Source organism: Lagopus muta, chromosome 8, assembly GCF_023343835.1.
Source record: "Lagopus muta isolate bLagMut1 chromosome 8, bLagMut1 primary, whole genome shotgun sequence".
NCBI lineage: Eukaryota > Metazoa > Chordata > Aves > Galliformes > Phasianidae > Lagopus > Lagopus muta.
In genome coordinates, this window is record NC_064440.1 from 20685538 (window position 1) to 21630762 (window position 945225).

Here is a 945225-nt window from a genome sequence, read left to right on the forward strand (position 1 = left end):
AGATTCAAGTATTTCCCAGTGAGCGTGGATTGTGGTCGGTGAAAAGCACGAGCCTGCAGAACGCCTCTCCCCGCGCTGGCAGTCTCACCCTCCCATAACCGGCCCGGCCGCAGCAGCCTCGCGAGCTACCACTCTCCGTACAATACCTATGCGAGTTTCCCATTTATTCGAACTCAAACGGAAATAATAATTATTATTACTTAAAAAAAAAAAAAAAAAAAAAAAAAGGGAGAGTGAGAGAGAGAGAGGACGAAGAAACCCCAGGAACGCATTCCCTCCTGCCCCTCCCCGAGCCCCGCGCCCTCCGTCGGGCGGCAATAGAAAAATAGAAGGAACTTCTGCCCGGGGGGCCCCGCGCTGAGCCCCGGGTGGTTATCTGGTGAGCGGCGCCTCCTCTCGCTGCTCCGGCGAGGAGACCGCGGCCTTGCCCAGCACGGCGGCCGAGTAGGGCAGGAAGCCGCTCTCGGAGCGCTGCGCGCCCGCGGTGCACGGGAAGTCGGCGGCGGATCCCCGCGAGCCCAGCGCCGAGGCCGCCGCCGCCGCCGCCGCGGTCTGGCTGCTGTGGCAGCTGAGGCACGAGCACGGAGCCGAGCCCCCCGGAGGACCCGAGCCCGCCGCCGCCGCCGCCGCCGCTGCCGCTGCCGCCGCCGCCGAGGCAGCCGCGCCGCTGTTGAGGCCGGCGGCGGCAGGCGCCTGGTAGAGGCCGGGATGGCGGAAGCTGCAGAGCAGCTCGGGGCGGGAGTAGGGGTGCGAGAGGGCGCGGAAGGTGTCCAGCGGGCGGATGGAGGTGGCGAAGGGCGCGGCGGCGGCCCCCGAGGCGGCGGCGGCGGCGGCAGCGGCGGTGACCCCGACGTGCGGGTAGTAGTGCAGCGGGACGTGCGAGTGGAAGGGGTAGGGCAGGCTGCCCGTGGCCGCCGCGTGGGTCATCATGTAGGTGTAGAAGCTGGGGTCGGCCGGGTGGGGCCAGGACATGGCCAGGCGCTGCCGCTTGTCCTTCATGCGCCGGTTCTGGAACCACACCTGCGCGGGGACACAAGCACAGAGCGGCCTCAGCTCCGTTCCGCGCCCCGCAGCCCGGCACCAGCGGGCGGCCGTGCCCCGGGGGGGAAGGGGGGAGGACTCGCGGCCCGGTGGGTCTCTGCGGCCCACAGCTAACGTTTCCCCTCCGATACCCACCCCGCCTCCCGGCCCTGCGGTTCATCCCTCTCCCCGCGAGCTGAACGGCCGCGTTTTCTCTTCCCTCTCCTCCCTGGGAAATCGGCTAGCGACGAGATCCTACGTGATCGAACAGCCGAAGGGGCAAACGCAACCTTCCCGGTGCAGGGACAGCCAAGGGCCGCTCCGCCGCGGAGCCCCGGGGGGTGGAGGGTGGGGGGGGCTCCGTACCTTGATGGTGGTCTCGGGCAGGTTGAGGGCGGCTGCCAGCTCGCAGCGGCGCGGCCGCGACACGTAGTTCTCGCGGTAGAACTCCTTCTCCAGGCGGGCGATCTGCTCGCGGGTGAAGGCGGTGCGGTACCGCCGCACCTGGTCTGCCCCCGCCGCCGAACCGCCCAGTGCGCTGCCGCCGTGCAGGCCCAGCCCGGGGGCGGCGGGAGTGCTGGGAGCCGGGCTGCTCTCCGCGAAGCCTGCGGGGCGAGCAGCGGGCTGAGAGCGGCCGGAGGGGCTGCCCCCGAACCGGCCGCCCTGCCCCGCCGCGAGCTGTCAGCGTTACAAATCGCGGCTGTTAATGGGATCGATACGGTTGAGGTTGGGTTGGGGTGGGTTTGGTTTTTTTTCCTTTCATTCTTTCTTCCTTTTTTTTTTTTTTTTTTTTTTTTTTCCTTTCTTTCTTTCTTTGAGCAAATCGGGCTGCGCGGTGGCTGCTACCACCGCGCCTCGGGAAAGGCTCGGACCCGTTAGGGGCGAAGCAAAACCGAGCAGCCCTAAGGGCGATTTCTCTCGCTCGTTCCGTCGAGGCTGCCTTGCTTTCTTTGGCACATTCGACGAAAAAGGCATGCACCGTGCCCCTAGGAGATCCGCGCTCACCTGGCTCCCCCTCCCCAATTACTGCGATAATAACAACCACCGTCCGTCACCGCGCCCCGCAAAGCGGAGACAGACGGGGCTGCCTCTGAGTCTCTGCTGTAAACAGAGGAACGGTGAACAATGCCCAATTACTCTTAAATGGCCACGGAATGGCAAGCTGCGTGTACACAGAGAAGGGCAAACGCAGACAAATAAGGACCATTTCCTCACACTTCTCTCTGTCTCACTAATTTAATATATGTATGTGTAGCTACATACACATCCACACACATATATATACAGCTCGAGAGACGCGCCGAGCTCCAGGAGGTCGGGGAAAAAATAAGAAGGGTTTCCCTAGCTCCGGGTGAGTGAGTGGGTGGGTGACGGTGCCCACATCCATCCCTGCCGCATCCCCCCACGGTGGTGGCTTTGGGCACGCACACACGCGGCCGAGCCGCGTCCCGGCTATGGGAACAGCGCGGCGAGCCCCATAATATTTTACAGCCCCGGCGCTGCCTCCGCGGAAGAGAGAGCGCCGTGGGCAGAGGGCTGCAACTTCGGCGGTGGCGGCGGCATCGCCGGGCTCTGGAAACGCGGGCGGCGAAGCGCGGGGCTCGCTGGAGGCGAGAGCGGCGAGTTACCTTTGGTGCTGTTCTCCTTGAGCTGGGAAGAAGGCAGGCTGGCCGGGGAGCGCAGAGCCGAGCAGCCCACCTCCACGTCGCTGTTCATCTCTGCCTCTTGAGCCACTTCGGGATAAAGGCTGATTTTCTTCCTGCTTTCCGACGGCGGGATTTCGGACGAGACGGTGCTTTCGCCGCTCGGATGCTGCAGGTTGAACAAAGTGTCTATTTCGAATTTGCCTTTGGCGGAGATGTCCCCTATCGCGCCGTGCAGGGAGGAGGAAGTTAGTCTCGGGCTGAGGCGACCACTGTGCTGCGAATTTTCGAGGGCCTCCAGCACCGCATTTCCAGCTGAGTCTGACAAATTCGAGAGCCTTTTGCCAGCCGTAGGGCTGTGCAGCCCTCTCTCCATCAGGATCATCTCTTTTCTTATTCTTTCCATCATCTCAGCTTTATAAAAAATGTCAAAGTTGCAGGGCTGGTCCTGTACTAATGATGAGCTGCGGCAGGGGCTAATTCACATTCACCCCGGAGAGTGTCTCTAAATATTATTATCTCTTTTTGAGGGAGGCGTAAAAACTGTGGGATGCCAAAGCGAGGGAATGACTGGTCAAAATGACCCATACATCCTTTCTAGCCCGAAATGTCATTCATCAAAAAGTAGCGCTCGTCATTAAGGTACGAATGACGCTGTTCGAATAATCATTTATTGTAACAGGTTTATAAGCAAATAAATACAAGCTCCTGTCAGTGGATAATGAAGGCGGCTTCTGAGCAGACAAATATATCCAGGTGGAAAGAAAGAGAGGCGAGAAGTGAGGAGCAAAGCTCTTGTCCTCAGCTTGATCAGATCCTGCTTGAATCGCTCTGGGGTTTGGCCTCTGGGGTGAAATTGACAGTCTGATTAATAAAATGAGCTGTGCAACATTTCCCCCTTCATTTAGGTGCATCATTATGCTCTGATTTTTGTTTTGTTGCCTTTTAGGTCCTAATGATGCAGCTTCTTTCTCATTTGTCCTCGGACAGAACCACACGCTAAATGTTAGATAATGCTTTTCTTTATTATTAGCTCGGAGGCGGATTAGATCGGAGCCGCCGGCAGAAGAGCAGCGGGGAGAGCATCTCTGCCGCTGATACCTCGTTACTTTTCCCTCCCATTTTCCGACCGCATTCGTACTTTTATCCCGGGATTTCGGCGGCACCCCCTCGCACCCCTCGCACCCCTCACACCCCGAGCCCTGCGCTGGGACCTGACGTGCCCGCTGCTGCCGACACACCGCGCTTCGGGCGCACCTCCAGCAGCCGCCCGCAAATTCAAATAGCAATTAGCGGCCCTGATTTCTAATAGATCTCTTCGTTGCGTCCTTACATGCAGTATTCTTTCTGCTTCCCGTAACCCTGTTTACCGACTAAGCTGCCCTGTGGGACAACGCTCGCTTCGATAGAGGGCAAAAGAGCTCGAAGGGTACGAAACGCAGCCGTGCGGTTAGCGGGTTCCTCTATCCAGCCCTTCTTCCCTCCCAACCTCCCATTTAAGAGCATTATTATGACAAATAACAGAATGACCGATGTGCGGCCGTTGTCCCCGACAGGGACTGACCCCCCCCCTCCCCTCCCCCTGAATTACCTGTGGCTCCGTAAGCTCATCGCTCCGTTCCGTGCCGCTGCGGGGCTACGGGCTGCCACGCTCCGCACCCGCGGCGTTCGGGAAGTGGCCCTTCAGAGCTAACTTTGCCCGTAATAATGACGCTGATGGCGACCATTTAAGCGAAGATAGATCCTTTGTCGTTAGCATCTCCGGAGCGCTCCCCGATAGCTGCCCGGCCTTTATCCTCGCCGTGATTTCCACCCCCCCGCATCATCCCGTGGTCAGAGCCCAAGAACCCGAGGGTTTGGTGGCCCAACGCGGATCGGATTTTTGCAAGCAGCGCTCTCCCGCTAATGTCGGTCACACACATCTCCTAAGTTCTGGTGCTCTTGCGCATGATTCATAGCTCGAAAATGGGATACTTGTCAGATTTTTTTTTTTTTTTAATAACGTGTGAAAGTCTCCCTAAACATTCCGTGAAATATTTAGGAAACATTCTAGGCGTTGTTTGAAAAATCCACCCTTCCATTAATGATCGTTTCATGTCAACCCTTTGATATGTGAATTTCTCCTGCACTGTGGTGTCCTGCGTTTTACAGCCCCAAAACCAGACTAAAGTCAATAGCGACTTTTCCTCGCCCGCGGGTCGTTGCGGCGGGCACAGGGCCGGGCGGACACCGGGGCGCTGCGGCGGGACGGGGCTGCGCGCAGCGAGGGGAGAGAGAGGGACGGATGTACTGGCGGTACCGCGAGCCGGAACCCCGCAGCCGCCCGCACTGCCCGGCGGAGGGGGAGCGGGAGGTGGAGAGGAAGCGTGCGGCGGGTTTATTGCTGTCGTTTGGCGCCCTCGTCTGTTTTCTTAAACGCGGTGACGGAGCTAGCGTCTGCCCTGGCCTTCGGGGACGCCGCCGCGGGGCTGCCGAGCCCCGACGGACGCGGGCTGCGCCCCGAACGCGGCACCACGCGGGGACGGACTGCAGTGCGGCCGGCGGGAGGAAACGGGCGGGAGCGGCCGTGCGGGGAATGCTGGTCGGCGTCCGTTTCATTTGGGACCTGTTAAATAATTCCGGTTCCTCGTTTACGTGCAGTGCACTTTAAATTATATCTACGTTCATATGCAGGGGACACAACGCGTCCTAATAATCTCTCGCTAAGAATCTGAGCGACGAAACCCTGCTCCTGTGCAGTCAGTGACTTACATCGGCAACCCATCAACAAACCGCCCATCTGAGATAGACACTCCCAGCACACCAGGCGCATTTACCGCACTGATGTTTCCCTTTCTCTATTCCTCCCCCCCCCCCCCCCCCCAAAAAAAAAAAAAAGCACAACCTAAGGAGCCTCCTGCTTCACACAGATATTAACGGGCAAACGAGGAGGAAGTTGCAGAGAGCGGCAAAACAGACGAAGTTTACTCAGTTGTTCCTATGAGTTTAAAAAGCTGCTCGGGCCCGGGGCCAAACTTTTTATTTTTACCTTGAAAGTTATTACCCCAGGCATCAAAGAATATTTTCAGTACACTTTTATTAAATCTTAGCCTGGGAGAAAACATAAGGTCACTCCACTTAATTAGAACGCGGCTCGCAGCGAGACAGCCGCTCCCAGGGCCAGAAGGAGAGCGGGGGCGCCGACTCCCCCTTCTGCCGCAGGGCTCCGCGGCCACGCGACATCACCGCGCAGCGCAGAGCCGGGCCGCTCGGGGCTCTCGGAGCGCGGAGCCCCGCGCAGTGCCCGCGGCGGGCAGCGACGGGCGCGGCGTGCGCCATCTGGCGGCTCTGCGCTGCTTTGCGCGCGCGCTGCGCGGGGCGGAGGCTGCGCGCTGCCCTGGGCCGCTGCAGCCCGCATCGGTGTGCCCGGCGCTGCTCCCGCCGCACGCCGGTCCGCAGGGATGGTCGGGGCGCTGCGAGGTGGTTGGTCCGTGCTTCGAAGCAGAAAGAGCTGCGGAGTGTCCCCGGGTCACACGGGGCCTTCGGCACGTCGCGCCCCGAGGCACAAGGGCTGCGGTCCGGAGGCGCCCGTTTTGCCGTGTTAATGGTCGTGCAATTGTTTGTGAGGCTGGCTCTGCGAACAGACGGACTTCCCTTTACCCGATAAAGCGGGGCTCCGTCCGAAAAGCCGCTGGACAGGAGTTTATGTTCAGCCCGGAGAGCTATTCCGGGCCGGGACACCGCGGTTCCCGCTGCGCTTCGGGGCACGCAAGGGTCGGAGAGGCTGCGCTCACCCGACAGACCGAGGGCAGAGCCCGAGAGAGTTCCGAAGGAACTTCTTCACCCTCAGAACTGATTATTTTTTAACGTTGAAATAAAGAAAGAGATGAGAGTGCAGTAAAAAAATGAAATGAGTGTAACAAAAGAGATGAGTGTGCATAAAGAGATGAGAATACATGAAGAGATGAGGGCAACCAAGGAGATTAGGGTACTTAACTAGAAGAAGGTACATAAATAGATGGGAGTAAATACAGAGATGAGATGTTACGGCACAGGTTTGGAGATTAAAAGCCAGTTTGACAGTTTTCTCCGCGTTGCTGTTAAATCTTTTCATTCCGGTAAGTGCCTTGTTTTGAAGGACTGGGGAAACTAAAAGGCCGTCTGTTCGTCTTAGCTATGAAAAGTGCACAACGAGGCTGTGGGGAAAGTTTTGGAGTGAAACAAATAGGTTGTTTACTCTTCGCTTGTTTTCTCCCTTTTTCCGGACTACGTAATGTATACAATATACAGAAAAGAGGGTATTTCTGCGGCAAACGTTTACCAGAGAAGCAACCTCGAAAGTCCCGGCTACCAACGGAGACCGAGCAGACCCCTAGCTCCGTTAGATCATAGCAAAGGCATTTGAGGAAATGAGATAATTTCGGGAGGTGGGGAGGGGGGGGGAGGGAAGAAAGAAAGTGGGGAGATAGGAACATCGGGAAAGTGGGACTCAGGTACTTTGCCCTCGGCTTCAAAAGGCTAGCGGAGAACCGAAGGTCCGAAAGCCCTTTTGAAGCCGCGGGCAGGCGGGCGGGCGGGGGGATGAAAGCGGTGGGGGCGAGGCCGGCCCGGAGGCGGGAGCGCTGCGTCGGGGGGGCCCCGTCGGTGCGAGCCGGGGGGCTGCGAGGCGGCGGGAAGGTCACATGCTCCGGCGGCAGCCTATGAGCAGCCCCCCGGGCTGAGGCAAACTAATCTGGGGCCGGCCGCCCCCACCCCCGCTTCCCCCCCCCTCGACCCGGACTTGCTTTTTATAAACGTACCGCCAGGATCCAACCTGTTGGAGGCAAATAACAATTTTGCGCCATGCCCGGCCGGGGACCGCGCCGCCGCCCGCGATGTGCAAGGCCATGAGCAAAGAAGCGAGCTGGGAGATGGAAGGACTGCGCGGCGACAACAGCGGCGGCGGCGGCGGCGGCGGCGGCACCCCCGGGCAGTGCCGTAACTTTCTCTCCTCGCCCGTTTTCGGCGCGGCGCACACGGGCCGCGCGGCCGCCGCCGCCGCCGCCGCCGCCTCGGGGTTCGCCTACGCCGGCGGAGGGGAACGCTCGGGGGCGGCGGCGCGGCCCGACCCCCCGGCCAAGGACTGCCCGGGCTCCGGCGCGCCGCCCGCCGCCCCCGCGCTCGGCTACGGGTATCACTTTGGCAACGGATATTATAGCTGCAGGATGTCCCACGGGGTTGGGATCCAGCAGAACGCCCTGAAGTCTCCCCCCCATGCCTCCATTGGCGGCTTTCCCGTGGAAAAGTACATGGACGTCTCCAGTCTGACCAGCACGAGTGTCCCCGCCAATGAAGTCTCCACCAGGGCGAAGGAAGTGTCCTTCTACCAGGGCTATACAAACCCCTACCAGCACGTTCCTGGGTACATAGACATGGTCTCAACGTTTGGCTCTGGGGAACCGAGACACGAAACGTACATATCCATGGAGGGCTATCAGTCCTGGACTCTGGCTAATGGCTGGAACGGCCAGGTGTACTGTGCCAAAGATCAGACACAGAGCTCGCACTTCTGGAAATCGTCCTTTCCAGGTACGCGAGGGCGAGAACCGCTCCGAGCCGAGCCGCGCCCCCCGCGCCCTCCGCCGGCCGCCCCCCAGCCCTCCCCCGGAGCGGCCCGAGGCTCGGGGGGATCTCTCTTCCCCGGCCGCCCAGGAAGCCGCACCCCGCGGGGCACCCTGGCTGCGGTGCCTCGGGCTCCTTCTGATTCTCCCGTCGCGCCTCGGTCTGTATTTCCGTTTGCGGGACGGTGGCGCGGAGGCTCCTCCGCTCCCCGGCAGCCCGCTGACCCGGCCCCAGAGCACTTAAGAGGCCGCGAGCAGCGGGGTACGCCGGCGCTAACCACATGCAAACAAAGCGGGCAGCGTGCAGCAAAGGGCCGTCTGTACGCTCTGCCAGCCCCGCCGCGCTGCTCGCAGTGATGACAGTCCGTCAGGCGCGGGGCTGCCCAACGTGCGGCTAATGGGGCAGTGTAAATAATAATAAACTGTAAACAAGCCGCCGTTATTTATTTGCCCGTGAAAAGCAGCGCCCGACAAGTATCAGCTACCCTTTAAACGCCTGTCATAAAATTCTAATTTTTCACGTCGTGTCTTTTCCGTAGGGGACGTTGCACTAAACCAGCCCGAGATGTGTGTCTACCGGCGCGGGAGGAAGAAGAGAGTGCCCTACACCAAGCTCCAGCTTAAGGAACTCGAGAACGAATACGCCATTAACAAGTTCATTAACAAGGACAAGAGGCGAAGGATATCCGCGGCCACGAACCTGTCCGAGCGCCAGGTCACCATTTGGTTTCAGAACAGGAGGGTGAAAGATAAGAAAATAGTTTCCAAACTGAAAGACAACGTTTCTTGATCGATTACTCGCGGACAGTGATGGATATATAAAATCCGTTTATGACCAGCTACGGACTTTTGGAAAGACTTGAAAATATATTTAATTTTTTTTTTTTCTTCTCCTTCCAGCGGTGGCGAAGTTTTGTGAATTGTTTTTTATTTCCGTGAAAGTCGGCGTTTTTCTCTCGATCGAAGGGGAGCGCCGACAAACCTTGACTTTATCGTTCTGTTTCTTCCTTTTTTAAAAAATAATATTAATATTAATTATATTTTCTATCCTTCCCTCTAGGCCAGTATAAACGAATTTAAATGTGTCGAACGGTTCCACTTATAACTTTCTTAAACGCTTAACTCTTTGGGGAGGGGACCTGTGATTTTTATCTCCAAACATCAGCCGGTGCCCAAAAGTGTCAGATTTGATTTGTTGTATCGTCGGAAAACTCGAGTAAGCGGCATTCCCGCAGTCACCGCTAGCAAAACCCACATCCCCGAAGTCCTCACGGGGCTCCGCGGATTTCGGAAGCAGCGGCTCCGGAAGGGAATTATTTGCAGTGGGATCGCTATTTTTATTTTTTATTATTTGATTATACTGGCGGGCGATCTGCTACCAGCTTTTCCTGGGGTACGGAGCGCGGCCCCAGTTCCTTTCGTTCGATCCGAAGGAGCCGCGATGCTCCCCGCAGCAGCGCCCTGGTGTCCCTTCCGGCCGCCCCGTCCCGTCCCGTCCCGAGTTGCGCACGGACCTCCGTGCGGACCCTGCGCTGCGCTTAAAGCACTTCCCGCTCGGAGAAGTGAAGTTCACCGCTAACTTTCAGTTTGCAAAACTAAACGGGTGTTAATGACAGAAGCAATAAATGATTCATTTCAAAAGATGCCATAATTTATGTAGGCCGAAAGGCCGGGACTCGGTTGGGGTTTTGTAATTTTAAACCTAGCGTGCATGTTATGCTATACACAGGGCGGTCAGCTTCTGGGAAAGAGAAGCGATGTCCTCCCTGTTCATGTGCCTCGTGTAATTATTAAATGGTGTGTGTTTCGATCTAGTATTATTTATTATAATATCCTATTGCTCTAAACGCTTTGATTTGCCGTGTACGTGGTAATACATACAGTCAGACTATTTCTCCATAAACCATTTTTATTTCCCTTTTCGTCTCCAAGTCTGCTTTCACGTTGTGCTGGAAGTACGGTCTGAGCTTCCCAGCCGTTAACGATGTTGCCAAACTGTTTCTGAACCACCTTTAATAAAACGATTTCTTTTCGACATATCCGAAAAGAAGAGGAAATCGGCCTTCTTCCCGCAGCGGGGCGTTTCGTGGGCCGCAGCCCCGCACGGGACATGCTCGGGTTCTTCCGCGAGGAGAGACAGAACAGTGGGGGACGTGGAGGGAAAGCCGTACCCGAGAGGCCCTTTTCCGCTGAGGAAGGTTTTTGCGAGGAAAAAATGCTGCCGGGGAGAGCGGCCTCTCTCCGGTGCCCAGGCTGGTGGCTCTGCCTACCCTGGGCCGGCCCCAGTGCCTTTGTTCGCCTTACCAAGGCTCTCCGGCTCCGTTGGAGCCCCGCTGCCCCCCACCACCGTCACGGACGGGGCCCCTATGGGCTCCGCGCCCGGCGGCAACCACCGGGGAGCCATCTCCCGCCTCCTCCGCCCTCTTCCTTCCCCTTTCTCTTCCGCTTGCACACTCGCGGACATTGAGAGGGCATTTTTTCTTTCCCCCTGTACCGGACCCCCCAAAACAACAATTCGGAACACTTAAGGATTTGTAGCTAGCGGTGTTTTCTGTTCGGTTCTGGGGAAAAAAAAAATAAAAATAAAAAAAAGAAGTTGAGGGGTTGGTGGCATATCGTGCCTGGTGGAGCCCTCTCTGATGCTGCAGCCTTGTTTTCTTTGCATGAAAAAAAAAAATTCTCCACATTCTTCTTTTTCGGGCTCCTGACGTCTCCCCCGCAGAATCCCACCGGCCTCAGTGATGCTGCGGGAGCTCCGCACCGCTCGGGCCCGCAGGGCTGCGTCTTCCTGCGGCCTCAGCGTCGGGCTCCGCGAGACCGGGATTTCGAAGGCCGAGGCTGAAGCTTCCTTCGCGGGGCAGGAGAAAGCCCGGACGGGCCGGCAAATCTGGACCAGCTGCAAATGAGCCGCCCTCTCCTTTTCTAACAGCGTGCGTTGGAAAGGAGCATTAAGAAAACAGCCGCCGGGATGCGGGCCACTGCTGCTTACGGGGCGGAGCCGAACGCCGGCCTCTCGCCGCCGGTACCGGAGCCAGTGAGGGCCCGGTGTGCTCCTGGCCCGACATCACCGGGAGCCCGGTGCCTGACTCCGGGCCACGCTCGACCCGGCTCCGCTGTCCACCGCACCCTGCCCGCGGTCGGAGGAGCTCCGAGCAAAGCCCTACGGCCCGCCGGACACACGGACATCCTTGCGGAGGATAATGCGGACCTCGGCGGACCGGGTTGCGGATGCGCGGTTGAGCGGCGCTGCGCTGCAGGGCCGGCCCGGGCCCGGCATGGCTGAGGCAATCCTGCCATCTCCTGGACAAGGGCCGGCATAGGCGGCTTCCAGCTCTTGCCGGGCGCTGCTGAGCCGAAGCTGCGCGCTCATATGCGGAGCTGCCCGCGTCCTTCCGCTGCGGAAACGCGCGGGAGGGATTGCAGGGTGGTCAGCGAGGAGGGCGAGGCCGATCCGGTTGCCTGTTAAAAAATAAAAATAAAAAATAAAAAAAGAAAAAGAAAAAAAAGAGAGCGGAAAGGAGTGTGTGAAAGCAGAGCCCCGGGCCGCACGGTGACATTTCCTGTGCAGACACCGGCGGCGGACACCGCGGGAGCGGCTGTGGCTGCCAACGACGAGCCCGGGGCGGCCGTGCGCTGCGCGGAGCCGTGCCCGCATCGGGCTGTGCGCAGTGCTTTCCCTGCCGACCTCAGCACAAAGCTCGCTGCCCTCCCGCTCCTCGGGATTTTTCTTTCCATATTTCTCGCAGCATTAATTAGCGGTTACAGATGAGCATTAATTGGAAGCTCTGTTTTCTCTAACCTCGTAAAAGTTAGTTTGAAGTGTCACCTTTCCGGTAACGGGGAACTCACAGCCGTTCCTCGTGTTTATTGCGAGGAAAAAAAAAAAAGAAAGAAAAAAAAAAGGTCTTTAAGCACAGTGCGCTCCTTCTGTCTTCCCAGAGCCGACGATTGGAGTCAGCTCTTTCGCAAAAGGCGATCATGAAAAGAAGCGGTCACCTCGGCTCGTGGGGAGAAAAAAGGCAGAAAACAAATAAGTTAATAAGAGGGAGATGCAATTGGCAGACATAACTCAAACAATAAAAATTAAGGGCAGCGGTCAGTAATATCCTCCAGCGACGCTTGTGTGGTCCGTGCGCTCAGGGGAGAGCAATCGTTTCAACATTTCTTCCAGGGCAATGAAATTACTGCAGAATTCACCCCAATTTCCCATTAGACAGAAAGATGAATTTGATTAGGAAAACGTCAAGTGGGGCAGCGTCTCTGATCTCGGCGTGGAAATAAAACCGAGTTTAAAACTATGATTAAGAACACAATAACACGGAAAATTAACCCTACCTGTTAACTGGGCTCGAGTTTTAATATCGAAGCCGCGAAGGTGACGACGTTCGGGAACTGGGGTTCGGCCCGAAGCCGGGGTCCACTCGGACCCGGGGATCCATTCGGGAAGGGCCGAGGTCAAGGGCCGAGGCTCCCGCAGCGGCCGCACAGCGCGGAGCCGCCTCGTAGCTCTCAGGGCTCCGGCCGCTGCCTGCCGGGCAGCTCCAGCCCTTGGCCTTGCAGTCTGCTGTTTTATGGGGATATCGCGTCTCTGGGTGAGACGCGGGGGCTCGGCTTGTCTCCGCAGGAAGCAGACTGTCTGCCACCCCGCGCGGTCTGGAAAGGACTCGAGCTGCCTCCCGCGAGGATGCGGTCGGATGGGTTTGGTTCGTACCCCTGAGCGGGGAGTAAAGTGGGAGAGACAGAGGGACAGCCGTGCTCTGGTGTGAGCTTTCAAAAAATGTCATATATACGATATAAAGATAATGATACATCCATACGCATACATATATCTGTCTCACAATTTCTCTCTCTATATATCCATATCACCGTAAGGAATAATTATCTTCTTAGCGGACGAAACCTGCTCGGCTGCAGCTCGGGAGGTGGCAGCGGGCTCCGAGCCCGGCGCTGGTGCGGCCCTGCCCGCCTCAGCCAGCCCGTGCCCTGCTGCGAGGTATCGGGGCGTTCTCCTCCGTGCAGTCTTTGGAGGCTACTGGTTTGTTTTGAATCTCAGCGCTCTGCTCAAGGAATTCCTTCTTGCTCCCATTGTTATTCTCGCTTAAGAGTTCAATGAACAGGGGCCAGATTTAGAAGAGTCGTTTGAAAACGTGCCTAGCGTTGGAGCTAGGATGAAAAGTGGAAGGGGTAAGAAGAGCAGGGTGCAAAGCTGGGTGCAAAGCTGGGAAAGCCTCCGAGACCACCGGTCATTAGTGCATCAGAAAGACAATCTCGCCAATAACCGATCAATTAATATTTTAATTGCAAGCGTATGCCGATGCATATCATGTTGCTCGCAATTAAAACAAATGCGTGTATAAAACGGGTAAAAGCCACACTCCGAGCACACACGCAGCTGTGCCCCGTCGGCACAGGGTAGAGCCCATCCGTGTGTCCGGACGGCCACGGTTCCTTCCCCCGCGAAGAGCAGCGGGCACAGAGCTGTGGCCCCGTTCCGTACACCCCTACAGCCGGGGCTCCGCGGCCGCTGCCCGCCGGGTGCTCTGCTCAGCGCCGGCAGAGGGTTTGTTTTCTCCGCATCTTTCCGCTAGCGCTGCGGCTCTGCCAGCCAGTCCCAGGCACTTTTATAGAAGTGGAGACCATGTTTTCCCCTCCCCCTTGCGACTCCGGTATTTTCATATTTCAAGTGTTATCATAAGACTTTTTAAAACGGGGGGAAAGGAGGAAAAAAAAAAAAAAAAGGAAGGGGGGGGGGGGACACCGTGGCTCGGTGGCTGGAGGCGGTGCTGAAATTACCGGCTTTGAAGAACCTGTCTGCAAAGTTTCGTCCAATCGTTTTAGGCTTTCCGCTTATTCCCTGTTGTAACTAAATACTGCTGTAAGAACAGCTGAAGTCCTTTGTTGGAAATGTGTGATCGCAGTCTCTACAGATCTGGCTACGTTGGTTCTCTCTTGAACTTGCAATCTCCAGATTCCTTTTATTTTCCCAATTTGCGGGCTAATGGCAGTCAGTTGGCGGCTCTGCCCACCATTTCCTACCCCCGGAGCTCGATCCCGTGGACGTGCCCCAGTCCGTGCGCAGCCCAGCCGCAGGGCCACGCGTTCGGCGGCGCGGCGCAGCCGTACCTCCCCGGCTCCGTTCCAATCAGCATCAGCTCCAACAGCAACAAAGAGTGCCTGGAAGAAAACAATAAATATTACGCCCACGATGCGAGCTCCAAACAAGAGGAAAGATGCAGGCAGAGGCAATCTTTCGCAAATGACCCAACTATTACTCACGCAGCCAACTTAAAGCCCGCAAAGTATGACCACTCGAGCCTGCCGAGAAGCTTGCACGGCTCGGCCGCTCTTTTTGAAGTGAATTCCTGCACTTCCAGCCTAAAGGAGGACATCAAGAATTCGGTCAACTTGAACCTGACAGTTCAGCCCGCAGCAGTCCAGTCATGCCTCAGACCTTCAGTGCAGGATGGTATGCCTTAAATCTCTCGCTTTAGTTCGAGGCGACCTAGCGCTTCGTGCTTTCTAGGAGATGTCTGTAATTGTTTGTTCCCCCCTCCCCCCCCCACCCCCCCTACCCCCGTAACCCGTTCGGAATGGTGATAGCTTAACCCGACTGGGGGGTAGATAAAATCGTGCTGTCAGAAGTGCTTTGCCGACCTAGCGTTGCCCCTTTGCCTCGCGGGTTTGTGCGTATTCTCTATAACCCACAGCCGTGCCCCGCTAAATTATCAACGTGTTTGTTGTAGGTTTGCCTTGGTGCCCCACCCAGGGGAGATCGAGAAAGAAACGGAAACCTTACACGAAACAACAAATTGCCGAATTGGAAAACGAGTTTCTCCTCAATGAGTTTATTAACCGACAGAAGAGGAAAGAACTATCAAACAGACTGAATTTAAGCGATCAGCAAGTTAAAATTTGGTTTCAGAACCGACGAATGAAAAAGAAAAGAGTGGTAATGCGCGAGCAGGCGCTTTCTATGTACTAGCGCGGCGTCCGCCCATTCCTGCATGAACTTGTGTTCGCCCCATAGAGTAGCGTGTGGTCGCGGCTGCAAGGCGGGAGCTGGGTGGTTTTTCCCATTTAAGCCAAATTCTCGAAACACGTAGGATCCGCGGGTACATCGGCAACCGCTGAGCTCTTAGGCAGAACGAAGAAGACGAGCCAGCCCAGCACTGAAACCCGTATTATCAGCTTTTCCCCCTTTCTTTCTCCTTTTATATAGATTTTCTCCTGCTTCTAACCCTCTCTTTCCCTGGAGAATGTTCTGTGCTAAACTAAAATCGATGCCTTTTAACTGTATGTAAACACCATTTTGCAGAAATAATAATAATAAAAGAATAATGCCTAGTAAAGACGTCAGCTCTGTAAATGCCGGCTGGTCCCTTCATGTGTTCCCGCTTCTGAAGGCGAGCATGCGGCGCTCGCATGTTTTGCGGTTTGGAATAACCTGTTGGAGCACGGATCGCAGAAAGCGGTTACCAAATAAACCTTTTTAGTTTTGATTCGTTCTTTTTTTTCCCAGCCCCGCTCGCATCCAGCCGCGGCCCGGCGGTGAGGGCACGTGACACTCGCACAAGGCCCGCGCGTAACCCGCGCACCGACTCCGCGCCCGCCGGCACCGCCGCTCGGCGCCCCGCGCTGCCGCCGCCCACCCCGACGGCTCGGCCCCGACGGCTGCGGTGGGACGGGAAGACGGGGGGTCGCCGCTCCCCGCGGGGCCGGGGCGAAGTCCTGCCCGCCGAGCCCTCCCGCTGCCAGCTCGGCCCCGGAGCGTCGGGACAGGGTGACCGCGACCTCCTCGGCCCGGTCGCATGCGGCTCTCGCCGGTGGCCGCCCCAGGTGGCCGGGCCTGGCCCTGCCCTTCCTCCGCCGCTGACTTTGGCCTTGTCCAAGCGCGGCCCCAAACAAACGGGAGGGGGGGGGGGGAGCGGGCGGTGCCGCTGGGGCCGCGGCTGGGGGCGGCCGGGCCGCGCAGGGCCCCTCTCACCCCGAGGTACTGCGAGAGCAGGAGAGGGGCGAGCAGGGAGGTTTGGTTATTTTCTGAGACTGTCCCCACGGCCGTTTCCGCAGAGGTTTTTATGAGGGAAAGGGGGGACACTTTCTCTGTTGGTTTTGGGTTTTTGTTTTTTGTTTTTTTTTTGTTTGTTTGGTTGGTTTTTGTCCAGTTATAAACCTCAGAGGAGAAACTCGAGCAGAGGGACTGGGAGCGGCGCCCACACCGACCGAGCGTAGCTTTAGGACGAGAATGAAATCGATTTTCCCCGCATCCCGCTGCCCAGTGCTGTGCTGCAGCTCTCTGGCACACGGCCCCGTGCTACCGCAGGGCCGCGAGTGCGGGAATGCTCCGGCTGAGACTGCGGAGCAGAAAAATATCTCACGGAAATACAGCTCCGGATTAAAACGCCGTTTGGCTGCCATTTCCACGCATATCTGTTTCTAATGAAGAGGCGTTTCCACACGCGAAACCTTGGGCTGCCTCTCCCAGTAGTCATAATAATTACGCTGGCGGAGCCTGCGCTATTTTCTAGTGTATAAAGCGAGCTCAAATGGGGTTGTTTGGAGCTTACGCAACAAGGCTACACAATCACAAGGCGCGGCACAAAGAAGCCATGTATTTATCGGGCCCGTTGCCTTCCTGGAGGCAATAAACTCATTATTTCATAAAGGAGACATATCCGAGCTGAGGGCAGCACCGCAGCCATCTTTCGAGAGCTTCCCGCAGCCCCAAAATACCGCCCGGGTGTGTCGGAAGGCAGAAGGAGACGCAGCCCGACCTGGAGGCGCCATTCTCGCCTCCCAGAGGGGTCAGAGCCCACCTCGCTGCGGGCAGAGCTTAGCGGGGCCGGAGGGCAGCCCTGCCCTGATCCTTGGGAACCCTCGGGGCGCGCAGCCCCGACGCACTGCGGGCTGTGCGAGGCTCTTCCCTCGGCAGCGGTCCTCTAATTAAGAAAACTGGAAGCAGCCCCAACGATGCGAGCCGGGAGAAAGGCGAAAAACAGATAAAGAGCTTTTTTTTATTCCTTCTGGAATACTGTTCAGGCCCTTGAGAAACGGAGTCTTCGCGCCGCCCTTCTTTTTTCTAACCCACCTCGGTACAACCGTAGCCTTTACCCCATTTGTGATGTGAAAGCCGAAGAGGACTGGGATGGAAAGATGGGAAGTGCAATGGACTATTCATTAAACGCATCCGATCCACGACGACAGCTGAATGCATACTACCAGTCAGAGCCGCCCTCGGAAGGAGAAATAGGTTATAAAGCAGAGAGCTGGGGTCTGAAACGCGACGTGCTGCAGAACTCCGTGCATTACGTGTGTCTGTGCGTGCCTTGCACGTATCTGAGCATCAGCGGACACACGCAGAGAGCACGCATCTGCGGGACAAAATGGTGCACACAGACGTGCACACACGGCAGGTTCCGGCTGCTCATCCGAAGCTGCGGGCGACGACAGTCGTTGGGGACACGGGGGGAGGCACTCGCACACACGCAGGCACACGCACACACAGACACGCACGCACACACACGTGTGGCAGGGCACGCACCCGCCCAGTGCGCGCACCCTGGGCACATGCGAGCACACGCATGCCCGCTCGCGGGCGCGGCCCCGGGGGTGAGTGCGGGAGCTGCGGCGCACACCCTCGACCCTGGGTTGGGCGGTGCGGGTGCCGCAGCCGCACCCCTGAGCTGTGCCGCCGTCCAGGGTGGCGGTGGGCACCCCTCGGCTGCCCCCGTGCCCACTTCCCCCCGTAGCGGGCGGCGGTGCCTTTATTGACTCCGACATCACCATCTCCGCATTCTGACCACAGCCCCGACGAGATAAAGCCCTTCCGAGGGGGGCTGCGCTTTTGATAAGGCTGCGAACGCAACTCGGCTCGTTGGAAATGGCTCTGGATGCCTTTGTGCTTCCTAAAAGAGCATAAATAATTAAAGTTTGGCAGGGAGGAAAAGCTTTCTTGCAGAACTGTAGTGGCAATAAATGAAATGACTCAGAATCTCTTCTCCAGTCGGTTTTTACGAGAGCTGCCAGACAGTGTCTGTTCACGTTCTCCAGATACTAGGGGCGCCATAACAAAGTTAAGGTCAAGTTAGTGTCTTATCTTGGGTGGCACGGAGCGCCGCATCTCCGCCAGCCGTGCCCGCACCTCCGCACCCGCACGGTCCGCGGGGCGCCTGCACAGCCAAGGAGAGCTTTTGGAAATGCCACTCGGAGCAGAACCCTTGGTGATCCCACGCAACGGTTGCAGATGTTTCAAGACGCCTAACGGTAAAGTATGCGCCCGGCTGTGGAAGCGATGAGCGTTTGTGTTGCGACGCTATGCAATGGGAGAGAGGCAAACAACGGGGGGATGCGGTGCTCGGAGCTGGGCTGAGGACCGACCCCGGGGTGGTGGCTCCGGTGAGTGGGGACCCCCCGGCTCTGCCCTATTGCGGGGCTTCTGCTGCGATACTGGGCTCCCGCTCACGAATCGGATCGGTTTTTAAGGGACTGTTTCCTACAAGGTCTGTTTTCGTATTAACAAATCGTCGCCATGTCTTTGAACTTGAATTAGTTGAAACCGGTTGGCTCCTGCGCCAACATTTAATTGATGCTGGGGCTCGCTGCATCGAAAGCAAGGTGCGGGGTTCTGGCTGAGGCGCAATTTGTTGTCTGAGCGGTGAAGAAAACGACCTTTCTGAGGGTCCCAGAGCCAGCCCCGCTGTGAGCCCGGTCTCAGCCCTGGGGCACGACCCAGAGGGTCCCTGCCCGGCGCTGCAGTGAGGGACGTAGGAGCCATTTTAGCTTCGCAGGCATCGTTTGTGGGAGGTGGTTCGTGTGTCGTGGCAAAATCGAGAAGACTTGAACGTTCCTGACGTTCCTGGTAAAGAGAGGAAATGGTGGCTTTATGTCTTGGTTTCTGGTGATAACCGGTGATAGCGAGAGGCTCTCTGCTGGCAGCCATTTGTGGCGTGTGAGGTGGTCTGAAAGCGAGGAGTCAGGGCAATGTATGAGGGGGAAAAACAGAGAAGGGGGAAAAAAAAAAAAAAAAAAAAAAAAAAAAAAAAAAAAAAGGATGAGTTCCATCTGATCAGCCGGATTCGGGTCCCTCGGTTTCGAAAGGGCCGGGAGCTGTGCTGCAGAAGCCCCTGAAATAGCCCTCGCCCGTTTTGGAGGAACAGGCACGGAGTGGCCGTGGCGGCGGGCGGGGGCAGGTTGCGGCTCCGGATGCGGGGTCTGGTTGCGGGGCAGGGCTGAGAATCCCCACCAGGACCTGTCTGCAGCGCGGGGATGCGGCTGGCAGAGCCCCTTCCCCTCGGAGCCGCGGGCTTTCTCCGCGTGCCTCAGTGTTGCGGGCCGGTCCCTACATCCCTACCTGGGTGGCGGCCGCCTCCGGAGAGCAACTCGGGGCCTGGGGGCTGCACGGAGCGCCCGGAGGTGTCCGGGTGGCGTGGAGAGACCCTGTCGGGCCTGAGAGCTTGGGCGGATTGCAGGTTGGTTTGGAGAGCGGCATATGGCATATGCTGTGGCTATGCTGCGCGATGACGGAAAAAGGCATTCCCATAGAGAGCTGGCAAACGTTGCTGGAATGAGGAGCTGCTCGAGCACCGGGGGCTGTTGCTGGCGCGTAATGTTTATTCTGTTCCCTTTTTATTCCTTGTGAACCGGTTTGTGTTCATCTATTTAAAATAATGTTTCAAGGAGAAAGAGAAAATGGGTAGAAGGGAGCCCTCGTAGGTAGGGCAGGGCAGGGCAGGGCTGCGGGCGCAGTGCGTGCTGCCTGCTCCCAGCCCCACTCTTCCCTTCCAATGAAAGCTAACGTTTGGTGGGAGTTGAAGGCACGAACAGAGGTCACTTTGTGCGCGGCTCCGCTTCCAAGGAAAGCGTGCTCGAGGCTTCTCCCCCTGCCTCGGCCCTTCTCTTGCCAGAAGAGCCCCGAAGTGTCTCCCCTTCCCGAGACCCGCTGCTGAGAGATGTTCTCTTTGCATCTTTCTCCTTGCAGCTCGCCCACGGCGCCCTTGCACAAGCGCTCGGTGCTCGAGCTCGAGCGAGGGAACACGAGGCGCTAGGGGATCGCAATTTCGGGACGGATTTGGGTGCCAGCCTCGGAGTGCCTGAGCCGGGCGGGCAGATCCGCTCGGACCTCAGAGCGCGTGAATGGGACTCGGCCGCGCCGCGTGAACAGCACCCGGTGGCCGCCACCGACAGAGCCGCTCCCGGCTAACGAGCAGCGATCACGTTACACAGGCCCGGTGCCCGGCTCGGAGCCCGCACCGCAGCCCGGAGGTCGCCTTCCCCGACGGAGGCTCCCGGGCGGGCGGCGGCGATGCGGGGGGGGCCGCGCTGCGGGGCCCCGCACCCGGCGGAGGCGGCGGGCGGGCGGCGGGCAGGGCGGCGCGGCCCCAGGTGAACGCCCGCAGCACCTCGGGCACCGCTCGGCCGCCGGAGAAGGAGGGGAAAAGGCGAGTGGGGCCGCCCGCTCATCTCCAAGTGCCGCGAGGGCTCTTTGGAGAGATCTCGGGAGCCGTTCCGAGGGGCCGATATAGATATAAGGACATTTCTACATTGCGTCACGTGACATAATTACCACTAGAATCAATCAAGATGAATTGCACGTCAGCACACGGTGGGGATTTTTTCTTAGTTGATCCTGTCCAAAGCCTCTTGTGCAATAGATGGATCTCGTTCAATGCATTGAAGCCTCCCGGTCGCTCGCAATCGCAAAAAGGAAGACATGACCGAGTTTGACGATTGCAGTCACGGCGCATCCAATATGTATCTGCCAGGGTGCGCTTATTACGTCTCGCCCTCAGACTTCTCGACGAAACCCTCTTTTTTGTCGCAATCGTCTTCCTGTCAAATGACTTTTCCTTATTCTTCTAATTTACCTCATGTCCAACCTGTGCGCGAAGTGGCATTCAGGGAATACGGATTAGAGCGCAGCAAATGGCAGTACAGGGGCAGTTACGCTCCCTATTACTCAGCTGAAGAGGTGATGCACAGAGACTTTCTGCAGCCCGCGAACAGGAGGACGGAAATGTTATTCAAAACGGACCCCGTGTGCGGCCACCACGGAGCGTCCCCCGCCGCCTCCAACTTCTACAGCTCGGTGGGGAGGAACGGCATCCTGCCGCAGGGCTTCGACCAGTTCTACGAGCCGGCCCCCGCTCCCCCGTACCAGCAGCACTCCGAGGGCGAGGGGGACGCGGACAAGGGCGAGCTGAAGCCCCAGCACAGCGCCTGCAGCAAGGCACCTTCCGGCCAGGAGAAGAAAGTGACAACGGCGAGCGGCGCCGCTTCCCCTCCCGGTGAGGCTGTTGCAGAGAAGAGCAACAGTTCAGGTAGGGATCGGCGGTGACGCGGGGGCAAGAGTACAAGGCCGACACTTTGTCAAGCCGCATTTTATGTGCCATTTTATAAGCATCCAAAGGATTTTATATATCCTATAAGATTTCCTTCACCGTTGTAAAGCGTGTTTACGATAGGAAACCAATTTAGGTGGGCTTAAGGTATTCTCGGAAGAGGATATTAATTGTTATTAAATTGTTGATTTGGCGGGGGGCAGACGGCAAGATCTCACAGGTAGGGCTCGGAGCTGCCTCCGCGTCGCAGGCTGAGCTCTTCGTTTGTTTGGGGCGGGGGTGGGGGCGAGAGGGCTTGAAGAAACTTGGAATATTTCCAGCCCATTTAAATATCTCTCTGTAGCGCTCGAAGTGCTCTCTTTTAAGGAGAAGTTGGAAAATATTCTCTCTTTTTTTTTTTTTTTTTTAATTATTTTTCTTTTCCTATGTCAACCAAGAGCAAAAGCCCGGGGACTATTTTCGGAGATGCTGGAGGGCTGCTTCCCCGGGCGGGGGGACACGGGCGAAGTCTGAGCTCTTCCCGGCCGAGCGCGGTCGTATTCTGCATAAATCAGCATTTTCTCTCTTTAATTTCAGCGGTTCCTCAGCGATCGAGGAAAAAGAGGTGTCCCTATACCAAATATCAGATAAGAGAACTGGAACGTGAGTTTTTCTTCAACGTGTACATAAACAAAGAGAAAAGACTGCAGTTGTCCAGAATGCTCAACCTCACTGACCGACAAGTTAAAATCTGGTTCCAGAATCGAAGGATGAAAGAAAAGAAACTGAACAGAGATCGACTCCAATATTTCACTGGAAATCCCTTGTTTTGAGGAGAAAAAAAAGAAAAAGGAAAGAAAAAAAAAAAAAAAAAGGAAAAAAATTAAAAAAAAAAAAATCGAGAGAGAAAGAGAAAAGGAAGAAAGAAGAAGAAAAAAAGAATCCCTCGGTCAGTCTGACCTGCCATCCGAATGCAAAGTGAATGGGTTTACATGACACAGCCGCCCTGCGGAACTCAAAGTTTCATTTCCATGCGCAGCTCCACACGCTGAATGGCCACTGGAGATTTCGGGGCTTGGCGGAGCAGATTCCTGCTAAGGGAACCTAGGGTAAATCCAGCTGTCTATTCTCAAGTGGTTCTCGCCAAAGGTGCTTTTTTTTTTTTTTTTTTTTTCCTCTCCCACAGTACCAGCAATGGACCTGCAGTGTGTCTGGTAGTTTTGCTTACAATTCATTGAGTTCGGGGGGGGCTATGTTGTTGCTTTTGAGTTAGGGTAACACCTTCCTCCCTTTAAGTGAATGCGGTTTATTTAAGAGATGGTAAATGTACGTTCGCTATATATAAAATATATATATATATGTTTCTATTGTCATCCAAAAGCACGGGCCACTGTCTTTTTCATGTGAATAAATGGTTTCTAGTAAAGTTAAGGTTATAACTTCCGTGCACTGTATGGATTTCCATCTCCGAAGGATCCCGGGCTAGAGCCAAGTTCAGTTAGTGACGGGAGGGAGCCAAGGCGGATTACTCTAAATGCGTTTTAAATAAATAATAGCCCAGCTCTCTGGCTCTGCCTTTGTAGATCCTCGTAAGCGAGCTGCTCCCTCCCCAGTGCGAGGCAGAGCAAGCGCGGCTGCCTGCAGCCCGTCCCTGCGGCTGGAGCCGTTACTATAAACAACGAAAAGGGTTTTTAACTGGTCAGGCCCCCGGTAAGCCCCGAACCCCCAACGCCAATGAGTGTTTACTTGCGGCGCAGGCTGAGGCAGAGCGAGGGCTCCGAGCGGCTGAGACAACAGGGAGCTATAAAGTGCCGGCGCTCGTGGGGAGGAAAAACCTGCGGAGCGGAGGGGTGGGTCTCGGAGCCGCGGGGCTGCGCGGGGGCCGGCGGAGGTTCCCCCCGCTTTGTGCTTCGTGACCCGGCTGGGCTGTTTGCAAAACCTTGAACTGTCTAGACAACACCATAAAAGCCGAGGTTCTAAACAGCTTAATTGGGTTATATTATACACCTTCTGGTGGGTGAAAAAGAGATTTCCGCAATGTGCAATAAAGGCGAGGGGTGAGAAAAGAATTTGGCTTTTTTGAATAGGACGGAGCGGCTCTCGCTACGCTCGTGTTCGCGGAAGGCAAAAGTGCGCGAATGAGTCAGGAGCGGCCCTAGAATTAAAAAAAAAATCGAGAGATGGAAGCGGAGGGAGGCGCGGCTAAGAAGGAAAAATTTCAAAAACCCCTTAGCAAGAAAAACATAAGTGTATGCCTTTGAACTTCCAAAATGTCAAGGTCATCACCTTTAACCTTTCTGAATAATTAGGCGCCTTAAGGTTCCTCTGTTATTTTCCACCACCACCACCCACCCTCTCTCCGTCTCCCTCTCTCTCGCTCACCCTCACTCCCCACACACGCACTCACACGGCTATGGCAGCGCCCCGCAACGCTGCGGAAAGCCCTGCCGGCCCTGCGCCCCGACCCTTCCCCTGCCGGGCCCGGCAACTCCCCGACCGTCTTCTTCTTTTTTATTTTAAAGAAAATAATCCTTGAGAAACAAATACTGCTTTTGTCTCTCCGGCTAAAAAGCGGAGGCGGCGAGAAACGCTTGGCAGTGTAGCGAGGAGGTGCAATTTCGGCAGTTTTCCCCCGGCTGCGCGTTCCCCACAAAGCCCATTAATTAGAAGCTCTCGGAGCGGCGCGGATTTCATTCCTCCCAACCTTCCAGCAGCGTTCTCGCGTCTCTCCCGAGTCCCAATCCACAGCGCGAGAGCAGGGCGTTCGCTTTCCGTTCCCCGCGGTGCTCTAAGCGTCGTCTTAGGGGATTCCGATCCCTTTAAAAAGCTCCCACACCGCAAAAGAGGGCCGCGGAAACCTAACCACCCCGGCATTAATCTTGCATAAATGCTCAATTATAGCAGCTTTAGGTTTCTATTTAAAAAGAAAGGGAGAAAGCCGTGACCGACAGCGAATGGAGTGGCCGGGAGGGAGGCGGCTGCTCCTCCACCCGGAGCCACACGAGGGCGCATCGCTGCTGCACTGCGCCGTCCTCGTGCTCCGGTATATTTCCTCCTAATAATAATTCCACCGCTAATAAAACATCTAATATATAAGTAACGAGAAGATTTCAGGGCCTTCCAAATGAGAAAATAAAGCATCAAAAAGATTTATTAAACAAATAACCCGTAACCGTGACGTGCTCGAGAAATATGCCAATTTAAAAGAAATTTTGGTGCTCGTAATCTTTTATAACGCATCCGAGCTTTAAAAAAATCCCATAATTTTAAAGGGAAAAAAAACACACCCAACGATATTCAGAATTCGTTCCCTAGAACGAAAACCTATTTACTCCTTTCAGTACGGCCTCAACGCGGATAGAACAAAAGTAATTTAAATCCCAGGCGCTGCCACTGTTTATCTTTCGTTTTTTTACTGAAGGCTTTTTTTAAATAAACCTTTCGATACAGAAAGTGTAATTTAAAAAACGCATTTTATTTAAACGCGGCTTTGACGCGAGGTGCTGAGAGAGCTTATTTTTTTTATAGACAGACAGAGACTAAAGCGAAAGAAGACGTTTTTAATATCCGAACATCACCTTGCCAAGGTTCTGCTGATTGCAATCCCTCTCCTTAACAACACTACGGAGATCTATTAAAATGAAACTAGAGATTAGAAAATTAAAGCGGAGCTTATGAATTCCCTGGGCTTTCTCCAGCGACCGAACGCGTTCCGTTTTGCTGTTCCATGCTCTGTCTTTTTGTCCTCCAATGCACACTTTTGCTCAGAATGTCCCCAGGAAAGGGCTCCGCTTCTCTCTGCTCAGCTGTGGGATTCACCGAAATCTATTTCTGCTTCCTCAGCCGCGTTCCTCGCTGCCAGAGCCCCACATCCCGTGAAAGCATTTGTTGGCACTCCGTCCGCCGGGTTTGGGGGTGGTTTTTCGTTGTTGTTGTTTGGTTTTTTTTGTTGTTGCTTTTTTTTAGAAGTTCATTGTTAACAGTTTCCTAGAAATAGCCTTTCCGTCTGCGATCAAACGGCATTGTGTAGCCTCGGATCCTCGGGTCTCCGGCACCACGAGAGCCCCTTTGAGCCCCTTTGAGCCCGGAGGAACCCCTCTGCTCTCGGCGGAGATACCTATTTCGAAAGGGGAATATTCACCAAAGTTTTCCCGTTTGTTTTCCTGGCATTCAGGGCTTCTTAGGAGAGCCCGCACCGACCCCAGCGCCTTAGGGCTCCCACGTGAAGCTTCAGCCCCTCGCAATTAGCGCGGCCGCTCTCAGAGGATGTGAACGGCTGATTGGAGCCGGGTGTGTTGTTAATTAAAAAAAAAAAAAAAAAAAAAAAAAAAAAGGCAACAAAAAAACCCAACCACCACAACCTTGAATACGGGAACGCCACTTTGTTCCTTTCCTTTTTTTTTTTTTTTTTCTTTTCTTTTCTTTTCTTTTTTTTTTTAATTCAGCTTGTTAACTTGACGGTTCTGTCAGAGTCTGTCATCTCTTGTATCCTTCTCCCCCTCCCCTCCTCGTTTCTCTGCTTTATTCCTTCAGAAAGAAAAGGCTAGGAGCTATTTCCGAACGCCTTTGAGCTTGTCCCTTCAGGAGGGCGAGAAGGGCATTTGCCTCTTTGCTGATTGAACCTCAGATTCGGCAGCAGTCTGCCGAAAATCAGACGTGTCGGGCTGCGGCCGGATCTTCGACCGGTCTGCACGCCAAAGTCCTGTAAGGATAAGGCTGTGCCCCTGCGCGGAAATAGGGAATACGGCAGGGGGAGGCTGAGGCTGCAGGCGAAGCTGCAGTAGAGAGGGTGCTGCCGTGCGCTTCCCACAGCAGAAACAGCACCTCTGAAGCGATGGGCGGCGAGGAATTTGGTTTATTTTATAAGGTGTTGTATTTAGGAAAAGGCGTAGTGGCATCAGGGCGTTCCTGTACCCCATCCGCGGTCAAAATCATCTGGGGAATCCGAGCCCCCGGCCGAGTCGCCGACTCTTTCTATGAAAACGTGGCACACGGAGCTCTGGGCAGAGTGACAGTTGCGTTATTAAAAGAAGCAAGGTCACAATACTGTAGCCAATACATGTATTTTTTTTTTTTTTTTCCTTTAAATAAAAACTATTCTTCAATCTCCCCGCCGTGTAACAGAGCGGTATAAAATATACAGCCCGCGCACTTAAAGACCTAAATAAAATGCTGGAATCAAGTAAATGAAAGCAATTTGACTAAAAGCTTCCTGGGCTCAAGCCTATTTTTAAAGGCAGATATTTCTCGCAATACCTTTGTTACTGAAGGCATCTGTGAAATATCCAGCCTCTCCCATCCCATCCCCCCCTATAATGAGACACAAACACGGCAAATTGCAACGATGGGAATCGTCAGCACGGTCGAGAAAAACATCATATCACGAGTAATAAGGTTTAGGAAGATAAGGCGGTGAAATGAAAGCCCACCGGCACGTCTGGTAACCTCCGGGTTTTAGCCCTGACATTTGCTAGAGGAGAAATCTGTAATGTCCACCTATGCTTTATTACAAACAGTAATTTACATCTGCATGGAGCCATTGGTTGGGCTTTTTTTTTTTTTTTTTTTCCTTTCCTCATTCGGAAAAATATGGGGCTCTGAGAGCAAAACCTTTATATTAATGTAGACTGTATATCTCATTTATTGCACGATATTGATTTATTTATTAATGTTAATTACTTGATTCCATTTTAATATGATTTAAAACAATAGTGACATTAAATGCCCAGAGCCTAAGTCTCCAGCTCCCCAGTGGCTCTCGCATGTTTATTCAACTTCTATTTACATCAAACTTAAACTTTCCTTCTGTTCATTTTCAATAAAAAGTCGCTGCCCGTTTCTCAGACCCCCCTCGTGATTTATCATGGGCGAAGGGGTCCTTTCGGAGCTGTTTGACGGCCCTGAATACGAAATTTAAATCACGATCATCACAGCCATCATCTCGCTTTCCGTGCGGTGGCACGGAAGAAATTCATATCTTCAATTACAAAAATCAAAGAGCCCTTCCGTCTAAGCGCAGGGCCGGCTCAGCACTGCCGGGGGGGCACAGCCAGGGCCGCCTGCACCTCCGCTGCCGCGCAGTTTTCCGCGGGCCTCCGCGCTCCGCCCGCGGCTGGGGGGTTTCTGGGACCCCCTTTTCTTTTTCTTTTTTATTTTTCCTTTTTTTTTTTCTTTTTTTTTTTTCTTTTCCCCGAAAGAGTAAATAAAGATTACGAAAGAGCCGTTTGATGGGCATAAAATTCCCGATTAGATGTCACAGTCAAGCCTTAAACCGCGTCGAGGAAAATAGTATTTGGTGGCTTTAAACTCTGTGGGTCGTCCGGGCTGTTGTTGGAGAAGAGGAAATTGCTAGAAAGCGAGGGGGGGGACGCGGCGCTCCGAGGCTCCTCCGCAGCTCTCCCCCGGCTCGGGCAAATCTTAGCAATGGCTCTGATCGTGATCTTAAATGCGCCGAGCCGGTAGCTGCCCCTTCCCCGCACGGAGCGCGGTGGCGGAGAGCTGCGGGGCAGCGCCGAGCCGGGAGGCGGCGGATCGAGGAAGGTAATGTTTAAACTGCGGCAACACAGGAGCTGGGGACGGCAGCTATAAAAGGCGCTGCCTCTTAACCTGACAATGATGTTGTATTTGAACAGCTGCGATAAGGTTTTAAAAGGGTCTGTCTCATTGCCACAGCGAAATTTTAAATGGGGTTATTGTTTCCAGCCACGCAAAGTGTGCGGGAGAGCGTGCAGCAGCCGAGCGCCGGGAAACCGGGGAGAAGTGGAGCCCACGCTGCTGGAAAACGCGTGTTTGGAGCTGGGCAAAGGGCGCGGGTAGGGATTTAAAAATCCTTCCCCGTGCAGCTGCGCTGTGGAGCCGGCGGGGTTCTTCGGGCGGAGAGGGCCCACAGCGGCCCGTGCGTCTGGCACGGGAACCACCAACAAGTTCACTGCGGGGGAGTCCCCGGCCCCGGCCCCTGGTTGGGGACAGATTAAATAAAGGGGGGAGGGGGGGGGAAGAAAAAGAAAAAAGAAAGAAGGAAATAAAGAAAATGGGGCGGGGGGGGGTGGGGTGGGGGCCGAGGGTGTGAAATAAAGAGGAGAAAGAAAGAAAAGGAAGGGAAGAGAAAGGAAAGCAAAGGAAAAAGAGTGAAAGAAGAGTTGGTGCCAACACTGTTTAAAATGTAACAGGTTCGGGTGTAAATATGGGTTCGGAGTGGGGGGAAAAACAATAAAACGCGCTGAGAGCGCTGAGCTGCGGAAATCTCACTTGCCGTGCAGGCACTCAGCGTTACCCCTCGTACTTCTATCATCATTTCTCTATATTCCATCAGCATTGATCGTTCTTCCCCAAAATAAAATAAAATGAAGCAAGAGAGGAAAGGAAAAAGTTGCTGGAGCGGAGGCAGTGAGGGCTTGGCGCTCCGTGCTTCTGGCAGCAGTGCTGCAGAAGGGGGGATGATCTGTGTGGTGCTTTCAGTTTCCAGGGCAAGAGAAAACACATTCATTTTTATTTTCTTTTCACGAGGCGTTGTGAAATAATTCGAGGAATGCATCGCAACTATAAACCCCAACTTCTGACAAAAGTATGGCTTTTAATATTTGACGATTTGTGTTAAAACAAAAATTGACCTTCTCGGTGAGCAGCGAGGAAAAAAATCAATAGTATAATTTTCAATAATTCATAACGCGAACGCCATTATGCTAAATCTTAACTATTAATCTTATCCTTTACAAAGTCTCGATTGATTTGCTAATAAAATATCTTCCCGTGTGTGGCAACAGAGGGTATAACTCTTTAAAAAGCTCCAGAAGCAAGAAAATTACCAAGTCGCCCAAGAATGTAGATGAGGATTTTATTGATCGCCCCTGATTCTTCTTAATACGCATTAATAAATTCCGCAACCTTTTGTACCTCGCACTTGTCAGGAAGCGATGCTGCCACGGCGAGGGGAGGCACGATGGCCGCTGCGCTCCGGGCCGCGCCGAGCCGAGCAGAGCCGTGCTGCTTCCAGACGCGGCAGGGCCGGCCCCGCGCGGCGCGGCTCGGCTCGGGGCGGCGCGGCTCGGCTCGGCTCTGCGCGGCTCGGCGCGGCTTGGAGCGGCTCGGCGCCGCTCGGAGCGGAGCGGGGCCGCGGCCGGGGCCCGGCGCGGTGCCGCAGCGCGGGGCCGGGCGCGGTGCGGTGCCACGGCGGCGGCCTAGGGGTCGCTGTTGACCGCGGCGGGGCGCGGCGGGGCGGCGCGGCGGGGAGCGTCAGCGGCGGGGCGGCGGGGCGCGGGGCGGCGGGCGCTGCCATTGGCCCGGCTGTCATGTGGTCGCGCGGAGGCATCCGCAATTACACGGGAATGTTTTCCTAGAGATGTCAGCCTACAAAGGACACAATCTCTCTTCCTCAAATTCCTCCCCAAAATGTCCTTTCCCAACAGCTCTCCTGCCGCTAATACTTTTTTAGTAGATTCTCTCATCAGTGCGTGCAGGAGTGACAGTTTCTACTCCAACAGCGCCAGCATGTATATGCCACCTAGCACAGACATTGGGACTTATGGGATGCAAACCTGTGGACTCCTACCGTCTCTGGCTAAAAGAGAAGTTAATCACCAAAATATGGGTATGAATGTACATCCTTATATACCTCAAGTAGACAGTTGGACAGATCCGAACAGATCTTGTCGAATAGAGCAACCTGTTACACAGCAGGTCCCCACTTGTTCCTTCACTACAAATATTAAAGAAGAAAGCAATTGCTGCATGTATTCCGATAAGAGAACCAAACTCATTTCTTCAGACGTCCCTTCCTACCAGAGGCTGGTGTCTGAATCATGCCCCATTGAGAACCCCGAGGTTCCCGTCCCAGGATATTTTAGACTGAGCCAGACCTACGCCACTGGGAAAACCCAAGAGTACAATAATAGCCCTGAAACGAGTTCAACCGTAATGTTACAGTTAAACCCTCGCGGCAGCTCCAAACCGCAGCTATCTTCTCAACTTCAGATGGAAAAGAAAATGAATGAAAACCCGAACGGCCAGGACGGCGCGGCTAAAGTCTCTCAAGTGGAAAGTCCCGAGCCCAAGTCCACGTTGCAAGACGAGAGGAGCTGCCTGCCCGAAGGCTCCGTGTCCAGCCCCGAGGTCCAGGAGAAGGAGACTAAAGGTCTGTATTACCGAGCTTGAGCCGTGCCGTGCCGAGATCCGGCACCACGCAGCTCCCCGCTGCCCTGACGAGCCCGCGGCCACCCCACTGCACGGGGAGGAGTGTGGGGCTGCAGGTGCTGCGTCTGCGAAGATTTTGGCAGGCGAAAAACGCCACGCAAAAGGGTCCGAAGGTTTGCTTTGAGCCGTGCCTCCCTTGTGCATGCAGCCCTTCTCTGCGGTGCGGGGTAGCTCCGTGTGCTCCTTAGTGCGCTGCTGCAGCCCAAACCGGCCAAATTCCTTTTAAAAAGCAGCTCTGGAGGTTGTAAAATACGAGCGGCGCAACTTTCCTCTTGTAATATTGCACTGATTTTCGCCACCGAGGCCGGCTGCGGTTTGATTGCGTTTAAAGTTAATTACGATGCCGTTAAAATAGGTGAGGGATAGGTGCTACCAGGCTGGGGGAAGTTGGGAACAAACGCACAATGAAGGCAGCAGCCCCGCTGCCTGCGTGAGCAGAGTGTGCACTGTGCGGATGTGGTGCTGGGGAGAACCTTGGCTTCGGCTCCAAAAAGCACAGCGTTATTTTGAAATGCGTGTGAAAGGTAAAGGTGGTGCTTCTCTGATTTTATTTTCCCTTTAAAAGAGCTCAAAAGCCTTCGTTTCGAGCAGCCTGTGGCGAGGAATCAAAAAACGGGAAAATCTGTCTGATAAAAACGCGCTTTGCATCCTTCAGGTCGATTTTTACCCTACGTGTGCATGGAGATCCTCTTTTTATGAATTATAGTTGCCAGTCCAGCTCTAGGATAGTGTGAGATTTCTGGTGGTGTGTGTGTGGAGGGGAAATAGAACCTAAAAGGAAAATGGAGGCAAAAAACCCAAACAACCCAACAACAACAACAAAAACCCGCGAGGCAGAGGGCGTTAATTTCACGTGTATCTTTGGGGCTGGGAAAATGTCCGTGTTTTTGCTCCTAGGTGTGCTTTTGCGGCTCAGCCGGCCGGGGGGTGCTGCCCCAGGCGCGTGGCGGGGGCATTTTGCAGCGGGGCATTTGGGCACGCAGCGGGCGGGGGTCGGGGCTGCGGGCCGGGCCGGGCCGGGCGCGGGGCCGCGCTGCAGACAGGGTGAACCCGGCCGGCCTCGCACGGCCGCAGCTCGGCGCTGGGAAGGGCCGAGAGGGATGCGGCCACCGCCGCTGCCCCCGTCCGCAGCGCCCCGCGCAGCAGCTCCGCGCACATCCGCCATGGCTGCCAGACGCTGCGGAGGGGTCATGGCCAAGGGTACGCGCTTACAGCCGGAGGGGGTGTTCATTTTTTTTTTTTTTTCTTCTTCTTCTTCTTTGATTTTGATAGAGGAAATCAAGTCCGATACTCCAACGAGCAATTGGCTAACTGCAAAGAGTGGCAGAAAGAAGAGGTGCCCTTATACTAAACACCAAACACTGGAATTAGAGAAAGAGTTCTTATTCAATATGTATCTCACCCGAGAGCGCCGCCTAGAGATCAGTAAGAGCGTAAACCTCACTGACAGGCAGGTCAAGATTTGGTTTCAAAACCGCAGAATGAAGCTCAAGAAGATGAGCAGGGAGAACCGAATCCGAGAACTGACCGCTAATCTGACCTTCTCCTAAGGCGTTCCCGGGGGTGGCAACAGCGAGCAGTGGGCACGGCACCGCCGGGGCCACGTGTGGGAGAGACTCTGGCAGAACCGTCCTTTTCCTTTTATTTTCTGGTAGAATGTGACTCTTCGTCCTTCTTTTAGCGCTGCAAGTGAATATGTATTACTATGACGAGTATATATAAAACCTAGCACGTGTAATTTATTTTTGTTCTCATCGTAATGCAGGGTAACTATTATTGAATATTATCATTTGGTCTTAACTTATTGGAACTGTCGAACATCCAAGCAATGTGACTTTTTTCATGTTTTTACTAACAAAATGGTATTTATGTGGGGCTGTTACACGGGCCATAACGTTTGGAGTACATTCAATACTTTAAGAAAAAGGGGGGGAAACTTTGGGGGCGGGGGGAAAGAGAAGCACATCATAATGTAACTATCCTCGCAAATGAACTTAGAGGTCGTCCTTCGTAAAATGGAATCTTTCATTCTTCTCCATTGTAGACATTTTCTTGTGGTGCATATGTGGAATAGTAGTCGTTCAGCAGCAATATGTCCTTCTTGTGCATGTTCTGTTCGCATGTATAATGCAATAAACTCTGTAAACTACTGCGGTCCCTTTGGTTTTCTACAAACGTTCCCATTGCGGATGCAGGTTGGTTTCCTGAGCCTTCCTCGCCAGCAGCTCCTGGGCCTGGTGCTCCTTCTCCTCCACGTTCTGCTCTTTGTGTGTCTCTGCCTAGGCTTCGGTCTTTCTTTTTCCCTTTTTCTTTGTTTTCTTTTCTTTTCTTTGTTTTTTTTTTTTTTTTTTCCTCTTCCCTTGTTTTAGGGGTGGGGAGGAGACTGGGGCGGGAAATGATGTAAACCCTAATCATTTCTAGTCGTGTCTGTAAACAAATGATTAATTGATAAAATGTTGTGATGCTCGCAGTCTGTCAATCAGAATGCAGAAAACAAAAGAGGAAAAAAAAAAGAAAAAAAAAAAAGAAAAAGGAAAAAAAATGTAGGGAAAGAGAGAAAGGAAAAAGAGGAAAAAAAAAAAAAAGTTGTAAAATATTATGACCTAAACTGGACATCCTCATCCAATCAACTCATAAATGGTAAGTGATAAAAAATCTTTCTACTACAAGCTGTCAGCAATATGCGTGTCATTTTATTTGACGCTCGGATGTTGATTTTAAAAATATCAGTCACTGCGTGATTACAGTGTGTAGATCCTGATTTCGTGTCTTTACTCGATTAAAAAAAAAAAAAAAAAAAAAAAAAAAGCCCATCGTGCCAAAAACGGAGCTGGCACAACCGAATGGTAAGGAGAGGGCTCCTTGGCCAGCCCGTGGGCCTTCGGAAGGCGCTGCACGGGGAAATGTCCCCCACATCTGCTAAAGCTGGGCTTTTCCGAGCAGCGCAGCTCCCGGCAGCGCAGCAGCCGCCCTCCTAGCCCCGCTTTCTGTGGCCCTGCACCACCTCGCCGTGCTCGGAGCCCTTTTTCTTCCACGCAATTCCGCGTTAGCGGCGCACATCCAGATCGTGAACTTCACGACTCTTAACCCTTTCTGTGCGCGGCTGAAAAATCCGGGCAGGGGCAGCTGGCGGCTGAGGAAGGGCGCGGTGGGAGCGAGCGGCAGCGCCGAGCAGAGCGGCTTGCAAATGAACATGACTCCGAGCTGAAGTGCAAATCCGTAGGCACGCGTTCACCTTCGCTCAGTGCGGGAGAACGGCGTGTGCCTCCCCCCGGCCGCCCGCTGCCCACCGACGCCCATTCCTCCCCTGCGCGGTTTCTACGTGGAGATAAGAAAGGCAGTGCCCACGTCCTTGAACTGGTGCCACCGGCCCTGCCCGCCCCGCGGCTCTGCTCCCCGCTCTCGGCTGTCGGATCCAAGAGATGTCTCCTCGTGCCTCCTCGCAGGGCAGAGGGCTGCTTCCCCCACCCAGAGCGGCACCGTTTCGGAGCTGCGGGGGCACATAGGTACGCTGCTCTCGCTCCCGTCTCGAAAACAAACAACAAAGCATTGCTCAGAGCCCATCTCTTTCAACGTTGCGTGCGTTTGAACCCTCTTTTTTCTTCCCTCCCCCTTCCCCCCTTCCCCCCTTTAGAGGTGCTCGCTGCATCACCCGAGGAGTTCAGTGGTGGGAGCTCATTTCCTTGCTCCGCACCGGGTGCTCCACGTACACAGAAGGGAGGTTCGCCCCAGTCCGTACCAACCCGTATGTATGCGGCAGGGCCGCCCCGCCATGCGCCCGCTGCCACAGGAGTAACAGAGGAGGAGAGACTGAAATGCAGAAGAAAGGCGAGAGCGAGATGGGCAAAGCCGGACAGTAAAAATAAAAAGAGAAAATGAAAAAAAAGAAAAAAAGAAAAAAAAAAAAAAAGAAAGAAAAAGAAAGAAAGAAAGAAAGGGGGGAAAAAAAGGAAGAAAACAACCTAGAAGAGTAATAAATCATTAAATAAACAGGAATTTCGGTCCCTTCCTCATACCGGCCCGCTAGTAGGAAGTGTTTTCGCAGTGCTGTTGTTTGTGTCCTCAGCGGGCCGTGCTGCGGGCTCCACTCTAACTGTGTGCGTTTTCTCCAGATTCCGACACAGCACCTTCCCTCTCTCGGAGGAGCAGAAAGGCGCAGCACGGCGCGGGTAATCTGGTTGTCCGCGCTAACCAGGCGCTGGGGAAGGAAGGATAGCGGGCTCGGGCAGGGGAGAGGAGGCAGAGAAAGCGGCGCGGCCGAAAATCCCCCGTAGGCATTGAACGTGGCAGCGCGGGCCGGTCTGGGTTCCCCTGACCTCGGCGGCGGCGGAGCCGGGGCCGGGCGGAGGGCGGAGGGCAAGAGCCCCTGCAGCCCCTGCAGCCCCTTCAGACCCTGCAGCCCCTGCAGTCCTCTCCCCTCAGCCCCCGGGCAGCAGCGCGGCCCCGTTCGGCAGCGTGCGCTCGGCCACACGTCGGTCGTGCTCGGAGACGCGGGTTTTGCTGTTTCCATCCGTCCATTTTATTAGGGACACATTAATCTATAATCAAATACACCTCATAAAATTTTTATTGAAAGGCATAAAATCATTACAGAGGTCTTCCACCTGTTTTAAAACAACACAATGGGCATCTCTTTCAAAACGCGAATCCTTCCCATGGAAACTTTCTGCCGGGGGGGGGAAAGACGGGGGGACGGGGACGGATAATAATACCCGCACACGCTCTGAAATATGGAAGTGCCGCAATGTGCTTTTACTGTAACATTTTCCTGTTTTATGAGAAGTCGTTACAGTCCCAGCTTGCGACGGTTTGTTTTTACAGGCAAGAATCCCCCCTTCCCAGCGGGTTTCCTCGGCAGCTCGGAGTGTGATTAGCAAGCCAAGGCTGTTGGATGTATTTAAACACCCTGCCTCTCATTGATTAAGAAATGAATGGCAGAAATCACTCGGAGGAGGTGAAGAAATAGTCCGCGGCCGTGGGCTGCCGGCGCGGCCACGCCCGGCGCGGCCCGGGAAGGGCACGGGCAGGGAGCGGGCAGGGAGCGGGCAGGGTGGGCTCGGAAGGGGCATCGGGCATCGGGCGGTGCGGGGCGGGCGGTGCGGGGCGGGCGGCCCCAGAGCGGTCCGGGTGCGCCGCGCGGTGCGGTGCTGTTGTTGATGATGATTTTTTTTTGTTTTTTTTAATCACAGCAGCCCCAGTTTAGCGGATTGATTTACTCGCAGTATTGGTAAATATGATCACGTGGGCTCCGCAACCAATGGTTGAGGGTTGCAGTCTGCAAAATACTACGATTGTTCTCAGGGAGGGTATCATATACAGTTAACAGTGTAACCTTTTATATGAGTAAGAGGGGAGCCTAAAATGTCGTCTAGTGGCACCATAAGTAACTATTATGTCGATTCTCTCATAGGCCATGAAAGCGAAGAAGTTTACGGGAGTAGATTCGTCCAGGGGGGTCACAGTGCGACCTCCAGGCCATCAGGTGTGGCAGAGAGTTCCGATTTTTCCTCCTGTAGCTTTGCACCAAAATCCACCGTGTTCTCCACCTCTTGGTCCACGGTTCACCCGCAGCCGCCCGCGGCCATGACCGGGATCTACCACCCCTACATGCACCAGCCCCACTTAGGGGCAGCCGACGCCGGCCGCTACGTGCGCTCCTGGATCGAGCCCTTCCCGGGCTTCCCGGGCGGCGGCGGCGGCGGCGGCGGCGGCGGCGGCGGCTCCGCGTCCGGCTCGGGCTCGGGCTCCTCCGCCGGGCGCCACTACGGGATAAAGCCGGAGACGGGAGCAGCCGCCTCCTCTTCTTCCTCCTCCTCCTCCTCCTCCTCCAAAAGGACTGAGTGCTCCTCGTCCCGAGAGTCCCAGGGGATCGCCGTGCCCGAATACACGTGCGGCGCTTTCCTGCCGGAGCCCCGAGAGAAGGCGGCCGCCGGCAGCGCCAAGGAGCCCGCCGCCTGCAGCCACAGCCCCGGCCCCGGCGGAGAGCCGAAGGAGGAGAAGCAGCAGCAACTTGACCCAAGTAAGTGGGGAAGGGGAGCGAGAGGGGAAGAGCGGCAAGGAGAGAGGGAGCGAGGGAAAGAAAGGAAGAAAGAAAGAAATTGCCCCTTTGATTTATTGCCGAAACCTGTAAGGCTCGAATGTGCAAAACTGATAGTTTTACTAACCTATAAAAACGTCTAGACGCCTACCCCAGCGCGAGCAGCAACAAGCACCCATAAAAGACTCCACATAACCACCTACCATCAAGACATCATTTGTACAGTAAACAGACCGGGGCATTAAGGCTTTTATGATAATTCTCCCGAAGTTGTGAAAACAGTCCATCCTTCGTTAAATTAATTTAACGACCTTTCTCCCCCCCCCCCCCCCCCCCCTCCGCTCCCCATCCCTTCCCTGTGCCTCCCTTTTTCCAGATAACCCCGCGGCAAACTGGATCCACGCTCGTTCGACGAGGAAAAAGCGTTGTCCCTACACTAAGTATCAAACTCTGGAACTGGAGAAGGAGTTTCTCTTTAACATGTACCTCACCCGCGACCGCCGCTACGAAGTAGCTAGGATTCTAAATCTCACCGAGAGACAGGTCAAAATCTGGTTTCAGAACAGACGGATGAAAATGAAAAAGATGAACAAGGAGAAAGGCAATAAAGGAGACTAACGCCGGGGTGGGAATGCGGCCGGGGAACGCTGCTCTGGGGCTGAGGTTGGGGCTGTATTTTTTTATTTGTATTTTTATTTTCGGTTCGGTCGGGTTTTATGCTTCCCCTGCCCCCTCGGCCCCGCGTGCTTCTCTCCTCCCCCCCACCCCCCCCGCGCCCCCGCCCCAGGATCGTTAAATCAATCGGGTCTTTTTTAGGTAGAAGTGAAACGTGGTCTGTGTCAGGTATTTGGGGAAATGTTGTCTTGCTCGCCGACGTGTTTGCAGAGTCGCTTGCCCCCCTCCTCCCCCCAGGCCGTTCGGTCGGTGGTGTTATGAGTGCACGTTAGCTTCGGGGACTTTAGCTGATGTTAAGTGTTCGACATGTCTCTTACAAGTGATGTAGTTAGGTAGTTCCTTTGCCAAAATAAAGGTAAGGAAAGTAATTAGAATAACGATAACAAAATATATATTAAATCACAGTGGCTTCAATCGACGGCAGCGCTGCGTCGTCCGCGATTCACTGAGAGGAAATCTCGCCCCAACCTCTGCTTTCTAGGTCTAAATTTTTGCAATAGATGCCACCGCGAGGCCACGGGATGCCCCCCCACGCCGCCCCCTTAGTGCACCGTTAGGAGGTCGTCTCCGACTCGAAGCCATTTGCAATAGGCCTCACGTTTCCCGAGCCCCGGGCCGGTGAATGCTGTGCGCACCCCACGTCTCTAACTGCCGACCTGCTGTATCTGTGTCCGTTCTAACACAATAAAGGCTGTCGTGACCGATCGAGAGCGGAACTGTGTGCGTCCCCGCGCCGCGCTCAGACCCCACGCTTGGGCTGCGGCCGCTCGGGGGGCATCGGATGGGGGGGCAGGGGGGTGGCCCTCCGCCTCGCCGCTGTGTGAGCGGGCGGACCGCGGCTTCCACGGGCATCTCTTGGGATCGTTTACGGAATATTCCCGCATCGCTCCTGCGGAGCCAACGAACCAAACGGTGTTATTCTCTCTTTCTCTCTCTTTTTTCTTTCTTTTTTTTTTTTTTTTCCTTTTTTCCGTTTCTTTTTTTAATTTTCTTTTTTTTTTTTTTTTTTTGGTGGTGGCCGTTTCTAATCTGCTCGCTCTACTCGGGCTTTGTTGGAGAAAGCTCGTTTCGCAGCACGTCCCGTGCCTCCAACATTTATAAACACCCACGGCTTTATCGAGATAATTGAGATGAAGTTCATTGTAAAAAATGCTTTGTTTAAAGAGCAACCATTAAAATGAAGGACCCGTAAATATTTACGAGCGGCTCGGTTAATTCAAGATTAAGGGGAGAGCAGAGACCTGGTGTTTCATGGTTTTTACCTCTCTCTTAAAAAAAAAAAAAAAAAAAAAAAAAAAAAAAAAAAAAAAAAAAGGAAAGAAAGAAAGAAAAAGGAAAAAAGAAAAGCCAGCCCATGTAGTGCCAGGAAAAGGTGTTGCATTGCTTCCCATCCATTGTCGAGAAGATACCTATAATTCTTTTAAAACAGGAAGAACCGCGGTATAATAAAACCATTGAGATGGCTAGACGTCTGGACCTAATGAGTTTACGATATGCTATGGCGCTTTTCTTTGAAACCACCTTATTTTGATGTTTGTGTTTGTTAGAGGAGAGAAAAGCCAAAAAAAATGCAGACAAGCTCGGTCTTAAAATCTTGGACTATAAATTTTGATATGTCAGCGTTAGGCCAAGGCAGCAGGCTCAGAAAAGGCACGGGGGTCACGAAACAGATTTTACAGAGCGCACTGATTTGTTGAAATGCATTTTATTGGATATTCTACCGCGAGGAATCCCACCGCTGCGTTTTCCAAAATCACCATGTGTGTGTTGGGAGGGGGGGGGCGGAATCTATAGCTAACAGCGTGCACGCAGTATTTCTGCCATAGGACACCATCAGGAAGCTCGGGTAAGAAATCGTCACAAAGCCCACACCATTTCCTTTTCATATTTTATCTCGGGCACAGTAACATATTTTACCTCGGATAAATATCTTTTTACTTTCCCTATTTTTTTTGTCGTCCATTTTTCTTTTACTTTTTCCTAACGCTCCGTGTGCTTGGTTCAAAATGGCAGAAAGCAAAACTCCCTGCACTGCTCTTCCACGTCCAGCGGCAGCCGGGTTCGGTCCGTCCGTAGCGTTACAGCGCGGCTGTGCTCAGCACAGCTCCGAGAGGCTCCGTGTGTCGCCTACACAAAGAATCTTCCTTACTTTCGTTCACATAAATCAATCTAGAGAGACGTAAGCGCACGGGTAAACAAAATAACGTGTTCAGGACAAAACCGTATAGCTCTGAAACTACCACACATGGAGAATCTGTGGTGTAATGTGTGGGGAAACATGATCGAAAACGCGATAGCAGAGCTCTTCAAAGCTCCGGCGTCTGTGCTGGCTGCCATGTGTAAGCGAGGCGCATTCTTTGTATGTAGTTAATTAGAGCACTGGCAAAAAATTAAAAGAAGGTCACAGAAACGTGCTAAGTAAATGGCACTGGGAACTCCGGCAGACAAGAAAAAAAAAGGGGGGGAGGGGGAAGGGGGGGGAAATATATATATATATATATATACACGTATATATATATATATATTTTTTTTTAAGGAAGAAAAGCGAAGCAAAAAATAAAGGAAATGAAAATCCGCTCGTGGCTGAGCACTCCGACAAGCGGATCAGAACCGTGCCGGTTCGTCGCTGCGGTTCTGGGATGATTGGGATTATGGAAACCCCTTCTCGGTGAAGGGCTGTGCGTGTCACTGCCTGACCGTGTCCCTGTCCCTGTCCCTGTCCCTGTCCCTGTCCCTGTCCCTGTCCCTGTCCCCTCACGCCGCCAGAGGGCGCCCGTGCTCCACTCTACCGCCGGAGCCGCACCCCGCTGCCTGCGCCCCTTTCCGCGTCCGCGCAGCGCTCCGCACCCTGTCCGGGTAGCCGCGCTCTGGCTCCGGCCCCGCGGATGCGGACGGGAGTGGCGGTGCCTGCGGGCCGCTGCGACCTTGTGGAGCTGCGGTACTCTCGGCCGCCCCTCCGCGCGAAGCCGCGCAGGGCTGAGTGGGGCTCCGGTGCCACCTCTGCAGCCCTTGCTGCTATGGGCGTCCTCTGCTGTGTTTTTCTCATAACAGCGGAGATCCGCGCGCTCCAACACCCGAGAGTGAGAGATGCGTTAGGTCACCGCGGGGGGACAGCTCCGTGCCCTCCATCCCCGAACAGGGATCGCTGCTCCCGAGGGGGCCGTGCTGGGCCGTGCTGAGCCGGGCCGTGCTGTCACGATGCGGCTGTGGGCGCCCAGCCGCACACTCACCGGGCCTCCAGCAAGGCCCGGACCGTGTCCCCCGAGAGCATCGAGACGCCTCGTGAGGGGCAAGGGTAGTTTCCGAGACAAAGGGAGAGCCGGTAGTGGGGGTGGGTTGGGGTGCGGGCTGTGATGGGGCAGGGGCCTGAGATGGCTGTTATGGAACCACAACGTTGTTGTCAGTTCGCATCAGGCGGTCACGCGTGGCTCCGACAGGCCAGTCTAGTATTCCACCTCCATTTTCCGTCTGTTCACATCAGGGTGGACTCTGGCTGCTGAGGGTGTCTGCCCTCAAAAGCTGCTCCCGCTTCAGGAAAAGCGGTTCTCCGGGAACCTCAGCGGGGACCGGAGAACGGAGACGGTGCTTCGCCGAGCGCTGGGAGCGGGACCGTGCAGTCCTTCCTGAGCAGCCTTCCCCCGTCCTGGAGCCCAACGGGCAGCGCCTTCCTCCCTTCCTCCCATTCCTTCCTTCCTTCCTCCATGCCCGTGAGTGCGCTCGCTGCCCCTTTCGCCCAGCGGCCCCGCACTGCTGCCTTCGCACCCACCCGCCCTTCTTCCTCCCCCTCCCTGCCTCGCTAATGACGTCCACCAAGGGTGAAATGATGGAAAGTATATTCATGGGCATGATTTCCATTAAGTGTCAATTAACCTGGGGCCTCAGCCATGCGTGCACGGCGTCAAGGGTAAATGTGCATCTCATTTCCCAGCGCTCCACTCGCCCGCGAGGAAATGATCCGCAGGGCCCCGGCCCCACGAGCCGCTGCCCGCCCTCCCCTCCCCCCGGACGCCCTCCGGACGCCCCCGGCCCCGCGCACCGGGCGGCTGCTCCCTGCGGGTTCTCTCCGGCCGCGGCTACGGGCCGGCCCCGGGCAACGCGCCCGCGGTTATCGCGCGGATCTGCGCGGCCTCGCCCGCGCGGCGGGGGTTCGGCGGCTCCCGGCGGGGGGAGCGGGGGCGCCGCGGCCGGGGTGGATCCGGGCAGGGTTGGGCCGGGTTTTTTCTTGCCTGAGGAGCGGCACATGTAAACTGAAGCCAAAAGTCCCCCCTGAGCTCATGAGCGTGTGTGTGTGTGTGTGTGTGTGTGTGCGTGCGCGGGCTGCTGTGTGCCTAATAGGAAATAGTAAAAGCAGTGAGGCAGGTCATTTTGGGAGCGATTATATTCCAGCCCCGGTCACCGCGCACACGGAGAGCAGGAGAGGGGAGCGCACAGGGCGCGGCGGCGGCACCGGCAGAGAAGCGGAGAGGCACCGGCGGCGGCACCGGGGGGAGCAGCGCCCCGTGCCCGCTCCCCGCCCGCCGCTGCCCCCTCCCCGATGAGCTCCTACTTTGTCAACCCGCTCTACTCCAAATACAAGGCGGCGGCGGCGGCGGCGGCGGCGGTGGCGGCGGGGGAGCCTCTGCCCGCCCCGTACTACGACTGTCACTTCGCGCCCGAGGTGAGCGGCCGCCACGCCGCAGCCGCCGCCGCTCTGCTCTACGGGACCGGCTTCCCACAGCCCGGCGGGGCGGGGGGCGGCGGCGGAGCGGACTTTTACCATCCGGCCGGGGGGAGCCCCGCGGCCGCCTACCAGCCACCTCCTCCTCCCCCCGCCGCGCCTCCGCCTCCTGCCCCCTGCAGCGGGGTTACCTGTCACGGGGAGCCCGCTAAATTTTACGGATACGATAACTTACAGAGACAGCAGATTTTTACGACACAGCAAGAGGCCGAGCTGGTACAATATCCTGACTGTAAATCGTCCAGTGCTAATATTGGCGAGGAACCAGACCACTTAAATCAGAGCTCGTCTCCTGCTCAAATGTTTCCCTGGATGAGACCGCAAGGTTGGACGCAGTCGGCATTCGCTTCCATCTCACGTCTGAGTTCGAAACTTTATTTTCCTCCTCCCGCTCCTCTCTCCCCTGTCCCTCCGTTCCTCCCCTCTGTGCCTCTCGCTGCGTTCCCGCACCGCTCTTGCTAACGGAACTGCGGGAGGACTGCGGGGGGGGTGGGGGTTGGGGGGCCTGCTGAGCTGCCGGGGCCCGGCCGCCGGGGGGGAGAGCGGGGCCGGGGGCGGTCACCAGGTGCTGCCGTGCTCTCGCAAACTGCGGCGCCGGGGAGCCGCGCCTAACGCTGCGGCCGCAGCCTCACTCACTCGCGCTGCTCTGCGCTCCCCGCGCTCCCTTTTCCTCCTCTCCCCCCGAGGGATGTGCCTAAGGCCCCGGGCGCCGCGGAAGCGTTGTTCCGAGCCGCCCCGACCTCCGTGTTCTTGTTTCAAACAGCAGCGCCCGGGAGGAGGAGAGGGCGGCAGACGTACAGCCGCTTCCAGACGCTGGAGCTGGAGAAGGAGTTTCTCTTTAACCCCTATCTGACCAGGAAGAGACGAATCGAGGTGTCCCACGCCCTAGGACTCACCGAGCGACAGGTAAAGATCTGGTTTCAGAACAGGAGGATGAAGTGGAAAAAGGAGAACAACAAGGACAAATTCCCCGCTTCCAAGCAGGAGGGAAAGGAAGGGGAGGCCAAAAAGGAAACACATGATCTGGAAGACGACAGAGCCGAAAGCCACACGAATTAAATTAATTTTGCCCTAAAAGCCTTTGTGAAAGGCCATCAGAAACGAGGAGCCCACGGTCGCCGCTCCGGCCCGTCCCCGCCGTGTGCGCCCCGCGGGGTCGCGTCCCGCCCCACTGCGTGCTGTGTGGGTTTGGGTTTGGGTCTAACTGCATCCGGAGCGATCTCCAGATGTCCGCTCGTCTGCTCCTCCTGGAAATCTGATAGCGAGTTCGCAGCAATACATTTCTAATAAGATATATATATATATGATATAGATATAGATACTATTTTTTTTCTTGCAATATTGAAAGGCAGTGATTGTGACATACACTTCCTAATGATAAACGCCATTAAGCGAGACATGTACCAATGCTTTATTAATCAAACAAGTGCACTTGTGCTATTTTAATTCTTGTTATTTTCTAATCTCGAATAAATTAAATAAATTTAATACATTTTGAAGAGCAAATCTTAGAAATATATGAAACTTTCTACTATTGATTTAAATAAACCAAAATTATTGAAATATAAGTTCTATCTGTTTCCTGACATCCTTTCTGTAATCTGCTTCTCCGATGAACTCTTGGACCTCCACATCTGCTCTCTGCTCCGTTCCTAGCTCCTATTTGGTCGAGGGGTATCTCGAAATGGCCCACTTGAGACAAAATCTGAGGGGGGTCCCCGGCCCCGGCCGGGTCTCGACGCGCCCTGACACGGGGACGCGGGGCATCACAGGGCTCCCTGACCGAGCTTCCTCCGTGGGAGAGCCCCGGCTCCCCGGCGCTGGGACATGCGTGCCTGGGCTTCGCGGCTTTTTTCCTGTATCCTCACCTAGGGGCTCTGCCGCGGCCCTATCGTGCGGTGCTGCCCGCTCTGCGGGTCCACGAGCGCCGGGCCGGCTCCAGCCTCCCCCACGGATCTCGGATCTCAAAGTGGCTCGTGCTCTCAAATCACGTATACATATAGAAAAGGGCGTTTCAGCAATAAATATCTCGGCACTCTTTCGGGGCAATTTTCCAAACTACCGGGCAGGGCGGCGGGGGCAGCCCGATTAGGGGCAGCGCGCACACGGTATGAGGCCTTACAAAAAATGTCTGCGCATTTTTTTCCCCCTTCTCACACCTCCAATGCGCGATGTTCGCTGAAGTTCCCGCAGGACGCGGTGCGGTGAATGCGACCAATTCGACTCTCATTATGTGCCTCTGAATGGAACGGAGCTGCAGTCGGAGAGGGATCCCTTCGGCCCCTTCGGTCCTCCCGAAGCCGCTCGCGAAGGCCCCGAGATGTGCCGGGGCTTCGTCCCGCAGCCCCACGGCCGGGAGCGAAGCCGTGCTCGGTGCGCGGGGTGCGTTCGTGCAGTTTCCCCTCTCCTTCCAGCCCGCAGCCAGGTTCGGTTCAGCCCCTGCGAAGCTCCAGCTCCGGAGGGAGGCAGAATCGAGTGGAGCCATTGTTCTGATTTATTTTAATCACGTAACTGGTTAAAGCTTGCAAACGCGTGGAAACTGCGGCAAAGTGGAGAAGGCACCATTTTGCTGCACGGATTTGCATATACGCAGCGGTGCCCGGGTGGCCGGGAGCGATGCGGCTCCGGGGCTCGACTGCAGCCCCGCACCGGGCCTTCTCCTGCCCCGGCCCCGGGAAGCGCGCACCGGAGCCGTCACGGCCCGGCGGAGAATTTCCTGAGCCGGTGTTCGTCCGGGAAAGAGCCGCTGCCGACGTTGTTTTAATTTCCAGACAAAGAAAATGAAATTAAAATATTCCTGACGAAGTTTCCGTTAGCGTTGCCCTCCCAGGGCCGACTGGGAAAGCAGCCACGCACACAAACCAATGCCCCGGTGCGCACAGCGTTTGCAAAAGGCCTAACGGGGAACTTCCCTCTCCCTCCCCCCCCCCACCCCCCTCTCTTTTTTTTCTTAATCTTTTTTTTTTTTTTTTTTTAATTAAGGAAAAAAAAAAAAATCCTGTTGCGTACTTATGAAGGTATTTCCCGCCCGTAGCTGACAGCTCAATCTCCCCTTCGCTTTCGTTTACAGTCCTGTTCAGGAAAAGCGAAGTGAGGCAGCGGTTGCTCAATGCGTTTTCGGCGGCCGCGGGGCCGGGAGGGAACGCCGCACCGTGCGGGGAGAGGCCGGAGCTGCGCCGGGCCGCGGGAGGTGGCGGTGGCTCGGCCCAGCGGGTGCCTCATCCGAGGGTGTGTGATCCCCTGCAGCGGTGTGACACAGAACCCACATCGTTAGCGCAGTTTGGGTTTTTTTTGTTAGCTTTGTTTTTATTTTCTTTCCCGGCGGGTTCGATCAACACGTAAGGTACAGACAGAGGGCTCTTGCTCTTCTCTGAACAGAAATCGAGCGAGAGCCGCAATTTTCGTTCCTCGCCCTCCGTGACACGGAGTAGCCGTAGCCTTTTCAGAGAGCTTGTTGAGCTCCCGGATCCGGAGCCACGCGGATGCTTCGCGCAGGAGCTCGACGGCAGCGCGACCTGCGGGACCCCGAACTGCGGGGCGCGGTCCGGCATCTACTCGGCTCGGGCTGCCTTTGGGCCATCAATGGTTTCGGCTTCAGTAGCGGGCGCTATAGGAAACACGTTTTCTCGTAGGGCCCGGCTGTGGGTAACGCGGTCCAAAGCCCCTTTCGTTAAGGCAAGGAGCGAACCCACGGGCACAGCGCCGAGTGGCCATTAAGCGGGGTCCCCCCACCCCGAGTGCGGCTCAGCGCTCTGCTCTCTCCGGAGCTCCGCGCCCGCGGGGCCCCAACAGCCGCTCGGAGCGCGCAGGCCGCGGGGGCAGAGAGTGAAAAACACGAGCACAGCGCGCAGGCGAAAGAAACATGGCGCTGGGAAGCAGTATGTGCAAAATCCGCAAGGAATTGCAGTAAATTCCTTTTTGTTTGAAGAAAATTTACAACTTGGTAATAGACCTTTTTATGACCTATTTGGGCTCGTCATTGGCTGCGGCTGGTCATGTGCAGGCAGCGAGCGCTTTCATGGCCTTTTCCTGATTTCCCTGGCGAATTTCCCCCTGCATTCTGCCTTCAGAGAGTCTCAGCCCCTCTTTTCCTAACCTTTGTCTGGCTGAGGTGTATGGCAGCCGCCGCGATGTTGGCGGAGCTCTCCCCGAACCCCGCTGCTCCCCGGCTCCGCGACGCCTCTCCGCCCGCGGCGCTGCGCGGAGCCGCTCTCCGCTGCCCCCCGGATTGCTACGCGGGCGCAAAATGGATTACAGCGATCGTCTCCGGCTCTTCGGCAAGCGGGCGCTGCCGCCCACCGGTAAGCGTTCGGCTACCGCCAGCACCGCGCTCCCGCGGGCGGAGCGCCGGCCCCACTCGGTCACCTGTCCCTCGGAGCACCCAGCGCTGTGCGGTGCAGCCGCGGGACCGTTAGCGCGGCCGCTTTCGGGGCTGCCGTTGCGCCGGCTCTCGGTGCGGTTAGCGTGGATGCAGACTGCCGCTCGGGGCGGCGCGGAGGAGGCTGCGGAGCGAGCCCCGGCCCCGCGCACAGTGGCGGAAGGCTGAGGGTCTGGGCGCAGAGACACTGCGGTACTCCCGCTAAGCACCCCTTCCTCGTGGTTTGGTTTTCCCGCAGGCTGAAGTGCTGCGCCGTGTTTGCGCTCCGCGTTTTCCCGTAGCGGAAGGGCGCTCGCGTAACTTCACACCTAACAGGTGTCTGTGCGGCAGCGCCGGGGGCGGAGGGCGCGGGCGGCTCCGGAGAGCCGAGCCCCGTCCTGCCCCGGCAGCCCCCGCCCGGCCCATGATCCCGCAGCCGTGGGCGCGCCCGGCCCGCAGGGCACAGCGGGAGGAACCGGGCCCGGCTGCTCCCGGCGGGGCGGCCACGAAAGGAGAAGCGGAGGCGCGGTCGTGCAACTGGGCGAAAGCGCAGCGAGTGGGCAGCCCGGCTGGCTAAATCGTGGGCGAGCACTCGATAAAATGGGTTTGGTTTGAAATGTGCAGGGGAGATAGAACGACCACGTTGACGTTATCCACATTGCCTGCATATGCGTGTAGATCCTGTACCGCATTGCTTATATACGGGTGTACATACCCTGATCTACATTGCCTACGTGTGTGTATGTACTTGTCTACACCTCTGTTTCTCTCTATAGAACACGCTTGTAAATATATTATTTCACAATGTGTGTATCTATGCTGTATATCTCCTCCGCACTTTCAAAACACGCAATCGGAAGCCGCTGTGCTGCTTTGGGTGCTGCCGGCGTCGCTCAGGGACGGAAATGCACCGTGCCACTGCACTGCAGGAATTCACCACGTCGTCATTTCCCTCAAAAGCAGCCACACATTTAGCGGCGGAGCAAAATGCCGCAATTAAACCGGGCCCGGGGAGGGTGTGTGGGTGCGGGACGCATCCCTGTACGTGTTGGGGAGGCACAGAGGGATCCTTCTGTCAGCCACCCGGCGCCCGCAGCCCGCGGATCCGCGCCGCCCCCGTGCTGGGACTATTTGGGAGGAACCGCTTGTAGTGTTGAAACACTCTGGGAAAGTCAGAAAGTGTGTCGTGTTGCGTTAGGTTTTGCTCTCAGAGCCCCTCCTGGTCGGCAGGGTAATTATAGCTGCTTCGTAATAAATCTCCGCCACAATTTCGGAAAATTTCGTCCTTGAGGTGTTTTCTCATGATTCGTAGCCTGCGGGCAAATAAGACAACAAACGCAGGATGTTCGAACGGGTTCTGCTGAGCGTGTGTCCATATGTCGACAAACACACAGACACAGATGCATTTACGATCCCACTGCTGTATGTGGGAGGTCAGCATTTTTTCCTCCTAACCGGCTCCTTCCTTCCTTCCTTTCTTCTCTCCTTTTCCTTTTTTTTTTTTTCTTTTTTTTTTCTCCTTTCATTCATTTCATTGACATTAACGCACACATACGTATGTATATTTCCTTAAATATACCTATGTGTGTCCTTTCACAACAAACTCTTTCAGCACGTCTGTGTGTACGCAGGGCACCTTCGGGGACCGCACGGTTATGCACGTTTTTGTACCTACAGAGCGCCTGTAGCCGTGTAGCTGTATTGGTGCGTTGAAATGAGTGCAATTCCGATTTCACACCCAGCATTCTCACACCTGCTTCATTTTCCGACGTGTGTAACAGAATCTATGAGTCATTAAAAAAAAGAAAAAAGGAAACAGCCGATCTCTAACCTATGCTTTACTGACGTAAGAGCTATTTAAAAAAACAACAACAACAAAATATGACCTCCAGGCAATGGCAGCTGGTTCTGCAGGCGGCACCCAGGTACAACCGGCAGCTGCACCATGGGGCTCTGCCGAGGCCGGGCCGGGCCCCGCTCCGCTGCCCGGAGCAGAGCTCGGGCCCCCGAACGTGGGGGACTCGGAACGAGGGTGGATGCGACCCGTGGTCTCAGATTGATAAAAGCAATGCACGTTGTGTTTATGCTCCTAAAGTCCACTAATCCCACCAATTGGCTTGTTTCCTGATAGTATTTCGCTTTTCCCAAACAAATATATTTCTCACGGGGTGTTTCATGGGCGATGGGGGTGGAAAAAAATCGGAACAAAGACAGTATTTCACCCCCGGGTTGGCAGGCAGCTGTTAAAGGTATTTACGGCTCTACTGCAGTGCGGCACTCAATGCTGTGTGGTGCGAGGGAACAAACAGGAAGCGGGAGGCAGAGATGAGGCACAATAAAGCGTACAGCGGGAGCGGGGCCAGGCCGGGCGCGGAGGAAACGTCCCTGGCAGAGAGGGGCAATAAAAGGGTATTCAGCGGCAGAGGGGCTGCACGCAGCACGGAACCTCCCCGGATGCCTTTGGGGGAGGGGTCCCCGGGGCTTGTGGGGGGCAGCTGTAGTGCCTCCGTGCCGTGCCGCGACGGCAGCCCCTCGAGGCGGACCCGGGAAGGTGCCTCCAGGCTGTCCGAGGGGCTTGCGGAGCCCCCCGAGGACCCGGCCACGTGGCTGCCGCGCCGCGTCGAGGCCCGGCCGCGGGCGGGCTCTCGGGGACGCTCCGGAACCGCCCGGACCCGACGGCGCGGACCGGGGGCACCTGCCCGCCCTCGGGGCCGCCGTCCTGGGCGCGCTGCGGCCGCCGGGGGCGCGGCGGGGCCCGCCACCGCCACCAGCCGTTTTGTGTCCCACGGCCTCTTCCAGGAGAAGGCGCTATAGGACAAGCCTGGCCGCGATCCCTGCCCGGGAGAGGGGCCCGCCGCCCCCCGCCGCCCGCCCCGGGCCCCGGGCCCCGGCCCCGGCCCACGCCCACGGGAGAGACCACTGCAGGGCGGGGGGCACCGCTCGACCCTCCGCCACTTTCCTGGGGCGGCCCCGGTGCCCTCCCCCCATCAGTTGTCCTCCTGCCTCCACCGCCGACCCTCCCGCCTGTCCGGAGTCCTGCGTACCCCCGCCTTCCCCATGGGCAGCGCTAGAAGCCGGAGCAGAGCGCCCGCTGATGTCGGCCCCTCTCCCTGCCCCTTTGGCTCCGCGCCCCCGCCCCACGCAACGCCTGTGCCTCGCGGCTCTCCCTGCCTCCGCCTCATTTCGCTGTGCCCGGGCATGACCCTGGCCGCCCCCGGGGCCGTTCCTGCCCGAGCCGGGCGCTCCCATGGCCCCGGCTTCCCTCTCTACCCCCCGCCCCGAGTCCCCCGCCCCGCGGACCCGCAGTGCCGCCGCCGCTGTTCCCGTTTGATGTCGGGGCGCGTCTCGCTACCGCCCTGCCCGCTCCCGGGGCTCTGCTGCCTCTGGGGCCGCCCCGGGCCTCTGGGTGCCCACACTCTGCACGGGGAATGGGCGGAAAGTCGGAGCAGCGATAAAAGCTCAGTGCGATAATGCGTTGGACGCTATCAAGGCGCGCAGTTGCTGTTCAAAGCAAGAGTCGGAGCCTGTCATTTTGTGGCGGTGCGGTCCTGGGGGCAGGATGCTGTCTTAGTGTCTGGCACGGAGCTGCAAGGGCGACGGTGTTTTACCCTTGCGATTCAATTTCCCCAACCCTTTTATCGCAACTGTTGCCAGAGGGAAAGCAATTAGTATGGGGTTTCTCCATTCCACACTTTATCCTTCTCCAGATCATCAGCCCCGAAAATGGGAGCTGCCATACAAGCCTGAAGAAGAAACCGGCCAGAGCTTCAAAGTCAACTTTCACATCTGCATTTTAGAATAGGAAATGTGAAAATCCTACTAATTTCCCCTTCAGCATCTCAGGGCTACTATTATTCAATTGCAGAACTACATACGTCTTGCTTAGATCACAGGGAGCTTCCTCCCTCCCATCTACCCCTCGGATCCCACAGTCCTTTCCCATCCCCGCACCTCCCGAACACATTTGCCCTCAGCCCACGCCCTCCCCATCTTCCAGGGACTGATGGTTCACCTCTCTTCCTGTTCTTCCCACCTCCACCTCAAGAGATCTGCCGGCCCTCCAGACTGCCAGGGTAGCAGTCACCTGCCCTCGCAGCGGGCGGGGAACACGGGCCGGGAGCCGGTGGGTGATGCCGAATGGCTGAGGCATCGAACAAGAGTCGAACAAGCTAAGGAGTAGGGCGAGAACTAAGGGCCCGTTTTAAGTAAACTCAAACTTCAGTGCCTGGAATTACTTCCCCAGCCGAGCGAGCGCAGCGCAGGGGAGATCCCGCCCCGACGTTAGATGCCCACCGCCGCGGGACGGGCTGTGCGGAACCGAGCCCCAGAGGGGGAGTCGGAGAGCGGTGCTGCTGTCCGCGGCTGTGCGCTGTCGGACCCCGACGGGGCGGACGCGGCCCTTTCCCTCTGGAGAAGGACCGCCGCCCCCCGGCCCGGGCTCCAGCAACTCTGAGCCGCTTCGGGGCCGTGATAGAGAGCTACTGCCCGGGCTCTTTGTGCAGAAGCGGCCGTGTGACTCCAGGAGCATTTGACTTCCTGTGCTCGGGCTCCTTGAAATTCTCATTTGCTAGCTCACACCCTGCTCCCTTCACACCAGAGCTGTTTTATTGTTTTATAGCTCTCCTCAAACTTCCAGTCCTCAGAGATCTCACTGTGGCAGCCTTCACACTTCCCTCTCTCCCAAAGCCGGGTGTCCGCTGCTCCCAGCAGTTTGGTCGCTTGCAAAAGCCCCTCGGTGCCTGGCTAGCCCGCAGCCGCGGCACAGCTCTAGCAGGATGAGTCAAAACCACTTTCCAGAGCCGTCTGACTGAAATGCTACAAACACCCGGGGAGGGACGGACCCCCGCCCCGAGCTAACCCCGCGTTTTGTCCCGACGCGCTGCTCTGTGCCTCCAGAGATGGCACTCAGAGAGGGGCACCGCCCCTAGCCCAAGGGACAGGGAACACACCCACAGCCCTATGGGATGCTCCCCGCAAAGCCGCCGCGGAGCTGACCGGCCGCCCACCCCCACACCCGCTTACAGAGCAGCCAGAGGACCTTTATTTAGCGAATAAAAGTTTAAAGCTGAAGGTTATTTATGGTTCCGCAGAGATAGGTCCTGAGTGGCTATTTAGGAGCACGTGATTCCAATAAACTTTGTTTTATGGCTTGAGAGTTGACAAGCCAAAATATAATTCCCACCATAAATTAGTTTAAGAGCATACAAGTGCAGATGCTTTCGTTCCTGGAAGCAGTAATCGGGGAAGTGTTAGCAGGGATTCGTCTGCGGGAATGCGGCCGTGCGGGCAGCCCCGCTCCCCGGTGCCCCCGCTCCCCCCGGCCCCGCGCCGGGCGCGCAGTAAGTCGGCGTCAGCCTCCGGGCTGCGGTGCCTCCGCGCCTCCGGGCACTGCGGGCGGGGAGATGGGCCTCGGGCTCTGCCTGCGGGAACGGGCAGGTAGAGCTGGGCCGGGCGGGGCTGGGGGCTCGCTGCGCCCCGGCCGAGGCTGGCGAACGTGGTGAAGATCTTCATTGAAACTGGCCTGGAAAAAAAAAAATAAGAGAGAGAGAGAGAGAGAGAGAGAGAGAAAGAGAAAGGCATAGTGTTGTAATGTTTGGAGTAGAAGGGCTGATGCTCTTGCACTGGCCTTGCAGTGCTATCCGGAGGGCTCAGAGCTATAAGAAATGTGTATGTATATATATATATTATAAGAACAATATTGGGAAGCAAGCTATCGATACCTGGGCTATTGCTTTGCTGTTGTACAACAGCACCCCAAAATATGCCATAAAAGTGCAATATGGAAATAAAAATTGGCTTATAGCAAAATAAGAAACCAAAACAAATATTGGCATTTTGCTTCTAAATATACAGTGCTTTTCGGGAGCATGAGATCGAATGGGTGTTTTTGTCTTCCTTAATGTTATATTTGAAAACAATTCTTAAAGGATTTGAATGAAAGTTCGGGTCAGATGCATCCTCCTGTAACGCAAACAAAGACGCGTGGGTCGAGTTTACTGTTGGATAATTGTGTGATCTTACAGAGAAACGGGCTTAGAGCGGTCCGAGATTTGTTCCTATAGAATTGTCGTTCTGCCACTCTTAGCATGGATGCGGTGCTGCTCTGCACATTGTGACATTTTCTGGGCGATGTTTTAGCGAAGGTGATCTGAATATTTCATTTGTAAGTGACTGAATCGCCACAAAACGACAAAAAAAAAAAAAAAAAAAAAAAAAAAAAAAAAAAAAAGAAAGAAAGAAAGAAAGAAAGAAAGAAAAAGGCCTTTGTTATTCTTTTTTTTCCCCCACCAGTGAAAGATGAGGTCTGACTTTCCATCCCTTTACTAATTATCTGCTATAAAATCTGGGCTATGGCTCGAAAAGGTGAAGCTCACACGCAGCTCGGGAGGGCACGTGTCCGAGGGATGCCCGGGTTCCATACGGTCCCCGCTCAGAAGGGGCTCCCACCCCACCCGCCCCAGCACCGCGCTGCTCGCGGGATGCTGCCGGCTCCTCTGCCTCCATCCATCACCCGCGTTCTCTAACAGTCCTCCAGAAATACAACCCGCGTGTGGAATACGGCAGTAACAAACGTTTGTATTGCAACAGGTCCGGCACCATGGAAGGGCACTCGCGGTAAGTGACCTCTTATTTCTCGCAGAATTTGAGTGCTTTGAAAACACCGTTTCTCCCTCTCAGAGCAATTAGAAGCTCCGTATCTCTGCCTCATGTCGTTGCCACCAACCAACCAAAGCTGTGTCAGCGCGTTAAGGCTTTGGGGACCGTTGCGCGGTGCCACGTCGCGGGCAGCCCTGGCTGAGGCAGAGGGGTTTATTATAGGGCTCGCAGGTGCCTGGCTGCCGCCGGGCGGCTCGCGGCACTGCCCTCTGCTCTGGGAGGCTCGGGCCGGAGCCGTGCCGCCGCCTCGTTTGGAGCAGCCCGGGCAGGAGGAGCGGTGGCGGTGCCCGGGCCGGGCAGGCAACGCTGTGCCGTAGGGCCGGGCGGCAGCGCTGGGGGCGGGGGGGAGAAGGGGGGAGGTGGGCACGGTGCGGAGGGGGCGGCTTTCTCCAGCTGTGTGCTGGTCCGCGCCTGTCGCGCGTGAAGGAGAGGAAGAGAGCAGCGCGGTGTGCTGCAGGACACGCAGCGAGCTGCCGTTCGGGCTGGCTCTGCCTTGTCCCTCAGACGGAAGGGGAAGGCTGCGGTGTGTGAAGGTTCATTACTTGCGCCTCGCCCTCCCCGCTCCGCAGGCTGTGCTCCGATGGGGGAGCGCGCGGGAGCGAAGCTCTGTTTGTTTGGATTTCTTCCCGTTTCGTCCCCTGCTCACTAAGCTCTTTCACTACTTCTCGCCGGGTTCTCGTTCTCGTTTTACCCTGTGTGTCGATATGAGTTTCGAGCCCTTTAAGTGCGAGATAAACAATTGCCCCGAGCGCTGCGTTTTTGGTTTAGTCCCATAGGTAATTCCCTGCTCGCACAGCCCCGCGTCACGGAGGTGCCCTTGGCGTTTTGTTTTAGGGCCGGCCCTCAATGTACAGATTACTCGTTTTCTGCTAACGTACATTTAGCACGACGATTATGAACCAGAATACAAAAAGGCAGATAGATCAAAAGCCCTCTGTATGGGCAGTTGAACAGGAGGTGAATATATAACGCTTTTGTTCATCAATAAATCTTTGGCTTTGACCTGTCTGAGCAAGTCGTGCAATAAGGTGAAACGCAGGTCACAGCGTCTAACAAATATGAAAATGCGTAGGATGAGGCAGAGAGGGGGCTGCAGCTCCCCGGCCCCTCCGCGTCCCCCCCAGCGGCTGCTCCGTTCCCGGGGCTGCCCCATGGACGAGCTGGGGCGGGAGGGGGGGTTATGCTCCCTGCCCCTTTGGTCGGTGGTTAATAGAACCCCGGGGGGAACTCCTCCCCTCGGCGAGAGGAGGAGAAACCAGGAAGAGGCTCTGAAATAGTTGGGAGGAGGCTTAAATAAGCCGGGGGGGGGGGGGGGGGGGGGAGAGAGAGAGAGAGAGAAGGGGGGAAGAAAAAAGAAAAAAGAAAAAAAAAAAAAGAAAGAAAGAAAGAAAGAAAGGAAGGAAGGAAGGAAGAAAGGAAGAAAGAAAGGGTAGAGAATGGGGACGCAGGGTGGTTTCGAGGTGCACTTGCTGTGAGGATGGTGCCACCGCAGCCATAGCAAAGCAGCTGTTTCCAAACGGCATCCCCAGCTCAGGCAGCTGCGAGATGGAGCCCGGCTAGCAAAGCGGTGCTCATCGCTCGGGTGAACGCAGCAGCCCCAAATCCGCCCTCCGCAGCGCCTGGATGTGTCGCACCCCACCATTATCTGCCCTTATGTCGCCTGTTTCACATAGTGGAAGGAGAAGAGGTTGACCGAGGGACAGCAGCGAGGAGCTGGGTCAGGCACAATTCGTGAACTTTTGTACTCTAGTGTGCTGCTGTCGGCAAAGTAAAAATAATGAAAGTTGGTGATGTGTTTGCAAATGATTTGGGATGACCTCTCGCCCTGCCCTTCACCATAAACGCTACGCGGGAGAACCTGGGAGGGTGCGCGCTGCGGCTCTCGCGGGATGATGTTGCGCATAGAGCAGCAGAATGGCACCAAGGTAAACGTGGCAGCCCCCCGCTCCCCGGACCCGCTCACCCCAGCTCTACCCTCGTCTTTTTCACCCATCGCTGTCTCTGCTGTCGCCTATTTCACTTCTGTTTCGATTTATTTTCCTTTTTTTTTTTTTTTTTTTTTTTTTTTTTTTTCACTCGAGTGGGAAAATTCTAACTAGATAAAATGCCTTCAGATTCGTATCAGGACAAATAGGTGTACGCTTTATTTCCTGTAAGGTTTTAACTAGTAACATTCTAAATAGCGATTTTTTACTGGGAATGTCCGTTTTCTGTAGCAAGGTCGAAAACGGCGAGCACTAAAGCCGTCAGCAGGTCTTGTGAGGATGTGTTAGCTGAAATTCGTCACCATCAGTTGGTGCAGAGTCGTAAAGCTTCATTTCGTCAATAATAACAGCCGTGAATCCTTCCCGTATTCCCACCTTCCTGCAAAGCCGTGTTTCTGAGCTCGGTCCCCACCGTGTAGTTGGCATTCCTCAGAAGACAGTAAGGAGTAAGGATTGCAGGGAGCTGCTGTAGGGTAGGTGAAAACAGAACGTTATTACGTTGTCTATATATACCCTGTAGAACCGAATTTGTGTGATATTCATATAGTCACAGATTCGATTCTAGGGGAATATATGGTCGATGCAAAAACTTCACCTTTCTGCAGACGGCCAGGGGTTTGGGCACTAACGGAACCAAAAGACGTGTGCGTGTTGAACACGGAGAAATCCCCAAAGTTTTGCCGCCTATCTCCCATTTAAGCAGATTTTAGAACGTCTCTGAGAATTCCCCTGGTCGTTCAGCCCTACCTCCCGCTGGCAGACTGTGGATTTAAACGAGTAATCTCAGGAGATCTAAAAAATATTGCAGGAAAAAAAAAAAAAAAGAAAAAAAAAAAAAAAGAAAAGAAAAAAAAAAAAAGGAAAGAAAAAAAGAAAAAAAGAAGTCTGCCAATCAGTGAGCGAATCTTCAACAAAAGCCCCATAAATTAGCCCGATGTGCTGGGCGCTGCCAGAATTTCCCTGTCGTGTGTCCAAATCTCACCCAAATATTTACGACAGCGGCGAAAGCAGCGCTCGACTCACTGGGACGTATTTCCTTGCGCTCCAGGAAGGATGTTGATGAGCGAGGATTGAATTTCTCTCTTTAAACCCGTGATGTTTGTAACCCAATTAGAAGCCGTCTCAGTGCAATTGGCTGAACTTTGGTGGCCGAAAGTGGACAGTTTCTCGTTATCTGGATGCTTTCGTACGCACACGCACAGATTTTGTATGTGAGTGTGCGAGCGAGCGTGTGTGCCCACGTGTGCACACGTATGTGTTGAGGTCGAAAAGTGAATGAGAAGTTACTGATTGCCTAATTTTATTCAGCAGAACGAAATTCTGGTAACTTTTGGATGACCTCTGCGAGACAAAGACAGGACAGGTCTATTGTACATCATATTGCCCTCTTCTTTGATGTCTTTTCTTTTCCTCGCCTCCTTATCGGTTCCCTCCCTTCAAGTCCCGCTCCGACTCCTCGCTCCGCATCTCTCTCGAGGTTTTATTCGTACCGGAGCCCGGCGGCCATCCCGCCCGGCGGATGGGGCGGGGGGGCGAGCGGGGGGGAGGTGAGGGCTCTGCTCAGACAAAGGCTGCCCGCACCTGGGGGCAGGGAGGCGGCCGCACGCGGGGAATGGCCCCAAAACTCCGGGATCGGCCCCGGAGGGCGAACCCCGGCGCGGAGGGGTCACTCAGCTCCGCGTATATTATTTAGTTAAATTCGTGGAAATTCTGAGGCGCACACAAATCCGGTGATCGGCTCCCCGCCTCCCCATTGGCCGGGCCGGTCACATGCACGCCTAACTTTATTCAGTTGACAGCAAGTAGGAGGGCTCTATGGAAGGAGAAAAAAAGACAACACGAGAAAAATTAGTATTTTCTACCTTCCGAAATTAATGGCCATGAGTTCGTATATGGTGAACTCTAAGTATGTGGATCCCAAATTTCCTCCTTGCGAGGAATATTTGCAGAGCAGCTACCTAGGCGAACAGGGGGCCGAGTATTACGGGGCCTCGCAGGGCTCCGATTTCCAGCACCAGGGGCTCTACCCACGGTCAAACTACAGCGAGCAGCCCTTTGGCTGCGCCGGTGCCCAGGGCTCCGCCGTGCAGCCGCGGGGTCACGGACAGGAGCAGTCCGCCCCTCCGAGCCACTTCCCCGGCCAAGCCGAGCATTGTCCTCCGCCTCCAATGTCCAACTCCCGAGCCTGCGGCCAGCAGCCAGCCCTCAAAGCCCCCCACGGGTCAGCAGTTAAGCAGCCAGCAGTAGTTTATCCCTGGATGAAGAAAGTCCATGTTAACTCGGGTAAGGATCCTCTTCTTACTTTGCTCTTCTACCCCGCTCCCGCGTGTGTCCTCAGGGATGCTCGCTCGAGCCCTGGCGAGGCTTTAAGGCGAGGCGGCCAATTACACTCGTCATAAATTTTTATTGCCGAGGAAATAGGCCGTCGGCGTGCGGGGCTCTTCCGCGCAGGAGCCGCGGTAGCAGCCGGCCCCGCGGAACGGCCGCGCCGGGCACAGCCGGAGCGCCGCTGGGGCCGCGTGGGAAGGCGAGGCGGAAAGTCCCCCTTCGGTCTGTAAAGTTCTCCGTGTTTCTTTCCCAGTGAACCCCAATTACAGCGGAGGGGAACCTAAGCGCTCCCGAACAGCTTACACCAGGCAGCAAGTCCTAGAACTGGAAAAAGAATTTCATTTTAACAGGTACCTGACCCGGCGCCGCCGTATCGAGATAGCGCACACTTTGTGTCTCTCTGAGCGCCAGATCAAGATCTGGTTTCAGAACAGAAGAATGAAGTGGAAAAAAGACCACAAACTGCCCAACACTAAGGGCAGGTCTTCCTCCTCCGGTTCTAACCCCCACTTACAGACTGTTCCCAAGGACCATCAGACTGACTTGACAACTTTATAGAAGAGGTGACATTTTCCATTTCATCCTTCGATTCTGACCAGTACTGTACATAAGTGACACTATCCAAGCAGAACCTGCGTGTAGCAGCCAAGGAGTCGAGAAACTGCCATCTTTCCATAAGGTACTGTGGTACAAAGGAGACTAAATGACGCTACTTCGGACTTTTATTTTATTTGCCTCTCGCTAGCACAGAAAGAAAGAAAAAAAAAAAAGCATCATACAGGCAGTAGGAATTGGGAAAATATTAAACGAGACCTTCTGTCCATAAAAAGTAATAAATCATTGAAAATGAAACTGTCCCGTGTTTCAGTTTTGGATTTGAAAGTGAAGGTTCGATGCTTTATTCTGGGATTTTTGCTTTTAATTGTCTTTTTATCCCAGGCAGCGAGTGCGATGCTTTTGGGGCAAGTTGAGGACAGGACATTTATGGCATAGTCCTTCTTTGAACACAAAGACTCGCGATTGTGAACTTTTTTTTGTGCTGCTTTACCTTTCTTGGTGTGATGAAAATTACTCGCTCATTTCCATAATTTTCAGAAGCTGTGCATAGGAATTAAGTGAAAACGGGTTATTTTGTGTCCTGATGGTGTTAGCGTATTTATTTATTTGTTACGTAGAAGAGTGAAGATAAAAAAAAAAGAAAAAAAGAAAAAAAGAAAAAAAGTCAAACCAAAAAATGGGAAAAAGGGCTGAAATGCAGCATCTCTACTTCCCAGTCTCACGAGCCCACGTATGATGTTTACTTGTCTTGAACGTACACAACTTTCTGGTCCCATTTTATGCATTTCTTCCTTTGTGGAGAAGCGTCCCTGCTCCTTACCGTGTGCCACCGGGACTAACGGGCTCGAAATCTCTTCCCAAAGTCTGCCCTGCTCGGCGCTGTACTTTTAACCAGCAATACGTCATTTAAAAGGCAAAAATAAACCACAAAGAAAACCCCGGAGTGAAAAATCAATGTGATTTCTGGGATGGTTCAGAGCTCAAAGCTACATGCCTTATTTCTGGCTGGGTTTAGATTTATTTTCTACCCAACAGAGGGACGGGCTGTATGGGTTGCTGGTTCGGTTTTGTGCTTTGTTTATTGAGATTTTTTTTTTTAATTTTGGTCTACGTTACGTTTGTTGGGTAGGTTTGGTTCGGGTTCTTTTCACATGGGCGGTGATTGTTCTTAAGCAACCCTCGACACATGGCTGAAACTGTTGAAAATCTCAGCAAGTTATCGAGGGAAGGAGGGGAGGTTTGCACGGGAGCAGAGCTGCTCTTAAACCACGTATTTGCCTATGGCTGCTGCTCGTATCGTGCCAAAGTTGCAGTGAGCTGAGCCTGCGTTTTGAGTCCCAACCCAGCCAAACCTGCCCCTTTACACCCTGCTCGTGCGATCTAAGCTCAGCCCTTATCTCCCTTCCCCGAGGGCAGCCTGGAAGAGGGACCATCGCATGGAGATTTTAACTAGATGATCGCATTATTAAAGGGAGAAGGGAAAAGAAGGAAAGCCGGAGCAAGTGCTGAAGCTGCACTTCTGTAAAGGGAGGTTGAAACATCGGTGTAAGTGCTCGTGTCTGGGCTGAGTGCTAAACCGAGGACTCGCTGCTTCCCCAGCTCACTCGGGAAAACACTGCAAAAACGGGCATGAATAAATTCGAAAATAAAGGGCGAGCTTTTCAAAACGAGGGCATTCGGCGGGATTAACTATGGGCAGCGGTTAATTTCTGCCCTTTTCTCATCCCTAGTAGTCCGCACAGTGTCTTGTAAGACTTGCTCTTTTGTTTTAGAGCCCGGAGAAAACTCTTTGTTCCTCCTCGGGGTTAGCCCAGTTCTCAGACTTGCACATGGCAATACTTGAATATCTCCACGTCGTGATATTAAAGATGGATATTCCCGCATTATTCGCATCATTGTTTCTACGACAAAAAGCGCGGAGTTCATACATAGTAAAGACGTCTTTTTTTCTGACGCCTTCACGTTGAGAAGCTGAAAAGGTATTTTACTGAAGTTCGGCTAAATTGCAGGAACAGGTTCACCCAGAGGACAAATTTTCTATTCGATTAGTTGTATTTCAGCCGGGAAGAGTGACCTCTAAACCCTTAACCTTTTGGACCCAAACTGCTCTTCCCTTTCTCTGCCATGGAGAGCAGATCGCAGCGGCGCTTGGGGAGGGAATTCCTCAGGCAAGTTTTCAAGTTTTGTTCCATCCAATTCCTGCGTTTCGTCTCCGGAGCTGACCGAAGCCCTCCCTTCTCCATGCGAACCTAGGATAAAGGGGGAGGAAAAAAGAAGAAGAAGAAGAAGAAAAGAAAGCAAGAAATAAACAACCCTCTCTCTGGCTGCTCCCCTTGAAAATACCCCTCCCGGCCCCCCGCTGCCCTCGCTCAAAGTCTGTGACAAGTTGGCTCGGAGCGGGGAGACCGCGGTACTTGGGGGGGAGATACCAAGTTTGGCCTCTGTGGTGCCAGGCCGGAAAATAATGTCCCGGGATAAGCAGACCTCGCTTTGTGCTCCTTATCGTGAGAGATCGCTCCCCAAGTTAAAGGGCCAAATTCTGCTCCCAGCTTTCCTTCCCCCGCCCACTACAGTCAAACAAGGATGTAGCTGCGAGCAGAATTTGGCTCATTGCCTTTTGAAATGTTAATATCTCCGGGACGAGTGTTGGCTTCAGCAGGCGCGGCTCCCATAGCCCTCTGCACGTCCCTTTGAGCGAGGCCGGGGCACCGCAAGTTTACAGAGTTGTCATTGCTCTGTAAGGCCCGGGAATATGGGAGCTGGGGGCAGAAAGCACCAACGCAAATAAATGGATTCCAGCTGCCAATGCTCCGAAGGGTCAGGAATGCGGGCAATAACGACCAGGAGCACCCACTGGCCATTATCTCCCGTGGAGAAGGAACCCGAGATTTATTTTTTATGATTTTTAACTTTCTTCCAGGGTCGTTTTATGCGGGAGAGGGAACCCCTTATTTTCATCATGGATGAAACATGGTGTACCGAAGCCTTTGTTAAATGCTCGCGTTGCCCAGCAATACTCTGGTCTCTGTTAAAGTGTGATGTTTTACAGACTTTACAAATGTTTTGCTGCCGTTGATTAAAGCGTTATTTATACTAATTGTCGCCTGTAATTTTGATGTAAGCCCTCCATACACATTTTAAATAATAAAAGGTGTAGAGAAATAGATTCTGTTTTGTACCTTGTACCAGCAGTCCCTACGAGGCGGGTCCGTGCAAAAAGCCTGTCCCTCCCTTCATTACCATGCTAAGAGATGAGTGACTCCACATTGCATCCGTCCAAATGTCCCTTTGAACAGGTTTGCCGATGGCCCCGCCATCGTGGTGTGACTCCAGGCCAAGCTGGAGCCTGTATTTACATTGAGGCTGCAGTTAAAAGCGCCTGCCACCCATTTGCTGCTGCTTTGCATTTAACAAGCCCTCCTAGAACGACTGCCGGGTATGTGCGTGTGTGGTGGGAGCGGGAGCCCCACCTGAAGCCACCTCTATCCCCTCACAGACGTGTGGCTCCGGGAAGCACGACGTCAAGCTGAAAATACGGCGCAACGCCAAGCTGAAAATACAGCGCAGTGAGCGGCTTTCAGTTTCACTCGTTGGCCTGACACGAGCGAAAGATCACACAGAAACACAGGCTCGGAGTGTTTAGACTGCCCCCTGCACCCAGGGCAGACACCATTATATTCCAACCCCGCACAAGCACCTCAGCCAACGCCGCATCCCCTGGGCTGGTGCCAGGAGGGCTGCCAGGGAGGACTCGGCCCCTCGGAGCGCGGTCAGGGCACGGGGCCAAAGAGCCGCATCCCGAGTAGAGGGGCGAGAAGCACTGCGCGGCCCGCGTGCGCCCTCGGGGCAGCGGGAGCCGCGCATCCACAGCCCCGCGTTAAGCGCCGAGACCCATTCAGCGATTATACTTTCTCTCTGCTGTTTAATGGCTCCTCCTGTTACCCCGATACATCAATACGGCTCTGCGTGCTGTATGGCCGCTAGTCGTTAAGGTAAGAATGGAGAGGCGAGGCGCAGTCCGTAGCACACCCCGCGCACTGTACAGTACAGTACATAGGGACCTCTCCACGCGGAGCCGCACCGCTGCCAACGGCCATGTTGGTCGGCCCTTTCCCCTGATTTCTTCCTTCCCCCCCTCCCCCCTTCTTCTTCTTCTTTTTTTTTTTTTTTTTCCCCTTTTTTTCTTTTGCAAGCCCAGAGACCAAAATAATCGTGCTAGGAACAGTCATAACAGGCAGAATTTCAAAGTGCGAGGAAGATGATAAGAATAGATTTCTACAAGTCCTGACCACGTGATTCTCGAAATAATTAATTCAGCACGTCCCTTAAGAAACACGGAGTCGTCATTAATCTGCCAAGCAAAGGACTCTATCAGACTTGAAAACTGAAGAGATCCCAAGAATATAATATACAAAGGGCGCAGCCCCTCTCTCCGCACACCTAGCTCCGTGCAAGCTGCCGAAAAAAAAACAGCCGCCCGGTACGTAAAGGTTTTTTGCTTTTATTCCTTCTTATTTCAGCCTTAATGAACTTAGCTGTCAAACCCGTGACAAATAGGGCACGCCGCTTCCTGCTCGCAGCCCGGCCGCGGCCGGCAGCCGGAGCGGGTGACCTTTGGTTCCCAGGGAGCGGGGACGCGGGGCGCGGAGCGGCGGAGAAGAGGCTGCCGGTGGGCGCGGAGAGGTGCGGAGAGGCGCGGGGCGGAACAACGCGGCTGTCAGGGCATCTGCTTCCCGCTGCCGGCGCCGCCGAGAGGCCCTCAACTTCTTTTCAAGAGGGGTCGTAAATCGTGCCGCGCCTCGTGTGACGGCGAGGCTACCGCGGGCGCGCAGGGCCGCCCCGCTCCGCCCGCAGCGCCGCTGCTGCCCGGCCGCGCTCCGTGCCGGCCCCGCGGGGAGGGAACCGCGCACCCTGCCCCGCAGCGCCTCTCGTCCCCGATCGATAGGGGAAAATCGGAGGAGGGGGGGGATGTTGTGCTGATAGGAAGGCACCCTCCGCGAACTCCGTGAAATACGGACCGCGAGGCTGAGGCTTCTCTCTTAAATCCCGGAGTCAGCTGGAAACGCTTTCTGCAAACAGGATATTCTTTATTGTCCTTGCTGGAGTAATTTCTAAAAAAATCCGAGATTGCAGCTTTTTATTACTTCCGTTTCGGTGGCAGGACAGAGACAAAGTTTCCTATGTTATGAATTATACATTCAAACAATAACACATTAATTCAATTATTCAAAGATGACAAATGTTTATGTGCTTTGGTAGTGACTAAGGAACAGATTCGCTACTTCACCGCGAGTCCCACGTTTTTATCAATGAAGTTTTATATTATCCCGTTGGCCCGGGAAGGAAACCCAACTCCTCCAACAGGCGCAGTAAAATGGACCCGAACATAAATCGCGGCCCCTTCGTAAGAGCGTTTATTCCCGCATATAGCCCGGGCTATTTTATCAGTTTGACAATTGCCGGAGTTGTTGTTATAAATCATCATAAGTAATTCCTGAAAGGGTGCGAGGCTGCTGGGGGGCGGGCGGAGACTGTAAATCTTTCTGTTTTATTGCTCTATGAACATATGCTCCGATTGAAGAACTCTTAGATCCTTTACTGGAGACAAATTCGCGCAAAGCCGGAGTCCCACCGGCGCGAAGGATTTACATTTCCTTAGGAGCTTTGCGGTCCCCCTGCGATGCCTTCGTTCTGGTGGCGGTGCCGAGGTGCATCCACCTCCCCGCCGGCCTCCGTGTGTAGTTTCAACGGCCCCTTTCGGAGCCTCCGAGCGGCCGCCCCACGGCTGCAGGACTTCCTCGGGGGCGCCGGACCTAGGGCCCCCGCAGCCCCGCACCGAACCCCGCAGTCTTTCGGCCCCGCACACACAGCGCGGGGTGCAGGGCTGCGGGGGCACACGAGCCGGTCTCCGCGAAGCGCTCAGACGCCGAAATAGATGGCAGACGGAAAGGATATAAAGAACCATTACCTCTTACTCGGGGCGAGATTTAAGTGCATCGTTTCGAAGAAATATAGGATTATAAATCCGAAGCCGTACACAATAATTTACACAGAACTTACGCTTCCATCACCGGACTCCAATCTTTTTATAACTGGTTTGCAAAGTCAGGAAAAGCAATGTAATTTAGATAAATGTTACAATGCACTTACGGTCGGTATCGTAGGGCAATACGTTACTGTCACATCCCCGTGCTTTGGATGGTAATGAAATCATAGCAGATGTTAGATTAGGGCTGGTGTATTTATAGCTACAGATACGTTAGAAAATCAAAGAGAGAACCCAATAATTTTTTTTTTTTTTTTTTTTTTTTTTTTTTCGCCAAGCTGAAATTGCTGGCGAGCTCTGTGGGCACACATGACGGATACATATCGGGTTCGCTCTGCTCTCAGCTTGTGCAGAGAGCGGGGAGGCAGGCTTAAGGCACAATGTCATGAGTTCTTGCTGTTTTTGTTTTTTTCCCCAACGCTTCTGTAGCCTCCAGCCAGGGCCAGTCCCTGCCGCCCGCCTGCTCCCAGGACGGAGAAGGAGAAAACAAAAATCCGCGCTCTCCATTCCGCCCGGCGCACGGCCGCCGGAGCAGCGCGGGTCTCGGCCGGTCCCAAACCTCTCCTCTCCCTCCGCCGACAGTTTCTGCGCCCTAGGAACATCCCGCGGAATTCGCCTTTTTCCCGGCGCTCGGGCGGGCGCGTAAGTGCGGAGAGGCGCGGAGCCCCGGGCCGGGAGCGGGGCGCGGGGGGGCCCGGCTGGGAGCTGCTGTGCCTCGGCCCGGAGAGCTGCTCCAGGCATCACGTGGGCAAACACGGCTGTATTGGAAGGCAGTGCCCATATTTCTGGTTATAAAGGGTTTTCTCCTGCTCGTCCCCAAAATTCATCAATGGCCTCACGATTTAAAAACAAAACAAAACGAGAGGCGGCCAATTGCTGCCTTTGATTCCGGGAGGCTGATAGCTGAAGGGCCGTGTGTTGATTTTTTTTTTTTTTTTTAACCCCACCAAATTCCGATTTCCACCCGCTCTCTTTTATTGGTAGCTGAGCCCGTGCTTGTTCTCATTCTATCGGGAATTCTGGTGTGGAAATGTCTGTAAAACCGCAGGAACAGGTTTAGGAGAGTGCTGTCTGCAGACAAAGGGGGAAGGATGTATTCTAAGAACTGCGAGAGAGCAGATCCTGAAAAGTGAGGAGCCCAGGTTATGATAAATTGGCATACAGGTAAGGAACTGCATGGCAAAACGGGACCTTTACCCACAGGGACTGCATTACCACCTTTATTCGGAGACCGCCCGGTATTTGTTTGTAATCTCTGCCCATAACGCGTGGAGTAACATCCACCTCCTTGGAGGCTTTAAGCTCTATCTTTTATTATGCCGCTTAAATAAAAGGCGAACTCCTTCCCAAGAGCTGGGAGAAAAGCTTCATCCTTCTCCTATCTCCATTTTTCGGTGGTTTCAGGGAGGGAATTGCAAATAACAAAGAAAAGGGGGAGAGACAACTTTCCTGGATGCTCCCATTGCAAAGTAAGATGGAGCACCAGGATACTCGTTGCCGTGGCGGGGGGGGGGGGGGGGGGGGATGCTGATTCGTAACGTGCGATCTCAAACAGGCTCGTCTGTTAACGCAGCCCCTCCGTTGGGTTTCTGAAATCTTCCTGCCAGGTGCGTTCTCATGCCTTTCCCCCCCACATTTCTGTCGCTCAGTGGCTGCAACCCCCCTTTCCTCCCAGTTGTTTTAGTCTTGCTATTACCTGGCCGCCCGCGCCCCCGGCTTCTGCCGCTGCAGCTCGCGGTGACATTTATCCTCTGGGAAGCCGTCCCGGTGCTTTCGGGCGGTGGGAGCAGCAGGACGGTGCCTGCCTGGGAGTGCCCGAGGGCTGCGGCCGCTCAGATGCGCTGGGAACGGCCTCAGCTCCCAGCAGCCCGGCTGCCTTCCCCCACCCAGAGCCGGTTTCCCCCGGCCCCGACCCGTGGCCTGAGCGGAGCTCCCAGGCTGTGTTTGAGGGTACTCTGCGCAGAGCCCCGCATCATATTGGGGTAGGGCTGCGTACGGACAGTGAGGAGAGGAAAGGGAAGAAAGAAGTTGTTTTTTGTTGGCTTTTGTGTGCGTGTGTGTGTGTGTATGTGTGCGTGTGTGTGTGTGTGTCTTTCTGCTGCGCGTTTCTCTGCTCGATGAGAAGTTAAAGGCAGCGAACATTTTTCTTAGCTGTATGCCTCCGAGCTGCTGGCCTGCCAAGTTAGTCAGCTGAATCCAATTACTGCGAGCAGCATTTCATTTGGCTCGATGGAAGCACTCACTTACAACTTCACCTAAAATTTCAATAATACCGATATTGGGCCCACGCCTGAATAATCGTAAAGATTTCCCCTTCGGAGCTCCGGCAACTCCGCAGCGACTGCGGGAGAGCAGCACCCGGTTCCCTTTGCTCTGCAGAGCGCCGGGGCTCTGCAGGGTGCGGGGTTGGCGGCCCCTGGCCGAGGAACGCGCGTCCAGAGCGGCTTCTGAGGCTGCTTCGGAAAAGGAAGAGAAGTCGATAATTAATTAGTCACAAAATGAAAACTTACCGTGCTCATCACCAGCGGGCTCGCTGTGCGCTCTCTGCGCAGCCCCACTTACGCGCTCCTCGCGCAGGCCACGAAATGCTATTTCTAATGAACTCTGCTTAAAAAAATAAAGCACTTGAAGTTGACGTACGCCCACGTGCATATATTATATAAGACGTTCCCGGGACAGGCCTGGGCCAAGAACCTGAGAGAGCACCGTGTGTAATCGTGAAGCTCCACTTCCCCAACTCCGGTTTGCCAGCATAAATTAAGGTGATTTGAAGGGGTAACGCCGCATCCTACCGGGTTTGGGCTGGGATTGGGGAGACGCGGAGGAAAGTTGTAGGGTCTGTTGTGTTGTGAGCTATTGGAGGCGCTTCCGTTGGTTGTTCATTAAGGGGTGAGTTATTGCTATCCGAGCCAAAGGTCATTTCAAAGGCTTATGGCTGCGAGATATCGTCTTTATAATGACCCGGGCTTCTTTGTGGGGGATTTCTGGCACTCTGAAGTTCTTAAAGTCCCGACTCGACACCTTACACAACCAGAAGCAAAATGTATCTTTTGAGCAACAAACGTTTGCGGCGTGTTTTCAGCGTTGGGGTTTCTTCGCTTCTCTGTCTCTGTCTCGGCCGGTGGATGGGGAGCGAGGGGCAGAGCGAAGGACTCGCGGTAGTTCTGCTCTCTCGGAGCTCCCCTGAGCAGGCGGGCGCCTCGGGGAGCGGCGGGAGCCTTGGCTCGGGGCCTCTCCCCTCCCGTCCCCGTCCCTGTCCCCTCCCGGTCCCGGTCCCATCCCCACGCTGCCCGAACCGGGCCGAGTTCCCCCGTTCCCTTCTTCCTTGCCGCGGTGGAGGCGGTGGAAGTCCGAGGGTATTTCGCTTTTTTTTTTTTTTTTTTTTCTTTTTTGCTCCCCGCCTCTCTCAAAGCGTTATTAATAAATGAAGAGAAGCGTCTGCCCTTTGTCTGGTAAAAGATCTGACGTGGACTTAGAGACGCGGTGAGGGGCTGCGGACGAGACGTGCGTTTATTAACAAAGTCCTAAGGAAGAAAGTCCAAAACAAAACAGCTTCCGCTGAGAGTTCTCACTTCTGTTGCAGGTCCGCGCCCAAGGATTATCCAAAGGAACCTGAAGATCCTACACACACAGTTAAAGTCAAAATTCAAGAAAAAACAAAAGTGTGGTGAGTTCTCTAAATTTCCTTTTCCATCAGTCTCCCACTCCCCCGCCGCGGCAGCCCCTCGGTAGGAGCGAGGCTGCGGGGAACGGGCGGCCCGTGCCGCAGCCGCTGCTCCGCAGGCCAAAGCTATGGCAGCATCGGGCAGGCCCCACCGCAAGCAGGATGGGCGAGCCGAGCCCGGCCAGGGAAGTGGGGGGCGCCCCGGGGACGGGGAGTCCGTGCCTGCTCTCTGAGGCCGCAGTGCCCTGCCCGCGGTCCCACTCAGCAGGTGCCCCGGCCCGGCTCAGCACAGCCCCGACTCTGTCCGAACGGCCCCGCGCCCCGTCCCGTTCCGTCCCGCAGCCGTCCCCGGGGCTCCTGCCCGCGGGCCGGGCCGCTGCCGGCTCGGGCGCGTCCCTTATATACGGGGCTCCCTCCGGGCCGGCGGCCGGGAAATGTGCCGAGTGGGGAATTCTTTAGCCGGTCTCCCTCCTACGCGCAGGCTGCTTTGCACTTCTGAAAGTGCTGGGGCTTGGGAAGTGTTTTCCTTTTCATTCCTGGCCGGAGCGTTTACTGCCGCAGCACTCGCAGTCATAAATTTTGCTACAAACCACAATGACAGGTGCATTGATATGCACCCTGAGAGCTCCGGCTGCTTTAATAACCGCTCCGCTGGCCGCTCTCACCGCCTTTTATTTATTCCGTATCATATGAGATATTGATCCTAAGCGGAATTAAGTGCGGGGGAAGTTTTAGTAGGGAACTGCTTAATATGGGAGCGCTGGCACCACGGCTCCGGCCGCGCACACGCGTGGGGTGGGCGCGCGTCCTCGCGCGGGGCTCTGCGGGCGTGCAGCGGGGGACGGGAGCCCCGAAGACGCTGGAACCGGCGTTGGGACAAAGAGCCCCATTATGGTGCGCCGTGCCCGGCGGTTCAGATGAGGTTAACCTTTGTGGGTAGGAGGAAGGGAAATGCGAGGCACAGCCGTGGATACTCCGCGGCTCCCTACCCTCCGAGCCCACCTCCCACGGCTCGGCCTCGCCATTTGGATGTCACTTTTTTTCCTGGAGGCTGTTTCTGGCCGAACCAAGTGTCGGGCCCTCGCTTTGGTGTCGGCTACAAAAACATCACCCTGGGCCCTGCACTCGTGGAAAATCAAAACCTGGAAGGTCTCCCTCTTCCTCCTCCTCTCCCTCTCTCTCTTTTTAAGATCTAAAGATGAGCCACCGAACAGTTGAGCATTGTCCATGTGATTTATGGCCCATAGCCTCCTTTGTAGGTTCAAGCAGAGTTCACAAGCAGTTGGTATTTCAGAAAAGAAATAAGGCTTTTAACAGCTTAACAGCAATATTCTTTCTTAAGATTCTGCCCATCCTTTTGGGAGCTCTATTTTTCGAGGCACATGAAAGCATACACTTAAGGCAGCACCGTGCTACCGGGAGTCCTCAGCTCCCTAAAACGTAGATGCTGGAAGGGAGAAACGGGCGACGGAGTTATTTTGCACAAAAATACTTGCGAGACCCGTCAAGATCATCACAGTTTATTAGAAATCATCTGAATTGCCACCCCTCGTTTCCTTAGATGCTCTTTCACCAACATTCTCCAGGAGAGGAAAAGGGCTCTTTCCCCATCCCTCCCGGCCCCCCGATAATCCCAGGCTTTGTTTGGGAAGAGCGGGGTGGCAGCGGGCTGGCCGGGCTGCAGTCCCCCCGCATGGCCGTGACCGGCGTGGAATTTTAGGAAGGTTCATCGTCAGGATGGTGGTACCAATTGCCAAGGGGGAAAGAGAGGTGCTATTGCGGTGCTGCATGAGTATGGGCAGGAAAAATGATAATTATCAGACATTGCTCTAATTTTTCTAGCTACTTTTCTCTGGTGTGTTAATAGGCTCAAACCCTGTAGAAATACAACAAACTCCTAAGACACACTGAGTTACTATGCAGTCAGCCGAAGTGTCTTAGTCCTTAAAACTACTGAAAATGTTAGAGAAGAATCCATCCCAACGAGAAAAACACAGCGAAAAATTAAGAAAAATTAAGAATTAAGAATTTTTTTGCCGTAACAAAACGGCGGCCGAGTTTCTGTCTTGCAATAAAAGAGCAGAAGTCCCGCGTTGCAGCCGGGGGAAAAGTGTCACCCTGTCCCAAATGCTCCAACAGCCCTACGCGGGGGGTTCGCTCCGTCCATTTTCAGCTCGAACAGCCCGATCGGGGGGCGGGGAGAGGAGCGGGGAGAGTTCGCAGGCCCTTAAAAGAGGTCCCCAGCGTCTATAGTGAAAACCATCCCCTAAAAATAATCCTCAGTGTCTCGGGTTCTTTCTGCTGAGGACGAATGAAAGGGACGAGAAACGTCGGGTGAAGGATTTTAATTCATCACGGCATTAAAATAGGGGAGCTGACCTGCGACATCCTTTATGGTGCAAAGAGAAGTTAGTGAATGGCGTCGGTTATCCTTTAACTCCGGAGGAATCCGGGCAAGAAGGAAGGCCGGGTTTACAAAGGGGACGGGGTTTGTCTGCCTTCGCCCGGCTGCAGCGCGGCTCCATCCATCATGTCAGCCCCGCGCGGCCATGCGCACGCGTGGCGCCAGGCGGCCGTGGGGTTCCTGCCGGTGCGGGCCCGGGGGTCTCCGGAGACGGCACCCACCCGCCGCCGGGCCCCGAGCGTGGTCTGTCCCCAGAGGCCTCGAGAAAATGACCTCTGGACCCCGTCATGTGTGCCTGCTCCTCCACAGCGCCATCGTTCTCGGGTGGCTCCTTCCCCGGTGTCCCTCGCTCCTTCCCCGACGCTCCTTACTCCACCCCCAGTGTCCCTTCTCTCTCCCCGGTGTCCCTCACGGCCCCTCGCGGCCCCGCACTGAAGCTGTCTCTTGTGTCCCCGCTGTCCCCCTCCCCAGGTGGCTCCCGCGGCGGCGAGTGGCCCGGGCCGACGACGTGAGGCGCAGGGCGGCGGTCAATGATCTTTGAGCAGGGGCCGCGGGCCTTGGCGATCGCAGAGAGCAAGATGCAGAAAACCGCCTACTACGACAACGCGGGGCTCTTCGGGGGCTACACGTACGGCAAAGCCGATGCCTACCCCTACGGCGCGGCCCAGCAGCCCTACGGTGCGGCCGGCCTGGACGGCGAGTACCCCGGCTCCGCCTGCTCCGTGCAAAGCTCCGCGCCCGGCCGCGGCCCGGCCCCCAAGGGCCCCGAGCTGGGCGGCAGCTGCATGCGAACGGCCGGGGGCGGCCCCGGGGGCAGCCAGCCCCCCGGCATCGGCGAGCAGCAGCCCCCGGCTCTGCCGCCGTCCTCCCCGCCCAATCCCTCCAGCGCGCCCCCCCCGAAAAAAGCCAAGGGGGGGCCCAACGCCTCCGGCTCGGCCTCCGCCACCCTCAGCAAGCAGATATTTCCTTGGATGAAGGAGTCCCGGCAGAACTCCAAGCAGAAAACCACCTGCCCCCCCTCAGGTAGCCTCCGCCCCGTGGCCCGATGTCCTTCCCACGGCCTTCTCCCGCATCCCAGCGCCCCCAGCCCGGCTGCAGGGGGCGGCCCGGGGAATCCCGTCCCGTCTTCTCGGGCGCGGCCCCGACGGAGCCTTCACAGGCCGAGGGCCCCGAAGGAGGCGGCGAAGGAAGGGAAGGGTGCGGGGGGGGAGAGGTGTGGGCGGCCGTCCCCGGTCCCACGCGGAGCGGGAGGGGCGGAGGGCTCCCGGGGACCCCGGGGGCTTTCGCGGGGGACCAACAGCTCTCCGTGCCTCTTCCCGCAGGAGAGAGCTGCGAGGACAAGAGCCCCCCCGGGCCGGCCTCCAAGCGGGTGCGCACTGCCTACACCAGCGCACAGCTGGTGGAGCTGGAGAAGGAGTTCCACTTCAACCGCTACCTGTGCCGGCCGCGCCGCGTGGAGATGGCCAATCTGCTGAACCTGACCGAGCGGCAGATCAAGATCTGGTTCCAGAACCGCCGCATGAAGTACAAAAAGGACCAGAAAGCCAAAGGCATCATGCACTCCCCCGCGGGCCAGTCCCCGGAGCGCAGCCCCCCGCTGAGCGGCGCGGCCCACGCCGGCTACTCGGGGCAGCTGCCCGCCGTCGGCGGCCTGGGTTACGACGCGCCGTCGCCCACGCCGTTCGCCAAGGCGCAGCAGAGCATGTACGGGCTGGCCGCCTACACGGCGCCGCTGGGCGGCTGCCTGCCGCAGCAGAAGCGCTACGCGGGCGCGGAGTACGAGCCGCACCCCCTGCAGAGCGGCGGCGGCTTCGGCAACCCCGGCCTGCAGGGCAGTCCCGTCTACGTCGGGGGCAACTTCGTGGACTCGATGCCGGCCTCGGGGCCCGTCTTCAACCTGGGCCACCTGCAGCATCCCTCCTCCGCCAGCGTGGACTACAGCTGCGCAGCGCAGATCCCCGGCGGCCACCACCACGGACCTTGCGACCCCCACCCCACCTACACGGACCTCTCCTCGCACCACGCGTCTCAGGGACGGCTGCAGGAGGCCCCCAAGCTCACGCACCTGTAGCGGCCGGGCCGGCGGCGGCGAGCGGAGCGGGCTCGCCTCTATTACCTCACTCCTCCGACGGGACGGGGCCGACGGGGCGGGTGCGTGCCCCCCGGGGCCGCCCCTTTGCTGCTCCGAGCCACTCGGAGCACGGCAGTGCAATACGCCGCGACCCGGGGACTGGTAGCTGGTAGCGGTGTGCCCGAGGTAAGTCGTAGGGATCACGTAGAGGTAGCAGCGCATCGCGCTGAGGTGTGTTAGAGCAGCTGTGAGCGCCCAGCTTATTTCCGACAAGTTAATTTATGAATTCCTCCGTAACGTAAGGATCGCATCGGACTAAACGATACCTATTTATTATTTGAAAGCGAGACATTTTTGTATCACTGATTATTTATCCTCGTCTTAATGTATTTATGTGGCTTTTGGTAGAGTTTCTTCGCCGACACTCGGGAGCCCGACGCAGGGCCGCCCCGCCCGTCAGCACGCCCGGCCCGAGCCGTTGGGAGCGTAGTGGTGAGCAGTCGTAACCGTGGCTGGTGTTCGTAGTTTGTGTAAGGATTAATTAAGACAGCGAGTCGTAAGTCATTAATAGGGTGAAAGAAACCGCGGCGTCACGCAAGGAGCCGTTACACTTCACGAAGAAAGAAGAAAAGGGAATTATTTCTCGGGTATTTATTTCGCCGGGCCGGCCCCGCGGTGGGTGCAGAGCCGGCCCTGCCCGCGGAGCATCGCGCCTATTTATTGACCGGGTACAAGAGCACACCTTCTTTCGGTGGGCTGTTTACTTTTTCTATTTTTTTTTTTTTTAAATTGCATTCTGGCTATCTGAAATAGGAAAGAAATTAGAAGCTTAGCGGGAAAAAAAAAAAAAAAAAAAAAAAAGGAAAAAAAACCCCACACCCTCTGATAGCGCTAATTTCATTAGGGTCTCCATAGCAATCCGTGCAGCAGCTGCCGCCTCCTTTGTTATTTATACTGTTGTCTTTATACTAACCATAAATCAATTTTGTAGACATCTTTGGAAGCCCGAGGTTTTCGTCTTGTTTTTTATCATTAAAAAATAAAAATAAACTTTGAAAGAAAATTGACAATCAGAAACGTGCAGCCGGGTCTGGGGCTCCTGGCCAGGATGGTCCCAGCTGTCTCTGCCACGAGTGGGAAAGCGAATGCATGAGGAGAATGGGAAAAATATAAGACAGGAAGGAAAATAAAAGAAAGGAGAAAAGGGAAAGATGCTCTGAAACCTCGAGTTTCCTCCTCTTTAGTTACGCAGTTGTGTTGAACCCCTCACTGGGCTCACAGAGATACTCCTGTTTAAAGCACTGAGGTCTCCTCCCGATGGCACACATCGCCCTGAGAAGGCTGCCATATCTGTCGCTAGAAGCATCGAGTTAAAGATTAACCAAATCTTTGCATTCCTCACAAAGCTCTCTGATGCTCACTTTGCAGATTGCAAACACTGCAGCTCCTTCTGCATCCTCTAAGACAGAACCTGGAATTCCCATTGTGAGAAACGCGTTAACTCCTCCAGTTCTGGCCAACACAGCCACATTTTCCTTTCTTTCTTCTTTTCCTTCGTTCTTTCCCCTCCCCGCTCTCCTCCCTACCTTCTGGTGTTGGTGTTTGGCCAGACAGCAACGGTACAAAATGTTACTTGGGGTTTTATTTTGCCCTCTGTGCGATTTGAGCGATGTTGTGCCGCGTTGAGAAGTGTATCTTTTGTTAAATTTCACTTTGACCCAAGCGGATTTGGATATATGTGTTGTAGATCTGTAAACAAACCAGAACAGAATAAACTACTTTGATTGGAGACATATTTTAACCATTCTGAGCCCTAACATTGTTTTCTATTAAAGTCCTCATACAAACTCTCTTAGAAGATCCATGCAGGAGTGACTGAAATGTACAACAATGTGGAAAGTAAGGCTGGACACTACTCACGAGATACACTTCTGTAATGTTCTGTATATGTAGATATGTTTGTATCTCCAAACCCCTCTGTAATCGATGCACCAGGGTTGGAGAACTCCATGCAGATCCTTTTGTGTGCTCTCCACCCACGATGTGTCTCACATGCTGCACAAGGCCTGGGCAGCTCCCTTCCTGGGGGTCACTCGGGTGCAGCCCAGCACACCGCTCCCAGGTGCTTCCCACCTTCCTGCTTGGGGCTGTTTGTTGAGCAGCGGTAGCTCTGCTTTACACCATCAGTTTATTCACAAAGCTGTTCCCTGCCCGGGGGAGGAAGGGCTGACTCGCACAGTGTCACCCTGCTGGCCCTGGCCCTGCTCACATTGAGCCAGGATTTGTACGCTGGGTCTCCAGCGGGGAGGAGGAGGAGGAGCGTGTGTGAGGGGGCTTGCTGTGAATAAATTCACTTTCATCTCTGTGGCTCTGGCAGAGGCATCTCGTTTGTAACACAGCAGAAGCCCACGATGATAACCTAATTATTAGAAGTAATGCTACTTTAGTGAGACCGCTGGCACTTTTACAATGTTTGTACAAGCATCAGCAATCTAGAGGAGAAAGACACTTTGGCACAGGCCACACTTATTCTTGGCCCATCGTTTAGAACTCATAAATTACAAAGGAGCTCCTTTCATGCTCAGGAGGAACTCAGTTGCTTTGCAGCAGCATCTGATGCACTGAGCCCTGGTTACCCCTTGACTCACAATTCAGTGGCCAAGGCCAGTCCTGGGGCTCACACAGCCTTGCCTTTCTCTGCAGGCAGAGCCCTGCACCCTGCTGCAGAATCCACAGCATTGAACTGGAGCTGGGAACTCTGACAGCTCCAACAGGGGGACACCAGGTGTCCCAGGCTTCAGTGAGACTGTACTCCTGATTGCATTCATGGGCTTTGTATCTCTGCTTGTTGGTCTCATCCTAACAGCAGCCCACTCCTGAATGGCAAAATGCCACTTGTGTGGGGCTGGGCTAACAAAGCTAAATGCCTTCTGCACCATTGGCAAGATCACTGCAAATCATCAGACCCAGTCCCCCCCAAGTGGCTGCAGCATGGGACCATGCCTGAACTGGGGACCCCATCAGCACTGACCAGAGGACTCTGGCTTGCTGGGCACCAGCAGGGCAACTGGAGATCCACTGCTCCAGCAGGACTCAGCTCTGGGGTCCCTGCACAACGCCAGCATCGTGCTAGCCCTGTGGAGCTGCCTGCAGGGAGATCTGGGCAAAGAAGGGAATTTGCTCAGGAAAAAGACAGGGAAAGGGGATGGAAGCTGCCGGGCTGCTGCTGAGAGGTGACTGGTGGCAGCTGGAAGGAGCCCAGGCTGCCATTCCATCCTGCCACGTGCCACGTGGTGTGCCCAATGGGACGGCTGCCTGCGCACCCGCTTGGGCTGCCACAGCCCTGAAGGAACAAAGGCGGCGAGCAGACGGGCAGCACAAAGGGCCAGAGCTGCCAGGACAGCCGGCGGCCATGTGGCTGGTGGGGCACAGTGCGATGCTGCGGACTACGAAGGGCTACCTCTTCTGTTTCCAGAACGGAGTTCAAGCAGAATTTCTGTGGACTGAACGCCCAGTGGGGCTGAGCATTGGTCCTCTCGGGGAGTGGGGCTGGCGGGGAGGAGTGGGCTGGATCTGAGCGTTCATCAATCACAGCCCGCACAGCTCTTCACCACAGCCCTTCCTCCTCCGTCAGCTCAGTGCAACTCGAGCAAACCCATTTGGCAGTGCCTGGGCTGGGGCTGGAGTGCCCCCAGTAACAGCTCCCAGCCGACAGGATGTGACTGAGCCCCTGGGGCCCATGTTCGCTTTCTTTATTTGCTGATGGGCAGTGTCTCTGAATGATCCATACTCATAACTTCTCCTTCCTACCAAATTCATGGCATAGGATAGCAAATGGGGAGTGACATGGCACTGGGCCTGTAGGGACATCCCTCTGCCAGGGGAGCCTTGGCAGGAGGAGAGCATTTCCTCTTGGTGCTCATGCAAAGGATCCCAGTAGTGAATGACATGCATTGGGAGAGCACAGCTCCCTGCTCCAGCCTCACTGCACAGCCTGGGGTCAGCTCGGAATGGGGGGCCCATGGCACGCAGGTGTTGATGGAAGAGGAAGACGCACCTTCCTCAGGAAGTGATGCTCTGCCTGCCTGTGTATGATGGAACTGAGCCTGCTTGCCCACTGCAGCAGCAGTGTTTCCCCTCTTTGCCCTGGGGCCTCTGTACATTCCTGTTTTTAGCCATACTCTATAAAACAAACTTCCCAGAGATTCTCTTTCTGTAGCAGCCTTCCTCTGCAGGTCCTTTGATGGCTGACCACTGTGTGTATTCCAGGTTCAGGGATGGATACACATCCCCACGTACCCCAAGTTCTTCTCAGGGATCTGCATGTTTTTCTGTATGGATGCTCGCTCCAAGCAGCTCCAGGACCCTGTCTTGGAGGAGTGCCTCGGGCATGAGGCTGCCACTGCCTCCAGCACATGCGCTGGCAAAGGGCTGGCTGGTCCCATTGCTCCCCCAGAGGTCTCTGCCCCAGCAGTTTCCCTGGCTCACACTGTCACTGCTCTGCTGAGTTCCTGGACAGCCATATGTTCCTTTTGGCAGCCCTCATATTCTCCCCATGCTTCTATCTAACTATTTTTCTTCCTACTCCTCAAACTTGCAGAGGTTCTTATCCAACAGACCTCTCACCAAAAAACATCTGCAGTCGCTCAGCATCCCATCACCAGGACTTTTGCTCAGAGTACTGTGAAATCTGGGACCTTAGAGAATTGCAGTTCACTCCTCAAAAGTCAGTGGCAACGGGAGACACTGTGCCTGTGTTCAGCAGTGGCTTCTGCTTTCCTCATCCCTGAGCAGCTGTGCAAAAACAAACAGGTAACAAATGAGAAACTCGGTAAGAGGATCCAGATGGGTGAATGGGAAGATCATATGTTAGCATTAACACGGTCTGCCCTTGCTTTAGCATTTAGAACACAGTTTTAGGTGTAATCAGAGCAGTTGTGTTCTGCAAACAGAAGCCCTCCCCTGGAGCCAGCGCTGCTTGCTTTGCTGCAGTGGGAGTTTCTGCAGCAGGGGACCCTGAAGGAGCAGATGCTTTTTTACTGGACAGCTTTCTTTGCTAAAAAGGAAGCATGGTGTTTCCAGACCTCTGCTTGGTCAGAAAATGACATTTTCTAAACCTATTTGCTTGCCTTGGATGTGCTGAGCAAGCTTCACCTAGAATTTAACCCCTCCCTCAACATTTAGGGTTTCTGAAGCAGGTATATTTGATTTAAACACTTCTAACTGACACCTTTGTCCTTTGAGCATGGTGGTGTAAGTGATAGCATGTTGTTAGTGCACTGGGGCAGCACAGCCCATAGCTGTGCCTGTAGCTATAGGGCTCTGGGCTTACAGTGAGGGTTCTGTTTGAAGATGCTCAGTCTCGAGTAATGAAGCAGCAATGTACCAGCCTTCGCTCTCACAGCAGATGGGCTGGATGCACTGGGGAGAAAGCAGGGCTGTTAGAAAGCCTCTCTGCCATTCAGAGCCCATGTGCAAGGAAGTGTCCCTGTGCCCTTACCATCTTGTGTCCACCAGCCCCAGGGATGTGTCCCTCCCCGTGGAGGGAAGCAAAGCGTGCTGGCTCAGAAGCAGTGCCACCAGTGGGGCACGATGGTGGGGCAGCCGAGGCTGAGCAGAGTCAAACCCTCATGGGAAGGAGCTGAGGCTGCCAGTGAAATGCTCTGATCATGTCTCCCCATGCTGTTCCTTCACTGCCACCAGCCAGCTGTTGGATGACGGGTGAAGGGGTTTTAATTTCATGCCTTTGTTGAGGACCAAAATATTTCTGTAGTAAGTTGCAACTTCTGCATTTCCCAGTTATCCATAGCCACCTCCTAAAACTGAGAAAGCTAAACTAAGTCAAAGCTTAAGTCAAAACTGCATAATGCAGCCCTCCTTGTGTCCCTCGTTTGTCCAGTCCCAGGTCAGCCGAGCTCATGTGCGTTCTGCCTTTTGCCTTTTTGAACAGCATTGACATGACTTTCAGTTTTAGGAGTTGGACAAAACCCAACAGCATCCAAACAGAGCCTTAGGTAGCTCAGACCGACGGTCCAGCCTCCCAGGTAGTCGCCAGTCAGGGAAAGGTGATCACTGTCGGAGTCCGGGGCTTATAGCCCCGCTTCTTTGCCATTCACGGAGAAGAGCAGGAGGCTGAGCCGGAGGTTTAGCTGGGCAGCACAACTGGCTGCATTCCCGCGCTGCTGCTCCGTGAACTTCCCGTGCCAGCTGTGAACATTCAGTAAGCAACGCCGAATTGCCAAGGGAAGAGTGAAAGCCCATTAGCACGGAGAGAACGGGGATTCACTTTGGAGAGCCCTCGGAGCACTTATCTGATGGAGAGAGGCCATTAAGCGTCGGGAGGTACAGCATTTCCCCCCCCCCGGGTGCTGACAGACGCGGGTGCTCCCCAGGCCGGGAGGGGATAGACGTGCCGGGCAAAGGGACACGAATCCGGGCGGCGTGGAGGTGCGGGTTCCTCTCCAAACTCTCGGCGAGCGGCTCCGAAGACAGCGGCAGCTCCGGCGAGTGGAGGATCCCTAGCGGTCCCGGGAGGGCTGAGAAGAGAACGGCCACCCGACTCCCGGCGCCGTCCCCTCCGTCTCAAGGCCAGACCGTCGTAGGGTCACGCCTGGGCGCTCGAGGTGCGCTGCCCCCGCATCGACCGCGGGCAGCAGGGAGCGGGCAGGGCACCGGAGGCGCCCGGGATACCCGGTGCGGGCTGCCCCCGCCGGGCTCCCATTGGTCGCGGGGCGGGACGTGCCTCCGCTCCGGCCCTATATCAGGGCAATATTGCCCCGTCGGGGGGTGGGGGGTAGCGTGGTGCTGTCCGCGTAGGCATGGACCTGGGCTATTTCCCCATCGTCCTCTCGCCCGGGCTGTGCCACGGGACCCCGCCGTCCCCCTGCTCCCGGCGGGGGCTCGACGCCTTCCCAGTGCTGAGCACAGCGGCCAGCTCCGCGCATCCTCCGTTGGCTGTTTGCGTCGGGGCGGCGGGGTACGCGGCCAGCCCTGCCTCCGGCTGCCAGCAGCTCCGCGGGGCCACGTGTCCGGGTCCCGCCGAGTCCCTCTGCGCTGGGAGCGGCCGCCCGACGTCGCCGGAGCCCGAAAAGCCACGTTCTTGCTGTCCCACCCCGGGGGCGGCCCCGCCGGAGCCCCGCGCCTTCGAGTGGATGCGGATGAAGCGGAGCACGCCCGGCAGAAGTGAGTGTGGCGGCGGGGCGCGGGCGGGGCTCACTCTCATCTCTGCTCCCTCTGCCCAGACCCCCGCCCTTACCCTCCGTGCCCCCGCCGAAGCGCGCTGTTTCTCGGTGTTTTTCGGCGTTGCAGGCAGCGCGGCGCCCCCAGCCTACTCCCTGCGCACTGGCTTCAGCACTCGGCAGCTCACGGAGCTGGAGAAGGAGTTTCATTTCAGCCGCTACCTGTCGCGGGCCCGCCGCCTCGAGGTGGCCCGCTCGCTGCACCTCCGCGACGCCCAGGTGAAGGTGTGGTTCCAGAACCGCCGCATGAAGCAGAAGAAGCGCGAGCGAGAGGCGCTGCCCGGCTCCACCGCAGCGCCCCGGGCAGCCCCGAGCGGCACCGCCTGAGCCCGCCGCCACGGCGCGCCGCGGGGATGCTGCGGGAGGCTCCGCGCTCCTCTCCGCACCGCCGCTGCTTTACTCCCGTTGTACTGATGGGGATAATCGGAGAGAGCGGTCGCTACGAAGCATCGCCGCTCAACTTCGTCGCTTCGCGGGGGGACGAAAGAGCCGGAAGAGAGCCTCGAAGAGCCGCACCGCAGAGCCGATACGGAGCTGGGGGCGGGCAGGACCGCAGCCCCCGGCCCGGGCTCCCCTGGGCCGCCTCCGGCTGGAGCCGTAGCCCTGCCCCGCCGCCTCCCCGAGCCGTGCCCGGTGCCTCGGCCGGGCCGGGGGGCAGCGGGGGCCGGTCCCCATCGGGGCAAAGCAGAACAGGACGATTCTCCCCTCGCAGGAAAAGGGGGGGGGGAATGTATGCCATTAGCAAGTGTAGCAAAAATCCCTTTTTAGAAAAGTATCCCCATCTTCCTCCCTCCCTCTGCAAAACTGGCATGAAGAGAGCTTACTTGTACTCATTCCTCACTAGTTTCCATGCCCTCTTGATATGTGGCTGATTTAGTACAAAATCTGTGAGAGAAACCTCAAACAACAGGTTCACTAGGAGAAAGGCAGCCCTGCATGCCCCCTGCAGGGCCAGCACCCACTCTGCTGCCTCCTAGTATGAGGACAAGGACAGTGTAGAGCCTCCCATGAGACTGGGGCTCTCCCAAGCCTTACTGTACCTAACGTCTAAAGAAAAGTTACCATATTAAGACAGTTTGCAAACACTAAGAGCTGTTAAAGCACATCAAGATGTTTGGGTTTGACTGCAGACCTCTGCCAGTGAGAGCACGGGAGTTCCTGGGTCGCTCTCTCAGAGAACCAGTTCCAGAGTGGTGACAACCCCAGCTACTCCACTTCAGTGCAACATTCACCAGCAATCCTCATTTCTCTGCATTTCACCTTTCCCAGTGGTGAAATGATGGTATTGAAGTAGACAGAGAAGCTGGATTCAAAGGCTTTTCCATCACCTGGCTGCTGACTGGGAATGTATAACGGTCACACAGATAAGAATGCCAGCTGGATTCAGGGGACAATAAAGCTTGGGAGTTTGCTTTGGATTTCACTCAGGTGAAAGAAAAGCATAGCACTGAGAAAGGGATCTGCAGGACCTGGAAAGCAGCTCCAGCTACCACCAGCTGCTGGGATTTCTGTTCTGGTTACACACCATACCCCAGGCAGGGGCTCATGGCCATGCTTGCACACAGAGACATTTAGGTTTTGTGCACAGTGTTACAGCTCACTTCCAAAGAGCTGATGCACTTCACAGGTTAAAACAAACAAACAAACCAACCATAAGGAATTCCCAGGGTGGAGCTGCTGGTATGAAATTTGTACCAAGATACAAACCTCCAAAATAAAGGATGGGCAGTCCCTTGGTAAAGCACTGGCCCCAAACAAGCTTTTATTCTGTTCATCATTTATTAAAGAACAGGAAATATTATTCCTGCCAGCTGTTTTTGAGAAGAAGCTATTTAGAATAAAGCAAGATGTGATAAAGTTCATTGATATTACATTACATATAATTATTAAAAGCAAATCAATTACAAACCAGCTCTTTTCAGTTCCTTTTTAGGTATATTTTACACCAAATCCACTGTTAGTAGATTTGAAGAAACACAACACATCTACATGCAACAGGATAGCCTCTAGCTTTCTAAGAGCATCTGGTTCACACACAATCTTCAGACAACAGCTGTGTTTTCAGTTGCCTGCAAATGTGTCACATGCCTGTGGGGCTGCTGGTCTGTCAGCCTGTTATTTTCTTAATGATTTTGACATTTGTGCTGGTCACTCCCAACCCGAGGAATGTTTTCCACATTGGTGGCACGTTCCTGCATTCCCAAAACAGGCAGAAAGGTTCGCATTGGTTTCACTGTGCTGAATCAGGCCGTTAGACCACACAAAGTCTTTCATAAAGAGAGTTTCCATGCCATATATTTTCTCCACTAAGTAAATACACGTGCCAGCCTTGTAGTACAGCACAGTTCTGTATCAAAGTGGCACAGCCTGAATATATGGAGATTTACTTGCAAATTAAGATGAGACCTTACAAGCCTTTTATGGCTGTCTGAATGAATTTGCTGGTCTGAACACAACCACGTTCTGTTTTAAAATTGGTACTTAGTATTAAGTGTAATTTCTGCTACTAAACAGGGACAGTTTAATGGCATCCCTCTTCCTAACAACCAGTTTTTACTATATAAGCCATTACTCCTTCACACTGTTATGTCAGCAAGACACCCAGAGGACAGAGGTAATGCGAGTCATGTGCCAGTTCCAGAATAATTAAATAAAAATGCCTGTGATATACATGGGAGCACACAGGAGACAAATAAATAGATAAGGTCTAAGATTCACTCACTTAATGTCCCAAGAGTTGCATCTCACACATTCCATTTGATGCCTAACAGTTGGAAGTGGGATTTAGGTTCCACAGATAGAAGTAAGAGCACGGCTGTAATTCTCACCAGAGGCAGAACAAAATATTCCTCACTTCCCTCAGTAAACACCTCCCACCATATAACATACCAAAATTCATGAAAATATTATTTCCTGCCTTATTTACCCTTCAACATTAGAAACAACAAAGAGATCATTCTGTTTTAGCCTAACATTAACTTGCCCCTACCAACTATTGCTCAAAGAGCCACAGCCTACCAAAGGGATATGAACATTTCTTTTTTTTTTTTTTTTTTTTAAATATGTTCCCATTTCGCTTGAAACAGAACAAAACAATTGATCTGGAAAGCTTCCAAGGAGAAAAAAAGCTGTTAAATTACCATTCTTATATACAAACCTGTAGAGTGGATATCCTTTGGCTAGGTAAGTGATAACAGACGATCACACCTCTTTGAAAGCTGAATTCAGGCCAGGAGCCAGGCTTGCTTTGGTATCCAACAGTCAATGCAGAACTGAGTGAACAAGCAATCATGTGCAAACACGCAATAGGGAATGCTTTTTTTGGGGGTCAAACCCACTGCTCTGGTTTATGGCATCAGCTGCACATACAAGTTTATTTTGAGCATCAAAGACACAACAGTAAGCCAGAAAATACAAACATGCAGCCCACTCGCCACAATTTAATCTCCTTTTAAAAGTGTGCCATTTCCTCCATTTATTGGTAAAGTCTGGAACAATGGCTTACACATAAAACAGTACAGATTATTAGCAGAATAAACCAGGCTATTACTTCTTTTAAGAAAAATATTTGCAGGCAAAATTACAAAATGGAAAGGCTTCCTTGTAGGTCCAACCATTTGTCACTAGCAGCTAATAAATCATGCTTGTGATTTGTCCTGGACTGCTCTGTTAGCCTAAATTCCAGTGAGTCCTAAGAACAGTTGCAAATCCCTGATGGCCAGGAAGTCAGAGGTGTGGAGAGAAACCCTGATTGGTACCAGGTTAGCATTAATAAGCAACTGAAGTTTATGGGAAACTCATTCTATTGGCGATATACGTCCCCACATATGTATATGTGACTAGCCTCAAACATCATTTCTTATTACTTTCCTTAAAGTCACTGAGCTAGAGGAGCCTTCAGCCAGGAGAAGGAAACACAATGAAAGAAGGGAATCAAGTCAGTAATTATTTTGTTCCCTATCTGGTGCCTGCTGGTCAACACTGCTCCTATGAAGCGCCCCTGGAATAATTCTGGGCAATATACAGGAAAATACAGTAAAGCATGTGTGGTAATTGTATTTTATTCTTATCCAAAAGTTATTTTTTGTTCTTGAGCACCAGCCAAATGAACAAAATAACCCTCAGCTGGGCAACATTTGAGTCTTCCTTGGCTTACACTGACACCTGTATAGGGTGATGAGAACTCAGGTACAGCCCTGAGAACAACTTGTTCCTCCACACTGAAAGAATTAGGCCACAGGCTCACAAAAGAGCTTTTCATAAACAATTTTTTTTCCCTTGTGCTTTTGTTTCCCTGGTGATTAACAGATTGAAAAACTATAAGCAGACTCAAGAACAAATAGAATTCACATTGGTCTATCAGTCTTCACACCAGTGAGGAAACATGTCTTTTAACTATCCTTCCATAATGTTACAAATAATAAAACAAAAGAAATTTCACTTTATCCTGGAGAACAGGGCACTTTTAGCTGGGGTGACATATCATGCCTTACAAAAAAACACCACAAAGCAGACCATACCCAGGCTATCTGGCCCCTGGCGTCACAAGAATACGCCCAGCAAATGAGGACCTACCTGTCAGAGTGCTCACATCCCTGCAGCTCTGCTGAGAGCAAGGCCCTGGCGATGGCTCAATTGACCCTGCTCTGGCTCTTCACATTTGATCAGGATAGCTGCTCCTGCTGAGGGAAAGGAGCCATCCATTCTGCCTCTGCTGCCTATGAAAGATAGCTGCATCCCAGTAATATGATTTTTGTGACATTAGTATAGGAGCAGAGCCTGAGAGTTAAGGCTTCCCAGCCATTACTCTTCATCTTGAAGATTGTACGACACTAAATCTGCATTCCTAATGTCTCTTTTTATGTTCCTTTAACAAGTAAACTAGATTAAACACAATAAAGTTTAGAGTGGTACTTGAGAACAGATAAAAATCTCACTAAATTTTTTAATGGCTGCTCAAGATCAGATTTCACCCAGTTACTGTTCAGATAGTGGACACTGCCTTCACTCCCGGCATCTGCTAGTATCAGATCCATATGTTAAGCACAGATATGCAAATGATTTAAAAAACCTACACATTTATGGAGTTATAAGTTAAAACATTTACATGGAGGCATGTCCTTCAACACCCCAGTGTATCAAACCCGAAGACAATTATCCGCGATGTTAATAGCCTGTCATTAAGCCCTATATACCTCTTTAATAATTAATTTGACTGAATGTGTGTGAATACACGATGGCAGTGGGCTATCACACCTATTTTCTTACACTGGAGAAACAAACCCCAAAACTCCACACACACAATATAGTTATGTCCTACGCTAAGAACAAGATTTTGTGAAGTGTTGTAATTGTAACTGGTGTTGAGACTTTCACTTTAATACGAGCAGGCAGCCTCTTAAAAAGAAAAGAGTACAGGGCTGTTGAACACCCTCAAAGTCACGTCTCACTCAAGAAATGGACCACCTGGTGCTTCTGGTTGCTCTTCAAAAGTAGTACTAAGTAGATTGGCTAATGTGATTTGATAACTCGCAAGTGTGAATTGTTATAATAAGAGCCACATGAGAGAAGAACCATCACAACTCTGGGGATGATCATAAATGTGATAAAAATAAATGCGTCGCATCCTCTCTGCATGTTGTCAATGCTATCTACTTTGCTGCTGCGTCATCTGTGACCTCATCTACCTCACAGGCAGACAGTCACGCTTTCAAAGGCATGGCTCTGCCCTTTTTTCTGACTACTTTTTCCTAAATTTGAAGCCCATTGAATTTTATAAATTAATGATGGCATACCTGGATGTTGTTAGCAGCAGTTGCATCTGGACTGGGACACCTGGATCTGCAGTCACCACCAGCCTTCGTTTCCTAAAACCTGTTGTATGGTAAGTGGATAAGAGAAACATGAATGAGCCCAGGGCTGACACTGCCTAGGTCGATATCTGTGATAGCTGAAGTCCATAAACTCAGAGTGCCACCAAAACGTGCTCTGCTTTTAAGTCACTGAAAAGAGGAGGCCCCCCTTCATGCAGCCTGTACAGTCTTTCAGGTAGGAGGCACTACAGCAGAGCCAGTGATTTCTCTCCTGGAAGACTTGGGCTTCATTGCTTCTGAAGGTATATTTTTGCTTCAGAATGACTACAGGGTCTAGAACTGAACCGGCCAAACATTATGGTTTTGTGGGTTTTTTTAATAACTATCCAGTTCTAAAGACCTATCTGTTATTTAGTAAGATTGCACTGTGTGAAAGCCAGTGCTATCACTTTCATTCTGCAGCCTGAGCAAGACCAAACTGAACATTGCCACCCTAATGACGGTAACCATCTCCTTATAGGAGAAATCATTAAAGCGTCCTGATCTTCCACCATGCATTGCTCTCAAGAGGCTCCACTTGGAGTTGCATTTGAGGAGTCTGAGACAGCAGTAGAAGCTCAGTGCTGAGACAGTGACAGCCAACTCTGTCCATCTCCTTCACCCTGCTAAAAGAAGAAGTTTACTCGAGTCATTCTATTCCTTTCTGCATGACACCACAGTGATGCAAACCTTGCAGACAAGCCTCCTATAAGAAGAGTGCACAGTCAGCATTGTAACCCACACCCCATACTGCACAGAGCTCACCACTCAGGAATTCTCACGCTGTTTCCAGACTACATTCAGCTGCATTGAAAGTCCAGGCTGACTGACTGTATGACCCAGAAGCACAAAGCTCCTTCACCAGAGCTGAGATATATTGGCAAACCCAGGTATTCATTTTACTAAATAAATTTAATTCTAAACAACTGACTAAGACAACTTCAGATTCTAACAATATTAGCCTTGTACATTTGCTAGCCTTTGGGGAATTAAGAGGAAATAATGGATTGGGAATGTTACACGTGGCTGTTAGCTGGATTGGACTGGAATTCAGATCGCCTTTGCTCTTTGAATGTTTGTGGAAGCTAAGTCTGATTCATGTGGCTCAAAACTCTTCTGCATCAGTGTTCAAAAACCTTCAAAGTACATATTCTTCATAAAATATTCTGAAGTCATCACCACACTACTAACTGAGCACTATTTCCTCACACAGCATGAACTTCTTATTTCTGGCTGCTTGGCCTTAAGAAAGATCAAAGGAGACACCTGGTGCTTTTCTCACATCCTTCTACTACTACCAGGGAAGGGATCAATCTGCTCTGCCACATGGCCTTACAAATCTCTGGAGGTAGCCAGCCTCACCAGCTCATACCTATTGCTAACAAGACCATATGTTTTTAATGTAGATACATTCAAGTCATGTCAGTCACCGTCATTTTTTTCCTTCACCACAGTTACACCCCGGGGAGAAACTGTGTCAAGTATGAACTCCTACAGCTGTAATGAAGATACAGAAAAGCTTTCCCTTCCCTTTTATGGATCAAGACAGTGATTCTAAATGGCATAGATTCTACTTCTGAAGTTTCTGCCACATCACACCTAGTGAATCAATTTTCAGCCTCCCTCAGAAATACACCAGGGCACTCCTGTACAGTCAGGCTACATGTTTAAACTGGAAGCGTTGGAAACAATCATGAGAAAAGCCTCTTATTTACGAAGCACATGGGGGAGTGAATCACAAGAATAAAAACCTCTCTTCCCTCTATGTTTTTTTAGAAAAGGAGATTTCACATCTGTAAGCAAACAGGTTCATAGAATATGACTCAGCTCCATAGCTTTTCTCTGTAAAAACAGAAGGGTGCAATACAAACAACAGATGCTGCTCTAAGGACCAAGCATTTGGGCAGAGCCAGTCACAGCTCTTCCATTGCAGTGAGATTCACAGTGCCTCCAAAAGAGCAGCCATGAACTCTACCCTGCCCTGGCTCAGCAGCTGGGGCACACACATGCAATTAGTGACATTTGCGACCCCGCACCAATGCGTTGGTTGGTGCCAAGCTCTCAGCCAGGAAAGCTCCTCACCTGCTCACAGCTTGGGGCTACGCTGTGGGTCAATCCCCAGGAACTCCATAGCAAACTTTTTTCTCAGCTGTGGAAAAATTTCTATTGGGCTCTTATTTTGCCAGAGTTGTACATATTAGACTTTTTTTGTGTGTGTTGTTTTGGTCTTCTACTTCTAAAACTGTTAAAAGAGTTGGGGTTTTATCCCAGTGTGAAATAACAGCACATTTTTAATCTAAAAAAATCTTCTGGGATGAGGAAACTATTTCCTGCCCAGCTCTACAATTAATCACAGCACATCCCTTATAGTGCGCTACAGATAAATAATTCATTACAGCTGCCTCTTCCCTCTATACAGGGTAGGCAGTTGTGATCATTTCCACAGGAAGAAGAAAGTTAATTCTTTCTATGCTGGCCTCCAGAGAAGGATTCAGACCATCTTACAAGGAGCTCTGATGAATTAATAAACCCCCTCAGTATTTACCACACTTGTCCAGAAACTGAGCTCAGCTGCAGCTCCTTAATTTTACAGATACCATCTCCAGAGTTTGAGAAGACTTGCCTAACCTGTGCCTGCAGTCAAACTGTGAGCAATTATTCTGACTTTCATTAACAAGATGATTCAGGATTTAGCAGCTGTGTGAGCTACACAAACATCAAGATGAACATTTAGAGCAATTGCTACTGCCAGTTGGAGCCATAACTGCTGCTTTGACATTCCTGCAGTTTAAGCAATGCAACTGTGAACCGTGCTTCAAATTAAACAAATAATAAACAAATAAATAGATGAATTAATATTTGTCTCATCAATTAGAAATTCAGAAAAGATGGACAAGTATGGAATCAGTCTGTTACTACAGGTTGGACCCAAGAGAGCCAAAAGGTCAGCACAGCATGGAAGATGGATGAAAGCAGCCATGGCCATGGGAGAGCATGTGCAGGGAAATCAGGGGAAGTCCAGTGGAGATCTGCATGTTTCAGAACATGGGGAAAACCTCCTCAGCAATTGCCATGAATGACAGTGATATGCAACAGCCTGTGGGCTGATGATGCCCCCAGTGATTATAGAGTGAAGTGAGGATCTCCACACAGTAGCCTTGATGCTTGCTCAGTGCAGCTGTGTGGATGACAGATGCTCTAAAAGAGACTTGGTACTCCTGAAAAAAATCAGACCACGCTCAATAAAAGAAGGCAAGAAAAGAGGTGAGAAAGCAAGAAGAAAATGATTTATCAAATTGCTTTCATACTCAGTTTAAGATCCGCTCTTTGCTTTCAGAAACGCTATTCTTGTACCTCTTAAAAGACTGTGAAAACTCTTTTTATGCTCACGTGGGTTATTGGAAATATATCAGCATTAGTTGATTTGTCAGCTAAGTATGCAGTATCTTCCACAAGTGCAAAGTGGTTGTGTTAATACTCTAACTGCTGCATTTCTATGGAAGCATATTCCTAAAAATCATGTTCTATACTGCTCCACCCCTTCCAGTAGCACAGCTGAATTGCCTTCACCTGTGCTCCTGCAGCTGACTCATTGCTCACCTCAGGTGGTCAATCAGAGGGTCAGGTCGTGATCAACAGTTCCCATACATCTCACCATCCTGCAGTTAATATTCATGGAATGTAAACTACTATAAAATACACCCGAACTTCCATAGAAGCACCTTCTCACTGAGTTCTAGATGCTCCCATAGGGCATGTCAAGTTCCCAAGGACATGAATTGTGGAGGGGGGAGTTAGGCCTCAGCCTTGACTTCAATCTGTCACATAGCAGTATCTCAGTAAGCTCACTAAATTCTGGGACTGAAAACCTTGTAACTTAGCTTATACTTGGGTGATTTTGGCACCACTCCTCACATGGAAAAACAGTGAATTACGTGAAACAGTTGACAGGCAAACACTCACATGACAAACACACTAAACACCCTGTGAGATCTATTTGATCACGTCAATCCAGATCCATCTGTTTCTGCTGCTCTGGGTGCTCTGCCAGGCTGCTTAGCACACAGATCACCTCTGGCACGAAGTCATGCTAGAAACACCCTCCTGCTGTTGCCTGGCACTCAGTGTGTTGGCAGGGAAGGACATGCTCAAATCCTCTTTCATTGCAGGGATCCCCAGCAGCCATAATAGCTTTTTAAAGACACTGACAGGCAGCATAATTCAGACCAATGCCTAGAATGCCTTAAATTACACTGGAGGGGCAACATGGCAGTGTGCCAGGCAAGGAGAAGGCATTTCTGTGCTGGTTTGCTTGCTTCCTCTAAATGAGAGAATCCTTAACTACCACTTAGCTTATTTTCAGGCACCAGCCACACCACACAGTCCCATTTCCCTGGTGGACAACTCAACCCTAGGGATTAACACCTTGCTTGCTAAAAGCAGCCCACAAGAAGAAATGAGTTACATGAAGGCTGTACTTCATCTTCTGGGCGTGCCTTTGTAAGGCAAGATCCCTGTTTACAGGTGGTTCTGCTACATTGACTTGTAATGTAGTAATGTTAGAATGCAATCAAAAGAACAGCAGTAACAGTGGAATCATACAATCCTAGACTACAGCAAACGAGAACAAGCTCACATGAAACACCTGTAGACACAGAAACAAAGAAAAACTGCTTACCTTTGAAAGTTCACAGATACACAGGGACCTCCAACAAAATTCCCCCTCTTCCACTGCCAACCCTTAAATGAGGTCTGGGAAGGGGTGGATCGTGGGTGCATCCTTTCCAGTCACTCAGGGGCATTGCATGCACCTGAGCTCCCCTGGGTTGGCCCTGTCTTCCCACTAGGTTCTCAATTACTGATTCAAGCCATGACTCAGCATTTCTGCTACACCACTTCAGCTGACCTTCTGAAATACGAAGTTCTGCAGATTACCCAATTTTGCCCTTCACTTTCCCTTGAAATTCTAACTTGAAGTGCATCTTTCTCTTAGTATTGAAATCTGATGGACTTTCATCTTGGGATCTGCTGTTTGCCTTTGCAATCTGTGAAAGGTGGGAAGCTTTCCATGGTATTAAATATTACAGAAGGAAGCTTGTGAATTGCATGGCCAGCTGAAGAAATGTATATGATGGCCCTGAAAGAAGCTGGGCTCACCATGAGCAATTCCTGATCTCCAGTCACAGAGAAGGGAGCCTGAGCATCTTTGTCTTGCCATACTTTGAAGGCAGGGACATCTACAACAATCCACATATTGTATTCATAATGTAATATTATGGCATTTTCCTAAACTTTAGATAACCTTTATGTCACAGAATTAAGACTAAGACATTAATAGTGGTTCAAGGCCAAGATGTACATCTCAAAACATGAAGTTTGTACCATGGAATTTAACTCATGACGAAGAAGGGCAGTTATACCCTTAATTGATTCCCTTTAGTTATTGTCCACAAAACACTTCAGGAAACATTCACATGTTGAAAAGGAGATAGCTGGTATGATCTATAAGAAAACATGTGTAATTCTTGGAAATCATCTCCTGTCAAATTCAGTTAATTTAATGCCTGTACTCAATGATCATTTCTATAAAGGTCAAAAAATGAATGATCCAGTTGGTACATATTCCAAAGACACACAGACCCAACTAAAGTCTTTGTTCTTGTCCTAATTTGCAATTAGTTCAGGCAGTTGGAGGTTGATCTTTTTTTTCTGCTTTCAGACTCTAAACCACATTTAGATGTTTCTGTTATCTTCAGAGAACTACTGGGATTCAGTTCTCACATGTGTTGAAGCTCCATATAGTGTAAGTGCCAGAGGAACTGAAGATGGATTGAGTTGCCTTACTTAGCAGATTCTGGGGCCTGTTACAGCATTCCCCAGTAGCTCTTACCTACACTGAATTTTTTAAAATGAAATCATTAAAAAAAAAAAAAAAAAAAAGGTAAAACAGACTGAAATTACACCTTTCAGCTCCTTATCTATTGCCTCTACATGTCACATGGAGCGAGCTAGATAAACCAACTTTCCTTCAGTAGTAGAGACTGCCCATGACTGGGGACTTTGTTGGATCCAGAGCACTTTTAAAAGTCCTTTGATGCTGCTCCACTGGTCCAGGGCACCTTTGCCATGACTCCTTTCCATAGGACCATAATTGAAGTTGTGTACACATAATATATCACCAAGAAAAAGCTGCAAAACATCTGCAATTATCCTTCCACGTGCACTTATTTCATTTTTCTCCTTGAATGAAGCTGAAGTGTCTGCAGTATTTCAGATGTCAGCCATGTTTATACTGCTGAAGGATTTGGCATCTGTCACAAGTTAAATAACAAATGTCATCGCTCCCTGAGCAAAGGCTTTACTACTGTTTACTGGATAGAGATGTGGCTAAGTCAGCCCAAGAATCCATCACAATACTCAGAATTATGATAAATATTCTCATCCATCATGATGTTGGCCAGTGTTTCCTGCTACCATTTGTCAGACTGTAGTTTTGTTTTCACTTTTCTTTTGATTATATTTCCAGGCAAAGAAAGAGAATTATTACACCACAGCTAAATATGAAGTTGTATCTCAGATAACATTTCAATTGGGTGCAAATTCAAAGGGGTTTTTCCTCAGTCTGGATTAACTAAGGGGATTAAGGTGTAATTTCCCAAATAGGGGGTTGTTCATAATCCTCTCAAAGTTTCTATCCTCTACCTATTAAAAGCTTTAAGGAAAAGTTTGCAGAGAGCTCGTACAGAGCCCAGTGAAGTTGCTTTTCTTGATAGTTGTAGTTGTCACGGAAAGCATGTATTGTAATACATAAGAATGTCCTTCACGTTACATATCTCTTTTATGAAGTCTGAAATTCTGTGTGGCTGACACAGGGCTGCAAAAAGGCTGCTAAACCTTCGTTAGCAGATGGGGAATGTGTCATTTGTGGTTCATGGCGTGGAACTAAGGAACATTAAGATCTGGGCTGTGTTCCCTCCACCCCCAAGAACAGGATCTTAAATGGACGGAATTAAAGCTGTTTGGCTTCACAGCACACTCCCACACTTTGAAATGTTTGCATTTGCATTCAGGTCTAATGCTGCACGCGCAGCTTTGCAGCGTATCATTTCCAGATGAATCTCCCCCTCACATCGCGCAGCACGCGCTCCCAACAGCAGGTCCCCGCGCTGGAGTCGCACAGTACGTCAGCCCTCTGCATTTCTTTATCGGTCTTAAAATTTGCTTTTGCATGGGACGCGAGCACATCGGCGAGGCGCCCCCAGGCCCAGCAGCAGCTTCTTGCGGGCACCGCTTCTTTCCCGCGCGCACCCCCCAGCGCAGAGCTCCGCTCCGCTCCCCTCCTCGGGCCGCCGCATCAGCCCGCCCCCTCAGCAGCAGAGCCGCAAATCGCGCCCGCGCGGCCACCGACGGCCGCGCAAAGCCGCCGCGAGAGCTGGCGGCGGGAGGCGGGCCGGGCGGCGGGGCGTGCCCCGGATGCACGGCCTTACGGCGCGGCTCCAGTTCCTGCCTGTGCCCTCAGCCCGGCGGGGCTCGCCCTGCGCAACATGTCGCTGGTGGCGGAGGCCTTCATGAACCAGCTGGCCGGTGAGGGGCGGGCGGGCGGCCGGTGGGGCGGGTGTCGGCCCGGGGTGGCCGCTGGTGATCGCGGGTGCGTTCGGCCCCGCCTGGCGGGGCGCCGGGGACAGCCGCCCGCGGGCCGCGGCGGGCCCCGTCCCCCGCCACAGCCTGCGATATCCCGCTGGGCGCCGAAGTCCCGGTGCCCTTGCTGCGGCCGGAGCCTGCGTGACCTCTCCGAGGCTCGGGAGCGCCCGGAGGAGAGCCGGCCGACCGGCCGACCCTGCAAGGACTGCTCGGGAAGCCGGCTGTCCGCAGCTCCGTGCAGAGCCCTGCTCCGCACGCGCTCGTCCCGCGGGGCGGCCGCCACGGCACCTCGCCAGGTTCCCGCTGCCATGGCGCAGCGCACACCTGCGGGCGGCCATCACGGCCGCTGCTCACTTAACGAGCCTGCAGCTCCCAGCTGTGCTAGGCGGCACCTTCATTTTGATTTCATAACGTTCCTTCACAAGTGCTGCGTTTCTTGTGTTGCTGTTGTGAAGCTAAGAAGTACAGCAATACATAGTTTGCTCTTATGGTTTGCTCCAGCTGGGCCACACGCACCAAATGTGAGCCTTGTCATAAATCAAGGTGATGTGCATAACCGACACTTTTTATCAGAAGTGCTCTCAAGGAACAAACATGCACCTCAGCTAGCTTCTGGCTGAGGAGTTCAGAAAGCTCTCAGTGTATTGGTCACATTCTTCTGTTGCCTCTGTCCTTATTTCTTCCTGCTACATGAGCCCATAAGGAGCAAATACTGCAAGGAGATGGCATTACTACTTCTGCCAAGCTGTTCGGGAAGAAGCCAGTGTTTGTCCCAAACGCTGGGCCTGCAGAGGCTCTAATGTAGGATCCCCAGTTCAGTTTTCAGAGCATGCTTGCTTGTGGCCGGTATGATAAGGGAAACCCAGATAGCTCAAAATTGGGTACCCATAGGCATCCTTAAAGTTGTGCTAGGCTCTTGGGTTGGGACTTGTTGATTCACAGATGTTAGCTCTGGGAGCAGTTACATTTTAAGAGCCAGAAACCTCAGGACATGGGTATTATGGTATGTCAGCATCACTCCATGCCCATTTACTACTGTGATCTCCTTAATACTTTTCATTCACTTACACTGTGAAACATGTATAATCACAAATGTGAGTAGGAGTTGATTCTGTTGTGTTTGTCTGCTGTGGCCTTTATGAATATCTTAGAACAGATACTTTCTTACTGTAATTACAAATAGTGGCTCAAAGCTGTGTTGCATGTAGGCATGTGCATAGTGCAAGGAAAACATGTGTTTTAAACTCTATAAGCAAGAAATACTGCAATGTCTGGTTCCTTCCATTCTCTCCTTTCAGAGTTGTTCTTTCTCTGTTTCTGGGCAGATTCTTGCCTCCCCTTTGGGTTGGTTGCTTTTGCTAGCCTCAGAGTATTGTGATGACAGTTATGCTATGAATGTGAGTCTCTGAGAGCATCAGAAGTGTTCATATGCTTCCTTCCTAAATTTTAGTAAGCACAGAGCCTCATCTTTCACCTGTCAGATACAGGTTAAGCAATGGTAGTATTTTTTGTTTTTAGGTAATACAACATGCAGGTATGTAATACAAAATTGCTGCAAATGCTCCTATATTTTTACTGAGCAGAAGTGCTCAGTGCTTACTTCATTGATCTGCTGGACGTGCAGCAACTTACCTTGATTGAAGGTACAGTACAAATCCTTGCTGTGGACCTGTCCACTTGTAACTCTATGATGCAACGGAAAGCACAGCAGTAAGAGTGGGTGGCAGAGTCCTATGCTGCAGCCAGTGAAGATAAGCCCAAATTCAGCAACTATGGATGCAAAAACAGAGGAAAAACAGCCTGCTTAGCTTTGAAAACCCTCAGGTAGACAGGGATCTCCAGCAAGATACCCTTGCCTCCACTACCAACCCTTAAATGAGGTCTGGGAAGGGCTGTATCCTTGGCTGCACCTCTTCCAGTTACTCAGAGGCATTGCATACACCTGAGCTCCCCTGGGTTGGTCCTGCCTTCCCAACAGGTGCTCAATCACTGGTCCAGGCTGTGAGTTAGCATTTCTGCTACGCTCCACCTCTTCATGGTGTGAACCAGTGATTGAGCAGGTTAAAAAGTAAGCCCTTTCCATTATGATGATCAAGTAGACCTTGACACTGTTGAATTTGCCTGTCAGAGTGTCAGTTAACAAAATACAAGACAATTGATGTTTGGTTCATGGTTGAAGTTCATATTCCTTTGTGGGCCAATACTGAGTCTCCAGGAGGCACACAGTTGCTTGGACCAGGGAGGGTTCAGCTCATATTTCATCAGTCGCATATACTCCTCCACTGGGTCATGGTGATCTTATAGTGTCATTAGAGCATTTTGATGTCATGTTGCTCCTCCCAGTGATCATGTAGACCCAAAGAGACTCACAGGGAGTAGTATAGATGTTTCAGAGGTACCAGAAAGAATGGGTATGCCCTCTACAGCAAGATATGAGCCATGTTCCTGTTCTGGGTCAGTACTTCAGCTTGCACTGGGGCATGTCCTGTCTGTCTGTGCCCTACCCTTTGGCTTGATATCTGAGACTGCAAAACTATACTGGGTAGCAAAAGGGGGGCAGCTGATTTGCCACAGGGACATGATTAAGGTCCCCTTAGCAATTAAAACTAGAATGTTGACTACAATATCTACATGCCATACACCCATTACTGGGGGGACTACCAATCCCCCAGCCTCCAGTAATCTCCCCCAGGGTACAGGTAGGCCACACCACTATGGAAGGTGCAAGTAGTTCCAAGGTCATTCTATTTTGTAAATATCTTTTCAGGGGCAGGGAGCAGAAGACTACTTTTACTGCTCATTTGGGATTTTACCTGGTTATCACAGTGCCTGTTACTTGGATCCTTGGAACAAGCCCAAATGCAGCAGCTGCAGACACAAAAACAAAGGAAGAAAAACTGCTTACCTTTGGAAGGCCATAAGTAGGCAGGGATATCTAGCAAAAAACCCTTGCCTCCACTGCCAACCCTTAAATGAGATCTGGGAAGGGATGGATCCTGGCTCCACCCCTTCCAGTTAGTCAGAGGCATTGCATACACCTGAACTCTCTGGGTGCTCAATCCCACCAGGTGCTCAATCACTGGTTCAAGCTCCGACTTAGCATTTCCACTACACCACTGAATCATTTTAAAAACAAAATTATGACCTTGCCTTTGCTTTCCAAAAGCAGATCAGTGTCAAAAGCAGCTATCTGCCTTGAAAATAATAAATACCTTTGCCAGTGGGTCGTGGCCTTCTGGCTCTTCTGTATTATGTATCACTCCAAGACTGAAATTAAATAAGGGAAAAATTGCTCAATTTGTTCATATTGGAAAATTTTTCTAGAAGTTGTCCAGGATCTTGGCCAATACCCCCACTTGTAGGTTTGCTGAGACCTTGCACAGGGAATATTTTATTCTGGTACTCTGAAGGTTTAAATGTCTCACAGGTATTTTTGAGGATGAAAAATGGTGTATCTGAAAGGAAAAACATACATAACAATGGCTGTTCTAATAGCCTTCTCCTCCTACCTGTGGTTGTGAATACTATGCTATGTTATGCATAAGTGGAATGGTAAGGTTGATTGAGAGGGAAAAAACAAACAAACAAAAAAAAACCAACCCCCAAACTGTGAATCTGATTTAACATTGGCGCAGGTTGCTCAGAGCAGTTTTGGAATCTGTGTCCCTGGGGATGCTCAGAACCCAGCTGGTGACAGCCCTGGGCAACATGCTTCCAGCTCCAGCACCTCCAGCTCAGCCTCTCTGTGCTTCTCACTGGCTCAGCCTGTTGGCACATCTGCAGAGGCTCAGCAGTCTGTGCAACGTGTGTGCATGTCAACGTGCTGAGCATGACCTGCTGCTGTCATGCCTTAGTGATGCACTACGCACTGATGACTTTATCTCTTGCGTGGAGTCAGATGCTTGGTTTAGTGACGTTTAAGCGTTCACTTGTTCAGGAATGTAGAGAGACTGATGCTGTGTCTCAGGGAATAATAAATACTTCCATAGTTCTGTGAATTGCAAGCATGTTATACCACAGTTTGAATAATCAGTTTCTGAACTGTTGCAAATATTAATTGGATGTATGGTAGGGAATTTGTTTAGAGTAGCTTAGCATCAATCACATTTTAACAGGGTAGGAAATGGGTATTTATGCTATAAGAAGAATTAGAGTGCCAGCTTTCAAGTGGTGCAGAATATTAAACTCTGACTGTGGTAGTTTAGAGAAGTTGGCTGCTCAAGTCACCCTGAAGAGATTGTTGAAATGTTGTTCAGTTGTCACTGAATTACTCAATATGCTTAGCATGTTTTTCCCCCACACGTTAGTTTCAGATCAGCAATCAAAAAGAGAGAAAATAATATCCTTGTTTGTCCTTTGATCTCTGGAAAATTACTTCTGTTTATTGCAGCTGAGTTATGTCTAGAGGTCTTTGGCCAGTTTTAGTGCTGAGGGAAATGAATGCAGTTTGAAAAACAGATGCCCTTCTGCCTTTAGATATTTTACATTCTCACTCAGTCTACCTGCAATGTAACATGCCAGAGCAAAAGTAAATTTCTTCTGTGCACGTTTTATGTATTAAGGCAAGCTTCAGTTTGGCTTAGAGAAAACATCTAGAGTGAAAACTGCCTGCCTTCATTGCACCTGCATATAGAGGCGTGAAATGTAAGCTGGGCATGCATTTTGTACACTAGAATGTGCGTGTGTGAATGTGAACAGTTTGTGCCATTATACAGTGAAAAAAACAGTTCCCTGTTTTTACTTGATACTGACAGTCCAGTATTTCAGCCTGCTGCTGAAATGCTTGTAGTTGAGGGATGGTTTGTAAATACTGAATTTGTCAGGCTGTTTTGGTTTTGTATTGTGATGTACTTCAGGCTGGGGACACGGATGTGGGCTTTTTTGTTTTCTTTTGGAGGGGGAGGTAATCCAACCTAAGAGATGCCTTTAACTCCTGTTCTTCTGCCATGAGCAAAGTCTCTTAGGTGGCTCCTGCCAGTTTGCTCAGACAGGTACGTTTTGTAGCTTGATTTGAATCAGTCCTTTGAAGGGATTGCCTGTCTAATCTTTTGTTAGGCCAGAGGAGAAATGACTTTATTTTGTAATAACTGCAGTACTATACATATTTCATTCTGAGTTAGCTACTTCTTGTTTTTATGAAGAGATTTAATGACAGTTTATAATAGAATGTCCCTCTATAGTTGGTTCTGGCTCCATTAAGACAAAGCAGTTTTCCTCTAATCAGGATTTTACTATTAGATGTTTTCTGCTAAGTAGTATCTTCTTGTTTTCTCATGGCAGGAAACAGGATTGCTCTAGGACTATGACAAGAAAATTAGTAAATGAAAAGGAACGCTTACTTTGATTTTGTCCCATTTGCTTTGCAAATATCATTGTCTCTTTTGGGGGCTGACCTGAAGATCACGAGCCCTACAGCAGCAGCAGAGGCACCAGTGCCTTCCCCTTACCAGCAGCAGTGCTTGGCTGGCTGCACCACTGCCAGCCCTGCCTGCATTGCTGCCCCTCGCTGCTCTCCTGCCTTAGATCTCTGCACTTCTTTCCTCTACCTGAGATCCAGGCTCTCAGCACTGCTGTCATCATTTGTGCCTCCTGGCAGTGCTGCCCTTGGCTCCTTGGGTCAGATGGGAGAAAGGGAATGGAGGGCAGACATAGTGAAAGGCCACAGTGCTGGGACTGGATGAGCAGGAAGAGTGCATGGGGGGAGGCATTGGGAGAAGACTAGGGATACTGAGGGCAGGTCTGTTGGGACAGGTGGGTTGGATCCCTGGTGTGACTCAGAGTAAAGGCACTGGGGATGAAGCAGGGAGCTCCCAGGGGCACTTTGCAGAAGTGGCTTTCAGTCTGCCTGCCAGGCATCCTTAGGATTGGAGGAGTTTGAATTGTTTGGATGAGGAGCTCTCAATCTAAAGTAGCTTCCCAAAAGGCTAACTTACAGTATAAAAATGATGGCAATGTGGCTAAGAATTGTCCTAGTCCAGTAGGGCACTTAGGACATTCATGAGTGTCAGACGTCTGTCCTCCTCTTCAGGGCAGCTCCTATGCATGGAGCTTTATGTCTTCAGGCAGGGGCAAAGGACTTGAGTAACGCAAAGGGAAGAGATTGATTTGAGATCTATAAAAAGCTGTGATAAAGAATTACAGAGTTTCTTTGAGATGGAGCATTTGTGCTAAATATCAGGAATAAGTAAAATAGCTCCAGCTTGTCGAGACTTGAGAAATAAATCTATTGAGATCATTAGTTGGCACTCTGCGCTTTTCTGAAGGAGTCCAAATGTTGATTTAGGAGCAACTTGTATTTATGATTTTGACTCTGCTGGGTTTCAGTGGCCTCTCTGTGACCAGGCTGCCTCCTTGCAGGGAGCATGCCGAGTACCCAGGGGCCAAAGCGCAGTGCCTGCGCTCTGGGCACTCAGCTCAAAGTAATGGAGTTGGACAAATGCTTCAATCCATGCCATTAATAGCTTTCTTGGAGGGTTAAGGAGCAGATTGTCTCATCCTAAATGGCTGCTGCAGTCATGTCGTGCTCAGCCTCTGTGAGCGTTCTGCTGCAGGAAACTTGAGTTTGGGAATGGCTGCACAGATTGAATCTTCGCATTGAAGTGTCTGCTTGATCAATAATTACCGAGCAGCCATGATTTATCTGAATTGTAATATCTCTGAGAAGGAGGACCAGGATAGATTTAAGCAAATGATGTAATTATTTGATACATGATTTAATGTGTCCTGTTTAGCTTTCATTTGGCAAGGCACTGTGAAACACTTCTTGATCCCCTGTCAGCAGTGCCAGCTGCTGTCAGCTGCTGGTGCTCTCATTTCTTCTTGGCCCTTGTCAGTTTGCAGGACCAGGCCAATTACGTGGCACTGATCTCAGTGTGGGTGGGTTGACTGAGTGGGGCTCAAGGTGGTCAGTCCACAACTTCCTCATACTTATATTACTGGTTGTGGGTGATGGACAGGCTGTGCCTTCATGGCATTAATCAAAATGTATTTCTGCACCTTATTCCTGTAGTAGAGATTTAGAAATGCACCAGTTCCTGGCATTTTCTTTTAAAACAACGTGTCGCTCCCTGCAAACGTGACCTTTTGCATTGTGAAAAGGGAAGAAAGTGATTACCTACTTCTTTTTGATGCATCTCAACATCAGGCTATTAATGATCCTTTTTCCTTCTGGAGTCTGTGGGTTGGCTTTCAGTGTGGTTCCTTTGGGTTGAGCACAGCTCCCGTAGCAGCAGCCTGGGGAAGCCAGGCAAGGAATGCCTTCCCAACTGTTGCGATGTCTGCTCCGCGGTGCTTGGAGACTTGTAAATAATGCTGTTGGATGTGGATGCTGCCAGATGTAGCACTCGATTTCTTTGTAGTGTTTACTCTTGTGAGAAAACAGTTTTGAGGTATCTCATTATAATTTAATCAAATCTGTACCTAGGGAGAGGCTAAAGGAAACAGTGTGGAAATAATGCGTAAGTTAATTTCTCCAGCTGTAATATTGGAATACGGCGATTCAAATTAATGCTAACTTTTTTAGGTTTTAGTAGAGAGTATTTTGCCTCTTGGCTGTTTTAACAGGCCTTTAATGCTATGTGAACCAAACTTGTAAATACAGATGTTTTTGCTTTCCTCCTTTCTATGCAAGTTTAATATCAAAGTGCTTAAGAATATAACAGTAAGGGAAATGATCCATGCAAATCTGGTGACTTCAGAGAAGCTGTCTTTATTTCTGCACGGTCTGTAAACTTCTGCTTACAGTTGCGGGCAATGATTCTGTCCCAGGCCTGGCTTCACTTGTGTAATTTCATGCAGAGGTCTGCATGAAAGAGGGTGCTGGTCATTTGGGTGCGTGATTTACAGAAGCAGAAAGAAGCTGTTGAGGGATAAGCTTCTGGCAAACTGAGAACTCAGGAGATTTTAGTTTACAGGATACTTGAGGCAGAGATTGTCTTGTTTACTTTTCTTTATGTAGTTTCAGCACTTGACAAATAATCTGCAGGCTAGTAACATTTGGTGTTAGCTCCTTAGCCTTGACTCTGATTAGGCATATTTTGGCTTTACAGCTGAAAATTACTTACATCTGCATTGCCTTCCAAAAACATTCCCACTCCACCCAAATTCTACGGTTGTGCTAATTGCTGGGAACAGCTTAATTTCAAGTTGAGCATTGTCCTGCAGAGCTCTTTCTCCTGGTAATAACTTCATTTCCCTTGCAGGAGGGAACACTTAGATGCCTGCATCTGGAGATTTCTCATGTCTGTGCGCAATAATCAGGAAGGAGCAGCCTGCAGACCTGTGCTAAATGAGCTCGTGCTGCAAACCACGTCGTGTACTGTGATGGTCGAAACTGGCGATTCATGCTAGGCTTCTGAAAATGTTACATTCTTGCTTAGCATATTCCACAATTTAACATGCAAAGTGTGTTATGTCTACTTATTTCCACAGTCAGTCTTATTTTTTAAGTAACAGGATTAAAGGTATAATTGTAAGCCATTTGTTTCATTTCAACTCTTTCATCATTGTGAAGCTGCTTGGGGAAAGTGGATGAAAATGGCTGTTTCCCCATCCATCCAGGCAGCACTGACATGGGATGAAGTTTCCCAGCTATTAGAATGTGGGAGTTGAAACCAAATTTGGTGCTCTAATAAGATGTTGGAACAGTCTGGACAGGGAGCTGGTGGGACTGAAGTGCTGCAGAAAGTGTTGGGAAATGATGCCTTCCTTGTCACAGTCTTCACTGAGGGGATGTTGTTGCTGCCCCTCATTCTTTGACCTTGAAATTCACGTGTGTGCAAGGACCACAGAGAGGTACAGCCTGTCCTGTTCTGAGAGCATTAGTTGGAACTGAGATGTATGAGCTTCGAGTGAGCTGCCCTTCTCCTGCTAGTAGTGAATTCCAGTGCTCTCTTCTTGTGGCTTAAATGCATTCATCCCTCTTGCTGTCCCAAAAGCATTTAGATTGATAAACTCTTATTATTGAAATGACAACTCTGAAACATCTGGACATGTTGAAGTCGGGATGTTAATTGGATATAATCTCTGACCTTAGTGTAGCTCAAGTAAAACATTTCACTGCAAAACCTGAAAAATGCACCTGATGCTGTTCTTTTTTAGTGGCAACGAGTTTCATATGACTGTCATGTCTTGTTCTGTGCTTTAAAAGCTTTTTGTTTGAGCAGAATGATACATTCAGTAATTCATTCTCTTACATGACAGATGAGGCTAGCGATCTCTTTTAATAGATAGCTGCAAACCTGAGTAATTACAACTCCACTGGGAACATGCAACACACCAGTTCTCAGAGATTCTCTCAAAGTCTAATTTGACACCGAAGAATCCTGTTAGCACTTTGTATTCTGTATTTTCTATGCTAAACTGTTAATAAGTAGAACACTTTGACTAACAAATACATTGAGCTTAGGGAAATTTTCATCTATTTTTAGTGGTTTACAAAACCAGAGAAGATTATTTGTAGGTGGTCCCCTCAGTGGTTGTTTCCTCTGTGGCACTGAATTCTTTGCTTGTGTGGCTTATGTGGTGATGCTTTCTGTGTCCATATGCTTTTAGTTCTCACTTGCCAGTAACTTTTGAATTCGGTGCTTGTTCTGAATGCACATAATAGGGAGAACTGATCCATAGATGCCAGTTTCCTATAACTGGCATGAAAGCAAGCAGTACAGAAGGAGAGAAATAGGGGAAGACAAGAGTACGAGGTTCACATGTCCTGAAAAACAGCAGACAATCCATATGAAAGATTAAGTGTTTGAATTCCTTAAGCATGGGAAGAAGTAAGGTGAGAAAGCAATCTTCGATAAAGGTTATGTGCCTGGGAGGCAGACCCATTGGTTGTGGTTCTGCTCGTTCTGGAGGCAGAAGGAAGAAGCTGATGGTTACTTATTCATAAGTTAAGGAGAAAAGCAGTTCCTGGAAGGTGTACTTCCAGGCAGTTATTTCATCCTGTGAGCAGTTAATGATGAAAGTGTGCATTGCATAGGATCTAACACATAAATGTGGTTCCGTGTTGAAAGCTTCTGAAACTGAATTGACATGGCCTTTGTTAATTTTCTTCACAATTTTCTCTTTTCTCTCCTTCTGTCCTAGTAGTCTTGGGAAGCTTCCCTTAGCTGGGAAACTAACATCTAGTGACCAGAAGATTATAGTTGCCAGAGGATAAACTGGATTTGACTTCATTAGTGCACAAATGATAAGTTTGTGAGGAGTTATTATAACATTAATCAACTTGATGGATTGGAAATATGACAGAACTGAAGCAGCGTGTAATATTAGTGCCTATTATTCTACAAATTATGTCTTCACCTACATTCGTAAAGCAGGATTGCCATACACATTACTCCTTTTCTCCTCTTGCACAGGCTTGTGGTGTCCCCTCAGTGACTTCTTCCTCTGTCCCCAGCAGATTCTGGCCTCTCCAAGCTGCAGATTTTGGCCTTGCAGCAGTTGTGGGGCTGGTCTCTGATTTTAGCTCGTCCCTCATCAGCCTGGACATGAAGAACTGAAGGCTTTGGTTCCAGGCCTCTGAGCACGTGGCCACCTTGTCCATGCGTGTGTGCTTGGAGTTGGGAGCTCCTCTGGAGACTGGTAGATGCTGAGTGCAGGGCTGCTGTGCTTTCTTTCACACAGAACTGCTGAATTTTGGAGTTCAGATGTCCAGATAAGAGAGGCTGAGATTTTTATGTGACTGTTTGTTCTTGTTTCATTTACTTGTCAAAAGACAAATTTTAGCTCACAACCGTGTGCTAGATGAGTGGGTGCAAAGGTGTAAAACTGCCCATGTGCTTTCCTTCTCTTTAGCTTGGTGTGTGCTCCTGTATATACTAAGATTGGTGGTAAAAGCTTCATATAATGAGTGACCGAGTTAGGGTCAGATCCTCAGCAAATACAGTTTGTGAAAATCTGTATTTGATCAGTAGAATGTGGGAGGAAATTGTGAGCAGATAAAGGCCAGCAAGTTACAAAAACATTCTGCTTGTGTTTTGGTTTATAACGCAGATGCAGAATGCCTTTGCAGTTGTGTCTGGTTGGACTGTGTGTGCCAGGAGGCTGTGATTTGTATTGAGGGCTGCCTGGAGCTTAATGCCAAGATCAGACTGGAATTAGTGTTTGAACTTCTTGAAACAGACTTAGCTCTCTTGTTGGAAAAAGAAAAGTTCATTTAATTTTTGTGGGCCTGAGACATGTCAGCCACGTGCCTGTTCTTCCAGCGTGGGACAGAATCCAAGAACTGGATGTAAATCTGGCACGGCGATCTACAAACAGGCAAAAATTATGGGTGGAAATGGGTGCATGCGATTTGGAGTTCTCAGTGCCATTCTGGGCATGGAAAAAGGATGCTCTCTGTTTGCTGGCACGGTGGGGTGTTGCCATGTGCAAGAGCAGTGTGCCTTTGTGGCTTACTTCTGTAAGTGTTCCAGAGGTCAGCACTGTAAGTTTGCTAAAGTACAGCACTAGCTTTCTTAATTTCCTCATTACTTTTGTTCTTGCAAGACTTGAGTGGATCTGAAGAAATGTATTTTAGATAAATGATTTTGAACGCTTAAGGTTGCAGTACCGCAGATGATACCTAGTCTCTCTTTATTCCAAGAAGTAAATGTACTTCCATCTCAAGAATTTTTACTCCAGGGCAAAACTTTAATGGAGGGGTGTAAAACCAATAACTGCTACAATAAAACATAAAACATTTCTTCCTGACAAGTAGAGGTGATTAGTTGCTTTCTCATGCCCCTGCTAGTGTGGCTTTGGTAAGCTCTGTGCCTTCATGTTAAAGGTAGCGACCTTTGCGGGACTGCGCAGAGTGATACAAGCTTTCCAGCTGTGTTACTTCCATACAAGTTTCCACATCTTCGGTATTTTCTTGGAGCTTGAGGACCAAGGTTACAAATAATGACCTTACTGAAGCTGGTGGCAGAATTCTGTTTGAAGCACGCATAGTTATTTAGACACCTCATTGCTTTAAAAAGTAATCTTTGTGAGGCTAAAATACAACATACCTAGTTGGGATCAAATCCAGGTTTGAATTGGTATCTAAGAATAGATTTCTAAAATGAATTTAACAAAGAATGTAACGGAGACATCGCACACAATACAATGACCCATCCTAATGCTAATGTAATCAGTGCTCATTAGCAGTTTATTATTTTTGCCTTCCCATAAATTCATATGGAATATGATGAACTGCAACGGTTCTCAGTTGGAAGCTGTCATTGTCTTCTGTTTCTTTGCTTTGCGACTGATGGTGCAGGTGTTGTTAAATGAATATTGCCACTGCAGTGCCAGGGCTGGCCAGTGTTTAATTTAAGGCAGGAGGCAGCCCAGGTCTTGGTGGGGTTCATCTTGTGCCCGCACACTTCGCTCTTTGGGTACAGCATCGGGCCAGTCGGGCACAGAGCTCTTCCATTTCCCCAGAGCATTCTTCCTGTCTGGTTTTGAGGTTCTTGCTTCTCTCTCTGTGATTTCTTCTGTTATTTCCAGAATTCATTGTTTCGTACCTTAATAAATAATTGCTCAAGTGGCCAGAGTTGTGATGGGAATGTGCACAAGGATGCCTTATGGCAGAGGAAGCTGGCTGCTTTTGCTGTGTGGTGATTGTGAAGCCATTCTGCAACATAGCTTGGGTTTTAGCTTTGTCTGCGACGTTTAGTTTTGAGGCTTAATTTTCTGCCCTGTGTTGCACCCCTACGAGCAGAAGAGAGTGGGAGGGAGACATCTCAGGGCAGGTTACATCTCACGTCAACTCTTTGCAGTTTGTGTTCTGCTCTAGGTAATGTTTGTGTTCTGTTAGCATCTGCAGTGCGTTGTTGTTTGGCTTGCCTAATTAATTCCTCTTCTTTCCGCAGCCGCAGAGCCTTGGCCTGAAAATGCTGCGTTGTATCAGCAGCTGAAGGGTGGGTACGCTTTTTGCAATTAGTAATTACTCTATTTTTAAAAACCTATTAAATGTGCTCGAAGATAATTAACTGCGAGGAAGCACAGCAACTGTTAAGAGCCCTTTGTGTTGTTTGTCTGGTCAGAGGTTTGAGCTACGCTTACATCTGCCAATATAAACCAGCTATTCATGGCCTATAAGGTCCTTGGTTTATTATTGACTCATTATATTGGCTGCTGTAGGCAGTGTAAAATGATGTGGTTGCAGGCACAGTTGGCAGATTTACTGCACCAATAGCTGAGGCAGCAGATTTTTGAAGTCTTGTGGTAAAGTGGGCTCTCAGTAAAAAGGAACTGTTAAAATGTATAGGCTAGGATGGTTCAGGCTCCCTTTAGCAGCTCTTCATATATCATCAGATCACATTATGGCCCCCATTTGGGGCTCAGCAGCCTGCTACAGTTGTCAGAAGACTGCAAAGTAATGAAGACTAATAGGTAGCAGCCCTAGTCTTCTAAGCATGGAATTTTTATTGCAGTGAACTTGTCATCTTTCTTTTGTGTGACAGACCTAGACACAGTGCGCAGTATTAACTGCAAGCCGTTTTTATAGCTTTCCGAATGCTTTTACTTTTTAGCCAGAGGAGTTATGAAGATGCGGTTTTATTTAACTTTGATTAGAAGAAGAGTAATTGGCACAAAGCTCAAGTGTTTGGTTTTCAATTGTGAGCGTTTTTATCGTACGTCACTGGTAGTGTATGATAAATGAAATTGCATTTGCAGGAGAAATATTCCTGGTACTTTAAAAAAAATATAGCAGGTTTTCTAGCCTAGCTCCATAACAATTATACATTTGCTCCTTCTTTTGCATGTAAGCAATGCAGCTCGGGGTGACTTACAGTTGTGGGTGAATAGACATGGTTTTTGTAATTGTGATTTTTCTTTTTTCTTTGAACAGAAGACCAGATTTTGCTCTCTGATAATGCAGCTTCCCTTGCTGTTCAGGTAACGTCATCTCTTCTAAACTAAAGATGTTATTTCTGTTTTAGGTTCTGAATGATTTTCTTTTAGCTACAATGTCTGTATTTACCCAAATGAATGATTTAAGAATTAACCATAAGCAGTGTGTCTGATTTGCTTCGTGTTGTCATTGAAGTGCCAGAGCCGAAAGGACACGTGGGTTTGGGTGTTCTTTCCAGAGTGCTTGTGCTTGTATTTATGCTGTGTTTTATCGTACGGTATCTGCTTATCTTCCTGATCTGGGACCCTGTGGGGTGCCCCTGTTGTCAGCTGGGTGCCAGTCCCCCTTGTAGCCCCCTGTATGATGCTTGCTGCTATTTCATTCTCAGACCTACTGCTGCCCCCAGCTCCAGGCAGATGTGCTGTGGGCATCAAACCTCCATGTGTCTCTGCTGAAATTGAGGAGAGCTTTCATATATACGTAGTAGAGATCCAATGTGGTTTGTAGAAATAGTCCATATAATTGACAAATTTGCATCTCTAACTGACTTAAAAGCACCTCTGTGGCTGTGAAGTCTGTGTAAACTCCATTAACCTGTTAGGTTCAGTCACCCCAGATCTCGAGGGAATGTGCTCCCATTAGCAGAGAGGGTCAGGCTGTCAGAAGTGGTGGTGGGCAGGATGTCTGTCAGGTTCCTGTTCAAAGTAGCTTTGCTGCTGCTTTGTGTAGCAGGGAGCTGCACAGTTCCCCTGCTTCTTGCTTTGGTGTGTGGTCTGGCTTGGCTGCTGTCAGCCAAGATCTAGGGGTCTCCTAGGGCTGTCCAGGGGGTCACTTCTCATTTGGCCTCGTGGGACACTGGAGACTGTAACTGACATTATTGGTAAAAATATTGGGATTATATGATCATATTAACTACTCACTGGATCTCTAACATTTTTTCCTCCCAGTCTGGCAATGTAGGAAATATCTGTAAGAGTAAATTCTATCAGAACAAAAGCTATCTTTGTCTTGTGCTAGAAAAATGAGTCATCTTTGATATATCAAATAAATGGGGCAATTTTTTTTTTTTGGTTGGTGTGTTTTATATTGTGTCTCATAATAAAGCAAATAAGTGCTTTTGTTGCTCCCTTGATTTCAGTGTTCCTTTTTACTCCAGAATCCTGTATTTTTTGTGGTTCTTGTATATTTTCTTGCCATGTAGCAATGCACATAGGTGTGGCTTGCATTAAAAAACGCACAAACAAAAGAAACAATAACATAACCCTAAAATTTCCTTTCCTAATGCATCATTTTACTTTACTGTATCCAGCCCATTGTTATCCTACACATGTCACTTAGATGATAAATTAACTATAATATATTAAAAACGCTTGTTTTTCTTCAATATTCTCTAGCTGGACAGCTGATAGTAGCCATGACTATACATACAGCTCTGGTAGATATCTGATCTTCAACTTTATAGAATAATTTTCTATTGGGGAATCATATCTATTTAGAAGAACCTGTGTAACAAGGTTGCGACTGTGAAAAAATAGTTATCCTTGGTGTATGCAATCCAATTTGAAATGCGAGGAGCTGTAGTTATGTGTTACCAGCTAAGAGATCAGAAAGCTGTGACTAGACCAGTGTAGTTTGCATAAGGAAATTGCTGCATTCCTCTGGTTCGGAAATGACATTTTATGCTGATAGGAGCCTGTTCATCTTTTTACTGGATATCTTTCCCTCCTGCTCCCCCTTCCCTGAGGAGTAAATGGGAGCAGTGGATAGGAAGAGAAATAGGAGCTGGTACCTGGGGCTTTTTTTCCCCCACAGTTGCCATTCCCTTTCCCCTGTTAGGGATTCTGGGCACGTGACTATCACAGAGCAGGGCATGGGTTGGTCATGGCCTGATGAACTTTCATGTGATGGAAATGCACTGGAATTTTGAATGCGTCTGCTCAAAAGAGCGTGTGGAGTCGGCAGCCATCAGGTCCCTAAGGAACATGGTTCATGTGGGGACACTGGTTGTGCTGGAACTGGTCCTCTGCATCTTTCTCCAGTCCCCTTACAACAGCCCTTTGTTACACTGCTCTGAAGTAGCTCTTGGAAAACAGATACACAGAGAGTTACATCTAAAATAAGGAAAAAATCCAAGGCCATAGGAAGTAGCCACATGCAGTGCAAGTGGGGAGGTCGGAGTATGCTGGGTATTGCTGAGCAGCTGTATTGGTGGTGTCCTCAGTAGTTAACAAATAAACAAATGCCTTTTCTCTTGTGGAATCTCAGTTGATCCTGGTGGGTTGGTTTGTTGTTTTTTAATTCCTCTTCTACCCATGTTCTCTAATTCTTCTGTCCTCTTCTACCGTTGTTCCTGGAAACACGCTGAGTGAAGAATTCCTTCCTCTTCTCCAGTGTGCAGATTCTTTGAATTTGCTGAAAATGCAACATCACTTGAAATGAGCTAGTGCATTGTCTCATGTACTACTTGGTGTTTGCACTCCTTGCTTGAAGGATTTTATTATATGGTCCTGTTGAGAAGGAAGGCTGCAGAGCCTTGATATTGAATGCAGTGCTATTTTCACTTCAGGGGAATTACTGCTTTGCCCTGATTTTAATCTCAGCAATGATTTTCCAGCTTCAGGAATGAGAACGTTGCATTTAGAATGAAGACTGTTCTTCTCGTGAGATGCTTGGCATTGTTCTCGTTAATGAATATACATATACTTCCTGGGCACTGTGATTCACAGTTAAAAGCATTCTCCCCTTGTTTACTGTACAGCTTCCAAAGTACAGCGTTGCTGCTTATCAGTCTTACCATTCTAAAAAAGTCACCAAAACTCAGAATCAAACACACAGCTATAATTCAACCCCTGAGCAGCTCCACTTTTAAAGGAGGTAGAGATGGAGTTACTATTTAAAATGATAGCCTGAGAAATTGAGATTTATTATGTCATACTCGGGTAGTGTAAGAACACATTTAACAAATTGATACTATCTTTGCTTTAAAAAGCTGCTTCATTTCAAATTCAGTAGATTGCTATGCATTCCATTCTGTGAATAATTACAAGTTGCTCAACAGACTGCTGTTGGAAATCTAATACAGAGGTGTGGGCCTTTTTGTAAGGAAGGGGCCATCCTGGGAATTCTGAGGTCTTAAACTCAGATTTTTGTACAGCTTCTATCTGCTGTGTCCTGTGTTTAAGACAAATTCTGATTTGGAAGAGAACTGTGCATGCTGGGAATGCATTTATAGGGGTTTCTGGTTATCATTGTCAGATCATGGGTAGGAGACAGGGGAAAATGAAAATTATGAATGCTCATTCTCAGTGATAAAATGCTGTCTGTATTTGCAACCAGTTTATTATTATTTACTATTATTTATTTACACTTGTCAGCAGTTCCCTTGAGGCGCAGCTCTGCCTGTTGGTTCTCTAAGTGTGGTGTCTTCAGGCATTTGCCACCCATGGGCCATCAGAAGATTGCATGTGTATAAGCTTCTGAGCACAGTTTCTTGCAACAGGATTTTTCAGTGAGTAATTGCATTCCTCTCCTCACTGATGAGGGTGTTACCTCACCTTGGCTGGCTCTTACTTTGCTCACCCGTGGTGGCAAAGGCCACCAACTCGTGCAGCCATCCTGGTGGGAGAGCAGTCTGTGGTTGTGGCACTGAGGGACGTGGTTAGCGGGCATGGTGGGTGTGGGGTGATGGTTGGGCTTCATGATCTTGGAGGTCTTCTCCAGCCTTTGTGATTCTGTGGAGTTAAGATGTGGATTACGGTTGCTTCTGCAAAGGTTAGTTGTTAGAGCCGAGGACTTCCAGATGGTGAATTGGGTCTGGTGTGTGTGTTGCTATGTTTATGCGTTAGGATGCTGCTGCATTTGTAGCTGGATTGGTGGATTACATAGATAGGTGGATTACAGTTTTTTCATCTACTTTCAGCCGCAAGCTTGGACTAAAACTAAATAACCGTAGCAGACGGTCTCAGTGTGAAGCAGAGGGCCTGCCCAGGCCCCGTCCCCCTGCTGTACCTGGTGCAGGTGAAGGCTGGTGGGGTTGGGGCAGGGGAGGGGACAGTGGATGCACACAGCTGTGCTCTGCAGGCCTGCGGCTGCAAGTACAGCAGCAGCATCTCTGCGTGCTGCCCCGGCTTGTCGGGGGGGAGGAATGCGAGCGTTTCGGCTGCCTCTGTCATTACAGACTCTTCTGAAATATTTATGCGGGTAGCGGTGGAGTCTTGCTTAAAAGGCTGTCAAAAATGTTCACGACTGTGCAAATTCTCACAGCTGTCCCGAGGTTATATAGCCAGCAGCTCATTACGTTAAGATATGTATTAATTGCTTGTGCAATTGATGTCCTTGTAAGTGATCTTAATATATTCCAGGAAAGTGCGTTTAGAATTGTCTGTTCTTAGTCCTGAATGACAGAAGGATGTTTGGGCAATTTAAAATTGTGTTACATAGACTAACTGCTTATTTACTTCAACAAGTAATCAAATGAATGTGTAAATCACTCATGATTAATTGCTCTCTACACATTTGTGATTTTTTTTTTTTTTTGGTGTATGAATTGTGGTTTGGTTTTTCCCTAGACAAAATGTGAGGAGAAATGTAAACTTGTTGCTGAGGTTGAACCAAGGCTGAGTAGGGAAATGAAAATCTGACCTTTTTTTTTTTTTTTTTAAGAGAATAAAAACTGGAATTCTTCACCATGAGAAATGCAATATCAACATAATCAATCTGGCAGCATTATGTTGTAGCTGAAAACATGCCTAAATCCCAAGCCGTAGAGGTACTGTTTGTGAGTGAAACATCTTTCATATAGTTCTAAGATGAAATTACCCCTGAATGAATAGCATCTTCATTTATCTTCAAAACCTCTGTGCTACCACTGAATCTACTCCTTCCACATTCTACAACAAGAATTACATTATACCATTAGAACAGTGCTGTGCCGCAGTGTAAAATAGATTGTTTTGGAGAATGAACGTGGCTTTGCTATAAATTATGTTCACAGGTACAAAGGAATTTGTTATTTTGTTTAAAATAGTCACAAATATAATTAAGCTCTTAATTTATGTTAAACTACAAATGTGGCCATTACCATAACTGGATTAGGAATTTAATCTGTCACTCAAAGGATGATACTGAGCAGTTTTCATTTATAACCTTAGACATACTATTTCGGTTACAGGGTCTGCAGCTGTTTGATATGAAAACTGAATTATTCTGTGGATTTGTTCATGGTTTTTAATTTTAAAATGCGTTCCTGCAATAAAGTAGAGAATAACTCTTCAGTTGTCGTCACATATTGTCCTTTGTCTGCTCATGAAATAGTGCAAGAATGAAAACAAAATGCCTTTTCTCTTTCTTCACAGCAGTATTATGCGGGTGCACTTAGAAGTGCTGCTGAATAAGAGATGCCTGCAATGGATTTCTTTATTAAAAAACTAATCATGAGAATGTCTTCTTCAAATGAAGCCTGCAGTGTGTGCCATCTGAAAACAGTGTTCCTCGTGTGGGGATATAAGTTGTGAACTATTTGGGACTTAGCATAAGCAATTTCATTCTTCCCTCTGATCTTGGAAACTGCAATCTGGATACGATTTACATCAAGTTATAACTCATTTTTAATGAGTGTGTGTGTTTGCTCTTTTGCATTATTCTGAGAGGGGACTGGAGGGGAAGAGGAGAGCGTTGTGATGGAGCTCTGATGGGGTGATTTGCTGCCTGATGGGTGTTGTGCTTCCAGTCGACGTCCAAACAGTCTGGTCTTTGGGGAGGGCAAAGAGGAAGGGAGAGTGAGGGTAAAGCTGCTACACAAACCAATTAACCAAGGGAATAAATACAAAATCCCCCCTCCCTTCTCTTACTCTTTCCCACTGTACTTCATGTGCAGTTGTTTTCCATTCTTGTCATCACAGGAAGACAGGATGGCATCACTTTTGTACTGTATGGAGGGCAGCAGCACAGAGCTGGAAATGTCATTTCTGGGAGAGGAGGGGAGGGCCAGGGTTTCTGAGTTCTCTGCTTCTGGACCTTGGCAAAGCAGTACTGACTGTTTTTTTTTTTCAGTAATTGAAATCCAACATGCTATTTACGTTCTTAATTTGAAATTGGGTAAAGTATAAGAAAACAAAGCAAGCCTTCAGTTTGTTGTGTCCTGTAAGCTACACTGTTGTTGTAAGTGTACTCAGTAATTTTGTCAGGAGGTGTGCCTGCCATTATTGTCATGAATGGTATGCACAGCATTGTTGATTACTTTTCTAACAAGCGTCACCTCAAAGCCTCTTACCAAATATTTTGGAATGAGGTGACTGTCTCCTTGTACTGAGCTCTAGTGAGGCTGCATCTTGAGTAGTGTGTTCAGTTTGGGGTCTCTCACTATAAGAAGAACCCTGAGGCCCTGGAGGCTGTCCAGAGAAGGGCATTGAAGCTGTGAGGGGTCTGGGGCACAAGTCTTATGGGGAGCAGATTGGGGAACTGGGATTGTTCAATCTGGAAAAGAGGAGGCTCGTGGGGGGGACGTTGTTGCTCTATACAACTGTCTGAAAGGATGTTATGGTAAGGCGGGGGTTGGACTCTTCTCCTGCGTAAGTAGTGGTGGGATGAGAGGGAATGGCCTCAAGTTGTGCCAGGGGAGATTCAGGTTGGATATTAGGAAGAATGTTTTCACTGATGGAGTGGACAGGCACTGAAATGGGCTGCCCAGGGAGGTGGTGGAGTCACCGTACCTGGAGGTACTCAAGAAACATGGAAATGTGCTGAGGTGCACAGAGGCAGAGGAAGCTTTGTAGACTCAGTGCTTTCTGTCTGGAAGAAGAGAGATGTAGCATTGCTACAAAGACATTGTTCATATTTCTCCCTTTCTTTCCCAGATGCCAGAAGAGAATGTGATGCTATAGGTATGGAGACTGGAAAAGCATGAGAATGGGGGTTGGTTAGCCTGCAGGGGAGAGCAGAGCATGTGTGGGAGAGATGATGACAGACTCCATTAAACCAAATCTTTATTTTTAATATCTTCATCTGTTTTTCACATTAACCTCATCCAAAGAAAGGACACGTTTTGTTCTAGAAATAACTTAAAGGTTTTTGTAGAGGACATTATAATGACCAAAGTTACTAACCCAGATTATCTTCCTAGTTTCTGCTTTGGTTGTTGGCAAATGTCAATACCTATCAAGAAAGTCAGGCCCTTGTTTTTAAGTTTACAGAAATGCACATAACCAGTGATATGCATGGATAAAAGAGGAGGTCTTGTTGATACCAGGGGAATAAACTCAGTTCTTCCCAACCTGAGATTTTATTACACTCATAAAAGCAGTGTTAACTAGTATGAGCCATGAAATTGCTCGGGCTTTTAAAATAAATGAGTACTTTGGTTTGATTTCCTTCAGCTGTAGTTACTTTGGTATATTTATGCTTGAATTAAGTTTCCTTTGCTGGTATAAAGTCTGCTGGGCAGCTGTCTCTGATCTTCTGCAGTGTGGACAAAGGGAAATAAGAATATCAATCCCTCATCTCTCCTAATCGATCCTAGTAATTAACTCTTTTGGGTAGGTGTTAAGCAACTACTCTGAGGTTCTTGTGTGAGAATCCAAAGTGCTGAAGGAGATTCACGTTGTGGATTCGCTCTGTTTGTACTGCTGCAGTAATTTTTCTTTTTCACAGAGGACAAAGAGAGAGAGGGGAATTCAATGCTTTTCTTTAGAATTAAAAGCACCTTTGGGGGCTGACAGTTCGGCTGGGGCTCCGCTGGTGTCAGGTTTCTGGTTGTGCTGTTACTGTCTCACTCACCAATTTTTTAGGTGAACTTTTAGAGGGGTTTGATTAACTAGCTTGTGTGTTACTTGGAATTCAGTTGGCCCCTTTCAGCCTCTTTTAAAGTTCATCAGCCAAATTTATGATGTTGACAATGATCTCTGATGTCCTGGAATAAGTCTGGGCCCTTGATCTTTCAGGTCGCTCAGCTTTTGATGCCGTGTCTTTGAAGAGGTGTTGATATCTTCATAAATCTCAGCAGAACCACCCTGGGGTGGCTGCAACCTTCCCTCTCGCCCTTTGCTCCCACAGCACTTGGAGCACTGCCGTGCCGGGGGCTTGCTCAGATCGTGTGTGCCAAGTACGGAGGGAGAAGGAGGTGTTCTGAGCTGTGTTCCACTGCGTCTGTTACCAGGACTGGAAACCTCATGGTCTGATGCTATCTGCACACCAAGTGTGCTGGTACGAAACATTCTATGTGAGTGGTCCAAAAGGGAACGTATCCTCCCTTGATCGCTGGGCTGAAATGTTAAACAAGATAACGCTTCACAGACACTGCTGCTTTTGTCTTCTCTGTCCTGTGTTCCCGCTGTAAGATTCCTAAAATCTCTGCCAATTTTCACCTGAGTTTGTGCCACAGAACAGTTGCTGTCTGAAATTGAATTCTTCTAGCTGAACACGTCAGGAAAGAGTTTGAGGTTTTCTGGCAATGAGTGTTCGTAAGAATGCATTGATCAGAGCCATTGCCAATGTCTTTTCTAAAAGAAATCATGAATATTTGAGCATTCGCTGTGCCCAGGAGTGAAGAACTACGTGTGTCGTTAGAACCAGCAGTTTTGGAAGCTTTTCATGTTTATGTCAATAAAAGAAGGTAGGTATGCCTGTGGTGATGCAAGGCCTGTTTCTTAGGCTGAGCCCTTATGGTGAAAGCTCACCGTGGAGCTTTTGCCCTTCTTTTTTCTGCACAAGAATATTTAAGGGGCGCTTGAGATGGATAGGTCATGCTTTTTGGGTACAGATGTGTGCTAAAGCATACTGGTGTTTTGATTCCCCAGTCTTGTAACTTTTCAAACAACAGCAGTTCTCCACTTCCGAAGGATTTTTCTGGTTGTTTGTGCTTTGGTGAGTATTTCAGGGGCCTTTTTTAAAGTTTGCAGAGGATATGCTGACTGGCTTCTAAGCTTGCTAGAATCTCTTTATTACACAGAGTAGTGAACGTTTTATTGTGTTCAGTGAAAATTTGTTTCCATGTTAGAACTCAGTTCTAGCCCAGCTTCCTCTCTGCTCTTTTCTTTATTAAGTGCTAAGAAGGCACAAGGATCCAGCACGTTTGCAGCACTGAGATGTCCAAATGTGTTCTCCATCACTTTCAGGCAGGCCAGAGACCGAGGTAGAACTTCCCTGCCAAGTATTAGAGAGGTCGATGTTCCTTGGTCTGTGGATGTTTATTGTGGAGGAGGAGGGAGGAAGGAACGTTCAGATTTCTGCTGAACTCTTGGCTGAACTCTTTACACTAAAAAGATTTTGTTTATAATTTAACCTCAATACTGAGGAATGCTTTTCACAGACACAAGCCGTGTTTTTGGTAGAAACTTTGTACTGTGGAGGAGCCAATGTACAGTGGACAAGAATTTGCCAAAGCAGCTCATATAACCTGACTGCTCTGTGCTGGCATATCTCATTTTTGTTGCACCGATGTGGAAATGTAAAAATAGTCCTGTACTTCCTTTTGCTTGATTGTGTCTCTGCGCTCATGAGCTTTTTAGTTATTCATGTGTTCCAGCACAGATCAGACATTCTCATCTGAACCAGCAGTGGGAACAGTACATGGCGGCCTTAAAATTCATCTCAAGCTTAATACAGAATTGCAGTGAACTCAGTGCCCCATTTGGGCAGAGGACACGATGCATACAGTAATAGCTGGAACAGTCTGCACCGGCGCTGGAGCCCCAGAGCCAATAGGCAAAGGAAGAGCTGCAGCACTGAGACAGTGCCTTATGTTCCTGCTTAAGAATTATTCCTTTGGGTTCTTACTGCTTGCACGGAGTTCGGGAAGCGGAGCCTACAAGAGCATTGAGTTCTGGTGGTTGTGCACTTGGAAGGTGTGATGTTGTCAAATGTGGCCAGTGCCCTGTGTTCTCTGTGGGTGATGGTTGCTGCTATAAGCAGTTATAGGGGTGCTGGTTGGGATGAGGTTTGGCAATCTAACGACCAGCTTATTCTAGACTAGGTCAAAGTTCTGAGCATTTGGCAGAGGTGTATCGACTTGTGGGTGTGTACTAATTGGCTCCTGAGCAGTACTTTCAGTTGGGGTTAGGAAGAAATCAAAAACTCAGGTTACTGGTGGATTTTGCAGAGCCTCTCGGGTTCAGAGGCCCGTGCTCCTGTCAGCTGCAATCATTGTCTTTAGCAGCTGTGACCATAGCTCCCTGCTTTAATTTGGGGTTTGGGATTACTTAGGTCATCTGAAATAGTGAGAGCCAAGTGATGTAATGGGTTGTGGGGTTCCTGAGTTGATTGGAAGAGGCATTGCAAGGGAGCAAAGCTTTTGGCTTTTGTTCCCTGGTACTGTTAGCATCAGTGCTTGGGTTAGAGTTTGGGAACAAAGCACCTGAGGAGGAGAGGCGTGGTTTGTTTGTTTGCTTGGTGGGTACTACAGAAACCAAGTTAGGAACAGGGCTGATGTTGATACTTGTTAATGCCTTGTGGTCTTAGGTAGTGCAGAGGTGCCCCTCTGCCATGGGCACTGATTTCCTAAATGTAGTTATTTATGGCTGGGTCAGGTTCTGGGAGCCTGTGGCAGGGCTTTGCTGGATGCTGCGTACCTTGTTTCCTTCGGTTTTCTACCTCCTCTCCCAAATGAGGCTGAAATGTAAATGGAGTACATGTTGTTCAGGCTGGGATAGCTGTTTCCAAAACAGGGTTTAAAAGTATGCTGTACTGTTTGCCTTCCTTGAAGATCTTGGCATTTTGGATTTGGTCTGCTTGCTTACAGTGAATGCAGACCATGTTCTGTCCCTCAACTTACAGCAGCCTTTTTCTTCCTAGTTAGTGACCTTCATGGTGTAGGCTTTAGTTTCCAGCCACAGTGGATAAAAAGGTGCGATGTTGGAATCTGGAGTTCTGACCTTTCTATTGGCAAAGACAAAACGAATGAAAGGACTTCAGCTGAGTTGTGAGAGACTCTGGAGGTTAAGATTCCTTGTTTCCACGATACAACTAAATTGCATTTCTTGATATTTTGCTGTTTAAACAGAAACACGTTGGGGCTTTTGTAGCAATGGCAGCTGCTGACAACAATGGGTATCCCAGTGAGAATGTTTGAATCCAGGGTTGGAGATGAAAGAAACAGTAAATCGATCACTTGCACTCACAGTTCACGTGCAGTAGAGGAAATAAATAAAGCAGACATGCTCACAGAGTATTGTAAAGCAAAATTTCTGATGACTGTTCCAGTGTGGGAAGGTGCTGTGTGTCTTTGCTGTGTTACACAGTGTCAGCTTGCTTAGCCAGCTTCAGCCACAAGAAGTACGCACTGTGATTTTCAGGAGGAGCAGAACGTCACTTAATTTCTTGCAGCTACAGCACTGCTTCTTTGCATCTCTTAAGAGTGTGTGTGTGGGGGAGAATCTTAATTAGAGGAATTCCAGCCATTGACTGGATGATAAGCAATTGTCTGAAGAAGTTAGAAAACCTTGGTTTCCTTTTTTTGTTAGAAGCATTATGCAAGGATGTGTACTTGGTTGGTGCCTGCTAACAGTTTGCTAAGATGTAGTCAAATGTATCTAGAAGAAGGCATTTGTTTGTCACTGGTGTATCAATGCTCTTTCAATGCTTTGTTTCCAGGCCTTCTTGCAAATGTGCAATCTGCCAGTTCGGGTGGTTTGCAGGGCCAATGCAGAGTACATGTCCCCATCTGGTAAGTGCGGCCTTCATTTAGATTACTGCATTACACCTCCATTTTGGTACCATGGCAACCGTGCCTTCTCTCGCTGATAACAGGCGGTCAGCGCTGCCCCGTGCGGGGCCTTCCCCCTCCTCCTGTTCCTTTCCCATAAGCAATTAGAACAGTTACATGTCAACTAATGGTGGTACAACACGGAACCGAGGCTGTGAACACAGTACGTCAGTGCAGCTCAAATCTCTGGTGGCAATCTTCTCTAAAAGGCCTAAGCAGAAAGACTTACATTTCCTAGAATGTCTTTATTCTGCATCCAGGGAATATTCCTGCCAATCAGCGAGTGCTGGTATATTCTCCCATATGTGAGAGGGTGAGAATACTAGAGAGCCTCTTTTGTTACCTTACCTGAGAGATAATGGCCAGTATGTAAATACAGGGCGAAAATGAAGAGTGAGTGCATTGTCAGCCGAGGGTGACAGGTGATTTTAAACCTTTCTCTGATAAAGGAGACTGTCTGGGGAAAAAAACAACCAACCAAACGAAAACACCCCAAACCAGAACCCCACCAAACCTACCAACAATAAAGTAACCATATGAAGCATACTGTCTGCTTTCTGCTGAAGGTGACTGGTTGCCTAAAATTTCCCAGAGCCTGGTTCCAGAAGGTTGCCTAAAACCCAGCGGGAGCTGCTGACTGCAGGGCTCTCCGGTCTGGCGGTCCTTGCACTCCTTCCCAGTGTTTTGTTGCAGAAGGAGGTGCTTCTTTGCCAGTTGCCTGCCTCTAGCTGATGCCTGCCTGTCAGCATGGCTGCCACCCGTATTGCTTCTGTTGCTGCTGGTATTGCAGGCAAAGCAAGTGGAAACAGAGTAAAAACTAGCCAAACTTTGGAGTTATATATGTGATATATAAATAAAGGCTGTGTTGGAAAGCCGAATGTCTGCACAGAGGAGCTTCTTAAGTGTGCAGCAGCAGGACAGATGGCAGCCCTGTGCCCTTTGCCTCCCCAGCCCATGGCCACACTTGTGGGCACCTGATGTGTAATTTTGGTCTGACCCCTTCTTCTTTCTGCTGGCTGATGAAAATGAGCACAAAGGGAACAGATACCAGCTCAATTTTAAACATAGCTACACATGCTCTTTTTGCCCTTACTCCTGGATTTTTATTCACTTTCCCAATTGTCTTTCTTTACAATATTTTGATTCTGTAAGAATAATTCAAAACAGGTTTTTAATTGCTGTCCACTCCTCTGCCACCAACAGTTTCGCGACAGCAGTAGACAGATGTGTATCTCATCTTTTTGGGGTGAAGGTTATTTACCTCACAGTCCACATAATGAGAAAATCCATTACGAGGGAGTCAGAAGTGGAGCACCAGAGGGCTGGTTGTTGTGTGTGAAGTGGAGCCTGATGGATATTGTGAAGCTCTGGAGCTCAGAGGGGGCTGTGTTTTCTTTCACAGTACGCAGCGTACGGACGCAGTGCAGCCTTTGCTATGGTGCACTTCTTTACCCTGAGGCCAGCTGGGCCAGTGAGAGTGAATCTCAGGGTAAAAATAAAGACTGGATGTGCTGTGAGCATGAACTCCGTGTGAACTAGGTCAGCAGTAGCTTTTATGTCAGTGGAAAGGAATGCATGTATTGCTAATATGTTTGGAGCTGGGCAGGTATTGATCTTGCTCTTCGGCTGTTTTGTAGAGAGCAGAGTTTGCCCACAGTGAGACAGGAAAGTAAGAGTGTGCTGTGTCCCACTGCACTGGGCTGCTTCTTTGCTGTATTTGGTCATGAGGGCTTTCTCAGTAATACAAACTGCCCAGTGCATGTCTGTCTTGTGGCGAGTTTCAGTCATATAAATAATCATAAACATTTAGTCTTAAATTTACACAGTACTTAAGATTGATGTTTGTCATTGCAGTTGATTGGAGAGTTAGAAAATGAGCAACGTGATTAGGGTGGGTTGAAGGAAGAGGAGCCCTCAGCTCTCCTTTATGAGCTGGTCCCAGTCACTGGAAATCTAGGATAGGAGGAGAGAGAGACAAGATCCAGCCTTGCTGAGTGTGCATTTTGCTTTCTCCTCTTGCTTTTCTGGGCTCGGTGCCACATCTCCCACATTCATTTCAGCAGCCCTTTCCCTGCTCGTGGGTTGGAAGGGAGGGTGGGAACGTCTTCTTGTCAGACTGTCCGAGGGCTCAGTCTGATTACCTGGGATTTCCCACCTGTACTTCAGAGCAATGCTGAATTCTGTCTTTCCAGCAAAGCAAAATCCGTTATTAAAATACAGGTCAATAGATCTCATTCAGTAACTTTGAGCTAAGGAATTGCAAGTCAAAGAGGGTCAGAAGGAAGAAGATTGGGCAGTTACACTGGTTATTGCAAATGAAAGCTGTGTGAGCTTCATGTGTAAAAACTTGACCTGTGTTCATCTGGAAAAAGAAGAAACAACAACAAAAAACCAAGACTGATGTTCAGGCATACTTGTGATATTTAATTGCACTGAAAATAGGAAATGATAGTTGACATGTATAAAAAGCTCCTAATAAAATACATTTCTCATTTTACAGGCAAAGTGCCCTTTATTCATGTGGGAAACCAAGTAGTATCTGAACTCGGGCCCATAGTCCAGTTTGTGAAAGCCAAGGTAATTACACACAGTCTGCATCTATTACTGGGTTGCGTATCAGTCTTCTTTAGCACTGCTGTGCAGTTGCTGTGCTCTGCTGGAATGTTACTTCATTGTTAAAACGGTGCAGCAATCTGGTGCTGGTTCAAAAGAAAGACACTCCGAAGTGAGAGTGCTGAGGTGGAAATGTTTCAATTTAACATTACCTCAAATTCAGGAAGCAAATTCTGTGCAGGACACGTGCGTGCCACTGCCAGTTTCTGCAGCTGGTTTTCTACGTCTCTGTCTCTGAATTTCTAAACCCAGAAATCACTGGTGTAAATTTTGAAGCTGTATTTTCAACAACATTGTCTTCTCACCGAGCACTTTATAAAGCTGTAGCACAGATGTAAATCTGTGTTTACTTCTTGACACAGGCTGTGTGCTCACCTCTAACTGGTAATAACTACATTTATTGCAGATCAGTTCTGTTACATTATGATTATTTCTTTTTCATTCTAAAGGGCACTTTATGTAGAAAGTACGTGTGTAACTTGTGACGTGTTGCGTGACAGATCAGTATCTGAACCAAAGCTCATTGACTTCTGAGGTCTTTGGGTCAGGCACTGCTGAATATTCCAATATCCTCCTTACGTGTCTCTTTCTTTCCCCATTAGGGCCATTCTCTCAGCGATGGGTTGGATGAAGTCCAAAAAGCTGAGATGAAAGCCTACATGGAATTAGTCAATAATATGCTCCTGACAGCGGAGGTACAGCAAACCATAGTAACTGCTCATACTTCCATAAGGGATTATAGGCAAGAATGCTTCATGATATTTTCTTGTTCTGGAAATACTGTTTCTTCTTAGATTAAAATCTTAGATCAGGTCATCAGTTTTTAAGGTGAAATGAGACAGGAATAAATGCTGTGGATCCTGTGGACTACTTGATGACATATTCCTGCAGACACAAGCCATGTGTACAGCTCCATTTACCTGTCTGAAGCACGCCCTGTGGCTGTAGAAGTGCCTGATTTGCGCGGATGGAAAACGCCAGCAGTCCTTGCTGGCTGTGCAGCCCACTGCCGCCTTCCACACAGCTGCTGTGCCTTGCTGGAGGCTGGCCTGCCCCGCGGGTCGTGCCCGTGGCCTGTTAATGTGATGTGGGGCCGGTGCTGGAAATGCTCGCAGGCACATAGCTGAGGGAACCTGGGTGTTGGGCTGTGTGTGGCACAGGCAACTGCAGCGGGCCTTTGGCTCCAGCTTGGTTCTGCTGCTTGCGAGCCAGCAACTTGGAGCTGGGCTTGTGACTCTGGTTTTAATTTCTTCACTGTGTTCAAGTCTAATAGAAGGCACCAAATGGAAATTTAATCTAATACAGAAAGGAAAATTCTACTAGTGAGAAATGATTGTATCTGTATTCTCGTTTATTAGGAAGTTGTAGTAAGTGCTCTTTCTGTTCCTAGCTCTATCTGCAGTGGTGTGATGATGTTACAGTAGAGGAGGTGAGTGGTTCTGCAACATTTATCTTAATTAAAATTTAATGAGAAAACACTTTTGCTCACAAATGGAAGTCCCTACTCATAAATGAAACATTGAGCTCCGTTAATGATACAGTCTTCTCACTCGAATTCTGCTTGCGTACACATTTCAGGGAAGTTGTAACTTTACTGGAGGTATGTGACTGCAGAACAAATATGAGTTCTGCATATGTTTCCAAGGTAATAATTTCAAATGGTTATACTGAAAACAATAAATTCTGCACAAATAATTGCAACGTATCACACAACGTTCTTTTTCTTTATTGCTCTCTTAGCTGTTTTGTAAATAGAGCTGCCTGCATTTTTAGATTGTAACAAAGTAACTTTCTGTTTCTTAACAAAGATTACTCACCCAAGGTATGGCTCTCCTTACCCCTGGCCTCTTAACCGCATTCTGTCCTATCAGAAGCAATGGGAGATAAGAAGGAAGATGAAGGCCATTGGGTGGGCTGGCAAGACGCTCGAACAGGTCAGTATGAGGGGTAAGGCTTATTTCTTCCCAGTGTTTTCCATTGTTCTTTTATTTAAGACTTAAGAGAAGTAACACTTTATTTAACTGCAACTGTTACAACAAAATTCTGTTCAGGGTTATGTGAGGTGAGGTATCTGTCATCAGCAGTGATAAATCTTAAATGATTCGCAGTCTGATGGAGTGGCAGGAAGGATGCTTTACCACACGTGCATCTCTGTTCATGTTAGTTTAGCTGACGGTCCTGAAAAACAGATTTTGAATTGCTGCCCCTCTCCTGTGGCATTAATAAGCACGCTTTGCAGACTGCAGCTTCACTTCTCAATAGTCTAAAAAGAAAAGGAAAAGAAAGCAATTTGATGTGTTAGTTAGTACCTTTCAGTAAGCTAAGTTAAAAATTTCTTGGAAAGCACTTAATTAGAGTTGGCTCTACATTAAATGTGTGATTAAATAACACTTAGTTGCTGCCTTTAGCAGCTTTTGATGCTCCAGCATTGTATATTCCTTGTTCCCTCTGCCAGCACAAATACAGTAAGGAAGTACATATATATATTTACTGTTGTTCTTTCCTGACAATATCTTATCTCTCGTGTGTTTTGATAGGTGCTTGAAGATGTAGACCAGTGTTGTCAGGCTCTCTCCCAGAGATTAGGAACACAACCATATTTCTTCAATAAGCAGTAAGTTGCTCCCTACAGAAATGGTACATCCACAGAAAACCCCCACCCGTGTATCTATATAAATATATTTAAAAACGTGCATACAGGTATATGTTTATAAATCTGGAAACCTTCTCTTTTACTTTAATAGTTGAGGAAATTTGAATGGGTGGCTGCAATACAATTTCAGAAACAAGTCATTATAGATTTTAAAAGGAAAGAGCACCACAGCTCATGTAGGCTACAAGCTTGCACCTGTATACAGTTGATTTCTTAAAGAGAAAGAAAGAAAGATACTTTTATAGCTTGTATTTCTTAGGTGATGTTCTTTACTGAGCACAGGACAGGAGATAAAAGGAACAACCTGGACTTTGTCAGATGTCTTTTGCTTCCATTCATTGATGCCAACTGCAAAAAGCAATTTTTTTCTCTCTGTAATTCATGGTTTTTTTTACATATTTAAATTAAATGCTAAATAACATCTGAGGAGTACTTCCTGGGTTGTATTCAGGGCTGATAACTATAGCATAAGGAACTGTGCTGAAAACCTCCAGGTTTCTCAGGCTCTGGTTTTTAGGTATCCTCTGCAGCCAGTTGGAGGTTTTGTGGATTAAACAGTAGTAGGGGAGTAACAGTGAAAAACAGCAAAATGACCACTGTGTTTGTGTGACATTTACCCAGGAGATGCTGAAAAAGACTCTTCTAAAAAGAGTCTTCTGTGATACCTGCTTTGTGTCCACTTCTATGAAATAAACATCGCCAGCTGTTGTCAGTCTGGAGCTCCTTTTCTAATTGGATAAGTAGCTCTTGAGTATGAAGAAGCACAAAAAGGGAATAGAAAGAGCTTTATTTTCCCCCTCTTTTATTGTAATTTTTAGTCAATTCATTTATTTATTTAGAAAAATAAATATTTATTTATTTGTTTATCTATCCCTTTCAATAAATAAAAGGGAGAAAACCCATGGTGGAGCATGGCTGACTTCGACCAGTAACTGTGCCCCTTCTATAAGTGTTATTTTTACATTTCCCAATTACCAGAAGGAAAGAAAGCTGAGATATTGAGAGCTATGCTCATACTGTGCTCCTTTCCCACGTGTTTGCTAAATTCCTTGTTGCTTGTTTAATTCTCAGTTCTTAGATGGCATGGTTACCTGGAGGTTACTCAAACCAGAGATGGGATATTTCTCGATCAGGACCTGCCTTCCAAAATATCTGTTCTGTTCTTCTGTTTTTACAGACCAACTGAATTAGATGCTCTGGTATTCGGACATCTGTTTACAATCCTTACTACTCAACTAATCACTGATGAACTCTCTGAAAAAGTGAAAAACTATGGTAACCTCACAGCCTTTTGTAGGCGAATAGAGCAGCAATACTTTGAAGGTCACGATAAAGATAGCCCTGCAACTGCTTCAGCCAGATGTGCTAAAAGGTCCTTACTGAGATAAGCGTCTTGTTTGGTGGTCAGGGTGTGCTGCATTTCTGCTTTGGTTTTTGTTGTTTATTGAGTTGGTTTTGAAAATGTTTATTGAATTGGTTTTGAAGCTGCCAAATCATTCTGAAGCAAGAACTCCTCTCCAAACGTAGTGTTGTAGAATACACTGTGCACATTTAACTTGAAATGACTGTACGGGCACCTGGATTTCAATAGGCCGCATGCCACTTACTCTGAAGTGACCTTGAAAGAATATTGTGTCTGTACTAAAAAGAATAAAATATTTGTAAAAGTCCCTCTGATCTTTCTAAATGGCTTTCACTAAGCTTCACGCCAGTGGAATAGTTTCTGCTCATCCTTACAGTAAAAAAGCACAAGGAATACGTGACATAGCGAATGAATCATTTGACTTTGTAATAAAACTCATTATAGGAAAACACTTCCTCCTTCTGCCAGCACTCCCGAGCCTTTCATGTGCTTGCACTTCAAAAATTAATGTCGACAAAAGTGCCAGCATTTGTAAACGAGTGGTCAAAAATAGGGCTCTAGGGCTTTTTTTTTTTTCCTTCCCCTCATACTATTGCTATTAGAATAACACTTCTACCTGGAGGAGAGCTGTATGTCCAAATTACTGTTCTGGACAGCGTTAGAGAACTGAAGTTCTCCTGCCTCAGCCAAAATGCATCCAGGAACTGAGTGACAAAAATGTCTTGCAGCTTTGCAACATCACAACTGATGAGGTTCTATTCAGTCCTTATTTTGTGTCAGTGTGTCAGAACAGCTACTGGTTGTCATTGTGTTTGCCTTGTTTCTGCTTTTACTTCTTGTTCACCATTGGTTTTCAGATTAGAGTTCTTTTTTTTCTTTTTTTTTAATTCCAGTGTTTTTTACCCTCAGTTCGTCTTGCTCTTTGTTTGAAAGGAAATTTGCTGGCTAAGCATCTGCCTGTTTCTACCTTCAGTATGTTAACACTGCTATTAAACTTTGAAATAGTTGCTGGGGTGGTTTGCTTCCTGAAATGAGGTGGTGTGAGCCTATGCTGGCATGCATCAGTCCTCCTGCCTCCATATCCTGTGATGCATGGCAGCACAATAGAATAATACAGCAGTAAGCAAAACTATATCCTTTGGTGCTCCAAAAACCCTGGCAATCTGGACCTTTTCAAGGAAAGAGAGACTGTGCGTAGGCCTCTGTCTTTCTGGTGTTTCTTTGAGCATGTTAAATAGCATCACTTTGCTTTGCTGTGTCAGTTGTGCTTGATGCTTTTCCAGAAGTGCTAACAACCCAGGGAAAATGCTGGTGGCAAAACCAGCCCTCACGCACTCTACACAAACTGGGAACCTGCCTGAGCAGTCTGACTTGTTGGAACCATTGTGTTTTGGTACCATGAAATATATTTATTTGGCTGTACCTTCCAGTGTCAGAATTACTGCATGGCTTGAACTGTTACGCAGTGATCGAGATTTTTGGCTGCTGTTTCCTCCTTAAAACCTGAGCAGAAAGCAGCAGCATACCTTGCATTGGCTGGGTCTCTCTTGGCTCTGTGGCTCATGAACCACTGCTACTTATTCACACTGCAAGGGACCAGCATTGCCAGCTCAACTGGAAAATGGAGCTGAATTCCTGCAGCTTGCTTTCTGATCTGGGACTCACAATGGAGTTGAACTAAGGTAAGTATCTGTGCGTAAGCGGGGCTTGGCTATCTATCAAATCACTTCTGCTAGGAGAGGAACAGAGGAACGTTGCCCTTGTTCTGTGTTTCATCTTCTTAGCTTTGCAAGTTGGGCTTTAGTTTGAAAAGGATTTCAGACAAAACAACCATCTCTTAATTGCTTAGTGGCAATTTCTGCTATCAGTGTTGGTAGCTGAGAACCCAGAAGTTTCTTTAGGGTCACCTTTCCTGCATTAATGTCACCTCTGGAAAAACTAGGAAGTGAATTTGTTGCGGAGGTTTTCTTGGACTGGGGGGAATGGCATATTGTGATAAGCACTGCTTTGAGTGAAATCCTTTCTGACAGGCTTGAAAGCTAGCAGTGCCACAAGGTGGGGGATCCTGGATAAAAGGAAGTATTTTAATCCAGAAGGATTAAACTTGGATTTACTTCCTATGAACTTCAGAGCGCCATTCATGAACGCAGGATTTAACTCAGCTCCAGTGGTTTTGGCTACCAGTAGATTGAACTACAGAAGTAATTTACTTGGTGGATTTCCAAAGCCACCTGTGCACAAACTTACACATAGCCTGAGAAGCACCAGTGGGCATGTATTCTTCCTCTTTTAAGGCTGCAGTGGCCACTGGCCTATTTCTTAACTAATCTGAGAGATTGCTTTGAAATGACAGGGTTGGATTAAACCCCACTGCTGCATTTTGGCAAGAACAGGTTTCTCTGAGGATGAGCGAGCACCGGTAAGACAACAATTTGAATCCTGAGCTGATAGTCATTGCAAATGTTGTGTGGTAACACCTAGCAAGCTTTTAACTTCACAGGAAAAAAACCCCGCTGAGGTACTGTATGTATTCACCCACTTTGAATGTCTCATGTAGAAAACATGCCCAAATGCTGTGGAAGTGGTTCAGCAAAAGATAGCGATCTGTTCCAAGCAAAGTTTGTGTAAATCTGAGCTACTCAGACTGCACTTAAGGATATGGAGACAGGCAAATTACATGGAGCTTTCAATTCTGAAGTGAGAGGACATGCAGGGATTTGCAGGCTAACCTGAATAGTTTCTGAAAACTTAACCCCTCCCCCTCTTGCTTCTTGAGTCTGACTTTGATACCTTCCTTAGTAGAACAAAATTTAAAAAGGATTTTTGATTTCCTTAAGAGCATACCTGGATTGTTCATAACTGCTTGTCCTTCTATGCAATCTCTAAACTGAAAACTACAAGAAAAGTCTTTGCTACTGATGCTGAAGATGGCTATTACACTCATAGATGGAGGACATCGAGCTCTAGCAATACAGGAAGCCGTGATGCTTTCATGAACTCAGCACTGAGGATCATGGCTTGCAGACCATGCTCTAGCTCTGGGAAGCTGCAGTCCTTTAAAGGACAATGACTGCTGCTGAGCTGCTGTGCACAGCTCAAGAAAAAGAATGAAAGCTGAAACATGACCAGCCATAAAGCCAGGTAGGAACTTCTTGTTTCCCAAAATTAGGACAAAAATAAGATTTCTAGCACAAGGCATGTCAGAAGCAGCTGTGCCATGGCTTAATGTACATCCTCTGAATATGCTCCTACCACAAGAACTGCAAGGATCATTCAGCCAAAGTGGTACAAGTGGTCGTAAAAGCACTTATTTACAAGTGAATGGACACTTGGAGCCTGAGCAACATGTACATCACTTACCTTTGGTGGATTTCTTCTCATTGCCTTTCTGTTCCATTAGTTGTTTCATACGGAGATGCTCAAGCTGAATGAGTTCTTGCTGGAAAGTGGCACGTGCTTTCCTTGCCTGACAGAGCTAAACCAAATAGGAAAGCTGTGGTGAAAATAACTGCTCCTCTGTTCCCAGGGTGCTGCTGTGGCATTGTGTTGCCTGACTACAGCAACTTCTGCATCTGTTGTGGGGTGATGGAGAAACTGGTTTCAGAGATGAGAGTGGTGGTACAGCAGGCACTTGTACTGCAGGCACTTGTAGGCTGAGGACAACAAATAGAAGAGGGATTTTATTGTTTACTGTTGCTTTTACTGAGTACGACAGATGTGATTGCTGCAGACTGAAACAAAGTCCAGTTTTAGAAATGTTTTATAATTATATAACTCTTCATACACAAGAAAAGCGGCAGTGTTACTGTGCATCCTTTTTGGATGTTCAGAGTTGTGCCCTGTAGGCAAAAGGTTAGCTGCTGGCAGTGTCTCTGCCTTGAATCTGTGCAGCAAGGCCTGCTGCCTGGGAGGACTGAAACCATCATCATGAATTTGAACATTAAATAATATAGACGGGGTTGTTTACGTGGGGCAAACAAAAGCCATTCTAAAAACTAAAAACCCAACTTGGAACCTTGTGTGTCTTGCTCTTGTCCAAACGCATTAACACCTCTGCTGCAAATGTTTGAGGGTATCTCCTTTCTCTCTCTCTCTCTTTTTGATTATAACTGAACTATTGCATGGCCCCATGTTTTCCTAATGGCTTTTAATAAGCAAGGGCTGCCCTGCCTCCCATGGAGTTGAACATCCCTTCGCCAGCACAGGTTTAGCTCAGTGGGTAGAAGTGTGGGGCCCTGTATCCAAATGTACAGCGTGGGAAATGGAGCATCCACCCAACATCACTATGAGCAGTGACATGAAAACAGCCCGGGATGTGGAAGTGTGAAAGCAGCTGGAATTTCAGCTGCAGGCCTTACAGCGCTGATCCTGGTTTCCAGCTGACAGCTCTCCCTGAGCCCCTGCTTCTCCTGTCCCTCCCTGAAGGCAGTTCTCCACTGGGGAGTGTCTGCTGCTGCGTTTTGTACTGCTGTGATGAGGTTACCAAAGAAACATTAGGTAAAGGATCTTCGGATTTAGCAGCTTTCTCTAGGATTTATCACTCCATACATCAGATAGTAAAAACTGTAGTACTGAGTGGTGTTAATGAGATATACATCTGCTGTGTTCTCTGTCTTTTATTTCTCTTCCACCTCTCCAAGGAAAAAAAAAATAATCTGGCAATCTCCTGCTTCTCAAATGTACTTAAAATGTGGGCTGGTGGAAAAAAAAGGAGCATAGCAAGCCCTGCACATGGAGAATGCTGCTGAGCTGCACTTAATGATGCCTCTTAGGATCAGCCACGCTGCCTGAAAATGCTTCATTTCCTGTGGCTTTCCTTCTTTACAAGCAGAGTGCAGCTCCAATGGCTCTCACAACAATTATCACCCACTTGTTCTGCAGGTTTGAAGTTTTTTGCATTAGTCAGGTTGAGAAATTCATGGTATTAATCATGACTGAAGTTGTTATTTATCACCTGCTGGGTGAGAAATAATAATTTTGGCACTACTGGGGCAGCAGACCAGAAGTACCAAATTAAGTAAAACATCTAAACACCAGCAAGGATCATTTCTCTGATTAATGAATTGTTACAAAGAAAAAATGCTATTTGTTATCTGATCTTAGGATAAAAGTGGAACTTGGAAGTAAAAACCATTAGCGCAGTCCGGTTGTGCTGTGATGTAGTGCGAAACCTTCCTGGCGGATCTCTCTGCTGTCACTCACCGACTGAGCGTGCACTCACGCGTGGCACAGTCGCAGCACTTGGCTCACGCTCCCATTGCCAACTTTGCAAAAAGCAGCGTTTGGCAAGAAGCTCAGGGCCCATTGTGTAATGGCTGGAAAGAAATGTTGAAACTACTTTCACCTTCTAGGACTTGCCTGGGCTGGAAGGTTTTGCCATAGGAACAGTCACCAGACTGGCAAAACACCATTGTGTGAAGGCTGTAATGGGGGCACAGGAAATAAAATAAGCAACATCAATAGAAGCGAGTTTATACCCAGGTAACTGTATCCATACACAGGGGCCATCAGTCACCTACTGGATTAAAAATCCCACAGATACTTGCTACCTGACCAGAGGTATTTCACATATAAATGCACAAACGGCCTACACAGACATGGTTCCATAGAAATGAGGTGAGTGTGTGCTCTTATAATTGCAAACCACTGTGCCACCATGGTGTGCCCCATCCTCTCCCTGAAAGACTGTGGTGCGGAGCTGAGGAGCTGGCCAGGTAGGAATGCCCATGGACACTCCATTTTTTGGGTTCATAAATGAGATGTAAAAACTTGCTCTCAGCTTCAAATACGGTCAAAGAACTCAGCCCTGTAGAGAAGGGACACCACTGAAAAGAAATTAACTTTGGGCTCCATTTTTTTGTTGTGGTTTAAAGAAGAAAAAAAAAAAAATAAAAAAAGAACAGGACTTGCTTTAGAGGCCCTTTTGGGCTCCAGCTGATACATTTTCTGGAAAGAAGACACAGTCAAAACCACTGCTGTCTACCAAACCAGCATGCATAGAGGCTGACTTGAAACCATGAGCTGACATTAGAGGCTGATGTGACATCATGCCTTTCCTAAAGCAAGCTTTACTGCACATATATGCTTTATAACGTAGATTTTTTTTACCTTTAAGTTTATTTTACATTTAAGAAGAAATTGAGAGACCTCAGGGAAGTGGGACGTGATGGTCACTTTCTCTACATGAGTTGCTGCAATCACCTGTCTCCTAGGGTCTGCGCCTTCTGTTCAGTGACAAGAATTTGAAATGAGAATGAAGAGGATGCCCAGTCACAAGAGCAGTGAAGGGGCTGGCGAGTGGAAGGCCATCCTCCTAGGTGGAGCAGGAGCCATCAGGGGGTATTGGTGCCCTGTTGCAGGCACTGAGGGGAGGAACTAATGCTGCTCAGCCTTGATCAATTTTGTGGTGCTGGAATGAAGAGCAGCCATCACTCATGCTGCTTAAACTACGGCATGATCCTGCTGCCAGAGCGTGCTCCTTTTTTGCCTTTGTCTTCTCATAATGAATTCACATTCTCTACCAGTTCTTGCCAAAGACTTTCCAGCTGTGGATCAACCTCTCTCCTCATAGACCTCAGGCTCTCTCTGTCATCCCCTCATGGATGGGAGCATCTCCTCTCTGTGCTTTTATCTACAAAGCAGAATTTTGGCCAGCTTCTCTTGACTTTGAAGCTATCTTTTGCTGGTCACATGATTCTCTCACTCTTGTGATCAGCAGTTCTGTCACTGATGCCCTGGATAATCACCTGAGATTATCTTGTGATGAATGCCTCTCATCTTTCAGATGTTAGGAAGCTGTTAGGCTAAGAGCTGCCCTTTTCTTTTCTTCTCAAGACAATAAAAACTTCCCTTCAAGTCCACTTTCTGCTTCCACGTCAATTCCTGTAAATTCCTCTCTAAAATTCCACTGCAGTTTCTGTTGGCTCCTTCCCTCAGAAGTGAGAGTATTTTGATCTACAGTGCCTCCTAGCCAAGAAGTATACAGCCAAATAACTGACTATCTCTAAGATCTCTTTCATTTGCAGCTTAAGTCTGTGTTGTAGCATGCTTAAAGAACCAGTTGATGGAGATCAGTAGTTTGGGGGCATGATGGGAAGGGTACTTTTCTATCTACTTGAATAAATTCATCTCCAGCATATTTTGTCATAGGTTATGGTGTTTTGCAAAAGGCAGGTAGGTTTATGCATGTGTGTGATAATCACCAGCATTAGGCCAGACCTGCTTGTTAACTTTTGTATGACAAGCAAGCATGAGCACACAAGGCTTTCTCTTATGTCAAAACACGCTTGTAGCAAAGCACAAAAACAGTGCTGTGCAGAATGCTGCCCATCAGCTGATGGGAACATTTCTGACACACACACAGGACAGCTCCTGCATACCTGTTTCAAAGGAGGAGCTTTTATTTGATTCAGTGTGCTGTGCCCTTACTGCCTTTGCTGCTACTTCATGGTCCTCCTATGCTGGGAAAAGGAACGTAGCGAAGTTTTTATGCCTACGGATCCCACTGTCTGCTCTGCATTGGAAGACATTCCTCACACCACTAAAATCACCTTAGAGCAAACAGAAAAACCAGCTTTCCAGGCTTGCTTAGATGGAAAGAAGCACCCTTCAACCCCACCCTAACCATACCACCTTCTGCAACTCTGAGTCCCCATGCCACTTCTGCAGGAAACAGAAGGCTGACAAAGTCACTCAGTTCCATGATGTGTTTCCAGAGGCCACGATGCCTAAAATCTGCTTTTCTGACTCACAAATCACAGAAAATTGCAACAAGGTGGTTTTTTTTTTCTTTTTTTTTTTTCTTTCCCCTGATTAAAATTCAACACTGGAAAATAACAGGAATTAAGACGAAAACTCATTTGGCTAACACAGCTCTGTAAAATCTATTTGGAATACTTGTATTAGAATAGTAAAAATCATCAATGACTTTCTGAGAAGCAGGCTGAGAAAAGCTTGGGAGTGCAAGGAGCAACTCCTCTCTGCTGAGGGGTTAAGAGCGTGAAATGCTTAAATGAAGTTTTTAAAAGAGGAAAAACTGATAGCAACAGGAGAAAGGAGTTCTATTTCAGTCCTTAGCTCAGATCAGTGGGTTTGTCAGTGCCTTGTGCTCTCTCTGCAGTGAGTTGGAGCCATCTCTTGCACTGCAGCCAGCAGAAGTTGTTTGACGCATCACTACAACACACGTTTGAAACGTCACCGATCTGCAATCAAAGTAGTGATTTCTACCCAAAGATTACAAAATACTTGGCAAATTGAACCAAGTGGATGAGTCAGATAGCAAAACCTGTTCAACAGAAGAGCAAAGTCAAGACACAGCAGTTGCAAGTAATTTGTCCCAAATGCGAGCAGAGCAAAATCTGGACCAGGAGCCTGGAGGCTGCCTTCCCAGCTCCACGCTCCAACCTCCGCACTGCATTCTTTGCTTCTCTCTTAACCACAACGGCCTCTGAAAATAACCCTTCAAAGGCATTTCTTGGTAGTAACAAATGAACCATCAAAACCTAAACAAAGAACCCAGCAGTCGAGACGACGCGAGTTAACAAACAGAAATAACTAAGCCCGCTTTGTCCTCTGCTTATTTCCAAACGGATAAAACCCAGGTCATTCGTACAGACTTCCTCCTTCCCCTCTCCTTTGCAGCCGCTTAGGAGTCCCCAGGAGACAGCACCATTTTCCTTTGCTTTCCAATCTTTAAAATATATTCATTCCAGTTTTCAAATTGCTACTTTGTAGTGCTAAATCTCTACCCACACTAATTTCTCCAGGTCAGAATCTGACCCTGATTTGAACAAAATCTGGAGTCAAATATTCACACCAGAATGCTTCTGCCTTGCTGCATGTCAGATGCCATCTTCCTGCAAATGTGTCACACACCTTGGAGTGCAGCTTGTGGAACTGATGAGGTGAAGAGCGCCGCGGAGCAGCTCTGTGCTGGTAATCACAGGACTGAAGAAACACATACATCATCTGCCACATAGGTTGGCATTTCAAGTAAAAAACCTTCACAATGTGTAAGATGTTGGACAAATGATGGCCATATGCATGTTTGTCTCTGAGCAGATGTCTTTGCGTTCTCAGCTAGGAAAAAGCTGAGGTAGGCTCTTTTTTGCAGACAGTTTAATATTAGTGACACAGTTTATGTCCTCTGCAAAAACAATAATGGAGGATAAGGTGACATAAATTATTTGCAAATCGTTTGACATATGCAGGGCATTGTCCTTGCAATAATCACCATCAGTCTGTCAGTTTAAGATATGAACCGTGCCACTGCCATTTTATATCATTGTGTTAAGCTTTCACATGTTGTAATTTTACAGATTTGTTCTTTGCAGAACACTGCAACACAAATCAAATTGTATTATGTTTAGTCATATGTCGGTGGAGCACCTTGCGGCAATTAGGGATGGAGCAGACGAGCAAACAAACAGTCGCAGATAAGAGCCAGCTCCTCGAAAGTTAGGAAATGTGTTAGATACCATTACTCAACTTTCGTGGTCATTATTCAAGGCAGGAGGAATTATTTAAATTCATGCTAACATCAGTTGCTGGCTGCATGAGCAAAGTGAGCACTGGAAAGTATCGTACTGACAGATCAATTTAAAACCCCCTTGTCTTTTTTGTTTCACCACAGCAGTCACACACAAGGTTTGATTCTTATGAATAATGTGGGTTTTTCTAAAGTCAATATGCGGATTTCTTTTCAGCTTACAGAAGACCCCGTAGGTGCCTGTAGTTTTCAACCCTGCCTTCCGTGGATGGAACAGAATGTCTCTGGAATAGCAATTAACTCAGCACTGTGTCTTTTATTCTAAGCAAATTAATTCCTGTGGCACAGTTCAACAAACAAACAAACAAGCAAACAAATACAGACAGAAAGGCCCAAAGTCAGTGGGTTAATTTTAGCCTTTTTTTTAAATTCGAACTGCTGACTACTGTGGGAACCTCTCACAAGTGCATCCTAAGTGCATTCAGTGCCAGGTACCTCATTTTAACCATCTGAGAAACATTTTAGCATGAAGGTGTGTCTTAATCAGTGGAGGAGTCAGTAGGAAATACTGGAACACACATTCCGGATTCTGCATTTCAGTGACTTTTTACTCTATTTTGAATGGAGAAACATGATTTGTTTTCCCCTGGGAAAGTTCCCCACATTCAGTTGTCAGCAGAACAGAATCTTTCTGCTTCCAGTGAGCCCTTAAACTAGAAAGATTTATTGCACTTACACCCTTGAAAGAACATATCTTTTTCTTTGAAGGCAGCCATTATCACCATCCCATTTTATATCTTTTCTGATAAGTGCAGGCAGTAAAGTAGATAAACTCCTTGCATACCAATTAAAGACACACACACGCCGAGACGTATACTATCAGGGATGCTCAGAGTAATATTCTTCTGAACACAGTAGATATATCTAGGGAGTTTGACTTTTATTATTCTCAGCTTTACACCTCTGACATTTCTAAAAACACGGCGGAAATTAATGAATTCTTGCCCAGGACTCTATTGTCTAATCTTGCCCCGGCGCTCATGAATTATGGAAAATGACAGATCAGCTGATGGCAAACAGTGGGCTATTTGAGAACCACCCTTTTAACACAACCTGGGCCACAAAAAGCTCATCCCTGCATTTCATACGGCCACTTGACAAAATATTAGTCCTGTTTTACATGACACCTTAAACAACAGCCTGTCTCCTTCACATATACGATCATGGTCAAGCAGAGAAAGTACAAAAGCTGGAGCCCTGAGCCTCAGGCTGCCTCTCTCTCTTCTCAGGTAGGGTACTGAAGATCTAACTCAAGCAGCCTGCCTTGGACTTTTCCTCTGGACATCTACACAAGCTACCTGTAGGCTCAGGGACATCTTGAGGCTCTTACACACAGCCTCCTCCACCTGCCTGTGCAAGGCTCCTTCTCCAAGTTCCTTTCCCCAGGCAGAAGCGAGGCCTTCGCTCACACTGACTGGGGAAGGCGCAGGCTGGAGGGGCACTGAGCATGGTGCAGCACCCTGCAGCCAGCACAACAGTTCAGGCCCAAGGGTTGCTGCCTGCTCTGTAAGGCAGGCACAGCAGAAGCCTTCAGCCATGCCATCCCACACGCTGCTCGTGGCTGAGATGGTGGCAGGGGACCGGTGGGTGCTGCCCTGTGTGCTGCTCCCTCAGGGCCTTGGCTGAAGTGTGCCGTGACCCAGAGACGACTTGTGTGCGTGGGCTGAGACCTGCTGTTGGAACAGGGTTCCCTTTAAGAGGAGATTGAGGGAAGCAGTACATCTCCTTCAGAACGTCCGAGAGAGCCGACGCCATGCAAAGCACTAATCGGTAATTAATACAAATAAAAGAAACAATCGTTCATGGTGCTGGTAATAATAACACTCCCGAGTTTGTTCTAATCCATCTTTTTGTCAAATGAAGCACTGGGGAATTTGTCTGCGACAGTAGGAGTATTTTAAGAGTCTTTGCTTTGATTTGCACTGTGGGTTTAAGCACTGTTAGACCTCAGAATAAATAATAAATAAATAACCAAAAGGAACAGCTTTAATACTTGTAAGCTGCTTTTTAACGTGCACAGGGAATCTTTGAACCGTGTATGTGCCTCTTACGCCAAAATTTAACTTTATCTACAAATTCTATGAATTTATCTACAAATGTGGCAATAGCCACTGCACAAACCCTGACAGTGCCCTTCCCTCCTATCTACCAACTGAAGAATACTGAGCTTCCTCCAGAGAAGTGGCACCTTCCACCACACCAGACAGCCCTGAACCTTTAAATAGCTCCGTGTTCATTATATTTAAGGACAATTACACCAGCGACTTCCTGGCTGCAAATATGATTCATTACTCTGAAGTAGAAGTAATACCTCTAATAGACTATGCATTGAGCTGACCCAAAATAGCTGCTGCTGAGTACTTGCTCCTGAACCACTCCATGGATGGATCTGTTAAATGATTCTAACCATAGATAGAAAGAACAGATTACCCTGCCACGTAATTATTTGGCCCTACCCCTAAATCTTTATGTAAACTAAATTTCAAAGGTGGACAACACTAAGCAGTGTTTAATAACGGGTTCTTAGGTATAATTTGTCTGGAACTTGCTGGGAGGTTATAAATCCGATTTTAAATTAAAAAATTTGCATTTGCTGTTTAGTCATCCTTTAGCTCTACTTTTACCATCATTCTTTGAGTAAAATTAAAAAAAAAAAGAGAGAAAAGGAAAAGAGAAATATAGGAGTGATTCTTTCTTCTGAGTGAAGGAAGCAGAAAAGGGTCACTTCCAACCCCTGTAGGGCTGAGGGCACAGCTCCTGCTCCTGCCCTGCGGTGACGCTGCACTGATCCCACAGCACTGTCTGGCACCTGCACAGTCGTTCCTGCAAGGATGTGCTGCCCCGCTATGGACTCTGACCCTTCACACTGATGGGCTTACAAGTTGCAGAGTTCACACAAACTGGGGAGACTGAAAATGACTTCAAGAGATTACTATGCATCCATTCCCTACTGCAGAGCCCTAAGCCATAAAGAATCCCTCTTTTTTTTAGGTGAGAGCACTCCCAGCTGCTCCGAGGACCTTCAGGTCACCCTCAGCACCCAAAGCAGACTGCAGTTCTCCTGCTGAAGCACCCACACTGCCTGGTGCCTAGCTGACCTGAGCTGTGCTCCATTCTAAACCATCCAGGTGGTGGCTCTCAGCTTCTGGCCCAAGTGCTCCTTTGGTTAGAGCAGCAGCAGCCTGTGCCAAGCCTCACCCCATGCAGTATCAGATGCCACTGCCAAAAGCCTCAGCGACAGGGTCTTGGGATAACCCCAGTGCACGTCTCTCTGCTCAGGCTTGTACAGGGCATTCTACAGTGCTGGTACATAATCCGGAAATCATCGTAAGTAATAATTAAACATTGAGTCAGATTAATTCCAGGCTTGCTTGCCCTGGATAATAATACTATTAATTCTCCAGAGAGGAAAGTAAGACAATAATGAGAAAACTAAACACACATAATTCCACAAAATGCACAGGAAATATTTCCAGTGTTAATTTTGTAATATGGAATATTCATGTTGTAATATGGTGGTGACATAAAATATGCAGCAGCGGCAAATAGAGGAAAGTTGATGGCCTGCCACGGCTGTTTCTCCTTAACATGCAGATGGTTCCTGAGCAGTCACTCCTGCTGAGGCAGCTGCCTGCACAGTGCTCCCAGAGGACTTCATCCGGCTCCGACGTGGGATCGGACTAAAGCCTGGGATCACATGGAAACCCACCCAGACTGGGGGATGGCCTCGGAGGGTGCTTCCTGCCGCCATGTCAGAGACATTGTGCTTACATGCAGCAATCTAGGTGCCGGGGAGCGATGTCTGCATGATATATGGCTGCTGGCAAAATGATCCTGTCCGTGGGCTATTGCTGGCTCTAATTAAAGGAAGACACAGGCTACTGAGTTGGGGTCCCTTCCATCGAAGCTGAGAGGACAGCAATCTCCAAGAGAGCTGCAAAGGAGGACAGATTCATTTGACTGATTGCATGATGTCTGAATTAATGGTCAGGAAAAGAACCATTATTGTGCTCTTACTGGTAGGCTGCTTCTAGGAGTTTTTGCTGTGCTATCTGCTTGAATGTGGAAGTAAAGCAATGCATTCTTTGAGGTACAGCTGTATTACAGACTCTGTTTTTTTATATCTCCGTATGTATATGTCCTGTGTTTGTATGAACAGTCTGAATCGCTCACACAGAAAGTGAAGCACAGTCACAATGCCACGAGCCGAGTGTGCAATGTTTTTGCCTCTGCCAGTGCCTGGTCCAGGGCTGCGGGATCATTTCCAACCCAAAGCCCAAGCTGCCTGTGGGGCAGGCTCAGAGCTGCTCTTCCATCTCAGCTGCTCTGTCCTGCTGCAGACAGTGGGCATTTGGGCTGCAGTCTCTGCTTTGGGAACAGCCCAAGCTGCCGTCTGCAATTGCGGTGAAGCCAGGTATGGTGCGTGTATGGTGTGCCTCTCCAGGATCAATGCTACAAGGCTGAGTGCCTAATGCATAATGAACGTTCAATACGCTCAAATACAAATACCTTGTAAGGAGCAGGCTGTTAGTCAAACAAATGCTGCTCTAACTTTAAAATAGCCGTATTGTTTTATTGACGCTGCGGGTGGCAGAGACAAAGCAAAGCACTGCACGACACAGAACACGGCACCAAACAGCTTTGGCTCCTGGCCGCCTTCGTGTCTCCCTGTTTCTGGGGCTGGGAAAAGCTCACTAATTAAATCCTGGTAGCCAAGCTGGAGCTGCTGGGATCAGAGGAGTGAGGAATAACTGCTATCAAACAACAAAGGCCAGGTGGCCCAGCATGTGCTTGACAGGTGGGAAAATCTGGTTCAAACCCTTGGTGTTGGGAGGGTGCTTCTATTTTTTTGGAGGGGGGAGGAGGCTTAATTCTTAAGAAAACATGCATGTGAGAAGTCTGCTTCTCTCAGGATTACAGCAAACTTTCAAAACTAGAGCAAGTTCCAGAGCTAAAATTAAGCTCACAAGCCGCAGCAAGCTTGCAGGCTGGAATGAGCCTGCAAGCAACAACCTGCTTCCAACATTACATTTGAATGTAATGCTTATATTTCCCAGCTCTTCAGGATCACAACAGACTTCTAGCTGGATTACATGGCTTACATCATCTCTTGCCAAGAGCTGCGGGATCAAGCTGTGGAAGTTCTTCAGAGTGACCCTTCACTACAAATATGACTCATCAGTCCCACCCCACTCAAAAGGCAGCATCAAAGTTTGCTCGTGTGGCAAACTTCACTTCTTTTGGGAGTCCTCCACTACTAAGCAAAAGTCTCATCTCAGACGAAATGAAGTCAACAACACATGACAAGGCAGCCAGATTCCTTGTTTCTTATTTGCTACTTCTCTCTGGGAGTTGGCAGAAAATTCTGCTAAAGCACAAACACAACCCCAGTGCCAGCTGGCACCGTCTGTGTGGGTTTTGGCTCCTGCTGTGCACAGCACTGACCACCAGCACCACTGGGGTATAAATGTTTCTCATTTACAGTCAGTGTAGGCTTAAGACTCAGTGATTTCTATGGCCAAAAATGTGATATAATCTGATCTGTGTATTATGTGTGGAGAATTACAACCTACACCCATACAAACCCACAGGACCTGAGCAGCAGAATGAGTATCTCCACAACTCTTCAGTGTCAGCATGTGGAAAAGTTTCTCAACTCTGTTTAAAAGTTTTTAACAGAAACAAAACAACCTGTTGTTCTTTCAACACATGATCAGAAATGGTTAAGCATTTGTATTTGATTAAAAAGCAAATCTCAGCTCTTCTGATTAAAAATTCAGAGAATAAAAAGCAATTCAAACAGTCTCTAATAGCAAATGGGAAGTGATTTTAACCATGCCAAAACCTATATGAGAAAAGCAGAAATGAGATGACATATCTTCCTTTGTATTGGAAATAGTGTCAAAGTGCTGTAATTTTACTACATACATTGTTGAAATATGTCCCTTCTTGTGCTCTTTCTACAAGAAACTAGAATTACTAAAGAATGAATTAATAAAGAAAGAAACATTTAACAAGAAACTTTCACAATGTGCCATTACTGAGAGTTACTGAGCACTCCTGAAGCATCAATTCAAAAGCCAAAACTACTCGAATCAGTTTGAGTGTGTGCATGCACATTTGTACACAGCCAATAGATTAGGAATTCATACTGTTTGAATAAATTGGAATAGCAAGAAGAAAATACAATGAACAATGCTACAGAAGAAACAGGTAAATAGTGAGTAGCTGGATAAATGTAGTTTAATGAGCATGCTATAAAAGGTATTTTTTCCATTATCAACTTAGTGCTGACTCACTCTCATTCAACGTTAAAATCAGCTTTGCCATCACTGCTTGATACTGTGTCAGGCAAGTGCTGCCTCATAGGTATCTGTTATTACAGAAGGAACTTCTATACTGGAATATTATTTATATTGAAATAGGTACACATTGGTTTGGCTCTTCTGTGAACACAAGCGCCTTCCTTGCAAGCAGGGACACCAAGTTATAGTAAAGAAATATTCAAAACCATCTATTTACAACATTATTTTAGTGGCTTCTGAAAAAAAATATAATGTGCTTAAACTGTCAGCGTTAGGACATGGAATTTATTTTCTCTCTGCCAATTAAACTCTTTTTTTTTTTCTGTGTGATGGCTCCAGGGCTCTTCACAGCAGGACTCTGCAGAGTCAGAAACAAATCTTCATTTGCAGCAGTGTGTTCAGAGGGCTTACTCCCAGTAGCTCTGACTTCGGAACCAGCACCAGAGCTTCATTTCGGTCCTGATCCTGGCACCCCCAGGCACCTGAGCCCCCCAACAGCCACCTGTGCTCCCTGATTCGGTTTAGCTTTCCTAACCATACGGGACTGTGCTGATCCTCTCCTCATTCCCAGTCACCTCTGCAACACACTCCTGTGGCTACAAACATTTCCATGCATACTTTAAAGCAGTCTGGGGCTGATTTATTCAGTGCACCTGCACGGGGCTTGAGGGAACATTCTGCACCGCCCACAGCCTCCCAGGCGCACGCATTCCCCACAGACTCCTTGGTCATGACCCTGTCTCCTTCTCCTTCAGCCCTGGATTGCATAGCTGAAATGTTTCACAGGAAGACATGTCCAAGAGTGGTGGCGAAGTGCTGGGATACGGAGCTGCTACTGCACCTCTTGTCATAAAATTGTTTGAGTTGGAAGAGACCTTTAAAGGCCATCCAGTCCAACCCCCTGCAATAAACAGGGACACCTACAGCTCCATCATGTTGCTCAGAGCCCCGTCCAGCCTAACACTGACTGTCTCCAGGGATAGGGCACGCACTGCTCCTCTAAGGCAACCTGTTCCAGTGCCTCACCACCGTTACTGTAAAAAATTTCTTCCTTATGTCCAACCTAAATCTCCCTTCTTTTAGTTTGAAACCATTTCCCTTTGTCCCATCACAACAGATCCTGCTACAGAGTCTGTCCCCTTCCTTTTTATAGCCTTCCCTTAAATACTGAAAGGAACTCATGTCCAACTGGGCTCTGGCTGTCCTTTTGGCAGCTCACTCTTCTACCAGAAGCTTATGTGATACGTCCTCAGAGAGGAGGTACGAAGGTGGCAGCTTTGGTTGGAAGCAGGAATGGGGTCCTGTGGTGAGGTGCTCTTGCCTTGATGGCTTAAAACAGAAAAAGGAATGCCCTGGAAATTTTAACACACCTGGCTCTAAGCACAGTCTTTCTTTCCTTCATTAGCATTTTGCCTGTTAAGATGAGTTGGAAAGGAAATCCCCTAAAGCTGCACAGCTAGGCAGATAAAATAAGCACTAATGGTCTTCCCTTACTGACAGCACTTTGGCTGATGCACACTTACAGAAGGACAAAGGAAGTCAGGAGCACTGTCAGACCCTTTTTGGACAATGTCTTGGAGGAATTAATCACATCAGTGTTTGCTGCATGAGGCCGTGCATTTCAGGCACTGTTTGCTCCTCCAGCTCTTTAAAACAAGGAATCACTTCTTCTCTAGGACCTAGGGGTCAGATTTGGTCCCTTTCTGACACCTCAAATCCTTTCAGTTTGCCTGCTGCTGTTCCGCTAAATGGTGGTGTGAGGTAATTTATTTGGGAGCAGGGTTAAAGTGTTAATGAGAACACCACATTTTTCATAAGCTCAGCAAAACTGAAAGCAGAATTCTCAGCTGAGAGAAAGGAAAAAAAAAAGAAATCCTCAGCACATACTGGAGCCAAGAAACATATGGAGCCATTTTAAGCCACAGTTCTATCTTCTCAGGTTTCAAGGAAGTAAATCTAAAGCGCGGTCTGACCACTAATACACATGCAGGAAGTGCATGCCTTCAACATCAGTACAGAGCAGGCTAATGGGAGCACTGCTCCTGCGAGGTGCTGAGAGCCTTCACCTCCACTTGCGGCCTGAAGAACGGACAGGTTTAGCACCTGGAAGGATTAGGCTTCTAAATGTCCCTACTGCCGATAGCACATTTGCCAGGAGAATTGATTTGACAAGGGTAGCGATGTATGGCCATTAAATTGTTTGCAGATTTGACCTATCTGTCCATAGTAAGAAATAATACCTGAAATGCCATAACTCTGTCAAACATTTCAAAGGAATTCTTGTTTAAAGATCGAATGCATTATGTAATCTCATAATGTCAGATTAGGACATAAAGCTCTGGAACATGACACAGAGCAGCATTACAAGACATACTGTGTCAGAAATTTTACAAACAATTTCTTCTGGCCCTCTCACATGTTATCAGTTTGAGCAGTGACTATGATACATTTCAAATTTCTTCTGGCAGCTGGAAACAAAATGACGTGGGAGATATGTGACTGGAAATCTCATCCAGAGGCTCTTGAGATAGGATTTTTCCATGGCAAAGCACTACAGGCTTGGGGATTTTGTCCTGCTGTCAGACCACCTGCGGGGGGAATGGGGAAAGGGGGGCAGCACGACTGGAATCAAGGAATGTAACGGAACCCACTGCTGTGTGTCACCAAGGCTCTCAGTTAACAGAGCTCAAATTATTCACAGCAAAAGAAATGTTAAACTGTGCTACCTACCACCAGTACGGGGGTTTAGGCTTACCCAGTGACTGTGGCTACAGTTTCATTAGCATCATTTTCCTCCATATGGACTTATTTTTATCTCTTGTTATTTGTCTGGCTGTAAGACAACTGAGGCAAGATAAACACCTTCTGCCTTGGCAGGAACTATCTGATTTCTGCTAAGTATAAAGCATCTTGGAATTTGGGGAAATAGACAAGCAAAATAAATTCCCAGAGACTAAATCTAAAATCAAGAGAGGTACTAAAAAAACAGAGGCGATAGGAGAAAGGGAAATAAACCAGCAATGAAATATTGACAGTGATTTTTTTAAGAGACTTGTAATAAAGAAAAGTGATTTTAATTTTCCTGAAGTGGCAATTTGAGGAAAAATAGGAAGCAGCTAAAAATGAAGCACTGAGCACACTATCCTGGTGAACTTCGGCCAAAGTTTCCGACCCCAAAACTCCCTTTTCTAGTATTTTTCTTTTGTAATTAATCCTTATCCTTTTCATGACCTTTCATTTGAAAATATGCATAAAAATATGCATATATGTATATAAATTTCATATGTGGCATTTTTGGGAATTGAAATTTAATCAGGAAGAAGCACTGGGCTCTCTGGCAACTTCTGCCCTGGCCGGTGCAGAACAACAGCGTGCACAAATCAGGGCTGGGACTGAGAAGGCCTCTGGTGTGCAGTGTGAGGCCCACAGTGCTTCAGTGATCTCAAAGATCACATGGCTCAGGGCTGGGAAGGTAGCAGGAGAGCTCTGGGATGTGCCATCCCTTCCAGAGCAGCCTGAAATGCAGCTCTGATGTAGCACCCCATGCTGCTGCAGTGGCCTTGCTCTAATGCCATGCCTTGGGGAACGGGTGACAGAAGAAGGATGCTGAGGCACTGCTCTGATGGGGACCAGCTGAGCAGATTCCAGATTTTTGTCTTGCTTCTCTTGGCACAGCATGCGCCAAGCTGGTCCCACACACTAGGAATGGGGTTTTAGGGAAAAACGTGCAAGAGCTGCTCCACTTGGCACAGCAGATTTCCAATGAGTTTGCCTCCTTCTGTGAGCCACGTGGACGTGCACAGCGTGGGAACCCATCAAGCATGATGAGTGAAGGAGCTGGGAGCTGCTCTACGCTTCTGCACTCCTTGCAGAAGCTGTGCCCTTCGACTGCCCCCCAGCAGGCTGCAGAGCCCCCACCCGTGCTTATTCCATGGGTAGCATCTCGTGGGCTCTACTTTGCTTCTGTCCCAGAGCAAACCACAGAGAGCTCCTCCTGAGGCAGGAGGCAGCCCCCTGTGCCCCCCTCTCTGTGCATGCTTTGCTCAGAGCAGGGAAGCTGAACCCAGACCACTCTGGGCAGCATCAGTCATGGTAGCAGCCCTGCAGGATGCCTCCAACACCAGGAACCCAGCACTCAGAAAGTTTCTCACACGTGGCTGCTTTCCAGAATCTGCCAGTTAGCCAGCACTTTTTTGTTAGTAGGTGGTAACTGGGTCAAGATTACTTGCATTAGATGTAATCATGCTTTGTTCCCTCCTTTCTCTTGCTAATAAGTGACTTCTTCCTTACATGCCTTCTGGTCAGCCCTGCCCGTCAAATGACACAGCTGTCAAAATGTGCATTATTCAAAAACAGACCTGTTGCCAGCTCTGGGAGGCTGGGGGATGGGTTCATGTATCATATCACTCTTCTCTTCCATACATCTCAATTTCCTGCTTTCTGCATGATTAATGCACATTTGCTTCCCTCTACATAACGTAGACAGCAAAGGATGAATTATGCTGCTTCATTACATTAACTGGTAACATGTCTTTCCATACATATATACTCTAATCACTGCTTTCTTGTGCCCTGTGTTAGTAAATGAACAATATAGGAAGAGTAAACATAGAATAATGGTGTGTCGAACTCCTCTAACATAACAGAAATCAAGGAGGGGGACAGAAAGGTGTTTCTCTTACTACCGAGCAAGTTTAATAGCTCCTCCTGATTATAACGTCGTCACTGTCCTCGTTACACCTGATCTCTAATGTAGAACTTTAACAGTTCTTCCTAAATTCAAGGAACACAAGACAGACATTTTCTGCATTAGAGAATTGATACTAGTAACTGAAAATAACCAGCATGTGCACCAACATAGGCTACAAGACATGGCTCACGTACTGGTTACTATCTGCCTAAACTTACATCTAAACAATACAAGCCAACATTCTACCTAAACATCTAAACAATACCAGCCAACATTGGTACTCTCAGATAGACCCCAGCATTGCACATGGAAATAACAATATTATGCAGACTTGGAGGTGTTAGCAGCTTGAAAGCAAAGAGCAATAGCAGATGCTTGAAATACAAGGAATACGTCCTACTTGTGCGTTTAGTGTGTGTGTGCGCAACGTACACACAAACATTCGCATGCAGGCAGTTTCTAAGAGGACAGCAATAAGACTGTTTTAACAACACATAGCAGCATATGATGTGCCAAAAGGACACAATGCAAGGCAACACTGATTCCAGTTTGGGTTTTGATACAGTGGATAATGACAGCATTAACCAAAGATGACGATGATTAGAAAATAAACTAACAGCTTGGAGAAACACCTTGGGCTCTTTAACCAGAAGCAAGAAACCAGCTGTTGGCTGCTGTTGTCCTTTTTTTGTCTTTTTTTTCCTTTTTACTTTATAGGGCCTACAGAAGCTTATGTAGAAAGAAAATCAATTAAATAAAAATGGACAATGATGAAGAAGTCAAGAGAGCAATTTTAAAATCAATACATTGCTTCAAAAAAAGCTCACAATTTGGCTGCAGAATATGGAACAGAAGCCTGACATACCTAGCAGAGACAAGGCTGAGAACCAAAAGCATATAGAGCAATCCTCTCATATTTATCAGAAAGGATGGCATGGAGAAATTAGTAGTAACTCCAGACATTAAAAACACATCAAATTAATCTTCTATAGTCTACTCTAACTCTTCGAGGATAACTAGAGAAGTTTCAGACACTGGGCCAAATCTTTGAAGTAATCAGTAGACAATGTTTGAACTTACAAAACCCAAAGCTCCAAGAATCAGCAAGGAATAAGCTCTTGCAGTAACTCAAGATCAGCACAAATATCACCCACTTCTGCTCCAAATACAAGACATCGTTCTTCAATTTGCAAATAAACACATGGCACAGGCTTTAAAAAATAGCAACAATTAAACAATAAAACTCTGCCAAAGCAAAACGTTCCATTATATGTGCAATTTTCTCCCCAAGGAGTGGACTGAAGAAAGGACATCCCACATGTGAAATGTTAGTCATGTTGTGTGACGCACTTCTGGGTGATTCTCACATAATGTGGTAAGGACAGTACAATAGCTTACAAAGACTGGTGGTGAAATCAAGGAAAAAATGGATGAACTTCATCTCAATGTTTGCTTACAGGCTGATGTTGGCAACTTTATGAAACCATCAGGGACTAAAATCACCTAAATCATAATAAAAATGGTGTTCGCAAACTATTTAATGGGAAACATAAATGGCGGAAAGTGGTCCTCAAATAGTGAGAAATTTGCTACAGGGCTTTAATGCTGCTTCTGAAGTTGCAAACTGTACAACTCAGCCCAAGACACTTCTTGGCCAGCCATAACTATGTCAAAATTAATGCAGAATTAAATATGGCTTAAATAGGCAGGCAGGGTATTTCGTAAAACAACAACAACAACAACACATTCTTAGCCATTTTCACTTTTCATTTCAAAACCCTTCCTGTCTTAGTACTCTGAAGAAATTCTCTTTGATTTTTTTCTGATGTGCAAAACATCTGAGTAGCGATGGACCATGATGAGCATGAGGTGTGCAAATACTACTCAGAGCAACTGGCACTTCTGTCAACATAGCACTGAAAACACTGATGTCATCTGGTATTTGCAGTAAGCCCCGAGTACTCCTCTAGCAGCTGAACTTTTGTTGCCTTCTTCCTATGGAATTTCTAAGCTGGAATCAGGATCAGCTATATCATATTCTATTTCTTTCCTTACATCAGGCTTTCTTTTTTGAATTCTTCTGTATCAAATGCACAGAAGTTCCCATCTGAACTCGCATATTTTTAAGTCTGACCTCTCCCTGGAAACAGATTTGTGGGCTTTTCCTTCAGCTATGATTATTAGCAGATAAAATACCACACTTACGTTGATGAAACAACCTCAACAATTATCAGCAGCAGTGGTGGTAAATGACAGACCTATGAACTGCATTCTACACCGTTGCCCTGAGTTTGAGGCACTGTTGAGGCCTGTTCCAGTTGCCTCTGGTAGGGGAAAAGCTGATGTAAGAACATAAAGGAGAAAACTGGTATAACAAATTGATTGCATGTTGTATGTGAGATGTCCAACTTATAACTAGAGGAGAGAGACATTACCGAGCAGGTATCAACCCATATGTGAAGCTGGGAGCGTCACTTGCACGGGACAAAGATGGGGCTGCTTTTTCATCACTAACTTTCATACCCATCACATGTTTAGAAGTGTGTTATAACAGATACAAGTTACAACCTACTGTAGAGAACTCGCTTTAGCTGGGGGTTGGACTAGATGATCTACCTGGTCCCTGTTCAGAAGCTGATAAGGTATGCAGGGCGTCACTGGCTGCTAGTCAGTCAAAGCCCTATCAGGATTTAAATTTACTACAGGCATTCACCAAATATTTCCTATAAAATAGAATTCTTTTTGGAGTCAATTTTGTATAAGTTATCATTACTATTATTAAGCTGTTGTCTGTTTTATCAGAAATGAGCCTTGGAGCAGATGTTTAATGACCTGCTCATGTCAGCAGCAGTTCCTTGGATCAGCAAACTGACACCAGCAGAAACAAAGAGAATTCGAAAAAGCAACAAGTCCCCTCAAAACAAAGCGCGTGTAATTTTTCAACATACACATATTGAGTACTTGAAATTAATATTCCCTGGCCCTTCTCATATGCATCTGTGACTTGTATATAGGAAACAAAAATCAACAAAAGGAACCAGAACAAATTAATAATCCTCTCCTTCAGCAAATTAAACTTCACTCTGCTAAATTAGTTGACCTTCAAAGTTTGCCCGGGGGAACGATGCAAGATTGGAGGGTTTATCTGAAGAAACTAAGATGAAAACTGGGATGAAGAATGCGAATTGACTCATGGAGTGGGTGGGCCCTGAGAGCTTTGTTTAGCTCCTGTTAAAAAAAGTTCATTGAAAGAGAGCACCACCACAACCTCCACATGAAGGTAGGTTTTGTCGTACCTTATTATTTATGGTAAGGAGCTTAATTACCACAGTAAGAGTACACAAAGAGAGAAGAAGGAAATACTGTTCACAACTCAGCACAGAACGTGCTGCATCAGCTCAGAAATGAAATGAAAAAGATGGCTACAGACATCTGCTGTGGTTTTTGAGATGCTCTGGACTGAGGTAGAGATGTGTGAGTGCTCTTCAGCATGGGTGTTGTTCCAAACTGCCCCAGACACATGAGCTGAGATGACGTGAGCGTCTAAGAACTGTAATTCAGCTACAGAGGATCTTCTGTTTGGCATTTCAAACGGATTGGGTTTCTGTCACAATGAACTTGTGGAGAGTGGAATGTCTAATAAAGTAAAGAACCTGGATGAGTAAAAAGACAAATAATTATGTGGCTTTTTTTTTTTTTTAAAATCTTGTTTAATTCTTCTTAAACATAAAGAGGACAATTTGTCTCATGCTGGAATCCACCTGCCCCTGCTGACTTACAGCCTTTTCCCCTTAGCAGTAAGGCATTCAGCATCACACTGCACAAACAGTGCAATTTTATATTGTAGGTTTTATTAAAGGTACTGCAACACAATTTCCCAAAATCTGTGGTATGAGATACAAGTATAATGGTTGATAATAACCGTATAAAGCATACCCACAATTTCGCAGCCTATGAAAGTGCATAGCTAGTCCCCATACTAAGAAGACTCAGATGTCTTTCAGCCAGCACTTTGCTGTTACAGGAAGACGCTCACTAGCATGCTACTCACAAAAAAAAGGTGATCTGACTAGTAGCTGAAAACACTTTGGTGCCTGCTGCATTGATGGAAAGCAGGAAGCATAACCTTTGACCACAGAGACAATAACAGTGCAAACTCTACTAAAAACATAACCTACAGGAATTAGTGTCTGGTATCAGTTGCAAAGTGCATTTAGAGCTCTCTATAAATCTCACTGAAGCATTTAATGAAATGGTCATCTTCCTGTGTAATTTGAAACTGATGTAAGAGTTTTGCAATGATGAGGAGGGCGTTAAGACTCCCACGGGACAAGGGCTAGAACCAAAAGAACCCATTACACTGAGGAGTAGGGGCTTTCCTGGGCTCTATTCTGGTACCTAGACTCCAAGTACAGGGTCTTTGTGCTTGAAGGAGAAAAGGAGGATCAGCCAACTCCAGATGGAATATTCAGGATCACTACACTGAATAGAGACCATGCTGCCAATCACTTGGAAACACTGAGAAGGGTGGGGTTATGTGGTCTTTTAAAAAAAAATAGAGAGGTGTTTTCATTTTGTTTCATACTCTATGGGTCAGAAGACTTTCCCTGGAATATGGAAGGCCCAGATTCTGTCCCCTCTTCCCCTTCATCTGAATGGTTCAAAAAAATCTACCTGCCAAGTCCAGCAGAGTCTCTTTAAGGAGCACAGGAAGACTCCATCCTGACAATGCTGTTTCCCCACTGGAGGGGCAGGCCCTTTTTTCTACCATATGTGATGGCAAAGACAAACGCTATCTCACCAAAACTCAGCTTTTAGCAAGTCAGGGATAGACTAACAAACATACTGTAAGTTGGCTTCCATTAACTAACTGAAGCTGGTATAGTCTAATAAAATGTTTGATGTCAGCTACGTTATTTCTTTTTTTATCTGAAGAAGATTAATGGGCTTATTTTCTACCTAATTTTCATGATGATATTCAATTTTTATTGTGATTTTCTATTTAATGTGATTTCATCACATTTTTTTAATCATCATATCTAAGCACTCCTAATGTGAAGCCCTTTTCATGACCTTGCTGAAGATTTCTTTCTGATGTCAGAACCCCTGCACAAGCAGGTGTTACATACTTTAGCAGTGATAGAATGATTCTTTCATAGTCCATAGAAGCTCCTAAGCTGCCTTCATCCCGATAACATTTAAAGTCCATTGAGTAGCACATTAACTGACAAGACCAAAATTCATCATCTTTGCTTCATTCTCCTCTCTTGAGGAACTCTGTATGTAGGAGAATGTGTAGCTTGGGTGTGGTTCCCATGGCATTTTATTTTAATTGTACTTGATATTAAGATCCAGAAATCTCCCCTCACTTTGAGCACCAACTGCAGAGGAATTTGTGAACTTCTTTATTTCTGCCATTATTAACACTTGCATCTCCAGTTAGGCTCAGTCTTGTCCAGAATTCAGCTTTATTATCACATATGATCTAGACAAACGTTAAGAAAAAGAGATCCCTTTTCTTATGGCATTTTATACTGATTAAGTCTCTTGCATATATAACAGAGCTGTCCAAGCTGCCTGGAGATTGTGTGTTCTCTTGCATATGCATTAATACTAGCAGCTACAGCCATTACTCCTTACATACACAGCTACCAATAAAGACATGCAATTGAAGTTTCACTAGTGAGTTAAGGCTGATGTTCTAGGAGCAAATCAACTGTAAAGCTGACCATCAAGCCATACAGGTAAAACATTTCTAGAATAAGATGATTCTAACACCGATGATAATGGAATATTCTTGTGGGAGAGTACTTAATCTTGGGAAGCTGGATGGTCACTTAGTGCCAATATTACACACTAAACCATGTTCCTAAGTGCTACACCTACCTTTTCCTTAAACACCTCCAGGAACAGTGATTCTATCACTTCGGTGGGTGGCCTGTTCCGATGCCTGACCACTCTTTCTGAGAAGTTCTTCCTAATATCCAACCCAAACCTTCCATGGCACAACTTGAGGCTTTTACCTCTTGTCATACTGCTGTTGGGAGAAGAGGCCAACCCGTACTTCACCACAACCTCCTTTCAGGTAGTTGTAGAGAGCAGTAAGATCTCCCCTGAGCCTCCTCTTCTCCAGACTGAACATAAGACTTGTGCTCCAAACTTCTCACCAGTTCTGTTGCCTTACTCTGGACGTGTTCCTGGGCCTCAATGTCTTTCTTGTAGTGAGGGGCCCAAAACTGAATGCAGTACTAAAGATGCAGCCTCACCAAAGCTGAGTACAGGGGGATGATCACCTCCGCGCTCCTGCTGGCTGGCTATTTCTCATACATCAGCCTACCTACCTGGCCATGCTACTGGCTCATGTTCAGCTGTGTACTGACCAACACCCCTAGATCCTTTTCCTTCATGTGGCTTACTAGTCACCCTGTTTCAAACCAGCAGCATTGCCTGAGGTTGTTGTAACCAAAATGCAGGACCCCAACACTTCAACTTGTTAAACTTCATCCCATTGGCTTCAGCCCAGTGATACAACCTGCCCAGGTCCTTGTGTAGGGCAGTTCTGCCCTCAGACAGATCAATACTTCCCCAACCTGGAGCTATCTGCAAACTCATTGGGGGTACATGCCCAATTCTCCCATCCATATATCAGTATGGATATATATATATATATCCATATATATATATATATATATATATATATATATATATATATACCAAATAATCAGTAAAGATATTAAGCAAGATGGGCCCCAACACTGACCCCTTGGAAACACCACAAATATATAAGGATTCAAATGAGCAAGGATTCAAAAACATGAAAGGAGCCCAACATTAATTACTTCAAAGAAGATTCCATTACATGGGAAGGACTAGAGTTGTGGTTGCTGAACTCTCAGTTCTGATGCTGCCAAGTATGAAGTAGCCCTTGTTGACAGATCTGCAGAGAAAACTTGAACTCTATGCAGAATTGCTGTACTTCCTAGTTTTCCCAGTATTGTTCTGAGCAAGTTAGTTTTCCTCTTCCTATTTCATTAGAAATCTCCTTTAATTATTTGTTCTACTCTTGCCACAAAGCCTTTCTCAAAATTTCCTGTTGAATTTCACCCCAGATCTCCTCCTTGATTAGCAATGGATTTATCCAAGCCCTAATTTCTCTCCCCCACTGCTACTCTGCTCTCTCTTCAACTCTCACAGCTCCTTCCCTTTGCAGGTAATCTTTCTTCTGCTATCTGATTTTTCTCCCTCCCCTCATTCTTGACACATTAGTCCTCCTCCTCCACCTTCTGTACTCTCTCTCTCTCTCTCCATTCATACTGCTCCATTTTATGTCCCTGTCAGCCCAGTAGCAGACATCAATCTGTTCAGGGTCCCCATCCCCCACTGCTATTTCAGAGCTCTGGAACCAGCTCAGTGTTGTGATGCTGCCAGCAGAGCTGGAAGAGAGGGCAGGGAGAGCACCGAGAGGCAAGCAGGATGCCTGCACCAGGCTGTATGGGGATCCTGCAGAAGGGAGATGCACAGCTCCATCCCTCCCCATTGCTGTGCTGCTCCCTGTAAAGGCAGCAAGTGTGAGGAAATGCTCAGGGCTGAAGCACCTATGAAGGCTGCATAGGCAGGTCTGGGAAAGACTTCAGAAATTTGTCTGAACAAAGTACTAAAAGGGATTAAAATACAGGGCTCTCTCTTGGCCATCTACATCTCGGCTCAAAAAAAAAAAAAAGCAAACGGATCTCAGGTCTGAAGGAGCACATGGTCACCATGCCTTTGTCCACAAACTCCACATCTAGTTGTGAAAATGTTGGGATATTCTGAAGATAATAGGAACTATATATAAAGACACATACAGTCTTGCTATTAGTATTTGGCACCAGAGAAACCATTAAAAAAGCCCTTTCCTCCCTTACTGGACAACAATCTGTTAAAAGCATGCCATAATGTTTGCATATTACAGACCCAAAACACAAAGAAAACACGGAAAGAAGTGTCATTAATTTCCCACAGACTGTGATGGTGGGGCTCAATGTTTTCCTCTGTTCTGAAACTTCCTTCAGAGGGGTTGGTTTACTCTAGCCACAGAGATCACTGCCATGGATGCACCTCTGATATTTCCCACTTTCTTGTAATAATATCACAGAATGTTGGGCAGTCTTGGTGTATAGCAGTAAAACGCATGCTCCTGAGAATGAGTGTCCTGTATCCTGCTGTAATGAACACTGGACATCTTACTGACTTGAAAAATGAGTGGTTAACCATATCGAAGGTAACACACTCCATGTACCTTCATGAGACTGTTTGTACACTGTCTCACCTACACCAATGCCTATATTGTTTTAACCCAATTCAGTATTATGCCAAGGTGCTATTCACTACCATGCACTCACTCCATTCAACCTGCCTAATGGATCACTATAGCAAAGACATCATGAAAAAGATCCAGAAAATGAAAATGAGTTGGAGGAGGAGGTAACCAAATCCTTCATTTATATTTTCATTCTACCAGACGTACACAAAACTGGAACACACCAGATTTAATAAAGAGGATGCGAAATGCCTTCTGGCCAATACCAAATTAAGCTGAGTAGCCCTCACTGTTACAGCAGTCACAGAGATATTCCACAATAATTCTGAATAGGAGGCCTGGGAAAATTTGCCTTCAATGAGTTATGACATATATTCGGTATATATATTATTTTTCGGAGAATTCTCTATTCTCATGTTACCTATTGGGAATCTAGCCAGTAAAAAAAATTTGAATCAATTATTCATATAGGCTAATCCCAGAAAACAACCTTAACATACTCCTTTTAAACTGATTTTGAGCTTCCAGGATGCTTGATCAGACTTTCTAGAGACTACCACACAACCATTCCAGCCAAAATTGCTTCTATTTTATGTGAAGACACCTTCCAAAGCCTGGAACGAGTAAGGCAACTGCCTGTGGGGCTTTTGGACCACTGTAGAAAGGAAAAAAAATACATATTCTTCTGGATACAGCCACACACTTCTAAGTAAAAATCAGTCTCTCCTACCTGGAAAGTCTGCAAGAACTAGGAAGACCTGACAAGATCTCAGTATCTCCATCCTACTGTCAGGCCCTTCTGTCTAGCTCAGGTCCTTTGTACAACCTTTCTATGTTTGGATGAAAAACAAAAGCCTCAATAGCACAGGGAAATTTACAGAAATATACTACAAATGGCCATTTCAAACGATTGAAAAATCTAGATGAGAGGAGAGGATCTAAACTTTCCCTTTGTGAAAAACCAATATAAAAACATTTCCAGTAGAAAATGCAGTAACTATTAAGGTTATTTATTAACAGTCAAATTACAAAAATGTTAATTCATTCTTGTACCCAAATGATCTTTCAATTTTATCACCTAAGCAGATCACAAACTTTACATTAAGAAGAAAAAAGAAAAACATTAAAGATATGAATGTACTTTCAATCACAAGCTTATCTCTTTAACATATCCTACTACGTCCATTATTGAGACCTAAGACATATCAGTGAGAATTATTTCCTACTCAGCACTCTGATTCTAATGAATATGTTTTCAGCTCAAAACAAGAGCAAACTGTTTCTTTAGTATTATTGTAAGGAAATTAGACTCCTGCTTTGTCCCAGGAGCAGTAGGTTTTTAAGAGGCAAATGGGACTTAATTATTATCTTAGATCATCAGACTTCTATTCCTTTTTGAAACTTGCAGTCCTGGTAAGTCAGTCACTTTACGCAGTCAAAAATGCAGCACTTTGGAAATACCTAGCCACCAGTAAAGGGGATCTTCTGCAACATGCAAGTGTGGTGCATTTACCCTGCGAGGTCTCCACAGGGATATGGTAGGAATGCATGAAGGAAGAGATTGCTGACACCATTTAACGCTCCCACAAAATGCCAAGTCACCTTAAAACAGCCAAGTTTTGTCAAACTAGTATTTTAAGATAAGGTTCTGAACTCCGATTACATTTGCAACGTTGATGAGATTGTTCTCCCTGCAAGGAGTCTTGTCCTGCTTTGACCAGAAAAATATTCATCCTCACCATCACTAGCAAAATTTACATAACAACTAGACCCTGATCTTGGCTCGTATCTTCTTTCATTCTTATTTAAAAAAATACATTATATTTAATAACAGCTACTTTCTCTTTGAGACACAGTCTGATAATGAAAGCATCATTAATCTGTAGTATGGAGGCAGCTAGATCTTTGACAAAACACCTTGTAAAAGGCTCTAACAGAGTAATATTGACTCATTGTCAATACTTAGTAAGGAATTTGTTGCAATATCACAGAATCATTGAACAGTCTGTGCTGGAAGGGACCTCTCAGATGTCACTTGATCAGCCTCTTGCTCAAAACAAGTCCAGCTATATGGGACTGCTCAGGACCACCTCTAACCAAGCTCTGATGATCTCCAAGGTTGGACTTTGTCTCTCTAATTCCCTATTCCAGTGCTTAAGCAATACCACTTTGAATTTATTTTTATCTAATAAAAAATTTCCATGTCATGACTTGCATTATCTCCTCCTATCATATCACTGTATGGCTCCAAGAAAAGTGTCTCTTCTCTACAGCCCTGATCAGCCTCTAATCACTGCAAACAGCAATAAGACTCCTCTAACTTCCTTCCTCAAGGCTGAATAAACCTTCCCCCAGTCTCTCTTCATATATCAGATGCTCTAGAAGCCATCTTGGATATCTCTGCTGGACTTCCTTCAGTATGTCAATATCCTTTTCATGCCAGAAAGCCACAAACTGCAGATAATACCCTAGATGCCCTTGCTATCACTTCATGGTATGCTGTTGGCTTTGTTTGCCACAAAAAAAAGTCTCCTTTACTGCTTCCTGCCTACCAAGAGCTTCAGGTCTTCTGCATCCCTGCTTTCTATGCAGGGATATACAACTGTAGGCTTGGACTGAGTTATTTGGTCCCACAGTTGCAGGACTCCGTACTTGTCTTCACTGAAACCATTAAATCCCTGTCAGCCCACTTTGTCAGCCTATCAAACTCCCTCAAAAGTAGTATTCCTGCTAACCAGTATATCCCACTTCTCCCCACAGTTTAGTACTGAGCAAAAACTTGCAGAACATGCCTTTGAACTTGCTGTTTGAGCTGTTTAAACAGAGATGTTAAAGCTGTAAGCATATGTCCAGTATGCTTAACTGGTCCCTTAATTTGCCCTTGCTGTGGGAAGAGCTTTATTCCCACAGATCCCTTCACTAGCAACTTGTGAGAATGGAGGGAAGATCCTACTAGTAAAAACAAAGGCAAGAAAGGCATTGAGTACCCTGGCATTTTTTATGCTCCTCATCACTGTGCTCCCTGGTCCACTAAACACTGGTCCATATTATCCTTAGACTGCCTTTTGCTGCCAATGTATTCATAGAAATCTTTTCTGCTTCCCTTCATGTCCCTTTTTAGTTTTGGCTCCAGCTGAGCTTTGCTCCTCTTCTATCTCAGCACAGTGGAGTAGTGTCTCTATACTCCCCCTGGGCAGCCTGTATCTATCTGCTCCCATCCTCACATACCTCCACCTTTCTGAGCTCAGTCAGGAATTCCCTGCTGACTGAGCTGCCCTTCCGTGCTGCTGGCTAAACCTCCTGCAAAGCAGAACCACCATTTGCATGTTCTGAAGAGGCTGTCCTTGAATGTAAAATATTAATGTAAATTAAATATATATGTATGCATTTTGAATACTACTTAAGAATGTACACTTTCCGGTATTGTATTTAAATAACCAAGAATTGGAGAGCACATCCTAAGGAAGGCTTGCTAGTGCTGTGTATTTTATCCATGTAGCTGATACCATGTACTGGTATCTCATGAAGGAAAAAGAAAACTGGTCCAAACAAAAATCAATGCAAACTTGCCCCCTAAAAGCTCCTGATCTGCAGATTCATACAGCCTTGGGCAAAGGTAGCTTCTTTTGGGGGATGTTTCAACAATGTTGCAGGCTCTGACAGCCATCTGGTAACAAGAACAAGGGCACCAATGTTGAGCTACATAAATTGCAACAAGAACAAATCACAAGGAGAATGAACTGCAAATCCTGAGCTCTTTCCCCTCAGAAGAGGGACTACACAAATAACGTTAGCCAAATGACAGGCACTGTATAGCACCTCTAAATGCAGCTGGAAAGTACTTTTTCATATTTCTCTCACGTAAATAAACAAAGATTTTTTTCAGAGGCCTGACGTCTCACTTTCGTCAAGATCTCAATTACAAAGCAGGTAATGGACATGAACAGGAAGCTTATGGGGAATCAACCTTACACAAAAGTGTTACACAGAGACTCCTGTGAAAGAAAAACATTTTTAGGAACTGATTCACAACTACTGTGAAAACATGGTTGAATATTTTGGCTTCTATTGCGTAGCATGGCAGCACCTATTACTTTACTGTCATCATGTAATTTGATCATGTTATAGAGAATTACATTATTTCTGATTATGACCAATGTTACAGCCTGCTTCACAAATGCCTGTGTGAATATAGGCACCAATCACCCTCTGAAAGATGGACCCACTGTCAGCTCCCACGGCTCTGGGTGAGCACAGAGCATGGCACCAGAAGTCAACCTGCAGGCTGGGTTGGCAGCCAGGCCCCATCTGAAGGCTGGGCTCCCAAATTCATCTGCATCCATTCCATCTGCAGGCTGGGCTCCCAACAAAGTACGGGTGGCACTCTGGAGCACTCCTGTGCTGCATGTATAAGCACGAAGCAGCACGCTAGACTAGCTCCAACTAGCAGCAGCAGCACTCTTCTCTAGATTGGAACCACACTGCCACACAAACCATGGGAATTTTCAGAAATATCCAAGAGGAAGTTTTCCTGAGACAAACCAAAAGAGAGATTACACAACAGAGGGTGAAGTAAAATGATACTCCTCTTTGCTACACAAAGAAAGGTTTACAAGGAGCTGAAGCTGTGATTACATGCAGAGGAAAATTCCAATAGTCTAGTAAATTATTAATTAATATTGATGCACTATCAATCAGCACAGAGCAGTGTACTCACTGTTAGAGAAAAGCTAATTAGTAGTCTGAAGGAAAGACTTTTTGAGAAAGCATGGCAGAAACTTTGGCTCAGATTTACAGTGGTATTTATCATTAGATTTTATGGGTTGCATCAAATCTGTACATCAGTGGTTTCATAAAGTTAGTTATCAGATACTTAGTAAAGAAGAAAGTGTGGCTAAGTATAACAAACTTTTCCAGATTAAGTGTAATACAAAAGCCTGCACTGGACAGGGAGGGGAGCTCCCTCAGACCAATTCATCACAGCAGATCCAGAACCACCCATATAAGAAAACCTACAGTTAGATTATTTAGTTGAGTAAATGCTCAACTTCTGTTCACCTCAATAAGGCCTATTTCTATCTAGGCAATATAAAAATAGTCCTACTGCTGTAGAACAGTTAGAAATCATAGTGATTATGGATATTATATGAACAAAGATCCGTATGCATAGCAATTTTCTCCTGTTATACTACCTAGTGCACAGCAACACAGATTAATTAAAATAGTTTCAAGAGTTTTTCTACATCATTTACAGTACTGAGACTTGTCATCCTGCTACAGCTTCAGAATATTTGGAATGGCAGTTACTAAACTTCAAAATTGTGTTTTTGGAGCTTGAAGACTCAGCCACGTGAAATTTTGCCTGTTATGACAAATTCAAACAGTGAAGCAATCACTTGCTCCTGTTAAAACAATCCCTGATGACAGTCGCTGTTCAGAGGTAGTTTGACACATTTGGTTTTAAAATCTGTCATCAAAATTAACTTTTCATCTTTTCTTTAGCACCACTGTAAGGGTTAATGCAGGTTCATTCACATTTCTTACTCAATCTCACTGAAAAGTTAAAGAAAAGATTTGAAATTGTCATTCAGATTTCATCTTAAACTGCTTATCTCTATTCGCCTTCTGATTAAACATATATTTTTTTTTTCTAAACCAAAATGTCACATTATCTTTATGACCATGCTCTCCATCAAAGCAGTAAAAGCTTGAAGGTTTACTGCAAAAAGGGTTCCCCTTACTGGTGACTCACAATACTGCAGCACTCAGATCCCCAATACAGCTTCAAATCTCCAAGTGATTTAATGTAAAGCAGCTGCTGGTTGTATGTCTGGAGCTGAGGACCCCTCATACAGAGTTTCTTCAAGGCACACACGTTTAGCAAATGCATTTAAATCATCCATAAATACTACTGGTCTCTGCATTTATAGCATCCTTACTGTATTTGGATGCTCACTGGGAGCGCGTAAGTGCGTAAGCAAACATTACATGCTAAGACAGTAATCACAGTATTTACAGATATTACACACATATTACAGCTACACAGGTTGGTTGGAAGATTTTACTGGCATTTACACAGAGTGGCTACAAAAATGGGTAAGTGATAATTGTGTCAGCCATGCCAGAAGTACTGCTGAAGCCAGTTTTTACTGCCTATTGGCAGGGGATGCAGAAATCTCACGGCCTCAGGGAGAGGGTGTGTGCAAGAGGTGGTTACAGAGACTCCCACAGATGGAAATACTGTAAAGCCAATCCTTCCTGAGCATCTCTGCCCACTGCCTAGAATAGCTCTACCAAAAATAAGCTCAGATGCTTTTAAGTCCTGCTAACGTGTTTCCCATAATCAGTTGTGCTCCAGCCTGTCAGAATGAGGAAGAGGCCACCAGAACATGGGAAGAACCATTCCTCCATTTCCCATGCCACACACTTAGGTGCTCTGTATTGACATTTCTTCTGCATAGATACATCAACACCACACGGGGAACACCAGGCAGGAAGATCTGTAGTTGCACTTCCTCCCAATGAAGGTAAAGAAGGAAATCTCAGTCTGGAAGGCTGAATTCAATTCTCTAGCTACTTTCAGGTCAGGGACTCCTCCGTGAGCAGTCCTTACCACGCAGGGGTAGGCTTAGCTGTAGCAGTGCTTGCTCCCAAGGCAACAAGCTGCTTGTATAGCACCTTCATGCAGGTCCCAACCCTTTGCATACCACCCAAGAGGCTGCAGCAGGGATGAGAACACTACTGACCAAATCACCAGCATCACACCTTAGCTTGCTTGCTAAGCAGTATCGCTGTTTCTACCCTCTTTACAGCCCACTCTCAGCCACGAGGCTTCCTGGAACTTAGATAGCATCAGGAAATGCCAGGCAGATTTTGGCAACTTCCTGCTGCCAGAGAATTCCCTGATAACCTCTTCCATGGTTTTACTGAAACACTGCTCATTTTACGATGCTGCCTGCTGTGCTGGGATTCTCCCTTTTAAAAAAAGCCTGGAGGTGAGACTTAAGACTTACAACTGTGGTGGCTGGATGCACAGGCTACATACACATTTTTTAACCATTTCTAGTCTGAGTGGGGAAAAAATTCCACAATACGTTTGAAATATTTTGTATTTTCATGCATCAGAGGATTCAGCAAGTATGGCACCCCATTAACCACCAACCTTAAATTCAGAAAATACATGTAATTCTCAGCATCCTCAAATTGCATTTTAATAGAAAGTTGCTAACCCATAGATCCCAGCCCATTTTTGAAGATTTCCTTGTAGGAGGTAGCAATGGCACTTGGAAGCTTGCACTGGATTTCTGACCAACTTTGAGGCTAAAAGCCTTGAATGCAAATCAGAATACTGGAATGCTGCTGCAAACTAAACCACAGCACAACAGACTGATATTTCCTCTTCAGTAGTCACTACCGTCATCACTTCTTAGCCTGTGTTTTCATGCAAAAAGATTAAACTTCTGAAATTTAAGTATTTCACATGCCCCATTCCAAGCACTAAATGAGAGTGCTAAAAGGTGACATGGGAATCTCCACAAGAAAAATCTAGATCCAGTGGCATAATTTTTAATCTAGAGCTGCAGAGCCTTCAGTGATGGTTGGTATAAAACTTTCAAGTGCAACTGTGCTCCAGTTTGCTTCAAAGGAAAGAGAATCCATCCTTCAAATGGACAAGCATCTGAAGCATCTGTCCAGCCAGGATGTATATGTTGTAACTAATTCAGGCATCTGCTTTTGATGATGCCTTTTTAGCCTGTTGTAGGAAGCAGCCAGCACTAATAGTCATGTATGCCACTTTTGGCAGCAGGCCTGTTTCCTTAATTAAAGTCACTTCATTCATACAATCAATAAACACACATTTCCTTTCTAAATATATCTTGGAAAAAAAAAAGTTAATTTAGATAAGGAGTAATACAGTACTTGGCCATGTTATAATAATATTAAATCAATATTTGAAGGAGATTAGGGAGCATCTTTGAGAATATCAATTCCTTCACTAATGGATTAATACTTTGTCACATACTTACTTAAGAAAAAAATAAGTCAATATCTTAGCCACGTCAGAACAACTAACAAGAAAATTCAAAGTCAAAGCTGCTTTTTCTTGTCTCAAACCTAACCCTTCCTTGTTCCCCTCATTAAATAAATAAAAACAGTGATAAAAATTAAGTTTACCCTAGTACTTCGAATTTCCTGACTTGAAGCCAACTCCTTAACATAGCAGCATGCACTAAACAGCTTTTTAGATGTAAATTACTTTCACACTTAACTAAGAAGTTTAATTGCAGACTTGAATACCACAACAGAATTCCTTTTGAGAAGAACTAAATTTCAGGTCAGACCCCAATTCTACTCTAAAGAGTACTTTGCTCTAAGCAGAGGCAAAGCAGTATTAGCTCACTCCTATTTATCTTTTGCTGGCAGTCCTGGCACTTTTCACCACGTGCTGAAGCAATGAAGGCCCCGGTGCGCATGGCTGGGGGATTCCCCAGAGCAATCAGAGCGCCAGAGTGACACTGCAGGTTATCACAAGGATGGGTTTACTCTTGGAGCTGAGCTCCAACAGGAGGATACATGACTGAAGGCGAGAAAAGCAGATCTGGTGTCCAAGATGTGGATAAAGCAGAAGCTCACCATGCATCTGTTCCTTAACTCCATCATAACAGAGGCATAAAGGAAGAGCTCTTAGCAAACAGTCTCCACGTGTTCCTGAAGTGAAATAGATGATAGGTTCCTGAAACATTATTTCTATATTAGGGAAGAGGAATGAAGCATGCTCCAAGTTAGAGAGTCCCAGCTACCTAATAATAGATGTCAATCACACAAAAAGTCACTTTTTTCATACTCCAATAGTTCTTTGTAAAACTAGTTCCCTAATATCACACTTATCCTGGGATTTACTGAGAACTAACAGCTGCACGTACATTCCAAAAAACAGCATATTTTTTTCTTCATGACCTAGAACACAGACCAAAAAAACCCACCAAAACTACAATTGAGGCCAGTTTTGTGTCCAGATTTAGTAGGAACTTCTTTATGGTAGTTCTATCACCTAGTTTCCCTAGGTACTTTGTTCAGTCTATCAACCAGCTGATTATTTGTGAGACTGCAGAAGCCTCTTTAAAACCACCACACAGAATAGTAGGAGCAACTGCCTATCAATGGGAGACAAAAATCAAAATCCAGTCTTCGATAGATAGAAAAGTTCTTAGGCAAATAAATAAATATTTGGCCAAAGTCCTGCCTCTGCATTCATCATCCCCTTTTTCCACTGCACTAGGTAGGATCCCAAGTAGTTCATCTTCTTTTACTGTTCGCAGCAGTATTTTTGGCCTTGCTTTTTTAATTGTTAGAGGTGGATCTTAAGTAGAGGGATCAATTCAAGGAATGAGAATCAGGACATAGAGACTTAGCCCAACAGGAGTAGTTGGCCTCCTTCTGAGGGTCAGCCTCTAGAACTACCACAGCTAGACAAAGAGTCAGTGTGTGGCCAGGTTTAAGAAGCAAAGTTCTTGTGCTGTAGATTTATTGTGGCTTTGGCTGACTGTAGAAAACACCCTATTCTGTAGTGTTTATAGAAAGCGATCAGAATTTCTTGCTGCGGATATTTTAGATTTCTTTGAAAAATAACATTGTCCACAGTATATATAAATTTCACAGACTTATAGCTGGTAAATACATAGCACATGGTCTTGCGAAATACTGTAAAAGCCTCCCAGGGTTCACTTTTTCCCATCTAAAATCTGCACTGAATGAAGCATCTGGTTGCCATTTTTAATTTCCGGCAAAACGGCTCAGAAAAGACCCATTTCTTATTTCCAAAAAGACCACTTAATTCTATCTGTGTGGTACTGCAAAGTGAGCATAAATTACCCATTCTCTTTCTACTTATACTATGGTAAGTCAAATGACTTCAGTGCAACTTATCCTGATTTACATCAGCATAAACCAGGAGAGACGTAAGGGCTCTAAAAATCCCCCAGTGTTTGTTTTCATACTATACTTTCTCCTTCTGATGGTTATCCATTAGCCTATAAATCTGAGTAGTCCTAAACTCATACAGTTCTTTAATTTTTAAAGTGGTTTATCCTATTCTTTGCAGTATACTTGAGCCAACTCTGGCAGTCTGATCTCCCAATCCCATTTCCTGATCTCACTGAAGAGGCTAATCTGTGGAATTTGTCTCAGCTTTACAGCTACATAGGAACATCCTTGGACCGGTTCCTGTGTCTGATTGTATGGTTCAGGAGTGACCTAGGAAGAACCCAGGAATATAATATTGTAATATTTATGTTCAGTAACTTTGCCGTTAACAAGAAGTACCAATTCAACACCTCCTGTCACAGCATTTGCAAACACGGACTCTAATGACATTAACAGGACCTACAAGTATCCTTAAGGGAAAGGATGGACCCCATAGGTTTCTGAGGTACTAATCCCTCTTCTAACTGCTCTTTAGATAATATTTTGACATCTGCTAAGCAGAATGTACATCAGATTAAATCTGGAACAACTATGTTAATCAATTAAAATGTAAGTTAAGAAATTGTTCAATACACTACGCACAGAAGTGTATTCAATGTTGTAGGAGTTTTCATCCACACTGTACATCAGGAAACCACACTATATACTCATGAAACAAAAAAAGTGAATGATATCAGCATGATTCTTCTCTGCCTCATCATGCCTCTGAGCTATGACTTGTTCTAAGGGTTTTAGAAAGCTGATAACTCTCTCTTCAATCATTACAGGGCACTGTGCTAGCATGCGACAGCTTTCATGGAAGACTGACATCACTAGAGATGTAATGGCTTAAAAATATTGGACACTGCCATCAGTTAATGAGTACAACATCTCCGTTTGGTGTTCCCACACATGTAAACCTCCCAACACTATTACTGCACAGGAAATAAACTATTACATAGCAAAACATCAGCCTTAAATCTCCAGCAATTTGCATTTTTACATAGTTCACACTGCTTTTCCACCCGAGCGATTTCTAATAATTCTACAGTTAAAAAAATAAATTCAGGCTTCCCAAATACTGAGGAACAATTCATAGAAAAAGGAATCCACTGTATGGTTCTTCTACTATCACTGGAACACCGCTAAATCAGCTAACACGGTTCCCATTTTACGGTGTAGCATAAGGACATACGACTTATCCCAAATCGTACACCAAGCAGTAGTGTGGTTAGGAGAAGATTCAGATTTCTTCACTTCCTACACACACACTTCTTATACAGCATGAGGACACGTGCTTTAGCAATGTAACCAAATAAAATGGCACGGAAAAAAAAGTTGTTTTTTTCCTTTGTGTAAAGGGTGCTTTAGAATGGTCTGCTGCATTTCAGAGACAGTTGCATATCACCTGGTGGGACAGGAAATTAAGACCATACTTATAAATTCAGAAGTGTTTGGAGCTTCTGTTGATCACAGGTACTCTGGAAGTGTAAAGTGTTTAACAATTGTAACTAAAAAGCTTAGCTTCAGAGTTGTAAGAAATTAGCATTTCCTCCTCCAGTTGCAGTCTTTTGGACTCTGCTATCTTTAATGTGAATTTGCAGCTGTCAAATTGAATAATGCATAGCATCAATTTAAACCCTGCCTTTTGATAAATTCAGTGTAATAGTTTCACTTTGTCTCGATTCTGTTGATTGCTCTTAAATTCAAGATTGTTTTAAATTCCTTGAGATTATCCTGGAAATATCAATTACAAACTGTAGGCATTTGAGACAGAGTGCTCTCATTTAGCTGGAAAGCATTTCTTCCTATTCTTTGCACCTAATACTTTAGAGGTCACAGAAATATAATTTGCTATTTTAAAGAGTAGAACGTTTAAAGAAGAAATATTGTAAGTGGTTGTAGAGACTAAAGAAAGAAACTTCACAAGGAGCAAAGAGTCACACACAACATGTTCTCTGTCCATCTAAGTGATTCATGACTGGTGAAAGCCACTGCAAGAAGTGACTTGAAAATTCAAAGCTCATAAGTACCATGACTCTTCCCATTCGCACTGAAAACCTCCCTTGGACTTGGAGATGGAAAATGAAATCATCAGTTCTTGAGGTCAGAGTACTTCTAGAATAACATGGCTTACAACATACTCCCTAAGAAACTTGTTATTTCTGCATGACTATATGTTCTAGTAGATCAGAGCTATGTATGCTGCACAAGCCTCCCTCCCTCTTTTTTATTTTTCCCTTTCAACTCATATTTATCTTCCCAAGTGTTCACTGATATTCAGTTTTCCTTCAACAAACAAAATTCTGTTCACAGTCTGAGCTACTTGACAGTACTTCTTATATATAAAACACCTGGTTGCTTTGCAAAGAATAAAACACCCATATCACTGAAATCAATATTAGAAATGGACTGAGAAAAGGGAATAGACTAGGGTGGGTCTAGAGCGTGAAACAGAGTTAACATTCAGATGGGATGACTCTGAAATCTTGTTGGCTGTTCTTCTGAATTTTTGTCCGTGTGCATGGATGATCTCATAAGATCATCTGGAGCGTGTTTATGCTATGCTTGACAGATACATTCAGTTTCTAACATTTGTTACTTTCTATATTTTTTGTCTACAAAACCAATATGTGAATTTTCATCTGATATGCACGCAAGTACTAAGCAACTATTAATCAAGCCAGATGAAGATATTTGGTCTCTTCTTTTAAACCTAAATCCTTGTTTGTAAGTCCTTCTTTGGCTTTCTCAACTTAAATCTAAACACTGCATTTCCTATAAATTTTTCTGACTGAAGTCATTACTGATGTCGATATTCTGATTACTAAGTCTTCTTGATTAAAGCTAAAATGGGAACTAAATTGCTACCAAATGTCTATTGGTTTCTATTTTTAAATATTTTTTTCTGTCAAGGATGTCAACAATTTCAACTAGAAATATTTGCTAACCGTTTCGTATTGCTCTTCGGAGTTTTGGGTTTCTGATTTCCCTCATTTGGAAGCCTATCATTTATTTCCGATGAATCAATAAGACAAAGAGGGTACATCCTTGGCTCCTGGCCAGCTTTACCTCACCTGGATCCTAGCATTGCAGGTGAAATTCCATTATAAGCAGATAAGATATTCGTACTTGCAGTTACACGTGTAAATTATCAGGTAGAATCACTGACATAATCTTTGGCATGGTTGCAAACCTAGCATGAATCAGAAATTTTACAGTCATCCTTAAAATGGTTATTAAAATGCATGTACTTTAACATTGATTCTTAATATGTGGTATTGTTTCAATCCACTCAAGGAATGAAAAAGGAAATTTGGGCTGTTTAGGCAAGTCAGTTAAAGTAAATGTATAAAATTGAGATTTAATTAAACTGGAAAAGATTATTACATTTACAGAGTCAAAGACAGAGTGGATAACATGGATATAATATATGACTACAGCTATAAATAAAGACAGGAGAGGGATAGTGATAGAGAAGAACCTAAAAGAACAAGCTCGATTTTTTTGTTTTTGCATAAAACATTATATGAACATATCTGCCCCAGTTCTAATCTTTGCTTCTTTGTTAACCATGGTCTCTTAATCATTTCTTCTATTGTTTTTTACTCCATCTCAATTTGCTATTTTCCCATTTTTCTGTTCATACATTTTTAATCTACAACTCACCACATCTATAGCTGTTCCTATCATTTTCTAAATAATTTTTTCTGAAAGTCTTCTTTAAGCAGACTGAGATTTGGATTTTTTTTTTTTTGCCTAAAAAAATAAGCTGATCTGGTACAGGACCTCTGGAGAGGCCACTCTGTTATTAAACTGAACCAACTACCTTAGATGGAAGTGGCTAAATAAAAAAGGATGATTCATAAGCAGCTTTGTATGCACACAGTTCAGATCTGGGGCTTCCTGCAGTGATGGTATTCACTGTTCTCAGATCTAGCCATTCATGCAAAGGGTGGCAAACGCAGGAAACTGGACTTAAGCCACTTTAGACCTAGTACATTTGTGATAGACACAAGCCTGTTTGGAGCCTTCCTGCTCAATGGTAAGGGGCAATTACCTTCACTTTTGCTTCTCATCCATGCACATCCCAGTGCAGCAAATAACCAAGATACTGCTGAGAAACTGCACTAGAACAGACAGAGCTTTCAGAACAGAGGGAAAAGGTAGAAGTTGGGGTTTCTATTTCCTTCACTAGTGAAGCATATCCCCAAACCATAGCAAAAGCTCACACTTTTCTAAGAGAAAAAGCCATCCGTGCTTCTCTTTACCACAGCTGTTCAGCCTCATCCCAACTATGCCATCTTCAAGACAAAGCCTGCTCCCATGCTGGAGTTCACCCAGGACTGGCAGCCTCCTCCCAGCTAGGAAGCAGACGCAACCCAAGCTGGGTTGCAGCAAATATAACATTAATGCTGCTTATATTCCCCCATGATGCTAATGGGGAAGATGAAAAAATGACATTAGGACCACGCAGCTATGGAAGAAGTGTTTCCTCAGTGTCCCCAGACCCAGATTTATGCTGCTAACAGAAGTGCAGTGAATGCCAGCATACTGCTGGAAAAGATCACAGTACCTACAGAAGCCACTCCCCACAGGGCACAGGCACAACTGCAGAAGCAGAGCAGGAGCCTCTTTCCAGGCTCCCAGCATCTGTATCCCCCTGCCAGGCCAGATAGAGCTGTGTGCCACTGGGAACACTTTGCGGGTAACTGCTGGGTTTATCGCGGTGACAGGACACAAGCAGCACTGTTTTCCAGAGAAAAGACAGCAACTGGAAACTGAGCAGAGCAATACACAGAGTTGTAATGACTGTGCATGCTACATAACATTCATCATGGCTATTGAGGACTGACTGGGACCATAATATACATGACTATTTGATATATGTCCTCAGAAAGGTCATCCAGAAGCTTATCCTGGGAAGCACCTCCTGGCACAGAGTGCAAGACCAGCCAAATTGTTCTAACCCACCAGTATATTTTTAGAGTTCATTTAAAACATTTTGTCATGCATATTCTCTTTAAAAGAATGATACATGGCCACTGACAGTCAGTGCATACTGTTTTCATAGCCTAGCTTTCATAAATATTATGAACAAATATCACAGTGGTATTGTTGTAACAAATTACAGTGATGTGTTTCTTGAGAGAGTGCCAATGACTGGTTTATATCCTTTGTGATGTTAGTGTCACAAGAAACGTGGCACAAATCTCTTCCCAAGGCTCAGCAGTATTTTTAGGCCAATAATGCTACTTTTTTTTTTTATTTAAATAAAGTGTTTCCTCTGAACATTGATGCCCTTTGAAATTTTATTTTAATATGGTCAATGATCTAAAAACACTTAAATTTGAAGTTTCTTTATTGTAATCCAGAAATAATTTTCTTCTGACTCTCACCAACATAACATAAAGCCAAACATAATAAAATGTGCATAGGGCAAGTAAAGCTACACAGAGGCTCTCAGGACTATACAAGGTTCTCACAGAGCCACCCAGAACTAGAACAGTACAAGTAGAATAGGAAGCACTCAGCCCTTCCCATTTACTGGCAGCTTATCTGGAATGGAAAAAACATTCAGGAACGCTGCAGAGAATGCTTACCAAATTCCTGCCTGCACACAGATGAATTGGAAGCTGGGGATAAGCTTTGGGCTTTTTCTGGGGGTGTTCTGCTCCCTCCATCAGGCAGTGTTTGGCACTAGGACTGGTGCCAGCCCAGTACCCTACAGCCTTCCCAGATGGACTATTTCCTCGAGGAACAGCAGGCCCCCCTAAGAAAAGCACAGCTGGATGGATGTGAAATCCATTTTTATAAGATGTGAGGGAGGGAAAAAAAAAAAAAAAAAAGAAGTCATATGTTTGCCAGCTGCTCATCTTGAGATGGGCTTGTAGTTGTAGACATTAAAAAATAACTTTTTTTAAACTTCTCTTTCTCATGGTTTTTAATCTAGCCTACTCTGTGAGAACAATAGTTCACTTAACTTCAGCTGTTTTCCACCACATTCATTTCAATAATGTTTGGTCTACTGAACATACAGAATTAAGTACCTGCGTGTTCTGAAGTGGCACAGATATTTTGTCTCAGACTCTCAGAAACAAACTTCCACACCATATACAAAGGGGAAATAATATGTCAGTGTATACCTGGTTATGGCTAAAATGCCAGCATTTGCTACATACATCCTACGTGGCATGGCAAACATATTTCTATAGAGAACAAGAGAGAACAGAACAAACTATAATAGCAATTATCTTTGCAACTTTGTTACTCTACCCAAGACATTAAAAACTCTGCCTTAACAATAACCTGTCCTACAGAAATTCTAAATGCTGTGACTCTTCAGCACTGCCATGAGTTTTAGATTTCACAAAGCTCCTTTTGCTTCACACAAGAAGATATTTCTATCCAAAAAAAAAAAAAAAAACCAAAAAAAAACCAAAACCAAAAAACTTTCCAGAATGATAAGGAGATCAAAAGTGCTGGGAGAAAACAAAAAGTCTTTGCCTAAAAGAAGGAAAAACCCTGAGGGGCCTAGAGCTGCAGTTTCTTAATTTGACAGGCATTTAGAAGGGTAATTGATGGGGCAGTTAACAAGGCTCTTGACCAAAACGGTTCATATGCAACAGCAACGTCACAATTTAAGATAGCAAAAATTCATGCTAATATATACACACCATGAAAACATTCCAGGAGAAAAAAGAACCCATGCATTAATAAAAACATGAAAAGTTTCAAGTCTTCAGTGTGATATAGTTCAGATTATTTATATAAATAAACACACAATGAAGGCATTTTCAAGAACTGTTTTTCTGCTGCATTAGGCTATGCTAACTCTCCTACAAATACGATAAGGCAAATTGTCTACAATTCAGGTCTACAGTGGAAACCAATTGCTTCCCACAGTGGGGCAAGGGAAAACCAGGTCATTTATCAAAATTCACTAATGCCTAAAAGCCATGGGTCACTTTTCAACCCAAAGGATAATAGTTTTGTCTTTCAACCACAAATTCCAGTCTAGACGTGCTATGATACCTTTTGGAATGCCTTTTTGCCTTAAGTGTGCTTCAGTGTCAGTTACCCTCAGCTGAGGCTTCTTCACATCAATCCAGAGCCACCTGTCTGTCATCAGCACTAGCAAAGCCTAAAATGGGCAGGCAGAGGGGAGCTCCAATTCATGATTTTTTTGCAGGCTGTTTGCTGACAACTCCAGTGCTCACCTGTAAAATACGTGTATATATGCTTGTAATTCAACTTTTTTTTCCCCCCTCTGTATGTATTCTGCTTCACACTTACATAGTGCAGTGAGTTCTAGACTAACGTATAGAAACAAGGTTGCAGCCACCAGGAACCTACAGGCTGGCTCTGTGACTGACATGCAAAAACTGAAGCGCCTCTTGTGACAGTCTTAACTGGTGGCTGTACATTGCACAAGAACGTTGGGCAGGCCATAATGAAAATTAATCTTAGTACACATGCAGCCCTTGGAGACAGCTTGCTAATTACAAAGCTGATATTTATTACAGGTGTATGGGTCACTGTTGACATTTCAGCTTTTAATGGCCCATCTTCAAATATCATCAGAGCACAGCATGACCTGCTTAGCACCATGCAAATCACACACCATCAGTACAGTCAGCAATCAGCCAGCAGCAACAAACCCACTAGCTGCATTTCAATTTCCTAATGGATCTTAACAATTTCTACACAGGCAATCAACTGGAGCGGGTACTTGTCACCTACCAAATAACAGCAAAGGAGTAAAAATCAGCTGGAAGTCAAGTAAGAAACCATTGCTTCACAGGAATGACAAAGGAATACAAGCTCTCTGGGAAGTCAGAGCCACCAAGTTTGAGTAACCTGAAAGCAGAGTGCTTCCCTCAACGTCATAGGGCAGAGCTGAGGTACCCAGGCAAGACAGACAGCAAGCTCTCTGCACTCCACTTTTCTCCCTTCTCCTTTAAGGACCATGATCTCCAGAAGCTGTCAGTTCTGCAGTGCACATGAACATTAGCTTTACAGAAACATAGCAATTGTTGCTTGGAGCAGAGTCTCCCCAAGCTACAGCCCAGTTAAACTGAACACCTACTAAAAGAAAAAAATAGCTCTCAGATACTAGCATGTGGTAACTGTAAATATTAATTTATGAATCACTAACTTGAAAAATATGAATAAAGATGAAAGGACCAAAAAGAGTGGCTGAAAATTTTATGACTCAACATGCTGAATTTGATTAGTTATGATTAATAGGGGGTCACATTTTGTTCCTTGTAAATAATTGTGTAATCGCTGTAAATCCATGAAGATATTCACAAAAAGTAAAAGGCTTTAGCAGAAACATCAGCCTGCACAGGAAACGTGTGGTGAATTATTGCACAGCCACTCAAAACCTAAACACTCAACCGTTTGTGATATTAGTCAGCTTTCTCTAAGTTTCTGGAGTTAATGTCCATTTCTTCTACCCAAACATGGCCACACAGCATCCCTGAGACAACCACCCCAGCAGTGTAAAAGCCATTCAAAAAAATGCATGTCTAGTTAATTTTTTTTTTAATGTAATCATCATATTTGCTGATCTAATAACATCTCTAACATACCAGCTAGTTATTGGGATCAAAAAGAGGACATAACAGGAAGCATATCTTCAAAGTGGCCTTCAGTGCTCAATGATACATGCACCAATGTTCAGTTTAGTTTGGTTACAGAAAGAAGACAATTTGCAGATCCACTTCTGTCACAAAAAATCTGGGCAGACCACCACCCTATCTGGGCAGAAACCATGACCTATAAGCTTGTAGAGTGGGAAAATGGAAAGTCCATCCAACCATCCTTACAGTACGGAGCCCACTGCTTTGCTCCTGATACCCATCAAGCTGTCTGTGCTTGCCATTAGTCTGGAAAACTCTTTGCACCCGTGAAAAGGTTTCCTTTTTCAAAGCAGGTTTCCCCCCCCCCTTATTTCCCATCTCTTGCCACCTTATCTGCTAGAGGCTCTTCAGACAGCCTTAACAGTTCAAGTATTTTAATTCTTCCTCCAGGAAAGAAACTGAACATTTCTCCTTTAGAGCCCTAATGGTGATTTAACATCCTCCCAGAAAGTCCACACTTGAGTTCTTTGAACTTAAACTGCAATGTGACAGCAGTTACAAAGCAAATGCAGAGTATTTATCAGTCATTTCCATATCATTTCTGTATCTGATGAATACTGCTGAGCTGTGCAAGCAACATTATGGAATTGTACCTATCTGAAGTTCAAAATATCAGCCAGATACGGACCCACAGGGAGCACCTTCAGCACTTTCCAGCTGCCAGACAAAACTCAACAGGGTTTACAAAAGCTCTGAAGGCAATTAGACTCAAAGCTTTTTGGTCTGCAAAGACTCCTTCCCAATGAAAATCTGAAACATTTTCATTGCTTTCATATCTTGTTAAAGGCTTCGTATTTTCTGCTTACAGTACTGAAAGTAAGTTTTCAACGTAAATAAAAAATTCAATGCTAGCAATGGAAATACAGACTTATTTTTGTATCAGGTGAGTTCGTCTCCCTTTCCAACTCCAAAATCAGTGTTACATTTTATCCCTTATGAATACTGCTTTCATCACCTGCCTGAAACACACTTCCCAAACTTCTACCAAAAAAAGTTCCTCTCCATACTAGAAATGTGGGCAACCCATATTTTTCTTCCTCTTTATGAACTCTTCAGGTAGACTTTACTCCTTAGCATCCTTAGACAGAAGTAAATCTCTGCTTCCCTGCAGGGATTTTTTGAAAACATGTCAGCCAGCAGGCTGGGTTAATTGGAGGACACTGCCCAGGACTACTGCTTGGCAGTATGGATATTAGCATCTCCTGTAAATGCAAATATAAGCTACTATTATTACCTGGTGGTGTGGCAGCATTAGCTGAACTGACGTGCTCGCATGAGACACTGATATTGTGATGCAAAAAGGTTACTGAAGCTAAATTCAGACTGCTGCAAAGCAGTGGGTAGGTTTTCCCCTCCTGCCCCCAAATAAATAAATAAACCTGTCTCCAGAAACTTTAAGAGGGTTATTCAAAAGCCACTGAGACTGCACTAAGCCTGAAGGCTATTGAATACGCTGTCAGAAGCCCAGGTGACCTGAGTGGCACAGACCAAAATGGAGGGTGTAATAGGAAAGCAATAGCAGCTTTCATTGTCAGAAAAGCTGCAACACCTTGCTGAAATTAAGAGAGAGAAGCCCACATAATAAAGCAGATCAAGTGTAAACACAAAATAAAGAATTCTAAAGAAGAATCTGAAGAGAGCCTTTAAAAGAATGCCCAAATACTAAAACATTCATTGAATACATGAAAAGCAGGAAGCTCTCCTGTGATCAGTGGGACCACTTGGTGACAATAACGCCTAAAAAAGTAACCTCTCAGATGACAATGCAACAGCACAGATGCTCAGGAAATAAAGTTTTCACCTTTGCAGCTGCGGAAATCGGGTAGATTTTCTTGCACAACATACATGTGGCATGTCAGTGCAATTTTTAAAAGGTTGTTACGAGCATTGCAACTTCATGCAAACATGATCAAACAATTAAAATCCTGAAATAATAGAGAATGTCGGAGAAGATGTTATGAAACTAAGAGGGTACTTATCAAATTGAAGTACTTCCTATGGCAAGTAGCAAAGCTCTGGAACTTGTTGCCATGGGAGGCTGCTGAGGCAGACAGCGTCAACAGGATCAAGTGGGATTGAAGCAAATTCATGGAAAACAGGTTCATAAACACCAGAAGGACTGTGCAGGCAAAAGGCCTCTAGAATCCTTGTGTATCCTAGAATGCAAGTGTGATGCTAAGACTGCATGAGGACTACAGACCAGGGAAATGGCCAAGCATGCAGACTCTCCTTAAACAGTCTCTCCTACTGCCTCTGCCTGAAACAAGCTGGACACATTCATACCTCATCCAGTCAGCATTTTTAGGAACTTCCATATAGCTTCTGTATGTTCACGGTGTTGAACTGCGTATTGCATCCTTCACTCCATAGAGGGCTGTATCAGTCTTACCATTACCACTAGATGAGCCACTGCTCCTGGAACTCAAAAACGGTTGTTCTTCTGTGGCTGATGTATAACAGAAGTCCAAATGATACATGAGTGAATATCCAAGCCCCAATTGATGCATAATCCCATAGTAGCACTTGTACAAGAAAAATAAATCTTGGTAGATCTCTTCTAGATTTATTTCTTGATACCAAATACCTCCGTTTTTAATGAAGGGGCCAGAAACTGAAGTGGAAAATACGTTCTGAAAACTATGCTAGCATTGATCAGCCAGAACATTGCAGAAGTCAGTAGCCTAGCAAGACTTATTTTAAGAGCAATAAACAAAAACACGCAGGAAAAGCTGGCTAATAACATGGAAAAGGAGGAAGTTTACTCCTCTGCAGACTAATTTCTACATCTGAACTACAGTGGTGCAAAACAGAAGAGAGGAATAGTGAAAAGACAAATATTCCCAGAAGGATTATAAATTACAACACATTAACAAAGTCACTTGGATTTGGTCATTGGTACAAGAAATAGTACAAGCAACAGCACCCTCACTGTCCTTCACAGTCAGCGGAAATACAGATTCCTTAGTATACAAGCACCAGACTCACATCTGGAATACCCTGTATTTCCTTTCTCCTCATAGTTTGATGAAAGGTGATAACAGATTACTACAAATCATCAGCACAAGCTCACTTATTTGCACAATCCAAATTCTGAGCAAAAAAGATCTTGACAACAGCATCCCAACCATCTCTTTTTGTGATTTGTTGGTGCTGCAGAATCATCAGAGAGAGAGTTTTACAGCCATTGCAATAGTGTTTTCTATTTATAAGTAGAGGAATGTGAATTTACAGTCTGTGAAAAGCTTTAGAGTTCTGACTGACAGCTTGGGAGTCTTTTATTTCATAAACGCTACATGATTTAGTAAGCAAGAAATCAGGAAGCTGATGCTAAGAAATGAACCTCAGAAAGTATTTTTCAATCTGAAGACAGCCATGCTAGTAAGTGTGAGGTTATCCTCATCACATTACTTCATACAGATGTGCATATGTTGCTGTACATAAACACAGCAAGCAGCAGGGTTCATACAAACTTGTAAGAGGGAGAAAAAGTTAGAACAGCATGCTGAGAGGACAGCTAAATCACAAACATACCAGAAGAAATAAGTGGCATTCCAAAGGATGCATGATACATACTCAGTAAATACTAAGGACTTTGTACTAGAGACTAACACATTTATGCTCAGGGCAGCTTTGTAAAAACAAACAAACAAAAAAACTCCATCACCACCACAAAAAAAACCCAAAAAACAAAAAACCCACAAAACTTGCAAGGTATATGGTTAAATACAATGATGAAATTACCAGTTTGGAATTTTTAAGAGATTCTGTGCTATCTTGGCCTCACACCCTTTGAGGATTGTTGTTTTTCTTGATATTTTAATGGGACAAGAACTGGAGCATGTGGAATAATCACAGAAGCTCTGCCATGGAGATACTCAGCTTCACTCTTCATAGGAGTATTAGTTACATTTTTATGTGGATATCTGGACAATCTGGGTAGATAGAGCCAGCTGAAGAAAATACTTTTATTAGCCCAATAGGTCTATGAGTTCAGTAATACTTTTAAATCTTTTGCTGAATTAACTTCATACAACCTACCACTAAATCCTTGTATCTTTCTAAATGCACAAGTTGTTAATACAACTGTTGAACTTCAGAAGTTCTTAACGAACATTACAACAACGCTGGAACTCATACATGTACAGTTTCCCCAATGCTTTACAACTACTAATAGTTTTAGTCTAAAACACCCCTTTGAAGTGGGCTATGTCCTTGCCCCTGCCCCACACTTTCAGATGACTGAGATGAGATGGAGGCCACATACAGTAGTAGCAGATCCCACCCATTTATTTCTGTTGTCATTCTGACAGACATAAAACATCACACAGTTCAAACAATAAAAGAGCCTGCTAAACACTTGTATGTATGTACCCACACATCTACATGTATTTCACATTTTATGTTACAGATCAACTACACAGCAAAACTCTAAATAATAAACAACAAATAAAGCATAGTATAGTTGGTAACCTGAAATCTAGTCTGAGAGAGTGGCTGACTTTGTGCCATACTCCCAAAATCAAAGGAGAAGCTAGGGAATTGCTGGTGAGGAAAATACTGAGTAGTCCAGCTCCCCTCTGGAAGGCACCACTGTGTCTGAAAATTCACAGGCTCCAGGATGCTGAAAGCTTAGCAGCAAGCCAGACAAATAATCATTAAAGGCACTGAATAGGGAAGAAAAGCAATCTCTCCTTGCTTTTCAAACAGCCTGGAAACTCAGGGAAAAAAAAAAAAAAAAAAGAGCATGAAATCATAATAAGAACTTGGCCTCATTTTGACAAGGCAGACTGAGGCTTACTTAATTTAATCATCTAAAAGTTACCAAAGTCCCATTTGAGCTTGCTGTCCATCCTCCCTTTAGCATGAAGGAAGATATCAAGGCTCTACCAGGGTGCCCTGAATTTATCAATCTATTTCTGAACACATTCCCAGACAACAAACTGCAGGCAGCTAAAGCTGATGATGTGAATCTTACACACCTTGAGAGCATATGATGATTATTACTGCAATGTGGGGCAAGTTTTCAATAAATGGTAGTCCTTCGGCTAGCTCTGCCCAGGCAGTAGAGTAATTCAACCCCCCAACCAAACTAAATCAGCATGCAGACCTGGCTGTGACTAACTGCAAATGTATTTTTGTTCCATCCATACACAGTGATGTCCTAATCTGTGATTTGAGCTCACATACATCACTGCAGTGGAGAATATAGTGCTAGGTCTTAGAAAGCACATATAAACCCAGGGTTAGAAACTGTTAAACATTAAAAGGTAGCATTATTATAACTAGATTTAACTGCTCAAGAAATAGCTGAAAAAGTTCAGTAATTAGTGCTGTCAGATGTAACTTGTCCTTGAATTTGCATAGACAAACCTCATTATTTCCTTAGCATTTCTCACATAGTCCCTTAGAATATGAATGTCCACCACTATTCAAGCAAAGAGCTTGAATACTTACAGCGAGAGCAGGATTTGTCTCTTCTCACTGGCAACATGATGAGGGGTAATGGCCTCAAGTTGCGTCAGGGGCAGTTTAGGTTGGATATCAGGAAAAACTTCTTTACAGAAAGGGTTGTTAAGCACTGCTCCCCAGGGAAGTGGTTGAGTCACCATCCCTGGATGTGTTCAAAAACCATTTGGATGAGGTGCTCAAGGACACGATTTAGCAAAGGGTTGTTAATTAGGATAGTATGGTAAGGTTGTGGTTGGATTCTATGATCTTTAGGTCTTTTCCAAGTTGAGCAATTCTATGACTATTCATAATGAAAAATATTACTGTTTCCTCGCCTCTAACATTTCACCTTTAACTGAAGGAGTTGGTAACTACAAGGAAAAAAATTCAAGAGCATCATACTTGTTTTCCCAAAGGACACTGCTATGACTGGGAAAGGAAAAACTTCAAGCATTTTCCGAAATAGCAAATAAAAATTACATCTGTCAGCAGTGGGAATAGATCTTACAGCTACTTCTTAAGCACAGCTTCTTTTTGATATTATTTAAATGGAAGGACTCATTTTCTCAGTAGCTGTTTAGAAATGTCATCTAGAAGTTTCAGAAAGATAACCCCTAAAGGTATTACATCCCACACCTTAAAAAGAAATGTTTTAAAAATCATCCCTGATCTACGCTTCCCCCTCTGGGCACACTACACACCAGACTAACATCTGCACATCTGTTCATACCTGAGTGTCTCAAATGAAAGAATACAGAAAATAAACTACTGTCTAAATCAACAAGATATTGTATTACACTCTGTGGTTCTCATTAACTCCTCAAAGCAATCACAAACCCTTGGAAATGAAATCCTATCATTAATTACAGGCATCTGTCTCTCTTACATAAAATTACAATTCAACTTCTCAATGTGACTGTTTGGTACCAAAACCTGAAAATGCACTCAGTCCAGTTTGTGCAAACCCGGTCTGGAAAAATGTGCAATTAAGTGATATTCAAAATGGATGCTGCTTTCCAGTCAGCATAAGCAATCCTTTCTGCTGCCTGGTCCATTTCTGAACTTCTCTTTGCTGTATGAACTTCCATCATCTACCAGGATCAACATGCAATGCATGCATTCTTCAGGTTGTTGCAATGTATGTATGTTCACCACCAAAATATAAAAAAAAAGTAGAGGAAGAACAGCTCTAGAAAACAACTCAGAATAAATGAAATAATTAAATGGATAATAAACTCTGGAGTCTTCCATGCAGAACCTACCCTTGTTTATCTGTGGGCCATTATTCCTGCCTCTCTGCGAACAATATATTCTTCTCTTGCCTTGTAAGCATCACTTGAAATTGGGAGAATTGGTCTTTTAAGGTCTCTCAAAGCCCTGTCTGGAAGCAGAAGTTTGATGGAGTTTTGCATCTGGTACCTCTAGGGAAAGAGATGCAAGACAAATACTTTGTCTAGCTAATACCATAAGAGGGTATATGATGCTAAAATGCTTAACTCCAAAATCAAGTATCTCTGCCCAAACTCCTTACATACCCTAATACACTAAAAGGAATCAAAGAGCTGTCTGCATATTCCCGCGCAGTTCTAACTGCAAACCAATGGTTTTGTGCCTATCCTTACTACTGCTCAGATGGCATAAGCATGATGGGCTTCTGACAACTACCCAATAGGAACAAATAACAACAGTAAGAAAACCTATTAGGACATACTGCGATAATTTTGGTTGGAAGTCAAAGGACACAAAGAGAAGCTACCACAATTAAAAAATGAATTGTTCATCTGTTATCTCTGGAAAAACAGCACTGAAATATTTCAGTCTGAAAATTACCTGATTTCAGAGCACACACAGCGGTATTTTTTGAATTGAATCCTCAACAAGATAAAAGCTAACAATTAAGCTATCACCATGAATTTCTGTTCGTCATAAATTCAGTTTCCAACTTCTCTCATCCCAGCTCCATAAACAGTTACAACATATAACCACACCAACACTGTGGCAAAAAGGATTTACATGAGATAGCAATGGAACAGATACATGATGTATTTAAAATGTGAAATAGTTCTGAAAATATCACACAATACACACCCGGAGTTAATGCTGCCTTTCTCACCCATGCTAATTGGAATATTCTTTAACTCTGCTTTCACAGCTCAATTCCTATCGTTTCTTGAGACCGTCCACCATGAAACAATCCTGCTGTGTATTTTTGATGTTGTCTAGTTCTAGAAATGGCTCGTAAAGCCAAGCTCTTAACACATTACTTGAGATTAATTTTTTTTTCAGTCCCCATTACAGCAGTCACTACCATACAGATACTTGTTCATACAGATTAAAGCAGTTTCTGACACACTCCTCCTTCAACAGACACGTTATATAATATGGCATTGTTGCCCTGCACACGTCCAGCATGCTCCTGGCAGCTGGAGATGAGCACTCCAACCAGGAGCACTTCCTAGCACACCATGAATACTTCTGCACCTTGCTTGTGCTTCCTTCAGTAGTTTGAATACTGATCCAAGCCATGCGTCACCTGCAAATGGATGAATGGGGAAATGACACAAATTATCAATGTGACAACTAACAAATGGGAGAGGAAGCGTCCTCACTTGTTAACCAAATGTGTAAGCTTAACAGTCAACACTACATAAAGCGTCCAAAAAAAATATCACTTGAACTTCAGCTTCCTTTCAGCACGCTTAATGATACTGTTTACAGTCTTTTAGCATGTTACCAGGTCTTAACACAACAAACGTGCTCAGCTACTGTCATAGCTGCCGCGCTCAGTGTCTAACCCTGTGACATGAGACTGCTGCCAGCTGAACGCAGCTCTGGGAGTTTAAATCTCAGCAATGAACACGCCTGAATGTTTCCCCTCTCAGTACTGCAAATGCTTGCAATAAATTACTTACAAAACACAGGCCTGATTCACCACTGCATTACTCCATTTGTACACAGCTACTTCAACAGAGTTGTACGAGAGCAGAAGAGAAGCAGGGAGGAGTGAAGCAAGCCCTGCGTGCAGATAATTAACCATCTTTTTCATTGAACCATAATATACTTTCTCCATAAACTGGCAACAGAACCAATCAGCGTGCACATTTCATTTCAAATACAAAGTAATTTTAGAAGCCAGCATTATTGTACCATTTGAAATATTCTCTGTTCTCATCAAATGATTCCCCTTGTAATTGATGTCATAAAGAATATCTGTGTTAAGCTGTCTTCATTTCCACAGTTTTCAATCCTTATGATGATCAATTATTTATATACAGACTAGATGAAAGGCAAGATTGTAATGACTCCAAGAGATTTAAGAGTGATATAATAAATCTTGAAAGCAGAACTCAAGTGGGTGATGGTAACAAAAGCCAGTACTGGACGATCATATTTTACTATTTTTAGAAATCCCTTCTCTCCCCTCCCACAAAAAGATCACCAAAGCAGTACTGCTCACTGCAATCCCTCTCCTTTTGCTCCAACAACAGACTCTGCTTCCTTGCAACCTCCTCGCCACTCGCTCCTTCTAGCTAGCTTTTCCTCACCAAGGAAAAACATGTTTAGGGCTATCCTCGTTAGCCCAGTCCTTTTGGTTGCCAGGATAACCTCACTGAGGGGCCAAGGAAACTCTTTTGGTCTCATGATTTAACAAGTCCTCCCTGGACAAAGCACATTAGCACACCTTTATTTCACTAATGTGACTCACAGCTTCAAAGCTTATTTGTATCTGAACTCTTCATAAACATCTGCTTGGCTCTGGATCAAGGCCAATAAGCCTAAGTACTGTCACCAGCCAGTATTCATGTCATATTTAATTCAAAAAGATGATATACATCTTCATATGACTTCCATCAGACTTTAAAAAGAAATCTGGCAAAAATACCAATGACTTATGTAAATGAAACATTTGAACTCACGCTTCCATCTGCCTTTTCTCCACAATTTTTTAAGTAGAAGCTTCAGCAGCTCAGAGTCACCAGCCTACTTCCTGGGATCACACTGAGCCACCAGATCAACCTCAGCACATCAATTCAAAACGCTTGCTTCAACAAGTGGAGCTTCCAGCTACATTTAGGGACATTCTCTCCACTCACTGCCCAAACTATACTAAGGGACAGCCTTCAGATTTCTCTCAGAGCAGAATAAAGACAGAATAAGACTCTTCACACATCTTCCAGTATAACAAGAACCTGTCAGACACAAGTTACGCTATTACTTTTTTCTTTTAGTTTTTAAAGGCTTTTTTTTTTTAAACACATGCACCACATATAAATATATATTACACAAATGTGTGTTGCAACACTAACTCATAATTTGGGCAACTACTTTCAGACAACTGTAAAGAACCTCATTCACTCTAAAGCAAATTTGAAAGTGAACCCAAGCTCATATGAAAGGTCTCCTGCTGAGACAATGAAAACAAAGGAACTCTAAATTATTTATCATTTTTCAGAATTAAAGCCAAAAATCTGTGGTTAAATAGAGGGCAAATTCCAAAGTCTGTAAGTAATACAAGAATTCTCACTAGTGTTTTATTTCAACAGGCCCTTCAGAATTTATTACTTATATTAGAAGATACACAGTGGGTACACCTTGTAACGTAGTCTTACATTTTCAGTGTGTACTAAAAAAAAAAGTTTCCTATAGTAGTAGGCAAATGATGTGATTGAAATATGGCATGTTCTAAGACCAAGTTTTGCAGTAAAAGAAATAAATAAACAGCAGATTTCCTCAATTAAGACTCACAAAACGCTGTCCTAATTGATTTGTATAACAATAAATGTGGCCATGCTTACAATTAGCACCAAAGCATTTTGCCAATTTATTTCTCTTTCTCTTTTGGGATTTTTCCTTTTCATAATACGCTAGCAAGAAATAGTAACTCTTGTAAATGTCTGCAAGGAGTTAATTCCAAATGATGAAGCAATCCAGCCCAGAAAGTAGCTAAGATCGAGCTTATGTCAACAGGTAGAATTTACAGTCTCACAAAAAGAAATGTTTAACAGTCAACTATTTAGTTGCAATAAATTAGACTTTCACTATGTTCTTCTTATCACAGAGATCTATAGATGAAAAGCAGTATATAGTAGCTAATTATTAATTTTATTTATTACCGCAGGCAGGATTTTCTAGTAGCATTCTGTTCCTTAATGTGAAACTAGGGATCAGAACTTTATGATGACCTGAAGCTGGTTTCTTAACAGTTTCGATTTCCTGCTCTTCACAGTCACCATAAATCTTGCTTTCCTCCTCAAAGCTTCAGATGTTTCTAACTTCTTATCTATCGGCCACTAAAGTGCTTCCAGACTCCCACAAACGTTTTAGCTGACTCCAAAGTCTTGTCTGCCACTCTTGTGAGTGTCAGGCCATATATCTGTTTTGAGGGAGTTCCTCAGTGAAAAAGGCATGCTATGCAAAACACATACGCAGGGAGGACCCAGAGGCACCCCAGTCTCACTTATATTTCAAGTCTGAACCCATGCTGTCATTCAAACTTGCCTAGCATGCAAACTGCCTGGACAAGCCTTTGCTTAAGCTCACCAAGCTGAAGGTAGCAGCTCTACAGTAATTCCTCCGTGATTGCAGTTCCAAGGGTGAGCAAGGCCATGGCCCACGTTCTATCCTATAAAGCTTTGTGAAGGCATTACATGACTGATCTCAACATGAATACATGAACCTCAGATCATGGACCACACCAGGATTCATCCAGCACTTTGACAGCAGACACCAGCAGCCAGGCATTGGTGAGTCCCCTGCCTTAATTTGAAACTGGCTCTCAAAGAAGGAAGAGGGTGGGGGCTGAGGGAGGAGAATGAACATCGGAGAGAGGTTGCAAGGAGGGAAAAGGAATCTGCAACACCACATCTCAACACAGCTTAAACATCATCACTTTAGGTTAGGATTATAATGAAACACTGCACTTGCTCTATCAATTTTCCTCACAAATCAGACCCACCAGAATAGGTCAGCAGAACAGACACTTGCCTATTCAATCTGACTTTGACTTTCAGTTGTCCCTTGGAAGCATTCTCAAGCACCAAAACCAAGGCTTTATCACAGCTCCACTATGACCCCACAGAAATTGTACGACTTTTGTGGAAAGCACAGGGCAAAGAGAGGAAGGGATTTACAATCCTTACACAGCTACTAGATCTGCTTCTGTAAAAAGAAATGCTAAGAGCAGTACAGCTCAGCAAAGCCATTCTTTTATCCAAAAATAATCTTTAAACAAAAACATATATGTAACAAAGAATATTCAGGACTGAAAATTAAGAAGTATAACATAGGACGACAGAATAGGGTATTCTGTATGACACACTGGATCCTCACATGAAGAAGTCTAAGATGTCTTTCATTATTTTGGTTTGCGTGCCTTAAAGAATACACAGTGAATATACAAAAGGCTTCACTCCTTAGAAGAGCATTATCCTTTCAGGTGTGGCAGTATGTTTGACTAAGTCCAGCAACACGAGGGATAAGGCGGCCTGTCCATACTGGATGAAATGTGAAACGACAAGGGACTCAATATATTTTGTGAGGGTGCCTTTATGTTCAATTATACTAGCTTTTAATCTGTTTGCATGTGAATGTATTTCTGTGTTCAATGTTTGAGTCATGTGGCTTTGGTCACACGTGGCAGGGTTTATAGAACTTTATACATTCCTCTATAAATAGGTGCTGAGAATATCCTGCCCCATCTCAGCATCTGACTCCTACATGTAACATTCACAGATGGAATTCCCTTGAGTCAAACAGAGCTGAATGCTTACAGATGTGCTTGCCAGATCTAACTTTTGTGCTACAAAATCTTGCCAAATCATGATTCTTTTACTAAAATGAGGAAGAGTTCATAAAATGGGAATCCATGTTTGATGGGAAACATGTTGCTGAGGAATACCATCACTTTGTGAAACAGGAAAAAAAGTAAAGAACAGTTCTTCTCTTATTTTGTAGAGGCAAGCTAATCAGCTGCAGCCATGGTTATTTAGCTTTCCCCATAACTAGGACCAGCAGGACACTTGACAAGGTGAGAAAAATAACGTATTGACTACTGAGTGCTCTTGTTTTTGGTTTTGAGTCCTTGCTCAATTCTCCCTAACCTCACTGCCTGAAGCTGAAAAGGGCTCCCTTCTCTTTTTCCCCCTGCTCAGTTGGCAACCCCCTGCAATGGGAGGCCACTGAGAAGCACAAGAATCAAACAGCATTCTCTGGATGTCTTCTCCACCAAACACCCCACAGTCACTCTCTTTGCTGTTAATGAAATTTGTCCCAACAACAGTTATAAGATTATCCTTCTGATTGTTTTTCCAGACAAATGCTAAGTTGCCTTGTTATACTTGGACATATGTTGCTTCTTTTCCTAAAGGACATTTCACAAGAGCAAGACCTGCCTAGGGTCAGCAAAGGGCAGGCAGTTTTGGATCAGCTCTCAGGACCCCTCAAACTGAGGAGGATTGCTGCTCACTCCTTCCCCCTCTCAGCTCTTCTGTGCCTCAACATTTTTGTCCATTTTGCCAAGTCCCTCAAACATCTGCTTCCTCCACCCCTACTCTAGTGTTCAGGAATGTCTCTGGCAAGAGCATGTGGCCAGAATGGCTTTCCCCACCTAAAACCTATTCTCCTCTCTTGGTCTTCTCCCAGCAGAAATGTTTATTGTCTGCAAACTTTAGTAACCACAACTCAGATCCTTCTGTCGCTATCCCCTTTTCACTGCACAAGACCATATCAGTCTCCCAGAAGAGCCTTGATAGAGTATGACTAGATCTTCCTCTTATCTGTTCACTACTTTGCTTTCAGTGATTGTTCCCCAGATCTCTTCCATTTAGTATCCACAGAAGACTAGTTTTCCTCCAACCACTCCATGATCTCCTCCTATCTTCTCCTGAGATTTCCCCACAGGTCCCTGCACATTTTTTCCCTTAAGCTCTTTTCTAAAGAAAATACAGAGAAACCTTTGTCCTAAAAAGAAAACAAAAAAAAAAAACAATAACAGACCATCTAACCAAGCAATCCCCACAGAACAAAATGGAGAAGAACCAACTCAGAAAAATACTAAGAACTCCATACATGGTATTAACACCACAGTGTAGTTTTTTGACACCACTTCCACTTAAAATCCTCTCCAATCTCCTCCCTCACATTCAATAAGGATGTTGTCATTAGCCCTTCAAATGATTGTTTCCTAGACATATCACACAGTCATTTCATTTCCATGCATTCTATGTATTATTCTTAAGCACTTCACAGCATATGCTCAAATACTTACTGTCTCATACTTTCATTAATGCTGCCTCAACTCAATTGCCTTATTTCTTTAACTGATCCTTTAGACAGACACTAGATTCTTTTCTCTAGTTTTTTGTGGAACACCTCCATAACTAGGTAACAGTTTCTGTAACTTATTTACCTAAAATAGCTTTCCCTTGTGGTAAGACGAAGTAAGTTACAAAGCCCCCTCTTCTAGCTTTGGATCAGAGGTTTCTCCCTATGTATGTCTCAAGTTGCTCCCCCTCTCTCATTGCGTCGTCTTTTCAGTTTTTCTGATAGAATGAACACATTACTCTCTTGGTTCCTAAAAGACTTCAAAATGTCAGGATTAAAACAGCCATGTGAAACCAGACCAAAATTATTCACTTCACTCCTTGCCCCCTACACACAGTGAAACTCAAATGAGAGGCAGGAAGGGGTAAACAGTCTGTGAGACCAAGGGAGCTGGTCTCATCAGACAACCGCACCCAGCTGTTTTATATATGGGACAGGAAAAGGAAATTAGAAGCTGGAGGATAGTTCTCCATTCAGAAGCTGAATGCAAAAAGGCTGTTGTATTAAAGGCTGCACCTTGTTTTTACTAGATAAAGATTTGAATAAATAGGAAGCAATACTTCTGTTACAGGGAAGAAAATGGAAAAGTGTTTTTATTTATTTCCTATGTCTCTTACTTTGAATATGTTGTACCAGAATATAAAAATTTGAAGTGATTCTGTTGGATTTACCTTTCTAGTTCTTTTGCTCAGTGCTTATCAGTTTTCCTTCAAGAAGTCAACTATTATAAAGTACAAGTTGCCTAAATAGACATCTCTTATAAGCCCTGTGCAAGCTTAAGTCTTGACTCAATGCCAATTTAAATAATTCTTCCAACCTGAACTTCACCCACAGGACGGTGTAGCTTGCCTTGCCTTCAAGAACACTTGCACTGAATACTGGAAGCCTATCACTTAACGAGCATGGACTATCAAACGACCATTAGAGCAAGTGGTGATTTCTCTTGGAGAAGCGTTTGGGGAAAATATAACAACTACACTCAACTTTTTAGCTCAATTGATACCAGAAGCGGTAGTAAGAGAAACATATATCCCCACTCTTACTCTCTGTATGATGTATCCATTCCCCTATTACAGGAGCAACTTCTTTCTTCTAATACCTAAGCAAATGTACTGGTTTACAGCAAGAAGCTCTGCTCACAAAAGAATAGGAATACCAAGTCACTAGCTGCAAGGACAAAAAGTAGCTGATACAGTTGCCCTTAACCAGTTTCAGCTCAAAAAAGACAGCGGTCACAACGGTAACAAAGAAGCAGTAGCTTACCTTTTCTGAGGATCAGAGCTCCCTGGAAACTCTCAGAACAGGCGATCTCCAGGGCTGCCAGCCCTTAAATGAGCTTAGGGAGGGGTGGACTCAGGGTTGCCCAGATGAATTGCTTGCACCTGTGCTCTCAGGGCTGGCCACACCCCTTCAGCAGGTGCTCAATCACTGGCTCAGGCTGTGAGCTAACGGCTCCCACACACCTGCCTTCCCATAGTTTTGGTTAGGCATAGTTTGTACTGCAAGCTACACGCAACTTGGAACTGCCAATCTTGGCACGATTTTCAGCAGAACTGCTATGAAATGAAGCAACCTCATTTCTAAACCTCATGACAGTCTATAACTTCATTCTTATTTTTCCTTTCATTAACAAAGAGATCTTGCTACGTTTTATATCAATCGATAATGACTAATGGAATCATACTTCACACCACTGAAACCAGAAGTAAGTCAAAAATGGATATGGAACTTAGTATAATCTATTTAGAAACTTACCATCACCACACTAAAAAAACTACACCAATATACTAAAAAAGGAACATAATGACTGCAGACCTGTTTCATGGACTCATGGTTTCCCTTTTTATCATAAAATATAAGAACGTAACTTTAAAAAATCTGTTAGAAAACTTTAATTTCTACATTTATTTACAGAACTTTTAGCAAAATGCGTCTACTGCATAACTACATTTAATTACAACAGCATTTGGCATGTATGAGAGATGGACATAAATATTTTTACTTCCTTCTCATAATCATTGCCTGTTCAATGGGTGTAAATTACTATATTTTTTCTTCCAATTTTGTCATACCTAAAGTTCAGAATGGTGTGAAATTTTTTATTGTTCTTGATGCATCTCATTTTTCTTGCAGTGGATGTTATCCATTACATTTTTCATTCCACAACATAATTGTAAGGGGTTTCCTTCATCTGCACATGCCATCTATAGTGAAGATGCTTCTTTCCAGGCTTGAAATAGCTAATACAAGCAACAAAACAAGTGGCTCTGCGTGATGTAGCTGTCTAGAGAAGTCCCTTGTTGCACATACCTCAGGGCAGTTTCACACCAGCTCAATTTTGATGGAGCTCCATATTCTACAGGAAGACTTTGGCACACAGAAGATTCCCAGATTTCATCTCCAGTAGTCTCAAAATAAAAGCAGTGCGCTAGGAATGCAAATATTTAGTTATATTCCTGTCAGTGCTGTATATTGTCATTTTGTCTATTTTTGACTATGGTGGTTTTTTCCCTTTTCCCTGCATCACCCCACGCCAATGAAACTCGTTATTTCCAAGTGTTCAGTGTCCCCAGAATATGAACAGAGTACGTGAGCTGCAAATGAGGATTTCTTCACGTAGAAAGGGATTTGCATCTGAAAGCTGCCTTGCTACACTGTTAACTGTATACCTGCTTTAAGAAGGACTTCACGCATAGGATGAAAACACGAACCAACCTCCTTAAATATGTCTTTAAGGACCACCTAGTGGACAAACTTTATACAGCAGTTTTATGTAATAGCACCTCTGCCCTACATGCGCCCCTCTTCTGGAAAAAAAGAAAATAAAACAAACCCATGCTGTATCTGTGTGGGAACGTAAAGGAGAGGAGAAGAAATGCACTCAGATCCTTGCTTATAGACTGTACTATACACTTTCTCTTGACAAATGTCAATAGAGAAATAAAATTTATTTGCCCAAATTAAAAAACAAAGTATGCTGATTTTGTTGCTTTTTGTCTTACATGGAGAAAGACTGGAATTGATGGATGTTTAAACAAAAATGTCAAAAACTGCCTCTCAGATATGTGTAAAAATTCAAGAAATATCTGCTTAGTTCTAGCAGGACTACATTCTATAGTGCTGTATCTTCAGTCTCCCATCCACAGTGAATTGTAAGACAGAAGCAAGGAGCATCTATATTAAAAACTAATGATGTAAAAAATATCTTCAGTAATAATAATCTAAAATGCTGGTAACCTGAGACATGCTGCCTTCCTCCATTATGGAAATTTAAAAATGTATTTTCTCAATTCAACAGTATCCACATAGTTAGCAATACACATTCACCCTATTACATAAAGCATAGCTGGCCATGTGAAATGCAAAGCTATTGCTTATGTTATAAAGATGTATTTGTTTGTGTTTATTGAAAGATTTCCTCAATTTATCTTCATTCAGATTTGTTAAATATTCATGTATTCACTGCTGAATCTTGCATTTTTCCTTATTCTGCACTCTGACAAAGTGTTAATAAGCGACCTCAACTACATTCTGCATTTTTCTGTCATTTGCTTGTTTCTAAATATACCACGAAGCTCTTGCATGCAGCCTGATAGAAGTATTTTTTCCTCTTGTCCTCTCTGCCACTGGCACAACGCAGAACATTTTGTAAAATAGTAAAAAAAGAGTTTGATGCTTTGTGCCACTTATTCTGCTGTCTTGAAGATTCTAGAAACAGGGCATTACTGCGGGGCAGAAATGCAAATGATTTTTTACACAGCATTCCCTACCACACTTAAATGGTTACATTTGTCATTGTTTCTTTTTAAAGGATCCCTTCCTGTAACCAGGACTGCCTCTATACCACTCATATGGAACAGGGCTGACTAATTCAGTAAAAATGTTTGTGCACAGGAGTAATATGCTTTAATGGAAATTCACACACATCAAATTATTTCCGTGGAATATTCCATTGCTGAAGAAGCAGATGACAGAAAAGCATCATCATGTTTGAAGCTGGAGCCTCTTGTAAGTGGAAAATACACGCTTCAGCAGCTACCTCTTTCTAGAAGCTGAACTGCACTAGTTTAGCGTGATAGACAATTTAGAATTTGAACAGGTTTGCTAATGAAAGTAAAGGCTTTCAAAAAAACATCACTGCCATAGATAGGGCCAGAATCCCCTAAGGTCTGTCTTTCTTGGCCTGGAAGCTGTTTTCAGATTAGGGTTCTGCTACATAACCAAGGTACCGCTGTTCTTCTACAGAGATACTGATTAATCTGAACCCAGAAAAACGGGAGGCAGGGAGTGGGGCAGTGAATCCCTGACTCCAACATTTCTGGGCTATTTAAAGATTCAGCTTCCAACCCAGTCCAGCCCAGTTGAACCCTACCTTGCAGCAGACTGATGGGATGTCAGGTGCCACTTGTAAACCTCTGCAAAGTTCATAGCCCCTTTACCCTGGTAAGGTGGCTCAGAGGGTAAGGGAGGTTGGCCAGCTGCATTCCAACAGAAATGAAAGGCTGGATTTTACCTGTGGGATTAAAAAAAGATATGCACGTTCAAAATTTTGGAAAAAAAACTTCCCCGAAACAACATACAAACAACACTCCATTTACTTGAAACATGGAGCCAGCAGATGAGAACATGGAATAAAAAATGACTATAAAAAGTCCAGAACAGTTGCACTGAATACAAACTGAATAAAGTGGGAAAACAAGCTCATTTGAAGTCTACTTGATACTGAAAGGGTTTCTGTATGAATGAACTGCAACTGCTGCAGCAACATGGGTGCTGTTGAGATCTTTGCTACTTTTACATAAGATATATGAAATAATTGAGATTAAAAAATTAAGCGTAAGGTGCCTTAACAAAATTCCCCATTGTACACAGTCTGTTACTATGAAGCCTCTACTAAGTCTGCTACCTCACTTTAGTCATGCAGAGGCTAAACTAAACACTACAAGCCTCCCCACAGTCCTTCCTCTGAGGGGCCATGATGCTGCCTGCGCTCCACAGCACCTCCATCTAGAACACATGCTCCTCAGCACATGTACCCTGTACTGGAGTTTAGAAGATATCTACAAAGCTTATTCCACATTCTCTACATCAAAGGAATCCTTTTACTGCAAAACTGAGACTTTTATGACTCTTTTCTGCTACATTAAAGGGCCTGAATTGAGGATCTTTAACATTTGTGTGAAGGACTTCCTTCTCTGCTTACTTTGGGTTAAACAAACAACTTATTTTTATATGGCCCTCAAAATCAGCTTGAAAGCACCAGAAACTCAGCTGCCACAAGCTGTGTTCTGCTACTAAGAGCAAATCAGATGAAGACTTTGACACCTGTGATCTTATTTAGAACAACTGTGCCCAGGACAATGGCTACAACTGCAGGTTAACAAGTAAAGGAATCTCATTTGCCTGTACAAATCTAATTCAGCAGCCTGAATGTATTATCATCTGATTGTCACCCATATAAAGCAGACAGATATTATCTTGCTTAAAGCCTTCTGTCACCAGTACCATTGTACTGGCTGGGTTAGCAGAAGTACAGGAGAGCCATTCTACCTGTCACAGTTTACTTTGATTCAGGATGGATGCATCTCAGGTGAATGATCACATTGCTGCTGTTCATGTTTTATTTATTCGATGCATAAATTCACAAACGAAGATAGAATTAACTCCAAAGAAGAACAGTTCTCCGTTGAATTCATATCTAATCTGCCAAGTAGAGAAATGGATACAGATTCTTGAAGGAGGGATTGGCTTCACTAAGTCTCAACTTGTAGCAGCTGCAGATACTCCTTTGCTCTTTATGTGTTTACCAGCGTTGGGCGACGACACAAAACGCACATAGCAATTATTGAGACTCCAACACCTTTTCTACAGCAGGGTTCAGAACATCCATTGCTCATTCTTAAAACATGGAAATCACCAAAGCTGTTACATGTGGCAGTTTAAACAAAACATAAAAACGAAGGAAAAATAATGAATTCGCAGATTCCTTCTGGTACACATTTGATGTTTCCCCATAGCCTGTTACACCTGTCTGCCCACACCTCTTACATAAAGTTAGCAGGCCAGGGGCGAACAACTCCAGTTGAACCTGTTGGCTTGCTTGTTTTTAAAGATATTTTCAACTAGTGGGTATCCTAGCTAAATTCTATCAAATTTATACTTGTACTGACCATAAACACACAGGTGCAACCACCAGGGATGATTTAAGCCTATCTAGACAGGCTTGTCGTTGCACACCTGTCAGCAATTTGTTGCCTGAGCAGCTCACTACTGAGAGTGCGTGCCGATGTATGAGGAGGACAAAACGCACCAGACTCCTAATCTGTTTCTGCTGCTACTGTTAGATGTCTTCTCAAAGATTCCCAGTGCTTCTTGTATCAGTGCTGCTGGTATTGACATCTGTAGATTTGTCAGCTGAACTACAAAATTTTAAAGCCGAATTTAACAGCAGTTTGCTATGATGAGTTCCATTTGCTCCCAAGGGGATTCCCAGCTCCCTTTAGATGTCTCATTTTATTAGGGAGATATAAGACTTTTCTCCCTGTAAGATGAAGGGCTGTAGTCAGCTATTTTGGAAAGTTCATGGACTGAGTAGGCAAGGAAACAGGCAGAAATATGATGAAAGCATCATATTTCATATTATCACACCACCACTATTTCCTGGTAAGGCATCACAGACGCACGGCACCTGGCTGGTGATAGCTGTGGCTGGGCAAAGATCTTCCAGGGCACAAACCAGGGCTATACTCTATTCCCCTCCTCCTCAGTTTGTGGGAGGAGGAGGATGCAAATGAAAGGAGAGCTCCCATTTCTGGCCTCTAAGGGAGGCACCATCCTAAGGAAAAGTCCCATGCAGGAAAGTTAACAGCCTGCCTCCAAGAAGTTTAGTTTGAGCTAAACTACGGCCTTTTACCATACAGTGATCAACCGAGACGATACTGCATTCTGTGGAATATAGAATGAATACAGATTTATGTCAGAAATATGCAAAAAATAAGTTTTCTTAAGGCATTTTCAAAGACGATCATTTCCAACAACATCCTTCACTTGAAAAATGTTCCAGAATATGATCAATTCCTGAAGCGTTCATTTCTTATCAGTTCCGTCATTCTGAACATTTCAAAAAGAGCCTCATAAAAGTTAAGCAGCTTTCCTGTTAAAAACTTGATTCTGTACTGACTTTATACAGAGTCTACGTTTTAACATCAAAATATCCACATGGAAATTCGCATCAAGCATATTTGAGCTCTTTTCCCATCTAAGGTGTTGAGTATCTTTCACCTTTGCATGCAGTTGTCACAAGTCACTTCCATAACCTTCTCATCTCCTAATTTCCACTTCCATTTCTCTTCACTACTTTTTATAAAGCATTCTCAGTACTCCTGCACATGTGAGTGGCTGCAAACAGCAGTGTCACAGGAACGTGTGGTCCATTGCTAATCAGTAGCCCCAGCCAATGCTGTCCCTTTCCCAACAACAGACATTGTCACAAACAGGGAATGCCAAACATAAAACACGGCACTGTGAACCTGAACGTGCTGTGCCTTGCCTCATGGTCCATAGGGCTGCTCTGGGGATGGGCAGCAGGCAATGCCATCACACCTGCTCACCAGAGGCACCTTCCACACCCAGCCTGGGGGCCAGCCTTGGGGTAACATACAGCAAGGTTTGAGCCACGTGGAAGGACCACGTGGAAGGACAGTGTGCTCATTTCCCCAGCGTGGACTCCTGGTCTCCAGGAAAGAAAACAAGGGCAACCGCTGGGTATTTGTGCCTTCCAGTACCTCCTCATCTCTTGATTTTGGTTTCCCAGCAGCTGGGAGCGCTCTGCCACTCCTACAGCTGCAAAATCAGTCTTCATCTGTGATTCCTAAGACAAGCCCTTGCTCAGCATTCTTATCACTTTTCTGTCCCCGATTTGATTTTCTCTGCGCCCCCAAATTCAATTTTCCAGCAAATTATATCAGCTGCTCGCAAAGCCTAAAGCACGCTCTGCACGCTGCATTCCTTTGCGGTATCAACGCTCTTCAAACCCGCGCAGCCCCGCTCGCCACTGCCGTCGCACGGCTCCTCCTCGCATGCAAACCCGTGGGCAAGGCTTTCGGTCAGCCCCCCACCCCGCCCGTGACGGCGCCGCTACACCGCCGCGCGCGCCGTTAAAGGACAAGACGCATTCTGACGGACGGCGGTCACCCGAGGGTTAAACCTCGCCTTAGGGCGGCAGCTTCCCCCGCCCAACACCGAGGGAGGGGGCGAGCCAAGATGGCGACGGCCGCAACAACGGCGCCGCTCCTTTTGTGCAGCGCCGCGCGCCCCGCCTCCGCGCCGCGGCCCCACCGTGGGCGACACCCAGCGGCGGCGCGGCGCAACGGCCGCCTGGCTGCGGGCATGGCGCGCGGCGCTGCGGCCTCGGCGTCTGCAGAGGCGTTTTGCTTTTCGGTGAAAGCAAAACCTCCCTTCAGGCCGGAACGGCTTCTGTCCAACGGCTTCTGCTGAGCTGGCGACCGGGGCTCCCGTGGCGTGAATTTCGGTACTCTGTGGCAGAGGCTATGAAAGCCGACCACCGTTACTGTTTAGGGTATTTTTCTGTATCTGCTTAGATTTTGTGTATTTGGTCTGACAACAATGTGTTTACAGTTGGATATTCCATAAAATAAAGATACTTATGATCTAGACAATGTCACACTATTTTGTTAATCTTCCAGTGAACTGTTTATAACATGTAAAAGTCCCTCTGAAGTCACGCTTCAGAAAGAACGACCTGCTGTGTTTAAAGCAGCGCTCTGAATGTGCAATCGCTCTTGTATTGCAGAGACAATTTTTTGCATAAATGCAATACCTGAAAGAGCCCTGAGGCGGTGTACGCTACAAGTTGGCATTACAGATGTGACTGACCTTATTTCCATAACATAAAATCCTTGCGTCTTTCACACGTGCCGAAGTGAAAAGAATGGACCGGGATGGGGATTACGAGCAGTATGTGCTGATGGTCTGCAGTGGGCATGGAGTGCGTGCTGCAGGAAGAACACGAACGGATTACTTACGCAGCAGTTACTCTTAGGATCACACATTTGTAACTGCCGGGAGGCTCAAAATCCCCGTGAAGTTTGGTATCAACTCTGACCCTTATTCTCAGAGGAAATGGATTTGATAACAGTGAGTTTAACCGAGGAGTCTGCCTTGCTGTCTCACCCTCCATTTCTACAAGTCTCTGGTGTCTAATAATGCAGCTATTCTGAATTCCAGTTTTCCATAGGAAAAAACGTCCTCAGGTGACAGCTCCATGCATCACTGATGCTGCTCTCAAACTTGGTTGTTCTAAATGTGGATCAGGCTCTGGCTCTGGCTTCTCTTCAATAAACTTTATTAATCTGGCACCGTTTCTTACTTACATATTAGGGTGGGAACTGTTCCATTGGCAAGATTATGTCTAAGTCTATACTTAACTGCAAACTACTTAAACTAAATAATGTCGCTGTCACTTATGGTTGTGTCAGCTGCATCCCAACTTATCCAATGCTTTTGACCCATACACTCATCTGTAATATCTTCTATTTAGGTTAGCTCAGCAAAGAAAGAAAAATACCATAGGGTATGTGGTTTTGTTTTTCAAGCCTATGTAAAGCAAAGCCTGCTTTGCTTTTGAGGAACCTTTGTCTTCTGAAGTTTTGCTTGATTTAGTTTCATTCTGGCACCTGTGAAGAGTCTTAGATTTTTCCCATGTCGCCTTCCATTTTCAGGCAATGCAGCATATCTTCATACCTTTTGCGAGGGTTTATGCATGCCTAGCTAACCATCCCATGTTCTTCTCAGTATTTTTATTCAGCATGGCGTAAGTCATCTTTCCATTCTTTTTAAACAATGTCCCATGTCATTTTTTCCTCTATGCTGGCATCAGATGCAGGGAATATACAGCACCAGCCACTTTGTGCTAAAAGGCACATGTACTTTTCTACAGACTTTCATCCTAGGATAAGTGGAGAAAGATAAATATGTACCACTGATCCTTTCCCTACCAGAGATATATATAATAGCTAACAAACTGGAAAAGGTGCAATTTGTCACTATGCTATGGAAAATCCTGAGATTTTTCTTAAGCTGTTTTTCTCCTTTGCTTCCCCGGTGAAGACATTCTCCTGAGGAAGCTGTAGAACATAGTTATACCAAGTAATGGGCTTCTGTCTTCTTCTTTTGGCTTTTCTGTCATTGTGAATGACTTAAGATTCTTGTACTGCACTGGTTTGGGCATCACTGTCCAACATGAAGTAGCACATACTCCTTTTTCTGTCAGGTAAACACTTGCCATCGGCTGCAATGCTGTCTACCACTTGGCTGAAAAATTCATCTGAATGTTTTACTTTTTAGTGCATACCCTTCTGATAGCAGCATGCACATTTTGCATAGGCTGGCACTTCCACGCTGCCAGCTCCACATGCCACATCTGTCCGAATAATCACTCCTGTAAAATTGCCTTTGATCTTAGTATTTTTTTTTTTCTGTGACAAATTATTGTGATTCAAGAAGATTAATTCTTGTGCTGTGTCAGTGAGGTTTTTTGTTCCCAGTCAGTCTTATCAGACTCCAAATAACTCTGCAGCAGTTCTTCGCAAACTTTTACAACAAATGTTTTGTCATTCTGCTCACATGGATACAGAGTCCAGAGGGAGCGCGTTTGCCCCTTCAGCCCGAGCTAGGACACTTATTATACAGAAGGAGCACCCAGCTGCCTCCAACCACACCCTGAGTTGAGGCACTAAAGATAAGCCATGATACTGCACTAACAAGTGAGCTTCCAGAGGTGCAGGATGAGGATGTAAGGCAGGGGTTAATGGGGGAACGTGGTAGAGATCCTTAATACACAGAGTGAATTCATCACCGTTTCTTCTCTCTTCTCATGCTGTCAGTGTGAAGAACTGTAGTCCATATCGCAGTCATTCTGTAGGATGTGTGTGCTTCATGGCTGTCTTCACCTAGAACATAAAGAATATGAAAATCTTCAGAGCCATAAATAAAAACAGCTTGTCTTCTTTTTTTTTCTTTCTTTTTTTTTTTCCAGGTTTAAAAGAAGGAACTTCACTCTGTTTCAGTGAATTCTTAATCTGATGTCTACATTAATAGTTAAAGTCTTGTGCTGCCTACTTCATAAACTAGATGACTGGCATTAGCTTTTGAAAAACTATTTTAATATGATGGGTCTTGAGTGTCTAGATGCTACTGTGACTTGATAATAATAGAGAACAATGATACATGTAAATGTTTGAATTATAGAAATTATTTCAGACCAGTAGGGCAGAAATGGCCATCTTCTCAGCCCTGCCAGCTTATTGAAATTGGTCATCTTTTCTTGCTTTTCTTGTTACACAATAAATGCTATTTACATCTAATTTATTATAAGCACATGTTGAGTAATAGCCCATAAAGCTTTTGGAGATTCTATTTTCAGTTACATTGTACTGCTGCTGAATAAGAAATGTGATTGCTGAAATTTGTTTTCAATGGTACGTTGATTAAAAGCTGCTTGAGTTTAAAATTCCAACCATCTGAAATGAAAACCCTTCACATGCTTCATATACCCGGCCAGCCAGAGTTTATTTTCCTACAGTGTATAAATAATGGATTTTACTGTTTATACAAATCCATCATCGAACGAGGTTGAATTCTCAATTGGCAGTGTGAATTGTCTTGCAGAGAAGCTAACTAGCTGGAACTAATTTTGAGATGGGTATAGTGCATAATTATGGTAACCTAGTGTACAGGTATGTCTGATGTATAACAATATGTATGAAAACAATGCTGAAAAACATAGCTGCCTGGTTATAAGCTAAATCTATTATAGTTTAGTGATTTAAATCCCCTTACTTGGCAGAAAGCAAGTGTCAAAGATGAATGTATTTCACACTACCTTTTCCCACGAAGACTATGCATAACCACTGCCAGCAGCTTACAGAGCTGCCTCCAGAGAGGTGAGGAAGGTGTCCACAGAAAAAAGCAAAAGCATTAAAATGAACTTTATTTTTTTAAACTTACTTTAAATCTTTTAGGTTTTTTAGTACCAGGGTGGCTTGGGAACCATCTGGTTAAATTGTTTGCAGTCAGCCCGGTGACAGCTAGGTTTTCCAGAAGCTAGGTGCATTTTGACCTAAGCACCTCACAGGCAGGTGACCAGCAGGATGTAGCAGGGATAATGAAAGCAGCAGTGTTGGCACCCATGATGGGAATGTCTGTGGTAGCAGGGAAGTTTCCAGCAGAAAGGTTCAGCAAAGATGTGCTGAGCAGGTGCAGTACTGTAAAGAAGCTGGTGAAAATCATGGAAGGAACTACAAAGAAGGGAGATAATTTAAGGGTATTAAATACAGAGAGACTTGACCATCATGCTGGAGTTTGAGGATGTCTGAACTAGAAAGGGACTGGGGGAAGGGATGGAGCCTTTGAACACAAAGAAATTTATGGACCTCTGAAAGCAGAGATAAAGATAAGGCCTTTCAGAGATGCCTGAAGATGAAAGACTCACAATTAATCTAACTTTGGGAGATAGATCTAGCTAAGGGAGCTGCAAGATTTAAACTTTTGTAGCTGCTGCATGACACGTGCCATGGTGTTATGCCTCCCCAGATAATGCTCTGTAGCAGACTCCACACCTTGCCATGCTTATATCAGTTCTCTGGTGTTGGTAGCTGGCATGAGCTTTCTGATATAACCACAGTAGTCAGGCTTTTTTCACCTTTAAAGAAGAAAGTTGCACTGGCATCTAATATTTATCTTGAATATATCTCATCAACAAAGCCAACTGAGCCACTGAAAGCACTCTGTGCATATCAGGTGCTGATTTGTTATCTGCACACAGCGGTAAGACAGGTGCTGAGAATTTCACCACAGCCATCAAGTAATAAAAGTACTTCTGTAACAGCAGCTATTGTTTATTTCAGTTTGATGAATGCCAACATAGCAAACAGCACAGAGAGAAACACAAATAAGAATGCAGCATGTTTACAAATACAGTCATTTCTCCTATGCCAAATTCATCTCTGTGGAGAAAGCAGAGATGCAGGCTGCATCCTGCTCAGCTAAACTGGGAGGGATTAGAGAGGTCACTGGGTCCACACCTTTCCAGTTGTGGACAGTTAAACTGTAGCATGTGTTTCCTGAGGGATTATTCAATTCTGCAGTTAAAAGCCACAAGTAAAAGCTCCTTGTTGCTCCACTGGGGAAATTATTCCACAGATTATACTAATTCACGTTCAGGAAGCATTTCTTGATACTTGATGCATGTTTTGGCTTTTTGGTCACATCTCCTGACTCTTAGCTGTTCCCTGTGAATCCCACTGAAAAATGCCTTTCCTTCACTGGTGGTCTTCTTCAAATATTTGTAGGCTGTTATCATGTCCTCCATTAATCATTTCTTAGCTGAGCAATTTATATATTTAACTCTTCTAATCTCTCCTCATAAATCAATCCTTCTAGTCTTTGGATCATGTTTGGTGCTCTTCTCTGAACTCTCTAATTTGTCAATATTCAGAAATGTGTATAATATTGCAGATGGAGCTATACTAGTGCCCATACAGAATGCGGTTATTTTTTCCTTTTGCGGTGATTTGATACTATTTTCTCTCTGCAGTACTGTAGTGGCCTTTTCACACCATATCATGTTGCCAATTCATGTCATTTAGCATGCACTATCTCACTTAGATCTCTTTCATCATTATTGCATCCCAGATTTCTCCTTCCTGTTATTCCCTCTCAGATGCCGTCCTAGCCTGCAGTTTTTCAAAGCTGAGTCTCATTTCGTTATTTTCTTTCCACGGTTCTATCTGCTCTAGGAAATTCTCTGTTATTTTCTTTGTACACTGATCTTTCATTCTTTCATACTTGTATTTGTGAGTTCATCAAAGTGCTGTGCACTCCCTTTTCCAGCTCATTAATAAAGAAGTCAGACACAGACCGTTCCTAGCAGTCACCCACATGGTAGCCAGGAGACACTTCCCACCACTTTACTACATTGCAGCCTACTTCCTGTAATTTCATTACAGTTTCATTGAAAGCCATATGGAAATGGCCAAGGCAGTGTGAATTACTTTTTCAGCTAAGATCCTGTGAGACACATCATCACAGCTTTATGAAAGCTGATACACAATGTGTTTGCTGTAGTTCTCTGTCCTTGCTACAGGCTCTACAGCCAAAGCTCACTGAAGTCAGCAGTGACTATTAGAAACTGCATTTACAACAGAGTGTCTAGATGCAGTACCCTTGCTGTTGTAAAAGTTGGTAATATGTATCTTTCCTTCTGCTCTATCTTTTTTCAATTCTTTGGCTTATGCAAGGTGAGCATAAATTAGTTTAACTAACTCCTGTAAGCCCTAACAGATGCAAGCTGTCCAGGTTTTTTTTTTTGTGTTTGTTCACATTTCCCTTACGTGTTCTCTTGTCTGTCATTTCTCAGTTGCAGGTTTTTTTAAAATTTATTATATATATATTTTTAAAGGATTCTCATCCCATCCACCCTCAGTGTTCCAAGCGTTTCTTTGTTTTTCCCACTGAGGAAATATCTGAAAAGGAACTTGGTGTCAGAGCCATTTCATTTATTCCTTCTGTGTGTGAAAGGATCTGTTCTCACTAGCATTTCTTTTCTTCAAAGAATACTTCTGAAAGCCCTTAAAAGAGTCAAGGTCAATCTCCTTGAACTCTTTGGCTAACAAAGTTTTGCAGTATGTTTTTTTTTTTTCAGTTGCTTTGGGGGCTTGGAGCTTTTGGGAAAAGATGTCTTTTGTTTTGGGAATTGCTTATATCTGTGTTTTCATTTCACTTGCAACTTTTGACTGGCCAAAGAGTCAGAATGATTTCTTTTAAATACAGTTCCATGGTATATGTAAGGAAAATGAAATATTTGTAAACAAACCTTTGCACCGTAATTGGATGCGAGCCCTATTATTCTGAAATGCTGGTGAAATGATGTTGTTTGAAATAAGCATATAATAACCTGGATTTTTTATGGTAGACCTTGAAAGTGGATGAGAGTATATCTAGTTATCCTTCATTTCATCATTTCCATGTATAATTATAGTTAGTGATCTCCAGAATAAGATGAAATTGAGTGATTTTACATTCTAAATTACACAACTAAAGAAATCATTAGAAACATAACCTTGGATGGCAGTAACTTCTTCAAGTAATTGATGAGAGAAGGAGCAGAACATGATAGCTATCAGAAATGAGTCTTGGCTCTCAACTCAAAATGGAAGCAAGAAATGCAATGAAAGACCAAATTATGTCTCATGTAGCCTCTGTGACACTTCTTTCAGTTTGAAAGATTTTGGTAAGTGATAAGTAATCAGCATAACTGTCTTGGAGAACAGAAAGATATTGCTATCTCTCTTATTAAAGATGGGCAAACAAAAGGCCGGGAGTCAAACTGACTGTATGGCATGAGTCAGACCTATAGAGACAAATCTCTTCCTTGTTCTGTTTACAAGCTATTTTAACAGTGAGATTAAGTATCTTTCAAAAAACAAGCATAAAAAAAGCATGAAGAAATAATTTTGGATTTTCAGGATCTGATGTGATAATTCTTTTACATTTCTAATACTTGCCATTCTAAGATATATAAATAGGCCATATTTCTCGGATGCTGGCAGGTTCTGTCAGCATCTAAGTTTTTATTATTACAGACATTTTTACAATTAATTTGATTGCAGATAGGGATTGCTCTTCTGGAAAAGAGATTCCTGTGGAATACATTACAATGGTTGCCTGTAGTCCCCTCAAATATGCTGGCTGTGCACTGTAGACAAAGTAATTGGCAGAACAATTGTTTCAGCCCTCTGTATCTTGTCCTTTTTTTTTTTCACATTGTGGCATGCAGTTGAAGTTCAATACAATGTATGCAAAGTCTGCTATTGATTTTAATGTGCTGTGAATCCATGGTGCATGTGCCAAATGGACTCAAAACAAAGCATGCTTGGCCTGAATGAGCCAGTAATGTTCTGCTACAGTCTTGTGTTTTACACATGCATCTTGAGAAAGAGATGGATAAATATTGCAAAAAAGTACCACAATAAGGTCAGGTCTTTGGCTTTCATTTCATTCTCTCCTTTTAAGCAGAGGAATGCAGTAAATATCAATGCTGAGGTAAAAACAGATCAGAAAAAAGATACGTATTCTTTTTTCATTTGAAAGAAAGGAAGAAGATTATGTCAATTAACAATATTGGCTTTTGAATGCCTACATGTAGTGAACAGCCAGTTTCAAACATGTTATTGGAAAATAGATGACTTCCTTATAAAACTGTATCATAGTTGGCACTCCTTCTCTTATTGTAAAGAAACAAAAGACTGACCTGGCATGAAGCCTATACTACATTTTCCTTTGATGGAGACCTCTTCAGATCCATGTTTTAGGCTGACTCATGAGTCAAACTGCAGTAAAGTTCCATCTTTATTGCTTGTTATGAATGTGAGTTTTATGGAAAACAGGACTGTCAAGCTAACAGCTTTGTGTGCTTATTAAAATTTAACCCCTTTAAAAAAAAACAACAACTTGTGACTAGCTTACTAGTCTCCGCACAGTGTACATGCTCAAAAGTGAAATCACCTGAAAAACTGCAAACACATGTGGTCTGAAGATGGAGCACCTGACATTTAAGTGTTGGCTGGTTAGCTGGCTGCCTTCACTCCAAATAGGTGTTGGTCAGGGCTTCTTCCCTCGTGCAGCTACACAGGAGAGGTGGTTAGTCTAAATGCAGTCATAAACCTTTAATTCCTCCCGGTTGTGGGCTGCTTGAAACACCTATGGGTGGGATGAGTGGGCCTTGCGGATGTGCCGTGGGTCTCAAGCCCAGCAGTGCAGCTCGCCAATGCAGAGGTGTTGCAACACTGCTGTAGACCAGTGCACTGTTCTGGGTTTGCTGTGTCTCTCCTGTTTGCTTCTGTACAGCAGATCCTGAGTTATCTGAATTCACTGTTAGAAAATATCCCTCTGTTACTTGGAACATGCTTGTCATGTTTTCTGATGTTTATTTATTACACTGGGAAGAACCGCGGTTATATTAACATCTGATTATCTCTCATGCTTAGCCTTCACTGTTGCATTTCTCATGCGCGATGTTTCCCTTTTTTGGACTGAAACACTCATTCCAGGTTGTGCGAGCCTGGTCCCTTGCTGTGTCCACTGTATCCCCTGGCAACGGCCGGCTGCTCAGCACCAGTGTGGCTGGGTGCTCCCTGCCATGACGCACATCCCTGGGGCCACCAGGCTGCGGCCACCACCATGGGGCTGCCAGCCAGCGCCCTGCACCCGGCTGCGCTTTGTTTGTTAGCTGCAATGCCAGTAATGAAGTTGCTGTGAACTTCTCTGTGCTTTACAAAATGTGAGATCTTTGGAATCGTCCAACAATGGATTTATTTTGTTTCAATGGATGTTGCTGACATCAATAGAGACAGAATGAGGCCAGCTCTGAAAATCTGTCTTTTCAGGGGTTTGTTTTTCCCTGGTACATCAGTAAATAAATAAATCTAATTCTCCACAGTAATTCAGCTTCTTCAGGAACTTCAGCTCAGCGGTGGTCTCTGACTTCCAGAGTAGACCTGTTTTTGCCTGGCCAAGCAGCTAGGCCAGCAGAGAAGCAGAAAAGTCAGGTCCTCTGTCCTCTGTCCCACAGCCTCATAGGAGAAGGATGGGTCCAGGCTGGATCCTGACACATCCTGGATCTGCAAATTCACTTCAGCTAGAAGTGCTAATTTGTATTTTCTCTCATTGTGTTTTTGCATTGCAAATGCACCTAATAGCGACACGAGTTTCAAATAATACTTTGAGGAAAAAAAACCATGGTGATCCTAAGGAAAGATGGACAGCTATTTCTGTTCATATCTGTGTCTGTGTAGAGACAACTCACATTAATGGAAACCCCTGGGAGTGTTTGAACACAAAAGCAGTCCCACTGAGTATTTTGCCATCTGCTTTCTTTTGGAAGAAATATTCCAGAGAAAGTTGGGGAAAAGTCATGAGTGCTTTAAAGCTTGCATTGTGATATTATTTCCTGAAGATTTATTGCCTTTTGATGGCAGTCTTTCAGCAGAAACTCATGAGTAGTTATGTTGTGAAGGAATTAGGAACTTTTGTGGTTTGTCTTTAATTTACAAATCAGCAAGAGTATATCTCTCCGAGGTGACATGCAGTCTTGCATAATTTACGTTCTATGACACGGCAGCTTTCTCCTGTGTGCAAATTGCCCTCCAGGAATGTGACAAAATGGCCACCACTCACATAGGAGCGCTTTCTTACACCATAGCGTTTAGATCCAAATCCAAAGGTTTGTTGTGTTGCAGGTGTTCCCATTAGGAAAGAAGGGATCCAAAAGCTGAATTAAAATAAAATGTGACTGTCTTCTGAGTGTAGGATTTCAGTTGGCTCGTCTTTCACTACAGCTTCAATTTTGATTTGCTGTTTTGTGTTCACAATTTCTTTGCTCAGAAACATTCTTTTGCTTGTTTAGACCCTTCCATATGTCAGTGCACTTTTAATTTTTATGACATTGTTAATCTTGTTTTGTTTTTGTTCAGGATCTGGATAGTGCATTAAATGTGCATATTTATTTTGGTACTCTTCAACATTATTGCCTACAAAGTTCTTAATTAGGAGAATATTTTCCTATTCACAGCAGGGAATAGCAGATTTCTGAAACTATTCTGTAGGTCTAGACTTACTGTGAGGTTTTATTTTGGAAGAGATTATTCTCTTGATGAAAGTACAACCATCATATCAATTTTAATATTCGATCTAACTCCCTGAATCCTATGTTTATGGCAAAGGATCAAGTCAATAAGGCTTTATGACTTTGTCACAGTAGAGTCCTTTCCTCATTCAAGGAATAAATCCCAGGCCACACAGAAACCCATTATGCATTCTTGATATGTAAACCATTCCAGAATAAAATTTAATAACAGTAATGAAACTAAATCAACATGACAAATTTCAAATAATCCACTGGAACAATTTTTTTTTTTTTTAATCATCCAGCTGTTAAGACTAACTGAAATGGCAGAATCATGATGTGCAAAGTCCTACAGAATAATGCTATGGATTTTGCTGCAGCAGCAGCAAGAAACAACCTTTATCAAAAAAACATCTGCTGAGTTCCCTTTGCAATCACTGGCAGCTGAGACCAGTGCACAGTAAATTACTCTCCCCATTCTATCAGCCCTCTCCATTATTCCTCTGATGCAGCATACCAATTTGTACTCCTGTACACTGGTCGTTAGAGTATTTGTGCTACATTTATGCTTGTCTTACATTAATAAATAAAGGAATAAAAAGCAGGAATAGTCCATATACATCGGGTTTCCATCCAGGGCTCCTGCACTTTATATATGTTTAAATGGAGATGAAAACTAGATTTAAGAGGCCACAATCTCAATCTAAGAAGTAACCTGCCTCACAGTGCAGTTTCTATGGCAGAGTACATCACCTGGGTAATGAACAGGATCAGCCAAGTTTTTGATGGGTTCAAATCAGTGCACATATTGCACCTGGCCTAGTTTTTGCCTTTCTTGTCTATTGCTGGAAATTTCCTGAAGGCTGCAGGCCTCCATCAATGTGTGCTACTGGAAAGCCAGCTAACAAAGGCTGTGTTAACTAACAAATTCATGTCCCCAGAGCAGTGCTGGTTGCTGACATGATGGATGGTGCTGCAACATCAGGTAGGGCCATACTTAGAAGAAAATACACACAGCCTTTAGGGGCTCGTGAGACTTCAGAAGGCTTTCTGCATTGGTTGCATGTCAGGACTTCCTGTGGAGAGGGAAAGTCAATCCCAGTCTGCGAGGCCCACAAAAAAAGCAAAATAAAATCACAGCTTTCCAGCATACAGTCAGATAGCTGCTCGCATCAAGCATGCATACAGTCATTCCTCATTTTCTCTCTCTCACAAACCCCAGTCCTACATCTGTTACTCTTCTGTCAGTGAAGCAACAGCAGTTATCTGTGCCCTAAATAATTCAGGATGGATAGGTCTGCGAAATGATCTGCATGAAGTAGAAAAATCTGCTCTTTTTTGTTAATGTCTTGATGCAAGAAGAAGCTTTCTGACTAAAAATTTAGTTGTGTTATGGGTGAAAACTTGGATCACAAGACTGTCAGAAACGGCTACCATGTGTGGGTGGGTTTGCACTACCAGGTGGACCTGCCTCAAGGGGTTGTATATGGAACAAGCTGTTCCCCCCATACCTTCACTCTTCCTGTTTGTGCTTTACTCCCATCAGTATCAGAGTTAAAAACAACTCAGATCCTGATAGTATACTTAATATATATGTTCTGGAACTGCAAAGGGCTATTCCCTATTTATATCATAGAGTGTTTTTTAATTACTTGATGTGCTTTCGCCTCAGTGGAGCCTTCAGCTTGTTATGCTTGCAGAGCTATTTATATTCTGCCTTGCCTTGGGACTACTTTCAGAACCATTGGTATTCAACCTCTCCTAAGAAAAGTCTTTGAGCTCTGGAAGCAGGCAATAAAAATTAGACTGCACACAGCACAACAAATAATAGTAGTTGTACCAAATCCTATTAATTATTTTTAAATGTCCTTCAGCTCAATTACAGAGGAAACTATTGGCCTCTTGGCTTAGAATGAAAACGCAGAGGCTGTGTGGTCAGCTGTGGTCGTGAGCATTCCCCTGAGCTCTGATGGGATGGAGAACAGGCTTATGAGTTCTGCCCTCGCTCTGTGCAGAAGGTCAGCGGATCAGAAAACAGCCAGTCGAGCAGCTAGTTTCAAGAGCTTTCATGCACTCGTTATGAATCTTATTTTATTGTTAATGTTCCTTTTAAGTTTGACATTACTCTCCCTACTGCGTTATGTACACAATGCTATGAGTTATTTTTTGATGTATAAAGATTAAAAGTACTCCCAAACTATCTAACCACTTCATGAAAGCAGTGGATCCAATGGGTGACAAGACAGCAGTCCTCTCTCTTGAATGTCACAAGGGATTGAAGAGCCACATGTACACTAGTCCAGAGCTCAGCATCAGAAAACGACAGTGTTTTCTCATGACAATCGTGAGCCATTGGAACCAAAAAGATTTCAAGGAGGGCTCCATCTCAAAACTCTTTTGATTCAGAAAGTACGGGGAAATGTTTCTGATTTTTAAAGTGTATCAGTGGTTTCTTAAAAAATTGCTCAAAGAAATCTTTTCCTTTGAACCTCAGGCTAATGATACAACAACCTGAATGGTGTAAAGGGAAATATCTTGAATAGTTTAAAGTTGATAAGGATGTGTTTAAATTAATCTTCACCCATTTTATTTTTACTTTTATGAATTCTAATTTCTCATACTCTTCTAACACAAGAAAGCCTTTCTCTACTTTGTTGTCCTTCGTTGCATAGAATCTGAGACAAATTTATTTGGAGCATACAAAAATCTTATTAACCTCACTGTATTTTGAATAAGGTCTCCCATGACTGACCACAGTGGAGCAGACATTTGTTACTCAAAGTGCTCTCCTGTTTTGTGGGCTGGTTCTGAGGTAGCCCACAGTTCATTCGTGCATGTTACCCATCCCAGAAAGACTATGTCATCTTGGGAAATAATTGTTTAAAAGTGGGTCCTTTGGAGGAGTTCAGAACTCCCAGGACTTGTTACATCTGCATCTTGGTTAGGAGAAGCTGAGAAGATGCTGCTTTGCATACCTGCTTTCACTAGATAAGTATCTATTTTGTGGGATAAAATAGGCAATAGCTGGTGTAATCTCTATACTTGGTTGTATTAGTGTATGGTTGCTTTTAACTGTCTTGAAATACATTATTTTATTTTAAAGTATGTATTAAATGAGAAAAAGTTGCACTTTATAGATATCAGCCTAATTCATTACTTTTTAAATTCGACTTCCCAGCTTACTGGTTATAGTTTCACTTCTACTCTTACTGTAGTGACAATAAAGCAAAAAATAAATGTATGGGTACAGTGTCTTAGGTGGTGGCTGACATTCTGCCTAAATGCTCTTTAGCTGGGCAGTGTCAAATGTCACTGCACATTCTGCAATCTCCCTTAGAGCTCATTGCTTTGTTTTCACTGATTTTACTATGATGTCCATGCTGCAAATAGCCAGGGAGGCAGGGCCTTGTGAGAAGCTGCCGGGGAGCGTTCCCATGCACCCCTCACCCAGATACCAGCGCTGCGGGCCGGCTCAGCGGCTCAGCTGCATGCAGAGACAAGCATGAAATTTGCCCACGGTCCCCAAGACAGCTGAAACCACAGGACATTTTATTTGAGTTTGGACAACCTTTGTTGGAATGTGGGTTTCAACAGAAGGAAGAAAGGAAAGGTGGGGTGAAGGGAAGCGTGTCAGGGGGTGGAGGGTTGAGCTCTCACTCTTGTCACATCCCTGCCCCTCCATTCTGAGAAGATGTCCAAAAATATATATATGCACAGGTCTTCACCTCAGTGTGGACTGTGAGAACAGTTCAGCCAGACCTGGCCTCATCCACCCCTTTGGAGAAGAATGTCAAACTTTGACTTAAAATTACCTACAATTAACTTTCTCTGCAAGTGCTCTGCTTGGAGCTTCCTAGCTACTGAATAGCAAGAGGTGTTCTATACTTTGTAATATAAGTGGTGACAGTCAGAATCTTCATTTATTTCCTTTCTAAATAAAATGATGCCATATCCATGATAAAGGTTAAAAACAGACAAACCATCATTATCTGAATTATTTGTTCAAATTCTATCAATTTCACTATGAGCACCAGGTTAAGAGCTACCCTCTTGTGCCAGCAGTGAATGAGAGGATGGGGTTCCTGCAACATGTGAGCTCTTTCTCAGGTATCACAGCAAAGAGGAGCAGTATAGCAGACCTCTGCAATATTTTGCCTCTCATTTACTGACCTTCCCCAGAGTGAATCAGGATTTGTGACTAAATGTTCTCATGTTTGAAAAATCTGGGCAAATAGAGTTGTTAGTTACAAAGATCCCCAAACGTTGTTGCTCATGTTAAAATATTCATTAAAGAATGGCTTGAGGTTTTTTTCTTAATTATATTGTTATTAATCTTTGAACTCATTTTAATGGATGTGGCTTTATTGTTCTCTAACCAGCTGAGCTTATAATTCTATTGCTGTATTTGTGGTTGGCCGGGCACAGCACTTCTCACCACACCGACTTTCACGTTATTCTTTTGTTGTTCCATTATGAACAGTGTAACGCTGGACTTGAAGGAAGAGGGAACCCTGGCAAGCTGCTGGAGCGAAGTCCAGCAACCTGCTGGAGCTGGTCCTCCAGTCACAGCAGAGATGTGGCGTGGGGCTGTAGTTTGTGCCAAAAGAGGGCTGTGAAATTAGGAAGCAAAATGAGCATTCTTCACTGACAGCCTTCTGAAACAAACAGTGAAATCGTCGTTAAAGCGCAACAAACGACTTTGTGGTTGGCTTTTGAATACAGCCATCTAAAAGACTTAACAGACACAGCTGAATGCAATGACGTGCATTGCGGCGGTACGCACAGCAAGGCGGGCTGAAGGTGCGAACCCCTCCCTTGCCACGTTCGCTGCCCCGCAGGACGCAGCCGCACACCTGCAGCGCAGCACCGCTCCGCAGCCGCACAGGACCCCCTAGAGGCAGCCTGACCAACTACCGCGGCCGGCGGGAGGTGCTGAAAAAATCAGCGCTTTCCAATTGTCCTAACAGTTTGACATCCTGTTTTTGTCTTTCTGCCACCTCGGCTCTCTCAGTAGTTCCGAAGCCGCATTCCTACGTGTTTTTGACAGGATGCGACAGCCATTTCCTTATTTTGTAGGGCTATTTTTATTGGATTACAATTACTTTACATTATGATCGATCGAGGGTTAAAACTCGGCTATTCATTTGATGTTCATATAGCCGAAATATTTCTTTGAAGTCCGAGCCCTTTTCTTAAAACAAGACTTTCCTCCATTAGTGTCTGAATTGCTCAATTCCCGAGCGGCCGCTCCAGCACGGAGCACACACTGCCTGCATTGTGGGCCTGCACAGCCTCCTCTGCTTTGTAGGAGCTTTGCTCCTGTTAGGAAGGGATGAAGCGAGCTGAAAGTGGGCACAAATTTTTGTTTGGTGAAAAGGACATAACTCGCTGTAAAGAGCACACAATGCACTGTGGGCACACCTCAGTCATTACTCGCTGCTTTTCTGCCTCTCTAAAACTGCTGCCCAAAAACATCATGCTAGCAAAAATGTTCACAGTTTCTGAGTAAAGCTAAGTGAAATGAAATATAAAGTCGGTGATACGTTAAATCACTAATATAAATATATTTTTACAGCCAGCTGTTAACTCTGAATGTGCACGTTTACTCAACGTGCTGATTAGCAATTTGAGTTCTGAAAACCCTGATTACATTTAAGATGCAAGAGATTACAATGTCTCAACAGATGATGTTAATAGTTGGTCTTCCTTGATGTCTTTATATGTTTAAAATTGCGAAAGTTACACCCAAACTTCTGGCGTGGCAAACTCACCAGAAATAGTGTGGCTGAAACGTATCTCACGGCAAGTTGTGATCCCTTGCAGCCAGCATTTGAAAGAGAGCTCCTTGCTGGGGACGTGTGTCTGTGCTGCCTTTATGGTATTTACACACACGCATCGGATTTAAGCTACAGAACTACATAATAGATGGTTGTACTAAAAATGCCCCAAAGAGGGCATCTTAACTACTAATAGAACTCTTAACTTCTGTGAAAGTTCGTATTTGTTGCCAATAATTCGTTTTTCAGCCACTGTTCTTTTCTATGAATAAAATTAACTAAAAAAAGGTGTGTGTTTACATTTCATCTAAAATCCAGCTCTGTGGTACACCTCAGTTCTTCCATTCTTGTTTTATATTTCTTATATATCTGAACATGCAAACACGGAGGTGAAAACATTACAAGCCTTTTTTATATGCTGGCAATTGGTGGTTCAAAAGTTCACACAATACCATATGTCCCAATAATATTTATCTAAATCTAAAATAATATGGATCTGTCAAATAGGATCCCGCGTGGTAACAAATGATGGAATGCAGGGGAACTCTTAGATTTAGCCTTCTCTTTTTTGTCCAACAAGCTAATGCAATAAGACCAACAATAAAAGGTTGTGTAGTAGGCCAAAAGTCTGTGACAGATAAAAAAGAAATGTTGGAAACCGATGAAGCTTTTGCACAATTAGATTTTTTGAGGCAGTGCTGTAAGGATTGTCCGGGGCCTGTTCAGTTCTGATTGATGGTAAAATCATAACTACATCATATTAGCTGTAGAGTTCACTGACAGGTTACTGCAGATTAATATTGCTACTGCTGTTCGCTTACCATCAAACCGGTGGAAATATGAGTTGAGCTGCTGCTATAACAAACCCTGCATATTAAGAGGTAGGGTGCTTTACTGAACAATTTCCATTCTGTCATTAGGGCAGGAGATGCAAACAACATTTATCTCCGAGGTATGCAGATATATAGTAACACATTCATTAGTTTTTCCAGGGGATCTTGATGGTGCTGACCAGGTAGCTATCAGGCATGCTTAGCATTGCTTTGAGGTTTAGGTTGTAATTAAAATGATACTTGCAAATAATAATGAACAATATTTTTCTCTGATTTAAATATCCAATCCCATGCAAATGGCATCAGTGTGTGCGGGTACACACTTGTTTGGGGAGATGAAATGAGGGCTATTTTGGGACAGAGGCTAAGGGAGGTACTGGCTGGAGGCACAGGGATAGAATGTGCTGCAGCCGCAGCTGGCATGTGTGGTGTCTGGTGTTCGGACAGCTGGGGAAGCATCACCGGTCCCAGAAAGAGGCAACACTGTGTCTATGTGAAGTCACAGAGAGCCCTGCGGGATTTCTTCTCTGCTTTATTGATGCTGGGACTCTGTTCTGCTAGAGTCTCCTCTCAGCAGCACCTCCAGCACCCTCCCAACTTTGGCCCTCTGCTCCACAAGCTCTGAGCAGTGAGCTCCTGCTCTCCCACAGGAACACACAGCCTGGCCATTCCCTGCATGCTTTGTAGCCCTCTGTTTCCTTCCCACTGTCAGTGACTGTGATAATTTCTGCTGCTCGTCATGCCCGGCTGTGACAAAAGCATACTGACATGAAAAGTGCTCCACATATTTCATCAAAATCTGCCTAAACCTTTCTGCTTCTTTCCATACAAAACCACAAGCCCTGTGGCTAGGGAAAAAATGTGTATTTCCATAGGGAGGAGGCAGAATGGTGCAAAAGCCTAAAATGCTATTTGATCAAAAAGGGGCAGCAGTGGAGAGGTGCTGCTGCTGGGTGATTGCAAAGGCAGAAGGGTCCTGCTGCTGGGGTTGACAGCCATGGAAAATGGGAGTGAAGCCTCACTCCTCCTCTGGTCAGCCCAGTGAGCCCCTCTGCCTCAGTGTTGCCATCTGTAAAATGAGAATGGTCCTTCAGGAGCGTGGCAAGAAGTAATTTGTTAGTGTTTTGTGGAACTTGGAACAGGAAACGTACTACTGGACTCCACAGATTTACAAAACGAAACCCCAAGTGTAACATAATAGCGTTTGTGATTTTAAAAATGTGGGCATGAATCTTTACTGTAAATCTCAGCTGAGTAAAATGTATTTTTTTTTGTCAAGGAGACGTTGCTTTTTTTTTTTATGATAGCTACTCTGTGATTCATGAGTCAACATTCTGTACAAATACCAGAAGGCATAAGTGAGTTATAGACATTTCTCCAGAGTGGCACAGCAGTTCTCCATTACCCAATTCTGTTAAAATATCCTATTTATCATGTATTTTTTTTTAATGGATGAAGGCTGCAGTTTTTAGTTAAGTGAAAAATCCATGTGAGGGAACATGCTCTTTGGCTGAAATGAGTTTGGATAAGAATTACAACTTAAGTTATAAAAACAATTTAAGAAAATGATATACAATAGTCTCACTGTAAATTACACAACCTCAGTGGCATTTAATAGCCTTTCATTTCTGTCAGTTACTCATTTATTTTACAAGACACAGAGATCCTTATGTCTACCTTTGGATGCTATTGCTCCTTGATACAAGCAACACTTAGAGTTTATCATCCTTTTAGAAAAGTTTTGAACATGTTTGGGGATGTAGGTGTTCAGCAAATTTGCAGTAATACTGTTCATTGAAAAATACCTATCTGACAATCTGAAAATATTTGGTGGACATGTAAAACATTTAATGAGAAAAGTCAGCTTCAAAAAAAAAAAAAGCAAGTATGAGGCCAGGTTTGGTAGGCTTACCTGAGATGTGGAAGACTCAGGTTCAAGTCCCTGCAGGCATTTGAACCTGGGCTGTCCCCATTCAGGTAAGCGCTCCATATGGGTCATGTTTAGAACACACCTCTATGTTTTTGCTTTTTTTTTCTAGGGTAAGGTGAGAATTCTTTGGGGACTTCTCCAATTTTCCAGCACAGATGAAACCATTTCTCTGACACCACTGCTCTGCAGCACATGTTTTTGGGAATTTGTAGGGGACTGGATACGCTGTGAGTCATTCAGAAGTTAAATGGATCTCAGGGACAAATACAGCCCTGCCATCAGTTTGATGACTTCCAAGTTGCTCTTGTTACCAGCAGAGTTGAATTTGGCCGGCAGACAGTATTTATGTAAAAAAGCAACATATTTAGTGAGGAGAGGCTCAAATGATCACAGGGGGCAGAGGGGGCGGAGGACATATGGGGGGGAGCTGGAGAGAAGAGAGGGGAAGACAGAAAGGAAAAGGTCATAGCGTGAAAGGGTGCTGTGAATTCCAAAAGTGTCTAATTAGGTTTCTGGCTGTGGAATTTGCCTTTGCCCCAAGCCAAGAAGCCCAGCTGTTTTACAACAGGGCTTTTGCCTCCTAGCAATGACTGCAGACAATGTGTGACCTAAACTGCAAGTGTATTTGTAAGGACAACTTCCTCCACTCTTCACAACAGATTCCATAAAATATCTTCAAATGTAATTTAGAAGGTCACATAACTGCTTCAACATTTTTTATGTACATTTCTTGCTTTTGCTGGGTGTCTAAACACAGTTTTGAGAAGTCCTAAGAAGAGGGGGATGAATTTCGTTAGAGGAATTCCTCTGAACTTGTATGCCATGGGACTATTTTTAAAAAGTGCCAGGCTTCAATATGAAATGCTTGATGGAATATTAAATTTGATGAATCATTGCCAGTTTCCATGTTTGTTAGCTTTTATATACCACATTAAAGCATTCATTAATAAAGTGTCACACAACACTGCTTTGATTGAGTCCTAAAAGGTTAATGACTTGATACAGGCTGGTATTCTGAGCTTTACTGTTTGCAGGCGGTTTGTGGTGAATGTGAAGAGCTTTGAAATTGTAACAAAAAGAAATCTTTTATTTTTCCTCTATTTCAAGTCCAGATAGCATTCTCAACTGATCTGGATGTGCAAGACAAACTAGACTTATCACAATTAAACTGCAATAATTAAACAACAGGAGGAGTGAGATTTTGGTTTTTTTCCTTACAGGACTTACATTCAATAGTAAAAAGCTTCATGTCCATGTGACACCTCAGAGGAGGGGGGAATGGGATACATCCAAATCCCCCGCTATCCACCTATTCTTATTTGTAGCTTTAAGCTGCCTTGCCAGTCTATTTTTGTGACCGCAGCTGTATTTCCTCCATTTTGAAAGTAATTAGCCAGTCCAGAATCATTCCCTATTTTTAGATATGCCAATTTTTTCAAATTGCCAGAAGCTTGCACAAAGTGTGACTTACTGCTGACTTATCCCTGAGATATGTCTTTGAACTAGCCAGAATGCAGTCTGGAGGCACCACCACGATTTTGTCCAGAGCCATCTTGGTAATGGCCAAGCTGGGTACACCCAGTCAAGTCCAGACATTTCGATAAGCTTAGCAAGCCTTTATGTCCAGGGCTGAATTGGGTATGGACAGCAAAAATACAGGAAATAACATTTCCAAAGTCTGTCCTCTTAACTACGCAGTGTCCAGGTCTTATGAAATTTGAACTCTCTTGAGACGGAAATAAGGTTCTTGACAAAGTCATGTGTGAAGTTAATTTTTTTAAAGATACTGTTGAGGTTCTGCTCTGAGGGGAGTTGTTAGTAAAACAAATGACTCTAACTGTTTTTGTATGGAAGACAAATCAAAGCATTTCCACGAAGTACCAGGAGTGACCTGCAGCAACTTAACCATTTCCTGAGCAAATACAAGCTGTCCTATTGGATGGGGGATAGCTCCCATGTTAGCCATTGTACAGAGAAAAATAAAAGTTGGTATAAAAGAGCCCACCAAGGGTTATATGGCTGCAATTGTTTCCAAACTGAAACCACTTAGTATCTGTTTATGATTGTCAGTATTATGTTATATTGTTCTTGTAGAATCCATAAAAGCTAAAAGTCTTAGTATTGCCACTAAACTTCCAGCAGCGGCAGCCGGGAGATTTCAGAGCAAACACACTTAAACAGAGTAGAGGTAAAAGCAAAAGGTAATAAAAAGTTGACCTTGATTTAGTTTACCATCTTCATCTAAATTTGACGAGGTGCTTCGTTTGACCGTAATAAGACAAAGAACCAAACCCAAGCTGATGCCATGAAGGTATTTGGTGTCTGTGTCCCATAAACGCTTCCTTCTTTTATTCAAGGTTTGGAGTTGAGGAGGAAAAAGTAGTGCATCTGAACTGCAACTTTCTCACCATGGCTCAACGGTTCCACAGTTCAGATTGTTATCCATTAATTTTCGGAGCCATTCAGACATACAGCATGCTATCATATTAACACTACTCAGACAAGGATATTCATTTGCATTTTCATAGTCACTTCCTTTGCATTGTGTATAACAAGTGAAGCAGAAAATGAATGGGCAAAGACATGGTTCTCCACTAAGCAAGGCTATCCCTTGGAAGAAGCTACAAAACAATTCAGTGTCTCAGAATGTTGTCACCAAATGCAAATATAAACTATTCTCATTTTCCAACAATGCTGAAGCATTCTTGTTAATGAAATCATGTTCCAAGAGCTAATGATTAAAAAACAATGCACACTTGGACTTGAGAGAAAGCTGATGAAAAGACAGAACAATCATTTGTTGGTAAATCAGATGTATTGTCAAGTACTTGTACAAGCTAATTGCAGTGCTTTTTTACTATCTGATTTCAGCAGTTTCAGATTTCTCTCTGCATGGCAGAAATGCCCATTATTTAGCACTTCCAACATTAACACATTCAGAGTAAGATACAGACATTCTGCTCACAGGGTTCACATACATCCCATAGGTATCTGTGAGCCACAAACCTTTTCATAGGAGCGTACTGCTGCTGATACCAACAGCAACAACAAGAGAGAAAAGGGGAAAGAGAAAAAAAAAGAGCACGTCATCTGGTTAATCCTATCTCAAATATACTTCAAAGTAAATTATGCAGAGTAGCTCTTATCATCTGCAGCTGGTTAGTAGGAATGTCATGTGAGCAACGCAGTTTGTAAGATAATGGATTTATGTCTAGCAGGAACTCAAATGCGTGATGACTTCATGCAGATTCTGTTAGGAATCATGTTGCTAATATTTTTTCCTGTCCCAACAATGTCATATGAAAACAGTGGAAATTGTATATTTGAAGCTCCTATCAGATGAGACAGGGAATGCAGAAGAGACAGAGCTTTATTTCAAGGACAGATTGCATTAGGAATGATTCCTTTTAGAGTTGCCCTTGCCAGAAGCAAAGCTCTTAGCTTCCCTGATTTGGAAATAAGGGGCACATGCTTGCATGGGGTAACTGTCATTGTTCCCTTAAAGCCAACACAGAGATGGCAATTTATGATTTGCCCCATGTACTGATGAGTCTGATAGATGAGTTTATATTGCTTGCTCGTAAACAAACCCATTTTTTCCACTTCTCAAATTAGTATTGTATATTTGCAGGCACATAGAAAACAAAAGAGAAAAATAATCACACTTGCTGAACTTGAAAAACTCAGCACTTCCTCTTTTAAACCAGTTGTAATAACTTTCATAATAATAATTTCATATTTTATTATCCTTGCCCACAGTGGTCTTTTACCACGTCTACACAGACTCCATTTCTAATGGTCCCAAAGGACACGGTTGGTATTTCCAGAACAAAACAAATTTAAAACATTCACCCAGAAGCCACACACACGCACACACAGTGCTGGAGCGCTGCACGCTGTGTGTGATTTGCAGCCCGGGGATGTCGTGTGGGGGATCCCGGCTGGGATGGCGGGCAGTGTGACTGCCCAACAGTGGCAGAGCCTGCGGCCTGCCTGCAGCCAGCGCTCTGTGGGGTACTTTGGACACAGGTTTGGCCTCTGCAGAGATAGCAGCACTTGTGCCATGCCAACACGGCCTCATCTGGCTGCCATCACTGCAGGGATGTGGCCCACAGGGGGCAGGAATGCTGCTGAGCCCAACAGCGGGCTTTGGAGAGAAGACTGAAATAGGCTTGTGTGGGGAGAAAAGCCTTAGGTATTTTCTTAACTAATTGCTTGTTTTTGTAAGCTTACGGAAGAAGGAGAAGCGATTCAACAATGTAAATTGCAAAACATGTGAAATGGCCAATGAGCTTAAGGGCTTGACAGCGGGAACTCTGAGTTGTGACTGAATGCTATTTATGCTATGGCTGCACTCAGAGCCCTGACCTGGGCTTGCGCTCCCATTCCTTTACCAGCAATAGGCAGGCACAGATTGCTCACTCTGCAGAGCTCCCAAATTTAATTAAGCCATCATATTTCAGTGAGAAGATGGCGTACACATACACACAGCATGCAGACATGTGGAACATGGACATGCACACACAGATCCAACACACACGCCATCCAGCACACACACACACACACAGCACACGCATCCACCTCTCACATGCCATGTCCATGTCTCTTGGCACGCAGATAACAAATCAGCAGGTAGATCACTGTGCGTTTTCATTTCCTCATTGATACCTTGAGCCATACGATATGCACTGCACAAGCTTGGGTCACAGAAGTGTTAGAACATAGCTACTGGATCCCAAGGGACAGATGGAGCAAAGCCAGCACTAACTTTTTGCATCCAGCTCTTTACTGTTGCTCTCTGATCATGAAAAACCCAGTGTGCTTGGAACAGACTCTTTCATCCAGCAGCTGTTTGCATATCAGAAGTAAAAACTCAACATAAAATCTGAGAGAACGATTTTTCACACTGGCTCAAAGCAGCCGGGAATGGGAGAACTTTTTCTGCCTGGGCAGCAGCCCCAAAAGAGCAGCTCCAGCTTTCTAGCAGGCTGCTGGAGACGCTGTGCTACAGAGCTCCCACAGTGCCTGAATTGTCTTCTTCCCGCCTTGTCTCCTGTATATGTCCAGCTCCCAGCACAAAGAAAGTCCCATCAGAGCAGAGCACTACAAGTATATAAATTATACCGCTATTACTATAAATAGTGGCAAATATCCTCATATATTCCTGCCCCTCCCCGGGGGAGTTCTGGCCATAAACGTAGGCAGTTTGAGCTCAGGAGTGCAGCCATGGAATTGCACCCTGTGCATGTGCTCTTTTTGACGTGAGAGCTGTAATCTCTCCCACAGGCTGGTGCCTTCCTTTTTTCTCTGTAGGAAACTCACAGTGCTTCTGTTTTACAGATCTCTTTCAGGCATGATTAAATTGGCCTCAGAGGAATGGGATTTAACTGAAAGAAGACCAACTGGTATTTTTTAACCATGCTCAAGAATCTGTGTTTCATAAATAACAACTGGTGAGCCCGTCACCATGTTCAGCCAAAACTTCACCAGACGAACTTCAAGAAAAAGCATGTCTATCTTACACTGTGTTTAAAGGACAGAAGACATATATTTGGAAAAATCACCTTTTCCCAGTCTGCACCTTTTCCATAATTTGCTCTTGTAAGAAGCTGTGTGAGCTTTGGTGACAAAGGCATGAGAATCAGTCACTTTGCTCTATAACACTCCACTTGTCTTCACTGATTTTTCCACATAGCTGGTATTTTTCCTGTGATACATTTTAAGGACTTCCACCTCAATCCTCAGTAACTCAGGGTGCAAACCTCAACCAGGACACATGCATCAGACGCAGATCTTGTTAGAGAGAGAGAACCTCTTTTGGAAAGATGTGGCCTTGATGTAAAGACTTCAGATGATCCACCCCATCCTGCGGTAGATTAATGATTAATGGCCCATGCTGGAGAAAGTACTGAGCTTTCTGCCACTGGATCTTCCTGTGCCTTTTTCTGTTCAACTAGGCAGCTATTTGTTATCAGAAATCTTTTCCTTACATAGATACTTGCAGACTTTGATTAAAGCATTTTTTTTAACTCTTTCTTGGATAACCCTAACAGATTAAAGCATCTTTTCTTGACTTTTTTCCTTTGAATATATTTTTATAATCTTTTTCTAGCTTCATAATATACTTCAAGAACTGATCCAATATTCCCACTAGCACATTCCCTAACACAAAATGCTCAGAAGCTGCACTTCAGCTCATACTTTTGCTTTTGGTCTTCCCCAAGCTACATTTTAGGTACACCTGTGTCAGTCTTCTACCATGCTGATGCTGAACTAGACTTTCTCACAGAAGTTCCCTGCTCGACCTTGATGCTATGGAGTTTTCTGGGCCCTGTGGGTTCTTGGGCCTGTGGCAAGTGCTGTCTCTGTGCCTGCTCTGCTCTGCTGGAGTGCAGATCCCCGTCCTGGCCTCAAGGCCACCCTCAGCTACAGAACAGGAGAAGGATGAGGGCAGTGTCTGTGGAACCTCAACAAGGGATTCTGGCTGGTTCTCAACTACTCAGCATTATCTGTTTGCTGAGTTTAGTCCATTTAGCATGAAAACGTTGCTTTATTATCAATAGAAATTCCCTTTCCAACCAAAAAAATTGAAGATCAGACTTGTTTGATAAGACTTGCTTCCCTGGAAGCATAGAGGGAGGAATGTTCTGCTGCTGTCCTTTTGTTATTTACTGATTGCCTCTAATATCACTTGCAGCCCAGAAGGCCAACTATACAAACGGGAGGAGGAACGGCTCTTTACGAGGGTGGATAGTGATGAGACAACGGGGAACGGTTTTAAACTGAGACAGGGGAGATTTAGGTTAGATTTTAGGAGGAAGTTTTTCACCCAGAGGGTGGTGACACACTGGAACAGGTTGCCCGAGGAGGTTGTGGATGCCCCATCCTTGAATGCATTCATGGTCAGGGTAGATGTGGCTCTAGGCAGCCTGGTCTTGTAGTTGGCAACCCTGCACATAGCAGGGGGTTGAAACTAGATGATTTTTGAGGTCCTTACCAGACCATTCTATGATTCTATGAATACTACGCTTCCAAGGCATGGACCCTGGCTCTTTTCAGATTAATAGGCTGGCTGTCTATTAGTCATCACATTTACCATTTAAAAACATTTGCATGACCTTAGCCTCTTTTACAGTCCCCTCAGACTCTTCCAGCTTTTCAAAAAGCCAGTGTGTAGATCAGAGTGTTCCCTGGCAAGCTGCTTTCATCCTCCTCAGTCAAATTTGGCTGGGGTGGTCTGTTCGCTGCTGGGTAATATTTCTCTGTTGGCTGATGGGACGTGAAGAAGTTCCACAGCCGCTGTAGATCTATGAATGCTCACACACCCAGCAGCGCTAAAGGAAAAAGGACTTAAAAAGGAATTAAAATATTTGCTGGAAGATTAAAAGATCAGGTTTTTCATTATTCTGCTCTGCAACTAGGACAAAAGCGTAGCCCTGGCTCGAAACCCTCCCTGTATTATGTATATTAAACACCGCCAGCCTTGAACTTGTCTAATTTATGCCTCGTTTCATCATTCCAGCCCAAAGCTCATCCAGAATTACCAACCAGGCTGCTTTCCTCAACTGCCTTTGCTGAGAAAGCTGCAGTTGTGTCTGGAGCTGCTCTCCCGGAGAAAGCACAGTAAAACTGGCCCCAGAGTGAGCGATTCCTGGTGAAAGCGCAAATATGTCCTGAACTACAAGACTTAGGAAGTAGTCAAAATAATCCAGATGAGTCTAAAAAAAGAGTAAGGCTGAAAAATTATTGAAGTTACCAGTAGTCATACATGGGCAAAATATTTTACATTTTTTTTCTCTTACTTTGTTTTGCTTGGGAAGACTTTCTGGAAGGATATATAGAGAATTTTCGTAATATTTTAGATGAAACTATTCCAGTGAGCCATCTGCTATTACTAAATTACATTATTACAAGCTAAAGGGACCATTTTTAGCCTGTAAAAAAAATTTCAAATCCCTGTAAAATTCTTCTTAAGCTTCACTCATCATTTTCCCCACTTGGAATTTGGTATTTGCCTTAGCCTACTGGACTGTGCCAGTGGGAAAACTAAAGGTGAAGGGAAACAAAGTAACATTCCTAATTACTCCCATTTTAGAACAAGATCTTAGCAGGCTGCTGCAGTAAAGACACTCACATGGCAGGGCTTTGTGCTTCTGCTGGAATACAGCTCTTGCTGTGTGTGGTTAAACCAGGGCCCCATTGAAGTCAATGGGAGTTTTGTGCTAAAATGTGTCTTGTGCTGTCACTTGGGCAAATGTCCACCTCGGGCTACAGCAGAAACAAAATCACCACATTTGTTTCCACTTCTGACCTGCTGAAAGTAGAATTATATTACTTGTGTATTTCATTCTGATTTCCCCCCTCTATTTAAACAAAGATACCACTGTGTTATAATCTGATCCCAAACACTGTGTGAGAGCTGGGGAAGTCAATTATAACTGGAATTGCAGACTTCGTGTACCGTTACCTTGCCTTTAACTCAATGTTTCTCTTCATAGGCAATCAAGACACAGTTTCATGCCTTCAGCTTGTACTTCTGTGTCTCATGACTCCAGCAGCATCACTGCTGGCTGTAAGTTCCCAGGTTCTCCTCACGCTGTGCCACTTCCTTCATGTTATTTTTGTCCTGCATACATACATCGCATGGGGAAAAACGCACTCAATTTCTAACAGGCTGTCAAGTGGCCGTAGCAGAACTTAACCGTACCCAGACCTTGCCAAGCCAACTTTGCAAAATGTTTTTATTATTATTTTGCTGAGATAATCCAAATGCCCAGAGCGCTCTTCCAGTGACTGACTAAATCTGATTTTTGTTCGTGACCAGCACGAATGCTGACCTTTGCCTTCTTGGCTGATCTTTGCATCTCTCAGAAAGTTCACGGAGAGGTCAGAGCAGGACCGACTTCCTCTGTGCAGGCGTGCAGGGACACCTTTCTGCCACTGAGCCAGGAAGGGGCTGGCCTTGCCCACTGATAGCTCCAGGTTCATTTTTTTTTGGAATTCTGGACCCACCACCACCACCAAGAGCCTGGCAAGTGAAAGGGCACATCCTTTTTTATTTACCCAGCACCTCTGCTGCCCATACATTTCACTGGCAATCGCTCCCTATTAGCACAAAGTTCTGTTTCAGCTCTGATATGCCCTCAGTTTAAGGGACTGGTGCTGCACACAGTGATGAATTTTGTACGACTGTGACTACATACTACTACAAAAGAAACACCTAGACTGAAATTCCCTTAAATAGGCTCATATTAAAGAGAATGAATTCTTCCCTTAGGTTGCCCTGGCATAGGTGCATGAGAAAAATAAAAATGATTTCGGGTGCATTCTTCAGCTGATGCCTTTCACAGATAAGCTCAGTGCTGCTTGTCACTGCAAAAGAGGGCGATGAATCTCACGAGAGCTGCTGACACCACCGCAGTGCAGGCACCCACTTCCCCGTCAGAGTGCAGAAAGCAGAGCCCTGAGAGGGCTTTAAATCTCTGCTCAGAAACGGCGACTATTTACAAACAGCAAGAATAGCCCTGAAATGGTGAAAAATGCACTCAAGTCATATTTAGAATGATTGGATGTGGGGGATATAACAATACTTTTCAAGACTGTAAGCACTGCGTATATTCATATCTCATGCTATTTATCTTGCAGATATACAGTGCTGGAAGTTGCTGGCTGCAAGCTGGTGAGCTTGTAGCAGTGAGAAGGAAAGATCTCTCCGTTTGTCACTGGCCGTATATCACCGCAGCTGTGCCCTTTGATTACACAGAGGGCTCCTCCAGCCATTAATAATAGGAAACACTTTTTGTCTGGCGAATGCATCTCAGCGCCGTCCTCTAACACCTAGGCTTTTGTGAGGTAGGAAAGGTAAACTGAAGATGGAGCTTGTTCATTACACATTTACACTAGATGCGTAAAGAAGGATAACCTTTGTTTTCCTCAGAAAGGAAAATATGCCATTCTTTTTCCTACGATCACCACGACTGCTTCTCGCAGAAACAATCTAGCACTGCCAATTACAGCTTGCTGAGGAAGTGACACTAATGAATCATAATAATGCTGCCCCAGCATCACGGAGAGCGCCGTGACGCCAGCCTTGCAGATTAATTGCATCACATATAATAGCGCAGCCACATCTGCTGGCCAGGTGGATCAGTGGAAAAGATTTCCCCAGAAAAGGAAAGCTTAGAGGAAATCGATGTATAGGCTGAATGCTGCACTGCCAAAATTAGATCGCTATCTGGAATTGACATAAGTAATTGATATTAAGACTGGAAAAGCCTAAACTGGTGTAAATTGTTCAGTGCTAGAGAGAACTACAAAAGGCATTTCATGCTTGATCCGCAAAATGAATCAAAATTAATGCAGTGTGTATGTGGCATGCAGTTGCTCCTACCTCTTGCAGTACAGTGTGCCTGGGCTGCTCCAGAGACGTGTCTGCAGCCAGTTCGCTGGGGCTAGCCTAAAGCAATCCTCTCCCACAGCATTTCTGAGACAACAGGAAGAAGCCAAAGTCCTTTTGTGCTAAGGCTGCTTTTAGCCATTTGCCAGAACCTTGCTTTAACCTTCTGAAATCTAAGTAGATTGCTCCTAAAGTAATGCCTCCTATTTATTTCCATGGAAACTACAACCAATACAAAGTGCGCAATAACACTGTTTGATAGAGCAAATTCTCAGCTACCAAACACTATTTTTCAGCACAGCCACCATCATTAGCTGTGCATTTTTGCCAGCGATGAACAAGAGCTTGTGTGCCACGGTTGTAAAAATCTGTACCAGCAGAGGTGACCCGCTGCCTGTCTCCACTGCTGAAACGCACCACCCACAGCCTCACTGTGCTCACATCCACTGTTTGGTCTCCATTAACATTCCGCAAGTGACAATGACTGTCAATGGATGCCATTGTTTCCACATGGAGGAATTCAATGACACGCCTTCGCTTCACACGCACTTCCATGTCAGACCTCATTTAGTCAGACTGCCCCTCTGCTGCCATCTGCCACGCGGCAACAAAATGGATTGGAATACTGGTGGGAAGGTTCAACTTCTACTGCCATATCACCAACATCTGCCTCCGACATTGCGGGCCAACGTAATAAAATAGGAGGCAGTACTTTTGGAGCAGCACTTGTCTAAAATGTAATTATGGGGAGTTTGGGGTAGCAAAAAAAAAAAAAAAAAAAGTGAGAGAGAGAAAGAAAGAAAGAGAAAAAGAAAGAAAGAGACAAAAAAGAGAAACCCTGTGCTTTTCTGAAATTAGTCTGGCCTTGCTGTATACTGCTTCAAGTCCTCTGCTGTCCTGTTGCCAGACGCAGCCATCTCTTCAGCAAGGTCACCACTAGATTTGCACTGGATGAAGGGATTCTGGTAAATGAGTTGTTTTGGAGGAATTCCAAACATCACACAAAAAAAGTATCATTCCTGTCCTACATCTGTCCCAAAGCAGTACCCTTTATTTATGTTTTGGAAGAACCCACAGTTGCTTCATTGATGGTCTTGTGACTACGACATGTTCCTCTTAAATCTGCGCTGACAACTTATTTAGGTCTTGGAGTCAGAGTTTAATTTCCTCAAGTTGGATTTATTCCCTCAAGCTGTAAAGATGTGAAGAAGTGCATGCTTGTTGCTGACTCAAACACAGAGCTGAAAACCTCTGAGGTGGAGGCTACGGTTAGCATAGTGCTCCTCTTTTTGCAACCTCTGCTCCTCACTTCCCCAGTTGTGGACTTGGAAGTGGAGCTGATGGTGGCACAGAGCTGTGTGAGCACACTGCCTGGCGTCCTGCTGCTGGTGGTGCATTGCCCAAAGCTGCAGCACAACCTGGACAGGGTACATCCTGACTTGTGGGAAGGATGTAACGTGTCATAAAGGGTTTTATTTTTGTGTAGTGCTGCTCTCCCACAGATACATAACTTAGCTGAAAAATGTCATCTATTTGTATGAATACCCACAGGAGAATTATTAACTAGATGCGATTGACTGAATTTCACCAAGAGAACATATCAGTCTGTACAAAGTATTTTTCTAAAACAGAAAAGTATACAAACTTACTTTTTGCTATTTTTACAATCTTCCTGCCCTAAATACAGTTATTATATTGGTCACTGAATTTAAATGATGAATTTTTTCTGCTTTTAAAGTCAAGAGAAAAAGATCACTAAATTTCTTATCAGGAGATAGTGATAGACTTCTCAAAAATGCACAGCATCTTGGAACTTTGGTTTCATACCACCATTTATATTCCTGAGAAATAGACACGTCTCACATTCTGTAGCAGTGTTTTGTGACATTTGGATTTACAATGTTCAAGTTTAAGTCTCCAGCCCTTTGCAGTCTGTCAAAAACAGCTTCTCTGTCCATTTATTTTCGTCTTCTGTGCTCAGTCTGAATATCTTTTGTAAATTTATACTTGACAACCCTCGTATTTCAGCAGCTGGCTTTGTTTCACAATCTACCTTGCTTGCTCTGTTGCATTAGCTGAAACAACAAATTTAATCCATGATGTCAATAGTAAATTATAGCAGAGAAGTAATATATGCCTGACATCACTAAGGTCAAGGCCACAGCGAAAATATTGCAAATAATAGATCCAAAGGGTCTTCTCATAGAGGTAGTTGCTTGCTGCTCATTTAATGTTATGAGAAACAGATTAGTGCCGTATACTGCGTTACATTGGCCTTTTACTTACAGCCAGCATAAACCTCCAGCTACCGTAAAAGTGTTCCCACAGCATGAAAAGAGGTTCCAAAGAAGTTGGCTATGTCATTATATTTCATATTTTCTAACTGATAAATAATTAAAACAAGAATTACTTTACAGAAAGATTCATTTACAGCACACATTTTCCATTACTCCAACTGTTTGGAGGGGTTGGGGGAAACATTTATTGCATACCTTACCCAAACTACCTTGCCATTAAAGTATCTAAATTACCTCAGTGAATTCTAAGCACAGAAGTGGTTGATGAATTGCTTTTTGCATAAATGCACTTTCCCTTTGCTAGAACCTAATTTTGTGTATAAATACACACACACACACACAGAGAATGAAGCAGCTACTGAACTCTCTCAAGAAGAAAAATTGAAGCCTGGAATTTTCTCTGTGTAATGAAGTTTTTCTAAACGCTGCCTGTATTATAAGCATCCTTGGACTCTCTGAGGACAAGCCAAAAATGGGTTCTTCTACAATGGCAAAAGAGCAGTTAATGAATCATTTTCTCCTCTGTAGAAGAGCTCACTCCTGTTAATTTGTTCATTTTACAGCCAGAGTTTTTTTAATATCAAAATTTGTTTTCAGTTTAAAAGCCCATTTAGTGCCAAAGAGGAAAAAAAACTCATGCCAAGTGAACCATAAGTAAGTTAAATGTATGGAAGAATATGGAGATTTCCATACCTTCAAGCTCTATTATTTATTTTATATGGCATAAGGAGCATCAACAACTAAGGACTTTCAATCTGCAGTTCATCCCTTTAGCCTGGCTCTACTTTCAAACCTTTACAAGGTGGGCAGAGTGTACCGGAGTATGGCTAGAGCACCTGGCTTGCCACATGCCCTGTCTGTTGGTATGCCATTCGACAGCTTCTCTGCTCATAAGAGTGGGTAAGCTTCCATTCCTGGTGTTGCTAGCAATGAGTGACAGACCAGATCATAATCCTTTCTTGAGGTTGTTTGGCAAGCTTGAGTGAGGCTTGTTGACAGCAGGGAACTGCTGGAACTTGTGCTTTTAACCTCTAAGCTGGACTTTTTGGGAGGGCAGTTTTCATTACTGGTAATCTGGTGATCAACTGCCAGGAAGGTATTGCTTTAAGGATGTAAATATTAAGAAGAGCCCCAAACACCAAAGTTCCTGTGATATTCTCTTACATGCAAACAAAAACTAGAAAAAGGAATCAGTTGCTTTTGGAACCAATCAGCAGTCTCAGTATAGGCTGCTTTGATGACTATTTAATCTCGCCCATAAAAGTAGTTTAAATAATGTTGTTATGTGCCAGTGCTCTTAGCACTTGCTTTGGTGTATGATGTATGGCCAGTGTCTGCTCCAGGAATCAACAAATGTGCATTATTCCATTAGCAATTTTCTGTTTTCTACAAAGCTTTACAATTTATTAGTGTTATTTATGTTAATGTACTACTGCCTTATTTTACATATTTATATCTTCTTTCCTCTGCCATGAAAAGCAATGAAAAGTTTAAGTACTGCATCTCAGTTCAGCTCACATGACATTTACAAATGCTTTTTCTAAAAACAATGTCATAAGAGTCCTTTCCAAGCCTAGAACTGCTGTTTTAACTTCTGCAAAACTCTTACTGACCTCAAAACAAGACTGAGGATTTTCGAGTCCTCAGCACCTTCTTCCCTGCTGTTATTCAGAGAGGATGAGACGCTCCAGCTGCATGAGTGGGGATGACCTTTTTATCCCAGTAAAATCTGGGAAAAGCGTAGGAAGAGAAAAGATCTCTCTCCTTGAAGATGTGGATAAGAAGGTTTCAGTAGGAGGGAGAACTCATAGGGAGCAATGTGATAGTCCTGGAGTCTTTCTAAGTACTCTAAGAAGTTTATTCAACAAAGAGGAAGCTGAGGTCACTGGTTGTCCAGCAATTCACCCATGTTATGGAACAAGGGATACAACAATTTAGACAAAAATTGTTTACTTCTGGCAGACTGCTTTGCCTTGAGTTCCCTGGTACGTGATCTTCAAGGCCTGTAACAATCCTGTACATTGTCAACATCACGGCTGCATGATAGATTTCCTAAAAATGTCTTTTCAAGGCAGCTCCATTACATGCACCATCTTAGCTCTGCCTGTGTACGTAACAAGTTTACCCCAGTGATGTCACTCTGGGCTGATGCAAATAAAGGCACCATGTCAGTGTGACTTTTTCATATTTAGGTGCTGCCTGCATTGGGTCAATACTAGTTTAATCTCCGCCCAGCTCAAACTATTAGTACCTGATCAGTGTTATGTTTCTAGATATTTTATTGCTGAATTTTCAGACATTTTCAGTTGCACACCTGATCTTGTAGGTGGACATGTCCCTGAAAACAGTGACCGAGTAAGAAGGAATATATTTTATTAAAAATGTAAATATACTCAAACATAAATCTGCTTTATCTATAGAAGAGTTTCAAATGCCTTTGATTAGCCATAAACCACATCTGATTTTCCCTTTTCTGTCCCCAAAACGCAACTCAGCTTAAGCCACTATGGTTCCCAAATCACCATGTAAAACAGTGAAAAAGCATGCCATGCACTTGATAGCCCATTTTTAACTGGGAAACTGCATCAGCACTGGCAGCTTGAATTGCACAAGTCATGTAACAGATATGAGAAAGTAATGAGTTTCAAGATGAGTAATGAAGGACACCTCCAGAGATAGTGACTCAACCACCTCAGTGGGCAGTCTGTTCCAATGTCTGGCCGCTCATTCTGAGAAGAAATTCTTCCTAATATCCAACCTTCTTTACTCTGCTTGACATTTCTGAAAATATTCCTCAGATAGAGAGAAATCTTGCATTTCCAAGTTCATTTCCAAGGCACTAGACTATATAGGACTCAGTTGATACTTAAGATTATTTATAGAAGGGTAAATTTCTATCAATCAAAACATTTAGTAGGACTAGTGTGCAAATAATGTGTAAGTTTTAGTTAACATCAGTTGTCAGTTTTCCTTTTATTTTTACCAAATGCTTTGAAAGGAGGAACTTCACCCCCAAAATAACAGCTCAAAATCATTGCAACGTGATCCAGTGCCTGATTTAATTGTTGGCTACCCTGCCTACGGCAAAGCGATGGAACTAGATGATCTCTGAGGTCCCTTCCAACCCAAGGCATTCCATGATTCTATGACCATGGGATCTTATGCTATCTAACAGTGAAAAAATTACCTGAAGCTGAACTAGCTGTGTTCAGCTTCATCCCCTCCTTTTCCCTTCCTGGTGCAACCTTTCCATCTCTGTTTCTCCAGAGGTGCCTCAGGAGCTTTGCTTGCCTGACTTGAGAAGTCAGTCTTCCTACCACCAGTCACTCTCCCAAGTAGCGAGGACCACAGAGCTGAATTTTTTCCTCATGTCACTGTCCTAGCCAGAGGATTTACTCCAAAGATACATGGCAGTGAGAGAAGGCACAGGAGCAGTGGATGAATTTTTGACTGGGAAAGCAGTGTGCCCAAGTATAAGACTTTCCAGAAGAGATTGTATTGGGATCCAGAATGTCAATGGCTTCTCTATTCACAAGCAAGCTAGTTACTATACTTATGATTCTTGTCACAGTGCTAGAATATACACAACTGCCCCAATCACACACACTGCAACCTTGCTCCTAGAACTTCCAGTCTCTAAATGGCAATATTTCTGTATTAAAAACATAAATACATCCTTCTATAAAAGGGAAAGAAAATACAAGTGTTGTTTTCTGCAGAAAACCCAGATGATTTGAAAATAAATATAGGGAGAATATATATCAACCAAGAGCAAACTCTGTTTCTCTTCAAACCTGTAAAACTCCAAAAAACAAATAGTCTCAAAATGTGCTCTCTGTCTCTGGTCTTCCAGCAACAAGCTCACTCAGAGCTCAGAGCACTCGCAGAAATGAATTACAAGTCAGTTCAGGGGAAAAAGTAAAAAATTGGGTCATTTTTGTCTTGTTTGCAGAACTATATATCTTGCTAAGGCTTGAAAAACACTGCTTTGGATTTCCCATTTAAATTGCTCGCATAGCAGGTAACTTCTTTGGGGACATTAAGAAACAAATTAAAATGCTGTTTATGACCACTGGAAGACTGTGAAAGCGTATACTAATTCTCACAAACGTTATTCTTAGAGATGTAACCAGGTGTTGCTGTCATAAATTACCATTTGCACTGAAGCAGCCCTAGGTCTGTATCTCTGGAGGAGGAGACTGAGGAGAGCCTGCTGTGCCCAGTCCTCCTTCAGATGAGCCCCAGATGTGCTTGGGTTCCCCCAACTTCTCCTTTGCCCTCACATTCTCTCAGAGGGGAAGCTGAGGGGAACAGATCTGACGGAGTCCTGGGTACCCCAAAGCTGCATTAATGCTTTACTGTTTTATTTACTGTTTCAGAGATGACTAGATATCTTCCCACCACAGTGTGCAAGAGTGCAGGACAAGGAATAGACATAATGAACTTCAGAAAAAAGTCTGTTCTTTCAGGGAACTCAATGTATTTTTTGAACTACCTTAGAACTTCAGAAGCTAGCAAAGCCAGATGAAGATTCAGACACTTTCCTAGGCACCTTTATTTATGTAACAGATAGATAACACACCGTGTTCTGACAATGATACTATTTGGTAGCATTTACCTAGGCAAAGTGAAGTTTAAATTGTAACATGCATACACAAATGTTGAAAGGTTTGCTCTCACTCAGGTTTAAAAAGGCAGGTTCTGATGGCTGGGAACTTTCTGATTAGATGTTTAGTTCATACTTCTTTGTCACAATGAGACATTTTCAAGGGAAAGTTTCAACCACTCCTTTGTGCTGAAAGGCTTCTTAGCTCCATTTTGTTAAACCTAAAGATAAAAGGGGACAGGCAGACAGCACAGCCCTGCAGAAGGGTCTCACATTTGAACCAAGTGAGACCTGAATGGATGCCTCTGCTGTCCTCCAGCCACTTAGAGGGGTCACAGCACGACCTTCAGAATTCCAATCAGATCTTGATCCATACATTCACTGGTTTGTTCCCTTTGCTCTTTTTGCTACGGCTTCTCTCCCTTTTTCACTCACACTTTACAAAGGTTTATCCTTTTTATTTCTCTCTTTTTTTTTTTTTCTTTTTTTTTGTTTTTCCTTCTGTTGCTGACTTGGCCTTATTCCAGCATAGAAGAGCCAACTGTTACAAACTTTGTAAAGTCTGTTGGCCCAAAGCGAGGTTTCTTGCTCAGCTCCAAGAGCTGTTCCCTTCATCTCTGCAGTGGGATCTTCCGATCGGGCTTCCAGCCTGCAGGAATAAGCTCCTACATGTTCCAGCCTGCACTGCCGAGATGACCATCAGCTTCCTTCACCCAAACTCCCAAAAACAAAGCAACCTCCCAAGCTCATTTAAACTTGCAATGTATCTTTGCGACTGCTAGAAGCAGATCTGTGCCCTGCTGTCCCTGCCCAAGGTCAGGGCATTTAGAGCTGTTTATGATCCACTTGCAGAACACTACAAAAATTCAAGTTTGTACTTACAGTGTGTACAGGATTTTCTGCAAAAAGCCTGTAAAGAGATCTTACATTTTGTTCAGCTTGGCATTTGTGTCTGCTCTGCTGGCAGAGAGCTCTAATTGTCAGGGACACAATAGGCTGTGCTCTTATCTGTGATTAATAGACATGATCTTTCCAGAATGATAAATGCAGGTAAGGAAAGTCTCTGTGACTATATCTATGCTACATCATAGATTATCAAAAACTCTACAATGTGGACATGATAATAAGCATCTGTGATGTCTTATAAGTGCTGGCTAAGAGTTCCTAATGCCTGGAGTTTGATTTTTATGAGGCTTTGTGTGGGAACATCATCCACAACAATGAAATTCAGTATTTCAGTTTCTTAGCTGTTGCTCAGCTCTCCAATCTGGTAATTTCCCCTACATTCCTCTTAGAGACTGCCTTCAAGCAAAAAGAAGAACCCACCCCGTGCACAGCAGGACAGCCAGGAGCTGTGGGAATTGGGGAAAGTGTGCCCTGTCCCTACTGTGGCCCCTTCTGGAGTGACGCATTTGGAACAACGTATATCTATTTCTTTTTCAGACAGCAATGTTTCAGGTGGCTGAGGTCCTCTGAAAGTTGCTGCAGCAATGGATGAACTGCCAACATTAATATCTTGTGCCACCCAATCACGAAGGGAGAAGTGGTGGTCGCAACTGACAACCAGCATGATTAAAAACACCCATTAAAGAGATTAAGAATCTGCAAATGCCACGGTACGTAAGATGCAGAGCACCACACTACTATGCAGATGGCAACATCTGCAGAGATGTGACATTCAGAAATGTGCAACAAGTTTCTCAGATGCTCCTGCAGCCTGAGACACAGGCCACACATTGAGAGCAGATGGCTCCACTATGCTTCATCATACACAGAAATATTGATTTGCTGTCATGCCATGGTGTAGATTTTTGTGGATAGCAGGTTAATGGCACTTGGCAGTAACCATTGCACAGCCTTTTTTCTGTTTTTTGGTGACATGGATAATTTCTCCTTAGAGATACACAGTGTGGTACTGAGACTCCCTCCTTGGTACATCCTCATACCATCTTGGTAGGTTGGGAGCTTTGTGAGTGGAGGAAGGGAGCAGCTCAGCCCTTCTCTACTTGCGTGGGAGCCAAGGACCAGGCAGGAGGTTTTGGCTGACACACAGCTGTCTGAGGCAAGCTTTGTGAGGAGGAAGTTGTCAACACTTGAATGCTAGAAGCATAATTTTCAGCATATACGTTCCATACCACTCAGAATAAGAATGAAGCATGGTAGAAAAACAACTAAAATCAACATGAGAATCATACCTGCTTTCTTTTTAATTTTGAGTTTGAGCTAAACTTAGAGACAGAGCAGTAATGGCCAGAAGAGCCTTCCAGTAAAGACAGGCCCGAGTCCTACACCTCTTTGTCTTAGGGAACTCTATTCCTAAAACTACAATTTGGACTGGATATATGCTTTTTATTTATTTATTTTTTTTTTCTTCACAATGAAAGCAGTGAGGCATTGGAACAGGTTGCCCAGAGAGGTGGTGGATGTCCTCTCCATGGTGACATTCAAGGTCAGGCTGGACAGGGCTCTGAGCAACCTGATGGAGCTGTAGGTGGCCCTGTTCATTTTAGGGGAGTTGGACTGGATGGCCTCTAAGAATCCCTTCCAATTCAAACAATTCTACAATTCTATGATTCTAAAAAGGTGTGCTAAGGGTTCTCTGGAAAAAATGTTTGAGTCCATGACTGGCTATATCCACTTAATAAGTCATGTCTCTTAATTAAGACCTTTTATTACACTGGGATTTATAATCCATCTAATGGCTAGATCTTCCCCAAGATTAATTAGTTGCTACAGATATCTACTCCTATTTCTGTACATAAAAAATCTTTATCTTGTAATGGATACCAACAAAATACCGGGAAAGCCATCTTCTAAGTACTGGTGGTAATGACCAAGATGGTAATAACAAAAAACATCCAATAAACACATTTATTCCTATAAAGTGGATCAGTTATAGAATCTTGAGTACAAATTTAAGATGTACAAACAATTTTATTAAAGTAAATAAAGTGTCCTTTTATAAAAAAATAGAAGATATAAGGAAGGAAAAGATGAATTATCAGCAAATTGAGAATTTGGCAGGCAGAAGTACTGTCAAAGAATCAATAGGAGAGAGTAGTCAAAAGTATGAAAGAAACTGTAAGACAGCTGTAAAAACTGCCCACTCTGCAGCCATGTGGGCATTACCAAATGACATACACATGGAACACAAAAATAATTACTTTTTTTTACTCTTTTATCAGCTTAAGGACATTTTAATAAGTCTGACTACTGCTGAAGATGTTTCAGAAGATGCTTTAGACCAGTCACCTAAGTACACAAAGTTAAGCACGTATTTAAGGGACTTGCTGCCTTGGGATTTTAATTATTACGGACAATTTCCGTGTGCGTGTTTGTTTTAACATTGTCTCCTGCTGGAGAACAGCTGTCTGCAAATGGGTTGGCAAGGTAAACAGAAACAGGCCTGCGATGCTTAGTGACTCAGACAAGTCTTACAATCAGCACAAATTTGTTGCCAACCTGACAAGCATAAAATGTCTTGGAAGGAGCCACATTTCATCGCAGTTATGTCTTGCAGACTGTTACAGGCCAGCAGCAAGATATTCAGGGCACAGTACTACAATTGCTGTTGCATGTCAAGGAAAGAATTGGGTCCTTACCAAATAATCCTTCCTTTGAAGTCTGTTGGTGAATTTGGTATTTGTGAATTAACCAATGTTGTGTTAATCTGCAGTGCAATGCTGGCAGAATTGGCTGGTGTTGTTTCAGTAAACCTTGACAGCTTATTATTTTTGAGTTAACTGCAATTTGCCCAAGTCCAAAAGTGATCCAAGTGATTAGCAGGCTGCTATTGAAAGACAAAAAAAAACCCCAAAACAACACAAACTTGCCATAAATAACAGGACAGAGAGAAGAAGAGGTACAGAAGGGGATAAAAAATAGATGTACTACAGAAAATTCATCTGTAATACTGAGCAAGAGACTACAAACTGGCAAAGGAAAGCAAATACCTAACGACAGTGCCAAGGTTTTGAGCCTGATAGATAAGAGAGTTGAAATGACTCAGAAGACAGACAGGATGCGATGGAGAAAATTAAGAAGCAAAATAAAATACTTTTGTTTGGAGAAAGACAGCCTAATGCAGCCGTCTAGAACAGACAGCAGAAAAGGTGGTAGAAGTGCTGCAGAAGACAGAGGCGAAGAGTAGGCTCTGGGGAAAAAAAGAAAAAATGTAAAACGGGTCTCCAAGAACTTCAAATTCCCCATACCTGCCTGCTCATGAAACAGTACGTGAGCAAGCAGCTTCTTCCTCCGTAAGTATGAGCAAAGTATGAGCAATGGAAACTTGGCTGCAAATTGCCTATGTCAGATCCTTTAGCAGAAGAAAATGAAATAAAAATCAAAATTAAAATACCAGCCTTTGAGCAGCAGCCAGGCATAACTGTGCTACACATGGAGGCATAGCCCACATCAGATAACCAATCTGACTGAGATACTGATGGCACGTCAGGGATTGCTGCATTTTGTGAAGTGGCAAAGCAAGATCAAGAGAACTTATTAACAATGGCACGGGCTGCCTGGTGGTTGTACCTGGGAGGCACTGTCCTCACAGCCTCCCTTTCACAAACAGCTCAACACCTCCATCTAATTCCGGTTTCAGGAATCATAAACTTGCAATGAACTGAGCTACGTGGCTGGCAGGGTTGGAATATGACACAGAAAATTCTCAGATTGTATTCAAAGAGCAGAAATAGTGTTTTGGGCCACCAGGGTTCACAGTAACTATATAAAACGTAATTATGCTTTTTGCTCCTACAATCCAGAGACTTAATAATTCTTAGCACATTGCTGGACTAATCAATGAATAACCAATATTTTTCTTACTTTGTTAGTTTTCAGATTCATTAATTTGTCCCAGATTCCCTATATTTTTTACCAGCAAACACCAGATAAAAAGTTTGGTATTTAATCAGCATGAAGAGAGTGCCATTTCTGGAAGCTGCCATACCTGACTGCAGTGGACTTACAGAGAAGAAAATTTGAGTTTCACTGCTGACTGCCATGTAAAGGCAAGGTCATACTCTGTCTCAGTTTATCATTCTGCAGACTGGTTTCTCATAGCACGTTCACGGAGATCTTAAAGTCAATAGGCTAAAAAGGATGATGAAAGTATTAATTTACTTCCCTTCGCCCCCCTTTTATATTTTTGGAGCAGTGCATGACTTTGCAGGCATCCTAGCATGACTGTGCACTTGCAGACCTGTCGATGACCAAAGGAGCATGCTGTGCCACTACCAATTATGTTGCCACAGCTCCTGAATGGTACCATTTTGTTGTTAGAGTGAACAAAGGATGCCTACAAGAGAGTGAAATGTAAGGTGCTGAGAGAGGAAAATTTTCTGCAGCATGCTGGGGCAGTGTGGGCAGGGAGGTTAACATGACAGATCGTGATGAATGATGTTACATGTAGAGAGGCTGGGCCAGATGTGTGCATGCAGTGAACTGCTGTCCTCAATGAGCTGGGCAACTTAATGGGAATGAGTAAAGAAGAGCTCCTTTCTGTGATGGGATTTCATCCCCCTCTCTGAATTGTCAGGACCTCTCATTTCAAAATGTTACTCCTGGATCAGGGTGGCCACAGGCTACAGTGCATTAACCCAATTTGATGGGATAGTGCAACAAAGGAACAACTTCATCACAGGACCAGAGTGATGCAGACTCACTACAAATGGAACACTCAGAGGAAATAATCTCTACCTCAGTTCTCAGAAACTAGCACAAGCAAATCTGACTCCAGATACACACTGCAAACACTGAAATCAATACTAGATATTCAGAGATGCTGCACAATTAGAAATGTATTGACCCATTAGGATGAAATGTAAAGGCAAAAAAAGAGAACAAGAAGAGCGGAATATTTAGGAAAGGTGTTTACAGAAAAAAAAAAAAAAAACCCACAATGTTTTATTTCATTTCGGGAATTAAAAGATACATATTTGTTTATGTAAATTTCTGGATAAATAGAATACTTGGTGGAAACATTTTGCCCAACTCTGGTAGCAATGCTGTATCACTGAAGTCTTTCATAAAGAGGTAAAATTTAGTTCCAGAACACAGCTAACATCATACACTGCTGAATATTTGGATATATATTATTGACAGATATGTAAAGAGGATTTAGGTTAAAGTGGTAATCGGGTAGAATTTCCCCGTGATCACACTATTTCTAACAACAGTCATCCAGAAAAGAACTTAAGGAAACTACTGAAGTTTCCTCCTGGTCCTTTCCATTGCAGTATCCCCTCTTTGCTAATGAAATGCAGACAATCATCAATAGTAAGGTCTGTTTTCTATGGCTTTGCACCAAAATCTCCCATGTCAGTATTCTACTATGGCCGACAAAATTTTCAACAAATTACCAATAAAATCAATTAATATAAAGTCACTTCATGTGACGTTCCATTGGTCACCAGAGACAATTAGAGCCCACCTAAACCTATTCTTTATTTCAACATATTACAGGGAGATGTCCTTTCAGTGGGTATTTGATGAGGAGAGTAATGTTTTCTGAGGCCTTTTTAAGACAGTCAAAAGTTAACTGGTCCCACTTTACTGACCTGTATCAGGTAATCTATCTAAACACTGTAATGTAGTCATATATAAAATGGCAATTCCTTCACTGCTCAAACAATCACAGAATCACAGAATTGTAGGGGTTGAAAGGGACCTCTAGAGATCATTGAGACCAACCCCCCTGCCAAAGCAGGCAATTATGTAGCAATTACCTTTATTTGCAATTATTTCAACATGCCAGAGATGTCAGTCTGATGATCAGTGCTTAAAACTGTATCACAATTCCCTTTTCCAGGTAATTGTATTCCAGAAAGCTTTAATTTTGTTGTACCTAGGTGTAATCATAAAAGGAAATATCTCTTTAACAACGAATGAAAATGATTTGGATGTATTAAAGTCATATAAAAGAACAAAAGTAAAATGCAAACTATTATCAGGAGGGGATTTTAACACAAAATATTCATAAGCAGCTTTCTGTTCTAATATTTTTATGTGGGCATACAAGTGTCAGCAATTCTATTTTCTTTCTCTTCTCTGGGTCATTGGGCAGAATAGCAGATGAGATTTGTAGCTCTTACTCGTCTACTATACAGTTTCTTGCAGATTTGCCTTTGATTTCCAATCTATTGTCTCATACAATACGTTAGAATCCATACAAGAAATGGGAAAAGTGGGCCAACAGTAGAATAAAGAGTCAAAGTAGTTTCGGTGCTAAACTAAAACTTACTATTTAACCTACAACACATGCCAAGGCACGTACTGATATCTACATCAGCCCTTTGAAGGAAACTAGCAGCCACACACAGCCTCTCTGTGCTCAGTGGAGCTTGTAGAACTAAGTGCAGGACCAGGGCTTCATCATCTCCTGGGTCTGCTCACACTTCACAATATCATTCCTACAGCAACCAATTGAAGAACCTGCTTAATGTCAAGAAAGCAGAACATGGCCTTTGGCAGATAATCTTGCCCTTTTCCAGGCCGTAAGTTGTGATCTAAAACGCACACTGAAACACAGTAAATTGTAGTTATGGAGTCAATATCATTTACAGGGTCTGATCACAGCACGTTGGAGAATGCAGTACTGGGTATTCACAGACTGCACCAACTGCAGGGTCTATTTTCTGCCAGCATCTATTGGTATTTTCAGGGGAAATTTGTGTGAGTGCTCAAAACAAGCAGCTCAGAAGGGCATCTGCAGTCCTGGGGCTTGATGCTCACAGCTGAGAAAGTTGAAACTCAATCAAAATGGTGTTTTCTTATGCTAGATGGCAAAACTAGCCATGCAGATCACCAAAGGCTGTACTGGCTTTCCTCAAAGAGGTTAGAAAATTGCAGTTCCCAGCTTACTAGCAAGGTCTGAGGAATCAATTCACTGAAGCTGAGGAAACAGACCTTCTATTCCTGTACTGTACGGGGGAAACAGCCACATGATAGCAATGGGAATAAATTAAAATAAACAAGATTCTGTTAGATTTCAAAATCATAGAATCATAGAATATCTCGAGTTGGAAGCAACCTGCAAGGATCATCAATTCTAACTCCTAGCTCCATGCAGGACCACTCAAAATTCAAACCACATCTCTGAGACTGTTGTCCAAATGCTTCTTGAACTCCAGAGGCTTAGGGCCATGATGATGTTGCTGATGTATGGATAATGATGAAAAGTTATGGTAGTACTTCAGAAGCTCTCAGAGAACCATGTGACATCCAGTGTCACCATCCATAGTAATACAGAACTATATAAAAATAAAACTTTTAAACACCTAACTATGTTGGCCTCTTGGCCTTTGATAAATATTGTGTAAGTGGTTTTGATCCCAAAAGTAAGCAATGAAAAACAACCATTGTCCAATTAAATATGTGGACTGATGCTTTTAACTGATATATATATATGTTTTTTTTCTGCCTTCCTTTCTGCATTTGGAAATCATAGAAAAGAAAGAGCGGCTATACAACTTCAAAGCACTTTCTAGCACTGGATGTCATTAGAGATATTTCAGCTGTTTTTTCTAATCTAACAGCTCTGGCTTTCACATGGTGGTTATGCTGAAGAACGGCAAGTGGAGAATGGATGACACTTTGCTCACACAGTTAAACTTTAGTGTAAGTACCTACCTGAAGGGACATACCTTCCAGTCCGGGTTCAGAATTCTGCCAGCTCTGCTCACACTGTAGTGATGAGAGCTTTGAGGCAAACAGATGGTATCCCTCATTAGTGGACTGAAGGTGTCCATTTAGCAGGGAAGGAATGTGTGCTGGTGGTGCTGCTGAAGAGCCCCAGGTGGGGAGAAGTACAGGATGGCAGAGAGGTTCCAGTTCCCATGTTTCAGGAGGAGATAAAGAGCCTCATCTGCTGTAGGCATAGTGATACAAGAAGAGGAGACTTTGCTGTCCAGAAAGACCAGGATTTTGTATTTTCAACTTCTTTTCTGCCTTAGATTGTCAGGAAGTCTGATGTGACTGGCAGTATGGTCCGTATAAGAAAACTCACTTCTCAGACAAAACTCTCTGCTGGCAAAATATTGCAGTTACTACTAGCATAAAACAAACAAACAATAACAAAAGAAACTAATGCTCTTGCTCCAAACAGATCTGTGCTTCTGAGGGCAGAAGACCAATCTGTGCTGTGGCCTCACCATTGCGCATACTAGGACCAGGACAAGGCAGGTTTCTGTCCCGCAGAATCTCATTCACACAAACCTACAGGTGGCCCAATTCTTTTGCTACTGGTTGTCAGACATCTTCCCATAGCATTCCACATCATTCTCTGTTGCTTTATTATAATGTGGGCATAAACAGGCTATGCAGTTAAATACAAGCATTAGATTCATCCATGTTCCTTGTGCTTATGGTTTACCCTATAAACCCCGGGGGTACTACAGAGATGTTCTGATTCAGCTCTGTGCACACTGCAGCTCCAGGGAACAGAGGGACAGGAATGAGATGCCTTGGCACTAAACCATGATGTTCCCTTTCCAATGGCAAGGAGTAAGACTTGAGAAGTTTGCATTTCCTCTACAGTGGACTGGCTCCACCAGCAGGACAAGCAGTTCAGCCAGTTATTTGTACTGGCATGGCTTGCCATTTAAGAGTTAACACTGCCTTGCACTGAATGCATTGTTATCAGGCCTCTAAGGTACACATCTGATGGGCACAGTTCACACTTCTCAGAACAATTATTTTGAGCTTCCTGCAAGCTCCTTAGTTTACTCAGGCTTCGTATTTGCAGGGTTATTTTTGCACCTACAAAGACTGCAAGCTCAAGGCCAAGCTCTGACCAGGAAGAGCTGGTGCAGGGCCATGGTACTCAGTGCGGCTGCGGTGGGGCTAGGGAGAAAACCTTGCTGCCCATCGGGGCCTCAGCCAGCCTCTGCTGCGACCAGGAGCTGCCCAGCGCACTAACGCCTTGCTCTTTCAGGCCAGTAGTGAAGCACTTCTGCCAGTTTGAAAGCCATATTTTTACTTATGCAGCTCTTCATTATGAAAATCTCCAACTCCTTTTCTCCTTCCATAGTCAGGGCTCCTTTTTTCATAGCATTGGGCTCCTTTTCCACTTTGGCTCCATGACCCAGGCATTAATATACCATCAAAACAACGCCTTGGGTGTCTGCAGGCAGGGATTGCAAACAAGAGTCACACTGCAGCTGATAACATTTTATTGCATTTGGGCAAACACAAGGCACAAAGTATGGTGAAGCACAGGCTGAAGGGAAGGCGGGAAGCTGTACTTCAAAGCCAGGAAATAAGGACATTCTTTCCCAACAGCAGGTTATGAGGATGGAAAATTACCTACAACCAGGAAAATGTGAAGCTAGCATTTTCAGGATTATGTTTGTTCCTGCTCAATGGGCTGTATCTGGTAAATATTAAAACAGTCCTAAGCAATGCTTCTGTAGTTAAAGATAGGTCAGATTTTTTTCATTGTAAACACAAATTTCAAAGCGTATAATTCAGTTGTATAAATCCACACCAGTCTAAAGCTTGCAATCAAACTGCCGTGTCGGCTGCAGTTTCTCCTCCCCTGCACAGGTCTGTGCAAAGCAGCCAACTTGGTTTTAGTTAAAGAACCAGGAGTAAAAAGAAACGTATTTGGTCTTGGTTAAAATGTTGCCTTCCCTTTGAAGAGGAAGAGAAGGATTTGAAACAAAGATGGGAATTTCAGGACAAGTTCTTTCTCTAAGGATATCTACTATTTGCTGTGGATGTAGATCAACTCACTTTCATAACTGTTTCCAGTGAGGAGTTCTGACAGCATCTGGCACTGTCAGTGGGATATTACTGGAATACTCACAGTGAAGGATTTACTCCAGTGAGCATACTAAGTCCCAGAGATGCTAGTGTGGCTTTCCACTTTAAGATAGGCACAGTGCTGAACGGTAGCAACAGATCTTGTCTACACATGGAATTATTCTTTCAAAATCATGTCTGGATCCTCCCTATTCCAGAGAAAAAGTGTGTTTGATGCTATGCTTAAGTCATTTTCACTGTAAATTAAAATAACTGAAAGGAAGAAGGTTTATTCTAGTGTAAGCGAGCCCATATACAGAGTTCTTCAATTATCTTTCACATTATAAAGTCACCTCCCACCACAATCTAAATCTGAACTGCAGATAATGCTGTATTTATAAAGAACATGTTCTCAGGGGATGAGAAATATTGCTCAAAACACCGTCCAAATGTTGAAAATGTAATATTTACGCTGGATAGATGCCATTCTTGTCTGGCAGGCTAACAGATCAGAAAAAAACTATCTGTGAAATGATGACTGTGGGAGTGTCTGGGAGACCAGCAGTTTCTCCCCTCCGTTTTTTAGGAGGATGTTACATCCTGGTGTTATGGTTTAAATCAGATTTTAAGAAACCCATTATGATGCAACTGTTTAAAATATCAAGGAGAAGCCCAACCAATACCATTAAATGTACAAGGGTGAGGGCTGCAAATTATTACTGCCTCTCCTGCTTAACTAACTGCCTCTTATATTAATGCATCCTGGACATATAATTGCACATCTCCATGGTCCTAAAAAGTGTCATGATATGTAAACAGCCACTTTTGCCTTCGAATGTCTTGCCATGCTCTCACACGGTCCAGATCAGATCTGGTGGTCTTACATACAGCAATGCAAATTTGTTGATTTGAAGTTAAGATTTCAGTCGAACTATAGTGTAGTTGAGAGGGAATCAAAACGCTCTAAAGCTATTAGTCTATTTTATACTCAGCATTGCCATTTATATTACCTGGAGAAATAAACAGATAACAACCCATGCAAATCATTTGTAGAGGAGCTAATTCTATTTCTTCTAAAAGCCAATATTAAATCTCTCCCATATGGTTAATACCAAATATTACTATGCAGTCAATGAAAACGTGACTCCAGTGAAAGCAATGAGTTTTCTGACCATCTCCAGGAGAGCCAAGATTTCTCCCATTATCTATTTCTGTAGCACAGGGCCCAGCTGTATTACAGTAAAAATAATAAAAATAAAAAAATCTGACAACAAAAGCCTGAAGCCATTAATCAACTCAGAGAGATCTGGTTAATGTATTGCAAGATGGGCCCCTGTCGGGCGGTGCGTGCCTTTAAATTCTGCAAGCACTTAAAGTACCCCGCAGAAGTGACACATGTGCAGCCCTGGTTGCTGAGCCCAGCCAGCACCCAGCCGGCCTGCTACAAGCACTGCTGGAGCTGCAATTTCCTCCTCACCGTGGGGTCCTCCTGGCTGGCAGTGGCACTTTGCTCGTGGGGCTGCTGGGTGAGCTGGGGGTGCAGCTCCCACTGCGCGACATTGAAAGGAGCGCAGCATCGGGCACTTGGCCATTGAGCCCATTTAAACACAACACAGAGCTGCCTGTCTTGTTTTTCTGTTGGAGCGTTACGTCGTGTGAAGCTAACAGAAAAATTCAGCTGCCAAAGTAATGTCACGCAGAGCGCAGAGCCACCATACAGTAGAAGACCCAATTTAGAAATATAGATGCTTTTCTTGCCCAGATCCTGCACACACAAGCATGTAATCTGACTCATGTCTGTGATGCTACAAAACAAGTGGGCTCAGACACAGGGATACTGCACATGTACACGGTCAGTAGGGGAGCTGGGTGCTTACAGAGCGGATCTAAGCATAAACTGGTGTGGCTCTGCACACCACAGCATAAAGAGGGAGTTCTTAGGAGTGTTCCCAAAAGCCAAAATCCTGAGGAGCCATTCGGCAATACAAAGTGCCTCCCCACCCCTCCGTTTCATTTAAAACCTTCAAAGTGATGCAGGCATTCACACCCCTCAGCCACATGTACGTGGGACTGCAATGCTTCGGCGGCTTTTTAATTCAGAGAAGTTCAAAGCTTTGATCACATTGCTGCTACACTCTCTGCTTGCATTTCTGCAGTCTTTACATTATATCTGGTGACAGAAGACTGAAAATTTCATTATTTAGGTCTCGTTGTAAACTTGTGCATTTTCAGAGATGGTTTAGGGCTCAGATTTTTCAAAACGCACTAACAATGGGATGCAGTACTTTTCTGCAGCTAAAAAAGTGCTATTTTCTCTGATCTTTACTGGTTGGAGCCACTACTGTGAGATTATTGAAGCCTTATAGAAAAATCTGAGATGGAAGGAAGGCAAAGTGTTTTTTCTTGCTATTTATTCAAATGTATTTTATTTCTATTATTTGTCAGTAATGATTTTATATGAATTACACAATAATATCCTCATTTTTAAATCAGAGCTGGTGAATGCAAGCGCATGTAAACCACTACAACTTTTGAATCTGCGGGATAAATATATGTTCTATGGCTGTATGGTCTGCATATGCACACAGGTCCAGCCAAGTCTGTACACAAACAGAATCACCTATTTTTAGAAACCGCACTTAATTTAAGACACTTGAACTAAAGCAAGCCCTGCTTAGTGCTATACATTCAACTTCCCATTCGTTCACGTGACTCAAAATAGAGCACAACGCTGCTGATGCTTTCTGTTTTTTAACCCTAGCTTACTATGCAGTGTGTAGATCCAAAAATATTTTAAATGCCATTTACCTATGGAATTCTAGATTTTCAACTAAAAATAACCTTATTTTAGTTTTCTTTCCTCTCAATGAGAAGTGCACTTTTTGTCCTTGCTTGTGCTACGGATCTTTCAGCCAGTTTGTGCCCCAAACCTGCTCCTCGTTTCCAGCACGCCCCAGCCCGGGCTCGCAGACAAGCCGGGCACAGACACTACTTCTCCTGCGGAGGGGGGGTTGGCCTTGAACATCAACCTTGCCACATGAGAATCAGTTCTCCTCTTTCCCAGAATAAAACGAAACTTCACAGATTTTCTACCCGCAAATACGAAGTCAATTCCCCTGGCTTATTACTCTCCCTTTATCCTCCCCGCCAACCCCGGCTAAGTTGCGGGCGGCTTTGCGAGAGGCTGCGCGCCCTGGGACCTCGGGCTGCCCTGCGGGACGAAGGGAGCCCGGTAGGCGCGCAGTCTCGCACCGCCCGGCCGAGGGGGTGCCGCCCCGCTTCTCGCACACGGCCGCTACCGGCTCCGTGCCCGGCCCGGGGGCGGGAGGGGGAACCGTGCGAGTCCGGGATGCCTGCCCCGCCGAGCGGCCGTGAGCGGCTCTGTCCCTGTCCCTGTCCACCGGCCGCACCTTCTCCTTCAGTAGCATCTGTAGCAAAGGAAAGCGTGAACTTACGTGGCTCCCGCGCCGGCACTCAGGGCTGCGGCAGGCCGTGCCCCCCGCCCTGTCCCTGTCCCTGCCGTTCCCGTGCGGAACGGGCGGCCAGCAGCTCCCGGAGCCGCTCCGCCGCTGCCCGCCCCGCCGGGCTCCCTGCAGCCCAGATCTCTCCCCGCATTGTTTTGCTCTCTACATCTCTTTTTCATTTTTTTTTTTTTTCCCCTCTCTCTCCCTCTCTCTCTCTCTCTTTTTTTTTTTTTCTTTTGCCTTGATTTGCAAGAAAACGCGAAAGCCCCGTAAATAGCAGCTTTGGGGTGGGGGAGCGACCCGCGGGGCTGCGGGGTCGGATGCGGTGCGGGGCCGCCGCATTCCCGCTCCCACAGCGCCGCCTGGCGCCCGGCCCGCGCCCCGCCCGCGGGGATCCCCGTCAGCCGGCGCCGGGACCCGGGTTTAGCTCGAGTGAAATCCTTTTTTTTTTTTTTTTTTTTTTTTCTTTTTTCCCCCATCTTTTTTTTTTTTTTTTTTTTTCTTTTTCCTTCCCCTTCCTGGATCCTCTTTTAAACCCACTCCACTCTGCTTCTCTGTCTATTACATGCTAATTTAATTTTACTATGGACGATATTTTCAGCATTTGCTGAGGACAGTAAATTTTGTAGTTTATGTTATTTCACTTTTTATGACTTTTTAACACTTAATAAAATTTTATTAGAGCACTTTTGTGTTTACAAGGCCACAAAACTCTTGGCAGGTTGTCAGAAGTCCTTTTTATTATGATCCTACTGATATACTGCGAGTAATGAAATAATCATGTCCAGAAATGTATCAAAGGCCAGAGGGATTATCCAATTTAATAGCTCTACAGATGCGCTGCGAGGGATACGGACAGGCAGCGCGTCGACAGGCTGCGAGCTGGCGCGGGGCGGAGGCAGACCTGCTTAATTTCGTTCCCATTTCAGGCAGTTCTGCGCTGCCCCGAGCGCTGCGTGCACCGTCATGTGACTGCGGGCTGCTTCAGAGCAAAGGCTTGATTCTGTTGCAAAAAGCTCTATTCTTTTTATTCTCCTTAGGTACGCACTTAGTGCCAATGTGCTCGCTCTGATGTTTCCGCTGCTTGCAACGTTCATTAAAATACAATTTACTGGAAAAAATCCAATGTCACAGTGCCATTGTGCAGTAAACAGCAGCTTCAGGCATTAAGATTTGGTTCCCCCTCCCCCCCCCCCCCCCAGCAAAAAAAAAAAAAAAAAAAGAAAAAAAAAAAGAAAAAAAAAAGGAAGAAACAGCAAGGATAACAAACATAAATAAAAAAGGCTGGTGAAATCAAATACCAGCAAGACATCTTGCAGTCTTTTCTCTTTGTCTTTGGAAGGGCACATCGCAGGAGCACACTCGATGGTGCGTGTGCCCTCGTTCCACTGTTCCACTGCTGTTTTTCTGCACTGCTGTCTGCGCTACAGCCTGAGATACTGCAGCTGTTTTTAAGGTCATTTCCTTTTATTTTAAATAATTGTTCATTTAACATATGTTGTTAAAGTCATTCTTGCGTCAAAAGGAGGCGATTATACTTCCTGACCCTGAAAGCAAGGTGGGTGGCTTTGTCTTATAATTAAATTTGCTGTGTTCAATTTCATATTTTTCTTTCTCTGCTGTTTCCTAGGGAGCATGCCAAAAAAAGATAAAAGGGAGCAATGATACCAGGAACACTCCAGTGCCAGTCTGCTCCCTGTCACACATATTGCTCCAAACTATCAGGCTTCGCAGGGATACCAGAAAGGCATTCTTTCGTCATTCCACATGAACCGGTTAATGCCCCGTGATTCAAACCCGCCCCGCAGAAGCTGCCGCCAGAATGTATTCCCACATTTCCAAGATAGCACGAGGACCTTTTCCTTCCAGCACAAACAGATGTTGCATATTTGGAGGTAACTCGTGGTACTGCCAATTGGGAATTTTAAAAAGAACACAGGTAGTATCTGTGTATTTTTACAATGTACTTGAGGAATTCACTGGGACTTTACAGACAGACCTGAAGACAAAGCGATTAGAGAATTTACCTTCACAATCATCACAATATGAAGGTCAACCACATTCTGATGTATTCACTCATATTGTGATTCTACCTCACTCTTGAAAAAAGAAAAGAATGGAAAAAGTGCCTCCAAAAGCAATGGGGGAAGAATTAAAATAGTGTACAGTGTCAGCAAATACACTGGGACCTGACCTGGGAGAAATAATGTAAATCTTTTGATGCAGCGTTGCTTCAAGACGGAAGTTCTGCTTTTCCAGAACAATATCATCTACTGTAAATCATATGTTTGCAGGTCAAGGTCGATTTAAACTTTCTAAACCTTTAAGGGCCATCAAATCAGAAAGCTGCAGGATGAAATGATGTGGTGAAAGAGGCGACAGGCTGGAAGTTGTTAACCTTGGAAGAGCAGCATTAGCAATTGTTCTTTGGAGAGAAAGAGAAAACTGAGAAACTCCTTGAATACAAATACGTAAACATGGTGCAGATTGTTTAATCAATGAAGCCACTAACTAATTTAACTCCTTCCCAGGTGGCTGAGTTTTCCTCTTAACCAGCCTGAGAAAGCAAGCACGCTGCTCCCACCATTGTGGAGAGCAGGATTCAGCAGCCAGGCCTTGGGTGGGCAGGTAGGTGAGGTGAGCAGGGCAGGCAGGACCATCCTGGCTGAAAGCAGACAGCCTGGGTGGAATAACCAAAGGGAGCAGCATGACTGGGGACGGTGCGATCCCCCATGATGATGATGAAGCCACAAAGTCAATTAGGCTCCCTTCTGAAATCTACTAAATGAACTTCAATCAGGACTTTAATTTTCTTTCTGAAAACTGGCAAAACAAGTGGCATTTATTTTTTTGGGGCTGCTAGCTATTTTTATTTTTTGTTTGGTAATATATTTGTTGAAAACTGCTTTTTTGCAAGTCAGTTGGAAGTGACAAAAAATATTGGGTCCCTCAAAGCAATGAAAATATTTTCAGGGACTCGATTACTATAACCTGCAAAGGAAGCCTGGTACATATAGATTAGATATCATTATTCTCCCCTGATATTCAAGGGACCATAACCGAACCCTTGTCTGTAGGTTCAGACTAGAGCTTACATCTGCCACCTCCCAAGTGAGTGTCCATTGCCCAGTGGCTGGGCAATGGGGTCTCGCAAGACTCTCTTCCACTGAGGTAAGAGAGGAAATGATAGCAAAGTTTAAATAATCTGTCCCATCCTTTATCAAAATGCCTGAATTCTGAGTGCTACATTGCTGGGGAGTGAAGCTGGATTTGCTGGTCATCAAATTACAAAAAATGCACCCTTCTGTCTAACTCTAAGCTTTCCTATGTAGTTGCCTGCTAGAGAGATTAGTATACTGCAGATGTATAGGAGGACAAAGGTACATGAAGATAATGATATGAACTTAAAGTATATAAAAATAAGACAGTTGAAATGCTAACTGCATTGTAGTTTTATTACAGTTTAATGGGCATACGCCAATGAACATTGTGCCTCTGTGTCCAAACTGATAGATGTACCCCATAAAAGCCTTCCTGAGAAGAAAGTCAGATAAGTGAAACTCAGTAGAAAAATAGCAGTAGTTTCTGCAGCTATAGATTATTCAATCAATGTAACTCCTATCTAACTCAGTACTACCCATGTCCTTGGCTTTTCTTTCTGAATCTGAAGCACGAGCTGGCTTCCAAATTCCTCTGATGAGAGAGGTAATTTTGAATGTCCAGAACCCCTTGCCAGGGACTAAGCAGTAGTTCCAGACTACAGCTATTATGGCCGAGACCAGAAAGGGATAGCATTTATGGTTCTCAGGATTGAGGTTTTCTTCCTTGCTTAGGAGCATAGTTATCATTTATAATGCAATATAGTTTAAGTTCTTAAGCCGAGAGGTTGTTATGCAGCCATTTCATTTTTTATTATTTTGGCTTAGTCCCATTTGTCTTTTCCTTTACTTGTGCTGCATGCTATGTATATATACATCATCACCAGTATTCAAGAAAACATTAACATTTCTTTCGTGCGTGTTTCCTGGTAACTTATGGAGACAACTTTATAAACAGTGACCATAGTAATACAGAAACAGTCTAACACGATGGCTTTGAAACATCCAACTCAGCATAACTACAGAGGCACAGTTCTCAGCCATAGGAATTACAAGCAGTTAACCCAACTGGAGAACCTCCCACCTTATATGGGTAACCCTGACTAGATTGCTGTATTCAGCCTGATGAGCATTTGCGGACTAGGGACTGTTCTGATGTGTAGTACCCTGCTCCTGTCCTGTGCTTTTGCTGCATGAGGCGCAGCCTTCCCTTTGGCTCTTTGCTGGAGAAACAGCTCTGCGATTCCCTGGGTAGTTGGGAACAGGAGCAATGTCAAGCAATGTTATTGACCAAGATTCTGCCTTCGGGGAAGCATGATGATGACTGCTGGCAGCCCACCCTGGTCTCAGACCACACTGCATCTCCCTCTTTCCTGTTCCCACTCCCAGCCCTGCTATTGGGATGGTAGGCAGGGCGGAGAGAGGCCTGCTATCGCTTGCAGGCTTTCTTCTCCCCCTTGACCTCCGGTGTGCACTGCTTTCCTGGCACACTCAGAGGCAAGCGTGAGGAGATATTTATATCTCCCACATCGATGAGAACTACCAGGATCTTAAAATGCCATTTAGAAGTACTGTAGCAAGGAATATGTTACACTGCAATAGCTGTTTAAAAGTTTCTCATGTATACAAAGGCTGCTCCCAAGAAGAGTCCCGTACATGATATTATGCAGTAATCATTAGCTTTAAAAACTATTACAAACAAAATTCACCACATCAAAATGAATTTGGGCTATGTGACCATTCAAAGCTTATTAAAATGACAAACTTGAAGAAGCAGCAGGAATGCTTAAAACTCAGCACGTGTTCGTGTGCTAGTTTGATTTAAAAAAGACTCCAGAGGCTTTCTTGAGCCACTCATGAATTACTCCCCGGACACCAATGCCGGCCAAAGCATGGCCATCACTTGGCCCCAGTTCCCTCCCACAGTGTGATCTGTCTTTTTACAGAAGATTCAAACTTGACAGTCTTTCTTTTCGCATCATACTCTCAGCAACTTCTTTTTCCTGGAGGAAATCTAGGGCTTTTATCTTCATTCACACTTCAAAAATTTTTGGTTTGCAGTGCTTTCTCGCTATTAATGCAGCCTGATGCTGTTGTGCAGCACGAGCTGAGGCCTTTTCTCTTAGCATGAAGGTCTGCTAGGGCATGTTTGCACCACAGCCTGCAGCATGCTGCAGCAGCACCCAAACTAGCAGCACACAGCATGGCTTTGCTCAAAGGCTCTTTCTCAGTGAAAACTGTTTTGCTGAATGAATACAGTCAAGGTGTATCTCCACCTTTTACAGAAACTTCAGCAAAACCTGTTGTCAGCTGCATTGTTTGTTCACACCTTAGCCCAAATCTCTCACACCATAGCAGTATAATATATCTGAAAAGTTCACAGCTATACGTGTTGTGTGGGTCAAGTGCATTAGACTCCTGCATGGTGATGACAAAACAGGCAGTGCCTGCTGTAGGATTGGGGGTCGAGCAGGACGAGTTAAAAGCTAGCAATAGAATGAAGGCAACAAAGGTTCACAGTCAACCTTCATCTCTTCACAAAGTAGGTTTGGCTCAAGCAATGGGCAAGGATTTGGTCGGTTTTAGATGAGTTGAATCAGCTGCAAAAAGAAAGTTTTGGCCATTCATTCGGTGGACAGCTTTGCACATCAGCTTGCTGTGTTTAAAGTGACACCCTTTTTATCACAGTGACATCGAGCCAACATGAAACAAGTTTCTAGAAACAAAATCCTTCAAGCCTGATATTTGGAATGGGGTTCTCTTTCAAAATTGGAACTTTCCTATCGCTGATGACGTATATTATAGAGTCCCCTTATCTTTCATTTTAATGAGATTGCACAGACCTGTCTTTGTGACATGCTGAAGACCTGTGATGAAGTGATGCAGTGAATTTTCTCACTAGGACTTAAGAAAAAGATGTCTCCTAGACATCCTCTTTTGTTTTTGTTGGTTGGAGTTTTGTTTCTTTGCTTGTTTTGTTTTAAATTCAACAAAATCCGGTTACAGAATGCAAAGTAATTCAAAGCAGATAAAATTGTTACCAGTGAGATGTTTTAAAAGACAGTATCATAGGAAAAATAGGTGGTAGAAAGGCAAATCAAATACAATGCTTAGTTTAAAAGTCTTTGAAAAATTAGCTTATATTTTGTTCACATTTTTTACATTTCTCCACTGTTTCAAATCGTTACTGACCAAACACTTTAGCCATTTCCCTGTAGGCTAACACTGATCCTTTTAAAAATGTCACAGGAGTCAGATAGGGCCTGATCTGCTGCCAACAGAAAACCAATAAAAATTCTAGCTCCTTCTAAAGCCTTTGAACTGGTTGGTCTCATAGTGAATATTAGTAAAGGATATAAGGATGAGTGGTTTCTGCTGATTTCCCAAAAGCTTGGTATATTTTTCAGAGTATTCACAATTAAGTCTGTGCTCAGTAAGCCAGTAGGTGTGTGTACACGTAAGATACGATGCTTTGTGAAGAGAGAGAAATCTATAGAAATTGCTCATCATTCAGTCAGAAACATTTTTACATGAGAGCAATGCCTCATACGTACAGTGATTGAATCAAACCATGGAGAAAAAAGGTCCATTTTTATTGTTAGTCCATTTCTAAATGCTTTTGGTAGGTGATACACCTGGGGGAACACCCTGTACTACAGGATTCGCTAAAAATATTTCAGACATTTCATTTAATCAAAATATCAATATCTTTCACTGCTGCCCAGTTAACCTTTGTAAACTAAACAAAGTCCATGCAAGATGGACTTCTGGCAGTGGATATATAAACAGACTTTTCCACTAACGTGCTTTGTTTGTGGCCAGTAAAAGAGTCAGAGATGGGAGGGTGGAAGGGTCAGCTGCTGCTCGACATTTAAAATCTTTATCAGTACCAGCAACCCCTTGGTTGGTGTCAGTGATTTGTGGTACGGTTGTTTATCTGTGTATCACTCACTTGGCCGCACTGTTTAGATCCAAAGGTCTCAGGACCATTTGCAATCTCTTCTCGGCTTGCTGTACCAGACAGGGCAGACATCTGGCTGTCAGTTATAATTGCATCCTGCACCAGAAGTTGTTGTTAAATACTCTTGATCCCCTTTGAACGCAGAACTGTGATGCACAACAGTTTCAAGCCATTACTGCAAGAGGCAAAGTCTATCCATGGCTTTAGCCCAGTTTGAAACAAGATTTACGAGAGATGGAGGGGAGGGGGGCAATTTTACAAAAGGGCGGCTGTTTGAGCCTGCTTGGGTTTTAATGATACAGCAGTTTCCTTTCCAGCCTGTACAACTTATTCTTTGAATGCTGACAGAAATAGTGCATCGGAAAAGTATTTTTGTGGTGTTGCCATGTTTACTGTTTCCTGTTGTCTTTCTTTGGAAGTATTTTAGCAGAAATTAGGACTTCACATAAAAACCCTACAGGCTCTGGGATGAAAGGATTTACTATTAGGTTTCCTTCTCACTCAAACATGGTGGACTGTGATTTAAACCCTACAGACTTATGACAGGATATGATGCCAATTAAAAGCACAAAACCTAATTTTTTGACAGAATAATCACATAATCCCCTTTCTATTATCTGACTAAAGGGTTATTGACAGCACCTTTATTTCTCAGCCCAAATCTTGGATTTATTAGGCTAACAAACTGCTCTTGTTTAAGTTATATGGGCCAATGAATATTGTTGAATGTCCAGGCGCAGGACTGCATTCAATATTGTAAAGGGATGTTTTTCCCCTGGTAATTGTCACACTGGGTCAAGAATGCACAGAAATGCAAGTAGACAGATGGTTTTGGTTGAAAGCTGAACTCTGATTTGCTGCTTAAAAACAAATCATTTATAAAGTAATTTAATAACAAATCTTATAAAGGGAAACACTGCAGAGGAAAATTCAGCTGAAGTCTCTTCTGAATTTTGAATGTAGATTGCGTGGAGTACATATTAAGCTTGGTAAAAAAACACAGCTGCATTAGAGACAAAAAAGATGATCTATTCTGCCTCTTGGAGCTGCCGGTCTGACTGCCTGAGCCCAGTATGTGATCTGCATTATTTTGTCAGGGCAAGAATTTTGCTAAGATGCTTATGCTCCCAAGGCAAAATCTCTGTCTCCCTTGTGACATCCGATACGACACCAGCTCAGACCCAGAGCCCAGTATGCACCATTTCAGCTCAGCCCCTGCTGGACTGCATTCTCTATTACATACAAGTTATCCAGAAATGTTTCGTTTACACACATTTTGTGCAGCAGTGTCGCAAATGGGGGGGGGAAACACGCTCTGTCTCTGCCACGTGCACGCTCACACAAACCAGAGCTGGCAATTTCCCTAATCACTAAAATCCTTTCTCCCCACATGTAAGTTGTTAACCTTCATTACATCCCCAAGGGGACATATACCAAGCAAAGGCCTGTTAAAATGAAAATAACCATCCCTTCAAATTGCCAAATCATCGTATTATAAGCCCCCTTCTTATAAAGCAAGGCTCATCATTTGCATTGGCAGCCTAATTCCTGCTCCAAGTTGGATGCAATTATTTCTGCTATATGTTTTTATTTTAAAAAATACTTCATTGGCTTCCACAGCACCACTGTGGCACATTTTGTGTTAAATTTCAAAATCACAAGGTTAAGATGGAAGCACAGCTTACGGTGATTACAGAATTCAAATGGAGACTGCTTTCACATGCATATATGTGTTGTTTGCTTAGAGCGTCAAGGTTAATTTTTACCCTGTGTGTTTGCCAGATGCACACAGGATTTTCCTCTCATTTCCTGTCTTGTTCCTAATCTAAAATCTATTGCCACTTCATAATAATTAGAAAAAGAGCTAGGCTGCTGAGAAGCACTGGTGCTGAGGCGGGTGTGTGCCCGTCTGATCCACCATTTTATCGCTGGTGCGACTGCAAAATGGTGGTTCCTGAGCTGCGAGGAGAAGGGATCTGCAATATGCTCCTCATGTGGACATGAGGAATGCCCTTACTCCAGCTCGAAGAAGGCCTGCTCCTCTCGTTGCGCTCGCCTTTGTGCCTGTCTCTTGTGCTTTCCCAGCCCTTGTTCTCCTCGGGACTGCCCATAATTCCTCTGTGGGATCAGCAAAGCCACTGAATGATGATTTCTAATTTAGAGTTCCTCAGGAGTAGCCATGGTGCTGCATGCATGACATACAGCCCCAAATGGTGAGAGGACAAAATCACGGTAATTTTGTGTCCTCTGTGTTTATTAATAAAGGACCAAATGTCATGGAGGTAGCAGTCCCAGGACCAGTTTGCACCGAGAACGAATGTTTTGCTGGTGAATAAATGGTCCCTCCAGATCAAGGTTGAGGTCATTGGCAAGATCTAGGCGTTAGCTCACTCTCAAGCTATGTGCACATACGAATAAAGGAGTCAATGCTTGGACTGTCAGTATCTTTCTTTCATAAGAAATGCATTCAGCCTCGTTTTTTTTTGGTAATAGTTTGATACAAACAGTTCATCCCATGCTTCGGTGTAAAAGCACTGCTGGCAAAACAGCAGCTCAGGCAGGCAGTGACCTTGGGCTACCGCTAGCACGATATCAAAGAGCACTGCAAAGGATGGTTGGGGAAATGCTAACTAAATGGAAATTGCTGTGATTACCCACAGCAGGATGAGCATCCTCTTTTGCCTGTAAGGAAATTATTTCCTTTCACTCAGGTACACGGCTACTGTGCTATGTCAGTGACAGCAGCTTCACAGTGCGCTGGTAAACATGGACAATACAAAAATGTGCCTCTGGTTGAGAATCTATGTGTAGTTTCTCCCGGTATGAAATAGATCCGCAAAAACAGTATTTATGGTCTGCACAACAATACTATTTTCTTTCTTTGGTTTGCAGGGGTTGTAAATAGAAAAAAAAAAAAAAAAAAAAAAAAAAGCCAGAGCTATTAAATCTAGGAATAACAAGGCTCTTAAAGCTGAGTTTATTGTACTGGGAAGGTAAAAGCTTTACATTTTTGATCTGCGGGTGTTAAATATCCCGTCTGAGCCAGGACTGCAGCTCGGATGTTATTTATCTCCAAATCTTGGGGAAGGAAGGGAGCGGACAGATGTCCTCAAACTGCGGGCACCACCTGCCGGCTGGCGCGGTGCAGGGATGGCTGCGGGGCCGGGCAGCCCCACGGAGAGACCCCCAGCAGTCCCTGCGCACGGAGATGGATTTGTATTTGGACAAAAATGAAATGAAATGCTCCCCAGTGTTTTGGTTTTACTGACTTTTAAGCGCTCAAGCCAAGTGTTATCCAATTTTTCCCACACAATCTGTTTGGAGAGCTAGTAGTGCATTTCAAAATGGCTTATTTTGATGACACGGTCATAATTCTAAATAATTTGATTTCCAAAAATATACATCATATTATGGCCTTGCTAGAAAATCACTCCATTGAAAGCCTTCCATCTTAAGATTTAGACTAAATAAAGGAGAAGTGATTGCATGATCTAAACACCTTTCTGGGGGGAGCACTGGGGGGTGTGCTGCTCTGCGCTGCGAAATAAGATAAACAAAGAAAGCATTTTCCAAAACCAAAAGCTTCTTTCTGGGGGTCACGAACCGGAGACATTGCGGGTACTGTCAAAAATCTAAAGAGGAAATGAAAAATAGCACTTGCTCCTTTTGAATGCATGCGTGTGTTTTCCTTTCTTGATGGCTGGAGGAAAGGAGGCTGTATTTAACAGGGGTTAAAGCACTAGAAAATGCAGAAACATATCATAATTCCCTGCTTCCTTCAGACTGAAAAATCACAGGTATTTTAACAGACAGGTACTCTGTGTGTGTATGTAGCTTGTATCTGCAAAGAACTTCCATTATAGATGTATGTATGGTGGAATTTAAATCTTCAGCCTCCAATAAAATCGTATTCTGTAATAAAACTGCTGCACCTTGACTCCAGACTACACTGAATTCCAAATTAAACACCCCATTTACTCTACTGTAACAAGCAGAAAGGTTTGTTACAGTGAATACTATTACAGACAGGGAAGCATATTATCATTCTCTTTACCTTCTGTACGTACGACAGCAACACCTAAACAGCCCCTGTGAGTCATATTTTTCTCTAGTTCCTGGCTCCTCTTACAAGAAAGAAATGATGAAGGGAGAAGGTGGATTGAAATGTGATATTTAATTTCACGTTGCTCCCTTAATTATTTAGCTAGCTGGACAGACAGCTCCAGCAGTTTAAAGGCAAGCAGGTAGCATATTTTACTACAAAATGTCTTCCTGGATTTCATGAATAACTCAGTGTCATAAACAGAAACAGCTGGCATGCTGAAGGCTGTGTAGATTTCTTTATGCATTATATATAATGTAGATGCTTTCCACATAATGCACATGAACTATCCAATTCATATCAATGTTTGTAGCTCACAATACCACTAAATAATAGACCAGGGGTATAAAATTAGGGGACTTCAACTTGTTAATGCAGGTTATATATTAGAATTCCATTGTTTAGTGGTGATTTGTCTATTGTTTAAAGGTCTGGCAATTTCAGATGCAAACTGTTATCGGGTGCTAATTTCCCAGTCTTTCTCTAGGAGAGCCGTTATAGAATTTTGACGTTTTTGCTGTGGTTATTAAATTAGAAATGAGAGCTCACAGCTCACGGAGGGTAACAGGAGAAGAGAAAGCCCGTTAACGCCGCTTTGTCACGTCAAGGGCAGCGCTGGGGCTGGGCTGGGCTGAAGGGTTGCAGCTGTCATCTGGTGGCAGCTTCCCTCTAGTGGACTGATGAGGAATTTTATTCCCCTTTTCATGCCCCATCCTGGAATTCACTTATTAAATACAAGGTACCTTTTCGAAGTGTATTCTTGGCTATTAACCTTCGTGCATTAGATGGGAGCTGAATGTTAATAAAGAAAGTATTTCTAATCAATTGTGATTATGTGAGGCATGGCCAAGTCACACTGGTAAGCCAAGAATGTGGATCCCCAGGCTTCTCACAGCTGAGGTTAATCTGAAAGAAGTTACAAGTTTGAAGTTGTTTCAGATCAGATGTCTAAGACAAAGAAGAAGGGCTCCATTCCCAGACATCTGATCTAAACCCTTTGAGCCTTGAGAATTTTAACTCCAGATGCAGGTTCCAGCTCTGCAGATGATCCTTATCTTTAATGGGACCCTCTCAAACAGCCACACATAGATTTGTTGCCATTGCAAGAGACCCAAAGAAATAAATTGGCTTTCAGCCTATAGCTTTGGGGGAGCTGAATTTGGTTCAAACAGCCTGAATTTGGTTCATCTCTGTTTAAAAGTGGAATCACCCAAGAAAAAGAAATGAGTCAGAGAGTGCAAAGATGAAGAATAAAGACTGTGGCTAAATCAGAAGATTTCCTGCGCCTATGGAGGGCGTTGTGCAGCACTGCTGGGCTGAAGAATCTATTTGCATCTACTGTAAGTTTTGTTCCAAGGGATCGGATTTCTGGAGCCTGAGACCACTTACAATACATCAGAGGAAGCCTCGTAATAGGAAGCTTTATTGCCTTCTGCTAAGTGAGCCAAAAGTCAGGGGCTTTCCCTTATAAGCATAAAGCTGGGAGGGGAGGCGGGAGGGTGGGATGTTTTTTTTTTCCTTTTTGCCTGATGTGTTTCATCCTTCCCCACCTCCAACATCAAAGTGTTTGCTAGGGCAAGTCCGCCCTGTGATGCTGGAGCTGTGTATTTCCCCTCTCCCAGTAGTTTCCATGCCCATTTCCTATGCCCCAGCTGCCAGAGCACTAACCCTCGCTGCTTTAATCACTCCATTAATCAAGGCTCTGCAGTGATCAGCACACTCGCTCTTGCTGCCACAAGCAAGCCTGTTACTTCTTCAGGACACATAATCTCCCACCAGCTCTCCTAGGGGTTTTAGTCAACCGAGCCGTATTGCTCCACCAACTAAAAAAGGTATTTCACTCCATGTGAATGAGGTGTGTTTTTAACATAATGTAGCTCACGTAAGGCACGACTCAAGCATGGCTCTTATATTTTAGGCACTGTGGTGGTGAAAAGACATATTTAGCCATTTCCTATCTAAGCTTCACAGGCACTGTGATTTCATTTAAGAGATGAACACTGTCATCAAATTAAAGATCAGCAGATAAAAACAAGTCGGCTCTGTTGGCTCCTGCAATGCTGTGACTGCATCCCCATGGGCACTGGGGGCTGTCGTATACCAAGGCATGAGCACAGACAGACTCCAGTCCAGTCACAGCAGTTTATTAGCCACTGTTTTGTGCTGGGTAGTGACAAAAGATGGCAGATCCCATTACCCTAGGAGACTCTGAAACATTAAATGTAGACACACACACAGAGAAAAAAAAAAAAAAAAGAAAAAAAAAGATCACTGTAAAGCCAAAGACAGTGCAAAAATAAATGAAAGGAAAGCACAGTAACCTTCAGTGGCTTCTCACATGTCTGACTCTTGCAAGGGGAATAGTACTGCACTTGAAGGTTATTTTGCTGTGTCTTCTGCAGAGTCAAGACTTGGCCCTCTGCTGACAGGCAGGATGGGAATGTCATTTCCGAAGGTTAAGAGGAAGCAGGGAGAGCCCTGATTGCTGTGGGATGCTACAGCTCCTGCCTGAGCAAGAGGGGTGAGCCTCACCCCCCGGCAGCTCTGCAGCCCCGCTAGGAAACCTCTCTTCCCATGCATCTGTCCCCCTGCATGCCCTGCCTTTTCCTGAGCCACCCATTTCTGAAGCCAGGAAAATTACAGAAAGGAAAGAGAAAAAAAAAAGCCAGAGCTGCACGAGAAAGCGTCCGCATCAGTGCTGCCATCAATCCAGCAATATGTGAGCAAAGGCACAAGGGCGGGATGTGAAAACAGTGTTAGAGAGGAAATGAGCTCGGAGTTTGAGAGTCCCAGCCTGCTGGGAAGGACAAAATTGGTTGAAGGAATGGAGTCTGAAAGAAGTGGAAATGAGACCAGTCTGCTTACTGACACCAATGTGGGGCACAGAAAGCAAGCATATTGCTATTTACCAGCTTTGGGCCTTTAAGCATAAGCAACCCCTGATATGTTTAATGTCCCGTTTCTGTAGTTGGTCATTCCCTTCTCAGATCTAAATCTGAATTCTGCAGCACGGGCAGTCTGTGACTGCTATGAGCAAAATACTTCTTACAATAACACACTCAGGCACATGCACACACATTCTTGTGGTGGGCACCTGCAAAAACAGCAGCAGCAAACGTAAATGATAACACCCAGAACAGTCCAGAATCATTTCACAGGCATGTTTGCTTTTCTACCTGCTACGACTACACACTGAAGCTCTTCTTCCTGTATATTAACATTTGTTTTCCATTTAATTTCTTCAGGTCTGGCTTCGTAAAAGCACATCAAATCCAAATGACATGTTTGCATGTGTATACTCATGAACAACACAAATTACTTATCCCTCGGGATGAAGGACTTGAGAATACAGATGGCCTTGATACAGTCTGATAGGAATGTAAACAGGAAAATATCTTTGTTGACTTATTTCTCGGTAATCAGTAATAATTAGTTATTGTCTAGAGATGAATTATGTTATTTCATAAGCCTTACAACAAACAATAACTAAATGAAATCAACTTCGAGTTTTTTTCTTGGGCTTACTATAGAATAAGTGCACATCAGGTAATAACTTCCTTAGCAAAGTAACAAAAGCCCATTCTGCATGTTCCACTGTGTTTTTTTTTTTAGTCTACATCAAATTTAAAGGCAAGAAGCAAGATCATATCATACGTTCTAGAGTTTTACTTTGCCATTCTTTTCTGTGGTTTTACAACTGGGTTGTTTATTTATTCACTCAGAGTTTGCTTTTGCATCCTTGAAATTGCCACTCTCTTCAGATGTCAATTTTATATTTGTTGGATGGCTTTAGTTCTGAAATCATTTTTCATTCTCACAAGATCAGCCAATTACTTCCAAGAGCTACATTTGGTTTCTTGTCTTCAGGAAACTATGTTCTGCTTCCTTATTTCTGCTGAGCAAAGACAAAAAAATCATTTTACCTGTCTGGGGCTTTTCCATAGGCTGACTACATTTCAGTCAATCACATGTGTCTCCTGTAATGACTTAGCAATTTTTCAAGCAAATTTCAATTAATGGATTAATGTTGGCAAGAAACTAATAGCTGAGCTGCATTTGGCTTTAGTAATGCTATGTCCAAAGATGCTAATCCTTATCCTGACTTCTAGTGTGGGGGAATCATGAAGTTGATATAAAGGTTTGCACACACAGTTTTCTTCAGGCCAGGGCAAATCAACTGCAGAAAAAAGATTGGGGACAAAATGCAAAAGGGTGTGAGAATGGCTGAATTAATAAAAAGCCCAATGAAAGCCCATTTTTTGGCTTTTTTACAGAGTTGTGGATATTTGCTGCCTCTGCCTCTGCCATTACTCCTCCTGGTCCTACCAGCCCTCTCTCCTGTCTTTGCCTAAATCAGTCCTCAGGCATGTTCAGTGTCTTGTTTTTCTCGTTTTGTACATTGGTAGTTCATGTTAAGCAAGAATGGCTAAATCAATTGGTCAAGTGAATTATGGCTGTCTATCTTAAAGAATGCAATTAACAAATTCAAGGATTATTTTGTATAATTTCATAAATATATGTTCTTTTCAATTTTCTAAGATGTAAGTGAATTAGACCTTAGGGTATATTTCCTAGTTCACCCATTATTAGGCATTAAAGTGATACAGAAGGCAAGTCTGCTTCTCCTGCATAGCCAACTACTGAGTGCAGGCTTGTCATGGTGGGATGTTACAAGAGTGCTATGTGTTTGAATAGCCACCTGTTGCAGAGCTCCTCCTGAACCGGTGAGAATTCACACATTTCCTCTGCAGTGAGGTGCTCTGTTCTATAAATAGTCTTGGCCAATCAGCTAACAAAGACATTTGTTAATAACAATCTGTGATGGGCAGAGCTATCTGACCATCTGTGTTGGTGACCAGCAATGGACACTTAGTGGAGATGAGGCTCACAGAGGCTGGTATGCGAGGCTGATTTGAACAAAGGCATTTTCTGATGCACATAAGTTGTCTGATGGTGACTTGGACATCATTATGGAGATGCCTCTACAGCTTAACTAACAATGGCCAGGAACTGCAGAATTTGCATTACAGAATCACACAATCACAGAATGGCTCGGGTTGGAAGGGACCTCAAGGATCATGAATCTCCAATCCCCCCACCACAGGCAGAGCCACCAACCTCCCCATTTAATACTAGACCAGGCTGCACAGGGCCCCATCCAACCTGGCCTTGAACGCCTCCAGGGATGGGGCATCCACAACCTTGCTGGGCAGCCTGTTCCAGCACCTCACCACTCTCATAGTAAAGAGCTTCTCCCTGCCATCCAACCTAAATCTTCCCTCCTTCAACTTAAAATCATTTCCTCTTGTTCTGCTATGATCTATCCTTTTGAAGAGTTGACTCCCCTCCTGCTTATAGGCTCCCTTTAGGTACTCAAAAGCTGCAATGAGGTCACCCAGCAGCCTTCTTTTCTACAGCTTTGCTTAATAGAAAATAGAATAATCTCTGCATCTGCCCTCTTTAACACGGGAATAATCAAGCTAGCACCCTACTGGAATAATACCAAAATACAGCAAGTGAAATTAACTTAAACAAAAACTATTACATGCTGACATGTATTGGTACCGACAGATGAAACCGTATTGCTCATCTCCAAACGCTGCTCATCTTGCAGAGCTGTGTTTTGTACCTTAGTAGTGTCTGACTTCTTGATAGGTAGACTCAGAATGACCACATGGATTGGCAGCTTAGAGGGCTGGTCTTGGCCTCATTCACTGACAGCAGTTTGGAAACAACTGTGAGACTGCCCTTGTCTGACAGCTTTCAAGCAAAACCGACCACATTCTGAGGAGGAATTGCAAGACAGAGCAGCCCCTGTTGGACTTTCCAGCCAATAGGCTTCCACCAAGCTGCCTGCCTTCTAGCTGGTTCTGCTGACAGAATAGGGCTCAGGAGTACCAGTTCACTTAGGGCAAAATTAAATTCACTTGCAAACTGCCTGGTAATTAAGTCTACTACCAGCCTGGGCTGTAGTTCATCACTGACCAACCAGCAGCTGTGAGGTCAGCACCTTGGGAAAAACTACTAGGGCTTTATCCTGTAGTATCTACAAAACCAAAAGACTGTTTGAATGAATTAGGCACAGATTTATTCTCCTTTTCTATAAAAGTCACTGAAAAAAATCTCATGCTAAGAAAAGCAGGATAGGATACCTATAGATAGGTATCTCTTAATCTTCACAGTATTTTTTCAGAATTCAGATATGGGAATGAGAAGACAAATCACAGATCTGGAAAAACAGGAATTTAACTTTCAAGCCATCTGCCATGGATTCTGTCCAACATACTTGTCTGTCCTAGTTACTTAGCTTTTTAAGTGAGAGTAATATTAATTCACCTTTCTAAAGTGATATGAGTTCTTTAGATAGAAAAAGTGCTGTGTATGTTGAACCCTGAACTCAGTTTTGGTAAGTAAGTGAAGAAATTGATTTTGAGTCTGTATTTATTTGCAGTTTTAAATTGCACTAACTTCCTTAGACTTACTCCAAATGTACAAATGTGCAATTGACAGCAAAATTCATACCGTACCTTCTTACAGACCACTGTTTTAACCACTACATCAGGGTAGCAGACAGCAGAATCTAGTTTCTTTTGTATCAAGCTGTTTTATAAAACCAATAAAATCAACTTCATTTTTATAGATTTTTTTTAAACGATCAAAATCTAGTGGTTTTTTAATATTCAGTGCAAAAATTTAACTGTGCCAAACAGAACGCAGTAAGGGCCAAATTCTATTCTCCGTTATTTGAGTAGCTAGATAATACAAATCCATTAGTATAAAAAAATACATCTTTAGATTCATCTTTTTGATCTGTTGCAGTGCAGGTGTGAAATGTATTTATTTCATTTTCCAATAGCTGACTTTTCTTGTAATGGTTGCTACAAGAAATATTGACTTTTTATCTTTTAATAAGTAATACTTATAGATCTAGAAAAAAATCATTAGTTATGAATTACAGCTACTGTAATGATTATAAATACATTAGCAACAAATGGTCATGCAAAATAAGAAAAGGTCTATTAAAAATTAAATAAAAAGATCTATTGAGTAAACAGATGTCTCTTTACAGCAGACATATCCCCACAGTTATTGACTGAAGCACTTCTAAGTATTAGGAAATGACCAACCATGACAAAACATTGCTAAAATAATGCTCCATAAAATACAACTTGCAATGTTTCCTTGACCAGGGATGATCAGGAGGCTAATTGGTGTACAGTATTCTCAGAAATCCAATTGCTTCTAAGGAGGATCTAAATGATGTGCTTAGAAATAATTCAAGAGTTCAGACAGTAATTTTTTTGAAGAACAGCTATCATCTAGGATGACTGCACTTTAAAGGTGATCATCTGGATGTTGAATTCCTTAGTTTATTTTTTTTTTTTTTTTAACATACTGCAGATAGAAGGTTCAAGAGAAGAGTAGAGAAGAAAACTGCAGTAAATGGTCTCTGAAGCTTAGCAAGGCAAAGCACTCAATTCCTGTTTGAATCATCTCAAAGAGAGCAGGGAACGTGTAGGATTAGGCCCCCAGTCGTTGTTAGCATGTTTTAATTACTTATTGAGGAAGTAAGTATATAATATAGGAGGATAATCCTATACAGTCAATAGGGATGTTCAAAAAGTAAATAAATGATGTTATACTTCAATTACTATGCTATTTCACTTTTAAAGAGGGCTAAATTTGATGCTTGAGATTTAAAAGCAGTGCTAACTTCCAGGCTAAAACAAAGCTAGTTTAAGGAATTGAAATGGCTCCAGTTCTTGATTTAAAACAGGTTTTTTACTCTGAGTAATCTCTGGCAATAAACACACATATTTTTCTTTTCAAGATGGTTTATGATCAGTGATTTCAGTCCACTGCACATTACCCTACCACATGTCCTGAACTGCTTGGGACAATCCCAGATTAGGAAACACATTCACGGGTCTTGCACAAAGACTACTTTGTACAGAAATAACAAAATGTCCTAACATCTGTTCAAGGCCCATTTAGTAATAAACACATAAACCTTGACACTTTCAAGGAAGGCCTTCTACCTAGAAGGTACCACTATCTCTGGGAGATGAGGGAACCAACTGGCTTTGCACACACATGCTTTGTTCTAAACTAAATCTTAATTTCATGGATGCTATTACAGAAGCCATTAAATTTTGTCCTTGCTTTTGAGGGAGAAGACCTTAGCTTAAGTTGAATGATTCAGTTGTGTGATAGATTTAAAATACACAGGTGAAGTGTGAATGCTCGCTGTCACCCACAAAATTACAGTTACAAAAGATTGTCATATGCTGTGGGGAGACTGTTAACAAGGAAAAGGAAAAACAGTGAAGCCACCTCTACACCATGGTGTCTGTAGCAATAGTCTCGTAAGAGAACATGAGTTTCCCAAGAAAGAAGCACAGTGGCGATAGTATGGGTTATTGCTCTTTGACATTTACAGCTTTGATTTTAGACTAGAAGGAGAGTTTATGCACTTAAAAGGCTGAGAGTCTTTTTTTCCTTCTCAGTGCTGGCATCACCCTAATAAAATATTACTTCTCTCTTATAAACTTGCAGCTCTGATTGTCACGTACCTGTAGCAGCTAATCCCAGCCAGAGAGATGTCACTTGGTCAGATGACCACCATTCAGGATTTGGGCCTCTCTGAATGGCAAAAAACAGTTCTGTAATCTCTGCCCTTCCTTTTTTAAATACGAAAATGATACAATTTCAGTTTTAGTGGCTGTTTCGAGTTGCCTTCCAACATATACCTTGATTTAATGTGAGACAGTTGATTTATTATGAGGCACAATGTGAATACTTGTCTGGGCTTCCCTCCTCTCTCCACCCACAATTCCCATGTTTTCTGGTTGAAAAGTTCTGTAGTTATAAGGAACGTCATCATCCACACATGCATTGCTCAGCCCTCTTTGTAAGGTTACTTTTACAGTGAGTGCTGAAGCCTACAAAATCTGTAGTCCAAGAAACCTGAATTCTTCATACTAATGCTATTTTGGGATATGTGCGTGGCCTACAGCCATATTTTTCATCACAGTAGAAATACATTGTTATAAACAAGAGACACAAAAATCCAATAGTGCCTGGATTTTTTAACACTCAGAATAGTTTCTAATTTCTTTAAGGCAACTGCTTGAGGAAAGATGGAAGATACTGCAAGTAAAAGTAATAAAAGCTTCTCACAAAATCATTCATTAAAGCAACAATTGAAATGTACACCTTGAATGACTTGATTGACAGGCATGTGGGTAATTTAAATCTATTAGCATTCTGGGGGGAAAACGTTTTGTGCTGCTGCTTGGTCTGATGCAGATCAGGATAACAGCACTGTGTCACAATGCTGCATGGTAACTCTAGAGCTAGAGTTAAATAAGAAATAATATCAGGAGAGGGAAATTGCAGGGTATAACACACGGGAGAAGAGAGATGTTTTCAGCTGAGATTTGAAATCAGATTGAGAGTCAATGAGGTAGAGAGAGAAAGAAAGGCTGTTCCAGATGGTGGGAGCTGCAGAGCAGAAGGCTGTCTTACCACCAATTAATTTAATGAAACCCACCCACCAGTTTCCCATCCTGACTTCTTTCCTGAACCATGTTAGGCTCAAACCTCTTGGTGTGAAACCACAAGAACCCAATGTGAAAAACTCCCTGGTCTCAGCATGCTTTGGTGAGAAACTCCCAAGCACAGACCCCTCTGCAGGAAGGCCCTGTGTTCAGACAAAGGCCTTTTTCTCACAAATGTCACTGTTAAGTCAAACAGATGATTCTTGTGGAGCTTGTGCCTTAAGGTGATGAGCATCTCCTTTCTCACACTGTTCTGCACATCTGGGCAGTAGTTGCTCATCATGGAGAGCAGTCTGGTACCACTGGATGAGTGCTGCTCCTTTAGCTTACAAGGAAAGGCTTACATGGGTGTACTGTAAGGTCTTCCAGCTGACACGGCATATCATAGCTAGGCTTGTTTGGCCTTCTGCACAAGCAGACATCCTATTGAGCAGAGGGCAAATACCACTGTAAAGCAGCCCAGTTCTTTGGCTGAGCCTAAAGGGAATTCCTTTACACATCACATCATACTAAAAATACTCCTTCAGGAGACTCTTACACATCTGAAGTTTAATGGGACATAAACCAACCACTGTGACAATTACTTTTGCACAGTGGAATTCACTGAAATGAATGTAAATGTTAATCATATGATCTAGATCATAACAAGCCTGCATCAAGTAATATTTGTAAGTACAGCTTGACAAAGTAAGATAATTCATGACAACAACTAAGCTAGCAGTTCATCTACATCAACAGCTCACTCTGAAGAAAAGAGTTTTGCTTATCCCCGTGAAGCTCATCAGAACTGAGCACTTGCAGACAAGATACAGAGGTGAGTGTTTGCAAGCTGCTCAGCTCAGCCTGTGGCCTCTTCTCCTCTATATAGGAGACCTTTTGCTGGTCTTACTGGCACAAAAGTGGGAGGTGCAGGCTTTCACAGATCACAGATCACAGAATTGTAATCTGTAATTGCGCAGGCTTTCAGGTGTATTGGTCTCAGGAGGCTTCCTAGGTTAAAAACAAAGCCCTCCGTTTCACACACAAACTCATAGATATGCCTAATGATTCCATGGTCAGTTTGCAGGAGGAAGCCTCCCTGAACCATCAGGATATTGTGCTCTCCTTCACCTTCAGTTTCTGGATGATTTCCCCCCCCATCAGGAAGATTCGATTTTGCATTATTTAATCTTAAAGAAAGTCTAATGAAGTAGTCTGCGTTTGTGGAAGCAATCACTTCATGTTAGATAAACCATAATAAAACCAAATAAAGCCACAAAATCATTAAAGTTGGAAAGACCATTAAGACAATCTAGGTGAACCATCAACCCATGAGTATGACTGCTCTAGACCATGACTCTCAGTGCCACATCTACGTTCTTCTTGAACGCTTTCAGGGATGTTGACTCAACCACTTTTCCAGCACCTCACCACTCTTGGAGATTGTTCCTAATATCCAACCCGAACATTCCATGGTGCAGCTTAAGGCCATTACCTCTCATCCTATCGCTAGTTAGCTGGGAAGTTACTTAGTTTTAGTTATGGCTGCTCCCTCATTTAATAGCAGTTAAAAGCTCTGGGATATTTTTCCACCGAACAGCACAGATGTGTTATCTACACATAGATATGTGTAATCCACAACCTCCAAGTCATTTGAGGTAGACATGGTTTAATGTATGAGTAAGCCACCTCCCAAGCACTGTAAATGTGGATTCAAAATATTATTTGATTTTATTCCTTTGCATAACTCTACTTATCACAACTCTAAAAAAAATGAGATAGAAACTATTAAAGAAGTGATGACAAAAATGCCATGTTAGATTTCCATTTATTTTATCATTAAAAAGATTTACAGCCTGTACTGATATCAGATTATAAAAATTAGGGCCCTCCATAAATTAAAAGGGCTTGCTCTTGCTGAGCTATAATAAGGGAGCTAATAAGTCAGATTTGAAAGGTTCAAGAAGCAGAAAAACAAGCAGCAATGAAAACATTGCTTAAAAGCATGTTGAGATTTTTAAACTAGGTTCTTGTAGAATGCAATAAATTTTAGTAGAAAAAAGTAACTTGCCTAAATAACTCTGCTAATCTTTCTCTTATAATAGTCTTCATGGCAGAATTAGTGATACTCTTCATTAAACAGGCTCTGCTATAATGACATTGAATCCCATGCAAATATTCTGCTTCTTTAGGAATAATTTATTGTAGTTTTACTGGAAAATTTTAGCTGGATCTTAAAAGGTTTTATGGCCTCAATTATAGCACTTTTACTCCTAATAATCAATATTGATTTTGCCCTATCATCCTTTTTAAAGTTTCTCTTGGTTTACATAGAATTCAAATCTTGACGGTTTATAAAGTGATAATATTTTCATTCTAAAATCATGTTCTTTTAGACAATTACTCCAGTTCCTCAATAGCTACATCTGTTACACCACTAAAAAGATTAAACAGATCTTACTTTGTTAGTTTAAAGTGAGCATAGTGAAAAGCGGTGGGAGAAAGACAGTGACTAGCAGGAGTGTACAGTGACCCACAGTTGTGCTCATCCCTTCTCCTGTTCTCATGGTACTCCAGAGCTCCATTCACTGGATCACTAAGTCTGTGTCTCATCTGCACTTGCAGCCTACTCTGCTGCTCTAATGCCTGAGAAACAAACACCAGGAAACTCAATGCACTGACCCCTCCAGGTAGCTTTTACTGTATATTCCTCCTAGAAAACTGGACCTTCTCAGTCAGTTCTGTGCATCACAGGCAGATATGAAGGATCTGTCTGTCCCACCTGCGCCATCTGGCTTTTCAGCCTCTTCTGTTCTTTCAGGAGCTGAAACACCACCACAAGCCAACATACACACAGTCATTTTCTCAAGTAGATGCTAGGCCACTTTTCTTTGTGTTAACACTGCTGCGTGTGAAGAAGCTGAGCCACAGAGTGCCCATGCCCAGGCTCCTGCTGCTGACAGACAGCAATGGGGTGCAGCCACGTGTGGTCCTCAGCACTTCCCAGAGTTGGGGCTCATGGAGAAGGCAGTGGTTCAGGGAGCCAGCTGCCTCCTTCCAGCCCCACAGAGGGCATACCTCCCTTGTTCTCTCCAGTGAGCAGGACGGTGTGCAATATGTGCACTTTGACTGGTTAGCCATGTGCATTATTCAGTTTCAAACAGAGAAATTGGAATCACTTGCCCTGGATGAGGACAGTGGTTCAGTGACATCCTAGAAGGCTGTGCATACAATGTAATATTCATTACTTTTACCTCCTTTTACCAAAGTACATATGTCTCATTATTTTACTCTTGCCTTTCCTAACATAATTAAATGGTGACATATGTATATATATATATATATAACCTAAATATTTACTTGATTTTTCAACAAGGAAGAATAAAGAAGAAATGTATGACAATGATTATGTGAAAAGAATAGTATATGGAAATTTTCTGTGACTGTTCCCACTAACTTGTATACACCTGCTTTGTAGGCTTTTTTACTCTGTCATTCTGCTCCCTTACACCAGGTTTATTTCAACATCTTAGGAAATGAAAAGATCCCCTTTTGCTTCAGAATTAGTATTTGACTGATGAAAAGAATGAACCCCAGGGGCTGTCTTTTCCAATCAGGCACTGTACAAGCACTTGAGCTGACTATGTTCTGCAGAACACTGGAAACATGGCATGCCCAGGAAATGTTTGCCATCACATTAGAGATGCTGTAATGGGCATCACAAATCACCTGGACATTAATAGAATGAAATCACTTACTGCCTCTGAAAGCAGCTTTATTCTCAGTTGGTGTCCTGAAGGCACCATGTGTGCAGTCTAGATTTTCTCCCACAAAGGAGAAATTTTCAGGTATCATAAAAGTCTTGTTTTTCTTGCTGCTTTTAGAGTTTGTTTATATTGCCACTGATTATTCCTGATGGCAATCCTTTAAAAACAACTAATATTGGAAAAAAATGAAGTCAAAAAACAAGTAGAAGTCTTTTGAACTTCATGTGATATTTGATTTCTCTAAAAGCCATAGCAGGACAGGTTACAAGTCTTCTAATGACTGCTCTTGCTCTCACTTAGCTGCAATAACGCATCAAACGCGTTTCTTTATCCTGTTATTGCTGGTTTGTAATTTGATCATTTTGAATTCTCCCCAAGCTGTTGCAATGTGTCTGTAACAGAATCAGAGGTACCTCTGTGCACTTCTCATTTTGCTCAGAAAACAGAACAGCTTCAATGATCACAGCCCATGTGAAGCAGACAGCAGCGGTTAATTTAATTGTTGTGATCAAAGAAATGGGCTGTTAAAAATACCTGATTTCCTATTAGAGAAGACTTTTTAATTGTGCTTCTGGTGCCTAGAACACGTTGAATTTTTTATGAGATAATTCAGGTAACAGTCCATTAGAAATGGTATTCAATTTAGCCTGAGGAAGCTGAGGAAAAGCGAGAGCACTCCTGTGTGCACAGAGGCTGTCCTTTAGCCCCGACCCCTGCCAGGGCTGCAGCGAGCTCTGTGTGCCCTCCTCAGCCCCACTGTGCCCAGCCAGCCACATGGATGCATGCCCGAATCAGCTGCAGGCTGCACTCACACACCTAGGGGGGAGATAAAGCCACTCGTGCCCACTCTGCTTCCCGTACTGCAGGAGAAGCATCCTCTGCAGTTAAATTGAAGAGATCTCATGAGCCAAATCTTTTACTGTCCATAAAATGAAATGTCTGGCATCTCAGGCTTATCTTTCTACTTTTAACTTATTTTCACTTTGTATTAATAGAATGTTTGTTATACCATGTTCAAGAAAGCATCTAGTTTCTCCAGTGCTACTCTAGCAATCAAACTGATAGCTGTAAAGCAGATAAATAGGAGCTGTACACCACCATTGCTGCTGGCCCATTTTTCATTTTTTGAAATAAACCCCCTAGAGTCTTTTTTTCAGAATAAATTGAAGATAAAAAAGTTATCTTCTGATGCGGATAGTTTGAACATGTCAGATTTGTGAAGCATGGTCTTTGGCTAGCTTAGCACTCTGCCTTTTGAAAGACATATAAGGCAGAGCACAGCTGTCAGATTTTTTTTACAAAAAAAGGTTGGATAAGGCAAAATTAAGTAGCTCTATTAAAAAACAGAGGATCTGTAAAGTCAGATTCCACTCTTCTTGTTAATGCCAAGTAGTGTTTAAGTGCACAACTCTTCCTCACTGAAATCAACGTAATTACTCAGGAAGGGAAACATGCTTAATCTGTCCTTAACTAGTCTGATTTTGGCAGTGGAAATGCCCTTACTGCCCACAGTCTGACAAATGCCCCCTAGTCTGTGCCCCATGTTCCAAGCAGAAGAGAAGACTTAAGCAATTCTGCCAAGATGAGCAGCAGGCTCACTGATGATCAAGGACCCATTTATTTTCAGCAGTTCTTACATATCTTTAAATTACACTGGGGAAGCTTCCTTTCTCGTCCCTAGCTCCTCTATAAGTCTAAAGGTTACATATATCTTTTCAGTATATTTATAAGCAAAATATCAATTTTAAGCATTGCAGAAAGGAGTACAGAGTTCTGCTTCCTGGTGAGTTATAGAAATGTAATTTCTTTCAGCCCTCAGAAGGCTAGTTATATCTGGATCAGAAATAATAGATCTGAGATTAGTAAAGGTAACAATTCTCAGTATATTGCTTCTTGATTTTCATTTTTCCACATAGATCTTCAGTAGTCAATGCAATTCACAGCTCAGATAAAATGTAGCAAAATGTTTTTATACTGAACTGACTTCATTAAATGTTCTTGAAATGCACTTTGCACTTTTTTACACCTACAAGCACATACTGTTGTAGTTCTATTCTGCTCATTCTTCTAGACTATCCAGAATGTCAATGCAGTCTTTTATTTAGAAGTCACTACAGGGACCTACTTGCCATCTCATACAGCTGCATCACCTCATCACCATTCTCACCTGCAAAGCCACTAATCCATGGCCAACTTTGGGTAAAATAGCATTTACCCAAATTTGCTGTGCAAGTAGTTGCATTGATTTTACACAGCGAGGTAAGAAATTTAGTGCAGATGTAGTTGTCTGCTTCACTGAATATTTTGATATTATGCTGCTTGTGAACCACGCCACCATGCCAACAGTGCACTAACAAGCACCAAGCTTCTTGACTAGAACATTTATAAGCCCTGAGATAATAACACAAACAGTAAACACGATCAGTTCTGCTCTGACAATTCTATTCAAAGAATATTCTGATATTTTTTGCCAAGGACATGCTGCTAACAACTTCTGATGTTTGTCTCCATGTGCACTGACTTGGAGATTCTCACATTATTCCAGTAAAGAAGGAAGAAACGTCTGTGTGAGAGAAACTTTCTCTGCTAATAGTCTGTTAATACTATACAGTGGTTTAGTCACACCATACAGTTAAAAAAAATGTGTAGTTGATTAATGAATAGTCTGTAATTGATGCTTATCTGTCAGAACATCCTCATCATCATTTTCATAGTGCAGAACACTTCAGATAAGACCTAGAATAAAGAGTAGAGTTGGGAAAAATGTGAATTTTCATATCCAAAATTCATGCAGTCTGTAGAAGGCTGAGATGGCAATGGAAGATAGATGGCTTGGTTGGAACAGAAGGTCCAAAAGAAGAAGGGAAAGAAGTCTGGATAATATCTACAGTGGAAAAGGCTTTAGCCTTGATCTATGTCTTTCTATACACATTTGCACAAAAATAAGTGGAACTGCTCATGTGATGGAAATCGTCCCATTACTTACAGAATCTGGCCTTAAAAAGGCTCCTATCTCAGATGCTGAAAGCCATCACTTTCAGCTTCATTTTCCCTCTGAAGTCCAGATTGAGCGTTTGTAAGGCAATGTCCCATGAATGGAATTTCCCTTCATTTAAAAAAACAACTAAAACAACTAAAATATCTCCTGACAAATATATTGAGTGAACCCAGTAATGACTCTCATTTGCTGATGTTCACCCAGTAAAGAAAGGAAGCAGCACCTTTCCTCTCAACGGAAATGAAGAACACTGTTCTCAGTATGGGGGTATATATGGGGAAAACTAATTACTTTTTCCATGCCAGGAGAGAAATGACATGAGACTACAAAGAAAGGTGAATTCTGGTGACCCTATGACCTCTGCAAAAACGTGACCTTGGCCTATAATGAACTGCACTTCATGGTGGGCACAGCACTGGGGCCATGCACTCAAAGGCAAAGAAAAAGGAGTGCAGCTCAGGAGCCAAAGAGAAACAGCCTAGAGGAAGGTCATCATGACATTAAGCAGTCAGTGTTTCTGTATGAGAATGCTTCCTCAAGCCAGATATTCACTAATCTGGCCTGAAATTATGTTCATTCTTGGGAAGTCTGCTTGTGGTTTAAGTGTTGCAAAATACGCATTTCCAGAACGGCACAAAGAGAAACTTACAGAATAAAGAAGTAAACAAATCTTTTAAACACTGTTTGAAAACTTTCTATTTCCCTACCACTGAAAAGTGTCATTTAAAAATTGTTTTATCCCCTACTGCTTTGGCTTGTCATTTCTTCGTCAGTCCTCTGCAACTGGCCTTGCTGGTAGGTTTGTCCCAGTCTACTTCTGCCAAACCTGGACCACAGCTCTCAACATCCCACTCTCCACCCCAGGCTCTCAGAGCAATGCTTCATCCTGAATGTGCCCTGCTGCATGGTTGGTGGGCTGGTTCCCTGCTGGAACTGGAGTGCAGCTTTCTGTCAGCAGAAGTAGCTGGGGCTGCCAACTGGAAATCAACATAGGATATGTTTCTTCATTAGCTCTTGGGGACTACTGCTCTTTTTCCCTTAGATATTTTCCAAAACATTTTAATAGCAGTAATAGCAAGGATAATTTTACAGTTAGAACCTCTTCCACCCTCATGGTAAGGGCATAACATCCTTATCCTCTGCAGAAGGTCAGAAAGTGAATAGCTGTGAAATGAATCAGTACACACAAAAAGAATTTAACTTCATCATTTTTCTGCTCCAGTGAAAATAGAATTAAATCTTCAATAACTATTTCATTTCATCTAGTCCTCATTATTGCAAAAATATTTGACTTTGTTACATAAGAGGAAGAAAAAAAGTCATTTTTTTCTAAAATATCCTTTTTCAGTGTTTTAGACATAAAACTCTGTGCTTGTCTCCTTTACAAAGGGAATTAACAGTGAAGTTACTTGCTGGTGCTGCTGTATCAAGGGATACAGAAGACTCACTCCTCAGGTGAGTCTCCCCAGAGACAGAATCCAAGTTTGTAATGAATAGCTCTGAAAAGTTTCAAGTCACATATGGCCATGACTAGCTAAACTGAGGTCTGAAAATAACACATTCCACTAACAAAACCTGGAAGAAAGAGGAAATATTTGTTTGATTCTGTGTTATAATACAGTTATTTTAACTTTTTTTTGCTCGTTTTAAGAAGTGAGAGAATAAAAAATGTTCACAACAAATCAGAGGAAAAAATCAAAAAACAGAAATGCAATTGCTAGACATGTTTGGAGGTGGTCATTCAATGATCCGAACCTGTGGGACTGAGATAAATTACTTGTGGTAACATTTTCCTCTTGGAAAATCACAGATGAGACTAAATGAGACGTTTTATATATATAGTAGCAAACAGTCATAGGTACATTTCATTTTGAAAGTCCCATCTGTCTTACAGCCCAAACAGTTTTTGACACCACAGAATGATTGCTGCACTTCACTTTATATGAAAAGGCAGTAAGAGTTATACACCAGGGCTCTACACATCAGAGTTCTATTTTACTATATTGAGCATTTATTCTAAGGAACTGGGTTAAAAAATAAAGAAAAAAGAAAAGGAGGAAGATAGATTAATAGTTTGTATTTATTGCCCTAAAAGTGTGATCAAGCTTTGATTTCAAGACTCAGATTTAACTAATCCCTAGAAGGATCATTCATAAATTCAAGCTGTTGCAATTTTTCCTAGAAAAGCAAACAAAATGCACAAATGTGATTTATCATTTGATCACACTTTAATTGACATTAAAGCTGCAAATATTAAGGAACTCAGCCTGTGTACTTCTTGGAGCCTGATTCAGCATGCATCTTAAAGCTAACTGTGTGTGGCAAGCCACAGTCAGTAAGGTTTAAATTAATAACACAGAATTAAATACTGCCATCAAAGCAAAGAGTTAATTGGTTTCCTATTTGTAGTATGACAATGAAATGCCACAAGAGCTCAATGGCTGTTATCATCACTAGAAAATAAGTGTAGAGTTTATCCAAGATTGAAGAGGAATTAGCGTGCTGTCTTATTGCTTAATAAAGTGCCACCGCCAGCGTGCTCAGTCACAGCTACAATCATCATCTTTATCAAGGCACTAGCAATTATTTTATCTACAGTGTAATGAAACACTTATTTCTGAGACTCAGGCTATGCCTCTGAGCAGACGCTAGTTGGACTCTATGCGTTACAAAATCGCCCACAACAGACAAATGCATCCTATTTGCAGTCCCCCAGAAGGATCTTACATGACTCTGAAAAGCAAACAGAAAAGAGATTTCTCCTTTAAATGTCTTATAAAATCCCACTATAGATTATTTTAATCCGTTTATACATTCAGGAAAAAAATTGTCTACTAGATAGGGAAGATGATTTTGGATCATACAAAACAGAACCACATATTTTCTCTGTGACAATGGGTACCTTTGGAATGCTTGCATGACTACGAAAGAATCCAAGATGCAAGCTGGGGAGTAATTTCTGGCCCTGGTCAGCTTGCTGCGAGAATAAAGTCAAGGCCTTCCTCTGATTCTCCCCCCAGTGCAGCTTTATAGACTTGAATCTGCCCTAGCCAGTATTATGGGGGATGAAGACTAAGTGAGAATTGTTTGCTCCTTTTGGTCCTCAAGTTGTCATATTGGACAACTAATCAAAAGCAATTTGGACTGGAACGAGAGAGTGATTGGCCAGGTCTTTCCCAGTTTCTGAAAGGTTGTGTCTGACAGTTGATGGAACAAGAATTTTCCTTCAAATTATTTTCCATGTACATGTAAAGAAGGATGGTAATTATGGAAAACCAACAAAATAAGTTTGCCTCCTTAGCATTCTGGCTTTGCAACAACGCTGCAGAAGATCTTACATGTCTATAGAAGAACAGAATAGATAGAGATTAATTTTTAGCATTTAATATAATCCAAACCAATGCACTATGCTACAGCTCAGTGTGTTCTGCTAGACTGTAACAGAGCAAGTTATAAAGGAAGGCAGATACATCAGTTTTTCACATTCTTAATGAACAGTGTGAATTCATTGCTTTCAGAATAACAGATGATTTAATTGAATCTGTATAATCTAATGCAATCTATCTCATTTAACTAAATGTCACACAGCCCTTTTCACCAAGAGGCAGTTTATGTACACACACCAAGGAGCAGCACCAGTTTCTGATTCCTAACTAGATCAGTTTTCATGAGTCGCCCACAAAAAGCAGCACACTTCTGTTTTGTTTCTGACTTAACTGTTAAATGCACAAGATGTGTTTGAAAGCCTATGGCCTAACACCAGAGAAACAGAAAATTAGAAGCAAAAAACCATGCTGTATTTATTTATATATTCAGCCTGAGACATAAGCAAAGCAAAAGGTAGGAGTGAGTAAACTTTTAAGCCTTCTTTCAATGGTACATTTCTAAATTCTCCATTAAATATCTCAGACACCATGGGACAGTCTAACTGCTGTTATCAATATGGTTGTCCTGATTCTCAAAGAAGTAGTCTCTCTCTCTCTGTACACATATGACTCAAGAGTAGAGTAAAATATTTACATGTTTTTGCAGCTAAATTCACTTTTCCTTAAACATATGAAATGTACACTCAGATACCCCCAAATGCAGTAAAGCGTAAATGTATTTTCTCAAAAAAGATCCAGGAACCTAAATCTCATAACAGGAGAGTGACGCTTTTGAAAATAAAATACAAGATTCTTAAATCATTTTGGCATTTTGAAAATAAATCTGAAATCATTAGTGACCTCAGTGGCCTTAAGTCTCAATCTAGAGAATGACACCACTATAGTTGCAATCTACCATTCTCCCTAATTAGCTGTCATTTTGCGTCAGTTCGCAAGGAAGAACAAAACTCACAAAAGACATCATTTCTGGCCTCCTCCTTACTTAAAAGTTCTTCATTTTCACGTAGCTTTTGAAATCTGACTGGCACAGAAACCAAGAAAGTAGGTGAATAAGTGATCAAAAGATGCTGATTTATGGTTTAAAGCATTTGAACATTTTTAAGACCTTCAAGAGGACAATTTAACGTGTCCCCAGGTTACTTTAGTTTACACAGCCAGCCCTCACGACAGAGATAATCTAGGCAGACGTTGTCTTTGGCAACATTACAGGACTACATTTCACAAAACTGGCCTGTTTGTTAACTGTTTTTCACTGTTTCAGACAGCCACTCATGCATTATTTATGGCATCAGGCACTGCTATATCTTTTCTTTCACCTCCTATTTTACTACAGAAGCATAATTGCAGCTAGCATAAAAGCAATGAAAATACAGCAAATACAGATTTAGCTATCAGTTGTATGTCTTGTCTTTTCAGAGTGCACAGGATTATTTGATGTGGGAATTTGTTTGATTTTCTTTCTGGGTAGATTCACTATTAAAAGTATAATTATACAAAATTTGAACCACTGAAAGACCTTCTAAGCCCTTCTGAACAGTGACTGACTAAAGAGGATCTTGACCTGTAGAATGGGCAAATCCAGGATGCTCACCCTATAAGCACCCCCTTATTCACAGCTGACAGTTTAGGTTACCTTCACAAGATTTAGGCAATCTACTTATTTTCTTGAAGCCATTTGCACACCCCTCCCCAATATACCAAGAATATAAATGAATAAAGGGCCTGGCATTAATCTACAAAACACCTAGGCACTATCAGCACATAGGGAAGGAACACTTTTGCAGGCTATCAGCCGAATGACTTATCCATTTTTATCTACTTATGCAGTTTGTCGAGAACAAATTACACTGTAGGGGTGGGGTGAAAACTGAGTAAATTTGGGTTGATTCATCACCTGTCCTACTTTGCAGATCAATCAGTTAATAATTTCATTGACCTGGAGGATCACTCAGAACAATATATTTAATTCAGTCATGCATTTAGTTTAATTAAGGTTTGAAGATACAGTGCTCTGCTGGCAAAGAGATATTAAATCTGTTTTCTTTCTGCTTTCCATTCACCATGTGAAATTTCCTACTGGTTATCATTCATAAAAGATCTTTTATTTTAATTTAGCTAAATTGCCCACTTCTGTGAAATAATGTGCCATTCTTTGGAATAAGAATCAGGTGAAAGTCTTTTACACTTTCAATAGCAAGAAGATATTTGAAAGAAAAAGACGTGTCATGAGACCCTGGAATACATTGTGTTTCACCATGACTGCCCCCGAGATGCAGGTATCTGGGGCAGAGACCTTCCCTCACTCAGAGTGTACATATGTGCAGTGCCACTGCTTCACATTTCGTAACCCCCCCGTCAGTTCTCTCTAGATGCCATTCTGACCTCATCTCACTGCAAGTTTGTTCTTATTAGGGGCCTGATCCATCAAAGCACTTAAGCACATGGTTGTAGGTTGTAAACCCACCAGGACTTTTTATAACCCTGTGAAGTATGTAGAGTGTGTACCTATGGCACTATAAAAGATAGGCTAAAGTGATGCTTGCGATAAGAGCTAGCCTTTTCTTTTCAGCAGTTTTCCTCTAACACACAGTTTCTGCAGTTTGTGTTGCACATATTTCAAACTAGGCTGGTTTTGACAAATCGACTGTTTATTTTTTAGTTTTTGTCTTTTTTTTTTTTTTTGCACCTGTCTAGAAGAGCATCTACACCTAATAAATTTTCAAGATATTCTTCCTTATCTGCATTCCTCAAAAAACCACTTAGATTCTGTTAGACACTCTGGAGGAATACTTAATAGTTAAAATTTTTCAATCCTGCTTCCTAAAAAAATTAAATAAGAAAACAGGACCATCATGGTCCCTGCAGATGCCACGGAGAGTAAATTTTAAGGATTGTTCTGAGAGCAGAATTTTAATTTTTGTAAGCACTGAAAATAAAAAGTAATTAAACCTCTGCATATTCCTCATGTACTATAAATACATTAATAAAATAGGCAAGGAAAACCAACTCCTAAATTCTTAGCAGCAGTAAAATTCTGAATATTGAAATAGTTTAATTTATTCATTTATAATTTTTATCAGGCTTAAATAGGCCTCTAGGAGCAATTTAACCATTACAATAACACAATTGTTCAGTACACTCAGTAGTTAGATACACAGACACTTCTGCAGAAAATCCAAATAGCAAACTACCGGCAAAATCCCATGTTCCAATGTAAAGCGATGATGAATTTACACAAAGACAGCAGATGATTCTCTCCTGCCTCCTTCATGAATGAGTAACTTCTGTATTTCAGTGTAAAAACTATTAGGCAGCGAATCAGTGCCTCAGTTTCAGCTGGGACGGAGTTGTTTTCTTTAGAGTGTCTAGTGTGATGCTGTGTTTTGGTTGTAGGAGAAAAACAATACTGATAACACACCAATATTTATAGTTGCTGCTAAGCAGTGTTGTACAGAGCAGTAATCATTCTTTCAGACAAGTACTAAAAGGTATTGAGACGAATCAATACCTCCTGTTACTCTCAGAATTCTACCAGTAAAAGACATCTTGTATCAAAGTAGGAAAAAAGTGAGTAGATCAGAAACTCTTCATCTCTATGGAGACTACTCAGTCTCTTCATAAAGCTGTACCTTAATAACTTGCTTATATCCAAATTTGGGAAGGCTTCCTCCAGAAATATAGTATCATAGTTAAAGGTTGAAAGGGATCTAAGGTTGAAAGGGATCTCAGGAGGTCTCTAGTCCAACTCTCTTCTCAAAGCAGGATCAATTCTGATGTCAGACCAAGTTACTTAAGTAACTCTTAGGTTATTCTGGTCAGATCTTGAAACCTCCATGCCTGGAGAATGCACAGCCTTTGGCCAACTCATTCCACTGCTTGAGTGTCCTGCTGCCGTGAGTCCAGAGCCACTACAGGAGTACCAATGAGAAAATCTGATTTCACAAACTGCCTCAAAATCACCCTGAGAAAAGACCATTTAAGCATACGCTGTAGCTTGCACTTTATTTACTTTTTCTTTAAAGGAGAGGTAAAATCTGCTCACTTTGTGAATGCAGTTATTAACTACTACTTTTGGTAGAGGCTCCCTCAGCACACAAGCAAACAATATATACTTTGTCACATTTTGAACGTTTCTTAACCAAGAGAGCTAGAAAGAGTTTTCTAATTCACGTAAATACTAAAGTCACCACCTGAATGCAAAGCACAAAGTTACTGACTTAGGCCTTCATCTGATCTAATCTTAGATGCATCTGTCCCCACTGAAAAGCTTTGCATTGCCTGGAAATTAGATGGCTGCTGCAGAATCTGCTGCTATGTTCACCCCATTGCATGGATGGAATAAGTCCTCCAGACATACATATCTCCATTGCATATCTCCTTAGGGAGATGTTTATAATATTCATGATATGAATATGATGAAGATTCATATTCTTTTTTCTGAACAGTTCTTTAAATATTTTAGTATTCTTTTTAAAAACATGTTTTTAATTCAAATTTTAAGATATTTTTGTCTTATACAGTTTATCAGTCAGGCATCTCTACCACAGGTTTCTTACTGAGGACTCAAAAAAACCCGAATGCTAGGAATTTGCTGACAGTAAAGGAGGTATTAAACTTGCTTCGAGATCCCCCTCAAATTCTCAAAAAATATGCTGCATCCTTGTAGAGCCTAAACCACTAAGTAGACTTCTAATATTTCGTAAGATGCCAAGAAATCATTTACCATCAAGGGAAACTTGCTTTTGTGTAGGAATTGCATATTTTATTTTGTAAAAAGGAATATAATAAAATGTAACAGAGAAGGGAAATCAAGATATCTGTGGAAGTCTTTTTCACTGTTGCCATAGTAACCCCCTTAATAAGCTGGTAACCTTGGTTAGGGACAACCCCATAGGCAAATCTACTGTAAAAATTTCTGTCAAAATGAATACACTCTAAGTGTTTGGCCTTTTGCATTGTTTTTGCAAATATCTTATACTGTTTTTCTTTTCCTTGCTGTCTTTAAGAAGCAGAGAATCTGTTCAGCCATTGCTTTCAGTGTTGAGAAAGGTATGTTTCAGGTACCACACACTTAATTAGCATTTAACGACATTGTAAGAAAAAAAACAACAAATTGGCTTGAATGTTCATTCAAAAACTGTCAAAAGCCTTTTCAAGAATATTAAAACTGCAAACTTAGAAATGATTGCAGAACCACTTGAATGCTGTCTGCTCCTAGCAGATCCAGCTTTCGGTTTGTGCAAAGGCTGCAATTGGGAGCAAGTTAAGAAGAGAGAGAAAGATTTTGGATTTACATAATCAGAAAGAGGGCTGGGGTGAAAAATTACAATCTAATTCAAAATTCTTCAGGTTCAAATAGTAATTGTCAAGGTTGGGTTCAAACTATGTGTGCTAATTTTTTGTACTTAGGGGAGAAAGTCCCTTGCAGCAGGGACTGGTAGGGGGTCCTGGGCCCTAAGTAGGTAGGAGAATGACTGGGGATCAGGCAGGCTGGGGGTTTGGAGTAAATAGTTTGGAACCATTTACCTAAGGGGAAAAATACCCTGTCTCTATACTATTTTAACACATCTCAAACAAAACAGCATAAAAAAATAAGGCTTTGTAGTAGCTGATGAACAAACACAGGACGACATAACGTCCTGGCTAGACCTAAAGCTCCAGTTCTGCATAAATGCACATGTTCAAATTTAGCATCTCAAAGCTGTGGCTAAATGCCATCAACTATATAACTTTCTTTCTTTTTTTAACCTTTTTCTCTTGTGAGGAGTACATGAATGGATAATGCACAAACGTCACTCAGCTGGAGACAAGATAGCTACCAACTCATATCAGTTGCAATACTCTCAAAGTTAATTATAACTATTTTTATTATGCCTTATTGACTACTAATAATCTCTGGGGTGATTAATGCGTAAGAAAGTATGTATGTGTTGATGATAGAAAGCAGAATGAATTGTACTGATTTATTGCAACTCTTCATTAAGTTTAAAAGCATTCCACTGTGATGAAGACATCAACCATAGACTGTGGTATTTTCACACTGCAAAGGAATAGTTAAGGGCAGGAAGACAAAAAAAGAAAGCAATGTTTTAACTTGAATTCAAGCCAGATTTCACAAAAACAAGACCCTATTCAAATCCAATGAAGTAAAACATGTGAAAAGTATCTGCCACTTTTCCCTGTTAAAGGCACAGATGAAAGTATCTACTTATGCACGCCCAAAAAATGTTGCTAGGTAAGCTTTACTATATTGAATAAATATAGTAAACTGTAAATTTTCAAATCTTGATTCTTATTCTTTATTACCTACAATTGAATTTAAACCACCAATTTAAGTCATAGAACAAGAAGGACATTTTCATATCTTTTTCTTTGTGAAGTTCTGATTGCTATTTTTTAATTAAAAAGAACAGCCCAAACCCCCAAAATCAGATCAAGTACCAAGGTGACATTTTAGGTTATTTAACAACTTTGATAGTTATGGAACATATTTTTAAGGAGTTGGTAGAAAGGAATTATGTAATACAGCTACAGGTTTTGGAAGAGGAAGCACAAAAGAAGCAAAATAGAAGTATTGCAAACTTCTAATTCAAAAGGAAAATTCCTTTTAACTCCAGTGGGATTAAGATTCTGTCTCGTGTTCTTAATTATTTCCTGGTGAGTTTTACACAAGTGAATATTACCAGCAAAATTCAGGTCATTAACACAACTGCCTCAACACTGAGAAAGACTGAATGCATGCTTGTTTCCCAAATGACATGTGGCCCTGCAGTCTGTGCACATATGCATCCCCATGTAATAGAGCTGAAATTCTTCGTAAGCATTATCATCAGTCATTTTTCTCAGAGGAAAACGAGCACAGTATGTCATTATGCTTTAGGATTGTATCACAGTTTGGCTACTAATAGGCACTGGGCCAAACTCCAGAAAAAAATCAGATTATATTTATTTTGGAAGCCTCTTAAAACAGGAACACTCTCTTTTGTGGTACTTAGCACACTGTCAGCACTTACAAATACAAATAAATAATTCAAAATCTGATATTCAGTTTTGGCAAAATGTACTGAATACCTGTCTGAAGAGGATTAATTAGGCAGCTGCATCTCTCCTGACTTCAAGCCTGGATGGCTCCTGCCCCCAGCATTTGATAGCAGGACATCTGGGGCTTCTCACACCAGAATCCCCCTCTACAAAGTGTAAAGTATCCTCTGACCAGTGAGGCAGGAACACTACCCTGCTTTCTCACAGATCCACATTGTCTCATAATTGCCTTAATGATCTCCTACTCCTATTTACAATTAAAAAGAAGAACCTTATTTCTGCCTTATCTAATGGTATCTCTGATTCCATCTCACATACAACAGTGTATATGGTGTTTTTCTTTAAAAAATATTTTTTCTATCTTTTGAAATTGCTGAAGCATTTCTAATATCTTTAATAAACCTTTTTCAATAGCACAGAAAATCCCTCCTCAATTCTTCTTCAGTCTGATTAAATTATCACAGACACTTAATGCCTATCTTAAACAGCACTCACTGAAGTAAACAACTGCTGGTATTTTCCTTAGTCTTTTGAGGTGACCACCAGCCACCCACTGCCATTTGCAGAATATACATAGATGTTGTCTTTTGCCCATCCAGGACTTCTAGCTGGAAAAATGCTGTACATTAATTAGTATCATCAAGTCACCATCATTCTCTGTGATGTTCAGAGAGGAAGTTTTAGATATATTTCAATTCTCTAGACTCATCCACATAGGTATGCTACTCCTAATCATCCCAAGATTTTTCTCCATGTCCAGTCAGACTCCATTCACAGAGGGAACACTGCACCTTTCCTGCAGCTGCCCACCATTAAACTTTCAGGGTAATCTCAGTATGTCTATGGTGCAGAGCAGAACTTAATGTTTGGATGCACAGTGTACTATTAAAGTCATTATATTGCTCTGTTCTCCAGTAACCTTAATTGGTTTGAGGCTATTTATGCAATGAAGAACAGCTTTCATATTTTCTTCTCAGCTGCTTATGATACAACTTAAACATCACTGCCCAAATCTGCATTTTCACTTCCTTTAAGCCTTTGACACAGCATGGATTCAAAACATATTTTTACTTCTATGTTCTGATTATTTGCTATCAGGATGAACAGCACTTTTTATTTTTTGTATATGACTTCAGAAGAGGGATTTTGTGGACTCAAATCATCCTGAGGTAAGCAATCACTAGTAGAGTTACTATGTTCTTCATACATACAGGCAGAAACTGAGTAAGGCTTTAAGAATACAATAAATAATAATAAGGTACTTTTAATGTAGCAGTACAGTCCCAGATTTTATCTACAGACTTTGCATCAAAATAGATAAGAAATTAATCCCTCTGTCTAATAACATTTCCTTGGAAAATACTAGATCATAATAAGTATTCCCAGTAGAAAGATCTCTGTTGTAGATGCTATCTCAGTCGTTCTGATGCTTCTGCTTAACAAGGCAGAAAGCCTGTCATTATAAGTGCATATATCTTTACTGTCAAAATTTCATTTTAATTATAGTTCCCAGAATAGGAAAAGCTACCATATGAGAAGTTACTACAGAAGGTTACAGTAGTTCCTTTCATCTCGGCTATGCTCTTCAGAGGCTTCAGAGGAATGAGTTATCACAGTTCCAGGCTAGATCTCTTTATCCAGGCTTACTACCTTGGATTTATTTTTATATACATTTATTTTAAGTACACTTAATGGAAACAACTTGGTTTGGATCTTCAGTACTAGGTTCCATCCCACCTTTTTGATCCATTTTCTCATAATTTTTGCTGGTAACTAGTGAGAATCCATTTCTTCCGATTTCAGTTAACTCTCCAGTGATCTGTCTCTAACAGGAAAAACTCAATTCTTCTTCCAAAAAACTAACATTTAAAAATTGATTGTATCTTGCAGTTATTATAAAATCTACAGACTGAGACTTCTCAACTCTTGGAAGACTTTAAGAACAGGTGAAAAATGGCATGCATACTCCTGCTTTGGAGGACAGCGAACTCACATACCCTACATTTCTGTTTCAAGTACTTTACGCAGGTCTCAGCACCAATAACCAGTTTTCTACCTTTCTGCAGAATTTTCCAGCAAGAAACACATTACTTCAAGAGGAGACGGTGAGACCATACAGTCTGTAACAGAACTCATAAAATGTCAAGGCTAGTATTACACCCTGCCCAATCACCTCAATGTAACAGCTCAGACTTTGAGTACCATGTAATGAATACTTACAAGAAATTCTTCAGAGTAAACTCAGAAATTAAAAAAAAAAAAAAATCCTGAATACTTTTAAGTAATAACTAAAATTTAAGAAAGTCTTATTATTTGTGATTGTGAGCAGAATCATGCATAGATGAGATGTATGAATAGCCAGGTAGTCTTGCATTTCTTAGGTTACATATTTCTTTTTTTTTCTCTCTCTCTCTTAATTCAGAGCTATACAACTCTAAATGTTCTGAGATTATCTGTTTATTGGTTTTGATCAGTCATCATCAGAGGCCGGACTCTTTTCAGTGGTGAGTGGAGACAGGACAAGGGGAAACGGCCAGAAACTGGAGCATAGGAAGTTCCGCACAAACATGCGCAAGAACTTCTTTACAGTGAGGTGACGGAGCACTGGAACAGGCTGCCCAGGGAGGTGGTGGAGTCTCCTTCTCTGGAGATGTTCAAGACCTGCCTGGATGCCTACCTGTGCGACCTGCTGTAGGGAACCTGCTTTGGCAGGGGGGTTGGACTCGATGATCTCAGGAGGTCCCTTCCAACCCCTACAATTCTGTGATTCTGTGATCATTCTTAAGGAACTAGAAAGATGAGAATATAAAGAAACTCAAGAAATCAAAAGTATACAGTATTCAAGAAAAGCATCTCACAGATTTGACAAAATAGAGAAAATGAGATCATAATTCCACCACTGTTACACAGACACACTAAAATATCATATTTGATAATTAGCTCATATTAGAAAGATCTATACCAAATCTAACATGGTTACTTTGAAAAAATTGGTAGCATACTTTCAGATATATGTGCAAACTTTTTGGTGTTGTGATTTAATTTTAACTTGGCAGTTGAGGATTCCTTTAACTTAAATTTCACAAATTTTGAAAATGGAAAATTCTAAAACTTTCGTTAATACTGTATTTTAAGGCACCCATACTGTGGATATTCTGCAAATAGAAATAAATTCATTTACTATTTGCATGAATTATTTCCCTCTACTAAGTGTACAGTGAAACCAATAAAGCAAAATAAACATGAGTCATACAATACAACTGCAACTGTTTGTCAGATATTATATCACAGTACAAGGGGACATGCATTAAATATTAACTCCAGCTAATGATACTGAACAGTCTCTTACACAGATTATGACTGAATGATTTTGCTTTAAAACATGGTGTTCTAGACAAGAAAAATGGCAACTATTCATTCCTACCCTAACCTGGAAGATAGCCCATTAGCTTTACATTAAATAAATATCAGCAATAATATTAAACAAAGCTTAACTGTTGTCACAAAATGTCAATTATCATTTACTTTATAAGTGCTACTTAAAATAATGGTTATTGTAATTACTATGTCAGTCTCTCTGACTTCTAATTTTCTCCATTGGTAAGAAACTTATGTTTATGCTAGGAAACAAGTTGTCATTCCGGAACAAGAACCCTTAGCTGGTGTTGGGACCTAGTGATCTCCTAGATTTCTGCCAAAGTTATTTTAATTAGTCTTCTCCTAACAGCATTTAAACAAATCCTGTCCTACCAGGAAAGGAAGAAATGACTTCTCAAAGACTTCTCAGTCAGATGGTTTACTTAGTTCTTTTTCTCCATTGCCATAAATCTTGGTGTGGAGATTATTAGTGACTTAAGACTACTTTCCTCCCCCCACAAACACAATGAACTGCGACCATGTTACTCACTGGAATGCTCACATATCATTCAAGTACAAATGTCCTGTTTCTGCATGGTTTATTTTCACACCATTGTTGGGTGCTAAAATGCTTTTACACCATTTATAAGGCATGGGCATTTTAACTAATCTATCCAGTCTATTACAGGTATGTCAAAGTAGAAAAATTTTTAGGTAACCGTGCATTTGTGTAATGCTGTAGGTACGAATACTGGAGCCAGATGTGTTTGGGTGATCCTTAACACATTATTTGAATGTCAGATTAGCTGGCAGTGATGTTCTATCAATTTCACGATGCATAGAGAAGCTGAGACTATACCTTAATCTGAATATGTGAAATGATCCTAAAACATGACTCCCAAGAGACATTGACTTACAGACTTTTGGGACAACAAAAGTCCACTATTTTTGTCCACATTTAGTGAAAACATTTAGAATTTACCTCCCTATAGTCTACAAAGATCTTGCACAATGTTTGGCTCTGGACCTCACATACTTTCTTTACAAAGGAATCACTGTCTGTTTCCTGAGTGGGAATGCTAACTTTTGCAAGCTCACAATGTGCGTGTGTGCGTGTTGCCCCAGAATTTTGAGCTGTGCAGCCCAGCGCTCCATGCTGTTAAATAAACACAGCATGGCTGCTGGGGCACACAGCCAAGGCTGAGGCCAGGAGGAGGGGATGAGGCTGGGAGGAAATAAGAGCAAATTCCTCTGAAATGATCTGACAGGAAATGACAGAGTGTCAGCCTTATATAACCACACTGAGAGAGAGAGAGGGTGGGAGAAGTTCTTCCTAAACACAGAGCAGTGCCAGATCTCAGTAGGTGAGGATGATGAAATAATAAAGCATTTCCCGTGTGTGTTTTTCATTAGTCCTGTTTTGTTTTTCTTCCAAGTGCTGTGGAAACAGAACAGAAGCCCATGTTTCAGCCAGGATTGCAATGGCCTCCTCCCATGGGAATAGCAGCTGCATAAATAGGAGGGAAGCCCTCAGTGGAATTGCTTCCAACACCTTTCTAATGGAAATAATGATTTGCAAAGTCCAGTTTATACCTTTGCCACGTAATTAGTAGCCAAGATTAAAAACATTGTTCCAACTCCCAGCATCGTTGAAATCTGGCAAAACCTTAAATATTCCACTGTGTTCCAAGAAGGTAGCCCATAAGTGATCATTGTAAGGACAGTCTTAGCCAGTTCAGTCAAGCCCTTGAATCAATCAACACTTATTATATGGAAATTAACCAGTTTGATGTCAATTAGTGGAAATTTGTTAGCAGACATAACCTATGAGATGTTTTATTTTGAATTCCTTGCTCTCCCCACTGAAGCTAGCTAAGATGGGGCTAACGACCTAGCTGCATGTTTCTGAAGGCCTAGGGTAGAATTAATAAAAAAAGAAGTGGAGTGAAGCTGCAGTCAAATACACAAAAACTCTGTCTATAAGGCACAAGAAGAAAAAGAAACTGGATATCTGATTTTTTTTTCCTGCAAGGAATCAATTTCTAGTCACAGATTTGGGTGCATAACAGTCTATTCTGCATGTGTCAATACTAAGTATAGGTAGATTAAAAAAAAGTGTATCTAGTCTGATGGCAATTTGTACTCTCATTTTGTGCTACTTTAAAAGTCCTTTTCTACCATGCTCTTATACATTATATTCTCATATTAAAAAAGTAATAGTTTCTAAATTAAAAATGTCTGACTTGATCATTAATTTTCCTCCTAAAATAACCTAAAAATGTAAAAAAGAAAAAAAAAAAAAAAAAGTCTGTCTACTCAAGCCAGAAAAGGTGATGAAATATTTCCTCAAGTCTTAAGAACATTACCTGTCTGGCACATGAGGTGGATTTGACTTTACTGTGAATTCCAACTTTTGTTTAAAATTAATAAAGCACCCTCACGTACCCTTCTACCTGCGTCTATCAGCAGTCAGTATGACAACATGGTGCTATACAATTCAAATTAAATATTAGGACTGTGGGCTCAATCTCAAAGTTTTACAGCAATACTGAAACACTCACAGTTAAGAAGGAAACACAGAATCAGAGTCTTGCTATAATATGGAAAACTCCTGACAGTCTTGGAGCCAGGTTTTCCACTCAGCTTACGGAAACTCCACTGTAACTACCATTAACTGACCATGACATATACAGCCTAGTATCCTCCCATACAAATGAGTGTTTAAAAGAATTGCTGTATGTTGCCTTCTATTCTAGACCACAAGCTTGCCACTTGGTTATCTACAATACTTTCAGCCAATGTCACTGTGGTACCCAGAGTTCAAACTTATACCTAATCTGTAGTATTTCTTAAAACTATGCTATAAAAAAATTCCCAAGCATTAAATCGCCAGGATTATTTTTTTATGCTTGTTTAATTTATAAACAGTTATTAAACGAGCCATCAAATGTAGTGCAGTACAATACTTCCAGAAATTGACAATGTAGACACCACTGTCAAAATATAATGTCTTTCCTTTGATACTGATGGGAGTTCGGTAACCTACATGATCAATGCAATTTATCACCAGATTCAAGCAGTGACAGCACCTGCTCAAGAACAACCTGATAAAGTTGCAATTATTTCTTGATACTATTGGCCATCCAAGCTTCTACAATTTCACTAGTAAGAACTGTTCTAAGGCCAGGAGCCTCTTTTGGAGAGGTCATATTTATGCATGATCACATAGCTACGTTGTTGAAAAAGAATATGCTCACATAAATTAGTTTGTTTCTCCACCCTTGTTTAAAGGAATTTAAATGTTAACAAAAATTACTGTTCATTTACACATTTAGTAAATTAGCCATGTTGTTTTATATTATGAGTGGACCTTGTTCTTCTCAAAATTAGAGACAGTAATACAATAAATGTTAAAACATTGGAAATGTACAAAGGGTCATTAATTTATTACAGGATACCTAGAGATTGTCATTTACTAATGCATCTGTACATGGGTGTTGAAATATGCATAAATGATGGTGAAGTATATTCCATTTATGAAAAAACGTATTCCATGATCAATATGTTTTGCATAAGAATTTTCAATATATGGAAAGGTAGTATGGATCTCACCCTGGAGTATTTTTCATCTTCGTAGAGACTATAGCTAAACTCCTATTCAGATAAAAGACCTGGATAAATCCTTGAATCTGGAGTGGCTTATAGGAATTTTGCTATCCATACTAACAGATGCAAGATTTTCATTCTGGAATTTTATTTCTGGAGTTACAAAAGATGTACAATCTACCTTAGTAGTCTAAGGGCATATACCTCAATCAACACACAACTACAACAAGAGGAAGTCTGGTACATTTACTGGGGAACTAGCAAGATATTTCTTATAAACATAGACTATTAGTTTCCAGAAACTGTAGACTTTGTCTTGCAATTCTGTTGAAACCCTATCAGAGGACTCAAGTAATGTGTGCTGCTATGTCTTCTCAATTCATGTGGTAAAACGGATGGTTGTGGAAACATCACCAAAATGCTATGAAAGTAAGGATTCAGTTTTCAACAAAGCACATTATTTCTGCTAAAACAATTACCACGATCAGGTCATTGATGTCAAAGTCCACCAGTGGCTTTAAGAGTCACATTTATGCATGATTACATAGTTACACTGTAATATCACTGGGAAAAAAAAAAAGATGCTAACTTTAAAATAGCTAAACATTTAAAGTAGGTTTTCTGCCCTTCTTTATGTGAATTTCATTCTTAGCAATAAATACTGTTCAAAAAATTCTTTGATTAGTCTTTTTAGAGTAGGCTGTTTATTCCTGAGGTTACAAAAATGGCCAGCCTGTAAATAGTGGACCAAATTCTAGCAACATGATTATACATACAAGATGTAAGACTGACATATGAAACTATCATATTATCATTCTTTTCTCTTCCATTTTTCACACTAGCCAAGTACATTAAGTGACAAAACCTTCAAGGCCAGACTACAGAACTTAGGATCCCAGAGACATTAGTAACAGCTAGTAACGACCCTTTTCTTTCTCCTGTCATGAAAAAGAGAGGTACTGCAAATAATTTTCAAAATTCATATATTGAAAGAACAGAGCTTCCTGTATCCTTCAGTGCCCTTGTTAACTACTTCTTGAAGACATAATATTCAATTTTTGAGATAACATATTATTTCCTCTAGCACTTAAAGCAAATTTCTACTTATATGAACTAAGATAACTTGATGCTGTGGAACTCAATGTTTCTAATGAGTTTATATTGTACAATTTGCAGGTCTCTATAATTTGCAGCTCAAATTGCCGTGTAAATCCTACACTAAAGGACAACTAAAAAACTACTCTGCTGGTCCTTGTGTGTAGAAACTTGTTATTGATTTATTGAAGTACAGAGCAAGTGTGTTACTACACCTACTTACCACACATTTGTAACATCTCAGCATCAGCTAAATAACAATATGCAACACTAAAAACTTGAATCACTTCAGGTTAAATTGTATTAAAATGAGAATATCATAGGATATAATCTATTTAAATAATGTATTAAGTTGGAAATCTTAGACAAATTGCCTTCTTTTACTTTAGCACCCACTCAGCATTTCACTGGTGATAAGGCTAAACGTTTTGTCAAAGTTAAGAAAGACTAGAAAAATGGATGTCTCTAGGAAAATAATTCAGAGCTCTTGCATGTATACACCTAACCAAAGTGTTTAGCTACACAACAGCATACTATTTTGTCACAAATTCCACAACATTTTCTAAGGTTTCAGAATAGTACTTGAAATGCAAGAATTACAGTGCCTACTAAGATGCTCTTTAATCATAGGTGTTTTTCTTATTTTCTTATCAGTGTAGCACTTAATCTGTGTGAAGCACCAATCTCCTTACTGTGTCTTTGAAGTAAATATAGGCACAATCACTTCTATTTCACAGGTGTTGACTTAAGGTAGATTGGTACTAAAATTAGAAGTTTCCATTGCATTTGCACATCCATTTTAGATGGTTAATTTTGGAAATAGTGAGGAGTGACTGACAGTATGTAAGACATACATTTAAAATTCAGCTGCAGGTGACTTCTGCCATGAGAAATCTTTGGTGCTGAAAGCTACAGCACACAGGATTGAGTTAGAACTTAGAAAAAGGGGAACACAGAATTATTGACCCCATGCCAGTCAGAGGTGAGCCAGTGAGGTACTGGCACAGGCTGCCTAGAGAAGTTGTGGATACCCCATCCCTGAAGGCATTCAAGGCCAGGTTGGATGGAGTTCTGGATGATCTGGTCAGTGGCAATCCTGCCCATGGCAGAGGAGATGGAACTAGATCATCTTTAATATACATTCCAATCCAAGCCATTCTATGATTCTCAGACTGATTCTATGATTTAATGATTCAATAATTTGATGTCGATTTGCTGCGGAGCGAGATATGCAGCACCATTAAGACACCATGTGTCAGAGATGAACCCAGGAAGATCTAAAGAGAGTTTTAATTTAGTTAATTATTTTAATTCCTATTTTTCTGAACGTTAATTTCAGAGATGGTTTGTTTCTGCCACTGCTCTGGTCAGGAGCAGGCTCAGCAGAATGCTATCAGGTGAAGTATCAGCTGTGGCTCGTTTGCTCCAAACAGATGAGGTGACAAAGGATTGAATATCAGAGATATTCTCTTCATCTGAACTGATTGGATATGAAATAAATAAGTTTCACAGGGACACTCTCTAAACACTTGCAAGAACCTGTGCCTGAGGGCAGGGACACAGCAATCACCATTTTCACTCATAGCTTAATTCACTGCATTTTGATAAGGTGAGACAGTGTCCCTTGCATTGTTTCGGATTCCCAGCGCATCTGGGAGATGGTTTGTAGTTCATTCAGCAAATTATTAACTAGACAGCAAGAAAATGCCAGGGATCTCTCTATGGAGGTCTGGAACTCAGCTCAGTTAGCAGGAAGAAGGAGACAAAAACAGCCATAAAAGGGTGCCTTGGTGCATGCTATCTTTGGTGAATTGAATGTTCCATTAGATTAAAAGGCATTCAAGTGCCCACATCCTTAAAAAACATTACAGTAGTCAGGAATTTGTGTATTAATCTCATTAACCTGAGCACGCTCTGCTGCACAAGAACAGTTTTAGTTCTACGTCTCTTTAGGGTTTCAGCTATGCTCTGGGAACACACTGCTGCCCAAGTCCTTTGACTGTGACTCATCTGCCAAATTCTGTGGAGAGGAGGAGGCAGAAGAAATACTGCAACCCCTTTAGGGTGAAGCATCATTGCAGGACAAGACATGCTAAGCTTTCTTGTGTCATAAACAAGCTGCTGGGAGGATATACAAATTTTCAGTGTTGGCAGCTTTGCACTCACAGTAGAACATTATCCTTCTGCACCAAAATACAAGTGTGCATTGGCCAAACAACAGAAAATTTACAGCTTCTTCAATTTGTTTTTAAATACAGCTTGACAAATTTAATCAAAGACCACATACTAACAAAATAATTTATGTAAAAATCCTTTAAATGCCCTGGATTCACTAAGTCTATGAGTAACATAAATCAAATATGGCAAAAAAGAGGCATTGTGTTTGAGTGCAAGATTTTGCACCATGTTTTACCAGATAGCTAAAATGGTGTTAGCTATTGTACCATCTGATATTAATTATTATATAATGATTTTTAGATACACAACTCAATCTCCAGCATTTTAGTTCATAGCTACCATGGTTAGACAGATACTATTGCTCTTACCTTCACAAAAAGCTCAAATATATAGTATGATAATACACTGGTATAACTACCCATCACACTGATCTACGTGCTGAAATGAGGACTCCATGTCCTCATTTCACTCCACAGCTAGATACTGTGCCTGGACACTGTAAAGTATTACACTTCTTTGTTTTCTTTTTTCTTGAAAACGTAGCAGAGAATTTTTGAAGTGGAAATTACACACTCTAAGCAAACATCTAATATAAAAAGAATTGATGAGCATACAGTGGTAAGAACACAGTGAAAGAGAACAAAAACAAGTAGGAAATGTCACAGCAAGTTGATCTTAACTTTGGTGGATTGGAGAGGAGGATGCCATCTATTTGGCTCTATGCATAGTTGGCTTTGCCCCTGCAATACAGTCCAATTGTTTTCAAACAGACCCTGATAATCAAACAGCTGAGCCTTTTCAGCCTTGTAAGCCATTCTTGCAGTCATATAGCACCAAAATGCTGCATCAACTCAGAGCTCTCTCTTTTATTGCCAGAAATGTGGTGAAGATATGAACAGGATACAGAACAGCCTCTATGTACGCTTTTGAGTACTCCAATCCAGAGAAGCTCCCAAGTTGGTAGTTAAAAGAGATCCTCACCTGAAGTACTTTTTCAGATAGTGCAATACCTGCTGAGTGAAAATCAGATTTCACCCTAAACACAAGTCTTCTGCCAATTGCACAGCTCCTCTTTCCTGCTTAATTTCCTCTGGAAACACAAATTCTGAGATCCTCCAGAAGCAACCCTGTGTCCCTGTAAGTTGTCCTTTGGTGCTTTCTAAATTAGGCAGCAAATATACATCCTAATTTGCACATAAAGGATCTGTGGCAAAAAATCATATTTCTTCCATGTAATTGGTTTTCTTTTAATCCTGACCTTAATGTATATCATCCTCGATGAACTGCTTCAAATAGGCTTTGAACTTGGATTTTTTTAAAACGTTAAATAATGAAAAAATGCCATCTTATTTTACTGCTTACATCAAGATTCAGAGAGATGAAGAACAGTGACAGCATAGCTGTTCACCCATAACCCTGGGACAGCAGGTAAACTGACAGTGTGTAATTACTAAGAGGTGATATTAAGTTAAAACATATAGCTAAAGTAATGCTATTGCATATGCATCCCTTGGTTTTCAAGGCAGTGTTTAAAATAAAAAACCTTCACTGAGACAGAAAAACTGCTATAGTTATATCATAGCACACTGAGTTGCAAACCTTTTAATGAAAGACATAATTCTTCTGCTGTCTGCATCATACTATATTCTCATGCAAAACACTTTAATGCATCGTGTAAATTATCTAAGACTTTCTTAGTATGTATTACATTTCTTAATCATAGATATTGGGTGTAAAAAAAAGAGAATTATGTGACATGCTGCAAAACAAATTGCTTGGTGTTAGCATATACTAGCTGGGTCTATATCTGAAAAATGCATGCATAGAAGGGTTGGAATTTTTTAAACATGCAGTATTTGCTTCTGGGTGTATATGTTATCAACAAAGCAAGATGACTAATCTGAAGTGATGGCAGTCTGATTTTCAGCCAATATCATCAGTTTAAAACCAGATCTAGATTAAGAGTTTGGATGATGTATTTATTCTGAATTTTAGAATAAGCTCCATATCTGGAAGAGGATGTATATAAATAAACCAAATGATTTCATCTACTTTTTCCATTCAAATACATTTAGTTTAGCCATAAAGTGGTTTTAAAAGCAAATCTCATTTTCAGCAATGAAACACTTTTGTTGCCAAGTTAGTAGACAGGTTTGTGTTGCTAGTTTCTCAGCAGCTAAACACTATCAGAGCTTAAATGGTGGACAGTATCACCACCTTGTCACCTGTGGGTAGTTCATTGACTTCCCTTTTGAAAGTAATATCTGATAAGACACACTATTTAATTTTCTGCCAATATTGACTGACATATCGGAAGTAACACTTATTTATATTACGTTCATATTGAGTAACATGGAGTGCTACCCAGTGGGTGAAAGTTAGCATGTCCTATATTATTTATTTCATAAAATTCTATTCCAACAGATATGTATGGGACACCTATTCTGAATGCAGTAATTTATTCCTGTGAGAAGCATATGTCCAGCACTGTCAAACAGAACAGAATTTGTGAAGGCTAAACTCATATGGCCTTTCGAAAAACATAAATACATATTCCAGTTGAGAGCACAGAAGAATAGAACCCCTCGAGACTGGTAGCATTTGACATGGACCTCTGGGAATAAGACATAGATGAATGCAGACGCACTAGGGTAACTATAGTCCAACATTTAAAGATTGATCAATTGCAATCATCATATTTAACCACTGCAGGTATGTTGTCCTGTGTTTAAGCTCTCAGCTCTCTGAAGACCAACTTCAATGTTGGTTTTATATGCATTCTTTGCAGCTAACATACAAATACTGGTGCAGATTCTGAGACGTGATGAATACCTGAAGCTTTTAACACATCCATAATATTATTTCAGAGATGTTCTTCAAATCTTACTGGTTTTTGAATTATGTATATTCACAATTTGGGGCAGAGGTGGGGAAATGACAACGACAGTTATACCAAACTATGCCCGATGTCTTTCAGTAGGCAAAACCATAATAGCAGAGTGAATAATAATATCAAATACACGGCATTACCAATCATAGGCAAGCATGAAAATATTTATATGCAATGAATTAACAAAAAAATTCCACGAGTGCTGAAATGCACATTTATATAAAAAATAAACCCCTCTATTTTAATTAACATAGATCTTAAAAATTATTCACGTTCTCAGTGAAATATAAATAGAAGTAATGTAAAATAAACAATATCAAAAAGCATCCAATTTTTAACAGAATACAAAAGGTCTAACAGGAATTGCTTGCATATCTTTTGTTGGTTTTTTTTATTCATACTCTGGATGAATCACAGGCTGATGTTTGTGGCGGTTATTCATGACATGTCTGGTGATGTTATGACCTTCCCTCTTTTATTGGTTTATTTGATGTTTGTGGTATTTTATATAATTGATTTATGCCTGGTGATATGTTTGGGTGCTTTCTAGTAATATACAATAGTGATTGTATGTCTGTAAGTGATGTTACATATTGCTGTTTGTGAGCTTCCTTGGCCAGGCCACCACTGTAAATAAAACTTGTTCTCAATAGATTTTTATGTGGTTAAAGATTTTGACTGCTTGAGCGACTGATTGATTGACCAGAAAACACTTGCTAGCAGGACAGTGGGGTATCATGGAAAAATGTGTCATTTATATTTCTAAAGCAGAATAAATACAATTATCAATCTTTTAAAATAAAATAAGGTATCAAAGCAGTAAAGAGTTGGCTTACCTTTCTCCTTAGTAGTCCTGATGTGTGTAGGTGCCCACTCCTTTTCATAGCCTCCTTCCTCTGACTTACAGTACTGTTGCAGCATATGGCTTATTAGTCTTTTATTGAAAATCCTTTCAGAATGTATACTAGAATTGTCTTTTTCCAAGCTTCTTTTCTTTTCTTTTCTTTTCTTTTCTTTCTTTTCTTTTCTTTTCTTTTCTTTTCTTTTCTTTTCTTTTCTTTTCTTTTCTTTTCTTTTCTTTTCTTTTCTTTTCTTTTCTTTTCTTTTCTTTTCTTTTCTTTTCTTTTCTTTTCTTTTCTCTCTTATCCCATTGTTTTCTTTTCTGTTCTTCCCATTTTTTTTCTGATGTTTTTTCCTATATTCTTTCCTACGTTCCCTTCTTTTCCTTTTTCTTTTTTCCTTCCTTTTCCTTTCTTTTCCTTCTTTCCTTTTTCTTTCTTATGTGTTCTGTCGTGTTTCTAAGACAGAAAAAATTCATAGGAATGAATAATCCAGCTCCTACAGTGATGGTTTTTCAAAGACAAAATTCAAATTCCTTCTGCCATATGCTGACTGCAAAATGTGCTCAAATTGATTTAAGAAAAAAATATGGCCCATGCTTTGAACTTCTTTAGAACAACCTCTAGAAATTATAATAACTATACAGCACACACACAAACTATTTTGCACCGTCCGGAAAAAGACTGCCAGTTTTTGGTTCATTATGTTCCATGAACTTGTGTTAATGAACACATGCAATTTCTATCCAGATGTACAAGAGTTCACAGAGGATGACAAATAGCACAGATCTCTCCTGGTTACACACCAACCTGTTACAGTATCTCTGTTATAAACTCTCATTTCATTAGCATTTCCTGAGTCTGATTAACAGATGTTTGCAGGTCTTGGACCAGATACTATTTGATTCTATTTAAAGTCAAGACACTGTTTCAATTTCTCAACAAAAAAGAAATGCTTGCCATAGTGCATTCTTTGGCTCTCTGACTAAACTAAAGCTCAGCACAGGCTACAGGTAAAGATTAGCTCAAGCTTCAGCTTTTCAAGGATAAAAAAAAAAAAAAAAAAAAGGAAGTGAGGGATCTTTTGTCTGACCCAAGACAGAAACGCAATGAGACCAAAGCACAGTATGTCAAAGTAAAGCCATTTAACAGCAACTGCTTTTCTCTATTCCAGGCATGTTGGGTCATGTTGAACACCACAGCAAAATGATGAAATATACTATTAGCAAAACAGTCTGTTGTTCACCCTCTCATTTCAGTTGACAAAATGAATAAAACCATCCATTTTTTTCTTGCCAAATTGGTTCTCATTATGTTGAATGGGTTTGGTACGGTCATAGCACCAGAAAGGGATCATGGCTTCCCTCTTCTGTAGCAGCACGCACTTGGACAAGATCTGCCACAACATGTGGCTGTGAATTTTGTGTACACAGACTGGTCACCAAGGATCCCTATATAATGCAGGAGAGAAGAAAAGAAGTTCAAAACTCAGAGACTTTCCAAAACTCAATTTCAACATATATGGACAGAGGATAGTGACGGAGGTATGAAATATACACGGAGTAGAGTTGAGCACAGTCATTTGACAAGAACCTGGGAAACCAGCATGGCTTCCACTTTATCTAGCAGAAACGGCAAGTGGCTTGAGCTTAGGGTCTCACAGATCCCAAGAGATGTGACTGGATTTTACTTCAGTTATGAAACAGCAAAAGAAACAAAAGAGTGAAAACTAGTGGGTTTCTTGTTTAAGGATCAGAAGGAGAAAACACACATAACTGAATTCATAAGGAATCTTAGAGTACATGTGACGTTAGAAGATTATAACCAGTTAAGAATGTAACAAGAAAATTGACGAAGAATTAATCTTCAGAAACTTTGCATCTCACAGAATCTATCTGCAAATACCACAGGAGATTGTCCCTGCAAAGGCAGGAGCTGGGCTAAGCTCACTGGCCTTCCTTTGTGTTTATCTTCCCTTTTTCTTTACAAATAACAGCATAATAAGTAAGAAAGTCCCTGAAAGCAGCATTCCAGCCCTTACAGGAAATTATGGGAAGGAGAACAGGCAAGAGGGACTGAATAATGCACTAAGAACGACTCAACATTCAATGACCTGAATTAGCAAACAGAGCATCCTTAAGAGTAATGCCCTGCAAAAAGTATTTCTGTATACTGTACATCCTTAAAGGTAGACACAGCAGTGGACAATTCTAACTAGCTAATATAACACCGTAAGCTCTAGAAGGACCACTTTCTGTAAGGATTCACATAATGTTAACTTATGGCGCTCTTATAAGCAGAAAGCAAAATAAAACCCCCAAAATGTCCCATCTTTGATCTGGAGAATATATATTTTAAGAGCTGAGAAGTGAACATAGAGTTACCATGCCAGATTGGATCAATTATCCTTCAATCTGAGCATTCTGCCTTCACCAGTGGCTGAGGTTAGGTGCTTCAAAGAAAACAGCTGGCTAATTACAATGTCCTACATGGCAAAAAGGGATGAGAGGACTGTTTCTTATCCCTGTGATCAGCTAACACCCTGCAGTATGAATTTGATGGCCCCACCTAGTACATAAAATTAGAAATGATATTATTGGTCATAAAATTAAGAAGTCCTTTAAGAAATCCCATTACAGTATTTAACTCTTTGACCTCTATAGGTTAACTGCTATTCATGCTTTGAAATGAACTACTGAATGTTTATTTTTAAAATTATACAGTAAATTTCTTAAAGTCATTAAGGCTGATAATGGAAACACATAGTCTGTGACACCAAAAATGATACTTTGAGTTTCTGAACCCAGAATTCTGAGAAAATATTTGGCTTTGTTTAAAAAAATACAACAACAAAAAAAAACAAACAGCTTTTCGTGAGAAGTTACTTAAGTAAAGAAGCTACTTAGGTAAGTAAATATGAAAACAGAGCTGTAATTAATTTCACGGGTAAATGATGAATTGATAGGCTTTGATCTAACTGATGTTCGCTTACCTTGAAAGGGTGCTTATTCCCACATAAACAAAACTTCTTTCTCTTGTTGCCCTTCCTTTATTTTTAGCGAGTATATTTCAGGCATTGAAGGCACTCAGATAAGAGACCTGTGAGAGGGCTGGAGGGAAGGCACAGGACACCTTGTGCAGGTTCTGCTGGGCTGCTGTGCCCACTGCCACCCTGCCCTGCAGTAGCCAGGGAAGCTTATTCCTAGGTCTTTCTGGTTCAAACAATTATGCAACATCAGCATTGATTTTGGAATACAAACAAATGTCCATTGAGAGAAACTACCAGTGACTGCAGGGTTTTTGCTGAAGATCTAAATCTGAATCAGAGCTATCCTGAATATTTTTTAATAAGCTTTTTTTTTTTTTTTAACCAGAAAAGAAAACATGAGGAGAGAAGGAATAACACATCTTTAATTAGAAAAATTCAAATCAGCTCTTAATTTAATTCACCATACCAGCAGCCATGATTAGATCTGCATCATGATATATCTCCAATACTATCAATTTTCATAAATGCAAACTTTCCTGAATATGGTTCTGATGTATCCTGACATTTTAAAATATGTCCTATTGTCCTTTTCTGTGCAGCAGACCAAGCACAGAGTGTTCAGTCCTATATCACTGTCACAGTGGTATTAGACCAGATGGCTGCTTCCTCGCAGAATCAGGAATTAGAGATAATTTATGCTGTTCGCTGTTATTAGAATGTAAAAATATAAAGAGTTTGCAGCACGCATACATGAAAAGCTGCTCAGATCCATCAGTGACACCCTGGTGAAAAGGCATTCACAGTGTTACTGCACTCTTAAAGGTAAAGTCTTATTTGGTGAAGCTGTGAACCCCTGCAAAGCCAATTGAGTTCTCTGCAGAGCATACAGCACAGGGGACTCTCTGACCTAGGTTACAGTGCTGCTTTGGTAGGAGAAAAATGCACTGCTTTATAAAAAAAGGATAAGAACTGCTTTCTTTTTCTTTAATTTTAAAATAAATTTACCACCTGATCATTCTCATTAATATTTGTGACGCTTACATCTGTGCCATTAATAATAAAGTTAAAAATGGATTTCTTTTCCATCCAGTCTGTTAATCAGTGCAGGAGAACACTTCTCAATAAGCCTTCTACTAAAGGACTCAGTAGGTGCATCTTATTAGAATAAGAGTTAGAGGAATTTGCTCCTGTGCCAGTGAGGTCAGTGAGCTTAGCGTAGCAGGGCATCACTGCATGCTGCAAATATACTTAATCTACCTGTACGTAAGGGCTGCAGCGTGTATCAGAATGCTGAAGAGAAAGGTTGCCAGCCAACTCCTTTATTGAGCCTAAGCTCATTACAACTAAGAATCTTATATTTGTCTTTCAAACATCTGAATCATTCAATAAAATAAACATTATTAAAGCAACTAGTTCATTCAGAGGGGCTTCTCAACCAGTACTAACAATTCCCAAAACGAGGAAGAGAAACAAAAGGGAATAGAACCTGCTCGGCTTGTCCATCGTGCTGCAATAAATTACATAAGAACATAAGTAAAAGGGAAGTTAGAACAACAAAATGTCAACCATTGCATGCAGGTAGCAACACTTTGCAGCTTTATCTTTTCAGTTATGAAGTTGAGCACAGTAGTCTCTATGCATGATGTCAAATTTGCAGTCTAACGACAAAAACTCTCTCATCAGTATTTATGAATATTACAACAGGAGAAAATTTACTGGCATTCACTGACATGACACACCTACTGTACGTGATCTTGGAAACAGTACATCACTGGGAGGATGATTTGGTTTACTTTAAATTAATTTAAAAATTATACTAAGAAACACTGCAAGGGACAGATTTGCTTCCAGCTCTCTGTGAGCGTGTAAGTTGTATTTACAGCATCCAATGAAAGCATTGTGACTTTGAATGACTGACTAGCACCTCATGAAAGTCATTAGTTTTGTATCAAGAAAAATATTTGTAATATAACGTGTTCTTAAACTGATTAGGACAGCAGGAAGCAGCTAAGCGGATCACTTATCTTCGTGTTTGCAATTCAACCTATGTTGTGACACGGTACAAAAAAATTAGATAATCTGTAGTTTTCTATCAGTGTTACATACTTTGAGGTAATCCTGTAACTACTTGGTGTAACTGAAAAGTGAGAAGATTGGGCTGCCAAATAAAGTAGAAAAAGAAGGATTACTTGAGCGCATAATGAATTACTAGCTGAATGGTAGGACCAGATCACAAAGATTGATCAGATTTTTGTTTCCTGACCAGTCTTGTTGACTGAATTTTTCTTGATTCCCTCAGAATCACAGTACTAGTTTTATTAAAAGAAAGTCTTTCAGAATGGAAGATAGTTGTTATTCAGGAGCAGTAACTCGCATAATATGAGATGGCATTTCTTTCCAGCTCTTGCTGCTCCGCTGGCTCTAATAGCAACCTGGAGCTCAATTTCCTCCTCAAAAACATTGCATTTCAAGTGGAATGTCAATTATTAAAATGCAGTGTCCCGTGTCTTACTTTTCACTAGATGAATTCATTTGCAAATTTGTTAATTTATGTAAATGATCCTTAACCTGTAACTCCCTGGCACGTATTTCTCAGTGCCACTTTTCAGTTCAGAAATATATCCAGAGAATATGGATCCAACAGCACGAATGTCATTTACTTCATGTCACTATTAAAAACAAAACAAAACAGAGCACCAAGATTTAATTTCAGTATAACCCAGAAGGAGTTTCTGATTCATACATTTTTTCACTGTTGAACTTTCAATAACAGCAAGCCTCTCAAAACAGGTAAATGATCTTCAAAAGATCACCTAAAACACCTCTTTTTATCAGTAAGCACAGTTTTATCGGGAAGCACAGTATTAGCAGGGCCAAATCACAGCTTCCCCAATATTTGATCATTTCTAAAATTCAGACTTGGCATCTGAGACTCTCCTCTGCATGCCAGAAATCAATGAAGACAGGCAAAACAAACTGCACAGCTTTTTGGTTCACAGGGAATCGCCTTCAGGTGATTAGTGGTCCAGCCACAACTCATTCTTTTCCTGATGATTTGAGCATGGATGTCACTCAGTTTCTGGTTTTATTGTGCATATGCACACTGCGCACCTCTAAGTGCTCATTCCACTCCAAGTGATCTCAGGAAATTCAGACTCCCCCTTTCTTAAAAATGAAGGAGCAGCTAGAAAAACTGAGCTCATCTCCCTGCTGCCCACCCAAATCTCCCCAATGGCCTCAGACACTAGGTATGGCTTCAAACCTTCCAGTGAACCTGCTCCAAATTGGGGTTTTTAACCAAAGCTGGAAAAAGGCAATTTCTGTGTTATTGTTACTGTTCAGTAACTTCTCACAGTTCAAATAAAATGATCCAAATTCCCTGTGGTGTAATTGCAGGCACAACTCCATTGATTTCAGTGAACTGTGAATGGCAAAAAGGACTGACGCCCAAGTCTCCTCCTGACAAACTAGCTATGGCTTGTTTTCTCTTGATTATTATCTGACTTACATGTCCTTATTTAGCTGCCCCTACAAGGGATAGGTGAACAAGTCTCCATTTCACAGCCAGAGATCAGTCCTAGCCAGCATGGAGGTGCCACAATTAGTACTCAACTCTGAGTCTGGACCACAGAGCACACACCCTTTGTGGTGTCCTACCTGCTGTCAGACCTGGGATGCCTGCAGAGGGCCTTCAACGTACCCCCAGGTTTTCCTTCCCTGGGGTGTAAGGGTGTGTGAGAGGGATGAGGTGCAGCAGCTGGCAAGCTAACTTGTGTCAGGTCAGCTCCAGTGTGTTCTGCTGGAGCTGCAGCAGTCTCACGTCTCAGTGTTTAGATTGGCTTTAGAAGCTGCAAAGCAAAGAAATGTTTGGCTGCTTTATCCCTGTTTCAGTATTCAGATTGCAAAGAGAAAATCTCAAATGGCTGCTTGCTGTGTTCTACACACATTTCAGCGCAAAACCTGCACCTCCAGTATCACTCGCTCATGCTGCTCTGAGGTCTCAGGTACTTGATTTCATTTCCGCAAGGATAGCAGCAGGGAAGATTAAATAAAGTAGTTGGGATTTTTGAATTAAAAAGTCTATTGCTGTAATTTGTTGCAGCAGTTATCTGCAAAAATCCCAGTACCTGCAATTCAAAGTAACCTTTATGCTACTGCTTCGTCTTCTCCACAAAGGAAACACTACACAGGGCAATGTCTCTTTAAATCTACCCTGAAGATATTCCTTCTGGCCCAGAAGATGCCAGAATGACTTGATGATTTATTTATGTGGAGCTTGGCAGACCATAGTGCAGATTGTGGCTGAGGCTGAATTTTATGAGCATTCCCCCTAGTGAGTATATTTAAAAATTAAAAAAAAATTAAAAAAAAAAAAAAAAAGGTCTTTATAGGGCTTGGCATGAAATTCAAGCAAACATTATCAGGAAGAAGAATGACTGAGAAAAGAGTTTTAGGAGAGAATATAAATATTAATTTATTATTAATATCTTTTTTTTAGGGAATTGGAATTTTGTCTTGATCTTTAAAATATTTGAAAAGTGAAGGAAGCATTTCTCATCCCAGCAGAGGCTAATATTTATTCTGGATTTTTCAGCAATATATAACTGCATTTTGTATTGAGAATGGGCATTTTCATCCACAGAAAGATGGATTTCTCATTGTCATTCCTGACCATACAAGAGGCATGTTGGTGCAATGATGTAAGAAAGCAATTTTCTCCCCTATTTTATTGATTTATAGTATTTTAGTAAAGTGATAAAAACTTAAGGCTAGGGATAAAGAGGAGACCCATCTGATGTAGAGGCAGCAGAAAAGTATAGAGAATGAGGAAGATCCAGCATTAATACTTGTCTGCCATGTTTTCTCAGGTCTCTCCTGCACCATTACTAAGTTATGGAACTGTATCTAAACTCTTTGGCTAAGGTACTGTTTAGTGCTTGACTACCTCATCCAAAGCACAACCTGATGCAGAACTTTGGCTTTTTGAAGCAGGTGCACAAACAGGCATAGGCAAATCCTAACAGCCAGAGCAAGGGCAAACATCAGCAGCCCTGACTCCCTCAGCCTGGGAGGCTCTGTGCTGGGCACACAGGTTCAGAGGGCACTTGTGCCTACTGGGCATTAGCAAGCAGCAAGCAAGAATGTGACACCACAGCATTTCAGCTGCTTTACACTAATTCCTCCTCCTGTGGCCTCTCAGTGGAGCATTACAGAGCTCTGTGCTAAGTTCACATTCTTGCCTCCTGCTGCAGAGAAGTTTCTGAAGCAGATGCACCCAGAGGCAGAAACTGCTGCCCTTTGGGGAATCTAGTTGGGATACTTCCCATGCTTTTAGCTCAGCATAGAGGCTCTGGCCAGACTCTTGAAAGGGCATAGTTTTGATGCCCAACCTCCTTTCCCGACATTAAAAAGCAAGATCTTTCAAGTTCAGATTAAAAAAAAGAAGGAAGTTTGGTACCGATTTATAGGAAGGCCAAAACACAGTGGAAATAAATTCAGCTGAATTATGCACTGTTCCTGAGCGTTGCATACAAATAAATAGGTGCAATGTCAGTAAGTGAAAGCTGGAGCATACTAGGAAGTTGTGCTCTCTTTCATCCACAGTGGCACTCCACACCTTTCTCCAGACTAAATAAGGAATGTTCCTAAAGGCCTAAGTGAAACACAAAGGTATCCAGGACATTCACAGTGTTATTAATGACTCAAGAAAAACAGGAAAAATAATCTCAGTAGCTACATCCATACTTCATTTTTTTTGTCTTTGTTTGTTTGTTTTGCTACATTTGAGAATATCTCACATTACAAATACAGCATCAAAGCTACCAAGGAGAAGGGCATTTTACAGCCAAGTACCAAACTAACCTTAAGTTGAACTGGTCAAGGGAAGTACTTGTTTGCCCTAGGAAGGAACTAACAGATATCAACTAAGCTGTATACAGCACGGATACCTTCTGGACTGGGACTCCCATGGGAAACAACAGTATTGAAGCTCCTAGAAGGAAAACGCTTATTAGATCTTATCCCTGCTAATGCAACAAAAGCACAGCTGTATTTCTAACAGAAGTTATTTCTTATGTATATTTCATATGTATATGCTTAAAGTGGAGGGAGCCCGTCTGTTGCTGAAATAATTTCAGAGGACTGAAAATTACTTCGAAACTTATGATTAAAAAGGCACTGCATGGAATACACATAGGTGGTAATGCTGCTAGTGAAGCAGATACAAAACCAAAGGAAGTGGAAATAGCCTCTTCCACTCTGTAGACTAAACTGCCCAGACCCTTACCTTTGGAGAACTGCACACAGCCACAGAAATAAGGTGAGGAACAATGAGAACAGAAATAGCATTAATTTAACTTCAGCTTCACTATTTTACCTCATTCTGATATAAATAGAAAATAATCCTCACACTTGATTCAATTTTGTGTTTTTAATGACACGTCAAAAGCTCAGTCAGAGCTTATTGTATTTATATTTTTAATTAGTTTAGTAAGAAGCTGGGCTGCTTATATTTGATTTTTTTAATTAACTGTGAAAATTTCTGCATGGGATGACATTGTTCACATTGATATGTGTGCCTCTGTTATGCTGGGTTTGCAGTGTGATATATTGGAGGTAGAAAAAGTGTCACAGGGAAAGCATTCTAAATAGTACCGCACAGATTTCTGAAGCACTGATAGAAGCTGGTTATGTATTATGTAATTAATTCTTTATATTCTAAGAGGCAATTTAGGCAATATTAAAGAAAATAAGATCAAGTCATGTCCCCACATTTTTATTTTTGTGTTATACTGTTAATTTGTAAACTTGGCTGGTTATGCAAAAAAGTCACATTCAGTCATCTCAGCTGACTTGCAGTCTCTGCCCATAAAATCTCCACAGCACTGACTGCTCCTGGCTGTCTTCTGATTGCTACACTACATCTCAGCCTTCTTGAAATTCTTTCACATCTTTCACTGTGTATACTGTAGCAACCAAACTTGTGGCTTTCTTGCTCAATATTCAAAACTGGTAAGAGTGGGAGTGAAATGAGCATGCTCAATTCATTTCCTAAGACCCTAAAAAGCAACTGGGTGGGAAGGAATTCCATTCACTCCAACGTTAACCTAGATTCAAGTGAGAGTTAAAAAATAGAATCACATTTGTTCACACAGGCAAATTTAACTTCTCTTTCTGTATTCAGTTTTCTGCTGGTAACATCAAAAATAGGAGTTGCTTATAGAAAGGATTACGTTGCTTTGCCAGGTCCCTTTCCATGCACCCTGTTGAGATACTATCAGTGCTATAACTCACTTGCAATTGTTACAAGATGGCAGAAGGGAAAAAAATCAAGCAATTTTGATTTGCACAGGTGACCTGGGCTAATTACACAGTTACCAAACAACAGCACAGGAGGATTAACACAGCTTACTCTCTAATTACCATTGCTTCCAGTGAAGTTACCATGTGGTTAACCATGTAATAACATGCATTATTTCACAGTAACTATGCAAGGCTTCATGTCAACAGACTATGCCGCACAAGCAGAGTAAATCATTGGCAAGCTGGAGAAGTTTGAGTGCTTCAAGGAGTGACATGAGTTTTACTAGATGGATGATTTTCAGGCTTTTATTAATAACCTCCGAGGTTTGGAGCAGAGCCATAACACTGCTGGAGGAGCTAAGAAAAAAAGCTCTCAGGTCTTCCCAAGGAGCTCCCAAGTGCACAGACATTGCCTCTCATGGGTATATTTGTATCTCTTAAACAAGTCCCACTGCACCGGGCAGTGCAGAAAGCAGATCATTCTTGAGTTCCCTCAGAGCAAGCATTATACTCCGTCTGGCCTGCAAACAGCCAGAATATGTAGGAAGGTTTTTTTTGTCCTCATCTTGTGCAGCTAGTAGGACCAGCCTTAGGCTATTTAAATAACCCATCCTACAAAATACAGACCTTGTACTCTGCCTAAAAATCCACTGCCTTGTGCTGCAGACAACAAGGACATGAATACAAAGTGCCAAAGAGAATGAGAGAGATTACTCAGCCAATCAAGGATGGACTGCAGAGGACTTGTAGTCCAGCACACTGAAGCTGAATTTTTACACATACTTGGACAAAGAAACCATTAAGAAATACAAAATAAGGAGATATTGCTCTACAGTTAATGTAACGAAGAACAATGTTTTGATTAATGCCTTCCCATTAGTGTATGGACAAGCTAGATTGCGTTACAGGATTATGGGCTGAGTTGGCAACACAAAAGAAAAAATATGCTCAAACCTGCGGGAGCAACAATTACGGCTCACAGGTGACACCACTACAGACAGCTGAGAGAACATATTATGAACTGGAGCTGGCTAAATAATTGTTAATATTCAAATATTTGTAAATATTTATATTTGTAAATCAGTCTCCTTCATGCACTTGTTTGTGCACTGAGTAATGGTATTCCTGCTTGCTAAAAAACCGCAGGAATAACACACGTTAACAAACAATCTTGAGTTTCAGATATTGAATGTCCTGCACCATCTGCTCACAGTCTGTGGGGAGGGAAGTTCCCTAAGTAATCTGACAAAATTGCAAACAACAATGAAATTTGTGAAAATCTCAACACAGTTGACAGCAATCTGCAAACTACAAAATATGACAGTGGAACAAAACAAGATTACAGATAAGATTATTGGGGATGTTTGACTGCCACAGCAAAGGACCCAACTTAATGACCCAAGAGGTCCCTAAGTATCAGATATCCCCATCATCCTGAATTATGGCTTGGCTCTGTATGCAACAGCACACAATGCTGCATTATAAAATGCTTCTCTTAATCTTCCACAATGAAGCATCTGCCAGAGCATCTAAAACAAATGGTTCTAAATCTCACCTGATTAGACTTAAATGCACCTACAACCTTCCTCCCCCTGTTTCCCTATTGCTATTTAAGTCTGTGTACACTGCTGTCATTGCTGGAAAGATACGGTAATGCTTCATGATGCTCTCTTTCCCTTCTGATGCTGCCTGGCAGGAGCTTTCTTAGGCCTCAGCTCTTACCTACATCTGTGCTTACTGAAGTGAGACTTTAATTTGCTACACCACGCCAAGGTATTAATAGACAATTATTTATTGCAAATCTGAACCATTTATACTGCTTACTGGCTGACACAATGTAAAATTTTGATCCAAATGTTAATGTGCCCATGACATTGCATAATTCTGTTTCACGCCAAGATTTTTTCTTTTCTAAATGAATTGAACTTGCAGTATGAGGAAAGAGTTTTTAATGGATGAATGATTTACAGTCTCAAGTTTATAAGACTGCTTACTGGTACAAATAAGTGACAACAGACTGATTAAAACAGCACAGAAAATTAGAAAAATTCAGGATTTTACTGGGGAGAAAATTAGAGGCAGAAAAATAGAATTAACTTGCCAAGTACTGAAAGGGTAACTGAATAAAGTTCATCATTTTAGGGCAATTATGTATTTCAGTGGGTATCTTTGAGGCCAAACAGTTTTATAAACATTCAGCTGAGTAGAGCAAAGATAAAAATTACCCATTCATAAAGAACTGCAAGAGCAGAAAAGTACTTCTAAGTCTCCAAATATCTGGTGAAATTACCTTTACAAATGTTTTGTGAAGTGGGGGGGGTGGGGGGAAGAAGAGCTTCATACATAAGTAATTTTAACTGCACAGAACACTTAATTTCAAGTGTTTACCTCCTCCAGTGTAAAAATTATGCCTATAATGCAATTTAGATATGAATTATTTTTTTAATTGATACCTGTAGGAATCTTCAAAATACATATATTTGAGTTCAAATAATATTTTTCCAGAGCATATTCTTCTTGGCTTTCTCTACTGAACTGTTCTATTAAGTTAACCTTTTTTCATCTTTACAAGCAAAGAGATTGTTACGATAAAGTTATAAGGCATTTCTAATTAAATCTCACATAACTACATCCGAGTAGTAATATCCAGAACCTGTGGTCAACTCAACCTACAAAAGACATTTAAAGCCTTTGTAATATTTCAGCTTATATGTGCATAACTACACGGGAAGCCTCTCTAGCAGGTAGATTAAACATAACTTAGTACTAGAATATATTTGACAAAGAAGAAAAAACATTACAACTTCATCCAGTCTAGAAAAGTATCCTTATTAAAATGTTCATCAGGAGTACAGGAAAGTGGCACTATTTTTCCCCTTTGTTCTTATATATTTCAGATTTGGCAAGCACACAAAATGTCCCAGATATTTTGGCACACCAGAAACACCAGTAATAGCACTAAGTGAGCACTGGCTTTATTTCTAATACATCACAGCTTTACGGCTGTGACTCCATAGAAGCAAGGGCAGCACATAGAGGTAGGAAGATGCATTTCCATACACTTGGAGCAAAACAGAAGTGGCTAGAATGACTTTGTACACAACATACAGGAAAACTGACACAATACAGTTCCAATATCCATGAAATCAGTGGCAACAGGAGCACACCTCTAAGTCACAGACCAGTGCTGGAGTTTTTGGATATGGATTTTTTCTGGGACATTGATAAGGATTTTTTTTTCCACCTGCAGTGTAAAGATCAAGCTGACAGCTGGCATTCTAGACAAAACACTGCAGTGAGACTGTTCAAACACGCGTTACCTCTTTGGAATTATTTATAGAAAACAACTACTCTGCAGCCTGTTAGAGAACTCTGTAAAATACGATGGCGATACTCAGAATCACAGAATCAGGAATGCAGGAACTAGCATGCAGCCAACTTCTCCAGTGACAAAGGTAATGCCTTATTATTTTGAAGCTAAAAGATATGAACAACAAGCAGGATTTTGATTACACTTCATCTCTCCCAGTTCAACCAAAAGATCTGTCCCAAACAGTCCATGTTACAACTATGATTTAAACATTTTCATTTTGTTTAACATGTATTCATATTGAGATGCCTTTCTGGGGTATCAAAATAGATGCTGTTGATTTGCGTTAATGACAGGATGCAATTTTTATTATTATTGTTCCGTAATGATGTTAAGCCATGTTTTGTTTATTACTCATAATACACAATGATAGAAGTCACCAAAATGGCTCTTTTGGAGATTTCCCATGCTAGGCTGCAAATGTGTATTAACAATAGTATAGATTTCTGTGTTATAGTTTCATAAAATGCATTTGCATAATATAAAATCATAATCCCCAAAGTGTGATAAAAAGCCTATGAAAAAATAGTTACTTCTCATCTACTACACAATGGTTAATTTTAATCTTCAGTCTCTCAGATGTAGGGATTGGTTATTTAGGACTTTTTATACTGTGAAAGAGGCCTAACCCTTCCCACAGAATTAAGTCCTGTAAGATGAACCAATCAAACAAGGATCTTCTGTAAAATGGAGACTGTTTGCTACTAATTTGCACGCACACTTCATTTAATATACTTCCAGGCAGAGATGTTACTTCCAATATCATAACAGAAACTGAAATAAACAGGAAATGCTGGCAGGTCTGACTGCACAGCACTCGAGGGACCTATGCATGCAAAAACATGCAACGGCAGTAGAACAGAAATGAGCTCAGAGTAGGAGTCAGGAGCAGTAGGAAGCCATCATTTGGGCTCAAACGGAACCTTTGTAAGAATGTGATGCTTTCAAAATCCACTGTCCAATGAATCCCGAGAGTTTTCTCCCAGTTTGACTGCACAGATGGGTAAGTCTGTTTTAGTACAGTTTCCACTGAATTGCAAGCACTCACAGTAAAATATCGACTGGCTAGTCATAACTCTTTGGTGTCATGACACAGGCCTTGTGCAGTTGTGCACAGCTACAACTTCTGTAAGAGGAAACGATTTCTACACCTTTTCCTTATGTTCTCACCTTGATGGTTACTGGGATATTCATGTAGACAATTTGCGTTTTGAGCTGCTTTTGTTACATACACATCTCTAAATGATTAATGGTTAATTAGCATTCTACTAATGGAAAATAAATGTAATAAAAAATGAGTGTGTGCCATTACTTCTTCCCTTTTTAGTTCCAGTTATCACATTTGCATTTTCATTAGTAAAAATCTATGGGTTTTCTTTTTGCTATGTCAAGTGAACAGTCTTAATTATATTTAAGTGTCCAGTCTTTAAGCAGACATTGTCTGGTACCCTGCTGCATATACACCTGTCTGATGTACCTTACCAGCCCTGAAATTCTCTTCCCTTCGTCAAAGCTTAATTTCTTAGTATGTGGAAAATCTTTGCACTGTTATCTACTAGAATTTCAAAGCTCTTTCTCCTCCAAGGCCTTGGTGGTTTAGTTCAGACATTCAGCTCCTTGCAGATAGATTTATACAGAAACACTGGGATGTTCTGTTCGATGGGGTGATGGGAAGAAGCCTTTATACTATGATTATCATTGATGTTTTTACACAACGAGATAGCCTGAAAGCTAAAGTAGGTGGAAATCTCCAGGAAAATAAATATGAATCTTTTCCTTCACTGGGCACTACCAGTGATTTATAAGAACAACAGATAAATGCACTTTGTATGGTATGGTTAGTAAGAATCACAGCTTGTCATGTTACAATCCAGTAGTCTTGATTTTAGCAGAGTCTGAACACAGTAAAATAAACTTTTCCTACAACAAAAAATGACAGTTATTCTTTTAGCTCACCCATCCTTTGGATCAAAACAGACAGCTAATCCAGGTGAATCTACCTACATTTGTCATTGGCAGTGCATATAAAACATACAGAATTCTCACAGAGGAGTATAATTCTACGTTTACATTATATTTCATTACATAATAACTCATTTTACCTGGAAGGTGGCATTTCCAGACACAGCTGTTAACGCCACACTACGGCTATTAGCAGTCAATGAATAAGAAAGTCAGAAAAAAGGGGAAATTCATTCCATCCAAACAGCGATAGGTATTCTGATAAGTTTGTGCAGGTCACCAGAATTGTACCGCACCATTTTCTGAGAAGGTCTGCTATCATCTTCTTATCATATACAGCAGGTTATGGAAACAGAGTTATTTTCAGAACTGGAAATGTCAGGAGGATTTATTTACTTAGCTAAAATCAATGGCTACACTTCTGGAGCCCCAAAGTTACTACCACCAATTGCCTTGTATGGGGACAGACTAAGACACACTGGCCCAGCACTTGGGAGCACTCAGGTACATTTACTTCCACCCAGATCTTTACAGCTGAGAAGTGGGACACTTGAACTGAGCAGCAACAGGAAAAGTGCATCAAGCCAATTTACACAGATTCTTAACGATACTTGAAAGAAGTGGGACATTTCACTCTTTCAGTAGAAGAGAACCTGTGCTACTACTGCCCAGGGTGAGAAGGAACAGCACAAGACATCACACGTGCCACCTCTAGCTGTGATTTATCAGAAAATCTCCACTGCCTTAGCTCTGTCTGGAAGCACTGCCTGATGTAACTACTGCTCCCAGACAACACTTGCATGTATTTCTTAAAAGGATGGTATCCTATTCAATAACCACTCCAAAGGTGAGACAGAGCTACAGAGGGGAAGAAGGAGGGCAGGTGTTACCCTGCATCTAGATAACTTTAATTTGGTTTTGAAATTGCCAACAGAGGAAGCACTGAAAGAAGGGCATGCAATGAAAATGTGATTTAGTTTAAACAAAATCCTGAGAGAGAAAAGTAGTTCTTTTCTTTTTCTTTCACGCTGCCCCTGACATTAGGAATGGAATCTATTTTCCTTAAAGCTACCAGCCTGTTCCTATATCCTTGAATGGTCAGAAATCCCTTTCTGTGAAATCCCTTTCCTATCTGTGAGAACTTCAGGGTTGGTTCAGAAGAAGCATAAGATCGAACTGGGATAGAAAAGCACTATATTTTTATGGAGCATATCACTCATTTAGGGAACATGGAAATTTGTGTATTTTGTTATAGGGCATCTGAGTTGGAGCCAAATCTGCTTCACATGATGTTTCTACCACTATTTTTTTTCTCTCCAACAGTGGTAAATCTGCTGTAATGTGGACAATTCTGATCTGCTTTATCAGCATTTAACTACTCTGAATTCAGCCAAGTTTAAGTTAAGTAGAATTTAGCTCAGCAGCAGATAGGATCTTGCACTTTCACATTTGATGTGCTTCAGGCCTATTGCCAGCAAAATCAGGGTTTGAAAATTCACGTGCAAAAGACGGAGCCTGGAAACTGTGGGAACAACTGATGATATTTCAAGTCCTACCTCCTTGCTTCGTAGGCATAGTCAGGTATAGTTATACAGTTATAGTTACACAGTTAAGCGGCAATAACCATGAGCAAAAAATTGCTGGCACTAAAGAGATTAAAAATAATAACAACAATAAAGCCAGGAATATATATGACAAAGTCACAAAAGGAGGGAGATGATTAAAATGGCAGACAATGAAGAAGAATCTAGAAATAGGTGCAGTTTCTGCAAACTCAACTTCATTTTTGACTGCATTAATGTTCAAGATTGAGCAACAGAGTAACAGCAGGAATGTGAGATACAGAAGTAAATTTGGGCTAATAACAGCAAATGAACTTCGTAGTGAAGTACAGTTGAAAGGTATATTGCTACTTTTAAATATTAAACTATTTCTGTAAGGTGCCTTTTTTAGATATGATACAATAATTTTTTACTCATTTTAATAGAAATAATGAAAATGAGGTACTAAAAGGATATAATTACTCAGAGGAGTAAGAAGAATTTAGAACTTTTACTCTACAAGCTAACAGAAGATCACACCACCCAATCCTGCTGCAGCACCAGAATACCAGCATGTTACTGCACAGGTATTTATTTTTAACCATGTGGGGTGAAAAGCAGTGACCTGCTTTTCAGCTGTGACTGATATACATGTGAGCTCTGCATGCGTATAGTTAAAAAGTACTTTATTCCTGGCAAAAATAAATAGCTGGCAGTAACCAAACTCTCTCTCTCCATTGAAAGAATACTAGAGGGCTGGATACAGCCCCTGCAATAGTGCAATAAAATGAGATGAGCTTAACACTACCAGATGGTACCCTGTACAGTGTCTGAAATAAAATGGAGAATTAGGGTGCCCTAAGGTGTGCACAGGGAAGGCAATTACATGAAATAAATGGGCCTCAGGCCTAGATGATGCTCAAGTATGCTACACAGGAGACAGATAGTACATCTGGTGAACAGATTTTATCACACACTGGAAAGCTATAAAGCATGCCGTTGAATTTCAGATCTGGGTTTCACAATGACATTTTACCTGTGTTGGTATTCAGTGCTGTTTATTTTTAAAGGTGCTGTAATCTCAATGATGTGTTTTAAAAGCCTTCTTAACATTGTTTTCTGATGTGCCCCATTTTTTGGACAGATTGATGTAATGCAATGCTTTTTCATGGTCAAAATACAAACTACTTTGGCTGTAGACAATCATGTTTTTATTTAATATATCACATTGCTGATGTGATTTTAGTAATATGGTTATACTTGTCAGCACTCACTGCTTGGGAGAAAGCCAGTATCTTTGTAAAGTTAACTCCCACTTCTCCATTTCATTGCAAGGTCTCACTGTCTATAAACCGGCTCAAGTTCTCCCATGTTTAAAGCAGATACAGTAGATTATGTGAGCAAATCTGCTAAAGTGAATCAGAGGGATTTTTTTTTTTTAAATCTCAGAAGAATTTATTTGTTTTTGCAGAATTCCTGCTCAATTTGACATTAAGATTTTTTAATGTTTATACTTAGGAGAGCAGCATTCAAACTGTTAAAGGAGCCGATGAGAGCAGCATTCAGTCTTTGATGCTGTGACTTATTTTTCTTTAGTGAAGAAATTATTTAGAACTTTCCTTGGCCTTTGCTAGTTTTAGTATCTCCCTGGTAAAAAGACAAAAATTTGAGACACTCCAGGGTGAATATTCCTGACAGAAAGATCTATGGGCTGTGAAATAGTGTCTCTATGGAAATGATGAAATCTCCATTCCCTTAAGACATTTAAAATTAGAAAAACCAAAGCACCAATACACTCTGACAAGGTAATCCTGTTCTGTCCCCTTGTGGATGGGCAAAATACTTCCATTACCCAAAATTCTGTATATGATCGTTCATACTACAAATCTGCAATTTCAGAATGTTAGGAGTTTGTCTTCAGAATTACTTAAAAAAATCATTGGTATCACTATATTGACTTATCACTGTAGCTGTATCAGTATGTCTCAGTGCCATCCCTCTTATGAGTGCTGTATTTGTGTTACTGTACGCCACTTCTAAGAGCCACACAAGTACCAGTAACACCAACAAATTTTCTACACAGACAGGTGCCTAAACTCATCTTCCCAGCTCTGGACAGCTTGGAACCTTGTCATCATTCAGTTCTAGTAGGAGGAGAAATACATAAATGCAGGCATGGCACATAGAGTTCCAATGAAAGTTAGCTGTCAGCTGTAGCTACTATAGGAGGTGGATAATAATGGTAAAAGCAAAGCGTAACTTCTGCAAGTAGCCTCACCTGCAGAATGAGAGGCAATAAGTTTATCTTCGTTCAAGGGATGGACAAACTCTTCTCTGAGTTACCTGCTTATGTCTAAACAGACTCAAAAGAGAGCCATTTACAAACTTCTCCTCAACACTTCTGAATTCTCTTGCTATAAATATTGCAAATTAGTATGAAAGCACAGGAAAATGATGGGAAAGTTCTATGGGATTTTCTCTGAAGTAGACTTGTTACTTCATCATAGTCCTTCCCCTGAGAATATATCTGCTATATGAAATTGTGCAAGACTTCTGGACCACAATTTGAAACAATATGCAGCAGCATTTTGAGAAGGCCACTTGGGAGTTCTCTTAATTGTGGGGAATTTACCACAGTCACTATTTAGAGAAAGCAGGGGGCTGGAATATTTTCATACTTCAATTAAAATTGTGGCACCAACTTCAAGTTCTGGGTATCAGCCTAAGCAAATTTTCAAGGCTAACAAAGGGTTATAAAATATATACAATGACAAGCAATTAAATAGAGCAATGCAGTTGGGCAATGCTCTGTGTGCAATTATCGCTGCCAAATAGTGCCTTTCAACCATCAGTTATTCAAAAGCCCTGCTTGTCCTACTATGTCTGCAGTTCTGTATTTCACCAAGTGCCAGTTCTGAATGGCTTTTGGCTGCTGAATAGGAACAGCTCTTTAACTAAGCAAGAAAGGAACAGAAGCAGAAAATAAATGTGGAGAGGAGAAAAATAAAAAGAAGGGAAGAGAAAGCATGCCTGTATAGATAGTCTTGGACAGCTGCATATGTTTGTAAATCCCTTCTCTCCCCCACACAGCCCTCAGACAAAATTTCTATTGTGTAGCTTCAGTCTGAAAGAAAATAACTTCTTTCCTAAGCGGCAATGACCTCTATTCTACATCAGCACAGCAACAGAGATTAGGGAAGAACAAGAGTAAGGCCTCCCAGAGAGACAACAGGCATGAATTTGGCTCCTCCGTGACAGGCTGCCTCTACTACCTGCTGTTTGCTGACTTGGCTACAGAAGACTACATCTAACAACAGAGGGCCAGAGCCGCTACTAATGCAAACAATCTGAGCTTCAGTAAATTCAGTGGTACCATGACAATTCACAACTATTAGGGGGTTAGTGCTCAGGCTTTTCCTACAGAAATTAGGTTACAGCTCACAGAAGATTAGAAGTGAAATTCAGGTGGATATAGGATTCAGTTGCCATTGTGTGCCCACCTGCACATAAACTCCCAGCCATCAAAATCCCAAGGCACTTAAACTTTCAGGCATGCTTGTGCCCAAGGTTCTGGCCATACTCAGAGGACTATAGTGTTGGCTGCTCTCAGCACATCAATACCAAATGACAAAGCCTCTCAGGGCTTGCAGCGCCAGGATTCCCCCCCAGTTTGCAGCTTTATTCAACAAGTGATGTTACGCTGTATGTGGTAGACAATGTGCAAGCAGGAGTACCAGGTGATAGGAATATTTCTATTTTATCTACCCAGTGCCTAGCTTTCACATCCAGCATAGAGTCTTGTGTCTGCCTGACAGCATTCCACCAATGGCATGCATAAGTTTCTTGTCTGCATTTAATGTTTCTATCTATCTATGTTTCAGGTAACACAAACTGCCTAGTTGTGATCAGTTGATCAGAGATCCTCTTACACTTTCTTTGTTTCTTGAACAGACAGCCCCAGTCACTGTTCTTACCAGTGCCAAGCTGAGCCTAGAGGGCATGGCTCATAGTACATGAGAGTAAGAGCCTGTGAGGTTCAGCAGGTCAGTGGCTGTTGATGATTGAGCACAGAAGGGTGTAAATATAACTGCAATTAACTCCTGCAGAAATTAATGCAAATATTCAAAGAATTTAAATCATTTTTCATTTACATTATCTTGGATATTAATGCAATGCTCTGCTGTTAATGCTTTCCTTTTTCGTTTAGGTGATTCATGTTAGTATGATTTAAACACATCACAGTTCATTCAATGGAAAGATTGGTGTTCTGAAAATGTTCTTTGCCAAAATAATAAGCTCTAAAGTAAATGTAGTGCTAGATAAACAACTCAAGTTGCCATAAGCAGAACATTAAGAAACTTACAGATTAGCTGCATTTTACAGGAGGTGGGTGTAAATAAACAAAACATCAATACCCATCATTTATATGCATTCAGAGAGCGCTAATGCTTCATATAAAGAACAAGCTAACTTTCAGTAAGGCTGTAGAAAATTAGAACCCGTCTACTGTTAGTGCTATTTGAAAATCATCCTTTAAGGAGCTGTGGCTCCGTCAGTTTGACACCCACAGCCAGCAGGTAGCAGAAACGCCTAGAAGCAAAGGGCAGGTAACACTGAATTGCCCTGAGCTCACAGAAGGGGAGCAGAACAAACTGTTTACTTGGCCGCACAGTGCATTCCAGGAAAGTACTGCTTTGGAAATATGTTTACATATTACTTACAAATCATGATTAACCTACAGAAATACAATGTGACAATATAGCAAAAAGAAATAAATGTGTATTGGTTGCTTTCTGCATGATTAATGCTTCTTTCAATCAGACACATACATTTCATTTTATTAAAGATCACAGTTCTGATTGCAAGAACTTGATCATAAATAAAGCATGCAAGTGGAAGTTGGAGATCTTCTAATATTAATGACAAGAAAAATGGATTTATTGAATAGCCACCTGCAGTTCATACATATATAAGCACATAAAATGATAACTCAAAAGAAAGTATCATCTCAAACTTGGAACAGATTCTGGTTTTTAAGTAGCTTAATAATAATAGCTGTGTACATTGAGAAAATTATTTCTGTCTATCATGACATAAAAATTAAGCATAATAACAAGCATTTATCAGCTACTGTATACCTTTTCCCTCTATCTAGAAATTATGAAGTCTATTATAAAGTTTAGAAACTGGAAAAAACAAGTGGCTGATGAATAAAGAAAGACCAAGAGCTAATCAAATGGGGTGCTTTGTCCAAAGAACTGACAGAAAATCCAGTGTATTATTGAAAATACACATACTTCTAGGAAAAATAAGTAACACAACAATAAACAAACATAACTGAAATGAAACGAATGGACTCGACATAACATAGTGCAGTGCTGCAGAAACCGCTTAGGTAGGTAGCGTAAACAAGATGAAAGAAACCAGCAGAACTACTGAGGGAATTTCTGAAGCGGTAGGGCTGTTTAAGATAGGAAAAACTAGACAATTCCCCCACTAAGGCCCAAGGGCAGCAGAAACAATGCAGTTGCACTGTGGAAAGCATCTGTGAGGAGAGCTTATTTTGGGAAGCCACCAATAGCTTTCATGTGATCTGTATGAGGCCGCCTGCCTGCTTATCTCACATGGAAAGGAACCTCCAAGGACAAAAAATCTGCAGCTCCACCCTGCACAGCACGCCAGGGTTGGCTCACATACCCTGAAGCAGCTGTTGCCTCACCAGTGATTTTCCCCATCAAAGCCACTTCCCATCACCAAGCTCTCCCAGCCTGTCACAGTTCCCACCAGCTCAGCAGTTCTCAGGAGTATTCCCTCACTTGTTCTGTACCAGAAAGAACCATGTTGCTGGGGTTACCCAGCGCTCCTGGCACATTTTGACTAAGTATAGGACTGTAAAGGCATTGCTGGGAGATTCAGAGGGACCAACAGATGGGAGAGGAAAGCTGAGCAAGCCCCGGGGTTCCACCATTTTGGAGTGAGAGAGCAGCCAGAGAGGTGTGCTGCTTGCACATTATGATCATGGGAACATCTTTGCAGGATGTAGACAATTCCATGACTTGTTAAACAAATTAATTGTAAAATAAATACAGTACCTGAATGAGAGAAAGATCTGAATTCTGTTTCCTGCTAGTCAGGTAACCTCATGCAAAAATTTGAAGACAAACTACTATCACTAAAAAAGCCCCCTCCAGACAATGTGACAACAGCACTCACACTTGCAGCTGAGGGAACAGATATAAGAGCAGCTACCAAAAAAAAAAAATCCCAAATATTTTTTGTGCTCTAACAAAAATAACTAATTGGAACATGATACATGCTTCAGAACAGCAGCAAATGAAGTGAAAAGCTCCTTGAAAACCAGCTAAATCAAATTCTCACTTTTGAGACTTTGAGACTTTTGAGAAAGAAATGAAGAGAGCACTAAATAATTACACAGAACTAAAACGAAGCAACAAAAAAACTAAATTGCAAATTACAAAAACTCAACAAGCCATTCACTGAAAAAATCATATCAGGTTGTCAGATGAACCCACAAATAATGATTACAATCTAAGTATTTCCAGTTCTGAAGTTATATGGGAAATCTAGAGTGTGATCTTTGAGTTTCTGAATGACTACTAGCATTATATGGACTAGAATAGGAAGAGGAGTTAGGCATTGCATTCCTGCTTAAAAATAGTATCTCAAAAAATTGTGCAGATAGAACTGAAGCTGACAGAAGTTGTCACATCTGCATTTCCCCAAATCAATATATTTTTTCTCAGTTTAATTACTCAGCTACACATCTTAAATCAAAACCACAACCAAGTCCTTCTTTGCAACAGCCTCTTTCCCTTTCTTGCTGCTGACAGGACGAGACTCAGCAGCATCTTCCATGCTAAGCAGCTACTTCCAGCCCCTGCTTCCAGGCCATGCTGCTTAGTTCCCATGCCAAGCACCAGAAACGGGAGGGGAAAAGGAGACTTGCACAGATGTCTGCTTGCACGTGTGGGTTCTCACACCCAGACACCAGATAATATACATTAAGAATGAAACATTTAATCTTTTATGTTGTGCCAAAAAGTGGGGAGCAGGTGCATGATGTGAGCCGTTTGTATCTTCTTATGCTTTTAGTGAATTAAATCTAGAATTTTTTTTTTTTTTTTTTAATCTTTTTAAACTGGTTTTCTCTATACAAGTGTTTTTTTTTCTGCTTCAGATGGCTATACAGCTATAATCTCAAATGATTTTCAGGATTACAGCTAAAATCTCAAATGAATTCCCGTGGAAGGAGTTCTCTCTTCTGCACACAACCCTCATTCCTGCCTTATCCATCCTTTCAGTTGTGCTGACACAATTGTTGGTAGGGACACATAGCAATTGGATCAAGGACGTGGGCTGAAAGAAGCAGCAGCCAACAGCAGAGTAACACTGAACAACTGGAAGGGCTGGTGCAATCAGGAAACACCACCTGAGGACAGAAACTCTTTAAGTATTGCTGCAGAGAAAGAAAACTGTGAAACGGCATAGTTAAACTGTGCCAGGTATTTATTTAGCTAGTTAAAGAAGAAATAATATAGAGCTTGGAAGGTAAGGTTAAAGTCCAGTTTGTCATTAACTACAAAGCAAGACAGAGAGTTCAAGTCAATCTTGTGTGTGTTATGAGAATCTTGAGTGTGCTACCAATGTTCAAAATGATTTTGTTAAACAAAGGGACTCTGAACAATAATTCAAACAATTTCTATTTTCAACATTACTTCCCTGCAGAATCCTGCATGCTTATGGTTCATTTATTTGCTTTCAGAACTGCAAGTTATTATCTTACCCCATAGTTTTATTAAGTAAATGTTCTTGAAACATTATAAAAGCATAATTTTGTGTGTTTTTTTTGTCTGAAGGCTAATTTTCTGTCCAACCTTTATTGTTGCTTGGCAGAATTACAACCTGCATCTACCTAATACCATTTTCTTACAGAAAATCTGAATAACATTGTACATTAAGATGAGAACACAATCTACTCTTTAAGGAAGGATGAGAAAAGTTTCTTTTCTGCAAGATTTTCCCATAAAAGGTTCTTAGATAACTCTGGCCTACAAATATTTTCTGCTGCTTCCTCAATTTTCCCTTACTTTGCAAGATTAATTATCATTATGAAAACGCATTTCAGATGCTGATGCCCTTTATACCACAGTAAATTCATGAGTTACTCAAATCATATTCCCAGAGTTTGGCTGAACAAATGCAATATATTCAGCATTTCTATATAATGCCATTCATCAACAATTACTTATCTGTTTAGGCCTCATTTATCGAAGTTTCAACCTATATTTCCCCATATTTTTAAATATCTAGCTTTCTTGTAGAGAACTCCATAGGAGTGTTTGAATCCAAGAGGGCAAGAAAGAATTGTACATCTATTTGTTGAATATTTTAATTACTTCAGAAAATGGGGAAAATATCTTTAGACCATAGAAAACAACTTTTTACCAATTCCCGCATCAACTTCTTTTACTAGGAACAAAAATCATTACATTCTAGTGAAGTTTTTGAACAAGTGGTGTTCAAACACACAGCGTGGCTGAAATTTCCACCATGACCTGATTGGTAGCTAAAATTGCCTGACATTTAGGAATATATAGAATTGCTACTGCCAAAGGGAAAACTGATAATATTCAGACAGTCAGATATTATAGGATAATATTTCAAACAGCCACTCTTATATCAAATGAGCAAGGAAAGAGGCAAAACCTACAGTAGGTTTTTTTTTTTTTTGCCACAGTTGCTCAGAGTTGGAAAGCTTATGTTCCACCATTTGTTCCAATCTGGCTCAGCCTAAAAGCTTAATCTAATATCCCAAGTTATGTTGTAAATATTACTTTATTAATAGTTGTTATTTTTGGAGTCTGTATGATGACAGCATTGATTTTCATTCCAGATTACATCCAAAATAAGAAGAAGGAAGAAAGACTTCCTAACAAGCAATGCCTGTTTACCATCAGTTGCCAAGAAACTGCGCAGTAGCTTAGAGAACTGAAAAGCTTTGTTCACTGGTTTGGGAGCCTGCAGCACTGTGGTAACTTTACAAAATGTGGGTATCCATAGATTTTGTAAATCTTCTGTCTTGGAAATAAAAAATATATTTTAATCTATTTAATACTAAGGCTAACACAAAATATATTTTTTTAATTAAAAAGAGGAATTAAAATAATAATGTAATCAGAAATTATGTATTTTCAACATTCCATCTCCATTTACTCAGCTGACAGCAATGAGGCTGTTTTTGCCTGTATATATATTGAAGCACACAAGTAAGAGACAAAGAAACAATCCTCCTAGTATTATTGTGTATACTACTAACTAATCAAAAGTTGGAGTCATTACTGCTGCTTATGTATATAAAACTTGAGCAACATCTACAAAAGTATCATTTCTATAGGAGTTGTGTAAATATAAGCCCTAATTAGCTATGATCACTAATTAACTCAGAGCAATAATTTACTCAACTAAACCCTTCATCACAAAAATGAGCAAGGTGGAAGAGCAAGGATCTGAATATAAGATCAGCAGCTATCCTGGCTATCCTATTAGCTTTAGTACTTTAATTCTGAAGAAACTAAGAGGAAGTATACAGAGTCAAGAACTTTTCTTCACATTGGCAGTGCAGTCAGATTTACATCTCAGTCAGCAGCAGAATGAATCAGAGAAGAAAGTTTCTTTACAAGTATTCACTGCAATTTTGCCATGGAATCTAGAGTTAACATTCACAATATATAAAAAAAAAGGCAAAAAAAAAAAAAAAGGCCTTCCACTGGAAAGTTACGCACCAGCAGATACAGTATCTACAAATGTTTGAATGTTTGTATTTAAGAGCTTTCTGAAACTGTACTTTGATACTTGATGAATAAATAACAGTTATTTCTCCAGTGAAAAAAACAACTGAGTCTAGCGTACTCAGAAAGAAAAATGTGACAACACAAAACATCCATACTCCTGGATTTATGTGTTTAAGAAACAAAACCAGATGATTATCGGTGCTTATGCAATGCCTCCTTGAACAAGTGGATCATGTGATTAGATATAAATTAAAAATAAAAGAGAAACTGTCACTTGCCACCTCCGTTATCTTGAGGATATTTGTATCTCTCACCTAAACAAAGTGCTCACATACCTGGCATTTAAGTCAAGATTCAGAGTTGCTCCTATTCACTCAGTCAGCTCCTCCTTTATTTTTCCAATGTAGCTATCATTAACATCAATGAAAAGTGCTATTAGCTTTGCACTGAGAACAAACTACCACCCTGAAATGTTCTTATGCTGAGCCTCAGCTTCATTAGTTCGGAATTTGCCTCTCTGAATTCTTTCAAGTCCTGCAATTAAGGCAAAGTTCTGCAAGTCAGCATTCAATATTTGGAACTTGTTCATTTGCTAGTAGTATCTTGAATTCTTTTCTGAAATGAAATTTTGTCTTACTGTATTTACCATTTGTAAAACAGAATAGCAGCCTGTGCTCCAGGATTCATTGGAAACATTCCAGTGAGGTTTTTTTGGAGCTGATTCACAATAGTAAACCTACAAATCTTCACACACAACTAATGGAACTGAGGAGCTGGTATCAAGGCTTTCATACCTTGTTCAAAAATACGGAGCAACTCACACAGTTTTGTGTCCTGCATTCCTCTCAGCATATGAATTCCCCCTGCACTTGAGGTACTGTTGAAGCAGTGAACAAAACAGAACAATCAAGGACAGTGTTCTGAAGGCTGGGTGAAAATCAATAGGAATGATTTCTTTAAAGAGACCAGAAACAAGGAAAACTTTGCTCCAGTAATCTAGTAAGTATTTATATGCACCAGTCTGAAATATACACACACACACACACTTTAATGTATGCCTACTATCCAATCTAGTTAGTCTAACAACAGAGACTGTGTGGGGTCTAAAGGAGAAGATTTAGACAACAAAAAATCAGAGCTTATGCAAGTACAAGTTGAACATCAGCCTGGATGTAAACTTTCTGTAGTCTTAGGATGAGGTAGACTATGAAAAAAAAAACCAAACCTCAACTTTAGGAAGGAGGTCCCCTCTTAGGGAGGGATTCTTTCAGATTAGGCATGATTAGACCTACTACTGAATGAAACAAAGGATAAGTGAAATGTAAAATATCTCAAAGCAACATCTTTTCTGTGTACCAAAAACAGTCTTCTGACAATGACAGATGCCATAAACACGATGTTCCCATACTGCTCCTTCTGTTGCCAAGAACCCAGTGAGATACAATGTAAATGTCAGAACTCTAGATGCAGTTAATGTAAATAGCATCACTATGAAGCAAGCATTGCGTTATCTGATTAAGATTCTGGGATCCAAATTTTCAGCTTGAAATTGTATTCTAATACAAGAAAATTGCATCAGAATTCTTGGAATACTTGCCAATTCCTGGAAAAAAACAAACAAACAAGCGTAACTAAATACACGTCCATAGGTGAGGCAGAAATATCTGGAAGAAACATGCCTGTGAATGGGTAATTAGAAGCAGTTCTAGTAGGTATAATAATGGCCTGATGAAGTAATCTCAGCTAACGCTCAAACTAAACTCTCCACATTCAATTTCTAGCAGATCAGGATGTCTCCTCATTTGCCTTTTTGGAGGCCTCTTGAGACAGAAAATTACTATCCAACTTGTTTAATAGTAACAGAAAGCAGCTAAGGAACAGGTATCATGCAACTGGTAAATGGGTCACTTAGAGAAGATCAACCGTCTCAACAAACTTAGAAGAGAAATCCAAACGGCTCACATTCAAACCACGCTATCTGCAATTACGATTTCAAGATGGCATAAATCTTTGGCTACTCAAACTCTTCTATGCTGAAGACTTGTTTTTTGTCCTTTTTTAAATTATGTATCTATCAACCTTCATCTCCTTCACTTTCATTTATTAGGAGACATCCTCTCTGCTTCTGTATTCACTACCAAACATCTCAAAGTGTTTTTTTTTTCTTTACGTTTTTGTAGATCAGTTGCTGCAATGGAAATGAAACCTGACCAGTATATTTTTTAGCAGTTATAAAGTCCTTCACTTAGGCAATATTGTTGAAGTGCCTGCCGTGAACTCTAAAGCAGCTGGGATTTTAATTGATTCCTAGAAGTGCAATGAAAGTAGAACAGATAAAAAAATGACAGAGTTGTTGCTGATGCAAATGAAAATGTTACAGCAAAGCAGCTGGGGAGAATGCTTTACATGTTTACATTTTCCTAACGTGCTTTCATTGTTTCTTCCACATTTTCCAGGCAAAGCTCACCTGGTTTTGCTCAAGGCCTGGAATGCAGTGAATTGTGTACAGCACCTAATATTTATTCATGCCATTGTCAAGAACATCCTTGCAGCTCATGCCAAAGTCTGTCATTGAATGTGTTTGTTCAGCTGCATGGCAAAAACATAATACACAGTCATCATTTTTACTTCGTCACCTACTCAATATTTTTCTTTTCTGATTAAATTAACTCATAAATACTGGGCTTTTCATGCCAGAAAAATTTTACATCCAACCAACCAACCTACATTTGTATGTCTTAACGTTCTTGAAAATTTTAGGTACTTCAATAACAAGTTCTGAAACGAGAAGAAAAGCCAAGTGCTCTAATTTACCTGGGACTCTGGAAACTCTAATCACAATTCAAAAGTATTATGTATTCAGGCAAGACTTTCTGCCGAGATAAATTTTTATCATTACTCACTATCAGCTACAAAAGGCTGAGTACAAACAAATGAGGAAAATACAAGGATAGTAAAGAACCTGGTAAAAAAAGAAAAGTTTACAACTCATCTGCATTTCAGAGGTAAGTGTGTGAATGCCACAGAAATCAGACTGCAGCACAGGTGACAAAGACTAATGTTAGTTTATCATGACTAAAAACAAAGCAAGTCAGTGATTCTGGCTGGAAACTTCAGCTTCTATACCAAAATAATTTCAACTCAGTGGCTACCACTACCCATGGAAGGTAAAGCACGGATACCCTCTTGTGCTATAAATATGTCTCCTACCTTGTATGGCACAGCAACAACAGCTTACATGCATCTGACTTTGTCTTCCTGAGAATTAATGGAAAATAAGACACCCCTGGGAGGTCTTTCCCTCCTCTCTGGCCAGGTTTAACTTATGACAGATGTTCCTCTTAAACCCATTCTTAAACACTTCCAGTAACAAAGACTCAACAACCCTATCAATCAATAAATAAATAAACAATAAATAAATAAATAAAAAGCAGTGTTTTCCTACCCTTAGAGTCAGAAAGCTTTTTCCCTAACGTCTGATCTGAATTTACCAGAGCAAGTTTGTTCTATCCACCAGAAGGAATAAATAATTCCTGTAAAAGGCTGTTGTAAATAAAATCACATGCTGCTCTCATAGTCCATCAGTCTTTATTCTAAAGAAAGAAATACAATACACTTTAACTTTTCAGATACATCATACTGCTGTGACCTGTTTTTCCCCTTCAGAGTCTCTAATTTGCTTGTGTCTTTCTATGTCCCAAAACTTGACATAGTATGCCAGTTCAGGCTTGTTGATTTCACAACACAGTTCAGCTGTATTGAGAAAACTGTTCAAAACTGTGTCATGCAAACAAAATGTCAGACAGATAGAATATTTATTACCTAGGACTTCTCTTTATTAGTGCCAGTTACTCTGTTTAAGAGGAACTGAAATACATTTGACATGATAAGCTCCTGAAAAAATCCTGTTTGCCAAGTGGATTAATTTCACAAATTCATATTGACTGCTACTTCTTTCTCATCTGGTTCTTAGAAATTCATTATGAATTGTGGAAAAAATCTTTGGATAAAAATGCACGTCGCTGACCAGAACTCCCTTGCTCCCCTTCTCCCATTCTGAAGGAACTAGGATTAGATTTGATGTTTTATAGTTTTTCTCATTGATGTTTCCTGTTTCCTCCAAAACAATTACTGGCAAATCTGAGGTGGCTATGATGAACTTCATTCTGGGACAATAAAGTGTGTAAAAAAAAATAAGCGTGCCCTTATTTTATTCTAAGCTGAGCTTTTTCCCTTCTTTTAGCTGGTGTTAATTACACTAGCCAACTGTCACAGTTGATGCACTTAGTAGAGTCCAGTCCAATAAAAGGTCCAAATATTACAGCTGGCACAGCACCCTATTCCTTTCTCTATGCAGCTTACTTTTCAATTGCCTAAATTCAGAAGAATTTTTCTCCTTAAAGAGTATTCTGCTTTTGCTCCCTTACCTTCCTCTCTTCATCTGCCTTGTGACTTCTATCACAATCATATCACTCAAGAGAAGTTGCCCCTGTTGTTCTGCAATGGGATCCTGTCATTTGCTCAGGTTCTTCCAATGTCCACAAAAGTCAGGAAAAAAAGCATTACTTGACCGAGCAGAACAGAACATTACAGACACCCAACATCAACTGCCTGCCAACAAAGTCCATCCTTTGTCTCCCCGAGCCATTGCACCTTTCATGATTATAAAAAGTCACGGTATGGTCACACTGTGCGCCCAGTATCACAAAGCACAGCGTTCGTTAAGGCAGCTTCCAATTATCAGCAGAAAAATAAAGTTATGTGGAATAGAGTACAACCAGTCAATTAAGAAAGATGAGTTGTGACTCATCTAGTCTTGGCGAAGAGGTTTAGTTCAGTCACGGGTCTGACACGATAATTTCTCTGATGAAGGTAAAAGGTAAGAGAAGTCTGGCCCTCAACTCAAAGCCCAAACCGAAGAATCTCTACAGTTACACTGAATTCAGATTGAAATGAGTTTGACCTTTACTGAGAATAGCCCCTGTATTTTCATTATTCAGTACAACAGTGCTGGAGAAGGTGAATTCCCTGCTAACTTTGCTGTTCTTCCTTTGAACAAAGCACAGATATTATCAGATCACGGAGGAAGAGGAAAAAGGGCACTCATTTGGAACATTGATTCACTTTCACTTTAACTAGCATCAACAAAAAACTTTGCTGACCAATGTTCCACAGTATTGCTTTCTCAACAGATGGGTAGCTGAACTCCATAGAGTACAGGGCCTTACAAGATTCTACTACACAGAAGAAACATTCTTTACTATCTTCCAGGTTTAAAGCTTTGTAGCAGACCCTAACTGGGAGATTGCCCATGTCTGTTTCTTCTTTATCATCATGCATATGTTTTGAGTTCCATTGTAGACAACAGAACACATAGCATACATACTTCCTTGCTTTGTCCTTCCTAAACAATTTGTATTCTTTACATTAATATTCCAGCTATATGAATTCCCACCCATAAAGTCTCTGTTATGCCAATTCTGTTATAATCACGATCAATTGTTAACATTTTCAGGTTTTCACTTTTAGTCTTTATATCGTTTTTATTAGTATGAATGTTAATGTACTAATGAATGACCTACTGTGTTGTTTCATTGCAAACTATGAATAAACAGCTTGGCCATTACTTGCAGTTTTTTTTATTCTTGTGCAAGCTGATAGTGTTTACTTTTGTGTATGGGGTTTTGCCAGCTCACTTCCTAACTCTTAGGCTAAAGCTACTCTATACAGGTCAGCAAATGACTATTCAAAGATGTTTTTCTTCTTTTTCTTTAGGCTCAGTGTTTGCCCAGCAACTCAGAATATCACTAATAGTCATGTTAAACTAATATCCTATTAGTATCAAAATTATAGCAACAGATTCATTTTCAGACTCTAGGCTTAACTGTCAAATGGGAGGCTTCACAATAGTCCCACTTGAGTTTCTAATCTCTATATTTGCACCCCCCATCTGCACATATTTTGATCTGCTCAGCATTATTTCCAGCAGCATCTTTGTAAGGAAAGAGGATGATGCAATAGAGATCAATGAGGCAGATGACTTGCAGAAATACCTCAGTAACACATTGACCCAGATTTCTGGGAAGCAGTATGTCTTTAGGGACTGCCAGGAGATGTTAACTCTGCATTAAAAATGATTAGAATTCACTTGCAAGCAGCTTTTTTCCTCTTTGGGGAAAAAGGCTGCCTGTCCATGAACCTCACAGGTCTCAACTTTTTTTTTGTCTTTTCCTTCTTTATCACTGAGTGTCTTACTTTCACAATGGTCTGTACAAGTAAACTCTTAATGTTAGCAGGTGGCTAGCATGGGCTCAGACTGTGTTTGCCTGTTAAAAAGTACTGGACTAGACATTTCCTCCTTTACTGCTGGACAATACCTATGCTAGTTTACCTTGTCTATTTTCGTCAGTGGTTACTGCATGTATCCTGTCTTACTATAACAGATGTATCTCTGCCTGACCACTTGCAGCTCTCTTCCCTGCTTCATAAGAGATTTTACTAGCAACCACAATCCAAACCAGATGTCCCTTCCTACCCAGCCTTCTTTGGAAGAGAATGTAGGTCACACTCCCTACAAATCTAATGCAGGACTGGAGCCAAGGCATACAGGATCAGGTCCCCATCTGGGCACAGCATTCAGTTTCCTAATTGCTAGCACAAACCAGGATGTTATATGTATAAAGAATTACATTATTTGCTACACTTCATGAAAGCATAGTAGAAAACCTGTAGTTTCAGGGTGGAAGGGAAAAGGGGGAGGAAGAGCAAGACAGAGGCAGATTTAAACCATACATGTGCCTCCAGGGGATGCTTCAAGAGTCCAAGTAACTAAGTTATGGTGCACCTTGAGGTGTTAATGGGCTGCCCCAAAGCCAACAGCAACTGAAAATCCACATAATTAGGCAATGGAAACACTCCCTCTAGTCTCAATGTAGCCCTATGCCAGTAAGAAGCGTTTTCCTCAGTCAGTGAGCTGAAGGAATGTTGCGCTGCCTAGACCTATTAAACTGCTCCTCAGGCTTCTATGGCTGGGGTACAGGAAGCATAGCTCTGGTTAGAATAAGCTGTTTTTTCCCCACAGAAGACTGACGCTCTCTTTGTCAAAGATCACACAGCCTTTTCTATCACACAGCCATCATGTTGCCATCACTTGGTCAAAACACTGGCTGGTGACGTCCCCACCACCTGAGCAGTGCTCATGGCATGTGGCAGCCATGCTTTTGGCCACCTAATGGGACAAGTCAAGATAGGTATCTTCCTCACCACCTGGAAGCTTGAGGTGACTACTCAGCTGCCAGAGATAGGGCAGAAAACCAGCAGGGGAGAAACATGTCCCCTGTACCTTGCACTTTGAAGTTGTATTGCAGCACAGCGTCCTTCTGAACATTCTGCAGGCTGCACTGAGAGCACTGCACATCAGCAGGACTGTATCTCTGAAGAATGCTAACACGTGGGCCTGGAAAAATCTCAGTACACCAGAGCATTCTAGTATCTGCTAAATAACCCAAGGTTAACTTCTGCTAGGCCTTGTGCATACTGGGAAAGGTGGTTTTTTATTTTATTTTTTTTTTTTTTGAAGGTTTGACAGCTACTGCTTGCCTTGGATCTTGTTTGCTTTCAAGCAGAGGAAAGCAAAATGAATATAACAACTAAGTTTCAGATTGTTACAAGTTAAGTTGATAGTTTTTGTGCAGCAATTCTCATGCTTTTACATTATAGCACCCATTTCAATTACCAGAGTCCAGAGTTACCCAACTACCCAGTCCCAATTACCATTAGTCCAGAGTGGTGGAAAACCTGGTAAATACATATGGAACCCTTAACTTTCCTCTGCAACTATTTCAAGCATTTAGGAATCCATCAACCAGGAAAGAGCAGCATATTGCAAATACCATCTGGGCATTAAACATGAACTTGTCAAAAGAAGAAAGGATAATTTTTTTTTTTTTTTTTTTAAACATACTTCATGGTTAGTATTTTTTTTTCTTTCAAATTGTTTCTTTCAAATTGTGAATTATTTCTAACCTTGCTTTATTTTTAAATAATCATTATAAGCCCAGGAAAGATTCAGATTAGTAGAAAACCTCAGTAATGACTACCTAAACTGCTTTCTTGTTGTGTAAAAACACACTGAGGAAATGTATAAAAGCAGTGAATTGTTCCCCGCTCTTTCATTCACTTTTCAGCATGTTAGTTCCTTCCCTTGGCATTGATATCATTGGGCATTTGTCAAAGACAGACTGTCACTTCAGAGCTTCTATTATGTGCAAGATTTGGCAACACATTTTACCTTTGGGATTTGCTTATATCCTTTGCATGTTATTGTACTGCTTTGGCATTCAGTAAATTCAGTACACCCATTTCTTTGATGTTCATTCCAGCCCCTAAATGTGGAAACAATGACTGAAATTTTGGATCAAAGCATCCCATAGATGGACAGCAACATAACTTTGTGATCATTTACATGAACAGAAAGAAATCCAAAGGCTAGAATTTAGGCCTCTTCTACAATTTATTTACTCTTACATTCAAGAAATAGGGGGAAAAAAAAGGGGGATTAAGAACACAGAGGTCCATCTTAATTCCTGTCCATGTGCCATTTCTTAATACAATTAAAAGAAAACTTGTTTATTGTATCAAATGCACATTCTCATAGGAGCATAAGAATACAGGTATTGAAGACCGAATGAGGAAGGACAAATATATGTCTCAAAAGTTTTCTGGAACTGAGACCACCTTCCTGCTTTCTATTTTTTCTTCAAATACAATACCCAATAATAAAATAAAATAACCAAGCAAGTTTAATGGAAAACGTTATAAATTATTTAAGGAAAAAACTTTAAAAGAGCCAATTATTTTCCAAATTAGCAGCCCCTTTTTATTCGTAGAGAAAATAAAATTGGTTTGGTCTGGTTGATTCTAAGCTAGGCTATTCTAACAGTGAGTCAATCCAAACCTCACTTCCTCACACTACACGGGTACAAATAAGGGGATGGAGCGGAACTAAAATACTCATTCTCATTATTACAATTTCACTTAAAATAGTTATATCAAATCAAAAAGCTGTACTTTTTTTTTTGTCCTGAGGGAACATACAAGTGGTAAGACAGCAGCTGGGAGGCAGTACAGTATTAGAGTCACATGCTAACACGCAGCTTTTGATTTCTCCCGTCCAGTGCTGTATGTGCAGCATCACAGTGCTGCCGGCATATTTGGTACTCCCATACCGACAGGTACGCTAACGTGCCCCAAACCTCATTTTCAAAGTGAGGGCTCTAAGAGGTACGACTTTTACTGCCAGATGCGTGCAACAGTGCCATCCAGTGTCAGCTCAGCCTACTCACACAAATGTGTCCCCCGGGAATACAACAAAATTACTGTTTACAATAAAATAAATACATGCATCCTTCCAAAAATATAGCAAGCTGCATTCAGTTTAAATGTTAGCTACAGAGCAACAGTTAAATGCATCTCGAGTTGTTACATAATTTTCTCACTGTAACAAAGCCCCAGCCTGCTCTTGTCTGTGCTGGGGCAGACGCACAGGTGCTGGAACAGAAACACATGGAGCTTTTACCAGATTCTCCTTTAGCTGCAAAATGAAGACTTGCTCCTCTGAAGCAGGACTTCCTGAGATTCAGCTTGGGATCAACTGCAATTTAGGACTGCTGGCTTAAGACCCTAAAATCCCAACCCTCTTCACCCTGCATTGGCACTTTCTTTCAAGTGATAGCAACAGCTGTATTTTGTGCTAAGATAACTGCCACATTTAAAACTCTATATATTGCTTATATGCAGACATATAGTCTCCTAACCAAAACATGGAGCCTCCTCTGAAAGTAATGCCTCCTATTTTATTATGTTGATCCACAGTATTAGTGGCAGATGTTTGTGGTACAGCAGTAGAGGTTGAACCTTCCTACCCATATTCTGTTCCATTTTGTTGCTGTGTGACAGATGGCAGCAAAGGGGCAGATTGACAGAACAGAGTCTGACACAGAAATACAGATGAAGAAAAGATGTGTCAATCCACATTCCTCCATGTGGAAGAAATTGCACCCATTGACACACTGACATTCCTCAACACTTGCTGAATGTTTCTGGAGACCAAGCAGTGTACATGCAAACAGTGAGGTGGTGGGTTATGCATGTCGGCAGTGGTGAGAGTGATATGAAAGACAAGCTGTGTCACCACCACGAGCTGGAGTGATGACATGCAAATTCCCCATTGAAGAAAAAGTTCAAGATACAGCCCTCAGTGGGTGAAGTGATGTGCACTGAGGAGAGGAAAGAAGCGATCCAGGTGGATTTCCTGGAATGCAGATGAGTCATCAACTCTTACCACTACATCATCGTGCTTATTCAGCTGATGGCTCAGGCTCCCAGAGTCAGGCCAGAGAAGAAGACAACATTATCCTTACAATACATCAGGCTCCATTCCAGTTTGAAAACAGTGGAGCACACTGCCAGTCTTGGCCAGACTGTCCTACCACACCCATCGTGTAGTCCAGATTTGGTGTCTTCTGCTGTACAGACCAATGAAAGATGGATTTTACTAGCAACGATGACATCATAGCAGCTGTGAAATAGCAGGTCACCTCCACCAGTGCACATTTTATTCATTTACTTTTACCATGCAGGTTCATGTTTATAATTGGCGAAAATGCACAGCAAATAGTGTTTCGCAGCTAAGAATGTGCTTTATCAGATAGTGTTATTATGCTCTTTGTATCGGTTCTAGTTTTCATGGAAGGCATTACTTTAGGAGCAAACTACTTAGATGCATGTATTTTGTACAGGACCATGTAGGAAAAAGAACTGATTTACCCCAGTAAATCATCTGTAAAGAGTATTAATTATTTTTCATTGCATTACAAAAGGCATGATGATTCACAACAGAATCGGTTCATTTGCCAGTTATCAGTCTTTCAAATTTCCTTGTTTTGCCACCACTTGCCAAAAGCCTTTGACTACTTAAGCACCACGTAACTGTGGGCAGATGTACTTCAATCACTCTGAAAGTGAATAGACTAAAATACAGAGATTTGAAATGACTTGCCCAACATAATGATGCTAAGCACTGATACAGCCAAGGAACAGGCCGTGCTGGTCTGACCTCTAGACTTTACCCAAGCTACCAGCCCATGACAGAGAAAGACAGGTGGCTTTTTTTTTTTTTTTTTTAAAAGTTCAAAACAAGAAAAAGAAGCTTATTTTAGGCATAATAGAAATCAGAATGTGTTGTAGGGAAAACAAATAACAAAAATACCAAAGGCTGATGGATCATCAGCTCATGTTAATTACATTAAACTCTTGCCTGAAATATCTGTCAAGAACAACAAAAACTTATTTCCAAAAACCAGATGCCTCATACAGCTTGAGCTGATGACCAGCACAGAAAGCTTGCTCATTCAGACTCTAGTCCAGCAGATCTTATTGTGGGCGTGCTGGGTTAGGCCTACAAGCACTACTTCGGAGGTAAATAAATAATTATGCCTATGTAATGTTGTATAATCAAAGAATATTAGGATGTTATAATCACAAAATAAGCAAGAGAGTTAGGCAAAGCAGACTATGACAACAAAAGAGAATAAATAGAAGGCTTACCCCTATACTGGGCTCACTCACAAAACACCAGAAGGAGGGATCTCCAGAAAAGATCCTTCCCCACTGGCAGCCAGCTCTTAAATAGGTCTAGGAGAGGTGCAGCCAGGCTCCACCCCTTCCGGCAGCACAGCTGAATTGCCTTCACCTGTGCTCCTCTGGCTGACTCATGGCTCACATCAGGTGATCAATCAGAGGTTCAGGCCGGGACTCAGCAGTTCCCATACAAATATTATAACCATATTCAACCATTCTTTTGAAGATGAGCCTACTGATAGATGAAAATGAGTATTTTAGCACCTTCTCAAGAGCAAACAGGCTATTCCAGAAACCAGGATCTGGTAATGTGCTCGTTGACATCCCAGAAGTCCACACAGCATCATATTTCAGCCTCTTCCCCTACACAGCATAGGAGGGTCCACCATCTCTGCCACCATGAAGGGCTTTTGACACTCTCTGCTTTCTACATCTCAGCCTCTTTTCTCTTGCCCAAGTTCAGGCACTCCATGTGCCATTGCTGGAGCTGGCTGGGGCCTCATCTACTATCAGCCTGAGGTGATGGTTTTTGAGGGGCAGGTTTCCCTCCCAGAGGCCTTCCCCGGTGCTACTGGACCCAGCCACCGTAAGAAGCAAGAGACTGGCACTAGGAATCAATACGCTCATTCTCCTTGCAATATTTCAAGGGCCAGGCATGTTTCATGAGCTTTTGGTAGGATTTTCAGCATGGTGAATAAGAAGCCCATAGCCCATGTATATATTTAGTATATATGTATATAGTCCATGTATATATTTGCTAATAACCCTCAGATAACCATGTATTTTATTACATTGCATAATCTAACATGATATTAGATTTCTTAAATATACCTTACACTTACAAGTAATCGTTTGATGGGATCACACAATAAAACTCCTTGACCAAATCAGATTTTAGAATACAGCAGAAAAATTTGTTTCACAAGTGTTGTCTCATTTTTACATGGTCAACTAGTCATCTTTTCTGTATCTCAGAACATATCCGAGTGTCCATAAGAAAAATACAAATTCTATGACATGGTAGCAAGGTTTCTGATTTACTGGCAGTTGCTGGTTTGAGTTTTCACAAAAATATTTAGCTATAGGACAGTGTATTAGGCGTATTCTTAAAGGTAAATAACTGCAGCCAATAAAAGTTCAGCCTATAAAGGGTCCCATCTTCTAGGAGTTTTCTGCACAGAGAATTACTACCAGCATAATCATGGCTCCCTGCACACTAATATTTCCTCTGATACAGTATGATCAATGTTGTGGAAAAACATTTATTATATTTCTTCTAGCTACTTAAAGGCATTACTGAATTATGAGCATCGCAAAACGAATCCACTGTGCATTTTTTCTTTATGTGACGTTTTTACAATCTTCATTTTCTGCTTTGCAGCCACTGAGCTATAGTGATCACACTATGTACCCTCTTACAACTGACACAGGGGCCAGGAACTCCTTTCTGCTTTATTACATTTGAAATGCACTTCATATGACAACATTCATTCTCATTCTGCCTTGGACCCTTATTTAAAGAGAGAAGCTTTTTTTCTTTTTTCTTTTACTGGACTTGTACTTACTGGAAGAAACTATGAAAAAAACTAAAATGGGAAAATAGTTTAAATAGCTGTTTCAAATATGCCTACTTAACAAACGCAATGAAGTTTTGACTCAAATGTAAGAAAGACAGGCCAAGAGATATCGGTGCCTAGATTGGCTCTGAAAATGCTAATAACTGCAGAGATACCAGTTAAGTTTGTTATACATTACACAGTTCCACTTCAATGGAATAAGGAATAAATGAGTAAGGAAGAAACACACAAAAGCTGAGTCAGAAGTTTCAGCTGCACCAGTACAAACTTACAGTGGGCAGTCCACCCAAAGGCTACCACTCACAGACTCATCACAACCTTGCAGTAAAAAGTCAGCCAAAATAAGATGCAAAGCTTAACAGGCTCATTGGAATTGCATTTTCGTTTGGTAGAAGAAACCAGAATGTAACTCTTCAGAAAATAATCCTAATAAGTCATGTGCAAATGCATTCTTCTCTATAGGGATGAAAGAATTTGTCACTCTCCCTGCCTCTTCAAGCAGTGAAAGTTTTCATCCCAAACAAGGTATTAATAGAAAGAGTGTGAGGTAAGAGAGAAATGTATAATCATTTTTAGCACTAGCATCAGTGATTTATGACCTAGAGCTACAGCCAACTTTATTATAAAAATGACTTCACCTATTATAACCCTACCCAGGGCTCTCTGGAGATGCTATGGGGTTGACCAGCATTAGAATACAGAGACTTTCACAAACAGTTCCAGCCTCACTCTAGCTTCCATTTGCCCCCTCAGTGTTGGTGCACATACATCAGCATCTTGTTCCCTGATATGTAGGAAGATCATGGCACACTCTCTCTTCCTGTGGAAGCCAGCCTGCCATTTGTCATGAGCTCTGACTGAAAGGTTCTTCTCACATTTGCCTCTCCTCTCCCCTGAAGGACAGCCCAATTCAGTGACCCCTTCAGTAACCCTCAAAACTTGCTATCAATCACTGGCTCTGCTCTACAAGTGATTCTGTTGAACATTTGACTACCATCTTCAAAGGGCCACACAAAAAACGAACCAGCCTTTCATTTTGTGAAATTGTTGCACCAGCAACTATTTAAATACAAATCCATACATGTTTTATGGCAATTACAAACCTATGTGTATGAACCCAGATTTTCATTTTTAATCTGTCTAGTGATAATCTTGCATGAGGTAAAGTATGACACTAAAAAGTGACCTTCACTTCACAAATGCAACCAAAATACAATAGCCTGCAAGAGATAGTTAGTCAGGACAGAATTAAATTATGGCCTATTAGACAGGAACCTTCAGGTCATCAACAGAGCTGAAATTCCTGATTGGATGCACAGAGATGTTTCAAATATTGTTCTAAAGGTCTTTCTTGTCAATCATGAATGAAAGCAACACAGCATGAATGAAAGTAACACAGAATGCCCCGCTAGCATTTTGGGGTGATCAGTATCACAGTTTAGGACATGGCCTCTTCTAATATCACAGGTTGATTCTCTCCAAAATAACAGATTTGGAGTGTTGTACAAGAGATACAAGACTAGCTATCAGTCAGATTTCAAATCAGCTATGATCTCATTTATGTACAATCTTTACAGGCGACAATAATACGTATGAGTGACTGCTTTATTTAGTAATGACAGGATGGGCATTATTAATAGCTTAATTGACATTAATGCAATTACCCTGTTCTTATTACAGTTTGTAGAATTACATGGAAAGCAGTGGCTGTGGCCTTATTTTCCCTAGAGCTACCGAAGGATAAGACATTTTCTACCATGCCAAATCTAGTCTTTGACATTAGATACTTAGCTACAGAATCATTTCAGTAAATCATTATAAATGCATAGTAATAAAGATGTTATGAGCTATTGGATATTAACCCTCAGCCCCTGAAGACAGATAAATACACTGTTTGCAAGATTTCTGCTTTCATTCTGGAATGGAAAAAGGAGATCGCTTAGAACAAAAGAATTATAAAGTGCTATATTAATAAGTTAAAAACAGATTTCACCCTCTCTGGTTGGATTAAAGCTAAACAGACTCCAACATAAAATACACACATAGAATATTAAGAACCAAGTTCTCAGTCCATCCCAATCAAGCTTCTCATTCCATTTACATTACAGTTGAAGATTTGTCTGAGTGCTATTTGGAGACATAACTATTGTAATTGCATATGCAGATGTTTCCACTTAAGCATCTAGTTGCTGTTTCTCACTCTTGCTCTCTCTTCCACATAGAAGTACAAGGTCTTCTATTGCTTTCTGATAAAGCAGTACATCAACTATAAGTTTCAAGTCCAGGAAGCCAAAATAAACATAATATTAGGCAGTCCTGAGCCTGAAGCTTAAGTTTTCATCAACTTAACAGGAGCCATGGATAATGCAGTTTCTAGTACGATTTATAACAGCTTGGAGAACTAAAAACTTCATGACCATACATTAATTAAACCAAAGTAAAATACTGGAGTAATTAGAACCATTGTGCTAAATAATGTACAAAGAAACAGTCCATTGTTTCCTTCCCAAAGAAGCTACATTACAACATGGGTGAAGCAAACAAGGCTGAAACGAGTTCAGGTCTTCACTGCTTCATTAAACTCAGTTAATCGGGACTTATTTTTCTCCTGGCAAAATCTAAAATTCACTGTATAACTAAATAAGTAATTTGTTATGTTTATAAATAGAATTCTTATATCTGTATTAGCATGCGTACACGTTGGCATGCACACGTGCACAGGAAAATTATGTTGTTTCCCCTTCTCTTATTTCCTCCTTTGAGTAAACTGCAGGCACATAGATTATAAACTTTTAAAAGTCACATATCGCTGTGGGGCATTCCATTTTTAGCTTGTCTTCCTTGGAGGTGACTGGGAATAAATTCAGCTTGAACAAGTGCCTGAAAGAGATCTGTCTCCAGTATTAGTGACTGCTCAGCTATACTAGTTTGTCACTTTTCAGGGTAGAGTGCATTTGCCTTATCTGTCCTGGCTCTGCTCCTGATCACAGCTCAGAATCCCAGTGACAGTAACTCCCATCATAAAGAGCAAATCAAAAACAAAACCTTTAGCACCCACCAGGCACTTCTTACCTTGTGAAATCTTAAGTCAGGTACTCCATTATACTCAGCTCTTCTGAAACAAATACACATCTGGCATCTGATGGAAATACTTCCTGGGAGGACTCCTCTATTCTATAGGAAAACTTTAGAGGCAAAGCTACAGGACATAGCTTTAATACAGCTCTCTGTGAGTTTGCAATAGGCACTGCATATTCTTTAGGATAATGCTTAACTGCTTGCCAAATCACAGTGTATTTCTTTCCCCCCTCCGTCAAGCATTTATTTTTGACCAGATAGTGAACTGTTGAGACTCATCAGCTATAGGGACAAAATAATCAGGACAATGCTGGATGTCCTGACTTCTATTTCTCCAAAACAAAGCAGAATGCCTATCAAAAAGATCCTCTGGTTCATTAAGAGGTGTAAGGCAATGCCAGGAGAACTGAAATTCCATGTCCTATAGAAATAAACAGATGATCTAATGGCCCTTCTGAGGCTCAAGATCTGTTTACATAAATAACACGTGTAGCAGGTTTTAGAAAAGAGCAGATTTAAAATCTGCGTTATTTCCTTCATTATTTCACAATAAAGAGCAAAGAAAGCAAGACAAAAGTACAATCCTAGTTAACCGAGTCACATCATGAACCTTCATTCTTTGGTCAGACAGAACAACAGGCACTTCTTCAGCATGAAGAGAGAGCAATAATAGTTTTGGAGCAGGCTGCACGCCCCTACACTGACCAGTTTGTAAGCTGGATGACACAATTTTAAATTCCGTCTCAACACATTTAATTCAAGTCTGGCCTTGGAAGATGGTTCTGGTATTAAGAAGGTGTAACGTGGCTCAGAACACACTGATACATTTCCTGGCCCTGCTTCAGATTTCCTGTGCAGTGGATAGCGTTTGGCACTCTTTTCTATAAGCAGCTTGCCTGAAGAGACAGGGTACTTCAGTCTTTGCCCAGATGACCTGTTGGCTTGGCTTCACAGCTCCTTCTGGAATAAGCTGCAGCAGCTAAAGAAATTACTACTCAGTAGAAACTATTGAAACTTCAACCCACCCACTCCCCAAAGAACACGTGGAGCCCATAACAGAGGCACGGAGGGGTGGTGTGTAAACTTCCCAGTTGCTGTAATTTCTGGCCTCACCTATTAATATAAATACTTTTCTAAAAACTTAATATAAGTGAATATACTAGGCTGTGAACAATGGCAAATGAAGGCTTTGATTCACAGCACTGCTTGGACTTGGCTGCAGCAGTGGAAGAAGTTACTGCCTCTCTCTGGCAGCTACTCAGTCCCTGCAGGCAGAGCCACGAGAGGTGGCCAACCTAGAATCCACTGCTGGTTTTCAGGCTATAATCTAATGCTGACTTTCAGCCAACAATAGAGCTATCATTACCAAACATCTACACAGTGATTAACCAAATGTTCTGGATAAAAGCAAAACTTGACAGAAGTAAAAAGAGAAAGACAGACTGCAAAATTGGAATAATTTAATATAAACTTGATGGCACATTTTCCTGGACAGAGAAATAAGATAAATAGTTGCCATCTCACCTGAGTATCAGCTGCCAACAGACAAGCAAGTCACAGAATAAACATCCAATGGACTCCTGAACTGTATGGACACAGTAGATTCACAAGTCTGGGCCAACAGCTAAAAAAGTTATTGGACACAACCTCCAGATTTAAGCAAAATTTTGTCTATGAAAGCCAAGCTTTGCTGTTGTGGAAATGATTCCAATAGGCTCACCTCTGAAAACACATGCCTGGGAAGGGGCAGAGGAAATTCCTTTTCTGCTATGCTACTATTAGAAAAAAAAATAATGAGCACCCTTCTCCAGCTCCTATGATGCAGGTCAACTCCCTAAGCATTATGTTAAGAAACATTCAAAATTGTGAGCTATGTTTGTGCTCTCTTCATCCTCCTATCCTGGGAACTCCTTGGTAGGAGGCTCTATTTTAACACTTGAATTAGCTAATATTGTGTAGTCTGTCCTGACTGAGACTTCTCAGTCTTCAGCATTAAAAACACTGGCATAATTTACTGCCTTGTATACTGCAGAATAAAGTTTACTACACATTTTCCATAGTATTGAAAACTTTGTACAAATTAGAATTATTGTCATAATTCACTGAACCAAAAATGATATTTTTTTTTTGTTAAATACAATAAATGAGAAGTGGTACAGAGAGAATAGGGATAGTTTTAGCCACTGCTTTCTGTTGATTACATCAACAGTTTTACCACTGTTCCCTATGTTTTTTTTTGCACGTGAAGACATCACTCACATCTAAACCCTTATCAAATGACACCTTGATTTACAGCAGACTTTTCTGGCAAACAAAGTGACTTTCATGCAAGCTCTCTTCCAACTTCAAAAGTAAAACATTTTCTGTAGTTATTAATGGTCTATTCTTGTGACTATCCATGAGTGAAGGGCATTTGCCTCACTCACATTTTTAATAGCAAATAATTAATGAGGTGTTGGAAATTAACAACAATTAACAATGCCTGGGAACAACAGCAGAAGGTGTCTGATCCTCTCTAGACAAAGTCGATAAAATTTGTTTCTCAGGCAAGTGCTTGTGCCTGCAAAGGAGGGACAGACAGGATTTCTAATGGGATCCTCCTTTTACTTTACCTTGCTGAAAGTCATTGAAGTGACCTGTCAAATTGAAAAGCAAACAGGAGGACTTGAGCCCCTGTGATACAGGTTCATCAATTCTAACTTCCTCAGGGATTTTGAACCTTAAGTTCAGAGCCCTGACATCAGAACTAAGCAGGAATCACAATTTAGAACTTTTTTTTTTTTTTTTTTTTTTTTTTCAGAAAGCCTAGCCCTTCTACAGTAGTTAAGTCATTTCTTAGTAAAACCAGAATGTTCAAATCGTACACGAAATGATTTCTGTTGATCTCATTGTTGCAGAATGTCTGCACATATTCAGAAAGAATCAGTTACACTCGTGGAAGACATCAACCTATCCTGCAAGAAATTCTAGGAGGTATCACTGAATGCTTGATTTGTCTTTCTGGCATTCCTCAGGAGCAGACAAGATTCTGAACAAAATAAAGCTTTGATCTAATGTAGTACAGACATTCTTTTCTACTTACAATATAGATTATACAATGGACACAAACCACACTAATAAACATGCAAAATAGTCATAAGCACAAGCACGCATAAGGAAGAACAGGACTGCTCCTTCCTAAAGGAATTTATCTCCCACCTTCCACAGAAAAGAAAAACTGTGGAAGAACCCAACTAAAATGAGCAAAGTTTCTTCAGCTTCCTAGCTTGGAATAATTTAAAACATACTCCACAAACAAAAAGTAAAGTGCTACCAAGGATCAAGAACTACCTACAACATAGAATCACAGAATCATAAAATGGCTTTGGCTGGAAGGAACATTAAAGGCTACTCAATTCCACTATCCAGGTCATTGATAAAGATGTTGAACCAAAGTGGACTCAAGATGGAACCCTAAGGGACACCACACTGAATATTCCACCCTCCAAATAAATATCTTTCCAATTTAGAGATAGGAATATGATGTGGGACCAAGTCATCGTCCTTGCAAAAGTCCAGGTAGATGACATCAGTTGCTCTTCCTTTGTCCAGTCGAGCTATCAGTTCATCATAGAAGTTTACCAGATTGGTCAAGCACAGTCTGCCCTTGCTGAAGCCATGCTGGCTGACAAGGATCATTTCCTCATCTTGCATGCACTTCAGCATAGCTTTCAGGAGGATCTGTTATATGCTCTTCCCAGGCACAGACACGAGGCTCACTGTCCTGTTGTTTACCAGATCTTCCTTTCTATCTTTCTTAGAATGGAAGTGAATAAAAATGGCAGAACAAAAATTCTCTTGAATAAATGTAAGAAAGGCGCTGACACCAATTTAATTGTGAAACTGAGAATGCCCTATTTCTAAGAACGCAATTACACAGTAGAACTTAAGGACGACAGCACATCACACTACTCCCCTCACTTTGGCCCAGGTGAACAAAAATACTTGGGTAAATACTTCTAGATGTAAAACATCAATTTTCTCCTAGCATGTATTCAGTAAACGGTCCCAGTTTATAAAAGAATCATCTGTATTGTCTATGAATGTCCACAGTCTTAAAGCATATAGTTTCAATACTTTTCTATATACAAGGGGGAGCTTTAGAAAGCACAAGTAGAAATCTCTTTTAGTGAATACTTAAGGCTACAGGGTTAAGACTGGTGCCATAAGTTGTTTGGTTTTTTTTTTTTCTTGTTCACCTCCTGTTCACTATAATGCCACCAGAGATACCAACCTGCTAATCTTATATGCAAGGAAGTCATTAGAATTTGTGTTATCAGTTTTTGGCCTTTGAATTCACACCTTGGAAATGGTTGTACCTCTGTGTGGATTTCAGGACCAGTAAAAGTTACAGCGCATACGTATAACTTCTAAGTATTTTTCTTACAACTTGGTATTTAAATCAGGCACTACCAAGTAGGACAGTTTAATACCTGCGTTACTCTGATTTGTGATGGGAAAACCTTAAAGAATTGTAACAGTGTAAATACTGTAGTGTGATAAAAATGTAAACACAGAACACATCCTAAAATATATTGTTTTTCATTAATTTTTAAAAAAGGAGAGTGTGTTAGACTTGAGAAAAGAGCAGCACAAACCCAAGAACAGTTACTTCATCCCTTTCATCCAGAGCCACATCATGGGAAAAAACCCACAGAACTAAGAAAAGTGTAATGGAATATAAAATTTTGCAGAGAATTCATCTGCAACCATGTTGTCCAAGGAGCTTTGTCTATAAGGAATAAGATGAGGAAAGACTGGAGAATGTTTACAGAGATAAAGCAGATGCATGGAACTTCAGAGGCTTCCATGTAAGGTTAAGCCTCCACTTTTCAGGTCAGCTGCTGTAGACAAATTTATCAATCAGCAAATTGCGACTAAGTGATGGGAGCTCTATTTCATTTATATGTACAAGTAGAGGTCAAACACCATCCGCCTAAACTGATAGCAGAGAGCTTCATCTGAGAGAAACAGGTAGAGAAGGAATGCATTTTAACTGTTTTTAACATCCCATTGGCTTTATTTGTACTTCTAGGCATGACAGCATGCATGGTATTTATGGCTGTAAAGAATTTCCGTTCGTAAGTTTACCGTGTTGTAAAAAGCAGTAAGAAAACAACTTAAATATACCAAATCCAGCTTACAACAAAGGACACAGATTTTATTCTCACTTTGCACACCAGAAAACCTATTAGCATGCTGCTATTTAAAGATTTAATTATTAGAGCTCCAGTGTGTTTCAAAACAATCATACTGCTTCACTTCAGTAGGTCCAGCTAGTATTTCACTGTCTCCAGGGCAGATGCCTCCATAGGCATAGGCAATAAGAAGAGGACAAGACAGTTCCCCCTTATATTCTCCTGCTTCTTGCTATTTTCAGCTTGGAGACATTCTGAAGCAGAGGTGGTTCTTACGCACTTACTAGCCATTAATACATCTCTCCTCCATGAACCTCCACACCCTCTTTGTTAGCCACAGTAAACTGTAAATACACAACATGTTCTGGCAACTATTTCCAGAGATCTGACATTCACTGCATATAGGACCTCTGTCCTTTTGTTTGCCTCAACTTTGGTTCCCACTAGCCTAATTTGACGCTGCCTTATGTTCTGTTGGAAGACTTAGGGCATCTTCAGCAAAACATCTAACTGGAGCCCATGAAATCAAAGTACTGGCAAAAAGCATGTGAAATCTGCTTAGCACAATATTTCAATCACAGGTTGTTGCACAAAATAGACTTGACAGAGATCACATAAGAAGGTTTATGTTTTAAGAACTACTTCAACATTTTATACAATAGCATACTATTATTGCTTCAAAATCCTACTAATTTCATGGTTTTCTCATACAAAATCTGACTGTACAATCCTTCCTACAGGATTTTCACTGACTCCAGTGAATGTATTGCATGATCAGTGTTGTTTACCCAAAATAGTATACTTTTTTGATAACTTTTTTTCTGTCAGAGTATCAAGCCATATGAATCCATCAGCATAATTAACCTATATTATTGAGCTGAACTGAATGCTCAGAAAGTACTCCCAGTATAAGCTGAGCCTGTGCAATCAACAGATTGCTAGGCTTTAGTTTTTAAATAGAACACTAAAAAAATGTGATAAATCTGGATATATAACAAAAAATTGTACATATGGACATGCAAATACTGTGACACTGTTGAAGTAAATACAAAGAATATGGACTGTATATTTATAGTCTCCTCTTTCTACAGCCATCCAAAGCATCTTCTTCCAGAGCAACAATCCACGGCAACCTCTGGAAGAACAACTAGGCAGAAATGCACTTCAGCATACATTGTGGCCTTGAATGTCAGTGTTGGGTAGACTTTAAGTGTTGATTCTTCACATGGAGTGCTCAGGAGCTACTTGCACCATGAGATCACACAGGTAGCAGGATGTTACCTATGTGCCAAAATCACCTATAATTTTGAAGTTAAAAACTACTTGGATAATAGAATAGAAAACTGAACAGAAAACAAACCATCTTCCACCACCTTAGTTGTGCAGAATGGAAACAAGGGAAGTCATTGTAAAAATACAAATAATAGCACACTACTAGTGACAGTAACAATGATAAATTTATAAACCATTATTAATTACTTTGCAGAGTCACTAGCAGGAGGATGAGCCAAGCAGCAATGAGTTAATAGGTCTAGGAATCAGCTTTTTAAGGTGATTAAAACTATAACCCTAGGCCTATACTAAATGCCTAAGTGGTGTTATTTTCAGATCTCCAGTTCAAACAATAAACACCGCTAGGCACATGCTGCAATTCTTCTTTACACAATTTTCTCAGATATTTATTTGGCAAGAGAAGCTGCTGCTATCTACATCATCTACTTTCTTCAGGGGGTTCAGCTACCTTGGAGCTCTCCCTAATCAGCCAAGGAATAAGCTAAGGAAGAACAGTAAAATAGCTCGGGTCTCAATGCCATTGGTTACATGACTTACTGCTGGCCTAAATATCAGGCACATCTTTATATGAAGTGTAAATCAAGTAAAAAGAAAAACTGCTGGGGACTAGATCTGAACATGATCAAAAATTATAGATTCACAATTGTTTGAGTTAGAAGGGATCTTTAAAGGCCATCTAGTCCAAGTCCACTGCAATGAACAGGGACACTGTAGCTAACTCAGGTTGCCCAGGGCCTTATCCAGCCTTGCCTTGCAAGTCTGCAGGAATTGGGCATCCACACATCTCTAGGCAATGTGTTCCAGTGCCTCACCACCCTCACTGTAAGAGGCTTTTTCCTTATATCCAATCTAAATCTAACCTCTTTGAGATTGAGACCATTTCCCCTGGTTCAGGCAACACAAACCCTGCTAAAGAGTCCGTCCCCTTCATTCTTGTAGCTCCCCTTTAGATACTGGAAGGCTGCTATCAGGTCAAACAGAAGCTCCCAGTGGTACTACATACAATTCTTACATACACGACATATCAGTCATCTCTTCTCTATACAGCTCCTCAAGTTTCTGTTAAAATGCTGGTGTTTTCTCCCGAGGAAGCATCAACGTGTATTTGTCTTAATTTCATTAAATTTTACAAGGAAATGCAGTCAGTCACCTGAGTACTAAAACAATCTTGTTCCATTAACTCCAAGCATTTTCTTTCTTAAAGTGTATGCCATTATATTTAGCAGCATGCCAATAAGTGATTGCAAATGTATCAGTTTAGTTTTCGCATGTCAACAAATATATCCCCCATTTCATATACTGAAATATCTACAGATCATAGTAGGCAAAGTAATGCAATATTGTCAAATAGAATTCACATTTCTGATTTAGGAATTCTTTACAATTCCCACAACTCAAAGAATACCTTCCCTTTAAACATTCTACATTCAATTCCCAGACTGGGTTTCTACCTCCTTTATGCCACAGAGCTTCATCATCCTCTTTTTCATCATCCTTAGCTCCACCAATACCTTAGCAAATCTGCATGCACTGAAGTCATATTGCCTTTATCTGCTTCACCAGTAGAGGCCTAGACAGATTTACAAGGGAGAAAATACTTAGAAGGATTTTAGTTCACTTATTAGGATCAAGTAGTGCATCATGCAGTGGCATGACTTTTCTGTTTCAGTTGGAGCTGCGTCTATTGCCTGAATAGAGACATTCTTTCCTTTCTAGGAAATTGAGCAAGTAAGAGAAATACAAATGAACAAGTGAATTCAAAATTAATTCATTCTCTTTATTAACTAGTAGGTAAAATGGCATCCAAGTTTCATTTATTGTGGCTACGCAGGAACCCCATATAAATATATCATTGCATAAGTTCCTCAAAGTAAAATACTTATTTGCTTTCTCAAATGTATAACATGCTATTCTGGGTACCATACTGGAAATGGTACAATGCTACCTGCTAATGAACTGTTCTTCCATCTGATAGCACTGATATCATTCACATCAAAAAAGAAAGGAGAGGATTGTCAATAAAGCCATAAAATGAAGTGACTCTCCCATATCACTGAGTGAGACCATACTCATTTCCTGCTTGACCCCACATTCCACCCTGTTTACTTAAACTCACTTGCAGGTATTTCAGATTGCCTTCCCTCCTCCAATGACTTTCCTGTTCCTACTCCATTCTGCAACATCCCTCTTCATCCCAGACTCAAGGGATAGTGTAATGCCAGGACTTGAGGAACCCAGTTGCAACATTCTTTTTTCCTCATCCAGCCCAGTGCAGTCACAGATCAGAAAATTTATCTGGGAACGCACAGGAGAAAAGCATCACATTCATACTGTTGTGTAACCATGGTCAGTTGGCATCTCCACAGATGATGTTTCATATATAACTCCAGACAGACAAATCTCTGAAAACATACAGCCTGCAAGTTCAATCAAGATGTAGAACGGGATTTATTTTATTTTTTTTTAAACCCCAGAGAGATGTTATCTGATGAAAACCTTACACTAAATGAGATTTCATCTTTGGCATAGTTAAACAGCCAATGATATGTTTCTGGGCTTCCTAATACAGCTGGTTTTCTTTCTACTACAAGATGGAAGATTCTGAAGTAAAAAGAGGAGTGAAAAGTACTTCATGGGGAAAAAAAAAAAAAAAAAAAAAAGCACACCTTCTGTTTTTGATGAAAAGCTACAGTAGTTTTAAAATCACAACACAGAAATTAACTCCTTAAGGGCACATCAGGCTAAATTAAGGCTCCAGGAGATTCTTTGAGTCCCTTCTTTTTGACCAAAAACGAAAGAAAACAACTTCTGTTGATGTAAGCCCTTGGTGTATCATCTTCCCAACCATTCAATTCAACAGAAGGGCCCTGAATAACGGTTTGCTTTCTGAATGCAACTGTACATCATAAATCTTGTCTGAATCTCCCCAAAGGGAAGCCATTTCACTACTTTGTATCAGAATGAAACAGTGCAGATTTGTATCATGGAAAGAGTTTCTAAGTAGTAACTCCAAGTTCTACTTCGCAAAGACAAAGGCAAACATTGTTTCAATCACTCTATCAGCTTTATCCACAAATTCAAGTTCAAAAAACACACAAATCTGAAGTCAAAGTTGTTACTGCAATTTTTTTTTTTTTTTCCTAAAAAGGTCAGCCCAAGAGGATCAAACAAACAAACAAACAAGTCAGCAGTAACATTAATTTACACTGGAATCCAGAAAAAAAAAAAAAAAAAAAATAATAATAATACCATAAACAGCTGTTATGTGGTGAGGTACACAAACACCATGTATAGTTTTCATAGTTCTCTGCTATATAATACAGTATCAGGTATTAAAGAATTGTGCAAATACTAGGCTTAAGATAGCCTAGCAATGCATTCAGAGGCACACCATGTTCTCAAGCTGACATAGTTATTACTGCTACTACCAATTTCTTCCAGTATTAAGCAAGGAATTGTAGCAGAAAAGACACTGTACACATCACAAGATTAATATTTAAACTCATGGTCATGGTTCCTGTACTAGATCAGTATCGGCACTAAATACTACCAGATTCATGAACTGGATCAGATTTTCACTGAAGCTAGTAACATCTTCTGCTAAACACTAAACAGGGGCTTGCATTCTGAGTAAGTCTAAAGAGCATTAGTCAATTTTGCTCTTTAAAAAGGTGTGACAATAAGGGCTCTGGATGCCATGACCCATACAGCATTTTTGCTGGGGCGTTGAATTCTCTTAAATACTCTAGAAAACACACAGGATGCTTTCAAGGGAGTGAGAGCTCCTGTCTATTTTCTATTAATGGGAGTTCTCCATGACTAAGGGATTGATTAAACAACAAACAGAAATAGCATTCTTGCACTTATCAGTCAGATTTTACCAACACTGTGTGGCCTAGCTGTCTCCCATTACCTACAAGTAAATCTAATTTTTGCAACTGTAACGTTGTCTCCCCTCCAAGCTATCTCCATTGCATCCCACATTATGCAATCTGAAAAAAAAAAAAACCCAAACACCAAGTAGGCAACTGAATCTACATCGTAAAAAAATAGCTGAGGGAAACAGCATTTTCTAATCCTCTCTAACGACAAAAGTCTGCAAAAGGAAGAGAAACAAGTTTCTCTCTTTAGTGCAATATAAAATATTTTCTTTTCACTAATATCAATTATGAATGCTTATTCTAATTTATGGACACTTGCTTGACATCAACAGAACTGACACACCCCTCCAATTACTTTTCACATATGATGGCATATTTATTTCACTCTGATGAGATGAGGCTTTTCTAATTTCCTGTGTAACCACCCCCAGCCCTCTGTATATCTGCCATTAAATTGTGAACAGGCTTCACACATTTTCAGATGCTTGAAAATGGCAGGCAGAGCTTTTTGATGTTCAGTCCCAGTGTCTCAATATTGTTTTCTTGCTAACCCTCCAAGCTTATGTTGTCCATATGAATGGACTTCAGGCTTTTGAAAAAGTTTACCACATCATTGACATCTGCCTGAAGTGCTGTAGTCAGAGGTCTTTTATTCTAATGTCAATGCCACTTTGAGAACAAGGTTGTAGGATTCCTCCTAGTCCTGGAACATACTTAGAAGTCAATGTCTTATTTTCTATGATTAGCCCATAACAATGTCAAGCATGAAATTTAAATTAATGAGCACTTCACTTATTGAAATTACTTCAGCACTTTTGCTACTTTCATTGATTTCTATTTACTTCAGCAACCACAAATATGAAGGACACTTCTAGATGCAGCTAAATAGGTTAATAATATGCTAGCATTATAATAATATGCTAGTATAAGCACACACAGAGACTGAACTTTAAACTTAACCCTAATTTTATTTAGAAACATCAACAGTAGAAATATACTATTTATAAATTATTGTTTCCTGCATTTCAGACAACGCTGCCTTTATTTTCTTCCTCACTCTCTCCACTCTAGTAATTGGCCTACACGACTGAAACACAGCAGTAAATACACTATCAACATCGCCCCTACATAGAATCAATTTAAACTGATATTCATCATTCAGTAAATACCATCTCAGCAGCAGATAGTGCTGTAGCTAACCTTCAGAGCATTTCACCCTCCTTACAGAGACCAATTTGAAGAAATAAGCCATATTTGATTCGTAGGAGCTAGAGAAATTTGTGAAAAATCCTTCTTTCCCCTCTGCCCTTCTTCACACATTAAACAGTCATTTGAGTTATTTGTTATAAGCTTACAAAACTTGCATTTCTTGCTGTTACCTAACAGAGTACTAATCAGCAAAATAAGAGAAAGGGGAACTGCCTTAGAAGAGTAAGCCAAGACCACGATTTTCCATCCATAGGTTACAGAGAGAGATTGATTTGAGAGAGAAGTGGAGAAACAAATTTTCCCAAAGGCTTCTCCAATACATTTGTAGCACAGAAGGCTGCTCGGAGAGCACGGCGCTTGCTGGAACTCTTCATACCCTCCTAGGCTTAGCCTCATCCTTCTCAGAATTGGATGTGCATACAGACAGTATAGCACAGCCAATTCCACAGCTATTAAAGCCACATTCTAATGTCAGGGGAAAAAAAAGTAACTAAGGATGGAATCTGACCTCCAAATAATAGAATAATAGCTAAAACAAATCCTCACTCCATAAAGTGGTTGCTCTTTGCAAACATGGATCAAAAAAGGTTAAATATAATAAAGTAATATCAGGAGGGTTGAACCTTTTCCCTTTTATAGTTTAAAGCCAGATTGTGCAGGCCACTAAATTTTCCATAGCAGCTGCAACTGCACAGATCCTTGCAAAATCAGCTACAGTGTCAGAAGTTCTGCCTACTAATAGAGAAGCATGGATCATGACCAGTGTCTGTAAGCTTGAAGATACTTGATCCTGTACAGCTGCACATGCACATAACTGGAAGATGAGAACTGCAGCATCACACATAGCCTAGAAACTTCAACATGGTAGCCTGCTGACGCATGGGATTTGCAAGTTCTTTCACATATGGAAGACTGTATTAGTATGGTGCTACTTACTCTATTTTAAGTTTGAATATTAACTGATTTATTTTACTTTGGTTTTCCAGCAAAACCTATAGGGTGTAACAAGATAATTTTTTGCATCTATCGCTACGCAGGAAATAGAGTCATGAAACTATGATGCTAACCCATGTACCCACACTGCCTCTTTATCTAAAGAGATCCCTGTTATTTGGAGAAAGCTCACTTTTTTTAGGCAGCACTCCTAAACAGTAGAATCACTATAAAACACTGTAAAGCACTGAAAAGGAGACTTCATTTGATGGCGCCAACAAAACAAGCTAGAGACTGCAGAACATCTTCATAGGAAACTAAGATGGGGATCAGAAAAGCACCAAACTAAGGATCAAAATGAAAGAGTGAAGAACAAGCCCACAAGCAAGAACAAGGAGCAGATACTGTGACTAGGGAGGGAAGATGCATCCTCAGGGATATTCGTGATGCTAGTCTAAACTCGAGAACATTTGAAAGTGCTGAAAGAGCACCTGTATCAAATAACATCAAGTTATGAAGTTGAATCAGTACCTTTTCCTGTTTCTAAAGAATGTTTATTTATCACCAGTTGTACAAAATCGAAGTTTCTAACTATCGTGTGGCCCTGAGGATGAAAACTTGTGAAAGCTGAAAGATTTTGTATTTAAGCTCCCAAAAAGCACTTAACATAAGAACCTGCAGTTCCCTGAAATACAGAGAAAGCAGATACTACAACTGCACAACGCACAAAGGATGATTTGGTACCAGTCCACCATTATTTTTACTTCTTTCATTGTGCTACTTACTTCAAAATACACACGTTGATTGCTGTCATTAAATAATTGTTTTGCCCCACACAATGCACTGTTTTGCATATTTGCTGATGTTTCCCCAAAAGCACTGGGGGAATGAATCATTACTGAAACAATTTACTTTCAGTTAGTGCATGAATGCCTTCCCATGATGCTTTGATGCTTTGTTTGTCCTCCTATAAAAATTATTTATGACCCAAGTGTGATCTTTTAAATCAGAATACTTACTCAGAAATCAAAGCTCCCGCATGTTAATGCAAGTAGAAGCCCTGACTAATTTTTCAAAGCCACGTTGAATATTCAAACGCTAGAACTGAAGGAAAGGAGTTAACATTAATTAATATTTGAAGCAGTAAAATAAAAGCAACAGTGAAGCTAATTTTGCAGGACAATTAATCATGAGTCTTGCTAATTACACATGGGATTTTGCAAATGATTTTTTTCTCAGGTAGCAGAGTAAAAATGATAATCCACTACCCATCAAAATCATTGGCTCCTCACCAATGTCCCCAGCAAGAGCAATTAGTGGGAACAGCAGAGCCCTAGTAATTGCATGTCAAGAGAGGAGAACGTTAGAATTTTAATTGCTCCAAATAAATACCACTTGCTCATCCATACACCTGACTGTCCAAAACTCATCTGCAAGCCAGAGCAAGTATGTAACCACTTCCAGGTGTCTGCACAGAAATAACGCTCTGGGAGAAGCGCTCTCTGAGCAACACATGCAGTTTCTGGAAGAAAATATCAATATGCACTCATTCTGAACTGCAGTGTCATCACTTGATGATAAGAACCAGGAAAAAAAAAAATACATCACCCACTTGGGAAAAGTGTGCATATTCTTTATATTTGCCAAATATTTATTGCTGACATTTTTTGAAGAACTTTAACTATCTTCAGGGTGCCAAGGGCTTCAAATTTACTGAATTTTAGGATCCCCAATAAAATGTTTTTAACAAGACATCTCAAGAGGGCATAAAATAAAAAATTACCATATTCATGAGAGCAAGCCTGTAAGATTGCAATGCTATAAACCGCATGTCTATAATGTGCTTGTGGCTTCCTTAATTAAAAAAAACTCTAGTAATTAGAGACCCCAGTTCCATTTTTGCACTTTATCCCAATCACTGACATGCTACCATTACTTTTTTGTTTAATATACCTACACATGGATGCACACAATTGCAAATAATCAATAATATTTAAGTATGTGTCCAAGATCTAAACGATGATGGATATATTTAAATATTGCTTTTCAGGAAATTACTACTTTACTGGTCATGTAGTAACTTTAAAAATGCATGGTTTAAAAGACACCATGTTTTTTCCTCTCATCTCTTCAAGATATTTACCATTTACTGTCACTTTTAAACCAAACGAATGCATTGCCTTCTGCTCCTATTGTCTTTTGTTCTTCCACCTCAGTGTGTGCCGTACTGAGGTGCTAAACCTCATACTTCCTCCTGTTAGATTTGTTAAGCATTAAACCAAGAGCAGTAGCCTTAACTTGTCTAAATATATTCTTTGCATGTTCAAAAATCACTGTACATTGTTTATTGCAGTGTGACTGCTCGAGAAAAAAAAAAAAAAAAAAAAAGCAGGTCATGCAGAGTGCTGCTTCCTTTCCTGAATTACCAGCAGATCACAGGTGTTTATCAGACTCCCGGAGGTGATTCAGGTAATAAACACCAGGATGGCAGTTTAAGTGGTTAGGAGCTTTTCCATCAAATACAGTCCTTGCAGTCCTATCGTTTTGCATATATTGCTCACAAATGGCAAATTATTTATGCAGCCTCCTTAAGTGGTTCCTTATGGTTTTTACTTTATTTTTCCAAAGCAGGAACCTTTTGAAGATGTGTGTTCTCATGACAAAGCAAACTATCATTCCATCTGTAAGCCTGACTCATTTCTTAGAGCTTCCTTTAGAGACATAATGCTCATGACCTTGCTTTGCCCTTCTCTTTAGCTCAAATATCTTTTCTACAAGAGCACCAGTTTCATAGCAGGTTACTATCCAGCTCTTATACAAAGAGACCAAGAAAAGTGTGCTTTTAAATAGAAAAAGTAGTTTAAGAGCTTTTCTCATGAAAATATAGTGACAATAGGCATTAACTAGTGGCTGCTACTTGAAATGCAGCTTTTCAGAAGATTTGATGCAAACTACACTTTGATAAAAATAAAATTGAGTTCATTTTTGTCTAAATTGAGTATTGCCAGTGATGAAGTTATAAGTTTACGCTACTATTGAAAGTCACTGACCTAGGAACACCTCTGCAATTGCCCATTGCCTATAAATAACTGGAATTTGTTTGATGGTGCTGAATAACCGAGCCCATATTTAATGCCAGGGTTGTCATATGAACCCGCTTACTACTACACACATTACCTGCTGCTTCCTTTCTTGACAAACAGCTCTGCAATAATCATTTACAAATTCCTTACATGCAAAACAGACTTCAGGAAAGGATTTATGGATGTTCAACATAATTTAACACCAGGAAGAAAAGAGGAAGAGTCAGCACAATCTGAAGTTTCTAAGAATCACCAGATCATAATTACTGCACCAGTGGTGACATTTCTGTGGATCTCCATAGAAATTTTATCAATTCTGTCTTCAACTTGTGAGATAACACTTTATTTCCACAGAAGTGATATGGAATTGAAAACGTTAGGGAATACTCCGAATCTCCAAGATAAGCCTCTGCTATTTTTCAGTTTTTGACAGTAAAACATCAAGCCACGGATAAGATTATAGCTGTATTATACTTCCAAGGTAAGTAACGCAATCATTGCAAGTAAAAACAAAGAGAAAACAAGTATTCTTTCTGCTTTTCTACAGTATTAGAACTAGCTACACAGAGAATAAGCAACTTGCCCAAGCACACATAATAAGTCCACAGCAGAACTAAAATCCAAGTCTCCTAGAGTTGTATAAACCTCCAAACACCTTACCTTTGTGATTGAATCTTGCAAGTAAACATTCTATTTTATGATCAGTAACCTTCAATAAACGAAAAATAAAATAGAAGATCTAGTTGGGAATGCTAAGTACTCTGTTCTCTAAAAAACAATTCAGGTTGAACCTAATTTCTTCTCTGTTATCTTTCAGAGGACAGGTTTTGAGGCACAGTGTGTACTTTCACACCATTCCATAATACCACTGTAATAAATTCATTCTTAGCTTTCAGATTGTGAAAAACCATATAGGAGCCTGCAATGCTATAATGTGAAGGAAAAGTACAGCAAAAAGACAGGGGAGCCAAGCCTCAGAATGCAAAGGCCAAACGCAGCAATCACAAATGCAGAAACAAAAGAAGAAAATTTGCTTACCTTTGAAAGGCCACAGATACACAGGGACCTCCACCAAGATACCCTTACTTCTGCTGCCAACCCTTAAACAAGGTCTGAGAAAGGTTGCATCCTGGCTGCACTCTTCCAGTCACTCAGGGGCATTGCATGCACCTGAGCTCCCCTGGGTTAGCCCTGCCTTCCCACCAGGTGCTCAATTACTGGTTCAAGCCATCACTCAGCATTTCTGCTACAGACCCTTTCCAATGTACGTGAGAATGAATAACCAAAAACGCCAGTAGGTTGAAACTAGGCAAGAAAGAATTTTGACTTTGGTTCCAGAATTCCAGACACTTCAGAGGACAATAATTTTTGGAATAAGGAAAATTTTACATGTCAACTCTGTTTCAAAGGAAGAGAAACAATTTCAAAATGAATTTATGTCACAGGAATGTCCTGTGTGCATTAACGAAGGAAAATTCCAAAACACTGGCCTGCCCAGGCAACTTGTCTTTTCTTATTATCTCAGAAGAAAAGCAAGAAGAGCCCATTTCACTTCAATAAGCCACAAACTAATCAAAACCAATAAAGAAATAAGCTAAGAGGTGAAACATATTTTAAGGCCAGAAATGTAATTTGGCTCATTGAAACTAGAAATAAATAAAAATTCTCAAGGAAAAAAAATCCAACGCTTACATAATTTCAGGCTTTAAGAAATTTATGCCAATCATATTAGAAGATTTTATCTGTTACAACAACCTTCCATCTCAGATAAAACTGTATATCCCAAAACACTTTAAGGAAAGAAACTTAGGCAAGTGGTAGTGCAGATGCGTTAAGTAATATACATACTGTGCAGCTTTTATGTGGCTAACAGGTGATAGATTTTGGATTTGCTGACTAGCCACATTTTTTATGACTTTTCAATGAGAGGTAAAATGGGGACCTGGGGAGCCTTCCATTCATGCCTGTCTAGCTATTTTGGTTTTGTCTGTTTGCTAAAAAGTTTCAAAAGAACATAACGTATGAGGATATCACAACACCCTTCCCCAGAATTACTCCGAATAGAAAACTGGCAGTTTATTAGCCAGAAACTAATCTGTTTACATACTGAAGAAAAATACAGCAGGTGATGTGGAAGAGGTAGTTTCAAATACTTTAGAATGAAGCATCGAGACATGTGAAGTGTAGCACATCAGAGAAAATACTTCAAATTTCTGGCCAGGAGTCTGGTCCCAAATATTCAAAAACAAAAGATACAAAAGCATCAAAGACATGAGATTCTTTATCTCAGGTTTAGGGGAATAACAATACATTGCAGTTCCTGCCTCTGCCCACAGGCTTCTCTTGTTCTAATAATTCTAACCTATAAACTCTCCAGCATTTTATGGAGCTGTATTTTTGAAGCACGTCAGGCTGTGAAGGTATGGGGGCTTTCTGCCTGCAGAACAAAATGATTATACATACCCATGTGATTACTGTGTGAAACATGCTTCCTCCTTCCACACAAGTAAGGTAATTGGGTGCCCTGTTATACTATGAACTACACACATACACATTACTATTTTTAGCTACAAAACACATATGTAAGACTTGTGGCAAAATTAAAGATACATTAATATAAACTAAAAATCAATGTTTGGTTTGAATGCCCAGCAGTAAGGAACAATCTGAAATAAAAAGCTGCCAGGAAATACAGAGTTTAGCTATGACCTTCTTCAGGGGATGCGGAGTGTAAAAGTAAGTCCTATCAAAACCAACAGCCAGAAAAGGCTATCACAGTAGCAATCTAAACTGAATTAAACACCTGAACCGATATTACAGAGCAGGATCATTAGCTAAATGATTAGACAAAGCTCTTGGGTATCCTACTTATCCTCTCGGTTATAAAGAATGGTAAAATTATTGCCCTACTGAACACAAAGCAAGAAGACAACACTGTGTTTTAGAACAGGAGAAAGGTTCTGAAAAGAAAAGAAACTTGCCTACGGTTAATACAATTGTCCAGTTTCATGTGCTTCACATTCACTCTCCAATATATCACCACACAATTTTAGAAAATTCCATCATGTAAACAAAGTAATCCTATCTAGTCATTAATTATGCCATCAGTCACCTGTCTTAAATACACCGTAGCAGAAAATAAACTGCAAAATGCATTTTATTTTCCTAAGGCCTTTCTACTTTGGCTCTTCATCTGTTTTAAGTTTCCACCCACGTTCCTCCTCTCCTACAGTCTTTGACCTATTTAACCTGCTATTTGGCATTCTTTCAAAAACAGAAATCTAAAAAACGTACAGTGATGGAGAGAGAAGAAAGGGAAATAGTCCCTACTCCCAGAATCAACAGGATGTTGAGACAAGAAATCCAGAAGTTCCTTTCCACCAGACAGATGAATGAACAAGTATCTGTAAAGCACAGGACAAGGCAGCAGGCTCAACACTGTGCAGAATTATTTACTTCTCCTGCAATTAAAAAAAAAATTCTCCTTGTCCTTCACTGTGTAATATATGAATGGGAAAGCTGAAAATTCATTAGATGAACGAGGAAAGAGCTAATCCAGCAAGATTGCAGTAACACTACTAAGCTGGAAAAGAAACACTCTCTTGTAGACAGAGCACCCGATATGACTATAGCCAAAGTGCTCTTTATCACAGCACATTTTGGAAAAGAAGGACTCAGTCAGAAGTTCCCTTTTGCTGAGGGACAAATACTGCTCATGTTTTGCATTTATCCTGTGTGACTGTCTGAAGAGGTCAGTTTGTACTCATACTGCAAGACGCCCACTCACAACGTATGGATGATTCAGAATTCAACTCTAGCGTCTATCCAAGAAAATGTGTGATGCAATTGTCCCACTGTGTCCTCATGCTCTACAAAGCACAGTGTCCAGCCTCCACTGCCATTTCAAAGGCATTACAGCTGAGACAATACAGATGGTCATATTAGCATAGAGGCCTCTATAAGTTCCTTGCAGTGTACCAGCAGCTGGAAGTCTATCTTCAGAGTTGCCATCTGAGCCAGGGATGAAAAAATGATACTTCCATTTAGCAACTAATACATGGATTCATGCTTTCAAAAAACTGTCACTCAGCCACAAATGCTAAGATCTGCTCTACCCAGGTGTCTCATAGAGTTGCAGGCAGGACCAGCATTACAACTAGATGATAGTTAAAGTGTAGAAGGAGGCCTACATCAGTGAATCCAAAGACTTGGGTGAGGAGGATAATAACTGCAGGACCTTGCAGGGAAGCAAGAGGAGATATGACCTTCCAGAGCAATTATTTCAAGGAGGCTGTTAGGGAGCCCACCTGAGAGAAAGCCAGCTTCCTTTGCCTGTCCTCCTGCCCAGATGGTAGCGTACGTTTCTGTGCTTGTGCTAAAACACTGAGCACCTAAAGCAAGCAACAAAGCAGCACAGAAAAATGGCATCTGACAGACACTCATCTCCTGGCAGATCCTCAGCCTTCCTCTGCTGAGCTTGGAAAACAATGTACACAGATTGTTGTCTTGCATTTATCCTGTGTGACACAGTTTTTGATAGTTTACCTAATCCATGGACAGACAGTCCATAGTTGGTAAGCAAAGTCTGAACTTCAAGAGCTGAGAGCCTCAGGTCTCTTAGTTTTTATATTATATTTACAGACACAGCTATTTCTACAAGGGCACTGCCTGCTTCCTACTTAATTGGCAGTGCCCAGATAGAATACTGCCTCTGTTCGTACTCCATGTCTTTGTGAGGGTAAGGTAGCCAAGACTCTTTTGACTAGAAATGAAAGATTTCCAGATGGCCTCAGCAAGAGACCTCTCTTCTAGCTTCCTGCAAAAAATCTCTGACTCATCTCTATGATCAGTCATAAATAGCTTGTTCAGAAACACTCTGTGGAAGTCAACCTAACTGGACCTAACACAGAAAGACTGGTGGGCCCCATCTATGAAGTCTCTCTGATATTTTTTAACTCTGTGCATCAGGCGGTCACTTGGTGTTGTTGTTATACTGTTAGAGCAGTTGCCTTACCTCCTTCCACGATGACAGCAAGAGATTTTCTGATATTTGATATGTTCATATAAATGAAAACAATTTTAAAAGGAATTATATCAGTCACAAATGTCTTCCTTCTTGACTGTATTCACATTGTAAGATTCTTAGCTCTACAGCATCCCTTTGCTCTTTTCCCACACAGATTAATGTGTTGCAATCTGGGAGGTGTTCAGCATAGTTATTTTCCCAAGAATTACACTTTTTTCTGCTCTGTAGATACTGTCAGTTCATACAAAACCATGAAACTCGTCTCCACATCTGGAAACTGGCATCCCTTCTCATCCAGAGGACAAAGCAATCACTCTAATGGGCCACAGTGATGCAAGGCAGATTGGAGTGACACAACAGAGTTCAAAGGCACCAGCCTCCAACACCTGTGCCATGCACTCAATGTGTTGTAAAGGATTCAACCTGAGCCTGGTACCAGTGCCAGTTGCACAAGTATAGCACCTGCTCTGAATGTCTCTGCCAGAACATTTGACCAGAAGCCAATACTTTTTTCCAGAAGAGGCGTTAACCCATGGGTTCATAGTCTAAATACCTCCCAGAAACAGAGAACAGATAGAGAAAAACTGTATGACTTTAAAACTAGATCTACCAAGTGGACTGTCTATCATAAATCCTGTCCTCCTTACATAATGTAGAAAGTCCCTGCCGAACTACTATGGTTCTGTGTGCATAACTCTGCTAGAAAGTGAGAGAATTTAGTCTTCATCTGTGTAAAGGTGACTGGAGATAATGGAGCAGGTTGTAATAAATTTCTTTAATTAATGCCTCTGAATCTCAGAAAGGGGAAGTCTGCTCTGTAATTAGATATGTGTTAAGCTTTTTCTACATCAGTCAAGCTCTCCACTGTAAAGAATCATATGTCATGGTAGTTTCAGAAAGAACATAGTTTAGTTTCGTAGAAATATACCTGCATCTAATGAATATCATTTATTACTGAGCCTGTGATGCTGTCTTAAACATACTCCCTAGCACATAATTTTCTCAAAGCATCAGACACTAACCTAGTAATGTGGCTGTTCTAAAGCAGTTCATAGCATCAAAATAGACTGACAGTACTGTATTTTAACACCTGGAATGCATGGCTGTCCGATTTAGTCAGAAATTTGTAACTCTTCCCCTCAAAGCCAATGCATTTTTTTTAAGACTTTGAATGATTAAACAAATTTGTTTGAGTAACATCTTGAATTGGTGAAAGGGAGTAAATGTACTCAATGTACTCATTCAAGTAACTTAATGTACTGAAGATAAAAGACTATCATGTTCTCAGTAGGCTAGCTGAGCAATTGCTTCAACACAGTCTCAGAGCTTCCTTCACCTTGTTAGAAGATTTTTCTGATACTACTTCCTTGCTACTCTCCTTAAGACAGGTTTGCTCATTCCACTACTAACTTAAGACTATAATTCTCTTAACTAGAGTCAGATACTTTTGAAATAGTTCAAATCCAATTCTCTAAACTCAAAATACCTCCATAATAAACCACGGACAAGGAAACCTGATCTTAATACAGTCCAACCCAGCCTTCTAATGCAGATCCTTACATGTCTACTCTCATAAGTTCCTTTCTGACAGTGGCAGTAGCAAAGTATAATTTTTTTTCCTGTAACATCCATTGTGCCACTCTTTACATTCTTCAATTAGATGACAAACATGAAACCTGTTCTATCCACAATGTTTTAGGCTTCTGGAGGTAATTTTTACACTATAGTAACAAGTCAGACATTCTTGATAAGAAAATCAAGTTCAAAAGGTGATTGCACTCTGCAAATAAAAAGGCCTAACTCCACCTCTTGGCAATAAATTGCATTTGTAAGTGCTAAGTATCATTTGCTATTAATAATTTAAATTACTGTGTATTTAACAACAGCATAAGCTTGGCCAGGAAAGGAGGCAGCATGTCCCACCACCTTCTTAAGTGAACAAGTTCCTTCCTCTGCTAAGTATTCCGGCACAGAGGTACTTTATGTCAGATCAACTGTCCAGCCCATCTCTACTTTTTGCAAGGGAAGGAAGCTTCTAGCTAAAAGAGCAGTCTTAAATATGAGATACACAATGGTAAAGACCATAATGGCATCTGAAAGCATTTCCAGTAACACAGACTAATCTTTATTGCTTTCTGTATGATTATTAATTGCATTAATCATGATGAACTTTAATATTATTATCTACTGATAATCTTGCACTGATATCAATGTGGATGCAATGTATAATACTCTCAGAAAAGCATGCTTGGCTTCATGAAGAACAAATGGAGTGCATTTTGTTGTTGTTGTTGTTATTTCTGCTTGATTTTTTTCCTGCAATCTGGGTAAAGTCAATCATATATTGCCATGAAAAGAAATCTGTAACATATGCTGTTCTGAGGTCAGCATTTCCTTTTTTGGGGGGAGAAAAGGAAAGCTCTTAAGCATAGTCTTAAGGTTTGTTATATTGCTCTGGCAAATGGGTAGCATAGTCTGAGATTTACATACTTAAAACAGAAAAGAATTACAAATATTAATAATGTTAACTGCATAGAAGGAATTTGAATATAAAGTTTAATATGTAATCCATTGCCAAACAAGTCATTAACTGGCCAGCATCGATAAAAATTCTTAATACAGCTTTATACAAAAGAATTTCTATTTAGCATTAGCAGAAAAGACTGAAAGCTACCCAAAACTAGAATGGCAAGGAAATCCATTGGGTAAAAAGCACTAGAGAAGAGAAATGGCATTGACAAAGACTTTCAAAAAGAGGAAAAACCAATTTTGTGATAAGGAACTCAGAAAACAAACAAACAAAAAACAGGCTACTTCAGGTGCTTAGCCACTGTCTTTCTGTCTGAGTTTAGTATAGGCCAAATCTACATCAAAGCCCCAAAAATGACCACTCAATCAGCCAGCCAATACGAGGACCACTCATTCATCACAGCTATCAAATCTTTCTTCTATAAAAGACCTTGAATGAACATCCACACTCTCTGTTTCTGCCCAGGCAGTGCAACAGCAGGGCTCAAGAAATAGTACAGCGTGAGGGGCTCTCTAGGACATGGGTGCCAAGTAATGCCCAACAGCAGCAATGGGAAGCAGAGTGGACAACAATACTGCTCTGAGGCTGTGAAGCTTGAGACATTACCTCCACTCTGCGTGCACCTCTCCTTCTGGTCTCAGCATATCAGGGATAGATAATATACTCACTGCTTCCCTCATAAGAACGGGCGAGCACATCTAGAGAAGTCAGCACTCATGACTTCACTTCTCTTTAAAGGCACCAACCATGCAGATGGCACCCAAGAATCCTGAAAAAACCTTACCTCAGCAATACCCAGGCCACAAAATTTGCTCTTCCACCAGTGTATGGTCAGGATTAGATTGAACACAACTCTTCCAGAAGACTGCAGCCCTGAAACAGATGCTATAAAGTAGGGATGCAGGGAAAGATGTGCTGCAGCCTTGACTGCAGGGTCAGGATTTCAGCTGTGAAAGATTCAGTCATGGAAAAGTGTGCCAGATGCCTTAGCACACACCAAAAATTCTTAAGATGGTATTAAAACAGATTGCTGTGCTGAGAAGAGCTTTCTCAGACAGAATAAAAGCCCTCTGCTCCCTTTCATTCATTCCCTCAGTTCTCACATGCATACACATGTTGATGCCAATGATGGCTGTGGACTCCTATCCACCAGTGACAGCCAATCTTGCACACCACTGCAGATCTGCATTTCTTAGCATGTGTCTATTATACCTTCTAATTCCAAATTATTATTATTAATGGAAAAATTATTCTTAAGAGTGGCTTCTTCCTAAGAAGAAATTTTTACCTTGGTCTTGAAACAAGAAACTCTGATTTATCAAGAGATTTCTACCACTAACCCATACAAAGAGCTGTCACACAGCTCTTCCAATAATTTACAGCACTATTTCCCTTCTGAAAAATTATTTTGCACTCTCATCCCTTTGTTTTCTTTCAAGTTTAGGGTACTGTCATAAGAGTAACTCTTTCACTTTTCAGTCTTATTATATTTCAACTGGAGTCCCAGGAAAGGGAATTTATCACATAACAAATGGAAGGAGGAAAGGTGGTTTCCTAGTGGTAGGATTACACAGTATGACAACTCAGATGATCACAGCTGGGAGCGCAGCCTCAAGCAAAGCTCTGTGCAGTGAGGAAGGAAAAGGAGGACACAGAAACACTAGCTAGGAGATTTTGAGGTCACAGTCAACCACCGAAAAACTAGTATAGTATCTAAACACAGTGAAGATCCTGGGCAAGTCAGACATAAACATGACAGGAAAAGATACATCTGCATCTATTTCTGCTTTCTTTGTTTATTTCTAGGGAAACACAAGTAGAGCAAAACACTACTTGTTACTGACCAAAAAACCCTACCTCATAAAGGCAAAATGAACCATGTCAATTAACAGCTTTTTAGACAAATGCCTTACTGCTACCACAATTTCATGATCTGGAGATCATGCCTATTCATACTGCTGAAGCTATTCAAGGAAAAGACTCTTGAATAAAACACTGCACCAAAGCTAATTACAGGTTGGATGTAATTCATTGTCTTTAGCCTTCTGAGGGATAAAAAACAGATTCAGTAAACAAGAAAAATATATTGCAGAACTTTATCCAGATTTCTAAAAAACAGAGATGTTTTGGGCCACCTTTTGGCAGCATAGGCAAAACCTTCTGAAAAAAAAAAGTCATGAGAATTAAGTAATCTGCACATTTCTGACCAACAAAAGGAAAGAAATGCAGTGCTGGTTGCTTCTCCAGGATACAAGCTTTTATAGCAGATCCTTAAAAGGAGTTGATCTGTCTCTTCTAACCAGTCTTTTTTTTCCCCTCCTTGGACAAAGCCTATAGTGGCTTGTGTCCTAACAAAGAATATAAACGTATCTGGCTGCATTTTGAACAAATGGATCCAAATTAAAATGTAACAGTAACACTGGGAAGGACAAGGTGCCAAAACTGGAAAATTCCATTAAGGACAATAGAGCTGATTCTGCATCTACTTAATAGCAAAGTCGATCAAGAGAATTGACGATGAATTCAGAGAACTTACACAAGGGAAGGAAAGAGAAAAGAGGAGAGGGAGCAGCAGCTTTTAAAATTCCAAACCTTAAAGGTATCGAGAGCCAAGAAATAATTTCTTACTGATTTCCTACTGAGTTCACATTTGAGAAGCATTTTTATTCCTTTCCATAAGACTTTTACATTGCTGAAGATTCTCAAAGACAAAATACTTGGTCTAGTGTGTTCCATCTGCAGTAGTGACAGAGTAGCCAGTAAGAAACAGCTGCTGCAGTGAGATGCATCCACATGAAAGGCAATAACAAGGAAAGGAAGAACATATTTTTGTTTTGCTTTCTTTGTCATTCTCCTGCTCTTTTTCCAGTATTTCTCCTTTCACGATAAGGAGCAGAACTGTTCCAAAATGGAGATCTCTCTGCTGAACAAAGTTAGGTCTGAGTTCACTTTAACTGAGCTTTGGGAAGTCATTACACAGATGGTAAGACCCAGCTCTGAGACTTTTGCTCTCCTCCTCTAAACCTCCATCTCCTGAGAATGCTACCCTCAGTTTCAACCTCTTCAGTGCTCTCGGCAAGCAAAGCTGTCTCTGGGTCATGGAAAGTTTATATAGAGTGCTGGCCAAAGGCTACTAGCAACCTAAAACTTTCTTTTGAGAGTTTCACACACGCATTTGTAGAGCTCATCAGCTTCAAGACCTGTCCCCTGGCTATACTGATCTCACAGTTCACAGTCCTGGCCTGCATTAGCACATCTAATGTATAAAATACTTCTTCCTGTCCCAAACCGTGCAGTTCAGCAAAGATGCTATCAGTATTGTGTCTGCATTTCTCTACCAGTGAATCATGAAGGGTAGAGGAGATCATCTGTAATGGCAGAGAGCAGAATTTCAATCCTTTTTACTAGTGGTGCTGCTGTTCCTATACACCACTTTGCCTACCGCTCAGCACCCCATGTTTATTACTTGTCCTCACCACTATGTTGCTCTGACTACACAAAGGGCTGACATTTCACAGTTACCAAAATAGTGACATTCTCATGAAGTATGCCTGTTATTTACAGAAACAGTTCTCTGAGTTCCTTTGTGTCTGATGCTAATACCACACTGTTTATAGTTCATGCTTTGACCTTGTTTTTCAGAGTTCTAATATTTACACAGAATTAGAAGGTCTAAATATGAGTTATCTCAGTTTGCTCAATTTAAAATTTTTATTCAAGCTTGCTTCAAAGCAATTCAGAATTGACCCCAGGTGTTTGTTTCGGATAGAACTGTCTCATCAGGGTCAGCTAACACCAACACTTTCAGTGGGAGCAAAGCAGAACACTTTGCTCACCCCAAAACAAGAACTAGATCACAAGCAACAACTGACATGGCCACCCAGAAACAAAATGAGAACTGAGTCACAGACAAAACTTCATCTGCACAGTCTCTGAATACAAAAAAAAAAAAAAAAAGTCTGTTTTCATTTGGGTTCTGGTGGAGAACTTTTTAAATGTATCACCAGTACTATGTTCTTTTCCAGTCATCTGTGTGACAGTCTCACAAAAATGACATAACATTAAAGATTGCTTTCTTTGCTCCAGAACAGTTACGTGGCCTTCCTTAGGAAAAAAAAATATGTATAAGGAAGGGGAGGGAGGAAGGAAGCCTGTGTTTGAAACTGAAAGAAAAGAATGTGGCTTTCTCAGTTCTTCACTGTAAATTAATTTTATTGTACCTAAATCAAAACGTCAGCACATACTTTGTTTTCAGTTACTGTTATACACTGTATATTATACAGCTGTGATTTTATGTTGCATTTCAAAAATACATTCCCACAAAGCATATCTTTAAATAGCAGAAAATATCACCTGAAGACACAGGCAACACTCACGGTCCAGTAACTTTTCAAACCATTCTTGTATACAAGCTGCTGTACTGGTGCAGTAATTCCCCTGGACTTTGTCTGTAGCAGTAAGTAGTAATAGACATTTCAGAAAAAGATACAAGAAGCCCTGAAAAGTTTCCAAGATAGAATAAAGGGAGTTTCTTCCTTCCTATCAGGCAGGTATGTCCAAGAATATGAAAATAACCTTTTTCTAATATGTCCTAGCCATACTAACGTTACTTTTAAAAACAACTCTGTTGCTGTCGTTCTTTTAGAAAGGTCTTGAAGAACTCAATCTCCTGTGGCTATGAATTTCCATACGTCAACCACATATTATCATAAACAGGATCATAAACACATGCACATAACCTTTTGTGAAAGAAGAGAGAGCTGTGAGATGCTGTGAGATTTCACTAGCACTGTATTTTAAAAACCATATTTCAATCATTTCTTCCCTACTTACATGAGGCTTTTAAGACTACAGAAATATTGTATCATTAGAATAAGCAATCATATTAATTTTATGTTTTACCATATAAAACACGAAGACAGTGTATGTAGTTGCAAATATATGCATATGGATGCTAGTTATTTAAGTATGAAAATCAGTAGCTTGTACACCCACAACATTTTTATTATTGACAGATCAGAGAATGTTAGTCCATGCGACTGAGAGACAGGTCACTAAATTTATGTTACCTCCACAGAACACAACAGGTTTGGGTAATTATGGTATCACATCAGATACCACTCTTTTAAAAAGTACAATACTACATATTTTCATGGCAAGGCTAGCAATTTGCATTTAGAGAGCTTTAGAGGGTTAGGTGTTACTGTGGTTTTCCTTTGAACAGCTCGGGTGCTGCTGGAAACAGTGGGTGCTTTACAACCTGATCTCAGCCTTGTGTGGAACTATCAGGCACTGCAGGGCACAGGGATGTTCCATCGGCTCCTGCAGAATCATTCACAGAACAAAGGCAGATGTGATGCGGGAATTAATGCAGTGCCTACTCTAAACCTCCATACAGGAAAGGACATGATATCATAATGCATTTAACCACTTGGATGGCTTTATTTTTTAAAAATACGTATAAATAATCCCCTGCTAAATTAAAAAATGTGCCTTACCAATTGAGACAAATCCTGAAACCAGTGCTGCCTGCAGATCAGCGCTACGTCTGAAAGCAAAAAAAGGCTCTCCATCCTAAACTCACTCTCCTGAAAAGAATTTTTGGTAACATCTCAGTACAAAACAGGTAGCTTTTAAGTTCTGTGGCAAGTTTTGAAGATACCTGCTTTTACCTATGCCAAAGGTAACAGTTCTGGAAGACAAAACTTGTGACAGAGAAATATTTAATGTCATGTTTATATTATGCAGCAGCTAGATAAAGTTGATTTTATTAGAACTACCTCTGATGCTCCAAAAGAATGCCACTGCATTATGTAGCTACCTTAATGTTCATCCTGTTATATTGCCAGTTGCTATGGCAATATCCTCGTAGGTATTTGTAAGGTCACAAAAAGAAGAGCTAACCCTCTTACTCCCAGAATAACTAATGCAGCTCTGTTACTGGCTTGATGTAAATAGTCTCAGGTGACAGCAAACTGTACATATAGTCAATTACAACTGCTCAAAGGAAATGATTTGTTGTAAGAGCCACTGTTCAACCTCGGTGACATCAATGTTTCTATGGCAACAGTTGCCTCTTGCACTGCTTAGAATTGAGTATTGATCAGACGAGGGCCAGCACTATTTCAGAGACTTGCTACTTTTCTGTGTGGCAATTTACAATAGGAACTCATAACATCACTGTATATTTCAAGCCCCAAGGAACCAATTTAGCAGACAGTTACAGTAGAATATTAGCAGAGGTCAATAATGGAAGTCTGATTATAGTCCTAGGACAATTATTCAATGCTTTTGTTGTCTGCCCTTTCAGCATTCCACCAGCTATTAAAATTTTCAAGTAATAATATTCATCCCTGAAGAAAGTGCTGAATTCATTCATCTTCTATTTCAAAGTTTATTTTTCATTGTTATGTTATCTATCAATAAAATTATTCAGCTATATTAGCCAAGCTCTGACCTCTCAGAAGTAAATAACTATTGATCAAGAAGTGGGGCTCTGATGGCATACTAGAGAGTTTCCATTAATGGTCTCATTGGTCCAGCAGATAAGGTGATTCCTATAGGAGAGAGTAGCCAGCAGAGAAAGAACAAACAGAACGGGGCAATTCCTTGCGATGAGCAATAAGGAGAGCAGCAGCTGAGGCACAGCTGCATGATGGACTCCTCACCCACTTCTGTCAGCAGTGAAACAGAGCTCTGTAAAGGGTGGATGTTCTGGAATGGCATCAAGGGCTGCTATAAAGCTTTTTAACACAAACCCTGCACCAGGGCCCTCTTATTTTAAGGAAGATCTAGGAGAATTTACCCTACCTTCCTTGCTGAAAGCAGATGAGGCACGAGTTTTGTGTGTTGTATTTTTGCAAGGGCTGCAAACTGAATAGACTAATTATAACTGTAAAGCCATCACATACAGTAGACCGCAAATAATTTCCTTTTATCCTTGATATGGGCAAATAAAAGAATAATTAAGAATTTTCTTCATTTGACTTATCTAATTGTATATTAGATAAATCAGTTATTATTTATAGGATAAATTATTTATTTGCAGGATGAGCAGTATCTTTTTGAAAAACTTGAGGTACTTCAAACTATTTGCAAAATGAGATCTTTGTGAGAAGCAAAGTTTGTCTCCTGATCTTTCATCTAATTTAGTAGATCAAACCAGAGATTCTCCATGTAAATTCTACCTCAGATGCACATACATTTTCATTCAAATCAATAGGAGTCAGGTATATCAAAGGAGGAAATTATCCCCTTATTGAGTCTTCTATTCCTGAGTAGATTTATATAACTCCTACTCAGAGATAATGCAGTTAATTACATTCATCTCCTAGTTCATCATTGCGAAAACAGGATCCAACCATCTGGAATGATCAGTAAAACAGACAAATTCACCAAGAGCTGAGAAAATTCTTTTTCTCACTTCCAAAAAGAAAGGGTAAAACTTCCAAACTCAGTAAGAATTAAATGAAAAAAATCTAAGGGGTGTGAAGAGAAAATGAACAGATCATCTAGGTTGATAGTAAGATGATCAGTTTTTCTCTAGTCTCATTTGATACCTTTTTCTCTCCATAAGAGGCCAAAAAGATCAGTCTGGGATGTCATCAGGATACTCATGGCAGTTTCCCCATCTTTTTTTCATTAGATCCAGGCTATGTTGCTTCCTGTCTGTTTCGATGTCTAGCCAAGACTGAGGCCTGGATGACACTGGTTGGCTGACATACAGTCCAGAAAAGGAAAATACTGGACTGGAAAAAGCAAGCTGAAAGACAGCAGAACACATATAGCTACCTTGTCAGCAGAAGACCTGTTTTAGCAATCTAAAAGCTTTTAAGGAATCTTCTATTTTTGTTTATCGAAGAGAAGAAAAAAAGAAATTACAACTGCCTTTCTAGTCTTGACTTGTTCTAGGATAACGGGAACTTTCTGATGCAGCTGAAGTCATTCAAGTTCCCAGTTGGTGGAAAGCAGCCATATGAGTTGTATGAAAGTGTCTAAGAACATTTAAAAAAAACAGTTAATAAAACGCAGAAATTATTTGCTCATCATCATAGTGCAGAAAGCAGAGTGCAATGACTGTTCTGCTGTTTTCTAAAGCAATACAAACCAAAACTTTGGGTTTGATTTTTAAAAATGGTAGCTCTCCTATTGTTTGGGATCTTTTTTTTTTTATGATAGACTATGGCAGCTAAAAACTTCAGTGATCAAATACATTGGTGGAATACATGATGGAAACAAAACGCTTCAAGTAGAAGCAGAATGCTTCCTGGTTAATGCCAGTGTATCCAGGCTGTTTAGGTCATTGTTCCACTGAAGCACAGTCCTTTTGGCATCTTGAGCTGGACTTGAAGCAATCAAGGAAGAAACTGACTTCTGTGAATGCAGGGACAGATTTTTAAAGCAGTTCTCTGTGTATATGATTGATAAGTACATGGTTTATGTTCCTGACTACAGTGCCTTGATTTAGAGAGCTCTCTTGTAATCTAAGACATTGTATTCCTGATTGGGATGAGCTATGGGGAAACAACATGGAGACCATGGGGTCCCCTGTCTATCGTTTTTCACCGCAGTCTGCAGGCAAACATGTAATACTTCATACTTTTTATCTTTCTGCATTTCACTGTACAATCAGCCAAAACTACTTGATACAAATTGTAAAATGTGAAAAAATAGTAAATCTTCCATGTTGCAGAAATACAATTTACAACAAGACTTTAAGTAAGCCAATCATCCAAATGGAAGATACAAGCTGTCAGAAATGCTGACAGATTCCTTTTCAATGTTTTTGAATTTCAGTGTGAGATGACATTACAAAATACCCACTGACACCAGCACCAGAAACTACCCTGGGTGCACAAAGTGATACCACTCAAATATAACATGTACTGTAGCTTTATATTCTTGGCATTCAGCCTTGTTCGCCAACTAGAAACAAATGGTTATGCACTGAAAATGAATTCTGAATTCATATTAGAAAGAAGGAAACCCTACAAATTCACATTTCAGGAAAAGTACACTTTCCACCTGAACAGACAAGTAAGGAGATCAGCCAATTCTCTACTGTTTTACAGGAAAGAAGATATTTCAAACTAGTGTACCAGGGATGGAATATAGCCTCCCAGCCTAAGCGACACCATTTCTATTCTTCCCACCTCTGATCTGCAGCTTAGAGAAAAAGCGGTCAAAAGCCTGAGAAATAAACAAAGATGTAAATAACATTCTTTATGGTTTTGCTTGAATTAACAGAAAGGCAACACCCTCAAAACCATTAAGTCCTCCCTCACCAAAAGAATGAGAAGTTACCCTAGAAATACATTACTAAAATTCAGTTTAGAAGAAGCTAATGAGCAGAGTGTAATCAAGTTTACGCACACAACTATTAAGAAATATCATAGAATCATTTGAGTTGGAAGGGACTTTTAAAAGTCATCTAGTACAAACCCCTGCGATGAACAGGGACACCTACAGCTAGATTAGGTTGCTCAGAGCCCCATCCAGCCTGACCTTGAGTGTATCCAAGGATGGAACATCTACCACCCCTCTGGGCAACCTGAGCCAGTGCCTCACCTCCTTTATTGTAAAAGCTTCTTTCTTACATCCAATCTAAATGGATTATTACAACAGACTCTGCCACAGACTCTGTCCACTTCTTATAGCCCCACATTAGACATTGAAAGGACACTTTCAGGTTTCTCTGCAGCCTTCTCTTCTCCAGGCTGAACAGCCCCAACTGACTCACCTGAGGCCTTAGATGCCTAGTTGTCCGTGTTGGACTCCTTATACAATTGTATGTTGAATTTGTGCTGAAAGTTTAAAAGTGGCAAATTCCCTTGCAATGAAATGCTTATTACAATATAGGGGAATAAAAAAACTGATGTACTAGATACTTAAATGTACTTCAAAATGCCAGTGCATCAAAAATATAAATTAAAAAGCATGTTTTGCTATTGCACCTCTGGAAAAGGGAAGAATTATGTGGAAGCCTACCAAGTAAGCAGCCCAGGATAAGTTCTCTTATCCAAGTTCTCTTCACAAAAGTGATATAAAACTTCTCCTTTGGAATAATATTAGAGAATTGGTTTAATGGAAAAGAGAACTCAGTTTCTCCTTCTATAACTACAGAAAGTAATAAAATAAAGGTGGAAAATTATAGGGATATTCCCTGTGTTTAATTTCAAACATACTATTTTGTAACATCTTTTACAACAAGCCCCAAAAAAGTAAATACTACATCTAAGATCAAGCAGGTTCTATAATATAAGGAGTCCATAAAGGTTTGGCAGTATGAAGACTTTGAGAAAACACCAAGTCAGAAAAGTAAGTGAGAAAAACCTCCCCATTAAGCAGTTTGTTGCTTTTTTTTTTTTCCTTATCACTGAATTGGGCAATTGATTAAGTACTGTCAATAGTTTTTTAGCATTTCCAGACAACTTGTTTATTTTAAATGAGGCATTCGTTAAAATTAAAAACCTAACAGGTTTTAATATGCTAAAAAAACCCTCATATTCCTATATTCCTCACTCTGGCATTGCTAACTTAGGTTAACAGCCAACCCACATAATTCAAGGTCAGAAGTGACTACTGTGATCATCCAGTCTGAAATGCTGTAAAATACAGACCATAGAATTTCACCCAGCAATTTCAGTGTCTAGCCAAGTAATTTGTGGCTGAACTGGAGCATATCTTTCAAAAAGTTAGCCAGGAAGATCTTAAGCATTTGTGGAACTTCATTTGCCTCTGTACATTTGTTTAGCTCACTTGAATAGATGTGATTGTTTAGGTTTATAGTGTTCAGGGTCAGAACTTCAGGCAAACAGATTTCAGCTGCCAAAATCCCAGATTTTTCCATTATTAGTGAGGGAATACATTGTTTTGATTCACAGAGCTCTGGCTCATACTTGTAACATATAAGCTCTCTTGAATTTGATTGGATCTGGAATACTCAGAGCTTTTAGGAATCTATTCCAGAAATGGCAAAAATCCTTTGGCTGACCTCACAGGCAAAGGCACACTCACAGATCATTATTTTCATAGATTTTGGAAAGAGTAAACACTTTCCAGCTCCTAAAAAGATAATCCTGAAAGTGAAAAAAAAAAAGGGAGGGGAAATTAAAAAAAAGAATACTCCACACACGTTTTATCTTTAGATACACACATAGAGCTTCCACACAGACGAAGGGAAATCTCATCTACCTGTTTAAATCATCATCCACCCCATTTGCACAGACTGAAACTGACTTCATTTTATTCTGATTACCAAACAGTCTTAAACTCACTCTGAAGAGCCATGATCAGGCTACAAAATATGCTATATCAGTAACAAATACAATTTATAATTTGGGTACAGTCCCAACTAGGTCTTTGGTATAGGCTCAATTCCGAGAGAATGGAGCTTCATTTCAGTAAGTCAGGCCCTAGTTTGTGTAGAAGAGTTTTTACAATAAACATGGCATCTTTTCCTTCAAGGCAAAACAAAGCCAATTTTCTAATGGAAAAAGAAGCGAAGGAGGTATCAGTAGAATAAGTAAGTATCACGATAAGTTGAAACACACAAATAGGTTCTATTTCCAAATCTGTTAGCAGTGTGGAAATTCTCTTCCTTTTCTCCATGTCCATTTCTAAAGTTTGTTCTGGAAATCTAATTAATGTAGGAAGCTTTCCAGAGCAAAGCCTATACTTGCTGTGATTATATTTGTCTGACATACTGGTAAGTGCTAGTGAAAGTATTTTAATTAAGTATATTTATTGTTGCATGTTATGGAAGCAAGACAAGAACAAAAGTGAAAGGAAAGGTGATAAAACCTTTTGAACCAAGATAATTTGAAATACCTGAGCAAATAATAAAAAAAAGATGTTAAGAGTAATAGAAAAGGGGAGGGAAAGGGGAAAAATGGGATGACGTTGAAGTAGATGGGACAAATGCTGAGCAGAGATTAAAAATAAAAACGACAAAAATCGGCTTGAAGTCAAATGCCAGAACTGTATTTCCTGGCAGTGGTCATTTGCAGTGTGTTGCATCACTGTGCCACAGGAGTCAGATGGATATTAAGTTAGTCTTTGAAGATAATACTTGTCTTGCCAGTATGGAGCCTGCCTTCGCCTTTATTACTGAAGGAGGATGTTTTTATTTGCCGAGTGCAATGCATTACATACATAAATTCCACCCACTCAGCAAGTCAAATTAATGCTAACCCACAAAATACATTAGGTATGGGCTTAAATCAGTCACTTTTTAAGATATAATGCAACCTAGATCCTATCCAGCTTTGCAATATATTCACCATTCAAAACACCCTGCAAACACTTTTCAACATGTTTTGTTTGTTGAGGTGTCTCTCCTTTGCTAGCAACATAGAGATGCAAAGAATACAGGATCTAATTTGTGTTGCCCTGTGATCACTGCCAATGAAAGTGAGAGCTACCAAAACCATTCACTGCCATGGGAGAATGCACCCAGCTGAAACTCATTACTTACTCACTTAACAGTAAAACCTAGCACTTTTAATCACAAGCAGTTTGGTTTGCATGGGGATTGTGTGACCATCTTCTTTGACCTGAAATCTCTTCAAGTGATAGCTAAAAGAGAATGCTGACAAATTGGGTGTGAATCTTTAACAATGTTTGGTAAAATTAAGGTCTGCTTAATGGAGATGTGCAAATTTTCTCTACTCATCAAACTGTCATATTTTACATAATATTAAGCATTTGTGTGCATAATCAATTATGAATTATAATGAGTATAATGTATCAGTTATAAAAAATAAAATCAAAGTCAACAAAGCAATTCCTGCAGTTGCAGGGCTACACCTAATAAAATAATTTGAGATGTGAAAGAGATGGTTAAGATAAAAAGAAAAAAAAAGTAGAGAAAATTCAGAATACAGACACTTCCCTAGAGGGGAATGGAGGACATAGATACAATTTTACAGCACGTGCCACTCTTTTGTCAATATTTACCCAGCAAGCGGAATGGTAATGTGCAGTCATTATTAAGCTCAGCCTTCTAATAGTTTCTGGCTCTTGATATGGTTGCTCTGTGTAAATTATGCCAGAGGTTATGTTTGGATTGTGCCACTGGCATAGTTATTTCAGATCTATGTCTTGTTTCCAGATGGTTCATCTGTTTGTTTCCTTAATATATTCAAGATTCATTGTGTTTGCCAGAAATTTACACATTTTTAATGTTGGTTAGCTAGATAAATCTGATCTTAGACAAAAGAGAAAGAACTAACATCTGTAGTTTTTCACGCTAATGCTAACTTAAAAATTTCCCTAAACAGTGAAAGCACAATAAAGTTTTTGAAAGGTTAGCCAAACATTAGAGATGTTTTTGTTCATCAAATATCACACAAAGTAAAACAGATCCGCTCAGCTTTATCAAATGATTTCCTTTAGAGTAGGAAGCCAAGACGTGCACGAAGCTAGTCATAGACCATGTTATTCCTGCCAAGTTTCAGACTCCGGTTCCTAGTCCAGAAACAAACAGTATCCCACACCACAGTAGATTCACATAGTGCTCCCTTTAAAATATTTTGTGGCATTTATTACTACTTTTCCTCAAAATCAGGCACTGCCTTTGATGACAGGGAAATAGGCTATCATAAGTTCAAACTGTTTTTTCAAGCTTTCCTAGTGGAACTCAACAATGTGTCTTTATTCTCCCCTTCTGTTCTCCACACAGTCCTTGTGAGAATGTTTACAGCAGGCGGAAAACTATCCACTGTTTTTACAATTTCTTTACATTAATGTCATATAGTTCTGCATATGGAAGATTTTAAAGGCATCTACCATTGTACTGGCTACCGTATACACACAGCTTGTAATCCCAAAGTTCATGGCTACTTAAGCAACTGGAGCAAATAGTTGCCATAATCAATTTACAGGTAAGAAACTGGGCATAGGAGGGTGACTTGTACCAGTCAAAAAGACTGGGAGACACTCAGATGGAGCTGAAGTCTTCTGAGTTACAGCCCAGTGCAGCTTAATACTTTCCAGAATAGATTATACAAGCAAAGGAATGGGGAGAAGTGTGAAATGTTAACTGCCCTCTCTGATACATTGCAATATAATCAGGAAAAATTTTTTAAAGGATCAGACCTCTTGTCTTGAAGACTGTCACACATCATAGTCACTAACGTGGATTGTCACTGTTTCAAAATTACCTGATGAACTCACAAAAGCACTACATCATGGGTTCTTGTATAACATACATTTTCCAAGTGTTATAAATGGAATTTCTGCAACTTAGTAGAGTTTTAATCCTGTAATTGATGTTTGGCCCTGTTAGAACTGCATTACAATATTGGCATGTTTAAAAAAACTGTCACTTTACTAAATTTTATAAACACAAAATTTGGTTTTGGAGTAGTAATTAAATGTATCTGAATTCAGCATACATACTAAAAGTGAGTTGTTTTAAGCAAAGGATTCAGAAATTCTTGGCCAGAAAACCCCAAAACTTTGAACTACTGTGGTAAATGTGCTGATTTTTTAACCTCGCAATGTTTGTACTTCTAGCATTTGCTCTACAGCAAAAAAACATATATCTAAACACATCCATAAATGCATAGATATAATAAATACAGAAGCAGCTGCAGAATCTAGAGATGTCAGAATTTCAGAAAAGCACCAAGTATTTTGAGCTGTCAACACCACATGAAAATGCAGGATGTGAACACATTGAAAAATATTAAATAAAAAAAGATCAAAAGCACCCTGTTGCAGTAGATTATATAGCCAAAGTTTTGGGTATATTGGACAGGAAGATTAATGCTTTTATAATGTTATTACTTGGTACAAAAGAAAAATTGATACAAGGCATAAGAAAGAATCATTTTTCCACTTGACAAAGCCTGTTGAGCTAGCTTGTAGTTGACTAGTGTATCATAATTTTTCCCTTCTGAACCAGAGGCCAGCATGTAAGAACCAGGGGCTTCGTTTACCAATGAAGCTCTGCCTTCCTAGGCATCTGCAGGTACTAAACGATCTTTGACCAGGCTCACAGAAGCCTACACAGATATCTGTGAACGTTCATTTTCCAAGCAATTCTCTCTGTGCTGAAGCTTGTTGCAAATACAGTAAGCAAATTTTAAAAATCAATATATATGTTCTACATCAATAACATCCACCACGGATATTTGAATCTAAAGGTTCTTTAGTTCCTGAGAGTCAAAACAGATCTTTATTCCAATATTGCAATATCTTAAAGTTTTTTTATTGAAAATTTTTTGCCTCATAATGTGCTGAAAAAGAGTGGGAAGCCATAGTTTAATAAATAGCATGTTTCTAAAAGACATCAGATTGTCCTAATGGATTCTTACGGGGGAAAAATAACCCAGCTCTAACAACATTGCAAAATATTTTTTTTAATAGGAAGCATATTTTTCAAAAATAAGTTATTGAGAGAAAACGTTCTGTCCAGCTCTTCCCAAAACACATTCCTACAGACACGGTTACTTAGAGAAGCATGGCATTAGCTCTTCACAGAGAATCTCCATAACAACCTCTGCTTACCTCTTCACTGTCATGGTAAACTGTACAGTATGCTGTCTTTCAGTGTGGCACATTATCATCCCAAATTTTGCAACTGGCCATTTAGCTACCACCCCTGTTAGTAGGTAATAGTCTGGGTCACAGCATTACAGTGCAAATGATGTTCAGAAGAAAGGGGAAAAATATGTAACATTCTCATTCCAAATATGCATAGCAAGTGCTTTAAACTTCCTTACATTTCTGCTGTGATCAGTGTTCAGCTGTCACTTGAATTGTTAACAGTGCTTATAAAAATAAGCGTTAATTTTGGTAATGTCTCTGCTTATGGTGTGCAAGATGTATTCAAAACTGGTCCAAAATTAAAAAAAGAAAAAAAGGAGCTGCTTACCTTGGGCTGCATGTATATGTCCCAGTACCTCAGGTTTTAACAATGCTGAAATCCTGAAAAGTTAAAAAATAAAAATTTAAATATGGCTTGCATTTAAAATATGTCTCAGAGCTAAGTGTCATCTTCCCAACCCAAGGTGAATTTTGTTTGGTTTGATGTCATACAACAAAGTACACATACTACAAAGCAGACAGATAAATTTTCACATATAGACAAGTCTAGTAACCCAAGAATACTGGAGTATTTGCTACACTATTGTATGCTGGGCAGAAATTGCTTAAGCAGAAGTAACCTGTGGATGCAATACGTTTTGTATCATCTGCTCACACACTGGTCAGTGGAGATGCAGCCTCCTTTCCATCTAACTTATTTCCTACTACAGGAAGCCAAAGCATCATTCTTCACTTCAAGATGTCTTGGGTAGTTGTTTATTCAAGTGAAGCAGCACTTTAACTATTATAATTCACTTTCAGAGAATTTCCTTTGAACAGAAGAACTAATATCCGTTGAATGCTAAGCTTTATGTCTCACAAACAAATCCTGCTGTACTGCAGAAATTCAAGAAACAAATCTGCATGGGATAGCTATCCAGAAAATGCTGAGCCATAACCTCTGATTGTCCAGCCCTGCTCATTTTGTTAGCAGTGTGTAATGACATTTATACCTGTGCTGTAGCATTCTCACATTTATTTCATCATTATCTAGAGCCAAATGGTGATGGTGAAGCAGCAGAACCAAAGCTCAGTGTTCTGGCCCACCTATTAGAGAAAGAATTATACTGCAGCACAGGTCACACGTTAAGAAAGATCATTTCAGAAAAAAGGTCCCCCTTTACTGCTGTGTTTTTCTCTTCAGTTCCAGTGTATCCATTGTTTATCAAAACAGTGGCTCCATATTTTAGCAATCTCCATGAAATATACATTACTTTATGGGACATCTGGTAGTTATTGAGTTCTACTACTCAGCTCCCTAGTAGCTCTGACTTCCAGACAGCAGCTCTGATAACATATTTCCTTCTCTGTGCCCTATTACCCTCACACATCTCACACCTATCTGATAACATTATTCTCCCTGGAGGAATGCCTCTCAGCAAACTATTCTGCTAGATATGCTTTCTCTCATAACTTCTCTAAACTTGTTACTAACTAAGTTCATGCCTAATCATCCAACCTCCTGTTTAAAAGCAATTGCTACTCCTCAGCAACACTCCATCACACCATACCTCAGCAGTAACTCCAAGGGGGAAAATATAGGCTTTCCTTATTGCTGGTAGCATAGTTTGAATGTACATGTGTGCTTGGAAAGTCTGATCAGCTATTGGAGCAATCAAAGAGCATGGAAGATTGCTCAACTATTACCCAAGAGTTTATACTCAAGTTGCTAAATGATTGCAGTAAGAGTAACAAGTTACTAGTAAGATTCCTTTAGCAAACGCTGGCTGGAAGATACCTGGTGCTCTTCTGGCTAGAAGTCACTGGTTTTAGAAGCGTATTTTGAATGTTATGAAAGATTATTGAGGAGGTGAGAATTGTTGGGTTTTGTGCTTATACCTAAAGCAGGACTTTTAAGGGAAGTTTTAGAACAGTGTAATCCTGAACACCTTCCGGGTGAAGTGTTAAAGTGCCCATGACTGAACAGCAATCGGAAATCCATGCAAAATTCAAATTCTACTATAAATCCAGAAGCAGAAACAGCTCGTTTCAGTTGATCAAGAACCTGTAGTTAAGTAACATATAAAGCCAGCTAGCTTTTTCTGCAGTTCTCCTACTTTTCCAAGTTACTAAATTTCAACACTTCTGTTGGAAACACCTTAGAAAATAACTGCTAGCTTCTTGGAACCTCTAACTCTCAAGTCATAAAAGTAGTAGCAAATGTTGGACAGGGCTGTTAAAACTTCTTTCATACTCCTATAAAACCCCTAGGTTCAATTGGAAGAGCCATGTCTTTGATCTTTTAACATGGTGTGGTTCTGGAACTTCATAATCCTGACAGGTTTGTCAGAAGTAACAAAGTCAAAAGCCACACTCCAGCTGCTGGGGAGTGAACAGCTACACAACAAAAGATATGCTGTTTGTCAGTACATAAGTACTAGAAATACTGTTTTAAGCAAGGAAGCCATATACTCTGACTTCAGTTATCTAAAAGGCTTCAGTCACCCACACCGAAAAGAAAAAGATGTGCATTTGCAGAGTACTTGTGAGATATCTGCAAATATCAACTTTATTTTCCTGAGGCTCACTATCAGGCCTATTCTGCCAATAAAAAATATCTTCAGTCTTTTAGAACTGCTTTAAAACTGTTCGTACATGCATACTGTTGATGAGAGGTATGATTAAGGGTTGAATGTAAAGTTACACTTGCAATTATTTTTATCAAGTTCTTTCTTCAGTGAATGGCAGGTTAAATCAAGCATTTAGTAAAATAATTCAAGTCACAGACAAATCTGTGGGCTCCAAACAATGAAAATGAAGCTCCCATTTCCCTGTCCTGGGCCTCAACTCCAGGAATCTTTGATCTGTACTCGACAGTCTTTTTTTTCTTTCTTTTTTTTTTCCAAAGCTTGAAGGACAAGAATATTTATTTTCTGCTACAGAAGCACGTTCACTCTTTCCCAAATGGTATGTTTGAAATTCCTCAGTTAACATTCTTTCACTAGATAATGGGCCATTAACATCATTCGCCTATGTGATGAAGATGATATTGCCATTTGCAATTTGAGTAAAGGAACAAAATTGATCGCCGAGGTTCGCTGCTTCGCATCTGTCCCGGTCAAAACCGCAGCGACCGACGGCGAGGTACAGGAGGGTTTCTGTGGGTTCCCTCATCCAGGGAGCCCCGAGATAACGGAGCAGCCCAGCAGCTTTCACGAGAGCGGCTGACGTGCCGTTGGCGTTGCCTGGGCAACGGCTCTGCATCCACAGCCCCCTGCCTAGAAAATGCCTCCGGGAGGGCAACGGCGCGTCGCCGCCCAGCAGGACGGAGCGGAGGAGTCAGGGTGCTCATCATCATGTGGGCTGCTCAAACGTGCACAAACCGTAAGCCGTCCGTTGACGGGACTGCACAGTGAGGAGGGCTGTCATCGCTGTGAAGAGAGTGATAAGGTGGGGGCACCCGTTAACGGGCTGGTAACGGGGGAGGGCGGTGGCAGCATTACCGGCAGCAGGGCAGGGCTGATCAGTCACACCCCATTAAGGCTACCCGAATAGTGCTGGTGAGTCTGCTGGTTTGCCATGGCTGTGCCCCGGCGGAAAGCTACTGCCAGGAAAAACGTGGAGACCCAGAGGTCCCATGTTCACATAAAAGGAAAACTGCGGCCAAGAAGAATGTGGAGACCCAGAGGTCCCGAAGGAAGATGCTAGTGTGCAGGTCTCTGGCTTAGTGAGTACCAGAGCCTGGCCTTTGCAGTGCTAGGTGAGGGAGATGGCACTTGTGTAAGATGCAACCAGCTAAATGACTTACTCAGCCTTGTGGTTGACCTGAAGGAGGAGATGGAAAGGCTGAGGAGCATAAAGGAATGTGACAGGGAGATTGGTGCCAAACCCTGTGGAGCCAGCTGAGGCTCCACATGGAGCACGTCACCCCCTGCTGCCTTACAAACAGGTGACAGAAGGGAACCAGCAGGCTGACAGTGTTACCCCATGTCCTCTAATCCCCCTATCAACAATGGTGAAGAACTGGGAGGTGTGGGGCAGTGGCAAAAGACTCCTGCTCAGAGATGCAGGTGCATCCTCCCAGAGTTTCCCGTGCCTCCCCAGCTGCCCCTGCTGAACAGGTATAGTGCTCTGCAGGGACAACTGGACAATGCCAGTGATGGTGGTTCTCTCCAGTTGGTGGTGTTACCAAAGTCTAACCAGACCTCACTCAGCATTAAAACCTCATCGGCAAAGAAAAAACAATGGGTCATTGTCATTGGTGACTCTCTGCTAAAGGGAGCAGAAGGGCTAATGTGTAGACCAGACCGTCTATACAGGGAAGTCTGTTGCCTTCTTGGAGCCCGGGTTAGAGACATAACAAAGAAACTTCCTTCCCTAGTTCCACCCTCAAATTACTACCCCCTATTATTGTTTCAGTTAGGCAGCAATGAAATAGGAAGAACTTCCCTAAAAGCTATGAAAAAGGACTTCAGAGCCTTGGGGCAACAGGGAAAGAGTGTGGGAGCACAAGTTGTGTTCTCCTCTATCCCTCCAGGTACAGGGAATGATGAGGGACTAAATATGATGGGCCAACAGATTAATACCTAGCTCTGAGCCTGTGTGCCTGGCAGGGGTTTGGATTTTTTGACCTCTGCTCTGTTTGCACAAGACCAGGCCTGCTGACAATCGATAGGAGTAGCTTCTCCCACCAGTGGAAAGGGGTCTTAAGATGGGAGTTGGGAAGGTTCATTGATAGAGCTTTAAGTATGAAGGGGGTTGGGGGTGTAACTGGGGGTCACTAGAATGGAGGCTCTGTGTAAAGTCCCAGTGCATGTAGGAGAGGAATGTGCTAGTAAGATCCCACAGCCTTGTGTCTTGGGGAAGGAGGAGGATGACTCACCCTTTTGTAGGAAGAACATGAGAGTTGCTGCAGGTTGGTTGGCTATGGAAACACTTGAGTACAGTCATGAGGGTATTAAGACTTCTGCCATTCAAAAGGAGGCACAGCTCACATGCTTTTACATTAATGCATGCAGCATGGGTAATAAACAGGAGGAGCTGGAGGCCACTTTGAGGTCGGAAAGCTATGATATAGTCACCATCACGGAAATACGGTGAAATGAGTTGCACAGCTGGAGCACTGTGATGGATGGATGGTTCAAAAGAGATAGGCAAGGCAGGAAAGGTGGTGGTGTAGCCCTCGATGTTAAGAAAGAATATAAATGTATGGAAATGAATGACGGTGAAGATAGGGTTGACTGCTTATAGGTCAGAATAAAAGCAAAGGTCAATACAACTGATACTATCGTGGGAGTCTGCTATAGGCCATGAAGAGATGGATAAGACACTTTATAGACAGTTGGGTAAGCTCTCCAAGGTCTCTCCCCCTTGTTCTTGTGGAGGACTTCAACTTCCCAGACATCTGCTGGATTTATAAGACAGCAGGTAGGGAGCAGTCCCAGAGGTTCCTAGAGTGTGTGGGAAATAACTTCCTGACACAGCCGGTGAAGGAGCCAACAAGGGGAAGCAAAATCCCGGACCTGCTGTTTGTTAACAGAGAAGGTCTTGTGGGGGATGTAAAGGTTGGAGGCCATCTGGGGCACAGTGATCCTGAGATGCTAGATTTCTTGATTATTTTTGAACCACAGAGGGGAGTCAGCAGAACTGCTACCTTGGACTTCCAGAGGCAGATTTAAGTTCTTTAAGACCATGGTTGAGAAGGTTCCTTGGGAGGTAGCTTTGGAGATCGTGGGAACCAAGAAAGGCTGAGAACACTTTATGGAAGCAATTTTAAAGGTGGAGAAGCTGGCCATCCCCAGGTCATGGAAGATGAGCCAATGGGCAAGGAGGTTGGACTGGCTGAAGAGAAACCTTTGGCTGGAACTCAAGATTGTGGTTGGACTTCATGATCTTTAGGGTCTTTTCCAACCTGAGTGATTCTATATGGGAGTCTACATATTGTTTTAAGTATCTATCAGCTCACAGTGGCTTGTCACAGCAAGAAGAATGGACAGACACTCAAAAAAATGGTTGTTTAACAGGGAGAAATACAGTAAAATTGTTTATGGGGCACTGTGTTCTTACAGGCAAAGTAAATGTCACTGAGAAGTCTGTTTGTAATTTGAAAACTTCATGTTGGATTCTTTAGCACTGTTCAAAAATCAATTTTGTATGGAATTTATGTGAGTGCTCCATTATTAATGAAGCAGCAGTAGGTACCATGGCTGCACTCTCAGAACAGCAGAACCTGAGAAGTAAGTGGATGCTGCCACACAAAATGCATTGCTTCAGAGCGCTCGGCTCTGCGTTCTTTACACTGTGACTCTGCCTGGGACCATGTCCTTATTCCACTTGTAATCAAAAGAATGTCAAAGGCTGGGGTGGTGGTGAGTTATTGGTGTATCTCCTCAGGCCTTCACCTGGCTCAAGGTAATTTCACCTGCATGGGCACTGAGTTCATTCAAAAGTTTGTACAATTAAATTCAAATTGAATTTTTTGTACAAATCAATCAGAAATATGTTCAAGAATATTTTCTTAAAAAAAGAAAGAACTATTTTCTTCTGCTAATACAATGCAAAGCCTGCCGCTTTCTAACTGAACAAGTTACTTTTGTATCTAATGCATTCTGGCTGCAGCATCTTTCTGTAAGATTTACATACATGTCATTGCTTGGATTTCATGAGTAACAAACAGAACTGTGACTTCTTCATCCTAGTAACGTAATGTAATCCACATTTTGAATTACAATTTTGAATTTGTATTACAATTCCCACTATGCATCGGATCTTCAATGTCTCCTGATGTGCTGAGATTACCATAGATCTTAGTCTAATGTAGGACATGCTGAAGTATGTGTTTGACCTCAAGTACTCCAAGGTACTTATATAAAACTGGAATGAGACTTGGAATGAGGCTTTCTATGCAAATGTACAGGTGAAACACACAGGTAGATACAAAACATTAAAGACTAAAGTGCTTTAGGAAAGTTAGCAGACAAATATTTAGGAGAGACGTTTTTGCTCTCAGAAAAACAACACTGTTCACTCGCCTGAGGTTTTAAGTGATCTGAGTTGCTTTGACCTTTTAAAAACCCTCTTTCTTGCATTCAATAAATTTATCTCTGTAAAAGGAAATAACATTTCCATATTGACCCTGATGTTTACAAATTGATAATGACAATTTTCTATTAAACTGAATCCACATGCTGAAAACTCATAGCCCAACACTATTACGTAATGTATTAAATAATAGAAGACTGCGTACCTAACGAGCTAACAGACAAAATCTGAATAGTGCCTAATGCAACAAAATTCACTGTTCGGAATTTATGAGACTCATCATCATTTAATTAACAATATAAATATTCAAAAATTTCTAATCAAATGTTATAATTGTAATAAGATAGTCTGCTATATGAATTATGGAGTATTAATTCACACCCAGTTGTGTTGAAACTGGGCATGAATGAATAGATCATAATTCATAACCTGTCACATCCTAGTGCTGAAAAATAAGAATGTAGAAAAAATAAAACAGAATGATGTCTTGCAGAGACAAATTAAAATCTCAAAAAAACTCAAAAATCTTAAAAAACATTATTGACATAATTTATTGTTCTGATTTTTTTCAATAACAAACTTCCCTCTACTAAATGAGGCTCGATCTTTTAGTCCTTACACATGGAAAATGTCAGCTTCAGCAGACAGTGATGTGATGGTGCTGACTTCAGGGATCTTGCCAGAAACACTTGTAGAGATGCTCAGATCTGCAGCAGCCAAGAATTCGGCTGATTAACTTAAGGAGCAATTTCTCTAGTAAAAGGACACCAAAATGACAGCTCTCATCGAGTAATTAGGCTGCGTGGCATGTTTTCATAAATTTAAATCATAAACTGATTTGTCAAAACTACACTTTGATGAGAGTCTTACTTGAACCAGGCTGATACTTATCACAGAATCACAGAATTGTAGGGGTTGGAAGGGACCTCTAGAGATCATCGAGACCGACCCCCCCTGCCAAAGCAGGTTCCCTACAGCAGGTCGCACAGGTAGGCATCCAGGCGAGACTTGAACATCTCCACAGAAGGAGACTCCACCACCTCCCTGGGCAGCCTGTTCCAGTGCTCCGTCACCTCACTGTAAAGATGCTGCAGCTTATGTCTGTTTACCCTTGCCCTGTCTCCATGCACCACTGAAAAGAGACTGGGCTCACCGCTATGGCCCCCACACCTCAGATATTTATTTACCTGGATTAGATCTCCTCTCAGTAGTCTTTTCTCAAGGCTAAATAGACCCAGTTCACTTAACCTTCCTTCATAGGGGAGATGATCCAGGCCCTCCACCATCTTTGTGGCCCTCCGCAAAAAAAAGAAAAAGAACAGAAACCTCAAAAGATCTTTATATTTTCTAACTCAAAAATGTTGATTTTTTATTTCAAGCTGATGTTAATTTTTAATTTGTGAACACTTTTAAATGTGTGTATACATTCAATAAAATACTTTCATTTGTTCTGTGAACCAGAATGTCAATTATTGGCTAGCTCTGGAAAGAAAATACAGTGTTTGGTCACTTGTATTTAAAGCACTCAGTATGTGAAATGTTTCCAGAGAATCTAACAGCATGAATTTTCAAGATACTTGAATTTGAATCAGGGTCAGTCTTGAAAATCATCCATCCATGTCTGGAATAGTTAATATTAAGCTCATCTAACTCAAGAGTAAAAATAGTGATCCAGCCCGTTTCACTCAAGTTCCTCTGAAAGGACTTCCTTTGTCCTGTGGGCAAGACACATAGTCGTAATGTAACAGCAATGCAGTAATTAACAGCAATTTGAGCTCTATTCTGGTTCTCACTGAGTGCAACCAGATTACAATCATTGTATCTCTGCTCCATATCTGCCTGTTATAAACTCTCCACAAACAATAAGGGGGACAGAGAATAATTTTTTTGTTGGGCCAAATTCAGTCACGACCCAAAGACTGTGGCAAAACATACCACACACTCGGATTCCCTGAGACATACTTGCTGGAAAGCTCCATACTGCCCTTCCTTTTCAGTGCACATTAGTTTTTTTTACTTCTCAGTGATCTCTACCTCTACTCCGAAATAGTTGTTACTACTAACATTTATAGACAACTATGTGGCTACTATGACTGTAAATCTGCATCCGTCTCACTCCAGGCAAAGTACTTAATGCAAGCTAGAAAACTCAAATATTGGATTACATTAATTCAGTGATAACCCAGTTGTTGCTCAAACTTATGTGAGGTAAAGAAAGAGAGAACAAGAGGACAGGATGCTACTTTTATTTCTCAACACTACCTCTTTTATTATCAGTGAGACTGAACATCAAGGGTGAAATCTTGGCCCTTACAAAATTAGTGGGAATTTTGCCATTGACATCAATAGAGTCAGGATTTAACCCTGAGTGAGCACAGCTCCCATATGTGCTCCCATAATGAATGCTAGGAATTACTGTCTGGTAGCATATGGAGTCCATTTATGCATTATGAATAAGGTTATTATTTAAAATAGAAGATAAATGTTAACTGCTATATTCATGCTTGCCTTTCACATATCAAAAACAAAAGATAGGAATGATATCATCCATTACATACATATATATTTTAATCTGTATTGGGTAAAAATTTAAACCATTGGGAAAGAACAAGGGAAAGGTAACCAGCAATCTATCAAATTCTATGCTGTTTTATAATGACATAAGCCAGGTTGACTGAGTTCTAGATTTTCTACTGCTTGTCAGTTTAAACGGCTCATTAGCATCAATATAACGCCAGTTTTCTGTTTGTGAATTAACATTACTATTTAAAGAAATATATTTGAAGGAATAAGAACGGAGAAAAAGCCAAAAAAGGGAATCTAATCCCTCATGGCTCTGTACTGCCTGACCTTTCCCACCAGAAAAATGATCCTGCCTCTTTGGAAATGTGGCTCAGTGCCACCCCCACTATAGACATGGTTTCAAACTGCCTTGGAGTTCTGCCACAGGGAACCTCTGGCTTATTATACAGGACAGATGCCAGACAAACTGGCTGACATGTGGTTGGTTTTTATAGACTTCCAATTTGAAAGTTATGCTATACAAATGTGATTAGATCTGACTGGAATGTTATTTGTTATTTTTTTTTATTGAAGTTTAATTGTTTCCTTATTCTACTGTCATCTCCCCATTTGACTAACACTTGTGCATCACTGGTAAGATGCAATCGTCAGCCCAGATTTGTCTTCATATAGCACTGCTCTGTGGATCATTTTTGTTCCTCAAAGAAATAGAGAGCTCTGGACCATCTCCAAAAGCTCCACTTCTTTCCTGAGCTGCACGCCCAAGATCGACATGCAGTACTCCAGACGGGGCCTGAAAAAGTCAGAGTAGTGAGGGACAAACAGCAGCCTCTCCCTGCTATGCTCTAGCCTCTCTTTGCCATATGTCTAGCCTAAGGTGGAGATGTGAGAAAGGATATGGGTAGAGATGTTCAAGCAGAGAGAGCCAAAGTGCCGTAAGGAAAAAATAAGTAAAGAACAGATTCGACTGTTTCTTCATTCAATAGCTCTTTTCAAATGGATGGTGGAACGCAGTACCCCAAACACAAAGAGGGACCACATATAGCAACCATGACAGTGATGTCAGATAGGGCGGAAAAAGGCGGTTGCCAAGCAACAAAAAAGGCATCACAGAAACGAGGAATGCTGTAGTGCTACCCAGAGATCACTAGCAGAAAAGTAAACTAGTGAGCAAGTCTGCGTTGGAGATGACATGGGAGGACAGCAGGACATGCAGCTACTTCCATCTTTCTTTCCATCCTTTTACCTTCAATGAAGACATACAGATTCAGAAGAAAGCCAGAGACAGAGAGAAACCTGGCTGGCTGACGAGCAACCCAGTGAGCAGGGCCATGCAGGGGAGGGCAGGGGACAGCAGCAAAGGTTGCAGATGCTTCTTTGTTGCTTCTCCTCTACCTTACAGATAAACAACATGGAAATGCCAGAACCAGACCCACAAGACTATTCCTGAGCCATGAAAGAGAGGGCCACGCTCTTCAAAAAAGATAAGTCAGACTCAGACAACTCCTCCTCTGAGTCCTACACGACTCTGGTAGCCCCCTAGCTTGCCCCAGCACCTCCCCAGCTCTTCTACCTGATTTCACGTAACGTGGTCACACACCAGGTGCTGGCACCAGACCTTCTCACTGCAGGGGCCACAGCAGCTGGGCTTGGGGACACTGGCAGCCAGAAACAGAGAGAAACCTGGCTGGCTGACGAGCAACCCAGTGAGCAGGGCCATGCAGGGGAGGGCAGGGGACAGCAGCAAAGGTTGCGGATGCTTCTTTGTTGCTTCTCCTCTGCCTTACAGATAAACAACATGGAAATGCCAGAACCAGAACCACAAGACTGTTCCTGAGCCATGAAAGAGAGGACCACGCTCTTCAAAAAAGATAAGTCAAAGTAGAGAACATCTCCTTTGAGTACTACAGGACTCTGGTAGCCCCCTAGCTTGCCCCAGCACCTCCCCAGCTTTTCTACCTGATTTCACGTAACGTGGCCACACACCAGGTGCTGGCACCAGACCTTCTCACTGCAGGGGCCACAGCAGCTGGGCTTGGGGACACTGGCAGCCCCAGACAGAGAGAAACCTGGCTACCTGACGAGCAACCCAGTGAGCAGGGCCATGCAGGGGAGGGCAGGGGACAGCAGCAAAGGTTGCGGATGCTTCTTTGTTGCTTCTCCTCTGCCTTACAGATAAACAACACGGAAATGCCAGAACCAGACCCAGAAGACTGTTCCTGAGCCATGAAAGAGAGGGCCACGCTCTTCAAAAAAGATAAGTCAGACTCAGACAACTCCTCCTCTGAGTCCTACACGACTCTGGTAGCCCCCTAGCTTGCCCCAGCACCTCCCCAGCTTTTCTACCTGATTTCACGTAACGTGGCCACACACCAGGTGCTGGCACCAGACCTTCTCACTGCAGGGGCCACAGCAGCTGGGCTTGGGGACACTGGCAGCCCCAGACAGAGAGAAACCTGGCTGGCTGACGAGCAACCCAGTGAGCAGGGCCATGCAGGGGAGGGCAGGGGACAGCAGCAAAGGTTGCGGATGCTTCTTTGTTGCTTCTCCTCTGCCTTACAGATAAACATCCAGGAAATGCCAGAACCAGACCCAGAAGGCTGTTCCTGAGCCATGAAAGAGAGGGCCACGCTCTTCAAAAAAGATTAGTCAGACGAGAGAACATCTCCTTTGAGTCCTACAGGACTCTGGTAGCCCCCTAGCTTGCCCCAGCACCTCCCCAGCTTTTCTACCTGATTTCACGTAACGTGGCCACACACCAGGTGCTGGCACCAGACCTTCTCACTGCAGGGGCCACAGCAGCTGGGCTTGGGGACACTGGCAGGCCAGACAGAGAGAAACCTGGCTGGCTGACGAGCAACCCAGTGAGCAGGGCCATGCAGGGGAGGGCAGGGGGCAGCCAAGAAAGGTTGCGGATGCTTCTTTGTTGCTTCTCCTCTACCTTACAGATAAACAACATGGAAATGCCAGAACCAGACCCACAAGACTATTCCTGAGCCATGAAAGAGAGGGCCACGCTCTTCAAAAAAGATAAGTCAGACTCAGACAACTCCTCCTCTGAGTCCTACACGACTCTGGTAGCCCCCTAGCTTGCCCCAGCACCTCCCCAGCTTTCCTACCTGATTTCACGTAACGTGGCCACACACCAGGTGCTGGCACCAGACCTTCTCACTGCAGGGGCCACAGCAGCTGGGCTTGGGGACACTGGCAGCCCCAGACAGAGAGAAACCTGGCTGGCTGACGAGCAACCCAGTGAGCAGGGCCATGCAGGGGAGGGCAGGGGACAGCAGCAAAGGTTGCGGATGCTTCTTTGTTGCTTCTCCTCTGCCTTACAGATAAACAACACGGAAATGCCAGAACCAGACCCAGAAGACTGTTCCTGAGCCATGAAAGAGAGGGCCACGCTCTTCAAAAAAGATAAGTCAGACTCAGACAACTCCTCCTCTGAGTCCTACACGACTCTGGTAGCCCCCTAGCTTGCCCCAGCACCTCCCCAGCTTTTCTACCTGATTTCACGTAACGTGGCCACACACCAGGTGCTGGCACCAGACCTTCTCACTGCAGGGGCCACAGCAGCTGGGCTTGGGGACACTGGCAGCCAGAAACAGAGAGAAACCTGGCTGGCTGACGAGCAACCCAGTGAGCAGGGCCATGCAGGGGAGGGCAGGGGACAGCAGCAAAGGTTGCGGATGCTTCTTTGTTGCTTCTCCTCTGCCTTACAGATAAACAACACGGAAATGCCAGAACCAGACCCACAAGACTATTCCTGAGCCATGAAAGAGAGGGCCACGCTCTTCAAAAAAGATAAGTCAGACTCAGACAACTCCTCCTCTGAGTCCTACACGACTCTGGTAGCCCCCTAGCTTGCCCCAGCACCTCCCCAGCTTTTCTACCTGATTTCACGTAACGTGGCCACACACCAGGTGCTGGCACCAGACCTTCTCACTGCAGGGGCCACAGCAGCTGGGCTTGGGGACACTGGCAGCCAGAAACAGAGAGAAACCTGGCTGGCTGACGAGCAACCCAGTGAGCAGGGCCATGCAGGGGAGGGCAGGGGACAGCAGCAAAGGTTGCGGATGCTTCTTTGTTGCTTCTCCTCTGCCTTACAGGTAACATGGAAATGCCAGAACCAGACCCAGAAGACTATTCCTGAGCCATGAAAGAGAGGACCACGCTCTTCAAAAAAGATAAGTCAAAGTAGAGAACTTCTCCTTTGAGACCTAGAGGACTCTGGTAGCTCCTTAGCTTGCCCCAGCACCTCCCTAGCTTTTCTACCAGATTTCACGTAACGTGGCCACACACCAGGTGCTGGCACCAGACCTTCTCACTGCAGGGGCCACAGCAGCTGGGCTTGGGGACACTGGCAGCCAGAAACAGAGAGAAACCTGGCTACCTGACGAGCAACCCAGTGAGCAGGGCCATGCAGGGGAGGGCAGGGGACAGCAGCAAAGGTTGCGGATGCTTCTTTGTTGCTTCTCCTCTGCCTTACAGATAAACAACATGGAAATGCCAGAACCAGACCCACAAGACTATTCCTGAGCCATGAAAGAGAGGGCCACGCTCTTCAAAAAAGATAAGTCAGACTCAGACAACTCCTCCTCTGAGTCCTACAGGACTCTGGTAGCCCCCTAGCTTGCCCCAGCACCTCCCCAGCTTTTCTACCTGATTTCACGTAACGTGGCCACACACCAGGTGCTGGCACCAGACCTTCTCACTGCAGGGGCCACAGCAGCTGGGCTTGGGGACACTGGCAGCCAGAAACAGAGAGAAACCTGGCTGGCTGACGAGCAACCCAGTGAGCAGGGCCATGCAGGGGAGGGCAGGGGACAGCAGCAAAGGTTGCGGATGCTTCTTTGTTGCTTCTCCTCTGCCTTACAGATAAACAACATGGAAATGCCAGAACCAGACCCAGAAGACTGTTCCTGAGCCATGAAAGAGAGGGCCACGCTCTTCAAAAAAGATAAGTCAGACTCAGACATCTCCTCCTCTGAGTCCTACACGACTCTGGTAGCCCCCTAGCTTGCCCCAGCACCTCCCCAGCTTTTCTACCTGATTTCACGTAACGTGGCCACACACCAGGTGCTGGCACCAGACCTTCTCACTGCAGGGGCCACAGCAGCTGGGCTTGGGGACACTGGCAGCCAGAAACAGAGAGAAACCTGGCTGGCTGACGAGCAACCCAGTGAGCAGGGCCATGCAGGGGAGGGCAGGGGACAGCAGCAAAGGTTGCGGATGCTTCTTTGTTGCTTCTCCTCTGCCTTACAGATAAACAACATGGAAATGCCAGAACCAGACCCACAAGACTGTTCCTGAGCCATGAAAGAGAGGGCCACGCTCTTCAAAAAAGATAAGTCAGACTCAGACAACTCCTCCTCTGAGTCCTACACGACTCTGGTAGCCCCCTAGCTTGCCCCAGCACCTCCCCAGCTTTTCTACCTGATTTCACGTAACGTGGCCACACACCAGGTGCTGGCACCAGACCTTCTCACTGCAGGGGCCACAGCAGCTGGGCTTGGGGACACTGGCAGCCCCAGACAGAGAGAAACCTGGCTACCTGACGAGCAACCCAGTGAGCAGGGCCATGCAGGGGAGGGCAGGGGACAGCCAAGAAAGGTTGCGGATGCTTCTTTGTTGCTTCTCCTCTGCCTTACAGATAAACAACATGGAAATGCCAGAACCAGACCCACAAGACTATTCCTGAGCCATGAAAGAGAGGGCCACGCTCTTCAAAAAAGATAAGTCAAAGTAGAGAACATCTCCTCCTCTGAGTCCTACAGGACTCTGGTAGCCCCCTAGCTTGCCCCAGCACCTCCCCAGCTTTTCTACCTGATTTCACGTAACGTGGCCACACACCAGGTGCTGGCACCAGACCTTCTCACTGCAGGGGCCACAGCAGCTGGGCTTGGGGACACTGGCAGCCAGAAACAGAGAGAAACCTGGCTGGCTGACGAGCAACCCAGTGAGCAGGGCCATGCAGGGGAGGGCAGGGGACAGCAGCAAAGGTTGCGGATGCTTCTTTGTTGCTTCTCCTCTGCCTTACAGATAAACAACATGGAAATGCCAGAACCAGACCCAGAAGACTGTTCCTGAGCCATGAAAGAGAGGGCCACGCTCTTCAAAAAAGATAAGTCAGACTCAGACATCTCCTCCTCTGAGTCCTACACGACTCTGGTAGCCCCCTAGCTTGCCCCAGCACCTCCCCAGCTTTTCTACCTGATTTCACGTAACGTGGCCACACACCAGGTGCTGGCACCAGACCTTCTCACTGCAGGGGCCACAGCAGCTGGGCTTGGGGACACTGGCAGCCAGAAACAGAGAGAAACCTGGCTGGCTGACGAGCAACCCAGTGAGCAGGGCCATGCAGGGGAGGGCAGGGGACAGCAGCAAAGGTTGCGGATGCTTCTTTGTTGCTTCTCCTCTGCCTTACAGATAAACAACATGGAAATGCCAGAACCAGACCCACAAGACTGTTCCTGAGCCATGAAAGAGAGGGCCACGCTCTTCAAAAAAGATAAGTCAGACTCAGACAACTCCTCCTCTGAGTCCTACACGACTCTGGTAGCCCCCTAGCTTGCCCCAGCACCTCCCCAGCTTTTCTACCTGATTTCACGTAACGTGGCCACACACCAGGTGCTGGCACCAGACCTTCTCACTGCAGGGGCCACAGCAGCTGGGCTTGGGGACACTGGCAGCCCCAGACAGAGAGAAACCTGGCTACCTGACGAGCAACCCAGTGAGCAGGGCCATGCAGGGGAGGGCAGGGGACAGCCAAGAAAGGTTGCGGATGCTTCTTTGTTGCTTCTCCTCTGCCTTACAGATAAACAACATGGAAATGCCAGAACCAGACCCACAAGACTATTCCTGAGCCATGAAAGAGAGGGCCACGCTCTTCAAAAAAGATAAGTCAAAGTAGAGAACATCTCCTCCTCTGAGTCCTACAGGACTCTGGTAGCCCCCTAGCTTGCCCCAGCACCTCCCCAGCTTTTCTACCTGATTTCACGTAACGTGGCCACACACCAGGTGCTGGCACCAGACCTTCTCACTGCAGGGGCCACAGCAGCTGGGCTTGGGGACACTGGCAGCCCCAGACAGAGAGAAACCTGGCTGGCTGACGAGCAACCCAGTGAGCAGGGCCATGCAGGGGAGGGCAGGGGACAGCAGCAAAGGTTGCGGATGCTTCTTTGTTGCTTCTCCTCTGCCTTACAGATAAACAACACGGAAATGCCAGAACCAGACCCACAAGACTATTCCTGAGCCATGAAAGAGAGGGCCACGCTCTTCAAAAAAGATAAGTCAGACTCAGACAACTCCTCCTCTGAGTCCTACACGACTCTGGTAGCCCCCTAGCTTGCCCCAGCACCTCCCCAGCTTTTCTACCTGATTTCACGTAACGTGGCCACACACCAGGTGCTGGCACCAGACCTTCTCACTGCAGGGGCCACAGCAGCTGGGCTTGGGGACACTGGCAGCCAGAAACAGAGAGAAACCTGGCTGGCTGACGAGCAACCCAGTGAGCAGGGCCATGCAGGGGAGGGCAGGGGGCAGCCAAGAAAGGTTGCGGATGCTTCTTTGTTGCTTCTCCTCTGCCTTACAGATAAACAACATGGAAATGCCAGAACCAGACCCACAAGACTATTCCTGAGCCATGAAAGAGAGGGCCACGCTCTTCAAAAAAGATAAGTCAGACTCAGACAACTCCTCCTCTGAGTCCTACAGGACTCTGGTAGCCCCCTAGCTTGCCCCAGCACCTCCCCAGCTTTTCTACCTGATTTCACGTAACGTGGCCACACACCAGGTGCTGGCACCAGACCTTCTCACTGCAGGGGCCACAGCAGCTGGGCTTGGGGACACTGGCAGCCAGAAACAGAGAGAAACCTGGCTGGCTGACGAGCAACCCAGTGAGCAGGGCCATGCAGGGGAGGGCAGGGGACAGCAGCAAAGGTTGCGGATGCTTCTTTGTTGCTTCTCCTCTGCCTTACAGGTAACATGGAAATGCCAGAACCAGACCCAGAAGACTATTCCTGAGCCATGAAAGAGAGGACCACGCTCTTCAAAAAAGATAAGTCAAAGTAGAGAACTTCTCCTTTGAGACCTAGAGGACTCTGGTAGCTCCTTAGCTTGCCCCAGCACCTCCCTAGCTTTTCTACCAGATTTCACGTAACGTGGCCACACACCAGGTGCTGGCACCAGACCTTCTCACTGCAGGGGCCACAGCAGCTGGGCTTGGGGACACTGGCAGCCAGAAACAGAGAGAAACCTGGCTACCTGACGAGCAACCCAGTGAGCAGGGCCATGCAGGGGAGGGCAGGGGACAGCAGCAAAGGTTGCGGATGCTTCTTTGTTGCTTCTCCTCTGCCTTACAGATAAACAACATGGAAATGCCAGAACCAGACCCACAAGACTATTCCTGAGCCATGAAAGAGAGGGCCACGCTCTTCAAAAAAGATAAGTCAGACTCAGACAACTCCTCCTCTGAGTCCTACACGACTCTGGTAGCCCCCTAGCTTGCCCCAGCACCTCCCCAGCTTTTCTACCTGATTTCACGTAACGTGGCCACACACCAGGTGCTGGCACCAGACCTTCTCACTGCAGGGGCCACAGCAGCTGGGCTTGGGGACACTGGCAGCCCCAGACAGAGAGAAACCTGGCTGGCTGACGAGCAACCCAGTGAGCAGGGCCATGCAGGGGAGGGCAGGGGACAGCAGCAAAGGTTGCGGATGCTTCTTTGTTGCTTCTCCTCTGCCTTACAGATAAACAACATGGAAATGCCAGAACCAGACCCACAAGACTGTTCCTGAGCCATGAAAGAGAGGGCCACGCTCTTCAAAAAAGATAAGTCAGACTCAGACAACTCCTCCTCTGAGTCCTACACGACTCTGGTAGCCCCCTAGCTTGCCCCAGCACCTCCCCAGCTTTTCTACCTGATTTCACGTAACGTGGCCACACACCAGGTGCTGGCACCAGACCTTCTCACTGCAGGGGCCACAGCAGCTGGGCTTGGGGACACTGGCAGCCCCAGACAGAGAGAAACCTGGCTACCTGACGAGCAACCCAGTGAGCAGGGCCATGCAGGGGAGGGCAGGGGACAGCCAAGAAAGGTTGCGGATGCTTCTTTGTTGCTTCTCCTCTGCCTTACAGATAAACAACATGGAAATGCCAGAACCAGACCCACAAGACTGTTCCTGAGCCATGAAAGAGAGGGCCACGCTCTTCAAAAAAGATAAGTCAGACTCAGACAACTCCTCCTCTGAGTCCTACACGACTCTGGTAGCCCCCTAGCTTGCCCCAGCACCTCCCCAGCTTTTCTACCTGATTTCACGTAACGTGGCCACACACCAGGTGCTGGCACCAGACCTTCTCACTGCAGGGGCCACAGCAGCTGGGCTTGGGGACACTGGCAGCCCCAGACAGAGAGAAACCTGGCTACCTGACGAGCAACCCAGTGAGCAGGGCCATGCAGGGGAGGGCAGGGGACAGCCAAGAAAGGTTGCGGATGCTTCTTTGTTGCTTCTCCTCTGCCTTACAGATAAACAACATGGAAATGCCAGAACCAGACCCACAAGACTATTCCTGAGCCATGAAAGAGAGGGCCACGCTCTTCAAAAAAGATAAGTCAAAGTAGAGAACATCTCCTCCTCTGAGTCCTACAGGACTCTGGTAGCCCCCTAGCTTGCCCCAGCACCTCCCCAGCTTTTCTACCTGATTTCACGTAACGTGGCCACACACCAGGTGCTGGCACCAGACCTTCTCACTGCAGGGGCCACAGCAGCTGGGCTTGGGGACACTGGCAGCCCCAGACAGAGAGAAACCTGGCTGGCTGACGAGCAACCCAGTGAGCAGGGCCATGCAGGGGAGGGCAGGGGACAGCAGCAAAGGTTGCGGATGCTTCTTTGTTGCTTCTCCTCTGCCTTACAGATAAACAACACGGAAATGCCAGAACCAGACCCACAAGACTATTCCTGAGCCATGAAAGAGAGGGCCACGCTCTTCAAAAAAGATAAGTCAGACTCAGACAACTCCTCCTCTGAGTCCTACACGACTCTGGTAGCCCCCTAGCTTGCCCCAGCACCTCCCCAGCTTTTCTACCTGATTTCACGTAACGTGGCCACACACCAGGTGCTGGCACCAGACCTTCTCACTGCAGGGGCCACAGCAGCTGGGCTTGGGGACACTGGCAGCCAGAAACAGAGAGAAACCTGGCTGGCTGACGAGCAACCCAGTGAGCAGGGCCATGCAGGGGAGGGCAGGGGGCAGCCAAGAAAGGTTGCGGATGCTTCTTTGTTGCTTCTCCTCTGCCTTACAGATAAACAACATGGAAATGCCAGAACCAGACCCACAAGACTATTCCTGAGCCATGAAAGAGAGGGCCACGCTCTTCAAAAAAGGTAAGTCAGACTCAGACAACTCCTCCTCTGAGTCCTACAGGACTCTGGTAGCCCCCTAGCTTGCCCCAGCACCTCCCCAGCTTTTCTACCTGATTTCACGTAACGTGGCCACACACCAGGTGCTGGCACCAGACCTTCTCACTGCAGGGGCCACAGCAGCTGGGCTTGGGGACACTGGCAGCCCCAGACAGAGAGAAACCTGGCTACCTGACGAGCAACCCAGTGAGCAGGGCCATGCAGGGGAGGGCAGGGGACAGCAGCAAAGGTTGCGGATGCTTCTTTGTTGCTTCTCCTCTGCCTTACAGATAAACATCCAGGAAATGCCAGAACCAGACCCAGAAGGCTGTTCCTGAGCCATGAAAGAGAGGGCCACGCTCTTCAAAAAAGATTAGTCAGACGAGAGAACATCTCCTTTGAGTCCTACAGGACTCTGGTAGCCCCCTAGCTTGCCCCAGCACCTCCCCAGCTTTTCTACCTGATTTCACGTAACGTGGCCACACACCAGGTGCTGGCACCAGACCTTCTCACTGCAGGGGCCACAGCAGCTGGGCTTGGGGACACTGGCAGCCAGAAACAGAGAGAAACCTGGCTGGCTGACGAGCAACCCAGTGAGCAGGGCCATGCAGGGGAGGGCAGGGGACAGCAGCAAAGGTTGCGGATGCTTCTTTGTTGCTTCTCCTCTGCCTTACAGATAAACAACATGGAAATGCCAGAACCAGACCCAGAAGACTGTTCCTGAGCCATGAAAGAGAGGGCCACGCTCTTCAAAAAAGATAAGTCAGACTCAGACAACTCCTCCTCTGAGTCCTACACGACTCTGGTAGCCCCCTAGCTTGCCCCAGCACCTCCCCAGCTTTTCTACCTGATTTCACGTAACGTGGCCACACACCAGGTGCTGGCACCAGACCTTCTCACTGCAGGGGCCACAGCAGCTGGGCTTGGAGACACTGGCAGCCAGAAACAGAGAGAAACCTGGCTGGCTGACGAGCAACCCAGTGAGCAGGGCCATGCAGGGGAGGGCAGGGGACAGCAGCAAAGGTTGCGGATGCTTCTTTGTTGCTTCTCCTCTGCCTTACAGATAAACAACACGGAAATGCCAGAACCAGACCCAGAAGACTATTCCTGAGCCATGAAAGAGAGGGCCACGCTCTTCAAAAAAGATAAGTCAGACTCAGACAACTCCTCCTCTGAGTCCTACAGGACTCTGGTAGCCCCCTAGCTTGCCCCAGCACCTCCCCAGCTTTTCTACCTGATTTCACGTAACGTGGTCACACACCAGGTGCTGGCACCAGACCTTCTCACTGCAGGGGCCACAGCAGCTGGGCTTGGGGACACTGGCAGGCCAGACAGAGAGAAACCTGGCTGGCTGACGAGCAACCCAGTGAGCAGGGCCATGCAGGGGAGGGCAGGGGGCAGCCAAGAAAGGTTGCGGATGCTTCTTTGTTGCTTCTCCTCTGCCTTACAGATAAACAACACGGAAATGCCAGAACCAGACCCAGAAGACTGTTCCTGAGCCATGAAAGAGAGGGCCACGCTCTTCAAAAAAGATAAGTCAGACTCAGACAACTCCTCCTCTGAGTCCTACACGACTCTGGTAGCCCCCTAGCTTGCCCCAGCACCTCCCCAGCTTTTCTACCTGATTTCACGTAACGTGGCCACACACCAGGTGCTGGCACCAGACCTTCTCACTGCAGGGGCCACAGCAGCTGGGCTTGGGGACACTGGCAGCCAGAAACAGAGAGAAACCTGGCTGGCTGACGAGCAACCCAGTGAGCAGGGCCATGCAGGGGAGGGCAGGGGACAGCAGCAAAGGTTGCGGATGCTTCTTTGTTGCTTCTCCTCTGCCTTACAGATAAACATCCAGGAAATGCCAGAAACAGACCCAGAAGGCTGTTCCTGAGCCATGAAAGAGAGGGCCACGCTCTTCAAAAAAGATTAGTCAGACGAGAGAACATCTCCTTTGAGTCCTACAGGACTCTGGTAGCCCCCTAGCTTGCCCCAGCACCTCCCCAGCTTTTCTACCTGATTTCACGTAACGTGGCCACACACCAGGTGCTGGCACCAGACCTTCTCACTGCAGGGGCCACAGCAGCTGGGCTTGGGGACACTGGCAGCCCCAGACAGAGAGAAACCTGGCTGGCTGACGAGCAACCCAGTGAGCAGGGCCATGCAGGGGAGGGCAGGGGACAGCAGCAAAGGTTGCGGATGCTTCTTTGTTGCTTCTCCTCTGCCTTACAGATAAACAACATGGAAATGCCAGAACCAGACCCACAAGACTATTCCTGAGCCATGAAAGAGAGGGCCACGCTCTTCAAAAAAGATAAGTCAAAGTAGAGAACATCTCCTTTGAGTACTACAGGACTCTGGTAGCCCCCTAGCTTGCCCCAGCACTTCCCCAGCTTTTCTACCTGATTTCACGTAACGTGGCCACACACCAGGTGCTGGCACCAGACCTTCTCACTGCAGGGGCCACAGCAGCTGGGCTTGGGGACACTGGCAGCCAGAAACAGAGAGAAACCTGGCTGGCTGACGAGCAACCCAGTGAGCAGGGCCATGCAGGGGAGGGCAGGGGGCAGCCAAGAAAGGTTGCGGATGCTTCTTTGTTGCTTCTCCTCTGCCTTACAGATAAACAACATGGAAATGCCAGAACCAGACCCACAAGACTATTCCTGAGCCATGAAAGAGAGGGCCACGCTCTTCAAAAAAGATAAGTCAGACTCAGACAACTCCTCCTCTGAGTCCTACAGGACTCTGGTAGCCCCCTAGCTTGCCCCAGCACCTCCCCAGCTTTTCTACCTGATTTCACGTAACGTGGCCACACACCAGGTGCTGGCACCAGACCTTCTCACTGCAGGGGCCACAGCAGCTGGGCTTGGGGACACTGGCAGCCCCAGACAGAGAGAAACCTGGCTACCTGACGAGCAACCCAGTGAGCAGGGCCATGCAGGGGAGGGCAGGGGACAGCAGCAAAGGTTGCGGATGCTTCTTTGTTGCTTCTCCTCTGCCTTACAGATAAACAACACGGAAATGCCAGAACCAGACCCAGAAGACTGTTCCTGAGCCATGAAAGAGAGGGCCACGCTCTTCAAAAAAGATAAGTCAGACTCAGACAACTCCTCCTCTGAGTCCTACACGACTCTGGTAGCCCCCTAGCTTGCCCCAGCACCTCCCCAGCTTTTCTACCTGATTTCACGTAACGTGGCCACACACCAGGTGCTGGCACCAGACCTTCTCACTGCAGGGGCCACAGCAGCTGGGCTTGGGGACACTGGCAGCCAGAAACAGAGAGAAACCTGGCTGGCTGACGAGCAACCCAGTGAGCAGGGCCATGCAGGGGAGGGCAGGGGACAGCAGCAAAGGTTGCGGATGCTTCTTTGTTGCTTCTCCTCTGCCTTACAGATAAACATCCAGGAAATGCCAGAACCAGACCCAGAAGGCTGTTCCTGAGCCATGAAAGAGAGGGCCACGCTCTTCAAAAAAGATTAGTCAGACGAGAGAACATCTCCTTTGAGTCCTACAGGACTCTGGTAGCCCCCTAGCTTGCCCCAGCACCTCCCCAGCTTTTCTACCTGATTTCACGTAACGTGGCCACACACCAGGTGCTGGCACCAGACCTTCTCACTGCAGGGGCCACAGCAGCTGGGCTTGGGGACACTGGCAGGCCAGACAGAGAGAAACCTGGCTGGCTGACGAGCAACCCAGTGAGCAGGGCCATGCAGGGGAGGGCAGGGGGCAGCCAAGAAAGGTTGCGGATGCTTCTTTGTTGCTTCTCCTCTACCTTACAGATAAACAACATGGAAATGCCAGAACCAGACCCACAAGACTATTCCTGAGCCATGAAAGAGAGGGCCACGCTCTTCAAAAAAGATAAGTCAGACTCAGACAACTCCTCCTCTGAGTCCTACACGACTCTGGTAGCCCCCTAGCTTGCCCCAGCACCTCCCCAGCTTTTCTACCTGATTTCACGTAACGTGGCCACACACCAGGTGCTGGCACCAGACCTTCTCACTGCAGGGGCCACAGCAGCTGGGCTTGGGGACACTGGCAGCCCCAGACAGAGAGAAACCTGGCTGGCTGACGAGCAACCCAGTGAGCAGGGCCATGCAGGGGAGGGCAGGGGACAGCAGCAAAGGTTGCGGATGCTTCTTTGTTGCTTCTCCTCTGCCTTACAGATAAACAACACGGAAATGCCAGAACCAGACCCACAAGACTATTCCTGAGCCATGAAAGAGAGGGCCACGCTCTTCAAAAAAGATAAGTCAGACTCAGACAACTCCTCCTCTGAGTCCTACAGGACTCTGGTAGCCCCCTAGCTTGCCCCAGCACCTCCCCAGCTTTTCTACCTGATTTCACGTAACGTGGCCACACACCAGGTGCTGGCACCAGACCTTCTCACTGCAGGGGCCACAGCAGCTGGGCTTGGGGACACTGGCAGCCCCAGACAGAGAGAAACCTGGCTACCTGACGAGCAACCCAGTGAGCAGGGCCATGCAGGGGAGGGCAGGGGACAGCAGCAAAGGTTGCGGATGCTTCTTTGTTGCTTCTCCTCTGCCTTACAGATAAACAACACGGAAATGCCAGAACCAGACCCAGAAGACTGTTCCTGAGCCATGAAAGAGAGGGCCACGCTCTTCAAAAAAGATAAGTCAGACTCAGACAACTCCTCCTCTGAGTCCTACACGACTCTGGTAGCCCCCTAGCTTGCCCCAGCACCTCCCCAGCTTTTCTACCTGATTTCACGTAACGTGGCCACACACCAGGTGCTGGCACCAGACCTTCTCACTGCAGGGGCCACAGCAGCTGGGCTTGGGGACACTGGCAGCCAGAAACAGAGAGAAACCTGGCTGGCTGACGAGCAACCCAGTGAGCAGGGCCATGCAGGGGAGGGCAGGGGACAGCAGCAAAGGTTGCGGATGCTTCTTTGTTGCTTCTCCTCTGCCTTACAGATAAACATCCAGGAAATGCCAGAACCAGACCCAGAAGGCTGTTCCTGAGCCATGAAAGAGAGGGCCACGCTCTTCAAAAAAGATTAGTCAGACGAGAGAACATCTCCTTTGAGTCCTACAGGACTCTGGTAGCCCCCTAGCTTGCCCCAGCACCTCCCCAGCTTTTCTACCTGATTTCACGTAACGTGGCCACACACCAGGTGCTGGCACCAGACCTTCTCACTGCAGGGGCCACAGCAGCTGGGCTTGGGGACACTGGCAGGCCAGACAGAGAGAAACCTGGCTGGCTGACGAGCAACCCAGTGAGCAGGGCCATGCAGGGGAGGGCAGGGGGCAGCCAAGAAAGGTTGCGGATGCTTCTTTGTTGCTTCTCCTCTACCTTACAGATAAACAACATGGAAATGCCAGAACCAGACCCACAAGACTATTCCTGAGCCATGAAAGAGAGGGCCACGCTCTTCAAAAAAGATAAGTCAGACTCAGACAACTCCTCCTCTGAGTCCTACACGACTCTGGTAGCCCCCTAGCTTGCCCCAGCACCTCCCCAGCTTTTCTACCTGATTTCACGTAACGTGGCCACACACCAGGTGCTGGCACCAGACCTTCTCACTGCAGGGGCCACAGCAGCTGGGCTTGGGGACACTGGCAGCCCCAGACAGAGAGAAACCTGGCTGGCTGACGAGCAACCCAGTGAGCAGGGCCATGCAGGGGAGGGCAGGGGACAGCAGCAAAGGTTGCGGATGCTTCTTTGTTGCTTCTCCTCTGCCTTACAGATAAACAACACGGAAATGCCAGAACCAGACCCACAAGACTATTCCTGAGCCATGAAAGAGAGGGCCACGCTCTTCAAAAAAGATAAGTCAGACTCAGACAACTCCTCCTCTGAGTCCTACAGGACTCTGGTAGCCCCCTAGCTTGCCCCAGCACCTCCCCAGCTTTTCTACCTGATTTCACGTAACGTGGCCACACACCAGGTGCTGGCACCAGACCTTCTCACTGCAGGGGCCACAGCAGCTGGGCTTGGGGACACTGGCAGCCAGAAACAGAGAGAAACCTGGCTGGCTGACGAGCAACCCAGTGAGCAGGGCCATGCAGGGGAGGGCAGGGGACAGCAGCAAAGGTTGCGGATGCTTCTTTGTTGCTTCTCCTCTGCCTTACAGATAAACAACATGGAAATGCCAGAACCAGACCAACAAGACTATTCCTGAGCCATGAAAGAGAGGGCCACGCTCTTCAAAAAAGATAAGTCAAAGTAGAGAACATCTCCTTTGAGTACTACAGGACTCTGGTAGCCCCCTAGTTTGCCCCAGCACCTCCCCAGCTTTTCTACCTGATTTCACGTAACGTGGCCACACACCAGGTGCTGGCACCAGACCTTCTCACTGCAGGGGCCACAGCAGCTGGGCTTGGGGACACTGGCAGCCAGAAACAGAGAGAAACCTGGCTGGCTGACGAGCAACCCAGTGAGCAGGGCCATGCAGGGGAGGGCAGGGGACAGCAGCAAAGGTTGCGGATGCTTCTTTGTTGCTTCTCCTCTGCCTTACAGGTAACATGGAAATGCCAGAACCAGACCCAGAAGACTATTCCTGAGCCATGAAAGAGAGGACCACGCTCTTCAAAAAAGATAAGTCAAAGTAGAGAACTTCTCCTTTGAGACCTAGAGGACTCTGGTAGCTCCTTAGCTTGCCCCAGCACCTCCCTAGCTTTTCTACCAGATTTCACGTAACGTGGCCACACACCAGGTGCTGGCACCAGACCTTCTCACTGCAGGGGCCACAGCAGCTGGGCTTGGGGACACTGGCAGCCAGAAACAGAGAGAAACCTGGCTACCTGACGAGCAACCCAGTGAGCAGGGCCATGCAGGGGAGGGCAGGGGACAGCAGCAAAGGTTGCGGATGCTTCTTTGTTGCTTCTCCTCTGCCTTACAGATAAACAACATGGAAATGCCAGAACCAGACCCACAAGACTATTCCTGAGCCATGAAAGAGAGGGCCACGCTCTTCAAAAAAGATAAGTCAGACTCAGACAACTCCTCCTCTGAGTCCTACAGGACTCTGGTAGCCCCCTAGCTTGCCCCAGCACCTCCCCAGCTTTTCTACCTGATTTCACGTAACGTGGCCACACACCAGGTGCTGGCACCAGACCTTCTCACTGCAGGGGCCACAGCAGCTGGGCTTGGGGACACTGGCAGCCAGAAACAGAGAGAAACCTGGCTGGCTGACGAGCAACCCAGTGAGCAGGGCCATGCAGGGGAGGGCAGGGGACAGCAGCAAAGGTTGCGGATGCTTCTTTGTTGCTTCTCCTCTGCCTTACAGATAAACAACATGGAAATGCCAGAACCAGACCCAGAAGACTGTTCCTGAGCCATGAAAGAGAGGGCCACGCTCTTCAAAAAAGATAAGTCAGACTCAGACATCTCCTCCTCTGAGTCCTACACGACTCTGGTAGCCCCCTAGCTTGCCCCAGCACCTCCCCAGCTTTTCTACCTGATTTCACGTAACGTGGCCACACACCAGGTGCTGGCACCAGACCTTCTCACTGCAGGGGCCACAGCAGCTGGGCTTGGGGACACTGGCAGGCCAGACAGAGAGAAACCTGGCTGGCTGACGAGCAACCCAGTGAGCAGGGCCATGCAGGGGAGGGCAGGGGGCAGCCAAGAAAGGTTGCGGATGCTTCTTTGTTGCTTCTCCTCTGCCTTACAGATAAACAACATGGAAATGCCAGAACCAGACCCACAAGACTATTCCTGAGCCATGAAAGAGAGGGCCACGCTCTTCAAAAAAGATAAGTCAGACTCAGACAACTCCTCCTCTGAGTCCTACAGGACTCTGGTAGCCCCCTAGCTTGCCCCAGCACCTCCCCAGCTTTTCTACCTGATTTCACGTAACGTGGCCACACACCAGGTGCTGGCACCAGACCTTCTCACTGCAGGGGCCACAGCAGCTGGGCTTGGGGACACTGGCAGCCCCAGACAGAGAGAAACCTGGCTACCTGACGAGCAACCCAGTGAGCAGGGCCATGCAGGGGAGGGCAGGGGACAGCAGCAAAGGTTGCGGATGCTTCTTTGTTGCTTCTCCTCTGCCTTACAGATAAACATCCAGGAAATGCCAGAACCAGACCCAGAAGGCTGTTCCTGAGCCATGAAAGAGAGGGCCACGCTCTTCAAAAAAGATTAGTCAGACGAGAGAACATCTCCTTTGAGTCCTACAGGACTCTGGTAGCCCCCTAGCTTGCCCCAGCACCTCCCCAGCTTTTCTACCTGATTTCACGTAACGTGGCCACACACCAGGTGCTGGCACCAGACCTTCTCACTGCAGGGGCCACAGCAGCTGGGCTTGGGGACACTGGCAGCCAGAAACAGAGAGAAACCTGGCTGGCTGACGAGCAACCCAGTGAGCAGGGCCATGCAGGGGAGGGCAGGGGGCAGCCAAGAAAGGTTGCGGATGCTTCTTTGTTGCTTCTCCTCTACCTTACAGATAAACAACATGGAAATGCCAGAACCAGACCCACAAGACTATTCCTGAGCCATGAAAGAGAGGGCCACGCTCTTCAAAAAAGATAAGTCAGACTCAGACAACTCCTCCTCTGAGTCCTACACGACTCTGGTAGCCCCCTAGCTTGCCCCAGCACCTCCCCAGCTTTTCTACCTGATTTCACGTAACGTGGCCACACACCAGGTGCTGGCACCAGACCTTCTCACTGCAGGGGCCACAGCAGCTGGGCTTGGGGACACTGGCAGCCCCAGACAGAGAGAAACCTGGCTGGCTGACGAGCAACCCAGTGAGCAGGGCCATGCAGGGGAGGGCAGGGGACAGCAGCAAAGGTTGCGGATGCTTCTTTGTTGCTTCTCCTCTGCCTTACAGATAAACAACATGGAAATGCCAGAACCAGACCCACAAGACTATTCCTGAGCCATGAAAGAGAGGGCCACGCTCTTCAAAAAAGATAAGTCAGACTCAGACAACTCCTCCTCTGAGTCCTACAGGACTCTGGTAGCCCCCTAGCTTGCCCCAGCACCTCCCCAGCTTTTCTACCTGATTTCACGTAACGTGGCCACACACCAGGTGCTGGCACCAGACCTTCTCACTGCAGGGGCCACAGCAGCTGGGCTTGGGGACACTGGCAGCCCCAGACAGAGAGAAACCTGGCTACCTGACGAGCAACCCAGTGAGCAGGGCCATGCAGGGGAGGGCAGGGGACAGCAGCAAAGGTTGCGGATGCTTCTTTGTTGCTTCTCCTCTGCCTTACAGATAAACAACACGGAAATGCCAGAACCAGACCCAGAAGACTGTTCCTGAGCCATGAAAGAGAGGGCCACGCTCTTCAAAAAAGATAAGTCAGACTCAGACAACTCCTCCTCTGAGTCCTACAGGACTCTGGTAGCCCCCTAGCTTGCCCCATCACCTCCCCAGCTTTTCTACCTGATTTCACGTAACGTGGCCACACACCAGGTGCTGGCACCAGACCTTCTCACTGCAGGGGCCACAGCAGCTGGGCTTGGGGACACTGGCAGCCAGAAACAGAGAGAAACCTGGCTGGCTGACGAGCAACCCAGTGAGCAGGGCCATGCAGGGGAGGGCAGGGGACAGCAGCAAAGGTTGCGGATGCTTCTTTGTTGCTTCTCCTCTGCCTTACAGATAAACATCCAGGAAATGCCAGAACCAGACCCAGAAGGCTGTTCCTGAGCCATGAAAGAGAGGGCCACGCTCTTCAAAAAAGATTAGTCAGACGAGAGAACATCTCCTTTGAGTCCTACAGGACTCTGGTAGCCCCCTAGCTTGCCCCAGCACCTCCCCAGCTTTTCTACCTGATTTCACGTAACGTGGCCACACACCAGGTGCTGGCACCAGACCTTCTCACTGCAGGGGCCACAGCAGCTGGGCTTGGGGACACTGGCAGGCCAGACAGAGAGAAACCTGGCTGGCTGACGAGCAACCCAGTGAGCAGGGCCATGCAGGGGAGGGCAGGGGGCAGCCAAGAAAGGTTGCGGATGCTTCTTTGTTGCTTCTCCTCTACCTTACAGATAAACAACATGGAAATGCCAGAACCAGACCCACAAGACTATTCCTGAGCCATGAAAGAGAGGGCCACGCTCTTCAAAAAAGATAAGTCAGACTCAGACAACTCCTCCTCTGAGTCCTACACGACTCTGGTAGCCCCCTAGCTTGCCCCAGCACCTCCCCAGCTTTTCTACCTGATTTCACGTAACGTGGCCACACACCAGGTGCTGGCACCAGACCTTCTCACTGCAGGGGCCACAGCAGCTGGGCTTGGGGACACTGGCAGCCCCAGACAGAGAGAAACCTGGCTGGCTGACGAGCAACCCAGTGAGCAGGGCCATGCAGGGGAGGGCAGGGGACAGCAGCAAAGGTTGCGGATGCTTCTTTGTTGCTTCTCCTCTGCCTTACAGATAAACAACACGGAAATGCCAGAACCAGACCCACAAGACTATTCCTGAGCCATGAAAGAGAGGGCCACGCTCTTCAAAAAAGATAAGTCAGACTCAGACAACTCCTCCTCTGAGTCCTACAGGACTCTGGTAGCCCCCTAGCTTGCCCCAGCACCTCCCCAGCTTTTCTACCTGATTTCACGTAACGTGGCCACACACCAGGTGCTGGCACCAGACCTTCTCACTGCAGGGGCCACAGCAGCTGGGCTTGGGGACACTGGCAGCCCCAGACAGAGAGAAACCTGGCTACCTGACGAGCAACCCAGTGAGCAGGGCCATGCAGGGGAGGGCAGGGGACAGCAGCAAAGGTTGCGGATGCTTCTTTGTTGCTTCTCCTCTGCCTTACAGATAAACAACACGGAAATGCCAGAACCAGACCCAGAAGACTGTTCCTGAGCCATGAAAGAGAGGGCCACGCTCTTCAAAAAAGATAAGTCAGACTCAGACAACTCCTCCTCTGAGTCCTACACGACTCTGGTAGCCCCCTAGCTTGCCCCAGCACCTCCCCAGCTTTTCTACCTGATTTCACGTAACGTGGCCACACACCAGGTGCTGGCACCAGACCTTCTCACTGCAGGGGCCACAGCAGCTGGGCTTGGGGACACTGGCAGCCAGAAACAGAGAGAAACCTGGCTGGCTGACGAGCAACCCAGTGAGCAGGGCCATGCAGGGGAGGGCAGGGGACAGCAGCAAAGGTTGCGGATGCTTCTTTGTTGCTTCTCCTCTGCCTTACAGATAAACATCCAGGAAATGCCAGAACCAGACCCAGAAGGCTGTTCCTGAGCCATGAAAGAGAGGGCCACGCTCTTCAAAAAAGATTAGTCAGACGAGAGAACATCTCCTTTGAGTCCTACAGGACTCTGGTAGCCCCCTAGCTTGCCCCAGCACCTCCCCAGCTTTTCTACCTGATTTCACGTAACGTGGCCACACACCAGGTGCTGGCACCAGACCTTCTCACTGCAGGGGCCACAGCAGCTGGGCTTGGGGACACTGGCAGGCCAGACAGAGAGAAACCTGGCTGGCTGACGAGCAACCCAGTGAGCAGGGCCATGCAGGGGAGGGCAGGGGGCAGCCAAGAAAGGTTGCGGATGCTTCTTTGTTGCTTCTCCTCTACCTTACAGATAAACAACATGGAAATGCCAGAACCAGACCCACAAGACTATTCCTGAGCCATGAAAGAGAGGGCCACGCTCTTCAAAAAAGATAAGTCAGACTCAGACAACTCCTCCTCTGAGTCCTACACGACTCTGGTAGCCCCCTAGCTTGCCCCAGCACCTCCCCAGCTTTTCTACCTGATTTCACGTAACGTGGCCACACACCAGGTGCTGGCACCAGACCTTCTCACTGCAGGGGCCACAGCAGCTGGGCTTGGGGACACTGGCAGCCCCAGACAGAGAGAAACCTGGCTGGCTGACGAGCAACCCAGTGAGCAGGGCCATGCAGGGGAGGGCAGGGGACAGCAGCAAAGGTTGCGGATGCTTCTTTGTTGCTTCTCCTCTGCCTTACAGATAAACAACACGGAAATGCCAGAACCAGACCCACAAGACTATTCCTGAGCCATGAAAGAGAGGGCCACGCTCTTCAAAAAAGATAAGTCAGACTCAGACAACTCCTCCTCTGAGTCCTACAGGACTCTGGTAGCCCCCTAGCTTGCCCCAGCACCTCCCCAGCTTTTCTACCTGATTTCACGTAACGTGGCCACACACCAGGTGCTGGCACCAGACCTTCTCACTGCAGGGGCCACAGCAGCTGGGCTTGGGGACACTGGCAGCCAGAAACAGAGAGAAACCTGGCTGGCTGACGAGCAACCCAGTGAGCAGGGCCATGCAGGGGAGGGCAGGGGACAGCAGCAAAGGTTGCGGATGCTTCTTTGTTGCTTCTCCTCTGCCTTACAGATAAACAACATGGAAATGCCAGAACCAGACCAACAAGACTATTCCTGAGCCATGAAAGAGAGGGCCACGCTCTTCAAAAAAGATAAGTCAAAGTAGAGAACATCTCCTTTGAGTACTACAGGACTCTGGTAGCCCCCTAGTTTGCCCCAGCACCTCCCCAGCTTTTCTACCTGATTTCACGTAACGTGGCCACACACCAGGTGCTGGCACCAGACCTTCTCACTGCAGGGGCCACAGCAGCTGGGCTTGGGGACACTGGCAGCCAGAAACAGAGAGAAACCTGGCTGGCTGACGAGCAACCCAGTGAGCAGGGCCATGCAGGGGAGGGCAGGGGACAGCAGCAAAGGTTGCGGATGCTTCTTTGTTGCTTCTCCTCTGCCTTACAGGTAACATGGAAATGCCAGAACCAGACCCAGAAGACTATTCCTGAGCCATGAAAGAGAGGACCACGCTCTTCAAAAAAGATAAGTCAAAGTAGAGAACTTCTCCTTTGAGACCTAGAGGACTCTGGTAGCTCCTTAGCTTGCCCCAGCACCTCCCTAGCTTTTCTACCAGATTTCACGTAACGTGGCCACACACCAGGTGCTGGCACCAGACCTTCTCACTGCAGGGGCCACAGCAGCTGGGCTTGGGGACACTGGCAGCCAGAAACAGAGAGAAACCTGGCTACCTGACGAGCAACCCAGTGAGCAGGGCCATGCAGGGGAGGGCAGGGGACAGCAGCAAAGGTTGCGGATGCTTCTTTGTTGCTTCTCCTCTGCCTTACAGATAAACAACATGGAAATGCCAGAACCAGACCCACAAGACTATTCCTGAGCCATGAAAGAGAGGGCCACGCTCTTCAAAAAAGATAAGTCAGACTCAGACAACTCCTCCTCTGAGTCCTACAGGACTCTGGTAGCCCCCTAGCTTGCCCCAGCACCTCCCCAGCTTTTCTACCTGATTTCACGTAACGTGGCCACACACCAGGTGCTGGCACCAGACCTTCTCACTGCAGGGGCCACAGCAGCTGGGCTTGGGGACACTGGCAGCCAGAAACAGAGAGAAACCTGGCTGGCTGACGAGCAACCCAGTGAGCAGGGCCATGCAGGGGAGGGCAGGGGACAGCAGCAAAGGTTGCGGATGCTTCTTTGTTGCTTCTCCTCTGCCTTACAGATAAACAACATGGAAATGCCAGAACCAGACCCAGAAGACTGTTCCTGAGCCATGAAAGAGAGGGCCACGCTCTTCAAAAAAGATAAGTCAGACTCAGACATCTCCTCCTCTGAGTCCTACACGACTCTGGTAGCCCCCTAGCTTGCCCCAGCACCTCCCCAGCTTTTCTACCTGATTTCACGTAACGTGGCCACACACCAGGTGCTGGCACCAGACCTTCTCACTGCAGGGGCCACAGCAGCTGGGCTTGGGGACACTGGCAGGCCAGACAGAGAGAAACCTGGCTGGCTGACGAGCAACCCAGTGAGCAGGGCCATGCAGGGGAGGGCAGGGGGCAGCCAAGAAAGGTTGCGGATGCTTCTTTGTTGCTTCTCCTCTGCCTTACAGATAAACAACATGGAAATGCCAGAACCAGACCCACAAGACTATTCCTGAGCCATGAAAGAGAGGGCCACGCTCTTCAAAAAAGATAAGTCAGACTCAGACAACTCCTCCTCTGAGTCCTACACGACTCTGGTAGCCCCCTAGCTTGCCCCAGCACCTCCCCAGCTTTTCTACCTGATTTCACGTAACGTGGCCACACACCAGGTGCTGGCACCAGACCTTCTCACTGCAGGGGCCACAGCAGCTGGGCTTGGGGACACTGGCAGGCCAGACAGAGAGAAACCTGGCTGGCTGACGAGCAACCCAGTGAGCAGGGCCATGCAGGGGAGGGCAGGGGACAGCAGCAAAGGTTGCGGATGCTTCTTTGTTGCTTCTCCTCTGCCTTACAGATAAACATCCAGGAAATGCCAGAACCAGACCCAGAAGGCTGTTCCTGAGCCATGAAAGAGAGGGCCACGCTCTTCAAAAAAGATTAGTCAGACGAGAGAACATCTCCTTTGAGTCCTACAGGACTCTGGTAGCCCCCTAGCTTGCCCCAGCACCTCCCCAGCTTTTCTACCTGATTTCACGTAACGTGGCCACACACCAGGTGCTGGCACCAGACCTTCTCACTGCAGGGGCCACAGCAGCTGGGCTTGGGGACACTGGCAGCCAGAAACAGAGAGAAACCTGGCTGGCTGACGAGCAACCCAGTGAGCAGGGCCATGCAGGGGAGGGCAGGGGACAGCAGCAAAGGTTGCAGATGCTTCTTTGTTGCTTCTCCTCTGCCTTACAGATAAACAACATGGAAATGCCAGAACCAGACCCAGAAGACTGTTCCTGAGCCATGAAAGAGAGGGCCACGCTCTTCAAAAAAGATAAGTCAGACTCAGACAACTCCTCCTCTGAGTCCTACACGACTCTGGTAGCCCCCTAGCTTGCCCCAGCACCTCCCCAGCTTTTCTACCTGATTTCACGTAACGTGGTCACACACCAGGTGCTGGCACCAGACCTTCTCACTGCAGGGGCCACAGCAGCTGGGCTTGGGGACACTGGCAGGCCAGACAGAGAGAAACCTGGCTGGCTGACGAGCAACCCAGTGAGCAGGGCCATGCAGGGGAGGGCAGGGGGCAGCCAAGAAAGGTTGCGGATGCTTCTTTGTTGCTTCTCCTCTGCCTTACAGATAAACAACATGGAAATGCCAGAACCAGACCCACAAGACTATTCCTGAGCCATGAAAGAGAGGGCCACGCTCTTCAAAAAAGATAAGTCAGACTCAGACAACTCCTCCTCTGAGTCCTACAGGACTCTGGTAGCCCCCTAGCTTGCCCCAGCACTTCCCCAGCTTTTCTACCTGATTTCACGTAACGTGGCCACACACCAGGTGCTGGCACCAGACCTTCTCACTGCAGGGGCCACAGCAGCTGGGCTTGGGGACACTGGCAGCCCCAGACAGAGAGAAACCTGGCTGGCTGACGAGCAACCCAGTGAGCAGGGCCATGCAGGGGAGGGCAGGGGGCAGCCAAGAAAGGTTGCGGATGCTTCTTTGTTGCTTCTCCTCTGCCTTACAGATAAACAACATGGAAATGCCAGAACCAGACCCACAAGACTATTCCTGAGCCATGAAAGAGAGGGCCACGCTCTTCAAAAAAGATAAGTCAGACTCAGACAACTCCTCCTCTGAGTCCTACACGACTCTGGTAGCCCCCTAGCTTGCCCCAGCACCTCCCCAGCTTTTCTACCTGATTTCACGTAACGTGGCCACACACCAGGTGCTGGCACCAGACCTTCTCACTGCAGGGGCCACAGCAGCTGGGCTTGGGGACACTGGCAGCCCCAGACAGAGAGAAACCTGGCTGGCTGACGAGCAACCCAGTGAGCAGGGCCATGCAGGGGAGGGCAGGGGACAGCCAAGAAAGGTTGCGGATGCTTCTTTGTTGCTTCTCCTCTGCCTTACAGATAAACATCCAGGAAATGCCAGAACCAGACCCACAAGACTATTCCTAAGCCATGAAAGAGAGGGCCACGCTCTTCAAAAAAGATAAGTCAAAGTAGAGAACATCTCCTCCTCTGAGTCCTACAGGACTCTGGTAGCCCCCTAGCTTGCCCCAGCACCTCCCCAGCTTTTCTACCTGATTTCACGTAACGTGGCCACACACCAGGTGCTGGCACCAGACCTTCTCACTGCAGGGGCCACAGCAGCTGGGCTTGGGGACACTGGCAGGCCAGACAGAGAGAAACCTGGCTGGCTGACGAGCAACCCAGTGAGCAGGGCCATGCAGGGGAGGGCAGGGGGCAGCCAAGAAAGGTTGCGGATGCTTCTTTGTTGCTTCTCCTCTGCCTTACAGATAAACATCCAGGAAATGCCAGAACCAGACCCACAAGACTATTCCTAAGCCATGAAAGAGAGGGCCACGCTCTTCAAAAAAGATAAGTCAAAGTAGAGAACATCTCCTCCTCTGAGTCCTACAGGACTCTGGTAGCCCCCTAGCTTGCCCCAGCACCTCCCCAGCTTTTCTACCTGATTTCACGTAACGTGGCCACACACCAGGTGCTGGCACCAGACCTTCTCACTGCAGGGGCCACAGCAGCTGGGCTTGGGGACACTGGCAGGCCAGACAGAGAGAAACCTGGCTGGCTGACGAGCAACCCAGTGAGCAGGGCCATGCAGGGGAGGGCAGGGGGCAGCCAAGAAAGGTTGCGGATGCTTCTTTGTTGCTTCTCCTCTACCTTACAGATAAACAACATGGAAATGCCAGAACCAGACCCACAAGACTATTCCTGAGCCATGAAAGAGAGGGCCACGCTCTTCAAAAAAGACAAGTCAAAGAAGAGAACATCTCCTTTGAGTACTACAGGACTCTGGTAGCCCCCTAGCTTGCCCCAGCACTTCCCCAGCTTTTCTACCTGATTTCACGTAACGTGGCCACACACCAGGTGCTGGCACCAGACCTTCTCACTGCAGGGGCCACAGCAGCTGGGCATGGGGATACTGGCAGCCCCAGACAGAGAGAAACCTGGCTGGTTGACGAGCAAACCCAGTGAGCAGGGCCATGCAGGGCAGGGCAGGGGACAGCAGCAAAGGTTGCGGATGCTTCTTTGTTGCTTCTCCTCTGCCTTACAGATAAACAACATGGAAATGCCAGAACCAGACCCACAAGACTATTCCTGAGCCATGAAAGAGAGGGCCACGCTCTTCAAAAAAGATAAGTCAGACTCAGACAACTCCTCCTCTGAGTCCTACACGACTCTGGTAGCCCCCTAGCTTGCCCCAGCACCTCCCCAGCTTTTCTACCTGATTTCACGTAACGTGGCCACACACCAGGTGCTGGCACCAGACCTTCTCACTGCAGGGGCCACAGCAGCTGGGCTTGGGGACACTGGCAGCCCCAGACAGAGAGAAACCTGGCTGGCTGACGAGCAACCCAGTGAGCAGGGCCATGCAGGGGAGGGCAGGGGACAGCAGCAAAGGTTGCGGATGCTTCTTTGTTGCTTCTCCTCTGCCTTACAGATAAACAACATGGAAATGCCAGAACCAGACCCACAAGACTATTCCTGAGCCATGAAAGAGAGGGCCACGCTCTTCAAAAAAGATAAGTCAAAGTAGAGAACATCTCCTTTGAGTACTACAGGACTCTGGTAGCCCCCTAGCTTGCCCCAGCACTTCCCCAGCTTTTCTACCTGATTTCACGTAACGTGGCCACACACCAGGTGCTGGCACCAGACCTTCTCACTGCAGGGGCCACAGCAGCTGGGCTTGGGGACACTGGCAGCCAGAAACAGAGAGAAACCTGGCTGGCTGACGAGCAACCCAGTGAGCAGGGCCATGCAGGGGAGGGCAGGGGGCAGCCAAGAAAGGTTGCGGATGCTTCTTTGTTGCTTCTCCTCTGCCTTACAGATAAACAACATGGAAATGCCAGAACCAGACCCACAAGACTATTCCTGAGCCATGAAAGAGAGGGCCACGCTCTTCAAAAAAGATAAGTCAGACTGAGACAACTCCTCCTCTGAGTCCTACAGGACTCTGGTAGCCCCCTAGCTTGCCCCAGCACCTCCCCAGCTTTTCTACCTGATTTCACGTAACGTGGCCACACACCAGGTGCTGGCACCAGACCTTCTCACTGCAGGGGCCACAGCAGCTGGGCTTGGGGACACTGGCAGCCCCAGACAGAGAGAAACCTGGCTACCTGACGAGCAACCCAGTGAGCAGGGCCATGCAGGGGAGGGCAGGGGACAGCAGCAAAGGTTGCGGATGCTTCTTTGTTGCTTCTCCTCTGCCTTACAGATAAACAACACGGAAATGCCAGAACCAGACCCAGAAGACTGTTCCTGAGCCATGAAAGAGAGGGCCACGCTCTTCAAAAAAGATAAGTCAGACTCAGACAACTCCTCCTCTGAGTCCTACACGACTCTGGTAGCCCCCTAGCTTGCCCCAGCACCTCCCCAGCTTTTCTACCTGATTTCACGTAACGTGGCCACACACCAGGTGCTGGCACCAGACCTTCTCACTGCAGGGGCCACAGCAGCTGGGCTTGGGGACACTGGCAGCCCCAGACAGAGAGAAACCTGGCTGGCTGACGAGCAACCCAGTGAGCAGGGCCATGCAGGGGAGGGCAGGGGACAGCAGCAAAGGTTGCGGATGCTTCTTTGTTGCTTCTCCTCTGCCTTACAGATAAACAACACGGAAATGCCAGAACCAGACCCACAAGACTATTCCTGAGCCATGAAAGAGAGGGCCACGCTCTTCAAAAAAGATAAGTCAGACTCAGACAACTCCTCCTCTGAGTCCTACAGGACTCTGGTAGCCCCCTAGCTTGCCCCAGCACCTCCCCAGCTTTTCTACCTGATTTCACGTAACGTGGCCACACACCAGGTGCTGGCACCAGACCTTCTCACTGCAGGGGCCACAGCAGCTGGGCTTGGGGACACTGGCAGCCCCAGACAGAGAGAAACCTGGCTACCTGACGAGCAACCCAGTGAGCAGGGCCATGCAGGGGAGGGCAGGGGACAGCAGCAAAGGTTGCGGATGCTTCTTTGTTGCTTCTCCTCTGCCTTACAGATAAACAACACGGAAATGCCAGAACCAGACCCAGAAGACTGTTCCTGAGCCATGAAAGAGAGGGCCACGCTCTTCAAAAAAGATAAGTCAGACTCAGACAACTCCTCCTCTGAGTCCTACACGACTCTGGTAGCCCCCTAGCTTGCCCCAGCACCTCCCCAGCTTTTCTACCTGATTTCACGTAACGTGGCCACACACCAGGTGCTGGCACCAGACCTTCTCACTGCAGGGGCCACAGCAGCTGGGCTTGGGGACACTGGCAGCCAGAAACAGAGAGAAACCTGGCTGGCTGACGAGCAACCCAGTGAGCAGGGCCATGCAGGGGAGGGCAGGGGACAGCAGCAAAGGTTGCGGATGCTTCTTTGTTGCTTCTCCTCTGCCTTACAGATAAACATCCAGGAAATGCCAGAACCAGACCCAGAAGGCTGTTCCTGAGCCATGAAAGAGAGGGCCACGCTCTTCAAAAAAGATTAGTCAGACGAGAGAACATCTCCTTTGAGTCCTACAGGACTCTGGTAGCCCCCTAGCTTGCCCCAGCACCTCCCCAGCTTTTCTACCTGATTTCACGTAACGTGGCCACACACCAGGTGCTGGCACCAGACCTTCTCACTGCAGGGGCCACAGCAGCTGGGCTTGGGGACACTGGCAGGCCAGACAGAGAGAAACCTGGCTGGCTGACGAGCAACCCAGTGAGCAGGGCCATGCAGGGGAGGGCAGGGGGCAGCCAAGAAAGGTTGCGGATGCTTCTTTGTTGCTTCTCCTCTACCTTACAGATAAACAACATGGAAATGCCAGAACCAGACCCACAAGACTATTCCTGAGCCATGAAAGAGAGGGCCACGCTCTTCAAAAAAGATAAGTCAGACTCAGACAACTCCTCCTCTGAGTCCTACAGGACTCTGGTAGCCCCCTAGCTTGCCCCATCACCTCCCCAGCTTTTCTACCTGATTTCACGTAACGTGGCCACACACCAGGTGCTGGCACCAGACCTTCTCACTGCAGGGGCCACAGCAGCTGGGCTTGGGGACACTGGCAGCCAGAAACAGAGAGAAACCTGGCTGGCTGACGAGCAACCCAGTGAGCAGGGCCATGCAGGGGAGGGCAGGGGACAGCAGCAAAGGTTGCGGATGCTTCTTTGTTGCTTCTCCTCTGCCTTACAGATAAACAACATGGAAATGCCAGAACCAGACCCAGAAGACTGTTCCTGAGCCATGAAAGAGAGGGCCACGCTCTTCAAAAAAGATAAGTCAGACTCAGACAACTCCTCCTCTGAGTCCTACACGACTCTGGTTGCCCCCTAGCTTGCCCCAGCATCTCCCCAGCTTTTCTACCTGATTTCACGTAACGTGGCCACACACCAGGTGCTGGCACCAGACCTTCTCACTGCAGGGGCCACAGCAGCTGGGCTTGGGGACACTGGCAGGCCAGACAGAGAGAAACCTGGCTGGCTGACGAGCAACCCAGTGAGCAGGGCCATGCAGGGGAGGGCAGGGGGCAGCCAAGAAAGGTTGCGGATGCTTCTTTGTTGCTTCTCCTCTGCCTTACAGATAAACAACATGGAAATGCCAGAACCAGACCCACAAGACTATTCCTGAGCCATGAAAGAGAGGGCCACGCTCTTCAAAAAAGATAAGTCAAAGTAGAGAACATCTCCTCCTCTGAGTCCTACAGGACTCTGGTAGCCCCCTAGCTTGCCCCAGCACCTCCCCAGCTTTTCTACCTGATTTCACGTAACGTGGCCACACACCAGGTGCTGGCACCAGACCTTCTCACTGCAGGGGCCACAGCAGCTGGGCTTGGGGACACTGGCAGCCCCAGACAGAGAGAAACCTGGCTGGCTGACGAGCAACCCAGTGAGCAGGGCCATGCAGGGGAGGGCAGGGGACAGCAGCAAAGGTTGCGGATGCTTCTTTGTTGCTTCTCCTCTGCCTTACAGATAAACAACACGGAAATGCCAGAACCAGACCCACAAGACTATTCCTGAGCCATGAAAGAGAGGGCCACGCTCTTCAAAAAAGATAAGTCAGACTCAGACAACTCCTCCTCTGAGTCCTACACGACTCTGGTAGCCCCCTAGCTTGCCCCAGCACCTCCCCAGCTTTTCTACCTGATTTCACGTAACGTGGCCACACACCAGGTGCTGGCACCAGACCTTCTCACTGCAGGGGCCACAGCAGCTGGGCTTGGGGACACTGGCAGCCAGAAACAGAGAGAAACCTGGCTGGCTGACGAGCAACCCAGTGAGCAGGGCCATGCAGGGGAGGGCAGGGGGCAGCCAAGAAAGGTTGCGGATGCTTCTTTGTTGCTTCTCCTCTGCCTTACAGATAAACAACATGGAAATGCCAGAACCAGACCCACAAGACTATTCCTGAGCCATGAAAGAGAGGGCCACGCTCTTCAAAAAAGATAAGTCAGACTCAGACAACTCCTCCTCTGAGTCCTACAGGACTCTGGTAGCCCCCTAGCTTGCCCCAGCACCTCCCCAGCTTTTCTACCTGATTTCACGTAACGTGGCCACACACCAGGTGCTGGCACCAGACCTTCTCACTGCAGGGGCCACAGCAGCTGGGCTTGGGGACACTGGCAGCCCCAGACAGAGAGAAACCTGGCTACCTGACGAGCAACCCAGTGAGCAGGGCCATGCAGGGGAGGGCAGGGGACAGCAGCAAAGGTTGCGGATGCTTCTTTGTTGCTTCTCCTCTGCCTTACAGATAAACATCCAGGAAATGCCAGAACCAGACCCAGAAGGCTGTTCCTGAGCCATGAAAGAGAGGGCCACGCTCTTCAAAAAAGATTAGTCAGACGAGAGAACATCTCCTTTGAGTCCTACAGGACTCTGGTAGCCCCCTAGCTTGCCCCAGCACCTCCCCAGCTTTTCTACCTGATTTCACGTAACGTGGCCACACACCAGGTGCTGGCACCAGACCTTCTCACTGCAGGGGCCACAGCAGCTGGGCTTGGGGACACTGGCAGCCAGAAACAGAGAGAAACCTGGCTGGCTGACGAGCAACCCAGTGAGCAGGGCCATGCAGGGGAGGGCAGGGGACAGCAGCAAAGGTTGCGGATGCTTCTTTGTTGCTTCTCCTCTGCCTTACAGATAAACAACATGGAAATGCCAGAACCAGACCCAGAAGACTGTTCCTGAGCCATGAAAGAGAGGGCCACGCTCTTCAAAAAAGATAAGTCAGACTCAGACAACTCCTCCTCTGAGTCCTACACGACTCTGGTAGCCCCCTAGCTTGCCCCAGCACCTCCCCAGCTTTTCTACCTGATTTCACGTAACGTGGCCACACACCAGGTGCTGGCACCAGACCTTCTCACTGCAGGGGCCACAGCAGCTGGGCTTGGGGACACTGGCAGGCCAGACAGAGAGAAACCTGGCTGGCTGACGAGCAACCCAGTGAGCAGGGCCATGCAGGGGAGGGCAGGGGGCAGCCAAGAAAGGTTGCGGATGCTTCTTTGTTGCTTCTCCTCTGCCTTACAGATAAACAACATGGAAATGCCAGAACCAGACCCACAAGACTATTCCTGAGCCATGAAAGAGAGGGCCACGCTCTTCAAAAAAGATAAGTCAGACTCAGACAACTCCTCCTCTGAGTCCTACAGGACTCTGGTAGCCCCCTAGCTTGCCCCAGCACTTCCCCAGCTTTTCTACCTGATTTCACGTAACGTGGCCACACACCAGGTGCTGGCACCAGACCTTCTCACTGCAGGGGCCACAGCAGCTGGGCTTGGGGACACTGGCAGCCCCAGACAGAGAGAAACCTGGCTGGCTGACGAGCAACCCAGTGAGCAGGGCCATGCAGGGGAGGGCAGGGGACAGCAGCAAAGGTTGCGGATGCTTCTTTGTTGCTTCTCCTCTGCCTTACAGATAAAGAACATGGAAATGCCAGAACCAGACCCAGAAGACTGTTCCTGAGCCATGAAAGAGAGGGCCACGCTCTTCAAAAAAGATAAGTCAGACTCAGACAACTCCTCCTCTGAGTCCTACACGACTCTGGTAGCCCCCTAGCTTGCCCCAGCACCTCCCCAGCTTTTCTACCTGATTTCACGTAACGTGGCCACACACCAGGTGCTGGCACCAGACCTTCTCACTGCAGGGGCCACAGCAGCTGGGCTTGGGGACACTGGCAGGCCAGACAGAGAGAAACCTGGCTGGCTGACGAGCAACCCAGTGAGCAGGGCCATGCAGGGGAGGGCAGGGGGCAGCCAAGAAAGGTTGCGGATGCTTCTTTGTTGCTTCTCCTCTGCCTTACAGATAAACAACATGGAAATGCCAGAACCAGACCCACAAGACTATTCCTGAGCCATGAAAGAGAGGGCCACGCTCTTCAAAAAAGATAAGTCAGACTCAGACAACTCCTCCTCTGAGTCCTACAGGACTCTGGTAGCCCCCTAGCTTGCCCCAGCACTTCCCCAGCTTTTCTACCTGATTTCACGTAACGTGGCCACACACCAGGTGCTGGCACCAGACCTTCTCACTGCAGGGGCCACAGCAGCTGGGCTTGGGGACACTGGCAGCCAGAAACAGAGAGAAACCTGGCTGGCTGACGAGCAACCCAGTGAGCAGGGCCATGCAGGGGAGGGCAGGGGACAGCAGCAAAGGTTGCGGATGCTTCTTTGTTGCTTCTCCTCTGCCTTACAGATAAACAACACGGAAATGCCAGAACCAGACCCACAAGACTATTCCTGAGCCATGAAAGAGAGGGCCACGCTCTTCAAAAAAGATAAGTCAGACTCAGACAACTCCTCCTCTGAGTCCTACACGACTCTGGTAGCCCCCTAGCTTGCCCCAGCACCTCCCCAGCTTTTCTACCTGATTTCACGTAACGTGGCCACACACCAGGTGCTGGCACCAGACCTTCTCACTGCAGGGGCCACAGCAGCTGGGCTTGGGGACACTGGCAGCCAGAAACAGAGAGAAACCTGGCTGGCTGACGAGCAACCCAGTGAGCAGGGCCATGCAGGGGAGGGCAGGGGGCAGCCAAGAAAGGTTGCGGATGCTTCTTTGTTGCTTCTCCTCTGCCTTACAGATAAACAACATGGAAATGCCAGAACCAGACCCACAAGACTATTCCTGAGCCATGAAAGAGAGGGCCACGCTCTTCAAAAAAGATAAGTCAGACTCAGACAACTCCTCCTCTGAGTCCTACAGGACTCTGGTAGCCCCCTAGCTTGCCCCAGCACCTCCCCAGCTTTTCTACCTGATTTCACGTAACGTGGCCACACACCAGGTGCTGGCACCAGACCTTCTCACTGCAGGGGCCACAGCAGCTGGGCTTGGGGACACTGGCAGCCCCAGACAGAGAGAAACCTGGCTACCTGACGAGCAACCCAGTGAGCAGGGCCATGCAGGGGAGGGCAGGGGACAGCAGCAAAGGTTGCGGATGCTTCTTTGTTGCTTCTCCTCTGCCTTACAGATAAACATCCAGGAAATGCCAGAACCAGACCCAGAAGGCTGTTCCTGAGCCATGAAAGAGAGGGCCACGCTCTTCAAAAAAGATTAGTCAGACGAGAGAACATCTCCTTTGAGTCCTACAGGACTCTGGTAGCCCCCTAGCTTGCCCCAGCACCTCCCCAGCTTTTCTACCTGATTTCACGTAACGTGGCCACACACCAGGTGCTGGCACCAGACCTTCTCACTGCAGGGGCCACAGCAGCTGGGCTTGGGGACACTGGCAGCCAGAAACAGAGAGAAACCTGGCTGGCTGACGAGCAACCCAGTGAGCAGGGCCATGCAGGGGAGGGCAGGGGACAGCAGCAAAGGTTGCGGATGCTTCTTTGTTGCTTCTCCTCTGCCTTACAGATAAACAACATGGAAATGCCAGAACCAGACCCAGAAGACTGTTCCTGAGCCATGAAAGAGAGGGCCACGCTCTTCAAAAAAGATAAGTCAGACTCAGACAACTCCTCCTCTGAGTCCTACACGACTCTGGTAGCCCCCTAGCTTGCCCCAGCACCTCCCCAGCTTTTCTACCTGATTTCACGTAACGTGGCCACACACCAGGTGCTGGCACCAGACCTTCTCACTGCAGGGGCCACAGCAGCTGGGCTTGGGGACACTGGCAGGCCAGACAGAGAGAAACCTGGCTGGCTGACGAGCAACCCAGTGAGCAGGGCCATGCAGGGGAGGGCAGGGGGCAGCCAAGAAAGGTTGCGGATGCTTCTTTGTTGCTTCTCCTCTGCCTTACAGATAAACAACATGGAAATGCCAGAACCAGACCCACAAGACTATTCCTGAGCCATGAAAGAGAGGGCCACGCTCTTCAAAAAAGATAAGTCAGACTCAGACAACTCCTCCTCTGAGTCCTACAGGACTCTGGTAGCCCCCTAGCTTGCCCCAGCACTTCCCCAGCTTTTCTACCTGATTTCACGTAACGTGGCCACACACCAGGTGCTGGCACCAGACCTTCTCACTGCAGGGGCCACAGCAGCTGGGCTTGGGGACACTGGCAGCCCCAGACAGAGAGAAACCTGGCTGGCTGACGAGCAACCCAGTGAGCAGGGCCATGCAGGGGAGGGCAGGGGACAGCAGCAAAGGTTGCGGATGCTTCTTTGTTGCTTCTCCTCTGCCTTACAGATAAACAACATGGAAATGCCAGAACCAGACCCAGAAGACTGTTCCTGAGCCATGAAAGAGAGGGCCACGCTCTTCAAAAAAGATAAGTCAGACTCAGACAACTCCTCCTCTGAGTCCTACACGACTCTGGTAGCCCCCTAGCTTGCCCCAGCACCTCCCCAGCTTTTCTACCTGATTTCACGTAACGTGGCCACACACCAGGTGCTGGCACCAGACCTTCTCACTGCAGGGGCCACAGCAGCTGGGCTTGGGGACACTGGCAGGCCAGACAGAGAGAAACCTGGCTGGCTGACGAGCAACCCAGTGAGCAGGGCCATGCAGGGGAGGGCAGGGGGCAGCCAAGAAAGGTTGCGGATGCTTCTTTGTTGCTTCTCCTCTGCCTTACAGATAAACAACATGGAAATGCCAGAACCAGACCCACAAGACTATTCCTGAGCCATGAAAGAGAGGGCCACGCTCTTCAAAAAAGATAAGTCAGACTCAGACAACTCCTCCTCTGAGTCCTACAGGACTCTGGTAGCCCCCTAGCTTGCCCCAGCACTTCCCCAGCTTTTCTACCTGATTTCACGTAACGTGGCCACACACCAGGTGCTGGCACCAGACCTTCTCACTGCAGGGGCCACAGCAGCTGGGCTTGGGGACACTGGCAGCCCCAGACAGAGAGAAACCTGGCTGGCTGACGAGCAACCCAGTGAGCAGGGCCATGCAGGGGAGGGCAGGGGGCAGCCAAGAAAGGTTGCGGATGCTTCTTTGTTGCTTCTCCTCTGCCTTACAGATAAACAACATGGAAATGCCAGAACCAGACCCACAAGACTATTCCTGAGCCATGAAAGAGAGGGCCACGCTCTTCAAAAAAGATAAGTCAGACTCAGACAACTCCTCCTCTGAGTCCTACACGACTCTGGTAGCCCCCTAGCTTGCCCCAGCACCTCCCCAGCTTTTCTACCTGATTTCACGTAACGTGGCCACACACCAGGTGCTGGCACCAGACCTTCTCACTGCAGGGGCCACAGCAGCTGGGCTTGGGGACACTGGCAGCCCCAGACAGAGAGAAACCTGGCTGGCTGACGAGCAACCCAGTGAGCAGGGCCATGCAGGGGAGGGCAGGGGACAGCCAAGAAAGGTTGCGGATGCTTCTTTGTTGCTTCTCCTCTGCCTTACAGATAAACATCCAGGAAATGCCAGAACCAGACCCACAAGACTATTCCTAAGCCATGAAAGAGAGGGCCACGCTCTTCAAAAAAGATAAGTCAAAGTAGAGAACATCTCCTCCTCTGAGTCCTACAGGACTCTGGTAGCCCCCTAGCTTGCCCCAGCACCTCCCCAGCTTTTCTACCTGATTTCACGTAACGTGGCCACACACCAGGTGCTGGCACCAGACCTTCTCACTGCAGGGGCCACAGCAGCTGGGCTTGGGGACACTGGCAGGCCAGACAGAGAGAAACCTGGCTGGCTGACGAGCAACCCAGTGAGCAGGGCCATGCAGGGGAGGGCAGGGGGCAGCCAAGAAAGGTTGCGGATGCTTCTTTGTTGCTTCTCCTCTGCCTTACAGATAAACAACATGGAAATGCCAGAACCAGACCCACAAGACTATTCCTGAGCCATGAAAGAGAGGGCCACGCTCTTCAAAAAAGACAAGTCAAAGAAGAGAACATCTCCTTTGAGTACTACAGGACTCTGGTAGCCCCCTAGCTTGCCCCAGCACTTCCCCAGCTTTTCTACCTGATTTCACGTAACGTGGCCACACACCAGGTGCTGGCACCAGACCTTCTCACTGCAGGGGCCACAGCAGCTGGGCATGGGGATACTGGCAGCCCCAGACAGAGAGAAACCTGGCTGGTTGACGAGCAAACCCAGTGAGCAGGGCCATGCAGGGCAGGGCAGGGGACAGCAGCAAAGGTTGCGGATGCTTCTTTGTTGCTTCTCCTCTGCCTTACAGATAAACAACATGGAAATGCCAGAACCAGACCCACAAGACTATTCCTGAGCCATGAAAGAGAGGGCCACGCTCTTCAAAAAAGATAAGTCAGACTCAGACAACTCCTCCTCTGAGTCCCACAGGACTCTGGTAGCCCCCTAGCTTGCCCCAGCACTTCCCCAGCTTTTCTACCTGATTTCACGTAACGTGGCCACACACCAGGTGCTGGCACCAGACCTTCTCACTGCAGGGGCCACAGCAGCTGGGCTTGGGGACACTGGCAGCCCCAGACAGAGAGAAACCTGGCTGGCTGACGAGCAACCCAGTGAGCAGGGCCATGCAGGGGAGGGCAGGGGACAGCAGCAAAGGTTGCGGATGCTTCTTTGTTGCTTCTCCTCTGCCTTACAGATAAACAACATGGAAATGCCAGAACCAGACCCACAAGACTGTTCCTGAGCCATGAAAGAGAGGGCCACGCTCTTCAAAAAAGATAAGCCAAAGTAGAGAACATCTCCTTTGAGTACTACAGGACTCTGGTAGCCCCCTGGCTTGCCCCAGCACTTCCCCAGCTTTTCTACCTGATTTCACGTAACGTGGTCACACACCAGGTGCTGGCACCAGACCTTCTCACTGCAGGGGCCACAGCAGCTGGGCTTGGGGACACTGGCAGCCAGAAACAGAGAGAAACCTGGCTGGCTGACGAGCAACCCAGTGAGCAGGGCCATGCAGGGGAGGGCAGGGGACAGCAGCAAAGGTTGCGGATGCTTCTTTGTTGCTTCTCCTCTGCCTTACAGATAAACAACATGGAAATGCCAGAACCAGACCCACAAGACTGTTCCTGAGCCATGAAAGAGAGGGCCACGCTCTTCAAAAAAGATAAGTCAAAGAAGAGAACATCTCCTTTGAGTACTACAGGACTCTGGTAGCCCCCTAGCTTGCCCCAGCACTTCCCCAGCTTTTCTACCTGATTTCACGTAACGTGGCCACACACCAGGTGCTGGCACCAGACCTTCTCACTGCAGGGGCCACAGCAGCTGGGCTTGGGGACACTGGCAGCCCCAGACAGAGAGAAACCTGGCTGGCTGACGAGCAACCCAGTGAGCAGGGCCATGCAGGGGAGGGCAGGGGACAGCAGCAAAGGTTGCGGATGCTTCTTTGTTGCTTCTCCTCTGCCTTACAGATAAACAACATGGAAATGCCAGAACCAGACCCACAAGACTATTCCTGAGCCATGAAAGAGAGGGCCACGCTCTTCAAAAAAGATAAGTCAGACTCAGACAACTCCTCCTCTGAGTCCTACAGGACTCTGGTAGCCCCCTAGCTTGCCCCAGCACCTCCCCACCTTTTCTACCTGATTTCACGTAACGTGGCCACACACCAGGTGCTGGCACCAGACCTTCTCACTGCAGGGGCCACAGCAGCTGAGCTTGGGGACACTGACAGCCTCAGACAGAGAGAAACCTGGCTGGCTGACGAGCAACCCAGTGAGCAGGGCCATGCACGGAGGGCAGGGAATGGTATCTTGGCACTCATCTGCTTCTTTGTTGCTTCTCCTGTGCCTCTGCCGTGCAGATGTTGGTATAGTTTGAAGTACACTACCACTGAGTCTACCATGGATTGCGTGTCCGAACATGTACGAAAAGATTTCTAATGAGAAAGAAATTACCATTTTTGTTTCACTTCATTATCGTATTGTCCGTCTTGGCATCCATATGTCTTTCACTATTGCATATCCATTTCAACTACCAGCCCCATACCGTGATGTGGTTCTACATGGGGTTCAAAAATTCCATTGGGCAGGCATCTGCGCACCATGTATTTTTTCTGCAATTTCCATTTTTCATTGAATTATAAAGATCTTACCAAGTCTCAAAATGAATTTTCAGATTCACGAAACTTTTGTCTGTTTCTGGTCTTGTGCCTATCTGAAGTGGGTATCAGTCTTTTAGCGTTTTAGTTTTTGTCTTTTTTTTATTATATGTATATGTTATATATATAATATATATATTTATTTTATATATTTATTATTATTTATTATTTTTATATATGTTATTTATATTATATATATATGTATATAATATATATATTTTTCCTGTTTCCTTTTATTTTCCTTAAATGTATTTCATAAGTATATTAACAGGAGACTAGTAAAAAAAAAAAATTGATCACAAAATAATGAACAAGAAGTCACTCCCTCAAAGCACTCCATTTTCATCTATTTGTTGTTATACGATGAAACAGAATGACAGGTTCCAAAAATATGGCATCTTAATTCCAGAGCGCATTTTAAAAACACCATCTGCAGGCATTACTGTGGAGGTAAACAGATGTTGCAGGAGTACAAAGCCCAAGGAAAGGAAAATGGTTTCACTATTCTAAGGGTGATGCATCTGAAAATACCTAACATATGTTTCTCTGATTAACAGAGAGGCACAGAAATGTAACAATTGCTGATGTTTATAAATAGCTATTGAATAACTAACACACAGTTAATATTTGCTTTTTTTTTTCTTTTTTCTTTTTGCCCTCCCCTTCCCACCCCCTTTTTTTCTTTCAAGTTTCCTTTAGAACAGTAAAGAGATCAATTATAGAGGACTACAAGTTCAGCATATTTCTGTTTAACATTAGGTGTTTATTTTTACTGGAGAAGTTCCCCATACTGTCTTTAATCTGCTTGTGTGGTTTTTTTTCCCCTTGTTCAAGAATTCCCCATTGAAGTAAACACTTCTGAAATATGGAACACTGGCTAGCTTAGTCCCACTTACTAATGGTCCTGAATTGATTCTTAATTAGCCACAGTTTTGGATGGAATCCCGTTAAAACAGCTGAGTGCTTCAGTAGGAAGGAACTGGCAAGTGTTGTGCTGTGAGCTGGAGGGAACTTGCACCCATGATGGGAGCTATGCAAAATACAGCGAGATTCAAATCACGCTCTGTGCTCCCTGTGTGAACACAAACCTTCATGTGGTAGTTCATCCTCCATCTATATAATATGATGAAGAAAGGCATCACAACGCTGTTAGAAAAACTGCATTCTTTCAATGCTCTTCTAGACTCTTCTAAAGGAAAAGATACTAATTCAGAAGGCAATGGAATCTTTTTAGTATATCACTGATTTATGTTTTTGGTTTTGTTCTTTTTTTTTATATAATTTTGTTTGCTATATAATTTCTTGCCTTCTGTTTATATTCTAGAAAGCCTCTGGGAAGCTACAGATTACATTTTCATGCTTTTCTCTCCAAACAACTGAGTAGTTGCTATGAACTGAATTATATATTTGTTTGTGAAGGGAGTCAGAAGTCACTGTACAGGCATTGCTTTACAATTTGAGTTTAATTATAGAGAAGTGGGGTATCAAGGAAACAAGCTCTTCTGAAGAATTATCTGAAGCAAGTGTCCCTGTTGTTAGGGGACAGTGATGTCACGTGAACAGCTTTTGTATTCAGCAGCAATAATTCACTGCCTGCATGTTGGGATTGATCCCAGCTATGGTATCCCCAGAGGAGCCTCCACTAGGCATAGGCTCACATACTTTGATCTACAGATTAACATTAGCAGGATCGCAAGCCTTTGTCTCTTGCAAACATTTTGTGTGTCTAAATTTCTATCCAGCAAATGGCTGAGTCTTGTGTTTATTTGGGTAATGAATTGCAGTAATTAATGCATGCATTGATTCCTGTACTGACTCTGCCCTAAAGGCCATTTCCATTTTTAATTTATAGAAAACGCGTACAATTCTTTAAATCAGAGCATAGTCTGGATTCTCAAATAAATATAAGACAGAAAATGCTAAGTAGAAGCGATATTACTTAGTGGAATTAAGGTAAGCAGAATATGTATTTAACAATGTGTTAGAAGATATCTGAAGAGCAATAAGTATAGGAATATGCTTCTGTGATTTTCAGGGCAGATCCAGCCCTATAATCAGAGAAGTACAAATCCTCTTATTTTAGTGAACAGACTTCCACTTTTTTCAGGGCTCAGTTTGGTCCCTAACACCTGAACAAATTTGTGTCACATATTTCTATTAACAGGATGTATAGATGCTTTATTCAGAATTTTAGGCGTCTTTTTGCGTTAAGAGGAACACTACCATTTACTAACTGTTCTTGAGGAGATGATTCCAAGGGTCAGTGTGTGCTTCCTTTAATAGTTATGAATACTTTTGGTTTGCTAAGTGCTAGAGCTGCAGTAAGCATTGCACAAGAGGAAAAATGCTAACAGCCTTTCCCTCAAAGCCCTCCATCCCTAAAGCAGTTTATGGCATTTCAGTCATTACCTGATCTTAAACTAAACAATTCACAAACGTGGCATCAGAACAAAGCAAAATTCAAGTGCAAATCAAACAGCACTTTTTAGAAATAAAAAGAAACAAATTATATCAGATTTCTTAAAATTCTTGCAGCGGTTTAAGGAACTAATAGTTTTTCTTTTCTTGGAAAATGCATGCCTTATATCATACAGTACTTGGTATAGATAAAATTTCCACATTCCTACATATATAGAAATGTGTGTAAAATACGCCCAGGAAAGTATGAAAATACAGCATTGTAAATACACAGCAAGGCCCATGATGCTGTGCTGAGAAATGCAATCTAACATTTTTCTGAAATGTACAGGTAATATAAATTAGAAAATACCCCACGGTACATATGCAGCATAAAGGACACAAAAAGAAAGAATGATTTGGAAGCGCACACAAACTAAAGGAATACCTGATTAACCTTTCACTGACTCCTGAGCCACGTGATGCAAAGCTTGCCTTCCTCCTAGAGTGATGGCTTTAGAAGAAGATGTTAAATTTAACCTCTGGCGCAATGATAAATTGACAATAAAAAATTCAATGGCTTGGTAATTACCAATCACTTTGGACATCGGCAACATTTTTCAGTTCTGTCAGTGCTCATTGGCACAAAAGCTTCAGCTGAAATTCTCTCGATCTACCTCTTTTTAACTTTGTTTTCATGATGCAGATTAAATCTGCCACCCTATTACTGATTCATTTTCCTAATTTTTCATGTCTGCACCATGCCCCAGCTGCACTAGGCTGATAATTGTGGAGCCCAGCCCTGATGATTAACATCAGAAGAATTAATTATGCCTGCCATTAAAATTCCAGGTTGCACATGGTGATCAAGAAAAATTAAGTTTCTCTAGGCCTCTAAATCATTTCACCTTTGTGGAGAATGATAGTGCCTCGACAGCTAAACTGCAGCCTGCGTTCCAGGGAAGGTCTAAACCACACACCCTTTGTGTAACTCTCTGAATGCCTTTGCAGCTATTCTCACTGGTTTATTCCACTTGCTAAAAGGATTTACTGCCCCGCAGATAAAGTGAACTAGAATATCTAGCTGATTACTTGATTCCAATATAAAACACCTTTTTTCCTTCCATTCAGAGACCCTCTGAGGGTATCTGTTATATTAATTTATAGATTAAAAGCATCATGCAGATCTGGGCATAGACACGGTTGCTCATAATCGGTAGAGAATTTACTTTTGTCCCAGTTATAAACCGAAGGGAAATTATGATTTTAGTGCTAGGCAAAGACAATGATATTTCCCAGAAATTAATAGTAAATGAAACAGATTCCTAACATCTTTAGGCAACGCAGTAATGAGAAGGAAAAGCCTGTTGATTGACTCATTTTGAAAATGGTTTTTGCACAGAAAACTCAAAATATACTCAAGTCTAGCCTACGGTATGGAATTTACTAGAGCTGTAAAGTGTAAGATGATAAACGTTTATCATTTTCTTTTTCTTTTTCTGCACTATGGTTTGTTTTCAAATTTTCATAATCAAGCACATTGCTGCTTGCTTTGAAGACTGCAAGGAGCCATATTTTGATAAATGGATGTAAATATATTTGTGTCAAATGGTAAATGTCACTCACAACTGTACAAAGTTTATGCATAAACTACACATCATATCTTCTTTGCTTGTTATGTTTAAGCAGGAAAACTATTTAGATGTGACTGTTCTTGCTACTTTTGATAGATGACCAATTTCTAGAATAAATTCAACGAAATCACAACTGAGAGCAGTGCTGGAGCAGTTATCTTCCCTATAAAATATGTTATAAAATGGGAGGTCTCGGTGCATTTAGAGATTAACTTCTACGGGAAGTCATGCGTATGATGAAATAAGAGAAAAACCTCTCAGTTTAAAACTTAAATCCTTGAGTTTAACGTGAACATCACCACTATAGCTCAAGGATATTGTATTCTATATAAAATAGGCCATTTAGAACTGGTGAGGACTTTATTGCATTGTCTCACAAATGACAGCCAGCATAGTATTCATGATTAAATGAACATTTATTGTATTTGTAACAGTATTCCAGGAATGCCATAAAATGAAGCATGAAGTCACCTATTTCAACATTTTTAAAACATGTCTTAAGTGAAAGCATTGAAAGTATCTCATTACAAGACTTTCAGCTAAATCCAAAACCTTTCTCTTTCTCCCTCAGGACACAAGTGATAACTCAAAGGTACCAAGATTTTCTGCAAATCACACACATCTCCTCTGGAGATTCAAGAGAACAGTCAAATATATTGTCAAAAGCCTACAAAATAAGGTGAGAGAAGTCTGAATATACTTAACTAGTCTTGTTTCAGATATCCATGTCAAGAGAGCAAATGAAGTCCAAAAAGAAGCACGCAGCACGCACAACAAGCAACACAAAGGAAGAGGATTGAAGCACTGGTCACACTTGACTGTAAGATTATCTCAAATGTTTTAAGAAATATATCCCCTATCCAAAATACAAATTCAATTTTCTGTGAGTGTGGCTACCAGTCAGCGTATTCAGCTGATAGGAGATTAATCACAGATTTAGTTTCCAAGACTTCAAAAAAAAATCTAACAGAAACACAATCAGAATGAATGATACTAATTTTGATACATTTAAAACTAGCTCCAAATAAATTTTCTAAGTAAATGCATAAATGCTGTATCAAATTCAAGATCAGCACAGTATGAACTTTGAGAGAGGATTAGCTTTACTGCATCTGATCTTTGGAATGCCAAAAAAAAAAAAAAAGCAATTCATCTTCAAAGTAGCTTGAAAGGGATCAAGCTTTGGACTGGGAAAGAGGAGAATTATTGTATTCCATTTCCCCCAAAACAACCAACAGCTTTTGTTCAGTTTATTCCTACCAGCTCACAAATGAATCTTGTTACATTTGTGAACATTTTATCTACCCGTCAACCAGAATACAACAGATGTTAAAGCACACAATAGTACAACAGCACTAGTATTGTCTCAAGTCACAGAGTTAATGCCCAGTTCAAATCCAGCCCTCTCATTTATGGGAACTTGAATATTCTATTTGATTAACTCAATAGCCAGAAAGAAAGCATCAATCTGACTCACACAAACTATTTTGCCTGTAAGAGATTTCAGTTTTCAGTCTCTTAATTTTGGCTAATGCTGACTTTTGCTCAAAACTTCACATTAGCACAGGGAGAAGGAACATACCGTATGTTAGGAAGAAAAGAGAAGGGGAATAGAGCAGAAAATCTACTTGCAGAAATATTTTTACATAAGTATGGTAACATGACTTGTTTTAAACTGTTGGAGAGCAGCTACATGAAGTGACATTGCTGCTAGTCAAAACTGAGATTCACAGCCTAGCTTTGCAAAACACCCATAATAATTTGATTACTAGCCGTAAATAGCAGAATTAAGCCATATCCTATTTCTAGATAATCTTTGGAAAATTTAACTGGGATTTATTTATCAAAGGTCAGTGGCTCTGTATGAAATATATTAGGTAAAGAAATCTATGAAATGTTAAAGAGATACAGTGCCAGTTTTCAGTCGCTCAGTCTTTTTTCTTTCTAAAAATTATTGTCCCGTCGCTGTTAGGTTAACAGTGTTTTCCATTAAAAAAAAAAAAAAGAAACCACCACAAAACATTTTGCATTGTCATTGATAGTCATCTTCCACCATCCTTTAATCTGATTTATGTCACTGTTCATTCCAATTACGTGATCAGTGAAATATGTTACTACATGACATCAGTAGATTTTGGCCTTTTATCCTTTGACAGTAATTCCTAGCACCACATAGATTGAAAGCATCTGCCATCCAAATTTTCAGTAATGTGGTTTTCTACAATATTGCACTATAGACTTGCATTAGGCATACAGCGTGCTCACCTTTGACGTGTAAGTATTACAGCAGCTGTGTTGGAAGTACAATAAGGCCTTCAGCCTAATCTCTTCTGTGCTTTCTGTGATCTTTGTGGTATGACTACTATTCATTGACTGGAGCCTGCACTCTCTTTTTAACTTACAGGAACGTTAGCTATTATATATTCACATTAACTTGACTGTGAATTTGGACCACTGTACTAGGAGCGGTAAAACATCACCATTTCATTCAGTTCACTTTCAAAGATGAGATGATTGACACTGACAGACCAGCAGGGAAATACAAGCAAGCAGTAAGGCTGAATTTGTCAAAAAGCTAGGCTGGATCATTAAGAAGTTTTTGCAGCCTTTATAGATACAAAAAAAGAAAAAACGAAACTTTTTAGGAGAATGATATAAAGAATTAATTCCAAGTGGAACGATAAGCATGTTTGTCTTTCCTTTGTTGTACAGATTGAAAATAGTAAGAGATGTTTCTTGTACCAATGTCTCTTCTGTGATATTTCCTACAAATAAAGATTGAGAGAGTTGGGGTCGTTTAGGTTGGAGAAGGTTCACAAAGATATTACTTCAGGAGAGCTTAAAAAAGATTGAGAAAGGCTTCTTCCAAGGTTTGTAGTGATAGGACAAGGTGCAACAATTTCAAACTGAAAGAGATTAGACTGAGATTGGAAATAACTAAGAAATATTTTAGTTAGAGAGTGGTAAGGCACCAGCACAAGTTGCTCAGAGAAGCTGTGGTTGCCCCATCCCTGTAGGTGTTCAATGCCAGGCTGGATGGGCCTCGGGCTGCCTGATCTGGTGGGTGGCAATTGCACCCATGGCAGAAGGTTGTAACCAGATGATCATTAAGGTAACTTCTAACTCAAAACATTCTGTGATTCTGTAATGTATTCCTCCTGTGTAATTTGACTATTGCTCCGTCTCCCAAATCTTTATCTAATTATCTCCTGCTGTCCATGTGAGAATCATATCAGTCAACAAACAAAGAACATAAACATCACAACAACCAGTTAGTTTTCAGTTGCATTCCCACGAAAAAGATCCTGAAGCTAGACACAGGCTGCAGTGCTTCATTGCAACATAGATACCATGCCTACTGGTTAGGTTATACTAGCTGAAGATGAAAGCATAACTCCCGATCATCATCGGCTTTGCACTGCAATCTGGACTGCTGTACAGACTGGAAGCAAACTCGTAATGCAAGACACCTCTGGAGCAAACACAATACAGTTAATATGCTTTTATCCTCACACTATGTCAATCTGCTGTATCTCTTCTACACTAAAATGGAGGAGATTGGCATGTCTAACTTCAGCATTTTTCCTGTCAACTTGCCAAACTTTCAGAGCTATATCAATTCATTAAAGATGATCAGAGAGAATATTTCAGTGTCTTATGAGAAGCACAGAGGGGGAAAAAAAGACATAATATACCCTTAAGTGTAACAGGCTTACAGTTATGTAGAAATGTTGCACTGCTGATGCAAGATATATTGTCATATATGAACTACAAATCATTCACTAAACACAAGCAAAGGGAGAAATTCCTTTTACCTTAATTGCTGTTGAATGATATATCAGTTTAAGATAACTTTACAATATTTTTACCAGTGTAGGATATCATTGGTTACTTGCTTACATGAGTAACCAATGACTCCAAGAAGATAAGTTATGTTTCTAAGGGCAAGTTGCATGAGCGAGATTTGGAGAACTGGCATCCAAATTCACAATCAGATTAGAAACAATTCCTTGTGCACAATGGGAGAGTCCAAAGGACTATTTTACAGCTTCATGTCACAAGCGATAAAATATTCTCATACTTTAAGTTTCCTGTGTTGCTGGACTGGGACATTACAATAGACAATTTCGGTTCCTTCTGTCTTTTGACTACTGGCAGAGGCACTGCTGGCCAGCCCTTGTTCTGTCATCTGCTCATTGCTTATCACAGGCTGCAGTATCCCTGTCCCTAAGCTGTTACAGATGGCACTATGTGCGCTGTTTTCTCCTCATACCACTTCTTTCTGAGCAGCCAAGTGCTGGACTACTGCTCTGCAGCTGATGCACAAGCAGCAAAACAGCCAAATGCAGCATATGCAATTGCATTTATTCTGCTTAATGCTATTGCACAGCATTTTTATTTTTTAAAGAATCACAACATTTAAGCTATTATTGTTGAAGTTAAATATATTTTCTTATGGAGACTCATTTAGCATAAGGGAACACGCAATATTTTATGCACACGAATTCTGGACTTATTTGCTCTCCTGATTCCAAGTCTACTGGTTTGACTAATTACAGACTTGCTTCCAGTTAACTCTTACGCAAAGAAAACAGGATCACTTATGTATATCTTTAGTTTTATGCTTATCAGGTTTGACCTCAATCTCCATTGATCTCTATCATTGTAATTTGATTTTGCCTAAAATATAATATAATGTATTTATCTAAAGAAGATGGCAGATGGTTTAGAAGGAGAATACCAAGAGGAACAGAGGAGAGAGCAGTGGGTATACTCACTTACTGACTGGTAACAAAGTTCTCATCCTATGCGTTCCAGCTGTTAACCATCAAATACAAGTAGGCTCTCAAGACATCTCTTCCTAAATCTGTATTCACAGAAGAAAAATCTAGACTTGGAAACTACATTTTCTTTCATCACTCAAATCTCCATTGGAAAATTTATTAAATTCAACCCATTCTCATAGATTTCTTTGTCCTTAAAGAAGTTTAAGTTTTCCTGCTGCCAAGTCATTGTCTCTTTCCTCCACCTTTTACCTGGCACCTCCAGAACAACTCCTAACCTACTCAGACAGTAATCAAAGTGAGCTAATATCACTCCAATATATGCAGAAGTCCAAACAAACTTAATTCTTTGAAAGACAGATGCCAATTTCTACAAAGCAGGGTGATGCTCACTTCCCAGAGAAAGGTTTTTCCATATGGAGTTAATCTTATATTCCAGATAAACACAGGAGTTGCTAATCACATTTTGTACAATCATACTCAGTTCATGAAATTGCATATAATTGGGCAGGGGCTTGGTCCTGGTGCTATAGAGTTGACAGTTACAAATTACATTTAAGAATATTATTTTCTTTCCAGCATTAAGTTTTACTAATTTACTGCTACCACCTGCATAGGGGGTTCATTTCAAATATAAAATGTGAAGTTGTGCTTATTTAGGCACGTCCATTTTGTCAGCGAGATCTACTGGGATAATTCACACAAAGATTTTCCAAACAATCCTCATGACAGTTTTGGTGTCAGATATCTAGAGAAGATCTTGGAAATAGCAAAAATCATTGATTTTTGTTACTATTTTTTAGCAATAATCAAAATAAATATAACTAAATTGGGAAAGAATTAGCAATCTTTGTGTTTTTTTGCAGAACTATACTTACTATACTACATTTTGCAATTAATGATATTGCTTAGGAAAACAAAAAAAAAATAAAATAAATCAAAGAACACATAAAAAGTAGTGATTAATAACATTCTAATTTGTTACACTTTCATTTGACAAGGACCTAGCAGCTTGGTCAATACTTCATCCCTGGTGACTTCCCTTTCACATGCTGCTGCTCCGGGCTTGGAAAAGAGATCACTAGTTTTAAGCAGCTTCTACATTTCTTAGAATGAACTTTGTTTCATTTTAAAATATCCCAGTGTTGAGAAATCAGTAATTGCTCTCTGTGTGCTGCAAAATGACAAAACCAGTAAAATGATGCTAATGTAATAATTATCACTTTAACATAGTAGTTTTCAAAATACGGCAACTCAGTTTCCAAATATCTTTTTTCTGTTGTGAAGAAAATCTGCATGAACTCTGTAATATATCTCTAGCTGAAAAAAATACTAAGATAAATACAAAGATTATACATTTTCCCTAAATAACATTTTTTTTCATATTCTTTGAAGCAACAGTAATTTTTAAAAACACCATTCGGAATGAAAATAAACCTAGAAACTTACAAAATATCCTCACATTTTCTGCAGCAACCAGGCTCAATTTCTCAAAAGACTGAGGGAGAAGAAGAACTTTCTCATGGCAGTATCCCCTCCTTATCCTATATCAAACATAACCAGTAGCAGTCAAAGGTCAGGGGACAAATGAGAGCCACTCAGCTAAGCGAGGCTCTGAAAGAGACAAAGATAAATTGATGTAGATGTGAGAATGTGGACTGAACAGAGAATTAAAAAGTCACTTGTACTGGTTTGGCACCTATATAGAGGACTGGAAACAACTCACTCTACTATCTATGAGTAAAGAAGTATGACATCTCTTGAAAACCATAATCAAGCATTTAGGTCTTTTCAAAGGTTTCACCCTGCCATCAGACATATAAGCTCCATTTTGTAGGACATATTGAAAGGTAGATCATTTAACTGAAATATTACTTCAGGTTCCCTTTCAAAGAAACGGATCTTTACACGTAGATATGTTTGTGCAGCCTTTCTGTACTCAAATTCAGCTGAAGAACAAAGATGAAAATCTCACATAGTCCATCTTTTGATGAGATACCCAGCACTAAATGATTTTACTAAGGCCAAAAATTCCACAGTTCCTTTGAAAGACAAAGACCTACAGCCTTGCTTGGGAAACAAACAAACAAAAAAAAAAAGGAAGAAAAGAAGGTTTGATTCTGCTTTGTTCTTCGCTATCTGATATCTTGCTGGAACACAATTGTTACGCTCCTTTGTAAGAATGGCTTCTTTCTATGAAGGAATTTGGCATTAGTAATATGGTGGACTCCAAATGATAAATAACCTGCATATTGAACAGAATGGTAGCATTTCATTCATACAGAGCAGGAAAATTTAGCCCCCGTGAGCTATGTTACTGGGAACTCCTTAAATCAAAATGTGGAAACTCAATATTGAGGTACATAAACCATAAGCTTTATTGATCACGTCTCTTGTGACTGGGCGTTCCTACCAAGCTAGAGACATAATTCTGCAAGGAGTTGATTTCCTTGAACTCTGGCTTAAGAGTAGAGTGCTCAGCAACTAAAAAAAAATACAATAAATAAGTTAAAAACAAAAATCACAAAATCATGTTTCTATATGTTTGTATCTCAGAAGAAAACTCAGAGGGATTCTCGAGGGTATTCTGCAGGTTTTCTGAAACTTTGATTTCAGAACCATCTAAAAACTCTGAAGGAAATTAATGGATATTGTTTCCAGTGCAGGAGGTTGTTTATTTGGCATAAACTCCAGTGAGAATATGGAGTGCCTTGAAACAAAAGGCCAGTGTCATTTTGTTTGCTGATCCAGACTAATGCTAGTAATCCATTCTTACTTATCTGCATAAGTATGAGCTTTATTTCAATCTGAGTGACTATTTGCTGTCACGTACGGTGCAGTGCTAACTAAGTAGGTGCAGAAAAGGACAGCCGGTTAAGGAGGGTTAAGAAAGATGCCAAGGTTAAAAAACAACGCTTGTATTTACAATCAAGCTTTACTTTCACGAGAAGCTTCTCCACCACAGACATAGAGCTAAGTAGAGATCATCAGAGCTCCCTACCAAGCAAAAGCCTTGCCAGCCCATTCCTGTAAATCCTCCTCAGTGGCATGTTTTATTGCCCTGGAGACACCACATGATGGCTATTTATTTAATTGCTCGGAAAGCCCAGCCAAAGAAGGGTGTCTCAAGTTTGGCATGTTAGTTTCCTGCTTACAGATTTACAATTTAGCACCATTTGAGTTCTCAGAGTCTCCTTGTTAAAAGTGTGAGGGGCCCGTTTCACCATATGAAGTACAACCGCTTTGTCTGCCTCCGAGCAGCTGAAATCCCCCAAAAGGCACAGAGCAGAAATGCAGCGCGCTTGAAAAGTGTGTGCCGCTCCTCCAACCACTGATTAATATTTGACATATTCTCCAAGCAGAGCTCTATATCAAGTTCAGTGTTTTCTCTGTCCTGTCCTTTCCTTTCCTCCTCCCGCCTAATTTTGTAGACAGACAGCCATAATACGCAATAGAAACATAACTCTTTAAACTGAAAATGTCATCACTTAAAAATACAAGAGAGTGGTATGTGTCATGTATGTCTGCAAAATGCAGTTGCTGTCTGTTACAGTCTGTAGCAACTTTTAAATCTGTCATCACAGCATGAATTTCATATTAAGCTCCTTCCCAGTGCTTTAGCCAGGAAGTAAAGGGGGGAACATACTGTATCATTTATGGGCATGCTGGTGCTGGGTCAACCATGACATCACTCTCCACTCCGCTGAGCTGTAATGAGGTGAAAAGGCAGCTTTAGAACAACATAGCACTTTATTTATTAGGAAAATTTAAGTGTGCATATATTTCAATTCATGATAAAACTGAAAACAAAGGTTATGGACTGTAGCTCTCTTACAACACAAAGTAAGGGGTGGGGGGGAGGAAGGCATTTTGTAGATGGTGAAAGATTTAATGCACATAAAGCACAGAAGATTGAAAGTTCTGGGCAGGCTAAAATCCTGTACTGACAGCCCCACCAATTAGAAATGGTGCACAGCACATTACGCTGCATCTGAATTGTACTATACACTTTGATCAGAGGGCGTCACTGAAACAAGAGACTAGTTGAAACTAGTTAAAATCTTCAAATTTCCATGAGTGTAGGCATATAAATTGAGCACAGAAAAAAAATGGTGAGGGTTGGAAATTGTACGAGCCCTTGATTTCAGAAGGTTCCTTAGAAATCTGCAAAGCATTTTTAATAGGGTTGGTAAGCTGGGCACTTCATAGCATTTCTCCAAATTAATGCTTAAATATGAGATGAGTGCATTTTACAGCAAGGAAAGTGCTTTTTCCTCAAAGCTGGAAAAGGGACAAAAGGAATACAAAAAACACAGTGCAGAAAGTGCTCTCATTCCTTTGCCCCCCCAACTATTTCTTCTAGTGCTGTTTTGTTTTTAAGCTTGGCATCGTTATTTTTCATTCTTAAGTGAAACAGCAAGGAACATGTTTTTATTGCAGGCATGGTACCAGCAGTTGGCTTTTTCTGGAAAGTATGCACAAATATTGCTGTTTACTCCCCTATTCTGAATCTTGCCTTTCTTCTAAAGTCATCCCCCTGCCAGCTGATCCCTAGCCTGGTAAAACTGTAGAGTCTGGTATACACAGGAAACACCACACCCACAATACTGAAAAGAACTTTTAAAACACCTCACATAAATGGCAGCCTTTTTGTCTGTGAGATTTGAACACAATAAGCATGATGAATTCAAAGTGCTACTTTCTAAGCACTACTTTCAGACAAATACTAAAATGATTTAAGTAAGTACACTGCTACATACAGCTAAATGCACAGGTGTAAGAAATGTAACAGGGAAAACATTTCATCAGTCTTTACAAGATGCTCCTTTAACAGCTCTGGTCCCAAGAAACAGATAGTCAGAAGCTGGTGTGCAGCCAGAGGATCTAGTGTTGTAACCTCCCCAGGTCTCACAGCCTCTAACACCTAGCAAGTGTCTGATGAGTATTTGGCAGAAGATAGCTCATAAAAAACAGCCACTGCCAGTCGCTGCAAAGAAGGTCTTTTTTTTTTTCTCCCCCACATTAGTTGTAAGGCCACATCTCATTGTGGTGCAATTGTAAAATATATTGCTGGACCTGTAATTTTCCAGATGAAATGTAGGATTACAGTCCTCAGTGTTCATAGATGCAATAGATGTCATTAGATGTTTCTCAAAGGAACTGCATTATTTCTGTCCAAACTCTCACATGGGGAAATTAATTATGGCGAGTTCGTTTGTTCCAATATAGGAGAATTATTTCATAAATGTATCGGAAAAACATCTCAGGAATACTTTTAACATAGTTTCAAAAGTTGATATCAAACTTCTAGAAGAAAAAAAAGAGAGGAGAGGGTGGAGGGATGAGGGACAAAGTACACAAAAAATATATACACGAAATACACCGTCTTCTGCAGATTCTTGTTTCTTGTCTTGTGGACAGCACCAAGTATCTCATAAGTTGCTGGTGCCACATTAACAATTATGATCCTCATAATTTCCTGATTTAGAGAAGTTACTTTCCTATATCATCTTTTTCTGCTTTTCTCCACTCTAATTGGGTTTGATTTATCTGTGGATCTCCTTGCTTAAGAAAGAAGGTCTAAGAAATGCCAAGAATGTAACTTCTCTTAGTCTACTAGCCACTTTTCATGTAACTTTGTCTGCCTTCTCAGTACATATCTGAAAAACAATTCCATTAAACCAAGAAACTCACTGAGTTACAATATTTGCATTTAAATGTGACTTGCAGAAACTTGTTTTTTATTCCTCTTGTATGTGTCACATGTTTTGAATACAGAATGAACCAACAATAAGCATGGGTTTCCATCTCTAGCTGTGATGGAAAGCACCTGGAAGACAAAAGATGATGGGTGGAATCAAAACCAAGATTATACAGCATGAAACAAATTAATCCTTCATATGTTTCCTCAACTGCTGACCTAAATTGAATTACACTGAGTCTGGCTCTCTATCTGCATTTGTTATTAAATTGCTCACTGTTAGCATCTGCCTTTTCATTATACCTTGTAGCCTTTTCTTTCCATTAATAACCTTACCATATGCTCCAAGTTCAGTACTTCCTTCACTGAATTTGTCATATATAAATTCTTTAAACTGTTTCCTTAATACATGAAACGTCTTAGAAGACAAGATGAAAAGCACAGTCTCTAAGTTATCCACTACCTTCATGATGTTCTTTTCAACAGGTAGTTCTCTACATCCTCCTGCGTTCTGTAGCCCTGCTTTTATCCCACCTAAGTCACACCAACGAGTATGAGACTCCCTATGAATCTACAGCCTTCAGAAGGGAATAAATGGGAAAAATGAAAAAACTCACACAGAAAACATCATTATATGAATGTGGGAAGAGTCACTCAAGTATGAATACAGTCTTGGATTCCCTAGCTAAAAGATAGCACAGTTTTTAAAAGGAAAGAAAAAAGCAGCAAAGGAAAACCAATGTGCATTCAAGAAAATGAAACTAGGATACTGCCAGTGCCAAAAATGCAACCAGATTTTAAAAGATGTTTGATATATTTGTGAAAGGCAAATCCATCCAGGGCTATTAAACACAAAGACAGCATCTTCCACTCCAGAAATCCTGGAGACATATATTGATGAAGGGTACAGGAACAGAGTGGAGAATATCACTGCACGTTTGGCTCAATCTCATGTCCTTCTGTAGGCACCTGTCAATAGCCATCAATGGAGGAAGGAGCCTGGACTTGCTAGTCTGACAAAGGAACTCTGGTAATGCTAGTTGGAAGTGTTTACAATTTTATCATCTCACACAGCTTAGCATCAGTGCAACAAAAGTTAGTAAGAAAGGCTGTGTATTCCTGGCTTTCCTGCTCCAGCTCACAACAAACTGAGCTTTGGAACACAATATGATGTAAAACAACTTTCTTCTTTGACAGCACTAACATTTAGTGGTGAGGACACAACAGATAGCTCCTTGACAAAGCCTTACACTGCTATAATAAGATTTGCAAATGCTCTTCCGATAATGTCTGCATCATCTGCAAGTCATTGCACAAAGCGTTTTGGCTCAAAGCGTGCTCACTAGCTGACACCACAGACCTTCTGTAAGTACTTCCCTCACATTTTTCTCTGTGCACAAGTCACAGCATTCTTTTCCATTTCTACTCGCTCGTGCTTCTCACAGTGCCTTACAATCTGTACACACAAAGCAGAAAGGGAAGAAACAGACAATGGCACACAATGCAGGAAGATGCCAAATCAGTCAGACCCCCCCACTATCCACACACAATCAGCACCAGCTGTAGTCCAATTAAACTTAATCTAGTCACATGCTCATGTGTTCCTCGCAAATTAGAGGAAATCAATTCAAATGCTAATGAGAAAACCCATAATTTATTATCTGCTGAGGAATGCATGTTACATTAATTTTAACTGTAAACAATTATTTTTATTGCAAGATTAATTACACCATCTTACTGAACTTCCTTCTCTCATATTTGTTGATGGAACTAGTTTTCAGCTACCATTTTTTGATCTGTCACAGTATTTTAAGCCTGAAAAAGAATATAATTAACTTAGGAATACTAGAAACGCAGTTTTATGTTCTTCTGTCAAAGGAAAGTGGGACAAATGCTGGGGGAAGCTTGTGGAAAGATCCAGCTGAAGATCCTGGCCTAAACAAAAGGGCAAGAGCTGTGAAAACCACACACTCTGGAGCCAAAAAAGTAAGGAGAGAAAGGAGAGAAAGTTCAGGTAAAACTTTATTTTTTCTCCCCAATATGTGAAAACAAAAAACAAAAAAAAAGAAAAAAAAAAATAGAAGTGCAAGGTTACCCCAAATATCATTCAACTATTTCAGATTTCTTCTTTTCAGTTGTTCTGTTTTTATGTGATTTATTCTTTTCCTCTCTATATTGAATTTCAAACAAACAAACAAAAAAATCAACTTCATTACAATGCCAAGGAATTAAAATATTTTTATCAATAAAACACAAGGAAGCAGTGTAAAATAAGCAGCATTTCAGGAAAGCTGTTATGCTGTTTTTCTATAAAGCATTTGAACAGAATGAAACATCTGCATTATAGCTGAAGTTTACTGCAATGGTACAGAGGCAGAGGAGCAACATAAATAATCCAAACATTATTTTTTTTTCAGTTCACAGTCATTTTTTTGTTTGAAAAGCCTGTCCTAACCTTAGAGAATGTCAGTGAAAAGGTACCTTACCCTTAGCAGCCTGTTACTCTTTTGGGGTTTCATTTTTAACACCAGGAAAAACGTAGACAATGTTAACAGAACAAAAACTAAAACCAGAAATGCATTTGAAGAGTTAATTTAATGGCTAGACTTATAAGAGAGACCATCCAAAGTAGCATTTTCATTTTTCACTATTTACTAAGAGTTCGCTCACTACAAAACTAGCCATCAAGTATTTTTGTATAACCATGGAGCTCAGATTCCAGAGCTACAACTAAGTAGGACAAGTGGTTTTCTTGACAAGCATATTAGCACTAGCCTCTATCATGTTGGGAAATGGGAAACACGAGAAATGCAGTTCTCCTCCTCTTTGCAAATCCCTCACAAAACTGATTTTCACTTTCACTAATTCACTAACTGTTCATTATGTCAAAAAATTTACTGCACTACTTTCTATTCTTGTCATATTTCTAGTAAATGCAATCATGTTTTTGTTTAATAAATAAGGAGCATTGTTTTCTGAGGGGAAAAAAGCATAATGGTGCAAATAACAATCCTGAAAAAAGAACAGATAACTCTGCCCTGCACAAACAGCCTTGTTCATGTGAATACAGCCCGATAAAATGATACTCAGCTTTTCCCCTGTAGTGTTAGCAGAATACATCACAGTAGATATTAAAGAAAAGCATCAGAAAATAAGTTTCAGAAGTTTGGGCAAAATAAATGGTGTTTTTAATATTAAAACAGCCCAATTCGTTACAGAGAAACAGGGGACCGGTTTATAACTACTGGCCAATTTCACATCTTAAGGCAACAACTTAGAGAAGAATTACAGATTTCTTAGTGTGTCTTTCACTGTTTTTACCTGTCCTTACCTTCCTAATAAAAACGGACACTACACTGCACACAACATTCACTCTTTACCTTCACTTCTATGTTAAAAAAAAACAACATTTTTTTCAAGATCTGCCACAGGGGATTACTATTGCCTTACATGACATCTTGTTCGTAATGCAAGGCTGAAAGGAAACAGAGGGTAAAGAAACTACATAAGTCATTCATTGTTTACTATTGCTGGGCCCTACGCTTCAACAGACAGAACAACTAGACAGTTACCTGAATTACTCTTCGCCTGCTCTAAAACAAACCTTTGGTTTTCTGAACAAAGCTGAATGCGACTACATAGGCTCATCGCTAACACCAGTTAAGCTGTAAACCTCTTACAAAGTAAAAGGAGCATACTAGAACGTATCTCACTTTAAGAATCAGTGCTACATGAACCTCTCATTAAGCACTACACTCTTCATTCAGTCTTCAGGCTGCAAAACAATATATTTCATATTCCTTCACAATAAAAGTGGAGGATGTGATGAAGCTACTCTGGACCACTCCACTTCGCATACTGGTGATGTACAGCGACCAAAGTCATTTTCCCTTGACACGCTGTGTTGCCTTAATGCGTGTGCAGCAGCAACCCTTCCTCCACGTTTGTTCAGATGCAGTCAGCAATTCAATCTGACAAGCAGTCATCTGTGTTTAGAAACACCTCTCACCACGTAAACAGAGCTGACAGTTTCCACGAGAAGAACTGCGGACTTTCAGAGAGGCATTTAGTCAGCTAACAACAACCACTAGAGATGTAAGAGCTCCTGAGTGAGAACCTAAAAATAAAATGGGAGCACAGCTCTAACACTCTTAAGGAGACAGCCCTAAATAACAGCCATTAAATGATAAATCTTAAAATTTCATGCTTCCGGTTGACCATACATTAATCAGAAAAAAAGTGAGAAATTGCAATACTTCTGTGTTTACAGACAGAGAAAATATAGGGATTGTATTGCATTGCCGGAAGTTTTCCATTATTCCATCCTTCAGGTTTGCAAACCTGAGTTTCTCCTTTCTTTAGTGGGTTAATAGCAGACACTGGCATGCTTTCATTGCTCTCTGTGATCCTGTGACACAGCTCTGTATTGAGGCAGTGATTATGAAGAGTTTTCAATTCTTCAGGTCCTCATCCAGGTAAAAAGGAATTTCCCCAGACAACCAGCTAAGTGTACAGACCCAAAGATTTTGTTTGTTCACAGCTTTCTGTAGAGAAGAAGAGCCTGGTCATAACTAGATGTGGGCACAGATAATGTGCCAACGTGAAAAAGATAAACTACTTAAATGTGGTTGGTTTGTCCTGCTCATGTTCTCAGACTAATTGCTAGATGGGACAGAGTTCACCTGGGACCCAGATGGGGCAGTCCCTCAGTACTGTTTGCTGAAGTTCATTTGTTGGGCATATCATCTCATCCCTTCCCTGCCGGTGTTGAAGTTTTGCTCTCCTCTGCTTTCTGCCTCAGCAAGTCATTATTTAAAACCCCAAATATTTTAACTTGAAAAGCTGGGAATTGATGTGGACTATCTGAACAAAACGAGGTTTTTTTCCTAATCAAAATATTTTGAGACAAAAAATATGAGAACACATCTGCCATTTGTAGAGTCAACTGTGCATTTATAAACTGGACAAATACACACTACTCTCCTGTTCCACTTGAGGAGAAGTTAAAGGAACAGGACATTCACACACTCCATTGCAATCTGTGCAGTCACTTAACATGACACACCAGCTACATTTCACAACCCAACTCGCTGCTGTATTTCACCAACTGCATGCAGTTGCACTGAATACATATTTCTTATAGATTAAGGCCCACTTGGAATTAAATCTGGTGAGGGAGGTGATGACAAAACAGGCTTCTTTAAGTATGTACATTGCAAAAGGAAAACTAGGGAAAATGGTCATCTGCTGCTGAGTGAGGTGAGTGCCCTTGTAATGGAGAACACTAAGAAGGCAGAGTTACTGAACTCCTTTGCTTTAGCCTTTACTTCTAACACTGTCCCTCAGGAATCCCAGACACTGAAAATAAGAGTCTGGGGAAAGGAAGACTTCCCTTCGGTCAAAGAGATCTGGTCAGAGATCCTCTGGGCTAACAACACACACAGTGCACAGGCCCTATTGGTATGCACCCACGAAGCAGAAGTAATTGCCAAGCCACCTTCTATCACCTTTGAAAGGTCACAGAGAGCAGGAGAGGAAACTGAGGACTGGAGGAAAGCCAACGTCACTCCACTCTTCAGAAAGGGCAAGGAGAAAAAGCAAGAAAACTGCCAGCCATTCTACCTCACTCCAGCCATAGGAAGATGATAGAGCAGCTTATCCTACATGTCATCTTCCAACCCTTACAATTCTGTGACTCTTCATGAAGCAACACTCTGTATATTACACTGAATTTTTCCCCCGTTCCACTGTCAGCCCTTGGAAGCAATGAAATTGCTTCTGACAAGTTCTCTGCAATACCAGGCAAAGCATCAATAGGAATATCAATAATCACGGATAGCAAAAACTTGACTCACCTGAGTGGTGACAGGGTCATAGAGCTCTATGAGTAGAGACCCTCCTTCTCAGAACGTGACCTTCATCCAGGTGATATTCTCCTATTGGAGGCTAGCCCTTAAATAAACCCAAGGAGTCCACCACTTCCAGTCATGTGGGAAGCATAGGTGAATTGCCTGCACCTATGCTTCCTGAGCCAGCCACCCCATTCACCAGGTGCTCAATCATCACTTCAGGCCACGACGTAACTGTTTCCTTACATTTGCATTGCTCAAACCAATGATGGAAACGTGCAGAGCTAAATGGGACACCTGAGCAAACTGCCATGTTATCGTGAAGCTCCCCACTAGAGATCTTCATCTTCCAACTTTGCAGAATCCTGAGTCAAAGTTCCAATGCTGTATTTTTTGTATGTTACATCGATCAGTTTTCACAGTAAACTGATATATGCTTAATAAAACTTGACTTTTTGGGAGGCTACACTAACAACCCAGGATATATTGTAAGGTTTATTCTTGTTCCTACTTTCCAGACATCTGAATTGCAAAAGTTCTGCCAAAAGCTGATGTGCCAAACTTACAAACTTAACTAGACAACATTCAAATACAGAAGTTACTTGTAAGCCTGAAGGCTGATAGCAGATTACAACCAGAGACTATTGCTCTCTTTCCCTTAAAAGAATTCCCAGTTTGAAATTTCATCTTTGGGGTAAACATGTGAATAGAAAGCCATGAGAATCATTTACTGCTTCTTAGAAGCCATGATGAATAGTTGAGAAGTTGCACGGCCGTCACTGTTCACTGTGACAGGTACCTGTGTACTGCTGTAGCTTCATCACAGATACTGTAAGTATTCCCAATGCAGACTCAAACATTATCCTGTGAGGGCCGATATCAGACCATCTTTGTGAGTATAAACATTTGTGCAGATGAATTCCTGCTGCCTATCAAGTGATGAACATAGAGATGAGTTTCCTTTTTGTAAAACAAATTCTTTCTTACTAATCAACCTTTGCATCTTGACATTTCAGTGGTATAGCATATACATCCTTTCAGCTCTGCCATCAGAATGCAATAAATCTTCCTGCTTGTGTCATAACACTTTTTTCAATATTTATAGTTACAAAAATTTAACTCTTGACTGCATGCTAAGAAACAGAGAAAGAATTGATTGTTAAAACAAAAATCAATCTGTGGCTTTTGATGTTTTAACAAGCCACGAAAGCTCATAAATGTATCACAAAAAGTTTGATTGATTCATAACTTTGTAATCCATACCTCCTCATCTGTTATCCTGTAATACTATATTAGCAATCATTAGCAGCAAGATGAGATAGAACACTGACATCTTCCTGACACAGTATGACCATAACTGGAATCTTCTAATACATAAATGCTTTTACCTGGCTATTAATAGGGCCCTTCACTAAAGACTGACTGGTATTGCCAGCCGTATTGAACGACTGAAGTTTACTATCAATCCTGGAAGCGTCTGCTCCGGATGGTTGTACCTACCGGAACAGTGGTGGAGTGCCAGCCAGACTACCATCATGCTGTTTTTACCAGTACTTTCATTAATCTCTGTTTGAAGACAATCATTTAAAATTAAATCCATAGTAGAAAGATAGAGGTGTGTATTTTTCAAGATCTTTCTCTCAGGATCTGACTCTCATCTCCATGAAAAAAACATTTTCCTTCTTTCACAAGCTTACAATTCTCCCACATGCATCAAATACCAAGATACCAAGCCCAGGCAAAGACCTGAAGGGATGTCAAATAGTAATCAAAGAGGTTACTATTTAAGACTCTTTGTATCATCCCATGGCAGAAGTTTTTTTGCCTCCAAATAATTTCAAACAAGGTGAAGAATGCAGTCTCTCCCAGAAGTGAATACCCAAGAAGGACTACCATTTATTTCACTTAAAACAAATTAAAAGAAAAACGAACTTTTTTGTCACTTGTATACACTACTATGTAGTGTAGTTCTATAGATTATGCCATAGATACCCGCAGTTTAAGCGATGCAGTGGATAGCTTGCACCACTATAGGTTTTGTTTCTTCCTTCATTTGGCACATTTTGAACTAACTCTTGTGTTTTACCTTTTAAAATTCCAACCAGAAACACGTGTTGTGAAAGCCAGCCTACACAGGGGAACTCATGGCCCTGCCAGATCGAATCCTCATAGTTTTCTTCTATCTCATATTGCTCTACATTCTCACCTTATAAATGGATGCATTTTACTGCTAAAGTGCTTATTCAGAGCCACTTTCTTTTCTCCTTTCCACTACTGTAAATCTAGCACAATTCCTTTAATGATAGTGGGGTCATTTTGAAATTAATGCTTGAGTAAATCAAACCAAACTTTGTCGTTTCTGTCTGCACTTATAACATATTGCCATTAACTTCAGTTATGTTCTAGCTGTGTAAGAAATCCATTAAGATGGCAATAGCATGTAATATGGTTGTGATAATTAGAAATATGTGGCATTATATAATGTGGCCCATTTCATAACACTGTACTTATTATTTTATACAAGTAATTCCTAAAGAAATTACTGTTGAAAGTCCAGTTGTGAATGATTCTATAGAAAATTACCAACTCCAAGATAGTTTCTTAAGTTTGCTTGTTCAGTTCCTTCTAAAGTTGCAGGATTGCAGATTGGACAGGAATGCTATGCAGGTGCCTAGGACAATTTTTCACAGACAGTGAGCCATTGCAGACTCAAGTATTTCTTAAATAGTTATCTTACACTTTCATATATGGACTTAGCACACATTTAGCACACTCTAACACATATGAAATCTAACATTTAAATACTGGTAGTGAATTATATATATTTATAATGTGGGATTATATTAATCCCAGTCATGAGACAATCTTTCTTCATCAGAGTGACTGCCCTTGAATTCTGCACGAGGTCACCTATCATCTTGCATATCATAGCCTTCACACACATAAGACAAAAGTATAGACAACTTTGGGAACCCTAAAGTATACTGACTTCTCCCCTTGGTTCCAGTGGGCCAAGGAATTTTTATTGTGAAGTGAGTACTAGAAATGAATGATGGAAATTAAAAGTAGTCCTGTTTGTATCTATAGTATTTTTCTGAAGTTCTAAACAGCCTCATGCAAGATAGTGATTTTTCAGAACCTCCTTCATATCACTAATATCTTGAGGAAAGTTGGAACTGCAGAGATGGTAAAACGCATTTCATTGGAGCCACTCTGCCAAGCAGTAGAGGAGGAACATGGGGGCTATATTCCCACTGAAACAGGTTGCAGAACAACAACAGATCCCAGAGCCTAATTAAATGAGCATAAGAGAAGAAACCAGAAGTCAATTTGGGACCAGAAAGAAGAAAGAAACGCACAAGACTTCTTTGGATATTTGCCAGAATCTCACACACCTGCCACCACAGGATAGGAAGGTCAGTAAAACAAGAAATACATATAAAATTGCATTAGTACATTGCCCTATATGGAAGAAGGTATGAATCTCCTCAGTGAGTCAACATGCCTCCAACAACGCCATCTTCAAATCCAGCATCTCCAATGCGTCTTTCACTCAGGTCCTCCTTATGCAGGTCTAGTAAAGGAATTTTTCTGGATGTGCCCCAATCTTACTATTCATTTTTTTATTTCAGAGAAATGAAAGTCAGAAAGGCAAAATGACACAGGGCACACAGCAGTACTGAGCATGAATTTCAAATCAAGGGTCACGTTCATACGTGCAAGTTAGCACATACTGTCTACCAAGTGAATCTATAGAAGATATGAGAAGGATCTGAAGGACATCACTGGCTCTTTAATGTTATCACCAATGAATGCTTCATAAATTTCACCTTAGCTCTTTAGCAATCAAGCCAGTAGCTGAAAATTGCACACAAATATTTATGAAAGGTCTCACTAAGTTGTTTCTATAGATGTGTTTTCCTTTCATTGCACTTTCTCCCAGAGAGCAAAATGAAACAGACACTTATAAGAACACTTTTTAAACACAGAGCGGTTTGAAAATTAAACTGTCACAAGCCTAAAAATAAAATTGTATTAAATTAACACCATACTGAAGATCGGGATCCAAACTTGAAGACAAGCTAAGTGTATTAGTAGCATTACTGCATGATTAGTCACAGCAAATTCATAAGCATATGCATATATATATATATAGATGTCCATAAGCATGTGCAGCAGCATTTCACCATCATCAGTGAACACTAATTAGTTAATGATTCATATTTCACAGTAATATCTAGCCACTGATATCTCAAAAGTTATTCAAATTCTGTTCTTACTCATGGAAGCAGCTTTATTAACATCTGTAAATCCTATGAGTAAGATACAGATTGTGGATGTTTCCAAGATCAAAAGTTCAAGCATCCTCAGAAATTTCTGAGTGAAATTAGTTATATAACGAAGCAGGGAGCTGTCAGTATGCTCACAGTTCTTTTCACCAGTGCGTGCAGAATGAGGCACCTTTATTTGTAATACTGGCACACATTTTTAGGTGCTCTTTTTACTAGAAATTCCTTGAAAATTTTATTTCTGAGAACATCAGCAAGTTTTAATTTACACAGTAGGTGAACTGTACTAATATTTTAGTACTCCACTTCCATCTTGCAAGTGATGTTTTTTGGTTAAAATCCCATCCGTATTATGATCTAAGATTGGAGATACATGCAGATCAGACATATTTTCAGTCTTTCTTATAGATGGCATTTAAGTGGTTATCTAACACACCAAGAATCACTCCCTGCTTCCAGATGGACTATTTTAGTGCAGCAGTTTCTCCCATCTGACAAGAAGCAGCACACGAGCATTTTTATTTAGCTGATGGAAGCACTGTGTAGTTTGGAGAATCTTAAGTGCAAAGAGAGAACATTCCACTCATCGTATCCAGAAAGAAAAGATTTGTAAAATATAAGTTTACTAAAAATATTTTCCACATAGTTGAAATAAATTAAAATTGCAGTACCTTCTTACTATAGACATTACGGACCTGATCTTGTAATCACGCAAATGCCAGAAATTCTTTCCTTTTGACTTACAGAAACTATGTCTGTGTGAGTACATTTTCTGGGTCTTGCACTAATCATAGGCCTGCTCTGCAAATATCAACTCACCAAAGACCTGTTATAACAATTTACCACCACTTATGAGTCATCATGCAATAATTTACAAGGTTGGACTGCAATTTTATAGATGTAATTACCACAATGAGTACAGTAAAGCACTCTTCTGTGTTATTTCCCATCACACTGCAGAACTTTTCTTTCCTTAAGATCACACTACAACCGAGCAGATAAGTAAGATCAGAACCAACTGAAAATTCTACATACCTAAGAATATAAACCAGTATAAGCCGTTTGTTTATCTATAAAATTTTCTCCTCTTCTGATCCTTCTGTGTGAATATTAGGTCAGCAGCTGCCTGGGAATGAAAAACTGCATTCCAAGTTTGATTCTTTCAGGGTCCCAAAGAAAGTCTTCAGAAGAACTCTCTCAGCTTGCTAACTACAAGCAAATGAAAGAGTTCTCTGTTTTTCAAAGTGATTTTTAAGTTGTATTCAGAAGTTATTTCTGTTTCAAAGGCTCTGAAGTAGCTCACACAGACCTATCTCAAGCATATTCACATGCTACTTCTATCATGTACTTATTTCCCCAATACCCTAGACCTAGAATACATAAGAAAAACAGCACAGACTCTAAGAAGGCTGTTACCAACAGTTACACTTCCCTAAACGAGTGGAACTCAATCATACATGACCGTGCCTGCAGAACATAGATCCTTCTCAGAAACTTACCCGAACGAATGCAGTAAACTTTCACAAATAAGGACAACCACAGAGTCTGTCCTACTCCATTCCTAATGCAACATACATTTCTCTAATACTGATACACCTAAAATAAGTACACAGCAACTCGTAGATTTTAAAATAAAGACTCAAGCAAAACAAGACGTTCCACTGCACATGCTTCTGAGCTGGAGAAAGCATGAGACAATAACCAATACACAACAGATATTAGTCACATTTCTTCATGAGCTGCTAAGCCCAGAACTATGATGACAAACATCATTTAAAAACCTAAACATAAAAGAATCTTGAAATTAAATAACTCCTGAGAAACCCAGGACACTTTAGTAACACAACAGAGTCTTAATATGAAAACCATGGCATTCCATCTCTTATTCCACATTACTACATCATGCCTAATACATAGACAAACAAGCAATATTTAACATGTATTAGACTCTCACACACACAGAATTACTGAATGCACTCCCCCAACATCAGATTCCCTTGTGGTACACACTGAATCAGACCATTTTTCTGCATCACCCACCAAGTAAACCCAGGTCCCTGAATAGAAACAGTTCCACAGAGAGGTCTGCCTTTTCCAGAAGCTGGAAAAACCCAAAGTGCTTTTCCCAACATGCTCTTTACATGTACTCAGGAACCTTATCTCCCTCCACAGAACGTGGAGTGTTGGATTGGCAGGACTGTCATGATTGATAGACCCTCAAGTATTGATCAACCAGGTGGCTGAGTTCCACCACCCATTGCTTCCAACATGGTAATAAAACTCATAAGCTTTCTAACAAAGTTCTCTGATAAAATAGAGAGGTACACCTTTCCTGGCCAATGCACTAATGAATATCACAGTTCTGGCCTGGTTCCATGACTAATAGGGCAGAGAGACCCAGGAACTCACATTCCCGACATGGGCCTGAAAACAAAACAGTGGCAATCGGCTAAAGAAGAAAACTAATTTAGTAATTTGCTGAAGGCAAGACAGCTAGGGACTACACCACAGAGACCAGCAGAAAAAGAAGGGGCAGTCTTGTGACTCCCAACAGTTTTATCTTTCCCTCTGACTGGAAAAACAGAAACAGAATAATAAAGTCTATTCTGGGTGTAGTTATTCTTCTTTTCTGAGAAAGGTATACCCAGAACTACTGAAAATCCATGGAACTGGACCATTAACTCCTTAACTCCCAATGATGTTATGTTGTGGAATACTGGTAACAGAAATCATAAAACCATAACACCATTTCTCCAGAGCCATTTGTTTGATCAGGGATGACTACCCATGCTACCTCTGTTTGCATAAAAAAGACTGACATATTGAGGTCTCTTACATCTAGAAATTGCTGTCACTGGATTCACGCTACATCCAAATAAAATTCATTATCGTATTTAAAATAAATGTATTGAAGAATTCAAGTACAGCTTTTATTAGCTGACATGCTTCTAGCTGCCAGAGAACACTTTGTCCCTTTTATTTTCATGTCCTTACATGTATTTTCAATGTTCTCCTTTTAATCATCTATATCTTAGAGTAGTCTCCCTACGAAGACAAGCTGCAGTTTGTGGTAGGCGTACCAGACAAGAAATATGCTTATGATAACCTTCACCACAGGATAGATATGTATGAAAACTTACTATAGGAATTATTCTTTTTAAAACACAAATATATAAAACAGAAATATCACCTCAAATGGCAATTGTATGGCACCTAAGCAGTGGGCGTGACTCCTTTAAAAAAAAAAAGAAAAGAATTCTTTATCTGGGTAAAGTTTCAGCCTTCGGCCATTAAAATGAACCTTGCAATTGAAATTATAAGTGAAATTTGCCTGAAGCCATTCTTGCCAAGAAGTTTCTTAACAAGAAGTTAAGAATAAGGTTGATGGCATCAGAGACATTCACATTCATGGCATCAGAAACATGTTTATTAGACTGGCAATAATCACAGAATCACAGAATTGTAGGGGTTGGAAGGGACCTCCAGAGATCATCGAGTCCAACCCCCTAATAAACAAAGTAGAATTAAAAACAGCGTTGGACCAGAATTAAACTTGTAGTTCCAAATGTCACTGAGCTTTGAAACATCAGTGAAGCCCAAATCTAGTTCTGTGGATAAGACTCTCTTCTGACCAAGCCAAAACACAAAGGAAATCCGTAACTGAATGTAACTCCACATACTGGGGAGGACAAGAAATGCGTGGCTTGCTACCATGCAACATATTTAAATACAAATTAAGACAAGCAACAAATGAACAGATGTCAACAATAATAGTAAGGATATGATTATGCTAAAGTAACCAACCATTTCACAAATGAAAAAGGGTTCTTTAAAAATATTCCTCAGTTTTGCTGGAAAAAAAAAAAAAAAAATAGGCAAAGTTGAAACTAACTTTCTTGAGGGGAATTTCTAGGCTGAGAAAGAATCACAAGCATTTGGGAAAGATAAACACAAGAGCCAGCCAGAGGCTGCCTTAATATATGGTAGGGGGAAGGGAGGAAAAGAGGAGTTCTATCATTTTGTCATTTTGTGTTTTTAGTTATTTAACAAATGTCCAGATTACTGCAAAGAAATCAGCTGGATGTAATTATGTAATGAGACAATGCCAGCCACAGTAACATTAGAGCTCTAAGATAAGCCCAGAGCTCCCTCTCAGACAAAATAGTGCTATTACATGTTAAAAAGAAAATAAATAATGAATTTCATGCAAACTCTATTCCTTATTATTCACGTTAACCTACCACTGAAATACCCAAAAAGTATTTGTCTAAAAATAAAATAAAATAAATGAAATCACATCTTCCGACCATAATGGGAAGATTTTAGACTTCTCCCCTTGGGCTGTTTCAACATACTTATTGCGTTGCTTTTAATAGAATAAAACAAAGACAAAGCGCATACAGAAAGCTAATGTTGACTTCAGAGTAAATAAAAATAGGGTTGATGAGAAACAGACAATGTTTTTAAAGGTTAGACTTTTCCAAAAGGGATCATTTTCCTTGTAAGAATGCTGTGTTTTACCACTGTCTCAGCTAATGAAAGAAAGACTACAATTCTCACAATCTTGACAGAGAAACAAGTGCAGTAATGGAGGAACTCATAACTGCCTTGTGTCAGACCACTTCCAATGCTGAATAGAATGTGCCTTCAATATAGAACAAATTTCAAAAGAATTCTGAAATTCTCAAGGAATAGCCAAGTAGCAAAGAAAGAAAAACGAAGTACTTTTCCATAGAGTGCATAATTAATCTGTTGAATTCATATATATTTTTGAGCTCTACGTTAATTAGATAAATTGAAGTTGGACAGTCACATTGCTGGCTAGTGAGCAGTTCTGGTTTTTTTTTTTTGTTTTTTTTTTTTTTTTAAAGGTTTTGGGTTTATTAGTTTCGACTTTGTATCAGCAACACTAAGGAGGAACAGAGCAAACAAAAATAAGGACTCAGCAGAAGGCCAGAAGATGGATAAGGAAGATGCTAGGATATGGAAACAGAATTCAACTGGCTTGGCAATGAGCTAAGAGCAGAAACGCTGTAGTACAAGTTGTGTAAAAACTTTGGCACATATACACAAAAAATACAGAATTTTGTGAAAGCTGCCCCTTTGCTGAATCACTCATATAAAGATACTTGTTGGAGAACAGAACAATGAGAATAGAGAAAGTAAGGCTCTTAGAGAACAGATTTTGAACATCAAGCTAAATGCAAGTCAGAACGGCTTTCGTACGGCATTTGTAAATTTTACTGCCCCCTTATTTCACATTTGCACTCAGCATTTTATCCAGTTTGTTTATTAAGGAAAAATTAAGAATGAGGAACAATTGTTCAATTAATTGAACAATTAATGTGCCTTTCACATATGAAGGATCACAAAACACAGAAAAATCTAAATTATAAAGCATTTATTATCATGCCTGTCATCCATTCTAAAAGGAAAAAAGTGATTCTCTGGAGACTTTTAATCCAGTCAAGCATTGCTTTACTTCTTCATGTAACTCAGCTGACACGTTCAGATTTAGATTACCTCCCCATTCTACAATTTCTAAAGAAGTGACTGGCTGTCTTGCATCATACTGGGAGGCAGCTGATTGATGATACGGTATCATGGTACTGGTGTTCAAATTATGAATTAGCCTATATGTAGGTTATTTTACATCTTGTAAAAGCCCCCTCTTACTATGCCAGGTTAAACTATCTAAATACAATAATTTAAATGGAACTATAAAAACAATCGTCACGATATTGTTTGTTGTTAAGACAAATGACAGTCACTATTTTTTTTTCCCCTGAAAGAGCAGGCATGTACCAAACTCATGACAAACTCATGACGCAGAGGAACAGGTGGCTGAACATCTCTCAAAGAAACTACTGAAAGCATATATTCCAAAACAAACCAACCAACAAGAGAAAACATATCCACTCATCCACTTGCTGCTACTAATCGTTCTGCACTCTGCAACTTTCCTCCCCCTTACTGTGTACTCCAGAGCTCGTTATTCCTCTAAGGACATTTTGCTGGCTTGGGGTTAAGTCCAGCTGGACTTCCACTGAGAAATCAGCAAGTATTTGTGATGTGAAAGAACAGAATGGCCTCTAGAGCTCTTGCAACCAACAGCTGTACTTCATTTTTGCAATTTACTCTTGGTTTTTAATTACTGTTAAAAATACCATGCTATTTGCTTCCCTCCTTGCAAAGGCATACAATAATTGCTAGAGTTGAAAACCTGTGAGCTTCCCTAGATATCTAAGAATAAGATACAGAGTAAGCAGCAGACAATGCAGTCCCTTAGCGTGCCCAGTGGTTAGGCCTACGCAAAAAAGGTGTAAGAAAATAGATGTAAGAATGCACATTTCCTCTGCTGCCATTGCTATCAATCAGTATGGGAGGGCAAACTGCAGTATTCATCACATTGCTGTGCTGCAGACCACAGCCTTCAGCCATCATGTTTTACAGAGATATGGCTGTTACAGTCCCTCTGCTAGGCTGGTCAGCTTCCCTTTCTCCCCACCAGCTGAATTTTTGCTCAGTCTGTGTTTATGCCAAACATACTGTGGGCTCTGTAATACAACTCGCTTTCTCGCTTACAAGGCATCACTGCTACTTCTGTATAGGAGCCCTACGTTCCTACTGAAAATCATAAACAAAAAATTAGAATTATCTCCCTTCCAAAGCACAGTAGCTAGTAGCTGAAAATGAGATGTTAACACTAACAAAAAAAAACACTGAATCAGCAAATCCTTACAGCTGTGTTAAGGATTGTCATTTTCAGCTGTGAAAAACACACCTGAAATTTACTACAATTTTAATTAATTCCAGAAATTTACAATCAGAACAAAAACACGTATATCCATACCAAAAAAAAAAATCCATTCAAACAAAGAAATCGCTGGCAACCCTTTTTAAACTGTGTGTCAGCTGTTCATTTTCAATTTGCTGATGTTTCTCTTCTCTCTTTGGTTAACACTTTCCTAGTTACTCTCTGTATCTCATTTTCCAAGAAGGCCTCTATTTATGAAGAGTCACAGCCATTTTCTTCTGGATGGAAATGCTGCCCTCAAGCTGCCATTGTAACCTGAAACAAGGATGCTTCATTGCTTCAGAAAAGACCCTGGGGACTCTAATTCGTACACACATTTATCTTCTTCATGATGTACACACAGATTTTCACTGTGAAGAAAAGCTGTGTGATTCTAGACGATTGTGCCTTTCAGGAAATGAATGTCTGTTCAGAACTGAGATTAAACTGCAGCATTTGGGGAAAGAAGGAAGGAATCTTACCACAAAACCACTCCAGCTACCGTAAGGAACCGGACCAAATCACATCATGCTTTTTGCTGTATTTCTTCCTCCTCATTTCATCTCCTCTCAGACACCTGTCCATTTACAGTCCCCTGCCTCTGTCCCCATCCCCTAAAATTGGATGCTTTTCAGCTTCATTCTTGACCCTCAGCCGTAATTTTATTATTTTCCTGCACACTATCCAGAATGTTCATCTATATCCACCTTTTTAATAGCACTCTTAATGATTTGAGAGGAGTAAATCACAGTCGAGATAATAGCAGCAAAAAATTAATAGACGTTATTTTTACGATATAATATACTAGTATACTAATCATTTGAACAGTTAATTGAAAAGCACTAAATATTTTATTATGCATTCACTATTCCTTTTCCTTTTCCCTTTCACGCTTCTGTTTTTCTTTATTTTTAGAAATTTCTAACCTACTGTTTTAGTTTATCTTCAAGAGAAGTTGCAACCTACTGACATCTAATCACAGAGCTTTAGAAATACTACAGAAACTGAAGGTCCTGTTGGACACTGAAGCAGAGGCAATAGGGAATGCAGATTCCATTTCAGTAACTAGGAACCACTGAACAAAATCCTATTTTATCAATCATTTTTTGAAATTATTACATGAATTGTCGTGCCTCTGAAGCACGCAGACACACAGCGAGCAAGCAGAGACTCTTGGAGGAACACTTGCTAGTCCTGTGAGCCTCTATCTTGACTCCAGCATTGGCAAGAATCACAGATTCGGATCTCTATAATGGGACCTATCAGGTCAAGTTTATTTCTCCAAAAAGTTCATCTAAGTTAATGTGTTACATGAAAATGAATTTTATTTATTTCTATCAGAAGGGCTTGGGGTTTCTTGGAGATTCAGTATTAACTTCTCTCATAATCCTTGAAAAATGCACACCACATCCTTTACACAGCCAATAGCTAGCAAAGTAATACACCAAAAATGATTAATTATGTTGTTTGCTATTTGTAAACACAGCCAGGGGCTTTCTTAAGTAACAGACTTTATTTATTAAATGCACTGACTGAAACAAAATCAGTGTAAATTTTATTCAGTCTGGGCGAATTTTTAGCTTTTATATTTTGACTCAGTCTAGCACTTAAGAAAATACTTCCCACACAATTTAGAAGGCAAAAAAAGGCCTGTTATATTAAGCATCTTTAAAATACCCCAACCCTGTAATATTTGTGCTCCTGCAGTCTTCCTGCAAGGGCAGTCTCACTAACACCGTGATGATCCTACGTTGTTTAATACAGTCATACACAACTACATAAAGCTAATGCTAAGTGATCCAACCAGCCACTCAAAGCTCCGCATCATCTGTGACGCAGCTTTTAACGAGATGAGTGCATGCTGTACTTTTCCACAGATTTCTGCCTCGTTCAGCAAATGAATACTTATGCAAGTTTTTTCTTTATATCCCCCACAGAACATGCACCCCAAACAGATTTTTTTCAGTTGTATGTAGGCCTCTCTCAAGCGTTTGACAGAATACGAATGCATTTTTCTTAAGAAGCAAGATAAGGCCGATGTCTATGAAATAAGGCACCGTTACTTCACACCATACTATTCTTTCAATTTTCTGTAGAGAAAAAAGCAGGAATTAGCTCCCAGCTACCAAGAATATCACCAGTAACATCTGATGCCCATAAAAAGTTGCTATGACCTGACTGACTCTCAGGTCACCATCCATAGCACTTTCTAGCTTCTTGCATTTAAAGTGCTCTGTCCTCTGTCTTTCTGAAATCTCAGATACATCTGTGTCTGCAAACATAACTTTCAAGGAGAGCTCTGCAGATCACGGTCCAGTTACATAATAGGGTTCTCCCCATTACAAGCATCTGTCCCCAGGCCATCAGCTGCAATTTTATATGGACGGCCTTCTCTCCTCCTCCATCCTGCTATACGCTCAGTATATTGCAAGTATCTTAAACTTATTTTAAGAAAATAAAGGAATTTTATTTTCACTTTGATATACAAAAAAGTTTATCTCAAGCATATATGTGAATTCATGTTGAAAACATGATGGTATTTGCTTCTGCATTTTGTACGTCTATCCCCAAACACACGTACAGCCACACTTACAGTGGATCTCCGGCAAAAAAAAAAAAAAAAAAACACTGAGCTTTGACTTTTCAGATGTACAAAGCACTTGCAAATTCTTGGTGACATCAGCTGCTGGGATCTCAGTGCTTCTGAACTTCTGGCCTTAGCTTATAGACTGCCACAGGCATAAACATTCTTTAATGAGCAGCTAGCATTTAGTTGCACTTTAATGACATAAAAGTGAAAAAAAAAGAGGCAAAAAAAAGGTGGAGAAAGTGAAACCAAGCTAACTAGAAAAAAACCATCAATTTTGCTGCTGCCACACGCCTTAGCAATCCTGCATTTGATTTTGCTCAGTTTATCTGATACATTTGAAAACAAACCCATCACTACCTCTTCCTCTTAGATAAAGCTTGTTTACCTCAGTGGAAGTACAGCTTTAAGAACGGGTCCTTATGTTCAGTGTCACAGCTCACTGTAAGTATCAACTTAAAAGCACCCCTCCTAGGTAGCTGTGGGAGCTAAACATGGCCTGCAGCTCTGAGGACAAACATGCATCCCAAAGCAGCTGTGTAGCTGGCTCCACCAAGGTGGCTACCATTCACTACATAGGAAGAAGCTGCTGGGCAGCAGGCAATGAAGAGAAATCCAGCCCTCTCTAGAAAGGCTCCTCTGCACTTAGCTGTACTACTTTCTCATCTTCTAACCTACCAGTTAAACCCTTCTTTTCTGATATGCATTTTGCACTATCTTATGACCTTGTAATCACACAAAATTACTTTCCATTTGCCCACGCAAAGCTATTGTATACATTCAAAACTAACCCCGCCATCCAGTCCTCACCTTTCACTCTCAGTAGCTCCCCTTGTATTTGTATTCACTTGACTCTCACATAACAAGAAATATATAAAATTGAACAACGTCTTATAATATTGTTTTACTAACATACAGTAACAGAAAGCAATAGTCTATTGAAGTACACTCTGTATACTCTGCATGAAAAGCCTTCTGCTTTTCTAAGAGGTAAAGAACTTGTCGTGTTCTCACTGCACGACTGCATTTCTGAGGTTGCTGTAGTTTTTCATCTCTAAGGAAAGAAACAGAATCTTAGAAGCTCCTCCAAAAAAACAGTATCAAAAGTGTCACTCAGGACTACTCACAAGATGGTTCTAGTTCTAGAGACAAAACCATTTTAGAGGTATTCCTCAATTTGGAATTTTCAAGAACACTTAGAAGGACCAGGTGCTACATTTATTTATTTCTTGTGGCAGAGCAAGATTAGGGATAAGTCAACAATTCCACTGTGGTGGAACAGATCAAAGCAAGCAGTAACAGAAAGAGCAAGGTACCTGCTTTTGTGCACTGAGTATTAAAAGCACTTGCATAGCGACTGTTTTGATTTGTATATGGTAAAGCAAAAATAACTTTGTTACATTTGATTTTGAATCTGTGGAAAAAATCATGTTGTGTTGATTACATCATCTAACTGGTTTCATCAGTTACAACTGCTGAACATAGTCCTTATAAGGGAAAGAAGTTTCCTTTTCTTCTCAAGAACGAACCTTCCAAACACAGCCCTTTCTTCCAGCAGCTGGTGCAGACAGCACCAGCAGACATAATGCAAGCCTTGGATTTAGCTTGCCAGTGTTCTGCTTTAGAACACCTGAATATCACTTCACTAACAGTGGGTAAAAGGGTTGCTTTACATACTTGGAAGCCACTGAGCTCTTACATGAAGAGCTCTGTCAGCACAAGAACTGGAAGCCTGTATGGGAGGACTGACAAGTCACACAGGCTAACACATCGGTGCGCATCCTGACTTCAGATCTGCAGTGGGACAGAGTGTAATGCTGACACTTTAAACTTTCCTATCTGTGCATCTACAAGCTGGTATAATTTCACAGTCACCAATGTGAAGCTAAGCATGAAAAATGATAAGTTAGTATTATACAACTGTTTCTGTTTGAAAGGCTTTTTAGATGCTATTTACACTTTTCTCAGATCATAACTGAAGATTCCCATCCAAATGTTTTTGTTTTTGTTTTCTTCCTTCAGATGTATTGCTGGTACATTCAAATCATCACTGTTTTGGCACACTGCTTACATTTGAGGAAATATACGCAGATATGAATATGAAAATTAAGGAGTATAATGTTAATAAGTAAGAAGAGACTTTTCATACCTCTTACTTTAACTTCCAAGAATCTTAGTACTTAACTAACAAAAACTCAAATATAGCTTCTTAAGATACATACGTAAGCAGGAGCAATAGTTGATGAATATCTTTAAATCACTAAAGGAGAAAACAAAAGAGAGAAGAGGAATGCCCATGAACACTGCCCATCGTGATTCTTAGCTTTAACTACAAAGACTTATGTCCTTGATATTAGTACAAATATCAAAAAGACTAACAACTGTAAGAAGAATTGCTCTATGACAAAGGACTAGTCCTGTCAAAGTGACGATATTACAGCAGTATATCAACAGAAGAATAGCCATACTAACATCTATCTAATCTCCTATCCTATCTTCTGTTACAGCCAATAAGGCTGGCTTGGAAGGATTATAAGCATATATCATATACTGATATTTCCCAGAATAGTCTTACAGCTTCGGCAATCTGTAATTTAGAGATTTCTGAGCCAAAGCTGTATATTTGTAGTTAGCTTTTTTTTTTTCCTCACAGCAATTTATGATTTTTGGAATCGAAATAATTGTTTCACAACTCAAATACTAAACCTAAATACTGAGGTAAGGAATTCCATTGCTCACTTTCTTCTGTGTGAAAGAGGAGCCCTTCTGTGTTTTTCCAATCTGAACAGCCTCTAGATTCCTTTGGATTCCCATTCTTACTACATAAAACTACTTTCATTCAACTGTGTATGTTCCCGGTACCTTAGAAAATATTAACATGGTGAGAGTTGTGATGCTTATTTATTTGTAGTAAAAGAAAATAAATCTATTTTGACTTTGACAAAAACATAACATTTCAAATAGATTTGGTGGATGGAGCTGAACGGACTCAGGATCTGGTGATTTCACAGTTGTAGTCATGAATTAATTGGCATTGTTATTCTACAAAGTCTCTGTCAATTTACCTGAGATCAGAGATTCCTGTCAAACCTGAAGTTTAATTCTAAGCTCTTACAGCTTTTCTTAGTGGTTTCAGAGTGAACACTATGCTAATTCTTTACCTCATGCTGATTTTGATTTAGGATAAAAAAAAATAGTAAAGCAAAACAAAAATAATCTAAAGTTCTTACAAAGCATGAAGTTGTTTACACTGTTCTTCCAATACTGAGAAGTATTACACTGGAATAGTGACTTCAATTCTTAGAACTGAGTAGTCTTAAATCAGAATGCCTTTTAGAGAAGTCTGCTGTGGCTTAAATGATTTTAATTCTCATCTGCAGAAGCCTGAAAGAGGTTTGTCAGAGGCTAGCAAAATACGTTAAGTATCCAAACGCTTGAGGCCCTCTTGCTCAACACCCTGAGGTGACCCTTCCAGGCCTGTTCTTGCTGTGTTAACTGCAGTTATTCTGCAACAGGAGATAGTTTTTCCTTCAGAAGCAAGGATTATGAGAAGTTGGCCAGAAGGATCTTACAGCTTCAGAAAAGAGAAAAAAAGCATTGTATGCCTTTGCTGTAATACACAGTTCGTTATAAAAAAAAAGTTTTTCTCCCCTCAAGTTATGGCAGATCTCTGAGAAAACAGTAACCTCTAAGAGTCACTTATATTTTCTTAATTCATTTAAGATAAAAAGATCTGTAGTAGAGTCACCACCTCACCAGAAATCCTTCTGGAGAAAATATGTGCAATGAAATTTTTGTTTCTATCACAGCACTTTTAAGAAACACCAGTTAATCGAGTACCTGCAAAGCCTGTACATCATCGTATAATTGAACATTTTTCCAGTATTCATTTACACAATCAGTCTTTCATAAACTACACCTTAACACACTTGCTATAGAGGTTGCTCCTAAAGCAGTACTTTCTATTTATTTCCATGGAAACTAAAACAACTACGGAAGGCACAATAACACTGTCCGACAGAGCAAATTCTCAGATACAAGATTTTTTTTTTTTTTTTTTTTTTTTTTTTTTTTTAAACACAATCACCACCATCAGCTGTGCTTTCTAAAAACAGAGCCTGCATGCCATGCTCGGACAATCTGCACCACTGGAGGTGATGGACAGTTTCTGTTGCCACTGCTGAAACACACCAGCCAATGCCTCGCTGTGCCCACATCCACTGTTTGCTATCAGCAAGCACCAGTGAATGTCAGTGGGCGCAGTACTTTCTACATGGAAGAGCTCAGTGACACCTTTGCTCCATATGCACTTCCATGTCAGACACCATTCTGTCAGACTGCCCCTCTGCTGCCATCTGTCACAGCACCAACATGGAATGGGATACTGGTGGGAAGGTTCAGCCTCTCCTGTCACACCACCCACATCTGCCTTAGACATCGTGGGCCAACATAATAAAATAGGAGGCATTACTTTCGGACCAGCCCTCATACATGGTGTTTTAGAAATAAATCAGAATGTATATCTGTATTACAGTCCAGAAGTTGAACTACAACTCACATAAACACATCTGAGCTTGCTTAGAACTATTTTATAAGAATACTGATAGCACCATACCCACAGCAACTTACAGGTAAGCTGCCACATCTTTACATACATCCTAGCTAGGTTTTGTAACCCAGACTGAACTTTTTGCTTTGTAACTGCTCAGATATTCTTCGTAGGAATGCTGCAGGGACTCAAACTGAAGCAACTATATGCTACTAAAGATAATCAGATTAGAATATAAATGAAATTTCTTCAGGAAACTAACAACAGACACCCTCACTGATAACTTAGCAATCTCTAGAAGCCAGCAGCTTGTTTTCAAATAAAATATTCAATAACAATAATATTCTGGGAAAAAATAATCATAATAAACAAAGTTGTTTGATACACAACTGAAGGGTTCAGACTGCTTTCCACTTCCATCACTGCTCTTCATAGCATGACATTTGCCTCTAAGACAGCACTTTAGTTTGCATTAGAATCTCTCTGTGCTACATGCCTCTGGAAGCATTTGTTTTTATAATATTTTCATGGTAGTTAATGTGGACAAATATTATGTTCTAATAAAAAGCATCCTTATCATTTAGACGGAATTCATTGTGATTCTACCACAAGGAAGTTTCCAGAAAGTCACTCCATCAGCATCAGTACAAAATAAATGCTTTCGTAGATACAGAAAATGTTTGGATTTTTTTAAAAAGCTTTACTGCTGAACATGGTTTAGAATGGAGCTCGGTGCAAAATTAAAGCCTGCTTCCTCGAGGACTCTTACATCTCCTTCAAAATGTTTTTAAAGCATTTTCCTCTTCAATAGATCACTACAATGCCATGTAAATAAAACTGATTAATAAGAATTCAGTGAGGAGAGAGAGACATTTACCATAAAACCAGGAATGCTTTGAGCTCTGTAGAGATTCCTTTCTACCACACACAGCTCGGCTGGAAACATTCCACCAGTCCCACAATGCACATGTTTTCAATTACAAACTACAGATTTTATCAGAGCTTAAGTTAATTATTTTATACCTCTGAGATGAAAGCAATACATGTTTAAAAACAAATATACGTATCTTCCTATTTTAAAGCAAAAATATTTGTGCTTCCCAAGAATGGGCTGCGAACTGTTTGGAATGATTTTTTACTTTTAACATCACTGTGATAAGAAATCTATTCCTCTCCTGTGGAATACCTCCCTTGTGTTATCAAGCCTTCACAGCATAATGAGATTAAAATTACATCTTGTGGCAGTCTATTATGCTCTTGTTATTTACAAGCTTTAAAAAAAAAAAAAAAGCCTCTGCACCAGCCTTTGTAAAAATGATCCAGTATGTGTTTTCTACCCACTGCTGTTTTCAATGTCCAAACCATATCAAAGTAAAACAACCCAAAGGAAATGAAGCAGTTTCTGTCAACATCCCCAATGTACCATATGAAGTTTACATCCAGTATACTCGAGATTTATATGTTAATAATATCAGCTTGTATTTAATAAGTAAATCATATATATTGTTTTATAAAAATTAAAAGAATCATCAGCTAACAGAGATAAATCTCTAAAATATATTACTGAACTTTAAGCCAAAACCAAAAGCGTGGACGTGGATTTTACAAATTCAATTTTAATACATACAATACTCTGTCCAATAAATCAATGTTTTTTTGGTCAGTCTTTTCTGAGAGGAAAGTTCACAAGCTGTGATATCACAGTTTAAAACTAGTCAAGAGAAAATATGTTCAACTGCTTTTGGAAGCTGCACAAGTGTCAGAAAAGAAATAAGAATTAATGAGGACTCCACTTCCATCACCAGAAGGTTATTTTCTATAAGGCCATTTGGAAAATAAAATCTTCATGATTATAAAGTAGGAGGTACCAGTGGACTGCAAGACATGTGGGAGGAGGAAAAGGAGACAGAGGTCATTTTGCTCACTTGCCACGGAATTGCCACCCAGCTACAGAGAAATCCACGCTGTGCATCAACACCAATCGGTTTATCTGTCTTGGAAATAGGAAGGACAATGTTTGCTAATCTAATTTCATAAAGCCCTATGAGACTTACATTAGAAAATGATACGTATAAATGTAAAAGGCATTGAATGACCTGGAGCAAAGGAATGACTCATCGGGACTGAGATAATCTGTGGCAAACACAATACATTAGCAACTCGTTACAGAAAAAAAGACCATAACAAACATTTTCTGGCCAAAATAGTAGTGCACACAGAGGTTCTCCGGGAAATCATTTCTGCCCTTCTAGTTTCATACTAATTATCATGTAAACTAAGAGATATAAAAACAGCAGCTGGGAAAATAAAAGGTTTCTTTTGTTTCTTGAATGACCCTCAGAGAAGCCTTTCCCACCTGACTAACTAACATTGTGTTTGTTTGTGGACAGTAACATGTAAAAAGTTTTCCTTTTCCTGTCAGCAAATGATGAATACATGTGGAACAGATTATTTAATACCACTAGACCACCAGGGAAGAAGATTTAGGTGAGCAGCAGCAGAGCTGTACCATTTATTTTTATTACCATGCATTAAAAATTACGTTTACAGATAATTGTTTTTCTCTCTCCAATAAACCACGATAAATAAAAAAAAAAATCAAGGAGAATATTTAATAATACCAGACCACCAGGGAGGAATTTTAAAAGTTGATTTTTTTATGGACAAATTAGCTTCTCCTTTTCTTTCTTTCTTTTCTTCTAAATTTCCAATTATTTTTAAGTGCAATTTGTGGAAAGAAAATTTGAAAACAGAATGACAGAATGAGCTTTCAGCTGGGGGAGTTTCACACAGATTAAGTTGTCCCCTTATAGGGGTAATTAGCTAATCAAATAGTCCCTCAACACCAGCAGTTTTACAACACCTGTGTAGCTGCCTACACATTGTATAATGTTTTGCAGATGTAGGTCCTCCTAGGTCCAGTCGTACAGTCCCATTTCTTTGTATTCTTTGCCACTCCTGCTCCCCTGAAGGCTGATACCGCTGCTATTTCTGTGTGTCACCGAGTATAAAGTTATTCAACTTCACCTCCAAAAAAACTGCTTTTTGTATGAACTTCTATTCTCAATTCCCAATTCCAATTTGAAATTGAACAATTGTGAGAAAGGTCACTCACTTCTGTGACGCTTCTTATGCTAGCAGCCACCCAAAATACTGGAAGCGAAGTAGTCAACTTGCCTATGCAAGAGCTCCAGATGACTTATCTATAAAATGAATTTGGGGCCAAATTCTCATGTCAATACTCATCAGCTAGACAAAGCTGATATGGGCTTCAAAGTCTGTCGTGATTTTGCTTAAGTAAAAACAGCAAGTCTATAAGGATCTGATAAGCATGTGGATGCCTCAGATTTATAAAAAGAAAAAGAAATTAAGCCACAGAACATTCAGCTGTTTATTACAGTAGGAAGGGATGCAGATGCTGGAAGAAGCGTCCACGCTGTTAAGCAGTGCTGTTCAGGTTCACACCGTTTTAAATCTGAAGAAAACAAACAATTGTGCATGCACAGCAGGGCCAGAAACAACATGCAGTGACACATAAATGTGCAGTGAACTTTTTCAGACGTGCACTGAGTTTCTGAAATATAAATACTGGCTACTCAGCAGCCATTCAGCTCCCATTGCCACTACTTGCATCTCTGAACATTCATAAAGTGACTATAGAGATTTTTCTTACATATTTTACTACATTTACTACATACGTTTTCAGCTCTACACTGATTCTTTTATCCTCAAAATACAAGTGACCAACCATTAGCTTAAATGACAACTACACTTCCCTTAAGAAGCACTTACAAACTTTTGTATGTTGTTCCCATGTGACCAGAAGACTCAAGTAACAAAGCAGATAGCAATATACACTGACATACTGCTTACCTTCTTTGCATCTAAGGAGACAGGGACCTAGGCTGGAGAGTCTGTGCTTTCACAAACGTCTGCTCCTGCCACTGTCACCCATGCAAGTGTGTGACACAGTGATTATTGCTGCCTCTTCTTCTCAGTACCAGCAGATGAAAGAAGAAAGCCCAGCTCTAACAAGAACAGTTCATTTCTCAGTTCTCACACCGCTCTTCCCCAGGCCTGGTTCTGGTCTTCACTTCCTACACAAAGGACACTATTCTGACCTTACTCCCTTCTCATCTTTCCCTCTCCAGAAGATTCAAATGGTCAAATTGGAAGTTCTGCTTGGAAGGAAAAAAGTTCCCCAGAAACACAAGGCAAACAGAACCATGGAGGTGCTCACTCACCAACAAAGTTGGGTACCCAGAATCCTATTGAGTATATCTGATCTCTTTCTCCTACCTAAACTTCTTCTAGCTCATTCCTCTTACCTGACCAAGCTCTCCCCTAAAGCTTACCTTCACACTGTGGAGGCAATTTCTTAGGGTTTCATAAACTGTACACTAAGGTTTCCCAGATCCCAAGTTCTCCAGGGCTCTACTGGCTCCATCCTCATGAGCAGCCATTTTGAATTCTCCCTGGCAGACCTACTGACCAGTACCCCTTTTCAGATCCATGTGTGAACTTCCACTTTCCTTATCATCTCCTCAAATCCCAGCCTTCATTCTGTTCCTCCCTGTAAAGTCTGTACCAAAGTAGGATTGAATTCTGTCCACATTATTAGTCCAACTGAAGAGGCAATCCTAAGTTTACTAAAATTGTTTGAAACTCTTCCAGAATGTTTAGGAGGCTTTTTTTTTGTTGTTGTTTTGTTGTTTTAATTAAGACTTTAGCTTTGATTTTAAGCTTTTTGTGCTGGAGAAAAGCCAGTGAGGTCCTACACTGTTCCCAAAAACCTAAAAGCTGAAATGAAACATGCTGGTAAAACAAGTGAATCTTAGAATTTCTTTTTTTTTTTTTTTTTTTTTTAAATAAGATCCATGAAATTTCACACATTTGCAGGCACACCAGAATATTAAATAAAGAAACCCTGAAAAGAAACCCTTTCTTGTTTCTTTTTCAGAGGTAGCCGAGAGGACAAAGCACTAAAAGCATGCATGTTCACAAGCCGTTCAATATTATTCTACGTGTTTGTAAATAAGTATGTTCAGTAACAAACAAAGGAGAGAGAAAATATGTTTCAGGTGAGGTCTGAAATGAGAGGGAGAGCCCATGAAGTAGAGGAATGAGACTTGATATACTTAAATATAGCAAAAAAAAAAAAAAAAAAAAAAAAAAAAAGACTGTTAGAAACATATGAACAAGGGGCAAAAAAAAAAAGTGCACTTCTCTTCCTTCCCTTGAACTTTGATCATAAGCAACATTCAAAAAATCTTTCAAGCTAGCAGCATCAATAGAATGATTTATAACGAGGCATTAAATGTAACAGCATAGATGCCCTTGCAAAATCAGGTCCTGCAACTACAACCACTGGAAGTAGTTCTGACCTGTAAAGTTAAAAATTAAATATCAGCCCAATCAAGAGGCTGTGCTCTTCTCAGACACCCAGGGCACTGAGTCATAAGGCTTTCTGGTTCTTGAGATGTTGCAAGGGTTGTTTCACATTCCTAACAGAGCAATAGTCTCCTTTTTCTTGCTGTTCATAGCAATGAAGAAAACAAAAATCATTGTGAATCATTCTGGCCAAAAAACAAGCTAAAACTAGTAAAGGCAAGTAGCATAGCAGTTTCCCAAAGCAACATCTAGCTGATGAATTAAATAAAGTTGATGGACAACAAGCTAATCCCTATTCCCAAGGTAAATTCTGGTTTGCTAAATTAGTAAGATATCAATATCATTATTGCATTTACCTCACACAGCAGCTGCACCATCCCTGCTGTTACATTTTGTTTTGGCCACTTTGGTTAGAAAATTTCACCATAGATACTTAAACTTGTAGGCAGTGATATTAAGGGAGAAAAGCAAACTGAGGCATCATTAATGGGTCTACAGTACTATTTTATTCCAGCAGTTTCATGAAGTGGATAGGGAAAACATTTACAATGTTGACTCCTCTTCCTTTGCCCCTTGCCTTGAAATGCAGTGACTTTGTTGGCACAGGAACTGTGCCACTTGTATTTTAATTTTGCCTGTTGAGTGTGTGAAGATAAGAAGAAATTCTGGCAATGGAAATAATTTGTTTCTGAATTTTTAATGTTAATGAACACAGATTTATGTAATATTCATGATGCCTTTGCACTTAGCACTTAAAGTTCCTTAAAATGCAAGAGCACTTTACAAACAGACATAAAAATGGTATGTAAGAGTCGCATCATTTTCCTTAGAATATCTGCTTCCTGTATTGAACTAAAGAAGACATCTCAAATACATTCAAAAATAACTTAAATATTCTTGTGTGAATTTGATACAGACATCCAGATGAAAGTATCTTTTCTGTTGTACACGGTCAAAGCCACGTGTTAAATAATCCCCAAAACTACAACACATGAGATAAAGTACCTCACTACAGCCTTGTTCCCAAGCCCCATAGTTCAATCCTAGGCAATGGTATTCATTGCTGACAACGTGCTTCACACCTTTCCTTCATTACTGTCCCATTTTGTTTTACCCCTTCGGCAATACTTGTTCCATAACAGGCCTAATTAACACACAAGCTCAAGACATCTTTTCATAGTTTGGAACTTCATTAGATATAAGTAGACAAAGTTCAAAGCAACTTTCAGTTGTATAAATAAGCAACACCTCTCTATGTCAGTTTTGGGCTATACTGCACCTGAAAATAAATGTATTTCTCTTCTTGTTAAGACAAAAAAATACAGCCTAAGTCCCAATTGCCAACATTTTCTTTACCTGCCCCTGTATTCCATGAAATTTGGAAGCATTTATTGCATTGCTTTTTCTGGGAAGATGGTACTAAATTTCATCTGTCACACAGTGTGGCTCAAAGAGCTTGAGTGGCGCTTGCTGCATGAAGAACTTTAGCTGCTCCAATGATTTGTTGCCACTGACACACTAAGGAAACCATATTTGGTAAATTCAGTTTCTTCCCTGTTTCCCTGTTCTAACTTTATAATTGTCAGAAACAGCTGTGTACATCGCCCATCACCTTCCTAAAGACTAACAGGTCTCCAACTGACAAAACTTCTATTCTGCTGCTAAATTTGTTTTTAATTATATTACTAGTAAGAAAAAAAAATTGCCCCAGCTGTTAACACTGACTCAGAAAGGCCAAAAGGAGATGTAGAGCAGACATTAGGAAAACGTTCAAAAAATCTGGTTCATCATGATTTAAGAGAAGATATTTCTGGCTTTGAACGAACTCTGAAATATTCTTAGACGACAGATTAAACAATAGAGTTTGACTAACATTTTCAGATTATAATTCCTCAAATTCCACTTCAAAAACACAGCATTTTAACTCTGTGTTTGCAGGTAAGCACTAAACTATTTGTCATAACAACTTTACAGCTTTGTATTTCACCTTGTCTTGCCTTGATTGCTGAAAGTAATGGGGTCTGCTTTATGATGCCCATAAATTGAGTCAATTGACTTATTCTTATATCCTGTTTCCTGAACTTAATGAGAGATTCTGCATCATTAGGAAAACACATCATCCTACAACAGGATCAAAAGCAAAGGAAGCCTGATAACAAGTCGTTTTGATTTCAGAGTACGTTGACAGGCAAACTTTGGGTGTTTTGATCAGAGCTAGGACAAACAGCTGGCTCTGGAAGTTCCCTGATTTCTGTATTTCGTTGTAGATGGCTCTGAAAATGTAAGCAAAGATGAGATTTGTTGTTACGATTGTAAGCTCCATTTACCTAATTATAAACTCTAAGGGCATTATCTGAAAAGATAACAAAACACACAAGTCCAAACAACCAAAAGAAGTAACAAAGCAAAAAACAAACAAAAAAAAAACACAATAAAAAAAATCAAAGGAACCGCTAATATAGCTAGAGGTTTTTTTGTGGTTGTTTATTTTTGTGATGTTGATATGTATAATAAACAGTAAGTGATTATTATGTATAGCATTGCCATCGAGACATTTGAAAGTGAGGGGTCTCTTTCTGTAATCAAAATAGGAGGGCAAATCTTCTGAATCCTACCAGACTGATTTCACTGTGCAGCACGGTAAGCAAACAGGCCGCCTGTACTGAGAATAAAACCACATGCTCGTATCCAAGGATCCAAGGGCCCAGAGCAGGTCACGGGAGAATGTAGTCCCTCTATTTGAATCATCTTTGCTACGACACAAGGCTTGTAGCACAAAGGTTTTACCACCATCTGTACCCAGAACCATTCTGGTTCGTCTGTGGTTTAAACATAAAGCACTACACTGTCTTCATCATATTGTCCCCATTCAAAAAAAAAAAATATAAAAAAAATTGAACTACAATGTTGTGCTCAGTGCTCAGACATCCTCAACGCACTGCAGTGAAAATGAAGGGCATTGAGAGTGAAAACAAACCATCTGGCTGCTAACTTTCCGCCCATTGCCATGATGCTTTTATTGACAAACTGATGAAGCCACAATTAAAAAATAAGAGTGAGGCACAGAAAGACTGCAAAGTGTGATAAATAGACAATGTTTTCATGAAAGCTAAAGAGCAAGAATTATCACAAAAATAAAGGGGTTTTCATGCCCTTTTTAAATTCATTTCTGGGCTTTTCTGGTGCTTTTGTTTGGATTTTTTTGGTTGGTTATTGTTTGTTTGGTTTGGTTTTACTTTTGGAGCACAAAACTCACAAAATTTCTAGTGCAGCCATTAAACAAACTGCAGCCTTGTTTTTCCAATATGGTTTGCACATTCATCTGCAGTCTCTTGAATTCCTGTACTTGGGAGTTCACACGTTACTAATACGTATTTCTCATTTATTGTTACCTTTAAGGGATTAGGAGTAATTGCCAAACAAGATCACAGTCAATTTACGTATATCTTAATTAAATTAATAAATTGTCCATTAGTTTAAGCTTTTGACAGACCCACTGAACTAGGGCACTCAAAGATAATAATGAATGCCACTTTTCCAAAGCAGTGAAGAGTAACCACAGCATAGCACTGTATGCCACGCAATGGCTGTCAAATATTTACACCTGTTAATGGTAAATTTTCCAACCAAATCCTGCCTTCACTCTGTGAATGTATTCTAACCCACCATTACAATGTTTCTTATACAGAAAGGTGGTTATTTCATAAAATACCTTATCTATTTTGATTAAATTCAATTATGAAACCATTTTACAGTGTATTAAAAATAACGTATGTTGTTCTGAATTAATGTAAATTCATGGGCAGAAGGTATTCTGCAGTATTAAGCTTTACTGTGAAACGGAAGATTCAAGACAACACTCCTGAAACTTAGTGTTTCAAAATATTTTTCCAGCGAAAAGAACAACAGAACGAAAATTGTACATCAGTATGTGGTAGCAGTACAGAATGTGGAGTTGGATGTGCCATGGAACAGTGCAGGAGACTTCAACCTGTGGACTAATGACTTCTCTTCAGTATGACAGAATAAACCATGAAGCTCAATTATGTCAAGGCCTACTTATTGTCCCATTACTTCCCACAATCTTTACATTGAAATTCATTAAAACTCCTGTAGAGTTCTACAGTCTCTCAGCGGAGGGATGCCCCTCAAAGTTTCCCAGTTCTAGCGGTCTGGACACCGCATTTCCTTATCGCTACTACACTGATCATGACTACTAAGTATGAATCATACGTGAAAAATATTTAAAAGCATTCTTTCCTTACAAAATATAACAAAAGAAACTTCCTCAACAACATTTTAAGTCACACTATGTATATTTCACTTTGCAAAAACATTGGGATTATCGTATTCCAGAAAATACTGCAGAAATTGTTGCCTCACCCCCACCTCCCTTAAAAATCCAGAATTGGACTGGAGGTCCTTTATCAAAAAAGAAAAATATTAAAATATTGATGTACCAAAACAAACCAACCAACAAATACTTAAAATGTATTAAATTTAATTAATATTAAATATTAAATTTAATTAATACTTAAAATGTATACTTAAAAAGCCAGTATGAATGCAAATCATAGTTAAGGCCAAGTGATATATTTGGACATCATACTATTCCTACTTGTGAGCTATGCGTTCAAACTAAACATTAGTTTTCTAATTTTCTTCAGTTTCACTCACTTTGAATAGAATGATCTAAAATGATATACAGACACCTGAACAGCAGCCTATACCTCTTCATACAAATGAATAAAAGGACACGGAAGGACACCAAATCCTGTAATGCTCTCAAGTAAAATTAACCAAAGTCCTAAGCAAGGCTAAAAGTTAACTTGACGTCCTAAATTCAGAGGCATTCAACTGATGGCACAAGTGAGTGGCAAAATAATTTGGCAGGCACTTGCAATCCAGAATAGAAGTGAAAACAAGTGTTGCTTCAGTAATATAGGTGAAAACTAATAAAGATTTGGCAACAAGTCATGGTGAAAGACTGGATACTTGGCATGCAGCAAAGGAAAGAATAACAGAGACCTTTGGGAGACAGACAACTACACAGCAGATCAGATTGCTAAAAATCAATCTAATGGGTTTAGTTTTAAATGCAGCCACGTGTGTATTATCATACAAATTTTTATACATTTTCCCCCTTGCATCTATATCACGTACCCAGCAAGAATAATGTTGCTGTCACTCTTTCAGACATTATGTAAGTAAGCCAGAAGTTACAAGATGTAACAGTAAGTGTCTCCTTGGCCAACAAATACTCTACCCTCAGTAAAAGATAAGAGCTCAGAGAGATGCAGATTCTAGTTTAAAAAAATATATTAGTAAATAAACTGTGTGCTGAAATGTTGCATTCTCAGTTTTTGACCAGTTTAATGGTGCTGTGGTTAAGCTTAATGAGATGATTTTAGTCCATGCAGTGCATCCATCACACAAATGGCTTCATTCTCTATACAGTCTTCTAACAGCAAAGAAAATGTCCACTTCTGGGAACTGCCTCAGAACCTGAGCGAATCCATGAAGACTATTTATAATGCAAAATGTGAATAAATTGTTGAAGTTTTTGGTCTAAAATTAAATAAGCATGAATGCTAACAAACATATAGGAGTTGACCTTTCTTTGGAGTGGCTGAGAGCTTCGTATATACTTAGCTGGATTAATTAAACACTGAAGTTAATACTGAGAAATGTAGTTGTAAAACCCTACTGGAGTAGTTTACACACAGCAAAATCTGAGAGTTAGACTCTGAAATTCACTCATAGCCCTTGAGAATAAGTTCTACTCTCTGCTGATCGGTGGAAACAGCCTTTCACCTGGAACTTAGCAAAACGCAACGCCATACGTGCCTTGTCACTAATTAATTTCTCTAACTGCAAAACGGGGCAACTTCAGCTCTGGTCTCTTGCTGCTTCTGGGATCTATTAATAAGAAAAATATCCTGGTATTCTCTGGACAAATGGAATATGCTGCCTTTCCCTAGAGGTTGTTATTGTACCTTTTCTGTGCCTATGTATTTGCAGTCTGAACACAAGCCAGCTATTTCCATAGTCATTGCACTACGAACTGTAAAGATAAATAAACGTGCTGATGTTTGTCATGATAGAACAAACTATGTTAGTTGCGTAAGCCAATATCACCTGCCTTCATAAACTTCCTATACAACACAGAAGGAAACTGTCTGTGCAAGGTAAAAAAGGGGATTAAATTCTACGAATTGATAGCATGAATGCTGTGCAAAATGTTCATAAATCACACCTTCTTTATCAGAAATGCCAAACATACTGTACAATCTTTACACTTGCTTCTTTTCTTGGAAATACTTTAAGGATGTTTAAAGGGTGTGGAAAGGAAGAAACTCTTTTGCTAAAACACTAACATTGGCACACATTCAGACTGTTACATAAACCTACTGCAACCAGTTCTAAAATGCTCTTAGCAAATGTCATGTAGTATGCAATACGTGTCCCAAAGGGCTCAGAGGAAAAATTTTGAGGTAGAAAAACTAAATGACAGGTTTGACTTTCGTAGTTAACTCTGAAGTCATAAATCTAGGACAATTTGCCCTCAACTAGAACAGTGTTCACCAAATCCGCATCCAGCTTTTCTGAAATTCTTTTTCACACTAACATATCTGTAAGTCCTCCTGCAGTGCCTGACACTTTAGTTAGTTTTACAGATAGCCATGGACAAGGCTGTAGTGATGAAGGTACAGCTTTTTCACATTGTTATGGTCAGTTCTAGAGACAGCATGGATATGGAAACTGAGCTCTAAACTATAGGGAGACAAAACGTGGAATAACTGGATCAAGTGCAGGCAGTGCTATTAGCCAGAGCAACTGCAGTATTTTAATCAGACAAAGCTTTTTTCAGGATTTGTCTCTTCTCTGCTAGGTGTAGTCTGTGAAAGTATTTGCCCAATACCATAAAAATCGGATGGCTTATTAATGACTAATAAACCTCATGAATAATGGATATTTGCATAAAGATAAATATTAGTAGCTAAATCAGGAAGGATCAGTCAGCTGGGAAAACTTTCAGCGCAGAGACAAAAACCATCTTTGTTTGATAAAATCATAATATTTCTTCTCCTGAGGTGACTATTTCTAGAAGCAGGAACCATTTCTTTGTCTAACATCTGAAAATGATATCCTCTTCTCTCTCCCAATATTGTACATACAAAAGCATATCATTTGCAAATATTTCCTACAATATAAAACTTACTGTAATCCTCACAGTTCACAGAGTTACTCAGAAGAAATACTCCTTGTTTTTCAGATCCAAAGCTTTCAGCAAAGCTGATCTAATTTTGGTTTTATAAATTGCTTCTAACCATTTTCACAGCTTTGTTGTCAACTCTTTCCAACTTAAATGATGCCAAATACCAGGTGCAGAGTTTCGAGTTACACCACACAAACTTCCACATTAATTATGAGGTACACAAGTGTTGTTTTGGCTTGACTTGTTTATTTTCTCCTAGCCAAAGAGACATTTTAAGTATCTGCAGTGCTCTCTGGATACCTTCTTTTGGCCTGACTGCATACAGGAAATAGCTCTTAAATACCAAGAGTGCACTATAGTTCTCCAAGCTTCAAATACGGATATGAAATTCTTAACAAATTTTATCATCTTCTAACATGTGCCAAAGAGGAACATATTGAAGAGGTTGAAGTGTTGGAAAAGGAGGGAGAATGGGTGTTAGTATCTGCTTTTGGTCCTGACGCTATGGGTGAGTATTGCCATGAATCACAGAATAGCATAGGTTGGAAGGGACCTCAAAGATCATCTAGTTTCAACCCCCTGCCATGGATATAATAGCAGAAAAACAGTCACTTCCGAAGGATAACTTGTTTAAATAAAGATTCAAAACAACTGCACAACCGACAGACTAGTTCTGAGGACTCAAATAGCTCTCTACGAAGTAAAAAAAAAACTTACTTGTGTACACAAGCATCCAGGCCCAGCCCTGCACCAGGGGCACGTACATTGACAGAAAAATGACTACCAAGGACAGGTATCTCAAAAGCAAACAGAAGCTTGGGCAAAACGACTACTGCATGATTCAAAACCATTCTGAAACAGCACCTAATTTCAGTTTAGAAACTGTCATATCTCTGAGTAGTATTTGTTTGTGGCTCTACAGACACGCAGGTTTTCATCTGGCTTTGGAATATTTTTGAAATTTTTTAAGCTGTCCCTTTGAATTGACAAACTATACACCAAGCAGGCAGTAAGTGAAAATTTGCTCTATTAGTTCTATTTTAGTATGCAAGGCCAGAGCCTCTGAAGACACTTCTTATTGATAATCCTCACCTTTCCTAAAAAGCTACATTTAAAAGAGTTCATTTCCAAATAGCTACACTTCTAGAATACTTTTTAAAATATTCAGGATACCAATGTATGTCTACATTTTAGAGATATGTTTCATAAAAACTCAATCTGATAGAGAACTAGTAGGAGGCAAAAGCAAGCTCTGTGGCTATGAGAAGAGTGACCAAAATAGGAGAAAACAACAGGTATAAGGTAAAGAATAGCATCTCTATCAGAAAGGAGATGAGCGGAAAAAAACAAACAGTAGAGAAAGCTCAAGAATAGAATTTTCTAAACAGTGCTATCATGTGGGCTTCATCACACTCTTAAATTAGGACTTTGCCTCTCCCTTCCAAACGTGGCAAGGAAACATTTATGTTTTTATAAATGTTGCTAGATTACATTCTAAGACATTTTAAAATAAATTCCATTATCTTAAATACCTCTTCTGCACTATTCCACTTGGCATTTCTTTTCAGCACAAATATTGATAAAACTTCTAATTAACAAAAGAGTCTTTTTCTTAAGGTAATCTTTGTTCAGTGGGCATAATGCCACGTTACCTCTGAAGAGGCATCACCTTGCTCACGTGAGTCACTCCAGAAATTCCTGGGAGAAAGAGGCTTTAATAACAGGATAAAACATGGCAGCTAGCAAAAAAAAAAAAAAAAAAAAAAAAAAAAAAAAGATGCTCTGAATCCTTTTTTGTTTGTTTTTAGGTTTTTAAGTTTGAATTTCAGTATTCCCTTAGAAAAATCTCCTGCTCATTGAAGACCAGTAGCCAGTCTTCAGATTTGTTTGTGAAAACTGTTCACTGATTTAAATAATGATCATATTTAAATGTTATATAAACTAACACCAAAACACCACCAAAAAAAAAACAAAAAAAAAAACCAACAAAACAACACTATCTTGTAAGAAAACCCAGGAAAAATCCAGAGAAGATAACTGAACAGAAAACCAGGAATGGTAACCTTACATACCAATACAACAGCTCAAGTAAGAACCAGCTAGGAGCAATTCCTGGAAAGCAAGCCAGCTGGGTTCTTGTTGGTTAGCCACCAGGGAGCCAGCTAGATAGACAACATGGCAGTCACATTAACCACATCTCAACAGTCAAGGAGATGAGGAACAAGGCAGTCTGAGGAAATGGAATGTGAGGAGCTGAACAGAAGAAAGCCTGTTAGCAAGACACTTAGAAACTCAGGCAAATCTTGGCTAATCTGGGATCCATACAAGCAGCCAGAGAAAAAGCCAACTACTCATCAAGTGATCATCTGGGATACTGAGCAGTTTGAAAACTTGCCAGGCTTGAGAAAAAGCCTAGAGAGTCTAGAAGAGAAGCCACACAGCTGTTGACAAGCTGTTTGATGGGTACAAAACCTGGCAAGAAAATAAAAGCTCACCTCCCTACCCATTTTCTGTTGATAGCTGTGACAGAATGAACATTCCTGTGGAACATTTTTGTTCCATCAGAAAGGCACCATTCTTCTGGAAAAAAATCTGCAAGCTCTATTGAAGGAACATTCTGTCTCTTCTAAAAATATCTACTAATCATAAGAGATGTTACCCTCCAGGATAACTAACCAACTTCAGCCACTTTATTCCCTGTAATGGAAGAAATGCCTCAAACAAAATTAAGTCATTCTTACAAAACAAAAACAAACAGTTCTGGATTCCAGCTCTATTAACCTAAAACTTCACAGATACATGAGAGCAGATAATAAAATGATGCATTACTGCTAGAAAAACATTTAAGAACAAGTAGTAAGGAGCCAAGATGTAAAAGTTCCCTACAAATATATGTTCCTACTGCTTGTATTTTCTCATTTATAGAATATCATCTGTAAAAAGCCTAGATTACATTTTGCTACAGAGCAACAGAGATCCAGTTAAAATAAAAAGCATTTTTCCACCAACACTTCAGCAAAAACAGCTGGAACGTTTTCTGCCCAAAGTTTTCACACTTTCCTGACCCAAACAAGTATACAGTACTAGCAAGGGTGAGAAAGCTGCTATTATGTTGTTGAAGATGGCTTTTAAGGTCTCAGACACTAGCTCAGTTAGGCAGTAACACTTCTAACACCATAGAAGCCCATAGCTGAAGTTCTCGTGGAACTCAACATCACAACATGTGATAGCTGAGAAATGGTTCTGGTTAATAAAGATTGCTGAATAGATCAACTGTTACAAAGACACTCCTGTGTTCTTAAGGTAGATAAATTTTCCACTTCTTTGGCCAAAAAAATCAGTGGTGTAGGGGAGGTGAAAGAAAGAATTATGCTTATCCTTACACTGGCAAGAGAGGGTGAGCAATGTTCCAAGCTCGTATTTTTTATTCTCATTCTGACGATCACAAACACTTACTTAAGCTGAAATATTGGACCATAGCACAGATTTTTAAAATATGATTTTTGAATCTTGAACTCTCGACTCATATTTACATAAGAATTATGACATTCTATCCCTTAATGCTAAGGCTTGCCCATTCCTCCAATACTGTATTTATATTGCTCAACTGACCAATCCCAGCATAGAAAATCCCACCACACAATGTTAAATGAGTGATAAATTACTGATCTCTCAACACCATTATAAGCCTTAGCAACAAATAACAGATCTCAAGATCTCCAGTTCCATATTTTCATAAAATTGTATCAAACTTATATTTCTCAATCTGAATTTATTTTACAGTTCATCAGTTTAGTTTGTGTTTTGTCCATCAGTCACTGAGCCCAAATTCTACTTTTTTTCCCAGTGTCTTGCAGACTCGAGCCAAAAGTTTTAAGCTTTCTATCCACAGCAACCATTGTAGCCTGGATTACTTCCAGTCTTTTACAAACATCTGTCTATTTCATATTTGTGGTTGCAATGGAGTGGAATAGAAAATAAAGATGGATGGCAACAGATTAACCCTAACACTTCCTTACTGCACTGCAGCCATTTTATAAGTCTGTAGCGTACTGAGTCTTGCACAAGTTTGCCTATATTATATTCCCCTACCATTCTTTATGATGCATTAACAAAAGAAAAAATGATTATTTTAACTTAATGGAGTGTGCTAGATCGAAATTATCAGTGATACAGCCAAGATTCTTCAGTCAGAAATGCAATCTCTTGCCTATTCCACTTAAGTGTATGATCTAGTTCAAACATGTTGGAGCTCAAAGAAGTACCTAAACAGAGTAGGAATAAAATCTAAAAGTTTTAATTTCAAGATTACAAAATTCAACAGTGATAATTTTCACTTCTGAAAATAATTCCACCCCAAAATATCCCTTTCTTTTGTGAAAAAGAATTAATCTCTGAGGCAGTTGTTACATACGAGAACTAAGAAAGATGATAGAAACAATTCACACAAACCAAGCAGAAAGCAGTTCTGTGCCTTCGATATGCTAACGGTAACTATTTATTGCAACAGCTTGGTTTTTATTATTATTTTCATATCTACATCTACAGTTTTTCTAAAGGCAGTCTCCATGATCACAGAATTTAGTAGGAGTTTGTATGCAGACCTTACACGTAAAAAGAAAGGATTCCTTCTTCGAGAGCACAGTGTAATTTTATTTATTTTTTTTTTTCAAAGGCATCAAAATGGGAATGTTTGAAAACTTGCAAATTTATTACCTGCTCTGAATCCCCAGTAGTCACTGGGCCTTGTAAGAGGAGAGCCCAACTTTGCCAAACTTTCAGAGGTAAAGCACATGAGAAGGGTATGGAAATGAATTACAACTGAGCTGCTTACTGATACTGCAGGAAAATGAGTTTGGAATTAAGATTTTTAATTGATTATATTCCATTCTGAGCTTTAGAGTAAGAAGAAGAATAACTACTTAGATCACAAAATATAACACGTAGTAGAAGAGCCCCAAGATGATTATTAAAAAGTACTTGATACTTTCAATTGTTGATCTTCTTCCAAGCTCGATATGGCGCTCTGTCCAATGCTTCTAGTAAACACTTACAGAAATACTTTCTGGCCTAATGGTCTTACTCAAGGTATGTAACATATATTATTTTACAAGCTCTCAAAGTTTTCTCATATAAACTCCTCGGAGACACAAAGAACTTGACCAGTCAACACATACACGAGATTTTCACCTAGAACCAGGTGACAGGAAGGCCAAATCCCTCCTTAAATTTGTTGCTATTCTTGAAACTTGTATGCACAAGGTATCTGAAATCTGCCAACATTCAGTGACAGAAGATACTAAAGAATTTCCTAATATCCTATTTTTTCTATCATTTGAAATGATTGGAATGAATTTTTCTATCATTTTTCGAATGATAGAAAAACTAAGATATCAGTCAAACACTACTAGAATAAGGAAATAAAAAGAACATAAAAGAATAAGAAAAAGCTGACTAGTTTCAATCGAATTAATTCGGACAGAATAGTTCTATATCTCTAGGTTAAAAGCCACCGACATAGTTAATAAATTCTGTTCTGAATTGGGCTGCAAGTAACTTCCTTCATTTCTTGTCAGGGAGTAACTGTCATGGATTTAAAAGTTGGTGTAAATAAGATTTAGATATTGCTGGTGTTAGTGGCTTTTTTTTTTTTTTTTTTTTTTTTTTTTTTTAAAGCATTAGTCCCCATGATAAATAACAAAAAGGGAGCAGATCTCTCAGTGAGGGCCATGCTGATGTCATGCATTTTTGAAAGCACCAGATAGGTAGATACATCAGTAGAATTCTCAGACTGGGAGGAAGCTGCAGGTAGGAGTGAGCTACACAACTTTCTTAAGCCCGTTTATGGTCTGCACAGAAAAGACAACTACTTCCCTCGCCAGCCCAGGAAGTCATGAACAGATAAAAGAAGATTGTGGTCTTTCAGCTTATCCACAATACTTCGAAACAAGTGCCTCTCCCTCTGATGGCCCTCTACAGGAGTAAAAAGTGGAAAAACATTAGTCACTGGATGGGCCAGCCAATCACTGGTACCTGCACAGCTCCTACTGCCATCAATACCTGACAAATCTATTCTTTGGTTGAATTTTAGGAACAGAAAAAATGAGCAAGCAATGTTCCTGAAGAAAACAACGCGCAAGAAATGGCAACATATCCTAAAAACAATTGTTTGGGTTTTTTTTCTTCCCTTATCATCATGTGAATATGCAGGTGGTCTGTTTATGCACACATGGGCTTGGCATGATATATTATTACTCCCAAATCTGTCTCTCCTGACACGCTTAAAAGAGTCTACTTCAAGTTACACAATCTGAAGTCCCGCTCAAGCTAAGCCTTTGCGAGTTCTGTGCAAGGCTGTGTTAAGAGAGCAAGAGGAATATCACTAGCTAATGCAGCAGCTGCTACACATGGAGAAACTTCAGCTGTGAGACGTAAAGAAACCTATATAGACTGCACTTCCCAGAAACATAAATAAATCAATTTTACCACACACATTAAGTCATCTGTCTCAGAGCAGAACAGATAGTTGTGTCCTTCACCAGCTATAGAAAGACCACTGTAAAAACACTAACTAGGGAGGCTTGTTGAGATCTTATTTTAAACATAGTAAGTTGCTCAAAGTTCTGATGCAGACAAAAAAGAAAAAAGCCCTTGCATCAACTTCATCATTTGTCTTTATGCCTTTCTTGTGCAGCTTTGAAGGCTAACAGATTCATTCATAGCCCTCTTGAGTTCAGTTTAATTACTGAATTATTCGTTATAATGTTTACTTGCTTATACTATTATTTTAATAATATACATTTAAAAGTGTATTGAACTATATTAATATCTGAGATTTTCATCTAGACCCATAAATGTGAAATAAAAAGGTATATGAGAAGGACTTGCAGTAGTTATAAATTTGTAACTTTTTCCTAATATAAATGGCAGATTCTTGACTTAAAATCATGGAATCACCCCATCTGTTTTTGTTTCCGTAAGTTGATGCCATCTTTCTATATGTTAATTGAATTCAAAAGTTACTCACATGATTTCTTGGAGCATAGCTAAGCCAGCTTTTTTATCCTAAATGCCAAAGGCAGTAGTCACACACAAAAAAAAAAGAAAAGGAAAAAGGAGAAAATTAGTAACATCTAACTACTACAGCTCGTACATTTTTGCTTCTGCCACCACTCAGCAGTGTGGTACCACTTCCACAGAGGCATCTTGTCCTCAGAAGTATGACTTCTTCTAATGAAATGATAGAACTTCACTATTAAGCAAGACAATTTATTAAAAGGGATCTGTTAGCTGCCTTAATATCAGTGAGACAGCTAATAACAGGAAGCACCTACCTGTCTACATATTCCTTCTTCAAACTGCAGACTTGTTATTCTTTTGGTTATTCACTGCTTAGAAGAATATTTTATCTGCCTACTATAATCTATTTCATTTGCTATAATAGATTAACATGGTAATTATCAGTGGTTGTGCTTTGTTTGTAAATTAATGACATTATTCCAAATTTCGGAAAGCCAGATCTTCATAATTCTCTGCAAAGTATATATATAATATATATATTATATATATATATATATAAAATATTATATATATATATATAAAATATGTATATATTATATATATATATTATATATATATATATATATATATATAATATATATATATATATATATATTTTTTTTTTTTAAACAAAGTTGGGTTATTTCCAGGAACTCGGTTCTGCCTGCAGCATCTGGCCTCCAGGTTCTCTAAACCAAGAAACAGCCAGGCAGAATTAAAATAAGAAGGCTATTTATAAAGTTCTCTGCAAGTCTAGCTTCTACCGTACATGCAAAAGATTTCCTCCACCAGCTTCCAAAGATTACAGAAAGAAAAAGAACACAAAAAAGCTGGAAAAATTTTTCACTGTATTTCTTTTCTAACCAGAGCGGGTGTGGCTGGCTGTTTTCAAACAGTTCACACAGCGGCAGACAGAAGTTTGACCAGCATCATGAGCCAGACCAAGGGTAAACACGGTTTTAGGCTGACATTATTTATAGTTTGTAGTAATGGAGATATTGCTAAGTAAATATTTATCTTGCTAAAATCACTTCCTGATGCTCTCAGTGCCAAACCCTCAACTGAGGGAGACTGCTGTAACACGGCTGAAATTCTGACAGCTGAGGTACAGTGTCTAGGTCTGTTGTCTTTTCTACTGCTACTAGGCAGTGTCAAGCCAGTTAAAAAAAAAAAAAAAAAGATGAATTAAGGGTAATGAGTATTTTGTACACATCCTTACTCTTCCCACTACTCTGTAAAAATATGTGGTGAAGCAACACAACAAACATTCGTAGAAGCTACAAACCTTCCCCCCCCCGCCCTCAGAGAGAGCATTGGTTTTGGTTTTGTTTATTTAGTCATTTTAACTGAATAAGTCTAACTTGAATGGGTACTTCACGGAAGCACAGAATGATAGAGGTTGGAAGGAACCTCTGGAGGTCATCTTGTCCAGCACCCCCCTCAAACGGTGTCGCCTGGAACAGGTTGCCCAGATGGCTTTTGAGTGTCTCCAGGGACGGAGACTCCACAGCTTTTCTGGGCAGTCTATGCTAATGCTTGGCCAATCACACATTTGGACAAAATCTCCTGCACCTTGGGCCTCTGCCCGAGCCACACCTCTTGCAAAGCAGAAGGTGTTTGACAGTGACTGAATATCTGGCAGGAAGATGTTCACATACATTACTGAAACACCCTTCTTTATACTAAATAGTCCCAGTTCCCTCAGCCTTTACTCATATGAGAGTTCTGCCGCCCTTTAATCATTCCAGAGGCCCATCACCAGATTAGTTTAATGGCTCTTATATTGGGGACCCCAGAACTGGACACGGCACTCAGATGTGGATACACCAGTTCTGAGTAGAGAAGTGGGATTGTTATTAAACATGTCCAACATGGGCCACTATGGACCCCCGGTGTACACTGCTAGTTACTGGCCTCCAAGTGGACCAATTACCATTCTCTGAGCTCAACCTTAAGTTTCTACTTATACATGAAATAGATCCTGTTACAAGACACAATGTAAATAATATTGGAGAAAGGCAGGTCTTTCTTCTGCAGAATCACGCAAACAGAGAGCAACAGTCATAAATCACCAAAAAATAAACTTAACTAAACCCTCTGAGTAGTGCACAAATCTGCAAATTGTTGGTATGAGATATGATGATGAAGGCATAAAAGACAATGATGCATCACCATAGATGAATTTTAGTCTGAGAAAGTTATTTGTCTTTCTTGAATGAATTTTTAAATTTGCTACAGATCATTTCACTAAAACACAAATAGCATTTTGGGAACAAATCTAGTAGACATTGTTTGAAGCAGTAGACATCAGCTGAAATCTAGTTTCAGCCACATGTAACGGAACTGGCAAGCTTTTGAAATTCAAACACTTAAAAACCATCTTAAAATCAAATAGCAGAGAGGTGAAGTAAAAATATAAACTCAATGGAGAGCAAAACCAATAGTTCACCTATAGTTTGTTACTTGGTCAAGACTTCCTTTTACAGCCAGACCCTGTTCCTTCCTTGGTCAGCCCCAGGAAAGGGATGATGTTGTAAGCTTTCTTCCCAAATCAGAATCAGATTGCTCTGAATGTCAGCACCTGTCATGCTTCCTTCCAACTTCTGCCTCTTTGGATGGCCACAGAATCTGGGGAATTAGAACTGTAGGGTGGTTCTTAAGCAAGAGTAAAACACCAACTCCTCCTCAAGGCAACAAAGAGAAATACTGTAGTGCTTTTCTGGAGAAAACAAACCAAGACCAAACCACCCTCGTATTTCAAGAGAAGTAGAACTCTGCAACAAACCAGACAAACTGTAATTCCAGTACCTTAGAGGTGGTTGCCGTGTGTGTTCAAGTACTGTACAATATCACAGGGGACTGCCTACAAATTCTTCACCTCTCATTTTTAAAAGCAGAGATACCATCAGGATTTCAAATGCGATGCATGCCAATTATTAGCAAGAAACAGCCACACATAAACAGCCTATTAAAATTAATTTTAATTATTTTTATGGGTTATTTCAAATGGAAAATATTGGAATTACTAAATATGTTTATAATTAAAATTGAAGTCATCTCCATTTAGTTTCTCAAGTCCTTCCCCAAATGCTACTTCTAGCTTCTCTGGACTCTCATGCTCAGTGAGAGTTTACTGCACAAACAACAGCTGGCAATCAGGTCTTCAGTACTGAAAGAATGAGTTAACATGCAGTGGTAATGTAACATATAAAGTGCTTCACTTTGCAGCATAACTGAACTCAAACTGACCCAGTGGTGCTGAAATGAGAATTTACAACTTCTAATCAGAGTGGGATTAACACACTGTGTGCTAAGCCCTATTTCTCAGTTTACAGCTAAAACCTGAAGCCTTCACAGTTTGGAGATTTACCTTTGGATTGAGTCGAATTTCACATATAACTCAGATGCCAATAAATATTTACGGGACGTGAGGTTAATTGGTTGCCTTGTCAGAAGAAATCAAACGACAGTCATTTTGAGCAGCCAAAAGACTGGAATGTAAAAAATAAAAATTAAGCTATGTATATCTCTCCTTCCTTTTCATATGAGTGGAAATTGTGCCAGGACCCCTGTGTTTACGTACTTGAAATTACCACAGAGGAAAACACAGTTTTGCAATTCTTCAAATAATAAATAAAAGAAGTTTCCAGCTCAGTACGTAACTACAGGGTTAAGATCAGTAGGCAATACAAGAAGCATTACTGAGGGAAGTTTCTCTTTTCACTGGCTGCAGTGGAGGGAAAATAAATTAATTCTATTGCATCACAACATTTATTGATCTCTTCGTGAGGCAGGAACTGCTAATTCACTTTTGAAGACGCAAGTAATGCTGTCTCTTCATATTCCGGGTTACAGCTTAACCAGTAATGGCCATTTTGTAAAGGACTTCTACTGAATTACTGTAACTGTTTTGTGCCGATGTATCATTCTGTGAACCCTTTACACACAAACACTTGGAAATATTTGAAATGTAAAAAAAGATTTGAAGCCACAATCCCAGTCTGTCACACAGGCCTAAGCCTCAGAAAGAAGAAGGTCAGTACACACGTGTAGCAGTAGGTCCTTTATCTTTAAGGAAAGTCATTACAGGACAACATGACTCTAACACATGCTGATGTGCCTCTGCTGACTTGAACAGAAGTGTAAGGATAAGCTGCTGATCTTTTAAGAGGCCAAAACCAGCACTAAAAATAAAACTAAAAAACAAGCCCAAAGCCATTTCCCACCATGGCTGCTTCCAAGTATCTCTGCACTTCAAGGAACGCCATTCATTCACTAAATGCATTCATTCACGTCCCATGTTAATGAGAAGTTACATAAGACACTTATTGCACTAGATATTGCCAGTAATACTGATGTCAGGCTGCTTTCCCTCCCCCTCCTCCTTCCCTCTCTCCCCCTACCCCTCTCTCCTCTGGTTGATACACATGAAACAACGTGGGGAAAGGCCCACTGCAGTGAGCAGTGACTGAAGTGTAAAGTTAAACTCAAGCCTTCCCTGCCCCTTCCTGGTATCATGGCAAAACAAAACGTTGCTTCTCAGAGTAACTGAACAATAACAGCTTTTCATGATTTTGACTCCTCCTTAAACTTAATCCTTGAAGAGATACTGTTTAGGATAGCTGTTATATCTTCTCCTTACTGCAACAAGCATTTCAAAAATCTGAGCACTTTCCTACCAAATACCTGCTAGACAAATCCCATTTCTCCCATTTCCTGTATCTCTGAGGATCAGACTTGCACTAATCTCTAAGACTTCCTTGATATTCTTGGCAAAAACCACCAGAAGTGTAATATACTGTGTGGTTTCAAACACTGCTGGATAAATTGCTGCCACACAGTTATTAACAAGCAAGTACAGTTCACGTTCAGCTCTGACATTCTTTGCTTTCTTTGCTAACCCTAAATGCCCAAAAGTGTCTATGTTACATCCTCCTTAATACAAGGCAAGTTGGTTTCTTTTTTCCCCATTTTACGCTATTTCAAGATAGATTTCCCTTCAGGTAGTTCATCCACTTGTTCAAACCCATAAAAAATATTTGAATGTTAACTATATAACTTTAATCACAATGATATTTTGAGGAGAGACGCTGAGTGAGGCCAGAATCAACGTACATAAGGGATTTTGTTACTAATTTTGCCTGAGTGAATAACTTACTTTTCTGTGCTAAAAACTGCAATACCCATAAATCAGTAAAACAATTAATTATGAAGTAAACCCTGAGCCTTCATACGTCTTCCAATATTCAGTAGAAGAAATAATGGAAATAATCAGGCATGTGAAAAACACGTAAGGTGCTTTAAGATTGTAATTGTTAGTGCTAAATGGGCAAATCATTCACATTCTGTTGCTACTACTTTCTATAAAATTTACTTAGTTCAGCCACAAGTCAGAGTCAAAGAGGAATCCCCAGTGGAAACGGTCTATGGCCAAACTAGATAATCATAACCATCTCTTTCGGCATTAAAATTCCATGAATCCATTTTAAAGCTGTTATAAATCTGGAGAACCACTTAAAACCTCATGACTAATAAACACAAATACATCTATTTAATTCACTTATAATGCATTATACATTGCCATATATTTAAGAAAATCAGAACAAATACTAACTGAAATAAACAGAGCAACAAGTACAAAATGTAAATATTTCATTATATTTTCAAAGGAACTATTTCCTATGTAAAATGTATTCCAACAAGCAAAATGGTGCTTTTAAACTGTGCATGCATGATTTCTTCTGTTGTTAAAGCTTTCTGCTTTACTTTCATGTCCTAATCTTTTTAGAGAGCGGCATGAATAAGGTTCAACTACTGATTCCTATGGGGCATGAATTGTATTCAACTATGATTGAATGATAATTCTTTTCTGATTACTTTCTCTGCCTTTTTTTCCTATCCAAGTATTTATTAACTGCTTTTGTGTATCGGAACCTTAAGAGAGCTGAACAAATGTTTTAATGTGGGTACCTTGAATTTTTATTGTGTTTAATCAACACCTTGTCATGTGGAATTATATCAAACTCATCTTAAAAGAATCTAAATAAACAGCCCCTTGGTTTTTTTTTGTTTTGTTTTTTTTTTTTTTGTTGTTTGTTTAGTCAAGCAACTCCATTCATCTAATAAGAAACATGCATCTGTGTTCATACTCTCTTCATCAGGTTATTCAATACATTTAGAGCTGGAAGCTACTCCCCTAAGTTTGAGCATTTGAATGAAAAATGGACAATCCAGCTACATCTCCCTTGGCAAAATGATCCATTTAATCAGTGCTATAGTTTGTATCTAGACAGAAGATTTTAAACGGACTATTTATCTACTAATTCTCAATCGGCAGAAGCAGCAGGAGAAGAGAAAGGAAACTCAAAGTACCATTGCTGAGTCAGTTTATTTCCTTTAGCTATCCATTATAGCTGCAGAAAAAGCAGGCAGATACACGTTTTACTTGAGAGGAGATTACTTCTTTTCCCCTGGAGATTCTAGTGTTGGATACAGATAACATCTGTACCACCACTCCAAAAAAGGTTCAGTACCTTTGTTTCTTTCTGTATAAACATTGAAATATTTTCGTCTATTGCATGGCTTATCCACTAAAGAGATATTATGGGCTTGATATTGTGATACTGTACTTATGGATTTCAGTGACAGGAAGAATGAATAAGTATGACAGCATGTCCTTGTCTTGTAACAGAGCTAGAGTAGGCATGTGAACGAGGACTTCCAGGTCTGGGGATTTCATCTGAGTGTCATTCTATTGTGCCCACCAGCTTTGATTCACCACTGGACCAGAGTATGCCATCCAGTGACATCAGAAAAGACACAGCTGCATACACATACAATCATGAATCACATTATTATTTGATTTTCTGATACTGTAACCAGTTATGTTACATTGCTTTTGTTTGTTTTCTGAAAGTCTGTATTTGTTAAAGGAAACATAAAGGCAACTACCTTAAAATTAATTGCTCCATGAGTCCATGGAATAGAGCACGTCCCCTACAAGGACAGACTGAGAGAGCTAGGGATGTTCAGCCTGGAGAAGAGAAAGCTGTGAGGTGACCTGAGAGCATCCTTTCAGTATCTAAAGGGGAGCTACAGGAAAAAAGGGGACAGACTCTTTAGCAGGGTCTGTGGCAATAGAACATGTGGAAATGGCTTCAAGCTCAGGGAGGGTGGATTTAAGTTAGATATAAGGAAAAACTCTTTTACAGAGAGGGTGCTGAGGCACTGGCACAGGTTGCCCAGTGATGTGGGGGATGCCCCATCCCGGAAGACTTTCAAGGTGAGGTTGGATCAGGGCCTGGGCAACCTGATGTAACTGTGGTGTCCCTGTTCAGTGCAGGGGAGCTGGGCTAGATGGCCTTCAGAGGTCGCTCCCTATTCTAAGGATTCTATGACTCTTTGAAGACAGCTTTAAGTATAAAGCTCAGTTTCATCCAGTAACAACCTCATGGAATTTTTTTTCTCTTTACTGTACACTCTTCCAGCTCCCAGCATTGCAAGAGACACTCCTGAACTGTGAGTAATATCTGTGTTTAATAGTCCCTGATGGATTTCTGTTCAACATATTTACCTAATTGCTGTTTAAACCAGGATAGAATTTGAGCAACCACAACATCCAAGGACAAAAATTTTCAAAGCCAAGTTAAACTGCATGAAAAGCTACAGTCTTAGTTCTAAGTCTGTCATCCTATACCTCAAGTCCTATGAATTTTCTCTGTGCCTCTCAAGATTTTAAAGGTACCTACTGTATTTCTCTCCATTAGCTATTTGCATAGCTGAACAATCCTAATTCAGTTATTCCTTTTATTATCATTCCCGTTTCATTCCACAACTCTACTTCTACTGTATTGACCTTAAATGAAGAGATCAGAAATGCAAATAGTATTGAAGGCGTAACTGCACGATGGCTCTAAAAGGTTGATTCTCTTCCTTTCCTAATAGTTTCTAACATTTCATTTCATTTGGTTATTATCTAGCATTCAACAGACGTCCTCTCAGAACTTGCTATCATGCATGATGCAGTTCTCCCTCTCCTGAATCAAGACAATCATCTCAAAAACCGTCCCTGCATTCATGAAGCTGGAAATGTTTGCTTCTCATGTCCATTGCTTTACTTTCACCAGGGCTTAACCTATAGCCTACTCTTTCAATACCATGTAAGTTTTTGCACAGAGCCTTCATTTTTAGTAACAAGAATAACAAACTATTACTTATATCACTTATAACTATTACTTATTACTTATATAAACTATTACTTATAGATATGCAGGGGCATTACATGAAGAATTTACATGTTCTTAGAGATGATCAGGCATATGAAAATGAATTAAGTCTAACTTAGATATAGGTATCAAGGTCTGAGTGCACCAATTCAGGAACCTCAGATTAGCCTTAAAACAAGCAAAACAACACTCGATCACACTTCTCAGGATAAGCCCTTCTTTACAGTTCAGTGATAGCCATGGAAACTGCTTTAGTCACTGACTGCTTTAGCTGATCATCATATTATAATTCATGCCTTCGCATAACCTAATTGGTTTATATCAACAGAAACAGCATTTCCGTGTTCCCTTTTTCTCACAAATGCATAAAACATTCAGTGGTAAAGTCTACAATTTTTAACATTTATAGCTGATTTCAAAACATTTAATCAGTCTTTGAGAATCTGCTACTCAATCCATGTTTCATCTGAGACTAGCCAATAATTTTTTATAAGTGGATACAGACATAAATTCCACATTTCTTCAATTTATTTTACATTTTCTAGAGAATATAACCTAAATGAGGCAAGAAAGAAATCCTGCTATTAACTTGTTTCAGGTACTTACTATTTTTCTCAGAAAAAGAAAAATATTCAATGTTTTAGGGCAATATTTGGGAATTGCACATTTCAGATTCACAGTTATGTATCTGATACGAATACTCGCATCATAAATTTGACTTTATAGAAAAAAAACAGCAGAAGAAACTTCAGTAACATTTTCCTTCTTAGATTTCCTATAGAAAGACACATTATTTTTACTTAAGTTTCTAAATCAAAAGCCATTATTGTCAGATTTCCCCCAGCAAAAAGCTGCCGAGCCTATTGTTTTCAATATCCTATGACTGTTCTCTTTTCCCGTAAAATTAAAATGTTCAGGAAGTGGTCCATGATTCAGCAAGTGGTTTCTTTCTCCTACAAATCAGTGCTGAAGCAATGTTTCAGCAATGCTAGGAAAGCGTTTGGCTGACAGCAATCTGCAATTTGAATGAGACAAGAGATTGAAGTTTTTACTGACCTAAAGACCTCTATGATCAAAGAAAAGACACCAGTGGCTTTAAGGGCTTCACATCAGGTTCAAAAATAGTTCCAACTGATATAACATCTTATTGCCCGCGTTGCATCAGAAATAACTTATTTTTCTCCATATTTCTGGTTTTACTTCTGGTATGTGCCCATAGCCATTTACTGATGGTCACTAGGTTTATCTACAGACTTCTCCACCCTATCACCTAAAGATTTAAAAAGATGAATACAAATGCAACCTGATTTCTACTTAAGATTTATTTATACTATCCAGAATTATTTAAATGGCTACAAACATGAAATGTGAATCCATGTTCTCTCCCAAAGGTCCTGCTTGTTTCTCAAACACCTGAATCTACTGACACTATAAGAGCAGTTAATAAAAGCTTCTGATTCCGTTTCATTTTTCTGATTCTCTGGGTTGTTGTTTCTTCCTCAGAAAAGCAACAGAAGTATAAGATGAATGTTACCTCTTCACGTATGACCAAATTTATCACTTATGTTCCCAAAAGACAACAAAAAAGGAACAGTTTATTTTTTAGTAAATGTAAAAAAGAGAGCAAGAGGGGGAAAGATTGCGAGGGCACTCATGTTTAAAGCATGCCATTAGGGCTTATGAACACGTTTTGTAAGCATGTGCTACGGGCTTTCACTTAAAAAAAAAAAAAAAAATCAATACAACAATCCAGGTGAATATTTTCTAGCATAACTGCCTCTGACCTTGTATTTTTCATTTGCTAAAGGTTAAGTCAGAGTGTAAAAAGCCACATTCATAATATGAAGTGTTTTTTCTTCTTTGCTTCACGAAAGAAATAAGCATACACAGCATTTACAGAAAAGATACCATTTAAAGTCACAGTACAAAAGGACTTTTACTGTACAGTAACAGTAGAATTGAACAGAAGGAAAAAGGTGAATCTTGCCACGGGATGATGTCAGTTGTTCAATAATAATATAGTTAATCTCTCAAGTTTGCTTTGATATCATCAGAATCAGATGATAAGGTCGAAAGGAAAACAATTAGCATCACAACTGATAAGGGTACAATGCTACGACAGTCAAAAGCTATGAAATTGTTGGATTCAAGCTGAAGTTTGTTTTACCGTGGAAGTATAATGATCTCTAAAGACAACTCTTCAATTAAAATGATTTTCCTGTTCATAAATATACATCACTTGAGGTTGCTGGCTTTTTTTTTTTGTTTGTTCAAAGTTATTATCTTTAGAAAATTATTTTGGCTCCCAGGAGCTATTGGACTTATTTAAGACAACAGCTTTCTCTTTAAATTGAAATCCAATCTCATTTGCAGTTATGTACTTTGTTCTCTTTCTCCTTCAACAATTAAAAATGGAAACATAAGCATTTCATTAAAATGATTTAGAAGTTTAATCCTAGGGTACCAAGGCATCAATTTGCTAGGAAAACAAATCTCACTATGGGAAATTTGAGTGTTAACTGCCAGGAAATAACCAATTTTACATCACAGCTGTTGACAATTTTCTTTAAAAATACAGCAAAATAAAAACTATTATTACTTGTCTGCAAAGATGTTCTATGTTCTTTCATTAAAAATGGTGCAGTACTCATTTTTTTAAAATCTGGAATGCCATTGGACAGATTGTGATCCCAAATACTGAGTACTGACTGCATAGGCACACATTTAAACGTTACATAAGAGTAGTATATTTTTTCCTTGCTCAAACAAAAGCAACAATAGAAGACTGAGAAAGGATTTCACCATTTCTTATAAATATGACACTTTCCTGTGTAACCTTCTGTGGGGAACCTGCTTTAGCAGGGAGGTTGGACTAGATGATCTCCAGAGGTTTCTTCCAACAGCTACGATTCTGCAATTCTGTGATGCAGATAGAATGAAGAAGTGAGGCTTCACGTCCTCAGAATTGTGTGTACATAGAATTACATTTGCTACACCTACACTTTGTGCCTGACAAAAGTGTTCTCTTTTTTTATGTTACAATGCGGTGTTGAAGTAGTATGATGTGGATCCCCAATGCGTATCAGCAGCAGGGCTGGTCCTAATCATCACTACACACAGAAAACTCAGAAGTCCATCCTGCGTCACACTCCCATGAAGGGAAACAAAGAAAAACAACCAAGCATTAAAAACCACACGGAACATTCAGTGTCTTGTAAAGAGCTTAAAGGAGCCTACTTCCACGAGCACTCAGAACCTTGTTTAAAAAAAAAAAAGCGCATGTGCTGCATTCAGAGAATTAATTGGTTATTATTAACACTTCATAGAACACCTACTGAAGAAATGCCCACTGGAACTACTGCTTTTGAATTTTAGTTTTTGATTATTTTTTTTCCCCTCACAAGACTGTTTGCTTCATATTCACACCGCTAATAACCACAGTGAATCAAATTCAACACCAATTTACATCCTGCACTAATCTACTGAGTTGAATGGCCCTGTTCCAGACCTGCTATAACTGAATGTGGCCAGCAGAGTTCCATACATTTCCATTAGGACCGGATTCAGCCATTAGTCTATAAACCACTCCTGCAAGACACATTAATAGAACAGTTAGTCACTATAAATAGCCAGATAAAAATAACTGTTTGATCCAAGCGTCCTCTGTGAATTGAGTTATGGATAGAAACATTTCCTTCCATTCTGTTTGTGACTGCTTGAAATAAATTGATTTTTATAGATTTTGTATGCAGGCTAAGAACTAATTAAACAGAAGCCAAACTTCTGTTCAGCTTCTGCAAAATCTACAGGCTGTTCTAAACCACCACTAACATCAATTTTGTCAACCATGAACAGCTCTCATAAAAGCCTAGGGTGATAAAAGTTTGTACACAAGGCATAGCTGACTCATTCACTGAAAACTTTCATCCCACAACACTGAAACGAGACTTTGAACTTCTAACATGTCCATAAACATAACTAAAGCAAAAGACAACCCACGGTATAGAAGCATCCTTATGAGCAGAGAGAATCAGAACAGCAGGTGGGAATGAGAGCGGATGATAAGGATTGAAAGAAAAAGAATGTTGGATCACTTAGAGCCCCTGTCTGGCTGCACAGTTTGGAGTTGCTCTTTGCTAGAATCATTACAGAAGACATTCTAGATTCCCCGGCTTCATTTGTTACAGAAGACAAAAGGGTGCAGGTGCATTCCCACTGCCGAGTGACAGTGAAAATTCAAGTGCAGTTCAGAGTTGGCACTTAGGAGTGCAGCTGCCATGATTGTCACTATACTTCATTTTAGCAACTTTGCTATGTGTGACAGAATTCAGCCAGCTATTTCCAGAAACAACTTCAAGGCCTTTTAAGCCTTCTTCAGATTCCCTACCTGATGTGCATGCATGAAGCACTTGCTTTAATAATTACTGGCTTCTTTTTTCATCTTTCTTGTAACGTTTTGCATCTCCTACTTCAGATTATTATTTTTTTTTAACCTTCTTTGCCTCACCCACATATACTTGTTAAATTATACGGGCTAAGCTAGGTTGTTAAAAGAATTAAAAGTCAGTAGAAACAGAATGGATGATGCCTTGTCTACAGCAGTTGAAACCTGCCCTAAGGAATTAGATGCTATCTCTGACCTACAAAGTTCTTATACAACAGCAAGCCACTCAAAGCAATTTTTGTTAGTGATCACTAAATGAGTGTTCTCTATGCATGACAGGAGTAATTGAAATCAACGGAAACTGCTTTTTGAATATGCTATTGTATAACGCAGCGGTTTTGATAACACTACGCACTCTGAAGAAACAAGGCACAGCAGTGACAAACTGTCCACAGAAATAGTCATTGTTTTAATTCGTATTTTCACATGCCTCAATTTTTGCACTTCTAAAACTGAGGCAACGGCAGTTTGTCTCCAAAAAGTTTGGGTAAAACAAATTAATTGTTTTGAAGAACGCTGGTGAGATAAGCAAAGACTGCTTCTGTAAAGCTCAAGAGGGAATCACGTTTCATACCACAAACTCTATGATTGTGCTGTAAAGAAGTCGCCTGCAAACAAGAAGTTAAAATTGCTTATTAGCTGAGAAATAGAAATCTCGGTAAACGAGCTGTAACTTAGAGTAGGCTGTTAAAAGGCCAAGAAAGGAGCTGGCATGATAACACAAAACCACCCCTGAGAAGATAAAAGGACACACCTCAGGAATGTAAGGATCACGGACCTCAATCATTCTGCTTTTCTTTTCAAAGTCAGCCAATAAAAAACCCGAGTGAAAACTAAATGAGACACTAGAAGTAGAAGCATACGCAAGCAGACTTTTCCAAACAAGAAAACAGCATACAAGACCCTCTCTACTAAAAGGTGACTTTTTAAGAGATGTAACTATTGCCCGAGCTTTCTTCAAGGTAGACTCTTTCCCATTTTCTACATGCATATTTCCATAAAGCACTGGCTACCGACCAAATCTGACACTTGGATAAGATTTCTACCTTTCCTTGAAAACTAGCCAGAAAAACTGAAGATGGGGGAAAAATTTACTTCAGAACTGAATAGAGCCTCTCAGATTGGATGTTATACATAAGAAAATCTTTAGCTTCCTAACTCCCGTGGATTTAAGTACCCTTTGCATCAACTTGCTAAAATAATTAACTTCTATAACTTATGTGACAGTGAATTTAAGGTTTTATGAGAGAAACTAGAATCTTGTACTACATTTAGTACCAGAAAGGGAAACCATGTCTTCCCCCAGCTCTTTCATCCGAATGCACCACCCTGTCTAACCTAACAGCTCTGCTGCTTACTTGGTGCCTCAACAAGACTATTTGAACTCACTGTCAGCAACACTCTGTTCCTGTCCAAAAACAATCCTTCATCTCAAACAGACAAGGATTGAGCATTACAGCTGCCACAAAGCAAGCAGTAAAAAAAAAACAAAAACAGTGAAAGCAGCAGCTGGTAAGGGGTGTAGGAGTACAACATCTCTGTTTTGATGGTGGTGAACTGGTATGTTAAGTCCTGTGCCTTCTCACTTTCTTTCCCTGGCATTAGCAGCCTCCCCAAGCTGTTTGGTGTGTGATCACCCTTTACTGTTTCGGCAGCACAGGTGAAGTGTGATAATATGGGTATACAAATGTAACTGTTGATGTTAATTGTTAGTTGCTATGATAATTCAGATATACGAAACCAAAGCTTCAAAACTAAGCCTCGACAGAAAAAACATCCCGGAAGAGCAGTTGGTTTTGTTGGTTTGTTGTGTTTGTTTGATTTTTTTTTTCCTCCTTCCAGGAAAGTCCATGGCAAAATGTCCTGTTTCTCAGAACGGGTAATGGCTTTGCACAGAAAGAAAGTGTTAGAGTCTTCAGTAACAATCAGATAAAAATCCTTCCACAACTTTAGGACAATGCATTTCCTGCTCACGTGTAGCAGAGGACCCAGTGGGAAAGCAGGCACAAAAGTTCTTCAACATCAACATTGGTCCTATCATTCATTTCATCTAAAATTGTTCTCTTCAAGACATCGCAACTCTGGGTTGCTTTTGTCATGCATTTGAATTTCTAGAAATCATTCTATTTTGTATTGAGACTGCATCCAATTTCCATTAGCCTATACATCTTCCAGAAACTATTTAAATTGTTTATATGAGGGCTGCTCTGAAAGTAATGCCTCCTATTTTATTATGTTGGCCCATGATGTCGAGGGCAGATGTGGGTGGTGTGACAGGAGAGGCTGAACCTTCCCACCAGTATCCCATTCCATGTTGGTGCTGTGACAGATGGCAGCAGAGGGGCAGTCTGACAGAATGGTGTCTGACATGGAAGTGCATATGGAGCAAAGGTGTCACTGAGCTCTTCCATGTAGAAAGTACTGCGCCCACTGACATTCACTGGTGCTTGCTGAACATTTATGGATAGCAAACAGTGGATGTGGGCACAGCGAGGCATTGGCTGGTGTGTTTCAGCAGTGGCAACAGAAACTGTCCATCACCTCCAGTGGTGCAGATTTGGACTCACACAGCATGTGGACTTTTCTTTCATTGTTGGAAAAAGGCATAGCTAATGAAGTTGTCTCTGTTGAGAAATAGCACTTTGTAGCTAGAATTTGCTCTATCAGAGTGTTATTGTGCTCCTTATATTTATTTTAGTTTCAACGGAAATAGGAGGCATTACTTTCAGAGTGAAACACATCTATATAGAGATGTTTGTATTGTAATTTATACATATTTTAATCTACCCATTATACACGCATGTGGGCAAACATAACTCAAAAAACACTTAAAACTACTTCTAAAGCCTAGACATTCATTTAGTACAGGAAATAATGTGTAGCATCGCTTACAACAGCTTCTACAAACACAACAGTCAACAGTTTCATTAAATCTTGCCTCCAGTGACTAAACAGTCTGTAGACAATCCTAGCCATTTCATAGCTCTTGATTTTGGGGCTATGAGTAGAGCTTCCCAGGGATGCAAAGCCACATGGTTTTCCTAACCAAGTACAGTATGAAAATGGATGCTGCAAAACATCACTGCATGAATCAGCAAATTCCTGTACTGCAGTAACAGAGCTAGCATAGTAAATAAAGCATAAATACATAATGTGTTGTTGTCTACACGACTGCTGGGATAAGACACAGCAAGATAGCTTACCAGAAGTCCTTTGAAAAGTTGTACATTGCAAACTACTAGCAGCCTTAAATTCTTAGGGTTTGCTCTCCACTTAAAGAACTCATGTAGCATTTAAGGGGGCAGGGAGATGCAGCACCTTTGGGTAATTGACACACACTAACTAAACTGAAAATACACATAATGCAGATTAAACTCTTCAGTTTTCTATTAAGAAAACTTGTTAAGGACAGCAGAAGAAAAAAACACCTGACTACTGAATATTCCTGCATTGTTTCCCCACACATTTCTCAGTCTCTCACACTTCCTTAGCAGCAACAGACATAAGACAAAACTTAGTTTTCAATGAATAAATCTCAGCTGCTGAAACTCCTTAGTATGTGACTCAAAACCCAAAATGGAAACAAACACCAAAAAGCAGAAGAGCATACACTAAAAAACACTACCTGCACCTCAAGTACCGCACTACACAACTCAACTGCTGGGGAAAAGACTACTAGAAATTATCATGTCACAAACAAGAGTAAGCACACAAGAATGACCGGACTTGGACCATCATTGTGTCAGTGGGACTTCTGAATAACCTTCAGTTATGTTTTCCCATTGACATAAGCTGGTTACTCAGCACGATGCGTGAGTGAAGCCCATAGGGCACGATGGCTGCACACGTTGATGTGCAACATGCAACTAGTGATTTTGAAAGACTATCCCCAAATTCTTCAAAAAGACCTCTGTCTCAGTGCAAACTTTAGCATAATAGCATCTAGCGTAAGAACACAGCACTGGAGGCAGTTTTCAACAATTAAACAAAAAACTAAACAGAAATAGCTGAAATATGGTCAGATTTTTTTTTAAATACTAGAAATGTTTTCTTCTAAAATGTAATTTTCCTCTTAAGGTTAGAAAGCCAGTCATATAAGAAAAAAACTGCCTTACAAAGTGATGATGATGAACAGGAGAGTGACACTGGACTAAGTGTGCTGCACAGAATCATAAGTAATGGATGCCTGTGGTCAAATGAGACACACACTGGTAAGTCTGTCGGTTTCAGAAGGACACAAGTACTTTTTTTTCAAAATGTTAAATTCTGCAGAAGAGATTTAGACTTCTATTTAAAACTCAAATAAGATTTTCTAAAATATTCTGATGATTTAAATATTCTTTAAAATAATCATTGTCAATTGCCTATTGCATTTAAGACATTGATTTAAATCTAATTATCTCCAACAATGACAGAAATAGCAAAATGACAGCCTGTGATCATCACTGTAAAACTTTTCCTTCACTGCTTGAGAGCTTCTAACCAACAGTGTTCCTTCTTGGTATTTATTGCATGTATGATTGCTCTCTTCCTTTTGTAAGCTTTTTACTGCTTTATCAAATATTCCTCAACCACAAGAATTTTGAGGGCTCCTACTATTAGAATTATGAACTTTTTTAGAAAAGGCTTTTTTTAAAAGATCTAGTATTGAAAATATATGATCTTTTATGATGAATAAAACGAGTAAAAAAAGGTATATCCTCAAAGTATGAGAAGGCAAAACACTAAAAGCAGATATAACATTTTTATTCTCTCTTGATAACAGCATGTATTGAAATGCTACACACTAGCAGTTGTCAATGGTAACTTACTAGATCAATTCCATTAAATACTGTTAACTTCCCTTAACTGGAAATCTGATTCATTAAACCTGCTGTATTTCTTGCAATCTGTAACTGTCACTTATTAAAATATTACAAGATGTATGAATATCTCATTATTTACACATTATTTCTAAAATAAAAGATTGGTCTTTTCTTCAGAAGTACCAGAGTCACAATCACCCCCAGCAGAAAGTCTATTAACAGCAAATAGGATATACTGAAGACTGAAAATTCCATATTGATCATAGACATTTAGATAATCTTATTTATTAAAATGATGATGCCTTATCAAATGGGTTTCATGCTCAAGTATACAAGTATAAATTCCGAATTCTCACCACTGATAAGAATTCCTTGCAACTCTACACTGCCATCCAGATGAAGCATTCATTTTAATTAAATTTCACTGGAGCTCTCTGAGGCAAAGTCATCGTTAGCTCAGCTTTCACTGTTGAGGTTGCAATTCTCTACAGTTCAATAGGACATCTAAAATTATTCATACATACAAACTCTTGTAGTTGGAGTCTCTTTGCTGAATCAGAGTTGATTCAGTATCAAAAGATGGGCAGCAATAAACACTTCCAAAAGGTTCAAAAACCTTGTTCTACAACACTGACATTGATGCAACCATTGGAATACTTGAGCAGCAAAAAATCTCTCATTTATGCTCCAGATTAGGCTGGCTATTATGTGGGATATCCTAATGAGCCATGCTTGTGACTTTAACAACAATTTGTTTAGACACGAATGCTATTTGACACATCTAATCTGAACACAGATGAAAGCTAAGCGGGATGCAGACCTCCTGTGAAAGTACTGCAAAGTACAGAACCTCATTTGTTTTTGAGCTACTTCTCTGATTCTATTTTTACACACTATTATTTACCACCAGTATCCTCTGGGTGATAGTTAAGGAAACAGATGCTGGGAATCGCTGTCCCTTCAGTTCCTGAGAGGAGGGCTCTGACTCACATTCGTGCCCAGTCTCTCCTTTGTACTCACGCATGCAAAGGGTGGTTGTGTGAAACTTAAATTACTGCTTGATTTCCAGTTTCCTCAAAGTTTCCACTTACGTATTTTACAGCCTTACCAGTTTCATTTGAACAGCATTTTATTACACGTTTCCCCTTCCAAAACTTGAACTTCATGTTCCCAGGATAAAGTTAAATTCTGCTATTTTGAAGTGCTCTATTTATTTGGGATTTTCCAATGAAACTGGGTAGAAAAGCGTACAAATTTGGGACAAAGTTGAAATTAACTTTTAACAGATGTTTTAGTCTGAGTTTTTTCTGACATTCTGAACAGATGCCCATTTGGTAAGTGATAGTCAAATGGCTAAAGATGAAGAACTTAACAGATCATCATACCTACCCAAAGCAAAGAATTTAACTCCCTTGACAAAAGACAACTACAAACAGACAAATACAGCTCACACCTATTTATCAGGCTATCATGGAACTTTCTATTATCTGTAAGCAGATATGGGAAGGCTTGCTGGCTAACACTTTCAGATTTAAGATAGGGGTAGGATAGCAGCAGTGTTTCTTCCCGAGTGAGATACAGTAATCATTTTGTCCTAAAATACAATCATTATTACTTTGAAAATAATGCCCAAAAGCCTGAGAGATTGATCGAGTTCAATTCATTTGGTTTCATTCATAGAAGATTCCTTTTAACTAAAGTTTTAAAAAAAAAAAAAAAGTCACAGTGCAGTTCAGAGTTGAGGCCTTCTGTTGTTTAGCAATGAGTTGCCCTGAGTTTCTAGGAGAAACAGTCATAATATAATTAATCTGGTGGAACAGCTGAATACACAGCCTGCAATTAATTTCACTCTGAATATTAGCAGTTCCACAGCAGTTGAAAAGAAATTATACCAGTCAATAGACCTCTGAATTAAGTAGGTTGTGGGCAATAAAATAAACTGTTGATACAACTTGTTTAAATCAACTGAATTATTACAGTAAACTTGTAAATGTAATAAATACATACTATTGCTCATTTATGTAGAAGAGGAGACTTTCATTCCAACTTCTAACTATAGAGAAAAGAGAAGTTTTAAACAAAATGCAGACCACTCACTGAACTGGACAAATGCGTATCGCTTATCGTTTCATTATTCAGTACGTAATTGCATATCAGAACAAAGCATAACAAGTATCTGTAAACTGGAAACTTGTTTCTTGATTATCCAGAGATAAAGGCAATATCTCTTCAATAGTTACTTTCAGGAAATATTTCTCCAATAAGAGACAGAACTCTAAGCAGATGGTCACTGAACGAGAAACAGTGGAACAGTGGCACCCAGAGGTGAGCAGCATACTGTTCCTAAGGAGTTATTTCATTTGTTGTAATCTATTTCTCATCTTTTCCTTCTTCCATTCCCAACTCCCCCCCCCCCCCCCCCCCCCCATGACAGATGCCAGAAAGAAAAAGAAAAAAAGCTGCAATTTCAAAGAAGGTATTCAAGAGTCTAAAACAGAAAGCCCCTGGTTTGTAACAACTATTACAGTTTGGAATACATTTTAGAAACACATTTTTCCTACATATTTTCACTAACAAAGAGCAGGATGAAAATAACCATGGAAAATAGAATATTTTCAGATGCATCTCTTGAGTTGGAATTCTGAAGCCACAAAACCTCATATCCTCCCTAGATTTGCTAGCTGAATTCATTGCGTAGGATTATAACAGGAGCTGAAAATCCAAATACAAAAGTTGGTGGATTTTTGGAAAGAGGCTTGGGATCACAATACAAACAACTACAATTGACACAAGCTGTCCATACAACATCAGATGCCTTAACTTCAGACACTGGTGAGAGTTTGTGTTGTTGTACTGAAGGCATCAGGCCGAGATCACCAATCTGTGATGACCTCCTATATATCTTTTACATATATATACATACATAAATACATCTGGACATGACAGTTTTATTTAAAAAAAAAAAAAGGTTTAATTAAATACAAAGAAATGGTGTGGCTACCCAGCATCAATTTCAGGAAGACCTAATAAAATGAGGCCCATTGATTTTTTATTAAAAAGGCCATATTTTTGCAAATACCAGTGGATGCCTGAACCGTGCAGTGAGACTCTGTACCTGGGCTGAGCTGAACCAAATGACATCTACATTCCCTTAGGATTTTCTAAATGGTCTTCTACTCAAGAGGTTTGAAAAGGTTTCCTAAAAGCCCTTCATCTGCTCAAAATGCAAGAGAAAAAGAAATACGTGCTTGTTCAGCTTGAAATTTAAATACAGTGCTTATTTCTGTGGGTTACATGGATTAAGAGGGTAGTCCAGAATGTCTGACGCTTTTCACTAGCAGCAGAATTCTTTTCTCTGCCTTCCACACTACTTATTATTATCACTATTATCATAACCGTTATTTATCTCCTAAAAAGCAGTGGTGATGACAGGAACAAAGATGGAGTTCACTTATACATATCCACATCTCCAGCCCACGCATGAAAGTGTTTCCTCATGAACTCCACACGGATGCATGCATTCCCAAGCTCATCTCCATATCTGCTGTGTTCAGGATTGCATTTAAAACAGCACCCCCAGCCAAAACTATCAGTTGGGCTACTACCAACAGAATACCGGGCAGTGCATGTCCCCACACCTGCCTTTCATACAAGATCTTAAACAAATATGCAAAAGCAAAGAAGGAAACAAATTTCAGCTATATGCAAGCAACGTCTCCCTCCACGTACACCCCATCACCGCCTTTATTTTCTTATCTCCTTAGTAAGGCTGCGACTATTTGCAGATAATTTCTGTTGCAAAGGCAGAGACACACCGCAGAGATCCAATACATCCAATGTGTCGTTGCCAAACGAAGGCTGTAGGGCGCAGAACGAACGGACGGAGATACCGTTCTCAGTACAGCGATCCCATAATGACTGCCGACAAACGATCATCCGATAAGAATTGTGCCGAGTAACGCTAAGTTTATTGCATATTTTTATCTCGGCGGGAACATTCCCGCATCAATCACGCTGCCAGCAGCGGCCCCGCACAGCGCCGGGGGCGGGATGGGGGCGCGGCGCCACCTGGCGGCTGCGTGGTGGGAGCGGCGCTGCGGCTACCGGAGGCGGCTCCGCCCCCCGGCAGCGGCGGCCGGGGAACGGCGCTCTCCCGCCGGCGGTGCCCGCGAGGCTAATGGAGGCCGCCGGAGTGCGGCTCGGTGCGTAACGTGCTGCGTGCTCGAGGGCCTAAAGAAAGACGCCTTCCGAATTTCTACTAAGTATTGGCAACGGAATAGGTCAGCTGTCTTTCAAACACCTCAGGCATGGTATTGTACTTGTGTCGTTACATCTATTTTTGCCTCAGGTGTCCAGAAAGTGTTCTAATAATCCTAATTACGCTCACCTCTTTCTTGTGTTTAACTTGGACTAGTCGGTACAGGCAAGGGCTTGGCTACCTCTGTTTTGAAATTCAGGTTCTAGGTCCCAGAAAATGTCACCTTAATGGTGATCTATTCCCACTGAAACAAAAATCACCTGAACGCATGGCTGGAAACACCCAACTGAGCAACAATGCTTAGACCACAGTTCCTCTTCCAGCACCGTGTTGTAAAGAACCAACCGCAAAAATATGTAATACTTACTGCCAAGCAGTAAATAAAAGCAACACCTTTTAATTCCATAATTCAGTGGTGAAGGAAACGTTGCAGAGATGCAGAATGGAAAATCAGTGAGAATTTCCTTCCACAGAAAGCAGAAAATTCTCCACACTCCACAGAAGTGCGTTGGGCGAGGGGCAGGAGCAGAGCAAAGGAAATCAAAGTATGAATTCTGTCCCTATCAATAAATGAGCCTTGGAGAAATGTCAAAGCAGAAATGAACGTCCTTGTTTCAATACACGCAGCATAACGAAGGGGGGCAGTTCTACCCTTCCTCCATTAAATCCCTTTATTTACAGACATCCCTTTAAAACGGACTGCTTTTTAGAAGTCTCTCTTAAAGCACTGCTTTAACCCTGCCTGATTTGCAGTGTGGGCTGCTGGGGCATTCTTATGCATTCCGCCCCGTGGTTCTCATAGTGTTAAAAAGAAAAGACCTTTCCATGCTGTAAGTGCAATGCCTCACAGCCCAAATATGCATTTTGCTGTTCTGCAAGCGCTGGAGCTCACTCAACTTGGCTGTAATGATACCAGAAGAAAACAGATAGCTTTGCGTTGGTGGTTCAACACTAAAAATTACTTGTGAGTTTTCCCTTCCGATCACATGTACTTCTTATACATGCAGCTAGGAATAAAATGCTTTGAATACCTTCCACATACGCCCTACATGCAAGGCCAACAGCCGTAGCCAGGGAGCTAATGAGCAGCCCAAACTTTTACAACCACCAATGAGGGATGGAAAGCACTGACTGCATATCTCACCAATTCTGTTATGCTGTGAAGATTTGCAGCATTTCTGGCAAATTAGATAAGTGCCAAACAATCTAACTGATGGTCTACTTAGCCAACCACATTTCTCCTTACTCCAGCAACACAGAGGAGCTTCCCTTGAAGTACAATTCCAGAGAGCTATCCGGCTTGACACTGCACTTGGCAAACTCCCCCATAGTACAACACATTATATCTCCATTTAAAACATCCTATCTAACATCACTGCAAATGTCACTATTCCTATTGTTGGCTAATATCTTGGTTAAAGCCCAATCCAGGAAGACATTTAGTGTTCAGTTAGGAATTACACGCTCTCCTGAGAAAACAGTGGATAAAATGAAACAGAGAGAGGGAACCAGCCCAGATAAAACACCACACGTTGCATAGACCTCAACTGCCTGCACCCAACACATGTGAAGAGATCATTTCCATTTGTAACTTCTGTGGCTTTACAATTAAAAGATTACAGAATGCTCAGATGAAGTCATTTGCCATAATTAAATTCCACCATTACTGTATAAGCAAATTAAATGGACATACATGAGTTCCACAGTAAATAAAGTAATAATACTTTTCTTCACAGGTTTTGTAACTATTTAGAGATTATTCATAAAGCCTAAAATTCAAATCTGTATTGGTAGATCCTCAGCCTATGGACTACATACATGTACGTATTTATTTAGGGAAATGAAATGACAGAATATAGTCTGCTGACTATCTGATTTTAACTAACCAATACACTTATCAAAATGACAGTATTATTTTCATAGCTGCCTGAATGTAAAAATAAGTTCCATTTGATATATAATGTTTATATTAATCCTTTTAAACATTTGCTGCCTTTCACCCCATAGGTGATTCCCTGTAAAACGTGTTGAGTGATTTACAAAGGTCTGACCCAGCAAAGTGCAGAGAAGGCTCATATCCCACTGGCTTCAGGAGCAATTAAGGGCTTTTCCATGCACCTTCCAAGATCAAGTTTTGAGGATTTGGCTGGAATACACTTTTGTTCAGATTTTTGTGTGCTGACTTTCTTTGTCATGCTTTCACTCTGCACTGAGGTCAAATAAAACTCTTACTAAGAAAAATATTCAGTTAAGCCAACATAAGTTTGAGCAAGAAAGGAATGCTGGTATGAATAAATGAGTGAATGGCATAGCTAGCTCTTTCCTAAGAATTTCATTTCACAAAAGAAGTTCACAGTCCCAAACAAAACATAGCTGTCATTGTTAATAAATAAAATACAGCAAAAACATTACCACAATAGTACATAGTTTGAAGACCCAAAGCTAACAGTCAGCAACTCTACCTGCGTAGGAGTAAATCCACTACTCTAATTTTTCTTGTTTGTTGTTTGCCCGTACACCCCAGAATTTTCTCTTTTTTCTTTGATATGTTAAGAACCATTTTTAGGCAGCTTGTTAAGTAACAGTGATCATGACACTCCACAAAACATTTGAAAGGATTAAATAATCCAAAGGGCTTATCTGTCTCTGACTGAACAGACTGCCTAGGAAAACAATCTCTTCCCTTTAAGCATACTGCTTTTTAGAACAGTGTGCAGGAGGGCACTGAGCAATTTAACAGGTAGTCTGACTTGAACACCAGTAAAAAGACAGCCCAGCATTCTTAAATTCAAGGGGGAAAAAAAAAAAATGATGTTCTTTCAGTTGTGTCTTTGCTAACAATTTGGAAGCACCCATTGTATTACTACCACAGTGTTATTGAGCTAGTTTTATTAAGGCAAATTTATAGCAATGTTAGAAATTAATACCACTCTTATTTCCTCCAGTGCCTGGCTTTATTGAATGCCATGGGGCATATTAATCAGTAAAGCCAAGTAGTGCATGAAATAAAAGTATAAATTAACCTGTAACATGAATGTAAAAAGGGGCTTAATAAAATAGAAATAAATAACACTTTAATGATAATCAACCCTGCCCAGCTTAACCAAGAACATTGTGTGATAATGCTAAGTACAAAAAAAAAAGTTTAAATCACGACACAAACACCATAATTTTCAAGATGAATGCATAATTCACTCTGTTGTTTAAATACACAAGTTTGTATAAAATAAGTAAATAAACAAAAACCACCTTTCTAGTCTGACATCTCTAGTAACAGTGCTGTCAACTCTGGGAGTGGGTCCAAAACACAGCGACAGGGAATGAGAGAATGATTTCAGAGCTATTTTACATTTTAAGAGTCTGCGTAGCCAAAAAACAGGTTTTCACACAGTATACTTTGCATACATTGAAAATGTGCCTTCAAATACCAGCTAAAACTGAAACTGTTTCTCCTAACCTATTTCACACAGGTGAACTCCACACAATATGTACCATTACTGATGGAGGGTTTGGCCTTGCAAATACGCGTGGTCATTTTAACCTGTCCTTAAATTTATGAGGCTTTAAAGAAAATAATGTATTCTTGGCTATAATGCAAGAGGTTTTTTTGGAGGGAAGTCTCTCTCCTCCAGAATCAAAAAAAATTACTCGTATTACACAGAGCAATGAATGTAAGACTTGGCAAAAATCAAAGTTAATTTCGTAATTGTAAAACAACAGCCAGCTCAGCTTTTCACCACAGTTGCTGCAATTCCATAGCACAAACATTTGATCGCATTGTCATAAGTATAACTACATAAATGAAAACACACATCTCTGCAAAAATAGGAGAAAAATGCCCAAAATCTGTACCACAAAAGACTGTAGCATATGCTCCCTCTGGTGGCCCTGCTGCAAAGCTAAGCATGAAACGCATCTGCTGTGAGTGCTCCACTGCTAAAGACAATGACAAAATTACTTGCTGGGAGCGGCAAATAATATGAAAAAAGGTAAGATGAGAAGTGCCACACAAATGACTTCCACATTTAGCAACATAAAAGCAACACTGAATTCAAGGTTTTACAAATTACCATTAAAAGTGCAGTGAATCCACTGTATCACGTTATTTGCATTATTGAGGCGTACTATTTTCAGATACTAACAACATGTAAAAGATACGGTAAACTATTCTAGCACTGTAATGCAACAGAAAGCAGAGCAATGGCAGCAGGGTGGCAAAGTCCTAAGCTACAGAAAGTGAGGACAAGCACAAATGCAGCAGCCATGAACACAGAAACAAAGAGAAAAAGGAAAAAAAAAAAATAATAACCTGCTTACCTTTAGAAGGCCTGTGAACACACAGGGATCTCAAGCAAGATCCCCTCACCTCCACTGCCATCCATTAAATGAGGGCAGATCCTGGCTCCACCCCTTCCACTCACTCAGGGGCATTGCATGCACCTGAGCTCCTCGGGGTTGGCCCTGCCCTTCCACCAGGTGCTCAATTACTGGTTCAAGCCACGACTCAGCCTTTCAGCTGTAACCACATATGAGACACCTGTTGCAACCAGTATTAATTTAAACTTGTTATATTTGTAAATTGTGTAAAACAGGGTTACAGACTGGTCACATTCCAAAGTGTACATAGGGTCCAATAGAAATAGTTCAGGACTTGACTTTTGGAGACAAGTGAGGCACTGAACAGGAGGCATTCAACATTTAGCCCAAGTGAAGTCACTCTTTGCCGAGGTTCACAAGGAGCTCTGTCAGCTAAAGTAACAGCTCCCTGACAGATGCAGCCATCTTCCCTTCTGGGCGGCTGCACGTTCTGACAAACAGATCCACGCAGGCTCCAGTAACAGCACTCCTAGGGAAGGGCAGACAGCTCAGCCGATGGGTATTCAAATGTGGTGGCTTTTCGTAAATGGGAAAGCATTTTTGCCACGAGGCCTTCTAAACACACGTCTTCTGTGATCAAAATTTCTACCCATCTTTTTTCCTGTTCATCAACTGTGGTAACAAATTCAGCCCCAACAGAACATGGGTAGACATCAAGAAACAAGCATATGTCAAGGAATTTCACTTGGACTTTTTTTTTTTTTTTTTAAATCAAAATTTCTGCTAAAAATCTGGATTCTTCTAAGTACACTGAGTTTAACCTACACCATTTTTCACATACACATTCATAAACTTCAGGGGTTTATGAGATGCAAAAGGCTGCATCGTTTAGAATACTGTGGAAATATACTATCTTAGGGCTATTATAACAACAAAACATTCCACAGAAGCAAAGAAGCTAAACTAGAAAATTTATTGTTAATCCAGTAAGTAAGCGTAAGGAAACAAACTTGAAGACTTTAAAAATGGTTCATATGGAACACTTCAAATGGACGCTTCAACATTACAAATATTGGTCACTGTGTTCAGATCTCTGAACTCCACATTATTTTGTCTGGAGGTCAAATACCTCGAATAATTAACCTCAGTGCTGATGGAATTATCGTCATCGGACATGAAGAAATTAGTGAAAATATGAGTACGTTTCTGTTTTCAATGACAGTGGAATTAGCTTTAAGTAAAAGAAAGAAATTGCAACATAAATATGGCACTCTAATTACATAATAATACAACATTTATGGATAATTATCTAATTCAAAGCACCAAAAGTTAAAAAAAAAAAAAAAAAAAAAAAAAAAAAAAAAAAACCTGGAAAATGCCCCTTGTTGATCTCTAAGTTACTAAGGCATCAAAGTGCACATCTACTACACAAGAACTATCCCAACTGGACAACTCATGATAAGTTCTCTGAAGAACTAAAACCTTATGGAATCAACAGTTCTGTAGCTGCCAAGAGGCTGTGCCAACCTACAGAATGCCCCAAATCTAGGCATTACATTGAAGTAAAAAATTAGGTGCATGCATTAAGAAAAAGCGCACATCAGTTAGAAACACACTGTCTATGGAAAGTGGGCCAAAAAGAAGTGTATGATGAAATTGTGATAGTACATTTCAGCTGGCTACATAGAAGTAAACAGATATTCACAGTGGCTCCCTAAGATCCTTTCACGTCTTTTATTTTAACAACAGAAGACTATTCCCTGCATTGGTTAATATTTCTGCGTACTTCAAATAAATTTCCTGCATGCTTACATCAGTTGATTAAATCTGCTACAAAAATCATTCTGTTTTCTTCGGATTCCTTGGTTGAATACAATGCTGTATTTTCACACCACTGTAGGGATACAACTTAGAGAGGAAGTGAGGCTGTGGCAGCTCTGCTTACTGCTTGCAGCTGTCACTAACGCTAGATCTGTCTTCACAAACATTATTACAAGTGCGTTCAGCTGTGTTCATCTCAGGTGTCCTTATTCACAACAGCTGACCTTCATGGCTATGTCTGACATTTAAAAAGAAAAGTTCTGCTTTACAACCTTCAGTGTGCCTTCGGTTATAAATTACTTGTAGAGTATTAGTAATAATAATTGATTTTAGTAGTAAGTAATAGTTATAAACAGCTCCCACTATTTAATGAAAGAAATGCTTCATCTTTGCGTTTTATTTATTAGCATTCAAGAACCTTCCACAACCTCACTTAATTAAACTAGGAAAGATGACCTGTCAATGATCTTTGTTCAAAAAAACATTAAAAATACATATATATTTTCAATTTCTCTACAAACGTTCTTAAGGCTTGCTTGTTTTCCTTTTGTGTTGTGAGCTCATTTGAATACAGAAAAATGAATTGCTTGAACTTTCTTTACGTGTTAATAACATAGGACTTTCACCTTAATGAGCTGCATTAGTTACAAGTAAGTATAATCAATGAAGAGTTTTACCCTGTATTGGTCACACTGGAACTCTCTTTGGTGTTTTCAAGTGAATCAATTGCAGGAACTGCCTACGCATCTTTTTGCTACTCACAGCTGGTCCCTTACTGCACGTATGTTTGTTTTCTAATCAGGAGTCTAGCAAGGTAAAGCAGCACCTGCAGGTCCATAACACATAAGAACTGATGCTCACAAATGAGAAATTATAGACTAAGAAACTTTACTGGCAAACGGTGTGATGAATGATGTAATTATTCCATCACTAATGGCAGGAAGGTTTCAAATAAACAATACCCAATTAAAATCAAACTAGAAAAGGATAGCAGCTGCTGATTTTATTTTGCCTTTTTTTTTTTTTTAGTCACAAAGTAGTGGTAACTGAGAAATAAAATTTAATGTCACATTATCATGATGCAGATAAAAATATACTGTATGCTTACAGAAATGTCAAGCTGGAGATTCTGTCATCTCTCACCACTAGCTGGCACCACAGCTTTAAAAATGTAGTGATGCATCCCGTTTATATCTTACTAATTAACAAGCCAACTACATAATTTTCAACAGAAAACAATTATTCAAAGCAAATGAGGAATATTTGGAGCTATAAACTAAAATGAGCCTGAAAGCGATATTCTAAGTGATGACTGGTAAGATATATCCTCTGCAAAGGAAAATGGATAATAGTTAACAGACTTGGGGCTTGCTTTTATTAAATAAAAATAAACAGTACTGTGCACAGATGGAAGAATCTGATATTTCTGTTCTTGGTAGGGAGGTCAGTGATGACACAGAGGTCAATATGTTGGATTATGAAGTGGATGGACCCCAATAAACTGCCTACATTACTGGGATTTTTAATCCTAAATAAACTCAGAGGACGTCTCAGGTTTTTTTCCTAGAGAAACTGCTCAAGTGCACCAGCTAATGGATAGCATATAGTCTGTCTTTACCGGCTTCCTTCTCTCAGATCAGACTGCTGGCAGGACACAGATGCCCTAGGAAGCAAGTATGAGGTTTCCATTCCCCCACAGCTGTGGCCCTGACATTGCAGCAGACTACACTGCTGCGTTCTACTCTGACTCTTCCAAGGTGGTCCCTACGGACTGATCCAACACACGCATGGCACACGCACCCCAAATCCAGAGGTGCACAAAGTTCACAACACAGGAGTTAGCAAGTCATCTGCTGCTCAGCCTTAGAAGAGACTAAACTGTTTCCAACTGTCTATGAATTTTATATTTATTTACACACCGCAGAAATAAACCCATAAATGCTCACATAATACCAACAGCAAAGCACTGCTGATGTATAAATACATCATATTTGTGGCTGAGCTGTCAGCTGTGGTATGAATAGACACTGAAACACTTCTAGTGTGTAAGAAAATCCTCCATAAAAATAAAGTTTTCTCCTATCACAGGGCAGATTCTCTGCAGCTATTCAACTAAAGCCACAGTGAAAGCTGGAACACAGAAACAAGATTTCTATGTCCGTAAAGGCAATTACCTCAGGAAAGCCCTGATGTTCCCGCACTGGCAACATTAAACAGCATAGCTCAGAAAGTTACACCTCTTTTTTTTTTTTTTTTAAATCTTCTATACAACCAGAGACGTTATGAGGCACATTCTGAACAGTGGTGATACAAATACTGCTGCAGTTGATTCTCTAAATATCTAGCTGATAGCTCTCTACCCATTCCTGTTAGATAGTTTTCTTCTTTAACCACAAAACAAACAACAACAGAAAATCCACAGAATAAAAGCTACTCACAGTTATGTAGAAAGAAAACAAAACAAAACAAAACAACTGATTTGTATTTTAAATCTCTTGGAGTAGTTTCATATTTGTTAGTGAATTTTATCCTTCACTGATAAAGCACTACTTCAATCCCATATTGGCCAGTGCGCTTATGAAGGCTTCTTGGCTAATCTTACTTTAGAACAGAATAGAATAACTGACACCATACTCATCTCTCTTCTACTTCAGAAAATGCCATCTAAGGAACACAGCGTGGGATCACGTGGTTCTTTTTTAAGAGCAAAGTTTAGGTGACAATAGGCCTCTTTGCTGTATCTTAGATCTATCAGATCCCTGCTGCTGGCAAGCGACATTTGCAAAGTTCCCTTCTCAACAAAAGGCTTGCAGTCTTTGCTTGGTGTGACAAAGACTATCAATAAACATCACATTAGTTGCCTCTTCTGTTTTCACACAGCCATGGGAGGGGACGCCTTTTTGCTGTGCGCTCCACAGAATAAATCGACATCGACAACGTCAACTAATCGTAACAATAAGAACACGGTGGACTTGCCCTGTTCCAAAGTTATTTTGAGGTCAGTTTGGTAGTCCTGCACATGGTCAACAAGGCAGCCCCTCGCAACTGAGGCAATTCTGCAAAATTCAGGACAGACGATGTGAGATGGAGGATCATAAATTGGAGAAAAACTAGTCTTAGTGAATGCAGCAAAGAAGCTTGTAATGGCTGCAGAATAATAAACTGTTAGAGTTAATCCACTGCTATCTGTCTTTATTTTGCTAACCCACTCAGGTGGACACCACAGCACTGAGACTGCATTAATCAAAATTTGGAACGACCTGCTTTTCATTGCAAACTGCAGTTATCTTTCTTTACTGATTGGCCTTGACCCGTCAGCTGCATTTGGCACCTCTGACCCCGGGGGTTCTTTTGAAGAGCCTGGAGTACTATCAAAGCTTGTCTGACTCTGTTCCTGCTTGGCTTAATTCATATTCCACTCAACATACCCATTTTATTTCCAGTAGAAATTGCTCATTTAATTGCATTGTATGTTTTATGGGGTATGCCTCAGGCTGCGTTCTTTATGCCAAGCTTCTCAGTATTTATATGTGGAATGGTGAAGAAGACAAAAAAAAAAAAAAAAAAAAAGTAATTCACAGCTCTAGACCAGGCTTCGTAATACCAGTAATTCTCACTGCTTTAAATTGTATACAAAGCTGTCTGGGAATAAAACTAACGTGTATGTCACCATCCAAAGTTCATTTGACAAATGTGTTGCGTTTAACTTAAGCCAGGCTTGTCCCCATTTCAGGAATTTAGAAACCCTTTCTTCAGAGCCAGTATATTTATAAAGTCTAGTAATTGACCTATCTCACAACTTCACATCCAACCAGCTTCTAAGTTAGATGAGAGTTTTAGTACTACAAGTGCAAAAGTTTATATTCAAGATACTAACATTCTTTCAAATGCTGTCATGAAGTCAACAGTACTTAATTCTTCCCTTTACTTTGCAAAAGGCCTTGGGGCTTGATATTCCCAAACCTGACTCTTCTCAAAGAAATAGAGGAATTATGTAGCATAACATAGATCTAGCATACCTGTGGTGTTTGCCAAAACAAATAAGATCAATCTATTTAATTATTTAATCTAAGTATGAGGAAATGGCTTTAAATATTATACACCATACATAAATTGACAGACTTAGGATTTACCATCACCCTTATTAGTAAAAGACAAATGGTGCTCTTAACAACTTACAAGTCCATTAAGTCACTGTTGAAATGAAGCGAAACATGATGGGATTTAGGAATGTAATGTAAAAAAAACAACAACATGACATCAACTAATTTTTGTCACTTTTTGAATTAATAGACAATCTCAACAAATAGGACTGCATTTATGGCTGAGAATATTTAATTCTGCAATGGAATTGATACATTAAAATACTAGCATGATGATTATGGAATCGGAAATTTTAGCTTAGATCAACCAGTCAGTGGGAATGTGGATCTTAGTCGTCCAGCCCGTTCTGGAAAGGACTTCTCCTTTACCAAGAACTAATGGGAACAGAATGCTTTGCAAAGATCATAAATCTGCATGCAATTATTAAAGTTCCAGATTCGAAGTGCAGAGCAAAATACTGATGTGGTATTGCAAGTAAAACATATTCCTTATATTTACTAGTCTTCAACATCTAATTAAACTTACTCAGAGCTATGTTGACCATCTGAATTTAAAATCAAAAGTAGAAAATGGAGAAAAATACACGTAGTAAGTACAAAAATAAAACTATCATCAATTTAATACAATTTTTGAAAACATTAAAAAAAGCCAAGATAAAGAGCATAGTAATAAAAATTGAAGATACAATCAAAAATTGGAAATAAAGGGAAGCTATGAAAGAACTGGGTTGCAGCTCATCCATGAGTTAAAAGAAAAAAAAAAAAAAAGTAATAATAATAATAATAGAAAACATCTATTGAGAGCTCCAAAAGAAAACTTGGAAATAAAACACCATCAGATGGTGGAAAAATGTTGCTCTGAAACTGGTGTATCAGATGTAAGCTTTTGTGGAAAAGTTGTTGAGTATTTAAATATAGGTGATATAGTGTATATGAACTCAGAGAGTTTATTCTGATGTTATTCTTATGTCATGTGCTCTAAATTGACTAATTTCACTTGAATTATTATCAGTTGTAAATACAATTGTAATAAAGTCTGGAGTCTGAAATTCATTAAGCACTCATATGGGAAGAAAACAGAGAAGTTTGTTTCTTTCTGTGATATTCCCCTATTAAATTCATCAAGCCCATTCTTTTTATATACATATATATATTTTTGTTAACAGATTTTCCTCTGCTATACACAATTATTAAGAAGAAGAGCAAATCGAAAAAAATAAATTGAAAAGAAAGGTAAGGTATTCAGAGACTGTTCAACCTGGAGAAGAGAAAACTGAGAGGGGATCATCATGCTTATAAATATCAAAATCACAGGAGCCAAGTGGATGGGACCAGGCTTTTCTCAGCAGCACCCAGCAACAGAATGAGGGGCATCGGACACAAACTGGAATGTAAAAAGGTCCATAGGAACATAAGAAAAACCTTCTTGACTTTGTGAATTACAGAGCACTGGAACAGGCTGCCCAGAGGGGCGGTGGATCTCCTCTGGAGATATCCCAAACTCACCCCTTCGCCCTCCTCTTTCCTCACCATCCTACCTATATTGTGACCTATGCAGAACCTCAGCAGAAGCAGCAATATTCACAGAGCTCTTGGCAGAACGGTAGAATCTCAGGAAGGCCTGAACAAGGTCTGAGGAGTCATCTGCACTGGTGGTGTACACATAGTGTTTAATAATGTATGCTGTTCTGGCATACTAATATAACATAGGTAAGGTAGACAAAAATGAAACATGATTCCTGATGTTACAAACTGAGTTTATGAGACAGTTATCAAACAGACAGTAGCACCTGGCAGCACCTGGTAGGGACGTACTCACTCCAAGTGAAACTGAACTTAATACTAAATAGTCCTTTTCCTATTTACCCTTCACAGAGAAGTAATTCAGCTCAATTCTGCTCCAGACCTGACAAAGAAGTCCACTTGTCCACTGGAATGTAGTGTATAATTGCATGTCTACTTAAACTCTTGGAAGGGTGATAAGCTTAAGAAACAAACAAAAAAACAAACAACCAGAAAAGCCCTCAGTTTGGGCAGACAACTACAGAACAGAAGCAACTTTAATAATTCCTATGGCCAACTTCCAAACAGTGAGAGAATAAAAGCAACAGGCGTACTGGAGGGTCAGCACACAACTGCACAGGAAGCTCACCAAGTACTCAATTCTTAGATAAAATGGCAGCACCAGAATTGTTCTACAGAGAGCCAGCTGAACGTTATCCATAATTACATTACAAGCACATTTCTTGAGTTTTAAATAAAATATTATATACTGAGAGACGCCAAAATTTACAAGAAACTTTCACCATTGGAAATGTCATGGTACAACCACAGCTAGTGTCTGAAATGGTACAGCCTTCTTTGCTGAACAAACCTACTAACTCCTAAGTCACAGAGCCCATGGTAGTACTTGTTCAGCTTCATTCCAGAAGGGAAATAAATAGATCTATGTATCTACAGGTTTTGAGCACCCCCTCTGAAATGGGGCTCACATATGAAAACTGGTAATATCCACAAGTTACTTAGGACTGCTTAGGTTGTAAGCCTAAGCCTCAGCCAACATAAAGTCCAGGAACACACATCAGATAAGAATCTGATTTCATAACTCTAAACCCTTCACCCAGAATTTGTGCATACTTTGGAGACGTTGTTAGATGGTTTCTTTAAATCTCTTAAACACCACAAAATTAAACTGTAACTTAATTACAGATGGTACAAGACATTGTAACCAAGTCCCCTGACACCTGGGTAATACAGACTTTTACCTGCTACCAACTGCAACATGGTTGCTGATGTTAGAAAGATGCTAAATGTGTATAGGGCCTTTCCAGAGGAGTGATAGGTTTCAGAGAAGTCAAATGAGACTCTACAAATAACAGTTGTCTGTCAGTCCTCCAGAAGCAAAATGCCAGCAATTAAAATTAATTCCAATTCCATTTAAAATGAAAGTGAATTGCTTTTGCTTACACAACATCACTTAAAGTTACAGCCTTAAAAATGAATAACTTCTTTTAATGTATTAGCTAATCAACCTTACATTCAAATCTCTTGCATAACCTTCTTACATTATCATCCTCTTATTAACACATTTAAATAACTATGTAGACTTTAGAAATATTTTTTAAAATAGATAAGACTTGGAGTTCCAAATGCAAACTGTTGCACGTGTGCTATTATGCCTTGGAATTTAAATGTATTTGGTCAGCTTTTGGAAGACCTAACTTTATCCACGTATGTCTCATGCCATCTATATGCTGAGAACTGTACACATTCTTTCATTACAGTAATCTAAAAATCTCAAATAAAATTAATTTTCTCTATAGGAACAGAAAATAGCTGTCAATAAAGGAAAATCAATTCAACATCTCTTCAAATATCTGAATTCCTGGAGAACATAATAATTCAAAATGGAGTACAACATGTAGCCAGGCTGAAATATTGTATGCCCTGAGCAAGCACAGTCCTTAAGCATAGCTGAGAGAATTAGTGCAGGAAAGGAATCCTTTATGTAGCTGTTGTTAAAACAAACATACAAGCAGACCAAAAAAAATCTGTCAGCGACAGTCCTTGGCAAACAGAAGTAAGTGTAGCTACTGCATATACCAAATAAACAGCTAGCACTACATTTGATATATAAATCACAGTCCGAATAACGTGTGCAAATTCGATTTAGAGCAAGAAGTGAGATGTTGTCACGTTCAGCAGGCACAGTAAGCCATTTTGAGGCACCAGACCCACTGCCAGATGTAAGGCTAACTATTGGCTGCACGCTGACCATGTGCTTGAGCCATGCAGATCTGAAAACCCCTCCCAGAGCCAGATCTGCATTGCAGTCAAGGAAAGAACAAGATTTATTTTCCCTGCCTTACTCTCTTGCACAGCTACATAGGCAAGCAGGAAATTCACCTGCAGCTCCTCCCCTTAATAAAACATACCCAATAAAATCATTTAGCTAGTAGTACAGTTATTGATAACGAGTGTTTTTCAAATGTTAGTAACAAAGAATGAACACAAAGGTCAAGAATAATTACATGCTATTCTTAAGAATTTGCATCTCAAGAACAGCAGATATTACCTGCTGTGTCCTCCATTTTTCTCTCTCTTTATCTTCAGCTCTTTTCCTCCTGTAAAGACAATATGAACTCATTAAAATTCATTCTACAAAGCTTGTCTTTCTTATACTTTTGCACGCCATGATGATTTTTCACATATATCTTAGCACAGCATGAGGATACACCAGCATCTCAAACACAGCATATTAATTTTCATTTTACCTCAAGTTTTCAGCTGTGATTATTACAATAGGCTTAAAACTGTCGAGGAATGGTATTTTCCCCCTAGCAATACAAATGCACCTTTCTGTTTGATCTAAAGAAAATATGTTTGCTCACCAAAAAAAGAAAAAAAAAATCCAGCAGAAACAAAGTACATTGCTTTTAAGATAGCCCTAAATTTACCCTAGAGCCTAATATAAATCAAGCAGCATAGACTATGTTAGGCATGCATTACTACAAGTAAGCTTCTTAAATGTGATTGTTGACACTTTAGCACGACACCCTTACACTGTGCCTTGGGCATAACTGTGCTAGAAATAGAATTACAAAGGTTCAGACAATAAATATAAACGTGTACAAAATTACAAAGCCAACCATGTTAAAATGGCACCTAAACAAGGCATCTTTCCTTCACTTTTAATGTTTTATTGTTTGGTTGGTCCTCGTAATCATTCCAAAGGTGCACACCTTGTTTAATTTTTGACAGAAGATGTAAAACAAATAAAATTTAAAAAAAAATAGAGACAAAAACAAATAGAGAAAGCAGTTTATGGAATAACAGAGAGTCTGAATACATTCAGATTAATTAGGACCCAGAGAAGGGCAAAACAACTGGGAAAAAATGTTTAAGAAGCTGTATTAATTTCTAAATCAATCCAAAATGCAGGATTATTTTCCATATTACATATCTGACTCATATATGAAATATTCATAGGAATAAATATTTTATCTCAGAAAGCATTAATCTCATGGTCCCAAGTGAAAATATACAAAGAGAAAGTAGTTTGAAAGTATTTTTAATCAAGCTCCTTGCTAATTGTTTTGATCTCTCTCCTGGATCACAGCCCTGAGATGCAGCTCTTGAGGAATACAAGTCATGTGAAAATGTCCAAAGGTCTCTGACAGATGGTGTCTAACGGGCTTGGTTGCAGGAGTTTGGTGTTATTTGCCCAGGAGCTTGCTGGAGATTACGAAGGCTCAGTCAGGAGAGCAGACATGCATGTGTGCTTTAGCTCCAGGCAAACTAGGTCTCAGACCCACACGCTACTTCCAACTCACTTTTGTCATTTATTAACTACAGGAAACTAAATTTAAGCAACTTACATATCTACCTGCATTCTGTGACTTCCATGGGAAAAAACGTAAAGAGAAAGGTGAAAGACTATCTCAAACCACTGCTACTACACTGCCACTGAGTCCTCCAGGGAGTGCCAGAGCTTTGGGGTGTTGGACGTGTGAGCTGGCACAGCCTGGAGTGGAAAAAGCCTTGTAGAACAACTGCTGTTTCTGGAGTGTATATGGAGTATTATTAATGTATGTAAATAGACCACTTTTATATGTATTTAGAGAATTATTACCAATTTCTGAAATAAAGCAAATACCAGAGCATAATCAGACTACTAATTCTGATGTCAATAATCAGGTTATTTGTTCTACGTATTTTTTAATTAATTAGGTAAAGAGTATTCATGTAGCCTGTGCTGCCTACGTTACAAGAACTGCCAAAACACTCTCAGAATTTACATTAACACATCATCTTGTCTTTTTCAGTCCAGCAATTTAAACCCAGTGCAGAGATGAGAACAACTGTTTTTAGCTGAAGGAGAGGAGGAGCTGCCCTGCTTGCAGAATAGCCAAGTGTTGATGTCACACCTAACCATGTTTAAATACCCCATATTTCTCCAATCCAGAAAAAAAAAGAACTGAATGTTAAATTTTTGTTCCAAAACTCACATGAATATTTTACTATGCAGCACTCAGGCCTTCTTATCAAAATAGCAGTTGTCTCCTTTTCAATGTACAAAATTTAAATAAATTTAGACTGACTACATTTGCAGAACTACCACCACAATGCTATCATTTAATTTATAATAACCTCATTTGTTTCTGCTATTTAAGAGGCGTATGAAAAACATCACTGGTTTGGCGAATGAATTCCATTAACAGTACTATCCAGGAGATCAGAATTCACAGCCATTTTTGAAGTCACATTTCCAATCTCTGTGTAACAACATTAAAAAACAGACAGATAAGTTTGGGGGTAAGATTTCTGTACTCAAAGATCCACTCCACAATCTAAAACCACATAAGAGCCAAGTGAAAATAAACAAACAAATAAATGAAAATGACATGAGAAACCAGAATTTCAGCCACAGAAATAGATAACATTCAAAAATCTTTCCCACATATACTGAAGCAGGTGCTAACTACTGTTCCTTAGGCTTATAAAGAAAGTACGTTTGCAAAAACTGCTAGGAAAAAAAAAAAGCATGTTAATCATCCGCATGGATAATCAGAGCTGCTTCTAATATATAATATAATACTACATAATATGAAATTACTTACAATGATGCCACCACATCAATCAGAATAGTTACAAGTGTATTAAACGGTACATTTTCTCGCAAGGAATTAATCTGCAATCTGAAATGTGAAGCAATATTCTTCTGGGTAACAACCAACCTCAAAATGCTTTGCCAGCACAAGACTGTTTGACTGAAATCAAAAGTACAGTTTTTCATCCAAGACCTCATACTTGTGGATAATTTTCACGAGGAACTGTGAATCTTTTTATAATGTGTAACCCCCCTCACAGAATCACAGAATCAGAATCCTTAGAGTTGGAAGTGACCTTTAAAGGCCATCTAGCCCAGCTCCCCTGCACTGAACAGGGACACCACAGCTACATCAGGTTGCCCAGGGCCTGATCAAGCCTTGCCTTGAAAGTCTGCTGGGACAGAGCATCCCCCACATCCCTGGGTATCCTGTGCCAGTGCCTCACCACCCTCACTGTAGAAGAGTTTTTCCATATATCCAATTTAAATCAACACTTTAATCTTGAAACCATTTCCCCTTATTCTATCACCACAGACCCTGATAAAGAGCCTGTAGCTCCCCTTTATATAATGAAAGGCCACTATCAGGTCACCTCACAGCCTTCTCTTTTCCAGTCTGAGCAGCCCCAGCTCTCTTAGGCTGCCTTCACAGGTGTGGTATTCCACCCCTAAGCATCTCTTAGTTTGTCCTTTATGCCAGCATAGTGAGCACAGTAAATAAAATGACTACACTGCATACTAATTGATTATCTGTAGGGGAGGACAATCATGAATGCAGAATTCAGATGTGATCTACCTGTGGCTGTACAACCAGATCAGGCTGCAAAACAAACAGCTCCCTGTCTGACACAAAGTGGAAAACAAACAGTAATCAGACTAATGCAGGCATGCCTCAAACTGAGGCAGTTCCAGAATAACACAACAAAAATCTTCGTAATTAACAAGTATTTTGTGCCATGTATTCAGCCAGCGCTGCTGTTTGTTTTATGGCATTCAAGGGCAAAAGAACAAGCAATGTAAACGACACCTATATTTTCATTTGGGAAGAAAAAAAAAACGTGCAATATGTTTGGGGAGAAGAAAGGAAGATAAGAAGCAAATGGGCTTAGCCACAGCACAAAGATGAGGCAGAGGCTACTGAGACACGCAGCAGGGTTACTTTGCAGGCAGTCGCCTCTCCTTACAGATTAAAATACAGCCCGTGCTCGGAACGCTTTTTTTCAACTTGGGTGCACAGCTGTGGTGAGAACATTTCCAAACCTATTGAACGTATCTCTCCACATTAAAGAAATCCATTTTAGTGGCATTATGACAGGCTGTGATACCTTACTTTTTTCCTTTATTTTTGTTTTTCCCCTCGAGGAAATATAGGCTAAAGATTAAACCACTAGAGATGAGCGTCCCAAATCAGAGCCCGGTGCTGTGACAGAGCACGTGTGAGCACAGCTCATCAAGGGACATTTCTGCGCTTTTTTTCCCGCCTCTGCATCACCTTCAACATGAGAACAAAACGCGGAGCAGCTCACCGCTGCCCGCACGTGCTTTGGTACTCAACCTGAACCCACTCCCATTTGCCATGGGTGAGAACTCAACGGCTACAGGACTTTCTCACAGCCCTTAGGCATTACCTCTGGGATAAGAACGACGCGCGGAAATGCACCGCTTCGTTCGGAACGCCCAGAAGGCTTCATGCCGCTTCGCGCACGCGCTGACAAAGAGCGCGAACCACCGCAACCCCTCCCGCCCGGCCGCCTACTGAGAAAGCCAACCCGCCCCTTGACGGCTCCCGCCACCCCTCCCCCGCCCAGCCCGCACCCCGCGCAGCCGGCAGGGGCGGGCCGCCGTGTGCCCTTACGTGAGAGGAAGAGGCGGCGCCTGCTCGACGCTGCCAGTAACGGCTGTGCGCCGCGTCTCCACCCCTCAGCGGGCGGCGGTGAGTGCGCCAGGCCAGCGCCGGCGTGGGACCGAGCGGGGCGGGAAGGCGCCGAGCTGAACGCTGGCACGGTTATATCTTTTCTTATCGCCTTCTCTTCCCTCTCCCCGCCTTCCTTCTTCGGCCGATCCGCGCTCTTCTCCCGCTGTCCCCCGTTCGGGCGGGAAAGGCCCGCACCGCGCGCGGCCCGAGGCTAGCAGCCTCGCGGGTGGGGGAAGGGCGGCGGGAAGAAAGCGCCGACGGCTGCCGCGCGCTCCTGCCGCGCGACGCTGCCGGCCCGCTTTCCCGCCACGTGACCTTTACCCCCCCCTTTCTTCGGGCACCATGTTGGTGGGGCGAGGGCGGCGGGCGGGCTCACAAAATGGAGGTGATACCCGCCGCGCTGGGGGAGCGGGGCGGCCCGGCAGGATGGGGGCAGGGAACCGCCTCCATCTACCCCTCCCCGGAGCAGCGGCGGGACTCATAACACCGTCTGGGCGAGCGGGAACGCCGCGCTCGAGCACGGGGCGCGTAACGCTGCCTCTCGAGTTCCTTGCGGTCGCTTTTCCCCGCGTCGTGGCGCGGCGGCCGCAATGGCGGCGGGGGGCAGGAAGCGGGAGGCTGCGGGCGGGCCGCGCTTCCGCCCCTCGGCGCTCGGCCGCCATTTCGCTGCGCTGCAGAGCGCGGGGGGAGCGCAGCCTCCATTCTGTGCGCGGGGAGCGCCGAGAGCTTAGAGCTGAACTGAGGCGAGGGTGACGGGAAGTGAAAGCCGTTGTTCTGCTCTCCCGCGTGGCTGAGACCCGCAGATGGGCGTTGCGGCGCTTTTCAATCGCTCTTCTTCTGGGCGGGAGCCTTTGGAAGCGGCGAGGCCGCTCGGTGTCCCGTCCTGCTCCTGGCTGAGGTGTAATGGTACACGGAGCTGCGCTTCTCCCTTGCCAGCCCTGCCATCCCGTGGATGTTTGTCACGTGCAGTGAGCGCTGTGGACAAGGGGCATAGTGCAGAGCAGCGGTGCAGGTCGCTGCCGTTACCCTTTCTCCACGCCCCCAGCTGTAAACACACACGACATCCATGGCATCCCGCCATGATCCTGGTGGGCAGCACAAAGGAGTGGTTCTGCAAAAACCGTGCCCCACACTTTCCCAACTTGCATTCAAGTAAAGACCAGATCCAGCCTAGGGTGATGATCTGCACCCCAACCAGAGAACAGTGTACTGATGTCCTCTCCCGCTTTTCTTTCCCCTCTGCCCTCAGAACATATATTTTTAGCTCAAGCGTTTCAAAGTATGACGAGTAAAAAAGTGCAGCATTCTCTCTGGGCATTGTGCCCCCTTCCTGGCAAGCTGAAACCTTTGTAGGACTCAGAGCAGAGAAACCAGTAGCTCACACTAGTTTGTGTTACTGTGTTAAAAGCAGAAAAGAAACCTGATCCCTAAACACAATGGCTAAAAATAACTGTTTTCCATGTAGGCAATTGTTTTATTCCCTTGAACAGTTGTCAAAGGGAGCTATGGTGAGTTCAAAGCATGCTTCAGTAAAGTTTGCTAAAATCTTGTGCGTTTTTTTCCCAGCAAATATGCCTATTGGCATTGGGAAAACTACCAACACGCTTAGAACTGAAAATCTCTTAATTTGCTGCCTGAAGTCTTAGAGTTGGCAAGATATGTGGCATGCACACTAGGTCCAAATTTGTCTATTCGCAAATACATGCCAGAATATCTCTGTAGTGTTTTCTGAATAGAGAAGGAAATTTCCACCTTGAGAACATCAGTTTCCCCTTACTACAGTACTGCTTGTCTCTTCAATTATAGTTAAATTCAGTAGATAAAAATGTTCTAAATATTTTAAAACTGTTGATATTTCATTTATATTAATTATAAAAATTACTATTCACAGCTTCTTAAACTTTCTGTAAGTTGATGGGATGGAGGCTGTGCTTCAGCTCATGGTATTCATCAGTAATGCAATAATTCTCTTTTGCCCATCATCACTGTGAGCTACATGTTGGTTAGTTGGAGCCTCACTGGAGAAAGCAGCTGGCAAAATCAGATAAATTTGATACTTTAGGTTACTTGAGAAAGTATCTAGGCTTTTCACGCATTTGGAATTTGAGAAGTTGAACAGCTCAGGACATTTGGGTACTAAGTATTTCAACTAAATCGACCAATTTGAAGGATTTCAAGACAGGTTTAACTGTAATTAATATGCATGCCTTGATTTTACTTCCTAGAACTTTAAAGTTGTTAAGACATGAAATCATGATACTCATGATTTCACAGTTGGGTTCAATATTAAGATCTTAACTTAAAGCTTAGTTTGAATTTAAATGTAGAATTATAGTCAGAATGAAAATTATTTAATTGTAGTGTAACATTAATTAGGACCGATCTGCTTTTCCCTATGCAATATTTGCAGGAATAGCACTTTACAAACAGAGCAGATAAACCCAACATTTGAAAAGTTACAAACAATATACCTAATCTTGACGGCGTAGATTACTTGGAGGCAGCACAAGTGTGGTTTTACAGTAGCATATTATTTAGGTAACTACTGTAATGAGTTTCAAGTTACATCTGAAGTAGTAATAAATTGCTGCTAAAGATAGAAGCATAGTAAGAAAGCATGAGTAACTTAACGATCTTGGGGAAACTTGAAATTATAAAGGTTAAGGGGAATGTGATTATTTTTTGTTTCTTCGAATGCTTATGTAGAGATGCACTCACTGAGTTTGTCTAGTGAAGTGCTTTTTGTGATGATGTATAACTTCATTAACATTCATTGATACACATTGGGCACGTAAGTGTAGAGTGCAGAGTCGTAATGAAATACATCGTTTTCAAGGGAAGTAATGCAGATGACCAGTGCTGCAGATTCCTGAGGATCAGCTGTTGGAATTTCTGGTTATGCAAGAATAGAATCACTAAAGCATTCTTCCACTGGTGTTAGTGGAAAATATTTTTCAGCACAGAAACTATTTTGCATCCTTCAGTTTTTCAGTTTGTAGGACGCTAGATTACTGACACAGTAGGTTATGCATAAGATAATTTTAGTGAGCATTATTTGCAATATGTTTTTTACAATAAAAAAGACAGATTTAAAATCTGGAGTTGCAGGGTTTGATTGTTTAAGAACAAGACCTGTTCATGATAGTTATGTAAGAGACAGCATTTGAAATGAGTGATTCTCTGCAGAGAATCACGTATTTTTGCTTTATATTGCACCTGTTATTCCAACAGCTGTAAAACACCTTCATCTGGTAGCTGGTGTTCTTTTTGCAGCAACTCCCAGGTGACACAGACTGAGGGTTTTTACCCTTTGAAATGATTGCATTTTTTCTACAATTACCCTTTTCCATTTCCTCTCCTGTAAAGACAAACCTGTGCACTGCAGACAGAGAAGGCCCTGCTTCATCGGAGTTGGGGTGAGTACTGACTTATCCAACCTGTTTTCTAGGTTTCCTAGATCTAAAAGAAAGGCCGAGTTAGAGTACCCTTCCAAAATGGCTGCTATTAAGGAGGAGAGAGAGGTGGAAGATTACAAGAGAAAAGGAAGACGATCCTCACAGGTGAGAGCATTCACTTTTTTTAATTATAATAAAGTAGCTTTAAGGGGGAGAGGTTTAAAATTAGAAGAAGTAGAACTTAACTGGTTCTATCTGAGCATGAATTCAAAACTTTTTCTACCTTCTTCATCCTCGTAGTAGAATAATTGTAAAATGCTGTATGTTACTTTGAGCTTTAAGGGGTGGGATTTTAAGTATAGTGGGGAAGTTTTGCTTTTCTAGTTTTCTGTTATAACAAAGCTGATTAATGTATGCTTGCGGCTTAAGGTGTAATTTATTTTTTTTAAGAAACTCGTGCATCCTCAGAATATTGACAGGAGGAACTTGATTCTTTCCTATCTTCACGGTCTTGTTTTTAGTGGGAATGAAAACAGGTTCTTTTTTAAGTAAAAATGGTTGCCTGTTAGTCACTGCAAATGAAAGTGAGGCTGTACTAAGTAAAAATAACTGTTTTCTTTTGCTTCTAGCAGAAATACCGTAGACTGAATAAGGTGCGTAGTATAGAGAAGATGGTGGGTCTGTTCTGGGAGGATGGGAGCTAGTTATGTTGGGGCAGGGTGTGGAAATGGGAGGGGGGTGACTCTTGATACCCTTCAGAATAATTTAAGATCAGCAAAGAGGGTGTTTAATAATGCTTGTATGGCTTATCACTGAGACATTTTTGGTTGTGTATTTTCATGTATTTGCCTTCTAACATTACTTTTCCAGGGTGCCTGAATAGTTTAGCTAGCTGAACCCATGTTTCTCTGGTGCTGATGTGCCGCTGTCACGCTGAGAGGGAGGCAATACATCTTTTTAAAAAAAAAACAAAAAAACCTTTTGGCAGTTACATTTATCCAGTAGCATGTGGTTACTTTGTATCGAAGAGTAGCACATGAAGTCCTACTGCAAAGAACCTCACAGCTGTCTGCTGTTTCTGGACTTGAGATAGAATGTATCAGGTCCTCAGCTGCCTACAATGAGGCAGGAATGCGCCTACAGGCTACTAAGTTTCTAGAGAAAATGTTTTGCTGAGGAAGTTGTCCGCAGGCTTTCGGTCCAGAAGGCAGCCCAGGGCTGGGGAAAGTCGCATTGTGCAGGTGTAGGTGCAGATGAGCTCATGTTAGCTCCCATGTAGAGGTGCAGTGCAGGGGAGGTTGCCATGTGAAAGAGAACTGGTAGAGCCACCGCAGCTACAGAGCACTGTGGGCAGAGACCTGCTGTGTGAAAGCTGGGATTCCTGTAAACTCGAGTCATGTATCTACAGTGCTATTGGTAAAAATACTGTGGGATGTTAGCAAAACATAGGATTTTTACAGGAATCGCAGAGTGCTGCTTGTTACCGTTCTTTCATCCAGGAAAGGTACAGGTAGACTGAGCCAAGTATTCGTGATTTCATGTGAGGTGTAAGAGTGTGTAATTTGATTTTGATCATAAAAGAACTGCGCGGAGAGATCCAGATGCCTTCCCGCCCCCCATCCCCCCTCAAGAATAAAGCTGGCCTCTCACTGCTGTCTGCCTGCAGGGGCAGCCCAACCCCCACCCATCAGTCTGGGTGCTCGTGCCCGTGCTGCTGCAGTGCTGGGACGTGGCCGGGTGGCGTGACTGCGCCTGCGTGCTCCTGCTGTGCCTTGGCCCTGCCCCTCTGGCTCCATATTGAGTGGAGGAGACAGATCGCTCACAAAATGGAGGCGGCCTGCGCCGTGTAGGGCTTGCGCTTGAGGAGAAAGTAGGTCGTTACGGCAGGAAAGAGGGCTCCCCGCCTCCTCAGAACACATTAATTTCTTAGAGAAAGCCCTTACACTGCTTAGGTGGAGAAATGAAGTTTGTTTCCTGATTGCTAACTGCAGGCAGGCTCGGCTCTGCCACCCCCACCCCCTCCCTGAAGGAGCTGCAAAATGGCGCGCGGGTCTGCAGTGCTGAGTGGGAGGGAGCTGCGGGAGCAGCACGGTGTTGAGGGGGAGGGGTGTCACATTTCCTACCCGTAGAGACTGCTATTGTGGCTAGGTCATAGCAGAAGGATTGAGAAATAGCGTCATGCATGACAGAACTGAATGCTGCAAACCCGAGAGATACTTATCTCCTGTGAGAACAAAATGCCTGGAAAATAGCTCATAGCTGTGAGGTACTGCCTTCTATTTCTGTAGAGAATTCCTCTGACACGGATATATTCTGAGGATAATAATCTCTGGTGGAAGAGAGAACTGCAAGTGGTTTTTTATTTCCATGTGTAAGAGCGACTGTTCATTTTCATGGGATAAAAATAAACAAAAAAGGGCTTTGATTTTCCTTTCTGGAGCGATCTGGAATTCTGTGATCTTCTGAGGTAGAAAAGATCTGAGTTACTATTTGGCAACTACATGGCTTTAAATAGTCTTAGAGAACGATAAAAGTCTGGTTTTTGTGTTTCTGGATTTGGAGAAGTTTAAATTCATCAAAATAGTAAACTTAAGAGAACTTGTATTAAAAGTGTTCAAAACACATAAAAATCCCAGCTTTAAAATAACCAGCTAAAAATTAAGTAGGTACAAAGAAATGGAGTTAGGAACAGAAAACAGTATTTCACTTACCCTAAAGCACCTTCTGTATGCAGTATGTTAACCCTTCAAGATTTTAAGTTTTCCTGTAATTGAAAGGGAGGATTTTTAAATCGTACTTTTGTAGGCTAGACCACTTAGTAGAAAAGAAGCTTTAACTTTAGCTAAGAGGCCATGGACTGCTGGTTATTTTATATAATATTCCGGTAGTAATGAAGTTGGTGCCTTAGTCTAAAACTTGTTAATGAAAATGCTGGAGCCTGCTTTTGCTCTAAAGGATCTACGTCCCAGGTTGCTTCTCGTAATTGTAGGCCCAGTTTCCTGCAGTACAGCCCAACATCTGGAAAACAACGGACCTTTAAAGCAGTGTATAATTTTGAAATAGTCTTTTGCCAAGTATTGCTTCTTAGTATGAATTGCTCTGTAGAGTGGTTGTGTAGCACTTAAAGGAGTATAGGCTTTTGTGACCAACTCTTGCACTACCACGCTTCTTATTTAAACTGGCAGAAGCTAAAGCACTTCACTTACAAGCTTGAAGCAAGGCTGCTTCAATATTACAAGTCTGTGGCTAGTTTTATGTAGTTCATCTGTGAAGATTGTGCTGCTTCTAGTCAGCTTAGACTACACTGCAACAGAAACAGTGAAGCCCACTGTGCGTTACTACCGCAGAATTGAAGTTGTGTGCTGGTGTAGCTTGCCAGCAGCATGGCCACCCAGCACCTTGCTGTGAAGTGTCTTGCACTTGTAAAGAGACCATATTGCAAAATAAGACTTCAATGTGATTACTTGTTAGTAGACTCCTTTGTCTTGGGATGAGAGAAAGTTGTAGATGATTTTTTACAAACTCCTTTCAGATGTGCAGAGCTGTTTCCTGCATAACTAAAATACTCTGTAACACTGAAAGAAAGCAGAAACATGAAGGCACTTATTTACAAGCCCACTTTATTTTGTCTTTGGAAGACTGGGCTTGAAAATCAGCATGTATTAAAATGTGACTGATGACATGTAGGTGATACCATCAAAAGCTTCAGTTTCTTTTGCTATGGTACAAGTCTTACTTGACCTGTTTTCCCCATTCTTGGTTATTCATTATTCTTTTTTCTGTAAGACAAAAGAAAGCCACATACGTACTTCTACTTTTTTGCTGGCATGTGCTGAACTAATAGTTACCGAAGAACAAAATCTGAAATGTTAAGGAATTAAGAGTTGACAAATCTTCTTTCAAGTGTGTGTGTTTTAAAAGGGTTTAAATACAAATGTTCCTGAAACACTAGGTGTTTAATTTGAACGATAACTTTTTTAATCACATTTGTATACTGCGATTCTAATTTTTTGATAGCTGCTTGCAGTTGTGCTTCATGAAGTGTTAGAGCTTCCCTTTATCTAGCAGTACTTCATTGCTAATCCCTATAGAACAACATGCAACTCCAGTACAGGATAGGCATAAAATGAATGCATGTCCATGGGGGAAGGAAAGAAGCAAGCAAGCTACTTACTGCATTGAGATCTTTTACTGTTGTTTGCATTTGAGCATTCTTGAGCTGTTAGCTGCCGTTTTAATTAAAATCACACTTCATTAAGTGTTGAACTTAACTGTGCTGCTGTCTAAAATCATTAGAAGACATTGTGTTAATGTGTTCGACCTATTTGTAGTTACATGCACAGATAAGTTTTAGTAATGCTGTGAAATTTTAATTCTGTTGCTTGTATTCAAAATATGTATTTTACTTTTTTTTTATTTTTGTAGGGCCATGAGCCTAAGGAGCCAGAGCAGTTGAGAAAGCTGTTCATTGGAGGTCTGAGCTTTGAAACAACAGATGATAGCTTGAGAGAGCACTTTGAAAAATGGGGCACACTCACGGACTGTGTGGTAAAGTGTCCAAAATTAGTTTGTGCTTTTGAAAGGACATAGGTTCTTAATCTAGTACAGAAATGCAGAGCACTCCCCTATGTTTTTAGGTGATGAGAGACCCACAAACAAAACGTTCCAGAGGCTTTGGCTTTGTTACTTACTCTTGTGTGGAAGAGGTGGATGCGGCCATGAGTGCTCGACCACATAAGGTTGATGGACGTGTGGTTGAACCAAAGAGAGCGGTTTCAAGGGAGGTAAGTTAGGGTTTTTGTTGAACATATGTCGTACTCTCTACCTACTTAAGAGGCTTAATGTAATTTTTGGTGTTGCAGGATTCTGTAAAGCCTGGGGCGCATCTCACAGTAAAGAAAATATTTGTTGGTGGCATTAAAGAAGACACAGAAGAATATAATTTAAGGGAGTACTTTGAAAAATATGGCAAGATCGAAACGATAGAAGTCATGGAAGACAGGCAAAGTGGAAAGAAAAGAGGCTTCGCTTTTGTAACTTTTGATGATCATGATACAGTTGATAAAATTGTTGGTATGTAGTTCTTTAATGGGAAGTGACTTAGAGAATAGAAGTGCAGCTTAACCTCTCAAAAAAGGTGTTCGTGGAGTATAAGATATTGGCATGATTGACTACTTGGACTGTAGTAAGAAGCAAGGTAGACTTAACATACCTTTGAAAAGTGTGCTCGTGCCTTATAGTAGCTTACTGTGAGTTGTACTGCACACTGCTTTCAGTTATGTGGAATTACTCTAACTGTCCCATTTCATGTTTTTCTCTAGTTCAGAAATACCATACTATAAATGGTCATAACTGCGAAGTGAAAAAAGCACTCTCAAAACAAGAGATGCAGACTGCCAGCTCTCAGAGAGGTAAGTTTGGAGTTATGCAGGGTTATTGTACTTAACTGGTTTTCAATTAATGTAATTAAAGTAAAATACTTTGCAGGTCGTGGGGGTGGTTCCGGCAACTTCATGGGTCGTGGAAATTTTGGAGGTGGTGGAGGAAACTTTGGCCGAGGAGGCAACTTTGGTGGGAGAGGTAAATTACTGAGATGTTTCTAGAGCGTGATTTCTGGTGTGGTTGTGTCTGTTTTCCTGAACACATGCTAAGTATTTAAGCCAACCACTTCGTCTGTTTTGTGTTCCAGGAGGCTATGGGGGTGGTGGTGGCGGTGGTGGGAGCAGAGGAAGCTTTGGGGGTGGTGACGGATACAATGGATTTGGTGATGGTAAGTGTATTGCTGCATCTCTGTGCCCTCCTCCCCCCTTCCCCTTCCAAAATTGGGCTGCTGTAAGTCTTACTTCTGTCTGCCTTGGAAGTTAATTCTGCTTTGGACATGTTTCGTACATTGTAGTGCTGTGAGAAGTTCAGATTTGTCTCCCCTCCAAGATAACGGATGGGAAAAAAAAATACTTCCATGTCATGAGGTCATGCAGTAGCTTGTAGTTCATGATCAGTCATGATTGTGAACAATAAAAAGAAGTTTCTGGTGTCACTTGAGATAACTAAAGCAGTGGCCATCAACTTTTTGGTCAACTGTAAGACTTGCTGATCACTGTCTTTTTCATGATATATGAGCATCCAGAATACACCTGAAGAGAACTGTGCAAGTTTTCAAACAGCTGTGGTAATCTCATTTTTATGGGGGAGGAGGGAATGAGAGACGTAGCACATAGTTAATGGCATCTTGATTCCGCAAGCAGATAAAATATTGACTTCTTTTGGACCAGTTTCACAGTTCACAATTAACTTCATTGGTATGACTGAGAACATTGAGTCTCTCATACTCTCTTGGTGACTTGAATTATTACTATCTTTTTAAAGGCATCTAGTAACTTTTAACACAAGTTTAAATAAAGCTGTGTCTAGATGAAGCATGTCTGTGGCCTGCAGGCTGCACGTGACCAGGGACAGCTAGGAATTAGCCCTGCCCCTTGCTGCTGTGCCAGCATGGCAGCAGCTCTTTGCTGCTCAGTAGTTTGCCCTGGCCTTGGGCGCGCATCCATCACTCAGCAACAGCCAGAACATCAACCCTGGACAGTTACTCATCAGTCAGTGCAGCCCAGGCAAGCCAAGTGGTTGCACACTGATGATCTAGGTAAAATCTGTGAACTTTTGATGGCTCTTGTCTGCTGAGTAATCTCAGCTCAGAGGAATAAAGAGTGGCAGCAGGGACGGCTGCTTATGCAAAGAATGTGATGTGTGATAGTGGAAGTTAGCTGAATTAAAAAAATAATAATAATAATGATTTTTTTGTTTAGATTAAATAGTTTGGTTAAATGATTCAACAGTGATGATGAACACAGTGTGGCAGGAAACATTGTGGGAGATTTGTGTGTTTGTGTGACTTCAGCTTTCTTTAGCAGACTTAACAGGATTTTGCTTTGATGTGCTTAGGTTTTCTCTTCTTGTATTCAAAGGTGGCAACTATGGAGGTGGTCCTGGCTATGGCAGCAGAGGGGGTTATGGTGGTGGTGGAGGACCAGGATATGGAAACCCAGGTGGTGGATATGGAGGTGGAGGAGGAGGATACGATGGCTACAATGAAGGAGGAAATTTTGGAGGTGGTAAGATGCTAGCTCAAATTAGCTGACCCTTTTTTCATTCAGATCTGAGTAGCAGAGTGCAGAATTGCTGTGTTACATGATTAAAATTCTCTTTCTTCTGGATCCACTTGGATTAAATTATGCAACGCTAATTTGCTTGGAACTTATTTTTCAAAAAGCAGCTGCTGTGAGTGTGTGGTGGTGGAGTAGGAGAATTTCAGTTGTTATCCATTTGAAATATGCTGCTGTGTATCAGTTTGTACCACGTAGATCTTGTCCTCCTTTGTAGGGACTAAATGTCTTAAGTTCATGGAAGCTTTCTTTATTGTCTGGTTGTGAAATGAGGTTCCTCAATTATTTTTATTAAAGCAGTTCTTTTACCTATTTTGTCTTTTGAAGTAATCAGGAACCATGCTATTACATGGCTATTGTACAGCATTAGCAAGTTATTCTGTGTTCTCAGTGTTAATATCTTTGCAGGAGTTTCAAAACGATCTGGTTAACTTCTAAATTTATAATTACTTCTGTAGAGGCCTTTAAGGATATGTTTCTTGCCAGGATATACCACAAACACTAAAACATTCTTTACTAGAATTTGGGGGGAAGAAGCAGTAAGTGCATGCAAGGACCTAGTGCGAGTTTAGGGGGTTAAGCTGCAAAATCTACTGCACACTTATTAATACCTTCTGGTGTATATAGGTGCCCATTACAGTTTTATCACTTCTTACAGCAAATAAAAATTACTCTTGGCTTGTAGTTGATGTGATTGTCATGTACAGAGCACTGAACAGTGGAAGAATGATGGTGAAACCAGATGTTTTTCTGAGCTGGGAGGCATTAACTTTGGCCTTCTGTGTTAATTTCAAATTGCTACTCAAATCTGTTTGAACTTTATAAGATATACTGTGCTATTTTTTATCTTCAGTGATGGAACAACTTCTAATCTTTGGAATGCTAAAGGTTTTGCTGTCATTTGTGCATTGCAGGTAGAAGTAGCATGCTCAATGCTCGCAAGTCTATTTTAAATTGTTTTAAATAGCTGTTGCAATTTATGCTGAACGTCACAGTTTCACAAACTTCATGAATTTATTTCAGGTAATTATGGTGGCAGTGGAAACTACAATGACTTTGGTAACTACAGTGGACAGCAGCAGTCCAATTACGGTCCCATGAAAGGTGGTGGCAGCTTTGGTGGTAGAAGTTCAGGCAGTCCCTATGGTGGTAAATATATTTCTGCACAAAAAACCCTTTGTTTAAGCTTGCTTGGTATTTCTTATGTTTCAATATGGACTGGGTTTTGTTTTTTGTGCAGGTGGTTATGGATCTGGAAGTGGAAGTGGGGGCTATGGTGGTAGAAGATTCTAAAAATGCTACCAGAAAAAGGGTAGGTGTAATGCATATTTATAATGATGATGAATAATGTACAACTGTTCACTGAGAGTAATAATTTTCTTATCCTGTATTCAACAGGCTACAGTTCTTAGCAGGAGAGAGAGCGAGGAGTTGTCAGGAAAGCTGCAGGTTACTTTGAGACAGTCGTCCCAAATGCATTAGAGGAACTGTAAAATCTGCCACAGAAGGAACGATGATCCATAGTCAGAAAAGTTACTGCAGCTTAAACAGGAAACCCTTCTTGTTCAGGACTGTCATAGCCACAGTTTGCAAAAAGTGCAGCTATTGATTAATGCAATGTAGTGTCGATTAGATGTACATTCCTGAGGTCTTTATCTGTTGTAGCTTTGTCTTTCTTTTTTCTTTTTATTTTCCCATTACATCAGGTATATTGCCCTGTAAATTGTGGTAGTGGTACCAGGAATAAACAAATTAAGGAATTTTTAACTTTTCAATATTTGTGTAGTTCAGTTCTTCCACATTTGGTACAGAGAACTCTATAACAGAAATAAAATGTAGTTTAGGGTGTTTCCTTGTTAGTAGAGAAGATTAATGCATTTCTCAATTACTATTTTGTATTAATTTAAAGTTAACAATAGAAACACCTATTGATTTGCAGTCTTAAGGGGTCTAGTCTCAGTGTATATATGTAACTGTCATTGATAAGAGTTACATAGGCATACAGAGGGAGAACATCTGTATGTTGCATTATAGTTTGTTTAGATGTATAACTAGGATTGAGTTATTCAAATTAGTGTTTGTGAATTATAGAACTAAGCTTTACCTTCAAATGAAAATTTCAAATTACTTTTTGGTTTGTGCATATTTTTTTAATTTGTAGTTCTGTATTAGTAGTAGCGCTTCAAGAAAATAAGGCATGATAAATATTTTAACAAGACCAACTTTAGTCACATTCAAGCTGTCTCCAGTCTCATTTGAGATGTATAAGGGATAACTGCAGTTGCTGAAGTTCTGGGTGAAGAGAAAAAGAAACTTGCTTTTTACCTTTTTATTTATTGTAATTCCCGAGAAGTCAAGGTGGGGTGGGAATCAAGTGCCTGTTTCCTTGGGATATACAATGATTCTGTTTCAATAAAACTATACTTTGGGAGGGTGGCTTGGAATTTTCATCCCCTTCCTTTCTCCCCTTTCCCCGCTCCCTCACACCGGACTGTGCTGTTTCAATTAAATGAGGCATCATAGTGAGAGTAATAGGTATGTTCCTAAATAACTTAATGGCTATATACTTTCTTGCATGCACCCTAGGCAATTTTCTGGACACATTCATCTGACTGGGAGCCAAGGGTAGCACAGGTGTAATCACTGACAGTCCCAGGTAATGGCGTTCCAAAAGCCCATTCACGAGGGGCTATAAGTAGCATAGTTTTCAAGCTTTTTCCCTTACGAATATCTAAGCTCAGGTAAGAGCTTGAGGATGAACCAAAACACGATCTGGTTATATTTTACTGACCAGTAATGCTTCCCACAGCATAGAATGGTGCAGTTTTAAATTTCCAGAGGTAGAACGATAGTGTTTTATACAGTTGATTTGATGCACTGGAGTAGCAAAATCTTATCAGCACATCTGGCTAGAAATTGTACTCAATTCTCATTACTGAACTCCAAATTAAGGCACTACAATCTCTGCTTTTCTCAGCTGATGTCACTTCTCTCTCAACTATTGCCAGGACAGTGCTTTCTGACAATTGAGACTCAGAAGAGTAGGGATACAGTCAATAGAAGAAATGTTCAGACACTTGACAATATGTGATATTGGAAATTACACCTGTTTCACTTCTGGGTCAATGTGCAGTATAAGGTAAATGCAATTCCAGTGTAGGAATGAATCTGCAAAGATGTATGAAATGGCTCAAGGCATAATCAGTCATATTAATATAATTTTAAGAAGTTATTAGAAAAATGAGTGTGTTGCTTGGAAAAAAAAATTAAACAATGTTATTTGAACACTGTTACTGAGTGTATTTAGACTGCAGTACACTAAAACAAGGAACCACTGTCAAGATGTTAGCCTCCAAACTGGATTTCAAAGTCTGCTTATTCTTTTCTGTGGAGTTTTAAACTAACTTAAAAGCGAGAATTGCTGATGCAGTGAACATTCTGTTGTTGTACGTAATTTGGGCTTGTGGGGAGGGCGGGTGGGGGAAGGTTGTGTTTCAATAAAGGCATTTTTTTAAACAACCCACTTGGAGTTTGAAAACACATTAAAAACTAAAACATCTCACTAGGGAGTGAGCCACCCAACTGCTGACTTGCTTTGTACGTTGCTACACCTAGAAGATGTGTAGATTTGTAACTGGGGCCTGCATCTGGTTGCAGGGACAACTGGAGAATGGGTTGATGTCCCTTCTGAAAATGGATATGGTATTTCTAAAAGTTTTAGAATGTATTGACAGTGTTCTTTTTAACAGGCCCTCTTGTAGCTGTACTGTGACAACAATGTTAACTTTGAAAAATAGTGTCATAATAAACTTTATGAACAAGATCTGTATGCAACCTTTTAAGAGATGGAGTGTGTAAGTGACCGCTTTGTAGGTGGGTGGGGTAGCTTAGCTGTTGTTTGTGATGTGGAAAAGTGTGAGCTGTGAGGACAGTGATTAACCGGTTTTAAAGAACCTAGGATGTACTTCTGTGATCCATACTGTGTTAAGGAGACCCATAAGACAGGAAGGACTTCAGCAGCCTTTTGAGTATGGAGAAGTCAGCATAATTAAAGAATGACAAGGCAGCAGGAGCGACAGCTTCAACTTCCAGAAAAGTGAAGGCATAAGATACTGTGCTGATAGTGAGCAGCTTTCCAAAGTCTAGTTAAATCTGCTTGTCACAGCTGAAATATCGAAGAAAGTCTAGCAAGAGTTCTTCACCTTTTGGAACCTCCTTGAGTGATAGCTACTTGAGTTGACTCAAAATCAATAGGTCTAGCATTTAGACCTGAAAGGAAGGGCAATGAGCATAGGTAAGGTTTGCCTTTAACATTTTTCATGAATTAAAGAGTAGTTGGAGGTTTTGAAAACAAGGTAAGAGTAATTTCTTTAATTTTCAGGTTGAATGAGAAGCTGCTGCTTGACAAAATGGGGAATGTCTTGCACATCCTCTTCCATTGAAGGTTTCTGACTGGGTAAGATTGTAGTGCATAGTAAAATGTGTTTTTTGCTTATTTCCTTGTAGGCTTTCCCTGGCCAGCCTTTTGATAGCAGGGAAAGCTTTAAGTATAAAGGAGCAAGTGTTCCAAAGAATGCTGTCCACTGTTTCTTGTTCTGGATTAGGGGTGTTGGCTGATATAATTGCTGTTCAAGAATCTTCCATTCCTGGCAGGTACAATAATGCTATGTCAGAGATCAACAAAATAGCAATGATAAATGGTTATAAATATGTGCTCTGATTACCGTTAGGAGTGTACTTCCTTTTTTTTGAGAACATGTTCTTGAAACTCAGGTGACATAGAAGGGCTCGGATATGTAAGCTGTTCCTCACAGTCCAAAGTAGTTCTGCGTTATCCTGAAGCTCTAATTGACATTAAGACATTCTGCGTTGATGCGATCAATGATTTTCCTTCCCAATAAATGCCTTGCCATACCAAGCAGGTTGTACTTAAACACAGAGTTCCCTTTCAGATGTTTTGGTTCTTTCAGGGTAGGTTTGTGGAGGCTAATATTTTAAAGGGATACCCAGCTGAAAGCACCGCTCTATATGGATGAATAGCAATGAAATTAATTCATGGATTTTATTTATTTATGGTGGTTTTTTTTTTTGCATGTGGGTTCTTAACTCTTGGAATGTGTATTTCCTATTCTGCTGTATCCCAGGACTATCCCGTACCTGTAAGAGTCTATAATGTAAAAAGTCCTTTGGATAGTAGTTAACTGTTTGAACTTCTCAATACCTCTTTGCATCGTTGCAGTATTTTTGAAAAGTCTGTTTCTGTTTTTGTGCTCAACTTACTCAGAACAAGACAAATGGAATACATGCAGTTCAGGACTTGGCCATATTGCTGACTGATTCCAGTAGCTGAACTTGCTAGCAGCTGTCTGAACAGCTAGAAAACAAACTTCATGTTGGAACACATACAATCAGAGGTTAACTTGAAGTATTTTTACAATGGTAATGTGCAAATTTCATATAATCAGGAGATACATAGTGAATGGAAATCTCATAGTGAGTATATACTTAAATAAAGTGTTGACAAATGTTTTTACTTAGGGGTGAGCCGGGATTAAACCTGCTGCAGTGAGATCACAGGCTCCTTAGTATAGCACACTAGGTAGCTTGTTGTAGGTGACTTGCTTGCTATCTTACCTAGAGGTGAAAAGCACCTTAGTTTTCTCTCTGCTATGCCGTGTTGTCCTTGTGAGCTGATGCAGTCACTCAGTGCCACAAGTCACCAGGGAAAGCATTCATGTGCTGTTTGTACAAAGGTATTTGTCCATTGGGGGAAGGTGGCAATTTTTTAAAAGGAAAGATCTTGGAAAAATGGGTAAGTTCTACTCAACAAAAATGTCTAGCTTGCATTGCAGTACTCAGTACAGCAGCCTAGTAAAGCCTTACCCCTCCATACTGTGGTCTTTTAGGTTTTTTTGCACTAAGCGTGTGCAAAGATATTCCTTGAGCTATGTTTGCAGTTGGTTTTGTAGCACTCCTATTAGATTGATTGGCTTCAGTTACACATACCTCATTGGTTGTTTTTTTGTTTGTTTTGTTTTTCGTTCAGAAATAAAACTTCTCAAAGATGATCAAATCCTTAAGGCATATTTGATCAAGCATTTTTATGCCCAAGAGACACACTTCCAAGAGTTAAGGACATTATTTTTCTCTAGCAGCTGTAAATGGAGATGTAAGGATGTGAAAATAAAGTTGCAAAGTATTGCAGTTCTGTAGCAACTTTTTAAATACCTCAAACTGTGTGTTAACTCAAAAGCCATTTGTCCTTCCAGGTAGTAAACGTATTTGCCCAGAATGAGCCCAGGCTGATGCAGATGCGATAAATTGTTTGTTATTAGACAATACCGAAACACCATGGCATCTTAACTTTGATATCCTTTGAATATTTTACTATGGGAATGGGAATGCTCCTCCTCTTCCAAGTGTTGCTTGTGTGATGTACTGACGTACTGGTTTTGCTTCCTGTATTTAAGCCATTAACTTTTATTCACAGACTGTCTGCATTTCAACAAAGCATTCACATATCAGTCTGTGATCTCTGACAAATATTTGTATCTTGTGTGAAGCATGAAAGATCTTGAGTATCACTAAAATGCAGATATCTGATGGATGGATTCTTTTTCTGCTGTGGGTGCTACAGGTTGACATCTGTCTAAGATTAGCTTTTTCCTCATCTAAAAATCCAACTATCTGCGTAGAAGAAAAATGACCTTCATGTAGAAGACAATACTGGAAGATTGGAAACAGAATAATATATTAAAATAACTGGCAAAGACTTCAAGAGCAATGGTGCTAGTATGGTGATATCTGATCCTTGTGGTTAAACAAGTTCAAAAAGTATGGAAGTGAAAAATTTCAGTATAGTCCATAATGGATTGAAATGTTAAAACACTTCATTTTTGTATCAAAATAAAGTGTATGTTGTCAAATGACTCACAATCTTAAATGTGTTGCCCTCACTTTTGTTTAGTGCTGAGAGGAGTACGAAGTAAACTTAATGTACTGCAATGCAGTGGTGGGATCGTTGTTCGAACCAGAGTCTGCAAGTCAGAAGTTAATTCGCTTAGATTCAACTCAGCTCCTGAGCTTTAGTTATAATGGCTTTGCAGTGGAATGATTTGATCAAGAAACAAAAGGTCTCCATGTGGAGGCTTGTCAGCATGTGAGGTCAGAATTGCAATGCATGAGGATTTACATGATGTGGCAGCGCCACTGGTCGTTCCCAGGTTTGGGAGCACATCCTGTACCTTGGTTATGATCATAAAATGAAAGACTTGCGACCTAATATTTTCACGTAGACTTGAATGATCTAACGCAGAACATTTCTCCCTTAATGTTGTTAGTTGTAAGCACAAATGCCATTGTGATCGTGATGGCTTTGTACTGAATGCATGTTGTGGTCTGAGTTACTTCAGACTGACTTTTTGCCAGCGGAATTCAAACGAGGTTTCTGCATTAACTGTGTTCTTTTTATTGCACTTCATCATATTTTTTATCTTGATAATGGAGTAAGCAAGCCTGTATCACAGCAGACCCTGCAGAGGCTGTAAGAATGTTTGTCTTAGACTTTTGCATTAGTGCTAAATAAGTACCAAATTAAAATGCAGGGCAGGGGCTTATCATGGACTGCTTTATACCCAAATTGTGATTAAAATACCAGTGTTTCATCTAGAGAGAATGTTTTCAAGCCCTTGATAACCTAGATAATGGGAGGGGGGTAGGAGAGAGGAAAGGGGAGGCAAGCATCTTACTGTACTCTGCTGTACTGTACTGTTAGATGTACCTGTATTAGAGCTACTGTGTATCGCTGTTGAATGACAGCTCAGGGCCGTAGCTTAGTATGATCTTTTTACTAGTGCTTATACTTTAAAATTGCCATTATCAGTAATGCTTTAGATCACCTTGCTTTAAATGGTTCCAAAGTCTCACATTCCTCTAGTGTTTCAGACAGCTTCAATGACTCCTATGGAAGTTTTCCTTCCTTGGCAGTACTGCATTCAAATTCAATACAGGCATACTGAACAGCAGTCGCAAGAAAAATAGCCCGTGCTACTGTGATCTCTTTGGTTTAGTTTACCTGGTGACTGACCGCTCTATCTAGAGCAAATAAACCTGCTTAATCTGTCAATCCTGGCTTTCAGGTTTTGAGCCATTGGTATTGACAATTTGCTCAACAAAGTGATGTCCTCTTGCCTTCAGAGTAAGTCAAGGACTCTGCAGGGGGATGGACTCATGTGCTATTAACATAAAATTTGGTAAACAAGGTAAGTGCAAGTCAAGTCACCTGGATTTCTATTCACCAACAAATAGCCTCTGCAGAAACAAACATCTCTACTCAATGTGAAGGGCAGTACTCCTAGCGTTTCCAAGACTCTCGCAGATCTTGGGAGCAGCTGAGCTTAGAATGTCTTTCCTTTTTTTCCCTCCTGTCTCCTTGTGTGAGCTGCAATTGTTGCAGTGCTTATGTGCAAGAATTGGCTGCTTTGTTGCACCAGTTTTCTGAAGAGGGAAAGACCCAAATCACTGTGTAACAAACCACAGTTCAGCATATGGTTGGGAACAAGCAGCCATGTGCAGACAGTGGAGAAGACGAAGAGGGAAACTTTTGACAGTCCTTCCACTTTTGGTAGCAGTGAGCTGACAAATCAGCCCAGGCTGTTTTGAGGATCTGCATCACTACAGGAAATGGCCACAAGAAATCTGTGGTTGGGCCACACCAAAGTGCAGCCAGGCTTCTCCAGATTTACCTTACTATGAGGACTAGTGCAAATGAGAGCACCTTGCCAGCAGGATTCTCTTGGTACAGTTTCTCAAGGCTTAATAGCTTGTATTCTGTCAGAAGAAAAAAAGGAGACATGCCTGTGGGGATAATCTCTGATACTCTTCAGCTGTGTTAGATAAGATTGAAAGTTAGGATAGTATTTTTCCAGCACCAGATACTGACCTGCTCACAGCTGCTTTTGAGAATGCATTATTTATAGAAAAGGGAAGAATAATTCTAAGAGTGGAAACTACCGTTCTTGCTCAAGGGCTACTCTTCCTATTGACTGCAGCTATGATGGTTCTGATTTTTACCAGCACAAGTGCAATCATTGTTTCCTAGCATAACGTTTAGACTTATTTAGCTATATGAAATGCATTTAATGTGGTTCTAAAAGCAGAAACAGTTTTCACAGCATTAAGGTGAATATCCTGACTTAAAAAAAAAAAAAAAAAAAATTGTAAGAAATAAGTTGAAATTGAAATTGTCTTGTACTTATTGGCCTGTACTTATTGGCTCCTGCTGACTTCACTGTATCTGCTGCCTCAGATACAAACACCTGTAGGGCAGGACCAAACTTTGGAAAGTAAGTAACAAGCTTGAGAAGTTGTGTGAAACCATTACCTGTGCTCTAGCTCTTTATGGGTAGGCACCTGGAGTCTCTGTCAGCTGGAGACTGTCTCCTGGTACTGGTACTTGGCTGCACTCTTTCCAATAGGATATAATCAATAGGAGCAGGGTTCCTAGCATCATCCAGTCCTGGGATACAACTACCTTCTTGGAAAAGCTGTTGGAACAGATCTGCTTTCCTACTCCTGGCTCTTCTCTGGTTAGCTAACATCACACTTCAGCTGAAGCACAATAGAGACTGTGTGCATGTTGGCACCAGGTAGCAGAAAGGCCTCTGCTATGCAGAATCTGTAAATAAGATAACAGAGGGTGAATGACCGGCTCACAAAGCGTAGATACAAAATTTTGGGGAGTAATGAAAACAAAAGCTGATAACAAAGGATTACTATGCTATTATTACTGTGACTAACTGGACAATAAAACGCTTGTTAAATTTAGTGCATTCAAGGAAAAGCCAAACAGACAGCTACACCACAGTTGGTCCTAAACTAGTTATTAATATTCAGGAAAGGGAGCTTACAGAGCCTCCGGAGTTGTGTGAGAACAGTGGAGAACAAGTGGAAGAAAGGAGAAGCTCCACAGCATCCCCTGATAGAGAAGCACTAATCAAAACCAGGGCTTTCTGTCCTAGCCCCCTACCCTTCCTCTTTTGGAACACGAGCCCTGCCCACTGCAGTTGCAGTTTCACAACACTTTCATGTGGGAAACAAGGCTGATTGCCAAAAGCTCTTCAACTTAAAAATTAGTTTCTTTTTAGAGAAATGTTCAATAGGTCTAGCAAAACTTGCAGAACGGCTCAATGCTTAGCGTACTAAACAAATGTATGCATGGTAACAAAATATACCTAAACTAATCCTGAAACAGCCCCAGTGGCAGAAAAAACATTTCAAACGTTCCTTTTAGAAGTTCCACAGGGAAGGTGATACAGCTTTTAACATTCATTTCAACATCTATTTCAAATTATGCCTTTTCAGTATTTAGAAAGATCCACAATGATCAAGTACAATGAGTCCAGTGGAGGAGTAAGTGAAACACTGTGGTTTATTTGCCCAATTTTTCATCTCTTGTAACTCATAACTTCAAACATCACAACATTTTTTCAACAAACTGAGCACAGGTTCCAAAGAGTGCATTGCTCGGCCCTTGGGATATCTTTTTCCATGACTTCAGACAGCACAGCAGTGACAAATGATGCCTGCTGATCAGAGATGCATAATGAATTTCTAGAAAAATTACTGAAAGGTATACAGAATTTATTAGTTGGGAAAATACATAATGCTGACACTTTTTAATTAACAGATTCTAATGCCTTTGGAGGAGATCTCATCATGAGCTTATAAATAGTGTTCTGAGAGCAAAACAAATTATATGAACTTAGCATAGGCTTGAAACAAATTTGTTACACAATCCTCCCACATGGTAGTTAAAGTTACGGTGAACATCAATAATGCTGACAGTGCTGTGCAATACATCTCTGCTTGTTAAGCATATTTGTTGCATGAAGACTTATCTTGGAAAACCAGTGAGGATATCTGGATCGGCACTTAACCTACTGTAGGGAAATAAATGCCTATGGCATGAAAAATAATAACAACAACAATAATAAAAAGTTTAATGAAATGGTAAGATGAATCAAAATCAAACAATGAGTATCAGCTTGACACTAAATTAAAACCATACATTAAATATAAAGCATTTATAAAAATTGGAAACAAACGCTATTGCTTTTTTTTCTTTTACAAAAAAATAAGAAGCCATACTGTTTATCTTGCAAGAAATTAGATTTAGGAGGCTAGAATTATTCTTATATATCAAATCTGTGAATATAACAGGAGATAAGAACAGTATATAAATACGGTATCTTTAAATATTTACATGTATGGAAACTAGTTAAAATGGTGCTAAAAGAAGGAAATGCCTGTTATAAAAGTGAGATTACAAATTTTGCATACGTACATCTGCATTCCACAATTAGTTTTGAACTTGCACCTTTCATAAACTTAAATATTAATTTTCAAATCATCATTGCATAGAATTACTTGAAAAATATTACCTAATTCTGCATTCCACCTCACAGTAAAAGCTATTAACGATACAAAAATAGTAACTCGGGGAACACCAGCCAGCCGTGCTGCTCTTCAAAGTTTAGTCTCTGCCTTTCTGCTTTTAGGAACAAGGAAGATATTGCCATCTCTAGTTTGCTGCAGTGAGTATTCACTAGGAGAGTAAGACTTTCCATCTTCATCACGTAGCATGCTGAAGACCTCAACATATAAGGTGGTTAATTGCTTTTTCATTTGACGAAGGCTTTTGTCATTCTCACCTTTTTCTTTAAGCAATTTCTCTCTCTCATCTTTTAGGTGACTCAAATCGTGCTCCAGTTCCACTATATTTTCCAGTTTTCTCTTACGGCAGTTCTGAGCGGCCACTTTATTCTTGCCTCTCCTGCGTATATCTCGAATAAGTGCAAGCTGGGCTTCGCTGAACTGCTCCTTAGACATCATTTCATTGAAGTCATCAACAGGGAGATTGATGATTTTTTCTACCGGAAAAGGGATCTGCAGAGCTTTTGCTCTTTGCTCATCTCTCGTGAGATGAGCTTCAAGACGGCCCGAAGGTTTATCTTTTGTGAACGGAGCTTTAGGGTGGCCTGGGCCAGCAGGAGGGTCTTTCTTTGGTGTGTCCATATGTTGCAAGCTGCGTTTTTGAGCGCCTGGCTCCACAGAAGGAAGCATTTGATCAGGGAACTGCAGTAAGTACATGCTAGCATTGCTCTGTGGCACACTTCCAGGAGAACTGTCCACGTCTTCCATTTCAGAATCGCTACAACCAGAAGTCTTATCTCCACAGGTAGATGATTCAACAGAGTGTTCGGGTGATGCTACACTAGAATTTGCATTCAGTGAAATACCAGAGTCAGAATCATTACACTCTGGCACAGTTCCTGAGTGGTCATCGTTAAAAGCTCTCCACAGTGGGAAATCAGAAAGATCAATAGGTTCACTTAAAATATCTGCAAGTGACTGACTGATAGCGTTTGTTGTTACTGTGTCACTGTCCCCCTTTGCACAAATAAAACTGGTATAGAAATCCTCACAGAAATCAGAGCTCGAAGTCAGTGTGTTATTTAAAGAGTTCACGTTCAGCTGGCTGCTGTTTTCTGGCTGCAAAATGCTGGAGAAAGGGCCCTCGATATTCTCCAGGAAATCTGGACCACAGTTAACATCTTTTTTCACGGTGGGTAATGAATTGTAGTAATTATAGCTGTTGTGCATCTCCGCTGGCTTGGTTTCAGGGCTTGTGATTGTGCTTACTTCAGCCAGGTTGTCATTTTCAATGTTTAGACACTACATGGGAAGTGTAAGAAAGGAGTTGAACAACACAAGACTAATTGATCATGAAATATTTTTATAGAATCCACAACTATTAATTATTTTAGTCATTAACACGTACATGGGTATTGTAACACTGCTGTAACCTAGATGACTACAACATAATTGCACCATGGGGAGACAATCTAGGAAGAATAGACACCTAAGCAAGATATGAAGCAACTTATCCTGGACAAAGCTATTTGGAATAAGACTGTGGAGCCCCTCAAATTCATAACAAGGTGCTGAAGAAGAGATCCATCCCAACACACTGATACGTGGAAACTGCACTCCTGCTCTGCCAAATTGCAGGTGGGGATTCTGGAGCTGTCAGGTCCGAAATTCTCACAGGCATCACTGCTAGTAATGGCCTCACTTCAGTAAATTTAAGAATATTGAATGAGGCTTACTGAGCACTCATAGCAAACTATTTTTGGCCATCTTCAATTTTATGTGATGATCTCTTTTCCTTGCAAGACAAGATTGTTTCAGGGTTCACTGAATGAAGCAGTGAATTACAGAGAAATGTAATTCTCTGGAAAGTGAAAAAGAAAAACTGTGAGCCCTTATTAACGTTAACTCATCCCACATGCTTCTAGGAAAGCTGGCTAACATTAGTGTGTATATAAGATGATTACATTGGTTTCATTGGCTACAAAACCAACTCTCTTTCCAACAGAGTGGCAGTTTCTTAACTGAAACTGAAGTAAGTGTCCCTGCTTTCCACAAAGAATTAGGCAACTACCACAGTGTTCCTGTTTCTCTTAAGGAGGGACCACACACTGACTATTCAACCAGAGAGCATGCAAAACTTAAGCTAAGGCTTCAAATTTGAGAGCTCTTGAATTCCCTTTCAAACATAGTTCACAGATAGCAATAGCCTCAATTTAATTATCTCAATCAGAAGATTATTCAATTAATATACAGGATTAATAATTTTGGCTTGGTTTCTTAATATCTTTTCAGCTGCCTTTTCAAAGCTAGTCCTCCTTGTTACCTATGTGGGGGCTTTTAGGCATACCACAGTAGTAAAGACTAGGAAAATTTTGAAATATAGAGAAAGAACAAGAGAAAAAGTAGAATGGCAGGAAATAAAAGGTTCCCACTATTGTTGGTTTTTTTTTTTCTTCTCCTTTTTTAATAGTCAAAACTAGATAAAGGAAGTAGAAGATTAAAAAAAAAAAAAACTTAACTAGATGCACTCTACAATATACAACTTAGTAATACATTAGTGATTTTTAGCTGTCTTTGTTCCCTTGAAATACTCAGTTCACGTACATTATATAAGTAGTTTCTACCAACAAATACATACTTAAGTAGTTAAACAAGAGATAAGCAGAAGAGCCAAGTGTAGTTAGATATCTACCTTACGTTCTATTATTATTTATAGAAACCCTTTTCTTAGGTAAAATTTATGTAAATAATCATGATTACTTTTGCACTCAAAATGCTTAAATACTAGGAAAAAAACCTCATTCATAATAATGCTTGCAGAAACAATTTATGCTGCAGTTCCATAATTCAGAAGCATCTATTTTTAATCAGCTCATATTTCCATCATGATTGTGCTGTAACAGGTTGCATACAGATGCAAACAATCATTTGTCAAACATGAAGAAGTTCTGATATGGAAGACAGATTGTCTTATTAAGGCACCCTGATAAAGAGCTGTTTCCTTCCTGTTATACATTCTTCAATATATTACTTTTTAAAAAGTAAAGTTCATACTGAGTTACAGACCTATTACGTCTACATTGTGAAATGCAACAAGTTAGTCATAATTGCCATTGGTTGAGATGCTGTTGTACCCCATACCTTGCTATTCTTTTTTTTTTTTTTCCCCAGATGATTATTATACAAAACTTTTACCTGTAACTCTGGAAGGGACAATAACTCTTCCCAAACTTGCTCTATGTTCTGCATATTCTCTACATCAGTAAGTGGAACTATACCAGGTGAGTTGGGTGGCTGAGTTTGATTAGAAGAAATGAAGACTGGGTCACTATCAATCTGATCAGGAACCAGTGATTGAAATGCAGTTGGAGAAGCCTGGAGCGTTGAACAAACAAACATACACTTAGAATCTTCCAAAGCAAAAAATCTCCTCTTGCTGTTTTACCTTTTCTGCAGAATAAATAGGCATTTCTTAACAAAAGCATTTACTGAACATAATGAAATAATATAAAAGTATTCCCCTGAAAGGAGTTTTCACATTAAGGACAGAAACAGGAAGAAGCACGAACTGAATGATGAAAGGCTTATTTCCACTTACCAGTCTGGATCTGCGCATCAAAGTAAAGCAGTCCAAATACACCAATTCCAGAGAGCTGAACTAAGCTCATCGCAACAAACTGTAACACTCTGCTATTTGCAGTAACACTGGCTGATGGCAGCCAGGCCAGCAAAATGTCCTGCAGGACTCAGTAAGCACAAGGAATACAAGAGCACCATGGCACACCACCTGCTCCTGATACAGCCCAAGTTCAGGCCCACAACATGGCTTTATTCCAGTTACAGATGGCTTGGGGACAGCACTCAACTCATATCACAAATGAATATTACAGTGCAGACAAATGCTGGTATGAGAAAATACGAAACTGATCCCCTGGCACACCACCCATGGAACTGCTGCACTGAGCATTTACCTCATTGTCGTCTATGAATGGGAATGCTTCTGCCAAGAGCTGCATGCAGTCATCAAAGGACAAGGCCTCCTCTGGTTTTGAAGTATCTGTGCTCTAAATAGGAAAGTAATGAAAAAAATGTTATTGCATCTTTGAACAACTGAACAATCTTCCATTACAACAACAAATGCAAATTCATTTTAGGCAACCACTAGCATTACACCTTCCTGTGCATGGAAAAAAGTTTTAAACACACAAACACAGAGTTTACCTGTGAAAAACTGATCGGTGGTTCAGCGTTTTCTGACTGAACGTGCTGAGCTGGCTGAGCTGGAACAAATTCACCTGTCTCCTCGTCTAACACCAGCTGAGCCAGCAAGGCTTTCTCCCGCTCTTTCTGGAGCTGCTCTTGTCTTTCCTTTTCAAGTTTCTTCTGTTTCTCGAGTTCATACTCCTTCTGTCTTTGACTGAAATCAAAAACTTCACGCCTTGCCCCAAGGTCTATATCTTGCCTCCAAAGGATGTCAATCAAGTTCATGTCCTGTAATAGAAATGCTGTTTTGAAGCAAGCCTCCTCCCCAGTAGAACTGGTTTAAAACAATAAGAAGGCTTTTAAATTCTGCATTAAACAGGTAGACTCATGTAAGTGAGATTCATTCTCTTAATCCTACAAAATTATCTAAATGAAATATATCTCCATATGAAGGCTTGGTTGCTGCAGCCCACACATCAGGTCATGGAAACTAAGCAGTTGCAGTTGGTAAGGCAACACACAAACTAGACAGTTAGTATTCTTTCCTACATTATCTCATAGAATACATGAAGCAATAGAGTGAATTATATCACGTAAGTAAAAAAAAAAAAAGACTATATAAATGAGAAAGACAGAAATTAGTAAGTCTATTCGTGTAATTCTTTTTTCAGTATGATCTTATGAAATTGTAAAAACTGGCTAAAAACATCACAAGGAGTTGTCTGAGTCACTACAATAACCACACTCAAATTGTGTTTTCAAATGTTTATGGTCCATCCTGGTATCAAGCACGAATCTTAAGATCAGCAGAACAGCGCTACAAAGCTGGAGGATAACCTGGTTCCAAGTGCCCACCTAACACAACAGCGCAGGAGTACTTTTTATTTTTTTTGTTTAAAATTATTAAGACTATCACTAAAAATTTGTAATTCAAAGCTTAATTTCAGTTGACGTTGTAAGTGTGACTGGTTTGGAGCTGAGTATAAGCCACATATCAAGAAGTGTCAAACTTTGTTAATCAACTGGGCTCTGATTAATTTTTCATATTTTTATGCTGTTAAAACTGTTTCTCAGTGCTGAAGTTTGGACTGCTTTCTTCTGTAAGAAAAGTGCACCACATAGAAATCATCAATCAACAATTAGCTCCGCTCCTGCCAAAGCCATGACAGCAGCCTATTCCAGTGCCTGACTGCCCTCTCCATGAATAAATTCTTCCTAATGCATGACCCAAACCTCCACTGGCACAACTTGCCAGAGCTGTTTTCTTGCATCCTATCACACTGGCTGAGAAAGGAGTCCAAAAGCTCACTGCAACTACAAGTATGTAAACATCATATTTCACATGAACAGGACTTCACTGATTCAATGAGCAGTTACACCCAAGGTACATTAAGTTTTCCACCATATCAAATTAAACATTTCCTTCCCTGTTAAGAGTATTTTCCAGCACAGAAACAAATTAACCTAAATGCCACGTCACACTGCCATTCAAAATGAATACAACCTACAACATACAACAGCGATGGCGTTAGTGGGAGTCCATATCAGAGCAGACCATAATCTCTTCATTAACAATTCAATACCATTCATCCTCATACACACACATTACATGATGTACTTCAACTGGTTGCTAAAAAAACTACTTCTACCATTGGGCAGTTACACGAAATACCCAAGTAACACAACACAGGCATTCTGACATCTAAGGCATATTTAATATACCTTGCTGGGAGACACCAAACTCAGCTTTAATGGCCAGCAATGAAGAAGCTGAAATAATTGCAGCGGTTGCCCAAGACAATGTTTGGTCTCTCCAGATTGGAGGGTAAAATGAACTAATTAAGTCCTGCAGTAATTGGAGATGCTGCAGTATGATATAGCTTCATTAAGGGCCAGTAGTTTACCAGCTGCTCACTGTCTCCTTCTGCAGCAGATTCTAAACTGTTTCCTAGTCTCGGAGCATTTGCAATATGCTCTGGATAAAACTGCAGGATCTGGATTTTAGGGCTCACTTCTGAATAATTCATCTACCAGGCACTGTTACAAATGCTACTAAAAAGATTTGTGTGTGTGTATAATGCACAAGGTTGTGAATTAGCAGAGCTATTTCTCTCACTGAGTTGCAGCAGACTACTGCACAAAATAGCAGAACTGCTGCGTGGTTTCTGTTTAAATCACAAAATATGAAAGCGATCCAAAAAGAGGTACGGAAGGCAGAACACATTTTCCTTAGCCAGAAAAACATGCTGCCTCGGGTGAAACCGCCTGAGGTACAGCCTGAGGAGCTTTGGGTGCTGTGCATGGCAGGCACCACTGCAGCTGCACCCTGCTCTGGCAGCACAGCTCTGCTTGTGGAACTGGAACAAACTGTAACACGCCTGATGCGTGGGCTGTTGCCTGAGGAATAGCACAGCATTGACTTAATGTCACTGCTTCTCAAGGGCCCACGTTAAGCCCTGTATCTTATCTCCGGCTTTGTTAAGCAGTGCTGCACCTCTGCTCAGGACAAAGATGCCTGTCAGGAGCTTTCTTTTTTTTTTTTTTTTTTTTTTTTTAATTTTAACTTCTAAATGTATTTATCTTGTGGCACTTCAAGCTAAAAAGATTTGTTTGTTTGCTTTTAATGATCACCACTTAACTGGGAAAGATTACTGCTATTTTCAGCTTGGAAAAATTCTTTACGAACAGAGTAATATTATAGTCTTAAATACTAGTAAGTAATTACTCTTCATGAACGGGTTACATGGAGGAAGCGTTCTCCTGTTCAGTAAGCTAATATTTAAAATCATCAAACAGCATGTTGATTTAAATATAACCTGCCATTTAACATTTATCTATAATCTCAGCCAATGATTTCAGTGATACTGCCCTTGTCAAGAAAATAAGAAGTGCTGGGCATTAGGCCAAGGCCCCAGGTCAAACTTAATGGAGCCACCATTGACCAGTGACTCACAGGGGGGTGACTCACAGCCCCAGCATGAGGGACAGCAAAGGACTAAAAAAGAAATTGCAGTCTATTGAAATATGTTGCAATTTTGCTCTTTCAGCCTCCCACTTCCAATCACTTCACAGCCTTGTTGACACTGACACGCACAAATGCATGCACCCACAGGTGAGTGCAGGCACTCTTTCTTAGGTCTATCACTGAAGCATTTTTACCTTTCACCACGAAAGCACCACACAGCGACCATACACTTGGCAATCAATGTTTCCAAAGCCACTAAAAGGCATTTCGGTTTTTGCCTGTGAAACAGCCACCCTCTAATTTTTAAGGTGACTCAACACAAACTGCTGGGTGGAGAAGGCTGGTTAGGAGGGAGGCAGCAGCAGGGATCTGCACTCAGTGCACGGCGTGCAGTGGGAGCCTGGTGGTAGCTTGGCCAGCAACAGTCAGGCATTGCTTTGCACAGCTCGGTCCCTGCCTCCCACAGCACCAGGCCTGCTTACTGTAAGCGCTCCAAGGGGCCCTCGTGACCGAGTCCACAAGCATCCGTTTGTTCCTTTCTCCCTTGTGTAATTTCTTGGATTGCATCAGAGGAAGTGGCCGCCTTGGCAGGAGCGAGAGAGGCCGGAGCAGCCAGCCCTGCCCGGCACGAGGACACAGCTGCCATCAGGAGGCATTTCATGGACAGCACTTCCCCCTGCTCTGGGCTTGGCTCTTCCCCTCTGAACCCCAGTGGCCATTTTGAGAGGAAATACACTAATACATTAAGGTACTTATTAGAAATATTGGACAGTAGTAATTACGACTTTGGGGAGAATAACACAATTTTAGTATTTTTCCTCTGAAGATGAACAGCGGTTTTATTTCTCCCATTTTCTTCACAATTTTGTAAACAAAAGACAACCACGTAATCCCAGAATGGCTTAGGATGGAAGGAATCTTAGAGATCATTGTGCCTCAACCTCCTGCCATGGGCAGGGTTGCCAACCACTACACAAGGCTGCCCGGGTCCCCTCCAACTCAGCTTTGAATGCCTCATCTCCAGGAACTGGGCATCCCTCAGCAGAGAAGGACAAGCTTTGCTTTCCCACTGTTCATATTAGCAAGAGGTGCCTTGCATTAACATTTGCTTTTCTGTTCATTTAGTGATATGCCCTCCCCACCATACCAACAGCCTAGTTTGGGCATATAAAGGCAGTTTTGATAAGATACACATAAATGTTAAACAATTCACATTAAGCCACCATCTGGCCCCCAATGGAAATTTTCATGTTTTAAATTTACATATCAGCATTTGCCATCTGGGCAGAGTCTGTTATACATTTTATGAGAAAATCCCCCACTACATTGTAAAGTTTGACAATTAACTCTTATGGTTCCTAAGCAAACACACTTGCAGTTGGGTAAACAAAGGAAAGAGACCCTGGTTTTGTGTTATTTCACAGAATGAAATCTTTCCTAGTTTTCCTTTTCCTAGTTTTCACAAAATGCTCATCCTTCCACGTCATGCCTCTTTGGTTTCCCATGATCCATTAGAATTTAACTTAAAGAAGAGAGAATATTCCACACACCAGGGTGAATACATCCAGTGGAGAGGACAGAAGACAACCCCACAAGAGATAAGAAAGCATTCCTGTCTGTAGCTTATTCACAGAAAGAACTTGGAAAAGTACCGCTCACTTTCCATTTGTGTCCCAGGAAGAGAAAGGAATGAACAAAAAGCACCTTACATTTCTGCTGTATTCAATATACCACACAGGAAGTGAAGACCAAAGTCTTGAAATACTCCTAGACTAGAATGAAAGGAAGGAGACTAAATAATAAAGCAAGACTAAGAGGAACTGGAAACATTCTTACCACTTAAGAAAAGCAGTGGGAACAACAGCTGAACATCCTTCCCTCATCATCCCCAAGAGGAAATGATTTTATTCAAGCATGATTTATAAACTATTTCATTTTTTCATATGATTTCTGAAATCACTGTAACTAATGATTTGTTTCCTGTATTCCAGATCTTCCATACTGGCAATTCTCTATCGAAGTAAGCTACTTAGCTAATTGTTTTTGCTCTGTAATTGACTTGCAATCACAGACACCTAAGTCCTTTGCTTCAGTGAAAGCACAGAAAGCAGATAAAATTATCCCACCGCCACTACTGTTTACAAACATACAATGAGATTTGAAAGCTTGGCCACAATTTTCAGTGCCTTACAACTGGAAATACGAAGAACAGAATTTAATTTGAGAAGTGAACAAACAGAAGAGCAGCACTTAAGAACAGGGAAAAGAGAATGTCATATGCTATTTATGCTGGAAGGCAGAGAGGCTCAATTTCAATTTTAGATGTCTGGATTTAGGATTTGCAAATGTGATGGAACAGGCAGCTCCCAAACAAAGCCATAAGACAGCAACCTGTGATTCATGAATCCTCACGGTCAAGGCCCCGGCCACCTGTGGAGCTGCCTGCTGTCTCAGTCTTCGCCAAGACCTTCCTCCAAGCAGTGCCGGGACAAACACGAGATCAAAACAGCTTGGACACTGTCTGCTTCAGCTTCATGATGCCTGTTTGCTCTTCCTGGCCCTAAATCATCTTTGGCTACCTGATATCTTGGTCAGCAGCCTCTTTTTAAGACCCAGAAGGCTAGCTTACCTGGAAAAAAAAAAAAAAAAAAAAAAAAAAGATTTCAAAAGGATTGGAAAGATAAAACTTAACAGAACAAATGCTGTGAGAGAATTTCCACTCCTTGTCTATATAAATAAGCCAGCTAAAAAAATGCTGGCCATGTTTCTCAGGACATTCTTCTGCCCCAACAGAGACAAACGAAATAAGCTCAGTCCCTGAAACATAAATATTTGTAAGCAAATTTCATCTTCTTACTTAAGAAAGAAAGCTCTAGAATGTTTTGCCAGGACAGGAAGTGAAGTTCTGGTATTTCATTAGCTACAAGTGTTTAGCCTCTGTCTTCTTCTAACATACATCTCATATTTCAGACCGTAGCTCCCACTGTATTCCAGCAGGCACTCCTAATTCATGCCAAATTGTCAGAATCTACTCTTATAAATCAAATCAGTTGAAAAACTACTTGGCTGCATTGTCTAGCATTCTTAAGAAAGTTTCCGAGAATGTTGTGATTCTTCTAACAAGGAGTGGGACAAACAGTGGCTGGCTGCAATGACAGCCTTCCTCTGCAAGTGCAATCCAGGACACGGCCCATCGCACTGCCCCTACCAGAACAAAGAAACTCCCCTGAGAAGCAATCAATTCACCTATTTCACCTGAACTGGCACTTTCTAGGAATGATATCAACAAAGGCTATGATTGTAAGATCTGTTTTTTCTCCAATGGTTTTCCCATGAGATAAATGCTATAGTAAGCAAGTTTTCCAAACCGTTAGGAACAAGATACACCTCACATATTTTCCAGGAGTGAAAAAACAGCTTTCTTCAAGCCTGAAGAGTATAAAATGAGCAAGAATGTAACTGCAGTAAAGAACAGATGTTTTAGAATGTTCGTGGTCATGCATGTGCAGACCTACCTCCATTCCAACCCCTAAAGCTGCAAACTCCTAGTGCCAGCGCTATATCAAGACCACTGTGAGTGAAGAAAAAATAATCACAGACAGCAAGGAGAAGGAAAAGAAGGTACATAAATGGCAGATAACTGCTTTTCTTTGACAACAGCTTTCTCTTGTTCTGCAAAAATCAATCCTTCTCCACGTCCATGCCACTCACAGCACAGATTGTGCACAGAAGCCTCAGAGCAGTCCCTTCTAGCTCAGGGTGCAGCATCAGGAATGATGTCCTGCTGCTGGCTCAGCAGTCAGCAAGGCACACGTGCATCATGAAGTATCCACTTCTGATACAACAGAGGCAATTCTGCAGCACCTTTGCAGAACACTGTTAGGCACTCTCTCACATGCTTCAGAAGCAGCTGTGTTCTTCTAATTTGTTTAATTGATTTCTGGAAAGCAGCTATACATTGAGTTTAATATATAGTACGTGGTTTCCAGGGGTGAAATTGTCCCTCAACATTTTAAAAAATTCAGTAAAAAAAAAAAAAAAAGCTCAAATGCAGTGTCTCATTTGCATGGCTTACAGTATGCAAACAGTTTTAAACCTGACATCACTACTTTGTCTTTGTATGGTATTTTAGTTTTCAGTGTTATTCTCTGCACCCATGGCCAAACGTGTCTTGTATTCTATCCCCTATTTCTGCCTTCGCCTAAATGAAAAGACAAAGTGAAGTCTAACGCTGTAAGCCAATAACAGTGAGCTTTGCTTTACAAATCTAATGATGCCCACATTTATAAGCACTAACCTGGCTGCTATGCAAAAGCCAAAAACTTATTTGAACTTGATCCTAAATCTCTTGGAGTCCCAGACTGCTTACCGGAACATCACTGTCAAAAACAATGAATCTTAGATGTTTTCATTGCAGTGTTATTTTAGTTTGGTGGCTTCTATTCTTCCCTTTTCCCCTTTAGATCATAACTACATTATGTTAATCTCAACATCACTTTTCCACAGCATAGTTGGCTGGTGTATGAGTGTTGCAGTCCCCTCCGTTCCAATTCTGAATTCCTCTTTCAGTTTAATAGAGTCATTTACTTGCTATTTCTTTACTCTTTCATCAGCAGCATTACAAAACGATTAAGTCAATAAGAACACAAAGTGAGTATGTATACAAATTACAATCCATTGCACAAGTTGCACAATGAAATTGGAAGGCTGGCAAAAAAACACGGGATTGTTTTATAAAAGAGTGGGTTAGGCAGTGTATTTGTTTTTACATGTTTGATCCATCAATAAAACTCTGCCCTGCTGCCCCAGCAAGTAAACTGAGTGATTCTGTTGTGCCTTTATTTCTGGCTGCTGTCTAATCCCCATGTGTTGCACTGTGTTACTCCATTTTGAAAGGCATTCAAACAGCAGCCAGAAGTCTATTTCATTTCAGGAAATGCTGGTCTCAATAAGAGCTTTGCTCTTTTCCCCTCTCAATTTAAAACTTCATTGTAAAAAAATTAGCATTTGTTGAATTTTGTAATGTATACAACAGCAACAAAAACATCCTTGACCTACAGTTAAGTAACAATACAAAAGTTGTAATTTCTATCTGAAAATACTGCTGATCTCTCAGTCAGAGGAACACTGAAGCCTTTGTTTCTCAGTTCATTTTATATAGGGAACCTACAGTAGTTGGGAAACAGTTACCTGTTAAATGATGATCTTCAGGCTATCCTGCTGTACCCAGCCAGGCATGTACCATGTGTGGACACTGCCACAGACTACTCATTAGTTTATCTAGGAGAGGATTGTTTATAATAATGGCTCAGTCATCTGGGAAGCATGATCCAGACAAATTATAGCACACTCTTATGACCAATGAAACAAATCAGGAAGAAAAGATGCACACAGAGTAAAGAACATAATAAAACTGTAAATAACATTTATTAGGTTGTGTTAACCTTGGGTTATAACCTATTAGCCACTATTTTGACTTCACTAGGATTACACTTTGCTAAAAAGTATTTTCAAGCCAAACATGAGAACAGAGTGCATCTGTTCTGGATCAAAATACACTCAATGATTATTTATACTCTTGAGCTGTAAGTTTTCACTCCAATGAGATGTTACTGGTAGGCCTCCATTTAGCTGTCATTTTGGTGACGGCTGGCCAAGCTATAGGGACAGGCACCAGATGGGTTACTACAGCTATATGACAGCCTGCATATAGAAACTGCACGCTCTGGTGTTACAAGAAGCATGTCTCATCAAGCTTCCATCCACTGATCTCACAAGCAGCTCTTTTGTTTTTCGTGGGCCAAACTACAAGAGCAAGCACTTGCAACGTCTGCGTGGGCTAGAAAAACACAGAGGTTCACTAACTGCAGTGCCAACACACATCTATCAGCCCTCCTTCACCAACACAGACAGCTACTCCATAAGGCTGCACCACAACACTTCCTGCGTGCTTACTAACGAAGCTGAGACAAAGAGCTAGGATGCTTTCAGACTCTGAGAACTCACCAAGCAGCTTATCGATTTAAAAGAATATAAGCCTGAGAATAAGAACAGCAGACTGTTTTAGTCTGTAATGTCAGAAATGAGGCACTGTATGCTCTTAAGAATTAAACAACAAAAACAGCGAACAGAAAGAAAATCGTGCCATCTGACAAGACTTCAGTTTTCTGCTTCTGAGGCAGAAACGGATATCATCTGCCAAACAGTCTGCAGGAGCAGCCTGGACTCCAGGGGAGAACTGCCATTGCTCCACAGAGTACTTCTAACTCCCAGGTAAAAAGGCTTGCATGACCTCAGAAACAATTTGTACGATAGCGCTCCCCAACAGCACTGAAGTCATATCAGACCCACACTCTACACTGTCTCTCCAACTAAGTTTCACATTTTCCTTGTCCTCTTGCTGCTTCTTTCTTTTCATAATCAAACTTCAATTCCAGAAAATGTGCCCATCAACACACAGTAGTGCACAGTCCACAACTACACGGTTACATTTTGGGGAATGCAAGCCTTGCTCTAGAGGTGGCCAGCTGTGCCATGTTGCGTGCTGCAGCTCACAACCAGCAGTTACACTGCCTACTTCCCACTGACCTCCATGGGGCACAGGTGTTAAATACCTTTGTGGACCAGAGTCTTGCAATTTACATGCACTTCTCACATACATAATTTATATAGATAACGAATGCTGGTTATTTAGCATCAGTCCATGCTGTGAGTGCACTGTTCAACGTTAGAGTGTATTAGAGAAATTAGATGATAACCATGTACTTCCAATTACCCTTCAGCAAATTATGAAGAGAGAGAAAAGTCCACCATAGCTCATTTTCCTTCTGCCCCTCCTCCCCCCTTCTTTTTGAATGTGTCTACAAGGGAATTTAAAAAAAATCCACCACAACAGAAAAGGCCCAAACATACTGCTATCCAAGTGCTCATCAGTGGACACAAAATCTTAACATATTCGAGGATGCATGCTTAGCATAGCACATTTTCCTTCCAAAGAAATGATTCATGGTTACATGGTTTATTTGACACAACGTACAACCTTCACTAATGACATACTAAAGAAAAAATTCAGTAAATAACAATACAGCTCAACTGTGCACTGATGACCAAAAATACACTCTCCATATTTACATGAAGCATCACAGAAATCATTGTTACCTTTCCATAAAGGGAGTTTGTACAGCTTTTCTCCTTCCTTTAGCCACACACAGATACAGGATGGAAGCTGTTTTTCAGTAGTTTGAGGCAAAGATAGATTTTATTTGTTCATTTTCTGAAGTACTATAATTCACAAACTTATCAGCAAAAAGCAATCCTCTAAAAATCATTAATGCCCAAGAATGCTTCAGGAAACTCTTCAACTTGTCAGTCCTAAACAGTTAAGCAACTGAAACAAGAAGGGTCAAGAAGGGACAACTTGTCAGGTGTCTGTGTGCCAATTTATCATTTATATGGACACAACAGCTTCCACTGAAAAAAGTAAATCCACCAAGGAACACCACCATATAAGAAAGTGAAGCCATGTGCATTGTGCAATCTACCACTCGCTTTTTGAAGTTATGTGTAGTACTCAAATTACGAACTCTGCGAGCAAAATGAGCCAATTCATCTCCCAAGACATGAACCAGAGTAGGTAAATGGCTTTACAACTCTTACCAAATCCTATAAACACAATAATTCTTTGTGCTCTCAAAAGAACACTACCATCTCCAAACTCCACTGATAATTCTGTCCTTCCACCCAGATCAACAGCTCTCTGGCTCACAGCCTGTACAGATGGTTATAATAGGGCTGCCTCCTTCAGCCTCATGATGAAATGGACAAATGTACCTAAAGAACAAGGTACAGGCAATCACACATTTTTCCTTGTATACTCTATCAGCAGCCATGACCAAAACAAGATTGTTTGCCACAAATAATAAACTCATCGATACATGTCTTCTACCCATAAGCAAACAAGCATTAAGTATATGGGGGGAAGGAAGACACGGGACAAGGGTATTCAACTTGCAAGAACACTACAGAAAACCAAGAAATTATAAATCCAAAAGCACTCACCACATTCTGTTAAACATTTATTTTTAGTTAATAACTGCATCTGTTATCTGGAGAAAAAAAAAAACCACAGAACTGATCTCTTGGACACTTATTATGTAAATATGTGGCTTTATAAACGTTAACTTAGTTAAAACCTTCAGCACACACTGGTTCAGTGCTCTGCACCAACCATTTGGAGGCCAGCAACAGAGCACTTCAGACATTTTCTAGAGCTGCAACATTTTATCTCCCATGACCACAAGGTGCAGCTTGATAAGGTACTCCACTGCAGCTTCTGAAAGGGAAATGTTGAACACTGATAAAGACAACAGGTTGCCAAGGGAATAAGGAAGAGAGCTAAACTTCCTTCAAAAAAGTACTGCAAGTTTAATTATTCTACATCCAATGAAGTAGCATAGTAAGTTGCCTTTTACCGTGCAGTAAAAGAAAATACCTGAAAACAAATTGTTCTCATACCCCCAGCTTAAAAGTCTTACTCCAAACTATGTGCCCTTTCCCTTGCACCTGTATAATCACAAACATTTTTTTTGAAGGACAGATTAAACACTCCCACAGGTCCTGCCATGCCTCCTGTAACGTGTGCCAAAGATATCTTTATACCTTTTCTCTGCTCTCTGTTCTTCTTCTCTGCCACCATGTTATTCCCAGCTCAGTGCAGAAGAGGTGGTGACGGGGCAAGGCAGAGCTCTTCCCAAGGTAGATTAACCCAATGACAATGTTCAAAATTTGTAATTCATTCCATTTGTTCCTTCTGTTTTGTTGGCTCTGCAAAAAGCACCTTCTTCCTCATGCCTGGGGGTGCAAGGAGGTAGTTTACCCTTTTTTGTCTCTTTCTGCACGCCGTTTGTACCTGGGAGAGAGACCGAGTTTGGGGAATAACTACACTAACTGTCATTTAAGTAACAGGTGGGTTTTGTTGTAAAAGTCAGACTAACTGGCATAACAAATTGAAAGGGAAATTATTTGCAGCGTTCCCAATTTGAGGGCAGAAAGGGTTGAGAAGAAACAGACTTACCTTGCTGCCTCTGAAGAAAGCGTCTAATCTCTAAGGGCAGGGTGAAACATCCCAGCACACTGCAGGCTGCCTATCAGCAGCGGAAGGACAGTGCAGAACATAAGTGCAACTGCCCTGCATATCTGCTGCCAAATTAAAGTTTGTGTGCCAAATGCCCCAGTTAGGCAAAATAAGTTGTGGGGCTTTTTTTTTCCCCCCCCTCTTTTTTTTTTTTTTTAAAAAGTAGACTCTTATTAAAACCAGCATTTGTAGGTGACTTTTTCCAGTATAAGACATTATAGAAAATGGAAATGCTTTCCAGATATAACCATAATTATAATATTTTATAATTGCTTAACCGATTTGTTAAGCAAAAGTAAGAAAATAAAATAAATTGCTGATCATTTGGGGGAAAAAAAAAAAAATACGGAATGCAAAAGTAAGCTTCAGGTTTGGTCTTGAGTTGTTTTTGGTCTTTGCCCAAAACAGTTCCTCATGCCTCAGTAAATACTTGGATAGTTAGATTACAGCAAAATGCAAGTAAAAACTTCAAGACTACAATTTCTCTAGACTTCAATTAATTCAGACAATGAGACGCTGATATCTCATTAAGGTAAATCACTACTCACAGGGGTTTATTCTTCCATTACTATTCACGTTTTGTAAGGCCTTATTCATCATCCCTGCTACATACATGCACAATTCATCAAAACCTCCCATCCCAAGCTTAAGTTTGAAATCAAAATTATTATACTGCTCTGGCCTTAGTGGTAGAAAAACTCAATTTAAAATTTTCAGAGCTTAAAATATTTCTGCAATTTGTTACAAACCCATTAAAGTTTAATTATTTAAAAAGTTCCTGTTCTTCATTTTACCAGCAAAAAGAAACAGAGGGATTGTGTGATACCTAGAGATGCTCACAGCAGTTACTGCATGACAAGGATTTCCAAGCGGAACACGCTGACTACAAACTTAAAGTGAGAGACAACTAAGGATTACAAGTCTTGCTGGAGAATATTCCAAAGAGTTGCAAAAATCCATTGGGTCACAACTATTTATACTTGTTGATTAACTAGTAACTATCATATTCTAGTTCAACTGCCCAAAACAAATTACAAATTATAAAGCAGAGTATCAGAAGTTGCTGTGGTTCAGCATCCATAGGTATGAGACACCTGAACATGATGTGCACTTCCACAGACAAAGAGTTCAATATAAACAATCTGGAAGACCAGCTGTCAGCAGTTGGTACATTATTTTGCTATTACCATTTTTATTACTGCATTTTACTTTCATCTTCAATTCTACTTACTTGAAAAGTCTCAAGTTTGACTTATTTTTTTAAGGATCAGGGGGACAACGTCCCAGAAATTCCTCAGCTGACACAAACCTGCTCAAGGCCCATCTACACTAGGAAAAGAAAGAATGTGCTGTACAACAGCTTTGAGAAAATATGTCCATGTACCTCACGTCAAATAAATCACAGAAGACTGCACCAGGATCTACAGCACACTTGTTCCAAGGCCACTTAATGACTACATCATCTGCACTGGCGCGTATCCATCACTGCTTCTGCAACACTGGTGAAGACAAGTGCTAGTACAATGAGCTGGGATGCAATGCTGCACCCAGATACCTTGACTGACCTCTACCATGAAGGTCTGCATTCTCTTCCCAGTAATGAAGCTCCTGAAAAGCTGCTACCCAGCTGAGCTGCTCCAGATTCTAAAGCTGCTTTATCCAGGCCCACCACTGTCTTTCACCCATCACTTTATTGCCCAACTGACTGCAAAGCATGCATCTGGTAGCACAGTGCAGGCAATCAAACTGGAAATACCCTGCTTTAGGACAGAGCTCAGCTTTCTTATCCAACATAACATAACTCGAGGAAATAACTCCTGAAGACAGAAAGAAGTGACCAAGCACCCAGGTGACATGGAAGCAAACACTGGCTGTGGAGCAGACAAAGACCAGCCATTTCATCGGGACCAGCCAGCACAACCACCACCAGTCATGTGCTGCTGGTCAACTCCATCAGGGACCTTCAGACAGCCAAAGGAATGCACGAATTGCTCCACTCTTAACAATAAAGATGGGAGGTACCAATACTACTCCCAGGGTTCAAACAAGCAAAACTCCCCTCCTGGACCTTTGTCTTAGCTCCTTATGGCTAAACAGCCATGATGATCTGAGCAGGAAGCAAATCAAAGTCAGAGCAACTTTTCATAAAGCTCTGTTAAAGAAAAGTAGCTGCTTCAACATTTTGTGGGCATGAACTTCCAACATAGCAAACAGGCACACCCTTAATCGTAAAACAAACTTCTACTTAAAGGCAAACTATCGACCAAGCTTCTTCTGAGCCAATTTGTCAAACCTGCAAACTTTGTTTTGCAAGCAGCCTTTGGAAGTGGATTTTTTCATACTTACCAAAGACAGCATGTAATACCATTACAGCAAACAACAATAAAACTTGGATACTGCAAGGCAGAGGTGAGGGCAAGGGAGGAAAAATTGGTATCTTGACGTTCCATAGCCATGCAGAAGATACTTCCTTGAAAGGTTTGAAAGTGACCGTCTCAAACTGATCTTACATAACTTGCTGCAGCAACACCAAACTTAAAACAAGTTTCTCCTCCTTTCTCCACTTTGTTAATTTCACTGCTCATAATAATACCACAGAACTTAGATTAAAAGCCTTAATATTCCAAAAGACAAGTATAAGGGTGGGAGGTCTCAACTGTCTCAGTACTGTAACAGCATCAACAACGAAAACATAGTTCTTGAAATGATTTACTTTAACTGGGAAGATAGGAAACATTTATAGTCAGAGTGCTTTTATGATTACTTAGCTAAAAATAAACATTATTTTATATTCCTTCTTTTCAGTATCAAAGCTGCAGGTAATCAGGCCAAGATCAGAAATCCAAACTGAGCTAATGAAACAATTCAACCAGATCTGTAGTATATTTAAAAAACCACAAAACTTAAGTGGGTACAATTTAAGTTAAACCCATCTTATTACAGTCTTGCCAAGCAGTACTTGCAGTGGGGACTACCAATATAGCTGACAAAAAAGCACCAACTTTACCATATACTATGAGTTATTAACACTGTTATTAACCCCTACAAGCTTTCCAACATCTCCATGATTAGCATATCAAAATACTTTGAAGTAACTCTTATAAAATGAACATTACAGTAGAAATTAGGAGTCAGACACAAAGCCCACATACAAATACATAGCATATCCGTGCAGAAGACAGCATCGGCCAGAGAGAACTGAGCAAGTATTTTATCAAAAAGGCTGAAGATGGGAAACAGAAGGGGCTCCACAAGACGAAATCCTCTTTTCAAATAATCCTTTTCAAGGATTCAAATAATTTTTTTTTATCCTTACTACATGTCTTACACATACCTTGGATAAATTAAATATTAATTTGGTTAATGGTGCCAATTCTGATTCTGAGAGACTCTGCTTCTATTTGAAACAAGCACTGCAGGGCTATGTATACTATGGCAAAATTAAACTAATATTAAAATGGCATGCTTTGCTGCTTCTAATGATGGTTAAAAAAAGTATACTCAAAAGCCTCTAATGCAAAGAAACCTCAAGAACTGTCCCTGCTCTTCCTTCATTACTGGAAGTGCTGTAGAATAATAATACTGCCCTCACACTTAAGAGAACCTTGAGCACTATTAACTGACTAGTACGTTTACTGCTCTTCATATACAGTCAACAGGAACCAGGCAGCAAAGTCAGAAGCACACAAAGCCTATCTTTACCTGAGTTACACACCCAGAGCAGCTGTGGATGCCCCATCCCTGGCAGTGCTCAAGGCCAAGAGGGCTGGAACTCTGGGCTGCCTGGGCTGGTGGGAGGTGTCCCTGCCCATGGAAGGGGGCTGGAATTGGATGAACTGAAGTTCCTGTCTGACCCAAACCATTCCATGATCCTATGGTTCACCTGCATCTGTTTAAAATAAATCTTTCATGTTTTAGCACAAATATAATAGTGATAATTTTGCCGTCTTCATTTCTTATTGGATGCTTTAATAGTTTACATTAATAAACAAATGCACCATAAAGCTATTACTGTTGAGCAACCCTGAACTGAATTTCAGTTTACTGCTGTATATCAGTCATCTTTGGACAAAACAGCCTTGAAGTCATGACTTTCAACTACTCCTACCAGACTTTTCATTGCTTTACATAAGACGATTTGCGTAATGGCAGATGAATTGTTTCTAAAACCAGTTAAGCTAGATTACTGCAGAAAAGAACTTAGCTGACCCTTGTGTTGTATTCTCTTCCTTTCACCTGAGATTGAATTCCACGGCACAAAGTCCTATTTGGATATAATGCCCCATGGCAGAAAACTGAACAGACTTGAAACTGCTTTAAGTTCACTAGGAATGTATTTTATTAGAATAATGGATTACTTAGGGTTGGAATGAGGTGGAAGCCAAAACAAACTTTAACTAGGTGATTAACCTGGGGACTCTAGAGGGCTTTTTGCCTGGCTGGAATTCAAACACAGTAGCAGAGGATTAATATTTAATTCATGCCAACAGGTTCCTGCCTGGACTTGTTCTGCATTAACCACAGCCAGCACAATTACTGCAAATACATCACACTTCCACAAATTGGCCTAATTTTCATGAACAGTTTAGTGATCTTAGAACTTGTCTTCATTAATTTCCAAGAAAAAAAGAAATAAGCAGTGTTCTAGATAGAAAAAAATAAAAATCAGATTCCTTCTTTTCAATGAAGGACACACCTGGTGTTAAAAGCATGGGCTCAGCTGGTATCCATCTACTCTTCTCATCTGGATTTTGTATAGAAAGCCTACAAAAGATAGAAAGTCTATATTCTGTCCTTCTGCCTCCTCCAAACGGACCTTTTCCTGGATGTGCAGTCAATTTTTTTCACCCTCCTTTAGAAAAACCCAACGCATCCTAGACATTCCTCAGAGACAAACTGTGGCAGGTTTTGCTGTTTTGGAGTTTGCTGTTTCTTCTGGAGGACCAAATCTATCAAAAATTGACAACTAGCAGAAGGAAAAATGACATGAAAGGCTAGACTGAGGAAATGAAAGAACGAACATCTTATTTAGCTCCTTCCACTTCCGGTGATCTCACAAACTCCAGCATATTGCACAGAGATATCAGTGGCTTTTCAACATTAAAGAAGGCTCAATGTGCCATTGCTACATTAATTTCAGTCAGGATCACAAAAGCAGCAGACAGGATTTTGCTCTGCAAATTCAAGACAAAGAGGAAAAAAAACACAAGAACTCAAGAGCATTCAGGGGTAACAATAGCTAATAATAATCTGACAATTTTAACACTGCTTTGGCTGTCAGAATGATACATAACCTTCTGTATTCGTATTTAGGATAAATGTTATACTCTCTGCTTTTTTCAATTTAAAAAATAAAAAGAAAAAAGTAACGGACAGAGAGCCAAAATTTATTCTTGCCCATGAACGCTAGTGGGAAATGTACACAAAGCTTCCCAACCACCCACGCACTCCTATAAAAATGTCTCAAGTTCTTTAAAGCACATGAGATCATCCAGCTGCTCTCTGCTTATACTTAATGTTCTTTTTCATTCCAGTTTGGTCTCTTTCACATGTTTTTCAATAAAACTCCCAAAGCCAAATTGTTTCCCTACTTTGGGTTCTAACCACAAGCTTCTTGAAGTCCCATTTTCAAATGCAACTAACTCCTTGTATTTCAACCAGTTTCCAATGCAGTGTAAATTCTCAGCACATTTTAAAGACAAAACATACAGAACAGTGTCCATATGATAGACATGTACAGTAATAAGATATCCAATTAGATGTTCCATCAAAAGGATTCTCATGGTCATCTTTTATTATTCAACATTCCTTTCAGTTCCAGGTACTGCACTACATTGTATTCAACTGGTTTAACTGAAAGATATTCTGAAGTTTTGAATGAAGATTTTTCAGCACAGCATGGGATCAGGGTAAGCACACCAGAATTAAGAGAGTCTAACAAAATGCATTTCTACTTAAGACAGAACTTGTAATATTTTCATCTATTTCTTCCACAACACTTATCTGCCATTTTAGGAATGACAGAATCGTTTAGATTGCAAAAGAGTTCTAAGACCAAATCCAACCATCCATCCAACATCGCATCACTAAACCACATCTACAGGTCTGTTAAATACCTCCAGCAACAGCAACTCTACCACCTCCCCAGACAGGCTGTTCCAATGCCTAACCACCCCTTCCGTGGGGCTCCTGATACTCAACCTAAGCCTCCCCCAGTACCACTTGAGGCAGTTTCCTCACATTTAATCTCTCATCACCCAAGAGAGGAAACCAGCATCCTTATTGCTGCAACCTCCTTTCAGGCAGTTGCATTGAGCTGTGAGACCTCCCCTCAGCCTCCTCTTCTCAGACTGAACCACCCAGCTCCTTCAGCCTTCAGTTCCTTCCCAGATAACAGTGAAAAATGTAGATGTTTTCCTACACTGAAGAGCATCTGCATACGTAGATGGACAAATAGCTATTTATAAAGATAACTTAATCTCTCAACAGACATTTCTGTTTAACAGAGTTATTGAGGAAAAAAAAGAATCAAAGGCCTGTTGCCAGGCCTGAGTGGTGTATTCATTTGTTACTTCCTGCATAATCAGTATCATGTGGAAAGGACAAACTATTAGGGAACAGAAAATCAACCCATTCACTAGACAACCTAACACAGTGTCACAGAACCAGATGTGTAATACCTGCATAAAGCCCTACAGACCAAAGAGATGCTTCTAACGGAGCTAGAGACCCCTTTCTAGGTATATAAAAAAAAAAAAAAAAAAAAAAAAAACCAAAAAAACACCAACCCTTATATATATTGAAGCAGGTACTCAAGTACTTGGTTACACCAGTCTCCACATTTCGCAAGTACAACATGCGGCCTCATTTTTCACACGAGAAGGTGAGCAGGATTACTTTCTGCTCACCTTCTTACAAAGCTCAGCATTTAGTGAGAGTTGATAAGCTTGTCGTGCTGTCTTACAAGGCTAGAAGCACTAGGCTCAGTCATTTCAGTACCTTCAAGCTCACCAAAGAAGGAAACAACCATGAGAACATAACACTTTTATGAACTTGACTCTTGCTCCAGAGTGCTTTTATCAAGTGTTTTGACACCTGTGTCGTTAGTAACAGACAACATCCCGAACGAATCCCATCCAGCACACCATTTAACCAATAGAAAATAACCCATTAGCTATCCAGAAACACAGCACCTTTCCACAACAGTTCTGACAGAAACCGCGGCAGTGGGGCCGAAGCAGCAGCACGCAGTCAGGCGGCTCCGCAATAGATGCCGCAAGAGCCGCCCGGCCCACACAGAAAAGGGCGGCGCAGACACCAGAGAGGCGCGGGGCCCGTTCCTCCGCGGCCCCACCGCCCCTCACAGCGCTGCCGCGGCCCTTCCCGCGCCCTTCTCACCCCGCACCCCAGGGCCAACCCGAGACGGGAGACACGCGGTTGTGCAACTGCCCCTACTGAACGCCGCGTGACAGCGGGAGGCCCGCAAAAAGGAACCGGACAAGCGGGCGGGGCGGGGCCGAGCTCACCCCTCGCCACGGACTGACCTGGCCCCGAACTGCGGAGCGAGCAGAGCGAGACCCCGGCCCGGGAGGGGGGCGGGGAGGAAAGTACCGGAGGGGCGGGGCCCGGCCCCCGCCGTGACTCAGCGCTGCCCCCGGGGCGGGGCGGCACCACGTGCTCCGCCGGCCGCGTGACCGCCCGGCCCGCCCCTCCCCAACCGCCGGGCCGCGAGGAAGGGAGGGGGAGGCGGGGGCGCGGGCGCCCCCTGTTCCTGCCCGCCCCGTGGCGGCTGCGCTCTCACCTGCGCGGCGGGGGGCAGCTCGATCTCCATGGCGCGGGAACGACGGCGCGGACGCGGGAACGGCGGCGCGGAGCTGTCGCGGCTCTGCCGGCACCGCCTGAGCTCTCGTTCCGACGCTGTTTGGAGACGGGGACGGCCCGGGTCGGGCCGAGCCAGCGGCGACCGCCGCGCTCCGCCCCGCCTCGGTGCAGCCACTCAGCGGTGCCCGCGGAGGCGGCTCCTTTCCCGGCGGCTGCGGAGGTGCTGGGAACGCGGCCCTCCCCCGGCACCGGGCCCGGGCGGCGGGATTTTGTGTGAGGAGAGCGCGCGGCGCTCCGGCCAGCCCCGTCCGTGCCTCAGCGCGGGCGCAGCGGCGGTGCGTTCCCCAGGTGTGTGGTTTCCCCTTCTTTTCTTGTTCTGTCTAACATGCCCGTCCCAAACCACGGCTGCGAGCCGTGGGCAGTCTGCTACGTTGACAGACACCTTTCCGGACTGTTTCTGATCGTGCCCCCTCCGCACGTGCTTTCCTAATACGTCACGGTCTCATCCCAAAGTACTGTAATTCCCTGGTATCTGTGGTTTCTTGTACTGTAATCCCCGCTCATACTACGGGTGTTGAAACCGTTGGCGTGCATGGCTCAGCCGGCTGACTTACAGACCCCAGTCTCCCACGTGATGCTTTCTAGAGAGATGCGGTGGAAATGCCCGTCCTATCGGATGTCAGCGTTCCTCCGTCAGATGTTCCACTGGCACGGCACCGGGTTAGAAGAAAACTCGATCCCTAGGGGCTTTCCAGCACTTAAAGCGAACTCAAAAGCATGAGAGGGACCGACCTTTAACATGATCTGATAGCGATAAAAACAAGAGGGAATGTCTTTAAATTAGGAAAGGAGAGATTTCGGTTAGCTGTTAGGAGAAAATTCTTTACTCAGAAGGCAGTGAGGCATTGGCACAGCTGCTCAGGCACTGCCAGGTTGGATGGGGCCCTGGGCCCTGATCTGGTGGTTGGCAACCCAACCCATGGCGGGGGGTTGGAGCAGGGTGATTTGGAAGAAACTTTCCAACCTAAGGCATTATATGGCTGCATGATTCTCTTCAGTCTTACATTCCCTGGCTCTTGCCTGTGATTTAGCACAGCTGCCTATCTGAATATCATCCAGATGTATTTCATGCAGTGTTTGCTGGGTGTCATCTACATCTAGCCAAACAATGAATTCAGCCCTGACACAAAAAAAGATGGAAATCACAAGAAAACCGTGTGGAATCTGGACGCGACCTACTGTACAGACATTTAGTGGTGTGGAGATGTATCACAAATAGCAGGAAGGTGGAACAACACTGTCACAGCATTACAGACTTGTGTGTTTGTCAGCTTTCTTCTTCAGGACAGAGGAATGCCATTGTATGGGGACTGTTGAGTCATGTATGGGAACTGCTGAACTCTGATTGATCACCTGAGGCGAGCCATGAGTCAGCCAGAGGAGCACAGGTGAAGGCAATTCACCTGTGCTGCCGGAAGGGGTGGAGCCTGGCTGCACCCCCTCCTAGACCTATTTAAGAGCTGGCTACGAGTGGGGAAGGATTTTGTCTGGAGATCTCCTCTTTTGGTGTTTTTTTTTTGTAGGTGAGCCTAGCATAGGGATAAGCCTTCCATTTATTCTTTCGTATTATCTTAGTCTACTTTGCCTAACTCTCTTGTTCTTTTTGTGATTATAACATCTTAACATGCATTAGTTATGCATCTTTAATATCCATTGATTGTACAAGTCATTACCTGAAGCACTGATTGATCATCTGGGGAAAGGACCCAGTCAGCTCTGGAAGCACAGGTGAAGGCAATTCAGCTGTGCGACCAGAAGGTTGGAGCCTGGCTGCACCTCACTGAGATCTCATTTAAGGGCTGACTGCTATTAGGGAAGGATGTTTTTCTGGAGATTTTTCCTTGGTGATGCTTTTCTTTGTAAACCTAGAATCTTCTGAAATGGGTGAGCAGTCTTTTTCTTTATAGCTCCTTTCTATCGTGTTGATTCATCCGTCAGTGTGCTTTTGTTGTAATGCTTTCATATTGTATTGATCTGTTTCTTTATTGTAGCTGTGTAAGTGACCAACGTTTCAAAATAGGTAAGGAGCTTGATGCGCACAAATTGTTTTGGATATAGTTCTTTAGGCTTTGTCTGTTCAGTGATGCCTTGATAATATTTCTGCTAAATAGCTAATGACAAAGATTTGATTTCATAGCTTTTTAGTATGCACTTAATAATGTATTGTGTTCCTTAGGAGTAACAGCTAACACATAGTACACTGGGAAGTTGGACAATGCTTCAGAGCTGATGGGCCAAAGGCCTGTATTCCTGCTATGTCATAGTCATCAAATTATTGTAATGTTTTAATTCACTTATAGTTATTCAATAAATTACTTGTGTCAGAAAGTAAGCTGGGTTCCACTTGCAATTCAAGTAGCAGAAAAATATTTGATCACTTTAGTGTGCTGAATATAGGTTTGAAAAGATATCACCGCTGTCATCCTGTCTATAACCTGCCTGGCAGTGTGTTTCAGCCACAGAATGGTTGAAGTGGGAAGGACCTCTGGAGGTTATCTGAGCCAACCCCTTGCTCAGGTAGGGACATCCTGAGCAGATTGCCTAGGGGGTATTTTCTAAGGAAGCATTAACGTGGGAGTGATGTGATAAGTATCAGGAATTCTTCATTCTAAAAATGTTTTTTAGAATGAAGCATGTTCTTAATAAAGTTTCACACTTAAAAGTTTTGATTGATCCTTTGTACCCGTTTTTAAAGCTCCTTTGTAATATAACCAAGTAATGTGAAGTTAAGACACTTATTGTTTGAAGTTTTCCATTGTAGGCAATTGTTTAGCTTGTGTGGTTTGAGGCTGAGGTGTTGCTGTAGATTCTCTCCAGAGTGATGTAGTATGCCTGCATGGAGTGTTCACAATGCTTGTGCTGTGCTAGTTCAACTTGCCAATGTACAGCAGTGGTTGTTTTGCTTTTTGCAATTGCCTCACAAGGTGCAAGGGCATGACTGACTTATTTGCATCCATCTGTTGCAAGTGGGTGTCTACCCAAAAATGTAGAATGTGCTTGCTTTAGTTATGTGAAATCCATTTGAAGAAAGAACCTGTAATCTAAGTAGGCTGATAATATGCATGTTTAGTAACTCCATGAGGTACGGTGGAAGCACTTGACTTGCAGTGGAAGTTAAAATGCATCCATGGAGCCACTAAATATACTGAGGGCATCTAAGCAGAACACATACTGCATGTGTGAATGAACAAGCTGTTTTGAAGTACCTCTCGCAATACCATGTCTGCAGTTCCAGGGAGGGGTAACACAAGGTGATGATGAACAATCTCCAGTGGAAAACCAGAGTCAAAGCTGTATTTTGGTGTGCTTTGTAGTATTTCAGTTGTATCTTGCGGTCTCTGGAGGATCTGAGCTCTACAGCAGATATTGGTGTCACAGTTTAAAACTCTTTTGAGTAGAGCTGCTCCCAGCTCAAGACCCCATGCTAGTGATGTTTTTTTGATTTATTTTTTTCTTCAATACTGTAAAAGAAATAGAAAGTGAAAGATAGAACACATTAGCACAAAATGAGTAATGCACAATGTCAGTCCCTGAAAAATTGCTCTGAAACTATGAAGGTGTATTTTCTCTATGTTTTATTTAATAGAAAGGAAAATAAAAGCACACGGGAATCTTAGGTATTGGTGTAGATTGTATCACAGAGCAGAAATTCTGTGTAAAGCTAACCAGCTTGATTAGAGCCTGGGGTGAAAAAAGAAAAAGGGCACTTTCTGGCCAGGCTAGATAAAGAGTGTTGACTATATATTTCATTTGTGTTCCTTACTTAATTTCTTTTCTCCTTATCTTCGCACCTTGAGCTCAGGCAGACCAGGGTTTTTATGCTCCTTTCAAAATGATAGGGAAAAGGAGAGATTAGGCTATGTTTTTAGTTAATGGTCTATTAACATTTTGATGAAATTATTTCTAATGTCTCTGCATAACATTTTATATTATCTTGCATTAGAATAATTATGAAGCCAGAAACTTCACAGTGCCACCTACTGCTGAAAATATGTATTTTAAGACCTGACTAGTTTGAGCAACAAAGAAAAACAGTGTTGGCACGTAATGTTTCAAACATCTGAAAAATGTTGGAAACGCATCCTGATTTGCTGAGTGAATTTAAGTAACGCTGAACTTCTAAGTTTAGAATCAACTCATCTGTTTTTACTGAGGTTATAATGAGAAGTGACTCTCAGGATCTGGGGTTTTGTGCTATATAGAACTTTTGTTTGTGTTATGTTTTTTAACAAAGCCTTATTTTAAAATGAGTCCCTCTGATAATATTAGAAAACACTGATGAAAGATTCAATGAAACAAAATTCATTTTTAACTTAATAACAAGGAAATGTCCTCTGTTTTACAGAGAGGCCTTAAGGAGATATAAATGAAGAACCCTGGAATCAGCATATGAGGCACACGCTCCATTCCCTTCTCACTTTGTGAAGCTGTATGATGGACCATGGATTGCCGCTTGGTTGTTGGAGAAGTTGGTATGTCCTCAGCCACAGTGGCTGTAATTCATCTTCCCTAACTCTTACAATATAAAAGTTAGATGAAGTTAATGTACAGCTTAAAGTGCTGTAGTTGGCTCTTTCTTCACTTCTTAAAGAAAATCCTATCTCAATAATACTGCTGGAATAGCATCCAAATACCTTTTACATTTTTCTGTGTCCCAATCTTTAAGTATTGATTACGATCTCATTCCCTGGAACTATGGTAATAAGATAAGTGATAGGATTTTGTTCATAAATATGAATAACTAGGGTGTAGACCTTTATTTGTTCTTCCCGAGGAAAGCTCAACATTAAATTTGGCTCCAAGGAGTCAGAAATGTTTAACTTCTACTGGTACTTGTCTCAGCCTGTAGAATAAACTGATGCTTTGAATGCTTGACTGTCAGAGTTTGTCCTATTGTATAGCATGAACAATTAAACATTCTTAAATGTAGAAACTAATTTCCTTTCAAGTTGAGAAATTCTTGAAAACAATGTGTTTAAAACAGGTAAAAGAGCTTGTAAAGACAACTAAGCCACTTTGTGGTAGTATTTTGGAAGCCTTTAAGGGGAACTCTGTAGAACTCCTTTTTTCCATTCACAGCAGAGATGGACTGCTTTTGTGATGGCATTAACCCACTGTGTAGGGTTATAGAATCATTAAGTTGTAGAAGACCACTAGTCCAAGTGTTGTACTTAATTTTGCAGCAGTAGGCTGATCTAATCATCAGATAAAAATTGTCAGAAGAATTTTTTTGTAACACTGATGAACATGCAGTTTTGAGTGCCCACTTCACTGATGTTTGACAGTAACCAAGTTAGCTTGGTTTTTGTTGTTTTGTTTTGTTTTTTTTTTTTTAAAGAAAAAGAACATTTTGTAGTTGTTGAACTTGTCATGCCTTTCATGCAGTTAATATGTTGACTTTTTGGAAAGGTCAATTAAACAATTTTTTTCTAGTGTACTTTCTATGATAATTCTGTATTCCTTGTCAGGCTGAAAGTTGTTTAGTCATCTGTGCTAACAACTGTCTTACATTGCAAAATCCCCTACAGACTGGGGAAAATTCAGAGCCACGTGGCCTTCTTAATCTGGAACTGAACATTGTATTATTAAGGGAAGAAAAAGAAAGTATTGATGATATCCTACAAGGTCCAGTGTGGCAGAGTGCACAGTCTGTGGCCCTTCTTTCTATAACCTTTCAAAACTGTGTCTTTCCAAAAGAAGTAACAAGCAGCAAATAGGGTCGTTCCTCTGAATGGAGTAGGGGAGCTCAATCATGATACTAAAGCTTTGTGTTGTCTGCCTCAAATTCCTGTTTTCTTGAAATGCTGTTGGTGCCCGCTCCTCTTTCTTGGTCAATTGTAATTCATCTGGTTCTTCTTGCTTGGCTCTCTCACTGTGGACTCTGAACTTCTAGTGTTTATTTGTGTCAGTCTAAATAATTAGAAGCAATAGGGTATCTCAGAAACTTGGAAAGGTTGAAAACATTCTGCTTCTTTCCCGAAGAAAGGTATAAACTCAAGTCATGGAGCAGTTGTTTTTTCTTTTAGCTTGTGTTTAATTTAAGTTGCGTATTTTTGTCCTGTTCAAAACATACCATTATGTACACAGTGTGCCCACCCATGAGCCTCATTCCTAATCTTGCCTGTTAGTGTGCTATATGGAGAGTGTAACAGATGGATCTGGGTGTGAATGAAGGATGCTTTGGTGACTAACACTGAGTAGTCAGTGTGATCCACAGCAGTTTGCTTGCGTGTGTGTGTGTGTGTGTGTGTGTGTGTGTGTGTGTGCATCCCTACCTTTTACTTAAGTATATGGTAGAGATAGGGAGGTTAATATTTGAAAGAGTTTCTGAGGAAATGAGAACCAAGCTTGATTCTTAGAATGTAAATGCAACTCTTACTTTTATGCATTATTTTGGGATTTGTTACAAGGGTGATTTGGTGGCTGCAGAAGGATCTCTGGTAGCCTGTGACCTGTTGGTTTTTTTTTTCACTTGCAATAAGTATTCTTTTCCAGAAGTTGTCCATTATGAGTTCCCCTTAATCACCCTTAAGGTTTGGACAAGTTAAACGTGTGTATTTCTGAATAAATGTGGCCCTCCAGCTGCTGATTATTTTCCTGGATTTTTTCAGAACTTTCTCATTTATCTTTGTCTTTTTGATAGTGCTGTGGGTGGAAATTAATATTTAAGGCTGAAATCATAAAGAAAATGACTTAACCTCCTGCTGTTCCAGATTCTTGCATGGAACTCAAAATTACACTGTTCTTTTGCCTTGCCATATCCTGTGCAAACTCATTTCTAGTGGCTGGGGAGAGGTAGGAGAGTTTCCCATCACTTTATTTTCCAATTACTGCAGGCTATCTCTCGCTGAGAAGCTACTTGTATTACTCATGCAATCTTTATCAATTTGCTTGATTCTAGATCAAAACCACTACTTTTGGGGTGCTTAACTTCTTTATACGTCATCTTTAATTCTCTCTTCACTGCTATTAGAAGGTTTTTGCAAAGTACAATTGTACATGTCAGGAGTATGCTGAAGTTTACTTATTCTCCCAATGAATACATTAAAAATAAAATGAGTCTGAACAACTATACCTGTCATACCCTAAACATCTATTATATCCTCACAGTTCAATGTGTGACATGTCTTTGCAACACAGCATTGATATTCCCAATATATGACAATGTACAGTGAGCCATGTTCTGGAGAACCCTATAGGAGGACAGGAGCAGCTGTTTGGTAGTTGGCAGGATGAGGCAGCTGGCCTGTGAGCAGCCTGGGAGCTTCTCAGGCAATAGCTTGCTGCTGGCAGGATGTCATTAGTGGCAGCAGGATGACATATGGAGGCAGGAGATGCAACAAAACTGCATATGTGACTGGCAGAAGAGTAGTGTCTAAGAGTCCCAAGGCCCACTTGATTCTATCCTCATTTGATTTCCAGCTGCAGGGCTGGTGACTTTGACACTGTTAAGAGTTAATTGCGGTTAACTGCGCTTAAGGGAGTTGCCCTACTTGTTCCCAGAAAGCCATAAAGCAGTCGCACTACTTTTGCAGCCCATGTGTTAAACGAGGACACCCTGGTAACAGAAGCCTGTGGAGTCTCATGTTTGGCACTTCTGGCTGAGAGAGGTGGCTGCCTGCATTCAGGGGACAGGTGGTCCATAAAGCAAGAGAAGTTATGGCTTGCTTATCAAAGCCAGTCTGAGTTTTTAGGTAAGATTTTCATGAAAAGTGGAACATGTAAAAAGAAAATCTACTTCATGATTACATCTGCTGTTTCTCTTCAGCCATTCCTTTTCAGAATTTGTCTGAACAGATCACTCAAGTTTGCACAGCATAAGCAGTCAAAGTATTTGTTGCTTGTGGTCCTAAACCTTCCAGATGCTGAGTGGTTGCTATGCAAATTTCTAGTATTATTCACTCGGAACAGAAATCATACTTAAGAGAGATTGATGCCACAGATATGCTTTGTTTTTTCTTTTGAAAGCTGGCGAGGTGCTTTTTAAACAAATGTTCCTGAGTTCCGCGCATGTCATCACACATTGTGATGATAATTTGTGCTATAATTACAATAAGTGTATCACCATAATTCTAAAAAAGTATGGCAGAATGCAACCATTACTCCTTGACCCTGCATTGATCGTAGATGATTTCTTGTATTCGTTTATTGATATTCAATCCAACCATTTTCAGCCAAATGACTTGTTTTCAAGCTCACAAAGGCTGTTTCTGAAAGAATATAGTGTGTGTGTTATATTAGCTTTCACACAGCTTGTAAGTGCAACAAGAGAGCTGGAGAGGCATTGTCAGATGAAAACAAGTCAGTAGCAACATGGATGATTTTCTTAGGTGAGCCAAATAAAGCAGAAAATTCAGGCATGCACTGGACTAATATTATAACTTGTGATGTTTAGGAGCTCTGCAAGTCTTTGTCACTTTGCAAATTTAACAAGAATAAGAGCTTTTCTGGAAGTGAGATTTTTACTGTTGCTCACGTACAGAACTTTTTCTCTTCTAATATAGCCAACTTACTGGCTATATGAGCTGGCTAGCATTTCAGCAAACTAAATTCCTGGTGCTCTGCCTGATTTCCTTGGAAAAACTGAAGCTGCTTTTAAGGAGGTTCTGTGAGAAAACACAGCAGAAGAATTAGTTTTGCTAACTTTAGCCTGCTTATATGGGGAAGACTTGCAGATGCCCTCAGGCATGAACTTGGTTACATAAAGAGTAAGAAATACAAAATAAATCATATTCTTTAATTCTAAATTGCATTATTTGATGTAATAAGAACTTCCAGACCAGATCAAATCTAAATTAGTTGCCTGACAGTGGTAATTCCCAGATGTCTCTGAGGAAATTGCCCTATTCTTCAACCTCCTTTCCCACCTCCACCAGTATAATGGATAATTACATAACAACCTGACTACAGGGGAAGTTATTTTTTACCCTCAGGCTGGTGGCTGATTTATGCCCTGAACTGAGAACATTTATATCCATTATGAATTTTTATCGGGTCCAATCTAATTCCCCACATAAATGTATGAATATGTATGTATAACCTTTTACTAAATCCTGCTAAGCACTTGGCATCAATGATACCATTTGCAGCATATTTCATCTGCAGTGAACTTATGCCAATTTTAAATATATTGCCTTTTACTTTTATTACTGCAATCAGTGCTTGCTTGGGGAATGTTTGGATGCCAACAAGAGTGGCATCTCCTTCTGCACTTGCCCTGCTTTGAGAGCTGCAGAGAGCAGTGAGATCACACCTTGGCCTCCTCTGGACTGGACAACTCAAGTAACCTCAGCCTCTCCTTTTGCTAGCTTTGCTGCCCTCCTCTGGACACTTTCATGGACCTTAATATCCTTTCTATATTGTGGAGACTGGAACTGCGTGCAACTGTATGAACTGTATTCAAGCTGAGATCACCCCAAAATTAGATATAGAGGGAGACTCACCTCTTTTGACTATGTCTGTGTCTAATGCATCCCAAAATGCCTTTTGCCTCTTGACTGCCAGGGCAGGCTGCTGGCTCATGTTGAGCCTGCTGTTACCAGCACACCCAGGTCACTTTCTGCAGAGATGTTCTCCTGACACTCATCTCCATCTCTACTTGTATTAGGCATTGCTCTGTCCCAGGTGCAGCACTCAGCATTTTCCTTTTTTGAACCTCATGCTGTGGATGATTGCCCAATGCAATAATCACAGAAAGTGGACAGGTTTTGACTAGAAGTGAAGGAAGATGGGACAGTCTGTAGGGAAGACTATTGTATATTCACAATACTGTAGATCGTAGGAAAGAAACAGCATAAATTGCTTTACTTTATTCTAGCAAAAGTGAGTGTTACCAACAGTATCTACAATTATAGTAACCTGAAAGGTGAGGTTGGCAATAGAAAGGTGTACCCTTGAAAATCAAACCTTGAATTAGTACCTGAAATGAAAAGAGGCCATGAGACAGACTCAAGTAGTCCGTGTATGAAAATCCTTAAGTTTGTGTGTCTTCATAACATCAAGTCAGTGATGAAATGGCATTGAGCTGAATGGGGATGTACTCAGAGCCAACAGACATTCGGAGTGATTGTGTCAGAGGGCAGGACCTGAGAGGCAATACTAACATAAAAGAACTTCTGTGAGTAGGATATCCGCGGATAAAGCCACAAAGTTAAAATCTGAATGTAAAAGTTTTAGTTTGGGAGTGCTGAGAAATCATCTTCTGTTGGTTCACTTAACTAATATAATGAGCAGTTGTTACATTTTTATCCAGTTTAAAATTTCCCTGCAGCTCAAGGTAATTTAGATCTGAGATTTTGGCTCAACTCCATTCCTAGCCTGTACTCAGTATAAGTTATTGCCCTAAAACCATGACATGTTCAATTTATCCTCCATTTTCAATGGCTGAAGAGTACATGCATAATTCTGTGCATGCCCCACTTTCTGTAATCTACTGTGACAAACAGACCAAGTGACTGAAACTACTAGGTAAGACACTTTATTTTAGTCACGAGCCCACACCCAGCTGAAGTTTAAATACCAAGTAAAAATGACTTTTGAATTATTTGACTTGAATTAATGCCAAATTCAATCTTATGCGGTCTCAGACAGGGAAAAAAAAAGTATTGGAGTAAAACCAGTGATTTATGTGTAGGAATATAAGCAGCAATTGAAATAACAGTTGTGGATCGCAATGAAAAATATGACAGGTGTTTGGGTTTTTTTTGTGCTATTGTGACTGTGGGATTGGGAACTTGGTGATGTTTTGATACAGAGTTGAGGACCTTCATTCTCAGTTCCATCTACTATCAAAAATTCTGGCCAGGCTCTGTGTGCCATGCTCCACTACATTGTTCTCTATTGTCCAGTAAAATATAAGATGACAAATATTCTGGAGAGAAAAGTCTGAAGTAATTGTATCACACGTGTCTGAAAGAAATCGTACATTTTCTAACTCAAAATAACTGTGCTAAGAAATGTATCCAGAAATGCTGCACCTTTGTGTTGAGTTTTGATCTTCTGGCTCAGTTTCAGTTTTGTCCGTTAGTGCCATGAGTTCAGATGTAGGAAAGTTAACTTGGCAGAAATCTGGGCTGCCTAGAATTTAATCAGTGTTATACGTCCCACAGGCGTAACGTTTTCTAGGATGATTTTGTGTTCTGAAATATTACTCTAAGAAGAAGAGTTTTTGTTACTATGTAGCAAGCCTTGCTAATAAAGTCCTGTTTGTTTGCCATTTGCTAGTTCAGAACATCAGAAGACAACTTTTTAGCTGTACCTACTCACTCCAACATTCAACTCAAGCTAGGAGAAGTGGCTCAGGAGTAGTTACGTAAAAAGCTTGGTTTTGTTGTTCTGTTTGGCTGCTTGTACCAAGGGAGACTTTGAATACTGAAGTCATAGACAGGTATGACTCCTTGTATCTGTGTATGTAATTTTGTCCTCAGCCAGAGACCTATTCTCTAATTTGATGTTTCTCAGTGGATTTTTTTTTCTGAATTACCATGCCAAATGGTTGTCCACTTTAGTTTTTTCATAGGAAGGCACCTGTTCAATTTCAGATACTTTTCAGTCTGTTCCACTTCAGTGGTCTGCACTCCTCCTCAGAGAGCCTTGAGCCTTCTTCATATTTGAGGTTGCCAGCTCTTTTTTTTCTTTTTCCAAACAGCCAATTTTGTTCTGAAGCTCTTATGACTGAGCCAACTTTCATTCCTTTCATAAAGGGATACTCTCTTGTTATTGCAGTTGAGGAATTCTGTAAGAGGCTTTTCATGTCTCCAGGGAGTTATGTACATTAAAAGCTTGCATTAGGCTCTAACTAACATTTGTTCATGCAGTATTCATTTACTGGCAAATTGCATTTGTTTCCGCTATTGATAAGTACTTGTAAGTTTATTTCTGATGCTGCAGTTACATGATAATACATGACTGAATAAGATATATGCTCTGTTTGAGTAACAGAAGCAGCTAGATGCCTGAATTCAGTGCAATGTACACTGCCATCTTGTGTTCTGAAGTTCTAGTGAATATGAAAATGTGCAGTATACACTGTAGCCTTTCACAAAATAGGTACTGGCTATATTAGTGGAATATGCAAGATATTTGTTGTCTTCTTTCTAGTAAAATATAAATATCACTGATAAATCTGAACTTGTCAGTTTGGAGGATCCATTTCTTTTAATTAATGATTTATGGGCATCTTGGACAAAACAGCAAAAAAAAAAAAAAAAAAAAAACCACAACAAAAAAACCTGAAGTTGAAAATTTTGCTGCAGCCAAGCCATTCTGCATTCTCCTTTCCAGCAATGAGGTTCAACATGGGCTCCAAGGAATAGGTCTGTTGTAAGGCAGCCTCTGAACTGGTGTAGTGTTCCCAGACTAGCTGTCTGCCAAATGCTTCTCTTCTGCAGAAGGGGTGTGAGATAGAAAAGAGGGTAGACTTGTATTCTTAGCTGGAATATCTGTTTCTCTTTGGAGCAGTTGTCTTCAGAATGTAACTGGATCATCCCTAAGGCAGTGCCAGTATGCACCAGAGTACTTCTTGGTGGATGAAATAAGTACTGCTTGCTCTTCCAGTAAAAATAATTCTGTGCTAATCAGAGAAGTGGAGTTGTACGTGCGTACTTCCAATTGCTTTCACTGTAAACAAAAAAAACAAACACATATATGTATATTTTGCTCTGCCTCATTTTTTTATTCCAGTTTCTTCATGTAGATGCTCATCAACAAAGGTTTTATAAAATCCAGATAATGTTGCCTGAAATGAACATAAGCGAAAAAAGTGGAGCCAAAAATCTTTAACTAAGCTTGAAGACTGGGTCAGGGCAAGGAATACTACAAGCATACCATAGCAGCAGATGTCATGGTAGAAAGGTAGAATGGCAGAAAACAGTGGCAGGAGGCCCAGCAGAGAACAACTCTTGGCCTTACTCGTGCATTAGTTCTGATTGGGTTTGCTGCTTTCCAGATACCTTCTATTTCACCCATTTGGCATTCCTTAGCTCTTAGTTTATGCATACTTTTATTTAACATCCAATATGACTTTCTTCTTCTGAAAGGCAAATGGTTATGGCATCTGATATGACTTGTGCATGCAGTTCTCTATCTCCCAAGGTTTCTTTTTATGGCTTAAACGTGTAATAACTGAATTTAAACAACTTCTGTCTCTTGTGAAAGGAGCAGTTAGAATGTTTCTAAAGAGCTTTTGTGCCTGTGACAATACTTTCATCATACTTTACTTTTGTGCTTGCCTTCAAAAGGCAGCATGTAGTTGTGGTTGCATAATCCCGTTTCAGTAAGTTTGGAGTTAAAGCTTTTTGTACACTGCAGTACCACCTCTGGGCTTTATCCAGAAACTATATTTCAGAGAAAACGTCTCCAGTGTAGACTTCCATGATCCCTTTTAGGAACACCCTGTGACTTCAAGTCACAGTCATTGTGCAGAACTGCAAATGCCAAATGCAGCTGTGACTATCCAAATTTTCAGTGCTCTGAAAATTTCAGAATGGTTAGAGAAAGAACAAGGTCAGAGAATAGTAGATGGAGTTTCACTAAGCAAAACTTCAGGCATTTATTTGTGGTTTTTCTCCTGTAATTAAAGCTTAATGCTTCTAAGTTTTTCCAGTGGCACAAAGCCAATTTTACTATTGAGGAAAAAGTTGTTTGAAGAGAGATCTGTGACAGAGCACAACATAATTAGGCCTTGAATTTAAAGTTACCATCATTTTTTTATTTACTGACAAAACTGCCTTTCCTTTAAAGTGTCCATCTGTAGGACTGTAAATGTCAGTGGAAAAGCCTCTGCTTAGCTTGTATTTTCTGTTACCAAGAGCAGCTGGCCATTTGCTGGGTGAAAGGAAAGTTGTGCTTTGTTGTATTTGGAAGCAAAGGTTAGGAATACCACACCCGAGTCTTTGTGAATGATATGTTTGGGTTGTTGTCTCGCTCCAATTTATAGGAGGGAGAGGAGGTTCTTTTATTATCTATATACCCGGCGTGAGATTAAGAAGCAACGGTTCAAATGTTGGTCCAACCAGTTTATTACAAATCTTAATCAGGGGGAATGGGGAAGGGGAGAACGGACACTATTATGATTAGGGTAATGGGGGAAGGGAAGGAGGGCGATAGAAAAGATAGAAAAGAAGAAGCAAGGAGTCTCTATAGGCAGCAAGAGGGAGATAGTCACCAGCATGGATCCAGCGAGGTTCGTAGTTCAGTCTTTTGATCCTCAGTAGCGGTGGGTCATCAGGCAGAGTTGTCCTGTTGCCAATGACGACGGTGAGAAGGACGACGACGACCATGGCGATGATGGCCCCTTTTCAATGCTTTCAAAGTGGTGAAGTCAGCTATCTTTGGAGTGACAGCTCAAATCCAAAGTGGTCGAGTCAGCTCTCCTTTGAGTGGCAGCTTCTGGCTCTGGGGCCTCAGCAGGAAACTCCTTTGTTCTTATCTTCCTGGCCTTGCCAGTAGATAAGAGGAAGCAGGGAGGCACCAACTTGCATCTTGCCTTGCAGGATACAATGGTATCATCCCCCAACCTTCCATACTTAGCTGGAGCGGTTTGGCCACAGGCCAGATCTTCCGCCAGTGAACACTGCTGACCACTCTCTTCCGCTCTTCTACAGAGCAAGCAGCTCTGGGGGAAGGGGCTTGCAAATGTTCCCAAATGTTCCAATATCGATTGTCACACAGTTAGCACCCATCAGTTGCCTCCTTGACAAGTCACTCAGAGTCTTATCACAAGAAAAACCTCAGGAAGCAAGCTTTGAGCCAAAAAAACTAAGAAGGATTCTCACACCACCCCGTGGCTCAAAGATTGCTTGAAATAAAGTATAAGTGACCCTCCACGGTGGTGAGGAAAAGAAAAGGGAGAAAATAAAAAGACAACAAAGAAGCAGGGGGGGAAGGAGGAGGGGGAGAAGGGGAAGATAATCCTTACGCAATTACTACAAAAGATTTCTTGGGCTTGGTTACAAATGTTGCCCTGATCTGTTGGACTTGTCCATCATCAGTTGAAGTAGTTACAAAATACATGGAAGATACAACACGTTGTATAAGTTGAATAGAACATGGAATCATATACGGTACAAACATAAGAGTTGCAACAACACACAGTAGATAAAACAGGATACGTTTGACCCATGGGCCACCTGGAAGCCAGGAAAAGAAATCAACGTCTAGGCCCTTCCAGGTTTGGACAGGAACATGGGCTATCTTCCGCATACCCTGGGCAATTTGTTTAACAACTTTACCATTATCATCAATCTTTAGACAACAATTAGAATCATTCAATTTGCCACAGACACCACTCGGTGACACCTCAGGAGTGGTGGCACAAATGTTACATGTTGAATAAAATGTAGAAAGTGAAAAGAGACAACCATACATTTAGCAATGACCACACATTTCACAATAACCAATAATAATAAATAAATAGGTAAAACAAACTTAGGTATTTGTGTCAGCTGCTTTCCCCACCCAGGAACTCCCAGTGTAAGCCAGGATCCAGATGGGAATTCTTCAGTAGAGGTTGTGGTGTTTATGAATAGCCATACTACATAGAATACATAGGCTACATGAATAGCCAATACTACACTTCAGTTAATTCACTAAACGTGTATCTAGTCTAATTTGACAATATGTGGACTTGCCATGTAATGTTTTCTAAGATGATTTAGTGTCTCGAGAACTTTACACTTGAGCATTTCCAAAGCAATTCAAATGCTAAGAGATACAAATATTAGTTTGGCAAGTTCAAGTATTGTTACAGTCCACAGAACTTTTCACAGGATAGTGTGTGCAGGATACCCCACAGTACAAACCATCACAGAGGGGTAATCCCAGAAACACATACATCTCTTTTTAAAACTTAGGCACTTTCCAACAACCATGTTTTGGATGGAACTCCTGGACTGGTGTGACACTGAAAAGCATCAGTGCAAAAGGCTTTATGATAGATTTCTTTTGTGACCACATCTAACAGATATTAGATGGGTCCCTTGATTCATTTCCCAGTTTGTTAGGAATTTGGAAACACTGTGGAGGAGTTACATGCAAATCATAATCAGTTTGGTAAAAAGGGGTAAAAGAAGGGGTCAAAAGAAATGGTATCACGGTGCAGGGAGTACCAGTAAGCCAGGATGACCTGTAAAAAACCCTGAACTCAGTTGTGAAGTTTAACAGATCCAAGGACTGATACCAATCACCACCCACACCCATAACAACACAAAACATAACACTATTGCAACCAAAAAATGTAATCAAGAGGTACATTCAGTGTTCTAGCATGATCAAATCTTCAGTATTTCTGTCACAAAGCACAAATAGTTAAAATCAGCTATCAGCCTTTTTGTGTTCTGTCAAGGTCCCACGGGGATCTTCTGTGAAATAAAACAAGACACCGACTTGCCCTTTTTGGGCCTTGTTAATATGGTTAAAAAACGAGGGAACAATCCAGCAAGTGTTGATTTCATATTCCTTTTTCGGGGTATCTTTAGCCTTCCAAGGATATTTGTTAAGGGATCCTGTTAAGGTTAGGGAAACTGGCCTCAGGTTAGCTAAGTCAATCGACACAGTCTGGCCAGGGAGGTAAGAGTGTTTCCCTGGCTTATCAGCTACTGGATCGTGACTCACAGGGATAACTGGCAAGAGTGGTGAGACTTTTAGCAAAAGGTTTAAATCGACGATCTTGTTTCCCTTTGTTGTGAGCTTTCTCATGCATCCACCCTTCACCGCCCCCACCCCGCTCACTTGGGAGGGGCGAAGACATCAGTTTTGTAATGGCTTAGATAGCCGTTCAGGTTCCCTGAGAGAGACCCTAGGACCTGGGGTTTTGCTCTCCTCGAGATTCTGGAGCTTTTGTTCTGGCCACCAGTTAACTAATTTCTCCAACCTGACAGTGGGTAATCCATTCATCAAATCTCGTGGAACACCCTTTTGCCAGCCCAGTCTCCAGAGACAATTACGTTTATGATCAATATTTCTCCTACCTGTTTTTACTGACAGTGAGACCCTTCCAGTCCCACTCAGCTTTGGGCTAGGAGGCCTGGGGGCAAGGCTGACTGCTGCAAGTCTTACTTCTCTTGGCTCAAGTTTAGTGGAGGAAGAAACCACTGGCCCATATTTCCTTCCATAGTTAATTAACTCTTGGGCAACCTCTCCCCACGTCCACACTTTGTTTCCTGACTGCAGATGGTTGGGGGTTACAGTTCCTTCTAACACTGGCTGGGTTCTCTCTCCCTGAGGCATTGCCTGTATTTTTCCTTGCAGTTGTATACCTATAGGTTTTAACGACTCTGGAAGCCCTCTAATTAAAGCAGTCATTCTCTCAGGATCAACAGGCATCATCATAGGTGATTCATGATGCGGCTGCAGTTTTCTATCATACATCATTTGGAGACAAGCAGCCTTTTGAACACTCTCTACTAACTGATCAGTTGTTCCAGTAATGGCAAGAGGGTCTCCCCGTTCTAAAGGGTTGAGACCACCTGCCCAATAGGCAGCCCTTTGTGTTAAGGACCAGGGAGCACGACTGTTGCCAGTAGTTAAAAATACTCCTGGTCCCCAATAACCTTCTGCTTCCTTTTCTGTTAACAGAATCTGGTCTCCACCAGTGAGGCTAACCCTCCATACATATTCTGTCTCTGATTCCTTTGGAGAGCGGCTAAAATCCTTTTTTATTTTTGCTAGTTCAGTGGCTGAGAAGGGAATTTCTTTAACATTCATTTGAGGATCTAGATCCTCACTGTTATCGAATGTGTATTCAGTTTTTATCAAAGGACGCAATGGGGCTATTGGAGTTTCTAATTTATCTAGCCTTTCCTTCATTCCTGGTAGTTCCACTTGAGGAAAAGTTTTTTCTCGAGGCAAACTATGGGTGACGGTATGGCTGGCATGCTTACACGTTAGCAGTTCCTTAAAAGCCATTTGCAACAAAGCCGAATTACATTTCTCTCTTTCTAATTGTTCCTCAAGGTTCCCTATTTGATTCTGCAGAGTTTTTACCAATTCTTGTGTAACTCTAACCGATTCCTGCAGTGCTTGTATGGTTTGGAGTTCTGCCGAATGCTTTTCATCTCGGAACTCCACGGCTGCTTTTAAAGTAGCCCCGAGTACGGCACAAATAAACGACTTTCCTTTTCCAGCTCGGGTACGAGCATTGTTTTGCAGAACACTAATACGGTCCGAAACACTCTGCAAGTTATACCAGTTCTGTCGTGCCCAATCCATACCTGATAAAGAGGGTCGAGCACCATGTTTTTCTAAAAGATCAAATAATACATCTTCACTTTTCATGGTGGCAATGCTGTCGCTCATTTTTTCAATACAATGAGAGACCTACACTAAGGGAGGAGGAGGTGCAGGTATTCAAAAGCTCAAGTGACTCCTTATCTCCCCAGGGAAACAGACACTTTTCAAATGCTAATGCTCAAAGCACTCTTCCCTTTCTCTGAGGGGAGCACACAAAAAGATGCAAATTTCACACTTAAGTTACAAGATACTTAAAATCGCAAAATTCAGAGAGGTCTTCTCGAGGAGGCACACACTTAATCAAAATTAATTCATACGTCCCCGAGAGGTACACACATAAACTGTAAAGTTTCAGAATGTGGAGCGGTCTTCCTGGAGAAGGACTCACGTCTAAGTTTTCAAAACTATCGCTCCATGCAACTCCAGGAGGAGCACACAAAGAAAGTTTCAGACTATATCTGGAAGGACAACACTCTCACGGTGGGTATCCTGCAACGACTACGCCATTAAATAAATGTCTCGCTCCAATTTATAGGAGGGAGAGGAGGTTCTTTTATTATCTATATACCCGGCGTGAGATTAAGAAGCAACGGTTCAAATGTTGGTCCAACCAGTTTATTACAAATCTTAATCAGGGGGAATGGGGAAGGGGAGAACGGACACTATTATGATTAGGGTAATGGGGGAAGGGAAGGAGGGCGATAGAAAAGATAGAAAAGAAGAAGCAAGGAGTCTCTATAGGCAGCAAGAGGGAGATAGTCACCAGCATGGATCCAGCGAGGTTCGTAGTTCAGTCTTTTGATCCTCAGTAGCGGTGGGTCATCAGGCAGAGTTGTCCTGTTGCCAATGACGACGGTGAGAAGGACGACGAGGACCATGGCGATGATGGCCCCTTTTCAATGCTTTCAAAGTGGTGAAGTCAGCTATCTTTGGAGTGACAGCTCAAATCCAAAGTGGTCGAGTCAGCTCTCCTTTGAGTGGCAGCTTCTGGCTCTGGGGCCTCAGCAGGAAACTCCTTTGTTCTTATCTTCCTGGCCTTGCCAGTAGATAAGAGGAAGCAGGGAGGCACCAACTTGCATCTTGCCTTGCAGGATACAATGGTATCATCCCCCAACCTTCCATACTTAGCTGGAGCGGTTTGGCCACAGGCCAGATCTTCCGCCAGTGAACACTGCTGACCACTCTCTTCCGCTCTTCTACAGAGCAAGCAGCTCTGGGGGAAGGGGCTTGCAAATGTTCCCAAATGTTCCAATATCGATTGTCACACAGTTAGCACCCATCAGTTGCCTCCTTGACAAGTCACTCAGAGTCTTATCACAAGAAAAACCTCAGGAAGCAAGCTTTGAGCCAAAAAAACTAAGAAGGATTCTCACAGTTGTGTCTGACCAGTGTCTTGTTAACCCTCCTTGCTTGGTTTACCAGCTCTCCTCAGGTTGGAATCAAGTATTATGCAGTTTCAGATGTCGTTCATGTGGATATATTGTCTATTTTGCTGTCCCCAGTTGTGGTCAGAGATGAGATCTTGGGCTACAGCTTCAGGCTTGATGGCAGCACAGGAAACAAGGATGCCATGCTAGCTGGAGTTCCCAGATCCTGGGCTGGGACTGCTCACAAAGCCTCCAGTAGATAAAGCTTGCTGCTAGTGCATGTGGCTGACAGCACATCAGCAGGCACTTCTGCAGATAAACCTCTGTCCTCAGAGAGTGCTCTGGTACTGGATTTGAAGGCAGCAGAACCACTAAACCTGCTGCAGGGATTGATAGAGCTGTGGAGAGGGATGACAAGTTCACAGCAGAGGCATTGATTCAAACAAGCTCAGTGCTCTGTAAATCTGGAGATGTTTGTGCTCAGGAAGGCTTAGGAATTGTGGGATATGTAGTATCACCAGGAAGAGAAATCTGAGGCTCATAATTTTCCTCTTTACATTTTTTTACAGTGTTAGAAACTGGTTAGAAGCTGTGATACAATATATTTACACAATATAACAGAAGTGTTTTAAAATTCTTTCTTAATAAACAAATGTGCACTTCAGCTAACTTAACTAACAAATAATTGCTAGAAGTCTTTATGGAACGTATGTGCTATGTCTCTGTTCTCTGTGACCAGAGAGCTCTTCGTTGACAATGCAGTGCTTGCAGCACTGATCCTTTTGTTAGAGAGTTTGAATGACATATTGAGCAGTACATAAGGAAATGTAAACATCTCATTGGAGGAATAATGCAGAAATGGTCCCTTGCCTTTTAAAGAAAAAAAAAACAAACACAAGAAAAATTCAGATTAGTGACTCAAAAATAGGCATATCAGCAGTGTCTTGATCTCCTGTGTATCAGAAGCATTACCCTCTACATGGCAGTAAAAATTTGGTATTTAAATAGGAGTAGGGCAGTCTTGGCCTGAGCTGCTTTGTACCATGATGTCCATGGCAAGTGCTACTGTTGTCACAGCAAGACAACATCTTGACAAGTGTCTCAATTTTTGTCTCTCCCTCTGCTAAATTTATTGTCGTGATTTATTCTTCCTTCAGTCACAAGGTTGTACTATTATCCTTAGCTGCCCTTCTCAGACTAATCCATACGTTGGCCAGGAGGGAGTGCTCTAGCAGGGCTGCCAACGCTATTATCCCTGAGTCTTAACCGGCCCTGTTCCAGCAAGCTTGGGAATGATTGCCCTGAGGTTTCTCATCAAGCTGCTTCCAGCTCACAAGAACACGAGAAGTCACTCAGTGCTTTTTATGCCTGGTCATTTGGTATATTTACAGTATTACTTTCTTCCTCGAAGTTTGGCACTGCTTTCTTTTCCCCCACTTTCTGTTTTGCAATTGTTTCCCTGCTCCTAAACTTCCCGTGCTGCAGTGCTGAGGAGCCATGCATACAAGGGCAGTTTGTTTTTTAACTTCTCAACATACAAAGCATGTTGTGTTAAAGAGAAAATAAATTCTGTTTTTCTCTCACACATTTGAAAATATCTACCTTCTTCAGTGATATCATTGCATGTAATGGAGCAGTAAGCTGGTCCCCTATCACACAAAGAAAGCTGTAGAGATTAATTATCTCACAAATATTTTGGAGAATCAAGCAGTTCACCCATTTGTGCTGCTCCATTTCCCATGTTTTCAGCTGAAAGAACATGCTGCTGTCTAAATTGATGGCATCCTTTTCAGCTGAGACCAGCTTAATCCATTTTCTGTTCTTCAGAAAAGGAGCTGCCTTTGTTATCCCTTGTATGCACCACATTTCTCTATTGAAACAAAGCACTGGTGAACAGCACTGGCTTGACAGTGCCTGAAACTGGAGTCCTCAGGTCTGGTGCAGCACAGCAGTAAGACCATTTAGGGTGCAAATTCAGCAGTATGAGCTTTAATTTTATATACTTAATTAAACTTCCACACTATGCAGAAGAATTCAAATCACATCATTGTAAGGAAAGAAGCAAAATTTTAAAAGGGTAAAACCCACAAATGACCAATAATTTCAAAAGTGAAAGGAAGGCAGCCTTACAGACAGCCTTAGCCACTCATGGTTTGTCTGCTTTAGCAGTGCTTGCTTACTTATATCTAATGATGCTTTTTAATAGCTCCTACCTATGGCTGTCCACCCTGCCCTTCTCCAAAAGGGCCTTGTTTAATAGTTTATTTATGGCCTCGAATATTCAGGGAAATTACCACTCATTCCTTTTCATTCCTTGTAATTTGCAAAATTCTGTAAATCACCCCCTTTCAGTAGCATCTCTCATGTTAAAACTGTGTTTTAATAACTGTAACTTATCTGCATCTGAGCAGAAATGTTGCTGTCACTCACACAAATACTCAGTTCAGCTGCCCTTCACTCTTGGCCTAATCTATAATTGAATCGATGTTTGTTTTGTTTCACAGAAGGAACTTATTTACTTCTTGATCTCATTACTGCTGCTTTACATTGTCTCCTACTTCTTGTTCTTGTTTCTCAGAGCAAAACTAAAGAGCTTAGACCCAAGTGTTGAAAAAGGAGGATGAACTAAGGTGTGGTAGTTGCGTACTTCAGCCCAAAACAAAAGGCAAATGTTACAGTGATGTGCAGTGTAATGATAATTTATGCAGGCCTGGTGTAATGATAACGACACTGATGGCAAACCAGGAAATCCCATCTCGGTTGTGGTTAGCCACGTGCATGCAGCACCATGTGGTGTGCTCCACTAACCAGACATGGCTCCCTGTTCATAGTTCCGTGCCTCCGCTTCCTTCTGATCCACTCTTGAGACAGCAGATCAAGAAAGAGCATTAGATGCTCAGTTCCCCCACCTGTTTCTGTCTACACACTTCTTGACTTGCTTAATCTATTCTCATCAACTTTCCATTAGTAATTACCTTTATAGGATAATTGTGCTACCGTGTGGGAGGTAATTATGGGGTAATATAAGAGCATATAAGAGAATGATATAGATATTATTGAGAAAACGTTGCCAGTTTTTTCTTATTCTAAGCTGCAGATGCTTAATTCTTCTTTGATATCTATTTCCATAAAGATAATGAAAAAAACTTGGGTTTTAAGCAAAGGGAAAAAATGCCAGTTGTCACAAATAAGAAGAGGAAAATGACGAAAGCAATGGAATTATGTGACAGAAGCCTCAATAAAATCCAATGCTTAATTCAAATACAGCTCACATTTAAAGTGTGGTTTTTTGTTTTTTGGTTTTTTTTTTTTCATTTTAAAGAATCACAAGATTACTCAATTTGAGAGCAGTTTTTGTATGGTATATTCAAACACTCCCCTTGTCCCAGATATGGTGTTTACACAATTGCTTAATTGTGTGTCTGATGTTGCATACCTTGGTATTCCCTAGAGCACACTCAGGTAATTGTCTTAAAATGTAATAGACACTAGGAGATAAAGTTCCTTCTCATTAAATGCTGAGTTTGGATTTGTTTGTTAAGCTGCCTTGCTATCTGATCCAGGAAGCTTTTTTGTTGCTTTTGTTGTTGCTGTTTGTTTGAGTGGGTCTTTTTGTTGTTGTTTGTTTGTTTTCTTTTGAGCTAGCTACAATAATCAAGTGCTCTACCTTTAAGTGAAATGTTAAACTTGGTTATCTGGTAGATGTCCGTTTTCCACATTAAAGAATTCTGTAATAAGATTCAGTCGAGAACTGCACAGATATACTAGGCTTTTCAATACCTTTTTCATATTTTAATTACTCAAGTGAAAATCCAACAGACTTAAATTGCATTCCATCACCTTTAGTCCTTTCCATTGTATTTCTCCTCTTTCTGAGATGTTATTTCTCATCCTGACAATGCAGAGCTCTTGTCACTCCTACAGGCTTCTCAAGAAGATGCGAGAGAGAGAACCATAGAATCCTTGGAGTTAAAGTGACCTTTAAAGGCCATCTAGCTAAACTCCCCTGCAATAGAACAGGGATACCTACAGCTCGATCAGGTTGCCTAGGGTCTGATCCAGCCTTGCCTTGGAAGTCTGGAGGGATGGGGCATTCACCACATCTCTGGGCAGTCTGTGCCAGTGCCTCACTACCCTCACTGTAAAAGACCTTTTCCTTATATCTACCCTCTTTAAGCTTGAAACAATTTCCCCTTGTTCTGTTGCCCCAGACCCTGCTAAAGAGTTTGTCCTCTTCTCTATAGCTCCCCTTTGGATATTGAAAGGACTTGAGTTTTTGAAAGTTTTTGAAAAATCTTTCAACTTTATTGGAAGATTTGGGTTTCTAACTAAAATACAAGCAACATTCTTTTCTGCAATGCAGTGTGTATGTTATATTACTTGAAGAGATACGGCAAGAGTTATTTGCTCCAATACTATGTACAGGGGCATAAGTAAGGGAAATGCAGAATTAAGCATGTGCTTTCATTGGTAATTTCTTCTTTGAAATTCTGGAAGTTGTGGCAGATTGGGAGAATTTTAGTGCATCAAACTGCATACTTAGATTATTTAACAAAGTGCTATAATTCAGTCTTGCTTCCAGTATTTCCCCTGATGATGTGATGTGATGTATGTTGAGATCCTAGTTGTATCCTGAGTTGATCTCTAAGTTCATACACATTGGCACACAGGTGACAGGAGACTGCCAGGATATAGCACTGTCAGAGGAAATTGTTGAACATGATTAGTGTTTACTACAACCACATTCTTTTGAATCAATTATACATGGAACTCTGTTGTCTGCTGACTACCAAAGCAATACATTTCGGGAAAGAAGGCATCTTTCCTTTCCAAACACACATAACCTACACAAATGAAGAAAGAATCATCATTTTATGAATTAAATGTCTCAAAAAGAAACTACCAACTCTAGTCAGGATGAACTCATAAACTGAACTGAAAGTGGTCATTCTCCAAAGTGGATTTTCACTGTTGCAATGCTTCCCATCAGACTCTTCCAAAGAAGGGCATAAAACTGGAATGAAAAATGAAAGTTCTTGAAGTAAATGAAGAGAACTGAGCATCTCTGACTTATGAGATTAAGTCACCAAGATAAAATGCAGGTGTATAGGAGCTACAGCAGGCAAGAAAGCATACAGGAGGCAAATAGTTTCCATAGAGGCTCCCTTGTCATGCTGGGCAATTGTATTTCACTTTAATTGACAGCTCTGTTAAAGAAGGGGAAGGAGAGAAATTCTTGGGGCAATAAACAGGAGCATGGAAACCACACTTGAGCTCCTTTGGGATAACACCTTGAGAGCTAACTGTCTGTAAATGTCAAATTATGCTTACTTCCACCAACAAAGCCACAGGAAGCCATACGTGGTAAGTTTATTTGGTTTTACTGAATTGCCTCGGTAAACAAATGCAGAAACTGTATCACTTGACAGGCTTTTGACATACATTGTAGAAGGGTTGAAAGATGGCAGGGATGTACACCTCCTCACAGTGCTTTCTTCCCTTCATCTGGATGCAACAGGACCATTGTTAGAATAGATTAAAGAAAGTAAAATAAGAATTCATTGAGACCTTGCAAAGCACATATACTATAAACTTATCTGCCACTCTTGTTACCAGTGATGGAGTTTAAATGGATTTACTACCAGAAGTAAACAGAATAAACAAATAGAAATTTGTCTTATTCAGTTTGCAAAGATCTGCTTTGAATTGATAGATGTAGAAACGCACCCACACATATATCTAACTATTTATCAGATACATTTCTTGCAAGCAAAAGATGGAATAGGTAAAATAGGTCTGACATGGATAATAGTAGTATACTACTTCTAACTGCCCTGGGACACCAGTGGAAGGCATGGAGAAGTTGTAACCATTTCGCAGTGGAGTCAATATACATTTTTTAATATGTCATTGACAAGGGTTCAGCACTTCTCAGCGATCTGCTCTTGTTCAGGTATAGACATCTAGGCTGTTCTGACCATCTTGTTGATTGAAAGCTGAAATAGTTGAAAATGTAACGAGAGAGAGCTAACTGCTGTGTACAAAAATGTCTGCATTTTTTACATGTTAAAGAGATAACATACTGCCCACTAACCTTTTCCATATAGGAAAGTCAGCTACTAGTTGGAGATCTCTAGATAAGAGATTTCATTCATGGTCCAAGCTCTGTACATTTTTATCTGTTTTATCCTAGTTTCAGTTCTTCCTGTCCTTGTGTAAGCTTTTCATATCCTGACCTTTGCCAATGGCTTGAAGTCCTGCAGGCTTCTCCCTAGCTGTGACCTTTGAGACCTGGGCCTTTCTCAGACTGTAGTATTGAATCCTGTATCTTAAGTCTCCTATTGCCATAAGCTGGTAGTTGATGGATGGATGGATGGATGCATTGCCTTTCCCTCAGGGTCTCTGCTTACTCTATAAAAATGACACAAAGGCTAAGTAGAAGAAATTGTTTCAGGAAAACTTACTGATCTATTCAAGTAATAACGGAACTCCTCCCAGTGAATCAATTAGTTGGTGTTGAATGATGGATTCATCAAAGGGTGTAAGCTTTCCACACTGGTGATCAAAGTGAGTAATACATAGGTGAGCTTGAGGGCTTATGTCCTTTTTGCCCATCTGTTGCCCCATAAGTTTCTTCTGAGCTCATGATTCAGCTGTGGATGTCCCACACCCATCCTGTTCTTAAGAGAGCCAAAACCCCACCTCTTCTGTAGGTGGTGGCTTTTTTTGCAGGGTTACAGAAGTGCAGAACAAAAAGGTGTTCATAGTACATTAGTGTCAATCACATCTGAATTGGACTGCAAGGAAGCAAAATCTGAAATACACCTCATTCAAGCAGCATTTCCTTCTGTTTTAACTTTGCAAGTAGTTCAATGAAAGGAAGACTCTTGAAAAAGAAATAGTTCTTTTGCCCTGCTCATATTCTGCTCATCTGTTTTAAAGAAATCCTTTCCTTTTGCTGAGGAAATACATTTTAAGTAAGATATAGTTTTCCCAAATTACAGAAAAAGGTAGCTGTGCTCCTTTGGAAGCTGTTTCACAATGGTATTTTTCAGGTAGTGTATCTAGGATAAAAAAAAAGCCTTTTACTGACACATGAATTGTTTAAGCTAACATTTAAAAATCTCTGTCAGGATTAAAGACCAAAGAATCCCCATGCTGCTTCAGACCAACATCCATCCTGCAGAGTGTTCTGTCTGTGGTGCAGGCTACAATCATGAGCTCAAGTGAATCTCAGACATCTGGAAGAATCAGAACCAGTAAAGCATATGTGATACTTCCCCCTAATATTCTGCCATTCTCTAACCGTTTCCAGTTTAGAGATTTTCCTAAAATCACTACAGTAAGGTGGGACTGATCAGGGCCAGTGAGGTGAGCTAGTGCCTCCTGGGCCCTGGTGACATTCCTTGTACTCACATAACCATTTTCTTGTGTGAGGAAGTTGCACTATAATAAACATTATCAACATTTCTCTTAGTTGTTCAAGTTTTTAGAATTAAAGTTTGCCCATTTGTAAACTGAACTATTTTTCTGTTTCTGTTGGAAGCTACACTGTCTGCTTGCCATAGTTACTGCTACTGAGAGAATATATAACACCTAACATGTAAAAAAACTTTACTTTGGGAAGAACAGTTCAGTGTAAGGTGCAGGAGATTGCAGGTTATTGTTATACAGAATACAATAGATAATACCTGAAAATATATCTGCATCACTTTTTTCAGCCATTTTTGAACTGAATTGAGTCCTACCAAAGGACTCAATGTTTTTGTTGCTCCATGCTTTTTGCACATCATCTGCTAAAATCTTGGCAATTTAGAGTTCAAGCTCAGCATATTTTACTAACTCTTCTGCCTCTGATTTTTTTTTTTTTTTTTTTTTTTTTTTTTACCAGTGTAGGAAAAAATATTTTTATCGAAAGCCAACTTTTCCTTGTATAAAGCAGAGGATTTTGATTTTCTCACTGCTTACTATTACAATAATGTTATTGTGCTCAGAAGCAGTCAGATGAATTAAGACTAATTAATCTAGTCTGCTATCTAGTCCATAAAGAAACACACAGGTTTCTACTATGGCAATAGCAGTTCCTGTTAGTTTCAAGAGGCCAGGAACTTTCAGGGATTTCAATAATTTATTTGAAATTTTTCAAAATTCCTTTTGCATTTTTGGTTCAATATAGTCCTCTGCCTTCTCTTCAAGATGTGTGTGCAGCTGCTGTTTCAGCGTCTCACTTGAGGTTAGATGTGTATCCTATCAATTAGCTCAATTAGCTTTCCTTATCTAATACTTACGTCTCTTACTTTTTATACAGCCATGTGGCGACAGGACAAGGAGAAATGGCTTTAAACTGGAAGAGAATAGATTTAGACTAGATATTAGGAAGAAATTCTTTACTGTGAGGGAGGTAAGACACTGGAACAGTTTGCCCACTGAGGCTGTGAATGCCCCTTCCCTGGAAGCATTCAGGGCTAGACTGGATGGGTTTTGAACAACCTGGTCTAGAGGGAGGTCTCCCTGCCTATAGCCAGGAGTTGGAACTAGGAGATCTTAAAGGTCCCTTCCAACCCAAACCATTCTGTGACTTTGTGATCTCAAGCAAATGCTGCTGCTTTGGCTTGGCAACTGTTAGCCTGCTTTAAACAACCACTTTGCAGATCTGCTGGAATTTCTGCTGAAATTGTACTTCCCTTTCTTGTCACAATTACATTACTTTCAAAAATGTTGTGTTTGCTAAATTTTCTTTTTAACCCTTCTATTTATCAGTTAGATTTTATGTGAATTGATTAGACGTTTTAAAAAAATATGTCAGTGGTTCACAGTGTCAGGCAAATGATGAGAAATAGCAACTTCACAATCTGCCAGTCCATTATGTTCCTACTCCCATTCATGAATATTGCCATCCTTCCAAAGGAGCTGAGGAACACATTCAGAGTGCTGCCACAGAAAGAACTGAGGTTTCCATAAGCAGCACTTCCATTCCCTGTAAGATAAAGGTTCACACTCATTTAAGTACCACCATGCTCTACCACCCCCAGTTAAATCTTTAGATGCACACTCTTGAAAAGTAATTGGGAACTTTTTAAACGGTTAAGTTCTGAGGTAGTGATAAATGTTGCTCGTCGGATATTGTTAGATTCTATTTTTAACTTGGACCCTTAGAATCAAATAAATGAGCCCATTACAAATTACTGTTCCTCACTAGTAAGTATAGTGCAGAGAATCATTCTGGCAAAATCTGAAGCCTACAATGAACCTGTTATCTCTCTCCAAACCTTCAGCCGTGTGAAATGGTTTAGATAACAGTGACTTAAAAACCTTCCAACTATATTCAGTAAACAATGTGAATGGAGAACTCAGTCAAAAGACCTGTGTTTGTTCCCTAAAGACTGCCTCCCCAGCAGCAGATAGTTAAATGCAGATATACATGAGTTAATCCAGAAAGTAGCATACAAATTACTCGGGGGGGGGGGGGGGAGGGGAAGAGGAAGATGGAATTTAACTCAATAACCAAACCCAGGAAAATTGTAGAGTATTTTGTAGTCAAAGTACATTCAGGGCATCAGATTAATCATGGTGAGAATCAAAGCAAAACAGACAGCAGTAATACCTGGCTTTTATGCACTGCTTTCAACCAGTAGTCTTAAAATGTTTGATCCAATATTGTCATACAGTCCTCAGGGTATTTCTCTTCCAACCAGTCTCTGCAGGGAGATCCTGTTATCCCTGCTTCTATATGAGGAGCTATAACTCAAAGAGGCATCAGTATTACATGTGAAGTAGGGAATTGAACCAAAGTCTCTCTGCTTGTCCTCTACATACTGCTCCCTGGAGAACTTCCTGCTAGTTGGTGCTCCCTAGAGAACTTTCTGCTAGTTGCTTAACTAATGGGAAGGTATCACACTGAAGTATCATGGGAGAAATAGGTCCTTGAAAGGGATTTGAAAGAGGATGAGGCAAGAGTTTTATGAATCTTCATGTAATTTCCTTTTATATATAAGACAGAATAAGCATAGGGTGAATGAGGATGGAATGGACATAGAAATTAGCAGTGGTAGGTAAAATATCATTATGAAAGTGTTAATAATCACAGATACTTGCACTCCTCTTCAAGATTTCCATAAAGGTGACTGGTGCCATCAAACTGCAAAAGGTAATCACAAAGTAGGTTCTGCCTGATAACAGACTGGACTTTATCTGTGTGAGGCAATTCAGTTTATAGAGAAATGTTGGCATTTATCTGAGGAGTTTGTCTATATGATCATCTAGCTCTGAGCAGAACTAGTTTTACTGATAGATGGTGTGCAGTCCGTTCTTGAAGATAATGGAGGTGACTTCATTCTGTTCTTAGGCAGACAACAGTTTCTCATTTTCACTGCCGCTGAAAAGTAGCCTGGTATAAATACTGAAGTTGCATCTTGAAATTTGCGCTCATTATTTCTCGCTGACAGCACGGACAGGAAGAGCAGATTGACTGCTGCCTTTTACTTCAATAGCAATCTTTTACATATTTGAAGATCTCTGAGCAGGTGTCAGAGGTGTGAGTATTGTCAGAGAGACTGAACCAGAGGCATGAGCGAGAGGTAGAGTTGCGTCAAGCTTGGACGTAAGCAAGGCACGTTGGTATTATCAAGGGTTGTGTGCATGGGGCCAGCAAGTTGGTGCTGGGTGTGTGATTGTGGGGTCTGAGGTGCTCAGGTGCTCACACGTAGAACGGCTCTGTTGGATGGATTTTTTTGAACTACAAATCTGCCACAGCACTGAGACCTGCAGGCTCATTACTACTGTTGTATTCATTCACTGCAGGTAAATGTGATCAGTACTACAGTACAGGTTACCTCTGTATTTCAGCAAAAGTGTCTGGAGCAGTAGCAGCCTCTGCTCTCACATTAGGACACCGCTGCACTTATCAACACTCATGATAACATCTGTAACACCTGTAAGCCACTGTGTCACCTCACCAACCTATTTCTTAAATGCGTCACCCACGCTAATGCCATTAATGAGCGTTTCATAATTAACTTAGGCAACCCTCAGCTTTATAGAAGCATCTCTCTCTCAGATAGGCTCTCGATAATCAAAGCCCAAGCGACGAAACGTCTCCCGTGAGGCCCGTGCTTTCCCGGCTGCTCACAGCCCCCAGCAGCGGCGGCTACCGCCGGGAAGGGCCCGCTATCCGCTGCCGGCCGCCCGCAGGGCAGGCCCCGGGCAGGGCTCGGACAGCGCGGGGCCGCGCCTTCCGCCCGCCTGACCCCTCACCCGGCAGCGCTCCGCGGCACAACACGGAAGTGCCATGGCGGCGGCGGCGGAGGAGGCGGCGGGAAGCGGCGGCGGGTCCCCGGCCTCCGCCCGGCGGCGGCTGCGCATCATCTCCGGGCACCTGCGGGGCTCGCCGCGTGCTGCGGGGCGGGAGGCGCTCTCTCCGAGCCCCTGCAAGGCGCGGGGCGGCTCCGCCGGGCCGGTCGCCGGCTCCATCCCCAAGAAGCGGTGGGTGCGGGCGGGAGCCCCGCGGGGAGCCGGCCTCAGCGGGACGGGGCGGGCGGCCGGGAGTGGGCTGCGGGCCCGGTGGGGCCGGGAGGCGCCGTGGAAGTCCAGGGAGAGCGGTCATTGGCTTCTGGGATTGAGAGGTGTGTTAGCGTGGGGAGCCGCTCGCTGTCCTCCTCGGAGCTGGAGGAGAAGCTTGGTGATGAAAAGAGCAGCTCGTAAAGAGGGGAGGTTGTGTGCAGGCTTTCTGTGCTCCTGGGCTCACGGATATGTGAGGCCTCGTGGGTGCTACTAAAATGCTCTTGTAAGTTGGGCTGTCTTGAATTTATTGGAGGTGAGTGGATGGAAGTATATCTTATGCTCTTTCTGTAAGCAAGGCAGCTCTTTTCATGTGAGACCAAGGGAAGACAAACAGTAGAATTACCTAGCAATAAATTGGCTCACCAGCTCTTAGATTTATTTATCTGGTGGATTAAATGCTATAGTTACAGTACATAGATATGATTTCAAATAACTTATTGCTGTCAGGTTCACTTTCTGGAGGAATGGACTTGCATGTATGTTGTGATGCCCCATCCCTGGAGGTGTTCAAGGCCAGATTGGATGGGGTCCTGGGCAGCCTGGTATGGTATTAAATGGGGAGTTTGGTGGCCCTGCATGTGGCAGGGGGATTGGGGATTCATGGTCTGTGAGGTCCCTTCCAACCCTGGTCATTCTGTGTGATGTCCCCATTTTCTGATGCTGATTTGCTGTGTGCACGTTGCCATGCTGTCCTGTAAGAGCATCTCATGGCTTAGGTTACAAACAACCCACCAATCTCCATAGAGCAGTGCCAGGCAATGGTGTTATATGTGGCTATATGGAGGCAGCCAAGAAGCTGGCAGGACAAGCAGCAGGTGTGACTCATTGCTCCTGTGTGGAAAACCCATTCAGCTGGTGGCTTGCTCTCAACGTTTTCTCAGACAGCCATGTGAGATAAAAGGAACGGTCTGAGTTACTCTAACAGACTATTTGTGGCTTGAGCTGAGTTTGACTGCTTTGAGGGGACTGGGATGTTATAGACGTAAAGCCAAATGTTACAAACTGAGAGCATTTAGCCCTTAGTGAGCGGATGCAACAAGCAGCGCTACTCACTGACAGAAGTGGGTTTTCCCAGAAGTGTTGGCTTCCATACTGAGTTTTTCTTGTATTTGAGTTCAGGAAGAAATCACCGTTTCTGAAAAATACTGACTTAGCTGCTTGTCATGCATTTACTTGACATTGCTTTTTATGTAATTTCTGGAGCAGGTTCCCATTGAAGAGCAGCAGAAACATAGTTATATGAAGGTGCATATCGACCTGAGGGTAGCCACTTCTACTGTAGAAACCATGGGTGTGGTGAACTTAACACTTGCTGTTCAATGGGTTAATAACATTGTTCTGCACTATTAGTATTCACTACAGGAGCATAATTGCTATTATTTTGATTAACTTGTTCTGGATGAAGAGTAAATTACATTGCTTCAGGGATCTTAATGTCCAAGAGATACGACTATGGGACATTATTCTGTGATAGTGTAAGGGAGCTACTGGAATGTGTTCCACATCATTGGTACAGCTGTCTTGGTGCACTTAGAGCTCAATATTTTTGTGTGTATGGAAATAAAAGCGCTGTTAACAATTGTGATTTACAACTTGCAAATAATAAATGTCTGAGTTCTGTTCTAGTGACTTCCAGCTAATTCGGAGCTGGCTGACCCTTTCATAAGATTTAGAAAGCGTTGGGCAGAAAGATTCATGCCACCATAGGTGAGTCCGGGTGGCTGAGATTACTTAGTGAAGGTGGAGAAGGTCAACCCCAGGAATACCACAGCTGTAGAGGTTGTTGCCTTCTGTGAGGCAAATAAAGAAAAGTTCAAGAGTAGTAGAGAAGTCTAGAGAGAATTTAGGAGAGTTAGATGAAGATTTTGAGATGAAGAGAAAATTTAACTATATTGGGGAAAGAAAAGGGCGTTTTAAAGCGAACAACTTCAGATATTATTAGATTTTATCAAAGGTGCTTTTGCTTGAATGAGAAGGGAAAGAGGTTCTGGAGATGAATTTGAAGAATGCTGCACAGTGACTGTAACAGTTATCTGAGGCTTGCCAAAAACAAGGAGTTTTGGGAAGTCGACTTCTTAACTTTGCAGCTAGGTTCACATGGGTGATAGGTTTAATGCTGGATACTCAGCATTTAGTTAAACTTTTGTTCGTCTGCGTGGCAGTTTTGCTTGGGTAGTACAAAGACACTTGTGTGAGGCTAAGAATGCAATGGACATTTTAATAGAGTTCTTTGCTTTAGGCGTGACCGGAATTCTTAGGCAGTTGTGTAATTAAAAGTCACTGTTTAAGTATATGCTTTCCTTCATTTGGTAAGCCCCTAAGCAAAACCAAACACCATTGTCTGTGGTCATATATTGGGTGTAAGAGGCTGAGTCTAGAATTCCTGCAAGGATTTTGTGGCAATAATCAGTTATAAGGAAACTTCAGGTATCTAAAAGAGCTTATTCAAGTGTTTCAATGTTGTAGTAAATGTATTAGATGTAAAAAATAATAGCTGAACTTGCATTTCAGACTGTGATTACTGAGCAATGTGGCATACAGGAGATGAGCTGGTTAAATACAATAGGTTTTTAAAGTGTAAAAGTGAGTCTAAGGAGGTTTGGTTCTTTGCTTAGTAACTCAGCTGGTTAAATATCTTTTGCTGACAGAGGATTATTCCATGTTGAGTACTTGACCTACTCTGGCAATGCTTCTTTATTTCGGTTTAAGGGTGTCTGACCCCAGTAAAGCTGAGCAATCGAAGAGTGGAAGACGCTGGAGTACTTTCAACTTAGATCTTGGAGTAGGTTACAAGGTCTTGAAACTGCTTAAAATAAAACTTGTGTTTCTGGTTACTTCTTTTATCTGTATAGATATTCACACTTCCCATTGTAACGAGCTCTGTGCTTGAAACGAATCAATCTGTACTAAATTTTGTGTTAATAGCAAGTTAAATTGTTTAGTCTATCCAATTTGGTAGTGCTTTCTCACATATATTTGTGTAACTGCATCTTGAGAGATGAAGTAGTAGACTTGGCAGCCATTTTTCCTGCTTACCGAGGAAAGAGGAGCGTGGATTTTGAAAGCTAATGTGACTTTCTATTTTGGGAAGATCACGAAGATCGTGTTTTTATATATTGCTAACCAGCTTGATTAAAATATATATATATTATATTATATATATATATATGGTGAGAATAACTGATTTATAGATTATACAATGATACTGTGTGTTTTTTCCATCAATATTAGAACAGCTCAAACCCAAATGGCTTCCTTCTTTCTCCTATTAAATCTGTTTATGACGATTCAGCTTTTCTGCCTCTTTTGAGTTATTAATTTAATTTTTTGCTGGCAAAGCTGTAGCTCAGGTACTTTATTCAAAAATTTCTGTCTTTGTTAGGCCTCTTGCATCTTTCCTGTAGTGTCTGAAATAGTCAAAGCATCTGACAGGCAATTCTACCACTTCTAGCTGCATTCTTTGTGTAGTGTTTCTTCTGCAAAGTAGATGATTTGTTGTGACCAAAAAAATGTCATAATGCTTATGTAGTAGTCACTGGACACTGACCTGCAGAAATGCTGCTTTCTTGTTGACAGTCTGAAGACCACACTGGTAATGATCTTATCCAGCCGTTTTTCGTCATCAGTGAGGAGAGGAAGGGGAATATGTAAAATGTACAGAGTTCCTTGGGTATTCATCAAGCTGTCCCCGTTTCAGAATTTCTCTGAAGGCTAGCCAATATGTTTGCATGCGAATGTGTTGAAAGACTGCAGTGGGATTCCTGGATTTTCTTCTTTTGATAAGTCATTTTCAGGAAAAGGAAAAAAAAAAAAAAAAGAGGAAATGCTTATCAGAAAAGATAAGTTATCTTGTGCTTAGGGCAGCATTCTCTTTAGGGGAGGATGCACTGTAAGAGTGTACTTTATGAGTGGTGAGTCGTATGTACTGTAAGAGTAGAGAGGCATTACTTATGGGCACAACATTTCTGTTTTGGTTTGTAGGTTTTAATTTAGTGCTGAAGTGAAAGATGGAGGTCATAGTTACAGAAACATCTGCGTCTTCAGCCTTAAAAAAATGACGTGCCTCCTGAAAAACTTACTAAAAGCTTGAATTGGAAAGTAATTCTTCCTTGCAAGTGTTTTTTCAAAACTTAACGTTCTTCTGTTGGCTTTTGGTGGCTGGTTATTATTAAACTCATTCTACTGGTGGGGCTTAAGATAAAAACTTCACATACAGTTGTTCTGAAGATTAACTATACGAAGTGTACAACTTGTACTATATCACTTTGAAAACAGTAAAGTGCTGCAATTCTTCAGGACACAGTTATTCTGGAATCACTTCTATGTATGCCAGAAAATAGGAGTGCCTCAGAGATTGAGCACTAGAATGAATCTAGCTGTAGTAGATTGTGTTATAACTAACTTAACAAGGACCAAAGTTCTTCAATGTTTAAAAGGGAGTGTTGGTTGAATGTAATAAAATGTTCATCTATCATCTGATAAGCTTATCTTTTTGTGTCCTGGAGCAAAGAAAAAGCAGAGTACAGTTCCTCACTTTCCTGTCTTTTTGTGGGGAACTTTTTTTCTTTTTTTCCCTATTGGATGAAAAGATGTTTGTGGCTTTCTTCTAGTTATTATGGGCACAGTGTTATCCAGTGTAAGCCACAGGATGAGTGCATAGCCAGCCCCCGACTCTTTAGCAAGTTCAAACCCAGGTTGCTCAAGGTAACTTGTTAACATCTAACTCCAGGTCAAGCAAAGTGTGAGTTGGTGCCTAGAGATGCTACTTGAACGTAACAGATAAAGTCAAAGGCATCCTATCATACCACTAATTTAAAAACGCTTCATTGCAGTAAAGATTTATATCATGTAAATTTAAGTGATGGCTATGCCTCTATGCTTGCTTCATTACTTTAAAACCTTTGGTACCTTAAAGACTTTTGGTATTACTCTTTGTTCTCAAGTGAATTCAGGATCTGTTTAGGTTGGAGACTGGTAACACTGAAGCTTAACGTAAGCACCAGAGGATGAAGAAGGTCTGGGGAGCACAGGGAGTGTTTCTCAGAGTTAAATCCGTAGAATCACAAAGGCTGGAGAAGACCTCCAAGGTCATGAAGCCCAGCCATCACCCCACACCCACCATGCCCGCTAACCACGTCCCTCAGTGCCACAACCACAGACTGCTCTCCCACCAGGATGGCTGCACGAGTTGGTGGCCTTTGCCACCACGGGTGAGCAAAGTAAGAGCCAGCCAAGGTGAGGTAACACCCTCATCAGTGAGGAGAGGAATGCAATTACTCACTGAAAAATCCTGTTGCAAGAAACTGCTCAGAAGTTAGCTTTTCTTCTGTATGTATCTTGATGTTTCTCACTAAACTTAGAACTTGGAAAGGTTAGATTCCATATATGGCTTGTCAAGTGTTTGATGGCACTAGCTCTAAACAATGATGTTTTCAAGCAAAAGTTGATGCTGAACTAAATCCTGATATAGCTGACTTCTGAGCTTAAGGTAGTGGAAACATTGGGCGTAGAAGGAAAGAATCTTAACAAATCGCGAGAGCATGTTGCATTGAGGAAGGTGTGGCAGTTCAGAGGAGGCTTTTATGATTGCATCAAAGCAGATAATTGTTTGTCAAGGTTATTTCTTGACGTATACAAGCAGATAAGATTCTCACATGTAAATAGTAATGTGATAAAAGAAAGTGCCATAATTTGAAGGCAAATGTGACTTCATTTGCAGCAGCAATTCATATCTATTACCACACTGTAAGTAGTTAACTCATCAGTCAGATGGTATGGAAGAAATGTCGGAGTTGAATTCATTTAAATAAACATGAGTTTCCTGTTAGGTCTTTTCATGTTGAGTACACCAAGGTGAATAAGGTGAATATATCCATTGGTTACATTTTATTAGAAAAAAAAAAATTAAACCTGGATACAAGTTAAACTATACTTAACATGTGAATTACAATATAGACTACTACATGAAAAGTAGTTAATGTGAAAAACTGAATTTTTAGATCAGTTCCGTGATATCCGCTAAGATCTGAACTCTTACACAAGAAATTGAATGTATACGTATTTATTTATTTCAACTTAAGATTTACTTAAGTTGAATAGAACAATCTTTGCTAATGCAAAAAACTACAATAATTACTTTTACTCCAGGCCAGAATGGCTTCCGGGAAGTCAACCACAAACATCTGTAGTGTGTGTAACATCCAAAAGTAGCTGTTGTATGCAAGCTTTCTGTGTTGATAGTAGAAGCCACAAGATGTTCTTCAGTAATTATCTGATGTATTTGCTTTGGAAAGTCCTCAACACAATAGGTAAAGATCTTGTCCAGAAGCTGAGCATATTTTGCTTGAGAAAATACACTGATTCCTACTACTGATCCCTTTGTTAAATGGGATTTTTGAAGACAGTAAAGCAGACTTCCTGATTTTGCAAGCTTCCAAGAAATATTTCTAATGTGATTGATCTCTAGTGCTTGAAAAGTGTTGAGTGCCTGTTCCCTGACTGCCTGGAAGTAGCCACATGCATGCGTTTTTGCAGCAGAGCTGTCACTTCAAAGATAGAAACTGATACCAGTGGAAGTAGTAGATGGAATAGAAATAGCTTTTTGTTAAGTAGTCCCTTGCATGAGAATCATCTGGCCAATAGCATCAGAAGAGTACGTATAGTATCTTGGCTTTCCTTATATATGGTGTTTCATCTTTAATTCACTTAATCTGCCAAATTTCTTAAGCTTTCTACAAGAGAACACTGGAGAAGCACCAATTTCCTTGTTCCTTGGGGCTTTATTATTAAAATGTAATGAAGTAGTCAATGTTGGCATTATGTAAGAAGAGTTAATGTTTGTTTTTTAAACTGTTCTGATAAAAACAAAAGCAAACCAAACAAAAAAGAGCCACGCCACACTCTGCTCTGGTCCCATCAAGTCTTCCATGCCTTAAATTTTGTCTATGCTTGTAGTTTTCTGTGGATTTAAACTGTAAATATGAACCAAGGTTCATGTTGCTGTAGCAGATACTTGGCAAACAGAACAACAGCTGTAGTAGATGTGTGTGCAGCTGCAGAGGTTTATGGAAAACACTGGCTGCAGAACTGGAATGTGTCTAAGTTTCCTAAAACAGGCCTCTTATTGGCCTTCAGAAGCTATTGCACTCAGGTTTGGTTTGCTGCAGGGAAGGCTCCCTGCGAGAGAAGACGTGAGAGTGACAAACATAGCAGATATTCCCTGCCTGCAGCATGTCATTCTCCAGATAAATTATGCTTTCACAGAGCAGTTCTTGAAGGGATTCTTTGGGCTATGTTCCTTTTCCTAATTTCCAGGGACCTAATTCTAATTTACTGCTGGCTCCAGAAGCTTTCTTAACTGGTGCTGGAATGATGGGACTGTGTAGCCCATGCAGGGACTGCTGCAGCACAGGAATGGAGTGGCCAGAAGTCCAGTTAGAGTGGGCTTTGAGGAGTTACTGTATAGATGATAACCTGGTGCAAATCCTTAGCACCATAATGCTACCTGAATCTTACTGTGTGCCTGCTCCAGGTTTTGGAAGAACTTCACAGCCTGTAAGAGTTGTGTGCATTGCTCCATTAGACAAACAGTGGTGGCTTGCCAATGTGCCAGCTATTGAAACTGCCACTTATATGTCATTTCCAAGAATGTGCTGTTCTTGTGTGGCAGAACAGGAGTGTCTGTTTATTTTGTGTGTGTGATGTTTGCAGGCTAAGCACCAGCTGATGATTGAATTGAAAGCACTGGTGGTTATTGTGAGAACGCTGCCGTGAGCATTTTGGCTCTGCTATAGCTGGATCCCCTTGGTGCAGTTGGTTGAATGGCACAGACTTAGGGCTGCTTCTCTGAAGAAAATGCAGGAAATGGCCATTGCCCATTTAGTGAAGTAGCTTGTTTGCTTCCGTTTGTATGATGTGCTACATTTCAAGTGGTTTTATAGAAGTGAGGGAGAAGTTGTATTGAGATCGTTGTGCTTGGATGGGTGTCCCTGTAATGATGCAAGTAATTATTGCTACTGAGCTACAATTCATTCATCAACTTGGTTTCTGTATTTCTCTGAACGTGGTCTTGTAACTTTATTGGAAGTGAAAAAACGGTGTGCTTCTGATTTTGTAATATCAATCTGCCCTGGAAGATAAAAGGCTGTGACTGCTGGAGAAAATTTTCTTTTAAAAAAATCTCTTTTTACCTGGCAGTTCTATATGATGTGTGTGATGATTTGGTGTATGACTGTGCCATTCATTTTAAACTACTGGAAAATAGCATGCGTGATGTAATTCCTATGGGGATTGAACTTCTGGATGTTCAACTCCAATACCTGCAGAAGGGCCTGTGCTGCTGCTTAGGTTTTCTAGGGAAAGGAAAGCAGTTGGCAGCCTGTCACAGAGCCATGGGCTGTGGGAGTGCAGGCAGTGTCTGGGTGCTGGGAGGTCGGCCTGTCCCCTCGTGGGCTGCCCTGCCATCCTAAATACCTTCACTGGAGGCTTCAGCGTGCTTATTTTAGGTCCGTTATCTATCTTGTACTGTGATCTGCACAGCTTCCTGTAGCCAGCTCTTCAGAAAAGCGAAGAGAATTTGTTCAGGAGTTCTTGCTGTAAAAATAGAGTAATTCTTGTTGCATCAGGTGAAACTAAGTGTTTCAGCACAGAGCATTGTAAGGAGAGGTTTGAATTCGATTAACCTTAGCACACTATTTTCACAACACTTGCTCCTATTGTCAGTGTTTCCATGGTAACTTGCTTTCTTGCAGGTTTTTCCCTTCAGGCAATATCGTTACTTATTTTACATGCATATGGTGTGTATATGTATGTATGTAATATATAAAAAAAAAAAAAAGTAAAGCAAAGCTTGCTTTCAACGTTTTTACATTTATCATTTCATTTCAGTACTGATTTTCTGGCTTTAAAGTTAGGAAGCAAGGAAGAACTGATCAATTGCTAATATTTAATATGAAGGTAGGGCTAATGAGCTTGATATTCTGTTTGGGTCACTGTACCCAAATAGAAAAGCCATCATCTTTAAATGAGGTAGCACAACACAAAGCTTAGCAGCTTTGAGCTCAAAACAAGTAAAACAGCAAATGTTGGTGGCCTTGTCACTCAGAGCTAGATAATCTGTCATTTTATTTTATATTCTGGATGTTTTTAGGCTGCTTGTTAGGAAGCCGTGTGCAGTATTTCCTCCAACTTGCTACTGTGTAGGCGAGAAGTGCTAGGAGCCACTGTAAGTAAATCAGATAGCAGTCCCAAAGCTGGCAGTACTCCCTGCTGTGGTGGAACAAAGGAAAGAATAAATGTCAGTGGCTTCTTACAAAACAGCCCTTTCTGTCTCCAAACAGAAACCTCAGAATTGCTTGGGGTAGCTTTGAATATAGAAATTAGATGTTTGTAGTTAACTTCTTATCGTTTCTGCATGTCACAAGTCACAAAACCATCTTTTAGGCAAAGGGTGATTTGCCTGACTTTGTGTTATGCAGTAGTTGAGATGTTTCAGAACCTGCTGTTCTTCTGCAAACATGAACTGTTGTATTGGTGTTTAAATTAATTACTCTCACCTCAGCAATAATAAGAGCTGTGTTATCTTTCAGAGCGAACCATAACCATTACTTACTTATTTCATTGAGAAATAGTTAATCCTGAAAGCTCTTAGGAAATTTGGCTTCTTCCCCTCTGTTTAGTGTTTTAAAGCCTGAAGAAAGCACCAGCCTAGGAAAGCAGGCCTGCAGGAAGGGCCAGGAACTGGTAGTGCAGGTGGCTTAGCAGAAGGAACGCCTTGCTGGGTCTCCACTCAGTGCCTTCACTGTGCCCCTCTGGGCTTTGGAGGTCTCATCTATCCGAGTGGACATCAGGGTGGTTGAGTGTCCCAGAGAAGCACTCGCTTGGTTACCCAGAATCATTGGCTCCTTCGGAACCTGCCCCTTTGTGTCCCATTCAGGCTGATGTTCTCCAGCTTCGCTGCTGCTTTCTCTGCCCTGTTCCACACATCACACTTAGCAGTATTTTTTGATACTGCCTTGAAAAGAGGACCTGCTTAAGCCTTCCTCAAATTTGGTCGATTAATATCAAGTCTGTTCTGACTTCACATGATTAGACAAACTGAGACTGAATGTACAGGAGTACTCCATGTAGTTAGCCTTGAGGAGGACTGCAGTCTTAGACAATTGTTCAGGAAACAGCTTAATTTGGTGGCAGTGTTACAGTCAGTTCTTCAGTGTGCAGAAGCAGCACAAATGCATCAGTTGCTAAATGCTTGAAGTTCCTATAAAGCTTGCTTAGGAAATGCTGAGCTTATCAAAGGCTTGTTGAAGTGTCTGTGTCAAACATTTGTAGTAGAAGTCCCCATTTTTTCCATTCGATTACTTGAAGCCTTGTGGACAGGCAGTTGGAAGAAACTGAACTTTGACTGAGTACAGCAGTGGTGGTATCTCAGGAGCTCGCTTCTGTTTGCTCTGTTAGAAAGGCCTTTGGTAGTCCAGCAGCACCCAGCTACCTTGCATGTACTGCTGGAGTTACAACTGCTTTCAGGCAGTGACTTCAAGCTGTGAAGCCTTCTCAAAATGATCACTGATCGTTGTCTTGCTCTTCTAAGATACAGTCAAAGAGTAAGATCTATGTTTACTGTGGTAGCAGAGTGAGATGTATCATCTGTTCTTCTTTAAGATGCATTTTTGTTAATTCAGTGTTTACATTAGCACTTTATTTCTAATTTAAATGAATAGTTTTTTTTTTTAAAGCAAAATTGAATTGATATGTAATTACTCTTTTTTCTCTTGTTTCTCTGCATCTTCAATGTGTTTACACTGATACACTACTGATGTTTTTTATTGTGGTTGTTTTGGAGTGGTTGTGTTTAGACACTTCAATATTTTTGATAATATTTTGACAATTATGTTTTTTTCATATTACCTTTCTTATGGTCTCTTTACATTGAGATAATTCACACTGTTTGGTATATTATTCCCTCTGCTATGTTTTTTCAGCTTTTCAAAGTATATTTTTAATGGGAATGTCTCTCAGTGCCTCACTGAATGAACACTGGGAATGTAATGGGGTTGCAGTAATGATGTCAGGTTTAACTGAAGTTTAATGCATTTCTTGATTCTAGAGCTACTGCATTTTTTTCATTCTTGAGCTGCTACTACCTGTTTGTAGTACTGCTACTTCTAGTAGTGATGTAGAGGTTTGAAGATGAACATCTTTCAAATGGAGTCTGTGCTGATTCAAAAATATTCGTTGTACAGTTTATATTGACTTCAGCTGGTGGTTCACAAAGCATCTTGTCCTTCAAACCTTAGGATGCAGTCTGAAGGAATAATGGTTATGATTGCAAATGATTTTTACATGTATTAGGTTCTGTGCTTTTGATATGTATTTGCCTTCTTAAGTTGCTATGTTTTCAAAGCTATGAAATCATAAATCATACAAACATTTTGGCCTTACAGTGTGCTAACATTTTCAATCGTGTATGTTTTCCCCTTTCTAGACAAGAAATTCTGAAGTGGAATGGATGGGGATATAATGACTCTAAATTCATATTCAATAAGAAGGGTCAAGCAGAATTCACAGGAAAGAGGTAAGCTGGCAAATCATGTTACTGAAGTAAAGCATTTTATTAGTAATTTATTGTAAAAGAGTTTTAAAACTGGAGTGTTCAGCTAAGCTGAAAGCAGCAGAAAGCTCCTATATCTCATAGAGCAGGTCATTAGTTCTGTGTGGGTTTACTGAATTCTCTATGTAGTAGTGAAACTTCCCCTGGAGTGTAGAATGAGAATCTGTACATTCTTCTAAACCTTAGAAAACATGGAGCAGTTCCATGGAGTGGTTCCAGTTTTGAAAATCTCGTGAGCATCAGCAAGTTGCTTTACTCAACTCATTGAGTCATTGAAATTTTGTTTTAGGTTTCTTAACTGTTCTACTTGGAGTTTCTGTATGTTCTTAGCTTAAAAATCAAAATGAATGAACAGTTGTATGTTTTGTGGCAACATACAGCTCTGATCTGTTGTCTTCTAGCCCTTTACACAGCAAATTTGTTTTTCTGAAAAATGTATCCATAGTTTTTCAGCAAATACAAGTTTAATTCTTCTTCAGGATCTCTTTTCTTTCTTCAGTGAGTTTCAAGCCTGTCATTCAATATCTTACTGCTCCTTTATACGTGAAATAAAAAGAGTCTTACAGTCTTCTTAGTTTTAAAAATAATATCCTTTTGTTAAGAGAAAAATAATGATAATAATAGGAAAGAGAAATGAATTTGTTGGGACACTGTACTGAAGATGAACTCATTGTTCTTTGAGTTTCTGCGCAGCTGCCATGAACTAGTTTGAGTCAAATCTGCAGAAAAAGTCTCTCTCAAGTACTGAACACAAATCATTTAATCTTTTAATTTCCAGTCCAAGGTTAAAATGCAAAGCACTGTCTTAGGCTTATGAGTTTATTGTATACTATGTAGGGAGATCTTGGTGATTTTTCCTTTTTCTATGATTCCCACCCTTGTTGCTTTGTCACTCATTTTTTCATCTGTTACCTTTATCTGCATAAGGAATTTGTGCAGGGTACTTTGAAAGAGGCAAAAGCATAGTACTTTTTTTTTTTTTTTTTCCCCCTGAAGGAAGCACTGAGGCTGCTGTTGAACTGATGAGTACTATTCCCTGTTCTAGAAGAGATGGGAATGGTGTTTTATCATTCACCTGATTGGAGAGTCCACTGTTAAGCCCTGATCGCTGATGAAGACTTTATGTAAAACTGGACCCAGTAGCAATGTGGCAGTTTGCACTCCTGTTTTGGACAGACTTATTTTTCTTTTCTTTAAGCCTCGCGAAGAACCTTCCCATCAGTACTGTAGCAACATATTTTCTTTAATGGCTGCTAAGGTAGAACCTCTGTGGAAATAGAGAAGGACGTAGAATATAATGTTCACTGCAGTCTCCTTGTTTACTTTATTTTCACACTCTCATAGAACTCCAAGGGATAGTGAAACAGGAATTCTCTTTATGGAAGTTGCACTGACTGTCCCAACAGACTGTGCTTTTCTACTTGTCAAATTATCTTTTTTTCATTACCAACTATACCATCACACCAGAAGTAGAAGATACTTGCTTGAGTGAGCAAATAAACCTATTTTTCCAGGGAGGACAGTTCTTATTTTATTTTTTTTCAGGGACTTCTTCTACCGTCATCATAGGTACAAAGCTTACCCTTGAGTAATTCTGTGCTGTACACTCACCAATTTCCTCTCTGTTGGGACTTTTGTTTGCCCCGAGTTAGTTGTTAGATTTATGTCGGCTTTACTTTGAGAAAGCCGTAGCAATAGGTGGGCAATACCAAAAGGTGTGTCTGGAGAGGAAAAAGCACCAAGCTGAACCAAGATATTCTGCACCTTTGCAGATTCCTAATTTACGTTAGACTTGTACCTTAAACTTTTGTTGCTTTTTGTACTTGCCTTTCTACAGAACTCCTTCTGTTCTGTATGAATATACTTAATACAATAATAGCTGTCACAGAAGGGATCACTGAACATAGCCTTTCTAGCTGAGTTGCAGTGTTTGTACCCTTTTGTCTCTAGGTTTTTCATTGTTTTATCAGTGAGAGAACTAGAAGGTAGTTAAGATAAGGAAACAAAATGAATTGCATAGTAGGTGCCTTAATGGTAGCTGTGAAGCACAGGGTCATGGTTAGGTATAATAATTAAATTGTCATAGAGGAAAGATTTGTGGGGCCTAATGTATCAATCTACATACGAGCTATAAGATTTATTTTCAACTGCTGAAAGCTCTTTTTTGTTTTCGTCTTGGAGAATGCTTGTGCATATATTGTAAACATGTATGAAGTGTGTAAATGTACGCAGTTTACAAGTTTCCACCTCGTTAATGTTTAAGTGTTGCCCTGCCTCGCTTGTGGTGCATGCCACATGCCAGAACCATGACCAGCTTCTTTGCCACTTGCTTTGCAACTTCCATCTGTCATAGCTCTTGCCAACAGGTTTGTGATAATCGCATCGCTTGATGGGTTTGAATGCATCCTGAGGTTGAGAGGAACCTTTAGCTCTGGTTTTCTTGAGACTGTGATGTGTGTTGAGCTGGGTTTGTGTGTTTGAGACTGCTTTAGTTTACAGTGCAGTGTGTCTGTACATACATGCTCTCCTTCTGTAATTAGCATGTAAACTATGACACTGCTTTCTGCGTCACTTAAAAATGAAAGTGGGGGGTGGGATATCTGAAAATCCTTATGCCTCAGTTCCCAACAGTCATAAAGAAAAATAACATCTGAGGTACTGACATCTGCTTTGTTTTTGTGTTAAGTACAGAATACTTAAATGCAATGAAACTGTGTAGTTTCATGAAAACTGAATTGGCAGAACTTTGCAGCCTTTTAGGTGAGAACTGAGTTTAAAACTTACTATTGGTACTTATGCAGAATCAAAATAAGTGTATCTGACATATATTCATTTAATTTAAAATGACACTGTGTAATATTGACTTTTCAGGTACAGATTAGGTGGTATGGTATTACCAACTTTTAAAGAATGGATAGAAAAAACCTTTGGAGCAAGTCTGGAGCACAAAACTACCTCTAGAGTAAGTAAATAGCCAAACCAGTTCCTTTAAATGTTAGTCTTGGTGATGATCAAGACTGGATTGTTAAAGGTGATTCAGCTGTTCTGAAGGTCACCTTGCATGTAATTGGTTTAACCATGGTGTATTAACACCTGAGAGTTTATATCTGGTGTAGAACTACTGTATAAAACTTCCAGTGACTTAGCACAACTTTTAGTTCTAGGTCAATTGGTAGCACATTAATTGGATTAAGTATTTCCCACAAAGGGAAATTTTAGTTCTTGTTTGTAGGCTGTTTTTCAAGATTGTGGAAACTGCTAGCCTACAGAGAATTATTATTCATGAAACTGTAATGATGGTTTGTGAAAATAAATATAGAAGATAAGGTGACACTAAATTGTGTTGTGTTTTCAGTGTATTCCATGTTATCCAAGTTCTAATTTGACAGCAATATTTTTCACATTTGACTGCTGAAAACTGGCTATCAGAATACTCAAGATTGTGCTGAATGTTTTCAGGAAAAAAAAAAACAAGCATGTTCAGAATGTTCTGGTTTCGTGAAACGTACATATTTTGCTTTTCAAGCAGAATATCTCAAGATTGACCCACCTCGTTTAAGAAGAATTCATTTGAGGTTCCTGACTAGATAGCTAGCAAAGCAGAGCTGGAAGAAGGTTGTTCTTGTACAGTTACTGTAGTGACACTGTTTTGGGTAACAGTTTTATTTACCCATTTCCTCAGTGAGTTCAACATTGTGTTTTCTCTGAAGCAGGTAATCTCATTGGGCTTGAAAAACTCAAGCACTTCAGTCTTATGCTAGTCAGTTCATTCTTTCATCTGCTGACTTAGTTTCTCCATGTGTCAGTATGTATTTTTCCTTATATGCTTTCCTTTGTCATAACTGGCAGCTGCTCACAGCAAAATTGCTTTAATTCATCATGACCAGTAGTGTTGTGTGTATAGAATATAGAGAATAAAACAGAATTGAAGGACAAGGGCAGATTATCAAATGGCACTTTGATTTCACAGCGTGTCCTGAAGAGCTAGGTGCAAAATATCTGCCAGCAGTGTTGTTTTTTTGTTATGTCGTACACCTCTGTTGTTGTGGTCTGAACCATGCTGACTTCCTAGATGCAGAATAGGGCTCTCTGGAGTTTCCAGTGTGTTTCTGTACTTTTCATAGTTACCAGAGGTTCTCTGTTTTCACATTTATCTTACGGTTCCTGATTTAGATTGCAGGTTTTCACACTGTATTGGTTTTCACTGTCTGTTATCATCAGAGCGTGAAGGAACTCAAACATAGGAACAACAGTACGGCAAGAATGTCTTGGTCTATTTGTCTTTATCTCTTCTTGCTTTTGTTCTTTAGGACTGAAGGGTTCTCTGTCATGTGCAGCCTTAAAGGACTGAAGGGTTCTCTGTCATGTGCAGCCTTTCTGTTGTAACTTACCACAGTAAATGTACCCACTTTGCTGCTGCTTGAGGCCTGATGACTTTTTTCCGTTTTCAGTCTAGACTTAGAAAAGACAGCAGTTTAAACCTAGTTCATGTATGTTTCCTGTCCAACCTTCCAGTGTACAACTTCTAAAATATCTCAGTCCCATAAGAAAAAGATATTTTTGTGTGGCATGCTACATAAGACTTATATAGAGGAATGTGCACTTTATTTTTCATCTTCAAAATGTAAATAAATTCTTGCAGAACACAAAAATCCCCAATATAGTTATCTGAAAGGAATCCTTATAGTTCTAGGTAGTTTGTCTTCATCTTACAGAGAACCAAGATCATCAAGCATTTGGTGTCCAGTTTGAAATGAACCAAAATGCGTTTATCTACAAAAATCCATGAAGAAACAAGTTTGAAATAGAAAATATGAGGCAAGCTAACAGGAATTGTCTTTGAACAGAGATCTTTAACTACTTGGTTACTTCATATATTTGTTTTTCCTCACATTTTCCAGGTTTGAATTCTGCTCTTGAGTTAATCCAAATACACTCTATGCATGTATGTTAATAGCAGACTAGCAAGAGCTAAGAGCAGTAGCACTCAGCTTACTGTGACTGGCCTCTAAAATCAGGATCTCTTAGTAGCACTATGCCTCTTGCCTGATCTCACCTTAATCTCTGGTTTCTGTGTCTGTAGGTCATAGTGTGAATATGCTGGAGGGAAAAACCTTTTTCTCCAATGTCTAACACCTCATTTCAAATATGGCATCATCCCTAAAAAACAAGTCCAAATAGCACATGTTTTTTCAGAAGTAAACCATTATTAAAACTGTATTTTCATAAGGTTGAATGTCTTATATGAAGAGAAAAAGCAAATAATCAGCTATTCTCTTGAGCCTCTGAGTTTTTGTGAGCTATCAGCTATGAACCTACCTAAAGCAAATATTCTTTACTAAATTATCCTGTGAGTCCTGTTCATTTCTATGTAACCTCATGTAGTTTCTTCGAAGTAAGCCATAGATCTTGGTAATCACCTGAATACTTTCTTGTTGAAGGTGAACTCTTCCCTTCTTCTTCCAGGCTGGATGTGACTCTGGGCAGCATGGTCTAGTGGTTGGTGACCCTGTCCACAGCAGGGGGGGTTGGAAATAGATAATCTTTGAGGTCCTTTTCAACCCACAGCATTTTATGATTCTTTAGATCTCACCATTCAACATTCAAAGTAATTACAAGCATTACACTTATGTTCACAAAGTGAACTAAATGGCATAAGTATGTGTTTCTTGTATTGTATGAAAAATCTTGAACTTTACCTACTCGAGGGTCTTCAGTACTGTTCAGGCAATTCTTTCTCTTAAATCTTGAATTCCTTAAGACAAGTATTTTACCTAGTATGCATTTATAAGCTTGTTCACTTTTCCAGATTTGTCAGGGAAAAAGAATCAAAATGTGCTATGGAATAAAACTGTATGTGCATCTAGTCAGATGGGTACTAGGCAAGGCAAATGGATCAATGGCTGAAGATAAGACAAATAAGGTCTGTGTTTCTAATCTTAAATAGCTGTGTTTTGGTATTAAGCTAATGGTAAACTTTTTTTTTTTTTTTTTTTTTTAACTGTAAAGAAAGGCTGTAAGAGGGAGCTTATCTTTAATGGAAATATTTTCTTGTATTGTAGGCATCTTTAAATGTTAATGATGTACCTCCATCTATTGTAAATGAAGAATTTCTTCAGGATCTTAGAGCCACTAAAATCTCATATTCACAGGATGCAGAAGATAGGGTATTCAGAGCTCATGGTAAGACAAGTTCATTTATATAACTGTACTTCAGATGCTTCCTCTTTGAACTTGATTACTTATCATTTGTTTTTCAGGTCACTGCCTACATGAGATATTTGTACTCAGGGAAGGAATGTTTAAGCGAATTCCTGATATAGTTGTATGGCCTGGTAAGCTTAATGTTTTACTCCTGCTTCCTTCTGATCTGTTTACTAAATTCCTGTGCTCTCTTGTTATTGTGAAGCTGTCTGGCCAACCTCACTGTTCTTTAGAGACCCTAACGGATTTTTGGGGGATGTGGTAATCATGATTTTGTAACATGAAGTCCCATTACTTAATAGGGAAGTAAAATTTATTATTAAATACAAGTGAAATTTCAGATGACAGCTGAATTTGTGACTTCAGTAAGCCCAGTATAATGTGAACATGTATATGCACCATGAATAGCTGCCTAAATGGCAGACTAAATCTTGCTGTTTTTTTTTTTTTAACAAGTATGAGATGGTAGAAAGGTGATTAAATGTTTGCATTCAAAAATTTGGTCTTATGACATACTGTACTGAAATAATATTTTAAAGGTGTAACACCTGTTAACTCCAATCAAAGCACCTTATGAAGGGTGATTGACTTGAAGAAATGGTGGTGCAGGATAGACCCATTTGAGGTAGAATAATCACTAATGTTGTAGTTCAAAATGTAGCAGAAAATAATGCTTGTTTTTATCAAGTAGAAGAGTATGAAAACTTTAACTGGTAAAACTTCATCTGCTCATCTGTGTGAATTTTCTAATTGAGTTGGGTTTCCCAGGTCACTAGGATCTACTTTCCATGTGCTGTTCTTCAATAGCTAGTGAAAAAAATCATCTTGCACCGAGGTTGTATGAATCCAACTGTTTTTATAACTTTCTGATGCTTTGAATAGCTATGCTGTATTAGAAACCCCAAGATTACTCTCAGCTCTGTTTTCTTACTTCATCTGGGGAAAAAAATCACGTGGGTAGCCTAACAAGACAGTGTAAGATGCATCTGAATATTTGAGGGCAGTTACTGACACGACAGCTGTGGTGGTCATGGAGAGGACTTAATCACCACTTCTTGTGCAGCTCTGAGAGCAACTGAAGTAAAATGATTGACTACATTGATCTAAAGCTGCTCTCTATTGCAAGAGCAAAATAGCCAGAGTTTGTAAGCCTATCTTTTTTCATTCCTGTTCATTCTGTTTGCACAAACTCATGTACAAGTATATGTGGTCTTTACATGGTGGTACTTTTCCTTGCTAGTGCACAAGCATTTCTGATTCATCTTTGATCAGATTCATAGTGCATTCTAAAAAAGTAAATTTGACCAGCAGCCCTTCTTCTGACACTAAATGTCATCCGGGAAGATAAAAATTGTTTTTCAGCTGTCAGAAGAGATTAATTCAGCTTGAAATGGATTTGAAAATCTGTTTTCAATAAAGATTTAATCTTAATTTGTTCTCCTGGATACCTAGCTCAGTTCTAACCCATTTGTTAGTCCATCTTACCCTGAGAATTCCCAGTAAGTCTCAATCTGTGAGCAGGAGACCAAGGCTATATAGTAAGTTCTTTAAAAGTGGAATTGTTTTGTACCTAAAATGTACCTTGGAATTCTTTTTTACTATGAGTCCAGCTCTTTAGTCCCTAACTCTTTGAAACGTCTTCCTTGCTGGTGTCAGAAAAGGAGCTGCTGAGTATTCAGACTGTGATATTTAAACAACAGTAACAAGCTCCAATCCTGTTTAACTTTTTCAGTTTGCCACGAAGATGTAGTTAAAATTGTGGAATTAGCCTGCAAACATAATCTGTGCATAATACCATTTGGAGGTAAGTAGTGTTAAATATCAAATTTGTTTAACATTTCTAGTGCGAAATTATTCTGCGTGAATTTAAGTCTGTGGTTTTAGTAATACAGTAGGAGGCATTACTTTTGGAGTGACCCTTGAATTTTAAATACTGTCTATTTTCTGTGATCTTGGAATACTGAAAGTTGCTGTACTCAGCTGAGCAAAAGTCAGCATATGTAAAAACACTTTGAATATTAGGAGTGCAAGAGAAGCGTGTATGTGAAGTTGAAATCTACCTATTTGCCTTTGAACTCTTGTAGGTTTTGAGTCCTTCTTAGCCTGGAGAACTTTAAGAGGCTTCAGGTTATTAATTATACATACTTTTTCCTCTTAATCTTGTAAGGTGAAGTATCTGTTTTTGACTTCAACATCAGGTGATGTGAGATGTTGACTTTCATAAGCTTATTTCTGTGATAAGTGTTTTGTCAGGAACTCTTAATTCTGTGCTGTAAGGTGATGCCTGGGTAATGGTGCTGCAAGCATGTAGCCCCTGTAGGAAGGATGTTTACTGTTGATAATATAAACATGTCCCTTAAACACTGTATCAAACTAACAAAGTTTGTTTCTCCCAAAAGTGCTTCCCAGATGCAGTATGACTGTAGAGAAGAGCAGTATGGATTAGTTCTTATTCATTGACTGCAATACAAGATCTTTAGATTTTCTTCAAGCCTGTTATATTAAACTATGGGTCAACTCTTTAAGTTGTTTTAAGAGTTAATACTAAATGAAAATGCCTCCTTTCCTATCACTGGAAACAAAAGTGGCAGGTGTTCTGCTCTTGACGAGCATTGGTGTTTTACTAGCTGGCACTGGCACTGTACATGTAGCTTGGTGAGAATTTCTGTAGCATTCTAGTCTTTTTCTTTTCTTCCTATGGCTTTTGTTGTCTTTGAGAAGCCAAAAACTTCTTGGAGACTGTTATCTAACATGCTATAAAGATACACTAGCAACCTCCAGAGAAGTTTGATATTGTTTTTATTCATCCATTTTTATAGTTATACCTTTTTCAGTTTCTTACTTGCTTTCAGGTAAGTATTGCATTCCTGTATTATGTAGATCTCTTCAGCCCATTTGCTAGGTAGAAGTGTAGCGTCCTTTCTAGTGCTCTCAGTAGAGTATATAGAAACCACAGCTGTCTCTGTTTCTTGAATGATTTGATTTCTTATCCTTTCCCATTTTCAAGTTACATTCCAGGCTTTATGATGGCAGATGAGATGGTCAGAATTTCATGATTTGTTATCAAGTGCTGTTAAAGCCTTTTGTCTGTTCCATTGTTGTCCTGATTGTGTGCAACTCCCAGTCTGGGAACAGGGACAGTCTAAGAATGCTAACCATTAGCTTCGAAAAGTGATCTTTAATAAGTTCAGTATTCGAAAGGAGAGAGAGAGAGAAGGATCTGTATGTGGAAGGTGGGGGAGAACTCGCCTGAGAATTTTAGTCACAATAGTCATCCCTTATTTTCAGGAGGAACAAGTGTCTCTAGTGCCCTTGAATGCCCTGAAGAAGAGAAAAGAACAATTGTCTCTCTGGATACATCACAAATGGTATGTATTTTTTCTAGGAAAAAAATATGTTGAAATTTAGATTGTCTTATGTTACTTTAGAGAAAGGAATCACTGGAGAATGACGTTTCCTTCTTTGTTACAAAAACAAGAAAAGATGGAAGTATTAAATTGTACTAAAATAATTAAATTAGTACTTCAGTTCAAATGACATTTTTGTTGAAGTTAGTCCTGTACTAAATATGACCTATGTACTTAGAAAAAAAAAATCCTAATGCTGAGTCTTTGTACAGTTTTACATAAGAGAAAATCAGAGGAAATTACTATTCTTGTATATAGGAATTGTCTGAGTTAAGTGAAAGGCCTGTAGGAAATCTTGTTCTTGTAAATTTTATTGTGTTTTGCAGACTTTAAAATAATAGTAATAATAAATTACATCTATCAGCCTTCACTGAAGAAATAAAAGATTTCTATATAAAACAGTACATCTCTTAAGTCCTTCAGATAGCGATTCTCGTTGAAAATGAGTGATACTACCTTATTTAGGGAAGACAAAACTTGGCACATGAATCACAGAAATGTAAATAGTGTCATATTAAGCAATGTAAATACTGCTTTTTACACTGTTGTCTTTGTTCCAGAACTTGGAAAGTAAAGGGTTTTGCATGCTGCCTTTTCTACTGATGAATCTAAATAGTCTTCATCTTGAAAAATACTGTATTTTAATTTCCGTAGTACTTTTGTCTTAATTTTTTCTGTTCTTTCTGCTTTGCTTCTTTGAATGTTTCCAGTATGAGCTGATTAATAATGTTACTTATGGCAGAGGCTGTATAAACTACAACCTGTTGTCTAACTGTTGGAGTGGGGAAGCTCAGCTTCCTCTGCTGTAATAACTTGAGTTGTGTTAATGTTAACTTGTATGTCCAGATATTGTTGACCGTATAGCATTAGAGAAGGAAATAAACACTGATTATTGGTTTTGATTCACTTCTAAACAGAATCGGATTCTCTGGATAGATGAGAAGAATTTAACAGCATGTGTGGAAGCTGGCATTATTGGACAAGATTTGGAAAAACAGGTATTTTTTGTTCTGAGATATCTAGTATTTCTCCATGTTATTCCATGCTGTTCCTTATGTCTTGTCTAGGCCACTGAATTCTAGTTCTTGTGTTTTCATGCAGACTGTGGTTATTTTATTCTTGGTTATGAATCACATCACATGGGAAGCTGTATTTGATGCACATTTTTAAATTACTTTTTTTTTTCTTTTAGCTGTAGACCCAAAATGCTTGTACACCAGTAAGTTAGTAATTTGTAGGATGTAACACTGTGCTTTCTATTTCAGGCCTCAGATATGCTGTTGTGTTTGTAAGATGTGACACTTGGTACAAAATACCAACGGAAGTTTTTAGATTCATTCTGTTGAGCATGCTGTATTTATTTGGGACAGAAGTAGTTACTTCAGAAGGGTTAAAGCTTATAACAGACTTGCTACTGTTGCTGCTGCTTAAGACTGGCTATGGAAAAAGTAGCATAAAGGAAGGAGAATGGGCTAAAATAAAGGTCCAGTGAAAAATTACATCACCTCAGTGATCTCTAGTGACCTCCAACTGCAGTCTGTCAGATGAGTCAGAGCACCCTCTCAGGGTCTTTCTCAGTGCTCCTTGATAATCAGGGAGATTGTAGGTGTTTATTGACTATTCTTCGGGATGTGCAATTGTGCTTGCTTAACTTCCAAGACTCGAGTATTTTGATAGCTAATTGCTGTCTAAACTTAGTACCTAAGGGCATTTTACAAGTATGCAGAGATTTGAAGGCTATTTTTAATTTGAACAACTTTTTTCTAGGTGATTTTTGGGGGGAAAAAAAAATAATTGTTTAAATGGTAGAGCAGTTTATTATGAGAAAGATGGTCTTTCCTAACTCTTGTTGTTGTTGTTGTTTTTTGTTCCTTTATATCATTTAATGTAATATTTTAACCTTTCCAGTTCTTTTACTACTTAAGCTTGAACTAAAATGAAAATCGAGTATTTTCTCTCTGTAAAAGATCTTTTTATTTGTTTTTGTAGAGTGGTAGTTTGTGATATTTTGTTACTATTCTGTCCTTTAAATACTACTAATTTTCTCTTTGCTCAGAGTAAAGAACAGTATTCCCTTTGTATGGGTTATAATACTGCTTTTGTAGTTCTCTTTGAATCCTTTTGATCAGAAAGCTTAGAATCTTTCATTTGGGTTCTGGACTATGAAAAGAGTACTGATTGTTCATTGGTTCTGCACTGGAAAATGGACTAGTGTTCTTTCAAAAGTTACAGTGTGTGGAACAACTATTAATACAACTCTCTCAGTGAGCAAAGAATTTCAAATCAGATCACCTACTTTGTGTGTGTGTGTGTATGTGTGTTTATATTTTAAAGACTCTTATTTTACAAACTGGAAGTAAAGAACTACTCAGTGGAATGTGGTTAAAATGAAGACTCCAGGTTAAGCTCAAATCAGGCTACCTAGAACAAGCACTATTGTGATTAATGTCAATGCAAGCGTCCACTGAAATACAGATAGAATGCAGTTATACAAGAGTTGCTCTGATAGTAATGTTTTCTATTTTGTTATGTTGGCCCATAATGGCAGAGGCAGATGGTGGTGGTACAGCAGTAGAAGTTGAACCTTCTTATCACTGTTGTTATCCTTTGGTGTCAGATGGCAGCAGAGGGGCAGTCTGATAAAGTGGTGTCTGAGTTGGAAGTGCATGTGAAGCAAAGATGTGTCACTGAATTCTTCTGTGCAGACTGAATTGCACCCACTGACATTGACTGGCGCTTGCTGAACACTTATGGAAACCAAGCAGTGGACATGAGCACAGTGGGATGTTGAGTTGTGCATGTCAACAGTGGTGACAGATGTGAAAAACAGGCCATATTCCAGACAGCCATGCAGATTTTTATGAGCATGACTTGCAGACTTTCGTTCATTGCCAGTGCAAATGCATAGCGGTGGCAGAGACTGTTGAAAAATAGTGTTCTGTAGCTGAGAATCTTCTCTATCAGTGTTGTTGTGCTCTTTGTATCTGTTGTAGTTTCCATGGAAATAAATAGGAGGCGTTATTATCGGTGTGGCCTATGTATTTTTGGACGGTGCAGCAAAGGGAATTGCTTTGAAAGACTGCTGGGTTTGCAGCTTGCTAGTATTAAGCTTTGGATTGAAGGATCTCAGGAGCGTGGAGGGATTTTCGTATTGCAGCACCATGTGCAAAATAGAGATGAGCAGGGTGAAAAACAAGCCCTCAAAATCTGGAGTAAAGGTGAATACTGTGCACATGTGGCAAGTACAGCTAAATGAAATGGGCAGGGCTTGAAGGGAGGAAATTGAGTTGTGGTGGGGGGGTGGAATATGTGATTGACCAGAGTCCCTGCTGGAGTGGCAGTAAAAGCTAGAGTGGAAAAGGCTTTTTTTTCTCAGAGAAACTGTGTTGCTTCAGCAGTAATCAGGAAGTGCAAGAGTAAAATGAATTTTACTTGAAGGCTGGACTGTATTAGCAGTAGAAGTAAAGGATTTTATATTCTGTTCCTGCAAACATGCTACGAAGTAGTGCTGACATGGATTTTCTTTCTCCTTGGATGTTCACAGGAGTTTCAAAGGAGTTTGACTTTACCAGGATTATCTAGAAACTGTGAAAAGGTGTGATGCCTCTTACTCTGATTTTTTGAGTTTAGCACGTTTAGAAGTTTAGCATGCTCACAGTTATTGTGAACTTTACAACTGTAACTAACATCAAATGCTGAATTCTAAATAAGTAAAAGATTTAGAAAACCAAATATTGTACAAAAAAGGTGTTTTTGAATGGCACAATAAAAATAAATATGAATTTCACAAGTATGTGTGATTGTAGCTTAATTAAGACACTTTTCTGTAAGAAGAGAAGATATATTCATAGATTCATGTGTTATAGTGTGCTCTATAGAAGAGCCTCAAGTTGCTTGCTTTTATCAGGAAAGAATGTGGATTAATTGTCAACAGAAGTGAATCAGAGGTGAGGAAGAGTTATGAAGCTGGAACAGTTTTTTGTTAGCTTTTTTTTTTTTTTTTTTTTTTTTTTTTTTACTAATTTTACTATTATCAAGCAAATCATGATTTTTTTGTAGAAAAGCCAGTACATATTCCTGTTTTGGATGAGAAGGCCATGCTGGCCATCCCATCTGGAAAGTACATAGCACAGTCTCTTTTTCCCCTACTCTGTAAGTATCCTTAGCACATACCATTTATGCAGTGGTGTTCAAAGAGTTTGAATCTGCTGCTCTGTGCATGCCCAGTCACTGACAAGTATTCAAAAGCACTGTCCTTTGCTGTGCTTGTGTTTATGTGCATTGTAGAAGTAGGTAAGCTGTGACTGAACCAAACTTCTTGTTCTCTTGCAGAATAAGGAGAGTTCAGGAACCCTTCCCTGGTGTGATCAGTAAACATCTAAAGCCACAAGTTCTTCCAGTAAGAGAAAGGACCATGGGCTCAATAAATCACTGTTAGTGTTACGCAGAAATAACTTTCAATCACTGAAGTTAGAATCACTTTGTACTACAGAATGTAGTTAATGACCCACATTAAATGTTGTGCTTACAACAGTCTAGTTGGACGTAGATTTTTCAGTTGCCCAGTGCAAATTGATAGTCTCAAACACTAACACAGTTATCAGTGTGAGTTCTGGGTCTTTAATTCTTTCTGCCTGACAGCTTTGGTGTTGCAATTCTAAGGGCATCCAATCAACCTCAGGTGCTGTGCAGATGGCAAAGCCAAGCTAATACAGAAAAATGAGAAACAAGTGACTACTTAATGTACAGGAATGCATGATCTGCATCACAAGTAGTTGACAGCTTTGCGTACAGGAAGCCCAACCAGATGGCTGTATATTAAAACACATCATTCCTTGAGAGAATTAAGTACAGGCAATTTGCTCACATTTTCTGCAGACCTGCTGCATATCACATTAGAATGGAAAGAACAAGAGATTAAATGCCTTATTTATTGGCAGCATTTGTGCAAAGTTGGCAGTTACTTAGTTATAATTTTTTTCCATATGTATTTGAATTCTCACCTTCTTACAAACAACAGAGGTCTTAGTTTTAAAGTATGGAGGAGGAGTATTACAGGTTGATGTGTAGCACAGCACATGCACAGTAGGAGCAGAATTAATTTGCATTTCGTTTATGTATCAAAGACAAAATTTGTGCCTGAATAATTGAGTGAATCATCAGGATGTTCCATTTCTAAGATTGTCAAGTCCAGCTGTTGAAGCATCACCATCCCTGCTGCAACTTAAGGCCTTTACCTATCTTTACGATGTAAAGGCCTTAAGTTGCAGCAGGGAAGGTAATGCTTCAACAGTTACACTACACTAGTTAGATGGGAGAAGAGGCTGACCCCCCACTGTGCCACAACCTCTTTTCAGGTCATTGTAGAGAGTGACAAAATCTTCTCTGAACCCTCCCTTCTCCAGGCTAAACAATCCCAGTTCCCTCAGCTGTTCCTCGTAAGACCTGTAATCCAGACCCTTCACCTGCTGCATTGCCCTCCTCTGGACATTCTCCAGGAATTTGATGTCTTTCATGTTGTGAGGAGCCCGAAAACTAAACACAGTACTCAATATGTGGCTTTGCCAGAGCTGAGTATGAAGGGATGGTCACCTCCCTAGTCCTGCTGATTGTGCTGTTTCTGATACAAGCCAGGATGCTGTTGGCCTTCTTGGATACTTGGGCACACTACTGTTCAGCTGGCTGTTGACTAATGCTCCTAGATCTTTTTCCTTCATGCAGCATTCCAGCTGTTCTGCGCCAGGTCTGTAGCATTGCGTGGGGTCATTGTAATCAAAGGGCAGAAACCAGCACTTTGTTTTGTTAAAGTTCACATAATTAACCTCATCATTCCGATTTGTCCAGATCCCTCTGTAGAGCCTTCCTACGCTCAAACAGTTTAGCACTTCCTCCCACCTTGGTGTTATCTTCAAACTTACTGAGGGTGCACACAATCCCCTCCTCCAAATTATCAATGAAGATATTAAACAAGAAGGGTCCCAATACTGACCCATGGGGAACACCACTTGTGACTGGTTGCCAGCTGGATTTAACTTCATTCACCACCACTCTCTGTCCTGACTGTCCAGCCAATTTTTTATCCAGCTAAGAGGTCTGAGCTATGTGCTACCAGCTACTTCAAGAAAATACTGCAGGAAACAGGCAGATCTGGAGGTCAGGCTGACAGCCTGTACTTACCCAGACTTCCAGCCCTACTTTTTAAAATGAGCAAACCTAAAATACTGAGATTTTGAAGTGCTAAGCAAGTGCAGACTGTGTAAAATGTGTTTTTTTTTTTCTTTAGCTTTCTGAAAGTGGCTTCTGTACAGGACATGAACCAGACTCCATGGAGTTCAGCTCATTAGGAGGATGGGTAGCAACACGAGCATCAGGCATGAAGAAAAACATCTATGGAAACATTGAAGATCTGGTAAATATCTCTAATATTTGTTCTAATTAATTATTCTTCTGATAGGAGGCTTAACTCTTGTAATGACTCGTGAGAGGGAGTAGGGAGAGGAAACTGCAGTTCTGTTAATCAGTGATACAGTTTTGGCATCAAATTTTGACTGAGATTTGTTGTTTGCTTGTTTTTGGTATTATTACTAGTAAATATTACTGTTAATCTGAAAGTTTCAGTTTAATATTTACTAGATAGCTTAAGGAATTGTGTTGATTTATCTTACCCTGTTGCTTTCTTCCACTGTTCACACTCTCTGCTAATCTCAGTGTAATAATCCTGTTAAATTTGTAGGGTTTTTGCATGCTGTTTCCTACTATGCTTAGTTGTCCACTGAAATCAATTCACACTGACAGCCAATGATTAGTTCTTTCTACCATCTCACTTCCCTAATCTAAGTAGGCTTTTTTCAAATCAGTAGACTAGCCTAATTGACCCTGTGTGCAAACTAGAGTGAACTGTAATCCTATTGCATGGTATATCAGAGCAATGAGGAAGGAAGCAAGGGATCAGGAATGGCAGTATTATACTCTTAATTGTTTGAAGCATTAAAATGGCTCATCCCTATATTAATTGTAATAAATTTTATTTCTAAAACATTTTTTAAATCTACTTTTTCTGTTACAGTGAATATATTGAAATGAAATCATCACTGTTCAGATTTTTCTGCTTCTTTGATTTGAACTTCTACTTTTTTCTCATAGTAGCCCTTTTTTACTTGTTCTTTTTTCCCTTCTTTTTTCTTGCAACACACATTTTGTAGTGTATCCCCTATCACCTGAGGCTTTTTCATCACATTATATTCAGAAACACTTTTGTTCCGTGGACTGACATGACACTTCACTATCAGTGAATTAACTTGGCAGAAAATATAGTTTTTATTCAGTATGTCTTGTTGAAACTCCTAGCACTAACGAAGTATCATCTGTACCCTACTGCCTGAAGCATTACAGTGTGGTATAGTTCTGCTTGTGCAGAAAGATATGAAGTACAGAAGGCTTTTCTGTCGTGGGAGCAAAACTTGAGGCTAAAATACAGCTTCTAAAATTTTCATTAGGAGAAAACTGGTTTCTAAGCTGATTCAGAGCAGTTTATGAGCTTCCTGATGTAACAGTGAGAAAGTTTCTGGGCAAGTGTTTACCATCTGAGAAATTTTTATATCTAGAAACAATGTTAGGTATGCTCCCTAAAATCCACTTGTTGCAGAATCAACAGTTTATAAAATGTGTATAATGCAGTTTTCGAACAGAATGAAAATTACTCCGTTACCTGAATGTTTTAAAGGCAGTAGTTGGAATCCCACTGATTTGTCTATATTTGAAAGGTTCACTTACACCAAGGAAGGATTTTTGTTGCTTTTTTTTTTTTTTTAATTTAAAGAAAGAATTGAATAGTATGGGGGGGAAATAGCTTACGTATGTATCATTCTTATGGAAGACATAATATTGACAGTGTGTTTCACAAAGATTTTCTTCCTATTAGAAGTATTTCTGTCACAGCTGATTTCTGAATTAGATTAGCTTCATCAAGTAGCAGTTCTAATGGAAACTGAAGCAAGAAAGAACATTCTTCAGCTGCAAGCCCTTTTTTTTTCTTTTTCCTTCTGAAGTATCACATGTTCTGAATTTAAATGCTGGTGTTCAAGGAGAGCACTGTCCATGCTGAGGAAAAAAAAAAAAAGCAGTTTTAGTTGGTACTGTCTGCATACGGCCAACAATTGATTTGATTTGGCATAGAATTTGGAGCAATCTGTTGTGTGGGCAAACCATGCTGTATTAACAACAACTGTTAGTAATGGTCCTCAGGTTATCCCAAAAGTTTCTGGGACTGCCTACAGAATGTATAAAGTCTGCAGAGCTGAACTGCATCAAGCATAACATGCATCTTGAAGAAAATAAATGTCATACAAAAAGATCTATGTTTAATGCTGGTATGTATAGTCATTGTTTATTGTTTAAACAGGTGATTCATATAAAAATGGTAACTCCCAGAGGAATAGTTGAAAAAAACTGTCAAGTACCTCGCATGTCAACAGGACCTGATATCCATCACTTTATTATGGGATCTGAAGGTAATTTCATGTAACTGCGCTTAATTCAGCTTCTGTAATGTCTTGCTCATTTGAGCATCTTTTAATGCTGTGGCTTCCAGTGTGTCTATGGGTGGTGTTCTGCAGGCATTATTTTTTTGTGTGTGTGTTGGGAATTAGTGAGGCTTTTTTTTTTTTTTTTAGGACTGAAGTTACGCAACTGAACAGTGCTTAAAACAGATCTGTGGAGTGATTGTATGCATCTAGTAACAAACATCATGACTTAAAGGCTGCTTGTAGGAATTCACTGTGTAAATTATCAGAAATAAGTTTCTCTTTTACTGCAGTACTGAATTTTTGGCACTTGTAACTTGTGTTAACTGAGAACATCCTGCTAACCAGTTGTTGGGTGATTTGCAAGAATTGCACCTTGTATTACTTTACAACTGAGCTTTTCTCTTTTTTCCTGAAGGAACTCTGGGAGTGGTTACTGAAGTTACGGTAAAGATTCGGCCTCTTCCTGAATACCAGAAATATGGCTCTGTGGTCTTCCCCAACTTTGAACGAGGGGTGGCCTGCCTAAGGGAAGTGGCAAAGCAGGTAAGGAGAAGCTTTGAGTTGAATCCATGCAAGTACACTAGTTCTAACCTTGTCCAGGGCCTAGGACTAGGAGTGTGCTGATGTTCTAATCTTGATTATTGATTACTGGAAAGGAGTTGAGATAATATGAATGATTTAAATATATATGGCCCCTGAGGCTTTTGGAAATGATGCGGTAAAGGATTGGGTTTTTATCTCCTTCAGTGGAGAGCTTTATCTGGAGATTTATTCACAGGTATGTAAAAGCGACCAGTATTTAAAGAAATAGTCAGTACAGTACAGAACAGTAATTAAAGAAATTAAGTTGCAGCAGACAAGTCAAGAGCAGTTGATTTCTGATTCCAAACTGATAAAGGAACAACAGTTATGCAGTGAAAGGATGTGGCTGTGTATGCAGGGTGCAGACAATGCTTCTTGAAGTGCAGCACTGTGTTCAAGTGAGCTGGATATTCTGAGGCAGAACTGTACTTAGACTTGAGTGTTTAAGGAGAGCCTTCTGAACAGCATGGTCAGACAATAGAGAAGTGGGTTTCAGATAGCAAAACTTGGACAGTGGTATCCAAATTATGTAATGCTTTTCTCAACACCTGTGCTTCCAGGCAAGTCTTGCACTGGCTAGCCTCTTTTACGATTCCAGACTAACTTTCCTTGGCACTGTGCAAAATGTACTAAATCACTTCAGTGAATGGAGGAATGTATATCCTGAATTTTGGAAGTAATATCAGAAATGTTTTAGGTAATGCCAAACTAAATACAGCTTTATGTATTTCCAGTGATGGGTCAAAAGTAATGACTTAATGTTCCAAGCCAGTTGTTCAAACTGGTATGTGACTGACATGTATATGCTAGTTATCAGCACAGTTCTTCTGTCACATGCTTTTACTGCTGGTGCTTGTTCTTTCTATTACAGGCATCTAAGCAACCTAGGAATGCTTAATTGTACAATCGATCAACATTTTAAGTCAGTAAAGGAGCCTAGCATTTTTTCCCTCAAGAAAGGGGCTAGAAATAAAAAAATAAACAGTGTTAGCCACTTAGGTTGCTCAGTTACTAAGCTTTTGTTGCTGCTACTGTTTTAGTGCTTATTTAAGCCTGAACTACTTACTCCTTTCTTGTGGCGTCTTCTTGTAGCAATTACAGTGATGTCCTACTGAAAAACTGGTTTGTTTTTTTTTTTCTTTGTTAGTTTTTAACATAAGAATAACCAACCTGCAGGTTGTAGGCTAGGTGGGGGTCAATAAAGCCTCTCATCCAGCCTTTTTTTTTTTTTTTTTTATCAGCCTGCCAGGTAAGATTTTTTTATTTCTTCCTTCTGCCCTCTTTTGCAGTTGTGTAACAAAGTATGCTTTAACAATATGATACAGAGTGAACATATCAAATTAAGTGATAGGGGAATACTTTTATATCCACGTGATTAGATGAAGGCTAGCCTAAAATTCAGACTTTGTTGTATTTCTATGGCCACATACTGCATGATTGGACACTGCCATCTCAGGTTACAGGCTGTGAACATATACATATCACCCAGAAGGATGTTAGTTGAAGGCAAATACTCTTACCGGTCTCCAGATTTTTGTGCAATGCAGTCCAGACACAGACTTTAATTGTTATCTGTTCACAGAACATTAGTGTAGTGGGGTTGGATGAAGTTTTTTCCTCATAGCAGCCCATATGGTGATATTCTTTGGGTTTGTGACCAAAACAGTGTTGATGTCACACTGATGTTATAGCTGTTGTTAAACAGTGCTTATGCATTGACAAGGCTCATTTCTCGTGCTATTCTCCAAGTAGTTTGTAGGTGAGCAAAAAATTTGGAGGGAACACAATTGAAACAGTTGACCCAAATCAAAGGAACAGCTATTCCATACCACGTAACGTCAAGGTCAGCAATATAACTGGTGGGAAGTTTTTCAGGGGTTACTGTTGCTTGGAGAATGTCTGGTCACTGATTGACTGGTGGTGAGCAATTGCTTTTTCATCACTTGTTTTCCTTTCTTGTTTGGGGTGGTTTGTTTGGATTTTTTCCCCCCTTTTACTTTATCTCAACCCACACATTTTCTTGCTTCTATCTTTTTGGAGGAAAGCGAGTGAGCAGCTGTGTTATTTAGCCATCTACAGGAGTTAACTAGGAACAATTAAACACTTTTCAGTGATGTGTAATGACACGTATTTATGATTGCGTAGCACTATCAGCTTGATACTCTAATCAAATATGATATTTTAGTGCATTATGGCAATTTAGAAATGCACTCTATGCATCACAGTCAAAGATCTTGGGACTATGTCCGTGTTGGTTTGACGTTAAACAATATTCTCAATGCATTATATCAAAACATTCCTAATAGAAATTGCTTCTCAAATGAAAACGAGTTTATCATCACCAGTTTTTATAGTGATGATAATGGCCACGGACCTCTGATACCAAATTTATTTCTTGTATGCTGTTTTTAAATGAAAATGTCACTGTCATGAGTTTCAGTACATCTGTTCATAGACTATTTATCCTTTATTTTTCTTCTTTCCCCAACTGCCCCCAGAGATGTGCTCCTGCATCAATTCGCCTTGTTGACAATGCACAGTTTCAATTTGGTAAGTAGATTTTCTCAGATGAATATCTTTTCCAAGGGCTTTGATTTTTTATTTTTTTTTTCTTTATATAGAGAAGTTTAAAAAGTCCATCTTATTTGGGAATTCATTTCCTCAAAGCTAGACAAAGAAGGTGATGATCTCTACATTGAAATTCCTAATGTTATAACTTGTACTTTCAGAAATGGAAGTCTGTCTGTCTCTGGAAAAATGCTACTGACAATAACAGTCAGTAGAAAGCCATGCTGCATGTATAGATGCATAAGGTATTTTGCAATCCTTCCATTAAAAATGCATAGCCTACTGAGAAGGTTAAAATTCTGGAGATACTGTTTCTATTTTACTCTAAAGGAGTAGAATTGATAGATTTGTAGTATACTGCTTGAAACATTTTGTTGTGAAGAATATTAATGGCAGGTCAGGTATCAGAGTAGGGTGAGATTCAGAAGGCAGGCATCTTATTTTGTAGTTAAGTTAGTTGGTTAAAATAGGTTGGTCTACATTTCCTAATAGTATCACTGGCTGTGTTCCTGAGAAGTAGTGGTTTATTTTGAAAATTCTCCAATATGGCAGTGGTTGTTTGAAGGGGAGCTGAAGGGGAGGAGGAGCAATTGAACTTGTCAAAAATGAGGGCTTATTTTGGTGGTGGTGGTTTTTTTTTGTGTTTAGATGTGTGCAAACAGAACTAAGCTATAGGGTTGTACAATTAATGAATATACAGATGTTATGGTATAGCAGAGAGCTTGGCTACATAGTTGTTATGCTAAAGCAGGAGACAGAAATGATAGGTACACTCACCCGTACCCTGGGCTCACATGGAAAACTCCAGCAGAGTGGATCTCTAGAAGAGATCCTTTCTCACTGGTAATGAGCTTTTAAATGGGTCTAGGTGCAGCCAGGCTCCACCCCTTCTGGCAGCACAGCTGAATTGCCTTCACCCGTGCTCCCGTGGCTACTCATGGCTCGCCTCAGGTGGTCAGTCAGAGGTTCAGGCTGTGATTCAGCAGTTCCCATACAAGGTTAAAGTCAGTGAAGCTACTAGAATATTACAAAATCCAGAGAAATAATTTGGACAAGGTCAGACATGCAGAGCAGTCATTTTTGAGCCCTTCTTAAGGGAAACTGTCATTTTCAACAGTAGAAGCTTCATTAAAAGATATCTTCTGGTTGAAGACACTGTTGAGAACCTCTGAAGTTCTACTACCCAGAAAGCTACTGGTAATGGAACTTGAAGCACTTGCTGAGGCCATACAATTTTGATTGTGCACAGATTACGATGTGGAGCATGACCTTAAAATCTTCTGTTAATATTAGTAAAACAAGACAGAGTTTCTGAAATCTGTTTCGGACAGAATCCTCTGTAACAAATATTGAGTTTAACTGGCATTAACCTGATGATGAGAAAGCTGAACTTTGTTTCAAATGGAAATAGACATATCTGTAAACCTGAGAACCTAGTAAGCACTGCTGCTTGATTTGGTCATCTTTTTCTGTTGTACTCATTCTCACAAACATTTATAATAGAAAGTAGATGCCTTTTTTTCAATTGGGAAAACGTTTGACCAGTTATAAGCTTCAAATCCAACACTGGATTTGGCTTTGACCTGAGGTTGCGATTTTTGCAGTAAAAGATGCCCAAGGTGCCTCTAAATTTTTCTTGTGGTTTTATTAGGTAGAATTATCATCAGTTTTTATGGGTTGTGGTTTAATAAATTAACGCCCTTTTTTTATCTGCTCCTTTTTTGTGTCTTCACTTTAGTGTGCTTAGAGGCATACTTCTTGGGCTTCACTCTTATCTTCAGTGAGAGCTCTCTTTACTGAAGAGAAAAGGAGACTAATGAAGTACTGAAGTTCATGCTTTATTCAGGGGGAAATACTTTGTGAAGTATTTTAGAAGGAAGTATCATTTAAATGGTGCATAACTTTTTTTATGAATTGGGCTCACAGCGTGTAGACCAGATGCGAGACTGTTAAAATGAAGCAGTAATGGGAGTTCAGAAGTTGCTTGTGACTGAAAACAATGGAACAAACAGTAAAAGGCTTTCATCTCGATTTAACTTAGTCCTGAGGCAGAGATGTTAATTTAACAGACTCCAAGACACCATTTATGTACTCTGGTAATTTTAGTTCTCCATATGTGATTAAGGAAGTAATTACTAACTTTATGTAGAAAATTTTGCACAAGTGACATAACCATTAAGGAAAAAATTGCTTAACTCCCAACTTGTACCCTTTTTTTTGCAATTGGTTTCAATGGTTTTGGCATAACTTTAAGAAAAAGGTCAGTGGTTTTGCTTAGTTTTATAGCATGAAACTAATGAAGTGCTCTTTCTAAATTTTCCATATGCAGAATACTTGTGAAGATCTAAACTAGGACAGCTTTAATTAAGTGTCAAATAGAATATTTGTGCACAGTTGCATGTATGCCTCTTAAAAAATTAATAAAAACCTTTTCTTAAAGTTTCTCCTAAATTAGTTGTGAAAGGTTCCTTTGATTATGATAATCAAAGTGCTCCAAACGATTCTTACAACTTTATGTTCTAAGCTAATTTTTTTGCCCTTTTGAAGTAACAATTTTAAAGAATATGGAGTGCTTTAACATGCTTTTTTCTGCTTTTTTCCAAAGGTCACGCTCTTAAACCACAAGTTGCTTCCATTTTTACATCATTTTTGGATGGACTGAAAAAATTCTACATCACAAAGGTAACTATTTTAGGGTTTAATATTGCTTAGAACTTTGCATGCTATCCATAGAATTTGAGACTGCAGTATACTGTCTCTAATGCAGCTCTGAGTTTCTGTGTAATGATGTAGAATCAGCTAGAGAATCTCAAGTAGTTTAATCCAAAATGAGATGATCTGCTTGAGGAGTTACTCCATGAGAGATGTTCTCACAGATGTTGTCACCAATTGTATCCCTAAATTAAAGTGTCTTCTCTAACAGTGAACAGGTGACAGAGCAAGGACTAAATGATCATCAGTTAGTCCTGATGGATTGAGGCTAGTATTTTAATTTCTTCTCAGATTTTTTTGAAGGTGTGATCTGCTTAATTATCATGCTAGACTAGAATTTTGGAAGAGCCCCACAGTATTTGAACTGCTATACAAATATGGTTCCCGTCTTCCTGAAATTCATCCCAATGAACACCACTTTTTAGTCCAGAATGATTTTACCTAAAATTTCATGTTATTTTTTTCAAAATCAACTAGGGAGTTCCTGCAAATATGTGTATTCAAATGGTGGTGTCTTGGATTTAACTAACTTTCAGGTAGAGAGAGGAGGTGTACATTGAATTCTGACCTGATAATATTGAATGTTTTCAAGCAGTGGCCTTTCTTGAAAGCCAGTGGCTTGTGTTGATGATCTTGAGCAGTTTCTGCTCCTTTTTCTTGTACTGCTGAAATAAAGAATGCCACGAATCTTTTGGTGACTTCCTTTTGCAAAGGATTATCTATTGTTTTTAGAGACAACCCCAAAATTATTTTGCATCTCCTCCCTAAGCTTCTGTAGTGCAGACATAAAGGTTTTGGCAATAGAATTGCTGTCAGTTTGAAACAGTCATAGTCAAACCTACTTCTTTGTTGGCAACAAGCACCACTGCTTACCAAGGGATTTCTGTGTCAATTCCAATCCTTCCATCTCTGCAAGAGGGAAGGAACGCTTTGAGAAAAGAAACAAACTCAAGCTCTGTTGTTAACACATCTGGAGTAGAGAAAACAGTGTTAATGATCTTGAGTTCATATCATATTTACTTTACCTACAGTTTGGCCCTGTAAATCATGTTGTGCTCTTTACAGTTAGTGATAAACTTGGTGGTCTCTTGCTGTATGAAGACTTCCATTGTGTGACTTAGTTTCTTTCTTAAGTATGCCATTGATTGGCTATAATACATTGGCTATAATATTTTACTTTAAGCTCTTTAAAAAAAGCAAACATCAGAACACGTCAGGCTCACTTCTGTTCTTTTTACTGAATGAAGCAGTCCTGTGAAAGTTATTGCTTAAAAGAATAGGCACAAAATCTTTCTGGTTTATACTTCCTTATGGTTTGGGACTGTTCACTAATAAGAAGTGCTCTAGGTATCGTTTGTGTCTACCAGGTCACACTGTAGCTAGTTCCTCCCATGAGTCTTCCAGAAAATTGTAAAGTGCTTCCTGAGCATGACAGTCAAGACAGCAGAACAGAAGAAAGGATTCATACTAGACGAAATGCAAATAGCTCTAGAATGAGAAGGGACTGTAAAATGGCATTTTAATAGACCTTTATTTGCATGGTTGGTGTTTATCACTGTAGTATTATATTTATTTAAGTTGTCTATGCTGCTTTTGCTGTTTTAATGAGTGAGAGACTCGTTGCCTATGAGGGTATAGCCTTTCAAATTACAGTTCTCATGGTGCTCTTTTGGGGTGGTAGGATGCAATATCCTCTTCAGAAATTCTGATTTGGAAATTTCAGGCTGACATCACCATATGGATCTGAGGTCATTCACTGAAGGAATGAGCCACCTTAAGATGCTCTGCCTCCTTGCTGCTTTATTGGGCCCTCCTGTTACCTCTGGTTAAGTTGCAGCATGGATAATGTATTCAGTTAAGGAAATGCTAAGTGGAATAGCAAGTAACTGATGTTGACTTGACTGTTGGACACAAAGGATGAATTTAACTCTCTTGACTGTTAATGTTTCTTCTTACGATCTGGTTTGGTGCTTAAATAACAAATTACCACAAACAGAATGGAGACTGGGAGCAATGAACACCACTGGAAAGGGGAAGGGGCTTTTACAAAATAATAATTGAAAAAGTCATTTCTTAGTATATATACTAAGAGTACCTTGTTCCTGATTTTTTTTTAAACCCTCTGTAAGTGTGAAAAGGTAATAAAATTTTATTGCAGCTTTATATTTACAGAATCATAGACTTGTTTGAGTTGGAATGAACCTGTGAAGTTCATCTAGTCCAGCTCCCCTGCAATGAGCAGGGACATCTAGAGCTAGATAAGGTTGCTCAGAGCTCTGTCCAGCCTGACCCTGAATGTCCCTGTTCATTTCCTTTCCTTCTGAAACCTGCTCAGTAGTGGTAGTTTACTGGAGCTAATTAATAATCAACATGTGTATAGAAAATATTTATTTATTTATTTAGGACAGGAGTAAAAAAGGTGACACACCAACTCTGTCATTTCAGTAGCTGTAACTGTTTGTCCTGTCAAGAAAAAAAACTTACTTTCTTTTTGGGATAAATTTTTTGAAAAGTGTGTCTTCCTGATATTTTCTCTTATTTGCAACAACAGTAAACAGTGCTTACAGACCAGAGGGAATTCTGTGTACATGAAAAGCAAAAACTTGTTGCTTGTGTTCTACCACACAGGCGATGACATAATGCAAGGATTTTCTCTCTGCAGTTCAAAGGATTTGATCCCAACATCCTATGTGTAGCTACCTTGCTCTTTGAGGGTGACAGAGAGAAGGTTCTTCAGCATGAAAAACAAGTCTATGACATTGCCACCAAGTTTGGGTATGTGATTTCAAAAAACTTTTCATATGAAACTATCCAAGATGCAACAAGGTTACTGTATTTACGTTGCAATTTTTGTGTAAATCTCTTCTCAATTTAAGTTTGAAGTGGGAACTTCAAATCAGCTACTGAGTGTTCCCTTTGAAAAACATGACTTGTGCTAATTCTTAAAAGGTAGCTTTATGAAAAAACTTCAGCTGTCTGTACACTGCACCAAGACAAGTATTTGACTTAGAACTGGTGTTGTTAGAATGGAAACTAGCCCTTGTAATTATTTACAGGCCTGGAAGCTGCTTGCTTTGCAATACTGAATTATAGATTCTGAATAAAGAAGAGAAACAAAATTGCAAGGGTTAATATTCTTTGCAGAATTGATATAAGCAAATAAGTATAGAAAGCTTATTTAAAAGAGAAGTTTGTGTAGTTTGAAGAATGTGCTGAATCTCTCTGTCCTACAGACTTTTTATTTATATCTTTCCAATGAAACGGGAAATACTTCACTACAGTGGTAGGCTGAGTAATGATCATGTAGTTCTATTTTGATTATAACGGTGATGAAAACTAGAAGTCTCATTTGTAAGAATATACTTTTTAAAGAAAATTTTTTGCCAGTGTTAGTTTCAACTATTAACATATACAAGATGTCTTATATTTCAAGGTCATCGTTTCTGAAACCTGTTCTTTCATTCTACCACTTTAAATGATTTACAGAAATGGGATTTCACATGAGCAGCTTGCTACCTTTCAGTGATAAGAATTATGTTTTTCTTTATCTTTATGAGTGTTACAGCTTAATGTTGTATGCAGCAAAAGGTCTCATCTGCAGGTCCTCTCTATTTCTGGATGATGTGTATATGGGGGATGGAGGGAGGGAAGTGGTCTGTGTTAGTAGCCTGTTAGGAAGCGCTGTCTGTGCTACTCAGTTCAGGCTATATTAGCTATCTGTTTAATGTTTTAACTTTCTGGTTTCATGTCTGGAAGGTAACCAGGTTATCTTTTTTTTTTCCACCCATGTAACCTGCTCAGATTTGGAGTATCATCTAGGAAGACAAGCTAAAGATATACTGCCCTTGTTCTCAGATTGTTAATGCAGTTTTCATCTGACCGCCGTTTAGCACTCCTTGAGAAAGTTTTGTTCTTACGTATGTGATCTTACTGTATCTGCAGTAAATGTACTGAACTGTGAGCTGTTAATGTTTTTTAGGTCATGAAATTAACAAAAGCAAAGGTCAAACAACAGTGCTTTTCCATTTGTTTGGAAACAGTGCTCTTTTCTCTGCTGCTAAGCTAGTGCTTAGTGCAGTTACAAACAAAACAGGAAAAGTCTTGCTTTCAGATATCTCATGAAGGAATAGTGTGAAGCATGTTATTATGATAACTACACTACAAAGTTAGTCTTACAAAAATTGACTGCTTTGCCTGATTATTTTTTTTTTCTTTCTTGTACCCAACTTCCTTCTCTCTGAGCATTTCAAAGGACAGAAAATGTACCTGTGTTTACAAAGAGTCTGTTTGCAGCTAATGTGATACAGCTTAGAGACAGATAAACTTGCACAAAGGTTTCAGAATCAAAATGTTGGTTTTCTGGTTATTTTTTGAAACTTCTGAATACTATACTGGAAAGTTAATTAAATTCCTTAATTGCAGTGGCTTGGCAGCTGGAGAAGATAATGGACAGAGAGGATATATGCTGACATTTGTCATTGCTTACCTTCGGGTAGGTTACCTCTTGTCTCCGACTGAAACTTCTGTTAATTAATAAAACAAAACCGAAAGATATCTTTGAAGATGCTTCCTGAATTCAAAATGCAGGTTGCCTTGGATGTTGTCTTAATTAATCTTCTCTTTAGAGGATTGTATCTATTCCAGCTCTAATTCTGTAGTGTTTACTCATGGAACTTTTCTGCAAAATACCTTATAAACATAAATCTGTACATTTAAACAACAGAAAAAGTTACCTATAAGGAGTAACTTGGAGGATTTACTGACATTTGCTAAATAAACTAGATCAGACTTATCAATCCACAGGTTGAAATCAGTCTGAGCTGGGAGAATACTCAAAATTTATATGTGATCACTCAGCTCTTACTCTTTGAACATCCACTTATAGCCATAGTTTGAATGAGAATTCCAGAATTTCAGGGTGAATAAATTTCAGTCTGAACTGGTTCAGCTGCTTTTCTGAATCTTATGGGTTGAAATGATTTTTTTTAAGAATATTATGGGTGTCCTTAGCACTGCATTTTGTTTTGGCCCCTCTAGTTTGGGACTGAATTTCATTTTATTTCAGCAGGCTGTAGGTAAAATGGGCTGAATGTTTCTTGTCTTTACGCTTCCTAAGTAGAACTTAAATCCGGGATAGAACTTCAGTTTCAGATAACTAATTCTATTAGATATGGTGCTGATTAGAACAGTGGAGCTTTTGGATTGGTGCTAGCGGTACAAATATTTGTTAGTGGTGGCATGCAGGCACTCTGGCAAGCTGTTTTTCAGCCATGATATGAAAATGTCAACTGTTTCAAAAGAGCTTCTGTAACTAGTAACTAGTGTCACTGGGACAGATGGCTGTTTTTGCAAAATAGACTTTCTTTCTTAAGCAATCCAAAGTTGCTCAGCTGCTAGCCGTGTATCCTACACTGGAATCCCAGATGTTGGTGCACAATGTTACTGATAATTTCCTTTCTCTGTTTATTAGGATCTGGGCCTGGATTACTATGTAATAGGAGAGTCGTTTGAGACATCTGTTCCTTGGGATAGGTAAACTGATTGTTCTTCAGTATTGCTTAAAACCTTGTACCTGATTTCATTGAAATTATTCCTAACTTGTGCTTGCTCAAGAGGAAACTTAATTTAATTTAAGCCTTATGTGTATCGGAGGCTCCCCGATGTGCCTCAAATCTTACAGCTGTGTTCTTGCTCAAGTTGCTGGTAAATTATGTTTCAGGATTTTCTAAATGCAGTGTAGGCAAGTGTTCAGTAATATTTCTGTTCAGGTTAACATTCCATTTGGTAAGCCAGAAACCTCTTAAAGCAGAATCTAAACTGATTTTAATGCAACCTTGTCATTAATGCAAAGAGGAGACTATGGAAACTGTGATGTGAGCTGGTAACCTTGTATCTTTGCTACTAAATTTAGTGGTAGTGGTAAAATCTGGCCTCTGCTTTGAAGATTGGGAGAGTCTAAATGACTGGGAGAAACTTGAGAAGGGTGATTTTTAAAGCAAAACTGTTGTTTATTTTACTTCAACTTTATAGGTCTTGAAGTACACTCACTTGTTAGCTGTGAGTTTGTTTTTGTTCTACCTGAAAGAATGAGTTGTTGTGTAAGAATTTCAAATATTTTTGTTAAGTTGTGCTTACCAAGGTGAATGCTTTCAAGACCTTTCTGTACTTTGACTAATAAGAGCTATACAGTTTTTCACAAATCAGGTACCTGTACCTGACTGAATATATTTGAAAAGGATACTTTATTGCTAATCCATTGAATGGATTATTTTCTCTCGTGTATAACTTCTGTCAGAAAGCAGAGTAGCTTTATGTCTGTATAAAGTGCTTTAAAAAATCAAGTTACACAGCATGGATGGTGCTGCACACCTTAGAGGGAGAATATATAATTAAAGAAATGATAATTTGAAAAATATGTTCTTGAATTCTTTTTTAATGCTTCGAATGTGCCTGAGTCTGCTGAGGTGGGTGTGAAGGGAAGATGAATTTCTAAAAGTGAATTAAATGCGGCTTATGGCAAGATTTAATAACTCACTGCCATATTAAACTGATAACATTTCAAGCTGGCAGAGTAGTACAGAGGTGCAGTCTCTAGTTCTTGCCTTGCAACTTATCAAAGGTATGCCAGAATGTACAAGGCCTTGCACTTCTCTAGCTTTCTGTGAGTTGTGTTTGTGAGCTACAGTTAAGGCTCTTTTGCTGAGGATACTAAGTTTAGACAGAGAAGTGGTAAGCTCTGTTTCCTGTTGAATTCTTTTGATTTCTATTCCGTATGGAAAAGAGCTTTCATTCTGTGCTCTAATTCAGGGTAAATTTACTATTCAGGAGATGTACGAAAAGAGCAATGCTGGTTGAGTCTTAATGGAGGGCTGTTTTATTCTCAGAATAAAATCTGAAGTGGTTGAAATTGGTTTTAGAGGGCAGTCATCTTGGATTATATATGTTACCAAAAAAAAAAAGATTCTGAAGATTCAGTTACATGTTTGTGGTTGTTTTTTTCTATAAAATGGTATAAAAAATCTTATTAAGACTTGATATTTCAATACGTTTTCTGTTACAGGGTTTTAGACCTCTGTAGGAATGTAAAGGAAAGGATAGTGAGAGAATGCAAAGAAAAGGGTGTTCAATTTGCTCCCTTTTCCACCTGCAGGTAAGCCATGGAATGACTCAAATATTTCCATTTCTAGGATCTGTTATTAGTAACCCAACTAAGAGGTCCCTACATTTGCTACCTAGTAGACAGTCATCTATTAATGATAGAACAAACACTACTCATCTTGACTTTTCTCTTTAACCAAGTAGGTTACATGTAGTAGTAATTATGTCAAGGGATTGGTGGCACATCACTAGTCTTGATGCTTGTCCTTGACTCTCTGGTGCATACTAGCAAAAATAAGGCTAATTTCAGAACCTTAGCTCTCTGGAAATCATTTACACTGATTCACTCTTATGAAGTACGTGCAAAACCAAACCTTTTTTTTTTTTTTTTAAGTTACCCTTTAAAAATGAAGTGAGTAACTTTGAGTTGTGTAGCATGATATAATGGCTGATTTTACCATACCATAAAGCTCTGTTTGTAATGCAGTTTTCTTCTGCAGGGTGACACAAACTTACGATGCAGGTGCATGTGTCTATTTCTACTTTGCTTTTAACTACAGAGGGATTAGTGATCCTATTCATGTCTATGAAGAAATTGAGGTAAAGTATATAAGTGTGTCAGTTAAGGAAGTTAATATTCTGTAATGTATGCCAAACTTGTTGGCCAAGCTAACTGAGTTTTGTAGGAAAAATTGTAATAATCTACTTATAAAACTTTGATATTAGCAGCTAGGAGAAGTAGACCTTAAACAGGGTACCAAGGAGTGCAAAGTGACTATTTTAGCATGAAAGTGTTCAAGTATTTCTTCATCAACATAGAAAAAAAAATGATATATATATATATATATATATTTTTTTTTTTTTTTTGCCACAAGCTTCATGCACAAAAGAGTAGTCATTTCTAAAGTATCTTACTTTGTCATCCAGAATCTTGAAAAATCTGAATCTAAATTCCTTTCTGAATGAGTAACTTCAGCCACTCTGGGGAATTTGTTTCCTTTTCAGTAGGCATTTATCCATCCTCTAGATGAGCTTCCCAGCCTGATAAACTAATTTAGTTTTGGCAAGTGGAAAGTGATCTAGAATATTCTGTTCTGGAACAATAGTTTTGTTGTAACAGATGTGCTTTGAAATGTCTTGACTTTTATAGGGTTCATTTGGAAAATTCCTACTTAAATTCATCTGCAGACTTGGGATGAAATGTTCACTGTTATTGTGTACCCTACATGTTTCTGGCTTTTTTCATACACCTGTTAAAATGCTTACTATAGCAAGCATTTGACTAAAACCAAACATCTTGTGCATTTAATGTCAAACGTCTTATCTTTCCCATCTAGAGGGCTGCTCGAGAAGAAATACTTGCCAATGGAGGAAGTCTGTCACATCACCATGGAGGTATTATTCTCATATATGTTAATCTTTTTTAAACTAGTAAGTATATATGAATACATCAAATAGTTTTAAACAGAACACTTCATTTAATGCATTCAAAATATTTTTAAATTACTCCAAATATATTTTGTCAGTCTCTCAAGAAACTTTACACCCTTTTACCAAATGTTCAGCAGAAGCATCACTAGTCCTGGTCTGTTTGCACAGCATGATGTATTTATGAATAGCAGCCTCAAAACACTCCTTTGGTAGGAGATCTATAGGCTATCTGAAAAGCTGAAAAGGTAGTTTGTAAGTTTGTTATAAGCAGCTTCTACTGAACCTTGTGTAGGAGCATATTCATTTACACAGACAAGTTTCACAGCTCTAAGAAGAGCAACTTAATGCCCCTTGCAGTTAGGCGAATACTGTTTACCCTTAATTCCAAACCACCTGGTGATAATATCTGCATAAAATTGCTTGACACTTTAGCTGAACTATGCATATTAACTGTATTTCTGTCTGCTAACATCTGATTATTCGGTCTCCTCTCTTGTGGTTTGAAAATAATTTTTAATGTGTTACTAGTTTCTTTGCAAGCTGTATCCATGCTTTAATAGTACGGTTTAGAATCAGTTAAATGTCTAATATTACCCTGATAACTTACATATGCTTTTCCCACGTATTCAGGTAGCCTGATTAATTTGCTATTCCTACCATGTAATGCTGTAAACTCGAATGTCAGGAAGATCTGTTCTGAATTCCTTTTGATTTGTGTAGCTAACTTCTCTAAACTGATTTAAAATAAATTTCTTCTCTACTCTTTTGGAGCATTGCCCAGCAACAGAAATAAGAGCAAAGAGTAAGAAATCTAATGGTTTAAAATAAAATAAAAATTATATAATTCTAAGAAAGCTCCCTGTGGGGGAAAAACTGAAGTGTAGAAACAGCGTTTTAAAACACATTGGTGAATTCCAGGGCTTGAAACTTATATCTAGGGCTGTTTCAGGCATACATCTTTGTGATGGAAATTGCAATATCAGAATATTGGAAGATGTGTAAATATTGAAAACATACGTGAAAACAGTTTCAGTATTTTTAATATGCATGTATTGTTTTCTGATTAATTTTTGCTATAGTATTATAGTGGGCCAGTCAGTTCTCAAAACATGGATGTGAAATTACCCTCTTGATCTGCTACTGTGCTCTCTCCTGCTGTGGCAACTGTATTTTACTGTGACTGGCATTTCATCCATTAACTGGAATGTAGCTGTAGCTTGTCATGATTGAATGCATTTGCCCTCACCATCTGAAATTTTGCTTACAGCATCATGGGCAAGAAAAAATTACTTGTATACCATTTTGATACCCTTGCATACTTGAGCTTTCTGACTTAATAGATTTAGAAAACTTGATCTCTGTTAGACTTCTCTTGTTCCTAAATCTTTTCTGCTTTAAGTCTTTTTGTGTCTGGCAAGACAAGATTTTTTTTTTTTCTGTTCATAGTAGGTGTGCTGCTGAAAATTAGTGTAATAATATCAATTTTATTTACTGACCTTCAGGCCCTGTCATTCCTAGCTCTGCTAAAATCAGTCTGTTGGGGGTGGGGGTGGTAAAAGAAAATACTGGTGCAGTTTATTTTAGTATTTGTCTTGTAATTGTGATTAATAACAGTTGTTTTCACTATCTGGGAGCAGACAGGCTGGTTTGTCTGCCTACAATCATGCTGTGATAAATGGAGCTATTTTAACTCTGGTTTTGTGTATCAAAGAAAACAGATGTAGTCTGGGACTTGAGGCTATAGGAAATACAAAGCTTACTTAAGCCAATCTTCATCCACTCTGAGTGAAGAAGTGGTCATATATGACAGTTTGAGATGTGCAAAGCTCTAAATTGCTTTACAGCTGGAAAAATACTAACTGCAGGTCTGCCCATAGCTTCCATGCACAAGGAGAACTAAAATCATAACACTCCTTATTTTATATTAAGACTAATTTCAGAAAGACTTAAGTTCAGATTCTTTTTAATCCCAATATCTATTCTCTCTTTTCTCAAACTAATGAAAATATTCTACCTTTCAGTCAGCTGGCAGTGTTGCGAGAGTATTTCCTGATCCTATGGCAGTTTTTGAGATTTAAACCTTAAAAGAAGCATAACTCTGTTTTTGTTGATGGGTTACAGCTCACAGCCTTGCTATACAAGTACAGGAGCTTTCCAGTAAAGGAATTGCAGAAGTGTATCAATACCAGCCTCTTAGAGCAAGCATCTCATGGACACAAGAAGCTGTAGGAATGCCAGACATATACATCAGTGTAATGAACTTTCAGTATAACAGTGACTTGTATTTTGGAGTGGAATATCTGGACTTGTTTTTCTTGAATTCCTCTTTGATAAAATGTATGCTTTTATGTATACATAAAATAACATTCACTTAGGAAATATCACTGATTAAAGCTCCTCAGTGTTAAAACTCCTCAGTATTTTTGCTTTAGAGTACAGCATGAGAAGGGAGCGGGCTGGATTTGGCCTTGATCCCTTCTGTATTGTCAAATTATGCACCCATGCAGAACTAAAAATAGATTCTTTCCATTGCAGGTGATATTCTAACAAACAACTTGTTACTTAAGAAAGTAATTATCAGCCTATAAGTTTTAGCAGAATACATTCATTTAGGCACATAACATCATAGAAAGCAGAAGAAAATTAGTTCTAGACAAATTGACTAAATAAAGATTAGTATAACCCAGGCTCTATAAAAATGTGAGTTATTGTATCAGTTTCCTGGCAATCTATGTAGAAAAGCTCAGTAGAAAGAGAAAGGGATGAGCAAAACTGATGTGCAGTCAGTTTCATGTTTGACACTGCAGTTCTGTGGTATCATTAGGAAGCCATGTCTTAAGATGCACTCTGCAGTAATACAAGCAGACTACCACATCTAGAATTATTTCCTTAGGGGAGTGGTAGAGTTAGAATTGCACATGGACTTTTCATTATACAAGAAAAGTATCCTCTTATCTTCAAGTTAAGGACTGGAGACTGACCATGCTTAATTTTATAAGTTGAGAACTTACTTGTTAATTAGAATGAGAAGTTTAAACTCTGACAGTTTTCAGACATGAGGAAACTCTAATTATGTGAAATAATCACTCAGTCGTATTTTTCTTCCTTAGTCTATTGATGATGAAAACCGAAGTTCCATCTTTGGTGTCTTTTTTCACCAAATAAATACGAAAGACTTTCTGAGTCCTCAACTTCTATTGAAGTATTAGATTAATGCACTGACCTTTCTCAGTGTATTTCAGAACTCTCTCTGGAAGAGTAATTTCTGGAAAGCAATTTCTAAGAGAGCAACATCACTTCCTTTAAGAGACTACCAGCTACAAGAAGAGCATTCTGCAGCTGGAAGAGCCCCATCCTTCTTATGACCCATGTTACTGTATCTCCTTCTGCAGAGCTATTGCTTCCCACAAATTACTAGAGCTATTGCTCTGCAGTAATTGCCTCTTTACGTTGAAAGGACTGGAGCGGAGGAAGTCTAGGGCCATGTGTAGTGCCACTGGAGCCTATTTCCCCTGGGACCACACACTGCTGTAAATCTATTCTGCGCTGGGGGTAGAGCTATTCCTGGGATCCATCAGCTACACTAACTTCCCTTACAAGCCTGTTCATGTGTGCTCAAGTACTTGATTTTCCTAAGTGAGAAAACTGATTGCTGCCTGCTGTTTGCTAGCTCCATTCATAGCTAGATTCTTAGCAGCCATCCATCTGTATCCTCAAAGATGAGCAAACATAGCCTTTGTGACTATGGACTAGAATGTATCAGAAATGCAAAAAAGCATTTTTTCCAGCTTATGTGTTTCCTTAACACATGGTCTATAATGGTAATAAAACCAAAAAATGATAATGAAATCAGCTTTTGGACTGTCTTTTTGAGTTGCTACTGCACAACCTTGTTGGCTTTCTGGTTTGAGGTATGTGATTTGTTTGAAGCAGACTCTTTGCCATGCTGGGGTGTTTGTACTGTGTGTAGTAAGCGGGGCTTCAAATTGAATTTGACTAGTCTTGAGTGCTGGGTCATGCTTGGCAAACATTCTAGCTTCGTAGCAGTGAATGTTTATGGTCCTAGCATGTGTCAGGAGTAGAGCAATTGCTACTTTTAAAAATTGAATACTTACTCTCATCATTCGTTTTCAAGAATTAAAGATGCAAGATTAGGTGTCTTTAGAGGAAAAAGATGAAAGAATGAGAAGTTGCATTTGTTACTAGCTGGTTCCACAGGGACTGGGGTTATAATGGTGTGGATAGTACTTATATGACCAATTTGTAGTGGTCGACAGTGTTGTGCTGAGTAAATAATTAATCTTTATTAATGAAGTTGTTACGTAGCATATAAAATGAGATTAATTTGATCTCCTGTCAGTTTTAAATAAATTACATCCTCCTGGCTTTATGGCCTACCTTCCATAGGCTAGAAACTGAAAGGTTGTTTTCTGTATTCCATGGTAGGATCAGGCTCAACTGAGACCTTTTAGTGGTTAGGACTTCCTTTAGCCCAAAGCTGCTCTCTGGCCAGGCTTAACAGAATTAAGTAACTTTGCTACTTGTAGTCATTTTACATCCATGGGAACATGTTTTAATGGTACTGTATTTTCTTCTTCCTTTTCTCGTTCTTGATATTGATTGTATTGCCCTACAAGAAGAGGAAGAAAGAATACTCAAAGGGCAGAACTAACCTCAAGTGAAACAAACTATATTGCTTTTCTGTGTAGTGATCTCATCTGCACAAAGCTTTTCATGGTCTATAGCTGAAAAACCCATGTATATCTTATTTTCATGAACTTTTTCATTGAATGTTTGTGAAGGACCACTGTAACTAGTACAGATTTTTTTTTCCTTCACAGTTCACTGATCAAATGTATGTTAGATTTATTATTGCAAAAGTATAAACCATAGAAAATTTGACAAGATAGATGTGTAAATTATCACTTTGACAGAGCTAATGATGCACTCCAAGCACCTTCTGTTTTCCAGCACTTGGTGAGCGACTTCATTAAATATGCAATGACTGTTTGGTGCTGCTCAGACAGTAGTTCAGTTCCTTGTGGAATTGCATTATTACTGGAGGTGTAAAAGAGGCAGGCATGCTAGCTGTTGGGCATCCTGCTGTGATTCTAATGTGCTCCATCTTGTTGGAGCAGTTGTTTGCAGTCTTTTCAGGACAATTACATCCATAACCACAGGACACATTCACTGAAACTATATTACAGATAACAGTTGAGAATGGTAATGACTGTTCTTCAGCTGCTTGTATATGAGCCAGTGAGAGAGGCTTGAGGTGATGGACAAACCACATCCATGCCTCTTTCCTATTTTTTTGTGTGTGGTAGTATTAAAGTTCCCCCAGATAAAAGGCAGCTACATCAACTTGCTCAGTCAAATTGTAACAGTGGTATGTTTGCACCTGAGTGGTTGGTTGTGTTTTTTTGTTTTGGTTTTTCTTGAGCTCGGCTACCACAGTCCTACTGCATGAAAAATGTTTTTGTCCTTCAGTTACAATCTTTGCTCTTTACATGAATACTGGTAATGGTTGCTTTCTATTTCTGCAGATTTCCTTCTTTCTCACGTTTGCTTTTTCAGTTGGCTTTCTAACTAGCTCATTCCTTAAGGTATAAACAAATATACTCTGTTCTCCAGAGGTGTCTCTGTAATTTATTATTCTGATGACAGTTTGATGGTTACCCTGAGAACAGGGCACAAAAGGTGGCTTGAATTTAGGTTCAGATACTCTTAAAGCATCTGCCTCTCAAATCTTTACTATATCACATCATACTAACAGATGGGTTGTGACAAGGTAAGGCTGACAAGGTAAATGCTATGCTATGTTTAATGAAAGAATGGCCAATATTTTGCACGATCTGTTAAATCAGAGTTGATGACTTGGTTAATTAGTGTATGAATACTTGGCCATTTAACAGAACCATTGTGAGAATTTAGTGAAAGGAGTTCTTAAATGGCTAGTGTTTCAGCTTTGCTTTGTGTTTGGTGTACGTTGTGACTATCCATTTCAACATGGAAAATAAGCTTTTGTGTAATAGTGTCTGCAAGTGCCAGCCTGTGCAGAGCTTTTTAAATAAAACGAGATGTGCTGGTGACTGATAACTAGTCTTCAAGCTTTCTCTTTAGAAAATATTTTTTTGTTATTTAAACCAATACTGTTTTAAGTTTGCTTCTGATTCTTGAGCACATTCTTTAAATCAATCAAGAGGTGTGGAGTTCTACTTTTTAGTGATGTCTTATTTGGTTTTCTACTTAAAAAAACTACCAAATTCATCTTTTGAAAACTTACTACCAAGCACTATTTCAATAGAACGGGTGATTTCAGCCTAAGCTTCATCTAAATTTCATAGTTTCTAAAGAAAGTAGACAGTGTGGAACACAGTCTTCCTCTGGGAGTATGCAGAGCTTAATGAGCTTGATAGTCTGGTGGGCTCAATAAATCAAATAAAGCAAAACATTTCTCATTTTTGAATAAAAGCATTTATCACACAGTGTTTATTCATTCATGGTCACAAGATTGATTGGCTCCTAGAATCCTGCCGTATATTGAAACTCTTTGTTTTTGTTTTTGCAGTAGGCAAATTGCGGAAGCGCTGGATGAAGGAGAGTATCTCTGATGTTGGCCTGGGAATGCTGAGATCTGTTAAGGAATATGTGGACCCCAATAACATCTTTGGAAACAAAAATCTTTTATAAAGCCCTTCACAATGTGGTGTACTGAAACTTCTTCAAAATTACCGTTGAAATTCTTCCATGTTCATTGTACTGATATCCCAGTAATCAAATATAACATAGCCGAAACTTTAAAACTAGTATCTTACATTGATTTTTGCCATCCCCTGCTCCCCAATAAAGTTTAAACATTGCTGTTAACGTTTATGGATTTTTACTTATAATGCTCTTAAACAACCCACTGGGCATAAAGTACATTACCAGCCAGGAAATGCTAATTTGATTTCCCAAGTTTGGCTAGGCAACACAGCTGACAATATTTTCAATGCTGGATACAGCCAGCTGTTTCTTACTAAAGCATCCCCCTGCAAGGAGAACAAAGACTGACAACAGTGTTTTCTACAGAAGCAGCTGCTCAACCCAGCCTCTTGCTAAAGGAAAGCTGCTAGGAGACAGATGAGATTACACCAAGGAGTACTTCTCTGTGCTGAAGAATTAGGTATGTAACAGATTTGTAACCAGCGAATACTTAAAGCACAAATGTAGGCTTTAATCAAAAAAGACGATGCAAGCTAAACTGTTTCTAAAAAACTCAGTCTCCCACCTTAATAACAGCTGGAAAATTGTAAACAATTGAGCTGTTCTAAGTTGTATTTGCATTGCTGGGATTATCTTAAATTAAGCATAGGTCAGTCACTGTAAGTTTTGTACAATCGACATTTCTCACTGTATGTTAATAACAGGTTTGTAACAAAACTTTGCCTTCATCTGTACTGCAGTCCTAGTGTGTATGGTTTTGCTCCTGTTTTTGTTTATTTTGCAGAAATGCAAAATATCTTTTTCAGTAAAAGAAAAACAGATTTTGGCTTTTCAAGTGAAACTGCCCAGCGCTGTCTTTTGAAACAGTCTCAATGGTTTAATAAAACTGAAGTGGACATACTATCATTCTGAAAGTGAGGTTTCCCTTTTTAGTTTTGTACAGTTTCCTATGGCATTGATGAATCATTTGTCTACTTCACTATTAGCCACAACTTTAATTATCCATTTAACTTTAAGAAAATGAAATATTTTCTTGATCAGTATGGTATGCGAGTAAGCATTTTTACATGGAAACTTGAATCTTGATCAGTAAAACAAACTAAAAGTATTTGTCAGTACTCATGACACAATTGTAGGGTGGTTATTTTCTTAAAGCATGTTATTAACCTTTTTGATAATTAATGTATATGATTGCATAAGAAGAAAAAAAAACCCATGAACTGGCCTTTGAGGACACAGTCTCTCTAGCCAACTGCTTCACAACGCTGTAGTGTCAGTTTGGACACCTTTTTTTATTAGTATTGCCCTTAATGAGATGAAAAAAAAAAGTATTGTTTTTAAACTATTTTAGAGTACTGTTTAATTAGCTCTTAGTTTTGGTAGTACAATGAAAAGAATAGAAAATGCTCAAGAAACTGCATATCAGACAAAACCTTGAACTTGTGTAAAAATTAATTTCAATTCTGTAGTTGAAAGGATGAAAACCCAAAGAATAGTTAAAAATCACTGCAAAATGCATGCTGTCGAAATACTAAAGGAAAACTTTTCATAATCTGCAGGACATGAAATAGGTGGTTAACACAATATTTGTAATGCAGCTAGGTTTATTTCTGGTGGTCTATTTCACGACAGTTTGATACGGTCCAGTCTTCTCTTTTTTTTGTTCTTGGCCCAGAGTTTGTATTTCAGCAAACAAAATAACAGGTAGAGTTTGTTTTAGGAAACTGACTTTTCACAGTGTGATTAAGTATTCCTTCATTTATATGTACTCAATGATGTCTCAGCAAAGTGAATCTGTCCATGTTTATGCAGGGAAATTCCTCATCTCACATACTGCACAATAGTGGCTGCTTGACCACCGCTGGAATCTTGCCGGTGACTACTATCACTAACATAGGCACCTTTCTAGGAGTTGGTAAATATGAAGGGTGTTTTCATCTGTCCCTCAGTAAAATTATTTGTCTAGCTATGAATAATCAGTTTTGGAGGAAAGTGTGTGAAGCCTTTTTGTAAAATGACGGCACAAACATAGAACAAGTTTCATGATTCAGTAACACCTGTCTTAAGATTTTGACTTGAAGTACTACTCAGCCCTGACTCTAACTTTCTGGCTATGGCTTTCCCAATCCTTGCTTTATTGAAGTTTCACAGGTAAAACTTATGTATGCTTTCTATTTCTAATATTCAAGTAGCCACTGGCTGTTGAACTTATTTAAAATGCAGTAAAGATTTTTACTGTGTATCAGTTGTCCTATGGGAAGGTGAAATAACGTTATAGGAGTCCCAAAGTTATATTGTTGCATAACACCGAGGAGAAGATGAACTACAACTATAATGGATGTTTTTGCTAATGACCACCTGATGGCTGTCTTCCTAAATATTTTTTCTATCTTAACAACTGACTTGAACTCAGTGAGTGAAATTATAGTTAAAACAATACAGTACTGATGTCTTTAATTATTTCACATCTAAATTCCTAATGAAGATAGTGAAGCATTGTACAAGTTCAGGAGCCCATTTAAAATAAATTTTCCCTTTTAGTATTACGTCTTCCACCACTCTTTTCCTTCTTTATTCTCTTACTTTCTTGAGAAAGACTTTCCACTAGCTGCAGCCTCTTTGGAGAGGAAGCTTGATCCATTGTTGCATTGCCTCCTATAATCCATGTAGATCAAAAGTGTACCTTGGTATACCACATAACTTTTTTCATTTGGTTAACTATTTTGGCTATATGTAGGTTACAAACAGTTTTACTTAAGATTGTCATGACATATTGTTACACAGCTTTGGTTCTCTTGGAAGAAAGGTGCTGAGTGAGTATGGCATGACTACGAGATCTATTTACATTGGGTTAGAGCTTTCTGAACATTTGGAAGAGAATGTCATAAAAGAAAATATGAAAATTGCCACAGGCTTTACATCTTATTTGAAGAAAAAAAAAGTCTCTTCTTGACTTTACTCACAATACAGTAGTTACATTAAGATGTCATCTTTGCCTTACAGCTATGAACAAAGATCAGGCCAAATAGTTCTTCCATAGCAATGTTAATTAACTTAAACCAATTTCAAAGGCAGGGATACATTAGCACTGAAATCCAGAAAACACAAGTCATTTCTCAAATCTTGGAAATGTGTGTTCATCAAAGTTGTAATTCAACTTTTGCAAATAAAGCCAAACAGTGTTCGTCATTTTAGTGTGAGATTAACTGTAAAACTTTCAGTTGTAATGTTAAGAGATAATAGAACCTTATATTATTAATAAAAGCAAAATGGGCCTAAACCAGTATGTGTTTCTGTGCTGAAGCTAAGAAAATATATTCTCTAAACTTGTCATTTTTGATTGATTTTAGTTTGATGGCAAACTGACCCAAGGTATAGTCATAGGAAGGTTTGAGCACTAGTAAAGAGAAATAGGTTAAATTTGTGAATGTATGCTAATAGAAGTTCTGCTTTTTTCTCCCATGCAATGCAAAGCACTTCAAAACCTTAAGCCTACATAGCTCAGAAATTTCTCTTCCTCATTTTTCTGATTTGAACAACAAAGCCACCTTCTGCTGCTCTGTCAATGTAATGCAGGAGCATATCTTGTCTTACCTTATCTTTTGTGCTTAAACTATTGTAGTAGATACCTTTCTGCTAATATGTGCACATCTGATTTAAAACCTACTTGGTAGGAGTCTTAGAATATGATTGAAAGAACTGTATTTACGAAGCATATGTGAGCAGAAGATATGTTAGCTGCATAGTCGCTCTAATGCTTTTATGCCCTTTAAACTAGAATGACTGGAATTACATCTTGCTTGACCAGATGTGGTGCCCTCTGTGCAGGAGAGGCATGGACCTGTTGGAGCACATCCAGGGGAGTACCACAGAAATGATCTCGGGGATGGAACTCCTCTCCTAAGAAGTCAGACTGAGAGAGCTGGGGCTCTTCAGCCCAGAGAAGGCTCCAGGGTGACCTGAGAGCGACCTTTCAGTATCTAAAGAGGGACTATAAGAAGGAATGGGACAGACTCTTTAGCAGGGCCTGCTGTGATAGCACAAGGGGAAATGGTTTCAAACTAAAGGAAGGGAGATTTTTCAGTAAGGGTGGTGAGGCATTGGAACAGGTTGCCCAGAGAAGTGGTGATGTCCTGTCCCTGGAGACATTCAAGGACAGGCTGGATGGGGCCTCCGAGCAACCTGATGGAGCTGTAGGTGTTCCTGTTCATTGAAGGGAAATTGGACTAGATGGCCTTTAAGAGTCCCTAGCAACTCAAACGATTCTGTAATTTGTTGAGTTGTCTTGTACTAATGTAAATTCTTCAATGCATATTATTAAAAAAAGCCTGCAAGAACCAAAGTATGCAGGGAACAAGAGTTTTAATTGCATGTTTCTCAATATTATACAAAATTTCATGTGTCTTTGCTCACAGGAAACATTTTATTTGAATGTTTCTCTACTATTAAAGGCATAAAAACACAGTAATTCCTACTTAGATCTAGATAGACTTAATATGAAGGAGGTCTTAGATAATGATATACTTGTCTCAGAATGATAGCCAGATCCTATTGGTGTTCTTTAAAATAAATAAATGGGACCTGACTTGCTAGCTGTGTGGATATTAAAGGCTCACTGTTCATGGTTTTGCAGTCCCACTGCTGATTCTCAGTTTGTATTACCTTTAGGAAAAACCGTTGGTTTCTGTTAGCTGCTTCCTGCAGAGAGGGATTGGCAGAAGATTGCCTTGTTCATATACAGCTTTAAGGTCTGACATGGTGCTCAAATGTAGAGATAGTTGAAGATAATTTTGAAATGTTTGACATAGTGTATCTGAAAAACACCAGTGCTGTCAATGTGAAATTAACGACTTGGTTTCAAAAATATTTGAGATACAGTTTTTTAATATCTTGTGGTAATCACCAGTGTTAGTTGCAATAATACATACATCTACTGAAATGCTGTGAAATGTTTCTCTTATGAATTTGGGGGTTGGGGACTTTGGGAAAAACAAAGCATGGAACTTTTCTATGGGAAACTTTATGTACGTTTCATTTGGATTCAGAATAAAACTAAATTTGTTTCAATTGACAGTTCAGAAACTCCAGTATGATATTCCTGATTGAGGAGCATTCAGTCCATCTCTGCTTTCATGGTGAAAATGGGAGACATAACAGCTTCAAATGAATGCACTTAGTGTAGTGCTATAGCCTTCTAAAGCATAAAATGGAAGAGCTGGTCACAGCAATGAGGGCATGTATAGCAAAGGAGATGACAGGCAAAACACTGTGCACCTAGTAATTTAAAGTACAATGTGCTGCTGTTTTTTGAGCTTCACATCAGATTAGACTTTTTTCTTAAAATTAGTTTAAAGTTAACATTTTTCCTAATGATACAGAATGCCAAATGACTTCCAAAACTTTGCAGTTTGGTTCAATATCACATCTCAACACTACAGAATAAAATATAAAATTGACAGTCTCACAACAAGGCCTTATTAAAAGTATTTCTGTTTCAGGCTACTAGAAGGGCTGGGCTCTGTTCCCATGCATAACACTAATGCTAAGCATATGGACATCTGGCATTGCTATTGCACCAATCAGTGCTAGTTCAGTAAAGTAAGTGTTCAAAGCTGAGTTTGATTGAATGGTATTGATGTTATGTGCTCAAGTGAAGGTCAGCAAATACTGAAAACATAAAAGGTTGATTTGGATAGATCTATGTGCAGGCAGGACAATTTGACTAATTTAATTACTCATAGATTGATTATTAATTGTGGCAATGATAAATGGTTGTACAGCAATCCTGATAGCCACAAGTCTGAGGGTATGGGAGTAATGAGAAGGTACAAATGCAGCAGTTGACCTTTTTTCCTTCCACCCAGTGGTAGCAGCCATCACTGTTTCCTGTTTCACTCTATTACTGCTGCTGAACAGGAAATCCTGACTGCCCAGAGGCAAGGGTTAAAAGCCCTTTTGAAACATGCTCACCTAGCAAATACATAGCAGCTGGGTAAATACATGTGGAGATGAGGCAATAAAACCCAGCCATTACAGGAAGTAAATCTGGCTAACGTTAGAAAGCAAATGTGAGGAAGACATGGGTGAGCTGAACACTGGAAAAAAAATTTGGATTTAGAATGATATTTGTTCACAAGACTTGGATATGATACTGACCACGTTAGGTTTAGTGCATAGCCTTAGATATATACAAAAATTTTCCTTGACTTTCTTGTGGCAAAATTTTGTACTTGGTCAAGATTCCTTTAAAAAAAGAAAAGAAAAGAAAAAGGAAATAGATCTCTTCACTGCTCATTTTGCTCATTTGTCCTCCTGTTGTTATCACCAAAGCTTTTGAGCTTCACGGAATTCTTCAGCAAAGCTTGAACAAGGTAGAAGTCTCAACAAATCAAGTTTCTACAGTTTTTGGTTAGTTGTTTGGGCTTTGTGTGTGTGTGTGTGTGAGTGAGAGAAATACCCTACCTTTTTGATAGCAAGAAAGAGAAAAGCTGAGATGCCAGATGGTTGGCGTGTTCTGCCTTGCAGGTCTTCTTGGACCTTTAAAAACTTTAATGAGTGGGTCAGCCACAAATCAAACTGATCTATTCAGTACTGCTGCTTCTGGAAATACAAGACAGCACTGTTCTACTAGTTAGGTTGTTTTGTTTGTTTGTTTTTTTCTGTAACAAGATAATAAGTTGCCATTGGTTTTGCCATTCTTTGTTAATGTTTTTAACTTTGCTATGACCAAGACCTCATTTTCTGTTTAGCATATTTTATCACAGAAACACAAATAAAGAAAAGAAGCTGCTGGCTTCCTTGAGAGGACAGATCCTTTTAAAGCAGACTGCAGGGAACAAGAACAAGCTGTGAAAAAAAGTTGCAGAGAGAGAAAAGACACTGGAGAAGAGAGCAGTGAGCTGGATCTGTATGCATGTTAGTAAGAGTATGCATGTTAGCTGTTCTCCCAATGAAGAGTTGCTCTAACTTCAGAGGTGTGGAGTCCTTCCATGTTATTGCTGGCATGTAGTTAAGGAAGCAGGAATTATGGTTTTAGATTGAGGGGTTGAGTGACTGCTGCACCAGAGGAGGTAGAGAAAGAAAGGCTTTTTAGAGCTCTTGTGTGGTATGAAGGTTAGCATTGCAACCTGGAGCACTGGGGCTTTCAATCTGCAAAATTTCAGCAGACAGCACAATCCATCAGCACGTGTAATAAAAATTTCTTTGTATTGCTTTACCTATCTGTTGCATGACTTATTGCTAATGAAATAGCGACCAGGAAGCTAAGAGAATTACTAACGGAAAACAGAGCAAGGGCAGTGCAAGCCAGTGTCTTGTGTCTGTGTCTAAATTACCCTGAAATGAACATTTGGCAGCAGCAGCCAAGCAGAAGGGACTATGCTGCTGTGGAGCAACAATAAATTTAGGATGGTAACAAATCTGCTGATTTAGTTACAACATAGTACATTTTTGAGGCTGATGAGTGGAAATCACTGTCTCTTCATTCATATGGCTGTGTACAGCTCTGCAGACATGCATAAAAATGTGACATTATTTCCTATTCTTTCTGGTAGCTCTTGTAAGTCTCTCTTACGTGTCTGGGTTTGTAGATCTCCCAGCTCAGCCACACTATGCTGCTTTGGGTCCTTCTAACCCATGGTTTTCCTTTGCTATGGCCAAAACTATCCTTGCAGCTGTTGCAGAAAGGGTAAGCTAATTTTTATCTGCTCGTTCAAAAGATAGAAGAGCAAAAGCTTTGCTTTATGTTGTTCTACGTTCTTCTGTTTCTTTTAAGGCTATATGCTGATAGACTACATTTGCAGGCTGGGCAGCACACAGCAAATGTGAAACAGTTCTGAGCAGTGGAGAACTTAGTGAGACATCTCACTGCTACTTTTATCTCTCCCCATAGTTGCAAATGACTGTCACTTCATTCCAGGTGTGCTCTTTGCTCAGAACGTGGGTTTTGGCTCTTCACCCCTCACAAGGCTTCCCGCCCTGCCGTCCCCACAGGGTGGGGGGAAGCCGCAGGCCTGGCCCTGCACACCTGTGCCACAGGGCCTCATCAGCGCCAGGTGCCAGGGCTGTGGGTGGGCTGGGCCCGAGCAGCTGCCCTCCAGAACCGTGCAGCCCAGCGAGGTGGGCAGAGGCTGGAGAGGTGAGCTCCTCAAGGTAAGAGACACAAGTTATTTTATCTTTCTGAAAACGTGCTGCTGTTAAGCCGAGGGTTTGGAGTGAGTGCCTAGCGGAGAGAAGGAGGCACAGGGAAGGACGTGTGTAATGGCTGCCATGGCGTCCTGAGGGGAGTGGGCTTGCAGGGGGCCAAGCAGCACCTGTTCTGGGCGGGTGGAAGCAGCTTTTCTCTCAAGGCAGGGAAAAAACGTGTGAGAAAAAACATGTATTTAGGTACATGGGTTGTGCTTGCCCAGCAGAAATTGCTGTTTGTGCTCTGAAGTTGTTTCATGATTTTTGGAAGTAGGGTCTAAGTTTTGCCTGGCCTGCTGAGACCTCAGAGAGCAGGAGGCTCCTGCCTGCCGCGCTGTGTTGTCTGTGTGTGACATACTTCTGGTTTGGTTTCAATATTTTTCTCTTTTGTGTCTCATTTTTCTCAATTTGGAAATAGGTGGTGGTGAAATATTGATGCATGTGCTCAGCTTTTGGATCTGATGATCTGCTCCATTTCAGTCTTTGCTGCTTTGTGGAAATGATATGTGTGGAAGAGAAAAAACAACAACATGCACCAAACAAAAATTCTATATGGTGGAATTTTTTCATATTTTCAAATATTGCAATTGAATTTTTTCTTAACCACTGTATTGCTGTGACCTGGGTAGAACATGCCTGTAAAAATTCCCAGCTGCACACGTTCCTTTCCTGTCGGAAGGCTGGTTGTAGGATAGATTAAGAGTACAGAACTGAAACCAAGATGGGAAATTAAACTTTTATTAAAGTAAATCAGGTCCTGGATTTATTTTACAGAGTAAGGCAATAAAAGTGAATGTATAAAAAGAAATTGCAATTTAAAATAATGTACATTCTTTTAAGTCATTTTTCTGTTTTCGGTTTTATTGGAACAACTGAATTGTATTTACTTAAGTTGCATACTTGTGCTTTTTCCAACTGCAAGAGTGGCTTGTGCATTTGAAGCTCTTAGTTTTTGGGATGCTGAGAAACTAGGGGGAATAGAGTGGCAAAAGCAAGCTGCAGAGCTGGATACAGCTCCAAGGTTCACCAGTATCTGGCATCAGCACCGTGTGGGGCTGCTCAGAGGTTTCCTTGTCCTACCGCAGGAGAGAAAGCTTTAGCCCTCAATGCACCAAAATGGATGCCACCCCCACAGCAAACCCCCCACCCCTGCTCTGTGGCCATATGGGTTCTCACACCTGTGGCGTGTTCTAATCAGCACCGGGCAGCTGGGATGCAGGAGGAATGAGGGAGGAACCTGGATGAAGTTGCTGTCTGTAGGTGCTGGGGGGAATGGGCTTAATCCGTAGCTTTGGATTTGGGGCATTGGCCAGTCATTTTGCAGACAGGGAAGGTGAAGAAGGGGTAATTTTGGAAGATTTTCCTCCCTGAAGAATCTCAATTTTCTGAAGAAGAACATGAAAAGCTAGGCAGGTTCAATGTCTAATGCTTAGTTTCTCTGTACTTCAGTAACAATGGTAGTAAGAGTGAAACTTATGGATCATATTGACGTCAGTGTGCTGCTGATATCCTTGATGTGTATTGTTTGACTCCACTGAAAGTAGAATAAAAGGTCTTCCATCTGGCTTCGGGGCTTAAGGGGGTGATGAGGGAGAACTGTATTTCTTTCAAACTTCTGAATGATTTTTCCTTGCATTGAAAAAGCAGAACATGCTGAAAGCACATTTTCCTGTGTGCTGTGTGAGGAAGGAGTGTGGGAGGCAGTGGAGGAACAGGTGTTTAAACAAGTGATTCACATCTTGTATCCAAAAGGGTTGTTGTGTTTGCCATGGATGCAAAAGGAAGAATTGTGTGGGTGGAGCAGAAACCTGACTTTAGAAAATGTACTTTGCTCTAATCCCATTGTTTGCTCTATCTTTCCATCCCATTTGTTTGCAGACCTGTGATTTCAGTCCTGCAGATCCTAATTTCAGTTGCCATTGTCTTTCAAGATGTGCCAATTGGTATAAATCAAGCAAGGTCTCACTGTCAGTCCAAAATGCTGCCCTGCCTCCACAGTAGTGCCACCTACAGGTGGATGAAAGAATTAGTCACTTCTTTTGCTCGTGCCGTAGTTGCTTTCAAGCACAGACATAAAATGTTCACCTGTTTGCGTTGGTCTTGGACTGCAGATGCAGCACACCATAGGCATCAGGGTAGGCTTTGCACCATGTGGATACGATAGTGCATTCTTTTGAGTTACGTATGCAAGTTCAGCAAGTAGTAAAAAAAAAAAAAAAAAAAAAAAAAATTAAAAAAGTGCTTCTGTTGTCAGCTTTCTTTTTGAACGATGGGGACATTAATTAGTTTGTGCTGGCAAAGGTGTGCAGAATTCCTCACGCAGGACATTTTCCTCTATCACTGCTCCTCTTGGGATCTGATTAATTTAAAGAAAATAATTCATCCACTTTGCCTAGTTTTCAAAGCTCAAGGGGAATGGTTATGATTATTTCAGCTGAATGGAAGATGATTTCTAATCAAATGCTCTGAGTCAGGTCTGTCCACTGTAGAGCACTCACAGTTCATCAGCCAGAAAACAAACCTGTGGCAGATCTGTGCTTGTGTTTCCTGATTCTTCTGGGGTAGAATGTTCTCTCCTTAAATTCATGATGAGCTGCAAACTTGGTGGTTTTAATCCATATCAGTGTAGTCCACAGCGAGAATTAATGGACTTTAGCTAGAGAAATGCAGTCATTTTTCCTGACTCATTCTCCATTTTAACATGCCTCTGTGTGGTTAAAATGCTAAATTAAATGTCCTGGAGCTATTGTTTCTCAAAAACTGCATGCTTGAGTAGTAGTCTGCAAAGCTGGTGTTTCCTTCTGGCATTTGGGCATGGGTGGGATTGCTGTTCTGACAAGAGGGGGGAGGCCATTCCTGCCTGCCCCGTGCCATTCAGCTTTGAGGGGGGAGAGATGCAGGCAATGTATCCACTGCAGTGCTGAATGGAGTGGGTGAAACTGGTGGATTTGTTACCAGTGTATTGCCATCTGGAAGTCACCAAGAGCCTGTTTAATTCACTTTTATTGCTGTATATTTTAAAGACTGTCAGAGAAGCTCGGGGCTTTGGGACAGGTCTTGGTTTTAGTTTAGTTTAAATCAAAATAAATAATAAAATCCTCATGAAGATGTACAGGCACCAAGCGATACTTATCCAAGCTGACACGATGAAAAAATAAACTAATGATGTTTTATAGGCTCATGAAAAAAGTATTTACTTACCTTATATGAATGTGCCAATAAAGTTTTAAACAGATTAAAAGTAGCGACAGATGCCAACATCCATACTAATCACTTTGCATAGGGAAAAAACAAAAACAAAACCCAACAAAACAACAAAGGAAACACAATTATCCCAAATTTAAACTTGCCAAATCCAATTTAAGCTCATCAGTGTCTGTTGCAATATGTACTTATTTCTCTTTGAAGACCAGGCAGGGTTTGCTACAGACTTGGCAAACCCCAGCAATAGCTGAAGGAAAAATGGTGCAAATGTATATTAGATAGGAATTTGGATCGGAATATGCAGTTTAGGAATGCAACTAAGCTTGAAATTGGGCTATTTCTGTCTGTGCAGTTATGTTCCTAAAGATGGCTCTGATGTACCTGATACAGTAGCAGCTGTCAGAACAAGGTTTTGTTCGCCAAAACAACAGGGGCACTTGCAAACCAAGCATGTACACCCAGGTGGATGTGAGTGTAGGTACAGTTAGGTGTTTGAGCATTTAAAATGGCTATATCCAGGATATATAAATGCCTAGAAATGTGTGTAGGGCAAATTCTCTGCCTAATACAGTATTTGCAGAGTCCATGCTGTTTGCCAGAAACAACCAGTTTTAGTTGCATGCATATATATTTCCTAGGCACAGATTAGTTTTGGATCAGAGCTCTGTCATGATTTTTGTCCTCTGCTAACACGATCCAGGCTGGTAGCTCTAGTACTGCAGAAATTTGGCACTGAGATTTACCACCCTTGGCGAACACCCAAGCCTCATCCCTACAGCACCTGCTGACCCAGCAGTGCCTCTTTGGCCACCTGATGCTGAGCCCGGCCCAGTGAACACAGTGACAAGGCTGGTGAGGGTTTGAGGTGGCAAAGCAGGGCAGGATTTGGGGATATTGCACTAACACACTCACCTACACATATGCACATTCGTAAAGCGAAGCACTTGGTGGTGAGTGCTATCAAGGAAGAGCAGTTTTGTGTCAAGGTTGTAGTTCATAAGAAAAAGTTGTGTAGAATTGGCAAATTTTACACTAGGGTGTATTTGTGGTACTAATTGCCATACAGGCATGTATCTTGCCTTGCAATGCATGACTGCCTTTTTCTCATAGACTATGCTAAATAGCCGATGAGTTTCCATATGGTAACAGATCTCAGTGGCTCTGAGAAAGGGCCCCTGGCGCTCTGCCCCATTGCTACAATGACTGGTGAAGTACTGAAGTTGGACAGCACTGGTTTTTCTATTTTTTGTTCCTCTGGATGACAAATTGATGGTACTTTAATATGCAGTTTAAATACGCTTTCTTTTTTCCATGAACTTGGTCTCCCACCCCAGTGAATCAGTGATGTGTAAATGCCTAAAATAAGAGAGAATGCTTCATCCTGAATGAGCCTGGAAAAGCTGCAGGAGTACTGGCTGGGATTCATGGTAAGAAAGCAGTCATTGTAGCACTGGGAAACATAAGATGTGCTGATCCAGAGCTGAACTTGTATGTGAAATGAGCTTTGCTCCTCTTAGCAGTGCACTCCTGAGGAGGTGTATCTCAGCTCCCCAGATCTTCTTTGCATTTTAGTTCTGATACCCCCACATCTGATTTATATCTGGGATGACTTTTTCATAAACCAACACAATTCTAAGAATAACAACCTTCCCCTTCCCCCCACCTTGTTTATTTTAATTTAGACCTGCAAATAAGCTTGTAAAGCAATGTGCACAAATTGCCTAACATATTCCTGCCCATGGGATATCTGTAATTGACTTTTTTTAAATCAAATTTTAAAATGTATGCACAGCAATGAGTGTGATAAAGATTAACTGCTTTGCAAAATGACTGCTTTCTTTGAGGAGGGCAGATCAAAGCTCAGCAAGAAAAATGATGCGAACTCTGTTAGGTGATACAACTCTGTTGTGAAATGACCAGTAGTGCTTACGGTCTTACCTCTATTTTATTTTTTACCTCTTTCCTTCCCTTAAAGTAAAGAAAGGGGGAAGAACAGACAGGAAAAAAGAAAAGAGATGCAACAAGACTTGGGCCTGTGTTGAATCAAGACAGTAAGCAGTGGCTGCACCAGAGGTCAGCTTATAAATCAATGAATTGGCGTTCAGAGTAGCATATGAACCTCTTGGTCTCCTCGTATGCCTGTATCGTTATTTTCTAATTGGCCACAGTGGTCTGAAGTGGATGTTTCTGGCCCCTTTTCCAGGCGTGTCTGTTACTCTAAGTGCTTCATGTGTCTGCAGGTTTGCCTGCGTCCATCCTGAGCCCTTTTCAGAAGTACCTTTTTATAATTTGGAGCTACAGTGAGAGCTATCTATATGCTCACTGGCAGAGCAACCCCATTTCCCAGCATTTGGTCTGAGCCCTCACTGACAAATACAGCTGTCTCCCCTCAGCCATGCTGGACTGAGGTACAAGATAAAGAGGTCTCTGTCTCCTGTGCTCTGTAGCACTGGCCAAGAGTGGTCTGAGGATACAGTAAATCTTCATTTAACTCTGGCTGGAAGACCTTGAACGTTAACTCTCACTTTAAGGCTAGGCAGTGAAAGTTTGAATGCTAAGATGATATCGAGGGGAGGAAAAAAAAAAAGTATCCAGGATGATAGAGTATTTCCTCAGAGTTTCTGGACTTCTCTGTTCTTCAAATGTGTTTCCTATTGCCACCATGCAGCCGGGGACAGTCTGGTATTACCTCATTTCTGAGTTTAGACGGTGTGATTAAAACCTTTGTTTTTCAGAGTTAACAAGATTCTTAAAATTTATTTTTAGAGTAAATGCCTTTCAAAGTTACAGCCCATTTGCTTGTGTGCTTTTTGACAGTCTTAAGATTTCACAGGAAAAGCTGAGCAAACTGGTTACTACTGCTGTCAGTGCCTTCTAGAAAGGCAGTGGCTGGTTTGGCAAGCTCCTTCTGTTGATTCTTTTATAGTATCAGTTGTGATCTGGAGGATCCTTGATCAGAGAAGGAAGATTCCCAGTTCATTTAACCTGTGGGCTCTCTGGAAGCATAACAAGAAGAATATTTATTGATGCTGTTCATTTTTAATGGCCTTACTAAAGGCCAGCAACTCCTCAAATGTTTTGTGGGCCCCTAGCCCAGCCACGAGTAATGAACTGTCTGCGACAAACTCATGTGAATTCAGCCTGCACAGGGCAGTTTGCTATAAACCTGAATTCACCGGCTTCCTTTTTGACAGTTATCTTTCTCTCTCGTGGATTGAGTCAGGGTATCTGCTCCAAGGATTCCAGGCTGTGAGACATTTAAACCTCTGTACAGATAGTGCAGTTCAGGACTTGCTCTGCTCTGGGTAAAAGTTAGAGCTGCAATAATGAGATGTAAAACTGCAACATCAGAAAAGATCATTCTCATAGAAAACATTCAGGGAAAAAGCTTCTGTTCAGAAGGTCAATTAGCATGTTACGTTGTTTCCCTGTCCCAGCTGAGGAAGATGTGACACTTCTTATGAGCCCTTGAGCTTCACTGTAGTTCCAGGTCTGCTCCCCTTGTCTCTCCCCTTAGTGCAGTCCCACAATCAACATGGCATACAGGCCCAGGCAGATTTCCTCCTATGGGAAGTTGCCCTTCCTGTACAACAGCAGAGATCTAAGTTGAGTAGCCAGACTAATATTTAGCTCTGAAACACGGACTACCAAGCAGTTTTTCTGGATTGACCTCCTTTCTTTTTTTACTTTTTTCTTTCTTTTTTTTTTTTTTAAAAAAAGTTGAGTTTGATTTCTACTAGCTACTGTAATTTGCTTTTTGGTGGTTTGTTAAGCTTAGGTTGGTTTTTGTGTAGTTTTATATGAAAATTTAATTCTATCTGTGGGTGCTGCATTGCAGTTATGAGGTGCCAGTGGGCCCTGGCAGAACGCGTAGACCTTTTTTTCATTCTCTGTGGACCACAACTTGAATATGTGTGTGTTTGCTATTTGACTTCTGTTCCATCATTTTCACTAGCTTTTGTTTCTATACTGCTTGGCCATGAAATCTAAGGGGATTTCTCCCTTGCTGAAAAATGGTCATGTAGATCTCTGAAGCAGCATTTCTGGTAGTTTGCTGATAAACATTATGTTTCCCTGGGGAACGCGTGGGATCATTCTGCTCCTAACTTTGTTATGTATTTGAGTTTTTTAGTACTGGTGGATTTCACAGTTTCATTGTTCCTTCTCAGGCTGCTGCTTCTGTTCGTTATTATAAAGATTTGTTCAAAATTTAAAATGCTTGGGCTGTCCATAGACTCACAGTTTGTCCTGATCTGTATTGTGACTTTCTGTGATCTATGGTTCCAGGCACAAGGAGCTGGCAGGGAAGTGCCTGAAATTGCAGTTTGGCTGCAGATAGGTGGTTCAGAGTCTTGTCCCTCTATTAATCTGCATTACAGACAATAGGCCAGATCGTTGCAACTCCACTGAGCTTTGATTCAGCCCAGAATTTATACCAGCTGAGAATCCTGCCCAAGATCTTATTTATAACTGAGATAAAGCTTCCAGAGAGAGGCAATATCTTATTAGACATCTTAATTTATTTGAGGGTAAAAAGAAAAAAAAAAATAGGCTTTTGAATGTGCAAGACCTTTTATAGGGAAAGGTACCCTTATGAGAATGCCACAGGAGCTGGTACCACAGTGAAAATGCTTCACAGTGAAAAGATGTGCATGAAACAAGTATGAACATGGAGGTGCTGAGCTTTCTTTCCTGCTCCTCACAATTTTTGCTGTGCTGGGCCCTTCTGTTTTAACCACCTTCATTGTTGAGAAGATCTCTAGTCATCTTCTTCTGGATATAACAATCTCTCGGGAGCTGATCTTCTCCTGTGGATCTGTGTGAGACCTGGGGATGCTCCCTCTGGTCCCTTGCATGCAGGAGGCTCCATCTGCCCACAGATAGACATCCCGTCCCTGTCCCAGTGCTCCCCAGATGTCCTGACAGGGTTGGATGTGGCAACTGCATTTTGGTGTCTTCTTGGAGCTGGCAGAGAGTGTTATAGGTGAAATGAGAGATGGATCAGACTGTGAAATGTGGAGGGAATGGAGTGTAGCAGGAGGAATGAATTCTTGTCCCCTCCTTCCCAGCCAGATGTAGTGTAGGTCTGACAGACTAATGATTTTCTATGGAGAACAATGTATGTTAAAGTTTCCATTTCTCTAACCGTTAATCAAAAGGTATTTTGTATAAACACCACCATGCTAACTCTGGCCACATGGGTGGGCTGACAGACAGACCCTGCAGCTCACTGCAGCGCAGTAAGCCCCGCATATCCCACCTTGAGCTGGGAGCCCTGAGTACTGTGCCAGCACTCGGTTGGTAATGGCTGTGCCCGTGGAGTGGGGCTGCAGCCTGGAGATCACAAAATAGCCATGGAGGTACCTGAGGGGCTGCATGTCCAGAAGCCCAGAGCACTCACAGCTGCCAGGAATGGTTACTGGTCTGCACCCATACCTGCACTAAGAGTTAAACATGGAAGATCTGGCTTTTGTTGGCTGTTCCTGCCGAATGAAGATGTTATTCATTGTCTCCTATTGTAAAAAATTTCTTTGAGACCTGTGTGTAAAATGTGCTGGCTGCTATACGGAGAGCTTGCAAGTGCCCAAAGTTGGTTAATGCATCAACAGTCAGTAGTGGGGGTAGTGGTGCTTCAGAACAGACAAACCTGCTACACGTGTCTTTGTTGTCTTTGTTCAATTCCTGGCTGGCTTTTGTGGATTTCCAAAGAGCTACTGAGTACAAGTTCAGTCTTCTTACAATCTTAAAAAGAGTGAAAATGAGCCAATGCAACAGGCCCTTGCATAACAGCTTCTTAATGCACTTAATCTTTGTGGCATCTGCTCATTCTGTTGGATTACAAAACTGTGATTTTTCTTTTCATTGCAGCCAAAGAATTTGAAACTACAGGCAAGATGGCTTAGTGAACATTAGCGGATGACGTTTTGCCCACAGTCTAACAACTGAAAACTTTGAAATGAGGAGAGTATTGTGCCTTGCTGCAGGGGCTGGCAGGGGATGGAGCCGACGGCTGGGTGCATTTTTCAGGGATGTCAGGGCACCTGGTGGCTGTGTAACATCATGCTACATGCACTGGAAGGGGTCAGTCCCACCAGGAGAAAAAGGGTTTGGACAGGTTGCAGGAAGCCTGCAGGAGGGGACAGGGAGAAACAGTGACAGTTCATGGCATCAGAGTTATTTCTCTAAAGGAAACCATTTTATTGTCCAGTTTTATGCTGCTATTTTGCACAGTGGTCATTTATCTCAAAGGACACTTTCCAGGCTGCTGGTGCCAGGTGATTTGAAACTGCAGCATGGCCAGGACTCTGGTGCCAGGGTGATTCTGAATAGTGGCCAGCATGAACAAGAAGTGCTGGGAGGGGAATAAAATGCTGCTTCTGAAGGCACTTCCAGGGATTAGCAATCTATTTAAATTTTAAGAAATCTGACACTTTTATGAGGGTAATTTCTAAACCTCTGGGATGGATCCAACAATGAACAAGTGCTCTGAGTCTTCTCCCAGAAATTTTCTTTGAGAAATTTAAAATACCAGAATTATAGTGGGATTAGTGGACAGATGGCATCAGAAATGAACATCCCTGTTACGGTGACAAACATCATGCATCTTTGTTATTGCTGTCTTCAAGTACTGGGAAGGTTCCCATCAACCACGGGTTATCTCCATATCTTTATAGTTACCACAAGCCCATTAGGAGCAAACAAGGCTAATGTGATGTGAGTAATATGCTGCTGGGTCAGCAGTCCTCCTCCTCCCCAGTTCCAGCTGTTGTAGAAGGTTGGTCTGGTTTGGGAGCAGTGGTTCTGCTATATTAATTTCCATAGGTATCATCATAAAAGCCGTGGACAGATATTGAATCTACACGGATTCAAATTTCTTCAACATATTGCCCTTGAAGGTTTTCTGCACATAGTGGATGGCTTAAAAGGGTAACAGAAAACTTAAACCACACAGAGAGAGATCATCTCCAAGTAGCAATTTCAGACCTAAATCTTGACACCCACAAACCTGTGGATATTTTAGGTTTAGCCACTTCTATAAGCACATCCTTCCAAACTTCTTCTGGAGCCAGACGTGCTTTCTTCACTATTTCAGAATTTAGGGCTGGTGACTTCATGGGGAAAGCAGATTGATGTTTTGGTTGTCTTGAACTGATTGATTTGTGGAAAATCAGATGATAGAGTTTGCCATAACAAATTGTTGGATCGATGATCAAACACAGGTATATTGTTACTGACAACAGGAGATGATTCAAAAGCGACAAACATGTTTTGCTGTGCCATCTCTTAGGGGAATAATTTCTTTCTGACACTTCTAGTGATCATCTTACACCATGAAGCGTGAGATTTGATTACTGATACTTTAGCATGCATAACTACAAAGGTTGTTATTTTTAATGGAGTGGACAGCATGTCTCGTGAGAGTTATAAACACCTCGTGTGCATTTGAAATGTGATTGTTGTGATTTGGCTGATTCTAATACAGAAGGCTTTGCATAATTAGATTAGCTGATGGAAGCACAGCGTTGCTCAGCAAATCAGCAGGACTCATAGTTAATATTATTCATGAAGTCTATATATGAAGGCATTATTTTCTCCTCAGTAACATATCTATCTTGAGCAGCAATTTCTGCTGAGAATGCCAGGCTTGGGCACAGCAATATGGAGTTAGACGTAATAGAAACATCAGGTATTACAGAATTATAGGGGTTGGAAGGGACCTCTAGAGATCATCTAGTCCCTAGCCCTCTGCTAAAGCAGGTTCTCTACAGTAGATTACACAGGAAAGTATCCAGGCAGTGTTGAATATCTCCAAAGAAGGAATCACACACAGAATCACAGAATTGTAGGGGTTGGAAGGGACCTCCAGGGATCATCGTGTCCAACTCCCCTGCCAAAGCAGGTTCCCTACAGCAGGTCGCACAGGTAGGCATCAGGGCAGATGGCTAGATCCAGGAGATCCACAGCCTCTCTGGGCAGTCAGTTCCAATGGTCTGTTACCCTCAAAGTAGAGAAATTTTTCTTCATATTCATATGGAAATTCCTGTGTTCTGTTCTGTGTCCATTTCTCCTTGTTTTGTTGCTGGACACCATCCACTTGATTGCCATGCTTTAGGTATTTATAGAATCTTTTGAATTGGCAGAGACTCATAAAGGAAAGGCCATCTAATCTAGCTCCCTTCAGTGAACAGGGACACCTACATCTCCATCAGGTTGCTCAGAGCCTCATCCAGCCAGGCCTTGAAAGTCTCCAGGGATGGGGCATTCACATCCTCTCTGGGCAACCTGTGCCTCACCACCCTTATTGTAAAAAGTTCTCCCTTGTATCCAGCCTAAATCTCCCCTCCTGTAGTTTGAAACCATTTCCCCATTGTGCTATCACAGCAGACCCTGCCCCCTTCTTTCTTACAGTCCTCCTTTAGATACTGAAAGGCTGCTCTCAGGTCATCAGGAGCCTTCTCTTCTCTAGGCTGAAGAGCCCCAGCTCTCTCAGACTGTCTTAAGCGAAGAGTTCCATCCCTGGGATCATTTCTGTGGTACTCCTCTGGATGTGCTCCAGCAAGTCCATGTCTCTCCTTTACTGAGGATACCACATCTGGATGCAGTACTCCAGATGAGGTCTCATCGGTGCAGGCAGAAGAGCAAGATCGCTTCCTTCGACTTGCTGGCCGTGTTTCTTTTGATGCAGCCCAGGATATGGTTGGCCTTCTGGGCTGTGAGGGCACATTGCTGGCTCATGTCCAGCTTCCCATCTGCTAGTACCCCTCTTTTTTGACAGGCACTGGCAAGATTCTCTGCTCAGTCTTTTCTCCATGCTGAACAGTCTCAGGTCACTCAGCCTTTCCTCATAAGGCAGTTTCTCTCCATTTCCTTTGAGATGGCTTTCTGATTTAGTGCTTTTGGCTCCACTTCCTGTATTTGTGCATCCTAGAGAAGTATTGTACCCGTGTGCCTGCCTACCTACCCCACCTTTTGATTTGTACAGAGACCTGTAGCAGAGACTGCATTTACAGTGTAGCAAAACAGAATTTTAAGACAAATTGAATCACACCTTGTGGCCACCACAACTCACTCCAAATGCTGTAAGAATGAGGACTGAAGTTATTATGCAGAAACTCTTATTTTTTTTCAAATGTGCAGACCAAATGTTTTCTGTTTGTTTCACCTTTTCTTCATTTCACCTTATTTGAAATTAGAGTGACAATGGATATACAGCATGCCTGTCTGCCTGTGTCTGGCAGGATCTCGTTCATCTACAAATTTGCTTTTCTAATGTTGTTGGTAAGTGATAGCTTTAGTTCTAAAATAAATGTAGGGGATACAGAGGATGCATTAGACTTTATGCGCAGTGACCGAGCTCTCTGTGTTAAGAATTCACCAGTTAACAAGAGTTGCCAAGATGTATGTAGACACTTAAGGAAAAAAAACAAAAGGTGTAACAAGGTTTGTTCTTTGGACTGAGTGTTGAGACCAGGTATTTATTTGTTAAAGTAGGAGAGAAGAAAGGTGGTGTTAAGACATGGCTTGCAGTGATGTTCTGACATGTTTTTAGTGGATGCAGTGGGTGGCCCATTGAAGAATTCTGTGCTTCATTCTTGTAAGTAGACTTCTGCCTTCTGGACCACCAATGCAATACTGGATAGCAATTATTCTCTCTTGGTGAGAAGTGCTATCGAGAGAGTGCTAACGTGAATCATCTCCCCACCATGTTATCACTCACACCTCTCCAGTTCACACCAATAAACGCACTCATACTTACAACAGCAGCTCTATCCACCACAGGGGAAAGCTGAGCTGTTTGTGTCTGAGCTCAGCTTTACAAACAGTGTGCTTTTCCACCTGTGCCCGGCTGCTTTAGCTTTCAGGCTGTTTCATTAAGCACCCCTTTGCCAGCTTCTCAGCTTTAATAACAAGTAAGTCTGCAGCTGCAGTGGGTGCCTCTGAAATTCTGCCTGATGCTGGGGGATCACGTAGCACCTATGCTGGATCTCTGCTATGAAATCCTTACAGTCCCTGGTATACGAGCTGATTTGCTACAAGGATTTCTAGTTATTTGTTTTTATGTCTTTCATTATTGGCTGTTCATAATCACTCTCAGCCCTCCTAACTTGCATGCTCTGACATTTTATTTGTCCTCGTTCATATTCCCTTTCAATTTGCCTTTGATTGGGCAATTTTTCTTTTTTTTTTTTTTTTTTTCGAAGGCACCTGTTTGGCTTGAACAGTATCTTGCCATTTTACCTTTTTATTGTCTTCCCCCCATACTTTCCTGCCTCTCCTTGCCCCCCTCCTCTGCACACCTCTTTTTTTGTACTTCCATGATTATATTAAAGTTTCTTAAATAGCTTCCATGCTGAGCCTAAAGATTTTAATTTCCTTACTTTTGAATTTAAAGACTTTTTAATAGCTACAAGGCTTAACCATGAAGTTTCTTTTTCCTGCTGCCCTGTGATGGGATGAGCTCTTTCCAAGGATGCCAGGTCCACCACTCAGCTACCTCAGCCATTTCACCCCAGCTCCCACTCAGAGAGCAGGCCCATGAACCTGGTAGATAGAAAACTGTGCCATGGAGAAAACGAAAGGGAATCTTCAGCAGTACCACAGTGGAAGATAGAAACGTCTGCTGAGCTCCAGGACCAGCTCAGCTGTAGGATTTGAGGTAGCTCAGGGAGACTGGGTTTTGCATCAGGTCCCTCTGTGTGTGCATGGTGCCAAAAGATGGATGAGAGATGTGGGACTGTCTGACATACTTAGAAGCAGGGTGAAGTATTCTTACCAAAACCTTTATTCCTCTTTAAGAGCAGCAATCTGACTGTTGGTTAGAAGAAAGCTGGAAGGTCTTCTGATATGAGATCATGTGAAAAACTACAAGCTGGCACAGGCAGCTTCATGCTTGTCTTCAGGGATCCTGCTGCTAATTACCTGTGATATGCCCAGACCATACTGCTCTTTTATTGGGGCACAGTGAGCCAGTTGTGAGGACAGCTCTGACTAATAAAAGCATAAGGGCTCTCAGTAGATTTGCAGGCAGTCTAATTGGGTTCAGAAGACCTTAAAACATCAGCAGGTTGTGACTTGTGCTGGCTTTTTGTTTTTTATTTCCCTTCTCTATCAGTTTTGTCTAATTTTTGTTGCTACTGTGTTGAAAGTGATTACCATCCAAGGAAAAGCTGGGTGTGCATTTTAAATCTTCTTTAATATTAGTGTTACACTTGAAGCTGTTTGTTGGGTGTTTCTTTTTCTTCGGATCAAGATTATGCTCTCATTCAGCTGAAATTAAGTCTCTTTAAATCAAACCTACGCTGGGTACTGGGCAGTTTGCACCAATTTAATAGATTCTTGAAAGCTGATTTCACAGAGTTAGTTGATACCATGGAAGCATGCCATGCTAGCGCTTATCAGGCTTGTTGCCACCCCATGTGACCATAGGCAGCTGTCTCTGGCTCCAAGTTGTCCTGGCATATGGGTTACTGGGAGCAAGAGATGCAAGTTTTCCTTATCCTGAGTGCCGTCTCCCTTCACATGCATCACTTGTGGGAACAAAAAATAGTAGAGGCTGTCCCCTATCACTTATCTAGCAGCTCAAAGTCTTGTGCACTGATATTTGGGTAAACAGAGATACCTGCCTTATTGCTTAGGAGTAGGAGTTTTGTCATCAGGCTTGGTGACTCCATTCAGCCCCATTTCAGGAAAGGGATGAAAGTGAGAAGTGCATAACTAGTGCCAATAGCAAATACTTCGGAGGGAAAAGCTGTGGATGGTTTTTGTAGTTATCTAGGATTAGCTTTCCTCATGCCCCAGAAAGGCAGATAGGTAATAAACCAGGGATTACTGATGTCTGTTGAGCTTTTGGCATGCTGCAGGCTTTGGCTGGTCTTCACAAGCATCAAAACAGTCAGCAGACTATGAAAAGCCACTTTGGAGCACGTATACCCAGGTGGAAGAATTCTAGGCTGTTCCTTTTTGCTGCTGTTTAGCACACTGCTGATGTTTAGTGAACAGTAAGAACTGGTACATTGAGGCAGACAATGTGAGTGTAACATGCTGGAAGGAAAGTGCTGGCTTCTACCTGGAACACCCAGTGGCTTTCTGTGGAAAGGAGAAGTCAATCTTGAATGTCAGTGGCATAACTCAGAAATTAGAAAACCCGTAAACTTGGGAGAGTGGTTGTAAAATCAAAACAAGTACAAATTGTTTAAGACAGGATGTATGACAGTTCTTTTTCTAGAGTTCAAGTCTTTCCTATTGACTACTGAATGAAGAGACAAAACTCTGAGCTTTGCAGAACTGAGTGAGTTCTGGCATTCCAGTTTGGCACTGGCTTCCTTCTTTCTGCCTTGTTACCTTGAAACTGGAAGTTTCAGCTGCAGAGAAATTTTTATAACCAAGTTCCAAAACCCTGGAACAAATTATTTTATTGAATGTGGTTAGGCCTTGAAGCAGAGCTGTGCTAGCAGGAGCTGCACTAATGCAGAACAGCATGATGGGTGTTGCACTCCATTCCTACCCTAAGAAAATCCGGGTTGTAGAGAAAGAGACTTCACCATGTGAAGTTCCCCATGGCCAATAGGACTGTGATTGTTAGAGGGGTTCCTTGACCTTTCTAATGAGGTAAGGCACAAAAAACAAATTACAGTTATTTGTCATGATTCCTTATCAGTGCAGCAGAACCATGTCCAGTCAGATCTGGGAAAGAGTTTAGGTTACTCCCTAGTTTTGTTACTCCTATGCTTGGAGAGTTTATTTAAACAAAACACTACGTATTTATTAACAAACTTTCCAGGCTTTGATGTAATACCAGGCAGCACTCAGATGGAGGAGTGCTGGGAGCAAAAAAAACCAGCTTTAATGGTTTCAGATCCCTACGTGCTGCCCCTGCTGTTCCTCCACTGCTGTCTCTCCAGAGGTGTCTCTGGGTCAGAGTTGAACTGAAGTCATTTCACGTGAGTGCTTTAATGTTCCTCAGTCCCACAGGCAGTGGACATGGTAGCAGACTTGCCAGGCTTTAAGAACAGCTTGAGGATGGTGTGCCATAGTAAGGTCGCAGCTGGCTGCAGTCATAGCCTGTATGCTTTTCTTCACCAACACTGCTGCACTTTCAATGAGAACAGGCACTGTCTTCCAGATTTCTCCCCATAAAGGCACACAAATGGGGCCAAACTCTTCCTCTGGTCATGCTGAAGTAAATCAGAAATAATTCCGCTGACAGCCATGAAGGTCACAGTGACGTTACACCAGCAGAAGGTGGGCTGCTATGTCTGCATGCGTGTGTAACAGTGAAACTGCTTGCCAAGCTGGAACGCTCATTTACTGCGGCACATGGATAGCATTATTGCTGCCTGAGACTTTGAGTAGAAGTCAGTGGTTAAACACCTGAAATCTCAGTAGACAAAAGAGAGCACCATAAAGTTTTACGGCCACAGGGTAGGAGATTGCAACATGTAGGTTCCATTAAAAGAAAATCAGAAACTATGTTATATTGCATACTTCAGGGGTTCTGTCACTGAGTTGATTAGTATGGCTTAGTTATTAGCTGTTACTAGAAGCTTTCTACTGAGAAATGGAATTAGAAATACCTGTTGCTGTATTTTTATTCACAGTCTTGTTGAATTTGTCTTGGTCTTGCAGATGGACTGAGAACCAGTTCAAAAGCTGTTTTATATGTTTAAGTATTTGCCTATTTTTTCCTTGTGGGGAAAAAAAAAATGCAATCTGTGGAGACAAAAAGCAATGTTTTGTAACAGTTGGGCCTCAGATGAACAGACAGGGCAGAAAGGGCAAAGGGCTGTCAGCCACATTTGTACTCATGCAGCTGTAATTCTGGTGACCAGGATTGTTATTTTCCCAGCATTTGTACCCTTGTGTTCAACTCTCTCCAGCATCCCCTGACCCTCTCACATCCCTCCTGCCTGAGCAATGGGAGCTGCTCTGACCTCTGGAAAAAGCCAAGGCATTCAGAGAAAAGCATTTATAAACGACTGATTTTTGTCCCACATCCACCAGAACCTACACGTAGACAAAACGTTGTTTATTCCTGAAATATATTTAGTGCATGGCGTTCCTTCATCCAGTCCCATACAACAAGTGGATAAGAGATCTAGCTTCTACTTGAACCAAGTGCCACTACGTAAAGTTCACTGACAATGGTAATTAAAGGCAAGAAAAGCTTGTGTTAAAGCACAGGCATGGGAGAGGACAATTCAAGAACTAAACCAAGCTTTTGACTGTGCAGCAGACCCCAGTGAGCCTGAGTGCTATGCTGACTGCAATGAGCAAGTCCTGATGTTCCTCCAGCGTCTCTAACAGCAGGCAGACAAAACAAATGGGCCAGTTGTGGTGTGTTGTCCCCAGCTATCACAGCACTGTGTTTGCAAGTCCTTCCTTCTGACCTGATCACCAGATACCTTGATTAGAACATAAACCACTGGTAATGTGCATAGCTTTCATGTTTGTAGCTAGACTTGGTATCCCCAGGGGAGATATGGGGGTGTTCGGGAATCAGAAGGCAATTTTATATTACCCATTTTTATTGCTGGTTGAAAAATATAGCATGGAGGATGCTTTGCTTTTTCTTTTTCCCTTTCTTTCCCCCTTTTTTTTTTTTTTTTTTTTTTCCCTCATTGTGTTTTTGCTATTGGAGAAAACCAAAGAAAAGAAACTGCTTTTGGCACAAGAAATACATGATGTTGTATTTTATTTCATAAGGAGCACATTTTATTGTGCGCCAAACCAATTAATAAACGTGATCTCTGTAACTCACAGTTTTAATTACAAGGTGAAAAACTGAATTAGTTCATTAATGCTGTGAAAGGGAGCGGTGACCTACCTGCCAAGTGGCAAGGTGGAAATAATTAATCTGGTCAATTAAAAAGAAACTGATAAATTAAAATGCAAAGCCTTCCATGTGGTGAATTAAATTAGGGAGCTATGATTTCCAGAACGTGTGGTTATTGTCAGATGGGATCCCTCTTTCTCCTGTGTGCTTCAGCACTGAGCTTGGCAAGTTCTGCTAGCAAGTTGTCTGGTGTTCAGGACTGCTATGCACACTCAAACTCCCCAGCACGATTTGCAAAAGAGAGGAGGCTCCAGCTCTTCATGAAATGCAGCTGATAAAACGTGCGTGCCTCGCTTCTCTTGTCATATTACAAACCCGCTCCTTCCCCCTGCTTGGCTTTCCTTGCTTTCCCAACGTTAAATGTCACTTGCTTTCCTTGGGCTGTGAACTGCTCATTCACCGTGCTGAATTGCCGAGGTCATCTCCATCTATTTATGACCTTAAAAATCTGATCCACGCGGAAACTACCGAGCTGCTGGAGCTGAACCCTAAAGTATACAGCGTATGTGCTCCACAGAACTGGAAATAGTAAAACAGTTTCTTTTCTATAAATACCAGTAACTCCTCTTGACATTTACAAGTGCGTAGTATTTTTTTTACACACTGCATGATCTCAGAAGTGCTTAACAGATCAGTGAACTGTGCATCTGCTCAGCAAGGCAATGGCAAAGCCATTATGCGCCCTGCACCATCCCTCACAAAAGCTCAGGACATTTACATTAGTTCCTGTCCATCTCAAGGCCATAAATCGAAATAAGAAATACGGGCTACTTGCTGAATGGTTGACCAGTGCTCCAATGCAGCCTGCAGGAGAATATGAATGTTAGTGTTTACTTTAACTAGGGCATATATCATACCGAGCCAAGGTCTTCTTTGTTAAGGCGAGAAATCTCATCAGGAATTCTTACTGTACGTCCTGTTGCTAGGAAAAAAATCATTTGGAAATGCAAAAGCTAAACAGAGGACGGTCTGAATGTTTTCAATCTGAGGTGTGAGAATTGGCAAGCACTAAAAATACAGAAAGAGAGTGAAGTCAGGCATTCCCATGATGTGCGAAAAATGAGCGGTGTGCGGTGCACCTCAGGAGGCGTGGGCTGTGTTGTGAGGAGGGCAGGACCGAGATGGGAGAAACAGCTGCAGCCAGAAATCATATTCCTGGCAGCTCAACAGCTCTGCTTCTCCTGCTTCCAAACGACAAATCACCACTGGGATTCCCCTTGCCCCAGTTCCTGCTGTAAAATCAGCAGGCAGCCCCTGCAACGTGGCTTCATCTCCTGAATACTCACATGTGTTGGTGGATCTCCTTGCTAACTCCTCAGGACAGCATGATGCAGAGGTGAAGCCATGTTTCTTGCCCCAAGCAGCAAATCCATGCCAGGTTCCAGCTGAGAGTTTTCCATCTAGGAGGACATGCAAGCATCTCCCAACGGGGGATGTGGTAATGAGTACAGTTTCAAAGGGAATGTCACAGGAAAGAGATGGGTGGGGGAAAACAAATTTATTTACTGTAAATGAGCACAGAATATATATAACCTGTCCCAGGGTAAGAAACTTGTAAAATGCTGTTAAAACCATTAGGTTTCCCAACACCTCTCTGTCAGCCTCTGCTGTAACACCCTCATAAAATCTGAGAGTCATTTCTGAGCAATGACAGCTATCCCAATTTAGGAGATAAGCCTTCCAAAAGCAGTTAGAATGTTGCTGAGGCCAGATTCACGTGGGAGCCTCTCCTGACATAGCAAGCTATGCAGCATTGCCAGTCAGGGGAAATCCCAGCACCCTGGCAGCTGCTAGGAGCAGCTGCAATCAGTTTTAGATCTTGTCCCTTTGGCAAGCCTTGCTCTCCCCTCATCCCAGATCACCAGGGGATCTCATTCTCAAAACCCCAGACAGAAGGTGAGGCCTCGCTGCTGGGAGGTGAGGGGTTCTGCCCTCTGGCCCTAGGAGCAGAGCCTGGCCCGTCCTCATCCCAGCTGGGCTGAGAGCCTTGCAGCAGTGTGCTCCAGCACAGGTATGCGCCTTCAGGTGGTGTCTCAGCACGTCGTGTTCCAAGGCACAGATTTCCAAAGATATCTGTGAGCCTCTTGCTTACATGGAGAGGACGAGGTGCCTGCATGCCATGAAGCCCTCAGCCTGCAGGCTGCCTTGCTTCACCTGCAGTTGCCTCAGTGCCATCCTTATGCCTGTAAGCAAGCCGATGGGCCACAGTGTGTTTTATGTCCCTATTAACTCCTCTCCAATGCCGGAGTGAAAATACACAATGTCTGGGTTTCCCTGCAGTCAAACTTAATATCCTGATAAATGGGGAATTGTTCTGAATAGCTGCAGCGTGGGTGGGGGGGGGTTGAGCAGCAATACTTCCTGCACGGCAGTGGGCGTGAGACGGCATCTGACTCAGAGATGTTCCCTTTGTGTCTGTGTTTGGTTGGTTTGGTTTATCAGAGTAAGGTAAACGTACTTTGTGTAATTCTGACATGGTGTGGCTTAAATTAGTGGGAGGTTGTGATGGGAACTCAAGATGTATAAATACGAATGATTCTATAGCTTTAAAAAAAAAAAAAAGATGGTGAAAACTGACTGAATTTCATAAAAAGGGTACTCAACCTTCTGAGAGCTATGCAAAAATACAAGAAATAAATGAAAGAAATAATCAGGAGTACATAAAATGCGTGCTGTTTCTTAGCTGCTATAAATATTCCTTGTTTCAGAGGAGTCAGGCTGTACGACCTCAGCCGGGGTGTTGGCTATGTGTCACTGACATATTTCTCTCTGCATGGAGAAGAAAGGAGGTGGCTGCAGCAGCCCTTTGTTTGCAGAGCTGAAGCCAGAGAGGCACCTGGCTCGGACAGGAGAGGCAGAGTGCCCGTCTCTGACAGTCATTTAAGCACATACTCATCAGCAGGCCACTGACACGCAGCCATGTGAGTGTGTGGTGACCTGTGAGCATGGGCGTGCTTTGCAGGAGCACTGCCAGGCTTACCACTCTGCTAGGGCTAAAAGTGCAGCTGGCTGAAATCAAGCCCAAGTCCTCACCAAACACAGATGTGGGTGTTGTCAATGCTATGGCAGCACCCAGGAAGGCTGCTCCAGTATTGGCTCAGATTGCAGGGGCTCAAAGGTAGGAGGAAAAGAGAATGACAGTCATGAAAATCTCAGTGAATCCATCTTTGTTCGGCATCAGAAAACCAGTGCCAGCTTCCCAAGACATGGGACGTGTGACTGGCTGCCAAATGCAAAGAGCTCAGGAGTTCACGGGAATAATTATAACGGTGAAATATTTTCCTGACATGACCTTGGGCCATGTACCAAATGGGAAGAAGTAAATTTGGTGCTAGAAATGCAAACTGAGCCACAGAAACTTATACCTGCAGAGGCTTCACCCTTACAGAGCCTGCTCCTCAGGGCCAGATTCTGCCATCACTTCACCACTGTAAATCAGAGTGTGTTCTGCTGAATTGCATGGAGGGCCTGACGTGGGTAACAGCAAACGTAATTTAGTGGCTGCTGAGGAGCGCTACCTGGTGCAAAGGAGAGGTCATCACTACAGATGTGGTCTGTGGGGGTAATCTGGCACGACACAGACCCGACCTGAGTCTTATCACTGCTAAATAGTGGATTTCCTCTGTCTGGTACTTCTGGATATTTCTAATGTATTTATTACTGATCTGGTCATGCTTCTTTGTTTCCTGCATCTGACCCCTCCTTAAGACCAGATAAAGAAGTGGTTATTTTTACAGGAATTAGGCCAACTTACATTTCTATCAGATAAAGAGAAAATATATCAGATCGGAAAAGGATTTAAGGAAGGGAAATAAAACATTACAATCTGATTTTTTGTTTATTTTTCTGCTGTAGCTACATGGCAGAAATATTAAGCAAATGCTCTCATATTGATTGCCTTCCTCATCATCCTGAGCACAAAGCTGATCTCTTAGCTTAAAACTCCGAATGCAAGCAGCAGTTGTTTAACGTTTTTGTACAAATTTATGTCTGTTCGGCAAACAGAAATTAGAGGAATAAATTACACAAGACTTGGTACAGTCTTAAATTATGGGAGGTTAATACAAATCCTTGGTGTTTTCAAATGCAAAAATAGGAGGTATCTGTTTAATGTGTCTCCTTGTAGAGATATTACCTGCTTTCTAACATGAGAACACACCAGAGCCGAGGCAGAGGCCTGCTGTTCCTCCATCATGGAAGAACATGTTCCTTTGAAATCTCATCAGCTAGCAAATCAACGAGTAGGGTTTCAGATTTCATAGAGGAATTTTACTGTGGTTTTTTTTTAGGTCCAAATGATAAAAATGCTATAAATTCTATCTTAGACTCTGCAAGTGAAAGGTTTAAGAGATTATGTGAGTAAATCATTCATCCCTTCTGAATATCCTGCTGACAAAAGGGATCCCCTGATGTGATATGTACTGTCAGGTCTGAATTTGAAGCAGAGAATTTCTCTCAAGTTCCCTTTAGGGAATCCGCACGTTTTACACGGAATATTAGGATCACCTCTCCAGGCATGGGGAGGGAGCCAGAATGAGACCCTAAAGCCATAGAGAAATTATCAGAAAGAGATAAACTGGTTTCCTTTTTTATTAAATTCTTCTATAACCAGCTTTATAACCTAGCAAGTCACAAAGATGTCACAGCACATTACACACGCTCACTCGCGGGCATGTCACTGCATCAGGGAGGTGTCGCAGAGTTTCTGCTCTGGAGCGAGCACAAAGGCTGAGGGCAGGGCTCTGCACCTCCGTTCCCAGGGACTCCAACCCTTCTCTATCAGCTTTGTATTTTCTCTCTTTGCTATTAACTCTTATTGGCATTTCAAGTTATGATTTGATTCTTGGGCAGCAGCAGGCCAAGTGCAGGACAAAAGAAGCTGCCACGCAATGTGCCAGGAAAGGCTGCTTCCATTCCCTGTCTCTCTGTGCTCTCATATGGATGTGCGTGCCCATTAGAGCTGCTGGGGAGGTGCTCTCATGCTTGCAAACAAACGGCTCCCCATGGTATGAGCAGCACGAGCCCTCTGAATATAAGGAGAGCAGCACAGAGGATGCCTGTGCTCTGAGAAGCTGCCCTCAGACCTGATGGGAAAGCAACCCTCTGGCCACACGTGGGAGCTGTGGTGATAAATACCATTGACACCGCAAGAAAATCAGATAGCCATGTTGGGGATCCTGCATTTCTGTCTGTGTGCTGGTAGGGCAGCTATGAATCAACGAGTTTGGGCACAAAGAGCCCTGCGAGGCACCCAATAGATGTGCTTCAGAAAAAACTAAGCTGTGTTGCTTTTAATTCGGAAGACGACCACTGGAGGACAGTTCAACCCAAAGGGATCTGAGTGTTAGCCAACTCCTTTGCCCTCTCCCACGGGAAAGAGGGCTATAAAATAAAACCGGCTCATAAAATGTTGTTAGTCAACCTGTTTCTCTCTTGTGACACAGGATGGCAAAGGTCCTAGAGGCAGAGCTGGAGGGGGAGAGGTAAGGTGAGCAGTTAAAAAAAAAAGATGGAATTCAGTGAAGAGGATGATTGTGTGCAATAGAAGACAAAAACACCCTGGAGAAGCTCAGCCCACTCAAAGCCAGCGCATAAATTCACTCCTGAAAGTTTAAAAGTTCACAATGCCAGGCGACAATTCCCATGTGTTGAAGGAGAAATTTGGAGTGCATGCTCTGATGGCAGCTGGGGAGATCCCACACCATAGCAGTCCCACACCGGGCAGCAGGATCTCTGCAGGCCTGCACCCCGCATTTTGCAACAGCCACGTTTTCCCAATGTGGAGCAGCCACACCATGAGAAATGCGGGGTGTGCAGTTTTCTAAGCTGTGCTTTAAGTGGGTGGAAATGAGCTTTTTTTCACTGAGCTTGGCCAGGATTCTAACATTTCAGCACCAGGCACTCACTGCTCTTGGATGGCCTGGATAGCAGTCTGTGAGAATGGGCATTTTCTCAGGTGTCAATTTAATTTGACTGAAGTCAAAGGGAACTTGTTGGCTTCGCTGGGTTTTGGTTTGGGCTATGAGCTCAACTGAATTTAAAGAGCCCCAGAATAGAAAAGTTCTGGACTGAAGCTGTTGGATTTGGCAATGTCTGCTTGAAGATGGGGCAATGTTGCTTAAATTCAGGCACGTTGTAGGAAAGTGTTGCTAATTGAGGTTCTTTGTGAAATGAGTCCAAATGTCTCAATTTCTATGCTTAATGGAAAAGTGTCAGCCAAAAAAGGAATTCTTTCGTGAGAATAAATCCCCGAAGTTTGTCAGGACCCAGTGCCTCTTTTACTTTATTTAGGTCTGCTTTTCTGGGAGCTTCAGCTACGTCACGCTGCCCAAACAAGAGGCAGAGGACTGAAAACAGTTGTTCATTGAAGCAGCTCAGTCTTGATATTTTTCTGCAGTAGAATGCATGCACACTTGGTTCTCCTTCCATTACCAACTAGCAACAGCTTGCCCAAAGTGGGGAGAATTTCAGCCCTTTCTGCAAACCCCACAACAGCCAGACTCCTCTGAGACTAACCAGGCTGCGGCATCTTCACTGTGCTGTGAAGGTGTGCTCTGTCCCAAGGGTAGCTGCTCCTTACTGTATTGAGACAGAAGATTTAGCAGAGGCCTTTAGAGAAGGTTTTATCTGCTGAAAGGCCAAAGGGAGATGAAGGAAGTGAAGCATGAAGGGACAGGTGAAGATAGATCATTCAGTGCGTATCTTTCAGCCCACACAATCACATTGTCACACTGTGCCTGGATCTGCAAACCATCAGTTAGGGCTGAACTCTGCTGTCTTTGCTGGAGGACGCAGCTTTGAACTCAGGTGCCTAGGATAGGATGTGGTAAGATGCTGTGAAACCCAGATCAGTTTTTATTCTTGCGTGTAATATGTAAAATGTAATAGCATTCCTCTCCTCATCCACCTACTAAGAGGGCTTGTTTACCCTACAGAAATACCCATATCTCCTCTGAAGAAGTTTCTAGTCATGCTCCTTCACAACTATACATTAAGAAGAATCTTTTGTTTCATCTTCTGTGTCTTATTGTAAAGTTAGCCATCCCTTCATTCCCAATGTTTTTTCTCTGACTGCAGAGCTGACCACAAGTGGCCCCAGTACCCTCTGTCTCTGCTCTGCTCAGCTCTAGTAGCTCCTTCTGGGTTGTGGTTTTTCTTTGCAGTCTTTTAAATGGAATTAATGATTTTTGGTTAGGGACAAAAGAAATGTGCTAGCACAGGGTGTTAATTTAGACATGCATTACTTTATTTCTAAGGAGCATAAACCATTATTTGGTGTCCTCCCTTCCTTCCAAATAAAACTGTATTTGCCTTCCTTTGTAAATGTATTTTGTGTCTAAGTCATATAGGGAAACATTAAATGCAGTATAAAGATAGTAATAAAACTGGTTGTAATGTTTATAAGCTTTTCATGACCAAGTGCTTTGTAGCTAGAAGTGCCATAACCACACACTTTGCACAGCAAGCAGTGAGGCACTGTGGAAGCAGCACACCAGCAGGACCCAGCGCTCTGGTACAGGGGTGGGCAGCTCCCAGGGACAGCAGACAGCATGAGGCTGGGCATCTCTCCTAGGCATGGAAGGGCTGGGTGCCTGCTGTTGAGAAGCTGGCTTTGTGCTCAGAGTGGAAATGCTGCAGGGTACAGGAGATCCAGCACATGCGTTGCATGAAGTCCCAATGTAGCAGTAGAGGAGGAATTGTGTCCCAGATCCTCTCTTGGCATGTCTCAGTTCTGCCTCTTCCCTCTCTCATTTTGGCACCAGAGGCCTCCTGACATTTGGGTTCATCACATTCAGCATCACTGAATTCACTAAGAAGTCATGGGTTAGGTACAGGCCAGTCCTGGCAGCACACCACACCTTGAGAGGAAAAGCAGATAAAAATGTGACGTAAGGGAAGAATGGCGGAAATATTGCTGCTGACATTTTTCTCAGGGTTTTCCGGTGTTTGTGTTGGTCTGCCTGATTTGTTGCAATAGGACAGAGCGCATTTTGGAGATGTGGAGTGCCCTCTAGCCACACTTTCTGAAACACTCGCATCCTGTACAACAGAGGAGCTCCATTTCCATTTCCTTGCTTGTGTGGGGGGGGGTTCTTTTTTCTTTTTTTTTTCTTTTTTTTTCTCTTTTTTTTTCCTAAGTACGGAAAGCAGCTCATTATTCAATAAATCCTAAGCTGATTTTGGCTCTAGAGAGCTTCCTATAGGCAGAGCTTTCCAGCTGCTGCATCGGTTTGTTTCTGTGTTGTAGCTGAGCATGTTGCTTTTGTGGACCGCAGACAACGCGTTTCACAAGCACTGCCATCACTAGGTGTGTGTTAGAGCCACTTGCCTGAGCTGCATCCCCTTCCAGGGGAGGAGATACTGCTTTGTAGACTGCACTGCTACAGGTGTAGGGGTGTTGGTCCCTTACAATTGGGTGGAACAGGAAAGGCAGACACAGTGCAGGGAACACGGCTCCCTTTGTCCCGGTGGCTGAGAATCCTGTGCCAGCAGCTGATGGGAATAGGAGAGGTGCATCAGAACTCGCCATGGATACATGTCTAACTTGCTTTCCATCCTGTCTGAATGTTCAGTGTTCATGCTGATACCAGTCAGCAATGTGATTTTTTTTTTTTTTTCCAAATGTCCAATGACTTTTAAGGAATACATGCAACGAGTATTAGACAAAGCTCTGGTGTTCTCTCAGCCAGGGCCCACATCTTGTACTTTGTACTCTGTTACGAGGTGTGACTCCTGAAGACCTCTTTTTAAAGGTCATGCTGTTTGTGCTGCATAATATAAAATACAGTTCCGCTGTAAATTAAAAACATACTTTACAGCTTGCTGCTGTGTTTCATGAAGGTGAACAAGATTTGAAATCACAGGTCTCCTCGGTTGTGGAAAATATTTAATATCATCCTAATAGGGCCTGGATGGCTTTATGGACCGGTAATAAGCTACAGAGGCCATTTCAGGGCACCTTGCTACGTACTGCTGCCTACTTTTTCATCTGCCCCCAGCAGAACATTTTCTCATTGTTGACACTGAAGACAGCTGTGCTAGATTTGATTTTACTTTGTTATGGGAATTTTGGAATGAACTGTAACACTGACTAACCCACAGCCATCTCTCTTAGATATAGGGGATATGCTCAGCTATGTTGAGTTTCTCTCTCGGAGTGAAGGAGATTTGCTATGTTGCAATGGTTCACAGGTGTGCTCAATCTCCATTTACACCCTGCAAGGATTAAGTATCCAATTACTTGCCAGGAGGGCAACTTTCAAGAACATTGTCCTTTCTTTGCAGGTAAACCATGGTATGGAAAATGGATTCAGAGAGACCTGCAGTTTGATTCTGAAATTCACTCACAACAACTTCTCAGGGAGCCTGGATCAAAGGTAAGCAAATGCGTTAAAGCCACGGATATTTGACTGCTATTTAAAAAACAAAAGTGAAAGGTGTTTTGATTAGAATGTGTTTGTTTAGTTTGTGTAGGACATGTATTGTGTGTGAAATAGGTATTGGAACACAGGATAAAATAAATTGTTTGATAATAGGATGTGATGGAGATGATAAGGAATAAATAGGATTTCAGAGAGATATTAGAGAAGCAGGAATTGTAAGTAATACAAAGAGGACACTGAAGAGTGGATTTCTTTCATCTAATACAAGATGTGTTTCACATGAAATGTGAGAGAGATATGATGTATGGAAGAGATATATTTCACATGAAATCATATGTTTTTTGAGAACTATGGAAACTATAATTGCACATTTGTAGGGTCTTCTATCAGATGCTGCGTACTTTAAGAGTGGTGTTTGGATCAAAGGGGCAGCCTAGGCTTCAAAGGAAGGGCTGCTTATTGAGTTAGCACGTGCTGCCAAACAGATCTGCAGGGCAACAGCTGCTACTTGGCAGGCCCTGGCGCAGGGGCGTGAGGCTTTGCAGTAGAGGAGGGGGAGACAAGGGTGCCTGTCTTAAGGCTTGGTACTTACCCTCTAGTTTACTTTCGGAGGTGTAGGAATGTAGTTATCCTGCTAACATAGCATGCAATTAAAATGCTCTCCAGCAGCAGTCTCTTGTAGCTTTTGTGGGAGAAAGAAAGGGCTATGTTTTCTGTAAAACTCAGCTCCATCTTCCTAATCCTACCATATCCTCCTCCAAATATATTCTTAGTCCTTGTATTACATCTTCAACTTGCATGAATACTCACATACGATTACTGAGTTAGGAAAAGATATTTCTTGCAGCATTTTTTTTTTTTTTTTTTTTATTACAAAGCCATTTTTTAATGTTTGAGTATACAATCAACATAATGTGCAACATATTAAGAATACCTCAGAAAAAGCAGAAGAGAAACTTTTCACACACTGGCACAAACTAGAGAACTTTGTTTCTTCAGTATCTGTGCTAGAAGAGATGGTTTGCAAATTATTTTAAACTGCCAATTAACATAAAGAAACTTGGTCAAACTGTCACGGGGATAGAGTTTTCACCTATAAAATGTTCTATGATATTTCTGTAGTGAAATTCTTGATCAGCACATCTTAAGGCGTATTTGACATAACTGAGAATGCCTCCAATTACTTCGTACATGTTCAATTTGAGCATATATTTAATGTTACACTGAATATTGTTGAAATACAGGATACAAATCTTTAAATATAAGCAATCAAGAAAACTATACCAGGGTGAACATCATCTCACAAGCTTAAGGAAAAAACAGACACAAGGTTCTTTTTTTGTACTGTGCAGGAACATTGTTCATGCAGTCCATCCCACAATTTTATACATCAGTGCCCTCAAATGCCTGGCTTCGTATGTAACGGTATTTTTCCCACTGTGCATCCTGTTCTCCTCGAGGGGCTGCTCAATGACAACTGGGATGTTTCTTCCATACAGTTCACATTGCTTCAGAAATTGGACACACTCTTGAATGACACTGTCACGTAACATGATCATGTGCTTGGACATGTTCTCTAGCAAGGACAGAAAACATCTTTTGGCATAATACCATGTATCAGTGCTTAGTTTCTTGTTATATGGCTCCAGGCTTTTAATGACCCTCGAAATACCAAAGTCGTAGTTTCCTTTCACACAATAAAGAGTACCAATGACTAGATTGACAATACAAAGATGGTAGATATTTTTATCAGGATCATCATAGGACAGTTGCTCTTCCCCCTTCTCAATCTTCCTCATCAGCTCCTCTGCGTCTTCGTTCTGGCTTGTCAGGATGTAGGAAACACAGAGATTAGCTAACACGATGGCACTAACATTAAGAATGTTATCATAGTGCTTTTTAACTATTGGCTCATAGAAGCTAATAGCCTCTTTGTACTTGTTTTCTTGCATGAAAAGTACGTGAGCCACGTTGAGCTTCCATACCTTGTGTTCATTACAGAACTCCACTGATTTGCGGAAAATCTTTTCTACCATTGTGTAGTTCTTCATGTCCCAATAAATTTTAGCCTGGACCATCAACACGGGTATATATTTATCCAAAGTCTCATCATACTCATTAACAGCCTTTTTTACAGCTTCATCATCCCAGTTTTGCCTAGCTTCCTGTATTTGCTTTGTGAGTTTCCTCAGCTGCTCGGTCAGCATCCCTGCTGCGTCATCCAGCTTGTGGAAAGCCTCCTCAGGGGCAGTCTGACAAGTAATAACAGCATCCAAGAAATTGTACAAGTAAGGTGTGAGTAGTTTGTAGGTTAGATGGGCGTTCTCTGCCAGCACGTCAGCTGCCAAGTCGTAGTACTGATGCTTGCAGTAGAGGAGCAGCAAGTTTCCGAAGGTTTCTGGTGGGCAGGGGTTCTGCAGCAAAAGAAACTGCAGTTTCTCAAAGCCCTCTGTGGGCTGGGTGTCCATGTTTATTAGCGCTTGGTTGTGGAGCGTGACCGGGTCCAGCTCCTCCTCGGCTCTCGGCGGCATATCGGTGAGCGCCTCCTGGGCCGCCTTCAGGTTGTGCAGCTGGTACTCGATGGCAGCCTTCAGGTTGAAGGCCTCCACCAGGGCCGTGCGGTGCAGGAGCAGGGTGTTGCCCACGCTGCGCACGTCGATGCCCTCGGTGGTCATGCCCACGCTGAGCTCGGGGTGCTGGTGGATGCCACGCTCGATTATATCGGAGATGTGCTTGAGGGCAGGGGCGTACTGCTTGGTGGCATAGCAGCAGAGCGCCATGTTGTAGGACAGCTCCGGGCAGTAGCCCAGCACCTGCATGGCACCTGCAAACTTCCCGCCGGCCTCTTCGTGCCGCCCCTGCCGGTACAGCAGACAGCCCAGGTTGATCTCGGCGTCTGCCCGCTCCGAGGGGTCCTCGGCCGTCCCGAGGCCGCTGTCTGCGGCCAGCGCCTCTTCCACCAGGCTCTTGGCCGCCGCCAGGTCGCCCTGCGCGTAGTGGACGGCGGCCTGGAGGCGCAGGGCCCGGCCCTGGTAGGCGGGCCGGTCCAGCAGCGGGCTGGCGGCCCGCAGCGCTTCGGCGTACAGCCCGGCCTTGTAGAGGGCCTGCGCCAGGTACAGGCGGTACGCGTCGAGCTCGGGGTGCAGGGCCACCAGCTGCTCGTAGCACTCGGCCGCCGCGGCGAAGTCCTGCAGCTGGTAGTAGCAGTAGCCCATCAGCGAGAGGCCGCCCCGCGAGCGGCTGCTCCTCTGCAGCTCGCGGCTCAGCAGCGCCGTCGCCTCCCCGAAGCGTCCGGCACGGATCAGCCCGTACACCGCGGCCGTGTACTGCCCGTCGGGCACCGGCGCAGCCCCCATAGCTGCCGCGCCGGAAGCAGGCGATGGGCGAAGCCGTGCGGCGCCCCTCGCTGCCGTGGCAACGGCCTCCGCGCCGGAAGTACTCCCGCGCCGGAAGCGGGCTATAGGCTCGGCGCGGGGCGCGCTGGGAGTTGTAGTGCGGCGCGCCGAGGCAGGAGTCGGCCCGGGCCGTTTCGCGTGGGCTGTGGGGCTCCACGCTGCGCCGGTACCTCCTGCGGGGACGGCCCGTAGGCTGGGCCACCCTTCCGCCCAGCGCCCGCAGGCCGTGAATTGCCACACAATTCTAATCAAGACAGACCTAAGCCACTAAAAGGCTTTCTGTACCCCCAAGCGCAGCTCGTGCTTCCGTGCAAACCGCTGCAGGGGCTGAATTCAGCTGCTAAACAAACGTACGCCATCTCTGGCCTCTGTACTTAGCGGCACGGATCTGATCACCGACTTGGAGCAGCTGCCTCCAGTCACCGAGAATCGCCATCATCTGTCACTCTGGGGAAAACGGCTTCCTCTGCTCACCCTGCTCAGCTCTCTGGAAAGGCCGAAGCACCAGGGCAGCGGTGTGCTACCCTCACTGGCCTCGTCTGCGCTCTAGCAGCAGGGAACGGAAGAGATGTGTAGCTAGGGTTAGGACAGGGCTGCACCAAGGTGGAGGCACTGGAAAATGCAGCTGTGTCCGCCCCTCAGGCACACCGGGCAGCATGGGATGGGGAGAAGTGGATCTGAGTGAATCAGGACTTGCTGCTGTGGGAGTGCTGAGCCTGGATGCTGCTGTTTGACTGTGCTGGTGAGGGGGCTGTGGGCTGCAGCTGTGCTCTGTGCAGCACCAGATGCATACGAGTGCCGGATGCCCGTGACTGCATGCTTTTATGTCCCCTCTGCCTTCCCAGCATTTCTTCTTCTCCTCCTCATTGTTTATTACAGTGCTTTCAAGCCTCTGCTGTGTGCTAATTACTGGTAGCAGTGCTAAGTAGGTTCTCAGTGCCAGAACGAGATGGGTTTGCCATGGCTGCATCCTTGTTTTTCTAGCAGCTGTGACGCAAATGAGACCTTACGCCAGATAAAGAAATTGTATTATCTATATTTGCCTGCGTTCTGTTTTCCCCCTTGTGCTTTATCTTTTAAGCAGTAAACTGAAATGTTTAATAATAATATCCACATCAGCTAGAATAGATCTCTTGTCCTTAAAATACTACCTAGAGCTGAATGTTTTCCTCAGTTCATTATTTCCTGAAGCTGAGAAGAACAAAAAGTAAAATTAAATAAATTTACTGATATACATTTTTTCCAAATCTTTTTTTTTTTTTTTTTTAATAAATCTTCAGTAATAGCCTTAAGTATTTCTGAGCAGTTACACTGTAAGAGAAAGCCTTAAGTTAAACATGTAACCTTGGGACACAAGATGGGAAGTACTTTATTGATGCACTGTACTCTGTGAATATGAAATTTCCCTTTTACAATACATTAAGAGCTTAAATTTGTGAAAGCTGATGGAAGGATGTTTGTATCTTAATAGAATATGACAGCTCTCCTACTTCAAAGGAGTAGATCAAATATTTTCTTACTTTTCTGAAATTGCTTATTTCAGCAGTAATTTTTCATTGGAGGGAAGTAGATATGGTGTTTCTATTGAGTAGTGCTACATCTGGTGTCACTGACTTGTACTAATGTATGTGATTTCTATACAAGTAAATAGTTCTGTTGAGGTCTTTGGCCTGATCTGGTTTCTGGTCGTTCCCTAATAGTGCCAAGCACAGCGGGTGAAGTTAGGTTTCTTCCCAGGAATGACTGCTGCAAGGTCATGTTTCAAAAGTTATATTTGAGCTGTTTGGTTCCATGTGTTTTCATTGTTCTTCTATTTGTGTGATTCACAAATCAATATATACAGCTCTGATTCATCCTGACGAGTCACTTTCAATGAAACAAACAAAAGTCAAAATCACAGGAAAAATTAAGTGATTTATTTATTTATTTTTTAGAGAGAGCAATAAAACCAAATTGTTAATTTCAAAAACATGCTTTAAAAAGCTCAATCAGCGTTGTTTGATCTACTAAAGCAAAACAATGAGGGAAATGATCTTAAAATGCAGAAGGGAAAAAGGGGGCAAGGATATTTATTGTGCATTTTCAAAAGTAAGTAGGATCCACTTTCATTAGAAAGTGCACACACTGCTTGTGTGCATGTGTCTGTTGTTGCCCATACATGAAGGTTCAAAGCTCACAGTGGTACTCTCCACTCTACTGTAAGATGCAGTTTCCAACACGCTTATAAATTGGTAATTAAATATGAGATATTCTAAGAAAGAAAAGATATAGATCAATACACAGTACAGATTTCAATACTGTCACATTCAGATAATGAAAATCTCTCATTTCACCTGCTATTTACCTCAAATTCTGTTTTCTTAGAAACCATTCACACCATTTTACTATTGAAATAATCAGTTTCTTTGACAAAGCCAATGAAAAAAAAGAAGTCTTACTCTTACATTTTCTTTCCCAGATCTTTCTAAGCATTGTGTCTATTAATATTTTACATGGCCTTAAAATAAACCTGTCTTAAAATTGCACTCAATGCGTAAACTGTCTGTAACTCCGATTGCTTAACTGTACGAAGGGAAAAATAAATATTTGGCCTGTAGACTGAAACACTCCCATTTTTCTATTAGGATCAATTAGTCTAAATATTACAAATTATCTTAGGCACTGCTGGTTGCAGTTTTCAAAAGCAGTTTGTGAATACTAGTATTGGCTTTTGCTGATAACTACAGGCACATTATGAAATAGCAGTGCACTATAAGGAGGATATAGAGCAATTAGCAAGGACACCAGTCCCAAGAATGCAGCTGCTATACCAAGGACACCATCTGAATGAATACCTGAGCTAAAAAGAAACACACTCATCTACGCTCTAGTTATTTTCAGCAGGGTACTAAACATACTAATGACCTTCTCAGCAAGATCCCTGGTCTGGCAAAGGAGAGCAAGCTGGCTAAGACAGAGCTGCATGGGGAGTTACGTGTCTGATTGCCACATTAGGCATCCAGATTAAACTTTCATGAGGTACTGTTGCCTAACCTTGTATGTGACACCAAACTGTCCTGCCAGAAGCAGCTGTCTAGGTCTTGATCGAGTTAGGAAGTTTTATTTTGCTTGTGGGTCCTAGGCTGGAAGAAAGGCCTGATCAGAGTTTTGGGGCAAACTGTCTTTTATGGCTAGTACCTCTTGGTTGTCTCATTCTCAGGAGGTGGGAAATCCTTCTTCTGTCTGCTCCATAGGAGAGTCTCCAGTTCAAGTTCTCTGAGCCTTGGGCAGTACTTGGTTTCCTGGTGGGGTCGCAGAGTTGTACTGCTGGGCTCTTCTTTAACCTAGGAGGATGCACACTGGAGCCCCTCCTGAGCTCTTCTACCAATGCTTTTTTGCCTTGTGCAGCTCCCCAGGCATGAAGCAGGAACCTATACAGCTGACTGTCCCATCTCCTCGATAAGCATGAGTAAAGGGCTTCAGCAGGAGGGCAGAAACAGGCTGCCCTTGTGCCTCCTCCTGGGGAGCAAGGTGCACCTGTAGTTTGAAGCTCGCTCTGAATCAAACAGGATCTGAATGCCAGTTATCTTCCTGATTGTCCTAGGTGATGCTATAGCGTTTAGATCTTTTCTTCCTTCTTGAGGAAGGGTTCATTTTGGTAAGCAGTCTCACAAGTGGGAATCCTGAGTGGAAATGCTGCCTGGCCTGAACTATTTTTGAAGACTGCATTAGAACTAAACTGAATCAGAGCACCTTTGAGGAGAATGCAGCTCCTATGGATGCACCTTGTGCTAACTCCATTTTAGCACTGTAGTTGCAAATTCTTGAGTCCCTGTTGCAGGCAAAATTTCCACTGACAGCAGGGGCAGAGAAGTTGAGGACTCCTCTGTCACTGAGCCACTGCATGTGGTGGGTATCTGCAGGGGGAGGCCAAGCAGCAATCTCCCAGCACTGGCCTAGGTAACAGTGGGATCTCGGTCCTGCTTGCCTTTGTCCTCACCCTGCTGGCCCTGTGCTTTATATGCAACCATGGAGCCTATCTCATGCGTTGTGATCTTGTGCATTGGGCAGGGAAAGGAGGGGGAAAAAAAAAAAAAAAAAAAAGGAATTCAGACTTCATAATCCCCAGTCATCTCATCTGTGCTGTGTGTGTCTCAGGACAGTGTCAAAACTGACCAAATTGCTGGAAGAATGTTTTGGAGTCAGAATGAAAAGCACATACAGTGTCTGCCTATAAAGCTTGTAAGCACTCATTAATAACTGTTTTCTATCCTTTTCAATATGAGAAACTTGAAATATGGTTCTTTTTTGCTTCCATGAAGAGTTTTCCTTCTCTCTCCAAAATGTGGATCTTTTGCTGATTCCTAAGCTGTATATATATTAAAAAAAAGCTTTTATAAAATAATAGTATTGAACTGTGTAACTTTCAGACACCAAATTCTGCTCTGTGATATGCTGCTGTGACCCCCCTGATTTCAGCAGGGCTGCCTCATTTTGCCTGAGAACAATTTGATAAAGATCTAACTGTGCTCTCTCATTTTCTTCCTTGTGATGGAGGAACAGAACCATAACATTAGTCAGCACTTTCTGGATTTTGACCCACAATAGCCAAGCTACCCAAAGACAGGAGAAATAGATGGAGGCAATTACAAACAGTCACTTGATTGATGGTTGACATTGTTAGAGCTTCAGCTGGATGTCAGGTGGTGCAGTGCTGAATTCCCATCACTGCCGTGGGAGTTGCCATGGGCAACAGCGCACTGAAGCCAATAAAAAGGAGAGGAAACGAGGGGAAACTCAACCTTGGGGGAAGCTTCAGGATATGTGCTGTAAATTATGTTACACGTAGCAATATGCGATATCAAAATTCAGGAAAGCTCTGTGTACCAGCCAGCAGTACTGTGTCAGTTCCTGGTGTCTGCTTCCCCCATAAAGTATGCATTACAAGTTACACATGTCTTGCTGTTTACTATCCTGCATCTATCTTTATTCAGGAAAGAAAAAAACCTGGTAAAATAATAGCAGAAGCATTTCCATTTGATGTGTACGTTCATTGCTGTGCATTCTGTATTTCTGCTCCTATGCAGCTTCATTGGATAGAGAAGGTGATGTGGTTCAGTTGCATGGTAACAGGTTGGTTTGTAAGGCTACTGAAACTTCCACCTATTCTCCTGTACACGTGATTGGTAGCACAGAGGACTTTGGTTTTGTTTTGAGCTGTGTTTTTACTTAAGGGAGCGCTCAGCAGATTTGTTGTTTCTGTTTGACTGTCAGACAGATGTCAGCTTTTCAAAGGTGCTAAGGACTCCTTTTCCCAGGGAAGCAGGGAGGCTCTTTCTGGCATTCACTTGGTTGAGCCAGGTTCTGGTTTCTGTGAAGCTGGTGCCAGTTCAAGGTTATTCAATGAAGCAAAGGAACATCATCGCAGGTGTAAAATGTAGCCAAATTCAGCTTTAATTTTGGTTGCCAGACAAGCATATATTCACTATGGCATTTTCAATGAGTACAAAGGCTTTTCTTCTCCCATGAATGGGAACTCTTAAGAGCTGCAACATGACTCCTCTTGGGTCCCATCACACAGCAGAGAAGGCGTCCTCAGTTCAGATGCCATAGCTTTGCTGCACTAGTGATCTGTGCACTAATGGAAGGAGACCAACTTTCACATAGTATCAGTGTCATCACACAGAGCTGAACGCATTTGGTTTTGTGACCTATTGGTTTTCATTGAACTTTAAAGAACCCCTCTACCACAGATGTTTATGTGTGAGCCTAGCGCTGTGCTAGCTGTAATAACATCATCTTAAAGTGTACTGAGAGTACTGCAAGAAAAGTAAGAGGTAGTCAGTTCAGTATGATAATATTCTTTGACTTTACCATTTTAAAATATTCATTTCCACTGCAAATTATACTGGAGAGGTTCATCCATGGTCCAGTTTTCAATTTAATATAAACCTGAAGCATAAGGCAGCAGATTTCCTTTTTATTCTATATTCATTGAAGCCCATTACTTTTTCCCTTAGGGTACACTGTAAATTTAAAAAAAAAAAAAAAAAAAAAAAGTGCTAAAGGTGTATTTAAAAAAAAAAAAACAAAACCAACCTCTAAAATTAGCATGCAGTATTTTGTTTTAATGCAAGCTTCCCCTTGCTGAGAAATTTACTGCATTGTTAATATGAATTTCTCAGGGAAGCAGGGACAGATTGGTATTTTTAAAGATAATAAAGTTTGTTTTTAAATGTAGCAAAGGTAGGCAATTCTAAAGGCCCTGATCAATCACTAAGAAGCGTTGTTGTAAAAAAATACTTCTTTAGAATACAAAGCAGGCTTCTCAGAACATCTAGGCATAAAAGAGGAAGGAAGAGAGGAACATCACAAAAGCAGGCATAATGGATTCATAACTGTACTGAAGAGATGCAAAACAACAATGCAATTACATACTATTGTGTTTTCCTGCAGCTCCTTGCATATGAATTGACCACCTCATATTGCAGTTCTGCTCTGTATTATTAATTTTATTAAGTTGTGAGTTCTTATATTTCAGTCTGTTGTCAGTTTTACAGATTTTTATGGTAGCAGCTGAAATGTAGCAGAGCTGAATGAATGTTTCTTGTGCTAAGTCGTTCTTGTCGCTTTGGAAACCAGTGTAATCTTGCTGCAGGCCTTCCCTTCAGAAGGCAAGTAATAGCAAACCAGGCTGCCATCAAGATACCATCCGATCAATTAAGCATATCTGTGAAAATGTTTCTTTAAAAAAAATAAATAAATAAATAAAAAAATGGTGTGCCAAAGCTTTTGAAATCCTTTCAGACGGCTTTTATCATAAATAGACACTGACATTTGCAGGCTTAATTTATGTCTTTGAGAGACATGGTAAAGGTAGAGGAAAAGGAGGATGAGGATGCTGCCTGAGAAGGAAGTCTTTGTTGGTGCAACTCCTCCCATTTACCTCTATTTACTGCCACAGAGTCCAGCATAGGCTTCAGTTTCACATTCAGCTTCACAAGACACTGGATAAAAATAGAGAGGAAAAAAAGTTAGTATTTCCAGTCTGCTGATGGATGGTCCAGGGAGTTACATGATAAAAGGAACCTGATCTGCACTGTGCCCTCACCCTTCTCACCTCCAGTTGTAAATTCTTTGTAGGTAAAGCTTTTCATTTCATTTGGGATTTCTTTATCTTATACTCATTTGACCTGAGGCTTTAAGTAATCCACCAAAAATGTCAAAAAAACAAACAAACAAAAAAACACATAAAGTGGCAAAACTGCTGTTCAACTACTTTGGCTTTCTTGTAGGCCTTGAAGATGGTCCTTCTGAAGCATCCCCAGTGTCTGGGGCTTCCTGCTTGCTGCCTATGAACTAGTGAGAAGGCAAGGAGTTTTGTTGTTGGTTTTTTTTTTTTTCTCTGCTTTAAATAGCAGGTTTAACAACAGCTAGTTTAAATGGCCCCCAGAGCCCACACACCACTAAGAACTGAATGTTTTATTGCTAGCTTGCAAACCATGTAGTTTGGCTAGCTATTGAAGTAAGTCTTGGTAAATTTTTAATTGAGCTATTATATGATAATTAAGGGTTAATGGTCTGATCTTAAGATGTGCTGAAAAAGTGCAATTTCAGTTGACTTCAGTAGGAAATATGAATGCTCAGCACTTCTGTAAAATCATGCCGTGAGTAAGTAGCTGATTTGTGTGGAAGTTAAAGCAAATTTAATTAAAATTATTTGCTGAGAGTGTGGTGAGGACCTACGCAACCTTGGGCCTGGAGTAAGAGGCAAAGCTGACAGTGGTCTCTGCCATGGACAGTACTGCTCTCTGGTGGCATTCATGCTATTTTTGGGATGGCTGTGTGTGAGTAACACTCCTATCACCAGACCTCACGGTTCCCTCTTTTGAGCACCATATTCCAGACTGTTACGTATTCCCCAAACCTGGTTTAATTGAATCAAAAATGGAGGGGAGTAATGCATGCTAGACCTCTCTAAGGATCTCACTGCTGTTGTCCTTGATGCCTGTACTGCCTCTGCCAACACTGCAGGCATTCTCATTTTGATGGCAACTTAGCAGATCCTTTCCGTGTGTGTGCAAAGCTAGCATCCATCTCCTAAGCTTGCTGGTAGGAGACGACAAGCCTTCGATGTGCATGTCTGCATCTCACCCCACAACCAAGGGTGCCAGGAGGACTGTGGGTGCCTGAGATGCTGAAGCCAACTGGCTATGCACTGCCTGCAGCCATAGACACCCAAAGCCCTAGGAGACCAGAAGCAGTATATCTCTTTACAGCTACCTGAAAGAAGATTGTGGAGAGCTGTGAGTTGTTCTCTCCTCCAGCATAACTAGTGATAAGATGAAAGGGAATAGCCTCAAGTTGTGCCACAGGAGGTTCAGGCTGGATATTAGGAAAAATGTCTTCTCTGAAAGAGTGGTGAGGTATTGGAACAGGCTGCCCTGGCAGGTGATTGAGTCGCCTTCCCTGGAGGTGCTCAGGAAATGTTTAGATGTTGTACTAAAGGACATGGTTTAGTGGTGGAAATACTGCTGATTGGTGGATGGATGGACTAGATGATCTTGGAGGTGTTTTCCAACCTTGATGATTCTATGATTCTAAGCAGCTGCACCCCATAATCACTGAATCTTATGAGCTGTAAAGTCCGAAAATAAATTGTTTGTTAGAAATGTATGCATAACCAGATAAATAACCAGAATGGTTAACTAATAACATTAACTGTGATGAAAATAAGTCAAGAGGAATATTTTAGAAGGAATAAACCATGTCTTTGATATTCAGTTTTACCACAGTACAAGCAATTAATTCTATGGAATGCTGACAAAATATATAGTGTAATTTTAAAAAACTTTATTTTGTTCTACACTAATTTAGATTAGGGCTACTCAAAAGTGCAGATTTTGCACTTACTCCATGAAATATCTTTATTCAGACATTGATTTGATGTTCAAACCGCTGCTTCTGGATTTAGTATCCTTTCACTTCAAGACTCTTTCATTCTGATCTAGTCTTTTAATTAAACCAACTACTATAATTCCTATGGAAATTAGCTTTTATTTTTCTTCCAGTTACCAAAGCATTTCAGTAGGACTTTTCTGGTACAAAGTACACAAATTGGATTTTACTTCTGCTTGAGATGTAATTAAAAACTCATTTGATTGCTATATTTCTGGCTCTGTTTTAATTATTAAACACCAGTAATCAATTTTCTTTTATGAAGCTTTTGGGAAATTATCTCAAAAGCAACACATTTCTCTCCCTTCTGGCAGGTTCTTGACCATTTACTGAATTACATTCAGAGCACCTGCTCCTGATCTGGATTAAATCACCAATTTATTCCTAAAGCTATTTAGGTTTATTTGGCTGTAACCTAGTCAGGGTTTTCTGCCTCCTGGCTGCACTTTTTACTTTCGATTTTATTGCACAAAAGCCTCTTGATGTACTGCTCTTCCATGCCTCTATTTTTGATGCATGCCTTGTACAAACTGCTTTGCTAGTGATCTGTCTAATTTGCTACTCAGCTTCTTAGGCCCAATTTATTCTTCACTTCAATATGAAGAGGTTTGGTCTTCAACAGCTGTCTGACATAGGATACTTCCAAATAATGCTGAAGCTTTGGAAATGGCCCTTTTCCTCAATTCTCTGTGGTGCAGCAGGTGGGCTGTGGGACAAATCCAGAGTCCCTGTCCCCTGCCTGCAGGCATTCCTTCCTGTGCAGTGCAGCTGCCTTGCTACACAGAGATCGGTGTGGGATTGGAAACCTTCCCATTTCACCCCCTTTCCTGTAATAGCTGCTCATTATCACAGGTTGATAAAGCATGCTGGGAGAGCAGTCCCACCAGTGGCTCCCATTCCAGCACTAGGAAAGGCTAAATAGATTTGCAGTCCTCTTCTGTAGGCATGCATTACCTCAGGTATGTAACTAAGCTGTTTCTCAGAAAGTTATTGTATAGCACTGACTTTTTCTACCACCTTCAGTGATATAGGCAACTTTTGTGACTATGTACTGCTTGTAGATCATCTGGCTCCAGGGTGGTGGGGACAGAGGACTGCATCAGCATCTGCTTCATCTCTGGAAAACACATTGTTTGAACTAGCCAGGATGCAGCATAGATGTGGCTGAAAGCTAACTATTGCTTACACAAATACAACACTGTTGTGCTCTTTGAGTCATATGGCATCATTTTAAGGGGGAACATAGCATGCCCCAGCTTACAAACACTGCAGTACCTCCGGAGTATTGTTTTATTTATTTATTTAGGTTCTCACCCAAATATTGACCAGTTGTTTAACTTGCGCGCTTTGACAAGATTATGACTCGTGGAAGTATGGCTGTGGGTCTAATATTTGTAAAGTGAGTTTATGGAATAAGACCATATAAATTCAGTTTTATGACTGAGCACATATCAAAAAGTTATAGGTCGCAGCGTTCACTCTGCTTTGGAACCCAGTGGTTTCTAATGAATCACTTTTATTATGTAGGCAGTTTCTGAGTTGGAAGGGAGGACTAGTGACCGAGGAGCCACAGGGATAAATTCAGACCTTGTGTATAAGCACATGAAGCATTGCTGAAGTCAAGAGAGTAGTGACCAGTTACAGCAAAGCTGAATTGGACTCCTGAGTTTTGCTGAAGTGGCTTTCATGTAAGAATATGTAGGCCAAAGGTGAGCCATCTATCTGAAAATCCTTGAACTTCAGAATAGTTCAGATAAAAGGGAACCTGCACTGCAGTCATCCAAAGATTTGATCCTTATGATATACTTGATGGAAGATGTTTTGAAAAACCAAAAGCATTTCTGCACACAAGCCTGTGTACTGAAACCAAAGAAGACAGATAAAATTCTACCTTCTGTAGGCAGCACGTAGAAGATACAATATAAAGAAGCATCAGGGATTAAGTTCTGTGAACCTTTTGATGTTGTGTGTGTGACTTAATTATTTGCCCCACTGATTCAGAGTCATACGTTTTCATTGGGTTCCAGATGAAATAGATGACAGTACTGTATTTGAGAGGAGGTTTAATTGATTGTCCAGTGGTGTGATGTGCAGCGTACTTCAGGGAGGGAAATAGATACAGAGTTCTTCAGGTAGCAAAATGTACTCTGACTACTATCAATACTTTGCTGTCAAAGGGGAGAGTAATATTGAGGGACTGGGTAACTACTGAAGTAGCTTGACAGATGTGTTGCTATAGTTGCAAATGATTCACATGTTCATAATAATTTGAGGTTTTACTCAGAAGAGTTACAGTTCCATAAATAACTTGTTTGGCTCTGCTCTTTATGGTTTTGGTTCTGCATCTGAAGCATGCAAAATACAAAATGTTTCTACCCCTTCTCCTTTCAACATTTTAACCAAGCAGCCAATCAGTGCCTTCTGTCCTACTATCAAATGGATTTTGAAAAACTTTTCAAACCGTATCAATCTCATATCCTCATTTAGTTCTTTGAATTTGCCCTCAGCTGGGAATTCTGCAGGCAACTGTGATTCTGTTGTGTTAAACACTTACTTGAAGTGTCTCATCCATCATCATTTCTAGTCCTTTTCTGATGCAATGTAGTTTGTGCTTCATCTTTCTTGAAAACTGAATGGCTGTTAAATTATCCATTTATCTTCTTTCAGATTTGCTGTACAATTTGAGTTCCCTCTATCTGCTGTCTCTTCTACCTTATCTGCCAACATTTTGGTTTACTTCCTCAAATCTGTATGTGCATTTCCATACGTGACTGCCTGTCCTTCGCAAAACATTGGGCAGATAATCCTAAGTAAAACAGCAACACAAACTGCAGTGTTATGAATTACTCAATTTTCTCAGAGATCGTGGTGAAAGCCTTTCATGAAGCCTAGTTTCACTGAAGCCGGTGGCAAATAGTCATTCTTCTGTATCTCTCAAATGCTCAGTTGATGATTTGCTCTTTCAGTTGAGGTATTTTGGTATCAGATGACTTAGAAGTAATTTGAGGGGCTCTTTTCTGAAGAGAAACATGTTTCCTCTCTTTCTTCTTCCAAGCAATTCGGGAAAAATTGTAAATTCCTGAAGTTGCCAACAGCAATTCATTACTGGAAGTTGTTATATAGTCAGAGTACCTGAGTTTTCTGAAAAGTCCAAGTGCCTTCATTTCAGGTGGCCTCACTTAGGTTCATTATTAGCAAACAAGCAGTAGGGCAACAAATGTGCTGAACCCAGCCAAGCTGCTATTTCCGGACTACAGAGAGTAAGAAAGTCTCCTTTCCCTGGGACAAACCCTTATCCCTGAAACAATCCTTAGCTACCAGCTCCTGCCAGCACTGGCGTTTGGCACAATTTGCCTGATTAAATTTCCTCTGAAGCAGATTTCTCACAAACACAGCAGAATATGCTGCACCTGCTCTGTCTTGGATAATCTTACCCCCTGGATTGCAACAGAGAGAGGCTAATTTAATCTGCCAATGTCTGTGCAGCCTCAGTCCATAGCGTATCACAGTCTGCATCCTAAGCCTACCTACTTTACAAATTCTTGTCAGCCAGGGAGTCCCAGGAAGCAAAGATGCATTATTCTCGCTCTGTGTCCAAGTCAAGCATCAGATGTTAGCCTGGCTGGAAGTGTGCATTTTCATGCACAAATTCATCAAATTTCGTTCTGTTAACACGCTTTTCTCAGCAGCTTAGACCTAACTTCCTAAACCCACTCTTTCTGTTGTTGTTGTTACAATAGTTCTCAGTAACTAGGGTACACGTTTTGGTGAATGCCTGTCTATTGCTCCTAGTGAACAGCTTCCTACCAGGGCTACCCTTTCCTCACGACTAAATGCAAACAAATAGAACAATGGCACTCTGAATTCTGTGCCAACAACTTCAGTTTGAGGTGAGTGCCAGGTACAGCAAGCCATTACCAAAATGTTCCTACAGATAAGATCTTCCCTGTTTTATATTTATATATATATATTATATATATTATATATATATATATTATATATATATATAATATACAATATATTATATATATATTATTTATATATATATATAAAATTATATATCTGTGTTTGTGTATATATATTTTTATATAAATATATATACACACAGATACATAATTTTTGTTTAAAATGTCTTAGTTGTGACTATGCAGAGAGGACACTGGAACTGAAACAGCTTTGGCTACATCCAGAGACTCTTGCCTGAGTAAGGTCTAAGTCATACCATACAACCCATCCTGGACTTCTAGAGGAATGGTCCAAACCTTGAATTTCTTATGATATTTCCTTATGTAAAATTTTCATTGAGAGACTGAGGGAAAAATACAGTCTTAGTAAATGAGGAAGGGCTGTATCAGGACATGGCAGTATATGAGTGATTCCTAAAGCATATCTTTCCTTTTCTTCTGCAAAGGAATATTGAAATATTAATCTCTTGCCTGCTAGTTGTAAGTAGAGTATAAACTTTTGGGAAAAAAAAAAAATCAATGTATGCACATGCAGTCCTAATTCAGGTGTCAAAGTCAATTTTTTGAACTGGAGAAATTAAAGCATGGACATTGGAGACTTCTGTACTTTTTTTTTTTTTTTTTTTTTTTTTTGCAGAAGCTCTACTGATACTACCCTGTGCCTTTAATGTCTGCTAATGAGTAGAATAAATGTTTCTTGCAGTTACATCACCATTGGGGAATTACCCAAAAGATGGATTTAATTACAAGGCCAGACTGTAGGAAGATAGGCATATCCACTGTGTGTGCAGTTGTAAAGTTGTAGACAAAGCAATTAGACTTCTTGCCGAGTGCATCAGTGTGATAAGGGTAGGCTTTGTCCTTCCACATAAAGTCTAGTACATTTAAAGTACTTGCTAAAATAAATAAACATTTCTGCTCTTTCCTGATTTTTCCCCAGAATCTAGAATGAAGTAACGCAAATTCAATTTTACATATACTATTATGTGTTAAAAGCTCTCCTTACCCAAGAAAATCTTGAATAGCACTAAAAATAGCACTGAAATGGAGCAGCTCAACTAAGCAGGGAGGTAGAGGTGAGCAGGGCAACCTCAGGCACGCATAAGTTGTATAAGCCATGAGCTTCTTTATCTTCCACAAAGACATCTCCCTTAAATTTAAATAGCTGCTGTCATCGTCACTGACTACCTGACTATGTATTTATCTGCCTAGAAGCAGAGTGCATGGCCTTTGGCCCTGCTATTCATAGCATTACTGTCTCTGCCTAACAATGCTGTGAACAGAGCCGGGCTGCTCTTAGTTTCTTTTCTTTGAAGCGAATCACTAATGCTTTGATGTTGTTTGTGAGGAAAAATAATGAATAAAAAGAGTAAGATCTTCACTATCCTGCTCCATCTGTTCCCCACAGAGAAATCTAATCTGAGTCAGAAAAAATCTGCAACTGGTCCTGCATTAGGTGTGTGCAAGCCATAGAGTTGAGGGCAGGAATCTGTTGGTGTTGAAACTCTTAGTATCTTTACAGGAGGTTCAGAGAAGTAATTTGTCTTAATGATTGAAATGCTGTACATGTTACAAGAACATTTATGTCCAAATAGGTACAGAGTGCTTTCTCAGTACAGTGAATGCAGCTGTCAGTGTAGCCAGTGTTTTATTTTCAGTGGGATATCTTAGATTTTCCGCTTGAGTTGCATGTGATTCCCCTTTATACCGTGTTCTGTGAAAAAAGGGGATGATTACTTCATATTGAAGCTACATTACTGTATTTGAAATGCTCTACAGATCATAGAAATGTATTGTTCCTTACAAATGATTATTCTAATATGCTTGTTTCTCATCTGTCTACTGACAATGCTTTCTTTGCTAACATTTTTGAATGAAGAGCAAATGTGATGCAGTAAAGCATAACTAAAGCCCCTAAAATCAGAACTTCAGAGTAACTGTGTGGCAGTTCTGCTACTCAAGGCAAAAACTTTACTGTCATATAAAAATACTCTGATCACTGCAGTAGCAAAAAAAGTAAATTCAATAAAATTATAATGTCCCAAGTGTAATAAAAAGCAATGAACAAAAAATTGGGAAGCTTTTATCTTCACAGTCCTTTGATACACAGTATGGAGGAAACAGATTTTATTACTGTGGCACTTTGATACTGGAGGTGGCCTAATTCCCAAGTCAAGCAGCATTTGTGGGGCAGTGAGGGAGCAGAGCCACAGCTTACCTTGTGCCAAGAGCAGAGTCATGCTTACAGAGCAAACACAAGGAGGTTTTGATTTAGACGTTCCGATATAGGAAATCTGTATATAGTTTTTTTTTTATATATCCCAGTTATTATGCATCTACATATATTCAGCTTCAAGCTCCACATTAACTTATAAAGCACATTTTGTAGACCTTTTCATGATGGCTAGCAGAAGGTTCACAGATCTTGAGGAATTGCTAGTTGCTTTTAAAACTTCTTACAAAAAAAATACCCCAAAAATCAGAATAGTTCCAGCCAGGTGAGCAAAGGTATAAATCTCCTTATGTGTGTATGCACTGCTGTGACACCCATCTCCCTGCTGAAGGAGGCTTAATCATCCTTCTCCTGGGAGAAAAACTGCACCTCAAAGTTGAGAGCTGTTCTGAGGAAAGGCAGAAAAGCGAGTAGATGCATACAGAGGAGGCTGGTAGTGCCAAATCTCCCCAGAAGACTGATAAAGTCCCAAAGAATCTTTCAAGAAAGGAGGAGAAAAGCGTAAGGCGGGGGGAGGCCACAACTCTCTATAAAGCTCTGTAAAATATACTAAAGGTTGTAATTATCAAATGTTCTCTGTGGGCACTCTGGTATATGACTAAACTCATAAGCCTGGACTGTGGACAAGGTGCAGTTTGTTGCAGCACAGCCAATGCCACCAGAGTGCTCATTTAAGTCTGGGTAATGAAGTTCCTTCTATATTGCACGCTTCAAAAATCCAGAGCTGCCAAGAATAGTTTACTCTTAGGACTACTTCAGGGGCCTCCACTGATCTTGTCAAAGCAAAACTCCAATCTGACTTCAGTGGGAGTTCAGCATTTGCAGATGGTTGAGACCACTTTTGCTGTCTGAGTGTCAAGTAAAATGGAGCACAGCATTAGTCCTGCCTCAGCAGCTGTGTCGGTATGGATGCATGCGTTTCCCTGCAGAACTCTCTTTAGGCCTCTGGACACCAGGATGTGTCCAGGTAGATCCAGGACTTCATCACTTGCATGAAGTAATTATATGCAAAAGCCTTGAGTTTGTTCTTTATGGCTTAATGTTGTAATTTTGGTATCAAAACAAGTGTCAAATGTTTTGCTTATAAAAGCTTTGTGCTAGTGAGCTATATAAGTACTGCTAAGATTTTACTAATTTGTCAGCTGCCACTCTGCCTCTTTATGTTGCACTTGTAATGATGTAACCCATTCTGTCCCCACATGCAGTCCCAACTACAGATTATAGAGGCTAGGATTTTAAAGAACATATTTAGAAAGGAAAAAATAAATTAGAATCTAGGACTTTGTCATAGTTAGAGTGTGCTCATGCAGCCCTAACCAGAAGATTTAGAATGCTTGACTACGCTGCTGATGTGATGTGTATTGAGGTTTGATTAAGCTGGCTATGAAAATTAAAATTTGACTACACGTTCAAGAGAGAATCTCCTGCAGTGTGATACTGTGACATCAAGTTTTCTGTTTACCCCTAAGGCTGGTGCTGCAATGACTTCCAGGTTTGATGGTGTCTCCTTTTTAAGTTGTTGAGCAGCAGGCTAATAGCTGCACAGCATGATACAAAGACAGCAGAAAACAGGGAAATCAGTTGTGAATATATTCTCCAGAGATCTCCTGCTAAGATGGAGCTAACTAACCAGAGCATTAGCGCTCAGATCTAGTCTTCTCATGCAGAGGATGGTCTGATGATCAGTTTTTCCTCCTTTATTGTACTTTTTCAGATCATGAATTATGAATTCTGATATAATATGCATTCTAGTGTAATATGAACTATTATATTGAAGGGAACATTGTTTTTAAAGAGTTTTTCTCCAGTGTCAGTTCTCCCTACCCGTTGGTGTCAAAGACAAGGTTAGTTTTTAAAAATTGTAACTTTCTATGGGTCTCCTGTGCTTGCCTTCTCTTAATTGGTTGAAACCTATGGATTTACAGTTTATTTTATACTGATAAAGACTGACATGAGAAAGAAACAGGATTTCCTGTCAAAGCATTAGCCCACCTCACATTCTTGCTGTCACACAACTGGGGTTGCCTTTGCTACTGGCCAGCCCCTTCTTTAGTGGCAATCTCAAATGCCATGAGGTAGAGCGGGTAGGAAGCGCATCATCTTTCTTAATAAAATGGAAGGTGGTCTCTGTGGTTTCAGCATGTAGGAAAATTCTGGCTGACACAGTTATTGATGGTTAAGTTTCTATAGTGTCATTTTCCATTTATCATTCTGCCTATGTAGCTCTGCTTTCTGTGCAGATAAGAGAGAATAAGTTGAAATGGTGAAGTTCATGTTACACACAAGTTAAATTCCAAAGCTAGTTTAATTCGATGAGAGAAACATTATTCAGAGCCCAACCAAGTAGTACTTGAGCATTTATATCATATACCAAACATCCAAGCAACCTGTATAGAAACATTTAAAAGATTAAGCTCCCAGTTAAACAGCACATAGGTTAAACTACAAATCACTTGTCATTGACCTTAAAGGCTTGGCCTAGGGAGTCCTTCAACAATTTGAAAAGGAACCAGAAGGGAGTGCAAAGGCTCAGCCCTGAGTATCACCTGGATCACCTGTATTTGGATGTGTTCCCAGGCACAGGGCTGACAGCAGCACATGGCGAGTCCATCCCATCAGCACCACCCTGCTGAGCACTACACACCTTGCCACGACAAGAATCAGTTTGTCTCAAACAAAATGAACAGTTACCTTAACAGCTTTCATAACTCAGAGAGAAATTATATTTACAGATAAAACTGTCTTCAGGGAAACTGAAGATTTCTGCATAGAGTTCAGTCTCTTGTTAAATGCAAAGAGAGATAAAGCATTCCTGGGGCCTTCAAGGCTGCACAGTAAGCAAACTCTTTTCCTTAGAGAGGCAAGAACAATCTTCTCTGGGCTCTACAGGAGCAGTAAGTAAAAATTACCTCATACAATGGCATGCAGATGCTATCAATCCACTCGAGCTGCAACCTGGGTAGTTCATCTTTCCTGTTGCGATCAAAAATGGCCTGAATCGAGAAGGGAACAAAACTGTCATGGTTTATTACACCAGAGTATTTTACAGGCATATCATCCAGTGCTTCAGAGCCATGATCAAATTGTTACAACCAGAACATTTTGTAAACCATAGTCAGTCTTTGCAATCTTTCTTATTGCTTTGTCTGGCATGAAAAACAAACTGTTTATTTTGATTTCTGTTTCTAAATTTCTAGGGTGACTGTATTTGACTTTTGTAAGTCTATAATGTAAAATAAATGTTCTGCGGTTGGGGTTGAGATGGAAAGAAACCTCCTGTAGAGATGTAAAGTAGATACCTTTGAGCAGATTTTTTTTCTTTTCTCACATGAGGTCTGGGCTGGCTCCCTCCCTCCCAACTACAGACTCTTTTTGGAAAACCAGCCATGGTCATGAAGCCAAAGCACGGGGAGTCAACAGACCAGTCTGGGGAATAGTTATTAATTTATTCTTCTGGAAACATCCTAATTCAGTGACCTTCTACACTCCATAGAGAGTAAGTTAGAGAGACCTAAGCTGATGTTTAAGAGGCACAATTATTGGTTGTACTGCTCTATGAAAGGAGATGGAAGAAAATGAATTCTCAAGGGCTTGAATGTGAGTTTCCTCTGTACCCTGTTGGAGATCACTTAGTCCAGCAGATTTTCCTTCTACAGAATCTTAATCCTCCTTCTAGTGGCTCATCCATACCATTCATTGAATTTCTTCTTTTATTCTCTGAAAATCCCAAATTTTAAATCTTTCTGGTGTTTCATTAGAAAGTCTGTTCTTATTCTAGGCTCATCTGCCCCCAGCTTGATGTCTCCTCAGAAAACTTAGTTTCCTTCTTTCCCTTCACACCATCTCTAGGCTATACATATGAAGTACTTGGCTGACTTCTTCTAGTTGTGTCCTGCTCTTTCTGACGTACAGTTATCACACAGAATATCTAAATAAGACATGGAGCTAAGATTTGAGGATTTAGTCTTAATTGAGAATCTTGTGTGTGATCTTTGAAAACTCTATTTCCTGTTAAAATCATTTGGAATAATACTGCCCTTTTCAGATCTTTCCAAGGGTAATGCAATAAGAAGACCCTTGAGATACAAGAGAAGATAAGATCACATTATCTTGCTGACTAACACTTCTCCATCTGAACATTTTCGGCAAGCTTTTTAACCTTTATTTCATTACATCACCACAGGTAGTATGCTCATATGCCAGTTATCAAACAGAGAACAAATCTGAGCCACCAGAATGAATATTTTTAGAAGCAACAGCACCTGGCTTGTAAGTTAGATTCTTTTCAAGACTTCCTTGTTTCCTTCAGTTTTCATTTCCTTCAGATAATGGCTTGTAAATGGTTTGAAGTATTTAACCTGAATAATGCTCTCTCTTCACTCACTGAACATTTCAACGATCTTTTTTTCTTCTTCATTCTTGTTTGACATTTATACCCATCTGCCTATATTCTAGTTAATGTAACCTTTCAATCCGTGTTGTATTTGGTTACATAGCTACAGAAATGCTTTTCCGTATTTGATATATCAAATAACACATAGCAGACAGCAGCAGCTTAATTTCCATAAGCATATCGTCGTTGTATTTGAATTCATCTATTAAAAATAATACCTGTTGCCTAAAAAATTGAATGACAGAATAAACCTGCGAGAAGGTAAAGAAAATGGAGGTGGGTTCAAAGGAAAAGTGACTCTGTTGCCTATACTGCTTTTTATGTGTGGCTATCAGTGCACCTCCTTATTGGAGAGAGCTTTTGTTTTATTCAAAGATATTTATTTCCATACCAAAATGCAGTCGTTGTTGTTTTTTCCAAGAATCCAATTCTATTTTCTTATCCTATTTAAATAAATATTTCAGAAGTGATAAATACTTACTGAAGGAATGAGTTTCAGTTCAGATCTTTCTCTATCTCCTTGTTCAAAAAACTCACTGGTTACCAGCTCAGCTGCCTAAAATACAAATCACAATAAACTTTAGAGGACTCGTAACATAACTTTTAGGGTACTAAGTTTCTGCTTAGACCATGACTTCAGCCTGTGCTTTGCTGTAAAGAAGTTAATAGACCTAGTTGCATGACTGATGTCAGGCACATGTTTGTATACTTTTCGGAGTGGGGCACAGAAGTGGATATAAATAGCCAAAACCAGAAAGAGTCATGTTTATCACTTTTGAAAAGGGAATCAACTGGGGAAAGACATTGCAGTGTGGAGGCAGCACTCTGTAGTTGTGTGCAACTTAGTCAAGTATTGAGAATAGAATAGGAAATGATAGGTTCTTGTTGGCACACGTAATTATGTCTGTAAAAGTGCTTTGTAAAATGTGTAAGAGCTCTTGGGGTATTTACAGGCTGTTGCCCTGTATAAAGAATTTCACTTGTCAAACAAACCTAATTAACCAGTAACCTCTGTTGTCGTAATTTAATATAAAATCATTAAGTTTTTTTCCCCACCAGCCTTATTCTTTTTTTTTTTTCCCCCCACAACTGTCATCACTACAGTACATATGAGCTCAGACTACGATTATCATATTGAATCCAAAGCAACACATGGCAGGTTGAAGTTGGAATGTGCCTTTCTGATTTTTGTGAACGAAGACTGTTATTCTACTCAGCATAGAATAGAATATTCAGCATAGAATCTCAGAAGTACATGAAATTTAATAACAAAATTAATAGGAATTTTAAGAAACCAAACACTGAACAATTTTGATATAACAGCCCTTTCTGAACGCAAGGCTTAGAAAGTCAGCACAGGTGACACATGAGATACTGAAGAAAAAAAAGGAAACTTACTGAAATCAGAATTCAGTTCCTAAAATTCCTGTCATGCCTGCTTATAGTTTTCAAGTGATTTTGAGGTAAGACATGATTTCATAGCACCACAGCATAACAAGGTGAACCAAGAGAACCTGCGCTTTATAAGTCTCAACATTTCTTGATCTAGCAATTGCACAGTATCTAACATACACAAATCCTGAGGTTGCTAAACTTGAAATAGGGAGTACCAAAATAAATTGCAAATAGGTGAAGTGGTGTTATAAAGAACTCTTAAATCTTGAACCAGGCTATCACGCAGTTTGGAACTTTATAACATATGTAATCCCAGTACACTAATAAAATTTTGGATCAATGCTCCAGACAGAGGAATAATTTAACAACTTAACAGCAATTAAGTGTTTGCCAAGTGCACTGCATAAAAATAATCAAGATGTAGTCTCATCCCTGTCTCACTGCTATTCTGATCACATTTCTCCTTGTGTCCCTTTCCCTCTTCTATCTGTCCTCTCTTCCTAATATTTTTCTTCATACATTTCAGTTTTATTTGTTTATGCATCTACTTCAGTTTCTTTCTCCCTCGCTTTTCATATTTTTTTCCTTTACGTACACTTGAGGTCCAACTATTGCTTCTACTTTTCTTCTGTGCACTGATTAGCTTCTCTGCTCAACCAGCTAATATTTCACTCAGGGTTTTTCAATACTAAGTAAACCTGTACACCAGGCTTCAGGGGAATTTTCAAGTGCAAACCTCAAAAATGATAAAAATAAAGAACACATTGCCAGAACGTTGAACACCGTAACACAAAGATTCACAGCATGGGAAACAGACCCTCCCTGATATTTTGGCTGTCAAGGAAAATTGAGAACCTCACAGGGGTAAAGAGGAAAAGTGAGGAGAATTTGCACAGATTGCAGCAGTGGCTAAGTGGCACTTTAAGGGCTTGTGACTTATTGTCCTACTGCAGAATAAGAGCAAATTCCCTGATTTCTTGTGGTGGTCACATTCTGGACAAGAAGAGATAATAGTCTTAAAAGGACTATTGTTCTAGTCTGCTTATAAAAGCAAAAAAGAAAGACTCATTAGACAAAACTGCAAACTGAGCTGAAGCCCTCACTTCATTAACGCTTCTTTACTGGGTTAATGTGTGCATGTTATTTTGGTACTGCTGTAGAGGAGCACAAGTCCCTTCCCTTTCATCTCCCGTTACATTCTGTGTCCCTATCCAAGAAATCTGGCTGCTCCTACCTTGATAGCTAGCTCGCTTGTCCAGCTTTTCATCTTCAGCTCATCTTTTTAGCTGTCACTTTCACATTAAGCCTGTCAAATTCACTGCAGCTGCTCACCTACACCCGGTTGTGCTGATATATTTCCTATCTGCTTCATTATGTTGCATATTCCTCCAAAACCCTATCTCACTACCCAACCTGCTACTAACTTGTTCTGGACTTCAACGAGGGACAGAGAATTACTAGTATGGGAAAGAAGAAATATTAATGAAGGGTGCAAATTATGAGAAGATGTCTAGAAGAGGGAAAGTTGTATGGTAAAGGACAAGACCATTAGAGCAAGCATTTGTTTAGTAAGCCAGACACTTGCTTACGTGTGTTTTAATTACTAGCTGTAGTCAGCATTTGGACCTGAGTTTTATGTATATATTTCTACCGGGCCTACTCAGCAGCAAAAGCCTGAATCTTTCTTTGTCTCTAAGTACAGAATGCTAAAAACATCGCCATGCTACACTTGTAGGTTTTTTTTCCCCCCAAAGTTGATAAAAATGAACATATTCTCTTAAACAGAAAAATCTGATGTAAATCAAAGTTTGCAGATCATCTCCTGATTTAGGGAAGATGCTGCCATGGCCAAGGAAAGCCTTAGGACAAACCAAGGAAGTGCAGCTACATGTAGCTCGTGGTTTTCATTGTTGTTGTTTAATCCATCCTTTTATTGATATGGATTTAAAAGGTTAATAAGAGGAGAGGTTGTAAAACCAGATCTCCTCAGGTACCAACGTGCTGCTCACCAGCATGCATACATGGAAAGATTAAGCAATAAAGTATTTCTTACAGAACCCCCTGCTATTTTTTATAGCATTAATACTGCTGTAAATTGATTCCAGTTTCGGTCCCTTGTAAGCCAGGGCCCTGGGAATATTGTCCCGCCAGTCCCGCCTCCTCCCAGCCCTGCTATTAATCATGGCTTGCCTGTCTTGAAATCTCCCACGGTTTGGTCACAGCTCCAAGGTCACAGGCTGTCATTAGCATTGATCTGAAAAACAGAAATGAACAATACAAGCTGAATCAACCTTTGTTGGATTTCTGAACAACTCTGCTCTGGATGCATAAATAAATAATATATATATGTATAAAATGTCAGCCCTGTTACCTTTTCCTCCAGAAAAGAATGACACGTTTGAAACCCCAGCGATCAGCATGGCTTTCACATCACAATTGTGCCCGGGAAGCATAATTGTATTTCAAGTCATCAGACAATGAATTTTTGGTATTGTGAACCGCATACTAGAAAAGTAATGGCATTGCAAGGGAATAACACTAATTTTGCAGTACCCCTGATACTATTTATATAAATATATATACCATATAAATATAAATACCAGAAAGCACGTACTTCACATGATATAAGCAAGGGTATTATCATATACTAATACCTGCAAACTGGATTAATTTATATGCCTATTTGTAAGTGGCTGCTGTTGCAAGAGAACCTATAATCACAGGAGGCAACCCAGACACTGTTTAAGCAGTTTCTACTGCTCATCTACAATAAAAATTTAAGATTTACTATGAGCTATACTGTTCCACTGTAGTTTAATACCTAGCTACAACCATGTTTTATATGCATTAGAAGAAAGAAACCATTCAGCTGTAGAAAGCGTTTATGTACAGTACATGATGCAGATAAAAGTCTAGGAAAGTTTAAATGAAGAACAAGGGCACTGAAAATGAAGCATCAAATATATTGCCTGAATCTGAAATTAGGAGTGGATGAAATGATATGGAAAACAGAAGATGGCTAATTTTCTTGGTTTAAAATAATTTCCAGAAGGAAACAGTATTTTACCAAAATTGAGATGTAATAAGACACACATATACAAATATGCACATATATGTCTCAAGTTTGGGGTACACTCCCACCATTTAAATAGGGTGCATGCTCAGGTCATTCTTGAGTGTTAGAAGAGTATTGTGTATCTGCAAATTCCCAGTTACAGACAACAAGAACAAGAGAAACGTAGCCTGTAACAGAAAGCAGCTGAGAGGAGGAGAGAAAAGGAAGCAGAAAAGGAAGATCTTTGGGTCCTAAGGCAGAGTACCAGCAGTTTTTTGAGAAAGAGAAGAAAGGCTGAGCAGTAAATGGTGAGGCTGGGAGAAAGGGAAAAATACATGACAGAGGCAGAAATAGGAACGGAGAAGGTGAAGTTTATACCTCTGCTAAAGTTTAGTAACATTTAGAAATCGTATTATGTGTTTCATATCACAGATCGCATTTTTAAAGCGAGCTATCTTCTCCAAGAATCTCCTTTAACAAATATGGTTACATGTTGAAATAACCAGAAAGCAAGAAATGGTAGTGCTCACCGAAATATTTCTCGATGGTTTTTAGCATTCCAATCATAACCACCTTTACTGACAAGTTCAAAGAATTCCGTCCTTCTCCTGCAACAAAAAATGGTTGTCAGAAAGGGAAACAGACATTTTCTGGGTGGCACTGCAGCAGAAATGTGGTTCTCTGAATGATACAATATCATCACAGCTCATTTATTACTGTTAAAGACGTTACACTGACAGTCCATTTAAGCGAAACATACTAATTTCCGAACATGTTCTATAAATGTCTGTTACCAATGTCAGAGCTGCCTAGTAAAAGCAATACTGTATTTATAGCCTCTGCAGATAAGGAAATAAATGATACCATGGAAGCATGAAATGTCTGACTACAGAAGTGGACAGACAGACAATAGAAATACCCCTGAATTATGCACACGCTTCACTTTACTTGTCCTTGCAAAATGCTTTTTAACTCTTGGATTCCAGAGGGTTTTTCAGAGCCCTGTAATTACCGTTATTTCCAACAGATGGAACACAAAGACTGTGGGCATCTTTAATGTGTAGTTCTCACTGACTTTAAATTAAGTATCCCTGCTGGACCTCACGCTTTGTCTTCCAGAACATCTTGCCAGTCTCTGCGAACAGGGACATGTTAAAGCTTGCTTGTTTGTTGACTATTGAGTACCAACATTTGGACTTGTAATTTTATCACAACTCACACTTGGCCTTCAAGGGACTCTTACTGCACACAGTACGACCACACACACAATACGCAGCAGATCCTACCCCAGTATGACAGAGGGTACAGAAATACAGAGCAACTTCCCTAGAGTGACACAACATATCAGCATCAAGGCTGGAAACCGAATACCTATGTTTTGGATGACAGTCCAGTGTCTTGTCTCATGGGAGATTCCTAACTGGAAGAAGTTGACAGAGTTTTATATTTTTCACACTTACTTCAGATGGGCTGAAATTTTCCACAGTAATTACTGAAAGCATAATCTGGATGGCATAGACTACAATTTTTATACTCGAAGGGATGCACGCTTTTGGGAACGTTGACCCCAGTGAAAGGACAGAACTGTACAGGGGCTCTTACATAACAGATTTCACAATGGCAGTCAGAACACAGATACAGAGACAATATGATATCCTATCCCTTATGTTTCTTGAAATAAAATACTAAGAATTTCAGATTACAGAATTGACGAGTACAAATTATTTCATTTTGAAGTACTGATTATTCTGGGCAATTCATATGTTACTGGAAACAAAAAGTCAACAATTTTTAAAGCTGAAAGGTCAGGAACATGAGATCCTAAAAACCTCACACATTCAAATTTAAAGTATATGGGTTCATAAAAGCAGGAACAGAAAATGTTAAGAGTCTTGCTTTGACATCCTCAGGAATGGATGTAGAAGCTTCAGTCTAACACCACAGAGGATTTCTAGTATGAGAGTCAACCTGAGGAAAGCATCCATGTATAAGGAAATAATTCAGTGCTTCCTGCTGGTTCCTTAGACACAATGTCCAACAGGAAGAGTTTTAATGCTATTAAGCATCATAGCATGCCAGAATTTAAGAAATTCTGCAATGTTTTTGAGTAACATCAACTCTTGTATATAGTCTGAAAGGGAAAGCTAATTTGCTGTACAACAAAACAGCTGCTTTACAGTCCAATGGCTCAAGACATCATTTCAGTTGATTTCCATAAACATCATTTTCACTTATTCAGATTCAGATTCAATTATTTTTCTTGTTGTATTATCTGTGAGCAACATTTAAAATTATCCACTAAAATTAAGTACATTTTCCATTTTGAAATTCAGCTGATGACCTCTTTGGACATTATTTCTCTGCATTAAAAATAGAAACACCACTTGACCATGTAGTTTTTCAGCCTAAGGCAGGCAGCAAAAAAAAAAAACCAACTCCACTGTGTCTGGTTTCCCTTTCAAGGTGCTGCTGCAGATTCTCCCAGGGTTAGGCTTTCTGGCTCTTCCACAAGCTGCATGGTCTCAGACAGGGCAGTGCATGGTGCCATGCAGGGCAGATGTGCTCTAAGTCCTTTCTACTCATCCTCTCCCTGACAGCACAAACCCATTGTGCACTCCTGTCATTTGCAGTTAGACAGGAGAATCTGTACTTAAACATCCCCATGGCCCTTGTATCCCACTTAAAACTGTCAGCAAGTTCCACTGCCATACCAGACCTCCAGATCCTAGCAAGCCTAACAGACTGCTTCAAAAATTGTGTGCCTAAAAGTATTTGTCTTCCTGAGCATCTTCATATCTACAAACGTGGGCTAATTTTATAAGTTATTTACAGTAAAACTATTCATAAAAACCTTAAGTACAATTTCTTTGAGAATACGCTTACAGAAAACAAAGAACATCAATGTCTCTACTGCCAGTATTGTTCAGAAACAGCTCTTTACATAATAACCCAATATTGGCAAACATGGCAGCATCCCAGTTAGTATTTTTACAATTAACAGTTTAAAGATGCATTGCTGAACAGTTAGAATTTCTGAAGTTTTCTGGAAGATTCACGTGGGAACTAACCAACTATCAGTACACATAATTGAGGAATCTATGTACACCCCTCTCAAAGTAGAGGGATACGTTACCAAATGCTACCCAATAATGTATGAGATAGGATGCTAATGGACATCCAACAAAAATTCCTAAGGATGAAGCCTTGCCAAGGCTAGGAAAAATCATAGAATCATAGAATCACAAGGTTGGAAACAACCTGCAAGATCATCTAGTCCAACTGTCCTACCATTACCACTGCTACCACAAGCAATAAACCATATCACGCAGCTCCTCATCCAGACACCTCTTGAACACTGCCAGGGATAGCAACTCCACCACCTCCCTGGGCAGCCATTCCAGTTCCTGACCACTCTCTGAGAGAAAAGGTTCTTACTTATGTCTAACCTAAACCTCCTCTGGTACAACTTGCAGCCATTTTCTCAAGTCCTGTTTGTTGCCTCAGAGAAGAGGCCAAACCCCTCCTCACCACAACCTCCCTTCAGGAAGTTGTAGATTGCAATGAGGTCTCCCCTGAGCCTCCTCTTCTCCAGACTGAACAATCCCAGCTCCCTCAGCCATTCCTCATAAGACTTGTGCTCCAGACCCCTCACCAGTTTTGTTGCCCTTCTCTGGACATGCTCAAGGGCCTCAAAAATCTTTTTTGTAGTGATACAATACTTGAGGTGCAGCCTCACCACTGTTGAGTACAGGGGAAGATCACCTTCCTGCTCCTGCTGGCCACACTATTTCTAATGCAGGCCAGGATGCCATTGGCCCTCTTGGCCACCTGGGCATGCTGTCAGCTCATGTTCAGCCGATCATCAACCTACACCCCCAGGTCCCTTTCCTCTTCACAGTTAACCAGCCACTCATCCCCAAGCCTGTAGCACTGCATGGGGGTATTGTGGCCAATGTGCAGGACCTGGCACTTGGCCTTGTTGAACCTCATCCCATTCACCTTAGCCCAGTGATCCAAGGTTTCGTAGGCAGCACCCCAAAGCTGTACACCTGATGGTGCTCTCCCTGCAAGTCAGCCAGGTACATGCCAGAGAGCAGGCTCCAGCCACATCACATGGCGGTGACATCATGACTCCTCCAGCCACATACACACTGCAGTCTTACTGCAAATACAGCTTGGTAATAACAGCGCTTGAAAACATACCATAGCATCAACTTAAAGACTACTTAAGAGATCTGACTTGCAGATGAGAAAAACGGAGAGTTAAACTTTCCACAACATATTTCTCTTCCGATACAATTTATCTTCAAAAAGCAAAATGTATGTGTTCATTACCTCATTACTCATCTTTTTTATTAAATACAATATTTTTAGTATAGATTGTTGGAAACTCTAAGATGGTGGAAAAGAATTCTAAAATGTCATTGATTTTCTACACGTCTGAAGAAATATCGCATAAGGGACAGAAGAATTATGGCAGCAAACTGTAGCTGATTCCTGGGATTGCTTTGAAGTATGAGCCCAGGACTTTTCCCTTGTCTTTTGCTGATGTAGACATTACGCATTAAAGCAAAACTTAGTTAGACACTTGAGATATTTCTATTAGCCTAAAATACACAAAGTATTAGACTAAATCTTTTCAACCACAGCTAAATATTAATTGTTCATATTATACATCGTTATTAGTATTTAATAGGCTGTTAGATACATGCTTCGAATTTTCGTTTCTCACATATAAGAAATGCCAATACTTACTCAAAATACAGAGTGAGGTCTGTTGCCAATATCGATTGCTTTAGAAGCTGCATAAGGTCACTGTAGTCCTTAGAGGACAAGTTAGCAAAGATGTTGTGACCCTATAATGAAAGAGATAAAGAAGGTAAAGGACTAGCAATCAATATCGGATTTTAAAAGGTTTTCTAACTCTTTCTAACAGTCTACTGTTTCTCTCTAGCAGAGGCCTTTTCTGATTCATGGCAAATCTATGACAAAATAATAATGTTAACACTGTGGAGATTACATCGGGGTGTAAGATTTGACAATTGTAATCAAGTATCTGGGATGTTTTACTAAACTCTGCTGAAATTATAGCCTCTTGAGGAAAGATTTACTCTTTACTCCTACCCTGCACAGACTCAGTTTATGGAGGAAAACTATGGATACATCTCAATCTTTCCTCTTATTAAATGTTTCTGGGAGCTGGGCATTTCAGCTTTTGAGTTGTGCTCCTAATAGATTTATCTGTGCTGCTGCCTGCAGGCACACAAACTGCTGTTAGAGCAGTCAAAGACACTAAATCAGTTTTTCATTCAAAACAGCCTGTTTGCTCTCTCTGACCCATTACTGCATTCTTACCACATACACAAGCCTTCCCTGCACAGGCTGAAGAGCACAACTTTCTGTGGTTTGAAGGTCTGATAGGATGTTCTACAGGGGTAATGGGCTTAAGAATTTGAAAAGTGCTCCATAGCCAGAATGAAGGGATACAAACTAGTTGGTTATTGCTATTCAAGAGCAGAGAGGTATTTTGTAACTGAAATTCTGAAAACTAATAGGGACAGAGATCCTACAATTTCTCTATGAAATCACCCATAAAATCAGTGTTGTTCTTGGTAAACAGAGTCTTATTTTGGTGGCATTTAGCAGTGTAATGCAAACATTCAGTACATACTGCCATATACTGCTAAGGAATAATAAAATGCACTTAAAAGCAAGAATTTTCCAGAGATAGGAAATGTTACAGCCATGAATGTCTGAGGACAGACGAGGCAAGGTTTGGAGGGAGAGTTGGTTCTTATTTATTTATTTAATAAGTTAGCTCATTGTTGGTCTAAAAAATAGAACTGCCATGCATAAAACATGGCCTTTGTGACAGTGAAATGAGTTTTTATCTTTAGTTGAGCATTGAAAAGGATTTGAAAATGTAAAATTTGAGAAGAACAAATTTATCATAAATTAAAAAAAAAGCAAAGCAAGGTGTATGAGGAAAACAGTGGCTATTACAACAGGAGCAATTTACCAAGTTGTCGATCTGTAATTTTTTTATTTTTTACATTTCTGATCTGTTTCATCATGTGTAAAACCATGCCAGCACAAAGCTCAAAATCACTTATATTGAGGTTAGCATGACAGAAGTAGAGAATAAATAGCTCGTCTTTCCAGCATGATAAAAATTCAAAGTAATCATGCACTATTCTATGTTTAATTTTAGATAGCCAAACCAGACTAGGATATCAACATTAGTGCATAGGATATCATCTAATTTTAGCATATTCGAGGCAAGAAACAAACTGCTCAGCTTGCACAAGTTGATATGCCTATTTAAGTAGTTTGGAGGATCCAAATCTGTATTTATTTCAAAAGAAGTGGTGTTGTAATCTAGTCTGACATGAGCTATAAACTTGCACAGAGTTGTCCATGTCTTAAGCATGTCTTCAGAATCACAGAATCACCCGGGTTGGAAGGGACCTCAAGGATCATGTAGCTCCAACCCCCCTGCCTAGCAGGGCCACCAAACATACACATTCAGATCAGGTTGCCCAGGACTCCGTCCAACCTGGCCTTAAACACATCCAAGGACGGGGCATCCACAACCTCCCTGGGCAGCCCGTTCCAGGGCCTAACCACTCTCCTTGTAAAGAACTTACTTCAGAAGGGCATTCAGTCAGTCCTGAAGACTTGAAGAGCTAAGAAGGCTTCTTTGAACAGACAGTCTCATTGGTTTAAAGAAAACAAGCAAACAAACAAAAAAGGAAAGAAAAGAAAAGAAAAAAACCAAACCACTACTTTCCTTTTCCCTACTCCCTGTGAACTGGTCTATTTAGCCTTCAAATGCTGCTTTTTGTTGTCTTTCTCTGCTAGCTAAAGAGCCATTTACTAGGGGATCATCTTAACTGAGCAGATTGAATTGTTTAAATCTCATGCCAGGGCTCTCCTTTACCATGTCTATGTTGTAAATATTATGTTAAAAAACTGGACACTAAAACCCAGAGGTCAATCTTAGACCACTGATTGTGGACACTGCATACAGAGTCAAGGCATACAGAGTTCAACCCAGTTCCCTTTTCCCTTTTCCCTATAATCATGGACAATCCCACGCCCTTCAAAAGTTAGTGCACATCAGAATAGTCTCTAATAGTGCTGCATGAATAAGACTTTTTATATATACTGAACACCTTTTGAAACAAGCTATCTGTAAATTAACAAAATACATCCATTTTTTTCATAAAGATGATGTGTCTCTCTACTCCCTCTTATAACACCTCTAGGGCAGTGTAACCTGCATATTGTTGAGCAGAAGGTGTTCTAGGCAGGAGCTATGTGTTTATAGGAATCTGCACAGCAGCTAGTGTATTTTGGACAGTGCAATATTGCTGATGTTAATTAAAAAAAACCCACAAACATTTAGTAAAATAACGCAGAACCAGTAAAGGATGACTCAGATAGACTGAGTGCAACACAACACTTGTGGGGAAAGGTAAGAGCATTTTACCTAACTATAAGGCCTTGAGCAGGATCTGTGTAAGACAGAGAAACTGATAACATGATTAGGATATATTCTTCTTGCCCCTAGCTGATTGAGACAGATATAATCTCTGGGATCTACGATCAGCATTTGTAATTGTTTAATTTTGTGCTAGTTGTGACCTTTGAGGTATCCAATAAATAATTCCTCAAGGAGAGGGCATTAAGAAGGTACTGTATGTGGTATTTCCTTTCCCTGGCTGAAACTGCCCAACAGCTTATAGTGAGATTAATAGTAATGCTTTGTACCTCACTTTGGAGAATCATGACAGCATGATTGAAATGGTGGTGCTCCAAGGTAGCAGAGGTGCCGTAGAGCTGAGCTAAGGCTGATCCGCTCCTGAAACAGAATGCAGGGAGTCAACAAATGCTGCTTAGTTGCTTACAAAGCAGATTTCAGACAGAATTTAGTAATGAAAGCATGCAGTCATACTTACTCTTATCCATGTCAGCGACCACACTTGAGAGTTGGCCAGATCAAAATAGTCATTTATAGCCAAATACATGGCATTTATGTTTATGCTAAATACCACCAGCTGACTAAAGATAGTTCCTGGAACAAAGTTATGGAATGCAGCTTCCAAGGAGCCTTAGCAGTGCTGCAGCACAGCACTGTGCAGTAAAAACAGACTGTATCAGCCTTGAGCAGGGGTCAAGAGATTGACTCTTCTGTTACTTTTAATTTTCAGTTATTAGTAGATATTAACAAAAAAAGGCTTACAAAAAGGTGATTACATATCTTTAAAAACAAACAAAAAAACAAGTTCAAATGCAGTGAGGTTCTGTCTATATCTAAAAGCACACACTTAAAAAAAATACTAATGTAACCAAAAAACAGCACTGAGAGTAGTAAATGTAAAAGTAAAGTTTGCCATCTGTCTAGAATGTATTTTTTTATCATGCTTATTATCTAAAACAAAATAAAGCTTCAAAAGGCACAGAGCAGTTGGGTTTCCCAAGTTTAAAGAACAAAAACCTATGAAATACAGTTATTAAATTGAGAATTGTTGGGAGGTGCAGAGAATTGAACTGGATTGTCAGAATAGTTACTGTTCATCATTACTTCACTTCTGGGACCCAGCCTAGAGTGACAAGATGGGTTTTCTTTCCAAAGAAATGAGAACAAGAGATTATGCTAGAGACAAACAGAAAGAGTCTCCTAGGAAAATAAACTATAAAACTGCACCATACTGCTATTTAATTATCAGAAGCAGCTATATTAGAGAGAAAGATGTCCAGGAAACATCATCCCTAGAGAATGTGGTGTTGAGATATATAACAAAGACATTTCAGACAGCTGTGATATTGCCTTCACTGTATACCTCTTGAACTTTCAGAACACAGAACAGTAGCGCTGAACACAAAATAAGAAAACGTGCTTAAATTTGTAAGCCAAGTTAGAGAAATAAATCATAGCTGCTGTTATGAAAACTACAGCTTCCATTTTCAGGGATATTTTGTATGTGTGGGAATCTTTGTCTTTTGTTAAATGTCTTCAGCAATTTCTTTATGGAGTCATAAAATGGCAGTCTCCTCTTCGTAGTCAGTTGTCAAGGAAGTTTAAGTGATAGCAGTTTGATGCTGAAATCTCTGCCTTTAAGTCAGCTATCTCTCTGCACAAGAGATGTGTCTGTGCAATGTTACAGTAGAGAAGTGGTTAACTTAATCAGAGCCTAAAATGGCCTGGATGTAAATCTTAGGTTTCATTTTGGTAAATTAGGAACATAAACATCAATCAGCTGAGCTTCCCATTTGTCTCATCTTTTTTGATTCTCCTCCAGACTCAGCTGCGAACAGGCATCTAGCAGTGCTTGGTAACCTTTGCACCACGAGCTCTGTCTTTTGAGCACAGCAATTGATTTTCCTTGCTATAGTGATTGAAGATACAGACAGTGTCATTGTTTCATTGAGATCGTATAGCAGCACCAATAGCTTAGGAAATGGCAGCTTAGCAAACATCAGAAACATCAATATGAGTGATGTTCACTAAGGATACTCAGCCCCAGAAACGCAGCAGCCAGTGCATATTACACACTGCAGCAAACAGGCAATTCCTACTGTCTTTCAAAACCAGATTTTGGAAACAATCTGATCTTGGTAAACAGAGTTATCTTATCACTCTACAACGTACCCTCAAACTTTCCATTAGCCTGCTGCTATTTCAGCAACACATCTAAGGGTAGCAGCTTGGATGGTAAAAACAAACATGAGTCAGGGCTGCTGGATCAGGTCTTAAGCAACTTGAATAGAATGACATTCACTTTTGGAATTGAAAATGGTCTGGAGAGCAAGATTTCACTTAGGTAATGTAACAATCTGCCTGTGAGATCCAGCCTTGTGCTGTAGTGGGTACTGACCATGTCAAGGAGCAGCCAGCCCAACCCTGCCTGTGGCAGCAGGACTCCAAGCATATGGAACTCTGAGAACTGGCATATGGAGCAGGCAAGGAGGTGGCATTTCTACAAACCAGGAGCAGCCCACCTACTGCAGACGATATGCAGCAGAGCTCCAGCATGATGGTAGCAGTTTCATACTCTGTATGCCAGGAATTATATGCTGTGCTTGCCTAAACCATTTTGAAAATTGTTGGGAAAGCAGGATTTCATTTTAACCTTTTTTTTTTTTTTTTTTTTTTTTTTTAATTGCTTAGCTAGGTTATGCTTAACTTAATGCATTCCAGACAGTGAGAAGCCCAGATAGATTGTCTCAGTATTTTCTGAGTCGAATACCAGAATTAATAATAACAGAGCAAGAGAGGAACATCAAGTTTTGGCACCACATTTCAATATTCTGTGTCAGCTCACAAGGATTAACCCAATCAACAGCCTGATACAAAGGACAAGGCAGCAATTACCCCAAAGAACAGAGAATTATAAAGATGGATAGTCCCTCACTATGTACAGGAATAAGAATACTTGGCCTTGGCCTGGGAGGCCTGAAATTAATGCTTCATTCTTTATCCTGCTCACCTTTTGCTCTTCTGTGGAAGAAAAAAAAATTAAAGTAATAAGAATTAGAAAACTTACTTGGCTTGGAAGGCATTGTTGGTTCCCCTGTGGTCAAGGTCGTGACACAGGCATCCCACAATCAAAGCTAAAATTTCAATTTCAGTCAGAATCTCTTGAAATCCTGCTGTCTGAGAAAAGGAAAAAAATAGCAGCTGTAACTATCAGTAGCAAAAGGGATAAGTAATGTTAGTCCATCAAGCAACAGCCAACTTTGTTTTGATAGCATGAACATATCAGTAAAGAGAAGATAAATGCTTTACTGTCATATTATGTTCCCCGCTGCATGTTAGATGGTTAGCAGAACAGATACGTCCTTAGAGTGATGTGTTATCATCTCTCCATTGCATTTCCAGCATGGCATTCCCCCACCACCCAGAAAGCAGCAATGGCAAAAAGAGCTGAAAACAAACACCAGTAACTACACAATAAGACAGGAACCGGAATCTCTTACCAGAGAACTACAAACCAAAATTGATTTCATTTGGAAATTATTGTTCAGTAAGTACTTTAACACGGATTTCTTCAATTCTGAGGTGGCCATTTTAGTTAATCCCTACTGTCAAAGATATCTAATTTGTTAAATCAAAAGACCTATAAAAGATGCCAGCTGAAATATACTCTATGGAACTGGTATGAACAGTTAAGAGATTTGTTATCTGAGACATGTGAAATGAAGTGACATGATTTAGAAGGAAATATCTCAAAAGGCATAATTCTGCTGCAGATGCCCACTTGAATTTGATATAAAGTTTTGAAATTTGATGTACTGAAATCCCCCACAGCCAATTCAGGCCAGATATGCCAGTGTGAATCCCTACAAATATTGTTTGCCCCTATACCTCTTCTTGTACAGAAGATGTGCAATAGCCTGAACTGCCTCATGACAGAGAAGCACCACCGCTATTGCTAACCTCAAGCACCCTGAACAGCTCATGTCTGAGGAGGTGCTGAAAGCTGTCTGGGACACTGTAGGCCCGGTGCACCTTACCCACAACAGAAACAACATGGTTCTTCAACTCTTCAGAAGATTCAGGGCATATTGCCTGCAACAATGACTGAAATGGAAAACTGTTAATCCTTTTGTGTCCATGGCATCAGGCTTGAACCACATTCTCCAACTAGCCACATGATCCAGTTAGCAAGAGAGGAAATTGTATAAAAGAAACAATTTATTTTGGAAGACAAAACCTAACTTGAACAGTATGTAAGAAATTCTGAATTCTGCTGATTTTTTGAGTGGAGCATAATTTCACTCTGGCAAGAAGAGCATTAAGTGATACCAAGACAGTGAGTAACAGTGGGATTTGATGTCCTTGCACTTCCGCAGGAACATACAGCTCACTCAGAGATGCCAGCCATTGTTGCAATACCAAGTGAGAACTTTGCTATTCACTTGGAAGACCATAAATTCTACTTAAATAAATATATATTTAAATGCAAATATTCTCTGTTTTCACAGTTTAAAATGTGGCTGCAGTTAATTCTTAAGCAGTACAGGGAATCAACCCTGCTCCAGGTTGCTCAAAAGTACATTTTAGCATGAACGATGGAAGTGCAGGACTTGCTACAAATGCTTTATAACTGTGCAAAGTTTATACGTCTAAAAAGATAACTAAATATGAGGAAAAAAGATTCCATTCACGTAATACCCACTGGTGTACAGATTAACCTGACTATTACAAAAGGGCTTCTCCTGATTCTTCTTAAAATTCCAGTACTAGACACTCAGGCAGAGGAAGTTATCTAAAAAATAGTGTTTTCTGGTTTTACTCTTTAAATATTGCTCTTGTATAGCAAAAATAATAAAGGTCTATTTAGGGAAAAAAAAATTGAAAAGAGGATTCTAACTGACAACATACCATGTGTCAGCTTTCAGCCTAGAGAAAGCATTCATGCTGAGTTAAAGCAACTTAAAATAGAGGTTTCATAATAGAATGTTGATACTGTAATAAATAGCCTTCAGCATAACAGAAGCTTTGATTAAACTCAAAGATTCAACCTGTATCATAAATGCAGGGAGACTGATTAAGGAATTTATTAACAGTAGCAATATCTTGAAAATAAGTTCAACATTTAATCAAAAATATTGTCATAGAGTGTATGAGAGAAATATAGCATATCTTACTTAATAAGAACGTTCAATTTAAAACAACATCATTGTAAGAGGATCTTTTTTTTTCTTTTCGCATTATGTTCAGAGCAGAGAATCACATTTCCTCATTTTTTGAATTTACAGAGAGAAAAAAAAAATACACAGCTGTATACGATGGCACAGTAAAATTTATTTTCACCAGAAAAAAAACGACCCATAACTCACGAGTGGCAGAGTCTCCAGTGAGTTATGGAGGTCATTCTCTCATGTGAGGAAATGAATTGCATTCGTTATACCTTGCTCCACATTATATGTTTTGTTAGTAGCACACCAGATGTGATTTTAATTTTATATTACTGACGTTTTCATTTTTACTTCTTGAGCAAAGCATTAATATGATTATCAAAGCTGGGCTTCATCCTGTGGTTTACTCTCACGCGACATTCCTAACTTGGAGGAGCAGCCTTGCTTCAGTGCTCGTCTTCAGAATATTTGGGTGAGCCTGAAGCATGGCTCACAGGACTGGGTTTATAATTCTCCAGTGTCTTGAAAAGAACAAAATCTATATTTAGACATACAGGAATATATGGTACACATACAGAAGGCTGACACACCTGGTTTAAGCATCGCAGGATTTCTGTTGGCTTGTTTAGCCCAGCCGGATTTTGCTTCTGTTTTCAATGAGAGTGTGGTGAGGCCATCAGAGGCGAATCTTGTTAGCATGTAATGTAGTAATGTCTAATCTGTTAGGCTAACCCTTCATGAAAACTCCCTAAAATAGACCTATTTATTTATATTTGTGGTGCAGATAACATTATTGATTTTCATGGAAAAACCAGAAAAAGACTACAACAACTTTAGGAAAGGGTCTTGCATATTGACATATTCATATACACAAACCCTGCAACAGAGTACCGGGCACAAATCAGTATCTCTACGAGGCAGAGAATTTTCCCTTCTTGCAGATGAAAAGCAAACAATGAGGCATACTAAGCAGGATGGCTCTCCCAAGAAAAATGCAATACGTGCAAACCTTGTGCTATTACTAGTCTCATGACTATCGCTTTTATGTCTCTTTTCACAAAATCAGTCTTCCTATCTCTGAAAGCAAGAGCAGCCAAAGCAGGTCCCAGACTGCCTGGCTTGCTTTTGTTCTGCACCAAAGCCACAGCAGAGCAGGACAAGACGTGGCACAGTCAAAAGACTCTGGTGCATGTGCCGCCCGCCTGGAACTGCCTGCTCATCTGACTAGAAGCCCATGTACTGAAATGAGCTGAGCTTGAAAATCTTAGATCGCCTCCCACAGATATGTGTGCTCCCACACTGCTTGCTTAAACGCATCCTGAAATTAAGCTTTGAATGCGGTCGCAGAGTTCAGCCTCGCTGGCCTGCTGTTGGCTGTTGAAGAAATCGCGATCTTCCTCCTCCCTGCTGGCTGCGGATTTGCGATTTGGCCGCCTCCAGCTGAGATGGAGGTACCCGGTAGGAAAGGGCTCCTCTACCCAAAACAAAACCTGCCTCAAAGCCGGCCTCGGAGCTCCATCTAGAGGACGCTTTTCCCTCGCAGAGGAGCTGCGTGGAGACGGGGGCTGCGGCTGCCTCGCTCCCGGCAGCGTTCGGCAGCAATCCCCAGACGTTGTCTGACTTGACTCTTACTGCTCAGAGTGAAAACCCTTCTATCTTTATATAACTTAACAACAGGCTTGCCACGCTCATAACACTTTTAGAAACTACCAGTGCCCACGTTACAATGAGTTTTCATTTAAGACCAACAGAAAGTGTCCATAGGAAGATGTGGCTGGTTCCACCCAGCTGCACAATCTCCACTCCCAAGAGAAGGGATGACTTCTCTCACTCTCATCAGAGGTCTCTGTCTGCTTTGCCTCACAGCTTGTTACACTCCCTAACTGCTCACAGAACCTAACCCACACAACTTGCAGGACAGACCTAGCACATCGCTGATGTCATTTACCTGCCTGAGGACCTCATGCTCTGCTGTTTCTTTAAGGTACTGGTTGTGCTGCCCAACCAGGAACAACAGCTGGAAATCCAAGCCAACTGTGCCCTATGTAGAGTTAACATGCTACAGCCCATCTAAAGGCTGTGTAACACAGTGGAAATATTTCAGTGGCAGCAGACCAATCTGGTGTTTTTAATCACTGTATGATTAGCACAGGCAGTGCAGGCTCCACTGATAACACACACAGGCTGATAGCATGCAAATGCTGGCCATGCTGGCATCTCAGCAGCAACAAGAATGTCAAAATTCAGTAATTAAGTCAGAAGATTGTTCCTCTGTCCATAGGAAATGTTCTTGTATTTGAAAATGCAACCTTTGCTTTGGGGATCCTCCTTTTGTTGGTTCCTCATGAAAATATTCTAAGATGCTTTTTAGTGATAAATGCTCCTCTAATTATATAACGTAAGCTTATGCATCAACCATCTTGTTGAAGTATCACCTTATGAACATCATAGTTTTACTAGAGCCTAAAATATTCATTTCATTTGAAATTTTATCTGGAGATATGGAAAAAAAAATTAAAAAGCACAATGAAAAGTGTTGTATGCACAGAGACACATTGCTTCTCTGTTGCCATATTAAGCAGAATCTTAAGCAATCAGAACCATGGTCTTTTTACAGATATGTTTGCAAGAATTAACTAATTAAATATGCATTATTTATATAATATATATATGTAACGGTATATTTATATATAATATACAGTGGCAAGGTTGATGTGGGGTAGGAAGAGAGAATGTAAAAGCACTGGTATTTTGAACAGAATTAACTTGTAGCTGAGAGAAGTTATAGCTACTGATGGTGATAGAAGTAAACAAAACGCACCAGTATTACAGTGTCCAGTGAAGACAAAAGATTCACATAGATCACTATGGAGGAAGATGATCTTAATGTTTTTAGGCAGTATTTTTCACAACAGCTTGGATGAAATGGGAGAAGAAAATATTAAATATCAACAAAATAAATAATTCTTCTAAATCCTCCATGTTTTTTATATCTCGATTTAACAGTCCAAAATAAATGTCAAATTAAAGAGTTCCAAAAGGAAAGCGTTATTGTAAGATGAAGATCCATAATAACAAGCTTAATCCAAGACTTCCATCTGTTTTCAGTCACTTTAATATGCCTGTGATATCACTGTCACTAAAACACTATAAGGTTTTGCCAAACACATGCCATCTTAAGTTGAATAACCTAGTTCTGTGTGCATATCTACTGCAAACGAATGAATATCATAACAAGCAGAAAAACACATTGGAAAACATTTAGACAGGTAAGGAATGTAGCACTAAAAGATCTTATGGGATTGTGTCTGTAGCGGGATACTTACAGTTAACATGGCAAACATTAGTTGGCACACATTGAAAGCATGTCTCCAGTTGTGATACAAAACCATTCGATAATTCTTCCTAACTGTCAAAAGCCACCTACACAGCGTCTGAAATGAAAAGTACAAATTTTATCAGGGCTACTAAACGCGTGCAAATGGACAGAGCAGTGCCAACATGGAAGCAGCAGATATCTCTGCAGAACAGATGGTTACCTCGTAGTCAATTTTAAATTTCTGAACCATTCCAAGTTCCATGAACATCCGCAGGGCTGCAGTAATCATGGCATCCACATCAAGTGAGAAGTCATCAAAATGGATGTCATCAATGCCAAGCTCTGACACCAGAGGGATGTTTGCAGTCTGAAAATGCCAAAGGGAAAGGGAAAGTTCTGATTCAAAGCTAGGTCCTTTTTTCCTGTCTCTCTTAAAAGAAACCACCCGTACGTCTGCTCTGATCTGCCAATATGTCCCCTGCTGTATGTGAATTCCAAGCAACAAAGCCTTCATCTGAGAAATACAGACTGGTCAGGCTAACTAAGGTGGGGAACGGGGGGAAGGAGAAGAACCAGACGCAAGTGGAAAATACATCCCAACTGTACGTGGAGCTCGCATACAGCAGTTAGGGCTGGAAGAGCTGACCACTTAACAGCTACTGCAGTAACACAATATATTCCAATGCAAATTACAATGCTGTAATGTGAGAAACATCTGGACAGCCAGCAGCTGTGAATTTTAATTGCTACCATTCAGAAATGCAAAGTAAATATACTGCTCTGCAGAATTTCCTCATCCAAATGTCCTCAAGTTTATAAGCACACAAGAACTGTTGGCTTTATATTGTTCACATAGAACCAAGAGTAATACAAGAAACACATAGCAAAAATAGCTTTCAGAAGAATAAAAAAAAAGTCAATAAGCTATAGCAAAAGCCTTATATCTTCTTTCTTTCATATGATAGCAGATTCACATTCCATTTGTAATAGAGGAATGAGCTTTTTGTGCAGACAAAAATGAATGAGGGAGTGTGTGGGACTGGCTCAAGAATACTGTCATGCACATGGTCATGCTTTGGGTGGCCTGGTGGCAGCATCTGCAGAAGCCAGGTGGGGGGGCCAGCAGCCCCGAAGGATTTGCTTGCCCTTCCTTATGCCCCTCCAGAGCTGCTATTCATCTCCCCAGAGAAGGCAGGTGGAGGAGTCTGCCTCTGCTGAAGAAGCATCTGTTTGCTCTCTTCAGCAGCAAGAAGGTGATAGGTCAGGTAGAAAGCTCACAGAGGGGCCGGGTCTGCCTTACAGGCCAAGAGCTGGACCATACTGAATTTGTTAAACTTGCCTGGAGTCAGCTAGCATGGCACATCCAGCTCATTATGTGCATGTAAAAATACCCATTTGTTCATGCCATTCTAAGTTCACCTTCAGAATTACAGCTTGTACACGATCACTTAACAGCTTCCTTTTGAAAACTTGAACTTTGAAATATTGCACCGTAACTATGACAAGTCATTAAAAAGAAAAAAAGGTTTTTCTAGACAAAAGAAAACTGTCACCTCAATTATTTCTTTACATGAAGATTAAGCTGGTTCGGCCATACCTTATAAGAGCTGAGAGTGCAAATCTGCCATTCAACAGCAGTGACACTGCAGTACCAACCTAGCTGCTAGCTAGAGAAAGCTCTCTGTTCAGTTCAGTGCCCGTACCACAAAAAGTCACGATATTACACCACTGAGGTTAACTGATGTGGGAAATGAAACAAACCCATCAAGCCAAAGACACAGCTGAACAACTCAGGGAGCATGCAGGAGAGAAGCAAGCTTGGTTAACTGCATACGTACTTTGCCCGCTTTGTCAGCCTGCTGATCAGGATTGAACCAACTCAACATCTTTTTTGGAACAGTTGTTGAAAAATGTAAAATAGTTATTAATGACACTGACAGGATTTATGACTTAATATTCCTTAATACCTGTCTGAAAAGCTACGCATTCAATTCCAATGTCAAGAATGAATGAAGATGTTGTTAGATGTGAAACAGGAATGCTGCTCCAAACTACGTCCTCCTAGACCTTCATTGGTCAGCAAAAATTGTGGCTTCTTATCCCCTGGTTATTATTCAGAGTTTGGAGGATACTCAGGTTGCATACTAATCTTTACCCTACAGATACACTCACTGTGTAGTAAACGTACTCTATTCAAAATATCTACAATGGAAGAAAAACATTTGTCCATTTTATTTATTTCTTAGAAAAGTTTAAAGAGGAAAAATGCTGAAACAGAACAACTTCACTGTAACCAGCCCTGCTTGGAATTGCTTTACTGAAACCATCCTTACAAACATACTGCTGCATTTTCACTAGCCATGAAGTGGGCTCTGACTAAAGTTTTAACTTTGTTGTTGTTGTTGTTCTCTCAAAGGAAAACAGATATTTCCCTTGCAATTTTCCACTTGAACAAAAATTGTATTTACATGTTACAATTCAAGTGCGAACACTTGAAGCAGTTGCTCAACTGTGACTATTTTTCCTTTTCTCAAACAATAGAGAAATAACAATATATTCCAAATCTATTACAAATTGAACAACAGGATATTAACAAAGCAAGTCAAAAACAATTTCTTCCCACGTCAGTCTGAAACTTTTAAATATTTATGAGTTTTTACATTCCTAAATTTAACAGGAGTGCCATAATCCAAAATAACAGCTGAATTAATAGCCAGGAGATAACATTTGTATAAAAGAACCATTTGCTTTACAACAGCAATAAAGGAAACAACAGAATTATGAGTGTTGAGACTAATTTGAATAATGTTAAAAAAAAAAATAATGCTGTGGGGCTGCAGCAATATTCCAGCTGCACCTGGCGTTGTCTGTCCTGAGCTTCTTATGTTGCAAATGCAACAGTCCAAGGCTTATAAGAGAGCAGTCATTAAAACTTCATTTCTTTAATTACAAAGATATAAAAAATATTCATAATACAGCATATTAAAGCATATCCAGCCCTGACATTTTGCTGCACTGCAGGAGAAATTCCAGTGAATTCCTTAAAATAGACAGCAACAATAACGTTCTCTTCCAGGAAAACAGAGGGGATGAAAGTACCACGACAATAAGAGGAAGGGGCAGGCAATTAAAAATTCAACTTACACTGAAATTATTTTCTAAAGCACCCCAGTGATTTAGGATCACTTAAAAGGCTTGCTTCCTTTGGAATGTTTTGATGTTCAATTTCCTCTTTCTAAAAACAATTAAGAATATTACACACTGAAGTCTTTTTACCCTGTGGACCAAGCAATTTCAAGGCTCTTCATTCTTGAGAAATATTCATGCGACTTCTAAGAGCTTACTGTAAATTAAAGCTGGATGAGACTCCTCTGGTCACATCCCTGCTTTAATTCCAAGAAGTGATAATATTCATCTTGAAAGGAGCCATGAACACAAGCTGGAGTTAGCTCAATGGACGTGACTGATCTTGCCCAAAGTAGTACAAATTTGGTACCTTACCACTGGTAGACGGCTTGAGAAAGAGAAGCATCATGCTCCCATAAGAAAGCATGGGGCAAAAAACTGTAGCTACCCCATACTTGGATGTGCACAGACTGGGATGGATAGGGAAAAGGGAGAACAAATATGCCTTTGTACTCAATTCAGAATAAAAGGCAAGTTCTCCTTTCCTCATTACTCTGCTATCATGGAAATTGCTTCATAGGCTTATTAGTACATGTGAATGTCAGGGAGGTAAATAAGAGACTGATCAAATCTTAAACAAAGCTACATCAACAATATTCAGCCCTTTAGTGGCCACTGATGACCATTGAAATTCCAAATACATGGAATAACTATTAACTACAGAATCCCAATCCTGGCGGCTATCAAAGACAGCCTGTGGTTCTCATTCAGTAAGAATAAGCCTCTGTGCTGCTGTGGAGAAACAAAAAGCTAAGAAAGAAAGAAAACTTTAGGAAACTAAGGAGTCAAAGTCTTAGGGAAACACTGAGAGCTAAAATTCTTCAAATAAAAGCTGTTATCTGGTGCTTGCACCTTAGTGCTGCTGAACACAAGTATTTCACAGTTTTGGAAGCATACAGCACATACTGTATAATTGCTTTATGTTGTTAGCACAGAACTAGACAAGAATGAAGTATTCATTCTTAGTCTTTCATTCTTGAGACAGTACATATGTGTGTGTATACGTATGTCAGAAAAACGCAATATAATACACACACACACGGAGCATTTTACAGTGTTCTCGCTGTAAGGGCTGAACAAGGCACTTGCAAGCAGCAGAAATCAATCAAGACAAGCAAAAGGGGAAAATTCTGCTGCTCTTACAGAGCCTGTTTCCTGAATGAGATATAGGCATTATATTCAGCTTGGTTAACGTTACTGCAAATTGCTTTCCTTTTAATCCTGCTTTCAACTTCCGTCATGTACCACCCTAGTACCTTCCTAATGGCCAACACTGGTGTTGAGAAAGTATATGCAAAACACACCATTAAATGACCGCTTGTATTCATTAATGCCACTAAGAAAAATGAATTAACTTTAAATCAATTTGTAGTTATAAATAATACAAGAACAATCACTTGAAATGGGTAAAAGGAAAAGCAGTGAAGTTCCCTCTTCTCATTCCAGCTACTCAGACCAGCAGTCCAGTCACGCTTTGCCATCACGAAAAATGCACAGTGGGAGACACCTCTTTGTAGAGAAATAACTATATAACCTTAGGGACAAATATGAAATGGCAATTTGGATAATTAGCAATCTTCTGTAGAAAACTTGATTATGAGACAAGTCTGGATGAGTGATGGAGAGAGGGCAATTTGTAGTTTGATTATCAGAGGTCATCACAGACTAACTGGCAACTTGAGAAGTTTCTCACACAGAAGATACCTGAAGGATATAATTGTAGAAAGTTCATTCAGCATTACATATAATACACAAAAAGCCAGATTTTGATCCCATTCAGTACTGAGAACACAGAACAAAATAAGATTTGCACAATGGATGATTTTGTACTAATTCTTTTAACAGCATATTCTTAGCAATCATATATTCCATATTTGATAATGTGATGAAGTCAGACTTGAGGCCCTTTTAAGTATCTCTGCAGTGTGACACTCAAAGATCAGAAACTGAAAAAAGCTTGAAGTTGAATCATCAAAAACTGTGCAGAAAGCATTCAAGTGGAGCCTTCTTCATCTCTCACTTTATCTTCTATGAAGCCATAGTGAAGACAGTAATTTCAATGGCACAGATTTTTATTTCCAAAGGGTTCTTTTTGTGTATTATAAAGGCCCCTGAAAATACTTGCTTATATTTATATCTGCAGGCTTTTAAAAAAAAAATGTACCTTTATTGTCAGCTATTAGCAGTAGTGGACAAATCCTGAAAATATTCACATCCATGGAGGACCAAAGCCTGTCATGCTCCAGTCTGACACATTTCTTACTCTCTCCAAAGGGCAAGAATCAAATGCTTCAGCTCAGCAATGTTTGAATGCCCAGAGCAATACAGATTTAAAGGCCTCCATCTGTTACTGCAGGCTGCAACTGGCTGCCCTTCACGGTGCTGAATCAGCATTTCTTGTCCAATAACCAGCCCAGCAGGAGCAGGACAGCAGCATTTAAATGGGAGTTTATAATATTTACAGTAAAGGGAAGTGGGTGCGGAACAGATTTAAAGCATGTGTCTGCATTTTTCTGTGGACTTCAATGTTAATGACTTTTTTTAATATGACTATCACTGCTACCTTCTACAGTAAGACCACATGGAGTCACAGAGCCACTTTGGTTGGAGAATATTTCTTAAGACCAGTCAGTCTAGCTCCATACTCAAGCAGGGTCAAAAAAGTAATACTTCACCTGCTCTTCAAAAAATTTCATCAGATTTTGATTCCCTGAATGAGGGCACTGTAGGAAGCAATACTTGAGTGGGTGAAACCAGAGACAAGAGAAACAGTAGTAGCATTTTGGCCGCACCTGAATGCAGGTGGATGAAAGCATGATATAAGGAAAAGCTGTGCTCCTATACACACATTTTGCCATCACCAGATCTACAGGACTCCCATCTTTCATGCACTTTTTGCTGTGAATGTTTCATCCAACAACTGCTCAGATGTAAAAGGCATCACAAGTCCCTCAAACAGCATTTACAGATTTTAAGATCTTTCAGAGTAACCCACCAGATAAGCAGTGGGTTGCAATAGTGAAAGCAAACACTCAAGCTCAGCCCCAGATCCTAGAGCGGGTATCCGAGCCCTTTACTTGAAAAGGTCATTGTGTTATGTCAAAATCTCACATCTGTAAACTGAGAATAATGCTATTCTTGCATCCAGCTTTAAAATCTGAAGATGAAGCATAGATATGTGGTATACACTGCTTCTTTTTCAACTGGCAAATTAACGGGGCAGCATGCAATTTAAACAAATTGTGGAACCAAGAAAGCTGCATTCGGTCTTGTTTCAAATGTTATGTTTTGTAAGTAGTCAAATCATATGTAACTACTTCTGAGCGTGAATATTGCTATTTGCTTTAATTAGAAGAGAAACCTCTTTGCATTAAGAAAGCTATTAATTCTGCTCCTACTAGAACAACGAAAGTAGCCATTAAATAACATCACTAACAAATATAGCACTTGGCAAATGCTTTCATTATCACACATTGTGGTCATGGCAAAAATATGCTATTTACTTTCTGGTTTTGGCATAATGGCACTTGTGCCTGAAAGGAGGCCATCCTGTACTTTCAGTTTTAAAAAGGCAAATGAAGAAATGTCATTACAACATTTCACTTGCTGTTTTCAAAGACAAACCCAGAACTACATCTGAAAACCTGGAAGTATTTTTAGTGTTCAGTTAATCCTGCCTGAACGTGCCACTTTCTGAAACCTAGACCCTTCAAAAGGAATAAAAAGTTTCACGAAGATAAAAAATACTACGTTTAAAGTTCTGTTAAAAATTGTAATGGAAAAGATACAAAATACGTTATTTATTTTGCTAAAAATCAATCCACGGCATTAAAGTTGTTTTTTAGTACAGAGAAACAAAATATATAGCAGTCTATAAAAGCAACAAGAAAATTCTATTTTAAAAGATCAGAGACATAAAATAGAAACAATTAATGGTCTGAGTATCTATTATTCTTAAGGCCAAAGTACATAACCACAGCAGCCCAGGACTGGAGTTTTACAGGGCATGCACATTGTACACAATGATCTCCCGAGGCGCACAGGGGAGCGTTCACGTCCTTTTGGCGTATGGTGATTAGGAAATAGCCAGTGAGTCACATACTACAGGCTAGCAACTGTCTACTTTTTATGACCACTGGTGCAGATGAGAAGCTTGTACAAAAGAGACCATTCAGTCTCAGTCCCAGAATTTTAAACAAATGCAAGCAGCAAACCTAGGGCAAATATTTCTCTGTGATACAGAATAAGTGTCAGGCATGCAAGGCTGCCATTTCCCACAACAGCCCCATTTGGTTTGGATAGGCAGAGTCAGCTTTGTTGCTTGCATGGAGAGCAGAATGGGTAATGAGGACTGATCCCCTCATGGCTATGAATTTGGGAGAGCGAGGAAAAAAGGGACTGAAAGGCAGCCTTCTTCACAAGGAGACCTAGGAAGGGGAAGGAAAGCTCTGGCTTCTTCCTTGAAACCTCAGAAGAGGAACAACCTGATTAGATGTGAAAGGAACAGGGTCAGAGTTCTCCTCACAGAATAATGTGAAGAAGCAGGGAGGAACCAGCTCTTCTGGTGGCAAACAGCCCAAATTGTGCAATTCCAAGAAGGACTCTTAGAGCTCTCGAGAGAGGAAGAAGTGAAGGCATTGTCCAGAAGAGAGAGGAAAAAAAAAAAAAAACAAACCAAAAACCCACCAATAAAGAAACAAACTCCTTCCTGTTACCACAATAGCAAATGAACTGGTGTTTCACTGTTTTTCCTGTCCCACTGTACTCTGGCAGCACTCACCACTCCCTGACACAACCTGCAGGAGCTCTGCTCGCAGGCCATTGCCATGGGGCCACAGGAGTGCTGCCTGAGCACTCAGCAGTGACACAGGATGTTGTTCCTGCTGGCCACTGAAGTTCTCTTTGTAAGCACCTGTGACAAATCAGGCTGGCAGACCAGTGACTGGTGGAGAAAGTTATGCAAAATATATGAGAGGGCTACTACATTGCTGGGGAGAAAGTCCTATTTCAGGCTGCTAGAGTGACAGCTATAGCACACTATTGCTAGGCAGACAATAAATAATGCTGAAAATACCAACAAATTTACAACATACTTTTACAGAGAAATCTATTGAGAACCCTACGGCGATTGTTCTTAAAATATGTTTTATCTTTTTCTCCTTAGTTTTCATCAAGCTTTGATTGCAAGTTAAAAAAAATAAATAAATCCACCTTTCCTACTCTGCATCCATAAGTCACTCCGTAGGCACACTCAGGACTGCTCAAAAGTCCTCAGCAGGGTCAGTCCAGTTCCCACCCTTTGAGCCAACATGCATTCCCCCCACACCCATTCTGCGGAGCAGCAGCTTTACACATGACCCACCACCTCACCACATCATTACTGAGAAAATACAAAATTTATAGATCCTGTTTTTTCAACAAAAATAAATAATTAGAGCTTAAATCTTGTATTTAGGTCCTTATTTACTACCCAGATCTTACTAACTTTATAAATTTTCTTTAACAGTTGACCTTCACTCACTGCTATTTTGAGATGGAAGGCTGCAAGACAGCTTTAAAAACTTGTTTTGAGTTGTTCATAGAGTTCGTATTGAAGGTCTTACAAATACAATTAACTAACGTGGTAGTAAGATATTTGATGGCTATTACCGCTCCTGTTCTCCTAGGTACCTTAGATCTGCCAAATTAAGGTTTTGAATATGCTCACAGTGCGTGCTTAGAAAGGAGGGGCTGTAGCAGCAGCCACCGGAGGAGTGAACCCTGGTGACAAGGTCTGTCTGCGGGACTATCAGGGATACTGAGGACTGTAGAAAGCTGTAGAGTGCACCTAATACCTGAGCCATCACTGACTCAGAAAATCTGTTAGGGTGCAGACAAGTGAGAAGTGATCCAGGCAAGGAGGTGGATGCGGGGCCCTATGGGGCCGCTTTGCTGCTCTGCGTCAGAGTCTCATCCAAAAAGGATGCATTATGTGCAGGCAGAACAAAAATGTGCTGGATAACACTGATACCTGATGTTTTCAGCTGCTTTGCATGCATTCAGTCCTGGGTACAGCTTGTAGCAAAGCAAAAGACTGAGCACTTCATAGAAATGGCCTTATAAAAAATTCAGTTTCCTGCTTTTGCCTGGGGTGCAATCTGCACATTTTCCATACAGTTGGACCAGGAAAAAGAAGTACGAGGGTCTGATTCTCATCCATTTAAAGTGTTTACACTTTTAACAAAATAGGCTAAAAATGCAGAGCTACCAACATCAATTTCTCCGTCTGAGATTTTGCCCAGACTAAAACATGAGACATCTGAGACTGAACCAATTCAGGAATCCCTCAGACAGATATCGGAACAATTTAATAACATGAACAAGGTTGTAGTCTCCTGTAACTGCTTTACATAATATATACTAAGCATAGTTTTTGCTGGATGACGCACGCCCATACACCCCAAATATAAACCTATTTAGAAAGCAACTGTGTATCCACGCAGTTTTTTTTCCTTTCCAAAATCCCAGCACTTCATTTAATACAGCACAGGAGCAGAGCCGTTTGCACACTCCCATACAAGAGCAGGTCTCCCAGCAGTGCCTCATCCTGCACCAGCTCATGGAGGAAGGCGCAATAAAAGCTCTAGGTAGGAGGCTGTGAAAATAACATGGCTGAACCCATCACGATACTTCTGCCAAGTCTCTCTGTGACCGTGCAAAAAGGACATGCTGCCCATTCTGCTAACATATTCCAGTACGCCCACACGCTCAAAGGTTACGATATTGTGAAATTGCACTGGGATTACCTTTTTCAGGATTGTACCAGCTAACAGAAACACTGCTAAGTGCTCAGCCTTAAAGTGGAGCAAGGATGGCACCCAGTGGCCAAACAGATTCATCTCAGAAAAACGTTTCCAGCTATTTTCCATTCCTCACTTGTTTGGGCTTTAATTATGAAAAAGGTTCTACCTCTACTGTGAGCTGTTTGACAGGGTGAAAGGGCCTTTTAAGGCCTTAGCTCCTTTCTTTAAGGAATATTTATGTTTCCTTTTGTAGTTTTTTTTTTTTTTTTTAAAACCTATAGAGGTGCTACCATTAATAATTTAAAATCAATGCCAGCGAATGTTTATGACAAACAGCTGTTTGCAGCCAGAACCTGGTATATAGAAATAAACAAAGAAAAGTATTTTGTCCCATGTAGAATGCATACTGGGGGACAAAAGGAAAGATTTCTTCCTGATTTTAGAATTAATATTGCTATTAAGGAACTTGTTTAAAATTAAAGCTGATTATATTAATGACAGACATAAAATTTCTACCCAAATGGTGAAAAGCAACTTGATTTTTTAATCAGAGAATTCCCACCTGTATATTAAAGTCTCCTGGGTCTATAGAACAAATTCCGGCTGGTTAAATAATGCTTTTGATTATAAAACATTGTTCTGTTTTTCTTTGTTTCTTTGACATGGGATGTGACTGACAGGGAAAGAATTACAACAAACCCACAGTGAAGACCTCTGAAAGTACCGTCTTTCAACAGTACTTCTAATTTTTCTAATACAAATTATATATGAATATTTGATTGATACTCCTCCTGGTTGAAATATAAATATAAATTCCCAAGGCTACCATGGACTCATGCATACTATTTTATTACAAGTGCTGATTTAAAAAAAATCATTCTTCAAACACTCCTTACACTCCTCAGCCTTGCATGACACTTTAAACGTATTCTACGCCTTATCACCTCTTGCATGCTTGTTGGCTAAATACTGGAGCAATGTTGAATTGTACTTATTTGTCAAAAGTTTTCCTGTTGAGGTTTTTGTAGAGTGTGATGGCTGATCAGCTGTCCTTCTGACTGACAGCAGGTCTGTTAGATAATGAATCATTTCACCTTCAGCTGGGAAAATCTCTTTTCTTTCTTTCTCCTTTTTTTTTTTTTTTTTTTTTGTAGTTTTGGATGTGAAAACAGAAGCAACAAATTAGAAACTTCCCGTGTGCATAACAAATATACGAGTTGAGCAAAGGAGTAGCTTTCTTTCTCTTTTTTTTTTTTTTTTAAAGTATGGGAAAATTAACTGTTTTATTACTCACTCTTCTGTTAAAATTTTCTGTTGAAGTACCATTGTATCAGTGTGTGTAATTACTAAGAAACTGAAAAACAGCTGCTATTAAAGGCAGTAAGTATTATTTTAATATACTCTGAATGACTTTTAATACTGTAGGAGAATATTAGAAAACAGCAGAAATTCCTGGAGCTCTATTATAATCTAAACCACTTGAAATATATTTCAGGGTTTTTTTTTTTGTTTGTTTGTTTTTAAGCTACATAATAAAAGGACCAGTTTTAATCATGCATGAATTTTTTTTTTTTTCAGTGACAGAGGTTTATTATTTGTCAAAGCCTTTAGCGAGGGTACTTAAGCTGTAGCACCACTGTGAGGAAGCTGACCTCAGAAGTACTCGTTACATGTATTTCTAATTACTGTGTCTTTACTCTGCAGTCAGAACATCAACATTGATTTTTCACATTTGTTTTCAATCCTAGCCTTTAAACCTCTCTCTCTTTAACCTGCAATTTAAAACATGCATAAATTGGTCTGTACAGGACACATTTACCAATTAAAAAAAATAATCGTTTACGTAGTCAAATAATATTTCTACAGTTTCTTACTGGCATCTCTCTGACTTCCTTTGCCCTGACTTAATCCACAGACCAGAACCTATTCTTTCCTAAAGGAAGACTGTTACTTCTTAAGTTCATTCAGTGACCTGTGCTACCTCAAACTAAACATGATGTAATGTGTTGGAATGGGTATATGATTAAATTGTGGGCTTCATCTAGGCTCCAGGCCATAGATTTTTCACTTCTGCCTCAACTCTCTGAAATTTCATGGTGCCTTTTCTCTTGAGAAAACTTTTTAAAACCAGGATTTACTGATTTCCTGTGCTCAACAGTAAACCAGCTTTGCACAGGCTCATAATAGAAATGCAATATAATTATTTCTAATCATAAGGCAGAAGTGCTGAAATATTTAAATAGAGGTGTTTTCGTATTTCGTATCTCTCATGGAACATATTAAAAATAGCTCAGGTTTTTCCTCAATAAACTGTAAGATTGTTCTTTTCTATGCTTTATCTTCATTAAACCCTATCGTAATGGACCTGGTTTCATTTTGGGAGGAACTGTTGCACTGTAAGAAATGCACTTGAGAGCCACAGGTCCTGGCATTGTAGAGAGCTGAAGATCAGCTTCATAGAGCAATTGGGAAACACTTCCAGACACAGGAAGGGAACACTTCTTGCTTAAAAAACAACAACAAAACAACACAGTAATTCAGCAAACTCAGGGTTTCCATCAGACTATACCTTAGGTTTCAGAGATTCCTCTGCAGCATAAACATAGAGGGCAACATCTCTTCTGGGTAACATAGTGATGTAAAAAAAGCAGAGTTTTTTCTTTTCCCTCTTCAAACAACATTGATGGAAAGCACTGGTTAATAACATAACAAGGGCAGTGTCAGACTATGTGTCAGACTAACATTCCTTCTAAGGCCTGCTCTTAACTCAGAGTGATGGACATAGGGTGCTCCTCCCAGCTTCAGCAAGATGCACCTCAGAGATTGCCTGAGCCAGAGGCATCTGCCTTCATACATCAGCCCTCATTTGCCTTTTCCTTATGTTATCTTTTTTAAAAAACAACAAAACAACAAAACATTAAGATCTATGGTTATAGGTCCCAATTTAACCATGTTTTAGAAAGATTGAAATCTATACTGCAAGAATTTCATTAATGCTCTTTAACCTAAACACTGCATGAGAAAAGATGACAAGCAGCCTTTCACTACTCCTCTTTACCACGCCTTTCCATTTCCTCTCTTCACTCAAATTTAAAACCATTTTCCAATTTTACGTATCCCTGAATGACAGAGCATTCGCTCTATGTCAACAGATGAGAGCCTCACATTTCAGAAACTAGAATTAAAAAGCAGTATTTTATTTTTAACCATTATTTATTTGTAATAATTTTCAGTGCATTTCTGCCTTCTTGTTTCCATGACAACTGAAGACATAGGCACGTGTGTTAGGGTACAAAATCATGTAATACAATAAAGATCTCAGTTTCATGAATTATAAAGCTCTCAACACTATGCTCTAGGTCTTGTCTTACATCAGCTGTACATGTGGAAAAGCAGGAAAAAATCATCAGTGCTTTACATCTTGCACACGTGCATTTCCCAAAGAGGAAGGTACACAGCTCGATAGTAACACTTCAGCCCTGCTGCCCCCCAGCCTTCTCCTTGTTTTACCTTTTGCTGCTATGCAGAATGGGGACCTGAGCCACTAGAAAAGCAATGGGGAAGAGCTCTGTGCCAGTCCCATCCCTCCTGCCACACCCAAGAGTAGTCCAAGTCTGTTTGACTAGTCCTGGTGAGCAACCTTAAAAATACTTCAATATGTGAATAATTTCACACACTTACAGAGTGGTGTGGGGCTCAGAACAACTCCACGTGCTTCACCATATTCACAGCTGAGACCATGGCTTGCTACACCTCTTCTGCAGACATTACAAGTCTGTGACCTGTTGTTGAATCCATGTTACTGGGCAGATCCAAAGTGTTACCTACACAGCCAAGTGTGGAAAACCTCATCTTCCAGCTACACATTTACACATGGAGTAGTTTGTAACTGGTCCAAAACAAAAGGCAGCTTGTCTTTCATTTGCCAAGTAAGAATAATGTAATTTTCATAAAATATTACAAATGATTTAATTACTATGATATAAAAGTAATTAGCATAGTTCTAAGTCGAAAGATGATGACACAGCAGAAAGTAGTATAGCTTAGGAAAGCATTCCCCATCCTTACAGAGTTTGGAGATAAAATAGATGTATAAAATTATATTTTCCGTTGTGCTGCCACTGTTCCATTTTTAAGGTGGGTATAAAAATTGTAACAGCACATGACATGAATACCAAATTCACTTTATCTCATACATTTAGTGCACAGTACCAAACTCATGGAAACCAGACATTTTTCATTCATTCAGGTGTTTACAATATCATAAAAAACAGCAGTCCTAAAAGTTGTTTCCCATTTCGGTTCAACTCTCTTCATTTTTTACTCTATTAATACCTGTTTTTGAGACACACACAAAAACCTCCCTTTGTGAAGGTAAGTCTTAGCTAGCTACACCTCAGGCTACGGAGTTGAGAAACACAGGGATTGTTATTAATGCTGCATTTTGAATGGAAGCCTCTATAAAGCAGGTGATACATTATTTTCTGTTGTGCAGATCTCCCATGTGCTGTTTGACCTAAAAAAGGGAATCTCTCACAGGGCTATAAATAATGCATCATAGTCATTAAATATTGATTTGGCTTATACCATTCACAGCTGCATAATTAGGTTAGCTTTTTAAAAATAGCTTCTTGTATATTACCCATAATAGGACAGTGTTTACATATTCTCTTTGGAAACTATATTAAATTTAAAAGTGATTTGTGTCTGTGAGACAGCTTGCTGTCTAAGTCTCAGGAGTTGTTCATTTCTGTCTCAGGAGGCAGTAACTCCTGCTATAAATATCCTGCCCTGGACACAACTCTGCATTCGTTACTCACGTATCTTGGCTTTCTATATTTGCCTAAAAGGTGACTATTTTTAGGCTCAGAGAGCCTGCATTTCAATGAGAAGAAACCTGGCACTGAAGAACACTGCTATAGGATATCATCAATCTTAGATTAATCAGACCTCATTAATCTTAGATTTTCTATTCCAATATTACAAGTGCTTTTATTTCAACACTAACACTAGAACATAATGAAAATAACATCTTTTTTCAAGTTTAAAATAAGATCTTCAGCTGCCACAGATTTTAAAATTATACATATATCTAACTTCTGAAAGAATAAAAAGTAGTGTTGATACAGTTATGATTCACTGGTGTTTTACTTGAATTTATCCCACCAAAACTCATTTTGAATTTAGTGCTGTTATGCTGATAGTACTGATGAGACGTATAGATACAAATCAGGCTTAAGACTTCATTCTTCTCAGATGTGCAGTGTGCCCAAAAGTACTGCCTCCTATTTTATTTTGTTGGCCTCCAACATCAGAGGCAGGTGTGGGGGATATGGCAGTAGAGGTTGAACCTTCCTATTAATTATTATTATTGTTTTGTTACCTTGGAACAGATGGCAGCAGAAGGACAGTCTGACAAAATGGTGTCTGATATGGAAACATGGATTCAGTAAAGGTGTGTCACTGAACTCCTCCCTGCAGAACAAATGGCACCCACTGACCTTCGTCAGTACTTGCTGAACATTTATGGAGACCAAACAGTGGATGTGAGTACAGAGAGGGGTGGGTGGTGCATTTCATTGGTAGCAAGTGAGTCACCTCTGCTGGTGCAGATTTTTTAAAGCACAGCGTGCAGCTCCTTGTTCATCTCTGGTGAAAACACAAAGCTAATGGTGGTGACTATGTTGAAAAATAGTGATTTGCATCTAAGAATTTGCTCTATCAAATAGTGCTCTTGTGCACTTTGTATCTGTTGTAGTTTCTGTGGAGATAAATAGGAGGCATTACTCCCATAGCAGCCTACATACATTTTGACTTCTTTTAATTCATACACCTCAAAATGCACATCCTCTTTCATATAACCTGGTAGTACAGTGTATATCCCACATACAGGTCTAATGGTAGGCATGCTGCAATTAATTCTGATTAATAATTAATTCTGATTCAATAGGTTGTTTTTGAAACTCTATCCATTAAGTTTTTCTTGTGTTTTTTTTTTTTTTTTGTTTGTTTGTTTGTTTTGTCATTTTAAAGACTTAACAATTTTCAGGAAAACACACCGATTTTATCTTGCATATCTACTCAAAGTTTTATTTAAAATTCATTTTAAGTGGGCATGGAAAAAAGGACTGAAGCTTAACTTTTAACTTTTTTTTTGCCAGAGACCTTGTTCTATCAGAAAACACAGGGCAAAAGACTGACTATCATGAATAAATGGATAGAGAGTGGGAAGACCACTGTGCAGCTTTACAGATGCCAAACTTAGCTGAAAGTAGCAATATCTTTCAGTCTACTGAAATCAATGGCAAACTTCCCTAGGGTCAGACCATCCCCTACAGAAACTAAAGGCTTGCTCAGACTCTGAACCTAGATCTAAGAAGCAGCGTTTGCATCTGTCTTGAGGGCTAAAGACCCCCTCTCATCGCTGAAGGGAGCTCACCAGATGATGAGTGTGCTCCTTCCATCCCACTCACCCTAGGCACTGGCAGCAGAACCCGCAGGCGTCCCCTCGAGGTCAGCAGAGCTGCACCACACTGCCTCCGAGCTGCACATCCGCTCTGTGCCTCCTGAGTATCGCGTGCCTGCTAGCGTCAGTGCTAACAAATCCCAAAAGCTTTAATGCAAATACTGAAAAGGACTGATGACATGAATTTTTAGAATAATGATTCACATAATTAAGTATTCTTCTGAGAAAAATACCTCCATTCACTAATGGAACATTTTCTACTCATACAACCATTTTTGAACTCTGCTTTCAGATTTTTACAATTAAACCTACACTTCAGTAACATCAGAATTGGAATCCCTTCAAAAATGTGCAAAAACAGTTTGGTATGAATTGATGCTGCCACTTTTGCTTTCAGACAGCTGTTGACACCTGATATGAAGCAATCCAATTGCATTTCACGGTCAGTTATCTTACCCTCATTTTTCATCATCCCAAACTTCTCCCTGTATTGTCCAGCTCCACAACCAATGGTATTCCACATATTTTCCCATTCAAACTGCTGAAGAAAGGTGCTTCTGAAAAGCCAGAAGTGATCTACTGGCATTATTCTCATTTAGATGTTTCTATCAAGGGTGTTGCTCCTGTTCTGATTGAACAGGAACATCAGGTAAATCATAACAGACATTTTCACTGACATCTGCCAATAAATCAGTGAAAGGAACAGAGACACTTAAGCTCCAAACATTTCCAAAGGGAGGAATTGTTTACTAGCTAGTAAAGTCTGCAGGATGACCCTCAAATAACAAAGGGCTTACACAAAATATAACAGTATCACAAACAATGATAAAGAACAGATTTCTAGGTAGGTAGGATGCCCCAGGAGACCTTGGCAGGAAGGTCAGCTGCCAGAACTCTGCAAGAGGGAAGACAGGAGCAATTTTATCCCATAGATGGATGGCCCTCTCTGGGGATAAGCTCTTTGTTGAGAACCCATAAGGCAAGCTGGTCATCTCTCTCTCACTCTAAGATCATTGGTGCAAGACACTACAAATGCTACCTAGCACTCATATTTTGGGGGAATAGAAAGCAAGACAAATAGATATAGGAGAGAAATATTCTTCTGAAAAAAACGTCATCTTACTTTAAGCATTACTCTGGTATGGTCCTTATCTTCTTATCTCTATCATTTATTCAAAAATATAGCTATTGTGCTTTCTAATAAACACTTTTCACTTCTTTTATCTTACCGTTTGCAGTTAAATGAATAGTTTTATGTCTTCAAGGTAAATAGATAATGACAACATATTCCTTATTTGGAAACTAGCAAATCTATTAATGAGGACACCTCCTCACACTAACATCTAAGTTAGAAAAAAAAAATTAACAGTGAGCCTTTATTTCAGTTACATATATCAGAATGGAGAACTGTTGACAATCAAGAAGACTCTCTGGAATTCAGCAAGCTATTTGCTGAATCTTGGCAAAAGCTATATTACATGCTGTTATTCTAAGGTAAATTAAATACCAAAAATACAATGAAACATTCATGGTCCTTCATCTTTTTCTCTCACTTGTTTCTTGCGCAGTGCTTGGTGTTCTGTAAGTCCAAGTACAACTTACTAAGCACACTGAAATACTTTCTGATGGCAGTAGTGATCTTCAAGTAACTCGCTTCCAGTAATCTAAATTTCATCTATGAAAGGTGTGGGCAACTGCACTAAAATGTATGATATTATATAAAGATCATTTTACCTTGTCACCAGCTACTGTTGCAGTATTAAGACATAGCTTTCATTTGGGCTGTAAAAGACGATTAATGAACTATCAAGTGCTGCTTTTCACAGCCCAGGTAACTCACTAGTACCTGTTCTGCTAAGTCACTCACAGCTTTCATCATGGCTGCCTCCACAGTACAGAGAAGCTGTGGCTAGCAAGACAAGTTGTAAAGCAGCCATGAAGCACTGGTCAGACAGACACCAGGGAGTCACACCAGGAGATGTGATCATCTTTTGCAACAGCCCAGACCTTGCCACAGCCTCCAGATGTACATTGTGTACAGGAGACTAATGCTGATATCCACCACAGGAGCTTCTCAGAGAGCACTGGTAAACTCTCTACATCATAGACCTAGACTTGCTGCAAACAAAGAAAGGCCACCAAGTTCCCTTAGGTTATCTTGAGCAGAAAAGGGCAAAGCACATCACAAAAACAGCTCTGGAGTGCCGGCAGCATTGAAAGAGCAAGGCCACAATTTCCCCTGCCCTTTACTCCTTGGCAAGGCAGAATTTGGCATGAATGCATAATTATTGATTCCTAGCAATGCTAATTTCAGCATGCACTGCTTTACACTTTTGCCCAGGACATTTCAAGAAGTTGGAAGAGGATTTCTTACCTTTATACCCATCCCTCTGAGACTATTCACAATCTTGATTGTGAATCCTCTACTTCATTAGTAAACACAAAAAAGCTTCCACACTACAAGCAAAGCCTGATGTTTTCCCCATTTTCTCTAGCTTCTTCCTTAGCTGTCACTGTGGTATGACTTCCCCGTGGTTGTTCTTGCTAAGGAGGCCACCAAACCCATACTGATGTGTAGTTCCAGCAGCCAGGAATGGCACCATATTTTGCTTCTGTGCACCTATCACTGCAACTCTTCATCACATTTAAGATTTTATTTTCCACTTTCTCTGTCTGACAGCCTAACACATAATACATCCTGCTGATTATTATTTCTACTTTTTATATAAAATAAAACTTTAATCTGCATGCATTTTAATTCACCGTTATATTTTCAGAAATAATTAAAAGTTTAAATCCTTACCTTAAATTTATCAACTTCTGCCTTTGAACATGTTGCATGATAAGATAAAACCTGCCTCAGAAAAAAAGATAAAAAACACTTTTGTAGAATCAACAAGAAATAAAAGGACTCTTTCCTGCAGTCTAATCAATGACTTTAAAAACAAATTTAATTAATACATATGCCTGATAATTCAGTTCTGAATATCAACATACAATTATTAATTGCAGGTTATCATGTGACATTTATATTTTAGGTAATTTTGTAATGAAACATGGATAGTAAGTACTTTTATAAGTGCTCCTACATTGTTATCCTGCAGTTCTGCAATTAAAACAGAAAGAATTTAATGTAAAAATAACTGTAGATTTATAGACATTAAATAATGCCTTTTGCTACATAGTAGAGCTTTAATGCCTCTGCTAATGGCACATCATTGCATGCAAATTAGCACCTCTATGCTACTCCTGACATTCTTTTCATTTCTGTTGTGTAGAAGAAAGCATCAAATATAATGCATAAAGTACTGTGTATCTAGTGTAACAACCTAAAAGTATGCATACATGGCATACGTTATATACTTATATGAAGATAGTAGCATTGAACAATCAACTCCACAGGGCACAAAAGCCATCCTGTGCTGCATGGTAGGAAGCAATAGTCCACAGGAGAGCCTGGAAAGCCAGAGTACTTCTACCAAGAATCTCCTCACCCCACAGCAACAACTAGTCTGCTCATGTACTTAAGCTATGATATAGACTCCTAATTTTAAAATTGCTTTCATATACAAATGTTCCTGCTACTCATACAAATAACCAAACACTCCTACAAATGCCCTTGGCTTGCAATACCTTGTGGCAATAAACCCAAAAAGTATTTACTCATGTTAGTTTTAAAGGCGTTGACTTCTACAGTAACAGGAAATCCCTGTACTACGAAAGATTAAATTACAAATGCCAATGTACTTGTTCTGTCCCACGTTTTACTTTCCACAACTATAATCTATCCTTCCTCAGAAAGTATCTATGTCCTGCCCTAGCGCAGTTTCTCTTGGAAATCTATAAAATTAGGAAAAACAAGTCTTCTGCTTATGACAGATTACGCTTAATACAAAAAAGCTTCTCCTTTATCTGCATTCATATCCCTGTAGATTTTTACTGTCCTCTCTATTATTCTTTTTTTTTCAATCATACACAATTTTTGAATCCTTAAAGTCAATCTTTCCCCAGCATTTATTTACTTCTTGGTTTTCTATTTATTAGTCAGTCTTACAAGAACTGTATCTCTGCACTTGGGTAAGAATATTTAAATAATATAAATCAAATTGATTGTATATGATAACAATGTCATCATGAAATGTCACTCATCATCACCCTAGCTAAATGCATACATATTAATAAAGTATTCTCTTACTGAGAAATTAATTCATAGTCCTTCAACATACACCTTTCTTTTGTACAGTATTTTTCTGCTATATCTTATGAGTTGTCATTCATTTACAGAGGGAATTACTCTGTCATGAGGCATAGTGGCCATTTATCAAATCTATTATGTATATTCAAGTTATATGACTATGAGTCCTTTTTAGATCTGAGAAAGAAGTTGTATTATAAAGCAAGAAATTCAAAATTTCAGTAGTAAATAAATTTCTATGTTTTATATCTATATATTTAAGTGTGATGCCTGCAACTGCTTTTTTCTTGCTAGGAAGAGTATTCAATCTAAGCTGTTATATTGCACAAATTACTGCAGTTGTGAGAATTTGTAGTAATTAATGACTGTGACATGTAAAGAAGGAATCTTTGCAGCAGGCCAGAGCAGCAAAGATTTCCACTTTCCCTCCAAAAGGGACACATAAATAAGAATAATCAAAATGCTACTAACGCTTAGAATGTTTTCTAAAAGACTTAATGTGTTTACATGCTTTATAGGATTGATTTCTGATACATAAGACAAATATCGTCAATATCTTCAGGAAAGGAGGAGAAAAAAAATGCTATCTTCTTAGCTATCCAGTTTGGTTTGATTTTTGTTTTAAGTTAGAAAACTTTCTGTCATTCAGAATAAAGCTGGTGTTTTGGTTCTTATCACAATGGTGAGCACAGTGGAAATTTGAAGGAGCTCCACAGTTACAAGCATGCTCACATCAGGGATGTCTAGATAATTTTATTGTTACAAGATTTGAAATTTATTATAATACTAAAATCATACAAATCTACTCTTTTCATTGAAGGAATCTTATAAAAATTATGAGTCTAGCATAATGCTTCAAAAAGAAATTAAATTTCGTTCAAACCTTGCTCAGTTATTGATTCAGTTAGGAATAATGTAAATCTCTAAAGCTGTTCTCAAAGTTCAAAGCTTTATCCTTGTGATTTTTTCCCCACTATCTTATGTTTAGAATTTCTAAAATATGATATAGAACTTCATTGTTGAATCAGCTTATAGAAGCTATTGTTTTTTGAAAGTTCTGCATTCTAGAGTCTGTTTTACTGGAGCAGATAAGTTTTGCTCTTCATGAATGGGGGAAAAACACAGGAAAAGAAATTCTTTCAAAGTTAGTGGAGGAAGACAGACATCAGCTTTTTATCCATTTAACTGCTCTGAATGTTGTGTAGACAGGCATTGTGCTGGAAGACCATTGTGTGTTTGCTCTGATACACAATAGCAGAGTTTCTACTGATCACTTTTTTCCTGTTCACACTACCTCTCATTCACAACACTAGAAAAGAAAGACAACAGGCTATGTAAAAACAGTAAGTTTTAACAAATGTCAGTTAATGATGGAGAAGACAAAGACTCATTCCAGCACCTGTATCTGCAATGAACTATCACTGTCCCCTCTTAAAGCAAAAACAAACAACAAATCACAACCCCCCCCAAAAAACAAAACAACTAAAGAACAATCAGGGACATCAGATGGGATTTCAAAATTACGTAAAGCTGTGCATGAGCTCTACAGCTAAGTGTATTTTGAAGTTTCCCTTCAGGACTTCTGTAAAACAGTGCTCTAAGGTGCAGAAAAGTAGATTAAAAATGATGCTAAGTACAATAAATTCAGGAGCAGTAGCTTTCTGTACTTGTAACTTATGAATCACAAAGAAGTTTCATTAAGAAGTACACATACATCAAGAGCCACAGACTGTTTTGCCCAGGATTTCTTCACTTGGTCATACATAATTGTGTTGTTGATGCCCAGACCACAGAAAATAACAAAGGCCTAAAATGAGAGAAAGGTGGGAGGAAGAAGAGAGAAAAGAAAATCAATTATCATTTTGTTATAATATAAACATAAAGATGAATGCTGGGTTAGCAACTGAAAAGAAATCACTAGAAGTGTTAGGAATGTTTATATAAGTTACCTTGAGAATGAATGTAAGTCATTGGCCTTAATTAGATGAGAATGATCAGATGCAAGAGCTATTTCAGACAGGATGCAGCCTTACTGAGTAGATAACATATCCTTCCCACCTCCCTTAAGTAGGCTGAACGAGCATTATCCAGAAATATCAAATCCTGCTACAAGATTGAAGTCCCTTACCTCAAACAGTCGCTGGTCAGCATCATCAAAGGGCTTCCCATCGAGTCTGTTTAACACTTGAGCTACCCCTTTAGAAAGAGTTAATATAAATTATAATCTTTATTCACCAAATTAATAATGCAGAACACTTTATTCAATAGTAACATTTAAAATATATTTGTAAAACTGGAAAGCAAAATTGCAAATATTTATCAAGAAAAACAATAAGCAGACATCAATATGTGGAGGTCTGTCTGTTTTGATACCAGGACTGCTTAGTTCTTTCAGCTGTTAGTCTTTGTTCTGTAAGTATAACATTGGGGAGCCAAACAACATGACTCCCAGTGCTTTTCAGAAAAGGTTCAACATCCCTTTCAGAAAGGATTTCACAAACAGAGTAAAGTTAGTTGTCCTAGCAATTTGAAGTTACATAATTGACCAACACTGACCTTCATTCCTAAGTATCAGCTAATTTAACAACATCTGGGCATGTAAGACCCTTTTTTTTTTGTCCTTCTCATGACTGGTCCACAGATGTATTGAACAATGAAAAAAATAGTTTCCTTAAACCACCTGGAAGCACTCCAAGTCTTGGCTCTAGCTGAACAGAGTTCTACTGCAACAAACCATTCCTACTTCATTTAGCTAAGCTTACCCTTAGACAAACAATACGAACTATCAGCTTCTGAGCATTGAGTTTCTCTTCTACTTTTCTCAAGTAATATGCAATTCACAACAAAGAATGAGCCGTATATATAAAAGGCTCACTTCCCACAGCATCTCTACTGATTAGGCTCAAAGATTCTGCATGGCACTGAGTACCTTCAAAGCAATCCCAATTCCAGCTCTCACCAACTGCCACAGCATACAGGGATGCAAATATTACAAGTCTAAACTGATTCAGCTCTGACTTGAAATCTTCTGGGGAAAGCTGAGGAGGAAACCGGTACTAATTTATAAATATTATTTCTTTTTTCAGCCAAAAGCCAGTAAGAATGCAGGTGTATCGTTGTTGGGAAGCATCCTATCAAACAGACAATAAAACCCTGTCACATCCTAATCCAGCACACACTGCTGCCTCAGGCAACCCTGACAGCTGCCTCAGTCTCTCCGGTAAGTCATCCCTAGCTGTGCGTTTCATCGTTAGAGGGAAACTGTCTGGCAGGACTGCAGAAACAGTTGCATGAGTTATACACAAAAGGTCAGACCCACAAAAAAAAAGTGTTGAAGCACAACAAACTTTTTTCACTAATAGTGTTAGCATTTCAGTTTTCATCGTGTTTGTTTTCAAATTTCAATACCATGTATAACTTAACAATGACACAATGGGAAAGCTGAAAAAGTCCATACAGTATCCAAGTCAAAACATCCCTTCTTGGATACTTAGCATGCATCCTAGGTACCGTAACTTCTTAACAATATTCAGCTGGGAAAAAGAAGAAAAGGAACACAGAATTAAAAAGACAGAATTCAATTTACATTAGCACAAAAATGGTGTGGCTATGAGGAAGTTCTTACCAATTATTTGGTGGTTGCTATTCCATATAGGAACACAGAGAACAGATCTTATGTGAAAGCCAGAGATCTGGTCAGCCTAAAATGTAGAAATGAGAGCTTCCATTATGCTCCTCTTTTACTATACTTGACTATCCAGAGAAATAATCCATTGCAACAGTTAAATTTAAGAATAAAATTTTCACATGAACCCACCAACAGAAAAATAATAGCTGTCCTTTGTATCAAAAGATTTTTTTTCTACATATAAATTGGGCAGCACTTCAAATGGACTAACTGTAAACCAAATACAAGACAAATGAATTATTCAGGACATAACATACTGGAAGTACAACTGCAAACATAGCAAGGATTGGCATGCTTTATTTCAGCACATCTCTTTGGCAAGGAATAGGCCCCAGGCATTAATTGTATTTCTAGAAATTCTGAATAAATTAGCATTAACACAGGTTTGTTTTTTTACCATTTTTACAGCTGACTCCTTTTAGTTTTCTTTTTATTTTTTTTTTTTTTTTTTTTTTTTTTTTACAAAGTCTTCTGATGTGGGCACTACTATCCATAGTGACATAAGTAATGAAACTGAAGCCAAGGAAACTCTTGCATGAAATACTTCCATGCACATTTACTGTAGTGTTATGATTGGTAAGCTTGCTGACCAAGACTATCCACTGATTCACATGCAGCCAAACTGCTGGCCACATCTCCCATAGCAGTAAGGTTCCACTGGACAGAATGCAGTGAAGACTTCATCTTTCTCTATGCCTTTAACATTTATTCAGGTTCCATACGTATATATATGTACACGCATTTTTATCTTCCTAGCTGTGACTGGAACTAATACCTTAGGATTCATACAAAACATCTACTAGGAGCATTATTCATCTTGGAGAAATAACTAGTCCAACTCGTACATTTGTTTTGTGCAAAATACCAGATTAAGAGGGTAGTTGGCCAAGTAAGACCACAGACAACATTTGTCTCTTTAGATGTTGGTTGTTTACGCTCCATGTGCACAATCCGAGTCACTGTGACAGCTAGCAATGACATTGCTAACATCAACAGCAGAATTTTCAGCAACAAAAATCAATTTGTGTAAATCTCAAAGTACTTGATAGTGGAAGGTATTGCTTAAATATTAACTAAAAAAGAATCACCAAGAGGCCAGTAACTGCCTGTAGTCATACGCTAATTCAGTGACGTGTTAGCTATACAAAGTCACATCAACAGCATCAGGCCTGAACAAGGACATACTGGAAAGAAAATAATTCAAAACTGATACACTCAATTTTACTTGTAACTGTAATTTTACCTTGTAACTGTAAAACTGCATTGTATTAGTTTCGATGCCAAAAATACAACGTTACATTCACATTTCTAAAAATCTTACTTCAGCATCAAAGCGAGGATCCTGATAGGCATCACTGATATTCACTGGGAGACCCGTGGAAGCTACAAGTTCAGCAATGCTGTTATTTATTAGCCAGTCAGAGTAAGATGGTGATTTCTCCACACCTTCTTTGAAACTATCAGAAGATATAGCAAGAGAAGGAAAGAATACATTCAATGTTGCTTCAAAGTGCAGCACATTTTACAGGCATTCTCACAGGAACTGCAGAACTGTTCACAGTTACTAATGGTTACTAAGCATTATCTTTGGAGCAGCAATTTGGTATTTATTGAAAGAGAATATAAAAGAAATTCTTCTTTATGCAACTCCTTTGATTGAAAATATCATTGATCTCCCACGATACTTACACATTTAATAATGAAATCCACTGACACGTGAATCAGTAACAGGATCATGTTCACATCTCTGTGGGAGATAAGCCTGAAACCAGTACTAAAAATTTTCTGTAAAGCTACCTGAAAGCACAGAATTTCAGATTTTAATTTTTTAATTAGGCTTATAACTTGGTCGTTTTGATCCATACTTCCAATGATTCTTTGTCTTTGTGAAATGTTTTTTCATCTGCAGTGCTAGATCAGAGTGGCAGTAGAAGGGATTGTGAAATGAGTCTTGAAATCAATACTGTGTATTACAGCAGGTGGATCCTGCTAGGTATATAATACATGAATATTTCCTCCTTGACTGACCTTCTGCCACAACTACTAAAGGACTACAGAGCATAAGATAGAAGAACTGTGAGCTCAATACACCAGCATCACCTCAGCTTGTGCTGAAAACTCAGTGTCTACATAGACCTTGAAAATCCTCACCCATTCCCCTGTCTACTCAGCAGGAAAATGCTCACTGACTTATTGCAAACAGGTTTTTATGATTGGCAAGCAGAAGCTATTTGTGTGAACACCTGTATGCATACTATCTTAGCTTTGAGAATAAAACTGGTCAACACCTGAGACATTACCTAGGAGAAAGTGATTGAACAGCTGTGGAGAAGACCACAATGGCTTGAAACTTCAAAATAATGGATAAGATGAAGACATATGCACAGTAAAATGCTCAGAAGACTCAATCAAAATGAAAGGATTGATTTTTGTTGGCCACATTAATTTTCTGAAAGCTAATTCAACTAAAGTCATTCTTTTGAAAGAAAACTCAATATTCCTAAAAGGCTATAAATAAAGATAATAATAATGATTTACACAAAGAAATCCAAGTGTATCAGCTTTAATTTGGGATAAGAATTTTGAGTGACTGTAATAAATGTTGCACATGCACTTTGACAGGAGCCTTCACTGAAAGAAATTATTTTTGAGCTAGGTAAGAAAATATATCTTTATGATGTAAGATTTATTTGAGGACATCAATATACTTGAGAAGTGGAGGAAAAAGATCTTTCAGGATAAGAATCTAATTTCAAATGCACAGATCCCCACTTCATATCTTAAAAATCTGGATACTTTCATTATAACCTAAGACACTTTAAATCGGGTTTAGAGTATAACTGTTCAGCATTTTAAACTGTAAATGATATCAAGTTAGGAAGAAGTTTTAGCAGTATGTTCTGCATCATTCTCAATCTTTGCAAGTGCTTTACAACCACACTCTGAAGAGATGCACTTGACTTTCACCAGAGGAATTATCAGTGTTAAATTCTGATGTGAATCTCAGCCAGCTGGCTCCCTCTCTATTCTCAGCAGCTCAGAACAATCAGAATTGCCTCAAAAATCACAAGCAACAATATACCATGGAAAGCTGTGAGCTGGACTGCTGGACTAATGCAGGCAGCTGCATGCCACTGCCTCCTGTTTTGCCTACACACAGGCAGAAGCATCATGTGCCAGACAGGAAAGAATGCTCTGCTTTAAGAGCACTGAGTGGTGCTGCAGGCTTCCCTCACACAGTTACGTTCTTGTGATCTTCCTGAAAGCGATATTCTCTGACGGGGCAGCCAGAAGTACAGCTACCTTTAATTCACTCTAAATTAACGTAAACCCTTCCAACTCCTAGGACTAGAAGAGCAGGAACATGCCTTAGAAAACATAAAAAACACTGCAGGGAATGAGGCGGTGCAGGAGTCGGCATCACTCCTAGCGATGGCAGCAGTGAAACAGCAATAGCACAGATTTCTGCACTTTCTCTGTGCCTGCCTAGCTGGGAAGGAGCACAGATATTTTCTGTGCAGCTCATACAAGCCAAGGTTGTTCACCTTCTCACCGCCTCTGGTATTCAAGTTATTGAATAGGAATCTCAGCTACATCATCCACTAAGATGCCTTCTGTGCAGGAAAGACATGGCTCACAGCACCTGCCCCTGCTCACCTCTGCCCAGAATACATCCAAACTGAACTCAAGGCTTCAAAGATTCAGGTAGCTTTCTTTCAAAGAGAGAAAAACTTGAAAACCTGTACTTCAAGAATAAAGCGATTGTCATAAAGGACTGTATCTTATGAATCAGAACTGAACTCGATCCTGGCATGTGCTGGAATCTGTCAAACAGATAAATTCAAGTGTGGTCTCACAAGGTACTTCTTCATAACCAACAGCAAAGAAAAAAAGACATGAATATTCATTACAATGTTCAAGGACTAAGCTGGTAAACTTTCACCATGCAGAGATGAAAAAGGCAAAAGATAAGCTAATTTATTCTAAAACCAAAGGAGGAAAAGTTAGAACCAAAACACTATGTTGTCCTTGGAGTTTCTCCCTCCTTCAAATTAAAACTTACAGGCTGAGAATGGTTTCAGTTATAATCTCTTTATATTTCCACTAAATTTTCAAAATAGTAATATTTATCTCCATTGGAGTCATGATGAAGAAACTCATCTTGCCATTTATTTTCCTACACGACACCGCATTAGTTAGGTCCATGGAATGTGAAATGAAAAGGGCAAAACTCACTAGAAGAAATGCTCAAATGCCAAGGGCTCCTGGCATTGTTCTGTATCCTAAATAACCTTTATTTTCCCACTATAGTGCCAGCAACTCAAGCTGTGCCTGTGCTAGATCCAAATGCAACATCATATCTGCCAGTCTGAACTTAATCTTTGTAAAACCAGTTTCTCCCCCCACTGGATGGAAAAATGAAAGAAAAGCAGTCTTCACATTAAAATGCACAGAAATAGACCTTTATAAATCTTACTAATAGTTGGCATGTGTTTATTCATCTCTCTAACTAAAAGTTGAGCCAATCGACTACAGGCAGTGCAGGCTACTACAAATTGCTTTTTGGTAACATGCTAGCATAACTATGGTAACAAGAAACAAGCCAGCTTGGTTATTTTCATACCAGTCTACACTGTCTTGACTAAGCTGGCTACTGATCAAGCATGACAAAAACAGGAATAACAACCACAGCTCTTGATTCACACCTCTGACCCCTAACAAAAGGAATGTATGGTCACCCATTTAATTGACCTAGGAAAGAGCAGGTGCTACCCTGATGCTCTTTCTCAAAGGGACTAAATTACAGCTCCCAGATGGATAAACAGATTATTTATTCATGTTTAACCTATAAAGTGATTTTTTTTTTTTTAATCACTTGCTTTCCTTTCCTGTTTTGTCTCAAGAATCCATCTCTTCAGTGGTTGGTAGAGTACAAGAGATCTAGTTTCTGTCTGTCTTTCTGTGGACCTGGACTCTGCTGTCAGCTAGTAAATTTAGTAATTCTGTGACAACAATCTACAAAAAACCTTAAGAATTGGGAGCTGTCATAATTTGGAGGACAATATGCACATTAACCTTAATGAAGTGGCCATTTCTTACCACACTGGAAGTAGATAAGAAAAGCACTAAAGGCAGGAAATTATCCACAAATATATTTCAAAGGCTGTTTGAAAAAAATGTGTGTGGCAAAGCACAAAGTCATCTTCAAAGCCTGCTATGTATTGCAAGATGGAGAGAAGGCTTACACCATTATGGCAACAATTCCACATGGAAAATTATAATCTAGAATTAGAATCATTTTATTTTACATTCAATATATATGAGTCAATCATTGATTTAGGGTCTTAAAAGACGGGAGAAGCCTTCTCACAATATCCCTGAAACTTCATCCACTTATTTGATATTTAGGACCTTTTATGTGAACTTCTGTGTTACCAGTTATACTATCTTGTAAGCATTAGTACAATAATCCCACAAATAGTTATCTTACTACTTACAGCTAGCCCTTTGTCAATGTTTAAAAACAGATCCTATTAAGCAAAACATACATTTGTTTTGACTGGACTCCCACACCAGAATTACTCACAGGAATGCAATTTTTAGCATATGCATGTTCTGTGAGGTTTTTAGGTTTCACAGCTTCACAAGAACAGAAATAAAATCTTACTGGAAACCTTTCTATGCAACTGTAAGGAAGCATTTTGCAAAAGATCAGCAAACAATTTAAAAAAAATTGTAATTTTTTACTTCAGCACTTACCATGCAAAACAACATTTGTGTATTTTCCACAAGTTCAATAACAAAAATCATCATTAGTTTCCTGGCTTCTCTTTTGAGATACTGATATAATGTTATATCAGTGTGTATAGCAATATTAACATTTATTATTAATATTGTTTTTCATTTTTTCATTGTTTTTCATTTGAAGCAAAAAGGAATCTTGTTCGAGTAAAAACAGTAGGCTGACACTCTTAAAGTAAACCTATCTAAAGATTCATAACAAAATAAAACCAAGATCAAGCAAATTTTAAACTGAAAAATATAAAGCAATCTATTACCACAGAAGACATGAGCACCAACCTGTTTTCAGTATCAGCACTGCATTTTGGAGATAGCAGCTCAAAGGATTTTGTAAATTTCACTACCTGTCACATAAGTAAAAGGAATTTAAAATTGTTGTTAAAATTACAAGTACATAAGTAAACACTAATGTAAAGTTACTGTATTTAAACCATATATTTCTCCAATGAACCTACAACAAAGAATTAAATCTGTATTTCCTCGCTGAAGAATTAATGTAAAAATGTACTACACACCATTCATAAAACAAACAATACCAAATCAAATGATAGCTTAATGAATTATGAAGAACAGAAATCATTTCTGCAACAGTATGCTTCCCTTCAGAGCTCTTTCGAACATGAACTACAGAGCTTTACCTAAATCTATTTTTTTTTAATTTTTTTCCCTCCTTGGGGGAGGTTGGGAGGGGGGGGGAGTAAACAGAAATATGCTTTTGCAGTAATTGCAATCTCTTTTCCTTGAACTTGTGTGTCAACAGTACACAAACAAAGCCTTTCAAGAGTAGCTGATGGAACACAGAACATAGATAATGGTTTTAGATGCTAAAGAACATTCACCTTCCATTTCAGTTCTGAATTGTAAATGTTTTTCATGCTGTATATGGATGATATTTTAGACATGGCTTAGCATTAAGTCAGTCTATGGAGATCCATTTTGATATAAAGGTTAACCCTTTGAAATAGGGAAATTGGGAAAATAATTGCTTTGTCACTTTATTAAAAATATATATGAATATATTTTTTATAATATATATAAATATATAAAAATAAATGAGCATTAAGATGCTGTTCTCCCATTGCAAATTAACCTAAGTTTTATGATTATTTAAAAAAACAGAAGGGTTTGTTGTTCTTTGGCTTATCTGAATACCTCAGCTGTCTGCATCTCAGGATTTGCTCTAGATGAATGAGTAGACTGTGTGTAGTTTGGAAAAAAAACACCTCCATGTTAAGCGGTAGAAGAAGTACTAAGAACAGGAAAAAAATGAAATGCCATCCACCGTCTGCTACAAACACAACATACTACTGCTCTACAAAAAATAAAGATGATATACTAGCAAACAGAAATGTAGTAGAACTAAATCATGTAATTAAAAAAGAAATGTGGGGGGAGGTTAGTGTAAGAAAGACTAGAAACATTAAAATTACATAGCAGAACATACATGAAATCCAAAGCTCTGTCGTGCTTTCATGAATGCTTGTGTAACTTAGGGCACACTCCATGGAAAGTACTTAATTATTATTAGTTTAAATGAAATGAGAATCATAGCTTTCCTCCAGGAAATAAATAGTTTTTCTGCCATATACACAATCTTGTGATTCTTTGATAATCATTTAGATTCTCACTGATGCACAGCAAATCAATTACAGAGTCAGTGAATCTGAAGAAACGTGGATAGAAAAGAATGCTTCAACTAGTGCTTTAATCATCAGTAGGAACAAAGGAAGATTGTGCTCAAAACCCTGAATGGAGACACTAATTTAAAGGTAGCCACTTACTTTACTCCTGATTACAACAATCATTACAATGTTTACATTCCTAAGAGAGGCTCTCATACCCTATGAATGGCAGTATTTAAAGCATCCTGGCAAAGGTTCATGCCAAAATGAAATCCAACTTTGGACAGATAGCTTCATATGGCTTACCTCTACCTGCTCAACTTAAGAGCTCTGCAATGAAGTAATTATTCCCTGATCAAATTGACAGAGCTATTGGAAAAAACAAGAATACTTCAGTAACGTTGAAAGTAATGTTTTCACTTCGCCTGCTCAATGCAAATGCTTCCTTCTACCACAAGAACAAGTACAGTTCTATTACTGCTTGCAGGTGCCACCTGTTTGATAAGGTATTAGCCTGAAAACATCAAAGAGGTCTTAAGTTCCAGGTAAATGTGAACACAGCTACAGGCAGGATTTTTCCTTCCTCTGAGTGGCTATGGCATGAAAGAAAGAAGCCAAGCAAATAAATAATTGAGAACAAATCAGGTCCCTATTTTTTACCAACCAAATCAAAGAATCTCTTGCTTCCTAGCTGCTCTGCAGTAAGCACTAATTCCATCACACATGCAAATGCAAAGGACAGCTAAACTGCTGGGTCACAACACTGATAGATTCTTCAGTAACTTACAGGCCTCATATTAAATGCCTTTAATGAACAGAAGGAATCAAAAATACATTTCAATTTCCCTTCAAACAGGTACTGGATAAAGGTACCTGTATGCAACTTGCATTGAATAATTATATGCTGAAAGAATTCTTGCTATCCAGTGCTTACATTCAATATGAAACAGCTTCTCCACAGTACAAAAAAAGCTACTACACAACTCATATATTAACCCTTCAACAAGAGGTACAGGTATACTTACAGGGGATTCAATATCTTCCAGAAGTAATACTGAACACCGTTCACACTTGAGTAGAGTCTGGGCCCGATGCATTATTTTCTTGACAATCTTCTCTAAGTCAGTCTGTTCTTCAAAGAGGTCGTTCACTACTTCCAGTAAAGCCTGTATACAAGGATACAGAACTCTTATACTGGTTACAGAATACATGAATATACGGAGCATTTCAAGGAGTCAATCTCTGCAGTCTTGATTTTAGTATGAGTGGTAACTGAAATCTTCATTCACAAAGTTCTTAATGATTATGGCAACAGACAGTGGTGTGTGGTCAGAGGAGCATCTAGAAAAATAAATAAGTACACATCTCTATACTCAAAACTGACCACAGTTCAACTCCTAGCAATAAAAAGAGAATCTTACGAACTTTCATTTTGGTCCAAAAATGAAACAATGGGTGGAATGCAACCCCCCAGGTATGCAGTATGGATTGAATTACTTGATTTGATACAGTGAATTTGCTAGTGCATTTATTTCCAACTTCATATGTTCAAAGTTTGAGAAAAAAGATTATATTAATACTTTTATATTCCAAGAGAGTTCTGATCCCATTTTTACCACTAACAATTTATCTGCAAAATACAGTGACCTAAAATGAAGAGCTCCCCTTCTCATTTCATCACCTACAAAAACAATGGGTCATGTTCTTTCCTACAAGTTCAAAAAAGGTCCAAAGCTCTTTCCTTTATTCTGGCTAATGGCACTGAAACTGAAAACCTGCCCATTTAGGTAAGCATAAAAGCGTTAGTGGCCTTAGCTATCCCAATGCAGTGGTCATCAAAACATCGATCACAGTTGCTAAAGTTGCCACTACTCATGTCCTCATTGATGGGGAGGCCAAAATATGGGTTTAACTATCACATTTTAATTGTCAACTATTTTCAATCATCAGCCAAAGCTGAAGACCATCAACAGGTCAGAAACGTAAGTACAGATAACCATATACCTGTAAAATGGCAACAAGTATTTGTTATGCTTTCCACGGCTGAAGCACTAAGAAAAAATGCCTGCATCTCCAACTGTATTTCCTAATGCATCCACTCACCAGAATTTACCATTTTCTGACGACAAATGTGAACATACAAAATATTCTTCTGCAGAAAGAATGTCTCTCAAAAGATTAAATGCTGCTTCCTCATTGCGTCCAGAACACTGGGAATCTGTAGCAAATTTTATATCTCTAAGCGCTCAAAAAATTTTGTTTCAACATCAAACAAAGAAAAACCATCACCACCACAAACAGTGGCAGAAAAGCATTTTTTTCCAAGCCTCCTCCACACCTCCACACCCAAAATACAGAAGTCATTAGTTGGGGCTAGAAAAAGGACAAGCTCAGATATCTAACAATACTTAACATCTACACATTATTAGAATGGGCTATTAGTTTTCAGCTGAGTGGGAATCACTAGCCTCCATACATGAAAAGCACTAAAATCCAAGCAATGAAAATGTTAGTGCTCGATACAAGGACCAACCCCACTGTAGTTTCCCCAGCTTTGTGAAGTAAGATTTGTTAGGCACTACAGATGGCATTTCAACTGAAAATTCAGTGTGAAAAACAGGAAAAAACTTCCCGAATCACAATTTCATTTCTTTAAAAAATAAAAGTCACACCAAAAAGCCAAGGGCATGTAAGCTCACTGTTACTCTCACTTCTTTGAAGCCTTCTATCCCAACTCACATGTCATCAGCAACCATGAGTAACATACCTATGCAGATCCACATTGTTGAAATCTTTCACATACAAGTCTTTGCTTGTTTACTTTTATAAGGATGAATCTAAATTATTCACACACAAATTGAATATCACAAATACAGCATGCCAAAGTTTTGATATTTCTGGAGTTTTACTAGAGTTTGAATCACTGCCAATGTAACTCTTTCTACTGCATTGTCACCAGTACAATTGTCTCAGTACTCCAAAACAAGAAACTGACATCAGGAAACAACAGATACCACCAAGAGCTTTTCCTCCCACGTTCCCTGCTTGCTGCCTTAGTAAAGTTTGCTATCTGCTGGAAATGCATCCTTGGAAATAAAATGTAGTTAAGACAGTCTGCTTAGCAAAAAGTCTGAAATCTGGAATCTGAAAGAACAAAAGATGAAGATTTGATACTGGTCCAACACACGAGGACTGCTCAAAAAAGCACTGCCTCCTATTTTATTATGTTGGTCCACAACATCAGAGGTGGACATTGCTGGTATGGCAGTAGTTTCAACCTTCCTGCCAGTATTCCATTACATGTTGTTGCCGTGACAGATGGCAGTAGAGGGGCAGTCTGTTAAAATGGTGCCTGAAATGGAAGTGCATATGAAGCAAAGGTATGCCATTGAATTCCTCCTTGCAGAAAAAGATGGCACCACTGACACTCATTGACACTTACTGAATTGTTTATGGAGACCAAAGAACAGATGTGAATACACTGAAGCAGTGGGTGTTTCAGCAGTGGTCACAGCAACATGGACGACAAGCCATGATCTTGTCAACTATATAGATTTTTAAGAGCATAGCATGCAGGCTCTTTTTCATCACTGGCAAAAATGCATAGCTGATGGTGTTGTCTATGTTAAAAAACAGCATTTTGTATCTGACAATTTGCTCTATCAAATAGTGTTATTGTGCTCTTTGTATCTAAGATAGTTTCCATAGAAATAAATAGGAGGCATTACTTTTGGAGCAACTTACTTACATTTTGTTACTCACCCTGCTTCTGTCATATTCCTTCCTTGAGGCTGCAAATAGCTGGGCATTGGATATGGCAATCCCACAGAATGGGAGGTACATCTGCATCACCTAGTGCCGAAAGAAACGTCCCACTATTAAAAACAACTGCAGTTAGGCAGTTGTGTTATTAACAAAGAGACAAACGTAGGTGGCGTCTCTCAGGAAAGTCTCAAGACCACTCACTCTTCAATAGACAACTGAGTACAAGCAAAATCGTCACAAAGCGCTGAAAATTGATGGAACAAAGATCAAACTGCAAGGAAAGAAAAATGCATTTGAGTTCATAGCCCTCCTATGGCTTGACTGGAAAACTGTGATTTTTGAGTCTAGAAACTGTCTTCTGAAGGCAATATTAAAATATGTAGACACTGCAGCTTCTCCAGTAAAAGTATTGCTCCTATTTTTCTGGTCTGCCTTCATTCTAATACTTAAAGAAAAAATGAGAACAGCAATCTTGAGTCACATTCCTGCTGATTTTTAGAGGACACAGATTTTGCAGAATACCAGCAGAGTATAACAAAACACATCCATCCCAAAACTCTTAGGTCATAGAGCTGATTGTCTTCTCAATGGGGGGAAGGAGGTTCAAGATACACTCAAGAAAATTCCAGAGAAGAGAGATCAAAGGCAAATTAAGTTGAAATGAACAGGAAAAAAAAAAAAAAAAATCGCAAGGCTGTAGGTCTGCAAGAAAATTCATATTTATTTAGTCCTCTGGGAGGACCAAGTTGGGGCTTAATGCATGATCATACATTAAGAAAGACTGCACAGGAGGGACTGGGAAATATTTTGAGATGCAAGCTGACCATATTTTAAACTGTCTCTGAGTGACACAAACTATTCTACTCAAATGCCTGAACACCTGTAGAATTGGCACATTTCACACGGATGTCGATGCACAAAAGACTAATAATATTAACATATTGAAGCCACATAAAAATAACAAGCCTATAGCAGTCAGTGCAGAGCAGTTCAGAGTGTAGGAAGTAGCTTTTATAGCTGCTGACAGCCTTAACATTTGCCAAGCCAATGGGAGTTGGAGCATTCTGAACTTACAATAAGCCCCTCTGTGCACGTGAAGTGACGTGAAAGAAGAGATCATTGGGTGGTTAGCAGAATATAAGGAAGGACAGATATAAGGCTTCAATAGACCTTAATGCCTTTGGACAAAATGCTTGATGAGGCAAGCACTGAAATGGTATCATCACAAAGGAAGGCATATCCGTTTAATTTTTAAAACTATTATCATTTCCATAGTACCATCATCATCTTCACGTGTCGTATGTATGACCTCCTCCTTTTTGGTTATCAAATATATAAATAAATGAAATTTGTAAGCAGAAGATCCTTTCCAATTAAAAAATAATAATAATGTTACAGCAGCTAACCTTCTCACCAGTCTTTGTCAACTGAGAGACCAACTGCAAGCTGTACTCTCCCGTGAGAAGTTTTGGCATTGAAAAACTGGCATTTTGTCTTTGAAGCTTCATTTAATTAGGAAGTTATTGCTAACTCAGGGAAGCAGGCTATTAAGACTACTTAAGGCAAAAAAAAAAAAAAAAAAAAGAAAACCAACAAAAAACAACATAGAGTTGTAATCACTCAGAAGAACCAAAACACTCTGCAGCAATTTCCGTTCTACTTCATCTTCCTTAAGCACTCTGTAGACTACGGGTCTACTAAATTTGTGTTTGCATAAATGTGAGTTTTCTAAGAGAATTTTCATATCTTCTGACTTCTGCACTTTCATAGCTGTCAGAATGTATGGAGTCTTCCTACTACAGACACCTATACTGCTAGTTTGCCAACACTTCAGTCTTTCTCCACCATGGTTCCCTCTAAAGAAGAGTTACATACTTAGATTTGACAAACCCTTATCTTTGTGGAAAGACAGCAATTAAACTGGTAATTAAAGGGTCAACTATCACAGCAGGTCTGCAGGAAAGAGTACAAGAAATGAAAGAAATTCTGAAACAAAATCACTGAAGGGGTCATTCTCTTATAAGAACTCCTCTGGGATAATTTTGCCTATTCCAACTTAGATTTTACTTACAAAATGAAGTAAAAATATATCTATATTTTCTTGTAATCGTACTAAACACCACAGCCAAGTAAAAGATGACCAAGGAAGAGCTACAGAACAGAAAAAAAATTAACTGAGAATAATTTGCCATAATTAATACATATCATAGTGAGACTCAATACATTCTTTTATTAAATAAAAGTAAAAATTAGTACTAATTGCCCACATGCTGGAACTTCTTATTCAATTATAATGTGATGTCGAGGTGATAGAAAGCATATGAGAAGTTTTAGTAAGATGAAAATACAATACTTGAAAAACACCACTTTCCAAAATTTGAATTCCAATTCCTATATGGAAAGCAACATCCATGAAATGCTGGCTCATGAAATGTCAAGATTTGGAAAGCTGCTGACTTATGTCATCCTTTTCATAACTCAAGCTAATTGTGTAAAGTTTATCACAACTAAAACTGACACCAAATATCAAACTGTTAACTATAATCAGTAGAGGAAAATAAATGTATTAAAGAAAAGAATGTATAAAGAAAAAATGTATTAAAAAAATAAAATCAACTGTCAGAAAGAGAGGAACCACCCTGTAATAACAAGTAAATCAACTATCACTGTTTATTACTAGAGATCATGTGTCAAAACAAAAGCCTACTGTCATTCCTCTCTCCTACTTTCTGAACTGTAAAGGCAATTGCTGTCTAAAGAATCTTTGGCAAATTGCAATACCATTCCAAATATAGACATTTCTAATGGTAACTGAATTTTAAAGAAGTTTTTTTTTTAAATCCAAAATTACAGAAGAGAGTACAACATTTATCATATTTTGACTTTAGGTACTCAAGACTGCTTTCTCATTCATATTGCAATGTTTTAAGAGAAAGGAAGTCTTTGCAAGCATCTCAACCTATTGATGTTACAGCTGCTGACAATCCAAACAAATCAAGTAACAATACTGAACTCTTCTCTGCCTGGACCGCACACTGTAATGAACTGTTATTGTTATACTAGATTCCCTTTGAGCATTTTCCCTCAGAAGGGAATGCACAAAAAGAACTGAGGAAATAGAAAGAGCAGAGGCAATGGCACATAACACCCTTTCTTCCTCCCTTCAAGTTACAGGTATGCTATTAGAGACCTTTTGGTGCTCCAGCACACTGCGTTACAGAATAGCAATGCACTGTAATCCTATTTTCCTTCCTGCTGATTATTGCTATGGCTCCTTAAGCAGAAGCATTTTACTCATAATAACATAAAAGCACAATTCATATGCTTTGGTAATGTAGTATTGATTTTTGATAACAGCAAATAAATTAGGAAGAAGACTAAATTGTACAGAAAAGACAGATTATAGCTGGTCAGGGATACACTGTTATGCAGCACGTCACAGCAATGGGCACAGATAACACACATGGTCATTTTAATTTGCTTCTGAGAGATGATCTTGTCAAGAAGGAGCTGTTTTCTTTTTCCCTGCGATTCTTCCCATAGAACTGGGCAGGCCACACAAGCTCTGCACAGGTTTCATCAAATTGTTTTATTATACAATAAGGCCTACATGATGCTGGAACTTGTAAAGGTATCACTGACACCCAGACTAAAGCTGGAGTGTGCCACATGTTTCAATTATACTAATGCAAAAACAACATTGTGTGGGATTTGTGGAAAAAACAGTCCATATCCACTTTCATAAAATTATTTCCCCTTGCCTAAAGGAGATTAAGAATCATGCTTTGGAAGGAAAATGTAGTGTACCTGAAAGGAAATTTCCTTCCATATTTAACTTGAACTAATGAGAGGAGGAAAGCCTGCAGATTTATTAAACAAAGCAAATTGCTAAGAAAGCAAATAGACAGAATATAAAAACATCAGGCATATAGCTTCACCAGATATATCTTGTCCATTTATTCCAGCAAATAAGATTAGCTGTAGTGACTCATCATGGTACCTTGCAGCACATTAACAAACAAATCAGTAAATTTATAATACTGTATTTTATTAAAATAATGTTCAATCCAAATAACAAGCTAATCTAATGAACCTACTGAGATGCTAGAAAAGACAGCTATTTGTTCTGGTGCCAAATAGAAGGCATTCAGATAACTGCAGATTAACAACATTATACTGTGAATTACTTAGGCATGGAGGGACCAGGTAACCCGACACATTTTTTCATACTTAACAGTGCAGCAAGCAAAAAACCTTCAGCAACTACAGCTGCCTCAAGTTCACAATGATGTACAAAAGCTAAGAAGTTGCATTCATTCACAAAATGTTCAATATTTTATCAGGGCAAGAAACCCTCTACGGAAAGAAGGTAAAGCAATAGGCATTAATTCAATATCTCATCCTCTTCATTTCTAAATTTTACTAGCTTGTTATGGGACATCTTATACCAGGAGTACAAAAACACAAATAGCAAGGGAACAAACAGCATAAGCACTGGAAGCTGCAATATTCTATTGTGCAACCAGCAACATTTTTAGCCAAGGTCCAAAGATGATGCATCCTTTCTGGAAAAATAAAATGGAGAGATCAAGTGGCTGCCCTGACCCCTTTTACTTCTTCCTTCCTGCATATATCCTCATGGTTTTAGTATCTCCACATATTTTTCAACTATTATGCCCAAAGTTAGACCTGTAAATCAGCAAACAACTATTGAAGCAATAGCTTGATATTTGGAAGTCAAAGCATTACAAAATTCCACTGTATTAACATCCAGGACAAGAAGACTGCAAATACATGTGCACTTGTTTGTGTTTTTTTTTTCTTTTTTCTTCATGGCATCAGATCTGAAATGCAGATAAAGCCTACCAGTTCTGCTTCAGAATTTCAGAATACAGTCTTTCACATGGTTCCTCTGTTCATAATCACAATTTTATAGACCAAAAGTTCTATATCTGGCTTCACAATTGTCAGTGTTGGGACAGCTATCCTAGTGCCTTGAGATGTAGCACTCATCATCTGGCTTTTCACTGGTGCCAATATACAGACAGAATTTAAGTTAATAGACACTTCGCAATGTTTCTCTTAACTGCTAAAATAAGGATTTTCTCTGGTGATCTGGTCTTGAGTGTCATAGTAACTTCATGCATGATATAAACCTTATTATCATAAGGAACAGACAGGACCAGGCTGAGCTCCTTCTGATAATGCCAGGGCTCAGAGCAACCAACTTATCCTTCAAACAGCCTGGGGAAGATGCTGCCTTACTGAACTGACAGTTCCTCTTTCTGCTGCCCCCAGAAAACTCTCTGCTAGCTCCCACTTCCAAAATTTGAAATAAGGCTATTTTCTCATCGGGTGTCCTATGGGTAATAAAGTTTTGAAATTGTCTATTCATGAAAAGGTACAAAAAGCCTTTAGTTTCCTGACCTCGGTATTCAATTTTCTCAGAGTACAAGCTTTACATCAACTACAAACCAGTCTGAAACATAATTTGTAGATCTCATTGTATCCTTTTATTTTCAACGACAGAGATGATAGAGATGAGAAAGCTGCATGCATGCAAACCTGCAATGCAGAAAGTTATTTGCTAATCATGAAAAACAGCCAGTGCTGCAATGGCAGCACACTGCAGAGGTAAAAATGCTAGCTTCATGCTGCTGGCTGGAAAGCAGCCCTGAATTCAGCTTCAGTGAAATGCAATGACATTTACCTTGCCTCCCCCACAGGCTGTTTTGCCTGCACTAAGCATTCTCACAGAGCACCCAGTACCATAACTATTTGATGGATACAATCTAACTCAGGGATATCAACATGCTCCAAGCATCCTTCTGTCTGTGGTCACAAAAGATAGCAATTTGGGTATCTGATGGAGATAAGAAGCTTCTCAGTAAGGCTAGAGTACTCAATCTGACACAAACTATAGGTTAAACTCTCGGTGAACACTTGTCTGGTTTGACTTTCATCTTCAGGGATTGGAGGAGGCACTTTTTCTACAGTTTATTTGGTGAGGCTGAGGAAGCAAAGAAATTGAGGCTTCCTAGAAAGAGAAAAATATCCCTGTAAAGTAAATATTTTTACATTAAAGTTGGAAATGTTTTATGAATATACATAAAAAACAAGCCAGGGAAGCCAGCTGCCCCTTCAAACATTTCCTGAAATGCTAAAAATAGGTTCCTGAAATGAATTAAATATTTTACTGAATTCCGAAAATGTGAAATTAAAATTGATTGCAAAATGGTTGGTTAAGCACAAGTGCTCAGTCAAACTCCATTGCCTTCTGCCAACTGTGCAGTCCCTGGCTACCCATGCTCTGATAAAAATCTGATCACCACCTAGGTTTTCAGCTCCCAGAAATAGTTTTCAAAATTATTTTTCCATTCCAAGCATGGACTAAACCTCTGCTTGGTAGAGACATCCCATGAATTATAGGCATACAAGCTCAGCTCATAAGCTCACGCTCGCATCCATGGAACTAGAGAGTCTCCTGAGTCAATTTTCTACTGCTCCAGTGTTTTTTTTTCCCCTTTTTAAAAATTTTTGTTTGCGTGTGGCTATTTGTGCAGTGCCATAAGAATGCCCTAACGTTCACAAACAGATGGCACCATCTCAGTCTTGTAAAGCTGACCATCAAAACATGGAATTGGTGGCTGTAAACAGCCTGAAAAGGAGCGCAAGAGCATTTCTTCAGCACTATCTCTTTGCTTGGCTGCCTCAGATAATTACTGGCACACATTCAAACTAATAACTGCGTCACTAGACAGATTACAACACACGTTGCCTGCAGGAACAGGTTTTAAACTGCAATAAGTCTGACTTCTATGTAGGTCACCATTCTCATGAGCTGCGGCACTGGGAGACTACTGCACACAGAGCCAAGGGGCTGCGGAGGGCACGAGCACAGTGTGTACAGGTTCAGCCTCAGCCTTTCCAGCCTTCCTCGCAGCCCTCCAGTTTCTACAGCACGAAATTCAGCTTCTCTCTTATGCTGGGCACCTCAGATGTGAGGTGAAGAAACAAATGAACACATCTACTTTGATTTACAGTGGACTCCTGTAAGATTATTTATAGTCAGAACCATACACATCTACTAATCCTATTTCATTTTTCTGACAGATATTTTTAGGCTTCTTGTCCCAGCCATTTTGCAGCTAAACGTTGTTCATACCTTCCATCGCCAGCAGGAGACAAAGCTCAAAAAATCTAAACAAGCCATACTGAATTTTCTGCCACACACAAAAACATGGTCAGGGTCTATTAAAACTATTCTTAGAAATATATGACACAAATATATGACGCATCTAAACACTTTAACATTGCATTGAATATAGTAGTTGTTATAAAGTGGAAAAAAACCAATAAATTTCATTGTAAATTTCCACAGAATATCTCACACGAAATGCCGTTGCTCTAGATAAAACTGATCCATGAAAGCATTTCTGCTAGACTAGGACACCACCCAAAACTCAAACATATGCAAAATGGCTACTATTCTAGGATTGAATCTTGTGATCTCATATTCTCAGAGATCAATCTATTTTCATCAGAAGTTTTTCCCTGTATGACACATGCTACATCGGTGATGCCCAGTAATAATCTCTGTCTCAGCAAGCACCTTAAAGCTATCCTTCAGTTATTCAATATTTGACATTAAGACAGATTTTCAGCAGGAAAATCAGAGACAAGAGGATGATAAGAGTAAGACAAGGAAGAAGAGTGCTTCTATTAAAGCTAGATGTGCAGAAAATGAGGAAGTGTAAGGGTGGCAGTCAAAGATAAAAGAGCATTGCCAGAAGGAGCATTGCAGTCGCAGTATAAGCACCTGTAAGCCTCATGCCTGGCAAACAGCATTCAGTCCTAGAGCTTGGCAAAGGCACATCAAACTTGAAAGCTAGGAAAAAGACACCTTGTGAGCAACCCAAGTGAGAACTGCAAAGCTAACATAAAATGATCAAACAGGTGAACCTACACACTTCTGTACTACAGAAGCCATGGAGACTCCTCACTGCAAGGGCTTGGGATGACTCCCAAGACTGGATGGTGGGGGTGAACATACAACTACATACAGTCAGAATTTCATTAAATCAACACAGAAATTGTTTCCAGTGTTTCCATCCATTGGTTTTGAAAGGTTGCCAGTGCATCATTCTTTGTGGTACAGCCTGATAAGAGAAGCACTAGGCAGATTTTATTCGTTCCTCTGAAATGACATGAATGAACAGCATCATGGGACAGACACAAATGTCCTCAGAACTGCAGTACCTATTCAGCAATTAACTTTCTGTCCTTCAAAGACTGAATGTCAGTCATCTTTGATGCATTCAAATTATACCATCACCTTAATAAAAGTCAAGTCGATAGGGTTCACAGAGAACCTTTTACCTGTGTAATGTTTTCCAAAGAGACAAGAGGGGCTGTTAGTGCCTGGCTGCTCTTTGCTGTTGGAAGATGAGCCACCAGAGACTGGTCCCCAGGTGTGGGAGCCACAGCCATTGTGTAAGAGCATTGGCAGGCAGTTCTGCAGTGTTTTAAATCTCAGTATGTCAAAGCACTTTGGAAGACAAGCAGCAGCAATATAATGTCATAATTTTCTTCTGGAGACAGGAAAACTGAGGAGACAGGAAAACTGAGCCAAAGAAAGACTGATTTATCTATGGGGATGAAGAAGGTCACAGAGAAAGACTTTGTAAAAATTAGGGAAAAGCTCCTGGTTCCCATTGTGACTGAATCACTGGACCCCACCTGCTCGAAGACATAGTTATAAAAGCTTTATAAATGTCACTGCATAAGAACTAAGATGGTACTGTAGAATAAGAGCACAAGACTGATACTATCACTGATAAAAAAACAGAGCTCCATATCAGAACTTTAAATCTGTATAGAAGGATTAATAGACATCACTCTGAAGCAGATTTTTCATTTAACACAATTGCAGATTTCTGTTTTGCCTCGCCAGACTGCTTCACTTGATCTGTGGTAGAGAAGTATACCTAATAACCTATAATGATAATTAAATGGTATTGAAAAAAATGAATAAATTCCACATACACTCCTTGAGAATGTAATTTTCAGGTTCTACTTACAATTCAGTTACCAACTCCAAACTCTCATCAAAAATGAGAACAAGGTATACTTGTACACTTCTCGATGCAGTCTTAGTACTGAAGTATACGCACAGAAAACCATTTCTACAGACTGTTGGCTTTCATCAAGACTGAATAAAGATGTCTTTCATCTTTCTTACAAATTAAATTGTCTTTTGAGTCAGAGTGCAGGCATGCATTTTTGTGAGTTGTGAGCAAAACATAATCCTATTGTTGCATAAATACCATGTGCAATTTAGCCAAAAAAAGAACTTAGCTCATCTATATATAGCAGTACTCACTGACATCACGGCGGTATTACTCTGTCTTTATTCTTCTCTCATATACTTCAAAAGGAGCCTTGTGATTTTGAAGAAAAAGTTACACAAACAGTCATTTTTTTCATACTGAACTTTAACAGAGCTAATGTTTCTGTAAGAACTGACTGCAGAGGTCTGATTCTTTGCCACACTGAGTTCCTGCTTTAGGAACAGGCATTCTCAGTAGAAGTTCTCCCTTTCTAGCTGAACCCCCGAAGAGAATACCAAAATCTGAGACTCATATAAAAACCAACCAGATTCCCTGGGTTAAATTTTAGCAGGTAGGAATTAAAGTTAGCTACTCTGACTGCCTATTGTTTGAAGCATTACTCCAAAGAGGGATAGAAAGTTTTGCTTCTGTTTTCACAGAACATTTGAAGTTTTCTTATGCAAATGAGACAGATACTCAGTTAATAGCTTAAAAGACAGCAAAAGACTCGCACTAACTGTATTTCCTTATGTGTTCCCTTACATTACTCCTGCCAACCAAAGCATTTCTATTATTTTATAGGCTACAAAAGCCTTACACCCAGACGGAAAGAGAAGAAATGGAAATACTAAGAAGGTCAACATAATAGCATAAGGGACCATTCCTTTTACCACACCATCTCTCTTCCCGCTGAGATGCTTCTGTGTTTATTCACCTTGTTGAACTTTCATGATACATAGAAGCACGACTACTAAACAAAATTGCATCGTATTTTTGACATTTTATGTTATTTAGTTAAGTTTCTCCTGAAGATTGGGAAATTTGCCAGCGCTATTCTTCATTTGACTTTTTTCAGTTTGTGTGTATTTAATGATTAATCATCACTACTGAATGTCATGGGACTTTATAATGGTGATGCTCGCCTGCTCTCCATGTACTTATTCAGGGAAAGCTGTTCCTGTTCTTATTTCCATTTCTTAAGATGAAAAATAATTTTAAGAAATATAATGCATTTTCAGTCTATTTTTTATTTTGTAAAAAAAAAAAGAAAAGAAAAAAAAAAAGCAATATATTTCTTCTTTATCATAAAGTAAAAGTACTGAAACTATCACACTGGGAGAATTGATTATGCAACTGGACAAATTCAAAAATGTTGTGATCTCAATTTGACCAAGCTAACTCGATAATTTGAATTAGTTTATATTAGGGTATTTTTAGACCTAATTCCTTACAGTATGTAGTGTAATTTCTGCCTATCGCATTATGAGTGTTTACATTTCACGTGAAGTGGTGAAATAAAGCCTAGAAACCTGTCTACAAAAAGCAGCTCACACACCCTTCATGTTGAGTTCGTATATGAAAAGAGAAGTGTATGTTCATAACATTTCTTTAGAACAGCTTCCATCCAAAGTAACAGAATGTTTGCTAGAAGGAAAGTATCTGTAAAATATAGACAGTATAACTCTTTGTAGTCTAAGGTTAGAATAATTTCTTAAATTACAAGGGGAAGAAAAGCCATTTCAAACAAAGGGAGCTTTTGAAAGACCACCACAAAGTATATAGATAAAAAAAAGTATTTCAAAAATTAAACTACTTCAACGTGTTGAGCAATTATATTATCTACATTTTTTCATTGCAAGCATAGTTTAAAGGAACAGCAGAAAAGGATACTGCTCTCATTTATATCACTATGGGCCCGCAGTAGTAACTCTGACATTTTAACTTGGGTTTGTGTGGTTATAATTTAAAGAATTTTGTCGTCTTTAAAGGTGTAGAAATGTAGTTGATGCCTGAAGGACATTTTCACCAGCTCAGGCAGTATCAATTTCATAGAAGGAAGACTAACATTAAAATATATTTCACCCTTTCCAGACAGATGCCAGTTGGAAGAAGCTGAGCATAAATATTAACAGAACTTCTGTGAAGCCACGTAATCTGTTAGACAGCCTGATCATTTTGAAATTTTCTACTTTCTCTACCTGTTCTACATCTATCAGAACACCCAAATCTCACACCTTGCTCTTTTACCCATGCACAAGAATGTCCAACAAAAAAAGGAAAGAAATAATCTCTGCATAGAACTTTGAATACTAATCATAATTTTAAAGACAACAAGCAAAGCAAATACATGCAGTATTTTGGTAAGATTTAGAGACACAAATGTAAAAGAAAGTGCTAGAAAAGAACACATACAGGGAAAACAAGGATTATCCTGCAAATAGTAAAATGTGCAATTTAGGGAGATAAACAATGATTCAATTTGCAATACTGAAAACATACCCATTTCAGAATAAAACCTTGTTTTTATGTGAAAAATAATCCGCTTCTCCTTTTTCCTAGATTAAGGCAAACAAAACCCAACAACCTGAAGCCCTTTTGAATTCAATTGCCCAGAGTCCTCATTAGGCACAAGGTACCAGACCAGTTAGAGGTAAGTCAGATGTATTCCTGAATTAATCATCTCCTGTTTGCCCTTCTTTGATGACATCTGGAATTCTCTTTAGTACCAGCACCTTATGATAAGTGCTTTTCTGGAACTTGCCGACTTCTTCCTTATAGACTCCATTAACTTTGCATTCAGGGAGGTGAATACCATTAACTGATTCCACTATCAGCTAACGAACTTTTTAAAGTATAACAAAGTAATTGTTTGAGCAGTTCACTAATTCTTTAGGACTTACAAGTGGATTAGTCTGGGGTTCCAGGCTAAAAAAGTTAAAATACTCACTTCTGTATTGCAAATTCAAAGAAACTGTGGCAACAGTACTGATACTACAACCTCAATGCCTAATAGTATGAGTAAGATTCATTAAATTAAGTAAAATTAATTAAAAATAAAAATTAATAACTACCTTGCCAAATGATATAAGCTTGGACTGTAAATCTCTTCTTCCCACTAATTCAAAAGCATTTTTTTGTTTGTTTTCTAATCAGACACTGATAGCACTAGGAAATCCAAAGTCTTTGTTATTGAAAAAAATGCAACAAAGAATGCCATCTCTTATGTTAAAAGAAATAAAAATAATCAAGAATAGATATTTTGGTGAAGAAGGGATGTTCATCTATTCAGTTCAAATTGTGGCAATTAACTAAGACAATAATTTACTGTCTTCCAAAACTGCCTTTTGAGCACTGCTGGCTGACAGAGCATGAGGAAAAGCACTGTGTTGCCTATTACTGCACATTTGAGTTTTAGGACTGGGTAGGCTGCAGCAGACTGACTTGAAAAATTCGATTTTTGTCTGTGCTGCAGACTTCAAGGTGCTGATGAAAGTGTGTGGGCTGGTTTGGATGTGAGCCATGCTTATTCCACACATCATTGTGTCTCCTGCACTAATGACTCACACCTGCAAATGCTGCTATCTGATTTCCAGGCAAAGATATTTATAAACTGGGACTGTGGGACCAGATCTTGCTGGTATAACCAGATCACAGTGTACCTAAAGCACCTGTCTGTGAAGCATAGAGGATTTGGGGATTCCTTCAGGATGTCATGAAAACTGGGTTTTCTCTGCTGATAAAAAACCACACTGCAATATTATTTTGCAGACTGTAATCTATTTGATGTGATAAAGCACTACTTTTCACTTGGCTGCACAAGAAATATGATCATTGATCCATGAGGTCCAGTGGACACAGAAAAACATCCCACTATCTTCTTTCACAGAAGGTACAGGAATTATTTGCTGTAAAGGTTATTTATACCTAGAGATTTATCTGTTACAGGCTACTTCAGACAAAAGAATACTTAATTCAAGCAAAAACAGTGTCTCCTAAGCTTGTGATTACAGTCTTGCCTCAAGTATCTCACTCTCTGGTCCAGAGAAGCGTTCTAAGTCAATGCTCAGAGATTTCTCCTACTTAGGGCTGCAGAAGCATGTGCTATTGGTAGCACCTACATAGCCTTTCCTCCTTTCTCTGCAACTGGCCTTGAGTAGTTTTACTACATCTTCAGGTGATGCCATTTGTGTTCTCTCTTTGGTGAATTTAGTGAATGGCATAGAAAAAAAGAATAAATGAAAACACCGCCACATTTGAGAACAACTGTCTAAATGATCTCTGTGTGAGAACAGGTTTGTGAACCACACAGTGAGCAACATCCACTGAGAAATAAAGCAGTGATCTGCTGCAGTGTAAATTTTGAAAGATGTTGATCTTACACCTAAGTACACAGCATCCTGCACCCTAATGTTGAAAATCACATCGTTTTCTGAATCTGAGATGAAGGCAATTGTGTATCTAAATAAAGCTTTGTTTAAATGGAGGGGCAAAAAGGGGAAAACTGTATATACAAAATGGGTGCATAAGCAAGTCTGTATGAGTTATTTATACAGATACATTTTGCTTCCAGCAAAACAAAGGTTCTTCCAAACAAGTTCATGTATACTTCATCCTGTGCCTCAGAGGAAAAACAGTAAGGTATCAATATTGATATGGCTGTTGAACTGCAGACCAGAGGGCATTTGATTTAAGGTAGTTGAAATGTATCCAGAAATCATTATGCCACTGCCATCTTTGGTGTGAAACTACTGATGTTTTAAGGGCTTACTTCTGCCTATATTATAAACTATTCCACCCAGCTCTGTAAATGTTTAAAACAAAACAAGGCCTCTCTTCCAGTTGTAGCCTCTAAGTAGTCAAGGTAAAGCAGAATGCACCCTGATGCTCCCCAGTGAAAACTTCACAAACTGAAAAAGGATATCTGGTCTTTAAGCTGCAATACTAACAGAATAGAAACCTGTCCTGCCATTGTACAGGCTGCTCTTCCCTCTCAGATATTTTATGAAGAAAGGCAGAAAGACTATTGTTCTTTGATTTGATTAGGATTTGAGTAGGGCTGCTTTCCTTCTTTTTGTCTGTATAATTTTGGACTGCAAAAGCTGTCATCAAACAAGCAAGGAAGATTAACAAACCGAGCTTGAACAATAAGGGATATGCCCTGCATTGTACACCTCTGTTTCATATAGCTGTGTGGCACTGCAGCAGAGGTGCAAAGATAAACCCGAATTTAGCTCGCTGCACATTTGCCCAACTTTGTTCTCCTGATTTTATTCCTTTTACATATCATTTTAAACACATTCCCAATGCTCAGTATTTTTGTGTCACTTTATCTGCCTAAGAAACTATCTGTCTCAGCTTAGATTTCCATTTGACAGGCATTCAATCCTGTTGTCCTTACACTCACTTTCTAAGACTGTTTCATATTCTTTTCTCAGAATTCTTATTCCCAATTCCCTCTCTACTTAAGGAACAACCAGTTTTCTCTTAGCTATTGTTTCCTTTTTAAAAATATATATTTTTATTTTTTTAATGATAAAATATTTACTAAAAAAAAAAAAAAAAAAAGATTTCATATGCCTGGAAGTAGAATATTCCAAGAAACAACATATGAATTCCACATCCTACCTTATCAGTTGCCCAGAAACATGACGTAAGTAGGTAAATAAGATTTATTCCTAGTACTTTCCACTGTAAATGGCTATTTTCATTTATTTTATCAGTATCTGTGTGACTGTGGATTTCACGATGTTCAAGAGACTAAACTCAAAACACAAAGTGATTTCACTGAAAAAGACCAATAGATGGTGCCAGTACTATCAAATCCAGACTACTAAAAAGCTCCATATCCTTATACATTTTGCCTGAGGCATTTAAGTAAAGAGCTTACTGCTTTTTTTTGTTGTTGTTTATGCTAGCTAAGGATTTCTTGAAAATAAATCATTTTTAATTAGCAACTACAAATCAGACTGCAGCTTCTAAAACAAAAACAACAAAAACCCATCAAACATCCTTTCCACACCCCAAAAACACCATCTTTTCAACCTCATTTCTTAGAGCTGCTGGCTTAACATAGAAACAACTAGTTATTTTCAGTACTGGCATCACCACTCCTTCCTTCCCCTCTACCCACCTTTAGCCCCATGCAGATTTGCTGAAAGTCAGAGACTACATCCATCCTGATAGCAGAGCAGAAGCTCCGTGGCACAGGGCTAGATCTAACTTTTTACCTGCTGCCATGACCAATCTGTGTTCACACTTTTATTTTCACTGAATCAACTTTGTATGAATCAGCTGGAGCGCTTCTTCTATGAAGAAGATAGGTTGAGGAAATTGGGGTCATTCAGCCGTGAGGAGTCTCCAGGGAGACTTCATTCCAGTACACAAAGGGGACTACAAAAAGCTGGAGAGAGACTCTATCAGAGAGCGTAGTTACAGGACAAGGAGTGATGGCTTTAAACTAAAAGAAGAGAGATTCAGATTAGATATTAAGCTGAAATTTTTCACTCAGAGGGTGATGAGGCATTGGAACAGGTTGCCCACAGAGGCTGTGGGTGCCTCATCCCTGGAGGTGTTCAAGGCCAGGTTGGATGGGGCTCTAAGAAACCTGGTTTTGTGGGAGGTGTCTGCGTTTACAGCAAGGCAGTTGGAGCTAGATGTTTTCTTAAGGTCCCCTTCCATCTCAAGCCATTCTGTGAATTTATGATATACTCCCTACCATCTTTAATATAGAAGTACTTACATAAATGAACCTGGGTAATCTTTTATACCTTCCTATTCTCAGCTTGCTAGCAAAAATGCTATAAACGAGCACCTCAGCTAAGTGTACTCATTTTAAAAGAAATATAGATAATACGTTTTGCTTTAAAATAACTTAAAATAGGATCATATTTCAAATCATATACTAAACCAATGCTAGGAAACATAGCCGCCCCCCTCAGAAGCAAGATCACTATAGGCGCTTCAAGAGTATAAATAATAACAAAAGAAATCTAGATTTCAGAGTTACATATGCCCAAAAAACATTACATACTGATGCAGAATACCTTCTTACTGCCTACATGTAAAATAATTATAAACGTAATGCTTCCCTGATGACCACGTTCAATCACACTAGGTTCTACACTGGCCTTCTAAAGTTTTACTTAAAAAATATCAAATTAAAGAATCTTTTATCTCACAAATGGCATTGCAGTGCCCAAAAGCCTTCCTTTTTCAGCTCACAGGGAATAGAAGACATTATAATGAAATGCACAGAGTTGTTGAGGTTAAGCATCTCACACCCAGCTTACTCTGCAAAACATAGCAGTGCGGTTGCGTCAGAAACAAGCTGTACACTCAACGAGCACACAGGAGGTACTACGAGAAAAGTTATAAACAATGACGCACATTTTCATGCCATAACTGTGTTGTTAACACCTACATCACATAGCAAAATATATATTAGAGTTATTATTTCAATAGTACTATACACCAAGGAGGAAAAAAGGGGAGATGTAAATATAAACAAAATTTTTAAGTTTATACAGTGATCTATTTCAATGGAGTTCACAGATGAGAAGAATAGATGCAACATTTGCTGTTCTACGCTACCCAACTCTGTCCCACTTCATACCTTACAACATTAAGAAATCTTTCTTGTACTTTATTCTTGTCCTCTGCCTGATTTTACAAGTTTCTAGTGGCTTGCACTAAATCAATTCCAAAGGGCTGTCTAGGGCAAGCCAGTCAACCCCATGCCTCAAGACTGCCTCTGCCATTAAAGTAGAGTACACCTGTCTCAAAGGGGCAAAAGTATTCTATTCCAGAAGTTGGCAGGGCTCATCAAGAGTGCTTTAAGCTGGATTTGAAAGGGGAAGGTGATAAAACCATGCTCCCTAGAGATGAGCTAAAGGGCAGCATGCCAAAGTTTGGAGTGAGAGCAATAGCTCAGCTGGCACACACCTACACTGCTGGTAATAAACTACCAGCTAGCACACTGCAATCAGATTGGGTTGTAAGTTAGTAAGATCCTCCAATCTACTCAGTGAGGTGCTGGGTACAACAGAGCACATCTGAAAAGATTCCACACCAATGTGCGTGATGAGGAACAAGCAAGAGCTAGAAACCTTGGCTCAGTCCCTGAGCTGTGACATCACTGACAGAAGCAGAACCTAGTGGGAAGAGTCCCGTGACTGGTCTAGTGCAATGATGCAGTGTGCTCAGCCAGCCAGAAAGGTCAACTACATCCTGAGGTGCATCAGGCACTGCATTGCTAGCCAGCCAAGTGAAGTGATTGTTCCACTCTACACTGCACTGATGTGGCCTCACCTCAAATACTGCGTGCATTTCTGGGGGCTGCAGTACAAAAGAGAACATAAGACTATTACAGTGTCCAAAAGAGGGCTACAGAGATGGTGAAGGGCCTTAGAGGGGAAGGCATATGAGGAGCAGCTGAAGTCCCTTGGTTTATTCACCCCAGAGAAGAGAAAACCAACTTCTTCAGGAGGAAGAGGAGAGGAGCAGCCATTCACCTCCTCTCTGGTGACCAGTGATAAAGTAACACAAAAAAGCCTGAGGTTGTAACAGTGGTGGTTCAGGTTGGCTATCAGGAAAAGGTTCTTCAAATGTGCGGTGGGATATGAGAACAGTTCCCCAAGGAAGTAGTAAGGGCACCAAGCTTGCTGGAATTCAGGAAGTGTCTGGACAATGCTCTTAGTCATATAGTACAATTTTTGAGTGCTCCTTCCTGTGTGGAGCCAGGAGTTGGATTCAGAGATCCTTATGGACCCATTCCAACTTGAAGCACTCCAACCTTGAAGAAGAATTCTACAATTCCTCATTTTTTGAACATCTGAATTAAAATGAACTTTTTTCTGCACCTTATGGTAGCACTCTGTTTGAGAAAACTAGGTTGGTTGGCCCAAAAATAAGGAAATCTTGTAGACTCTTGAGCAGGACAACGAGCAATACAGTGCATCATTTTAACACACATCTCCACATTTACCAGAGAATCACTGACAGCATTGGAAAGACTATCTCACTGCTGCAGTCAAAAACATTTTAAGTGAAGATACACTGATGTCATCTGCATTTTAAAATGAATACCCAAAATAATAAAATGTAAACAAGGGCAAGAGTGTCAAAAAAGTACAACTTCACACAGCATAAAGTTAAATCAAGAAATAATCATATCATCTTAAATACATTAGCATTCATACTTTAACAGCAGAAAGCATTACGTAGGCTGTACTAAAATGTCTGTCATCTTGGTTGTATGATATTACAAGAAAATGTGTTAAAAAAAACAAACATGAACTTGAGTGTTAGATGGCCCAAATCATTTGACAGCAATACGGACACATAGCAAGTAGTAACTAACTTGTTCTGGTGCTGTTTTATGACTTCAGCTTCCTAGGACCACTGCTTCCAAAGCTGATATTGATTGTTAAGTGACTATTTCAATTAAAGTGTCTGGTTGTTCACGTATACACAATCATAGAAGATAAAGAATGAAACATAAGTATCACAGGCTGGCCTGGAATATGGCTGTAACAAATCAACTCTCTTGAGAGTATGTAAGGGCAAATTTGTACCTCACATAGCTCCTGTTCTGGGTTTTGAATGATTCAAAGTAAGAATGGAGCATTTCTTTTCACCCAATTTAACAGTTTGCTTAGCTCACATGAGCTGTGCTTGTGCTGCAAAAGTTCGGAGGTCAACATTGCCAATATCACAGTTATTTTCTCTTTTTACTAGAAGACAGGTTTAGTTCCAGTGGCTAGGACACAAAGAAGGAAACAGTTGTAGTTTCTTTCTCACTCTAACGCTGGCCTGGACAGTTACTGTGAGCCACCGCATCTTCACAGAGGTACCTGCACGATTTTCAAGTTAAAGTACCACAGAATACAGAAAATGTGTTTTTTCCAGTCTTCACTGAAGAACATATTTTGCCTCTGTTCCCATGTATCTGAAGAATTTTAAAACTTTCACATTGATAAAGTCATCAGTAAGAATACTGCAGTTTTTTGTTCTCCCAGTAAGCTATTTCTTTTCTTCTCCACTCATTCTGCACAAAGGAGCTGCCAAGTCACTAGACAAGCATTGCTTATTTTCTGCTAGTGACCTAGCAGGATTCACAGCCTGTGGATCACAGCCTCCAGCTTAGGAAGTGCTAGACCTTTTCTCCTTGCAGCTGAGAAGCAGCATTAGCATTTCCTTCCTCTGGGACTCTGAGTAGGAACGACAAATCTCTAAGGTTTCCTTGGTGGGGTGGGGACAACACATGCTATGTTCAGATGATAACAGCTGCTAGGTAAAGTGCCAGAAACTCAAAGGAAACAAACCAATGGTTTCCAAACCATAGCTCTGCTCAGTATGTGGACACACGCATTGAAAACTGAAACTTTCAGTCATCCTCCAAGTACACGTTTAAGACAAATCCTATCCTTCCCACCATAACTAAACAGCCACAAGAGTTATCTCTAGAGCTCGGAGACTAACTGCGCTACACACAAACACCCATGAAGCTTCATTTTGAATATAAAAATCCATTTCCTACTGGCATATTCCTGCCTCCACTAATATTTTTGCCCCAAAAAGCATAATACTTACATTTGTAAATCTTAGTTTCAAGAGAAATAAAATATTTCCCTTCCCACACTGTATAAAAACAGACATTAGGACCAGCATTACATTAATACCAGTAGCAGGCCAACATTCAGGGAACGTGAAGTGTTCTGCATGACGTTTTGCATGAAGTGCAAAAGAAATGTGAAAGGACAGCAACCAGTCAGCTCATTTTTGGATTTCTGAAGGTTAAAATCAAATAACAAATGGCTACCACAGACACTTCTGCAGCTTCTAGCAACGTTTGAATAGCTTTCTTTAAAGTGAGGAGTTGAGAGCAGACCTGTTTCCACTGAAAAGAGCTGTTTCTCGTCAGAAGAAAATTAAATACAGAGATAGCAGGTACAGATTTATTTTTACAGAAGTACTGATTTATTTATTTTTAAACACTCATGCCCTCCTTTTGGTCCATTTAGCCCAACTGTGACTGCAATTTGGTTTCATCAGAAGTAGTAGATAGAGTAGGCACCGCTTTGAAGCGGTGTTGTTTTATATAAGCAATACATTCATTCTCACACTTTAAACCAATTTCCCTCTGTGTTAGCCTTCAGAAAAAAAAAAATCTTCTGTCTTGTCTTTCTCAGGGTCCCATTACTTCTCATTAGTACATGCCCACAGAGCTTCTCAATGCAATCAGACATGTTCCATATGAACACCTCTGTTTTGCACTTCGACAAGCATGCGTCAGTTTGGGAACATCTGCTGACAGTCCCTTCTGTTCTGTAAAGGAACATAATAGCTTCAAAATGGCTATTAAAAAATGAAATGCCTAATGATTAAAGCTACTAATGTTAACAAGTCTAAGCCCAACACTTGACAACAGCACACTTATAGTGTGCATATTCCATTAACCAGTGAAAAGTACTCTGCTTGTTTTAGATATGAATAAGAACAGTGTTGTGATCATCTCTGTGTTTCATGGTGTGAGTCATCTTGCATAAAAAGTCCCTTGATTTTACCTTCTGCAGAACACATTAATTTGCTTCCAGCTGTGTGGAAATCTGTAATCCAAGTGTCTGAGAGCTCTTTGGAAGCAGGCTGCTGCCCATTCTGACAGCTGCTAATACAAGTGGCTAATATTATTGGACCCCACTGATTGTGTATATTACATAAAACAAAACAGAATTTGAGTTTTATTTCAACAGCATTAAAACTCACAAGTCATATTTCTTGGTAATGGAGTACTCCCTGCAAATTAAAAGATGGATTTTTATTTAAGGGGACAGAATCTGACCTCTTCTCCCCAACTCTTAACTCAGAAAATCACTGACACCTTTTCCACAAGTCATAAGAGAAGAAACACCTATAGGTGAAAAGCAGAAATGCACACACACATTATCTGGTAGGACAGTAGTACAGAGCACAAGGCAGTGATTGGAGCTGTTACAGACTGCAGAGACAGCCTAAAAAAGCTGCAAAAATTGGATTTGCTAAGTCTGACTGTTGTAATGTCCACTAAAGGTTGTGATTACCTCCAGATTAACAAGTAATCTTGAAAATTTAAAATAACTTCCAGGCTGAGCTATTCTTCGAATATTTCTGCCACATACAATGAATTCTCAGCTACGTGATGCAGATTTAAGCCAAACCCTACAGCTGGCACACTCTGAAGTAGATGGAAGCTTTAAGTAAATAGGCTACTTTTACAAGGTTTACAGCCACCCAAAAAAACACATTTTCCTCCATAAGTCTGATGATTTTATAACCTTTGGTTCCATGATACCTCGAATATAGCTGTAATATTAGTTAATTACAGCTTCATTAACAATTTGACAGAGACATAACTATTCACTTCCTTCACTAACTTTATAAAAGTTCAGAGACACAAACTCCCACACCTCCACAGGAAAAGATCTACATTAAGAAAACTTTTCTCCTCTATGCTTGAGTACACATTAGTACCTACAATTAATAAATAGACGGTACACCAACAAGAGTGCAGAAACCTGTGTTCAAGTACCCAAACCAAATATACAAGCCGAGAACAAAAAATTACAGAACTTGCTACAGGAAAAAGGATTCCAAATAACTGACTTTAAGATAACTTCCTGAAAGCATTAACTGTGTAATACAGTAAATCCATCAAAACAATATAATATCCTTTTGATGCACTAAAATGTAAGGAACACACACAGTATGCTTTGATACATTTGACAAGGAAGTGTCAGACTTCTAGACTATTTTAATTATTAATACACAAAAGCTTCAATGAAAATGCATTGTCATTTTGTCCTTGCGGAGATAAGATCAACCTTGCAACCTTATGGTTCTACTTTGTGATTACATGAGCCAGCCTGATCTGCAGCCCTAGTCTAGTGCTGTTAAGTCAAGTTAGCCTAGTTCTAAAGGTGAAGAGTTTGCCACTTCTACAGTTTCTCACTTCTACATGACTTTTTAGTTCCCTTGACGTTTGTTTGTGCAGCCTTCCTTCAGCTGAAAAACTTAAAAATTCAACTCCCACAAACTATACAAAAGGACTTCTGAAGCCTACTGAAAGGTCAGCAGACACGTGTTTGTGACACCCAAGCTTTTTTTTATTAAAAAAAAAAACAAAACAAAACAACACTACTCCCTCATTCTCTCTATGGATAAGCAATTGCTTCCTGCTCACTGTTTGTACAGTGCTCATCACAACCATCAAAAAGCAAACAAATGAAAACAAGATACACTCTTTCAAAAAAAAGAATAAATTATGTACCTAGAAAAAGATGATCCTTCATCTCCATAAAACTTAAAATTTTCTCATTAGAATTGCCACTTCTGTTATTCTCCAAAGTGAATGTCATTATTTAAGTATGTCAATGTGATGACGTACATGTGATTACATGCGACTTGCACAGGAGAAATCAAAACATTTCATAGTTTCTTTCAGACTACTGAAGAGTCATGCATGTTAATAATAAAGCACATAGTATCTTAATTTATGGGTTTGGCTTGGAACTTGCATCCAAGTGAACACTCAAGGAAGAGCTGCAATGGCTTCAAATGAAACCTTATCACCTCCAGTCCAAACGTCACCACAGTTAAATCAATGCCAAGACTCAAACCCTGGACTCAGTGTTTTGCTTGGCTGGTGAATTTTGTCTAGCGCACATTTTGCATGGAGCATTTTCTAGCATTCAAGAGCAGGCAGACTCCCATATGGACATAGTGATTACACCCAAGCACAGTGTTACCTTCAGAACCTCCTTGTAGCAATCTTGTGCAAGAGGAAATAGAATGGGATTAACAGCAATAAACCAGAAGCTAAGAAATATAGAATAAACTACCACTCTTTCAATTTCTACCTGAAAAGTACATTATCAGTAGTATTTTGTAAACAGTATTACTTGTTTAAACATTTAAGACTTAAGAACACATTTTGGCTTTCATAACAAACCTATTGATGTTTATTTTGCTCCTTTACACTAATATATAACTTAGGAAAGCATCTCTGATTGCTGAACTATTTAATCATGCACAGATTTCCCCCCCCCTTTAAGTCTATTTTAGCCAAGTGCAGGTGGTGGTCTTATCAAAAAAAAAAAAAAAAAAAAAAAAAAAAGACTCCAGAGAATGCATTAGCATTCTAGTAACCAAAGCTGACAGCCACATACAGAAAGACAAAATGAAAAGGCAGCTTCCTACAGAATTTCATATACTTGCATGAAACATTTTTGCCACTTGTCTTGTTGCAGATAACTTGAGTAACGAGAGGTCAGAAACCAGAATGTGTTGGAAGTAAGTTTGCTAACACTCAGCTTCAGAGAATCAACGACCTTGAAGCATTTTTTGCACTCAGCATCATAACAAAAGTATTTTCTGAAAGTGTTAGTGCCAACTAAAATACCGTGAAGAAAAAAGTGGTAAAGATACATTTGTATCCTAACCTCATTTCCAAGTATTTCAAAGACTGAAATTATCACCAATGGAACCTCTCAAAACAGGCGTGAAGGCAAACATTGCTAAAGTCCCTATGCCTTTGCCTATGATTTCAAAGTTTTTTGATAATTTGTATTTCCCTAAGTACTGAAGTCAATTGACATCATTGCTAATCTCCCCACCCCCATTACACTCTTTCCCCCTGCATATTCTAGGAAATACAACCACACTGGCAAGAAGACAACCTGCCATCCTGTGCTGCCTACCTAACTAGAGATACAATTACACATACTCCTGCTACTATAATCAAAGTTGTTTGCATCTTCTGGATCCTTTCCTATTTTTTGCTTTTAAACAAATGATCCATAATTCTGTTTATCTAACTTAAAGTACTCTGCTTTGTATTGGCAAAATATAAATACTACTTCCACATTTCCCACATACTCTTAGCTTTTCATTTTATTTTTTAAGCAGTGCCAGGTTGTGATAGCCACCAGTAGCAGTTTTCATGGTCTGACATCTAATAGTTCTCTGAGCACACACAGACTTCTGTAACATCAAAAGATTTTATGGAATGACCTCACCAGCCACCAGCATGTTTCAGCATCTGAGTGCAAAGTGATGCATGCTGAGCTTTAGCAAACAGCAAGTCTTTCAAGAACCCTACCCCTTTCACAAGGGCACACATCTGTGAAAAACATGCAAAAACACAGACAGAAGCCAAATCATAGCAACAGGATAACAAAAAAGGTAAAGCACTGAGGGGAAAACAGGCTTTATATGTAGTACAAAGTTAAGATACTGATCAAAAAAAGGATAATGCAGCTGTTGCAGGAGAAATTGAAAGAGATAGAGTGATACGTAAGCTAAAAAGCAGAATAGCAGAGTTCCTGAACACCCACAAAACCACAGAGAGCATCAGGCTACTCCCAATATCTGTGACATTCAAGCATCCAGCCATGTATACCCCAACTCCCAGCAGGTTGATTAAAACTCTATCTGCTAAATATTTAAGAGTTAGATTTTTCTAACTTCAGCATCACAGGCCACTGCAGGCATCTAACATCTAAATTAATTTTTTTATAAGCAAAAATAAATCTTAGTGTGACTTGTCATATCTACTCTCATGAAATCCACAAAACTGACAGCAGAAGCAAAACAGGAGGCCATACAAATTAGAATAAATTAAATTACAATCAACAATCCAAGTTATTCATCTCAAGTTAAATTATCATTAGAAGAAAGTCTAGGTACATGATGAAACAATAATTGAAGCATTTTTTCTTAATACTCAGGATGTAGTAATTCAGAATTACATCAGAGAAGTAGACAATCATTCAGTAATCTGAGTGGAAAAGTGTCTAATCGATTAATACACGCTGAGTTCTGCCTACTTCACAGTACACAGGCTTACAAAGCAAATTTCTTACTAATCTATTATTTTTTCCTCTAGAAACAGAACTTTTTTTTTTTGGTAATGCAGAAACTGCAACAGCTTGAAAAAACGTACCAAATTAGTATTCATTCTTCAAAATGTAAGCATCAATGCAGCAACATCAAACCTCTTGACAACTGAACACACAGAATGAGCTAGAGACCCTCTATTTCTACAGGTTGCCATAATTTATCAGGTGTTGTCACATCTCACATGAATGGCCTCTGCTCCTTGCTTACAGTCATTTCTCTTAACCTACTTCAGAAAAATAGAAGACTTATCTGTACATGAACAGCTCAGGCTGGCACCAACTACTGAGCTTATCACTTAGTGGCTGGGTTTTGTCAGATATTCGTGAGATCACAAAAACCAGAACATCTCTGTGCTTATAAAGGAAAAATAGTCTATATTGCATATTGTTCCAAATTTTCAATTCGATGCAATATTCAATTCCTTGATTTGTTGGTGAGAAGCTTCTTGCAAACCTGCCAGTTTAATATTTCTGTGGGCAGACTTCAGCTGTTACAGACAAGTTTTCCAACTTTCTGAAGTACAGAATTATTCAACACTATTTCAGAGACCAGAGTTTACCATTTCTTGTAATAGCAATATAACTACAGCTATGTTTCAGCACTGTGCACATCCAATCTGAGCTGCTGTTGATAATGGAACCTTCTGGACATACAGGATTAAAAGTTCATGATTTCATGCCTTAAACTAAAGGAGAAGCCCTGCAACCCCTGGGTATTGCAGTTAACAAACCTTTGTGATTCAGGCACAAAAGCAAATACATAGCCCTCGTTGTGTTTTCCACTGAGCATGACAAAAGGAAAACACAGATCGTGTTTATGGTAACAAGCCTTGGTGATCCCTCATCTTTCAAAGCCTCTTCTTTTTAGTAGTAAGCAGGATCAACTCACAACAGCTCTGCTCTTTAGGACTAGTCTTTAGGACTGCTCCAATTCAGACTGCAATACATGGCCACTATCTTACAGGACATCCCACTGACACTGAGAAATACACATTCACATGCTAATGAATATACATTCATCACACAATCCTTACTTATATCAAAAGCAATTTCCCACATAAAGACAATGTTATCACAGCACCAGCAAAGAGGGACAATTTTCATAGGCTCCACCACTTGTCTCTTCACCACCCTACTGCAATACAAATTCACCACAAATTTTAGACTGAGAAAATAGTCACTAGGACATCCTCAGGTCTCAGCCCTCCACAAGTCTGTCACCACTCCACACTTGCCTCCATTTGGACCACACAGCCTTATGCATCACATCCCATCCTATGGCTCCAAGGCATTTCCACTCATCTTGGTGAGAAAACACACCATAACACCACTGAACTATTACCATGCTAAAGAGCTATTATTCTTTAATTTGCCTTGTAACCATGACACCAGCATAGCAAAATTCGGCTGGTCCATTTTTACACAGCAAAACTTTTTTTTTTTAAATGGGAAAGTAAAAATAACAAGATTTGGTTTTGTCCATTCCATGCTACAATACTGACAGGTAATTGCCAACAAATTAACAGAGGTTAATTTCATGCCAACTTCAGTCCTAAGACTATAGCCTTGAAGACTGCTAATATTGACATGGTTTTGCTAAAAGCATGGTGATAAATCATCTGAGTGGAAGGTCTCCCGCCCAGACCAGGTTGACAATTAAAGTACTTGCTTATAGCTTCCATAAAGCACTGTTTGAGTGTTCTTCCTAGCCCCCCAGCCACCATCACTATGCTGTACTATGCTGTTCATGGGAAATATTCTCATAAATAGTTTGCTTACCCTGATAGAGGCTACTTAAGCGTACTGCATAATTTTCCTACTGAAATTTGATCACCACTTCACAATTTTAAACAATATACATCAGTTGTCTCTGATAGCACCAATAATGGTTCTGACTGAAAAAAGAAACTATCATAGCATGGATTAACTCTAGCATTCGCCAGCTGGGCAGGAAAGGTGAAATCAGTTCCACTCAGCAACAAGTAATCATCAACCTTGTTGACTGACTTTCACTGGTGGCCTGACATTTTTTATGCTTTGTTCTAAGGTTTTTTATTTCCAATATCCACCTTGATTCAGAAAGCCTTAGAATTTTTTTTGCCAAAATAAACAGTCAAAGACAACCAATCAGATTGGATATCTAACAAAGCCTCTTATATTCCTGTGATGCAGTGGCATCAAAATGCTAATACACAGCAAATATCTACCCCAGCTCTCAAAACCTGACATACCTGACAGTTAATTTTACAACAGCAGGAAAAAAAAAAAAAAATTTCATTTTTCTTTATCTGTCTACAGCACACAGAAAAGTCAAATAATTCCTGCTTCTCCAGATAGGGAAGTGCTGACTTGCCACAGCAATACCTGCCCACGACTTGGAGCAGACATCAGTCCTGCCAAATCAAACAGTTCACTGCCTGGAGGAGCTGCTCCAGGTGGCAACTTCGCAGCTTTTCAAGACTAAAGATTCTTTAGAGAAAAACAACTGGCATGAAAATGAATAGGAAGAAGCTCTTCCCTATGTTAACTAAAAGCAAAGCAAGGAGGAATAACACAAATTTAATGCACATCAGATAGCGACGTAGGAAGTTTTTGAAAGCTAACAGTTCAGCTGAATCGACTCTTTAAAAGGGTTGACAACTGCAGGACAAGGGAAAATGGTTTTAAGTTGAAGGAGGGAAGATCTAGGTTGGATGTCAGGGGGAAGTCCTTTACAGACAGAACAATGAGATGCTGGAGCAGGCTGCCCAGAGAGGTTGTGGATGCCCCATCCCTGGAGGTGTTCAAGGCCAGACTGGATGGGGCCCTGGGCAGCCTGGTCTAGTATTAAATGGGGAGTTTGGTGGCCCTGCTTGTGGCAGGGAGGTTGGAGATTCATGGTCCTTGAGGTCCTTTCCAACCCTGACCATTCATCTTACTTCAATAAATGCCTGAAAAAATTTATAATTGGAAAGTCCTTGGGTTGGTAACGAAGTCAAGATACCACATCTGGTAAACCATGAAAAATAGGAGTACGCAAGAGGAATTTCACCTAAAGCTTGTCTTATCCAAGGCATTTTTCTCTGAACAGCTGACAGAAAGGTCACCGAGTTAGTCAATCTTTCCACATATCTTTTATGTTTCCATAGAAGAGGACAAGGATTTTACTCACTTTATGGCCACAGAGTTAATTTTCTAGATACAGAGACCACACATTCCTGTGTGCTCCACATTATTGCTTACATACTCCAATTGCTGGATCTGCAAACTTCAGTTTCTCCAGCTAGCAGTAAGAAAGACAGCGAGGAGGAGGATTGAGTTCCTCCTTTTGATATACAACCAGGAGTCCACCAATGTTAGACTCGCTATACTTTCACAAACCAGTCAAGCACAATTTACATTGATATGTAAAGCTGAGCATATGTATTTTTTGCAATTTTGTGTTTTCTAACCAGATCCGTCCAGACTACAGCTGCTGCATGTAAGAAATGCATTCAGCTAATTTTAAAAGCTGTGGCTGAGCTTAACAAGAGGGGGAAAGCAAACAAAAAAATAATTCCTTTTTATTAGGTGAGAATACTTAAAATGAAAAGTCTGATAAATATTAAGTGTGGAAACACCTAATACCATTTTTATAATTAGAGAGCCTACTATGCAATTTGCCCAAGAACATAACATGAGTCAGTGCCAGAATGACAGAATATAGTCCATAATTCTAAGGAAGCCTGTAGTAAGAAGAGAGGTAGACTTTTTAGCAAAAGGATTTGCTAAGCAGTTTTCAATATCTTATCATGTAATCTATAGTTACAGACAGGCTCAAGATCACTATTCTAACAGGAAATACTTTTGATGGCAAGAACTGCTGTACAAACCTCTTCCCCGAAGCAGAGTGAAATAAGTAATTGTCAGGAGATGTGACATGCTATTTTCTAAAAGCACATAAATCCTTACAGTTATCATGAAGAACAGTTATGGAGAACTGAACAGACTGGCAGAAGATCAGAAAAAGCACTTCACTAGGGACAAGGCACTCCCATTCAGCCAACAGGGCACATCTCAAGTACTTGTTAGAATTGAGGTCTTCACTAGCTGTACACTAGAAAGGCTCTTTTACATGCTTCTACATGGAACAATGTTCCAATACAAGCTTCTCCCAATACAAGCTTTGCTTAAAGCAAACAAGGTTTGTCTAATGAGCTGCCACACATCCTTTCTACCAAGAGCAAAATTGACTCAGTTGCTTTGGCATTAGAAGCATTTTTTTAAACCAGTGAAAGTTATTAACATACTGTTCGCAAAGAAAGATTAAATTAATTGTTGGTGAATAAAAAAACATCACACACAGTTCCTGAAGCATCTGAAGATAATGATCAAACCCACACAACTCTTAGCTTCTGGGTTTTCTGTTTAAAGTGTTAGGAAAGAAACATACCGGGTTCCTCTGTGCTCTCACCAGATTTGTTTCACAACAAGCAGCCAACAAATATTGGTTTCACTCTGTCTAATGGCTCTCTCTATAGGTCAATTTCCAGGACCAACTAACATTTCTACATCAGATCACACCCGCTCCCCCTGATGTTTTATCAGCTGTCTAGAGTCTGAAGTCACACTTAAATTGAAAAACCCGTGAAGAACAATCTAACTTGAGAGATACTTACGTTTTGTCAGAATTTGTTGTCTGACTCTAACGAATGTTCATGAAATTAAAGAAGCTATTTTTTCCCCCATGTCTAGCAAATCAAGCGGTTTGTTTGATCAAGAGCAGAAATTGCATTCAGCCTATTGGAGCCTTTTACACATCCAGTGGAAGGGAAAGATAAAGAAAATAACTGGTCCTCAGCTTATTTCATTGGTGCTCTGACTTAGATTAATTTAAGCTCCATAGAATAAGGATCTGCATTTAGTGAAACACTCCTAAACAGACAGAGGTTCAAAGTTTGTCTAAAAGCCCATGAAGTCAGCAGAGATTCTTCCATTTAGTTTATTGAGCTTTGAGTTGGGCTCTAAATCAAATGCTACAAACACATTAACCAAATCACAGTCTAGGTTTACAGAAGAAAGCACTTATTTGTCCAAATCTCTCTGTATAAATTAAGAAGACACAAGTAACACAGGAAGAACAAATGGATTCAGACTCCCACTGACAACTATGCGTAGAATCCAGACACATTCCCCCCACTCACTGAATACAACAAGCTCAGAACATCAGCCCCCACGAAGAAATAAAACAAATGAAACACTGAGCTGTTCAGTAGAAAAGTCGTTCCAGATGTCTGATCTAAAAGTTTGTTTCATGGCAGCATCTAAAAGCTTCAAACAGGTATCAAAGATTCAGTGTACTACATACTACAAACACAAAGTAGCCCCTAAACTTAAGATGCATATATTTGAGAGATAACTATTTCACTACAATATCATTGTAAGACGTCTTAAATTTGCCTCCGCTCCTCAGAGGTGAGACTGGCAGTTAATATTTGAATTACAAGTCTTCAAAACAGATACTGAGACATAAGTTAAAACACATTTAATATTCTGTAATTGAAAACAATTTAAGCATCCTCCATAACTTGAAGTTATGACTGAATGTCCACAAGACTGAAACAAGCCCACTGAACTATTTGTCACTGCAGTCGCTTGGCAGTGTTGTTTGCAAATCAGTGATGTGAGCATGTCCTGATAAAACCAATATTCTAGTGACAAATTGCTTTAAACTCCCCCAGCAAGAGAACTCAGTTACCATGGTTTATTTTAATTTACATTTGTGAAGCAAGTACTTTCAAGAATAGTGCCTAATAGACCATTAGTTTTCCAAGATAGTTGTAGTGCTTCAGCACCTTTATCCTTCAAGTGTCTTTGTTAGTTTCTGCCCTCTTTCAGCAAATTCATGTCTTGTATTTGGATGCAGCGGCACATGGTCCCATGAGATATCTTTGAGAATTATGCCAATTTTAAATAATAGATTTTAGAGTCACACTGCTATGCAGATTTATCAGAGAAGCAAGGTAGAGGTTAGCAGGAGCATTCAATGCCAACATTGTCACATAATGAAATATATAAAATATGCAATAAGATTATTTACCTAATTTGTTTCTCATGTTCCATTCTAGTGCACCCAAAGTAATTCTCAGATGACCTTCTCGCACATTCTTCAGATTCAGAGCTGGATGCATGATTTTCACAAGTCAGATGCTAGCACGCTCTGAATCACTGCTCCTGATACTTTTATTTACTGCTGATTATTTCCACAAGGTAACAAGGCAGTAATACCTGACTTAGAGATAACTGTCTCTCAGCATGACTCTAAGCCCATCATGCAAAAATTCACAGAAGGCAAATTAGCAGGTACAGCAAAATCTCTACAAATCATTCATCATTATAGTAATCCCAGTACAGAATGTATTTAGGCCTTAGCTGTTGAGAACCAGAAGAGCATATTAAATTGGGCCATTTAGAATCACTAGGGCTGTTATTAGAAATGCAAGAAATAGAAGTGGTAGAGCATGCAAGAGCCATATCTTAAGGTACTCCAAACCACAGAGTTCACTAGCTGAACCCTGGGGTCTGGCTATATTGCTCTTAATAGAACCATTCATAGAGCATAGACAACCAAATCCTTCCTGGTAGGGGCTGTAAAAATGGGATCTCACTGCATTCAAGATAGCTTCTCTCCAAATCGAGCAGAACTAGCTGATCCTGTGTAATATACCTACAGCTGATTCACTTCCTTCAGGCTAGGAGCATGCCAGAGAGAGGAAACGGACACCAGGAAAAGGGATGGTGAAGCTGATGATGCCACTTGTTAAGTCTCTGATGGAAGATTAGATTTGTTTTGACACCACATCTCAGGAGACCATGAAGTGCGTACAATAGTCTAAATCACAGACTGTCAGACTTCTGCTCAGTAGTTTCCTCACTTGTCCTGCAACACATGACTCACCAACAAACAGCACAAATACTGAAGTGTCTTGTGTCTCTCCAGGACAGCACTAACAACACACAGGCTGCACCCTTCTTTTCAAGGCTTTGTTTGTTTTTAAGCCTTCCAGATGAACTGACGTCCACTGTTGGAAGAAAACTGATATTCTTCAGTGTGTTTTATTTTTAAAAGTTACCTAGTAATGACAGTGTAAGGCAATGACTGTTAAATTAAGCAATACTTTTGTAATTGTCTATACCAAAACAGAAATCTCTACATCACTCTGGCTGACCAAGCCATTGATGCTGAGGAGGTAAAACCTGTACAGCAATTTGTCAGGTCTAGTTTAGCTCAAAGCAATGAAATGGTTGGATCATCCTTTATATCAAAAGGAAACTGTTTAGCAATTGGAAGCAATCATTACATGCAAAAAACTTAGCAGTGATATTAACACGATGGCCAGAGACACAGAAGAAAAACCTGAAAGTCTGCCATGAAAAAGAATTGCAAAAGCTTGGAAATCTAATACTCTACTATTTTACATGTTGCAAAACAAACTTGGTTACAGCTTGGGAGCATTCAAAACTCCCCAAATCTTAAATATTTTATTTGCTCTAAATTTAAAAAAAATAACTAAAAATACATGAAGTGATGCCAGCATCTACTTAATTGTAATTGAAAACATTATTCTTTGTTTTCTATCGACTCAAGGCACTAGTGCCCCCAAGTGACATTTTATTATACAATAGTCTAGAAGCTTTGCAAAAAAAAAAGATAGAATTAATTGCTTCACATAATTGCGAGCATAGAAAGACATCTCTAACAGAAGTCATACATAGAGATACTGAGATTTGTTTGAAAGGGCCTGGAGGTAAGGTCAGTTTATTAGAGTCTCATTTTATAATTATTCTGAAGTTGCTACTTGTCAGAAATAGACATCAACATAAAATGGGGTTTGCTTGCAAGATTGTCATCAGACTTTACTGCACAAAGCACCATAATACCCAGGCAGATTTTCCTTTCATTGTTTCGAAAACATTTTCCAAGTCTCTTTTTTTGCCCCTAGTTTTCTCTTGCCTCCTCTGATATAGTCTTTAAAAAAGCATTCACCAATCCTGCAAGACATTCTCCTGGAAGTGCATTTCTTGGTTTCCCAGAGGTATATCATGTTTTCTAGGTTACCAGTGAGGGAAAAATCTTAAGAGCACAGAATCTTAAAAAAAAAAAAAAAAAAAAAAAAAAAAAAAAAAAACACACCAAAACACCAAAAACACCAACAAAAACCTTAACCAAAAACAGCACACAGGCTGCCAAGCCACAACCAATCCTAGACTTCCTACAGACCACAGTAATTTTTACCTTCTCACTTATTTTTCCCTTAAAGACTACATTTGAGAACCCATTTAATATATTACTGAAGAATTATTAGAAACATATTTGTTACTAACTGTAACAATAGTGTACATGACTAGAAAAAAATAAAGATGGCAATTAAGTTACAAGAAACTTGCTGATTGTGAAAAATATTTAGTAACCTCAGCATGGAAACCAAACACCACAACCTCAGTACTAACATGAAATATTATATTAACGTGTTTATGCAATACTCAGTTGACATCAACACAGCAGTTTTGCCAGTTGAATGTATGATATTCGAATATTCTATCAAAGATGAAATATATTATAAGATAAAGGCAGCACTTCAAACATGATATTTTATACAGGAACAAGGTATACTAAGCAAGTACAGAAACACCCATTCAGGAAAAGGTCCAAGTTTACTACTTCAATCTGCATTTGAATACCCATTCTAGCATATTCTGTATGTACTACACCATTCATTTTACAGATCTGTTGCAGAAAAAATTTATTTTCATAGGAAAAAAATTATTGCAAGAAAAAAAATTACCTTATTGTGGTACTAGAATAGTTGATGCTGATAAGCGATTTGTTTTCTTGTTGCTCAGCACATTAAATACGCTGCAACGAATATTGTTCTGAGAAACACCTTTTGAGTTTTAGAGAACTACTCATGTTTGTGTGAATGGTAGCCCCAGTTACTCAGCTTTTTGTTTTATATATTTATAAATATATTTATATATTTATATATATTTATATATATATATTAATTATAAATATATATATTTATATATAATATTATAATATAATTATATTATATATATTATATATATTATATATATAATATAATATATTATATATATATTATATATAATATATATATTATATATAATATTATATATATTATAATATAATAATATTTATATATTTATATATAATTATATAATATATATATATAATATATATATATATTTATATAGAATTTATATAATTATAAATATATTTATAATTTATGTTTCACTCCCTATCACTTGTTGAATGCACTTTCAATAAGAATATTACTATCCAGGCATAAGCTTAATCTTTCAACTCTGATCCAAACGGCTAGGTCAGTGACAATCTGCACTTCAACTAAGAGTTCACCATCAGCTCAAGAGCAGAACAAATCAGAACAAAATGTCGAAACAGATTTAGGCAAAGTATCCAAAGCATACAGCAGTACAGAGGAATAAAGCTGACACTTCATGTGCAAATGTGTACTGTTTAGAGTAACTGCTTGAATATCTCTACTCAACAGCAAGAGAGTGCTATGTTAAATCTCAAATATTTGCTCATAACTGTTTCTATTAAAAAACACCTGATAGCTAATAGAAGGCACAAGAACGATTAAATCTTCTTTATACTCTCAGATACTGTGTATTCACTTTGTTGTATTTCACTTGGCAAGGATTTTCCTACCTGGATGGCAAAACATTCCTTTGTGTAACAATATTTCACAGAAAACAATCTATTTTGAATTACTCCCACTACACAACAAATCAGAGCATGAAACTATTAACAGACATTAGTCATGTAAAGATTCATATCCTCAAACCACTGTTTCGAAAAACTATGAAATGGCTCTCTACTATGACTTGAATGTATTGCCACACATACATAAGTAGTAAAAATAGCCATGTAATAACAAATTAAAGGAATACATACATTCCTATGCTTTCTACAGAAAATGAGTTTGATTTGTGCAATGTTTCACAGCCTTGAAAAAACCAAGGTTAGTTTAGCTTTAAGACATTTCATTTATGTCATACTGTCTTGATTCTAAACATGATTCCCATCTACTGCAATGAACCAATGAGGCAGGATTTTCTCTTTCCAGCAGGTATCACTTAACACCTCTTCTTTGTCATAGCACAGGAATGTCAACATGTAATAATGCACCAACAATGGCTTTCTGTCAAGTACTAAGTTCTTTTGAGTCAGCTTAAGTAAGTTTCAGGGGCAAAGTCCATCTCTACCTACGCTTTTACAAAAAATAGATTCAATACTATACTAAAACAGAAGCGTGCATTGTTTCATAGTACATTCTTGAAGGATACTCCATTTCTCTTTCCTGGATAGAGTTGCTATGCAGCTTGCTGACTTTACCCTCTTCTTTCCTGCCATTTTTTGGCTTCATTCACATTCTCCCTTCATACTTAGGTGTAGATATCCTGACTTTAATAGCACCATTTCCCATTTTCCCTAATTTTAATTCAAAAGCCCTCCTTGTTGCTACTTGAACTCCCTTTACTCTCCAGATATATCTTAATGAAAAGGACAGAAAGGAGAAAATAACTATTTATCCTTAAACAGGGATTTGAAAGTTTCCTATGCTTTATGATAGCATAAAGTGGTAAATGTAACATCCCCTAGAATAATATTAGTGTATATGCCACAGTCATATATCCTATGGAGAGCATTCGGAGAAGCTGATGACTAAGGTGAGCAAGCTTAGGATTTTATAGGAAAACTATCACAAAAACTTATTACTACAGATAATTTTTCTAAAAAACAACAACAACAACAACCAAATACCAACATATGAACAAGAAAACCACAGCTAGTTTATCATCACACAATATTTGTTAGAACAAATAAAGTTGTCTGTTTCCCCATTTTTTCTCCAAATACTTTGAGAGTTCATATTAAAAAAATAAGCTATTGTTTCAACAAAAAACAATAATTAATTCTTTGAAAGATTTTATTTAGAGGTTAACGCTGAAATCTTCCTATTAAAGTATCGCATGAGAAGTCTAACAAAATCTAAAAAAAGAAGTGTTAAGCTCAAGTTTAATAGGCAAGGTCTCTTGCATTTACAGAACAGATGTTTTATGTTACAGCATACGTTTTATATTAAGCACTTAAACACCATTAACACAAAAGGCTGCTCCCCATACCTTAGTGGTATTAAGCTCCCAAGTGCACCTGATCTTTATAAAAATAGTTACAGACTGACAAGTCACCTGAACCTAAAGCAACAGCTTTTACCAACTTAATTTCATTCTGAATCAGCTTCTAGCATCTCATTTATTGGTGATACAAATTCTTCATTATGTTTATTCTTAATTGAAATTACCTAACTTCAAACACAAGCTACTCAAGCTATTATTCCTACAGTGGGGGAGGCATATGCATTAACATCTATAAAAAATACGTCAGTACTGATGCTCTTAGCCTTTCCTTCAAAATGCAATTTGATATCTTAAGGTTTCTCTAAGCTTCTCCACAATGATGGCAAAACCCTTAGTTTCACAGCTTCTAAATTTACAAGAGAATAGGTTTCTGAAACTCTAGCTTCTGTACTGCAAGTTAAAATCTACAAAGAACTTAACCTATATGAAACAGACTATGTCATGAAGGGTTAATATATAAAGACACAAAAAAGGGTTTTCAAACATAAGTAACAGATCGCAGGCCAAATAAGGAAGCTAAAATTTTGAGGGCTAAAGAATTGGGGGAAAAAAAAGCAAAAAAAGCTGTGAGAAGAAAGCAATAGTGTATCAGTTGTAGGTTTCATGAAACAAGTATCAGCTTTTCTGCTTTACAGCTAATTTTCTAAGACATTAACTCAGATTTTTTTTTATAAAGCTAAGAAAGCATTAGAAAACAGATCAGTAGGAGTTTTTAGTATAACATGGAGTAATAAATTATCAAGATACGAACTGAACAAAGAACTAACACCAGCTCTTCCCTCCACTCTGATAGGTAAAAAGAGGAAATAAATTGTACATAAAATACTGCAGCATTGTCATACCTGAGAAATTAACTACAACTTAATTACAAAGTCAATAATATTAAAGAATAAGTCTTCTATTCATAGTATCTGCAGTAGATACTCTTAAGAAGAGTCTGTCAGGCTACATACAAGAAAACAGAAGAAGGCAGTCTTACTTTTTCATCGTCATCAGAAAACGGGGCACCTCCAGGAGTCTTATTTATTGCTTGTGCCACACCAATAACCTCTCCATCACTGTTTCTTATGGGCATGCACAGAAGTGACTTCGTCTTGTATCCAGTCAGTTTGTCAATCTCATCATTAAAGCGACGATCCTTCAAGAGAAAACAAGGAAATATTAACATGCATATCGTATATTTGAGCTTCCTTCAGGTAGCAGGGTACTTGACTATACAAGACACTGAGAAAAATAATATTATGTCGTCTGTGTTATTACCACATTTTCTATCAGATGTCTTTCCCCAATTAAGATGCTGAGAGAAACAATTGTCAAACTGCTGTACTCAAACCACACAAGCATAAAACAAAGAAGGACTTTATGGATACCACTTAAAAAGATCAGCCACAATATCAAGACCCAACCGAATCATTGCACGACTTGCTGGGAGCATACAGGACAGTATTTGGGTAGACAAAGTTCCTAAAACATTGCATACATCAGAGTATTTTTTTAAGTTATTCCACAGTGCTCTAACAGGAAATTTAGCACCACCACTGTAAATAGTGTTAATGGGAACACAGCAACTAAATCGCCCCAATGGTGAGCAGCTACGCAGAGGGAAAATGTGTGATTCTATGTGGTATTCTTCATTCTTGAAATTTTTAAGACCAAGAACAGTATCATCATCAAACCAGGTTTTATTACTGTTACCCTGAATCAGATGAGGTTGTTTTAAATGATTTTGTTTCCACTTGCATCTAAGTATCAGAACTGTGGTAACGCAAAGTTCAAAAATCTTTTAATTATGTTAATTAATGCATATATTAAATCTCTTCAGCATGCTTAAGTACCTAGTATAATCTCACTGATCATAAAGCATCCACTTTCTCAAAAAATACAGAACACATACTATGAGCATGAGCCTGCTTACATTGCTTTCCATTCTAATCTCACAGTCAAATAAGAACAGTGATAAAATGTTAAGGAGTAAACATATTTCAAAGACCAACTTATCAGTAAGATTAGCAAGTATTCCAAGTGCTCTAATACTTGCAAGAAATTTTAGAATGCACTAACTGTGAAAGAGGGACAATCCACCATCTGCACAGGCACAGAAATAGAAAAACGTGTGTAGGGTGACAATACCACATCTTTAGACCAAATTACATTTGCTCACTTCAAAATAAGTTCCATTACTGGATAGAATGCTTACTGAATGACATTTTAAGACTGATATCTGGTGATAGTTACATAATCTTACATACACATACATCCTGCCATTTCACATCTATATTTTGCAGATGCCCGTGATTTCTGGTAAACAGATGGAAACACTTGTTAGCTATACTTCTTTGCCTGCTGCACTTTAATTTTAGTAAGTCAAATATGCCTTGCTGTAAGGATTAGTATTACACCACAGTACAAATGTTTTCACTACAGAAATTCAAGAAAACTTCGGTTCTTTCCAGAGAATTGATTATGAAAACATGTTGATTTAGAAAGACCCCCTCATGCCAGTATCTCTCAATATATAGCTTCCTGATGAGGAAACTGTACATTGTTTGGATGTGCAGTTTAAGCTTCCACTGTAGAATCCACACAGCTGGTTACCACTGAAGAAAGATTACCATGTATACAAACAAAAGAGCTAAAAGATGTATAATACATTTTTCATACAATTTTCTAAAGTACTTCATTAAGTACATTAACATTTGAAGTTAAAAAAGCTTTAAAGAGCATTATTCAAATCTTAGCTGAAAATGACATCCCGTATAGATTGACCAAAGCTAAGGGAAACTGAACTTTTTTTTTTTTGCATGGTGTTGTGCAGATAACTATTCTGCCATGAAACAGTACTGCTGAAAAACGACTGCAAAGTCCCTCTCTGTAGAGAATCATCTTCAGTAACTCTAACATCAAATGGAGAGGGAATTGGCAGCTCCATTCTTTCAGGACAAAGTTAGCATTTGGGTTGCAACCAGTTCTGGCACTCCCAACCTAAGGTAACTAAAGTCTTCTACAGATAGAAGCAAGAGTTTTGATTTTAAAGGTTCAGACAGTATCAGCTGCAAAATAATATCTGCACATATTTATGTCCTGTGATGAAAGAGCAATTGTTACATCCCTACAATCCTTAAATTAAGATTAAATTTAACTACGATAAGAGAAATCATTAAATCTTTATCAATACTAAACATTGACACATTTTCCAGACTATCTTATTTCTACATTATCTGCAGATCACAACAGGGAAAAAAGAAGTAGGAGGATCATCACCACTTCAAAAAGAATGTGCTTTAAGTGACCTGCCTCAATCAACATTAAGATTTGCATAAACATATGGGTAATTTATCCTGTTATGCAAATTTTCAGACCTCTTAACACCAATAATTAATAACAATTGTCATATTCACACGCAAGCTATAGCACTCTTCTGCCACAAAACACCAAACTCTTAAATCTGTTTACAATACCATTTTTTCCTATTTTAATTCTGATTTTGTTAGGGTTTGCTGTTCTTCCTTAGACCTATTTCTGTCTTTTCAGTGTATTAAAAACTTTTTGCTTTCAAGAGAAGACTTACAAGAAGAGCAAATTACTTATATGCAGTCTCTGAGAAGACAGTGAGCTTCCTTTGAAATATTTGTGCTTAACAGTTTGCTTAGGAAAGCCAGAACACCCATAATATACAATCAAAGCAACATCTGACCTGCAGTGGACAGCATCATGTAACACAGGGGCTTCTGAATCGGTCCAAAATGTTATCTCTATTGTACAAGCTGCCAGTACTGCAAACAGATGCGACAAAGGTACTGGTTTTGTATTCCTTAGTGGACTCCATGGAGAACAGCAGGCACAGAATGGACTAGCAATCTGGAATTAATTGCTGCTATATCACATCATATTTCATGTGGATTTAGGAAGTTTCCTGTTTGTGCTCCTTGTTGTGATCTCTACAGGAGAAGAGAGGCACAGGGATCCCAGAGCAATCAAACAGCCTCAGTTCCAGATATGTAACAACTTGCTCAAGTGGTTTCATCATCTGATAGCAGATTACCCACTTCTTACCCTTCCGTTAAAGGTAGTTCAGTTCCCTAGCATATTCAAAACAGTGAATAAGAGGAATATAGAGAAACTTACGCATTTGTTTGGGAAAAGGAAGAGATTAAGGCAAGCCTAATTAAGAACTCAGTAAAAAAAAAAAAAAAAAAAATAGAAGTAATCAAGATGCAAAGTGAAACTTTGTCTCTAACCTCTTGTTGAAGTGCAGGCAGGAATTTCCTTTCAGTGACATTTGCAAAAAGCAATGAAGGAGACATAAGCAATGAAATACTAGTTCTGCCAGCATTAACATGCAATACACGAGAAGGAAGTGACCAGGTGACCTGCATTATATCCCAGACCTTCCCCTTTTCACACCTATCCCTCCCTCCTAGTTTTCTTTCATCATTTATTACATCTTCATAGGATGCACACAGTAGGATCTAGCTGAGGTTTAGCTGAATTTAACTGCATCAATAAAAACTCAATACCCAAGTGTGAACTATGAAGGCTGAGGAGCTTCTACAAAATTTACATCCACCTCTACTTACAGGATAGTGACCTTGAGCAAGAAGGTCTGTTTAGCAGCTGATAACAAAGCTGCTAAATCAGAGAGAAGAATTCTGTTAGACTGAAAGCATTTTATGATACAAACTATTACCCCATTTTTTAGAACAGCCTGTGGCATAACAAGCACCTGTGCTGGGCTCCTGGCTGTTAGGGAATATCAGTGTTGATGCTACAAATGCAGCATGCTCTTGTAGGTTTCTTTTTGTAAAGAGTTATTCAGTAATTAGAGATAAAATTAGTATACTTTATATCTTGTCTGAGATAAACTTCACTATAATTGCAATTGTATCAGCAATATTTTCATGCAAGAACACTCAGGAATTATGAAGTCAAGACTTCTGACTGTTAAAAACACTGCTAACACAAAAAAACCCAAACAATTATTTTTAATGTCCTGTGTCTACATAATGAGGTTGCTAGATGCCAAAAACATTGCAAATGTAATGACTCACGTACTCTGAACTTGAATTTTAACTGCCAACAAGGAGTGGTTATTTGGGAGGATAAACATCATCTTGTCTGAAGTTTCTTATTGACTGTAAATTCTTCTTTGGGGAAATATTGCCTTGTAAAATGTGACAGCCAATCACAGGAAGAGAGCAAGATTGATTCATCAGTTCAAGTGCTGCTATTTCAACTGCTGGAGCAGTAACACCTAGTCTCAGTTCTTTTTGGATCTACTTAGAGATTTGCTGTCAGCAAGAAAAATATTTTCATGCTTTTATACTACAAAGCTTTTATTCTGTAAAAGGACAAATTGGGGCAGAGTTAAATCCTGTAATTCTAATTTATCATGATTTCAACTTTCATTAATACATTTAATTTCTAGTTCCTGTAATTTTGAGAACAACATTAAAAGTGTGGACTACAATTTGAGAACTATCAGAAACATTAGAGTCTTGAATGGAAGTTGTGAGCAGCAAAAACATTTTCTAGCTGTTTCAGCTGAAAAGCTGCACCCAGAAGCTGTATGTCAAGTCCTCTAATGACCTCTGCATTCATAAGATTAGTTTAATTCTGACTATGAAAGATATAAAGGTACTGGGCAAGGATTGAAAAAAGTTAATTAGGTGTACTACTGATAGGGTTGGAAGTGGAAAATGAGAAGTCTTAGGGTTTAATTCTCCTGGAGAACAGCAGCAAATTAACCATGGATCCGTAGTCACTAAACAATCTGACCATTATGAAAATGGAACAGCTATACTTAAAGGGGGGGAGGTCTACATTTCAGTGTGAATTTTGTTTTTAAAGAGGCAAAAAACATAATTAAAAGTTACAAATTTTATCATTTGCTGAAAGAATATAGACATTCCATAATGATTCCCAGCTTCAGGAAATCTTTAAAAAAATTAACAGGAAATCTTTCACAGAAGGTCACAGAGGACCTCCACAACTCCCATGAGATGCTCTTGTTCTCGTTTTTAATGTAACAAGATCTTCCCCTCATTCCCTAGACAGTTAAAGAAATTAAATAGATTAGGGTAATAATGAAGTCAGTTTCAGAACAACTGGAATTCAGGTTTGAATTTCAGTTTAAGCAGATGGTTCACCAGTTGTTAGCAAAGGTACAGTTAGTCTAAACACAGCCCTTGGAACTTGAAAAAGAAAACTGGTTTTCTATATCCTTACCAAAGCTAGTACAATTAATGCTATACTATCAGAATGATTTGGAATGATTTATGAGAAAAATATGCTCCTAAAACAATGTAGCTCAGAGTAAAATGATATAATGCAGGATGAAATCTTTTTGAAAAGATCTTCAGCAATGAGAAGTCCATGGGACATTGTTTTCACTATCCAGAGTCTGTGGATATAATGTCCAACTGTAATAAAGTGAACTAGATGACCCAACTGAAGTTCACAACTACAAGCAAAAGGTATCTCTTTTGACAATTTGAAAATACTACTTGCTTGTTAATCATACAAAACAGAAAAATACAAGAGGCACTCACAGCAGGACAGGACTGCTCACTATTTAGTTTTCCCTTAAGAATGGCTCAAAAACATAAAAACACCTTGAAGCTCCTTGGAATACCCTGCATTTAAATTACTGATTCACAATTAGCTGTTCAGCATCAAAATTAGTATAAGAGCAAGGATGTCAGATAACATTGCTTACCTAAGATGTATTGTACTACTGCACTGCACAGGATATAAAAATGTGATTTAAGGTTTTTTGTTTGTTTATTTCACTTTACAAGAAGTTGATATGCAGAAGCACTGACATTTGTAGAAATTGAAAAACTGACATCAAAAGACTTGTTAGATTTCTTAATCGTGCTTCCTATGAGTATAGAATACATAAACTTTTATAAGAAAAGAGCAATCCAAAAGACAGCATATTGTCCAGAGCCAAAGCATAATATGAAAAAGCCAAAATACAAGTAAATGAAGGCATCTGTTCTGGATACTCCTCTTCGAAAGAAAAGTTTAAAATGCCACAAACAGCGGCACAAACACAAGCACGAGTTACGTTGTGCATGAACAAGGAGCAGAAATAAAGCAATAAGACAACAATGGGCAAAACCTTGTAGAAAAATTTGCACACAAAGACCAACCAAGTAAACCAATCTCTTAAGGGTCTTCAACATAAGGATTTTTGCAGCCATTCCTGTCAACTTCTGCAAAGTCTCTAAAAGCCCCAGAGACAAAAGGCAGCAGGAGAACAAAGTAGCACCATTCCCCAGCATCCAAGACCTAATTCTTCCAATAAGCACAGTTATCTAGTGACAATCAGTGGCAGCAATACTTCTTAAAAAACAAGTAAAACAGATAAAGCATAGAACATCTCAGCCAACTCCATTTCATCACTCCCATAACAATTCAGAAAAGTAGGGAACACTGACACACAAAATCATTAACTTCCAGACTAAAAAACCAGTCTCTATATATTTTGAGCTAAAAGAAAAAAAAAAAGATGACTTCAAGGGGAGAAAAGTGATAATCAAGTGATAATGTTTATGTTTTGGTTTTAAATGCATCAACAGTTTAGGGTTCTCTCTATTTAGTCAGGGTGTGTTATATTCTCTCTCCCATTTTAATCACTGTTAACATTTCTTAGTTGAAGAACGGACACAACAGCCCGTGTTGTCTGCTTATGTAAGCAATGGAACAAAATAGAAATTCTTTCCCTAAAAAAATTGCAAGCAGTAACAAGTTTTTAGACATGAATATCAAGCTAATAATAATAATAAGATCTCATGCTTCACACTCAGAGCTGATCAACAGTGGGATTGAGATTCCTCTGCAGGACAACACTCCCCAGATCAGTACAAAATAGTTTTGCTGTTCCTCCTTCCAAACAAACTACCAGTAGAGTGCTGATATCAGTACAGTAAATTAAGTTGTAATCTAATTTATGGTATCTTGTGTGCATTTCTACACTGCTCATGTACTTATCAAAGAAAATAAGAGTTATTTTTTCCACTGATTTTAGTTTTAAATATTTAGAGATAAAATCCACTACTGCCCCATCAGAGTGGCCTTGGGCCCTTTGGTAGCAGGCACACAGAAGCCCTACTGAAAACCAGCCACAAATATCCTCCCATACTCCCATTTCACACAAAACTCACTTTCAACCACTTCTTCATGCTCTTCTCCTAAACTCAATGTTTTGGGTTTCTTTTTTTTGTTTTCTTTTGTTGTTTTTTTTTTTTTTTTTTTTTTTCCTTAAGCCATGCAATACTTTATATAAAATTATATATATATACTTACATAAATATATTTGATACTTCCCTTAGAAAAACAACCCAGCAAAACTCCTGCGTCCCTCAGTAGAAGCTTATCTATAGGTTAGCCTAGCTCCTGCAAGTGATTGCATGGGAGCAACAGGTGGCTTCAAGTGTTACGGAAGTATAAAATCATTGAACAACAAATTTAAAATGTCATTGTGATAAACCAGTAGTTATTAATCTTAGCCATTCTCATTTTTAAAAAGTGCACTTTGGACACATTAAACCCAGTGTATAATCAATGAATATTAAGATGTTATCACACAAAATAAACAAGAGAGTTAGGCAAAGCAGATTACAACAACAAAAAGAGGATAGAAAGCTTACCCCTATCCTGGGCTCACTTACAAAGCCCCAGCAGAGCAGGTCTCCAGAAGAGATCCTTCCCCACTGGCAGCCAGCTCTTAAACAGGTCTAGGAGGGGTGCAGCCAGGCTCCACCCCTTCCTGCAGCACAGGTGAATTGCCTTCACCTGTGCTCCTCTGGCTGACTCACCTGACTTCACATGGCTCGCCTCAGGTGATCAATCAGAGGTTCAGGCCATGATTCAGCAGTTGCCATACACCCAGATTGCATGCAGTTATTATCCTGCAAACACACTCTGCTGAATCATTAGCTCAAGCTGTTTATTTCATAGTTACTCAATAGGATTGTTGTAGAAGAGTAAAACAAATTAACTTGTGTAATGACGTATGGGTACTTCTTTTTAATTGTACTATTCTATAGAAAAAGAATACAACACGAAACTGTAAATAACTAAAAGTAACATCCAGTTGTTTCAAAAAATCTGAAACCATTCCAACAGACCAGCAAGATCCTTTACCAAGCAAATCCACCGCTTTATTTTGTCTTGTAATGGGATTTCTGCTAGAACTAGAACTGCAGGTTTAGGTACATCCATTCTCATAGTCACTGAAATACCCTAATCAAATATGTAATTGAACTATATTATGCTACACTGCGCATCATGCCATGCAAGTGGAAAATATTTCCCTTCTGTCCCTATAGTTAAGTATAAAATTTTATATTAAAAAAAAAATCTAAATTATATCCCCTCCTAACGCTCCCTGATATCGTCTTCCATACCATCTTTCTAGTAATGCTTGTACATAAAATGAGTAGAAAGACACATGAAAGACAAAGCCAAGCATCAAATATACTTAGATAAGTGAATATCTGCTATAAGTATAGATTTACTTAAGTGCAATGGAAGCCAGATCCATCTAACAGAGATTTTCAGTAGAGTCAGCTAAATCATCATAAAGTATTGATTTCAATTCGTCTTTCAGACTTAAAGCTTCCTATTGCTATCACTGGCCAAACTAGCAGAATTCTCATAAGGTGAGAAGCAATGATTTAAGAAATTTTTTTTGCACTTATCTTCTAAACTCACTTCTCATTATTTTCATTTATTTTACAAGTGTTTGCCATTTAATATTTAGTTTGTCTATATATTATTTGACTCCAGTTCTTCTACTGATGAGTTACCTTCTCATCCTGGACGTGGTCAAAAATACATTTTTTTCATACACAAGCAATTCCACAGCATAATAAGAATATGAAAATCATAGGACAAAAGGGAAAAAAAAGTGCGTGACATGCATAAGTGAACTATATTAACAGAAACGAAATTAAATCTACTTTTTCCTTTAGCTGATATTCATGCTCAGTAGTTAAAAAAAAAATTAACACACCAAAACAAACAACAAATAAGATAACCTGTGATGAAATAACCCAGACACACCATCAGAAAAGGGTGAAGACTTCAAAAATCTCTTTTATCTTTAAATATAATTTGAACTGGATCATATGTAACACCACAGCAAAAAGCTGAAGCTCTTAACTTCTTTAACTGCATTTCCACATACGCAAACAGTTGAGTATTTAAAAGTTAAGACTCCTACAATATCTACATAAGAGAATCCCAAATCCTCAAACTAAATAAAGGACAGCAGTTCTGAATTAAGCGATGGCAAACACAGCCCCACCTGTGCCATCAGTTTCACCAGGGAGGGCAGGATGAATACTCCTCATCCTTTCACAAACCTGGATTTTTCCAGTTAAGCAGAGCCAGGTGAAGCTCACCAGCAGGAACATCAACCAGAGCTGGGGCAGACAAGCAGAAAAAAGTTAATTTGCCCCATGAGATACAAAATGGCAGCCCTTTCAAAAGTAGGGATTCCAGCAACACCTACTCTCCTACTCCTCAACAAAGGTTAATATCACTCCAGTAAAACAAAAAAGTAACAAACACAAAAAACCCCATGCTGAAGAAAGGCTGAACCTGCCTCTACTTGATGCTGTAAACTTAATCTAGACAAAACTAGAGATCATTGGAGAACAGGTGCAGATAGACACACGTAGAATAATCCAGATTGAGACCCTTTCTGTATCTTATCAGCACTGCTACTTCACCACTTAGAAGACCTATACTGTTACCCACAAATGCTTTTGTAGCTATTGGTTTCCAGAATATATTCCTAAAATAACCCTAAAGCAGTTTAACGAAGCCTGTACCACATCTCCATACAAGCTACCTAGGGGAAAGTAAAGCAAGATCAAGCACTTCTACCCCTTTAAATCACCACAGACTCAGACAAGCTAAGAGGTGCAAGCAGGCATTGTTTTTCCCCCCCCTTAAAGCTTCCCTAATTTCATTTTCCACCATAAAAACTGGTGAGGACAAAAATAAACCAGATCAAAAGGCTTTGGACTTCAAAGCATGCCACCATACTTCTCCAGCACCTAGGCAGTACCAGGGAACTCAGAGCCTCCTCTCTTCAGAGCAGCCTGGGGAGTTACTGGCCAGTGAGGGCCCTGCTTTCCCACCCACAGCTTCCATGAGGAAGTTCCAGAATGGGTGACAGGTTTAAAAAAAAATTGGAATTTTTTTGTTTCTTTAGACAGACAGGCTAACTAACTGATAAACCAGTAAAGTCTGACAGCTTGCTAAAAGCAGACCTTACAAGGGAACAGGAAAACCAACCCAGGGGACTTATAAGAAAAAGCGATGAAAAGCCAACCCTGACCACCACAGCTTTTTTTCATAGCTAATGGCTGGTATGCCAAGTAGCTACTCCATTAAAGCAATAGAGAAAACAGACCAAACATCCTTCGATAAGGAAAAAAATCCAAACCTACCAATCTGCTGATGAAAGTCCTCCCCTCTACGCTCACTTTAGGAAGTCGCATTCATCACCTCACGTCAGCAACACAGCCCACTTCAGCACTGTCTATAAGTGCCACACCCCATTGCTGATAATTACTTACTAACAGCAAATTATCCCCAAAATGCTTACACCTGAGCAGGGGTGGGCTTCAGAATTAGCTTTCCTGCAAACAGGACCCACCTGGGCACCCTTTTCCAGAAAACAGATCAGGCGCGCTCAGCTGCTCGACAGTCATGAGGTACTGGCCCTGATGTGGCAAACAGGTCAGTGTGTGACCTGGCCCGGCCCGTGAGGTAGCCTGGCTTCTTCTCTTACAATATGCCTTCTATCAGTAATATGGTGTGTTGCACAGCCTAAGAAGGTCCCAAGATGCTTTACACTTCACTCAGGATCTGCTCTCTGAGATGCAGGCTCCTGGGCTGAGGCAGAAACAGAAGGTATAGGGATACCAGTGCCCCATGCGGGCCATAACCCTGCCTTCCTACGTCCATGGCTACAGGTAGCATGAGGCTACTTTCCAGGGACTCATGACTTTAACTGTTTTGAAATGCTATATGACAGACTGGCGTGCTCTTTCCTGGAAAGCACACTGGACCAATTTAGTTCTTCACTGTTGCAATTACCTCTTGTGTTCCCCATGATGCTTCCTAGTCATGTTTAATGCATGGCAAAAGTTGTTCTCAATTTTTTCTGTGTTACATGGAACTTTTTCTTTTTTGTTAAATTATTGCTTATTCTGCTTGCCATGTTTCATGCTATCAGAGGAGCAACCTCTGTCTGCACTGAGAGCCAGTACAGAGATGCATGCAGGAGTTGCTGGTGCTAGTAGCTGAAGGCAGCTCATAAACGCTTCCTACCCACAGGACTAGATCTCTTGGGACCGGGGGTTTTAATGCTGTAACTGCTCTTTAAAATGGAAACAGACACACTGTTAATACTGATGGTAACAAGTAGTTATCCTGCATAATAAAATGTGCTTCTCATCTGTTCGTTGCTGCCTACATCAAGAGCCCGTCCCCTGGAAGGAGAACCTTTTCCTCTGTGTCTGCAGTGGCTTAAATGTGACAAAGTCCAGAGCAAGGCGGTATTAAGGTCATTCGTTTTGTTTGATTTTAATTCCAGTAAGGTAGTTTTAATATTCTTTTCAAAGACTTGAGTTGTCCCAAAAAAATCACTTCTAATCATCTTTTACTGCCCTTTCTCCAGCTTCCAAGAGCTCATGTCTTAGCATAACTCCTTTTCATATTTCTCTCTCTTTCCTCCTTGCTTTATTAAAACATCAATCTGGGGAGCCATTTTATCTCTAAGGCTATTTTTTAAACTTCCAAATTTAACATAAGATGTACAGAAAACTTTTTTTTCAGCTGACACTGGCAAATGGCCAAACATATTTTTTCAATACTTTCTGATATATACTTGCTATTCTGAAGAGCAAGATTTTTCAGTAGTCAGAAGGATGTGGGATGCTATTAAATTAAATCCAAACTTTTGCACATCTTAAAGTACAGCAGTAACTAAGCATTCCTTGTGTTTTAAAATTTTGTTATTTAAATGCTGCTCTAAAAGATGGAACAAAATAGAAATGATCAGGAATCTCAGCTGGATGTCATAGAAGATCTGTAAGAAGAGGGGATTACTTGAAAAATCCATAGCTTTAAGTAGCGAGGAAAAAAAGGGGAATTTCTAAACAACTCATAAGATCTCTGATAAAGAATAAATACCACTTCTGTCTACTTACAATATATTTAATATGTTTCATACTTGTGGAAAAATTACATCTATGCTTTGTTAAAGGGAGACTTAAAGCACACTTAAGTCCTTCCTTCCTTGCTAATAGGAACTGATTCTTCGAACACACATGCTCAAGACTTACTGGATTATTTGCATAAGGAGTCAATAAAGCTTCACATTATTAATATAGGAAAAGGATCCAAGGCCATATTTTAAAATCTAAACTTACTAGGACTCCAACTTATCACTCAACAGGATTACTTCCAGGATAAAGTGTTTAAAACCAACTCCAAAATGCAAAGAAAGTATCTATCTCCACTCCTGCTTTGAAAAATTCTGTAGGACTCTTACAAATTAAATTACAGATTTTACAAATGTTTATACAGTTATAAAATCCCACCTTAATCACACAACAGTGTAGTCAATAAAACTTTTAATGTCATGAATGAATTTTGCACCTGTTGACTCAGTTATATAGCATTTACCTAAACCTTTCCATAAATTAAATATTTCTCAAATTCTCTGATGCAGTGAACTTCCGAAGTGTTTGTTCAGTCACTTCATACCAAGTTGATAAATCAAGCTACAGTGAGATATCCATAGTTGTTGCTTATTACAGTCATTTCAGCTCATATTTGATCAGGCTCTAAGAAAATAAAGGTGGTCACATGATCATAAAATAAAATTCCCAATATTGGAAATGAGGTAAAAATGATGTGGAAGTATTTTTACCTCTGTATAAAAAAAGTTTGCTAATTTAAAAAGCAAAAGCCATTACATTACCCTAAAGGTGCTGCTCTGACCTAATACAATGAAAGGCCTTTCCTTACCAAATGAGTAGCATCACTGTAAACATTCTCTTCAATGGACAAAATGGTGCTGCTCTCTCACCTCTTTTTCTCCATCTTTGTCTGTCACCTTGACAAAGTTCCCTGATGGTGCTATTTTTTTTTAACCTGATGGTTGATTAAACGCTTCCATCATCAGTGGCAATGCTGACAAAAATCGTATTATTGCATTTGTTAATTTTTTAAGAGTGATATTGTGAGCACCACAATGACCTCAGATGGAACAGCTGTCACTTTGTGCACATGTATCTGGCCCTCCCTAGGGCTCTTTATCCGATTAAATTAGAAAGGTCTCCTTTTAATGATGCACCATGGGTATATACCTGCCAGGTAAAAGAGTGAACTGCATTAAGGTGGAAATGTAACAGACAGCAGATCCCTCTTTTATTATCAAGTAAAACGTTCATTAAAACTACAATGCCTAAAGTTTCTGTTTTGCTAGAATTAGTCAGAAGTAACTCCACAGAAAGCAGTGAAGTTGCAATTGATGTAATTACAGGATAAACTTGGCTCAGAACTTTCTCTTCTAAGGTACAATTAGCTGTTGAAAGTAGCTGGGCTTTTCCACAGGGAAGTAAATGCAAAGAGAACAAACGCTTGAGAAAAAATAATAGTCCCTTATGACTAGGAAAACACCTACCTTTCCAGTGGCATTCTCACCTCCAAAAGAGGTGTCCAGGGCTATTCGGAGCTAAAAGATGGGACCAATCTATTTCCAGCTGAATTCAGATATTTTCAATCCGTTTATTCCATTGAGACTATTAAGAATATCTTCTGCTTGACCCCAAACAGCATACATTTTGGGAAGAGTACAGTTTTAGAAAGGCAAGTTATAAAAAATAATAATAATAATCAGATTGTAAGAGAAAGCAGATAATGGGCATAAAGGAAAGAAGAAAGGAAAAAAGCAAGCTTAGATTTTTACAAAGGTTATCCAATAAACAGTCATTTTAGGCTGAATATTGTAGTTTTTTTACCAAGCTCTGTTCTTTTCCCTCAAACTCTGTGGGCTGCAAACCCCTCTTAATGTGTACCTGTGAGGAGCTCGGTGTTTTTCACTGGTTGACAAAAATAATAAATATTCAGCCCCAAATACATTTAGCCTAGCTCTTCTGTATTTCAAACAAAAACTCCAATATAGTATTTTTCTAAGTTTATTCCTTGGATGGTTTGTTATAAAGCATCAGGCATCACTTTTTTTTTTTTTTTTTCTCTCTCCTTTTTTTCCCTGTTTTTTGTTATTATTCTATGGAAGAATTAGACATTGGACAATGGTTATTACCAGAATTCTATAAGACATGCATCTCTCATCTTTCTAAAACTTTCCAAGATCTCTGTTTAGAAACGTGTATTTCTCTGGTTCTTAATTGTCTAAAGACTGACACTGCTGACAGTGCCTCATGCTCGTACATATCAGAATCAATCCCCAGGACTGCGGGAGAGGGTTGTAAACCCGGAGCCAGCAAAGTGAATACGCTGTTTTGCATTTGCATGCTAGGAACTTCTGTCCATGCTGAAGCCTGAGCATTTTTGCCCCGAAGCCAGGACTACGTTACATTTAAACATAAGCTTCTATAAAACATGGGGAAACTCCTTCCAAGAGAATAACAGGGATGGATATATAACACTCCTAGGAAAGGGTCTGCAAACGCACGCCATGCGGTCTGAGCAAGCATAAGCAAAGGTGGAAATACACGCTTCTTTGAAGGCAGAGAGATTGTATCAGCAGCGGGCAGGCCGGGAACGCTACGTGCGACCGAGATTTGAGGAGATGATTACTGGGACCGTCACGAGCATCTCTTAAAACTTTTCTTCAGCGAATTCCAAAACACTTTGGGAAACGCAGGGAACCACCCAGCACTCCCGAGAAAGCCGGCAGCACAGCTGTAGCGTTTCGCTGCTATCCGAGCCCCGCTGTCCCCCCCGGGTGCCTTTCTCGAGACCCCCGTACCATCCCCGGGAGGCCCACCCGGGGGGCACCCAGAGGAAGGCAGGGCCGAGGGCGGGCGGCGGAGCCCAGCGCCGAGGGAGCCGGGGGCGGCGGAACGCCGGGTCCCGCCCGGCTCCTACCTGGTAGGCGTCGGGGATGTTGACCGTCTCTCCGTGCTCCGCCACGTAGCCGATGATGCCCTTGCCCCAGGGCACCTGCACCTCGCTGCTATTCTCGGTGGAGCCGCAGGGCAGCAGCGGGGTGCCGGCATGCACGTCGAAGAACTTGGAGACCAGGCTCTTCTTGCCGGCGGCCGCCCCCTCCACGAGGAAGAGCGAGCCCCGGTCGGCGTCCACCATGAGGCAGACGAAGATGAGGATCTTGTAGCTGAGGCTGGTGAGGTCCAGGTCGTTGGAGATGTCCTTGACCAGTTCCAGGAAGAACTGCCGTTCGTTATGCTCCTTGAGGTAGCGCTTGTAGTCCAGGGCCGGGGGCGGGTATTGGGGCAGGCTGACGCGGGACTCCAGCAGGGCGCTGAGGATGTGCGCGGTGGTGGGGGGCAAGGAGCTGGCTTTCCGCAGCAGTGCCCGGCGCCGCACGCTGCTCAGCGGCTCCTGCGCCCGGGCGTGCACGTGCTCGTCGTAGGTGAGGTTGACGTGGATGGCCTTGGAGCGGGCGAAGCTCTTCCGCAGCTCTTTCTGGGAAGCCCTCCGCTGCAGCCCCCCGGCTCCGGGCCCGCCCGAGCCGCCCCAGCCGCCGCCGACCCGCCGCTCCTCCGACGGTCCGCCGGCGGGCGCCTTGGGAAGCGAGTTTCTCCTCTTCAGCCACCTCTCCACCAGTTCGGGGTGCCTGTCCAGGAAACTTTCCACCGCCGCCACGTCGAGGCCGCCGTCGGCCGCCATGGTACGGGGAGCGGAGGCGTTTCAGGCCATGCCCCGACGGGAGCCGCTGCTGTCCCGCGACCGGGCTGGGCCGGCTGTTTTCGTCCCCCCGCTGTTCCCGCGCCCTCCTTCTCTTGCCACCTTTTATTATTACTGTCCGCCTTATTCCAGGTATTCTTTCCGCTGCCCGCCTCCTGCTCCTCCTCTGCTCCTTGGTCCCGGGCTGCCGCCGCGCCTCTGGAGATGCTCGGGCAAACCCCTCCTGCCCGGCTCTGTCAGCGCTGGCGGCGGCGGCTGCGTAACCCAGGCGGCGGCCCACTGAGCGAGGGGGGAGGCGGGGAGGGAGGGGAGGGCGGCGGCAGGACGCGTGAGCCGCGGGGGGGGCGGCGGGAGGAGGCAGCGCCGGAGAGCCCGGTTGCGGGGGAGAGGGGCGGGAACGGGGGGCGTGCGGGGCCGGGAGGGCCCGGGGCGAGGGGAACGCGCACAGCGCTCGGGGATTTTGGGGCGAGGAGGGGTCCTTTTGTCTGCCACGCGTGTGCGGGGAAGAGGCATCCCAGCGCTGCGGGGAGAGGTAGCGCGAGTGTTGCTGTCGGAGCGGGTTAATTGATAGCATCATCTGCCAGGCTCGAACACTTGAGGGGACGAACGGAACGAAAGGAGCTCGTTCAGACCTAGTGAATTCTTGGCTCCTCGAGCGGAGGTGCCTGCGTGTCCCGGTGCCCCGCTGGTCCGGCGCCGAGTCGGGGGACCGCCACGGGGCCGCCGCCGCCCGGAGCTCCCAGCGGAGATATCGTCATCCGCCGGGGACGGGCCCCCGGCCAGCGCCGCATCCACCGAGGCAGGCGGTGCGGGGTTATTCCCGTGCGCACGTGGAGCACGTTTCAGCGCTCCACCGATGCCTACGCAAAAGCGATTGAAAAAAAAAACACGGAGTCATGGAGCCTAACACGTGAAAAATGTCTTTCATGCGCGAGGTAAAGACTGAATGAAGGCGGCTTCAGAAATTCATGAATGGGAGTTGGGCTGGCTGGGAAAAGACGGGCTAATCCGAGATCGGAGGAGATTCCCGGCCGCCGGACTACCCGTTCCTACGGCGGTCCGTGCGGCGCGCAGCCCGGATACCCTTCAGAGCGGGGCTCGCGGGGACACTCGGGGCTCTCCGCCGCAGCCGCGCGTAGCGAGAGGTCGGGCGAGCGCTGCGGGCACCGCGGCCCGGAGACAGCTCGGGGAGCGGCAGACAAAGGAGCTCGCCGCTCGCCTCACTGCGGCTCCGAGCCGCCGGGGCTCCGCGCCCCTCGGCGGGCCCCGCTTCGCCGCGGCTCACCCCCCTACTCTCCCCCCCGCGCGGGGCGGCTGCGGCAGGAGGCCGGCACTCCATTGAGAAACCGCCGGTGGCTCCGCTTCTCAATGGGGCGGAGAGGGGCGCGCAGGCGCGGGCTGCCGGGGCGGGGAAGGGGAGCGGAGCCGCGCCCCGGCCGCCCAGGGGTACCCGACTGCAGAGTCGCGGGGAGCGGGCGGCGGGGCCGCGGGGTGACGGGCTGCAAAGGGGCTTCTCCGAGCTGCCTGCGCCTCGGCCCGCCGCTGGAACGCTGTCAGGGCTGAGGAACGGGGATCGCTGCCCCTCAGCCTCTGTTACAGCACGGAAGGAGGACACCGTCGAGATGCCGGCCTCGCCGCCCGCGGCCGCTGTGTAAGCATCGCCCTCGGGAGGCACCTGCTCGCCCGCAGCCGCCAGTTCCCGCCTGGCCTTTCCACTGGCATTTACTTTTTGCAGCGCTGGTACAAACATGTCGTCTGCGCATAGAAACAGCTTAAGCTGCTGAGCGCCTGGCAGGCAGACACCTCGATCTCTCAGCAGAGGCCCTTTAGGCATCTCCATACGGTTGAAATAATTGTATGTACACAGTTTTTTTGCCATCTCAGTGTAGTAGTACTCATACCAGTGCTTTACTACAAAATGGGTACTGTGCGGCAGTTCTGTGTGTAGGCAGTGTAGTGTTTCTATAAGTTTAGGCAAAAAGCTTTTCCCGTATCTCTTCATAGAGACTATTCTGCGAGTTGTTGCAGTAAAGCCCTCCTTAGAAGCCTCACCTGTTGTTTCAGCGGATGTTAGGAGAGAATTTGGGTTTGCCTGCAGCCTGGCGCATGTCAGAGGATGCCTCCGTTTGCAGCTTGAGTACACTGAGCACACCGTACTCTGGGCTCCAGCTTCTAGTATGGGCCTAAGATAAATAGATTAACTACAGCTTTTCTTGAGAGAGACAAAAAGGCACATGGATTTTGTCAGCTCCATGGTTTTGTTGTGAGCTGTCATAGTTCTAAAGGTATGTTGCCACTGCATCTCATGTATGGTGAACTGATTGTTGGTATAGATTTACGATGCCAACTCTGACAGCATGGCAGCTTTGTAGCCTGGTCTCCTAAGGCACAAAGCATACAGATGCATTAACAGGACAACAAGCAGAAGCATCAGTGCATTTGTCAGGCAGTCTGTTTCTCTATTGAGAAAAGTAGGGGCATAGCACCCTTCAAATGCAGTTGAGGAAAGTACCTGAGGAAACTTTGTCATTCAGGCAGATGCTTTACTTTAATTGTCTGTAAACAGTCAACAGAGCAAGTCCTAAATATTAAACTTGAAACTGGAATGTATCTTAGAGCTACAGGACACAAGGAAAGTAAAGCTGGTACTCATTCACTTGTGTCATAGAATGATTTATCTCACTTTCACTTACTGCCTTTGCTAAATACAGAACTCACCGCTCTGGAGCTCTTTAAGACAACTAATTGAAACCCCTAGTTGGCAAGCACTGGAACAGTACTGATGAGTACCTGGGCACAGACATGACAGCAAATTAGTTTTGTACTAATGCTGCTTTTTGTGATGTCATAAGGAAACCTTGCTGGAGTGGGATACATTTTAATCATTTTTAAATCATTTGTGTAAACAGATAATTAAATTGTAAATCTTGATTCAAGTGGTAAAGGAGAATTCATGAGGTTTTAGGAGGAGTGTAATTACCTCCAGCAACAAGTTAGTGAAAATATTATTACTAATCTCAGTTGCTAGAGTTAGTCAGCACTCAATCATTCTACGTGTTAGAGGAAACCTCAATATATTGGCATTGAGTGGAGAAAAAAATCCACAACTCTGAAAGATGACTGGTAGATTATGCCGTTTTAGTACATGAAGGAGCTCTGACAATACAGTGAGCAAAAAGAAAACCTTCTCCAAAAGAAAAACTTTATTGAGTGGGTAGATTATGCCGTTTTAGTACATGAAGGAGCTCTGACAATACAGTGAGCAAAAAGAAAACCTTCTCCAAAAGAAAAACTTTATTGAGTGGTCCAATCTACTATAGAGACCTTCCTGTTTGCTTAGCTATAACCAAATAAGTTTCAGTGGGTCTTTGAATAACTCGTTGCATAATTGGGCTCTCTGCTTAGGGAAAGGAACAATATGTTCTGTAGTGTACTCCATAAAGATGTATGAAATACATGATTCAATGTAAGTAATGTTCACCTCTTGAAGTTGTTTGAGGATGTAGCACCCTGAACCATACTTCTATTTGATTTTAAAGCCCTAATAAACAATATCAAAACACTAAAACTTGACACAGCAGCTCATCAAAATTCAACATGTTTTTTTCATTGTCATTACAGCTGCAGCAGCAATGGTTCACAAAGAAGTTGCTTTTTTCAAGTATGCAATAACGTCAGCTCTTTCATTCTGCTTTTTAAGTCCAGCAAAAATCATTTTTGTACCAGGAATGTATTTCTTAAGTTTTCCAAATACTCTATCAGTGTACTCTCACTCCAGGTAACTCCAAAAAAGAAAACAAACCCAAAATAAAACAAAAAAAGCCAACAGAAGTAAAACAGCAAAATGTAAGGCTAATCTAACATGGCACATTTCTGGCAGTTACCAAGAGTCTCAAGGTGTGGTGGTGCTCCTGAGCATAATGTGCCCACAGTCCAAGGGGAATTTGAACACAAGTGACACACAATATAGGGTGCAGAAAATGCAAATCATCTTTGAGTCACTTAAGTAATTCAAATATAAATCCCTTTTTTTTTTCCCCCATCATTGACAGTTGCAGTTCATCATTCACAATTGCTGTTATTTGTGCCAGTTCACATAAACTACACAGTGCTTTTGAACTACGTAAATATCTTTGTAATTTCAGTATGTAGAAGATCCAACTGCAAATAGCTGTATACAGATTGACAATAAATTAATGGAAGCTGTGGACTGCAAAAGGACCTGGATTATTGAAAGAGAATTTGAAAAAGTATTATTGTTTCCTTTCAACCCTGCTGAATTCTGCCTACCAGCAGACGCCTAATGTTGTACAGAAGCCTACTGAAGTACCTAATGATAACTATACATTCACACTCATGTACAATCAACTCAGATATCATTTTGTTGGTTTTCTTTTAAAATTTAGTACTAACGTTCATATTATTTGTTCACTAAATTTTCAGTGAGGTAATACATGTTGAAATATATGATACTTTATACGAAGGAAGTCCCACCACAAAGCCAATGTCAAAAAACACATCCCAGAAACCACTGGAAAATTAAAAAAAACCAACAAATTCTAAAACACCTAGTAACCAGAAAAAGAGAAAAAATCCCATAGAACTGTAATTGTAATTAATAACTTCATTTGAATATAGTTTAGATTAAAATAATATTCATTAAAAATGAACGCCTGAAATAGAATACACAGAGTTACTTTCCATTTGTAGGAGCAAAACAAGTGCAGCGCACCACGATGCCAGCAGAGGGTAGTGATGAGCAAACAAAATCCAGAAGCGCCCTTAACAGAAATGATAATTTGCCTATTGATACTGCACAGTTTTGGGAAAGCTGCATGCGTTTTGACCTGGCATGATAAATACTGGTACAATTTCTTTCTAATTTATAAGCTGAGTGACTTTGCTTCTGAAGCTGCAGTTCAGATTCATTTCGTATTTATGCAAAGCAGACAGCTATGAGTTAACTCACTGTGAATAAGCCTCAATGTTGTACAAGTAAAGAAAATGGTTTTTTGTTTTTTTTTTAATTTTCCAAAATATGTTCCAAGCTGCACTGCTTGTCACCTCATATCACGTTAGCTTTACCTTTCTTCTTTTTTTGCTTCTGAGTAGGTAAAGTTTGTCCTGTTCTGTGGCCAAATAAACCCCAAAGATTTGGTCCTCTCTTGTGCTTTCCACCTTTTCCAACTATATGGAGAACCAAGAACATTTCTGAATAAAGATCTTCCTGCCTTTTTCAACATCACCCATTTTGATCTCTGTAAAAATAATAATAAAAATAGAATGACATTATAGAGAAGTAGTTTGCTGTTACTGGCAACATTTATCATCATCTACAGTTCTCAGAAAATATTTGTCTAGCACAGTAATAAAAATAACATCTCAAAGTAAAGAAGTCTTGACCTGAACTTGTTGAGATGCACAATTTGTTATGTAACCAGGTTGTTGATGGCCGTATCTGTAGAAGTCAAGGTGGTTTTGAGCTACGTAATTGCTCTTACAGCGTTACTTCCATGGTGAGAATAAGGGTTATTTGAAGTTATTTAAGAGTTATTTAGAACTTCTCCAGATTTCCCTGAGGACCACTGTGCAACTTTGATGTCTCTGTAGTGCAGATTTCAACTCCTATGACATATCCAAAATGTCCCTCACTCCAATCTATGCTGTTAAATGTTTTGAGAGCAGGAAGGAAGCTGCCACCACAGTACAGATGTGATGGTTTTTCCTAACCAGAAATGAAACTTTTAAGAGTACTTCACCCTGATCTCATAGAAGCCATAGAAGCAAAGTGTATAATCAAAGAATATTAGGTTGTCATAATCACAAAATAAACAAGAGAGTTAAACAAAGTAGACTATAACAACAAAAGAGAATAAATAGAAGGCTTACCCCATCCTGAGCTCACCCACAAAACACCAGCAGAACAGACCTCCAGAAGAGACCCTTCCCCACTGGCAGCCAGCTCTTAAATAGGTCTAGGAGGGATGCAGCCAGGCTCCACCCCTTCCGGCAGCACAGCTGAATTGCCTTCACCTGTGCTCCTCTGGGTGACTCATGGCTCACCTCAGGTGATCAATCAGAGGTTCAGGCTGGGACTCAGCAGTTCCCATACACAAAGCTACAGAGAAATACAAATCTCAATATTTTCTAAATCAACAAACACATGAAAATAGCCATAAAAATATCTGATGAATAATTGTAATGTTAACTGATTAAATATTATCATCTATCATAATTCATATAGAAGGACTTTTCAGAAATCAGCAAATGTCCTCTAATCTAACATCAAAACAGCTCTTCCAGTTCAGGAAAATGAAAAGTTGTGATTACTTCCCCTTTACTTAGGGATATATATGGACCTTGTTTCATTAAGATTTATTAAGACTGTGCATTTATTTTATAACAGTGTAAACATAAGCATGTTTTGAGTTAAACCATATAAAAAATACTCTTGAGATTCAAATATGGCAATATCCTGAAAAGTGTGTATTAGGTTGGAAAATGTTGTAATAAGAAATGCAGAACACGTTGAAGACTGTTTTCACAAATGTTATTGTAAATGTGCTTCAGCAAATAATAACTACATATTCATGCACTACATGTTCAAAATCAGAGGGTTGGACAAGGAAAGATGATAAAGAACAAAACCAAACCAAACTAAAAAACAACAAAAACCAACAATATCCACATCACAATTCTAATGTGTTATTTTGCAAAAACTCCTGAGACACTCCAGACACTTTAAGAGTGTCTTTACCATGGACGCTTTTGTATGCCAGTACAAAATGTATTATATCACCCTTTCAAAAAAATCCACATAGATTAATTTAAAAGAATGGCTTAATTGTTAAAGTAATACCAGAAGGGTCTGAAAAATACAAGGTCTAATCAGTGTAGATATGTAATTGCAGTAATAGGGCACATAAGAATGCAATCAATAAAACTTCTAAATAATGCAATTAGAAGCAAGATATCTGAAGTCTCAAAAGCAATAATGGAACAACGTTTTGCTGTATTCAAGATAACTTAGAATTGTATTGATGATGGCATGCCAACTGGGAAATATTCAAGTACAGCATTCAAAGATGCAGAATCAATGTTATCAAATTACACTATGACATAAGCTCATTTAAGTATGGATAAAAAAGGGAGTTGTGGATTTAACCAAGAAGACAGTTGTGTTTCCTGGTGTTCTGTTTGGTGTATAGAACTATATTAGTTTACTTTTCACCATTCGGTTCTACTTTTATTTATTTGTTTATTTATTTATATACAGTCTGGAGAGCATTTTTAAAAAGTCTTCAACTACCACTACAGCCTCGGAGTTTTGCCATTTATCTTAGTAAAAGTTAGCCTTTCAAAAAATTCTCTTCTAAGGTAATGTTTTTTCCCCGTAACAGTACTGGGCAGGAGCTCTGAGTTCTTCTCCGTCTGTGCACATACCTAGCATTGCCCCAGCTCAAGTGCAATGTCTTGCACTTGGCATTGTGGAACCTCATTAAGTTCTTGAGTGCACATTTTTCAAGCCTGTCCAGGTCCGTCTGGATGGTGTCTCTCTATTGTGTCTTCTATTGTGTCAGTGGCGCCACTCAGCTTGCTGGCATCTGCAAACTTGCTGAGGCTGCTCTTAATCCCATCATCTATGTCAGTGATAAATGTGTTAAGGAGTACTGGTCCCAGAACCGAGCTCTGTGGGATGCCACTCATCACCAGCCTCCATTTGGACATAAAACGGTGGAGCACAACCCTCAGGCTGCAACCACCCAACCAATTCTTTATCCACCAAGCAGCCTTCAAATTCACATCTCTCCCGTTTAGAGATGGGGATGTGATGTGGGAGCACGTCAAAGGGCTTGCACAAGCTCAAGTAGATGACTTCAGCTGCCCTTCCTTTGCCCATTGGTTTTCTTTATCCATTTATAAAACAACTGAAGTTTAATTGCTAACGCAGCTGCTGGGCAGGTACCAAACATCTAGAAACACTGAAGTGTTTTTTTTCCTCCTACATGTAATCTGCAGAGTTGACTAGCAGAAAAAGCTAGTCTGAATAAAAAATACCAAACAATAATAATAATAAAAAACAAAACAAAACACAAAAGCAAGCAAAAAAACAAAAACCAGAAAACCGAAAACAAACCAAAAAAGAAACAACACCCCAAGGACACCCCAAAACAAAAGTTGTTCTCAGGCTGTGTTCCTTCAAGAGACCCATTTTTAACGTTAGCCTTTTAGCTGGGCGGTCAAGCAACGACACCATCCTTATGCAGAGAAGCTAACCGAGCCTTAGCTAAGACTTTCTCAGAGGAAGCCATCGCAACGAGCGCCTCAGCTGGTGGCACGAGCGAGGCGAAGCGGAACGCCGCCACCCTCCGCACCCCATCCAACCCCGTTTGGGTCCCACCTCGCGCCGCCCTCGGCCCTGCCATCGGGGCAGGTGTCACGAAGAGGCGTCCAATCGCGAAGAGGAGATCTCCGCGCCTTCTCTTCTGATTGGCGCGTGGCAGATCCGAGGGGCGGGACTAAGCACTACGCCCTCCTTTCGGGGTGGGGGGGGGTTTGCAAGAGGTGGCGGGTTCTGCGCGCCGTCCCAGCGGCCCGTGCGGGGACGTGGCGCGGCGTGGGGGCGGGGTGCGGCCATGTTGTCTCCCCGGCGGAAGGAGCCGGGTGGCAGCTCTTCTCCCGTCCCGGAGCAGAGCCAGCGCTCCTCTACGGCCCGCGAGCCGAGCGGCGGCTCCACCATGGAGGAGAGCGGCGGATTCCGGTTGTCGGCCGAGTGCCTGGACGAGCCTCCCAACAGCCGCGTTTTCGTGGTGCTGGGCAAGGACGCGGGCGAGGCGCTGATTCGGGAGCGCTTCGCCCCGTTCGGGGACATCCAGAACATCTGGCTGCTGCGCGACAAGCGCACCAACGAGTCCCGAGGCATCGCCTTCATCAAGTTCGCCCGCAGCTCGCAGGCCTGCCGGGCCATGGAGGAGATGCATGGCCGCAGCCTGGCCCCCGATACCAAGCCTATCAAGGTACGGCCGGGTCGGGCCGGAGCCTTCGGGCCGCCCTCTCAGCCCGCATCCATCCCGGCACGGCGGGAGGGCCGCAGCTCGCGAGGCCCTGCGGGCTGCCCGGGTACTGCCTTCGGCCTCATGGGTCATGAGAGCTGCTGCGGACTTGGGTGAAATGCAGTGCCTGAAAACTATCCTGTTTATTTTCTATCGCTATCTTAAAACGTTTAATTCCTGTAAAATATTTAAAGGGAGTGCATTTTAGGTGCTTTAAACGGGATTGGCACGGATAAATTATAAATAGAACTGTCTTTGCAAGAGTGCTTTATGTGGGTCTTGTATCTCGTGCACAAGCTGTTTGCGTTTTTAAATCTACGGCACGTGATGGTAGGTTTAAGCCTCTTGAATTGTTTTTGCATTCCTCAGATAATGATAAAATTTAAACGACTTTGAACACTGAAGATTCCATGCACTTTACTGTGGGGAAAGGATAAGCACTTAGCTAAGTCTTTCGTGAGGAACTTGCTGTTAGAAGTCAGGAAATCTGAGCTGTGCACCTTATTTTCCTGCACAACCATTACAAAACACAATTCCAGTGTTCTGTGAAACCAGTTGCTACTTTTGCACACAGAGCTTGTTTTGGAGGTTGTGACTGTTTTTAGGGTTGTTTTTTTTTTCTTGCCTGGATATCTTCTGGGATAACTTCTAGGGTGCGGCTTTTAGGTAAAGCTTGTTTTGAAAACTAAGATATTCTCAGCTACAGGTCTGAGAAGCTATGCTTAAGTGAGTGCTATTTGCAGACTGTGTTCTAGGTGAGCTGGAAACTGAAGCTGCCAGTTTCCCCCTGCAACTCATTTGTTTCAGTTTGTGCACTCTTTTCATTCTTGTGAAGACTGCTATACCAGGGCTAACAAGTTGCAATAAAGCATTTGCCTTCTGTGGCCCTGGCAGTGTTACTGGACCAGGTTTTAATATTCCTTGCCATGCTGCGTTATCCCTGATGGAAACTTGTGCTACCCTCTGGCTTGCTTGAGAAACTGTTTTGGGTGTCCTGTACTTACAGGTCTTCTGTTGCAGGTGCATTTGTGATCAGAGATGTTTTTTTCTTACTAGGAAATCTGTATAATGTGAGCGAAAAATGCAAAGATTTGCTTAAAAACTGACTTGAGATGTGGCTAGGACTCTTTTTCCAGTAATTAATGTTTATGTAATTTTTGTTAGGTATTTATTGCACAGTCAAGAGCTTCTGGAAGCCACCGAGATGTTGAAGATGAGGAGCTTACACGAATCTTTGTTATGATACCAAAGACCTATACAGAGGAAGATCTGCGAGAGAAGTTTAAGGTGCCGATTCACTGTTAGCTTTTTTTCTTAATTTTTCAGAGGAGCTTAAATCGTGGAACTTTAATGCATTTTCAAATATTGTGAGTTAATACATTTCTTAATTGTTCTAGATGTATGGAGACATTGAGTATTGCAGCATCATTAAAAACAAGACTACTGGAGAAAGCAAAGGTTTGGGCTACGTGCGGTACTTAAAACCATCGCAAGCTGCCCGAGCAATTGAGGAGTGTGATCGAAGTAAGAATCTAATTGAACTTGTTAAAACCTTTCACAATAAATGTATACCATCATTAATATACCTTTAATTTTTACATTTGTTTGCAGGTAAATTATTTATGGTGTGTAAACACATCTTGAGACAAAAGTTCTGTTGCAAATATAAATAGTATTACTAACATTCACCTAATAATGTTTTTGCATCACTAGCCCCTGGAAGGAAGATCGGTGAAAAGAGTGTAGAAATTGATATTTTGTCTTAAATTGGGTATTCTCATTTGGATTTCATACCCAGGGCAACCTCATTTCTAAAAATATATATATATATATGAGTATATTTATATATATATGAATATGTTTTTAATCAAACATATACTATACATCAAATATAATCCATAAATAATAAATTTGTTGTGAATAAATGCAGCCTAAAATTGTTCTTAGGAAATTTGTTTTTTCCTTCTTTCCCCCCCCCTTCCATTTAATATCAGGATTAATGTATTGCAGAAACTAAGGCTTTGCCCACTTTACGATCAATCATCTATCACTTATGCTCTGGTACCAAACAATTGTTAAGGAATTGGAATAAATCCTGTGGAGGGCTGCTAGAGTGTGACCTGTGAGGAGAGGGCTTAGGGACTGGGCCTGCTCAGCCAGTAGAGAGGCTTCTGGAGAAACTTATCAGCACTTTTCCAGTCCAACCTCCTTCACTTACTAAATATTAAACACTTCAGCATGTAGCTTTAGGTTTTTTGTTGTTGGTTTTTTTTTTTCTTTTTGTTGTGTGGGAGTTTTTTGGTGTTGTTTTTATTTTTTTAAGTAATATGCCTGGTGTATCATAAGAAGTTCTGAACAATTGCTATCCCTATGCAAGAATACTCACAAAAATGGGTGATATTTATTAGCAGTTCAATTTTATTTCCTTTATGATTTGCATTTGGAGGATTGGAGATTCATGATCCTTGAGGTCCCTTCCAACCCTGTGATTCTGTGAAATGAAATGGATTAGATGGCCTAAGAGTTAATAGCTGCACTATTGATAAACTGAATGTAGATCAGCCCAAAACATCTATGAGCAGCTGTTACAGTTCTGTGAAAGTTCATCTGATTGCCTTCGGAGCGTCTCCAAGTCCTGCCAAATATCACAGAATGGTTGAGGTTGGAGGGGACTTCTGGAGTTTGTCTTATCTGGACATGCTTCCAGACGGCTTTGAATCTCAATGAGGTTATTCACAAGGACATGCCCCAGTTGTTTTAGATACTGATGCATGGTGTCCCACGAGTTAAGTGCAAGTGAGCCTACTTACATGTTCCACATATGACACTTTCACAAGTTAACTTCCACATCATTGATTATGCCAACTTGCAAGAGTTACGTGTTAAATGACAGTGTTTGGTGTTTTTTTCTGAGTAAACTGTTGAATGAGATATTCAGAGAGTGCAGATATGCTCAAAGATATTTAAAGTATGCTGAGATGTTGCAATATGTGTGATGGTTTCTTTCAGGCTATCGAGCCATTTTGGCTGAACCGAAAAACAAGTCACCTGAATCTTTTGAACATGAATATTATAGCAATAACGCGAGGCAAGAACCAAGGGGAAATGTATTTCCATTTTGTAAGTCACAGTTTTTTATACTGAATTTGTATTTGTAATTGCAATTGAGGGCAGTTTGGAAGAAGGCAGTCTAAAGGAAGCCGAGTTCTACAGCTGGTAAATTGGATGTTTGAGTTAGAAATGAAGTGGACATTTCACTTCACTTGTTCTTACGGCATGCTTTGGTCTAGTTGCCTGATTATTTCAAGACCTGCATTCATGAAAAATGCTTATGACCTTTGGTGTATAATTCACTTAGATTGTTTCTGAAATTTGAATGAAAACTACATATGAATTGAAGGCATGCGTATTATAATGGATTTGACTGTTTATTTTTGTGTTGATTCTTGAGGTGCTCAGCCAGAGTTTTGTAGTTTTGAAAAAAATGAGACCAGGATTCAGGAGTCAGTCTCCAAACGTCTGTCAGTGGTATCACGGCTTCCTTTTATCCAAGAACAGCTGTTTGCCCTCTTTGATCTAGTCCCAGGACTGGAGTATTGTGATGTTCAGCGAGATCCTCATACTAATAATGGTAAGTAAAATTATAAAAGTCTTTTTTCTTCTATGAAGAGCGCATTTTTTAAAATTGTGCCTCAATTCATTTGTATTGCTAAATACAGTGGTTAGGAGAAATAATTGTCTTTTTCTTGCATCAGTGGTTAGTACTACTATCGCCTAAGACTGAAAATTCAATTTTGATTGAACCCTAGTTTACAAAAAAAAAAGTAACTATATTTAAGGCTAATAGAATCTCAGGGAGGGACATAATCAAATCCCTGAGAATCATTAATTTGGTCAAGTGAAGTTAATAGTTCTGAATGTAATGGAACGAAAAAAACCTGCAGATTAGACATCTATTTATAGGACATAAAAACTAGATCATTTGAGTTCTCATCATGAAATAGTTTGGTGTGTGGGGGTGTTTAAGAAGCTGACATGAGTAAATGGGATGAAATCATTCCAAAACAAAACTTCTTTTGTATGGGAAGAATTGTTTTGGTTTCAGTGTTCTTGTTTTGCTATAGATGAAAAAAACAGGAAGGAGCCCTGCACAGTGTGAAATGGGAATAATTCAGTTCAGTGTAACTTTACAGTGCTATTGTTGGAATAACTGTACTTTAAGATTATCCCTCTACCTGAGAGTTAGGCAAGACGACACATCTTATTTTGCTGTATTACCAGCTTTTCAAATTAATACAAACATAGCTGATCTGTCACTAGTTAATTTCATGGAAGTTTATTTCACAAATAATATTAATATTGCTAATAAGGAATATACAATGTGGGAAAGAGACTTAGGAACTTTGTAGCATCCATGACTAACCTGTAGTTTGATCCTACTTCTGTACATGAGCGTATCTTGTTCTTAAGATTTGCTTGTGAAGCACTGGAACCGTGTGTGTTGTATTTCTAGGGTATGCTGTGATTCAGTACAGTACAGCTGCATCAGCTATATATGCCAAGTATAAGCTACATGGGTTTGAGTATCCTCCTGGAAACAGATTAACTGTCATTTTTCTGGAAGATGGGAATGATAGTTCAGAGTAAGTACTGACACTTAGAAGAACTGGGAAGTTGTATTCTGGAGAGCAAAACTATTACTATTTATTATTTAACAATAGAAGATAACAGTGGTGTTACTAAATTGGTTTCACACTTGATGTGTTGGGGTTTTTTTGTTTTATTTTTTGCAGTTGATAATGAATATCCTGAATTAAGAGGAATTAATTTGAAGAAAGATTAAAATATGTATTCTTATGATATGTTAGGAAACTTGGCAAGAATCCTTAAAGGTCTCTGTAATACGCAGGGTGTCTCTAATGTATTTTTGAGGCTTTGTATTTAAAGCAGATATTGCTTACTTGATCTGTTAGCGGTGTTTGCACTGCTGCAGACAGCGGCCTTGTGAAACGCACGGGCAGAATAAATCTGAGGATCTGATTCTTGCTTGTATAAGGATTGCCAGGTTTTACTTCAAACCTAGATATCTGAATATCTGCTGGTAGATGTGGAAGTAACCTACATGTTTTCCTGTAGTGAATATTACAGATTCCTTTAGGACTGAAATTGAGCTATTTGAGGCATCAGAGCTGTTTGGGAATATGAAAAAACGGTACTGTGCAGAGCCATGATGGGAAAATTCACTCCAGAAGTGTTATGCCTGGTCTAACCTTTAAAAAATCCATTGAGAATATCCTTCTTGCAAATGTCGCCTTTTGCTCTTCAGTACTTTTCTATGATTTCATGGCCTTAAAACATAGGCTGTGGATCTGTGTAAACATGCAATTGCTTTTCTTATCTTCCATCAGAACAAAGGAAAGAGTACTAGAGAATGAGAGCTGGAAATTAACTTCCTTTGATAATGTTCTGTCTTCTGATTTGAATTCCTGTGCTTTTCTTTCTCTTAAAAGACAAGAGAAACTTCTGTCTCTTCTGCCACCTTGGCATCTTTCACATGAAGTTAAGGGTTCTGTAGAGTTAATGTTTCTTTTTTGTTATAATATTGGAAAAAGCAAGGGAGTGTTGTGTCTCTGTGTAGAACTGAGTTTTTTCAGTGGGTTCCTGGTAGAATGTATGCTTTCAGATTGGGTTTAGAATGTTATGCAAGCTTCTTCTTTTGATTGTGTACTTGAGTTTGCAGATTATTATTTTTTTATCTTCACGTGATTAGGAAGATCTTTATTTTCCTCTCGCTGAAGTTAACTAACGTAGTTCTTGCTCTAAAACAATTTATTATCACTTCTTGCAGCCTCATCAGAAAAATGGCAACACAACTGGTAACAGCACATATGACCTCAGTGTTGCGAAATAATAACGCAGTTGTTCAGCAGTATAGGACACCTCCTGTAAGTTAATATGATGGATGCTGTTAATAGTCATTTTCTTTGAGTTAAGAAACTCCGGATGTGTCAGTAAGGAGCACTGCCTGCTTTCTTCTGTAATAGCTTTAGGTGCTATGTATTTAAGAAATACCTCTGGTTGATTTGTGTGTGTGTGGGCAGGGGGGGTCATTCCCTTTAAATGTCTAACCTTATTTCTTTGTTAATCAATTTAATGAATAAAGTAAACAAATGAACTAAGATTCAGTTTAACTTTTAGAGCCTATCTATGTCTTGTTGTAGGAGCAAAAATTCTGAACCAGATGAAATGATGCTATTTTCTTCTCCTAGAATTGATTTATAGTTGATTTTTTTTTTTTTTTTTTTTTTTTTTTTTTTTTTTTTCTCCTGTTTCAGCAGGCATTTGGAGGAACCTCTGGCTCACCATTACTTCAGCCCCAAACTGATGCTTTGCTTCCACCACCCAAGAAAAAAGTTCCACCTGACACTTCTGTGAAGGAAAGGCTTTTCGTACTTTTTCATCCTCATCCTTTACCTGTGACTGTATTGGAGGATGTTTTCTGGTAAGGCTTCATATACAGATAAGTATTTTTTCTAACAGTGGAGTACTTAAATGCTGAAAATAAAAAAAATAAAAGGGTTGCCATCAGAAGAACTATTAAGAAAGGATCAGTAAATAATGGCTTCTTTTGAAACAAGCATCTAATGGAATACCAGGGCAGTAGGTTTATAATAAATGTAACCAGAAGTGAAATTTCTGGTCTCATAAAAATTATTTAACCAAGAACATTGAACTTCCTTTTCTTGTAGCTTAATTAATTTGTCACTTTCTTGTACAAGATTACCATAAGGAATTAAAGTATTCTGGTAAATTTCCACAGTAATTTAAGGAGGGTAAGTTTAGGAAGGTTTTTTCCAGATAGGTTTTGATGGTTTGCATCTTATTAATGCTGTTTCAGCAGTCATTTCACACTACTCATATGAGAAACAAAGTCTTAATTGATAATTCTTGCCATCTTTAAATCAAATCCACAGTTCAGCTGTTCACCAGTGGTTTGATTGCTTATTTTTACTATGCTGTTGAAGAGTACATTTCCCTTTTCTGATAGCTGGCATTTGCAGCAATTATCTGGAAAGCCAAGGTATTTTTTAAGCCCTAGGATGGGAAAAGAAATGATGTGCACTACTGTTAGAGTTCAAAATATGTACCTTTGTTATGTACTGGACTTTCTGGTCTTCATACTTCTATAACTTCAGTATGAAGTAGACTTTCACTTCAAACTTGATAAGGAACTGTCTAGGAATCTCCTGAGGATTTAGATTTTCTGTGAAACTTCAGATTTTGCTTTGTGAGTCATTTCAGCAAGACCTTTTCAAAGATGAATCACAGCTGAACAAGTTTATTTAAATGAGATGTGAGTGAATTGCCTCAGATGCCTTTGCAATTGTCTGGTGGTTTTTATTTGGGGTGGGTGAGGTTTTGTGCATTTGTTTAATATTTACTGTGTGTGGCTATTTCATAGATTAGCGTTAGTGATTGTAAAAGAATATGTAATGCTTGTAGTTATTACTTAAAGTAGTTATACATAGTTATGTAGTTATACATAAAGTATATGTAATGCTTGTAGTATAATGCTTGTAGTTATACAAGTTATATTGTAATATTCCATGGAAGACTTTGCCTACGGACTCCTGGGCTTATTTCCATTCCTGTGCAAAACTGTAGACAAGGGAATGAAAGCTAGGACTTTTCAAGGAGGATAACACAAGATAATATAACATTTGTGTGAGAATATAGAATTTTCAGCTATCAAATTCTGTAAAGTTGAGATTGGATGATAGATGTCAGTGCTGCAGCAAAACCCATGAACTCCTTTGTTCTTTTTTCTTTTTTTTATCAGCCGTTTTGGAAATTTAATAAAAGTTTATCTCGTGGCTGGAAAAAATGTGGCCTATGCAAAATTTGCAGACCGAGCAAGTGCCAGTGAGGCCATAACTGCGTTACATGGCAAGATTGTGAACGGTGTCAGACTTAAAGTAAGGTTGGCAGACTCCCCCACAGAGGAATCTAACAAACGTCAGAGAACCTACTAAGTAGGTGAGTACCCAGTCAGAGTGCTTGTGTAAGCTGAAGTTCAGTTATTTAAGTTGTTGGAAGCAAAGTATTTTGAAGTTGTATCATGATAAATTTTTAAATTTCAAGTTGGTTGATAGCTAGAAATAGATCTAACTTAAAGGGGGTGTGTGTGTATGGGTGTGTGTATGGGTGTGTGTATGGGTGTGTGTATGGGTGTGTGTATGGGTGTGTATATACTTCTATACACAAACTTTTATTTTAGTAAAGAAGTCTTTATTTTTCTAATGTTTCTAAAAATATGAAACAATTAACAACAATCTGGATGTTCATAGAAACTTTATGTACATAAAAGTATCAGGTCTAATTGAAAGAGTATTGAGAAATAAATGTTGTAATTGAGACCAGCTTGTGTGCGTCTTTCTTTCATTACAAACACGTGCCCTGAGTATGATATTGAGTAAGGATGCAGAGTTTAGCCCCGGAAAGGACAGATGAAGGAAGGGGTAAATGAAATGGCTGTGGGAATGTTGCTAAGTGAAACCAAAAAAACTTTAGTAATTTGGGACTGGATCTGGACTTTCAAATATCAGAGGTAGCTGGAATGTGTGATGGTGAAGAAGATACTGAAGAATGCGTGGTGAGGTGAATGTTTGAACTGCTAAGTTTAAATATTTTAATTAATGACATGGCCAATAAAAAGTGGCAGAGCTTATATATGGAGGTTTTACAGACTTCAGGAACCATAATTCACTTGTTTGTATGAAACATTGGTTTGATTCAAATTTGTATATTACTTCTTTAGTAGGCCATTAAGAGTATGGTTCCAGATAATTTCAGTAACCAGATTTCTACTGCTGGAGCAAAAAACAAAAACAAACAAAAAAACCAAAAACCCCCCAAAAACCAGTTGTTTCTTTGTCTCTTTTTTTCCCCTCCCTTTCTCATTCTAAAAACATCACTTGAAATCCCAACTCTCTTCACATCAATATTTTACATGGAAGTTTCACTCCTTGTCATTTCAGTGTGTGGATATTTTCCTTGACCTGGGAGTTATAAAGGCCAAAAAAGATTTCACCTGCATGGTTCTCCCTCTTTTCCTAACGACTTCCATGTTTCTCTTTTGATAAGCAGCAGTTTCTGAAGGTCTTTTTATGTATCACTTAAAAAAAAAAAAAAAAAAAAAAAAAAAAAGCATGGAATCAGAGCTAAAACTCTTCTGAAACGTGAAAATTGTCAGTTCAAGTAAATGCAATTCATACCCTTGTTTTTATTTTTATTTACAAAGTTTTTTTCTTAAATGTGATTTTTTTTTTTTTAAACTTCTAATAATAAAAGATCAAATCTTTCTGTCACTATAGGGGAAGCTATGATTTGAAGTGTAATGTAAAATCAATTCTGTCTTTATTGCAAAAAACCTACTTCTTACTATAAAAGTATAGATATGATAAAAACATCCAGAGTTAGTAATAAACCTCAGAAAATGTTAATTCTTGAAAAAAATAATTGCAGGCTGCAGTTGTGTCCTGAGCGAAGATGACTCTGCCTATTACTTGTAAGATTGGCTTTCTGGAAAGTAATGACTGAAAGTGATTTAGAGTTTCCAGGTAGTTAATTGCTTGCTATGCAAACAAGTTGTTAAGAGTTGAGAGAATTCTTGGGTTTAGTGAGAAATTCTTGGATGTAGTAGGAGGGAATGTTAGTATTAGAGAAAGCATTAGTGTTTATGTTGTAAAGGTTATCTGTCTGAATGATAACAGACCAAAGAATGATTTATAGTCTGAAACCTGAGTTTAGGAGGAGTGAGTCTGAAGACATGACCCATTCTTAATCTGTAAATATGCTCAAATAAAGAGAAGAGGTGGTATGTGTTGTTTAATTACCTTTTTTTTAGTGATAATATATAGGATCCTGTGGCAGGAAGCTGATGCCTGATGTATTCACCTGCTGTAGGGAGCCTGCTTTGGCAGGGGGGTTGGACATGATTACTTTTGGAGGTTCCTTCCTACCCGTACAACTCTGTGATTCTGTATTCACAGAGTAGGAATAAAGACGTGGCTGTTTCTAATGGTAATTACCTGTCAGATGACTTTATATAGGAAAAATCATGCATTTTTGCAAAACAAAAGTAATTTAGGATTGTGTCTTGATTCTAGGCTAACAGAATTTATTTTTGTGGTTTGGGATATTTAAAAACTGAAACTGAATGCAAGATGGTGCTTTCTGCTTTAAAATGTCAATAAACTTGGTTAGTGTTTTACACTGTACTGCAATACAAAGAATATTTGGGAGTGTGTCATAGATGAGAAGCAAGTACAGGGTGGAAAGTTTTGGTTATTGCTCCAAGACGGTGGACTTCCATTGGCTGCAGAAGCTACTTAGTCCACTGTATTAATGGGGGAGGGAAAGAATGAAATGATTAGCTCTACTGTCCTGTTTTTAAACAGTTTTTTTTGTTACTAATACTAGATTGTCGCCTTACCCTCTAATTTTCCAAACACTGCTAACATCAGAGCATAAAAATGATTGTGCAGGATTTTCAAATTCACTGAGGGTTTGGCTATTGGTGAAGGTTACTGAGATAAGTGAAAGGAGTACTTGGCATCCTTCTTACTTTTACCTTCTTACTGCTGTAGGAAAATGTTTAAAAACAAAAATTCAGAATTTAGAAAATGCCTTTTAGCACAAATCACAGAATCACAAATCCCTGAATTGATTTGCACTGTATTTATTCACTTAAATCTTTTTTAATGAAAATTCAAGTTTAATGTGTATGCATAATGACTTACTGCTGTGCAAAAATATTTAAAATAGTAATTACATAGAAGTTGAAAAATATGCCAAAATAATATTTTTTCAAATATTTTTTATCAGCTATACTGTAGGAAAATTGCTGACTCGCACTCGCTCGGAACGAGGCACTTTCCTTCTTAAAAAAGAGGACACATATATGATACTTAATATGATTCTTCTGAATGTGTTAAAAGCCTTTCTCACTTAGGCTGTTGTAACGCAAATAGGTATGTTGCTTTTTGATACTATTTTTGTGCTTGTGTTTTTTCTGCAGAACTAAATAATGACATGACCCTCGACTGACTGACTGACTGAAACGTGACTAGACATGGTTCCTGGGGACAGTGACATCTTTTTCTTTTCTTTCTTCCCTTTCTTTTGCATTGTTACTCTGATATCATAGTTTCTGTTTTTAAGAAGTGTGGACATGCAGTTTTTAAAGAATCTAGCAGTTTTAAAATTGTATACTGATGGTTGTTCGTGTAGAATCCTGTTATCTTGTATTCCAGAAATAAATCTCTTGTGCTAAACGAAGTTCCACAAACATGGAAATAGCAGTGATGGGAGTCAGGTTTTTGTGGCTTGACCTGGTTAATTGATAATGAATCAAATTGTAACTACTCTGTATCAAAGGCACTTCCAGTGGTCAGAATTGCTTTGAAGTAGAGCAGTAAATGAAAAGAAAGAGCTATTTCAAAAACTACTAGCATGTTTGAGAGTGTTAAGTCAGATTTGGTCGAAAAGCCATACTCATGAAAGTGATTGAAGTACAGTCTTGAATATTTCACTGACTTGGACCAAGAGTATTAATTATGCTTTATATGCTGTTTAGTGTAAAGGACGTTTAACTATGGGTCAAGCTGTCAAAGCTGCTTGCGTTTATCATTTTCTTGAGGTACTGTCATTGTAACTACAGAGAAATTATGGAGTCTGGGAATGTTTTTTTTTCCCCCCTCTTTGACTTCTCTTAAGAAGCTCTCAATGAATACATTGTTGAAGAATTCGGTAATTGAACAACAGTTCAGTATTTCAGGAAGATGAAGAGGATTTGAGTGTTGCTAAAGAGTAAACAAAGATAATTTGAATAAGTATTTGCAAAGATAATTGTCAAATACAAATAATTCCTGAATGCTATTTGTTGAACTGAAAAACTTGTTGGTTATTAAATGTCTGTAGATAAAATTGAAATTCTAACTGCATGCATGCTGGTGTACAAGCATGCTCTTTGATGTACCTGGCTTCCAACACCTCCAATGCTGATCCCTTGACCCTCAAATGGGGACAAGTAGCTGAGCATCCACAACTTCCTCTATCTCTGAGCACCTTCAGAAAGATGTCCTTCCAAAAAATCTCCACCCCACAGTCAGGTGAGAATGTAGTCCCATGACTAATGTGCCTGGGAAGAACTTGGCATTTGTTTCCATGTAGCTCTCTGAGTTTTAGCATTGTTCTATCCTTTATAGAGTCTGTTAGCTTCTCAGTTCCTCCTATTCTTTCCAAGACAACTAGTTCTTGACAAGAAATCTTTCTAGCCTTCCATATGGTGCTCCAAGCCCCTGACTTTCCCAACCCAAGTAGTCAATGTGCAGAAGCACAATGTCTTTTAAGTGATATTTTTGTGTCTTGTTAAGCTTTTACCTGTGGCAGATAGCCTTTTCTTCTTTGTTGAAGGAGAAGAGGAATTAAGGTATCAGTAAATATCTCCAACTCAACTGAGGACCAAAAATGTGCTTACTCAAATATACAACTTCATCATTTGGTGCTTCACAGTCAGCTGTCTTAAAGTACTGCCATAATAATAATGACAAAGTCCTCTAGATTAGCCTTCTAGTAGTGTAATGTGAATGGGCCTACTGTAAAATTAATGCAATTAGAATAATATTTACAGGCAGTATAAAACAGTTTATATGCTGCATTATTTTGGAGTGTCCAGTGAGTTGCTCTTTTACGTAAGATTCAGGCATGTTAAACCTTCATTTTTTCTTTCTAAAATATGTATAAAGAGTACCAATTTTTTTTACCTTAGAGATAGTAGGTAAGAATGAAAGCTGTTGTTGCATTTAGTTCAGAAATTTAAATTTCAAGTGACAAACTGTATTTAAAAAAAAAAAGTACAAAGTAGTGTTATTTCTGAAGTTAAACATTCTTTTAAGTTCAAATCTGCAAGTACTAACTTGCAGAAGGAAGGTTGCCTAAAAATCCTTGTTTAACTCTTCCCTGTCACATAACTGATGTGTTATGATACGGTCCTTGATGACTCACCAGCAGCTTTTTTCTCCAAGAGTAATTGTTTCATTCAACACAAAGAATTAAATTGTATCAGGGTAGTATGGTTGAAGGAGAGTGTGAAATTTCTGCTTAATATCTTGTAGACTTCAGAACTCATATAGTGAACAAAACTGCTTTATGGTTAAACCTGGAGAACAGGATCTTTGTGACTCTGAGATTGTTTGTGACAGGTGCTACCATTTTTTTTGGAGTTCCTCTGGAAAAATCCTGCTTTTTGGATTTTTTTATTATTTTTTTCCTTTTCCTTCCTTTTGAGTAAGTATGGAGCTTGCTTATGTTTCCTCAGGGGAACAGTGCTGACCAGGATGCATAGATCTAAAACTCCAGAATTGTCAAGCAGTATCTTTGCAGACTTAACTATGCTGTGTGTGCGTGCAGTATTTTTGGAAAGCTTTGGTTCTGCTGTGCAAAAGTGACAGTCATTCTGTTCTGTTGGTATAGCAGCTCTGGCATGCTGCTGAATGTGCATCATGCAGTGCATCTTTGCATCAGGAATAAGCAAATGGTGATGTTCTGTGCTAGTGCAAAAATCTTTGCAGTATAAGTGCAGAAGGTCCAATGGCTTTATTTTATTTTTTACAAACTTGTAACTATGCATGATGCTACAGAGGCACCGAAACTAAACTTTTCTCTTAGGTTCTGGAGACTTTTGCACTTTTCTGTTGTCTGACTAGAAAGCTTGGATATAAAATGCAGAAATGTTTTTCTTTACCCAAAGCAGGGAATTTGGAACAGAGTTGTATTTGAGAGGATGTTTTAAAGCATAGTGTAGTGATGCATGTGTAGTTTAGGTGCACATGTTATTGTGGTGAAATAATGGGAATCTCTACAGACAGTTAGGGAAAAAAAAAACAACCAACCTGCTAATTTGTCCTCTCATTGCTCTTTTTGATGAGTCCCTGCTATGTCAGGATCTATAGTATAAGGTGACATTAAAGTTCATATTTGTTTAGTTGATGTTAACATTCTCTAGGAATGTAAGACTCTGAAAAAAATAAAGTGACAACTGCCTGCCCTTGTCCTTCCAAGATATGAAAGAAGAATCAACTGTCCAAATGATCTAACAGCCACTTGCCAGAACCTTCAGCCCAAAGGGGAGGGAAGAGACTCTTCGCAAGTTGAAGCAGTGTTGCTATTTTCCTATCCTTCTCTGTCCTGTTACACTTATTGCATGTCTCTGCAAAGGGGAGATCAAAATCTGGGAGATCTGTAGTCCTACTTCAGGCTGTTTGGTCAGGTCTTGCTCCAAATGGTTTTGGGCAGGTACTGGGAAGGAAGAAATTGCCTCATTTTCTGTACTAAGACTTCAGGATGCCGTAAGAAGTAACTGCAAGCAGATGGTATTTTTTCTTTTGGGATGATGTTGCATCAGTCTGTTAGGTGACTAACATGAAGTCATCTGTAGTGTTCTGCTAACAGATCTTAAAATATTCTTACAACCAAAACTGACTGACTTTCCTTGAGAGTTTAGTGTATTTTCTGGAAGTGCAGATATACTGGTGTTCTCCAGATAAATGCCAGTTTGTGTAAATACATTTTGCTGTTTTAAAGTCAGCCAGCACTTCTGGTTAGATGTGATATTCATTATTGCCTGTTTAAATTGTTTTGTAGCACTGCCACTAAGTAGCTGTCACATTGCTTTTCCAGGCCTTTTCATCAGAAAATGATAATTCTGTCTTCTGAGAGTATAAGCATTAGGTACTGGAGGAAAAAAACAAAAACTGTATAATCTATATTGCTTTTGCTGGTGGTTAGTGAATTGGCAAGAACTGCATAATTTTTTTGTGCTGTTTTGCAGTAATAGCACGGTAATGGTGGTAAGTAGAATTTTGCATGCTTATCTGTAAATGACTTCGATTTCAGCTGTGCTCATCAACTGTAGCTTCTGCTGGCATTTAACAGCAGAAGATTATCTCATTTTCTTTCTGAAAATGAGATAATACTTTTCATAAATTATGCTAAATGATGTCCACTAGAAATTTTGTCCATTTACTGAATCTCACCTGCATGGTCTGCAGGAGTGCCTTTTGCTTGTGTAACTGTAGAAAGATACTAATAATTTGTTTATGTTGCCACAATGTCTACATTAAAGTATATCTGATCATTAAGTGAAATAAGGCTGTTCTCCAGAGCTGTGTTTTGACAGTCTGACTGCAGTTAGTCCCTCCACTGGATCTCCTCCCTGAGACCATTCTCTTTGGTGCTAACAGGGTGCTGCTACTGGAGTACCTAAAGTGGGAGCAGAGCCCAGGCTCTTTCTCTTCCTGTTAATGGTCCATTTTTTGACCCAAGATATCCAGTCATATTATTTCTGCTCTGTCTGCAGAGATACCATCTAACGTCTGCAGTGCCAGGTTACTATGTCAGTATATAAGAGGCAAAAGGAGGAAGTAGCTGAAGGTGAAAAAAGCATGTGGTTATGTCCAATTTGAGAGCATTGCATGTTCTCAGCATACCACTTCTCTAAACTTTTAAATGCTTTGTCAGAGACCGTGCTGATGTTCCCCATGGAATTTCACATTTGAGTTGCAGTTATACTGATTAAAAATGTCTGCAAAACTAACTGAAGAAAAAATTATAAGTGAATGGAAGGCTAACTGTACCAAGTTGACTGAATGGTATAGCAAAGGCACAGCCTACAGCCTTGCTAGGTAATTCACCCCCCTTTTCCAGCAGAGGTCTCTGGTCTCCTGGATGTACCTAACATGCATAGGATGCAACTACTATTGAAATTATCTTACTCCCTTTTAACGTAATCAACTCAAATGTAGAATCTAGAAAAGAAAGGGACTGTTTTCTGCATTCATAGGTTGAAATACCCTCAGATGATTCTCAATTTTTAACACATGATTCAAAACTTTTTTTCTGGTATTCTAATTGAGAAGACAGAATCCTAGTTCATCTTCTTCCTGTGAATTACTTTTTAATTTTTTTTTTTCCACAGCCACTTATTTTTGAAATACAAATAATCTGTTTTCACTTGCATGAATTCCATGTGTGTGTTTGATTATTTTAACTTGTTGTTCCAGAGCCTTGCCTTACTTTGCATAGTTTGCCTGATAGCTTTACAACTATCATGAAAGTAGAAAATTTTTCTAGTAGACACCCAAGAACAGCGTATAAAAAACACCTCTTTCTCTCATTTCTTAATATTTTGTCATTTCTTAGTAGAAATTGGTCAGTGACAATTTGAGTGAGAGAATGAGGAAGAATAAGGAAGAGAATCAGAAGAAAGATAAAATATGGGGGGGGAGGGGGAAAGGGGAAGCTATACTAATAAAAAATATCTGGTTTTGAGGCAACAAAATGGAGAATGGTCTTAATTGAAGAGGTAAAGCTGGGGGGGGGGGGGCTTCCTAGGGAAAATCAGTTCTCATATTGTGAGAAACAGGTGAATACAAAAAACAAATATTAAGGGAGAAAAGATGGAGAGAACTGTGGTGATCTTGAAGCCAATTGTTCCCTGCTCACGGTGTTGAGCATAGGGATTTTGAGCCTTTTGGTGGATAGATAACTTCATGAATGAACCACAGAACCTTGTAAGTTTTTCTGCAACACGTTCAGTGTTGTCTTATGCTTTCTTTTCAAATATACAGCGCTCACTGCATGGTGCACCATGTACTTCTCATAAGCACATTCTTAATATTATTGCACCAAGATTGCGTTTAAACACTTATCTGTTATTCAAAAATGTGTGCTTTCCGTTGAGCAATTCTGTCTTGGGCAACTTCTTTGTTCCTCAGCTGCATGGTGTTTCTGTTGCTTCTCCTGGCACTGACAGCCCAGCCCATGGCTGCAGCTGCCTCGAGGTCATTGAACAACTTAAAGCACAATTTTGCATCAGGTACCTCATCCACAGTTTGTGCTTTTGGCAAGAACAAATACAGCAAACTCAGGTTGACTTACAGAGAAGATTCAGGCCTCGTAGGGCAAGCCTGGTGCTTCTCTATACTTCTAAGTTACAGGTGCTCGCAGACAGCTTTGGCAACCGAAGCCTTAGAAGATGAAATGAGGCAGCTCTGTGTTGGTGATGGCAAGTTAAGAGTGACATGCTGCTCTGTGTAACACAGAGCACTTGTCAGCTTTGCTCTCTGCCTGGCTAAAAATACTTCACGGAAGCTGTGAGGAGCAGCTGCTCTGAGGGGTCCTTTATGGCCTTGGTGCTTTATAAACACCATAAATCACAGCTTTAAAATAACTTCAGTACTGTAAGATCTATGCATCCCACAGTTCAGAAACACAGCCACGCCACCTACGCGTGATGCTTTCGGGTTACTCATGAATGGAAACAACTACAGGAAGGAAAAGTCGTATACAATTTATATGTATCAGTGTGGACTGGAGAATTTCTCTGTAATTGTTTCATGTAATGTGGAAGCAGGTGCTTTACACTGTCAGGGGAGATGGAGGGAAAAAAAATAAAGCAAACCTGAAATGCCATAAATTAATACAGAGCATTAAGACTCTACATGGCATAGCATAGATTGCATTTTTGCTGCCAGTGAGCTGTCGAGTTCTGCTAAATGCTGCTTCTACACATGGAGACTTTTTATGATTGGCCTATCAGTGAGGGAAAAAATATTAATGGAAATCAATGAATGTTCTAAAGGAATGGCAAATTTTAGACCCACTGGCTAGCTTGTAAGATGATTTAAAAAAATGTAAAATTAAATTTCTTTGTTAAATTTGAGCTTAAAAACTCAAATTGTGGGCAACTTATTAAATATGTATCAAGCAGAAAATGAGTAAAATACATAGTGTGTAATCAAGATAGCCCATTTAAAAAACACCCTGCATTGTATTTCTTATTTTTAAATGATAAAATTGGAAATTTGAATAGTAGTTCCTATAGGCCCATGTTACTGTGAACCAAGGGGAACTGCTATATTCTTGCTCTTTAACAAGGCTTTTAGCGCAACCAACAAAGCTTCACAATAAAAGGTGGTTATGGATGGGATTTTCTGAGTAGCTTGTCAGACAACATTGGGTGGGAAAGAGGTTGGAAGTTATTAAGCTAACATCCACTGTGGGTAACACAGTGCTCAAGTACCACTATTTAGCACTTAGTCAGGATGTGGACTGTAAGTAACCACACTAATTGGATTACAAGTAATTGCCGTATCAATTGAATGTTTATGTGATTGTTGACCATGCTGTTTTGATGTGGTTTTTGCTAATTGTTGGTATAATTGCCCCACCACTTCTTAACACCTCTGAAATGTTAAACAGAGGATCCGAGAACATAATGGCATACAAACCCAGTGTAGCATCCTGATATGTTATACTGAAAGCTGAGTAAATCTGTATGTATGATCTCAAAGTCAAATTCAGCCAGGAGAAAATTCTCATTTAAAACTTGACAAGAACTTAAAAAAAAAAAAAAAAAAAAAATAGTAACATTAACAGGGAAATTTGGAACAGTGAATGAGCTAATGATTGTTTTTAGAAATGGCTTTTTTTGTACTTACGTAAATTGTCCTGCAGTGAAGTAAGAGCTAAATAGTAAGGTGATTGTTATTTCTTTTAATGATAAGCACCAGACTACTCAAACTTCTTTTACTTCAGTTTATTCTTGTAAGTCTGCAAACTTGAGCTTGGGCAGAAATCCCTGCGTTTCACTTGGCAATTAACTTGCTAGCTCCAGCGAGGCATTATGACCCCCAGGCTTCTTGGGAGAAGCTGCTCTCCTCGGCACGCCAGAAAAGGTAAGAAGCATTTATATATGGCAGCAATTTCAAGAGACCGTAAAGCAAGTTCTCAGCTCTCTTGAGGTTTTCAGAAAGGTGATCTAGGAATTGGTAAGGATTCAGCAGAAGACAGGAAGTAGATAAGGTGAAACGTGGAAGCAGTGCTTTAAGCTGCGATGCCACAAAACAGCTGCAAGTGGTAACTTTCCTAGGAGATCGCTTTGGGATGAATGGTCTCCTGTTGATTTGCAAAGTTGCTGTGCTCTTCTCTTGTAGCAAGTTTTGAGTCTTTAAAACAAACCTACACAATGTAAGGTTCAGGATACGTGCACTTTGCCTGCTGGCAAACAGGAGGTAGTTCCACCCGTAGGGAAATATTCAACTATAAGGTGCAACAGCACAGGAGAAACACTTTGTTAATACAGAACATCTGCAGGGCCTTGCTAAGACTAAAAGAGTTAATTGCTGACCTGATCTGCTCTGTAATTAGAGAAAGTGTTTACAAATCCCGACCATGAGGGAAAAGAAGATATCCTGGGCATCCTTCCAACCAATCTGACAGAGTTCCGCTTTCTGAAACTGCCAATTGGTAACATTTTGGGTTGTCACTTTAAGAAATCCAGCACAGTGTTAGCAGAGCATATTTAGTCACTTGGACATAAAAACTCTACTTGGAAATGCAAATGCATGCTGGAAATATTTTCCATAAGTGAAATGATAAACAGACAAAATTGAAAGAAAGCTGAAAGTTATTTTAAGTATCAGATCTTTGATTGTCCTCATCATGGGCACACTAAATCCCCTTCCTAACGTGTCTGTTCCATATAAGGACAGCAGGAGCAGAGTGGTTATATTTAATCAGTGAAACAAAATCAAAGGCGATGGCATATGAAAGCATGTACTCTGTCGAACTGCTGACTTTTTTCAAGTTTGAATCATGCCTATAGACTTCTAAAAGCATACGTGTGTCTTAGCGTTTCTTTCCATTTCATAACAAAAGTTATATCAATTGCATATTTTAAAAATATTCCTCATATCTTCTGCTGTCAATACAATTTCAGTTGTACTACATAGTGCCCGCTTAATTTTATTTATGTGTATATATAGAAAGCATCAGAAATCTTCACATATGTGTATATATTTAACAAGTTTATACTACTTTAGTTTTGCAGTTGTCTAAACATTAAAGGAATCATATAACTTCTGCTGAACATGAAGTCTTGGCATTACTATCTATTGCTGAAATAAGGTATGAAACAAGCTCTTTTCTCAGTGGAGATAACTAGCTGTACAGAGTATCAACCATACAGATTTTGTTTATGTGAGATGTAACCACTCCGGTTGATTTATCATATGTTTGTCTTCAAGGATTCTTGGAGTTCTGCCAAACTTCATTTCAGATTTGCTTGTCAGATTTCCAGTTTCTTGTATTTAATAAGGGCATCTCTAACATGGTTCTTAGAAACTGGTTTCTATGCAGGACTTTTACACGCTGCTAGTTTTTAAAGCATCTTTGTGTGTTTCTGCTTTACAGTTTCTTAATCAAGAAGAAATTACTATCCCTTTCTCCTTCAGGATGTCCAAGGAATTTTATTCTTATGATCTGTGGAAGTGGAAAGTATTTTCAATATATTCTGAGCATGTTACACTTCAGAATTTCTCTCCCCATTCTTCTGTGAAGGGGAGCAGAAAGCAGTGTTGATGTGGATGACTGATGCATATGGATTGTCACTACTGAATAGGGCTAATCACTAGAGAACCACTGGGAAACCGTTCTCTTCAGGGGCATGGAAGAACTCTCAAACAGGAAGATAAGGAACTACTATGATCTTTTTCAGGACATGGGAAAAGGCAGATGTATGCTTCCATACCTAGAAATCTGTTTGACCTTTCTTTCTCACACCTGATCAGAAAGATAAGAATCAACGATGTGATGATCAGGGGAGCATTGGAACAAGGCACGTCGAGAGTGTCCCTTCTTACAGCTCTAGCAAGCAATAGGTGGGCACTGAAAATGAAATTATTGTGCTTAATACCTGAAGTTATTGTTCATTCCTTCATGTAATCCCTGTTTAAAAACATCTGTGCCTTCAGCTCCATAGTGCTGTGTCACAGCAAGCCAAGCAATTTAATAACACTTCATAAAGCAAAGTTCTTTGCAGCTGTTGTCTTAAACCTGCTGCCTGATCATTAGCTTTGTCTCCCTCAGGTCCTGTAGAATGAAAAATGGTACGTGGTTGTTTCCTCTCGGGTTCCTACATCTCATTCGTGACTGTATAGATCTGAAGGCAATCCCTTCTCTGTTTCACAGTTGGGATTCTCCTCACATGGATGGAATTCCATACCCCTGACTATTCCTTTAGCTCCATACGTTTTCTTGTTCTCCATTTCCATATGAAGGAGCCAGAACCATACACAGTACTGAAGTACGCAAGAGATTTACACAACAATGTAATGAGCGATTCTACTTCGTTCTCATTTGCTTCTGGAGTAATTCCTAACATTGTTTGCCTTCCCAACTAACGCTAAGCAGCAAGCTAATGTTTGCAGAAAGCTATTCACAACAGCTCCCAATGAAAAAGGTTAATTTAGAGTCCATTATGCATGTTTAGTAAGGGTTGTTTTCATTGCTATTTAGTTTGCAGTTATGGCCATAGAATTTTTTCTGTCTCTGCCCACTTGCTCACTACTGTGAGGACCTTTTACAGCTGCTCACGTCTTCGCTTTGGCTCTTACAATGAGTGATTTTGTATCATCGGGAGAATTCAGATATTATTGGTCCTTGCAGAAGGAATTATAGGCTATTTAGGTGCAACGCTTTTCACTCAGAAGTATTCTAAATAATTCAGTCCAAAGGAGTACTCGAAGATAACCAGTGATGTGCTTAGTCAGAATATGAGAGAGAAACTGGAGGTTCACCTGGTTTGCTACTCAGAATGGAGGACTGCAGTGTCCCAAATGCATGCACCAATGCTAACAACGAGCAGCAGTGGAGAAACAACACTACTGCTACCGACAGGAGAAAATATCTTTGCGTAGAAAACTGTTTTACAGCCTTCTGTTAGAAGGAATGCTTCCGGATAATTATGTACGATCAAGAATTATCATTTGAAAGAAACGCTTTATCTGCTTTTCTATACATTTTAAGTATTGGCAAGTTAGGGAAAAAAACGCAACTCTATAGGATACCCGCTTAGGAGTTTAACATTGAGATTGTTAGAGAACACAAAAGTTGTTTGAAACATGGCAGATAATTACCAAATACACATTTCTGTCCTTGGTTTTCTTTTTCAGGTCGGTAATGGTGAGTGGCCACTTAACTGAAATTAGTGGTGGTGTTGAATGCTGTCCTTAAGGGATGATTAAGAGCTGAGTCCTTTATCTCCCTGCCCTGTTATTTATTTCATATAGGAGAAAAAATTAAACTTCTGATATTAACCTTTAAATAAGTATGAGATTCTTCTTAATCTGTGTTTTTATACTGCACTCACTTTGATGTCTCCCTCTCAGCATCAGCTGTGGCAATGATTACATATACTTTTTCATTTGGGAAGCTTCTGCTGGACTAAAGAGACTGTGTCAAGAAGAATTGCTCTGGCTGTCTCAGCTTCAATAGGAAAAGAGCCAGGACTTTGTATGACACAGTCTGCAATATGGTCCTTTGCTGTACAGCAATGACACTGAATCTGGGATCTCTGGTTGAAGAAATGAGGGAAAAGTTAAAGCATCATCATAGAGCCTGTTTACCTCACTTTAAGGAAGGGTCTGGGCCCAGTAATTGCACTGCTGGAACCCGGTAAGTTTTTCACTACTTTTTCTGTGGACTATGCCATATTTTTTTCCCTTTGTATTACTGACATTACCACCACCATTCCTTCTCTAGGTCTTTTAATACCTTTTCATGGATACGCACGCATCCTGGCCCATTTGGGCGACCCGTGGCTCTCGGCTGCAGCTGTGCGTGAGCGGCCTGGCTTTCTGCCGGCCGAGGTGGGATGGGGGAGGGATGGCTGTCACGAGGGCTGTAAGGAGGGCTGTAACGGCAGATCTGCAGGAAAGGAGAAGAAAAAAAAAAAGAAAAAGCAAGCTAATGTAAACCCAGGGAGGAACGTCTCGCGGTTTGCGAGAGCACCTGGCGCGTGTCTCCCCTAACCTCCCGTTATCAGAGGACAAAGAGCAGCGCTGGGGCGGAGCGGCAGCGCGGGGCCGGGCACGGCGCTCACCGGAGCGCAGCCACACCGGTGCAGAAGGACCGCCGCCGTCCCGGCCGTCGCTCCGACCCCTTTCCGGCGCGGGCCCCGCACTGTCCCACGCGTCACCACGTCCCGCGGCTGCCCACGTCCTTTTACATCCATCCCCAATCAGACCTGACGGCGGCCGCAGCACCGATGCTCGCTGCCCGCCGCAGCCCCGCTTCGCGACTCCGCGATTCGCTCCGCGTCATCCCCCGAGGCCTCCCATCCCCTCCTGCCGGGCCCCTCGTCCCCGCGGTAGGTGGGTGAGAGGAGGGCACCTTGGCGGCGGGCGGGGGCGGGCGGCGGCGCGGCGGGGCTGCGGCGCGACGCGGCTTCCCGCCCCCTCCGTCAGACGGGCGGGGAGCTGCGGCGGGCGGGAGGGAGCGAGGCAGCGGGAACGGCGGGGCGCAGCCGGCCGGGCCTCAGCGGGGATGCGCCGCGGATGCTGGAGAGGAGGTGGGTGCCGAGCGGCGGGGCGGGGGCAGACCGCGGGGCGCTGCGGACATCGGGGCTCGGCGGTGCCGGGCCCGACGAGAGCCGTCCGAACGGTGGAGGGGTGGGAGAGAGCCGGGGCGCGGCGGCGGGCCCAGAGCCGGAGTCGGGATCGTGTGAGGCAGCGGGAGCCGCGGGAGGCACGGACCGGCGCGAAACCGGAGCGGCCGCGATTATGTAACCGGCAAAGCGGTGCCGCGGAGCGACCCGGCCCCGCTCCCCCGTGTGCGGCTCTGTCGTCTCCAGTGCGGTGCGGCTGGAAATGCACCTGTAAACTCTGCTCCGCCGCGGTGCGTAGCGGGGCCGTATGGCGAAGTTGATGCACTCTCGGGATGCCTTTGTGCTTGCAGTCTCTGCCTCTCTCAAAAAAAGCAGGAATGGCCTGCTATTCCTAATTTCTAGCAGTGCTGCAGAATGCTTGCGAGCTTTTTGAATACGCACAGATTCGTTGTAGCGCTGGTTTAGCAGTCATCCTTTTTCCAGAACTGCTGATGCTCACAGCGACCATCTGACATGGCTTTGCCATTGGTTGTATTTTATAGCTGCTTTGGCGTGTTGCAAGAGCACGATGTTGCCGCTCTCCCCGAAGCCCGGCAATGCAGATGCGGTGCCAACGGCACGGCCACCAAGAGAGCTCGCTGTGCTCCCTCAGGGCCAGGTGGGAGCTCAAGGTCGGGCCGAGCTGCAGCACACCTTGTGAAGGGTGACATCGAAGCACACAGTCCCGCACAGGGGAGTGACGTGGTCCCTTAAATATGTTCTCACAGAGTTGATGAAAAAGCTCTCCAGCGAAGGTGTGAGGAATTAGCTATTTCAGGAGAACAATTAACTATATCAGCTCAATTTTAATGGAACTAGTACATTTAATTGCATTCTTAACAGATTTTCTATTCTCTGGATGATTAGCTTGCAGAATGATACCAGCTTAAAGATTAACATCTCATCAAATATCTGATGGTTTCCATGCCGCATAATTGTGCTTGGTTTATATTAGCTTTTTTCTAATGACCAGCCTTTGTCTATAGTGCTGTGGGTTCTCTAATTAAGCCGTTTTCATCTTGGTATGGATGACATGACCTTGACCTTAGTAGCTAAGCAGACGTGGTGGTACTGGTGACAAGCTTAACAGGACATTTATTTTTATGTACATGTAACACATGGGTCTTTCTTTCACATTGGTTAAAAAAAGTTCACAGAAAAGAAAGACTGCTGTTTCTTTTCTCTCCAGTTAAGATAAATTAAGCGATATGTACAACCTAAATGCTTACTATTTAACATACTCTAAAGAGGTTTTTATTTGAAGAGGTACCTTTGGTGCTACTGTAGTTCCTCATGCCCATGTGTTCCATCTCTTGCAGGGCTCCTGTGTGCTTCTTTGCAGGGCTGGTGAGCTGCAGTGTAGGGCTGTTGTCAGTAGTATTTCTTGTCACTGGCTCTTTGTGTTCTTTGCCCATTTGTACCCTGTGTATGCATGTCAGAGATGCTCCAAGTTTCTATTGCTGCTTTTCTCACATTTATTTTGCATCAGTTCCGTGCAAGGATAAGAAAACATTGGTTGCACTTGTAGAAAGGAGTGGTTTTTTTCAAGTGCAGCTGTAGAAGGGCTGTACTATGTGCACATGCGTTTGTTTGGATGAATTGTTTATCCAGCTGATACCAGTGTAATTTTGCTTGCAGGTGTTAAAGTTACTGTGTGACTGAGCAGCCAGTTTGGACTTTTTTGCAAAGATACCATGGCCATGGGAAGGTAAAGCCTTGGTGGGATAGCCCTATCCTCTTGCTCTCCTGCATGTTCTGCTGGAGATGTGTCTTCTTTCTTCTGCCCAGGTCTGAGATGAAGTCAGAGAACATTCACATTTCCACTTCATTTTCCTTCAGTTCTTCTGCATGCGTGTGTTTGTCCCTTGGTGCCTCACCTTCCTGCAGTATAGTGCCTCTAGGTTTCTTGGTGTGACAGAAGTGATTGGCTTTGCTGTTGTATGCCCAATGCATGCAGTATTTGCATGGGTTTTCTCTATGTTGTTGTTTTTTGTTTGTTTTTCTTCATATATTTATTTAGTTTTTCAAGAACTTAGGCTTCTGGTATGATGTGGTTTTGTCCCAGGAGATCTGCATTTCCCAAGGGATGCTGACCATCAGGCCCATCCTCCTGGACTATCTTCTACTATCACCGCTCCCAGCACGGCAGGGGGAGATAACAGGAGCTGCCAGAGGGGTGTGTGTCTATGTTCATGTGTGTGTGCAGCCTGTCCTAATGGTTTAGTTAACCCTTAAGCCATACACATGGTATAGCAAAATATTGTCCATTTTCTCCATCTGTTCTAACGTATTTTTTTTTAAACACAGCCCTATTCTAAAACCCAGACGTTTTTTGGCGTGCTTGATGATAAAAAGAAAGCCTTCCAGTTGTTTGGGTTTTTTTTTATTATTTTTTTCTTTTTTTTTCTCTCAGTAACTAAATGCTTGCAGTTTTTGAAGCTTTTGATGATGTCTGGCATGGGAAAAGGCAGTAGTTTCTGTAGATAATTTTCATGGGAAATGTTACTCTGGGCAATTGCACTTTTAAAAGGAATTTCTCCAAGAATTTCCTCCAGGGTTGTGTTTTTTTCTTAAGCTGGCTTTTAATGAGATTTAAAAAATCCCTCCCACTGGAATACTTAAGCAAATGCTTACTTTGGGTTTTTTTCTTTTATCAATATCAAAGTTGTAGATGTCAGAGGAGGTAGCAGCAGGTATTGTGTTCAAGTGAAAGTAAATATACTCAGGCCATGTGAAGGGTGTTGTGTTTTTGGCAGATTCCAAGTACGTCTTTGTGATGGGGAAAGTCCAACTGTGAGAGGTGTATTGAGGAGGAAGTGGTGAAATGAGATGGCAGCTGAAGTTAGCTGAATTTGGTTAAAATACTATGGAATATTAAAAATGCTAAATTATAGTAGCATGCACAACATGAGTGTTGGTGTTATTTGTGTATGTTTGCAGTTAATTTTACTGCCTGTATGCCTATGTTTTCCAAGCTGTAAATACAAAACTACAGCTTTCAGCTGTTTCCTGTATGTCAGAACATATACATGTAGGCAGTGAGGAGCTTTCTTTGAAAAAGAAAGTGTGTGTGTGTCCTGGTGAATGGTGTTTGTAGCACATCCCTCTCTTAGGGCTGTTCCCTTCAGAAGAGCTTTTCAATGCTGGCAGCTGATAAGCTGGTCAAAGGGAGGTCAGCTGAAGTGTGGAATATGGGAAAAGAACATGAGGGTTTTGATGCACAGGTAGTCAAACTAGTGTTCTTTAAGGGAAATTCTGGGTGGAATATAATAGTTAAAATAGTAAGGTAGGGAAAAAATGAGTCATAGAGAAATACTACTGACAACTGCTGAACATTGGAGTTTAAAAAAGAGTGGAAGAAGAGGGGTCAGGAACCATAGAATTGCAAAATGTCCTAAGTGAGAAGGGCCAAGGATCATCCTGGCTCTATACAGAACCACACGAAAGTCAAACCTTGTGTCTAAAATAATATAGTATAAGTTTGGAAAATAAGTATTTTCCAAATACTTATTTAACTCCAGTGGCTTGGTGCTGAGACCGCTGCCCAGGAACTGTATTACAGTTGTAATAGCCTAAAGATTAGATGAGCTTTTGACTCTTCAAAATGCTTCAGTATAGCAGAGAGAACAGTGGTGTTTTGAAACAAAGTTAAATAATTTTTTTTTTTTTTTTTTTTGAGTTCCTCAAAGGCAAATAAATTTTAATACTAGTGGAGGGCACTTCTCTTGAAGAAAAAAATGGATGCATTGGTGTATGGTTACTGCTGAGTCACAGCTTGAAGCATTGATTGAGCACCTGGGGAAAGGACCCCATCAGTCCTAGGAGCACAGGTGAAGGCAATTCAGCTGTGTGACCAGAAGGGGTGGAGCCTGGCTGCACCTGCACCTCTCTTAGACCTCATTTAAGGGCTGACTGCTGCTGGGGAAAGATCTTTGGTTGGTAATCCCTCCCTTCTGGAGTTTTCCTTCTGAGCCTAGATCTTCAGATATGGGTGAGCATTTTTCCTTTGTAATACCTTTCTATTCGCTCTTGTCTGTTTGCTGTTATGCTCCCCTATCACCCTTCCACTGTGTTAATCTTTCTGATTGTTGTAGTTCACTTGAGCTGTAAAGAAGGTTGCATTAATTCATCTGTGTTAGATGTTATCTTCTAAAATGCCCTCTTCTCTAACATAAATGCTGTTGTTTTGCTACAGAGTTTTTCTATGTGACTTGATGATTCTGGCTGAGTTATGGAGTTATGTTTATGCAAGACTTAAATATATTAGAATGATGTGTTAGATCCTTTTTGGCAGTACAGTCAGGCTCAAAGGGACCTTTGGAGCCTTGGGACTGCTTTGCTGTGGAAGGTACTAAACCCAAAGTAAGGGTGTGTGAGAATGATCTGTAAATCAGCTTAAAGATGCCTTATCTTAGTCTACAACATCCTTTTTCAGGTAAGGAACTGAGAAGTTTTCATTAATTGATAAAGTAAGCTCAGGTTGCCTTAAAAGAAAGGTCTGATGAAACTATTTTGTGCTATTTTGTGAAGGCTTCTCACCCACTGAGAGGAGACCAGGGCTTCATCTGCCCAGCTGTTGCTGACCTGATTAGTCCTAGATGAGTTGGAAAATGAAGAATCAATAGAATTTTGCTCTGTAGTTGTTGCTAACTTCACAGTTTTCATAATACATTTGGAGTGAGAGACCAAAGAGTTGCAGGAACTGGTGATGACTGCTAGTTGGCCTGAGGACTATGGACTTCGAGCTCCCCTTAGTTGGCAGCTTGAGCCATCAAATAAGAAAGCAGTAAATAATTAAAACTTGAACAGTGGTTGGGGGGGAAACAGATACAGGACGTGCACATACCTTTGGCACTTAGAAGGCAGAGCTGGAGGTGGAATGGCCTGGTGGGAGGCCCAGGCCACATGGCCACATCGAGTTGCTGGAAATGAATGTCATGTTCCGCTGGGTCCCTGGTGATGGTCTCCCCTGGACTTCGGTTTGTGGGTGTGTTTCATAGGATGGCAAGCTAGAACAGTTGTTTGTGGCCACCTTTTGCACCCCTCCTGTTTAATAAAGCAAGACTAGATTATGTGCTGCTGAGAGGTACTGAGAAGGTGTATTGTTTCTATTCTTGCAGCCTATTCCGCTGTCACAAATCCAACATGGGTGAGATAATGCTAAAAAGAATTTGGGTCGAGAGAAGTTTCTGTGAACATCTCACAGGAATGATTCCAAGCTGGTGATTTTGCTTCCGTTTCCACCTCTTTCCTTGCAACCTTTTCTTTTATGTTGTTAGCCCTGTTTGTGCAGCGAGACCGCAGATAGCCTCCTGATCGCACTGTACTATATGAGGATTTTGATGCCTGAGAAACTCGTGGTCTTCTTCGGGGAAGTAACTTCTAACTCCTTTTTCCCATCCTGTTTTTCAAAATGGAGTTCTTGTTTTCTGGAAATTGTTGGCACTGTTAGTTGAGAAATTGAGAGGAAGGAAATCCAGATAGCGGCTCATCTTCTCAGTTTATCATCTTTGAGGCTTTGGCCACGAGATAAATGTTTCTTCAATTTACTTTCTCTAGTTGGAAGCCTTTAGAAAAGTAGTGTGGCACTACTTATTTTCTTTCTTTTTATGTCACGTACTAGTTAGTTGTTTTGTCATCTGGTAGTAGTTGATCTGGGAAAACTGGAAGAACAAGGTCACTGGTGAAGAGCTACAGAAACAGTAACAAATGTGCCAGTTAAAAGGGCTTTCAGCTCAGCAATATGAAGCTGAAATAGGTTAGTGACAAATTCTGATTCTTTCAGAGTGGATCAGGTCAGATGCGAGAGAAGGTGATGTCTGTCAGAGGAAAGGACACCTGGTTGAAAGAAAAAAGGTTGAAAAGAAAGCAGCTTGTTGAAATTTGAAACGGGCTGTTGGTGTGAAGTCATCTTGGGGTCTCTCTGACTCCAATATGAGCGTGATGTGCCTCTCTGGAAAGTAATTATGTCTCTGTGTTTCTTGGTTTTAATATGTTTCTGGAGAATAGAATTGCAGAACATAGTTGCTGAAAACAGAATAGGAGTGATATAAAATGGAGCTAGAGGTTATTCAGAGGGTGAGTTTGGATGTAAAGTACCAGTGTGCCTCCAGTACTAGAATGTTAGTTCTGGAGCCACGCGAATTCTGTATCTGTCACTGTAATGGTCGCTGATGCATACAATCTTTTTTTTTTTTTACCCTGCTTCTGTCTAAATGAAATTGGTCTCTGAGTTCATGTACACTTGACAACTGTGCTTTTTGTGTGTGTGAACTCCTGGTAACTATGGCCAGGCAATAGCCTCCACCTGCTATATTGATTTTTGGGTAACAAAATCGCAAGCAAAAATAACCAACTCCCTGGAGGAAAAAAAATAAATTCTCTAGCCTCTCCCTGACTGTGACCTGTATTTGTAGATACACTGTGGGCAATTAGTTATAAAACATATAGGATGGTCCGGTGAGCTGGCTTCTCTGTCACCTCTATGGCTGGCAGTGTACCTTATGCGTGACACTGGTGGTCAGTTTGCTGAATGTGATTCAGAGTGATGTGCAATGCAAAGTCTTAAATAAAAAAAGAAAATAATGTAAGGTGCTTTATTTTTAATTTTTATGTTTTAAACTAGCTGCGCATTGCAGTTTGAGGAAGAAAGGTATGCCTGCTCTGGTCACCATAACTATTGCTGCGTGACTGAACTCATAATGGCATGAGTGACTTCTGCCTGTAATTAATACAGTGCTGGCTATGCATCTTGCTAAATGTGATTTCTGGATTACTAGAGTAGGCTTCAGATCAGAAAATGAGAATTAGAATTAGTCAAGCTGACTAACCCTCAAACCTTCCCATGTAATTCAACATGCTTTGCAATGGCTGTGAGTTTAAGGAATTGAAGGACTTTCAGAATTAATCTAAAATATTACAACAGTTGAAGAGGTTTAAAACACAGTAATCCTAAACTATTTAAGTTGTGACTGATGCCAGCTAGGCTTCTATGCTCTCTAGAAAAGGAGCAGTTTCTTGCAACAAGGAAGTTTTATTTCTCAGTGCCACCACAGGTGTTCAGTGATAAGCTATATGTTATGTTTTTCTTCTGTTCTCCTTCATCTGGCTGTGGAAACCATGTTCTGTGCTAAGAAATGTTTGTGGAAGGAGTGGCGAACTTATTAATTTCATACTTTGGCATCTCTGGCCATGTTCCCATGTTGAAAGCTGATTGAAACAAACCGCTCTTAGGCCACAGCTATCTGGAGGAATGTGTTGCTCTGTTTTCTTGGCTGGTTCTTGGGCAGTTTGCAGTGAAAAATGTGTCATAGCTGTGTGATATAACACTAGAGGAAAAAAACAAACGTTGGATAAATATCTTTATAGATAGAAATTAGTTTCTCAGAAATGTGCAAACTAATTTAAACAGATAAAGCAGGAGTCTTGTGCAGTTTTTCATTTGTCTTCTGGGTTCTCAGCACTCATATGTCCCTCTCCAGCTTCTGCCTTAGGTAGCATTCTGCCTCTGCCCCTAGCAGGTTGTTCCTGACCTGTTAATATATCCCTCCCAGAATCTGGGTCCTGAGTTCAGGGACATGGACTCGCTTGTACATCCAGGCTTGGTGATGCTCCAGGCCTCTCCAGCCCGGCTGCCTGCCATGCATTCTGGCTCGGTGCTTGTATGAGCATCCTTGGCCCTCTCAGTAGATCCTCTGTGGAAGCCTGAGAACAGGGAGGGTGGGATTATCAGCTCTGTAACCTGGCTTAAAGCTGGGCATCGTGTGGAGGGTTAGATCAAAATTGCTATACCAAACCTACTCATGGTGACTGCCTGAAGGAAATGAATTGAGAAGAACATCACCAGTCTCCATTTCAGTGCTGATTTACAGCTTTTGTTCCGAGTTATCGAAATCCAGTTGGCCTGTTCAAATATATGTATCTGTTCCTTTCATACCTACTGATTTATGATAATATGGAAACCTGTCTCACTCTCCAGGGAAAAAGTTACACAGAGGGTAAACAAAAGACTTTGAAATTCATAGAGTGATCATACCAAGGAAAATCAGTTATTACCTAATAGACTTTATGCGTAGTAACAATGTAAGGTGTCATTTATTAATGACAGTGATTGATATATATTTTCCATTTCTGTTGGTCAGGCTGTTGAGGTGGGTTATACAATTAAGTAATTCCAGAGCAGATTTAAAAGCACTGGTACAAGTTTCAAAAGTTTCTTGTTTAGAAGGACAAGTCTGAATATAAATAAATACTTGTATCAGGAGATATGAAAGGTAATTCAAGCAAACCTCTCTGAAGTTTTTTCTTTTAAACAATCACAGTATGCTGCAAAAATTGATTTTCAATTTTGCAGACTCCCACAGATTGCAGCACAGAAAATCAATGCTTTTTCAGCTAGTGTCAATTTTTTCCATTAAAGGAAAAATGAGGAAGCATGAGGCTTCCAGGCTTTTCTGATTTCTGTTCATTTACCAGACAGATAATCTTTATTTATCTTTACGTTTTGTGTAATGCATACTTAGTGCTTGTCATTTTATTCTCTTTGCCAAACATAGCTTGTGTTTAAGAGTTAAGTACTCGAAGCGTGGTGGAATTATGGTGAATTTTTAGAACTTTTGTTCCAGAGCCTCAGGCTAGGAGGCTAAATGTTTCATTTGAACCATGATCGAACCAAGTATATTTAATCTGTATTATAGTATTTGTTCCTTAATGAACTTCTAGATCTCCCCATAAGCATATTTTTGAAAATACCTTTGGTCTGCATTAGAGAACATATTTTTTTCTAATTTGAAGCAAGCATGCACTTTGGAATGCATGGGAACTTTCTGTTTCCATGTTTATCAAGTGTAGCAGGGAATGGCATGATCAAAGGTAACAGGAGAAGTTAAAAGTGAAAGATAGCAAATGTCACCATTTGGAGTTAGCTCATTATTTTTGTTTTGCTAATGAGGGCATGTACACATGTAAGCAGAACACAAGAGGTAGGTGCTCACTCTGCAAGATGCAAGTAGAGAAATAGAATACATTAAGTTGACAGTGCTCCATCCTGGGAGGATGTGGATGTTGCAAGTAATGATACAATAATGACTTTTGGTAAAGTTTCACCCGTGATGTTTTTTTTTAACACTGCTGCAAAGTTTGCCTTAGCATAAGTTAAAATTACTTTTTAGCAGTGGCTGACAGAGAGGTTTTACCCAAAGGTCTAAAAAATACCATGAATACAGATAGTGGGGAAAAAAAGCTTTGTGGAGAACAACTGAATGTATCCAGCAAACTGGCACTGTTTTTAGGTATGCAGTGCTAGAAAAATAAACATTTTTCACTTTGGGACATGCCTGATGGCAGTGGTTAACTTAGAATGAGTTCATAAACCTACTTCCGCTCAAGTGGAGTACAGTGGTAGGCTAGACAGCAAAGCAGCACCCAGTCAGGACAGTAGCTCTAATTATGGCCATAAGAGATGTACCCCTGTCTACAAGTATCTGTGGTTGTACACTTTGGTTAACAATCTGCAGCAAGTTGAGCAACATTTTTCAATATTTTTCATTATAATTAACATTTTACATGCTTTAGTACATTTAGTACCATGTTCTAGAATTTTATGTACACACAAGCAGATTTTCCCGTCTTTGTTATTAAACAGTCTAGCTATAATGGACAGTTTTTCTTAAAGGAAAAAGTACGTGCCAGAAAAACAAGATTAAAGAAACCAGTTCCGGTGCTATTACTAGATTTAAGAGAGTATGGCATTTTGCAAGTGGTTTCAAAGACTAAAGCATGAAGGTTTGAAGTGAGTGAACAACAGACTTCAAATTCCTACCAGTAATTTGGCAGTTACCCATTGTCTTGTGAGGTTCTGATTGGAGCTGTGTGAGACTGAAGACCAAGGCCCTTCTTTCTGTAGAGAGTTCAAAACAAAGAGTAAAAGCAAATTAAGGGAAGTTAATTTCATAATTCTCCTAAACATATGGGTGAATGCCTGCATGGTAAAATGCAGTTTTTCTTCAGAATGTTCCTTAAGTCAAAGAAAATAAGGATGAATGTGTATTTTTGCTTTCCACAGCAGTGCAATTTCCATGTGGAGTTATGAAGTGTGCTGTGTTGTTTTTTTTTCTAATTCTTCCCTAGTTTTTATCTGTCTTTCAGAATGTTGCTAGTTGGGAAACTGCCCCAAAACACCTGTTTGTCAGGTGTTATGTAGTTCTAACACAATTAACCCTGCAAGTCCTCTTTTTCTTTTTTGGACTGTTTGGTTGGTAGACTCTGGAGAATTATTTTATTGTTTTCTCATGTTCACTAATTTTGGAACAGGTATTGCAGGCAGCAGGGGAGATTCTCTTCTATGTAAATGGCTTTGGACATCTTGGCTGACGTTACTGACACGAACTTGGAGACATGCTGACTTATGAGCCATTGTCAAGGTCTTGGGAGTGGAACAAAAATAAAATGAGTAACTTAAGAAGTGTGACTCTGTCATTACAGTTGGAGTGATTTCTCCTTTACAGGATGAAAGAATTCTGTAACAGAAACAGAGCTTGAAATTTGGTGTTTAAATCAAATGGCAAGATTAACAAAATATTTTATCATGTTTGAATGTTAAAGTTATCCTAAAGTGCTCTACAGAAAAGAACTTAAGTGTTCATACAGCATACAGATTTGTAAAGAGTTTCAACTGAAAACCTCTGAATAAGACTTGCTTTTGGGTAGCATTCAGGTACTTCTCGGCAATTGAGTTCTCTGATTCAACTTTCAAATGGGTATTTATTTGTAAAAGTGCAAGTATTATGGCTGGCATAATACATTATAATACATTTTTTTAATGATAATACTTATGTATAAATATAATATTTATAAATTGATATACCACAATGTATGCTCACTGTCTAGATGATAGAATGCTCAAAATCAAGGTAGTCTGGCAATTTTATTCTTGTGAATTTATAAGTGCTACACAACTTGTGAATGATAATGAGGGGCAGAAAGAGAATTTTAGCTGTATTTCTATTTTTCTGTGCCTTTTATGGCTTATCATATAGGAGCATTTTTACTATTTTTGGCATTACTTTTGAATGTAGTACCTTTGTCAGGAGTATTCTTGTGCCTTGATACTGATGTCAGATCATCAGATTTCTCAGTAACTGAGAAATCAGTAGACAGAATTAAAAGAGACTTAAAAACAAGGTGCTTGAACTTCAAACTGGGTTGTACTCCTCTAGAAGTTCAGGAAGAGCTGAATTAAAGTTTCAGGCACAAAATATTCAGTTCTTCACTGCCAGCAAAATGTGAGGTAAAAAGCTCTATCTGTTTTTCTGCTTTAGCTGTAGCATGTAACTGTTGTGTTTTGACATAAACACATGCCATTCCTTGCCATAAATATATGCCATTTCTCTGAAATATGGAAGAGGATGCTTGGCTACCAGTTTTATTCATATGAATTTATTGTTACAAACTGTCTGTATTTTGTTGAACCTCCCTGTGGAAAAGGTACATTTCTCAACATCTCTGGTATGAGTAGGAAGCCCTCAGACTGAGGCTGATACTACCTGATCTGTCAAGGTCAGTGAATAAGGAGAAGAGAAACAAGGAGGGATGCATACTGAACATGTTTTGATCAGAGGAAGTGATGGCAGTGTGTCTTTTTAGCTCTGGCCAAGATCTCAGAGGAAGTCTTGCAGTGGTTGTTAACAGTTGAGGTGGAGGTGTTGCTAGGATCCTGGCAGGTGCAGAAGTCTGATGTCATGATCATGAAAGAATGCTTAGTGTCCTGTCCTCTTCTTCAGGCTGAGATTCTGTCCTAGAATTGCAAGTTTGTGTGATGCTCCATCTTCCTGAGAAATCATGACAGCAGTAATTGAAACCACCAGATTTACCTTCAGCTATTTACTGCTGGAGGTATTTTTGTTGTCCTAAACCCAGTGTAATTTAGATCACTCTTTAATCTAAGTGATAGGTATCACATATACTACTTCTCTTGACTGCATGTCAGTACAGATTGCTCACAGAATGCTGTTTGCTTTAGTGGTAGTTTTCTGCTTTCTCTTCCTTCAGGCTTAAGTAAGAATAATGCCTTTTTATATCTGTTTATACTGTGTTTGTTAAAGCATCATTAAGAAATTGAAAATGCCTCTGAGTGTGTTTTATGAAAGATGAAAGCCACTGAGTGAAAATGGCAGGATATCACTGACCATGTTGATGTAGTCAATGCTGCTGGCAACATGTCAGGATGTAGAATGGCTCAGCAGTCAGTTATCTGCAACATGGGCTTCTCAACCTGGCCTTACTGAAGTGTTACCAATGGTAAAATCTGTTTGCTTTCTTTGGATGGTGAAGATTGACTGGAAAGGTAAAACACTAGTGTAAGAAGCAACCACCCATTCTGAAGTAGAGGCCAGGAAAGCTTTGGCCAGAAGTGGTTGCAAATGCTTGCGAATACAGCCAAGCAAAGGCTTGACTGGAGCTCCACAATCAGTTGCATTGAAGTGAGTCCATCAGAAATCTTTAAATACATAACTTTTGTTCAGTGGGAGCTATTCTCAGGCTTTGGGAACTGGGATGATCTGTGGGGGGGATGGAGGGGGGGGGACTGAGTTCCAGTGAAGGCAGCTTCCTCATGGAAGTACTACTAGAGGTTCTGGGAATGTTTTTCATTCCCTTGTTTTCTCTCTTCTGTGTGGAAGTTGACCACGTGTTTACTGCAGCATGTTTGGACTGAGAGCCCTGTGTCTTTAGCTGGGACTAGTTAAAAAAAAAAAAAAGTTGCAGTTTTGTACCTTTGCTAGTGAATTCATTTTAAATTTAGTGAAAGTATCCATTAAAGCAAAAAAACAAAAAACTAAGAAGTAGAAATCTCATTTGATTAATTTTCAGTGAAATGCTCACACTGATACGTCTTGATGTAGAAACAGGCTTTTCCCCAAGTTACTTGAAATTTCTTCCTTTTTTCCTTCTTTTGGTCTCTAAACTAAAAACAAATCCAGTGTTGATACACTCACTGTAGTTCTTTTTTCGATTAAGGGTTTGAGGTTTATGAAACATGTCAATAAACATGCCTAAATGAAATCCTGCCTGTTCCTAAAATATAAGGCAGACTTTTCTAGGGATGAATAGCAATCCCAACATATGGTGTGTTTCTTTTAAGATGCAAAATATTCATATAGTGAGATGAACCTTCTGGAGGAACTTTGAAGCAATAGCTGCTTCTCCCAAAGCTTTTGCCATTCTTTTTTTTCAACAGAAACTGTCTTTCTGAAAAGATTTCTTCCTAATCTCCAAAAGATGTTAACAGTGCCTTGCCAAACTGTTGACAATCCATTTCTTGTAGGATGCTGTTGTGTATAAATAGCTTTTAATTTACTTTTTCTAGCGATGAGAAGCATTCAGTTTTGTACTCAGTTTGAATCTAGAGAAGCATTAATATTTCTGAATATATTATTAAAATATATTAATATATTTCAATATTGTTGTACTCCTCTATGACAGCTGCATTGTACATATTAGCTTATGTGGCTGTGGTTGTGGAGTAGGTTGGGTGTTATATGCGACTGACGTGTTACTGCACACAGGGCTGCCTCACCTGATTTTTCAGTGCCTCCTTTGTGATAGCTCTGACCTGTGTTCAGTATCACTGTGCTAGGATGACTTTCACGCAGGAAAAAATGCCTTGTTTGCTCAGCATCCCAAAGGACAGTTAGGAGTGGTTGCCTCCTAATTGTGGAGCAATGTAACATCCTTGTCAGAAAGCAGAGGGACCTCTGTGATGCCAGTTGGGACCCCTCAGCAGAAGTGGCACGCTTCCATGCCCAGAACAGTGGACATCGAAGGAATGTTGTTACTTCCCATTTGTTTTTTATCTTGGCTTGGACTCTCTTCTGCTGAAGTGGTGAAAAATAAGCAAAGGCATGGGGTAAACAGATGAGTAGGAAAAAAAAAAAAAAAAGAGTCCTCTGGGGAGGAGGAGGATGCTTTGCATTGTGGATGCAGGAGGAAAACAGTGGAAGACATCAGAGTACAGAAAACAACTCAGAAAAAGAACGAGGAAAGCATGGGAAATGCTGAAAGAGTGATGTAGGTGGATATTTAAAAAAAAAAAAAAAGGCATTTTTTTCCCATACATCCTGGAAGTGTTCTGCTAAAACTGCATTTCTTTGTGAGAAGTAGGGTTGTTTTTTTTGTCTTGGGGGAGAAATCTGTTTCAGTTTTCTTTCTTTATTATTAAAAAGAAATCAGCGGACTTACTGTGTTTTGATACTCGGCTTTGATTCCCTAATATAAAAACTGTTGAGGATTCCTTCTGGGTGCAGGTGGTGTGGTTAAGGAATACTTGTATCCTGTAGTCAACAGCACTCAGGGGAGCAATATGGATGGTATCACATCTGTCTGCCTTTTTTCTTCCCAGCTTGAGCAAAGAGCTCCCTGCTCACAGCCAAGATAGCTGCAGGCAGGCCCTGGCCCCCAGCCAGGTTGAAGTGCTCATGTCTCCACACTTGGAGCGTGATGCTGTGGCTGCGTCATTGCCATTCACCCACCTTATTTTCCTGGTTGTATACCCACGAAGCCTGTGACCTCTTGGATAGCTCGTGTTCTGTTCAAAGTATACGCTCCATCTGTTCTCAGCATTTGAGCTTTTAAATAAATTTTTGAGTATTTGAAGTTTTCTCTAGCTGGTCAAGAATTATATAGCGTGGAAATCTTTTATTATAAAAGGTAAGCCTAGAGAAAAGAAAAACAGAAAAAGGATTGAACAGGGAATAACAAGTGTCTCTTTGGTGTTTTCCTGAGAAAAGTATGTGCACCTTTCTTGTTTGCTGTTTGCCCAAGGTGTTATTGAGAGTGACTTTGTTCTGCCATGTTGAGGTACTGCTGAAAGATGCTCCCTGCCAGTCCAGTACTGGCTGTGTTCTCTTTTAACTGCTGTTCCACTGTGTAATTTCATTACAGGTGACGTCATCCGTAAGGCTTTTTGCTACTGCTGTATGGTTTGATGTGATCAACAAAACCTATTACACTGATGTGTCCTAATGTATTAAAATCTAATATTTGCTGGTTGGTTGTTGTACTCTGTCAGCTACTTTCAACGTGGCTGCTATAGAAGAACATACTGAGTCCGTTACATAAACATGCTCATACAGCTTGCTCTGTCTTGATCTCTAAATTCTTCAGTCTTTAGGGTGCGCCACCTAAAAAATGTGACTTATTTGGAGATTTCGAACTTGATTTCCTTTCCTTTTTTGCTGACGTGTTTGAACTCAAAGTAAAGGCAATAGTAGCTAGGTATATAAACCAGTCATCCCACTGCATGAATTAGGGCAGATTTCTCCCAAGGGCTTTGTGTGGCCAGCTTTCTACCCAAGTTATCTGCTGCTGGGAATTGTTGTTTTATTTGGATTTGAAGTCTAAATACATGTAGGAGGTTAGTGTTAGGATCATTTATTCATTTATTGTTGACTCTAATCTCTAAATGCAACTAACTAAAATGAAAAGGTGGTATGTCTGAATATACTGTCCTCAGGAAAAACAAACAAAAAAAAAACCCAATGAAATGTTTCTGCGTAACAGATTTTTATTGTTGTAGATGACAAAGAGGTACAATTTTTAGACAGCTTTCTTCCTATCATTGCTTTTGTGTTATAAGCAATAAGCAGAGAGGGCCAGCTTAGTTTACCCGGTGTTTAGGTAATAGAATAAACTTTACTCAAGTGTTTTTTTCTTTCTGCATTGGAGTTCAAGTATCTTTTCTCTGGTATTTATATACAAAGATTCATAACCTTTATCCGTTTTATCCAGAAGGGAAAAAGAAGCTGTTATGTATTTTTTCCTACAATAGCTATTTACATTATCCCCTGTAAAGTTGTATATTTCATAGGCTGTTTCATAAATTCTGTGTGTACCCAGATTTTCAGATCTTTTTTCCTGTTTTTAAACAATACATTCATTATAATATTCAAAGTAGTTCTAATCTCCTTTTAAAAAAAAACAAAACAAAAAACAAAAAACAAAACTGTGTCTATAATTGTTCAACTTTTTTCTCTTCCATTTATTTTATTCACTTGCAACTTGATTAATTCCTAATTTCTTTTCTTCTGCTCGCGTATTTCCCAGGAGATATCAATGTATTATTATTTTTATTAGATTAAAAGAGGATTCCTGAAATATTTTCTGAATGTCTGCTATTAATGTAATTGGGAAGGGACTCTCCTGGCTGTTTTTTATTTATTTATTTGCTTGTATCCTCAGTTGGAATGTATTGTTATGTATCATTACGCAAGTCAAGTGGACGGGTGAATCACTATGATGTTAGGTTAGAGTCCCCCCCCCCTGTCTTGCTTAACTCTTCAGAGGTATGTGGTCATTGGTAATCACTTATTTCTGTTATATTCTTACTATTTTTTTAAAAACTTTGTTACTGTGGCATATGTAATACACACACAGAATAAAATAAGATGAGGTATATTTTACATTTACCCACATGCATGTTGTAAGTGAAGGGTGCAAGCTGAGTTCCAGTTACAGACTTCTAGTGTGCAGTGTGGTCCGGGATCTGCTTTTGGCATTGATACTTTCAGAAGTTTTTTTAACAACTACATAATGAGTTTTGATGTCAGAGGGGCAGAAGTCTGCACTTTAAAACAAATCATTCTTGGGAGTAAAGGAAGAGATGATAGCTGCCTTATTTGGTCTGCTATATGACACGAGATAAAACTTTACTTCGAATTCTTGCAACAAGTCCATGATACCTATTGGAACTGCACCGTATGTTTTTAGCAATATTTCTGCACTTCACTCCTACCAACTTCATTCAAAAACATAATACTGTGGAAGATGAAGAAGCCTCCAGCGTTATGAGTTCCAACCTACAGTGTCACATTTTGTAGTGGACATAAAGTGCAGAAAGTCTATATAAGCCCCTGCTCTGGCCAGAAGTCAGAAATACACCTTGCATCATAAGTCCTACTGCATCAAAATCCCAGAAATAATGGAAAAAACAAACAAACAAACAACATGCAGTATGCTACCAGGAGAACAAGACTCTCTTTATTGTCTTGAGGTACCACAATGACTTGGACTTGTTGGTATATCCCCAGCAAAGTCCTTGTCGTGTGCCTTGCTGTAGTTGCAAAAGTTGTCTTGATGACTGTGTCAGTTCCAACAGAAAGAAGGTCACAGTGGTTTTAATATACAAACTCATATGAAATATGTTGTTTGAGTTGCTTTTTTTATGTTCCCTAGTAAGTGTAGGAGTGGTTTTCATAACCTATGGCTTTTTTTTTTTTTTTTTTTTTTTTTTTTTTTTTTTTTTTAAACTGAAGGAAAGAAAGTTCTCAAAACCCACTGAGAATGAGCAATGTGAGACGGTGGAAAGGCAGAGAACAGGATGGGCAGCTCTGCTGCTCTTTGGTTTCTGTTGATACACTCCCTGAGCTGGGATGTCCAGAGTGGTGATGGGAGGTCAGCTCAGGTGTGGTAAGCACTGAATCTCATACATATTATCTTTAGTGGTCTAAGGTAGGGTTTCTTTGCTAAATTGCAGATTATATTCCAAAACATTTTTTGTAACGTTAGTTTATGACAGAAAGGAGTAATAACAGATTTTTGTCTTAATTTCAAGTTGTTATATTTTCCAAGAGAGCAGGAATTAATAAGCAAAGCTATGTTCAAATAGGAAGAAAACAAAGGGAGGATTATATTTATTAAAAAAAAACAAAAACCTCTTTAAAATAATTGTTTTAAAGATTTGACTGGATTTTCACGCTACTCAGAATCAGATCAGCTGCAGGCAATTTATTTTTAGAGTATTAGCTTTATTGAACATGAATAAGGTATCTGTGTACCATCAAAAATCTTTGCATTTCAGCTGGTATGCTACAGGCAAATTTTGCTGATGGAGAAACGGTATTTTTTTCAATTGAAAATGGAAATATTTCTTTCTGAATTCAGAATTACAAATGACAGTAAATGCAACAAGGTCTATCAGCAGGTAAGAGTATGGCATGAAGAACTATTATCTGTACTGTGGAAAGACTTTATTAGGAGATTTATAACATTCTGCCTTTTATTCTGATACGTGCATACTTTTGACTAAAATGCTTTCAGTACAGTGATGGACTTAAAGTTTTGCTTTATTCTTCTTTTGCTGTTGCAATTTGCGTGACAAACTTCAGGGTGTTTTATGAATTATTTGTGCTCTGCCTTAATCTGGAACACATTTCATATGGCATCAAGGAGTTGGTGCATATCATTGCTAGGGATGAAGAAGCTGTAAGGAGACATCTGATCACTCAGCTGTGCTGCTCCCAGTAGGGATGGATATATACCACCACAAGAGGCACTCTGCTGCTCCTAGGTTACTGGGAAATGGTTTTGTCCCACTGTTTTTTAGGGTGATGTATTTGGCCATTGTGTTATCTGCCAGTGGTTCAAGAAAGTGTGTTGTAGCACCATTGTCAGGAGTGTATCAGCTTCTTTCAAAGAACAATTATTTAATGACACTGTTTTCTCCTTGATGGGCTTGCTTTGCAAGTGATGCATTCCTTAGGAATGGGTCTGTTGATTGTGTGGGGTAGATCTCAGTGAGAAAATAAATCGTTTCCAGGAAATTCTGGCATTTCTATTGGTATTGGTTTATTACAGTCCTATGCCCACTACAGCCCTTGGCTGTACTTCAGAAAGACAAAGTGTACCAATGTTGTATGGTAAGGTTTTTTGTTTGCTTGTGGTTTTTTTTTTTTTTTTTTTTTTTTTTTTGAGCCTCCTCAACATTTCTGCTCTAAAGTATTCATTAAATCATAAAGCATTTATTGAAATCATTGGTTCTCGCTAAGTCCTTAAGCCCATCAGGTGAGTGAGTAGTCAAAATCTAAAATATTAATATTTCAGGATATTCAAATTAAAATAGTTATTGCTGCAATTTTTGTGTGAGCTTAGGACACTGCAGAACGTTTTCCCGCTTTGGGAGTGTGGACAGTGAGTCACAGGCTCTTCTGTCTTAAATGGCTTGTAGGAGGGAGGGTAAGGCAAACCCATATTCCTCATTCTGCTGGTCCCCAGGGGCTTCTAGGCAAGAATGTGGCAGTTCTCAAAGTGGCTTTAATGATGGGGAAGCTGTTACTGATTCCATTTGGTGAGGCCAATACATTTTTTGGACATGCTAGGCTGGTGTTAGTGAAGAGTGATGTTTGCTGCTGGTCTGGTTTTAAACTGGATCCTAGTGGTCACTGAATCTTGCTGAGCTTTGAGTTACAGCTCTTGTATTTGGCATGGGCATGCAAATACATCTTTGCTGGATAGGACACTTCTAGTATTCTTTGTATGAATAAAATGATAAGTGATAAGTATTTCTTGGGCTTAATCTAACATATAAGCACGGTAAAATGGGCAAGTTTAGGAACTGTTACACTGCAAGTCTGCAGTGGCTGAGCAGCTGAGGATTACAACATAGATGGTGTGTGACGTGCGTAGGTATTAGATCAAAAAGAGCAGAACTGATGTGTTAATAGATGTGGACTAGTTGGATAATTCTGTTTATAACCGAGCTTTCCTCATACTCAAGTGTAATAGATTTGGTTTTAAGTTTGTGAGTATTGTTTATTAGCATATATTGTGATCAGGTCAATATAAGGAGTTGTGTGTGTATACATGTGTGTATATATATATATTTTTTTTGTAGTCATTTTTGTTTTGTATTTGTTCCTACAGTCAATGTAGGGAGGTTGGTTTCATCCCCTCCCATTTTATCTAATAGGGTCGTGAATAGAGGTTTTAAAGGAAAGAGTGCTAACTTCAGTTTTTATATATTTATATATATATATATATATATATACATATATGTGTATATATATATACATACATGTGGAACAGATAATGTGTTTATAGCAGGAAGGTGCTTATAGAAAGGGATATCTCAAGACTTGGACTCTAGTCCATCTGATTAAATGTACCATCTCTTGAACCCTTCATAACTTAAGTGGTGAGTCATTTCTGACTCATGCAAAGAAAAAACATCTATGATGAAGCTTGGCTTTGAAACAATACTGAAAGCTGGAACAGAATAAAAATATGACATGTTGGAAGTCTGGACGTGAAATTATTTTAGCATCTCATTTCTTTACACTTTTATTTGTCTAGTGGATGAAGAAATGAAGAAAATCATTCTTAAAATATGCGAAACTATGGTCTGGGAAAGCAAGCTTGTGCTCTTTGCAAAAGTGGTTTTGGTATCTTATCTCTTGCTGAGGTGCTCTCTGGGAGTTGATGGCAGAGCTCAGCATAATGTCCTAGTGCCAGGGACAGTATTTCAGACAGGGCAGTGTTCTATTTTGTAGCATGAGAGGAGGGGAAAAACTTTTTTTTTACAGAGTGTGGTAACAAATGCAACCTGTTAACAGCATGTTAGTGTGCAACACTCTTATAAGGCAGACAAGAATAATTCTAGAAATATCTTTCTGGGCCGTGACAAAGCCTCACATTAAGTTACAACTGGACACTGAAGAAATCTTCATCTCAGTGTTGCCCTCTAGATGTGGTGCTGATACATTCTGATTTTACATTCCTGTGCTGCAAAAGAAAGACTATATTTAGAAGCAGAAAATAACCTAATCTCTAATGCTGTATGTTAGGGAAATACCCATCTGAAATGTGATGTAATTACTAAAAAAAAAAATAAAAAATTAATGAGTCTAGCAAAAAATGCATATCTGTCTGTAGTCCATATTCCAAATGTTGCCTCTTCCTCCTACCCCAATACAGTAAAACACTTTGGAAGTGTGCTTAAGAGAGCACGTATATGATGAGTTTAGGGTAGTAGGTTTCAGTGCCCTTGCAAATCAATTCATACTTTGAGATATCTGGAGCTACCATTCATGTTTATTTCTGAAACATATTAGTTGCACGAATTAATCTTCAGTAATTAAAAGCTGTTGTTTTGGTTGAAATCTTTGATATGTATTAACATAAACATTGCAAAATTAATGGCTCCTTGCAGCACAAAATACAGATGTTGGTTCAGTTGTCATATGCTTTTTTTTTTTCGTTCGAGATGAGATGGGTGACAGAAAGTAGAGGAAACAATCACAGATGAGAATGTTCAGTGGAAAGCAAAGGATAGATATGCAGAGAGATGCTCATGCCCTGTTCTGAAATTCGTGGGAGGGCTGAGGCAAAGATACCAGAGGTTGAGAAAGTGGAATTTGGAGAGAGAATAATAAATAAATAGAAATAGTTGTTGGATTTGTCTTAATGAGGCAACTTCTGATGATTGAACTGTCAAATGATAGATGTGTGTGATACAGAGCTTCTTTCTGTACTTGAAGTAGGCAGTGGGATTTTACTCAGGCATGGTGCTGGGTTTGCAGCGGGTCATTTAGAAATCAGTTATGTGTCAGCACTGGATAAACACGTAGGAAGGCTGTTTTAATGATACATTTTCAGTTGTTGCTGTAGGGCCATAGAAAATTGCTTTTTTCATTCTGTCTGAATGTTACACAAATTGAAAATGCTTCACATTGTTGCAAACAATTTGTGGACTTCAGTGCAAAGTTGCTGCCTTCTATTGTCCCTCAAACACTTGCTGATTCTAAAAGCTTCTGCTAGGTTACTGCAAACTTGAGAAAATGAACTGGGGCCGTATTTTACTATGTGTTCTTCAGGACAAAATACTGCAAGCTGGTTAGTTCTTTGCTGAGAGCATTTGGCACTTCTACAGCTGTGCATTGGGTTACCAGTACACAAACGCTGTGTTTATACAGGACAGCAAGCATTTCACTTAAATTATTTGAGACAGCAGCTGCATGGTAATTCAGAGATTTCCTTTGGTGCTTTTTCCAGTACTTAAAAATTTTACATCTCCGAAGTACTTCTCAGCCTGTTTTTCCATTACAATCCCTTCACAGAATTACCAGCCGTTTTTCTTGAGCAGGCTGCTTGGAACCTCGGGAACCACTGAGCAAGGTTGGAATACTGCAAAGTCATACTGCCTTTACCCACTCTGCGGATGCAGCTTGGCTTGTAGTTGCTCACTGGTCCTGAGGCAGAGATCTAATTTACAGTTATTTGCTACTTGCGAAATTTAGGTTGGACTGCTTTTCTTGCCCCCTTTTTTTTTTCTTTTGTTTGACACAAAGTTGAGGTATTTTAGAGTTTGTTTTGTAACTTTTTTTTCTAAATTGCTCAGTTAAAAACAGGATTGTCTGAATTACATTTTGGAAATTAGCATTGTTTTTTTCTCATGTTGTTTATAGGTCCACAAGATAATCACACAAGATAATTCCCAGTATTAAAAGATGCTTTTCTAGTTGGAATCCTTAGTGTTGACTTAATGTATCCAATGAGAGTGAAAATCTCTTAGTGCCCCTTAGCTCTATTGGGCAGCTGTGTAAGTGCTTTACATGAGCCTCTACTGCCAGCACTTCTGATACAGAGCAGAAAACACGTGTGCAGCATTGACACCAGAAGCTGGGATAACCTAATGACCATCGTTGTAAACATCTACACTGCTGGATAACCCTGCAGTCCCTCTGGGGTGTTTGGAAAGACCTGCAGCAGCTCCCTTCTTGGTTGTTTGTCCTAGGTGGTTAATAATTTTGCCTAGTTACACGTATGTAAGAGTTTTATTGCTATTCTTTTTTTCTATTTAAAGTATGACTAAATGAGTTGGTAACAGAAAGATTGGTAGATAATGGTTTTATGAGCCATATATAGCCAAAGCACATACAGCAATTCATGATACGGTGTGAGCCAGGATGTGTGGGTGGAAGTGTCCCCCTAATCCTGTTCAGGATGTCGTGCCCATTCAGGGTAAGTGCTTTTACTGAAATGTTCCTTTTCTTGGGGACATCTTCTTAACTTGCAAATGAGGGGACATCAAGTTAACCTTTAATCATTCAAACAACATAAGAGTAGCAAACAAATATTTCAACTGCAGTGAACCATTCTAAGGTTGTTTTTTTTTTTTTTTTTTGTGTTTTAATACTTTTTTGGTGCAGTAAGTATATGTGTAAAAAAAAAAAAAAAAAAAAAAAAAAATTAGCTATAATTCTACTACTGCTGCTGACTTTGATAAGTTCAGTGTCCCCTACCTTCCAATTCTATTTGCAGTTTTTTGATAAAGAGATAATAGTACTTACATCTCAACAGTAAATAAATAAAATCAGCTTTGCAGTAGCAAAAGGCAGGAAGAACTGCTTGATCCTGCCATGCTGATCTTTCCATGGGTCAAAAATGGCAACAGGTTGAGTCTCCCACTGTAGGCCAGCAGTACTTGGTTAATCCTGTGCTATGTTAGGTGCAGGAAATACTGAATTTTTTGATTTAGGAGAAAACTATGTAATTCATTGCTATATTACATAGCTTTTTATACATTTCCATGCATGTAATGTAACAGTAACTGTATTATAAAGCAGGAAACGGAAGAGACTGAACAGTCAAGTCATTCCATTACTTTGCTGATGTTCACGAGCATTGGAGAGCATGGTGTTATTGTGTAAGACACGAAGTTTTCAGTTATTTGAGTTGAAACGGAAGATTTCTTCTAAGTTCTTGATGCTACTTGCATCTTGCATTTCCTTTGTGGATCAGGTGGTGGTTGATGAGAAGCTGTTGCATGGCTTATGGTTCATCTTAGCTAGCTCCTCCATTGGAGGGAGGTAGTCAGGACTGCCCGAGAGCCCTCTTCCAGTGCTGTACATAAATTTCATAAGTTTCTGCAAGACCTTCTTATTTGCTGGGAAGGATGTTAAGACCTGTCGGAAGGCAGAATGCTGAAGTGTGGTCTGGACAACTGAACCTGATGTTTGACTGTTTAGGTTTGGTTAGCAGCTGACCAACTTGAGGTACTTTTGTGAGCTCAGGGAAAAACGGAACTAATTTTTTTCCTACAATAATTCATTCACCTTCTCTCATCTGGAGAAACAAATTTTCCCAGTTTTTTTTCTTCCAACTTCTGTGATGTATGCCTAACCTTGCTGTGGGTTTCATGGTTGGTCTGCCTCACTGCTACTCTGAGTAGCTCTCCAAAATGTCCCTAGTGACATCTATTTCTATAAACCTGAAGTATGAAGCTTGGCATTTATAGATGGAGGAGCAATATGTCATTTTATGTGGGACCTATTTTTAAAAAGCTTAAATTCACCTTATATAGTCAGGGTGGTTTATAAAATTCACAGAATCACAGAACTGTGGGGGTTGGAAGGGACCTCCAGAGATCATTGAGTCCAACCCCCCTGCCAAAGCACGTTCCCTACACCAGGGATGGTCAAAATTGTTTATCAAGTGTCCTTGTCAATGTACCTAAATGTACTTTTGACATTACAATGATTCCTTTAAAAGAAAAAAAAATTGTTCAGCTAATAGACAGTTACATCAAGCTTAAACTAGTAACTGAATATGGAACACTGTATTATTGTGGTATTTCTAGTTAAGAATGTTTTTTAAATTTTAACAAATATACCAATTTCCTTGTATTTGTTGATAGCATTGGATAACAGTTATTTGCTGATACCATTAGCAAATTGATGCAACTCTGAAAAATGATTTTACTTTTTTTTTCCAAAAGAAAGAAACTTGTTTCTTACTGGTGAAACAGAATGATTATTCTGGACCTCTTTAAAATGGTATTGAAATTAGGCACTTTGGATTTTTCTTCTGAGATCAGTTTGGGAGTCTTGTGTTTGGACACAAAAGAAAATGTGTCATGTCTCAGTAAATATTCATCTAGGGCACAATGACAAACAGTGTTGTGCATAATTGGCAGCCACTTTCCATTTAGAGCTTGAATGGAACTGTTATTTCAGATCATTAATGTGGACATTGTGAGAATTAATGGCAAGATACAAGCTCTGCATCTGCTATGGCTGACTTGACTCTGTGCTAAAATTAAGCACCTTAAATGCTTTTGAGAGCTACAGATGAAAAGCATTGGTGTAGGTGCTGATACTGTTACTGTTGTAACTTGAAGCCCTTCATTACAAACCTTTTGCAAAGAAAATTACGAATTACACATGTTCATACAGAGGTGAGGAGCACTGCCCATGAAAGCTGTTTGTTCGCGGCATTTATAGCTGATGAAGGGGAATTACTTGAATGTAAGCTGCATCTGCCATGTGGTTGAACAAGATGCTGAAGACCCAAAATGCAGAAGTGCACTTAGTGCTGTGAGATCCATGGGAATTACCTTACTCCTGCACCAAAGTGACCTTTTAACATTTCTGTCTATAAAGTTTGTCAGTTCTTTAATTGAAGTGATACTTGTCTAAAACTTCTCAGCCTCAGGCTATGTTAAAAATCTTAATAGTTGTGAGAAATCATATTAGATGCTTGTATTCTTTTATCAATACTAAATAGGGTGCATTTGTTTACAAGCACATCTTGCATTTGAGGAGACCTCCTCTGTGTAAGGAAGCAGCTCTTCCTTGTAAAGGCAGTTTTATTAAAGTCCCTTGGCCACGGTTTGAAGTTTGGCATGTTTAAAGGAGAAATTGTGTGATATACTTAATAATGCAGGGAGATTATTTGTGGTTTCTGCCTGCTATTGAATGCTGTTATAGAGTATATTTCTAAGATGAACTAATTTGCAGAATTTTCTTGACTCTGTTTATGTTAGATGGCCACAGCGTTTTTTCTAGTTTTATAACCTGTCTGTGTATAATAATTTATACTTTTTTGAAGTAGTTTTCTATTTGTAATACTTTTTGGTAATCAGTGACTACTGGACAGCATACAGCCTTTCTGTGATGAAAATGTTCTAGGACTGTAGAGGTATTTTTTTTATGTGAAATGTGCCTGAGGGCATTTCTACTCTCAGATCCACCTTTGTACGCAGGTGGAAGCAATTTAGTGTAGTGTAATTTCAACTGAAATTGCTAATAATGTTGGAGGTAGAGTTCCTGTTATAGCAGATGTTACTTTTGTGTGTTTTTACACTGTTTTCTGTCAGTGCAGTTGAGTGTTCATTTATTAGTATTTCAAAAGCAGGAAGAACTACGCATGTTTAACTATTGATGTGTGCTGGGCTTTACAACAGTGTGATGATAGGGAATATTCTGCTTTCCTTTATGGAAGAGTCAAGAGATAACTGTATTAAAAGGAAAGGTTCTTTTTGTTTGCTTTGCCACTGACTGCTTCTGTCAGGAAACTACTTTTGGAGCAACTCGCTTGTTCCTGAGTTCATTTGAATTCCAGTCAATGTATTGCAGAGTATGCAGAAGCTTCAAAAGCAGCTATTCCATTTCATTGTGTTTTCAGCCTCAACTGAGAGTCCTAATGGTTTTGTGAAGTGCTCAAGATGTTTTTTGTACTGCACTGGCATAACCTGTAACAGTTTATTTTTCTTTTCTGTCTTTCTAATGAAACTGTCACTGAATGAGCCATAAAGAAATTCAGGTAGTAATGAGATAAACAGCCTCCCTGTTCCTTCTTGATGTTTGATGTCTTGATGTTTTCCCAGTTTAGACATAAGCTATTAACTGTATTATCCTGTGTAGCTCTGATCGGCTGTGATACTTAATGTTTGTCCAGCTAATTGCTTCCAAGAATGAAATTCCCATAGTGTAACTATACTTCAGTTTTTGTTCTTGGATGTGACCTTCAATTTGGCAACCCAGAAACTACATAGCATGGAAACTCTGATTAACCCTCCAATTTTGTGCATCAATTTTCTGTGACCTGAACAAACTCCAGCAACCTTGTACTCCCATAAATACGTTGTGCTTCAAGACAGCAGCAATTTCTGTGGCATCCTTCTTACAGTCATTTCATGATGCACTGTTCAAAATTCAATAAAATAGGCATTTCTTACCTTGTTCTGAGACACAGAAATCAACATTTTGTGCTAGATTTGAAACATGCAGCAAAAATGTAAAAGTGATGAGGTAGTGGAAATAGAACATGCAGAGAAATGAGAGATAGGTTTATAAAACATGGGTGATAAAGTGCATCCAGACACGAATTTCAAGCACCACAAGCATGTATCATGCTCCTACACTCAAGAGGCTCGGAAGCATTTTGTAGGTCTACATGTGTAACCTTTCATAAAGGAAATCAAGCTCTGTGCTTTAGATCACTGCCCAATTGAAACTTGTATATAAAAGCAAACGGAGTCTTTCGCCTTCTGAAGTGCTGTTGCTTTGTATAGGTTGCTCAGAACTAAAAATAAAATAAAATAAAATCAATATCAAAATAAAAAGAAGGGACTGCTTGCTATTTATTCTTGTCCATTTATTTATTCAAGAGGTTTTTTTAGAGAAAGAATTCACTGAAAATTGTGGTGTTTTATCCATAAAAAGCACAGTACGTGAAAGCATTTTCTGGGTTTTGATTACAGTTTTCAGTCTTTTTCTGTCTTGTATTAAAAGCTTGGAAAAAAAAAAAATCATGCCTTGAAATTTTTTCATAGTAACAGATCTTTCAGTATGTGATATAAAAACGAGATGGGAGGATGGAATAGTATGTGGTGTTTTGTTTTTTTTTTTTTTCTCCTGTTGTTTTTAAGCATGTTTGAATCATACATCATCTCGGAAAGGATGATAATATATAGCATTTAATTTTTCTTGTTTTTTATCTAACTGGGATATAGTGCATTGTGTTTCTGTGTGTGTTCACATATATATACATACATGCTTAAAACTCTGCTCACAGCAGTCTGTTACAAACACATGAAACACAGGTCAATGTACTACCTCTGTATTATGCTAAAAATTTCAATGCCATGCAAATCAATATTCTATTGTAGTGGCAGCCTGAGAAATAGGAAACAACAAAAAATCCTGATGAAAATCTTAGAGTCATTTCAGCTATTGAAACAATCCTCAGAGACTGGGTATGAGGTGAACGCGTATTTTGAAATTATCTTTGAAGTTGGAGGTTTGGAATGCTGAAATGCCACTAATTGCCATGTGTGCTTCAGGGATCTGACGAGGGTGGAAAACTGCTTAATTGTGTAGGCAAGCAGAAGATAGGAAAGGCAGATTCCATACTGACCTCTTCTTGCCTGAATCTGATTATCAGTTCATCCATCATCCATCTATTTGATGAAGTCTGTCAAAATGGTGCGTTTTACTGACATATATGCATGCAGGTACCACTCTGGAAAAAAAATATACATTTTTATGTGTTAAGTCGTACCAGTTGTGAAGTGCTGGGAGAGCACCGTGTCATTAGAGAATGGCATTGAAGTAAGAGCATCTCAGAGGGTGGTTGCTGGTGCAGCTGTGTGGCATAAATGTTTTAAGTGTAATGACGATGAAACCAAACAGAACTCCATAAAAAAATAAAAACAGAAACTCCAGGGATCCTTCCCAATAGGACATTCCCAAGATGAAACCTAAGGATGTTTAATAGGAACAGTCACCAGTTTGGGAAATGCTATCTTAATTCATTTTAATTTCTTTAATAATTCTTTCAAGTGTGTGCTTTTGTGGAGGTTGACAAATGTAGAGCTGTAAAACATAGCTGCAATGGAAGTTCTGTCTTTTTTTTTGTTACTTTGGCTGCATTCTTACCAGTCAAGAAGATGCAGTAGTGTAATTAAGAGCAGTGGTGCAGGTTTAGGCTTTACTCTTAAATGTTGTGTCTTGGCCAGTTAATAATGTGATCTAGAAAATTGCATGTGGAAATAGGTAATAACTGCTTTTGTCTGGTATCGTAAAACAAGATGTGCATTTGTTATTCAAACCTCAAATTGACAACTTCTAAAATACTTCTAAAATACTAAAAAACAAGCCAATGGAAATGAATTCTAATAAATTCTATCTTAAAAAGCATATAGTGCAAAGAGACTTCTAACTTCTCTTGTAGCACTTCATTTGTGCCTATTCACAAATACTGGACCTAAAGTGTTCCCTTAGGTCAGCAGTATTGTGTTGGTAACTATCTGGTGTTTAAAATTCACTAGTCAGAAAGTCAGGGCGCACCTTTTGATAATTAAGCTGAATATTAGCCTTGAAAGTTATTACTGGAGAAATCCTGCTATTGAAACTGTACAAAAAAAAGGGTGTGGGAAAGTGATTTAAATGATAGGAATTAGTGAATTTCTGGATTAAAAAAGAGAAGGTTGTGTTCTTTGCTTTTTTCCTTTTTTTTCCCCATTCTGTAAACATGCAAAATTCTGTCGATAATTCTTCTGAATCCAGAATTGAATCCTTATGACTTCTGACAGAACCTGTAAATAAAACTTATCTAAAAACTAATTGGGTACACTATCAATTTTTAGGAGAAGGTTTTAAAGTGATAAATCTGTTAGGAAAGTAGTGGTTTTGTTTTGTTTTCTTTGCTTTTTACGGTATTTTCTTTTTAATGAATCATTTTTAACAGGACATAGAAATGCAGCAAACCTTGAATCCAGAGCAGCTATTTCTGATGTTTCCAGAAGCAGCAATGTTTCGGCAGTGGTGGCAGTCTGGTGACAATACTTTCTCAGATGGGTGGATGGGAGCTGCAGGATCTGACAGTAATGTTTGCTTGTTTGGCTAAGGATCAATAGAGAGTATAACTAAGGAGCAGCACAGCTGCTATCCTCAGGTTAGCAAATGAGGCTGTTTCTTGAAGCCAGCTGTTAAACTATTGTCTGCAGAGTGGTTTGCTAGATTACTTATGTGGTCTCTGCTCATCTTTCAGCTTCTTTGGATTTGGTTATTGATCAGATTGCATGCTGTATTTTCACTCTGTCATTGTACACATAGAGCATGCTACAGAGTTCGTCTCACCCCGCTGAATCATAAATGTTCATGTGGCTGACTCACATATAGGGATTGTAAAGTGATTGATTTGCAATTTTATAGAGAGGGGGAAGAAAGAAAAATTGCTTATTTCCCATTAATGGTCTATGAAATTGCCACAGCATTGAGATATATTATTTCTATTACATTCTTGTGTTTGCAGCATTTATGTGCTGCAGCAGGGGAGCATGGTTAGGATTTTCCCGCATGGAAATCAGTGGCTGGGGGGGACAGGTGGTTGTGTATCCCACATAACATGGCAACAGGGGTTGTTCTCTGTTGGATGTTGCAGAACAGAATGAGCGTGCTGTACAGATGCACGCTTCACGCAACCTTCTCTTTCCTGATGAATAACACAGCCTGTGTTGATGCATCAGTGTGAAGATGGCTTTGGTTGGAGGAATGCCAGCGATATTTGTGTATTTTTAGTTAAGCTCAGAGGCAGCATTCTGCACCCTAAATTGTCTTCTCAAATTATGCCAATAGTGCATAGGTTATTAAACAGACTATAAAGCATTCTGGGCATTCTTGTAGAAAAGAAATCAATCAGAGGATGCAAAGAGCCAGTGAGAAATAACTCCGCATTTGTCACTGAAGTCTGTTTTTTTTTTAAATTAAGATTTCATTTGATGTTACCCATTGAAAACTTCTATTAATGTGAGATGCAGGTTTATTTATAGTTCTGTATTTCTGCAAGTCATCTGTTTGTACACTTCGTCCATCAACATCCATATCTAATACTAGACCAGGCTGCCCAGGGCCCCATCCAACCTGGCCTTGAGCTCCAGGCATGGGGCATCCACAGTGTCTTTGAGCAAGATCGTAACAACATTGTTTTTTAATGTTGTTCTTTTAGGTTTCTTTATTTTCTAGAAATATTCTACCACAGTATGCAGCTTGTTTGTGTTTCCAGTGAAGCTAACAGCAAAATTGCCAGTGATGGATAAAAAAAAAAAAAAGTGAAAAATGCTTCAAAAGCATTGGTTTCGTTTAGGTAAATTGAATTGGTTCACCAAAAAATGAGATATATAATTGTTTGCTTCAATCTTAGTTACAGAGAGACAAGCATCTCTTTAAATCAGTTTCACAAATTTATTTCTACCATGCTCTGAAAAAGATGTGCTACCTAAATTTTAAGCCAAAATTGGAAGATAAGCTCTAGCAATGGAGAGAAACAGAATCTACATTTAGTGTTCAAGAACAATAGCAAAAACCTCAGTTCTAGCTCTTGCTAATTCACATTAATATCTTTGTTGTACTTATAGTGCTCATTTTTTCAAATATCCTACTCCTGGTTTTTAACTTTTGACCCTGAACTGCTCCTCCATCAGAAATTTCCATGTATAACTAATAGCAGGTTGTTTTTTTTTTTTTGCTTCCTGCCCTATTTAACAGGGGCAGTAACTTCCAATGTTTGCTTCTTCAAGTGTGACGGGGATATTTTAGTATTACGCTTCTTTGTGAGGGACAGCAATTGATAAATAAAGTGTGGTCTGAGAGAGCTGCTGGTTAGCTTTAGGCTCCAAGTGCTTAGGGAGCACCACAGAATCAGAGGAGTTTGGCTCAGGTGTACACTGCTATTTTATTTGGCTTCAATAAAATGTTCAATTCAATGTTCAAATTCAATAAAAAATTTCAATATTTTTTTTTAAAAAGAATTTTAAAGCATTTCAAACCTAATGAGTACAGAACTGTTTCTGCTGAGTACCACTTGCTAGCTTTGCATTTGCTTTTACAACAGCACCTACGCTTCCCGAAAGCCTTAAAAACACATTTAAAGCGCCAGATCGCCGTCATCCTGTGCCAAAGCTAAATATAAATGTTTCCACACTTCAACTGAGTGAAGATCAGATGTTTTAAAAAGCATTTGATTTTCATTTGCCCAAAGGCTGCTCTGCTAAAAATTTTTTCAGCGACCTCATGGCTGAAAGTGAATGAAAATTTGTCCTTTTAGCTGTTTCATAACTTGACTGTTCTGCACAGCTTTGTGACCTGGGATGATTATTTCTTTGTTCTGCTATTTCTAACTTTCATCATTTGAGTTTTGATTTGTAGGAAAATTGCATAGGTCTTGAGGTATCATTGTCAGTGCACATCTTTGACTGAAATTTGCCTGATATGTTTGTAGGATATGAAAATGCTGTTCAGCTGGATCAGCAGTTCCTAGCATGCTAGGCTGAAAGGAAAGGCCTCTCTGAGAGCAGCTTCATTAAGCTTTCACTTTGAAGTCCTGAAACAAATGTGTTGTGCAGCCTTCTTTTTCAAAAACTGTACTGCTGGTTAATGCCCTCCCAAGTGCTGTTCGTTTATTCCTTAGAGCCGAATATTGGCTTTCCCTCCTTGCTTTTGTGCATCTTTCATCTATGGAAGATAAAGTTCAGTGCTTTTTAGTGAGTTATATTTTCTCAAAAAAAGACAATTTGACCTGATAACAAATGTTTAAAAATGTTTAGTATTTGTCTTGCTGCATACAAATAATACAAATACTATTCACAGTAGTACCGTTGTATGCGAACCTTAATTTTAATCAAATGCAAATGGAAGCCTACAAACAGAAGTGGCAAAATGTGAAGAACTAGAGCAGCTCTGGAAGATGGATTTTTTTTATTTTTGTATTTTTTTTTTTTGCATTTGAGGCTCACCGTAGCTGAACAGGGTGCAGAAGAGGACTCAGAGTGGGAGCAGAGCAGAGGGGAGCTCAGTTCTGCTGTGCCTGGGGACTTGGCTACAGTCAGCCAACTTCAGTGAAACAACTGGCGGCTGGCTCTGTGCCTGCAGCCCCAGGTGGAGTTCTGCTGCCTGATTAACCAGCAAGCCTTGGCTGGACTGGGGGAAGCTTGCTGGACAGTAGGGAGATCCTGGGGTCAGCTACACAAGCTTTTCTCCTGGAGCTCTTTTGTCTATCCTGGTTGACTCCGTTGCTGGGCCTGCTACAAGGGACTTCTAGGTCATTTTGCTTAGAGTGGCAAAACTAAGTAAGAACTGGAAATAGCTTCTGTTACTAGTAATAACATTTTGCATCTAATAAGTCAAATTGTTAGTGAGCCCTAGTGACTTCCTGCAACCACTGTCTTGTAGCTGGCTGGAGCAGATCCAGCTTATCTTTTTAGACCACTTCTTCTAGCAGGAGTGTTTCAATCAGAGAGGAACAGAAAAATTGTCAAGATATTCAGGTTGTATGGGCTGGTGAAACAGCTGTGCCCTCCCAGCCATGCCATCAGCATTCTGTGTGAGCTCTACAGATGTTACACAGGGTCTGTAATGCTGCAGGAGGCTCCTTAACGGAGATGAAAATTCATCCACAGGATGAGGATGAGTTTCACATTTGCGAAAGTACTGACAAAATAATAAATTGAGATTATTTAACTTTCCACAGTACAGTAAGCAGGGAAGGTGTTATATATTTTTCATTTTAAAATGACTTGCTCATTAGACACAATTCCTGCAAAAGACGTACAGAAGACCTGTGATACTGCTCAGATTCTGCTCTTGAACAATGTGAATTTTCAAGTGTTGCCAGAATAACAGATGACAGCATGAAGTCTGTCACTTACAAGCCGTCACAGAACTTGACTCCAGTAAAAGAGTGATTGGTAGGGTGTAATATTCTGAAACTGCTGGCTGCAAGATGAAATGTAATTATTTAGCTGCCTCATCTGGGTTTAGGAAGATAGTCTTGCATGGCCATTTGTTGTGACTGGAGTAGCTAAAGCTGTGTCTTCATCATGTCATAATTTCTTGAGCCCACAATCATTTCTGAGTGTTGGTTAATGTATTTTGTCCTGATCTCATTAAGTACGGTGCATGACAGTACCTTTCTCCATACCCATCTAAAGCCAGCTGTACTGGGCAGACTCTTGATGTACTGTCACAACAGCATTTTTGGAAGGACATCGTGTTTCTTAATTAGGGAAAGAGCAATGGGGAAGACGGGTGATAGTCTCAAGCAGAGGCATCATTCCAGGAAATGGTTTTATCTGAGGCTGGTTAGCTGCTCAGTGGGATGGGAGGAGGAACTAGGATGCAGAAGCGTATGGAGTGAAATGAAGGCGAAGAGATTGCTATTGTGGGCAAAGCAGACTCAGTCTGGGGAAAATTAGGTGGACTTATTGCTAAATAAAATAGATTTGGATAGAAAGAAATCTAAGACATTAAACCTGTACCTTGCCAGGGCATGGATGATGGGCAATGGTCAGTACAGAAGTTTTCCCTTCCACTCTTTCCTCCTCACACTTTTCTCAGGTTGAAGTGGGTTCCCTGTGGGCTGCACTTACGTCAGGAATATCCGTTTTTGGTGTGGCTACTGAGGAGTTACTTGATAGTGTTGAGATATCATGTAATATGAGATATTGACCGCTTGAAATAGATTGTAAACTTTGTGTGGGAATTGCTGGGAATTGCCTAGGCCTTTCCATTGAGGCTTTTGGAGATATCTTATGTGAGAATGTGTTTGTGTTGGTCAGAACAAGGAAAGGAAGTAAAAATTCGGGAGGTCAGTTGAATTAAATAGTGACTGTCAACAGATGTCTGTGCTGCAGAGCTGTTTTAAAGTGAAAATGTATTCATTCTCCTTCTCTCACATTTTTCATTGTTAAGGTGAAGTTCAGCTGAGTTTAAACTCTTTTGGCGCTCCGTAAGCTGTGAAACAGAAGAATGCAGAAGAGTATCCCTTGCCTTTTAGTACATGAATGATAAGAGCACAAGATCATTACTGCAAGTTTTCTGCGAAGATGAGTTCGGAGGAGAAGAGTATATCTCCTGCTCACAAAACATCCACTCCATCACATAGAAGTGCCTCCTGTTCATCATCATCTCAGAGGGATAGGAGACAGGTAAGGAGAAAATTCTGACCTGTGAGACGTCTAGTGAAATTATTTATTCCTGTAGAGTTCTTTGCAGTATGAGCCTACAGTTGCTCTGTTTTTCTTTATATATAAAAATCTCTTTGTTAACTAAACTACAGAGATGTGTCACCTTTCCTCAAGATTATATTTCAATTCTATTTAAATGTTATATTGTTAGTCCTCTATGAAAGCACTTAAGATTTTAAATATAATTTGGTTTACTACAAATTTACCCTGATTGCTTGAAGTCATGTAGTAGCAGTCCAGTTATGTTAGACTTCTGTCTATGTGAATGAATCACATTATTTCTCTAGGATCCTTTTCAGAAAGGGGTGTATTATTTCCACTCAAAGCAACCTGAGCCAGCAGTGTGCCCTTGTGGCCAAAAAGGCCAATGGCTTACTGGGGTGCATTAAAAAGAGCGTGGCCAGCAGGTCAAAGGAGGTGATCCTCCCCCTCTACTCTGCCCTGGTAAGACCTCATCTGGAGTACTGCGTCCAGTTCTGGGCTCCCCAGTACAAAAAAGACAGGGATCTCTTGGAAAGAGTCCAGCGGAGGGCCACGAAGATGGTGAAGGGCCTGGAGCATCTCCCCTATGAGGAAAGGCTGAGTGAACTGGGTCTGTTCAGCCTTGAGAAAAGGAGACTGAGAGGGGACCTGATCCAGGTCTATAAATATCTAAGGTGTGGGGGGCAGAATGGCGAGGCCGGACTCTTTTCAGTGGTGAGTGGAGACAGGACAAGGGGAAATGGCCAGAAACTGGAGCATAGGAAGTTCCGCACAAACATGCGCAAGAACTTCTTTACAGTGAGGGTGACGGAGCACTGGAACAGGCTGCCCAGGGAGGTGGTGGAGTCTCCTTCTCTGGAGATGTTCAAGACCTGCCTGGATGCCTACCTGTGCGACCTGGTGTAGGGAACCTGCTTTGGCAGGGGGGTTGGACTCGATGATCTCTGGAGGTCCCTTCCAACCCCTACAATTCTGTGATTCTGTGATTCTGTAACCTGTGCATCCTGTGGGTTTTTTTTAGTGAGCTGGCTGTACAGTCTGGCTCCAGCATCAGGGGCCCTTTAGAAAGCGTCAAGAGCTATTATCACAGATCGTAGCTTGTAATAAATGCAATATTTGGGGCTGAAATATTTGGTTAGAATAAAAACGTACTTTGAAACTTGGACTTAATGGGAATCTTAAATACTAAATGAGATTTTAAGTTAACACCATCCTGTTTAAAAAGAACTGCGGAAATATTATCATTAATGCAATAATTTCTTCTTTTCAGCTAAACAAGAGAAAGAGGCAGGAAAAGAACTTTAGTGTTTGTGTGGTACACATTTACTTGAATGACTGTAGCTTAAGAAGGTTTTCCTAGCCACTTGAATGCCAACTGGGATGCTTTTTACTCACTGCTGCTGAAGTAGTTTTCTTTTTTCTTACCTGAATTGTAAAACTCCAAAGACAAAGTATTTTGGCAAGTGCTATAATGTTTATGGCTTTGAGTGTAAATAGTCTCACCATCAAGTATATTTTAACTGTTAAACAGTGAAAAGAATTCTGATATGTGTTTGTCAACAGGCAGAAATTGTCTGGAATTTTAAAAAATCATTTCTAATGCCTTTCAGTTCAGGCGAAAGATGGATGATAAATACTTTCCCTTCTGTGTTGTATAGAAATAGGGATAGCTGTATTTGGTTACATTCTAGTTACTGTATGGTATCCCCTTAATTTTTTTGCTAATTTCACTTGAAACTTTGATGTTCCAAACAAAAACATGTTTTATATCATTTTGCAGTTAAATCCAAAGAATGGAAGACTTGTGAGGGCTGCTTATTCTCCGAATATTGTTTGCGATTAGGTAGTTTGGTAGGATTGTGCAAGGGAGAATTAAAAAAAAAATTGCCTTTGGGAATATGTGTTACCATAAATCTAGTAGCTACCATATTTGTTACCGTAAATCTAGTAGCTACCATATTTGTTACCATGGCAACAGGGTAGTGTAAGGTATACCTGTCATTACAATAAAATGGATGCTTAACTTTAAGTCTGTATTTGGTCACTGAAATGTGAAGCATGAATTTAAAATAGCCTGAAGAGGTTGATGGTGTGATGGTGCATCCAGAGCTATCTTGGATCCAATAATGTCTGAAGGTGCTTAGCCAGTATATCTAGGAAATGTGGAATGGAAATGAAAAGAATGAAAAGCATTCCTATTGCTGTTTTTAGTGATAGAGGCAGGGAAATATTGAGGAGAATGAATGGATCAGCGATTTTCTTCTGCAGCTGGAGTGAGCAATACAGCATGAGATACAACGGTACTATACCCAAGGAAGTGAACATACCAGTGGTTCCTTTCTGCATATTTTTAGATGCAGCAAATCATGCGTATTCTTTGTACCACCAACTGTTACAACTGTATGTCTAATTTATTTCCTCACTTCTGGCATTATTTGTACACATTTTCCTTTTTGTAGGATTTCCCTAGAATGTAATCATTGTTGAGGCTGTAGAGGATTTTGGTGTTTGAAAAAGCTTGAAAGTTTTCTCTTACTGCCTCCTCAAACTCTTCATAGGAGCTGGGAAAAAAACATCCTCTCAAAAGGGGTAATCTGTATGGATGTGCAGTGTGATATGACTGGGTACAGTGTCAATGTGGCTTTCACTGTCATATGTGAGGATAACACTTGATATTTCTAGATGGTTAATGATTGAAATCTTCCCATCATATAATTCTTGTCAAAGTCACACTAGCAATTACGGAACAGTTTCCCAATAAATTATGGTGGGGGAAGTTGAATGAGTGTGAACGTGGCTATGATAAATCATCTCAGGGAGAGTGGAAAATGTCATGCTGTATATAATGCTGGCATTTTAATGTAGCTTTCTTATTTGTGCAATATACATCACCTAAGAGAATTAGCGGTCAGCAAAAGCTTTGACATTGCCAATTTGCAGTCTCCATGACTACGTAATTGATAAATGAACAGAATGTATTGAAGCCAGCAATAGCAAAAAAAAAAAAATTGGAATCAAACTTTTATTGTCACAGGAACTTGAGTGTCATTTGTTCTCAACAAAGTCTTGATTGATTTGGATGATCAGAGAGGCCCACGCCAGACCTCTGTTGTTTAACCCTTGGGCTGAGCCATGCTGAAGGGCCGTTGTGTGGTCATGATGGGAACACTGCAGAGAGGAGCAACAGAGCATATAGTCTCCGTCAATTGCAGGAAGGCTAGCACTGTTTGTAGGAAGTGCAGTTACAATTTGTAAAAGCATATGTTATGTATTCAGTCTGGTGATCGTAAAGTCTTTGTGAATGTTCTGTATTTTAATTCTTGACTAAGTACGCAAGTCATACTGCAGTTTATATTGTTAAATATTCACTGCAATGTGTAGGCAGTAATACTGTGCTGAGAAGGAAAGCATGTTGTAAGGTTAACATGGCACAGTTTAGTAAATTGGGGCCTGACCCCTGGCTATTAAACCTGTGGTCACAGAACAAAGTGTGTGTTGTAGAAGAAGATTAAAAAAATATATATAAAAAATAATAATGATAAAGTTTTGAACAAAGACGAGAATTTGACTTTTCTTACCGCTGTCTAAAGGATGGCTAATATGTGATGGAAAATGAATTTAGCAGCATCTGCTGTTTTCAATGTGGAGGCTTGTTTTCTAATGTCTCAGTTTTCTTTTTGTTCTTTTAAGAAAGAGGCACGATCAGCTGTTATCTTTCTGCTGCTTTCTGTCCCATTACTGTTTCAACAAAACCGTACAGCAAACATAAAAGAATAGCTTTTAGTTCTGCTGCATTTAGCTTTGTATGGTCATCTTTCTAATAGGAGAGCTTTCATATTTCAAACAATACTGTATTTTAGCCATATGTGTAGACTGAAAAATGGAGGCTACGAAGGAAAAAGATTTTTTTTTTTTGATTGTTTTAAAGTATTTCAGCAACTTTTGCTTGATAGTGTAGGTTGGCAGAAAGAGGCACATCACGTAATCATCGTGGTTGCTGGCAATTCAAGTCATTTGAAAAAATCTCTCTTTTCATTGCAGTATTCCATTTAGCATATTTGATGCTTTTTCTGGGACACTCAGAATAACTGGATGTGTGAGAGCTGATGAAAGGACTAGAGGAACGTTAACGCTTGCATGGTTGCTATTTTTGGTTTTATTTTTAGTAAATTGAATTTCCTCAAACTCAGCTTTCTCTTTATGAACACTTACGATCAGTGCTACAATATCAAAGACATTTTTTTGTCTGAGAGATTTCTGACTCATAAATAATGACAATATGGCTGATGGCTCTTTTTACCATCTCTGCCTGTCTGTTTGGTTTGCGTCAGAAGTTGTTGCTCACGCAAGACTGCAGCACAGTGTAATATATTCCATGTAGAAATCTGAGGACGTTTATATCCTATATTTGAGTAGATGCTCAAAGTACTCTTGCTCACTGCTGACAGCCTGTTGTGACATGGTGAAAAAAATTCTTGTGGTTAACTGTAAATTTCATTTGGTTTTGTTACTCCATGACTTTAAAGGAAAGGAAATCAAAGACAGGTAGCTGTTGGTAGTTACATACAGACCTGACAACAGTGAACTTTATTCCTCGCTTTGTGCTGCAACAAAGTGTAGACTTTTGCAAGTAGTTTAACTTCTCAATAGTTTGTGAGAATTATTTCAGTAATTGCTAATCTCTTTCAGAGTTTCAAATTGAAGGTGCTATTAAATTCCGAGTACTGTTGTTGCTGTAAAGTAATTCTCTTTTGCTGTCTCTTTCCTAATTAACTCTCTTCAGAATAACACAGATGAAGCAGCATTAGTGCAGGAAGTGTTAAATACTTTAGATGGCAGCAACTCACTGGAGCAAACAATTAATCTAAGGGAGTTAAAGAATGAAGTGGTGAAATTGGTAACAAAAACATGCAATTAATTTTTAAATCAGCTAACTGCTTCTACTCTGTAGGTTTTTTATAATTCTCTGCATTTAACACAGTCTGTAAAGCTTCATTACGTTAAGAAGACAGTAGCTTTTATTTCAGCATCTGAAAAAAAATGTCTGAAAGGAGGAATTGAGTTACTTAGGAAGATATAGGGCCACCACTGTGAATGTTCAGTGATATAGCACTTGTCATTGAAATCATAACTCCCAGGCCTACAAGATTCCTTATTTGTCACTTATTACAGTGAATTTAATCCATGAGCAATTGTCTACAAATGATCCAGTTGTTGAGAGTAATTGTATATGTACCTAAAGTGTTGTTCCATATGTGTCTGAGCCCACCAACATGGCTGTTGGAATTACCTTGCCTCCAGAAGTATGGGGGCACGGTGGGGTTCACAGGCGTGCACTGGAGAGATTTCTTTTTAGACTGTCAGTTTGATTAGAAATGGCCTGTGTAGCTATCTTCTGTTGTAAAACACAGGAAATTGCTTGCATAAAAGCTCAATTACCCATGCAAATTAAGATAGATAAAGTACTATTTTTAGAACATGTTCACTCCTGCTCTCTTTGTCTCGTTTTTTCCCCTCTGCTGTGCTTGTGCCTGCACAGGCGTGTTTCCCTTCCTTTTCTTGACAACGTAAGCTAAAAGGTCAGCTTTTACATAAAATAATAGAAGTCATACTACTCAAGTGTCCCCAAACACTGAGATTATTACAGTATGCACTCATTTTCTAGCTCGATCCCTAAAGGGCTGCTATTGATGAGGGGTGTGTGTATGTGTATGTACACACAAGCACAAATTCTGACAAGTCCAGTGCTTCCAAAGTGTTTATGATTTCTTCAAGAGAAAAGGAAGCATGATTTTTGGTTTCATTACTTCAGTGGAGATAGAAGACACAAAATAAAAAATGGAGTTGATGGCAGGCGTGGTATGAAGACTTCTGTTTGCAAGATACTTGTGCAAGATTGGAAGGATCCATATTCAAGACTCAGAAATATGTTAGGCAAAATAAGTGCATGCCATAGTAAAAATATTTATTGTACCAGACTCTGTTTTTTCTTAAATATCCTAGCATTGGTAATGAAGCTGTTAGGTCAAAACTGTGTTTTTCTTCCTCAGTAGTATTTTGCGCTTTTAGATGAGTGTCCAACTTTATGGTACTTGATTTACATTAAACTTGTTTGCAACCATTTATTAGAGTGAAAACCATATGTATTTTCTGAAGGCCTATCACCACGGATTCTTGAATTAGTTAATATATGAGTACAGCACAGAAATCTTATTGTGTTATGGAGATTTTTTTCCCCTTATTTTCTTTTGCTAGCTACGTCAGCATTAATAAAATGTATTCTGGGGCTGTTTAGAGAAATATCAATCCTTTCAATTGTGATTTTTCAACGGTCATAATAAAGCTTTGTATCATTTAGTGAACACTTACGTTTTCTGTCAGATATTGCCAGTTTATCTGTTGTGCTTTTTTTGAGTTAAGCTTGTCAAAATCTAAAATGTAAAAGATGAACAGTGTCATTAAAGACTTAGTCTATGATTTGGTAGTCATCCTAAGTCCACTGTCACTCCAACTGATTGCTGGCATGATAACAGCTCTTCTCTGCTTTGCCCAGTTCTGTAAATGCCTTCCTCTAAGAAACTCATCAGAGAAGCAAGAACTTCTCTTCAGCTTATTGAAAGTTTCTTCTGAAAGTAAAGGATCCTTTGCTTCCAGAGGCTAAAAGCATTGGTGTAACATACTGCCTTACAATGCAAAAATAGGACTCCAGAAAGAGTTGATGAAAAACCTGCAGACCAAAAATCCTTGATGTTTCTGTAGGACCACAGTGATTTCACATGAAAAAAAAAAATAAAAAGAAAGGAAGGAGAGATACAGTGTTAGAGGCAAGGTTGCTTTGCTTTGTGATCCCCCTTCTCTGTGATATGTGGGACTTGGTCTTTATTCTAGCATCAACTAAAGGAAAGTCAGACCTGCCCGAGGAGCAGCCTAAGATAAAAGCAAATTTCAAGGTTATTACATTTGCGAGTAATATTGCAAAGCAACTCAGCATTTGTCACAGCTCTATTTAGAAGGTGTCAAAACTGCATTTACCCTGCTACTGCTGTTGTGTTTCAGGTAACTGGAAAATGTTCTGTTTTTAGATGACAGCAAGTGATTGTTTCACTTCATATGATGTGGGCTTGAAATACAGGCATAAGTCTGTGCAGGGGTATCTAGATTGTAAAAACAATGCCAGTGAAAACAGCAGATTAAAAAAAATGCACAGACTAGTACTCTGGATTTAAAAAAAAAAAAAAAAAAAAAAAAAAGCAAAAAACAACCAACAAACCACCACCAGAAGAGAGAAAAGCTTTATTTTGCGTTGATGCTGAAATGTCAATTAACATCTTGCGGTTATGAGTGTTGAAGGCTGCTGAATGCTGTGAGCAAGAACAGTCCCCCACCAATTCTTTGTCATGTTGTGCCTATTTTTGAAATAAAGAGAGTCTTAGCCCAATGTGAGTGATAAATTCCTCACCAGCTTGTCTTTTTCTTGAAAGTCTGTAAATTATAAACTGAATGAGAGAGCTCATTGCATTAAATGCTATTAATTTCATTAAATAATTAAGCAGCAAAGCAGCAATGGAGACCTGAGTGCCAGATGTGTCCTTCATTGGATTTCCTATCTCTAATTACTTTTCCCTTTGAATACACACTTGAATGTTTTGTGTTTTTTTTTTTTTCCAGAGGGGAAGTCATATTCACCTAAGAAGCATTAGGGTCTGCAGCCTCTGTGACCTGATGGAGACCAGAGGCTTCGAGCTAACGTTGTTTGGGTAGATAAGGTGAATGGGTCACTGACCTCTTCAGTAGGAGACAAAATTGATATTAGTGTCAATTATATAGAGTCAAAATATGCAGAAGATGCTGTAAGATACATTTTCTATTTATTCTTGCCTTCTAGAGAACGTGAGGATATGAAACTTCATCACATCGTTATTCTCTTCCATCAGCTTCGTTTAGGAAGCGATGTGAACTGAACACAGGGCAGAATCAACATTTGTGTTCTGCGTATGTTGGCTTCCTGTTTACTTTTTTTTCAGCAGCTCACTTTACTGATTCCGTTTCTCTTGTTTAAAGGAAAGAAAAGATAACATTTAGATTTAAATATTTTTTTCTTTGTGATAAATGCGTAAAGAAATTCCTGCATCAAAGAAGGAGCTGCTTTTCAAAATGCCAAATAACTTCCAACAGTGTAATTTCCAGCAGTAATTCTGCAGAAATATAGCCTAAATGAATGGAAAACATTTTATGCCAAAGGATGTATTTTAATACTATACTGGAGACGTGTCACAGATTTAAAGGAAGGATTTTGTGTCATTGTAACAGTGGCTATGACAGAAAAGAACCGGAAAGCAAGTATTTACAGTAAATGAGATAACGTTTGTTGAAACAAGGAGTGTAAAGAAGACAATTGTAAGTGTTCATTTTCTGAATTCCAAACAAATAGTTGAAAATGTCAGCATTCATTAAAGTGCTGTTAGCTAATCACGTGTTTTTTCAACTGTAGTGGAACTGTAATAACAGGGTTGATTAAGAATACAAAGAAAGAGAGGAACCAAAACATACAAACTTTGCCTTAAGATGATGCAGTGGAAAATGTCACTGGAATTCTGGCAAGCCAGGGGCTGCTGGGTTGCTCCACTCTAAATATTTTACAAAATGAAATAGCAGTTATGTAACAACAAACTGCATTGGCTGCTAGATGCAAGGCCTTCAGAACATCTGTGTTGGGCATTGTTCCATCTCAAGATGGAGTGGTTCCTGCCTGCCAAGCAGAACTGGTGAGGAAGTTGGGAGTTGTCCTGATTGTGATAATTGAGGCGTTTTAACCTTCCTTGGAGGATCATATGTTGGTTGTATATTGTTCAAATCTGATGCTCTGTGCAAATGTAGCATTAAATCTGTTCAGCCATATCATTTTGTTGTATTTTTTCTTTAGTGTTATGCTAAGGTCAAATAAATATATTAAATTGTTCGACATGTAGTGTAGGAACTTGTGCTAAAAAAAATACAGCCATTTTCTCAGCTGTCTGATAGTGGTCATTGGGCTTAACAAGTTTGGTCTCTCTCTGATAAAACAGTAAACTTCAAGCATGGATGGCAAAGCTCTCCTTGTTGGCCCAAGGAATGGGGTGGGCAGCATAACCCTGCTGTTTTTCCTTTAGTATTTTTGGCTGTTAAATTAAATTACAGTAACTGAAAATAAGCACCAATTATTGTTGTACTGTGGCAGGGGTGCTTATTGATCTCCTCTGATGGTAGAGGTTGTTCCCATATATTTCCATTTGTTCACAGTTGTGAACTGAAAAAGAACAGTCAGTTGCTCTGCAGCCTGTGTAAAATGTGCATTTCTTTGAATAGCTGTGTTTATTCTAATTTATTTCAGATATGGTCCTGATGTACTTAGTTATCTGTATAAATAATAACATTTATTCTGCTGTTTATATGTATTTTTATATTCCCTGATAGTTTCTACACTTGCTTGTACCTATGTAGCGTCTCCAGTCTCTTCTCTGGTGAATATAAGGAAGCTGATTTGAGAACAAAAATTTAACTGTAATTTTCAGTAGACAAAAACCTACATATCTCAGAGAACTGTAATTGCCACAATCCATCATTGTGCTACATGTGCTAGAAATGAAGTAGTTTCATATCATGCCACAGAGATACCAGCAATTTTCACCAACTGATAACATGGGATGTTGCAAAATTGTTCCAATCAGACAGTATGCAAAATGGAGCAGATGGGCTGTAACAGCTGTAATGGTTGAAGGTTGTTTTGCTCGATTAATGTTCACCAGCAAGCTTATCAGCATAGACCCTGTGGCTGATCTTGTGAATAAGCTGTACTCATGTTACTACATGACTTGAGAAGCCAGTAAGAAAAAGCCAAGGAATGCCTTTCCTGTAATGGTTTGTTTTGGAAGTGAATGTGTGGCAGTTCTTACTGTATGATATATACACTCAGTGTTTCAGCTCAGCAGAAAAGGTGATAGGACCAGCTGGGAACACTTTGAACCTCTGTAGGAAAGGCAAGTAATGCAGTTCTTGCCAGTCTTTTTTTAGTTCCCGCTCATTTCTAGGCCAAGCAGGGTCATTAATTTTAAGGCTGGTAATAAGAAAGGCAGGAAAGAGATGTGTTGCCCTGGAAGATGAACTTTATTATGCATAGAGAGTACTTCATATAAGTTTTCAGCCGCTACGCTTATGTAAAGTTTTAGGCTTTGTTATCTATTATATGCTCTCTAATATATTCTAAACTATATTGTATGTGATCAGTCCTTCATTACTCGATATGCATTTTTAATGCATAAAAATAGCTTTGAATGATAAGTGGTCATCTTTAGGATTATTTAATTTTTTGTGTTGTTTTTTTTTGTTTGTTTGTTTGTTTTTTGTTTGGTTTTTTTTTTTTTTAGAGCATTAATATTTTGGAACGGAAGGCTTCTTCGGGAAGCACAGACCCTTCCTTAAGCAAGCAGTTCCTTGAAACAGACCCTATCTCGCTGTCCAAGGTAAGCAAGAGTACAGGCTGGGATCCAGGCACTGTTTCTCCTTTTGTTCTTACAGTGTAGTTTGACTAAGCTCCAGGCTATTGGTTTTTATGGTTCTGCCACTGAATGCATTTTGAGCCAATTTGCTGCCTTAGGTGTCAGGGAGGCTAGTAATCTTTATTAGATTTTGTATTAACAAAATTAAGGATTTGGGTGGTGGCGCAGATGTTTTTTTCCACCATTCTGTGAATGTCTCCCAGAAGCAAGACTGACTATCTCAGAATATGGAGCTAGAAGGGGCTTTGAGCAGTGTTCCAGTCCAATCAGAAAAAATAATAACAACCATATCAAAGTCCCAAAGCACTACTAATCAATATGATATTGATTAAAAATACACGTAACGTTCCTCCTAATTGCAATTTTTGAGGTGGTCTATTGAAGCTTGAAACCGCTGCTGAGCTCTTCAGTAGAACTGTAGAGGTAACAGCACCAGTTCCTGAATGATGCACCCCAACATGCGGTGCTTTGTAGTTGGTGTCCTCTGGGCTGAATTCCTGAAATCTGAAAGGGCTGATTCTAAATAAGTCCAATTCTGATTAAAGAAGGCTTCATTTTAAGTTACTTCATATAAAAAAGCAAGTTTGTTTCTGAAAAGGTGAGGGTGCTGTGATAGATTACTTGGCAGAAAATAAAAACTGAAATTAAATATCTATAACTCGTGATACTTGTGAAAACATATTCAACATGAAGCGTGCTATTCAACTATGTAAGAGTGAAATTGCCCTGTCTTATTTGGAAAAAGAAAAAAAAAAAAAAAAAAAACAGCAACAAAATAGTCCCTTCTTGCCAGTATCTGGGGCATATGCAGAGCTAGGCTTGTAAGATCTGCCTGTGTTCCCTGATCCTGCTGCTCCATGCAGAGCTGCTGTTCACTTAATGTGCTGTGAACCATAGAAGTCCTGAAACGGCAAAGCTGTGCTTTGAATGATCCAGTATCAGATGAGGAACCTTTGTTGTCACTCTGTTTTCCCCTTTCTGGCTGCTCTTGCAGTAGAATGGTCTGTGGCACAGTGTACCTCATACTTGGCACATCTCATCATAATAAATGTGGATGAAGTGAGTTGCAGTTAGGATGGCTAGGGGTGGCTATATAACAGCTTGTGGCACTGGTGCAGCAAAAGGCAGCTAATGGTTATTGCACTGAATAATGGCTTATTATGTCTTCCTGTATCTGGCCTTTCGGTTAAATAAATAGCTCTGTGAGATTGTGTGATTTCTGGTTGAGAAGTAATCAATACTGATGTTATCTAGTAGATAAAAGACTTATGCCCACAGCTGATTTTCTAAAGGAAAAATCAATATCAGGAGTCAGTTGGCAGAGTAGAGGAGAGATCCTCTGCTTGCCCCAGGGGACTCATAGTTTAATTTCCCCCCTTAAGAGCCAAGTGCTTCATGGGGAAAAAATAATGCAAATGTACTTCCTGCTGAGTAATGGAAATAGAATATCATCTCAAAACACAGTGAAATCAAAGTGATGGTTTTTGAACTGTGTTTACTGGCCCCGTGATAGTTTCAATTTGCAGTTATGCAGGGGAAGTTAAACAGAGCCTAAGATTTTTATTAAAACTTACAGCAGTAAGTATTACTTGGGACAGAACTTTTCATCCTTGTTAGATTAGCAACTTCTTATTCAGGTTTGTAAACATAAAGTTTGGTGTTACATTTATAATCATATTTTCACAATAGTGACATTGATGGTATTGAAGCTCTGTAACATTGGCAGGGCTGATGGTTTTTGGCTGTGAGCAGGTTCATGGGAAATGGAGGGAAGAACTTCTGTTTCTCTTCAAACGTTTGATGACCTCTTCCCTCTTGCAGCCGCTTTATGTATTGTGAGTGAGAGTTGTGACAGCTGAGAAAATGCTAGTTTGCAACATTTGTTGATTATGATAGCAGCAAGGGATGTGAATAAAGGGATGACTTTCTCACTGAAAGCATTGTCCTGTAGCTGTTCACTATGATGTTTCACAACTCAGACCTGAGTTGTGGAAGTGGTCATGCATAATAAGCTCTGTGTGCAAGGAATGTGCTTGGCTCTCAGAAAGGTCTATACAGCTGGTTGTGTCTGAAACGATGCAGCTCATACTCTTTTCTCAAGAGAGAATTAGTTAGCTTCCCACAGCTTTTCCCTTAATGTAATGAAAATGAATGACAAGAAACTTTGATAAAGTTTAATTTCCTTTTACGTATTTCTAAAGGTGCAAATAGCTTCTGCAGCTCTGCTTCATAAACTGCCACTGAAGACCAACCACAAGTCAATCTCTTCTGCTTGAACTTCAGATTTTAAGGAAAATGAGGAGTATCCAAATATCCAAAATCAGTGCAGATTGTATGCTAGAGATAAGAAAGCTTACATATTCTTATGATCAGGGCATAGTACAAAGTACACTGTTAATATATTCCCATGTATTTAACAGTAAGATATCTACATTTCATCTCATGATCTCACTGTTTTTAGAGGAGTGTTCTGAGTAAAGTTACGTTTTGAACATGTAAATTCTGCCCATGCTCCAATTACAACATCTGTTGAATCTTTTTAGCTCTTACTGTGCAGAGATAATCTTTGTTTTGCGCTACAGAATTTGTGCTGCATATAAATGCAGTTTTACATCATGTGTTCAAACAGTTATTAATCAATGTGTTCATGCTTTTTTACCAGGAGCCTGACAGTTGGGAAATCATAGAGGGTCTGAAAATTGGCCAGACTCATGTACAGAAGCCAGACAAACATGAAGGCTTCATGCTGAAAAAGAGAAAATGGCCCTTAAAAGGTTGGCACAAGGTAAAGTTCTCATAAAACAGTCAAAGGATTATTGCTTCCTTTCATGGTTTGAAATTTTTTGCCTAGAGAAAATACAATGGAGGATGACTGACAAATAAAAGCCCGGAATTTCGGTGAATGACTTTGTCTTCAGAGTGTATAAAGAATTAGTCTGCACACACAGCTTTGTGGCTTCAATGTTGCAGGGCTGGCTGTGTAATGTTATATTCAAAATCCAGGCAGACAGTGTAAATAATACAGTAGATGGCTTGTGTTTTAAGAGGTTTAGCCAGTATTGCTTTCATTCTTCTGAATATATTATAACAAAATATAGCTGTGCAGTGTAAGTTTGAATTGAGTTTACATGGAAGCAGCCAAGACTCCATGAGAGCTGAGCAGGGTTTGGTGTGAACCAAGGAGTTCTTACTGGAGAGCATCCCCTCAAGTACTTTTCCCTTCAGCCTTCCTGGCTGGGCAGATTTGCTCATCCCTGTCCCTGAATTGTCAGTGTGTCTGTAATCTTCTTTGTGGACATGAAGCATGACTGCTTAACAAAGCACCATCACAAACGCCAACAGCAACAAAATAAAACAGAAAAAAACCCAACCCCTGAATCTTCTGTTTCTATTTAGTTAATGTGGAGACATTTCTTTATGAACATTTACTTTTTGTTAGCCCTAAACCCAGTGTTCATCATGTCTTCTGCCTGTATTTTATAGCATAGTAATTGCACTTCTTTTAAATTCTCTGTTAACAAGATTTGGTTATTGATGCCTACCTGTGTTTTCACATTGGAGTAGATCAAGAATGGTCATTTTCTAGGACACAGCATTGTACTGTGAAGAATAGTGAAACCTACTTTTATAAATGGCTTTTTTATTCCTAGTAAAATATTAACTTTGATTTTTTTAATGCAACTTAGGTCTGTGTTCATATTCACGCTGTATTAGTATAAAACACAGTTTTTCTAATTTCTCTATTCTTTGTGAATGTTATACTAATGTATCCACATGCTGCATTATCAGTACAAGATTTCCACCTGTCTGCTACTCTTTTTTTTTTCTGCTGACCTATCAAACTTGTTTTGGTTTTGTTTTGTTTTACTTAGCTAGAATTTATGATTTTGGCATCCAAATATTTATGTACCACTTGAATTTAGCCTAGGAAGACTAGAGTTTTTCAAACTGGTATTTTTGAAATACTTGAAGAACAGAAAAGGAGATCTTACTTAAAAACAAAACAAAACAGTGGAAGTGAAAAAGCAAGAATTGGTCTCATGTATGAGACTGCATGGGGTAGTTCACTGCTTCCATTCCTTTAAAATGCAATGCATTGATGTGTTGTTTCTTTCACAAGTGTTTGCTGTAGGAACATTACATATAAACTGTAAAGGGGATTCTGCCTGGTGTTCTTTTTTCTCATCTTGACTTTAGAGCAGTTATCTGTATAAATAATTTTTAGTGTGATTAATTAGCTCCACAGCCTCCCTCTATGCTCTACCTTACATTTCACCTAAGGAAATGGAACTTTTGAATTTTGGGTTAGAAACTGTGCATCGGTAAGTCATTTTTTCCCAACTATTGCCTTGATATCCTGCCATTTCTGTAACACTACTTTGTGCTGAGAGCACAGTGAGGAGTTCCAGAGACAGTACAATCCACAGTGGTTGTATTGTATGCTGTTAGTGACCTGACAGCAAAGCCATGGAATCCTCTGTCTGTTGAACAGGGTATGTCAAACTCTGATGGCTCTCAGTGTGCTTTATTAGCATACCAGTTACAACATGTACAACTTATGTAGTAGTTCATCTGCTTCTGAAATGCTGTATGCTGTGAAATGTGATGTGATAAAAGGTCATTGGTATATGGAGCCTACAGAAGCAGAAAAATAGGGAATTAACACTGTGTTCTTCTTTAGTCCATTGATGACCATACGTAGTAAAACTAAAAATTCACAGCCTGTTGTTTTGACATCTTATTTGAGAAGCTACACCTCCAGCAAAGCTGGAATTGTATCACCCTGTGTTAGACCTTGGTACCATTGGTTGTGCATCTGACATTATTTCCAGAGGCATCTTTAGGAAATATTTTCTGCCATGCAAGTACTGACCCTGCTCATAATGTCAGTTTAACAGGTTCACGTCAGGCAAATGTGATCCTTCTCTTCCATATCAGACAGCTTAAAGAGTCTTGCGTAATAACTTGCTGTGTTCCAGATCATTAACATAAATTAGTGCTTTAGGGTAGGCTCTGAAAATATTAAGTAGTTTGTATTACTTGCATGTTGATAACACAAGTTAGTGAATCTCAGTAAACATCTACATTTTCTGCCAGGCTGCATCTTTATGTTGTGTGCCAAATGCTGTGCTAACTTGTCTGCAATGCAGCTAGAGCTGTCTCGTATTCACAAGCTACAGCAGCTTTAATTGTTGGAGAAGCATGGTGAATTGAGGATTCTGCTCTCTGCTGTAGGGAAAAGCTGCTCAGCAAAATAAAGGTGTAGCGCTTGTGCAGATAGGCATTGTCATGTTCGCTTCAATTTGCCTATTCCTTGTAGCTGCACCAATGAAGATACAGTGACTCACTCTGTATCACTTGCAAATGTACAAAACACAAACCCTCCAATGACCAGGGTCTGTTGCTGGTAATACTGTAATATTTCCACTTGTACTACCGCAGCTAGCTTACATCTAGAAAAAGTATAAGGAGCATGAATCACAGCTTCATCTTTACTTCACTGTACGAAGGTCTGCTGTGAGTGCAAAGTTTTGGATGGTAGAGCTGTGTCTCACAGCTTGCATCGCTTCCCAGCTGGAGTCCACAGGAGACCACAGGAGTATCCATCTGTGGGTCTTCCTTCGAGGATATAGATCTTGCACTAGGAAAAGCTTGTCAGCTTATGGATAGGGAGGATAAGCAGTTATGTTGAAACATGACCATCTTATTTGGGAAGAAAACAGGAGGAAAACAATGAGAAAGACTTATCTCTTTCTGCCTATGTTGTCTTTCTAGTAGACCTTACTGAATTGGCTGGAAAACAGAAAAAATGTCCTTAATTATTAACGTTCCTAAAGCTCAACATAGAGTATACTGTTGGAAACAGAATCTAGGTTTTCACACTTAAAAGATAATTGTAATCAAAGAAGAAAGAAAAAATTTGCTACCATACTTATGCTCTTTCCAACCTGTAAACAGTCCTTAATTGTTACAAAGTTGTTTTCATTTGTAGGTAAATTATTATGCACAGTTAAATTGCATCTGATCATTAAGAAAAAAAAAATCTTTTTTTCCACTTTCAGAGGTTTTTCGTCCTGGATAATGGACTATTAAAATATTCCAAGTCACCAATTGATGTAAGTAAAGCTGAAGACTATTTTACAATTTGTTAGAATTCAACCTGCTCATTCTCATACTGGGCACCTTTATCACAAGCCTACACATGAAAGTTGTTGGTGAATTCAAAGAGAGATTTGAATATGGAAAGCATGTAAGATTTAGGTTGTTATATTCCCCCAGATTCTGCCTTTTATTACTTCTGTAAAAATAGGAATTAACTTTAGAAGTTAAAATAGAAGTTAACTTAATGAAGATATTTGAAAGATTATCCTGAGCATATATTGTACCTTTTTAATTTTGATGTCAGGGAGAGGTGATTATTTTGAGGTATGTGGATAGGACAGAAAAGCGATTATGATGCACTTGAGATATAAGGGGTAGTATTAAATTAGACACCAATAACCATCAAGCTGTATCAGCAGGGAGCTAAGTGCTGTCTAATTTTCTCAGCTTCTCACTTAACCTGTAGTTACATGCTAGTGTGAACCATCACACTTTTCATTTGGAATTGGCTCTGCAGTTGTGAGATATTTTTCTCATCTATAAAAGGAGGAAGTTTTTAGTTTGAATACAGGTTTTAACTTTTATGCATCTTTATATAAGATATTCCTAAAAATGGAAAACATTTCAGTACCAGGTATTTTGCTGTTAAATATAATGAAATACATGGTACTACCAATTTTGTACTCTGCTTTTGGTTTCAGATACAGAAGGGCAAAGTACATGGAAGCATTGATGTAGGCTTATCAGTTATGTCCATTAAGAAGAAGGCTCGCAGAATAGATCTTGATACGGAAGAGCACATTTATCATCTGAAGGTGATACATCAAATATGTATTCTCTTTTCATCCACAGTGGAAATACATAATAGTAATTAGGAAAAATCTGCTGTGGGAGAAAGAGTGTTATTTTGAATGCTTCTTTATAATGAGTTACTTTGTAGGTGAAGTCCCAGGATACATTTGATGCATGGGTTTCAAAATTACGCCACCACCGGTTGTACCGTCAGAATGAGATTGTGAGATCTCCGAGAGATGCCAGCTTCCATATATTCCCCTCAGCCTCTACTACAGAGTCTTCACCAGCTGCTAATGTACCAGATGGAAAGGTACGTTGTGTCCTTTTATTGGAAACTCATGCCTACTGCACTTGTTCATGGGCAAGCCTGAATTTCAATGGGTTCTGCTTGGAGTGCCAGTAGAGAGGAGTTTTCATTGGAGGAACTGATGGCCAGCAAAAAGCTGGGAGTAGCTTTCGTTAATGAGCTGCTGTAGAAATCGTGCACAGAACTCACTGTCTTCAGAAGAATTTGCTCTGGCTTTTTGCATCTGAGATAAATCTGTCTGTTATTCTGTAGTTTTCTTCCTCTTTAACAACAACTTCTGTAAGTGGTGTTTAGCAAACATGGTTTGTGAGGTCCTTGGTTTGATTCTCCAACATACTGTGCAGAAATACCTGTGTCATGGGCGACTACATAGCTAAATCACAGATGTCACTGAAATCGCAATGTGTACTTTCTTTTTAACTCAAAAAATATGGTGATTACACTGACTGAGCAATACATGCAACAATAAGTGTAAGCATTTTATTATACCTTAGGTACAACAAAATAGCTTCCCATGGCAATCTCCTATACCTTGCAGTAACAGCCTTCCTGCAACCTGCACTACTGGGCAGAGTAAAGTAGCAGCCTGGTTGCAGGACTCAGAAGAGATGGACAGATGTGCAGAAGGTTAGTCTTCACCATTTTGTGCCTTGCTCTTTTAGCAAAATGTCTTGTTGGTAAGAAATAATACAGTCAATGGAAGTGGTTAAGTAGCATCTTTACATGCCTATGAGGAGCTCTTTAGGTAATAAACTGGATGCTTGTAGTAGGAACTTCCCTCTTAGCTTGTGTTATGATGTTGCTTTTAAATTAAAAAAAAAGTATTAATGGATATCATTATTAAAGTATGCTTAAGTTTTAAGGTCCAATCTTGTTGCTGACATATCAAGTGCTCAGCATCTCTGACAATAAGGCTACTACTTAGGTGCTTTACTATTGAATTTGAGGCATTTGACTTTTGTCGTACAATAAAATGCTAGTGGTGAACATTATGGCAAAGAAAATATCTGAACTGAAGCACCTAATGTTTTTTTCTTCTATGTGTTTTAGATCTTGCTCATTGTCAGTCAAACCTTGTGGAACTCAGTAAACTTCTTCAAAATTTAGAAATACTACAGAGAACTCAGTCTGCACCAAATTTCACAGACATGCAGGTAATTCTGTTTGATAATAAATAATCATGCTGAAGCATTTGTTGGTTGCGTTAAAGGTATTGTAAATATGCTCTCTATTAACTTAAAATTGATTTTCTGAAGTTGTAGTAATTCATAGATGAAAGGCTTAATCATGTTTATCTTAATCATGTTTAATAGTGTTTAGTGTAAATGGATAAGATGTATTAAGATAATTTGAGTTAAATAGGAAGGATCAAATAATTAAGTCATTTGCAAAAGCAGAACTAAGAACCATTACAATAGAATTATATGTACACACTGAAATTATATTTAAGGAGCTGTTACTGTGCTCAGTAAGATACTGTTTTAAGTTTTTAAGGAGTGCAGTTTCAAACCTTCAAGGTGGGGAGGACATTTTATGTTCTAGAGAAGAGGGCATAGTCACAAAGGCTCAAAGCACTGGACCATTTCCCACTTCAGGGTGAGTTTTCTTCTTGACCACAAGAAAGCAACAGCAGATTTTAAATCTTAAATACTTTCTTCCTTTTTCACTCAGGCCACTTGACTTTTGAAGTCTCCCAGTGGTGTTTTTGTGTTGAAAAGACTAGTTCCAATGAGGAGACTTACCATTTCAGGAAGAGCTGAGCATTTCTCTGATACTGAGGAAATAGAAATCCATAAGGATTTCAAAATCTGTTCCGAAATGTTGTGCGCTGTGAAGACAGTGTACCAATTGTTCTGCTAAATGAGTTGAACACACCTTTTTTTTTTTTTTTTTTTTAATAGTAGTGGCATAGGTGTCTACAGTTGGTCACTGCTGTAGTTGCAGGTCATGGCAGTAGCATTCTTTTCTTCACTTTCTAATTTATCAATGTCTAACACTACAATTCTTTACTAACTTGTCTGTATTGCTTGTGTCAACTTAATAGTACCTTGTTGCTTTTAACTATTTGTGTAATGTAGGCTAACTGTGTAGATATTTCAAAGAAAGACAAGCGGGTCACAAGACGATGGAGAACAAAAAGTGTCAGCAAAGATGCAAAAATTCAACTTCAGGTACTGAATCCACAATGTTTTCCTTTTCACTGTACTTTTAGATTAACTTTTAAGCATGAACTGATATATTAACTGAAAGTAGTAATTCAGTGTACTGTCTCTTATGTTCCTGATGATGCAAATTAAATCTCAATTGGTTGTTTAAAACCTAGACAAGATAGTGAAAAATGTATTGATTTTACTTTCATATGAAAATATTGCCATCTAGGGAAAGGAAGAGAGGCGTTCTGAACACTAGTCAGTTAAGGTGCAAAAAAGACGATATGCATGCAGCACACAAAGATTCTGGTATTTCCATCTTAAACTAGAAGAGAGGGACAGTTAAGCAGGTGACATCAAACTAAGAGCAGAAAACATGAATGAAATACTAAATGTGCCAGTTGCCTTTGTCAAAACCTGTACTAGGAATGTTACCAGTGAGCCCTATCTTATGAAACAGGCTACTATGGAAACAAATTGAATTAAACCAAAGAATAAATCATATGAAAGAAAAAATAACAATCGACAAACAAATCATTCTGCCTTAGATCTGAAAAGAAAAAGCACAGAAATAAACATAGAAACCCTATGTCACTTCTGGATCCAGGGAATCTTGCTGTGTTTTGTCAGAAATAGTTGCATGTTTTGAAGCCTAATCCAAAAACTGCTTTATTTTTATAACTGAGCAACTGTTAATGAAGACTGTACTTCACAGACTTCAGGAGCTAACATCTACCACTGTGCTGTCTGCTGTGGAATAAATATGTCAGCAACTTCTGATTAATTTAAATACCTTGAAATTCATGCAGACTTGTGAAACTTTTACTATGTTCCTCAGAGACATAATAAGGAATTTCTGTGACTCAGAGACACAGTAAGAAGTTCTCTGTGACTCATTTAAGACTGACATTATTAAGGAAGGAAGACTGTAAGGAAAGAAACTTGGATTGCAGCTGTAGTACGTGACTTTTCTTTCTACCTGTTATTCTAGATTAAGGACAAGGTGCTGAACCAAGAAATATCTGTTAGGTGTAAAAAGCTTTATTAACAAGGGAATTTTGGTGGTTGATGTCATACCCTATTACCTGCATGTGGAAGATCACTGTGTTTCCTTGTTGCTGAATAATGGTAGGCTACTAAAAATACCAGGGAAATGGATGCAAGCATTTTTGGAAAGGCAGAGGCAAAACCCACAGTCTTCTTTCATACCACAGTGGTCTAAAGAAACTTCAGTAAAAAAAGTATAAATTATTAAGGCAACAATACGTGATGATCTAGGATCACAAGGAATTGTGAACTATACCTGAGTTGCCTGTGCCCTGTCAAAGTGACACTGTGCTGGGCTTCCTGTGGGAGACTCAGTTTGGCACCTGATTCTCAGGATGCTGTTGGTGCTATGGGTCACTTTGCAGATTCCTCTGAGAGTTTGTATGCATAGCACTGCTCTACTTTCGTCTGCCATTGCTGGAGAGATAGTGAACTCTGCTTAACTTGGGGCAGCTTTGACTCCTGACAAGTGTAGGGCTGGAAAATAAAAAGCTTATTTTATTAGAGCAAAGCATTAAATGATTGATGACTGACTGACAAATTAATTTGCAGGAAGACAGAAACAACAAAGCAATTCTAAATTATGTACAGGATGAAGATTTTTTTTTTTGGCTGTTCTATTATCTTAACTAACTTGATTGGCTCGGTACACTCTTTTTAATTCCAAGGACTATTCTGTCCCAGGAATGGTCTAAAGCTGTGCTCTGTGGAAGATGGTCTCATTCTGACTCTTGTGTTAATCGTTATTTGCTCATGCTGCTATTCCACTGGATTTCCTCATAGGTTGAAGTTTTTTTTAAGCTTGCTCTCCTGTGGTGTTTTTCTACTAACCATTTTTTCTAGCTTCATTCCATATAGGTAATTTTTTCAAGATTACTCCAACACTTTATAAACCATTATCCACTGCTTTGAATCACTGTCTAATTTGTGATCATTTCTTCACGGACAGTACACATAGTTTGCTATTAAATAGTTGAGAGATTTGATGCAAAAAAAACTTTTGTTGCCCTATTCCTTTCCCCTTTCTTCCATACATATCATTAGTTTTTTGGGATAATACTAATAACAACATACTAACTTCCAGCTAGATGGACTATTAATTCCATTTGAAATATATGCACCAATTGATTGTAGAATAAGGAATTATTAATTACCAAAAAAGGACCTTTTGCAGTATGAGATTGAGAGCCAGAGAGCATGAAAATGAGGTGTTCTGTTCACAAATAGCAGGGAACAATGCTGTAATTTTTGCTAGCTCTGTGTCCACTGTGTAAGATGCAATGAGAAAATTCTCCCATCTAATGCCTATTGTACTCAAAATGAGTTAGTAAGATAGCTTTTGTGTGCCTGCTAATGCATTCCTGGAATATGAGTGCAAGGTGTGTGAAGAGTTTTAAATGTACTTCTTATGGTGAGGACAAGTTTGTCTACTTGCTTCTACTTGCTTTGTTTCTTAGAAACGTTTATTTGCCATTTAAGTATACCAGTCCTGTATGCACATAACTTTGCTTACTGTGGTTAATTCCGTGATAAAAGTGGGGTTGCTTCACTGAGAAAAATTAATCATAGCATGTATATATGTGCTTTTTAGAATTGGGGATTTAGTTTTGCTGAATTAACAGCTTAATTTACAAGCCTTTTCCCAGGAGAAAAACACTTGGGTTGTTTCTCTGAAGAAGGGTTGCTTATATAAGGGAGGTTTATTTTATTTTTTAAAAGTCTATTTTAAAAAGTCTTAAAGTAATTTACAACAACAGCTTAATCAGTCTGCATTCATTCTTTTGTACAAAAACTGACTTTTGGTTAAAGAACAATTTTACATTCCCATGATTGTCAAAAATCTTGAAAGGAAGAAAAAAATACTACTGAACAGCAGCAAATTTAACTATCATTGATATAATTTCTTTCAGTGTTCAGAGAAGTACAGTTCCAAGACTTAGTCAAGGGTAGATGGAAGGAGAATTTTTTTTTTTAGCAGAACTATTTAGTACAGAATGATTTGAAAAGTCAGCTTGCTCTGCTGAGGTTTCCAGATCATGAATTAAACCTGGTTTATTACTATTTGCATTAAATAAGTACTTAGTGACATGTTATTAATTGTAACTCAGATAATTACTTGGCTTTATGTTGTGTTTGGGGGTGGTGCTTCTGTGGAACTCCTTGTTTCAATTTTAGTAATGTCTACCTGCATTCAGAATCTTGCAGTTTTTAAGTGCTAAATATATACATTTGTGCGTCTCTATGTGCATGTATGTATAAATTTGTCTCTTGAACAGTAATAGTGTGTTCAGAACTCTCAGAGTGTAGACATACTTTTGTAGAGCACAAAGAGCTTTAAATTCTGCCCCCTCCTAATAAACTACATTATACTGTTCTTCACCATGATGTCCTAGTGTCTGAGTACCATTGCTATTCCTTTGATACCCAAGTTGCTTTCAGAAAGAGAAAAATGTATATGAATTTAAAACACTGAAATGGCTATAAATGCATATATAGATTAAGAATGTAAAGGAATTGAACATGTTTTTCTATAATAATAAGGTGGCTTTTTTAGTGTTATAAATTCATCCAAATACTTCAAAACAGCGATATGATGTTAGGTATTAAGTAGAAGGGCTTTGTGGTAAGCATGGAGCTGTTCTGCATCATGCCTACTTCATGCAGCGTATACACAACTTTGATGTACCATGATGGATTTTGTTATAAGTAATGTAAAAAATGAAGTTATGCAGCATGAAGCCATATGTTAGGCATGCAAAAGACGCAGTTGTTGGAACACCTAGTTTTCGTTTGTGCTACTCTGTCTGAGATTTTGAATTGCTTTGAAAGCTAAGCCTTCAGTAATGTATAGAATGAGAAATAGGATCTTACAGAACACAAAAGGATGGTATGTGGTGAAAATGAAACACAAACCCAAGTATGGACAGAGAAATGCCAGAAATGTGCACAGGAGTATTTATGTAAGGAAGCTCCCTGTAATGCACACACTCACATGTTTTACTACTGAGATGCATGCATCTTCAGTAACCATAGTTGATGCACTTCCACAAATGCCAAGTGATCTCTTTCAGAATTCATCTTCTAGGTGGTGAAGTGAAGGAGTTTTTGTTTTAAGTTTTCTTCCATGCCATAGCATCTGTTTTGTTTTCTTATTCCATAATTGCATTATGACTCTGAATAGCAAAGCTAATAGAATTAATTTTTCTTTTTTTGTCCACTGCAGTCCAACTCTTCTGGAGATAACATTAGCGAAGTACCTAGCTATATAAGTCTCTGGCATACACAGGTGAGAACATATGATATGTTCTCAAAATGTGTAGGACATAAGAGTTAACAAAATTGAAATCCACTTAAAGACTCTCCCTCTCCCTTTTCTGATCACCTTTCATCTTCCTCTGTCCATCACCCCTTCCTTTCTCTTTCTCTACTTCCTTCTCTTCTTGCATTCACTGTCAGGAAGGGCCGGCACCGAAGGGCCAGTTCAGCACAACACGACGCCGGCAGAGACTAGCAGCTGCAGTGGCTACAACAGTGAGTGGATTTAAAAATCAAGGCATAGCTTGAAAGACGGGAAGCTGTGTAACTTGAATGCGTAATAAGCTTATGAAGCTGGTTCTTGCACTTTATGGAGGTGTCCATGCTACCCATTCTGAGCTGAGTCACTTAAAAGTGATCAGGCCTGATACAAGTGGATATCACAGTTGGGTTCTGAGCTTGTTTTCATGGTAATGTACCTCTTCCTTTATGCAATTGCAAGTGATGAACAGACTCAGGCCCTGCACTGTTTGAAAATAGCTTTAATATTTATTGAATTTAGCTTATATTATTTAAAATGGACTGAAATGATCACGTTTTGTTAAAAGATTCTCATAACGGTCTATAGAAAGACAGTGAAAATGAGATTTGCCACAAACAAACAAGAAATGATGACACTTCCTGGTGTTTTGGTTTTGTTTTTTTTTTTAGTAATGTAAGATTGGCCTTTTCATTTAAGGTACTTTGATTACATTCCATGATCCAAAAAAGTCATATTACTATTGCTAGTGTTGGTTTTTCATTTTTGCTAATTCTCCAAGCCTTTGACACACAAAGCTCTGAAATCAACATGCAGACTACTAACTAGGAGTGGGTGATGCTATTTATGAAACTAAATTAGCATCGTAAGTATACCTTCAGCTGCTGCTTTGTCAGGAAGGCAATTATTAGGAATGCACAATATAGATTAGTCCCTCAAAGGATTAGTGAAACAGATGGGGAAGACATAAAGATATAGAAAAAAAGAGCTCTGTGCAACTGAAGAATAAAATGAGCTTTAAACACATACCTCTACCTAGCTCAGTCAGTCAACATCAAGCTAAAGTTTTCGGAGGTGTGCTGCTCCAGCCTATAGCTAAAATCCACTAGCTCAGATGTAGCTTCTGCTTAAGCCTGAATAACTTGAGCCCTGTTGCCAGAACCATGAACCTCATTTACTATTAGGTCGTCCTGAAAAACGAGAGAAATCAGTGCTCCTCCAGTACCCAAAATAACTTCTCTAAACTTAATCCCTTGTAATCAGTTGAAGCCATGTATAGATGCAGAATATCAGTCAAATATTGATTGGGTGATCTTATCTTCTCTGCCGTTGTAGCAAAGAAATAAACCCCCATCTCAGTTTGCTGTCTCTATAGTCTGGAAAATACAGAATTACATCAGGTAAAATGCAGAAGGGAAAGGCTTGTGTTACAACCCACTGTACTGGGAACAGTCTGTCTCTATGTGAGCATGCAGTTCTGAAGAGGCTGATGAATGAATGTTATTTCAGCCCTTGGAATAAATCAGAAAGTCAGGACATGGTGTACCTGAAATCATGTCTTCAAAAATGAGGAAGAAAAACTAGAGGGATGCATCAAGAAACTATGTACTTAAAAAGATAGAAAAACTAATAGGTAATCAAGGCAGCATCAGACCACCATGAGTGTAAAGAGAAAGCACTACAATGAGAGAAGAAAAAAAGGGAGGAGAGGTTCATGGGCATTGCTTCTTAGATAGATGGTTCTTCAAGAAAATGAGTTTCTTTGCTGTTGATTTTTTTTTTTTTTTTTCCATTGTTTGTGAAAAGTAACTTGGAAACTCTTCCAAGATGCAGATGAGGAGAGTTCATATCAGTCAACAGTTAATTATTTTTGGTTCATGTATCTAAAGCAGTCAGCGAAGCAGCTACTTGTTTCTGACATGTCAGTGTGTATTTCTTGCAAGCAGTGTGACGGTAATTGTAGAGCATATGAATGCTGTTTCTAGGACTGAAAATAAAATGTTCTTTTTTTTCAATAAACTTCACTAGAAAACATTGCTTTTCAGCCTGGCCAGCTGAGGTATGAGGCAGCAATGCTGTCTCTAGAAGGAATTTATTCTACATCCCTGTTAACAAAATCTTGATATGAGTCAAAAAGGAAGTGAAAAAAAAAACTACTTTGTTGTATAAATAGAAATCAAAACAATGAGAGAAGAGGATAAAGTTTACACTGGTTAGGTGCTGTGAAATGGTTAGTCTGTGTTATATGGAATTGAAGGGCAAGGTCGAAAACGGTATTGCTGGAATGTGCTCAAGATGTGGTTAATAGGTCCAGTAGGATTTTAAGGGAGAAACCTAAGATGGTTATTGGTGACAAACGTTATAGGGAGGGATTGGCAGAACTATTCTTCAATGTAATCAAATAACAAGGTACCAATTTCAGATACTGATGGCAGTATGTAACTTATCTGTTGATGTAAAAAAATATATGTATCTATCTTAGTAATATGACTTTTTATTTTATCTGCTACTCTTAATCATGTCTCAGAAGGCACTTTTTTTCCTCTATTTTTCATATTTGAATAATTACACTGGGCTCCAGCATGGAAGTTTTTGATTTATACATTTGGTCAATATGATAAACTTGAATTTGTTTAACAATGCTTAATACTGAAGTAAAAAAATGTAGTTCTGCATGCATTCCCCTTTCATTTAGTTTTGAAAATTAGGTTCTTGACTGGATTTTTATACAAATATATGCAAATGGTAAAATAAAAATGCACTGTCACGCACACACGTCACATGTAAAGCAGCATACATACACTGCTTATGGAACATATAGGTAACTATTCAGTACACGTGATATATTTATATGTAAAACTTATAAATAAGGTACGCACTTATTTTTTTGTTTACTGTACTGGAAACTATAGAAGGAAAAAAGTGAAAACTGATAAACGGAAGTCTTTACTGCATTTTACTTAACTGCGTCTCTATGCATTAATTTGTAGCTCTTGTACTTCAAATGAAAATTAAGTGAACATTTATTTGTGTTTTTTTTCTTTTTTATTTGATAGAAAATGGAAAGACCACATGATTTTCCCTTTTCATTGTTGCGTGTAGAGTAGTTTCTACTTCAGGTGTAACAGTGGTTTTCGGATTGATAGGGAGATTAATTTTCCATGATACATTTGAGAATAGTATCCTATCTCTAGTCTGTGGAGGAACTTGCATGCTGGTACTTGAAAAATGGATTCATACTATGTGGACTCCAACGACGATATACAAGGAAGCGTGTGTTGTGGCTAAATTTTCTAGTTGTCTTTTAAGCATTAGGAAATGACCAGTTTTTGTGAATGTTAGAATTGGAATATTCTACTGCTAGCAATTAGCTCAATACTTAGGCTATTTTTGTCTGTTTCAGTGAAAGTTTTCAAGAACTACAAGGAATTCTGCATCAACTGTGCTGTGATTTAGGACAGTAAAAAGTTACACGTTTGTTCTTCACATTTCAACCAAGCACTTTTTTTTTTCAGAAGGAGTAATTTATATTTTGCTTCAACAGAATTTAAAAGTTGGTTTGCTTCTTAAACAATACATCTTTACTGTTTCTTGCTGTAGGTCCCTTTCAGTGCCACAATGTCCCCAGTTCGGCTGCATTCGTCCAATCCCAACCTTTGTGCAGATATCGAGTTCCAGACCCCCCCAAGCCATGTAACAGATCCTCTGGAGTGCTCTACAGAGTACATGAAGCTTCAAGAAGAATTCTGCCTGATGGCACAAAAAGGTAACTAGAAACATCAAACCTTTCCTTTACTGTGCTTTTCTGTTGTGTTTCGTTATTACCTTGACTTTATCGTGGCCAAGATGTTCATCTGTGTTAGATGATACCAGAAAAGAATTTAGAGCTGGTCAGGTGATTTACTTAAAGATTACGTATATTATCCTTCATATATTTTGTTTGGATGTTGTGAATATGGAGAAAGGTAAACCCTCAAATGAGGGCTTTCCTTTAGAAAAAATTTGAACTTGTTTTTGCACCGTGTAAATACATGATTGATATTGGAAACACTTGGTTTTATCTCTTCCAAAAGACAAATCAAAATGTCACTAATGCATAACCTTGTGCAGGGATTTTTTTCTTTCTGGGTGCAAATTTTTGTGAGAGATTCTCTGCGTCTATTGATGCAACGAAGGTAATGTTTACTACTAAAATGTACTTTAGAAATGTCACTGCATTGCCAAAAAAAAAAAAAAAAAAAAAAGGTTCTGCAGATTGAAAAAGGCTTTTAAATAGTATTTGCAATCAGTTTGCTATGTGTTGCATAAAAATGCAGGAAAAATATGACACTACTTAAAAAGTAAAGTCTATTTGAAGACCAAGTAAGCCTTGTTATTGACGCAATATTAAGTCTTTTCTTAGCCAAACTTCAGATTTTATTACCCTGAAACATAAACAAAGGAAAAAAGAGAGCCTCAGACACAGATTTTCCAAATATACAATTTTTCATTCACTCAGCATCAAGAATATACTTAAATAAGGTGTGAACATATTGTATATATGTTGCAACTCTAAGAAGCAAGTGGCTGTACTTAATCTGGATACACATTACTTGAAGTTCATTCAGGCCTGTATTTCAAATTTCTGTATGTGTGGGATAGAAATCTCACTCTGTCTTTATTGCTAAAGTATTTTAATAAATGTAAATATGTATTTCCGTATCTGAGAAAACACTTGTTATCTTTTTTTTTCTTTAGTGCATTCGCTTTTGAAGTCTGCCTTCAACAGCATAGCTATAGAGAAGGAGAAGCTTAAGCAGATCGTCTCGGAACAGGATCTTACAGGTCACAGTGCTCAAATAGCACACCTCAGACAGTCCCTTTCTCAGGTATGTTCTTGATTTGATTGCAAGCTCAGCTGATTTGCCAGATGCACTGTTTCTGTTTTGGCTATTCACTGAGGTAGGGGAAGCCAAAAGAACAAGGTTCTTAACCAGAAATATGGCATATATTCTGCTGTGGACGTGAGAACATAGGTCCAACCTCAGTGCATGTGGAGGATATATATCTTTTTTTTCTTTTTGTAAGCATGTGTTTATTATAGTTTTCCAAGGTAAAACAAGAGTATCAACAGTTTTTATGGGAATGATAGATATCTTTTTTGGCGCCGCCTCTAGCGCATTCTAAGAGATACTCTAGTTTTTTTTAAATTGAGTTTTAAATTTTGACTGTGTATTTTCAGATTTGTTTTATATGTCCTTGTCTCCAACTGCAAAAGGAATTATGTGTTAAAGAATAATCATGGGTAAACAGGATTTTCAAATCTGAACCTGTTATTGGCCGGTGTCTCTCCCACTTAAGCTAAAGGAAAATTTGTCATTGGCTTTAGTTGGGCAGAAGAAATGGAGCAACAGTAAGTGCTTTGGTGGAGTACCCTACACCATTTTGTGAGATGTATTTTCAGGTTGCAAAACAACTCCAGTGTTTCAATTTAGAAAAGCTTGTGCAAGCAAGAAATGACAGCAGAGGTGTAGGGGCAAATAGAACTTGACCCAAAAGTGAAGACAATTTCATGCATTATTATTGTTACTGAGTTGTATTTTTTTGCTGTGAAATTAAAACTGAGGCATAATGCTTCTGCAGACATAGATGTGTGATGTTACATAGATTGATTACTGCATATGGCAGTAAAGAAAGATTAAGGCCAAAATATAATGGTAACCATTTATTGTCACTGATACAAATTTAACTAGGACTTGCGGAAACTTGCTAGCAGCTGGTATAAAATAAATGGTGGTATGTTCCTCTTATTCATGGCCTCCGGTGTCAGTCTAAAAATCACTGTCTCAATGGGCAGTAAATGGAAGTTTAGCATAGTCAGTCTCTTGACCAGGTTTTGGCAGTTTAGGAAGCTACAGCCCAATTGATGTTAGTGGTTTTACCTTACATTTTCCCTTCCATGTGAACATGCCCAGGTCATTTCAGAACAAAGCAAAATGGCATAGTTTAAACTGTCTTCAGTGACTGTTAAAACCTATTTTACTTGGATCCTACATTGTTTCAGTGCAATCATGTAATCTGTTCCAGGGACAGGAGCAGAAAGATTGTGACTGTGGTAACAATAACTGCCCACTACAACAGTATGTCTGCTGTTCTGTTATTCCCAGTGTGAGGGATACATTAGGTTTATGTCAATTCATGTTCTGGGTGTATAACATACTATGCTTTTTTGGATTTCAACATGCATGTACATGTTGAAACATGTCACAACGTGACAACAGTCACGTCCTTCTAGACATCACGCGATGTGAATATGCACCCGTGTTTATAATCTAGCTTGGGCATTAAAGGAGGAGGAAGACTAGCAGATACCAGGCACCATTTACATTTTACTGGCATCAATTTATTTTGTGGTCCATAGTTTTTTGTGAGCACACACATGCATATACAGCAGCTTGGTCTGGACAGGCAGACGTCCAGTGATGCTAGTCATTTTTGTTGTTTTCTCCTGAAAAGCAAGCAATTTCCTTCTGTGGGCTCTAAGAGTTGATAACTATCGTTCAGAAAGTGCTGTTGAGCCGTAAATCAAGAATATTGCAGTTGGTTCCTTTTCATTGCTCTGCAGTTTCGTAAGCTACTGGCATAGCTACTGAAGAGCTACTTGAAGAATTAAGGTAGAATGCAGCTTAAACTATGGGAAGGTATCGGTGCCCTCTGACCCTAGAAAATAATTGATAGCAAGCTGGTGAAAAGATGAAATAATGTTATAGGGGGTCTTGAAATGGGTATTTGCTTATAAATGAAAGAAATTGGGTTCTGTGACTTTTTTTACAACGTTTCTGCGGTTAAGATTTTTTTTAAAATATTTTTTGGCTGTTTAACACTTTTTTTAATTTGTAAATAAAATGTGCGATTTTTATTTTAAGGCTCTCAACCAGAATGCTGAACTAAGGAGTCGCTTGAACAGAATACATTCAGAATCTGTTATTTGTGATCAGGTTGTCAGTGTAAATATTATCCCTAGCCCTGATGAGGTAAGACTTCAGCCTTTAATGGGTTTAGAATATGATCAAACCCTGCTGTTCCTCACTAATAGCTAAAACAGATTATCAGATCTCTCAGGCTGGAAATTGGATATCTGTAGATGTTTTCAGATCATACTTTTTCTACATAAAATTTGAACTTTTGTCTTTGCATATGTCAGGGCTCACGAAAGAACTACGTTCTCTGCAGAGAAATAGGGAGGGATTGCAGCTTTGTGGGAATTAATGAGGTTTTACTGTAATGTAACACACAATAACACAGTAGGTAACTATTTCTGTATCGTCTCTTGCCAAATCAATAGAGTAGTGTAGTGTCTAATGGCAAGTGATTAGGTTTAATATCTTGAGTAGTGTTCAAAGGGTTCAGTGCATGAACCAAGCACTATACTAAATGTCTTGCTTTCTTCAGTCAACGGATAATCAAATGTGTTACAAATCAGTCTCCCTTGTGAGAAGGACAGATCTGAATTTGTGACCTGTAATATGTTGCAGTTAGTACTGTCATTTTGACAGCCATTCTGCTTGCATTTTACTGAAATACTTTACATCTGTCACTTCCATTCATTATTTTCTATGCATACATCATTTCAATTAACATACTGTGGTTTCCTATTTTTTTTTCCAAGAAGAAAGGCAAGTGAAAATCTGTTTCTGGTTACTTTATTTGATTTTTCAAAACATCCCATTTTTTGAATGCTGGAGACTGACAAAGAGAAGATGGAGGTGGCACAGTGCCAGGGCACGACAACCTGTGGTTGAAGCAGCTGACAGTGAAGTCCTGAGCAATGACTGTCTCTTCCATTTTGTATTTTTTGCTGCTTAGCTGTTTCTTTTTTAATATGTTATCTTCATACAGGTGTGTCTGACTGAAAAAGAGTTTCAAAGAGGATCCCAGGTCTCTCTTTTTTGTTAATATAACCTTTAGTTTATGGAATACGCTTTAGTGAGCATCTTTTGTTTGTATTTTTCCATGTCCCTCGGGTTGATACAGAAACTTAAAATTTTAACTACTTTTTGTAAAGATAACACTGAAATGAGCTGTTTCCGTTATAATTCTTCAAACACCGTAAATCATCCACAAGCTTATAAACCTCAGTTAAAAAGGATGAATTTTTGACCTCCTGGCTTGTTTGTGACTTTTTTTTTTATTGTCAGTGCATTTTGAGGCACCTGTATAGAAACAGGATGAAGGTGTCAACAGAGTCATTTGCGGGACTTCCGGAGTAAGGTTAATGGAGATTGTATTCCAATATGAAAAGAAACTGTGTTTCAAACACATTGTATTATCCCAGAAACATGCTGTATAAATTAAGGGATTAAATAAGAAGTCTGTTTGCCTCCACAGCAGCTGGTGCTTTAGTGGAATAATTCAGAGAGAGAGAAGCTTAAATATTTTGTTCCTCCTTTTTAAAAGCTTGTAGAGTAACATGCTGAAACATGGCATTTCTCTCATCAAATAAGAAGAGGAAGAAGTGTTCAACTATTTAAATTAGCTTGCCCCTGAATTGATATCCACAGAGCACAGTTTGGGAATTCTTGCATTTGCAATTCTCTTTAAAATAAACCATAGAGAATTAATTCCCGCTAGTAATTGTGAATCAGTGTTAATCACTTAATTCGAATGAGATTTTGGAATATGTAGCCAATCTTTCTGGGTATTCAAACTTTTCAAACATTTATTACTAGGCTAGTTAACAAGTCTACGTATTTTGAAGGTAATGTATAACTCCCTAGCCTTATTGAGTTTTTGGAGCTGGGTCCAAGTACTGTTAGTTGTTATGATGAGGTATCTTTCATCTGAATTTCATAGTTGAACTCATTTGACACAGTGCAGCTATTGTCCACCAAAGCATTCCTTTGCATATAGAACTAGCTCTGTAATTATTCACTGCTGAAGATTAGTAGCGGGTGCAGCTTAGAAGCAGCTTTAAATGAAGACATGTATCTCACTGCTCAGATTGCACTTTATTTTGTAATTGTTCCAGCCTCGCTTATTGAGCACACAAGAAATCCTACTAAAATATTATCTCTACTGTCTTTTCCTATATGTGACACAGAAAAATATTCAGGTCATTTACCACTTTTATGTGTATTTCTTTATTATTAGAAGTAATATTTATATTTCTCTGCATTATTTACAGACGGGTGAACAAATTCATGTCAGTTTGCCATTGTCTCAGCAAGTTTCTAATGAGAGCAGGCTCTCTATGTCTGAATCAGTGTCGGAGTTCTTTGATGCACAGGAGGTGCTTTTGTCTGCTAGCTCGTCAGAAAATGAGGTAGGCTATGATAGTGTACTGCAGCTTTGCTGTCAGAAAGATTCAAGTATTGATGTCACTAGTGAATGGTTATTTTTTAATGCCATTTAGAATAAAAAGGTATCAGAACACGTAAGGTTTAGATAAATTTGCCTGAGACTCGTTTGTGATGGGCTGCAGAGGTTCTCTGAAATTTAAAACTGAGCTGGAAGTTGTATCAATAATTCATGTTCATTACATGTTCTTAGTAGACTGTGTCAGTTTCAGGCAAAGATGACTGCAGCAATTAGGTCTGACTGTGTGGTCAACTAATTTAGATTTTAAAGTATTCATTAAAAATAAAACAAAACAAAGTTGTTCTATCATATTGAAGTTATTCTCTGTAGTCAGAGAAGTAGACAAGTGTCAAAAATTGTCTCATTGAAGCTCAAAGGTGACCCTGCATCATGTGGCTGCCCTCAGCTTTCCCATGGTATTTGAGCTAACTGCAATATTTTACAGATTGGCACTTCAGCATCCCGTTGGAGATGTGCACAAGACAGAGATAAACAATTTTTTTATTGTTCTAAGAAAACAAGTTTAAACAAAATTTTTAAAAGTAGTTTTAACACTGATATAGTTCTTGTTTTTCAAAATGATAGGTCAGTGTTTGTATTTGTGTCTGCTGAAATGTACATTTTAATGTTTGATTCTGTATGAAAAACATAAGTCTCACTATGCTGTTACCTTCTAGTCCTTTTGATCTCATTTGGAGTCACCCTTTTGTAAATGTAATATCTGTATTTGGCTTCATAATAAGCAATGCAGAAACAATAAGGAGAGCATGTTGGTGCATTGGAAATATGGCTGACCGAAACCTCTGGTTGATTTAGTTGAGATCTCTAATTGTGTGCCGATTATATATTTGAATATTTTTGTTTCAAGTAATTGTGTGTATAATTTTTTAGTAAACTTTATATACATTTGAATTAATTGGTATTTTATTTATGTTTTAGGCTTCTGATGATGAATCTTATATCAGTGATGTGAGTGATAATATATCTGAGGACAACACCAGTGTTGCAGACATTTCTCGGCAAAGTATACTGCTACATTTTGAACTTTGGCAAATTATGTTGATTTTGTGATTTGCTACTTCTGTGTACAAGACCAACTTTGCTGAAATCAGTAAAGCTGGGCTTATTTTTTCTGGTGGTGAATTTAGTTCAGTCACCAAGACTGTTTTTCTTAATGTGGTGCTATGTTGTGATAATACTTTTCTCCCTTCCCAGTTGTCAATGGTGAACTGACTGGAGGAGCGTTCAGGAATGGACGGCGAACTTGTCTCCCAGCTCCCAGCCCTGACACCAGTAACATCAATCTATGGAATATTTTGAGAAATAACATTGGTAAAGATCTTTCCAAAGTATCCATGCCAGTTGAGCTAAATGAGCCTCTGAACACCTTGCAACATCTTTGTGAAGAGTTGGAGTATAGTGAACTCTTGGACAAGGCTGCTGAAACGGATGATCCTTATGAACGCATGGTAATAAATTTAGTGTAGCACTTCTTATGTCTGTATTAAAAAGGAAACTGTTTTGTGGAGGTCCATACAGGACCCTCTATTGGTCTTCCATTACACAGAACTCCCTGCTTGGTCAGGTCCATCTGCCCTGTAGGTATGTCTGTGTTTTTCACCTGATAGCCAGCAGCCAGCATTTGGCTCTTATGTTTGTGTATATTGTGTCTTTTCTTCATGGGAGACAGGGAAAGGTGGTTAAGGGATTTGGCAGCACTGTTGCTGAACATATTTGTTGTTCCCTGGCACAGCCTCACAGCACTGCAAGTACCTGGCAGTAGATGGCCTGTCTTTTTTCGTGGCCAGGTACTCGGGTCCATTAACTGCCCTGTTCACGTGGGCTGAAGAGAGCAAGGGATTCTAAATGCTAGAGTTTTTTCCTTACTTCTGAAGAATTTGTACCTGTCTTACAATAGGAGCTTGAAGAGGAGGCAGAAGAGGTTCGGGAAGAGAAAGATGGTGCAACTGAAATTGAATTAAATTGAATGAAAGTCCTCATATCTGCTACTGAGATGTAGTGCACGACTGGGCAACTGTTACAAGCCAAACTTAACAAACACCTTATGTTTTCACACCCCAGCTGAGGCACTTTCAAAAACTGAAATTTTTGAAAACAGAAATGCTGAACTACCCAGATCAGACCATAAGTGATGGCTGTGCTGTGAATGTTGCCCGCTTTCTGCTCTGCTATTGGAAAAACCAGGAGCTTGTTATCTGCGTGCCTGTCATGATTCCTTGAACTGCAGTTGCTAACTGGAGCTGCAATCTGAATTAATGTGGCATGTCAGTTAGCATATTACTCCAGCTGGCTCTTGTTCAGAGGTTGGAATGTACAGGTAGATATAGGGGGGTGGACCATGCACGGGAGATCGTGAGATACCTTAGCATGAAGGACATCCTCAGTGGGAGCTCTTCATGTTTAGCAGTAAATAAAATGGGTACCAATGGGGGAAAATTCAATGGGGGAGAATTGATCCTGTCATTTAAAATTATCATCCAGTATTCACAAACAGCATGGGTGGCTGAGTCTGTGTTGTAGCTCTTGGTTGATAAGCCTGATCAAAGGTGGAAATTAGTGTCTTGTACAGATTGTTTTAGGGGCCTATGAGAAGAGACTGACAGACCATGAAAAAAAATTGTACCACAATTCTGCGATGTGATATCCCACACTATAAGAATCTCAGCCTATTTTCTGTTATGTTCTTGTCTGTATTCCAACAGGTTCTCATAGCTGCTTTTGCAGCATCAGGTTATGCCTCTACGTATTTCAGAGCAGGAAGCAAGCCGTTTAACCCTGTGCTTGGTGAAACTTACGAATGTATTAGAGAAGACAAAGGATTTCGATTTTTCTCTGAGCAGGTAAAGCTTGTTTCTAGATGAGTATTGATGTTTAGGTTTCTTTGTTTAACAGAGTGATCTTCTTCCTTCTTTTGAGTTAAAATGGTATGTTTTCTTAATAGTAAAGAAAGGTAGCAAGTATGAGTGAACTCATTAAATACTAGAAGGTGTCTGTTTTTATAGTAATCTGTTGTAGTGTTTTAAGCAGATAATGTAAAACTGAAGCTTAAACTGTCATCTGGTTTCATAGCAAAACAAGTTAGTAGTGTGGACTGCTTACTGTTTTTATATTGCAGTAACAGTTGTATTGTTTTTTGGAATGAAAATTAATTATTTTTTAACTCAGACAAGCTGTTTTTCAGGTTAGCCACCATCCTCCCATTTCAGCCTGCCACTGTGAATCGAAGAACTTTGTGTTTTGGCAAGGTATACATTTATAATTGAAAAGTGCAGAACTTTTTTTTTTTTTTTTTTACTAGCAAATAAAACTTTGTAGAAGCTGAGCTTTGTATTTATTTAAGTTTTATACTTAAAGTTTGTAGTAAGACATTAAAAACTGATGCTTTGAATTAATTCACTCAAAATTCTCATTCCTAAGAGTAAGTAGATGTGTTACATTTTCTTGTCACTTGCAGCATGTTTATACATTTCTATTTAAAAGTTGTTTACCAAGAAAATTATTTCTTATAATCACAAGCTGCTGTTTTTTTTTTGTTTGTTTGTTTTTTGTTTTTTTACAAAGTTGAACAAGCAGATGTTTATTTCTTTGTCTCTACTGTCTTATACATTGAATTTATATTGAATAGTCTCAGGAGAGATTTGACAGCACAGCACAGGTATAACTTCTAGAAGAAAATGAAACTTTATCTTTTCTGATCTAATACCATTCTCTAGTTGTTTGTTTTCTTTTTTTGTATTTTATGACAACCTCATACTATGCCATTGTGATGTAGTACAGCAGATCCCTGTAAGAGGGAGAATTGAGTCTTCCTGGTTTTGTAAATCTTTTCTTTTATATTCAGATATCAGGTGGAAAAACAAATTTTGGGGGAAATCAATGGAAATTCTTCCAGTTGGAACCTTGAATGTGACTCTTCCAAAGTAAGCTACTGTTTTATTTCGTTTTGTTTTCTGATTTAGTCTAATCTGTATGTCCTTGTAACTGGTTTGGATGAAGGATAAGCAAAGGGCACATGAATTGAACTGTGTGGGTGAGGGTTAGTATGTAGCTCAAATCTCTTGTGTGTACGTGCAGGTTGGGACACTGAAGTGATCAGCTGTTCAGAACAAGGCTGACAATACTTTCAGCTATCATTGTCCATATTAAAGCTCTCAATACTGCTAGTATGGCCTCAGAAGAACCAGTACTGATATTTGAAGGTCATTTTCAAAATGTGAAAGCCAAAAAATGCAGTTTGATTTTAAACAAATAGTGTAAGGAAAGAGTTTCAATACAAATAAAATTGGTTTTAAGTTGTAAACCATAAGAATATGCTAGGAGAGGATACTTTAAGCATGCCTGCATGTTCTGCAATACTCTGTTCTTGATCCTTTGAATTGGGGACACCTTTCTTTCTTTCTGCCTGTAACATATGGCATCCTTAGGGACTCCACCTCTTTATCATATCAAATCAAAGTAAATGCATTCTGAAGTAGCTTTGTCTTCTGTCTACATGTTCGGCCCTTAGCTCTGTAGGAGAATGTGCTTCATTCACCCATTTTAATCTCTGACAACAGATGTGCTCTTACTCCAAGTAGCTTTGACAGAGGAAAAGAGAAAATGTACCAGTGAGCCTACTTCACTTCTGTTTTCTTCTTTCCATATTTAGTTCTATCTGTAATTTAATTGCTTTGTCTGCCTCTGGCCTAAATCCAACCTTATACTGATCTTTGGATCCAGGTCTCCTAGAACTGAAGCTGAAGCACATAATGCTCTGAGGACAGTGAATATGCTCTGCAGGACTTCAGTGATTCATAATGTCTTATTTGTATTTTGTAGCATCATTCTTCAGTTCTCCACACTAGAGCTTAGGTGAACTTTTCCATGGAAGATTAATAACATGCCCAGAACTTATGCTTTTAATAAAATAAATGATTGTTACAAAAGTTTTTCAGGAATATAGTCTGGTAATTATGTTAATGATTGACTTTTTTTTTTGAAATGATTATCATGATTAATTTGCATTATTAACCTCTTATTGATCTATTCTTAGGTATGGAGACTACTATGTCTGGAACAAAGTCACTACTTGCATACATAATATCCTTAGTGGAAGGAGGTGGATAGAACACTATGGAGAGATAACAATCAGGAACACAAAAAGCAGCGTTTGTATTTGTAAACTCACATTTGTCAAGGTAACACATTTATTCTAATGCATATCACTGCACGGCTTAAGTTTGTATAGAACTGTTTCTTCAATATTCCTGAAATATGTTACACTTCTGACTTATCAACATTTGTGAATATGTAAATCATCAAATAAGAGTGCTATTTCAAACAGTATGAACTGTATCAAAGTACTGTTATCAAACAGTACTTCTATTGAACTGGTCAACTTTATGTCAGCATCTTACATTGCTGTACAGCTGTGTGCTATACTGCTGTTGATTTTAATGAAAATCATTTAAAAATGAAATAGCAAAATTTCTGTTATTACAATGGAAATGCAAGCTCACTGGATAGACTTCTGTGCCATCTGGGTTTGCTAGAACTTGGCCACCACTTTTATCTTTTTGGCTTCAGTAATGCCTTCACTCCTGTTATTTTAATAACCAGGCAAAGGTCATAAATAAAAACAGGTCAGTGTACAGCAAGTAATTAACTGTACTTAGATACCTTTTATACCAAAACCAGTTATCGAGTCATTCAAGGTTTCCCATACACTAACACAGTTAATATTCAGATCATTCAAATTTTGAATGCCGTTATTCTCGGTGAGCAATTCTGATGTAAAATTTTGACTGTTGGTGACACATTAAGATTCATGCAATGTCGGTATTGGCACAATGAGTGATGTGGTGACTGAGTAGTAATTGCTTATAAAACTTGCAGGTAAACTACTGGAATTCAAATGTAAATGAAGTCCAGGGAGTTGTGATAGATCAAGAAGGGAAGGTAGTGCATCGCCTCTTTGGAAAGTGGCACGAAGGTCTTTATTGTGGTGTAGCACCTTCAGCCAAATGTGTGTGGAGGCCAGGTAAGAAGCTTGTGATAAACTCTGGCAGGCACCATGGTATATTTCTAAACTGTGTAAAGCACTCTGAGCAATCATTTTAAGTACATGAAATGCTACTGGGGAAATATGTTTTTAGCTAAACAAGTGAACAAGGTTTTACAGGTGTTTATAATGAAGATAAATGGAAATCTCCTACTTGGTTCAGTCTACATCTTGGTTTGACTTCTTATCAAATCCTTTTGGGTGCTGGAGAGAACATAAAAATGAAACTGAGAAAATATTTGGATATCTAGGTCTGCATGACTACTTTCTCAAAGAGAGCGGGGCCATCTTACCAAATTTAGTCTTCTGTTAAACTAAAGGATTTGTCTTCAGAGATAGTGAGCTCTTGTGATTTCAGAAGCTGAATTCAGCTTGGTTATTGCTTGCTTAGAAATTCTACCGTTGAATTACTCTTCCTTTGCACGTGTAGTATTTTTCATATGTAAAGAGTGATTATCCAGAATCTGTCTTAATTGATAATGTTTTGTGCCTGCTATGCTCTGATGGCTATCAATGCTGAAGGTTCAGGACAGTGCCCAGTCAGACTTTGCATGAGTATACGGTCCAGAATTAACACAGCAATTTAGCTAGGATTGGCTTTTGTATACGCATCTGAAAAGCATGGGAACAGGAAGTTATTTCACTTGGAAATCTTGAGAACAGTAATTTTTATTTAAAAAGGAAGGATCATGAAAGCTTTGAATCTACTAGCAGGTAATTACAACCTATACAGGATAAGCAATTGAAATTAGTATTTTAGTGCATGTTGATCTATCTAGAGAATGCCTTTTGATACTTTTTAATTGTGTGTAAAAGTAAAGTATTTTAATATTTTTTTGCTTTTACAGTTTAATAAATATATAAATATTTTGCATGTTTATATTAGCAGTTTAAAAAGCGTGTTTTTCTTTGTCATGCATATACATGCAGGCTCCATGCCAACCAACTATGAACGGTATTATGGCTTCACAAGATTTGCTATTGAGCTCAATGAATTAGATCCTGTACTGAAACATCTTCTTCCAACAACAGATGCACGATTCAGGCCGGATCAAAGGCAAGAATGCTTATTTATGCACTTAATATTTGGTGATTTTAAGGGTGCATTTGGCTGAGTATTGGTTTTTGTCTGTGCACAGTCTGGACTTGGAGAATTCTCCTAGCTCTGAAGGTATTCAGTAGTGAAGTCAAATTTCTGCTTCACTCAATTGAAGGAAAGGAAAATAGAAAGCATCCTGCTTAGTATACTGCACAAGCCTTCTAGTTGAAGGTACATGCTTAGTATACTGTACAGGTCTTCTAGTCGAAGGTAGTATTCTTCATAACAGGCTGGAATTACATGCTCTGAAATGTCATGCCCTGCAGCTGTGAATGGAGGCAATGGGAATTCCCTCCTAATTCTCAGTTTATACTACTTCAATGTTTGTGATACACTGAAGTAACTAGAGATAATGTATGCCTAAGGCTGGAAGGCAGTTACCTGCAACTGGGGAGTCGAGTATCAGTCACTCCCATTTTCTGAGGTTATGATTAGATCTTACAGAGGGTACAGCAAAGACAAGGAGCATGGTTTTCGCTAGTCTTTTGTGATGAACAGTCCTAGAAAATTCCTTGTTCAGATACAGTATGATTGCTATAAGATAGCTGTTATTCATACAGGCTTCTAGAGGAAGGAAATATAGAAGCAGCAGCATCAGAGAAGCAAAGAATAGAAGAACTCCAGAGAAGTCGGAGGCGGTACATGGAAGAAAACAGCATTGAATATGTACCCAAGTTTTTTAAGTGAGTCTTTTCATTTCAGTAGTAAACCTTTGCTGTGCTGTGACTGAATGAATTACTGCACCGCACAGCCAATAGTTTTTGAAGTTTAAAATGGGGTAGAAGTATAACATTCTAGGAGCTGTTAATGTTCATCATTGTTAGCTCTTAGAAACTAAGATTTAGCTAAGTTATTGTAAGTCATTGCATAGACAAAGTAATAAGTAAAGTAAATAAACAAAAACAATGTATGTACACACACACGGATATATAATGTAGATTTAAATGTATATATACACAATTACAATTAAATTTTTAGGGAGTTTTTTTTAATTAAGCAGTCTTTTGAAACAACGGATACCCATTCCAAACACCAGGAAGAATCAAAAGTGGTGAGACTGAAAAAGGCCTGATGTGTGATTAATGAAATGTTATGGTTAGATCAGAGAGGTATGCTATTGATTGCATATTGTATAGGAGAAGAAATTTGATATCGGACTTCCCTCTCTTTTTTTCTTCTATAGAAAAGTTATTGATGCTAATCAAAGAGAAGCCTGGGTTACCAATGAAACCTACTGGGAACTGCGAAAGGATCCGGGATTTAGTAAAGTAGAAATTCCTGTACTCTGGTAAACTGAGAATGTAGATCTAGTAAACATATCAACTCTCTGAAGAAAAAAAATAACTATGCACAATATGTTTCTTATAGATAAGTGTGGTTTGTGGGTCTATGGAAAAACCTATCATTTGCATTTATTTTCATCTTTATAATGGACTTTTGAAAGTGCATTAGACCAGGCCCCTGACCACTTCTGGATCTTTTTAATTTTGCAGCAGCCATTAAAAAAAGAAAAAAAGAAAAAAAAAAAGAAAGAAAAAAAGGAACAAATAAAAACCTTTTGAAGTTTCATACAATGAAAATTCAGAAGAGAAGCAGATGAGTTATCCAAAGTCACTTGGAGGAGGCGGTAAATACAAAACTGCAATCGGTGCTTTAAACAGACATTAAGAGTAATGTAATTTAAATTAAAAGAAAAAAAGGAAGAAAAACAGAAAAAAATCCATTTTGTTTCAACTATTTTTGTTAAAATCTTTTGAGTCATCACACTGTCATTTCTGGCTTCAGGTTAGTCCTTTGGTGTCCTGTGCTTGGACTGGGCCTTGTCAAAACATGCTTTTCTGAAAGCTGTTCCCATTCATATGCCATTGTTCATGCCTTAAAGAAAATACCAAGATGTACAGTAAGTCATTTTAAAATATATATGCTTAGGCTTGTGTGAAGGGCAGATTTTTAAAGCACTAGGATTTTATCATGATATAAATATTGGAGAACCTGTATTATTTAAAATCAAAAGACAGCCAAACATCTAACTGTATTTCAGAGGAACAAGATCTACTGTACATGCTTTAGCTATTGGGATCTGACTGTATAATCAGACTAAAAAGAAGCTGCTAACGAGTTAAAATTGAGGCAATTTTGGTAAATGCATATGAGTGGCTAGTCAGAAAATTCATATTTTAAGTGGCTAATGTTGAGATGCATTTGTTGCTTTTACCACTGAGCGAACATGGTCTTGCAGCAAATTCATTTCCCTATAATTGCTTATGCAATTAGGATTCCCTGAAGCTTTGCAACAGTGTTAAAGCACAGAAAGATTTCATGGGAAGGTCTCTGGCTTCGCTCCAGAGGTTGGATCGTACCATAAATGAAATGTGATAGTTTTTTCCACACATGCTGTTTACTGGCTCTGTTCTTTCCCCAGCCACTTATTGCATCTAAATTTATATTTGAGAGTAGGGCAGAAGCTCCTGTGCTTTGTAGCTACCTTCTGCTACTCGTGTTGCCAAAATAGCTTTTATGCAAAATTATATTTTACAGTTTTTCTGAAAGTGACTCTATATTTTTGATTAAGAACCAAGACTCTTACATAATGCTAAGCCTCAGTAAATATATGTAGGAGATGGTTTGGCACTTTCTGAATGAAAATCTCTGAAACACTGAACAGTAGTAGGGCAGATTTTAAAAGAAAAAGCATAATTTTATTTGGTAAAACGTGCATTCCATGTGGTATGGCCTGGTTTTTCATTTATATGTGTATTAAGCATCCACTTACTGATGCCAGGTTAGATTTCATAAATAGACTCTGTATTACTTTCTGCATGTAAACAGCATTCATAATGCATACAATTTTTCCTATTTAAAATTGATTCCAATAATGAGACCTATAAAAAAAAAAGTTTGATTACTATGTAACTGCCAGAAATGCTACAAGGACAGCTGTCAGTGCAATACAATATGTACCTATTCCTCCCCCTGCCTCTTGCTTTTGCAAAGCTGACATCAGTTTGATTACTTAATATGCGTTTAGTTCTTCCCTTTGTTTATTAAGCAGAACAATTGGCTACTAATGAATCCCAGTTTCTTCATCTTACCAGGAAGAAACATGAAAACCTGAATAAAATATTAAGTTGAATTTTAAATAATTATGAATACTTGGTATAAAAAAACCCTGCAGATTATCGGGATTTCTTCCAAAGGAAAATTTTAATTAATGAATGATGTAATTTTCTTTTTTACTTCAGCAGAACTGGATTTCTTCTTTTTTGATTTCTACATTTATTATTACAAAAAAATTAAGATATATAAAGGTTTGGGTTTTTTTAATTGTATTTGTTTCACTTCAACATACTTGCTCTAATGGTGTTATACTACAAAACAAATTGGCACACTATGTGCAAAATAGTGATTGATTATACTGGGTCACTTTTTAAAATGAAATATACTATTAAGCATTTGCCCATCTCATGCTTCAGTCTCTGTGTGCAGTTTGCTGCAGCATTGGAAAGTATTATGTATGCATATCTGCAGGTATATTTGAGGGACAGAACTTACGTCCTCTTTTGTTTTTTGAGTTTTTTCTGTATTTAAATTAAAAAAGAAAAGGTATTTAGTTTTACAGTGTTCTGATAGTGTTTCATGAATACCACTGCAAATTGCAATGCAAACTTGGTTAACACTGAAGATGCTATCACTTAATTATTCTTTTGCAATTGTTTATCTGATACTCATTGTAAGAAAATTAGCATTTGATTTTTTTAGAGTTTAAAAAAAATGGTACACTAAATCTTTCTATTGAAGGCACTCTTTGAACCTATGGAGTATTAATTAAACTGAATGTTAAACTAGTTAATTAGTAACTAGAGGAATTACAAAGCGTTGCAGGATTTTTTCTGTCTTTATCAGAATCCTAACAGTGCCAGCAGGTGTGCCATAAGCTGTTTCCTACAGTACAGAATTCTCTGTGCTCTGTGAAAAAAATCTAATTTTTCCTGCAAGCTTGATTGGACACTGTGACAACGTGTTGGGTTGTGGTATGTTTCTTTGCCCAGGTCAGTGATGAGATATTCATCTATGAGCACTGCAAATTGACCCCTCTTTGCAGGCTGCCAGCAGGGTCTTAGCCGCTGGTTGGTCCCTTCAAGCCTGAGGATTTGGGCAGTTTCCAGCCCACCTTGTTCCATTCATCTGGGCAATATTTCCTTTACAAGGGCATAAAAGGTACTTACTTGCTCGGCAGATTTAATTGCTACAGATTTGGTTTGTGATGAAAATCAATGTCAATCATTTCACATTTTAGAAACAGGAGTTCAACTTTCAATATAAAGATGTTTCCCTTGCTTTTTCTCTTGTTTTCTTTAAATACTTCTGTGTAAAGTAATCAGCCCTTAAGCTTCAGTTCTGCAGTAGTGAAATGTACTGTCAATTAATACTTTAAAATGTACTTCATTTTCTTCCTTGTTCTGATACTGTGGATATGATAGGGCAACGATAGCTATGTCCATCAAAAGCTGTGTGATCTTACAAAGACTTCAATAACTACATTCCTATATTTAGATGCATATTAACAAGATAGCAGATTTTCCTGCTTATTAGAAACTGTTACCTTGCTGGAAATAACATTTGAATATGAGTTGATTTTCATAGTATCACTGTGATTAAAATGTCACATCAGCACTCATTCTAATTTTAGATGCAGGTTGCATGAAGTAAATATTTTTGTGTTAGATCGTTCTATAATACTCTGGTCATCTTACAAATACAGTCACACCTTTTTGTATCATTTTTTTCCCCCTAATTTTGAACTTCTGAATCTGAATGAGCATTTATGACATTTGTGAGTTTTGCTTGAACAGCAGGTGCCAGGCAGATGTGAAGTGCTGCAGGACATACATGTTACCAGCATTGGTCCTGCCCTTCCATGTGAGGATTTGCACCCCAGCCATGCGTTCCTGCTCATTGCGTTCCTTTCCCCACCCAAAATTGGATTTTTAGGATAGTTTGGGAGGAAGGAGAGCTTCACTTGCAAATGCACAATAACTGAGAGGGCTGGATATTCTGGGTTTTCTTTTGCGAGTTTAAAAAAAACCCCTTCCTTTAGCTATCAAAGCTTGGTTAGTATGTTGCCTTTGTTTTATAGGATTTTGAATTGTTTGCTGCATAAATGGGCATTGACTGTTTTAAATGCCGCTGGCTGCAATAGTCTGAGGAATTAACTCTATTGTAGTTGTCCCTACTAATTCTGGATTTGCAAAATGAAAGCAAATGAAGAATTCTTAGATTAAATCTAAAGAAAAAGGGTATTTTTATTCATATGCTGAAATTGAGGGGTTATATTGAAGAGAGTTTGGTTCAGCTATGGGAAAAAGATATTCACAGAGTTGTGTGGAAAAAAAAAACCAAACGCTGGAACGTCCTCACCTGTCAGCATGTATTATACAGACTCCTTGGAGAAGGCTAAAAGATTGGTATGTCTTAACTACTTATCTGAGCAGCTATTGGGGCTGCTATCTAGCATTTTCATCTTGGATGTCATTAAGCAACACTCCTCAAAATTGAACATACATTGCTGGGAGTCAAGGTGGTCAGAGATACAGTTGCAGCTATTTTTTTCATTGTTGTTAATCTGCTCAAAATTCTAAGGGAACATTCAGTATAAAACTATTTCTGTATTTCTGTACTTTCTACTTTATCAATCCTGATTTTTTATTATGATTCTGTTTTATTATGATTCTGGTATCACTCAGAAGATAAGTTTCATGGAGAAAGGATGTGTTTTTTCCCGTTTGTTTTTGTTCCTGTTTAATTGTTGGGTTTTTTTTGTTTGTTTTAGAAGAATCTAGACTGTGCTAATTAAAATTTAATTATTAATAAGGAGAATATCTCCCTGAAATCTCTTTGCACTCCCTCAGAACAGGGTATGGCACCACAGGAATGTTATAAATCTCATTAAGTTAAAACAAAGAAAAGGCTTATTTACAGCAGTTGATTTTATTTTTTGTATTATGCAGTGTAAAGGGTCTAATCACAAAAGTTATTTAAACTTCAGCATATATAACCTTTTGTTGAGTATCTTGGTGTACATTCCATCCTTCTTCCACTGACTTGAGGAGCCTCTTTGTAAAAACCTCCTTAGGGGAATTTCTATATGGCATCTTGCAAGTTTAAAAAGCGTCAGAAATTGATCCTTAGGTGTTTTATATATATGTACATCCCTCTTTTGTCAAGTTCTTTTCTAATATTAAACCCACCATGTCTTTTTCCCCTTGTGATCTCTGACAAACTTGAGAAGGGAGAGACTACAATGGAGAGCAGTGGAACCAGAGACATCAGTTCTGTCAGTGGCATCCTTGTAGCAGAACAGAAAAAATTCAAGCATCTGCAGATTAAAATGTCATAGCAGCTGTTAAATCTGTTTCAGGCAGGTTGTTAATACCATTTCTCTTTCTAGTGTTCCATGACAGTATGAGCAAAGGGAGGATTGGTGACATTTGCTCAGAATTGATTCTGAAGGTAAAAAGAAATTTTATTCTATTTATAAATAAAAATGACTGTAGACAATATTTGTCTGAAGTGATATTGGTAACATGGACAAAGAGGTAGAGATTTTATAAATACGGAAATCAAAAAGTTGGGATATATATACCACTCAGCAGTGTGTAATATATTCTGTCCTGAACTATGAATAGTAAGGATACCTATTCATATCCCTGGAGCCATGAACCACATGTTGTCTCCCATGAAACACTAAAAAAAACATTTCCATGTTTACTGCTAATTTAATGATCTGTGTTCATGGATGAGGCATATCTTATGCTAAGCTATAATCTTGCTGTCACAAACTATTAGGAACGCAAAATGGGAAGAGGTAAGCAGTCTTTCACAATGGTGGAGGTGGATGATTTAATTGTTTGTACTCTAGGCATCCTCATGATAAAAGCGTTATACAAATATTCAAACAGAGCAATTCTTCCTTGTGCCAGTCAGTTTAGCCACAAATGCAACATCTTTTTTCTAGAACTGTTTTACTATTTGTGATTGCATTTCTGGCAGCTGGAGTCTGTTGGGCTGGTTTCTCATGTCCGCTGAGAACAGTCAGACTGGAAATTCAGATTTCTTTTCTCGTAATTGTCTGTTCCTTTATCTCATAGTCCTCTACCTTTTGTAAATTTACTTCAACAGGAATATTACAATAGATTTTAAAAGTTCAGTTTAGATTAACCCATCAGTATTTTGTGGGTGAAGGAGAATTCAGGATACGTTTCTTAAATATGTTGAATAAATCAAGTGATACAAAATTATCATTGTATTTGCCTAATATTTAACATACATATTTGGAGATCAAATCACCAATAATGAAATGGTACATAAAAATTTAAAATCTGCATTTTCACCCATCTTCAAGGTGAAGATTATCATTCTAACATAAGTTAGAAATTAGGTGTATTCTGTTCTTCAAAGAAATGTGGATGGTATTCATTGGAGGCTTGCATTTATCATAAGAAATTCACATCAGAATAAATTTTATATTCAGCTGAGTCTCATCTAAGACGTGACTAGGAACTGAGAAATGTTGATGAATATATTCTGGTATGCAGGTGTAAATGCAAAGATTGCAATTAATAGCTTAGTTAAGCTTTTGCTATAATTAACAAAAGCTCTGTTCTTTTTGTAGACTAATTATTTTCAAACATTCATTCCTTACCAATGACTAATTGCATATCAGGTTTGAGTTTTGAAAATGAAGTGGTGTTTGCAGCTCCACAGACAAAGGATGGTTCTTCTCGCATGTATTTTGTTCAGGTCTTTTACTTTTCCACTAAGATTTTGCTTGGACCAAAAAGAAATGTTAGTGGGTTTTTCTGGATGAGAATCTTCCTTTGTGTATTGACTTGTATCTGTAGTAAGTGAGAAAGCAAGGTGTTAGCATTTGATGTCTGAATTCTTTTCCTTCAGTAAAATGTGTAAGGAACTGCTTGTTCTTTAACAGTTACTGCTAGTTGACTGGAGCAGATGCTTTGCTTAGCCTATGAGAAGACATTAAACTACTGTGGCATCCAGAGAGATCATGATGATAGTTCTGTATTAGGAGATTAGGTATATCTGCTTTGTTGTAACCAGTAGCAAGCTTTCTTATTTGGGTCTGTGTCGATTGCCCTTTGTATGATTATAATTATAATTTCTTAGCATTTCAACAGAGAACTGTGTATTTTCTCTCATTGTTTTCCACAGTTGATACAAATTGGAAATAACATAGCACTTTTTTGCTGTAATGAATTCCAGTACTTGCAGATTGCTCACACTGAGAATGCCATTAGAGAAGTAAGGATTAGATTAGCTGCCAATTTTACATTGCTTTCTGAGCTTCATTACTCTTAGCAGCATTTACTTTCAAACGGGAAGCAGCCCAGCAACAGTGAACAAAAATGTAAAAAGAATAGCTAGAAGGGCATTATTTGCTAAATTTCCATATCCCTGCACCTACTTGAGGAAAAAAAAAATCTGATTTTTTTTTTTTACACCATTATGTAATATCCTTGTGAACAGATGTCCTTGGAGTCTTTCTACTGTGGTTAAACTGTTGTGCTAGTTAGAAATGTTTTCAGATTTTTTTTTTTAAGATGAATTTTAAAGGCAAATCGTTGCTTTCTAGGAAACCCAACATACAGAGTGACTTTATTTTGACTCGACTGTAACTGCGGAGGGTCTGTGTACCTTGATGCACCAGACAAAAATTTGTTGTTTGAAAGGAATAGGGAAGTGTTACGTGAAAAAAATAAAGAAAACAAGAAGTATTTGTGCTTCCAGCTACAAAAATGTTGCGGAAAGCACTACTTTTGAGCAATGCAGTGTTAAACCACACCTCATCTTTTGCTGAGAAGTTCACTTCTATAAGGAGATGAAGGAGAAAAAGATAGTGGGGAAAGGAAGTCAGTACTGCAATTTTGAAATTACTCAGAAAATTGAAGTGCGAATCTTTATGTTGAAAGCTGTAAAAGCTACTTAAAGTCTTGCAATTTTTATAACTTTAAATGTAGTCCTTCATCATACATTGAGTAATTTATTTATTTCTTTTTAAATCCTTATCTTGATTGCCATCCTGCAAATACGTCTTCATTTGTTCTTGACAGTTTGCAATTTTGGGAGATCTTTCAGGATGATGATTCTTTACATCTTCCTAATTCTGTTCTCCAAATACTGACTATGATTATGCCTATAAAAGCACTTAAATTTATCAAGCACCAACAATTGAGAAATAATATAGATAAGATATAATTTCAATAGACTTTGATTTCACATGCAAGAGTTAAACAGTAATGTGCATGCCAGAATTTTTTTAGCTTCACCTTCTTGGACTGATCAGGCATCGGTGTGTCCCTAAGGTTAACCTTGCAAGTGGTCTCATTGAATTCAGTTAGAAAGATGTAGATGCAGAAGTTTAGATAAGAAGGCTCATCAGAAAGAAATCAACATACCTGGCTACACCAGGCTTTGTAACACTTAATTTTTAATTCCTATGTGCTCAGACAAATAAGCATATGTGCAGATGAGGCTGAGCTCCTATTGGTATTCTATGGACCTCAGTGAACTTCTAGAGGAGTGTATGGTCCAGCTGCTCAAATGTATTGCGGTGTCAGGCCTACTATATAGTCAAGCCTGAGTGTTCAGCGTAATTTTGAATGTGTGCACTGTCTCATGAAAGATCAATGTGTGAAATGCAGCTGGTTTGACTGCTTGCCAATCAGAGCAATATATTTAACTTTATTTTGACTCTACTGTGTTTTGGAACCACGTTTTGGTGCAGAGTTTAAGGATCAGTCAATTATGTGTCTCTGCATAGATCAATTATGTATGACATTTGAGAGAAAGAGCAGGAGATCAGATCAATGACAATTCATCATGTTATGTTTCACTCTGGCAAGCTGAACTGTAGGAATATTTGTGATTCCTTTCCGTTTGCCTGTGCTCCACAGGCTGGTGCCAGCCTGGAGCGGGGGCTGCTGGTACTGCGTGCTGGTTGTAGGGAAAGGCTACTTTCTCTGACCTGTGGAGAAGGGGTGTCTAAGTAAGAGCATGTTTCCAGTCTCAGCCCATGGAAGGCATGAACATGAGAAAATGCCTCCCTTCCTCTCCTATTAGGCTTTAGCACATCAGTAAAATTGCTATTTGTTTAGTATATTGAGTTCTCTAGCAACTTTCTGGCTAGCAAGTAGGTTTGACCTTTGAAGGAGCAGTGAGATGGCAGTTTTAAGTTCCCATGTAGTGCAGCTGCAACGCACTTGCCCTATGTCTTTGTACTTGTGAGTTGGTTTTGATCATGCTGTTATAATATGTCTGAATGCAGATGAGGCCTCGTGCTGACTACCTCTTGTGCAATAAATTACAGGCTCATGCAGCAGTGGGTGTTGGTGGCGATTCCTTGGCAACAGGAGCATCTGTTTGCCATGTGATTCAGGGAAGGGATGATGGGACAATAGTAAACAAGAGAATTTAATTGGGAGTTCACTCCAGTGGTTTAAGTGGTATAGACGATACCCATGATATCAACTCCAACTGAGGAAAGTCCTACAGCTTCTGGTAGGAAATAAAAGTGAACTTGGCTATGCTGTAGTTTATGTTGTGCTCTAAAATGTAACAAAAGATGTCATCTGTTTCCTCCATCTGAACCGGGTTTACCAGGATATCATGTCCAAGACACACATGCATTTCTAGATTTTGAGGAAACATGATGCTCTTTTACCTGTTGCATTGTAATTGGATAATGCATGTACAAATGACTTGTTTAGCCTGCCAATGAATGTTGCTAATGCCTTACCAAAAAAAGCGTATTTTTTGTATTTTTTTCCTCAGAGGCAAATCCAAACAATGCTAGATTTGGGAAACTGTTTACTGAAAAGCATTTTCTAACAGATCTCTGAAGAAGTGCAATTGTATAATTATTATTGTTCAATGCATACAGTACATTGTCTCCATCACTCTGTACACTGCTGCTATTAGTGCTTGTTCTAATAAATCTCAATGTACACTGTTTAAGCTGCTGTGATCTGCGTTCTGATTATTGACATAAGAAACACCTTGGAGTACGACTTTCAGATGACTTATTTGTAAGCAGGTAAGCAAACTATTAGTTGTAACAATCCTGAATATATGTTGTGCAGGTTGATTTTGCAGAGGCAGGTGGCAGCAGCATCAATAGCACTGAAGCAGTTTGTGCCACATAACTCTGTTCCTTTAAATCTGGCAAGAGTTACCAACCGCAGTCTCCAAGAAGATAATTTTCCGTTTGTCAGTTCCCAGTTTTATCTTTATGCTACAGCTGGTAAGAGCCCTTTGACTTTTGTCTTGTCAGCTTGCACCTTGTGATTAAAGGGAGCTCAAAGTATGTTTTTCAAGTTGTGTGAGAGGGAGTAGAGGAAATGGGTTCGTGGTGTTCTCTAATAGAATTGAAAAAAGAGGTGTGGAAATACAGGAGAGAAAAGAAGTTACTAGACACCTACCCATTCTGGCATCTCCTTGGAAAAAACAGTACTGTGTGAGATTTTTCATTATGTGTTCCTGTCTGTTGTTCAGCCCTTAGATCAATTACGTTTCATTTTGAAAGCAGCTATTTGTTTTGGAGGAGAAGCTAAGGTTTTTTTGTTGTTTCCTGAGAGCAAGTGTTGAAGCATTCTGGTAGGCTGCCTGCCTGGAAGCAGCAAAGAAGGGAAAAAATTTTTTTAATGAGTTTTTTTTTTTTTTTTTTTTCTTGTCACTAGAATGTATAACTGATGTCATCCAAACCTTACATGTTCTGAGCCTGGTTGCACCCAGAGCTAATTCAGTTATAGGATTCTTTTAGAAGAATAGTTCAGATTTCACATTTCTGTGGATGGGATCTGTGTTTTGTTGCTGAATACCTTGCCAAGCCAGCCTCTCTTCAGTGACTTGCTCAGCAAAAGTGCTGTAAGTGAAATGTGAAAAGTTGCACGTTGTTATTTAATTGGTTAAACAAACAAGAAACCTTTGAGAAGAAAGGAGAGCTCAAGGGGGCTGAGGCAGCACTGCCAGTCTGCTTCTCTCTTCTTTGCATCTAACTGGGCAGAAAAACTATTCCTTGAGCATGGAAGTTAACTTTACACTTAAATTTAATCTGATCAAGAGACAGATGATAGTCCTTCACCACAAACACGTAGGCGTGGTGATGTGGTGAAGGGAGACAGCGTAGGAAGTTATCGACAGGATTTCAGCCTGACTCAGCTGAAGAGTTGCCCACAGAAAGCTGCTCCCAGCAGCACTGCTGCTACAAAATCTGTTCTGAGGGAATGATGCACAGCATTTTTGCCCAAACAACATATCAAGACTCATGATTCTCCAAGTCACTGTTAGATTACGTATTTAAGACTTTCTAAATGTTAAAAACCATAAGTATGTACTAATGACTGTTTTTGCACTGCGTATGTAAAAATATTTTTCCCATTAAGTAATCATTATCTTTTTTCTTTTAATCTTATTTAGTAAAGTATCGTTCAAAACCAATGAAATACTGTGGGCTAGCTGAGAACGTATCCTGTAGTTTATTTATACTGAGTGGTGTGTCTAATTTTATGCAAGGTCAGAAAATATTGTGTTATATAACTGTTAGGCTGAGTAGTCAAGAGAGAGGTTGGGTTCTGTGGCACGTATCTATGTCCCATGCTTTTTATTAAGGGTAAATATAACAAGAATTAAGGGCAAGTTAATACAGTATGGGTTAAAGTATGTTACAGGCATGAATGTGGTGTGAAGACATTTTTACCTGTGATGAGATTACGTTTTTAATTAATGCCTGACCTATTTTTTTTTTTTTTTGCTTGGAAAACACCCAGAGTAAAATCAAATACTTAGTTTCTTTTCTCTGTGCTGGCTGCTGTGGGTGTATTTCCTCCCTCAGGACAGAAATGAGACTAAGTAGTAGCTCAAATGTTGCAACTACCTTAATATTCTTGAGCAAGTTTTCTGCTCTGAAACGTTTTCAAAAAGTGACCTTTTCTTGGACCGTAAGTGGATGGCAAATTCTGGTAAGGACATCTCAGTTGTCTTCCAGTTGTTTTTTGTTGATGTTTCTGATAAAATTTAAGGTATGGATTTTCTTTTATGTACAGTATTTCTGAGGCGTTTCACTTAGTCAAAGAAACTGCACTGACAACACAAGGACACACCAAATCAGTTCTACTTCAGGAACTCATTTCACTTAAATGCTGATCAGCCAGCCCAGTACAACAATATTAGTCAGGCTGCTTCTTATGTTTGGTGGCAAAGAGGTTTTTTTTATGTCCTCTGTCTGTAAATGCTTAGTATCTGTAAACTGCTCAGGTATTCTCTCATCTACATGTGGGGGAACAAAAAAAAAGAGACTGGATGAGGAAGTGTTTTTGTAGCATGAAAAGAAACAACCTAAGTAAGAGCAAGTGTAGCTATGAAAGAGGATGCTGAATTCTTGCATGCCGTACAAACACCTACATCATTTAACCTGTTCATAAATACTCTCCATGTAAAGATCTAAGAGTACTTTACAGTACCAGTTAGTTTTTACAGGATCCTACTTACGAAAATGATGTCTTACCAAAGCCGCATATAGTGGCTTTCATGGAGTGATGTTAATCACAGTACAGCCAGCAGCAATGCTAAAAATAAATGCTGCTGAGATGAAAGCATAACAAGAAGCACAGTGTCTGTGCTGAAGGGAATGTTGTGGAGAGCTAACTGCCCCGGTGCCCATCCAGCAGACAAGCACAGTTAGTTTGAGTTGTATCACAGCATGCAAATCCTTTGGTTTGTAGTTTTTCTTTGAATGTTGTGACACCACAGCTACAGTTCTACGTCCTCACGGAGGTTGAGTTTCAAGGCCACAGAGATGTCCTCCAATGCAGTGTGCCCACCCACAGATGCTGGCTGAAAGGTTTAACCCATGGAGCAGCATCCCTCAAAGGAAAGGCAGTGGTAAGCCTGCATTAAATCATGCTGGGAAATCTGTTTCTAAGAGATTTGTCATCACTAACCTAATGATTTTGGATGATGAAAGTGGGCCTCATTGTATGCAGTATTGTTTATGTAATGAAAGATGTGGCCTCTCCTCTTAGTTAATGGGTTTAAATGCAAACATGCTTTCTCAGCAAATCTCTCCCTGGAGTACTGCTTTTGCATTTCTCACTAATAAATGCTTTGCAGCTAGCACAGCCATCTGCCCATTCAAAATATTGCCAATAAAATCAGGGTAATTAGAGATAAGCAGAAGTTGGGATATATTGTACGCTTCAACCAGCAGTGGTCATTTAATATGGTATTATTGAAATATGTATGCTTGAAGCACAGCTCAAGTAGCTTTCGCATCCAGATCTGAAGGTGAGTCCGTGAGCTGACAGAACTGCTAGCAGACCATACGCCCCCTGATCCCTATGTTACCTCCTCATCACTAACACAGCTCTGGTGGGAGGGCAGTGAGGAGGTACTCAGAGCTATGCAGCGTGTTCCCATCCAGTCAACAGAAGCTGCTTGTGTAAAGGTGAATGAGGGATGAGGTCAACCAGAGACCGTATGAAAGTAAGTTGAACGTCACATCTTGCAGCCTCTCATTGATGTAATGCTTACGGAAAGGTCAGCTTCAACGCACTGATTGCTGGGCGAGTGCCATGCTGCAGTACAGCCCCTCCTGGCAGGAGAACTCATCCTGTGTGCACTGCAGCATGGACGATGAATGTGCGTTACTGCAGTCTGT

At 41.4% G+C, this 945225-nt stretch overlaps 18 protein-coding genes and 1 long non-coding RNA gene across 62 annotated transcripts; 14 read left to right on the forward strand and 5 right to left on the reverse strand.

Moving 5' to 3' along the window:
• Positions 1-372: 372 nt before the first annotated feature.
• On the reverse strand, positions 373-3072 carry EVX2 (even-skipped homeobox 2). The gene is made up of 3 exons (XM_048953393.1): positions 2649-3072; positions 1387-1625; positions 373-1020 (listed from the first exon to the last, which is right to left on the reverse strand). Exons 1-3 carry the CDS (start codon positions 3070-3072, stop codon positions 373-375), a joined length of 1311 nt encoding a protein of 436 aa, XP_048809350.1.
• A 4480-nt stretch (positions 3073-7552) lies between these two features.
• Positions 7553-9038, forward strand: HOXD13 (homeobox D13). The gene is made up of 2 exons (XM_048953277.1): positions 7553-8210; positions 8782-9038. Exons 1-2 carry the CDS (start codon positions 7553-7555, stop codon positions 9030-9032), a joined length of 909 nt encoding a protein of 302 aa, XP_048809234.1. The 3' UTR covers positions 9033-9038.
• Positions 9039-14146: 5108 nt separating this feature from the next.
• Positions 14147-15224, forward strand: HOXD12 (homeobox D12). The gene is made up of 2 exons (XM_048953333.1): positions 14147-14708; positions 14986-15224. The coding sequence occupies exons 1-2, from the start codon at positions 14147-14149 to the stop codon at positions 15222-15224; spliced, it is 801 nt and encodes a 266-aa protein (XP_048809290.1).
• A 5525-nt stretch (positions 15225-20749) lies between these two features.
• Positions 20750-22388, forward strand: HOXD11 (homeobox D11). Its single transcript, XM_048952913.1, has 2 exons — positions 20750-21555; positions 22153-22388. Exons 1-2 carry the CDS (start codon positions 20949-20951, stop codon positions 22386-22388), a joined length of 843 nt encoding a protein of 280 aa, XP_048808870.1. The 5' UTR covers positions 20750-20948.
• A 7432-nt stretch (positions 22389-29820) lies between these two features.
• On the forward strand, positions 29821-32881 carry HOXD10 (homeobox D10). Its single transcript, XM_048953514.1, has 2 exons — positions 29821-30685; positions 32017-32881. Exons 1-2 carry the CDS (start codon positions 29944-29946, stop codon positions 32292-32294), a joined length of 1020 nt encoding a protein of 339 aa, XP_048809471.1. The 5' UTR covers positions 29821-29943; the 3' UTR covers positions 32295-32881.
• A 1833-nt stretch (positions 32882-34714) lies between these two features.
• HOXD9 (homeobox D9) lies at positions 34715-38393 on the forward strand. Of its 4 annotated transcripts, none has more exons than XM_048953517.1 (4): positions 34715-34913; positions 35566-36763; positions 37158-37444; positions 37862-38393. In XM_048953517.1, the coding sequence occupies exons 2-3, from the start codon at positions 36106-36108 to the stop codon at positions 37397-37399; spliced, it is 900 nt and encodes a 299-aa protein (XP_048809474.1). In that variant the 5' UTR covers positions 34715-34913; positions 35566-36105; the 3' UTR covers positions 37400-37444; positions 37862-38393. The 4 variants fall into 4 exon arrangements, with proteins under 4 accessions (XP_048809474.1, XP_048809475.1, XP_048809473.1 ...); XM_048953518.1 differs by having other exon boundaries at positions 37938-38393; XM_048953516.1 differs by having other exon boundaries at positions 34717-34913; positions 35566-35698; positions 35934-36763; positions 37158-38393.
• Positions 38394-41701: 3308 nt separating this feature from the next.
• Positions 41702-43735, forward strand: HOXD8 (homeobox D8). 3 transcript variants are annotated; one of them, XM_048952741.1, is made up of 3 exons: positions 41712-42113; positions 42351-42498; positions 42937-43735. In XM_048952741.1, exons 1-3 carry the CDS (start codon positions 41991-41993, stop codon positions 43230-43232), a joined length of 567 nt encoding a protein of 188 aa, XP_048808698.1. In that variant the 5' UTR covers positions 41712-41990; the 3' UTR covers positions 43233-43735. The 3 variants fall into 3 exon arrangements, with proteins under 3 accessions (XP_048808697.1, XP_048808696.1, XP_048808698.1); XM_048952740.1 differs by having other exon boundaries at positions 41702-42498; positions 42940-43735; XM_048952739.1 differs by having other exon boundaries at positions 41708-42498.
• Positions 43736-56044: 12309 nt separating this feature from the next.
• On the forward strand, positions 56045-61625 carry HOXD4 (homeobox D4). The gene is made up of 2 exons (XM_048953055.1): positions 56045-57455; positions 57754-61625. Exons 1-2 carry the CDS (start codon positions 57047-57049, stop codon positions 58056-58058), a joined length of 714 nt encoding a protein of 237 aa, XP_048809012.1. The 5' UTR covers positions 56045-57046; the 3' UTR covers positions 58059-61625.
• A 4925-nt stretch (positions 61626-66550) lies between these two features.
• On the forward strand, positions 66551-72353 carry HOXD3 (homeobox D3). Its single transcript, XM_048953054.1, has 4 exons — positions 66551-66993; positions 67688-67771; positions 70644-71195; positions 71495-72353. Exons 3-4 carry the CDS (start codon positions 70703-70705, stop codon positions 72241-72243), a joined length of 1242 nt encoding a protein of 413 aa, XP_048809011.1. The 5' UTR covers positions 66551-66993; positions 67688-67771; positions 70644-70702; the 3' UTR covers positions 72244-72353.
• A 6698-nt stretch (positions 72354-79051) lies between these two features.
• Positions 79052-81367, forward strand: LOC125696781 (homeobox protein Hox-D1-like). Its single transcript, XM_048952896.1, has 2 exons — positions 79052-79425; positions 79552-81367. Exons 1-2 carry the CDS (start codon positions 79062-79064, stop codon positions 79806-79808), a joined length of 621 nt encoding a protein of 206 aa, XP_048808853.1. The 5' UTR covers positions 79052-79061; the 3' UTR covers positions 79809-81367.
• An 11145-nt stretch (positions 81368-92512) lies between these two features.
• Positions 92513-125430, forward strand: MTX2 (metaxin 2). Its single transcript, XM_048953155.1, has 10 exons — positions 92513-92917; positions 105814-105861; positions 106797-106843; positions 118383-118455; positions 120995-121071; positions 121710-121802; positions 122498-122536; positions 122916-123041; positions 123645-123721; positions 124938-125430. The coding sequence occupies exons 1-10, from the start codon at positions 92878-92880 to the stop codon at positions 125146-125148; spliced, it is 831 nt and encodes a 276-aa protein (XP_048809112.1). The 5' UTR covers positions 92513-92877; the 3' UTR covers positions 125149-125430.
• LOC125696883 (uncharacterized) lies at positions 123051-526651 on the reverse strand. Of its 4 annotated transcripts, none has more exons than XR_007378594.1 (9): positions 526535-526651; positions 522372-522420; positions 379235-379287; positions 296949-297410; positions 195241-197315; positions 190718-190858; positions 188656-188773; positions 128484-128776; positions 123051-123370 (listed from the first exon to the last, which is right to left on the reverse strand). It is a non-coding gene; the product is annotated as an uncharacterized LOC125696883 (long non-coding RNA). The 4 variants fall into 4 exon arrangements; XR_007378593.1 differs by having other exon boundaries at positions 187609-188773; XR_007378595.1 differs by lacking the exons at positions 379235-379287; positions 522372-522420; positions 526535-526651 and adding an exon at positions 353735-353821 and having other exon boundaries at positions 187609-188773.
• Positions 526652-526726: 75 nt separating this feature from the next.
• HNRNPA3 (heterogeneous nuclear ribonucleoprotein A3) lies at positions 526727-544305 on the forward strand. 9 transcript variants are annotated; one of them, XR_007378585.1, is made up of 14 exons: positions 526783-526910; positions 530270-530381; positions 530846-530869; positions 534642-534764; positions 534854-535000; positions 535079-535289; positions 535538-535627; positions 535689-535796; positions 535906-535986; positions 537179-537325; positions 538400-538525; positions 538617-538688; positions 541758-541832; positions 543646-544305. XR_007378585.1 is itself a non-coding variant. In XM_048953149.1 (13 exons), exons 2-12 carry the CDS (start codon positions 530316-530318, stop codon positions 538667-538669), a joined length of 1176 nt encoding a protein of 391 aa, XP_048809106.1. In that variant the 5' UTR covers positions 526727-526839; positions 530270-530315; the 3' UTR covers positions 538670-538688; positions 538775-541199. The 9 variants fall into 9 exon arrangements, 7 of the variants coding, with proteins under 7 accessions (XP_048809106.1, XP_048809104.1, XP_048809107.1 ...); XR_007378586.1 differs by having other exon boundaries at positions 544014-544305; XM_048953149.1 differs by lacking the exons at positions 541758-541832; positions 543646-544305 and adding an exon at positions 538775-541199 and having other exon boundaries at positions 526727-526839.
• On the reverse strand, positions 542402-573068 carry NFE2L2 (NFE2 like bZIP transcription factor 2). Of its 9 annotated transcripts, none has more exons than XR_007378581.1 (6): positions 572912-573068; positions 553031-553300; positions 552781-552873; positions 552005-552184; positions 546759-550111; positions 542402-546205 (listed from the first exon to the last, which is right to left on the reverse strand). XR_007378581.1 is itself a non-coding variant. In XM_048953138.1 (6 exons), the coding sequence occupies exons 3-6, from the start codon at positions 553295-553297 to the stop codon at positions 548903-548905; spliced, it is 1749 nt and encodes a 582-aa protein (XP_048809095.1). In that variant the 5' UTR covers positions 553298-553300; positions 558369-558606; positions 572655-572753; the 3' UTR covers positions 542402-548902. The 9 variants fall into 9 exon arrangements, 8 of the variants coding, with proteins under 8 accessions (XP_048809095.1, XP_048809096.1, XP_048809093.1 ...); XM_048953138.1 differs by lacking the exon at positions 572912-573068 and adding exons at positions 558369-558606; positions 572655-572753 and having other exon boundaries at positions 542402-550111; XM_048953139.1 differs by lacking the exon at positions 572912-573068 and adding exons at positions 558369-558606; positions 572304-572388 and having other exon boundaries at positions 542402-550111.
• A 102-nt stretch (positions 573069-573170) lies between these two features.
• AGPS (alkylglycerone phosphate synthase) lies at positions 573171-656327 on the forward strand. Of its 3 annotated transcripts, XM_048953133.1 has the most exons (21): positions 573171-573279; positions 577337-577463; positions 615628-615717; positions 618625-618715; positions 621816-621936; positions 622014-622088; positions 623690-623761; positions 625246-625325; positions 626282-626362; positions 631648-631773; positions 633766-633874; positions 634305-634432; positions 636970-637021; positions 639645-639721; positions 642414-642526; positions 644174-644243; positions 645222-645283; positions 646812-646901; positions 647350-647449; positions 648187-648244; positions 654852-656327. In XM_048953133.1, the coding sequence occupies exons 4-21, from the start codon at positions 618641-618643 to the stop codon at positions 654971-654973; spliced, it is 1611 nt and encodes a 536-aa protein (XP_048809090.1). In that variant the 5' UTR covers positions 573171-573279; positions 577337-577463; positions 615628-615717; positions 618625-618640; the 3' UTR covers positions 654974-656327. The 3 variants fall into 3 exon arrangements, with proteins under 3 accessions (XP_048809090.1, XP_048809089.1, XP_048809091.1); XM_048953132.1 differs by lacking the exons at positions 573171-573279; positions 577337-577463 and adding an exon at positions 603847-604067; XM_048953134.1 differs by lacking the exons at positions 573171-573279; positions 577337-577463 and adding an exon at positions 604284-604398.
• A 35148-nt stretch (positions 656328-691475) lies between these two features.
• TTC30B (tetratricopeptide repeat domain 30B) lies at positions 691476-693985 on the reverse strand. Its single transcript, XM_048953131.1, has one exon. It carries the CDS (start codon positions 693946-693948, stop codon positions 691954-691956), a length of 1995 nt encoding a protein of 664 aa, XP_048809088.1. The 5' UTR covers positions 693949-693985; the 3' UTR covers positions 691476-691953.
• Positions 693986-694118: 133 nt separating this feature from the next.
• Positions 694119-822893, reverse strand: PDE11A (phosphodiesterase 11A). 2 transcript variants are annotated; one of them, XM_048953130.1, is made up of 21 exons: positions 821832-822893; positions 806665-806823; positions 769436-769525; positions 766699-766839; positions 764331-764395; positions 759571-759706; positions 758187-758262; positions 756690-756757; positions 756276-756368; positions 753170-753220; positions 734153-734299; positions 733940-734047; positions 728516-728625; positions 725739-725829; positions 722721-722821; positions 718496-718573; positions 717101-717164; positions 713997-714071; positions 712032-712115; positions 700913-700973; positions 694119-699992 (listed from the first exon to the last, which is right to left on the reverse strand). In XM_048953130.1, the coding sequence occupies exons 1-21, from the start codon at positions 822591-822593 to the stop codon at positions 699958-699960; spliced, it is 2595 nt and encodes an 864-aa protein (XP_048809087.1). In that variant the 5' UTR covers positions 822594-822893; the 3' UTR covers positions 694119-699957. The 2 variants fall into 2 exon arrangements, with proteins under 2 accessions (XP_048809087.1, XP_048809086.1); XM_048953129.1 differs by having other exon boundaries at positions 694119-700973.
• An 8319-nt stretch (positions 822894-831212) lies between these two features.
• On the forward strand, positions 831213-843604 carry RBM45 (RNA binding motif protein 45). 2 transcript variants are annotated; one of them, XM_048953144.1, is made up of 10 exons: positions 831213-831628; positions 832829-832951; positions 833062-833188; positions 834674-834784; positions 835116-835295; positions 836178-836307; positions 837513-837609; positions 838000-838166; positions 839505-839701; positions 842745-843604. In XM_048953144.1, exons 1-9 carry the CDS (start codon positions 831248-831250, stop codon positions 839695-839697), a joined length of 1509 nt encoding a protein of 502 aa, XP_048809101.1. In that variant the 5' UTR covers positions 831213-831247; the 3' UTR covers positions 839698-839701; positions 842745-843604. The 2 variants fall into 2 exon arrangements, with proteins under 2 accessions (XP_048809101.1, XP_048809102.1); XM_048953145.1 differs by having other exon boundaries at positions 838003-838166.
• An 11219-nt stretch (positions 843605-854823) lies between these two features.
• OSBPL6 (oxysterol binding protein like 6) lies at positions 854824-932203 on the forward strand. Of its 16 annotated transcripts, XM_048953118.1 has the most exons (29): positions 855036-855137; positions 855716-855831; positions 856851-856920; positions 857278-857388; positions 889511-889746; positions 900171-900266; positions 902965-903087; positions 906365-906418; positions 907106-907219; positions 907345-907509; positions 908001-908133; positions 908557-908660; positions 909585-909677; positions 913927-913989; positions 914160-914234; positions 917599-917764; positions 918736-918866; positions 920904-921011; positions 923162-923299; positions 924274-924358; positions 924550-924803; positions 926058-926195; positions 926537-926600; positions 927197-927275; positions 928388-928532; positions 929230-929374; positions 930326-930452; positions 931055-931177; positions 931678-932203. In XM_048953118.1, the coding sequence occupies exons 5-29, from the start codon at positions 889603-889605 to the stop codon at positions 931784-931786; spliced, it is 2976 nt and encodes a 991-aa protein (XP_048809075.1). In that variant the 5' UTR covers positions 855036-855137; positions 855716-855831; positions 856851-856920; positions 857278-857388; positions 889511-889602; the 3' UTR covers positions 931787-932203. The 16 variants fall into 16 exon arrangements, with proteins under 16 accessions (XP_048809077.1, XP_048809079.1, XP_048809080.1 ...); XM_048953116.1 differs by lacking the exon at positions 855716-855831 and having other exon boundaries at positions 855033-855137; XM_048953114.1 differs by lacking the exon at positions 855036-855137 and having other exon boundaries at positions 855730-855831; positions 857281-857388.
• The last annotated feature ends 13022 nt before the right edge of the window (positions 932204-945225 follow it).

What these genes read in the sequence shown, in the direction of transcription:
- TTC30B (XM_048953131.1), bottom strand. Translation starts at nt 693,948, where the DNA reads ATGGGGGCTGCGCCGGTGCCCGACGGGCAGTACACGGCCGCGGTGTAC.
- MTX2 (XM_048953155.1), top strand. Translation starts at nt 92,878, where the DNA reads ATGTCGCTGGTGGCGGAGGCCTTCATGAACCAGCTGGCCG. An exon ending in AGAGTACATGTCCCCATCTG is followed by an intron (nt 118,456 to 120,994) that starts GTAAGTGCGGCC and finishes CTCATTTTACAG; the next exon opens with GCAAAGTGCCCTTTATTCAT. An exon ending in ATATGCTCCTGACAGCGGAG is followed by an intron (nt 121,803 to 122,497) that starts GTACAGCAAACC and finishes TTCTGTTCCTAG; the next exon opens with CTCTATCTGCAGTGGTGTGA.
- HOXD3 (XM_048953054.1), top strand. Translation starts at nt 70,703, where the DNA reads ATGATCTTTGAGCAGGGGCCGCGGGCCTTGGCGATCGCAGAGAGCAAG. An exon ending in AACCACCTGCCCCCCCTCAG is followed by an intron (nt 71,196 to 71,494) that starts GTAGCCTCCGCC and finishes CTCTTCCCGCAG; the next exon opens with GAGAGAGCTGCGAGGACAAG.
- LOC125696781 (XM_048952896.1), top strand. Translation starts at nt 79,062, where the DNA reads ATGGACCTGGGCTATTTCCCCATCGTCCTCTCGCCCGGGCTGTGCCAC. An exon ending in GCGGAGCACGCCCGGCAGAA is followed by an intron (nt 79,426 to 79,551) that starts GTGAGTGTGGCG and finishes TCGGCGTTGCAG; the next exon opens with GCAGCGCGGCGCCCCCAGCC.
- PDE11A (XM_048953129.1), bottom strand. Translation starts at nt 822,593, where the DNA reads ATGGCGGCCGACGGCGGCCTCGACGTGGCGGCGGTGGAAAGTTTCCTG. An exon ending in AACAATGCCTTCCAAGCCAA is followed by an intron (nt 725,830 to 728,515) that starts GTAAGTTTTCTA and finishes ATTCTGTTTCAG; the next exon opens with GAGCGGATCAGCCTTAGCTC. An exon ending in AACCATCGAGAAATATTTCG is followed by an intron (nt 717,165 to 718,495) that starts GTGAGCACTACC and finishes TCTGTTTTTCAG; the next exon opens with ATCAATGCTAATGACAGCCT.
- HOXD11 (XM_048952913.1), top strand. Translation starts at nt 20,949, where the DNA reads ATGACCGAGTTTGACGATTGCAGTCACGGCGCATCCAATATGTATCTG. An exon ending in AGAGAAGAGCAACAGTTCAG is followed by an intron (nt 21,556 to 22,152) that starts GTAGGGATCGGC and finishes CTTTAATTTCAG; the next exon opens with CGGTTCCTCAGCGATCGAGG.
- HOXD10 (XM_048953514.1), top strand. Translation starts at nt 29,944, where the DNA reads ATGTCCTTTCCCAACAGCTCTCCTGCCGCTAATACTTTTTTAGTAGAT. An exon ending in CCAGGAGAAGGAGACTAAAG is followed by an intron (nt 30,686 to 32,016) that starts GTCTGTATTACC and finishes TGATTTTGATAG; the next exon opens with AGGAAATCAAGTCCGATACT.
- OSBPL6 (XM_048953120.1), top strand. Translation starts at nt 889,603, where the DNA reads ATGATAAGAGCACAAGATCATTACTGCAAGTTTTCTGCGAAGATGAGT. An exon ending in CAAATTTCACAGACATGCAG is followed by an intron (nt 908,661 to 909,584) that starts GTAATTCTGTTT and finishes TGTGTAATGTAG; the next exon opens with GCTAACTGTGTAGATATTTC. An exon ending in CTGCCTGATGGCACAAAAAG is followed by an intron (nt 917,765 to 918,735) that starts GTAACTAGAAAC and finishes TTTTTTCTTTAG; the next exon opens with TGCATTCGCTTTTGAAGTCT.
- HOXD8 (XM_048952739.1), top strand. Translation starts at nt 41,991, where the DNA reads ATGAGCTCCTACTTTGTCAACCCGCTCTACTCCAAATACAAGGCGGCG. An exon ending in TCCCTGGATGAGACCGCAAG is followed by an intron (nt 42,499 to 42,936) that starts GTTGGACGCAGT and finishes TGTTTCAAACAG; the next exon opens with CAGCGCCCGGGAGGAGGAGA.
- RBM45 (XM_048953144.1), top strand. Translation starts at nt 831,248, where the DNA reads ATGTTGTCTCCCCGGCGGAAGGAGCCGGGTGGCAGCTCTTCTCCCGTC. An exon ending in CCGATACCAAGCCTATCAAG is followed by an intron (nt 831,629 to 832,828) that starts GTACGGCCGGGT and finishes AATTTTTGTTAG; the next exon opens with GTATTTATTGCACAGTCAAG. An exon ending in AGCAGTATAGGACACCTCCT is followed by an intron (nt 837,610 to 837,999) that starts GTAAGTTAATAT and finishes CTCCTGTTTCAG; the next exon opens with CAGGCATTTGGAGGAACCTC.
- AGPS (XM_048953132.1), top strand. Translation starts at nt 603,874, where the DNA reads ATGGCGGCGGCGGCGGAGGAGGCGGCGGGAAGCGGCGGCGGGTCCCCG. An exon ending in CTCTGGATACATCACAAATG is followed by an intron (nt 625,326 to 626,281) that starts GTATGTATTTTT and finishes ACTTCTAAACAG; the next exon opens with AATCGGATTCTCTGGATAGA. An exon ending in ACATCTGTTCCTTGGGATAG is followed by an intron (nt 645,284 to 646,811) that starts GTAAACTGATTG and finishes TTTCTGTTACAG; the next exon opens with GGTTTTAGACCTCTGTAGGA.
- NFE2L2 (XM_048953135.1), bottom strand. Translation starts at nt 572,941, where the DNA reads ATGGAGATCGAGCTGCCCCCCGCCGCGCAG. An exon ending in AGCTGCCCCCCGCCGCGCAG is followed by an intron (nt 553,301 to 572,911) that starts GTGAGAGCGCAG and finishes TTTCTATTACAG; the next exon opens with GACATGAACTTGATTGACAT. An exon ending in CACCGATCAGTTTTTCACAG is followed by an intron (nt 552,874 to 553,030) that starts GTAAACTCTGTG and finishes TTTCCTATTTAG; the next exon opens with AGCACAGATACTTCAAAACC.
- EVX2 (XM_048953393.1), bottom strand. Translation starts at nt 3,072, where the DNA reads ATGATGGAAAGAATAAGAAAAGAGATGATCCTGATGGAGAGAGGGCTG. An exon ending in CAAGGAGAACAGCACCAAAG is followed by an intron (nt 1,626 to 2,648) that starts GTAACTCGCCGC and finishes CTCGCCCCGCAG; the next exon opens with GCTTCGCGGAGAGCAGCCCG. An exon ending in TGCCCGAGACCACCATCAAG is followed by an intron (nt 1,021 to 1,386) that starts GTACGGAGCCCC and finishes GTCCCCGCGCAG; the next exon opens with GTGTGGTTCCAGAACCGGCG.
- HOXD4 (XM_048953055.1), top strand. Translation starts at nt 57,047, where the DNA reads ATGGCCATGAGTTCGTATATGGTGAACTCTAAGTATGTGGATCCCAAA. An exon ending in GAAAGTCCATGTTAACTCGG is followed by an intron (nt 57,456 to 57,753) that starts GTAAGGATCCTC and finishes TTTCTTTCCCAG; the next exon opens with TGAACCCCAATTACAGCGGA.
- HOXD9 (XM_048953517.1), top strand. Translation starts at nt 36,106, where the DNA reads ATGTCGTCTAGTGGCACCATAAGTAACTATTATGTCGATTCTCTCATA. An exon ending in GCAGCAGCAACTTGACCCAA is followed by an intron (nt 36,764 to 37,157) that starts GTAAGTGGGGAA and finishes CCCTTTTTCCAG; the next exon opens with ATAACCCCGCGGCAAACTGG.
- HOXD12 (XM_048953333.1), top strand. Translation starts at nt 14,147, where the DNA reads ATGTGTGATCGCAGTCTCTACAGATCTGGCTACGTTGGTTCTCTCTTG. An exon ending in CAGACCTTCAGTGCAGGATG is followed by an intron (nt 14,709 to 14,985) that starts GTATGCCTTAAA and finishes TGTTTGTTGTAG; the next exon opens with GTTTGCCTTGGTGCCCCACC.
- HOXD13 (XM_048953277.1), top strand. Translation starts at nt 7,553, where the DNA reads ATGGAAGGACTGCGCGGCGACAACAGCGGCGGCGGCGGCGGCGGCGGC. An exon ending in CTGGAAATCGTCCTTTCCAG is followed by an intron (nt 8,211 to 8,781) that starts GTACGCGAGGGC and finishes TCTTTTCCGTAG; the next exon opens with GGGACGTTGCACTAAACCAG.
- HNRNPA3 (XM_048953149.1), top strand. Translation starts at nt 530,316, where the DNA reads ATGGCTGCTATTAAGGAGGAGAGAGAGGTGGAAGATTACAAGAGAAAA. An exon ending in GCACACTCACGGACTGTGTG is followed by an intron (nt 534,765 to 534,853) that starts GTAAAGTGTCCA and finishes CTATGTTTTTAG; the next exon opens with GTGATGAGAGACCCACAAAC. An exon ending in AGGCAACTTTGGTGGGAGAG is followed by an intron (nt 535,797 to 535,905) that starts GTAAATTACTGA and finishes TTTGTGTTCCAG; the next exon opens with GAGGCTATGGGGGTGGTGGT.